This window comes from Triturus cristatus, chromosome 5_1 (assembly GCF_964204655.1).
Source record: "Triturus cristatus chromosome 5_1, aTriCri1.1, whole genome shotgun sequence".
Lineage (NCBI taxonomy): Eukaryota > Metazoa > Chordata > Amphibia > Caudata > Salamandridae > Triturus > Triturus cristatus.
The window spans coordinates 120,363,583-121,517,015 of NC_140587.1; the positions used below are offsets into that span (position 1 = coordinate 120,363,583).

Consider the following 1,153,433-nt stretch of genomic DNA (forward strand, 5'->3'; position numbering starts at 1 on the left):
TACACTCTTTGGGAGAGCTGGTTGCGGCACCTGACTCGGTTGAGTAACTACCTGCTGCTGTGGCGGCTGTTGGTAACTCACCTCATTCTGCACCTGTGGATTTAATGATTGATTCTCGGTATTAACTTTTGGAGGTAATTTACACTTGTTTTTCCAGTGCCCTATTTTTCCGCAATTATGACATGGCCATTTCTTTTTGGCTTTTTCTACACTTATCTGACCTTTTCCTTTACCAATGTTAGGTCAGTTGCTGACTCGGTCCCAATAGGAATTTTATATATTGGACTCTGATTTATTGTCAAATTCATAGGTGGAGTTGATCTAACCGAATCTTTTGCCTCCCTAACTTCCGGAATTATCTTTTCTCGTACTTTTTGCATGCTAGAATTCAAGGGAATGGTTAAGAAATATTCGCCTAGCTTTTGATTTTCAAACACTGGTATCTTTTCAGTCAATCTTTTGTTGTTCCTGCTAGTTCAGACGCATTATGATTATCAGGTTCCACAGTCCGTGGTATTTTCAGTCTATTAAATGGACTATCTATTCCAGAAAATTGTTCAGGGCTATGATTTATCACAGTTTCCATTGGCGGTGCATTTGGTGTCACCACCGCAGAAGCCTGCTCATATGGAGGGGGTCTTTTATTTAAAAATGTCCTCCAGCAACTCATCATCTGTGTCGCTAACTCCATACCCTCACCTTTCTGGTACTGCATGCTTCTTTTTTCTCAGTACACTTTTTCCCTGTTACTTCCTCAACTGTTCTAGTAGGAAACATGCCATCCGTCATATTAGCATACCGCCATCGTCTCATCCTGTCTTCATGACTCAAAGCCCATACTTTTCCATAAATAAAACCATAATCCTTTGTACCTCTGTGTCTCTCTCTTTCATACATCTCATCTTCCCATTCACCTAGGGCTTCAAACTGAGTCCGTCTAGGTCTTGGTTCAAGTCTCATCATTTTGCCTCTCAAATTTCGAAGTACAGCTGTGCTAAATGAACCAGTTTCTGGAAACGCCAATATTCCATCATTTTGAGTATATTTTGCCCAATTTTTCAACAAAATACAAGTATGATAGCCATATTTCATCATCATGTAAGATGCTGGTGTTTTTGGTGGAGGAAGCACTTCTCCTTCCCTCGTTACAACCTTTTCATCTTTCCTAAAATAATTCTTGAGCTTCGCAAACCATGACGGTTTCTCTTTATCTTGCTCATCGTAATAAGCCATATTCACTATTATTTGTCGAAGCGAATTCACACAATTCTCCCTCAATCTGCTCGACTATTATGTCCTATCCCAGGGCGACTCACACCAACACACCAATCAGAAAGCTCTACGTCACTCTCACACTGACCTATTCCAGCGCGTCTTTACGCTAACGCACCAATCAAAAAGCTCGTTGACCCCTCCTTTACAAAAATTATCGGCACTGTTTATTAACTCTTTGGTTTGACTAAATCGATTAGTTACAACATAAAACACATTACCATTGTCTGTTTCTCTAAACAAAAAGAGATAGTTTATTCAAACTTTCAAGAATACTGTTTAGTTCGATAAGTGTAGCACTTCCCTCTACCTTACCTTCTCTCAAGCAAGAGGTAGACCCATTTCTCTGGGGATAAAGCACATGTGGAGACTACACTGCTCCTGAGAATTAAGGCCAAAGTTTCACAAGAAAACCTGTTGCTATTTCACCCAACGAAATTCATTCGTGAATTTCCCTAACAAAACAGTCCTGTGTTATCATCAAATTGAAATCAGACAATGCACAATTTCATGTGATTTCTCTTGTCACACGTGTCCACTTCCTACTTCCCGGAAGCTTCAAATTTAGACTACATATAACGTAATACAAACTCAACATAGAGTGTTAGACATAGAAAAATCAATAGTCAATTATCCCCAAACTGACCTATAGAAACCGTAACTCTGCTACCAAGAAATCTGATGCAGCGCGGCTATTATAAAACTTTTCATTATGACACCAACCCAGAAAACTCCTACACCATTTATTCATATAAACCTGCATCAGTGGGGCCCATGACACCGAATACACACATTCACTCAGTTTTCTGGATTAATGATAAGTAGACGAGCTATAGGACAAACGGGGTACCTTATTAAAATGACCCAATGATATCTATACATATTATATACATTTAACTAAGAAACTGTCGGTTCTAAACATCAAGGTACTCCGCTATTCGGTCGATGGAACAACTAGTAGAATAAGTTGATGGCGAATAAGTCCAGCTCAATCACAATTTAAAACCTTTAGCATTTGTCGATCACAACTTTAATTCTAAGAACCGCAGACACAATTTTAGAGTTAGCATATGATTTTATCTGAATTCATTTAATGAATGTGAATAAGTAGAGTTTTATTAGACAAATACACTAGACATTATCAGTAAGCATTTAAGTAAAATTTTAAATAGAAATGGAAAGTACTCATTACCCTTGGCCATAGGGCAATGATGAGAATGGTTCACCAGAAAGAAAAATGAACCGCAGATCACAGGATAGGTCTCCCAAAACTGACTGACTGTCCCTCTAACCTCCTCGTATGCAATCTCCTCCCGGGGCAACTCCTGCGACGGTCTCGTTCCCCTTCAAAGTTTGAAGTCCAAAAATGACAGAGTCTCTCGCGGCATCAGGATAGAAAAATGAAGGAATGTCGACTTGACATAACGTAAGCACAGACTCATTTATACCCTATCCTCTAACTTGCTACACTCAAAATGTAAATCTTTAGGGGCTGAATTAATTCTAATCAGTCCATTGGAGGGGTGGTGATGGTCACCTCATCGCCCTCCTTGTTCGAACCGGTTGGCAGACAATAAATGCATACAGTAGTTCTCGTGATCCACAATGTCCAAAGGATATTTAACTTATTAATGTATTTGTAACAGACTCAGATGGTCACACATTAGTTCATCCTCTGTAGCTTGATTCTCCCATCCGTTCCCATGCATACATGCTGAACTCTTGACACGACTCTTGTTACAGGTCAGGCTGGCCTTGACATCTCTCAGTCCGGGCATAGGCCGCATACACGTGACTGGAGCATCCACTCTGCTCATGCACGGAGACCTTCTTATACGGCGCAAGCAATCTCGTCTCACTCCGGCGGCCATCTTCAGGCATGGCCTAGCAGGCCCGAAAGGAACTATTTATTTATTTATTTATTATTATTATTTTTGGGGGGGGGGGGGTTGTCCTCATTTGCCTTACCCTCCATATGGGAGATTCCGGCCACCATACATGACACAAAAGCGTAGATTTTTATAGTGGTGGCATACACGACCCATAACCGGAAGGACTTTCACCAACTCCAACTAGGTATATTGCAACCTGCAGGACCATTAATGAACCTAGACAGAACCTGGTCCAGGGAGTGTTCAAGGCATAATCATAGGAGCCGGGGGAAAAAAAAAAAAAAAACCCGGACACTATCGCCATTTAATCAGGAAGTTCCAAAGGGCTAATTTGTGTTTGCTGCATGATCTATTAAGATCAGCTTTAGATGTTTCATATAAAGACGAGAGCCACCCAGAGTGTAATGGGGCTGTTTTCTCTGTCCAATGTATACAAATTTGCCTTCTGGCCAATAATATTGCATAGAAGAGGAAGGACCTTGCTTTGCCAATGATGTTATCTTCCAAGCCAAAGATGACAAGTGGTAGGGTTATTGACAAAGATACATTTAAAATAGAGTTTAAAGTGTTCTTCACTTCCTCCCAAAATCCAGCAATAACCGGGCAGTCCAAGAACATGTGAACGTCGCAAGCTTCCACACAGTTACATTTATTACACTTTTTATCTGGGAGAAATTTGGAGAGTCTCAACGGTGTTATATATGCACGATGTGCTGAGAATAAATGATTTCGTTTTAGCCATGATGGTTTCACTATTCTATGGAGGAGGCCAAAAGAGTTTAGCCAGAAGAGATTCGGCATGACTTCGCAGTTTCTAAAACTAATCAGAACGAAATAAGAGCTACGTGTGAGGTATTAGACCAAAAGGTGGATGGCCTATGCGAAAGAACTGGAGTACTAGAAAGCTCAGTAGATCTCTTAACTACAAATTTAGAGGCTTTCAGGTCCAAAATACACACTCTTCAAAGAGATGGGGATAACATGAGAGAGAGGATTGAGGTCTTGGAAAATTATTCAAGGCGTAACAACATCCGACTTCTGAAAATTCCAGAAGGCAAAGAAGGTGCTGACCTTAAAGGCTTCATAATTCGGATCTTAAAGGAATCCCTTAACCTTGTCGAAACAGCTGATGAATTAGACAAGGATATTCAGCGTATACATAGGGACCCATTCCGCATGAACCCAGCAAGAGCTAAACCCAGGAAGGTGTTAATCAATTTCTTGACTTACACTCTTAAAGAAAAGATTTTAAATCTTGCTCTGAAAGCTAGATCATTGAAGTGCTCTGATTTTTCCTTCGAGATACGTTCAGATCTTTCCAAAACTACATTGGATAGACAATGGAAGCTGGGGCAACGCATGGATAAAGTCAGCATACCAAAAAAAACTCATTTGTCTACCTTTTCAGGTTATTTTTTTCATAATTAGATTTGTCAATACGCCAAAACTAAGATGTCATCAAACGGGGAGCGAAACAATGAAGGAGTTGGGACAGCATATATAGTATGACATCTATGCATTATATGTCCTGGAACGTCAATGGTCTGCGTGTGAGAGGCAGACGAGATTGTATTCTACAATATTTAAGAGACTCTCAGGCGCAGATCATTGTTCTCCAGGAGACACATCTTCTTAAAACAGAGGCCACTACCCTGCTTAAAAAACAAACGTGGATTGATAAATTCTGTTCAACAGACCATAATGCCAACATTAGGGGGGTCATATTCATCTTTAAAAAATCCGCAAAAGCCCAAATCCTGGATTGCAAAGAAGATCACTCAGGGAGATGGCTATTAGTGAGAGTCTTGTTGGATGCTCAAATCTATACTTTAGTTGGTTACTATGGCCCTAACTCCGATGACCCATCATATTTGGATGCCGTCAGGAACCAACTAGTATTAGTCCGGGATCCAGTGATTTGGATGGGGGACTTTAACATCGTTCTTAACCCCAGGCTGGATAAATCTGTCAAATCTAGATCTTGTAGCCCCGTCAAATCTAGGCACACTCTTACCACAATTATGACACAACTTGGCTTGGCCGATGTATAGAGAGAAAGAGCTGGCAACAAGTTAGGGGTGTCCCTTCGGAATAGTCGCTTCAAACATAATTCTAGAATTGACTATGCGCTTTTTAGCTACTGTTTAAAGGACACTCTGACCATGATAGACTATTTACCTTCGCACTTGTCAGACCACTCTGCACTAACATTTTCTTTGAGACTTGAAAATACCACTAAATATCCATCTTGGTCTTTTGATCGGACTCTCTTGCTTGAGGATGAAGAGGTCAAATTTCTGGTAGCTGAGTCCTTAATTTTTTTTGACATAAACAGGGACTCTGCTGGCTCGGCCGTTGTATGGGAAACATTTAAGGCCTTTTTAAGAGGTCAGATTACCAACAGAGCCTCTTTTAGCAGAAGATATATAGAGATAGGGTCGCTAGCCTTGAGCAAGATATGAAACTCTTAGAGTCAAGGATTGATTCATCCTAAGGAACATCAGAGGAACAGGAAAAATTGGCTGAACTGAAGTCACAACTGAATAATATCCTACAGGAGAGAGTAAACAAAAGATGGGAAGTGACCAAGTCTTCCCAATTTGAATTTGGTGAGGCCGCAGGGAAAGTGCTAGCATGGAAAATAAAATCTGACCAAGCCCTCAAATTTATTAAGGAAATTAGGATAGAGGGTGAGACAGTGACAAGATCTACTAACCTAGATATAGGTAGAGCCATCTTTGAATTTTTTGAGGCGATATACAGGGAGGATCTTACCAACGACCATCAGGCAAGAGATAGATGGCTAGATGCCATCACCCTCCCAACCCTCTCGACAACACAAAGTAAGGCCCTAGAGTCTGAGATTACAGAGGCTGAGGTGATTAAAGCTATTCGACAATCAAAAAAAGGCAAAGCTGCTGGTCCAGATGGATTGCCGGGGGAGATTTATAGATCTTTGGAAAATGTCATCGCCCCTGTGCTGATGACCCTATTTAACAGTATTCTAATAGAAGGAGAGTTGCCGCCTAAATCTTGGGGGGAGGCTTCAATCGTACTTATCCCGAAGCCAGGGAAATCTCCCCTTGAATGTGGGTCATATAGACCAATATCATTATTAAATAATGATTATAACATTTTCACACAATTCTTTCAGCTAGACTGGCTAGCGTCATCGGCACTATAGTCCATTCAGATCAAAAAGGCTTCATTAAAGGCCGACAATTATCAGATCTAACACACCAACTGATAGGGGCTATAGACATTGCTACAGCCTTCTCCCTACCTTTAGCTACTCTAACCCTAGACGTAGCTAAGGCTTTTGATAGAGTCAATTGGCTCTATCTGATTGATGTACTTAAAAAATTCAATTGTGGGGAAGGTTTTTGTAGAACTATAAAGCAGCTGTATGCTGCCCCTGCGGCCAGATTGCTGATCAACAGGGTTTTGACAGATGCCTTCAATATAACCAGAGGTACAAGGCAGGGCTGCCCGCTTTCCCCTCTCCTCTTCAACTTATATATTGAACCGTTTGCCCAGCTTTTGCGAGAGGAGGCTAATATTCCATCTTTTAGCTTTGGAGAATGGGAAAGGCGGGTAGCACTCTATGCGGACGATATTTTGATTTTTACATCCGAAACCATTAAAGGCATTTCCTGTTGTTATCAAACGGGCAGAAGAGTTTGGTCATATCTCGGGCTATGATATTAATTCGAGTAAGAGCGAGACAATGGTATGGAACCTTCCAGATATACATCTGGGGGTAAACATTTCAACATCCATGCGTTATCTTGGGATAAGAGTCACCCAGGAAGTGGGCAGCATCGGACAAACCAATTTGAACAGAATATATACCGAGAGTAAAAAACTTCTAAAATTTTGGACTCACCTGCCACTCTCCATAACGGGTAGGGTAAATCTGGTAAAAATGTCAATTCTCCCAAAGTTTACGTTCATTTTTAACGCAATCCCCTTGGCATTTGATCATAAAACAATTGAAAAATGTCAGCAAGAAATCAACTCCTTCATATGGAACTACAAACCCATTAGAATAGCTTGGAAAAAGTTGAGGAGAAGAAGAGAGAAGGGTGGGCTTGCTCTGCCAGACTTACTGTATTATGCATGGGCATTCCTGTTGTCACACTCTAGGATGCTTTTAAAAATGCCATCTAATCTTCCTTCTGGGTCAATATATAAAGCTATGCTAATGGGGGCGAACCTAGCAGCAGATGGTTTCATGTATAATTTTGGGAGTCAGAATTTTTTTTAAAAAATTCAACTTAAAATTTTACAGTCATGGACTAAAACCTGGCTTAGTATCAGGAAAAGATTGGGGCTGTCCTACTATTCCAATTTTTCCCCAATCTGGGACTCGCCTGGTCTTCCACCATGTCTGAGTGACAGTTTGTCTTCCATAATACAACAAGCTGATATTATAAGATGGGGTCAGCTATTTAAGGAAGGAGTACTAATAGCTTGGGATGGACTACACGATCATGTTGGGCTTGGGCTTTCTAGATTTAAATAAATTCAACTGGAAAGCTGGGCGAGAGCCCAAAGGCGTAAAGACCCCCACTTAGGGAAGGCTAGCATACTGGAGCAACGGTTAGTGGAACGACCACTGGGAGGGAAAGAAGTAGCCATATGGTATTGGCAGCTGTTGGAGGAAATTGATGGGGAATTTCTCCTTCCAGATCAGTTATGGGGGGTGGTGACTGGCCTCCATTGTTCCGAAAGGAACTATTATAAGAACAAACATAACAGAAATTAGACATAGAAAATATACCTTTCTGTTTACCACCCGCCTTTCTAATGACCCGTGTTAGATATTACCTAGCAAAAGCGACAGTTAAAGTCATTTTACTTACCACCTGCATTCTTTGCCACAGTGTAATTTTACTACAAAACAAAATCCATGCAGTTTACTTTATTTACTATGCAAATCACAAAACCTATGTTATTTTAATTCATACTTGTAAATAAATTAGATTTTGCAATGCCAGTTAGTTTTCCACGTGTAGTGTCTAATAAAGGTGCATTTGGTGATTAATACATGCATTCAAACAGTTAGTATCATTAAAGTTATGAGGTCATTAATTTCCAAGGGCTACAAAAAATATTTTGTTTCCCCTGCTCCATCACAGCCATCCACAGCCGGAAGTGTTACCTAAGAGTAAAAGACTTCAAAACGATAAGCCGCATCGGCTTCAACTCAAATATTAGGTCGGCACCATCATCTGGTACCCCATAAGGGGCCAAATGTGCTTTGAACGGAGCCCTGCTATGGGCAACAATATCAACCACTGCCATTATGTAGAAGAAAAAATAATAACTCAAGTTTAGGCAGTGCAATCACGGGTTAAATATATAAAGACCTTTTTTTTAAAAAAATTCAAGCTTGCAAAAACCTATAAAATATCAATATAGGAGGTATGCCGTCACAGCTGTTTCCGGAAACAGAAGTGAGGGTTTGTGGACAAGCACAAGCGCTACTCAAGCGTCTTGCAGATAAGAACCATACCAAAACGTTGGCGGCTCCATGTCGTAGGGATTCTGCACATACACAGAACTATGCACAGGAAAAACGGAACCTCAGTAATAGGGGTGTACCACCTACCACGTCAGTGCCCCAAAATCCCAACCGGCTAGCAATAGTGTCTCATTCTGTATCCTTCAAACATACAAGAAGATACGAGTGATTAGACAACCCAGAACACAAGCACTCCCGACTCACCTCAGGAAGACGCGGGAACAAGAACAACCTTTTCGCATACTCACACTTGTCCACAATAAGAATTGTCAGAGTCACTGAAACAGTTTAAAATGTTTTTTTTATCTACAGCGCTCTACAATAGATTATACGAGCCACGACCAGTAACATGATGCATAAGCTTAATATTGTAAGCATAGTCATGACACCATAAAATACAAAAGGAGAAGTCATTTTAAATAGTTTGGGGGAAACATTTAAGATATCCAGCCTAGCCCCCTCCCCTTGGTAAAAAGAAGTTTATTCTAAAAAGGAAGACCTCTGGGCTTTGACAGCAGAACCCCTACCTGAAAGCCAAAATTATTTAGTTTACATCATGGGAGCTGGATATCATGTCCGGGGAACGGCTTTCTTCGAGTGTGTTTGAAAACGTGTTACCGTGCATTAGTAAACCTGAAAGATCCAGCAGTGCAGCTGCAACACAATGTTATGTCTAAGTGCGAAGGACTGACCAGAATAGTTTAATGAGAACAGAACAACAAGCGGCTATGCTTATCGACAGTGTACCTTATGTGCAGACTTTATTCAAGGCAAAACGAAGAACAGTAAAACATTTTATAATGAGCCTGGGCTAAAGTGCACAGACAGAGAGTCACAGAAAAGAAAAGCATGTAGGTTTGTGTGCAAAACTGAAACGTGAGGCTGTTATAAAGCACAGCTTATGCTAAGTTAAGCAAAGTCGAGTACAAATCCCAGAACCACACCACATTCTGAAGGCTCACAATATGTTATTGTACAGTGGTATGTTACTCAGACTGCTAGCCAATATTCGTGCATTCTGATTTTGACATCTGCATGTCCCATACATGACGTACAAGTTGATGCATTTGAGTATGTGGGGAGGAGGGCACACTCGTCAATGTTGCAGCTCCATTGATGCCAAACATCACACATGTGAATCTCCGAATAGAAAATGTACATGTGTGAGACTCTGTCTAGCCAAACGATTTTAAGGGACATGGTGTAGAGCCTTATTCCCCCTGCTCCATGAGTGCATGCAATGATGAACTTGCCATTATGTGGATTATCAGTAGTACAGTTACACTGAAGACTTCATGTAATCTCGTTTTGTTAACACATTCCCTGTGCCATGTCCTCTAACAATTCATTTAATGTACATATGAACATTAGTGAGATGGTACCTATCAATTGGGCAAAGGGAACTGATTAAGTGGTGTACTGATTCAACAGGGATATTATGGAGATGAGCCCAGTATGCACAAGAGTACAAGTCCTGTAACTAAATCGGTGTGAAATTACCTCTCACATCTGATAAATGTACATTGGACATGTCATCCTTCTTTTGGTGTCATTATGTGTAGACTCGCTCATGTGTATGCACTGTGTACTGACACACAAAGCACCACAACAAAATGTTAAAAAGGTCTCCTCATGTTTCCCATGCCTACAGCTCAAAGTCCATCAGCAGAAGGCAATATGGAGGGCCATCGCCCGCAAGGTGCGGGCCCTAGGGGTCTCTAACCGGCGACATAACCACTGCCACAAGGGGTGGCATGAAAACTGCCAACTCAGTAAAAATGTTGCAGAAATGACACTGGGCCTGGTTCCTCGAAGTGGCCGTTTGACGCGCCGAAGCATGACCCCACTATTGGCCCGCATCCTGTCAGTGACACAGCCAGAGCTGGATGGATGCTTGAGGGCCCAACTGCAGCAAGTTTGGGTGAGTAGTGTACAAAGGGATATGTTCTCAAGAACGTGCGATAATCATCGCCAAAATAGGTTAACGCAATTTTGCATATCGCCGTCCATCGCGGGAAAATAACTCAGTGTTAACGTAGTATTCATAATACGGCGTTGACATGCGATAGTTACCCGATAACGCGCCAAATGTACGCGATAACATTACCGGGACGGCGATAAAAATACGGAGCTGAACATGAAAAAAGTTGCGATGGGCCCAACCCCGATAAAAAACATCAGCGACAAGCTGTGCCAGGCCTGCAATTCATACACGTCAGGCGGGAAAAATCACTATGGAAGCAGAGAAAAAAACACAAACAAAACCCAAATAACTGCAAAGCACAATGGACGTAGCCAGATCAAGTACAGAGGACAACCAGAAAGCCACGGAGGACCAGCCTGGGACCTCGGGGTCAGGGAAGTGCAAGGAGAAGAGGAAGAGAAAGACGCAATTCAGTTCGCAGGAAAACAGAACCCTGATAACGTAGGTGATAGCACACCATCAACAACTGTTCATCACCGCCACTGTGTAAATGGCAACAAAAAATGGAATATGGCAGTCCATCGTGGACAATGTTAATGCAGTCGGAGTGCTGAGGAGGACAATGGACCAGGTCAAGAGGCGCTGGAATGATGTGAGCGCAAAACCAAGGAGAAACTCGGCAACAACCAGAAGGCAGTAATGCAGACTGGAGGTGGGAGTCCAGTGCCAAAGGAGGAGCTGGATGAGATGGAGGAAATGGTGTCCACATTCATCAGTGTTGAGACGGTGGCAGGAGTTGGGGGACCGGACACTGCTCAACATGACCTGACACAACAGCAACAGGGAGAGTAACGACCAGGAATTGGGGAGATGGTGGGAGATGGGCACAATGGCACACATGCACAAATCAAGTATAGCACAGTGCACACCCACAATGACTCTGGATCATGTCCCTGATCCCCTTGGCACACTGAAGCATACCTAGAAACAGCAAGTAGGCCCCCGCCGACTATGTGCCCAGAGGGCGCCGATCCCACACATCACCAATCTAACAACCAACCCAAGCACATGTGCCAAACCCAGCAAAGCGGCGTGTCTGTGATCCACACTGACAATGCAAGTAACATAGCATGACGAACAGCATGACTACTGTCAATATATTATGACATGTTGCACGCCACGACACTGAGTGTGGACCACATCCGTAAAGGAGCAGGTCACACACTTACATATCCACGTGCACAAACAACCCCTGACGTAAAAAATACATCTGCGGACAAAACATGCCTCAGAGTCCCAACTCCCACCAAGAACCCAATTTACCCAAGTATGCAACAACTCAGCACTGTATAAGCACAGAAGTGAAAGGCACACCGCCTGAAAGGGATAAGGGCCATCAAAATCAGAGCTGCATGGGTGACTCTCCCAAAATGCAGCACACACAAAACATTCAGAGCACATCAACATTGACAACAATGTGGTACAAACTGCAACTGCTTCACAACAGAACAGAGGACAAAACTGCTGCCGCTTGTGTGTGAAATCTGGCCAATCACATTTGGCATAGCAGGGAAAAGTGAGATGTAAATGTACAAGTACAAACACACATCTGTGATGTTGTCGAAATGTCTACTGTCCTGCATCAAATAGGCAGCTCCTCCCAAACAGTCACAATGTACATGTTCATGCAGTCTGTATGTAAACTTGTACAATGCGTCAACATACATGTGAACACAATGTTGAACTGCATCTCCCCTTCACATTGCAGAAGGACAATTAATACCTCCTGCAGAGCAGACCAAACCTATCTTCACTGATGACAAACAGGACCAACACACCTTCAACAAAGACGCACTCCAAGAGTTCTTGGCCAGCTACGACCCCCCAGCTCCAGGAGCAGGGTAGCCCAGCTGCATCGAGGAGACTCCACCCCTGCACAGAATACATAGCATGAAGCACCCACCACCATGCCTGTCTCCCAGGTCTCCCACAAACAACCCACGGCATTCCAACGCAGTGTGTTAGATGTCCAGAAGGAGATGGCTGAACAGGTGCGGGAGGGGTTCGACCTCATGGCAGCCAAACTAGATGCCATACGTGGGTGTCTAAATACCATCAGGGACCACTTACAGTCCCTAACGGACACCCACAGTCTGCTCCATGCTCTCCAAAGGAGTCCTGACTCTGAGACAAGAACAACTGTCTAGTCAGAGTGGCTCCAGTGATGTAAGCCGGGAGTTGGGACACATGCGGAGGATCATGGAGAACAATGAGCGGATGAAGGTGGAAAGAATGGCTGCCACGGCTGCACATCAGCGACATGTAGCTGGGATCTTCAGTGCCCTGCAGACCCTCATCATGGCATTGCTGCCACAAGGTGTGGTGCAGATGAATGCTGCTGCCACTACTCCATCCACATCTCTGCCCCCTGATGTGCCAGTGCCTCACAGTGCTGCATACATTCCAGCTCTGGCCCCTGATGTGTCACTGACACACAGTGCTGCAGACATTTCACCTCCGGCCACTGATGTGTCACTGCCACACATTGATGCAGACCAATCAACAACACCCACATGTGAGGCACATCACACATCAGAGGACAAAGATGCGGAGGGTTCTGACTTAGTCTTAAAACGGAGGCGGTAGCATTCATCTCCACCATATGGCCTGTTTCTGCTTGGTTCTGCCCTCTGCATCATCACCTTCCACTGTCCCCCTATACACTCTGCGACACTCACCTTGGACCTCAACATGGACTGCCATATTCTGTTTGGTTACCAAGGACACAGCAATCAGACTGCGGACTGAACTCTTCCTCTTCCGAAGAACTTGTCAATGCCTAAAGGACTCTGGCTGGCCCTCCACGGGGCAACAATGTAAAGTGGGGTTTGTATTGTCCTGTACTGCTCCAGCTTCCATACCCCACCGAATGAGAATAAAACATTCTAATTCACACAGATGTGTCATGTTTATGATCAATCAAGTATGAAAGTATGGATGAATGTAGGGTCGATGATTCCCCCTTACGTCCATGTTGCTCTAATTGTTTGACTTGAGTTACAGGATGCAACATTGCCGATTGCGTTCTGGGTGGTGCTGACACTACAACAGAGACACAGGCATTAGTCACTTCCTTGTCCAGCCCGCAACTGAACCACGCCCAGTGCCCCGGGCTCATTGTTCACACCCCTACGCTCGACTGGCATACGCCAGCCCAGCCCACTCCGCTTATGCTTACAGGGGGGACGACAAAGCTACATGTCCCAGGTCTTCCCTGTAGTGATCTGCTAATCACTGATTTAGTTGTCAGCATGCCACAGCCACTCCCTTCGGGCTAGTTTACACCCACAACACACCCATCCAACACAGGCGTCACAGGACATGTGACCCTGCCAATAAAAGAGGCGTACCACATCACATTCCCCACTGCCGGAGATGACAAGATGGCGTCCGTACCACTAGACTCAATCATAAAGGGTCCATTACTTGCATTGCACAGAGTTGGTGGCAACCGATGCACTGCGGCCGGCATGGGCCTACCGACATGGGACGATGACTTGCGTTGCACAGAGGTAATGGCACCTGAGGCACTGTGTCTGGCCCGGATCTACCGCCATGTGGCGTTGACTTGCGTTGCACTGAGGTAGGCCCACATGAAGAGCTGAGCGGGTGTGCAGCCTGCGATGATGCGTACGCCTCGCTACAGGGGCATGCAAATCAAGATACAATTTGAATTGAGAGTCCTGCTGAACCACAGTGTATGCCGAAGGCAGCAGTCAGCACACACATGACTCCATAGTGCGGTGCCGCAGGGTGCGTTGGGAGCTTGTGGCGCAGAATCCATCAACCGGCTGAGAAGGTTGCACCGGCAAGTGGTGGGCCCCCTTGGAGACTCACCGGAGGCGACAGGTGAGCATTGAGGCCTGGGTGCGCACGAGCGGCCAGTCATCGATTGGCGGCGGATGGGTCTGGGGACCAGGGTTGGGGTGCTTGTTGAAGATGTAGGAATCATGCACACTGCCTGGAAATTTTGCAATGACATTGTTGAACTTGCCTCGGTGGTCCACTTTTGCCTGCACATTGATGGAATGCGTGTTGTGTCTGTTGCGGCGATTGTGAGCAGAGTCGGCAGGAGGCACAAGTAGTACATGTGTACTGTCAATTGCCCCCAACAAGTGCGGGTAGCCAGCTATGGCGTGGTTCCCTTGCTTAGTCTCCAGCTGTTCCTGCGCAGTGTGGGAGAAGTGTAGGTGCAGGGGTATCAAGCTGAGACAAACCTTGATGTTTACAGGTTTGATAATCCTGCATTATAAGACCTTAACAGAAGTTCGTGGGGTCGTAACCTTCCTTTTCTTTCCTACGAAGGCTATGATCACACAAACTTCTGTTACGGTCTTTTTATGCAAGATTCTTCATACCTGTATGCATTCCTGTTTGTCCAAGTGCAATACACTGTACCAGATAACGTTTGTGACTATACGGACGCTTGACCATTGTCACCATTTATCCAACAGGTTTCTGAACACTGTCTTTCGGATACTGGAATTGGATAGTGGAGTTCCCGAGGCATTTTCAGTTAATTGGATCCACATGTTGCCCTTAGGAAGATCCCAATTGGGAATGGAACGCATTGGCTCAGTTTTCCGTATTGTTGATGTTTGTTAAAGTGATAAAGAACAGTTTTTACACTACTGTTGACTACTGGACTTCATTACCTGGTGCAACCCCATTTCAGAATGTACAATCTTTGATCTGGAGCACAGAGGCGTCAAGCTACGGCTGTCGTTGGAGTTGGTTGCGCATGCACAGTACGAATTGGGACTAGCGTGTGGTGCAGATACAGGAGCCCCGTGTTGCTATTGTGGACATGCATCCAAGACGTGTGTGAGGAAGTTTGATAGGGCTGACTGTGAGACTCCTCCGACTCTGGCAGTTGTTGGTTGGAAGGTAACATAGGCCAACTGGTGCAGCACAGCCAGCAGCTTTGTCTGCTGAGGGATGTTGGTTGTCCGCTGTGTTCGTACTGTCAGCCTGTGAGCAATTTGGGTCAGGATTTGGAGGATGGTTGTCCTTTTGAGCCTGTAGTGGGCAATGGCATCCTCTGGCGTTGTGTCTCTGAGGCTGGTGCGTTTTAAGAGCGTCCGCTGTCTTGTTATGCGCTGCCTAGGTGTTAGTCTGGGTTGGGGGGGTCGGGGTGGGGGTCCTGGGGGGGTGGGGGTGGGTGTTGTGGCTCTCTTGTGTCTCCAAGCTGCATGATCATTAGCTCCATGACATGTGTTGGTCTTCACATATGGCTCTGGGCTGCATCACTTTCATACTGCAGGTTGTCGTTCTGCTTAACACCAGTAAAAGGCAGGTGTTATATAGCTGCTGCTAACGCGCCTTATCGCCGGTTTTTGTTTTGCATCGCCAATCTGGCTGAATGTTGAGAATATCACAAAGTGGTGTTTTTGTGTGTTTTTGCACAGGAGCACCTACTCTGCATATCATTAGCGTTAGTTGTCGCTTTCATCCGTGGCAATGTTTTTTGTGGCTGCTGTCACAGAATAACTGGCGATATCGGCAGTTTGCACCAGCATGAGTATAGGACGATAAATATATCGCCAATTTAGCGGTGCTAAAGTGCCTATAAATCGGCGATATGTCCATATGAATATGCCCCAAAGTGTGATGTTGCACATGAAAGACTGCACAAATCTCAGCCCGTAGCAAGGCAGGAACCTCTGAGTTGTCTCTAGTGTGGTGTAATAGCTTCTAAGTTGCCTCAGTGGTGAGTGCAGATATTCGGCGCCTGTAGAACATCTGCATTGTCATGTGGCCAGGTAACATCAGCATAAGTGTCAGTCATGAGGCATCAACTGTAAGTGAACGTCAGTGAGCATCATGTCAGAGTGCATTTCTAGATTGATGTTGTGCACTTCCATGGAATTGATACATCTATAGATTGCTTACCAATGTTAACAGTAGTTGTGTTGCAGTACCTACATTAGTGGATGTAAGGATGTCATGTCACTTAACAATTGTTTCCTTTAACTTTCTATCTGTGGAGTTCTGTGACCTTATAGTCCAAGTGTGACACACACACAGTACATTTTGATGTGTAGCTCTCTTAGCTGAAGGCATGTAGGTGTGCCTTCTGACAATAGGATATGATGTTGAGATGCCGACACATGCACAGGAATTTGACCGTGTGAACGCAACATGGAGCATGACTGTCCAATAAGCATGTTTCCATGCATCAGCTGATCATTGAGATTATTTGACTTATGTAGACAGTACATGGAGAGTCAAATGTGTGACTTCAGTTCAAGCATTTCTGTATGTATTGCCTATCATGTTTGGGATCAGGTCACTGTACTGAAACTTGTCTCTGTCTCTTACAGCATTTACCAAGGTCAGGGAAGCAGAGGGGCCTGAAACCGTTGCAGAAGCTACTGGCATCACAGCGACACTGAAGGGACCAGCGCATCGGAGGGGGACAGGAGTGCCCTGGAGGAGAGCGCTCCAGAAACACCTACCTTCACATCTTCACACTCCAGCAGTGACTTCTTGGTGTTGTCAGGCAAAAGAAGTTCTACCTCTGCTTCATCATCCGCCAAAGCCCGTCCTGTGTCCACCCTCCCTGATGTTCCCACAACTGGTATACAGGCCAGCAGCCCTAAGAAGGGTAGAGTCTCTTTCCCCTCAGGCACCGTTGCCCCAGCCCCTGTGTCCCCTGCTGCCCTCAGTGTGGAGGCCATAGACATCTTGCGGCAGTTGTCTGTGTGGCAGACTTTGCTCCTGAATGCCCTCCAGGATCATGGCAACAAGTTGTCATAGGTTGTTATGGTCATGGTGGGCATCCATTCGGACGTCGGTGGCCTGCACAGAACTGTCCAGTCTTTGGCCTTCACACTGAAGGCACTCATTCTGCAGTCACAAGCTCCCAACCCGGCTCCTATCCCTTCTGCAACCACCCTGCCAGTGACCCTACCTGACCAGAGCACACACACACTAAGGCACACAGACACCAAGTCATCCATACGCAGCACACAACAGCAGCAGTCCAAGCGAGACTGACATGAGACATCATCCCCAAAGCACTCAAGGAGTACACATGCCAGCCCAACTACAAGCACATCACAGGACACTGAGAAGCAGAAACACAAAAACATACATCTACATCCCCAAACCAGATCCCAAATCCGCACAGGAAGTTGCCCTGGCTGACGTGGACCTGGTACCTGGCTGCCTGCCACAACTGCACCCCCCACTTCAGAGGGCTGTTGTGCCCAAGATTTCCACTTCCACTCCACCCCCACCCCCTCTAGAAAGCATGGACAGAAAAGCAGTGAGGTAGTAGTGGCTCCAAAACAGGGGAGGCAGGGTGAAAGGCCACCCCCACCCCCCAAGCATACCACAAGATCAGACGTTTTTCCCGAAAGGATCCACGAGCACCTGCTCCACTTTCTGGGAAGAAGGAGGCTGTTGTGGCCACCTCACCTATCCGTTGGACCAAGACACTTGGTGAATATCATATCCCCAAGCAAGTGAGGCCCAGCCCTCCACATACAACATCAGCCACTGATGCTCCCCACTGCATTACACCATCTCCCCGCGTGACGACTCCACCAGGTCCAGCATGCCCTCAGGCTCACACATCCAGGGATCCCTCAACCTCAACAAGTTCTCCCCCTCCTAGGTCCAGTCCTCCAACTTGCCCAGACAGTCATCCCCCTCCGAGTTCCAGTTCTCCACTCAATTGAGGCCGAATCCCCTCTCACGCCCCATTCCTCCCTGAGCAGTGCCTGACCTGCCCATTTGCTGGCCCTCTCCTGGTGAGATTTCCATGGCAGTGGACTGTGGTGCAATTACCCATGCAAACTGTCAAAGCACACATGTGCGGACTTGAGTTTGGACTGGTCGTTGCCCTTAATGTTTTGCACTTTTAATGCTAATACAGAGTTTATGTAATACAAAATATATTTATGTTCTGAGCATTGTTGCTGACCTTGCTAATGATGCATTACATTGTATGTGTATATGTTCATCGATTCCATGCTCTGAATGTAACAGTTCCCATTGGCATGTACTTACATTTCTAATGCAGGTGTTCCAGGAGGTTCCAGCAACTAATGTTCTCTTTTGACTCTGAGGATTGATGTGGGCAAGCTGCTTCTCTGTGATGGTCTACTCTAGTCATGTTCATTATGTTGGCTGGCCTCTACTTTTTAACACTTGTCATACTTGTTTAACCCCTTCAGTGCCACGCCCTTTCCCCGCCCTGTGCCGGCCGTTGCATTAGCGGGCGGGGTTCATGACGAGATGGTCTTGTCATGGGCACAGCGCAACCGCGGCCCATGACGAGACCATCTCGTCATGGGCACTGAAGAGGTTAATCTACATCAAGAGCAACTATTCCAATTTACATGATGGCTTGAGGGGTGGACAGGGTACAACATATCTGTGGGATCTATCTTGATGTGTACACACCAGTGTAGGTGTGTTGTCATCTTGGATAGGTATGGCTTCATAGTCACATGGATGGATGTACATATGCGCACTGATATAATCAGACAGTGTGAGTGTCCTGTGTATGTGCCCTTGAGTATTCCCCTTTCACAAATGTATGATCAGGTTGATGGGTGCCTGTTTGTTTCCATGTTCAGACACCTTCTGGAGGGTTTGTGCACATGTTGGCGTTGTTGCCTGAGCAGTGTGCAGTGTGTCATTGTCACATCGCAATCCTAGGGTGCACATACACCTTATCCACATCATCTGTGAGTATGCAGAGTGTGTCACAGCAATGCCTGTGTTGTGAGTCTTGGGACCAGGCCTAGGTCTTGCTTATCTTTGTTCTCACCGTGCTGAATGACTCTAGAAACCAAACATGATATGTGATTTTTCTCATGCATAGCTGTCACTTTACACTTTATGTGCTCCACTATGTGTTAGTCTAATTCATTGCAGTCACAGTCATACCATTGAGGACTACACAATGTGAGATACTACCCTATGGCTTTTTGCTCTGCACACTCCTCACCTGTACAGTTCTCCTGTATACACCACTTCAGTCTGAACGTGTGTCACTACATGAGAATGATTTGTATCCAGAAGCATTGTGCAACTCAACACTGTTTCACTTTGTGATATGTGCAATTTGAGCAATACTTGATTGCAGTCATGGTTGCTGATGTACAGTACAGATGGGTTTCCAGCACAGTCCTCTTGTCTTGTTCCATCCATATATGTTTGCCTGAGTTGTGTAGCAGTGGTTGATAGCAAAAGTGTGTAGCTGTTGGCTGCGGCACTGCTACTCATCCTAAGTGTGAAGTGATGTGAGTGCTGTGACGATTTGTGATGTTCAAGTTCATGGTGTTGAATTCAGTTATGTCTGATACTGGTTTTCCTGGTGTTCACACACTGCAAATGTGCATGCACTGCTGTCAGTGGATGATGCTTGGGCCTTGCCAGGTGTTATTACCCCTGATGCACAGGTGATGCAGGTGATATTGCTATGGGATGTGTTTAAAGGCATTCAGATGTGTGTAGTATTTGAACTGGGCAAATCTTGTGTTTATGTCAGATACGGATATATTGATTCTTGGTAATGAGCTTGTTTTGTGTGCACAATTGTGCTATGGCATCCTATATTTGAACAGTCACTTGTCCTGATTGCGCATGTGAATACTTGTGTGGCACACTGCCACCATAGTCCCTTTGGCAACGGGTGAGTGTCTATGGCTATCGTGGGTGAATTGTATAGATGCATGAACTTTGGGGTATAAATGTGTCATTTTAGGATGTTTCCTTAGATTACTTTTGATTATGCAGTCTGTGCAGTTGGCCAGAGGAGAAATGATATCTGTTCCAGGGAGGAATGGGATCCCATTGGCTATCCACTGTTTTGCTGCACAGGGCCCTGCTTGTTGGACTTCTTTTGATGTGGTCTGTGATACATGTATTTGGCACTTGCCTTAATTTGAGCATTCCTCCAGACATCCTTGAGCTGAAGTCAGAGATGTGGAGATACACACCAGGGTGTTGCATTGGGCAGCAGGGAAGTATGAGTAGCTTTTTTTCACCTTCATAAGTCATGTTCCCAGGTGTTGAGCAGTGAAGGTGGAAGATGGTTAAGTGAGGGGTATGTGTGCAGGTCATTGTTAATGTTGTCAGTCGGGGAATGTCACCATGAGCCATGAGTGTTGTGCTGGTGGCATACACATGACATATTAGTAGAGACAGATGAGGGACTGGTCACTGTATGGCTTGTGCCAAGTCATCGTATTGTGGAGCAAGGCATTACTTGCATTGCTGGAAGTTACAGCAGTGATGATAACTTTCAGTCAAATGTAATCTCTGTAACACAAATGTGTTGTTGATAACCTAGGTGTAATGTCATTTTTGGTACTTCTTCAATACCATGGCCATATGGTACTAGTCATTTCTCCATTCTTTTCATGCACTGTGCCCTCAACGTTTTAATAGTTCACTTGTTATCACACAGTTTACTGCTATCAAGATGCACTGTTCCTAAACATTTGGCATTGCTTCATAACTTTTCGAGTTGGGTCTACCTCTGGAGAGGTGGAGTGATAGTGAGGAGATGGTCAGTGAAGAGGCAGCATAGTAGTGTTGTTAGTGTGGGACATACTGACATGGGGTCATTTAGTGCAGCAGTGCACAAGTGAGACTAACTTACTTTGAATTAGCAGTTTGAGGCCGAAAAAGACTACAGTGTTGCATGGTATGAGCTGTCATTATGTGGTATGGTCTGCCATTGTATGTGATGAGCCTACCAATGTCTGCTTAGGGTGTGTGCTGAACAGTGATTAAGTGGCAGTGGTGGGTATCTTCATATGTTATCTACCTTTGCTCTCTCTGACTCATCCAACACCTACTTGTACTACTGTGAACTCCACATGCACACACTCTTTGCTCTATGCTCCTCTGTTCCACCTTGGGTGTTGACTAACACAGATTTCACTGCAATGATGACTATTGCCCCTTTGAAGTGACTCTTGCCTCATCCGTTCCTCCTGTTGCTATACATTTGTTTCTGATCCTATTGACATGTCATTATGGACACGGTGCCTGCACTTGATTACTTGCTGCAGGTATGTTTTGATGACTAGAGGCTCTCTTAGATATGTTGTGGGGTGTGGCATGGTATGTGGATCCTGCTAGCCTGGGAGAATGTGATGTACTTGCACAACAATGTGGACAATATTGTTCCGCGGATTCAACGCTGCAGTGATGGGACCGCTACGGCCGGGCTAGTTGCCATCATTTACAATGGAGATGGGGACCAGTGATGCTGAGGTGACATTAACAGGGCAGGCAGTGGGATTTGTGTGGCCTTGGGCAGGAAGTGAATGTGTTAGGCCCCTCTGAAGTGCATATATGTAACACATTCAGGGCTGTTTGCATCTAAATAGATGTTCCTGCTCCTGTGGCTGCTGCCTCTCCCTCTGAGCCAACTACAAGCACCTCTTTACAGCTCATGAAGGGCAGAAGTTGTGAGGGTTGATTTTTTACTGAGAGGGTTGGTACTGTCAGGGAGCAACACAGCAGGACAATTGCCATCCTGCTGTGCCTCTGCATGGATGGGGGGCATATTTGCTGGACAGACCTGGGGAATGTGTGTTCTTGCATCTGGTAATGGGGGACCCCTCCCCTCGGGTTCCCCTTGCTACACCATGGCAGTGAGGTCAGGGGAGAGGGGCCTCATAAAGTGGCACCTTTCATGCCATGGTCTGACTCTTTCGCATTGTTGTGGGCCACAAGTTGGAGGGCTGACTATGGGGCCCTGGCAGCTGCCCACACTGCAATGCCTATCGCCGGCCCAGGGTGACCTCCTCCCTCGCTGCCCATTGAGAGCCACAGCAGGACACGCATTGTCATCACTTTGCTGTCAGCAGTGTATTGGCTCACAGCCCCCAAGCTATTCTGCCATCTTGAGCCTGATCAGAGCTGTGTGAGTGGTGCTTGTCAGTGAGAGAGTGGGAAGCTGCCACCCAGGAGAAGTCAGCAACAGGCATCCTCAGAAGCCCTGAGACCTCTACTCACATTTCCCCAGAGACGTCTGGAGTTGGAAGGGAACTATCCACCACAGCTGAGTAGGCAAAAATTCCTATTTATTGGCTGTAGGTTAATCAAGCTTGAAGGACAAACAGTTCCTATTGTGCATAAAGCCTTATCTCAATTTCCTTGAAACTTTTTCCCTTCTTCAATAATAATGACTGAAGAAGATGCCAATGAGCCAGCACATCGTGCAGCCGCAGTTAGGGAGGAAGAAGAAGAGGAAACAAACATTTGTGAAAATGTAAGACATGCCCTTACCTTAAGACGAAAAAAAACAAAAAAACTAGCAGAATATGATATCCCAGCTAGGGGTGGGACAGTACCTTTCGTGATCGAGGAACACGAATCATATAGAACAGAGTTATTTTTTTCATGGGTTATATTCCCATCAGCAGATGCACAATCACTTACATTTCATTCTTACACCGAAGAAGAACCACCACTTGAATACTGTCCGTATGAGGACATTGAAATACCGCTCACCGACCAGGAGCATATAAACTGGTTTAAAGGCGCCCTTCCCCATACAAAAGGAAGAGCAAGACTAGGTCCACTCTGAAGAGACAAAGCCACTTGGACAGTCCTAGCGACTTACACACCACATCCAGAAATTGACACAATGCCCGCAGCAGACTTACTTCCACTTCATAGAGAAGTCATAAACTTTACTGAAACTTGACACAATTCGTGATTAGCACACTCACACTTCAGCCTGCAAGAGCTACACCAGCAGGACCCATACTGTTGCGGGGAATCTGCTCATGCACAGAACTATGTACAGGAAACCAGGACCTCAGTGAATTGTGGTGTACCAAAAAACTCACCTCAGTACCCAGAACACCTATCCGACTAGCATCAGTGTCTCATTCGTTCTCCGCATCATCTCGAAGCTACCAATGATTAGACAACCCAGAACAAGCGACTTAGAGTACTCTCAGGAATGGTGGGAATCAGAAACACCTTTTTGTTATTATTCTCATATCCGTCCACAACAAGAGTAATCAGAGACACAGAAAAGTTTAAAATGTTTATTTTTAACTACAAACTCTAAGGTGCAGTACTTTGGCTAACATAAGCAGAAAAATGATTAAAAATAAAACCATCAGCATTGTTACAATTCCATAGATATGAAGGGAGAAATCATATTAAAAATGATAGTGGAAAACAAGTCTTATAATACTTTGTGAACCACACTCGCTTAGCTAGTAAACTAGTTTTATAAACTAATAGAAGGTCTCTAGGTTTGAATGGGTAGCCCCACACCTCAAAGATCAGCTTAGGTGAATCACATCAAAGGATCAGCTCTGCTCTCTGTGTTTGGAAAGGTTCTCTCCAAGTGTCTGAATCATGCATGCAAATGCAATATTAAAGGCACCCGAGTTTCAGATATTTGCAGCTGTGTGCTTGTTGTGTCTAGAGCATGGGCCGATCAACCTGAATTCAACAGCATACATTGTTATTTGACCTTGACGGCTTCTGCACACAGTGTTCAGACTAAGGTCGCGGGGCACGTGTAGTGATGTGAATAACAGACCGTTCTCATGTGAAGAAAAAGCAAGCAGTTTTACTTGTAATAACAGCTACCTTTAGTGTTGTGTGCAAAAGCAGCAAAGCGGCAAGATGGTGTTTAGCTTCTAAAACGCTTATGCCAACATAGCAATGTGTGCACATAAAACCCTGTCTCCACTACAATACAGGATAATGCAACTAAAATTACACCACAAATGCTAAATGCAGTTATGGGTAAAATGCCCACTAAATGTGAGCAAATGCCATTTTGGATAGCTCAGAAAATAACACAGCTAGAGGCACTATTTCCACACACAAGCCCTCAAGAAAAACACAGAATGCTTACACAAATCAGCTAGCCAATGGGGATAGCTCCCCAGATGGAGGATTGTACCACATGGGCTACAGTTTTACAGTTTTCGCTGCCTACATAACAGAACTCATAGTATCCCTTCACTAGCAGTAATACCAGACGTATTAAGACAAATATAGACTAAATATGGAGCAGAACCTGCTCTGAACTTAGGGATAAAATTGCTAGGCAATTTTGCCCAGGTATCAGCTATTATATTAGCAAATATCAAAGGGGAGGCAGCAGCAGTGGCAATACACCAACGCCTGTGGGATTTCACTCGTTTGCAACAGGAACGGGGCTTACCTAAAATTATTGCAGACACCTATGCTGAATTAGGCAGAGATCATTTGGGAGCTAGAGCAACAAAACTCAACTCATGGGTGGTCCTGAAAAGGATAACACCCAGCAAGCACCCAATTTTTCTAAGAAGAAATGGGATAATAACAATAAAAATAAAAAGAATAGACAGAATAGATCTCAGTCCAAGAGTGGATCTCTTCAACAGGAGCCCTCCGAATGGAGGTACAATCTTAGGAATAGAGATAACATTAGAAAATCTGACAGGTATCAGGATACTGATACATGGTCCTCTCGTTCCTTTCAGCGTTCATCAAGAAACTCTGGGAGAGAAGGACAGTCAGAACACAGACAAGAAGAGCATACAAAGTCCAGAGACATGCAATGCCCTTTAGACTACACTACTAAAAGAAAAGAGAAGCCGAAATCAAAACCTCAATTTAAAAAGAAGAAAGTAGCAGGTCTCAAAGTTAGACATGCCAAGAATTCTGAGGACTCAACTTCTGAACGGAGAATGGGCTCTGACGATGCTAGATAGCGCAACAGAAGTAACAATAGCTCACCAGAACCTGAAGGAATTTCTAGTGACCGTGGTGTTGAATGAGCATATCACGGTGGAGACACCTGATATCAGGGTAAGCGTCCTGCATAGGTTATACGAAATAACACTCCAAATGGAGGGGGACATACCTAGAAAAATAAAAGGTCTCTTTTGGGAGAACTTGACTAACGGCTATGACATCCTTCTAGCTGAAAAGTTTTGCCCGCCTGAAATTGTTATGGAGTGCCCAAAGGGAGAAACGGTAATTGTTCCGGCTTTTTCTCACCTGGTTCAAAAATACTTAAAACACACATACACACGGGAGTGGGCGGTAGCCCTCGCTCCAGCATTATATCGCAACCATGTTGGGTGGGATGCTGAGTCACTTAACCATTTAATCCCAGTAAAAACTACTCCAACTCCACAGAGACAGTACCCAATAAAACAAGAAGTGAAAAAACAGGTTAGGAAGATCTTAGATCAACTTGAATACCAGGGTGTTATAGAAACTTGCACCTCTTCAATGAATAATCCTTTGTTTCCCATAATGAAACCCGATAATTCATACCGTCTAGTTTTAGATTATAGACATCTGAATCCATGCACAAAAACATTTGCCTTACAGAATGCACATAGTTCCCCATTAATGAATAACATTGTGCCCAAAAAATACAAAACAACACTGGACATCTCAAATGCATTTTCTGCCAAAATATAGCGCCTGAAAGCAGATATTTGACAGCATTTTTAGCACTAGGTTCCCGGCAACAATTGTGTCATCTCCCAAAAGGGTATTAGAATAGCCCTGGGTTGTTCTCCGCAAGAGTAACACAGTTACTTCAAAATTTGGATGAAGAGGTATTGTCCTATGTGGATGATATTTATCTGACGGACAATGACTTAGAGGATCACTTGACCAGGGAGAGCACCATAATTTTGGGATTCGCCTCTGAGGGCTACAAATTCAACTTTAAAAAATCAAACATAGCCCACCTCAATGTCCTATTTTTGGGCTATGAGCTTTCAAGTGAAGGTAAAAGCCTGGCAGCTAACTTTTTAGAAAAGTGCACGTTGCTCCAAACTCCTAAATCTTTAAAAAATTTACAGTCAATCATGGTATTCCTAAACGTTGACAGAACATGCATTTTAGATTACTCAGAAAAAGTAAAACGTTTCTACAACCTAATAAGACCTGATTTTTCAGTTAGGCATTGGACACAGGAACACACAGATATCCTTTGTTCCCTACAAGCTGACATGATAGCGTCAAAGCACCTGCAGACACGTGGAAATGTCAGCAACTTGGTGATCCGTGTTATAGCGTGTCAATCTGGGTACACTTACCAAACCTTCAATGAAGGCGAAACAGTACCCATAGCATACAAATCACACCTGTACACAAACACCGAAAAGTGTTTTTCCTTCCACAGAAAAAATTCGGACAGCAGTACAGACCACTGTAGTGAGCGAAAGAGCACTGGCTCAGGGGAAACGCATAATTGTCATAACTCTGAGTACCTTAGAGGCTGTTACAAAGGCTGGTGTTCCTAATGCCAAAGCCTTACATCTAAGATGGATACAATGGGCTAATTCTCTCACTGCAACGGATGTACAATACAGATATGATCCTAATCTAAAAACACAAGCATTTCTGCAATATGAACAAGAATGTTCTCTCCCAAATAAAATAATGCCTCTAGATCAGCATAAATACATTATTTACACTGATGGATCTGCTCAGCCCGCCGTAGGAAGTAAACAGCAATACAGCGCAGCACGTGCAATTGTAAAGGGTCATATGCAGGAAGGCAAGTTCCATCCTAGCAGTGCGAAGACACAGTCTCTAGGAGACTGCACAGCATAGCTAGCAGAATTAAAATCCTTATTACTGGCACTAATTAATACGGATTGAGAATTCCCCACACGCATCGTGTCGCGATTCGTTTTACTGTGTCCAGTCATACAAAGAATATCTTTACTACTGGGGTCAGAATGGGTTTAAAGACTCAAAAGGTTGCGCAATAAAGCATAAAATGCTTTAGGAACAGGTAGCTGAGTTGAAAAACGAACTACCAAAAGCTCACGTAATACACATGCTGAGTCATCAACCTGATGGCATTCATGTTGAAGGGAGTTCATTGGCTGATGAAGCAGCCAAAGGGGCAATACAATCTGCTTCCGTAGCTGCAATCACTCGTTGAAAAACGAGAACAAACTGATACATTATGGTTGCTGTCATTGCTACACGCAATAACTTGGCTGTACCAAAGAAATTTCAACTCAAGTAATCCTACAAGTTAGATGCAAATAACATTCCATATGCTCAGATTCCAGGAGTGGGGGATAGAGTAATACCAAACATGGATCATAGGTTAGATTTAATTCGAGCAGCACACGAAGGTCTAGGCTCTGCGCACGCAAGGTTTACAGCGACAGTTTCTTTACTGAAACTACGCTATTGGTGGCCAGGTTTAACTAAAAAGACGAAAGCATTTGTACTCAACTGTGACATTTGTCAGCAGATAAAGGGTTCCCCCGTGGCACTTCCAGCACAGACACCATTGCTAATATCAGACAGACCACTCGCTTGTGTTTATTTGGACCACTGCGGCCCCTTTTAATCTGACGGGGCTTACAAGTATATCATGGTGGCAGTGAATTCCTGCTCTAGATTCCTCTGGATTTGGCGCTTACAAGGAAGTCATGGGAAGTTTGGGTGTAGCATTGCAGTACTCCTCTCCGTACCATCCTGAGGGTAATTGGGTTGTAGAGAGGAAAAACCGAGACTTAAAGCAATCTTTAACAGCTAGAGTATTAGGTTAGGGTGGTAGTTGGGTCAATCACTTATATGGAGTCCAACGAGCCCTTAACAACATGCCAAGAAGTCCCCTAAGAGGTGTCGCTCCTTACTAGGTCCTGTTTGGGACGACAATGTGTGTACCTGATCTTGATTATGAAAGCGCAGTGGCGGATGAGAAACCATTTGACATCAATAAACGTTTGGCTGTTTTACAGGATCACAATGAATCCTGAGCATTACTAAGCAAAGTGCAAGTAAAATGCACCGCCACTAGGGAAGAAAAATCAGTCACAGCAAGACCTGCCTGGATCTCAAAAGTCGGGGATCTGGTCAGAGAAAAGATTGTGGACAAGAAAGAATTTGGGCCATCATATATAAAACCCTTACCTGTCCTGGCTGTCGAAGGAACAAGAACAGTACTTTTTCCGCCTCTTGCCGGCAAAAAAGAAAAGAGATTTGTCTCCATTGATCTGATCAAACCACACTATGTGACCGATACTTGAATAGTAGGCCTTGTGGGCTCTTGGTTAGCCAATGCTCTCCTCTCGCTACCATTAAGGGAGTTGAGACAGAAAGACTCATAACATTTGAAGAGTCACCAATACAAAGTAATGAAATCTCCAACAATGATTTGGAACTTGTTCCTGTTCAAATTGAACATCAGAACTCAAGTGAAACACAAATATCAAATCAGCCGAATACTGATATCTACATAAATATGCCTCTAAAAGAGACGTCTGTCAGTTCAGCAACACCTGCTGAGCTACTTCATTGATTTTGATACCTTCTCTCTTGATCCCAGTAAACCTGAGTCAAGGTCAGCTCCAGTTTCCCGTAAGCAACAATTTTATGATTTCTACAAATTTATTTTAAAAAACTCTACTTGGTTTCACCATGGCTCCAGCTCTGGATAATAGCTGGAAAATAGTTTTTTTCTGGTCTAGATTGGCCTACTTATTTTCATTTGTAACATGCGAAAATACTTCGAGAGTTTCCCGCCGCAAACCGATCTATGAAAGACTTTCTATCATTCAGACTACAGCAGTTGATAATAAGACCGAACGTCTCACTGTGCCTGAAGCACACAGCCCTGTACAGAGAACAGTCTACGCCGTCTAGCATAGATCGATGACTGTGACTGTCATTTGCTAACTCATGAATTGTAACTATCTCCCAGAGCGCTCTGCAGTTTCAAATGGGAACTTGGTCCTGAAACCACATACATCATCACATTGTGAACAAAGCGACTTGCCTTCATGAACATTACAGCTGTTCCTATTCCTGATGGTACAGTTTGGGGCAAAGTTGATTATGATATATTTGGCCCGCAGAGCTTTTGAAAATACCACATTTGTTCGAAATTTCTTTAAACGATCTCATTACCTCCAGTACATTTTCTGATGATTGGGATTTTGAAACTGTAAATAACATGTTGTCTGATTTAGAACAATCTGCTGCATTTTCAAGCAATTAAATGTTAGAAGACACATCTAACTTTGAAAGCATGTACTGTTATCAACATTATGGTCATCACTTTCTACACAAATACAGTATCCCACGTACTGTTTCACATACCATCAATGGGATCATTGCCCTAAACCACCAAAAGGTAGTTCGAAAGCATTTGCACAGACGTTTGCCTATTTTTCAGGGTTTAACACTTCAGACCCGTCGTCATATTATTGTAAGATTGCACCTACATCTGCACAGAAAAATATGCTGACTAACACCAAACAGATTTACTCTGTATCCTTTATTGCCCAGCTGTCTGAACAGAGTAAGCTACAGACACAAAATCAGTCTGGGGTTCAAAGGACTGGCAAGTTCAGGGAACAGAGGCATTTTTTAGAGTGTGTTTCATTCCGCAGCAAATCATCTTTCTGAACGAAACTGTGCAACAGACATCTTGTCTTGGAATAGCCAAGAACAAAGACATGAACACACCTTGGATTCCCTCACCTACACACTTTGAGCGGGTGGCAAAATTTATGACATTATCTGCTCAGTTTCAAACACTTCATCAGACCCCGAATGGAAGGGGTATAAACGGACACAAACAGATGTCAATCAAGATTCAGGGGTACAACCAAAGGGTTTAGTATCTATAGGCCAGACCAACGCTATGTACAAAGAGAACATCCAGGTTAGTGACATGTGTTGAGAAGGTGTGCATCGATTGGCTAAAAACCTCAACACTGTCCCAGGTGAAACAGCACTTATCCTTACTCACAGATGAGGTGGATTTAAGGGGCTTCCTATTAGGTCCCAGAAAGCCACGTCAGAAACGCTTTTTATTTGCTTCCTATAATGAACTCTCGAAAATCTCTCAACAAGAAGCTGCAGAGAGACTCCGTGAAGTAGATAGACTTAACCTAGAAAAAGTGCGAGCTGTAGTTGACAATGGTCTGACTACATTAACATCCAGGATTTATTCACTGGGCAACATTGTATCTTCTGCTATTGATATACTAGAACAAGACTTGTCCATACCACAACACGGGCAATCTCAATTTCGTTCTATTATGTTATTAAGCTGGACGCTGCAATCTTGGGCACTGGTTATGTGCCTTGGCGATTTATAAACAGTATGTCACTATTCTCTGCGTACAATCTAACTAAAAAGCAGATGCCTCAGCCAATCGGCCTTCTAGGGGTGGAGACTGGAGGTGGGGCACTGGTTAAAAGCTCCCTCCCTGCAGCAAACTGGTAATTGTACGTTTTGTATGTGTTGTTAGAGCTGCTGTCGCCACCGCGCTGCTTTGATTAAGAAAGCGCGCGTATTTTAACAGATTGAGGAAATTGTTGTGTGCTTCCACATTGTGTTATATTTTAAAATACCTGAAAAACTACCTCCATACTCGGACCGCGATCCACGAGCAGATCCAGTTGTCCCCCTGCTCTCTCCCCTCAGGCCTCAGCCAATCGGCCTTCTAGGGGTGGAGACTGAAGGCGGGGCACCAGGGCCAAATGCAACATCTCCCACAGGAGCGCAGCGGACGGCGCAGCGGGCGCGCCAAAGGCAAGCACGTCTGTGCCCGTCCGCGCCAGGCCGGGACCAGGGGCCATGAGCGCTGCCCTGCCGCTTTTCTACTCAGGCAAAACCCTGAGACAGCTACAATTCCCGGTCATACCACCTTCCCCCGGCACGGTCAAACAAGCCCTAGGGGCAGGCATCTCTCACTGTCCCTCTGGCGGTAGGAAGCATGTAGTTCCCTCTTCCTCCCACGACCATCGGCCACTAGCCCCGAGGAACGACACCCCGCTCCGGGTGATATACCTTAACACTCGATCTATGGTGAAACATCCGTTAGACATTTTTATTCTACTGACTACTGAAAGGCCTGATGTGCTATTAGCCACAGAAACTTGGCTCACCGCTGACTCCCTCCCAGACATTCTTGCTGTTCTCCCCCCAGACTATTACATTCTTAACGCTAATCGCCCGTCTAGCCGCCCGGGGGTGTGGTAGCAGCCATCATACGGAAGCAATTTAAATGTATTGCCACTGCCTCATTAGTCTTGCCAGATGTAGACAACTTGGTCATTCATCTTGAAACTGAGACAGGTGCCCTCTCACTTATACTCATTTATCGTCCCCCTTATCCCATGCCCATGTTCCCTATCTCCTTAAGCGAACAAATGGCAAATTTGCTGATGCTCCATACCAGAGTTGCTCTATTTGGGGACTTCAACTATTGGTTCAATGATGTTCGAGCTGGACCACATGCCACAGAATTATTTGAAGCCCTTTCTAGTCTTAATCTGACTCAATATGTCACCGATTCCACTCACTCGAAAGGTCATACCCTTGACCATATCTGGACACACGATGTAGCCCTAACCAACCTAGTCATCTCCCCTTGTATCTGGTCAGACCACCACCTGATCGACATTACCATCATAGTTAAAGGTAGGGTCAAAGCCCCCACTCTGGCAGGTGGGATATCGCGTAAATGGAGCTCCTATGATCGCCAAGGTTTCATGGATTTTCTGACTAGCACCTCTCCTATTCTTTATTCTGACTCTAGTATTGACGTGATGGAGGGCGACATCACCAATTGGCTACAGATAGCCAGTGACCGGTTCGCCCCTCTCACCAAATTTGCACGCACCAGGCATGGCAACGCGCAAAGATGGTTCTCAAGTGACCTCAAGGTTCAGAAATTGAAGCTCCGCCAGTTAGAACGTAATTGGAGACATGATTATTGAACCCTGACAGACTGCTCTATATAGTGGCCCGTAAAGAGTATAAAGGTGCAATATCTAACGCCAAAGCCGCACATGTCTCTGACAGGATCCTTTTGGCCCATAATAAACCAAAAGAAATCTTCAAAATAATGAATGACTTCACCTCTGATGATAGAATTCTACCTACTCAGCTTCCCACCCAAGAGACCTGCAATGCTTTAAATACCTTTTTCATTGAGAAAATTGTGGACATCAAGAACACCATCCCACCCCCTATGCTTAGTGGGTTGCTGGATGTCCCCGTCTCTAACCCTTTGTCCCTCACCCATTTTTCGGTCCTTACCCTTAGTACCCTCTCCGAGCTCTCTACCCGCATTAAGTCGGGGTCCCCCAACGACTGCTGCCCTCCCTCTGTTTTTAGGGAAATCTGTCTTTCCCTACCAGATAGCATCCTCTCCTTTCTGAACGCCTGCCTTAATTCTGGCACGGTCCCCAATGCCTTCAAGGAGGCTATATTGGTCCCCCTCCTAAAAAAAACAGGAGCGGACCCTGCTACCCTTTCCAATTACCGTCCTATCTCCCTCTTGCCATATCTGTCTAAGATCCTTGAGGCCCATGTAACCACCTGTCTCTCGAAATTTGTTGAGAGCTCCAGCTATTTGGTACCTAACCAAGCTGGTTTTAGGCCGGCTCATTCCACCGAGTCCGTCATTCTGGCGGTGATGGACGTCGTGAGAGGGAATGCAGACAGAGGAATCGCGCAGGCACTCGTGCTCCTGGATTTGTCGGCAGCGTTTGACACGGTGGATCATAACATTCTTGTCCACCGTGTCGAGCAGGCCGGCATTCATAGCCTCGCCCTTGACTGGGTTAAATCCTTCCTCACGGGCAGAGGACAGGCGGTTAGCCTGGGCCCTTATACTGCACCCAGGGCACCCACAGTTTGTGGGGTCCCACAGGGCTCTTCCCTCTCCCCCTTACTGTTCAACCTATACCTCCGCCCTTTAATTCACTCGCTAAAGAGGTGGAAGATCACCGTCTTCAACTACGCGGATGACCAGCAGATCATTTTTCCCCTGGATTCCCCTGACTCCGCTGCTGTACTCCAAGCAGCAATGTTTCACATACAGCTGTGGATGAACCAGAACCAACTAAAACTCAACCCCGGGAAAACTGAGCTTATTCTGCCAGGAAAGAACTTAGCACACTGGGGCCCCCAGTTCTGGCCAAGTGAGCTGGGCTCTGCCCCTATGCCTGCTAGCTCGATTAAGAGCCTAGGAGTGCTTATTGACTCCGACCTCTCCCTTAAATCTCAGGTAGGTGCTGTGATCTCTTCCAGCATGTTCCAGCTACGAAAAATCCGCAAAATTTCCCATCTGTTGTCACATGCGGCGTTGGTACAAGTTGTGATTTTGCTGGTATTATCCCGCCTCGACTTTTCCAATTCCCGCTACCTCGGCTTACCTACAGTGCTGCTTCGCCGCCTCCAAATGGTGCAGAATCAGGCAGCGAGACTTATCTATAAAACCCCGAAGTGGCAATCCGCAAAGCCTCTGCTGCACAAACTGCATTGGCTACCTATCGCACAGAGGGCAGCCGTCAAGGTCGGCTGCCTGACTTTCAAAGCCCTCCATGGCAACAGCCCAGACTTCATTAAAGCTCTTATTACGAAGCACCTCCCGGCTCGCAACCTTCGGTCGGCCCATCTCCATCTGCTGGCCGCCCCAACCTTCAAACAAAAAAAACTGGGCGGACGCAGATTTGCCTACCTGGCCCCCAAGCTATGGAACCCCCTTCCACTGTCGATCAAGACCTGCGGCTCCCTACTCAACTTTAGAAAATCCCTAAAAACCCTGCTCTTCACCACCTCTGGTTAGCCTATCTCGCTAGAAACTCTGTACTTTGCTAGCGCCAGGAAACTTATGGTGTCAGTGCGCTTTATAAATGTTGCTTAAGATAAGATAAGATAAGCAAATGGAACAAAGGGGAGCAAAATATACAATGCAGCATATTGTAAAATTGGAACAATTACCTTTTACCGTGGCAGAGTCACCGTCCACAGAATGATTAATTCATGGCCATATAACACTACCGGTCACAACTTTCCGGTTTCAGTATTGCCTAGAACAACAACAGGCAGGTAGATATGAAGCGATGGGTAGGGAATTCATTAAGGAATCTTGGGATTTACCTTACATATTTCGGTGCAGGAGTCGGGACATGGAAGGGTTCCTAAGCAGTACCAAAAGCGAAAACTCTTTGAGTGGTTCTCTCATATGCCAGGATATAATGCTCCACGGAGCCTGTAACGGTTCAGTTGCAAACTTATACTGGCATTTGAAAGGTTCCCTAGCTGCCGTGATTAATCTGGTATTCAAGCTGCTCTCGAATGGGAGTTACTTGATGCTGAATGATCAAGGTTGCTTTGGCTTGCTTCCGGGCATCGCATATCTTGTCACTGAAAACTCAAGGGTTACTTGCTGTATGCAAGTATTATTTCCACCAACCAACACAGTCAGGGAGGCGCTGTTATGGCCTTCATTGAATTTTTTCCCTTATACGGTTTGATACTCTGAGCCGTATGAAAGCCATGCCTTTACAGAAATCTTTGCCCTTAACCTCCGATCGAGAGACTTTTGATCTTCGGGTCGCAAGAACCTCAGCTGAGATACAGGCACTTATTCAAACAAACTGCCCTTTCCATTTCACAAAAATGGTACAGCGTATCTTTAACATGTCTGATACAACGGGCATAGTCGACCTATTTATGACCATAGGTTCGGGTCTGTTAAGCACCTTTCAGACAATCCTCTGAGTTATTCCCAACTTTATACACTCCGTATTCTGAAGCATTTTTGGAGGTTTCTTCTGATCCTGTTCCTAATAGCAGGTATCCTGATTGTAATTTTTCTGCTACGCAATGGACATCCCATTCACCAAGGAGATGGAAAAAAGGCTCATGGAGCGCCAATACCGTGACTGCATGGTACTCCATCTGTGCACACCTCGCCTTAGGGAACTAAGTGAATCTTGGTTTCTATCATTTCGACCAGTCTGGATTGACTGTGTTCTGCCTGTTCTGCATTGCCTATTTTGTGGAAAACAATGCATGTTGGACCTCTGTCTAACACTTCCATTGGTTGCGCCACTGGACGTGGAAGCTTTACTGGACCCGTTAAAGGCCCATGTACTGCTGTGTCCTCAGCGTATTCTAATGTTGATGTCGGCATTCTTAGAGCCACCACGGGATGCTTCCGCTCCTGTTGGGATGGAGATCGGCTGTTCTACAGGCACTATAGTCACGGAGACAGTACAGGCTGCTCCAGTATCAGCTGCGGGCAGTGAGGAAGATCATCTGTGCTCAATTGATCTGTTCTGTGAGTTGTTGCAGGGATCGTCATCTGCATTGGCAAGCGACAGTGATGTTGCGTCTCCCAGCCAGGAAACATAAACATTTGGCTCATCGTGTGCTGGGAAAATTCGGCCTTTTTTCTAAAAACTTGGAATTTTAAAACAAAAAATGTTATCTTTGTGTGCTGAATAGCATGGCTTTCAGACACTCATTGTGCGGATCATATATACGGACATCTTTAATAGACTTCTAAGGCTTATGCTAGATTTTTAGTGTTTTTAAGTATTTTTCCTTTTTTAAGGACTTACTAGTTGTATGCGTATTTTTAGAATAAGTTTATAGACCTTTTTAGTATGCCGTCCAATCGGATGAGGAGTGGGTGTTTTGCTCCATATAGGAACCCCAATATAGGTTCAGGTACTGAATGCACCTTTCACCTACATTCCACTGATATTACACTGCATAGTGGTTCTTAGGACTGACCTTTTACTTAGTTACGGAAATGCCTTGAGGATATGGGGTTTTCTCTGAAAAGCTTAAGCCTCATTCATTATGCATGAGGGTTTTTGGAATCACAGCAGGGCAGCAGGCCTACCATCTACTGCATAATAACTATGTATATGGGTCATTCCTTCCATCATCCTAGTTCGACATGACACAGCACGGTATATCCCTTGAGGGTAACACTTTGGGTATATATACACCATCTCTTTACTGAGGTGGGAGGAGGAGAAAAGGACTTCCATGCTGACACACTGGCGCGAGATGCTGAGGTTCCTGCACGCAGATACTCCAGCACGCAGTGGTCTGACATCCCTTGCATGGTGTCCATCTCGAGACCAAGACGCGGTCCCACAGTCTCTCACTTCGGGTAATGAGGTTGACTTTATCCTAGAGAGATTCTTGGCTCCACACCTCCATACATGCTAGGTACACTTAGGTACATCTAGATAGGGTCACATTGTAGGAGTACACTTTTATTACTGTCATGTATCTTTATACTTGCCTGTATTTATTTATTTAGCACTATGGTAGGAATCTCCCATCCTTTTACTCTGTTGGTGCTTATAATCATTTATATCTGTGTTATTTCAGCACACTTATTTTACATCAGAATGACGCTGGTTCAATAAATGCTTATTGAAAAGCGCCCCTACCATTTATTCTGTGTATTTCTCTCTGAGACAAAGTAAGCATGAGTGACTGAGCGAAAAGTATCTCATTGTTTCTACGATCACTGAGGGGACAGAGTTGTAATGTTCGATAGTTGCCAAGAACTATTCTCTCCTTGGTAATAGGGGTTTCTAGTGGCACTGTGAGCTAGCTGGTATACAGGTTGACATACTCGGTGGGTGTGCCCGGAATCAGTTTGGACACCAAACCCACAGTGTATGTTGTCTAAATGCGCAGATCCTATATAGGGTTATAGGAACTGCACCACAATTGTTACTTTGATTTTGTTTTGATTGGTTTCCAAATCTGGATTAATAGGTTCCCGGAAAGCTCTTTTTTCCTTATAAGCTCCTCATCCTTTTATTTTTATGTTCATGAAAGACCCATGGCGAGGAGTTTCTAATTGTTGCTCTCTTTTGGAGCATGGAATCGGGGGAATGCGACTGTGAGCTAGCTGTCATGATTCTGCTTTCAATCTGTTCAGTTTCATTTTGATCTTGCTGCCGATGCCGCAGATGTTTTGCCTCCAAAGTGAAAGGGGCATTGTGTTGTTCCATTTGCTCTTCCTCTTTTGATGTTAATATGGCGGCAACTCTTTTTAGAGTTTTATTAAAGCTCTGTGTTGAGATTCCTGTAAAAACTGCATTTTGATTTGCTGGTGCAGCCATTTTTTCTTAAGTATCTTTTTATTTATTTATTTAAACAATTTGTTGAGCGCGCAAATACCCTGGGGTGTCTCGGCGCTTTAGGGCTGGTTTAGTCGACAGAAAGAGGAGAGGAGTTATTTACAGAAATAACCATGTTTTTATATTTTTTCGGAAAGATAACAACGTGGGAGAATTTTTGATGTGTAGAGGGAGTTTGTTCTAAAGTTTGGATGTAGCAACAATGAATCTTCTGTCTCCCCAGATGACTTTCTTGGTTCTAGGAACTATTAGCAGCTGATCAGAGCCAGACCGCAGGGTCCTATTTGGTCTGTAGAGGAATAGGTTATTTTTAAAAAATTCGGGACCTGAATTGTGAATCGCTTTGTAGGCTATACACAATGCTTTAAATTTTGTTCTGCTTTTAATGGGTAGCCAATGAAGTTGTCGAATGACTCCTGAGATGGACTTAAATTTAGGAGTGCCTGAGAGAATCCTCGCTGCGGCATTTTGTACCATCTGTAATTTTTGCAAAACTTTTTCCTGTGCATTGATGAGTAGACCGTTGCAATAGTCTATTTTTGTCAAGTTGAGAGTACTGATAAGTGTTTTACCTGAATTGGGAGGGAGGAAGGGTAGGAGTTTCTTTATCATTCTTATTATATAGAATGAAGAGGAGGTGACTGCGTTAGCATGAGGCATGAATGATAGTTTATCATCAAATAAGATACCAAGGTTTTTAATCTTGGTGACCGGGACCGGGGAAGCCCCAAGTTCTTCTGGCCACCAGGAGGTAGACCAGCTGGGAAGTAGCTTTCCAAAAATCATCACTTCCGTTTTGTCGGAATTTAATTTCAGACAGTTATTTGTCATCCACGTGCTGATGGTGGACATTCCTTTTTTAAAGTTATTCGCGACTGAGTTACCGTTCTCATGTATTTCTAGCACGATCTGGGTATCGTCCGCGTAGGATGTAAGCCGCAAGTCATATGCTTTAATGGTTTTGGCAAGGTCTGCGACATACAGATTGAATAACATGGGGCTTAATGAGGAGCCCTGAGGGACACCACATGGTTGGGAAAAAGCAGGGGAGAGAAAGCTGCCCAGCTTTACCTGTTGTTAGCGGTTGTTCAGAAAGGACGTTAATAGGGCCTTGGCTCTGTCCTTGATCCCTATGTCTGCGAGACGGTTGATTAAGATGGAATGGTCAACCGTGTCAAATGCTGCTGAAAGATCCAACATCACCAAGACTACGGTGCCTCCCTTGTCCATGGTGGTCCGTATTTCGTCAACTGTTTAATGAGAGCTGTCTCTGTCCCATGTCCTTATCTAAATCCAAATTGGGTGTCATCTAGGAAATTGTTGTTTTCGATGTAGTCGGCCAGCTGGGTGTTCATCACCTTTTCTATGATTTTTGCGGGGAGAGGAAGACCTGCTATGGGTCTGTAATTATTACAGTCTGTGGGATTAAGATTGTGTTTTTTGAGAAGAGGTCTGATTACTGTCTCTTTCCAGATGGAAGGATATATTCCTGTTGTGAACAAAGAGTTGCAAATTTTAGCTAATTCAGGACCTATAATTTCTGAAATGAGTTTTATTATGTAAGGTGGGCAAGGGTCATTGGGGGATCCGGATTTGGAAGTAGAGATAAGATCAATTATGTGTTCTGTTGTGATCTTTTTAAATTCTGGGAAGGAAGGGAGGCAGTCGTGGTTATTACTTTGTGATGATGCGAGATTGTGGGTGAAGGAGTCTGTGTTGGAAATAGTGGGTTGTGCTGAAAAATTAGAGTAGATATGCATGACCTTGTTTTGAAAAAAACTAGCAAGGTTATCACAGAGGGATTGAGAAGGTGTTATTGACGGGGGAATATCTGGTCCTGATAGTTTGGTAACAACTCTGTATAGATGTTTCATAGAGTTCTGAGAGGATTCAATTTGATTAATGTAAAATTTACTTTTTTCCGTTATTAAGAGGTTTTTGTATTTGGATAATGCTTCGTTATACCGTGTTTTAATTATGTTGTCGTAATTTCGGCGCCAGTGCCGTTCAAGATTTCTGCATTTCTGCCTTTCTAGTCTTAATTCCTCAGTAAACCAGGGAGCGGATGGTGTCTTTCTGTTTTTAGAGGTATTCTTTATTGGAACCAGAGTGTCAAATGCTGAGTGGAGCCACTGCGTGTAGCGCATGGCTGCTTGTACGGGCTCTTCTGGGAGGTTTTGATGAGTAGCTTTCAGGTATGATTTTAAATCTTCAGGAGAAGGACTGTTCCAAGCTTTGAAGTTGGCGGACGAGAGGGGAATAACATGGTTGTGTATATTGTGTTCAATATTGATGTTAAAAAGGATCGCAGAGAGATCGGTCCATGTTAAGGGAAGAATATTCCCTAGAGAAATGTGTCTATTGTTGGTAAATAATACATCTAGGGTATGTCCAGCTATATGCGTGGGCGTGTTTACGAGTTGAGAGAGTCCTATAGAGGCGAGTTCTGAGAGTAAAACAGATGTGTTTTCGTCGTTATTGGATTCAAGATGGAAATTGAAATCACCTAGAATGGTGAAATTGGCTTCTCCTGCAGAAGGCTCTGCTAGGAGAGATAGGGAAGAAAGAAAATCTGTCCGAGTTCCGGGGGGGGCGATATAGTAGGATACCTTTAAATGTGTGTGATTTGGTCAGTAATATAGAGAAGGAAAATGCTTCGCAGCCTTTGATGGGGATGGAATCTATTTTAACTGTGTAATAGTTGCGATGAATAAGAGCTAAACCACCGCCTCTTTTGTTGTTTCTGTCTAATCTTTTAACAGAGAAATCATCCGGGGTAGCAGTGGCAAAATCAGGCCCTGATGAAGGATCAGCTCATACTTTTGGCTTCTTTCTCTTTTTTCTTCTCCTACGTATTCTGCAATTTTAGACTCAGGAGTTGTAGGAAGCCAATCCTCAGAGCTTGACTTTTTTTGGAAGTCCCGCGCATGGTGCCTAAAATTTGGATATTTAGTCAGCCTAGTTGCTGGTCCAGTTTTTTATTTTTTTCTTTCCTCTTTTTACATCTGTTCATTTTTTCTCTGGGTCCCACTATGCATGATGCTCCTTCTGTGGTAGTATCCAATGGTGATTCCTTGACCACCCCACATGCTCAGTCTTTCAATTTTTTGTTTTCTCTGTATTGGATACGCACGAGCTTCCATTTCGATAGCCTCCCCGGTTTAATCTTATTTGTCATGTCTAGTTCAGCTGAATGTGGTTGTTCTTTGTACTCCCCTCGTGGTGTCATAAGACTTAGTCCACAGACTTTTTGGGCTCCAGATTGGATCGTTCTGTACCAGATTTGCTTTCAGCTTCCTCACGAGCTGAGGGGCATATTAGCAACAACTTGCGATAATCATCGCAAACCGCGCTTAGCACGATTTTTTTTATCGCCTCCTATCGCTGTATTCTATCGCGGAGATAACGCAGTATTACCAACGTTTATCTCCACGGCGATTAAAATCTAGCGAAGTGGCGAATCCCATCTTTAATGTGAGATTTCCAGCGATAAAAATCCTATCGCTAAGGAAAATCTGGCTAATAGGCAGGTGGGGACTTATCCGTAGAATCCACCTCCCATTGACTATTACGGCTAAGTCAGGGTTTTACCAGGTGTAAAATCCTGGTGCTAATTGCGGTTAGCGCGCGTTTTTTTATCACGCCACGGGTATTGCTAATAGGCGATAGCTGTGTTAGCGACTGCTTTCAGTCGCTACCAGTTTGGGTACGCCTACTTTGCATGTCATTAGCGAAAAATATCGCTGACATGCAAAGCGGGCCCCACACCGGTCGCTATCGCCTGGAAGCTGTCACTAACTGCTGTTAGCGACAGCTTGGTAATTGGGCGATAAAAAAATTGCTGCTTTATCGGCAAAAAGTTCCGATAAAGCGGCAATCTGGCCCTTGCTAATATGCCCCTGAGTCATTGTGTCCGGGTATTTAAATTGGCTATTTTCTCATTGATTCCGTCTGTGTATATAGCCAAGGTATTTAGCCGACTGATCTGAATGTCCATTTTGTTGGCCTGGTAGTTTTAAGCCTCCACTAAGCTTTTTAAAGTTTTAAGAAATAGTGCCAATGACCTCCAATTTCCGTCAGGCCATTGCTGGTGTGTGGTGGTGGCTTTTTTGCACGTGTTGAACAAGTTTTCCCATTTCTTAGTGTTCAAATAGGAGATGTCTTTGTCCAAATCGGGGGGTGCCAGTAGTTATGTCTGCTTTCATTCTATCTACATAGATCATTGATAGTGATTTCTCATTTAGTTCTTGAGTATTGTTTTTTCGCTCCTATTGATAGTAGCTCACTTGATGGTTTGAATGTCTTCTTGGGTTTGTTTTTTGTCCTGTGACAGCCCATTCATGCTTTCTTGAGTCTGTCACCTGGTCTCAATCTCATCTAGGCGATTTATTAAGTGGGATAAATCCTCCACTCCCAAGGATGAGCTCAGTTAATCCATGTAAGCGACCACATTGGTTTTTCCTTTTTTTTGACCTTCTCTGCTTTTGCTCCCTGCATTTCTATACTCCAATTGAGTGCCTTTGATCATTGAATTTTCACATTCATAGATGAGTTCCAAATTTCCTCTGATGGGAGTACTGGGGATTGTTGTATGTATTATTATTATGGACTCCTCGAAAGGGCTTTTATTCTCCTTCTGTACCTCCTTTTCTAACTCTTTCATTTGATAATGGTCCTAGTTCTGCTTTGCAACTCTGTCTGGGTTGTTTTGTGTCTCCTTCGATTTTTCTTGTTGCTTTATTATTACAATGGGGCTAAGGGGCTGGGGAGTCCAGTGATGCTCCCGTTACTGGAGTATATTACAGCCCCCACATCTTTCAAATATGGGGGGTTGACAAAATGGCAAAAATATGTGTGGTGGAGAGCCGAGAGCGTATGGATAAGGAAGGGGAGGGGGTGTTTCTTTCCGGCGGGGGTGACAAGTAATTTTCCGCACCGGATACCACCTGACCTTGCTACGCCACTGCAACCCAGTATCAGCTGCTCAAGCTCAAGCTCAAGCAACTGATGGTGCTGGCAGAGACCGGAAACCAAAGAGGTAGCTGGAGAGGAGAGGCCCCCCCTTGATCAGGAAATGGCCCTGGAAATGGTCCTGCCCTACTTGCTAGCTCTGGCTCCGGCTCTGGCCCCTCGTCTCCTTTGGTGAAGCTGCAAGCGCTGTAACAAACGCCTCAGCAGAGCTAGCTGTCAGGCATGGTCGGGCGCGGTCTGAATTCCAAACACAGTGCTACCGAGTGCCACAAGCGAATCTCATCATCTCCTGGGAGAAGGGGCAGCAGAGTCAATGATTATATTGGGCTGTACAATGTGATTCTGAGAGAGTACATGCTCAATACCTTTTTCATAGTTCTGCCCAAGCACCTGATGTACTGTAAAATCATTGACTCCAGGGATCTTGCAAATGTGTCTTAGAAGGTACCCGGGAGTGACCCCTCAAAGGGTGGTTCAGGTTCCCCCCAGTAGAGTGTGGAAGAGGTCAAGTGAGACACAGAATAGTCCCAGAGTAAGGTGTGGGGAAACGGTTCTCAAGCCCCTTCTACAAAAAAGAGGGGAGGTTCCATTTCCAACAGAGCTGCTTTGATTGTTCAGTTAGGACAGAAGCAGATGGACTCTGTCTGTCGTAAGAATCCACCCACTCGTGGGAACTCTACAGGGGTGGAAAATGCAAACTTTGGGGAAGTAGTCCCAAGGAGCAGGAGGTCAACCATTCCTTAGTCTCCCTTATTTGGAAGATTGATACAAAGGGTGAGCTTGTGATGCCTGAGGGTTTATGTCATCACTTTCACAGTGCCAAAATAAATGGGATCACTGTCACTGCTTTGAAGGACACCTGGGCCACCCAGATCATTGTTTTAGGAAGGCTGGTTTCCCCAGAATAACACACCACACTGGTGTGTAGAGTAACTCAGGTTCAAAACTGGCCTTTTACGAACCATGATCCTGGTATTCCTGGAGTGGGTTAGGGAGGTGACCCGGAGAAGGGTCATAGTTAGTCCCCAGATGCTCACTGACTGCATTTTGGGAAAAGATTTGCCACATGTGTTGAAAGACTTGGAAGGGACAGTCACCAAGAGTTTCCGGGGTACCACTCCCAACCAGAAGGTAGGGATGACAGATGGAGTGGGAGGAAGGGCTCATCCCCGACTCCTGTTCATCCTCAGGGGTCACATCCTGGGCTGGAGAACCAGCCTCAGGATACCACCGAACGACTATTGGGAAGGAGAGGGGAAGTAGGGTGCCTAACACCCAGGGCTGTTGCTCCCCACTCTGAGAAATCTTACCAGAGGTCGGAGAACGCTGGATGGCCTAGGACCTGGCACTTGCACTAACGGCTGTCTAGGCCTCTGCTGGTTGCTGTCCTTATGGGGAGAGTTCCCCTTGGCTGGGCGCAGATGTCTGTACCAAAGAGTGGAATGAGTCTCATCACTTTGCTGGCCATGGTTATACAGTCTGCTTACTGGGATGCATCTGTGAGCAAATTACAATTAGGTGTTTCACAGAGGTGCACATAAATGAATCAATGGGTTCCCCAAGAGTCAGTTCAGTGGCTTAGGAGAGTGTAGAAAGAGGGATGCAAGTGAGTTCAGAGGCACATAGAACTGGCAAGGGTCTATAAAGGAGAGGGCTATTGTCCATGTTCTTCCGCATAAGCAGAGAAACCCATTAAGGTATTGATTAGTCTCCCTTGGCTTTTGGCTGGAGGTGCATTGTGTTGAACTTGATCCTCTCTGCTTTGTCACCTACAAACTTTTTTTTCACTCACTCCTACTGTTTTCTGAATTTCCTTTTGTGGGTCTTAAGGCTCTGCACTTTACCAGTGATAACCAGTGTTAACGTGCTTGTGCTTTCTCCCTAATCCATGGTAAAATTGACTTATACCTGATTAGCTTATTCAATTTACCTATAAATCCCTTGTGAAGTGGCATACTGTAGGAAGTTGACTCTTTATATACGTGTACTAAAACAAAGAGCTCTGTGCACAGAGTTCAGTGAGTGCGTTATTGGTTTACAGAGGCAAAAGTAGATAATACCAACGCTCTATTTTTATGGAAGTGTGGGCAAACAGTTAGGCTTATCAGTGGGTAGTGCTAAGTATTTGTTGTACTCACAGAGGCAATACATGAGACTCACACTCAATAATAAATCATAGACCAATTTATGAAAATAATATTGATTTTTATGTAACATGTAAGACCAATAAATTTGATTCACAGTAAGTGCTTTCAAAGTTATGCTTTTTAAGAGTTGGCGAAATATACCACTATTGTGTGCAATTATGCATCACTGAAATCAATGGGGAAAAGCAGAAAAATGCATTTAAAATCAGGCAATGCTTTCGCGAAGTTCACCTTCTTATTTTAGGTTGATATCAGGACAGGCCCAAAGTTCCAACATCAGATGATTGTGAGTGTCCTGGATTCAGCTGGGAATAGGGTGCTGAGGATGATGGTAGCTGATGCACTATGACAAAGGGAGCCACTAGGAAAGACAGGAGGACTTAAAGGTAACTCCAGTGGTTCCCACTCAAGGGATGAGGTTGCAAGGGTCTCAGGACAAGATGAGCACAGATGGGTCATCATTGCCGGGGTTGGTCGGGCCAGGTGCAGACCAGTTAGGTCAGCCAGATGTCCTGGTGGTCAGCAGCAGGCAACTTGGAGAGGCTATTTCGGGACAGTTGGGCCACTCACAATGCAGGTTTCAGGGGTCTTGATGTCTTTCGATGGGTACTTGCTTCTGGAGTAGTTGGAGTCCGGTATGGACTCTTCGGATAGCTGCTTGCTGAAGTGGGTTGGGTACCCCAGGTATTGTTACTGGGTGGCTCCAGTAGGTCCTTGTTTCTCCAAAACCTGTTCAGAGACAGATCTGACCATCCAGAGCTGAGGTACCTCTTTTGGTTTGGGTGCTGCTTCGGAATTGCCAGGGAGCAGCAAGTTGACAAACTGGACTTAGAGGGTTCGGTGCCTGCGGTGTGCAGGAGACTGATACCTTCACTCCAAGGGAGGTTCTTGGTGACTTTGCAAAGGCTGGAGGAGCTCCGGGATTCTTTGAGTTTTCACAGGTTCAGGACAAGACTGCAGAACCATGATTGTTGAGTTCTCGAGGCAGCAGGCAGGTTTTGGCACTAATTTGCTCTACAGCAGGACTTCAGATCTCAAGCAGCAGCTCTTCTTTGTCCATATCTTCTTCTTGTCCATCGAATTTAAGGTTCAAGGTCCAGGGATGCCACCTTAATACTAAATGTAGGGGCATTAAAAGGGGTAGACAGGTAGTAGCCAATGGGCTACTTACTTTTAGGGTGTCTACACCCTCTAAGTGACCATTTCCTCTGAAAAAGGGCACTACCCTAGCCCTGATAGGTTGTTTTCTCACCATCCCAAGATGATGGATTTCCAGGAGAGGGGTTTACATCGCCTTTCAGACCTTAGGGGTGGTGTTGGATGAATGTGGACACTCCTCTTCATCGAAATAATTTTACAGCCTGTCCTTCCACCAAATGTGGAACAGGACAGGGATTTGGCATCCTCCACTATCTGGGGAAGCCTGGGCTGCACTTCAAAGGTGGCATCACCTTTGAAGCTTCCCTTCTGGAAGACCATTCGGGCCTGGAGGATGTGTGAAGCAGACCAGGCTTTTTTTCTGGCCTCTGAGAGCATGGGCTCTCACCCCGTGATGTCAGAAACTTGTCTGGTGATGGCAGGCTGGCTAAGACTAGTGAGAGACTATACGAGTGCTTGGTAGGTTTTCAGGGGACCCTCTAAAGGGTCTCCTGTGTGCATTTATTAATGAATCCACCACTGGCATCAGTGAGGATTTATTAAGATGAGATGTTTGATACCAAACATGTTAGGGTACAGTGAAGCTATTATGGAGCTTGGAAACTCATAGTGACAACGATCCAGCCCATGTACTCTGTACAGCTTCCTTGAGCACTTACAATATCTAAGAATGGCTCAGATATTACAGGGTCTTATCTACTCATGCAGATGTATCCACAAGTGGGATATAGTGCATCCCGCCTTAGGACTGTAAGGCCTGCAGTAGGGACGACTTACCCACATCTCATGCTGTGTATGAGTGCATGGCACACAGGGCTGTGTGACATGTCGACTCTTTGGTTTTCTCTGCACCAAGATACACAGTCTGCAATGGCACTTTGCATGATCTTGGTGAGGGGTCTTTAGGGTGGCACAATTCATGCTGCATCCACAGTGGACCCTTTTCAGTAACCATGCCCTATGTACCAGGGGTACCATCTGCTAGAGTCTTGCAGGGGTAGCTGAAGTGTTGCCAATTGTGGTACAGTTTTGGGAAAGAGATATGGCACTGGGAACCTGGGTAGCAGTTGTAGTTCAAAATCACATCAGGCATCAAGCACAAAGTGAGGGCTAACCATGTCTAAAGAGGCCCTTTCCTACATATACCATACACCCCGGGCTGGTGAATGAAATGCTTCTCATGGGCCTGCATCACTTATCATGCCACCACTTAAGTAGCCCTTTAAAACATGTCTCAGGCCTGCTACTGCAGCTTGCAAGCAGTTTTAAACTGCCAAATTGACTTGACAATATAAACCCTTTGCCAAGCCTAAAACTCCCTTTTTAATGTATATACGTCACCCCTAAGGTAGGCCCCAAGCAGTCCATAAGGCTGGATGCACTGTATTTAAAAGGTTAGACAGGTGTCTTTAAGTTTTAAATGTCCTGGTACTGAAAAACTCACAAATATGTTTCTCACTTCTGTGAGGCTTACCCCTCCCATAGGGAAATACTGGGATACCTTTTTACATCCAATAAGTGATAAAATCCTGTGTACATATTGTAGTCCAAACGCATTGCCTAATATTTCCTTGTGTATTTATTGTTGTTTGTACATGAGCCTAAGATTGTAACGCATCATTTACTAAGTGACTGGATTTTTGCCTGTCTCCTGATTCTGTAAAGCACTCTGATACCTACGGGTCTAGCTAGCGCTATGTAAAATTTGTAATTTACGATCCTCTTTAATGGTAAAGTCTGATTTTATGGCACAATTATAAAACTTTTAGAAAGTTGGCATTTTCTTGCCATTATCATTTGGTGCCTGCAGCTTGTTTCCTGTGCCACATGACAAGGTGTAATTGAAAGTTGGCCTTTGTATGTAGAAACCCACTTACACTTCAAACATCTGGCTCAGCACACACATAAATAACTCCATACTAGCCTTTTGTGCCACCAGACCCAGTGGAGCCTGGGCAGGGAGGCAAGCAATTCCAATACCATCTGTGGGGCCGGGGAGCTCCAGAAATTTCTTCCTTTGCAAACCTTTGCACTGGGTAAAAAAATAGGAACCTTAGACCCACTCTTCAGTACACTCATGGACCTTTAAATACTTGCCTGCCCTTGTGTCTGAGAAGAAAGACTTGACCTGCTCCTTTTATCCCAGTCTACCTGAAGTAACTCTGTGGGTCAGCTGACTGACTTCCTGTTTAGAGACACAGGGACATATCAAGCTCTAGAGGCCTCCCAGTTGACTTGGTTGGACCTGTCTGAGCCCTGCTGGACTCTGCTGGAGTGAGCTCCTGATCCCCAAGATGAGCCTCCCCAGGATCTGGGTCATTGGCTGGAATTAGTTGAGCTCCACCTTAATTTTTGGTCTCTTCGGGCCAAGACCTTGCCACCCACATCGACCACCAACACGAAGCTCCAGTGAACCTGATTCTTTGTGCTGTGGCAACTGCCAGCAACACACAGCAATGCAAGATTTGCACTTTGCGCAAAATCATTGATATCCCGCAGTGACCGCCAATGCAGAGCTCTAGCCTTGACCATCAGCAACACCCAACTGGACCTGCATGCTTCAGAGACTACCATCTGTGACTTCTGGCCTGCTTTTTGTGCTACAGACACAACCATCCATGATGGTCTCCTTGATCCTCACGGCCCCCTCCAGCACGTCATGGACTTTTTGTGCTGGAACTTGAGAAGGTAACTTTTTCAGCGGTACTCACCTAGTCCCTGTATCTGGCCCACATGTAACTGTTAAAAAGTGCATATGTTCAGTTATACTGATTGTACTTTTGGCATTTTGATGTCAAATAATGTATTAAAAATGTATTCTATTTTTCTAATTTGGTGTGGGGCTGTTCTTTAGTTGTGTTTTCACTTTATTACTGTTTGTGTATAAATGCTTTACACATAGCTTAGCCTCTAAGTTAAGGCTGAATGTGTTTGTGCCAAGCTACCAAAGGGGTAAGCACGGGTTAATTTAGTGGCTGTTACTTGAAAAGGTTCACACACATCCACAACCAACAACCCACACACTGGTTAATAAGCATTTCAAGGGAAAGAAGCGGATATTTTTGCGACATATGACCTAAGACAAGTAAGTTATATATTTTTGTTTCAGGTTGCACTTATGATAGACTCAAATTTAAATCAACTGTGAGATCTTGGTAATAGTGCATTTTGTTTTTTGAAGGGTTTTAATTTGGATTTACATATGTAGATTTTACATCATGTCATGTTTCTTTTATACATGTGAATATTTTATTTGTGTACAGGATGTGGATGCACATTAATGTGTAACTGTTCTGCTTTGTATATAGTAATACATAATATAGTGAAAAACAAATCCAATATCACTGAATTATACTCATGAATTAGCTATACTACCTATTTAAGGTATGTTTTAGAAGATGTAGCAGGGTGGAGCACTGACCTCCGTTCAGAGGTGAATACATCCAGGTTCATGCTACCAGCGCTAGTTCCTCCCACTGAAGAGTTTGCAGAGGGTGGTGAAGGCAGTCCTTTCACTATAAGCTGTTACTTTACTACTCACTTGTCAAATATTATAGCCTTATAGCCCGCCGTAGCGGGCTATACCGGCTATTAAGGGCACACCTGCAGCGATAAAGGCCTGAGCCGAAGGCGAGGGACTTTAACAAGGCAGCGGGACTTTAACAGCTGGTATAGCCCTGCTACGAAGGGCTATAAGGCTGTTAGAACATTCTGCCACTAGATGGAAGACTGTTCTAACAAATTAAACATAGGCTTTAGGGAGCGCGAGGGGATTGAAATCCCCTCATGCTCCGTGAAGCCTTTGTTCACAGCCACAAAGAAGCATTGGAATGTTGGAGCTCCAGGCTTATACCAGCCATTATAAGCCCAGAGCACTCCATTGTTTTCAATGGAGCTTCCAACATTCCAATGTTCTAATACTCATTTATGACTTTAGAGACAGGTTTCTGGTAACATTATTCATCTTGTAATAAGAAAAAATGACACCTATTATCAGCGACACAACCAATTATCACATGGGGAATTAGGAAGGTGCATACATTATTAGTCGAGCCTAGGCAGCACACACACTGTGCTCAAAAAGAACTTAGCTCCCCCTCCTGGCTTCCCATTGGCTCAGTGCAGTGTAGCTTTTTTTGCTGCATCATCTTAAATGGCTCATGCAGAGATATGTCACTTCTGTTTTCTCCTTCTTTTTTAAGGTCTCGCGTAGGTAGAGCGCATGCTCTGTGTCTTCGAGACATCTAGTAATCCGTATAGCGAGGGAAATCACGCCTGCTGCTTGCCTGCTGCTTGCAATTGGCTTATTTACGCGTCACTGTGATTTCCGGCCTCCCTATTGGTAGCTGATCCGATGCATCACTTCCATTTTTATCGGAAGCAGCAGTTTCATTGCGCTGCAGCTGTTGGTATGTCATGTTTGGGGACTTTTTTTCAGCGCTGTGCGCACTTTCAGTTTCATTTTAAAGTGTTTATAATGGCATCGGCCACCGCCGCACACACCACTCGCAGGACGCTGTCCTTGAGCAATGGTGGTGGCGTGTCATTTTCATTTTCTGAGCGCCATGCACACAGTACGAGGCTGCCTTTCCCCCCCATAATCCTCTCTGTACCTCTAATTGACGGGCCTATATCAGCCTGTGCAGTGCACTGATTAGTCGCCACATTATGTCGCATGAGAGGCTTCTGTCCAAGATTGCCAGTTTTTTAATTTCATTATGCCACTGTGCACCATGTCGTTTGTATCTGAATGTCATAAAGCAGCAGCGAAGTATCTCCTGAGGGCATGAGGATATTGCGCCTGCCACTATGTAATCCAAGGAGTGGTGAGGGGAGCAATTTGTCTTGTCTCGTTAACGCCTGAAGTCCAACAGCTGTGGGGATTTATGCTGGCAGTGGGGGAAGAGCTCTAACCACCCCAGAGACCAGATGAGAATAGTATGTATCTATTCGGCTATATGTACTACTCACAGTAGCATACGGTAAAACGTCAATTCGTGTGTGATCTGTTTTGTATTTATAGGTGAGCCGCCGGTTTCATTCCCATTTTTCAGAGTTGCAATTGCAGTGCTGTATGTCAGGACACTTCCACAGCTGCGCCTTTAGTGCACAGTTTGTGTGCGTGCGCGTTGTACTCGTTTTGCGGATGAGGAGCTCTGTCTTTTTGTTATCATAATTGTGTATGTTCTGTTTATATGAGGGATGGTTGTTCGGCGTGCCTAAGGGAAGCTTTTGTGTCTTATTTGGTTGTGAGAGTGTGTGGGGATGCCTAGGCTGCTGTACCTGTTCAGTGCTTAAGGAGCTCTTGCACGAATTGCTGCCTGTGCTGTAACCTTTCTCTAGGACGGAACACTTCAGCTTGCCTCCTCTGCTGTACCTATGAGGGCGCAAGGGGAGCTTGCATGGATGTTCTACGCTCCTCTCAACCTACTCCGAGAGCGCAGTGTAGTGTCTCCTGGCCGTATGAACGTGTTAAAAAAAAGAATAATCTGTAATCGTATTTTGCCTCGTTTTGGGGAAGGAAACTCGCACTGCTGCTGCCTGAGAGCACTATTTGTTCTAGATGCTCACAGTAAACCATTTAGTTAAAAAAAAAAAAACCTTCTCCATTTGACCATTACATCCCAAGTCTCACCTTAGGTTTCCGTAACTGGTACTATGTGATTTTATGGAAATTCTTCATGTTAGTTCAATTTTCAAAAGCAGGTCTGCATGGGTTTATACATTTTTCAGCCCTGTGGTATCATTTGAGAACCTGGTGCATTATGGGAGTTGAAATAAAAATTAAAAAAGAGAGAAAATGGTAAAGAGAATTGGGACCTGTGGAGGAAGGTACTGCAGTACAAATAATAAAGATGAAGAAAAACGGGCAGACTGCGACTTTATGGTGATTTCCAGAAGCCTTCATCTACCCTTTACTTGTTGAGGACTGTCCATGCTCAAGGATGGCTGCATTTCAAGAGTAATTGCTCAGATCTCTGATGTGCCTCCAGGAGCACTGAGCAACCTTTCATCTCTCTGAAGCAGTGTCCCCGCACCAGCCCCTCCCACCGCTCATCTTTTGGCAGTTTTTTATGTCTCGCCTACGCAGCGCACATGCACAGCTTAGGAGGGCCTTTAGCCGTCGCTCTTCTCATTTTCAAGCACACACTCGTGCTTGTGGCGGCATCCACCTTGCAGGAGCAGGCAGCGGCATGCCTCAAGCACGAGTGCAGTGCTTGAAAATGAGCAGACTGCAGGCGCGTGCATGCACGCACCACTCCCGGGCTTGTTTCTTTGGCAACTGTCACTTAAATGCAATGCCTCTCTTGCCCGATCATGGCTATTCTCTCACCATAGCTGTGCAGTTTGTTCACTTGGGTTCCCAAATACAGGAAAGGAGACACTGCCTCCTTTTCGTTGGCTTTAGTTCTTTGTTTTTTTATTTATTATAATTCTCTCACTTTAAATTGCCTCCCCTGCCATTAATGGCTTTGTCACTGGGAGAATAATTAATGACAATCCCTTCTTCCCTGCTTCTGGACATCTATATGCTCATTTGGTGCACTGTGAGGCCATGGTGTGGTTTACTTGATTTGCCAAATATCGCTCCTCTGTATTGTAAGGAGAGACACCCAACTTCAACATGGCTTCCTTTTTGTCACAAGATCCTGCATCCGAGATATCACGACTCCTGGTAGGCATCACTCTGCGGAGTTTGGCAGCCTTGGCCTTGTTGCTCGTGTCAGCTGAGTCTAGTGGGTGCTCGTTATATTTGGGGGTCTCTATTTGGCAGAGGTAGGTACCTTTGACCAAATAGGGACCCTTGCGTCTAGTCAGGGTAAGGGGGTACACTCCTAAAATAACCCCTGCTCACCCCCTTGGTAGCTTGGCACGAGCAGGCAGGCTAATCTCAGAGGCAGTGTGTAAAGCATTTGTAAACACATACAGTAATCAAGTGACAACACTACAGATGGACACCACACAGGATGATTATCAAAGCTAAGTATCTTTATATAGATTTACCACAAAACCATGAACGAAAAAAGATCCACAATACTGTTATCATAAACTAGAGTTCTTGTTAGAAATACTTGAATCAAAGTTCTTTACGAGTCGGTAGCCTCCTCCGGCTACGGCGATGTTAGAAACAACAGAGTCTAGCAAATCCATCTGACCGCGTCGATACCGGTCAGCACAAGCAGCAACAGACTTGCTCACAGTACCTTTTACTCATTGCGGCAGGCACAGGTGTGCAAGCCGGATGTGGCAACTGTCAAGATGGAAGCGGTGCAGGGCGCGGTGTCCTCTCGATGCGGTGCAGGCAGCGGCTCGTTGACGTCAAGACGGTGTTGATGAGACCAAGGCCGTGCATTGCAGGGCGAGACGAAGCTCAATGCGGTGCTAGTAGGTTGTGGTGCAGTGACGGAGCCGGTTGGTGGGAGCTGGCGTCGGTCGGTCCAGATGCGGTCTCAGGAATCGAAGTCAGCAGCAGTGACCATGTCGGGCAGACCAGTTCGATTCAGTGAAGCGAGGCGGTGCGAAGTGCGTTGCCCACAGGTCACGGTGCAAGCAGCGGCTCATTGGCGGAGGCGTTGAACGCCGCGGTCGGTAAGACCAGGGTTGCGCTGCAAGATGCAGACGGTGCTTTTGGGTGATGCCGTCGGGACACCGAGCCGGTCGTCGGAGTCGGTCAAAGCTCCCTTCCTCTGTAGCAACTGAAACAGCGTTTCCAGAAGCGGTGCACAGAGGTTGGTGAAGTCTACTGATCATGAGACTTCAGTCGGGAGGGCAAGCTCTCTCTCAAGCCCTTGGAGATCCATCATAAGTTGATGAAAGTACACATAAAGTTCCTCTCTCCTCTTTTTGGCAGTGATGGCAACTACTGCAGGCCAATCCCTCACGCTTAGGGATAGTCTCTCCTCAGTCTCTCTGATTCCTCTCCTCGGCAGAGGTTTCTTCTTGTTTCCCAATGGAATACGATCTGATCTCTTCTGATCAAAAAATTCTGGGGTGTGGGTCCCCCTTTTTATACACAGTTTCTCATGTGTTCTTTGAAGGCAAAGAGGCCTTTGCCTAGTCCAAACCAGTTCTGGAGCATTCTGTTGACAACTCTCCTGCTTTCCTTTCACAGTGTAGGCCAAGGACATCAGACGCACCACAGGAAGTGGAGCCAGCATTGTTGAGGGACAGCACAGCCCTATTCAGGTCTCAGGTGCGACTCCTCCCACCCATCTACATGGAGATCTCTCTATTCAGCCCTGTGCTGACTCACCCTGTCTCCTGGAATCCCCCAGCCCCTGTCACTCAAACTCCAGACAAGCAATGCACAACCTAGCAGAGGCAGGCTTGGATGGTTAGACAAGAAAATACCTACTTTCTAAAAGTGGTATTTTCAAACACAGAATGTTAAAATCAACTTCACTAAAAGATGCATCTTATCATTCTGAGTTCAGGCATACGAAACTCGACCTTCTACCTCGTTCCCTGAGTCAGATGGGATTATAAGATGTAATAATCAAACTGCCCATTCTGGCCTATGGGGAACAGGTAGCCTTGCAATAGTGAAAAACGAAAAGGGCTGTAATTTACTACTAGGACATGCTACACACATCAAGGCATGTCCTACCTTTTACATACAATGCACCCTGCCCGTGGGCCTACCATAGGGGGGACTAATATGCAGAAAAGGGAAGGTTCAGGGACGGGCAAGTTGGTGCACCTGCCACGTCGACATGGCAGTCACAGACCGCACACAGGCTCCGCGATGACAGACCTGAGACACATTTTAAGAGGCTGCTTCCGTGGGTGGCACAACCAGTGCTGCAAGCCCACCAGCAGCATTTGATTTACAAGCCCTGGGCACACTCAGTGCACTGTACTAGGGTCTGACAAGTAAACCAAATCAGCCAATCATGGAGTGACTAATCTATACATCAATTTACAATAGGGAGAGCATATGCACTTTAGCACTGATCAGCAGTGGTAAAGTGCCCAGAGTCATAAAACCATCAAAAACAGGTCAGACAAAATACAGGAGGAAGGCAAAAAGTTCAGGGATGACCCTGCAAAAAGGGCCAAGACCAACACAACCGCCTTCCAGCCATAACGCAGGGGAGACCAATCACTACCCTGATGAGCTTCCCTGCTTTGGGCAATAGAACATGGACCTGGCCTGCAACTACAGGGACATATTCCAGTTCTACGCCAATCTGAACCTATTTGGGTCCCTCTGTCCATACTCTCAGGGCCCACCATGCTAACCCATGGGGAACCCTTCTCCTCACCTGTGGACACCATCTGTGCAGCACCTAACCTTAGCTTGCTCACAGGTGGGTCCCAACAGACAGACAGCAAGTCACAGTGGCCTCTGACAGTAGTCAGTGATGAGACCCAGGCCTTATGCCTCTCAGTCCTCTCAAACCTCTGTGGCGTCAGAGAGCGGGGGCAGTAGCCCCAGGTGCTTGGTACCCTTTGTCCACTCTCCCTCCTGTCAGGTCAGGTATGAAATCCTGACACTGACCCACCAGCCCCAGGCCTGTTCCCGGCGGCTGGACAAGAGACTGGGGTGGGCTCTCCCACACACGGTCCTCCTCCTTGAGGCTCTGTACCTTCCCAGCTGGAGCAGTACCCCCTTCCAGAATTGTCAGGGTGCCTGTAGCAGGTGTCCTGCACAATTCGCCCACCCGTTCAGGGATTCTATCCTGCAACTGGTCTTCCAGGTTAAGGGGGACACCCTGAACCTGGCCCTCCAACCTAGAGTCTAAGCCCTTGGGCTGCACTGGGGTCAGAGGCGAGGACTCCCTCCCTCTGCATCCCCTTCTAGAGTACTGCACCCTCCCATCAGGAGCAGTACCCCCAGAAGACAAATCAGTCAGGACACTGTTTACAGTTGTCCCTCCCTCCAGGTCAGACAACATCTGAACCTGGCTCCCCAACCCAGGGACCAACCCCTGTGGTTGAACACTTGCCCGGCGCACAAGGACTTCCTTGGGAGCACGCATGCCCCCCATGGGTAACACATAACTCCTGTGTTGTGTGATAGTCTGCCTGGCGCAGATCTCCTGACCCCTGCTTATCTGACAGTGTGCGAAGATCCCCCAGGACAGAAGTGGTGTCACCAAGGACATTCACTGGTGACGCAGCCCTTCTGACTGGCCCCTGACTCACTGGTTCATCCACTGGGGACTCTTTCCCCCTCTAATCCCTCAGTCTGGACTGCTTCACCCTCTACTTAGGAGTGGCACTGCCAGACACCAGAACTGATGGAGGTCTGCTTACAGACACTCCCAGTTCACCAGATACTAGGGGATCCCCCTCCCATGGACTACTAGGACAACCTTGTGTTCCCTTAAATAACCACCCCGGCCCTGAGACTGGGTTTTGGGCACCTTGGGACACGCAGCCCCACACTCACTCCTTTTCCACTGAGATAGGACATGAGTCCATACACCCCTCCCACTACACTGTTACCTAGCTGGGCTACACTGAACCTCTTCCCCCACTCTGGGCTGGAAGATACCTGAGCCACTCCTCTGAGGGTCACTCCCCAATGCCTCTCCAGACCCTCTAGAATCCACCAAAAGTGCTGCCTCCAATGTGAGCTCCCTGGGGTCAGAGAACTCACTCTCCAAAAGGTGTTGGCATAGCTCTGGAAAGCAGGGACTTACAATATGCTCTCCCACAATTGGATCACACAGCCCCCTACAAGGGTTAACAAAACTATCCTTCACCTCACCATTCAGTGCCTCGCACACGTACTCCACACCACTCTCCTGATATTGGCAAGACAGCATCTGACTGTCTCTGTTACTCAACCCACACTCTTCACACTCACATACCAGGACTTCAACCATGGGGGAACCCCTCTCCCTGCACCTCTCATCTAGAGTCAGTAGAGTGTCCCGCCCTCCACTAGGGCCATGAACCCCTGCCTCAGTTTCCCCATTCTCCTCAGGGACACTGCGCACCACTGGAGCTACCTCATGTCCTTGAACCTCCTGGTGTATGTTAACCCCCTCATTCAAGTCAGGCGCCACATCTCTGGGTGTATGTACTGCTCCCTCAGCACTAGAAAATTCACTTTTGCTGCCCCCATCTGAGCTGGACTCCAACTCAGCAAAGCTCCCTTCCTGAGCTACACACATTTCTTTTTTCTGGGCTGAGACACTCTTGGTCTCAAGCACCCTCATTTTCACTACATGCTCAAACTGCATTCTCTTTTCCTCTAGGGCCAATCTCCTATTTTCTAACTCCGATTGCCCCCCCAACTTGAGCTTGGCAAGCTCCAATTCGTACATCCTGTTTTCTTTCCTGTCCGCCAACTCCTCTGGGGACAGGCCCTTGGCAGAAACACTGCTACCTGCTCGGGAGGTTACTCTCCTCCCCTCTGCACCCAATGGCCCCTCCAGCTGCTCATCTGCATTCTCCCCGTCCTCATTCTCAGGGATATTCCTTGCATCGACCCATGCCCTCAGCGTCTTTTGGAACTCATCCTTCTTGGAGAGACCGGTCATTGCAACTTTAAATTTCCTGCAGAAGTGCTTTAGCTGTTTAACATCATAGCATTCCAGTTTCTCCTCTTCCCAATTAAAATCAACAGATGCTATGGATGCTGCTTTACACATGGTGGTTAAACCTGGCAGTTCTTGAAAAAAATAGAAAATCCCAGGATAAAAATCTATCAAAACTATGTGGTCGCGTTTTGGTCTGCACTCACTAGTAGTGTTCACTGATCACTGCATATGAGTCACAAATGCAAGTCCAAAATCCTCACCGCTGACCACCAATGCTAGATTTGGGGGTCTCTATTTGGCATAGGTAGGTACCTTTGACAAATAGGGACCCTTGCGTCTAGTCAGGGTAAGGGGGTACACTCCTAATATAACCCCTGCTCACCCCCTCGGTAGCTTGGCACGAGCAGGCAGGCTTATCTCAGAGGCAGTGTGTAAAGCATTTGTGAACAAATACAGTAATCAAGTGACAACACTACAGATGGACACCACACAGGATGTATATCAAAACTAAGTATCTTTATATAGGTTTACCACAAGACCATAAACGAAAAAGGATACACAATACAGTTATCAAAAATAGAGTTCTTGTTAGAAATACTTGAATCAAAGTTCTTCTCGAGTCGGTAGCCTCCTCCGGCTACAGCGATGTTCGAAACAACAGACTAGCAAATCCAGCTGACTGCGTCGATACGGGTCAGCACAAGGGGGAACAGACTTGGTCACAGTACCTTTTACTCATTGCGTCAGTCACGGGTGTGTGAGCCGGATGTGGCAACCATCACGGTTGCGTTGCATCATGGAAGCAGTGCAGGGCGCAGTGTCCTCTCGATGCAATGCAGGCAGCGACTCAGTGATGTTGTCAAGACGGCTTCGTTGAGACCAAGGGCATTGTGTTGCAGGGCAAGACGGTGCTCGATGCAGTGCTGGCAGGTTGCGGTGCAGCGACGGAGCCGGTTGGCAGGAGCTGGCATCGATTGGCCCAGATGCGGTCTCGGGACTCGAAGTCAGCAGCAGTGACCGTGTAGGTCAGACCAGTTTGATTCAGTGAAGCGAGGCGGTGCGAAGTGCGGTGCCCGCAGGTCACAGTGCAAGCAGCGGCTCATTGTCAGCGGCGTAGAACGTTGCGGTCGGTAAGACCAGGCTTGTGTTGCAAGATGCAGACGGTGATTTTGGGCGATGCTGTCGGGACACCGAGCCGGTCACCGGAGTCGGTCACAGCTCCCTTCCTCTGTAGTGACTGAAACAGCATTTCCAGAAGCGGTGCAAAGAGGTTGTTGAAGTGTACTGGTCCTGAGACTTCGGTCAGGGTAAAGCTCTCTCTCAAGCCCTTGGAGATCTGTCACAAGTTGATGAAAGTACACACAAAGTTCCTCTCTTCGGCAGTAAGGCAACCACTGCAGGCCAATCCCTCACGCTTAGGGATAGTCTCTCCTCAGTCTCTCTGGTTCCTCTCCTCGGCAGAGGTTTCTTCTTGTTTCCCAATGGAATCCGATCTGATCTCTTCTGATGTCAGCGATTCTGATCTAAAATTCTGGGGTCTGGGTCCCCCTTTTTATACACAGTTTCTCTTTGTTCTCTAAAGGCAGAGAGGCCTTTGCCTAGTCCAAACCAGTTCTGGTTATTTCTGGAGCACCCTGTTGACAACACTCCTGCTTTCCTTTCACAGTGTAGGCCAAGGACATCAGATGCACCACAGGAGGTGGAGCCAGCATTGTGGAGGGACAGCACAGCCCTATTCAGGTCTCAGGTGCGACTCCTCCCACCCATCTACATGGAGATCTCTATATTCAACCCTGTGCTGACTCACTCTGTCTCCTGGAATCCCCTGGCCCTTGTCACTAAAACTCCAGACAAGGAATACACAACCTAGCAGAGGCAGGCTTGGATAGTTAGACAAGAAAATACCTACTTTCTAAAAGTGGTATTTTCAAAAACAGAATGTTAAAATCAACTTTACTAAAAGATGCATCTTATCATTCAGAGTTCAGGCATATGAAACTCGACCTTCTACCTAGTTCCCCGAGTTAGTTAGGATTATAAGATGTAATAATCAAACTGCCCATTCTGGCCTTTGGGGAACTGGTAGCCTTGTAATAGTGAAAATCGAAAAGGGCTGTAATTCACTACTAGGACAAACTACACACATCAAGGCATGACCTGCCTTTTTGATACAATGCGCCCTGCCCGTGGGCCTACCATAGCGGTGACTAATATGCAGAAAAAGGAAGGTTTGGGGACGGGCTAGTGGGTGCACCCGCCACGTCGACATGGCAGTCACAGACCGCACACAGGCTCTGCGATGGCAGACCTGAGACACATTTTAGGAGGCTGCTTCTGTGGGTGGCACAACCAGTGCTGCAAGCCCACCAGCAGCATTTGATTTACAAGCCCTGGGCACACTCAGTGCTCTGTACTAGGGTCTGACAAGTAAACCGAATCAGCCAATCATGGAGTCGCTAATCCATACCTCAATTTACAATAGGGAGAGCATATGCACTTTAGCACTGATCAGCAGTGGTAAAGTGCCCAGAGTCATAAAACCAACAAAAACATGTCAGACAAAATACAGGAGGAAGGCAAAATGTTCCGGGATGACCCTGCAAAAAGGGCCAAGTCCAACAGTACTCCTAGCGACACTTCAGACACTAGGCAGCGGAATATTGTAGTTGCCGCATCAGTGGGGGATCTAATCTTCCAGTCAGTGTGCTTGGCAGGCTTGGGACCGGGGGAATTTGCGTGGTCTCCCACACTGCTCCTTCAGCGTGTGCAGTGCTGGAGCTGCAAAGGATTTACCACTGGACCTGCACCCGGAACGGCTCAAGTTTTGAGACTGTCTCTTTGTGGGGGTTACAGTGAGCCATTACCTTCTTTGTCGCGCCAAACGTGACAGCATCCGATTACCATGCATGCTATACGACAGAGGGTGAGCAACAAGGCCAATATTTACCAGAGTTTCTTTGGCCATGCGGTTACCAGCCCTCTTCTGCAGAGAGCTCTTTAAGTCTTCAACCTCCTAAGAAATGCCTCAGGGCAGGCAATCTAGATGTGTTATCTGTGTGCTGCTGTCAAGGAGAAGAGCGCTGGCTTGGTCACACAGCCTGGTTGTGCATTCCAACCAGTAGATAAGAGCTGCAACAATGAGTCAAGGCAGTATTTTCCACTATTTAAGAAAATAGAATACTGAACATACGTTTGATGAACCAAACATCAATTATTTTTCGTTTCACCAGCATTTTTTCACAGGTTTACTAATCAGAGACAAATTGTCACTTTCTTCTTGTGAATAAGCGGTAGAAATTACTGGAAAATACGTTATAGAAGCAAGATGATGTCTACCAGAAAGACATACTTTATGGAATAGCAAAACTATCCCAAGAGACAAGTGTCGGCAAACAGCATTTGAAAATCCTGTGTTGTCATATTTCCAACATAATACATCATGGGCACCTAACAGAGAAACATTCATTAACAAATTAGAAAATAGAAAGCATACTTGGAGAACAAAAATACAAGTCACTCCTTTTAGATCAACATGTTCAGCTGAAATATGCAGATATATTTTTATATCTCAAAATGTACCGTTTTGAACTTTTTCTTTTTTCCCAGAACTTAAAGTCGATGCATCCCCTGTAATTTTATACCCACCGATAGGCCACACGTCACACATGACCGTTTCAACCAGTGCTGTCTTTGTAGCCAACAGCATGTGGCATTCTTGGACATTTAATTCCACAGGTATAATGGAAAATATAAAACTACAAGCCCCAGAAAGCAAGGGACCACTTGCTAAAAAGCTAGAACTGGCTGATGGTGCCGCACGTGACATGGGGCCACATTGCAGCTCCACAGCCATCATTCCGTGGTTTTCCAAAACAATTCACACCACGTGTGTGGAAAGAACAGGGGTGGCATTGGTGATTCATTGCTAAGACAGAACACCTCGCCACTCTGCTCTAAACCAAAGAGCCAACAGAAATAGCATTACAGCTTCTTCGTTGCTTGTACGATGTGACTTTACACAAGGGCCTCCGTTTACTCACCTCCCATAACTGTATGCGTGCCTCGAAGCACTTTGGTTTGCAATGCGAGAAATGTAGAAATCCATGAGAAATGAAACATTGTAAAGTTTACCCAGCTAGCTCATGTTTTCCCATCCATGTTGTAAGTAATTCATTCAGGCCTGCTTGTAGCATTGCATTCTGGTACTTGTAGTATTGTTTTGCTTCAATATAAATACAGGGCTACAGTTGACAGACTTACTTCAAAGTAATTGTGGTGGGTCACTTGCTAGCACATCTGTGAGCAAGGACTTACAAAGTGTGCAAAGGCAGGTATTTTCATTGAAATGGAATACACAATACAATACAATATGCTAGGGTGAAAGAATGGCGCAATCCATAGCTGTACATACCCGAAATCACATCTGGTGATCCCATCTTTTGACTAACCCCATAGCAGGGTAACACAAAATGAGAAATCCATCTTACAATATAAGTGGAGGGTGAACTGAGATTCACACTTGTTATGGCGCCCCTGCTTAACCAAAACCACTCCGACCAGAACCTCCACTGACCTCCAGAAAAACAAGCATTGGCCAATAGGTCTCGCCTTTGGGACCTTATAAGTGTTTAGTTATCCAGCACAATATACTTGGTGCAACAACATCAACTGTTGCATGGCTAAACACTTATAAGGTCCCAAAGGCAAGACCTATTGGCTATGCCAATGCTTGTTCTCTTTGTTTCCCCTCGTGGACTGTTGTCTCTTGCGGTCCTTGATTTTACAGCCTTTGGTCTTTGCTTAAGAATTGTGTCTGGTTTGTCACCTTCATTCGTCAAACTCCCATTTTTTGTAAAACCTTCTGCTTCCTTTACCTCCATCGGTCATAGACGCACAAGTCTCCTGGCCCAAGAGCCGAGTTCACCTCGTATGCTACTTGCCTATACGAGATTTCCCAATATATAGGTCTCACATTTGCCAAGGATTCAGCTATTGGCATTGTAAATTACAATGCCTTTTATTTATCTGTTTAACACCAACACATACATTGAGCTATTGGCATAGTAAATGACAATGCCTTTTATTTATGTGTTGACTTTAAAACAGATAAATAAAAGGCATAATTTACAATGCCAATAGTTCAAACTCTTGCAAATACGAGACCTATTGCATTGCAAATGCTTGTTTACATTTGTTGCGTCGCGGCATGCCTAGCTGTATTTTCAACTATGGTGGTCGCTACTTTCTTTTGTTTTGCATGATGCGCACAGCTCGATTTCTCCCCCCACTCCATTTGTTTCAACAAAGCTTGCTAGGAAAAGATCACATAGGGTTGTTTAAAAATCATGAAATTAAATGAAAATAGCGCCTTTTTTACTCCGCAAAATCTTTTACAATGCAGGGCTTTACAAGGCAAACCATTACAACACATTCCTCAAAGTAACACCCCAGCGGAGTTAGAATAGTAAATTGGTTTGTAATGGGGAATGCGTTGTAATGGATTGCGTTGTAAAGCCCAGCATTGTAAAAGATTTTGCAGAGTAAAAAATGCAGGGTAATGGCACGAGTTGCAAACGCGTGTGAGGTAAAGTGTCCTATTCCTACAGCAGTCTCCAGGCCTGTCACTGGACCGGACAGGCCTGGCCAAGAGGACTCACTCAGGAGGCGGGCAGCAAGCAGTTACTAGTGGGCTGAGCCTGACTGCCTACGAGCGTATGTGTCTTTATTATTTCTATGCTTTCCTTCAGGCAGTGTGCGATCCGCAGCTGGCTGCAGTCAGGGTTCCGCTGATTGTAGTAATGGCGGGTGGACTGACTAACAGCGATCCAACGTGTCCAACAACAAGCCTGTTCATTTCAGCCATTAAGAGAGTATCAAGGAAATGCCAAGGAAAATAATGTCACTGTTTTTAGGTCTCGGCTGGCCTTCGCTGCGCACATGCGCAGTCTCGCTGGCGAAATGTAATGAATTAGATGGAATTCTGTAAAGGGCTTCAAGCCCCGCCCCTCTTTCCCATTGGCCGGCATCACCGTTTATGCTAAACTGTGGCCAGCCATTGGGAAAGAGCACTTTGTGACGTAGACTTTTCCATTTTTCGGACGGCCCACTTGGACGGCCTCCTCTGCCTTCCTTCTGCCGTGAAAGTTTTCTTATCTTTATGGGGCCATGTGTTTCAAACACATGGCCCCATAAAGACAAGAAATCATCTGCATTGCGGTCCTCTTTCGCTTCCGGGACCGCGCTCTATGAGAGGTCGTTGCTGGGCAGTATATCACATTTGAATTGTTCTGTAATTTTTGTAGTGTGGGGGAGTGGTTGGCTGCGGTGCAGACGGTGGTGCTGAGAAGACCTAGGACGGGTGTGCTGCTCCACCCGCAGCTTGGCACGGATGCCACCTGGTGACCCTTTCCGGCGGCGCGCGCTGGGGCGGCACTGTCCCCGGCACGGGGTGCATCGGGGGGGAGCGCGGCCATGAGTGGTGGAGGGCGAGAGTTGTGGTGCTTGCAAAGGGCCTAGTGTTGGGTGGGCGGCAAGGGGATCGGAGTGTGCACAGTGGGGTGGATTAGGGAGGGCTGGCACTGTCAGGTTATTCTGCCGGGTAGCAGAGGTGGCGGTTTGGTGGTGCACACGGGTGCTGGCGGATGGCATGGCAAGGTTGTTGAGCGCCATCTGACCGCTGGCAGGGGTGGGGGATGGAGTGCGGCGGAGGGGACTTGGGCTCAGAGCTGCCGACTTTGGGGGGGTGGGTGAGAATGGATTTGGGTCTTGGCGTGGTTCGGAGTCCTGTGAGCATGGGCAGAGTGATTGGTCTCTTCAAAGTGCCTGGGGGGAAGGTAATGCCTGGCACTAGCGGCCGACTACCAACAGCAGAGTGGGTGTTTCGGAGGATTCGGGCATCCACTGGTGGCTTTGATAGCGGTTCGAGGTCTAGTCTTTATGCCCGCGGCCTTTCGTCCTTCTGAGGCCAGGGGGATCAGCGGCAGTTCATAGACAGCCGCGGTACCTGCAGGCGCTCGGAGTGGGCACAATCGGGTGGTATAACGCTCTGAGGTGTTGGTTCTGGACCTGGCGCAATGGTGTTAGAGATTTGGTGGGGGTGGAGGAGGGAGGGGAGGGAGGGAACACGGAGGGTCTGGTTGCGCTTAATAAGAAAAGGCTTGGGTGCATTACAGCGCTTTCTGCTCATCCCGCCTGACTCAGCTATGCTGTTCAGTGAGGACAGAGCAACTGCGGACACCGAGGGGCTCCAAATGGAGGGTCTCGTGGTTAATAAGACACCCTTGACCCAGCTGCACACGTCATCCTGCCGCGATTGTAAAACAAAAAAGCGACCGTGAAAGTACATTACAGCGCTTTCTGCTCATCCCGCCTGACTCAGAGCTATGCTGTTCAGTGAGGACAGAGCAACTGCGGGCGTTCGGGGTGGGCACAATCAGGTGGGATAATGCTCGGAGGTGTTGGTTCTGGGCCTGGCGCAATGGTTTTAGAGATTTGGGAGTTAATGACATGCTGGGCTCCCGGGGCGGATGTGGTGACAGGAGGTCTATGAGGTGAAGGGCGTTCTTTTCATTAGTAGCTAAGGTCCCACAGGGAGATGTGTGCCGGTTTATGGGTCACAAGAAAATGGGGTTAAGGAATGCTGGGGTTAAGGTCCTAAACAATAGTGGTGCCCAGTGGACGGTTAGAAGCGGCGCGAGTGACTGGTACCTTGTCTCTGGCCCTAACCTAGGCAACCAGGGAAGAGGCAGTGTTGGGTTTAGTCACAGGGTGAAAGTGGGACAGGGGCTGTCCGAGGCAAGGAATTTCTCAGATAAGGAGAGCAGGGAGGGCCAGCTATGGTCTATGGGGGCGGTCTGACGAATTGGGTCGGTACGGGGTGGGCGGGGGCTGCTCCACCCGGCACAGAGCGCCAAATACATGTATTGGTGGTATGGGATGGGGGGTGTAACGGGAGGAGTTGATACTGTGGGCGGGCGGGGCATGCAACTCCGTGTGGGGGTGCGGCTGTGACTGAGTGCCGCCTTTCGGACCTTGCACCGGAGAGCCTAGAGGATTGCGAGCAGTGAGGAATGGGCTCCCCCCGCCGTTTCATAATGTTTAATGTTGTGTTTGTTTTGTGCTTTAAAAACTCATTTACAACAGACATCATCATCTTTTAAATACTTGTGTCAAATTATTGCCTATGAATGGCGGGTGGCATTAATGCGAAGACTGTCACTGGCTGCATATGTGCACGTTATGCAGGGTTTATCTTTTATGCAGTTATACACCCGGGTGCTGTACCAAATCCGAAAGTGTGATGTTCTCACTGATGCAGAAAGTGGATGCTACACACCGGGATATGGCAGTTAGACTTTAACAGATAAAAATCATGAACCCGTTAAACTCCAGGTATGGGGAGGAAGGCTTATGCCACCCGGACGCTGGCTAAGTGGGCAGATGTGGCAGGAGGATGGCTGGGATGCGCGATTGTAGAGAGGACGCCTGTGATGGACCAGGGGCTGCCTGGCCACTTTCTGTGTCTCGTTGCCCGGCACATGTAACAGACTGCCAGTGGTGTCCCAATATGTCCACAACCTCCCCACCCCAAGTGGACACTCCGTGCACATACAGCCTGTTCCATGCGCTTTAGCAGCAGCAGAGCCGGAGGGAGGGAGCCGAGGCCAGGTGCAGCCTCTCGCGTCACAGCACAGGCGGCAGCTCTCGGCTCCGCGCTCACTCTGCTGTGCAGACTGACTCTGCGACGAGGAGCCAACGCCGCCCTGGGCACCGGCCTGGCCGCTCCTGGCGACACCTTGAAGGAAGTGTTGTGCGCCTTGTGCAGCGCGCCTTCAACACGCAATTTTGCGCAGCATTGATTCTCAGCTCACCCACAGACATCATATCGCTTATCGCCATGCTGGGCACCGCTAGCGCCCCAACATTTCTGTGAAATAAAATGTGTCTGAGATGTAAGCCCCTGTCCTCCACATGAGGGTTGCTACAGAACAGTAGCCAAGATTGGACATTGCAGATAAGGTGCACATTCTTACTTCGTTTGGTGTTAATTGAACACCGTGGTGGTTGTGGATTGACGGGTATAATACAAAAGGGTTCAATTTGTGGATCGGTGTATGGCCCGTTTCTTTGGTTGTTTGTGGCAAGGCTGGCGGGAGATGACCAATTGAGCGGTTGTCAAATCTGGGCTGTGTGGGGGCTGCGCTACCAGGCACTGCAGGGTGAGCCACCCGGAACGAAAGGTTTGGCACCATTCAGACAATATCCTGAGTCCGGGAATGTTAAACGATAGAATACAAAGGTAATAAGATTCTCCACTGCGCCATTAGAAATTGACAGGAGGGCCGAGCACCTCAGTTTTTAAAAAAAAAAAAATAAAAAAATTGGTGGAAAGACTGTTGTAATCTCCTGCGAAACGGGAAAAGGGGAGAAAGGGCTGGTTTGGTACGCATGTTTCGGCTGCGGTCTAATAAACCTACATTGAAGACAGTAGATCCTGCCTATTTGATGGGCGGGGCATGCAGCTCCGTGTGGGGTGGGGTATCTGATAACCTGCACCCGTTGAGCTTTCCCAGCACATGGACTGGATTCCTCTGTATGTCTCTGTCTCTGTCTCCCTCTGTCTGTCTCGGTCTCCCTCCCTCTGGGTCTCCCTCTGTCGGTCTCCCTCTGTTGGTCTCCCTCCGTTTCACTCTCTCTGGGTCTCCCTCCTAGTTTCTCTCCCTCTGTCTGTCACCCTCCCTCTGTCTCTCCCTCTCTCTGTCGCCCTCCCTCTCTCTCTCCCTCTGTCTGACTCGGTCTCCCTCCCTCTGTCCCTGTCTCCCTCCCTCTGTCACTCCCCTCCTCTTCCCCTGTGGCAGCCAGGGCTGAGAGCTTCCTGGGCACACACAGCCCCCAGTACTTTAAAAAGCCATTTACTGGTTAATGAGGCTTTGTTGCATTTCACCTTTTAGCTAAGCCTGGGCAAAGCACTACGCTACGCTTGCGTAGTTTGTGAAATTTGCGCTACTTCGCACTACGCGAATTGCACATAGCACAGTGTAAACATGCGTAGCGTAGCGGTCATTTTTTGCTTGCTCGCGGTCCTCAACGTCAAGTTGGGGACCGCGAGCAAGCAAAATGACACCCTGGCGAGACTTTCCTCGTTCGCGATCAGCAACATCAAGTTGCCGATCGCGAGCGTGGAAAATAAACCTCCCGGCGAGATTCTCAACGCGGGGAGGTCAGGTTTCTCATTGCGAGTGGTCGCGTATGCTTGCGACCGCTCACGATGAGAAACTACCAGTCCGCGTTGAGAAAGCTGCCGCTCGAGTAAAAATCTTCTCGAGGTGCAGAAAACTACAGCTCGCACTGTGCAAGATGCCGTTTTCAATGATTGCACAGTGCCGGATGCTTGTCCGCACTGTGCAATCATTGAAAACGTCATCTTGCACAGTGCGAACAGGGTACTACGCAGTTCGCGAAGTGCTACGCGGGCTCGCATAGTGCGAAGTGCAATTTGCGTAGCACTACTTCGCGAATTATGCCTAGGGTTACTCTTAGCGCCCCTGCATCTCCACTCTGACAATCACTGGAATTGCCGGTCCCCATAGAGCAGAGTCTCTCGGAGTCCCAGCTGCTGCGGCGGTGTTTGCTGACAGTCACTCTTCAAAAATAAAAAAAATAAAACACGGGTACAATGTCTGCAAGGTCTGCGGGCCGCCAAGAAAGGCTTGCGGGGCCGCTGGCGGCCCGCGGGCCGTACTAGGAGTACCCGTGACCTATATACATGCATGCATATATATATATATATATGAACGCTCCAAGTTTGCCCTCCAGCTTGAAAACGCACTCCAACGACCATTGTTTGCACGGGTAGAGGCAGGGTCAGCATGCAGCACGTAGCAGCGACATTGTGATCTTTTCTCTCCTTTAGTTCTTAACGCCTGACGCGTTTCAGTGCTTCCGCACTTCCTCAGAGGCGTGGCAATTATAGTTAACATGTCCATCCATTTAAATGTTCATCCACCAATGAGCGGCTCGAATCAGCCCAAATGGAATTATGGGGCATGTAGTTGCTGCTACGACATTTCAAGCCCTCCAATGGGCTTCGGCACACTTATCCTGCTCACTGATCCCTTTGGAAGTTCCCATATTGAAGCTCCATTGTATATGGAGCCCCGTGGCCCCCATAGATACGCGGGGTGGTGCATTTTCTGTGGCGGGGCTGCCGCAATGTATGAACGCTCCAAGTTTGCCCTCCAGCTTGAAAACGCACTCCAACGACCATTGTTTGCACGGGTAGAGGCAGGGTCAGCATGCAGCACGTAGCAGCGACATTGTGATCTTTTCTCTCCTTTAGTTCTTAACGCCTGACGCGTTTCAGTGCTTCCGCACTTCCTCAGAGGTGTGGCAATTATAGTTAACATGTCCATCCATTTAAATGTTCATCCACCAATGAGCGGCTCGAATGAGCCCAAATGGAATTATGGGGCATGTAGTTGCTGCTACGACATTTCAAGCCCTCCAATGGGCTTCGGCACACTTATCCTGCATATATATATATATTAGCATACATCAGGCTTTTTCTATCAAGAAAGCACTCTCGAGCCCAGCTCCATATGCGTGAGTTCTTTATTCACAAAATGACAAACAAACGCCCGACGCGTTTCGGTGCAGCCGCACCTTGGTCACGGGTAATCGATAGTTTGTGAACAGTGAAACATATAGTGAATAAACTAAACATAAAAGTAGGACTACCTGTCCCAACTCAGTTTCGAAAACGTTTTACTTTGGCATCCATCTTGGAATGGTCAAAATATATGAATACCGCTATTCAAAGTGTCATTATTCAAGACAAAATGTGTTGTGACATTAATAGCTAAGTGCATATCTATGATTTTACATGTTATTCAATTCTGCCCAAGTGGGCATACATCATTCATAACTATTATGAGCGAAAAAATAAAAATAGTGCACATTATTTAAATCAAGCCACTGTAAGTTGTTTTGGATAATTCTGCCCCAGTGGGCGTAAAGTTGTCGAATAGCAGTGTTTTTCAAATTATATAATTTCAATCCAACTAAGTCATCTGTAAATCCATCTTCTTAAAAAGTATGCTGACAGTCTGGTCTCCTACAAAAATACAAAATTGTGCAATCACTATGATATATGTGCAAAGATAAAAACAAACTCATGGCTTCTCATCAATATACTACACTGTGAGCTCTCAAAATTGCAGCACAAAAACATGATTAAATTACCCTAAATGAACCGACATTTCTTCATCTTTATTCAAACCCAGTGGTTGGACGGTGTCATACTTAATAATCAATCTCGACTCCAGTTGTCTCAATTCTCTCACTCTGTCTCCGCCCCTTTCTGATTTAAGAATTCTGTCTAGGGCACAAAATTGTAGGACATTGACATTTTTTCCATGTAATTCTTTAAAATGCCTGGCAATAGGGTATTGTTTGTCCTCATTAATGATTGCCCTTGTATGTTCAAGAACTCGTTTTTTTACCTGATGGATGGTACTTCCGATATAAACAAGTGAGCAGGGACAACTCAAAGCATATACGCAGTAATCAGATTTACATGATAGATGCTTCTGGATCACGTAAGGTTTATGGTTTTTGGATAGAGAAATTTCCTTTCGATTCACACTGTTCTTACAAGCTTTGCATGAATTGCAAGTGTAGAATCCTTTTATGTCTCTTTGGTTCTTGCTTTCCTCTTCCACAGTACTACTGCAAAGAAGATCTTTTAAAGCTGAACATTTCCTAAACGTGATTTTTGGTTGACTTCCCACTGCTTTTTTCAGAACTGGGTCAATGTTCAAAACGTGCCAATATTTTTTCAAACAATTTCTGACCTGCCATGATTGATTAGAGTATGTAGTGATAAACCTGATAGGCTCATCAATCTCTTCTCTGGAATTTTTTGGATCTAGGAGGTCTTCCCTTTGAACAGTATTGACTTTTGTACATGCTTGTTCTATTATTTTATTAGGGTACCCTCTTTCTAGAAATCTAGCTTTCATGTTTGCCTTCTCCAGTTCAAAATCCAATTGTGTACTGCAATTCCTCTTTGCCCTTAATAATTCTCCGTAAGGTATACTACGGATCAGATTTTTAGGGTGGCAACTTTCGGCATGTAAAATGCTGTTTCCTGCTGTTGGCTTCCGGAACAGCTTACTTTCTAACTTGCCATTATTTACATTTACCACCACATCTAGAAATTCAATTGCCTTTTTCTCTATTGTACATGTGAAGGTCAGATTGCAGTCATTGGTATTTAAAGTGGCCACAAATTTCAAAGCATCATCTTTATCACCTTTCCAGATGCAGAACACATCATCTATATACCTGGCCCAGAGACTGACATTGTGGGTAAAAGCCGAGATGTTGACCGCTACCTGCTCCTCCCACCAGCCCAGGTAGAGACCCGCGTAGCTGGGGGCGAAGCAGGTTCCCATTGCAGTACCCTGGGCCTGGCAATAGATGACGTGGTTGAACAGGAAGAAATTGTTCGAGAGACATCTTTGCATCATACATAATAGCATTTCAGTATGTGAAAGATATTTGATGTCACGCTGTTTCAGAAAATGATGATTAGCTTTAACTCCCAAGTGGTGGGGTATACATGTATACAGGCTGTTGACATCAAGTGTCATCAGCCACATGTCTTCTTCCCACTGTACTTTGTCAATCACTCTTAAAAAATCTCGAGTATCTTGTAAGTAAGATGGGAGTTTTTGGACATAAGGGCGTAAGAAATGATCAATATACTTGGAAGTATTCTCATAAGTGCTACCTATGGAGGACACGATAGGTCGTCCAGGAGGATTAACACTGTTTTTGTGCAGTTTAGGCAACAAATACAGGGCTGGCAGTTTGGGATGGTCGCACTTTAAAAATTTGTACTCATCATCTGAGATCAAATTTTCTCGTTTCCATCCGACTAGTTGTGACTGATACTCAGTATTGTTTTTCTCATAATAGATTCTATTGCTTATTGAGTAGCTTTGGGCATCTTCAAGTTGTCGTCTACCTTCATTTAAATACATCTTAATTGGCCAAACTACAACATTTCCGCCCTTGTCGGACTTTTTTATAACCACTTCTTTGTTGTTTTGTAGTTCTTCAACTGCCATTCTTTGGTTTTTAGTCAAATTCATATATTTTGGTTTACTAGATTTCTCTAATTTTTTGAATTCCTTAGTTACACCTTTTTCGAACACTTCAATGTTCTCATTGTGAATTTGAGGCAAAAATCTGGATTTAGATTTAAAGTTGCTACCACTACTACAATCAAACACAACATTCTCCTCTGTAAGACATGTTTCAACATCTGTAATGTTATCAGTATCTCTTTCCAACCCTTTCATCGTTTGTAATAGATCTACATCAGCAATGGTTAAATTAGTGGTTTTCTCCACATTCGTAGTAATGTTTGTTTTTCTATTCTGAAACCATTTTCGCAGTTTTAATTTTCTTGTGAAATGAAATAGATCTATTCTGCCCTCTGTGTAATTGAAATTACTAGTTGGACAAAACGTTAAACCTAATGATAAAACTTCAATCTGGTTAGATGTTAACTGAATGTTAGATAAATTTACCACAGTGTTGTTGTCCTTCATTTTTTGTCCATCTTGCCTCTTGTTGTCATTCCCACATAGGCATCCAGAATTCCTTGTTTCTTTGCGCCTCTTCTGTTTCCTCCTCTGGCGCTTATTCACTATATGTTTCACTGTTCACAAACTATCGATTACCCGTGACCAAGGTGCGGCTGCACCGAAACGCGTCGGGCGTTTGTTTGTCATTTTGTGAATAAAGAACTCACGCATATGGAGCTGGGCTCGAGAGTGCTTTCTTGATAGAAAAAGCCTGATGTATGCTAATTGAAGGAGGATCGCTACCTCGCTCGAGCCCGCCGCCAGGAAAGCGGCAGGAAAATCAGCGAACCCTGTTGTTGGAATATATATATATATATATAAGCCTATATATATATATATGCATGAATATTATGTACATTGAAAAAATGCTAACAATAATAAAAACACTTCTAAAAAGAAACACCATCTGCTAAAAAAAATGCTCAAACTTGAACAAAGACGAGACCTGTTGCATTTTTAATGCTTGTTTTTAATTTGATAACAACCGGAGAATTCGACATTCAATTTATGAATTTTACTTTGTTTTATTTTCGTTATTTTCTGCTTTGTTTATAGATTGAATTGGTTTTGTCCAGCGGCCTTTTCCCCCTGCTTGAAGGTTTAAACTGTGCAAGTTTTTGTCTTCTCACGTGTTTATATGGCCTTTAACATGTCCGTTATTTGGGCTTCAGTGGTACAGGCTTCTGGAAGTTACCCTGTCCTCCCCCGACCCCTCTTCCTTCCCGTATTTAAGTTTCTCCTTCGTCCACAGACTGACAGCAAGACATTCAGCCACCTAAACAGATTAAGAAACGATTCAAAAGCAGGGAATCTGCCTCTTCTTTGTTGTACTCTGTTCAGACAGACATCCAGCAGGTGCTTAGAAGCGCGCCCTTCAGCCATCTGCAAAGCGCTACAAAAACGTACTCAAACAAGGACATGTACGAGGAAGGTCTTTGCTGTGTAATGTGTCAGCCTGAAAGAGTTATGTAAACTAGAAGACAGTTCTGCTTTCAAATACCATTGTTGTAATCCCTCTACAACCTGCGGGGTAGCTTTGCCGTACTGGGGTGAGGGAGCGGATCTTTGCAATCGGTTGTCTCAGGCGCAAATCACGAAGGCTCTGTTGGTGTGAGCAGCACTTTAAATGGAAAAAAAGAAGTGCAGGAATTCACGAAAAAATAAGCAGTGGGCTGGGGTGACGTTTGGGGCGGGGCTATATCGTTTACCTCTCTAAGCTTGGTATGCAAAAAATATACACGCATTGTAAGAATGTATAACCATCTATATAGTACTTACCAATACGTCCTTAATATTAACCAAAGTAATCTTTGTTTAGCAACCTTATATTGAAAACAACCCACCAAGTTTTCTAACGTTTGCCTCGTGGTTTGATGCATATCCTTGCTGCAGGATCACGAATCACTAACCTATATGACAAAGATTTTAACGTGTGACCTGCCGGTAACACAATGATCTCTGCAGCTAAAACATTAACCAGCAGAGCTCTCTAAATAAAAAACAGCTCTGTGATCTGCATGTCTCATGCTGTGCGTTACAACAGGCACAGTGATCCTCTATGCAATTTTATGTTCAGTCAAACCTTTGATTAGAAGCATGCACACAGATATTTCCCGCAAGTGCATTAACCACCAGAGGTATTAAAGTGCTATAGTACCAAGGAATTTACTGGATACGCAAAGATCTCTGCACCAGGTAATATTTCGAAATGCAGCGTGTTGTGATGGGTTAGGCAAGGCAGAATAAAGTTATCACATTTGTCTTGTCAAACTCTTTGGTTCTTTGGGGCAGAGTTTTAAAAAAAATAATTAAGTTCAGACTTTGCTCTTTGCGACTGCACCCACTTTCTGCTGCCAAGGTGCTGCCAAGGATGAATGCACGGGAGCGCAGCACTAACCACATCAAAACCGGGCTGGTATTGAGTACCGGTACTCTCCTTGTCGGAGAAAAGGTCCCGGTACTCAAGGGGAGAAAATATAAAAGTGCCTGTACTCAGTGCCAGTGAGTACCGGCCCATTTAAAGCACTGGGTGTGAGTTATTAAGCGTAGTGAAACCTAGTGCACTGGCTTGTTGCAGTCCTGCCAAGTACCACGCATCAGGCAAATTTGTGTGGCAAACTCTAATGCTTGCGCTTGTACAAAGAAAATAAATACAAACAAAAAGTGTTAGACTAACCAATTCCTAGCACTTAGTAGGGCGGATATCCTGAAACTGTTAGACAAAGATAACAAATAAACTGGCATTTCAGAGGTCCTGGATACAACAACTTGTGTCAGTGAACCACATACAATGTATACTCAGGATGAAATGGAGGCTTCCCGATTGCATCTCATTCTGCTAAGAGTTGTCACACACAGGGGCAGAGCACAAGGCAGCTGAGAGCAGCTGGGCTGGACATCACACCTGGCAACAGGGGCAGTCTGAAAAAAAACTTGACAGCCTATGGTGAAGAAAATACCACCACTGCTGTTCAGTGCCACAGTGCAAGTGCTTCCTATAGTAAATTGATGTATGGATTAGTGACTCCATGATTGGCTTGATTGGTTTACTTGTCAGACCCTAGTACAGTGCACTGCGTGTGCCCAGGGCTTGTAACCAATGCTGCTGGTGGGCTTGCAGCACTGATTGTGCCACCCACCGGAGCAGCTTGTAAAGTGTGTCTCAGGTCTGCCATTGCAGAGCCTGTGTGCAGTCTGGTACTGCCATGCTGACTGGGCAAGTGCACCCACTTGCCAGTCCCTAAACCTTCCCTTTTATACATATTAGTCACCCCTATGGTAGGCCCAAGTGTAGGGTGCATTGTAGGTAAAATGTAGGACATGCCCTGGTGTGTGTGGCATGTCCTAATAGTGAGTTACAGCCATTTTCTTTTTTCACTATTGCAAGGCTACCTGTTCTCCATAGGCCAGAATGGGCAGTTTGATTATTACATTTTATAATCCTAATTGACTCCGTGAACATGGTAGAAATTCGAGTTTAGTATGCCTGAACTCCGAATGATAAGATGCATCTTTGATTTTAACATTCTGTTTTTGAAAATAGCACTTTTAGAAAGTAGGTATTTTCTTGTCTAACCATCCAAGCCTGCCTCTGCTAGGTTGTGTATTCCTTGTCTGGAGTTTGAGTGACAGGGGTTGGGGATTCCAGGAGACATGGTGGGTCAGCCCTGTGGTGAATAGAGAGGTCTGCATCTAGATGGGAGGGAGGAGTTGCACCTGGGACCTGAATACGGCTGTGCTGTCCCTCCACAATGCTGGCTCCACCTCCTGTGGTGCATCTGATGTCCTTGGCCTGCACTGTGAAAGGAAAGAAGGAGACATGTCAACAAAGTGCTCCAGGACTGACCAGAACTGGTTTGGACTAGGCAAAGGCCTCTCTGCCTTCGGAAAACAAAGGGAAAAGGAGTATAAATATTGGGACCCAGACCCAAGAACTTTAGATCACTTCTGGGAATCAAGACAAACCTTTGTGAGGAGAAGAACCAGGAAGCTGAAGGAGGAGACTACCCCTGTGCTGTGTGTTTGGGGGTTAGCCTGCAGTGGTTGCTTCATTGCCAAAGAGAGGAGAAAAGGACTGAGTGTGCTTTCTATCAACTTGAAGAAGAATCTCCAAGGGCTTGAACTAGAGCTTGCCTCCTACCTGAAGTGTCAGGGATACAAGACTTCACCAACCAGCTCCCCCCTGAAATCCCTTGCTGGGAATTCAAGTGCCTGCTGTTGTGCCGGGCCTTCTGAGAGACTGCGTGTCGCTGGGAGCTGGAAGCGCAACGCAACAACGAGAAGCGTGTCGCCGCCGCAGCCGCTGTCATCGCATCGCCGAGGAAGCGAGACGCCGCTGACATCATCGCATCGGAAGAGAAGCAGGACGCTGCCACAGAGGCCATCGTCGCATCACCGGAGAAGCACGTTGCAGGGCCTGGTGCGGCTCCAAAGATCATCGAGTCGTCGCACGGCCGACGGGCATGTCGCATCACACCAACGTTGTCGCATCGCAACCAAGACGCCCTTTTGTCGCATCGCACCGGAGAAGAGCATCGCATCAATTTGCCAGCATGTCGCATCGCACCGAAGAGCAGTAAGAAACCGACGCATCAACACCCCACACAGTAAGGAAGCGAGCATCAACTCCCCTGCGTGTAAGGAACCGACTCATCACCTTCCCTGCAACCCTTTTGTTTTCTTTGCGCTACGCATCTAAGGTACATTGAGAGCAAAGTGTCGCATTTACAACTTGAGAGAACTGAGGTATTTTATACCATTTAAGAGACAATTTTTGAGTACAGTATTGTGGATTTTTGTCGTCTGGTCTTGTGTTAAGTCTATATAAAGTACATATTTTTATAATATAACCTGTGTGGTGTCCATTTGTAGTGTTGTCACTGTATTACTGTATGTGTCCACAAATGCTTTACACACTGCCTCCGAGCTAAGCCTTCCTGTTCGTGCTAAGCTACCAAGGGGGTGAGCAGGGTTTATTTTTTAGGAGTGTAGCCCCTTACCCTGACTAGAAGCAAGGGTCCCCATTTGTCACAGGTTCGTACCTATGCCAACTAGAGATCCCCAAATCTAACAGGCGCCATCATGGTGGAAGTGTTGATATAAACAGTACTGAGAGTGTCTGAAGGACAGCCATTTTGGTTAATCATCACTTAGAGGTAGTGACTACACCTACAGTTGGGCGCATCTTCCCAGCCGCGCTTGTACGTAGCAGAAGGTTGCCCAAGAATGCCCGAGATTGTAGGACAGTAGGTGGTGGGTCACATTAACAAAAATTAGGACAGCAATGCCATTATAGCAGGTTGTTGATGCATGTGACATTTATAAAAGCAGAAGAACTCTGCACGGTGGTGCCTATAACATCTGACTGCAGTGCACTGGTTGTTCAAGTGACATATCAGAGTGCAGTGTGCAGTGGCACCTATAACACCTAACTGCAGTGCACCTGTGGTACATGTAAGATCTCACAGTGCAGTGCACAGGGGCTGAGTATAGCATTACGTTACAAATCATTGTTTTGTAAGTGCGGAGCTAATACGGTGAGCTTAATTTCCAGCAGTGCTACATGATTTGCTAAGTATTAAACATACTGTAAAAACTTCTACAAAAAAAAAAGGTACACAACACAGTCCTTTGTTTTATTAAGGCGGGGAAGGTATATCCCTACCAAGTGCATTAATGTTTAGCCGTTTATGTCATGTATTATGTAATTTTATAAATATTATTTATAGGCGTTTCTGTACTATGGAAGGCAGCACTCAGCTTGCCGCATCATTTTTTATTTTTAACTTTGTCATTTTAAAGCTTACCACATAAACTCCACTACATACCACTCCACAACACAAAATACCATTCCACTTGATTACGCTCCAAAACACAGAATCCTACCCCACATAAATACACTCAGTACAGCATAATTACTATCCACATAATTCCACAACACAGATATTGTCACATAATTCAAGCACACGCATCCACTCCACACCACACAATTATACAACTAACCCAACCCACATAATTCCACAACACACCACATACAAGCACCCCATAACATAAAAGTAACAAAATTGCCATTTACAATGCCAATAGCTCAAACTCAACTAATGCGAGACCTATTGCATTCCCAATGCTTGCTTTTAACTGTGAACACAAATTTGGGGGTGCAGCGTAGAAATCTACAACTTGAAATGCACTTGATCTGAAGACACAAGCAATTTATTCTGGTAGATGTTCTATTTGATAAATGCATTAGGATTCTTCTGTCCCTTACCAGGAACACACAGGCCAGAACCGTTCCATTTTATTTTACAGTTATTAATTGATGTCATTGCATTCCATGTTGAGCTTCTTCGTCTTATGCACTTATGTTACTGGCCGCACTGGAAACATTTGAATTTTTTTTTTGATTTTGATATTTTATATTATGTCATGTAGCTTCAAGGAGCATTCAAAAACGTCACTTCTATTGGAAATGTCAAATCTGGAGGATCAGGGTTCCAAGGTCAGTACTGGAGACCCTACAGTGGACCCCTTTCTATTGTGTGGAAGGATGACAAACTCACCCGAGGCATGTCATTAGTGTGTGCAGGTGCTGTCAGTGAGCAGGGCCAGCTGTGGTGTGAGCTGTTGGCAAAGAACAAGAATCAGGTCAAGGTGAGAACAAAGCATGTTTAATTGCACATTATTGGAGCACCAACGCTGTACTTCCAGGGTATTAATGCGCCCACGATTTTCCTGTACCCGTAGAAACCCATTCTACCTAGACATGCATATAGACACAAAAATGATAATATTTACTAAGAACTCTGCTTTGGTAGTAAAGAATACATGGCTGTGTCTTGCTAAGGTGCAGCTTACAAGATTAGCTCACATTTAAGCAGTGCACGTCTTTTATGTTTACTGTTGAGCCCTTGGTGATGTTCTTGAGAGACCTCAGATCGGGAGGTCACTCCTTCCTTTCAAATGTCTTCATTATGTTACCCGAAGAAAAGAAAGTAGGTGCTGAGTGTCGCAGTGAATAAGTGTGAGCTCAAGAGACATTAAATAAAAGCGCTTGAGCTGGGAGTCGGTGGCCAGAGAACTGCAGTTTTCTTTTCTATGTTCACTCAGTAAAATTGAATAGCGAACTCACTGAGACTGCAATGGCGCTCAGCGTTGCCAGCAGCTGTAGTGATGTCTTTAACACTTTCAGTACGCGTGCCATGACACTCTTCTTGGCCTCTTCGCGAGGAGTCGGGAGCTCTTTACTACTCTTCCCAGATCTCGCCCTTTCCTTCTTGATCTCTCTCTCCCGTCTCTGGATCTCTTCCTCCGCTTTCTGAAACATCTGTGTGGTGTAAAACGAGCCCTTGTTGTCGTCCACAATCCCGTCGACCATTGAGATTAGCGCCTGCACCTGCTGCTCCCTCGCGGCCCCTTGAGCCCGGTTGTTGAAGCCCAGGTACCGGTTCCCGCAGCACTCAACCACCCTTTTTAGCCTGTTATCTCCGCTTCTGATGTACTCTTCCAGGGTGACTCCATCAGCTTCCAGGTCATCTGTTCGTGTGAACAGGACCAGCATGTATCCAGCAGCCCCTTCTCCGAACAGAGTCTGGAGGTCCTGGATGGCGCGGGCCTCCTCCGGAGTGAAACGACAGGCCTGGAGCACAAGGATAATGGCGTGGGGGCCGGGGGCCGCCATTACTGCACATTCAGTGATCTCTTGAGCAATTAATGCATTTGAAATCTGGGGATCGAACAGTCCAGGAGTGTCGATGACCACGATCTTGTGCCTGTCCCTCACACAAAACAGTTCGTTGCATACACTGGTCACTGAATTGGAAGACACTTTAGATGTAAACCCTTTCCGCCCGAGGATGGTGTTTCCTGTTGCACTTTTCCCAGTTCCCGTCTTCCCAACAAGAACGATCCTCAACTCACGGATCCCTGTGAAGAGAAGAGAGCAAAGGTTACACATAGGTCCACACAGATCACACAGGTCCACACAGCTCACACAGGTCACACATAGGTCACAAAGGTCATGTACAGGTCACAACGTCTGCTAAGTGCTAAGAACAGCAGTCCGATGTCTCAGAAGCATACACATACGCTACCTTGAACGTAGACTCCTAAGAGGCTGTACACTTACCACTACCCCTCATAAATAGAACTGCCACTCGCCCAAATCCAGAATGCAAATTCCTTTCAAATACCCATCAAATCTCTAAATCCCCAAGTCAGATACTTAATAAAACACCTGAACCCCAGGAAACGAAACATATGTCCAAACGCAGATTCTTGGACCAGTCTTACATGTCAGCCATCACAGGTATGGTGGCCTGCTAAGGTCAGCAGACCCAAACTACAATCGGTTCGGTCGGTTAGAACATTTGCTTTAAATCTATGCAGTATTAATCATGCATAAATGAGGGGCAGTGACCAAGCCGCGGACCAAGATGGCAGCGTGGCATTGATGCGCCGCACTGTCGCCTTGCATAAATCCGAATATCTCTGCACAGACGGCCAACTTCGCCGCTAACCTGCCCAGAACCTGATCCCAGCCTGCCGGCACCCACACTGTGGCCGCTTTCGGTGCCAGATTCCACCTAGAACTGGAGAAGAACAGCCTAGATCTCGCAGGGGGCAGTGCTGACTGCGGCCTGGCTCAGCGGCCGGCCGGCACATTTGTACTGCTGCCCTCCGAACTGTGGCGCTACCTTCAGGGGCTGCCGGGTGCGACCCGCCTGGCCTTCGTCTGAACTGCGGTGAGTTCTTCCCGACCCTCCTCCCCTAGCCACAAATCTGTAGGAGCCGTTGTGAGACACCCCCCCAACCCCTTCCTACACCCACGGGGAAACCACACTTGAGTGACGCTCCAGTAGGCCATCTGATGAGCCAGGGTCTCCGGTGGCATCAGGGTGGCAGCCATCCGGCTGCGTGACACGACCGTGGGCTGGGATAATGAGCTACTCCAGACCGGCTCCGATCTGCATAGCGGGCTGCGGGGAGAGGGGCACAACAGCAGCAGCGAGACACTCCCAGCCCCGCGGACTAACAAAATGGCAGTCCCGTAACCTCAATGAAACTCCGCCAGGCCACCAAGCACGATCCTCCTGTCCCAGGCTACGGCGAAATTTCCATAATTTGACTACCTGCTGAGACTAGTTGGACACCCAGGACACGTTGGATGGGCACGGGCCCTGGACCAGGTCCTCAAAACTGGAGTATACCTCCCCTGCTTCCGCACTTGCCCACTGGGTGCCGATTGCAGCCCCTGCAGCCCCCCGCCCAGGTTCCCTCGCACTCAGCGATCCATGGGGTGCCAGCTGCTTTGCACAGTGATAGCTGCGGCGCTCCCACACTGCCTCTGAGATCAGTGGCTGCGGTCTGGGGGAGCAGTTGCATCGGGTGTGGGACGCATGGATATGGGAAAGAAAGACCCAAACCAACGCTTGCTCACATTCCCAACTACATCTGACGGAGTGCAGGACCGCAGCACTAACATGGCTGAGGGGGGGGGGGGGGGTCAGGCTTCTTCCGCCGTGCCGGAGATCGGTCCTTCAAATCCGGCTATGCTCGAGGAGCTTTGGGCAGGTTTCAAAGCACTTGATCACAGGTTTGACACTCTGGACTAACGCCTGGACGCCTTTGGGGTTAAACTGGAGCTGTATGAAAGACGCTTGGACACTGCAGAGGGAAGGATATCGGACCTCGAAGATGGAGCCGCAAAATCTACTAAAAAGCTTGAACAAAAGGATTTTTTTCTTTTTTTTTTTAAAGAGGTCGCAATTAAAAATGACAGGGCAAATTGGACACTTTTGTTGAGACCATGTATGATGGAATAGATGCCCCGATAAATAAATATTGAGACCATGCTAATAGACATTTTTGGCAAGGAGAAATTTACCCCCGAGTTTGTTGTCGAAAAGCGCATGATCTTTGGGCCCCTGTCCCAACCCTGGCTGCCCTCCCAGGCCTATTATAGCACACATTAAGAACTTTCGGGACAGGGACACTGCGCTAAGGCTGGCCAGAGAACGTGGCAAACTCCAGTGGCAGGGGTCAAATGTGTACCTATACCCAGACTTCACCTTAATGATCCAGGAGGCCCGACGTAAGTTTAACGGTGTAAAGGTCACGCTACGTAATCTGGGCCTCTGCTATGGGATGCTGTATCCAGCTCGCCTGAGGGTGGACGTCAACGGTCGGCCTTGCTTCTTTGACACTCCAAGCGAGGCGCAAGCCTTGTGCACCTCCTACAAGACCTCTAACACCCAGCGGGGCAATGACCGCGGTGGCACAGTTGCCAGTGTGGACCTTTTTTCAAATGGTTGACATTTTTGGCTGCTCTGATATGAATGCTGAATGCATTGCTTATTATATGGCAGTAGCTGGCTTTAAATATGTTGAAGCATTATTTGAGATAGTATGATATAACAGGTTGTTCACAGTTAATTTACTTCTGGACTGGAGTGTGGATGGTCCCTCCAAAGCAGCAGAATCTAAGCCCTGGTTCCGACGAGTGTTGCTGGACACATGTGAGACATTCCAGCTCTCTGACATCGAGACTTCCTGGGATACACACATTACTTAGCCCTCCACAACACTTGGCCCAGGCTGGACTTTTGGCTGCTTTCACCGTGCCCCATCACCTGTCACACCACTAGTGAGATTCTCCCTAGGTCCTATTCTGACCATGCCCCGGTAGTGCTTAAGCTTCGCCTTCACAGACCCGCGGGGCAGGAGCGCAGATGGAACTTCCCAAGCAGGGCACTAAATGACGAACTCTGACTCAGAAATCAGGGAGGCCATTGACGACTACTTTGAATTAAACACGAGATCAGTTGACACTTGGGCGATGTTATGGGAAGCCTTCAAGGTGTACATTAGAGGCATAGCCAAACACGCCGGAGTCCTGAAAGACTTGAGGAACACGCTCACTAACATTGAGCAGCAGCTGCTTGCATTAGATGCCTTGTTGCAGAGTACACCAGAAACCTTCGAGGTCGCACAGCGTCGGTTGACATTATTCATTGAATAATTGAATTTCAGGAGGCGGCTGATAGAGAAGCGCACTTCTTAAGTAAATACATAACAGCGCACAGGTATGGAGAGTGTGAGAGGCCAGGGCGCACGTTAGCCCAACTGCTCCGACCCAAATACTCCGCAGCACAAATCACTGAGCTCCAGTCCGCCACAGGTGACATGTTAACAGACACATCCGCTATCTGGGACGAATTCCTGGCTTATTATGAGCATCTTTATACTTCCAGGCAGCAGCGCACCCAGATGGAGCGCAAAGACTATTTTGACGAAATCGCGCTGGTATACTTAGATAAATATATGCAAGATTTCCTTGCGGAGCCCTTTTCGAAAGATGAAGTAATTGACCCGATAGACGCGCTGAATGGTTCTACTACACCTACCTAGATGGGTTCCTGGGTGACTTTTATAAGCGCTATAAAGATGTTCTGGCCCCAAAACTTATAGAAGTCTACCATGAATCTTTACAGCAGAACCAATTATCCCCTACGTTACGAGAAGCAGTGATCGTATTGTTACCAAAGCCTGGCAAAGACCCTCTGCACTGCTGATCTTATAGACCACATTCTCTATTAAATTTTGATTATAAAATATTAGCAAAAACGATCTCTGTACGCCGGCATTGCTGATGGACAAAATAATTTCCCCTGCCCAATCGGGATTTGTGCCCCATAGATCCACCTCTCTAAACCTCCACACTCTCTTTGCAGTCCTACACAGGATCAACCCTGCCACACCAGCCGCTGCCATCATGCTGGACGCGGAGAAAGCATTTGACTCTCTGGAGTGGCCATTCCTCTGGACTGTCATGCGCAGAATGTGTATGCCCTTCGGGTTCATCAGGCTCACGGCAAGGTTATATTCGGCTCCTACAGCCAGATGGTGACTTGAACTGCACACTCTCCCGCTCTTTTTCGCTGTCCCGGGGCACAAGGCAGGGCTGCCCCTTGTCCCCCCTGCTTTTTATCCTGGCCATGAATCCGCTTGTTCGTCACTTTAAAAAATGCCACCTACATAGAGGGATCCAATTCAACACAGGGCCATTACTGGGGTCATTATACGCAGACGACATTATTTTATATGTTCGGCACCCGCAAGACAATTTACATCCACTTATCCAGAAGATCAATAAATTTGGCGGCTTCTCAGGCCTTGGCATAAATCAGTTATATTCCCACTTACACAGGGCAGGCACAGATGGGAGGGAGAGTTCCCGTTGACCTGGCGCTCAGAGTCTGTCAAATATTTGGGAATCGACATACACTTCGACACCGCTGAAACCAGACGATCCATCTATGGAACCGTGATCCACTCGCTGGAGCAGAAGGTGCATAAATGGCTGAGACTTCCACTCTTGATGCTGGCCGGATAGCATTGATCAAAATGGTTGTGTTGCCCAAATTTCTCTACTTATTCCATATACCCATCCTGCTCCCAAATCGCTTCTTTCAATCCATAAAACACCTATCTTATACGACTAACTTGGGGGGTGCGGGGGGGGGGGGGGGGGGGGGCAGAGGCCCAAGGGCTCGCAGGGATATTATCACACTTCCTTATCACAGGGGAGGCTTTGGAGTCCCTAACTTACAGATATATTATCTGGTGGCTCAGTGCAGCTATGTGCACGCCTGGTTTCACCCGGATGCCAGGGACCCCTATTTACGACCTGAGGCTTAGTCTTGCCAGACACACTTAATACGGTGCTACACCTGGGATATCCCCGAGATCCCCTGGACATTCAGACGGTCTCAACTACAAGCTGGGCCTGCCTAAAAATTGGTCAGGATGATGGGATCGCCAATTCTATACTCCCAGAGTCTACCGCTACCAAATCAACAGTGGTTTTCCATCACTGGAGGGAGAATAGTCTAGCGCACCCTATCTCGGTTTAATATGGTTTATGAGGAAAAATTCCCTGAGGCATCCTCTATGGATAAATTTGTTCTTACCCGGCTTCGTTCTACCTTACGTGCCAAGATTCCCGGGTTCCCCCTTGAACCTAGTCCGTTCACTCCCTTGTCCACAGTATCAGACAGCGACGCAGGAACCCATTTGATTGCAAGAATGTACAGAGCATGCACAGAGTTAATCCCAGTCAATGGTGCAACCATTTGCACTGCCTGGAAGGCAGATCTAGGCCAGCAGATTACAGATGACCAATGGGAGGCGTGCTGCCAACAAACTATGTCGGTCTCCCTAAATAGTCGCCACAAACGTATCCACTTCAAGTTCCTTCTTAGGATTTACATTACGCCCGAGAAGGACTACAAACTAGACTCAGAAAGAATACATTGCTGCCTAAAATATAAATCCCCACACGCACACTTCGCCCACCTCGCTTGGACCTGCAGCAAAATAAGCAGTTATTGGAACAAAATACACCATACACTGGGTGAAATGATAGGACTGGACCTGATCCCCACCCCGGAGATGGCACTCGTGGGGTATGTGAACAACATCCCAAAGAAAGTCAGGAAATATACAGCACTAAGTCTACTACTAGCAAAACGGGAAATGGCGCTAAAATGGGGTAGTAGGGCTGTGCCACAGCGCAAGGACTGGCTTACGAGTCTAGCATATTGCAACCTCAACCATGACTTATATGCTTCTACATTGCCAAGCACTTTCTCGCCCACGTGATATCTGGGGCCCTCTTAAACATTATAATATGACCATGCACTCACAACCTGCTGCTCAACTGGAGGATGGACTGGTACCTGTGGGCATAGGATAAATGGTGGGTATATGTATGATACATTTGTGATAGGGATCCGTTAATAATAACTGGGAATGCTTCTAGTGTCACAAACGGTCAACTTGAAGATAAAAGAGTTGTACTCTAAAGTTCATGAGTATCTAGAATGTGAATGTTGTACTGAAAAAGTGGCTTACTCCAAAGCTGTTAAGATAAATTTCATGTATTGCTTACACAACGCAACGGATCTGCCAAATCTGGCACCGCACTGGAGCTAGTATATAATGCTGTATTGTATCATGAAAATGGTAAATAAAGTTTAACAAAAAAAAAAAATCATGCAAAATGAGTCTTATACATTTCTTTATAGACTTCAGGATGGAACACACATAGAAGAAGATTATTTTTGATATAAAGATAGTTTTTACTCTGAGTGATATAGGGCTTACAAATTCAATAATCATGAAATGACATTAGAGACATGTAGATAAAGTGAATTAAGGGTAACAAGGTAGCATATGTGACATACAGGTATGTACACAATATACAAAACAGCTGAAATGATGTCTGTCCTTTCAAATTTTTTAACACATGGTCTCTGATGAACCTTAAATAAGCTACTTAATTCTTGGGGCCGGGAGACCTGGTGGTCATAGACTGAAATGAACGTCAACATTTTGACCCTGGAGTGTATACAAATAAGTGGGCGTCACAGCGGGTCTTCCTCAGGACGAGCAGACAACAAAGAAGGACAGCCTAGGGGTAAGGTGAATCAGATATGAGTCACGTGTGTTCCATCACTAGGGTGTGTGATTTATTAAACGATCTAATCTTTTGACTGAACAGACTCACAAATTCCAATTATAGCAAACTCACCATACAACAATGTCCAACAAGTCTCCAGTGGTAGGAATGTACTGGGAGAACAAGAGAGAGAGTGCATGGATTTACCACACAATGTTTTATGAAGAGAAACTACCTTGAAGGTTGGAGCCTGGGGAATAAAGAGCAGGATTTTTATGAGTGGGTTGTGCAAAAACGAACAGTAAAAAAGGTATTAGAAATGCTATTTGTTAAGGCACACGACCTACCTCTTCAGAGTAAATCATAGGGGAGGAGTAACAAACCATCACTTCAGTTTGGATCTTAAAGGTATAAATCAAAAATGTGGGTAAACTGAATTGTTTAGTGGAAAAATAGACCCACACACCAATTCAGCGCGTGACAAACTTTTGTAGCTTGTGTTGAACTATACTCAACTTGTAACAAGTTGGGTTCTTCTTAGTCAGATTCTAATGAGAAGAAAGATTAAAGACTTGTTGGAGCGTTTAAATTCAGCAATTACAAAGTGAGGGAACTAGGTAGAAGTGCCAGAGTGTGCTGCATACCTTCAGAATGGACTTCACAGTGAATGTGGGTCCTGCAGGATGTGGAAAGATCGTGTCCACGCAGAGACTCTGGTATTTAATGGGGCAAGATGATCGGCATGTAGCCCATGTGCACGCATCGGAGCAGCAGCTAGATGTTAGTCAGTAAAGCTGTCATCAGTACAGCAGCGGCTTTGAAGCTTGTGTTCTTCCGCGAGGATGAGGACGCGTTGCCTTGGATAGATTGTAAAAACCCAAGTATTAGATACATGACCGGTGGCTTCGTAGGACAAGATTCCTGACACCGCATGTAATCGGAAACATTGTTTGAAAGCATGCGGCTCGATATTTAACAACTTATTTGTTAAACAGATACAAAATTAAATCTTTTATTTGTGCACAACATACCTAATTAAATATGATGCCTGCATTTCTGAGTGCCTGGCCATATGGTTTAGAACCGGTGCTTCCGATGAATAGACTTCCCGAAAACGTGTTCAACCAGAATCCATGTTTCCAGACATGCAGCTGATTTTTGAAGGTACCGGCTTGCATTTTAAAAGGAAACACATTGCTCTCAATGAAAGTTTCAGTGCGGATTAATCCACTGTATCTAAATGTAAATTCAAACTGTGTGAATACATCAAAAAACAACGTGGTACAAATAAATGAAATGTACATTATAAACAATTGGGAGATTGTTACTGAATGATAGTGTGCCATGCCACATAATTCCGGGAGATGATTTCACTACATGCCTGCAGGATTTCATAAACCAAAAGTAGCTTCATTTGAAAACATTTGTACATTTCTGAGTGCCTGGCCATATGTTTCATAACCGGAGGATCCATTTAGTAGACTTCCTGAAAACGTGTTCAATCGTAAACCATGTTCACTGACACACGGCCGTTTTTTTAAGGCATCTGCTTGCATTGTAAAAGAAACACATTACTCTCATAAAAAGCTTCAGTGCGGATGAATCCACTGTATCAAAATATAAATACAAACTGAATACATAAAAAAAACTACATGGTACAAATAAATGAAGTGTACTGTATAAACAATTGGGAATTATTACTGAATAATAGGGTGTCATGTCACATAATTCCAGGAGATTATTACACTACAGGTCTGCAGGACTTCATGAACCAAACGTCTCTTCATTTGAAAACATCTGTTTAAATGTGTCAATGTCTTTACAATGCGCTGACAAAGTCTGGCTGATAGAATTCTTCAAATGTATATTTAAGAATGTAATGGAATATTACACTGATTAAACATGATCCTAGGCAGTACATGGCTGCTCGATGACATTATCATATTTATATGGACCACAATCCAATGTATTTATCGGGGCATCTATTCCATCATACAGCGTACTCAGTACAAGGATTAATTCAGAATTATTTCAGAAGAAATTACATTTCTTGTGTTTTACTTATCTACCTTGAAAGTTAAAACCAGAATTTTCCCTCTGGAACTCCTTTTGCACACTTGGTGATTTACTCCTCACTCATGCAAACCACCATCTGATGCCTCAATGTTCCCCCAAGGTTAAGCTAAAAGACTCTAATAAGAATTTATAAGCACTATTGTGCGTATTTAATAGATTAGAAACTCAAATAGGTAAAAATGTATAATACAAATCATCACAAATAATTAAACATCATAAATAGACATTTTGAATATGAACAAAACCAATCATGTATACAGATACACACAAATTCTTAAACATTAAAAACCTAGATTCTCCTACACACATCAATTGCAAAATAAACCACCCCACTCGACAGGAAACTACCAGACAATATAATTTGTCTTGCAACTGTTGATTTGAAAACTAATGTAAACAGCACCCAGCAGGGGAAGAAATTCCCTGTCTTTTTCGTTCTTGCTGTCTCTTTTCAAATTTAACATAAATTTGCTGCGTCTACACGTTTCGGTGAAGTTGTCTGAATGTTACCACCTTTCTCAGGACTAACCGTTATCTTCCCTTATCCAAGTTATACATTGTTAAAGATAAAAACTCTGGTGCCGCAGCACTCGGGAAGGAAGAGCTTCTCTGTACAATTTCGAGATACACACTTCAGTAATGTGGATCCGGATTCTTTATTTTATCCTTAGTCTCCTATTTTCTTTATCCCTTCATGCCTGTTATTCTTTGTTTTTATTAGATATAGCGAATAGTGCGATTGTTGTGCACACAGCTTCGGTTAAAACACCCCCTTCTATGTAGGCGAGTGGGAAAAATCTTCCAACCTGACTCCTGGAGCGTCAATATGTAAGGCTTGATTAATCCTTTTCCTGCTTACTCCAGGGTCTCTCCTTGGTCACGTGTCAGGTTGGAAGATTTTTCTCACTCGCCTATATAGAAGGAGGTGTTTTAATCAAAGCTGTGTGCACAACAATCACACTATTTGCTATAGTGCGCTTCTGTGGGCTTTGCAGCGCTGGGCTGCAACCTGAATATTCTCCTACCCAGCGTGGGGAGTGGGAGCCTACCACGCATTTTTGGTGCTTACTTGAGCAGCGAGTGCCCACCCCGCGTTTGGCCGATCGAGTGGGTGCCCACCCCTCGTTAGTTGTTAGCTCGCAGGTGCCCACCCCGCTTCTGTGATGTGTTGGCAGGTGCCCACCCTGCTTATGGGATTATCGTAAGGCGGGTGCCCACCCCGCCTGGTAGCGCTGCAGAGGAATTTACTGCCGCGGCCTGATCCCACAAAGAGGAAGCCAGGCGCGTCTGCCGGACTGTGGGCTGGGCCGGCTGACAAGGAAAAGAGCCTTGCGGGCTCCGTTTCTTCCTTCTGCCCCCGGGGAGTAGAGGGCCAGAGGCGTGGTGCCGGAAAGAGGACAGGATCCCACCCAGCATCTGCGAGATGCCGCCAAGTTGCCCCCGCCTCTAGCCTAAGGCTGGAGAAGTCCCGGTCCCAGAGGGGGCCCGGGTGAAGAGAGGCAAGAAGTCCTGAGCCCTAGGAGAGAGCCCAGGTGAAGTGTGAGGAGTCCCCGGACGTCAGCGGAGTCCCAGGGTAACCCGGTGCGTGCAGGCAGGACCTGGGAAGTCACATTTCCTGTCACGGTGCACAGCAGAGAAGAGCCTGCAGAGCCTCGGTGAGTGGGGGCTCTATGTGGGGTGTTAAGGGCCCTCTCGACGCACGTTTCTGGTGCCTGATGTCTTCAGCAGATCCGCAGGAGAGCAGGCCGCTCCAACAGGAGGCACCTTGATCTTAGGCCCCCAGGGGGGGGTCCAGATGGCACAACGGTGCCCGTCCTTCGTCATTTCATATACAGCGGCGCTGCACCAGCGTGGGCTGCTGCAATGTTGCCCGCACTCCTGTTGAGTCCCAGAGGGGGATTCAGGCCATTGTCACAGTTGCGCCGCCGTAGCTGGCAACTGCAACGTGGGGGCACCTTTGTTTTAGTCAGTCAGAGTTGGACTCCATAAGGCACAGCAAGTGCCCATGCTAATTCGTTTTGGGGGCATTGTGGTGCGTCGGCAGTCCAAGGACTCAGTGGTGCCGATCAGGGCACATTGTTGGTGCTCATTTGGACCCATTTGTTTTGCAAAGTCCCAGTGGGGACTAGTGAGGGCCAGTGGCCACAGTATCTACACATCTGCACCGCAATTAGCGGCAGCTGCAACATTTAGGCCAGTCCAGTGCAAAGAGTCCCAGTGGGGACCCAGGAGACAGTGGTGCCAGCGCAATTGCGCACTTGTGATTCTGCGGCTTCGGGCAGCCAGCCCTGACATTTGGGACATAGGGCATTTGATCCCTTTGAGAAGGCCAGTTGACCAGGGGGGCAGTGTGAGGTTGGCAGGGCGCCAGGCCCTGCTGTGATATCTGTGTTTATGCATAATGTGATTTATGTGTTTCTGCATAATGTGATTTATGTGTTTCTGCATAATGTGATTTATTGTCTAATGCGTTTGGGCTTGTGAGGTTAGGGCATACTGTGTGTATGCTGATGAGGTTGGCGCATAATGTATTCCACGCCTAATGTGATGCTGATGGCAGAATTTGAATTATGTTGCAGGATGATGCTGAGTACAGTGTTTGGCCAGTAGTTACTGGTTGTGTTCTACATTTATTATTTGGGTTTATGATGGCTCGGACAGTGGCCCAATTGGCCCTGTCATGTGTATATAATCCCCTGTGAATATTCCATTGCCAGTTGGCACAGTGTAAATGTGTGATTACGTTTCTAATGTGTTTATGAGAGTACAAAGGCTATTTTTGATATAACCTTGTGTGGAGTTTTTTTGTGGTGTGCCTAGTCTGTTCCTGCTGTGTGTGTGTGTTGCGCTAACGCTTTACACATTGCCTCTGGGGTAAGCCTGACTGCTCGTGCCAAGCTACCAAGGGTGTGAGCAGGGGTTATCCTCAGTGTGTAACTACCTTGCCCTGACTAGAGTGGCGGTTTCTGCCTGGCTTTGGCGCAAGCGTTACAACCAGAAATCCCATTTCTAAAACTCCGGTTATAAAACATATGGCCAGGCACTCAGAAATGTAATAATAATAATAAAATCTTCTTTATTCGGCTTTACACATTGGAAAACCATAAAAGGAACATTTTTATCATACAAATTCATATAAAAACAAAAATCATCTTACAAAAATTAAATTCGTACAAACACAAAATCATATATATTAAAAACAAGGAATCATATAATTTAATTGCATCGTTTGAGGCTAGATCCAGCGTAAATTTTAGAGATTTTTCCTATGCTTCAGAATGCTTTTTAAAAAGTTAAGTACATGATAACAAACCAGTTCAGATTCTAAGAGTTGGAGACGTAGCAGGTTCATGAAGTCCTGCAGACCTGTAGTGTAATAATCTCCTGGAATTATGTGACATGACACCCTATCATTCAGTAATAATTTCCCAGTTGTTTATACAGTACACTTCATTTATTTGTACCATGTAGTTTTTTTATGTATTCACAGTTTGTATTTATATTTTGATACAGTGGATTAATCTGCACTGAAGCTTTTTATGAGAGTAATGTGTTTCTTTTACAATGCAAGCAGATGCCTTAAAAAAACGGCCGTGTGTCAGTGAACATGGTTTACGATTGAACACGTTTTCAGGAAGTCTACTAAATGGATCCTCCGGTTATGAAACATATGGCCAGGCACTCAGAAATGCACAAATGTTTTCAAATGAAGGAACTTTTAGATTATGAAATCCTGCAGACATGTAGTGAAATCATCTCCCGGAATTATATGGCATGGCACACTATCATTCAGTAACAATCTCCCAATTGTTTATAATGTACATTTCATTTATTTGTACCACGTCGTTTTTTGATGTATTCACACAGTTTGAATTTACATTTTTATACAATGGATTAATCTTCACTGAAGCTTTAATTGAGAGCAATGTGTTGCCTTTTAAAACGCAAGCCGATGCCTTAAAAAAATCAGCTGTGTGTCTGGAAACATTGTTTCCGGTTGAACACGTTTGCTGGAAGTCTATTCAACGGAAGCACCGGGGTTTAACAAACAATTTGTTAAATATCGAGCCGCATGCTCTGAAACAATGTTTGTGATTACACAAGGCGTTAGGAAACTTGTCCCACAAAGGCACTGGTCATTTAACTAATAGCTGGGTTTCTACAATGTATCAAAGGCAGTGCATCCTTATCCTCGCTGATGAGCACGAGCTTCCAAGCCGCAACTGTCACCGATGACAGCTTTACTGACTGACACCTAGCTGCTGCCCCGGTGCTGGCACGCGGGCGTCAGCTGACATCCCGGCTACGTGCTGAACGTCGTGCCCCAATAAATACCAGTGTCCGTTCTGAAGGTGTGCCGCACACTCTGGCTTTTGTACTTAGTTCCCTCACTTTGTAATTGTGGAATTTAAATGCTCCAACTACTCTTTAATCTTTCTTCTCCTTAGAATCGGACTAAGAACCCAAATTGCTACGAGTTGAGTATAATTCAACACATGCCACCAAGGTATGTTGCACGCTGAATAGCTGCATGGGAATATTTTTCCACTTTTTTGCACTAAACATTTGAGTTAACACCTACTTTTGATGCATACCTTGTAGATTCAAACTGAGGTGGTGGTTTGTTATTCCTCCCCTATGATTTATTCTGAAGAGGAAGGTTGTGTGCCTCAACAAATAGCATTTCTAATGCCATTTTTTACTGTCGGTTTTTGCACAACCCGCTCATAAAAATCCTGCTCTTTATTCCCCAGGCTCCAACCCTGATGGTGGTTTCTCTTCGTAAAATACTGTGTGGTAAGTCCATGCACTACCGCTCTTGGTCTCCCAGTAAACTTTTACCATTGGAGACTTCTTGGACATTGTTGTATGGTGAGTTTGCACCCCTAATAATGTATATCATTCATGATTGTCATAATCCACCTTTGACCCTCATTCTCTACCCCACAGCTTTGAATTTGTATCTACCCTCTAACACTCACCCCATCTTGGGGGTGGTTAGCTGTAATTGGAATTAGATACTTTAATAACTCACACACCCCAATGATGGAACACACGTGACTCGTATGATTCACCTTCCCCCTAGGCTGTCCTTTGTTGTTGCTCGTCCTGAGGAAGACCTGCTGTGACGCTCACCTATTTGTGCACAATCCGTCGACGTTCATTTCAGTCTATGTCCACCAGGTCTCCCGGCCCCAAGAATTAACAAGCATTTGCAATGCAATAGGTCTCGCATTTAGGCGAGTTTAAGCTATTGGCATTTTAAATGACAATGCGTTTAATTTGTTTCAAAAACTAAACCATAAATAAAAGGCATTATCATTTACAATGTCAATAGCTCAAACTCGCGTAAGTGCAAGACCTGTTGTATTGCAAATGCTTGTTTGCCTATGCTACACTGAACTGATGCGGACCGCGCTGCAAATGAATTAAATAAAGCAGCGCAGCCACTAAAGTGAAAGCGGACTGCACTGGAATAAGGAAAGACCATTAAAGAAAATAGTGCTCACCCACTAAATATCAGAGACCATGTAACGTGCCAAGTAAAAGGTCCGGCCGCTCCTTCCTTGCGGCCAGAGCCTGGAACACCCTCCCTCTCCACCTCAGACAGACAACATCTCTCCCCATCTTCACAAGAAACCTCAAAATTTGGCTCTTCAACAGACCCCCTCCTTGATGGACTGGATCCTGCGAAACCCCCCTCCCCCAGCGCCTTGAGACCCTCACGGGTGAGTAGTCCCACTTAACAAACACCTGATTGATTGAGTCGTTATGGGAGGTAACAAATGGAGACAAGGCGGTACCCAGGAGGGACTTACAAGCCTCGTAATTAATCAAAATTCAGCTTTTGCGAAGGACAATGACACCAGCCAATATAAAATATGGGTGGAAAGTGGGCGGGGCTTACTCTATTACAACATGGCTCGCAGAGCGAGCAGTGCATGCGAGCTGCCACTAGGCTTGACCTAAAAAGAAAAAAATAACAATATTACAGAATGCTAATTCATATTTGGCTACTTTTTAAGGGTATTAACATTTCCAAAATGCTGTGAAATGATACCCTCGCTGATGGACACCAATGTTAGCCAGTGCCTAAAGCCAGCTGAACCACAATAGCCAAAGTGTGAGAGGGATTGTCTAAAAGTCATTTTCTGTATCTCCATGTATGTGGTGTGTGATGACATGAGCTCTCGCCTATCTGTAGATGAGGCCTAAAAAGCAGGGCAGTTCAAACTTAATTGTAATGCACTGAAGTTTAGTGCATTGGAGGAAGTGCATCAAACCCAGTGTTCTTTAAAGTACACCCATTAACCCACCCCAATCATACACTCACAAAAAACACATCCATCAGTAAACATACATCCAATTTCACCGTAAATGAAAAGTCAGACCCACTGGCTTTGTCTGCAGATGTTATTACCTGCAAATAGGAATTGTGAGCACGTCTACGTGGCCAGTTCTAGAGCCCTTGGTTCATCCAGATGTTCCTGGGGTGCAATGTGTGCGTTGCTCTGACTCGTGGAAAGACTTCTGCTGGTGCTTCAAGCTGACGCATTTATCCCATTTCCGGGGACATTACACTCACTCTCTTTAACCCCTTCTGTGCCACGCCCTTTCCCCCTCCTGTGCCGGGCGTTACATTGGTGGGTGGGGTTCATGACGAGATAGTCTCGTCATGGGCACTGAAGAGGTTAATCTTCGTGGTGTTTTACGGTGGATTCTAAATCTAGTACATCTAGTCTGCCTTGGCTACAACGCGGTGCAGGGTCTGGGTCCTGCGCTACCAGTTAACACTCTTGTTACCAAGTGTATATGTTCCCTGGTATTTTCAGGTTTTACAGAACTGATGTGCTGGTGTTCCTCCAATCCCTTCGAGGGAGGCCCTGCCTCCGTATTTGAAACGCTCTTCCCTTTGCAGTCTGCTGGTTTGACGTTTCCACAGACAAGGAGAGCCGCAGTTTTCCTACTTGCCTTTCATTTATTTCGAGGCACCCTGACACCCCTTGGTGTGGCCAATTATTTTTGTACTTAAATGACTTGATGATGAACTGGCTGGCTCCATCTCTGTCTCCACTGCACAGCAATCATGTTCTTAGACCAATGGGCCAATTAGTGCAATTGGGTGGGAGGTTTTTTTGTAAAATGGATGTCTGCCCACCGTGAAGTAGACTGAGACCACCAACAGCATTCAATAATTTCACCAGATGGTAAAGAAGGCATATCATCTTCGAACCACTGTAGATTTTGATCCGCGACCTAAAAATATGGGATTCTCGGCTAAAATGCCCTCATTCTCCTTGGCTGCTCAGCTCCGAGTGTATCTGGGGAACAGCGAGCCTGTTCGTGCAGACTCTATGGACTTGATGCTGGATGGGCGACTCCATCAATAGAATCGTTTGAAAACCGTGGGGGGCTTAAAAGTATTCAGTCAAGTTCAAAGACAGTGTTTAGAGCCAGTGCAGTGTAGTTCTGGGTGGTCAGGACTGAGGTAAGTGCACTGGGCACGGCTAGTTGCCAGTCCTCGAGTGCTGAGAACAGATTCCTAGCAAGTGTCGACAGCACAGGCCAGCAAGTGCTTGCTGGTTCAGTGGGTTGTTGTAAAAGGAGCACAAAATGCCCTCGGTTAGTTATTGAGTTTAGTATTTATTGCAGAGGCGTCAGTTTTTTAGACTCACTCTTCTCCCCTTGGGATCTGTGCTCTGACAGAATGACTGTTGTATCTTGTAGGTGCGCTCACTCAGTTGTATTGGTGCAGTCTGGTGCCTTGGAGAGACCACGTCCCCTTTGGGGTTCTTGTCGGACAGCTCTTAAAGAGGCGTCTTCGCTGAAACGTCTCTCTTCGGCCGCCTCTAATATTTGTTAGCAGTTTCTTCAGCTTCTAGCTGACAGCCATCAAGCTTTTATAGAAGGGGCATTTTGTCTGTATGTTTTTTACGTCAGAGCTCGCGTGCCAGCTGCAGCACATGGGATTGGACGCGACCCCCTCAGGGTTGTCACATAAATCAAAACAATGATAGTGCTGCTAGGCAGGGCCGCCGTTTGGTGCCCCCAGTCTTAGAGCACAGTACATAGGCGCCGCGTGCAGGGCATTGACAGGTGGAGTAGTGAGACTGGGCTCTGTGTGTTCTCCTTGTTGCATGTTGAGAGTAGGCCCTGGTCAGCATCTAGGGTCTGCAGCAAGTACCCTCATAGCACAGCGTTAGTTAACCTTTTGCACACGCCGTGGCCCCAATACGGATTTCATTAGTATGCCGAACTGCACCAGGCACAGACCAACACACTAGTTGAGCATTTGAAATTTGCTGCAAATCATTTCAGTGCATCGTTGTTTATAATACTTTTCTATGCGCTGTGTAAAATATTATAGACGAAGATTCAGAATTTAACATATTTCAAACCAAATTTGAACGTTTTAAATTTTATTGGACGGCTAAAATATGTAGCAGGTTTATGTACTATACAATCATAGCTGCAGATGAGTGTTTTACTTGTGCTGCTAAGTGATTGGACCTGATATTTTATACCAATGTTTATAATAATATAGTTATGCTATGGATGATATCCATTTTCGCCAAAATGACATTGTGGGAGAATTGTTATAATACAAAATGTGTGTTCTTAGTGGGCGCAAGTGAGGTACGTAAAACGGTTCTTATTGTAATATTCTGAAATTGCCCCAAAAAGTAAAAGTAGTGAGTCATATACTTTTGCAATGTAAAACCAGGCAGCCGTGGCACCCGCGCTTTACTTTTAACATTGAAAGTAAAGCGCGGGTGCCGCGATTATACCAAAAGTAAAGAAATAGATGTTTTTTCTATTACTTTAGGTATAATCGCGGCACCCGCCCTTTACTTTTAATGTTAAAAGTAAAGCGCGGGTGCAGTGATTATAACGTCATCGCGATCAGGATCGCTGTGAAAGCGATGACGCTCTCCTGAGTGCTGCTGGCTGGCCTAGCGCATGGCGGCTGCGCGCGTGCACGCTCACATGCACGCAAGCGCTAGGCCAGCAAGCAGCACTTAAAAAAGCGCACATACAAAATGTCTCTCCGAGCCAGCGCTCCATTTCCGCTGTTTCGTATATTGTGTGCATACATGTATGTCTCTTACCACATGTGTGTAATTTCACTTAGTCACATATGCCACCTTGTTGCACTTTATTAACTTTATCTACATGTCTCCAATGTCATTTGATGATTATTGAATTTGAAAGCCCTATATGACTCAAAGAGTAAAAACTATCTTTATATCAAAAAGCATCCTCTATGTGTGTTACATCCTGAAGTCTATAAAGAAGTGTATAAGACTCATTTTTGCATGATTAATACTGCATAGATTTACAGCAAATGTTCTACCCGACAGAACAATTTGTAGTTTATTTCATGCATGCCCATGTTCTGAAGCACACAGGGTTACCCCATTGACTATTAGAGGTCAGCAGACCACCATATCTGTAATTGCTTTTTAATTAAAAAAAAATTTAAATGCTGTCCGTTTTCCTTAAAGAAAACTGGGATGCATTTGAAAAGAGAAAAAAATTTAACTTTGCAGTTTCATTTTTTAAGAGTAGGCCGCGGTCCATGGGACCACTGCCTGCTCTTAAAAAATATTTAACACTCTCAAAAGTGAAGCAGTCATGAAAGGATCATTTCCCATTTGCAAATGGTTACCACCAGTTTTAAATCTGTAGTACAGTATTACTATTTTGCTACTGGAATCTGGACTAAAAACCTTAATACATACCATTGTGATTGAGTGTTTGGAAGGGACGCACCTTCCACATACCAAATTAGTATTTGGTAGCAAACACGAATTGCGACTTACCAAATCACAATTTGCCTTTTATATATTTTAAAAAGCCTTTTTGTGGTTTCAAACAGCCCGATTCTGTGAATCGGACAGTTTGTGATGTCAAAAAACATTTGTACATCTCGCCCTACATTCAGGGGAGCAAATTGAATTTTAAAGCCAATTGGGCTGCAGCCACAACCTAGCCCACCAAGCAGTCTTGGACATGCAGTGAATTCTGGTTACTACAAATCCCATTAGATGAACTCAGGAATGACTAATTCAGTCTTTCATGTTTCCCCGGTGGGCTGCCAGGGTGGGGGCTGGTTTTGGACCCCTGGGGGAGCGTTTTTGTTACCGGCAGACAGAATATCAGCTCCTATCCCAAAAACACAGAAACAGGCCCTAGCAAACAGCTCGGCCGCCTGGGGGGAGGAATGGGGGGGGGGTCAAGCTGTTTGCCAGGGCTGGCTTCGGTTCCCAGTCCGGCTGTGCTTTCATATATGATTAGCACACTCAAATATAGTACTAGGAATAGGGGACATGACATTTTAAATACTCATAATAAAATCCTAGTCTATTGCATAAATAATGAATGTTTATACAGAATTAAAAAATAAATGCAGCAAAACATGTCATGGACAGGGAAAACACTAGAAAGATTTCTTGCAAGTCCTAACAACCTGAAGCTGTTTGAAAGTGCTATGGCAAATTTTAGTTAAAAGATTAAATAAGAAGCCATCCTCTTGAGTTTGTTAAGATACATTGTACAACATACCTTAGGATAGCGCGCTTTGCTATTCTGTCATCAGAACTCTGCCAAGGATGCAGAATATGCTCAAGGGGGAAGGACCCTTCTGAATAGCTCCTGAAATCAACCTTCCAACTGAGGGTGCTTTGCTCGGCAATACGGTGTGACCTCTGCTGATAATTCTACTGTGACAACCTCTCCCAATTAATGGTCAAATACCGGAGTTTATATAGGGTTCACCACTGATTTTCTCTCTTTTTTATAAAACAAACAAGCATTTGCAATGCAATAGGTCTCGCACTTATGTGAGTTTGAGGTATTGGCATTGTAAATGGCAATGCCTTTATTTTATGTTTTGGTTTTTAAAACTTAAAAAAAAAAAAAAAGGTATTTACAATGCCAATAGCTTATGCTGAGGTAAATGCGAGACATACTGTATTGCAAATGGGTTCATCTTATTATCTAAATACATACAAGGTCCCAAAGGCGAGACCGATTGCATTGCAAACCCATTGGGGTTTTTTTGGAGGGGGGTTTATATAGCACGAACTCGACCGGAAGGTATCTGAGCACTTTATGCACCAGTTGCATTTCAGACGGACATATTAATTTTGTTAGACATTAGGAGATTATATGATTTGCTCAGAATCACAGGATGTTGAGCGTCCCTGCCGACGCGCGAACCCTGTGACATAGCTTCGAGGTCGACCCCTCTAGCCGTTAGGCCACATCCTTGAAGTCGGCCTTCCTTATATTACACTAAAAAGTGGGAAATCTGTTGTGTGTTCGTAATTTAATGCCAATTAAAAGTTGAAAACCTGACAGTCGTTTTTCATGTTATCTCTCCCAAAAGGATGAAGCTGTGGTTTATTCTGGTGGTGAATAAAAGTGGGATTAGTTGATGTGCACATGTTAACGCCCTCCCACCCACCTTACTGCCAGACTCTAGCCAGGATAGTCCGTGGTCTGGAATTAGACATTCCTTTTAAATAGGTCTTAATTGTAACATTTATTGTCCGAATTAAAGATATTGTACTGCCATGTGACACCAATACAATTGCCCACGCAAATCATCGATTATTGGCAAGTAATTTGTGAGTCTTAAATGTGTCTGTCTTCATTTCACATTTTAGGGCGGAAGGGGCCCGCAGTTGGGTAAACAGTCGCAGATAAAACGTGACATTCACTGCGACACCACTGCTGTGGCTCGAAATACCAATGACCTGAAATTAGCTGTGGATGCGATCGATACATCAGTGCCGATCAGCAGACAGAGCCGGGCACCCATGACCTTGAAGTGCGCGAGCCAGGTCGTGGGTGCGGGATTAGTTATAGCAGACCCGCAAACTTATATACATGTATCAGTGGCGGGGCTTTCCTTGGTGCAGCGGGTGTAGTGGCACCGGGGCCCAGAAGCGAGGGGGAGCGTCGTTCCTTGCACTAGGACATAGGCCACATTGGCTACGCTACAGTCTTGTATTGGTAATGTCCTTTATCAGACTGGCAGTGGCATGATTTGGGGGGGGGGGGGGGAGGATGGATCAAGGATCAATACTGGAACTAAACCATATAATATCGACCACCCATCACCAAACTGTTAAACCATTCACTACAGCCAAGTCAACCCTGGGGGGGGGGGGGCAGATTTACAAACCCCTTGCGCCACCTTTGCGTCACTTTTGCCAAAAGTGGCGCAAGGGGCTTGTAAATCTGCCCCCTAGTGTCTTGAGCACACTCGCTTCGACCGCCCTTTTTCTTTAGGCGCCGTGCGTGATCTTGGACAGGTGTTGTTGCCAGCACTTCTCTGCTAAATGAAGTTCACTTGCTAGATGCACTCTCGCCCGTACATATTCGCACTTGCGGTGTCTTACTAAAACCCTGCAATAAATACTACTTGGACCTCCAACGCCCCCACCCACAAAAAAAGACACACACAAACATCTATGGCCAAGCACTAGAACGTTTGGGAACCCCCAGACGTTCCCTGAAGAGATCCCTCCCAGGAGCTCACGACACCCAGAGCTAGCACAATTGCTTTCAGGAAAGTCCAGATCCAAACCCCATTATCTCACCCCAAAAAGCACACCCAATCCAAAAATTTACGCCCGTGACCTCGCCAAGCCCAAGAGCTGCATGTGACTCGGCCAACATTTTCTGGCCTCCCCAACGGGTCATTTGAACTTCAAGGGGCAGATTTACAAGGCCCTTGCGCCACTTTTGCGTCACTTTTAACATGGGAAAAGTGGCGCAAGGGGCTTGTAAATATGCCCCCAAGAGTTTTCTGAACCCCCAAGGACCCGTACTCTACCGTAAGCGTAGACGCCGCGCAGCCGGTTCCGGCGCAGGCTCATGGTGTTGTCCGATGTAGGCGTCTCATCCACCTCCTCGCTGGCCTCAAACTCTACTTTGCTCATGTCGTTCAAAAGTGTCATCTGCGCCGAGCAGGCGGAGGTTAGGCCCGCGGGAGACGACATGTCTGCGGGATGGTGGCACCGGAGCAAGCGGAACGCCGGAGAGCCTAGAAGAAAAGCGCATGCGCGATGACCCTACGGCCTTACACGTGAAGCTGAGTCGGAAGCAGGGAGTCTGGGACTAAAGAATATACACTGATCATGTGTTTCCTTGCGCTTTCCTGCCCGGGTGGACCTTTCCTTGCTAGAGTGCTTTAAACACTAGTACTGACAATGATCATTCCACCACAGGTTACTCTCTCCCCTGCCCATTATGTTTTTAATAATTTGTCTATAAAGATTGTGCAGGGTCCTGCTGATGAGTGCCATCTCTGGCATTTTGTTTTATGTCATCTCAAAATGTAATTATCTAGATGTGTTTTAATACTGTTATCTTTTTTCGTTAAATAACTACTTGGAGGATTTGCTTTATGTTCTAATGCCATTTTAGGATTTATTTAATCTGTTTTCTAAGTTATAGGGTCGAAAAAGTAAATTGAACTTGAAGATAGAACGTGAAAGCATGTGCTGGCCATTCTTGTATCACTGGACACCACATGGCGGGAAACAGCATTTACAACAACAGCCGAACCTCGCGCTGCAGTTTCAACATGGCGGTTAAAACGAATGCATCTTTACCATGCATTCCTTTACCACGCATATTCTTACAACGACATCCCTTAGGGAAAGTGACGTCGGGCTTCAAAGGTTAAGCTTTCCCTTCTGTTGCACAGACTGGAGTTGGAATAGTAAATTCTATGTCAGGACCGGAGGCTCCGATTATGCTTCTCATTCTTTGCTTTTATTATACATAGCAGCCAATAAAAAACGTTCTTTTGTATTAAGCATACTGCAAAGAACTACAAGTCCCATGAACACCTTATAGTCCCTAACCATAGAGAATGAGTCCATATAACACGTAACCGAGGCACACACGTCCTCTTTCTTTGCTGCTCAGCAGCCAGTTAAGTGCCTTCTCCCTTACTACTGGTGTGTTGTGGCGTATGGGTGAAGGGCACCGCGATATGGTTGTTGAGTTATTTTGGGGGGAAATGCTGTGTGATTAAAGTTTGCTGTTCATTATCTCTGCGCTCTGGCGGACTCGCTGCTGGCGCTTACCTGACTGAACGGTACCGCAGCCTGAGCCTGCTCGCTCGCAGTCTCCCCCGCTGAACCGCCTTCGCTTGCGGCGCAAATCCGAGGGAGCGCGTCAGCCTCCCCTGACCGGGCGCGTGTCGCCCTCGTCTATTGTTAGTGGAGCGGGAGCAACGGGGCTCAGGCACGGCGCGCTAGTATCGCGCCAGTCCCCTTTTCATAGCTGGCGGGCGGCCGTCTCCGCGCAGGCGCGGCGGCCATTTTGGGAGACAGAAATTCCCCGCGATCGTTGTAGCAGCGATCGGAGCGGGAAAGGTGCTATTTGAATTGTGAAGCCCGTACAGTAGTGCCCCAGGGACGCCCTAGGTTACAGATCCTACGGGCTGTATAAAGATCTCGCATAGGCTTTGCCTAGAGAGGCTTCTGTGTTACAGGCAAGCCGTCCCTCCACTCCGGAATTGTTTTTGGCTGTTTTCGCCTGGCTTGCCTGGGGTTGTGCCTCTCCCCCCTTACCCCTCAGTGTTTTTTCAAGCAGTTTCGCCCCCTCTGTTGTCACATTTACTATGGCGGAATACTGCTTTGAGGAGGATGAGTTTTATGAAGAGCCCTCCGGCTCCTTTGAGCAAGACCTTGTAGAGGCCCTGGACGCTGGTGTACAGCAGTCACTGAATTCTGCCCTAGTGCGGGCTATTGCTCCCCTGAAGAGGCACCTCAATAAGTACGCTATTCAGCAGGGGTGGATACCGGCTACGTCCGGACGAAAGAAGGCTAGAGAGACCAAGATGGCCAATCCTCATGCAGAGGATTTTGCGAGGCTTTCTAAAGCTTTGGCCAATGATCACGCCTACGTTTCTACAGCGGACCAATCGGAGCCTATCATTGGCGAGCAAGGTGACACCTCACCCTCCTCCGACACCGACACAGACTCAGGTGAGGAGACTTGCCCTAAGCCCATGAAAAAGAAGCTTAGGAAAGAACACCATGTGGAGCCTTCACCTCCCAAGGTGTTGACCTTCGAACCGTCGGACATCGTCCACCCAAACTCCACGGCGTGGCTCCCGCCGCGGGAAGTGGCAGACTATGTCCAATCCCATCTCCGCCAGCCATTCGATAAGGAAGTCAGGCCCGGCTGCGTTCGGAGTGTCCCCGACCGGATCTGACAGCGCAGGTCGCGGATACTCCGGAAGTAGACCCGACGATGCTTACGTACCTTAAAAAGTACGCACGGGACCCTAAGAAAGGCATAGACCGTGCTTGGCGGTCCTGCCAAGATAAGCTACTGGATCTCTCAGGGCCCCTAACGAAAATCTTAGAGATGGGGTATCAGGCCAAGGAAACGGGGTCCCCAATAAGTCCGGATGCCCTCATTGGTTGGGCGCAAAGAGCGGTGTGTCTGTTAGGCAACGCTAATTGCGCTATGTCCAGCGAGAGGAGGCGCTCTATTCTCCTCAAGCTGGACCCGAAGTTGGCAGAGCTTTCCTCGTCAGAGGCAGGTCCGGTGGCTCAGGGTCTGCTTTTCGGCCAGCCGTTCTTAAAGGAGCTCACAAAGTTTGTAGCCACGTTTAGTGGTTTGGACAAGGCCCAAGAGTCGCTACGCAAAGCCTTTAAACCGGTTTTCACCAGGGCCGGACGAGGTCGAGGGCGCTCGTTCGGCCAGGGACACAACCAAGGCGCCCCCCGTGGCCAGCAACACCACAGAGGTGGATACAACGACAGTTCGAACAATCCAAACTTCTACCCGTCTCGGAGAGCCAGCAACCGGTTCCGCAGGGGACGTTTCGGAGGCAATCACGGCAACCACCAGGAGACCGGATCTACTGGTGAGAATCATTCCATGTTCGGAAGTGGTTTTAGGGGGTCGTGTCCAATTATTCCTACAAAAATGGCGCACTCTCTCACAAGATCCTTGGATCTTGGAGACGGTGCAGGGGTACAAACTAGAGATGTACGAGACACCGTCTCAAACCCTATGCCCCCCTCCTCTGTGTTTTTCCCAACTAGATCAGAATTTTATCTCAGAGGAGATAAGTACGCTTCTCAAAAAAGGAGCGATTGCAGTCACGCACTGTCAACCTCAGGGATTCCTCAGCAACGTTTTCCTGGTCGAAAAGAAAGGTGGCGGGTCCAGGTTAGTCCTCAATCTCAAAGAGTTCAACAGGTGGATCGTCTACCGCCATTTCAAAATGGAGGGCATCAATCTGTTGCGCGATCTCTTGCAGGAAGGAGACTGGATGGTCCGGTTGGATCTCAAGGACACCTATTTGTCCGTTCCCATCTACGCCCGCATCGTCGTTATCTCCAGTTTCTCTGGCAAGGCGTGTGTTACGAGTACACGGTCCTTCCCTTTGGGCTTTCGTCAGCACCTTGGTGCTTCACGAAACTCCTGCGACCTGTAGTAGAATCTCTGCGCGCATGAGGGGTGTGTCTGATTGTCTACCTCGACGACATATTTCTCATGGCGCAGTCCCCTCACCTGGCGGTCACGCATCTAGAATGGGCCGTTACCGTTCTCCAGAGCTTGGGATTTGTGGTGAATGTGCAGAAGTCGGTCTTGATCCCGGTGCAATCCATAGAGTTCCTGGGGTTCTAGGTGGACTCTCGCAGCTGCCAGCTTCTCTTACCATCATACAAGATCAGCGCGATCAAGAGGGAGTTGAAATCGATTATGAGCAAGCAGACTGTGTCCTTGAGGTCCATTGCCCGAGTTGTGGTTTTACTGGCCTCTTCGATCCAGACGATCTTTCCAGGCCCCCTTCACTACCGTGCGCTTCAACGCTTGAAGATTCAGCATCTCCGCAAAGGCCTTGGTTACCCCCAACAGATACCTCTTTCGTAGGACGCGAGGTGGGAGATGTTGTGGTGGTTAGATCACATGGAGTCGTGGAATGGGAGAGCCATCTTCGGCTCGAAACCCGAGGTAGTGATCGAGTCGGACGCCAGCCGGTGGGGCTGGGGAGCCCGCTGTGGTCCGATCTCGACGGGGGGGACATTGGTCCGCGGAGGAGCTCTCCCTCCATATCAATTGCCTAGTGCTTCTGGCAGGGTCCTTCGCCATCCGCAGTCTTTTCCCTCAGAAGACGGACTGTTGCATCCTCTTACGGATGGACAACGTATCCGCGGTTCGCTACGTGAACAAGCTGGGGGGTACACGGTCCCGCATTCTAGCGGAAATTGCCAAGGATTTTTGGCATTATTGCCTGCGCCACAGGTTGTCGGTGGTGGCAGAGTATCTCCCGGGTCGCAAAAACGAGGTGGCCGATTGGCACTCCCATTACCTACGGGACTACATCGACTGGAGGCTACATCCCCGAGTGTTCCGGATGTTGAACCTCCTATGGGGTCCGTGTCAGTTGGACCTGTTTGCATCGCGACTGAACACACAGCTACCGAGGTTTTACAGCTGGCGCCCGGATCTGGAGGCTCTTGCCTCGGACGCGTTTCTCCAGACTTGGCTCGAGCTACTGTGTTATGCGTTCCCACCCTTTGTCATGATTACCAGAGTCCTGGCGCAGGCCAGGCGACAATGGGCGGAACTTGTATTAGTAACACCCTTGAGGAGAGCACAAGCATGGTTCCCGATGGTCTTGGGAATGTCTTGTGCTGTGCCGGTACTCCTTCCTCACAGATGGAATCTATTGCTGGATCCTCACAAGATCCCTCATCCTTTAATGGACGAAGGCCAACTACCACTAATGGCGTGGTGAGTTTCCGGGAGAGATGGCACGTCCCTGGCCTTTCGGCAGACGCTGCAGACTTCGTCAACCAGGCTCGGTCGTCCAATACCCATAAGCGGTATTCATCTGCATGGGGCAGATGGTGTAGCTGGTGTGTTCGACGGGATATCAATCCCGCTTCAGCAGATGTCTCCGTAGTCATAAATTTCCTAGCTTCTTTGGCCGCCACGGGCTCTGCTTACAGGACTGTCAATTCGTTTCGATCAGCGATTTCAGCAGGACATGATCAGCTAGAAGGCAAGCCTTTGGGTGAGCACCCCCTAATCTGTAAGTTGCTTAGGGGTATTCGGATGGCTAAACCACCATGTTCTAAGTATTCAGTCCTGTGGGACGTCTCGGTCGTTCTTCGGTTCCTAGAAGCTTGGCCGGCGAACAGGTATCTGTTACGTAAGCAGCTTTCGGCCAAGTTGGCTATGCTTTTATGTCTCGTCTCTTGCAAGAGAGTTTCGGACATCAGAGCCCTGGATCTGGTGGGATGTCGTTTCTCCCCGGAAGGGGTCACTTTTACCATTACTAGACGTACCAAATGTAATTCCACCTTGGTATCCTACCCAGCGTTTCCGGAGAATCCCAAACTGTGTGTGGTACAATGCCTGAAGGCGTACGAGGTGAGTACTTCTGAGTTTCGTTCTGACATGCAAGGTCAATTGTTTATTGCACTGCAAATGCCTTTCAGGCCTGTGACTCCTGCTACCTTATCCAGATGGGTGCGTTGGCTCATGAATGAAGCGGGCATTGATATTTCTCGATTTGGTGCCCATTCTGTCAGGGGTGCAATGGCCTCCAAATCGTTTGCATTGGGTGTGAGCCTTTCTGATATCATGAATGCGGCCGATTGGTCAGCGGAATCTACCTTTAAGTCCTATTATTACAAGCCTATTGTGGATGTTGCATCTGTGGTGGTGGCACGGCTTTAAACAAGCATAATCGGAGCCACCGGTCCTGACATAGAATAAAAAATTTGCGAACAGTCGTGACAAGAATTTTCAATTCTTTCAAGGACAACGGAGGCGAGGATTATCCCACCCGGTAGTTATGTTTTGACTTATGTTCTTCATAGCAATAAAAGTATGAATAATGTATGTTTTTATACTTGGTGATAGTATGTGTTTTCTCTTTTTTTCCCCCCCTATTGCTCGAGGTTGACTTGGCACATAGTTCATGAACAACCGTTATTACGGGGTCTTTTTTCTCTTCTTTTGTTTCAGATTCCAATGGAAAATAATCCTCGCTCATCCGGGTTTCGATCTATCATGGAGAGGGATCCTGCTCTGCTGGAGTGGTGTTGTCTCACCGGTGTTGTCAGGCAGGAGTTGTTCTGTCGAACCCCAAGTTTGCCTGTTGGTCTTCGGACTCGTTCGTTAATTGAAAGGTTTCATCAAAGACTTTATACAAGAGAATGTTAATGATCAGTGTGGGACTTACCTGTTGCAGTTTCGCAAAGAAAGAGGAGGTGTGTGCCTCGGTTACGTGTTATATGGACTCAGTCTCTATGGTTAGGGACTATGAGGTGTTCATGGGACTTGTAGTTCTTTGCAGTATGCTTAATAAAAAAGAACGTTTTTTATTGGCTGCTATGTATATAAAGCAAAGAATGAGAAGCATAATCCTCGCCTCCGTTGTCCTTAATAGAATTGAAAATTCTTGTCACGACTGTTCGCAAATGTTTAATTATACGGCTCCAATGTCCATCGCTTTCCCTAAGGCAAGTCGTTGTAACCATGTGCGTAGTAAAGGAATGAGTGGTAAAGACGCATTTGTTGTAAAGACTGCAAAATAACACCATGCGTGGTAAAGGGATGCATTTTTCCGACATACAATCCTAGATGGAATATGCTGAGATGTGCAAGAAGATTATTAACTGTACAGACTTTTTTCCATTATGAACAATGTTCTATCATGAAATACCCTTGCTGCTGATATAAACATGCACCATGGATGGTGTTCTCCCAAAAGAATAATGTGTGAAAGTGGTTTAGTGTTTATGGTGAATTGGTTTCCAACATAAGTCATAAAGTTACTTTCCTGTTAGGTCCAGGCAAAGGTTTCAATAATTAAAACCCGGGATCAAATGCTGGTAGCTAGGACACAGAGCAGACCACCTTAACTAAGAAACATTGTTTAAAGCATTTACAAGTATTAATGAGGTTAAAACGTTTAAAACACTACTGTAAGAAATGCACATCCTCAGATTGCAGCACCATTTGTGCCTTCCACTACAGTGCAACTGCAACCATGGCATCAGATCTACCATTGCAGCCTGACTGCTGCCGTGCAATAACCCTATTTGACAGGTATAAACCACACTTTTAAATATGCGTATGTCACACCTATGTAAGGCCTGCAGACCCGAAGATAGAGTGAACAATATTTAAAAGGAAGACTTGTGTAAAAGTAATGTTAGCATGTCCCTACAGTGGCAGGGCCCACAAAGCAATTTTCACTGCAGCCATCCTACCTGTCCTATGTAGAAAACCAGAGTCCAGATTAAAATGCCAATACTGCTAATTTGGGAATGGAACCACCAAGAAAAATAACTAAACAATTTTAAATAGTTATTAAAAATGAAATTCAATTAATATCAAGGAAAATTTACTTTTAGAAATTCCCCTTTTCCCTGCCTGAAGTACCCGGAGGCTAATTTGCATCAGCTATCCAGTTTCTCCAAGCCTGTGCTCAGTCTAGAGCAGGTTATATTGAAAAGTATAATTATTCGCAGGAGCAAACAATAGGCTTACCTGAATGGACAGGGGTGACTCCTCTGAGTTCAACAGAATAAGCACATTGTCAAATCTTGATTGGCAGCTCTGTTGAGTCTCATGTAACACTTGGTTTGACAGTATTCCATGACAATTCTTTGCTGAATGACCCTGCTTTTATCCTATCAGTCACCTGCCTCATGGTTTGTCGTGGGTATTGTGACTGCTTCAAACCGTAATGTACTTTTAAATGTGAGAGAGCGCCAAAATTACCATAGCATAGTCCCTTCTCATACCACCAGCCTCGGAGCCCAAGCTCAATGTGTCCAAAGGCCTAGTCTATCCTGGATTTGCTCTACAACATTGTATATTCGGCCTGTTTGCAGAAAGGCAAACAGGATCTATTGCGAAAACAGGTAGGTCAGCGGCTGGAAATCTTTACTTCATTGGTCAGATAGGAATAAGGAGTGTTTTAAGTAGTTTCTCTATGAACCTGCTGATGAAACCTTTGATGATATTGATAAATACGATAGCAATGTGTTATGATCTTCCTGTCATTGAGGCCGCGCGCCTTGGTAGAATGTCTGCTGTTGCAACATTGTAATGGAGTTTACTGTGCACTCGCATCCTGTCAGTTTGGCGGTTGCTGGCTGAAGGACGATGGGCGCTGACGCTATGTGCTGAGAGAAATGAATCTGTCAACTCAACAGACTGTCTTTGTGTCATGTTGTGATTACAACATGTTTTTGGCGATGAGCTTCAGTTAGCGGAGCACATAGTGTACTGCGGTGAATCTACGCCTGCTGTGCGCTGTTCAGATGTTAATTGTGGAAAGGTGTGAGGCACTCTGTGTGGAACGACTACGCTGCATGGTGAGAAGATGTCTGAAGTGACCCCTCACGAGTCGCTCTCGGGTTTGCCTGCCTTGAGAGAACACCTTTTTTGAAGTAACGACATACTGGGACCGAGTAAACCGAAGCGCTGAGGAGTGTGAAAGAGTGTTAAGTGACCCCCAATGCATTGATCTATCTCAATTTGACAACCGCGCATTGAAGTGTGAAGGGCATCGCCCATTTTTCATGGATGTTATGAGGGGTACTTTATAAAGAATAGCGCTCCTCTTCACCCCAACGCGTCTATCTCTGTCATTTGACAGCAGGGCATTTAATGTGGAGGGTGTCGCCCATTTCGTAATGAGGGGTACTTTGTAAAGAATAGCGTTTCACCTCACGTTACATGACTGCCTGGTGTTCAGGACTGGTCTTCTACAGTTCATGCATGTACCTTGTGAGTCTTGAATTGAAGTCCTCTCAGCGCTGGACCGTCGGCTAATCTCGCTGACAGAGTTGTGAAGCAAAGACACTCGCATGAGGGAAATGCGTGTGTTCTTACGGTGAAGCTTGTTGAAACACGCCCACGGAGGGGGAGTTTTGATCTTAAAGAGATAGGCTTCCTTTGTTTGTCTGTTCTTATTGAACAGCTTTATTTTTAGCTTTGTCATCTCATTTTAAGCCGATCTTTTAGAGTCACTCATATTTAATTCAACTTCTGTTTTCATTCCTATTGAGTTCCTGCTCATTCAACATGGATGTCACAGCATTAGATATTACAGCAGTTTCTTCTCCTCCGCATTTTCTCACTCAGCCAGGTAGTCCTAGCATAGAATGGGATGAGTGGAATGACATGTTTGATAATTATTTGGAGGCATTGGATGCCCAAGATTTCAGCTCAAGTAGGAAAAAAGCGATTTTACTCACCAATTTGGATAAAGAATGTCAACATATTTTCAAGTACCTGCCTGTTGTCACTAATGAACTTGGTCAACCCATTGAAGATGTCTTTCAAGAAGCACATAAAAGGTTGGAGATTAGGTTTGCAAAGGAGACTAACATTGCCATGAGGAGATACACATTTTATACTCAACCACAGAGAGTTGGAGAATCCATTGATGACTTTGTTGCAAGACTTCATGAACTTTCCCTTAAATGTAGATTTGGTCCCATAGCTGAGGAAATGATACGGGATCAACTCATTGTGCAATGTAGAAGCAGAAACACACAAGAACGCTTATGGGCTGCTAAAGACCACTCTCTTAAAGATGCAATCGACACAGCAAAAATAGTTGAAGAATCAGAGTTCTGTATGAAGGAGATGGATCGCAGAGATTACAAATTGAACATTACTATTGAAAGTGAAACGTCCGTTGTGGAGGGTGGTGAAGGGGATGTGGCTGCCTCTACCAGATTTAAAGGTGGGAGGAGTATTTCTGGCAGCAGGTTGTATCCCAGTAAGTTTGGTAATAAGTCTTGTGGCAAGTGCGGCAGCACTCATCACATGGATTGTAAAAATTGCTGGGCTATTGGTGAAGAATGTAGAAAGTGTGGCCGCAAAGGCCATTTCGCCAGAATGTGTAGAGATGCCAACAAGGAAAAGGTAGAAATGTTGTCTGAGGAGACACATGTTAGTGAATGTTCGTTCAGACTAGACAGAATTCTTTGTGTTGAACCTTCCCTAGATGATGTAGTAGACAATGAAGATGTTCTCCTCACCAACTCTTCCTGCTTAGATGATAAGAGGAGACGTAGACCCAAAGCAGAGTTTGTCATTGCTGATAGAAAAATTGATCTAATGGTTGATTCGGGGTCGTTATATACCATCATACCTAAGAGAATATACCAACAAGAATGGCCTCACATGAACTTATTGCCCAAAGATATAAATCCCGGTGGGTATCAAGGTGAGCAGATAGACAAATTGGGCTATATTTTGACAGATATCTATTTCAAAAACAGGTCTGTCAAATGAAAAGTTTATGTGACTGAATCTGGGCCCCCCATATTGTGTTGGTATCACCAGTATGACTTCCATATTAGGATTGACCCTCACGGTGTTGAACAGGTAATGGTGGTGGAGGACCTCTCAGTTGAAGACATTTTGGAGGGAGGTAAAGGAGTGTTCAGACACCATCTTGGTAATTTAAAACTTAAACATGGAGCCATCCCTGTTCAACATAAGCTTAGGAAGGGTTCCATCATGGTGAGAGGGGAGGTCAAGAAGATGTTAGATGAAATGTTATCCAGTGGTGTCATTGAGCCCGTTGAGTGTTCTGCTTGGGTTTCCCCTGTCGTTATTACGGAGAAGGCAGATGGCAATTTGCGTTTCTGTGTTGATTTGAGGAGTTTAAATCAGAATACTACCCCTGACACCTTTCCCATACCCAATATCAACGAGTTAATGGTATTGTTACAAGGAGCAAAATTTTTCTCCAAAATAGACCTTCGTCACGCTTATCACCAAATATGCCTACATGACTCCTCTAAACATTTGACAGCCTTCATCACCACGGAAGGTATCTTTCAATTCACTGGGAAGCCTTTTGGTTTGTCCTCGGCTGCTAGTGTTTTTCAGAGGATGGTCTCAGAAGTGTTTAAAGGTCTAAAAAATATCATCTACTTCCAAGATGATATCCTTGTTTTTGGTGATAGCGTGAGCAGCCACAACTTAGCGTTAAAAGATGCCCTTGCCAGACTTTTGGAATCTGGTTTAACGCTACATAGAGACAAATTTTCTTTCCTTGCCATAGAGGTGGAGTACTTAGGTCACTCCATCTCTTCTGATGGTGTCAAACCCAAGAGAGATTTGCTTGCATCCATAAAATTGGATCCCATTCCCAGTAACAGAGATCAGCTAGATTCCTTCCTTGGATTAATTGAGTACTACTCCAAGTTTTTGAGGAACTTTGCGAGTAAAACTGATGTGTCAATTTTATTTGGGGAACAGATCAACAAAATTGTTTTGATAACATCAAGCTTGAAATCTGTAATGCAGGTATTCTGGTTCCTTTCGATGTTAGAGCAAAAACCATTGTCACTGTTGATGCCAGTGTCACTGGTATTGGTGCCGTCTTATCTTAGAATGATGGTACTTCAGAGAAAACTGTAGCGTTCACCTCTCGGACCTTGTCTACTACTGAACGTCATTACTGTGTAATAGAGAAAGAAACCCTAGCTGCCACATGGGGTGTCGAATATTTTAGAACGTATGTTTGGGGGCGCAGGTTTCTCCTTCGCACTGACCATAAACCATTACTTAAAATTCTGTCACCAGGTGGAACAGGGAAAGGGTCAGCCAGACTAGCTCGCCTAGCCTCCAGGTTGCAAGAATACAATTTAAATATTTAGTTTATTTCTGGTTGGTGCAACTTTCAAGCTGACTGTTTGTTGCGTCTGCCCTTAGCCAGGGAGGAAGTGGACAAAAGTGGCGTGTCAAAGAGTGAAAGGGAAGGAGCTATCTCCAGTGTGGATGATGTTGTCCAGTGGAGTTGTGGTGTAGTCAGTACAGAAGAATGGGCGGAGGCCATTGTGAGAAGTTGGCCTGATGTATGATGTCACTAGTTCTAGTGTACACCTTATATCAGTCCAAATACCCTTATGGTGATTGGTTGTAAAGTCAACCTTATAGACCAGCTATCCTAGTGGTAGCATGGACAAGAGCAGTCTTAGGCTAAACTCTGAATGGCATGTGAAGCCAGCTGTGATACCATATATAATCCCTTGAATACCAAATGAAAGGACACCACAACAGATATATATATATAAAATAAAGTGTATTTATTCTAGTCAAACCCTCAGCACTCTTTATGAGATTAGAGGTAAGTACAACACAGTCTTATTTAAGCATACATTAAGTCACACAGGTAAGTAATACAGTTAGGCCCTAGGGGCCACGGAAACCATATACTAAGTAAGTGGTATAAGGACCACTGTCACGGAAATAGAATAGGCCTAGGCCTAGGCAATCGCTGGGGCTACACTACACTAGCGTTAGTTAGGAAGTGGGAGGCCCACGGGATTCGTGTGCAGAGTGGAAACACTCACGCGTAATGCGTAAAAGTCACTAGCAATAGTACAGTTTAGAAAACGATAGATTTAGGACACTTCCGGAGTAGCTAGGAAGTCGAGACTGGAAAACTAGACACTAGGATAGTCACTATCCTGATGAGCACCGGAGTACCCAAGTTACCTAGCCCACAGGCTGCGGGTGCATAGGGGTGAAGATGCGTCGGTTTTCGTCGTCGACTCCTATGGATGCCTGAAGAAAGATGCTGACAGGCAGTCAGTGAAGAGTGTCCGGTGGATCCCAAGGCTGGGATCAAGAAGAGAGGAGACCTGCAAGCAGAAGGGACAGAGTCAAGGTCACTAGCCAGTGACCACGTGGAACCAGGAAGGAACCAGGCGATGTCGTGAAGATTGCAGGTGAAGGTGAAGCTTGTCGCTGCAGCCAGGAGGACCAGGAAGCGTCGAGGACGACCCGGACCAGGAGGCGAGCTGTCCCACAAAGGCTCTTGCTGTCGGCGGCGTCGAAGTTGGACTAGGACTCACCAAGCCTTGGCAAGCGGAACCCACGAAGAACGGAGGACTTGCTTCTGGTGCAGACCAGGAAGGTCTGGGGTGCTTCTTCTTTGCAGAGAAGCGGGAGCCAGTCTGGAGGAGCCAAACCAGCGCAGAAGATTTCAGGGTGCGTCGTCACAAAGGCCACTAGCCAGCGGGCAAGCAACCGGACAGACGTGGCAAGCAGGAAAATGCAGAAGGGCCCCACGCAGGACTCGTGGAGTGTGGGGGGCTGATCTTTGGTGCAGATGGTGCTTGGAGTTGGGGCTTCTCAATCCCCGGTGCACAACTTCGAGGGTGCCTCAGAAGCTGCGCTTGAAGTTACTAGCCACTTTTCCCAGGTAGCCGGTCCCACGTCGCTCGTCGCCTCCACGGATCTCAGCTCTGCTGTGGATGTGGATCAGGGTCGGAGAAGTCTGGAAGTCAAGGCTCTGGTCGGGCTCTGCAGTCGGTTCCTTGTAGAACGTGGGCAAAGCAAAGGGTAGTCTCTTGATGGTGCCTGTTTGCACAGGGTAGCCACTCCTTGGCCACAAGGGAGATTCTTCAGTCTTCTTCTTTCGTCGAATGTCGAAGGTCCAGAGTTTCTGTTCAAGTTGCAGGTTCAGGATAATCTAAAGTCTTGAGGCCCAACTCCCACTCTTATACTAATCTGGGGGGCTGGGATACCTGCTAGGTCACGCCTTATGGGTGGGACCTGGGAGGGGGTGGTTACACCCACTTCCCTTTGTCCAGTTTCGCGCCAGAGCTGGGGCTGGAGTGCCCCAGCGCCGGTTTGAACTGGACTATGCAAGGAACACCTTGTGTGCCCCAGGCATGTCTCATTCCTTTCAGCCCACCCTGCCCCAATACACTAAAGGCTGTCTGGGGAGGTGCTAGCACCTCCCCAAGCAGGAAACCTATTGTCCAGGCCTCCCTGGCTGGGATCACTCCCAGCTGCAGGAGGTCAGACTTGTGTCGTGGCAGCAGCATCCATTTTGTGATGCTGAGGCTTTGGTCAGAGGCTAACAGTGAAGTATGATTTTAACATGTCTCTCCCTCTAGAAGGGAGGAATAATATCCTCATCACCAGAAATGGTATGGGGGTATTATTCCAAAGTGTTAGACACCTTACACGACATGTTTTGATAAAGCCAAACCATAGTTACCATAACCGTTTAAGATTATAAGGCACTTTAAGAGTATATGGTAGGCTATATCATAGAACAGCTATAAGGACATGGTTCCGAAAGCTGCAGACAGGCTCAGCTCATGCTAGAGCACCATCTCACATGTTACCAAGCACTCTGCCTCCAGGATTGTTAAGGCCTGCCATAGGAGTGACTGATAGGTACTCATGTGTCTATATATAAGGGTAGATATAGGCATACTATATCTACCCAAGGGGTGATTACACGACCTTGCCCCAGCTGAGTGATCAGCCAGTTGTGTCTGATTGGGAGGCCAGACCAGGGGTGGCATAATACATGCTGCAGCCCCTGGGAGGCCTAGGGTACACCTATGCCCTGGGTACCTAGGGTACACTGTACAGGGTCCAATAAGGTGATCCTTACCAATTGGTTATGTACCTAGGGTACATGGAGTCCATTTTAAAGAGAGAGCAGACAGCCTGAGACCCTGAATGGCAGGATCTCAGGCCAACTAAGTCGAAAAACCAGCTAGACACTAGGCAAAAAGTTGGGGGTAACCATAGTCAGATATCCACCTTCCTACAGCCATGTTACAAGATGAGGTCCGAAAGGGAGTCCTCAACCTCATTCTCAAAGGTAGGCGTAGGGAGAGCACATTACCCAGTAGTGTTAGACCCTTTAATGCAGTCATTGACAAAAGCGTCACCATCGCTGATCAGATTATCATGCGTGGCGATAAGATAGTTCCCCCATTTGGCATTAACAAAAGACTATTTAACTTAGCCCATGAAGGACACTTATGGCAGACCATTACAAAAAAACATTTGCGGAGTGAATTCTGGTGGCCGGGTATGGATAGTGAGGTGGTTGATTGGGTTTAAAGATGCAGTGAATGCACAGAGTGTGAGAAGAGACATAAGGTCAGGCCACAGTCTGTCCCGAGTTCCATCCATGATCCTGGTGTAGTTTCGGATAGCATTTACCTTGACTTCATTGGACCAATGCCAGGAGTTCACCCCAGCAAGATATTTGGTATGGTTGTCACGGATGTACACTCTAGATGGATTATTGTGTATCTGTTCCCTGAGATTACCACCAGAGTCACCATTAAAGTGCTGCGCACTATCTTTAAAGAAGAAGGCTTTCCCACTGTCCTTATTACGGACAACAGCACACAGTTATCTTCCACTGATATGTGTGAGTTTCTACGTGAGTGTGGTATTAAACATTCTCTCACCACATTGTACAATCCTCAATCCAATGGTATTGTGGAGAGAGCCAACCGTATGATTAAAGGAAATATTGGTCTTGCTCTCACCAATAATCTTGACATTGATGAGACCTTGAATGAATTAGCGTGTGCTTACCGTACCACAGAAAATTCCACTACTGGTGTGTTCCCCTTCCGTTGTCATGTGAGGTAGAAAACCTTCTTCCAAACTAGTACCTTCGTGGGTGAGGGAGTTGTTGGAAGAGAGTAATGTGTGTGGCAGTGATAAGGTTACACCTATGTATGCACCCACTCTTGTACATTCTCAAAAAAAGCCTTCTTTGAACCTACTTGTAGGAGATTGGGTCAAAGTCAGATCTGGATGTTGGATCAAAGGCCTATGTAAGTTTTGTGGTCCTTTCAAAGTTCAGGAGGTGCATCATTTGTATGTTTTGTTGACCAATGGGGAGAAATGGAATTTACGCATAGTAGCCAAGTATCGCTCACGAGACAACTCTCCCAAAGCCATTGTCGACAGAAATTCCTGTTCGGGTTACATGTTAGCTCATGATCACCAATTGCTCAACAGTTCCTGTGCCTGTGCAGAGATAAGAGTGTCAGGCCCCAGTGGTGACAACTTGGGTAATAGTCAAGGTTTCAATGTTGAGAATCCAGATTCTCATTGTTCACAAGCTACACAACTGTGTCAGAGACCCTTACAGGTCAGGAGACTTTGTCAACACTTGCAGGATTTCATGGTGGGGTGATTTGCCCTCATTGTTATTTCATTCATGGTGGGGTGTTTTGATCTCATTATTATTTCATTGCCCTTTAATCTTTTCACTGCTCCATCTCCCTCATCATTCTATTCCTTTCCCTTTGCCCTTGTTCTCTTCCTGCTCTCCCACTCTTTTTCCTTTATTTATTTGCTCTACCAGCGTGTAGAGGAAATGGGAGTATGTTATGATCCTCCTGTCATTGAGGCCGCGCACCGCGCGCCTCTGTAGAATGTCCGCTGTTCCAACATTCTAATGGAGTTTACTGTGCGCTCTTGTCCTGTCAGTTTGGTGGCTGCTGGCTGAAGGACGAGGCATACAAATGCTATGTGCTGAGAGAAATAAACCTGTCAACTCAACAGACTGTCTTTGTGTCATGTTGTGATTACAACACAATGTATACCCTGATGTATGCATGCATAGCAGTGGCAGTACCAATAAATGTAATATTGATACGTGCTGTAATCTATGCATGCAAAATGCTGTCAATACCAGTAAATGCAATGCCAATGTACGCTGTAACCAATGCACGCATAGTGATGTCAATACTAGTAAATCCATGTTGATCTACACCATAACTTATGTCAGCAAAATGCAACAAAAACCAGGGTAATCTATGCCAAGGCTGCCGGTCTAACACGTTTCCCCTCCCAACAGAAAGTGTAGAGAGCTACCCTACCCTGTGGGAGTTCTTTTCACTAAGGCAGAATAGCTCAGACAGACCATCATCATTGGCATGGTCTGTTACAGGACAGTGTTCCACTGTAAAGTCTATTCCCTTTAGAGAGATGTACCCCCTCAACAGTTTAGGTTTCTCACCTCTCATTTACATTTACCATCTGAGGGACCTGTTGACTGTCTAAACATGGAAGTGAGTGTTAAACAGGTATGGCCTTAGCTTGTGCAGTGCCCAGACCGCAACAAAGGCTTCCCTTTCTGTAGCATGCCACCTCTGTGCCATGGGAAGTACCCTCCTACTGATAAAAGCTGCAGATTGATACAAGCCTTCTTCATGAAACTATCAACATTTCATGTCCTCCTGGCTAGCCTCCAGATTCTACCTAGGGTGGCTTCTTGGGAGCTTGCACCCAGCCTTCCATAACCAAACTGAGAGGTCACAAAATAACACAAAGTGGTTCAGCACTCAATAATGGTATACTTGAGTTTAGTCACTAAATCGATAAACATGATCTTTGTATGCACATTCAAGAACTTCCACTGCAGTATTTTCCTTTCTCCAGTTGTCCTTTATTAAGTAATTCTTCAGACAGAAACAAATCAGTCAGATAAAATCCAGTAGCCGACGTGTTTCGTCCACATAGGATTTCTTCAGGGCTCCACCATGTATATGGAAATCGCCAAATCCAACATATCTCTTGGCACAGTTTATATCCTGGGGTCAATCATTTTATGCGATATGTGCATCTGGTAGTGTGACTTTGTGACGAGGTGTCCATCAGGGCGTCTGCTTCAAAGTTCACAGGATGACCATACAGAAGTTCAAAGGGGCTGAAGGCAACCCCTTCTGTGGTACCTCCCTGTATGCGAAAAAAGACATGGCAGGAGGACATACCACTTATCTCTCGGTTTCGGACAGACCCATAATCATGCCTGTGAGGGTATGGTTAATGGTATGGTTGAATGTTTCAACCAACCCATTGGTTTGGGGGTAGTAAGAAGGGGAGAACTTGAAGGCTAACTCCTTTCACATGGCCTTCATATACCCAGAAATGAAGTTAGGACCCTGGTCAGATACCCCCATTTGAGGAAACCCACATGAATAAAGACCCCCATCAGTGCCCTGGCAGTAGTGGGTGTAGTTCTTCTGTAAAAACAGAGAGGGACCCCACTTTCCAAAGGGACAGGGTACCACAACTAGACCATCAAGTCATGTAAAATGAACTCGCTTTGGATTTATCCTATAGAATCTTACAGTCAACCTGCATTACACTCACAGTCATACCACATATTTCCCTGGGGAAGTGTGACTGTTCATTCAAAACATATTTTTATTGTTGATTTAATCACCTGACTATGTATTCAGAGAATTGATTGTCTTTTTAATTATATTCAATCTGGGCTCTTGGGAATCGGATAGATTGCTGTGCCTGTTTCACCAGCATGCACTGCCTCAAAATACCAGTTTTTTCCCAGCGTTTACAGTGCCCAGCATTACGTGATGTTCCAGCGCAGTTTTGGGGAGTTTCTGCAAGAGTCTTCAGATTTCGAGAGTAGAGTTATTTTCTGGTGTTTAGTATAAATATTGTATCCCTTAAAATCAAAGAAGTAGTGTATATTCACAGTGTCCCACATTGATGCCCCCAGGAAAATATGTGGTATGACTGTGAGTGAAATGCGAGTAGATTGTAAGACTCAATATGATATATCCAAAGGGAGTTCATTTTACATGACTTGATGGTCTAGTAGTGGGCCTAGTCACAATCCTCAGAGGGATTGTGTTATATCCTGGCTATTAACCTATGTGTATCCCAGTTTACCTATCTCCCTGCTGCTCAGCCAGTGTGAGTGTTGAGAGTGGAATGTTGGAGTGACAGAGATGCTTGGAATGTTTGGGTGCCTGTGTGGGTGAGGTGTGACAGTTGGAAGATGGGCTGAGCAGCAGGCAGGCTGTTCCTGGTGGGGATGTAGTATATGGATTATCAAACTGAAGGGTAGATGTACATGGAAACCTACTACTTGTTCTTGAATGCCATCCTGCAACATGATCTTTATAAAGGAACTTATCAAGTACAGCTTGGCTATGTCTGATAAGATACAACATATCTTTGGTGACAACCTTGACCAAGACCCAAGCGTACTACTGGATTTACATAAGCTGCCAATGGTATGGATATGGAGAAACTAAAGAAACGTACAGAAACCAAGAATAAAGCATCAACAATGAAGCACCATGCCTGCAAGCCATATCACTGTCCTTGTCAGCAGACAGCCCCAGCCTGGACATGCTTCATTGGTCTTCTTAATTTAAACCATATGCATGTGGATAACTGGTGTGAGGCTGAGCACGTCCACAACTTTCTAGGGCAATGGCTTCAAACTTGAGTACATAACTAGCCCTATCTTTCTGTCAGCTTTTGGTTTGTGTATCGCAGCCAGTGATGGTTTATTTCTGCCTGCGATGTGTCATGGGCATTTTTTGTTTGTTTGCCATCTGCATTGCTCGCTTTAAAACTAATTTGTCGTGCACGACAACGTTGTTCAAGTGGATCAAGATACCAGCGGAAGATGGGTGCCATCTGTGCTGTAGATGACGGATTCTGTGGTTTGCCTGTTGAAATGTTTTTGCACCTACAACAATGGCTTGCCTGCTGGGAGGCCGGTTAAACCGATATGCAGTGGTTTGAATCTCTCAAAGAGCTCATGCACTTTAACTTTCTTGGACGCTTGCTAGCAGCAACTCGCCTTAAGCTGCCCGACGCACGTCATCTCTACGTGCGGCCATCCTAGGTGATGTTCCAGCTTTCACACTGCTGCATTTCTGTTGGAGCTCCTCTGGGAATCAGATAGATTGCTGTGCCCGTTTCACCAGCATGCACTTCCTCAAAATACCAGTTTTTTGCCAGCGTTTACAGGGCCCAGCATTACATGATGTTCCGGCACAGCTTTGGGCAGTTTCTACAAGAATCTTCAGATTCAAGAGTAGAGTTTTTTCCTGGTATTTAGTATAAATATTGTGTCCCTTAAAATCAGTAAATCAAAGAAGTAGTGTATATTCACAGGGTCCCACCTTGATGCCCCCAGGGAAATATGTGGTATGACTGTGAGTGGAATGCAACTTGATTGTAAACTTCAATAAGATATATCCAAAAGGAGTTCATTTTCCATGACTTGATGGTCGAGTAGTCGGCGTAGTCACAACCCTCAGAGGGATAGCTTCCAGGTACTGGGTGGCATTGTCCACCAAGACCAGATAGAATCTGTTGTCTATGGCTGTCTTGGTGTCTAGAAGCCCCACAATGTCGATGCCAACCAGCTCAATAGGGGTTCTTATGACAAGGAAAGGTTCCAGGGTGGGTATGCCTCTACACCCTGACTTCACACTTGTATGGTAGGTAGGACGGGAACTACAGATCGCATCTGAGGCCTTCCTCATTTGCGGGCAATGAATGTGGGCTACAAGCCTGTCAAAGATCTTGTCCTGCCCCAAATGACCTGCCAATGGAACATCATGAGCCAAACCCAGTAGGAAGGCCCTGGAGCACTGGGGTGTCACAAATACATGTGTTGCACCAGGCTTAGGAGCCTTAGGCTCACTATACAGTAGACCATTCCCCCAGTAAATAAGCTGCTTATCAGAGGCATCCCCGGGTGAATGGGTCTCAGCCTGCTTTTAAAGACCCACAAGAGTAGGGGACTCCTTCAACTTGCAGAAACCCTGCGTGGAGAAACCGTCTGCCTGCTGCTAGTTGGCAGGTCAGTCAGGTTCCCCAGTTCAGCAACATCCTCCCCTGTAAAAGACACACAATAGATGGACGGAATGCAGAATAAATCAAAACATTCATACCCAGTCAAGAGATCTGGGTTAAATCCATCATTCTTTTGCTCACCATGCCACCCCAGTTTAAACCTGGCCATATGCAAATCAATCTTGACCCTGTGCCTCATGGGAACAGTCCAGCCCGAACTACCAAGCCAGGTCCTCCCTGGACCGGAAACAAGCATCCTAGGACCAGTTTCGGGTTTTCACCCCTCTTCAGCCAGGATAGCTTGATTCCAGTGGCACAGTGAGCCCAGGACCCACGTCTGGGCATACCTGGCGCACATAGGGCGAGAAAACAAAAGACACACTATTGATGGATGGAATGCAGAACAAATCAAAACATTCAACCCCAGTCAAGAGATCTGGGTTAAATCCATCAATCTTTTGCTCTCCATGCCACACCAGTTTAGACCTGGCCATATGCAAATCAGTCTTGACCCTGTGCCTCATGTGAACAGTCCAGCCCGAACTGCCAAGCCAGGTCCTCCATGGACCGGAAACAAGCATCCTAGGACCGGTTTCGGTGTTTCACCCCTCTTCAGCCAGGATACCTTGATTCCAGTGCCAAAGGTAGCCCAGGACACACGTTTGGGCATACCTGGCACACTTAGGGAGAGAAAGCAAAAGACACACAATTGATGGACGGAATGCAGAACAAATCAAAACATTCAACCCCAGTCAAGAAATCCGGGTTAAATTCATCATTCTTTTACTCACCATGCCACACCAGTTCATACCTGGCCATATGCAAATCAGTCTTGACCCTGTGCCTCATGGGAACAGTCCAGCCCAAACTGCCAAGCCAGGTCCTCCCTGGACCGGAAACAAGCTTCCTAGGACCGGTTTTGTTGTTTCACCCCTCTTCAGCCAGAATAGCTTGATTCCAGTGGCACAGTGAGCCCACGACCCACCTCTGTGTATACCTGGCGCACTTAGGGTGAGAAAACAAAAGACAAACAATTGATGGACAGAACGCAGAACAAATCAAAACATTCACCCCCTGTCAAGAGATCTGGGTTAAATCCATCATTCTTTTGCTCACCATGCCACCCCAGTTTAGACCTGGCCATATGCAAATCAGTCTTGACCCTCAGGGTCATGGGAACAGTCCAGCCCGAATTGCCAAGCCAGGTCCTCCCTGGACCGCAAACAAGCATCCTTGGACCGGTTTTGGGGTTTCACCCTTCTTAGCCCACGTCTGGGCATACCTGGCCACTTAGGGCGAGAAAGCAAAGGACCCCTTGATGGACGGAATGCAGAACAAATCAAAACATTCACCTCCAGTCAGGAGATCTGGGTTAAATCCATCATTCTTTTGCTCACCATGCCAGCCCAGTTTAGACCTGGCCATATGCAAATCAGTCTTGACGCTCGGCGTCATGGGAACAGTCCAGCCCGAACTGCCAAGCCAGGTCTTCCCTGGACTGGAAACAAGCATCCTAGCACCGGTTTCGGGGTTTCACCCCTCTTCAGCCAGGATAGCTTGATTCCAGTGGCACAGTGAGCCCAGGACCCACGTCTGTGCATACCTGGCGCACTAAGGGCAAGAAAACAAAAGACACACAATTGATGGACGGAATGCAGAACAAATCAAAACATTCAGCCTCAGTCAAGAGATCTGGGTTAAATCCATCATTCTTTTGCTCACCATGTCACCCCAGTTCAGACCTGGCCATATGCAAATCAGTCTTGACCCTGTGCCTCATGGGAACAGTCCCGCCCGAACTGCCAAGCCAGGTCCTCCCTAGACCGGAAACAAGCATCCTTGGACCAGTTTCGGGGTTTCACCCCTCTTCATCCAGGATAGCTTGATTCCAGTGGCACAGTGAGCCCAGGACCCACGTCTGTGCATACCTAGCGCACTAAGGGCAAGAAAACAAAAGACACACAATTGATGGACGGAATGCAGAAGAAACCAAAACATTCACCCTCAGTCAAGAGATCTGGGTTAAATCCATCATTCTTTTGCTCACAATGCCACCCCAGTTTAGACCTGGTCATATACAAATCAGTCTTGACCCTGTGCCTCATGGGAGCAGTCCAGCCCGTACTGCCAAGCCAGATCCTCCCTGGACCGGAAACAAGCATCTTAGGACCGTTTTCGGGGTTTCACCCTTCTTCAGCCAGGATAGCTTGATTCCAGTGGCACAGTGAGCCCAGGACCCACGTCTGGGCATACCTGGCGCACTTAGGGCGAGAAAGCAAAAGACACAAAATTGATGGACGGAATGCAGAACAAATCAAAACATTCACCCCCAGTCAGGAGATCTGGGTTAAATCCATCATTCTTTTGCTCACCATGCCACCCCAGTTTAGACCTGGCCATATGCAAATCAGAATTTACCCTGGGCCTCATGGGAACAGTCCAGCCCGAACTGCAAAGCCAGGTCCTCCTTGGACTGGAAACAAGCATCCTTGGACCGTTTCGGAGTTTCAAACCTCTTCAGCCAGGATAGCTTGATTCCAGTGGCACAGTGAGACCAGGACCCACGTCTGGGCATACTTGGCGCTCTTAGGGCGAGAAAACAAAAGACACACAGTTGATGGATGGATTGCAGAACAAATCAAAACATTCAACCCCAGTCAAGAGATCTGGGTTAAATCCATCATTCTTTACCTCACCATGCCACCCCAGTTCAGACCTGGCCATATGCAAAACAGTCTTGACACTGTGCCTCATGGGAATAGTTCAGCCCGAACTGCCAAGCCAGGTACTCCCTGGACCGGAAACAAGCATCTTAGGATCGGTTTCGGGGTTTGACCCTTCTTCAGCCAGGATAGCTTGATTCCACTGGCACAGTGAGCCCAGGACCCACGTCTGGGCATACCTGGTGCACTTAGGGCAAGAAAGCAAAAGACACACAATTGATGGATGTAATGCAGAACAAATCAAAACATTCACCCTCAGTCAAGAGATCTGGCTTAAATCCATCATTCTTTTACTCTCCATGCCACCCCAGTTCAGACCTGGCCATAAGAAACTCAGTCTTGACCCTGTGCCTCATGGGAACTGTTCAGACCGAACTGCCAAGCCAGGTACTCCCTGGACCGGAAACAAGTATCTTAGGACTGGTTTCAGGGTTTCACCCTTCTTCAGACAGGATAGCTTGATTCCACTGGCACAGTGAGCCCAGGACCCACATCTGGGCATACCTGGCGCACTTGGGGCGAGAAAGCAAAAGACACACAATTGATGGACGGAATGCAGAACAAATCAAAACATTCACCCCCAGTCAGGAGATCTGGGTTAAATCCATCATTCTTTTGCTCACCATGCCAGCCCAGTTTAGACCTGGCCATATGCAAATCAGTCTTGACGCTCGGCGTCATGGGAACAGTCCAGCCCGAACTGCCAAGCCAGGTCTTCCCTGGACTGGAAACAAGCATCCTAGCACCGGTTTCGGGGTTTCACCCCTCTTCAGCCAGGATAGCTTGATTCCAGTGGCACAGTGAGCCCAGGACCCACGTCTGTGCATACCTGGCGCACTAAGGGCAAGAAAACAAAAGACACACAATTGATGGACGGAATGCAGAACAAATCAAAACATTCAGCCTCAGTCAAGAGATCTGGGTTAAATCCATCATTCTTTTGCTCACCATGCCACCCCAGTTTAGACCTGGCCATATGCAAATCAGAATTTACCCTGTGCCTCATGGGAACAGTCCAGCCCGAACTGCAAAGCCAGGTCCTCCTTGGACTGGAAACAAGCATCCTTGGACCGTTTCGGAGTTTCAAACCTCTTCAGCCAGGATAGCTTGATTCCAGTGGCACAGTGAGCCCAGGACCCACGTCTGGGCATACTTGGCGCACTTAGGGCGAGAAAACAAAAGACACACAGTTGATGGATGGATTGCAGAACAAATCAAAACATTCAACCCCAGTCAAGAGATCTGGGTTAAATCCATCATTCTTTACCTCACCATGCCACCCCAGTTCAGACCTGGCCATATGCAAAACAGTCTTGACACTGTGCCTCATGGGAATAGTTCAGCCCGAACTGCCAAGCCAGGTACTCCCTGGACCAGAAACAAGCATCTTAGGATCGGTTTCGGGGTTTGACCCTTCTTCAGCCAGGATAGCTTGATTCCACTGGCACAGTGAGCTCAGGACCCAAGTCTGGGCATACCTGGTGCACTTAGGGCAAGAAAGCAAAAGACACACAATTGATGGATGTAATGCAGAACAAATCAAAACATTCACCCTCAGTCAAGAGATCTGGCTTAAATCCATCATTCTTTTATTCTCCATGCCACCCCAGTTCAGACCTGGCCATAAGAAACTCAGTCTTAACCCTGTGCCTCATGGGAACTGTTCAGACCGAACTGCCAAGCCAGGTACTCCCTGGACCGGAAACAAGTATCTTAGGACTGGTTTCAGGGTTTCACCCTTCTTCAGCCAGGATAGCTTGATTCCACTGGCACAGTGAGCCCAGGACCCACATCTGGGCATACCTGGCGCACTTGGGGCGAGAAAGCAAAAGACACACAATTGATGGACGGAATGCAGAACAAATCAAAACATTCACCCCCAGTCAGGAGATCTGGGTTAAATCCATCATTCTTTTGCTCACCATGCCAGCCCAGTTTAGACCTGGCCATATGCAAATCAGTCTTGACGCTCGGCGTCATGGGAACAGTCCAGCCCGAACTGCCAAGCCAGGTCTTCCCTGGACTGGAAACAAGCATCCTAGCACCGGTTTCGGGGTTTCACCCCTCTTCAGCCAGGATAGCTTGATTCCAGTGGCACAGTGAGCCCAGGACCCACGTCTGGGCATACCTGGTGCACTTAGGGCAAGAAAGCAAAAGACACACAATTGATGGATGTAATGCAGAACAAATCAAAACATTCACCCTCAGTCAAGAGATCTGGCTTAAATCCATCATTCTTTTACTCTCCATGCCACCCCAGTTCAGACCTGGCCATAAGAAACTCAGTCTTGACCCTGTGCCTCATGGGAACTGTTCAGACCGAACTGCCAAGCCAGGTACTCCCTGGACCGGAAACAAGTATCTTAGGACTGGTTTCAGGGTTTCACCCTTCTTCAGCCAGGATAGCTTGATTCCACTGGCACAGTGAGCCCAGGACCCACATCTGGGCATACCTGGCGCACTTGGGGCGAGAAAGCAAAAGACACACAATTGATGGACGGAATGCAGAACAAATCAAAACATTCACCCCCAGTCAGGAGATCTGGGTTAAATCCATCATTCTTTTGCTCACCATACCACCCCAGTTTAGACCTGGCCATATGCAAATCAGAATTGACCTTGTGCCTCATGGGAACAGTCCAGCCCAAACTGCCAAGCCAGGTCCTCCCTGGACTGGAAACAAGCATCCTTGGACCGGTTTCAGGGTTTCAAATCTCTTCAGCCAGGATAGCTTGATTCCAGTGGCACAGTGAGCCCAGGACCCACGTCTGGGCATACCTGGCCACCTAGGGCAAGAAAGCAAAGGACCCCTTGATGGACCGAATGCAGAACAAATCAAAACATTCACCCCCAGACAGGAGATCTGGGTTAAATCCATCATTATTTTGCTCACCATGCCAGTCCAGTTTAGACCTGTCCATATGAAAATCAGTCTTGACGCTCTGCGTCATGGGAACAGTCCAGCCCGAACTGCCAAGCCAGGTCCTCCCTGAACAGGAAACAAGCATCCTCGGACCGATTTCGGGGTTTCACCCCTTTTCAGGCAGGATAGCTTGATTCCAGTGTCGCAGTGAGCCCAGGACCCACGTCTGGGCATACCTGGTGTACTTAGGGCAAGAAAGTAAAAGACACACAATTGATGGACGGAATGCAGAAGAAATAAAAACATTCACTCCCAGTGAAGAGATCTGGGTTAAATCCATCATTCTTTTGCTCACCATGCTACCCCAGCTCAGACCTGGCCATATGTAAATCAGTCTTTACCCTGTGCCTCATGGGAACAGTCCAGCCCGAACTGCCTAGCCAGGTCTTCCCTGGACTGGAAACAAGCATCCTAGCACTGGTTTCGGGGTTTCACCCCTCTTCAGTCAGAATAGCTTGATTCCAGTGGCACAGTGAGCCCAGGACCCACATCTGGGCATACCTGGCGCACTTAGGGAGAGAAAGCAAAAGACACACAATTGATGGACGGAATGCAGAACAAATCAAAACATTCAGCCTCAGTCAAGAGATCTGGGTTAAATCCATCATTCTTTTGCTCACCATGCCACCCCAGTTCAGACCTGGCCATATGCAAATACGTCTTGACCCTGTGCCTCATGGGAACAGTCCAGCCCGAACTGCCAAGCCAGGTCCTCCCTGGCCCGGAAACAAGGATCCTTGGACCAGTTTCGGGGTTTCACCCCTCTTCAGCCAGGATAGCTTGATTCCAGTGGCACAGTGAGCCCAGGACCCACATCTGTGCATACCTGGCGCACTTAGGGCAAGAAAACAAAAGACACACAATTGATGGACGGAATGCAGAAGAAATCAAAACATTCACCCTCAGTCAAGAGATCTGGGTTAAATCCATCATTCTTTTGCTCACCATGCCACCCCAGTTTAGACCTGGTCATATGCAAATCAGTCGTGACCCTGTGCCTCATGGGAACAGTCCAACCCGAACTGCTAAGCCAGGTCCTCCCTAGACCGGAAACAAGCAACCTAGGACCAGTTTTGGGGTTTCACCCCTCTTCAGCCAGCATTGCTTGATTCCAGTGGCACAGTGAGCCCAGGACCCACATCTGGGCATACCTGGCGCACTTAGGGCGAGAAAGCAAAAGACACACAATTGATGGACGGAATGCAGAAGAAATTAAAACATTCAACCCCAGTCAAGAGATCTGGGTTAAATCCATCATTCTCTTGCTCACCATGCCACCCCAGTTTAGACCTGGCCATATGCAAATCAGTCTTGACCCTGTGCCTCATGGGAACAGTCCAACCTGAACTACCAAGCCAGGTACGTCCTAGAGTCTTTCGCTAAGATCACTAAACATGCCCTCTTTCTGAAGGAACAGAGATGGATACACCGTCTATCCTCACACACCCAAGGATTGAATGATGATATACCTTGGAGTGCGCTGAGGGTATGACTTACCACTGCAAATATCCATTCCTCTACTCATTTACGGGAATGTGTAAATACTCATTACTCACTGATTAAGACGAGGGCACATTATGATATTCGAACCAGGCTGCTATGTCTTGTCCTCCAGTATTACACCTCCCTTGACAGAGTATACCAAGCGGGCAGTATTTTGCAGGTACCACTTAGTGAATCCACTGTTGTCTTTTGATTATGAACGCTGAAATCACACGTAATCAGACTCCTTACATTGTGACCACCATTACTTCCTTATTGGCACCTTAAGCAGTGACATGCAACACTACTCCATCATGGCCGCCGAATCTTAGACGAGCCGAACGACCTCCTTCCAATATGGTCGGCAAACCTGAGACACATCGAATACCCTCCTTCCAACATGGCCGCCTTCTGGGTTAGCATCCCATGCATTAATCTTCCAAACACACACTCCCCGCCTCCTGGAAGCGCTCGGTGTGTCTAAATACGTTGCAGACTCTAACCACTCTACCACCCGGGCCCGGTAGGAGTGGGTAGGTCTACAGACGACGTGCTACTAACACTTAAGTGAGTACTCTGAGTTGAATGATTGCATATTGAGTGCACTCGACCTAGGATGCGAATCCCTCGACCCCTGTGGGCTAATGTTATTAAAATGCCAGATCCCATGGTGATACAGACAGACAAGAGAGAGGATGAGAAATAGAACATTCCCCAAAGAAGAGATTCCACTTCCTTAATGAGATGCTCAACGCTATGAAAGGCCTTGATAGCTACCCATTGAAGCTTAAGAAAAGCCAAAAATATGTCCTTCTCAAAACCTTTTAGAAGAACTTGAAAAATGTCTAAGAAAGCACATGAATAAGAGGACAGATTGTGCAAACAACACCAAGTATCAAATATGCTTCAATGTCTAGAGTATGATTTAAGAGTAAAAGACCTATTTGACCCTTTAACCACATCCACAATTTTTGGTTTGAAACCCTGCTATGCTAGACCTAACCGTTCAACCTGCAGGCCAGCAGGATGAGCTGTAGTGGACGTTGAGGATTGCATGACCTCTGAGGGAAGAGACCAATATAGAAAAACCTACGCAAGTTTAAGGACCAGTTTCCTGGGTAGAGGTAACCACATTCTCCTGTGCCACAACAGGAAGACTACCCCATTTTGAGCCTTGTACTGGTAAATTTTAAATAATAATTTGTGAATCAGCGCGAAGGAAGGAAAGGCAAACAGAAGTTTTTTCGGCCAAATTCGGGGAAAGTACATCGACTCCCAAAGCCACCATGTTCTGAAAATCTTCAGCAAAACCTTAAGACTAGAGAGTTCATTGTGGAAGCAAACAGATCCAGATACGGGGTTATGAATCTTCTGTAAATCCCTTGAAATGTTCACCTGTTTAATATCAAATTCTGTGAAGATGGAAACATCTACTCAAGCGGTCTGAATCTATATTGTCCAGAGCCTTTTTTTTTGTAAATCTTTTTATTTTAATAGTCAAACATAGCATTGTGATGACAGAAACTATCACAGTACAGTGTATTGAGATACAGTCAAACGGTAGGTGAAAATTACTGATTTTTGACATTCAATGTACCTCAATGTCCTGACATTCCAACAGTGTCCTGCTGCTTCAAGCAGATTTCCTTAAAACAGCTCGACAGGATCAACTCGATTGACACAGAACGCACACCCGGCGCCGATCTCGGAACTTAGCTTACTCGCTGCAGATCGTGCACTGAATACATTCTACATATCGCATGGACACACTACCGGCTCATAAAACAAAGGTTCCTTACACAACTGTTGGAGTTTTTAATTGACATAAAGGATTTTGACTTAACTGACCAGCTGGGTCAGAAGTACAACCGGCGGAGTGATTACTCTACATAAACTTCAAATACCTGAACAGCCCTGAAGAACTCGGGGTGTAATCCCCAAAGCGACGAAACACGGGTTGGCTGGATGCTTTTTGTTTGAATAAAAAGACAAAGAAAAGACTTTATGAGACTTTACTGACGTCTTTGCTCCAATTACATGATGAACTTTCATTGAACATTAACAGTGTGTGCATAGGATTTTTGGCACACACTACGTCGGCCTCCAATCTATACAAAAATAGGAAATTATAACTATCGGTCAATAATCACGCTGCATTCCACAAAATTAGCTTGAGGTTATTATTAGGAGAACTTTTATAGTTTAACCCAACAGATCAGTTGGAATTAAGCACACCCACCACCCAGCTTCATCTCCCAACTACCTCAACTCCAACCTGGTTCTGCTCCTCCTCTTTCTCAAAAAGCAATAGGACCCTCCTACCCCCTTTTCCCAACGGGACCTGCAAATTACTTTCTCTCTCAATTGGGAAGGTATCTGGGAGGGGAGAAGATAGGAGGTGGTTGCCCTCACCCAGGATGTTATGCAAGTAAGTTTTAGTAATTTTCTCCTCCTGCAGGGGAATATATCAAGGATGTATGACGTTACAACGCATACTATTACAACGCATGCCATGACAATGCATTTTTTACAACGCAAACACTATTACAATGCATTATTTTACAACGAATACTGTTACAACGCGAAAGTGAGTAAATTGCTTAAAAGTGCATTTACAACGAAAATAATTACAACACATACCTTTACAACGCCAAAATATATATATATATATTTTTTTTTAAGTAAAATAAAATCTGGCACGGGATGCAGGAAAATTTGGGGTTTTTGGGTGGGGAAGTGTATTAAAATGTGGAGAAAAACTGAACGTAAATTAACTGAAATGCATTACAAAATTAATACCCGAGTATTAAAATTAATAGGCGAGTATTAAAATTAATACTCTTATTTAAAAAAAAATCCGGAACACAAATAACCAATAATTAAAGATTAGATCATATACATTAAAATTTTTATTATATCACAAAATAAATAAACGGATTAAAAAACAAAACACATACACATAGTCGCCATTTTAACCATCCCACTTCTAAAACTTGTCCTACAACACTTTCTATGAAAAGAATACCAAAATACAAGTTCCAAAATGGATGCCAAAACGGAGCGAAAAAGTGAAAACAACACATCTTTAAATGCATTTTTAAATTATCATTTTCCACAGCAATTAAAAGTATAATAAAAAACACAACAAACGCTGTTTTTGTTAAAATTAATAATGACACTGACAAAAACTTATAAATTCGAGCTAGACAACATTTTAAAAGCAGTTGATTTTCAACTCCCGGAGACACCAGACGTTATAACCTAACCCTCTGACTCCTACACTGAGAGAACACTACAATCCATTGGAGAAGCATTCTTTCATTCCTACTAGAAGTAAGTTACTATTAAATTTAAACACCATTTTTTGTCTTAATTCACGTTTCATTTTCATCCAAACAGTGCAGCAAATATATTTTAAATTTTTTTTCAAATGTACCATAAACAATATTATTTAGTTAAGAAAAATTAATGCATACGAACTTATATTTACTGTTTTTTTTTCCTAAAACAGAAATTTGTTTTTCTGTCACAACCAACATATCGTTTTAATAATATTTCATCTACACAAGCTACACGACTCACCTTTATTAATGTGAAGGTAAATTACTTAAAACTTCTAATAATTTTATTTTTGAAAATAAAAACATTAACTTTACCAGTAGGGAAAGTGTTGGATGGTGTAGGGGTACCAATTACTATTCTAACTCCAGGAAGGTGCAGCAGTAGGGAAAGTGTGGGATGGTGTAGGGGTAACAATTACTATTCTAACTCCAAGTAGGTGCAGCAGTAGGGAAAGTGTGGGATGGTGTAGGGGTAACAATTACTATTCTAACTCCATGAAGGTGCAGCAGTAGGGAAAGTGAGGGATGGTGTAGGGGTAACAATTACTATTCTAACTCCAGGTAGGTGCAGCAGTAGGGAAAGTGTGGGATGGTGTAGGGGTAACAATTACTATTCTAACTCTAGGAAGGTGCAGCAGTAGGGAAAGTGTAGGATATGATGTAGTTAAACTAAAATAAAATGTCAAATACACAGATAAGTTTTCACATGTTCCAATTTTTGCAAACGTTGTCACAGTTTTTCCTATCTAATATTTTTTTTTTCAAATACTCACATAAATATTTGCAACTTTAATTTACATTTTTAAAAGCAGAAGACCAGACACCCAAAAACTCAAGCCAGCAGCCCAAAACAATACCAGAAGCAAAACCAAGAAAAAAAACCAAAAACCAAAGGTATTTTATTTTAACACTGTTTAGTATTCAACAATATAATAGTCAAACGTTTATTTAAATATTTCAAATAAGCGGCAACAAAACATAAACTGTGGGATGTAGTAGAAGAAAAAATCACTAATCTAACTCACGTTAGGGAAAGCAGTATGGAAAGTGTGTGATGGTGTAGGGGTAACAAATACTATTCTAACTCCAGGTAGGTGCAGCAGAAGGGAAAGTGTGGGATGGTGTAGGGGTAACAATTACTATTCTAACTCCAGTTAGATAAAGCAGCAGAGAAAGTGTGGGATGGTGTAAGGGTAACCATTAGTAATCTAACTCAAGATAGGTGCAGCAGCAAGGAATGTGTGATTTGTGATGTAGTTAGACTTAAATAAAATGTCAAATTTACTCAGAAGTTTTCACATTTAGCAATTTTCTCCAACGTTGTCAAAGTTTTTCATTTCTAAATAGTTTTTTGTTTCTGTTTCTCACATAAATCTTAGCTTCTTTATTTATAAAGTCGAAAAACAGAAGACCAAACACCCAAAAACTCCAGCCAGCAGGCAAAATCCATACCAGAAGCAAAACCAAGAAAAATACACAAAAAGCAAAAGGTATTTTATTTTAACACTCTTATAAATCCAAAAATATAATAGTCAAACCTTTTATTTTTGAATTAAAATAAGCTGCCACAATTAAGAAACTATAGGTTGTAGTAGGAATAACAATTACTATTCTAACTCCAGGTAGGTGCAGCAGTAGGGAAAGTGAAGGATGGTGTAGGGGTAAAAAAGACTATTCTAACTCCAGGTAGGTGCAGCAGTATGGAAAGTGTTGGATGGTGTAGTGGTAACAATTACTATTCGAACTCCAGGTAGGTGCAGCAGTAGGGAAAATGAGAGATGGTGTAGGTGTAAAAATTACTATTCTAAATCCTGGTAGGTGCAGCAGAAGGGAAAGTGTTGGATGGTGTAGGGGTAACAATTACTATTCTAACTCCAGGTAGGTGCAGCAGTAGGGAAAGTGTGGGATGGTGTAGGGGTAACAATTACTAATCTAACTCAAGATATGTGCAGCAGCAGGGAATGTGTGATATGTGATGTACTAAGACTTAAATGAAATGTCAAATATACACAGAAGTTTTAACATTTTGCAATTTTCGAAAACGTTGTCAAAATGTTTCATTTCTAAATTGTCTTTTCTTTCTGTTTCTCACATAAGTCTTTGCCACTTTATTTTACAACTTGAAAAAAAGAAGACCAGACACCCAAAAACTCCAGCCAGCAGGCAAAAACCATACTAGAAGCAAAACCAAGAAAAAAACACAAAAAGGAAAAGGTATTTTAAATAAACACTCTTATGTATCCAACAATATAAGAGTCAAACCTTTTATGTAATAATTAAAATAAGCTGGCACAATACAGAAACTATGGGTTGTAGTAGGAATAACAATTACTATTCTAACTCCAGGTAGGTGCAGCAGTAGGGAAAGTGTGGGATGGTGTAGGGGTAACAATTACTATTCTTACTCCAGGAAGGTGCAGCAGTAGGGAAAGTGTGGGATGGTGTAGGGGTAACAATTACTATTCTAACTCCATGAAGGTGCAGCAGTAGGGAAAGTGTGGGATGGTGTAGGGGTAACAATTACTATTCAAACTCCAGGAAGGTGCAGCAGTAGGGAAAGTGTGGGATGGTGTAGGGGTAACAATTACTATTCTAACTCCAGGAAGGTGCAACAGCTGAGAAAGTGGTGGATGGTGTAGGAGTAACAATTACTATTCTAACTCCAGGTAGGTGCAGCAGAAGTGAAATTGAGCGATGGTGTAGGGGTAACAATTACTATTCTAACTCCAGGTAGGTACAGCAGTAGGGAAAATGAGGGATGGTGTAGGGGTAAAAATGACTATTCTATCTAGAGAAAGGTGCAGCAGTAGGGAAAGTGTTGGATGGTGTAGGGGTAACAATTACTATTCTAACTCCAGGAAGGTGCAGCAGTAGGGAAAGTGTTGGATGGTGTAGGGGTAACAATTACTATTCTAACTCCAGGTAGGTGCAGCAGCAGAGAAAGTGTGGGATGGTGTAGGGGTAACAATTACTATTCTAACTCCAGGTAGGTGCAGCAGTAGGGAAAGTGAGGGATGGTGTAGGGGTAAAAGATTACTATTCTAACTCCAGGAAGGTGCAGCAATAGGGAAAGTGTTGGATGGTGTAGGGGTAACAATTACTATTCTTACTCCAGGAAGGTGCAGCAGTAGGGAAAGTGTGGGATGGTGTAGGGGTAACAATTACTATTCTAACTCCAGGTAGGTGCAGCAGTAGGGAAAGTGAGGGATGGTGTCGGGGTAACAATTACTATTCTAACTCCAGGAAGGTGCAGCAGTAGGGAAAGTGTTGGATGGTGTAGGGGTAACATTTACTATTCTAACTCCAGGAAGGTGCAACAGTAGGGAAAGTGTTGGATGGTGTAGGGGTAACAATTACTATTCTAACTCCAGGTTGGTGCAACAGTAGGGAAAGTGTGGTATGGTGTAGGGATAACAATTACTATTCTTACTCCAGTAAGATGCAGCATTAGGGATAGTGTATTTTTTTTTATAGACTAATTTATTTTACTTCTCTTCTCTTCACAGATAATGTCTACTCTAGAAGCTGCAAAATATATTAAATCAAGAAAAGGGAAAAATTTACTGAACCATAAAGGATACATATATAGTAAAGAAAGAATAAGTTTTCCGAGAAATCATTGGAGGTGTGTGCAATACTACTCTTCCCATTGCAGTGGCAGAGCAGTTACACTTGATAATTTAGTTGTAAAAACAACAGAACATAACCACTCTGCCTCTGCAATGGAGGTAGAAATAAGAGAAACATTAAATGAAATGAAAGCCATTGCAAGCACCTCCAATGATTCTACAGGATCCATTTTAAGAGAGGTTGCACAGCATGTCCCCAGTCATGTTGCTAGTAATATGCCTATAATTCCTAATTTGAGACGAATTATTCAAAGACAAAAGCAGGCAAGTAACATCCAATTAAGTACACCACATACATTTTCTGACATTAGAATTCCACATGATCTTTCTATTCCTTTTGCTGATGAACCTTTCCTTCTGCATGATAATGAAAACCCTCAAAAACATATTCTTATTCTTAGTACCCCACGTAACCTTGCTAAGTTAGTAAATAGTTAAATTTGGATGATGGATGGGACGTTTAAAAGTACACCCCATCCTTTCACTCAAATTTACACTATTCATGCAAAAATTAACACTAATGTAATACCCTTAGTATATAGTTTGCTACCTGATAAGACTTCTGCAACGTACTCTGAATTTTTATCAGTTATTAAAAATAAAACTTCCAAAAGTCCTAGGAAAATAATAGTAGATTTTGAATTGAGCATGATCAATGTGATCAGTAAAACGTACATGGATACCCAAATTCAGGGATGTTTTTTCTATTTTTCCCAGGCATTCTGGCGTAAGTTACAAAAAACATCCCTGGTTGCAGAATACTGTCGAGATAGCAAACTACAGTTTGAATTAAAAAAATTAACAGCACTTTGTTTTGTTCCTCCCGATAGTGTGGACGAGTACTACACTGCTATTACAGAATCTGATTATTTTACAAGTAATGAAGAAAAATTGGCATCCATTTTAAATTATTTTGAAGACACATGGATTGGGCACCTAAGCAGATCGGGTCGCAGGAGGAAGCCACGATTCCATGTGGAGTGGTGGAACTGTTACACGAGCTGTTTAGAGGGAGAATCAAAAACAAATAATGCCATTGAGGGATGGCATAACTCCTTCAACCATACAATTGGCAAACCACATCCTAATTTCTACTGTTTCTTGGAAACTTTGAAGAAGGAGCAAAGTTTTCAAGAAATGAGACTTTCCGAAACACTAGCAGGTAGTCTAAACCCACGAGTAACTCTAAAAACAAAGGAAATGTCTGAGAGACTATTGGGTATTTTACAACAGTTTACGTTGTGTGTGGCTCTAGACTACCTAGAAAATCTTGCTAACATTCTTTCTTTTTAAATATAGATATCTACATACTTTCCTGCTTTGCATAAAATTAAAAATCGCATTAATTACAATTGGCATACAAATTTTTCAGAAACATTTTTTCCAAATTAATAGTCGGGTCTACTTTTTTTTAACTTTTTCATTTTTCTACTCCTTTTTTTATCTTTTTTCTATTTTTTTCCAAACTACCAAAGTTTCAAAAACAAATTCCCTACAATATGTTTCCAATTATCCAATAATCAAATGCAAGATATTAATTACTACCACCAAAAAACTCACAATGTCTCTACCTCTTCAAATATCCCTATGTCAAACCAGGAAAACAAATGCTCAATGATGCTTTATCAATATTGAAAAAACAAACATTTTTTCACAGAAGCCGAAAAGGCAAAACGTTTTTTTTATCTAAACAAAGTTTTAAATCTTGTCCTTGTAATCCGAAATGATTTTTTTACAAACTTTAATTAATGCAACAAAAAAAACAGAGTTTTTTTTTTTTACAATTAACTTTCATCGACCCGACATAGGCATACACTAATAACATGAACGTGGACATGCTTTTTTACATTTAAAACATCAATTAGTTATACCGCAACCTCTCCTTATTATTTCTTTACTATATATGTATCCTTTATTATCTTTATATCAAACATTAAATGTTAAAAAGTTTCCTACCTGGACGCAGATCAGCTTCCTGCTGCTGCCTCCTCCGATGCTCTCCAAAATGGCGCCTTACGTTTACGTTCAAGTCATGACGACATGCGTGCTGCAATGAAAAAAAGGGACTATTTTATTTATTTTTACATTAAATATGTTTATTATTATAAATATATAATGTTTATTTTTTTAAAAATATGTACATTATGTTAAAAAATATATTTAATCCTTAATGTTATTTCAATGCTTTTTTCAATAAATACTTATTTTTTACACCTTCTTTGTTTATGTTTATTTACTATAAAATAGTTATTTTAACATGTTATAAATATATTATTTTTTCTAAATTTACTAAATTTCATCCTTACCTCGACACTACTGCCTTTTTTCTTCCAAACTTTCCTTTTCGTCTTTTTTCACTCCTTCCTTTCTTGTTCCGCGGGTTGTATCTGCTTCAGCTGCCAAAATAAATGAAGGACAAGTATTCCCATAGACTTCAATACAAAACCCTGGGAATTTTTTTAAGATATGTTCAAATTTCCTTATTTTTATTTTATATTAATTTTAATAAGTATTCTTTATTTTTTAATACTCAAGTAATAATGTTATATTTGTTTCTAATTAAAATTTATTAAACTTTTTTCACTCCTTCCTTTCTTGTTCCGCGGGTTGTATCTGCTTCAGCTGCCAAAATAAATGAAGGACAAGTATTCCCATAGACTTCAATACAAAACCCTGGGAATTTTTTTAAGATATGTTCAAATTTCCTTATTTTTATTTTATATTAATTTTAATAAGTTTTCTTTATTTTTTAATACTCAAGTAATAATGTTATATTTGTTTCTAATAAAAATTTATTAAACTTATAAAAAAATTTTTGGGAAATATTTATTTGTATTTAATTGTTTCTCATAATATTTATATTAATTATAGCTTGTATTAATACTACATTATTCTGAATTTTTATTTATTTATTTATTCGCCTTAAGATTGTTTACATTCTATATATTAATACTACAGTAAATTTATTTAATATTTGACACCTTTAAAAATACAAATATTATTTTTAATTTTTAATTAATCACTTTTTTAAAAAAAACACTCATGTATAATTACCTGATTACTATTACTTTACTTGTTCTTTTTAATTTTGTTTTTTTTATTCACCTTTTTTTTATTTTTTTTTAATAATAATACTACATTTAATCCACAATTTTATTGATTTTTATTTTACACCTAACATAATACATATAATAAATATATATTTCATAAATACTCTAGTATTAATAAATACTACAGTATTAATAGCTGTGTGCTCTTTTTTTTTATTTTTATTTTAATTACATCAAATTTAATTTTAAATAATTTTTTTATTAATAATACTCAAGAATTAACCATTTTTTAATTTTTTATTTTTTATTACTCAAATATTAGTCAATCTTATTTTTATTTAAATAAATAATATTTTTTAAAAATACTCATTTATTAATCATCATTCTTTTTTTTTTATTCTATTTTCTTTATTTACAATAAATACTCAAGTATTAATCATTATTTATTTTTTAAAAATCTTTACGTATTTTTTTTGTTTTCAATATTTAATATAAAAATTGCATGCGTTGTAAAGGTCTATGCGTTGTAAAAGTACTAACGATGTAAAAGCATGCGTTGTAAATGCATGCGTTGTAAAAGCATTTGCGTTGTAAAAAATGCGTTGTAATAGCATGGCGTTGTAAAAGTTGCGTTGTAAAGGTTGTTTACCATATATCAATACCATAACAGCGCAGCGTGTCATTTTTTAGTATTACTAGGTTAGATACCACTTTGGACTTAAACGTCTCTAATCCCCAAATTTACCAAGTAATTGGTGATTTGAACCAATGAGAGATCACTACTTTGAACCATATTTAAATACGGTATGTCTGCAAAGCACCATAATATAAATTACCTATTCAAATTAATTTCACGTTTAGAGATGCTAATAAATCCTACAGTCAAAGGCACAATCAGTGGATTACAAACTGTATTATCCCGAACAAGCTCTGTCCCATTAGAATTATAGACAACGTTATCTCCCACTTTAGAGGTAAACATCTTGGCAAAGGGGTTTAGTGAACAAGGAGGTGCCACCATTGGGAGGGACAAGACTGGTGCACAAGATGCATTTTCTCCTCTCGGATTTGGCAATAACTCATAGGATTTTCCTGGTGTCAGCTGAGAGGGATAATCCTACTCTTTCTTTGGTAGAAAAACCTTCCACCTTTTCCACTGTTAAAGTCGGGGCAAAGATTTGGTTGAAATGGATCTTCCTTGCTGCCTTTTACTGATTCTGAAAAGTATCCTCCTCCATCTGGTTTTTTGCTCGTTCTTTCCCTTATTCTTATTGCTTTCCTCCTCTAGGTGTAGTGGTATTGCTGCAGCCTCTTTACCTTAAAATATGAGGAAGAATCTTCTTTCTTTTCTCTCACTTACAGGGAAAGAGATCAGAGGAAATGTTACTCTTTCCTTTGGCTCAAAGAGATTCTGCAAGGAGTAGATCTTGTCATTCTCTGTGGAGCTCTGGCTCTCCTGTTTCTTGTTCCATATTGTGACAGACCATCCTATGTGCCTGAATCCTTCCAACAGTGTTTAGGTATGGTGTCCACCCTATGGGAACTGAGATGGACCACTTCAAACCTGAACTCACTCTTAGACTGACAAGATATGGCCAGAAGTTAAGTGGTCTTTTCCACAAGGTTTCTCTTAGCGAAAATCAAAAATTTAGTTAAGGACAAAGTGAGTCCAGAATACGATCAGGTTTCTTCACTGATATCTCCGTCAGAGCCAGAATAAAAGAGAAGATTCTTTCTAAGCTGAGTAAAAAAATCAGACAGCTGTAAATAGTTCCCTGGGAGGTTACAAGAGCAGTGTGGGCTCAAACACCATTCTGGAGAATCAGATACTTTTTGGTTGGTTAGCAAACTCTCGCTAGTTGTAGTACTGAAGATCTGCATCCTGGACGGAGAACCCAGGGCAGTGCCCACCATACTTTTCACTTGTCATTGGGATGAGGAAGGATCAGGAATTACTCTTTTTGATTGGTCTTCACTTTGAGCAATATCAATATCAGGGAGAGTAAAATCATAATTGAAAGATACCTTTTCCATAGTTAATGAAATTGTCTGGACCATATGTCGTTCTAAGTTATTGGACTGCTGAATATTTACAGAGGGTAGAGGAGGATTTAGCTTCTACCAATGTCTCTAGGTTTGTTTCAGGATTCGTCTCAGGCGAAGCCACCATAATTTTTCCAAAGCGGTACAAAAGGGGGTGGTGATGGATGGAGCATCGGAACCAATCAAACACTCACACCCAGTCAACAGATCTGGGTTTGATCCATCACCGTTCTTTAGCTCACTCTGCCACCCCAGTTCAGACATGGCCATATGCAAATCAGTCTGACCCTGTGCCTCATGGGAACAGTCCAGCCCGAACTGCCAAGCCATGCCTTCCCTGGACCTGAAACAAGCTTCCTAGGACCGGTTTTTGGCATTTCAGCCGTCTTCAGCCAGGCTTACTTGAATCCAGTGGCAAAGTGAGCAAGGGACTCACGTATGAGCATACCCTGCCAACTTATGGCGAACAAAGTGGTACAAAAGGGGGTGGTGATGGACAGAGCATCGGAACCAATCAAACACTCACACCCAGTCAACAGATCTGGGTTTGATCCATCACCGTTCTTTAGCCCACTCTGCCACCCCAGTTCAGACATGGCCATATGCAAATCAGTCTGACCCTGTGACTCATGGGAACAGTCCAGCCCGAACTGCCAAGCCATTCCTTCCCTGGACCGGAAACAAGCTTCCTAGGACCGGTTTCTGGCATTTCACCCGTCTTCAGACAGGTTTGCTTGAATCCAGTGGCAAAGTGAGCAAGGGACTCACGTCTGAGCATACCCTGCCAACTTATGGCGAACAAAGCGGTACAAAAGGGGGTGGTGATGATAATATTTCCAGCATCCCTTTTGGAAATAAAGGTAGAGATTGCATTAAAGCCTTTCAGGACATTCACTTAGAGAGACAACAAGGGTTGGCTTTAGTTTTTTTACAAGCTCTCAAAAAGACCAGTTTCCCGGAGTGAAGATTCTTGGATGTCGTGGGTTAGCCCTCTTCCAAGGAGGGCTTTCTGGCGAGAACATTCTGGGCAGAGGTTGTCAAATTCTGGGAATGCAGCAGTGAATAGCTATTTGCACACGAATAAGTAGTCCAAAAGCAGCACCCAGACCACCAGCCAGCCATCCCCAACACTGTACTACACTCTCTTCCCCACCCTCTACTCCCCTATGTGAACTGCCACCAGCCTAACTCCCTTTGCCTTTAACAGGGGACTTTAGAAGCCTCTACTTCTAGGATGCCAGCTATCCAAAGGATAGTGTGGGAAGCAATTCAAATTCTAGAGATGAAGAGCCTAACTGTACCTTCCAGGAGTTAGACACATATGCTGGGGCCGTGCGATACCTGCATCTGGGCCACTTACTTAGACGCAGTCAAAGCTGTTGCTCATGTGAGGCTTTCCTGCATGCTTGCCCTCAAAGGATGGCAGTATATGAGAAGAAGCGAGCTCTTGAATACTGCAGCACTCACAGCTTTCCTCGTTTGGTTGTGCAGCAATTGTCCAACTGGCTGCCCAGACAACCAAGGATCCTTTCATTTCAAAGGCCGCTCTCTCCACTTGCTCGTGGGGCGGCCAACCCTTGCTTCTGGTTGCCACTGCAAAGATTTCTGTGCCCACAGTGTGCACCATACAGTGAGCTGAAAGTACCTCCTTAGCTGCTCCTTAATTACTTCACCTGCTTCAGGGTCACAGGTTTAGTAGTTTCGCTGCTCCACCTGGTTTCCAACAGTAGGAGGAAATACCACCAGGAGCATGCCACTTTGCCTACTTCAGCCTGCTAGCAGCTACCGGCACATGACTACTGGCACACCGCTCCCCCAACCAGGTCCCCAAGCCACCGAGAAAAAAGGTGGGGTAAATGACAGGGCTAAGTCAGAAATGTCAGGAATAGAGCAAAATTGATCAGGTCGGATCAGAGAGCTCCTCCACCCGCCTGTCCGCTCATCATTCTTTGCGCAAATTCTGTCGACTGAAACTCTGCGATTTCCGCCCACTCCTAATTTTCATTACTATTCCAAAGACACCAAACATGAGATAGATACCTGCTCCCAATTGAACATTACGGCTTATTAAACATAATAAGGACTCTTCGTTGTTATCTTTGAAAGGGGTAGGCCTCACAGTAGTAGAACAATTAATTTAGGAGTTTCTTTACTACAAGCACACGTAAAGCTTAACAGTGCATGCCCGACCATTTAATTACAAGGCACCCTGCCTTATGGGCTACCTAGTGCCTAACTTTGGTGTGACTAATATGTAATTAAAGGGGAGTTTAGGGCTTGGCATAGATGTTTTATTGCCAAGTCGACATTGCAGTTTAAATATGCATTCAGGCTGCAGTGTCAGTTCTGTGACATGTTTTTGAGGTGGTACTTAAGTGGTTTAAACAATAAGTGCTGCAGGCCCACTGGCAGCGTTTAATTTACATGTCATGAGTATATGATATACCACTCTTCAGGGGACCTATAATTAAATGAAAAATGCCAATTGGATATACGCCAATATAACCATGTTTCAGGGGAGTTAGCAAAAGCACTTTAGAACTGTTTAGCAGTGGTAAAGTGCACAAAGTCCTTGTGTCAATAAAAATAAGTTCAGCAAAATGCAGGAGAAGAGGCAAAAAGATTGGAGGAAGCCCAACTTAAGGCTGACGGGTCTAACAAACATCTCTATCTATTCCTCACCTGTCCATCACTCTCTCCATGCCTCCTCTCGCTCAGTCTTTTCCCTATCCTACCAGTCCTTCACCTTTCTCTCATTTCTCACTCTATCTCATATATTTCTTACTATCTCACCTCTCTACAGCCCACTGCTCTCTTTGTCACTCTATAACCTCTCAATTTACTCCAGAATTACTTGAATAGCTCACCTTCTCCATTTTCTCTTCCTCTCATTCTATGTTTTATCCATTGGTGTCACCTCTCCAAATATTTTGCTTCTTTCTGACTTCTTCTATTTCTGGATCCCTGCTACTTTTTCACTATCACCAACTCCACTATCTCTCTCGCTATTTCATTCACAAACAAACACACTTTACTCTCTGGACCTCATTTTCCAATTCAACTCACCCTTTCACCTTAACTATCCTTTTCAACCTCTTTCTTTACAGCTCTCTCCACCACACCAACTTTTTCTCATTTTCTTTCTCACAACTCTCTACCTCATTTGCAAACATTACCTAATTTTTTCGATTTTCCTTATATCTCTCAATTTCTTCTTTTTGCTCTACATCACATCTCCCTGTCCTTCACACCTCTGTTTCCCACTATTCTCTTTCTCTGATCCACTTTTAAATACCTCTTCTCATTTTTCTCTCCCTTATTTGCATTTCTTTAAGTTTCTATCTATGTCTATGTCTACTCCTCCCTGCATTTACCTCTGTCTATTTAACTTTTTTCTAGATTACCTCTCTCTTTACTCCAACCCTTGATGTAATGTTTTTCTCTGCCTTTCTCTAAATGTCTTCTTCCTGTCTCGTTCTCTCTCTCCACAGAATTCTAAAATGTTGGTTATTTCTCTGACTTTCTTTCCCTACCAACATCTTTCCCTTTCTACCTCACTATGGGGCATATAATCAAGACAGGCGATAATATTATTGCCGCTTTAGCAGCAGAAAACTGCCTCTAAAACAGCGATAATGGGCTTGATAATATGCTCTATGGAATTCCAATTGAAGCCCATGTTAGATGTGAAGGACATCTAACCTGAGCTTCAATTGGAACTCCATAGAGCATATTATCAAGCCCATTATCGCCGTTTTAGCGGCAGTTTTCTGCTGCTAAAGCGGCGATAATTTTATCGCCTGTCTTGATAATATGCCCCTATATATTTCCATCAGTCTGTATCCTATTTCTCTAAATACTTCACTTTCTCTTGCTTCCTTACATCTCTTTCTATGGTATCTTTGTCTCTCAATCCTTCTACTTCACCCTATTTTATGTTCTCTTTTCATCTCGTGTTTCCGGCCCACCTATTTCTCTTTCAGAAAGAGTCATATTCTGTAGAATCAGAGGTAACTGTCTAGCCAGAGAAGTGCATTTGTAAAAAAGTGGGGTAGAGGGACAAGACAGGGGAAACAAAATTAGAAGAAAACGATTTCAGCAAAATGGTGAAAATTCTCAGGGCAGCACTTTGATTTTTACTGTTGCAACAAGAACACCAGCATCGAAGAGGGATATATTAGTGATTACACATACCCAACAACGAAAACTATATATTCAAGCTCTATGTGACTATGTCTTACTTTAATAATATGCACTAGTCCACCAAACATCTAACAAGTGACTCTTCCTTGTTTATCCTATAATGGGAGTAACAGGTTGGTTAGACCCGTGGTTCTTAACCTGTGGTCCATGGACCACTGAGGGTCCACAAGGTCTAACCAGGCCGTCATAGACTGTTTTGCAAAATTCAAAAATATTAAAATTTAAAAAAGGAAATTATTACATACAATATGCAAATAAGGAAGCAACATTGGGAAAAAGTAAAACCTTTTTTATGTTTGATTGCGAATTGCACAAATTATTTCAATATTTGCAAATTTGTTTGGTACATACTTGCTTTTGTATTTTTGTGTATTGTTTTGAGGTCCAATTATAGAAATTGCTTCAGCCGGGGGTCCCTGGCTTCCAATAACGACTGAGTGGGGGTTCACGGATTACAGTAATGATTAAGTAAGGGTCCACAGAAGTCAATGGATTAAGAACCGCTGGGTTAGACATTCAATTCTATGTAAAATATTGTTTAAGCAAGAAAAAAATGTATATCCCATGTGGAAAAAAAATTCTTCACTCGTGCTTGTTCAAGCTTTCTTTCTGTACTACTGAGCTAGAGGCTGGCCTGAATGAGCTAAAAAAAAGTAATACATTAATTTGAAGTTGCTCCAAACAAGAGTGCTCAAAATATATCTTTCATATTGACCCTCAGATGTTTAGACTGTCACTCGCCTGCCCTACCCTAACCCACACATGCTTAGGCAATCCAAATGAGAAACAGGCCAGGTGGTGGAAATGAATGCTAGTGCCTCCTGATCACAAACCCATCCACTTCCTCGTCCCTGGATATGTGCTCTGCCCCACCTGTGGGTGTTGCAGTAACGGCTGAGGCACTGTGTGCCACTGACACATCAGTTGCCGGAGTGGATACGTCTGCCGCACTGTGAGGCAATGGCACACCAGGGGGCGGAGATGTGGATGGTGTGGGGGCAGCAGCATTTATCTGCGCCACTCCTTGTGGCAGCAATGCCATGATGATGATCTGCAGGGCATGGTAGATCCCAGCTACATTTCGCTGATGTGCAGCGGTGGCTGCCATCCTTTCCGCCTCCATCCGCACCATGTCCTCCATGAGCCTCCGCATGTGTGCCAGCTCATGGCTGGTATCTCTGGTGCCCCTCTGAGCAGACAGGTGATGTTCTCTACACGTCAGGACTCCAGCGATGTCAGTCAGGGCTCGTTGGAGACCATGGAGTGGGCCTAGACACCCATGGATGGTGTCCATTTTAGTGGCCATGAGGTCAAAACCCACCCGCACCTGCTCAGCTGTCTCCCTCTAGGCCTCCAGCACATGGCCTTGGAAGGTAGTGTGTTCTTCCTGGGGGTCTTTGGAGACTGCTGGGGCCGTGGGTGCCTCCTGCTGGGTGGTTTGGGTGGTGGGTGGGGTCTCCTCAATACAGCTGGTCAGCCCTTATCCTGGAGGTGAGTCGCGGATGATGTCAATGATGTCTAGGATGACTTTTGCATCGATGCTGGGGTTGTTCTCCTCGTCATCAGTGAAAAGTAGCTGGGACTGCTCTGCAGGGGGTGTTGACGGAGGCCCTGCAATGTGAAGGGGAGATGGTGTATTGCAATGTGTCCACATTTATGTAGCCGCATGGTACATGTTGACATTCAGACAGAATGGCATTGTACATTGTGACAGCCTATAGATCTGGGCGATGACCCAGGGTCATTGAGGGTGTACACTGTGCTCTGCTTGATTGTGCATGTGTGCCATCGTGGCCATCTCCACCCATACCCCCAGTACCTGGTGGTAACTCACCCTGTGCCGGTTGTGTTGTGTCCTGTCGAGCAGTGTCCCGTTCCCCGACTCCGGCCACAGTATCCACACTGATGACTATCAACACCAGCTACTCAATGTTATCCAGCATGAGCTGTGGCGCTGGGCCCCCACCTCCAGTCTGTATTGCTGCCTACTGATCGGCTGCAAGTTTCTCCTTGGTCTTCCTCTTGATGTCAGTCCATCACCTCTTGACCTCATCCATTGTCCTCTTGTGCTCTCCGACGGCATTCACCTTGTCCACGATGTCCCGCCATATTCCAGTTTTGGTGCCCAATGACACGTTGGAGGTGACAAACAGTTGTTGATGGTGTTCCATCCCCTTAGTGACTATGATCCTGTTCGCCTGCGGACTGAACTTCGTCTTCCTCTTCTTCTTGTCCTTCCTCTTCCCTGTTACCGAGGTCCTGGGCTGGTCGTCCGGGGTGCTTGTGGGTTGTTTTTTCTACTTTTATGGTGATTTTTCCCACCTGCCAGGTGTGTGTTGCAGGCCTGGCGCTGCTTATCACTGATTCCCTTATCGCGCTTTGGCCCATCGCAGGTTTTTTTGTGTTGTGGTTTGTGTTTTCATCTCTACGAGGTGGTTGTATTGTGGACATTGTCCGCAGTTTATGCAGACTATAGCATTATACCGCCTTGTTGTGAATTCCACGTTGACACAGGGTTATTTTCCCGTGATGGGCTGTGATGTTGAAAGTTGTGTTAAGCTACTCTTGTGGTAGTTATCACGCGTTCTTGTGAATATACCCCATAGAGTTATAAGAATAGTGGTAATAATTGATCTGAGCATAAGTTAATAAGAATTCACAATGTTGTGCAAAGAAGAAATATTTATTGCAACCCAACACAGTTCTATTTTGTACAGGGATGATCATGCCCCATGAAGCACAAATCTCTGGCAAACATATTCACATTAAAGAACTTTCAAGGAGTAATCCAACTCTTTCTTCCTACAAGGACCTGATTTAGATCTCAGCGGACTGGTTACTCCGTAACAATGGTGGCAGATATCCCATCCGCCCAAATCTACATCCCATTATATCCTATTGGATTTAGATTTTGGTGGACGGGATATCCATCACCGTTGACAGATTAACTGGCCCACATAGATTTAAATCAGGCCATTAATAATTCAGAAGTAATCCACTGTCTTCCAAAACCATTCTTGGAATCATCCAGGAATAATGCACAGTTGTTGTGCAATCATCTAAGAATATTCCAAACTGATTCTAGAGCTGTAATGAAACCCTGGAGTAATCCAAACCCATTCTGAAGTTGTCATAAAATCAGCCAGTAGTAAGCCTTGGTCATTTTGAAGTTGTCATGATTCCCTGTTGGAGTAATACCCACTCTTCCTCAGGTTGTATTGGAATCATTCTGAAGTAATTCATGCTTATCATGAAGTTGTCAATTAGCATTACTTGAGTAGTAAAATACCATCACACACTTTCAATTGAAGTAATCAGGACACTATCCTAGAGTAGTTATTGTGATTACCCTAGAGTGATCTCGTTGAAATATTTCACTTTATATACATCCTTTAGGATGGTTGAATATGATTTACTTGTAGGAGTAGCCCTTCAATCTTTATTTTTGACTTACTGATTAATCTAAGATAAGTAAAAAAAAAGTGTGCCCTAAGATTCTGCATTCACCATCTCACAAATGTGCAATTTTTCTTTTCTTTTGGCCATGATGTGCATTGTTTCCCAAAAATGTTTTAGCTGCTGCATTACAGTATTGGCAAAACACAATAGGTCCCTAAAGATCTACTTGCTTTGTCAGTGCTTGTTTAAGCATACTGTCTACAGTGCACTTTCATTACGGTGTGCCTCTGAAAATTCATTCTGGGTTTTTTGGGGTTACTTTTGGGAGGTGTGAGTTGCAGGGAGGTGATGGCCCATATTGGAAAAATTTCAGCGGCATCTCCCCCACAATCCATCACTCAGAGTCAGCCCCTCCATTAGGGAGCAGGAGCGTTTCTCCACCCGGCAGTGCCACAAAGGTGAAAAATGAAAAAGGGAATACATTGAATTTATTCCCATTTTATTTTTCCCTTTTCCCCAGCCCGAATTATGTTTGGGGGTGGGGCCACTGCTGCTGACTCACAACAGGGGAGTAGTACTCACTCCAACAATTTAGACTGTGCATGACAGGATGACCAGCAGTCTTGCAACAGCCAGACTGTCATGCGCACTTTAAACCACTCCTCATGGCTATCTTAGACAGCTGTGTGGCGAGAACAACAGTCCTGGCACTGTTCTCATGCTGCTTAACATTATCAGCAGCATGGGAGCAGTCTGTATTGGACTGGAGACTTCAATTGCTGCAGAGGTCACCAGCGCAGAGGGACTGAAGAAGCAGAGAGGACCAGAGGAGATGAGCCAGCAGAGTGGATAAGTACATTTTTTGTTTTTAAAGCAAGGTAGAAGGGGTCGGGATCTCTGAGAGGGGTGTACATTTTGGATAAAAGTGGAATTTGGGGCCCGGATGTGTTAAGTGCATGGAAATTAAGTGATTTACCAAGAGCCACACAATTTTGACTCTCGTTCCAAGGCCAGAATTCAGACTTGTAAGTAATCTAGTCAATAATTAAGTAATTCATTTCAGTTAAATAAAAGGGTTTTGCATAATCTTGTAAAAGGCACAGTGGGTCAAAATCACTTGCCAAGCAGATTAAAGCAGGTTACTTGCACTAGTCATGTTTAGAAAGGAGGTGGCAGAATAGTGGGATGAAAAGCAGTTCTACTCTTTTTCCCTTGAGCAGAATAGTTTTTTATTTGTCCCAGCGTCATAACAAAAAGTCAGGGGGTATAGTGCATAAATATCCACACTAGCAGCCTGTCAGCATGATATATTTAACGAGTCTAGTGTTTTAAACTGATTGAAACCTCCGGATTCAGATTCTGAAGAAAAAAAATGCTGCAGGGGTTTAGTTTAAAAAGGGATCAAGAGCATGGCTTTTCCTCTGATGTTGAAAAGAATTAGGTGCCACCAGCTTTATTTAGAGGATTACACAGAGACAGGGTAGTTTATGAAGTGCTGTGTCTTAATTTGCAAAAACGTGATTGGGAGAAGAAGATTGCTCTCAAAACCCATCGCAGTGCATGCATGCATGTTGGTCAAACTATGAGTCTCACACCCAGGCACGGCTCCAGGATTTGAGATCTGGAAGGGCTATGAAAACGCATGGGTATGCCATAAAGATGACCAGGGTTTTCCAGAGTTTCCCAGGTGCCTAAAAGTTGGGTCCAGGCATGCTGGATGGTCTTGTGCAGATTTGGGCTGCATACAATGCCTACTGCTGGTTTCTGTCTACTGTCTACTAGTTTTAATTGTGTATTTCTGTACGTTTAACCTGTGGACTTGATCTCTTCTGCTCTCTTAACCTCATCCTCCTTTTTCTCTGTCTTCCCCTTCTCTTTCCTTACTTCATCCTACTTTCTCTCCACTTCACTGTGCTGTTCCACTCATCTAACCCTCTACTTATCACCATCTCAGGAACTTCATCTCCTCCTATTTTCTCTCCACCTTAGCCACCTGTTTCCCTGCTGTGTCCTTCTTTCTCCATGTCACCCTCATATGTATGTTACCTTAACCTCCTCTCTTTCCGCCTTATCCTACTTTCACTCTCTCTTTTCTGCACCATTCTCCCAGTGTGCCCTCTTACTCTCACTCCACTTCATCCTCCTTTTTCTATCTCATCATTCTCTCTTCGCCTGACCCTACGCCCTCTTTCTCACTATTCTCTCTATCCCTCACCCTTATCTTTGTACCTTGCCCCCACTCACTCTTGCTCATCATCTTGTGTTTCCGACTCACACTCCTGCTCTGCCTCCACCATCCTACTTTCGTCTTTCCTCCTACTGCCTCAGCCTCCTTCCTATTACCCTCCATCTTATTTGTTGTATTGTGGGCATTTGCTTGTTTGGGTGCATTGGTGTGCATAGTGATGCTTGGCACTTCTCTGTCTCTGTTCTTCCCTGGTAGCTCTACACATTCTAAATGTGGCACTGTTGTGTAGCTCCTATAGTAGTTATACAGAAACTGCGAGTTTGGACAGAATACACTGTAGGATTGGTGACAGACTTACTCTGAACATCCTCACCAGGTATGTTGGCCTTTTGTACCAACTAGCTCACAGTGCCACTAGAATCTCCTCTTACCAAGGAGAGAATAGTTCTTGGCAACCATCGAACATGACAACCCTGATCCCTCAGGACGGTGGAAACAATATACTACTTTTCGCTCAGTCACTCGTGCTTACTTAGTTTTTCTCAGAGAGATACACAGAATAAACAGGCTGGGCGTTTTGAATAAGTATTTATTGAACAGTTGTTATTCAGGTGTAGAATAGATGAGCTGCAACATCCGTTAGACAGTATAAGATATAAATGATTAGCAGTACTAAAAAGGTAAATGGATGGTATAGCTATACGGTCTTACAATAATTATGAATACAGGTGAGTATATAAAAGACATGATAAAAGGATGCATACTCCTACGATGCTTCCCTAACTAGATGTACCTACATGTACCTAGCATGTGTATAGGTGTTAAGCCAAGAATCCCTCTAGGATTTAGTCAACCCCATTACCTGAAGTGAGAGACTGTGGAACCTCGTCTTGGTCCTGAGTTGGACACCCCGCGAGGGATGTTAAATCATTGCGAGCTGGAGTGTCTGCATGTAGGAACCTCAGCGTCTCTGGTCAGTGTGTCGGCCGGGAAGTCTCAGTCTCCTCTCCCTATCTTAGCAAGATGTGATGTATATATACCCATAGGTCTCCCCAGGGGTCCTACCTTGCTTTATTACTGTGTCGGCCTAAGGATGACGTCGGGCATGAACTTTATACATAGATATTATACAGGAGATGGTAGTCCTGCTGTGCTTTCAAGAATCCTCATGCATAATGTATGAGATTTCGAACTAGGGAAAACCCACTTTCTGAATGCAGTGTCGTATCTAGGTAAAAGGTCAGTCGCTGTAAACTGTTATAAGTGTAATGTGGGAAAGAACATAGGTGAAGGCTAATGAAGTTACAGGGCCTATATTATGGTGCCTATCTAGAATATAACAGCACAACTAAGGACTGAATTATATAGCACATGCACATCAACACACATGGGATAAACAAAGACATTAGGATTTGCATATGTTTACTAAATAATTGAGGTGATAATTAGAGGAGCAATCAAAGATAGCACACTGAGCTACAAAACAAAACCAGACATCCAATGTAGGTCTGTTTCTACCCCAGTCTGTCCAATGTGCAATGATTACATCTTCTGAGGTTGATGACTGTGCTTGTAATAGCTTTTTTCTCAGCCTCTCTTTGTTAGCATTCTTTTGAGCACACTGAATCTTAACGAAAACATAGAGGAAACACCCAGCTAATGTGAGTGCCTAAAAATTGAACTACCTCTCCTAAGCGGTGACTAGCCTGCTTCCTCTTCCTTCACATGTTTCTGTCTCTCACTAGTCTCTCTCCTTCCTAGCCCCCTTTTTTACATATCACCCTTTCAGTCCATCAATCTCTCCTCTTTCTTGATCTACCACTAACCTCTAGTCTCTTCACACTCCTTTTCTGGTCCCTCCACCTATCATTTGCTCATGACCCTCCTATTTGACGACCTTCTTTTCTCATTATTCCCATCCATCACAAGTATAATACTCCACCTTGACCCTTCAGTATGCCTCTTCTCATGCTCACTTCTTAACACCTTCTACTCATTAAAGCTTACCCACTCCCCTACTTGCATCACTCATTTTACTCAGATATACCCTTCTCCATCCCTCCAACTTCCTCAGACTCTATTTTCATCCTACTTCATCCACCTGTGACACCATCTTTTTCACTTACTCTACTTTATGACAAAGATATGAGTTTTAGTTGAAAATAGCACCCCAGAAAATCAAGCACCAATAGTAGTTAATGGTTGTGTTGACTGAGATCTAGGTGCAATTTGAGGCCATCCTCTGTGGAGCTCATGTTGAATAAATCAAGTGGATTGGTCCTGGTGAAAGTCTGGAAGTCAAAAGGCTGCAAAAGTCCCACTTCAGAAAGAGACTTTATAATTTTTTTGAAAGGAAAAAAAATTCTCTAGGTGTGTGCATCGGTGAAACCATGGTCACTGACATCATGGAACCAAACCCCAGCTAGCTGAGCAGGTTGACCACGTTGATGGTTTAAAGGTTTTGAGATTGCTTGCTGAAAAGTTTGTAAGTCATAACTCAGAATGGGAGTTTGTTGTTTTAGTATAAAGTGCTGAGATCTCCGCAGAGGATGAAGTTGAAATTTAGTCCAACAATGTGGAAATTCTGGTTGGATATTTATCTTGGCGGGTTAAACTTTCCAAAAGTTTATAAATTCTTCTGGTGCACAAACAACCCCAGGAATACATTTCGAAGACCCCCAGGACCTCAGTGGAAGGCACTTAGAAACGTTCATGGTGTCAGACAGTGACCAACTGAAAAGTTAATTCCAAGTCCAGTTGCCGCAGGTCAGCCTGGCACTTTCGGAAAAGGCCTTTTCTAGCTTGTTGTACCCTGGTAGCCATACAGAAGGTCAGCCAACTGACCCTTGGGGTCCACATATTTATACTGCACACATGAAGGAGCAGCTGTACTCCTTCAGAGCTCCTCTACGGTCACAGACAACAGATCTGGTCCTCTTCTGATCTTCCACAGGCCAAGACAGTATTTTGAGGATGGTGACTTGGGGCTGCCACATTTATGGCCGACACAAGCTAGTCAATGGGGGTAACTCCTGGGTGGGGTAAAGGTTACTAGGTCCTGGCCTACCTTTCTTTCTCAGTATGTCCTGTTTGCCTTACTACAAACAGGCCCATATGGTGCCAGGGCAATTCCAAGATGGCCAAAGACTTCAGCCACATTAAATGTGACCACTCGTAGCTGAGGGTGAGTAGGGGAATGTGCTATGGAAATGAATATTGCCCTTCCACATATAATATCTAGTTTGAAGCATGTCCTGGAGCCACAACAAAGTGAGACAGAAGTGTAGTAAGAGAAAGCAAGTTCCTTTTGCAGCCTGATAGGTGATCAGGTCCTGTTTGATCAATTTCAATGGGGCATCAAGTTTACCTCAGGCAGGTCTTACAGGCAGGTTTTGACACAGATGTGTGAGAAGTTGGCCTAATATATGCTGTCCACTAGTTATAGTGGGCACCTTGTAACAGTCCAAACAACCCCTTATTGGTTATAGGTTAAAGACAACCTTTATTGAAAGCTATCCAAGTGGTAGCTATAGAGAGCAGCCTTTAGGCTAAGTCTTGGAGGAATGTAAAGCAGCTTGTTTTACCAGTCTATAATCTCTTGAGTCACTAAATGAAAGATATCCACACCAGGTATATATATAAAATATATGTATTTATTACTAAACACACCCTCCTAGTCTCTTTATGAGACTAGAGGTCAAAACACATAAGTTACACTTCAATAATCACAGTAGAATAGCACAAATACATGTCAGGCCCTAGGGGCGAGCCAAACCATTTACTAAAATAGTTGTATAAGAACCACGACTTAACTAGACACAAAGCCTAGAGCCTGTAGAATCGCTGGGATCTCAAGGAACCACCCAAGGTAGTGACAGAGGGGACCCACGGGGGCCGTGTGCAGTGTGTGAACACAGCCGCGAACTCCCGTTAGCTTCTATGAGAAAAGTTGTGGTTAGATTTTTAAAGATTAGGGACACTTAGAAATGAGTCAGGACCAAACCCCTTTGGACTTAGGAAGTTCTAGGGCTAGCACCCATGGGAGCACCGGAGTACTCATGTTACCTCACCCAGGGAAGCCGGGTGCAGAGGTGACTTTTGGTGTTGGGTCGCATAGTTTTTTTTTGGTTTTTTTTTCCTTTTATAAAACCTTTATTTAAAGAAAATCAACCATGTTGACACAGCTGTCCTCCGCCTACAACCCCGCCGGGGCCGGCAGCAATATACGGTAGTCAGAAAGCAGCACATTTTGTAATATTAACACAGCATGCCGCCTACAACCCACCAGGGCCGGCCGCGTGGAAAAAAATCAGAGAATCACAATAACGCCAGGCAATACAAAAGGCAATCCAAAAAACAATCAATGGCATCACAGTATAAAACCAAGAAGAATATCAGAAAATACAATAGGGAGGGGTTCGGCTAGTACATAGACACTGAGGCCTGACCCCCGCCGGCACGCCCGCACAAAGGACCCCGCTAGGTAGGCGAGGCGCAGCAGCCACACATCCCGCGCCTCCGTCGGGGCGCCAAACGATACCTCCGCACCTCCGCCAGTCACACACTGCAATATCAATAATAGTCCATAGGGGCCCAGATAGTCCACACAAGCAGAAGAGACTCAGCAGCAGGGACCGCCCATTCCCACATCGCGCCCCAGACGGCCCCGGCTCACGGCCAGATCAGGACGCAGAGGCTTCGGTATCTAATTGTGTCAGAGGGGACTGAAGCAGGTAACCCCTTAAAGGGTCCCAAATGTCCCGGGGCTTGGAGGCGGCCGGCAGAAGGTCCGCATACACTGTTAATTCTTCCTGCCAACGTATCAAATCCTCAAGCCAGCTCTTAAACTTAGGGGCCCGCCCTCTCCCCCACCTGCAGGCCACACTGCGCTTGGCGAGGAGAAAACAAAATGAGCTGAATTTTCTATGGGAAGCCGGAATGCTCTCCGTACATCCCAAGATACCCATTTGTGGGGTCGGCAGCAGAGGGGCAGCAATCATTTTCCCCACCGCATCAAACACCCAAGCCCAAAACGCATACACAGAGGGGCATGCCCACGCCAGATGCAGCATGTCCGCCCCCTCGACCCCGCACCTATCGCACCTAGTGTCCTCCCGCAGCCCAAACCGATGCAGTCTCACAGGGGTGTAGTAGTAACGCTGAATGAACTTAGTGTGTAACACAAAGCCTACTGTTAGCAGCTACTTGCTCCGTCTGTTTGCAGCTAAACATCCAATCGCGGTCAGTCAACGGCTGTCCCAATTCTTCCTCCCATTTGCCACGTGCAGTGCATTGCGCATACTCCGTCCCCGAGTATATTGACTGGTATAGGGCCGAAACCAGGTGAGAGGCGGTAGTAGCCCGCAGCACCGCATGCAACTGAGGCGACATCGCCGGTTCTAAGGGATAGTCTGGCGTGACAGCCTGAACTCCGGCTTGGAGCCTGACGTACAGGAAGGTCTCCATGGCACTAGGGGGAGGGTCGGAGCAAAGCTGCTGCAGCGTGATGAATTTGCCATCCCTGTATAAGTCACCCCACGTGTTTAGCCCTCTATGTTGCTTCAGTTTGTGGAAAACTCCCTCCTGCAACAGAGGCATGCGGGGGTGATACACGAGCGGGAGCAGCGGGGAGTAAATCAAAGCCATTCCCGTCCGCTTCATGATGCACTCCCAAGCACGGCCCGTGCACTCCACAGTATCAGGGTTGCGGTCCCGTTGGGAGGTGCGACGCCACAATGCCCCATCCAGTGGCACGGGCTCAGCAAGCCAATGCTCCGTGGCCACATGCGCCGTGTATCGTGGTCCACCCGTCCAATAGTGCGCATAATGGGCCTGGGCGCACTGATAATACAGCTCAAAATTTGGCAGGTCTAAGCCACCCGCCGCATATGGGCGAGCCAGGTCATCCCATCTGATGCGGGCCTGCTTCCCTCCCCACACCAGCCGCAAAAGTTCAGTGCGCAGGGTTGCAAAAAACACCCTTCCCGGGTGATGGGGGATGTTAGTGAAATAGTAAAGCATTTTCGGAAGGATCACCATTTTTATCAGGGATATCCTGTCCGCAAGGGACAGCGGCAGGGCAATCCAGCGTGTTATAGTGTCTTTCAGCGCCTCGATTGCCCGCCCATAGTTGTCTCTCACAAGTTCCTCCCGGTACGCAGAAACCTGCACCCCGAGGTACCGTACGGTGGAGTCGCACCATTCCAACGGAAAGTCAGCATGGAAGCGCGAGACGGCAGACGTAAGTGGGAAAATCTGGGATTTAGCCCAGTTAATATGAATACCCGAAAGCTCTCCGAATCGCACAAACTCCCGCAGCAGCGGATTTAAGTTAGTCTGTGGGTCCTTTACATATAGAGTCATATCATCCAATGAGGATGGGACGCAAAGGGCAGCTGAGCGCCTTGTCCCGGTGATACTGCCGCACCCGCGCCGCCAAAGGTTCTATCGCCAACGCGAACAACAGAGGCGACAGCGGGCACCCCTGCCTAGTACCCCGGAAGAGTGAGATGGCAGGAGAGGTGTGACCATTTACCATTACTTTAGCTACTGGTGCGGTATACAGCAGCCGTATCAAGGCAGTAAAACCCACCGGGAACCCCATGTTGCGCAGGACCGCATGAAGATAATCCCATTCAATGGAGTCAAACGCCTTGGTGGCGTCCAAAAGAACAGCGGCCAGAGGGAGGTGCGGAGCCACCTGATGCATAATAGAGAAAAGAGTGCGCAAATGATGTGACTTCGCTCTCCCGGGGATAAATCCTGCCTGGTCTGGCAGCACCAGCTTGTCCATGAGGAGATTCAATCGATTCGCTACCATTTTAGTTAAGATTTTGATATCCACGTTGATTAACGATAGGGGCCTGTAGGAATCACACTTGTCAGGGGGCTTCCCGGGTTTCAACAGAGATATAATTAGGGCCTCCCTCATGGTAGCGCGCAACACCTGCGCCTCCAGCGCCTCAGAATAGACCGCTAGCAGCACCGGTGCGAGATGGTCCATATATATCTTATAGAAGTCCGCCGGCAGGCCGTCGGGCCCGGGCGCCTTCCCCGCCGGCAACTGGGCAATTGCCTCCCGAATCTCCTCCAGCGTAAATGGGGTAGCTAAAAACTCCCTTTGCCTCCCACTAAGATACCCCAAAGTTATGTCCCCAAAGAACGCAGCTAAATCCTGTGTATTCACCCCTTTAGACGAGTACAGTGATTCGTAGAATGCCGTGAAGGTATTCAGAATCTCCAAGCCATCCCTGTGTCTATCCCCTTGCGCATCTTCTATCTCAAGCACATAATTGGTGTACCGTGGTCGCCTGATGTCCTGAGCCAGAGCACGCCCCGGCCTGCCACCCTCGCCATAGCGTCTGGCAGTAGCATATTTCCCCCTAAACCGTGCCTCCCGTTCAGCAGTGGAAGAGTAGTCGGTAATGGTGTCCCGCAATTTAGCCCTTCCCTCGCCCGATTCCTCGTGCCAGAGGTTCCGCTCCAGAACTTTTACCTGTCCCTCAAGCAAGTGAAGGCGCCGACGCATGTCCCTCAACACCCCAAAGCTTTTTGCCATACAGGTGCCCCGGATTGTGACCTTAAAGGCCTCCCAGAGTGTGCCCACCTGCGCCACCGACCCCTTGTTGCGGTCTAGGAAATCCACTATCTCCTCCTCCAGTTCAGTTTTAAAGACCTCGTCCAAAAGCGCCCCGGGGACCAGTCGCCAGCTTCTAGGAATGGCAACAAGGTTAGGTATCTCCAGTGTGAGGCACACAGGCGAATGAACGAAAAGGGGCGTGCAAGGTGGTCCACCGCACAAACCCAGTGACACAACCCCCTGGACCCCAGCCAGTAATCCAGCCTCGACCAGGCCGCATGCACCGACGAGTAGTACATACCCTCTCTCCCTTCCGGGTGAGCGTATCGCCAGAGGTTGGTAAGTCCCTCGTGTGTAAGAAGCCCGGCTAGCGCCGCCTGGCTATGGGTGTAATGGTGCGCCAGTGTGCCGGATCTTTCCTTCCGGGGATCACACACAGTATTAAAATCTCCAGCCCATAGTACATGTGTGACCCCCACACCCGTGATCTGTCCCCAGAGTGAGTGCAGAAAATCGGGATCATCCACGTTAGGACCATAGCAATTCACCAGCACAACAGACTGCGTGCCCAGCGTGCCCCACAGCATGCAACTCCTCCCATCTCTACTCCGCTTCCGTCCCGCACATACAAACGGAGTGCCACATTTTATGAGGATCACTGTGCCCCTGGCATACGTGGAATAGGACGAGAACACTCGCTCCGAAGCCCATTTGCTCCCAAACGTAGGGTCAGCCCTAGGGTCCATGTGGGTTTCCTGGAGGAACACTACACTGACATGGTGCCTGTCCAGGTATGAGAGTATCTGACGCCGCTTGCGGGGGTCCCCTAGCCCTCTAACATTCCAGGTCAATAATTTGAATTTGGTCAGAGCAGGGTGTGCGTGCATACTGTTTTAAAAATACCCAAGGGATTACTGTCTAGGGGCCAAACTCCCAGTGCCATCCCCCCTCCAAGTGAATGGGTACCATGAATTTCGTGATTGCCAACATCCTTAGTTGCCTGAACAATTGCCAAGTTCCTCCCAACGCTCCACCCTCCACCCAAAGAAACGAACATCCCAATTATGACGTCCCGTCCCACCCACAACAGCACCCCAACCGTGCCAGTATCAATACATCCCGCTCCAGCCCAACCCCCTGGTGACACCAACAGATGGGTCAAATGAAAAACAATAACATTGCCACCCTGTAGGGGACTGCCCATGATGGGGGCGCCTGTGGTCCCAGATAACCCTCCCTGCCCCCTCTCCCAGTATGGTGGCCAACTACCCCACAAGAAGGCAGGAGCTTGGAGAGGGAGTGTTGGGAGGGGACCTGGCTATACATCAAAGTTCACACATTTCCCTTATCTCATCCAGTGTGCAATAGGGGGAGTGCTTGGGGACAGTCCAAAGTGTGTAGGCAGAAGGAACATTCACTGATAACCTCCCCCGTAAGAGTGGAAGTCTGAGTCTATACATCTAGGAGTCCTCCATACCACCCCGAAACTTCCGCTCACCTCCAGCAACTATGCAACAGTCAATCCAGCAGCGGAGGCAGCGCCAAAGTATGGGCCAGTAGGTGCTCACTCCTCCCCCCGCGCCCCGAGGGCAAGCAAGGGGGGACGCACTCCCTCTTCATCCACGGCCCGGCCAGGCGAGCGACGCCGCGGAGTCTTTAGAAATTCCTCCGCCTGCTGGGGGGTCAAGCACAGAGTCGTGCGACCCTGGTGTCTAAGGCGCAGCTTCGCCGGATACAGCAGGGCATACTCGACTCCAGCTGTGCGCAGTTTTTGGTTTCACGGCCACAAACTTATGCCTCGCCTCCTGCACAGCCATGGTGAAGTCTGGGAAGATGGAGAACGCAGTACCCTCAAACTGCAAATTTTGCTGTTCCCTCGCCTTCCTCAAGGCCACGTCCCTGTCCCTGTAGTTAAGTATATGGGCCACAATAGGCCGAGGCTGCCCGCCCGGCGGTGGCCGAGGACCAAGCGATCTATGGGACCGCTCAACAATCAGATGGGACGAGAATGCCTCAGCTCCAAACGTCGTCAGGAGGAGCTTCTCCACATAATCCTCCATCCGACCAGTATTGGCACTCTCCGGAATCCCAGTGAGGCGTATGTTGTTCCGGCGACTGCGGGCCTCCAAATCCTCGTTCTTTGCCGCTATCACCCTCAGGAGACGGTCCATCTGCGTTAACTGCTTGTCCATGGTACCTGTGCGATCTTCGTTGTCCGAAATGCGCTGCTTCATTTCCTTCAATTGTTCGTCATGCTTTTCCACCTTTAACACGAGGAAGTCAAGCCTGTTGTTCATAGTATCCATCTTCCCCGACAGCCCATTCATACTCTGTTGCAGCAGTTTAAGCATCTCCTTGACCTCGTTTTCCGGGCTCTCCGACGGGCCGGGCGTCGGCTCACGCTCAAGCCCGGGGGGCTCCTCCGACACTGAACGAGTGCCCACCTTCTTAGCTTCGAAGTGAAGCCGCTGCTGCCGGCCATCCGTCTTCCCCATCGCGGCGGGCGAGCCCAGGCCAGTCAGGGCCCCCTTTATGGCGGGGTGTCAGCGCTTTATAAGCTGTCCGTCTCACTCCAATACTATGCCCTGCAGATGTGGACGCCGGACCCCGGGCGCCCCGGGGCCGAACAGCACAACAGAGGTCCCCCTCCACAAGCACCACAGGACCCACGATAGCGCACTGCGTCCAATCAGGGGGGGGACAGGGGCAGCCCTCCGCCACAGGCCAGCGACCCCGGGGGCGACCTCCGCAGCCAGCCCCACCTCGGCCCCGTGATCCGTCTCGGGTAAATTGTAGGGTCAATGTCAGCCTCTTCGTTTCTTCCCGCGTCTTACAAGCAACCCAGGTCTACCATACAGCGGAGGGGGAGACAACAGGAGAGCACACAGAGGCCGCAGGGGAAACTCACAGAGTGCGGCAGCGCTGCAAGTTATACTTCAAGGCTCCCAGTAAGGCGAGGCAGCAGATCATCCCTCGCACAAGTGAGCACACATACCCCGCTGCGGTGTCCCAGAGCGCGCCACAAGCAGCAGACGGCTCACCGGAGCGTAGGGGCGCCAACAGCCACCCAAAGGATGAGAAGGCTCCAAGGCCAAACGGTAGGCTTCGCAGCAAGGATGTCCAGCTAGCTCCAGCGCCACAGGAGACAGAGGGGGCACACACAGCGGCAGGCGAGAATCAGCCCCCGTAGCGAGCCTGTTCCCAGCGGTTCTCTGCCGTCGCGGGCAGCACGGAGCCCCTACAGCATCTCCCCCAGCGTCCACGGGAGTCCCCCTGACCGCCGAGGAAGAGCGGCCCACGGGAAGCGCTCCAGCTGCGCCTCAGTGCTCCAGACGCAGGAGGGCAGAGTCTTGAATCACGCCTCCGGGGCTGTACCACACAAATCAATGCCCTCAGGCTCCCAGGAGCAGCGCACAGCCAGCCGCCCGTCGGTCAATATCTGAGCGGCCCCGCGCTACAGGATACAAACGACCCTCCGGTATCCCGTGGCCTAGCCCCTCATGGCCGCACCGGACTGGCGCAGATGCAGCGCCCGCCTCACCGCTCCAGGGCAGATCGCAGTCCCACTCCGCACAGAGCGTCCGAGGTCACCGCGCCTCCGCCCTTCCTTCAATCGGGCCGAAACTTGGACCGAGGGTGGCGGCAATCACCCTCTACACAGGCTCATCTTCATGACGCACGGGAAACGTGCGAAAGGCAAATAAATGCAGGATATTCGGGCCAGGCTACCAGAGCCTCACAGCGGTGCGGCCATCTTGGTCTGGCGCCACCTAGCGCCCCCGGGTCGCGTACTTGATTTCAATGGGAGCTTGTGAAGAAGTGCTGCTGCCGTGAAGATGCGAAGTGTCCGAAAAGATCCAAGCCTGGATCGAAGATGAGAAGAACCTGAAAGCAGAGGGGACATAGTCTGGGTCACTTGCCAGTGACCAGGAAGGCAATAAGCAGATGCCCACCGATGTTGGGTGATTTCAGGTGAAGGAGGTGAAGCTTGACTCTTCAGCCACGAAGACCAGGAGGCTTCAAGGACAACCAGGAGCTGGATTTGAGCTGTCCCACAAAGGATGTCGAGTGCTGCAGTGTTTGTGCCCGGATTCAACAAAACAAACCTTTGCAACAGCAACCCACACAGAAACAAGAGAGATGCTTCGGTGCAGACCAGCAAGGTCTGTGGGACTCACCACTTGGAAGGGAGTCAGGCCACGTCTGGAGCAACCAGGAAAGCCCAAGGAAATGCAAAATGCAAAACCCTGTCTCCAGGCACTTAAAGTACTCCAAGGCACTGGTGTTACAAAATGAAAGTTGCACAATGTATCTATTGCTAACCTACATGCCCGTGTGATTTTCTTCATCAGAAAAAGAACAGACAATAGTTTACTGCTGGTGGATAGGCCTTGGCTGGGCCACAGGGCTATCTTGGGAGGGTGTGACTCACCCTTTAGAACCAGGCCTGCTCACACCGGGAAATTTTCTATCATGGTACAGTGACCTCCCCAGTTCTTTATGTTATTGGGTTGGTTTCTGTACCAAATAGTTGTGGTAGCAGCTGCCACTGCTATCACTTACAGTAAAGCTGCTAGTGTAGTACAGGGATTGTTGCAAATTACGGCCTCGGATTGGCTGAGCATTGAAAACACTAGTGACAGCTGCAATGACGACTGTGCGAGCAAACTTGGGTGTGCCCTTGCCCTTGTAATGCAACCCAACCCTGCAACAACAATCCTGCACCCCAGAGAGAGCTGTATGTATCGCACAGATAGAGGCCACCAGGAGAGCATGGTTAAGAAGCTGCACAATGCTTCCTAATCCCAAACAGGCTTCACCGAGTCAGATGTGCCCTCAGCAAATAGAAATCTGGCCCCCGGTCACCAGTGGGATCCATCAGTCGTACTCAAGCGCTGCATCAAGGGTACATGCATTTGAGGTTGTGCACGTCCACACACCACCTGTGGCATTCTCAGTAGTGTCCCTCTACCATTGTAGTGATATGGCCTGCTGGCAAACAAAACAGCTGCCACAGCCGCCATCTCCACATTTGTGGCCATGCTTGGCCATGCGTGCGTCAGGGGACCGTGTCTAGCAGCATGCATGCTCTCCACCTCAAGCACTGTTCCAAAACATCACACAACATGGCTGTTGTAGTTGATCTAGGGTCTGAGTCATGAAGTAATTATGCTGTTTAATGTGGAACCTCTGGATGGTTGCAACATGTTTTGGGGAATTTCAGGGAGTTCAGTTGCAGCTTGCTGCCAGATGTGGCTCCTCCATTGGAGCTGAGAATCGTTGCCCTACTTAAAATACCCCCAAAACCCCATGAAAAATAAAATGGTGATTTATTACCATTTATTTTTCATCCCGTTCCGAGCGAAGCATCAGGATGGGGGAGGGTCACTGCTGAGTGACAGACGCTGGGAGGAGGGTGGGCTATCTATGCACTTTTGTTTAAAGTGTGCATGTCTTTTTTTCCGGCTGTTTTGAGACAGCCAGCCACAAATGTGCACTTTAAACATCTCTAACTCAGCTGTCATAAGACAGCTGGGTTAAAATCAGTGCAGGCCTCCACGGCGCTGTGGGGCGCGGAGTGGGGTCGCTCCCCCAAATCAGGGTGCTGATTTCACAGCCTGAGAGCAGCACCCTGATTGGTCAATGGAGTTTCAGGCTCCAGCTTCCAGGTCCTGTGGAGGACCGGACCGTTGGATGTTGCGTTCACCTAATATGCTTTTTTTATTTCTTTAAGTTTTGCATGCATGTGCCCCCTACCACATAGATGCCAGCTGCTACTGCTGGCTGCCTTGCGGTGTGGTGGGTAGTTTCTGTACTATACAATTTGCCAAATGAAGGAGGGTATAGGACTTGCTTCAAGTCTAGAGTGTATTTAGCAGTCATCCTAATAGCGATTTGGGGTCCTCTCCTAAATCTTGATTATGTAACATGCATCAAATGTGCTGCAATGACTGTGCATTAACGTGAAAAACACAAGTAAGAGTGAAATAAACATTTTGTTAACATATTCCAAAGTTGTTCATTATCTATATGCATCTTTATTTATTGCATTTGGAAGTACACTCTTTTCTTGCAGGGTCTGTCAGGGTACACTTCAGACATCTGTTGTCATCAATTACGTGGTGCGGGTGAATCACTACTCTCAAGCTTTAACCTAAAGAGAAATGAGACAATTACATTTTAGTATAATTGAGATAATTACTATTTAATCTGTACAATTTCAAAGGAATATGCATTATTAAGATAGCCAGGCATACAGTATTAACACCTCAACTGTCTACTAATCCAATTCCAGAACAATTTTTTAAAATTACGCGTAAACACATCTGCAAAAGAATCTCAAAAGGCAGGCTCGAGGGTGCCCCAGGCCCAAACGGGATCCCGCCCATATTATACAAACAAGACCCAGAATATTGGGCATCCATAATAAAACCAACCTTTGAATCAATCTTGCGAACTTCTACGATACCATCTTCATGGAGGGGTTCGATCATTTCCCTCATCCATAAAAACGGCAACCGGGACAACCCAAAAAATTATAGGTTGGTAGCTCTGCTTGATAACAAAGCAAAATACTACGCAGGACTGCTCCTACAAGAACTAACAACTTGGGCGGCGGAAACATATGCAATCCCGTTAAATCAAACAGGCTTTTGCAAGAACATGGGCACTACCACGAACATCATGACCCTTTCATTAGTGATAGATGCTGCACTCGCCAAAAAACAGCCCCTATATCTATGTTTTATTGATTATAGCGCCGCATTTGATCACATAAATAGGAACATACAGTGGCAAAAATTGGAAAAAAAGAACATTCCATCACTACTCCTAAAACAGCTAGTCCTCCTGCATAGTAATACCTGGGTGCAAGTCAAACTGGGCAAAGGAGACCACTTATCAAAAAGGATCCCAACAACCATCGGATTAAAGCAAGGCTGCGTACTTGCCCCATTACTTTTTAATCTTTTTATGGCAGAGCTTTCAACTACCCTAAACGAAAATAACTCGCATGCACCAAAAATAGGTGGGCTCCAGCTATCTAATTTACTTTACGCAGACGACCTGGTACTAATAAGTCAGACACCGGTGGGTTTACAGCGCTTGCTCGACTCAACAACTCAGTACTCTGAGGGTAATAAACTGGCGCAAAAAAAAGAAACAACCGCAAGGGTATCTGGCGTCACGGAAACTGGAGGCAGTTCAAATCATGATTGACGATAAAGGGAAGTACACAGCGCAAACTGAGGCCATAAAAAAAAGGGGATTAATGATCGCTGTGGCGCTAAGGAACCTTAAGAATAACATCGCTGGTCCAAACCTCCTTCCCTTAATTAGAGAGATCCAGGCAAAACTTTTACCGTCGATAACTTACGGAAGCGAAGCCATGAGAGGGAGAGATGCTGATATACTGGACCACACAATAACAAAAGCAATTCGAATGATCTTTGGGCTACCAAGGTACACATCCCCCGCACAATTGAGGCTGGAGTTTGGGTTTCAAAGGCAAGAGCTTGCCTGTTGAGGGGCATTTATTAAAAGCTGGTTTAAAATCAAAAGGGGTCCGTCTGACTCACTAAACATGCACCTGTGGAAAGAACTGAAGAACAAGGGGAGATGCCCAGCCTGAAACTATCTGGACAAATCACTCAGCCAACTGGGACTGCAGGAACTCTGGGAGCTACCAACATCGACTGCTAGTTTAAAAAAAATTGTAAATAAAGTGATAAAAAAAGAGTCACTTATACTGGATAAAGCTGCCTTGTCAGAGCGCTCCCACGGCTGGTTCACCCTACAGACCTACAACATGGCCTCACCTCAAGCATACCTCCTCACTAGCTTTTCAAGATTTTGCAAACCTAATGTTACTTTTGGGCTTTCCTGTTACTGTGATTTTCTCATTTTATTGTGTTTTAACAACAATTAATTTTAAGTATAAGGGAAAAAAAAAATGTAATGTATGATTGTAAAGGTTTTAATTAATTGCACAATAAACTGAAACTGAAACATTGCCCAAACATTGCCCATAACCCTCCTGACGTATTCCGATGTATGTCACAAAATATTGACCATCTTTGACTACAACTCTGTCCTTTTGTAAACAGAGAACTATTCATTTGTAATTACTTACATTCCCTTACAAATGGCCTTTAGGAGCCATTTTGTTGCCTGATTTTAAATGCAAGGCTTCAAGGATGGGCAAAATGATTTACAAGATTTTCAACATTAAAGGGCCGATTCCGATCCGGGTCGGAAAGCACTCCGACCGAGTCGGATCCAGAGTATTCTCCGACCGAGCCGGACCCCTACAGTCCGACCGAGCGAGTACCATGCGCACGTTTGCTGTTGGACTCGGTTCGGTCAGACTCCCATAGAAGTCAATGGGAGCCAGTTGTACGACGCGTACATTGACTGAATGGGTACATCTCGAACAAGTGCACCCCCAACAGTGGGTACGCATCGGTGCCTTCCGCGCCGTACATGCCTGTGTGGGGGAGTCCCATGTGTCTCCCCCTGTGTGCGAGTCGTATGGCTGCAGGTGTCGGAGGGGGGGTTCTGACGCGGACCCCCAAAGTCCGACTCCGGGAGCTTTTGCGAGCCGGACACTGCGGCTCGCACAGGCTGTCCGACGCGTGCATCGTACTGGCTCGGTCGTGAATCACATCCATTGTACGCCACGGTTAGCTTACGACCGAGACATACGGAGCGGTTCGGACCCGAAAACGACTCGGTCGGTGAATTTCATGTAGCTCGCATCGTACTGGCTCGCTCGTACAGCTGTACGAGTCGGGCGGAAAACACGCGTATGCCTCGTAGTTTTTCCGGCCGGATCGCGTTCGGTGTCCTTCCGACCCGGATCGGAATCGACCCCGTAGTCTCAATTTACTAATGCTTTGCACTGAGTTTCTGTTACTTTTGTAACACAAATCCAGCCCAAAGTGCTTTTCTAGGATTTACTATCCAACACGAATCAGGATTTGTACTACATAGATTCCCAAAGTGATGCAATCTTGCACTATGTACTTCTTTGCATTTTTTTGGCAAAGGGCATTCTTTGGACAGTTTTTGGGTGTTTCAATCGAATGGAAGTTTCCAGTCAATGACCCAAGGGTTGTACTGCAAATCTCTTTCTGGAAACATTTATAGACAGAGATTTGCAACAAAATCCTACAACCCCTTAAGGCAGCCGTACAGATTTTACTAATTTGCATACATGCTGCATTATGCAACACACATACGAAGCAGGAGAAGTGTTAAAGTATAGTTTTTTTACTGGAAGGGCCCCCTTCCAGTATAAAAGCTATTTGTTACACAACACGCACAACCGTTGTGAGAAATTGGGTTGTTGGTTGACTGGGGTGTGAGCCCTGATCAAGCAGCAATCACAATCCTTGTAAGGGTAAGGTTCAAACAAGCGACAAATTAAACTGTGATCAACCTCCTGATAGCAGGGCAAGGAGCATTTAGGCTTAACTTAGGGGCAATGTGCAAAGTATTCGTTACCCACTAGCGCTGTGCGTACAGAGGGACACTACCCAGGATGGGATAGTGCAACAATTACTGTCATTTACCGACCTTGGTTTAGAGGTCGCTCCTCTCTCAGCACGCCATTACCTGTTCAAGAATCATCTACATTTGGATACAAAAACGGTGTGCGTGATATTCCAACTTCCAAAGTATTTGTGCAACACTTCAAACAGTAAAAACATCACACAAAAAGGAACCCACACTAAGTTAGAAAGTGAGAGTAAAAAATTAAAAAATGAAACAAGACCAACACAATCAGTAGGACCAGAGTCATGAATTAAAAAATAAGATTGCCTAAAAGCATAAAGTTCCAACCGCAGCTATCTAGTCAAACTAGATCAGGTCAAAGTCAAAGGTTCAGTGCAACCGTGATGAAGCGCAGGTTGGATACAGTCCCAGATTAGTACAGTTGAAGTTTTATTATCTCAAGTTGTATGCCAAATGTCCCATTCGTGTTGGAGAGTATAATTAGGAGCAAGGAGAGCATCGTGGGTGATCGTCAGCATGACGGGAAGTGCAGACCAGGCATTGCATACATGCTTGTGGGCGAGAGGTTCTCAGTGGTGATCTCATTCTTGCAGTCAATGCTGTGCTGCAAAGAGAATTACTGGCGGTAGCTTATGCTGATTTTAGGTGAAAGAGACACAGTCTCAGTGCATACTGACTCATCAATGGTGGCAAAGAACCCAAAGCTTTATTTAAGCTTGTTGAGCCACAACAAGGGTTCAGAATCTGAGGATCACAATTTGGGTGGTTATGAGCTGTTTAGAGAACCTTATGTGTCCCCGAGGCTTGGCTTAGGAGGCCCACAGTCTAGTCCTTGGAGTCACTCTGGGGTCCTTGGTCAACATAAAGTTGCAGGTTCAGTTCTCCTTCTCCACGCAAGAGGGCAGCAGGGCAGGACAGCAGTTCCCTTAGCCCAGCAGTCCAGTGGAGTGGCAGTCCTTGTAGAAGCACAGCAGTCCTTCTTCCTTGCAGAGTATCCACTGATCCAGAAGTGTACTGAAGAGTTGGTATCAGTGGTCCGAGTTTTATACCCTGGTACCCAGGCTCTGGAAGGAGATTCTAGACAGTGTCTTTGAAGTGCATGGATTTTCCTGCCTTCCCTGAGCTGACTCCAATCTGGCTGAAGTGACAATGGCGGGTCATTAGGCCATAAGTGTCAAGGCAGAGCACATTCTATTAAGTTTTAAGTTGGGCTGTGCTCAGCTCAGCCCCCGCCATCCAGCCAGCAGCTGGCCCTTCGAGGCACACCTAATCCTTCTATTGTTTGATTGTCTGGGAGAAATTCACAAAGTCTATCTGTCAGCTCCACTTAGACATATGACCCACAACAGGCCACAGGCACAAAAGGGTTAAGAGCAGGAACATGCCAATATTCTAAATGCAAAAGGAACAGATGATGGACAGAATGCTGAAAAAATCTGAAATGATCCCCCAGTTACAGATCTGGGTTAAATCCATCGCTTTTTTGCACACCATACCATTCCAGTATAGACCCAGCCATATGCAAATCAGTCTTGGCCTGCTTCCGATGGGAATTGTTAATCCTGTACTGCCAGGCCAGGCCCTTTCTGGACCAGAAACAAGCATCATGGGACCGGTTTCAGGGTATCAACCCTCATCAGTCAGGTAGCTTGAATTTGGTGGCGAAGTGAACACAGGACCCACTTCTGGGCATACACTTCCCACTTAGGGCAACAAATGCAAAAAAAACAGATGACAGACGGAATGCTAAAAAACTCAAATATTCACCCCCAGTCAGAGATCTGGGTTAAATCTATTTTTTTTTTTTGCATGCTACTCCATTCCAGTTTAGGCCCGGTAATATGCAAATCAGTCTTGACCAGCTCCCCATGGGAACCATCCAGCTTGAACTGCCAGGCCAGGTCCTCCTTCAGGCTGAACCAAACATCCTGGAAACTGTTTTGGGGTATCACCCCTCATCAGCCACACTAGCTGGAATCTGGTTGAGTAGCGAGCACGGACCCACATCTGGTCATACCCTACCCACTTAGGGCAGCACATGCAAAAAGAACAGATGAATGACGGAATTTTGAAAAAATGAAACATTCACCCCTAGTCACAGTTCTAGGCTTATTCCATCATCTTTTTTAGCATGCCATTCTATTTTAGGCCCAGCCATATTGAAATCCGTCTTGCCCCTGCTCCTCATGGGAACAGTTCAGCCTGAACTGCCAGGCTAGGTCCTGCCTGGACCAGAAACGAGCATCCTGAGACCAGGTTAGGTGTATCAACCCTCATCAGCCACGCTAGCTTGAATCTGATGGAACATAGAGAATGGAACCCAGGTTTTAGCATATGCTTCTCACTTAGGGCAACAACTGCAAAAAGAACTGATGACGGATCCATTCCAGTTTAGGCCCAGCCATATGCAAATCGGTCTTGGCCATGATCCCTATGGAAACAGTCCAGCCCGAACTGCTAGGCCAGGTCCTCCCTGGACCAGAAACAAGCATCCTGATATCAGTTTCGGGGTACCACCATTCATCTGCCAGGATAGCTTGAATCTGGCGGCGTAGGGAGTACGGTACCCACATCTGCACAAACCCTTCCCAGTTAGGGCAACACATGCAAAAAGAACAGATGATAAACATAATGCTGAAAAAATCAAGCATTCACTCCCAGTAACAGATCCGGGCGACATCCATCAGTTTGTTGCACGCCATGCCACTCCAGTTTAGGCCTAGCTATATGCAAATCAGTCTTGACCCTGCTCCAATGCGGACAGTCCAGCCTAAACAGATAAACCACGTCCTCCCTGGACGACCAGAAGTAAGCATCTTGAGACCAGTTTCGTCGTATCACCCCTAATCAGCCAAGCTAGCATTAATCTGGTGGCGTAGAAAGCATGGAACCCATGTTTGAGCATACCGTTCCCACTTAGGGCAACAAATGCAAAAAGAACAGATGATGGATAGGATGCTGAAAAAATAAAACATTCAACCCCAGTCACAGATCTGAGTTAAATCCATAGTATTTTTGCATGCCACACCATTCCAGTTAGTTTAAGCCCAGGCATATGCAAATCAGTCTTGATCCTGCTTGCGGTGGGAGCAGTCCAGCCTGAAGTGCCAGACTAGGTCCTCCCTGGAGCAGAAACAAGCATTTTGGGACTGGTTTTGGGGTATCACCACTCATCAGCCAGGCTAGCTTGAATCTGGTGGCGTAGGGAGCAAGAGACCCATGTCTGGGCATACCCTTTCCACTTGGGGCAACAAATGTAAAAAAAACAGATGCTGGATGAAATGCTGAAATAATCAAACATCCACCCCCAGTCACAGATCTGGCTTAAATCCATCTTTTTTTTCACACCATTCCAGTTAAAACCCAGCCATGTGCAAATCAGTCTTGACTCTGCTCCCTATTGGAACAGTCCAGTCCTAATTGCTTTACCGGGTCCTCCCTGGACCAGAAACAGGCTTCATCTGACCGATTTCTGGTATCACCTCTCATCAGCCAGGCTAGCTTGAATCTAGTGGCGTCGCAAGCATGGAACCCACGTCTGGGCATACCCTTTACACTTGGGGCAAAAAATGCAAAAAGAACAGATGATGGATGGAATGATGAAAAAATCAAACATTCACCCCCAGTCACAGATCTGGATTAAATCCATTGTTTTTTTGCACGCTACGCCATTCTTGTTTAGACCCAGCAATATGCAAATCAGTCTTGATTGTGTTCCCCGTGGGAACAGTCCAGCCCAAATTACCAGGCCAGGTCCTCCCTGGACCAGAAACAATCATCCTGGGATCATTACTGGGTATCACCTCTCATTAGCCAGGCTATCTTGACTCTAGTGGTGTAGCGAGCATGAGAGTCACATCTGGGCATACCCTTCCCACGTAGGGTAACATATGCAAAATGAACAGGTGATGGATGGAATTCTGAAAAAAACTAACATTCACCCCCAGTCACAGATCTGGGTGAAATCCATCATTTTTTTTACCTTCACACCATTCCAGTTTAGACTGGGATGGGTGGAATTTGCGTAGTCGCACTATGCAAAGCTCCGCAAAACGGTAAAAAATCTCCGCAAGCATGCAAAAATTCCACGAACACGTGGAATTGCTTGTTCGCGATGCTTTTTTCCTGTTCACGAACACTGTTTGCGTGCTCGGGAGGAAATATCTAGCAAACATGCATTTTGAAAGCACACACAAGCAAAAAATTCTGCGAAGCCGCGGATCGCGGAATTTTTGGCAATTTCGCGTTCTCTGCGGAACGCGAAATTACCCAAATTCCGTGAGTGGAATGGAATTTACCGCCCATCCCTAATTTTGACACAGCCATATGCCTATCAATCTTGACCGTCTCTCCATGGTAACAGTCTAGCCTGAACTGCCAAAATTGCAATGAAAGATTTAGCTTTACCGTTAAAAAGGGTTTGTCATTGCAGTTTCATAGACACGAAATTTGAAATTACAGCTTAATGGTATAACTAGGAATCCTCAATGCTATCCTGTGGCAAGGGTAGGCCTGACAATAGTGAAAAACAAATGTTGGGGTTTTTCACTACCAGGAACTTAAATGTACATGTGCATCCTTTTAGTTACACAGCACCCTGCACTATGGGTTATGGAGTTCCTAAGAAGTGTAGATTTTGCCACTTTTACCATGAATTGAGCCCTGTGTGTCCAGAGGAGACTCGCACGAAGGTGCAGGAATAGATTTACACATGATTTACCTTTGTGACTCGACCCCCAAAAGTACAGAGGAGAGAAGAGGCTGCAGCGCCATCCTTACCGCTTATGCTCAGTTTCGTGTGGGTACATAATGACAAGTCCTCCTTTTTTAGGCCATATTCTTCTTGTGCCCATTCATCCTTCCGGGTATCCTGTTGCATAACGGTTTTTCACAACACAAAGACACAACACCAGGGACAGTGGATCGTGCACAGGTAGACGAGCACTTCTTATTGACATCCATTAAACCTGTAAAATAAGCAAAAGGTTTTTGTGAGGAAACCCAGTAAAATAAAAAAAAGGTTTTTGTGATTAAAACCATTGTTCCACTGTCTCTGTTCCATAGCCTGATTTAGTAAGCGCTGCCACCTGTCTCTTAAATGTGCCTTCTCAAATGGTTTATTTCATTTTTTACTCACCGCTGTCACTTTTACTATTACTTTTACCACAATGCTGCTCATGTTTGTAACCTGTAGGGGGTAGATTTATTAAAAAATGAATCATCACAGAGTAGCAACCTAAGTTGCTATACTGAGTTGTGCTAGAGGAAAGGAGAAGTGTAGAGCGTTTTTGACTAAATATGGCCTTCTGCTGTTCTCTTACCGTGTGCAAAGGTGTGTGCATGGAATCTAGCATAGATCTAGTACAAGAAGTATACCCTTCCAGAACAGAATCCTTTGCCTAGACAAGAATAAATACACACATTTGATGTGTGTGGTACAGTGCAGCTCAAAAAGAATGACTGAAATATTACAAATTACCACCCCAAGAATGCCCCCCATGAGGCAAAGTACAGTGGAGCAGCACAAAGCTTTCACAGCGCTACTTTAACAGCAAACATACAGTGGAGACTTGTGCTGGTGATGTGACAGAATATTGAGTTTTAAATATCGATTGGCAGAAATACAGAGTCACAAATATCGTGAGTGAGTAATATCGACAGCAATAATATTGTGGTCAAGAATATTGATGTAAGGTAAGTAATATCGATTTTAAAAAGTGTTTAATAATTTAGGGGCCCATTAGGATGGCCAGCGGATCGCCCCCACCGGGCCGGTGGCAGTCACTGCTGGCCTGGCTGAGGTTAACCGCCCACCATCCACACTTCAAAGACCATCCGCCATATTAGAATGGCAGCAGGGTCCACGGCGGATGGAAAGACCGTCCGCTGCTTTTCCACTAGTCCACTCGTCGACCGGGTGGAAAACATGCATAATATGGTGGCGATGTCTGCAAGACACCACAATCCATATTATGATGCAGAAATTAGCCCTTCCATGGCAGTATTGCAGCCATGGAAAGGAATGCGGTCTTCGCTGTCGGGGACCTGTAGCGTGCCCCCAGGGTGTTGGTTGGTGCGGGGTGCACATGGGGGGTACCTATGGTACCCCCGTGCATTGACATGTACAAAGTGGCAGGCACAGCTCGGTGCCTGTCACCTTGTGTATGTCAATGCACAACGTGCATTACCAGCATTGTGGCGGGCGGTGCTGTGAGCTCTGCCCGCCACAATGATGGGAATGGGGGATGCCACCGCCACGGTGGTGGTGGCATCCAAAATGCAGTACCCCTGGCACTGCAGTACCCCTGGCGGACGGTCAAGCATTCTGTTACGGTGGCGGGCGGACTTTGTCTGCCCGCCATCGTTATAGACCCCATAGTTGTTGAAAATATCAATTTTTTAATTAATGGTATGTATTTTAGAATATATTTTAAATGTATGTGATGTATCTTTGTGTAGAAGAATTCTTTATATTTTTTAATATATGTGTTAAATGTTTAGTAGGTATAAATTTTTTTATTTGAATTTTGTGTTTTTTAGTTTGTTAGCGGTTTGTGGGTTTATACGAGAATAGGGTGAGAAGTAATTTAATTATATTACATTACCATACTTTTTTATTTATTGATTATTTATTTAATTGAGATGCTATAGAGTTAAATGTGTAAATAATTATATTATTAATTAATTATTAATTGGTTGTTAATTACTATTAATTCATTGGTAATTATTTATGGTAATTGTGTCATAAACTTTCGATATGTGTTGTGGTGTTTAAAGGGGTAAACAGTGAGAAGTAATTTGTATTTAATTAATTACTATATAGTTGTTAATCTTAATTATTGGATATGAATTTTGTGTAGTTGTTTCTTTTGTGTTTTTTTTTACTTTTAAAGGAGTGAAGGGTGGGTATTACATACATTTTACTTACTTTATGATTAGTTTATAAATAGCAATCGTTTGTAATTTTAAAATAAGTTTTAATTGTGTAATTTATTACTTTACAGTTTAATTTAGGTGTGTGTTGTGGGGATTATAGGGTTAAAGTGTGGGTAGTTAATACATTTTTATTAACTTTTTTATTAATAATATTTTTAATTGATAATTATGTTGATTAACAAAGCATATTTTTTAAAAAAATGTAGATGTGTGTTGTTGTTTGTGTGGTGTTATAGGGTAGGACATGAAATAAATACATTTATGTAATAATTCTTGTTTCTGTTTGTAAATATTTTCTAGTTGAAAATATCTATTCTATGGAAATGCATCTTATTTTATTTCATATATTATTTCTAGGTATTTATTAAATGTAATTAATATTATAATATGTTTTCTTTTTATACATTAAATATGTTGGTATTTTAATTTTTACCATATTTATAAATGTATTTGTTTATTCCTTTTTCTAATATTATTTTTTTTATTTGTAAATATTTATTTTGTTTTTATTTTTGAACTGACTGGAGGTGAATAGAAATTTTATCCCATCACTATCCAACATTTTCCTTACTGTTGCACTCACTGGAGTGGGAATAGCAATTTTTACCCCTCCGCTATCCAACACTTTCCCTACTGTTGCACTCACTGGAGTTGGGATAGTAAATGTGATCCCTCAGCTATCCAACACTTTCCCTACGGTTGCATTCACTTGAGTGGGAACAGTAATTTCTACCCCTCCGTTATCCAGCAATTTCCCTACTGTTGTAGTTATTGGAGTGGGAAGAATAATTTTTACCTCTCCCCTATCCAACACTTTCCCTAATTTTTACTGTATTGGGAAATTTATATACCTTTTAATAGTCTAATGTTTTAATTTATTATTAAAAAAAATGCTTATATTGTAAATTATTGATATATATTTTATTTTTATATAATTTTAGAGTTTTAAGATAAATTAAAACTGATAGTTTATTAATTGTTTCTAAGTAAATATACATATATTGATATAAATATATAAATGTATAAATTATTATGTTTGTGTGTTTATCTTTTTTTAATTATGTTTATTTGTTAAAATGTATATTAAATGTATTTTATTTTGGTTTGGTTGGAGTGCTTTCCATGCAGCCACTTATACACCAACAAACAGAAACATACAGACATTTACACAGTTTAGTCACTAGTCTGCAGTAAGATACATTTAATGACTCAATTATAGAGTCAGTTACGCACCACAGAAAAGCATCCATTTACACACTTGTACACCCACTCATTCTTCAACAGGCCTTTCCCTATATATATTAAACATATTAAAATTGTTCAGAAACACATACTCAATGGATGATGTCATCAGTGATGTCATGAGTGATGTCATTTGAGATGTCATCAGTGATGTCATGAGTGATGTCACTGACCATGTCATGAGTGATGTAATATGTGACGTCATCAGCAGTGGATTGCGGGCGCGCGAGTTATAGTTAGCTGAACTAACTATAACGGGGGAATTTCAATGGTTTTGTACGAGTGAAATTTCCAGCTAACTATAACGTGTGTGAAACCTATGGTTTTTTCAGTGAATTTACAAGGTTTTGTAAATGCTAATTCCTAACTATAACGTTTGTGAAACCTATGGCTTTTTCAGTGAATTTCAAAGGTTTTTTTTAATGCTAATTTATGTATTTTTTAATATATTTTTAATAAATTTCTTTTATAAAAAGTTACCTATGTCTATAGTTATAGATTACCTCTATCCTTTAATTTGGAATGGCTCTGCTTTTTAAAAAATTTTTTGATAAAGATTAACAGCATAGTTAATATCTTCTATTAACTTATAAACACTTTAAATCTTTCTTTAATGGGTTTTTACCGTGCGCGCTCGGTGCGTGCACGGTGATTGCTACGTCATCGTACGCGCTCGGTGCTGTGCGCGTACGTACATTCTCAACGTACGCATGCGTACGTCGTGCGTACTCCGCGCGGTACATTCGCGCATGCGCGCGTGCTTCGTATGCGCTCAGTGCGTGCACTACGTACGCATGCGTACGTTGTTCGTGTGCGCATGCGTACGTTGTTCGTGTGCGCATGCGTACGTTCTCCACGTACGCATACGTACGTCGTGTGTACTCAGCGTGCTACGGTTGCGCATGCGCACGTGTTTCGTACGTGCTCAGTGCGCGCACTATGTACGCATGCATACGTTGTTTGTGTGCGCATGCGTACGTCGTGCGTGCTCCGCGCATGCGCCGTGCGCGTAAGTCATGTGATTAAGAAAGAACACTTTTGATTGGTTCATAGTACTTTCACTTCCAGATTCTTCCAACACCACACCCAGGCAAGTCATGTGATTAGGAAACAACACTTTTCATTGGTTCCTATTAGTTTCAGTTCCAGATTCTTCCAATACCAAACCCACTCCCCTCATTATTACTTCTGATTCTCTGGAAGAAGGAGCTGATCTGTTTTTGAGATACAATGGCAGAGCAGCGGCCATCTTCTAGCAGTGATCAGGAGACTCTTGTTCCACAGAGACAGAGGAAGCAGAAAGACTCTTTCATATGGCAGTTTTTCACTTTTCCAGAGGGGCAGAAGAAGGTAAATGCTCCCAAAGTCACCTGCATTATTTGCAAGCGGACCTTATCACATGGAAATGCTAATAAGAAATACTCTTTTAGTATTCACACAATGTTAAGGCACGTTGAAGGACAACATCCTGTGTCTTTTGCTCGAGCTGCTAGTGAAAACTCACAAGCAGCTCAGCCGAGCACATCCGCAGCAGCTCAGCCGAGCACATCATTGGCAGCTCAGCCGAGTACTTCTTCTACGGTGGCGCCTTCACTTACTTATTTACTTCTGGATATACGCCCTGCTTTTCGGAGGCTGTATACATGGTGCGTTTACTGTCATGCTCTTATTTCTATTGGTTAAACCAGTATTGATCTCATTGAGAGAAAGTTAGAGCAGCCATAGTTTTTTTCATTTTTTCGTTTTTCTGGTCCTCTGTCTCTACATTAACACAAGTGCTCTTTTTAGAGCCACCTAAAATCTAAACACAAAAACTTGTTTTTAAAATCTATTTTTCGTTTTTTTTTTACCGCGCGCATGTTTTTTTAATTTTTTTTTAATGTTTTCGTTTTTTTCACTCCCTGACAAAGACTAGGCGGTCAGGAAGTCTCTACCATGCCCCCTTTCCATGTTCTCCACCTTTGTTTTAGATTGAAACACATTTTTAAATGTTATTTGTATGCCAATACGTACTTCGTTCCCTTGCCTGTCACCAGCCTCAGTCCTTTCCTTGTGTGTCTGTGTGTGAGTGTATGTGCGCACATGTGCATGACTCACACGCTGTCAAGTTATAGCCCTCGATGGACCACGATACACATATAAAATCCTCCTGATACCATCCCCGTGTGTTGGTCGGGTCAAACGACCAAATTGTTAAATCAAAAAAACCATCCAAATAGTTTTAAAGTCATATATTCAGATTCAGGCAGCACGTAGATTGAGATTGTGCTCATACCTCACCACCCCTCATAACAGCAGAGGTAGAACCCTATTTGCATTACTCAGGGCTGGAACGGCCATTACAAAATTGGTACCGTGCTGACCCTTGGCATGGAAAAAGTGTGAAAGTAAGACTCAAGCAGGTAAAGATGTCCAATTGCGGAATATGGATTGAAAATGGCACCACTATATGAGTAGCAACTATGATGATAGGAATGCTGTATAGAGGATGTCAGTGCAAATTAGTAACCAAGTGAGGGTAAGATACTCCAAAAAGAAAATCAAAATGAACAAATAAAGTGAAATCAGGAAGGTAGTCAAAACTAAAGGTGCAGCAGTCTTGTTAGACAATGGTCAGTGATGGAATGGGTGTAATATTGTTATCATGAAACCCATTGAACCCTCAGGCAAATCAAGGTTCGATCATGATGGAATGCCTGAAGTTGTAGACAGTACCAAAAGCGATGTGCACAGTGGAGTTGATGGTGTGACAATAAGTGCTAAAAGTTCCAAAAATGTTTTCTTGCCAAGTGAATGAACCAATGTCAATGTTATTGTATGTGCCAGAAGAAATACTGCTACTCCTATTCTATTTAATGACTGTGTACTGGAATGAGCCATTGATATGAGGAAGAAGATGTAATATGGTGAGTTGTTTGCATGTCAATTACTTGTTCTCTTGCCCTTCACAAGCCCCAGTCCATCCTTCCTTTTGTGTGTGTGTGTGTGCTCGATCAAATGATATAATGTTGAGGACTGTTAATGGGTGTTGGAGGATTAACGGTTTCACTCTGTGAATAACTGATTCTGAATGTTATGTTATGTTATGTTATGTTAGAGTCAATTTGTAGAGCGCCTATCACCATCGGTCTCTAAGCGCTTACACAGAAAGAACATAACCAACTGCGCCTAAATCACTCCGCCAGCCGTCCTACTTGGGATGAAGATATTATCTTTTTAAACAAATGAGTCTTCAAGTTCTTCCTGAAGGACAGTAGCTGCGGGTCTGCCTTCAGGCTGGCTAGTAACTCATTCCACAATTACGGGAGGAGTGCAGATAAAGCTCTGCCCCCTTTTGGTTTTAGCTTAAATCGAGGTTGACAGAGGTTGGAGGCCGTACCTGAGCGCAGGGTTCTGCCTGGAATGTACTTCCTCAGACGCTGCTTAATGTAGTCTGGAGCTTTGCCAAAAATTGCCTTATGAGCTATGCAAAGACATTTAAACTGCACTCTGGACTTGACAGGCAGCCAGTGTAACTTCCGAAGGAGAGGGGTGACGTGCGAGTTCCGAGGTAAGGAATAGATCAACCCAGCAGCGTCATTCTGCACTACCTGTAGTTTCCTCAACAACCTCTGTGGCAAGCCAAGATACAAGGCATTACCATAGTCTAGCCTTGAGATAACTGTGGCGGACACAATGGACTGCAGGGTGGGGGCAGAAAGAATAGGAACTAACTTGCGCAGTTGCCTCAGCACCCCCGTGCATGACCCCACCACTGCAGAGACTTGGGGGGCCATAGAGAGGTCTGCATCGATCTTTAGTCCTAAACTTTTCACCACCCTACCCGGAATGGGAGTTGTACCAAGTTCTGGAGGGCAGAACAGGTCACACCAGGGGTTAGCTTGATTTGTGATGACCAAAACCTCTGTCTTCTCGGCATTTACTTTCAGAAGGTTATTGGTCATCCAGTTTACAGTGAAACGAAGCAGGTTCCTTATCGATTCCTGTGCTTCCATTGAGTCTTCCAGCTGGAACAAAAGCTGGGTATCATCGGCATAGTTAAAGATTTGACAATTCCTATGCATTAGCTCCTCCACCAAAGGTTGTAGATAGATATTAAAAAGTAGAGGCGAAAGAGCGGACCCTTGAGGCACACCCCAGGTCACAGCACTTGCCTCGGATAACTGGTCCCCCAATTGCACTCTCTGGGTACGACCCGTCAAAAAGGACTCAAGCCACTTAAGCACTTGTCCTGTGATTCCCAGCCTTGCGATACGGTCCAGTAAGATGGTATGGCTGACCGTATCGAAGGCTGCTGACAAGTCTAAAAGAATCAGGGCACAAGGCTGTTTATTATCCGCCCTGATTCTCAGCTCATCAGTGACGGCGGCCATTACTAGCTCAGTGCTATGTTGGGGTCGAAAGCCCGCCTGCCTGGGGTGGAGTAAGCCATGATCCTCTAGGTGGCTAGCCAGAGTGTTAAAAACATGCTTTTCCAGGATTTTGCCCAGGAATGGCAGTTGTGAGATAGGCCGGTAGTTCTTTAAGGCCTTGGTGTCTGTACCTGCTTTCTTTAACAGTGGAGAGACCCAGGCTTCCTTCAACTGGACTGGGAGATAACCCACCTTTAGCGACTCATTAAAAAAACTCAGCAACTGAGTTTGAATAGCCGGCAGGGCCATTTGGAAAATCCTTGGGGGGCATGGGTCCGTGCTGGACCCTGACTTAACTTGACCAACAAGCACGGCCAGGCTCTCCAAGTTGATACAAGGGAAATCGCTCAATGTCCCTGACAACTCCTGACTAGCCGAGCAGGAAGACAACGAAGGATCAGCTGAGATCGCTGTGATTTCCCTGATGATGTCCTGTACTTTCTGAAGAAAGAACCTTTGGAAGGCGTCGCAGTCAGGCTGGTTGCTAGCAGGAATCCTCCCATCCAGCTGCGTTAGTTCCCTTAAGATAGCAAAGGTCTCTCTTTGTTTATTCGTAGCTACTCTGATCCTGTTTTCATAGAAGGCTGACTTCCTCACCAGAATCTCCGCCTTGTATTTTGAGAGAGACTTTTTATAATTTTCTGCCTCCGCAAGACTGTAGTTAAGTCTCCACCTTCTTTCCACCTTGCAAAGAGCTTGTTTTTGTTCTCTAAGTGAAGCATCAAATCACAGTGCTCCCTTTCCTTTAGCTCTGGTCTTTTCTAGCCGTTCGGGAGCCAATTTGTCCAGAGCGGCACGGATCCAGGCCATGAGGGCTGTGGTATCAGAATCCAGATTTGATTCCCTCACCATAGGAGGTGAGGTGGAAAGCAGCGTGGCAAGTAAGGAGTCTGCCTTTATCTTTTTCCACGATCGGACCTTCCACCACAGTTGACTCGACCCTGCGGGTGGGGGATCTCCTGGGACCCAGCACTTGATCAAAAAGTGGTCTGACCATATACAGGGACTGACTTCAAATATTTCTGTCTGGGGTATAGAGGACCAAACTAAATCAAGTGTATGGCCCTTCTCGTGTGTAGGTCCTACAACTAATTGCTGTAGGTTAAGTGAGGAAAGATTATTTCCAAACTCGCCCACTATGGGGTCTCTAGGTGTCTTATCCCAGTGGTAATTGAAGTCCCCTACCACCATAAGGAATTTGTATCTAGAGGACAAGTTAACCAAGAGCTCGAGAAAAGTATCATTAAAATCTGGCGAGCTCTGGGGTGGGCGATACACAGCCAACAGCAAGATGCAGGAGGTTTTGAGTGAAATTTTTATCCCGAGGAGCTCTGCACAGTCACAGTTTTCAGCCACCACTTGTGTTACCTTGAGACTTTTGTTAAACAAAAAGGCAACACCCCCCCCTCTACAATTATTAGGGTGATTATACCATAACGCATCATAGTCCGGAGGAAGTGCCGCCAGTATATCTGGCGTAGATGAAGAACCTAACCAGGTCTCTGTAAGGGCAAGGATATCAATCTTGCCAGCAGCGAGTGTGAAGACCTCTAAGTGGTGTTTTTGTAAAGAGCGCTTATTGAGCGTAGCAATTTTTAGCCCAGGAAGCTTCGGTGGGTGTGGCGGGCACAAGGATCGAGAAAGTTCACCTACTCCCTGCAGTAAAGATTCTTCCTGCAACTTAGCTAATGTAACAGTGTCTAGCCCCGTAATACCTGGCCGTAGAGCCCGGAGAGAATCCATAGTATATAGTAGAGGCGGACGAAGGGACCTGGCCCCTGGGCCCGTTCTGGCGCGGACGGGCGCAGACGGGCTTTCCTCTGGCGCTCCTCCGGCACGTGCGCTGCGTGCTCACATGCTATTCCCCTAAATAGTGTGTGGCAGAGGACCTGCGTCGAGACTAGAACGCTAACCCCAGAGGCGTCTTGGGAGCGTCACAAACACACATACAAGATGGCGGTCGGGAGCAAAGCGGCGCGAAAATCACCCAAATGGTGAGTCTTGTGAGTCTCAATTTAAAGTGCGAGCAATGCGGGCATGAGGGGGAGTGGGGAAGATAAAATTGGCAAAATCACAGTACAGTACAATCAGAATTGTTAAAGGAGCAAAGTGCTCTGACAATGTTAAAATGTTAAAAAGGAACGTGCAGCAGTTGAACTAGACCAGCACCGGTAGCGTGATAGTCCAATCTGTTATCCCTACGCAATCAACTGGTCCCCTAAATAGAGTTTACCAGAGGACCTGCGTCGAGACTAGAACGCAAACCGAGAGGCGTCTTGGGAGCGTCACAAACACACATACAAGATGGCAGTCGGGAGCAAAGCGGCGCGAAAATCACCCAGATGGTGAGTCTTGTGAGTCTCAATTTAAAGTGCGAGCAATGCGGGCATGAGGGGGAGTGGGGAAGATAAAATTGGCAAAATCACAGTACAGTACAATCAGAATTGTTAAAGGAGCAAAGTGCTCTGACAATGTTAAAATGTTAAAAAGGAACGTGCAGCAGTTGAACTAGACCAGCAGCGGTAGCGTGATAGTCCTATCCACCACACATTTGTCTCCTCAACATTGCAGTGGCTACCATTAAGACGTAAATAGGTAAGAAGCATTAGTTCTTAGTCCAGCCACTGGAAAATACGTTGCATGTCAGAAATGGCCATGTGTAGTGGTGTTCAATGTCAGTAGGATGTTAAACAAAGAGATGCAGTAACATATTCATGCTAGTTCAATATGTATGATTCCATTCATGCTTCCTAGAAAAATAAACAGTCTAATGGTGTTAACATCATACCAAGATCCTTTCGCAATTGTTTTGGTTAGTCACAATGTGATAAATGTTGTGTTAGAAGATGGTTATTCTAAGAATGATTGTTCTATCATCTGTCAAATCTGCATTTGTTGCCACTGAAACTTCAATGATGTAGATGTTATGAGCCATATTGAATACATGTATCAATCACAAGTTAATTTTTGGTACAGGATAAAAGTGTTGTAGTCATTGGGTTCATCCTGATTCGCTACGGATTGGGGTGTGCTGCGACCTATGGATTACGTAATAGGGGGAGAATTAGGAAAACAGCAAGTTATGATACTGATTTCCTAAAGGTCAACATGTTTCAAACCATACCCCTAATTGGCTTTTCATCAGGACCTAGGGAATCCAGTTCCCTGGTTCCACTCCTATTTCTTTTCAATTAAAGCACAACCATTGCTTGTATAAATAATGCCTTAGCGCTGTTTCATTGTTTCTCCGGCGAGAGAGTGTAACCTGTTGTCACCACTCAGGCCTATCCTAATTAGGTACAGACTAAAGAGGTGTTGTCTTGATGTGAGTGTGGCAACAGGCCACCCTCTCCACCCGGAGATCAATCTGTGGGCCTGTGTGTGAGCCTTTTTTGGGATGTTTGTGGACCTTTTGTATGGTCTGCTTGGCCAGTTTTTACTGTTGGTTTCCCTGATATGAAAACAAACATTTCCTGCAGCAAGCTCAAATGCATACATTCCTCCATACCTTGCATAACAATTACATAGTGTTTCTTTACAAGTTTAAAACTGCCCTAATTAACAAATTTGCCACTTTAGTAGCTTTCTTATTCACTAATGTGGGCCACTTTTATTTCGGTGCCCTGGGGTATATTATGTCCTAGTCCCCGTCTGTGATGCATTGGTTTAGCTGGGGTTTATTTGTTAATATGTATGGCTTCAAAAAATGTTTTTCCATTAATTGGGTTAATAGGATCTTTTGCCACTCACTGACTCCACCTCCAGGATATGCAAGGAGGTAGGTTTTAAATAGAAGGCACAGAACATTTAGTAACTGGGAGTGTACTGTCAAGAGATCAGTGTTTGCTCTGCAGAGATATTTACTTAAAGCAACTCAGAGTTCACAAAGCTACGAATGAGCAAAGGATTGCACTGCTACTTTCCATGATAGGTTGGCCTCTCCAATTTTGATCATATCATATGTGGTAGGGGAATGACTATAGAATCATCTGAACTCATATAACTTGAAGGGGCTTATTAACTTGTTGCACAGGCTCAGCATGAGAACGTTTGTTAGCTTGGCTTACAGCCTTTGTTGTACTGATTTTAAAAATTATATCAATCAATCAATCAATCAATCAATCAATCAGTCATTTGTAAAGCGCACTACATACCCGCGAGGGTGTCAAGGCGCTGGGGGGGGGGGGGGGGGGCGTGCGCTACTGATCGAACAGCCAGGTCTTGAACACCCTCCTGAAGGTCAGCAGGTCTTGGGTCTGTCGTAGGCTCAGTGGGAGGGTGTTCCATGTCTTGGCGGCGAGGTAGGAGAAGGATCTCCCGCCGGTGGTTGTTCTTCAGATGCGCGGGACGGTGGCGAGTGAGAGGTCGGCGGAGCATAGCTGGTGGTTGGGGATGTAGAAGGAGAGCCGTCTGTTGAGGTAGGCTGGGCCGGTCTTGTGGAGTGCCTTGTGTGCGTGGATGAGAAGCTTGAAGGATATCCTCTTGCTGACGTGGAGCCAGTGCAGGTCCCTCAGGTGGGGGGTGATGTGGCTGTGGCGTGGTACATCGAGGATCAGTCGTGCTGAGGTGTTTTGGATGCATTGTAGTGGTATGATGAGCTTGGTTGGGGCTCCCGCGTAGAGGGTGTTTCCGTAGTCGAGTCTGCTGCTGATGAGGGCCTGGGTGACTGTCTTTCTTGTATCTGTCGGGATCCATCTGTAGATCTTGCGGAGCGTGTTGAAGCAGGAGGAGGAGACGGCGTTGACCTGCTTGGTCATTGAGAGAGTTGAGTCGAGGATGATTCCCAGGTTGCGTGCGTGGTCCGTGGGTGTCGGGGCTGCTCCCAGTGCTGTCGGCCACCAGGAGTCGTCCCAGGTTGAAGGGTTGGAGCCGAGGATGAGGACCTCCATCTTGTCGAAGTTCAGCTGCAGACGGCTGGTCTTCATCCAGTCGGCGGGAGCCTTCTTTCCTTCGTGGAGGTTGGCTTTGGTGGTGATGGGGACCTTGGTGAGGGAGATGATCAGTTGAGTGTTGTCGGCATAGGAGATTATGTTGTGGTCGTGCTGTCGGGCGACGTGTGCGAGCGGGGCCATGTAAATGTTGAACAGTGTCGGGCTGAGGGAGGATCACTGGGGTACACCGCAGATGATCTCGGAGGCTTCGGACCGGAATGGGGGCAGGCGGACGCTCTGGGTTCTGCCGGAGAGGAAGGAGGTGGTCCATTCCAGCTCCTTGTCACGGATTCCTGTGGCGTGGAGACGTGCGCGTAGTATGCGGTGGCAGACGGTGTTGAAGGCGGCGGAGAGGTCTAGGAGGATTAGTGCTGCGGTCTCGCTGGTGTCCAGCAGAGTCCTGATGTCATCAGTGGCAGCGATGAGGGCGGTCTCGGTGCTGTGGTTGCTGCGGAACCCTGACTGAGAAGGGTCCAGGATTCTGTTTTCTTCGATATGTAATGTTAGTGAGAGTGAGAGTTTGACTCCCCCGCTGCTATCAACGAGGCTGTAGATAAGTAATTTTAACATTGAATCTCAGGGCCCATCTAACCCCTGTTCAAGTTTTATATGCATTATTGAGTAGGAGGTCCCATGAACAATATAAAAAATGTGCACTTTGTAAATGTGAACAGATTGTGATGTGTACTAAAACTCAACATTTTTTTGTATGCAGTGAGTGGGTGGTGGTGCCAACCTACCTGAGCCCTATCTCAGAATTCATTCACCCCAAATGTTTCTGCACCAGCCGAGCTATTTGGTTGTCTAGCGGCTTATTATGTTGTCCACATTTTTAGCACCACTCCTGTTTCAGTGGTGTCTTTCTATGGTGTATCTCCCCCTCTTCATCTTTTTGCTGTCATCTTTGTCCATTTGTTACTGTGCTTCTTCAAATCCTTATTATACCCTTACTGGGTCCCCATATCCGAACTTCTATTTCTTTGGGAGAACCACCTGCACCCTCTTGTTTATGGGCTGGTTGATACTTAAACTAAATCACTAAAATGTTTGAGAATTTCTGAAACCTGGAATCACCCTCAAATATGAGAAAATCACGAATAAAAACAACTAAAACCTAACAAACGACATTCTGAATGGGCCCTTCTTGGTTCTCCCAGGCCTAATCTCAAGAACTGCCTAAGCCATGCTAACAGACATACACTGCATGCCCATTGCTGCTTGAAGAAGCATCAGCCTTCTGAGCGCAAACACAACACATTTTGTTAGACTAGTTGAGCCAACATGCACTGTGTATTATTTGTGCTGGGTGAAAACTGTTGGTTTGGGCAGCAATAAAGACAACACCCACAGGGATTCTGACACAGAGATGATGCCAGCACATCACCTGCCCTACAATTATGGCCTCGGATTAGAGGTGAGAGAGAATACACAGGAATGTAAGGTCATGTTGAGAGTGACTCTTCTTTTCCTGCGCATTTAATTAATGGGACAAACATATGAGAGGATCAAACACAGATGTGTTTTCGCTGGAAAGGGTTGTCAATGGTGGCTATAACTCTATGTGTTCCTATATATAGTTTTGATTTGTTGTGTATTTCAGTGGAGTTTTTTCAGTGTTTTCATTTTTTTTGCAAACATGTGAATATCAGTGGTGATCAGTGTTTGCTCCTTTTTCACCTCAAAAAATAATGGGGAAGGTGTTTTTACTAGTGCTGTTAAATAAAGTATTTTGCTTTTATTTCATCCCCTCACTCTTTCAGTGCTATTGTCAATTCTTTTACTATGTTCCTGCTTCTCACTCCCTACCTTATAACCTTTTGTTGAATTGTTTCCTTCTAGTAACTTTTTATTAATTCTCTCTGCTCCATTCTTGTGTCATTTTCCAGCACTCAAACTCCTCTTACCTTGAGGACAGTTACTCTCCATGTCAAGGATTGGCATGGTTCGTGAATCATTTACACAAAATGTAGATTAATTTGCATGAGGTCTGTTAATGATGGGCATTTAGCACATTTGCCCGCTGCTCGATTCTTTAGACAAATGTGAAAAATAATCTGAATTAAGATTTTCAACTTTGGACAAGAGATGTACATGGAGGGGGTGCTTGGTTATTGCACACCACTGTCAAACCACCCTATTCTTTGTCTTTAAGACACAAAAAAACACTTTTCTGCTAAATGTAATAATGCCATTAGATCTGTACATAGCCCTGCTTGTGCCTAGTAACAAGGGGAGATGCTACAAAGGAATGCATGTGCATACTATCAGCTTTAGGGCCTTTGGAGTCTGTAAACACTGCTGCTTTATGAAAAAGCAGCTAAAGTGGTAGAGAAATATCATGATGAAGTTCAAGAGAGGTCCATGCACCTCTTTTGGCTTAAACCGCTCAGTCTGCAGTACATATTAAGAAGCACGTAGTGGTTACCTGTTCATTGTTATGAGCTGTACTGTTTGCAGCACCTAAACTAGTGCAGTGGTGGCAGAGTGCTGTAGTATGTTTTAATTGCTGTTTGTTTTAAAGCAGTCTCATGAGTTCTGGCTAACCTTTTATTTTTGAATATTAAATACCTTCTCCCTGGTCCACCAGAGTCCATTTGCAACCGATTGAGTGGAGGGTAAGTTAGATGCTGCCCTCTTCCTGGATGAGAGAGAGGACATTTTGGAATTTTGTGTCCTATTTGATTGAACTAGTGACAAGGGGCATGTGTGCGTGTACATGGGCCAAAGTCAACTCCATCTGCGCCCGTCCGCATCCGTACTGCAGCCGGATCCCTGGTCTTGCTAGCCTGGATATGCCCCACTCACTGTATATCCCGGAGAACACTACTAAAGCTAATTGGGAGGGTAAGTCTGCCTTTTAGCTTTGCTGACATGTATGATCTAAGACCATGCATGTGCAACACTTGTGATTTTAAGGCATCCTACTCGCCTATTTAGCACACCTCACAACCCTGATAATAGTATAAATACAGCTTGGTTACCTTAGGAAGCATGGAATTTAAAGGTTTCCTAATTAATGCAAAGTCAATAATAAAACAAAGTTGAATGCGCAGATTTTCTAGCTGCTCATGACCCAGACTGGGTCTTCATTACAGAATCACGGGCAACAATGCCTAAGGCCCTGATCTAGTGGATGCGATTCCTCCGACATTTTGATTCTTAGCGTAGATGGAGTAGGCAGGCCAGGAGGAGTACTAGCGGTTGTTTTAAAAGCTCAGTACCAATGTCTAGAGTCTAGCTTGGAGAGAAGCTTGTGTGAAGCTTTGTATTTCAAGCTTAAATATCCCCTATAAGGTCCATCTCCAGAATGCTAAACTATAGGCCCACTGGACCTAGGACCTCCTTCCTAATTGAATCTGAAGGCAATATTACCATTTAAATGTTCATCTCAAGGATTGAGCCAATAGAGATTTAGTAGCAGTGAATAAGACTTTGGCCTTCCTAGGGTTTCCACAGTTGGTCACAATCTCCACCCATGTTGCAGGATACATCCTAGATAACATTGTTTCTTATTTCTCACTTATGTTGCTTCCTGTCCATGGGAGGGACACACTTTCCAAAATTAAAATCTGCAGAAGGGATTTGAAGCGGATGTAAGCAGAATCTATGCCTTAGGCAGTAAGTCCATTGCCACTCAGGATGACAATGACAAAAGGGCGGATGACCTCTCAGTCTGGTTTTGTGTGGCTGCTGCTGTAGTGGTTCGGCCATTCTAAAAAATCTCCTCCAGTTGTTCAGCCATTCTAAAAAGACTCCTCTGAAAAATCACCCCTTGATTGACCCTATGCAACTCTGCATAAGATCCACAACAGAAATAACCGACTTTCCTGAGTTGCTGAAGTAGCGATTTAGAACTTATGGTCTACTACTGTACTATATATATAATGTACTATGTTTCCACTAGATCTGCTCCATCAGCACCCTTAAAGATGGCCTTAAGAGCCAAAACACATGGTTAAAAAGATCAGCACACCTGGGTAACCTGACACTCATAATATAACCTAGAGTCACAAGCTGCAAACAAAAGCATTGTGGCACAGCAAAGCCAGATACGGGGGCACAGTGGTAGCATAATGAAACGGATCACATCTATGTTCACAAATGCACAGAATACAATATGTGCTGGCAATGATGATCTACATTTCTTAAAACTCCCTGAACACTCACATAAGGTATAGCTTCCCTCATTTTTCAGGGCATCCTTGCTAAGCAATCATGAAGCAATGTTGCTGTAGCAAGGACCTTGCTACGCAGACTTAGTATTTCTTTTTTGAAAGACCAATTACTTCCTTTGGAATTTGTTGGATGACATTAGGGAAGACAGAGACCTGTTGTGAATGTCTAGTTTCAATTTTTTACATGTAGACATTGAAGCTGATCTATGTATAAGCCATAGTGGTTGAGTCCAGGGTGTCTGTTTTATCTCTTTTCTCTTATCCCATTCCATTTTCCTTATTTCTATTACAGTACATAGATCAGCTTCAATGTCTACATGTAAAAAATTGCCCACTGGACGAATACAAAGGGGCAGATTTACTAAAATCTGACTTAGCACAATGCAGCAAGAGAACTTTCTGTGCTGCGTCAAATGGAGAGAGCAGGAATGCACCCTATATACTAAGCAATGGTGTATTCCTACGTTCTCAATATGTTGGTGCACTAATGGCTGTCTAGCGTGATGCAGGCACCCTTCCTTTATCCTCTTTCTACATTTGATGTAGAGAGAGGAAAAAAGAGCCCTTTTAAGGAGTAACATTTTGACTCATTCCAAGGTTTACTATTGCTAGTAAATCTGTGACTGCACCAACAACCATGGGTGGATGCATGGGAACACCCATGCTTCACACATGGAACGTCTTCCCAGGGCAGAGTAGCACAAGGCAGCAACTTGCACTGCCTTGCATTACTCCAGATTTACTATGCCAAACAGCACCTTGTAAGGTGACTCTGTGTGGCATAGTAAATCTCAGTTAAGGACATGCGTTGCTTTTACGTCACCTTGCATGATGCAAAAGCAATGCAAGACCTTAGTAATCTTGGGTCCAACTGTTTAAAGTTGAACACTGACAGCTCCCAGTCAACATCAGATGCTCCCCCTTTCTGCACACCTTCAGGAAGAACCTCAAGACCTGGCTGATTCAGAGCTGTACCTCCTGCCCTCCCCAGAACTGTGAGACCCTCTTGGTGAGTAGCGCGCTCTATAAACCCCTGACTGATTGATTGGTTGATTGACAAGACTGAAATTATGATCTTTGGGAAGAGTGCATCACCATGAAACTCCACCTGGTAGCCAACGGAGCTAGGGCCAACACCCACCCCACCACTCACACCAAGAACCAAGGGATCATCATCAGTGAACCTAGGCTGTCACTGCCTCATGCTTCTATACTCTGAAGATGCTAAGGAAGATTTTCAAATGGCTCACAATCAGTACCCAGAAAACTGTCACACACACCCTGGTTACAAGCAAGCTGGACTACAAGAACACTCTATGCTGGTATCAACATAGAAACTCACCAGAAGGCTGCAGACCATTAAGAACTTGGTGGCTCGCCTCGTCACACTCATTTCACACAACACCTGAAGGAGCTCCACTGGCACAATAGTCACATATGAGCACAATTCAAAATCCTCACCCACACTTTCAAGGTACTACATAGCACTGGCCCAGCAGACTTCAACCATTGCATCTACTTTCGCAAACATTGCAAACAGATACGCTCGTCTGGACCCCTACTTGCACAAATACAATGCATATGGAAAACCATATCTGGCAGTCAAGCCTTCTCTGACATTGCTTTTAAAGTGAGGAATGACGTGCTGCTACACATGAGAGCATCCTCCTCACTTCTTGAATTCTGCAAGGTGCTGAAAACTTGGCTTTTCAAGTAATCCCCTAGGCCGTAGGTATGCCTAGAGTCACACCTACTTAGCACCAGGATACCCTTCCAGGTGATAAGGTGCTCTACAAATCTGCATAACATAACATTTAACTTTGGGAAAAAGATAATAAAAGCTCATAAAAAATGCAACAATACATTATAACTTTAAAAACATTTGTCATAAATAACAAACAATCCATCCAAATATACCCATGTTATGCACACATTAAAAATCATGAACAGTTGTTTAAAAATACATATACTTGTGCATTACGGGCTGTTATTAAAGTGCATTTACCAAGCAGACACAGCAGACCTTCCCACCTAACACCCCCAATTGACTTTCTGCACTGGATGTCCATTTTCAGAAAACAACAAACACTGTAGCAGATAACTGGACTATTTAGCATTTGAAGATAAATTAATGCCACTCTGCAATTAAGTAAGGCTTTCAAAGTGGGTGTGAGACAGTTGAAAGAAATTGTGATAAAAGCTGCAAAAGACGGTAAAATGCAAAAAAGATTGCTCTGCCGTTCCATTGCAGGGGCAAGGAGGTAATAAACTGCCCCACACCTTTGTCTTGTCAGAAAAGCACATTAAGCGCCTGACCGCTCTAGACCTAAATCTAAAAGAATGGACCTTTACCAATATGTGAGCTCCAAAGTAGGGTATAGTACTATATCTCCTGCCACAAGAGTATGGTTACAAACTGTATGTTTTCTAAGAGCTTCATGGGTTCTTTGTGTGGAAAAATATTCAGTACACCTGGACTTGACTACCCTTTTATCAGATTTAATAATAGAACCAAGGGCACTAAACAATCCAGGGAGACAATTGTCAGAAAAATATTTACTGACATATTTCAACCACAGGATTGACAGTCCCTTATCCTGGCCAAAACAATTCACTATCACTGATCATTTAAAACCTGTTTCATTATTACCCCATAAACACACCCAAAGCAGGAGAGGAGCCAGTTTGATGGTATCTGAAATACAATCTAAATTAAATTAGCATTATAGAGCAGGAGATTCAAGAACCGCCTGCAAGTTCTATTTTCTTCTATCTCGGTGGCAGAAATATTAAGATGTCCCCACACACCTGCCCCATATGTTGCATTTTATAGACTTTAAAATAGGGAGAGATGGTGGTCCTACCTTCTTTCTTGGATTGATTACAAAGAGAACCTGCCACTCTTCCAAGTCTCAGATGTGCTTCTTCACTTGTGGCTGCCTGTAATTTCCTTAAATGAACACCATACCCAAATAACAAACATTTGGAACTACTCTAAGGTGTTGTTCATTCAGGTTTAAGGATGTCAAGATGTTCCTACCAGCCCACAGGCCATTATATGGGATTTTCCAAAATTAGGTTTCTTATCAAGGTTACCCATGAATGACACAAAATATTTGACTAAAGTACGCAGAGCATGGGATGTCCTAGCCATCATAAACACATAGTTGGCATGTAATAATGCAGGGACAGCAGAGTTTACAATTTTAGACCCATCCCAAGTACAGGTAGTTAAGAGAGTGTTCAAAGCATTAATAAATGAGATAAAAAGCAGGGGTTCCCAAAGGCACCCCACTTGCTAGCGGGAAGCCATCCAAGAATTCCCTTAACTCTTCATACCATACCCTTGACCCTAGTTCCTCATGAAGGGTGTGTAAAAATATAAATAAAGGGACCACTACCCCTAATTTGATTAACTTTAGCCACAATTTACTCGTTTTTACACAATCAAAAGCAGATGACAGGTCCATAAAGGCAAGGTACAATGGGCAGTGCTTAGCAATTGTGTACTTACTCACCATCAAGTGTTAATTCAAGCATTGCTCCACTGTCCCTAGCACAGGATAAAAGCTATGGCAAGGGGGTAACATTTTGTTCATAATGGCCCATATCTGCAGTCAATTAAAAATAATCCTCCCAAGGATCTTCCCAGAACTATCAACAAAGGAGGTTGGTATATAACATTTCGGCGAACCTCTATCACCTTTCTTGAAAATCAACATGATTGTAGAGAGGGTCCAGGACTCAAGAATCCTGCTACACAAAGCGTTGGTAAATAAATTTGTGAGTAAAAGACCAATATGTCCTTATAGTATGTAAGTAGATCCATCGGGATCCCGTTGGGGCCCAGAACATTACCACATACACTGGATTGAATTGCATCCTCTACTTCCTGCAGAGTAACTTGGAGAAGAGTTGTGTGGGTAAAATACTGTTGTAGCATACCTTCACATTCCTTATATTTCTCTAATTGAGATATATAGGTGAAGTGGTTAACCTATTCCTGGCCTGAGGTATTACAAATTTGGGGTTGATTACGTGAAGCGTCTCGCTGCTGAAGACTGTTGATTTCCTCCCAGAATAACTTACTGCAATTCCAGGCAGCTGCAAATTCAAGAGTGTCCCAATCTTTTTGATGCAGAAAATGTTCCTCTCTTTAATGACCAGCTTATGGTCCTGTCTGGCCTCCCAAATCACCCTGGCATCCCTAGGAATCGCAGCCAGCACCTTTCTCAGGTGGCGATTGGCAGCTGAACATTTTGCATCAAACCAGCCCTGGTGTTCTGAGACAGGATCGAGGGGTTTCATCAAAGAATTCTTAATGGAAGCACACAAGTGCTGATAACAAGAAAATAAAACATCTCCTGAGCCTTCATCTAAGCACCCCAAGAAAGCCCATGAATTATTTTTGAGAAGACGGTCCAGCATTGCAATATGGTCTTTAAGATGCCACACTAACCTAAGGACATCTTTAGAATGATGATTAATACCATCACAAGTAATCGCTGTTTTATCCCTAACGGAAGAGCTACTTCAACTAATAGAGCATTGTGATCACTACATTAGTTCTCTATCATGGCGCTATTAAGACACGACTACAGGTAATATTTGGAGGCAGATATATAATCGATAGTTGACGTTCATCCCCCTCCTCTGTATGTTGGCTTATGTGGACTAGAACCCCAGAAATAATTAACTACATCCACAAGATCCAACCAGGCAACAGAGTCCCTCAACTTCAACCCCCTAGCATCCCATAATACAATATCAGGAGCTGAGTTCAAAGAATCAAGATCTCTTGGCTCATTAACAAACTTTGCATTAAAATCCCCACATATTAAAATTCATAATTGGGAGATGTTGCCCTTCAACAAAGATTTCAAACCCATAATAAATTGAAATAACTCATCAAACAAACGACAATGGGAGCTGCTGAAATCGTTACTATAGAAATTAACCAAATAAAAAACGAAATTAACTGATACAATCATCAATAGCAGAGCCTAGGATGCTGTACTAGCTGTATTGACAACAGAGACATTAATCCTGAGACCCCTCCCCCTTAGCTCTCCCATGGGGTGAGGTCATGGCAGGACATGAATAACATGAAAATCCTCTGCATGTAATAGGTGATACTGCCTAAACAGCAAAATCATATTTATCTATGACCCCCAATCGGGTTTAGAGATCTTGTTTTTGAGCACAGTCACATTCCAAACATAACATAACATATTCTTATGCATCGCTCCAGCTGAATTCATAACACAAGATTTGCACAATATGACCTACACTAACTCTACCATATCTCTTAAAATCTCTCTGAGCAGAAAAGTAAGTACTCTGACAAAGCGGAGTACACCACAGCACTGACCTCTGCAACCTCAGTTCCCACTGAAACATGGCTGGGTGATTGCATGGCACCAGTTCTCCATGAAGCTACTCCATCAAGATGACAAAGTCATACACAGATTCATCAAGATAAAACCAGAGGAGAATCTGTAAGCTCTCAGCATATTATGCTTCATATGACTGCCATACAGGCTCAGGGTGTTTGAATTTGTGAGCTATGGCTACTGTCAGACTTAGTAAGTAGTCTAACCCAACACTACTAGGGTCATCCATTATGCTTTAGAGGTGAAGAGATTTCAGCAATTAGTAAAGCTGGACAAGGGATCACTGGTAGCATTAGGAAAGGTTCTCTTAGGAAAACAAAAGGGTCAAAAATTAAGTTAAATGAATTAGTAAATTCTGGTGAGCGCCCTGTGATGGCCAGTTCAACAGCCAGTCCAGGAATAATAAACTAAACAGAACAAGTGTGAAGCCAGACTCCAGATTGTGAGGAGACTTCATTAAAAATGTAAAAAATCAAAGAATTAAAGTTGTCTGCCAAGTTGGTTTTAGTTCAAACAAAAAGGTTCCAAATAGGTTAATGGAGAAAATCACCATTAGACAACTAAAGAGTTTATCTTTTGAGAGCTTTGGCGAATAGGTTTACACAGATCCTAAAAGGTGTTCTGTGATAGCATCTCAAAAGAGAATGAAACTGTTGCAACTGTGGAAACTAAGTTTCAGTTTCAGGCAACTTTTAAGAGTTGAAGAGAAGTTCTAGAACAGAGGCATTGTAATCAATCTGGAAATTGTGCTTCCTCCATAAAGCCACTTTGCTCGTCCTTCCCAGGCGACCGTGAGTATAGTGCCACTTCCTCATGGGAGTGAAGGACGTGTAAAACAATGGTTCCTGCGCATATCTTAAATAGTCTGTAGTTGTTGCACTGGCTGCATGTTCTCATTGGGGGATGAAGGAGTAAAAGTCATTTCACTATCATCGAGTTAAAGGTTTGTGCCTTATATCTCTGGATTGATGTTTATTCATAACAAGATTAGCAACGATATTAAAAGAGTCAGTTACTGTCACGAGTAATTGTGCTATCTGGGGTCAGCAGTGAGCCAGCCCTATTAACATGTACACCTAGAACCTTTCTCAACCTCTCTAGTTCTCACAGAATGGTGGACTGAACACTGTTATTCAAGATATTTCCCATCTGCATGACAATGTTACTAATAGTGTGGAGTATTCTAGTAACTCAAATACCTGAAACTAGCATGACAGCACAATTTCGCTCTAATTAAATACTTAAAATTGGTTGTTTCAAAGTGTAAGTATCATGACTAACTAATGCTTTAACTCGTCTAACTACTGCCATTGGACTCTGTCATAGAGTAGTGTCCGCAAAGTGCTTCGGCACCTTGTCACATGTAATATACACTACAATTACACATACCAAATGCAAAACAGTTTTTATGCTGTTACAACGTACAAGTCTAGAAGAAAAGTTTTACTGCAGCTACAACAAAAGGACACAGTGCCTTTATGGAAAACACATTTTTTAAACATTATTAATTAAATAAAGACCATAATTTATTCTACACAGATTAGCATAGAAAAAAAATACATTTCAACTGAAAATAAACCTGAACCTAAAAAAAATTAAAAATAACTTTAAATTGTAATCTCAATATACACACAATTAACATAAACTCTGCAGTTCAAATGATTAAAACCAACACACAGCTATCAGGCTAGAATATTAGAATGTTGTGGTGGTGACACAGAGGAAGTATATTCCATGCCATGGGGTGGAACATGGGGCGGAGAGAGCAGAGAATTAACATGAAGCAGGCTGCAGTGGTTAGATGCTTTCTGGGTTTCCATAATAAATTCATTGCTTAACTTAGAAAATACATGTGTGGTATTCAATGCAACATTGTGGTGACCACTGGCCTTGCTTCTTGGGAGGTGTTCATGCATGCAGTAAGAAATCTATGGTGCTATTTTATATAGCCGGAGTGTGGTAATGGAAGAATTCTGGAACAGAAATCACCATTTGTAATTTCATGCTGTAACTGCTGACATGATACAGCAGATTTAACACGCTATAGGCTTTTGCTATACACATATCAAGGAAAACACAGTAGCAGTTTGTAAAAGAGCCAGTTGATGAATTGTGCAGCCTCAGAAACCACTGGAAAGCTGCCTTGAGCTTGTGTTTCAACAGTGTTGGCTTTTGAAACACCGACCTCTATAAGTGATACAATGTCAGAGGCCAGAAAGTCTTTGACTCACGTATGGTCACTCTGCATGACCTTACATGATGGCCAGTTTGAATTTTCATGTGGTGTGATGCATGTCAGGCAAGCCATAAACAATAGATTTATTCATGTTTTTTTGTATTCTACACCGTCCACAGTTAATACTTCTTCAATGAATTTCATGCAGTCTGCTATCCATAAGAGATAAGAGTTTCCTCTGCAAATCTTTGGTTGGGCAAAAGACTAGTCTGCATTCTTGTTAATTTAATTGGAAAAAAGGAAAAGATTAATTTTTCGCAGTACTTTTTAACGATTGACACATAAACAAGCTTACTGCAATTTCTAGAATATTGTGGGCAATATGCAATGCTGTGTAGCATTAATAGTGAATAGTGCATAGTGAAATAGCTCAATACACTAGTGAAGTGTGGAAACTGGACAATTCCATTGAGTGTACAAACATGAGCAACCACAATTTAACAATAAGTGTCCCTCAAGCCTTCTGGCTGGCTGGAGTGGAACCGTCCTAGCTGTGGGAGGAATGAAAAGAATATTTTTTTAATTATTTAAGTGTCATCGATTAACTAGGCAGTATGTCTCCCAAGCTAAAGAAGAGAATTTTATTACATTACCTGGGTCCACAGGGGCTGAAGATGTACAATCAAATGAATAAACTAGCTAATCTGGGTGGTGTTAATGTTTTCAATTCTGCAATATTACATCATTATCTTGCACTCAAAGTCTGCATTGGCATAATCAGATAAATTTGATTTTCCAAAAGAAACAGGATTACCACAAGTCCATTAATGTATAAATTACTGAGGTAAAAACTTTGGCATTTGAGTGTGAATTCAGCACCATGCACGACTACTTAATTAGGGACCAAGCGGTAATGCACACACATAATTCTGTCATGCAGGAACTCTTATGGGTAAATTGCAATTCGCCTAAGAGAATGTATTGGCCATCATCCATAAGGAGGAAATATCTGGAAGGTGTGCTTGTGCCTTAAAACTTGATGTCAAAGTTGGTGAGGTCATTAGTGAAATGAAATGCACAATAGAGAGTAGACCCAACACAAAGTATGTTAAAGAAACATGGAATACAAGGAGCAGTGCATGTGTTACTGTTGTGACATCAAGAAACAGTAGGTTTCTAGCAACAAATGTCCAGCAGAGCAGAGAAGCAAACATGCAGTGCAGTCATGTTGTGGGCCACTTTGTAATAGTGGGTGGAAAATATTGAGGGCCTCATTATGATGTCGGTCAGAAAGCATTCTGACCGACTCGGTCTCAGAATGTTTTCCGACTGAATCGGATTTGGGGAGTCCGACCGACAGATTACGATGTTTCTGATCACCGTTCGATCGTACTTCATTGACTTCAATGGGATCCTGTGTTCCAACCAACAACACAGGCTCCCATTGCAGAAAGGGGTGGCTGAGGAAAACCTTTAACCCTTTGGTGGGAACCCCATGGTGCCTGCCACACTGTGCAAAGTTTAAAAGGGGTTTCCTTTGGTGCCAACATGGGCCCCATTCGGAGGGCACTGGGTGAAGGGGGGGGCCTGCTATGGGCTCCCAAAGTCAGATTCTGACAGCCGATCTGTGTCAGAGAAACTGATTCAGATAGGCTGTCTGAATCCGGCTTCGTAATTGCTCTTTTGGAAATTCGGTCCGTGGAGCCGTACAAGTTGGCTGTGACCAGACTCAGTTTCTCCGAATGCCTTTCAGACGCGAGTCTGAACCGAGATGGAAAGTGCGAACGGTTTCCGACTATCGTAATAGGTCAGTAGGAAATGTTTCTGAGTCGGTCGGAAACAAGGCTTCGGACACGGATTTGGACGAACCAAATGCCTTTCGAAGCCTTTCCAACCAACATCGTTATGAAGCCCTAAGTGTGTGGGGGTTGAGAATGAAAGAAGGAGGATGATGAGGCTGATGTGAGTGAGAATGTTATGAGTTTCAGAGGCAATTTAGTCTTGAATGTGGAAGGCAGTGATGGATGCAGACACTATTCAGAGTTTTGGATGACATCCTAAACATTTTAGCTGATTCCGGGTCTCCCAACACAATTATTAAAGAGGAGGTTTGAAAGAATAAATGTGTTTGTGAGGCGAACAACACATTTGAAAATGGAAATTAATCCTAAAGGTAATATTGGTAAGCAGATTGCTATGCTTGGTTTTCGATGATTGAGGTTCAACATGAATTACAGGCAAATATATTGGAATTTGTATGTAGGCAGAAAGGCCCTTCAGTCTTTTGATGGTCTGATCACAAATATTTATACCTATAGGGCCTGTTTCACAAAGGTAAACCTTTGAGTAATTTACATTTTTGAGAATGTTTAATTTTTGGCTATTCACAAAATCAGAGTGTAAATTTACTCCAAAAGTCCAAATTAAAGGGCATTGGGGCTATACACATTTGAGTAATTTACACCTTTGAGTACGTTTGGCTATTTACAAAATCCAGGTATGTTACACTTTTGATGTAAATTTACACTCATATTTTGGAAATAACCAAAAAGCAGTCAACTTACTTAAAAATATGCCGTACTCTAAAGTGTAACTAGCATTTGCAAATTAGGTCCAAAGTTTGCTCCTAATAATAAGGATTACGTTTTGATGGTTGTCAATGTCGATACTGTAGGTAATGGAGTATTGCAATCATTTCTCAAACGTTTTAGCAAGACAATGGGGAAATTGTTTGGGTTTGTGCACAAAATTATTTTAAAGGTAGATATGTGTTGGAAAGTTCACAAAATCAGGAATATTCCAATAATGCTAAGAATGAAGTGTCAAAGGAATAGGAAGAAGTTTGTATTTTTGGATTTATTTGAGCCTATTGACGCATTTGAAGGATGTTCCCGTTTTTAGTGGCACAGCACCATCTTAGCAATAATATTGGCCTCCCTATCTAAAATTAATTAAATGAAGACCTTGGTCAGGGATGACAAGTGGTTTTCTATGATAGGTCTATTCTCTGCTTAAGACCAGATTTCAGTTTAAATGAATGGCTTGGTATCGACTTTTGCATTGTTTCAGCTGTTGAGGTTCAACCTCTTTCATGTAAAGGAAAGAGTCATTATGTTCATTCAGGACAACCTATTATTATTTGGCAAACGCAAACATAAGAATGATGTAAGATTGGAAAACGTGTTAATCAACCTGTAGCAGAAATGTTTATGTGAAGATGAAGTATGGAATGAATATCTGGGGACGTTTGTGCATGATGGTGGGTTACCAGCTATCAGTAGGGTGAAGTGGTGTAGCGAATACAGCAAGGATGATATTTTGCAATGGGTCATGGGTTTATGTGGGTAAGGGCTGACCATGTAAGGCGTTATTGGACAACCTGGTTAAACCTTATTGGGAGGTTAGGTCAGAATTAGCATTGAAAAATCACATGTTTGTGAGAGGTGATAGAGTTATTCCTCTAGGGACACAAAGGTTATTTTGGCATCATCAGATCAAAACGTGTTGAAAAAAAATCTGTTTTGGTGGCTGGTGTAGTCTTGCCAATTAAATGACTATTGAGAGAGTGTACTTGCTGCTTTATAGCTGGCAAGTCATTAGGCATGATGAGATCCCCCACAGTGAAAGAATGGCACCAATGTTCCCTTGGAAGTGTATGGCGGATGACAATATGGGTCCTGTAGGAGCACTATTCAAAAGGTCTAATTGCAAGAGTTAATTGATCTGCTTCAATTAGCCTTAGAAAACAACATTGATTGGAAAACACAGGTTGATAAAATGGTGTCTGCTTACAATTTTCAAGAATGAGGTCACTGATTTGACTCCTTTCATCATTATGATGGATGGAATTCAAGAACTAATTACAATCCAGTATAGATTTTCAAGGCAAATGTTAAACACTGGTCTCTGGAAACCATATGCAGCAAAATAAAGGAATCTCATAACAAATACCCAATTGCAAAATATTTAGAAAATAACTCCAAGGATGTTGAAATCCAGCTCAGGCAGAAGGATCATGTGAAAGAACATGGCCAATTTCCAGAGGTGAAAAGTAAAATGCTTTTATTCCATGGAAGTGGTGACCATTTTGTAGAATGCAGTGATGGTAAAATGTGACACCTTGATTACATTGTTAGACGATCTGATGGCAGTTGAAAATACATTTATTTTGAAGATAGAATTAGGGAATAGAATGGGACACCACCTATGCAATGAAGTATGTATTAGTGTTAGAAAGTAAAGTATTAGTAGTGATAAGTAGTGGCTTACCACTAGTAATAATGAAACAAGCCCAATGGAAGGGTATGTAAAGGTATCAATAAATTACTCACTTGCTCAACCCTTGGTAGTTGGTAATGAGCAGGCAGGAGTAACTTAGGAGCATTTAAGAAACACCAATATATTAAATTATTAAGACACAACACACAATAAAAATCCAACTTCCACTTATAAAAATAGCTTATGTTTTTATGAACAAATAGGCACCAAAACAACAAAACTCCAATTTAGGGAACCAGAGATATGAATTGCTAAAGAATAGACACTTTCTAGTGCTAAAGAATATGTATCACCACCTTGGGACATCTGGTCACCTTTGACTGGTACAAGGTCAAAGTTTGAGGATGAATGTGATGGTGCCTAGTCAAATACACTAAGCGGGAGGCCTTGGTCAAAATTTGATCAGCACACTTTTTCCCTGACGTCGAGCAAGCCACTTCATCAGGCCAGATTCGGTGTGGGTTTGCTGTTTCCATTTTTTGTGAGGCCCCAGTCAAATCCTAGAGCTCCTGAGTTTCACTGGGACGCACCTGAATTCCAGGCTGGGTCGCAGTTGAAGGTAGCCGGCTTGACTCTCAATGTTGGGTCGGTCACAGTATGGAGCTTTTTCCAAACATTGGTCTAAACTTCTCCAAACTTTTGGAATGACTTCATGAAGTTACCCTTCAGGGTTCAAAGTGTCCAAAACACAAATAGAAGGGTCTGGAATTTCCTAAATAGTAGTTGGAATTTCTGAACTACAATACCCACAATGCACATTGCCAAATCCTTAAAAGTCTGTTGGATGCACTCCAGGCTGGGTACTCCTGGTGGAGATGATGCAGGGGGGCTCTGTTGACCTGTATCTCCCAGGGAGTCAACTCCTTAGACTTTCAGAGTCAGGCAAAGTCCTTCTGGTGCTGAGTTCCGCAGTGGGCAGCAGGTGCAGTCTTGGTGAGTGCAGTCTTCTTGATGTAGGCCATGGAGTCTGCAGGGCAGTCATTCTTCTTCTTGTTAGATCGGAGGAGTTATGGAGCTCTCCCTTATTCATTCCCAGCTTTATGGGCATCAAGCAGCGGGCACCACTGACCAATGAGAATCAGGGTGCCACCCAGGTGTAGGACCAATTCCTCCAAAGTGTGGCACATTGTTGTTCCAGAAAGCACAATTTTCTCAAAATCCAACATGGAGAAAATCTCTCCAAGGGAGCTGGTTTAGGCTAACCCAACCTACTGGTGTGTCTACTTTTCCTAAACACTCCCTTTCCAACCCTCACCTTAATCTTATAACTGGGGCTCCTGTGTGACTGAGATAGCAGGATGTGGGGTGGGTCTGTCGTGTCCGAAAATGTCATTCTCCCATTGAAGATCAGTTAGGCTACCCCTCACCCCCTTCCTGTCATCTGTTCTGCAGCTTGTATTTTTCTTCCCAAAGGAAACCTATTGTGTCCTATGATAGGACACTTCTAACCTCACCAGGCAGCACTGCCAAAACTTGGGAGGCAGCTAGCCAATCAGAAGAAAGCAGCTGGAAAGCTGGGCTTTGGATCTCAGAGAAGAAAGTTCAATAATTTATTTTCTGTAATAGTTATTATAAATCTAACAGTGGCACAATACCTTCCCACATCCTGCTTAAGTATATTTTTCCATGGCTCCGACCAATATTTATAGTTAAATAAAATATTACAATGTTAGCCTATGGAGCCATTCACAACAATGGGGTAAGCGGAATTGGTAGTTTTTTCCTCACCGGGACCTAGAAAACATTGTTTATAATGTCTGTGCTTATTGTTATAAGGCACCCGACTCCTGGAGCATCTGGAGGAGACCTTAGGGTGACATATATGTAAAGATAAGGTAGATTGAGACTACCTTTAAATCCAAAGTGAATTTGCATATACATGTAATGTTAAGGCATCCTGAAAGGCTGTCCTGCCTTTAAAATGACAGCAGAGAACACAGTAGTGGACACTTTAGTGCACTAAGTCTGATGGGTCTCTAAACCTACATGGCCTATTATATACTAGGGACTTACAACTAGTCTGTCAGTACATAATATAATTAGATTTAATTTGCATAGCCTTCATATCAGTGCACTGGCCCTGGTTCTGGAAAGCATAGACGAGGGAGAATATTACCACCAGTAGCAAGCAAAAATGGGGGTGATCAGGACCAAAAGGATAACTTTATCACAGACTATAACAGGAGTAGGAATCCACATGAGTAGTTGAAGGACTAGGCCCGCAGAGACAAGGTGGACTTAACAGTTCCATGTGATGTAGCAACATTTGTACATATCTTGTATTTTCTTTTAATATTTGATTTCTATTGCAAGTGAGTTTTTTCAAATAAATTCCCTGGGGCATATTATGTTATGTTATGTTATTTAAATGTATATCTAGGCGCAACAGCTACCCGCAAGGGTTTCCCGGCGCCCGACGGAGGCAACAGCAGAATAGTAGAGAGGAGCTTACTTATTGAAAAGCCAGGTTTTTAAGGATTTGCGAAATAATGTGACATTCATCTGAGTACGAAGAAACAGCGGAAGAGCGTTCCATAGAACAGGGCCCAAATATGAAAAGGAACGGCCGCCCATGCGGGCAAGTCGAATCCTTGGCACCTGAAATGTAACCTGAGTAGTAGATCGGAGAGTGCAAGAAGGTAAGTAAAGATGGACCAGATTTTGCACAAAGATAGGAGCTGTGCCGTGTTTAATTCTGAACAGATAGTTCAGAGCTTTAAATTTGATCCGATTCTCAATTTTAGCCAATGAAGATCTCTCAAAGAAGCAGAAGTAGAAGCATTTCTCGGAGTGCGACAAAGCAATCTGGCCGCTGAGTTTTGTACTCTCTGAAGCTTTCGGATAACATCTTTATTGGCTCCCAGATAGAGGATGTTACTGTAGTCCAGTCTAGATGTAATAAGAGCCTGGACTATGGTTCTCTGAGTAGGGCTAAGGAGCATCCACACAATTTTTCTCAGCCACTTTAGAATTGTGAAACATGTTGCAGCAACCTTCGTGGATTGATGACGCATAGATAGTGAGTCATCAATAATAAAGCCAAGGTTGCGAGCATGATGAGAAGGCTGAGGTACTGCACCCATTTCTGTGGGCCAATGTTGAGGACCCCACAGCTCTTTATCTTTCCCCACTACCCAAACCTCCGTTTTTTCACCATTCAGCTTGAGAAAATTGGCATGCATCCAGGATGCCACTTTGCTCAACCCGGCCCGAAGAGCAGAGGGCTCTGATTTTTTTCCTGCAGAAAGTGAAAAAATAATCTGAGTGTCGTCAGTGTATGAAAATAACGACAACCCAGCTTCTTCAACAACCGTTGCCAGGGGTCTAACATATATGTTAAAGAACAAAGAATAGACCCTTGGGGGACTCCATATGGGGATGAATGAGTCTTGGAATTTGCTGCAGAAGAAAAAACCTGAAACGTACGGTCAGTAAGAAAAGATGTTAACCAGCTAAGTGCAGAACCAGTGACCCATATAGATTGTAGAGCCTTTATCAAGATGGCATGGGACATCGTATCAAAGGCCAAACTTAAATCCAGTAAGACAAGTGCGACCATATTGCCTGCATCCAGATTTCGGCGCAACATTTCGGTTACGCCAAGAAGAGCCGTCTCCGTAGAATAACCGGTTCGAAAACCAGAGGAATGTAAAATCTTGTTCTTTTCAATGAACTAAGATAGTTGACCATTAATATGCCTCTCCAAGATTTTAGAAAATACAGGAAGCAAGGAAATTGGCCGATAGTTAGACGACACAGTAGGGTCAGCGTTGGCCTTTTTCAATAATGGAATAACCATTGCGTGCTTCCATTCGAGACGAACCAGGGATTGCTTTAAAGTAGTATTTAGGAGTTCCATAATGATTGTAAGCATTGACAGGTCAAACTGCTGCAGCACAGAGATAGGAAGGAAATCACAGGGAGAGCCAGATTTAATGCAGCCCAAATGCAACTTTTTTGCAACTCTGATTGAAAGAAAAAAGACTTCTTTATTTCTCTTATCATTTTATTTCTCTTGCTTGGATTGTTTTGCAAAATGACTTGTTCTTTGTTCCCCGATCTCTACAATTTTTTCCCTTTTTCATCATTGATGGTATAAACTAGTATTTCTTAATTTTTCATGTTTAAGAAGTGGGATGCATTATGGGGCTGGAATGATGGAGTGCTGTAATGGTGAAGCGTGGTCATTCTAAGACATTCTATAGTGTAGAATATGGTGCAAAAAGAGCATATGGCTGTCATGACGCAGACTGTTGTGGAATGCACCTCTCTGGTTTCCAGGATAAATGTATTAATTGACTTGGAAATTATTGAACATTTTTATTTAGATAGCAATATAGTTGTTTCAACAGGCATAGAACCATAAATCAACATGCCTTATTGACCAGCAAATAAATACAACGGAGCATGTGAAGGTATGTTAATCAGTGCCTTCCGCAGAACACAGGACATGTAGCTTATGGGAACAGATCATTGTATGGGCAGTACCCCAAATTGTAAGTCAGTGTGGTTGATCCATATCAACAAAAAAAATCTAACAAATCTAAGGAAAGAAACAAGGACAATAAAATTTAACCAGGGAACAGTTCTCCACCTATCCATTAAGCTGAAATGAACCATTTGCAACACAAGATCAGTTAGAGGTAAACAAAAGAGCAAATGGTAAGTAGTCTTTATAGTATATTCTGCAATCAGTGTGCAGCTAGTGGGCCTATGTCTGCAGCAGTGCTTAATGATCGTCTAGGGGATGTAACTGAGTGTAGAATAGCAGCTTGGAAATGAGTCCTTATAGTATCATAGCAGGGTGCAAGGAGATACTTGCTCAATCTCAATGTATCTTCTTTTTGTAGTGCTTGAGCCCACATGGACATGGAGGAGGGCAGGTGATTTCCATTTGTGTGTAATTTGGTGCTTGGCTAGTTGGAAACCTAGGTCAAGGAATTGGGTGGTGGCCCTGAGAACATATGCATTATTCAACACAGCATGCACCTTATTTCATTTTTGAAACATTATACTAATCCTTATAGCTTTACAGCAATGGGAATGCACTGTCATTACCAATCTTCTATGGGATTTCTACATAACATAAAATATTATCTGGACAGCTGCCAACAAGGGGGAGATTTTTGGCATCAGGATTTCAAGTGACACGCAATGTGGCGTTAGCTTGATGATAGGGACTCACAAACTTAGCCAGTCAGTCCTGAAGCAGGCGTAAGGAAAGTAGCGATAACAGGGGTTATCGCTACTTGTCTTGCCGCTATGCTTCATAGCGTGGGGCTTGATGATAGGAGAAATGTCGCTTAGGGACATTTCTCCTGTCATGTCATGTCATGTCCTGTCATGTCAGGTCAGGAACGCCCACTTTGGATCTCATTAGAGATGCAAAGCTGGGCGTTAGGAATTCCTACTCTAACGCAAGTTTTCACGCGTTAGCGTGAGCTTGCTAATTAGGCGATAAAATTATCAACGCATTTCGGCCGAAATCAGCCGCAAAAGCGGCAATAATTCTATCGCCTAGCCTTGCTGATATGCCCCTTAAAGTCAATTGGCAGCCCTTTTAAAAAAGAAGTAGAATTGAGATGCGCTTGCTGCGGTTAACCAAGTGAGCTTCAGAGTACCTTAATATGTTCCAGAGCGTTGACTAAATATAATCGACCCAAGCCCAAATCAAAAGTGTCAGGGAACAAACTTAAAGTCAAAGGGAAACTGTTTTAAAAAAAATACCCTCACCCAATTGCGGCATCCAAATATACATTACTCTCTTGCCAATATTCCAACCCCTTAACCGATCTGCATTGACATGATCAGTTAGGAAAAAGCAATATTCTGAAAACATACTTACAAGTATTCCTATCGGGTTAGCCCCATGTCCCAAAAAAGTCATTCAACTCTTCCTGTCTACCCACCTAACTTAAAGTATTCCAGGCTACCGGAAGTCGCTACGTGCTTGTGTATGAGTTCCTTGCAACACTAGACCTCCAGGCATAACTACTATCGTGACGTACTAAGGGGCATATCAGAAAGGGTCGGCAATAATTATCGCTAAGCGCACTTAGCGCTAGGATAATTATCGCCGGCTAGCGTGGAATTTTATCGCTGAGATAGCGTGCTATCAGCAACACTTATCTCAAAAGCGATAAAATTCCTTGCGCTAACAGCCAAAAGTGAGAATATCGCTGGAAATCCAGCGATAATCTCACACATTTTGGCGTTAGCTTGCTGATAAGGCAGGGCATACTTAGCCATTATATCCACCTTAGATTCGATATAATGGCTAAGTCACGGTGAAAGAAGGCGTAAGGAAAGTAGCGTTACCTGTGGTTAGCGCTACTTTTCTTATCACTATGCCAATTAGTGATTCCCTTGATAATTGGAGAAATGTCGCTTAGCGACATTTCTCCAGTTATTTTGGGACGGAACGCTCACTTTGCATCTCATTAGAGATGCAAAGGTGGGCGTTATGGGAAAGGGAGCTAAAGCAAGGAATCACGCGTTAGCGTGACCTTGATGATTAAGCGATAAAATTATTGCCACTTTTCGTCCGAAAACGGACGCTAAAGCGGCGATAATTTTTCATCGCCAGCTTGGTGATATGCCCCTTAATCTTGGTTCAGTATTACGTCCTGACTCTTTATTGTTCACAGTCTGAACCTGACAGTCGAACAAAAACCTACCTTATCCTCATACTAGCCATGCCCGATACGTTCCAAGGCCAAAAGGAGGCTAAGTCCTAGTGCCTCATAAAATGACATACGTCGATGACTGTGTGGTATGTCAGAGAAGCAGAGTGCAAGGGATTGAAAAAGGAAACTCTATTCTCCAAAAAATTATTAGAGACTTCTGCGTATGATGTTATAGCGAAATTTAAACAAACATAGTCCATTTGCGGCAACATAATCATCGGGCTATTACATGTTAAGCCCCAAAAATTGCACATAATGATAGCTTCAAACAGAGAGATCAGTAGTATCCAAGCCGATCAGTTCTTATTCGCTGAGAAAAAATGAACAACTCAAAACACAACACCGTATTTTTTTTGAAATTTTAGCCCTATGGCGGGGGGACAAGATTCAAATGTCGTAACATTGTTGAAATATAGACAGTATATTACACAAAAGAGCATAAAGAATATTCACATATTATGTATAAAGGCTTTGAGTTATTACATATTCAGTCCTTAGTTTACATGATATGACACTTTTAAACAAAGAAATTTATAATATACAGGACTAATTAGTTCCTGTTTGGCGATTAAAAAAGTTCACAGCCTCTAGTACACGCATTTTTTCTTGTTTAAGCAAAGTGATTAAAATTCACTGCAGATTCAAAACAAAACTCAATTGTTATTGCAAGAGCTTAACTCTATAGCAATGGGACATGGCTCAAATTGTGTGGCATAGTTCAGTCCCAGACAGTATAATAAATGCAAAAAAACAACAATTGTAAATATAATAGCCACAAATATGTCTTATTATGTTGACACTGCTCAGTTATATACCTTGACTCATATGTTGTAGCACAAGGGAGTTAGGTATTACCACCACAAGCCAAGTCCTTGGACAGGATTCAGTAGGCGATGGTATCGTAACTCGGGCAAACACTTGCTTCCCCGTAGTGTATCAGATCCCACAGGTCTTAAAGAGTGAAATTAAGGTAGCTCCAACATGGGCATTCTAACAGGGGCTACTGCTATTGTGGTCTGTTGCACTATGTATCTACATCAGTAATACATATCCCGTACAGGAAGTAGTGCATTTCATTGTCCGTTTTCAACCCCTGTTTCGGGGAACTGTATACTGTATACTGTACGCTATGGCGGAGGAGAGTCACCCCACTGCTTTCAAGCAGTGCAAGAAGTTAATATCATTTTATGTTTTCTTTGCTTGGGGCTGCTCTGCTCTTGAAGCAGGGCAGGGTATTTGTGGTTTAACCACTCTTAAGTGCACAATGACTCTTTGGTCGGCCCTCCCGGGCCACCCAAACCAGTCATGCCCACTTTCTCCATTCTCCATGCACGCTGCATTGCAGCCTGCATAGAGAACATGCCCAGGCCCTCATTCCCTGGTTAAGCATCAAACCAGGATGCTAAAAACCAACCACAACGTTGCATTGCAGCGTTGTGCTTGGTCAGTGGGGCCTGGCTGTGCTTCCTGATTCTTGAGGAAAGCAGGAGCAGAGACGCAGAACCCGGTGGGAAGGTATGTTTATTCTCTTTTCCTTTTTTTTAGTTTTCCACATCCTCGCATGGGCCCCCTTGTACCAGCGACCATCCTCCCCGCATTTTCCCCCGCCCGGCCACCCACGAGTCATGCTGCTCGCCACTGTACAAGATAACACGAAAGGGTCAATCAAAACAATAAACTTTATCGCTCTCCTCAGATTCAGTCCTCTTGTACTGCAGATCTTTGTGGCAAGCATCCTTCTCAGTCTACTAATGGGCAGCTGTTAGCTTTGCACAAAGGTTGCGAAAAGTAGGAAAACATAAAAAAAGCAGAAATAAGTATCTGTTTCACCCAATTTCTTTAATTCTGTTGGTAGGATTAACCCACGTTCAAAATGCACTGGAACCTACTTCATGAGATAACAGGGTTATGGTTACAAGGATTCATAATTTGTTAAAACTGAGAGTGCTTTGCTCCGAGGTAGAGTGTTCATAAAGGCCAAGATGTGGTCATTGTTTGGGTGGGAGTCGGAGAAAGAACTACTCCCTTTCTTAACCAGGAGAATGGTAGAGCAAGTTGAAGATTCAGGATCTCAGTGTCAGACTTTCGGAGCATAAACACAGTCCAACTGTATTTTTTTAAACTTAAAAGGAAGGGCGTTATTTTTTTAGGTTTGGTTCATATGAGCAAGTGTCACTTCTTAGCTATGTGTATTTCTAGATTGCTTTGAGGCAGTTACTGAATGCTCTTGGCCCAACTGCATCTCCTCAACTCTATTCCTGCATGTGGCAGGGTTTTAGCAATAAAGAAAAATTCACTTAAACTTGATGGTAGCGTTACCCTTAGAACACCTTAGAAAAAATGGAGATAGAGCGTGAGAGAGAGGGTTGAGATCGAAGAGGTGAGGTGAAGTAAGGAGGGAGAAACGAGGCCGAAATATTGGGCCCGATTCACAGAACTAACTTAAGACAAAATCCTAAACTTACTACCATTTTGGTATTCACAGAAGGCACTTACTCATTTTGGCATTCACAAAAGGCACTTACTCATTTTGGTATTTGGTATTCCTTGCCTGCTGAATATAAACGAAAATTGACCTCCGCTGGATTGCCCTGATTCGACTACTTGGACACATAAACTAGGCAATATGTCAGGTTTCAGTTAGTGTCAGGGTGTTCAGGTTAGGTTTTGGTGCTTCTTTCTAGTTTGCCATAAGTCAAATGCTGGGAGTAAGCATCAGATATAGTCTTTTACCCATTGACAGCTGCTCCAGGACAGACCTCTGTCCCGCAAATTCAGCCGAACGTCCAATCAATTGCGTAGCCTGCTCACCGTTCTTGCTGCACAGATATAAATCAGTGTGTGTGGGGTCCTGTTTCTCTGGCTGCAGTCAGGCTCGATGAACCAATCTCCCCTATCAGGCTCAGCAAGATGTTGCTTGAATGTGAATATACCCTGAAAAAATAAAAGACAAGAGAAGTTTGGCAATATCTGGAAATGTGTTTACTTAAATGCAGCGGCTGGGAAAGCAGACAACAGAGTCAGGGTCTAAAGACTGTGTGTCATTTTATACATTACATGAAGTGTTATAAAGTAATTAGTACAATCCTACGGAGACAGAAATCTGGGCCTAGTCATGGGCAAATAATATCTGGTCATTTGATAAGAAGCGCAGACGGGTCTCAACTTTGCATGAACACAATGTGGGGCCAGTGGATACATTTCCAGATGTCCGGCATCGGGAGCATGTGATCACTGCAGGTAGTGTGCATGCTGTGTTCTGATTAGCTGAGTGTTCCTAACTTACTATGGCATCTGAATTTATGGTGTTTTGGGAACATGTGCCTCTCTGGCCAAACGTGTTTTAATGGGGCCGGTCTCCTAAGGCCTTTGTGGAGTGGTCCAGGACCGACGACACTGGAGAATGACATTGGATTTGCAGGATGCCTATTTTTACAGCACGGTCCTGCAATCCCACAAAAGCTACGTGCAGTTTCAGGTAGGCCAAGAGCACTTTCAGTTAACTGTGCCCTCTTTTTGGCCTTACCAGCAGACCTCCTGGGTTCACAAAAATGTTGGTTGCAGCTAGTCTGCGCAGGTTGGGAATACCTGCCTTCCCGTACATTGATGAATGGCTACTGAAGATTGACTCAACTTAAATGGTTGTAAATCAACTCCAGACAGCTGACCTGAGGATATCCTTGGACTGTTTCATCAACGTGTCAAAGTCACACCAAACTCATTCCCAATGGCCCCATTTATGGAGCAATCTGGGACACAGTGCTTTCCCGTGCATTCTCTTAACCACAACAAATCCAGGAGATTCAGGCTCTGATTCTGATGTTTCAGCCTTTGTCCTGGGTTGCAATGAGGGTGAGGGCTTCTTGACCTCTTGGCCTCTTGGCTTCCTACATGCTTCTGGTGGGTCATGTTATGTGATACTTGGTTTCGTGTCCTCTGGATGACAGCAGAATTCCTGCTTGAGGTAGTTGCAGCCTTCGATAATCCATTACTATGGCCCTCCTAATTTATCCTAGAAAGAAGAATGGCTTCCTCAGCTTTATCCAAAAAGGTCCCTCAGTTTTTACATTATGACCAGAGATCACTTTCTAAACAATGTTCTGCTTTTTGTTTTCTCTGGTGCTAAAATGGGGAAAGCAGCGCGAAAGATAATTATCTCTCCATGGATTGTCCTTTGCATTAAGCTCTGCTATGGGCTAGCTGGGAAACAGTCCACAGAAGGCTTGCACACTCACTCCACAGAAAAAAGGCTGCTACAAATGAAATGGAATGTGGTGTGCTAGTCTTGGACATTTTCCAGGCAGCTACGTGGATGTTCCTCCGCATATTTACAAAGCACTATTGGCAGCATAGCCAGGTTTGGTGGGAACCTCCCAGATTTGTCCTGCAGTACTTACAGGTATGTGCCATTCTACAGACACACCAATTTGAAAGGTACTGCCTTGGTATCTGTTCACAAGGTGGGGAATCTGTGGTTAGAAGTCTCTTTCAGAAGAACAAGTTACTTCCCTTCAGTAATGTCTTTTCTGGTACATATTCTAGTTTACCACAAAGCTAAGCTAGCAATCTGCACATTGCTAAATTTTGGTTTATAAGGGCTCCACAGCAGATTGCACAGACAGAGATTAGAAAGATGCTGAAGTCAACACATGAAGTTGAATTAGATATAGTGACCCGACTTTGCATTTTAGGCAGGAATGAATCTGGAATGGAGCCTTACGACACCATGTCATGATACACAAAGGAATTGCTATTGAAATCTACCCAACCGATATGCCACCTGGGAGACATTCACATGGTGCGGAATATGGGGTTAGATTGCGTCTCTACCTGAAAAGGAGTAAGTAACTTGCTCTTCTTTGCAAAGAAATCCTACATCCTCTTAGCAAAGTTCTGGCTGTAGTATCGCAATTGCCTTGCAAAGACACAATGGGTCACATGGAAAATATACCTAGATATCCAGGATGGTGACCATGTCTCCGGGGAAATGTAGATTGTTGTAGATGCACTGTTGCTGAGTGTATTCTCCAAATCAGCCATGTATCTCTAACATTAAGACAAGTCTCCTTCCAGACTGCCCCACACTCTGCAAGTACTTCCAGCCTTTCTTTCCCTAAAATGAACTCAGTGTGAGCAAGTCTAGAGTATTGCTTCCCTAAACTCACCATATCTTAAGTGATGAGACGTTCCTCCAGCCCTGCTTCTAGACACCAGATTGGCTGAATCCACTTGTGGTATACTTGAATTTGCACCAAATCTGTTTGAGCACACTGCAACAGACTGAATGAAGATACAGTTCAGGTTGACATTGGTTGCAGGAAGGCCATTTAGATGACAAGCGTTCACTTAAATTCAATCAGGGATTTATATAGCATGGCAAATCACCCTTGAGGGTCTTGAGGTGCTAGAGTTGCTAACTGCTTCGTGGTGATCTGTTCGTTCGAAAAGCCAGGTCTGGAGTCCTTTCTTGAACATCCTAGAGCGATGATTACATCACTTCTGAAGCATGGAATTGACTCCCACTTCACATCAGATCCTCTTCCTCTCCTGACCTGATTTTTCAAGTAACCGACCTACCATAGGCAGGGCAAGGCGCACACACCTGCTCAGCGCCAGGATACCCTCATAGGTGTTAGTGCGTGCTTTACAAATACACAAAAGATAACTTATGCAGTTGGCACTCAAACTGCGCCGGACCAGTGCTTTTTAATTCTGATTTGATGCGTGTCTGATTTGCTCATGCTGTAGGCTAGAATTCAATTTCCTATTTCAGGACCTGACATATTGGAGCTGGCTTTCTCCTCTCAGAGAGTCAAATACCATTGTGATATGATGTGGTCACACTTCAGATTTAGATTATTGCAATCCGTGATCAGAGTTGGACTAGCCTGTAGGGCAATCAGGCAGTGCCTGTAGGGCTCGTCTCCCAGATCAGTGTGTGGGCCATTTGTTTGGGCTGTTTGCGGGCCTGTTGTATGGTCTACTGGGCCAGTTTTTACTGTTGATTTCCCTGATATTAAAACAAACATTTCCTGCAGCAAGCTCAAACGCATACATTCTTCCACACCTTGCAAAACAATTACATGGTGTGTCTTTGCAAGTTCACAACTGCCCCAATTCATAAATTAGCCACTTTTGTAGCCATTAATTGGGTTAATAGGAACTTTTGCCACTCACTGACTTCACCTCCAGGATACACAAGTAGGTATGTTTTAAATAGAGGGCACAGAACATGTTGTAGCTGGAAGTGGACTGTCAAGCAATCACAGTTTGTTCTGCAGAGATATTTACTTAAAACAACTCAGAGTTCATAAAAGCCAAGAATGAGCAAAGGATTGCACTGTTACTTTCAATGATAGCCTGGGCTCTCACATTTTGATACTGTCATATGTGCTAGGGGAATGACTAGAGAATTATCCGAACCTTATATAACCTGAAGGGGCTTATTAACTTATAGCACAGGCTCAGCATGAGAACCTTTGTTAGCTCAGCATAAGGCCCTTTGTCATTCTGATTTTAAAAATATTATCCTCAAGGGTATGTAATGTTAGAGGGCGTTTGACTCCCCTGCTGCTATCAACGAGGCTGTAGATAAGTAATTTTAACATTGAATCTCAGGGCCCATCTAACTTCTGGTCAAAGTTTATATGCATTATTGAGTAAGAACAGATTGTGATGCGTACAAAAACTCAACATTTATTTTTATGCGGTGAGTGGGTGGTGGTGCCAACCTTCCTGAGCCCCATCTCAGAATTCATTCACCTCATATACTTCTGCACCTGCCACATTATACTGTGAGCTGTTGGTCTCACAGTCACTTCTGGACCAACCAAGTTATTTGGTTGGCTAGCTGCTCATTATGTTCCCCCCTTTTTCAGCACTGGTCCAGTTTTAGTGGTGTCTCTCTATGCTCTTTCTCTACCCCTCCGCCTTTTTGCTGTCATCCTTATCCCTTTGGTCCTTATCATTCTCTTACTGGGTCATCATAAATCACTAAGCAGTTTGAGAATTTCTGAAACCTGGAATCACCAGCAAATATAGGTGTATCAAGAAATTAAAAAATAACTAAGACCTAACTAAAGTAATTCAGAATGGACCCATCTAGATTTTTCCAGGCCTAATCTCAAGTACTGCCTAAGCCATGCTAACATGCATACACCGCATGCCCACTGCTGCTTGAAGAAGCATCAGCCTTCTGAGGGCAAACACAACACCTTTTGTTAGACTACTTGAGCCAACATGCACTGTGTATTATTTGTGCTGGGTGAACACTGTTGGGTTGGACAGCAATAAAGACAACACCCACAGGGATTCTGACACAGAGATGCTGCCAGCACATCACCTGCCCTAAGAGTGTGGCCTCTGAGTAGAGGTGAGAGAGATTACAGAGGAACTTCATGTTGTGCCTGACTCTTCTTTTCCTGCTCATTGGATCTATGGGACCAGCCTACGAGAGGATCAATAACAGATGTTTTTCTCTGAAAACGGTTGTCAATGGAGTCTGTATCTCTATATGTTCCTATTTGTCGTTATGATTTGTTGTGTATTTCAGCAGAGCTTTTTCAGTATTTTCCTTTTTTCGGAAAACTGCAATTATCAGTGGTGATGAGTGTTTGCTCTTTTTTCTCCTCCAAAAATGATTTTGCTTTTTTTTATCCCCTCACTATTTCATTCCTATTGTCAGTTATTTACTATATTCTCTACCTTATAGCATTTCTTTACATTTTTCCTTCTAGTAATGTTTTATTATTTCTCTCTCCTCCATTCCTGTATCATTTTCCAGCACTCAAACTCCTCTTACCTTGAGGACAGCCACACTCCATGCCAAGGCTAGGCATGGATGGCGAATCGTCGACACAAAATGTAGATTAATGGTAATGATGGGCATTTAGCACATTTGACTGCTGCTCAATTATTTGCACAAATAGCAAAAATTGTCTGAATTAAGACTTTTTACAGTGGACAAGAGATGTACATTGAGGGGTGCTTGGATATTTCACGCCACTGTCAAACCACCCTATTCTTTGTCTTTAAGGCACCCAAAACGCTTTCCTGCTAAATGTATTAAAGCCATTAGATCTGTACATTGTCCTGCTTCTGCCTAGTAACAAGGGGAGAAGCCTGCAAAGGAATTTATGTGCACACTATCAGCTGCAGGGCCTTTGGAGAGTGTAAACAGTACTGTTTTATGAAAAAGCAGCTGAAGTGGTAGAGTAATAGCATGATGTGTACAAGCTCAGGAGGGGTCCATGTACCTCTTTTGGCTTAAACCGCTCTGTCTGCAGTACATATTAAGCAGCACATAGCGGTTACCTGTTCATGCTTCTGAGCTGTACTGTTTGCAGCACCTAGACTAGCGCGGTGGTGGCAGAGCGCTGAAGTATTTTTTAATTGCTGTTTGTTTTAAAGCATTCTCCTGAGTTCCAGCCAAACTTTTATTTTTGAATATTAAATACCTTCTCCCTGGTCCACCAGAGTCCATATGCAACCAATTGAGCGGAGGAAAAGATAGATGCTGCCCTCTTCCTTGTTAGGAGAGGGGGACATTTTGGAATTTAGCGTTCTAGTCATTTGAACCAGTGTTTCTACTTAAGGGGCATGTGTGCGTGAACATGGGCCAAAGGCAAGTCTGTCTGCGCCTGTCTGCATCCGCACTGCGCCCAGCGCCCGGAGCCCTGGTCCTGCTGGCCTGGATATGCCCCACTCACTGGATATCCCAGAGAACAACTACTAAAGCTACAGTGGGAGGGTTAGCCTGCCTTTTGGCTTCGCTGACATGTATGATCTAAGACCATGCATGAGCAACAATTGTAGTTTTAAGGCATCCTACTCATCTGTTTAGCACACCTCACAACCCTGATAATAGTATAAAAACAGCTTGGATGCCTTAGGAAGCATGACATTTAAAGGGTCCTGAATTATTGCAAAGTCACAATGAAACATAAAGTTGGATGCACAGATTTTCTAGCCTGCTCATGACCCGGACTGGGTCTTCATTAAGGAATGACGTGCAATGGTGCCTCAGGCCATGAACTAATGGTTGCGATTCCTTCAGACTTTTTGATTCTCAGATTCGATAGAGTTGGCAGGCCAGGAGGAGGACTAGCGGTTGTTTTAGAGGCTCAGTACCAATGTCTAGAGTCTAGCTTGGGGAGTACCTTGTGTGAAGCTTTGTATTTCAAGCCTAATTATCCCCTATCAGCTCCATATTCAGAACACTAATCTATAGGCCCCCTGGACCTAGGACCTCCTTCCTAATTGAATCTCATAGAAGCCTTCATAGTAAATGGGAATATTACCATTTCGGGGGAGTTTAACTTTCATCTCAAGGATTGCGCCAATAGAGATCCAGTTGCTCTGAAAAAAGACTTTGGCCTTCCTGGGGTTGCCACAGCTGGTCACAATTCCACCCATGTTGCTGGACACACCCTAAACAGCATTTTTTCTAATTACTCCCAAGTGTCTTTTCAGACTCTACTTTCCCTCGCCTGTTCAGACTATAGGGCATTTTACTTTTCACTTATGTTGCCTCCTGTCCATGGGAGGGACACACTTTCCAAAAGTAAACTTTACAGAAGGGATTTGCAGCGGGTGTAATCAGTAATTCCATTGCTGCTCAGGATGACATGGACAAAGGGGCGGAGGACCTCTCAGGCTGGTTGTGTGTGGCCTTTGTAGTGGTTCGCCAATGGATCACCCCCCCGTCCTCCTAGAACAAAGGAAGGAGACAAAGGCAGAGCCTGAGTCCCAGCAGCCGCACATATGGTGGCTCCTATGATGGAAAGTCTAGATGGTGAGACATACTGAGGTTGCTTATGCAGGCTTGTCGCTGCCAGGAGTGTGCCTGGAGAAAGAAACTATGAAGTGCAAGAGAAAGCTGTTCACAAGTTATTGGAACCTACAAAATTGAAGCAACTAAATCCTCAAGAAAACTCTTTAAAGATTTTGCAGCAGTTATCCACTCCCCCGGCATCCACAAAATTTGAAAGCTCTCAATCGCCTTGCAACCAGTTACCCAACTTTTTTCAACTTAAAATTTCTAGAATTTATAAAGAGCTAGAAGAGTCAACATCAAAAGACAACACATGCTGGCAAGAACAGAGCTTCAGTCAGAATCTCCTAGATTCTTGGAATATAAGAAAAAAACTGCAACTTTGCTCACAGGCTTTTCTTTCCTTACCACAAAACTTGTGAGTGGCACTTTCTTAGCAACAAGGTGGAGTCTACCTTTGAACCAGTTGAACCTAATAATCTGCACGTGGTAGCCGGAGTTGTGGCACACCCACTTTCATCTCTTCTGGGTGGGAGGAGGCAGCAGTGAAGCCACTCTTCAAAAGCCCAACTTGGACACTAAAAAACTACCGTCCTGTCTCTCAATTCCAGTTCCAGCTAGGAAATTTTAGAAACATCTTAATAGCCACATGATGGCATTTGTGGAAGAACAAAATTGGCTGGACATGTCACAGTTCCAGAAAAATCACAGAACTGAAACAGCACTGGTGTCTGCCACAGACTGCATTAGGCGGCTTGTGGATGAAGGGCAGGGCATGGCTCTGAACTTGTTGAATCTGTTAGCGGCCTTTGATATCATTATTCCCATCCCTGCTGATTGAACGCCTACAGGAAATGAGTATTACAGACAGGGCTCTGAAACTACTGTCCTCCTTCCTCAGGGATAGTTCCTAAAGGGTAATGGTGAACCAATTCCAGTGGGACTCTTCTCCATGCCATCTGTGGTGCCGCAGGGTTCATCTTTGAGCCCTATGATTTTTACTTCTATGTCTCCCCACTTGCTCGTATGCTAACGACACTCAGATCCTCTCTAAGGACACGAAAGCGACCGCAGCCAAAGTTAACCATTGTAGGACAGCAGTAGCAGGGTGGATGAAAAGAAACTAACTGAAGATTAATGAGAGAAGACTGAGGCGATGTTCTTTGAGGCTCAGGCCTCCATTTGGAACGACACGTGGTGGCTGGATACACTCGGCATCTTGCCAGCTCTTACACTGAAGCCGAAGAATCTAGGGGTGATACTGGACAGTGAACTCTCACTGAACTTCCAGGCCAACTCCACAACCTCGACTTGTTTCTGGCTTATCAAATTCTGATGAAAATCTTTCCTTTTATCCCCCTCTCGTCATGGAAAAAAGTCACACTGGCATTGGTTAAGTCAAGAATTGACTGTTGTAATGTGCTTTATTTGGATACTAATAACTGCACCCAAGCCAAACTGCAATTAATGCAGAAATGTAGAACGCTGGCTCTGCATATAGTATACCAATGTAAGGTATGGTGTGCACAGTGTCCAGTGGAACCCCAAAGGTAGCCAGAGGTGAAAGTAGATAATACTTACTCCCTATTTGTGGTAGTGTGGGCGAGCAGTAAGGCTTTTTCCGAGGGTAGTGCTAAGCATTTGTTGTCCACACTCAGGCAGGAAATTATGCCATACACTCAAAGACTTATACTCACACCAATTTGGTTGTATAAAAATATTATTTTGTTGTATTTTTATTTTCGTGAACCAAGCCAAGCCTGGTGCAGGTAATATAAATATACTTTGCAAGAATAATGCAGTTAAATGCAGTTTAAATGCAGTTGAATGCAACTGGTTTGGTTGCAGGTACATCATTTGTTCATAAAACAGGTGGAATTACTTTTCAGTTACTACTGAGGTCACTTTGTACGTTACTTTTTCTTACACAGCAAGGTATCTCTAGATACCATGCTGGTACATTTCCTAGGAGGAAGGAAAAGAATATAATATGTTTTGCAATATGGTTATAGTTTTGCAGTATTACTCACGGTACACACTTAGTCCTGGGAGAACAGAATGTAAGTTATGAGTCCGTGAGTAGGATTCGGTCAGGTGGGCACTCGTGCCGCACCACCAGCGTCACAGAGACGGCCGGGTGCAGAGTGCCGGGACTACACGTTAGCCAACCGGCTAAGCACGGTCGTTGGTTTGGGGACTGCGGGGAGCAGGCCACCAAGTGGGGAAAAAAAAACCTCCTGGGGTTGAGGTCAGCACTCTGGGGCCCAGTGGCCAGCACAAGAACTACACCGCCAGCGGAAAAGAGGGGGCCAGGTGTAGGATGCGGTCGTTTGGGTCCCCAAGGTTTTCTCAGTGGAGCCCATCGATCTTGGTCTCTGCTGCAGATTTGGTCAGGATTCCTGGGAGGCAGACGACGACTGAAGGCAATTGGGGTCTTTGGGAGTTGTTTGTTTGTGACGCAGTATTCGTAGATGGAGTCAGTCGGGCGGTCGCAGTTGGTCTTCTTGGACCGATTCAGTTACGGAGTCGGTCGGGATGTCACCTGCGGTCGTAGGGTACCTCCCAGAGGAGGGCTTAAGACTTGGTTTAGGAATTTGTAGAGGTTCAGGGATCACGGCTAGGATCGCCGGGGGGACCTCTTTAAAGTATTGGGTTACTCGGGCTTGGGGTGCCGGGAGCAGAGTGGTGAAGACTCAAGGGAGTCAGCCGGACTCAGTGTAGGTGCTCACGGGAGACAAAGTCTTTTGGATTTGCGAAGGCAGTACAGGTCCTCTGGGTTTTTAAGGGCTGCTTGCTGCAGGACACACAGAGGTTCTGCTGGAGGAGTCAGAGGTCAGGACAGGCCGGTAGGGCTGGGGAAAAGTCAGTGGGTGTCCTCCTCTTCTTCTTTCAACATGGCTGCTCGGTCCTTCTTCTTCCGGCTTCTTCTTGTCTGGCTCTATTCTGAGGAGGCTAGGTTCAGGGTTGCCCCTAAATACTAAATTTAGGGGTTTTACAGGTAGGTACAGGTCGAGATCAGTGGGTCCCTTCCTTGGGGTGGGTGCAGTGGGAGGGAGGAATGAGCCTCACTCTGGTTGGCTGGGTCCCCCATCTGCAAGATGGCAGGGACTGAGAGTTGTGCTTCTCCTTGCCTCCCCCACCTGAAGGGTAGGGTTGGCAAAGGTGGGAACACCTCTCTTCCTATCTTGATTTTCCCGCTGATTCTCCCACCCAAAGTGGGGGTCAGAACTGGTAGAGGCCAGTTGCTAGGAACAGGAAATGGCTGGGGTAGCTCACAAAGGTGGCACACCTTGAAAGCTTCCCCTTCGTGGATCCTGCCTATCCTTGGGGAGGAGGCTTGGCACCTTTGTACCAGGATGTGCTTAGTTTCAGGACCCCGAGAGTGGTAGGCTGTTGACCCAGGGGTTCACAAACATGTCTGGTGGTGGCAGCTGGGAAGCAGCCACTCAGCCAGGACACCAGATTAAGGTAGTTTTTCAGGCAGCATCTCTAAGATGCCCTCTGACTGCTTTTAAATCTCAAACGGGCATCAGTGTTGGTTTAATGTGCTGAGAAGTTTGATACCAAACTTCCCAGTTTTCAGTAAAGCCATTATGGTGCTGTGGAGTTCGTAACGACAAACTCCCAGACCATATACCCTTTATGGCATTACTGCACTTACAATGGCTATGAATTGGCTTAGACACTTTAGGGGCACCGGGCTCATGCACCTATACCCTCACCACTAGTATAATGCACCCAGCTAGAGGAGTTGTTTACCTATGCCAGAGCAGTGGGTTGTAGGCATGGCTCACAGGGATGTGTGCAATGTCGACTCTTCACTTTGCTCTGTTCCAAATCACACAGCCTGCAATGGCAGTGTGTGTGTGTAAAGGTTTAGGACCTCTAAGGGAGGACCAATATGTGCTGCAGCCCTTAGAGGTCTTCCCAGGTCATAGTGCCCTTGGTACCTATGGTACCTTTTAAAAGGGGCTTACATGTGGCCAGAGAGTTGCCAATAGGGTATTGCAACAGTACAGTTTAGGGAAAGAACATAGGCCCTGGGTCCCTGTTTAGCAGGAGCCCAGGGCACACTCAATCAAAGTACATCGACATTTAGGCAAATCAATCAATCAATCATAGTATTTATAAAGCGCACTACATACCCGTGAGGGTCTCAAGGCACTGGTGGGGGGAGGGACGCTGCTACTGTTCGAAGAGCCAGGTCTTGAGAAGTCTCCTGAAGGTTAGAAGGTCTTCGGTCTGCCGCAGACGGATGAGGAGGGTTTTCCATGTCTTGGGGGCAAGGTGGGAGAATGATCTGCTGCCGGCGGTCACTCTTCAGATGCAGGGGACGGTGGCGAGGGCGTGGTCTGTGGGGCGGAGCTGGCGGGTGGGGGTGCAGAGGATGAGTCGGCTGTTGAGGTACGCTGGTCCGGTGTTGTGGTGTGCCTTGTGTGCGTGGGTGAGGAGCTTGAAGATTATCCTCTTGTTGATGGGGAGCCAGTGAAGGTCTCTCAGGTGGGGTGTGATGTGGCTGTGGCGAGGGATGTCGAGGATCAGGCGTGCGGAGGCGTTCTGGATGCGTTAGAGCCGTTTCAGGAGTTTGGCCGGGGCTCCTGCGTACAGTGCATTGCCGTAGTCCAGTCTACTGCTGACGAGGGCCTGGGTGACCGTCCTTCTGTTTCGTTGGGGATCCACTTGAAGATCCTGCGAAGCATGCAGAGGGTGTTGAAGCAGGAGAAGGAGATGGCGTTGACCTGCTTCGTCTGAGGAAATATGAATTTTGTGATCAGTTATGTCCCCTATCGTAGACCCCAACGGCTCCATGTGCATGCTATAAGTACATGTAGGTTCCCTCCAGTTCCAGTTTTGAAGACGCAAATATATGTGCGTCCACCGTCAACATGTCCTCTTTCAGATCCGCCATGAACGGGTCAGATATTCCATTCCTAAGTATGAAAGGCCACCGACTTTATGTGGTTCACTTTCCACATTTTACAGATTCAGGCGAGTAGGCCCTGAATTCTGTCATCAAGCCTTTTCCTGCCTTCTGCCTCTGAAAAGCTCCAGTCTGAGCCTGCATCTGTACCCATGAACTTTGCCCTACTCCCTGCGCGGCTAACGGTGCCTGATCCAGCCTGTTGCCTGCCAAAAACTGTATTTCACCTTCAAGATTATCTGCTCCGCTCCTCATCCGATGCATTCCTGTCTAGTAGTTTAGGTAAACATTCCTCCAGCTACCGTGCAAAGGGCCAGGCCTCGCTGTCCACATGCAAGTAATTCATAGCCCCCGTTACCATGGAATATTCCTACCCCCTCGCATCTCATGTAGACACTTAGACGCTTGTACACGCACTAACAGTCAGTATAGAATAGATTCTATCCTAGAGACCTTTCCTTTTGGATAACACAGTTCTTTAAACATAGGATATTAGATATGATTTGGGATTAGGTTGACATGACCCCCAGACTTCTGTCTCCACATGTAGAGCTAAATGTCAAGTCCCCTTCACCCTCTAGTTGCACGTCAATCACACGTCATGCGGCTGCGCGCGCATCTCTGCCAAATATTTCTGCTGACATTGCAGGATTCTTTTATGGATCCACCCACTTGTGACATCATGTATAATGACGTTTATTAAATTACGCCCATATGTCCGCCTCTATTAGTTACGTATGCACATTTTATCTGTATTATCAGCTGTTACGCCTCTTGCATCTGTTTCACTGTAATGCATTTCCTATAAAACTAATTATCTGTCAATAATGTATGCCCTTCCTTCCTGAACTTTCGTGGTGATGGAATAGAAGCCTGCAATTCGAATTGTATTCCTTTGTATAGGAATAAAGCCTTTTAGAACCTCTAATACCACGGATTCTGCCTCTTATATTTACTGAGTTATTCTTACTAGACTTTACCGCATAAAAAATAGTACCGGTAATGAAATATTTACCACATAAATTGGCGCCCGAACAGGGACACTTTCTCATCTCACGCGCCGGAGGTGCGTTGCAGGCCCGGTCTCCTGCCACAGCTGAACGGACAAAAACGCGTACCTGCAGGATTTCCTGTATCTCCCTCCGGCCAAGCGGGGGCGACTGAGGCTGCGACCAACACCCAGACGAGGCGGTGAGAAGTGCGAAGTATCCCGACCAGAGCCTAGCTGAGAGAGCAAGATCTGAGGTATACAGAGGCCCACCAGGTTCCGAAGTTCCGAGTCCAGTCGAGTCGAGTCCAGTCCGGTCCAGTTTCAGTTCCGTTCCGAGGCCTTCCGTTCCGAGCTACCCGGTGAGTACCATTACCGGGGAGGCATTTAACGTGCACATAGTCTGTGCCGGTCAAGACGGGTTTGGGTACACAAATCCGGTCTGCACTGTTTTAGCAGTGTATCTGTACTGTTTAGCAGTATATATAGTATGTCTAGCATATAAATAAGTATTATCTAGTGTCAGTATTATGTCAGTAACTAGTTTTCTATTAGTTATCATCGTTCGTAAAACTGTTAAGTGTTAAATGTTTTAATACGTTCTATATATTGTGGTGTGAATGACTGTTCATTATTGTGTTTATTGTATAAAGTGTGTTCTAGTAATAAGGTCTAAAAATGCCGCTCTTTTCGAAACTAAGACAGATCAAAACTAGAAAAGGGGTACTCGAAGAAGCTGTTCCCATTCCACCTAGGGACACTCCAGGGTACTTTATGTATCATAAACATGGCCTAGATGCCGTATTATTTCTTGATTTATGGGTGGACTACACCAAGGAGTTACCAGAGAGTCAGAGATGGCCCGCAGCGGGGACCTGGGATGCAGATTGCATCATGAGAGTAGAAGAAGAATTATGGAAAAAGAAAGCCAGACAATCACAGAAAGATGCCATTGAATTATGGCGTAAAGAATCATATAGACGTACAGAAAAAGCGCTCAGACAGGAAGAGAAAGGTAGAGAGAATTCAAATAAAACCCGAGAAAATCTATTAATTGAGGAAGGTACCCGAGTAAAATCAGAACAAGTAGATAGACAAAGAAACACTCTTATGAATGGTATGTATCCTCTTCTGGCCGAAGGGTTACCTAAGGCTATCCCGGAAATACCAAAAGACTTGACTCCTCCATTGCTCCTGATAAAAGCACATCCCAAAACACATCCCAAAACAGCAAAGGACGTTTTCCTTTCCTCCTATTTAGATGACGTAGCTCCCGAGTATGCTAATGCCATACCACACATACCGCTTGCCGATGGTGTTCAACACCAAGAGCATCCGTCTGTATCCCCGCAACTACAAACTCCTACGCAAGTTCCCACAGGTCCGTCCGTTTCTACAGTTTTTCCCGCATCTCCAATCTCTATCCTACGTCCAACGAATCCTTTCTTGCCCAGCACCTCAGATGGTGCTACAGGAGGTACGACAGATATGTTTGCCACCCCGCCGCGAAATAAACAGACCCTTAGAGATTTAGCACTCCAACGTACACCTCAATTAGCGACATCCGACATGTTTAAAGAACAGCTTGTGGATTGTAGATACGATCCAGTGCCAGGTAGACAGGACAAATTGCTCATATCATCACTACGTATACGACGAGCTACATTATATTTAATGACGATACCAGGAATGATTGAACACCTAGACAATATATATCGCTTTGTCCAAACAGGGCGAGGTCCAGAGAGTATTAACGAAGCTATGGAATACCAGAAAGTGGATGTACAAAGACAACTACTACGTTTTTTCATAAATTGTGTAATTAGGAATCAAGACAGGCCCGGGGCAGATCATGATACCATGCAAAGACTTGCCAAATGGGGTCAGAACATATCAGAAGAGAAACATGATAGACAGGCGTGTATAATCGCCATGTGTCGAAAGATCCGCAAGGAAGTAGAACGAATACATAAAGAAAGACGAGAAACAGACAGAGTAGAATCAGAAGAAGAGGAGGAGCAAGAATCAGAACAATTAGAAACGATAGCTTATGTAGGTAGAGGAAGACCCCATAATAATACCAGAGGTTTTAATGACCCGATACGTCCGACACGTCCAGAATGTAATAGACATTTTCAAACCCCTATGTTAAATACAAGATCCCCTGAACACCTATTCCAAGCCGTTGATAAATTACTCCGAGATCGAAGGGGGTACCACATGCTCGATTCCATGGACGAACAAGAATTAGCCAGGTCAGCAGTACAATGGGCTGACAGTCCCAGCGAATACAATGATGATGTACTTGCACACACGTTTCTGAATCTTGATCCATACGAACAGCGTTTAGCTAGTATATACATGATTCAACACCTCCTTATATTATATAAAAGCCAACACTCCGATCCAGGACCCTTGCCTGACATATTGACAGAACTACTCACGAATATATGGAGAGGGTCAGGTACTGATTTGATTAAAGAAATTCTAGAATTTCGAAACCAATATTTAACTTTCGTATGCCCAGAACACGTTCCAATTCCCATTATGGGAAGAAAAATGTATCACATAGATAGACAGAATCCGTTACGCGAAGTACACCCAATCAGAGGTGACGGTAATAACTTTACACGCGTGTTTGTGTACACGCCTATAACTAAACTGGAATTATTAGAAATGAAGAAAGTAGTACCCAGCCATGACAAGGACCCAGCAGGTTTCCACCGCGAGATAAAAGACATGTTACTCATGGGAGAGTATACCTACCCCGACATTATGAAAATATTAAAAGTCCTATTACCCGCCGGTGTTTATGAGAAACTCAAAGAAAAGGAATGGGAGGTGGGAGACCAAAAGATAGATTGGACAGCATTAGAAAACGAAGAAAGGGCCCGAGCTGCAGGAGCAGGGCTTGGGGAAAAGACTACAGCATTACCAGGATTACTAGTACAGGTACTGCCACGTTTATTAACTACGAAAAAGGAAGACTGGGGTGCAATATCAGCCTGTAAACAAAAGCCAGATGAAGACACTAGTGATTTCTATTCCCGATTTGAAAAATGTTTTGGTATAAATAGTGGCATAAAAGCAAGTAGCGAGTCATATCCACATCTGTTTGTGACAAAATTAGTTGAAAATTCTCTGCTGCAAGTCAAGAATAGAGTATTGAAATTCGAAAGTACCTGGCAAGGTAATACCCCATCACAGATGTTACAGATGTTACAATATCACCACAATAGAATTAGAGAATAACAAGAACATGAACAAAGACGTATGAAAGATACAAAAATGAAAATGCTTGTTGCACAATCAGTTCCAGCTGATGGTCATCAAAAGGGTGATTCCGCAGGTCCAACGAAAGGGACATGCAACTATTGTAAACAACAAGGTCATTATATACACGATTGTCCAGTCCTGAAACATAATATTGCCACAGGTAGAACCCAGGAAAGACCACGCCCACCTAGACAGGATCAGAATCAACAACAAATCCCTCAGCATGCACCACCTAGATTAGCTCCGCAACAACTAGCTCCACAACAGACCGTAGCACCACCACAAACGCAGCCTATTGCTGCAACACAAGCAACAACACAACAGATGTATCAGTATGCACAAGCAGATTATCCCGATTATCACAGATACACATGAAATAGCCTAAGAGAGGGAAGTTGGCTTACCCCTTATAGAGGTTCCTGTAGACCAAGAGGGACCTTATGTACATAGTGAACTATTAGGGGAAGACAGAAAGTTTTTACTTGATACAGGGGCAAGCAGAACAACTATAAGACGCAGTGAAGTTCCAGGGGCACCCCTCTCAGGCTCACAGAATATTTCCCTTGGATTCTCAGGAAAACCTATCATTAATGAAGTAACACAACCTCTTCCACTGACGGTTGGTCCATTGACACGTACTACAGATTTATTGCTTACTAAATCATGTCCAGAAAACTTGTTAGGTATAAAAACATTGAAAGCTCTAGGAGCTATAATATGTTGTTCTCCGGAAGGAGTACGATTATTTTTGCGTGACTTTAAAGGTCACTACGTGTCTAGAGACATGGATCACCGGTTACAGAATTTACCTACACATTTATGGGCACAAGGCCCCACTGATGTTGGTTGCATGAACATTACACCATATCGAGTCACACTGAAAACAGGAGTAGTACTACCACGAATGCGACAATACAAGTTACCACAAGATGCTGTTGTGGCTTTGCTGCAAATCATTGACGAGCTCATTGCACAAGGAGTGGTTGTCGAAACCGACTCCAATGTATGTAATTCCCCGATAATTCCGATTCTTAAAAGAACGGATCCAAAAGCACCACCAGTATATCGATTAGTTATTGATCTGCGCAAATTGAATAAATGTATTGTACCACAATACCCTGTGGTCCCAGATATCTCTTCATTACTAACAGCTATTGACTCAGAAGCAACGTTCTTCACTGTAATTGATCTCAAAAATGCTTTCTTTAGCGTCCCAATAGATCCGGAAAGTCAATATCTGTTCGGATTCAGTTTAAATGGACGAAGTTTTAAATTCACACGCGCACCTCAAGGATTTACAGAAAGCCCCAGCATCTATAGCCAAGCACTGAAACGAGAACTTGACAGTATCCACATGCCAGTTAACACTGCCTTGCTTCAATATGTCGATGATCTGCTGATCACCGCCCGAAGCGAACCTGAATGTGAAAAAGCGTCACTGACGGTTTTGAAATTTCTGGCCGACAAGGGGCACAAGATGTCCCCTTCTAAGCTGCAATTCTGTGTCCAGCGAGTTGTTTACCTTGGGCACTCGCTGTCCAAGGAGGGAAGGCAGCTTACATCCGACCGCATCCAGTTAATTGCTAACATGCCACCACCCAAGACACAAAAGGAGGTGCGGGCTTTTATAGGTCTCACTTCATACTGTAGGCAGTGGATCCCTCAATATGCATTTCTAGCAAAGCCACTCATCCAGTTGACAACACAGGAGGCAGCCACATCGACTGTCCTCCCCTGGACTCAAGAACATACACACGCCTTTGAAAGCTTAAAGAAAGCTTTATGCCAAGCACCTGTTTTAGCAACACCATGTTACAGTAAACAGTTTACACTCTTTGTTACAGAACGCGAAGGTACTGCCTTGTCAGTACTCACTCAGGAACAAACAGGATCACACAAACCATGTGCTTATTTCTCTAGTACATTAGATCCAGTAGCTCAGGCTCTTCCTGCGTGTCTGAAATCGGTGGCAGCAACAGCTTTAGCAATCAGACAAAGCGATGCCATAGTGTTAGGACACCAATTGACAGTACAAGTACCACACGCAGTAGAGGTTCTCTTGAACCGCACACAAACACAACACTTGACTATAGCGAGACTCACCGGTTACGAATTGACATTGTTTCAGCCACACATAGAAATCAGACGTTGTAATACGTTAAATCCTGCCACACTGTTACCAGTAGGCGGAACAGATCCATTGGCACATGATTGTGTCGAAGTCATTACTATCACGACGAAACCCAGACAAGACTTGACGGATATCCCTTTGTCAGATCCAGACTTGACATTATATGTAGATGGGTCATGTATGAGAACAAGTACAGGAGAGTTAGTGGCCGCTTACGCAGTCACAACAGACACTGAAGTCATTGAAACAAATTGTATTAACACTTTGTCAGCTCAAGCAGCAGAGCTCATCGCTCTGACACAAGCCTGTATTCAAGCCAAAAATAAGAAAGTCAACATATACACAGATTCACATTATGCATTCGGAGTCGTCCATGACTTCGGCGTACTGTGGCGAGAGAGAGGTTATTTAACTTCTCACGGTGCCCACATCCAACACGTACCCCTCATTCAAGCCCTATTAGACGCGATTCATCTACCTACTGCAATATCGATTATGAAATGCAAAGCCCATACAAAAGTTACCGATATCATTTCTCAGGGTAATGACCTAGCTGACAGAACAGCTAAACAGACTGCTCAGAATCAGACTCACACAACTGACACGACAAAGACAATAGTTCCGACACCAACACATTGCATGACAGTTAAGGATCCCACCCTTGATGTAATTGACATACAGACACATGCTACACCAGAAGAAATAAAGAAATGGACTGAATTAGGAGGGATCCAAACGGATCAAGGATGGATGACGAAGGAAAAATCTATATGGTTTCTTCCCGACTCCATGGTTCAAGTCATCATTAACACAATACATAGTCCAGCGCACCTAGGAGAAAAAGCTATGCTAGACAGCATTCACCACATTTGGTTCAACAAACACTTGCGAACAGCAGCTAAACAAAAAATTCGTACCTGTATGATATGTTGTCAGTTTAATCCAGGTAAAAGCATCCCTGTAGAGCAGGGTGGATTTCAACCTCCCGATCATGCTTTTGAAGTCCTCCAGATGGATTATATCCAGATGGAACGATGTCGAGGATTCAAATATGTTCTCGTAGTTGTCTGTGCTCTTTCCCGTTGGACAGAGGCCTACCCGGTTTCAGATTACACTGCCCCGACTACTGCCAAACAGTTAGTCCGAGAATTCTTCCCACGGTACGGTTTACCACGTGTTGTCTACTCAGATAACGGCCAGCCGTTCTCATCCGAACTAATGAAACACGTTTCCCTTTTGTTAGGCTACCAATGGAAATTCCACTGTGTCCGACATCCCGAGGCAGCAGGTCTCGTGGAACGCCATAATCAAACTCTGAAAATTAGATTGTCCAAAATATGTAGGGAAAAAGGTGTCGATTGGATAGTAGCCTTACCAGTTGCGCTCTTTTACATGAGAATGGTAGCACATTCTCGAACAGGGCTATCCCCGTACGAGGTGATCTTCGGTAGACCACCAAATATGTGGGGGACGCCTATACCTCGCAAAATCACTGATGTTGACTGTAATATGCTGACAGATTACCTGGCTTCCTTGATGTCTGCACTACAATCTTGTCGTTCACAGGTAGCTGCAGCTTTTCCCGATAATACTGAGGTGAAGCCCCATGACGTGGTTCCTGGTGACCTGGTTCTGGTCCGGAATTTCGACCGGAAGACCCAACTGGAGCCTAGGTGGAAGTCGCCGAAGCTAGTTCTACTAACTACAAGGACAGCCGTGAAGATCGAGGGACGTAAAGGGTGGTTGCACTCGAGTCATATCAAGAAATTTTATGGACTACCATCCAGTGTGAATACTCAACCCTGTATTCCCTCACAGACAGACTCAAAGCTCCCCTTGGTTGAGCAGTCAAAACCAGAACTTTACAAACTAAAATTAAGGTCTAGCAAGTCAGACAATTTGATTGTTTAAGTCCTCTCCAAGGTGAATCGGTTGAATTTGTCTCTGACATGTATCCTCTAGACCGGAATAGAGAAAGAAATCAACAGATGCAGCTTAAAAAGCATGCGTATTGTAAATCACTTCGTAGTCACTGCACAGTAACATTATTAATTTTGTTTTTTCTAAGTCTTCTGATCATTATTTCCAGTATACTATTGCACATGTATTACCCTATTTTTAAGCGTGTTTACAATGTAACTGCAGAACATTCTTTTAGCGAATTACCTCCGCATGAGTTGTCCTATAGATTTGCGCTGCGCAACAACACATTCATTAGTATGTTACATCATTCCCATCAGACCAGCAATGCCACAAATTGTTGGATATGTGGCCGACTCCCTCCCTATCAGAACTATAAGGGAGTTTTGCCCCTCTTTCCCTATCCGTTCACACACAATGGCTCCTGTGGAGCATGGTTTAGTTTGATTAATTCCCTAGATTCAAATTCCGCAGTTTATCAAGACAACTGGGTATGGGGAAACCTGAACCTAGTTTTGCTTAAAGTCTGCTACCCTAACAAGGAGGGACTTCCCAAAAGAACAGGAACTGATCTAGAAAATGAAGTATATGGATTAGGTAATTTTACACTTAACCTCATGATCCTGAACGTTGAATCTGAAGCTACACCAATCTTGCCCGCCATGTCAGTATTCCCAGTAAAAGGGGAATTATGTGTAAGAAAGAATGGTTCCATACACATGGGCCATAGTAAATGCACCACTGTAATAAAATTCAGTGATCAAGGCAAGTCTACATTTAGAGCTTCTCGTCATTCCTACTTCATATGTGGCCAGACCGCATATATACGTCTACCTCTAGACTGGGATGGTACCTGTTACATAGCATTCCTTCTACCACCTGTTTTCCTAGCTCCTCCTGATTATCATAGAAATACCCATTTAGTACACAATAGACAGCAGAGAGATCTCCCAATTGTCGATTACACTGAAACAGCATGGGAGCAATACACGGATTTCAATAAAGGTTTCTTTCCCTATATAGGTACAGTCACTAATAGTAAGCTGATACGTAGATTAACCAGAACCCTTGAAGCAGTAGTGAACGAGACTACTTCCGCCTTAGGCAATTTAACAGAAGAGCAGTCTGCTATGCGGATTGTTGTGCTTCAAAATCGTCTTGTCCTTGACGTCATCCTGGCCGATAGGGGCGGAGCTTGTAGGGTCGTCGGATCAAGTTGCTGCATTTTCATACCAGAAAATTCGCCGTCAGTATATAAAGCCATAACCCGCCTTCATAAGATTATGAGCCAGATACACCAGAATCCAGGCACCTGGACTTGGTCCGGTTGGTTTTGGAGCGTGTTGTCAGCCTGGGGATGGAGAATCCTATCCTTCCTAGGTATTGGCTTTCTCATAATATTCAGTTGCTGCTTATGTCTACAATGTGGGCCAGCGATTTGTGGTCTGTGTGCCACATCGTGTATCCCACATCCAAGTTCTCGTTCAAGATCCCGGAAGAAGAAAGAAGAACAAATGATGCTATATGAACAGATCGATGGATTGATGAAGATCGATATCTCCTGAGGGTCCGTAGGGGACAAGGAGGGAATGAGGAAATATGAATTTTGTGATCAGTTATGTCCCCTATCGTAGACCCCAACGGCTCCATGTGCATGCTATAAGTACATGTATGTTCCCTCCAGTTCCAGTTTTGAAGACGCAAATATATGTGCGTCCACCGTCAACATGTCCTCTTTCAGATCCGCCATGAACGGGTCAGATATTCCATTCCTAAGTATGAAAGGCCACCGACTTTATGTGGTTCACTTTCCACATTTTACAGATTCAGGCGAGTAGGCCCTGAATTCTGTCATCAAGCCTTTTCCTGCCTTCTGCCTCTGAAAAGCTCCAGTCTGAGCCTGCATCTGTACCCATGAACTTTGCCCTACTCCCTGCGCGGCTAACGGTGCCTGATCCAGCCTGTTGCCTGCCAAAAACTGTATTTCACCTTCAAGATTATCTGCTCCGCTCCTCATCCGATGCATTCCTGTCTAGTAGTTTAGGTAAACATTCCTCCAGCTACCGTGCAAAGGGCCAGGCCTCGCTGTCCACATGCAAGTAATTCATAGCCCCCGTTACCATGGAATATTCCTACCCCCTCGCATCTCATGTAGACACTTAGACGCTTGTACACGCACTAACAGTCAGTATAGAATAGATTCTATCCTAGAGACCTTTCCTTTTGGATAACACAGTTCTTTAAACATAGGATATTAGATATGATTTGGGATTAGGTTGACATGACCCCCAGACTTCTGTCTCCACATGTAGAGCTAAATGTCAAGTCCCCTTCACCCTCTAGTTGCACGTCAATCACACGTCATGCGGCTGCGCGCGCATCTCTGCCAAATATTTCTGCTGACATTGCAGGATTCTTTTATGGATCCACCCACTTGTGACATCATGTATAATGAGGTTTATTAAATTACGCCCATATGTCCGCCTCTATTAGTTACGTATGCACATTTTATCTGTATTATCAGCTGTTACGCCTCTTGCATCTGTTTCACTGTAATGCATTTCCTATAAAACTAATTATCTGTCAATAATGTATGCCCTTCCTTCCTGAACTTTCGTGGTGATGGAATAGAAGCCTGCAATTCGAATTGTATTCCTTTGTATAGGAATAAAGCCTTTTAGAACCTCTAATACCACGGATTCTGCCTCTTATATTTACTGAGTTATTCTTACTAGACGTTACCGCATAAAAAATAGTACCGGTAATGAAATATTTACCACACGTCATGGAGTGGGTGGAGTCAAGGATGACCCCTCGGTTGCATGCGTGGTCAGTGGGTGTAGGGGGTGCTCCTAGTGCAGTCAGCCACCAGGAGTCGTCCCAGGCCGAGGGGGTGGGTCCGAGGATGAGGACCTCTGTCTTGTTCGAGTTCAGCTTCAGTCGGCTGTTTCTTATCCAGTCGGCGATGGCCTGCATTCCTTCGTGGAGGTTGGTTTTGGCGGTGTGGGGGTCTTTGGTGAGGGAGAGGATCAGCTGGGTGTCGTCGGCGTAGGAGATGATGTTGAGGTTGTGTTGTCGTGCTACGTGGGTGAGCGGTGCTATGTAGACGTTGAACAATGTTGGGCTGAGGGATGAGCCTTGGGGGATGCCACAGATGATCTCGGTAGCTCTGGAGCGGAAGGGGGGAAGGCGGACGCTCTGAGTTCTGCCGGAGAGGAAGGAGGTGGTCCAGGCCAAGGCCTTCTATTAGATTCCGGTGTCGCCGGGGCGTGTTCTTAGTGTGCGGTGGCAGACCGTGTCGAAGGCGGCTGACAGGTCCAAGAGGATGAGGCCCGTGGTTTCTTCATTGTCAAGCAGGGTCCTGATGTCCTCGGTGGCGGCGATGAGGGCAGTTTCGGTGCTGTGCTTGCTGCGGAACCCGGACTGGGACGGGTCCAGGATGTTGTTTTCTTCAAGGAAGCTGGTCAGTTGTTTGTTGACGGCCTTTTCGATGACCTTCGTTGGGAAAGGTAGCAGGGAAATGGGTCGGAAGTTCTTGAGGTCCTTGGGGTCCGCCTTGGGTTTCTTGAGTAAGGCGTTGATCTCTGCGTGCTTCCAGCTCTCCGGGAAAGTCGCTGTCTCAAAGGAGATGTTGATGGTTTTCCGGAGGTGGGGTGCGATGGCGGGGGGCAACAATGCAAAAGGGGGCACTTTCCTACAAGAACGTGTTGGTAAGATTTACCTTGAACATTCATAAAAGGCAGTCGGTGTCCAAGGGATTATTTGATCTGCACTGGTGCACTATAAAAAATCGCAGTATGTATAAGGCCCTCTGTATAGCACACAAGGCCCTTTATAAGGCCAGTCTAGGCGGAATCAAGGTGCTGCTTCACTGGTACATCCCTGGAAGAAATTTTTACTCATCTCACCTCAATCTGTGTACAGTGCCCAGAGTCTGGCAGAAGAGATGTGGAGGCATTGTATACTGATCATTGTTGCCCCAGCTCATGGTATCTGAACCTCCAGAAAGTAAAGCTATTTCTCATTTTCAGTGAAGTATGGTGACATCATGATAGGGCCTCTTACCATGGTCTCAATCCCTGCTCAGGGTTCAGCAGTGAGCCTGCTGGGGAATACACACCAACATGCAGTGAACTGTGAGCCAAAACCATGTGAGGTCAGCCACTCTCCCAAAACAGGAGTGGAAGTAAGTCCCGGGGTCCAGGGACCTTAGGGGAATAGTACATAAGTTACCTTAATCTGAGTGGCCCTTACTGCGAGCACCCATTAGCAAAATAGTACATAGGAGAAGGGGCTAAACTTTGGCACCAAAGGAACCCACAGTTGGAACTGTGTAGTAGAAACTGGTGTTTTTCTGGTTACTTGGGTCCTGACTTGGCTGTTCTCACTGGACTGTTCCTGCTGGAGCATGACCCAGACTAATTTGCATATGGCTCAGTCTAATCTGAGGTGGCACGGTGAGCAAAAGAATAATGGGTTGAAACACTGCCCGAGCAATTGCCAGTGGTTAGGCCAATTGCAAGCATTCCTATCAACTCCTTTTTGTGTATGTAAAGTCCCCAAAAAAGGTATTTTTCACTGTCTGATCTCATAGCAAGGAGAAATGCAGCGTTGCCATCATAGTTATTACTATAAGCATGTGCTTTTATTTGTGTATTGAGAACAGCTATCCTCTAGCCTACCTGCTTCTATCTTCCATGCCACCCTTGAATGGCCACCAGTCTGCTTTGTTGCACCACTTCACTGTTCTCTTTCACAGTGCAGGTAGGGGGTGGGAGGTTTGGGTTTAGTCACATAACTGACATTGTCACTGAAGAGGCACCCAGAGCCACTTGATTTATTTCACAGTTCTTGCCGAGGTGTTTAACACAGGCATCCAGGTAATGGGTGTTAGGTTAAGGGAATTTCTCGTTTGGGCTTGCAAGGGTCTGCCTAGAACCTTCACACCTAAATCACCCGAATACCATACATCTTGTAGGACTCCTCTAAAAAATCACCCCTTTATTGACCCTATACAACTCTGCATAAGGTCCACTACAGACATACCCTATTTTCCTCAGTTGCTGAAGCAGCAATTTAGAACATAAGGTCCACTACTGTACAATATTTATAATGTACTATGTTCCTGCTGGAACTGCTCCATAAGCACCCTAAAAGATGACCTTAAGAGCCACAATACATGCTAAAACTGACACTCTTAATATAACCTAGAGTCACAAGTTGCAAACAAGAACATTGTGGCATACGAAAGCCAGATAGGTGGGGTACAGTGAAAGCAGAATGAAACGGTTCACATCTACGTTCATAAATGTACAGAAGTCAATACATGATGGCAATGATGAACTACATCGCTCAAAACTCCCTGAACACTCGCACAAGGTATAACTTCCTTCATATTGCAGGGCATCCTTGCTTGGCAATCATGATGCACTGTTGCTGTAGCCAGGACCTTGCTAAGCAGACCTATTATTTCTTTTTGCAAAGACCAATTGCTAACTTTGGAGTTTGTTGGATGACATTTGGGATGGCAGAGACCTATTTTGAATGTCTAGCTGTGTTGTAAAAATGAACTTGATCAATTTTGCCCATATATCTTTGAACATTTTTACGGCTGTATAGACTGTGGCATTACACCTGGGGTTGATGCTGTGACAGAATTGTGATAACTGTAAGAGCAAATCACTTACACATGATCTGTAAATATGATCTGCGTAAATAATTCTGAATTCTAAAAATTCTAAAAAATATAAGATTTGCTAAGGAAAGGGCCACAAAATATGAATGCCTCTTAGATAATTTTTGCAGAGGCACAAGCGTCAAGCAGGATGCAAACCCATCTTCCACAGAGAATCTACAATCATGAAGCTGAGATAGTGTGTTGAATGCATATCTAAGTTACTCATCTCTTGCAACATTTTTATTTCAGGAATAACAGGTTTTACATCCTAGAAAAGAAAGATGACTACAGACAGATGCAGCTAAGGCAAAGGTCTGTTTTCTCTCTTGTTGTCAGGTCCAATTCCTCAGGAGCAGAACCCTCAAGAGGCCCACCTTGACTCTTTGCACAAAAAACACCAGAGTATCAAGATGGCCAGATGGGGGGAAGGGAATTAGGGAGGGTACTGTGGGGAGGGAGATCTGGAATGGAAGTACGATGACAGTTGAGTTGGTAATCTTCAGCCCTTATTTCTAATGCATGCAACAATTATCATATTGAATATTAAATGCTCTACAAACAACTCATCATCATCATCATCATCAAAACCACTTTAATCGATTAATTAAAATCATAAAAGTACATCACAGTATTACACATTGTTAAAAACACAAGTACAATACAATAACAACATTATAAAAATCCATCCCGACAAATACAAATAACACTAAATTCATAAGGTAGGCTGTACATCAAATTTTTTTCCTTGCGCGAGCTGCAGCAACCAGGAAGTTAGCAATGTTAAAAATAATCCAGGGAGAATTTAATAATTGCAGATACATCAAAGCAGGTTTAACTTGATAAAAACCCCTCCCTCGCAACAATGGTATGATATACTTCCTTCTGCTTTCAACATAATATTTACAAAAAAAGGTGAAGTGCGCAGTATCTTGAAATGAATGGCCGTCGCAATTACAAAAAGCTGCATCTATAGGTTTGCTCCATCCCTCAACGCTCCCTAAAACAAAATGAATTTGGTTGAAACGGAATCTGGTCAGCAACCAGCGATGATGGTGATTCCTGACCAGATTAAGGTAGGGCTCAATCTGGGGAGAGGATATCAGTAAAAAATGAGCCCTTACTGATGTTTTTGTGAGCTCCTCATCTTCCCGCTCTTGAGTTCTTATATTTAAAAACTGGACTTTAACCCAGCAACTCTTAACTGTAAAGGAAAAGATCAAACGTATAGTTGCAGCGATTGATCTGATAAAGGTTGAGCTGTTGTGAGTTTCTTGCTTTCTTTCAAAGGATCAATTAAAAGATCCTTGAGACAAAATGACACTCTCTTAGTCTGTTCAAGATATAGAAGATTGAACTTGCCAATTCTCCATTGTCCGACTGCTCAATAAAGAAATACTTATGTTCCAATATTCGTCATTAGTCTCACAAAGAGGCCAAATTATGAAAAGGTAAAACAAACATACATGAAAGCGCAATAGTCTTGCTGAATATTGAATGTCTATTATTCTTAAAATGCTTAGACCAAAATTCTTGATACAATTGTTTCCACAGAAATGAACTTGCAAATGAGAATGGACTCTGTAATGTTTCTTTGAAGGGTTAATCAGATAAAAACACACGTATGAAAGAATGTGCTTTGTTATGTTCCTTTTGTTTAAGAATTTCCAAAGTCTGATGAGCCCTGAAACCTCTTAACCATTCGAGGTCAAGGTCACAGTAAAACTGCCAAGAAAGGCTGCCAATGTTGAAAGGAATTGAAGTTCCTTACCTGGGATCGATGGCAGCTGTACACAATAACAATCGGGAAGATCTTACCGGGAACCAAGTTCTTCAGAAAGACGCGAGCAGAGAACCGCTCCGGGAAGATGCCAGAATAATCTGCAGGGTGTGCTTTACATAGCGAAGAATGCAGGTACGGCGGCCGCTTAGGGAAATAACGGTCCTGAAGGCAAAGTCTTGCACAAGTGTGATGTTTCACCAAAAGTAAAATAAAGTTCAGCAGGGCGCTTTTTGCTTGAAAATAAAAAGGGAAATAATGCACACAAGTAATAAGTACATGGATTACCAAACAATAATATCATAGCCTAATCAACGAGTTGGCACCAAGCTGAGGCAGTTCAGTTGTGAGTACAATAATGATATCATTAAGTTGTAGGACATGATTTTAGTCTTCTGTGCAACACCATTGTGCAAGTAAAACCACAGTGCACCCATATCTTACCAGGAGTAGAGTGTGTAGGCTAGAGGATCATGACAGTCCTCCCCATCAAAAATAGACACACTCTCATGAGCGGGGCGCTTTTGGATTCCGTTGGTGGAAAAGACGGAGTAGCCGATGGGCATGAATTGCCTCTTTAGGTTCCCAGGAATCCTCCTCACGCCCATATCCTTTCCAGGAGATCAAATACCAAAGTTAGCCGTTTCTTCGTTTGCAGTCTTTTATCTGTCGTACTTCATAATCCGGTTGATTTCCAATAATCACAGGAGGGGGTTGGGCCGGACATTAGAGGTAGTTGGTTTTAATAATGATGTGTGGAACACTGGATAAATTCGCATTGAGTGTGGGAGTTGCAATTTAAAAGACACTGGGTTGATGCACTTAAGGATTTTGAACGGTCCTATGAATCGTGGATTGAAAGGATATTTGTACTTAAACTGTAAGTTTCGTGTAGAAAACCACACTTTGTCTCCTGGACGATAGTTGGGACCAGGTCATCTTTTTTTGTCAGCAAATGTTTTCTACGATGTTTTAGCCTTTTTAAAGTTCTGATGGAGAGTTAATTTGTTGTCATTTGGTGGTTACATGAGGAACTTGTATTGTACTTTGATTTAGTAAAGGTAAAGATCTGGGATTCCATCCATGTGTAGCGAATAATGGTGACATTTGGTTGAAGAATGCATTAAGTTGTTATACGCAAACTCAGCTTCCCATAACATTTCCACCCAAGAAGTTTGAGAGTGAGGTAAATAACTCCGAAGATTTTGTTTCAGTATTTGATTAACTCGTTTGGTTTGTCCGTCTGATTTAGGGTGGAAACTAGTGGATAAGTTCCGCTGAATTTGTAAGGCCTTACACCATTCTTTCCATAATTTAGAAGTGAATTGTGAATCACGAGTGGTTGTTATAGAGCGTGGTAATCCATGTAGACGTACTATGTGATATAGTAATAAATCCACAAGAGTTGCTGCTGTAGGTAATTTGTCACATGCTACAAAATTTGCCATTTTGGACAAACGATCTACAGTGACTAAGATAACTGGTTTTTCGTGGTCTTTTGGTAGATTCATAATGAAATCTAAGGAAATATCTTCCCATACGTGAGTTGGTGTTGGTAGGGGTAGTAAATATCCTTTTTTGGGTGAATGATCAGTTTTTGCTCTTTTGCAGCTTTCACAGTTTTTGACATACGTGATGACAGCCTTTTTCAAAGTGGGCCACCAAAAGTTTCGAATTACCAACTCCAGGGTTTTTGTACATCCAGGGTGACCGGCTAAAGGATGTGTGTGACACCATAGTAACACTTGTCTTTGTAGTATTTTCTTTGGTACGTAAAGCAAATTACCCTGAAAAGGAAGTCCATCAAGCATAGTTCTTTTTTTATCTAAGGCTTTCCAAGATGTGCGTTTATTGAGATGCATGGTATCTCGAATTTTGTTCAAGAATTGTCAAGACATAGTTACTCCAATGATATGATCGTTGGGTATCATGGATCTAGCTTCTTGTTGAGTACTGGGCTGAGTTACTTCATCGTAGTGAGATAGGAAGTCTGCTTTTTTTATTAGAACTACCAGGTCTAAAGGTAATAGTGAAGCCGAATTCGGCAAAAAAAAGAGTCCATCGTAATTGCCGAAGGGTTAGGGCTTTTGCACAACGTAAGAATTGCAAGTTACGATGATCAGTGTATACAGTAATAGGATGATGTGCTCCTAACAAATAGTGACGTCATTCTTTGAATGCCAATCGTATGGCCACCAATTCTTTTTCTGCTATGGTGTAATTTCTTTCTGCTGGCAAATACTTTTTTGATAGGAAGTCCACTGGATAATGATGATTGGTACCTTCTTCTCTTTGTGATAGTATGGCCCCTATAGCAGTGTTGGAAGCATCAGCTTCAACAATAAAGGGTTTTGACAAATCTGTGTGTTTCAGTACTGGGGCCATCATGAAGGCCTTTTTTTAATCCTGAAAGGCCATTTGTGCATGATGATTCCTTGAGGGGAGATAATAAAGCCTAGGAACTGTACTTTGTTAACATGGAATTCACAGTTGGACAATTTACAATAGAGATTATGTTTTCTTAGCATGGTTAAGATGGTCTTTACATGAAGTTCATGTTCAGCATGTGAATTGGAGTAAATCAGGATGTCGTCAACATAGACGATGACAAATTTGTCCAAATATTCTCTTAAGACGTCATTTAAAAAGAAATTGGAAAGCGCAGGGGCATTGATTAACCCAAATGACATTACGCAATATTCAAAGAGACCATACCGAGTACGGAAGGCCGTCTTCCATTCGTCACCAGGACGAACCCTAACTAGATGGTATTCCCCTTTTAAGTCCAGTTTAGTGTACACTTGGGCCGTTCGAACCTGATCAAGGAGCAGTCGGATAAGTGGCAATGGATACCTGTTTTTTACCGTGGTGTTGTTCAGTGCTCTATAATCAATTCAAGCGCGAAGTTCGCAATTAGCTTTTGGTGCGAAGAAAAGAGGAGAGGCGGCGGGCGATTTAGATGGTCTTATAAACTCATTTTTCAGGTTTTTATCCAAATAATCCCTCGGATGTTGATTTTCCATCTTGGTGAGAGCGGATATTCTACTGCATGTTATCTAGGCCCTAGGGATTAGTTCAATTTCTCAATCGTATTCACGATGTGGTGGCAAGGTTTCCACACTCTTCTCACAAAAAACATCTGTAAAAGAGGCATATTGAGTAGGCAACTCAATGTCTTGCTCTGCAGCAGTGGCTATAAAATGTGCTCCAGTTTGTTTTTCATTTGGGATTTGTTCTTCCTGTGTTTGATGTTGTTAGAATTGGGAATCTCTAGTTGGCACAGGTATGCACTTGCGACAAGCCTGGACTCTCAATTCTAAGTCAGAGTAAGGGGATCACCCTTTCAAATAACCCCTGCTCACCCTTTAGGTAGTGTGGCGCAAGCAGTCAAGACTATTCTCAGGGCGTCATAGGTTAAGCATTTGTGAACACATACAGTAATACAATGACACACCACAAATGGACACCTGTCAAGGTTGTATCAAAAATAGGTTTCTTTATATAAGGCTTAGCACAAGACCAGAATAACAAAATAAAATGACCACAGTATTATTTTAAAGTTCAATGTTCTTGTAAAAAGGCTTAAAATACAAAAATAGGCTTCTTTTAGTCAATTATGCTTCTTTTCAGGCTTTGTACGGTTCGTACCTGGATGTGTGACTCGTCCGCATTAAGAACAAGGAAAGTACGAGTCAAACAATTGGTGCGGACTCCGGGGTCCGTAACATGCACGCTGCGGTGCGAACAGAACAAAGTACCTTAAGTTCGTGGGGTCCGCGACGGACAGTGCGGGACAAGTTGATGGGTCCGGGTCGTAGTTCGGCAGCGTATTCAGATGTTGGTCGGTTCGCGGCATCGGTACGCGGCGTGGGTACGGGACCTTCAGGGATACGTGCGGATGGCCCGGATCAGCTTGCAGAGTCCGTGGCGTTCGGCGTTCGAGCCGTACCTTCGGTGCGGATAGGCGGCGACACTTCTCGCCGCCGTACAGCGTACGGGGAGGATCAGCGTGATGCGGCTTCTCGGCTCTGAGTACTGCACGGTGTAGTACGTTGGCAGCGTACGGACCGTACCTGCGGGACAGCGAAGCTTGGGTCCGGCGTACAGGATTAGGCAGCCAGTGTTGTACGTCTCGAATCGGCGGGGAAGGTTAGGAGCGATGCGGCCGGGAGGAATACGGTGCGTACTAGCGCTTTTGGATCAGCGTAGACACACGGTGCCGGGCGGCAAAGACACGGCTTCGCGGCGGATGGGGTACGAGGGGTACTGGGGCCAAATCCAGCGGGAAATAAGCAAGAATTGTCCAGGCAACTCAGTTTTAGAAGGCAGATGAGTCCAATGGTCCTGGGACTCAGTTCAGGGAGGCAAGCTCTTCTTCCAAGCCCTTGGAGATTGTTGAAAAACAAAGTGCAAAGTCTCTCTTAGTCTTTTCCTCTCCTTTCTCAGCAAGGCAACAACTGCAGGCCAATCCCCCAGGTCAGGGAAAGTTACTCCTCCTTCAGCTTCTTCCAGGTCCTTCTAGTCAGGCAGAGTTTCTTCGTGGTTCAAGCAGGATCTGATTTCTTAGGAGCAGGGCTCCTACATTTATACCAAGTTTCTTTTGTCTTTGCAGGCGAGGGGGGCCTTTGCATAATCCCAGTCCAGTTCTTTTCAGTGAGGAGCACTTTGTTGTTGGGACTCTGGCTTCTTCTTTCAGCAGGTAGGGCAGAGACATCAGACGCTCCCCAGGGGGTGGAGCCAGCATTGTGGTGGCAGAGCACTGCCCTATTCAGAGTCATGGTGCACTCCTCCCACCCATCCTGGTGTAATCTCTCTATTCACCACCTGATAGCAACAGCCTGTCTCCTGGAACTTCCCAGCCCTGTCACTCAAGCTACACACAAAGAAGATAGCCCTCCCCTCCTGAGGCGGACTGAGATGGTTAGGCACGCAAAGGCTAACTTTCTAAAAGTAGCATTTGTAAACCCAGGATATTAAAATATCTTTGCTAAAAGATGTATTTTATTATTCAGAGTTCAGGCATACTAAACATGAATTTCTACCATGCTTCCTGAGCTTGCTAGGATTATAGAGTGTTATAATCTAGCAGCCCATTCTGGCCTATGGAGAGCAGGTAGCCTTACAATAGTGAAAAACGAAAATGGCTGTAATTCACTATTAGGACATGCCACACACCTCAGGGCATGTCCTACCTTATCCTTACAATGCACCCTGCCCTAGGGCCTACCATAGGGGTGACTAATATGAAGGTAAGGGAAGGTTTAGGGACTGGCAAGTGGGGACACTTGCCCAGTCAGCATGACAGTACCAGACTGCATGCAGGTTCTGCAATGGCAGACCTTAGATACATTTTACCAGGCTGCTTCTGTGGGTGGCACAACCAGTGCTGCAAGCCCACTAGCAGCATTTGGATATACAAGCCCGTGGCACCCCTGGTGCACTCTACTAGGGACTGATAGTAAACCAAATAGCCAAACATGGAAGTCAATTCGCATAATACACTTTCCCATAGGGAGCACTTGCCCTGTGGCACTGGATGGCAGTGTCACAGGGCCCTGAGCAGCTAACACCAGCACAAAAATACATTGAGGCACAGACAAAAAATGGAAGGGTGACCCACGCCAATGGTGCCAGGTCTAACAGATGTGTTAATGATGAAAGACATTCTTGATGACACCACTCAGAATCAAATGTAATGTTTCTCTTATCCCAATCTATGCTGGGGTTATGTTGAATTAACCAGGGCATACCGAGGATTACCCCAAACTGTGGTGCATCAATTAGATCAAGACGAAGATGTTCTGTATGCTTATACTTTGCTGAGTGAATGATCATGGTTAAGGTAACGGTAGTATGCGTTATCAAACCTGAGGTAAGAACCGTACCATCAACTGCAAGTACTGCTTCGGGTTTACTCTTTTTGGTGGTAGGAATTTGTAGCTTAGAACAGAAGTTAACGTCAATGAAGTTTCCAGTGGCTCCTGAGTCCACCATAACTAGTACTTCTCGTTTTAAGACTGTAGTGAGGAAATGGGGTTAACTGCAGGCATTGCTAAGTGAGCATAAGCAGTATATGCTTGGCTGCCATTCTGCCGCTTTTGCACACAACACTACATGGCTCTGTTCTTGTGAAATACTTTGCTGGGGCTGCTTCACATGAGAACTGTCTACCTTTCACATATCGAGGGGGGCACTGCGCTCCCTGTCTGTACAGCCTGTTTAAGGTCGAATATCAATGTATGCTGTTGATTCACTTTTGTCAGTCCCACACACATAGATATAACATGAAGCCCAGCAGCCCAACTGAAACTCGGGTGCTTTTAATATGGCATTACATGCATGAGAAGGCACATGGAGAAAACTTTTCCAACATAGAAGAGCTGTGCTGATCCTAAGATGTAATTCACTACATCTGATCTCTAAGGTATGGGGTCTCGCTGCCAAAGCCCAGAGGTCTTCTATAATTATTCTAAACTAGCTCATGAGCACGGGTAGGGTGTTAAAAGGAGCTATAGTCCTGTTTCCACTATCATTATAATATTATTTCTTCTTTTGTGCTTTATGGAATTGTAACTATGCTAATTAGATTGTTTTTATGCATTATACTGCTCGTATTGGCTAGAGTACTGCACCTTAGAGCACGTTAGCTAAAAATAAACATTTTAAACTATACAGTGTCTCTGATTACTCACGTTGTGGACAAGCATGAGTATAAACGAAAAAGTGTTCTTGTTTCCCACTATTCCTGAGAGTTTAGTAAGTCGCATGTTCTAGGTTGTCTAATCAATGGTAGCTTCGTTGTAGTACGTAGAACGAATGAGACACTAATGCTAGTCGGATTGGGGTTCTGGGGACTGAGGTGGCTTTTTTGGTACACAACAATACACCGAGGTGCTGGTTTCCTGCGTATAGTTCTGTGCCTGAGCAGAATCCATGCAACATGGTGCCCTTAACGTTTGGTCTGGTACTTATTTACGAGACGCTTTAGTAGAGCTTCTACTTGTCCACAATACCCTCACTCCTGTTTTCCGATAAACAGTGGTGACAGCATAACCTACCTGTATTGATACTTTATAGGTCTTTCAAGCTTGATATAATAAAAAGGTTTTCTCATACATTGAATTACGAACCTATTGAGCAGACACGCTTTTAAGTTGTTTTCCTTTTCTTAGTCGTTATGGCTGATGTCGATATTGCGGCTCATAGCCGCACCCCAGTCTGTCAACATTTGGCTGCATATGGAGTGCCAGACGCTGGTATCGCCGGGTCTGGTGGCTCAGTGGACTAATGCGTCTGCTGCAGGGGCCTGTGTTCGACCTCATGGTCACAGGTTCAAATCCCGGCGGGTCCACTCAGCCTTTCATCCATCTGAGGTCGATAAAATGAGTACCATTGAGTTGGGTAACAATAAACATCTGTTATTCAGCGCCAAGATACCTGTAGTGGTGAACGTGCGCTTTCCAAATACATGTGTTATGTTATGTTATCGCACTAATCTTTGTGGTTGGAGCCGATCCAGGTTTCCACTTGAGGTATTTTACTCTTGAGTAACGTTTCCGGGAGTGAACGGTGATGATAATTTATTCCATACAAACACTCCCACTGCAGTACCTGTAGTGTATCGGCCATATACGACTCTCAAGGTTCCAATTTCAGCATGGCAACACCATATTTGGTTTAATGGTGCCCTCCCCTACACCGTAACTCTGGTCCGGTTAGGCTCTTTGTCAATTCCAAGGGCCACTTGGCCAGTTTTGGCTGGGTACACACCACATCCACGTTATCTAGCAGCTACTTTAGCCGAACTGCATGTCTTGTACAGCTGGAAGCGGTATTTCCTAATACCTCTCCTGTGGAGAAACACAGGATCTTGAGAATACGTTTTCAGAAAGACTTAATACCAGAGGTAACCGATTGTGAGACTTGGGGTACAGTGTTTGCAGTGGTGTATGCATAGTGTTTTGGCACACCTTCTATGACTGTTCTACACCCCATGATTAAGCGTGTTCAGGATGAGCACGGCCCGGAGGTGGCAGCTGAGTTGGGGATGACGCTTGTCAGAGTGTTTGACGTAGTTGCAGATCTCATACTTGCGAACGTCAAGGGGGATGCGGTTAACTTTCAAGTGTTTAATGCTTTGCGTCTTGTCCCGGAAGAAGAGAAACCCTGAGCGTTACCATAAATTATTGCCAAGGCCTATAAGACCATTGGATGCAATAGTTTGGGGACGCTCTCCTGTAGATTTCTATGCCTGCCCTGTTACCCCCTTGCTTACGGGGGTCTTCTCTGCCTGCTTTCGAGCCCTGGTAGGAACGGAGTCCCAGGGCACGACGGAAGCAGATTGCTCCTGCCCTTCACAGCACCAACCATCATCAGAGGGGACTCAAAGTCCCAGAGAGCAGTGCAATATCCCCAGCTACCGCTAGTGAGGGGGAGGCGCCTTCCATCACGCTTATAGTGCTGCCTCTCCCCCCGCGGCGCTGGACGCATGGGGGACGCGCTCGGACGAAGCCCATGCCATGGGCTGGCCTGCCCTTGCCCGTCATCACCAGGAAGAGGCAGGGCAGGGCCCCCCCCCTTTTGTTTGCCATCTGGAGTTGGAATGCTCTGAGAGTCTAACCCCGGACAGAGAAGTACTGTGCGTTCTCCCTCCTTACTTGTACTCATTCATAGCCTAAAGTTGGACATTGGCTGAATCTCAGTTGGGAAAGTTTGAAGAGTTAATTTACGAAATTGCAACTATTCTCCTTGATATGGGGAAGAGAAAGTTGATGGAAGGTGGAGGAGGGGTGGTTAGTGGCAATACGGGTAGAACCAATAAAGGTAAAAAGGCAATGAAGACAACCAAGCATTCTGATAACAATTGCATACTGGACAGAATAGATACATTAATTGTAGAATGTGAGGATATACTAGTATTGGAGCCAAATTTGAATATACATGGGAACAAGTCTCCCTCCTGCATAGCCCATCCTTTGTGTGAAGGCTTGACTAAGTGTCCCGCTATCCCTGCTTTGTTCACAACATGCAAAAAAGGTTCCAAAGCTACCAAGGGAGTGAGTCAAAAGAACTCAGCGAGGGTGGATGATTCCCCTCCTAGCACCTCCAGCCCCACAGAGTCAGACGGTATTCATTCCCAAATTCATGAGCCCATAGTAACATGCACTAACAGGTATGCTATACTGTCAACCATCCAGGGGGAGGGAAACATGCAGCAACCCGCACTATCCCCAGACAACATCATAGAGCCGGTTGTAAACCAATCATCGGAATTGCAGGATATACTCCATGTGGTGTATTCGCTGCATGACGAAATAGGGACTATGAGGACATTGATAGAGAATTTGACTGCGGTGGTTGGGCTCTTGACAGAAGGAAGGTCCTCAGGACCAAATTGTGTAATCCACGGAGTTACTAATTCCCCTCCACTTAGCCAACTAACTGCCCAGCCAAAATCAATCGCCCCCCAAAACACAGTTGGTCAGTATAAAGCTACCCTGAGGTAGCTAAACAGAAAAAGTCCTTACCACCGTTTCCAATCATAAATAATGCACCTCCCCTACCTGTAACATTCCCAGGTCGCGAAATATAGAAACATCTAAAGGGCATTCATTGCACGATGGGAGCATTAAAACTTTCATACCTACAAATACACAAGATAGTACCCAAGAAAGGAGACAGGACCAGAACACTGCCAAGGCATATAAAAGACATAGAAAATACATGGTGAACTTTCCAAAGTTGGATCCTAATAAAAGTATAGAAAGTGCGGACTCATTGACCAATAAGGCAATCCACTGGATACGTTATGGAAGGGGATGTCGTTCTGTGATTAGAGAAGACATCATTAAGGCGCGTAAACTTACCTCCCCCGCTATTTGCCTGGACTGTATAGAATTAACTTTCCAGAGGGAGGAGATGGCCAAAAACCTATTTGCCCTTGAATTTAGAACTTGTTCCCCTGATTTTTCATCCATCCAGTTAAGGAGGCTCCCGTCCGTAATCCAGACTACTCACCATCATGGGCAGCTCCAAATAGGTAGAATAGGTAGCTCCACACTAGAATGTAATGACTGACTGGTAGGAGAGCTCGGTCTACACCATAGTAGCGCAGGTAAACCAACAGTCTCCAAGGGTAGCCATACATTTGTGAATTGTAATTGCATTAATAGATCTGCTAAGTCCATTCAAACGGCACCCTCACTTACACCCCAGCTAGCGTGCCAGTATGAGGCTAGTCAAATTCCCCTAGTGGAGTCAAATGGCCTAACGACCACTTGCCACACTTCTGGAAGAGGTAGTGCTGGTAATTTAATAGCTCCCAAGGGAAGCCAAACAGTTATGATTTCCAACTGCGCCATTAGATCTGCTAAGTCCATCCAAATGGTATCCACACCTACACCATAGCTAGCGTGCCAGAGTGAGTCTAGTCAAATCCCCACAGCGGAACTAAATGGCCCATTGAGTACCTACCACACTTCTAGAAGAGGCACACTGATATCATGGAACATTGCAGGGATGAGTTCTAAAACTATGTCTCCGGAATGGCTTGCTTTTATCAATTGTTTCGATATTTGTCTCTTGCAGGAGACATGGCTCTTGGCACCACAGCACTGTGCAGGTTTTTTAAATTATCATATTCCAGCAACAAAAGGAGTAAAAGGTCAGCTCTCAGGAGGCTTGACCATATGGGTTCGCCAAGAAATAGATATTAGTATAAAGAAGCTGCCCTCCAAGAGTAATGACATCTAGGTATTAAGGCTAAAGCTAGACCCGCTTGAGAGCATTGGCATCTATAACATTTATGTGAGAGGAACCAGAGGAGGTAAATCCCAAGTTTTAGTGGCTTTGGATGAACTCCTCGATTTATACTCAATGGATACCAATGTTATTATTGCGCGTGATTTTAATTTAACTTTTGAGCCACTTGCTACTGCAGAATGGCAACTCACTAACGAAGAAGATGCCCAGTGGGAAATTCCGAAACTGGAACTGGATCCAGTAAAGAAGTGGACGGAGGTAGTTATTCAGATTAATTCCATCTGTTTAGAGAAGGGGCTAAGGGCATTAAATGGCAGAACACCTCAAGATAGACTGGGGGCAAATACATGCAACAGCGGATATTGCAAGAGCAGAATAGAATATATCCTTATGAGTTTGTAATTTTGGAACACAATCAACGACATGGTTGTTAGGGACCGCCCCGAAAGCGATCATAATTCCCTGTGTGCAACCTTTAGATGTTGGAAGCATGAGTCACTGTATGGTGGAGAGGCTGAACTGCATTCTCATGATGTAGTTCCCACCAATGACATGAGACGGCTTAAATGGGAAAGAATAGTTGAAAATCCCGAGTCCTTGGATAGTATCCCCAAAGACGTTGACAATGCCCTATCAGAGTTAGAAAATATCTTGTCCGTCAGTGTCCCATTGGAGCTCATCATCCAGTCTCATGAAAACTTTTTCAATTGTATGAGAACGTATTTTGTTAAGTATTGTAAGCCAAAGAAACCAATAAGACAGAAGTCATGCCACTGGTATCACAAGGAATGTAGGCAGGCAAGAGCTCTCCTTGGGAATGCAATCAAAGATGGAGAACCTGTCCTGGTACGTACAGCTAGGCAGGCCTACAAGAGTTCTATGCATAAAGCTAAATGCTCTTGGGATGAGAAACGATGGCAGGACCTCAAAGAGGCTAGCACCCAGAATAATAGTAAATTGTTCTGGAATATTATTAAATGGGATCGAGGGGGACAACCCGAACAACCGCAAACCACGCTATGAAGGAAGACTGGGACAAACATCTTAAACCACAATATGCACGTCCAATTGAGAAAAACATGGATGACCCCAGTTATGTATTCTATGTAGAAGAAGTTTTTAACATTAATGATGTTGTGTTAGCTCTTGAAGCAGTAGCAGGCGGAAGAGCACCTGGTCCTGATGGCGTTCCCGCCGAATTGTTTTTACATGACAAACCAAGATGGAGAAGATATATTGTGTCACTGGCCAACGCAGTTGCTAAAGGCGCCCCCATATCGGACTCCTGGAAAGGAGCCGAAATAATCCCTGTGTACAAAAAAGGAGATAAATCATTGCCGGGGAATTACTGATCATTCAGTTTGATAGACTCATTGCAAAAGATTGTGGGGAGAATGATCCTCAATAAGATTCACAAATGGATAGATGAACATAGTATACTGACCCCCCTGCAGGCTGGGTTTCGGGCATACACCAGCACCATTGATCAGGTGTTCCGGTTTATCTTATTATTATGGAAAACTGTGGTCCTGGGCAAAGGCAGTATATATGCTGCCTTTGTAGATTTAAAGTCCGCGTTCGATCTTGTACCCCGTTCCAGCTTGTGGGTGACGTTGCAGGAATTGGGGTTGCCCAAAGAACTCCTCACACTTATAATGAGACTGCACGAGGACAACTACGCTAAAATTCAACGGGGATCCCAGGGCATGGTCACCAGCCCATTCCCAGTAGAATGAGGGGTGCGCCAGGGCTGTGCCATGGCACCTACTTTATTTTTCCTTAATTAATGGAATAGTTGACTGTATGTCACCCGTGAATACTGATGCCCCTATTTTAGCAGGTGTTAAAATTCCTATTTTAATGTTCGCAGACAACACATTGATAATTTCAAAGACCATAAGTGGAATCCATCGAGCCCTGTTAATTTTTTAAAAGTTTTGTTCTGTTCGTGGTCTCGAAGTCAATGTGACGAAAATGAAATTTATGACTTTTAACCTGCATAGAACTTTTAAAGGTAGCATCTCAATGAACAATCAACCATTGGAACAAGTTAGAGCGTTCACATATCTGGGGGTAAACATACAGAGTAACTTAAAGTGGAACCAGCAAATCGACTTGGCAACACTCAAGCACCAGCAATTGTCTGGAGCAATATAACTGGAGCACCAAAAATCACTTACTAAACCTATCAGACCTGTGCTCCAACTTTATGACATGAAAGTGGTCAACTTAGCCCTTTGCAGGGCAGAATTATGGGGGTTTGAGAACATGTCCAAACTTAGTGTGTCAGAGAATAAGTTCCTACGTAGTATTACCAACCTCCCCCAAAGTATGCCATTGTGCCCCTTACACTATGATCTTGGAAGAAAGTTGTTATCTGATATTGTAAAATTACACCCAGTGTTATACTGGTGCAGGCTGTGGACAACACCAGAACTGATGCCATATGCCGCAGGTTTTATGGACGTAATCAAATCTGATGGCTTCCACAAAATTAGATGGGTGCAGGGCATCATGAAATGTGTATGCCTAACTGAAAATATTGATCTAGTGCTGCAAATATTTTTATCTACCTAAATGTATCCGGTCTCTTCCTCAGTGTAAATGTTTCCAAGAAGAAGCTACTCTTGTTCTGATCCTCCGATTGAGAATTGTGCATGAATTTTTTTATATAATAATATGTAGTTTTTTTTAAATTAATGTTTCGTTTCATCGAAAGTCGACATATGCATTTAATCACATCTTCCAAAATAGGTTTCAATTTAATTATGGAATACTTTTTTAACATGCTTTTATGATTATGTCGAATAAAGCTTAATAATGTTAATGGTAATAGTTTGGGTTTGAAGCCTTTTGCTAAAATACCGGCACAACAGCAAATTCCGACGGCACAGTCTAATAAAGACGACTGCCCAATTTTTCCTAAAAAGAATTGGAAAAATAAAAAACAGGGGAAGTAACAACAGAAACAAGGGTCATGTGCAGCGTCACCAGCACCCTAACCCTCTGAGCGCACTTATGATTTGCGTGACCGTGCGAGAATTAGGTCTCCTTACAGGTTTTCATGTCCCTGACCAGCATTCTCCTCATTCTTCACAGGAAACATCGGGCTCACAAGCCGGTGGAGGAGATCGCCAAGATCGCGGAAGAGGTCGAGGTGCCCCGCAAGGACGAGAGCAATCTCGTCATACTTACGGTAAAGGAAAGCAGGATGATTTTCCTCGTCAACACCCCCGATTTCAGAAAAAGAAAGTTGCTGCATTAACAGCAAGATATGCCACGGATGATGAGAACCCGCCTTCGGAATCTAATTCAGGCAGTAACGCTGCTAGAAAGCGCAGCGGAGGTTACCTTAGTGTGGCAAGCACTGCGTCCATTTCTGAAGGCGACAGCAACTGACACTTTTATCACAGTAGAAACTGCTGACACCCGAGTGGCTCCCCCTGATAGATTATATGAAATTGTGCTTTTAATTGAAGGTTATATACAACATGTTATTAAAGGGATTTTTTGGGAGAATCTGACATCTTCGTATTACATCTTGTTAGCTGAGGCAAACTGGCCGCCGCCTTTTGTTTTAGCCGCTCCGAGGGGGGAGGAGCTAATCCTCCCTAGGTTTTCACACAACGCAGCCAAGGAGCAAGCAATGGCTTTTGCAAAAGAGTGGGCTTTGGTGCTTTCACTGGCCCTGTACCGTACTCAGGTGGGCTGGGATAAAACCTCTCCGCCTCATGAGAGACCATTGCGGTCTATGCCAAGCCACAACCCCAATATCCCCTCAGGTGGGAAGCAAAAGCTCCCGTTTATGAAATTTTTGAACAATTAGCGTATCAAGGAGTGATTGAGACATGTGTGTCACCGATGAATAACGCTCTTTTTACAGTAACCAATCCAGATGGGTCGTACCGCTTAGTTTTGGATTACCGACATTTGAACTCTCATAGTCATAACTGTGCGGTTCAGAATACCCATAGCTCAGGACTTGTTGATAGTCTTGTGCGTAAGAAATATAAAACTACACTTGACATTTCCAATGGCTTTTTTAGCCACAATCTGTCCTCTATAAGTAGTCAAATGACAGCCTTCACCCTAGGTGGTAAACAAAAACAATTTACAAGATTGGCCATGGGCTACAAAAACAGCCCGGACATTTTTGCAGCACCTGTTGTCTCTCTGTTGGACGACATAGACCCTGATGCGTACTCGTATGTTGATGATATTTATCTCACGGATGACGAATTATGGCTGCATCTTTGTCGCGTGACCGTATCATAGTTTTGCTTGCGGACTAAGGTTACAAATTTATCTTTGCAAAATCACACATTGCAGAGTACACAGTGTTGTTTCTGGGCCATGAGCTCAATATTGAAGGTAGAGGACTGGCGCCTCACTTCTTGGAGAAATGTGCAAGTTTGCGCTTTCCTACAACCATGAAAAAATTGCAATCCTTGCTGGGGTTTTTAAACTTCGGATGAACTTACATTCCCGATTATGCCCAGCGTATCAAGCCGCTGTATGCCTTGATACAACCTACCTTTACAAAAGCCTGCTGGCTCCCGGAACATTCAGCTATTCTGCAATCTTTGCAGTCTGAGTTTATTGAATCTAAATACTTGTTAACACATGATAACCACACACCTGGTGATAGGAATTTTGCCAGGGGCAGTGGATTTCACCTACTTGACATTTAATGAAGGTGACACAGTGCATATTGCTTACAAGTCACATTTGTACACTTCGGCTGAACTGCGTTTTTCAGCAGTTGAAAAAGTATTGACCACAGTCCAGATGGCGATCCTGAAGGAACGTAAACTGGCGAAAGGAAAACGCATGATGGTTGTAACACCATATCCGGTTCTTGAGGCTGCGACAAAAGCCAGTGTTCCAAACTCAAAAGCTTTACATCCATGTTGGATACAATGGGCTACTTCGTTGACATCATCTGATGTCACCTATATCTTTGAATCCTCATTGCAAACTCAGGAGTTCTTACAGTATGAATTTGTTCATCCTGCTCCTCTGTCAATGTGCCCCCTCGAGGACTACCATTGTATCATTTATACTGACGGTTCTGCACAACCGGCGACCGGATCAAAACATTCTTACTCTGCAGCATGTGCTATAGTGACAGGTACCATAGTGAATGGTGAGTTCAAGTCCAGTATTGTGCACACGCAGGCACTAGGGGACTGTACTGCCCAGCTAGCAGAGCTGCATGCTCTGGTGCTAGCACTGGAGTTTGCTGATCCTAGTGTGACAGACTTGATTGTAAGTGACTCTTACTACTGTGTGCAATCTTTTAATGACAACTTATTCTTTTGGTCTCAGAATGACTATCGTGATTCCAAAGGCAGCGCAATGAAGCATAAAATGCTTTGGTTTCGAGTCGCAGAGCTTAAAGAACGTCTGCCTCTCACATAAGTCATTTATACTCCTGGCCACCAGCGCGTAGGAGTACAGGTGGTCGGTAACAGTTTGGCTGATGAAGAAGCTAAAACAGCAGTAGCCACATATTCAGTAGCAGCAGTTACAAGATCCATGACTAAGATTGATGAAGACATCTTGGCAGCTATAGCTGCTTCAGAGAAGGCAAGTAAGTACCCACAGGGTTTCCCTTCAAAATACTCTTATCATTTAAGTCCTGATAAAGTTCCCTATGTGAGAATTAATGACGTTGGTGACAGGTTGATTCCCAACCAGGACCGCAGACTAGCTTTGATAACAGCCGCGCACGAAGGCATGGCCTCATCTCATGCAGGCGTTTCGGCGACTGTCTCTATCTTGCAGCAACGTTACTGGTGGCGTGGGTTTTATAAACAAACCCGTAATTATGTGCTTTCTTGTGACATTTGTCAGCAGATTAAACCTTCAACGGCAGCACACCCACCACAAACACAGCTGTACCTTTTTTATAAATCATACAATTGGGTTTATTTAGATCACTGCGGTCCATTTCCTTCTGATACTGCGTAAAAGTTCATCTTGGTTGCAGTTGATTCGTGCTCACATTTTCTTTGGATTTGGCCACAACGCAGTGCTGACACACGAACTGTCATCAGGGATTTGCGTGTCTTTGTGGGAATTTTTGCATGTGGCACCTTTCATTCTGACCAGGGTCCCGCATTCGCCACTAAGGCGTACAGGGATGCCATGAGGTCTTTGGGGGTGCAAGTCAAATTTTCGTCTCCATACAGGCCTGAGGGCAACTCAGTTGTGGAGTGAATGAGCCGTGACTTAAAGCAGTCCTTGACAGCTAGAGTTATAGGTACTGGCAGGAACTGGTTCGCCCATTTGTATAACGTACAACGTGCACTAAATAATCTCCCTAGAATATCTCTGGGTGGGCGGACCCCATACAAAATGCTCTTTGGCATGAAGATGTTTGTTCCGGACCTTGATGGTCCAGACATGCTGGCGACAGCCACATCCTTTGACGTAGATAATCATTCTGATGTGTTACAGAAACTACAAGACACCCGAGACAGTCTTGCAAAGGTACATTTTCCCTCCGCCACTGAAGCGGCGCTGCAGATTCCAATAGTCGGGTGGCTACCCAAGATCGGGGACCTAGTCCATGAGAAGGTGGAAAATATGAAAGAGCTTGGCCCCTCTTATTATGCACCTGTCCCAGTGCTTGGCGTGAAGGGTACTCAAGTCAAGTCAAAGAATCTTTATTCGGTGATTAAAAAACACCATAAAAGCACACTCATATTTACATGTTAATAAGTCATTAAACATTTCAGGGTTCTTTGTACAGTGAATTAACAAGACATAAATACACAATATAGCCATATTTAACCCCTTCGGTGCTCATGACGGAATGGTTCCGTCATGACCCACGGTTGAGCTGTGCTCATGACGGAACCATTCCGTCATGACCACACCCGCGCAAGATTCCGTCAGCACAGCGGCGGAATCTGCGCAGCATCGAAGGGGTTAACACTCAAAAGTTAAAGTAAAAACATTTCAGTCTTCTCCTCTAGTAAGCCTTAAACGAAGTGCTACCTTGATAAAGTTCATAATACTACACAGTGTTTGGGGTTCCTCAGCTTTCTGTAAGAATACAAGTGCCTCCCTAGCGTGGACCAAATGAGCATTTTTCAAAATATTTACAAGGTATCTGCGTCTGGGCATTGAGTAAAAGGGGCAGTGTAGAACAAAATGAAGGGAGTCTTGCGGAGACCTATTGTCGCAGCCGCAGGGCCCCTTCTGTTCTATTGATGTAGCAAACCCCGCTGGTGATGCCAACATAAATGGGAGAAGGTTCAATCTGAAACGGCACATCAGGAACCTATCCTGTGCATTGTACATGAGGAACAAGTATGGCTCCATACCTTCCACGCTCTTCACTAGGTGATGGGCCCTCACTGTCTTTTTACACCCTTCAGCCTCATCTCTGCGTAGGTTTTTCCGCTCAAGAAAAATTCTCCCTACATGCAGTTTATTCTGGGCTACAATAGTTACAGGATGAGTAAAGAGGTTCCCAAAACATAGCTCCTCCAGGGTATTCTTCACATAAAGGAGCCAGGGGATGCGCATACACTTGTCCCTTTTTAGGCAGTCCAATAAGATTTCTCTACTAAGTGTCGCATCAGGATTGTACCAGATTTTTAACCAAGCGATAATAGGCCTCAATTTTATCAAATCTTCTATATATGGTCTCCCTAGCTCCCTATGGGCAATCAAACCAGCAGTACTTTGTGGTACCCTCAAGAGTGATTTCAGATATTTATTTTCTTCACGTTGGATACTAGTGGTATTGACAAAGCCCCATACTTCTGCCCCGTAAATTACCTTGGAGCATGATACTGAGCTGTACAGATTTATCACCTGTTCCGGGGACCATCTTCCTAGCCTCCTGCCATAGCTAGCAATTGCCCCGTTAGATGCAATCATTTTACCACAACGTTCCTCCACCAGGGTATCAAACCGCAGGGCACCATCGAATGTTACACCAAGGTATGGAAAAGTTTTGACCTCTTCCACAATGTGGCTCCCTATTTTGTATGTAAATTTAGAGGTGGTTTTTTTCCCCGCCAGGAGCACATAGGATTTACTCAGATTTACAGAAAGGTCCAAGGCACTCATGAACCTAACAAAACCATCAATCAGGATTTGTAGGCTCCTTGGTGTCCGTGCGATCAGTACCGCGTCATCTGCATAAAGCAGAACAGGAATATGACGCGACCCAACCCTTGGGCAATCTGCCTTCAGACCCAACAGAAACTGCTCCAAATTATTAATATAAAGGGAAAACAAAAAGGGAGCAAGAATGCAGCCTTGTCGGACTCCACTTTTACAGGGAAAAGAACTAGTCAGCCCCCCCTCCCTATTAAAGCGGACTTTGGCGGTGGTGTCACTGTGCAGTTCCCTCAATATATTAATTAGACCACTCTCTATCCCCATACTAAGCATCATGCCCCACAATTTTTCCCTATTGACGTGATCGAATGCTGCTGCCAGATCCATGAAACCCATGTAAATGGATTCATCACTAGCCATGGTATACTTGGCAGTCAGCAAATAAAGGTTCAGGCACTGGTCACTAGTGGACCTCCCTGCCCTAAATCCGTATTGAGTGTCCGAGAAGATGTTTTTTTCCTCGGTCCACTCGGACAGTCTATTAAGAATTGCCCTCCCCAAAAGTTTTGCTGACACATCAATCAGGGAGATCGGGCGGTAGCACTTTGGGTCATCCCTGTTGCCCTTTTTGAAAATCGGCACAATTACTGCCGTGGACCAAGACGGGGGCAGGCCACAGATGATAGCAGTATTAATAACCCTTGTCATTAGGGGAGCCCAGAGTTCGATGTTACTCAAAAACAGATCAGGGGGGATTCCATCAGGCCCCGGAGCTTTATTTTTGGTCAGGCCCTCAATCCCTGCAATGATCTCCTTAATGGAGAATTCTACCAGTGGAGCCTCAGTTGGAATGGCCGGTAGGTCAACAGTAGAACCAGGCTCATGATTGTACAGGCCCCTATAGTGGTTGACCCATTGCTCTGGGAGAATATTAGCCCCTATATCCGGGGTATCTTTTTCCTGGAAAGTTGGGTTATTAATTATTTTCCAAAAGCCTGCTAGGTCCTTTCTTTCCCCCGCTTCTCGTAAATCTGCCCATGCTTCCGCCTGCAAGGCAAGTTTCCTCCTCTTAATTTCCTTTTTATAAATTTCTCTGCACACCTTAACTTTGTGGGGGACCCTTGGTTTAGTTTTAAGGCAGCTTTTCAGCTCCCTCAAAGCTTTAGAGCAGTCTTTGTCGAACCATCGGGGATTCCCGTGGTTCTTAAATGGGACACCAGTCTTTAGCAAACCATCGACCAGATTAGCGATCTGGTCGAAAGCTTCCATTATCCTCGGTCCGCGGACTTCTGTGTCCAAACAATCATTAATAGCAAGTATGCCTGCGTCCACCAGGCCCTTGTAGAACTTTTCCCTGTCTATTTTAGCCCATTTTAGTCTCCTGCCTTGGTCTGTTGCTCTCTCAGTGAAGGTGCGTTGAACTCTAATACTTAGACCCACCATATACTGCAGCTCCAAAACAAGAGGGTTATGGTCACTAAAGCCACTCCATTCGATCCCTACACTAGTTGTCTTATTAATTAAGGACCTTGAAACCAGAATGTAATCTATGAAGGAAGAGCATCCTCTACCCTTAAATGTGGGGGGGAGTGTGCCATCCTCCTGCATCCCTGCCATATTAATGGTGTGTTCAAGGTCATATTTAAACCGTAACATCCTGAAAGCTGAGCCCAACGGCGTATGAGAGAAATGCGGTCCCTTCTCCATAGGGCATCGGGACCAATCTGTGCTTATTTGGACCAGTACCGGGCACAAGTGGCAATTATAATCACCCATAACCACCAACCCATGTGGCTGCCCATTTTTTTGGCCTGTTATGACCTGGCCCAACCTATTATCTAATTCAGTAACAAGAGAGATGTTAGATCCCGCTATCTCGTTGTTATAAAGGTTTACTGCAACAAATCTAAGACCTTTCCCAGTGAACCTGACTGCCTGAATCCTGTGGGAATTCCAATCAAGGCAAGTGTAACTTCCCGGAAGGCTCAGATCTATATAAATAGCTAAACCTCCCATGGCTCTCCCTGATCTTGATTTTTGAGCAGGAACAAAAAAACACTTATACCCTTGCAGATGGAAATTATTCTCCTGGGCCCAGGTCTCCTGCAGACAAATTACATGGAATTTTCTGATATAGTCAAGCCACTCTTTGTTATTAAATTTCCCAGCCAGGCCAGCTATATTCCATGAGATGATTTTTAGTGCCTCACCCCCCTGGACCCCTCCTCCCTGTGACCCACCAGGTGATTCTCGCACTTGTTTTTCCAATTCCGGTCCCTGTGCGTCACCTATACATGCAATATCTACAACCCTAGGTTCATCCAGCACATAACTCCGGGCGCAACTTGATGACTTTTGTTTTGCCTCGGGGCTGTGCTTCTCCCACTCAGCATTTGGAACCCCTCTACCCCCTATACCCCATATACCATTATCTCTTTGTCAATCTACCCCCTCAAGACCATCCAGGCAGTGGAACCGATTGAATGTATGGAAGGGTAGCTCTGGGCGGCTAAATAATGGCCTGGGATTGAACTCGTGATGAACACCCCTTCGACCCACCCTTTCCCAGTTGTCATATGAACGGGTCACGTGTACAGGGGCTGGGGTGGGGGGAAAGAAGAAAGACACATGAAGTGTTTGAATTGTTGTTACCTGTGATCTATTCTTTCCCTGGCATATGTGAGCAACTGTTCCAGCATCCCTGAAGCTCACCAATATGCAATCCCCTATGATGGATTTGCGTGTTCTCCCTATCCAAGGCACCCTTCTGACCATTATGATCTCATTGCTTAAGTGTACGGGTAAGGGTCTATTCAAATTTAGCCACTTAATCACCCTACTTTTCAGAGCACAGAAATCCTCGGCTTCACCTGCCTCTAGTGGTGGGACGCCCGCCATGACTACTGTAAAGTCATTCGCCTCTGGTGGTAAATTGGGTCTACGTGGCCTGGGGGGAAGCTTCATTAGTGGAGTCGGTGCAACACTATCTGGGGGCTGTACCGGGGGAACAGCATTTGCAGGGGGTATAGGTCCTATGGGGTTAGGTGGCTTATTTGGGGCAGGGTTATTCCTCTGGGTTTGTGGTGGGGCGGCCGCAGTTGCAACCTGTGAGGGAGCAAGATGCATAACACTTTTTGGAGCTGTTGGGGTGGCAATAGGTTTAGGAGCCCTCTCATGAGAATTGGCCGGATTTTTCATACTGCTTAGTGTAGCCTCAAGAATGGTTAGTCTGATTTCCACTTTTTTGATGCTTTCACTAATTGGTAACAAAAGTGACCTAAGCAGGAATTCCAAATTACCCAGCGGAGCAGCAGAGAGGGGGGCATTAACAATGTTGCTAGCCGTCTCTTTAGTCAGGACGGGAGCCACACCATCCTGTGCAGCGGGTTTAGAATGTAAGTCAGCCACCGTTGTCACAGTTGATATGGAGGGTTTGGATGACTTCCCAAAATCAGAATGAGGGATCTTTGGTTTGTTTTTAGCCTGGGCACCCCTCGACTTCCTCCTACGTTTGTTTGGTGGGGGCCCAAAAACCCCTTGTGCTACAACTATTTTAGGTTTGGCTTTCCTAGACTTTGATGCTGGGGGCGGTTGAGAAATTAAGTCAATCGTCCCCCTACTTGGGCTTGTGCTACTCACTGGGGTTGAGCTCATAAGTACCACTGGGGGCGTTTTTGTAACATCCCTAAACAGGATCGGAACATCTTCATTTAGTGTCAAGTCTTCGCTAGGTGTGGGAGGATAGTCTCCTAGAGGTCTACCTTTCAAATTATCTATAGAGCGTCTCCGCTCAGCTCTGAGCCGGCTTAAAGTGTTCTCCTTGTCCCCATCTCCCCCCGCCCGAGGAAAGTAATTCTCTAAGGTCATATTTTTTGTTCCTGCCTGCCTTATGGGGGTACTTTCCTTTACCGGGGACGGCATGGTATCTTAGAGTGTAATGATAGCTATGGGGCAATTTATCAGCTTGTTGTGCTAGGGACTTGATGGCAAACGGCAGAACCAAGAGGGTAGGCCCAGCCCGGCCTACTCCGGCCTATGACGGCCACAGACGGCCCCGCCCTTGTCCCGGGCTTCTCCCGGCGCCCTCCCGCGCACTCCCGCGCAGCGGGATCCCAGTGCAAAAATAAAAGAGAATGAGGTGGGGCGGGGGCGTGGCAGTCAGGGAGAGCGACCCAGGTGTTGTGGGTTGACCTCACGCAGGGGCTCCTGGGAGTTGGAGTCCCTGCGGGTCCGCTCGCAGCCCTGTACTTGCCTGCCAAAGCCCAGAGTCCGGTGTCCAAGATCAGAGCCCCTCTATGCTCAAGGCGCCTCTCTCCACACCGCGAAGCGGGACCCGCGGAGCGGGTCCGGCAAGGAGCTGCGGCAGAAGAAAAACACCACAGATGCAGGGAACAGCCCACGGCGAAGTCCAGGCAAACAAGGTATCCCACGTCGATCAGGAAGGGGGCTGCTTTCAAGTGCTAGGGCGGGGGCGTGGCAGTCAGGGAGAGCGACCCAGGTGTTGTGGGTTGACTTCACGCAGGGGCTCCTGGGAGTTGGAGTCCCTGCGGGTCCGCTCGCAGCCCTGTACTTGCCTGCCAAAGCCCAGAGTCCGGTGTCCAAGATCAGAGCCCCTCTATGCTCAAGGCGCCTCCCTCCACACCGCGAAGCGGGACCAGCGGAGCGGGTCCGGCATGGAGCTGCGGCAGAAGAAAAACACCACAGATGCAGGGAACAGCCCACGGCGAAGTCCAGGCAAACAAGGTATCCCACGTCGATCAGGAAGGGGGCTGCTTTCAAGTGCTAGGGCGGGGGCGTGGCAGTCAGGGAGAGCGACCCAGGTGTTGTGGGTTGACCTCACGCAGGGGCTCCTGGGAGTTGGAGTCCCTGCGGGTCCGCTCGCAGCCCTGTACTTGCCTGCCAAAGCCCAGAGTCCGGTGTCCAAGATCAGAGCCCCTCTATGCTCAAGGCGCCTCTCTCCACACCGCGAAGCGGGACCCGCGGAGCGGGTCCGGCAAGGAGCTGCGGCAGAAGAAAAACACCACAGATGCAGGGAACAGCCCACGGCGAAGTCCAGGCAAACAAGGTATCCCACGTCGATCAGGAAGGGGGCTGCTTTCAAGTGCTAGGGCGGGGGCGTGGCAGTCAGGGAGAGCGACCCAGGTGTTGTGGGTTGACCTCACGCAGGGGCTCCTGGGAGTTGGAGTCCCTGCGGGTCCGCTCGCAGCCCTGTACTTGCCTGCCAAAGCCCAGAGTCCGGTGTCCAAGATCAGAGCCCCTCTATGCTCAAGGCGCCTCTCTCCACACCGCGAAGCGGGACCCGCGGAGCGGGTCCGGCAAGGAGCTGCGGCAGAAGAAAAACACCACAGATGCAGGGAACAGCCCACGGCGAAGTCCAGGCAAACAAGGTATCCCACGTCGATCAGGAAGGGGGCTGCTTTCAAGTGCTAGGGCGGGGGCGTGGCAGTCAGGGAGAGCGACCCAGGTGTTGTGGGTTGACCTCACGCAGGGGCTCCTGGGAGTTGGAGTCCCTGCGGGTCCGCTCGCAGCCCTGTACTTGCCTGCCAAAGCCCAGAGTCCGGTGTCCAAGATCAGAGCCCCTCTATGCTCAAGGCGCCTCTCTCCACACCGCGAAGCGGGACCCACGGAGCGGGTCCGGCAAGGAGCTGCGGCAGAAGAAAAACACCACAGATGCAGGGAACAGCCCACGGCGAAGTCCAGGCAAACAAGGTATCCCACGTCGATCAGGAAGGGGGCTGCTTTCAAGTGCTAGGGCGGGGGCGTGGCAGTCAGGGAGAGCGACCCAGGTGTTGTGGGTTGACCTCACGCAGGGGCTCCTGGGAGTTGGAGTCCCTGCGGGTCCGCTCGCAGCCCTGTACTTGCCTGCCAAAGCCCAGAGTCCGGTGTCCAAGATCAGAGCCCCTTTATGCTCAAGGCGACTCTCTCCACACCGCGAAGCGGGACCCGCGGAGCGGGTCCGGCAAGGAGCTGCGGCAGAAGAAAAACACCACAGATGCAGGGAACAGCCCACGGCGAAGTCCAGGCAAACAAGGTATCCCACGTCGATCAGGAAGGGGGCTGCTTTCAAGTGCTAGGGCGGGGGCGTGGCAGTCAGGGAGAGCGACCCAGGTGTTGTGGGTTGACCTCACGCAGGGGCTCCTGGGAGTTGGAGTCCCTGCGGGTCCGCTCGCAGCCCTGTACTTGCCTGCCAAAGCCCAGAGTCCGGTGTCCAAGATCAGAGCCCCTCTATGCTCAAGGCGCCTCTCTCCACACCGCGAAGCGGGACCCGCGGAGCGGGTCCGGCAAGGAGCTGCGGCAGAAGAAAAACACCACAGATGCAGGGAACAGCCCACGGCGAAGTCCAGGCAAACAAGGACCCCATACAAAATGCTCTTTGGCATGAAGATGTTTGTTCCGGACCTTGATGGTCCAGACATGCTGGCGACAGCCACATCCTTTGACGTAGATAATCATTCTGATGTGTTACAGAAACTACAAGACACCCGAGACAGTCTTGCAAAGGTACATTTTCCCTCCGCCCCTGAAGCGGCGCTGCAGATTCCAATAGTCGGGTGGCTACCCAAGATCGGGGACCTAGTCCATGAGAAGGTGGAAAATATGAAAGAGCTTGGCCCCTCTTATTATGCACCTGTCCCAGTGCTTGGCTTGAAGGGTACTCATACAGTCTTTTACCACCACTTCCTGGTCACAAAGATAACAGATACATCTCAGTGGACAATGTCAAATTACAACGCCTAGCCGATTCTACATAGTATAACACCTGCTGCTTCCTGTCCAACAATATTCAGGAATCCAGTCTTGACTAATTCCAACAACATCAGGCCCGGCACTGCCATGGAGATGACCGCTGTTACTGATCCTTTGCTAAACCCTACGGCTTGCAGTCTTCATGAAGAAACTGAAGAAATGTATCCCGCTACAGAGTCATTGCCTGGTTTGCAAGACAACACACTAAGCCAGTCACATTTTTCCTTTGACTCTAACTCCATATCATCAAGTCCCTCGTCCAAATTCTCTATTTTTGTCACTTGGTTTAAACGCAATTATTTGATCTCTCCCTGGACAAACATTTCGCTGGTGCTCATCGCCATTTTTTTGTTCATGTCGATTGGATTTTGTGACATTTTTCTTCCAGTTTAATAAATGGTCACTACCTCACTGAACGCTCTGCAGTTAAAATAATTGATGGAACTTTGGCACCGCACTCCTCATCACACATCATGAAAAGGGACCAAACTTTTGTCAATATATCTGCCTTGCCAGTTGCGGATAGAATAGTGTGGGATGCAGTAAACTTCCAAATTCATGGCCCCGCAGAGGTGGTTAATGTTCCCAACGTACTTCGTGTTTCTATGGGGGATGTAGTGAAACATAATATACGCTCTGATGATTGGGACGTACAAGCCATTGAATCATTATTTTCTGATTTAAAGTATTATGCTGCATTTGATGCTGAGGATTTGTATTTAAATACTGCAAATTATGCTGATTTATTTTGTTACCAGCATTTTGGCCATCATTACCTGCATAAAGCTAATACATTTAGAAATGTTTTTAATTACACACAATGGGAACATTGCCCAGCTCCCATTGAAGGCCGTTCGAAAACCCTTTTGAAGAAATATGTATATTTCACAGATTTTAATAAATCCAATCCGGATTAATTTTATTTTAAATTGAATACTACGTCCAATTCTAAAGTCATGCTCACCCACACTAAATTAGTGTATTCTAAATTATTTATTAATCAACTAGCAGTGGGTAGCTATGAACTATGGCAGGATAAAGTAGACCTTAAGTCTGTTTGGGGTACTAAATTCTGGCAGGTGCAAGGCTCTGAAGCTTTGCATCGTGCGCGCCTTATCCCAATACAAATTATATTTTTGAACAGTTCAATTAATCAAACTACCTGTTTAGGTTTACCCACTGCAAAACAAATGAATGCACCTAAAATACCTACACTGGCTCCTTATGACACCTGGGATAATCATACAGACTTGGCCATTGAGGATTTGCAATTGTTGCTTACCAATAATACTTTAATATCTCTAGCCTGGACACCCAGGGTTGGTTAGTTTGGCAAACAAGTTCAAATTCTTACCAATGCTATTTTCTAGGCAAGGCCCCAGGATACATTCAGGATAGACCTGATCCACGTTTTTCTGACTCCCATTCGGTAACTACCTATTCAGTAGAAACATTATGTCAAAATTGATTACAACACTCGACGCCTACGTCACTTAAACACCATTTGTCGTTATTGTCAGGTGACGGTGACTTGACAGATTTTATAAAAGGACATGCTGGGCTTAGATCAAAAAGATTTATTTATGCTACTTATAGTGAAATCTGGAAGCTATCACAAATTGAAGCTGCTTCGCGTCTAAAGGCAATAGACCAAGCTAATTTAGAAAAAGTGCTTGCTGTTGCTGATAATAGTATTAACACTCTTTCTTCCCGTATTTACACATTAGACAATATTGTTTCATCTGTTGTGGATATTGTTCATGATGAAGTATCTGTTTTGTATCATGGTCAAAATCAATTGCGTTCAATTATGCAGTTTTTCTGAACTTTTCAAACTTTGAAGATGGGGAAAGTTCCATGGGATTACATGAACACTTCATCGTTATTTACGCCTTTTAACTTGACAAATAGACAACAGTTTATGTCCATGAAGAATTCCACATTCACTCTGTTACATATTGAAAAATTAGAACCTTTGCCTTTTTCAGTTGCTGAAACGAATTCTGCAGTGTGGCTCATCCATGGGGTAATAACTTTGCCATTTTCCTTGTTTAAATTTAGTTCATGTATGAAACATTATCCCTTGGGCCGCTATGAACCTTTAGGTAGTGCATTTCTTCATGAGGTGTGGTCTTTACCAATCACATACAGATGCTTATGGGATGACAAAGAGGTGTACCTCACTGGGGAGTTGTGTGATTCCTCACCTGAGCATTCTCTGGTGTATAAGAATATAAAATTGCACAGTGTGTGTAATTTAACAGCGCCGAATTTGGCGTGTATTTTGAAGGGTCATCCAGTACCAGCTATCACACCTAAGTTTACCCTGCTAGCAAACGTTAGCTATTTGCTTTTAAATAATGAAGATTGCTGCGGCATGCTAGCTGGCATCCCTTGCAGCGTGTGGTTTGCTGTAAAAATTAGCTTTTTCCACTCCCGTGTGGGAGGCTGGACATCTCGATTTGGCCTTCCATTCTGACTTTGAAGGCAGAGTTCAACAAATTGAGCAGAGTAAGAGCATTATTGTCCCAAAAAGAAGTTGCTCTCACATCTGCCTGTGAGACCTCCGTCCTTCACGTGGCTAACACCCGTACAGAGGTATATGCGCTTCTTAATACAGATCTCCCACTACAGCCAGGACCGGCTGCTGCTGCTTCGTAGTCGTATGCTTGAGTGCTATGATACTTTACCACGGGCCACTCTGAGCGTGGCTTATGTATTATCCTTTCGTTTTGGTTATTTCACTTGCGTGCAACCAGTCTTCCACTGCCTGAAAGGTTCATTTGAATGGGCATTGGATCTTTGCCTCTCCAATATGGTGTCTCCTGACCCGGATTATGACCTGCTAATGAGTCCTCTAGTGGCGCATGAGCTGGTATGTTCTGGTGTTGGGATTATGGCCTGCACTGCTGCGCTTGGAGTTTTAGCGGAATGGGATGTCTGTGCAGCTGCACATGATTTCCTACAACAAAGTTTTCTTGCGTTGTCCTCAGATGGTGCTAGAAGCTCCCATTGTTGATGAACATGTATGTTCACTCTCTTTGCTGGAATGGATGGCTACTCTCTTTTCTGACAATATCAATGACTTCCTCTTGGAGGCTGTTGCAACCTACTGCTCATACACCTTAATGGATTAATCTGGATGAATTCCATCATCTGCCGGATATTTTTTGTAATATGCTCTCTATCTTGTTTATGTTTGCTAAACACAGCGTCATTCGGCGGTTTTCTGCACTGTCTGGTATGAAGATGCACATATTTCTTTTGTTCACGTTTTTTTGATTTTGACATGTTGATCCATCATTGTATTCATGTTAATATTACTCAACATTCACAGGACTCATAGTTGAACTCCTTCCTGTTGTTTCTTTTTAACGTTGCAATGAAGGACCCCTGACGAAGGGTCGCTACCAGGCCCAAAATGCATTGGGTTGTGTTAAATAATTTATGGATTAAAACCAATATACGCACATGATCATTATTGTTTGCAATGGAAGAATTCGCACAATGTTGAATGCAATTCTATGAAGATTTCAGTATAAAATGAATGGTTATCACATATTTGAAGCGTATTAACTTTATTTCAAAATGTATGATTTGGAATCAGTGGATAGCATTTGTGTTACAGTAAATTGTGCTCACACCCGCATGAAGTCTTGTTCCCTTGCACTCTTGACTGAATTTGTCTTCAAGGCACCACGGACAGGCGTCAGGGTGTTCGAAGCACAGCATTGAAAATTGACTCACTGGAAATTTGAATTATCTAAACACAGGTGTGCACGATGGCAACAAATAGGTATTTCTACTCGAGGAAGTCCCCTGTTCCTTCCTCAAGCCTTCTAGTTTTCCTGTTTGCAGATCATTGCATTTGTTGACTTAAAACCTTTGGGATTTGATAGGACACTCTCTAACAAAGTGTCCCTTCTTTCAGCAATATAGGCACAAGCCTGATTTGCGTCGTGCATCTTTTTGTTTCCGGAGTAAGTGGTATTCTTAACCCACCAATTTTCATATGTTCACTATGATCTAGGGCAGGCGGAGTAACTCTTTCTCTGAGGCATATTGAATTTTGAAAATCTGTTTTTCTTTTTTCGCCTTTCCTTTCAGATAACCGATGGTCTAATCGTAACGTAAGAGACATTAGTTCCGTGCAATCTCGGCGTTGAGGATCTTTTAGGGCTATTAAGTCTTTAAGATCATCTTTTAACCCCTGATAAAAAAAGTGCTGCTCTCTTTTCCAATTACTTTAGGCGATTAGTCGGTTAAACTGTGTTAAGTAACTAATCAAATCTTTATTTCCTCGCCTTAGTTCGAGGAGTTCTTGATCTGCTGATCCATTGATTGTGCGTCTGTCAAACACCTTTTCTAACCAATTATAAAGTAAAGGATCGTCAGAGTTAACCAAGGGCATTGCCCACATGGCCACATATCCACTAAGATATGAGATCAGGAAAGCAATACGTGATTGTGCATCTCGGAAAGAGGTTGGTTTCACCATGAAATGTAATTGGATTTGGGTAAAAAAGGGCTGAACTTTACTTGGGTCGCCAGCGAATCTTTCGGGAGAAGCCAGAGGTATGGGTGAAGGAACAGACACTGTAGGAGTTGACCCTGTGGAAGTTCCTCCAGAAATGAGAGAAGTCGTAAGGCTTGTCGGGAGTTGACTTTGTATTTGTGATACTCGACTAGCCAAGGTGGTTGTTTCCAGCCTAGCTGCAGTTAACTCTTTCTGCATGTTGCTTAACATTTTATGCAAATCTTCTAATGTGGCCATCTTGGCGATACCGCTCAGGAGTAATGTATTTCGTGGGCAGATTATTCTGTCAGGTCCGATTCCTCAGGAGCAGTACCCTCAAGAAGCCCACCTTCAGGCAGCCATGACTCTGTGCGCAAAAAACACCAGAGTATCAAGACGGCCAGATGGGGGGAAGGGAATTAGGGAGGGTACTGCCGGAAGGGAGGTCTGGAATGGAAGTACGATGACAGTTGAGTTGGTAATCTTCAGCCCTTATTTCTAATGCATGCAACAATTATCATATTGAATATTAAATGCTTAAAGGTTGAGTTGTGAGTATCTTGCTTACTTTGAAAGGATCAACTAAAAGTTCCTTAAGACAAAATTACACTGTCTTAGTCTGTTCAAGATATAGAAGATTTAATTTGCCAATTCTCCATTGTCCGAGAATATTCGTCATTAGTCTCACAAAGAAGCCAAATTATGAAAAGGTAAAACAAACATACATGAAAGCGCAATAGTCTTGCTGAATATTGAATGTCTATTATTCTTAAAATGCTTAGACCAAAATTCTTGATACAATTGTTTCCACAGAAATGAACTTGCAAATGAGAATGGACTCTGTAATGTTTCTTTGAAGGGTTAATCAGATAAAAACACACGTATGAAAGAATGTGCTTTGTTATGTTCCTTTTGTTTAAGAATTTCCAAAGTCTGATGAGCCCTGAAACCTCTTAACCATTCGAGGTCAAGGTCACAGTAAAACTGCCAAGAAAGGCTGCCAATGTTGAAAGGAATTGAAGTTCCTTACCTGGGATCGATGGCAGCTGTACACAATAACAATCGGGAAGATCTTACCGGGAACCAAGTTCTTCAGAAAGACGCGAGCAGAGAACCGCTCCGGGAAGATGCCAGAATAATCTGCAGGGTGTGCTTTACATAGCGAAGAATGCAGGTACGGCGGCCGCTTAGGGAAATAACGGTCCTGAAGGCAAAGTCTTGCACAAGTGTGATGTTTCACCAAAAGTAAAATAACGTTCAGCAGGGCGCTTTTTGCTTGAAAATAAAAAGGGAAATAATGCACACAAGTAATAAGTACATGGATTACCAAACAATAATATCATAGCCTAATCAACGAGTTGGCACCAAGCTGAGGCAGTTCAGTTGTGAGTACAATAATGATATCATTAAGTTGTAGGACATGATTTTAGTCTTCTGTGCAGAACACTATTGTGCAAGCAAAACCACAGTGCACCCATATCTTACCAGGAGTAAAGTGTCATGACACTTATTCCATTCCTTTTCCCTCATTACTGGCCAAGACGCACAATACACGGATCAGGTTCAATGCCTGCATGTGTGAAATTGCCCACTTGATGAAGACTAAGGGGCAGATTTTACTAACATCTGACTCAGCACAAAGCAGCAAGAGAACTTACTGTGCTGCGTCAAATGGGGAGAGCAGGAATGTACCTTATCTAATAAGCTATGTCCTACATTCTCAATATGCTGCCGCGTTAATGGCTGCCTAGAGTGGTACAGGCACCAATGCACCATGGTGCAAGTGTGTCTGCGTTGTAAGCAGGATTGTTTTTACGGAGGAAAAACCTACACATAAACAATAATTTCTATGGTTGATGTAGAAGGACGTCTTTAGAATAATGATTAATACCATCACAAGTTATCGCTGTTTTGTCCCTACCTATCGGAAGAGCTACTTCAACTAACAGTGCATTGTGATCACCACATTGGGTCTCTGTCACAAAGCTATTAAGACTCCTTTTTAGGCAGGTCGCTCCCCACGCTGCACAGTGCCAACTGAGTGTCCGTGCCCTTAACCCAGCTGCCGCTGCTGCTGATGGAGTTCGAGGCCTTCCTCCACCCGCAGGATACCACCTGCGCCTCATCCCTGGTGGCCAGTGGTAGGCCAAAGGTTTGCTCTTGCATGTGTTCTCTGTAATTTGCTTTATTTGTTTACTGTTTTATTTTGTTATTCCTCCTTCCCTCTTGTGCCATTACTGTGCCCTTCTGCCCTTTTTGCCCTTTTTGCCTTCGTGCTCTCTGTAATTTGCTTTATTTGTTTTATTGTCTTATTTTGTTATTCCTCCTTCCCTTTTGTGCCCTTACTGTGCCCTTTTGCCTTTTTTGCCTTCTGTACCTTTTGCCGTTCCTCACTCCTGTTTTCCCGCTTTCCTGTTTTCCCGATGCTGCGTCCCCGCCCCCCCCATTCTCCCATTTGTCCGCTCCCACCTCCCAGCTGCTCCTCCCTCCCACCTCCCCTTCTTATGGCAGCCACTGCGCGGTGAGGAGAGCGACCCTTGACCCTTTTTAGGCAGGTCGCTCCCCATACCGCACAGCACCACCTGTGTGCCCGTGCCCTTAGCCTAGCTGCTGCTGACAGACTTCGAGGCCCTCCTCCACCCGCAGGCTACCACCTGCGCCTCATCCCTGGTGGCAGTGGTAGGCCAAAGGTTTGCTCTTGCTTGTGGTCTCTGTAATTTGCTTTATTTGTTTACTGTTTTATTTTGTCATTCCTCCTTCCCTCTTGTGCCATTACTGTGCCCTTTTGCCTTTTTTGCCCTTTTTGCTTTCGTGCTCTCTGTAATTTGCTTTATTTGTTTTATTGTCTTATTTTGTTAATCCTCCTTCCCTCTTGTGCCATTACTGTGCCCTTTTGCCTTTTTTGCCCTTTTTGCCTTCTGTACCGAGTCCAAGGCCTCCAAGATCATCTGCGGCGTACCCCAAGGATCATCCCTCAGCCCGACATTGTTCAACATCTACATGGCCCGCTCGCCCACGTCGCCAGACTGCATGACCTCAACATCGTCTCCTACGCGACGACACACAGCTGATTCTCTCCCTCACCAAGGACCCCCTCATCACCAAAAGCAACCTCCACGAAGGAATGAAAGCCGTCACCGAATGGATGAAGAACAGCCGTCTGAAGCTGAACTCGGACAAGACGGAGGTCCTCATCCAAGGCTCCACCCCCTCAGCTTGGAACGACTCCTGGTGGCCGACTGCCCTGGGAGCAGCACGAACGCCCACCAACCACGCACGCAACCTGGGGTTCATCCTCTACTCAACACTCTCCATGACCAAACAAGTCAATGCCGTCTCATCCTCCTGCTTCAACACCCTCTGCATGCTACAGAAGATCTACAGGTGGATCCCAACCGATACAAGGAGAACGGTCACCCAGGCCCTCGTCAGCAGCAAGCTGGAATACGGAAACGCCCTCTACACGGGAGCCCCGGCCAAACTGCTGAAACGACTGCAACGCCTACAGAACGCCTCTGCCCGCCTGATCCTCGACATCCCTCGAAATGGCCACATCACACCCCACCTGAGAGACCAGCACTGGCTGCCCGCCAACAAGAGGATCACCTTTAAACTCCTCACCCACGCACACAAGGCACTCAATGACACCAGACCAGCTTACCTCAACAGACGACTCACCTTCTACACCCCGAACCGCTAGCTCCGCTCTGACGGCCGCGCCCTCGCTACCGTCCCCCGCAACCGAAGAATGACCGCCACCGGCAGATCGTTCTCCTACCTCTCCACCAAGACCTGGAACACACTCCCCATCCTCCTACAGCAGACCCAAGACCTACTTACCTTCAGGAGACTACTCAAGACCTGGCTCTTCGAGCAGTAGTAGCACCACCCCCCAGCGCCTTGAGACCCTCACGGGTATCTAGTGCGCTTTACAAATTTCATGATTGATTGATTGACTCCACTACAAGAAATATTCGTAAGCAGATATATAATCGATAGTTGATGTTCGGCCCCCTCCTCTGTACATTGGGTTATTTGGACAAGAACCCTGGAAATAATTAGCTACATGCACAAGATCCAAAAATGCAACAGAGTCCCTCAGCTATAATCCCATGGCATCTCATAATACAATATCAGGAGCTAAGCTCAAAGAATCAATATCTGTTGGCTCATTAACAAACCTTGCATAAAAATCCCCACTTATTAAAACTCGTAATTGGGAGATGTTGCACTTCGACAAAGATTTCAAGCCCATAATTAATTGAAATGACTCATCAAACAAACAACAATGGGAGCTGCTGAAATCGTTACTGTAAAAATCAACCAAATAAAAAACTAAATGAGCTGATACAATCATTAATAGCAGAACCGGGTATGCTGTACTAGCTGTATTGACAACAGAGACATTAATCCTGAGATCAAATTTTGCCCAACTAGAGAGACCCCCCCCTTCGCTCTCCCATGGGGTGACGTCGTGGCAGGACATGAATAACATGAAAATCCTCTGCACGTCATAGGTGATACTGCCCATGTCTCCTGTAAAACAGAAAAATCATATTTATCTATGAAAGACAGCCAATCGTATCTTGTTTTTGATCACAGTCACTTTCCAAACATAACATGGCATATTCTTGTTGTATGTGACCATCGGTGTAAGCAATGAAAGACAGAACAGTGCATCGCTCCAGCTGGATTCAAAACACAAGATTTGAACAATAAGACCCACACTAACTCTACCAAATCTCCTAAAATCTCCTTGAGCAGAAAAGTAAGTACTCTGAGAATGCTGAGTACACCACAGCACTGACCTCTGCAACCTAAGTTCCTACTGAAACATGGCTGGGTGATTGTGTGACAACAGTTCTGCATGAAGCTACTCCACCAAGATAACCAAAGTCTCACACAGATTCATCAAGATTAAACCAGGGGAAAATCTGCAAGCTCTCAGCATATCATGCTTCATCTGAATGCCAGATGAGCCAGGATGGTTATATTTGTGTATTATGGCTACTGTCAGACTTAGTGAGTAAGTAGTCTGAACCAACACTACTAAGATTGTTCAGCATGCTCTAGAGGTGAAGAGATTTCAGCACTTAGTAAAGCTGGGCCAGGCATTCCTGGCAACATTACGAAAGTTTCTCCTAGGAAAACAAAAGGATCAAAAATTAAATGAAATTCATTAGCAAAGTACCCTGTGATGGCCAGTTCAACAGCCAGTCCAGGAATAATAAACTAAACAGGACAAGTGTGAAGCCAGACTCCAGATTGTGAGGAAACTTCCTTAAAAAGTATTAACAAATCAAAGAATTGAAGTTGTCTGCCAAGTTGTTTTTAGTTCAAACAAAAATGTCCTAAATAGGTTAATGGAAAAAATCAACATTAGACAACTAAAGAGTTCATCTTTTGAGAGTTTTGGCAAAAAGAGTTGTGTGAGGCAAGATGGCGTCCGTGCAGGACGTGTGAGTGAGGAGCTCCGGAGCTGTTCTCCCTTCCAACAGAAGCACGGCCGAGGGGGCATTGAGCTTAAGCAGAGGAGTAGCGGCGATAAAGGAAAATTTTAACTGCATATGCAGATTGAATCAAGAACTGGCATTGTGCAGATAAACCATAATATCACAAGGTTTTTACTCACGGCGTTCTGGTGGTTCGATGGATCAGCAGATCGGCTGCTGGCAGGTCAGCGGTAGTGCCGAGGTTGAGAAGCCCCGGCTGTGAGCGTTTCAGCGTTTCAGCGTTTCAGCATTCCAGTGTGTGAGCACTTCAGCTGTGGTCGTCGGCAGCAGCAGTATTGCTGAAGGGAGCACTACGGGAAAGGGAGACTGTAACGGCTCGAGAGGAGCAGTAAACTCCCAGTAAGAGCAGATAAAAGCGCATATTTGGACAAGGTGATTTTTACTCGACAAAGAACTGTAACTGTAACAACGAGCTGAAGGGAGCTAAAGGGAGTTGTGGACTGCTACATTGTGTCGCCCTAACCGCCTGTGACTTTCGGTTTGGTGGGATAGCCGAGGCAGAGGCTGCAAAACCATGGCGGTGAGCGTAGTTGGCGGCTGTATTGTGACTGGCCCGAGAGGAGTTGAGAAAACTCCCAGTGAGAATTGATATAAGTGGACAATTGGGTAAGGCGATTTATACCCGGTAAATTGTAGCAGTAATAACGCCTCAAAGGGAGTTCTAGATCGCTACATTGTGCCGTCTTATCCGCCAGAGACCCTAGAGACTTCAGACACTGTTATAACAAGCATTTGCAATGCAATAGGTCTCGCACTTACGCAAGTTTGAGCTCTTGGCATTGTATATGAAAATGCCTCTTATTTATTTTTTGGTATTTAAAACATAAATAAAAGCATTGCCATTTACAATGCTAAAAGCTTAAACTCTCGCAAATGCGATACATATTGCTTTGCAAATGCTTGTTTTAGAAAGCTGCGTTGTAATTGGCTAAAAACGTAATGCTGCCTTTAGGCTATTCTATCAGTTCAGTCTGTTTTAAATGTATTCACACCTTGTGCTTCAAGAAATAAACATGTGCCAAGCAGTGTGGCGTGGTGTGAAATGTTGCAATTGTTTCTTAAATGTACTTCTGTTAGAGACTGCGGCAGCACACTTAAAAGTTGGGATATAAGGATGTAGGGTATAACAAAGCTCCATGTTCCTTTGTCGTGACCCGTGGCTTAATGTGTGAGCAGTAACTGAGCCAGTGTACAACTGTTGACTGTTATCAGTTCCTCCCTGCCCCAAGAAGTCTGGCGTAGTGTCAAAAGTTCCAATTGTTTAGACTGTGGCAGCATAATAAAAGACATGTGGCCTGGCACTTAAGATTGCTATCTCCTTGAGAAGTTGCTGTTCTGTCCCATAGGAGCAGGGAAAAGACCATTCCATGTAGGCAGAAGGAAAACGGAAGGTTTATAAGGAGGTGCATTTTCGTATGGTACCGTATGAAAAAAATGTGTAGATTTCTGTTATCAGAATTAAGTGTTTATAATTTGGAATAAATGAAAGCATTTTTTGTAGATGTTTTCCTATATGTTAGACGAGGCAGGGTAGCCATGTGTTAGGTGTGGCCAGAGTCACACTGATTTATGGTGGGGCTCCCATTCACCAAACTTTAAAGTTTTTAATCCACTATAGAAATATTGTACAAAGAAAATTGTATATTTCTTAGTATATTTGTGTAACGTTTATGTTGTACAGTGGCATGCAGGTTTCTAACAACGCGCCTTTATTAAAACTCCTTTTTTTGTCATTTCAATTTTGACAGTTGTTCCCTCTTACTTCTATGTATCACACCATATCCGTTGCTTCTGGCCCCCTGCGTGTGGGAGCAGTGAAATATGAAGCGCTGTAAGCCAAAGCAGAATTTTAAATGTGACCTTATTAACCTCGCAGGCTCCTTAAGTATATGCAGCACGGACACCTCTGAGGGGAAACCGCAATCAAGGAGGATGGTTCTGTCTGGCTTCTGCCCTAGTGGCGCCTCTGGTCTGTTTCCTGCTGATACTTGTTAATTTAGCATTTCTAATGTAATTGCAAAGAAGCCCGCTGTCTTCATGCTTGAACCACAGTTACTATTTCCCATATCTCTAGTGTCAAGAAGGCAATATTTACTTCATTTTAATGTACTTGCTTTCGGCCTTGATTCCTTTATATGTGTAACTGTAGTATACTTCGATCACACTACAAAAGGATGCAACAAGGATACTGTAAAGAAAGTTTATATTTGCCTGTGGAACATTCCTGTGGTATGGTGAGCCAGTGAGAGTGAGTCAATGAGTGAGTGAGAGTGAGTCAGTGAGAGTGAGTCAATTAGTGAGTGAGTCAATCAGTGAGAGCGAGTCAATCAGTGAGAGCGAGTCAATCAGTGAGAGCGAGTCAATCAGTGAGAGTGAGTCAATCAGTGAGAGTGAGTCAATCAGTGAGAGTGAGTCAATTAGTGAGAGTGAGTCAGTGAGAGTGAGTCAATTAGTGAGAGTGACTCAGTGAGAGTGAGTTAATAAGTGAGCCAGTGAGAGTGAGTCAATTAGTGAGAGAGAGTGTGAGTCAATTAGTGAGTCATTGAGAGTGAGTCAATTAGTAATTGAGTCTGTGAGAGTGAGTCAATTAGTGAGAGTGAGCCAGTGAGAGTGAGTCAATTAGTGAGTCAGTGAGAGTAAGCCAGTGAGAGTGTGCCAGTGAGAGTGAGCCAATGAGTCAGGGAGTGAGAGTGAGTTTGTGAGAGTGAGTCTGTGAGTGTGGAAATTAGTGAGAGAGTGAGTCAATTAGTGAGAGAGTGACTCAGTGAGTGAGTCAATTAGTGAGTGCGTCAGTGAGAGTGAGTCAATTAGTGATAGTGAGTCAGTGAGTGAGTCATGAGAGAGAGAGTCAGTGTGAGTGAGTCAATTAGTGAGAGAATGACTCAGTGAGTGAGTCAATCAGCGAGTGAGTCAGTGAGAGTGAGTCAATTAGTGAGAGTGCGTCAGTTAGTGAGTTATGAGAGAGAGTGAGTCAGTGTGAGTGAGTCAATTAGTAAGAGAGTGACTCAGTGAGAGTGAGTAAATTAGTGAGCCAGTGAGAGTGAGTCAATTAGTGAGAGAGAGTGAGTCAGTGAGAGTGAGTCAATTAGTGAGTCATTGAGAGTGAGTCAATTAGTGTGAGTCAGTGAGACTGAGTCAATTAGTGAGAGTGAGTCATGAGAGAGTGAGTCATTGAGAGTGAGCCAATTAGTGAGTGAGTCAGTGAGAGCGAGTCAATTAGTGAGATTGAGAGAGAGAGTCAGCGAGTGAGTCAATTAGTGAGTCAGTGAGAGTGAGTCAATTAGTGAGAGTGAGTCAATTAGTGAGAGTGTGTCAGTGAGAGTGTGTCAGTGAGAGTGTGTCAGTGAGAGTGTGTCAGTGAGAGTGGCAATTAGGGAGAGAGTGAGTCAATTAGTGAGAGAGTGACTCAGTGAGTCAATTAGTGAGTGAGAGTGAGTCAATTAGTGATAGTGAGTCAGTGAAAGTGAGTCATGAGAGAGAGTGAGTCAGTGAGAGTGAGTCAATTAGTGAGTCATTGAGAGTGAGTCACTTAGTGAGTGTGTCAGTGAGAGTGAGTCAATTAGTGAGTGTGTCGGTGAGAGTGAGTCAATTAGTGAGTCCGTGAGAGTAAGTCAGTGAGCTAGTGAGTGAGTCAATTAGTGAGAGAGTGTGTCAGTGAGAGTGAGTCCATTTTTGAGTCATTGAGAGTGAGTCAATTAGTGAGTGAGTCAGTGAGAGCGAGTTAATTAGTGAGATTGAGTCAGTGAGAGTGAGTCATGAGAGAGAGAGAGTGTCAGTGAGAGTGAGTCAATTAGTGAGAGAGTGACTCAGTGAGAGTGAGTAAATTTGTGAGCAAGTGAGCCAGTGAGAGTGAGTCAATTAGTGAGAGGGAGAGAGTGAGTCAGTGAGAGTGAGTCAATTAGTGAGTGAGTCAGTGAGTGAGTCAATTAGTGAGAGTGAGTCAGAGTGAGTTAATTAGTGAGCAAGTGAGCCAGTGAGAGTGAGTCAATTAGTGAGAGAGAGTGTGAGTCAATTAGTGAGTCATTGAGAGTGAGTCAATTAGTAAGTGAGTCTGTGAGAGTGAGTCAATTAGTGAGAGTGAGTCAGTGAGAGAGTCATAAGAGAGAGAGTGACTCAGTGACAGTGAGTCAATTAGTGAGTCATTGAGTGAGTCAATTAGTGAGTGAGTCAGTGAGACTGAGTCAATTAGTGAGAGTGAGCCAGTGAGAGTGAGTCAATTAGTGAGTCAGTGAGAGTAAGCCAGTGAGAGTGTGCCAGTGAGAGTGAGCCAATGAGTCAGGGAGTGAGAGTGAGTTTGTGAGAGTGAGTCTGTGAGTGTGGAAATTAGTGAGAGAGTGAGTCAATTAGTGAGAGAGTGACTCAGTGAGTGAGTCAATTAGTGAGTGCGTCAGTGAGAGTGACTCAATTAGTGATAGTGAGTCAGTGAGTGAGTCATGAGAGAGAGAGTGAGTCAGTGTGAGTGAGTCAATTAGTGAGAGAATGACTCAGTGAGTGAGTCAATCAGCGAGTGAGTCAGTGAGAGTGAGTCAATTAGTGAGAGTGCGTCAGTTAGTGAGTTATGAGAGAGAGAGAGTGAGTCAGTGTGAGTGAGTCAATTAGTAAGAGAGTGACTCAGTGAGAGTGAGTAAATTAGTGAGCCAGTGAGAGTGAGTCAATTAGTGAGAGAGTGAGTCAGTGAGAGTGAGTCAATTAGTGAGTCATTGAGAGTGAGTCAATTAGTGTGAGTCAGTGAGACTGAGTCAATTAGTGAGAGTGAGTCATGAGAGAGTGAGTCAGAGAGTGAGTCAATTAGTGAGTGAGTCAGTGAGAGCGAGTCAATTAGTGAGATTGAGAGAGAGAGTCAGCGAGTGAGTCAATTAGTGAGTCAGTGAGAGTGAGTCAATTAGTGAGAGTGTGTCAGTGAGAGTGTGTCAGTGAGAGTGTGTCAGTGAGAGTGTCAGTGAGAGTGTCAGTGAGAGTGGCAATTAGGGAGAGAGTGAGTCAATTAGTGAGAGAGTGACTCAGTGAGTCAATTAGTGAGTGAGTCAGTGAGAGTGAGTCAATTAGTGATAGTGAGTCAGTGAAAGTGAGTCATGAGAGAGAGTGAGTCAGTGAGAGTGAGTCAATTAGTGAGTCATTGAGAGTGAGTCACTTAGTGAGTGTGTCAGTGAGAGTGAGTCAATTAGTGAGTGTGTCGGTGAGAGTAAGTCAATTAGTGAGTCCGTGAGAGTAAGTCAGTGAGCTAGTGAGTGAGTCAATTAGTGAGAGAGTGTGTGTCAGTGAGAGTGAGTCCATTTTTGAGTCATTGAGAGTGAGTCAATTAGTGAGTGAGTCAGTGAGAGCGAGTTAATTAGTGAGATTGAGTCAGTGAGAGTGAGTCATGAGAGAGAGAGTGTCAGTGAGAGTGAGTCAATTAGTGAGAGAGTGACTCAGTGAGAGTGAGTAAATTTGTGAGCAAGTGAGCCAGTGAGAGTGAGTCAATTAGTGAGAGGGAGAGAGTGAGTCAGTGAGAGTGAGTCAATTATTGAGTGAGTCAGTGAGTGAGTCAATTAGTGAGAGTGAGTCAGTGAGAGTGAGTTAATTAGTGAGCAAGTGAGCCAGTGAGAGTGAGTCAATTAGTGAGAGAGAGTGTGAGTCAATTAGTGAGTCATTGAGAGTGAGTCAATTAGTAAGTGAGTCTGTGAGAGTGAGTCAATTAGTGAGAGTGAGTCAGTGAGAGAGTCATAAGAGAGAGAGTGACTCAGTGACAGTGAGTCAATTAGTGAGTCATTGAGTGAGTCAATTAGTGAGTGAGTCAGTGCGACTGAGTCAATTAGTGAGAGTGAGCCAGTGAGAGTGAGTCAATTAGTGAGTCAGTGAGAGTAAGCCAGTGAGAGTGTGCCAGTGAGAGTGAGCCAATGAGTCAGGGAGTGAGAGTGAGTCTGTGAGAGTGAGTCTGTGAGAGTGTGGAAATTAGTGAGAGAGTGAGTCAATTAGTGAGAGAGTGACTCAGTGAGTGAGTCAATTAGTGAGTGCGTCAGTGACAGTGAGTCAATTAGTGATAGTGAGTCAGTGAGAGTGAGTCATGAGAGAGAGAGTGAGTCAGTGTGAGTGAGTCAATTAGTGAGAGAATGACTCAGTGAGTGAGTCAATCAGCGAGTGAGTCAGTGAGAGTGAGTCAATTAGTGAGAGAGTGACTCAGTGAGTGAATCAATCAGCGAGTGAGTCAGTGAGAGTGAGTCAATTAGTGAGAGTGAGTCAGTTAGTGAGTTATGAGAGAGAGAGAGTGAGTCAGTGAGAGTGAGTCAATTAGTGAGAGAGTGACTCAGTGAGAGTGAGTAAATTTGTGAGCAAGTGAGCCAGTGAGAGTGAGTCAATTAGTGAGAGGGAGAGAGGGAGTCAGTGAGAGTGAGTCAATTAGTGAGTCATTGAGAGTGAGTCAATTAGTAAGTGAGTCTGTGTGAGTGAGTCAATTAGTGAGAGAGTCAGTGAGAGTGAGTCATGAGAGAGAGTGAGTCAGAGTGAGTCAATTAGTGAGTCATTGAGAGTGAGTCAATTAGTGAGTGAGTCAGTGAGTCAATTAGTGAGAGTGAGTCAGTGAGAGTGAGTCAGTGAGAGTGAGCCAGTGAGAGTGAGCCTGTGAGAGTGAGCCTGTGAGAGTGAGCCTGTGAGAGTGAGCCTGTGAGAGTGAGCCTGTGAGAGTGAGTCTGTGAGAGTGAGTCTGTGAGAGTGAGTCAATTAGTGAGTGAGTCTGTGAGAGTGAGTCTGTGAGTGAGTCTGTGAGTGAGTCTGTGAGTGAGTCTGTGAGAGTGAGTCTGTGTGAGTGAGTCTGTGAGAGTGAGTCTGTGAGAGTGAGTCTGTGAGAGTGAGTCTGTGAGAGTGAGTCTGTGAGAGTGAGTCTGTGAGAGTGAGTCTGTGAGAGTGAGTCTGTGAGAGTGAGTCTGTGAGAGTGAGTCAATTAGTGAGTCTGAGAGTGAGTCTGTGAGAGTGAGTCAATTAGTGAGTCTGAGAGTGAGTCTGTGAGAGTGAGTCAATTAGTGAGTCTGTGAGAGTGAGTCAATTAGTGAGTCTGTGAGAGTGAGTCAATTAGTGAGTCTGTGAGAGTGAGTCAATTAGTGAGTCTGTGAGAGTGAGTCAATTAGTGAGTCTGTGAGAGTTAGTCAATTAGTGAGTCTGTGAGAGAGTCAGTGAGAGTGAGTCTGTGGGAGTGAGTCAATTAGTGAGTCTGTGAGAGTGAGTCAATTAGTGAGTCTGTGAGAGTGAGTCAGTGAGAGTGAGTCAATTAGTGAGTCAGTGAGAGTGAGTCAATTATTGAGTGAGTCAGTGAGTGAGTCAATTAGTGAGAGTGAGTCAGTGAGAGTGAGTTAATTAGTGAGCAAGTGAGCCAGTGAGAGTGAGTCAATTAGTGAGAGAGAGTGTGAGTCAATTAGTGAGTCATTGAGAGTGAGTCAATTAGTAAGTGAGTCTGTGAGAGTGAGTCAATTAGTGAGAGTGAGTCAGTGAGAGAGTCATAAGAGAGAGAGTGACTCAGTGACAGTGAGTCAATTAGTGAGTGAGTCAGTGCGACTGAGTCAATTAGTGAGAGTGAGCCAGTGAGAGTGAGTCAATTAGTGAGTCAGTGAGAGTAAGCCAGTGAGAGTGTGCCAGTGAGAGTGAGCCAATGAGTCAGGGAGTGAGAGTGAGTTTGTGAGAGTGAGTCTGTGAGTGTGGAAATTAGTGAGAGAGTGAGTCAATTAGTGAGAGAGTGACTCAGTGAGTGAGTCAATTAGTGAGTGCGTCAGTGAGAGTGACTCAATTAGTGATAGTGAGTCAGTGAGTGAGTCATGAGAGAGAGTGAGTCAGTGTGAGTGAGTCAATTAGTGAGAGAATGACTCAGTGAGTGAGTCAATCAGCGAGTGAGTCAGTGAGAGTGAGTCAATTAGTGAGAGTGCGTCAGTTAGTGAGTTATGAGAGAGAGAGAGTGAGTCAGTGTGAGTCAATTAGTAAGAGAGTGACTCAGTGAGAGTGAGTAAATTAGTGAGCCAGTGAGAGTGAGTCAATTAGTGAGAGAGAGTGAGTCAGTGAGAGTGAGTCAATTAGTGAGTCATTGAGAGTGAGCCAATTAGTGTGAGTCAGTGAGACTGAGTCAATTAGTGAGAGTGAGTCATGAGAGTGAGTCATTGAGAGTGAGTCAATTAGTGAGTGAGTCAGTGAGAGCGAGTCAATTAGTGAGATTGAGAGAGAGAGTCAGCGAGTGAGTCAATTAGTGAGTCAGTGAGAGTGAGTCAATTAGTGAGTGTGTCAGTGAGAGTGTGTCAGTGAGAGTGTGTCAGTGAGAGTGTCAGTGAGAGTGTCAGTGAGAGTGGCAATTAGGGAGAGAGTGAGTCAATTAGTGAGAGAGTGACTCAGTGAGTCAATTAGTGAGTGAGTCAGTGAGAGTGAGTCAATTAGTGATAGTGAGTCAGTGAAAGTGAGTCATGAGAGAGAGTGAGTCAGTGAGAGTGAGTCAATTAGTGAGTCATTGAGAGTGAGTCACTTAGTGAGTGTGTCAGTGAGAGTGAGTCAATTAGTGAGTGTGTCGGTGAGAGTAAGTCAATTAGTGAGTCCGTGAGAGTAAGTCAGTGAGCTAGTGAGTGAGTCAATTAGTGAGAGAGTGTGTGTCAGTGAGAGTGAGTCCATTTTTGAGTCATTGAGAGTGAGTCAATTAGTGAGTGAGTCAGTGAGAGCGAGTTAATTAGTGAGATTGAGTCAGTGAGAGTGAGTCATGAGAGAGAGAGTGTCAGTGAGAGTGAGTCAATTAGTGAGAGAGTGACTCAGTGAGAGTGAGTAAATTTGTGAGCAAGTGAGCCAGTGAGAGTGAGTCAATTAGTGAGAGGGAGAGAGTGAGTCAGTGAGAGTGAGTCAATTATTGAGTGAGTCAGTGAGTGAGTCAATTAGTGAGAGTGAGTCAGTGAGAGTGAGTTTATTAGTGAGCAAGTGAGCCAGTGAGAGTGAGTCAATTAGTGAGAGAGAGTGTGAGTCAATTAGTGAGTCATTGAGAGTGAGTCAATTAGTAAGTGAGTCTGTGAGAGTGAGTCAATTAGTGAGAGTGAGTCAGTGAGAGAGTCATAAGAGAGAGAGTGACTCAGTGACAGTGAGTCAATTAGTGAGTCATTGAGTGAGTCAATTAGTGAGTGAGTCAGTGCGACTGAGTCAATTAGTGAGAGTGAGCCAGTGAGAGTGAGTCAATTAGTGAGTCAGTGAGAGTAAGCCAGTGAGAGTGTGCCAGTGAGAGTGAGCCAATGAGTCAGGGAGTGAGAGTGAGTCTGTGAGAGTGAGTCTGTGAGAGTGTGGAAATTAGTGAGAGAGTGAGTCAATTAGTGAGAGAGTGACTCAGTGAGTGAGTCAATTAGTGAGTGCGTCAGTGACAGTGAGTCAATTAGTGATAGTGAGTCAGTGAGAGTGAGTCATGAGAGAGAGAGTGAGTCAGTGTGAGTGAGTCAATTAGTGAGAGAATGACTCAGTGAGTGAGTCAATCAGCGAGTGAGTCAGTGAGAGTGAGTCAATTAGTGAGAGAGTGACTCAGTGAGTGAATCAATCAGCGAGTGAGTCAGTGAGAGTGAGTCAATTAGTGAGAGTGAGTCAGTTAGTGAATTATGAGAGAGAGAGAGTGAGTCAGTGAGAGTGAGTCAATTAGTGAGAGAGTGACTCAGTGAGAGTGAGTAAATTTGTGAGCAAGTGAGCCAGTGAGAGTGAGTCAATTAGTGAGAGGGAGAGAGGGAGTCAGTGAGAGTGAGTCAATTAGTGAGTCATTGAGAGTGAGTCAATTAGTAAGTGAGTCTGTGTGAGTGAGTCAATTAGTGAGAGAGTCAGTGAGAGTGAGTCATGAGAGAGAGTGAGTCAGAGTGAGTCAATTAGTGAGTCATTGAGAGTGAGTCAATTAGTGAGTGAGTCAGTGAGTCAATTAGTGAGAGTGAGTCAGTGAGAGTGAGTCAGTGAGAGTGAGCCTGTGAGAGTGAGCCTGTGAGAGTGAGCCTGTGAGAGTGAGTCTGTGAGAGTGAGTCTGTGAGAGTGAGTCAATTAGTGAGTGAGTCTGTGAGAGTGAGTCTGTGAGAGTGAGTCTGTGAGAGTGAGTCTGTGAGAGTGAGTCTGTGAGAGTGAGTCTGTGAGAGTGAGTCTGTGAGAGTGAGTCAATTAGTGAGTCTGAGAGTGAGTCTGTGGGAGTGAGTCAATTAGTGAGTCAGTGAGAGTGAGTCAGTGAGAGTGAGTCAGTGAGAGTGAGTCAGTGAGAGTGAGTCTGTGAGAGTGAGTCTGTGAGAGTGAGTCAATTAGTGAGTCTGTGAGAGTGAGTCAATTAGTGAGTCTGTGAGAGTGAGTCAATTAGTGAGTCTGAGAGTGAGTCAATTAGTGAGTCAATTAGTGAGTGAGTCAGTGAGAGTGAGTCAATTAGTGAGTGAGTCAGTGAGTGAGTCAGTGAGAGTGAGTCAATTAGTGAGTCAATTAGTGAGTGAGTCAGTGAGAGTGAGTCAATTAGTGAGTGTCAGTGAGAGTGAGGCAATTAGTGAGTGAGTCAGTGAGTGAGTCAATTAGTGAGTCAATTAGTCAGTGAGTGAGTCAGTGAGTGAGTCAATTAGTGAGTCAATTAGTGAGTGAGTCAGTGAGAGTGAGTCAATTATTGAGTGTCAGTGAGAGTGAGGCAATTAGTGAGTGAGTCAGTGAGTGAGTCAATTAGTGAGTGAGTCAGTGAGAGTGAGTCAATTAGTGAGTGTCAGTGAGAGTGAGGCAATTAGTGAGTGAGTCAATTAGTGAGTGAGTCAATTAGTGAGTGAGTCAATTAGTGAGTCTGTGAGAGTGAGTCAGTGAGAGTGAGTCAATTAGTGAGTGAGTCAATTAGTGAGTGAGTCAATTAGTGAGTCTGTGAGAGTGAGTCAGTGAGAGTGAGTCAATTAGTGAGTGAGTCAGTGAGAGTCAATTAGTGAGTGAGTCAGTGAGAGTGAGTCAATTAGTGAGTGAGTCAGTGAGAGTCAATTAGTGAGTGAGTCAGTGAGAGTGAGTCAATTAGTGAGTCAGTGAGAGTGAGTCAGTGAGAGTGAGTCAGTGAGAGTGAGTCAGTGAGAGTGAGTCAGTGAGAGTGAGTCTGTGAGAGTGAGTCAATTAGTGAGTCTGTGAGAGTGAGTCAGTGAGTCTGTGAGAGTGAGTCTGTGAGAGTGAGTCTGTGAGAGTGAGTCTGTGAGAGTGAGTCTGTGAGAGTGAGTCTGTGAGAGTGAGTCTGTGAGAGTGAGTCTGTGAGAGTGAGTCTGTGAGAGTGAGTCAATTAGTGAGTCTGTGAGAGTGAGTCAGTGAGAGTGAGTCTGAGAGTGAGTCAATTAGTGAGTCAATTAGTGAGTGAGTCAGTGAGAGTGAGTCAATTAGTGAGTGTCAGTGAGAGTGAGGCAATTAGTGAGTGTCAGTGAGTGAGTCAATTAGTGAGTGAGTCAGTGAGTGAGCCAATTAGTGAGTCAATTAGTGAGTCAGTGAGAGTGAGTCAATTAGTGAGTGTCAGTGAGAGTGAGGCAATTAGTGAGTGAGTCAGTGAGTGAGTCAATTAGTGAGTGAGTCAGTGAGAGTGAGTCAATTAGTGAGTGTCAGTGAGAGTGAGGCAATTAGTGAGTGAGTCAATTAGTGAGTGAGTCAGTGAGTGAGTCAATTAGTGAGTCAATTAGTGAGTGAGTCAGTGAGAGTGAGTCAATTAGTGAGTGTCAGTGAGAGTGAGGCAATTAGTGAGTAAGTCAGTGAGTGAGTCAATTAGTGAGTCAATTAGTCAGTGAGTGAGTCAGTGAGTGAGTCAATTAGTGAGTCAATTAGTGAGTGAGTCAGTGAGAGTGAGTCAATTATTGAGTGTCAGTGAGAGTGAGGCAATTAGTGAGTGAGTCAGTGAGTGAGTCAATTAGTGAGTGAGTCAGTGAGAGTGAGTCAATTAGTGAGTGTCAGTGAGAGTGAGGCAATTAGTGAGTGAGTCAATTAGTGAGTGAGTCAATTAGTGAGTGAGTCAATTAGTGAGTCTGTGAGAGTGAGTCAGTGAGAGTGAGTCAATTAGTGAGTGAGTCAATTAGTGAGTGAGTCAATTAGTGAGTCTGTGAGAGTGAGTCAGTGAGAGTGAGTCAATTAGTGAGTGAGTCAGTGAGAGTCAATTAGTGAGTCAATTAGTGAGTGAGTCAGTGAGAGTGAGTCAATTAGTGAGTGAGTCAGTGAGAGTCAATTAGTGAGTGAGTCAGTGAGAGTGAGTCAATTAGTGAGTCAGTGAGAGTGAGTCAGTGAGAGTGAGTCAGTGAGAGTGAGTCAGTGAGAGTGAGTCAATTAGTGAGTCTGTGAGAGTGAGTCAGTGAGTCTGTGAGAGTGAGTCAGTGAGTCTGTGAGAGTGAGTCTGTGAGAGTGAGTCTGTGAGAGTGAGTCTGTGAGAGTGAGTCTGTGAGAGTGAGTCTGTGAGAGTGAGTCAATTAGTGAGTCTGTGAGAGTGAGTCAATTAGTGAGTCTGTGAGAGTGAGTCAATTAGTGAGTCTGTGAGAGTGAGTCAGTGAGAGTGAGTCTGAGAGTGAGTCAATTAGTGAGTCAATTAGTGAGTGAGTCAGTGAGAGTGAGTCAATTAGTGAGTGTCAGTGAGAGTGAGGCAATTAGTGAGTGAGTCAGTGAGTGAGTCAATTAGTGAGTGAGTCAGTGAGTGAGCCAATTAGTGAGTCAATTAGTGAGTGAGTCAGTGAGAGTGAGTCAATTAGTGAGTGTCAGTGAGAGTGAGGCAATTAGTGAGTGAGTCAGTGAGTGAGTCAATTAGTGAGTGAGTCAGTGAGAGTGAGTCAATTAGTGAGTGTCAGTGAGAGTGAGTCAATTAGTGAGTGAGTCAATTAGTGAGTGAGTCAATTAGTGAGTGAGTCAATTAGTGAGTGAGTCAATTAGTGAGTCTGTGAGAGTGAGTCAGTGAGAGTGAGTCAATTAGTGAGTCAATTAGTGAGTGAGTCAGTGAGAGTGAGTCAATTAGTGAGTGAGTCAGTGAGAGTCAATTAGTGAGTCAATTAGTGAGTGAGTCAGTGAGAGTGAGTCAATTAGTGAGTGAGTCAGTGAGAGTCAATTAGTGAGTCAATTAGTGAGTGAGTCAGTGAGAGTGAGTCAGTGAGAGTGAGTCAGTGAGAGTGAGTCTGTGAGAGTGAGTCAGTGAGAGTGAGTCTGTGAGAGTGAGTCAATTAGTGAGTCTGTGAGAGTGAGTCAGTGTGAGTGAGTCTGTGAGAGTGAGTCAATTAGTGAGTCTGTGAGAGTGAGTCAGTGAGATTGAGTCTGTGAGAGTGAGTCAATTAGTGAGTCAATTGGTGAGTGAGTCAGTGAGAGTGAGTCAATTAGTGAGTCAGTGAGTGAGTCAATTAGTGAGTCAATTAGTGAGTGAGTCAGTGAGAGTGAGTCAATTAGTGTCAGTGAGAGTGAGGCAATTAGTGAGTGAGTCAGTGAGTGAGTCAATTAGTGAGTGAGTCAGTGAGTGAGTCAATTAGTGAGTCAATTAGTGAGTGAGTCAGTGAGTGAGTCAATTAGTGAGTCAATTAGTGAGTGAGTCAGTGAGAGAGTCAATTAGTGAGTGTCAGTGAGAGTGAGGCAATTAGTGAGTGGGTCAGTGAGTGAGTCAGTGAGTGAGTCAATTAGTGAGTCAATTAGTGAGTGAGTCAGTGAGAGAGTCAATTAGTGAGTGTCAGTGAGAGTGAGTCAATTAGTGAGTGAGTCAATTAGTGAGTGAGTCAATTAGTGAGTGAGTCAATTAGTGAGTGAGTCAATTAGTGAGTGAGTCAATTAGTGAGTCTGTGAGAGTGAGTCAGTGAGAGTGAGTCAATTAGTGAGTGAGTCAATTAGTGAGTCAATTAGTGAGTGAGTCAGTGAGAGTGAGTCAATTAGTGAGTGAGTCAGTGAGAGTCAATTAGTGAGTCAATTAGTGAGTGAGTCAGTGAGAGTGAGTCAATTAGTGAGTCAGTGAGAGTGAGTCAGTGAGAGTGAGTCAATTAGTGAGTGAGTCAGTGAGAGTGAGTCAATTAGTGAGTGAGTCAGTGAGAGTCAATTAGTGAGTCAATTAGTGAGTCAGTGAGAGTGAGTCAATTAGTGAGTGTGTCAGTGAGAGTCAATTAGTGAGTCAATTAGTGAGAGAGTGACTGAGTGAGTCAATTAGTGAGTGAGTCAGTGAGTGAGTCAATTAGTGATAGTGAGTCAGTGATAGTGAGTCAGTGTGAGTGAGTCAACCTATGGCATAAGTGGGTTTTTTTTCAAGTCACTGCTTATGGCACGGAGCAAGGGAAAAGAGTAACTAAAGTAACCATTAATCTCCACTTAATGTGAGTAGATTATATAAATTAACCACAGTTACTATTTCCCACATCTCTAGTGTCAAGTAGGCAATATTTACTTCATTTTAATGTACTTGCTTTCGGCCTTGATTCCTTTATATGTGTAACTGTAGTATACTTCGATCACACTACAAAAGGATGCAACAAAAATATTGTAAAGAAAGTTTATATTTGCCTGTGGAACATTCCTGTGGTATGGTGAGCCAGTGAGAGTGAGTCAATGAGTGAGAGTGAGTCAGTGAGAGTGAGTCAATTAGTGAGTGAGTCAATCAGTAAGAGTGAGTCAATTAGTGAGAGAGTGACTCAGTGAGAGTGAGTCAATTAGTGATAGTGAGTCAGTGAGAGTGAGTCAATTAGTGAGAGAGTGACTCAGTGAGAGTGAGTCAATTAGTGAGAGTGAGTCAGTGAGAGTGAGTCAATTAGTGAGAGAGTGACTCAGTGAGAGTGAGTTAATTAGTGAGCAAGTGAGCCAGTGAGAGTGAGTCAATTAGTGAGAGAGAGTGACTCAGTGAGTGAGTCAATTAGTGAGTCATTGACAGTGAGTCAATTAGTGAGTGAGTCAGTGAGACTAAGTCAATTAGTGATAGTGAGTCAGTGAGAGTGAGTCATAAGAGAGAGAGAGTGACTCAGTGACAGTGAGTCAATTAGTGAGTCATTGAGAGTGAGTCAATTAGTGAGTGAGTCAGTGAGACTGAGTCAATTAGTGAGAGTGAGCCAGTGAGAGTGAGTCAATTAGTGAGCCAGTGAGAGTGAGCCAGTGAGAGTGAGCCAATGATTGAGTGAGAGTGAGTCTGTGAGAGTGAGTCTATGAGAGTGTGGAAATTAGTGAGAGAGTGAGTCAATTAGTGAGAGAGTGACTCAGTGAGTCAGTGAGAGTGAGTCAATTAGTGATAGTGAGTCAGTGAGTGAGTCATGAGAGAGAGAGTGAGTCAGTGTGAGTGAGTCAATTGGTGAGCCAGTGAGAGTGAGCCAGTGAGAGTGAGCCAATGAGTGAGAGTGAGTCTGTGAGAGTGAGTCTGTGAGAGTGTGGAAATTAGTGAGAGAGTGAGTCAATTAGTGAGAGAGTGACTCCGTGAGTGAGTCAATTAGTGAGTGAGTCAGTGAGAGTGAGTCATGAGAGAGAGAGTGAGTCAGTGTGAGTGAGTCAATTAGTGAGAGAGTGACTCAGTGAGTGAGTCAATCAGTGAGTCAGTGAGAGTGAGTCAATTAGTGAGAGTGAGTCAGTGAGAGTGAGTTATGAGAGAGAGAGTGAGTCAGTGAGAGTGAGTCAATTAGTGAGAGTGACTCAGTGAGAGTGAGTCCATTTTTGAGTCATTGAGAGTGAGTCAATTAGTGAGTGAGTCAGTGAGAGTGAGTCAATTAGTGAGATTGAGTCAGTGAGAGTGAGTCATGAGAGAGAGAGAGTGTCAGTGAGAGTGAGTCAATTAGTGAGAGAGTGACTCAGTGAGAGTGAGTAAATTTGTGAGCAAGTGAGCCAGTGAGAGTGAGTCAATTAGTGAGAGGGAGAGAGTGAGTCAGTGAGAGTGAGTCAATTAGTGAGTGAGTCAGTGAGTGAGTCAATTAGTGAGAGTGAGTCAGAGTGAGTTAATTAGTGAGCAAGTGAGCCAGTGAGAGTGAGTCAATTAGTGAGAGAGTGTGAGTCAATTAGTGAGTCATTGAGAGTGAGTCAATTAGTAAGTGAGTCTGTGAGAGTGAGTCAATTAGTGAGAGTGAGTCAGTGAGAGAGTCATAAGAGAGAGAGTGACTCAGTGACAGTGAGTCAATTAGTGAGTCATTGAGTGAGTCAATTAGTGAGTGAGTCAGTGAGACTGAGTCAATTAGTGAGAGTGAGCCAGTGAGAGTGAGTCAATTAGTGAGTCAGTGAGAGTAAGCCAGTGAGAGTGTGCCAGTGAGAGTGAGCCAATGAGTCAGGGAGTGAGAGTGAGTTTGTGAGAGTGAGTCTGTGAGTGTGGAAATTAGTGAGAGAGTGAGTCAATTAGTGAGAGAGTGACTCAGTGAGTGAGTCAATTAGTGAGTGCGTCAGTGAGAGTGACTCAATTAGTGATAGTGAGTCAGTGAGTGAGTCATGAGAGAGAGAGTGAGTCAGTGTGAGTGAGTCAATTAGTGAGAGAATGACTCAGTGAGTGAGTCAATCAGCGAGTGAGTCAGTGAGAGTGAGTCAATTAGTGAGAGTGCGTCAGTTAGTGAGTTATGAGAGAGAGAGAGTGAGTCAGTGTGAGTGAGTCAATTAGTAAGAGAGTGACTCAGTGAGAGTGAGTAAATTAGTGAGCCAGTGAGAGTGAGTCAATTAGTGAGAGAGAGTGAGTCAGTGAGAGTGAGTCAATTAGTGAGTCATTGAGAGTGAGTCAATTAGTGTGAGTCAGTGAGACTGAGTCAATTAGTGAGAGTGAGTCATGAGAGAGTGAGTCATTGAGAGTGAGTCAATTAGTGAGTGAGTCAGTGAGAGCGAGTCAATTAGTGAGATTGAGAGAGAGTCAGCGAGTGAGTCAATTAGTGAGTCAGTGAGAGTGAGTCAATTAGTGAGAGTGTGTCAGTGAGAGTGTGTCAGTGAGAGTGTGTCAGTGAGAGTGTCAGTGAGAGTGTCAGTGAGAGTGGCAATTAGGGAGAGAGTGAGTCAATTAGTGAGAGAGTGACTCAGTGAGTCAATTAGTGAGTGAGTCAGTGAGAGTGAGTCAATTAGTGATAGTGAGTCAGTGAAAGTGAGTCATGAGAGAGAGCGAGTCAGTGAGAGTGAGTCAATTAGTGAGTCATTGAGAGTGAGTCACTTAGTGAGTGTGTCAGTGAGAGTGAGTCAATTAGTGAGTGTGTCGGTGAGAGTAAGTCAATTAGTGAGTCCGTGAGAGTAAGTCAGTGAGCTAGTGAGTGAGTCAATTAGTGAGAGACTGTGTGTCAGTGAGAGTGAGTCCATTTTTGAGTCATTGAGTGAGTCAATTAGTGAGTGAGTCAGTGAGAGCGAGTTAATTAGTGAGATTGAGTCAGTGAGAGTGAGTCATGAGAGAGAGAGTGTCAGTGAGAGTGAGTCAATTAGTGAGAGAGTGACTCAGTGAGAGTGAGTAAATTTGTGAGCAAGTGAGCCAGTGAGAGTGAGTCAATTAGTGAGAGGGAGAGAGTGAGTCAGTGAGAGTGAGTCAATTATTGAGTGAGTCAGTGAGTGAGTCAATTAGTGAGAGTGAGTCAGTGAGAGTGAGTTAATTAGTGAGCAAGTGAGCCAGTGAGAGTGAGTCAATTAGTGAGAGAGAGTGTGAGTCAATTAGTGAGTCATTGAGAGTGAGTCAATTAGTAAGTGAGTCTGTGAGAGTGAGTCAATTAGTGAGAGTGAGTCAGTGAGAGAGTCATAAGAGAGAGAGTGACTCAGTGACAGTGAGTCAATTAGTGAGTCATTGAGTGAGTCAATTAGTGAGTGAGTCAGTGCGACTGAGTCAATTAGTGAGAGTGAGCCAGTGAGAGTGAGTCAATTAGTGAGTCAGTGAGAGTAAGCCAGTGAGAGTGTGCCAGTGAGAGTGAGCCAATGAGTCAGGGAGTGAGAGTGAGTCTGTGAGAGTGAGTCTGTGAGAGTGTGGAAATTAGTGAGAGAGTGAGTCAATTAGTGAGAGAGTGACTCAGTGAGTGAGTCAATTAGTGAGTGCGTCAGTGACAGTGAGTCAATTAGTGATAGTGAGTCAGTGAGAGTGAGTCATGAGAGAGAGAGAGTGAGTCAGTGTGAGTGAGTCAATTAGTGAGAGAATGACTCAGTGAGTGAGTCAATCAGCGAGTGAGTCAGTGAGAGTGAGTCAATTAGTGAGAGAGTGACTCAGTGAGTGAATCAATCAGCGAGTGAGTCAGTGAGAGTGAGTCAATTAGTGAGAGTGAGTCAGTTAGTGAGTTATGAGAGAGAGAGAGTGAGTCAGTGAGAGTGAGTCAATTAGTGAGAGAGTGACTCAGTGAGAGTGAGTAAATTTGTGAGCAAGTGAGCCAGTGAGAGTGAGTCAATTAGTGAGAGGGAGAGAGGGAGTCAGTGAGAGTGAGTCAATTAGTGAGTCATTGAGAGTGAGTCAATTAGTAAGTGAGTCTGTGTGAGTGAGTCAATTAGTGAGAGAGTCAGTGAGAGTGAGTCATGAGAGAGAGTGAGTCAGAGTGAGTCAATTAGTGAGTCATTGAGAGTGAGTCAATTAGTGAGTGAGTCAGTGAGTCAATTAGTGAGAGTGAGTCAGTGAGAGTGAGCCAGTGAGAGTGAGCCAGTGAGAGTGAGCCTGTGAGAGTGAGCCTGTGAGAGTGAGCCTGTGAGAGTGAGTCTGTGAGAGTGAGTCTGTGAGAGTGAGTCAATTAGTGAGTGAGTCTGTGAGAGTGAGTCTGTGAGTGAGTCTGTGAGTGAGTCTGTGAGTGAGTCTGTGAGTGAGTCTGTGAGTGAGTCTGTGAGTGAGTCTGTGAGTGAGTCTGTGTGAGTGAGTCTGTGAGAGTGAGTCTGTGAGAGTGAGTCTGTGAGAGTGAGTCTGTGAGAGTGAGTCTGTGAGAGTGAGTCAATTAGTGAGTCTGAGAGTGAGTCTGTGAGAGTGAGTCAATTAGTGAGTCTGAGAGTGAGTCTGTGAGAGTGAGTCAATTAGTGAGTCTGTGAGAGTGAGTCAATTAGTGAGTCAGTGAGAGTGAGTCTGAGAGTGAGTCAATTAGTGAGTCAATTAGTGAGTGAGTCAGTGAGAGTGAGTCAATTAGTGAGTGAGTCAGTGAGTGAGTCAGTGAGAGTGAGTCAATTAGTGAGTCAATTAGTGAGTGAGTCAGTGAGAGTGAGTCAATTAGTGAGTGTCAGTGAGAGTGAGGCAATTAGTGAGTGAGTCAGTGAGTGAGTCAATTAGTGAGTCAATTAGTCAGTGAGTGAGTCAGTGAGTGAGTCAATTAGTGAGTCAATTAGTGAGTGAGTCAGTGAGAGTGAGTCAATTATTGAGTGTCAGTGAGAGTGAGGCAATTAGTGAGTGAGTCAGTGAGTGAGTCAATTAGTGAGTGAGTCAGTGAGAGTGAGTCAATTAGTGAGTGTCAGTGAGAGTGAGGCAATTAGTGAGTGAGTCAATTAGTGAGTGAGTCAATTAGTGAGTGAGTCAATTAGTGAGTCTGTGAGAGTGAGTCTGTGAGAGTGAGTCAGTGAGAGTGAGTCAATTAGTGAGTGAGTCAATTAGTGAGTGAGTCAATTAGTGAGTCTGTGAGAGTGAGTCAGTGAGAGTGAGTCAATTAGTGAGTGAGTCAGTGAGAGTCAATTAGTGAGTGAGTCAGTGAGAGTGAGTCAATTAGTGAGTGAGTCAGTGAGAGTCAATTAGTGAGTGAGTCAGTGAGAGTGAGTCAATTAGTGAGTCAGTGAGAGTGAGTCAGTGAGAGTGAGTCAGTGAGAGTGAGTCAGTGAGAGTGAGTCAGTGAGAGTGAGTCTGTGAGAGTGAGTCAATTAGTGAGTCTGTGAGAGTGAGTCAGTGAGTCTGTGAGAGTGAGTCTGTGAGAGTGAGTCTGTGAGAGTGAGTCTGTGAGAGTGAGTCTGTGAGAGTGAGTCTGTGAGAGTGAGTCAATTAGTGAGTCTGTGAGAGTGAGTCTGAGAGTGAGTCTGAGAGTGAGTCAATTAGTGAGTCAATTAGTGAGTGAGTCAGTGAGAGTGAGTCAATTAGTGAGTGTCAGTGAGAGTGAGGCAATTAGTGAGTGTCAGTGAGTGAGTCAATTAGTGAGTGAGTCAGTGAGTGAGCCAATTAGTGAGTCAATTAGTGAGTGAGTCAGTGAGAGTGAGTCAATTAGTGAGTGTCAGTGAGAGTGAGGCAATTAGTGAGTGAGTCAGTGAGTGAGTCAATTAGTGAGTGAGTCAGTGAGAGTGAGTCAATTAGTGAGTGTCAGTGAGATTGAGGCAATTAGTGAGTGAGTCAATTAGTGAGTGAGTCAGTGAGTGAGTCAATTAGTGAGTCAATTAGTGAGTGAGTCAGTGAGAGTGAGTCAATTAGTGAGTGTCAGTGAGAGTGAGGCAATTAGTGAGTAAGTCAGTGAGTGAGTCAATTAGTGAGTCAATTAGTCAGTGAGTGAGTCAGTGAGTGAGTCAATTAGTGAGTCAATTAGTGAGTGAGTCAGTGAGAGTGAGTCAATTATTGAGTGTCAGTGAGAGTGAGGCAATTAGTGAGTGAGTCAGTGAGTGAGTCAATTAGTGAGTGAGTCAGTGAGAGTGAGTCAATTAGTGAGTGTCAGTGAGAGTGAGGCAATTAGTGAGTGAGTCAATTAGTGAGTGAGTCAATTAGTGAGTGAGTCAATTAGTGAGTCTGTGAGAGTGAGTCAGTGAGAGTGAGTCAATTAGTGAGTGAGTCAATTAGTGAGTGAGTCAATTAGTGAGTCTGTGAGAGTGAGTCAGTGAGAGTGAGTCAATTAGTGAGTGAGTCAGTGAGAGTCAATTAGTGAGTCAATTAGTGAGTGAGTCAGTGAGAGTGAGTCAATTAGTGAGTGAGTCAGTGAGAGTCAATTAGTGAGTGAGTCAGTGAGAGTGAGTCAATTAGTGAGTCAGTGAGAGTGAGTCAGTGAGAGTGAGTCAGTGAGAGTGAGTCAATTAGTGAGTCTGTGAGAGTGAGTCAGTGAGTCTGTGAGTGAGTCAGTGAGTCTGTGAGAGTGAGTCTGTGAGAGTGAGTCTGTGAGAGTGAGTCTGTGAGAGTGAGTCTGTGAGAGTGAGTCAATTAGTGAGTCTGTGAGAGTGAGTCAATTAGTGAGTCTGTGAGAGTGAGTCAATTAGTGAGTCTGTGAGAGTGAGTCAGTGAGAGTGAGTCTGAGAGTGAGTCAATTAGTGAGTCAATTAGTGAGTGAGTCAGTGAGAGTGAGTCAATTAGTGAGTGTCAGTGAGAGTGAGGCAATTAGTGAGTAAGTCAGTGAGTGAGTCAATTAGTGAGTGAGTCAGTGAGTGAGCCAATTAGTGAGTCAATTAGTGAGTGAGTCAGTGAGAGTGAGTCAATTAGTGAGTGTCAGTGAGAGTGAGGCAATTAGTGAGTGAGTCAGTGAGTGAGTCAATTAGTGAGTGAGTCAGTGAGAGTGAGTCAATTAGTGAGTGTCAGTGAGAGTGCGTCAATTAGTGAGTGAGTCAATTAGTGAGTGAGTCAATTAGTGAGTGAGTCAATTAGTGAGTGAGTCAATTAGTGAGTCTGTGAGAGTGAGTCAGTGAGAGTGAGTCAATTAGTGAGTCAATTAGTGAGTGAGTCAGTGAGAGTGAGTCAATTAGTGAGTGAGTCAGTGAGAGTCAATTAGTGAGTCAATTAGTGAGTGAGTCAGTGAGAGTGAGTCAATTAGTGAGTGAGTCAGTGAGAGTCAATTAGTGAGTCAATTAGTGAGTGAGTCAGTGAGAGTGAGTCAGTGAGAGTGAGTCAGTGAGAGTGAGTCTGTGAGAGTGAGTCAGTGAGAGTGAGTCTGTGAGAGTGAGTCAATTAGTGAGTCTGTGAGAGTGAGTCAGTGTGAGTGAGTCTGTGAGAGTGAGTCAATTAGTGAGTCTGTGAGAGTGAGTCAGTGAGATTGAGTCTGTGAGAGTGAGTCAATTAGTGAGTCTGTGAGAGTGAGTCAGTGAGATTGAGTCTGTGAGAGTGAGTCAATTAGTGAGTCAATTGGTGAGTGAGTCAGTGAGAGTGAGTCAATTAGTGAGTCAGTGAGTGAGTCAATTAGTGAGTCAATTAGTGAGTGAGTCAGTGAGAGTGAGTCAATTAGTGTCAGTGAGAGTGAGGCAATTAGTGAGTGAGTCAGTGAGTGAGTCAATTAGTGAGTGAGTCAGTGAGTGAGTCAATTAGTGAGTCAATTAGTGAGTGAGTCAGTGAGTGAGTCAATTAGTGAGTCAATTAGTGAGTGAGTCAGTGAGAGAGTCAATTAGTGAGTGTCAGTGAGAGTGAGGCAATTAGTGAGTGGGTCAGTGAGTGAGTCAGTGAGTGAGTCAATTAGTGAGTCAATTAGTGAGTGAGTCAGTGAGAGAGTCAATTAGTGAGTGTCAGTGAGAGTGAGTCAATTAGTGAGTGAGTCAATTAGTGAGTGAGTCAATTAGTGAGTGAGTCAATTAGTGAGTGAGTCAATTAGTGAGTGAGTCAATTAGTGAGTCTGTGAGAGTGAGTCAGTGAGAGTGAGTCAATTAGTGAGTGAGTCAATTAGTGAGTCAATTAGTGAGTGAGTCAGTGAGAGTGAGTCAATTAGTGAGTGAGTCAGTGAGAGTCAATTAGTGAGTCAATTAGTGAGTGAGTCAGTGAGAGTGAGTCAATTAGTGAGTCAGTGAGAGTGAGTCAGTGAGAGTGAGTCAATTAGTGAGTGAGTCAGTGAGAGTGAGTCAATTAGTGAGTGAGTCAGTGAGAGTCAATTAGTGAGTCAATTAGTGAGTCAGTGAGAGTGAGTCAATTAGTGAGTGTGTCAGTGAGAGTCAATTAGTGAGTCAATTAGTGAGAGAGTGACTGAGTCAATTAGTGAGTGAGTCAGTGAGTGAGTCAATTAGTGATAGTGAGTCAGTGATAGTGAGTCAGTGTGAGTGAGTCAACCTATGGCATAAGTGGGTTTTTTTTCAAGTCACTGCTTATGGCACGGAGCAAGGGAAAAGAGTAACTAAAGTAACCATTAATCTCCACTTAATGTGAGTAGATTATATAAATTAACCACAGTTACTGTTTCCCACATCTCTAGTGTCAAGTAGGCAATATTTACTTCATTTTAATGTACTTGCTTTCGGCCTTGATTCCTTTATATGTGTAACTGTAGTATACTTCGATCACACTACAAAAGGATGCAACTAAAATATTGTAAAGAAAGTTTATATTTGCCTGTGGAACATTCCTGTGGTATGGTGAGCCAGTGAGAGTGAGTCAATGAGTGAGAGTGAGTCAGTGAGAGTGAGTCAATTAGTGAGTGAGTCAATCAGTAAGAGTGAGTCAATCAGTGAGTGAGTCAATTAGTGAGAGAGTGACTCAGTGAGAGTGAGTCAATTAGTGATAGTGAGTCAGTGAGAGTGAGTCAATTAGTGAGAGAGTGACTCAGTGAGAGTGAGTCAATTAGTGAGAGTGAGTCAGTGAGAGTGAGTCAATTAGTGAGAGAGTGACTCAGTGAGAGTGAGTTAATTAGTGAGCAAGTGAGCCAGTGAGAGTGAGTCAATTAGTGAGAGAGAGTGACTCAGTGAGTGAGTCAATTAGTGAGTCATTGACAGTGAGTCAATTAGTGAGTGAGTCAGTGAGACTAAGTCAATTAGTGATAGTGAGTCAGTGAGAGTGAGTCATAAGAGAGAGAGAGTGACTCAGTGACAGTGAGTCAATTAGTGAGTCATTGAGAGTGAGTCAATTAGTGAGTGAGTCAGTGAGACTGAGTCAATTAGTGAGAGTGAGCCAGTGAGAGTGAGTCAATTAGTGAGCCAGTGAGAGTGAGCCAATGATTGAGTGAGAGTGAGTCTGTGAGAGTGAGTCTATGAGAGTGTGGAAATTAGTGAGAGAGTGAGTCAATTAGTGAGAGAGTGACTCAGTGAGTCAGTGAGAGTGAGTCAATTAGTGATAGTGAGTCAGTGAGTGAGTCATGAGAGAGAGAGTGAGTCAGTGTGAGTGAGTCAATTGGTGAGCCAGTGAGAGTGAGCCAGTGAGAGTGAGCCAATGAGTGAGAGTGAGTCTGTGAGAGTGAGTCTGTGAGAGTGTGGAAATTAGTGAGAGAGTGAGTCAATTAGTGAGAGAGTGACTCCGTGAGTGAGTCAATTAGTGAGTGAGTCAGTGAGAGTGAGTCATGAGAGAGAGAGTGAGTCAGTGTGAGTGAGTCAATTAGTGAGAGAGTGACTCAGTGAGTGAGTCAATCAGTGAGTCAGTGAGAGTGAGTCAATTAGTGAGAGTGAGTCAGTGAGAGTGAGTTATGAGAGAGAGAGTGAGTCAGTGAGAGTGAGTCAATTAGTGAGAGTGACTCAGTGAGAGTGAGTCCATTTTTGAGTCATTGAGAGTGAGTCAATTAGTGAGTGAGTCAGTGAGAGTGAGTCAATTAGTGAGATTGAGTCAGTGAGAGTGAGTCATGAGAGAGAGAGAGTGTCAGTGAGAGTGAGTCAATTAGTGAGAGAGTGACTCAGTGAGAGTGAGTAAATTTGTGAGCAAGTGAGCCAGTGAGAGTGAGTCAATTAGTGAGAGGGAGAGAGTGAGTCAGTGAGAGTGAGTCAATTAGTGAGTGAGTCAGTGAGTGAGTCAATTAGTGAGAGTGAGTCAGAGTGAGTTAATTAGTGAGCAAGTGAGCCAGTGAGAGTGAGTCAATTAGTGAGAGAGTGTGAGTCAATTAGTGAGTCATTGAGAGTGAGTCAATTAGTAAGTGAGTCTGTGAGAGTGAGTCAATTAGTGAGAGTGAGTCAGTGAGAGAGTCATAAGAGAGAGAGTGACTCAGTGACAGTGAGTCAATTAGTGAGTCATTGAGTGAGTCAATTAGTGAGTGAGTCAGTGAGACTGAGTCAATTAGTGAGAGTGAGCCAGTGAGAGTGAGTCAATTAGTGAGTCAGTGAGAGTAAGCCAGTGAGAGTGTGCCAGTGAGAGTGAGCCAATGAGTCAGGGAGTGAGAGTGAGTTTGTGAGAGTGAGTCTGTGAGTGTGGAAATTAGTGAGAGAGTGAGTCAATTAGTGAGAGAGTGACTCAGTGAGTGAGTCAATTAGTGAGTGCGTCAGTGAGAGTGACTCAATTAGTGATAGTGAGTCAGTGAGTGAGTCATGAGAGAGAGAGTGAGTCAGTGTGAGTGAGTCAATTAGTGAGAGAATGACTCAGTGAGTGAGTCAATCAGCGAGTGAGTCAGTGAGAGTGAGTCAATTAGTGAGAGTGCGTCAGTTAGTGAGTTATGAGAGAGAGAGAGTGAGTCAGTGTGAGTGAGTCAATTAGTAAGAGAGTGACTCAGTGAGAGTGAGTAAATTAGTGAGCCAGTGAGAGTGAGTCAATTAGTGAGAGAGAGTGAGTCAGTGAGAGTGAGTCAATTAGTGAGTCATTGAGAGTGAGTCAATTAGTGTGAGTCAGTGAGACTGAGTCAATTAGTGAGAGTGAGTCATGAGAGAGTGAGTCATTGAGAGTGAGTCAATTAGTGAGTGAGTCAGTGAGAGCGAGTCAATTAGTGAGATTGAGAGAGAGTCAGCGAGTGAGTCAATTAGTGAGTCAGTGAGAGTGAGTCAATTAGTGAGAGTGTGTCAGTGAGAGTGTGTCAGTGAGAGTGTGTCAGTGAGAGTGTCAGTGAGAGTGTCAGTGAGAGTGGCAATTAGGGAGAGAGTGAGTCAATTAGTGAGAGAGTGACTCAGTGAGTCAATTAGTGAGTGAGTCAGTGAGAGTGAGTCAATTAGTGATAGTGAGTCAGTGAAAGTGAGTCATGAGAGAGAGCGAGTCAGTGAGAGTGAGTCAATTAGTGAGTCATTGAGAGTGAGTCACTTAGTGAGTGTGTCAGTGAGAGTGAGTCAATTAGTGAGTGTGTCGGTGAGAGTAAGTCAATTAGTGAGTCCGTGAGAGTAAGTCAGTGAGCTAGTGAGTGAGTCAATTAGTGAGAGAGTGTGTGTCAGTGAGAGTGAGTCCATTTTTGAGTCATTGAGAGTGAGTCAATTAGTGAGTGAGTCAGTGAGAGCGAGTTAATTAGTGAGATTGAGTCAGTGAGAGTGAGTCATGAGAGAGAGAGTGTCAGTGAGAGTGAGTCAATTAGTGAGAGAGTGACTCAGTGAGAGTGAGTAAATTTGTGAGCAAGTGAGCCAGTGAGAGTGAGTCAATTAGTGAGAGGGAGAGAGTGAGTCAGTGAGAGTGAGTCAATTATTGAGTGAGTCAGTGAGTGAGTCAATTAGTGAGAGTGAGTCAGTGAGAGTGAGTTAATTAGTGAGCAAGTGAGCCAGTGAGAGTGAGTCAATTAGTGAGAGAGAGTGTGAGTCAATTAGTGAGTCATTGAGAGTGAGTCAATTAGTAAGTGAGTCTGTGAGAGTGAGTCAATTAGTGAGAGTGAGTCAGTGAGAGAGTCATAAGAGAGAGAGTGACTCAGTGACAGTGAGTCAATTAGTGAGTCATTGAGTGAGTCAATTAGTGAGTGAGTCAGTGCGACTGAGTCAATTAGTGAGAGTGAGCCAGTGAGAGTGAGTCAATTAGTGAGTCAGTGAGAGTAAGCCAGTGAGAGTGTGCCAGTGAGAGTGAGCCAATGAGTCAGGGAGTGAGAGTGAGTCTGTGAGAGTGAGTCTGTGAGAGTGTGGAAATTAGTGAGAGAGTGAGTCAATTAGTGAGAGAGTGACTCAGTGAGTGAGTCAATTAGTGAGTGCGTCAGTGACAGTGAGTCAATTAGTGATAGTGAGTCAGTGAGAGTGAGTCATGAGAGAGAGAGTGAGTCAGTGTGAGTGAGTCAATTAGTGAGAGAATGACTCAGTGAGTGAGTCAATCAGCGAGTGAGTCAGTGAGAGTGAGTCAATTAGTGAGAGAGTGACTCAGTGAGTGAATCAATCAGCGAGTGAGTCAGTGAGAGTGAGTCAATTAGTGAGAGTGAGTCAGTTAGTGAGTTATGAGAGAGAGAGAGTGAGTCAGTGAGAGTGAGTCAATTAGTGAGAGAGTGACTCAGTGAGAGTGAGTAAATTTGTGAGCAAGTGAGCCAGTGAGAGTGAGTCAATTAGTGAGAGGGAGAGAGGGAGTCAGTGAGAGTGAGTCAATTAGTGAGTCATTGAGAGTGAGTCAATTAGTAAGTGAGTCTGTGTGAGTGAGTCAATTAGTGAGAGAGTCAGTGAGAGTGAGTCATGAGAGAGAGTGAGTCAGAGTGAGTCAATTAGTGAGTCATTGAGAGTGAGTCAATTAGTGAGTGAGTCAGTGAGTCAATTAGTGAGAGTGAGTCAGTGAGAGTGAGCCAGTGAGAGTGAGCCAGTGAGAGTGAGCCTGTGAGAGTGAGCCTGTGAGAGTGAGCCTGTGAGAGTGAGTCTGTGAGAGTGAGTCTGTGAGAGTGAGTCAATTAGTGAGTGAGTCTGTGAGAGTGAGTCTGTGAGTGAGTCTGTGAGTGAGTCTGTGAGTGAGTCTGTGAGTGAGTCTGTGAGTGAGTCTGTGAGTGAGTCTGTGTGAGTGAGTCTGTGAGAGTGAGTCTGTGAGAGTGAGTCTGTGAGAGTGAGTCTGTGAGAGTGAGTCTGTGAGAGTGAGTCTGTGAGAGTGAGTCAATTAGTGAGTCTGAGAGTGAGTCTGTGAGAGTGAGTCAATTAGTGAGTCTGAGAGTGAGTCTGTGAGAGTGAGTCAATTAGTGAGTCTGTGAGAGTGAGTCAATTAGTGAGTCAGTGAGAGTGAGTCTGAGAGTGAGTCAATTAGTGAGTCAATTAGTGAGTGAGTCAGTGAGAGTGAGTCAATTAGTGAGTGAGTCAGTGAGTGAGTCAGTGAGAGTGAGTCAATTAGTGAGTCAATTAGTGAGTGAGTCAGTGAGAGTGAGTCAATTAGTGAGTGTCAGTGAGAGTGAGGCAATTAGTGAGTGAGTCAGTGAGTGAGTCAATTAGTGAGTCAATTAGTCAGTGAGTGAGTCAGTGAGTGAGTCAATTAGTGAGTCAATTAGTGAGTGAGTCAGTGAGAGTGAGTCAATTATTGAGTGTCAGTGAGAGTGAGGCAATTAGTGAGTGAGTCAGTGAGTGAGTCAATTAGTGAGTGAGTCAGTGAGAGTGAGTCAATTAGTGAGTGTCAGTGAGAGTGAGGCAATTAGTGAGTGAGTCAATTAGTGAGTGAGTCAATTAGTGAGTGAGTCAATTAGTGAGTCTGTGAGAGTGAGTCAGTGAGAGTTAGTCAATTAGTGAGTGAGTCAATTAGTGAGTGAGTCAATTAGTGAGTCTGTGAGAGTGAGTCAGTGAGAGTGAGTCAATTAGTGAGTGAGTCAGTGAGAGTCAATTAGTGAGTGAGTCAGTGAGAGTGAGTCAATTAGTGAGTGAGTCAGTGAGAGTCAATTAGTGAGTGAGTCAGTGAGAGTGAGTCAATTAGTGAGTCAGTGAGAGTGAGTCAGTGAGAGTGAGTCAGTGAGAGTGAGTCAGTGAGAGTGAGTCTGTGAGAGTGAGTCAATTAGTGAGTCTGTGAGAGTGAGTCAGTGAGTCTGTGAGAGTGAGTCTGTGAGAGTGAGTCTGTGAGAGTGAGTCTGTGAGAGTGAGTCTGTGAGAGTGAGTCTGTGAGAGTGAGTCTGTGAGAGTGAGTCTGTGAGAGTGAGTCTGTGAGAGTGAGTCAATTAGTGAGTCTGTGAGAGTGAGTCAGTGAGAGTGAGTCTGAGAGTGAGTCAATTAGTGAGTCAATTAGTGAGTGAGTCAGTGAGAGTGAGTCAATTAGTGAGTGTCAGTGAGAGTGAGGCAATTAGTGAGTGTCAGTGAGTGAGTCAATTAGTGAGTGAGTCAGTGAGTGAGCCAATTAGTGAGTCAATTAGTGAGTGAGTCAGTGAGAGTGAGTCAATTAGTGAGTGTCAGTGAGAGTGAGGCAATTAGTGAGTGAGTCAGTGAGTGAGTCAATTAGTGAGTGAGTCAGTGAGAGTGAGTCAATTAGTGAGTGTCAGTGAGAGTGAGGCAATTAGTGAGTGAGTCAATTAGTGAGTGAGTCAGTGAGTGAGTCAATTAGTGAGTCAATTAGTGAGTGAGTCAGTGAGAGTGAGTCAATTAGTGAGTGTCAGTGAGAGTGAGGCAATTAGTGAGTAAGTCAGTGAGTGAGTCAATTAGTGAGTCAATTAGTCAGTGAGTGAGTCAGTGAGTGAGTCAATTAGTGAGTCAATTAGTGAGTGAGTCAGTGAGAGTGAGTCAATTATTGAGTGTCAGTGAGAGTGAGGCAATTAGTGAGTGAGTCAGTGAGTGAGTCAATTAGTGAGTGAGTCAGTGAGAGTGAGTCAATTAGTGAGTGTCAGTGAGAGTGAGGCAATTAGTGAGTGAGTCAATTAGTGAGTGAGTCAATTAGTGAGTGAGTCAATTAGTGAGTCTGAGAGTGAGTCAGTGAGAGTGAGTCAATTAGTGAGTGAGTCAATTAGTGAGTGAGTCAATTAGTGAGTCTGTGAGAGTGAGTCAGTGAGAGTGAGTCAATTAGTGAGTGAGTCAGTGAGAGTCAATTAGTGAGTCAATTAGTGAGTGAGTCAGTGAGAGTGAGTCAATTAGTGAGTGAGTCAGTGAGAGTCAATTAGTGAGTGAGTCAGTGAGAGTGAGTCAATTAGTGAGTCAGTGAGAGTGAGTCAGTGAGAGTGAGTCAGTGAGAGTGAGTCAATTAGTGAGTCTGTGAGAGTGAGTCAGTGAGTCTGTGAGAGTGAGTCAGTGAGTCTGTGAGAGTGAGTCAGTGAGTCTGTGAGAGTGAGTCTGTGAGAGTGAGTCTGTGAGAGTGAGTCTGTGAGAGTGAGTCTGTGAGAGTGAGTCTGTGAGAGTGAGTCTGTGAGAGTGAGTCAATTAGTGAGTCTGTGAGAGTGAGTCAATTAGTGAGTCTGTGAGAGTGAGTCAATTAGTGAGTCTGTGAGAGAGTCAGTGAGAGTGAGTCTGAGAGTGAGTCAATTAGTGAGTCAATTAGTGAGTGAGTCAGTGAGAGTGAGTCAATTAGTGAGTGTCAGTGAGAGTGAGGCAATTAGTGAGTGAGTCAGTGAGTGAGTCAATTAGTGAGTGAGTCAGTGAGTGAGCCAATTAGTGAGTCAATTAGTGAGTGAGTCAGTGAGAGTGAGTCAATTAGTGAGTGTCAGTGAGAGTGAGGCAATTAGTGAGTGAGTCAGTGAGTGAGTCAATTAGTGAGTGAGTCAGTGAGAGTGAGTCAATTAGTGAGTGTCAGTGAGAGTGAGTCAATTAGTGAGTGAGTCAATTAGTGAGTGAGTCAATTAGTGAGTGAGTCAATTAGTGAGTGAGTCAATTAGTGAGTCTGTGAGAGTGAGTCAGTGAGAGTGAGTCAATTAGTGAGTCAATTAGTGAGTGAGTCAGTGAGAGTGAGTCAATTAGTGAGTGAGTCAGTGAGAGTCAATTAGTGAGTCAATTAGTGAGTGAGTCAGTGAGAGTGAGTCAATTAGTGAGTGAGTCAGTGAGAGTCAATTAGTGAGTCAATTAGTGAGTGAGTCAGTGAGAGTGAGTCAGTGAGAGTGAGTCAGTGAGAGTGAGTCTGTGAGAGTGAGTCTGTGAGAGTGAGTCAGTGAGAGTGAGTCTGTGAGAGTGAGTCAATTAGTGAGTCTGTGAGAGTGAGTCAGTGTGAGTGAGTCTGTGAGAGTGAGTCAATTAGTGAGTCTGTGAGAGTGAGTCAGTGAGATTGAGTCTGTGAGAGTGAGTCAATTAGTGAGTCAATTGGTGAGTGAGTCAGTGAGAGTGAGTCAATTAGTGAGTCAGTGAGTGAGTCAATTAGTGAGTCAATTAGTGAGTGAGTCAGTGAGAGTGAGTCAATTAGTGTCAGTGAGAGTGAGGCAATTAGTGAGTGAGTCAGTGAGTGAGTCAATTAGTGAGTGAGTCAGTGAGTGAGTCAATTAGTGAGTCAATTAGTGAGTGAGTCAGTGAGTGAGTCAATTAGTGAGTCAATTAGTGAGTGAGTCAGTGAGAGAGTCAATTAGTGAGTGTCAGTGAGAGTGAGGCAATTAGTGAGTGGGTCAGTGAGTGAGTCAGTGAGTGAGTCAATTAGTGAGTCAATTAGTGAGTGAGTCAGTGAGAGAGTCAATTAGTGAGTGTCAGTGAGAGTGAGTCAATTAGTGAGTGAGTCAATTAGTGAGTGAGTCAATTAGTGAGTGAGTCAATTAGTGAGTGAGTCAATTAGTGAGTCTGTGAGAGTGAGTCAGTGAGAGTGAGTCAATTAGTGAGTGAGTCAATTAGTGAGTCAATTAGTGAGTGAGTCAGTGAGAGTGAGTCAATTAGTGAGTGAGTCAGTGAGAGTCAATTAGTGAGTCAATTAGTGAGTGAGTCAGTGAGAGTGAGTCAATTAGTGAGTCAGTGAGAGTGAGTCAGTGAGAGTGAGTCAATTAGTGAGTGAGTCAGTGAGAGTGAGTCAATTAGTGAGTGAGTCAGTGAGAGTCAATTAGTGAGTCAATTAGTGAGTCAGTGAGAGTGAGTCAATTAGTGAGTGTGTCAGTGAGAGTCAATTAGTGAGTCAATTAGTGAGAGAGTGACTGAGTGAGTCAATTAGTGAGTGAGTCAGTGAGTGAGTCAATTAGTGATAGTGAGTCAGTGATAGTGAGTCAGTGTGAGTGAGTCAACCTATGGCATAAGTGGGTTTTTTTTCAAGTCACTGCTTATGGCACGGAGCAAGGGAAAAGAGTAACTAAAGTAACCATTAATCTCCACTTAATGTGAGTAGATTATATAAATTAACCACAGTTACTGTTTCCCACATCTCTAGTGTCAAGTAGGCAATATTTACTTCATTTTAATGTACTTGCTTTCGGCCTTGATTCCTTTATATGTGTAACTGTAGTATACTTCGATCACACTACAAAAGGATGCAACTAAAATATTGTAAAGAAAGTTTATATTTGCCTGTGGAACATTCCTGTGGTATGGTGAGCCAGTGAGAGTGAGTCAATGAGTGAGAGTGAGTCAGTGAGAGTGAGTCAATTAGTGAGTGAGTCAATCAGTAAGAGTGAGTCAATCAGTGAGTGAGTCAATTAGTGAGAGAGTGACTCAGTGAGAGTGAGTCAATTAGTGATAGTGAGTCAGTGAGAGTGAGTCAATTAGTGAGAGAGTGACTCAGTGAGAGTGAGTCAATTAGTGAGAGTGAGTCAGTGAGAGTGAGTCAATTAGTGAGAGAGTGACTCAGTGAGAGTGAGTTAATTAGTGAGCAAGTGAGCCAGTGAGAGTGAGTCAATTAGTGAGAGAGAGTGACTCAGTGAGTGAGTCAATTAGTGAGTCATTGACAGTGAGTCAATTAGTGAGTGAGTCAGTGAGACTAAGTCAATTAGTGATAGTGAGTCAGTGAGAGTGAGTCATAAGAGAGAGAGAGTGACTCAGTGACAGTGAGTCAATTAGTGAGTCATTGAGAGTGAGTCAATTAGTGAGTGAGTCAGTGAGACTGAGTCAATTAGTGAGAGTGAGCCAGTGAGAGTGAGTCAATTAGTGAGCCAGTGAGAGTGAGCCAGTGAGAGTGAGCCAATGATTGAGTGAGAGTGAGTCTGTGAGAGTGAGTCTATGAGAGTGTGGAAATTAGTGAGAGAGTGAGTCAATTAGTGAGAGAGTGACTCAGTGAGTCAGTGAGAGTGAGTCAATTAGTGATAGTGAGTCAGTGAGTGAGTCATGAGAGAGAGAGTGAGTCAGTGTGAGTGAGTCAATTGGTGAGCCAGTGAGAGTGAGCCAGTGAGAGTGAGCCAATGAGTGAGAGTGAGTCTGTGAGAGTGAGTCTGTGAGAGTGTGGAAATTAGTGAGAGAGTGAGTCAATTAGTGAGAGAGTGACTCCGTGAGTGAGTCAATTAGTGAGTGAGTCAGTGAGAGTGAGTCATGAGAGAGAGAGTGAGTCAGTGTGAGTGAGTCAATTAGTGAGAGAGTGACTCAGTGAGTGAGTCAATCAGTGAGTCAGTGAGAGTGAGTCAATTAGTGAGAGTGAGTCAGTGAGAGTGAGTTATGAGAGAGAGAGTGAGTCAGTGAGAGTGAGTCAATTAGTGAGAGTGACTCAGTGAGAGTGAGTCCATTTTTGAGTCATTGAGAGTGAGTCAATTAGTGAGTGAGTCAGTGAGAGTGAGTCAATTAGTGAGATTGAGTCAGTGAGAGTGAGTCATGAGAGAGAGAGAGTGTCAGTGAGAGTGAGTCAATTAGTGAGAGAGTGACTCAGTGAGAGTGAGTAAATTTGTGAGCAAGTGAGCCAGTGAGAGTGAGTCAATTAGTGAGAGGGAGAGAGTGAGTCAGTGAGAGTGAGTCAATTAGTGAGTGAGTCAGTGAGTGAGTCAATTAGTGAGAGTGAGTCAGAGTGAGTTAATTAGTGAGCAAGTGAGCCAGTGAGAGTGAGTCAATTAGTGAGAGAGTGTGAGTCAATTAGTGAGTCATTGAGAGTGAGTCAATTAGTAAGTGAGTCTGTGAGAGTGAGTCAATTAGTGAGAGTGAGTCAGTGAGAGAGTCATAAGAGAGAGAGTGACTCAGTGACAGTGAGTCAATTAGTGAGTCATTGAGTGAGTCAATTAGTGAGTGAGTCAGTGAGACTGAGTCAATTAGTGAGAGTGAGCCAGTGAGAGTGAGTCAATTAGTGAGTCAGTGAGAGTAAGCCAGTGAGAGTGTGCCAGTGAGAGTGAGCCAATGAGTCAGGGAGTGAGAGTGAGTTTGTGAGAGTGAGTCTGTGAGTGTGGAAATTAGTGAGAGAGTGAGTCAATTAGTGAGAGAGTGACTCAGTGAGTGAGTCAATTAGTGAGTGCGTCAGTGAGAGTGACTCAATTAGTGATAGTGAGTCAGTGAGTGAGTCATGAGAGAGAGAGTGAGTCAGTGTGAGTGAGTCAATTAGTGAGAGAATGACTCAGTGAGTGAGTCAATCAGCGAGTGAGTCAGTGAGAGTGAGTCAATTAGTGAGAGTGCGTCAGTTAGTGAGTTATGAGAGAGAGTGAATTAGTAAGAGAGTGACTCAGTGAGAGTGAGTAAATTAGTGAGCCAGTGAGAGTGAGTCAATTAGTGAGAGAGAGTGAGTCAGTGAGAGTGAGTCAATTAGTGAGTCATTGAGAGTGAGTCAATTAGTGTGAGTCAGTGAGACTGAGTCAATTAGTGAGAGTGAGTCATGAGAGAGTGAGTCATTGAGAGTGAGTCAATTAGTGAGTGAGTCAGTGAGAGCGAGTCAATTAGTGAGATTGAGAGAGAGTCAGCGAGTGAGTCAATTAGTGAGTCAGTGAGAGTGAGTCAATTAGTGAGAGTGTGTCAGTGAGAGTGTGTCAGTGAGAGTGTGTCAGTGAGAGTGTCAGTGAGAGTGTCAGTGAGAGTGGCAATTAGGGAGAGAGTGAGTCAATTAGTGAGAGAGTGACTCAGTGAGTCAATTAGTGAGTGAGTCAGTGAGAGTGAGTCAATTAGTGATAGTGAGTCAGTGAAAGTGAGTCATGAGAGAGAGCGAGTCAGTGAGAGTGAGTCAATTAGTGAGTCATTGAGAGTGAGTCACTTAGTGAGTGTGTCAGTGAGAGTGAGTCAATTAGTGAGTGTGTCGGTGAGAGTAAGTCAATTAGTGAGTCCGTGAGAGTAAGTCAGTGAGCTAGTGAGTGAGTCAATTAGTGAGAGAGTGTGTGTCAGTGAGAGTGAGTCCATTTTTGAGTCATTGAGAGTGAGTCAATTAGTGAGTGAGTCAGTGAGAGCGAGTTAATTAGTGAGATTGAGTCAGTGAGAGTGAGTCATGAGAGAGAGAGTGTCAGTGAGAGTGAGTCAATTAGTGAGAGAGTGACTCAGTGAGAGTGAGTAAATTTGTGAGCAAGTGAGCCAGTGAGAGTGAGTCAATTAGTGAGAGGGAGAGAGTGAGTCAGTGAGAGTGAGTCAATTATTGAGTGAGTCAGTGAGTGAGTCAATTAGTGAGAGTGAGTCAGTGAGAGTGAGTTAATTAGTGAGCAAGTGAGCCAGTGAGAGTGAGTCAATTAGTGAGAGAGAGTGTGAGTCAATTAGTGAGTCATTGAGAGTGAGTCAATTAGTAAGTGAGTCTGTGAGAGTGAGTCAATTAGTGAGAGTGAGTCAGTGAGAGAGTCATAAGAGAGAGAGTGACTCAGTGACAGTGAGTCAATTAGTGAGTCATTGAGTGAGTCAATTAGTGAGTGAGTCAGTGCGACTGAGTCAATTAGTGAGAGTGAGCCAGTGAGAGTGAGTCAATTAGTGAGTCAGTGAGAGTAAGCCAGTGAGAGTGTGCCAGTGAGAGTGAGCCAATGAGTCAGGGAGTGAGAGTGAGTCTGTGAGAGTGAGTCTGTGAGAGTGTGGAAATTAGTGAGAGAGTGAGTCAATTAGTGAGAGAGTGACTCAGTGAGTGAGTCAATTAGTGAGTGCGTCAGTGACAGTGAGTCAATTAGTGATAGTGAGTCAGTGAGAGTGAGTCATGAGAGAGAGAGTGAGTCAGTGTGAGTGAGTCAATTAGTGAGAGAATGACTCAGTGAGTGAGTCAATCAGCGAGTGAGTCAGTGAGAGTGAGTCAATTAGTGAGAGAGTGACTCAGTGAGTGAATCAATCAGCGAGTGAGTCAGTGAGAGTGAGTCAATTAGTGAGAGTGAGTCAGTTAGTGAGTTATGAGAGAGAGAGAGTGAGTCAGTGAGAGTGAGTCAATTAGTGAGAGAGTGACTCAGTGAGAGTGAGTAAATTTGTGAGCAAGTGAGCCAGTGAGAGTGAGTCAATTAGTGAGAGGGAGAGAGGGAGTCAGTGAGAGTGAGTCAATTAGTGAGTCATTGAGAGTGAGTCAATTAGTAAGTGAGTCTGTGTGAGTGAGTCAATTAGTGAGAGAGTCAGTGAGAGTGAGTCATGAGAGAGAGTGAGTCAGAGTGAGTCAATTAGTGAGTCATTGAGAGTGAGTCAATTAGTGAGTGAGTCAGTGAGTCAATTAGTGAGAGTGAGTCAGTGAGAGTGAGCCAGTGAGAGTGAGCCAGTGAGAGTGAGCCAGTGAGAGTGAGCCTGTGAGAGTGAGCCTGTGAGAGTGAGTCTGTGAGAGTGAGTCTGTGAGAGTGAGTCAATTAGTGAGTGAGTCTGTGAGAGTGAGTCTGTGAGTGAGTCTGTGAGTGAGTCTGTGAGTGAGTCTGTGAGTGAGTCTGTGAGTGAGTCTGTGAGTGAGTCTGTGAGAGTGAGTCTGTGAGAGTGAGTCTGTGAGAGTGAGTCTGTGAGAGTGAGTCTGTGAGAGTGAGTCTGTGAGAGTGAGTCAATTAGTGAGTCTGAGAGTGAGTCTGTGAGAGTGAGTCAATTAGTGAGTCTGAGAGTGAGTCTGTGAGAGTGAGTCAATTAGTGAGTCTGTGAGAGTGAGTCAATTAGTGAGTCTGTGAGAGTGAGTCAATTAGTGAGTCTGTGAGAGTGAGTCAATTAGTGAGTCTGTGAGAGTGAGTCAATTAGTGAGTCTGTGAGAGTTAGTCAATTAGTGAGTCTGTGAGAGAGTCAGTGAGAGTGAGTCTGTGGGAGTGAGTCAATTAGTGAGTCTGTGAGAGTGAGTCAGTGAGAGTGAGTCAATTAGTGAGTCAGTGAGAGTGAGTCATTTATTGAGTGAGTCAGTGAGTGAGTCAATTAGTGAGAGTGAGTCAGTGAGAGTGAGTTAATTAGTGAGCAAGTGAGCCAGTGAGAGTGAGTCAATTAGTGAGAGAGAGTGTGAGTCAATTAGTGAGTCATTGAGAGTGAGTCAATTAGTAAGTGAGTCTGTGAGAGTGAGTCAATTAGTGAGAGTGAGTCAGTGAGAGAGTCATAAGAGAGAGAGTGACTCAGTGACAGTGAGTCAATTAGTGAGTGAGTCAGTGCGACTGAGTCAATTAGTGAGAGTGAGCCAGTGAGAGTGAGTCAATTAGTGAGTCAGTGAGAGTAAGCCAGTGAGAGTGTGCCAGTGAGAGTGAGCCAATGAGTCAGGGAGTGAGAGTGAGTTTGTGAGAGTGAGTCTGTGAGTGTGGAAATTAGTGAGAGAGTGAGTCAATTAGTGAGAGAGTGACTCAGTGAGTGAGTCAATTAGTGAGTGCGTCAGTGAGAGTGACTCAATTAGTGATAGTGAGTCAGTGAGTGAGTCATGAGAGAGAGAGTGAGTCAGTGTGAGTGAGTCAATTAGTGAGAGAATGACTCAGTGAGTGAGTCAATCAGCGAGTGAGTCAGTGAGAGTGAGTCAATTAGTGAGAGTGCGTCAGTTAGTGAGTTATGAGAGAGAGAGAGTGAGTCAGTGTGAGTGAGTCAATTAGTAAGAGAGTGACTCAGTGAGAGTGAGTAAATTAGTGAGCCAGTGAGAGTGAGTCAATTAGTGAGAGAGAGTGAGTCAGTGAGAGTGAGTCAATTAGTGAGTCATTGAGAGTGAGCCAATTAGTGTGAGTCAGTGAGACTGAGTCAATTAGTGAGAGTGAGTCATGAGAGAGTGAGTCATTGAGAGTGAGTCAATTAGTGAGTGAGTCAGTGAGAGCGAGTCAATTAGTGAGATTGAGAGAGAGAGTCAGCGAGTGAGTCAATTAGTGAGTCAGTGAGAGTGTGTCAGTGAGAGTGTGTCAGTGAGAGTGTGTCAGTGAGAGTGTGTCAGTGAGAGTGTGTCAGTGAGAGTGGCAATTAGGGAGAGAGTGAGTCAATTAGTGAGAGAGTGACTCAGTGAGTCAATTAGTGAGTGAGTCAGTGAGAGTGAGTCAATTAGTGATAGTGAGTCAGTGAAAGTGAGTCATGAGAGAGAGTGAGTCAGTGAGAGTGAGTCAATTAGTGAGTCATTGAGAGTGAGTCACTTAGTGAGTGTGTCAGTGAGAGTGAGTCAATTAGTGAGTGTGTCGGTGAGAGTAAGTCAATTAGTGAGTCCGTGAGAGTAAGTCAGTGAGCTAGTGAGTGAGTCAATTAGTGAGAGAGTGTGTGTCAGTGAGAGTGAGTCCATTTTTGAGTCATTGAGAGTGAGTCAATTAGTGAGTGAGTCAGTGAGAGCGAGTTAATTAGTGAGATTGAGTCAGTGAGAGTGAGTCATGAGAGAGAGAGTGTCAGTGAGAGTGAGTCAATTAGTGAGAGAGTGACTCAGTGAGAGTGAGTAAATTTGTGAGCAAGTGAGCCAGTGAGAGTGAGTCAATTAGTGAGAGGGAGAGAGTGAGTCAGTGAGAGTGAGTCAATTATTGAGTGAGTCAGTGAGTGAGTCAATTAGTGAGAGTGAGTCAGTGAGAGTGAGTTAATTAGTGAGCAAGTGAGCCAGTGAGAGTGAGTCAATTAGTGAGAGAGAGTGTGAGTCAATTAGTGAGTCATTGAGAGTGAGTCAATTAGTAAGTGAGTCTGTGAGAGTGAGTCAATTAGTGAGAGTGAGTCAGTGAGAGAGTCATAAGAGAGAGAGTGACTCAGTGACAGTGAGTCAATTAGTGAGTCATTGAGTGAGTCAATTAGTGAGTGAGTCAGTGCGACTGAGTCAATTAGTGAGAGTGAGCCAGTGAGAGTGAGTCAATTAGTGAGTCAGTGAGAGTAAGCCAGTGAGAGTGTGCCAGTGAGAGTGAGCCAATGAGTCAGGGAGTGAGAGTGAGTCTGTGAGAGTGAGTCTGTGAGAGTGTGGAAATTAGTGAGAGAGTGAGTCAATTAGTGAGAGAGTGACTCAGTGAGTGAGTCAATTAGTGAGTGCGTCAGTGACAGTGAGTCAATTAGTGATAGTGAGTCAGTGAGAGTGAGTCATGAGAGAGAGAGTGAGTCAGTGTGAGTGAGTCAATTAGTGAGAGAATGACTCAGTGAGTGAGTCAATCAGCGAGTGAGTCAGTGAGAGTGAGTCAATTAGTGAGAGAGTGACTCAGTGAGTGAATCAATCAGCGAGTGAGTCAGTGAGAGTGAGTCAATTAGTGAGAGTGAGTCAGTTAGTGAATTATGAGAGAGAGAGAGTGAGTCAGTGAGAGTGAGTCAATTAGTGAGAGAGTGACTCAGTGAGAGTGAGTAAATTTGTGAGCAAGTGAGCCAGTGAGAGTGAGTCAATTAGTGAGAGGGAGAGAGGGAGTCAGTGAGAGTGAGTCAATTAGTGAGTCATTGAGAGTGAGTCAATTAGTAAGTGAGTCTGTGTGAGTGAGTCAATTAGTGAGAGAGTCAGTGAGAGTGAGTCATGAGAGAGAGTGAGTCAGAGTGAGTCAATTAGTGAGTCATTGAGAGTGAGTCAATTAGTGAGTGAGTCAGTGAGTCAATTAGTGAGAGTGAGTCAGTGAGAGTGAGTCAGTGAGAGTGAGCCTGTGAGAGTGAGCCTGTGAGAGTGAGCCTGTGAGAGTGAGCCTGTGAGAGTGAGTCTGTGAGAGTGAGTCAATTAGTGAGTGAGTCTGTGAGAGTGAGTCTGTGAGAGTGAGTCTGTGAGAGTGAGTCTGTGAGAGTGAGTCTGTGAGAGTGAGTCTGTGAGAGTGAGTCTGTGAGAGTGAGTCAATTAGTGAGTCTGAGAGTGAGTCTGTGGGAGTGAGTCAATTAGTGAGTCAGTGAGAGTGAGTCAGTGAGAGTGAGTCAGTGAGAGTGAGTCTGTGAGAGTGAGTCTGTGAGAGTGAGTCTGTGAGAGTGAGTCAATTAGTGAGTCTGTGAGAGTGAGTCAGTGAGAGTGAGTCTGAGAGTGAGTCAATTAGTGAGTCAATTAGTGATTGAGTCAGTGAGAGTGAGTCAATTAGTGAGTGAGTCAGTGAGTGAGTCAATTAGTGAGTCAATTAGTGAGTGAGTCAGTGAGAGTGAGTCAATTAGTGAGTGTCAGTGAGAGTGAGGCCATTAGTGAGTGAGTCAGTGAGTGAGTCAATTAGTGAGTCAATTAGTCAGTGAGTGAGTCAGTGAGTGAGTCAATTAGTGAGTCAATTAGTGAGTGAGTCAGTGAGAGTGAGTCAATTATTGAGTGTCAGTGAGAGTGAGGCAATTAGTGAGTGAGTCAGTGAGTGAGTCAATTAGTGAGTGAGTCAGTGAGAGTGAGTCAATTAGTGAGTGTCAGTGAGAGTGAGGCAATTAGTGAGTGAGTCAATTAGTGAGTGAGTCAATTAGTGAGTGAGTCAATTAGTGAGTCTGTGAGAGTGAGTCAGTGAGAGTGAGTCAATTAGTGAGTGAGTCAATTAGTGAGTGAGTCAATTAGTGAGTCTGTGAGAGTGAGTCAGTGAGAGTGAGTCAATTAGTGAGTGAGTCAGTGAGAGTCAATTAGTGAGTCAATTAGTGAGTGAGTCAGTGAGAGTGAGTCAATTAGTGAGTGAGTCAGTGAGACTCAATTAGTGAGTGAGTCAGTGAGAGTGAGTCAATTAGTGAGTCAGTGAGAGTGAGTCAGTGAGAGTGAGTCAGTGAGAGTGAGTCTGTGAGAGTGAGTCTGTGAGAGTGAGTCAATTAGTGAGTCTGTGAGAGTGAGTCAGTGAGTCTGTGAGAGTGAGTCTGTGAGAGTGAGTCTGTGAGAGTGAGTCTGTGAGAGTGAGTCTGTGAGAGTGAGTCAATTAGTGAGTCTGTGAGAGTGAGTCAGTGAGAGTGAGTCTGAGAGTGAGTCAATTAGTGAGTCAATTAGTGAGTGAGTCAGTGAGAGTGAGTCAATTAGTGAGTGTCAGTGAGAGTGAGGCAATTAGTGAGTGAGTCAGTGAGTGAGTCAATTAGTGAGTGAGTCAGTGAGTGAGCCAATTAGTGAGTCAATTAGTGAGTGAGTCAGTGAGAGTGAGTCAATTAGTGAGTGTCAGTGAGAGTGAGGCAATTAGTGAGTGAGTCAGTGAGTGAGTCAATTAGTGAGTGAGTCAGTGAGAGTGAGTCAATTAGTGAGTGTCAGTGAGAGTGAGGCAATTAGTGAGTGAGTCAATTAGTGAGTGAGTCAGTGAGTGAGTCAATTAGGGAGTCAATTAGTGAGTGAGTCAGTGAGTGAGTCAATTAGTGAGTCAATTAGTGAGTGAGTCAGTGAGAGTGAGTCAATTAGTGAGTGTCAGTGAGAGTGAGGCAATTAGTGAGTGAGTCAGTGAGTGAGTCAATTAGTGAGTCAATTAGTCAGTGAGTGAGTCAGTGAGTGAGTCAATTAGTGAGTCAATTAGTGAGTGAGTCAGTGAGAGTGAGTCAATTATTGAGTGTCAGTGAGAGTGAGGCAATTAGTGAGTGAGTCAGTGAGTGAGTCAATTAGTGAGTGAGTCAGTGAGAGTGAGTCAATTAGTGAGTGTCAGTGAGAGTGAGGCAATTAGTGAGTGAGTCAATTAGTGAGTGAGTCAATTAGTGAGTCTGTGAGAGTGAGTCAGTGAGAGTGAGTCAATTAGTGAGTGAGTCAATTAGTGAGTGAGTCAATTAGTGAGTCTGTGAGAGTGAGTCAGTGAGAGTGAGTCAATTAGTGAGTGAGTCAGTGAGAGTCAATTAGTGAGTCAATTAGTGAGTGAGTCAGTGAGAGTGAGTCAATTAGTGAGTGAGTCAGTGAGAGTCAATTAGTGAGTGAGTCAGTGAGAGTGAGTCAATTAGTGAGTCAGTGAGAGTGAGTCAGTGAGAGTGAGTCAGTGAGAGTGAGTCAGTGAGAGTGAGTCAATTAGTGAGTCTGTGAGAGTGAGTCAGTGAGTCTGTGAGAGTGAGTCTGTGAGAGTGAGTCTGTGAGAGTGAGTCTGTGAGAGTGAGTCTGTGAGAGTGAGTCTGTGAGAGTGAGTCTGTGAGAGTGAGTCTGTGAGAGTGAGTCAATTAGTGAGTCTGTGAGAGTGAGTCAATTAGTGAGTCTGTGAGAGTGAGTCAATTAGTGAGTCAGTGAGAGTGAGTCTGAGAGTGAGTCAATTAGTGAGTCAATTAGTGAGTGAGTCAGTGAGAGTGAGTCAATTAGTGAGTGTCAGTGAGAGTGAGGCAATTAGTGAGTGAGTCAGTGAGTGAGTCAATTAGTGAGTGAGTCAGTGAGTGAGCCAATTAGTGAGTCAATTAGTGAGTGAGTCAGTGAGAGTGAGTCAATTAGTGAGTGTCAGTGAGAGTGAGGCAATTAGTGAGTGAGTCAGTGAGTGAGTCAATTAGTGAGTGAGTCAGTGAGAGTGAGTCAATTAGTGAGTGTCAGTGAGAGTGAGGCAATTAGTGAGTGAGTCAATTAGTGAGTGAGTCAATTAGTGAGTGAGTCAATTAGTGAGTGAGTCAATTAGTGAGTCTGTGAGAGTGAGTCAGTGAGAGTGAGTCAATTAGTGAGTCAATTAGTGAGTGAGTCAGTGAGAGTGAGTCAATTAGTGAGTGAGTCAGTGAGAGTCAATTAGTGAGTCAATTAGTGAGTGAGTCAGTGAGAGTGAGTCAATTAGTGAGTGAGTCAGTGAGAGTCAATTAGTGAGTCAATTAGTGAGTGAGTCAGTGAGAGTGAGTCAATTAGTGAGTCTGTGAGAGTGAGTCTGTGAGAGTGAGTCAGTGAGAGTGAGTCTGTGAGAGTGAGTCAATTAGTGAGTCTGTGAGAGTGAGTCAGTGTGAGTGAGTCTGTGAGAGTGAGTCAATTAGTGAGTCTGTGAGAGTGAGTCAGTGAGATTGAGTCTGTGAGAGTGAGTCAATTAGTGAGTCAATTGGTGAGTGAGTCAGTGAGAGTGAGTCAATTAGTGAGTCAGTGAGTGAGTCAATTAGTGAGTCAATTAGTGAGTGAGTCAGTGAGAGTGAGTCAATTAGTGTCAGTGAGAGTGAGGCAATTAGTGAGTGAGTCAGTGAGTGAGTCAATTAGTGAGTGAGTCAGTGAGTGAGTCAATTAGTGAGTCAATTAGTGAGTGAGTCAGTGAGTGAGTCAATTAGTGAGTCAATTAGTGAGTGAGTCAGTGAGAGAGTCAATTAGTGAGTGTCAGTGAGAGTGAGGCAATTAGTGAGTGGGTCAGTGAGTGAGTCAGTGAGTGAGTCAATTAGTGAGTCAATTAGTGAGTGAGTCAGTGAGAGAGTCAATTAGTGAGTGTCAGTGAGAGTGAGTCAATTAGTGAGTGAGTCAATTAGTGAGTGAGTCAATTAGTGAGTGAGTCAATTAGTGAGTGAGTCAATTAGTGAGTGAGTCAATTAGTGAGTCTGTGAGAGTGAGTCAGTGAGAGTGAGTCAATTAGTGAGTGAGTCAATTAGTGAGTCAATTAGTGAGTGAGTCAGTGAGAGTGAGTCAATTAGTGAGTGAGTCAGTGAGAGTCAATTAGTGAGTGAGTCAGTGAGAGTGAGTCAATTAGTGAGTGAGTCAGTGAGAGTCAATTAGTGAGTCAATTAGTGAGTGAGTCAGTGAGAGTGAGTCAATTAGTGAGTCAGTGAGAGTGAGTCAGTGAGAGTGAGTCAATTAGTGAGTGAGTCAGTGAGAGTGAGTCAATTAGTGAGTGAGTCAGTGAGAGTCAATTAGTGAGTCAATTAGTGAGTCAGTGAGAGTGAGTCAATTAGTGAGTGTGTCAGTGAGAGTCAATTAGTGAGTCAATTAGTGAGAGAGTGACTGAGTGAGTCAATTAGTGAGTGAGTCAGTGATAGTGAGTCAGTGTGAGTGAGTCAACCTATGGCATAAGTGGGTTTTTTTTCAAGTCACTGCTTATGGCACGGAGCAAGGGAAAAGAGTAACTAAAGTAACCATTAATCTCCACTTAATGTGAGTAGATTATATAAATTAAGCACAGTTACTATTTCCCACATCTCTAGTGTCAAGTAGGCAATATTTACTTCATTTTAATGTACTTGCTTTCGGCCTTGATTCCTTTATATGTGTAACTGTAGTATACTTCGATCACACTACAAAAGGATGCAACAAAAATATTGTAAAGAAAGTTTATATTTGCCTGTGGAACATTCCTGTGGTATGGTGAGCCAGTGAGAGTGAGTCAATGAGTGAGAGTGAGTCAGTGAGAGTGAGTCAATTAGTGAGTGAGTCAATCAGTAAGAGTGAGTCAATCAGTGAGTGAGTCAATTAGTGAGAGAGTGACTCAGTGAGAGTGAGTCAATTAGTGATAGTGAGTCAGTGAGAGTGAGTCAATTAGTGAGAGTGAGTCAGTGAGAGTGAGTCAATTAGTGAGAGAGTGACTCAGTGAGAGTGAGTTAATTAGTGAGCAAGTGAGCCAGTGAGAGTGAGTCAATTAGTGAGAGAGAGTGACTCAGTGAGTGAGTCAATTAGTGAGTCATTGACAGTGAGTCAATTAGTGAGTGAGTCAGTGAGACTAAGTCAATTAGTGATAGTGAGTCAGTGAGAGTGAGTCATAAGAGAGAGAGTGACTCAGTGACAGTGAGTCAATTAGTGAGTCATTGAGAGTGAGTCAATTAGTGAGTGAGTCAGTGAGACTGAGTCAATTAGTGAGAGTGAGCCAGTGAGAGTGAGTCAATTAGTGAGCCAGTGAGAGTGAGCCAGTGAGAGTGAGCCAATGATTGAGTGAGAGTGAGTCTGTGAGAGTGAGTCTATGAGAGTGTGGAAATTAGTGAGAGAGTGAGTCAATTAGTGAGAGAGTGACTCAGTGAGTCAGTGAGAGTGAGTCAATTAGTGATAGTGAGTCAGTGAGTGAGTCATGAGAGAGAGAGTGAGTCAGTGTGAGTGAGTCAATTGGTGAGCCAGTGAGAGTGAGCCAGTGAGAGTGAGCCAATGAGTGAGAGTGAGTCTGTGAGAGTGAGTCTGTGAGAGTGTGGAAATTAGTGAGAGAGTGAGTCAATTAGTGAGAGAGTGACTCCGTGAGTGAGTCAATTAGTGAGTGAGTCAGTGAGAGTGAGTCATGAGAGAGAGAGTGAGTCAGTGTGAGTGAGTCAATTAGTGAGAGAGTGACTCAGTGAGTGAGTCAATCAGTGAGTCAATGAGAGTGAGTCAATTAGTGAGAGTGAGTCAGTGAGAGTGAGTTATGAGAGAGAGAGTGAGTCAGTGAGAGTGAGTCAATTAGTGAGAGTGACTCAGTGAGAGTGAGTCAATTAGTGAGAGTGAGTCAGTGAGAGAGTCAATTAGTGAGTCAATTAGTGAGTGAGTCAGTGAGAGTGAGTCAATTAGTGAGTCAGTGAGAGTGAGTCAGTGAGAGTGAGTCAGTGAGAGTGAGTCAGTGAGAGTGAGTCAGTGAGAGTGAGTCAGTGAGAGTGAGTCAGTGAGTGAGTCAGTGAGAGTGAGTCAGTGAGAGTGAGTCAATTAGTGAGTCAATTAGTGAGTGAGTCAGTGAGAGTGAGTCAGTCAGTGAGAGTGAGTCAATTAGTGAGTGAGTCAGTGAGAGTGAGTCAATTAGTGAGTCAATTAGTCAGTGAGTCAGTGAGAGTGAGTCAATTAGTGAGTTCAGTGAGAGTGAGGCAATTAGTGAGTTCAGTGAGAGTGAGGCAATTAGCGAGTCATTGAGAGTGAGTCAATTAGTGAGTGAGTCAATTAGTGAGTGAGTCAATTAGTGAGTGAGTCAATTAGTGAGTCTGTGAGTGAGTCAATTAGTGAGAGAGTCAATTAGTGATTGAGTCAATTAGTGAGAGAGTGAGTCAATTAGTGAGAGAGTGACTGAGTGAGTCAATTAGTGAGTGAGTCAGTGAGTGAGTCAATTAGTGATAGTGAGTCAGTGATAGTGAGTCAGTGTGAGTGAGTCAACCTATGGCATAAGTGATCTTTTTTCAAGTCACTGCTTATGGCACGGAGCAAGGGAAAAGAGTAACTAAAATAACCATTAATCGCCACTTAATGTGAATAGATTATATAAATTAACCACAGTTACTATTTCCCACATCTCTAGTGTCAAGTAGGCAATATTTACTTCATTTTAATGTACTTGCTTTCGGCCTTGATTCCTTTATATGTGTAACTGTAGTATACTTCGATCACACTACAAAAGGATGCAACAAGAATACTGTAAAGAAAGTTTATATTTGCCTGTGGAACATTCCTGTGGTATGGTGAGCCAGTGAGAGTGAGTCAATGAGTGAGTGAGAGTGAGTCACTGAGAGTGAGTCAATGAGTGAGAGAGTGAGTCCGTGAGAGTGAGTCAATTAGTGAGTGAGTCAGTGAGAGTGAGTCAATTAGTGAGAGTGAGTCAATTAGTGAGAGTGAGTCAGTGAGAGTGAGTCAATTAGTGAGAGAGTGACTCAGTGAGAGTGAGTTAATTAGTGAGAGTGAGTCAGTTAGTGAGTTATGAGAGACAGAGAGTGAGTCAGTGAGAGTGAGTCAATTAGTGAGAGAGTGACTCAGTGAGAGTGAGTCAATTAGTGAGAGTGAGTCAGTGAGAGTGAGTCAATTAGTGATAGAGTGACTCAGTGAGAGTGAGTTAATTAGTGAGCAAGTGAGCCAGTGAGAGTGAGTCAATTAGTGAGAGAGAGTGACTCAGTGAGTGAGTCAATTAGTGAGTCATTGGCAGTGAGTCAATTAGTGAGTGAGTCAGTGAGACTAAGTCAATTAGTGAGAGTGAGTCAGTGAGAGTGAGTCATAAGAGAGAGAGTGACTCAGTGACAGTGAGTCAATTAGTGAGTCATTGAGAGTGAGTCAATTAGTGAGTGAGTCAGTTAGACTGAGTCAATTAGTGAGAGTGAGCCAGTGAGAGTGAGTCAATTAGTGAGCCAGTGAGAGTGAGCCAGTGAGAGTGAGCCAATGAGTGAGTGAGAGTGAGTCTGTGAGAGTGAGTCTGTGAGAGTGTGGAAATTAGTGAGAGAGTGAGTCAATTAGTGAGAGAGTGACTCAGTGAGTGAGTCAATTAGTGAGTGAGTCAGTGAGAGTGAGTCAATTAGTGATAGTGAGTCAGTGAGAGTGAGTCATGAGAGAGAGAGTGAGTCAGTGTGAGTGAGTCAATTAGTGAGCCAGTGAGAGTGAGCCAATGAGTGAGTGAGAGTGAGTCTGTGAGAGTGTGGAAATTAGTGAGAGAGTGAGTCAATTAGTGAGAGAGTGACTCAGTGAGTGAGTCAATTAGTGAGTGAGTCAGTGAGAGTGAGTCATGAGAGAGAGAGAGTGAGTCAGTGTGAGTGAGTCAATCAGCGAGTGAGTCAGTGAGAGTGAGTCAATTAGTGAGAGTGAGTCAGTGAGAGTGAGTCAATTAGTGAGAGAGTGACTCAGTGAGAGTGAGTAAATTAGTGAGCCAGTGAGAGTGAGTTAATTAGTGAGAGAGAGTGAGTCAGTGAGAGTGAGTCAATTAGTGAGTGAGTCAGTGAGAGTGAGTGAGTCAATTAGTGAGTGTCAGTGAGAGTGAGTCAATTAGTGAGTCATTGAGAGTGAGTCAATTAGTGAGTGTGTCAGTGAGAGTGAGTCAATTAGTGAGTCCGTGAGAGTAAGTCAGTGAGAGTGAGTCAGTTAGTGAGAGAGTGAGTCAATTAGTGAGAGAGTGAGTCAATTAGTGAGAGAGTGACTCAGTGAGTCAATTAGTGAGTCCGTGAGAGTAAGTCAGTGAGAGTGAGCCAGTGAGTGAGTCAATTAGTGAGAGAGTGAGTGAGTCAGTGAGAGTGAGTCAATTAGTGAGTCATTGAGAGTGAGTCAATTAGTGAGTGAGTCAGTGAGAGCGAGTTAATTAGTGAGATTGAGTCAGTGAGAGTGAGTCATGAGAGAGAGAGTCAGTGAGAGTGAGTCATGAGAGAGAGAGAGAGTCAGTGAGAGTGAGTCAATTAGTGAGAGAGTGACTCAGTGAGAGTGAGTCAATTTGTGAGCAAGTGAGCCAGTGAGAGTGAGTCAATTAGTGAGAGAGAGAGAGTGAGAGTGAGTCAATTAGTGAGTCTGTGAGAGTGAGTCAATTAGTGAGAGTGAGTCAGTGAGAGTGAGTCATGAGAGAGAGAGTGAGTCAGTGAGAGTGAGTCATGAGAGAGAGAGTGAGTCAGTGAGAGTGAGTCAATTAGATAGTCATATGCCTTGAGATCAGCACTATCCTTTTTGGCTGCATATAAACTGTCTTTGATCTGCACGCAAGCCTTGTGGTTTTCTTTTGTGAAATTTGTGTGGAACTTTTTATCACATTTCAGCTGCATGTCCCTGTTTGATCATGCATGTGATTGAGAGCCCATGACTATGTGCTTTAAACAAGGAAGTCGCACAAAAACAACTCTTTGTTCCACAGGCCATACGATCTTCTGTGTTCTTAGATAATGTTGCTACCGAAATGCGGAAGTTTTTTTATCTGACTTGTATTTCATCATTATTAAGTACTCATTGAGGCAGACATTAATTTAAAGCTACATCATTACTGAACAGAGCCCCAGAGTGAGACGCTCTTAACGTATCAGCTGGCACATAGTCTTTTCACTGTATGCTCTTTCAGCAGCATAAACCGAAAGTCCGTGGGGCACTGACAGAGCTGAAGTGGGTGACTGGTGGCCTGCTGGTTCTGTTGAAGCAGTAAAATAAAAAAGCCATTAATCAAGCATGATGGCTCTGTCTCCCTTCACGCCCAGGGAGGAGGGAAGGGCTGGGTGAGAAGGGAGGGGGGAATGCAAGGGTCAAAGCAGGCGAAAGTGAAAGTAATCAAGCAGAGCATCAAAGGGCTTGGTGAGAAGGGAGGGGGGAATGCAATGAGCAGAGGAGCAGCTGTGCACGTGCATGTGATCTCGTGCACTCAAGGTTTAGGCCAGCCAAAAGACTGTGGGTAGCACTTTGAAAATCCCACATATAAAATGTCTCTTCGAGCCTTTGGCTCGCGAGACCTAAAAAGGATGCTCTTGCTTCAGTATATATAACGGCATCCGTAGGTGGTCACTTATTTTTGTACAAAGCTTGTCATGCCTCCAAAAAGTGTACGTGGAGGTAAAACTAAGACAATAGCGACGCAGTGAGAAGGGCTGCCCTCTCAGTTAGCAGCACAAAAGATGGGGTAGATGAAGTGTGTGCAGAGACTGTGATACAAGAGCTGAGTAGTAGGAAGATACCCCAGATAACCCCAATATTTTTGGCAAAAAAATACCAACATACAGTCGTGTCAACTCATAGTCTGCCAAAGGAAATAAATGACGATGAGGAAATATCAACGATTGAGTATTCTGAGGGAGCACAGCGGAAGGAGCATCATAGAGTCCATATAAGACAAAAAGGTCTAGCCCAGGAGGCTGTACCTGTAGATACAGGAGGGGCAGCGAATATGGTTGAATCCGCTGTGGTATTAACAGGGCAGCAAGAGGAGATGACTACTTTGGGTGCAGCAGCTGATTTGTGTATCAAAGGTGTTTACAGGGAGAGCGACTCGGGGGAAGGCAATTTTTTCTCTATGTCGGATCATTCATCAGATGATGACGAAGATGAAGAGATCTGTGATTAGGTCTGGCAGTGAGTTAAATACTTCAAACCCTGATGAAAATAATCTTGAAACTACCATGGTACATAAACAAAGGGCCCATAAGGAGACTGAAGTAGCAGTTCATATAGCCATGATGGGGACCTTCAGAGTTCTACTGCAACTGAATCAGCTTCTGAAATGGCAAAGGGAGGTGAAGGAGATGAACGATTACAAGCATCGCATCAGTCTAGGGCAGGGGTCTTCAAACTGTGGGGCGCGACCCCCAGGGGGGGCGTGGAGCGATGCAAAGGGGGTCGTGCATTCCCAAGCACGCTTCTGCCGAGGCCCAAGGGATTCAGCCCCCCTCTTCCCCCGTCCTGTGTCTCAGCCCGGGCTGCTGCAGTGCAACTCGAGCTGCTGGAGGCTCAGCTGGGCAGTGTCTGGAGTCTTATCTCCGGCACGCCCGTCCGAGTTTTTCACAGGTCTTTAAAGACAAATTGCATGCCTTTGTGAGCTGGTTACAAAGGCTTAGTGTCCCCCCCCCCCTTCCAGTACCCCCTGGGTCCTCACTCTGCCTATTCCTTACATTTCTATTTTAGATTTACTGCTGTAGTGTGAGAATGCATTTAATAAAAAGGAATATAAAGTAGGGTTGCCAAAAGAAAAATGCGAGCCATGTGTTATTTAAAGAGCCTACAAAGACCTCCTCTTGACACCAAATAGACTTATAAATAAAAAAGTATGTATTCATTCGTTATGGGACTTTTCTGTCTTTGTTCTCTTTAATTATCAGTCATGGATCATTGCGGCAGCCCTAGAACACAATTAAAAGTGCTTTCTATTTATATTTGCTGTTCAAAGTATGCACAGATACGTGCTTAAAATACTGTTTTAGGTGATTGCTTTTTTTTGTACCAACTGGGCCATCAAAATAATCTGCTGGCTACCCTAACCATAGGACTGGAAGTTTGTTGCAGGATCAGCACATTATTTATTTCCTCCACCCGCGAACCTCAGATTGATGCCATAATAGCAATAGTTTAACTTAGATCTTAAACCCTACGCTGCCTCCAATAACATGCTGAGTTACTTCAAGTACCTGGAAATAAACCCTGCATTCAGACAACTCGTTCATCATTCTCGCCCTTCTCTTTCACGCTCACCCTGCACTCACAGCAATCACAGTGTACTCACACTGATCACCATGCACTGCTCACCCTGCACACACAGTGATCACTCTGCACTCACAATGCACTTGCGCTGTTCACCCTATACCTCACCCTGCAGTCACACGAGCACACTACTCACCCTGCACTCTTGTAACACTTCACTCACCCGTCCCCCTCACTGCTCAATATGCAACTCACTCAAACAAGCCCATCAGTAATCATACATTCATTCGTCCCTTTCTGAACTTGCATCCGCACTCAAATTCGTACGGCCACCTCACTCACCCTGCAGTCACGCCTCTCACCCTACTCTCACACTGTTGCATCTCTCACCGTGCACTCACATGGGCACTCGTGTCACCCACACAGTGCAGAGGGTTAATGTGCCTGCTACAAAGAATATGTACCATGCTGATCACAGAAATGAGTGTGACTAAAGTATGAGTAGCGCTATAAAAAATGAAATGTTTGTCAGAAAGCTGATATAGAGAGATGAAGTGCATTGTTGGTGAGTGGTAGTGAGGGAATTCATGGCGAAGGAGGAAACGGGGGTGGGGCACCAAAGAAGGCTGTTGCACTGGGTGCGACCAGTGCTAGGACCAGCCCTGGCTAGGAGTGTTAGCCCCCCCCGAAGTTCTGGTCTAGTGGCTCCCCTGCTTCTCCCTATTATTATTATTTACATATGTAGTGCGCTACTGTTACCAAAAGATGTCCTGCGGCTAATAACCATCTGCTGCCGGAAGGATAATGAGAAACACACAGAAGGAGAAGGAGAACCAGCCAAATGGGGTGACCAACAGAGCATAGAGCCAGGTTTTTATATCTTCCTAAAGGATAATAGATGGTGGAGCGAAGCAAAGGAGGATGCAAGTTCCATAACTGCGCGGCCTGCACCAAAACGGCGCGACAGACAACTCATGCCTTCTTGAATTAGGGAACAAAAAGCAGATTGGCACAGGCCCAGAGGAGCATACGGGCCCGACCCGTATGCTTGGTGAGGAGAGATGAGAGGATGAGAGAAGACAGCAAGGGAGTGAGAGATTTAGATTGAAGAGGTCAGGGATGAGGAGAAATGTGAAGTGGCGAAGAGAAGTGTGGACACGCAAAAAGTGAGTGTGAGCCAAAGGTGAGGGCTTCTGTTAGAAAAAAGGGTAGATGTGAAAGATTAATGGGGGGACTGGAGAGGTGTAAGATACAAATGGACAAAAATTTGAATGGAGAGACGAGGTGAATGAGAAGTGCTGAGGGGCACGGGAAGTGACGGGCCAGAGAGGCCATGAGATAAATGCGAGAGACTGTTCGAGATGAGGGCAGTGAAAAGACAGAATGGCAAGAGGCGATTAAAGGTGAAGTGAGAGGTTGAATGGGGAGAGTTCAGAAGTTGTAAAAAGGGGTGAAAGAAAATGGCCTGCAAAGTGAGAGAGGGATCCGGGTTTGGGAGAGTAGAGAGGGATGGAAGGAAGGGAGTGAGTGAGTGAGTGAAAGGAAGGCTGCATGGGTAAACTGCTTAACTCTGCACAAAACCACCAGGATTTTAAGGGACCCCTGCTTCTCCCGGCCGGGCCAGGTGAGCTTCTAATGTGGCAGCACGTATTCCTGCGGAGTGGAAGGCCATTCACAAAGTTTGACTAGACATCTTTCTGATGTTAATTGCTGTATTTTGGTTATAAACTGGTACTGATGAGGTGGAATCTTTCCTCTGTGTTACTGTGTGCAAAAAATTAATATCATAATAACGAATCAATGCGATCCCAAAATATGCTGCATCACATAACATCATTTACATTTTCTTCCCACACAATTTGGTCAAGCCTGTCGCGTAATTTGGTCCTCACCTGCCTCATAATTCCAGTAGCCCTGTCTACAGGTTTAGACATTTTTGTCAGGATGGGGTCCTTACACCTCAAAATGTTGACAAGGGGGTCTCGGCATCCAAAAGTTTGAAGACCTCTGGTCTAGGGAGATTTCACTGGAGTCACTTTACCAATGTATTACTGAACATAGGGCCAAGACACGTACGGAAAGTGCGAAAACACATGCCGCTTGTCGAAAACTACAGAACGCCGTTAGGCGGATAGCGAAATCATGTGCTGAGTTTACAGAAAGGCTGAATGAGGCCGAAGCAAGAATCTACATATTAGAAGACGACATAGCAAGACAAAAGGCAGTGGTAGATGATTCACGGCAATACAAAGAAGATGTGCAAGCCAAACTTGTGGATTTGGAAAATCGTATTAGAAGGAACAATTTGCGGATTTTAGGAATTCCTGAGGGTATTAAGGGACAAGATTTTCGCTAATTTGTTGTGGAATTATTCACAGAAGCCTTCTCAGAATTAACAGACTGGAACTGGTCCAACGAAGTGCAGAGGGCCCATTTAAACAGAGACCTACGAAATTGGGTGATAAGGACGTTAGACCTAGAGCAATTTTGATTTGTCTGAGTAATTGTTTGGCACGCCAGGCGATACATGACCTGGCCAGGCCAGATAAAAAGAGGGCTGCGAAGGGAACTCAATTCTTTGTGTGACCTGACCATCAAATAGTGGAGAAAAAGTTGCAGCTACGTCTGCTGATAACTCCCTTTCAGGGGAAAGGAGCACAAGCATTTCTGTTGAATCCTGCCACCTTTAAAGTGATCTTTAAGGGTCAAACACGCTTTTTTACTTTAGAGTCGACAGCGAAAGAACATTTGGCCTCAATATAAATGTTTATTTTCGCACTTATGTTTATTAGTGTCCTCTTAGCCGTGTACAAGGGCGTAGAACCTGATAGCTGGTATAATCGGGCTGTGTCAGTATTATGTTAGGGTGTATGGTTTTTGGACTAAGTACATGTTAGTAAATTGTGTATCCATGTAGTGCATTTAATTTAGTTTTGTGCCAGCCAGATAGAGGTGGGTCAGATGGGGGAACACAGGGGGGAGAACTCACTCTGCATCAATCGAGCCATGGGCCCATTTGCCTGCAAACAGGGGAGAGGGAGTGGGGAGGGGGTTAGGCGGAGCGCAGGGGTTGGGGGCACTGGTGGGGTGTGGGTTTGGTGTGAGGGGATGGCGGGGGTGTAAAGATTAAGAATGCGTCAGTTATTATTGGATTACTATGTGGGATATGACGGTTAAGGGAATTCGTATATGTTCCTTCAATGTTTGTGGCCTAAACAATAGTAATAAAAGGCGTAGGATAGCTGCAGAATTGCGTATTATTAAACCAGATATCCTGTGTATCCAGGAAACACATATATCTTGGTCCAAACGCAAATTGATCGAAGAATTAGGGTATACACTTCTTGCTGCAACCAAGCAGACCACTACTAATAGGGGCGTAGGTATTTTGGTACATGATGATATCATGGGGACTGGGAGGGTAAAGGTGAATAATTATGGAAGATTGTAATATCCATTTAGAGGGGCAACTTTTAAGTCGAAAATACAAGTATGTGGGCCGCAAACCCAAAGTTTTTAAGGCTCTTGTTCAAGTACAGAGGGATCATGGTTTAGTGGACACATGGAGGACAATACACCAGTTGGATCCTGGATATACATTTTATTCACATTCGAAACAAAAATTGGTAAGATTAGATTACATATTTCTGTCTGAGGCCCTCTACTGCTGGATTTGTATATGATTAGGCAGAGGAAGGGTGTAAGGACATTTACCTTTAATAGGAAATTATTGAATGATAAGCAATTTAGAGATCATATGATTCAGTGGGCAAGGCATTAACTTGATATAAATTGGGGATCTGCCTCGGGTCCTATTGTATGGGACACTTTTAAAGCAGGATTACGAGGTGAGGTTCTTAGTTTTGGGCTAGCTAAATTAAAACAAGGGCAAACAGTAATGCACCAGTTGTTGGATGAGCTTCGGGAAGCGGAATTGGAATTGATACAGATCCTTAGACAGGGTTTAGATGGTAAACTATACATAGTAAGTTAGCATGTGTCAAAGCCAAAATTAATGCGATTTGGTGCAGGGAAATCGCCCTCCAATATAATCCCTATAAACAAAGTAGATATGAATCTGGAGAGTCGACTGGGCGGTGTCTTGCACCGAGACTTAGAGTTAGACAATCCTCTCGAAGAATTTCGGCTATGATTGATGCGGCGGGTAATACGGTTGAAACAGAAGAGGGTATTATGTTCTTTTTTTAATGAGTTTTATCAAGAGTTATATAAGCAACTTGATCTTGAGTATTAGATATTGAACACTTTTGACAAAAAATTTGTTCTGAACCGGGTAAGTGTTGAGGAGCAAGCATCACTGGACGAATCAATAACAATTGAGGAATTGGATGCAGCATTAGGGCAGTTAGCACATGGGAAAGCTGCTGGTCCAGATAAATTACCATTAGTAATTTATCAGTTGCTTTTTCCGGTGCTGAAAATCGATATGCTGGGTGTTTTTCAGGAAGCTCAGCTGGGGAATGCGCCTCCATCCTGGGATGAGGCGAACATTGTCGTGTTTAAAAAAAAAGGATAAGCCCCCTAATATACCAGGGTCTTATCGACCGATATCTTTGTTGAACGCCAATTGGAAAATCTACGCCAAGATTTTAGCTAATAGGTTAATGCGGGTTATTACGCCCTTGGTCTCAGTGCCCCAACATGGATTTATTCCAGGTAGAAGTACCATTACTCATATTCACAGAGTTATTATTCTTATAGACTTCACTGATGTGTATCATAAAAAGTTTAGTATAATATTTCTCGACGCCGAGAAGGCGTTTGATCGTGTACCTTGGGCTTTTATGTGGGGTATTATGCGGGGGATGGGGTTTGGGCCGGAATTTTTTACTTCGAAGTATGTACAAGTCACCGAGAGCTAGAATCTGCGTTATGGGCAGGGAATCTCTGCAAGTATGTATAAATAGGGGAACAAGACAGGGATGTCCCTGCTCCCCATTGCTATTTGCGTTATATATTGCCCCAAATCAGAATGTCCCTACAAGACTTAGTTGAGATTAATTGGGGTAGCAGTATTTTAGCGGTTAAGCAGCAGTTGGATCACTTTGAGTGTTTGCATTTGACTTTAGTAGGGAGACGAAATGTTTTAAAAATGATTGTCCTTCCCAAAGTACTTTACTATTTTATAGCAGTACCATTAGTGTTAACAAACAAACGGATACAAGGGACTCAATCTATATGTAACAGATTCATGTGGGGACAACGCAAAGCGAGGAGAGCTTTTAAATACATGATGTTACCGCTGTACAGAGGAGTCTGGTCTGTTCCGAACTTTTGTTTTTATTATTATGTTTGTCTATTGCAAAATATACATATCCTGTTGACAGGGGAAGATGTAATAGAGGCAGAAGCTCCATCAATATATTAACTGTTGCTAGGGGAAGAAGTTAGAAATGTGCTATTGAAATTCTCCGTGCCAAGCTATTACAAAAGAACAAGGTTCAAGGTTATGATTTCAGCCTATAAGGTTTGCAAAAGGGATGTAAATGGCTGACTATTCCACAACGGAATTAATATACTCCTCTCGATTCAGCTGTTAGGTTCCCGGAAATGTTCTGGGACTATAAGATGTTGTGTTGGAAGATGAAGGGGATTAGATATTAAGGTGACTTATTCAAGGGAGGGGTGTTATGCTCATTTATGGAATTAGCTGAGTATCTGCAATTGTGTGATTATCTTGTCAGACATCTATATGAGGGAATTACGGTACTACCAATGGTAGAGGCTATTAGGAGGAGGGCTAAGATAGGGGCACTATATTCTATGTTAATTGAGTCTCAAAAAGACGATCTGGCTGCTCATGATCGCGATGCAGAGTTCTATTGATATTGCAGGAAAAATATTGTTATCATCGAATTTGCAAACGCAACATTTTAAAACCATTTTTGATTTATATTACACGCCCGAACGTATGATGAAGTGGGGTGGAAATAAGGATGGTAAATGTTTTAGGTGCCGCATTGATAAAGCTGATAGTGTGCACGTTTTCTTTGATTGTATCGCACTGTAACAATTTAAGCAACAAATAAAGTTGTTTTTGCAAGAAGTTACAGGTACCTCTATAGCAATAACAAAGACAGGCAATGATGTTATTAGGGATATGGGCACATATTACAAGTGAGCAACCAGTGTATACATTTGGATACTTATCATTTATTACCGTAGCTGTGGCGCGTTTATGTATTGCCTCATGTTGGCTTCAAAGTGAGGCTCCCATATTTGAGATGTGGAGGGCAAAATGTTATCATGTTTTTAAAATGGAATATAGTTTATATGCCTTAAAATCAGCCAAACGGCAAAAACTTGAGATGCAGATATGGGAGTCTATGATACAATATATGAAATAATCAGTTGATATGGGTTGTGTAACGATATTATGATTGAAATCTGCTTTGCTGGTGTTGCTTTAGTCGATTTACTTCGTAATAGCCAACTGTATTGTATTACATTTGTTTTTGTTGCTAGTATTGGTTACAACTGTTACAACTGTTATAATTTGTATTTGTGACATGGATTGAGCTAATAAAACATTTTTTTTTAAAAAGACAACTAAAGAGTTAGGTGCAGATTTACAAGCCCCTTGCGCCACCAGTACGTCACTTTTTGTGACTTACTGGTGGCGAACTTCTCTGCCCCATATTTACAAGGACAGGAAAGGCCACCCTCCTTGTAAATATGGCCCCTTTACATGCAGCACTTTGTAGGAACGGGGCGTTCCATGGGTGTTGCTGTGGGTGTTTCCACGCAACACCCATGGAACAGGACACATTTCCAGATTTATGAGGAATCGTAAATCTGGAAATGTGTGTGGATGCTACACCTCCCCATGGGAGACGTAGGGATGCGCAACAAAGAGAAATTTTTTCATTTCTCCTCGTTTTTTCCTCTTTCAATGGGTGCTGCATTCTATAGCATGCATTGAAAGAGGAAAATGCCTGTAGTGATTGTTTTCGTGCAGGAAGGTGCCCCTTCCTGCACAAAAACAATCTCCCCATGACGCAGGCACCCTAGCACCATGGTGTAAGGGTGCCTGTGCCAGCGCATGGCAGCAGTTTGTGCGCCAGCGCAGGGAATGCGACATATTATTGTAAATATGTTGCATTTCTGTGCTTTGGAAGTGCCGCAGTGTAGCGCAGCCAAAGGGCTTGCGGTGCCGTGCTGCTGCACTTACTCGTAAATCTGCCCCTTTATCTTTAGAGAATTTTGGCAGATAGTTTCACACAGGTCCTGAAAGGTGTTCTATTACAGTATCTCAAAGGAGAATGAAACTGTTGCAACTATGGAAGCAAAGTTTCATTTTCAGGCAATTTTTTTAGAGTTGCAGAGAAGTGCTAGAGCAGAGGAATTGTAATCAATCTGGGAATTGTGCTTCCAGCCCTATTAACATGAACACCTACAACCTTTCTCAACCTCTCTAGTTCTCACAGAATAGTGGACTGAACACTGTTAAGGACAAGCTATTACCCATTTACATAGCAATGTTACTAATAGTGTGTATTGTTCTAGTAACTCAAGTACCTGACACTAGTATGACAACACAATTTCACTCTAATTAAATTCTTAAAATTTCATGTTTCGAAATGTAAGTATCATTACTAACTAATGCTTTAACTCGTCTAACTACTACCATTGGACTCTCATACAGTAACACCCTACCCGTCCGCAAAATGCTTCAGCGCCTTGTCACAGGTAATATACACTACAATTACACGTACCAATCGCAAAAAGGTTTTTTCTGCTTTGACAACATGCAAGTCCAGAAGAAAAGATTTACTGCAGCTATAACAAAAGGGCACAGTACCTTCATGAAAAATATTTTTTTTAAAACATTGTTCATGAACTAAAGACCAAAATTTATTCTACACAGATTAACATAGAAATATAAATACATTTCAACTGAAAATAAACCTAAACTTAAAAGAAATAACTGGAAAATGTAATCTCGACCGAATTATAACTTAATGAGAGGCAAGATGGCAGCCGGTGCATCGGCCGAGTGAGCTGGACCTATGCACTCCCCGCGGTGACTCCCTTCACTGATAGTGCCACGAAGATGATTTCGCTCAGAAGGTTTAATCTTTAACCTCTTCAGTGCCCATGACGAGCTGGACTCGTCATGGGCCGCGGTTGCGCTGTGCCCATGACGAGTCCAGCTCGTCATAAACCCCGCCCGCTAATGTAACGGCCGGCACAGGGCGGGGAAAGGGCGTGGCACTGAAGGGGTTAAGGCATGCCGCTGCAACCTTCGAGGGAAGAGAGAAGCGGTGCCCGTGTGTGCGGCTGAAAAAGCCTTCGGTGATGAGTATACTCACAGCGGCATCCGCTGTGATCTGGGCGCGTGGAGGTGTCTGGCGTCTTTGCCCTTCGCGTTGTGGCAACTGGTGTTCGCTTATTGCTCTGGCGGTTGGCGGGCCCTTTCAAGCCACTACAGGAATGCCGCCGAAAGCAGCTCCCAAGGTCCTGACATAGAATCCAAAGCCCCGTAGCGGCAAATCAGCAGTGAACGCGGACTTCGCAGTCGGGGGACAGGTGAAGGTAACGGCTGCTGATGCTGGGCTGGGTGATGGCTCTGATCCTAGTTTGCTGTCCCGCTCTAAGACCCCTTCGGGTAAGACCTTCTCCTCTGCTGTCATTTCGCCCGCTGCTAAACACACGGCTCCTCTGTTTGTTAAACGAGCAGTCAAAGCCTCGACACAGCTTTCAAACAAATCGGCTGATAGCGGGATACAGCAGATTTCAGACGCTGTCCTCGGCTCTACTCTGGAGGGATATAAATCAGCGGACACGACGGGTGAAATACCGGTGAGTCACGGTAATCATCAATCAGCGATAGTAAGCGCTTCAGATCCTTCTGCGAATTTGGACTTGGATGTCGAGACTTCAACTGCATTGGCTGGTCTATCAAGATGCATGCTGGGACCTGTAGTTCTCCCTCTTAAATCTACTGACTTTCCCAAAATGGCGGTAACACAAGATGGTTTAGGCAGTGACCAGGCCGGGTCTAATCTAGATAATGACCCATTAGATAACTTTTTTTCTCTATCAGATGGGTCTACCACATCTGATGATGATGTGACCAGCAGGGATTGGGCAGAGTATGAGCAGGGAGAAATTGATGATTGTATAACGGGTGGATATATGAATATGGCCCCTGGTGGTACAGTTCGGAAAAACAACAAGACCTTGAGTGGAGAGGTGAATGATCTAGGGGGCACTATACCTGATAACACCCTTAATGCCCTAGGGGAGAACTTGGCATGGGATTATTCATTCTCCACCGCAAAGCCACCCGCCTCAGGCCATGAAGTGAGCCCAGGGAATCCTGCCATGTTTAATTCATCTGACCCTCCCAAACCCATTACGCTGGAAATGATTTATGAGACGATGCTGTCACACAGAGCGGAGACTAGGCTTAAGAATGCCAGAACACAGGGGGCCTGTCGCAAACTACAAAATGCCATAAGACGCATAAATAAGTCAAGTGCTGAGATTGGCACTAGAGTTAATGAGACTGAAAACCGCATCTCAGTTCTGAAGGATGAACTATCAACTCAGAAAGGTTTGGTGACTGCACTAAAAAAGCAAAAAGATGATGCCACTTGGAAGTTATCTGATCTTGAAAATCAGATGCGACGGAATAATTTACGAGTGTTGGGTATTCCGGAGGGGGCAGAGGCTTTTCCGGAGCTTTCCCAGTGGGATCGGGGGATAGAGATTCAGAGAGCCCATCGATTCCCTCTCCATAGAAAACAACAAGCTACCCACTTAGGACTGGAACCTGTATATTCTCGTGCCATCTTGATTTCAATCAACAATTTTTTAGCACGAGAAGCTGTTTATGATCTGGCGCGGCCAAACCGTAAGAGATTGGCCAAAGGGATTCATTTTTTTGTTAGGCCGGATTTTTCTCATGAAACAGTGTCTCGCAGATGGCACCTTCGCCAATTAATACCTATGTTTCAAGCGAAGGGTGGGCAGGCGTTCTTAATGAACCCTGCAAAGCTAAAGGTTGTGGTTCAGGGCCAAAACTGGTTTTTTTCTCAGAAGTGTTGGCTAAGGAATATTTGCAACAGTTGGCACCTGTGAGTTGAGTTGAAGATAATAATGTGGCTTAAGGTGGCAAATTGTGCTATAGTTATAGCTATGTTTTTTGTGTAAGGGGTACCGCGGGTGAGTGTTTCCAGCTCCCCATCACCAGGACCGCGGTCCTATTGTCTCATTATTGGGAGGGTGTGGTGGGAGGGGAGAAGGTAGATGGTGGGGTGGGGGGGGTCTGGTTGGGTGGAGGGAAGGAATGGGTTGCTGGGGTGCGGGTATGGGCGGGAGGGGGAAAAAAAGAAAAAATATGTTCCACAACTGTTGATTTTTTTCTGTGATTTTTTGTTTGATGCATTTATGACTATGTTTACTAAAGGGCTCTTAAACTTTGAATTTAATGGCTAATTTGAATTTAAAAATCGTAACTTATAATGTTTGGGGCCTTAATAATTATGAGAAACGAAGAAATATGCAAATTGAATTGAAACTTATTAATCCCGATATTGTGTGTATTCAGGAAACACATATTTCGTGGTCTGTACGGCAGAAGCTAGACGATTTGGGGTATGTTACTTTGGTGGCCTCTAAACAATCAGATACAACGCGGGGGTAGCCATTCTGGCACGCCCCTCTTTAGTTAAAACTGAGCGTTTCTTGACAGATATACATGCCGATGGGCTATTCTCGATTGTTCAGTGGGAGATATACGGTTCACCCTCTGTACTATATACGGATCTAATCTTGATGAAGCAAATGTTTTTGATTTCTTAAATGGTGAGCTTGATTTATGGCCTTCACCAGTTGTGTGCTGTGGAGATCTCAATATTCATTTGGATAGTGATTGGGCATGCCTCTCTCCCTGGTGATATAGGGGTCGTAAACCTAAGGCTTTTCAGGCTTTAAAGAATTTGATGGCTGACCATGGCTTGGTTGATGGGTTGAACTTTTTCTACCCACAAACACCTGGCTATACTTTTTTTTCCTCACCTCACACTAAGGTATTTCGGCTGGATTATTTTATTATTCCTGCTGCCTGGGCCTCCTGTAGCCAAATTCAAGTCTATCCTAGACTTTTATCCGATCATGCTCCAGTGGCTATTTCCTTTTCTAATGTGGCTACTATAAGATACAGTAAGACTTTCACCTTTGATAGGAAACTGCTGCTTGATATTCCTTTCGTGAATCATATGAAAAAGTGGATCCCAGACTTTTTCCATCTTAACTGTGGCTCAGCGGAACCCGCGGTAGTCTGGGATTCCTTTAAGGCATGTTTTAGAGGTGAGGTCCTCAGTTTTGGCTTACATGCTCAAAGATTGCGCAAACAAAATTTGATACAACTATTTACTCAATTGCAGAATGCTGAATTAGATCTTATAGTTCAACTACAGGCAGCTGATGATCCTAAGGATAGCCTTGATAGACTAGCTCGTTGTAAGGCTAAGATTAATCTTGTATGGGCCCAAGAGATTTCGCTTAAATATCACCTTTACAGGAAACAGCTGTATGAGTTTGGGGAATCTCTAGGGAGATACTTAGCTCAAAGGATTCGGGCGAAAAATCAAATATCTAAAATTAACTCTATCTATAATGTTCATGAACCCCTGGCTATTATGAAAGATTTCCATCAATTTTACTCTGATTTGTATAGCCAACCGGATGTTGGTGATCTTCCATCTGACTTCGGGCTACCAGTGCTAGAATGGGATAGGCTTGATCCTGCTGAGGCAGAAAGATTGGATTTGCCATTTTCTGCCAAAGAAATCGAGCGTGCACTGTTTAAACTGCCCTCGGGTAAGGCGGCCGGACCGGACTCTCTTCCATCAGAGATTTATAAGACCTTTTTTCCAGAACTCCGTGATTATCTGCTGAATACTTTCCAGGCAGCTAGATTGGGATTTCCGCCCCAGTCATGAGATGCTGCCCATGTAGTTATATTTCCGAAGAAGGGGAAACCTCCTGATCAACCAGGATCATACCGCCCGATATCGTTGGTTAATTGCGATGGTAAACTATACGCTAAATTGCTAGCAAATCGTATGGCCCCGCTTGTTGCTGGCTTGGTATCACCGCAGCAGCATGGTTTTGTGCCAGGGCGGGGGACGGTTGATCACATTAATAGGGTCGTTGCACTTCTCGACGTCGCGCAGGTTGATTCCAGATTTCTGGGTCTTGTCCTGCTCGACGCCGAGAAGGCCTTTGACCGTGTGTCATGGAGTTTCTTATGGGAGGTCATGGTACGTTTAGGGTTTAACCCAGGTTTTCTTCGGGCCCTTCAGATATTTATCGGTCCCCTACTGCAAGGATATGTGCTATGGGCCTTAAATCGGAGGAGGTTCAGATTAGTAGAGGGACCCGGCAAGGCTGTCCTTGTTCCCCTATTCTTTTTGCTTTTTATATTAATCCCTTCATTAGAATGCTTGATCTTAACTCACAAATCCCCCCCTTTATAGCTCAAGGTACGAAGTACAGCGTTCTCGCTTACGCGGATGATATAGCTGTCATTACGTCTGATTTAAATACTGCTTTACCCACTATAGAACAACTAGAGGAATGTTTTGGCAGATACTCCGGGTATAAACTTAATAAAGCTAAGACACAATGTCTGTGTACGGACCAAACGCTAGTTTTTGACAGTAGGATTGTGGAAGAAGTGGTTTACTTGGGTATTAAGATCAGACCTAATTTGGAGGATTTGGTTAGTGTTAATTGGATGGATATCTTGGATAAAACCAAACATGCACTGGAGTCATGGCAGAGTCTTCACCTAACTCTGGTTGGTAGAGTTAATTTACTAAAAATGATTATACTACCTAGAGTACTTTACTTTTTTCGTGCTGTTCCCCTTTTGATTCCTAGATGCCAGATTCGCTAGTTACAATCGGTCTGTGAAAAATATCTTTGGGCTCCAGGAAAAATCCGTAGAGCTTCACGTTTTATGACGCTGCCACCTGCCCGCGGTGGATGGGGAGTTCCGGATTTTGCCCTTTATCAGATTTCATGTTTACTTTTAAGGATGCGTATTCTCTTGACTGGTGAAGAAATGTCTAATGCGGCAGAAACACCCTCGATCTATCAAATTACGCTTGGCTTGATTGCAAAAAAATGTCTGATTTCCAATATTGATGGTAGTTATTACAAGCGCACCCGGTTTAAAACTATCGTGTCTGCTTTCAATGTCTGGAAATCTGTTAGGAAAATGTGTAATATACCCAAACTTATGATATACACTCCGCTTAGGGCACCATTTCTTTTACCTTCTATTTTTGGGGACTCAGTTGTACGATGCTGGCACTCTAAAGGTATCAGATGTCTGGGTGATTTTGTTTCTGCTGAGGGTGTTTTTCTTTTTTTTGATGCACTTAGACAGCAATTTGATTTATCTAATAATCAATTTTTTAAATATTTACAGATCCGTGATTTTCTTTACAAACGTGCCACGTCGCTGTCTTCAATTCGCATTATTGATGCTATTAGATCTCAATCACGTATTGGAACTATTTACAAGGATCTTATAGCACATCGTATAGATGATATTGATAAAACTAATGAGAAATGGTCATGCCGGCTTCTATCTACATCTATTAGCATTCAAGAATCTATTAAAATGGCCCACATGGTTCTTTATTCTGCGTCACTAAAAGCCCAACTTTACAAAACTATTTTTTTTTTTTTTTTTTTTTTTTTTTTTTAAAAAACCTTTATTCGTGCATCTTGAAAGAACAAATACGGGCCTACAACCTTCAGGCCGGCCACGATACAATGAAGCACTGATACCCACATTAAATCCCCCGTGCGTCAACAATCAGGATTAACAACAAGTTATGGATCACATACTGGAGATATCTTTGACGCTCGGGGAAGGAGAAGTGAAGGTTAATTTTAAGTTTTTAGATAAGTTTATCAAGAAAAAAGTCAATGAAGGATAGGAACAAAGGAGATTCGAGTCCGCAAGATAGCCTCACCACACGGGAGAGCAGCAACAGCAGGAAGAACAACAATTGAAGCAAAAACTCAAACAGTGAGGCGGTGCAGAAATATAACAGGATAGTCACATGAGCAAGTACGCACCCCTCCGGAGCCGCCCCCACTCGATCCACCCCGCACCCGGACCCAGAATCGAGGAAAGTAGAACGCAGAGACATAAAGGAAAAAAGGCCCATAGAACTAATTAAGAACAGAGTATTACCCCCCCACCCTACACCAATGCGGAGGCTACGGCCTACCCCCCCCCCAGCATAGTGCCTGTCGCCCAATGAACCCGAAATATAGAGGAGAAAGAAAGTAGGAATAGAGGAAAGAAAATAAGAAAACAGAAAAGAAGGCGGGGAGGAGCCCACGGGACACCAGAGCGCCCCAAACCATCAGCCAGTCATGGCCCCCACACACTGAGAGCCCACTACGCCGAAAAACGGCATGCGAAGATACCATGGCACCACAGCGTAAGCGAAGGGATACAAGTCGCAACGAGTGCGCGCATAACATGCATACAGTTCCAGACCCAGGCCAGCCCGTCCATAAACCATAGCATTAGAAGTCAGTCTAGCCCTGGCCCGATCGCGGGCTTGGGATTAAACCAGCCCCTGCATGAAGGCCCCGTGTCCCGAACAAACAAAAACAAGATGGTCGCTTGTGAAAGGATGGTGAAGTAGGATCACGAAATGGCCGCCGCCCATCGATTAAGGTCCCTCTTTGCACCACATAAAATCCAAACCTGGCAAGTAAGGTACAGGAGTTCCACAAAAAGTCAGCAGTGGGCCACCGCGGACGGTTCCCCGAAGCTGTTAGGCATCTCTCAACAGGATAGTCCAGTGGACGCGGTGAGGCAGGCAACAATGAAGCAGGCAGCCATGACCAGGGGGACAGAGCATCCGCAGTTGAGGTGTAGAGCGGTGTACCCTGGGCGCCGGGAGCGCCAGGTGAAGGCACCAGAGTAACACAGTCACACACCGCCGTTGCGTCCCCACAAGCGGACAAAAGCACCGGGAGACCCACGCCCTGTAGATGGCACACAGTGCGCTCACGACCCGCGGCCGACAGTATGGGGTCAAACCGCTCACTCAGCGCCTGCAGGCCAGCGCACATCTGTAGTTGGAAGTCCCGCAGGGCAGCCAGAACGGAGCCGCATGTAAGCGGAGGCTGGGCCCCCACAGCGGCAGCAATCCGGGACGGCACAGTGGAGCTGGTGTCCGGAAGAGAGGGGGCGAAGTGGGCGGCGGGCGAGACCGGAGTATCGCCCCCCAACCGCAAGCAGGCACTAAACGCCATGTTTTGCCGCTATACGGTGCAATGGCCGGGGGGGGGGTCGTAGCAAGTAGTCAATTCCCCTCAGGTCTACGCCGCAACGGGAAAGGCCGACAATCGCTTCTCTTCTCGCAGGGTCCCTCCGCCGCTGGCTAGGCAATAGGTGAAGGGGGCAGCTGCCTCCCACAGCGCGATCCTCAGAGCGGGGCAGGGGACCCGCCGCACCGGGGCCCACCCCACAGCTCCAGCCCGTCCGGCACAGGGTGCAGAAGATGTCCGGCCGTCCCTCTCCGGGCTCGTCCGGCAACGATCCGTGGTGCGAGGTGAAATCGGGACCGCGGGGCTCAGATTAGCGCTAGCTGGTCCGGCAACTGCGGAGCTTCCAGGGGGCCAGCAAAGGCCGTAATGGCGCAGGGTTTCGGTGCAGAGGACAAAAGCACCCAGAACTCGGGCATCCGGGCGGGCTGAGACTCCAGGAAAGCGGCAGCGCGGTCAGCGCATCTTCGCACACGGTGCACCTCTAAAATCGGCGAGGATGGGCATCAGGATAGTAGTCCGAGGCCACGGACCGACGGAGCCGGGCGCTCAAGCGTCTGCTCCGGTCGCCATCTTGGCTCCTCCCCTACAAAACTATTTTTAATTTATACCGCACTCCGGCGGTGATGATGAAATGGGGTAGCTCTTCTCTATATTCTAATTCGGGTGAATGCTTTCGTTGCAAAGCTTGTAAAGCTGATATAGTACATGTGTTTTATGCTTGTCCTTCTTTAACACCTTTTTTTAATCAAATCTCAAACTTTCTGTGTCATGTGCTCGGTAAATCTGTCTTATTGTAATCGAAATTAATCTTATTGGGTATTGGGGAGGAAACTACCCAAGGGCATCCTCTTTTTGAGTTTCGTTTTTTTCTTTTTATTATAGCAGCTGTGATACGTTTGTCAATAGCAACAGCGTGGTTGCAGCCACAGGCACCGAGCTTTGATATATGGCGTTCTAAGCTATTTAATCTGTATAACCTTGAAACTAGTATGTATATGCTGAAAAAACCACGCAAGAGACGATTTGGCCTTACTATTTGGCGCCCGTTAAAAGATTATTTTGATGAGTAAATAATTATGTTCAGCTCTGTTATATATGACAAGTTATGTGTAACTATTTTGGTTTTATTTTCTTTTTTTTTCCTCTTGTTTTTTCTATTATATTTATTTTGTTGGTTAACTGTAATTGTATGGTTGTTGTGGAACATTAATAAAAAAAATAAAAAAAAGGAAAATGTAATCTCAATATATACACAATTAACATAAACTCTGCAGTTCAAATGATTAAAACCAACACACAGCTATCAGCTTAGAATATTGGAAAGTTGTGGTGGTGACACATGGGGAGTATATTCCATGGCCTGGGGTGGACATGGGGCAGAGAGAGCAGGAGATTAGCATGAAGCAGGATGCAGTGGTTTGAAGCTTTCTGTGTTTTCAGAATAAATTCATTGCTTAACTTGGAAATTACATGTGTGGTATTCAACGCACCAATGTGGTGACCACTGGTCTTTGGAGGTGTTCATGCAAGCAAAGAAATCTTTGGTGCTATTTAATATAGCCGAACTGTGGTAATCAAAGAATTTTGGAACGGGAAACTCAATTTTTAATTTCATGCTGTAACTGCTGACATGATAAAGCAGATTTACCACGCTATAGGCTTTTGCTATACACCTCTCAGGAACAAAAACGGTAGCAGTTTGTAGAAGAGACAGTTGATGAATTGTGCAACCTTAGAAACCATTGGAAAGAATATTGTGGGCAACATGCAATGCTGTGTAGCATTAATGGAGAACAGTGGAGTGTGATGTAGCTCAATACACTAGTGAAGTGTGGAAACTGGACAATTCCATTGGGTGTACAAACACGAGCAACCAACATTTTACAATCAGTGTACCTCAAGCCTTCTGGCTGGCTGTAGTGGAACTGTCCTTGCTGTTGGGGGAATGGAAAGAATATTTTTTAAGTGTCAACGATTAACTATTATGTCTCCCATGTTGAAGAAGAAGATGTTATTACATTATCTGGGTCCACAGGGATTGAAGATGTACAATCAAATGAATAAGGTAGCTAATGTGGGTGGTGTTAATGTTTTCAATCCTGCCATATTGGATCATTATCTTGCACTCCTCAAAGTCTGTATTGGCATTATCAGATACATTTGTATTTCCAAAGGAAACAGGATTACCACAAGTATATTGATGTATAGGTTACTGAGGTAAAAACTTTGGCAATTGAGTGTAAATTCAGCACCTTTGATGACTACTTAATTAGGACCAAGAAATCATGCACACACATAATTCTGTCATGCAGGAACTCTTATGGGTAAATGGCGTTTCTGCCTAAGAGATTGTATTGACCATCATCCATTATGAGGAAATATCTGGAAGGTGTGCTAGTGCCTTAAAACCTGATGTCAAAGTTGGTGAGGTCATCAGTGAAATTAAATGCACAATAGAGAGTAGACCAACACATAGTATGTTAACGAAAAATGAAATACAAGGAGAAGTCCAGGTGTTACTGTTGGGATATCAAGAAACATTTGGCTTATATCACAACATGTCCAGAAGAGAAGCAACCATGCAGTGCGGTGCAGTGGAAATCATGTTGTGGGCCAATTTGTAATAGTTTGGTGGAAAATATTTTGGGCCTCGTTACGATAGAGTACAGTTAGGAAGGAACATCAAAAAATAGAGTCCATGAAATCTTTCCTTCAGGTTTCAGTAACCTTTTATTTTTTTCTTATTTCAAATTTGCTGATTCTTCAGAAAGTTGCCTCAATCGACAATACAAAATCGATTAGTAGATCACAGTTGCATTTTCTATAGATCAACAGCCTTTCTGCCTATGCGTTTCGTCCTTCCCTTAGGACTTCATCAGGGCTGTAATAATAAACAAATAAACATACAATTTACACCCGATTTTCACAATATACCAAAACCATGTGATGCAACAAACATTTAGTTTAAATGACCTGATTCTAATACAGACTCTTCCTATAATAATGATATATAGCACCCCTCACCAAATTAAAAAGGCAATAGTGACTTCTATAAACTTAATAAATTAACAGTTTCCAATAAACTATAGTAATGATTGTTAAACTTCACACACCTTGTATTTTAGAGAGAAGAATTCTCTTCTTTTTCTAAACATCGAATACTTTGTGTCATAAATTTGCGGCGCGCAACCAGATATCTGTAGTCAATGGGAAATGAAACATGTATTGAAAATTCTCTTCTCCATTTAGTTTAAAAGAATTCATCCATCTCCCTTTCTTACATGTTAGAAAATCACATTCCCTAACGTTACTCATTGAACCAGTGTAACCTGATATATGAACTTGTGTCTACATAAATACATACATAATTATTATGTTCTTATAATAAAGATCCCTCTTCTTGTTCTGAAAATGAAATATTACTGGTCCCTAATTAACAGCGTGCCCCCAAATCTCTGTGATGGATGAGGAATAATACCTGTCTTAAACATTAATATCATTGATAGTTTCCAATTAAGGCTACTCAAGAACTCCTTACTTTTATATTAACAAAGGTCGCACTAACCTAAATTGATCTTTGATATAGAAATGTCTCACACCTAATTCCTTATTAAGTCTCTAAAAAATAATAGGAAAACAAAAGGTCCCCATTGAATTAGTACCTAGCAGTATTTACTAAAATCGGGAGGTGAACAATGGGAAAGCTCAAACCTACCTTGAATTCCATCAATTCTTATTTCTCATAATTTCTTCAATATTCCCCTTTTCACTATATTCAAAAGATAATCACTGTGTAAAAAATCAAAATCCAAGAACCAAGTAATGGAAACTATCAATGATATTAATGTTCAAGACCGGTATTATTCCTCATCCATCACAGAGATTTGGGGGCACGCTGTTAATTAGGGACCAGCAATATTTCATTTTCAGAACAAGAAGAGGAATCTTTATTATAAGAACATAATAATTATGTATGTATTTATGTAGACATAAGTTCATATATCGGGTTACACTGGTTCAATGAGTAACGTTAGGGAATGTGATTTTCTAACATGTAAGAAAGTGAAATGGATGAATTCTTTTAAACTAAATGGAGAAGAGAATTTTCAACACATGTTTCATTTCCCATTGACTACATACATATTCCCGCAAATTTATGACACAAAGTATTCGATGTTTAGAAAAAGAAGAGAATTCTTCTCTCTAAAATACAAGGTGTGTGAGGTTTAACAATCATTACTATAGTTTATTGAAAACTGTTAATGTATTAAGTTTATAGAAGTCACTGTTGCCTTTTTCATTTGGTGTGGGGTGCTATATATCATTAATATAGGAAGTGTCTGTATTAGAATCAGGTCATTTAAACTAAATGTTTGTTGCATCACATGGTTTTGGTATATTGTGAAAATCGGATGTAAATTGTATGTTCATTTCTTTATTATTACAGCCCTGATGAAGTCCTAAGGAAAGGACGAAACGCGTAGGCAGAAAGGCTGTTGATCTATAGAAAATGCAACTGTGATCTACAAATCAATTTTGTATTGTCGATTGAAGCAACTCGTTGAAGAATCAGCAAATTTGAAATAAGAAAAAAATAAAAGGTTACTGAAACCTGAAGGAAAGATTTCATGGACTCTATTTTTTGATGTTCCTTCCTAACTGTACTCTTTTATTGATTGTGGTTTTGATGACAGTGAACCACAGGAAATTGAGCATCTAACATTTTTCAATTGGGTGGTACTGTATGTGTTAGTTGCGCACATTGTGTTCCCTTACTGTCATTGTTCTCAGAGTCTTGGCCTCATTACGATGTCAGTCAGGAAGCATTTGACTGACTCGGTCTCCGAATGGTTTCCAACTGAATCGGATTTGGGGAGTCCAACTGATGGATTACGATGTTTCTGAACACCGTTCGGTTGGATTCCTATTGACTTCAACGGTAGCCTGTGTCCCAACTGACAACACAGGCTCCCATTGCAGAAAGGGGTGGCTGAGGAAAATCTTGCAACCTGTAGCAGGTACCCCATGGTGCTTGCCACACTGTGCATAGATATAGAGGGGGGTCCCTTGAGTGCCTCCACAGGCCCCATTCGGAGGGCTCTGAGTGAAGGTGGGTCTGCTAAGGGCCCTTAAAGCTGACTTCTGAATTCTGATCCATGTCAGAGAAACTGATTTGAAAAGGCTGTCCGTCATAATTTCTCGGTCGGAAACGCGGTCCTTAGAGCCATACAAGTAGGCTGCGACCAACTCAGTTTCTCTGAAAATGCCTTTCAGACGCGAGAAGAAACAGAGTTGGATAAGCCAAATGGTTTCCGACCATCGTAATCGGTCGGTCGGAAATGTTTCTGAGTCTGTCAGAAACAAGGCTTCCGACATGGATTCGGATGAGCCGAATGCCGTCTCAAGCCTGACGTCGCAATGAAGCCCTAAGTGTGTGAGGGTTGAGAATGAAAGAAAGAGGATGATGGGACTGATTTGAGTGTGAAAGTTATGAGTTTCAGAGGCAATTTAGTCTTGAATGTGGAAGGCAGTGAGGGATGCAGACACTATTCCGAGTTTAGGATGACATTGGTGGTATCATCCTAAACTTTTTTGCTGATTCTGGGTTTCACTACACAATTATTAAGGAGGAGGTTTGAAAGGATAAATGTGTTTGTGAGGCGAACAATAAAATTGAAAATGGAAATTCATCCTAAAGCTAATATTGGTAAGTGGATTGCTATGTTTGGCTTTAGATGATTGAGGTTCAAAATTAATTACAGGCAAATATATTGGAATTTGTATGTAGGCAGAAAGGCCCTTCGGTATTTTTATGGTCTGAGCACAAATATTTGCACCTGGAGGGTTTGATTCACAAAGGTAAACTTTTGAGTAATTTACATTTTTGATCAAGTTCAATTTTTGGCTAGTCACAAAATCAGAGTGTAAATTTACTCCAAAAGTTGATCTTAATGTCTCCACCAAATTAAAGGGCATTGGGGCTATACACATTTGAGTAAGTTTACTCCTTTTTGGCTAATTACAAAATCCAAGCAGCCTACTTACTTAAATGTATACAGTAGTCTAAAGTGTAAGTAGCATTTGCAAATGTTGTCCACAGATAGATACTAAGAATAAGGAATATGTTTTGATGATTAGCAATGGGGATACTGTAGGTAATGGAACGTTACAATAATTTCTCAAACTTTTTAGCAAGATGATAGGGAAATTGTTTGGGTTTGAGCACAGAATTGTTTTAAAGGAAGATATGCATCTGAGAGTTCACAAAATTAGGAATATTCCAATAATGCTAAGAATGAAGTGTCAAAGGAATTGGAAGAAGTTAGTATTTTTGGATGTATTTGAGCCTATTGACGCATTTGAAGGATTTCCCCCTATTTAGTGGCACAACACCATCTTAGCAATAATATTGGCTGCCCTGTCCAAAATTAATTAAATGATGACCTTGGTCAGGGATGACAAGTGGTTTCCTAAAATGGGTCTATCCTCTGCTTAAGACCATAATACAGTTTAAATAGATGGCTTGGCATCAACCTTTGCATTGTTTCAGCTGTTGAGGTTCAAGTTGTTTGTAAAGGAAAGAATCATTATGTTCATTCAGGACAAAATATTGGTAATTGGCAAAAGCAAACATAAGAATGATGTAAGATTGGAAAACGTGTTAAGTAACCTGTAGCAGAAATGTTTATGTGAATATGAAGTATGGAATGAATATCTGGGGGCGTTTGTTCATGATGGTGAGTAAGCAGCTATCAGTAGGGTGAAGTGGTGTAGCGAATATGGCAAGGATGATATTTTGCAATGGGTCATTGATTATGTGGATAAGGGCTGACCATGTAAGGCATTATTGGGCAAACTGGTTAAACCTTATTGTGAGGTTAGGTCAGAATTAACATTAAAAAATCACATGTTTGTGAGAGGAGATAAAGTTATTCCTCTAGGTACAAGAAGGTTATTTTGGCATCATCAGAACAAAACGTGCTGTAAAATAATCCTTTTTTGTGGCTGATGTAGACTTGCCAATTAAATGACTATTGGGAAAGTTTACTTGCTGCTTTATAGCTAGGAAGTCATTAGGCATGATGAGGTCACCCATCGATTAAAGAATGGATCCAGTGTACCTTTGGAAGTGTACGGCAGATGCCAATATGGGTCCTGTAGGAGCACCACAGATAATACATTATTGCACTTATTGAAACGGTCTAATTGAAAGAGTTATTTGATCTGCTTCAATTAGCCATAGAAAACAACATTGTTTGGAAAACACAGGTTGATAAAATGGTGTCTGCTTATAATTTCCAATAATGAGGTCACTGATTTGACTCCTTTCATCATTATAATGGACGGAACTCAAGAACTAATTACAATCCGGTATTGTTTTTCAAGCCAAATGTTAAACACTGGTCTCTGGAAACCGTATGCAACAAAATGTAGGAATCCCATAACAAAAAAACAATTGCAACAAGAATTGGAAAATAACACCACGGATGTTGAAATAGAGGTTGGGTAGAAGGCTCATGTGAAAGAACAAGGCAAATTTCCAGAGGTGAAAAGTAAAATGCTTTGATCTCATGGAAGTGGTGACCATTTTGTAGACTGCAGTGATGGTAAAATGTGGCTCCTTGATCACATTGTTAGACGACCTGATGACAGATGGAAAAGAAATTATTGTGTAGATAAAATTAGGGAACAGAACGGGACACCACCTATGCAATGAAGTATTGTAGTATCCTCAGGTCATGTTAATATGTTCCCTCTCATCCTGTACCTAGTTGCTCAGCCAGTATGAGTGTTCCGCGTTGAATGTTAGTGTGAGTGGAATGCTTGGGTGCCTGTATGTGTGTGAGACAGTTGGCAAGATGGGCTGAGCAGCTAGGAGGCTGCTCCCGGTGGGGTTTGTTCTCTATTGCTGTAACTTCTACTTATGGACTTAATAAACTACATAAAATCATCTCGGCTTCTTCTTCACATGAACAGGTGGAACCAGCCCGCTACAAGTATGTATCAGTGTTAGAAAGTAGAGCATTAGTAGTGATAAGTAGTGACTTACCACTAGTAATAATGCCACAAACCCAATAAAAGGGTCTGTAAGGGTATAAATAAATTATTCACTTGCTCGACTTTTGGTAGTAACAAGCAGGCAGGCGTAACTTAGGAGGCAGGTGTGTAAAGCATTTAAGAAACACCAATACATTAAATAAGTAAGACACAACACACAATAAAATCCCAACTTCCATTTATAAGAATAACTTATGTTTTATGAACAAATAGGCACCAAAAACAACAAAAATCCAATTTAGGGAACCAGAGATAAGAATTGTTAAAGAATAGACACTTTCTAGTGCTTAAAATATATATATCACCACCGTGGGACATCTGGTCACGCTTAACTGGTGCAAGGTCAAGGTTTGAGGCTGACTGCGATGTAGCCATGGTCAGATACACTAAGCGCAAGGCCTTGGTCAAAATGTTATCATCACACTTTTCCTACGACGTCAAGCAACCCACTTCATCCAGCCAGATTCTGTGTGGGTTTGCTGTTTTCAGTTTCTGTGAGAACCGGTCAAATCCTGGAAGTCTAGAGCTCTGGAGTTTCACTGAGACGCACCTGAGATTCAAGCTGGGTCGCAGTTGAAGGTAGCTGGCTTGACAGTCGATGTTGGGTCAGTCACCTTGTGGAGTCTTTTCCAAAAGTTGCTCTAAGCTTCTCCAAACTTCTGGAACTTCTTCGTGAAGTTCCCCTTGAGGGTTCAAAGTGTCCAAAACACAAATCCAAGGATCTGGAATCACCTAGACGGTATTTGGAATGTCTGGACCACAGCACATAGCCAAATCCTTAAAAGTCCAATTGATGTACTCCAGGCTGCTGACTCTTGGTGGAGATGATGCAGGTGGCATTGTTGACCTGTAGCTTCCAGGGAGTCAACTTCTTAGACTTTCAGAGTCAGGCAAAGTCCTTCTGGTGCTGAGTCCCATAGTGTGCAGCAGATGCAGTCTTGGTGAGTGCAGTCTTCTTGATGCAGGTCAGGGAGTCAGCAGGGCAGTCATTCTTCTTCTTGAAAGCAGATCTGAGGAGTTCCATATTTATTTCCAGCCTTCTGGGCATCAAGCAAGGTCGGAATCAGGGTGCCACCTACTTGTAGGGCCACTTCCTCCAAAGTGTGGCATATCATTGTCCCAGAAAGCACCATTTTCTAAAATCCAACATGGAGAAAATCTCCCCAGAGAAGTTGGTTAAGGCTAACCCAACCTACTAGTGTAGCTAATTTTCCTAAACACCCCCTTTCCAACCCTCTCCTTAATCTAATTACTGAGGCTCCTGTGTGGCTGAAATAGCAGGATGCGGGTGGGTATGTCCTATCCTAAAGTGAAATTCACCCATTGAAGACCAGTTTGGGTACACCTCACCCCCTTATTGTCATCTGCTTTGCAGCTTGTATTTCTTTTCCCACAATTAACCTATTGTTTTCTCTGACAGGACATTCTCACCTCATCAAGCAGCATTGGCACAACCTGGGAGCCAAATGGCCAATCAGGAGAGAGTAGCTGGAAAGCTGGTCTTTGGCTCACAGAAAAGAAAGTTTAATAACTTATTTTCTGTAATAGGTATGAATCTTACAGTGGCATGATACCTTCCCACATCATACTTAAGTATATTTTTACATGGCTCTGACCAATATTTATAGTTAAGTAAAATATTACAGTGTTAGCCTGTGGAGCCATTCACTACAACGGGGAAAGCAGAATTGGAGTTTTTCCCACACCAGGGCTTATAAAACATATTTCATAATGTCCTTGCTTATTGTTACAAGGTACGCTACCCCTGGAGCACCTAGGGAATACCTTAGGGTGACCTATATGTAAAGATAAGGTAGTTTGAGACTTTACAAGTACCTTTAAATCCAAAGTGTAATTTGCCTATAAATGTTTTGTAAAGGCATCCTGAAAGGGCTGCCTTTAAAATGACAGCAAACAACACAGTAGTGGACACTTAAGTGCACTATGTGTACTGGGCCTCTAAACCTACATGGTCTATTATATACTAGGGACTTACAGCTAGCTGTCAGTACCAATTATAATTACACCTAAGTTGCATAGCCGTATTATCAGAGCACTGGCCCTGGGTCTTGTAAACAGATCCCAGGAAGCAGTCAGATTCTAATACCACCAGTAGCAAGCAAAACATGGGGGGATCAGGGCCGAAAAGATGACTTTCACAGTCAATAAAAAGAGCAGGAATCCATCTAAGTAGTTGAAGGACTAGGTGTGCGGAGACAAGGTGGAGTTGTAAAAGTTCCATGTGATGTGGCGGACTTGTATATAGCTTATATATTCCTTTATTATTTTAAATCTACTGCCAGTGAGTTTTTTCAAATGTATTCCCTGGGGTATGTTGTAACTTTGCGCTAGTATTTTACACCTTGTTGTTAATTGAAAGAAAAAAGACTTCTTATTTTCCATTATCCTTTTATTTCTCTTGCTTGGATTGTTTTGCAAAATTACTTGTGCTTTTTTCCCCGATGTCTACTATTTTTCATTGATGATATAAACTTGTCTTCCTCAATTGTTTATGTTTAAGAAGTGGTATGCATTATGGGGCTGGAATGATGCAGTTCTGTAGGGGTGTAGCGTGGTGATTCTAATCCATGACATAATGTGGAATAAAGGGGAAAGAGAGCATAGGGCTGACAAGAAGTAGGCTGCTGTGGATTGAACCTCTCAGGTTTTTAGAATACATTTATTGCTTGCCTTGGAAAGCACATGTGAGTTATTGAACATTTTTATTTGGATAGCATACATAGTGTTTTCAACTTCCATAGAACACTAAAATCAACATGCATTATTGACCAGCAATACAATGGAGCATGTGATGGCATGTTAATCAGTGCCTTCCGCAGAACACAGGACATGTGTCTTATAGAAACAGATGATTTTGCGTGCATTAAACCCAATTGCGAATCAGTGTGGTCTAACCATATCAACAAAAAAAATCCACAAAATATGTAATCAAAGAAACAAGGATAATACAACTTAAACAGGGAACAGGTACATGCCCAACCATTAAGATAAATTGAACCGTATTGTAACACAAGACCAGTTAGAGGAAAACAAAAGAGGGAGTGGTGAGTGGCCATTATAGTATTGCTAAGGTCCAAGAAAACTGCATTCAAGGACCGGCTGGACAACAACGCACACAACTCCAAGGAACTCTTCAACATCGTGAAAGAGCTATCCAACCCCAGCGCAGGAAACAACGACATCACCCCATCGCAAGACCTCTGCAACTCCCTCGCTTCATACTTCCACAACAAGATCGCGGACATACACAACAGCTTCAACAACCAACCAACGCACACCAAGACCGAACAACCACCCCCCACCACCACCCTCCACGCCTGGACCCCGGTCAGCACCGAAGACACCATCCGCACGATGAACTCCATCCACTCCGGATCACCGATCGACCCCTGCCCTCACCACGTCTTCAACAAGGCCGACGCTGTCATCGCACCCCACCTGCGAGACATCATCAACACATCCTTCAACACCGCCACCTTCCCTGAGAGCTGGAAGCACGCCGAACTCAGCGCTCTACTCAAGAAACCCACTGCGGACCCTACCGAACTCAAGAATTACCGCCCCATCTCGCTCCTCCCATTTCCTGCCAAAGTCATCGAGAAGACCGTCAACAAGCAGATGGCCGCCTTCCTCGAGACGAATGGATCCCTCGACCCCCTCACAGTCCGGCTTCCGAGCCAATCACAGCACCGAGACCGCCCTCATCGCCGCCACCGATGACATCCGAGCCCTGATGGACAACGGAGAAACAGCGGCCCTCATCCTCCTAGACCTCTCCGCGGCATTCGACACTGTCTGCCACCGCACCCTAGTACAGCGCCTCAGCAACGTCGGAATCCTGGACAAGGCGCTGGAATGGATCATCTCCTTCCTCGACGGAAGAACACAGAGAGTCCGCCTACCACCGTACAAGTCAGAGGCCACCGAAGTCATCTGCGGCGTCCCTCAAGGATCCTCACTGAGCCCCACCCTCTTCAACGTCTACATGAGCCCCCTCGCGGCCATCGCACGCCAACACAACCTCAACATAATCTCCTACGCCGATGACACCCAGCTGATCCTCTCCCTGACCAACGACCCCGCCGCCGCCAGAGCTAACCTGCACGAAGGGATGAAAGAGGTAGCCGAGTGGATGACGACCAGCCGCCTGAAACTGAACTCGGACAAGACGGAGGTCCTCATCCTGGGCTCCTCACCCTCCGCCTGGGACGACTCCTGGTGGCCTCCCGCCCTGGGCATCGCACCCAAACCGACAGACCATGCACGCAACCTGGGCTTCATCTTGGACTCCTCCCTCTCCATGACCAGGCAAGTCAACAACGTCTCCTCGGCGTGCTTCAACATCCTACGCATGCTACGGAAGATCTTCTGGTGGATCCCCACCGAGACCAGGAAGACCGTCACCCAGGCCCTCGTCACTATCCGACTGGACTACGGCAACGCCCTCTATGCCGGTACCACCGCCAAGCTCCAGAAGAGACTCCAGCGGATCCAGAACGCCTCAGCCAGACTCATCCTCGACATCCCACAAACCAGCCACATCTCCGGACATCTGAGAGACCTTCACTGGCTCCCCGTCAACAAAAGAATCACCTTCCGCCTCCTCACCCACGCACACAAAGCCCTACACGACCAAGGCCCGAGCTACCTCAACAGCCGAATCAACTTCTACGCTCCCAAACGCCACCTCCGATCAGCCAACCACGCCCTCGCCGCCGTCCCCCGCATCCGAAGAGCGACTACAGGAGGAAGATCCTTCTCCTACCTGGCCGCCAAGACCTGGAACTCCCTCCCGACCGACCTGCGCCTGACCCAAGACCACCTCTCCTTCAGGAAGAAGCTGAAGACCTGGCTGTTCGAGCAGTAGCGGCACCCCCACCCCCAGCGCCTTGAGACCCTACGGGTATGTAGTGCGCTCTATAAATGTCATTGATTGATTGATTGATATCAACAAAAAAAATCAACAAAAAATGTAATCAAAGAAAGAAGGATAATACAACTTAAACAGGGAACAGGTACACGCCCAACCATTAGGATAAATTGAACCGTTTTGTAACACAAGACCAGTTAGAGGTAAACAAAAGAGGGAGTGGTAAGTGGCCATTATAGTATTGCTAGGGATCCTATGTCTGCAGCAGTTTCTAATGTTCAGCCAGGGGATACAACTGAGTGTAGAATAGCAGCTTTGAAATGGGTCCGGAAAGTGTCCCAGCTGGTTGCAGGGGGTTAGTTGCTCAATCTCAATGTATCTTCCTTGTGTAGTGCAAAACTTTCTGCTTGAGCCCACATGGACATGGGGGAGGGCAGGTGATTCCCATTTGGGTGTAATTAGGCACTTGGCTAGTAAGAAACCTAGGTGAAGGAATCAGGAAGTGGCCCTGAGTGCATGTGTGCTATTCAACACAACATGACCTTATTTCATTTTTGAAATATTGTACTAATCCTTATAGCTTTACAGCAATGAGAATTACCAACCTTTTATGGGATTACTACATAACATAAAAAATTATCTGGACAGCTGCCAACAAGGGGGATATTTTTTGCATCAGGATTTCAAATGACATCATCGACAACTCGAGCTTCGCTATTGTTGACTACTCCGTCATAAGATCGACTACAATTACTACTCATTGTTCACAAAATTTGTTTATTGAATGATGAATGTTGTTCTTTTATTTTTTGGAGTAAGGAAATATCTCCAATATCCCTCAAGTTTTAAATTCAACTTCACACATTCCCACTCTGGACCTGAATGATATCATTTTAGAACTCATTTTCTGAACTGTATCTAATTTTCAGTCAAATCACCTACAACATAATTGCCAGAATCTATGGAACATTTAAACCATGATATAGAAAATGAGTTTGAGATTTACTTTAGGGAAACTAATTGGCACTGTATTTCATTAATTGTAAAAAAAATCTCATATAACACTATTTATATTAAGAGGTGGACTCTGATCAAATTAACGACTATTCTTGCACTAAAAATACAGGCGCATACTTTTAAAACATCCAGAAAATTGCTGCGCAGCATTGCATGATAGGTAGAGAGGTGAACTGTGCCATATTTACAAAGATATGGAGCAGTTTAGCTCTCTCTATATGCTGGTGCACTTGGGTTGCCTAGCTCCAGTTCAGGCACCCTTATACCATGGCACAATGGTGCCTGTGTTGTGGTCATGAAGTTATTTTTTCCTGCATACAACAACTATTCTTTGAGGCTATGACCTCTTTGTTTGGGTGGTGAAGAATTCAGCAAACATGTAAAGAAGGAAAAAAAAAAAGAAAAATTCGAATATTTCTTACACCAGCGTCGGGTAAGTACACCTTTTTTGGGGATAACCATGTATACTGAATTTAGTAAATATGGGTTTCTGTCAAAATACATGGGTGGATGCATGGGAATGCCCGTGCTCTATTCATGTAACACATTCCTGACGCAATGTACTGCAATGCAACACTACGTGATGCATTGTGTTACTTGTTTTTTTTATTACAGAGTCACATAAAGCCAAGCAAATTGGTCTTTGTGTGGGTTAGTAAAAAACAAAATAGATTTTGCGCTGCACTGCATCAAAGAAATGATGCAACCACAATGCAAAATCTTCATAAATCTGGGCCCCAGCTTTAGTTTAGAAATCTGTACTCAAGGTATAACCTCCAGTATAAATTTAAAACCAAATCTAACCACACAAGGCCAAGACTTTTAAAATATGTAATTTTTCAATAATTACACATTTTCCTCTTGGCAATATCATGCTCTTTTCTGCTAGTGTTTTGTATGCTCTTAGTTTATTTGATGTGGTGATTGCACGTAAAGCCAGATGATGCTATTTTAATAGATATGGCTCTGTGTGAAAACATATGAGTTCTTGCATTGCCGCCACCCTGTTCTGCCCGCTTTGCTTACATACTGAGGGGTGCTTGCTTCCTCTGATTCAAAGCCATTTTGTTTTGCACCTGCATCACCTTTTCAGTGTAAAGCATTTTTTGAGGCAGAACGTGATCATCACTGCAGTTTATGATTCTTTGCATTCAAAATGCCATATCTTGCTGCACGCGCACTGATGCTGAATAGTACTAAATCCGGGCCTTAGTCTCTAAAATATGACATTTACTTTGCATGGCAAGGAAATCTTTTTTACCACAAAAAACACAAGAAAACTGTGGACTACAGAAAACCAGTAAAATAAATAAAATTGAGATCATAAAAGTGATAGGACTGCTAGAGGGCGTTACAGCCACTTAGATAGACCACCTCCCTTACCAAGGAACTGAGACATCTGTGTCCAGCAACAGTAGTTGGAAGAGCAGCGAAGGCATGCATGGAGTTACATATGTATTTATGCATAAAACAAATACCCACAGGTGGAGCTGCAGCGCTTTACATTTGAAAGATTATGCAAGTGGGTGGAGCAGATCATTTGAGCACAGCACATGGACACATGTCAAAAGACAAATAATTTCTAAGAGAGGCGATGAGGATATGCAATGATAAGGAAATGAATAAAGTAAGAAATAAAGAGGACTGAGTAGGTGAGAAGAATTTAAATTTATGACGTTGATCAAAGTCCTGGGGCAGAACTTTCAAGACTTGGCATTGCAGCAAAACCACTCAATGTGACATAAATTTGCATAAAGTCTAGATAAACGGTTTGCATTCCCACACAAGTCTCCACTGGATAGGTGCTGTTAAAGTAAAGCTGATAACTCTTTATGTCGCTCTACTGTGGTTTGCGTTATGGGGGCGTTCTTTGGGTGGTACTTTGTCATTCCAATGCTACCACCCAAGGATTTTGATGCAAAGCCAGATCTACAAAAATTGTGAGGCCTGGCTTTGCCGCAAAGAATAGCACCTCTGGGAGACTAGCGTTCAGTAGGAGTAATAAATATTTATCCTAATATTTCACTCATTCTGTTTCTGCTGCACTCTACAGCACACATCAAATGTGTGAAATGTATTCAAGTTTATCTAGGCATAGCATTGTGTTCTGAAAGGGTATAATCATGTAAATATTCTACGCCCTGGTGGGCAGAAATTCTGGATTTTATTAAAGACACGGAGGCTAATATTATGCAATATATCTTTATTGCTGCTACTCCACGGCAGCTGCTTTAAGGAATATAGAATTTAAAATTCACAACAAACAAAATTCTGGGACTCCTGAAACACAGCCTTCTTTTTGTGACTGCAACTACTTCTACAACCAAAACAGTCTTAACATTCCAAAAAATCCAACTTCTCCATCGTCATGGAAATCCACGCAATGCAATCAATGAAAACGATCCTTCGCGCTCTTGTGATACGACAGCCTTGGAACTTTCAAACTTGACTACGAATTTAAGAAAAAAATACCATTAACCAGGGATGGGTAAATGGGAGGGATAATATTAACCTCTGTGTCTTAAATAAAATGTTGATTTTCTGCTTACCGGGCTGTGGAAAATCTACATTTTATGGAAAGACCCGGAGGCTAACAGTATGCAAGTTTAAAGCATTTACAACAAACAACTTCCCACATTTTCTACTGGTTTTGAAATAAAACTTTTGAAAAGTTACATTATTAGACCAGTCCGCATAATGAAGAATATCCTGCAAAGATCCTCCCATCATGTATGCCTTAGAAGCAGCCACTCCAAACATACTCACATCCATTCCAGCCCTATTCATCACCTCTCGCACCCATCTAGCTAGCGTAGGAAAAATATACAGCTTTCTAAGGTTTCCTAAAGGAAATGAGCAACTGACTCACACCAGTAGGCCTTACCTCTGCCGATCTTCTCTCATACTCCTTCACACATCTCACCACGCACAAATGTTCTTTCTCTTTAAAATACGAATGACTTTTTTTTACTTTTGGATAAATAAAAACATGCACCTTCCGGCGAAAAAACTCTGCTGGTGATGTCCAGAGCTTTAACATCTGGCACCTTTATGAACAAAATTAAACATAATAAGATGGTCAGTTTAAAAGACAAATCCCTCATGTACAAGGATATATTGTCTCCTCACCTCACTTCAGGCACTGTCACTTGTTTATGTGTGAGCACTGTATTCTCTCTCTGCAAAAATGAAAGAACTGAACTGAATCCACCTTCGCTTCATCATATCAATGACTCCAATTGAATTAACTTCAAACTAAATATACTTGTAGCCTTGCTACCTGAGGATCTTACTGACCTCACCCAGACCACTGTTTTGTTAAACTACACTACTACCCCAGGTCACATACATGTGGGGTCCCCTTGTTTTTGAAACACAGATTCTGCAATAGTCACAGGATTCTTGGAATACTCCTGGAACACTTTGAATGTTTTTTGTAATTACCGAGGCATATGTTAGGCATGATGATTACCTTTGCGCAGTGGCACATGCTTCCATTTAAAAAAAAAAAAAAATCCTCCACCGGGATCATCCTTCTCTGACCAGTTTTGGGGGGTTTCCTTTCACTTCCCACCCAGAAAATATATTGGGCCTGATCAACAAACATAAACTTAGACTCTATTTTTAAAAATGTGTTTATTGAACAGCTTGTAACAAAAGCATACAAGCCCCTGGGTAGGGACCAAGAGAGCATCAGAGTACATGTAATAGTACAAGCAACTTTTCATATCATGAAACACCACCCCCATAAAACAACCCACCACCCCTCTGCCCCCCTTGTACTGCGCTGTAATTGTTTTTCTTGAACCCAAGACAACATATACATCCAGTGATAGCATTACACTACAATAGCCCCAGTCCTGCACCGATGATAGCAAGAAGATTATTGCATCATATCTATTGCAAATCAGGGTTACCTAAAAGATACACTGAAAGTGGCACCCAGAAATCTTTGGGGTGTGAGGCCTCGGGTAGTTCCTCAGCATATATTTCTAACTGTTCTTTGCAGTAAAGCAAGTCCCGGACCCACTTTTTCAACGTGGGGATAACTTTAGCTCTCTTGCATTGCGCCAACGCCCTCTTGGCAAGTAGAGTCGAGATGGCCGCCAGTCTCCGATTGCACGGTTTAAGATTCTTTACCCAGCCCAGGAGGCAAACCTCAGGAGCACACAACACAGGTTCTAGCACCACCTCCGTGAGCAATTTCGTGACCCGGTCCAGAATGTATGTACTCCAGCACAGCTCCATGCAAGATGCAGGAAGTCAGCATCATCCTGCCCACAATGCACACAGCAAGCACACTCCCGCAATCCAAAGTGCTTCAATTGAATCGGTGTGTAATATAACTAGTGCATGCATTTAAAATGGATAATACGGAGATTACAATTTGCCATCAAGCGGCCCTTTAGAGCACAGCAGAATTGTAACACATCCAGCGACAATGAGGCCCCTAGTATCGCATGCCATTTGGTATATGACGGAGAGTTAAGGGGTTCCCTTTCCCTAAGGGACGCATTCTACAATTTCATTATCAAACCCCTGCGTTCCTTCCCTGTGAGCACCGCCTGCAGTGCCAACAGCGTTTTAGGTTCTATCAGATAGTCGGGATAGAGAGCTCTAATTGCCTGTCACAAACACACGTAAGAGAACCCTAGCATCATGCCCAGGTTACGCCCTCCCTGAACGTCTTAAAGCGACCTGAATTTGCCCTGTTTGTATCGATCACCCAGCAGTGTGATACCCGCTGCCCCTAGTATTTTCAATCAAAATTACAATAGTTCTGTCGGGTAAAACCATATCCGACTGGATATGCAGCAGAATATCTGAATGAATCAACAGTGACACAAAAACAAACAGACCTTAATATCCTTATATGAATTCATTCATTTATGAAATTTGTCATCAGAAAATCATTCGCAAGAGCCATCATAATACAAAAACATAACAAATAATAACCAAGGTAGAACTTAGTGCTCAGTGAAATAAGTGCAAAACAACATACACACAGTGTAATAGTACAAAAATCAATATATTGATGTTATTGGCCAGCAAAACCAAAGTTCATAATAGTACGGCCCCCTGAGGCAATTCAATAGTTAGGGCAGACTCTAATGGCTGTTCCGGGTAAATTGTCGACGTTTCAACCCTATTGTCGCACTACTGATAAGTCGGTGCGGGTCTTCATCAGGACACAAGTAACAAAAAGATGGCCTAAAATCTGGGCGGGGTATTCAATCCTTTCCGCAGATAGTGATTGAATGTATCTCAACAATGAACGTCGTGATTGTAACTCTGTCACGAAGTTGATAAGGTATCTATTGCTTCTTGATAATGGTCCAAGACGATCCAATCTCATAAAGCTCTACTGAGGCGAGATAATCGTCACTCAAAAGCGCTGTTACACTCGATCTGAATCCAAGTGGTTTAACGGCTTGCAACACGTCTCAGCTCGTCCGTAGCCTCGGACGAGCTGAGACGTGTTGCAAGCCGTTAAACCACTTGGATTCAGATCGAGTGTAACAGCGCTTTTGAGTGACGATTATCTCGCCTCAGTAGAGCTTTATGAGATTGGATCGTCTTGGACCATTATCAAGAAGCAATAGATACCTTATCAACTTCGTGACAGAGTTACAATCACGACGTTCATTGTTGAGATACATTCAATCACTATCTGCGGAAAGGATTGAATACCCCGCCCAGATTTTAGGCCATCTTTTTGTTACTTGTGTCCTGATGAAGACCCGCACCGACTTATCAGTAGTGCGACAATAGGGTTGAAACGTCGACAATTTACCCGGACCAGCCATTAGAGTCTGCCCAAACTATTGAATTGCCTCAGGGGGCCGTACTATTATGAACTTTGGTTTTGCTGGCCAATAACATCAATATATTTATTTTTGTACTATTACACTGTGTGTATGTTGTTTTGCACTTATTTCACTGAGCACTAAGTTCTACCTTGGTTATTATTTGTTATGTTTTTGTATTATGATGGCTCTTGCGAATGATTTTCTGATGACAAATTTCATAAATGAATGAATTCATATAAGGATATTAAGGTCTGTTTGTTTTTGTGTCACTGTTGATTCATTCAGATATTCTGCTGCATATCCAGTCGGATATGGTTTTACCCGACAGAACTATTGTAATTTTGATATAAATCTGCCCAGGTTCTGAGGGATACTGGGTTACCCCATTGCTTTTTGAAAACCTAGTATTTTCAAAGCAGCCAGCTCCCGTGCTGCAGAGATATCTGGATGTGCCGCAAGCGGCAGCTCTGGGGCATAAAGATAATGCAACTGTGCCTGTGCTGCAAGCATCTTCCAAGCCCATGCCGTGCAGGGAGCAGGGTTAATTTCAGTCTTCGGCTCACCACCCCCGCTGGACAAGGCCGCCGCCTCAAGAGACATTGGAAGGACAGCATCCGCCTGGATTGCAGCATGTGGTTGAAATCGTTGAGGGAAGTTCCAATAATGCGCAAACTGAACTTGCGCGCACAGGTAGTAAAGCTGCATGTCAGCACTTCAAAGCCACCATGCGCAAATGGTAACACCAACACATCCCACCTACATCTAGGCTTCTTGCCCACCCCATACAAAGGTCAGTAGATCTGACTGTAGCGTGTTAAACAATGCAATATTAACTTGGATAGGAATATTGGCAAACAGATAGAGCAATTTGGGCAATATCGCCATCTTGATTACTGCAATTCGTTCAGCTAGGGAGAGCGGTAATTTGGCCCAACGAGCTGTCTGATCTGTAATCTTAGTGATGACTCAACCATAATTCATAGAGATTACCACTTCGGGGTCTCTATGCAACCAGATCCCTAAATACTTCTCAGGGTCAGTCGACCACTCTAGAGGGAACTCCAGGTCAACCTCACGTGTACCAGCAGTTAAAAGAAACACCGTTGATTTTGCCCAAGTTATACCAAGACCGGAGTATCTCTCGCAGCAGTTCTGAGAGATACGTTGAAGGCTCACAGACGTACAGCAGCATATCATCGGCATTCAACGAGACCACCGAAGGCCTCTGTCGAAAGCACAATGATGACAGTGCATGACACTGGCGGAGCTTACAAGCCAATGGCTCTAACGCAAGCGCAAAGAGCATCAGCGACAGGGGCCATCCCTTCTGCGTGCCACGTTTGATGGGAAAGGGAGCAGAGACCCAGCCGTTTACACGGACTCACGCTGCAGGCACATTATATAATAGTTGAATCCATTTAAGGAAAAAAGTAGGCAAGCCCATTCTAAGGAGAACAGTAAACATGTATTCCCATAGCACTGAATCGAATGCCTTTGCTGCGTCGAGAAGCACAGCAACGGCCCAAAAGTGTAATGTGGCAAAGACAGTGCACAGATTATGCGTTGTGGAATGGGCAGAAACAAAGCCCGACTGGTCCGAAAGAACCAAGTTAGGAATAAGGGGCTGAAGCCTGCTGGCTATCATTTTTGCCAATATTTTGGCGTTAATATTAACGATATAGAGAGGCCGGTAAGAATCGCACATATTGGCAGCCTTATCTGGTTTCAGGAGCATGACAATAAGTGCCTCTTTCAACGTAGGGGGGAGTGTACCCTTGTCATAGGCCTCTGCAAAGACTTCCAAGAGTCGGGGTGCAAGATCATTGGCATAAGCCTTGTAGAACTCACTGGGGAGTCCATCCAAGCCTGCTGCCTTACATGTGGGGAGGGACATTATAGCCCATTTGACATCTTCAACATCAAAGGGCTGTGTAATATATTCACGTTGGACCTCTGACAGCCACCCGAACGTGATATCATCTAGATAGGCATTTATGTACTCAGCAGGCACCTGCACTCGATCCCCTTACAATTAAGAAAAGAAGTCCAGCACCACCCTGCTAATTTCAGGTGTATGAATGTGTGCTACTCCATCCCCGTCCAGCATCTCAGTGATGTAGTCCTGGCTTCTGGGTGCAGCCAGCCTCTGAGCTAGTGACTGACTGGGCCTATCTCCCTCCCCATAGTAGCGAGCAGTACTACACCTAGACCTGTGCGCCATCTCCTGGTCAACCGTTGCATTGTGCTCTGAAACCAGATCCTGTATCGTGGTAAGTTTTTCTGGGACAGGGGTATGGGCATATTCGCATTCAACTGTAGTGATATCCCCATCCAGCTTGTTGATTCTGTGTTGCAGCTCCTTCACGACCCCAGCCTGCACTCCTATACAAACCCCCCAAATTGTGACCTTAAATGCTTCCCAAAAGACCCCAGCGTTATCCAAGGTTCCCTCATTTTCCTTAACAAAATTACAAAATGCTGCACCCACTGTACACAAAACACCTGGTCAGTAAGTGAGGACTGCTGTAAACGCCGCAGAAAAGGGGGGCGAGCACATTCCGGAACCTGCCTCTCCAGCACTACGGGGGAATGGTCAGATAGTGTTTTGGCCTAGTGGTGAATGTCGATGACCCACGTGCATGCTATGTCTGAGACGAGCCAGTATTTCAAGCAGGACCATGTGCCATGCACAGTGGAGATGGAGGTAATTTCTCGCGCCCCAGGGTGTCGCATGTGCCAAATATCATCAAGGGTCCCCGCCTCCAACAGTCCCAAAAAAGCATCAGTCGCCTGTCTGTGTCACGTAGCCCCGCTCCGCAGTCTGTCTGCGCACACATCCAGACATGTGTTAAAGTCACCTCCTCACAGTAGTTCAGCCTGGAGGAAACAAAGAGATACGGCCCCATACATCCGCAAAAAAGGAATGATCATCAATGTTTGGTCCATACACATTTACCAAAAGAACCCCAACACCACCCAGTTTGCCATGTACGATAGCCAACCTACCCTGGTCTGTCTCTGTGTTAAGCACAGTAAATGGGACCCCTCTTTTAACAAGGAGCATCACCCCCCTTGCGTAAGATGAATAAGAGGAAGCAATCCTCACCCCTGCCCAGCGTGTGCCAATATGTTACTCAGAGTGATGTGTAAGATGTGTTTCTTGCAAAAAAGCCACCTGATATCCAGCCGCGGACGTTCCAGGAAAGGAACCTTATGTTACCACTGATGCATATTTAACAGTAAGATAAAAGACAATGCAAGGTCCAATGCAAATGACATGCCATAGTGGTAGATTGAAAGTACAATTGAAAAGTGCCTCCCTACCCACCCACCCAACCCCCCACCCAGTTCAGCGTCCCCAACGTGCTAAAGCCATCCCTACCCTGTGTAAACATCCCCAAACATAAACAACATACAATTCGTAGCATGTGGGGAATTCCCATGTGGGGAGCGTCAGAGTGCTACTAGCCTCCTGCAGTACAGAAGGTGGCTGATCAGGTCTAATACTTATGCTAGAGTATTCCAAGCACAATAATAAGCACAATGCATCAATAAGACAAAGGTGCAAAACATAGCCCATCGCCACGGGTCAATTGCAGTAATAAAACAACATTCAACGAGTGCTGGTGAGAGTGTCCCAGTAACAGTAGCAGGCAATCAAAAATGTCATTTACCCCCAACCTGCCTACTGCTCCTCATCTCCAGACTCAGCCGGTGCTTCTCTTCGTCTCTTTTTCAGTTTCTTCGCTTGTTTCAATACTGCTTTAGGGGTAGTGAAAATCTTGCAGTCCCCATCCTGCCCAATTCGCAGGCGAGCAGGGTACAGCATGGTGTAGGGAAAACCCTCTGATTGGAGAAATTTCTTGACCGAGCCAAATTCCCGTCGCGCTGCCTGGACGGCAGCAGTAAAATCAGGGAAGAAGGACAACAAGTTCCCCTGGTGGTCAATGGTGCCCTTTTCACATTCCAAATGCAGGATAGTGTCACGGTCCCTATAGTTTAAGAGCCGAGCAATAATGGGGCGGGGTGGAGCACCTGGGGGTGGTCTAGCTGCAAGAGAACGATGGGCTTGCTCGACAACAAACATGTTTGAGAAATTCTCCGGGCCAAAAATGTCTCTAATAATCGTCTTGATGAAGGTCTCCATTCGTCTGGTATTGGTTGACTCCGGAAGGCTCGTAAGTCTAATGTTATTGCGGCGAGACCGGGCCTCTAAGTCTTCAGCCCTTGCCTGTATAAATGACAGGACATTTCCATATTGAGTGTTTTACTAGAGATCTCGCCGAGGCCATCTTCAGTGGCAGAAATCCGCTGCTCGACCTCCCCCATCCTCGTGTTCTGTTTCTCAAGCTGAGTGGACATGTGGTCTAGTCTATGATTAAGGGCAGCTATAGTCCCTTCTATTGATTGGAGACTCCGCTGCATGGCTTGAGTGTTTTCTCCAACGTGGATTTACCATCTCCAGGGGCATCTGCTTCAGCATCAGAGGCAGCTTGTTGCTGGGTTTTGCTGGATTTGCGAGTCTCAAACGTGAGGCGAGGCTGAGACTTGTCTGTCTACCCCATTATGAGAAGGGAGCAAGGTAATTGTCTGTTTAGGAGGCAGCAAGGACGATAAACACCACAATCCATGGCCTCCTGTGAATAGACCCCACTAATAGCAATACCTCAGACAAAGGGCCTGCAGGGACTGTGCCGACACCAATAGCCTAGGCAAGGGTCTTCACTGGAGTGCAATCCAAAGAGGCCCACAGCTTCACAGAAGGAATACAGTAGAGGCCTAACAAACCGGCAGGACCCGAGACATCAGGCACCTGGAAAGTCTTGCACCGCCACCCTTCACCCGTGCACACAGGGGGTAGAGGCTCTGTTCAGCAAAGGCCCTCTCCAACAATGTCAGCTCAGAAGGCCCAGGGAAGAGGAGAAGGTCGGGGCACCCACACCAAGCAAGGCCCAGTCCAAGCGTGCAGCAACCGCCCACAGGCCTCAGCAGGCACGCGCAGTTCCACCAGCCACAGGTTGCAGGCCGCAGTCCCGCACAAGGCCCGCACACGCCTCCGCAGCTGTAAGCCCCCACTCACTGCACCAGCAGGGCACCACAATCCTGCCTCGGTTGCCAGCGATGCACCAGGCCTGTTCCCCCAGCAGCGATGGATGACCTCTCCGCTCCAAGCTCCGTCAGAATCTCCACAGCTACCCAGGGATGCCAGCAACCAGCAGCGATATCTTCTCGGCAGCCCAGCATCCAGCACACCGGCGATGATCAGGCAGACGGCAGATCCTCACGTAGACACAGCCTCAAAGCAGCAATCAGCAGGCGTCTCAGGCTCGCGGCAAGGCAACAGCACAACACCACTCAGCACAGGAACACGAGAGCCGCCATCTTGAGCGATCGCCGGCCGAGCCCTCCAAATCGGTTTCAAATGGTCCCCGCAGCGCCAGCAGTCTATGAGGGCCCCGATCAGCTCAGGAGTGCCTCGCCATGCAGACCCGCAGTTTTAAATGTATTGATGCAGGGATTGGAAGCAGATATTAGGGGGATTAAAGATCAGCCGGACAGAGCTGCACTAACGTGCAGCCATCTTGTTGTGCCCCCTCTCATAAACTTAGGCTTAAGTGTCAGTTTATTACTTTTTAGTATTCACAAAGTTATTACTAGAGTAACATTACTGCTAGTAACATTACTACTGGTAAGTTCACTCTTAGTAAAGCTATTAGTAGTAATTTGCCTTTCTGAATATCAAAAAGTAGTAACATTAGACTTAAGTAATAAACTTAAAATTCTAAGTTTACTACTTTTTGGTATTCAAAAAGGCAAATTACTACTAGAAACTGTGCTTTATAAATCCCTGATTGCCTAGTAAACATATTAGTAGTAACTTTACTACTAGTAAATTGCTACTAGTAAATCAGGAAGGGACTCAAGACCTGGCTGTCCAATTTTGCAGTCACCAGCTCCAGTGCCTTGAGACCCTCACGGGTGAATTGTAGTGCTTTCTAGAAACCTGATTGACTAGTAAACATAGTGATAGTAACTTTACCACTTTACTACTAGCAATTTTACTGATAGTAAAGAAACAAGTTGTAACTTACCTTTGTGAATCGGCCCATTTTCTTCTGATTTCAGAGAGTAAAGGCAAACAAGTGATACAAGTACAGAAAAGACCGTGAACGGGTAGAAGGGGAGCTAGCAAAGGAAGAGAGAACCAAGTGTGTTTCACAGTAGGGTTCACTCCAGACAGCATGTAAATGGGTGGAGCAGATGGCTGACCAGGGGGACATATATTGAAAGGGAGCTAGTCAGCATGAGGTGGGTTTATATTGTACTTCTATACATAAGTCAAGCTCTGATCACATTAGCTGATGACTTAGAGTTTTCCTTAGCTCTTCCCTTACTATTTTATGAGGGATGTCAAACATAGCACTTTCAAAAGTTTAAAAACAACTTCAGAAGCGCTGCCCTACAGAGTAATACATGTACTTGTATTACAGATATATATTTTATTGCCAAACTCGGTCTTCCATTTCCTCCTGGTCTGTCGTTGGGGGCAAACCTTTGATGTATTTTATTCAGCAGAGTTAAGCAATGTGTTTCAGAACTAACAAAAAGCTTTGAGCTACTTCTATAGATGTCTCACATGTTTAGGTCTCTTGAGAGTAAAACACAGAGGAATTGGGAATGACACAAAAATGGAGCAGGATGGCCATACAAAAAAAGCTCCTAGCTGGAGAGGGGCGTTATTGGTGCACAATGGTGATTGGCGTAAATGGTTAGTGGGTGGGAAAAGCTGAAAGAGGTCAGGAGAAAATAAGAACAAATGTTAAGCAGGCATTATTTTGCACCTGGATAGTGGTGTTCCTCATACATGCTCCGGCTTGGATTTAAACAAAAAATTCCCTTTGCCTGCATTTCCAAGTAAGACACTTGTGCACAATCTGGATTTACTGGCATAGGTGAGTTGTGATGGCAAAGCTTAGAATAGAGTATGTCTATCATTAGTGCAGTAGGGGTGCACTGGCACTGGAACGCCGGGGTCTGAGAGGTACACTGAGCCCCAATTATAGCTGCTATTATTGCAAAGCCAGGGCGTAGAGAGGTATGGTTTCCTTCTTTAAATTAGATTTTCAAGTCTTGACTCCACCATTGTGTACCTTGATGATACATATATAGTTAGGGCATGTTAGGTATGGAGAATTCGATTATGCATCATAAAAGGTAACATGATAAAAACCACATAAAAACTTTAAAAAACATAAAAATATTAATATATACAGACCATCATATTGAGCCCAGACTGCACTATCTGTAAACATTAGATACAAATTAGAGGAAAACAAGCCCGCCTGTCTATCAAGTCATTCTGAATTAAGCGCACATGATTTTATTCCAGTAAAGAGCTCCTTTTAGGCAGGCAGTAACCGCTAGCATCACTGCATGATCAGGTAATAGCTGTAAATGTGAAAAGGCAGAGCCAAATTTGGTGAAACCCCTGGATTTAAAAAACGATTTAAAATACATTTTCCACAAAGAATCATACAGTTTACAGAATAAAACAAAATGTATTAAGGTTTGGACGGAGCGACAATCACACAGGCATACTAAAAGTGCATGGGGATCATACTGACCCGGGGAAAACAGATCATTGTGTGGATAGAACCCATACAAAATGTTGTAAGCAATGATCTGTTCCAGGGATGTCTAACAGCTGTAAGATACGGTTCGATACCTGTTATAGTTTTCTGGAGCAAGAAAGATCTATTGGTATCAACAAGGAAAATCTAAAAAGAGTGCTACAGACTTGACCAAATTTAGAGCATCAGTTGGATATACAGGTAAGCCAATTCTTCTGATGGTCAAATGAAACTCCCAAAAATGGAAAAGTAGAGACCCTAGTAATTGCTCACCCCTTTATGTCTATTTGTCTAGTCTTGTTGCAGGTATTCTGCACAAACACAGAACTATGCGCAGGATTATAGGACCTTTATGTATAGGGACTGAGACTTCCTACCACCTTAGTACCCGCGAGCCCTGGACTGACTAGATGTAGTGTCTCAATTGCTCTCCTACTCACTCACAGAGAAACAAGTGATTAGACACCCCAGAACACAACACTCCCAGATCTCTCAGGAATTGCAGTAACAAGACACACCCTTTCGCTTGCACTCTTGTACATGTACCAGATAAAACGTTGGTGGCGCCATGTTGCAGGAATTCTGCACAATCACAGAACAACGCGCACTATGAGAGGACCTTGGTGTATAGAGACTGAGTCTTCCTACCACCTTAGTACCCACTAGCCCAGGACCGACTAGCTATAGTGTCTCACTTGCTGTCCAAACCACTCACAGAGAAACAAATGATTAGACACCCCAGCACAAAACACTCCCAGATCTTTCAGGAATCGTGTTAACAAGACACATCCTTTCGCTCGCACTCTTGTCCTTGTCCACATTAGTATGCGTACAGAATTTAGTTCACGTATTAATTAGGCCATGCAGATGCAAATCCCACGTGTAATTCATATATTAGTAAGGTTGGTAAGTATTTTCCACATCACTCCAATCCATTAGTTCAATTATAATTAGTTAAAAATCTAATTAATAAAACAACATGCAAAATGGGGTGGGTATACAAAATTTTGCATAACCCGCTCCAGCACTCCTCATATCCAGAGGCTGTTAGGAGCATTCCAGGCAACCTGCATTAACTTTGATGAAACTGCGATCAATGAGGCACTGCGCACGTGCACAGGTACTCAAGTCTGCCATTAGTCCAAGTAGACGATTACACAACAGGTATCTACCCATGGAGTATTCCTGGTCATGGGCCTTTAACGAACTTAATAACAAATCATAATCCAGGGCAGCATGTGTGGTATTGAAGAGGCAGTTATCCAGGGCCCTGGAAAGGGCACTGGAGGCAGTGGAACACAGGCTGCATGCCGGTAAAATAGGCATAACGGAAGGTCAGCCAGTAGTCGATGGCAAAAGACTTTACTGGCATGGAAGCAAATAGCTGACGCATTTGATCACAGTACAGTTGCAACTGGACCGGGTTTGGCAGCCCCACAGATCGAGCATCTTTACGAAGCAATTAAAGAACAAGCATGCCGTACATCATCAGGAGCACCAGGGAAAACCCTCTGAAGGCGCTGGAAAAAATAAAATGGATAAAGGCTGGTGTTACTCCAAAAATAGTTTGAAAGGAAGAAACAAGTCTGCATTCCACGAGTTTAAAAAAGTGGGCTAGGCCTTCTCTATCAGAAGCATTCAATATTTGGTGTATTCATTCTCCAAAATGGAGTGGGAGATTTGTGTTTAGCAGCGAGTGAATCTTACTTGCGGTTCTCGCCACTGCAATTTGAAGGTCTCTTGAGCTGATGTGAGAGAGACTTCTTGTTGAAACAATAGCGCATTGAGTCTGCTTAGCTTGTTGAAATCTGTTTTCAAAGTTGGAATGGAAAGCTAAAGCAAACTATCTACAATCCCATGAGGGGGTGGAAACAAGACGTTGCTGCAAGATGTGACACATTGTGAAACAGTTACTATGTACGAGACGCCTGCCTGTAACCCAGAGCAGTCGTGGTTGTTTAGAATAAGATAACTGCCATTTGGAAGCAAAGTTAGTGCGGGAATAGTAGCTGGGACAGGGGTATCTTTTAAAAAACAAAACATTTTAGGGGCTGAAACATTAAAGGCTCCTTGAAGCTTAACTTGTTTACAAACCAGGGAATGTCCTACTGTGGAACCACACTCCTCCCCTGTGAGGAAAACCTCCTTATCTGCACACTGACATATGTAGGTGAAAGGTAATGACCATAATTCATGATTATAAGTACTACAGAGGGGCTCAAATCTGCCAACCGGATAGTGTTTCTGTTGGAAAGTGGGTAATTGGTAGGGGCAAATGTAAGTCTGCCACTGGCAATGAGGCCACTAACACATGGTAGGACTCAGCACAGGTCTTAGAAAATAATTCCTATGCTCAACCCTTGGTAGCTTGGCTGCGAGCAGGCAGGCGTAACTTCAAAGACAGGTATGTAAAGCATTTAAAAACACAATTTCAGTAAATAATTAGGACACAACACATAATAAAACTCCAACACCAATTTATAAAAATAGGAAATATTTTTATCTTTAAGATGACACCAAAACGACAAAAATCCAATGTGGGGAACTGGAGATATCAATTTTCAAAGATTTAGCAAAATATAGCACTTAGAAGATTATGGCACCATATTGGGATACCTGTTCCCGATAGACTGGGTCAAAATCAAAGTTTCAGGCTGACCGCGATGGAGCCCTGAGCAGCTACAGCTCACGGCAGGTCCCGGTCTCAGTTTCACCTTCACACTTAGAAACTTTTTGGGAGCTTTTCTCCCCGGGGTCCCTCGAAGCTCCCAGCCAGTCCGGATTCAGTGAGGGTTCGAAGGGATTGCCTTTCGATGAACTCCCGGTCAACTTACCTGGAGCGAACTTAGAAACTTTTTATTTTGCGCTTCAGCGGGGCAACCCAGAAATCCAGGCCGACACGCAATGGAAGGCAGGCAGGTTGGCATTCGCGGTTGCTCCCGGTCACCCTTTCTACGAGCGAACTTGGAAACATTTCTGGAGCTTTTCTCACGGGGTCTCTTAATGCTCCTCATATAGCCGGATCCGTTGAGGGTTTGCCGACGGGATCAATATTTGTAGAGTTAAGTGTGCCATTCGGAAATATGATAGCTAAGTGTTCAATTGTGTAGTTGCTGTGCGTTTGTCATGTATCATATGAAGCCAATGATCGAATATTTAGATTTTTGGCCGTGGCTAGACCGAAACAAGTAATCTGTTGTACCGTGTCATTTAAAAATACAATTTGAGACGGTATCAGACATGCATGATGCAAAGCTTCAGTGCCCTGCTCTTGCCAATCTCTAGTACCCCAAATGGATTTTAAATTAATTGTGTACTTCCAATGTTCATAATCCTTCATGGGCAAATCATTCCTGAAGGACATGAAGTAAACTAATTTACAGCGTGTCAACATAAATTTAGTCTGTAGCTGCATCTTCAATTTAAAAAAATAGGACTGTGGGTTTGAAAGATTGTAACCAGCAAACTACACAAATTAATTTCTTGGGGTCCTTGAACTTCCCTGTAAAGTTTCGGGCTATGCTCCCATTGGGTATAATTAAAAAATGGACTCTGGGTTTTGGTCTTGTGTGAAAAATGATGGCCATAATATTGATAACAGAATAAATCTGCATAATTCGCCAAATTCAAATACAAATCTTCAGCGTCAAAAGCAGCATATCATTTTAAATCAGAGAACAATGAATGAACGGCATGAAGATCCCAGTCATCAGAATGTATGTCAGGCAAAACCACATTTCCTAAGGAAACACAGAGAACGTATGGAATGATTAAAATTTCTGTTGGGTCATGGATATCATATTATACTTTATCGCAAACGATGCCATCAGCAACCGGGAAGGCTGATATATTGACAAGGGCTTTGTCTCTTTTCATTATATGGAACGACGTATGAGGTGCCAGAACTCCTTCCACAAAGTTCACAGCAGGTTTTCCTCTTCATCATCAATGATGGGAAGTGTGGTGTGCTCTGCAGGATGTGTTGCTTGTCCCTCTGCGCTGTAAAGGGGAGATGCAGGTTTACAGATTTACACATGTATGTTGTAGATTTGCAGATGTTTACATTCAAACTGCATGCCAATGTACATTGTGACTGTTTTGGTGGAGCTGGTTATTTGATGGCAGTCAGTGTGTTGTTCGACTACATGACGGATGTGTGGTAGTACCCGTACATTATCATCACACAGTTGTTGTAAATTGAAACGACGATGTGATTAAGCATTTACTAAAGACATTAATTCCCCTTTCCTAGATCGTGTTTTCTCTGTTATGATGACCGAAGTTCGGACTCCATTTTGTATTGTCATGCTTCCACGTGTTCCCCACGAGAAGAGTCCAACCTCTGTGTTAGTTGCTCTTGTAATCTGCCTAGTAACAGTCTATAAATAGCTCCTCTGTCCATTTGGCACATGCCCAGACTTGACCACATCTGTTATCAGTTAGCCTTGCTTGACCATGTTTTCGCGGGCTCAAGGAGTGTGTTAGCTCCGCCCACATATTGATTCAGTATCGAAAATGACCATAAATGGTAATGTTCTTCGGTCTCATGTTGTATCCACCCACTTATGAGCCCCTCTATTGTGTATAAAAGGGGACCATGTACGTAAGTTCTTTGTGCTACTCTATGCAATACTGAAGAGTGTTGTGTGGATTGTAGGACCACCCTTAAGGGTTAATAAATGCTGTCTTTGTACTTTGCAGTTTCCGTGCCAACTTCCTTATAGATTCCATTACAGGAGAGCGAACCCTTGTGTCCTGCGGGCCTAGCTGGGGCCTGTATTCATCAATTGGCGCCCGTCACGTGGGGCTCATCGGCGACTCGGATGCTCGAAGGACTGGTCGCGACGAAGGTGAGGAATTTGGCCGGGGACGTGATCACTGCCAGCGGCGTCTTAGCCCTGGCATCCCGAGGTTTTTCTTCCTTCCCTTCCGAGCTGACCGTCTGGGTGGCGCCGGTCCTCGACTGAGACCTTTTCTGTCGGTCTTGCCGTGAAAGCCGTTTGGGCGATTGTGGAGCTTGGCAGTTGGAATCTGGACTCTTGATTGGTAAGAACCGGTGTACGGTACTTGCTCCGAGTTTTTGAAGCCTGATCTGGCTATTTGAGTTTGATTTGTGATGACTAGTCATATTTTGTATTTGTCTTTGTGAATATATATGCGTTGCAACACATATAGGCAGGTAATGTGGAGAGCTTTCTCCGGAGCTGTGTAACTTTGAACGGCGCAACGATTAAGTGCCATTTTTCTATAATATTGCATATTTTGCATTATTTCTGAGCATGCCTGCTTTCAGCGCACTCCGTAAGTGGTGTTGCTGTTTTGGAAACCGGTTGAACCTCGAGGAATCTGCTCCAGCTCCCCCAGAGGGGACTCCTAATAGGGATATGTATGTGAAGCATGGTCTTTCTTCCATAATGTACAGCACAGTATGGAGGAAATATACTAAGAAGGATCCTGAGTTACGATGGCCTTTGTATGGATCGTTTGATATACGTAAGATTGAGTATGTGGAACAGTGTATGTGTAAGCGGCGTGCTCGTCAGGATATGTTTGAGTGTGTACGGTTGTGGGTGAAGGAGGTGCGTGAGCGAGAGAAGCGCGAGAAAGCGCTGTTTGATAAGGAACAACGGAAGAATGATCATGTGCGAGCCCAGGAAGCGAAGCGTCGGGAAGACAGAGAACAGACAGAGAGACAAGAGAAAGAGCGTAGGCTGCAAGTTTCGGGTCAATATGCTGTTCGGCAGCCACTTTATCCTGTCCTTAATAATCTTGATGATGATTTTTATTTACTAGATCGCTCTCCGCCCCCTTATGTCGGCGCATCTGCTCCGAGGCCGCAAGATTCTGTCCCGGGTCCGGGTAAGGTAGATACGCGGTCCATGTTATCGGCCGAGCATATGGCTGAGCTTCGGCAAATTTCCTTCCGCGCACTTAAGGGTAAGGTGTCCGTGGATGAATTGTTCCATACTTGGGGGTCGTGGCAGGATAGAGAGAGATTGTATTTTTTGAGTCATTTCGCTGAGGAAGTGATTGCTGCTTTTCGGAAATATTCTAGTGTCTTTGAGCCTGAAGAAGTGACATCGGATGCTAAAGCATTGCATGATGGTGTTTTTTCTCCCTCTAAGGCTCCTGATACGGCTCGGCGGCTATTCGCTTTGCGGGACGCGGTGCTGGCCCATAAAGGAAAAGCGCGCCCACGAGCAGGGGAGGAGACGCAGTCGGATTCGTGTACCGCAGAAGGCCACTCATCCACCTCTCAATCAGATAAGAGCGATCTAGTGCATGCTAAGCCAATGCGCGAGGCGGCGCCTTTGTATGTTCCTCCTAAAGGAGCGGGGACTAGCTCGGACATTACCTCCGCCGATGCTAAGGGATATTTTGTGTATCATTGGGTTTACACTCCATGGCATAGGGCTGATGTTATGGCATTGAAGAATGCGCTGCCCGACCCCCGCAAGAATCCAGCGGCCTTCTATGAAGAAGTTGAGGGGGCCTTGAATTCTTGCGTTATGACTTTAGCAGATATAGATTTGTTCTTTGGGCTTATTCTACCACCAGATATGTGGCGATCTGTGCGAAAGGTAGATGATGTTGCCACTTTTAAGGCTCGATGGTCTGAACTGGAGGATGAGGATAGGGAGAGGAAGCCTGCGCAGAAACCGCCCCAGAATATTTTAGATCTCCCTGCTGCTATTGTGGCTAAGCTGAAGACAATTATCCCCCCTAAAAAGATTGACTGGAATATGTTAGCTGCATGTAAACAGAAAGTTGACGAGTCAGTTGCGGACTTCTTTACGCGCTTTGAGGAGACGTTTCATGATTTTAGTGGACAGTCGCTTACTGACGATACGGGACGCCACCTTTTTGCGGATAAATATGTGGCTAATCTGCTACCGGCAGTTGCGGCCCGTCTAAAAGCGAGTGAAAGTTCTTGGTCCTCCGCTACACCGACGGCCCTCCTGACTATCGCCCAGTATTATGAGCGTCAGGAGCAAGAAGCAAAGGGCCAGGAGGAAAAGAAATCGAAAGATTTGAAAACAAAGGTGATGTTGGCACAAGTCTATGGCCCGCCTCGACGGGGTAGTAATAGAGGTAGGGGAGGATCGTATGGTCCTCCCTCGGGCCGATCTGATTTGAATAGGAACCAATGTGCGTATTGTAAGCAATCGGGTCATTGGGCTAGGGACTGCCCGGTGTTGCATGCATCGCGTCAGGGGCATACCCATGGTGGCCCGCGAGGTAGAGGGGGTTTCTCGAACTTTCGAGGGAACTCTAACGAACAGGCTTGTTTTGACTCTGCTGGGCAGCACCGAGATAGATCAAATGTTTTCGATCGCCAGCATCAGTATCAAGCGTCAGGGATTGACCGGTCGGGGTACCATGACTCTCAGCATGCATAGGAATGCGTTGGATGGGGGTTAGAATCAGTTGAGGTGCCGGTCGATCAGAAGGGCCCTTATGTATCGGCTGAAGTTTTGGGCTCTACTGATCAGTTCCTAGTGGATACAGGAGCGACACGTAGTGCGCTATCTAAGCAATTGGTTCCGGGGGCTCCCCCATCCGGCTTAATGGTCACATCGGTAGGGTTTGACGGTACACTCTCCCGAAGCCCTCTTTCACAGCCCCTCATGTTTAAGGTTGATTCTTTTTCTGCACCCTGTCCGTTTCTGCTTGCCCCGTACACACCGGACAACATTATGGGTCTTGATATGTTAAAACATTTTAGGGCTACGATCCGCTGCTCCCCTGCTGGTGTACGGGTAATATTGAATGACAATTACCCCCGATCAGAACGGATGTGTACGATGTCAGAGGATGCGCTGTTAGCTACCCTCCCTCGTGCTTTGTGGGCAACTTCGGATACTGATGTGGGACAAATGGTGATTCCACCGGTCCACATTAGCGTCCAGGAGGGGGCGGTGTTACCACGCCTCCCACAGTACCGTATTTCCCAGGAGGGGGAGGAGGCTCTTATACAGATAGTGCAGGATTTGATAGCGGTAGGGGTAGTGGAGGAAGTCCCCTACAACATTTGTAACAGTCCGATTCTTCCCATACTGAAAAAGGATACGGATGCCAGAGTTTATCGGTTTATAATTGATTTGAGAGAAGTGAACAAGATCGTGATACCTCAATACCCAGTGGTTTCCGATATCACGACGTTGCTTACCTTGGTCCCGCCTACGGCGACCATGTTCTCAGTGATTGATTTGAAGAATGCCTTCTTTTCCATTCCCATTCACCCTGATAGCCGATATCTTTTTGGGTTTACATTAAATAATAGATCTTATCGTTTTTGTAGGATTCCCCAGGGCTACACAGAAAGCCCTAGCATTTACAGTCAGGCTTTGAAACGACAATTGGATTACTTTGTTCTGCTCGAGGGGGTCGCCCTCATTCAATATGTTGATGACATCTTGCTGGCGGCTGACACCCTGGAGTTGTGTGAAAAAAGTACGTTATCCTTACTTTCTTTTTTAGCGTCCCACAATCATAAGGTATCTAGGAAGAAATTGCAATTCTGTAGACCAAAGGTGACTTATTTGGGTCACCTTTTGTCTAAGGAGGGACGTGCACTCACACCGGATCGTATCCAAGTAATTTTGGATACACCGAGACCATCCACACAGAAGGATGTGCGTGCATTTTTGGGCCTCGTTTCTTTTTGTAGACAGTGGATATTGGGGTTTTCGCACATAGCTAAGCCATTGTTAGCCCTCTTGACAAAGGACACGCCTATCCCAATCCCTTGGTCAGATGAGTGTGATACTGCTTTTCAGCAACTCCGGCAGGCCCTTTGTTCAGCACCAGTGTTAGGGACCCCTGATTATGCAAAACCCTTTTCGTTGTATGTGCATGAGAAAGATGGATGTGCATTGTCAGTTTTAGTGCAGATGCACGGCGATAAGCAGCGCCCTTGTGCATATTTTTCGGCTGTACTTGATCCTGTCGCCCGAGCATTACCAGGGTGTTTTCGCTCGGTTGCGGCGACAGCTGTGTCAATACGCCAAAGCGAGGGAATTGTATTATCTCATAAGCTGTTGGTATTAGTCCCCCATGCTGTCGATGCCCTGCTCAATCAAACGAAGACGCAGCATTTGACCAGCGCCCGTTTAACGGGATATGAGTTGACGCTTTTGGCTCCTCATATTACGTTGAAAAGGTGCGTAACGTTAAACCCGGCAACATTGTTGCCATACCCCGAAACCCAGCCCGAGGCGCGGAAAGCGCATGATTGTATTCTCGTGACTGAGGAACAAACAAAGGGTCGTATTGATCTCCAGGATACGCCCTTTCCAGATGTAGATGGAGAACTGTGGGTGGATGGATCCTGTCTGAAGCTACCAGATGGTACGACTTCAGCAGCATATGCAATTACCACATTACAAACGATAGTGGAGACAGCACGCATACCACAGAAATCAGCTCAAGCAGCGGAACTGATAGCATTAACACGAGCATGTGAGCTCAGTACAGGACTATGTGTGAATATTTATACAGATAGCCGCTATGCCTTCGGAGTAGCGTATGACTTCGGCCTACTCTGGAAGGAGAGAGGGTTTTTAACGTCACATGGAGTACAGATAATGCATGGAGAGTTAGTTCATAATCTTTTAACTGCACTGACATACCCAAAGAAAATTGCCATCGTTAAGTGTAGCGCCCATAGGAAAGTAGTTGATAAAGTTGGAGAAGGGAATGCGTTAGCAGACCGAGTAGCACGGGAGACTGCGATGCAGCCCGGTACTACTGCCATGTATGTAGTAAAGTCACAGGTGGAAAGATGGCATGATGCGAAGGAGGAAGTGCGAGAAATGCAAAGGACCGCTTCTGACAAAGAGCGGGAACAATGGGCTAGAGAGGGAGAATTGGACGATGAGGGTTGCTGGAGAAATAAGCAGATGGATAGATGGAAATTACCCACGGCTTTTGTACAACCTATGGTTCAGATGGCACATGGGCTAGCACATGTTGGAGCTTCCGCAATTGTGAAATTGCTTACCCAAGTCTGGGAGCATCCAGAGATTGCTAGCACAGCGAAGAGGGTGGTGCAGACTTGTATGATCTGCCTGAGGTATAACCCAGGAAAGGGTACTCGAACTCCAGCAGGAGGGTTTGTGACACCCACTGCACCCTTTGAGGTTCTGCAGATGGATTACATCCAGCTGGAGCGCTGTAATAATCTGAAGTATGTTCTAGTAGTGGTTTGCGCCTTCAGCAAATGGGTTGAAGCGTACCCTACGAAAGACAATACTGCAATGACTACTGCGAAGCTGCTGCTAAGGAGTTTTTCCCCCGATATGGCGTTTGTAGACTTCTGTGGAGTGATAACGGCCCTCACTTTGTAGCGGATGTTATAAAGTATGTCTTGAAGGGCCTAGGCATCACTCAGAAGTTCCACGCCGTGTTTCACCCTCAGTCTGCAGGCCTAGTTGAGAAGTATAATGGTACACTGAAGCTTAAGATCGCCAAAATTCAAGCTTCGACGTCTTTGACTTGGCCAGACGCTCTGCCACTGGCGTTATTGTCAATTAGATCGGTACCGCACTCTCGAACTGGCCTTACACCATATGAGATTGTTTTCGGACGCCCAATGAATATTTGGGGTCCACCAAGACCTAAGGCTGTGTATGATGTACCTTGTGTAATGATGAGCGATTATCTGGCACAGTTAACGGATAACTTGGTTTCTATCCATCAACAGGTCCGAGAGGCGCTCCCTGATCGGTCTACCGGTGAAGGACATGGTCTCCGGCCTGGGGACCACGTGATGGTGAAAATATTTGACAGAACAAACAGCTTGGAACCGAGATGGGTGGGCCCTGAGCAGGTCCTCCTCGCAACGAGGACGGCTGTGCGAGTCTCCAACAGAAAGAATTGGATCCACTCCCTGCACTGTAGGAAGGTGCCGCCCGGATTGGTGGAACCTGCCGTGCTGACCGATCAACGAGAAATCTTGGCTGCAGAGACAGGCCGTGCTGCGGAGCCAAACGCCACTGAGGAGCTCTTTCCGGACCACGCGACTCCTGGAGGAAGGCGATATCATCTTCGACCAAGGAAGTGAGTTTTCCAGTACCGGGACATACTGTTAGAACGGCCCTTGGGTTAGTGAAACGGAGAGCCGATGAGGCAAGGGGGGGGGGATCAGCCCTGCATTAGTGTAGCGACACCCGTCTTGGCCCGCTGGTGAAGAAATCAACCGCTGCCCAAGGGCAAGAGTTCTGACAGACTTTTAGTTTCAGGAAGATATTGGGTTTTATTTCCACTTTGATATGGAGAAAAAGAAAATCCTTTGTGCATTAGGGTTCATGTTGACAGTAGCCATTGTTGGGATAACCACATGGTTCGTGGAGGATGTAACTCCCGCTCGGAAGATTCTTGTGTTAACAACTCCGGTGCCTGAGGAGCACTACTTTTATACTTTACCATATCAAGAGTTGAAGCATCGACAGTCTTACTTGAATAACACTTTCATCCAGATGCTGCATCATAGCCACATTGCTACGAATGCTACGAACTGTTGGATATGTGGGATGATGCCAGCTCATCAGAAGAAAGGAGGAACGCCATTTATACCACTTCCTTTCTCTCATAATGGCTCTTGTAGAGCATGGTATACTTTGCTTTTTGCCACTCGGAAACCGACAGTGGGACGATTGCTTTTTAGACTTAATAAAGAATGCCATCAAGACAAAAATGGGTATCCACAAGCGAATGGGACAATTTGGGAGTGGGAAGAGTACCGACCAGACAATGAATCCATTCCCTACATCTTCACGAACACAAGAGACACTGTGGGAAAGGACAAATTTGTGATTCAAGTAGCACAAGCTCAAGCGGACCTGTGTGTCCAGAGTGTGGGTTTTATCCCTGATGGTGTTAGTGATTGTATTACTGTTCTGAATATTGATGGGTTGAACAATAGTACCTTCTTAGCCTCCCATAATACGTACTTTGTGTGTGGAAATAAAGGTTATTACCGTCTGCCGGCTGGGTGGTCTGGGGTATGCTATGTATCATTTATATTACCTCCTGTATTCCTAGCACCCGCATCTTATCATAAGGATCTGAAATTATTGAATAATGTGACTGTAAATAGGTATAAACGTACTTTATCAATTGATGATGTGGATCAGACTGATACCAGTCTGCAACAGTATATTGATTTTAACTTAGGACTGTTTTTCTTTGTTGGAGCTGCCCTGAACAGTAGGAAGATCCGAAGATTAACAAGAGTGGTAGAAGCTGTGACAAATCAGACTGCTGCTGCTCTTGGGAATCTTACGGAGGAATTGCAAATTACTAGAATTGTTGCATTGCAGAATCGTATGGTATTAGACGTTATGCTAGCTGACAGAGGAGGAGCATGTAAAATTATTGGAAGTAGCTGTTGTGTGTTTATCCCTGATCATACGCCATCAGTTTATAATGCCATCAATAAACTGCATAAAATTGCAGCTGAGATCCATACAGAAAACGGCACTTGGTCCTTTTCTGGATGGTTTTGGGCGTTAATTACTGCCTGGGGATGGAAGGTTCTAACTGGTCTCTGCATCATTGTAGCGGTTCTGTTTTCGTGCTGTATCTGCGTTCAATGTGGTCCCTTGCTCTGCTCATTATGTGTATCATTCTGTATCCCTGATAAGAAAACTATTGCCGATGTTGCTCACCAAAAACGTTTAGCTAAGGAAGTTGAAGAAATGATGACAATTGACATACATGATGATTATCCTAACAAACCGGATGTCTTCAGTAAATGCTGAAAGGGTCGTCTGTTGTAAATTGAAACGACGATGTGATTAAGCATTTACTAAAGACATTAATTCCCCTTTCCTAGATCGTGTTTTCTCTGTTATGATGACCGAAGTTCGGACTCCATTTTGTATTGTCATGCTTCCACGTGTTCCCCACGAGAAGAGTCAAACCTCTGTGTTAGTTGCTCTTGTAATCTGCCTAGTAACAGTCTATAAATAGCTCCTCTGTCCATTTGGCACATGCCCAGACTTGACCACATCTGTTATCAGTTAGCCTTGCTTGACCATGTTTTCGCGGGCTCAAGGAGTGTGTTAGCTCCGCCCACATATTGATTCAGTATCGAAAATGACCATAAATGGTAATGTTCTTCGGTCTCATGTTGTATCCACCCACTTATGAGCCCCTCTATTGTGTATAAAAGGGGACCATGTACGTAAGTTCTTTGTGCTACTCTATGCAATACTGAAGAGTGTTGTGTGGATTGTAGGACCACCCTTAAGGGTTAATAAATGCTGTCTTTGTACTTTGCAGTTTCCGTGCCAACTTCCTTATAGATTCCATTACAGGAGAGCGAACCCTTGTGTCCTGCGGGCCTAGCTGGGGCCTGTATTCATCACAGTGTCAGGCAATGTCAGATGTGAGTGGATAGTTACTACGCATGAGCGGAACCTGCTGTGAGCCCTGTCCTGTAGTGTTGGTGTTGCACTTTGTACCACATTGCCGTCATTGCTGATGTTCTGTGATTGTTATGTGTGTGTGCTGCATTGTGGGGGAGTTGCCCCTGCAGCTCTGATTTTTGGGCCATATGTGCTCTCAGACAGATTTTGTGGCCTGGTGCATTGTTCATCTGCTGCTTGTATTGTACGACATGGGTTGTGGGTGCACGTGGATATGTCAGAGTGTGACTTGCTCCTTTACGGAGGTGATCCGCACTGGACCACCTCCATGTCAATTCATGGGCCATGTCATGTTTTTGGGCTGCTGCCATGCTATCGGGCATGCAGTGTCACTTGCATGGTCAGTGTGGCTCACAGAGCCACTGCTTTGCTGGATTCAGCACATTTGCATGGGTCGATTGTGATATTGGAGATAGGGAGGGGGGGGGGCCTTTGTGCACATTGTGGACAGGGGCCTACTTGGTGTTTCTATGTGTGCTGCTGAGTGCCAAGGCTATCAGGCACATGTTCCACGAACAATGTGGGTGTGCAGTGTGCTACACATAATTGTGCATGTGTGCCATTGAGCCCATCTCCCTCAGTACCCCCATCCCTTATTGTTACTCACCCTGTTGTTGTTGGGTCAGGTCGTATCGAGCTGTATTCAGGACCCCATATTCTGCAACCGTCTCTACACTGCTGACTGTGGCCACCATTTCCTACAGCTCATCCAGATCCTCCTGTGTCGCATGACTCCCACCTCCAGTCGCCGCTGCTGCCTTCCTGTTGGCGACGAGTTTCTGTTTGTTCTGCCTTTTCACATCATGCCAGCACATCTTGACCTTCTCCATTGACCTCCTTGACACTCCAACGTTGACGTTGGTGACGATGGTTTGCCATATTTCCGTTTGGGTTGCCAGTGCCGAAAAGTTGTTGATGGTGTTCTATCACCTCCGTGACGATGATCTCGTCTTCCTGCGGACTGAACCCCGTCTTCCTCTTCCTCTTCTCCTTGCCCTTCCCTGAACACGGGGTTCCTGGCTAGTCCTCCGTGGGGCTTGTGGAGTTTGGCTTGGCCTCTGCACTCGATCAGGGTGCATCCATGGTGCTACGCAGTCTGAATCGGTTTTGTTTTATTTTTTTCTTTCTTTTATAGTGCATTTTCTGCCAGACACATGGGGTTTGCAGGCCTGTGGCTGGTTTTCGCTACTTTTTGTACTGCGATTGGCCTCATCGCATGATTTTTTGCATTCGCATTTCGCATTTTTGCGGCGTGGCATTGATTTTCACGCTGACATTTGACGCGTTATCTGGTGACTATCCCATGCGGGGAACAGCCATTACAACGCGGTTTTTACCATGCGCAGCCTTTACATCGCATGCGTTACAACGCATGCGATGTTACAACGCAATGCCATTACAACGCAAGTCTTTACATCAACTTGCGCTAGATGGCGTGCTAACATTACAAATAGTGTAGTTTACTATCCCAACACCTTCCCTACTGTTAAGTGGACTGGAGTTGGAATAGTAAATTACACTTTTCTAATGTTAGCACGCCATCTAGCGCAAGTCGATGTAAAGACTTGCGTTGTAATGGCATAGCGTTGTAACATCGCATGCGTTGTAACGCATGCGATGTTACTGCATGCGTTGTAATAACATGCGTTGTAATGTCATACATCCTCGCATGCTACCGTCGCGTTGTGAATACTTGGTTGGCACGGCGTAATTCTCCCGCGATAGGCTGCGATGTTGAGAGTTGCGTTAAGCTACTTGTGCAGTAGTTATCACACGTTCTTGTGAATATACCCCTAAGTTTGATATTCTTTAAAGGAGCTGCTGTGGAGTAGCAGCAACATAATTTTGGCCTCCGGGTCCTGCCATTAACTTCTTGCAGTAGACCTATGCTAGGTTCCATGCACACACCTTTGCACAGGGGAAGAGAGCAGCAGGAGACCAAATTTACTCAAAATTGCTCTGGGCTGCTCTTTTCCCCTAGTGCAACTCAGTGCACTAAGTTGGTTGCTGCCCTGTTTTTTAATGAATGTATCCCCTACAGGTTACAAACATGACCTGCCTTGCGCAAAAAGTAAAGAGAGACAGCGATGCATAAAACCTCAATAAACCAGTTGAGAAGGCACATTTAGCAGACAGATAGTGTCATTTGCTAACTGGCCATGGAACAGACACAGTTAAACAATGGTTATCTTCATAAAACCCTTTTGTTTATATTTTACAGGATTTTCAGTTGTCGTCTACCTGTTCATCAGCCAATGTCCCAGGTGTTTTGGTAATGTGTTGTAGCATTTCCTTGTGTAACTTTCTGCCCTTTAATGTACTTGGGCACAGGAGGATTATGGCCTAAACAAGGAGGACTTGAAGTTATGCACATACTAGAAACTGAACATAAGCAGTAAGGAGGGCGCTGCAGTCTCTTCTCTACTTTGTACTTATAGTGGCCTAGTCACAAAGGTAAATCACATGTAAATCTATTGCTGCACCTTGGTGCAAGTCTCATCTGGCCACACAGGACTCAATTCACGGTGAAGGTGGCAAACCCACACTTTGCAGTTTTATGAACTGCATGGGTACATATTTATGACAGTTTATTATTTATTACTTTGCAGAAGTATGCCCCGGATGCTGCAATAGTCATAGGATTCTGGGAATACTCCCGGAACACTTTGAATTGTCATTACCGAGGCATATGTGGCACATGCTTCCATTTTTTTAAAATGTTTTCCTTCTCTGACCAGTTTTGGGGGATCCCTTTTGCTTCCACACAGAAAAAATAATGGGCCTAATCAACAAATATAAACTTAGACTTAAGTGTCAGTTAACTCCTTTTTAGTATTCACAAAGTTATTCCTAGAGTAACATTACTGCTTGTAACATTACTACTGGTAAACTCACTCTTAGTAAAGCTATTAGTAGTAACTTGCCTTTCTGAATATCAAAAAGTAGTAACATTAGACTTAAGTAATAAACCTAAAATTCTAACTTTACTACTTGTTGGTATTCAAAAATGTAAATTACTACTAGCAACTGTGCTTTATAAATCCCTGATTGACTAGTAAACATATTAGTAGTAACTTTACTAATAGTAAATCGCTGCTAGTAAATCAGGAAGGGACTAAAGACCTGGCTGTTCAAATGAAGCAGTCACCAGCTCCAGTGATTTGGGACCCTCAAGGGTGAATTGTTGTGCTATATAAATCCCTGATTGACTAGTAAACATAGTAGTAGTAACTTTACTACTTTACTACTAGTAATTTTACTAATAGTAAAGATACTAGTAGTAACTTACCTTTGTGAATCAGGCCCATTTTCTTCTGATTTCAGAGAGTAAAGGCAAACAAGTGATACAAGTACAGATGAGACAGTGAACTGGTAGAAGGGGAGCTAGCAAAGGAAGAGAGAACCAAGTGTGTTTCACAGTAGGGTTCACTCCAGACAGCATGTAAGCGGGTGGAGTAGATAGCTGAGCAGCGACGATATATTGAAAGGGGGCTAGTCTGCAAGAGGTGGGTTTATATTGTACTTCTATACATAAGTCAAGCTCAGATCATGTTAACTGATTCCTTAGCTCTTCCCTTATTAGTTTATGAGGGATGTCCAACATAGCAGTTTCAAAAGTTCAAAAACAGCATCGGAAGGTCTGCCCTACAGAGTAATACATGTATTTGTATTTCACAAATATATTTTATTGCCAAACGTAGTCTTCCATTTCCTCCTGGACTATGGTTGGGGGCAAACCTTTCATGTATTCTATTCAGCAGAGTTAAGAAATATGTTTCAGAACTAACAAAAAGCTTTGAGCTACTTCTATAGAGGTCTCACATATTTAGATCTCTTGAGAGTAAAACACAGAGGAATCGGGAATGACACAAAAACGGAGCAGGGTGGCCAAACAAAAAGTGATGCTGTCTCTGGAGCTCCTAGCTGGAGAGGGCTGTTATTGGTGCACAATGGTGATTGGCTTAAACGGTTAGTGGGTGGGAAAAGCTGAAAGAGGTCAGGAGAAAATAAGAACAAATGTTAAGCAGGCATTATTTTGCAACTGGATAGTGGTGTTCCTCATACATGCTCCGCCTTGATTTTAAAAAAAGATGTTCTCTTTGCCTGCATTTCCAAGAATGACGGTGCTGCACAATCTGGATTTACTGGCATAGGTGAGTTGTGATGGCAAAGCTGAGAATAGAGTGAGGAGTATGTCTATCATTAGTGCAGTAGGTGCAGTGGCACTGGGACACCGGGGTCTGAGAGGTGCACTGAGCCCCAATTATAGCTGCTATTACCACAAAGCCCGGGCATAGAGGGGTATGGTTTCCTTCCTTAAATTAGATTTTCAAGACTCCGCCTCTGTGTACCTTGATGTTACATAAATAGTTAGGGTAAGTAGGTATGGAGTTAGCAAAGCTGTACTAACCTATATATGCTTATCTACATAATGTTGAGGAAGTCCCAATTCTAGATGAAATAATATAGTAGGACAGTATTTTATCACTAGATATTGTGACATCCATCTGGATGCAATATATCAGTGGCCCTAGACAACATGCTGCTAAAAACTGTACAGTAGATGCCTAAGTCAACACACTTATTAATAACTGTTTATGAAAATAAAGCTTATTCGTCTGCAATGTTGTCATGTCACAGTGGACAAATGGTCAATGTATATTATAACAAAACAAATTCCCACCATATCAGCGGGAGAACTTTTGGTCAAACGTAGAGGGCTACAATTGCTAGAAAACCCTTAAAGCATGCATCAGTAAAAATCTGTCTAACCTTTTTGTTGACTAACTCGCTAAGGGGTGCAGGAAGCTCGATGTCTACTCAACCCAACCCTAATGGCCTATGCAAATGTGTGTTTTGGGCCCAACCTTCTTCAACCTGTTCCACATTCCAATGGCAGATTTGCACTTTACAAATACCAATAAGATAGTATAACATAATAATAAAACAATTAAAGATAACATTCTAAGCACAGTGGTACCTGAGAGCTCAGTGTTCACTTAATGGTGCCATCTTGTCTGTATCTGGAGGTGCAGTCTCAGTCTCTCTCAGTCTCTGGAGGAGGGTTCCCTAGGAAGCTGCAGCCTCTCTGTGTTGTAAGAGATTAAGGGATCTATATTGATGTAGGACGGATCGCCACCGCTCGCATGGCAGTGGCAATCCGCCCTACATCATACCCCGCCCGCTACCCATTTCCCCCTGCCATATTAGTATGGGGGAACCCCGGTGGACGGAAAGACCGTCCGCCGGTTTTCGGGCAGAAAAGGGGCTGTATATGGTGGCGGTGTCTGCTAGACACCGCCATCCATATCAGCATGAGCAGCGGTGCAGGGCTTTCCATGGCGGAGACCCCGCCATTGAAAGCCATGCGGATTTTGCTTATGGGGGCCTGTTGTGGGCCCCTAGGTTATTGAGTGGGTGGAGGGTGCACATGGGGGGGTACCTATGCAACCCCCCTACATTGTCACGGACAAGGTGGCAGGCACCGCGCGGTGCCTGTCACCTTGTGCATAACAGTGCACAACGTGCATTCCCAGCATTGTGGCAGGCGGTGCTGTGAGCACGGCCCGCCACAATGCTGGGAATAGAGGATGCCACCGCGGCATCCTGATTGCCGGTATGGGACTGCTGCACCACTGGCGGCCGGTCCCTGCACCGCTAGGGTGGCGGGCGGACTACAGTCCGCCCGCCATCCTAATAGGCCCCTAAATGTCCTGCCACTGATCCTACACACTGTGTACACTGCCAAATCATTTGTCACCTGCACGTCAAGTGTTGGTTTCAGTCAGATACTGGAGCTTCAAATAGCATTTATCTGCTATAGCGCTTATAATGTGAATGCAAAGTGACATCATTGACAGTTCTACAAAAAACTTGGGGAGTGCATGGATCATGGAAAAGGATTTTTTGGGAAACTTATGTGAATTCATATTATTCATAAGAAATCGAGTGTTGCAACAATGCATGACTAAGCATTTCATAAGAATATGAGTTTCAATATACATTAAAAAACTGTCATTTTTATGACTACAAATGTATGTTTATGCTTTACTTACATATGCACCTCAAAGTATGTAGTTAATATATATGTACATGCGTTGCTCTATATGGAGGTTTATGACTCTTTGTATGATAATACATATTCAACAGATTATGTGAATATAATTATATGGTAGGCCCTGAATCAATGCATGTTAGTCTTCATGTTTTCTATAACGCATGATAATATATTTTTAGATAAATAAAAAATTAATTCTTACATGACAAATTATTTATGTCTGGTTATTTAGATGAGGTTGTCTATCCAACCCCTGTATATTCATGCACAAAATACACGCATATGCCTGACTATGTAAAATATTATGTATAAATAGTATTGTATTATCAGAATATCTATGTCTGTCCGTCCGTCCGTCCGTCCGTCCGTCCGTCCGTCCGTCTGTCTGTCTGTCTGTCTGTCTGTCTGTCTGTCTGTCTGTCTGTCTGTCTGTCTGTCTGTCTGTCTGTCTGTCTGTCTGTCTGTCTATCTATCTATCTATCTATCTATCTATTAATCTAACTTGCATAGAGATAAGTTACTATATTGTGTATATATGTCTGTACATATGTAATACAACTATACATTTATTTTATATGAGTGTGTGTGTGTGTTTGTGCAGAAAAAATAAACCTTCCACATCATCCTTTCCTTTCCCTCTTCTCTCTCTGGCCCATTCCAAACATTTCTGTCTCCTATGGACTCCCAGGGCCTGTGATGCTTTCATAGTGATGATGTAGCTGGTGCTGAGGTAAAGAAATGTGTGAGGCAGTAGAGGACTGTAGAGCGTAGAGATAGAAGTCAGGTGTTAACCAGAAAAGGTGTGGAGGAAAGGAGATGCAGGTTAATGCAAGTAACTCTGATGTGAGTTACCCCAGACATCTCTCAGGCCAATCCATGAGAGGTCTCAAGTTTCTGACAGCAATAGTGGGCTTCAATGAACATATCTGCCTCCAGCAGTAAAATAGCTGAGGATGATATTGGGGCTCTGTGGTAATCAGTACCACATGTAAGCTGACAGCACTCCACAGTTTAAGCAACATTCTGGTAACGTGTTGGTATCTTGGTGTTTGATGTAGTTCTGAATCTTTCTGGAATGTTGTTCTGGAATGTACTGCTAGAATAGTGTAACTGACCAGGTTTGTTTTAAAAACAAAAATGTAATTGTATTTATTGATCTCCAGAATCACAGCAAAAGTATGGCAACAGTTAAACATCACAGGAGCCATGACATTAATACTTGCACATTCCGTTCAAAAAGAACGTATTTTCATCCCTACCATATATGAAGAGTTACATTACTGGATCTGGACAAATCAACGATATCCCAGAAGAAAAGCAAACCATAGCATTTAAACTACCCCCCCAAACCTCCACCTCCCTGGTTGCTGAAAATATTCCCCACTATGTCAGATCCCCAGGTTGGACTACATCTCACAAATGGTATGTCTCTCCTACATTTCCAGACTCCGGGTGGCTCCCATGTATTGCTATTTCCCCAGAACCAGCGTGACCCACCAGTGTCCTCTCAGACCCCTGTGAGGAGGCCCCCCCCCACCCACTGGGATTTCTGTTATCATAACATTCCAAGCCATTGCATCGTCTTCCAATTTGTCGTCTCTTGTGAGTCTTCTCATCTGGATCAACCCTGCTACTGCCCACTCCCGTAAGTCTTTTGCTCAGCTCATCACTATGGGGGCTTTGGACTTATCCACCCAATTGCAACCCTTCGTTTGGCTAGCACTAACACCAGCTGCAAAGATTTTCTTGTGAGCTTTTTCCCTAGTGCTAAGGAGGAGTTCCAGTAGTATCTCCCGAACGGTGTGGGGGTATCTGCCACCCTGTCATCACTTGTAAGCTTCCACCACCGACCTCCAATAAGTTACCAGATCAGCACAATCCCAAAGTATGTGTAGGAAATGGGCATCCACATAACCACATCTAGGGCAATGGGCCGGGCGTTCCGGATATATTTTGTGCAAGACTCGTGGAGTCAGATAGGTTTGGTGCATGATATTGTACTGTGTAAGTTTAAACCTGGCGCTGGAACTAATTTGCTTGACCCCTTTGTGCAACTTACTCCACTCTGATACCATTAAGGGTATGTCCAGAATAACGTCCCAGAAAGGGGGTAGCTGGGATGTCATCCCTAAGTGCCCAGTACATATGAGAGATTAATCTACGCCCTCCCGTCAAGGTTACAATTGCTCATAGTGTAGTCGAGATAGGCTGTTCCTGTGGAAACATCGGCCACAGTTCGTGGGCTACCGCTGATATTTTCCCGTATTGGAGGTATTGACCCCTACCCAGCACAAATGCAGAATCCGCCTCCTCCCTGGTAAAGAACTGGTGGTTAGAGTATAGGTCTCCCATCACATGACATCCCCCCTCAGTCCATTTAATAATGGATATGTTACAACGTATCTGTTTAAATGATACCACCGCCCATAGCGGGCGTCCGGAGCATAAGGTGCCCTTTTCACCGCAGTTTTTATTGCTACTTCCCAAGTTGTGGCCACATGTCAGATAATGTATGGAAGGAGATCCGGATCCCTCGACCCCAGCATAAAAAGTTCAGGAAGGGGAATTCCCCAATGTTTACCTGCCAGCAACAACTTCTCCCAATTATCATGTTTGTCAAACTACTGCACCGCATTCTGGAGCTGCTCCGCCATATAATAAAGACCCAGTCGAGGCACCTCGAGTCTCCCCTGTTCCCATGTTCTCTGTAATGTGTCCAGTTTCACCCAATTCCTTTTAGCTCCCCACACCAGTTCCACCTAAAATCAGTCTAGACGTCGAAAGTACGCCTGTGGTATTTGATAAAGTGAGTTTGCATCACATAAAGACAGCGTGGAAGAATCAACATTTTGGTCAACGTGACCATACCCATCAAGGAAAGCGGCAAACCACGCCAAATTGATTTTTGGATACCCTTCACACACCTCTCCATATTGGGCTCCAGATAGTCGTCCTCTGTATCCACCACTCTTATCCCCAAATAGCGCACTTTATCTCTGACCCAGCTCATATTCATCGGGGGCAATTCACATTCCTCCCACTTAGCCAGACATCCCATAGGGAAGAGCTTAAACTTCCCTGGGTTAAGGTGCAGTCCCGAGATCCCCTCAAAGTCGGTCAGCACTTCTAGCAACACAGGGACTGATTCCCCAGGACGTCGAAGGTATACCAAAGTATCGTTGGCATGCATGGACACCACATGTGTATTATCTCCCAACTGAATTCCCCAGTTCTGCATCCCAGTTCAAAGGGCAATCACCAGAGGCTCCATTGCAAGGGCAAACAAAAGCGGTGAGAGGGGGCAGCCCTGTTGGGTACCCCTCCGGAGCTCAAACCTATCAGATACTTGATTTCTTAGGTGGACCCTAACCATTGGTCCAGTGTATAATAATTTTATCCATCCTATGTATGTTTTCCCTAGCCCCATCCAACTAAGGACTTCCCGCATATAGTTCTATTCGACAGAATCAAAAGCCTGCTGAATTTCTAGAAGATATAAGGCCCAATCCTCTTTCCGCAGAAGAGGTGCATGCCATACGTGTGCAAGTCTATGCAAATTGTATGTGGTGTTTTGCCCGGGAACAAAGCCAGCCTGATCCGGGTGGACCAATCGGGCCACATACGGCACAAGACATGCCACTAACACGCCACTCACTATCTTTTAGTCAGTGTTCAGGAAAAAGATGGGTCTGTAAGAGGCAGGAGAAAGGGGGGGCCTCTATCCGGCTTGGGGATCGTAGACACCAACGCCTCCATCATGATGTTAGGGAGTTCCCCGCGGGTCTGAGCTTCATTTAACACCTCTAAGAGGTGCTCCACCAGCTGCGGGACAAATGTTTTATAAGACTCCGCTGGGAGCCCATCGCTCCCAGGATTCCTCTCCGACTTCAGCTCTTTAATTATTATCTGTACATCCCCTTTGGTTATTGGTGCCCCTAGGGCCTCAGCTTCCTCTTCCCGCAGTGTCGGGAGCATTATCCTGTCTTAAAAATCCTGCAGTACGTGCGGCCCAGCCTGAGTAACAGTTGTACAGGTATGTCTCAGGTGAGCCGCAAATTTCTTGAGAATTGCATCCTCTGTGTATATCATATTCCCATCGTTATTTCTGAGTTCCATAATGGGTACATGTTCCGTCTCTGTCCTGAGCAGTCGTGCCAAGAGTGCTCACATCCTATCCCCTTCTGTGTGTAATCTTTGTCTATAGGTAGTATATTGATGTTTCTCTAACCTGGACCAGGCCTCAAGTAACTGTCCGTGAGCCCGCGTCCAGTCGTCCGAGTTCCAAGGCGCCTTATAAATAGCATCATCCAGGGTTTTTTAGTTGTGCTTCCAAGGTAGTGATATCTCTTCTAAGCTGATGTTAGACCTCATACGTGGTCCACATACATATCCCTCTGATGATCACCTTCATGGCCTCCCACTCTGTGGACCTGCTGGCCGTCGATCCCCAGCTCTCCCTAAAATAATGTTCCAGAGCCTCTGTAACCGTTTGTGCATATGGGAGATCCGTAAGAACCTCAGCCCTAATTCGCCATACCGGAATGGCCGGCTGTCCTGGCCCACTTCTCAAAGTTAACAAAAGTGAAGCATGGTCGGAGATAAACTTGGTTAAATAGGAGACATCCTCTGTAGTGGCAGACAGACCCGAGGAAAGGCAGCAGTGGTCAATCTGAGTAGACATGTTAGCAGCAGGTGTGTAACAGGAGAACTCTCGTTTAGTTGGGTGACCTGCCCGCCACTCGTCTCTTAACTGCAAACCTTGCATCATAGTTGCAAGTGACCTCGACATGCAGGGTTTGGTAGTCTCTCTCCGGGGTTCCCTATCCAATTCTGCATCAAAGATGCAGTTAAAATCACCAAGGAGAATGAGTTCCGTGCCCATGTATGGTGTCGCGGGTTTTAAGACTGGCGGAAAAAAATCTGGACAATCCGAGGTAGGGGCACGAACATTAACAATGCAAATTTCCTTACCTTCCCACATCCCAAACAAGATGACATAGCGTCCCTCAGGGTCCAAAACATGGTGAAGATGTTGGAATGGGACCCCAAGTGCCTCCCACACCAGTGCCCCTCGGGCAAAACCAGAGTATGATGTAGCATATAGCTGTCCCCGCCACCTTTTCTGTATGCTCCCTATTGTGTTCCCCCATATGTGTGTCTCCTGGAGTCCTGCAATAGCTATCCTATACCTTTATAAAAATGCGTGCACTCTGCGGCGCCTGTCGAGACCAGCCATACCTCTAACATTCCAGGTTATAATATTCAACCTTTGCACCGACATACTGGTTTGTTGGCGTTTACCCAATATATTTCACCCGGTGCGCTGTGTTTCCGACCCCCTACATATGACTGTATTTTAAGTTCAAGTCTCTTAATCTCCGCCTAATTGCAACAAAGGTCTTTCTTTGTTCTTGAACTCTTTGGGTGTAGTTATGGTACACTGATATTGAATGGCCCTAAAAAAAAAAACATTGCCCACAGCGTGAAAGCTGGATGAGGAGGTCCCTATCTCTGAAATTAAATAGCTTAGCAATTATAGCTCGCGGAGGCGCTCCGAGGCTTGGGGCGCCTGCCAGCGCTCTATGCACTCTTTCAATACTGAAGAATTTGGACAGCAGTTTGGGAGCCATTTTGCGCATGATCTACTCCTCAAGAAACAGTTCCACAGAGGGCCCCTCTGCCTTTTCAGAAAATCTAACAAATCCTAAATTTCCCCTCTGAGACCTTCCTTCTGAATCTTCTGCCCTGTCATCCGGCTTAATGACCTGACGTTTCAGTTCCGCCACCGTGGCACTAATTTTCTACACTTCCAGTTTTAAAATGCTTGTGTCTTTCTCTGTAATAGTCACTCTGTCCGTGACTTTCCGAAGGTCACACCTCAGCAAATTAACATCTATGGCATCGGCATCAATTTTCCCTAACCATATCGTCCCTGGTCGACTAGATAGCATGAATGATGTCGTTCACTGTAGGGGGGTTCTCTATATCCCCCTCTGACATTCCTTTCCCCTTCATGGGATGCCCTCCTCCAACATCAGGACTTTAATGTATAGGCTGGCATAGTTCGATATCTTATTAGTCTGTGCCTTTGGCGATGTCTTTCCGCATAGTGACCAGCGTGAGGTGCCAGCTATTATCCAAACAGAGTGCTCTTCCGATTTTACTATGCCTAGGTACTGTGATCCGTCTACTGTTCAGCACCAACAGTCTTAGACCTCCACTATTCTCCAGGGCGGGACACCCAACAAGGATCCCTCACAGTGTTGTGTTTCGATTTAGATACCCGTATGTAGGTTTCCCTGAATCATGTCCTTATATAGGCACAATTCGCATTGCCCTTATTTAGGGATAGAATCCCGGTCCTTATTTAGGCATTAGCCATGCAATCCAAATACAGGCATGGTTACCAACATCTGTCCATCCCACGTCACAACGAGTTCTTAGAAACTAGACCCTTAAGCCGAACAGGACTTTCCCTAGCTAGGATTATTGATTTCTCAAGGAACTCATCTATTATGCATGAACTACTATTCCTTAGGGGTTCATCCACAACGTCTTCCTCTGCCCGACTTTACGTCAATGCTAGCATTCCTAAGCAACCTTCCAGATATAAATATACCTTCCCTTACCATGGCAAACCACGGCATGGCACGACTTGACTGCACGGTTCGCCACTGCAAGTTCGGAACAGACCATATCCCGGCCTGGCGCACTGACCAGACGCGTTCATCCCTGCTCGCAGAGAATCTAGCTTCCAGTCTTCTGACTCCCTTCGCGGGGTGTTAGAGTTTGAGACTCGGAAAGAGATTCCCACCTTTCTCATTCTAAAGGTATGGAGCTGACTAGAACCTCGAGGGACTCTTGGCATACTAAACTTAGTATATACCATACTATAGAAAACATCACCTACTTCTTACCACGTACTACACTTAGGTTAGGTACACTGGGGTAGAACTATTTAGAAGCATCAGACGAGTATTCACTTTTTAGCCTGTGTTGTTTATGTATGTATTTATGAATATATGTCATAGCTAAAAGACAATGCTATTGCAGTATTATTTCTTCTTACTGCTTACGCTGTGCGTATTATATCTTGCTTACTGTCCAATGATTGTAACAGCTCATATCTTCTAAACGAGAAACAAGACTGTTCAATAAATCCTTTTATTGAAACTCCCGTCTATCTATTTCTGTGTAACTCTGGAGAAACTAAGCATGCACGATTGACTGAGTGAAACTGTTATCTATTGTTTTCACGATTCTGAGATGTGTTCCGATTCTAAGGGAAACAAAGTTGTCATGTTTATGCGGTTGTCAGAAACTAATCACTTTTTGTTCATTCAAGAAGTTTCTGTTGACCTCTGAGTTAGCTGGCACACACAAGTAGTTAAGTTTAATGTACTCGATAGGGGCATACTGACCTTAGTCCTATGCAAAAACTATAGTGTATATTATTCCAATGCGCAGAGCCTATAAGAGAAATAGGAACTACACTACAACAGGGGGTTGGGCTCCTCTGGGATGTGATCGGGTGCGGTGGTACTGCTGCGCCCAGCGCCGCGTTCCGCCTCTGTATTCGCACTGATGGACTCCTCACCAATCTGGGAGTGGTTTTCCAGCCACACACAGGGGTCTCCATGGCAACGCTAATCAGCCCAGTCCAGTCTTTGCAATCTGTAACCCCCCCAAGGGGAGCCCCCACTACCTCAGAAGTTTCCATTCGATCTGTTGCCTTTACCTGCTCTCGGGCCGTCCCCACTGGGGCCCATCCTACTCTCACCTCAATCACATCAGCGCTGGGCAGTGCCTCCGCAGTTCACCTCCTATCATAGGGTATCACCAATGTCCGCTGCCCACCAGGCTGAAAAACTTCGGACCACAGGAGGCAGCCTCCTCTATATAAATACCCGATCGCCGGCGGTCTCACTCTCAACTGCCTCCAGCTGCAGGCCTTGTATTGCCGGCCACACCACCTTCGTCGGGCTGCTCCCATGCCCGTTCGCATCTGCTTACCAGCCGGTCCCCAAGTGAAGACCATCCGCCCGTACCGTTGTTTCACCTCAATGAGACTGGAGGTCCCTCCGTATTGCAATCAGCATAGCCCAACCGCGCCCCGGCAGGTAAGATGGGGCCGATATCCCTCCGGTATCTGAGCTCTGCAGCCACTTCAAAGGAGGTCCCAGGCGTTCTTTGGCGCTCTTATGGCAGAGGGTCTCACGGATCCCTGGGGACCCTTTTTAGTTTAAATATGAGCCAGGATGATGAAGGATCTGGTTAAAGTTTGGGCCGTCTCCTCAAGCATGTCTACACGGCCTTGCTGCCAAGCCACGCATCCCAGACCAGGCTTGGTGTTAGGTGCTCCCGGTGCCTCACCCTGCCGGTTGTGTGTTCTAACCCAAGAAAAAGAGTTTAACTAGCACAAGTTTGAGCTTCTGAAAAGTGGTGATGAGTAGACCGGCAGGGTAAGCATGTTAGCATTTTCCACTTAAGGTTAGGGCAATTAATGTTGCTTTAGATCCTGATGCACATTGAACTCTTCAGACTCAGGGTAGATAGATAGATAGATAAAATCTTTATTCGGTTTTTCAAACAGAAAAAAACATAAAAGCACAATGACAGATAAAAAATAATACACAAAAGAAAAATTTGATATACAAAGATAAAGTACCCAAGTATTAAAATATGTATTAATAACAACAGACACAGTTAAGCATGTATCATAATAGCAGCAATGCTAGACAGTTAACTCGCCCTGCTGTTTCTGAGTTTTAAGGCAGATTTTAGAAAACCAGTCAAAAATAATGTACTTTCGGGGTTTAACATTTGTAAATAACAAAGGGCTGGTCAAACCTGGGTAAAGTTCTGTTTTTTTAAAAGGGGCTTTAGATAGATCCTCCGGGGTAAATCATAAAAGGGACAAATAAATAAAAATTGCACCAAATCCTGCGGAGACTCATTGTCGCAGCCGCAGTTTGGTGGCACTTGACCACGATGACAACCCCTTGGAACAGTTAAAAGAAGATGAAAATAGTCCAGCCGGAACCTGATTAACAAGTATCGCTCAAAGCCCGACAAGGGCCAAGATAAATAAGGCTCCATTAAAAGTGTAGTTTTCAACGAGGCATATTTTCGAACACTCAGTTTGTTTAATTCCACCTCTTCCCGATTCATTTGTCGTGATAAGGAAAAGGTTTTCCTCACAAACTCTACATCAGCAAGTGTAATCGACTCAGGGTTAAAAAAAAGTTCTGAGCGCCCCACAGCAGAAAAGCAGTCTTTCAGATATTTTAGCCAAGGGATTTTGAGCATATTATCCATAGATATTGCTTCCCTTAGGAGTAGATGATTTAAAATCAGATCTTTATTTAGCCAACATTTTAACCAAAAGGTTAGTGGCCGTAGTGCTAGAAGGTCACTAATAAAAGGTGTACCAGTTTCTTCATGCACTATTTGGTTGGGAGTCCCCTTTGGAACCCCCAACAATTGTTTCAGAAAGATGTTTTCTACCACCACAATATCATTAACTGCCGCATAACCCCAAAGTTCACTGCCGTAATTCCCTATTGCCACACTCTTTGCCTGGTAGAACTTTAATAGTGCAGCAAAAGGTCGGTTACCCATTTTCCTGGCAAAATTAAATATTGCAGCGTTAACCCGAGTTATCTCCCCCCTTTTCCTTTGGAGTAGTGGTCCCCATTTCAACTGATCATCAAACAACACTCCCAGATAAGAGAATGTTCTCGTTGTGGGGACCTTCTCCTCATTAACCCTAAATAAATATGGTTTCTTGGGGCGCTGCCCCACCTGCATTATGAAGGATTTGGTGTTGTTAATCAATATATCACGAGCTTCCATGAAACTATGAAAAGCATTTAATAGGGTTTGGAGACCTCTTGCGGTCCTAGCCAAGAGGACGGTGTCGTCCGCATATAATAATACAGGCAGACCCTTGCGGCCGACATAGGGGTAATCGGTACCAGTATTTAATAAAAACTCCTCCAAATGATTAATATATAAATTAAAAAGAAAAGGGGCCAAAATGCAGCCCTGCCTAACACCCCTATGAACACTAAAATCCCTTGACACCTTTAGATCCTGTGAATACCTCACGTTGGCCTTGGTATGCTGATGCAGGTCCCTCAGAAGGTTAACCAAGTTAGGCTCCAGGTATCTGATTCAGGTCTGTTCTAGATCTCCGTGGCCTTTCCTCTCTGGCTCTTGCACCGCAATGCCTCTCTTTTTTTACAAAAATTTTGAGGGAGGAGGTTCTCACAATAAACAATGGATGTGGAGCGCATCTGCGTTCCAACAATGGCATCAGAAGAAGAGCAGTGACACAAAATGGTATAATGATGTAACACAATATTGTGTGTTAGGATATGTTATGTTATGTTACTGTCCATTTATAAAGTGCACATCCACCAGATGGCCTCTTGGCGCTAGGTAGCCAGTCAACTGCAACCTCCCTTAGTTATAAGCCTGTCTAAAGAGCAGAGTGTTCAGGAGTTTCCTAAATGGAGCAAGATCCAAGGAGGACCTTAGGTCCAAAGGCAGGCTATTACATACACAAGGCGCAATAATTGCAAACCTATGCCCCCCGATCCTTTGTTTGTTCCTGGGCGGAGTTGTCAAGAGGTGCAAGCTGCTAGATCCTAAAGCTCTGGTCAGACAGTATTTAGTGATCCTAGACTTCACGAAAGCAGGGTAATTCAGGTGGTGGGACTTAAAACCATACAGCATGCTTTAAACATTGAACTCTGTACAACTGGAAGCCAATGAAGGTCCATCATTGCCTGGGAGATGTGGCAATGTTTGGGCAAGATGTATATCAGCTGCGCAGCCTGGTTTTGGAGAAGCTGCAGCCTGCGCTGGAGGATTTTAGGAAGGCCCAAGTAAATTGAATTAGCGTAATCTAATCTAGACATTACTAGAGCTATGATTACTTGGATCAAAGCCTACTTAGTAAGGAATTTTTCAAGCTTTTTTATGGGACATAGCTGGCAGAAGCAAGCAGAAGTCACGGCTCCTACCTGCTGATTAAAAGAGAGTTCCGCATCTATTATGACACCCAAGCTTTTTACAGCTTCTTGGGTGAGTGGGGAGAGCCCATCTCACTAGGCCAGAACAATGGGCACCAATAGTTCACCTTACTTTTAGTGAGAATGATCTCCGTTTTATCGGGGTTCAACTTCAGATGATTGCGGTTCATCCAATCTCAGACATACCACATAGTATCCTGAAACACGTGGCGAGATGAAGGGCTGTCATTGATCGTAAATAACAATTGCATGCAGTTTGCATAATTGAAGATGTTGATTTCTTTATTTTTGAGGGCATTAATCAGGGGGAAAATGTAGATGTTAAAAAGATGGGGAGACAGCGAAGAACCTTGAGGGCCCCACAATTCAGTTGCACCTCTGTAGAAGAGTAAGGAGGAAACCTGACTGATTGAGATATGTCCCTCAAAAAGGAGAGAAGTCAGTTCAATGCTGAGTCTCTGTAGCCTGCAGCCCTAATCTGGTCGGCTAGAATGATATAGTCGACCGTATCAAAGGCCGCAGACAGGTCCAATAACACCAATACTTGGGTGTTGCCATTATCCACCTCCTTATGCATGTTATCAACAACAGACCTGTTCACTGCTTCTGTAGAGTGTGCTACTCGAAATCCTGCTTGTGCAGTATCCAAGAAGCCTGGACCTTGGAATCGCCTCCAAATTAAGAGATTGGTTAAGATATGACAGTATACGGTCAGGCAGCCCAGTACATACTGCTTTCAAGACCTTCTGGGGGCAGATGTCAGTTGGTGAACCAGACTTTACCTTTGTCAATAGGAGTGCTAGGTCCTCTTGTGTTAAGTTGGGGAAGCAGGTAAGAGTTTGACTATTCACTTCGTCCATGGATAGATTATTAAGAGGTGGGCATGGAGGAATACTGTTCATAATGGAACCAATCTTGTTTACAAAAAAGGCATTCAAAGAATCGCACAAATCTTGAGTAGGTAAGATCGGCAGAGTGACTGGGTAAGAAAGATCAGAGGCAATCTTGAAAATCTCTTTAGATTTATTAGAGGCATTCATGATTCTGCCTGTAAAAAAGCTCACTTTAGTTTGCCGCAAAAGATTTTTATAATTTCTAAGTTTTTGAGTGTACTCTTTGTTCAGGCCTAGTGTGTATCTCCATCACCATTTTCTTTCTGCATGCCGGAGGTTCAGTTTGGCAAGTTTCAGGTCATCTGAGAACCATTTATTGGCTTCATGGCGCCTAGGTGCTCCAATTCTACGGAGGGGTGCATGATCATTACTGGCCACTGTCAGCCAGCTCGTAATCTCCTGTGCATAGCGTCTATATCTTCCTTCGAAACGGGGGGAGAGTTACTTAAGTCCTCGCAGAAGGCTGTGAGGTTAGCCCGAGCCCAATTCCTAGAACAGATAGTGGGGCCAATAGGGGACTCCATTTAGGCAGAGATACTACAAAGGACATCACATGGTGATCGGACCATCCACATGGGGCTATACTCAAATTCCACACAGGGAATTTTGTGGTCCATATCTGGTCCAAGGTGTGCCCTTTGATGTGAGTTGGACAAATCACTAATTGTTCCAGATTTAAGTCAGTCAGGACAGCTGTCAAGTCCATAGCTTGCTGCCCCACTTCTGCCTCATTTTCCCAATAGTTGAAATCTCCAACCATAAGAACATTAGCATGATCAACAATTAGAGGTGTCAAGGATTCGGCCAGGGCCTGAGAGAAGTCTGGCATGTATGTGGGGGTTGATATAACAACACACAAGTAAAAGACGAAGACGACGACTCCCAGTGGTTAACAAGATTCTCCACCGAGGGTAGCTCTAGAGAGGTCGCTTTTACAAAGCGGTGCTCTTTCTTGATCATAGCCACCACCCCTCCTCCCTTGTTCGCCATGTTCCTATTGATTCAAAGAATATAATAGTTGTTGGGGGAGCCGCAAGTATATCTGGAGAGGATTCCTCCGGGAGCAAGTCTCTGTTAATAACAAGATGCCTGGGGATTTGGACTCCAGGATATAGAAAACCACATCCTGATGCTTCACTAGGGAGTGGGTGTTGAATTACACTACCCGGAGGTCAATAAAGTTAGGCTGAGAGATTCTGGGGGTAGTGTTTGGTGCTGACAATATCTGTTGGGGGTTAAGATACCACCTAGCCTCCTAGGTCTCATGTTGTGGGGATACCAAGATCCCTAGTTTCCTTACTATCTTTGAAATTGAGGGGGAGATATCATGCCTCCCAAGAATGTAGCCCAGCATTTCGTTTGTGGAGTAAGTGATGACCGGGGCATAGTAAATGGCCTCTGGACCCGTCCGGATGCAGACTGGCTTGCCTTTGGCACGCCACTGGCGTGGACGCGCCATTCTATTCCTTAAGTAGACATGGTGAAAACCCCCTCCACTGCCTACGACCAACTGAGCACCTGATTAGTTCTCCCCCAGCCAATCAGCACTCAACTAGCCCCCCTGCAAGGGACACCATCCCGAGGTAAAAGCAGTCAGATTCAGATTCAACTCTACAATATACAACAGTTAAACACAACTGTATAAAACCTCAGTATTTCTAAGTTAGGTTAAAAGTAAACAGCGTTACCAGCGCGAAGGCGCCATACTGCTCCTTAAGTAAGCGTGGTGAAAATCCCCTCCACTGCCAACGACCAACCACGCACCTGATTGGTTCTCCTTCCCAGCCAATCAGCACTCGACTAGCCCCGCTGCAAGTGACACCGTCCCCGAGGTAAAAGCAGCCAGATTCAGATTCAATTCTTAGGGTGACCAACCGTCCGTAAATTTCACGGACAGTCCGTAATTTCCACCGTCTGTCCGTTGTCTGTGAAGGATTCTTTAATGGGCGCCATTTGTCCGTAATTTTAACCGGGCACCAGTCGCACCACCCTAAAGCCGGCACAGCTTCCACCCACCTCCCTTCTTGACTCCGATGCTGTTGAGGTCGGGTGTAACAGACTCCAATGCACTACCAAAGCTCAGATAACCAGCAGCATTGGAGAGGCACAGCGGGATGGCTACCCTCACACCTTCAGCCCTTGATGAGCTGTTAAGAGGTGCTTGAAGGTGACTGAGAAGGAGGGGCTGAAGCATCAGGAGGGGGGGGGGCATCTATTCAGATTCAAACAGCCCTGACTGCGTCATGTCTCTGCAATTTAGAGGGGCCTCACACATTCTTTTTCTGCCCAGGGCCCCAAACATCCTAGAACCAGCCCTGATTACCCCAAGGCAGCACCTGGTTCTCTTCACAGAGCTTAATTACTGTCACTAAATTTGTAAGCAAACCTTGGTTCTTCAAACACTCAGTCTATAATGTAATAAAATAAAGAAATGGCACAATTGCACCCACACTGATTAACAAAGTATGGAGGACAATCAGTTCTCTTGGAGTATCTCCTTTAAGTACTGTACATCACAGTGGGGGATGTCAAAACTAACATTTTGGAAAGAGAGCCTGTCTTCTCCTTGTCTGGTCCAGGAGGGGTTGAGGAGCCCTACCCCACCCTGGAAGAGACCAAGATGATACTAGAATACTGCATGCCCACCCCTATGCCCACCCTGGTGGATCCTGTTCCCCCTCCTGTGATGGCTCCTCCCCCCCCCAGTGATGGCTCCTGTCCCCCTTGTGGTGGATCCTGTCTCCGCCCTGGGTGGCTTCTGTCCCAGTCCTGGAATGGCTCCTGCAGCGAGGGTGGAGTTCTTGATGGGCCTCTTCTCAAAAAGGCTCAGCTCAAAATTAATATGAAAAGGTGGGCGAGTGAGTAAGTGAAGGGATGGGTGGATGGCTGGATGAATTAGTGAAAGGGTGAATGGATGAATGAAAGATTGAATAGATGGAACATGAGAGAGGATGGATGAATTGATGAGTGAGTGGAAGGATGGATGAGGGAAAAGGTAAATAGCTGGATGTATGGGTGGAAGGGTAGCTGGATGGGTAAAAGGGTGGATGTAAGGATGGATGAGTGAGTGAAAGGGAGGGTAGATGGACAAAAGGAAGAATAGATGAGTGAAGGAGTGAAAGGATAAATGGATGAGAGAAAGGATGGATGAGTGATAGGGTCAATGGATGGATTCATGAGTGGATGAGTAGATGGATGGGTGGGTCGATGGAAGGAAGGACGGCTAAGTGAAAGGGTCGATGGAGAGAGAAAGGGAGGATGGATGGATGACTGAAAGGGTGGATGGGTGGAAGGCTGAGTGACTGGGTGGATGGATGGATGAGTAAGTGAAAGGATGGCTGGATGGGTGAAAGGGTAAATGGCTGGATGGATGAGTGAATGGATGAGTGAATGGATGGATGGGTAGAAGAGTGGATGGATGAGTGTACAGATGGATAGGGTGAAAGGGTGGAAGGATGGATAATGGATAGATGAGTAAAAGGGTGGATGAAGGGATGGATGAGTGAAATGATAGATGGAAGGATACATGATGGATAGGGTGCAAATGGTTGAATATGTTTGGATATGGCTGGGCTTACTTATATACTATTGCGCGACCTCCTCTGATGTGTCTGTAAAACTTACCTATTGTCCTGAAGTTTTGTCCTGAATTTTGACCTCCTGTCCTGAATTTGTGTCCTGAATTTTGACCCTTTGTCCTGAATTTTTACACTCACCGTCCTGAATTTGCACCAATGCCAGTTGGTCACCCTATCAATTCTACAATATACAACAGTTAAACACAATTTTATAAAAGCCCAGTACTTTTAAGTGAGGTTAAAAGTAAACAACGTTACCAGGGCAGACACGTCATACTTCTCCTTAAGTAGGCGTGGTGAAAACCCCCTCCATACCATATGATGAAAAAACTATTGAGGTTTTGGGGAAATGTCATGCTTAATTAAATCTCAAAAGCTATACAGCAAAAGATCCGATCTGAGTAGCAAAGGATGGTTTCTGTTTGCGGAATGGCTCAATTCACGAAATGTGGGAATTGTATTAGACTGTAATAATTCTGATCAAGTACTCTTGAGAAAATAATGTATGGTTATATGTTTTGTGGAACCTCTTACACAAACTGAAAAGGTTTTCACAGGTATTCACAGACAAGTTATGGAACTTAAGGGTTTTATCCATTGAATTCAACTAAAGAGTGATGCATTGCCTGCTGTCCATTAAGAGGCATTAAGAGTCAAGCTGAAAGAGGAACTGCAGAGTTATGAATGGAAGGGATTGTTCTGAATAGCTTTCCACCAAAGTTTTAAATTATACAGCTAATCGATCACTGAGAATGTGCATTTATTTGAGAGATCTCAATGCAAGGCTCTTAGTAGAAATACACCCTCTTCTAAATATTGTGGAAATGTCAGCTACACTAAGTGCTGCCAAGGTTTTCACCACTTTAGACATGACTTACTGGCACATGCATCAAGCAAAAATCTCCTTGCAAAAATACCGAATCGCTAAAATCTCCCGTTAGCGAGTGGCAAACAACCAATTCCAATGCATCAACACCAATAGCAAAAAAATAAAGAATCGCTAAAATAATCCCCGTTAAAATAAAGAATCGCAAATTAAAGAATTGGCAATACCGAAAACACAAATAGCGCCTGGCATTAGCGATTAGCAAATAAAGAATCGCTAAAGAATGCATCAAAAATCGCAAATACCGAAAAGCTCCAAAATCGGTATTTAGCATGAGCAGAATAAGGGGAATCAGAACCAGGAGGTAAAGTTGCAGACACACCAAAAAAACAAAACAAAAAAAAAGTCCAAGTGTACCACAGATGTAATCAATCCAAAAGCCTTAAAAACTGGGCCTGGAGACCACGTTTCCTTTCACAAAATGGCAGCCCTCTACGTGCTTGCAAGGAGGATGAGAATAAATGCTGCAGCACAGCGCCGGAGGAGAATCCAGAAGAGGGTATTCAGAGTGCGCATTACATTGCTAGGCCAAAATGAGGATGAAGTATATGACAAGTACCGTCTCAATCGTACCATGATAATGCGCCTAATTGCTGACCTGGAACCACTACTGCAGCACCAGACACGTAGGACCAATGCCATTCCTGCGCACGTCCAGGTCCTATGCAGCCTGCACCTACTGGCGTCTGGAAGTTTCCAGGGGGTCATAGCGGTAGAGGGAGGCGTATCACGAAGTGCACTTTCACGCTTCTTCCGTAAATTCATTGATGCCATGCTGACAATGATACATACCCACATCAGCTTCCCCATAACCCCACAGCAGATGGACCACACCAAACAGGAATTCTACCAGGTGGCCAAATTCCCCCATGTCATAGGATGCATTGACTGCACGCATGTCCTCATCTGTCCCCTCCTCAGCCAATGAGAACTTCTTCCGTAACAGGAAGTCCTATCACTCCATCAACGTGCAGGTCGTGTGCGATGCCAAGCACATCATCACGGACATAGTGGCACAATTTCCAGGGAGCACACACGACTCCTATATATTCAGACACAGTGGCATCCACTGGCATCTGCTCAATGGAGAATTTGGAGAGGGACTCCTGCTTGGTACGTACTCATACCCATTCATAACATCAGTATCACACATGTATCATCATTACTGCTGCTAAACCTTTGCTTCCCCCCTGTAGGTGACAGTGCATACGCCCTGCGGGAATATATCCTCACCCCCTACATCAACCCAGCGACACCACAGGAGCAACGCTACAACGCGGCACATATTAGCACAAGAAATGTGATTGAGAGGACATTCAGGATCCTGAAGAATCGCTTCTGGATCTTACATAAGACTGGTGGTGCTTTGCAATATAAACCAGACACCTGCTGCAGGATTGTAGCAGTATGTGCCATGCTGCACAACATTGCAACCAGAAGGGGGATACCCATAGAGGTGGACAGAAATGACAACTATCGGGATGACCAACCACCCGCACAACACCGACAGTCACACGTTCCAAACACAGCTGAAGGTCAAAGGAGGTGGACAAACATCACACAACATCATTTCAGAGCCAGGTAAGAATGAGCCATGACTATATATTTTGGAGTGCTACTGTTTACTTCACATGAGCACTTGCGAAAGTGGTGTAACATTACTATGCAAAATTACAGTGCTTCCACACATTGTTGCAAAAAACATAACCGTTGGCATCACAGGAGTGCTAAGGCAAAATGAAAGTGGCCCATGGTTACACCACCATGGTCAGAGATGCAGGACTGAATGTGTAGTGGCACTTCCCACGAACCCCCAGCCTCCTGTCGCGTGTCTCCTCTACCTCACCACGCTGTGTCTCTGTGGCTGTGGAGCAGCGCGAACTGCGCCTCCTGGTGCAGGTCTCCATCACCGACACGCTGCTCACACTGGATGCGGCCTCACTGCCCTCCTCCCCTCCCAAGTTGCTGCCACTGAATGTCCCTGACTGCAAATGTTCCACTGCAGTGGTCACCTGGCCTAAGGCCTTCGCCACATCCCGACAGTAATAGCCGAGGTCCACCTGCAGTCACACGGAGCGGCGGAACAAAACTGCTGTGCTATTGCAGAGCTTTGTGATGGCCCTGGTCGATGCAGTGGTACGGAGCAAGTTCTGCCTATGACTCCTGTGCTCGCTGTGTTGTCCTGCTCGGATGGCACGGGTGATCTTCTGGAGGTTTTGACTTATGTCCCGATTGCCCTCTGCCACAACTGTGGTCATGTGCCGCACAGTGTCTGTCAGAGTGCACACATGTTTGGCGCGTTTTGAGATATTGAGGTTCATTGTCCCCATGTGTCTCCCCTGCAGGCGCTGAACATGCAGCATCTGGGCCTCTACACCACCATAGATGTTCCTTGGCTGGTCGCCTCCCTCAGCAGTACTGCGCATGGACCTGCGCCGCTGTTTGACTCAGCCACGTGCTGGTGGTGGGGCTGGCGGTGTGACATGTGTCTGAATGTGGGCACTTGTGGGTGCTGGACTCGGGTCTGCATCCATCACCTGCAGGGAGGGGACATGTGCCCTGCGTCTTGGTGGTATTGTCGCTGGTGCTGGTGGTGGTATTGTCGCTGGTGGTGGTGGTATTGTCGCTGGTGGTGGTGGGGATTGACCTTCCTGTGGAGTCTCGCCATCGGTATCTGCGGTGTATCGGAGATGATGAGGCGCTGACTATCATCAGATTCCCCAGGAGATGCATCTGTGTGTGAAACAGTGCATTGTTAGTTTATTTTGTGACTACATCTGTTTGTCATTCAGCATTTATTTCCTACAATAAATTACATAATTTGACACTCTGTTAGGCCTGTACTGCTGATCTAATTTATTGTGCATTGGTGATTATACATGCACACTTGGCTAACATGACTATGACTCCCATGATGCAATACTAATGTGAGGGCATATGTGTTATGCACTTCTCCCTGCACACTGTGATTGACCTGGGGGGATGGGGATGGGTATACAATACGCAGCGTATAGGCGCAGGCATGCATCTTACCTTGTTCTGCGGTTGCTGCGCCGGAGGTGTCCATCTGGGTTACTCCGACGACTGCCTCTGGCTCAATGGTCCCCTCAACGAGCTCCTCGAGGGCAGTGTTGGCAGGTACTGTGGATGGCCCCCCTCCTGTGCAAGCTGCCTCCTTGACCCTTTCGGCAAAGCGTTCCTTTGCCCTCTTCCTGAGGTCATACCACCTCTTCTTAAGGTCATCGATGCTGTGGTGCGTCACTCCTACAGCATTCACCCTCTCCCTGATGCGAAGCCAAATCTTTCGCTTCTCAGCTTCGGGCACCTTGAGTGACAGCTTCCCAAACAGCTTGTCATGCTTGCTGCTCACCCTCTCGATCAAATGCTAAAGTTCCCTGTCAGAGAACTTTCTCTTCCTCTTCCTGGGCGTGTCTGAAGTGACAGGTGCATCCTTGTCCATCCTGGATGAAGGTAGGGTGGATGGGTTCAGAGGGTGAAGTCTCTTGCCTCAGCCTGTATGCTCTGCCTCCTCCTGTGAGGTCCTCAGGGCAGTGAATGCGGGATGGGCTGGATGACTTCCTGGTTGTGATATCATCAGCCCGCTTCTTGTGCGACCCGTTTTTTGCGAATTCGCTATTTCCGAACTCGCTAATACCGAATTCGGTAATACCGATTTCGGTAATTGCTAATCTTTAGTTTAAGGAATCGCTATTGAGTTTTCGGTAATTATTAGCGATTTTTAGGGAAACGCTAAATTATACCGAATCTGTTCATGCATTCCGGAATGCGATTCCTTATTAGCGATTCTTTATTTCTCGCTATTAAGGAATCGCTTTTCATAATGTTGATGCATGTGCAACTATATCATCAGGTTGCTTTGCATAGGGGCTGGAGGCATTTGCCTTGTTTTATCATTCCAGAATATTCTTTTAGGCTCAAACACATACCCTTTGGATCTGTTTCAGCACATTGTGGAATCATTATTTGGAAGCTTGCCAGTAGTTATGTGTTTCCAAGATGATCTGTTGGTGTATGGTTCTGATGGAGAAGCAAATGAAAGGAGGGTATACCATGTTTTGAGCAATGTTAAGGAAAAAAGGTGTCTCCACAGGACACCAACTGGTGTCCAGACATATTCAGACCTAGATCCACACCCAGCACCATGGAATAATAATCAACAGCAAACTGGGCATGACTGCACAAGACAACGCCATCACTGCATCCTGCTTTCACTTCCTGAAGATGCTGACCACCTGCAAGTTGGACTGTGGGATGACCCTCTGCACCGGGATCACCAAGCAACTCTCTAGAAGGCAACAAGCCATCCAGTACTCAGCATCCAGACTCATTCTATACTTCCCACACAGAACTCACATCAAACCACACCTTAGGGAGCTCCTCTGTCTCCCCTTTGAAATCTTATGGTAGCCACAGAGGCATTTTTGGAGGTGGTGTGCCTCCTTGAACCTTCTCCTCTAAACTGTCCCATAAACTACATTCTTCAGTTTCTTTGGGTTGGATTTGAGAAGAAATTATCAATTTCTACTTTACAGACTCAATGGGCTGCCATTTATCTCTCTGAGCCCCTTGAGGTAATCTTGCTGATTCTGTCTATTTGGTGGCTCATCTGTTGAAGAGTATCTCCATCTCCAGGCCTTTTGTTTGTCCAACATATCCTTCTGATACACAAATGTACTCATTTCAAACTCCTCACATACACATTCAAAGCAATACACAACCTTGACTCCCCTCACCGCAACAGTCGCATCTCCCTACACCAACTACCCAGACACCTCCACTCTGCAGGGCTCCAATTCACATACTTCCCACGTATACACAGAATGAGATCAGGAGGACGGGCATGCTCTTAAGTTGCTCCTAAAGCATGGAGTGTCCTCCCACTCCACATCAGAGCCTCCTCCTCTCTTTTTGAATTCCTCAAAAAGCTGAAGACCTAACTTTTCAATTAACCAACCTACCATTGGCACGGCTGGGCACACACACCTACTCAGCACCAGGATACCCTTTTGGATGATAAGGCACACCACAAATACACATAACATATCATAACTTAATTTTAAAGGCCCACAAATGCAAATTCTGGGTTGACTGTGTGGAATATTATAGTTATCATTTGTCAGCTAATGGGATTGAGCATAAAGAATACTTAGTCAGAGCTATTGCTGAGTTTCCTGGACTAGCAAGCAAAGACTAAGATGCTTTCTGGAAATGCTATAATTGTATGTCAAATTTGTTCCAAAGTTTGCAGAACACACACTTAACATGTACAATTTGCTGAACAAAAATGATTTATTTGTATTGAAGAAGCAAATGGAAGAAGAATTCATAAAGGGCATACTGGAGATAGCTAATGTGATTCCTCTTGAAAACCATTTGATACATGTGACATCCGCCAGATACGAGTCAAAAACATTTGGGTGCTGTTTTTTTCGAGTCAAGAAGGTGGTGGCTGAAGTTTGATGGAACAGAATTCACATTTTCGGTGATTGAACAGGAGGTCCTTGCTGGTTGGTTTGGAGTTTATCATTTCAAAAGCTATTTGTGGGGACCCAATTTGGGATAAGGGTATATCACCACCCCCCACATGTTTTGTTCACTACTAAAAGACCTTAAAAGGTTATCCCTAGAATTGCAAAATGGCAATTCAGATTGGAAGAGTATTGTTATCAGATGGAGTATATCCCAATGACAGAGAATACCATTGCTAAAAGTTTGTCACATTTACCAGTTAATCAACCTTTTATTCTTGGCAAGGACACAGAGGAGGAGGAGCCAAGTGTAGTGGTTTCATTGGTATCTGTTGATAGTAGGAATTCCAATCCAGAGTGGGAGGGGCTAGCTTCATTGTTTGCAGTTGTGGGAAATATTATGGAGCATGTGAACAAAGGTTGACCAGGAAGTAGGAACTTAGATAGAGAAGTTAAAGTGTATCACAAAAATTCTGTGGCATTATCAGTGATTGGTGGTTTGCTAAGGTGCTCTGATCTCCTGGAAGGTGCTGTCTAAGATACGTGATAGGGATAGCAACAAGCCCATAGGCATGAGGACAATAAAGATGAGGATCAGAGCAGGTTCTGGTGGCCTGGGTTAGACAGGTGCATGGAACACTCTGTGAGGAACTGAATGACATGACCATTAGTGAGAAATCCTGTGTAATTGTACTGAGACCTCTGTATTTGGTTACGGACAAGCCTTGGGCTAAGTTGGGGAGGATATTATTGGTTCAGTCAATGTGTTAAAAGGTAGCAGTAAGTACAGTATTGCTGTTGTCGATTACTTTTCCAGGTGGCCTGTCTTCAGGTTTGTTGATTGTGCCATCAGATCAAAGGTAATAGATTTCCTCAATAGTTTGTTTGCCAGCAAGGGAGTTCCAAATAAAATGTAATGGACAATGGGGCACAGTTTACATCGTGACAATGTAAGGAATATCTAAATGGCCTTGTTTAGAGTGTTACAGGGTTATTAAGGCCAACTTTCAGTTGTTGTTTGCGAACAGGTTAGACTGTTGCTAGTGTGAAAGAGGCTACTGTGGGCTATTCATAGCAGACAGAATGCATAGACTCAGGTTTCCCCTTTTAATATGTTAAGAGGACGGATACTGTTCACTAAGTTGTCCTTGGATGGGTGAGCCAAAAATTCCTTTTGAGAAAGTCACGGAGGTAGCAAGAGAAGGAATGCCCAATTGAATTATTTTATGGGAAAGGGTCGCTATTTGTGTGTCAAGGTGGGGGATTGAGTAAAGCTTCCTGGTCTCATTCCAAAAGGACATTCAAGGTTTTACAAGCCAAGGAGTGTAAGGGAAATGACTTTATTTTTTTATCAAATTGGATGACAGTAAATGGTGGAGAAAGGAGAGAATAGTGGCAGTTCTAGAGAAGAGTGCTGGTGTTATGATTTCGTAAAGATTGATTGAAATATATGACACACATTGAGAAGATGAGAACACAACCAGACCTGAGCAGAGATTGGAGAGGTGTGGCATGATTGAGATATCTACCGGCATGAGGAAGTCCTAGAACAACAGAAGGTTTACAAGGAAGTTGATTAGGTATGTTTGGTAATGTGTTGTTTTATTTTCAGTTCTGATTCTATTATTTTTTGTGGTGTTTGCTTGTGGTTTGGGGTATTTTGTTTTCCATTAAGGGAAGGATGTTTCGATATCTTGATATTTAATAAAATTCTGTACCTTTATGGAATTTTTGTTCTAGAATGCATTAATTAGTTGAACTGAAGAAGCTTGGTGTCAGTACCTCCTGGTATCTCTTCATGCTGGTTGTGTTTGCTCACACACATGAAACTTGTGCAGGTGTGCGCTACCTCCAGGTACCTCCTGGAATAGACATATTTTGAGAGTTATCCCAGGTTTCTGCAACCACAAGTGAGCTTCAATGAACAAAGCTACCGCCCCAGTAAAAATGGTGCAGAATGATAGTGGGAACCTGGGGTAATTAGTGCCTCATGTGAACTGCCAGGATTCCACAGTTTAAACTACATTTGGGTAACATAGTATTTTCGTGGTATGCCCGAGAAGGTCAGAGGACTTCCGAATGTGAACAAAAAGTGGGTTTAGTTAGAGAGAGTGTCAATATCCTGTTTATAAACAAGAAGACAGTACAGTACAAAATAAAATCAGCTCTTAGTAAAGAATAGCTACCCATCCATGTAAAATTATTCATCCATATAAAATTGTAACAAAAGTTGTTGGCAGCATAGTTGTAAATGAGATGTGTGTTCTCACCATGAACTTTCAAGGTAAATATTAAGATTAGTTTTTTTAATGTATTTTACTGCAAACAATGTTACATACAGCATATATAAGTGGCGAGCATATATAGGGCTCAGGATAGAAATTTTCAGTTGGAGGCGCTAAAGCTAATATGTGCAAAACTTGGTTTTTGATCTGAGTATTAGCCAGTCCTAAACACTGTACTTGTTATGTTCAGCAATGCTGTCTTTGCCTGATTTGCGCATAACTTAAATTCATTTCAGTAGTTCGAAGGAATTGAAAGTGTATTGACATAGCTTGAAAGGCACAAATGAAACTTAGGTTAAAAGGGATCAGATCTAATTAATATCAGCCATATTTCCAAGAAAGTGAGATATTGCATCTCACTTTAGTTACCATTCTGCTTCAAAAAATATAAAATAGGAATTATACTTCAGCAACAGACACAGAACCCAATTCACAAACTTAGTGGAATATGTACAAGAATTACCGCTAAATACCGTTAGCATTAGTAAGCAGCAAATTTCCTACCGTCTTGTACCACTGAAAACTTTTACAATACATCGCTACAGGCCGATAGTTTCGCATCGTGGCTTGATTTGTCAACATTAACCGCTGCGTTACGGTGATAAAAATCTTCCCGCAAACATGAAAAAAGTGGCGGCCAGCTAGTCAGCGGCCAGAAACGACACGCCAATCAGCGTGATGCTACTTTTTTCATGTTTCGCGGAAAAATTTACTACAAAACGCCTGCAAAGTACCCAAAACACCACAAAAAAAAATAAAAAATAGGAGAAGAATCATGGAGGAATCTGGACCCAGTAATGCAGGAGAGAACAATGGGCCCGATTCACAGAACACACTTAAGACAAAATCCTAAACTTACTACCATTTTGGTATTCACAGAATGCACTTACTACTTCTGGCATTCACAGAATGAACTTACCACTTTTGCTATTCACAGAATGGATTTACGACTACTAACTTTACGTCCGCACTCGGACCGGAATTTCCGCATCCGAAGCGGAAGTTCCGCACCCGGAGCGGAAAGTCCGCTTGCGGGCCGGCAGTTCCGATGCCGGGCCGGAAGCTCCGCTTTCCGGCCGGAAAGTCCGGTCTCGGGTCGGAAGCTCAGATTTGGGGCCAGACTACATTAACTGTGGCCATTGATCATTTGAGCCAAGGGTAAACACCTGTCCAAGTCCCTACCATCCCCCACCATGCATCAGCTGACACACTCCAGCCAATCCCAGCCAACAGCTCTAGTTTGCCATGATATTGCAAGTGCCTACCATCCCCCACCATGCTCCAGCTGAAGCCAATTAACACTAATTGACCAGCAGCAAAAAACATTTAAAAGCAGCACACAGTGAAGGAACATGTTTGGCCACAGAGAGTTTGCGTTCACAACACTGACACTGGCTGAGAACAATGGAGCTATTGAGGAGGAAGAGGAATTTCACAGTAGAGGAGACCACCATGCTTGTGGAGTTTATAGTGAGGCACCACAAACGCCTCTATGGACTCCCACCCTACTGCACCAGTGGGACACAGAAGGCAGCCCTATGGCAGAAATTAGCCACTGCTGTCACAGCATTGGTGGAGGAGAGGCGCACAGTCCAGGACATCAAGAAAAAGTGGCAGGATGAGAGGCAGAGGGTGAAGGAGAAATACTCCTGAATTTAATTAAATCGGATCCTCCCTGCTGCATACTCTGGACCCCGCATCCGCCTCACCCCACTGGAGGAGGATATCCTGACCACAATACACCCCCACTTGGTCCATGGGCTGCCTGTTAGTGACATCCGCTACGTGGTACCAGGTAAGTGGGATGAAAAGAAAAAGTGCATGAAAAGATTGTCTGTGTTGCACTGTCATTGTGAATAAGGAAGTAGTCCAAAGTGTATATAAAAATTATAGTCAGTCAGAGACTCATGTGTCACCCTCTGTATGTAGCACCACAAGTCCCACAATCCTTAGCAATGGAAATGGCAAATTCCTCCCCCACTTTAGAAAACATGGGCACTGTACTGTTGCAGTAATACACAAGCCTGCTAAGTAGCAATTGACAAATATCAGCAGAGATGCGCCAGTAACAATGCGACACACAATCCAACTCTTGTGCAGCCGCGGATGCGTCACATTTACAATGCGGTGCACTGTGGCGCAGGGATAGACAGATGTATGTCGCATCTGATGGCATCAGGGGGGTGCTTTGCTGGAGTAGTGTCGCAAGTGTGACGCAACTCCAACAGTGTCCATGGACCGCCTACACCTAACGTTCTGGGCCACTAATTACATGTGCCTCAAGCAGGCGTAAGTATGCATAGCACCACCCTATGAAAAGTGACTCCGTGAAATCTCGTTGATTACACTGCATCACTTGTACGAGGCATAACCAAAGAAACGCACACCCTGACTACATCACAGCTGATGCATGTTTAATGTTGCGCGGGGCTGCACAAAGTGACGCATCCCCATAGATGCATTACGTTGTGAATAAGTCTAAATGTGTCACCTGTATTACCCCACCGCTGTGTCACAGAAGTGATGCAACAGCGGTGTAAATGTATTCCAAGGGGTGTGTAAACCTGCCACAAATTATCCAAGAAGTGAATCACCCTGTGCCAGCTTAAATCACAAATCAGAAGGTGAGAGAATCATCAGATCAAAATAGTCATACACCTATTCTGTTGTAGATTTCCCACACTGACACGCCATTACATCCCCAACGCACCACTGCTCCTACCTGCCCAGTCTGCGGCAGTACTGCACAACACTGTTAGCATGCAGAAGAAATGGGGAAATCACATAAAAGTTCCACAAGCACATTTCCCATTTGTTTACTTTTCTCTCTTCTCACCCATTGACACATTCACAAGCATAAATTGTCAGGAGTGACAGAGGGACATATAGTGCCCACATATGAAAGTCAACCAGAGATGAAAAAATAGCTGCATTGCTATTGGAGTTGTCAATGGACATCCACCTTTAGCAAATGATAATTGTGAACAGCGAAAGACAAAATATTAAATGTCTTGGCTCATCATACCTTTGTAATTGTGGAACATGAAATGTTTTTCAGCAACAGCCCCAGACCTGGGAATCCAATGCTGTAATCGAGTGCCACAACTAGTCAAAAGGATGTCCCCACTATGTTGTAATGGTGTCTGTAGACCTAATCAATAAATCTAATTTGCACAAATATGGAAATGATGAACAAGAAGTGAGATACCAGGGTCAGTAGTATTGACAATGCATACACTGTCCAACTTTGAATGTTTCCAATATAGATCAAATGCCCAGTCCACACAGCTGGTCATGTACAACTTACATTGGCTGGCTTTTGTGTTGTCCATCAACAAAACACGATAGTGGACCTCACATCATGATTCGTAGACATATCATTGTGATATAGGTTGCATCTAGGTAGTGGGCCCATTCGAAGTTATATGTGGGAGCAATCATGATATTAAGTATGACACACTTCAGCAACGCTGGTGCCCACAACTGCTTGTGCTCATCCTTCGTGCCAGAAATCTAGTGCATCCCATGTGGCTGCAGAAAGTTGAAAAACACACTTATAATTGTAGGAATAACGAGGTCCTCCCATAATCTAAGACACACACTGACTTCTGCTACAAGGTTGGCTGTGACATCTGTTCAGGGCCCACACACTGTTCCGGTGCTGGGCCAAGGTAAGTAAACCCAAGAATAAATCAGGCTGAATGCTCATTAAATGTGCCTTTCACCTCCACCGTATGTTGTATGTGTTATACAACACTGTTGTCCTGCATCACAATATGCTCACATATGGCATTTGAACACATGCAAGATCAGACCCTGGTGGTTAATGAAAGGATGACACAAAATGTATGCCACGTGAGTGCAGAATGGACATACAATAGTACAATGAGTCATATGAAGTGACCAGAACACAACCGGCTTGCAATTCAATGATCAGAAAAACCATGATGAAAATAGCATGGCTGAGGCGAACACTGATGCCAGTAGTGTACCTTTGAGATGGATCTAAGGACTGCTAAGGTGAATCTTCATGCAGTTACACCTGCAAAATGACTTGGCTGAAGAGCAACACTCTAATCCAGTGCAGGCGGAAGGCATCAAAGCTTCTCAGCCTATCCGCAATGTGTGAGCATAACCAAATGTTACATTCTGCTTGCCTCTTCTCCTACCGTATTCACATGTATATGTGAGTGTTTGACATATGAGGTTTGGATGTCTGCTGTACAAGACACCAATCGTCGTCAGCTAAGTAATACCATGATATTGGAAATAGAGTATGCAAAGAGAGGACACTCAAAGGATGGACATAAGAAATCTGTGTTCTCTCATTCAAAAATGAGCTGTGTGACTTCATGCGTAGGGAAGCACAAATGAGCAACATCATGTCCCTGACTATTGCACATGTCACACATGAACCCCTTTCTGACTTGTCAACAGACAACATTAGACTCTGGAAATATGTAAGTCTTAATGGCAAAGGTGAAAGCAATGTAATGCGGAGGATTCCGGGTCATTTACCCCTTCCTATCAGTAACCTTCTCATACAAGTGTGTCTTTTGAAATGTCATCTTATTGATGTCAGTGCTGTGTGGACGTAACGGCTGGAAACTGCTGCATGTGAGCAGGTGCCCACATGTAAAGTTCATGAGGTAAACATGCTGCACATTGTCCTGGATTACCCACAAATGGTCATTGAGAATGACAAGTTGGCTCAGAGCTACCATCTTTTGTTAAAAAATATAGACCTGTATGTCTCATCACAGCTGCTGACAGGATTGCACCACAGCAGAGGACACCATCCCGGGGACTGCATGACAGCCTGACTGCAGCAGTGAAACCATCGCGCACCTGTCTTCTGGCATGAGGAGTGTCACTAGCTTAGATTCCTAAGCCATGACAGAGATCCAGATTCCCCTCTGCATGTAATCAGCAGTTGTTGTTTACAAAGTGAAATACAAATCAGGAGTGTCATGTGCCTGTCTGTCAATTAGTGATGCAGATCATTGAGAATGTTGTCACTTCCCTCTTCAGCTGCTGGATCAGGGACAGCTATGTCTACAAAAGCTATGAGGAGACAGGTCCAGCAGGTGACACTAGGGGGGAACACCAAGGGACAGAACGTTGTGGCTGAAGCTGGTGTGTTTGCTTGTATCATGTACAGGCACTGCCACCACCTGCACAACCACCAACACCCCCTGTACAGACACTGCCACCACCTGCACAACCACCACCAACCCCTGTACATGTACTGCCACCACCTGCACAACCAACACAAACCCCTGTACAGGCACTCCCACCATGTGCACAACCAGTTTACGAGAGTTGGGTGAAAAAATAGCTTTTGGGGCGCTCATAAAAGATTACACAATATATATGGAATAACTAAGTCCTGCTGTGCATTCAAGAATGAGGGGCAATCACCCAGACCCTCCCAAGATTCCAAAACAGAGTTTGGTACAAATTTTAACAATTTCTGAAGCACACGCAAATAGAATATATGTAATAAAAGTAAACACAAATACATTTCTTTCTTGGACTTCTCCAATTCTTTAATCGTTCTGAGTCCTTCCACTCCCTTACACCAATGCGTTTCGTTGCATGTGGGTAGTACACCCTTCGACTTCCTCAGGGCTGGAAGTAATACAAAACATTGTTTTCAGAAAACGATATTACAATCCATCAGACAATACCACCAAAGTCTCCTCCGTGTCTCAAAGGACTAAACAGAAGAATCCAAGTATTGTGCTTGCTTGGCATGCGAAAATCAAATGTCTTCCAAGTATTATTGATGCCTCTAACAGAACAAAACTCAAATAAATAATTGTTATTAAATATGTGAAAGTAAAGTGAGAATAAATCTGTGAAATGTCCCCGTGTTGGTCAAGATGCAATTTAATAATTAAAGCACCCTCTGTGAGCATCCTGTGTGCGTTTAACATTTGAGAAGGTTTGAAAATCACAATACCTTTCAAAGTAGTATCCCACAATTCATCTATTGGAGATTAAAGAAAAAGAAGAAAAAGGGAAACGGATACCCTTAGAATTAAGATAACAGTGGCAGGAGGCAACAGCTTCTCAGCAAACTGCCATTGAGAACACCATATTCTATAAAGATTTATTGACACTTACCTCCTATTTTATCTTTAAATTCCGAGAAAGTATGCCTTTTAAAATATTTATCCACATTTAATATCCGCCAGTCTCATTAATATTTAGTATCGGAATTCATTCCAAACGATCACTCCAAATTATAGATATTTGGCAACCGACACATCAGCCTGTAACATAACGCAATATTAATTAAGTTGACAGTCAGGATTAATAACACTGATTAGTAATAACAGCTAAAAGTAAAAAAAGCCACGATTCCGCTCACCCAAATAGTCCACAAATGTAATCTTGTCTGATGTCATAATCAGTTTAAATCAATCGCCTAGTTTCAGCATAGATATATTGCTTCTAGTTCAACAGAATCCCTGGTAGTACGGGGTGTCTGTATACGGAAACAAGAAAAGTATAACATAACCGACCTCACCTAACGGCAATAAATCATTCGTTCTTATCGTAAATCACCCCCAACGCACGCTTACCTTAGTGAGTATATCTCCACACTCATCTCTACCGGATACGGTGAAACCCATTTCCGTGTTTGAGTGGGTTTAAATGAATAGCAGTAGAAAGCGCAAAGGTGACTAAGAGCACCTGGAAAACCATCCCGCCATTTTGGAACAGTATTTTCAGCGCAATACTATAGTGTGACGATCATATAAATCGACTAAACTCCAACTAGTAACACCTCATTTGATTATCAATCAGCGCAGAGTAAGAGAAAAAGAAACAGATCTAACAAAAAGTAACACAATTATGGTAAATCTATCACGCTATATTTGCATGATAGATTCTACACGGTTCCGTGACAATAGGCTGTGATAACAAGAACCAAACTTTAATATCTCAACGTATGCCACTGTAGATACTCAGTTGTAAATATCATCTAAACACCAATTAAAGTGAATATGCATATTAATAGATGCCCAAACTAATTATTTTTGTGTTATTAACATCTAATGTTGCAATATATTATGCTACAATCGCATATATATATATTTTAAATATATTAGGTGTGAGATAGGAGCAACAAGATACATATCATGAACAATACAGCCAAACATCATTAGAATCATCAGAAGAGTAGCGCTAAGGTAGGGGATATCAGTAGAAACAAGAGTAAAGGCAAAGGACTAGAAAACTTCAATCACCAAGGAAATATTGCAATTCCTGATCATAATTAAGTCCCTCCTCCACCGCACGTAAGCGCATAATCCACCGTGCCTCATGCCGCCGCAGTCTCAATACCCTATTCCCCCCACATGGGTCTAGCCTAATATGTTCTATACCAAAGAATCTGAAGGTTTTGACAGAGTTCTGTGCACTCATCTTTGGACATGCTCTGCAATGGGATATCTATGATCATTGTTTTCTATCGCTCGCATGTGTTCTGCTACTCGTTCCTTTAAAGCCCTAATAGTACTTCCCACATATATTTTTGCACATTTGCATTCAATAATGTATATAACATAATTTGTGCTACAATTGATATTTGACATAATGTTATACATCCTACCTGTACAGTTTTTAAATTGTTTGATCTTATGTTCAGCAAACCTACACATCCCACAATAACCACATTTAAAAAAACCTATAGATGCTTGTGTTAGCCATGTTTTTTGTTCTATTGCATTCGGATAACTAGGGCTTAGTACAGGCACTGCCACCACCTGCACAACCAACACCAACCCCTGTACAGGCACTCCCACCACATGCACAACCAGCCCTTGTCCAGGCAAAAACATCCAATGTGCATACACCATCTGCCCCAGCACATGTAGATGACCCTGGGCAGTCCCAAGGACAATACCCACCTCCACGTAGACGACGAGCCAGACCTGACCCCTCCGAGCGGTCATCACCCCCCAAATTGCGATGTCGCAAGCACGATCGCCAGTGACAGGAACCCCAAGACTATTTAACCATGTGCATGTGAATGTGTGTTGAACAAATAAAGACCTGCAAAAAAAAGATTCTGTTGTGTATCATGTCCTGTGTAATGATGTAGGTGGCCTAGAGATGTGAGAAGGTATGTGTGTGTGTGACACAGATACAAGTGTAACCCATCATTGCAACAAGCCATTAGGTGCATAGCAGATGACTCACCAAATATGTGTCCACATTCTGAACCAGACATTCAAAATGAAGTCAAACAAGTTGAAATAATTAGAATTCCTCATTGAAATTTATGAAGGTACAGAAGAACAACCGTACGTTTGGAAGGGAGAAAGGAAAACAAATGATGATCTTGATGCAGAGGTAGAAGGGAACCTGAATTGGGGTGGGGCAAAAAAAATATAACACGTCAGGGAGCGTCAGGGAAAACAGTCTATTTACAAGGGGAAATGGAACAATTAGTTCACGACAACGTCTCCGTCAAAAGTCAAGTGTCCTTCTGGTCATCCTCTAGGACCACAATGTCCAGATCCTCTGAGTCCGATGCAGGCACAGGGCTGGCGGGTGCAGGAACAGGCACCACTTGTGTTCGTGACACACGAGGAGTACGGGGGGAAACAGTGTGGGGCAACGGACAGGGGGAGACATTGACGGTGGTATGGGAAGGGATTTGGGAGACAAGAGACGACATGGCTGTGGCCATTGAATTGATGCTGGTGGTGAGGGCGGCCAGAGATCGGAGAATGTCCTCTCGCATCATGTGTACCTCCATACACACTTGTAGCATGATGCGAGCGGACATGTCTGGGTGACCCTCACACATCCACATCAAATCCACTGGCACAGCCACAGGAGGAACAACACCGGGAGGGGCCTGGGGGGGACAGGAGGGATTTGGTGCCTCAGGTCTGGAGCCAATGATGTCGTCGAGCTGGCAGCTATGATGAGGGGGACTGGTTGCAGGGGATGCAGCTGGAGCCCCCGATGGAATGAGGGTCTCTAGAGGTAGGGAGGGGCTGATGGCAGGCCCAGATTGTGTGTTGACCTGCCCCGAGGACACCTCTTCAGGGCCCACTGGTGAAGAGTCTTGGGGAGAGTAGCTCTCCACCACATCATGGGCCAAGGTGTCGTGTTCACCCCCCCCCCCCCTTCAATGTCCGCAACCTCCACCCGGGATGTAGCACCAGCATCAGGGTGTCCCTTGTCAGTCCGGGTGGGCGCAATCCCCTTGCCTCTTGATGCTGAGGGTCCCTCCTCATCCTCCTCTTCCTCGCTGGTGGAAAGAGGGTGTAGCCACCGCCGCACTGGTGATCTCGCGCTCCGGACCTGGTCCTGCTGCCCTTCCGTTTCGCCAGCTGTGCCTGCTGAAATGTAAGCAAAATCCTAATGTTATAGTTGTGTCATGCAGGACGAGACACATACATAGATGAGCCAAGGTCAGACATTATTTTCCTCTGATCACACTCTACAGTTATCAGTGTCTATGAGCTCACATTACGTGTATGTTCACTGTCGTTTACTGGATTGAGTCTGACATGGACATCTCACATGGATGTTTGTGGCTTACACAACTGTATTGGCCAACCCTCAACCTGACATTCTGGTGATCTGTGTGTCCTGCCACTGCTACATGTGCAGGTTCCAAAAGCAGTCCACCAATGGAGAACATGAAGAGTCCTGATTTCTCGGATTTTGGCCATTGATAGGGAGTCGCAGCTATTTAACGTCTGGACAAGTGTCATCTGCTTTGTAGCATTGTATGGGACCAGACAAGTGGCGAATGTGGGTCACACATCCACAGAGGGTCTAGGCTATTTCTTTAGGTACTTTGTGAATCTATTGTAACACTGGACAACCTGGGTCTGGTGCTGGGTCAACAAAGATAAACAAAAGGCATAACCACTCATTCTGACATCTCTAGTTAGAGAAGAACCCTTTAGGGAACAGAACCCATCAATCACCGAGGAATCAGTGTGTTGTCATCATCTGGGCCTGTCTCTCTTGACACACCACGCCAGATCTAGATAGAACGGCCTGGTCGTGGGTCAAGGGAGGTGGCATACAAGGGTTGTGATCAGATCTCCACCAGATATGACGAAAAAGTAAGTTCTCCTTCGCGTGAAAGGGGTTCTAAAAAGTGCAGCACTAAATCAAAAAAATGTGAATAAAAATGGCTAGAGAAACTCAAAAGTGCTTTAATCGGTAGAGTACCTCTGCCAAAATTAAAAAGCAAAATGGCAATTTAGCATAAATACATCGTCATTATGCTCATTGTCCATAGTATTTTGGTCGACATGTTTCTGCCCACTGGGATCTAAATAGTATCAAGGGCATTCATCAGGACCTCAATATTGCTGCTACTATGAATAAGTGAAAGTGTAAAAATATATTATATTACAGACATTCCTACCACCGGTTGAGCTCCATGGATGTCAAAACCGGATACCTAGGAAAGTGAAAGAACATAAATAAGGAAATGCGGAGAGCTATCCATGTTAACATGACCAGCAAACAACAGTATAAATATACCGCCATACAAAACACAAATTTGTGTTGGTTACATCTAAAAGTGTATTAGATTGCACTTACCCTACAATTATGGGTGATACCCTCACCTCAACCTGGTTCTACTCAGGGAAGGGGGCCCCGCTCTGATAAAGGGGAGAAGAAAAAGAAACAGGGCTGTTGTAAAACATGCCTAAATCTTTATGCTCCCCATCCCAAATGACTAAGAAGTATAAAGTTTATCCATGTCTCTAAAAATAGGTGGAGGCACAAAGTATGGCAATGATATCCTAGTAAGGGTAAATTACCCCTAATCAGAAAGAAGGAAAAAAGGAAAAAGCCCTTGAAAAGACCCAGAGGGCTCTCATAAAAAACGTTAGTGTTAAGGACTCTTATGTTGTCCTAGAAAGATTATAAGGCAATCCCAGAGTAAGAGCCAAGCTTACCTCTCCGTCGGTACCCCAGGGCGGTCTATGAGTAAAGACCGGAGGTACCGACGCGAGCAGAGAGGGAGTGTTTTATAGTGTACTGAATTGTAAACAGGTGAGTCTGTTACAGCGGGGTGGCTTTAGTGAAGCCTGTTATGTTTGCAAAAGCGTGAGGACCCCAAAGCCAATAATAGGTACAGCGCATGCGTTAAAAACGCGATGAAAATTGTAAACAGAAGGATCTGTTACAGCCAATCGGCCTCGGTAAAGCGCGATGACAATTGTAATTAGATTGATCAGTTACACCAGGGTGGCTTTAATAAAGCCTGTAATGTTTACACAGGCGTAAGGAAGGACCCAAATGGCAATGATGAGTACTACGCATGCGTTGTGATCGCAATGAAGTGCGTGTGTATTGTATTGGAGACACTGGTCTACTATACCTCTGATATCGAGTGCTGCGCATATATTAAAAGCGCGATCGAATGCGCATGTGTTATATTGGAGACGCTGTAGTGGTACATCTCCAATATAGTGGAGCGCCTGTACTGGATTCCCACATTAAGTGAATGTAAAGGAATTGCAGCAGGTTCTAGTACCTAAAGCGGCTAATGTATATGACCGCTATAGTCACTATATAAATTATATGCACGAAGGAAGTTTCTAAAACATAACGTGAAATCTTATAAGAGGACATCATCTCAATCAAACAACCTCTGTAAGCATGTGACCTAAATCTCTCATTTAAGCGTGTTTGAATCGATGGGCATGCGCTCATATCTATTTCGACAAGGAGAGAGGTGTGTGGGGCTTTGTCAGACCCGCGGAAACAGAAAAGGGGAAACTATTATGACTGAGTTTGGCGAGATAACCTTATGGTTGGTTCAGTATGTAAGTACAACAAGTTCAATAAGGAATTCATAGACATAGTGTATTGTACAAATGTTAAAGACCCTCCAGTTGAACGTATCACAAGCTATGTACACCATTTTCACAGATAAGGCAAATCAAAAAGGGGCAAGTCTGACTGAACAGATTAGAAGGTGTTTATCAAGGTGAACTAAGTGAGAGACGTACTCATTGATATCCACATAGCTTAAAGCAAAAGCCAGGGAATATCGTCGTTGAGTCCTGTGGTGTCTGAGTGTAGACGATAAACCCATCTCTGTTCTCTACAGAGGAGAAAACGTTGGATGTCCATTATATGTTGGGGAATATAGGGTTGCTCAAGTATTACCCAACGAAGATCTGTTTCTCTATGGCCTGCCGAGATGAAGTGATTAGTAAGTTTAGTGGCACTCTTTTTGCACCGAATGGTGCTCTTATGTTCTGCTATTCTGAGTTTAATTTTTCGAGATGTCATCCCCACATAGTTCATTTTGCAGGGACACTTGATAAGGTAAATGACCCTCTCGCTGTTGCAATTAGTATGTTTATCAAGCCGCCAGGGTCTACTTGTCCCAATGTCGACCTCAGTAGTATGTGATGTCTGGGGACACACCGAACAGTTCCCACATGGAAAGTGACCTTTGACTGGGGGTAGGCCCCACAGGGACACCTCCGCAGATCTCTGGGATGCTCGAGGGCGTGTATGTATCAACCGATCTTTAATATTCTGGCTCCTTTTGTAGGCAAATAAAGGAGGAGGTAAGATCTTTCCTTCAATTTTGACCACTCTCCAGTTCTTGAGAATACTCTTCTTAAGTGCGTTAGAATGGCTGGAGAAAGTGTTGACACATGTTATCCGGTTCTCCTCCGTGCTTGGATCGCGAATTCGTTTTTCCAGGAGAGCCTCCCTGTGATTGTTAAGAGCTCTCTTCATCGATGTCTTCACTGTTCTCTTTGGATATTGCCTATCCAGTAATTGAGCAGAAAGTTGATTGGCATGTTCGCAATATTTGGAAGTTGTTGAACAATTGCGTCGAATGCGGAGAAATTGCCCAAAGGGCAAATTTTCTCGCAGAGCTCGTGGATGGAAACTCTGGAAATGTAACAAAGAGTTCCGAGCCATCGGTTTCTTATATAGTTCAGTCGTGAGTATGCCATCCTGAGAGCTGATCATAAGATCCAGGAATGGTAGGTTCTTTTTTGAAGTCACGCAGGTAAACTTCAGAAAATCATTTTGAAGGTTTAGCCATGAGTGGAAATTCTCGATTGTGTCAATAGGGCCTCTCCAAATGACCAGGATGTCGTCTATGTACCGTTTCCAGGACAGAATGTGGCCTAGAAACGGATTGTTGATAGACAAGACCTCAGCCTGCTCAAAGTGGTGAACATAGAGGTTGGCCAAGGAAGGGGCAAAAATGCTCCCCATCGATGTTCCGGAGATCTGAAGGAACAGCTGGTCCTCAAATTGAAAGAAGTTTTCTTTCATAGCCAGAGTCGCGCAGAACATGATGAACTCAACTGGTGTTGTGCTCTGCAGATCTTGTGTTTCAAGGAGTGTTTTGATGACAGAAAGAGTCTCATCCTGTGGAATGCAGGTGTACAATGACTCCACATCGAAACTCACAAGAAAGTCTCGTGTGGAGTCGAAAGGCATTCCATCAAGGATGCGCAGAAGATCCTTGGTATCTTCCACATACGTCGGCATTGTTTTCACAAGGGGTTTCAGGAAGAAATCTACGAAGGTAGACAAGGGTTCGAGGAGTGACCCTATCCCCGAGATAATGGGTCTACCTGGGGGGGGTAGCACTCCTTTATGTATTTTTGGTAATACATAAAAATAAGGGACTACTGGAAAGTTGGTTATCAGAAACAATGCCTCATGGTTGGTGATCCAGCCTTGCTCCAGAGCGTCATCTACTTTCTCCTTGATGATAGCCAAAAGCCTCTTGGTGGGATCCAATTTGAGAGGCTTGTAAAAGGTGCCATTGGTAAGTTGTCTTTTGCACTCACTTCGGTATGCTGTTGTATCCATGATCACTGTGGCGCCCCCCTTATCTGCGGGTTTGATGGTAATAGACTTGTCAGATGACAAAGTCTGTAGGGCAAAATTTTCATTCTTAGACAGGTTCATGAATTGTTTTCTATCAAGTTGGAATAATGCTTCAGCATCCCTCAGGACAGCCCTCTCGAAGGTAAGTACTTCAGGAGGAGTTAGATGTATCGGTGGGTTGAAGGTGGACTTCGGACGTAAACCAGTATTGGTGGTGTTCTCTTCATCAACCTCTTGTGGTTTGTTGCCAAAGAAAGCACGAAGCCTCACTTTTCTGAAGAAGACAGCTAGTTCCTGCCGAGTTTGAAAAGAATCTCCTTTATATGTGGGAACGTAACCAAGACCTTTTTCTAGGACGGTAGTCTCATCCACAGTCAGCTGGCGGTCACTTAAATTAACAATCAGGCTGTCGTGTTGCTCGGGCCTGGTGCTGTTGGATCTCTCAGATTGCTCCGAGTCCGGGAGGATGGTGGGCTCCAATGGACAGTTGTTTGAGCGGGTCTTCTCTTGCCTCTGGAACGGCGTTGGCCTTGTCCTAAAAAAGGCTGTTGTTGGAAGTTTTCAGGATGTAATGGACCCGGGTACATTGGCTGTTGGAAATAAGGTTGTTGAAAATTGAACGGGCCCGGCGGCCACCATTGTGGTTGGGGGGGACCTCCAAAGAAATTGCCTCTCCTGGGTCCTCTTTTCCTCCAGTTTCGGCCTCTTGAAGATTGGTGCATGCCTGGATCTGAATCGGAGGAGTTTCCATCACTCCCAGAAGTAGAGTAATTCGAACCAGTCCTGCCACTCTGTTGGTTATAAGCGGGAGGAACATAGGAATCACTCGTGTAAGGGTACACTTTGGTCATAGAGAATTTGGCCAGATCCTTCTTGAATTTGATAATTTTATTGGCCAGAATATTGTCTCTAAACTCTTTACTGGTTTTATCAGTTTCTTTTGACTGTTTGTTATAAGTCGCCGTAACTAGTACTGATTTGATCTGAGACTCTAGGTGTTGTATCTCAACCAGGATGTTATCCGCAATCCTCTTGGCTGTTGTAATTATAAGGATTAGCCAATCCCGTGTGCACCTCCATGCCACCAAAGACCAATCCTTGAGGAATGTCTTGTCCTCCAGGAACAGTCTCGGTGCATTATTGACTATGAGGCCAGTGGGGGCACAATCAGCCCGTAAGTACTCAGTCATAATAGCCCAATGTACCTGTGTCCGGGCATGTGAGCGTTTGAGAAAGAGGACTTTGCTCCAGTCATCATTATTGATAATAGTGGTATTAGTAGGTAAATCAATAATAGATGGTGTTTGGAGGATATCTAATGCTACTGCATCATCGAATGCGAGACCCTGTCTCTCTGACATTGTTAGAAAAAATACGGAGTTTGCTAAGGGTAAAACTCTAATAGGAAAAGAAAAAGTTTTAGAGAGCCATCATTACCATCCACCTAGAGAAGACAGGACAAATATCATACATGGGAAGTCATGGAGCGTTTAGAATCCTCTCACAAGAGAATAGGTGGACTCTTTGGAAATCAGGACCTACGGCCAGAAAGCCGCTCAAATGCAGTAACAACAAGAAAACGTGGGAGAAGGTCCAAGGGAAAGATTTTAAAGACCAGCAGGTTGTAAATCCCCTTAACCGAATTACTGTAACACTGGACAACCTGGGTCTGGTGCTGGGTCAACAAAGATAAACAAAAGGCATAACCACTCATTCTGACATCTCTAGTTAGAGAAGAACCCTTTAGGGAACAGAACCCATCAATCACCGAGGAATCAGTGTGTTGTCATCATCTGGGTCTGTCTCTCTTGACACACCACGCCAGATCTAGATAGAACGGCCTGGTCGTGGGTCAAGGGAGGTGGCATACAAGGGTTGTGATCAGATCTCCACCAGATATGACGAAAAAGTAAGTTCTCCTTCGCGTGAAAGGGGTTCTAAAAAGTGCAGCACTAAATCAAAAAAATGTGAATAAAAATGGCTAGAGAAACTCAAAAGTGCTTTAATCGGTAGAGTACCTCTGCCAAAATTAAAAAGCAAAATGGCAATTTAGCATAAATACATCGTCATTATGCTCATTGTCCATAGTATTTTGGTCGACATGTTTCTGCCCACTGGGATCTAAATAGTATCAAGGGCATTCATCAGGACCTCAATATTGCTGCTACTATGAATAAGTGAAAGTGTAAAAATATATTATATTACAGACATTCCTACCACCGGTTGAGCTCCATGGATGTCAAAACCGGATACCTAGGAAAGTGAAAGAACATAAATAAGGAAATGCGGAGAGCTATCCATGTTAACATGACCAGCAAACAACAGTATAAATATACCGCCATACAAAACACAAATTTGTGTTGGTTACATCTAAAAGTGTATTAGATTGCACTTACCCTACAATTATGGGTGATACCCTCACCTCAACCTGGTTCTACTCAGGGAAGGGGGCCCCGCTCTGATAAAGGGGAGAAGAAAAAGAAACAGGGCTGTTGTAAAACATGCCTAAATCTTTATGCTCCCCATCCCAAATGACTAAGAAGTATAAAGTTTATCCATGTCTCTAAAAATAGGTGGAGGCACAAAGTATGGCAATGATATCCTAGTAAGGGTAAATTACCCCGAATCAGAAAGAAGGAAAAAAGGAAAAAGCCCTTGAAAAGACCCAGAGGGCTCTCATAAAAAACGTTAGTGTTAAGGACTCTTATGTTGTCCTAGAAAGATTATAAGGCAATCCCAGAGTAAGAGCCAAGCTTACCTCTCCGTCGGTACCCCAGGGCGGTCTATGAGTAAAGACCGGAGGTACCGACGCGAGCAGAGAGGGAGTGTTTTATAGTGTACTGAATTGTAAACAGGTGAGTCTGTTACAGCGGGGTGGCTTTAGTGAAGCCTGTTATGTTTGCAAAAGCGTGAGGACCCCAAAGCCAATAATAGGTACAGCGCATGCGTTAAAAACGCGATGAAAATTGTAAACAGAAGGATCTGTTACAGCCAATCGGCCTCGGTAAAGCGCGATGACAATTGTAATTAGATTGATCAGTTACACCAGGGTGGCTTTAATAAAGCCTGTAATGTTTACACCGGCGTAAGGACCCAAATGGCAATGATGAGTACTACGCATGCGTTGTGATCGCAATGAAGTGCGTGTGTATTGTATTGGAGACACTGGTCTACTATACCTCCGATATCGAGTGCTGCGCATATATTAAAAGCGCGATCGAATGCGCATGTGTTATATTGGAGACGCTGTAGTGGTACATCTCCAATATAGTGGAGCGCCTGTACTGGATTCCCACATTAAGTGAATGTAAAGGAATTGCAGCAGGTTCTAGTACCTAAAGCGGCTAATGTATATGACCGCTATAGTCACTATATAAATTATATGCACGAAGGAAGTTTCTAAAACATAACGTGAAATCTTATAAGAGGACATCATCTCAATCAAACAACCTCTGTAAGCATGTGACCTAAATCTCTCATTTAAGCGTGTTTGAATCGATGGGCATGCGCTCATATCTATTTCGACAAGGAGAGAGGTGTGTGGGGCTTTGTCAGACCCGCGGAAACAGAAAAGGGGAAACTATTATGACTGAGTTTGGCGAGATAACCTTATGGTTGGTTCAGTATGTAAGTACAACAAGTTCAATAAGGAATTCATAGACATAGTGTATTGTACAAATGTTAAAGACCCTCCAGTTGAACGTATCACAAGCTATGTACACCATTTTCACAGATAAGGCAAATCAAAAAGGGGCAAGTCTGACTGAACAGATTAGAAGGTGTTTATCAAGGTGAACTAAGTGAGAGACGTACTCATTGATATCCACATAGCTTAAAGCAAAAGCCAGGGAATATCGTCGTTGAGTCCTGTGGTGTCTGAGTGTAGACGATAAACCCATCTCTGTTCTCTACAGAGGAGAAAACGTTGGATGTCCATTATATGTTGGGGAATATAGGGTTGCTCAAGTATTACCCAACGAAGATCTGTTTCTCTATGGCCTGCCGAGATGAAGTGATTAGTAAGTTTAGTGGCACTCTTTTTGCACCGAATGGTGCTCTTATGTTCTGCTATTCTGAGTTTAATTTTTCGGAGAGTGGTCAAATTGAAGGAAAGATCTTACCTCCTCCTTTATTTGCCTACAAAAGGAGCCAGAATATTAAAGATCGGTTGATACATACACGCCCTCGAGCATCCCAGAGATCTGCGGAGGTGTCCCTGTGGGGCCTACCCCCAGTCAAAGGTCACTTTCCATGTGGGAACTGTTCGGTGTGTCCCCAGACATCACATACTACTGAGGTCGACATTGGGACAAGTAGACCCTGGCGGCTTGATAAACATACTAATTGCAACAGCGAGAGGGTCATTTACCTCATCAAGTGTCCCTGCGAAATGAACTATGTGGGGATGACATCTCGAAAAATTAAACTCAGAATAGCAGAACATAAGAGCACCATTCGGTGCAAAAAGAGTGCCACTAAACTTACTAATCACTTCATCTCGGCAGGCCATAGAGAAACAGATCTTCGTTGGGTAATACTTGAGCAACCCTATATTCCCCAACATATAATGGACATCCAACGTTTTCTCCTCTGTAGAGAACAGAGATGGGTTTATCGTCTACACTCAGACACCACAGGACTCAACGACGATATTCCCTGGCTTTTGCTTTAAGCTATGTGGATATCAATGAGTACGTCTCTCACTTAGTTCACCTTGATAAACACCTTCTAATCTGTTCAGTCAGACTTGCCCCTTTTTGATTTGCCTTATCTGTGAAAATGGTGTACATAGCTTGTGATACGTTCAACTGGAGGGTCTTTAACATTTGTACAATACACTATGTCTATGAATTCCTTATTGAACTTGTTGTACTTACATACTGAACCAACCATAAGGTTATCTCGCCAAACTCAGTCATAATAGTTTCCCCTTTTCTGTTTCCGTGGGTCTGACAAAGCCCCACACACCTCTCTCCTTGTCGAAATAGATATGAGCGCATGCCCATCGATTCAAACACGCTTAAATGAGAGATTTAGGTCACATGCTTACAGAGGTTGTTTGATTGAGATGATGTCCTCTTATAAGATTTCACGTTATGTTTTAGAAACTTCCTTCGTGCATATAATTTATATAGTGACTATAGCGGTCATATACATTAGCCGCTTTAGGTACTAGAACCTGCTGCAATTCCTTTACATTCACTTAATGTGGGAATCCAGTACAGGCGCTCCACTATATTGGAGATGTACCACTACAGCGTCTCCAATATAACACATGCGCATTCGATCGCGCTTTTAATATATGCGCAGCACTCGATATCGGAGGTATAGTAGACCAGTGTCTCCAATACAATACACACGCACTTCATTGCGATCACAACGCATGCGTAGTACTCATCATTGCCATTTGGGTCCTTACGCCGGTGTAAACATTACAGGCTTTATTAAAGCCACCCTGGTGTAACTGATCAATCTAATTACAATTGTCATCGCGCTTTACCGAGGCCGATTGGCTGTAACAGATCCTTCTGTTTACAATTTTCATCGCGTTTTTAACGCATGCGCTGTACCTATTATTGGCTTTGGGGTCCTCACGCTTTTGCAAACATAACAGGCTTCACTAAAGCCACCCCGCTGTAACAGACTCACCTGTTTACAATTCAGTACACTATAAAACACTCCCTCTCTGCTCGCGTCGGTACCTCCGGTCTTTACTCATAGACCGCCCTGGGGTACCGACGGAGAGGTAAGCTTGGCTCTTACTCTGGGATTGCCTTATAATCTTTCTAGGACAACATAAGAGTCCTTAACACTAACGTTTTTTATGAGAGCCCTCTGGGTCTTTTCAAGAGCTTTTTCCTTTTTTCCTTCTTTCTGATTAAGGGTAATTTACCCTTACTAGGATATCATTGCCATACTTTGTGCCTCCACCTATTTTTAGAGACATGGATAAACTTTATACTTCTTAGTCATTTGGGATGGGGAGCATAAAGATTTAGGCATGTTTTACAACAGCCCTGTTTCTTTTTCTTCTCCCCTTTATCAGAGCGGGGCCCCCTTCCCTGAGTAGAACCAGGTTGAGGTGAGGGTATCACCCATAATTGTAGGGTAAGTGCAATCTAATACACTTTTAGATGTAACCAACACAAATTTGTGTTTTGTATGGCGGTATATTTATACTGTTGTTTGCTGGTCATGTTAACATGGATAGCTCTCCGCATTTCCTTATTTATGTTCTTTCACTTTCCTAGGTATCCGGTTTTGACATCCATGGAGCTCAACCGGTGGTAGGAATGTCTGTAATATAATATATTTTTACACTTTCACTTATTCATAGTAGCAGCAATATTGAGGTCCTGATGAATGCCCTTGATACTATTTAGATCCCAGTGGGCAGAAACATGTCGACCAAAATACTATGGACAATGAGCATAATGACGATGTATTTATGCTAAATTGCCATTTTGCTTTTTAATTTTGGCAGAGGTACTCTACCGATTAAAGCACTTTTGAGTTTCTCTAGCCATTTTTATTCACATTTTTTTGATTTAGTGCTGCACTTTTTAGAACCCCTTTCACGCGAAGGAGAACTTACTTTTTCGTCATATCTGGTGGAGATCTGATCACAACCCTTGTATGCCACCTCCCTTGACCCACGACCAGGCCGTTCTATCTAGATCTGGCGTGGTGTGTCAAGAGAGACAGACCCAGATGATGACAACACACTGATTCCTCGGTGATTGATGGGTTCTGTTCCCTAAAGGGTTCTTCTCTAACTAGAGATGTCAGAATGAGTGGTTATGCCTTTTGTTTATCTTTGTTGACCCAGCACCAGACCCAGGTTGTCCAGTGTTACAGTAATTCGGTTAAGGGGATTTACAACCTGCTGGTCTTTAAAATCTTTCCCTTGGACCTTCTCCCACGTTTTCTTGTTGTTACTGCATTTGAGCGGCTTTCTGGCCGTAGGTCCTGATTTCCAAAGAGTCCACCTATTCTCTTGTGAGAGGATTCTAAACGCTCCATGACTTCCCATGTATGATATTTGTCCTGTCTTCTCTAGGTGGATGGTAATGATGGCTCTCTAAAACTTTTTCTTTTCCTATTAGAGTTTTACCCTTAGCAAACTCCGTATTTTTTCTAACAATGTCAGAGAGACAGGGTCTCGCATTCGATGATGCAGTAGCATTAGATATCCTCCAAACACCATCTATTATTGATTTACCTACTAATACCACTATTATCAATAATGATGACTGGAGCAAAGTCCTCTTTCTCAAACGCTCACATGCCCGGACACAGGTACATGGGGCTATTATGACTGAGTACTTACGGGCTGATTGTGCCCCCACTGGCCTCATAGTCAATAATGCACCGAGACTGTTCCTGGAGGACAAGACATTCCTCAAGGATTGGTCTTTGGTGGCATGGAGGTGCACACGGGATTGGCTAATCCTTATAATTACAACAGCCAAGAGGATTGCGGATAACATCCTGGTTGAGATACAACACCTAGAGTCTCAGATCAAATCAGTACTAGTTACGGCGACTTATAACAAACAGTCAAAAGAAACTGATAAAACCAGTAAAGAGTTTAGAGACAATATTCTGGCCAATAAAATTATCAAATTCAAGAAGGATCTGGCCAAATTCTCTATGACCAAAGTGTACCCTTACACGAGTGATTCCTATGTTCCTCCCGCTTATAACCAACAGAGTGGCAGGACTGGTTCGAATTACTCTACTTCTGGGAGTGATGGAAACTCCTCCGATTCAGATCCAGGCATGCACCAATCTTCAAGAGGCCGAAACTGGAGGAAAAGAGGACCCAGGAGAGGCAATTTCTTTGGAGGTCCCCCCCAACCACAATGGTGGCCGCCGGGCCCGTTCAATTTTCAACAACCTTATTTCCAACAGCCAATGTACCCGGGTCCATTACATCCTGAAAACTTCCAACAACAGCCTTTTTTAGGACAAGGCCAACGCCGTTCCAGAGGCAAGAGAAGACCCGCTCAAACAACTGTCCATTGGAGCCCACCATCCTCCCGGACTCGGAGCAATCTGAGAGATCCAACAGCACCAGGCCCGAGCAACACGACAGCCTGATTGTTAATTTAAGTGACCGCCAGCTGACTGTGGATGAGACTACCGTCCTAGAAAAAGGTCTTGGTTACGTTCCCACATATAAAGGAGATTCTTTTCAAACTCGGCAGGAACTAGCTGTCTTCTTCAGAAAAGTGAGGCTTCGTGCTTTCTTTGGCAACAAACCACAAGAGGTTGATGAAGAGAACACCACCAATACTGGTTTACGTCCGAAGTCCACCTTCAACCCACCGATACATCTAACTCCTCCTGAAGTACTTACCTTCGAGAGGGCTGTCCTGAGGGATGCTGAAGCATTATTCCAACTTGATAGAAAACAATTCATGAACCTGTCTAAGAATGAACATTTTGCCCTACAGACTTTGTCATCTGACAAGTCTATTACCATCAAACCCGCAGATAAGGGGGGCGCCACAGTGATCATGGATACAACAGCATACCGAAGTGAGTGCAAAAGACAACTTACCAATGGCACCTTTTACAAGCCTCTCAAATTGGATCCCACCAAGAGGCTTTTGGCTATCATCAAGGAGAAAGTAGATGACGCTCTGGAGCAAGGCTGGATCACCAACCATGAGGCATTGTTTCTGATAACCAACTTTCCAGTAGTCCCTTATTTTTATGTATTACCAAAAATACATAAAGGAGTGCTACCCCCCCCAGGTAGACCCATTATCTCGGGGATAGGGTCACTCCTCGAACCCTTGTCTACCTTCGTAGATTTCTTCCAGAAACCCCTTGTGAAAACAATGCCGACGTATGTGGAAGATACCAAGGATCTTCTGCGCATCCTTGATGGAATGCCTTTCGACTCCACACGAGACTTTCTTGTGAGTTTCGATGTGGAGTCATTGTACACCTGCATTCCACAGGATGAGACTCTTTCTGTCATCAAAACACTCCTTGAAACACAAGATCTGCAGAGCACAACACCAGTTGAGTTCATCATGTTCTGCGCGACTCTGGCTATGAAAGAAAACTTCTTTCAATTTGAGGACCAGCTGTTCCTTCAGATCTCCGGAACATCGATGGGGAGCATTTTTGCCCCTTCCTTGGCCAACCTCTATGTTCACCACTTTGAGCAGGCTGAGGTCTTGTCTATCAACAATCCGTTTCTAGGCCACATTCTGTCCTGGAAACGGTACATAGACGACATCCTGGTCATTTGGAGAGGCCCTATTGACACAATCGAGAATTTCCACTCATGGCTAAACCTTCAAAATGATTTTCTGAAGTTTACCTGCGTGACTTCAAAAAAGAACCTACCATTCCTGGATCTTATGATCAGCTCTCAGGATGGCATACTCACGACTGAACTATATAAGAAACCGATGGCTCGGAACTCTTTGTTACATTTCCAGAGTTTCCATCCACGAGCTCTGCGAGAAAATTTGCCCTTTGGGCAATTTCTCCGCATTCGACGCAATTGTTCAACAACTTCCAAATATTGCGAACATGCCAATCAACTTTCTGCTCAATTACTGGATAGGCAATATCCAAAGAGAACAGTGAAGACATCGATGAAGAGAGCTCTTAACAATCACAGGGAGGCTCTCCTGGAAAAACGAATTCGCGATCCAAGCACGGAGGAGAACCGGATAACATGTGTCAACACTTTCTCCAGCCATTCTAACGCACTTAAGAAGAGTATTCTCAAGAACTGGAGAGTGGTCAAAATTGAAGGAAAGATCTTACCTCCTCCTTTATTTGCCTACAAAAGGAGCCAGAATATTAAAGATCGGTTGATACATACACGCCCTCGAGCATCCCAGAGATCTGCGGAGGTGTCCCTGTGGGGCCTACCCCCAGTCAAAGGTCACTTTCCATGTGGGAACTGTTCGGTGTGTCCCCAGACATCACATACTACTGAGGTCGACATTGGGACAAGTAGACCCTGGCGGCTTGATAAACATACTAATTGCAACAGCGAGAGGGTCATTTACCTCATCAAGTGTCCCTGCGAAATGAACTATGTGGGGATGACATCTCGAAAAATTAAACTCAGAATAGCAGAACATAAGAGCACCATTCGGTGCAAAAAGAGTGCCACTAAACTTACTAATCACTTCATCTCGGCAGGCCATAGAGAAACAGATCTTCGTTGGGTAATACTTGAGCAACCCTATATTCCCCAACATATAATGGACATCCAACGTTTTCTCCTCTGTAGAGAACAGAGATGGGTTTATCGTCTACACTCAGACACCACAGGACTCAACGACGATATTCCCTGGCTTTTGCTTTAAGCTATGTGGATATCAATGAGTACGTCTCTCACTTAGTTCACCTTGATAAACACCTTCTAATCTGTTCAGTCAGACTTGCCCCTTTTTGATTTGCCTTATCTGTGAAAATGGTGTACATAGCTTGTGATACGTTCAACTGGAGGGTCTTTAACATTTGTACAATACACTATGTCTATGAATTCCTTATTGAACTTGTTGTACTTACATACTGAACCAACCATAAGGTTATCTCGCCAAACTCAGTCATAATAGTTTCCCCTTTTCTGTTTCCGCGGGTCTGACAAAGCCCCACACACCTCTCTCCTTGTCGAAATAGATATGAGCGCATGCCCATCGATTCAAACACGCTTAAATGAGAGATTTAGGTCACATGCTTACAGAGGTTGTTTGATTGAGATGATGTCCTCTTATAAGATTTCACGTTATGTTTTAGAAACTTCCTTCGTGCATATAATTTATATAGTGACTATAGCGGTCATATACATTAGCCGCTTTAGGTACTAGAACCTGCTGCAATTCCTTTACATTCACTTAATGTGGGAATCCAGTACAGGCGCTCCACTATATTGGAGATGTACCACTACAGCGTCTCCAATATAACACATGCGCATTCGATCGCGCTTTTAATATATGCGCAGCACTCGATATCGGAGGTATAGTAGACCAGTGTCTCCAATACAATACACACGCACTTCATTGCGATCACAACGCATGCGTAGTACTCATCATTGCCATTTGGGTCCTTACGCCGGTGTAAACATTACAGGCTTTATTAAAGCCACCCTGGTGTAACTGATCAATCTAATTACAATTGTCATCGCGCTTTACCGAGGCCGATTGGCTGTAACAGATCCTTCTGTTTACAATTTTCATCGCGTTTTTAACGCATGCGCTGTACCTATTATTGGCTTTGGGGTCCTCACGCTTTTGCAAACATAACAGGCTTCACTAAAGCCACCCCGCTGTAACAGACTCACCTGTTTACAATTCAGTACACTATAAAACACTCCCTCTCTGCTCGCGTCGGTACCTCCGGTCTTTACTCATAGACCGCCCTGGGGTACCGACGGAGAGGTAAGCTTGGCTCTTACTCTGGGATTGCCTTATAATCTTTCTAGGACAACATAAGAGTCCTTAACACTAACGTTTTTTATGAGAGCCCTCTGGGTCTTTTCAAGGGCTTTTTCCTTTTTTCCTTCTTTCTGATTCGGGGTAATTTACCCTTACTAGGATATCATTGCCATACTTTGTGCCTCCACCTATTTTTAGAGACATGGATAAACTTTATACTTCTTAGTCATTTGGGATGGGGAGCATAAAGATTTAGGCATGTTTTACAACAGCCCTGTTTCTTTTTCTTCTCCCCTTTATCAGAGCGGGGCCCCCTTCCCTGAGTAGAACCAGGTTGAGGTGAGGGTATCACCCATAATTGTAGGGTAAGTGCAATCTAATACACTTTTAGATGTAACCAACACAAATTTGTGTTTTGTATGGCGGTATATTTATACTGTTGTTTGCTGGTCATGTTAACATGGATAGCTCTCCGCATTTCCTTATTTATGTTCTTTCACTTTCCTAGGTATCCGGTTTTGACATCCATGGAGCTCAACCGGTGGTAGGAATGTCTGTAATATAATATATTTTTACACTTTCACTTATTCATAGTAGCAGCAATATTGAGGTCCTGATGAATGCCCTTGATACTATTTAGATCCCAGTGGGCAGAAACATGTCGACCAAAATACTATGGACAATGAGCATAATGACGATGTATTTATGCTAAATTGCCATTTTGCTTTTTAATTTTGGCAGAGGTACTCTACCGATTAAAGCACTTTTGAGTTTCTCTAGCCATTTTTATTCACATTTTTTTGATTTAGTGCTGCACTTTTTAGAACCCCTTTCACGCGAAGGAGAACTTACTTTTTCGTCATATCTGGTGGAGATCTGATCACAACCCTTGTATGCCACCTCCCTTGACCCACGACCAGGCCGTTCTATCTAGATCTGGCGTGGTGTGTCAAGAGAGACAGACCCAGATGATGACAACACACTGATTCCTCGGTGATTGATGGGTTCTGTTCCCTAAAGGGTTCTTCTCTAACTAGAGATGTCAGAATGAGTGGTTATGCCTTTTGTTTATCTTTGTTGACCCAGCACCAGACCCAGGTTGTCCAGTGTTACAGTAATTCGGTTAAGGGGATTTACAACCTGCTGGTCTTTAAAATCTTTCCCTTGGACCTTCTCCCACGTTTTCTTGTTGTTACTACTTTGTGAATCTAGCCTTTTGCTGTCCCCACACATGATCTGACAATCCAGTGGCACATATTGGGTTTGGTGACTGATAAGGTAGTGCAGTACACCGCTGAACAGTGGGGGATTGTTTTGACAGCTACCTGTACATGTGAAATGTCATGCAGGCCACTGAGGGTGAGACGTCTGTCAGTGGACACACCTTGCCAATTTAGAAGCGCTTAAGAGTGATGCAAGGATGTCAAAGTCTGTCTTGACTCCATGGCACATGATGATTTGTCTCAATTGGAACCCAAACTCTACAAATGCAATGCAATCACAGCATCCAATACCCTTTGGCCTGCCATGCGCACACTGGACAGTGTCTGTACCATTGCTCATCCAATGCACACATCAGTTATGATTTCCTAGTGCCAATTGTAGTGGTGCAGTAAGAGCAGATTTCAGTATGAATGCACAATTGTGGCTCATTTAGCCAGTTGTCATGACGAAACTATAATTCCCAAAATGCACTCTGCCCTGTACAGTTCATATGCCACAGTGTGCCTTTTTAAGCTTGGTGACTGCTGCATGGACACGGAATCTGTGAATGGAGGCATGGGACACAAAATGGTACAGCACTGTTTCACTCACATCATACTCCCAGACACATTTCGCATATGATGCACTTACCATTTCCCTGCTGCTCATGCTCCTCCAGCTGAGGCTGGAGGGTCGGCCAAGCTGCTCACAGGACCCTCCTGTACAGTGGCGAGAGGCGAGGACGATGCACATGGTGCTGGAAAGACTGGCCCACCAGCTCCTCAGCCTTGTGCCGAGACCACCGTTTTAGGTCCTCCCAGCGCTTGCGGCATGCCCTCGCACTCCTAGTGTGGACTCCCACTGCACTGCAGCGCTCACCGATGTTGGCCCACAGCCTGACCCGGGCTGCATTGCTCAGCTGGTGTTCAGGGTCCCCATATAGCTGAGGATATTTGGCCAGCACCCCCTCAGCCAAGATGTCTAACTCCCTTTCAGTGAAAGGGGGTGCCTTCTCTTCGTAACCCTCAGCCATTATGGGGAAAATAAGAATGATGAGAGCAGCAGGACGTCAGAGGATCTGATCTCTGATAGAGGATGACTCAGAATGAACACAAAATGGCTTCTAACTATTTTTTGTGTTGTATTTCCTGCCTCCCACTTCCTGTAAAACATTTCCTGTATGAAATAATGTGTTCCTGGTGATTTTTGGAGTTTACAGCTCGTAAGCGCAGTTTCCGGTTCCGGAGCGGAGGGTCCGCACAAGCGAATTACGCTCCGTGATCGGGACTTCCGCTTTTGGGCCGTAAACTCTGAAAATGACCCGGAAGACATTATTTCATACAGGATATGTTTTACAGGGAGTGGGAGGCAGGAAATACATCACAGGAAGTAGTTGGCAGCCATTTTGTATTCATCCTGATCCATCCACAATCAGGAATCAAATCCACTGCCATCCTGCTGTTCTGTTGTGGATAAAAATGAAATGACGGTGCATGTGAGAATTATAAATATGTAACAAAAGGGGGAAGAGACCATTTAATGACATTTCTGCACGGATGGGGTGGGTGGGGCTGACACAACATCAAACCCCTGTTTCAGTTTCTCCTACTTTGCATTATGGTACATGTAGTCCATATTGGGTGCTCATTACCAGAGTTGTGTGATGTGTTACATAACATTGGGGTGGAGCAGTGTGGATATATCACAGACACATGGTGTCTAATTCACCCATGACATCACTCACGTTGTGGGCGCATCATTTGTGGGGGAGTCACATCTGTTGAGGGCACAGTCCCGACAATGCTATGGTTATGGCCTTTTCTGATTAAGTGACCCATCCTCATGAGGTCCGGCTAGGTCTCTCAGAACATGTATCATTTTCCATCTGCATCAATAGATTCTTTAGGGATATCCACTACACTGATCGCTGACATGGGCACATGCGCTGAAGCACGCTCAACCTTTTGACTACTGTCAACAGCTGTGATTTACATGCAGTTAGTGTGGCTTGCAAAGTTGTCTCGGGAAGAAATTTATTGACACAGTCGTGTATTTCCAAGTTTCATCATTGACAACAGACAGCAAACCACATTTTGTCCATTCCACTACAGGTTGCTCATGTGAAAAACGTGGCAACGAGCTGCTCACGGACTTGCATGCCCTGACCTCGGTTATGTGTAATGGCCCGGTTTCCCAGATTCAGAGCTAGCCGAAGTTCCAGCGGTATGTGTAAGCCATGCGTTAAGGCAATGTTGTGAAAAACACAACAGGCTAATATGATCTTGCACACGACTTCTGGGGAGTACAGCAGCACACCCCCTGTACGGTCGAGACATCTGAATCGCGACTTCAACAGACCAAAAGTGCCCTCTATGATGGCTCGAGTCCGTATGTATGCCCTATTGTACCTACGCGGTGGTACAGTGTTTGCACGCCTGTAAGGGGTGAGGAGATGTGGGGTGAGTGCATACCCAGCATCACCTGAGGAGTGGAGAAAGGGCAGTTGGTTACATTTCCCTCTTTGAATTGCACAAGACATGATCTATACTGTATTACATGCAGTATCTGTTGGGCCATGTATGTAGCTTTATGATTCTTATTGTACAATGGTTAATGTTGGGGGGCATTCAGACATTTCAACAACACATTTACCTAATTTCTAATGCTTGGTACTTACCCAGTAGCCACATGTTGCCAAGTTCTCCAGCAGCCATCCGCCGGGCAAGAGGTGACATGCGGAATATGAAGCTGTCATGGGTACTGCCTGGGAACACCGCATGCACATTAATGAACCTCCCACTGGCATCACAGACAGCTTGCACGTTGATGGAATGCCATCGGTGTCTGTTGCAGAAGATGTGTGCAATGTGGCGGGGTGGCTGAAGGGCCACATGGGTACAATCAATTGCTCCCAGCACATGTGGGAATTGTGCAATGAGATAGAAATCTCGTGCCACCCTTTGTCTCAGGGCCAGTGTATGTGGCATTTGTATGTGGTTGTTGGATCTTGCAGTAATGCATCTCAGTACCTGATGCAGGCACCGCGACTGGGATATGCCCACATGGTCACTGGAGACCCTTTGGAAAGACCCGGTGGCAAAGAAATGGAGCGCAGAAAGGATCTTGAGATATGCTGGGATTGCATGTGAGCAGCAGGTCACAGAGTCAAGTTCCTGCTCCCACTCACATACCATATCCAAGATGACTTCTGGAGGGAAACGGTACCTGGCCCTTACATCTTGGCTGGAAATTCCAAATAGGTTGATCCTCTGTCTGAAGATCCTCTCTGCTCTCCTCCTCCTCCTCAAGTAGTTTTGCCGCATTGCAAGGACCAGTGCAACAAACACATTCAGTGACATGTTGAAAGGGTTTGTGTGTGTCTGCTCTGCAGTTATACATGCTGCAGAGCTAGGATTGGCTGGAGTGTGTCAGCTGATGCATGGTGGGGGATGGTAGGGACTTGGACAGGTGTTTACCCTTGGCTCAAATGATCAATGGCCACAGTTAATGTAGTCTGGCCCCAAATCTGAGCTTCCGGCCCGAGACCGGACTTTCCGGCCCGAAAGCGGAACTTCTGGCCCGGCATCAGAACTTCCGGCCCGCAAGCGGACTTTCCGCTCTGGGTGCGGACCTTCCGCTTCGGAGTAGGCCTGGGCTAAATTTCCGTTCCGCTCGCGGAAATTGCGATAATTTGACATTTTCGCGTTCCGCGGAGAGCTCGAAATTGTCAAAATTTCCGCATTCCGCAGCTTAGCGATAATTTGTTTCTTGCTCGCGCTGTAAAATAATACATTCTCGCACGCGCGATCGCCTTACCTGAATCCCCGCGTTCGCCGACAAGTTTTCCCGATCTGGTCGCGTTCTACACGAGATGTTGGATTGTTGGTAGCCATTTGCGCTGTCTCGCGACAGTTCGCGCCCGCAGTAATGTCATTGGTTGCGCGATCACGTCTTTCTTCTCGCGATCATGCACCGCGAAAAGAGTGAAAACAAGATGGCCGTGCCCGCGAGCAACTGCATGGGTAAGTTGGCGAGCCGCGACCAAGCAGAAAATACCCCGAACAGGCAGGAAAAAAAAATCCGCAACTTCGCGATATTTCCGCTTGTTTGCGGAGATTTTTAACATTTTCGCGATAATTTGCGAAAGTCACTTTCGCAAATTCCGCCCACTTCTACTTAGGAGGCGGAAATTCCAGCCCGAGTGCGGACGTAAAGTTGGTAGTCATAAATCCATTCTGTGAATAGCAAAAGTAGTAAGTCCATTCTGTTAATGCCAGAAGTAGTAAGTGCATTCTGTGAATACCAGAAGTAGTAAGTGCATTCTGTGAATACCAAAATGGTAGTAAGTTTAGGATTTTGTCTTAAGTTTGTTCTGTGAATCGGGCCCAACCTCCCTAACACCTCAAACAGCCAGGAGGACCAGCCAGAGACCCAGGGGAAGAGGAAAACCAGGTTCAGCCGGCAGGAAAATGAGATCCTGATTGCGTAGATGGCAGACAAACAACACCAGCTGTTTGTCAGCTTCACTGTGTCATTGGGGACCATAAATACAATATGGCAGTCCATCATAGCCAAGGTGAATGCTGTCGCTGAGATCAAGAGGACAGTGACCTACTGCAAGAAGCACTGGCATGATGCTTAGAGCAAGACCAAGCATAAACTGTCCAACAATCACCAGGCAGCACTGCAGCTTGGAGGTGGGAGTCCAGCGCCACAGGATGAGCTAGATGCCTTGGAGGAACAGGTGTCCATGGTCATCTGCAAGGAGTCGGTGGTTGGAGTCCAGGGACAAGATAGTGCTCAACATGACCAGCTACATTAGCAACAGGGTAAGTAATAACCAGGCACTGGGGGGACGGGGTGGATGTGGCCAATGTTAATCTTGCCCAAATAATTATCCCTCAGTGCACACCCACACTGACTGCAGATCTTGTCCCATATGCTATGGTCCCTGGGGGTATAGCCAGATATCACCGTAGTCGTTGAATATATTGAAGGGCACATATTTTTGGTGTCACAGATTTGGAAATCTGCTCAGAAAATGTATCCAAAATATAGCAAAAAACATACATCAGACTACAAAATAAAGGCAACATGAACACGCAAAGTGGCATATTGACTGGAGAGGCAGCAGAGTGTTACATTAGCCTCCTTGCCTCAACCCCAGGCACATACTAATTGGCTACACAGGGCTGCATCTCATTGACAAAAATATGATGATGCCCCGTGAATGAGACTGATCATGGGCAAAAGTGAGCAGGCCACCATCGATGGCAGCGCACATCCACCATTGTGCATGGGTGTCTGAGTTGTCTGCAAGAATGTGTATGCGCATGTACAATCTTCTACTCAACTCAGACACCCGTGTACAATGGTGCATGTGTGCTGCCATCCATAATCCACTAATTTTTCTAACTAATCCTACAATAACCTAACTTGTACTAACAGCATTAAACTAACTAGTTTACCTAAGACTATACACATAACAACATATCTTAAACATCAAGCCACCACCCCCACCCATATGGCACATCGTTGACTTCACAAAAACACCTTATCCTATACATCAACTAACTAAACATACATACTAAACAAATATATATTTTTTATATTTGTTATTTTATTTTGTATTAACAAGTCAGAAAACACATCAACACCCCACCCACTTAAACAGAAGCACTAAAAAGATAAAATCCTATAATTAATAAGCTACCTAACACTACATTATCCCTACACTAAATCTACACTTGACACTAAAAAACTACTAAATATGTTAACAAGATGTAAAATAGGAGAGGGTAAACGTGGGACTGGACAGGGTGGGAACAGAACAACCATTGTCCATCAATAAGGGAGCCCCAGGGCCCCCTTAATGTCCATGAGGTGGCTTGTAATGTCATCCTGGTCCCGTTCAAGTCGGGCATCTCTGACATTCAAACTGAACATTAACCTCCTGTCCCTCTTTGTGAGGACAGACCTTTCCCGGTGTGCTGGATCCCTGGAGGATGTCCCTGGTTGTGCACTCTATGAGTGGTGAAGACTCATATGAGAAGATGTGGCTGACGCACATGGAGCAGCTCCTGATGTACCTTGGACAGCTAACCTTCTCCTTTGGTTGGGCAATGACCATTGCCGACACTGAGTAGAAAAAAGTGACTTTGTGGTGGCCAAAGGGGCTTGTACATATGCCACACTGTCTTGTGGTGACACAGTTGATGCCATGGGGTCAAATGCCATATGGTGATGGCAGTACATTCTAGTTCTTGTTCAATAAGGTTGTATGTGGGCATCTGACAATAGTTCATGTCTGAATACCACATCACTTTGCATAGGAATGAACAACAGCAGATGTGACATGTTCAGTGCAACAAACGTATCATCATATATAACTGTCTCCAATTGAAATTTGCAGGATGCAGATCTGGAACCCTGGAATAATGTCAGGGCACATTGTTTGTGATGCTGTGTGATTGGATCTATGACGAGGCTATGACATCACCCATATCATGCATTTGGTGCTTGGACATATGGGGTTGTGAATTATATGACGCATCACAATCCCATGTTACAAATAGCAACTTTGCCCTCCAGCATCACATGATGCTGATGTGCAATACCCTTGACTTGATGCAGCATCATCACACCAGAGGTGATTGTCATGTGATGCACATCCACACCATGAACTACAACATACAAGGGCTGTGGCATTGCTTGCATATGTCAACACATTATCCAGAGCTAGGGACGACACACTCAAAGGTGGTGTGTGGGTCCATGAATGCATCTACATCTCCTTGTTTGATCAAGGGTCTTCCTGCTGTATGCAAAATGTATAAGGTACAATTAATGTCATTAACATCACATTTGACAAAATCACATACATAATTGGTAGTTAAATGCAACAAATTCAGTCATTTGAATAGTCAGGTGTGTTGCCATGTTACATACATGTTGCAATCTGCTGAGCTGGTCTTACACACAACACATGTCAAGGTCACACTGGTGCCCTAGTGGGCATCACTGCCATGATATGATTGACATAACATACTACGACCTGTCCTAATTCTACATGGATGTTAAATCTACTCTCACACATCAATAGGAGTGACGTTTGAGTGCCAAATCAGTTTTTAAAATACACACAGGTATGTCACTTACTCTGAACTTTTGGTGACCCACATTATGTATCCTGTAGAGATTGGCAGCCAGTTGATCATGTGAAGTGTACACAATTATTAATGATGTATGTGTAGCACAGTATGTCATGACAGGTAAGCTTTTATGCCAAATGGCAATTTAAATGATGTGTGTCTATCCTGTGCACAACAGAATTTGTGTCCTGTGCATTCATCCTCTGGTGTGATACGATATTGGTGATGTACTTACCACCTTGCATCCCAACGATTAGTACAAGGTGATCCATTAGTTCCCCCTCACGGCCAGCAAAGTCCCTCAGGCAACCCCTATTAAACTTAACTATACAAAGATATCCCAGAGACTTACACCCGACAAAACAATCAGACAGTTGCAATTAACACGTAGGGACAGAAACACAGGACTTAACTTCGACAGTACGGACAGTACACAACACACAGAACTCTCTCAAACATACCAAGAACAGCAGACACGATCCAAACCCTCCACAACTCTCAAAACACAGTAACAGTGTGGCTGAAAAAGAAAGAAAGTGAAAGTGTACTATACTCCTTCATGTGCAAGGATGCAGACTGACATCATTTCCTGTAAGTTTGCGGCCCGTTTATTCATTTTGCGACAAGATTTCACACGCCTAGGACTGAGCGTGAATATTTCATGTACATATGTGTATTTTGCGAGTATTTTTTGTCCCGGAAACGGAAAATATTCCAGCAAATGTTCCATTTTATGCATTTAGTCTGGAATAACAGTACAATATGTATTAGTGATGTGCTCTGTATGTTGTACTTTTGTGTGGTGTACATGTATTAGTGGTCCAGAGCCATTATGAGGCACTATTTTCTCACATTGTAGTATGTTCCTGACTCGACATGTGTGTACGTAGATCCCTTGACAGGGTGTCACACATTAGGGTTGTCATTGGTGGTATGTGTCACTACATGTGACACTCTAACTTCACACATGGCTGTGATGTTTGTGCAAGTCTGATGGTCTTGATACACATAAGTACTTGATCAACAGGCAGTCACTATTTGTCTATGATATTTGCCAATCCACATTCAATGCACAACTATGGCTTCACATTCACATTGGAGTGTATAAATATCTGTGGATACAGAGGGACACATTGATGACAACCTGTGGTACGGCAATCATGGCTTCTTTTTAACTAGATATGTCTATGCTTTTCCTGCATTGCTAGCCATTACATGTTCTCTGCTCGATGTGCAATGACCATCTACATTGACAACATTACCTAAAATGCTAGTCCAAATGTTACATGGTGTGGTTTTGTTCTTTTGCACACAACGTCACATGAAAAGACATGCATGTCTGCAATGAGCTAATGTTATCTTGACTGTTACAATGTTTGTTGGATGCACAATTAACATTGTAAGTTAGTTTTGGTGTTGTCTCTACACATATCATTAGTACCCAATGGACTACAATATCCCACAGACACAGATCAGATGATGCTTACTTAAATGTGTGTAACAGATAGCATGAGGGGGCTGCATCCTCAGATTCATGCATAGCTCTACATGACACACTGAGCCATGAGGAAGCATGTTGCAGACCCAGCTTCACATGTGAACATGTCATTGGTACTTTGTAATGTCAAGGCTGCACTTTGCATGTCACAGTCATTGCAAAAGGAAAATTGACAAAGCATGTTAGCACGAACAGTTCACATGTGTTGCGGATCATACTTTGCCTTTGTATGAGACCCTGGTGTCTGGACACAGATACTGCTGAGGTGCAGCAAAGCTACAGGGATGACATTTTCTGCATTGTATGTGATCTAGTGGTCTCATTTCCTATGACTTATTGCATGAACAATGAACATTACCTGATGTCAAGTCTTGTCATGTTCTCGTTTTAACATCACTCACATGTGTATGCATGTTTCAACTTGTTGTGATCATAATTGAAGGATGGTACTGGTTCTGTGCAAATGTCAGTGTGCATTGCAGGACACACACCATGAGTATACTGATGTTACGTGGTAGACATCCTATCTCTCTGAATGTGCTCTCAACGTATTTGAGCAAGCGTATGTTTCGGAGAACGTCACTGTTGAGTAGGAGGCCCATCTGATCTGCTGTACTTGAGATGCCGGGACATGTGATGAGTAAAATTGGGGTGTCCACTGCCATCCACGGTATCAGAATTTTGAATTGCATAGTTTGCATTCCATGCTGTACCCTGTATTTGATTATCTGTGCTCACAAAGGATTATGCTTTCTTAGTGAGTGAGTCTGAGAAAGTGCTGTATATTGACGCCTGCTCTAGTATTGAGTTGTTAGTAATGATTGTGAGTGAGGGAGAGGAGTACGAGGGGTTGTATCAGCAGCTTATACATGAAAAAGCCTGCTTGTGCCTAATTGTTTTAAATGGACAATGTGGTCCATGTGATCTGCTTGCAGATATTGTCATTCAGGAGGCAAACGTGTTGCATCCTATCATCAACACATGGCGGTGATCACATGGAAGATTGATGTTCGGTCCACTGCAATATGTGATAGGTGTGTTGCACAAATTATGATTTATCTTTGAGTTGACTGATATGTGTACTTGTGAAGTGATAAAACAAGCATTCAGGACTTTGGTGTGGTGATATTTTATTTTACAAAGTTCAAATGTTTAATATTTTTGGGAGGAATATTCATGTGATGTAATATTTGGTCCTGTGATTAGGTAAAACAATTAGAGATTATTTGTTCTCTTCTTGCTGTTCCTGCAGTAAAAGAAGCTCATGTGTGTCTGGCATCTGCGTCTTCATCCTCACCATCAGATGGGTTGTCATGCTCCTCCTGCTCTTCGTCCAATGGCGTGTTTGTGCGTCCACATATATTGTGCAGAATGCAACAGGCCATTATGATTTTGCACACAAGTTAAGGTCTATACAGGAGTCAGCCCCCCGATATGTCTAGGCACCAGAACCTTGATTTGAGGACTCCAAATGTCCGTTCCACTATGGCCCTTGTGCGTACCTGTGCAACTTTGTAGTCTCTCTGGGCCTGTTTGTGTGTCACTCTGAGGGGAGTCATCAGCCATGGCGTGAGTGCATATCCTTGATCACCTGAAACAGATTGAAGAGATATGTGGCCATTAGTACATGTGCCTGCTGTGTTTGCAGAGTGCCTTCTTAGGTGTGAGTGCATTGTGCAACTTTGTACCTTCTGGTTTGACATGTTGATTTCGCAACACTTTACCAGCATCTTTGAAATTGACTTGCCTATACTTGACAGACTACACATCACCATGTTGTCATTGTCCGTGTCCTGTGTATTGCCTCCATGTTGTGACAATCAGGATGTATGGGTCAATGAAAAAGAGCATATTAGTTTCTTTACAGGCACGTTGCACAAACCTGATGACTCCTGTGCACATATTGCTGAGGGTGCACCATTGGCACATGTGCCATGTTAGGTATCAACCTTGACTTTTTGATGACTACTATGTTGACACATCATCTGAGTACCTCATTGTTACTCACTGTGCTGAGGGTGACTGAGAGTATACATCTTATCTGCTAAATATTTGACTCATTGGGTGCACTTTACATCCACCTTGCCACAAATGTGGGACAGAATCTGGCACTGCTACCTAGTGCATTTGACTTACTGGGACAATTTGGAACACATGCCTATGCATTGGTGTACTTTTGCATGGTTTGACTTATACTCTGCATGTGTGCATGTTGTGGTACGACATGTCAATGTACCCATGCGTGTGTCTGTTCTCACACAACACATATTCTTATTTCAGATTGTGTGCCTCAGATTGCTACACCTCACCAGGGGAGACATTTGTATGTATGACATGTGCTGAGGATGTGATTTGGATAATTTGTATGCTCATCCTTCGCAGGCTCCATTCAACAACACAGAATGATGTTTGAAACAACTTTTGTTTTTATTTGTGGACTGTTGGTGCTCCCTTCATTCGGCACTACTTGTAGAGCCATGATGCAGGTACACTCACTACATGGTGCATGGCTGACAGGGATTTTGCATGTCAGCAAATTGTGTACTTTCACAAGTGAGAGCAGGGTGATCTGTCATCTATTTGTAGATAAGGTCCATGTGTTGTATTCAACATATCTGTAGTACAGCAGTATCATATGGTCAGTGTAATGTACCGCACTGATTATTTAAAATGTGTGTCTGATGAGTTCTGCTAAATCTATATTATAAGAATGCCATAGTGGTTGGTGTGAGATTTTCAGGGCTCTTCCCTTGTTGGGAAGCCTTCCACATGTCTTGATTGATTTGCATTGTGTGGGTGTGTGCATTATTTGAACCTGTTCCAAGGTATGCAGTGTTACATTTGCTACCTGTGCATTGTCTCATATTTGAGCTATGTGCTTGTGTACTTGAGGTGTGTGTTTTGTTCTGTTTGTACTTACCAACGAGCAGTCCATTTCCATAAGTGCCATTCTCAAGCCACTGGTTGATGACCGATTGGCAAAATATGAGTCATGCACCGTCCCAGGGAACTTAGCAACAACATTGATGAACAGGCCAAGGTTGTCCACAATTGCCTGAACGTTAAGTGTGCTTCCTGTTCCTGTATATGTGTGCAGTGTCTGCAGGAGGCACAAGTAGGACATGGTTGCAGTCAATTGCCCCCAACACATGAGGAAATCCAGAAATGTCATAGAAGCCTTCTTTGTTCTCAAGTTGTTCCTGTGCAGTGTTGGGGAAGAGTAAATACTGTGGCGTCAGGCTGATGATGGCATCCAAGACTTTGGGAAGGAACCTGGAGAAAGATGACTGTGGGACTCCACCCACTCTGGCAGTGGTTGGTTGGAAGGTACCAAGGGCCAACATGTGCAGCACTGCAAGTAGCTTTGTCTGCGGAGGGATGTTTGTGCAGCACTGGTATGGTGCCTGCAGCCTTGGTGCCATCTGTTTGAGTATGCGTATGATGGAGGTTCTCTTGAGCCTGTAGTGTGCTATCACTTCCTCTCGCCAAAGGTCTATCAGGGTAATACGTTGGCAGTACATGTACTCTCTTCTTTGGCGCTGCCTCTGTGGTGTCCTGGTGGCGCTGGCAGTGGTGGTGGTCTTCTTGGGGCTGCAAGCTACAGGAGTACCTCCATGGCATCATTTTGTGAGCAAATGACGCTCTGGATTTGTCCCCCTTATGTTCAATTTCTTTTAGTTCCATTTTTCAGACCAGCTTATTTCTGGTCTTGAAAAACAGTCGCTAACTGGCCCTAGCAGCATTTTTTGGGGACCGAGCCAAACACTCATTGTAAATATCGCGAATTGGGGTTTGCAGCAATATTTTTACGGGAACGCCCACCTTGCATATCATTTTCGTGGTCACGCTAACAGAAGTGGCGATCCGAAAATCGCACCTTGTAAATACGCCGATAAAAAAAAAACATCTGGTGTAGCATCAAAAAATTTACTCTATGGCGGCGTTAACTCCTTGTACATATGCCTCTTAATTTTTCAGTATGTAAAGTAGTACTACATTAGTAACACTGACTTACTTCGAAATTCAATTCACAAACCTATGAGTGTAAATCTGCACCTCCATCTCTCCTGTTTTTCTATGGGGAGATCCTAATTAGTAAATGCTGTGGTAACCAGGGGAGTGGCTGGTCAAAATATATCAAACTTTTTTTTTTTAGGAAAAATTGGAAAAAGTATCTGGTGTTTTCCCTGCAAAAGGTATCGACCAAGGGTTTGTGATACTTTCAGGAACAGGAAGACTTTGATCAGAAAACCAAAATGTTCTACATAGTTTTTGTATTTTACTAGGGCATAGTGGGAAACAACCATTACAACGCGGATGTTACAACGTGTTGCCATTACAATGTGGTTGTAACAACGCAGCTACCATTATATCGCAATGCCATTACAAAGCATGGCATTACAATGCACATGCTTTTGCCACGCATGCCTTTACAACGAATTTTGTTGTAAAGGCATGATTGGTAAAGGCATATATGTTTTACATGTAGGTATAAGGTAAGTATAGGGTTTGGGTTTTGGGGTATAAGGGTATAGGTTTTGGGGTGGCAAGGTTGATTTTATGGTCCAGGGTGGAATTTGGTTTTGGGGTGTCAAGGCTAATTTTAAGTTTTACGGTGGGTATGGGTTTTGGGGTAGCAAGAGTAATTTTAGGGTTTAGGGTGGGTTTGGGTTTTGGGGTGCTAAGAGCAATGTTCCCTCTAATTTTTTTCCTCTGTGTGCGGCAGTGGAGGGTCTCTGTGCGCTGCAATTATGGCTATGTGCGCCAGGAACGAGACCGTGCACGTGTACAGCGCCAAACCTACTATTCCAAAAACCCTTCTGGCATACTCTTTACAACATACAATGTGTTTCAGCTGGGAGCCAGGAAGATTACATAAAGCTACTTATTTTATTGATTCATCTTTCTATTCAAAAAACCTTTTTTAGTAAAACAGAAATAAAATATGATTCTCTTAAAGTACATTAATAAAATCCATGCTTGAATTTGACATATTTCACTACTTCTGCTCCACGCAGACTCCACGTAGACTGCTGTTAAGGGCATTCTACACACCACAGCCTGTCCCATCCAGTGCTTAAAGAAATATGATCTTTTTACCCCCATCCTTATGGAACTCCCTTGGCCCCCTTTGCCGGTCCACACCATTTTCAAAATCAGCTGCACCATTTACAACGGCATCATGACCGCTTATCTAGCAGAAAAACTCACCATGCCTGATCAATCTTGGCTTATCTAAAGCCAGAACAGTGGCGGTGCGTCCATTGGGGCGTTGGGGCGACGCCCCACTAGCCCAATCACACACAAGTCAAAGACTCGTGAGTCCGCGCGCAGCAGGCGCAGTCGGCATTGCACGCTCGCGGAATCGCGGCGCTGAAGTGGGTGGGTGGGGGCGGGGCTGACTGTTTGACACTGCAGTAGAGGTAGCTGCGCTTAAGCGCTGCTGCATTGTGCGGGTAAGTGCGCATGCTCGATTTTGGGATTTGACCATCCCGAACATGCGCACTGCCCACTTACCCATAGCATTGGCCAATAGGTAGTCACTCAAGCCAGGAAAGCAAGGGGGAGTCGGAGCCAAGGGTTGCTTCATGCAGCAGCCGCTGGTCTCCTAATGGGCGAGCCGTCACCTGTGCTCTAGCCAATCCTGGCACTGCTAATGCAGCGTCTGGATTGGCAGAGACACCGCGCAGCCTGAGGGCAGGCATTTGCTGCATTGGGTGCCGCTCGTGGGTGGGGTGGCCCTGCCGCTGTGCCGCACTGTGATTGGCCATAGATTTGTGACATGACCTCGCTTGCGCAGGCTCCGTCACGGTCACCGCGTCATCACTCAGTGCCACGAGGAGTCGGCACGACTGACTGAGACGAGACCTCGTGCGGTGACACGACTTGTACTGACTGAGACCACGTCGAGTCAAGACCTTGTGCGGTGCAGCCAGGTGCTACTACTCTCTCTGGCGATTTATTTGTGTGTAAAAACAAAGGGTTTTTACGGTAAGGCCTCTCTCTGGCGATTCATTCTGAAGTGTGAAGTCCGCAAAATTGTGTGTAAAAACGAAGGGTTTTTACGGTAAGGGCCTCCTAATGTACTTGGTCTGCCTCCTCTACTGGAACACAGAGAGGAGGACTCGAGAGATTTATGTACTTGTACTAAACAAAGAACTTTAAAGGAAAACTTTGTAAATGGAAGCCAGGGAAGTTGGGATAATTAAAATATTCTACTCAGGCACGAAGCTCAGAGCTAAAGTCCATAAACCCGTGTTCTCTCAGTGACATCACATCACACAGATCCGAGCATGCATCATTCTTGTTACTTCTGGGGTTCACTGAACCGCTCATCTGAAAACATTCCCATCGGTAACGGTAAGAACTACCAGAGACTGTATTTCGAGATTTAGCGCACGTCACAGTACTACAGAGTGTCTATTCAATAAGGGGATAATTTCCCAGTCCCATTCCTGGATAATTCTACATGTCGGTTGCCGTGCGTGCAGTGGGCCCCAAACCCGGTTGAACTTCCCCATTCTGCCCGTTAGATCTCTGTAGCGTGCACACTCGCAAGCCTGGACCGCCCTCCGCACGAAAAGGAATCCTGGTTTTATCGGACTCAAAAAACCAACAGAGATGTATGGCACCAGAATATCGAGGCCTAAGTATGTCTGAGAAAAGTATTGTGTCGCAAATCGCTCAATTGGAGGTAATAAAAGATAGGCTATAATCAGGGCTTTATGCCGGGTCCTGCTGGTGCTGCTGAGCACCGTCAGTTCTTAAATGCAGGTGCCGAGAGTCGAGACGGGTCCCTATCGGGCTCTCCATTTCTGCCCTCACCCTCAAGTTGGAAAAGAAAATCATAACTCTGCAGCAGCAGTGCCACTGCTCAAAGATTTCGATATAACTTCAATAGAGACTTGTTTTAATTCTTTCACAGTCTCATCATTTCAGAACTGAAGCAGTTTCAGTATTATGTACAACAAAGCCATAGTCGTTGCTTAATTATTAGGCAACTAACACCCATTGACAAAGCCAATAGCTCTGGCTTGTTGTAGGTGTCATGTTACTTGTTGTATTATCTGTCTGGATGCAATGACAGAAGCAGAAAAATACCAATGGGGAGGCACACTAGTTATGCTAAGCACAGGTTTTTACCAACCTTATGTGTTCTTAAGTCACGCCCTAAATTACATCGGCCAAACCCCTTTGAGAGACCCCAGCACTCCCCAGTTTTTTCATCCCACTTAAAGCCCCGGCTATATTATTTATATCAGTCAGTATTTTTTTCTTTGCCCTTCTGCCATACTGTACACCAAAGCGGAGTTAGTCTGTTCTTTATTTATGTTGAGAGAAAGAAGTTCGAGGGTCTCACTGCTCTGGCACAAATGTTAACCCACGACTCTTCAGGAATTTCTTAGGGTAATTTCGCCACCTGATTTGTTCTGTATCTATGTGCAACTGTAGGACACTTGCATTTACGGTGTTGAAGAAGGTGTATTGTCATTCATTGCCCTTCCTCGTTTTCAAGGCCGGTGTTATAGCTTATTACAAGGCCGGTGAATAGGGGCCTTCCGTTACTGCCACCCACCGCCCACCCCGCCTCATTGCACACTATTAATAATGTCGCCGTATGGCTCTCTGATGAATGTCCCACAGAACATGCGCGGCCATTTTAGTTCACCGCAGGTTTTTCAAATGGCCTCATCCTGTAATGGCTCAAATGGCACGTGGGCATTTCAGACATAATTCCGTCTGTGCGGGCCGATGGCCAAAGCAGAGAATTTATACTGGAAGAAACAGCTGCTAGAATTAGTGGCTGCCCGGGGTGCCAAGAGGAAAATAAATGCGAGTGTTAGACATGTTTTCGTATGAAGATAGATTTGTTGGCACAGATAAAAAAAAGTCTGTGAGGTTTAATTGAGGCCAATAAAGGTGAGTTCTTTTATCAGTCTGCGTTCCTGCAGAAAAGCATTTCAAAGACTGCTAGCAAATCTGCGCGATACAACTACGTGACCGCGACCCGCAGAAGGGAGTCAAGTCGCGCGGGTCCGGTGGGCAGTGAAATACGGAGATAGCCTGTTAATGTACTGCTTCGGTTTTCGATGTCAAAATAGGTCCACGATAAAAAGGGCCTAACTGTGCCTTAGAAGGCATATTGCATGATACTTACTACCAGTGCTTGATTTGATGATGAGTGCCCAAAGGTTTACTCAGAAGTAGGCCTGGGCGAAGCACTACGCTACGCTCGCGTAGTTTGCGAAGTTCGCGCTACTTCGCACTACGCGAACTGCACGTAGCACAGTGCGAACACGCGTAGCGTAGTGTTGCGTAGTGCTGCGGTCATTTTTTGCTTGCTCGCGGTCCTCAACGTCAAGTTGGCGACCGCGAGCAAGCAAAATGACATCCTGGCGAGACTTTTTCCTTGTTCGCGATCGCGAGCATGGAAAATAAACCTCCCGGCGAGATTCCCAACGCGAGAAGGTCAGGTTTCTCATTGCGAGGGGTCGCGTATGCTCACGACCGCTCGCGACGAGAAACTACCAGTTCGCGTTGAGAAAGCTGCAGCTCGAGGAAAAATCTACTTGAGCAGCAGAAAACTACAGCTCGCACTGTGCAAGATGCCATTTTCAATGATTGCACAGTGCCGGTTGCTTGTCCGCACTGTGCAATCATTGAAAACAACATCTTGCACAGTGCGAACATGTTACTTCGCAGTTCGCGAAGTGCTACGCGTAGCTCGCGTAGTGCGAACTTCACTTTGCGTAGCTTCGCGAAGTGCTACTTCGCGAACTACGCCCACCCTTACTCAGAAGCCGGGGTGCTATCGAACGTCAGGGGTGGCAAATACCGAGGCAGGGATTGTTAGTTTCCACTCTCTGCCTTTTTCATTCAACACCAGACATTTCTGGCCTCTTTATCTCACTCACTGTGTCAGGTTCTCTGTCATATCTGCTTTCTCCCTTTTCTTTGTTTTTGGTTAACTTGATTTTTATTCTGGCAAAAAGAAACAAGCAATACAGTTTGACTTTCCAGAACAGACGAATTGCATAACAACAGATACAGCTGCAACACAGGTATATTTGAGTACAGATAGGGCATATATGGAGTATGTAGGGTGGGGGACTGCATATGACAGCAAACATAGGTGTTATCACAAAGTTGCCGTCGCGGTGCCAGGCTTGGTGCCAGGCCTGACAGGTGTGTTTTCTTTTCTTGATGCAAGACCCGGCCGAAAATGCTACGCAATTAGTAATAGCATAGCATTTTCGGCCGGGTCTTGCATCAAGAAAAGAAAACACACCTGTCCGGTATTAGTTCCGCTAGTATGAAATTATGGCAGTTATTCAGGATAAATAGGTCATTAGGGGCTCCCACTTGCATCCTTAACTCCTGTGCTTCACAGCGCGTGTGCCTACTCTAGTCTCGGCGAAGGTAGCCAGCCACCACCCACCAGGAGAGGATCACATGTGCCTGAAATAAATACAATACAACTTGCACCACAGAGAGACAACTACTGGCCCGGCTCCAGAGGAGAAGACCCTACTCCACTCTGGACTTCATGGGCTGCAGGTGACAGGTACTACAGCCCCCGTCAGCCTGATACCACGTATTCGAGTGTTTTTGTGGTTCGTTGCAGTCATTTTGTTACATTGCAGTATGAATTGTGCTAATTTTTCCCGCATCGGGCTGACAGGCTCTCGAATAAAGACGTGCCTGGTGTAATTCTTTGGAAGGAAAGGGCCCAGTCTCATTAAGTGCCAATTAACATGCATTAACACTTTACTGCATGGTGTGTGTTGTGTACTGGGCCTAATTGGACCCTGACAATTGCAGTATTTTGCTACACCAACAGCAGTCAAGGGGACATTTTCATTGGCTGTGCCAGGGCCCATGTCATCCTTGCTGCTCTACTGTTGACAAGGAGTTGCCTGTGAGCCCTGAAAAGAAAAGATTACTGATTTTAGGCAGATGCACAAATGACTTCTACATGTCACAGGCAAAATGCCATCACTCCTAGAAAATGTAGCCGGTGGCTCAAGCGGCCAGACTCTGCCCAATGATGTATGTTGAAGTGGGCAGAAAAAAAGTGAATGACTCAATAGCAGACCAATGAATGAAGAGAGCTGGCTGAAACCACCTGTGCCTAAGTATATATTATCTTTATCATTTTGCTAACATCAGAAGAAAAAGGCTAACCTCATACCAATAAATACTGCAGGAATCCACAAATTCAGAAGGAAAAAGTTTAAGATAACTTAGGGTGTTATGGGGCCCGCCTGCTGCAGAGATAGACATATATATTAAGTCTTAGGGCCTAATTCACAAAGGTAAACTTACACTTTTGTGCAAGTTTACTATTTTTTTGTTGCTATTTTCAAAGTCAGATTTAATAATACGTTTATGACTGCGGAGACCCTTCAGTCGGGGCGGAGAACTCCACACATAAAACGATGACACAGGCCTAACTTTTTATGTGCGGATTGGGTTGAGTGGAACAGTCGTGGTCGGCATGACTCGGGGGTGGGGATGGAGTCACACGGGGAGGGAGTGGCACGGGGAGTGAGACATTTAGATGATAGTTCTTCAGCTTTTATAATTTGAAAATACACTCACTAAAATATGTGCAGACGTGGTTGGGAATAGATTGGAAGTGCTGCAGTACTTTGCAAATGGCAAAGTAATTGTTTTACACCTCTCTCCCTCACATGTGCTGCAAAGAATATGTACCAGATGCAGATCACAAAATGCACATGATGTAATAGGTCAGTTAGTCACTGCTTTTGTCAGAGAGATCCTTTTGTCACTTGCAGTTCTTTGTAAGTTAAAATCCTAACATAGAACAGTGAGCTATTAACTGTCATCTAAGAGCTGCATGCAAACTGCAAGGTAAAAATTGGAGTGTTGTGTTTTTTCTCCCAGTCTTTGTTTGATTTCCCTAATGTTTCAATAATAAATTGTTATATTTTTATTTTCAGCACCTCGTAAAGGCTGACAACAACCTGAACCATTACCAAATTTTTGGGCAATTTTTCTGCAAAGAACAAGAGGCCCCAGCCGCCCCAACCTCCTTTGCTGCAGAAAACACCAGTGTTAAAGGTAAGGAAACTGATGCTATATTTTATACATTGAAGTTAGGGATATGTATCCTGGTGGTCACTCTACATGGTGGTTAGGTGCACATTCTGAACATTGTACCCTCAGTGGATGGAATTTACTAATAGCCTTAGCCCTGTGCTTTGCGCAATAACGGTTGTTAAAGGCACTATCTATCCCTTGTCTTGAAAAAGACCCTCAAGCAGAGTCTGTTTTAGTGCCTTCAGCAACCTCTATGGCTCACAGAGGCAGCAGCCAGTAAGGATGTATTTATAGCAGTCACGTTGTGCAAAGGGGAGCTGTTGGAGATTTATTGCGGTACTGCACAAGATATATGTATTTATACTGAAATTTGATATTATTGCACCGCACCTTATACCTTGTACTTTGATTATTGACAGGTTTCTTTAATATATATTGGTAAGGCCAGCATCGGCATCATGAATACAGTACAAGAGCTGATTACAAGGTCATTCCAGGCACGGCCACTTGAACAGAAACTACATTTAAAGCAATTAGGACCTCATCAGCCTGAGATAAAGCTACAGCAAACTTCCCAGGACAGAGGAAAAATGTCCACACGTACATTCTCAAACGCCTGGTACACAAAAGCTGATTGGCTTACAGGGTGCCCTTTAAGAAATTCTCTGTTCTGCTTCCCCTGCTTGCTGTTTGGTGGTGAGTTTTCTTGGACAAATCAAGGAGTAACATTCTTGAAGCATTTGTCTGAAAAAAAAAAGAAGCATTCACGCACAAGAAAGCATATGGAAAACCTGACGAGACTGGGAATGTTGGGGGAAGATGCACCAATTGAGCAGCAGATAAGTGATGCATACCGCAAAGCAATACAGAAACACAATGAAGCAGTTGATAGGAACAGACAGATTCTATCCAAAATAATTGATTGCATTCGTTTCTGTGGTGCTTTTGAACTGGCATTGCGAGGCCATGATGAATCAGAAGGTTCCCCAAATCCTGGAATATTCAAAGGCCTTGTGGATTTAATAGCGAGCATAGACAAGGATATGGAAGCACATTTAGCAAGTGCTACAGTCTTTAAGGGCACCTCTAAAACAATACAAAATGAACTCCTTGAGTGTATGCTCGAAATTATGAGAAGCCATATTGTGCAAGAATTGCAAAACACAGACTTTGTGGCTATTCAGGCTGATGACACCACTGATGTGGCCACTAAAACACAGTCCGTATTAGTGTTTCGGTACATTGATAATGACAGAGAAGTTGTGAAGAGGTTCTATGGTTTCACACATTTAAGAGACTCTAGTGCAGAACCCATTACTGCAGCTATACTGCGTCAACTGAGCTTAATTTTTCCAGAGCTGCCTCCAAAAAAAAAAACTTATTGCGCAAAGCTATGATGGTGCGTCCGTAATGAGTGGAAGCCTTAGTGGAGATCAGAAGAGAATTCGAGATGTGTACCCTAATGCTCATTATGTGCACTGTTACGCTCACCAACTTAATCTTATTATGCAACAGGCAGTATCAAGGATCACCAAGACACGAATTTCCTTTCAGGATATAGGAGGCATGGCAGCATTCTTCTCACGTTCCCCCAAAAGAACAGAAGCACTTCATGAGATTGTGGACAAAAGCGGTCCAAGGGGATCTTCAACTCGTTGGAACTTTAACATCCGTACAGTCAACCTAATCTACGAACATAGAGAGGACCTTGAGAAATGGTTTGGCGCCATAGAAGACAATGATGAGTTTAATTACAAAAGTCAGACTGAAGCCCGTGGCTTTGCTAGAACACTACAAGACAGAGAGTTTCAGTTCTTACTGTTTTTATTTCATGATATAATGGTAGCTGTCGACTTGTTAAACAATCAGTTACAAGCACGAGAGATAGATACTGTCAATGTGCAAGTATATACTACTATGTTTGTACAAAGCATAAGCAAAGTGAGAGATGGGGTTGACAATTTAGACAGCAAACTGCCAGAGCAATCTACTTTCTCAAACCGCAGGAAAAACATCACCACTCTGGTCCGAATTGCAAAGGAGATATGTGACATTGTAATTGTGCAGGCAAAAGAACGTTTTTCTTTCACAAAACATTTGGTGAGTGCCACATTATTGCAAAGTCAACAGTTTGCCAAATATGATGAATCCTTCCCGGAGCGTGCTCTGAATGAGGCTGTGGAAGCTTATCCTATGCTCAAAAAAGAAGAGCTGAGAACTGAGTTGACTGTACTGTACGCAATGCCTGTGTACCAGAAGGCCACAAGTGCCTTGTCTTTGCTGGCTTTAATACATAAACTTAAAATGGAAAAGTCACTTACAGAGACAGTGGCTTTACTTAAAATTGTCATAACCACTCCTATGACAACAGTCGAGTCAGAACAATGTTTTTCAGCCTTAAAGAGGATTAAGACATTCCTGAGAAACACCATGCTTGAGGAAAAGACTCAATGCTTTGGCAATGCTCTCTGTAGAGAACAAGCTAGTTCAGAAAATCCCGGACTTTAACATTAAAGTTATAGAAAAGTTTGCTGCTCTTAAAGAGAGACGTGCTGATTTAATTTACAAAAAGTAAACAATGTTGAATGCTGCTACTTTGCAACCAGTTTAGTTGTTTGTTAAATAAAAAACATCTGTGAGTGAGGTACTCAGAAAATGCCTTGTATCTCGAAGTCTGTTATGAAGCTCTGTGGTTATACTGAATAAGCAGCTACCAATTGCTTTTTTAACCTTCCTGCTTTCTCAAATTTGCTTGAAAATGCACCATTTTTCTTCTCTTTTTTTAAAATTTTCTCGGGGGGAGAACCCCCCCAAACACCCCCTATGGTGGTTCGGGCTCGCTCGCTACGCTCGCTCGCAACGGTGCAGTATACCAATCATTTTACGCCTCACCACTTTCAAATGTCACCAGCCGCCACTGACCAGAACACCATCAGGCTGGATGCTAAGAAGAGTAAATCCATCAGGTCTTCCCCAACACTACTCAAATGTAAGAAATAGTTGAAGGCTTGCCTCTTTAAGAACACTACATCTCAATGAAGTAATAGTATACTTCTGCTCCTAGAACCCAGCTACCTCACCTATGGCTTCTTGACTGTGTACTTGTTTTTGCTGTAGTACAGTGCTCTGCTGCCTTTTTGTCTAGGCTTGTGCTATATAAATACCAATAGATTATTGGTGACCAGGCGTCCTGGATTTTTCACCAGCTGTCCCACCAAATTTTGAGAAATTTATCTCAAATCTGTTTTTTTGGGAGAAGATCGACTGAAGACATGGAGAAGCAGTTTTTTATGTGCTCTAAGGCAGGACAAGTTTGCAGCTCTTCTTAGAGCACGCTTTAAATAATACCCATGCGGCTTCGTTCAAAAGTTCCCTTTAATTTTGGTCTTTAGTGCCTCATTGTCTGTTTTGATGTGTGCTGTCATTTTGTGATCCCCAGATAATGTAAATGTGTAGTTCTTCTTCTATGTTTGCTAAATGTCCCAGTTTTTGTTTTTTAACATTTGGTCACCCTAACATGGATACGTCCAATTAAATGGCCTTCTGTTAAGTGCTGCTAACTAATCATGCACTGGAACTCAACATTGAAGCTTTTCTCCCCCTGTGTTGAGTGGACTTGCTCTGAAAGCTAGGACATGAGCTAAATGTACAGAAAAACAGGACTTCCCAGCAAATCTGGGACATCTGGTCTCCCTACAATCACACAAAAATGGGCAAACAACGGGATGTTCTTTTTGTTAAGCAAGATGAACATCACCAGGAACGTCATGATCCTAAGCCACATCATTTCATAGAGACCGCAATAAGGAGCATGTCTTAGGGTAGCGAGCCCCTGCCACCATGGGTCTACCTGTCACACTCCTCTGCTTCTACTTCATACTTCCCTAGATTTGCACATGGGAATGTGGCCACTTGTGCTACAAAGCATTCAGGTATTTCTGTAAGGATACTACATGAGCATTCAGTATAGATCACAGCTAACTTTAAAGTACTTTTTGAGGACATTCTCTTGTTTTGAATGTGCACTGATTATTTTCTCAGAGCTGTACATTACGGGCTTGATAACTTCGTATTAGTATTGAAAAGCCTTTCAATATCTTTCCCGTTTTGTGTGTCAGTCACACTGAATGGCCTTTTGTGACGCTCCTACCAATCTGAATTTGCAGCCCTATCTAAGCGTAGTGGTGTTTTACCAGTGCTAAATTCATCCAAATACATCATTTTGTAGAATTCACGCTCGGCAGCTATGATGTTTACTAACTAACTAAAGAGCACCATTTCAAAGAGCATCAATACAACCAGGAATGAATTTCAGATCACTGAGAGGCCGTAAAACCATCTTCAAAAACAAGCATCTGAAAATTCTGGGACAAATTCTAACCAATCTTTCAAGTCTACATTAAAAAGGGAACGGGGCATGTTGACCTACCCTACAATCTCTACGCATTTGCTCACGCTAGCTGGAGATGCCTTTACCCACTAGCAAGAAAACAGTATTCCGGTCACCTGAGATGGTTATTAGTTTCCCCCACAAAGGGGGAGGGAAGACAGGGTATATGGCAGACCTTTTCAGGTGAACAAAGAAAATGAAAGCTGAAATACTTTAGCACCTCACCTGCACACAAGATTGCACACGGGCTGGGCTGGGATTTTATATGGAAAAAAACCTGGAAGCTCCTCGCTGTAGGCAACCATCCCACCCAAGCACCAAAAAGGTTACCTCATCACTGACATCCCATTCAAAAATACCCCACACCCCTTTTCAAAAACAAAATGCTACACAAGTGATCATAGCAGCAATATAACGCAAAGTCCTCTGGTGACAAAGTTTCAAGGGGAGACATAGATAGGGAAGTGGAGGACAAATGGGCCCCCACCCAACATGAAGCAGTCCAAATAATTATTATGTGAAGTGTTGCTAAGAAATCAAATACACCATATTCTATTGCAACACCCTCTCTTGCCTCTCACTCACCTCTCCCCCAGTCGGTCCTTTTCTCTCTAAATAAAAAGAAAAAAACATGGCTCTCTGGTTCGCTGTCCTTACACCTTGTGCCAATTTGATTATGTCTCCTATGTGAACTGTGAAGTACTGCATACACCTCCTAACATCAAATTTAAAGGTCGACATTTGTTTGCAAAAGCAAAAAACATCTCCCCATGGCTTGATGTTGCAATACACCAGTGTTAAGAAAGATGGAGCTATATTACCCACTTTCCTATTTCGCAATGACAAGCTAACAAGTCAGTGGCCAAAGAAAAGAAGTTCCATAAAAAGGCTTTGATGCCTTGATGTCAGTGTTCTGCCTGCTCTGGGCTACAAAGTGCAAGCAAAGCTTGACGTTTGTAAAGCGCGGTGCGGGGTAGATTGTGGACTTTTGTTTAAGTAGTCATGTTAATCAAAGCCTCTTCACGAGCTGTGATTAACATGAATACTTAAACAAAAGCCCACAATCTCTCTCGCAACCGCGCTTTACAAACAAAAGAGTAGACCAAGTTTACAGACACTGCCGCTAGCACCCAAGCCCGCCTTACCTGCACTCCCGAGTTCCGACTCTCCTTCGGCACATCACCGCATCCAGGAAGTGACAAATTGCCCATCTTGCAGGATGTCCTGTGTGAGTGCATGCTGCACATACAGCAGTGCGCGCTCAAAGAGAGGTGTGCGCGCACCTTAATGGGAACAGTGACTAAGAGTAATTTCAGGATTCAGGGTAGGTATGGGTTTTGGGGAGCCAGGGGTAATTTTAGGGTTCAGGGTGGGTTTGGGTTTGGGGGTGCCAGGGTTAATTTTAGGGTTCAGGGTGGGTTTGGGGTGCCAGGGTTAATTTTGGGGTTCAGAGTGGGTTTGGGTTTTGGGGTGCAAGGGTTACTTTTGGGGTTCAAGGTGGGAATGGGTTTTGAGTTCAGGGTGGGTATGGCTTTTAGGGTGTTAGGAGTATTTTAGGGTTCAGGGTGTGTTTGGATTTTGGATTGCCAAGGGTAATTTTAGGGTTTAGGGTGGATATGGGGTGCCAGAGGTAATTTTGGTGTTCATGGTGGGTATGATTTTTGCGGAGCAAGGAGCAATTTTAGGGTTCAGTGTGTGTTTGGGTTTTGGGGTGAAAGGGTTAATTGGGGTGGGTATGGGATTTGGTGTGTTAAAGGGTAATTTTAGCGTTCAGGGTGGGTATGGGTTTTGGGTGTCAAGGGTAATTTTAGGGTTTAGGGTGTGTTTGGGGTGTGGGTAATTTTAGGGTTCAGGGTGAGTTTGGGTTTTGGGATGTCAAGGGTAATTTTAGGCTTTAGTGTGTGTTTGGGTTTTGGGGTGCCAGGGGTAATTTTAGGGTTCAGGGTGGGTATGAGTTTTGGGGTTCCAAGGGTAATTTTAGAGTTTAGGGGGTATGGTATCGGGGAAGTAAGGGTGATTTTAGAAATGTAGGGGGGTATGGCTATGGGGTAGTAAGGGTAATGTAAGTGTTTGGGGGTCAAGAATGTGCCTTTACCATGCATGCATTTGTGTTGTAATCGAATGGTAAAGGTATATGCATCGTAAATGTTTGAGTTCAACCTCTTTCCAGTTAGTGGTAGAAATGGGTGTGAAACCAATGATGGATCCCAGAGAACTATACATTTCTGAAACGTAGACAACATTCTGAATTCAGCAAGGGGTCATTTTGTAGATCCTTCATGTTTTGTCTATAGAAACTAACAATTGAAATAATAAAAAAATTGAAATTGAGTTGGAAAAAACAGCCATTTGTGCCAACATTTTGACCTGTAACTTCTGTTCAATGCAGAATCGCCTAAAAACGTATTGTTAAAAAATCACATTTCCCTCACATTTCTGTCAAGGATCACCGCACCAGCATAAATGCCCTCCACTCAGCGTTCCTCTCAGTCGCCCTAGTAAAATGATGCCTCACTTGTGTGGGTGGACTGAGGGCCTGTGACTGGGAAGGGCCAAAAACATAGGGATTGAGGGGATAGCACAGCGAGTATTAAGCGCTATATTTTTTTTACATGCTTTTTTAGGCTGACTCTGTATTAGACACCCATACAAGTGAGGTATAATTTTTATCGGGAGTCCAAGGGGAATGCTGGGTGGTAGGACATTTGTGCTGGTGTGGTAGTCCCAGGCAGAAATGTGAGGAAAATATGATGTTTTTAGCTAAATGTGAGGTTTGTGGGGATTCTGGTTAGGAAAACATTGGGGGATCCACACAATCTATGTAAGGTGGCACCTGCGTTTTAGGTACCGGTTCGGTGGCCATTTAGAGAAACTTACCAATCCCAGACATTTCTGAAAACTAGACACCCGGGGGTGTCTAGGGAGGTGTGGCTGTCATGAATCCCCCAACATTTTGTAGTCTCCACAGTACAGTACAGAATTTAAGTCTAATATAGTGCATATTCAAGCCCTAGGAGACTGTACCACTCAATTGGCCGAGCTGCATGCCCTGGTTCTTGCTCTCGAGTTTGCCGATCCAAAAGTGTCAACTCTTATTGTATGTGACTCTTATTACTGTGTTCAGTCTTTCAATGACAACTTTTTCCTTTGGTCTCAAAATGATTATCAATATTCTAAAGGCAGCACAATTAAGCATAAATTGGGTTCGAGTAGTGGATCTTAAATAACGTCTGCCACTCACACATGTTATACACACTCTTGGCCATCAGCGTGTGGGAGCACACGCTCTTGGGAAATGTTTGGCAGATGAAGCAGCCAAATCTGCAGTAGCCACTTGTTCCGTTGCAGCTGTTACAAGGTCCATGACTAAGATTGATAATTACATTCTGGCAGCTATTGCTGTTATTAAGGAAGGCCTCAATTACCCCCAGGCTTTCCCTTCAAAGTATTCTTATCAGTTAGCTTCCGAACAAGTTCCTTTGGCAAGAATACCTGATGTTGGAGATCGGCTGATTCCCAACGCGGACACACTTTAATCAAAACGGCACACAAAGGGATGGCTTCAGCCCATGCCGGAGTGTCTGTGACTGTTTTCTATCTTGCACCAACGTTATTGGTGGCGTGGTTTATATAAAGAAACCCGTAATTATGTACTTTCTTGTGACATCTGTCAACAAAACAAGCCGTCTATGGGAACACGCCCACCACAAACACCACTTTGCATTGCCAGTCGCCCTTTTGCTTGTGTATATCTTGATCACTGCGGTCCTTTTTCTTGTGATACTGCGTATAAATACATTTTAGTTGCAGTTGATTCTTGCACTAGATTCCTTAAGGTTTGGCCACAACACAGTGCTGACACTCGAAATGTAATCAGGTATTTGCTTTTCTTTGTAGGGATTGTTGCCTGTGGCACCTTTCATTCTGACCAAGGTCCAGTGTTTGCCTCTAAGGCGTACAAGGATGCGATGAAGTCTTTGTGGGGTGCTGGTGCAATTTTCATCTCCATATAGGTCTGAGGGCAATTGCATTGTGGAGCGAAGGAACTGTGATTTAAAGCAATCCTTGACAGTTTGAGTCTTAGGTACTGGCAGAAACTGGTTAGCCCATTTGTATGGCGTCCAATGTGCACTATATAATCTCCCTAGAAGATCTCTGGGTGGGCGGACCCCATACAAGATGCTCTTTGGCATCAAAATGTTTGTGCCAGACCTTGATGGTCTAGACGTTGTGGCGGCTGCCGCAACCTTTGTCGTAGACAATCATTCTACTATGTTACAGAACCTACAAGAGACCCATGCCAGTCTAGCTACTGAACATTTGTCTTCAGCAAGTGATGCAGCACTCCAGATTCCGGTGGTCGTCTGGCTTCCTAAAGTTGGTGACCCGGTCCGAGAACGGAGAACAAAAAAGAACTTGGTCCCTCTTATTGTGCACCGGTTCTAGTGCTTGGCCTGAAGGGTACTCTAACAGTGATTTTACATCCTCTTCCTGGTCGCAAAGACAACAGATACATTTTGGTGGACAATGTCAAGCTACAACATCTCGCCGATTCTGAATAGTGTGACTCCTGCTGTTTTGTGTCCCACAATTTCAAGGAATCATGAGATTGGAATGTCTTCCAGTTCACCACACGACACTGTCATCAAGATGGACCCTGTTGTTGACCTTTCTTCTATCCCCCAGCTGCCTCCTGCAACGCGGAGGCTGAATATACATAACCCACACATAACTCATTGCATGATTTGCCGGATAGTCTTTTGAACCATGGCAGTTTTTCCTATGACTCTTCCTCCACGTCCTCCTGGGGCCAATCGGAATTGGCTATTTTTTTTTCCTGGTTTAAACAGACTTATTTGGTTCCACCATGGACATACATCTGGTTGGTCCTTTCTCCTGATTTTTATTTTCATGTCAATTGGATTTATAACTGTTTTTTTCCTGCTCATCAATGGTCACTATTTACCTCTGCAGTGAACTTGATTGATGGTGTTTTAACCCCGCACTTATCATCCCACATCATGAAGCGAGACCAGACTCTTGTTAACATATCAGCATTGCCTCTATCTGATGATATCATCTGGGATAAGGTGGATTAACAAGTACATGGTCCGACTGAGGTCATCAATGTACCATACATATTTTGTGTTTCTATGGGTGATGTGGTGACGCAGGACATACGTTCTGATGATTGGGATGTGCATGTAATACAAGCCTGGTTTTCTGATTTGAAATATTATGCTGCTTTTGAAGCTGAAGATTTGTATAAGAATTCTGCAAATTATGCTGATCTATTCTGTTATCAACACTATGGGCATCATTTCTTTCACAAGACTAATACATTACGTCTTATACTCAGTGGTAACATTGCCCAACATCATTAAAAGGCAGCTCGAAAACACCTAGAAATAAGTTTACATACTTTATAGATTTTGATAGGTCCAAGCCAGAGTCGTATTATTTTAAACTGAGTGGAGGCATGTTGACCCATAGTAAATTAATTTACGACATGACCTGTCTCTAAAAGGTTATGCTCATTGGAGGGACACAGTTGATTTAAAATCCATCTGGGGTTCTAAGAGCTGGCAAGTGAGTGGCACTGAGGCATAACATCATGCCTGCCTCATCCCAACACAGATTTTATTTTTAAATAATACAGTGCACCAAACTACTTGTTTTGGTTTGGCTACTGCAAAGAAAATGAATGCCCCAGCTATTCCCACTTTGGCTGAATATCACAATTGGCGCTCATACACAAATTATACAATCGAGTCATTTCAGGCTTTATTTCAAAACAATTCATTTAATAGGTCTGATATGGATCTTCAAGGGTGGTTGGTTGGCAGTCAAATTCCACTGCCTGCCAGCTCCGTTTTCATAACAATGCCTTTGGCTATATGCAAGACAGACCCGACCCAAGATTTCCTGTACCCATTCAGTAACAACCTATTCAGTCGGTAAATGATGTCAACAGTGGTAGTAGCACTCTACACTTTCGTCTGTTAAACAACATTTATCGTTGTTATCCAACAATATTAATTTGGCCGATTTTGTCTTAGGACCCAGGACTCCTAGGACAACAAGATGGATGTATGCTGCTTACAATGAAATTTGGAAACTTTCCCAAATTGAGGCAACTTCTCGTTTGCAGGAAATTGACCGGGCTAACTTAGAAAAAGTTCTAGCTGTTGTTGATAACTGCATTAATACACTGTCTTCCCCCATTTATACATTAGACAATATTGTTTCATCTGTTATTGACATTGTACAAGAAGATGTGTCTCTGTTAAATCATGGTCAGAATCAATTGTGTTCTGTAATGCAATTCGCATGGACTTTGCAAACTCTGAAAATGGGAAAGGTACCGTGGGATTATATGAATGTAACTGCTTTAGTTTGTAGGGATTCTGCACATATACAGAACTATGCACAGGAAAACGGTACCTCAGTGAATAGGTGGAGTACCAACCTACCACATTAGTATCCAAAATCCCAAACAGACTAGCTATAGTGTCTCATTCGCTCTCCATCTACAGTGAAGCTACCAATGATTAGACAACCCAGAACACGCCACTCTCTCTTGTGAATCGCGGGAGCCAAACAACTCTTTCGCTCACTCACTCATGATTGTCCACAATGCGAATAATCAGAGATGCAGTATAGTTTAAAGTGTTTATTTTAACTAACGCGCTCTATGGAACAGTACACGTGCCGTTACTAGCAGCAAAATGCATAAACACAATATAGTCAGAATTGCCACAATTCCATAGAATACAAACGGGGATATCATTTTATAAAGACAGTGGAAAAATGACTAAAAGACCTAACCACCCTCCCCGTGCTAAGAAATAGTTTAATATAAAAAAGAAGACCTCTGGGCATTGTCAGCAGACCCCATACCTAGGCCTAGATGAAAGGTTCACATCACAGGACAAGCACAGCTCTTCTCTCTGGAAAGGTGTATCTCTAAGTGTGTCTAAACATGTTTAGCTTGCAATATTAAAGCGCACGATTTCCAGTAGTGCAGCTGTGGGTAGTGTGTTATGTCTAGGTGTGAGGGAATGACCAGAACAGAATAACAAGGGGCATTGTTGATCGACCTTGTACATCATGTGCTGACTAAACCTCAGAGGACAGCAGAGAATGCGAAAAGCAGACAGTTATCATGTGAATGGTGCACAAACAGAGCCTTGCGAAATATATGCTTGCAGTGTCGTGCGCAAAAGCAGCCTCAGGGCAGCGAAGCTCATGCTAACTTAACAAATGTCGACAATGGACCTATAAGCTGTACTGCACTGGGTTGTGGTTTGACTGTCTGGCTTTGGAGTGACAAGGGCTGGGGATGTGCATTCACTGTAGACAGCCACTGGGGGGGTGGTCAAGGTGTGTCCTGCCCTTCCTGGATGAGTCAGGGCTGGGCTGAATAGACCTGGACTGCATTCAGAGTAGTGGGAGGAGTTTCACTAGCACCTGAATAGGCCTGGTCTGCGTTTACAGTGGAGTGGTGGGAGGAGATTTTTCTTGCACATGAATAGGCCCTGTCTCCCTTGCACAATGCTGTTTCCATGTCCTGCCAGGAAGCTGGGCCTGAGAGAACAGAACTGGTTTGGACTGCGCTTATAGACTCTTGCCACAAGAAAACAAAGGAAAATGTGGTATAAATATTGGGGCCCAGACCCCAGAATGTTAGATTACTGCTGAACTAAGGGTGGAGGAGAGATGGGACTACGCTCGTCGGAGTAATGGCTTTCTAAAATAGAAAAACAAAGATTGTAGTGACAGTCATCATTTCAAATACGTGCACGCACATTGGAGACACCTCAAAACGTTTTGAAGAGTATGTTTCTGAAGGAGACCATGTGCTGACAATTTGGAACACAGCACAATTTGAAGAGTATTTACACAGCGCAACCCTCACCAAAAACAAATGTGATTCTGAAAGAGACCTCGTCCTGCCTATTTGGAACATAGCACAATCATCAGCCAAAGTAAAAAGTGGCACGGAGACTGTAGTGCAAGGTAGCGCACATAAGCTCACCTGGTTCCAGGTCCTGAGGAGAATCCCGTTCAAGGTTCATTAGGGGTTTGAAATGTGTTGATCTAGCAAAACTGTCCAAACTAGCCAATTAGTGAACAACAATATCAGGCTACCCCCTTCCTTGTTTCATTAGTGCAAAAGAGCTTGAATCTTGATGGATTTTAGCATCATGGGTGCCTGAATATAATTCAGTTTGGCCAGTGCCCTGTATGGGGTTTTCTGAAAGCTCAAAAAGTTGGCTTCTAAAAAGGTTCCTCCAACCCCCTCTTCTGGGTTTCTTTTCTTTTTCTGTTTTTTCTCCTGTTTTGTAAAACGCTTTTTTTTAATGCTATTCTTTGATGCCCTACTAAAACATAGGGAACCTGAACCTATAGATGCATTAATTCTTTTTTCCTTTGTGAAATGTGATGTTTACTGTTGCATTACACATGTGAGTCAAAAGTATTGTTATATATGTGTTGTTGTATGTGGTCTATGTGAAATTGTTCAATTGGTAATTGAATCACAAATTGAACTAATAAAGTTTTGATGAAATTGAATTTTTTACAGAACAAAAATAAAAACATTTGTTTTTCTTCAGTCACTATGAGTGTCACGTGTGATTGGTTAAAATATTTAATATAGTAGAAATCAGTACTGGCAATTGTGTTGTTATTATAGAACTAAGGAGGCTGGAAAAGCTGTCAGGAGGAACTGTCACTTAGCTGTGTGCTCTGCTGTGTTGGCCTGCTGCTTGCTGCTTCTGTCTTATGCAGGGAAAGGACTGGATTGTGCTTTCATCATCCTGCTGTTAGAGTTTTCTCCAAGGGCTTGAAGTAGATCTTGCCTCCTGTTGGAAGTCTCAGGGAGATAAAAGACTTCAGAGAACTCACTTGGATCAGGGAACCTGCCAAGAAGAAGAGCTGGTAGAACTGCCAGGAGGAGTACTGCCCCTTTGCGGTGTTGCTTTGCTGGGTTGGCCTGCAGTTAATGCGTCTGCCTTGGGCAGTGAAAAGACTGGACTGAACTTCCTTGACTTGTCGCTGAGTAGCTCCAAGGGCTTCAAATAGAGCTTGCCTCCTGTTCATGAAGTCTCAGGTACAACTATGACTTCACTTACCTCTGGGTACCACCTCTGGAACGGTAGGTTTCAGTTGCCACATATGGGGAAAGTAGCCAACATCATCACTGACACTGCTGCGGGCTACGTGTTCTGAAGGCACCGTAGAGGGCACGACTGCACTTCCCACTGCAACCCTGGTCTCACGATGACGACCACTGCCGCCACCGAACAGCTCCTTGCACCATGACTTGAGGGCATCGCACTCCGCAAATCCTCGATTCACTCCGCTGCCTTGGTCTCACCAAGACATAGCTGTATTCTGACCTCGAAGCCCATGACCGCAACATGGTTTGGGGGCACACACTGCTCGTCGTTAGTCACACAATGCACTGCCCTGTCCCACACTGCACTCTGGGCCGACTAATTCCAGCTCCCATCAACCGCCACTGTCATGTTCACAGTGACCAGTCAGCCATGCCACGAGCACCCCTTCACTCCGCACCACAGCCGTGGTCTCACCAACGCTGTTTGATTACCGTCACCAACCCGCTGCCTGCCCCGTGACTTGAGGGCACAGTACAACAAACTGCTACATTTCACATCGCAACCACAACAGTTGTCATGACTGGCCTGCACCAGCGCAGTCAACCACATCCAAAGGTACTGTTTACCTAACGTCGGTCCACTCCACCGCGGTCAGCCGGAACTATTTGATTCTGTTGTTTTCAGCACATTGGTAGCCCTGGACGGAGATACCAGCCTTTAAGGAACTACATTTTTAAGTCATATTTGCAAAGTGCCTATTGTTGATTACTGTATATTGGTCTTTTATCATTTTGATCTGGTTTGCACAGATAAATATTGGTTATTTTTCTAAAACTGCTGTGGTGTCCTTTTGTGGTGTTTTCACTGTATTAAGCAAATGCTTTACACAATGCCTCTGAGATAAGCTTGACTGTTCATGGCAAGCTACCAAGGGGGTGAGCATGGGTTATTTCAGTAGTGTATCCTCCCTTATCCTGACTAGAAAGAAGGGTCCCTATTTGGACAAAGGTGCATACCATTGCCAACTAGAGACCCCGATTTCTAACTAAATACTTTTCACTTCCAAAAATCAGCACTTAGAACAATTTCAGAGCAGTTCAATGTTATCCTATGGATGAAAACAATAATGCATTCATACGGGTGAATATCACACTTACAGTTCTAGTATTCAAGACCAAGTGTCAGCAAGGGACAAGGGTCAGGTAAGTAACAAAACTCTGTTACCAGAGACACAGGGGGCGGCTGGGTACAGAGATCACAATCGGATATCGGCCCAATGCGTTTCAACAGAGACTGGGGATGCTCGAAGCCACACTAAGGGCAGGTAAGTTAAAAACTCCTTGGTTTACGCCCCAATTGGCCCAAGCACGTTTGCATTGCAAACAACTCGAGCGACAGTGGAGAAAGGTATACAACGATGAACAAAAAGTAGTGTTCAAAAAGGGTAGGAAAGATTACTTTCATCAGATTAAATAGGCAAAAAAATAATTTTTCACTAATAAAATAAACACAGCTAAGGAAGATCAGAAAACGATCTTCTCAATTGTGAAGTCTTTTACAAAACCTAAAGTGGAACAAAGGGAACTTTCGCACTCACAGAAACTGTGTGATAGCATCTCTCTGTTTTTCGAGGAAAAAATCCCAAAAATTCGAAGAGATTTTCCAGTACATAATCTGGATTATGTCTCTGATTCTCCTCTGGTGGAAAACACTATCTCTATTTGCACATTTGAATCAGTCCCATTAGAAAGGACGCTTGTGGCAATTGAAAGGTGCAAATCAGGCTCACCGCTGGATGCCTGCCTCCCGTCGATTCTCCATAAAATGCTTGAGATAGTGAATCTCATCATTAATCATATAGTTAATTCCTTCCTTAGGACAGGTATTGTCCCAGACGAGTGGAAGCTTGCGTTGGTAAAACCATTAAAAAAGAAACAAAACATTAACTCGTCTGTTCTTTCAAACCTTCGTCCAATTTCTCTTCTTCCTCTGTTAGGTAAAATAACGGAGACATTTGTTCATAAAGAATTAACAAAATTCCTTGAAGAGCAACAAATCCTCCACCCGCTTCAATCTGGCTTCCGCCCTAAACATTCTACGGAATCGTCCCTTCTGGAAATATCTGACACCCTTAAAACGATTGCCGATAGAGGTAAGAAAACGGTCTTGATTCTTTTAGACTTGTCGGCTGCATTCGACACTATTTCTCACGACATCCTTTTGAAACATCTCGAATGCAATGGCATTTCTGGGATGGTGTTGAAATGGATCAAGTCATTCCTCGCTAACCGGAAACAGGCAGTCACCTTGGGTGCGTTCTTGTCCCCAGAACGTTACATTACAGCAGGAGTCCCACAAGGATCTTCTTTAAGTCTGTTGCATTTTAATGTGTATATGACCCCACTTATCGCTTTGATTAGGTCATTTGCGATAGAGGTTATGTCCTATGCAGATGATACTCAGATGATCCTCTCCATAGAGAATGGCTCCGTGGAGGCTGAAACGAACTTTAAATGCTGTTTGACCACGGTTCTTCAATGGATGAGGAATAATCAGTTAAAATGCAATACGGATAAAACGGAAATCCTCCCGATAAGGACTGACGTCCTCTTCCAGCCGTCCAAATGGTGGCCCGATGGAGCAACGCCCCCGCCGGATGTGGTGAATGTTGCTGGAAATTTGGGAGTACAATTTGATACCTCCCTCTCCTTCCTACCGCATATTAAAGCAGTGGCGGGAATTTGTTTTAGCCTGATAAAATCTTTTTTTTTTAAATTCAAGTTTCTCCCCCTGGCAGCAAGAAAATCTGTGGCTGTGGCCTTGATACTTTCACGCATTGATTATTGTAATGGTCTCCTGGCAGGAGTTAACAAAGCTATTCTAAAAAAGCTACAGGTGGTGCAACATGCAGCTGCACGTTTAGTGCTCAAACTCCCCAGAAGATCCTCAGCCTCTGCGGACTTGAACAGCCTTCATTGGCTCCCGGTGCATAAGAGAATTCTTTTTAAGATTCTCCTGATCACCTTTAGAGCTAAATTTAATATGGGGCCTAAATTCTTGACGGCACTTTTTGTCCCATATACAACTACAAGACTACTTAGGTCCTCTTCAGCAAATTTGCTTAAATTGCCCAATTTTAGATATAAATTGAAAGGTGCTAAGACAGTGGCCTATCTGGGTGCTAGATCCTGGAATATGCTTCCTGCTCATCTTAGATCATGCAACTTTTATTTAGGAAAGCTTTAAAAACATGGATTTTTGGTGACTCTGATGAATGTTGTTTTGCCTTGATCTGATTTTCTTTTTTGGGACTCTCCTCTTCACACGTACCCTAGCGCCAGGATACTCCTCACGGAGTGATAGTTGCGCTCTATAAATAAATAATCAAATCAAATCAGGTAAGTAAATTGGTGGCAGGGGCCAATCTTTTGGGGTTAGGTCAAGCACAGAGGGGGCCACAAAGCAGGATGGTCGGGTGCAAATTAGGTGGTGGACGCCCAATGCTTTTCAATGAGGATACGGCGTTGCACTGATGGTTGCAGGAGTGAGACTAACAACAACAGAGGTAAGCAGGGATGCAGGAGATCCTAGGGGCACCGTCAATTCAGCTCACCAAGGCACAGGGGTTTCGGGTGCCGGGTACCTTGAGATGTCGGAGTCTTCTTACTGGAGCAGGTCGGGGTCAGGGGGAGCCTCTGAATTCAGGCTGCAGGCGTCGGTGTGGGTCCAGGCGGAGTCAACCAATGCTTGACTAGAGGTCAGATTACGAAGGATACTTCACTGGACAGGTGAGCACTAAGAATCAGGCCATGGCATCGGGTTCAGAGTGGGCAGGAGTCACAGTTCCAGCTGAATCTGGAGTCCTTGTAGTTGGTTTCTTCTGCACATGGCTGCTGTCCTAAGGAGATGTGGTCTTTGTTGAAGAGCTGGTGGTCTTCCTTGGGATTCTGGAAGTCGCTGGCAACAGGACAGGTGTTGTCTTCTTTGCAGAGTATTTAAAACTGGAGACAGGCTGGTAGGGCTGGGGCCAAGTTAGTAGCCATTTTCAAGTTTTGCTGCATGACGTCTTCTTTGTCCTTCTTCTTCATAGGTTGACTGAATGTAGTTTCTACATCTAGGGAAGCCACCTACATACCAAATATATGGGGTGTAGTAGCTAGGGCTGATGGACACTATACCTGGGGTGATTATACCCACTATTATGCCACCCTCCTGTGGGAGGGGGCATAGTCCTAACTCTGATTAGAGTAGTCCCTTCTATTTCAAGATGGAGGGGTGAAACATGTGCTTAACTTCGCCTCCTCCACCTGAGGGGTGGAGTTGGCAAAGGTGGGCACATCTCCTGGTCTTTCTGAGCAATTAACATGCACCCAGACATGGGTTTCATAGTTTAGCTTTGGAACATGAATCAATGTGGTTTACTTAGGATACATGATTGTCCCTATGTAGGGCTTGGGTTGTCTTTTTTTTTTAAATACCCTACATTATTATTGCATGACCTTATGCCAGTTAATTTATCATTAAACTATAGAGGAATGGTCTATTAACTCTATAAATAAGTTTCTTGATGAATATTGTCTCCCACTTGGAGGTTAAGTAAGTTGTATTCTGACCCTGTTGGATTACAGAGGAATTTTCTTGATTTTTATTCCAAGTTTGATATTGTTGAATTTCGGTAAGTGCAAATTACTAGGTCTATTTATCCTTTTTCTTTTCTTTTTGGTTCACGGGTACCCTTTTCGCATTTATCACTACTGAATACATTTTATGTTGTTTCTGATTTTTCTTTTCTTTCTTCACTTGGGGCTCACAGTGTACCTCGTTGGTTGCTCCTTTTTCTGACCCTCTTGGTGTATGACAATATGTCAACTACTGTGTTTTAGTGATATATACTATCTAAGTGTGTTGCCTTATTTCCCTTTTTGTGTAGACAAATTGGCTCACTTCACATTGCACACCATCATGTTACTTTAGTGCACGGATGGGATTATGTTAGAGTAAAGTTCATCACACGAATCCCATGTGTGACATTAGAATTGTGTAATACAATTGAGTTATTTTTCTTGTCTTTAGCCCTGATGAAGTCCATGGCTAATAACCCTTTGGACGAAACACGTGTTGGCTTGGCTTGAAGGCATTTGTTTGAAGAAGCTGTACAAAAACTGAAAATATCTGGCAAGCTTGAAATAAAAGAAGAAGAATATACTCAGGACCGATATGTGGACTTTATTTGACGCTTTGACTTATAAGCTTTTGCTCGGTTTACCTACTATTCATATTGTAGTGGCATATCTACTCATGCAGATCGGTCCTCTCCTGTGGTATAGCGAACCCTGCCTTAGGGCTGTACGGCCTGCTAGAGGAGTGACTTGCCTATACCTACAGACAGTGCTGGCTGGAATGTCGCCCATGCAGGGTGCCATGTTGACTTTGTCATTTTTCACCTCACAAGGGCATATCAGCTGCAAGGGCAGTGGCATGGTCCTGGTGAGGGGGGTCCCAGGGTACCCTCTTCCGCTTCTAGGCCCTAGGTACCCAGAATTCCACTTACTAGGGACTTACAGGGGGCAGGAGTACCAATTTTGGATATGTTTTAAGGAAGAAGCCCTGACACACTACAATTGAAAGCACATCATAATCCAGGCAAAACTTGGGTGCTAATCATGTCAAAAGAGGCACTTTCTTGCATGACCCCCACCAAACAAAATGGCACGTGTTCAGTGCATGGCCCATTGTAGTTTTCTCTATATCAGCCTAATTGTGCACAAAATGTAGGCCAGGTTTGCTTTGCAGATGTTACTATATAAACACGCTTATTTTTGTGCCACATTGTACTTTCACACAGTACTTTCATTTGTTTTTGCTCTCTGTTCTTTCCTGAGATTTAGTGTGAACACAGCAGACAAGGTCAAACAACAATGTCCCTTGTTATTTTATTCAGGTCTGGCATAGCAACTAGACACAACACTTGAGTGCAGCTGTTGTTTGTGAGCATATGAGCCTCGTCATTAGGTATGCACAGTAATGTAATATTTGTTTTCTAATTATGGCACAAATACTGCATTCTAAAGCACAATAGTTTAAATAAATATTTCAGACTTCGTTCGTGTCTCTGGTATATCTTATTGAGATTGAGCACGAGTGTGAGAGCGAAAGGGGATGTCCTTTTGCCGTGATCCCTGAAAGGGTTGGGAGTGTTGTGTTCTGGGGTGTCAATTCACTTGTCTCTCTGGATATGGTTAAGAGGGCAAGTGAGACACTATTGCTCGTGGGACTTGGGCTCATGGTTACTGAGGGGATATGGTGACTAATTCCCTGTTAACTAATGTCCAATGGTCCTAAGCATAGTTATGTCCCTGAGCAGAATCCCTGCAACAGAAAGAGGATGAAACTAACTTTCCCTTGGAGAGTCTTCATCTTCTAAGTGGAAGAACCTGAGAGGGCCATCTGCATTGGCATGGGTAGTCCCAGGTCTGTATACCATTCCACTGCAAAGTTCATTCCCTGTAGGGATATGGACGACCTTAGTAGTTTGGGATTTTCACCCTTTAACTGTGTTAACAACCTGGGAAGCCTGTGGTCTGTCTGAACTAGGAAGTGGGTGCCAAACAGATATGGCCTTAACTTCTTCAGGGCCCAGACCACAGCAAAGGCTTCCCTCTCCATGGCACTCCAACGCGGCTTTCTGGAGAGTAGTCTCCAGCTTATGAAAGCAGCATGTTGGTCATATCCCTCATCATTTTTTCAGGCTAGGACTTCACCTATCCCATGCTCAGAGGCATCTATCTGTACAAGGAACTGCTTGGAGTAATCTGGAGCTTTTAGGACTGAGGCAGAGCATATTGCATCCTTCAGAGTATCAACAGTCTTTTGACAGCTCACTGTCCAGTTCACTTTTTTGGGCATCTTCTTGGAGGTAAGTTCTGTGAGGGGGGTCACTATGGGTCCATAATCCTTCACGAACCTCCTATAAAGCCCAGTCAAGCCAAGGAATGCCCTGACTTGAGTCTGGGTTTTTGGAGCTTCCCAGTTCAGAATTGTCTGAGTCTTGGGTTGGAGTGGCTGAACTTGGTTTCCACCTACCAAGTGGCCCAAGTATACAACCTTTCCCTGCCCTATCTGACCTTTGCATGCCTTGATAGTGAGGTCTGCACATTTCACAGCCTCAAGGACATTTCCAATGTAGATCAGGTGATCCTGCCTGGTGGAGCTATAGACAGCAATATCATCTAGATAAACTGCACTATAGGATCTCACTCTAGCAAGGACCTTGTTCACAAACCTTTGGAAGGTGGCAGGGGTATTCTTTAGGCCAAGGAACATCACAGTGGACTGAATGTGCCCATTTGGAGTAGATAATGCAGATTTTTCTTTTGCCCTAGGGGTCGGATATTTCTGCCAGTGCCCTGATGTGAAATCAAAGGTATTCAGATATTTGGCGCCCTTAACTTGTCAATTAACTCATCTGCCCCAGGAATTGGATGAGCATCAGTCTTTGCCACAACATTGAAGCTCCCATAATCCACACAAAACTGAGGGGAATATTAGCAAAAAAAGGAGATAATTATCGCTAACCGCAGTTAGCACGCCTTTTCTTATCGCTCTCTACCGCGGGAAACTATCCTGTGTTAGCGGCGTATTACCAACATGCTGCTAACAGCCAATAGCTCCCCTCACTGGCCCAAAAGTCCGGGAATAAAAATAGTGGGACAGCGATAAGAAAAGGCGTTCTAACTGCTGTTAGCGATAATTATCGCCTTTTCTTGATAATTTCCCCGACCGTCTTACTGATGTTAGGAAAAGGTTGCAAGACCAGTCCATCTTCCTTCAAACCGAATCCACATCCTGATGCAGCTGACAGTGGTGGGGGGAGGGAAGACTGAAATAAGACAGGCATATTGACAAAATATTAGTGCTGTAAGACACAATTGTATTTCAGTTCTCCCAGAAGATATATGAGACATGTATCAAAACAATGCAGTTTAACAGAGATGGGGAGCGTGCTGAGTGACAGGGGCAAGTTGCAGAACAAGTCTTTCCATTACTTGTGTGAGACTGGAACTGTATTTAATGTTGGAGACTGGGCTGTACGTTTGTACTGAGATGTTGCCTTGAACGAACACGTGTTCACTTGAGTGATTAAGGTGACAGCCGCAAGCAAGAGCTTCTTCGAGGAGTTTGTAAATTTGTGGACGGTATGGCGATGAGAGACAGTGCATCATTTGTCAAAGCATTCCCATAACAATGTCTGACATGAGTTGTAATACGTTGTAGAGCACCGGTACCTACTAAACCTCCCACACACACCCTCAATCTGATAGCTTCTGGTTCGAAGTGAGATCGAACATAGGCCCAGGCACTAAAATAAAAGTGGCCCATAAGGGTGAACTAAAAACATGACCCCTGTTTAACAACTAAAACAGATTTGAACTTGTAAAAAAACGCGGCATAATCGTTTTGCAAGGTATGGGTTTGTGCTTGCTGCAGGCAATGTTTGTTTTAACATCAGTAACTTCATCATAAAAAAACGGCCCAGCAGACCGCAAAACAGGCCCAAAACACCGGTCCACGCCTGTTAGACCAGTCCGTTGGGCACTGCCTAGTTGCCCTATAGACCAGACTTCCCCAGTACAACTTTGAAGTGATACCATTTCAATGACCTGGTAAATGCTGCTTGACACTGTTGTGGAGTTCAGACTCATATATGGACACAAAGTCGAGCACAGCCCCGCAGACATACAGTGATAAAGCTGCCTGTATGGTGCCCATGGCTTCTGGGATGCTGCTGCCAGATCCACCTGCTGTTTATAAAAAGTATTTCACAACAGAACTAAGAGGGTGGAGTAGACTAAGAGACCCGAATCTAGAGCTATCATAGAAGGCACGTGATTGGGTATGTGTACACATGTGAACGTAAGCATTCACCAGTGTATGCATGCATTCCTTATGTTCCTATGAGTGTCCCAGTGCAGCAGGGGACAGGGTCATAATATAGGCTCCTGCAGCACCTGTGTGGCACAGGGAGCCCCCAACCCTTCAGCAGCCCCACTCCGCCTAGAGGAACCCTTCGATCCCAAGACCAATGAATGTCTGTGTGATATGGGAGTTTCAGATGCCTCACATCAAACTCTTCAGGTGAGGGGGCATGAACTCGCCTTATACCACTGTCAGAGAGGGCATATCTTCAAATCAGCTTTTCTAAAGATGCTTCCCATATTACAATGATAGCTCGATGCTCAACAGATAAATAACAATCACACTTTTTACCCTTAGCTCCTCCATCTCAAGTATAGAAACATTTAGAACGTTTAGCTGGCTCATCTGGTTAATAATTTCCATTGCTGATAAAAAATTTGCTAAATCTAAGTCTTTGCATTATTCTTTTGCAATTAAGAAACGGAAATCATTGTGTCACGACTGCAAAAAGTCAGTATGTTCATTTAGGTAAACAACCTTATTTTATGTTTATACGTTTTATTTTATAGTACATTCATTTTGAATAGCAAGGCATTCATCCATTTGTCTATTTCTTGGCCTAGTGGCACTGTTGTGACATTGAGTGAAGGTGCCCTCAGTAGTCATAACCTATGGCATGGAGACAAGCTCACAGTGTATGTTTGTAAAGTACTCAGAAGGTTGGAAGCATAGTCTTGTCTTGATCCGAGAGAGTATAGTGTGTAAGGTCCCAGAGGTCGAGGGAATGATCCTAAACTGTTTTCCTAAACCCAGGCCATGCAAGGTTGTTTGTGGTTTTGGTGGTTGTCGGAAGACGGTAACGATTGAGTACTGCGATGTGACCAAAGTCTTTGGGGGATATTAGCAAGTAAAGGCAATAATTTTCCCTAAACGCAGTAGGCAAGCCTTTCCTTATCGCTGTCTACCATGGGAAACTATCACCGTCATAGCGGCGTATTACCAACAGGCCGCTAACAGACGTTAGCTTCCCTCACCGGCTCAAATATGCGGCACTAAAATTAGCTAGACGGCAAGAAAAATTCCTGCGTTAGTGGGCGAATCCTAGCGATAAGCCCATACGCGATAAAAAAACGCACGCTAGGAAGCAAGTGAGGTCTTAGAAAAAATAGCCTATCAGTCCACCTCTCATAGAAAAGATGCCCCAAAAAAGTTTAATGCAGATTGTAGCAGTCAGGGCCAAGTGCAGCACACATCAACAACCCCCTCAAGCCACCCAACATCCAGGTAGACCAGGATGAGAGCCTGGATGCCCCGCTGGACCTGCGGCTGGAGCCTGGATGCCTCGCTGGACCTGCTCCTGAACTCTGGATGCCTTGCTTGTCTTGTATCTGGAGCCTGGATGCCTCGCTGGTCGTGCGTCTGGAGCCTGGATGCTTCGCTGGACCTGTGTCTGGAACCTGGATGCCTCGCTGGACCTGTGTCTGGAGCCTGGAGTGGGATGTGGAGGAGCTGTGGAGTCGATGAGCCATGGCGGGAGAAATTGATGTGCGACGATAGCCCGTACCTGGTGGTAAATTCTGGCAGGTCACATGGAGACACGTTGCTATCCTGTGTGAGAAGACCGCCTTGCGACCCTTGGGGCTGTTAATGGTGGAGGCGCTCCTGCGCACCAACCTAGTGAGGTCTGAATCGCATACTATGATCCACCATTACACCGAGGTCCACGGGATGATGTTTGGCTGGCCGTGCGCTGTGGAGGCTGAGGCCCCTGTGCTACAGTGAACTTGTGTGATGTGAGTGCTGCACCTTCACAGCTAAGGGGGCCCTGCTGCATCAACTGCATCGGGAGGTCCACAGCGTACTAGGCGGCGACTACTGTACCCAGCCGAGTGAAATCACACCTGGCTGAGGCTCCTGCTGGCTGAGTCACAGATTTGAAGAGAATGCAGTGGATTGCACCAAGGTGTCAAAGTCCAGGTAAGGAGAAGGTGAGATGTGTAGTGCAGGAGAGCCGGGGGCTGAGTCGGTCAAGCCTAACACATTTAGATGACCGACCCCTAGTGGCGGCTCTTCCGCTATGGCGGAAGAGAGTTGCTACACCGCCTCAAGCAGTGCAGAAGAGGAACAATCATCACATGATGATAACTTAATCAATGAATCAATCAGGGGAATTGTCTGTGGGGATCCATTTGAAGGTCTTGCGTAGGATGCAGAGGGTGTTGAAGCAGCCGGAGGTGATGGCGTAGACCTGTTGGTTCATGGTGAGGGATGAGTTGAGTACGATGCTGAGGTTTTTGGCGTGGTACGAGGGGGGAGGTGGGCTTCCGAGGGCGGCGGCCACCATGTGTTGTCCCATGCTGAAGGGGTGGTTCGAAGGATAAGGACTTCTGTCTTCTCAGCGTCGAGCTTCAGGTAGCTGTTGGTCACCCAGACTGCTATGTCATGCATTCCTTTATGGAAGTTGAGTCTGGTGGTGGTGGGGTCTTTGGTGAGGAAGAGGGTGAGCTGGGTGTCATCAGTGTAGGATATGATGTTGAGGCCGTGTTGTCGGACAATGGCGGTGAGGGGGCCATGTAGATGTTGAAGAGGGTTGAGCTCAGAGATGACCCATGTGGGACTCCGCTGGTGATTTACTTGGGATCGGAGAGGAAGGGTGGCAGTCTGATCCTTTGGCTTCTTCTGGTGAGGAATGATCGGATACAGTCTAGGGCTGTTCCTTGTATGCTGGCGTTGTGTAGTCTGGCGACTAGTGTGCGTTGGGAGATGGTGTCGAAGGCCATTGAAAGGTCAAGTAGGATGAGGGCTGTCAAATGGCCTTGGTCCAGGAGGGTGCGGATGTCGTCTGTGGCGGCGAGTAGGGCTGCCTCGTTGCTGTGGTTGCTTCACAATCCAGATTGGGATGGGTCGAGGATGCCGTTGTCTTCAATGAATCATGTCAGTTCCCTGTTGACTGTTTCTTCTACAACTTTGGCTGCCAAGGGGAGGAGCGAGATGGGCCGGTAGTTCTTGAGGCCAGTGGGGTCAGCTGTGGGCTTTTTGAGCAGGGGCCAGACTTCTGCACGCTTCCAGTCATCTGGGTAGGTGCCTGTTTTGAAGGTGGTGTTGATGGTTGTTAGACCTGGTACCACTGGCGTGAGTCTCCTTTCCATTTTTTCTGATTGCCTCCTCTGTATTTGATATGTTTTGCTGGTTTAGATGGATTGGGCACTGTGCCACTGCCATTCAGTGCCCCAGTGCAAGTGCTCCTTATGTTAAATTGATGTTTTGATTAGTGACTCCATGATTGGGTTATTTGATTTACTTGTTAGACCCTAGTACAGTGCACCATGGGTGCCCAGGGCTTGTAAATCAAATGCTGCTGGTAGGCTTGCAGCCCTGGTTGGGCCTCCCAAAAAGAAGCAGCTTGTAAAGTGTGTCTCAGGTCTGCCATTGCACAGCCTATGTGCAGTCTGGTACTTCCATGCTGACTGACCAAGTGCACCCACTTGCCAGTCCCTAAACCTTCCCTTATCTTCATATCAGACACCCCTATGGTAGGCCCAAGGGCAGTGTGCATTGTAAGTATAAGGTAGGACATGCCCTGGTGTATGTGGCATGCCCTAATAGTGAATTACAGCCATTTTTGTTTTTCATTATTGCAAGGCTACCTGTTCTCCATAGGCCAGAATGGGCAGTTTGATGATTACATCTTATAATCCTAACTGAATCTGGGACCATGGTAGAAATTCAAATTTAGTATGCCTGAACTCAGAATGATAAAATACATATTTTAGTGAAGTTGGTTTTAATATTCTGGGTTTTGCTTATCTGTCCAAGCCTGCCTCTGCTAGGTTGTGTATTGTGTGTCTGGTTCTGTGAGTGACAGGGGCTGGGGATTCCAGGGGAGAGGGTGAGTCAGCATAGGGCTGAATAGGAAAATCTGCATGTAGGTGGGTGGGAGGAATTGCACCTGGGACCTGAATAGGGCTGTGCCTTCCCTCCACAATGCTTGCTCCATCTCCTGTGGTGTGTCTGATGTCTCTGCCCTGCACTCTGAAAGGAAAGAAGGAGTCAGGTAAATAAAGTGCTCCAGGACTGACCAGAACTGGTTTGGACTAGGCAAAGGCATCTCTGCCTTCAGAGAACAAAGAGAAAAGTAGTATAAATATGGGGACCAAAACCCCAAGACTTTAGATCACTTCTGGAACAACAAGAAGAAAACTCTGCCAAGGATAATAACCAAAGGAAGCTGTAGGAGTGGACTGCCTCCCTGCCAGTGTGCTGTGTTGGCCTACAGTGGTGTCTTCAGTGCCAAGGAGAGGAGAAGGAACTTTGTGTGTACTTCATCATCTTGCAGAATATTTCTCAAAGGGCTTGAACTTGTGCTTGCCTCCTGCTGAAGTCTCAGGGACAACAGACTTCACCACCAGCTCCCCTCTGAATTTCCTTGCTGGGAATTCTATCTGCCGAAGCCTGCGTGTCCCTGGGAGCTGGAAGCGTGACGCACCGAGAAGAAGCGTGTCACCACCGCAGCTGTAGTCATCGCATTGCCGGAGAAGCGTGCCGCATCTCCCAGAAGCGTGCCTTCATCGCAGCTGTCTGCTGTTGCATCACTAGAGAGGTGCGGCGCAACCGCAAGGGTCGCCGTCGCATCATTGGAGAAGCGTGTCACAGGGCCTGTCGTGGCTCCAAAGTATGAGAGTCGCTGCAAGGCTGCCAGGGCGTGTCGCATTGTCTTAACGCCGTCGCATCAAGGGCGCCATCTTATCGCATCGCACCGTAATTGTCGAATCGCATCGAGGCGCCATCTTGCCGCATCGTAACCCAAGATGATACCATCCTGGCATTTGAACTCCCAAAGACTCAGACACAGGTGAGGGCCTTTTTAGGACTCACGTGGTACTGCAGGAGGTTTGTCAAGGGGTATGGCAACATTGTTGCACCCTTGACTGAGCTGACTTCCAGGAGGCAGCCCAAGAAAGTGAACTGGACTGTCAGAAGGCTTTTGACGCCCGAAGACTGTCATGTGCACAGCACCCATGCTTAAGGCGCCCAACTTCTCAAAATAATTCACACTTCAGAGCATGGTGTGGGGGCTGTTCTATCACAGATTAATGAAGGGGGCCTAGACCAACCTGTAGCCTTCATCAGTAGGAGGTTACTTCCACGGGAACAGAGGTGGAGTGCAATTGAGCGTGAGGCATTTGCTGTGGTCTGGGCGCTGAAGAAGTTGAGACCATACCTGTTTGGGACTCCCTTCTGGGTTCAGACAGACCACAGGCCCCTCAGATGGTTGATGCAGATGAGGGGTGAGAAGCCAAAGTTGTTGAGGTGGTCCATTTCCCTACATGGGATGGGCTTTACGGTGGAACACCGCCCTGGTACAGAACACACCAATGCTGTTGGTGTGTCCAGATGTTTCCACCTTAGTGATGAGAACTCCCAAGGGGAAGGGTAGTTCTCCCCACATTTCAGCTGGAGGGGACACATGTTAGACCTGGTACCATTGGCGTGAGTCTCCCTTCCATTTTCTCTGATTGCTTCCTCTGTTTTTTAAATGTCTTGCTGGTTTAGATGCTTTGGGCACTGTGCCACTGCCATTCAGTGCCCCAGTGCAAGTGCTCTCTATGTTAAATTGATTTATTGGTTAGTGACTCCATGATTGGGTTATTTGATTTACTTGTCAGACCCTAGTACAGTGCACCATGGTTGCCCAGGGCTTGTGTAAATCAAATGCTGGTGGTGGGCTTGCAGCACTGGTTGTGCCACCCACAGAAGCAGCTTGTAAAGTGTTTCTCAGGTCTGCCATTACATAGCCTATGTGCAGTCTGGTACTTCTATGCTGACTGACCAAGTGCACCCACTTGCCAGTCCCTAAACCTTCGCTTATCTTCATATCAGACACCCCTATGGTAGGCCCAAGGGCATGGTGCATTGTAAGTTTAAGGTAGGACATGTCCTGGTGTGTGTGGCATGTCCTAATAGTGAATTACAGCCATTTTCGTGTTTCACTATTGCAAGGCTACCTGTTCTCCATAGGCCAGAATGGGCAGTTTGATTGTTACATCTTATAATCCTAACTGACTCAGGCAACATGGTAGACATTCTAATTTAGTATGCCTAAAGTCAGAATAATAACATACATCTTTTAGTAAAGTTGGTTTTAACATTCTGGGTTTGAAAATACCCCTTTTGGAAAGTAGGTATTATCTTGCTTAACTGTCCAAGCCTGCCTCTGCTAGCTTGTGTATTGTGTGTCTGGTTCTGTGAGTGACAGGGGGTGGGGATTCCGGGGGAGAGGGTGAGTCAGCACAGGGCTGAATAGGAAGATCTGCATGTATATGGGTGGGAGGAGTTGCACCTGGGACCTGAATAGGGCTGTGCCTTCCCTCCACAATGCTGGCTTCACCTCCTGTGGTGTGTCTGATGTCCCTGCCCTGCACTCTGAAAGGAGAGAAGGAGTCAGGCAAGCAAAGTGCTCCAGGGCTGACCAAAACTGGTTTGGACTAGGCAAAGGCCTCTCTGCCTTCAGAAAATAAAGAGAAACGTAGTATAAATATGGGGACCCAAACCCAAAGACTTTAGATCACTTCTGGAACAATAAGAAGAAACCTCTGCAAAAGAGAAGAACCAAAGGAAGCTTTAGGAGTGGACTGCCCCCCTGCCAGTGTGCTGTGTTGCTGGGTTGGCCTACAGTGGTGTCTTCAGTGCCAAGGAGAGGAGAAGCAACTTTGTGTACTTCATCATCTTGCAGAATATTTCTCCAAGGGCTTGAACTTTTGCTTGCCTCCTGCTGAAGTCTCAGGGAAAACAGACTTCACCACCAGCTCCCCTCTGAATTTCCTTGCTGGGAATTCTATCTGCAGAAGCCTGTGTGTCGCTGGGAGCTGGAAGCGTGACGCACCGAGAAGAAGCGTGACGCCGCCGCAGCTGTAGTCATCGCATCGCCGGAGAAGCGCGCTGCCACCGCATCTCCCAGAAGCGTGCCTTCGTCACAGCTGTCTGCTGTGGCATCACCGGAGAAGCGCGTCGCAACCTTGAGGGTCGCCGTCGCATCATTGGAGAAGCGTGTCGCAGAGCCTGTCGCGGCTCCATAGTACGAGAGTCACTGCAAGGCTGCCAGGGCGTGTCGCATCATCTCAACATCGTTGCATCAAGCTCGCCATCTTATCGCATCACAGCGGATTGTTGCATCGCATCGAGGCGCCATCTTGCCGCATTGCAACCAGGCTGCAGCACGAGAATCTACACATCACCTCCTCTCCGGTAAGGATAATGACGCATCCCCTACTCTGCGCAAGCATTGAGGCACGACGCATCGTCTCCCCCGAAGCATGGAACCTATGCATCTCCAACGCTGCAAGCCTTTTGTTTATTTTGCGTTACGCATCCAGGTACTTTTGTGAGAACGGTGTCGCATTTACCAACAACTTGAACTAAGCTAATTCTACCATCTTTTAGTCAATTTTGAGTACAGTATCATTGATTTTTATCGTTTGTGGTCATGTTAAGTCTGTATAAAGAATACTTATTTTTATAAAACCTGTGTGGTGTCCATCTGTAGTGTTTTCACTGTATTACTGTATGTGTTCACAAATGCTTAACACACTGCCTCTGAGATAAGTCTGTCTGCTCGTGCCAAGCTACCAAGGGGTCAGCAGGGGTTATCCAGTAGTGTAATCCCCTTTCACTGACTTAGAAGCAAGGGTCCCTCTTTGGTCAAAGGTACCTACCTCTGCCAACTAGAGACCCCCAGTTCTAACAATACTGCATTGTAGTTTGTGTGAGATGGCGGCCGCTGCTCTGTGGTGGATGTGAGGAGGGCAGGGGCCGGTGGGGGTCCCTGATTGGATGCCTTTCATGGTCAAGGCGGTGTCTTCTGCTGTGACCGGCATCCAGGTGGAGATGGTGGGCTGGCAGGTGTGTCTGGGGGGCGGGGGACTGGCTGTGGCATCTGCTGGATGTTCTGCGAAGTTGTCATAGAGTTTTGTTATATTGAGGAGGAAGTAGAATCCACGCTTATCGCAGAGGTCTTGGGACAGGGTGTTATGTCTGGCTTCGCTGCGTGGGTTGTTGAATTCATGAATGACACAGAAGAGTTGCTTGGAGTTGGTGGAGTTGTTGAGGATTTTGTTGTGGGTGAAGTCCCTCTCGGTCCTTCTGATTTGTTTGTTGTAGTCTGTCATGCCGTCATTTTAGGTGGTGCAGATATCGGTTGTCTTGGTGTTTCTCCAGCTCTTCTCCAGGCATCTACAGGTACGTCTTGCTTCTTGGAAATCGGTGGTGAACCAGGCAGCTTTCCTGGGGTGCTGTTTGTTGGGTTCTGTAGACGAGGGCTCCTCAGAGTGTGGAGTTGTGGCTTGTCTGGATCTGGAAGTACAGGTGTTCGGCAGAGGGGAAGGTTTAGCTGGAGGTGTTGAGGCAGAGGGTGCACTTGTGAGCGATGGCGAGGCCCCCTACCGGGTGTTTGGGACGGTCCTTCCTCTGGATATTGTATCCATCCGGGATGGCAGTGTTGATTTCGGGGTCAGAGGAGGCATTGGTCCAGGTCTCCGTGAAGAAGGTGTGTTGTAGGGTGAGAGAGTTGAGTAGGTTACAGATTTCCACAGCGTGTTTGTGCACGTTGAGGAGGATGCTTCTTAGGATGTTTTCCGGGCTGTGTTGGAGTCCGGGGTGGTGGTTAAGGTCTGGTGGCAGTGGAGTCAGGAGAACTGGCCGTGGGTCATGTTTGGCGAGGCCTGTTGGCAGTCTCTGACTTTTCTGGGGAGGGTGACTGTGCTGTAGTAGTGGGTGGCCTGAGATCCAGGGTTCCTGGTACTGGTCGCGGTCGGATCGTTGATGGGTGCAGACAGGCTTGGCTTAGGTGCACCTACTGCGCGCCAGCGGTGCATGTCCACTGCACCACCATGCAGCATCTGCCATTTAGTAGGGGAGGGGGGAGGAACGATCAGCTGGGAGGCGGCAATGGGCGAGGACAGGGGTGCAGGCCATAGGGCCAGCAGCAGCGGGAAGCAGGAAGTGCTGGCTCTGAGAAGCCAAAAAAACAGATCAAAAGTGATAAGTAACTGATGTAATCATGCTATGTCTCCTCAGGGGTTGGGAGGGTGGGTAGGACTGCTCCAAATATGTAGCAGGGCATGGGCGGACTATCATGCCCACTCAAGTGTGCAATGACTGTTTGGTCGGACCACTCAGGCTGCCCAAAGCAGTAATGCGCACTTCCCTGTTCGCAATGCAGGCTGCATTACAGCCTGCATGGAGAACATGACCACCCCTCCGGCCCCTGGCTGCATGACTTGTCCCGTTGCCGATTACCAATCCCACCGCTGCATCGCAGCATTGTGATTGACTCAGGGGAGGGAGCCTGGCTGCCTACTTCCTTTTCCTGGAAGCAGTCGCAGGAGAGCAGGAGCTGCAAAGGCACAGGACACGGCGTTGAGGTGAGACTTCCCTCAATACATTTTTAACAACACACGCTCACACACACATCCCCCCGTCCATACACAATCCAGTGTTATTTCCGGCATTTACCACCTCACAGCTGTCCAGTCGCCCCGCACTTCTCAATGGTGGCCACTGTGTGCCCATGCACAACAGGCGCACCACTTGTGTGCCAAAGTCACAGACGTAGTTGCGACGCATGCATTCACCTCGCATTCCATTCCAATGCATACTAATACTTGGCACATTGCAACAGTAGAGTGGGTATTGCATAGCAGAGATATAAAGATTACTGTTCCCACTTCAGTGAGTGAAACCCAAAACTAACCTTTGCACCACAAACCCAACCATGAACCCTGGAATTCCTTTTTTGAGCCTCCAAAACACACAAAGATCATATTTGAGACAAATGCACACCACAAATTGTATTTTTTACGACAATATTCGCTATTCTTAATATTTTACCCCACGAAACACCCCATTTTTCAAATTTTACCCCAAAATTCACCCCATTTTTCATATTTTACTGCAAAAAACACCCCATTTTTCATATTCTACCCCAAAATGTACCCAATGTTTTATATTTTACCACAAAAAAATGTACATTTTCAAATGTTACCCCAAAACCCAAACACACCTGAGAAACTTTCAATTATCCCATTACTGACCTCACAATGCAATGTGGTCAAATGCGATGTTAAGGCATCCGCGTTGTCGGAGTTATGTTGTTAACGATGTACTGCCTGCGTTGTAATGGTCATCTCCCATGCCAAAGGCAGCCTACAGGATATGCCGTTTGCATCCGTCTGCCCCTGGACCACGCTCAGCACCAAGGAGCATTCCTCTTGGACACTCCGCCGCTACAACGCCAGCACCCTCCTCGTTATCAACCCTGGACGCCGCCTCACCTGCCAGGACCAAGCTCTGCTCCGTGCCAGACATCGCCTTCACTATCACTGACAGCTGCAGTATCACCCGCAAGGAGTACTCCGACCGTCAAGGAGGAGGCTGGCCGTCACCTACAGAGGCACACTCCAACTGACAACGTACTCTAATGTGCCAAGGGTGACCATGGACCACTTCAACTCCCAGGTCTGGACCAAGCCCAGGACCATCCTCTGCGGCATCATCATGTGCAGGCCCCCCAGGCCATGGCCCCCATTCTCCAATACCATTGTAGACAGCATTGCACCCCAGGGTCTTCCATCCACCGACGACATCCTACTCGGTGAACTCAAGTTCCACCTGGACAACCCTAGTGACCAGAGCACCACCCCATCCTGAGGAGGGTCACCGACATCAGACGCAAGCAGCAAGTCACCTCAACAGGCCACATAGAAGGACACATGGTCGAACACGTCACCTCCGCCACTGGGTACTTCAACTACAGCCACAACACCGAACTCTCCTGGACCGACCATCATTGGTAACATCACGTCTTTACCTTGCCCACCGGATGCCACCTCCATCATCGCACCCCCTCGCAGCTGGGTCAAGGCCACCAAAGATAATCTTGTCAACTCCCTCCGCACCAACACTCCACTAATGGCTCCAAACGATGACACCTCAGCGCGCTACCACCACAGATGGATCTCCAACAGCACCGACATTTGGGCACCCCTCATGAACAGCACTGTGTCAGTAACTTCCGCCTGCTTGATGCATTGCCACAAGGATAGGCTGGCCCCATGCATTGCTGGAGTTACGTCATGGTTGTGACACGACTGCAGCAATGCATGGCTTTAGCGCAGGCAGATGCGTCAGGATTCCTGACGTATCTGTCATTACTTGCATCATGGAGCTCTGTCCTGTGATTACAGCGCATCCAGGCTGTCGCAATAAGGGCATAGTGAGCAGTGTTGCAACGCTGTCTTGTCGCAGCGCAGCAACACTTTTCATGACTGGGGCACAGGAATGCGCACTATCTTAGTGCTTGCAGTGCTGCCCAGCGCCAAAACCTGCAGAGATATGGGCCTAAGTTTTATCACCATTTTTAAGACCAGTTATTTTCTGGTCTTAAGTAATTGGCTCTAACTGCAGTTAGTGCCAGTTTTTTTGCTCTTCAGAATTTCAATGAGCCCCATGATAATATGGAGTAGGGGTGTTTGCGTACCTTTTTGCATGGGAGCGCCTACTTTGCATGTTATTAGCAATTAAATATAGCTAACATGCGTAGAGATAAAAAAACTTGTCGCTACTGCCAAAAAACTCACCCTAAGGCCCATTAGCCGAATCCTGCTAATAGGGCGATAAAATTATCGTTGCTTTACCGGCAAAAAAGTGCAACTAACGCTGCGATAATCCCTTGATAATATGCCCCGGAATTTTCTTCTTTTCACCCTCGGAGTGAGGTTTGGGGAACAAGACAACTGAGCTGGCCCAGGGCCTCTTCGAGGGTTCAATGACACCCAATTCCAGCATCTTGCTTACTTCAGCTTGGATGCTCTAACTGACATGATCAGATTTCCTGTACATTTTGTTTGTGACAAGTAGACTGTCACCAGTGTCCACATCATGGGTACACCAGCTAGCCTGTCCAGTGGTCAGAGAGAAGATCTCAGCATATAGACTTAGGACTTGCCTGCAGTCAGTTTGCTGTTGGTGAGTGAGGGTGTCTGATAGGAACACTCCATCAACAGACCCATCTTTGGGATTGCTGGTTAGGAGATCATGGAGAGGTACACTCTCAACTTCCTATCCCTCATATGCAACCATGTGCATGGTCACATCAGCTCTGTCATAAAAGGGCTTCAGGCGGTTGACATATATATCACCCTTTGGGGTGTTTACAACTACCAAGGTCCACCAGGTAGGTGATGTCCCCTTTTCTTTCAAGGACAGGGTTGGGCCCACTCCACTTACCTTGGAGGACCCAAAGGGTGACAGGCTCCAATACCCATACCTTCTGCCTAGTTTAAATTCAACCATGGCAGCCTTCAAGTCATACCACTTGTATTGAAGCACTTGGCTGGCCCGAAGGGTTTGGCTTGCTTTTTCCATGTACTCAGCCATCCTCGAACGAAGGCAAAGCACATAGTCCACTATGTCATGTTTTGGTTCTTTGAGAGGCTTCTCCCATCCTTCTTTGACAAGGCTCAGAGGACCTCTAACAGGGTGCCCAAACAGAAGTTCAAAGGGTGAGAATCCCACTCCCTTCTGTGGCAATTTCTTGCAGGCAAAAAGCAGGCATGGAAGTTGGACATCTCATCTCCTTTTGAGTTTTTCAGAGTCCACCAAGCATGTCTATCAATGTCTGGTTGAATCTCTCCACCAGGCCATTGGTTTGTGGGTGTTACAGTGTAGTGAACCTGTAATTCACTCCACACTCCTTCCACATGTGTTTTAAAATTACAGACATGACGTTTGTACCTCTGTCTTATACCACCTTGTAAGACCTGGCATATTTTGGTGTGTTTTCCCTGTCTTTTTGCTTTCTGACCTCCTGTTTTTGATGGTATGCTGGACCTAATTTTTCCTGGTTTAGTGTCTTTGCACACTTTTTCACTGGTATTCAGTGCTAAAGTGAGAGTGCTCCAACTGTAAATGGTGTTATAATTGGTTTTCCAAGATTGGCATATTTGATTTACTAGAATGATCCTAGTACAGTACATAGTGTGTTCCCAGGGCATGTAAATCAAATGCTGCTAGTGGGCTTGCAGCACTGTTTGTGCCACCCACACAAGTAGACTTTCAAGGGGGTCTCAGGCCTGCCACTGCAGTGCACCCACTTGGCAGGCCCTAACCTTCCCTTTTCTTACATGCAAGGCACCCCTCAGGTAGGCCCAAGGTACCCCCATAGGCAGGGCGCACTGAAGGTGTAAGGCAGAGCATGTACCGGTATGTTCCTGATAGTGAAATACTGTGTATTTTGTTTTTCACTGCTGAAAGACTGTCTGCCCTGTAGGCTATCATTGGAGCTGCACTGCAACATTTTAAATGTGTATCTTTCAATTCGTACAAATTAGAGAAATGAAGTTTCGGCTCTCTGAACTCAGAATTTAGTAAATATTGGTTTTTATATTGTGTGTTTTAAAAATGCCCTTTTAGAAATTGGCCATATTCTTACAGAACCATCATGTATGCCTCTGCTTGCTTCTGTATTCACAGTGACAGGAGATTGGGGTGTGCATTCACACTAGACAGTCACAAGGGGGTTGAGGTGTGTCCTGCCTCTCCTGGGTGACTCATAGCCAGGCTGAATAGACCTTTCTGTGTTTACAGTGGTGCAAGGAGTTTTCACTAGCATCTGGATAGGCTGTGTTTGCTCTGCACAATGCTGTTTCCACATCATGTAGTGAAGATGGACTAGAGAGGACAAAACTGGTTCCTACTGAACTCAGAGACTTTCTGCCTAAAGCTTTGTTGGAGGGAGGACCACCGGGGAGTCGGGGAGACTAGTCCGGCACCCTTCCTACTGCACAGTTATAGCTGAGCGCCGCTGAGAAGCCCCCTTCGGGGAGGACTTTCTCCTATAATCGTACTAGGCCCAGTAACACCACCACACAGGACTCAATATCAGTTGCTTGATTTCGTTCGTTATCAGAAGTAGCACGTTTCAATATTTACATTGGGATCGAGGGATCCAGTAAGAGTCTCAATGTCTGTTAGAGGGATAGGATAGCGGGACAGTCTTGGTACCAACCAGGTACGGGAGGCTCTGCGCCAGACCTTGGGTGCTGGCCGCGGGGTGGCTCGGACGTGGGGAGCCGCGACGGCGTCTGCAAGGCTCGGGTGGTAGTTCCGCTTGGGTCGAGCCACGACACAGTCAGCAGGGCTCCGGTGGTAGGTCCGCTTCAGTCGAGCCGCGACAAGGTCAGCTGGGCTCTGATAATGAGGTTCGACAAGGTCAGGCCGCGTCAGCGTCAGCAGGGCCCCAAAGGTTCGTGAAGGTCTTCAAGCACGGGGGAGCTGCGACGTCGTCAGCAGGGCTCAGAGTGTGGGTTCAGGATGAGTCTTCTTCCGTAGGGTCAGCCGCGATCCGATCAGCAGGGCTCTTGACTCCGGGATACAACTACTGTCCTGTTGTTGGGTTGCCCCAGATATAGGACTGGAGCCCTTTGATGTCCAGACCCTTGCGCCCGGAGGGGGCGGAGAGGCCGGTTGGGGAGCGGCCAGATGCCCAGCAGGAGAGGCGCCAGGCCCCAGAGAGCTGTGAGGTGATCGTACCTAGGTGTGGAAAGGCGGTTGGGGGTCCCATCGATACTGCCCTCCGCCGGGAGTGGGAAGGGATCACGTGGTATCCCCCGGGCCAGGGGTTGGCGCCTCGATGTCGGGCCTCGCTGGGACAGAGGCCGGTTGAAGCAGGGTCACGCAGGTGGTCACGTGGAGTGACGTATAATCCAAAATGGAGGAGCCCCGAGGTGCATGGGACCTCGTGCGGCTTAGCGAGGAGGAACTGGACCACGCCACGAGGCCGGCTCCCACATGCGTCCCCCCCAGCTGAAGGCAGGGAGAGTCACCCATCTCCTTGGGGGTTCTCCTCGCCGAGGCGAAAGAATCGGGACAGGCCGTCAGCATTGGCGTGGTCGTTGCCGGGCCGATGTTCCACAGTGAAGTCCATCCCTTGCAGCGAGATGGACCAACGCAACAGCTTGGGGTTCTCGCCCCGCATTTGCATGAGCCACCGCAAGGGCCGGTGGTCAGTTTGGACCCTGAAGTGGGTGCCGAAAAGGTAGGGCCGGAGCTTCTTGAGGGCCCATACCACGGCGAAGGCCTCCCGCTCGATGGTGCTCCACCTCTGTTCTCGCGGCAGCAGTCGGCGGCTGATGAAGGCCACAGGCCGGTCGAGGCCCTTGGCGTCCATCTTGGAGAGGACTGCCCCTACCCCGTACTCCGAGGCATCGGTCTGGACTACAAATTCCTTGCTGTAGTCAGGGGCCTGTAGCACAGGGGCAGCGCACATGGCCGCCTTGAGGGTCTCAAAAGCGGTCTGACAGCGGGGCGTCCAGTGCACCGCCTTGGGCTGTTTCTTGGAAGTGAGCTCCGTAAGGGGCCCTACAATGCTGCCATAATCCTTGATGAATCGTCGGTAGTAGCCTGTGAGGCCTAGGAAGGCCCGGACAGCGGTCTGGGTTGCGGGGGGCTCCCACGCCTGGATGGCGTCGACCTTTAACAGGAGGGGCACCACCTGGCCACTCCCCACCTGGTGGCCCAGATAGGTCACCGATCCTTGACCTATCTGGCATTTACTGGCCTTAATAGTGAGCCCGGCCCTTTGGAGAGCGGCCAGGACTTCTCTGAGGTGTCCTAGGTGCGCGGCCCAGTGATCGCTGAAGACCGCAATGTCATCGAGGTAGGCCGCGCTGAAGGCTTCTAGTCCGGCCAGGACCTTTTTCACTAGCCTCTGAAAGGTCGCTGGGGCGTTCTTCATCCCGAAGGGCATTACCCGAAAGTGGTAGTGCCCATCAGGGGTGGAAAAGGCGGATCGTTCCTGGGCGCCGGGAGTGAGCTTGATCTGCCAGTACCCTGCAGTGAGATCGAAGGTGCTCAGGTAGCGGGTGGCCCCCAAGCGATCGATCAGCTCATCGGCTCGTGGCAAGGGGTGGGCATCGGTCTTCGTGACTGCGTTCAGGCCCCGGTAGTCGACACAAAATCTGAGTTCTGGGGCAGTGCCGGGGGTGGCGGCCTTCGGCACCAAGACTACCGGGCTGGCCCACGGGCTTTCGGAAGGCTCGATGACTCCGAGAGCGAGCATCTTGGCGACCTCGGTCTGTATGCAGGCTCGGACTAGGTCAGGTACTCTGTAGGCGCGGTGTCGCACAGGGGGGCTATCCCCAGTGTCCACGTTGTGGACGCACCAGGGGGTCACCCCGGGCGTGAGGGAGAAGAGGGCAGCGAAGGGTTGCAGCAGCTTCCGGCAGTCATGGCGCTGTTCTGGTGTCAGGGTGGCGGAGAGGTGGACACCCTCCAAGGAGCCGTCTTGGCCTGAGGACCCCAGGAGGTCTGGTAGGGGCTCGGAGTCACTTTCGCCCCCCATCGTCGGTAGCCAGCAGCAGGCTCAGTTCAGTTCGGGCAAAGTGGGGCTTGAGCCGGTTGGCGTGCAGGACCCGGAGGGGGTTCCTCGGGGACTCCATGTCGACCAGGTACGTAACGGGGCTCTTCTTCTCAACTACCTTGAAGGGCCCGGTCCACTTGTCCTGCAGGCCGCAGGGGTCCACGGGTGACATGACCCAGACTTGCTGGCCCGGCTCGAACTCGATGGTTGAGGCATTTTCGTCATACCAGCGTTTCATGTCTTCTTGGCTGGCTTCGAGGTTGGCTTCTGCCAGGGCCCGGAACTTCCGAGTTTGGTTCCGCAGGGTCAGAAGGTACCGGTAGACGTCGGGAGGGGCACCTTGGACTTGCGCCTCCCAGCTCTCTTTGACCAGGCTGAGGGGCCCTCGGACGGGGTGCCCATACAATAGTTCGAAGGGGCTGAAGCCCAGGGATTTCTGTGGTACCTCCCGATAGGCGAACAGGAGGCAGGGCAGCAGGACATCCCATCTCCTCCTCAGGGGTTCTTCCAGGCCCTTGATCATCCCCTTCAGGGTCCTGTTGAACCGCTCGACCAGTCCGTTCCCCTGGGGGTGGTAAGGGGTGGTGAATTTATAGGTGACCCCACATTATTGCCAGAGGGATGTCATGTACTTTGAAATAAAGTTTGTACCCCTGTCGCTCACTACTTCTCGGGGGAACCCCACCCTGGAGAAGATGCCCATCAGGGACCGGCCCACTACTGGAGCTGTCACCGTGTGGAGTGGGATGGCCTCGGGGTATCGGGTGGCGTGGTCGACTAGTACCAGGATGAAGCGGTGTCCCAGGGCGGTTCGGGGGTCGAGGGGCCCCACGATGTCGATCCCCACTCGTTCGAACGGGGTGTTGACGGTTGGGAATGGTTGCAGGGGGGCTTTCACTCGACCCCCAGTCTTCCCGCTAGCTTGGCAGGTCGGGCAGGACCGGCAGTGATGGTCCACGTCTCTTCTCATTTGGGGCCAATAGAAATGGGTCACTAGGCGGCTGTAGGTCTTGTCCCGCCCGAGGTGTCCGGCGAGGGGCACGTCATGTGCCAGGTTCAGGAGGAACTCTCGAAATCGGAGGGGGACCACCAACACCCGGCCGGTCCCCAGTTCGTCGACTTTCTGCTCACTGTACAATAAGTCATTGTCCCAATAGACCCAGTGGGTTCCCGTGGGGTCCCCTCCAGCCTGGGCGGCCGCTTGCTGTCGGGCCCCCTTGAGGGACGGGCAGGCCTTCTGCTCTTGCTGGAATTGTTCGCGGGTGGGGCCCCCGTCGTGGCGCCACTGGGCCAGCTCGGGGATCTCGCTGAGGGAGGCGGCCTCGTCGGGAGAAGGTTCGGCTGGCCCGGCCTCCTCGGCAGGTTCCTCCGTGCCGGAGGAGGGTGATAGTTCGGGGCCCGCCAGCTTGTCGGGGGCCGTGGCAGCGGCTGGTTTGGCGGTCATGGACCGGGTGGTGGCGCAGGCCCACTCGGGCAGTCCTAGCATCCCCAGATGCTCTCGGCGTTCCACCTGGGCCCAGGGGGAGCTCTCCAGGTCATTCCCCAGGAGGCAGTCTACTGGGGCGTCGTCGCGGAGAGTTACTTTTAGGGTGCCGGACACTCCTCCCCACTCGAAGGGGATCCTGGCCATCCGGCACATGCTCTCGGTGTTGTCCGCGGTCCGGACAGGGCATAGGACATGCGGCAGGATTTGTTCGGAGGTCACTAGGTGGCAGCGGACGGCGGTCACACTGGCCCCAGTGTCCCGGAGGGCCTCGGCCCGTCGTCCGTTTATGGTGACCCATTGTTGGTACTTCTGGGTGTTGCTTGGGATGGCAGCTCGGGGCACCATTTCTCGGGAGCCCAGGCATACAAGAGACATGGCAGCTGGTTCCCACTCGGGGGACCCGTCGTCGTGGTTCTCCTCCTCGTCTTCTCCTTCCCCCAGGGCGGCGGCGGCTATCTGCCGGGGAGGGGGCCCAGCGTTCCCGTTCCGTCGGTTCGCGGGGCAGGCCGGGTCGCTCGCATAGTGGCCGGTCTGCTGGCAGCCGAAGTAGGTCACTGTTGGTCGTGGTCCAGGCCGTGCGATAGGGGCCCCCCTTCGGCCCAGGGTCGGGGACGTGTGGTTGGTGGCTTGGCCTCGTGGCGGGCTTCTGGGTGGCCCGGCCGGGAATTCTCGACTGCGGTGGGACCCCCCTCCTCCGCCTCGCTGGCGGGGGGGTCCCGTGGTACTCCGTTGGTAGTCCCCCACTGGGTTCCGGCCTCCGGGAGACCCGGGTGTTGACCCATCGGTCTGCTTCGGCGGCGAGCTTCCGGGGCTCGGTCAGTTTACTGTCCAGGAGGTGTTGTCTTAGTTCAACAAAGCAGTTGTTGGCAAGGTGCTCCCAGACAATGAGGTCGAACAGTTCATTGTATGAGGTGACCTTGCTTCCTTTTATCCATCCTTCTAGTGCTCGGCTGAAGAAGTCCACGTATTCGACCCACGTGGTACCGGGGAGCTTCTTGCAGTCCCGGAAGCGCTGCCGGTACATCTCGGCTGATAGCCCGTAGCGTGTGAGTAGGGCTTCTTTCATGTGGTCGTATGAAGTCATCACCGCATCGGGGAGTTGCAGCAGGGTATCCCGGCCCTCGCTGAGGAACCTTCCCCATAGGCCGGCACCCCAATCCTTCCGGGGTACCCGATGGGAGGTCATGGCTACTTCGTATGCTCGGAACGATTGCTGGATGTCGTCATTTTTATAGTACTCCTTGACGACATCCTTGGGGATGTGAACCTTTGGCTCGGTCAGTGGCAGAGCGTCCCGGGCTCCGGGGGTGCTGGTCTCCCCCGTTTTAGATTTTAGTTCAAGTTCCTTGAGGCTCCTCTCGTGCTCGAGGGTTAGCCGTCTCTCCTCTAGTTCCCAATGCCGCTTCTTTTCCTCGATTTCCTCTTGCAGCCGTAGTTGTTCCAAGGCTATTTTCTTCTCCGCCAGTAGGAGCTCACCGTCCAGCCGGAGTCGGGGCGAGGTCCATTTCGTGTGTCTGGACCCTCTCCTGTTCTCGCATTTCTTCGTGGGAAAGGCTGGTTTCTGGGACGGTTCGCCCCCCGTCTGTCGGGGTTGGGGTCGGCAGGTTTCCGTCCCGGGCCGAGGTCCCTTCGGCTTGGGGCGGAGTGGTCTCGGGTTCTGTCCAGGCTTTCAGGGCTTTCTGCATTTCTTCCTTGGTGCCCAACCCTGTGGTTGGGATCCCTTTGTCCTTGCAGAATTGTTTCAGTTCTTTATGGGTGTATTCTTCCAACCTTTCCGGCTGGAAGGTTGCGGCCACGGTTGCCTCTTGGCCTTCCATGGTTCCCTTTTCTTTTTCCATCTGGTTAGGTAGTGGGTGCGTTACTCGCCTGTACGATTGCGTCTGGCTCGGATCCTGTCGCTGGCCACCAAATGTTGGAGGGAGGACCACCGGGGAGTCAGGGAGACTAGTCCGGCACCCTTCCTACCGCACAGTTATAGCCGAGCGCCGCTGAGAAGCCCCCTTCGGGGAGGACTTTCTCCTATAATCGTACTAGGCCCAGTAACACCACCAAACAGGACTCAATATCAGTTGCTTGATTTCGTTCTTTATCAGAAGTAGCACGTTTCAATATTTACAGTGGGATCGAGGGATCCAGTAAGAGTATCAATGTCTGCTAGAGGGATAGGGTAGCGGGATAGTCTTGGTACCAACCAGGTACAGGAGGCTCTGCGCCAGACCTTGGGTGCTGGCCGCGGGGTGGCTCGGACGTGGGGAGCCGCGACGGCGTCTGCAAGGCTCGGGTGGTAGTTCCGCTTGGGTCGAGCCGCGACACAGTCAGCAGGGCTCCGGTGGTAGGTCCGCTTCGGTCGAGCCGCGACGAGGTCAGCTGGGCTCTGATAATGAGGTTCGACAAGGTCAGGCCGCGACAGCGTCAGCAGGGCCCCGAAGGTTCGTGAAGGTCTTCAAGCACGGGGGAGCCGCGATGTCGTCAGCAGGACTCAGAGTGTGGGTTCAGGATGAGTCTTCTTCCGTAGGGTCAGCCGCGATCCGATCAGCAGGGCTCTTGACTCCGGGATGCAACTACTGTCCTGTTGTTGGGTTGCCCCAGATATAGGACTGGAGCCCTTTGATGTCCGGACCCTTGCGCCCGGAGGGGGCGGAGAGGCCGGTTGCGGAGCGGCCAGACGCCCAGCAGGAGAGGCGCCAGGCCCCAGAGAGCTGTGAGGTGATCGCACCTAGGTGTGGAAAGACGGTTGGGGGTCCCATCGATACTGCCCTCCGCCGGGAGTGGGAAGGGTTCACGTGGTATCCCCCGGGCCAGGGGTTGGCGCCTCGATGTCGGTCCTCGCTGGGACAGAGGCCGGTTGAAGCAGGGTCACGCAGGTGGTCATGTGGAGTGACGTATAATCCAAAATGGAGGAGCCCCGAGCTGTAGACAACTCAGAGTAATGTAAGGTGGTACAGTTTCCCTTTGAGTGGGGGGTCTCAGGTCCTGGGAGGGGGGTTGTCAGCCCTACCATGCCTGTAGCTTGTCTGCTAGGTAACGACCTGGAGTAGTTCTTGTGGAAGGATGTGGAGCTCAGGTCTCACTTTGAGAAGCTTGTGTTGCCAGAGTGGGCATTCATGACCACTCAGTCCATGGCAGCCACCAACGTTGATCAGAAGGACCTGGAGCCTGAAACAGTGGCCCAGGTGCCTGCCAAGAGAAAGGGCAAGGGACACAGGAAACCTGTTCCTAAAGTTCCCACAGTCAAGGAGGAGTCTGACCTCGAGAGGGATGCCCCAGAACCTACAGGGGAACAAATGGCTGAACCGGGGGACTTATCTGAGCTGACCCATTGGCAGCACGAGGGTGTCCTACTAGGGAAGAGTTCTGCAGGGTACAGGGAGAATGCCTTTCCATGAAGAGATTGCGGCATCAGGCTGCAAACCATGCATCTGTTGATCAGTCTGCATCACACTGGATCTACTGGGAGAATGGTTTCCAAGACAGCGAGCCTAGGGTCATCAAGCCTGGGTCAGCCTGTGTGCTTGTGGTACCCTAGCGCTGCAGGACCTTCGTACTGGATCTGGCTCACGATGTACCATTGGCAGAACATCTGGGCAGGACAAAACCTTTGACAGGTTTTCACCCACTTCTTTTGACCTCAAATGCGAAGGCAGTCTGATGCATGTTGCAAACTTGCCAGGCAAGTGGCAAGAGTGGAAGGAAGTCTAAGGTAGTGGAAGTTAGTGAAAGGCTTCTCCAACCTTTTCCAGTTGTAGGCACCTCTTTTGAGAGTGTGGGTATGGACATTGTGGGGCCTCTGGACCTCAAGACAACCATGAGCAACAGGTACATCCTGGTCTTGGTTGACCATGTTATCTGGTAGTGGAGGCTATGGCACTCAGGACAACTTCACCCATGGTGTGCCAGGCGTTAATGAGGATCTTTTCCCGTAAGGGGTTCCCCAGAGAGGTGGTATCTGACTGGGGTACCAATTTCATATCCAAGTATATGACATCCCTTTTGGAGGCGTGTAATGTATTCTACAGGTTCACAACACCTTACAACCCCCAAGGTAATGGGTTAGTGGAGAGATCCAACCAAACCCCGAAGGGCATGATCAAAAACCTGACCAAACCCATGAGGCATAAGTAGGACATCCTCTTACCATGTCTTCTCTTTGCTTACATGGAGGTACCAAAGAAGTTATTTGGGTTCAGTCCATTTGAGTTACTGTATGGCCCCCTGTGAGAGGACCCCTCAGTCTGGTGTAAGATGGCTTGGAGACAGCTCCAAGGAAAACTCCCCAGCATGTATTTAGCTACATGCTGGCCTCTAGAAACCAGTCATCGTCCTTCATAAGACTCACTCAGGCGAACCTATAAGCCAGCCACCTACCAGGTGAACTTGCAGACTCCAAGGAACCCTTTGTGGGTCCTCCACCTGAACCTTCCCAAACCTCACTTTGAGCGGTCTGAATTAAGCATGCTCTTGGCAACAGATGATAGGGTGGAAGAGGAGAGTGAACTTCTCCCTGACCTCCTGTCTGTCAAGGACATGCAGGAGTGGGCTGTGTAGTGCATGAGGAACACCAGAGTTTCGTTCAGTGTAAATGTATTTGAGCTGTGAGAGGTCTCTGTGCTTGCGTTGCAAGAATGCAGAAGCAGAATTTAAGGGCCAGATATACAATCCACCAATTAGCGAGTCACAAATTGTGTTGCATTTGCGACTCGCAATTTGCGACTCGCTATTTGGAATGCACAACAGTGTCTCAGACACTGTTTGCGATGCCTAATGGGGTCGCAAATTGCATGACTCATTAATATTAATGAGCAGGCACGATTTGCGACCCCATTAGGATGGCTAGCAGTCACAGATATGCATGTCACCATCCCTGTGACTTTTAAAATAAAGCAGATTTCTTTTTTTAATGCATCGCGTTTTCCTTAAAGAAAAACGGGATGCATTTTAAAAAAGAAAAATTAAACTTTTCATTTTCATTTTTTTAATGGCAGGCATTGGTCTCTGGGACCACTGCCTGCTCTTTAAAAATATTTTCTAAATTGCTCACAAAGGGAAAGGGGTACCCTGGGGACCCCTTGCCACTTGCGAGTGGTTTACCACCTACTTAAAGTAGGTGGTAAACTGCGAGTGTTTTGTGGCCGCAAAAACATTAGTACATAGCATGGTGACTTGCTATTAGGAAGGGATGCCACTTCCTAATAGCGAGAGTCACAAACGCTATTTTGCGAGGCAGTGACTTCCAAAATAGCATTTGTACATGCTATTACCCTTTTTTTCATCCACAAACGGGAGGATCTCCCATTTGCAACCGCAAAACAGGGTTGTACATCAGGCCCTAAGAGATTAGACATGCGTCTAGTTCATGAGGGGCTGTAGAGCATACCAGCTAAGTAAGGTACGTACAAAAATACAAAAAGATATAAATTGGAAAGCATTTGTTGGCTGTAGAGTTGTCTTTGGGTGAGGAGTCTGTCTTCTGGGCGCCCAGAGGCTTCTTTGTTTTGCTGTAGTGTAAACAATGTCTTTTAGGGGGTTGTTGCAAAAAGTCAACGTATCCTTTATTGCTTGAGCGATTGTCCTTGCAAAAGAAAGTCTTTCAAAGCTTTGGTCGAAGGAAGTTCGGGCCGCAGCAGTATCAGTGCACTTTCAGCTAGATCACAGATCTGTATGTTAAGAGCTGTGCTTTTGTGGGTAAATTTGCAAACAACACATCGTTAGGCAGTTGCCTGGAAAATACATGTATACATTTTACTGGTGTTCTCAATTGTTTAGCCATGAGCAAAAGATTTCCTCAAGGGATGTTTTAACAGGTGATAGAATTTTTGGCAAGTAGTGGGTGTTAAACTGTTTAAATACTCTTGTATTTTGTTTTCCCCCCTCTCCTAACTATGGTCGGGCATGGTTGTCCTTTTGACCTGCATGTGCTGCGTGCATTTGTGAAGGAGAGTGGGTGTTCGGATTTTAGTTTAATTGTTCCGATGACAAATGCGTATCCTTTTGGCCTCGGCACATGGCTTGGAGTGAGGTTTGTCTCTAATTAAGCTGCTTTATTGGGTTATGCCATTTGTCTGGAAGGGTTGTCAATCTTTGGGCTGTTTTGTACTGCTCTGAATGGGTACCGGTAGGCGGTTATTTTAGGCATGAGTTAATTTTATGAGAAGGACACTTGAGGTGGCTGGAAGGTCACGTGTGGACCATCAGGGGAAAACGCATGGAAATGGCTGGGACTTTTTATGTTTTCTCAAAAAGATTTGGGTATATCGTTGGAACTCGGTATAATCGGCCTGATGGGGGTGGGGCTAATAAATTTGATGGATTTTCCTACGGACACGGGTCATGTGATTTGATTTTCCAGGATTTGTTGATGATTTTGCTACCATTGTGGCCATCGCTACTCTCTGTGTGTTAAGGGACCTGCCTCCGGATACTGATGCTGGAGCATTTGCCTTGTTTTGCAACTAAAGAGAGGCTTCTATTGGGCGGCAAACCATTAGGCTGTGGAGACTTACATAGTCCACCCAAAGCAGGACTTGGGTGAGTGGTCCTCGTGCCTGCTTTTATGCATAGGTTGTGGGGTCCGCCCTGCTCCAGCGTCAGACTGTCCTCTCCCCAGGGTGGGGCCAGCCTCGCCCTGGGGAATGAACAGCAGTGGGTGCCCTGGGCCTCCTGCAGGTACCAGGATGTTGAATTCTAGTGGGCGCTCCTGGCCGACATAGCATGGCCGTCCTGAAGGCTATTGGTGGTGGCAGGTAATGAAATGTGTCAGAGAGTGGTATGAAGAGTGTGATACACTGAGGACTTATGTTAACCACATACATGGCTGGTTCTAGGATTTGTTTAGTGGTAGGTAGTCTGTAGGAACTACCTTTGTACTATTCTATTCTGTTTGTGGTTCATTTTCCGAAGACAATACATGGCTATATGGTTCTTACGGTAACAGTACTGGCAGTCTTTAGAATTTGGAGGTTGCCAGTCTTTCTGCTTTTGGGTGCAGGTGCTCTGTTGGATCCCTCTGGGATGCTGCAGCTGAGTCTTTGTCCAGTCTGGCGCCCCTTGCCTGCCAGTGGTTGCTTCAGCACCTTTGAGGACACTCTCATCTGGCACCTGATAACACAAAGGGGCTCCTGCATCGGGGATGAGGCCTGTGGCATATCCATTGCAGGTTTGAGGACTCTATCCAGGTGGCAGCCAGAGACACCTCTATGGGGTACCACTACGCCCGTCTGGAACCCCTTTGCCTTTACCACTTTCTCCCTTGAGGAGGAACCAGGATGGTGACAAAGGCTGGATCTGGTACCCTGGGGTAGCGCATGGTCTAGTTACAATCAATGCAGTGGGTGGGTGGGTGCCGTGGTCTTAGGCTTCTCACTTCTCTCACACCCTACAGATTACCTTCTTAGTTGTTGTTAACAATAAATGGTGTGCAGAGCTGGTTCACTGCTTAGCTAGTTTACATAGCTCTAGGAGGCTCCCCATATGCTCCAAAACTAATCGTTTGGCATGGTCTTGAGGGTCTGGGATTGCCCTGGCTGGCCTTCCCAGAATGAGGGAGGAGGTTGCCTGTTTGTCTTTTAGAGGGGAGACTCCAGGGGAGGAACAGGAGATGGATCCATCCTCGGCGAACTGGATGGATATCCTAAGTTTGGAAAACAGGTCTCGCCCTAACATATTAGTTGGGGAGGACAGACAGAATATCAATTTTCCCCTGAGCTTGTTTCTCCCTATTTCTAGTTTGATAGGTTCCGTGAGGGGGACCTTGGCCATGGAACCAAGGACTATGGAAGTGGTCTTGGACACAGGTGCTGCTCCTTCTCGTAAGCAGGGCCTTGCCACTCTGGTATTTACTAGAAAGTGGTATTGTGTCTCATTAACTAACATCATGATCAAGGGGCCTTTTTCAGGGTGGTCCTGTACTGTCAGTGAGGTGAGCACGTTTTTAACTACCGGCAGGCTCCCTGGCGTGCCATCCCTACCTTCCTTCTGTGATTTTGTCCTCATTGACGGAGTCGGAGGAGCTGAAGCTCTATTCCTTGATATTGCTAGCCTTGGGTTTTTGTGCTTTGCATTTTGAGGCCACCCTGGGGTTGGCCCATTGTTTTAGCAGGGTCAATGTTATATCTCTCTCTTAGCCCCAATGTCTGCCCTAGATGTAAGCTTTAGTGTGTTCTATGATGTTGATATTGAATATTCTCCCCTCAGGCCAGGGGAAGACATGTGCTTTGGTGAGGTCATGCCACTCTCAGCAGTATCTCTCTACCCTCCAACCATGGGTAGGCAACCTTGCTTGAACTGGCTTAATATAGTCTCTATGATGAATTGGGGAACTTGTTTTAATGATTTTTCAAATTTGGATTGTCTCAAGATTCTTTAAATAATCATTAAACCTACTCTAATTTTGGGGAACAGTGTACACGGGGTGGTACCGAAAACAATCAACTGGCTATGAGCTCTATGAGCAAGCAATGCATTGAAAATGACATTTAACATTAGACAAATGCAAACAAAATGGCAACAACCTGCAACTGTATGCAATTGTTAGTTCAGAGCACTACGAGTTAATCTATCGCAGTAAACTAGCACCCAGTAAATTCTTGTCCAGAAAAATTGGTTACTATTTCCTAAAATAGAGAATTAACACAACATAACATTTAGACATTCTTCATTTTACATACCGCACTACAATATTGATAAATGCATACTCGAGGAGAGCTTGTGTGGGCCAGTGTGTATGTGTCTACAAACAATACACAGCTCTAGCACATGCAATCCTTGTATGAGTCTACATGTTACAGTAATCAGTACAGTTATAGACATTAGAACATCATAATTGAATATGTTTATTTTTATATTCACTCATTGGCCTCTTCATTTGGTTTTACAGCCAGCCAACATGTGTTTCATCATATGAGGGAGCTTCTTCAGGGCTAAAACACAATGAGAATGTTTCCAGATAAAAATGTACAACTACTTATCACATTAGTCTAGTGTCTTGTTATGTGAATTCTAAATATGTGACAACATAGTGGAAACCCATACAATTTACATGAATTCCAATGATGCTTTTGTTCTGTTGCCTAACCCATCTCCAAACTACCTGAAAACTTGACACCCTGTGCTCTTGAAGAAACCTGTTTATTGACCAACATAATCTTATTACCAACATGTTATGTATTCATCCACATCGGTTCCTCATTCTTTCGGTCAACAATGTTCATACCTGTAACCCGGTTATAATTGTGACCCAGAAGTCTTGTATTTGAATCATATGTAAATACAAAAGAAAGGGTTTTTATTACAACCCCCGTTACCATAAATCCCCTTTTGTTGTGTGCCAAAAAGCATAACATGTAGACTTGCTTCTGTAAAGATCTAAAAGCAGTGCAGGAACTTACCAAATCTAATGAGAATTCACTGTCACGTTTCTTCAAGAGCACAGAGTGTCAAGTTTTCAGGTGGAGAAGTTTACATGGTCACAGAAAATAGGTTTTGTGTAGCTGTTTAGATATTGGTGTACAGGGGATAACCTATTATATTTTGAGGTGAAGTACTAGAGATGGTGCCTCGCTCCTTATAGTTTCAACAAATAAGAACATCATTGTAAGTATGTGATGGGTTAGGCAACAGAACAAAAGCATAATTGCAATCAATATACATTGCTTGGGTTTCCACTATATTCTCACAAGTGTATTTCAGTATTTTGAATCCACATAACAAGTCACCTGACTAATGGAATATGTACTGGATCTATTTTATGGAATATATATTTACATAGTTTGTTTTCCCTGAAGAAGTAATAAGGCACTCCCTCTTACGACTAACCATGTGTTGGCTGGCTATAAAAACAAATAAAGAGGCCAATGGACCGAAAATAAAATGAAACATATTCAATTATGATTACATAATCTCTATACCTCTATACAAGTTGCAATGGTGATGTTTTGTTTTTTTGAATAACTTATGCATGTCTGGGTGGCTGGCGAGAGAGCATGCTTTCATCTCCTCAGACCAATGCATGGTCTGTCAGCTTCAAGGAGGTGGAGAGGTGGGAGCAAGAGGGGGTATCGGGGTTTACAAGTGGTTGGGGTGGAAGGGTTGAGGATGGGGACTAAATGAATAAATCACAAAGAGTGAGCAAAGGGAAAAAAGAGGGAAAGAAGGTAGCGTAATGGATATTAAGATATCAAAATTTCAAGGAGTAAGTTTAGGGACAAGGCTTTAGATTTCAAATGGGTAAACTATACATTCATACAGTTAATGTGGGTAGCCTAAATGATAATGATAAGCATCAGAGGGTCACAGAGCTATTGAGGTCCCCGAGATCAGAAGTCATATGTCAACAGGAAATGCATACTCCATGGGGCAAGAAGGAATTTTTGAGAATTATGTGGTATACCTTAGTAGCATATATAACCAAGAGCACAAGGAGTGTCACTGTGTTTGGTAAAAGCAACATGGGGTCTGTTAAGTGGAAATTGGTGGACAAGTAGGGTAGGTGGGCAGTTGTGGAGTTGCCAGTCGGGGGTGATTGTCTGTTCTATTTATGCTCTAACCAAGATGATGCTAAGTGTAATTGAAGACCTAGAGGTGGAGTTAGCATCCTGGCCAACCCCACTGATAATATGTGGAGATTTAAATATACATTATGATGTAGAAATGAAATCAAAGAACTAATTATCATGGGAGAAAACCTTGGTTTACCGTGCTTTGTTATCACATATGGACAATCACATGCTGGAGGATATATGGGATACTAAGAAAGCCCCTGACCTGGGATTAACAAATTTTTCTACCCCTCACAGGAAATATGTCAGAACAGAATATTTTTTGGACTCATCCAGACTGGTGGGCAAGGTTGTTGTTAAGAAACTACCACGGCTTTTATTTTTATCATAGTCCACGAGTACTGGAAATTTCAGGTCAGAGCAGCATTAAGCTCCAGTCTTAATGGACCTTCCACAGGGAACTGCTGTTAAACAATATATTTATCGAGCATATTAGTAAATGGGTTGCTCAGTTTTTTAACTGGATAGATATAGCACTTCAAGGGGGGTGGTCGTGAATTCTTTTAAAACAGGATTGAGAAGAGAGGTTATCAGCTTTGTTGCTTTCCATAGGAAGTAGAAAGATGGTGAGTTTTGAGGGTTGTATAAAATGTTAGCTATGCTGAAAAAAGGCCACATAGAGAGTAGTTTGTGTGGGTAGGAGTAAGGGCACATAAAACTTGAAATTATGACAGTAAACACCAAGATCATCAGCTATTATGTTAAGAGGGTGGGGTCAGGATTTCAGGTGCATAGAAATGAGAATTGTGAATACGGTGAGTAGGTAGGGAGAATTCTAGCACTATGTACTAGACAAAAGCTGGGAAAAGTATGGAGAAAGTCAAAATGAACGATGGGCTGTAAGGCACGAACCCCACGGATAGTATAACATTTTTCGAGGGTTTTTCCAGAACATTATATCATAAAAATGTCCCTCATTCTCTCCTCGGGGGAGAAGAAGAAGGTCTGGGATTGATCGATCCAGAGTTAAACAGCGGCTGGAGGCAGATATTACTTTGGATGACGTTATGAATGCACTGCATTCTCTGGCTGCAGGGAAGGCAGCCGAACAACAGAATCCCCCTCAAACTATCTTGGGCTTTGCAGGTAGAGCTAGCCGTTTTTTTGCTGAATCTGTTCATAGGAGTGCAGCAGAATCTGGTATCCTCCAGTCTTGTTAGGGTACGGATATTGTTATTTTCCCCCCAAAAAGCAAGCCCCTGGATAACCCAGCCTCATATCGGGCAATCTCTTTGACAATTTCACCCCTTGGCAACAGGGATTTATATCTGTAAGAGCAGCAGCGAACCATGTCAGGTGACCGAATGGCTATGTTAATCCTTGACGCGGTAAAAATGCTCAACAGAGTGTTGTGGTGCTATTTATGGCACATCATGGAACAAAAGATGCTTGGTACATGCAATATAAAGGCCATAGGGCAAGACTTCATATTATGGGTCAAGAATCAGGGAGAATTGACATAACCAGAGGGACAAGACAGGGATGTCCCTATTCTCCACCCTTATTCGCCTTATATATAGATCCTTTCATAATTCAAATCACTCAGCATCTGGTTATAAAACCTGTTTAAATGTATTGATATGACACAAAGGTACTTGCGTACGTGGATGACATGGCGGTTATAAATTACGACCCTGGTAATGCAATAGCTGAGGTTGAGCAATTTGCCACAGAATATGAGAGGAAATCTGGTTATTTACTGAATAGGGAAAACCCCAAACTATCTGAATATATAACTCTGCTTTCAGTATTCCTCACCAGACGGATACAGCCATATTCCTTCGAATTAAGATATACCCCAAGGTTTCCTGAAATTTATCAAATTAATCTTGATTCTTCAATTAGTAAGGTCAGTATACAGTCAAGACGTATCAATGAGTTACACCTATTAATCATGGGTATACATAACGCTCTTAAAATGTTAGTCTTATCTAAAGTACTCTATTTGTTTACCTCTATTTCCCTTGAGGTCGACGTGCCCTTACTTATGAAGTTGGATGCCATACGCACAAACTTCATATGGCAATAAAAGAAGATCAGGCCATCACTCACATTTGTTATCCTCCCACAAGTGATGGGAGGGTGGGCAGCTCCCATCTTTTTGTTTTATTATTGGACGTCCCTCCTACAACAGATGTGGGAATTGTTTTCTGTAGGAAGTGGAAACAGGGAGGACCAAGGACATGGTGCTGTTCTTCCTACCATAGATGAGCTTGAGCTTGGTAAGGCACCTTGGGGCTGCCTCCTTCAACAAGTAGAGCTGAGTTACTTTAAAAAAGTGCAGTTCAAGAGTGTAATCACTGCCTGCAGAATCTGGAGGAAGGGTCACAAATTGATGAAGATCAAACTATATAATAGATATCCCCACTATGGCAGTCCTTGCTTCTTCTGACAAATTTGTATGATGTAATGGGCAGACTATTGCAACAATCAGGGCTTATCAAGATAGGGGACCTATATGCTGGTGACCAGCTATGTTCATTTATGGAGTTACAATATCCTGGAATTGCAGCTGGATCCTTGTTTAAGAATGTGCAGGTAAGGGAAACTCTGATTCGAGTCATTGTTAGTAAGGCTTCCCTAGAAAGACTACCTTTTTTAGAGGCTATAAGTCAGTCAGACTGTAGGATAGGACAAATCTACAATTCTTTAAGGGATACAGTTCAATATGATCTGGAATAGACCGAACTCAACTCGGAAAGGAAATTAGAAGAGGGGGACGTGTATCTGTATGTTATGTTATGTTATGTTATGTTAGTGGAGATTTATAAAGCGCTCGGCTACTCAAAAAGAGTGTCCCGGCGCTAAGAGTAACCTGCCAAAAAACCAAGGAGCTCACATACGACTTCTTGAGACCTCACCAAGCAATGTAGTTACAGTCTGTAGGAGAAACAGCCAGGTCTTAAGGTGCTTTCTAAAGCTGAAAAGTTCAGAGGTGCTTCTGAGGGCCAGAGGAAGGGTGTTCCATAATTTGCTAACCATCACCTGGAAGGAGCAACCACCCTTTCTGGTTTGGAGGAACTGAGGCACCTGAAGTAAATAGAGAGCAGAAGATCTTAACGTCCTCACAGGACAGTAAGGGATAATTCTCTTTTTAAGATAAGCAGCTCCTATATTATGAAGTGTCTTAAAAGCAAGGACCAAAGCCTTGAAATCAATTCTATTTTTTATTTTGAGCCAGTGAAGTTCCTTCACCCCTCCCCTGCTCATGACGGAGCCATTCCGTCATGAGCCACGGTTTCCGTGTGCTCATGACGGAGTGGTTCCGTCATGCCGCGACCGTTGGCAGCCGCTCCGCCCACGCGGCGCTGTTTCCCCGCCTGTGCGGGGAGACAATGCAACTGGGCGGAGTCATGACGGAACCACTCCGTCATGAGCACAGCTCAACCGTGGCTCATGACGGAGTGACTCCGTCATGAGCACAGCGCCACCGCGCTGCCCCCCAACCCCCCCAGCGCTGCGGCGAAATTCCCGCCGCAGCGAAGGGGTTAAAGAGGCTAGCCAAATGGGTCCTAGGGCCGACCCTCAAAACAGCCCTGGCTGCAGCGTTCTGAACTAATTGCAAACGATTCAGAAGAAATTTCGGAATGCCCAGATAGAGGACATTAACATAGTCCAATCTGGAGATCATGAGAGCCTGCACTACAGTCTGTCTGTGAGACCTGGACAGGAGGGAAAGAAAGTTCCTCATCATTTTAATAAGCCTGAAACCAGTGCCCGTCACAGATTTCACTTGCGACTTCATAGAGAAGTCTGAGTCCAATAGGACTCCAAGATTTTTCACCGTGGACACAGGATTGGGTGGTGAAGGCTGGTCCTGAGGCCACCAGTTTTTCCTTTCGTCCCCAGGCAAGTGACCGAAAAAGATGATTTCCATCTTAGCCAAATTACAGGCTAGCTGATTCAGACGGAACCATCCAAAAATATTAGACAGACATTCCCTGATTAAAAATTTGTTAAACGGTTCCTCCTTCCCATAAGAAAACAGGATTTGAGAGTCGTCGGCGTAAGTTATGATCTTGGCTCCACATTTTTCAGCAAGAGAGGCTAAAGGGGCCATGTATATATTAAAAAGAGTCGGACTCAACACTGAGCCCTGAGGTACTCCCACTTTTAATTGGGGAATGGCAGCAGAGAAAGGAGGAGACCAAACAGACTGCTGACGCTCATTGAGGAAAGAGGAGAACCAATTAAGAACCGTGCCCCGTAGGCCGCACTCCCTCAATCTCTGAAGGAGGCGGTCATGGGGCACGGTGTCAAAAGCAGCTGAGAGATCAAGCAGTATGAGAACTGCTTTTCCACCCTTGTCGAGAGTATTATTGACGCTTTCAGAGATCTCTAACAAAGCTGTCTCTGTATTGTAATTTGCTCAAAAGCCAGATTGGCTTGCATGAAGAGCATTGGTGGTTTCTAGATGCTTAGAAATTACTGCATTCACATATTTTTCTAAGGTTTTGGCAAAGAAAGGAAGCAGCGTTATAGGCCTATAGTTGTTAGTGACTGCTGGGTCAGCCGTGGGTTTTTTCAAAAGAGGGAGTAACATGCCACGTTTCCAACTCATCGGGACAGTGCCCGTACTTAGTGCCAAATTAAGCACATAGTTGGCGGCCGGGTTCATAACTTCAGCAATTGATGCTAATATCTTAGCAGGGCACGGGTCAGAAGGCGCACCTGATTTTAATGATCTCATGATGGCTAGAGAAACATCCAGGGGTATTGGCGGGAATTCTTCCAAAATATCCGTCTGGGAGCCCTCATAGAAATCAAAGGCGCTCTCGGAAATTAACTGTGGGGATACAGCAAAAGAGTCCTGAATGGACTTAATCTTGTTGTAGAAGAATGTGGCAATATTAGCCGTCCATACGGCAGTAGGAGTGAATGGATTCTGGATAACAATAGGGTTAACGAAATCCTTCACTACTTTAAAAAGTGCCTTACTGCAATTATTTGCAGACTCAATTTTATTTCCTAAAAACGTTTTCTTCTCATTACGGACTTTCGCGAAGTGAACTTTCAGAGCCTGTTTATAGATGAGCTTGCTCTGGGGGAGATAATCTTTCCTCCAAGAGCGCTCGAGGCATTTACAGGCTTTTTTACTCTGCTTGAGTTCCTCGGAAAACCAGGGAGCAGAGGGACTATTGCGTGTATCCCTGTGTATTTTACGAGGTGCCAGGTGGAGTGTCCACGTGTGTAACCAATTATCGAGGGAAGATGCTGCATCCTCAAGAAAGCTATCCGCTGAAATAGGATGATCAATTAAAATATCTTTTAAGGCTTTGGGGGTAATATTTTTAAAAGATCTAGTTTCCTTAGAATGAGTGCAAGATGGTGTCCAAGACTTATGACATTCTACATGCACCTAGAAGGTAAGCAGGAAATGGTCTGACCAAGACAGAGCTAAGGGACTGTCTAGTTCAATATTCTGGGACGAGAAAATTTGATTTAGTGTATGGCCTCTATCATGCGTTGGGGAGGAAACAAAAGGAGGCATGTCGAAAATTATAAAGGATTCGCATAGTTTTTTGGCCGCCAAGTCCGTGTCTTGACCAAAGTGTAAATTAAAATCACCAAGGACCATACAGTGTTTATATCTGGCGGCAATGGGGGCCATAGCCATGGTGATAGAGTCTAGAAAAAGCCCCGCCGGTCCCGGTGGTCTGTAAATAAGTATACCTGCAACAGATTGCTGCGCTGAGATAGAGATAAAGAACCCTAGACCTTCAGCTCCATCTAGGTCGTTAACTGGTATCAGAGAGCACCAGAGTTTTTTTTTATAGATAATAGCTACCCCCCCACCGCGGCTCCCAGTTCGATCCTTCCTGATGATTTTATAGTTAGGGGGTATAGCGTTCGCAAGAGTGGGATTGGAGCCATCATGGAGTCAGGTTTCTGTAATAAAAACCAGATCAGGCTTGTCGTCCCTTAGAAGATCATGTAATATAAATTCATGCTTCTTCACTGAGCGTGCATTCATAAGAAAAGCCTTGAGCTTGCCCATCGCCCTGTTATTTAATTGAAGGAGGGTTTTAGAGGTGGAATCAATCGCATCAGAGGCGTATAAGAATACAGGTTCCCAGTTGCACACACTACAAGCCATAGAGTCCATATTCGTTGCTAAATTAAAGGGAGTGCAGGTACATGCAGGCATTCTAAGCTTAGTTAGTGCGGACCTAATGTATTTCCGCCTGGACATGTTCCCTTCATTGCTCTACGTAGGGACAGCTACAGCGGTCCGAGCTCCGAGCGCCGACGTTGCGCGGACGGGCGCAGACGGGCTTGCCTTGTGCGCGCCTGCTGCGCGCTAGCGCAGCGTCTTCTTTTAAAGTCTCCAGAGCGTCTAGAACGCTAACTGGAGTGAAGAAAATGGCGGCACTTCCTGTGAGGTCTAAAGATATCCCCGGTTCAGTTCCCCAGCTATTCTAAAGCACACAGAGCAACAAAGTAATACACACAATACATTTTGTTTTAAAAACAGAGCAATAAAATACAGGTCAATATTTTTAAAAGCGGGCTGAGCAAATAAGCAAATCTACAAAGATCGTAAGGAGAGAGAGATTCGCGGCAGTCTCTCGGCAGGAAACACGCGCGCTAGCACAGCGTCTTCTTTTAAAGTCTCCAGAGCATCTAGAACGCTAACTGGAGTGAAGAAAATGGCGGCACTTCCTGTGAGGTCTAAAGATATCCCCGGTTCAGTTCCCCAGCTAATCTAAAGCACACAGAGCAACAAAGCAATACACACAACAAATTTTGTTTTAAAAACAGAGCAATAAAATACAGGTCAATATTTTTAAAAGCGGGCTGTGCAAATTAGCAAATCTACAAAAATCGTAAGGAGAGAGAGATTCGCGGCAGTCTCTCGGCGGGAAATGTGCCCATTGGACTAGTAATGAAGGGCCTTCTCTCATCTAACTTATGAGCTTAGCACTATAAACCTATTTTTAACATATATTATACTCTGACAAAGTTGTTTGGATGGGGTAAAATAGAATATGAAAAGGGCTGTAGGTGTGGAGAGGGCCCGGTGGACACAATACATATGTTCTATGGTTGTGAGAAATAATTGCCTTTGAAACAGGGTAAAAGAAATATTGGATAAAAGTATTTTGGGAGGGATAAACATATCAGTCCACTTTTGATGCTCCTCAGTCATGATAATCATAGTGAAAGAGGTTTGACTCAGACCTACTTTATAATTATATCTACACCAGTAGCCTGGCTGCTAATTGCAACAGTGTGGAAACATGCAGAATCTATGTGTCTGGCATGGCTGGGGGGATTAATGGGTATCTATATTGTAGAAAGTTCCTTGTATAACTGTAAGAGCAGGGGAGCTAAAAAGCAGTATAAAAAGATGTGGTCCCCAATGATCAATTGGCTGACTGACACCCTTGGATGTGAGGAATGGTTAGCCCCAGGCTCTTAACTAGGGGAGGCAGTAACTGACTAATGTTAGATATTTGGGGAATCTGAATTAGAGGATGAGGGGCAATATTAGATTGACTGCATATAGTGATTGTCTGACCTGGCTGGGTCTCCGTTTTAGCACCACTCCGGGGGTAGGTCAGAGACTGCACTGATTATTTGAAACTGCGCGTGTTGATTATGTGTGTTATTTGCACTTTCCAGTTCTCTTTTTAATGCTATCTGTAAAACAATGAAATTAATTATTTGTATGTTCTTCGCTTTGGTAAATAAATACATTTTAGTTTTTATTCTTAATTAGAGATGGGGCATGGGCCTTCACAAACAAATTGGTATGAAGGACAAATCTGTTCTAGCTTACTTAATTGGTCAAATAAAGTTACATTTAAAATGTCTTAAACCTGCGGCACAGTGCTTCAAATAGAAATATAGGAGTGCAAATACTCTTTGTCACAGAGTATCTGTTTGCGGCTGAGAAGTGCTGGTACTCTCCCATTAAATGCATTGGAGCAGGGCTGAGAAGTGCTGGTACTGTCATTCCAAAGAAAAGCAGTGCAGGTAATGAGTACCTATCCATTTAAAGCACTGCTGCTGCAGTGATCTTTGTGTTCCCTGTAATTTTCAGGAAGATAACTCTGCTGGATAATGCAATTTCTGGAGAGTTCTGTGATTTTGTCCATTCACAGTTTTGACTCATAAAGTAGCATAAGGGGGTAACATGCATGCAGCAAAGCACATTGAGTAACATGCCGATCACAGACTTTAATATTATGTAGATTGGTAAGTGGGTTACTGCTTTTGACACAGATCATTTTGTTACTTCTGGTTCATAAAGTGCAGTCCTATTATACTAGACTTAGGGCCTCATTACAAGTGTGGTGGTGCGGGAGTGGGACCACCCCGCTCCCGTACCGCCAAACTCGTAGTTGAACCGTCCATCAGATTGGGAGTTTTCTCTTATCTGGCGGGTGGTTCCAAAGTATGCAGGTAGGAACAAGCATTTTTTTAAGTCTTTCTATCTTGCCTTACTTCACTTTTTATCAAACCGTGAACAATCTGGGGTCTGTTCCTTTTTGCCTAATTATGAAAATAATTAAATAAAAGATACACACATATGGCCCTGCGGTTAGAGTTTCTGAACCTTTTGTTTCAATTTAAAGTGTCATGTTCGGGGGTTGCTATCTCTATATGCCACCTTGAGGGACAAGATGCTCATTGGACCCACATGATAGGGTTTACAACTGGACTTGTTTTCAAATGAATCCCTAAAAGGGGGCCCATGTGGTTTGGTGGCTCATTGGAGTGGTCGAATCTTTGCAGGGATGTGCCATCGATCTCTTGTCCTGGTGGGCCCGCTCTGCTTCTCATCCTCCTAGGGTTGGTGGAGAGTGCGCAGTTGGATTGGGTCTCAGTGGGCATCTGTTGTTTGGTGTCAACATGCCCCAAAGGAGACACTAGAAGTGAGGGTATGGTTCTAGTACAATGGAGGCTAGCAGTGATCCTTGGGTTTTTGGGTTCAGAAAGCACTCTTTTTTTTAAAATGGTGTAAATCCGTTCACTAGTTCCTGAGAATTTCAAAATATAAAAATATCGATATCTGAGCACCGAGGAGGAGCCGTGCCTCCTCCCGAGCAAGAGCTTCATTCTGATTGGCTGCCAACACACCAAACCAGGAAGTGTTGGCAGCCATCCTATGACTCGGAAACAGAGTCACAAAATAAGGTGCAAAAAAGATGAAAAACTAGAAAAGGGGGCAGTGTAGAAAAACCCTGACCCTCTAGGCCTGCTTAGGGGGTCCCACAAGGACCCCAAGGGCCAAAAAAAGCATTTTTTTTCTTTAAAAATCATCCGGAGTCGCGCTGGGTGCGCAAATCCAGCCGTTTTCTATAAGCCTCCGGGTGGGCCAGGACCCGGGGGCAATATGCAATTATGTAGAGGGGGTCCGTGCAACAACAGGGACGGCTACCTCCCCTGGGCTTAGTTAATTATATGCGGGGGGCACATGGCCCCCCCGCAACCCTTTAGACCACCACTTTCCCGGGGCTTTAATATATATGAGGGTGGCTTGAATAAAAAATGCATGGGGGCTCCAAACCCCCCATGCTGCCCCAGGGACCGCCACCTCCCTGGGGCATTAATATATTTGAGGTGGGGGGCCTCACGGGCCCCCAAGCCCCAGAGACCACCACCTCCCCACAGCTTTTTAATTAATGGGGAGCCTCACGGGCCCCCCAAGCCCCAGGGACTACCACCTCCCTGGGACTTTTTAGTTAATGGGCGGGCCTAACAGGCCCCCCATGCCCCGGGGACCACCACCTCCCACGGGCTTTCTTCTTTCATGAGGGGGGACCTCATGGGCCCCCCAGCCCTGGGGACCACCCCTTCCCCGGTGCTTTGTACTGGAAGGGAGGGGAGCCACCTGCCCACCTCCTGGAGCCCTCGATGGCCCTGGGGACTGCCAACCCCCAGGGCAGGTTCCAGGAATGCCCTGTGGTGCCCACCCCCAGGACATTGTAAATTTTCAATGACAAGGCCGCAGGAGGGGTGCCACATGGTCCCCCTCCACCCCAAAAAAACAGGCTTGCCAGGCCCCAGGGGATGGGGTCCCTGGAGCCAGAAATGGCCTAGGGTTGGGGGGCCACGAGGCCCCCCTCTCGGAAAATTAAAAAAAATAAGGCCAGACCCCGAGGGATGGGGTCCCCGGGCCAGACGTGGCCCAGGGGAAGGGGCCACACGGCCCCTTCCTGCTTTTTTTTTCAATAATGAAAATCATAATGCTGAGGCCCTGGGGGATGGGGTCCCCAGGGCCCAAAAAAACAGACCTCCTTCTAAATATATTTTTATTTCCCTACACCACTAAGCAAACACACCTCCTGGCATGTTCTGAGTTGGAGGATTAGGTCCCCTTCAACCCTAAGGGTTCTTAGGGGCCAACTAGGCCACCAGGAACCTCCAGTAAGACCCACACAGTGGGATTGCTGAGAGGGGGTCTGAGGCCATTCCCCTTTTTACACCACTCTGCAAACGAACCTCTTGGCACGCTGGTGGTGGGGTGATGAGGTCCCCTTGTGTCCTGAGGACCTCGGGACTGAAGTGGACTTCATGCCCCAAGCAGCACTGTGCCAGGCAGTGCGTTTGCAGAGTGGTATAAAAAGGGGGCGTGGCCTCGGAACACTCTCAGCAATCCAGCTGTGTGGGGCTTACTGGAGGTAACAGGAGGGCTAGTTGGCCCCCAGGGACCCTCAGGAGGCAAGGGGACTGCACTCCCAACCAAGAGTGCACCAGGAGGTGTGTTTGCAGACGGGTGGATGAAGGGGGGCGTGGCCTGTGTCCACTTCTCAGCAATCCCACTGTGTGGGGCTTATTAGAGGTAACAGGTAGGCTAGTTGCCCCTAAGGATCCCCAGCAGCGACATGGACTTTAATCCCAATGCAAGAGCGCGCCAGGGAGCGTGTTTGCAGAGTGGAGGGGAAAGGGGGCGAGGCCTGCTATGAGAACTTAGCAATGCTGCTGTGTGGGACTTACTGGGGGTAATAGGGGTAGTTGGCCCCCAAGGTTGTCCTTGGGGGCCAACTACCTCTCCTGTTACCTCCACTAAGTCCCACACAGTGGGATTGCTAAGAGGTCTTCAGAGGTCATGTCCTCCCTTTCTCCACCACTCTGCAAATGCACCTCCTGGCACAGTACTGGTTGGGGGATGAAGTCTACTTTACTCCTGAGGGACTTTGGGGGACAAGAAGTCCTACGCAGCGGACTTCCTAAGTGCTAGTTGGAGGCCCAGCCCCCTTTCTCCACCACTCTGCAGTTAAAGAAGCGTAATAGTGTAATAGGTCTCGCATTTGCAAGAGTAAGAGCTATTGGATTTGTAAATTTAAAAGTTTTTTACTAATGTCTTTTGGAGTGGAGTGGATGTACTTTGTGTGTAGTGGAATTATGTGGTATGTTGTGCAGTCAAATGATGTGGATAGAAAGTATGTGGTATTCAGTGTATAGGAATTATGTAGAGTGTGATTATGTGTTATGGAGAGTAATTATGTGGTATAGTAGTCTGTGTTGTGGAGTGGTAACCTCAGGTTTAGTCTTCCTCATTTCCAAAGAAGCTAAATTATGAACTCTATGAGACAAAAAAAAGAAGAAGGAATCACTGAGGAGCACTTCTGGACCTAGTCAGAGATATGAGCAGGGCCACTGTAATTATGTGACTGTTTGGCTGCACTGACTTTTGCACATTATACATTTTCCGCATTAACCACATAATCCTTCATCTGCTGCCTAATCTGCAGATTTGAACAAAAAAAGTCTTCTTTCTAGCTCAAGCGGCTCAAACGTTACCAAAAAAGCAGCGACAAGTGTTACAGCGTGGTGGAAGGCCTTTTGCAAACCTGGTATGGTCACCTGTTACTTATTGTTAAATGTGGGTGTTAAATTGGTACTAATGGTGTGCAAACCACTCTTGCTTCTTTCTCCGCCTTTCTTGACACTTTTTGCATTTATGTTTCTCATATCTGCAACTTTCTTTTTTTTGCACTTCATTTGCCTCTTTCTGCTCATCTATTCCACTTTCTGTACCTCTATTGCCTCTTTCTGCAACTCTGTTGCCTCTTTCTCCAAATCACTTGCTTCTTCCTGTACCCCTCTTGCCTCTTTGTGCACCCCTGTTCCCTCATTCTGCCCCTATCCTGCCTGTTTCTGCACCTCTCTTGCCTCTTTCTACATTTCTCTTGCCTCTTTCTGCACCTCTGTTGCTTCCTTCTGCACATCTCTTGCTACTTTCGGCACCTCTGTTGCCTCTTTCTGTAGCCCTCTTGCCTCTTTGTGTACCTCTCCTAACCCTTTCTGCACCCCTCTTGCCTGTTTTTGCAACTCTGTTGGTTTTACCTGCACCTATTTTGCTTTGTTCTGCACTTCACTTGCCTCTTTCTGTACCACTCTTCCCTCTTTCTGCATCTCTGTTGGTTCTTTCTGCACTTCTCTTGCTTCTTTCTGCACCTCTGTTTCAAATTTCTGCATCCCTCTTGACTTTTCTTGCACCTCTCTTCCATTTTTCTGCAATCCTTCTCCCTCTTTCTGCACCCCTTTTGCTTCTTTCTGTACCTCTCCTAACCCTTTCTTCACCCCTTTTGCCGGTTTATGCACCTCTGTTGGTTCTACCTGCACCTATTTTGCTTCGTTCTGCACTTCTCATGCCTCCTTCTGCACCTCACTTGCCTCTTTTTGCACCTCTGTTGGTTCTTTTACATTGCTCTTGCTTCTTTCTAAACTCCTCTTGCAAATTTCTGCACCCCTCTTGCCTCTTTCTTTACCCTATTTACTTTTTTCTGCACTCTCTCACCTCTGTCTGCACCCCTGTTCCATCTTTCTGGACCTCTTTTGCCTGTTAGTGCAACCCTCCTGCATCTTTCTGCTGTTCTCTTGCCTCCTTCTGCACTTCTTTTACTCTGTCTGCACCCCTCTTGTCTCTTTCTGCACCTCTGTTGCTTCTCTCTGCACTTATCTTGCTTCTTTCTGCACTTCTGTTGCTTCTTTCTTCACCCCTCTTGCATCTTTCTGTACCCTTCATCCCTCTTTCTTCACCTCTCTTCCCTCTTTCTGCACCTCTCTTGCCTGTTTTTGAAACTCTCTTGCCTCTTTCTACAGAACTCTTGTCTTTTCCCGCACCTCTGTTGCTTTTTTCTGCACTTCTCTTGCCTCTTTCTTCACCCCTCTTGCCTCTTTCTGCAACTCTCTTGGTTGTTTCTGTACTGCTCTTGTTTCCTTCTACACCTGTCTTGCAAATGTATGCACCCCTCTTGCCTCTTTCTGCACCCCTTTTCCCTCTTTCTGCATCTAGCTTGCCTCTGTCTTTACCCTTCTTGCGTCTATCTGCACCTCTGTTCCTTCTTTCTGTACTTCTCTTGCTTCTTTCTGCACCCCTCTTGCCTCTTTCTGCACCCCTTGTGCCTCTGTGTGCACCTGTTCTGCTTTTTTCTGGACTTCTCTTGTCTCTTTCTGCACTCCTCCTCCTCTTTCGACCACCTCTGTTGGTTCTTTCTGCACTGCGCTTGATTCTATCTGCTAGTCTCTTGTTCATTTCTGCTTCCCTCCTGTCTCTTTCTGGACCTCTGTTGCTTCTTTCTGCACTTCTCTTGCTTCTTTCTGCACCCCTGTTGCCTCATTCTGCACCACTGTTTTTCTTTCTCTTCCTCTCTTGCCTCTGTGTGCACCCCTGTTCCATCTTTGTGCACCTCTTTTGCCTGTTTCTTCAACTCTCTTGCCTCTTTCTGTACTTTTCTTGGATCTTTCTGCACCTCTTTTTCTTCCTTCTGCAATTCTCTTACCTCTTTATAAACCCCTGTTGCCTCTTTCTGCACCACTGTTATTTTCTTTCTGTACCTCTCTTGTCTCTGTGTGCACCCCTGTTCCCTCTTTGTGCACCTCTTTTGCCTGTTTCTCCAACTCTCTTGCTCCTTTCTGTACTTTTAGTGCCTCTTTCTGCATCTCTGTTTCTTCATTCTGTACTTCTCTTGCCTCTTTCTGCAGCCCTCTTGCCTCTTTCTGTACCTGGTGCTTCATTCTGCACTTCTCTTAACTGTTTCTGCACGTCTCGTGCCTCTTTCTGAGCCCCTCTTGCCTCTTTCTACACCTCTTTTGCTTCTTTCTGTGCCCCTCTTGGCTCTTTCTGTACCTCTTTTTCTGCACTTCTCTTACCTCTTCCTGCACTCCTCTTCCTCTTTCTGCACCTCTGTTGGTTGTTTCTGCACCGTGCTTCCTTCTATCTGCTATGCTCTTGCTCATTTCTGCTTCCCTCTTGCCTCTTTCTGGACCTCTGTTGCTTCTTTCTGCACTTGTCTTGCCTCTTTCTGCACCCCTGTTGCTTCATTCTATACTTCCCATGCTTTGTTCTGCACCTGTCTTGCTTCTTTCTGTACCCCTGTTCTCTCTTTCTGCATTCGTCTTCCCTCTTTCTGCACCTCACTTGCCTTTTTATTCACTTCTCTTGCCTGCTGCACCTCTGTTGCTTCTTTTTTGCACTTCTCTTTCTGCACCCCTCTTTCTTCTTTCTGCACCTCTGTTGCTTCGTTTGCTTCTTTCTGCACTTCCCTTGCTTCTTTCTGCACTTTTGTTGCTTCTTTCTGCACCCCTCTTGCCTCTTTCTGTACCCTTCTTCCCTCTTTCCACACATCTCTTCCCTCTTTCTACACCTCTTTTGTCTGTTTCTACAACTCACGTGCCTCTTTCTACACTTCTCTTGTCGCTTTCAACACCTCTGTTGCTTCTTTCTGCACTTTTCTTGCCTCTTTCTTCACCCTTCTTACTGACCCTCTCTTGGTTGATTATGTACTGCTTTTTTTTCTTTCTGCAACTGTCTTGTAAATTTCTGCATCCCCCTTCCCTCTTTTGTACCTCTCTTGTCTCTTTCTGGACCCCTCTAGCCTCTTTCCGCATATCTTTTGCTTGTTTCCGCTCTTCTTTTGCCTCTTTATGTGACCATCTTGCCCCTTTTGGCACCCTTCTTCTCTCTTTCTGCACCTCTTCGCCCTCTTTCTGCACCTCTTATGCCTGTTTCTGCACCTCTACTGCCTCTTTCGGAACAACCCTTGCCTCTTTCAGAAACTCTGTTGCTTCTTTCTTCATTTCTCAAACTTCTTTCTGCACCTCTCTTGCAAATTCCTGCACCCCTCGTGCCTATGGGTGCACCTCTCTTGCCTCTTTCTGCTCCTCTGTTTAATCTTTCTGCACCTCTTTTGCTTTTTTCTGCACTTCTCGTGCCTCTTTCTGCGCCCCTCTTGCCTCTTTCGGTACCACTGTCGGTTCTTTCTGTACCTCTCTTGCCTCTTTCTGTAACTCTCTTGCCTCTTTCTGTACTTTTCTTGCCTCTTTCCGCACCTCTGTCGCTTCCTTCTGCACTTCTCTTGCCTCTTTCTGCACCCCTATTTTCCTCTTTCTGTACCTGGTGCTTCTTTCTGCACTTTTCTTAGTTCTTTCTGCACGTCTCTTGCTTCTATCTGCACAACCCATGCTTATTTCTGCACATTTCTTTCTTCTTTCTGCACCCCTGTTATCTCTTTCTGCACACGCCTTCCCTCATTCTGCACCTCTCTTGCCTCTTTCTGTATTTTACTTGCCTCTTTCTGCACTTCTCTTGCCTCCTGCACCTCTGTTGCTTCTTTTTGCACTTCTATTCCTCTTTCTGCGCCCCTTGCCTCTTTCTGCAACTCTATTGCTTCTTTCAGCCCTTCTCTTGCTTCCTTCTGCATCTCTCTTGCAAATTTCTTCACTGCGCTTGCAAATTTCTGCACCACTTTTCCAAATTTCTGCATCCCGTTTACCTTTTTCTGCGCCCTTCTTCCCTTTTTTCTGCAACCCTTTTCCCTCTTTCTGCACCCCTTTTGTCTGTTTCTGCAACTCTCTTGCCTCTTTCTGCAGTTCTCTTACCTCCGTCTGCACCTCACATGCCTCTTTTTGCACCTCTGTTGGTATTTTTTGCATTACTCTTGCTACTTTCTGCACCTCACTTGCAAATTTCTGCACCCCTCTTGTGAGAAGTTGGCCTGGTATATGCTGTCCACTAGTTATAGTGGGCACCTTGTACCAGCCCAAACAACCCCTTATTGGTTATAGGTTAAAGACAACCTTTATTGAAAGCTATCCTAGTGGTAGCTATGAGAGCAGCCTTCAGGCTGAGTCTTGAAAGAATGAGAAAGCAGCTTGTTTTACCAGTCCATAATCTCTTGAATGGCTAAATGAAAGACAATCACACCAGGTATATATATAAAATATATGTACTTATTTCTAAACACACCCTCCTAGTCTTTTTATGAGGCTAGAGGTCAAAACACATAAGTTATACTTCAAATATGACAGTAATAAGCACACATACACGTCAGGCCCTATGGGCGAGCCAAACCATATACTAAAATAGTGGTATAAGAACCATGACTTAACTAGACACAAGGCCTAGAGAATTTAGAAACGCTGGGACTCCAAGGAACCACCTAAGGTAGTGACACAGGGGACCCACAGGGGCCGTGTGCAGTGTGAGAACACAGCCGTTAGCTTCTATGGGGAAAGGTGAGGTTAGATTTTTAAAGATTAGGGACACTTAGAAAAGAACTAGGACCAAACCCTTTGGGACTTAGGAAGTTCTAGGGTCAACACCCACAGGAGCACTGGAGTACTCGTGTTGCCTCACCCAGGGACGCCGAGGGTATCGGTGTCCAATGGTGTTGGGTCGTGTCATCGATTTCAATGGGAGCTGGCAAAGAAGTGCTGCTGCCGGGAAGATGCGAAGTGTCCAAAGAGATCCAAGCCTGGATCAGAGATGAGAAGAACCTGAAAGCAGAGGGGACAGAGTCTGGGTCACTTGCCAGTGACCAGGAGGACGATAGGCGAATGCCCACTGAAGTCGGGTGAGTTCAGGTGAAGAAGGTGAAGCTTGACTCTTCAACCACGAGGACCAGGAGGCATCGAGGATGACCAGGAGCTGGATTTGAGCTGACCCACGGAGGATGTTGAGTGCTGCAGTGTCAGTACCCGGATTGGACACAACATGCCTTGGCAACAGCAACCCACGCAGAAAGGAGAAAGATGCTTTGGTGCAGACCAGCAAGGGCGCAGAGACTCACCATTTGGTTGGGAGTTAGGGAACATCTGGAGCAACCAGGGAAGCCCAAGGAAAATCAAAGTTAGCTTCTCAGGGACCCACCAGTCGACATGCCAGGGATCACGGAGGGACATTGAGAGGAAACACAAAATGGTGGCCCACGGGTCACTCGGGGTGACTAGACTGACAATCTTCAGCAGATTCTCTGCTCGAGGAGGGGGCTACAAGTAACCCCAAGAACGACTTCAAGAGACTTCGAGAAGTCAATATACTTGCAAACGTGCCCGGTGACCAGGAGCTCTGGTTCCACGCTACTCACGAGGGCTGTGGGTCTCAGCTTTGCTGGGGACTTGGGTCAGCCTCTATGATATCTGGAAATTCTCGTCCTGGGCTGCAATTACTTCAGAGTCCAGCAGGAGCTTCGTAGATGCAGACCGGCCAAATGCTTTGTTGGTGCCTGCCAAGCAGGGGAGTCACTCCTTGACCCCAAGGGAGATGTCTTCAGTCCTCTAGTCTTTAGTGGAGAGTCAAAGGTCCAGGATTCAGCTTCAGAGTTTCGTCCAGGGATATCTAAAGTTCTGGTTACAGAGGTTCCTTACTTATACCTAAGGAAGAGGTTGGACTAGCTCTGGGGACCCACCTATGGGAGGGTTTGGTAAGAGGGGTGGCTACATCCATTTCCTTTGTCCAGTTTCATGCCAGAGCAGGGGCTGGAAGCCACTGAACAGGTTTGAGCTGTACTATGCACAGGGACACCAAATGTGCCCCCAGTGCAGGACTTCAAAACACTCAGAGAGTGCGCCCACCCAGCCCCAATACACATAAGCCTGTCTGAGAGGTGGTTACACATCCCTCTGACAGGAAACCTATTGTCCAGGCCTCCCCTGCCGGAGTTTCGGTCAGCATCAGGGGGCCAGACTTGTGTCTGTGGCTGCAGCATCCATTTTGTGATGCCAGGGCTCTGTTAAGTTTCTACCGGGTATACCAGTACTGCCATGTCTCTCCCTCTAGAAGGGTGGGATCATTCTCTTACACCAGTTACTGGTGTGGGGGTATGATTCCTAGGTGTTTGACACCAAACACGACATGTTTCCGTGCAGCCAGTCCAAAGTTAGCATTTACCATGGTTATAATGCCCTTAAGAGTATATGGTCAGGCGGCACCACTGACAACCCTGGAGAAGAGATTCCGAAGGCTACAGAGGGGCTCAGCTCATGCCTGGGCACCCTCTCACACATAACCAAGCACTCGGCCTTCAGGATTGTTAAGGCCCACCATAGGAGTGACTGATAGGTTTGTATGTGCAGTAATAGGTGAGGTATAGTGAACCTATATGTAGGACAGTAGGATCTGCTTCACATGTTTACTCCCACTTTTTGCTGGTGTTTAATTGTTTTTTGACTTTAGTCTGGCTGGAACCCTGCTATTCAGGGCCCCAGTCTAGCTGCTTCCTCTCTAAAATGATGGCATATACTTAAGGTACATTTCAGATTGGATCTGGAGTGCCCTTAAAAGTCTCTAGTATATGGTATACTATGTACATAGTGCATAGGTACCCCAGAGGCCTATCAGGGGCTGAAGCATGTATTATGCCACCCCTGGAAAGCCACCCAAAATGACACCACAGGTCTGCTACTGCAGCCTGGGTAAGGTGGTGCATACACCCCTTACTGTGATATGGGTTACCTATATCACTATATATATATATATATATATATACACATATAAACCTATAAGTCACTCCTATGGCAGGCCTTATCAGTCCTGAAGGCAGAGTGCTTGGTTCATATGTGAGAGGATGCCCCTTCATGAGAAGAGCCCCACTGCAGCATTCGGAGACCCTTCTCTGATGCAGCCTGATCATATACTCTTAAGTGCATTATAACCAAACGGGAAATGCTAACTTTGGACTGGCTGCACGGAAAAATGTCGTGTTTGGTGTCAAACACGTTGGAATCATACCCCCACACCAGTAACTGGTGTGGGAGTATGATCCCACCCTTCTAGGGGGAGAGACATGACAGCACTGGTATACCCAGTAGAAACTTAATAGAGCCCTGGCATCACAAAATGGATGCTGCAGCCACAGACACAGGTCTGGCCTCCTGCTGCTGACCGAAACTCCGGCAGGGGAGGCCTGGACAATAGGTTTCCTGTCATAGGGAGGCTTATGTGTATTGGGGCTGGGTGGGAGCACTTTCTGAGTGCTTTGAAGTCCTGCACTGGGGGCACATTTGGTGTACCTGTGCATAGTCCAGCTCAAACCGGTTCAGGGGCTTCCAGCCCCTGCTCTGGTGCAAAACTAGACAAAGGAAATGGGTGTAGCCACCCCTCTTTCCAAACCCTCCCATAGGTGGGTCCCCATAGTAAGTCCAACCGCCTACCTTAGTATAAGTATGGGACCACAGTCTTTAGGACTTTAGATTGCCCTGGACGAAACTCTGAAGCTGAATCCTGGACCTTCGATGCTCTGCTCAAGATCAGAGGACTGAAGAAATCTCCCTTTGGGTCAAGGAGTGACTCCCCTGTTTGGCAGGCACCAACGAAGCAATTTGCCGGTCTGCATCATCGAAGCTCCCACTGGTCTCCGAAGTATTTGCAGCCCTGGAAGAGAATTTCCAGACATCTGAGAGGCCGACCCGAGTTCTCAGAAAAGCTGAGACCCGCAGCCCTCGTGAGTAGCGTGGAACCGGAACTCCTGGTCACTGTGCACTTTTGCAAGTGCATTGACTTCTCGACATCTCCTGAAGTCATGCTTGGGCTCACTTGTAGCCCCCACCTTGAACACTGAATCCACTGAAGATTATTGGCCTGGTCATTCCAAGTGACCCATGGGCCGCCATTTTGTGTTTCGTCTAGAGGTCCCTCCGCGATCCCTGGTCCGTTGACTGGTGAGTCCCTGAGGGGGTAACTTTGTATTTCCTTTGTATTTCCTTGGGCTTTCCTGGTTGATCCAGATGTGCCCCGACTCCCTACCAAGTGGTGAGTCCCACAGACCTTGATGGTGTGTACTGAAGCATCTTTCTCGTTTCTGCGTGGGTTGCTGTTGCCAACGGTTGTTGTGTCCAATCCGGGCACCGACACTGCAGCCCTCGGCATCTGTCGTGCGACAGCTTGAATCCAGATCCTGGTCATCCTCAACGCCTCCTGGTCCTCGTGGCTGAAGAGTCAAGCTTCACCTCTTTCACCCGAAATCACCCGACATCAGTGGGAATCTGCTCATTGCCATCCTGGTCACTGGCTAGTGACCCAGACTCTGTCCCCTCTGCTTTCAGGTTCTTCTCCTCTTCGATCCAGGCTTGGATCTATTCGGACACTACGCATCTTTACGGCAGCAGCACTTCTTCGCCAGCTCCCATTGAAATCAACGACGCGACCCAACACCAAAAGACACCTATGCACCCGGATTCCCTGGGTGAGGTAACACAAGTACTCAGGTGTTCCCATGGGTGCTATCCCTAAAATATCCTAAGTCCAAAAGGGTTTGGTCCTGACTCATTTCTAAGTGTCCCTAATCTTTAAAAAGCTAACCGCGACTTTCCCCATAGAAGCTGACGGGAGCTCGCTGCAGTGTTCACACACTGTACACAGCCCCTGTGTCACTACCTGGGGTGGTTCCTTGGGGTCCCAGTGATTCTACAGGCTCTAGGCCTTGTGTCTAGTTAAGTTGCGGTTCTAATACCACTTTTTTAGTATATGGTTTGGCTCGCCTCTAGGGCCTGACGTGTATTTGTGCTATTTTACTGTGATTATTGAAGTGTAACTTATGTGTTTTGACCTCTAGTCTCATAAAGAGATTAGGAGGGTGTGTGTAGTAATAAATACATATATTTCATATTTAGATAACTGGTGTGGATATCTTTCATTTAGTGACTCAAGAGATTATAGACTGGTAAAACAAGCTGCTTTACATTCCTTCAAGAACTAAGCCTGAAGGCTGCTCTCCATAGCTACCACTAGGATGCAGAATGGGAGAAGTCCACATGGCCTGCTTCAGGTCATCAAATGTCTTTTGACAGCTAGCTGTCCACTGAACCTTTTTGGGCTTTTTCTTAGAGGTTAAGTCATTCAGGGGTGTCACTATTGATCCATACCCCTTGACAAATCTTCTATATTACCCAGTCAGGCCTAAGAAGGCTCTCACCTGAGTCTGGGTAGTTGGAACAACCCAGTCCATTTTGGTCTGGCTTTTGCTCTGCAATGGTTGAACCTGGCCTCCACCTACAAGGTGGCCCAGGTACACAACCTGGCTCTGCCCTATCTGGCACTTAGTAGCCTTGATAGTTAGGCCTGCTTTTGCAGGGCCTCCAAAACATTCCTGAGGTGGACCAGGTGATCCTCCCAGGTGGAGCTAAAGACAGTAATATCATCTAGATATGCTGCACTATAGTCTTCCAGGCCTGTAAGGACTTGATTCACCAACCTTTGTAAAGGGGTGGGTGCATTCTTCAAACCAAAGGTCATTACCACAAATTGATAGTGCCCACTAGGGGTAGAAAATGCTGTTTTTGGCTTTGCATCATCAGCTAGTCTGATCTGCCAGTTGCCAGCTGTCAAGTCAAATGTGCTTAGAAACTTGACTGAGGCCAAAGTGTCTATTAGCTTATCTGCCCTTGGGATGGGATGGGCATCAGTCCTTGTGACTACATTGAGACCCCTGTAATCCACACAAAACCTCATCTCTCTCTTGCCATCTTTGGTGTGAAGTTTAAGTACCAGGACTACTGGACTAGCCCAATGGTTATCTGAGGGTTAAATGACACCCAAATCCAACATCTTTTTGACTTCTGTCCTTATACAGTCCCTGACATGATCAGGTTGCCTGTAGATCTTATTCTTCACAGGCAGACTGTCCCCAGTGTCCACTTCATGAGTGCACTAGGTGGTCTGACTTGGAGTCAGAGAAAACATATGTCTGTACTGGCTGAGAAGTTTTCTGCAGTCAGTTTGTTGCTGGACAGTGAGGCTGTCTGCCAAGGCTACACCATCTACTGATCCATCGTCAGGGGTCTGAGAAAGCAGGTCAGGGAATGGGTCACTCTCTTCCTCCTGTCCTTCATCAGCATCCATGAGCAAGCCCTGTCAACATATGGTTTTAGTCTGTAGACATAAAGTACCCTATGGGCGCTTTACAAATACCCAGTAACATTAACATTAACATTAACATATGGGGACTCCTAGGGGTTCCAAGGTCTACCAAGTAGGTGACCTCCCCTTTCTGTTCAACAATTGTCCTAGAGGGCTGCTGGGGCTACAGGCTCCAACACCCACACTTTTTGTCCTGTCTGATAAACAGTCACTACAGCCTTTTGGTCATGCCAGGCCTTTTGATATTCCTGGCTAGCCTCAAGGTTTTTAGTTGCCTTCTTTTTTAATATACTCGGCCATCCTGGAGCAGAGACCAAGTACATAGTCCACTATGTCCTGTTTAGGGGGTTTGCGAGGTAACTCCTATCCCTCCTTCACCCATCCCTCCTTCACCAGACACAAAGGACCCCTAACAGGATGGCCAAACAAAAGTTCAAAAGGGCTGTAACCAACCCCCTTTTGTGGCACCTCCCTGTAGGCAAACAAAAGGCAGGGCAAAAGGATGTCCCATCTCCGCCTAAGCTTCTCTGGGAGACCTTCAATCATGCCCTTTAAGGTTTTGTCGAATCTCTCAACTAAACCACTGCATTGTGGGTGATAGGGTGTGGTGAATTTGTAATTCACTCCACACTCCTTCCACATTGCAGTTAAGTAACTTGACATAAATGTTGCATCTCTGTCAGATACTTCCTCCTTAGGAAAGCCTACTATTGAGAAAACAGCCAAGAGAGCTCTTGCCACCACAGGTGCTGTAGTGGTCCTGAGGGGAATGGCTTCTTGGTACCTGGTGGCATGGTCCACCACCACCAGTATAAATCTTTGCCCAGGTGCTGTCTGAGGATCCATGGGACCAACAATGTCAATCCCTACACTCTCAAAAGGAAACCCCACCACAGGTAGTGGTATCAGGGGGGCCTTTGTCGTTCCACCTGCCTTGCCACTGGCTTGGCAGGTCACACGGAAGTGCCAAAACTCCCTAGTGTCTTCAGACATGTGGGGCCAATGAAAGTGAGGAACAATTCTGTCTGAAGTCTTGTTCCGGCCCAGGTGTCCTGCTAGGAGAATATCATGGGCTAGTGTCGATAGGAAGCCCCTAAACTTCAGAGGTATAACCAACCTCCTGGAAGCACCAGGCTTGGGGTCTGTACTCTCTGAGTAAAGGAGTCCATCATCCCAATAAACCTTATGGGTGCCACTACCATTCCCAGCAGCCTCATCAGCAGCTTGCTTTCTGAGGGGTTCAAGAGAGGGGCAGATTTTCTGCTCCTGGCTCATATCTTCACTGGAAGGGCCCCCTGCCCCCAAGAAATCAACCTGGTCAGGTTCAAGCTCCTCTGGGACGATTCCTTCTTCATGCTCAAGATCATCTCCCTGAGGAGACTGATCTGCATTCTGATTAGGGGGGAAGGCATTGCCTTAACGCTACTGCTCCTCCTCCTGGGAGGCATCTGGTCCATTCTTTCAGAATCCAGGGCCTGTCCAGTGTTTGACGTTTTGGCCTGTGACCTAGTCACAGCAAAGACATGAGCAGGGATACCTAACATTATTGCATGTTTCCTGAGCTCCACTTCATCCCAGGCTGAAGTTTCTAGACCATTGCCAAGCAAGCATTCAACTGGTAGGTCTCCACTTACCACAACCTTCTTAAGACCGGTTACCCCTCCCCAGGAGAAATTAACAACTGCCAGAGAATGGTCTGTTCTGACATTGCTAGCATTGGTCACTTGGTACATTTCACCAAGTATAATCTGCCCAGGATCCACAAGATCATTTGTCACCATTGTGACACTTGCTCCTGTGTCCCTGAATGTCCAAGCTTCTACTCCATTAATTAAAGGCTGCTGTCTGTATTTGCCCAAGTTACTGGGACTCACACAGGGAGACATAATCATGCCCCCATCACTGACAAGCACAGCCTGAGTTGGTACTCTGACTAGGCCAGAGTCCATCTCAGAACCCAGGGTCAACCCTACTGCACCCTTATTCTGTGTATTCCCACCACCAATGCCAAAGCCTCTTTTTCATTTATTAAAGGCTGCTGTCTGTATTTACCCAGATTACTGGGACCTACAAAGGGGGACATATCCATGCCCCCATCACAGATCAGGACAGCCTGAGTTGGAACTCTCACTAGGCCAGAGTCCATCTCAGACCCCAGGTTCAACCCTACTACACCCTTATTCTGAACATTGCCACCACCAATTGCAGCTGTACTAGGAGGAACAGTTGACTGAGGTGCAATGGTGGCTGGAGTTGAGTCTTTGGACTTGGTGCAATCACGTGTCCAGTGAGTCTTCTGCTTACAGATTTTGCACCATGGTTTCTTTTGTACTTTTCCCTTGTTAGACTGTGAATCCCCACCTGAAGTAGATTTTTGGGGACCATGTGAAGACTTCTGGTCTTTACCTTCCTCCCCACCCTTGTCAGAGTTTTTAGGATCTTGCTTCATTGGTTCACCACCTTGGTTGTGTACCTTCTGCCTCATCCTGGTTCTGACCCACTTGTCTGCCTTCTTTCCCAATTCTTGGGGAGAGGTCAGATCTGAGTCCACCAGGTACTGGTGCAACAGCTGATTTTGACAGTTATTAAGGATATGCTCCCTGAAAATCAAAGTGTACAATCTTTGGAAATCCTGCACTTTGCTGCCAAGTAACCAATCCTCCAGAGCGTTAGTAGCACAATCTACAAAGTCTGCCCAGTCTTGATTCTGTGCCTTTTGGGTATCCCTGAACTTTAACCTGTATTGTTCAGTGGTTAGGCCAAACCATTCAATTAATGCACTTTTCAGTCTGTTATAATCATCTGCCTCCTCCTCTCTAACAGTGAGGAGCTTATCTCTGCCTTTGTCTGCAAAGGAGAGGCATAGGATTGCTGCCCACTGCTCCTGGGGGACCCTTTGAACTTTACAGACCCTTTCCAGTGCAGTTATTCATTTGTGGATGTCATCCCCACTCTGGTTTGGAGAGACAATCTTATTCATGTTTCTACGGTCATGAGACCTCTCCCTATCTATAGGGATGTTGATGCCACCATGGGACTCTAGTCCCAACTTTTTTCTAGCTCTGTAGAGCTCTAGTGCCTCCTTATCTAGGGCTGCCTGCTTTCTTCTGATTTCAAGCTGAGTTTCCTCATACTTTAGCAGTCTCTTCCTCCTCTCCTGAGAGGTTTCCCTCCTACGAGATGAAACAGAGGTCCCTATAGATAAACCAGAATGGTTAGACTCCACTGAGGGAGATCTAGACCTTCTAGGCCCACCACCAACTCCTCCAGGAGGGACAAAGAGGGGGCCAGTGTGGCCCTCCCCCTCCTCTTCCAGGGGAGCTGGATTTTCCAGGTCAAGATCATTGCCATCTTCCTGGTAAGCATTAGAGGTCAGGTCATGGGGAATTTCACCCCTGGGCCCTTCCTCATGTGCTGTCCCACCCACTCTGCCTACCCCTTCAGACCCTATAGGTCTTCTGAGATCATCCAGCCTGAGTACCTCTATGAGATGCTGGGTGGTTGGACTTTTGCCTGTCCTCAGTTTCCTAGCTGTGCATAATGCTCTCAGTTCCATGAGTGGGAGCTTATCATACTTGGAAACTAGAAGCTCATTGGCTTCTTGCAGGGACCCACTGGTTCCTGGCCTTGAAGACATTACTAGTGAGGTGTGATGTATTGAACTACCTACTCTAGTGTGACCTACTAAACTCTCTTGAGTTGTAGAAAGGGTGTGCTAAGCCCTTAACACACAACTCTAAGCGCAGTAGAACTCACTGTAGTCTAAAGCTTGTATTATATGTACCTAGGGTACCTTCAGTGGTTTTCAGTTAGTCACTCAATTGAGATTATCTGGTAAAACAATAGCAAGCTGGAATCCCACACATCCATCCCAAAGTTAGCATTTACCATGAGGTTATAATGCACTTAAGAGTATATGGTATGGCTGTGTCACAGAACAGCCATAAGCAAGTATTTCAGAAAGCTGCAGAGGGGCTCAGCTCATGCTTGGGCACCCTCTCACATAAAACCAAGCACTCTGCCTTCAGGATTGTCAAGGCCTGCCATAGGAGTGGCTTATAGGTTTATATGTGTTTGCATATATGTGTGGATATAGGTAGCCTATACCACTGTAAGGGGTGCAAGCACACCCTTACCCAGGCTGTAGTAGCAGACCTGTGGTGCCATTTTGGAGTGCTACCCAGGGGTGGCATAATACATTCTGCAGCCCCTGGTAGGTCTCTGAGGTACCTATGCCCTAGGTACATAGTATACCATATACTAGGGGCTTAAAAGGCACTCCAGAATCCCATTAGATATGTACCTAATGTACATGAAATCCATTTTAGAGAGGAAGCAGCTTGGCTGTGGTCCTGATTAGCAGGGCCACAGCCAGACTTAGGTCGAAAAACAGTGAAACACCAGCAAAAAGTGGAGGTACCCATGTGAAGCAGATCCTACTCTCCTACAAACACTTGTTGTATGGAATCTGGGCACCGATGCTGCAGCCTTCGACATCCTTCGTGGGACAGCTCAAATCCAGCTCCTGGTTGTCCTCGACACCTCCTGGTCCTCATGGCTGAAGAGTCAAGCTTCACCTTCTTCACCTGAAACACCCGACATCGGAGGGCATCTGCCTTTCGTCCTCCTGGTCACTGGCAAGTTACCCAGACTCTGTCCCCTCTGCTTTCCGGTTCTTTTCATCTTTGATCCAGGATTGGATCTCTTCAGACACTTCGCATCTTCCCAGCAGCAGCACTTCTTTGCCAGCTCCCATTGAAATGGACAACGCGACCCGACACCATTTGACACCTATGCACCCGGCTTCCCTGGGTGAGGTAACACGAGTACTCCAGTACTCCCGTGGGTGTTAACCCTAGAACTTCTTAAGTCCCAAAGGGTTTGGTCCTGACTCATTTCTAAGTGTCCCTAATCTTAAAAAATCTAACCGCGACTTTCCCCATAGAAGCTAACGGGAGCTTGGGGTCCCAGCGATTCTATAGGCTCCACGCCTTGTGTCTTGTTAAGTCGTGGTTCTTATACCACTATTTTAGTATATGGTTTGGCTCGCCACTAGGGCCTGACGTGTATTTGTGCTTATTACTGTCATATTTGAAGTGTAACTTATGTGTTTTGACGTCTAGCCTCATAAAGAGACTAGGAGGATGTGTTTAGAAATAAATACATACTTTTATATATATACCTGGTGTGATTGTCTTTCATTTAGCCATTCAAGAGATTATAGACTGCAAGACTTCGCCTGAAGGCTGCTCTCCATAGCTACCACTAGGATAGCTTTCAATAAAGGTTATCTTTAACCTATGATCAATAAGGGGTTGTTTGGACTGATACAAGGTGCCCACTAGAACTAGTGGACAGCATATATCAGGCCACCTTCTCACATTGGTGTGCAGCGTGTGGGATTCAAGCTTGCTATTGTTTTACCAGATAATATCAATTGAATTGATCAACTGAAAACCACTAAAGGTACCTTAGGTACACATAATATCAAGTTTAGCTACAGTAAGTTCTACTGAACTTAGAGTTGTGTGTTAAGGGATAACACACCCTTTCTTCAACTCAAGAGAGTTTAGTAGGCCACACTAGTGTAGGTAGTGCAATACACCACACCACATTAGTAATGTCTAACCAGCTAGGAACCAGTGGGTCCCTACCAGGAACCAGTGAGCTCCTGCCCTATAAATATGAGGATCTCTCCTTTGCTCAGGTTAGGGCCTTATGTTCCATTAGGAAGCTGAAGACAGGCAAAAGTCCATCCACCCAGCATCTCATAAAGATATTTAAGCTGGATGATATCACAGTGCCTAGTGGGCCTGATGATGTAGATAGTGTGGGTGGGGCAGCAGGTAAGGGTGGGCCTAGGGGTAAAAATTCCCCTGACCCTACCTCGGATGCTGACCAGACTGGTGACAATGACCAGACTCTGGTGAACACAGATCTCCTGGATGAGGATGAGGAGGATGACTATAATGCCACTTCTTTTACTCCTCCAGGTAGGCCTGACAACAGGGCTAGAAGGGATAGATCTCTGTCAAGGGGATCTATCCAGTATAACTCCTCTATAGGAACCTCTGTTTCTTCTCACAGAGGGAGGGAAACCTCCCAGGAGAGGAGAGAGAGACTGATGAAGTATGAGCAAGACAAGTTCAACCTCAGAAAGCAGCAGATGGCCTTAGATAGGGAAGCCCTGGAGCTCTACAAAGCTAGTAAAAAGGAGGGACTAGAGTCCATTGGTGGCAGCAATTTCCCTAGAGATAGGGAGAGGTCTTATGACCATAGACACCTAAGTAAGATTGTCCCTCCCTACCAGAGTGGGGATGACATTCACATATGGATAACTGCCTTGGAGAGGGCCTGTAAAGTACAGAAGGTCCCTCAAGGTCAGTGGGCAGCAATGGTATGGCTCTCCTTTGCAGACAAAGGTAGAGACAAGCTCCTCACTGTAAGAGAAGAGGATGCTGATGATTACAAAGTCTTGAAAAGTGCACTGATAGATGGGTTTGGCCTAACCACTGAATAATACAGGTTAAAGTTCAGAAACACCCAAAAAGCACAAAATCAGGACTGGGTTGACTTTGTTGACTGTGCTGCTAAGGCTCTGGAAGGTTGGTTATTGGACCGTAAAGTGTGTGACTTCACTGGATTGTACAATCTGATAATGAGGGAGCAGATTCCTAATAACTTTCAGCTGTTGCACCAGTACCTGGTAGACTCTGATCTGACCTCTCCCCAAGAATTGGGAAAGACGGCAGACAAATGGGTCAGAACCAGGGTGAGGCAGAAGGTACAGAACCAAGGTGGTGACCCAAAGAAGTAAGATTCCAAAAACTCTGACAAGGGTGGGGACAAGGGTAAAGACCAGAAGTCTTCTCAAGGACCCCAAAAATCTTCTTCAGGTGGGGATTCACAATCAGGAAAGGGTAAAGGCCAACAAAATACTCCAGCCCCCACCAATGCCCCTAAGGCACCTGCTCCCACTAGTGCAGTTACAATTGGTGGTGGGAATACACAGAATAAGGGTGTAGTAGGGTTGACCCTGTGTTCTGAGATGCACTCTGGCCTAGTCAGAGTACCAACTCAGGCTGTGCTTGTCAGTGATGGGGACATGGATATGTCCCCCTTTGTGAGTCCCAATAATTTGGGCAAATACAGACAGCAGCCTTTAATTATTGGAGTAGAAGCTTGGGCATTCAGGGACACAGGAGCAAGTGTCACAATGGTGACAAAAGATCTTGTGGATCCTGGGCAGATTATACTTGGTGAAATGTACCAAGTGGCCAATGCTAGCAATGTCAGAACAGACCATTCTCTGGTAGTTGTTAACTTCTCCTGGGGAGGGGTAACTGGCCTTAAGAAGGTTGTGGTAAGTGCAGACCTACCAGTACAGTGCTTGCTTGGCAATGATCTAGAGACTTCATCTTGGGCTGAAGTGGAGCTCAGGACACATGCAGAAATGTTAGGGATCCCTGGTCAAAGGCTAAAATGTCTAAAACTGGACAGGCCCTGGATTCTGGAATAATGGACCAGGTGCCTCACAAGAGGAGGAGGAGTAGGGTTAAGGCAGATCCTTCCCACCTGACTCAGAATGCTGATCAGTCTCCTCAAGGAGATGATCTTGAGCCTGAAAAAGGAATCGTCCCAGAAGAGCTTGAACCTGACCAGGTTGAGTTCTTGGGGACAGGGGGCACTTTCAGGTCTGATCTGAGCCAGGAGCAGAAAACCTGCCCCTCTCTTGAAACCCTCAGACAGCAAGCTGCTGATGAGGCTGCTGGGAATGCTAGTGGCACCCATCATGTTTATTGGGATGATGGACTCCTATACTCAGAGAGTAGAGACCCTAAGCCTGGTGCATCCAGGAGGTTGGTTATACCTCTGAAGTTTAGGGTTTCCTATTGACAATAGCCCATGATATTCCCCTAGCTTGACACCTAGGCCAGAAAAAGACTTGGGATAGAATTGTTCCTCACTTTCACTGGCCCCACAAGTCTGAAGGCACAAAGGAGTTTTGTCGCTCCTGTGTAACCTGCCAAGCCAGTGGCAAAGCAGGTGTCACTACAAAGGCCCCCCTGATACCACTACCTGTGGTGGGGGTGCCCTTTGAAAGGGTAGAGATTGACATTGTTGGTCCCATGGATCCCCAAACAGCATCTGGGCACAGATATATACTGGTGGTGGTGAATCATGCCAGCAGGTACCCAGAGGCAATTCCCCTAAGGACCACTACAGCACCTGTAGTGGCAAGAGATTTCTTGAGTGTGTTCTCAATAGTAGGCTTTCCTAAGGAGGTAGTATCTGACAGGGGTGTAAACTTCATGTCCAGTTACTAGATTGCTATGTGGAAGGAGTTTGGAGTGAACTACAAGTTCGCCACGCCCTATCACCCACAATGCAATGATTCAGTTGAGAGATTCAACAAAACCTTAAAGGGCATGATCAAAGGACTCCCAGAGAAGCTTAGGCAAAAATGGGACCTGCTCTTGCATTGCCTTTTATTTGCATACAGGGAGGTGCCTCAAAAAGGGGTTGTCTACACCCCATTTGAACTTTTGTTTGGACACCCTGTCAGGGGTCCATTGTGTTTATTGAAGGAAGGATAGGAGTTACCTCTCAAGCCCCCAAAGCAAGACATAGTGGACTATGTACTTGGTCTCCGCTCCAGGATGGCTTAGTACATAAAAAAGGCAAACAAAAAGCTTGAGGCTAGCCAGGAACTGCAAAAAGCCTGGCATGACCAAAAGGCTGTACTGACTGTTTACCAGCCAGGACAGAACGTGTGGGTGTTGGAGCCTGTGGCCCCAGCAGCTCTCCAGGACAAGTGGAGTGGACCCAACACTGTTGTTGAACAGAAAGGGGAGGTTACCTATTTGGTAGACCTTGGAACCCCTAGGAGTCCCCATAGGGTACTTCATGTCAACAGACTAAATCCATATGTTGACAGGGCAGACATGGTCTTGCTCATGGCTACTGATGAAGGACAGGAGGAAGAGAGTGACCCACTCCCTGACCTGCTTAATCAGAACCCTGGTGATGGGTCAGTTGATGGTGTAGCCTTGGCAGGCAGTCTCACTGCCCAGCAGCAAACTGACTGCAGGAATCTCCTCAGCCAGCTTAGACATATGTTTTCTCTGACTCCAAGTCAGACCACCTGGTGCACTCATGAAGTGGACACTGGGGACAGTCTACCTGTGAAGAATAAGATCTGCAGGCAACCTGACCATGTCAGGGACTGTATAAGGACAGAAGACCAAAATATGTTGGATCTGGTTGTGATTGAACCCTCAGTTAGCCCTTGGACTAGCCCAGTAATCCTGGTACCTAAACCTCACACCAGTGGTGGAAAAAGAGAGATGAGTTATTGCGTAGACTACAGGGGTCTCAATGCAGTCACTAGGACTGATGCCCATCCCATCCCCAGGGCAGATGAGCTGATAGATACTTTGGCCTCAGCCAAGTTTCTAAGCACATTTGACCTAACAGCTGGCTACTGGCAGATCAGACTAGCTGATGATGCAAAGCCAAAGACAGCATTTTCTACCCCTGGTGGGCACTATCAATCTGTGGTAATGCCCTTTGGTTTGAAGAATGCACCTGCCACTTTCCAAAGGTTGGTGAATCAAGTCCTTACAGGCCTGGAAGACTTTAGTGCAGCATATCTAGATGATATTGGTGTCTTTAGCTTAACATGGGAGGATCACCTGGTCCACCTGAGGAATATTTTGGAGGCCCTGCAAAGGGCAAGCCTCACTATCAAGGCTACTAAGTGCCAGATAGGGCAGAGTCAGGCTGTGTACCTGGGCTACCTTGTAGGTGGAGGCCAGGTTCAACCAATGCAGAGCAAAATCCAGACCATAATGGACTGGTTTGAATCAACTACCCAGGCTCAGGTGAGAGCCTTCTTATGCCTGACTGGGTACTGTAGGAGATTTGTCAAAGGGTATGGATCAATAGTGACACCCTTGAATGACTTAACTTCTAAAAAGATCCCCAAAAAGGTTCAGTGGACAGCTAGCTGTCAAAAGGCATTTGATGACCTGAAGCAGGCCATGTGCACTGTTCCCATTCTGCAGAGTTCTGACTACTCCAAGAAGTTCAATAGTCAAACAGATGCATCTGAATTGGGGGTAGGGGCTGTACTGTCACAATTGAATGAAGAATGTCAGGATCAGCCAGTAGCTTTCATCAGAAGAAGGCTGACCCGTAGAGAGAAACGTTGGTCAGCCTTTGAGAGGGAGTCCTTTGCTGTGGTTTGGGCTCTGAAGAAGTTGAGGCCATACTTGTTTGGTACACACTTCCTTGTTCAAACAGACCATAAGCCCCTCTTATGGCTAAAACAAATGAAGGGTGAAAACCCCAAACTGCTTAGGTGGTCCCTTTCCCAACAGGGGATGGACTTTACAGTGTAACATAGACCTGGGAGTAACCATGCCAATGCAGATGGACTCTCTAGGTATTTCCACTTAGAACATGAAGACTCAACTGGTCAAGGTTAGTTTAATATCCCTGTGTTTGGGGGGGTTGTGTAGGAGAGTAGGATCTGCTTCACATGGGTACCCCCACTTTTTGCTGGTGTTTCACAGTTTTTCGACCTTAGTCTGGCTGTGGCCCTGCTAATCAGGACCACAGTGTAAGAAGGGTATCCAAATAAGAGTATGTAAATCAGGTTTGGTGTAAGAAGAGTTGAGTTTATTCCAGAGAAATGTGGTACTGTAAATTTCGGAACCATGTCGGAGGCATGGTCCTACCATGCCGATTTTGGTATCAGCGAACCGCAAATGACTAATGCGGTATGTATGAGTGTTTTCGTCATGTTTCACCGATGAAATCACCATGTACACGATACTACATACCATGGCCTCGGGTTCCATTTTTAGAGCGGTAGCCATTTTGTGGTTGCCCTCACATAGGCTGCACTAAGGCCATGCCTAGGCCTAAAGGACACGTACACATCCTGTGACTCCTTTGTGAACTGTGCAAACTGACTCCAATGCCCGAGGTCACTCATGTCAGGCCGGTTCCTTTTACAATGGCCAAATGGGATTAGCATCAGGGCGCGACACACCATAAAATCGTTCTTCCCACACGAACCCTGACTAATCTCTTTCACACCTGACTCTGTTTACTACTTTATGACTTGCTTTACGAGGAGGAGGTGCCAAATTTATTGGGGGCTGCTGATATCTGATGAGTGTTCTGAGCCTCGCTGGGTAAATAATTGTGGGCTTACTGAGCTGAAATGTGGGAACATCATCATGACTTTGCTGTTTCTTTGAAGCAAAAATATGTGAATGACCACTTGTAAAATAGGGGCGGTGTTGCCCAGAGCGTAATTTTGTGTATATAAGTCAAGACTGGTTTTTGGTTCGGGGGCAGTCTCCTGAGAACATACACCGTGTTGTACTTCTCGGATACCTGTGATTGGTCTGCAGCCAATAAATACGATCTTTGACTTCACCTAGAAGACTCTGTGTTTCTGTAGTCTGAAACAGGAAGAACTCGAAGTCTTCGGGTGTGTTCCCTGGCACCGCTGGGTTGGTTCTGAAAAACCCAGTACTTCAGTTGGCGCCCACGTTGGGCGATTTCAGCGGTACTGGTCCAAGCCAGAGGTTCGTGAGGAGCTTCATGTGAAAATTCTGGAGGAAGGCCGCCACTCCATCGACCCCTGCATGTCGACGTGGTCCGAAAGTCTTTACTGCGAGGTTCTCTGCGTCCCGATGGCTACAAAGGACTGCTGCCCTGACTATCACCCTGTTTTGGACCCTTGATGATTTGGTAGAGCGAAACAATAGACGAGTCTTCTGGTGACGTCATCGATACCTCAGTTAAATATAAGTGGAGCGTCTCCCAGTTCTTAGTTTGGTTCTTGGTTTGGTATCCCTTCGGGATCGCTTTGATTTGGAACTTGCAAGTGCCAAAGCGGAAGGACTCGTGTATTCACGAGACTATCGTATTCGATAATCCTTTGAAGTTTGAAACTAGACTAGTGAGCGACGATGCCCGGTTCTAGTATATTTGGAAATTTGTTTTGTTTGGGTTGTAATAGGGACTCCCGATTAGAGGATTCGTGTCCGGTTCCTCCAATTGGAACTCCAACTTATGAGCTTTATGTAAAACATGGTGTGGGCCCCATTACGTATAATGAAGCATGGATCCGATACACCAGGAAGGATGGTGTTTTAAAATGGCCCCAAAATGGTAGTTTCGACACAGAGATCCTAGATAACTTAGAAGTTAAATTGTTTAAAAAGAAAGCCCGGCTGGGGATGTTTGATTCTTTCCGCCTATGGCGAAAGGAAGCCAAACAGAAGGAAATTAAATTGGCAAAGAAAAATAAATGAGAGAAAGGTATGTCGACAGGCAAGCAGCCTTGCAGTTTAAAGATAATTAAGACGAACAAATGAATGAGCAGTTGCGCAGGCAACGTGAATTAGTGATTGATAAATGTTACCCAGTTTTGCCACCCCTTCAGCAGGATGCGTCAAAAGAAAAGGAGAAAGATCCCCTAATGTCACATTTGCTGAGTTCGCCACCCCGGTATGCGCAGAGTGTACAGCGCCTCCGCAACCTTTAAATGTACAGCCTCTAGTTAATTTGCCACAAGCTTTACTGCAGCCGCCAGCTCCTCCTCAGCCGGCTCCTGTGCCTACGGCGCAGCCCTCTCAAGGGCCGCCGATTTCGCTGCCTATCTCTTCTGCGCTTCCTGCAACTATACCTAGTACATCAGCTGCCTCCCTTGGCGCTCTTCCTGATACGACCCCTGTACCTGTACCTGCACCTGTTTTTCTTCCCTCTGTCTTTCCCCCTGTTCTTGCCTCACCTTCTCCTTCTACACGACAACGAATAGCTAGTGTGGTCACTAGTCTTATATCGCCTCTCTTTGGGTCATCTAGTACGACCCCTGGTTCACAACGTAAGCAGTTACGTAGTCAAATGCCTGGTCCGAGAGAGAAAGAAGAACTGGACCGCATGGCACATAGATGGATTGTTTATCCTTCTAGATATGATGTAGAGTCTGTTGTAAATGTTTTTCATCAATGGGAAGCACCACAACAGAGATACGTCTTTGAGAAAATGTGTGAATTCCTCTGTGAGGAATTGGAAGATAACGGTTTGGATTTAAGCCCGCAGGAGTTGTGTCAAGTAAGGTTTGAATTTGGAAAAGGCGCAATTGTGGGTTCTGATGTTGAGAAAGCGGTGGCGACATTGTTGTCCTTCAGGAATGGGGATTGTCAACAGTCGTTGTTTGAACAGGAGTTCCCTGTGGGGAAAAAGGTAAAAGCGTGCCAATACCCGATGCGTGAGGTTCCTCCAGTTTGGAGACCTGGTGATGCGAATGCCAATCCAGCTGTTCTGCCTCATTTTCAGCGCGTTTGGGTACATGTGCCATGGAAGCGATCAGAAGTTTTAGCCCTTAAGCAGACATTGCCTGACCCCCGTAAAAACCCTGCAGGATATTATAAGGAGTTATCACAGACTGCAGAATCGTACGTCATGAACCTAGCTGACATTGATATGTTATTCGGGAATGTTGTTCCGCAGCCTTTTTGGGGAGTAATTCGTAATGCAGACCATGTTGCAGAACTAGGTGGCACATGGGCTAATATCATTGCTATAGACACTAGACAAGTTGGTGGTGCGAAACCTGAGCCCTTAGTAGCAGAACCCCCTGGTAGAATTATTACCTATATGAAAACTTTAATGCCCGCGATGCGTGTGAATTGGGATAAATTATCCGCATGCAAACAAAAGAAAGATGAAACAGTGTCTGATTTCTTCACCAGATTTGAAGAGACATTTATCGACCACAGTGGTCAAGACATGAGTACGGAAGGTGGTCAACGATTATTTGTTGATAAATTTGTGCATAATTTGCTTCCCGAGTTGTGTAAGAAGTTAAAAGATTCAGAGAGTTCTTGGGCTGTTTCCTCATGAGCGCAAATACTGGCTACTGCACAGTATTATGAAAATAGGGATAAAGATGAGAAGGATAGAGCAGACAAGAAAACAAAAGAGTTAAAGACGAAGGTCCTTTTACAGCAGGCTTACCCGCCACGTGGAGATCAGAATAACTATAAGCAAGGCCAGAGTAACTATCAGCAACCTCAGCAGTTTCAGAGAAACATGCAAAGATTCGAGTATTCACAGCCGCGTGTTCCTGTAGGTCCCAATCAATGTTCATATTGTAAAGAAGAAGGTCATTTTAAGTATAGTTGCCCTATATTGTTGCAGCGCACAAATAATGCTTATGGCGCGAGAGGTAGAGGTGGTCAACAAGCTCCCAGAGGTAGAGGGCGTGGGAACGTTCCCCAGAACGCGCGTCCTCTTCCGCCTCAAAATACGATGAACAGTTTTGATCAGCAGGCCAATGTAACCGGTAGAACAGCTCAGTACTATAATAATGACTATTATACAGAAGATGGAAATGCAGAAGGTAATGATTACTAGGACAGCCGTAGACAAAGAGAAGGAGTTGTTTCAGTACCAGTGGATCAGAGTGGACCGTATGTTAAGGTGACTACAGCGGGTGTGACAGAGCCCTTTCTGTTGGATACTGGTGCTGCAAAGAGTTCAATTATGCACTCAAAACTCCCAGGCGCGCCTTTGTCTGGCGAAATGAATGTTTCAGTAGGTTTTTATGGCGCCCCGGTTAAGAACCCGATCTCTAGTCCTATGCCCCTTTCTGTTGGACCTTGTGAGCTGAAAGCACCCCTTATCCTAACGACGGGATGTGGTGAAAACCTGTTAGGATTGGATCTGTTAAAGAGATTACATGCGACATTATATTGTTCCCCCTCGGGAGTACAACTTACACTGGGTAGGGAAGTGATTTCTCCAATGAATTTGTCGAAGAATAAACTGCCAGCTGAATTGTCGTCTCTTCCGGATGTCCTTTGGGCTACTGGTCCTAATGATGTGAGTCTCTTGGAAATACCGCCATATGTGGTCACTTTGAAAGCCAATGTTAAATTGCCACGCATTCCCCAGTACAAGATCTCTAATGAAGGTGAGAAGGCATTGTTAGCAATCATCTATGACTTGATTGAAAAGGATGTAATTGAAGAGACAAGAGGCAACGTTTGCAATAGTCCGGTTTTGCCCTTCTCAGCCACCTGTTTACAGGTTTGTGATCGATCTTAGAGAGGTCAATAAGATAGTTGTGCCACAGTTTCTAGTTGTCCCTGATATAACTGCCTTGTTAACTATGATCCCAGCTTCCGCTGCTTGGTTCTCAGTGATCGATTTAAAGAATGCTTTCTTTAGCATCCCGATTGCAGAGGAGAGTAGGGATATTTTTGGTTTTAGTTTAGGAGGTCGCAGCTTCCGCTTTAAACGCGCTCCACAGGGCTACTGTGAAAGTCCCTCAATATACAGTCAGGCTTTAAAAGCGCAGCTTGATGCAATTGTTTTACCTAGTGGTGCTACCCTCATTCAGTATGTTGACGATTTACTAATCGCCGCAGATACTGAGGAGATTTGTAAAGAAGCTACATTGTCATTGTTGTGTCATTTGTCTGCCTTTCATCACAAAGTGTCTCTCTCAAAACTGCAATATTGTCGACAAGAAGTGACCTACTTAGGTCATCTCTTATCGAAGGAGGGAAGGAAACTGACCCCAGAAAGAATTCAGGCCATTGCACAATTGAGCATGCCAAGAACACAGAGAGAAGTGCGTGCTTTCTTGGGTATTACTTCATACTGTAGGCAGTGGATCCCGAGTTTTTCTTTACTGACAAAACCTTTGATAGCATTAACATGCAAAGATACACCGAATCCCGTCCCATTGTCTGAAGAGTGTCAGAAAAGTTTTTCGGAATTGCGTAAGGCATTATGTTCAGCCCCTGTGTTGGGTACCCCCGACTACAGTAAACCTTTTACATTGTATGTTCACGAGAAAGAAGGTTGTGCGTTGTCAGTGTTGACACAGTCTTTTGGAGACAGACGGCGTCCATGCGCATATTTTTTGTCAACTTTGGATCCGGTAGCTAAGGCATTGCCAAGTTGTTTGGGAGCCACAGCGGCAGCAGCTGTGTCTATTCGACAATCTGCTGGGTTAGTAATGAATAACACGTTGATTGTAATGGTTCCACATGCAGTGGACACATTGTTAAACAGGACCAAGACACAGCACTTAACTAGTGCTCGATTGTCAGGGTACGAGTTGACGCTGCTAGCGAGTCATGTGCACATAAAGAGATGCAACACGTTGAATCCAGCTACATTATTACCAATTTCAGCAGACACAGATGAGATTGAACAGCATGATTGTCTGTTCAGAACAGAAGAAGAAACAAAAGGGAGAGTGGATCTTAAAGATACTCCCCTGGTTGAGTGTGATGGTACCTTATGGGTGGATGGTTCGTGCTTCAAGCTTCCGAATGGTGATACGACTGCTGCATATGCTATCACGACTTTGCACACGATTGTTGAAACTGCACGTATACCACATAATTCATCCCAAGCAGCAGAATTAATTGCACTCACAAGAGCATGCGTGTTGTCGAAAGGAATGAAAGTGAACATATATACTGTCAGTCAGTACGCCTTTGGCATGGCCCATAGTTTTGGGCGCTTGTGGAAAGAACGTGGGTTCCTGACTTCGCATGGAACTAAGATTCAGAATGGTCAGTTGGTGAATGATCTCCTTGAGTCACTGACCTTACCGTTGCAAGTTGCGATTGTGAAATGCAGTGCACACAAGAAGGTTATTGATGATGTTGGTCGTGGTAATGCATTTGCTGACGAAATCGCGAAAGATGTGACGAATCGAATGTATGTTGCAGGCCCTGCAAGATGGGTTGGTGATGTTGGAATGTGTTAAGACACGATAGAGAATGTGAAGTCCCTTCAAGCTGAAGTCACAGAAAAAGAATTGAGAATGTGGAGAGAAAGTAAGGGTAGATTGGATGAAAACGGTTGTTGGGTTGATTTGTCAGAGCACCGACGATGGTTGTTACCTGATGCATATGTGCTTCCAGTGGTTACGATGGCGCATGGAATGGCGCATATCAGTGTGAAAGGGATTTGTAAGTTGTTAGCTCCAGTATGGCAGAATGCTGGAATTCCCAAGTGTGCGGAGAATGTGGTCAAAAATTGCATGGTATGTTTGAAATACAATCCTGGTAGGGGAACCCCAACTCCAGCTGGTCATTTTGCACCTCCAACGTATCCGTTCGAGGTTTTGCAGCTAGATTTCATCCACATGGAGAGGTGCAACAATTTGAAATATGTACTTGTTGTTGTTTGCGCTTTTTCAAGGTGGATAGAAGCATAACCCCTAAAAGACAATGCTGCGTTATCCACCGCTAAAGCCCTTGTCAAAGAATTCTTCCCTAGGTTTGGAATGCCGAGAATGGTCTGGAGTAATAATGGGAGTGAATTTGTGGGCCGAGTGATGAAGAATGTATGTGAGGGATTAGGCATTAAGCAGAAATTCCACCCTGCAAATCACCCCCAATCAGCTGGACTAGTAGAGTGCTATAATGGCACATTGAAGCTCAAATTGGCCAAGATTCAAGCGAGTTCTGGTCTCAAATGGCCTGACGCCCTGCCCTTAGCACTCCTATCAACAAGAATGATTGTGCATTCACGAGTGGGACTTAGTCCGTATGAAATCGTGTTTGGCCGTCCGGCCAATGTATGGGGAGTGCCAAGGCCGACAAAATTCAGTGAGATCGAACATCTAGTACTACTTGATTACCTGTATGAGTTGACGGCTAAATTGCGGGTCTTACACCAACAGGTCCACGATACTCTGCCTCAGGCCTCTGAAGCTCCAGGACATCCTATCAATCCTGGATCGTGGGTGCTGATCAGAAATTTCAGAAGAACGAAGAATGATGAGCCCCGCTGGACCGGCCCTCATCTCGTCCTTATCTCGACAAGAACAGCTGTTCGAGTGAAAGGGAAAAAGAACTGGATTCACGGCGTACATTGTAAGAGGGTCCCTTTGCCTCTGCCGTATGACCGGTGGGTCGAGGAGGGTATCGCTGATTCTGGGACTGACACTGTGCCTCGTTTCGTGCCATTTAGCGATGCACGGGTGAAAGGAGCAAACTCTGAGCAGGAAAGCGACGATATTCTGCAAGAAGCTGTGCCACCATCAAATAGATTGAACACCGCAGAGCCTGAACTCTTGTTTCAAGACCAGACAGTACCTACAAGAAATCGCTACAATTTGAGGTCGAGGCCTATGGACAAATAAAAATTATTTTCCTTTGATATTTTTTTTTTAGATAGTACAGCTCTCTCATCTAAGACACTTTTTATTTTTTGTTTTTCGAACCACCATCCGGGTTCAGCTGTAGGGTCGCGGTGCCAAGACTTTGGGGTACAAGCCGGAGACATTAGGTCAAAGGTTCTGGTTGGTCTAGGGCGTTCCCTGGACTGACAGGTGTACTCCTTAGCAGAAGACACTCATCCGCCGCGAACAGCACGATTAGAGGATGGAGTTTTTCGAGATGGAGAAACCTGATGAGGAAATGAATTTTAAGAGCAGAATATATAAAGTAATGAATAGCAAACGTTTTGTAATATTATGTCTGTTTGTACTATTTAGTATGGTGATGTTTTCTGTAGGTTATGTATTGTTGTCTTTTCAAGTATCATTTGCACCCACTGTACAGCCCATACCTCCTCCTACTGTTTCCTCACACTCTTTCCACCCTCTCCCTGAACATGAACAAGCTAGACGTTCTGAGTTCGTAAATAATTCGTTTATTCAACTTCTACACCAGCACCAACTAGTTATGAATGCGACAAATTGCTGGGTGTGTGGTTTGATGCCACATACCATTATTAAGGCCACATACCAAATTTATGGCTCTCTGTCTGACATTTAAGATCCTGAAGCTTTCCTCTCCCCCTGCTTTAGTGGGCCTTATCTCTCCATACGTCCCCACGCGGTCTCTCAGGTCTGAATCTTACCATCTGGCGACTAAGCCTAGGTTCAGGCTGAGTAGGATGGGAGGTCGCTCTTTTCGTGTTTTGGCGGCTGATTTATGGAATTAACTTCCTTTACACATTCGCGCCCTAAATAGCTTGACTCTTTTTAGACGCGCCATTAAAACACATCTGTTTGCCTCTGCTATTTGATCTTTCACTCTCTTGGCCTTGACCTGTTGTGTTGTGTACTTGATCAGGCGCCAGGACGCCCCTTTGCTGGGGCAGCTGTGCGCCTAATAAAAGTTATTAACATAACATAACATAACATTAATAAGGGTATCCCATATCTAGTGCTGCCGTTTAGCTATAATGGGTCATCATGGGCATTCCAGACTATGTTTCTTTTCGCACTTGAGACATATTCCCCGCGACCACCGCGTTCCACTAGACCAAGCACGAACAATAAAGCCTTGATGAAAGGAGTTGCTGACATGAGCAGAGACATCGATGCATATTCATCTATTCCCAAGGATGAGTTGCAAGCTTATGTAGGTTGGAACGCGACGGGGTATAGCATTAGTCTAGGCGAGAAACAGCGTAAGAGTTCATCCCCAATTTGGGTCGTACCCCACATAGGTCAGTTCTGTTTACAAGGCAATGGTCAGAATCCAAGAGCTCAACTAGGGAAATGTGACTGTACTGAAATGTACACCTTTCCATCACAGTTTTCCCCTGCGTTTTTGGCTGCCAAGGGTACATACTTTGTTTGCAATGATAGAGCATATACATGGTTGCCCCCTGATTTCTCGGGCACATGTTATGTTGCAAATTTGCTGCCGCCGACATTTACTGCTGCCTCTGATTATCACAAGACCAGAGTTGTGAGAGGCGTTGTCAGTACGGAGGATACCGCCGGTCAGGAAGCGGGAGACTTCTTCTTGGGGTTCCTGCCGTTTTGGGGACCAATGGTCAATAGTAGGAACCTGAGACAACTGACTCGTGTAGTTGAAACCACTGTTAATGTAACGGCTGGTGCCCTTGGTAACTTGACAGCTGAGCTCCAAGCGGATCGCCTTATGATGTTGCAGAACCGTATGGTTCTAGATGTAATACTTGCAGACCGTGGTGGGGTATGTAAGGTCATCCAATCAAGCTGTTGTATTTTCATACCAGATAACGCTCCGACAATCTATCAGGCCATCTCCAAACTGCATAAAATTTCCGAATCCATTCACGTGGATAAAGGAGATTGGTCGATGATGGGGTGGTTCTGGGGACTGATATCAGCATGGGGATGGAAGATTCTAATAGTCATTGGAACGATCTTAGCCATTCTTTTCCTGTTCTGTCTGTGTATACAGTGTGCTCCCGTAGTGTGTAGCCTCTGTGTTACATCATGTGTAAAGAGACCGGTATCAAGGGACGAGCTAAGCAATAGGATGATGCTACAGCAACATCTCCATGACTTTATGGATATAGATCTGGACTCAGATTAGTATAGTTATTGCCTATGTAAGGGCAAAAGGAGGGTCTGTGGTACTGTAAATTTTGGAACCATGTCGGAGGCATGGTCCTACCATGCCGATTTTGGTATCAGCGAACCGCAAATGACTAATGCGGTATGTATGAGTGTTTTCGTCATGTTTCACCGATGAAATCACCATGTACACGATACTACATACCATGGCCTCGGGTTCCATTTTTAGAGCGGTAGCCATTTTGTGGTTGCCCTCACATAGGCTGCACTAAGGCCATGCCTAGGCCTAAAGGACACGTACACCTCCTGTGACTCCTTTGTGACCTGTGCAAACTGACTCCAATGCCCGAGGTCACTCATGTCCGGCCGGTTCCTTTTACAATGGCCAAATGGGATTAGCATCAGGGCGCGACACACCATAAAATCGTTCTTCCCACACGAACCCTGACTAATCTCTTTCACACCTGACTCTGTTTCCTACTTTATTACTTGCTTTATGAGGAGGAGGTGCCGAATTTATTGGGGGCTGCTGATATCTGATGAGTGTTCTGAGCCTCGCTGGGTAAATAATTGTGGGCTTACTGAGCTGAAATGTGGGAACATCATCATCATGACTTTGCTGTTTCTTTGAAGCAAAAATATGTGAATGACCACTTGTAAAATAGGGGCGGTGTTGCCCAGAGCGTAATTTTGTGTATATAAGTAAAGACTGGTTTTTGGTTCGGGGGCAGTCTCCTGAGAACATACACCGTGTTGTACTTCTCGGATACCTGTGATTGGTCTGCAGCCAATAAATACGATCTTTGACTTCACCTAGAAGACTCTGTGTTTCTGTAGTCTGAAACAGGAAGAACTCGAAGTCTTCGGGTGTGTTCCCTGGCACCGCTGGGTTGGTTCTGAAAAACCCAGTACTTCAGAAAGTAAGATCCCATCCATCCAGTCCATTCAGTCAAGTGCAACTGACTTCTCCAAGCCCCAAAGTGTTCCATCTCCATTGCGCTATTCCAACCACAACAACTTCACAGTAACTGGTCTTAAAGGGGAACTAACAGTATGTACAAGAAAAGGATGGGCCCGATTCACAGAACTAACTTAAGACAAAATCCTTACTACCATTTTCGTATTCACAGAATGCACTTACTCATTTTGATATTCACAGAAGACACTTACTCACTTCGGTATTCACAGAAATTAGGAGTCCTAACTTTAGGACTCCTAAACGCCTTCTGTGAATACCAAAAATCTTAAAATTTTGATTTTTCTCAGTTTAGGAGTCCTAAAGTTAGGACTCCTAACTTTACTACTACTAAACTGAGAAAAATCCTAATTTTAACGCTTTCGGTATTCACAGAAGGCATTTAGGAGTCCTAAAGTTAGGAGTCCTAACTTTACTACTACGAAATTGAGAAAAATCTTAATTTTAAGACTTTCGGTATTCACAGAAGGCATTTCGGAGTCCTAAAGTAAGGAGCCCTAACTATACTACTGCTAAACTGAGAAAAATCCTAATTTTAAGACTTTCGGTATTCACAGAAGGCATTTAGGAGTCCTAAAGTTAGGACTCCTAACTTCTGAGAATACCGAAACGAGTAAGTGCCTTCTGTGAATACCAAAATGGTAGTAAGTTTAGGATTCTGTCTTAAGTTAGTTCTGTGAATCGGGCCCGATATGTTTAGCCTACATATTACTACACATCCTCCTCCTGCATAATGAAGAAACAATAAACTATACAAAACAAACGTGAAATAAATGGATCACCCTTTAACATAGTCTTTGAATTTTGATGGAAGTTTTACGATCATTTTATCTCTTCTTCTTACAGAACTAGGAACACACTTGCTATCTGAGATTAGAGCGGCTTCTTCCTTAAGTTTGTTTGCCCTTGTATCATTGATAACAACCACCCTATTAAGGTTCCAAATTCTGGAGTCTTCAGTCTTGATAGCGTTGGAAAAAAAAAACTTTATCACTTTGTGAACCTTTTTTAAGATCTCAGAAGCCTTCCGTCCTGGAGGCGCCCTTATCATTACTGAATCACCTACATTGACAGATGTTCTCTTTGCAGCTTTCTTTTCATCAAATCTCACCTTACGATCAATAATTTTGTCAAACTCACGTTTCCTTCAAGACTCAAAAGAGGTTTTAACTCCTTTCACCTTCTCCACCTTTTGATTAACCCAGAAAGGTGTGATGAAGGTATTAGGTTGTCTTTTTTTTTTTAAAACATATTTTTTTTATTAACATTGCTCAAGATCTTATACATGACATAGCAGTGATCAAAAGGCTCGTAAACCAACAGTATGACGTTACAGAGTTGAGGATCGGGAGAATTACCCAAGGGTCCCGCTACAGCTGGCCCCCCTCCCCGCCTCTCAAGGTTCGGTATTTGCACCATGGGCCCCACACCCTCCTCCATTTCTTCACGCAACCTCTGGACTTATAGACAGTTTCCTCCGCCCTCTGACACCAGTCCAGATCCCTGGGCCACTGGTCCCATTGCGGAGGCTTGGCCGCCCCCCAAGCGCTCGCAATATTCCATTTTGCCACCCCAGCCGCTGTAGCCAGCCAAATCTCATGATACCTGGACCAGTCCGTTTCTCCCTTGATCAGCAGAAGCAGCCACCAAGGCTCCAATGGGACCGGCGCACCCACCACCCCCGCCATTGTATTCGTCACCCTGGTCCAATATGGCACTATGTACGGGCATTCCCACAGGATGTGGAAGAACTTGCCTTCCTCCCGGAAACCCCTCACACACAGAGGGGACAGTGCCCTGCCCCATGAAAATAAGTGGGTATGCGGGTAGTAAACCCTATGCAGGATTTTAAATTGGATAAGGCGAAACCGCATCCGGATGGCAATTTCGCGGGGGCCCTGCAGGGCCTCCTGCCAGTCCTCGTCCTCCAGACCTCCAATATCTCCCTCCCATTTCGCTCGCAAGGATACCAGGGGGTCGGGCATGTTGTTAATGAGCTTACGGTAAATGGTGGCCGTTAGCTTCCCCCGAATAGGGTCAAGCAAGAGCCTATCCTCTAAGGGAGAATACTCAGGGAGCGAGGAACCCGGTCGCAGGTAGGAACGCAGGGCATGTGTGAGGCACAGGTATTGGAAGTGTTGGGTGCCGTGCATGTGGTACTCCCTCTGGAAATAGTCAAAGGATCTAGAGGCGCCCCCCTTCCATACATCTCCCAGGTAATCTATCCCAATCAAACGCCATCCCTTGAAACCGGATAGTTTCGCGACCTCAGGTAGTTGATCCCCAAACCAGAGCGGCGTCCGACCAGTAAGGGTGCCCGCCCACCCAAGAAACTGATTGGCCTCCCGCCAACACTGTATGACCACCCTGGTATGAGATGGGAGGTCCCTACCCCGCCTCCTCGAATCCAACAGCTGCTCACAGTTTCCCCCTGGCATAACATGTCTGTCAACCCTATACGCCGGCTCCGACCCCGTTGCGTACACCCACTCATTAACCACCTGCAATTGGGAGGCCCAAAAGTAGAGACGGACATCCGGGAGGGCCAGCCCCCTGTCATACACCCCTCTTGTGAGCTTACGCACTGCTATTCTCGGGTTTCCACCGTCCCAGAGCAAGGTCCGCACCATCTGCGAAATGCGCCGGAACACTCCCCCAGGGATCGGATACGGTGAGTTCTGTAGGATGTAAAGGAGGCGCGGTAAAGCCAGCATCTTGAAGAGCCCCACGCGCCCCATCAGAGACAGAGGCAAGGATCGCCAATGCGAAACATCCGCTGCTAAGCGCGCCAGAAGTGGTTCCACGTTTCTTTGAAAGAACACCCCTTTATCTCTGGTCACATACACCCCCAGGTACTTAAAACCCTCTGACACCACCTGAGCCGAGCACCCGGTTGGAATCCGCAGGGGGGGCCGGAGAGGGGGAAGATCACTGATTTGGACCAGTTGATCCTATAACCGGAATAGCTACCAAACAAATCAAAAAGATGGAGCGCCTGAGCCATTGAGTGGTACGGCCTAGCCATATACAGTACAATCTCATCAGCGTACAAGGAGATACGCTCTTCCCATCCCTCACAAAGTGCTAGACCCCAAACGCCTGGTCCCTACGTATCCAGTGGGCCAACGGCTCTAGTGCCAGGGCGAAGAGGAGGGGAGACAGCGGGCACCCCTGCCTGGTGCCTCGACACAGAGGAAACACACGGGATAGTGCTCCATTCACCCTTACCCTTGCGACCGGCTGTGCGTACAACAGGCGCACCCAGCTACAAAAGACCGGTCCAAAGCCCAGTCGCTGTAGGACCATGAATAAATATTGCCACTCAATGCTATCAAAGGCCATTGAGGCGTCCAGCGCCATCAACGCCGTCTGGGAGTCGCCCTCTCCCTCTGTCATGTACAGAACCCCGTACAACCGTCGAAGATTAAGTCGAGTGCTCCTGTGTGGCATAAAGCCGGATTGGTCAACATGCACTAGGTCAGGCAAGACCGCTAGCAAACGCGTCGCCAACGCCTTAGCCAGGACCTTGGCCTCTACATTGAGGAGCGAGATAGGTCGATAGGATGAGCACTGATCAGTCGGCTTACCAGGCTTGTGGATGACCACAATTGTGGCCTCCCGTTGATCCAGTGGCAGCACACCCCTAGCTCTTGCCTCGAGGAACATCTTCCTCGTTGGATCTATGACTATGCTCGCCTGCCGCTTGTAGATTTCCACAGGAAGCCCATTGGGCCCTGCGCCTTTCCCGCATGGAGGGAGGTAAGTGTCTCACCCAGTTCCACCCTGGACAGTTCCGTCTCGAGGCTGTCTGCTTGTTCCCTTGACAAAGCAGGCAAGGCAAAATCCCGCAGGAACTCCGGGCAGTCCGACTCCTTTCTAGTGCCCACGAAAGTATATACTTTTCCATAGTAAGACGCAAAGGCCTCGGCTATTTCCGTGCCGGACGTGACCAAGGCACCTGACTCATCCCTGACAGCCGCTACCCAGAATCACTCCCGGTCCCTGCGTTCGAGCCAGGCCAGCAATTTCATAGATTTGTCACCCGCGTCGTATATCCGATGCTGTGTGGCCAAGGAATACGCACGCGCCTCACCCTCCGCCAGGGACCGCAGCGCCTTCTGTTTAAGAGCAAGCTCATGACGCTGCTGCATGGAGGGAGCCCCCCCCGGCCTCCCTCTCTAGGGATGCAATTTTGCCCTCGAGCTGTCGGATCTGGAGCGTTTCCTCTTTTTTCTGCCCGCCAATCAGCGCCTGGGCCTGGCCCTGCAGCACCACTTTATATGCCTCCCATAGGACCAGAGACGTATCAACCGAGCCCTGGTATTCTGCGAAATAGAGTTTGGATCCTTCCCTCAACTTGTCTATTGTGGAATCGTCCCTGAGGCACCAAGGGTCAATCCTGGGAAAAGCCGACCGGTCAATTGTCGGCCCCTGGAGAGTGTTACCCCAACTGGCGAGTGATCCGAGATGCCCCTGGCCATGGTACAGGGATCCACGAAGTCCGCCAGCTGATCCCCCGGCACAAAGAGATGGTCTAGCCTGGAGAAAGACCCATGCCTGGCCGAGTAAAAGGTGTATTGCCTGAGGCAGGGGTTGTGGACGCGCCACACGTCCCGAAGCCCCAGCGATGTGATGAAGCCCCGCAAGCCCAGCTCCCCGCTATTGCCCTGCCTCTCCCCGGAGCGCTCCAGATCCGCATCCATGACTGCATTTGTGTCCCCCCCTAGAACCAGAGTACCCCGGGGAAGATCTGTGATGTGGGTCCCCAACTTGACAAATGTCTGAGTGTGCAACCCCGGCGGGATGTAACAGGAACTCAGCACTATTGTGCGCCCCTCCCATCTAAGCGCCACTGCTGCCAGACAGCCCGAGTCCTCCACCCAGGTGCCCATAATTACCATAGGAAGGGCCTTGCGTACGAGGATACCCACCCCTCTGGACCCGGACGTGAACCCCGAATGGGCCACCATCTGATACCCGAACCGGTTTCGCACCCTACATTTATTACCCCGCAGATGGGTCTCCTGGAGAAGCACCACATCCGGTGAGTGCCGTTTCAAGTGTTGTAGGACAAGCGTACCTTTTATCTTGTTGCCCAACCCATTGCCGTTCCACGTCCAGATCCGTATTCTAATTCTGTCACCCATTCCGAATCCGGGCCCGCCCCGTCCTCCCTCCGTCTAGCGCCCACCGCCTGCCGTTATCACATAACCTCTGCACTTGTGAATGAAAGAGATCCTGAGCTAAACTTAAACAACACCCCAACACCCCACCTCCCGCCCCGTGAGAGTGACCCACTCCCTGACCTGCTTTCTCAGAACCCTGATGATGGGTCAGTTGATGGTGTAGCCTTGGCAGGCAGCCTCACTGCTCAGCAGCAAACTGACTGCAGGAATCTCCTCAGCCAGTTTAGACATATGTTTTCTCTGACTCCTAGTCAGACCACCTGGTGCACTCATGAAGTGGACACTGGGGACAGTCTACCTGTGAAGAATAAGATCTGCAGGCAACCTGACCATGTCAGGGACTGTATAAGGACAGAAGTCCAAAAGATGTTGGATCTGGTTGTGATTGAACCCTCAGTTAGCCCTTGGACTAGCCCAGTAATCCTGGTGCCTAAACCTCACACCAGTGGTGGAAAAAGAGAGATGAGTTCTTGCGTAGACTACAGGGGTCTCAATGCAGTCAATAGGACTGATGCCCATCCCATCCCCAGGGCAGATGAGCTGATAGATACTTTGGCCTCAGCCAAGTTTCTAAGCACATTTGACCTAACAGCTGGCTACTGGCAGATCAGACTAGCTGATGATGCAAAGCCAAAGACAGCATTTTCTACCCCTGGTGGGCACTATCAATTTGTGGTAATGCCCTTTTGTTTGAAGAATGCACCTGCCACTTTCCAAAGGTTGGTGAATCAAGTCCTTACAGGCCTGGAAGACTTTAGTGCAGCATATATAGATGATATTGGTGTCTTTAGCTCCACATGGGAGGATCACCTGGTCCACCTGAGGAATATTTTGGAGGCCCTGCAAAGGGCAAGCCTCACTATCAAGGCTACTAAGTGCCAGATAGGGCAGAGTCAGGTTGTGTACCTGGACTACCTTGTAGGTGGAGGCCAGGTTCAACCAATGCAGAGCAAAATCCAGACCATAATGGACTGGTTTGATCCAACTACCCAGACTCAGGTGAGAGCCTTCTTAGGCCTGACTCGGTACTATAGGAGATTTGTCAAAGGGTATGGATCAATAATGACACCCTTGAATGACTTAACTTCTAAAAAGATCCCCAAAGAGGTTCAGTGGACAGCTAGCTGTCAAAAGGCATTTGATGACCTGAAGCAGGCCATGTGCACTGCTCCCATTCTGCAGAGTCCTGACTACTCCAAGAAGTTCATTATTCAAACAGATGCATCTGAATTGGGGGTAGGGGCTGTACTGTCACAAATGAATGAAGAATGTCAGGATCAGCCAGTAGCTTTCATAAGCAGCAGGCTGACCCGTAGAGAGAAACGTTGGTCAGCCATTGAGAGGGAGGCCTTTGCTGTGGTTTGGGCTCTGAAGAAGTTGAGGCCATACTTGTTTGATACACAGTTCCTTGTTCAAACAGACCATAAGCCCCTCTTATGGCTAAAACAAATGAAGGGTGAAAACCCCAAACTGCTTAGGTGGTCCCTTTCCCAACAGGGGATGGACTTTACAGTGTAACATAGACCTGGGAGTAACCATGCCAATGCAGATGAACTCTCTAGGTATTTCCACTTAGAACATGAAGAGTCAACTGGTCAAGGTTAGTTTAATGTCCCTGTGTTTGGGGGGGTTGTGTAGGAGAGTAGGATCTGCTTCACATGGGTACCCCCACTTTTTGCTGGTGTTTCGCTGTTTTTCGACCTTAGTCTGGCTGTGGCTCTGCTAATCAGGACCACAGTGTAAGAAGGGTATCCAAATAAGAGTATGTAAATCAAGTTTGGTGTAAGAAGAGTTGAGTTTATTCCAGAGAAAGTAAGATCCCATCCATCCAGTCCATTCAGTCAAGTGCAACTGACTTCTCCAAGCCCCAAAGTGTTCCATCTCCATTGCGCTATTCCAACCACAACCACTTCACAGTAACTGGTCTTAAAGGGGAACTAACAGTATGTACAAGAAAAGGATATGTTTAGCATACATATTACTACACATCCTCCTACTGCATAATGAAGAAACAATAAACTATACAAAACAAACATGAAATAAATGGATCACCCTTTAACATAGTCTTTGAATTTTGATGGAAGTTTTACGATCCTTTTATCTCTTCTTCTTACAGAACTAGGAACACACTTGCTATATGAGATTAGATCGGCTTCTTCCTTAAGTTTGTTTGCCCTTGTATCATTGATAACAACCACCCTATTAAGGTTCCAAATTCTGGTGTCTTCAGTCTTGATAGCGTTGGATATAAACCCCTTTATCACTTTGTGAATCTTTTTAAAGATCTCAGAAGCCTTCCGTCCTGGAGGCGCCCTTATCATTACTGAATCACCTACATTGACAGATGTTCTCTTTGTAGCTTTCTTTTCATCAAATCTCACCTTACGATCAATAATTTTGTCAAACTCACGTTTCCTTCAAGACTCAAAAGAGGTTTTAACTCCTTTCACCTCCTCCACCTTTTGATTAACCCAGAAAGGTGTGATGAAGGTATTAGGTTGTCTTTTTTTTTTGTAAACATCTTTTTTTTATTAACATTGCTCAAGATCTTATACATGACATGGCAGTGATCAAAAGGCTCGTAAACCAACAGTATGACGTTACAGAGTTGAGGATCGGGAGAGTTACCCAAGGGTCCCGCTACAGCTGGCCCCCCCGCCTCTCAAGGTTCGGTATTTGCACCATGGGCCCCACACCCTCCTCCATTTCTTCACACAACCTCTGGACTTATAGACAGTTTCCTCCGCCCTCTGACACCAGTCCAGATCCCTGAGCCACTGGTCCCATTGCGGAGGCTCGGCCGCCCCCAAGCGCTCGCAATATTCCGTTTTGCCACCCCAGCCGCTGTAGCCAGCCAAATCTCATGATACCTGGACCAGTCCCTTTCTCCCTTGATCAGCAGAAGCAGCCCTGAGGCTCCAATGGGACCGGCGCACCCACCACCCCCGCCATTGTATTCGTCACCCTGGTCCAATATGGCACTATGTACGGGCATTCCCACAGGATGTGGAAGAACTTGCCTTCCTCCCGGCAACCCCTCACACACAGAGGGGACAGTGCCCTGCCCCATGAAAATAAGTTGGTACGTGGGTAGTAAACCCTATGCAGGATTTTAAATTGGATAAGGCGAAACCGCATCCGGATGGCAATTTCGCGGGGGCCCTGCAGGGCCTCCTACCAGTCCTCGTCCTCCAGACCGCCAATATCTCCCTCCCATTTCGCTTGCAAGGATACCAGGGGGTCGGGCATGTTGTTAATGAGCTTACGGTAAATGGTGGCCGTTAGCTTCCCCGGAATAGGGTCAAGCAAGAGCCTATCCTCTAAGGGAGAATACTCAGGGAGCGAGGAACCCGGTCGCAGGTAGGAACGCAGGGCATGTGTGAGGCACAGGTATTGGAAGTGTTGGGTGCCGTGCATGTGGTACTCCCTCTGGAAATATTCAAAGGATCTAGAGGCGCCCCCCTTCCATACATCTCCCAGGTAATCTATCCCAATCAAACGCCATCCTTTGAAACCGGATAGTCTCGCGACCTCTGGTAGTTGATCCCCAAACCAGAGCGGCGTCCAACCAGTAAGGGTGCCCGCCCACCCAAGAAACTGATTGGCCTCCCGCCAACACTGTATGACCACCCTTGTATGAGATGGGAGGTCCCTACCCCGCCTCCTCGAATACAACAGCTGCTCACAGTTTCCCCCTGGCATAACATGTCTGTCAACCCTATACGCCGGCTCCGACCCCGTTGCGTACACCCACTCATTAACCACCTGCAATTGCGAGGCCCAATAGTAGAGACGGACATCCGGGAGGGCCATCACCCCGTCATACACCCCTCTTGTGAGCTTACGCACCGCTATTTTCGGGTTTCCACCGTCCCAGAGCAAGGTCCGCACATTCTGCGAAATGCGCCGGAACACTCCCCCAGGGATCGGATACAGTGAGTTCTGTAGGATGTAAAGGAGGCGCGGTAAAGCCAGCATCTTGAAGAGCCCCGCGTGCTCCATCAGAGACAGAGGCAAGGATCGCCAATGCGAAACATCCGCTGCTAAGCGCGCCAGAAGTGGTTCCAAATTTCTTTGAAAGAACACCCCTTTATCTCTGGTCACATACACCCCCAGGTACTTAAAACCCTCTGACACCACCTGAGTCCGAGCACCCGGTTGGAATCCGCGGGGGGGCCGGAGAGGGGGAAGATCACTGATTTGGACCAGTTGATCCTATAACCGGAATAGCTACCAAACAAGGCAAAAAGATGGAGCGCCTGCGCCATTGAGTGGTATGGCCTAGCCATATACAGTACAATCTCATCAGCGTACAAGGAGATACGCTCTTCCCATCCCTCACAAAGTGCTAGACCCCAAAACGCCTGGTCCCTACGTATCCAGTGGGCCAATGGCTCTAGTGCCAGGGCGAAGAGGAGGGGAGACAGCGGGCACCCCTGCCTGGTGCCTCGACGCAGAGGAAACGCACGAGATAGCGCTCCATTCACCCTTACCCTTGCGACAGGCTGTGCGTACAACAGGCGCACCCAGCTACAAAAGACCGGTCCAAAGCCCAGTCGCTGTAGGACCATGAATAAATATGGCCAGTCAATGCTATCAAAGGCCATTGAGGCGTCCAGCGCCATCAACGCCGTCTGGGAGTCGTCCTCTCCCTCTGTCATGTACAGAACCCCGTACAACCGTCGAAGATTAAGTTGAGTGCTCCTGTGTGGCATAAAGCCGGATTGGTCAACATGCACTAGGTCAGGCAAGACCGCTAGCAAACGCGTCGCCAACGCCTTAGCCAGGACCTTGGCCTCTACATTGAGGAGCGAGATAGGTCGATAGGATGAGCACTGATTAGTCGGCTTACCAGGCTTGTGGATGACCACAATTGTGGCCTCCCGTTGATCCGGTGGCAGCACACCCCTAGCTCTTGCCTCGAGGAACATCGCCTGCCGCTTGTAGATTTCCACAGGGAGCCCATTGGGCCCTGCGCCTTTCCCGCCTGGAGGGAGGTTAGTGTCTCACCCAGTTCCACCCTGAACAGTTCCGTCTCGAGGCTGTCTGCTTGTTCCCTTGACAAAGCAGGCAAGGCAAAATCCCACAGGAACTCCGGGCAGTCCGACTCCGTTCTAGTGCCCACCAAAGTATATACCTTTCCATAGTATGACGCAAAGGCCTCGGCTATTTCCGTGCCGGACGTGACCAAGGCGCCTGACCCATCCCTGACAGCCGCTACCCAGGATCACACCCGCGTCGTATATCCGATGCTGTGTGGCCAAGGAATATGCACGCGCCTCACCCTCCGCCAGGGACCGCAGCGCCTTCTGTTTAAGAGCAAGCTCATGACGCTGCTGCATGGAGGGAGCCCCGCCGGCCTCCCTCTCTAGGGATGCAATTTTGCCCTCGAGCTGTCGGATCCGCCAATCAGCGCCTGGGCCTGGCCCTGCAGCACCACTTTATATGCCTCCCATAGGACCAGAGACGTATCAACCGAGCCCTGGTTCTCTGCGAAATAGAGTTTGGATCCTTCCCTCAACTTGTCTATTGTGGAATCGTCCCTGAGGCGCCAAGGGTCAATCCTGGGAAAAGCCGACCGGTCAATTGTCGGCCCCTGGAGAGTGACCCCAACCGGCGAGTGGTCCGAGATGCCCCTGGCCATGGTACAGGGATCCACGAAGTCCGCCAGCTGATCCCCCGGCACAAAGAGATGGTCTAGCCTGGAGAAAGACCCATGCCTGGCTGAGTAAAAGGTGTATTGACTGAGGCAGGGGTTGTGGACGCGCCACACGTCCCGAAGCCCCAGCGATGTGATGAAGCCCCGCAACCCCAGCTCCCCGCTATTGCCCTGCCTCTCCCCGGAGCGATCCAGATCCGCATCCATGACTGCATTTGTGTCCCTCCCTAGAACCAGAGTACCCCGGGGAAGATCTGTGATGTGGGTCCCCAACTTGACATATGTCTGAGTGTGCAATCCCGGCGGGATGTAACAGGAACTCAGCACTATTGTGCGCCCCTCCCACCTAAGCGCCACTGCTGCCAGACAGCCCGAGTCCTCCACCCATGTGCCCGAAATTACCATAGGAAGGGCCTTGCGAACGAGGATACCCACCCCTCTGGACCCGGACGTGAACCCCGAATAGGCCACCATCTGATACCCGAACTGGTCTAGCGCCCTACATTTATTACCCCGCAGATGGGTCTCCTGGAGAAGCGCCACATCCAGTGAGTGCCGTTTCAACTGTTGTAGGACAAGCGTACATTTTATCCTGTTGCCCAACCCATTGACGTTCCACGTCCAGATCCGTATTCTAGTTCTGTCACCCATTCCGAATCCGGGCCCGCCCCGTCCTCCCTCCGTCTAGCGCCCACCGCCTGCCGTTATCACATAACCTTTGCACTTGTGAATGAGAGAGATCCTGCGCTAAACTTAAACAACACCCCAACACCCCACCTCCCGCCCCGTCCCCTACCCCCCTCCCTGCCTCCCTGCTACGTGGGCCCCCAACCACCCACCTGTGGAACATGCAGAGTGCCTGTCGCCCCATCTCCCCCGAATCAACACAACAAGGGGAACCTGAATCTGCAATCGCTGAAGAAGACATACCTATTGTTCGGATCACCCACCCCATGGACGGAGCATAAGCAACATACACCCCCGCCCTCCCAGTCGGCCCTCCCCCCCCGGAACAGCGCCGGAGTCATGAACAGTCCCTCCAAGGCCTAGCATCCACCCCCAACCCAATACCACAGCGGCAATCCAAGTCATGAACCACAGACCCCCTCCGTCTACTATCCTCTAGAGGCCTGGATCCCTGCGCCCAACGCTGCCCCCCTTACATAGCTCCCGGTAACCATATGCCAGCTCTCCATCTCCTTCACTCAGGGGCAGTCTGCTCAGGCGGCCGCGGCTCCCGCGTTGGGGAACCGCCGGTCCGAGTACCCAGGCTCGTGCTGTGATGTGCTGGTCTGCGCAGCCTGCCCGGACGGCCCACGGTGCGCCAACCCTCCATCCAGTCATTCGCTTCCATCGGTGAATCGAAAAAGTACGCTTTTTCTCTGTCTATAACCTTGAGACACGCTGGGCACAGCATCATGTATTTAAGGCCCTGGTCCCTCAGAGCCCTCTTGACTCCTTCAAACGACCTCCGCTGACGCTGCACATTCAATGTGAAATCCGGGAAAAAACAAATTGTGGCCCCTTCCAACCTCAGATCGCCAAACACCCGCGACCACTGCAGCACAGCGTCGCGGTCTCTGTAGTTCAGGAGGCGGGCGATAATGGTGCGTGGCGGAGCCCCCGGCTTGGGCCTCCCCCCCAGCGCCCGATTAGCCCTCTCCACCGAAAAGAAGTTTGACAGGCGTTTCGGCTTGAGATGTTTAAGTATAAGGTCCTCCACGAAGCAGTCGGTGGACTGCCCCTCCATGCCCTCCGGGACCCCCACGATGCGGAGATAGTTGCGCCGCGCCCTCCCTTCCTGATCATCCAGGCGGGCGGCAATGTCCGCTTGATTTTTCGTCAGCGTGGCCACCTGCTCCTCAATCCTCTTCGTCTTGGATTGAAGGCTGCCGATGCCACTCTCTGCTTCCGCCACCTTATCGGACATCTTGCGAAAGTCCGCGCGGAGCAGGTTGACCTCCTCCATCACTGACTCCAGTTTAGGCTACATGGTGCCGCGCATATCCTTAATGGCCTCTGCATGTCCTGTATGGCGAGCATAATGTCCCTTAGCGACGGTTCCGACCCATCGCCAGACGCCCCCCACCGCTGACTCCCACCTTCCTGGTCGTCTTCTCGGCCCATGCTGACCGTATATTTGTCTATGTGGTTCGTTTGGCTTGGGGTCGTCTGTTTGTTACGGCCCATGGTATCGAAGGGGCCCGCCCCGTGACCTCACGGCAGCCGCTCCCCTATCTGTTCCAGTCGAGGCAGCACCACCAGGGCCCACACCGCCACCTCAGTCCGCGCCGCCCACAGGGCCCCAGCCACAATCGACACCCGCAGGCTCCCACTGCGCTGCGCGGGGGTCTGCCCGTCGCTATCCCCGATGCTGGCCCTCGTGGTCCACCACTCACCGCTGCCTCAACTCCTCTGCGGACCCGCTCTAACGCACACAGGCGAGGTCGCTGCAGTGACTCCAGTGGTCCGGAATGCTATCACAATGTTCTGAGGCAGAACACGCCGTGGCTATTCAAATTTGGCTGGCCGTCCTCGGCAGCCAGCGTGTCCGCCCCCAGCGCTGTCGTGTACCCCCACCGGGGTCCTCGCCACACAGGAGGTCTCGCTCACCCCTCAATCAGTCGCTGCTCAGGCCCGCCGGGCCCCCGGCTCAGTCCAGCCGCCCAGGAATCCACAGATGTGGGCATCAGCTCACCTCCTCCTGCCCCCTGTAGCCTGCGCCCACTTGTCACTCGATATCCGCGGCAGCAGTCCCCCACACCCGGGGCCCGATGGTGCGCGATGCTTCCCAGCTCGGCCGGCCCAGCTCTGGCACTAGGACCCAGAGGGCACACCTCCGGAGGGCCACCGCACGTTATGCCGATCTGCTGTAACGGGCCTCGGGACTCCTCACTCGATCGGCCGCGGCCCCCACCGGCAGCAGAGGCAGCAGTTCCAATAGGCTCAGCACCAAGCCTGCAGCCTAGCGGGATCCCCTGCCCCGCTCGGCACCTCAGTCACAGAGCGCGTGGATGACGGGCGCCATTTTCTGGGCTGCAGGCGCGCATTCAGCTCACTCCCTCGGCTGCCCGGGAACGCAGCAAGCAGGTTACCTCGGGGGTGAGACGGCCGACGCCGTCTATGTCGCCACTTCACTGGGAGGTAAGTAACTGTGGCGGGAGCGGATAATGCCGGATTTCGGGTGATGTTTGCGGATCTGCTACCGCAGCTCTTCTAGTGTGCGGCCATCTTCGTTGGCTGCAGGCCACGCTCCAGGTTGTCTTTTTTTTAAGAGAACAGAAGGTGTGCAACCAGTGGTCGCATGAGGCGTTATTCTATACATCTCTACAATTTTATTGACTCCTTCCTTCCAATCTGTATTATTTTGTTTAGATAAAGAAATGGATTCTTTGAGGACACGGACAAACCTTTCCACCATTCCATTACTCTCTGGATGATATAAAGAGCAACGCTTATGTTTAATTGAGCACTTCGCTAAAAACTCCTCCATCTCCTTAGAAACAAATTGGACTCCATTATCTGTAAGGAGATGTCCAGGGAGACCTTCTCTAGAGAATACATCCATAAGAAAAGAGATAACATGTTTAGAGTCAATGTTTTTAGTGATACTAATTTCTGGCCACCTTGAGAATAACTCAATCAGAACGAACATATAAACTTCCCCTTCTTTACATTTGACAGGACCTAAAATATCTAGAGACAACTCCTCCCAAGGCGCATTTGGTCTATCCCTTATTACCATAGGCTGCACCCTAGGTTTTAAACATTTCTCACTTAAAGTGCAAGGAATACACTCACGTACCAACCTCTCAATATCAAGATCCATTCCAGCCCACCAATAGTTGAGTCTAACGCTCTCTTTGGTCTTAGAAATGCCTTGATGGCCTTGATGAGCTAAAGCAATTAACTCTTCCCGAAAACACTTAGGGGGAATCAATCTGGTGCCACGAAACATCAATCCGTCAGACGTGGATAATTCACCCCTCACATTCCAATACTTTTCTGACGCACCTTGACCCTTTTTAACCCATCCATTATTGATGAGCGAGGATAACTCTTGAATTTCCTTGTCAGTTTTAAACTCTTCTCTCCATTTATCTTCTTTGATGCCACCACCCTCTATGGCACACACCCATTCAAGCTCCTCCTCTTCTTCTTGATCTAGGTAAACATTATCTTGAGTGACCAACCTTGACAAAGCATCGGCAGTATAATTGCGTACCCCTGTTAATATTCCACCTTGTAATTATAGCCGTGCAAATCAACAACCCATCTCGAAATCCTGCTCGAAATGGCATCAGTTCCCTTCTTATTAAAGACTTCAACTAAGGGTTTGTGATCAGTGTGAACCACAAATTTAATACCCCACAACAGGTTCTTTACTTTCTTGTTCGCCCAATGAACAGCTAACGCCTCCTTTTCAATTACCGAGTATCGAGATTCAGCTCCCCTGAGACTTCTTGACAGAAAAAGAATGACTTCAGTCGTACCACCACTCTCCTGTTTTAAAACAGCACCTAAACCTTTTGCACTTGCATCTGTAACTAGAACAGTTTTGGCTGTAGGATCAAAACTCCCTAATCTAGGTGTTTCCTTCAAATACCCCTTAATCTTGATAAATTCCTCCTCACACTCCTTGGTCCATGCAAATTCAACACCTTTGCACAGAGGAGTACGCATGTGCACACATTTTTCAGCAAAACCTTTAACGAACTTGCTATAATATTCAGCCATCCCCAAAAATGTCATGAGTTCCTCTTTAGATGTGGGTGATGCTAAATTTTCTATAGATCTAATTGAGTCACTCTTAGGTTCTATACCCTTTTCAGATATCGTGTGTCCTAAATATTCGATAGATGGTTGCCTGAACTTGCATTTGTCAATCCTAACCGTGAGATTGTGTAAACTAAATTTCTCCAAAACTTCCTTAACTCTTAAATCATGCTCACTTTCATCTTTCCCATAAATCAAGACATCATCCTGGTAAATTTTCACACCTTTCTGACCCTTTAAGACTCGCTCCAATGCCCTCTGAAAAACCGAGGCCGCAGAAACAAGCCCAAATGGTAGACGCCTGAATCTAAACGTTCCAAAAGGAGATATGAACGAAGTGTCACCTTAAGAGGCCTCATCTAACTTAATCTGGTGGTAAGCCGATTTGAGGTCGACTGTGGAAAATACCTTAGCTCCTTTGAGAAGCATGAGCATGTCAGAAATTTTGGGAAGTGGATATTTATCTACAACTACTTGTTTATTAAGTTCTCTAAGGTCAATGCACAGACCGAGACTTCCGTCCGATTTTCGGGCAGCAACGACCGGGGCCAACCACCGCGTTCCTTCAACTTCTTCTATAACTCCTTCTAACTTTAATTTCTCTAGTTAATCTTTCATCTCCTCTCTAACTGACAAAGGGACCCCCGAACTTTGCTGGTAAATGGAACAGCTCCAGGTTTGAGTATGAACTTGTGACAGTAATCATTCAAACAGCCTAAATCATCTTTGAAAACTTTAGGAAAAGCACTTTTCAATTTCAACGTATACTCATCACTACCAGATTTGAAATCAACTTTGTTAATGTTGAAATTCTCCTTCAACAAAATAGGAGGGTCACTGTTTGGGTCTAACATGACCCCTAGATCTCTTTGATGTATCCAGCTTAATAAACTATCACCCTTATGTGATACATAAACCTTGCCAGATATGTATCTGCCTTTGTATTCAATTAAACCATTAAAGTAACCCATTAGTTTTATGGGCTCACCACCATAGGAAAATGGATTTATATCGACTTTCAATAAACTTATTTTATCCATCAAATGACGTTCATAAAACTTTTTGGAAACAATAGTAATTTTTGCGCCGGAATCGAAAAGAACACTTGCACCACAATTTTCTATCATGACTTCATCAATGGGACCTTTCTTTTTGTCATTAAAAACTTGAGAGACAATTTGTCCACAATCAGTGTCAGAATTAGAAGCACTATCATTCTCATCATACTTGCTTATCATATTAACCTATGAAGTACCCTTTTTGAATTTACAACAAGATGAATAATGTCCAATCTTGTTGCATGTGTTACATTTAGCTTTGAGTGCGGGACACCTCCTATCTTTGGCTAAATGATTAGGGTTCCCACACCTATAACATTTAAAATTGAACTCTTGATCTTTGGTCGCAAACAAAGATTTCCTATTGCAGCTGGAGCTTTTTGGTTTCTTATCGTTCTTATCTTTAATAGCTACACCTTCCTTTTCACATACCTTAACTACCTGAACATTTTCATTTTTATTTTCATTCTTGGTTATAACTTCAACACATTTAACAGATTGTTCAATTTGTTTTGCGATAATCAAAACTTCATCAAGTGTCGGGTCATCCTTCTGCCATATGTCATCTCTAACTTTTTGAACGTTGAACCCTAACATAAACTGATCTCTAATTCTTTCCTCTAATAGGCCTCCAAATTTGCAAGATGAACCTAACTTCCTGAGAGCAGTGAAGTAATTTTTTACTGATTCTCCCTCATTTTGAGTACGCCTACCAAAATGATAGCGCTATAAAATGGTGCTGACTTTAGGTAAATAATTACGTGGGCACGTCAGGAAGGACTACGGAGCCTGAAGTTGTCAAAACAATGGCAGGGAAAGCGAAGAAGAGTGAGGCTGATGAAAGTCCTTGCAGATGGAATGTTCTCCGCGTCACACACAGCTGAGGCGTCAGTGAAGACAACGCGAGGTAAGTTTCAAATGTACACAAATTTAAAACATGGCAAGTGATGAACTGAACCGCTTGTACATCGCGTGAGACGTTGATGGGTAAATTTGAAAGACTCGTTAAAAGGATGACAGCGAAGTTAACTGTATTTCCGCTTGCGTAGGATAATGATGGCCCACTTTGAAAAATTCATAAGAAGAGTATAACGAAGACAACAATATTTGAGGCCATCACTTATTAATCCACAAAAAAAAAACTTTGCGGCACCAAAACAAACTTGACTGAGAGACGTGCCATGGGCGTCAAAGTCTCAGGCATGCAAGAGCACCATAAAGTTGCAGGGAGTTTTACAAGGAGTAAGAGTAAAGAAAGAGCAGACAGGATTAATGAAGAGCTGCTCAACTTGTAAAAAAAATATTTACGTAATGTTCAATTCAGAAATGAATCCTTACTTTGTGAACAACATGTATTTCTCAGGTTAGGTATGAGAGAACACATGTGTTCCCAACAAAGTCTCCAGGATGTCGTCAAGCCCACATCGATATTCTCCCAGCCCTTAAATTAATACTTTGATATTACAGGGGCGAGATATGTGGCGAAACTTAAAGTTTGGAGTAAAATTATGAAGGCACTTACATGAGAGTCCAGTGCAAATTCAATGACAGATGTTGGGATCTTCTTCAAGTTCAAGGTTCCTCATAAAATTAGAAGCAATTACACCTCAGTGAAAAATAAATCCGATCCTCGTCGCCAGTGTAAGAAGGGTATCCAAATCAGAGTATGTAAATCAGGTTTGGGGTAAGAAGAGTTGAGTTTATTCCAGAGAAAGTAAGATCCCATCCATCCAGTCCATTCAGTCAGGTGCAACTGACTTTTCCAAGCCCCAAAGTGTTCCATCTCCATGGAGCTATTCCAACCACAACAACTTCACAGTACCTAGTCTTAAAGGGGAACTAACAGTATGTACAAGAAAAGGATATGTTTAGCATACACATTACTACACACAGCCTAGCTGCTTCCTCTCTAAAATGGTTTGCATGTACATTCGGTACATATCTAATTGGATTCTGGAGTGCCTTATAAGCCCCTAGTATATGGTATACTATGTACCTAGGGCATAGGTACCTCAGAGGCCTACCAGGGGCTGCAGCATGTATTATGCCACCCCTGGGAAGCACTCCAAAATGGCACCACAGGTCTACTACTGCAGCCTGGTTAAGGGTGTGCTTGCACCCCTTACAGTGGTAAAGGCTACCTATATCCACACATATATGCAGACGGTAAACTACCTTCACAACCAAACTTTCATTCCGCATACCTTCACTCCACATACCATTATCACGAAAGTACCATTACTCCGCAATACTATAATAACGCATGCCATTATATCTTATATGCTTCTACCACGCATGCTTTTACAACGAAATTCGATGTAAAAGCATGAATGGTAAAAGCATATGTTTTTAATATTTATGTTTAAGGTAAGTATATGGTTTTAATATGGGGGTGTAGGGGTATAGGATTTGGGGTTCAGGGGTATTTTAAGGGTTAGGGTGGGTTTGGGTTTAGGGGTACATGGGCATTTTTAGGTTTCATGGTATGTTTGGGATTAGGTGTACAGGTGTATTTTTAGGGGTAAGGGTGGGTTTAGGTTTTTGGGGTACACATGGCATTTTCAGGGGTAAGGGTGGGTTTAGGTTTTTGGGGTACAGGGGCATATTTAGGGTTTAGGGTGGGTTAGTGTTGTGGGGTACAGGTGCATTTTTAGGGGTAAGGTTGGGTTTAGGTTTTTGGGGTACAGGGGCATTTTTAGGTTTCAGGGTATGTTTGGGTTTTGGTGTACAGGTGTATTTTTAGGGGTAAGGGTGGGTTTAGGTTTGGGTTAGTGTTTTGGGGTACAGTTGTATTTTTAGGGTTTAGGGTGGGTTAGTGTTTTGGGGTGCTTGGGTATTTTTAGGGGTAAGGGTGGGTTTAGGTTTTTGGGGTACAGGGGCATTTTTAGGTTTCAGGGTATCTTTGGGTTTTGGGGTACAGGTGTATTTTTAGGGGTAAGGGTGGGTTTAGGTTTTTGGGGTACAGGGGCATTTTCAGGGGTAAGGGTGGGTTTAGGTTTTTGGGGTACAGGGGCATTTTTTAGGTTTAGGGTGGGTTAGTGTTTTGGGGTGCTGGGGTATTTTTTGGGGTAAGAGTGGGTTTCGGTTTTTGGGGTACAGGGGCATTTTTAGGGTTCAGGGTTTGTTTGGGTTTTGGGGGTGAGGTAAATTTTTAGGGGTAAGGATGGGTTTGGTTTTTAGGGTTCAAAGGGTAATATTTTTTTTAAAATAAATATATATGTATGTATATATATATATATATTCACAGAAAAAAACATAGGTTTCAGGCACGTTATAGTTAGGAATTAGCATTTAAAAAACCTCAGAAATTCACTGAAAAAAACATAGGTTTCAGGGGTGTTATAGTTAGCTGGACTTTTCACTTGTACAAAACCATTGAAATTCCCCCGTTATAGTTAGTTCAGCTAACTATAACTCGCGCGCCCGCAATGCACTGCTGATGACGTCACATATTACATCACTCATGACATGGTCAGTGACATCACTCATGACATCACTGATGACATCTCAAATGACATCACTGATGACATCATCCAGTGAATGTGTGTTTTTCTGAAAATTAAATATGTTTTATATATGTATGTCTCAAGGTCGATGGAAGAATAAATGGGTATATAAGTGTCTAAATGGATGATTTGTTTTTGAAAAATTGATTGTGTAACTGACTGATTAAGTGTATCATAGTGAATACATGGCTTAGTGAGTAATGTTTAAATATGTAAATATCTGTATCAGTCTCTCACTTTGTGTATACGTGGCTGCATGGGTTGGTGAGTAGCTACATAGGTGTCTATATAGGTTATTAGTTGGTTTTTTGAGTATCAGTCTGAGTGTCTGCATGGTTCGGTGGGGGGTATTACGTAGTGCATAGGTGCATGAATGAGTGACTCACTGTTTGTATGTGTTGAAGACAGCATGTGTGCAGGACTGTATGGGTGGATGAGTGTGTGTAAGGGTGTGTTTGTGAGTGAATGACTGTCTCAATAGTGTCTTTATGAGGAACTACATATGTTTTAAACTAGTATATGTGACTATTGGTGTATATAAGTGAGTATATGTGAGAGTGAGAGATTGAAAGAGTTCCTGTATGAATAAGTATGTGTTTCTATAAGTGATTGTTTAAAAGACTAAGGGCCATATGTAGGAAGCCCAATACCGGTTGGTAACGGCTGATTTTCGGTAAATATCCCGTTACCGACCGGTATTCAGGCTTTTGGTATGTAGGGGGCACATTTCAGGATTCGGTAAATACCGAATCCTGAAATGAGATGTAGGGGGAGTGTGTGGGTGTTGTGGGGATTCGTTATTTACCACCAACTAAAAGTTGGTGGTAAATGACGAATAGCAGGAAAAAAACATTTTAATGCACTTTGAAGTGTGCAATGTGGCAGACACACATGCCCTCAGGGCATGTATGTGTGCCACATGTGCACACATGCAGGAATCAGGGGTGCAACAGGTTGTCACTGTGACACCCTGCCACCCTTGATTGTGCTCCCCCCATTACCGAATCGGTATTTACCGATTCGGTAATGGTAACTGGCTTCCCATTGAATCCTATGGGCCTCCTGGCCCATAGGAATCAATGGGAAGCCAGTTACCATTACCGAATCGGTAAATACCGATTCTAAATTACCGACCCATTCCGAATCGGTAAATATTACCGATGGATTACCTACATATCATTTACCACTTCATAAATACCGAATCGGTAAAATTCGGTATTTATGAAGTGGTAAATGTTAGGCTACCTACATATGGCCCTAAGTATGTGTAAGTTTCCGTAGAAGTAAGTGTGGTGGTGTGTGTATAACTGTATATGCAAGTAAATGTATGTTTGATTCTTTATTAGCATGAGTGACTATGTGTGTGAGTAACTCTATGGATGAGTGGCATTGTGTAACAGGATGTATAGGTGTATGAGTACATATGATGAGTGAGTACATGTATGAGTGACTGTATAGGACTGTTGGTGAATGAGTGGATGTGTATGTGGATCTTAGAATTACTGAAGAGGTTGTTGTAACTGGTATTGGTATGTCCATTGTTTTGAAAATTTTAGTCTCTATTTTTGAATGTGTGTATCAAAGGTTATATTAGGGTGAGAGGAGGTCTGCCACTCTATCACAAGGATGATGTCATCAGTGATGTCATCAGTGATGTCATTTGAGATGTCATCAGTGATGTCATGAGTGATGTCACTGACCATGTCATGAGTGATGTAATATGTGACGTCATCAGCAGTGCATTGCGGGCGCGTGAGTTATAGTTAGCTGAACTAACTATAACGGGGGAATTTCAATGGTTTTCTACAAGTGAAAAGTCCAGCTAACTATAACACCCCTGAAACCTATGGTTTTTTCAGTGAATTTCTGAGGTTTTTTAAATGCTGATTCCTAACTATATGTGCCTGAAACCTATGGTCTTTTCTGTGAATTTCAAAGGTTTTTTAAATGCTAATTTCTAACTATGCCTACAGAGATAGGATAATGTGAAGAAAGAAGAAAAAATGCACAGAAAGAAAAAAACGAAGTGCAGAAAGAAGCAACAGAAGTCCTCAAAGACGAAGAAAAGTGCAGGAAGAAGGATAACATGCAGAAAGAACAAAATGAAGAGCAGAAAGAAGCCTTGTTGCAAAATCATCCTGTACCCTCAACTTTTTTCAGACGGATACTGGTGGTAACTGAGTCTGACTAACCAGTCCTAGAACCAGTGCTATGTTAAAAGACATTTAGAATACAGTGAAAACACCTACATACACTAGGGAACATTATGCGTTAGGGTCCCCCTGTGATTAGCATGACCTCCTCTGTAAGCCCCTAGTATATAATAGGGCAGGGGGATTAAAACTACATCTTAAAACAGGCCACAGGGCGTTTTTGCACACGTTAACTCAGGCCCCGTCCCCTCCCTTCACCACTGTGTAAACACGCCCTGTGTCCGTTTTTAGTTGGGAGATTAAGTTCATTTGAATCCTGAGGGTCCCTAGGGTCCAACTAGCCCACTAGGTACCTCCAGTAAGTGCCACAGAGCTGCGTTGCAGAGAGGTGTAAAAAGTGGCACGGCCTGGACCACCTCTCTGCAATGCAGCTCAGTGGCGCTTACTGGAAGCACTTGGTGGGCTAATTAGCCCCCAGGGGCCCTCAGTATTGAAGGGAAATTATATCCCCAATTTAAAACGTGCCATAGTGCGTGTTTGCACACGTCACCTCAGGCCCCGTCCCCTCCCTTCACCACTGTGTAAACGCGCCCTGTGGCTGTTCTAAGTTGAGAGATTAAGTCCCCTTGAATCCTAAGGGTCCCTAGGGTCAAACTAGACCACTAGGTACCTCCAGTAAGCGCCACAGAGCGGTGTAAAAAGGGGCTTGGCCTCAGAACACCTGTCTGCAGCGCAGCTCCCTGGCGCATACTGGAGATGCCTGTTGGGCTAGTTGGCCCTCAGGGACCCTCAGTATTGAAGAGGAATTAATTCCCCAACTTACAACTCGCCAGGGGGCGCGTTTGCAGAGTGCTGCAAGGAGGGGGCGTGGCCTCCGGCGCGATGCCAGTCTTTTAGTTATTTTAATTTTTTAAGAAGGGGGGGTGTGTGGTTCCCCTTCTTATTCTAATTTATTGGCCCTGATGACCCCATCCCCCAGGGCCTGTCTCCTAGTTATATTTTTTTGACCCCAATCCCCAGGGCCGGCCACTGTTTTTTATTATTTTTAAAAATATATATATTTATAGACACACATAGGACATGCTGGACAAACCGTACGTACCTATCACCATGACGATTTGCGTGATATTCATTAAAAGGCGACTATGCATACAATGAATCCACATGGAATGTATTTACACCACTAGTGAAGCTCTGACATGTCTGATGCCCTACCGTGCCTAATCCCGGTAGACACCCTTGTCGTTTATTTATACAAGCTATTGACGGGCACATTTAATACACATGCACACCAAGCCATTCAAAGGGGATTCGACAAAAATTCGACCAAAACTATGCAAGAAACCCCCCTCACGGTTAATAAAACACACATCCACTGCCGGATGTGTAATACTTTTTATTTTACTCTCTGGAAAGGGGACGAACATCACTTGAGAGTCACAGCGCGCTCCTGGCAGAGCCCAATGCTGTGTTACACCCACCATTGCCTGCTGAGTGCCACACACCTCTATGTTGTATTCCACTAGCTAGTGCATATGCTATGACTCTCTCTAGCCCATGTGCACTGTAACACCACCCCGTGAATATGTCATGCCACACTTGTCTTCGCATGGGTTATATTGCCCCATCTAACGTGCCTTCCTCGATGCCTATGTTATAACGCACAGTGCTATGCCATACATATTACAATCTGGGATCCATATCTTTGTCACAGTGCATATGCAACGTTACACTCCCCAGCACATATTTTATATTACAACTTTAGAGACTAGTTAGGTTACACAACACTGCCCTGTGCATATTACACTCCAAGGCGTATATCGCATAGCACGCGCTAGTGCCTGTGCTATCTCGCGCTCTCCAATGAATCTGTCATTGCGCAAAATGTATTGCATATTATATTTCACGCCCGGTTCATCTTATATCACACTTTTTGGTGCATAGTTTATACCATACACTATATCTAGTTTTCATTTTCAATCGTGCTCTCAGGACTATGTTCAATATAACACTGTGTTCACCTACCCTTTTCACGGGCATTACATTTTGCGATAGGGGGTGGAGGGTCAGGGAGTGTTTCTGCCAAGTGAGCCCCGAGTCACAGTCACAAACGTCCTCTTCTTCCTGAATAAAAGTGAGATTATGCTGCATACTTGTTCATATTTTAAGTAGTTCGCACAGACAAACGTTTTAAAAACAATAAAGTTCCTAATACCCGCCTTCTCTGAACAGTTAGCTTGCTGCCCCATCCCCCTCCTCCCTATCCTCTGTTGTGTGAATCCATGGAGTAGCCTCCTCCCTCCTGCCATGCATGGTCTGATGTGCTGCCACTGCCCTCAATTTAGTATGATGTACCAGTCCACTCCTCCTGCCCTCCATTGCCCAATTCTATGCCCCATCATTGACCTCCTGCTTAAACTCTGTGCTTAGCTTGCTGCCCCTATTCTCCTTCCCCCTGCCCTCCGATGTCTTTGTGCATGTCCCTGCTCCATCCTTTTTGCCCACCATGTTCCATGGACCTGCCACTCCTATCTACTCTGAGTGTTCTGTTAAGCTGCCACTCCCCTCCCACTTGCCTAGCATTGTCAGATGACTGTAACCTGTCCCTGCCACCTCCACCCTGCCTGTCCACATGCCATGCCCCTATCCTCTTCCTCCTGTCCTACATGGTCCATTGTACTGCCACACCATTCTGCCCTCCCTTGTCTGTTGTGCTGCAACTGCTCCTCCTGCCTGCCCCGTGCGGTCTGTTGTGAGGCCCCTTCCCCTGAACTTTCTTGTCTGTGCACAGGTCCTGACCCTCCCTTCTATCCTCCATCGTCCTTTGTGCATGCCCCTGCACCCTCCTTCTTGCCCATCATAGCCATTGTGCTGCCACTAACCCTCCCACTTGCCATGCATGGTCTTCTGTGCTGCCATGGCCCCTCCCATCTTCCCTGTGTGGTCAGTTAGCTGCCCCTCCCACCTTCCCTGCATGGTCTGTGTGTATCCCATCACAGTCTCACTGTTGCTCTTCATGGTGTGTCTTGCTTCTAGTGCCCATCCTGCCTGACCTCCATGGCTATCTTGCTGCTCCTGCCCTGCCCCTTTGCCCCCAGCCCTCTGTTTACATGTGCAGACCCCTACTCCCTCCCTCCTGGCTTGTCTGTTCCATTGTAATGCCCCTGATCCGTCCTTCCTGCCCTTTATGGTCTGTTATGCTGCAGCTTTCTCTCCTGTCTGTCCATTATGGTCAGCTAGCTACCATTGCCTCTTGCCCCTCTGTTCTCTGTTGTCCATGTGCATGGTCTTGTCCCCTCCCTCTTGCTTTCTATGGAGTGTTGTGCTGCACTCCCATCCCGCATGCCCTGTGTGGTGTATTGTGCTGCTGCAAACCCTGATGCCTGCCCTGCAGGGTCAGTTTGGTGCACCTCTCCATGTCCCTCCTGTCCTCTGTTATCCAAGTCCATGTCCCTACCCCATTTCCTTCCATGATCCAATGTACCATACTTGCGAACATTATGAACTTGGTAAGAGGGAGATTTTGAAAAAAAACTGGGGTTTTGATTTTCCCCTTTGAGTTACATTGAAAAAGAGGAGATTGTAGACAGGAGACAGATCAAATAAAGCCCATTTGAGCTTAAAAACATTGGATGTTTCCTGGCTGAATCGGGTCTGTTGGCATGTATGGTTGTACTACCATTGCCTCTTCCTTCTGCCCACAATGGTCTATTACATTGCCACAGCCTCTCTTGCAAGTCCTGTATTGTTGGTTTGTTGCCCCTGCCCCCCTTTCCACTGCCCTCCATAGTCTGTTGTGCTGCCACGGCCCTTCCTGCCTGCTCAGTGTGGTTAAATTGTTGCCTTTGCACCCTCCTACCTGCCTTCAATTTTCAGAGTCCGTGCCCCTGGCCTCTGCCTCTCAACAGTATCCTAATGAACAACTAGATTGCTAACATTCTATATTTATTACAAAAGTGTGGAACGCCTGACGTCATCTTGATGTAATCAAAACTGTAATACCTAGAGCATTTCCTTTAGAAATTACATATATGAGAGGGTCTTATTGGCATCAAAATTATGGTTAGTGCTCTAAAAGACTAAAATAAGGACATATTTTCTGAGTTTTCAAATAGCGACAAAGCACTTTTAAATTATTTGTTATCTTTATGTTTTTTTATCCAGTTGACCACTTGATTAAATGTTGCACTTAGGGGAGAGGATGTGGTGTTACTTCCAGAACTGCAGACTTTGCAACTGGGGAAACAGGTTGGAGTTTCTGCTTTAGCTCGACATTCTGTGATTCTGGTCAAATCACTTAGTCTCCCTATGTCTACAACCAAAATGAATTTGTTCTTGTGTGATGTAACCAATGCTCATATAAAGCACTCCAATACCTGACAAGTCTGCACTATATAACACTGCAAAAACACAAAATAATAAGTGTTTTGCACACTTCTGTCATTGGGCTATATTTGGGCTACATCTGGGTGATTTTGGGCTACATTTGGGCTCTTTTGTCTCCGGTGGCCATCTTGGGAGATTTATTTGTTATGAAGTTTCCTAATTTCCTCATGTACTGCAGTCTCCTCAGTAGGAAATGCTTTCAGTTTTTTACTTTGATTCCATCATGAAGGTTTTCAGATATGTCACACATTTGCCATAAATTCTGAATGTTAGCACTCTAGTTGCTCATTGGATCACTGTAGTAAAACTACTGTTCACCATGGAAGTCTGCTCCTGGTATTAAAAGTGCATGATTCAGTCTGCATGTCAGAATTTTTTTATGAAATAGAAGAGGATTTGAGGAGTCACTCAAAATGTGCCCTCATTTTCTTTCTTCAGCATTAATCATAATTTCTATGGCAAAATGAAACCCCTCATTGTGTTCCTTTTTAAATTAAATGTTTTAAGTGTTACCAGTTTATTCCAATCAAGATGGCTTCAGGTGTGCCATACTTTTGTCATAATGAAGACAGTAAGCGCTCAAGTTGTTTTTAAGAACACTCTGGGACATTCTGTCATTGGGCTATACTTGGGCTACATCTGGGTGATATTTGGGCTACATTTGGGCTCTTTTGTCTCTGGTGGCCATCTTGGGAGACTTATTTGTTATGAAGTTTCCTAATTTCCTCATTTACTGCAGTCTCCTCAGTAGGAAATACTTTCAGTTTTTTACTTTGATTCCATCAAGAAGGCATTCAGATGTGTCACACATCTGCCATAAATTCAGAATGTTAGCACTCTTTTTGCTCATTAGATCACTGTAGTAAAGCTACTGCTCACCAGGGAAAACTGCTGCTGGTATTGAAAGTGCATGTTTCAGTCTGCATGTCAGAATTTGTTAATGAAATAGAAGAGGATTTGAGAAGTCACTCAAAATGTGCCCTAATTTTTCTTTCTGCAGCACTAATCATACTTTTTATGGAAAAATGAACCCCCTCATTTTGTTCCTTTTTAAATTAAATGTTTTAAGAGTTACCACTTTAATCCAAGCAAGATGGCTTCAGGTGTGCCATACGTTTATCATAAGTAGGACTGTTAGCGCTCTAGTTGTTCTTTGGAACACTCTGGGAAGCTGCAGTAGAACACAAAGGAATCAACTGACAGTCTCTGCCCTTGTTGGATGTACATGTTTTACTGAGAATGTCAGACTTCATTCTCACATGACTGAGAAAGATAATGTGAATTTACAGAAAATAAGCTCTCAGTTTAGCTTATAGATCACCTTCCAAACCTCTGTGAGAAAAGCATGAGAAAATATTTTTCTCTCAATCATGATATCCCAGCAGAAGGCTTTTTCACATGGTGAAATCACCTTAGAACATACCACAATTCCTAAAATGAGTATGGTACCATCAACAAATGATTTATAATGTAACTAAAGTCTTAAAACCTTCTATTAACTGCAATGCTTTTAATGAGGTGCTATCATGTATATTGGTCCCAAGATGGCTGCCAACACTTCTTGGATGAAGTGCTGACAGCAAATCAGATCTCAGGATGAGATGTGTGGTTAGGCTCCGCCCACATATATATATGATTTTACTTTTGATTTTCTCAGGAACTACTGAACAGATTGACTCCATATATGCAAAAGGCACATCCCTGAGCTGAGGACTACCTCTCTGCCAAATTTCAAGTAATTCTGTTCAGCCGTTCGGGCTGTACCTTGGACTAAAGGTCCCTATGGAAAATTGCATGGGGAAAACGCGTTTTGGGACCCCCCTTTTTTCTCAGCCCCCGCTTGACGAATCCCCCCGAGACTTTCAGGGTAGGAGCGAAGCGGAGCGCCCCACCAATTTTGAAAATTGCGCGAGGATTCGTCAACCGGCGCCAAAGTTATTCCAAATAGAATGTTGCGGATTTCCTATGGAAACACGGTCCTAACTATAACTATCTACTGGCGACCGCCAGTAGATAATATATATATATATAAAATTGTAATGAATAATTATGCTATTTTCTTAATATATATATATAACTATAGAGATACAATATAAATATACTTATATATAAATAAATATAGATACATATATATGTATATATATATATATATTCACTGAAAAAACCATAGGTTTCACACACGTTATAGTTAGGAAATAGCATTTAAAAAACCTTGCTAATTCACTGAAAAAACCATAGGTTTCACACATGTTATAGTTAGCTGGACATTTTACTGATAAAAAACCAATGAAATTCCCCCGTTATAGTTACTGTAGGCAACTATAACTCACGCGACCGCAATCCTCTGCTGATGCTAATACTGTATTTAGACACTTATTTGCCCATATCTTCTTCCATTAAATTTTAGCTATACATATATTACAAATATTTTTTTTTCATAAAGACACATATGTCATCAGCAGAGGATTACGGTCGCGTGAGTTATAGTTGCCTACAGTAACTATAACGGGGGAATTTCATTGGTTTTTTATCAGTAAAATGTCCAGCTAACTATAACATGTGTGAAACCTATGGTTTTTTCAGTGAATTAGCAAGGTTTTTTAAATGCTATTTCCTAACTATAACGTGTGTGAAACCTATGGTTTTTTCAGTGAATTTGTACGGTTTTTTAAATGCTAAGTTACTTTACGCCATTTGTGGCGTGCGCGCCCACTTAACGCAGTTCGTTCCGTGCACGGTTTTTATCAACTTTAATAAGCCCTGTACATTTGGTGGCCTTCGGCCACCAAAAGCACAGGGGGTGAGGTCAATGTGGATAGTGTTTTTTTTATTTCGATTTTATAATTTCATGTTGCCAAAATTACGTTTTTTTTCTCTATTAATAAGCCCTGCACATTTGGTGGCCTGCGGCCACCAAAAGCACAGGGGGTGGGGTAAGTGTGGATAGTGTTTTTTTTATTTTTATTTTTTTACCGTAAGCGTACGATAAGCTTACGGTAAGCGTACCCCGCGAAATTGCCGAAAAAAAAATAAAACCGTTTTTGCTCTTGGGGGATGTTTGGGGACTCCCTCAACATGACTATGTGGGAGGGAGTTGTCAAAACAGCCCCGTAACATGTTTTTGGCCATCATGTTTGATAAACAACACTCAGTGCGAGAGACAAAATGGCGGACGCCGCTTCCTGGTTTCGGCCGATTCGAATGTTTACTAAGATCTAAGAGCCAATCAGAATCGCGCTCGCGCACGCCACCGTAAGCTTACGGTAAGCGTACGGTAAGCGTACCGTAAGCGGGCTCAGATATATATATTGATTTAAAGGCTATTTTCTCAGAATCTACTGAACAGATTTACACCAAACCTACAAAAGGCACTTCCTTGACCTAGGGACTACCTCTCTGCCAAATTTCTAGTAATTCTGTTCAGCCGTTCGGGCTGTAGCTCGTTCTAAAGGTCCTATGGAAAAATGCATGGGAAAAACGCGTTTTGGGACCCCCCTTTTATCTCAGCCCCCGCTTGACGAATCCCCCCGAGACTTTCAGGGTAGGAGCGGAGCGTAGCGCCCCACCTATTTTGAGAAATTCGCGAGGATTCGTCGACCGGCGCCAAAGTTATTCAAAATAGAATGTTGAGGTTTTCCTATGGAAACGTGGTCCTAACTATAACTACCTACTGGCGACCGCCAGTAGGTAATATTATCTACTGGCGGTCGCCAGTAGATAGTTATAGTTAGGACCGTGTTTCCATAGGAAATCCGCAACATTCTATTTTTAATAACTTTGGTGCCGGTTGACGAATCCTCGCGAAATTTTCAAAACTAATGGGGCGCTACGCTCCTCTCCTACCCTGAAAGTCTCGGGGGGATTCGTCAAGCGGGGGCTGAGAAAAAAGGGGGGTCCCAAAAAGCGTTTTCCCCATGCATTTTTCCATAGGACCTTTAGACACAGCTACAGCCCGAACGGCTGAACAGAATTACTTGAAATTTGGCAGAGAGGTAGTCCTCAGGTCAAGGATGTGCCTTTTGTAGGTCTGGTGTAAATCTGTTCAGTAGGTCCTGAGAAAATAGCATTTAAATCAATATATATATCTGTAAGCGCGCTCCGTGCGCTTACCGTAAGCTTACCGTACGCGTACGGTGCCGTGCGCGAGCTCAATTCTGATTGGTGGTTACATGACTGTAAACATTCGAATCGGTCGAAATCAGGAAGTGTCGGCCGCCATTTTCTGTCTCTCGCACTGAGAAACAAAGGTGGGGAACGTGAAAAGGGGGCAACGAAGAGAGTTGCAGACCCCCTAGTGTTTGTCAGGGGGTCCAAGAAGGACCCAAAAGTACGAAAAATACATTTAATAATTTTTTTAAAAAATCACGGGGTGCGCGTACGGTAAGCTTACCGTACGCGCACGGCAAAAAAAATAAAAAAAAAATAAAGAAGTAACAATCACATTTATTAAATAAATTAAAGGACCCACAAGGGAGAAAAAAACTAATGTTACTGTTTAAAAAAAGGCGATGCGCGCACGGCATGGACTGTGCAACGTGGGCGCTCGGTGCGCAAAGCGCACCGAGCGCCCACAGCGCGCGCACAGTGCGTGAAGCGCACCGTGCGCGCAGGGTTTGCGCATAGTGAAAAACCAGAAATAAATAAATAAATAAATAAATAACTTAGCATTTAAAAAACCGTACAAATTCACTGAAAAAACCATAGGTTTCACACACGTTATAGTTAGGAATTATCATTTACAAAACCTTGCAAATTCACTTAAAAAACCATAGGTTTCACACATGTTATAGTTAGCTGTACATTTCACTCGTAAAAAACCAATGAAATTCCACGTTATAGTTAGATCAGGTAACTATAACTTGCGCGACCGCAATCCACAATGTGTAATTTCAGATGTCATCATTGATGTCATGAGTGATGTCACTGACCATGTCATGAGTGATGTAATATGTGATGTCATCAGCAGTTTATTGTGGGCGCGCAAGTTATAGTTACCTGATCTAACTATAACGTGGAATTTCATTGTTTTTTTATGAGTGAAATGTACAGCTAGCTATAACATGTGTGAAACCTATGGTTTTTTAAGTGAATATATATATATATATATATATATGTATTTTTTTTTGTATCAATTTTCAAAGTAAAGCGCGCTCCCAGTTAGGGTAAATCAACAGCGATCTTTATTCCGAGTAAACTCTCTTGATCACGAGATCGCGTGTGATCAAGAGAGTTTACTCTCGAAACGCGAAAATTGAAAATTGGTACAACAATATACGCCGGCTGTGGCTCTACCAGCCCCGCGCGCCACCAGACAATGGGCGGATATCCCAGGAGGAGCTGAATCTGTTTGGGGATATAGATATATATATATAAAATCCACAAATATCGGTAAGAAGATCGGGCTGTCGTGGGCGGTCCGAGATAGGATACCGATACTCCTAGTAATATACTCCAAAACTCTTCTCCAATCTAGGAAGAAACTCGGACACTCGAAATGCTGCAAATAGTTTTAATGGCAGGGTAAAAAACGACTCGTTTCAGCTTTATGCCTTGTTCACGCTCGTATACATATACATTCTCCATGTTTAAATACATTTCTCGATGTGTTACAAAAATAGAAAATGGGCTCGACCAATCAATGCCCTCAACATCCGCGTAACTGTGGCGGCCATCTTGGAAAGATACCAGTGTCTACAATATTGATATGATGCATTCATAATGTGACACGAATATTCCAAAAAATCATATAATTCAAATCAAATTTTGAAGTTGACTAATTACAAGTCCACAGTACGCGCCGCCGAATAATGAGCTGCGGTTTGTATAAATCAGAAGTTCATTTGTTTACATGTATATTTTTCTTGTATATTTTTCTCATATGTGTAAATGCATTCCAAAACAATATCGTTTAGTGTATTAGCGTACTGGTTCAGTTTACCTCATACAATTGTATGATATTACGCTGATATTGCTGAAACGCGTTTTTTGTTGATTTATAATTCACAATAAATCCTAAAAAGGGATTGAACCTAACGAGATTGCTGGCCCTAATTTACGTTTGTGAAGAGCTGGATATATATATATATACACATATATATACATATATATATATATATATATTCACTGAAAAAACCAAAGGTTTCACACACGTTATAGTTAGGAATTATAATTTACAAAACCTTGCAAATTCACTTAAAAAACCATCGGTTTCACACATGTTATAGTTAGCTGTACATTTCACTCGTAAAAAACCAATGAAATTCCACGTTATAGTTAGATCAGGTAACTATAACTTGCGCACCCACAATAAACTGCTGATGACGTCACATAGTACATCACTCATGACATCAATGATGACATCTGAAATTACACATTGTGGATTGCGGTCGCGCAAGTTATAGTTACCTGATCTAACTATAACGTGGAATTTCATTGGTTTTTTACGAGTGAAATGTACAGCTAACTATAACATGTGTGAAACCTATGGTTTTTTAAGTGAATTTGCAAGGTTTTGTAAATGATAATTCCTAACTATAACGTGTGTGAAACCTATGGTTTTTTCAGTGAATTTGTACGGTTTTTTAAATGCTAAGTTATTTATTTATTTATTTATTTATTTCTGTTTTTTCACTATGCGCACACCCTGCGCGCACGGTGCGCTTCGTGCACCGTGCGCGCGCTGTGGGCGCTCGGTGCGCTTCGCGCACCGAGCGCCCACGTTGCGCAGTCCATGCCGTGCGCGCCTCGCCTTTTTTTACGCAGTAACATTTGTTTTTTTCTCCCTTGTGGGTCCTTTAATTTATTTAATAAATGTGATTGTTACTTTTTTATTTTATTTTTTTATTTTTTTTGCCGTGCGCGTACGGTAAGCTTACCGTACGCGTACCCCGCGATTTTTTTTTTTAATTATTAAATTTATTTTTGGTACTTTTGGGTCCTTCTTGGACCCCCTGACAAACACTAGGGGGTCTGCAACTCTCTTCGTTGCCCCCGTTTCACGTTCCCCACCTTTGTTTCTCAGTGCGAGAGACAGAAAATGGCGGCCGACACTTCCTGATTTCGACCGATTCGAATGTTTACAGTCATGTAACCACCAATCAGAATTGAGCTCGCGCACGGCACCGTACGCGTACGGTAAGCTTACGGTAAGCGCACGGAGCGCGCTTACAGATATATATATTGATTTAAATGCTATTTTCTCAGGACCTACTGAACAGATTTACACCAGACCTACAAAAGGCACATCCTTGACCTGAGGACTACCTCTCTGCCAAATTTCAAGTAATTCTGTTCAGCCGTTCGGGCTGTAGCTGTGTCTAAAGGTCCTATGGGATAATGCATGGGGAAAACGCGTTTTGGGACCCCCCTTTTTTCTCAGCCCCCGCTTGACGAATCCCCCCGAGACTTTCAGGGTAGGAGCGGAGCGTAGCGCCCCATTAGTTTTGAAAATTTCGCGAGGATTTGTCGACCGGCGCCAAATTTATTCCAAATAGAATGTTGCGGATTTCCTATGGAAACACGGTCCTAACTATAACTATCTACTGGCGACCGCCAGTAGATAATATATATATATATATATATATATATATATATATATATATATATATATATATATATATATTCACTGAAAAAACCATAGGTTTCACACACGGTATAGTTAGGAATTAGCAATTAAAAAACCTTGCAAATTCACTGAAAAAACCATAGGTTTCACACATGTTATAGTTAGCTGGACATTTCACTCGTACAAAACCAATGAAATTCCCCCATTATATTTAGTTCAGCTAACTATAACTCACGCTCCCGCAATGCACTGCTGATGACGTCACATATTACATCACTCATGACATGGTCAGTGACATCACTCATGACAAGGTTTTTTAAATGCAAAGTTATGTATTTTTTATTTATTTTTTTAAAATATTTTTTGTAAAAATGTTTTCCTATGTATTCATTTATATATTATCTTTATCCTTTAATTTTGTTTGGCTCATTTTTTTAAAAATTTGCAATTAGGATAAAGTTGAATAGCATAGTTAATATTTTCTATTAGATTATGTCATTTTTTTTTTATAATAATTCGTAGGGTGCGCGCTCAGAGCGCGCACCTAGTACGTTTGCGTAAGTTTATTAAGAATTCCGTTTTACGTCAGTTACGTACGCATACATACGTTTTCTTTCGCGCTCGGAGCGCGCACCTAGTACGCATGCGTACGTACGCGTACGTACGCATGCGTCCGTACGCATGCGTGCGTACGTACGCATGCGTGCGTGCGTCGTACGAGCTCCATGCGGTACACTTCCGTATACGCGTAGAGTACACGCGCTGTCGTTCGCGTATACGCGTGTGCTACGTATGCGCGTTACGTACGCACATACCACGTATGCGCATGCGCTCGTACGCGTTTGCGCATGCGTAATTGCCGGGTGCGCGCTACGAGCTTGCTCCGTGCGCGCACCTCGGGTTATGTTCATAATAACACAACACTTTTAATTGGTTTTCATTACTTTCAGTTTCTGTTTGTTTCTACACCACACCCAATCCCCTCATTGCAAGTCATTTGATCCACAATAATGACTTTTGATTGGTTTGAAGTACTTTCAGTTCCAGATTCTTCCAACACCACTCCCACTTTCTTCATTATTAGTTCTGATTCCCTTGGAAAAGGAGCTAATCTGTTGTTGAGAGACAATGGCTGAGCAGCAACCATCTTCAGAGAGTGAACAGGACACTCTTGAGAGACAGAGGAACAGGAAGCAGAAAGACAGCTTTATATGGCAGTTTTTTACTTTCCCTGAGGGACAAAAACAAGTGAATGCACCGAAAGTTACTTGTGTATTGTGTCAAAAAGTCTTATCACGTGGGAATGCTAACAAGAAGTATTCTTTTAGCATACACACAATGACGAGGCATGTTGAGGAAATGCATCCAGTATCTTTTCGTCGAGCTTCTGGAGCAAACCCTCCACCTGCTCAGCCGACGACATCTGCAGCAGCTCAGCCGAGCACATCTTCGGCAGCTCAGGCAAGCACTTCTACTGCAATGGTGCCTTCACCTTTTTCTACTCCTCTTGTTGGTCCACCTTGTTTGGCGAGGTTGTCTACACGGTGCACTGATTGCGGTAGTCTTATTTCTGTGGGGGAGACCAGTCTTGATCTCCTTCAATGAAAATTTGATGCGCATCAGTGCTCTAGGCCATAGATGTTTTTTCTTTTTTTTGTTTTTCTCTTCCTGTTTCCCTACATTAACTCAAGGGCTCTTTTCAGAGCCACCTAAAAACTAAGCCCAAAAATATTTTTGGGGGATTTTTAAAAAAAAATATTTTTTGGGGGTGCGCGCACGCTGCGTGCACCCAAGGAGGTTTTTAAAAAAAAAAATTTATTTTATTTATTTTAATGAACAAAGAGAGGTTAAGAAAAGGAATCATGAAAAGGAAGGATTAAGAAATACAAATATTTTTTACTTATCTTATTTTAAAAAAAACTTATTTTGATAAAAAACATTTTTAATAATTTGCAAGGAAACAGAATTTCATTTTTTAATTTTTCTTTCAAGTTCTGAAAAAAAAGAAAAAAAATATTAATATTCAATCATACATTTTATAAAGCAGTACATGTTTTTACATATTTTTCAAAGCAATTTTTTGCCCTTTTTTTGCTGTTTTCAGAATATTTAAATTTTCACTTAAAATAGTGAAAACAATTTTATTCATCATTTAACAGCGGGCAAAAAAAAAACAATCAGAAAGATTGTTAAAAAAGCCCCAAAACTATCCACACTAAAATATACCTTGTTACAAATATTACATATATATTACAAATACCTTTCTAGATGAATACATTTTTTTTAGATATTCCGTCTTTAAACCTTGTTGAAAAGCACATATGCCAAAATAATATCTATCAAAGAAGTCCACAATTGTTTTTATTACTTTTCCTTTAGGCCAAATAGTAATTTCAAAATCCTTTTATTACTTTTCCTTTAGTCCAAATAGTAATTTCAAAATCCTTTTTAAGTGATATCTTCAATTATAATCCCTTAAAATTACAAAAAATGCTTTCTTCAGATGCAGTTTTTATTTTTTTAAATTTAGGTTTCAGAAAAATTAAGTAAGAATTGGGTAAATCATAAGGCAAACGTTGCTTGAAAATCAATTGGGAATCATTACACAATGTCCAGCCTTTTTCACATTTAAGATAAACTGTGTAATGTCCCAAAGTTACAGTAGGTCCTTCATGAAAAATTATTGCAACTGTAACAAAAGTTTTTCCAGAAATTGATAATTGTTGTCCTATAAACTTCTTTATTAAAGTATCCAATTTAGAACCATCAGCTCTACAACGTTGCATCATTAAAATAACATACTGACCGTATTTCTGTAAACATAACGTGGAAAACATGTCAGATTTACATTCAGAACATTCCATGTTATGCTTGGCATCTTTAACTAATTTACTAAAAGTCACTGATTTACTTTGTGGTAATGGTAAATATATGAACCTTTCAGAATCAACATTACTACTGCATGTGTTCATACAGTTTTCACAGCAATGTTCCCATTTATAAGAGACACCAAATAAGTTTTCTACTTCTACTCCTTCATCTTCAAGTACCATCAGCATATATATTAAGAATTCCTGTGCATCTTGCTGGACATTTTGACTAAACTGTGTACTTCCTGAACATACATCTAAAATATTTCTAACATCAGAAGCACTTTCTATTTTAGTTTTATCATTACTCAGCTTCTCATAGAGGAGACTCAGCAAAGAACAGAATCTTTTTTCATGATTTAGTATTATCTGCTCTTGCAAAAAATCAAAATAAAATACAACATTCAGCACTACATTTGCGTAGCAGTTGACACCAGAGCTATTTTCAAAATGACAACCAACAACCTCTTCCACACTGTCCTTTTTCTTTTTGCTTGCAGTCTCATCACTCTCTTTTTGTTTTCTCTTCTGTACATCCTCATTACAGATATTCTCAAATCTCCTTTTCCGACAAACAACACGTTTTTCAAACACAGGATACTGACCTAAATGAGGAGCATAGCTCCTTCTTAATCTATGATACTCCTTTACACAGTTTGTATCAGATCAGCACTTACTTTTGAATCATCAAAGTCTATCATGAATAACCCAGATAATTTTTTCACGCGTGACAAAGCAACATATGCCATACCTTCTTTAAACACAGTAGATCCAATGTTTACAAAAGCACTGTCAACAGTTAATTCTTGAGATTTGTGAATAGTTACAGCATATGCTAGAGAAAACGGAAACTGCTTCCTAAGCACATATAAGTCTTTCACAAGCCAGAAACGAACTGAACAACGACAAATGTCTTTAACCTCTTGTATCTGATCAAATTTTATTTTTAAACATTCAATTCCAACTTTTTTCTGGTAATTAATAAAACCCACAACTCTTCCCATAGCTCCATTCACTAAACCTTTCTCTACATCCAAATTACGTCTTAAAATTACTCTACAGTTCATACACACATAAAGATTCTTTTCCAAACCAGCTGTTTTTGAAATGTTTTTCTCCAGAGAATCCAATTTAGTACCCAATTTGCCTGTCAATATAACAATTATTCGTTCATGTTCTATTTTATCCACAGCTTCCAGTTTTATGATCTCTTCATTTTCCAATTTCAAAAGTTCTTCATTGAATACAGAGCATTCATGTAGTGTTGGCATTAAGCAGATTACAGTATGTTTTTCCGCAATTTCCTTGTATATTTTCTCTGGAACTATTTGTTCTGTTTGAAACAAATTACTCAGCAATCGACTCTGTAATGCTTTTCTGCCATGTTCTGTGAGTAGTCCAATTCTTATATCTTTCAGAATACTTGCATAGTCCTCATCATTGGCTTGCCTCATATTGATAATGAGTTCCTTATACTCAAAATATGTCCAAATATTTACATTGCCTATACTTCCTAATGACTTTTTCGTGTCTTCATGTGTAAGAGTATGGAATACTGGATGTCCTTTAACTGGAGTAAGTTGCAAAAGATCTCCAAAAACTATGACGTGTTTTCCTCCAAATAGGACGTCAAAGTCTGTCTTCAGAATTTGCTGCATTCCTAAATGCACAAAGGCAAGCATTAAGTTTGATACCATGCTTACCTCATCAATAATGAGTACTTTCATTTTCTTCAATACTCTTGAAACTTGCAAGCATGCTTCTCCTGCTAGTTTGTGGTACTGTATTTTGTTCTCATGCTCTACTGGTAACATTAGCAAACGATGTAAGGTAACTCCTTTGATTTTATACGCTGCTAACCCAGTTTGAGCAGTAACAACACAAGACAAAATGGATTCCATTTTCTTCTGTAGGTAGCTTCTAATTACATTAATTAAGAAACTTTTTCCAGTTCCTGCTTGTCCACTTACATACATTCTCATTGGTTCAAAAGATGTACATGAGCACTCTTTATTTTCATGTAGTAATCCGTGATCAATTTTTTGTCTGACTTCTTCATAATTTTTTTTTTGTTCTTCATTCAGTTGCTCCTCCAAATATGTTAAGTCTACTAAATCTTCTTGACCTTGATTCATAGCTGTTTCCACTTCGTTCATAGCTATTGCTGCTTCATTTTCGATGATCGGTTGTCCTAGAGGAACTTGACTGAATGTCCCAGAACTTTGACTGTCTTGAGAACTGTCTCTAGCTACTTCAGCTGCAATTGTTGCTTCTTGTTCAATTTCTTCATTTAACATTTGAACATAAGTTGTGAAAGTACTACATTCGATGCTGTCTTTCCTAGCATTGAAGGAATCTTCATAGCTCTGAAATTCTCCAAGAAGTTCGTCCTCTGAACGCCATGGTTTAAACAGCTGCAAAAGTGCCAAGTAGTAAAATTCCTTTTTATCAGGAGTGTCGCAACTCAGCTTCCGGTGATTTATCAAACTTCCTTTTGTTTGCTTCACCAAACATCCTTCCTCACCAATGACTTTATATTTTCCATTGTTGATATCTTCTGTGACATTCCGTTTAAAAATAAAGTTCTGCAGCACTTCATAGAGACACATGTTCTCAAGGTGATGACTTCTTTGTGGGTAATATGTGTCCAACATGTTTGTTCTTAAAATGTCTGTACTTTCTGGTTCGAACTCTGCTAAATATTCAATTTCTAGAATAAATTTCAGTACCCGATTTCGCATTCCTGCAAGACCTAAACTTGCCCAAATTAATCTTCTGGATTTCGAGTAAAGACTTGCAGACGATAACCTATCTGAACATTCGTAGGATCCAATTTCTCGATGCAATAACATCTTTAAACTGAAACTGTATAGCTTCTTACTGACAGTCTTCTCATGAGAAATCTCTTCCCACATTTCCTTCAATTCTGTTTTCTCAGATTTAGTGATGTATGATATGACATACCGAGCAACAGCAATAGAATTGTCTGCCACATACTGAATATCCATGTTAGCATTCCACATGGATAAAATGACTGGGTTGTAGTTATTTATGTATTTCGACTCTTCTTTTCTTCTTAGGTTATAGGTATTTTTTGGCGATTTTCTTGTAATAGTATGTCGCACAGCTGACATAAAACTGTTTACCCTTCCTTTTGAAAGGACAGGTCTTGGAAATCCAAATCGACATTTTGGTGCCGATCACGATCCTGCAAAAACCGGGTACGAACCGTCGGACGGAGCACAATCTCCGCCCGACGCGTACCCGGTCGTCAATTTTCACAAACAAGGAATTACGATTCGCACGGGTACACCATTACCGTACGAATCGTAAAAAAGCCCGACCGAACAAAAAAACACCTACCAATGCGATCCGGGAAAGCGCCGACCTGACGTCGGGACGCTCGCAGCCAGCCATTCACGACCCAGGAATCACGATTCGCACCGACGTCACCCCGCACGGTGAATATTTTGCGGCAGCCAAAAACTGCCGGGAAATCAGGACGACGCGAACAAGGACCACCAGTACGCGATGGACAGACGACGACGCGAACAAGGAGGACCAGTACGTGACGGACACACAGGACGACGCCACCAAGGAGGACCCGTACGCGACAGGACGACGCGATCAAGGAGGACCCGTACGCGACAGGACGACGCGAGCAAGGAGTACCAGTACGCGACGGACAGACATGGACCCGAACCTACGAGTCATCCCTGCCCTCATAGCAGTACACCTCCTCTACAGGTTACGACGCAGACGCCGCAGAAGGTCAGAATAACTAAGGGAGGGGGGAAAGTGGGGTGGGGTGGGGGTGGCAGGACCAGGGCAGGCCACAAAACAACCACATAAGTCACACACCACACATGGCCTGGACATACCTGACTCCCATGCCCTGGTCAGCACGAGGGGGTGGGGGCGTGTCCTGATAAGCCAGCGACCGCCACAACGGAAGTCCGTCACCACGCGAACCGGCAACACAACCAGACAGGTACGTCCCGTACCCACGCCTGAAGAGCGTGGGTACGAGTCGGACCACGCCCACACACGTCACCCCAACAATGGCGGGACGGATCGCACCCACGTGGCAAAGGCCTGGGTACGGGCCGCACAAACATCACATAGCGTGGGGACGGATATGTACGGACCCTACCCCCACCCCGTATGCAAGGAGCGTACCCCCCAGCCCAACAGTGTAAGTACGACTCGAACCCTCACCCGCGTATGCAAGGAGCGTACCCCCCATGCCAACAGTGCAAGTACGACTCGAACCCTCACCCGCGTATGCAAGGAGCGTACCCCCCATGCCAACAGTGCAAGTATGACTCAAACCCTCACCCGCGCATGCAAGGAGCGTACCCCCCAGCCCAACAGTGTAAGTACGACCCGTACCCCCACCCGCGTATGCATGGAGCGTACCCCCATGCCAACAGTGCAAGTACGACGCAAACCCTCACCCGCGTATGCAAGGAGCGTACCCCCCAGCCCAACAGTGTAAGTACGACCCGTACCCCCACCCGCGGACTCACGGACCGTACCCCCACCCCAACAGTGTAAGTACGACTCGAACCCTCACCCGCGTATGCAAGGAGCGTACCCCCCAGCCCAACAGTGTAAGTACGACCCGTACCCCCACCCGCGTATGCATGGAGCGTACCCCCCATGCCAACAGTGCAAGTACGACCCGTACCCCCACCCGCGTATGCATGGAGCGTACCCCCCATGCCAACAGTGCAAGTACGACGCGAACCCTCACCCGCGTATGCAAGGAGCGTACCCCCCAGCCCAACAGTGTAAGTACGACCCGTACCCCCACCCGCGGACTCACGGACCATACCCCCACCCCAACAGTGTAAGTACGACCCGTACCCCCACCCGCGAATGCAAGGAGCGTACCCCCCAGCCCAACAGTGTAAGTACGACCCGTACCCCCACCCGCGAATGCAAGGAGCGTACCCCCCAGCCCAACAGTGTAAGTACGACCCGTACCCCCACCCGCGAATGCAAGGAGCGTACCCCCCATGCCAACAGTGTAAGTACGACCCGTACCCCCACCCGCGGACGTACGGAGCGTACCCCCACCCCAACAGTGTAAGTTCGACCCGTACCCTCACCCGCGTATGCATGGAGCGTACCCCCACCACACCAGTGTAAGTAGACTCGTACCCTCACCTCGAATGCATTGAGCGTACCCCCACCGTGTATGTGCCAAGCATACATATCCTGAAATCGGAGGTGTGTGTGCAGAGTCCACCCAGCAGTGCCCTGAGACAGGAGGGGTGGGTGTGGAGTCCTCACAGCTGTGCCCTGAGACAGGAGGGGTGGGTGTGGAGTCCTCCCAGCAGTGCCCTGAGACAGGAGGGGTGTGTGCAGAGTCCTCCCAGCAGTGCCCTGAGACAGGAGGGGTGTGTGCAGAGTCCTCCCAGCAGTGCCCTGAGACAGGAGGGGTGGGTGCCTATCACTCCCAGCAGTGCCCTGAGACAGGAGGGGTGGGTGTGGAGTCCTCCCACCAGTGCCCTGAGACAGGAGGGGTGGGTGTGGAGTCCTCCCAGCAGTGCCCTGAGACAGGAGGGGTGTGTGCAGAGTCCTCCCAGCAGTGCCCTGAGACAGGAGGGGTGGGTGCCTATCACTCCAAGCAGTGCCCTGAGACAGGAGGGGTGTGTGCAGAGTCCTCCCAGCAGTGCCCTGAGACAGGAGGGGTTGGTGCCTATCACTCCCAGCAGTGCCCTGAGACAGGAGGGGTGTGTGCAGAGTCCTCCCAGCAGTGCCCTGAGACAGGAGGGGTGTGTGCAGAGTCCTCCCAGCAGTGCCCTGAGACAGGAGGGGTGGGTGCCTATCACTCCCAGCAGTGCCCTGAGACAGGAGGGGTGGGTGTGGAGTCCTCCCACCAGTGCCCTGAGACAGGAGGGGTGGGTGTGGAGTCCTCCCAGCAGTGCCCTGAGACAGGAGGGGTGTGTGCAGAGTCCTCCCAGCAGTGCCCTGAGACAGGAGGGGTGTGTGCAGAGTCCTCCCAGCAGTGCCCTGAGACAGGAGGGGTGTGTGCAGAGTCCTCCCAGCAGTGCCCTGAGACAGGAGGGGTGGGTGCCTATCACTCCCAGCAGTGCCCTGAGACAGGAGGGGTGGGTGCAGAGTCCTCCCAGCAGTGCCCTGAGACAGGAGGGGTGTAACACATGTGTGTGAGGCCAGAATTATCCACATGCATACTGGCTACAAGGGAACATGTCCCCATGAACTCATGTCAACAGACTCCACACACAAGTACAGTGATCATCAAGGATGCCACGATTGTTGCAGGTGGAGACATGGCCCTGCATGCATGGCCAAAGTAGAAGGGCTCCGTCACACACACAGCTCATGTAGACACAGCTCTGCGCTAAACATTGGGAACACCCTGCAGGGAAGAAAGCTGGGTACACAGAGGAAGGAATACACCCTGGGACAAGTGCCCCATGCAGTAACTGCTTACATGAACAAAGAAAGTTAGCCAACACCTTGTGATGGCACACAGATCCCAGGGTCCCACCAATGAGCAGTACACTACTACATATCCCACACACCCAAACCCTTACACACCACCCAAAACCATGTAGCAGCCCCACCAACACCAATACCAGCATAGCAGTAGTGTGATAATGAAAACAAAATTAAGCTTTATTCAGCATGAGCACAATGTCCGTGGATCGCAGGCAGTTCAATCTTCACAAAGCCCATATGGCAGTCAATGATTCTCAGCTGGATGGGGGACACAGTGGGATGCGTGTCCCCTACCTTGCCTGCACAGTCAAATGGCATCGTCTTCCACACTGGTGAGGGCATCAGGGGGGGGGGAAGCAACAGGCACCGCAGGGACATCAGGGCAAAGGGGCGGCGTTGTGGGTGCAGGGATGGAGGACTCCACCACAGGGGGTGGGTCAGTGCCAAAGGCGGAGGCCAGGATGGCACTACACACCTTTGCAAGGTCCTCCAGGGAGTCCCCTGCACCCGAAGGGTCCTCAGGCCCCAAGGAGGGGGGGGGTCAGAGGGATGGGTCGCAGCGCCACCGGGGGAGGGTGGAGACAGGGGGGGAGACTCAACCACCCTGACCGTGGACCTCCTTGACCGCTTGCGTGGTGGTGTAACTGTGGGGCTCAGGGACAGAGCGGCCATGAAGGAGTCCTTGGGGGAGATGTGGCCAGGAGAGCTGAGGGGAGGGGATTTGGAGGGAGTGGACTGGGTGGAATGCGGACTCCCACTATTGCTGCGTGTCACACGTTTGCCCCCCGACCCAGTGGGTGTGCCTACCTCACCCTGTGTGTGCGTGTCAGGAGGAGTGCGGTGGACCTTCCCTGCTGGTGTGGTGCCCGTGTCCGTTGATGTGGGTGCATGCCGATGTCTGGGTGTACGTGGGACAGGCATGGGAGTGGGAAGTGTGGATGGGGCAGGGGTAGGTGGGGGGAGGTCGCGCTGCAGGAGACCCACTGCTGCAGTCAGTGTGGAGTCGATGGACCTCAGCAAGTTGCGTTGGTCAGCCTGCGATGAATGAATGCCCTCCAAGAAAGCCTCGATGTTGGTGAGGGTTTTGCCGTGGGCATGGAGGACATTAAGGATCGCAGCCTGACCAACCTGCAGTTGCCGCTGGATGTCCACAGACTCTGCATTGGCAGCAGCAGTGGAGACAGGGGCAGGGGGTGCGGTGCCTGGCAGGAAGGAGACATGCTGTGACCGGGCACGCTGGGAAGGGACACGAGCAAGTGGGAGGCGGCTGGTGGGAACTGAGGGGGCGGTGCAAGGTGTTGTTCCGCTGTCAGCTGCTGGTGCAGCCACTGCCCACTCGGAGACATCCTCCTCGGACCTGTCAGCTTCGTATTCTGACGTGCCAGTCGACAGGTCCTCGGCCGCACTATCCTCCACCTCTGTCCCACTCGATGTGCCAGCCCCGATGTCACGGCTGGCACTGGTGCTCGGTCCCTCCGCTTTGCCTGTGTCCATGTCTCCCTCTGTGTCCCCCGACGATGCTGTGGGCAGGGTGGAGAGACAGAAATTAATCAGACAGCTGTACACATCAGTCACATGAGTCCAATCGACATAGGTAACACTGCATAGCCTGAAAAGGAAGATCCCTAACATCTACTAAACAAGGTACCGATGTAGGGCATGAAACACACAGTTGGTTGAGCCACCATGCCACTGAAATACCATGGAGAGCATGAGACAATAGCTAAAGACAGGAAACGGAGTCTGACATAGCACCCAGGCCCTGGGGACAATCCAGCACTGCATCTGCACCACACAGCGTTGGCGAAAATACCGATGACCAGGGACCATATCCATGAACTTGAGACACATGCTGCATAGGTAATGCTGAAAACATGCCCAACATGACTCGGTCACTGCACATTGCGTGTGTGTCCAGACACATCACACACTGCCCAGACCCAGCAAGTAGAAATCAGGATTTTACACATAGGCATTGCCTGCACCAACAAGACCCTACACGAGGCAAATTGTTGAGACACAGGTGGCACCAACATCTCATAGTCTGGCTGATACACACAGGGGCAGGCAAAAAGCAAGAGTGTACGCCAAACAGCCAAGGTGCGCCTGTACAAATAATGAGGTACCAGTGCCCATCCTCAGATGAGTATAAGAAGACACACAGGCACTGGCAACTGTGAGTATGTAGAAGGACAATCAGGTCAGGCTGCACAGTGGACACCTGTACAAAATAGCACGTCTATATACATGGTGACAGGGGACAATGGCACAGAGCACAACCTACGCTGTAGACACTGAGATTGTCCACGTTAATGATGACACATACACCACTGAGGAAAAGGTGCCCCAGGGGACAGTAGTGGGCACGCAACTACATGCTACTGAATGGTAATGACTGCAACACACGTCACCATCCCTGCACTATGTGTATCGCACACTCATGCACATCATGTCACAGGCCACTACATAGGACATGCGCGCTGTAAGGCATGACACATGAGAGACCAACTCCCATGTCTGGAGTCAGCATCAGTGCCAACTGACATGGAACCCACATGCAGTGAACTTGACAGTGCACAGGCAAGGTCCCACAACCTGTTACACACCACCCCCACACATGATGCTACAGTCATTGTTCTCGTGGACAAAGCGCCAGCCTACATCACCTTGTGAAGGAGTGACTACATACAGACCAGGGAACACATTGCAAGGAGGGGAAGGGTGGCAGGGGCACAGCGCTATACTGGGGCAAACAGGATCTGCACAGCACCTTTAAACCCTGCCAGTTAATTCATGCTACTGTGCCCTTACAAATGCCGGTGACACACAACAAACACACATGTACCTACCCCCTTCCGGCTGCTGCATCGCCTGTAAGCGCCTCTCCAGGTCTGGAAAGACCACCGGCAGCACACGCCTGTGGAGGTGGCTCAGACGGCGGCGGGCGCGGTTCTTGTGGCTCTCAGGTGAGTCCCCCAGCAGGAGCCGTGCAATCCTCCGCGTCCAGCACCGGATATCCTGCCAGCGTTTTCTCACCTGGGGCAGGCTCCGCCTCCGACCATCCACACCCCTCACGGCACTGACGGCGGTCAGCCAGATCTGCTCCTTGGCAGTGGCGCCTACCTGTGAGGAGGAACAAGTGACACCACATCAATACACCAGCCACATGTCACAGAGAGACATATGGGTACAAATTAGCTGGTCACAACAAGGCATGTCATGCAGCCAACGCATTGCACCTTTGTCATAGGGACATCATCCCCTGGTGAGGGAAAAAGCAGTACGTGCCACAGTGGGTACACAGGTGGAATGATGGCAATGTCACAATCAATGATCAAGGCTCCCACTGTGCATCACACCCACCCCTCCTGTCTCAGGGCACTGCTGTGAGTGATAGGCCCCCACCCCTCCTGTCTCAGGGCACTGCTGGGAGTGATAGTCCCCCACCCCTCCTGTCTCAGGGCACTGCTGTGAGTGATAGGCCCCCACCCCTCCTGTCTCAGGGCACTGCTGTGAGTGATAGGCCCCCACCCCTCCTGTCTCAGGGCACTGCTGGGAGACATCTGGCACCCCCCCCTGGGACCCCCCCGACAGTACATGGCATGTGTGTCACACCTGGACGCAATGGCAGAAGTCACAGTCACAACATAGGGACAGTCTGTGGCAGTGGCCTATGCACTCACCTGATACCCTGGTCGCCCATACAGCATGGAGTACTGTGGGAGGATCACATCCAGCAGAGCCATGTTCTCCTCCAGGGTGAATGGCTGTGTCCTCTCCACAGCCCTTGACATGGTTCCAGGGAATCAGTAGCAGCAGCTGGGTCGACGAATGCAAAGATGTGCAGGCAAGTGCTCCCTCATGGGACCTGGCTGCCTTATATGTGCCCTTCTGCCCAGTCTCATGCACAGGAGTACAGAGTGATTGGTCACTCACATTTGCATCCTATGTTTCCACCAATCCCTTCAAACCTAGCAGTCTGTGGGTTCTCTATCGGTTTCATTCTCCTGCATGATGTCAGCCCCACAAACACATTGCAACAAAGTAGAAGAATTCCAACTGACTTCTGCTGTGCACCTTCCAGAACAATTTCGAAATTTGAACTTGGTCTCCATGACAACCAGCATGCATGTAGGCCTTAATACTTGTCCCCTAGGTAATTTGGAGCATCACACACAGGTACGGTGCGTTTCGGGGCCCTAGGGCACCCCAAATGCATGGCAACGGCCCGTACATGCATGCCTACGTTCACTATCACTATGGGTCTGCACGCGTATGCGTACCCGTAGTGTTACGGACCGTACACACGCATGTACGCTCTCTATCACTATGGGTCTGCACGCGTATGCGTACCCGTAGTGTTACGGACCGTACACACGCATGTACGCTCTCTATCACTATGGGTCTGCACGCGTATGCGTACCCGTAGTGGTACGGACCGTACACACGCATGTACGCTCTCTATCACTATGGGTCTGCACGCGTATGCGTACTCGTAGTGATAGTGAGCGTACATGCGAGTGTACGGTCCGTACCACTACGGGTACGCATACGCGTGCAGACCCATAGTGATAGTGAGCGTACATGCGAGTGTACGGTCCGTACCACTACGGGTACGCATACGCGTGCAGACCCATAGTGATAGTGAGCGTACATGCGAGTGTACGGTCCGTACCACTACGGGTACGCATACGCGTGCAGAGCCATAGTGATAGTGAGCGTACATGCGAGTGTACGGTCCGTACCACTACGGGTACGCATACGCGTGCAGACCCATAGTGATAGGGCCGTACACACTCATCTACGCTCACTATCACTATGGGTCTGCACGCGTATGCGTACCCGTAGTGGTACGGAACGTACACACGCATCTACGCTCACTATCACTATGGGTCTGCACGCGTATGCGTACCCGTAGTGCTACGGACCGTACAAATGCCTGTACGCTCGCCATCACGATGGGTACACATACGGCAGCACTCCCACAGTGATTTGGGAACATGCACAGGCCCTCTCAGCAGCAGTACGGCGGTTTTGACACATCACTGTGGTGATAGGCGACACACATGTAGGAATAGGGCGGACATACTTGTCCATGGATGGACATACTTGTCCAGGAATGGACATCAAGGCATCGTCTGTGCATTACTACATGTGTGGGGCACAGGTGTCACAGGCTGTGATGTGGAACATGCCTCCTGAGTGGAGAAGGCACCAGATGTATGATGAGATGTGTACATGTGTACTGTGTGAGGGTGCAATGTGTGCCAGGCATGCCCTTGACTCCTTTGACATGTGTGCATGTGGGACTGCGCACTTGGGGTGAGCGTCACTGGCATGGCACGGACACCAACACACGGAAGTGTCCAATGATGCCCGGTACAGGGGTCATGACACATGACTTGTCACTACCCACAGTGCACAATGTGACTATGTCATATATGTGTCCGGGATTTACATCAGGTTGATGTTGTAGCACCCTCAAAAGCTGCAGCCGTTGCAGCAACCAACATGTGGCTGTGTGTAGATTGTCATTGCACACTGTTCCGCACACCATGCCACATGTGTTATCGGATGTGAGGTGCACATGTATGCATGGGACACGGAGTAGCGTGACAAGGCCATGTCAGCAAACTCACAAGGAATGTGTGGTGAGTCATGACATGTGCACCTTCATGGCAAGGTGTGTGGGCTGGTCTAGTGTAATGTCATGTGACCTGTGGCTCCAGTGTTCCGCTACCAGTCTCTGCAATCGGCATCCCACTTCTGCTGATGTGTGGGTGTATGTCACTCCTGTCTTGCGTCGGGCAGTGCACTTGCACTGGGACACAGCTATTTCCATGGCGTGGCATGGGGAGGTTCTCAATCACCGTGTGTAGCTGGGTCTTGGAAGGAGTGTCACCTTGCATCCATACGTGTCCTGGGCATGTAGCACATGCCTGACTCACTATGTGGCATGTGTGTATTGCCAGATTTACATGTGCTCAGTAGACATGAGTTGTTCTCGTAGTGCACTCACTCTTCCTTGTCAATTCCAAATTACTGCAGAGCGCCTCCTGTTGCCCGAAGAATTCCAGACTTGGCTACCATGCAGGAGAATGACAGGATCCGGCTCTACCGCTTCACCCAACCGTTGATTCTGGAGCTGACGGCGAGACTGGCACCACACCTGCAACCGCAGCACAGGTATCCTACGACACTGACACCCCAGCTGAAGGTAATGGCTGCCCTACATTTTCTTGCCACGGGTACCTTCCAAAATACCATAGCTCATGTTGGTGGCATGTCCCAGAGCATGTTCAGCGGTGTGCTGCATGATTTCTTGGAGGCCATGTTGATTCACCTGGATGACTTCATCAAGTTCCCAACCCCTGAACAGATGACTGAGGTCAAGCGTGGATTCTATGCCCTGGGAGGGATGCCCCATGTCATTGGGTCCATAGATGGGACACATGTAGGTTTGGTACCACCACACGCACGGGAGGTGGCGTACCGCAATCGGAAGCACTACCACTCCATCAATGCCCTTGTGGTGTGTCTGTCCAATATGGTGATTTCACATGTCTGTGCTCGTTTCCCAGGATCAGCACACGATGCCTACATCATGAGGCGTAGCGGGATGCCTGATATGATGATGCAGCTGCGCAACGAACGGGCATGTGTTGTTGGTGGGTACAGTCTGTCTGTCCTGTATTCTGTATAGCCGACCAGCACGACCGCTACACCAGTTCTAACGATGTCCATGTGCTTCCCATGTAGGGGACGCTGGCTATCCCAACATGCCTTGGCTGCTGACACCTCTCCGCAACCCCATCACGCCGGCCCAGCTCCGCTATAACACCGCCCATGGCCGGACAAGGCGAGTGATAGAGAGGACGTTTGGCATGCTGAAGAGCCGATTCCGGTGCCTCCACAAGACCGGCGGTGCACTCCCTTATGCCCCGGCGAAGGTCTGCAAGATCTTCATGGTCTGCTGCATGCTGCACAACATGGCAGTTGAAAGAGCTGTGCCACTCATCCTGAATCAACATGACGAGGACCATCCACCCGTGGAGGACGAAGGGCTTGGCAATGGGGCTAGTGATGTGGAGGATGTGGAGCCGCAAGAGGACATCCGGACTCGGCTCATACGCGACTTCTTTGCTTAGTGGTGAGTACCAGGGTCTGAGTGTGCACGCATTGGTCCCCGTGTGGCATGCGTTGTGATGTGTGTCTCCACCTGCATGTATGGCACGTGGGTCAGAGGTGTGTGTGGGTGTGTCACTGGAGTGATGGTGGCAGTGATGGTAGTATTTCCCCAGTCATAATTGTGACCTAGCATGTTGTCATCCATACATGTGTCGAGTAAATGCACATGCAAGTGGCTGTGCTTTTTGTGGCTGACTTCTTGTGTGTCTCTCTTCCCCAGGTACCTGCGCATGCCGTTTGCTGGTTGCATTGTTGTGGCACTGCTATTCCTCATGGACATGACATCGTGGGCTGACTCAGCGTTACAGGCACGGACACGTTTGGAAGTCTCCATGGGGTAAGGGATGCATCTGGGGTGTATTGGGTGTGGCAGTTGTTCACGATGTGTGCACACTGCCCCGGTCGGGGTTTGGTTCCTCTGCAGACATGTGGCATCCCCATGGGACACGACATGCAGCTGGGTACACCTGAATAGATGGGCTGCCTGGTTGTCAGTCATCAGTGATGGGATAGTGGATTGTGATGATGGCATCAATGTGTGTGACACTGCCCTCGGACACATACGGTTAACATTGTCTTGACATGGCGTGGGACTTCCACATCAGCGGATCTATGGTGTATGGCAGGCTCTCCGTGAGCAGCTGTGGGTGTTTAGCTGTTAGCCGACGCTTGTGTGCCAGTTCCATGGCTATCACGCATTTGTGCTGCAGAAGGGGGGTGCCAGAGTTGGAGCCACATGTTACTCCACATGATGTGTTCATGTGTACTTCAAGTTGCCTCTGCAATCCCAAAAACATGACTAATAAAGGTGTCCCTATGCCTCCAAGGTGCCTCTTCTCAGTCAATGCTGGTGTGTTGGCACGGAGCATCCTGCATGCCTGGCATGGTATTCCCTGATTGTGGCTATGTGTCAATGTGTCGAGTGGCAAGATGCAAGCTGTGTGTGTGTGCTGAGACTGTGTATTGGGCATGATGTCCATGACTGTGTGGGTATTGTGACATGTGCCATCCCCATGCATCCAACGTTGTCCATGACCCCATTCTCTGCATCCACCGGACTCAAGCTTGCAGGACATGGTTCTGCCACCTGTCTACACATACCTGGGTGCCCCCCAGGACACGGGCCAGGATCCCTGACCTCTGCGCATGACTGTTGCTGTACTCAATGTGTCTGTCAGCACGGTTGTTCGGCCACCCCCTCAGCTGGTTCTGCCCATCACGGGTGTGTATGGTGCTCCATGTCTGTCTTGCCTAATAAACTGTGACCCATGTGTCCTGTGCCAGACTCAGGCCCCAGGGTGTGGATGGTTGAAGTGAACAGATGACTCAGGCATGTTTAGACTGTACAAGACACATGTTAGGTAATAATGCTACCAGCAGGCATCTACTCTTAATAGTGTGATTTATTATTGGGGGGGGGGACAAAGTGAGGGGCTTTCCGGGATTAGGGAATCCAAAGTTCAGTAGGGGAGTTGGTGTCCTTGCCATTGGAAATCCTCAGAGTCCATGCCACAGTCTTTGTCAACATTGGTCAGCCAGTGACCAGCAGGGCCATGTGGCAGAGAATGTCTCTTGATGCTGTGATGCTGTTGCTCCAGTGGGCCAGGTGCCAGGCCAGGTGTCCTGGGAGATGGTGATGTAGCAGCCACCCTCACGGTCCTTTCCGTGGACGACCCGGCTTCCTGCGGGGAACCTCAGCAGCAGGCCGTGACGACGTCTGGGATGCTCCGTCGGATGTTTCCTCCTCCTCCTCATGATCCCTCCCTGTGGGTGGTGATGTTCTCCGCCTTCTGGCACAGGGAGGGTCGGCCATGGTGTCGGCCATCCGACGGAGTGCAGCGTGAATCCCCTGGGACGCCGTCACTTGCTCAGCCTGTCTGTCCTCCATCCTCCGTTGGTGTACCTGTAGACAGGCTATTAGCTCCGCATGTTGCTGGGCCTGCTGGACCTTGATCCCCTCGAGGACGGACACAACCTGGGCCATGCCCGTGGTGTCCTGCCGGTATGAGTCCAGGATGTTACGGACATGGGAAAATACCGGATCCCCAGCCAACTGGTCAGGCTCGCGCCTCCGCCGTCCTCCACTCCCACCACCCCTGCCCACTTGCGTCTGGCCTGCACTTGTGGGAACATCGGGTCTCCGGGACCCCTGAGGGGTGGCATTGGCGTTGTCGCCTGCCTCCTCCTGGGTGCCCGGGACACCGTGTCCCTCCTGGCGAGCCTGGCTGCATTGTGGTGTTGGGGCAGGGATCCTGGGTGTCTCCTGGGATGTGGCAGGAGTGGGGGTGGTGGTTGGCACGGTTGTACCTGACGTAGGTGCTGCAGGTGGTTGGACACCAGAGGGGCCAGGTCGGTCGGGGTCGTCCGCAGAGTGGTGAGAGTGGTCGCTGCCGGTGGGATCGGTCTCCTGCAGATCCGGGTCCTGTGAGTGTTCCCCCCCAGTGTTGGGGGGTGCAGCACGACGTTGACCTGTGTGTGAGAGAGAAAATGTTAATTTTGGTCCATGCAACATCCATGTTTCATCCGTTTCAAAGTTGGCACATTTCCTCTTGGAATTAGGATCTGTCTTGCATTCCACTCACAGTGCACTTGTGCATGGGTGTGTCCCTTGGGCACCAATTTGGCCCCTTTAACTATGTGTGGCACAGTCTTACTTGCTGCGTCAAGTGTGACTGCAGTCAGCAGTGGAGTGTGCAGGTGTGGCGAGCCATGCATTTGCGCCTTCCTTGTAGCACTGTACATGTGCACATGGAGTGGATCCACACACTTATATGATGCAGGTGGCTGTCCTTGTGCTCGTGTACAGGTTGTGACATGGCCCTGCGTTTTGACATGATGAAGAGGGGGGGTTCTGGCACTGGCCACCCTTGTCTACATGCACGCAGTCCACCTGCTGACGAGCAGACATTCCCACACACCAAAGGACTGATTTGCTCTCCCTGTGTCTCCCTCCTTCTCTGTCCCCCTCTCCCTCCCTCTCTGTCCCCCTCTCCCTCCCTCTCTGTCCCCCTCTCCCTCCCTCTCTGTCCCCCTCTCCCTCCCTCTCTGTCCCCCTCTCCCTCCCTCTCTGTCCCCCTCCCCCTCTCCCTCCCTCTCTGTCCCCCTCTCCCTCCCTCTCTGTCCCCCTCTCCCTCCCTCTCTGTCCCCCTCTCCCTCCCTCCGTGTGTCACCCTCTGTCACCTTGGCCCAGCTTCCTGGGCACACACTGTTGGCAGATCTTTGAGTGGCCCTTGGCCTGTTGAGGTGAGTTTGTTTCTGATCTCCAGGCACCCATTTTGTCTGCTGTGTGTCTGTGCGCTGCTGCTGTGGTGGTGTGTGCTGCCACTCTTTCACAATGTTGGCTGTTCATTAGCTGCTGTCATGTGCAAAACAGTGCCTTCACCCCCATGTGTTGATGCAAGGCGTCCGCCATTTGCTGGCAAGTCATTCCTGTGTTGGGACACAGTGTTTGTCTGGCTGTGACCTAGGCCATATGGGCAGAGGGCATTGTTGTCTGCTTTGGAGTCGCACTATGTGATTTTTGGTGCCCAGCCTCCCGCCATCCGGGTTACTGTGTCATGTGTTGTTGTCTTCTGTGGCCTGTGACTTGACATTGTCCAGCTGGGTGCATGGGGCATGGTGGCAGCAGTGGCATGTGCCTGCTCATGGAGTGTGGTTGAGTCATGCGATGGCTTGTGGTGGTTGCGTGCCTGTTAGTAATTTTGGTTGTGGTTGCAGTTCCCCCCATGTGAGGTGCGTTGTTTGTGTACTCACCCGGGTCTTGGAGTCCTTCTACTCCTTCAACTGCCTCCACCGGCAGTATGGCCATCACCCTCTCCTCCCAGGGATGGTACTGTACGGCTCTGCGGGAGGGCCCTCCTCCGGTGGCGTTGGCCTGGTCGTGTTCCTCCTGCCTCTTGGCTCTGACCCTCCTCCGCAGATCGTACCACCTGTTCTGGCAATCCTGCTTGGTCCTCCTGGTGTCCGCAACGGCATTCACAGCATCGACGATGGTCTGCCACATGGCTGTTTTGGCTGCCTGGCTGGTGCTTCTGACCAATGTTCCAAAGATCTGTGGCTCGACTCTGAGGATTTGATCAACAAGGACCTCCAACTCTCGGTGACTGAACTTTGGATTCTTGGTAGTGGGCATGGTGAGGGGTGTGGGTGGGGATGGTGTGGGTGTGGGGGGTGTGTGGATGTTGGGGGGGGTGTGGATGGTTGTGTGTGTGTGTGAATGTGATGAGAGGGTGTTTGTGAGGGTGGTCGTGTGAAGGTGTGCAAGTGTAAGATGTGGTGTAGCTTGTAGTCTGGTTCTGTGGTGTCTGGCAGCAGTGAGTCTGTTGCAAAGGCTCATGGTTTGTGTGTGTGGGCCCTTTTCATTGGTCCATGGGTGGGTGTGGCAGTGTTTGAATTTTGGGTGGGTGTGTTATAAGGAGTGGTGGTGTATTGGGCCTCTGTTTGTTTTTGACAGTTGAAGGTCAGTGATTGTGTTATTTTAGTGGTTGTTGGCCATGTTTAGTGGCTGTGTGCCTTTCGAATGGTGTATTCTTGTGTTGTTTTGTTTTGTCCTTGTTGTGTACGTGCGTTTTGAGCGTGTGTACGGTGTGTACATGGGCCATTTGGTTGTACGATTATGTCCTTGTGTGTGGCTTTGTACGACTCGTACATGCGGTTGTGATGTTGGGGCATGGGGTGCGCTCCGTACTTAGGAGGTTGTGTTGGGGGTGCGCCAGGAACTACTGGGGTGTACATTGACGTTGGTGCGACACGTACAGGGGTGGGGGGGTGTACATTGACGGTGGTACGACACGTACTGGGGTGGTGGTACGACTGGAACGTACTGGGGTGGGGGTACGACTGGAACGTACTGGGGTGTGGGTAGACGGGGCTATGACACGTACTGGGGTGGGGGTGGGGCTCGAACGTACTGGGGTGTAGGTACACGGGGGGTACGACACGTACTGGGGTGGGGGTACGACTGGAACGTACTGGGGTGTGGGTAGACGGGGCTATGACACGTACTGGGGTGGGGGTGGGGCTCGAACGTACTGGGGTGTAGGTACACGGGGGGTACGACACGTACTGGGGTGGGGGTACGACTGGAACGTACTGGGGTGTGGGTAGACGGGGCTATGACACGTACTGGGGTGGGGGTGGGGCTCGAACGTACTGGGGTGTAGGTACACGGGGGGTACGACACGTACTGGGGTGGGGGTACGACTGGAACGTACTGGGGTGTGGGTAGACGGGGCTATGACACGTACTGGGGTGGGGGTGGGGCTCGAACGTACTGGGGTGTAGGTACACGGGGGGTACGACACGTACTGGGGTGGGGGTACGACTGGAACGTACTGGGGTGTGGGTAGACGGGGCTATGACACGTACTGGGGTGGGGGTGGGGCTCGAACGTACTGGGGTGTAGGTACACGGGGGTACGACACGTACTGGGGTGGGGGTACGACTGGAACGTACTGGGGTGTGGGTAGACGGGGCTATGACACGTACTGGGGTGGGGGTGGGGCTCGAACGTACTGGGGTGTAGGTACACGGGGGGTACGACACGTACTGGGGTGGGGGTACGACTGGAACGTACTGGGGTGTGGGTAGACGGGGCTATGACACGTACTGGGGTGGGGGTGGGGCTCGAACGTACTGGGGTGTAGGTACACGGGGGGTACGACACGTACTGGGGTGGGGGTACGACTGGAACGTACTGGGGTGTGGGTAGACGGGGCTATGACACGTACTGGGGTGGGGCTCGAACGTACTGGGGTGTAGGTACACGGGGGGTACGACACGTACTGGGGTGGGGGTACGACTGGAACGTACTGGGGTGTGGGTAGACGGGGCTATGACACGTACTGGGGTGGGGGTGGGGCTCGAACGTACTGGGGTGTAGGTACACGGGGGGTACGACACGTACTGGGGTGGGGGTACGACTGGAACGTACTGGGGTGTGGGTAGACGGGGCTATGACACGTACTGGGGTGGGGGTGGGGCTCGAACGTACTGGGGTGTAGGTACACGGGGGGTACGACACGTACTGGGGTGGGGGTACGACTGGAACGTACTGGGGTGTGGGTAGACGGGGCTATGACACGTACTGGGGTGGGGGTGGGGCTCGAACGTACTGGGGTGTAGGTACACGGGGGTACGACACGTACTGGGGTGGGGGTACGACTGGAACGTACTGGGGTGTGGGTAGACGGGGCTATGACACGTACTGGGGTGGGGGTGGGGCTCTAACGTACTGGGGTGTAGGTACACGGTGGTACAATCTCAAAAAAGAGAGTTTCCCAGGGACCAGAAAGGACTGGGTGTCAGATATTTATCAAAAAAGATTCCTTTCTGTGTATTACTCTTTTAGTTGGTGACCATGAGGCCTACACATTTAGATCAATAACCTTTGATTTTTGACTGTGACACTGGACAAATATTATTACTCCAGACTAGAATATACTTTTTGTTACTCTCAAAATTTATTTTTCATAGGAAAACACTTATATTCAATAAAATCATATTTTAAAATTGCATTCAATATATACTCTGATTGGGTGCTCTGGTACAATCTTATATATGCTATCTAACAATTCCGTATTACGGTATCTATCTCAGAGTCACACACAGTTCAAATCATGTACTTTCAAAATTGCAAATTAAATACTACACAAATACATTTCATATGCTTTAAAAAGTCCCACTGTCAACGCGTTTCGGTGCATAGGTTACAATAGTAGCACCTTCCTCAGGACGGACGAAAATTTAAAGCCAAAGTTTTGTTCTTCTTTCTAAAAAAGAGAATGCATATAATTAATACCATTTCCCTATGGAGAGTTGATTCTAGTTCTGGGCTATGCTGTTAGTGTCACTATTACATGTTGTCTGCCCTTACTTTAAGTGTAGGGGTTGAAGTCCTTCTGTGGGTGTTCAGGACAACTTTATCACCTCTCAACTTTTGTGATTTTAGACCACTTGCCTCATAGTCAGTGGAGTCATAGAATTCTACAAAAAGAGCATGGAGTTATTTCACCATACTTTTTGAGCCTATTAGCCTATTCTCATGCTGTTAAGCAAAACACTTACTTTTAAAAAGTCACGTTGACACATGTTCAATGGTGTCTTAAAGCAGGTACGTCTTTCGATATGCACCGCCTGTATTCAGTTGTTTAGCTGTGCCTGTAAGGTACATAGATAATGCTATATACTTCAAATGATGATGTCATGGCACTGGTGTTTATTCTCAACAAATACATCCATATACCTACCAATAGGTTTTTCGCCTAATGTTTAAGTTCAGGCTGTCCTTCCCTGCACCTTTTCAAGTGGTGTCCTGATACCTGTACCGGAATAACATGACGTTCAATTTAAGTGTACAGTTATCCATAGATCATGGCTTTAGACATCTACCTATCTCCTACTCCTTCTAAATTAGAAAGGGGTTCAGTACATACCAGTTAGAGCCTGCAATATCTTGTGGCAGCCTGAATCTTGACAACGCTGTCTTCTTTTCTTTAAGCGCTGTCAGCCACACTGTAGGTTTTCTTGGGGGTGTTTTTACTTTTACTCCCAACCTGTGTATTAAAAGTCATATTGGAGGAGGTTTTATTTAGATCCTCGCATAGAAGAATCTTCTTATCGCATTCCCCAGATTTTGCCAAATTTGCTAATTACAAATATGTCCTCTACTCTCATTGTCACTTATGCTGTTTTAAAGCAGTGCTGAGGTGTACTTTAATATTTCTTAATCAAAGGTAACTAACAGAAACCGTGCCCTGTTCACTTTGCAGTGCTACAGCGTTAAAAGCGATTGTCACAAGCAGCCCCTCCCTAGAGCACTTGCTTAATGACCTTCCCTAGAGCACTTGCTTAATGCAAGCTGATAGACTATGGTCTTCAGAAAAGGAGTACCACAACTTTCCCCCTTTCCTAGGATTTCATTCTTGGAATCCTGCATAGGAGAAAAGATTCTCTCCCTCACTTTACATACATTCGAGTGCCCAATGCTTACTCAAGTCTTCTATCCATCTAGTTTGCAACAAAGCGGTCCTTACCTTTAAAAATCGGCGAGCCTGCTTGTCACAACGTCCTGCTTCCACCGCAACTGGTGAATGCAGTCGTTTGTGCAGGCTTTAAATACCCCTAGGCATACTTAATTGGATGCCTATTACCTGCCAAATTGGTATTTAACATTCAATTAAGGTAGCCGTCTATCGGCGCCATTTTAGTAGTTTTTTGCATCAATCCTTTAAGGACTACAGGTCCATGGGTTCAATCCCGGGTCCTCCTGTTTGCCGAATTTTAAGCTGGTGACTATTATTATTTCTAATTTATTTATAACACTGTCCCCTTTTCTTTTAATATTGTAAACTTCCTCCTGGGCACACCGGTTTGTTCAGACCGAGTTTCGATCGTTTTCGGCCGCCATTTTCGTAGTTTTTAAGTCTTATTTGCGAACTACAGAACCACGGGTTCGATCCCCGGTCCCCCTGGTTACTGATTTTCGAATTTATCCATATTTGCCGAATTTTCAGCTGGTGACTTGTATTATTTCTAATTTATTTATAACAATATCCCATCTTATTTTGATATTGTAAACTTCCTCCTGGGCACACCAGTTTGTTCAGACCGAATTTCGATCATTTTCGGCCGCCATTTTTGTAGTTTTTTAGTCTAGTATGATTTTATTGAATATAAGTGTTTTCCTATGAAAAATAAATTTTGAGAGTAACAAAAAGTATATTCTAGTCTGGAGTAATAATATTTGTCCAGTGTCACAGTCAAAAATCAAAGGTTATTGATCTAAATGTGTAGGCCTCATGGTCACCAACTAAAAGAGTAATACACAGAATGGTACACGGTGGTACGACACGTACTTGGGTGGGGGTACGACTGGAACGTACTGGGGTGTACATGGACGGGTGGGGGTATACATATACGGGGGGTACGTGTCGGACGTACGGGGGCTGGGGGGAGTGTTGGGCGCGTATGCGGGCACATGTCTCCATGGTTGCTATAGGTGTTCGGTGCGGACGGTGTTTTTTCCATACGGTAGTACGCTCGGACGCACGGGATGGATCGTGATTCCTCGGTCGGACTTGGCTTTTCACGTTTGTAAGGTAAATCGTCCGAGGACGTGTCGGACACATTTTCCGACCCGAGGACGTGTGGGGAATGATTCCCAGTGCGGTTCGTATGGACTTTTTACCATGCGAATCGTGATTGCCAGTTCGTACGGCACTTGTATGATTCGTACGGTAAAAAGACCCGATACGAGTCGCACGGGGGAATTTTTTACCGGATCGTGATCGGCACCTTTGTGTAGAATTTTTCTTTGCTCAAGTACTTTCTTCGACAGTATTTTCCACACCGATGATTTTGAAAACGTAGAACTTGCTCTTTTAACTTTTTCTCTTGTGTGCTTTTAGGTATAGCACATGTTGCATATTCTTCAATAAAACTTAAAACTGCTTCATCTGCATCTGTTCCAAATTTTGGGGCATCCTTGATCCACAACAGCATATGAATGTGGGGAGCACCTCTTGCTTGGTACTCTTTTCTCCAAAAGAAATCCATAACTTCTCCAAGAGGTGGATTTTTTTTATTGCAGATGAAGGACATCATAGCCTCAAATCTGTGATTGAAATATCTGCAAACATTAACCGGATCCAATGAGCACAATTCTCCTGCTGTCTTGTATTGGATGTTTTTAATGTTAGAATTTGCCTCTTGAAGAAAATCCAGTAAATCATCTCAAGCATACTCGGCACAGCTTAGGGTAAGAAACCATGTTGGAGTTCCTAAATTCCGTAACAAGCATTTTAATTCTCCATGGCGTCGGTACCAATATTCATTCGTCCCACGCTGACAAGCCATCAGATTGATCAATTGTGTTTCCAAATGATCATCTCACTTTGTCCATAAAATCCATAAAATCCTTAGCAGACACATTATGTAGATGTACTCCACTTTTTAAAATGTGATTTACTGCATAAGATAGTGCAGACAAGTCGCTTTCAAATAAAAGATTAAACAAATAAGGAATACTTTGACGAAATCTTGAATCTTCTGCATATAATCTTGTAGTCCGATACTCAGAAGCTGGAATCTGTTCTGGGCGATCATCGTATCGTCCACCTTTTCCTGTAGGAAACAGCTGGGGAAAACATCGAGCTTCCAAGCTCTTCTCCCATACACTAACGGGAGTTCCTTTTGCTTTCTTCATCTGAAACTGATCAATAGTGTCTCCCATAACTTCTTTTGAATGAAGAGGATGTATGCTAAAATGTTCATACATTTCTTCTTCTTTTGACTTGTCCACTTTTTCAATTTGCCCAGTTGGTGTTTCTGTGTCTTCTTGTAAATCTTCTTCATCTTCATCTATATAAATTGATTCATACCATTTATTATTCCTTTTCAAATATAAATTTGCTCTTTGTACTTTCCCTACATCTACCAGCTCCTGCCAAATCTTTTTTTTTTTTTTTTGTATGTTTTTATTGAGCAGAATAGAGCAGGATAGAAGAAAAAAAAAGACAGTTTTTAAAGCAATTTTACAGTTTCTTTCTATTACATGTATACATCTGGAACAACACATCCTGACATACCAATCTACAATCAGGGATACGGAAAGTGTAGAACTACTAAAGTGCAATGTGCAGTGCAATTAGGCCCTCGACAGTTCAACAATGTATGTGCCAAAATACCTATAATGAATACCATATAAATAATCTAGAAAAAGTATAAAACTCCTAAGGTGCAATATACAGGACTGTGAGGCTTACTACCAAACTTCAATTTTATATTGATAACAGTTTATCTACTAGCCTGCAGTCTACTTTTCTACACCCCTCATTATCATCGTATTTAATCTTTTCATCAAATCAGAGATAAATTGTGCAAAGATACAAATTTTCTTAAAGTGCAATATGCGTAAGTGACATGTGCTAAAGTGCAATAATTTTTCTGATGACCCCTGCTCCACAGTAAGAGAAACATTTGCTTTATCCCCTTCATTTTTCCCGGCATGTTTTAATCTGTTTCATCAAATCTACAATAAATTGTGCAAAAATGCAAATTGTCCTAAAGTGCAACATGCTAGGGTATTTAGAGCTAAAGTGCTGTGCCACTACCATACTAAAAAAATTTATGTAGCTTGATACTTATCTAAAAATTTCCAAACCAAAATACATTTTTTTACTGCCCCAATCCGCTTGGCATATGCTTCTTCATATCTCCTGGTCCTCCACATTTTAATTAACCATTCCGAGTAAGTAGGAATCTGTTCTGTTCGCCACTTTTGCAAAATCAATGACCGTGCTATTGCAGTGCCAATAGCCACGAACGTTGCTTCTGCTTTATTTAGGTCTGCTCTTACTCTAGAGATCCCAAACAGTGCTAAAACTGTTTCAGGATTGATATTTTTACCCATTGCATTGCTTATAGCCGAAAAAACATTATTCCAAAAAATCTGAAGTTTTGGGCATGTAAAACAGATATGTAGCCAGTCTCCCTCTCCCAAGGCCTGGCACCGGAAGCAATTGTTAACAACCCCGGCATAGCGTTTATTTAATACTGCCGGAGTATAGTATGCCATCCACCTTGAAAGGAAGGCCATCCTTTTGAAATTGGCCGCTCTCAATGCCTTATTACCCATTAATGCAATCTGTTGCCACTCTTGCTGGGAAAATTTGCAGTTCGTTTCTTGAATGATTTTTTCCAAGAAAGTTTCAACTAGGGGAGCTGACCTCTGTTTTAAAAGTAGAGATTACCAATTACCTACGCCTTTCATTCTCATCTTATAGAGTGCGTTCACAAGTCCCCCTACTACCTGGTCTGGGCAGATATCATATTTTTTAATCAGATGCGAGATCTGTAAATATTCCATAAATCCAGGTTTCGCCATATTCCCACATCTGGCTACAACCTGTTCCCAGGACATAAAGGTTTGAACTATAAAAAAGCTACCTAGCTCAAAAAAACCATTGTCCTTCCATTTTGTTAACAGGCGAGAATGCATCTGCAGCCCCAGAAATCTAATTTCTTCGAGATTTAAGAAAATGTAGCCAGAAGAGTTAGTTTGTTTAAAAAAGCATAGAAGGCGCTTGGAAAAGTCTCGTATTGTGTTATAGCCGGATTTCTTAGGTAATTTGGTTGTTTTAAGAAAGGCTGATAATTGTGTTCCAGATTCACTAAGCATTTTTTCATAGTAAAAACTTTCTGTCAAATCTTTACAATCAAATAGACGGGCAGTTATGTCCAGAAGGGCAGCCTCATAATAGATTTGGATATTAGGTAGAGCCAATCCCCCCGGTCTATTTCTAATTGTAGTGTGGAAAGTTTAACTCTGGAGGTCTTGTTATTCCAAATAAATTCTCTAAACATTGAATAAATTTCTTTAAAAAATTTTACATTTATCTTAAGAGGAATATTGATAAATAAACACATTTAATAAGGGTAGAATAGACATCTTTAAAAGCCCGACCCGGCCTATCAAAGTCAATGGTAGTATAGACCACTTGTCCAATAAGCTTTTGATCTTACATTTCATTGTCAAGTAATTCAAGCTAAAAAGTAGATCCGCTTGGCTGGAGACATAAATACCCAGATACCTTATTGGGTCTGTTTTCATCGCCTGGGGTTTTAAATTCTGGGGTAAGAAATTATAGTCAATATTTAATATTAACATTTCTGTTTTATTTTCATTTATTTTATATCCCCCAATTTGTTCAAATCTTCTAAACTCCGTTAATACCTCGCTCCAGTTCATTTCATCCGGATATAGGCACAAGATTATATCGTCTGCAAATAATTTCATTTTTGGCATCCCATCTATGGGAGCTTTAATTAAGAGATTATCCCTTATTCTACAAGCCAATGGCTCTATAAAAAATGTAAACAAGATAGGTGAAAGGGGGCAGCCCTGCCTTGTCCCTCGTTTTATTTCTATTTCCCCAATTGATTCACCATTTATAATTAATTTGGCATGAGCTCCTTGATATATATTCTTTAACATTTTAATTGTTTGGCTAGGAAACCCAAACTTAGATAAACCGATAAAAAGAGCTTCCCAATTCACTAGATCGAACGCTTTTTCGGCATCGACCATTGTGATAAAAATGGGTAATTTATTTACAGAGGCAAAGTCTAAAGTCTGAATTAAAAATCGGGTATTTGTTGACATATATCTTCCTGAGATAAACCCAGTCTGGTCTGGATGAATTAAGACTTGGGCTATGGGTGTAAAGCGCTGGGCCCAGATTTTCATTAATATTTTAAAATCTGCGTTCAAAAGGCTGATTGGTCTATACTAATAGCTCCTGCCAAATCTTCTTATTCTTTGTAGGTACACCATTAACCAGAATAACTAATGGTTCAGTTTCCAAAGTATCTACATCAATAGTTTCCATATTTTTTTTCAAATCCAATGGCAAATACACCACTCTTCCTTTTAAACCTCTCAGTAAATCTGAAAGAGGTAATTTACCAGTTTTGGGCTCCATACGTACTATGGTCTGGAACAGATGAACACATTGAATGAGTATAGACTCATATGTATTTAAATCAGAAAGTTCGGTAGGAATAGCATCCAATTCTAAATTACTATGTACAGCTCTGGTCGCCATTCTGTTTTCTTCTAACTTATTATAACAGTATTTACAAATACGCTGATCTTCACCCAATTCAAAACAATTTTCCAGAAATATATATGTTGCAAAATCCTTCCACTTATAATTATCTTCAGTTTCACTTTTTTTATACAGATCAACATACCTTGTTTGAATTTTGTAATGGCTTCTCCGGCAAGAAATACAAGTAATATTTGGTCTTTCATTGGAGATGATAGTAAATGTTGTCATTTCATCTTCAAAATTTTTAGTAACAGTGAGTTCTACATTCTCTTCCACATTTTCCTCATTAACTGTGTCCTTTTCTGCACTTTCTTGTTCTGGACCGAAGTAACAAAACTGAATCTCATCAGTAACCTTCACTACATCTGATACAGATCCACGGAACAGAGCATTATTTAACTCATTTAACTTTACTGCTGGACTTTTAGCAAAATACAATGTTCTCACAAACTTTCTCATTTCAGTATGATGAACAGCCAGCATCCTAAAATGGTGAAAAACACTTTGACACACTTTCCTAGATAGACAAGCCAGAGAATGTCCTTGCAAACCAGTATTCTCTCTCACTCTGCATTGATCTAGTCTTTGAAGCACCTTAATCTTCTGTTTTACACTCTTTTTACTATATTCTCTTAGAAACTCACGTAATTTATCAATAGATTCCTGACGCACAGTACAAATACTACTACAATTCCAAGTGTACACTGGTGCTTTTGGACGTCTCCCCATAGCCTCAGCAGCCATCACTGCTTCCTCATTTCTTGGAACCATTTTCTCCTTTTCCATCACACAACCATCTCTAACTTCATATGCTCTACCATTGGTGTCAACTGCATGCTATTACTTTGAAGATAACTCTCTTCATTAAAAAATGGTTCAGTACTTGATCTGTGCTTCCAGTCTCCCAAGAACACTTTACAAAAGTTACTTTTTTTCACTTCTCTTTTCCTTTTGCTTTGTGACTTCATTGCATTGACTAATTTATCTAATCTACGCATCCTATTCAAAATTAAAATAAAAAGTTTTCTTTTTATTTCCAAAGCCTTACTTACAATATTTTCGATAAAAAAAAAATTCTTAATAAATTTTGTTTTTTTCTTATATTTTTTCACATCCTTTAGCAAATTTAACATCACTCTTCTCTGAAACATTTTTCGACGAATATTTTTAAAATCTAATTTTCGTGTTAAATCACTTTTACTTACTTCTGATTGTACATTAGCTTTTGTTTTTTGCTGTTGACTCTGTTGTTGCTTTGTACCTAAAACACTGTTTGTTTTACATTTATTTTTTCCATTTTTTTTTTGAAGATCTTTTTTAAGAAATCTCTACTCTGCTTACCAGTAGACTTTTTCTTTTTGCCATCACCAGCTTTTCCTCCTATTTTTTTTTCCAGTTTTGTCCAGATATAGTTGTTGTTGCTTTTCTTTCCTCTTTCTTGTCCTTAAAGGCATTTTTTTATTTTTTCACTGTTGCTCAGCAATACCTGCAAGAAACTGTAAAAAAAATACCTTTTTGTAATTATAATTCATTTAAATCTTTTTTTAGCTTTTCAATAATTTAAAATGTTTTAGCATTTGACTCTCATTTGTGATTTAGTGATTTCTTCTGAGTGCTAACCACCACATTTGAAGAAAACAAGCAGTCCCTTTCCTGCAAGTGCATGTTTTACAGAACAACTGCAACACAAATTACAACTCTGGCCACAATTCCTGTGCGCACACAGCCTCATGGAGTGATTCTAAGCAGAAAACAGAATTTGATTGGCAATTTCAAAGCACATTTACTACTGTGGTAGAGCAAGTGATAATTACTGTTACAGCCTGACACATTTTCCTAGTAGATTACAGAGGCAGAAAAGAGCACATGTCCTAACAGCTACTTCATACCATGAGCATGTGCAACCTGGGTGAGTGACTACACTAGAGCAAAGGAAATGAGCCTTGGTGACGTTGAATGTGTTTGCGTTACACAGTGCTATCTGAAACAGCACACAGAGCTGAGTACTACGCATGGGAGTGTTAGAGAAGCTGCTGCGTGTGTGCCAAGAGTGTTTTTCTGGAGACTGTGTATTGTCTGGTGCAAGAGAAATGAGCAAAGAGACTTCCAAAACTGCATGAAGACTGCTGGGATGTATGTAACAGTGCATGTGTGCTAAGGGGTATTTTCAGTTTTGAACATATTGCAACTACCTGTGCCTTTGCTATTTTGAAAGGAAAATCTACTCTGTTGGTTTCAAATGTTTTAGCTTTTGCCTCTCATTTGCGATTTAGTGATTTCTGCTGAGTGCTAACCACCACATTTGAAGAAAACAAGCTGTCCCTTTCCTGCAAGTGCATGTTTTACAGAACAACTGCAACACAAATTACATCTCTGGCCACAATTCCTGTGCGCACACAGCCTCATGGTGTGATTCTAAGCAGAAAACAGAATTTGATTGGCAATTTCAAAGCACATTTACTACTGTGGTAGAGCAAGTGATAATTACTGCTACAGCCTGACACATTTTCCTTGTAGATTACAGAGGCAGAAAAGAGAACATGTCCTAACAGCTACTTCATACCATGAGCATGTGCAACCTGGGTGAGTGACTACACTAGAGCAAAGGAAATGAGCCTTGGTGACATTGAATGTGTTTGCGTTACACAGTGCTATCTGAAACAGCACACAGAGCTGAGTACTACGCATGGGAGTGTTGGAGAAGCTGCTGCGTGTGTGCCAAGAGTGTGTTTCTGTAGACTGTGTATTGTCTGGTGCAAGAGAAATGAGCAAAGAGACTTCCAAAACTGCATGAAGACTGCTGGGATGTATGTAACAATGCATGTGTGCTAAGGGTTATTTTCAGTTTTGAACATATGGCAACTACCTGTGCCTTTGCTATTTTGAAAGGAAAATCTACCCTGTTGGTTTCAAATGTTTTTGCTTTTGCCTCTCATTTGCGATTTAGTGATTTCTGCTGAGTGCTAACCACCACATTTGTAGAAAACAAGCTGTCCCTTTCCTGCAAGTGCATGTTTTACAGAACAACTGCAACACAAATTACATCTCTGGCCACAATTCCTGTGCGCACACAGCCTCATGGTGTGATTCTAAGCAGAAAACAGAATTTGATTGGCAATTTCAAAGCACATTTACTACTGTGGTAGAGCAAGTGATAATTACTGCTACAGCCTGACACATTTTCCTTGTAGATTACAGAGGCAGAAAAGAGCACATGTCCTAACAGCTACTTCATACCATGAGCATGTGCAACCTGGGTGAGTGACTACACTAGAGCAAAGGAAATGAGCCTTGGTGACGTTGAATGTGTTTGCGTTACACAGTGCTATCTGAAACAGCACACAGAGCTGAGTACTACGCATGGGAGTGTTAGAGAAGCTGCTGCGTGTGTGCCAGGAGTGTTTTTCTGGAGACTGTGTATTGTCTGGTGCAAGAGAAATGAGCAAAGAGACTTCCAAAACTGCATGAAGACTGCTGGGATGTATGTAACAGTGCATGTGTGCTAAGGGGTATTTTCAGTTTTGAACATATTGCAACTACCTGTGCCTTTGCTATTTTGAAAGGAAAATCTACTCTGTTGGTTTCAAATGTTTTAGCTTTTGCCTCTCATTTGCGATTTAGTGATTTCTGCTGAGTGCTAACCACCACATTTGAAGAAAACAAGCTGTCCCTTTCCTGCAAGTGCATGTTTTACAGAACAACTGCAACACAAATTACATCTCTGGCCACAATTCCTGTGCGCACACAGACTCATGGTGTGATTCTAAGCAGAAAACAGAATTTGAATGGCAATTTCAAAGCACATTTACTACTGTGGTAGAGCAAGTGATAATTACTGCTACAGCCTGACACATTTTCCTTGTAGATTACAGAGGCAGAAAAGAGAACATGTCCTAACAGCTACTTCATACCATGAGCATGTGCAACCTGGGTGAGTGACTACACTAGAGCAAAGGAAATGAGCCTTGGTGACGTTGAATGTGTTTGCGTTACACAGTGCTATCTGAAACAGCACACAGAGCTGAGTACTACGCATGGGAGTGTTGGAGAAGCTGCTGCGTGTGTGCCAAGAGTGTGTTTCTGGAGACTGTTTATTGTCTGGTGCAAGAGAAATGAGCAAAGAGACTTCCAAAACTGCATGAAGACTGCTGGGATGTATGTAACAATGCATGTGTGCTAAGGGTTATTTTCAGTTTTGAACATATTGCAACTACCTGTGCCTTTGCTATTTTGAAAGGAAAATCTACCCTGTTGGTTTCAAATGTTTTAGCTTTTGCCTCTCATTTGCGATTTAGTGATTTCTGCTGAGTGCTAACCACCACATTTGAAGAAAACAAGCTGTCCCTTTCCTGCAAGTGCATGTTTTACAGAACAACTGCAACACAAATTACATCTCTGGCCACAATTCCTGTGCGCACACAGCCTCATGGTGTAATTCTAAGCAGAAAACAGAATTTGATTGGCAATTTCAAAGCACATTTACTACTGTGGTAGAGCAAGTGATAATTACTGTTACAGCCTGACACATTTTCCTTGTAGATTACAGAGGCAGAAAAGAGCACATGTCCAAACAGCTACTTCATACCATGAGCATGTGCAACCTGGGTGAGTGACTACACTAGAGCAAAGGAAATGAGCCTTGGTGACGTTGAATGTGTTTGCGTTACACAGTGCTATCTGAAACAGCACACAGAGCTGAGTACTACGCATGGGAGTGTTGGAGAAGCTGCTACGTGTGTGCCAAGAGTGTGTTTCTGGAGACTGTGTATTGTCTGGTGCAAGACAGATGAGCAAAGAGACTTCCAAAACTGCATGAAGACTGCTGGGATGTATGTAACAGTGCATGTGTGCTAAGGGTTAATTTCAGTTTTGAACATATGGCAACTACCTGTGCCTTTGCTATTTTGAAAGGAAAATCTACCCTGTTGGTTTCAAATTTTTAGCTTTTGCCTCTCATTTGCGATTTAGTGATTTCTGCTGAGTGCTAACCACCACATTTGAAGAAAACAAGCTGTCCCTTTCCTGCAAGTGCATGTTTTACAGAACAACTGCACCACAAATTACATCTCTGGCCACAATTCCTGGGCGCACACAGCCTCATGGTGTGATTCTAAGCAGAAAACAGAATTTGACTGGCAATTTCAAAGCACATTTACTACTGTGGTAGAGCAAGTGATAATTACTGTTACAGCCTAACACATTTTCCTTGTAGATTACAGAGGCAGAAAAGAGCACATGTCCTAACAGCTACTTCATACCATGAGCATGTGCAACCTGGGTGAGTGACTACACTAGAGCAAAGGAAATGAGCCTTGGTGACGTTGAATGTGTTTGCGTTACACAGTCCTATCTGAAACAGCACACAGAGCTGAGTACTACGCATGTGAGTGTTGGAGAAGCTGCTGCGTGGGTGCCAAGTGTGTGTTTCTGGAGACTGTGTATTGTCTGGTGCAAGAGAAATGAGCAAAGAGACTTCCAAATCTGCATGAAGACTGCTGGGATGTATGTAACAGTGCATGTGTGCTAAGGTTATTTTCAGTTTTGAACATATGGCAACTACCTGTGCCTTTGCTATTTTGAAAGGAAAATCTACCCTGTTGGTTTCAAATGTTTTAGCTTTTGCCTCCCATTTGCGATTTAGTGATATCTGCTGAGTGCTAACCACCACATTTGAAGAAAACAAGCTGTCCCTTTCCTGCAAGTGCATGTTTTACAGAACAACTGCACCACAAATTACATCTCTGGCCACAATTTCTGTGCGCACACAGCCTCATGGTGTGATTCTAAGCAGAAAACAGAATTTGATTGGCAATTTCAAAGCACATTTACTACTGTGGTAGAGCAAGTGATAATTACTGTTACAGCCTGACACATTTTCCTTGTAGATTACAGAGGCAGAAAAGAGCACATGTCCTAACAGCTACTTCATACCATGAGCATGTGCAACCTGGGTGAGTGACTACACTAGAGCAAAGGAAATGAGCCTTGGTGACGTTGAATGTGTTTGCGTTACACAGTGCTATCTGAAACAGCACACAGAGCTGAGTACTACACATGGGAGTGTTGGAGAAGCTGCTGCGTGTGTGCCAAGAGTGTGTTTCTGGAGACTGTGTATTGTCTGGTGCAAGACAGATGAGCAAAGAGACTTCCAAAACTGGATGAAGACTGCTGAGATGTATGTAACAGTGCATGTGTGCTAAGGGTTTTTTTCAGTTTTGAACATATGGCAACTACCTGTGCCTTTGCTATTTTGAAAGGAAAATCTACCCTGTTGGTTTCAAATGTTTTAGCTTTTGCCTCTCATTTGCGATTTAGTGATTTCTGCTGAGTGCTAACCACCACATTTGAAGAAAACAAGCTGTCCCTTTCCTGCAAGTGCATGTTTCACAGAACAACTGCAACACAAATTACATCTCTGGCCCCAATTCCTGTGCGCACACAGCCTCATGGTGTGATTCTAAGCAGAAAACAGAATTTGATTGGCAATTTCAAAGCACATTTACTACTGTGGTAGAGCAAGTGATAATTACTGTTACAGCCTGACACATTTTCCTTGTAGATTACAGAGGCAGAAAAGAGCACATGTCCTAACAGCTACTTCATACCATGAGCATGTGCAACCTGGGTGAGTGACTACACTAGAGCAAAGGAAATGAGCCTTGGTGACGTTGAATGTCTTTGCGTTACACAGTGCTATCTGAAACAGCACACAGAGCTGAGTACTACGCATGGGAGTGTTGGAGAAGCTTCTGCGTGTGTGCCAAGAGTGTGTTTCTGGAGACTGTGTATTGTCTGGTGCAAGACAGATGAGCAAAGAGACTTCCAAAACTGCATGAAGACTGCTGGGATGTATGTAACAGTGCATGTGTGTTAAGAGTTAATTTGTGTTTTGAAAACAGACTGCCCCTTTCCTGGGTCTGCAATTCTTACAGAACAACAACTTCACAAATTAAATCTCAGACAACAATTCCTATATGCACACAGACTCATGCTGTGTTTGTAGGCACAACACACAGGCTGCCCCTTTCCTGGGACTGCAATTCTTACAGAACTAATGCTAATTTCAAATGTGTTGCCATTTTCCTCTCTTTTCTTTCAAAGTGATTTCTGCTAAATCCTAACCATCAGAATTAAAAAGAAGCTGTCCTTTTCTTTCAACTGCAAGTCTTACTTTTTAACAGCAACACAAATTAAATCTCTGTCAACAATTCTTTTCTGCACACAGACTCATGGTTTGATGGTAGGCACAAAACAGTATTCCTCATTGTTACCAGTACACATTAACTTATGGTGAAAACATACTCCATAATATTTAACTAGTTAAAGACAGTTTAATATCTCCCAAACCTCAAAATGTAAAACATAACTTTTGAAGAAGATTCACAATTCTAATATTTATCTAAAAAATCACCACATACTTCCCCTCTCAAATTCATAACTCACCTTTAAAATTAGTTAGTTGTGAAAGAAATGTGCCACTCAAACAGCAGACTATCAGAGTCAGAATATCAGAGCTCTGCACCTCTCTCCTCTCTCCAGAACCAGTAAATGGCAATTTTTCCCTCTCTTTTTTCACACATATACATGTTAATTTCAAATCTCAGTGCTTCCCACTTTTTTTCAAATGAAATCACACATTTCTATTGGTTGAAAACGTCAACCCCTTTCCAAATGTACCCTTCCCCCAACTTGACTTCTGCCTGCTACCATAGCAACAGCTCATGGAACACTGCTGTGAGGAGAGAGGTCAGAAGTTCAGCACACAATGTTTCAAATCCAAAGAGCAAGAGTGGTTCACCTGTCCAACCTAACAGCACATCCAATCTAATCTTCTGTGGGAACACAATTTTCTTTACCAATATAAAACATGCTTCTAAAAATATACACATACAGCCTACTTTTTTCTGTTAACAGATTTGAATCAGCCAATGTGTTCTTTTTATGTTAAAAAAATATGTATGCCTCCATTTTACAACTGTCTTTCATTTCATATTGCCTTTCTACTGAAAGACACCTCCTGAGTGCATCCAGATCTCCTTGGAAGATGTTCACAGTGTGGATTGTAGGTCACAGCTATGTCTTCTGGAGTGAAAAGTTTGCAGAAAAAAGAGGTATGGTGAGAGACCTTGCTTTGCCAAATGTAGACATTAAATGGATTGGTCAGAGAGGGTTAAAGTGGCACCAATTAATGCCTTTGGTGAAAACCTTTCTACATCTCCCACAGCCTAACCTTATTATTGTGCACTGTGGTGGTAATGATGACCTAGGCACTCTAACTGGGGTAGGTCTGGAAATGCTTATTAAGGACACCTTTGTGCAATTGATGTCGCTTTTTCCACAAACTGCCTTTGTATATTCTAATATATGCCAAAGGCAAAAGTGGAACTGGTCCAACCAATTTTGTCCACAGATTGACAAAGCAAGGAAGCACGTCAACAAATCTATTTCTGCTTTCCTCAGAGACAATGGTATGGGTTCTATATACCACAACAACTTGCGTTACAACATGCAAGACATTTATAGATGGTGTACACTTCACTGATGAAGGCAACAGAGTCTTTCTCTTGAACTTAAGACTCTGCATCGGTACTTACTTGTAGGTACCAAAAAACACACAATGAACACAAGGGCTCTTTTTAGAGCCACCTTATATCTAAACACTTAAATGCGATTTTTTATTCTTTTTTTTAAAAAGTTTTTTTTCGGGTGCGCGCTGGGTGCGCGCACTCGGCGATATTTTAAAAAAAAATATAAATCTTTTTTTTTGCCCTACAAGGTCCTACTGTGACCCCCTTACAATGCCTAGTGGGTCAATATCTCCCCACTCTGCCCCCTTTACACGTTCTCCCCCTTTGTTTCTCACCCCCTCTTTATGCGAGAGACAAAATGGCGGCCACCACATCCTGATTTCCACTGATTCGATTGTTTACTTACTTCTTACAACCAATCAGAAGTGCGCTCGCGCACTGCTGAGTGCGCGCACCCAGCGCGTACGCTGCGCGCTTACAGATATATATATTGTTTTAAATCCTTTTTTCTCAGGAAATACTGAACAGATTTACACCAGACCTGCAAAAGGCACTTCATGGACCTTTTAGCTACCTCTCTGCCAAATTTCACATAATTATGTTAAGCCGTTCAGGCTGTAGCTGCGACTAAAGTCCCAATGGAAAAATCCATGGGGACCCCCCTTTTTCTCAGCCCCCGCTTTACGAATCACCCAGAGACTTCCAGGGTAGGAGCTGAGCGGAGCGCCCCATTAGTTTTGAAAATTTCACGAGGAATCGTCAACCAGCGCCAAAGTTATTCAAAATAGAATTTTGAGATTTCCTATGGAAACTCGGTCCTAACTATAACTATCAACTGGCGACCGCCAGTAGATAATATATATATATATATATTCACTGAAAAAACCATAGGTTTCACACATGTTATAGTTAGCTGGACATTTTACTGATAAAAAACCAATGAAATTCCCCCGTTATAGTTACTGTAGGCAACTATAACTCACTCGACCGTAATCCTCTGCTGATGACATATGTGTCTTTATGAAAAAAAAATATTTGTAATATATGTATAGCTAAAATTTAATGGAAGAAGACATGGGCAAATAAGTGTCTAAATACAGTATTAGCATCAGCAGAGGATTGGGGTCGCGTGAGTTATAGTTGCCTACAGTAACTATAACGGGGAATATATATATATATATATTCACTGAAAAAACCATAGGTTTCACACACGTTATAGTTAGGAATTAGCATTTAAAAAACCTTAGAAATTCAGTGAAAAAACCATAGGTTTCACACATGTTATAGTTAGCTGGACATTTTACTCGTAAAAAACCAATGAAATTGCCCCGTTATAGTTAGTTCAGCTAACTATAACTCGCGCGCCCGCAATGCACTGCTGATGACGTCACATATTACATCACTCATGACATGGTCAGTGACATCACTCATGACATCACTGATGACATCTCAAATGACATCACTGATGACATCACTGATGACATCATCCAGTGAATGTGTGTTTTTCTGAAAATTAAATATGTTTTATATATGTATATCTCAAGGTCGATGGAAGAATAAATGGGTATATAAGTGTCTAAATGGATGATTTGTTTTTGAAAAATTGATTGTGTAACTGACTGATTAAGTGTATCTCTCACTTTGTGTATAAGTGGCTGCATGGGTTGGTGAGTAGCTACATGGGTGTCTATATAGGTTATTAGTTGTTTTTTTGAGTATCAGTCTGAGTGTCTGTATGGTTCGGTGGGGGGTATTACGTAGTGCATAGGTGCATGAATGAGTGACTCACTGTTTGTATGTGTTGTAGACAGCATGTGTGCAGGACTGTATGGGTGGATGAGTGTGTGTATGGGTGTGTTAGTGAGTGAAAGACTGTCTCAATAGTGTCTTCAGGAGTAACTACATATGTTTTAAACTAGTATATGTGACTATTGGTGTATATATGTGAGTATATGTGAGAGGGAGAGATTGAAAGAGTTCCTGTATGAATAAGTATGTGTTTCTATAAGTGATTGTTTAAAAGACTAAGTATGTGTAAGTTTCCGTAGAAGTAAGTGTGGTGGTGTGTGTATAACTGTATATGCAGGTGAATGTATGTTTGATTCTTTATTAGCATGAGTGACTATGTGTGTGAGTAACTCTATGGATGAGTGGCATTATGTAACAGGATGTATAGGTGTATGAGTACATATGATGAGTGAGTACATGTATGAGTGACTGTATAGGACTGTTGGTGAATGAGTGGATGTGTATGTGGATCTTAGAATTACTGAAGAGGTTGTTGTAACTGGTATTGGTATGTCCATTGTTTTGAAATTTTTAGTCTCTATTTTTGATTGTGTGTATCAAAGCTTATATTAAGGTGAGAGGAGGTCTGCCACTCTATCACAAGGATGATGTCATCAGTGATGTCATCAGTGATGTCATTTGAGATGTCATCAGTGATGTCATGAGTGATGTCACTGACCATGTCATGAGTGATGTAATATGTGACGTCATCAGCAGTGCATTGCGGGCGCGCGAGTTATAGTTAGCTGAACTAACTATAACGGGGCAATTTCATTGGTTTTTTACGAGTAAAATGTCCAGCTAACTATAACATGTGTGAAACCTATGGTTTTTTCACTGAATTTCTAAGGTTTTTTAAATGCTAATTCCTAACTATAACGTGTGTGAAACCTATGGTTTTTTCAGTGAATTTCTAAGGTTTTTTAAATGCTAATTCCTAACTATAACGTGTGTGAAACCCATGGTTTTTTCAGTGAATTTGCAAGGTTTTTTAAATGCTAATTCCTAACTATAACGTGTGTGAAACCCATGGTTTTTTCAGTGAATTTGCAAGGTTTTTTAAATGCTATTTTTTTTTTTTATTCTTCATTTTTTTCAAACATATTTTTAATTTAATTTTCTTACCTTTTATAAAGACTATGCTTAAATTTTTAAAATCCTTAAATATTTTTTTTATATATATTTTTTAAAATAAACGTAAAATTTATTTCCAGATTATTTTTTTTTTTTTTTATAGTACGCGTACCGTAAGCTCACGGTAAGCGTACGGTTTACGCAACGTCCGTAATCTATCTACGCTGCTTGCGTATAGTTACGTACTTTGCGTAGCCGCGCGTACTGCGCGTGGGACGCGTGCGCGCTTACGCCACACGCGCACGTTACGCGGAAGTGCCGGGGAGTGACTGTTATGCGCATGCGCGGAAGCGCGTGTCTTTTTTACGCGCACGCGTACTTTTTGCCGTAAGCGTACCGTAAGCGTACCGTAAGCGTACGGTAGGTCATGTGATCTTGAAACACAACTTTTGATTGGTTGAAACTACTTTCAGTTCTAGAACTCTCCTACACCACACCCATTCCCCTCATTTCTGCTTGTGATCCCTTGGGAGAAGGAGCTGGTTTGTCTTTGGGATACGATGGCAGAACAGCAGAGCTCTTCTGAGAGTGAGGCTAGCACCAGCAGCACTGTCTTGAGGCAGAGATCGAGGAAACAAAAGCCTTCTTATGTTTGGGATTATTTTACTTTTCCAGAAGGCCAGCAAAAGGTGAATGCACCCTTAGTTACTTGCAAGCTGTGTAAGCGTGTACTTTCTAGAGGTAATCCTAACAGGAAGTATTCCTTTGGGAATCACACCATGAAGAGACACCTCCAGGATGTACACAGAAGGACACATGGTCATCTTTTTGGAGGTAACTCTTCAGAAAGACGAGCCAGTACATCCACAGCAGCTCAGCCTGGACCATCATCTGCAGGGCTGACTCCTTCTTCTGCAGGTCAGGTGAGCCCTTCATCTGTGGGGGGAGAATCTCCTTTTGCTGGCCCTCTGGAAATGAACCTTCGATTTCGGAAGGTTGATATTCATTGCACATTTTGTAAAGGTCTAATTTGTCATAGGGAGACCAGTGTTTCCCTAGTGAACAACAAAATAGATCAGCACATTTGTAGCTATGAATGATTTTCCCATGCTTCCTTTCCTCTGTCCCTGCATGAACACAACGGTTCTTTTAAGAGCCAACCTTATCTTTCATCTTTTTTTTACATGTTTTTAAAAACTTTTTTTTATTTTTTTTTTACCGTACGCGTAATTTATCACATTACAAGGTCCTTGAGAGACTACAATTATTATTATTGACTTACCATACTCACTCAAAAAAATATTTATTCATTTGTTTTTTTAAAAAATAGTTTTTAAAATGGTTGTAGTTTCCGAAAATTTTCTATATCGATCTGAAAATAAAGAAAAAAGTATTAATATTTTTAAACCATTTTATAATACAGTACACATATTTACATTTTTTACCAAAAAATATTTTTGCCTTATTTTTGCTGTTTTCAGAATATATTGCATTTCACTATAAATTGTGAAAGCAATTGCATTCATCATTTTACAGCGGGCAAAAAAAATTAACAATCTCAAAGATTGTATTAAAAAAGCCCAGAATCTCTTCTCACTTAAACTTATCATTACAGAAATGCATATTATTCTAAAAAAATATCATCTAAAAACAATACTTTTTTCTTTAAAATACCGTCTGATATGTTTGTTTGAGAAGTATAATCACAATATTATATCTCAAATAACTCCAAAATACATCTGATTTTATTTCCTTTAGGCCAAATAGTATTTTTTTTTTTTCCTGGAATAAATTTCCAAGGGAAATCCATTAAAATTCTAAAGTTTAATCTGTCCAGATCTCACCGATTCTCTGTAACATTTTGGTTCACGAAAAATTTTTGAATAATTTATTTAGTCCACAATAGAATTGCTTACTTTTCCACATGGCCAAATAGTAATTTTTTAAATCATTTTTGAAAAAATCTCCAATGGCAGTTCAATAGCATTCCAAAATTTAAAATGTGCAGAAGTTACCGATTATCTCTAAATTATTGGTTTTTCAAAATTGCATTAAAAATTAAAAAAGTCCACATTACAATTGGTTATCTTTCCTTTAGGCCAAATGATAATTTTAAAAATATTTTTTCTACAAAATTGCAATGGTAAGCCAGTAAAATGGTAAAATTATTTTGTCCAGATCTTGCCAAGTCTCTCTAAAATTTAGGTTTCAGGAAGATTAGATAGGAATTTGCTAAATCAAAAGGCAAACGTTGTTTGAAAATCAATTGGGAATCATTACACAGTGTCCAGCCTTTTTCACATTTTAGATAAACTGTGTAATGTCCAGAAGTAACAGTAGGTCCATCATGGAGAATTATTGCAACAGTTACAAAAGTTTTTCCTGAAATTGATAATTGCTGTCCTGTAAACTTCTTTATTAAAGTATCCAATTTTGATCCATCAGCTCTACATCGTTGCATCATTAAAATTACATACTGTCCGTATTCCCTTAAAATTAATGTTGATAACATGTCAGAATTACACTCACCACATTTCATGCTATGATTAGCATCTTTAACTAATTTTGCAAAAGTGACTGTTTTACTCTCTGGCAATGTCAAATAAATAAACCTTTCATTATCAACAATAGAGCCACATATATTATAACAATTATCACAACTATGTTCCCATTTATAAGAGAGACCAAAAAAAATGTCAATGGGAACTCCTTCTTCTTCCACTACCTGAAGAAAATACATCAAAAATTCGTGTGCATCTTGCTGTTCATTTTGAGAAAACTGTGTTCGTCCTGAACATACATCTAAAAGTTTTCTAATGTCAGTAGCACTTTCTATTTGAGTTTTATCTTTACTCAGCTTTTGAAAAAGGAGACTCAGCTCTGAACAGAATCTTTTTCCCTGATTTACTATTATCTGCTCTTGCAAACTTTCCAGATAAAATGCAACATTCAGCACTACATTTGCATAGCAGTTGACACCAGAGCTATTTTCAAAATGACATCCTACAACCTGTTCTTCATTTTCCTTTTTCTTTTTGCTTGCAATTACATCACTCCTCTTTTTTTTCCTCTTCTCTATATCTTCATTACAGATATTCTCATTTCTCCTTTTACGAGAAACTACACGTTTCTCCAACACAGGATACTGACCTAAATGAGGAGCATAGCTTCTTCTTAATCTATTATACTCCTTTACACAGTTTGTATCAGCACTAACTTTTGAGTCATCAAAGTCTATCATGAATAAACCTGATAATGTTTTGACTCGTGACAAAGCTACATATGCCATACCTTCTTTGAACACAGTTGAACCAATGTTCACAAATGCACAATCTACAGTCAATCCTTGAGACTTGTGGATAGTTACAGCATATGCTAGTGAAAACGGAAACTGCTTCCTACGTACATATAAGTCTTTCACAAGCATAAAACGAACTGTACAACGACAAATATCTTTAACTTCTTCTATCTGATCAAATTTTATTTTTAAACATTCAATTCCTTCTTTTTTCTGATAATTAATAAAACCCACAACTCTTCCCATTGCTCCATTCACTAAGCCTTTCTCAACATCCAAATTTCTCCTTAAAAACACTCTACAGTTCATGCAAACATATAGATTTTTTTCTAATCCTGCTGTTTTGGAGATGTTCTTCTCTAGTGAGTCCAATTTATTTTTCAGTTTGCCTGTTACTGTGACAGTAATTCTTCCATCCTCAATTTTGTCCACTGCTTCCAATTTCCTGATGTCTTCCTTTTCCAATTTCAAAAGCTCCTCATTAAATATTGAGCATTCACGTAGAGTTGGCATTAAGCAGATGACACTTTTGTTTTCTGCAATATTCTTGTATATTTTCTCTGCAACTATTTCTTCCTTTGGAAATAAATTATGTAGCAGCCGACTCTGTAATGCTTTTTTCCCAACTTCTGTGAGTATTCCAATCCTGATATCTTTCAGAATACTTCCATATTCTTCATCGTTTGCTTGCCTCATATTAGTTGTAAGTTCCTTGTACTCAAAGAAGGACCAAATATTTGTATTTCCAATGCTTCCCAATGACTTCTTTGTGTCTTCATGTGTCACAGTATTAAACACTGGTTGTCCTTTAACTGGAGTAAGTTGCAAAAGATCCCCAAAAACTATGACGTGTTTTCCACCAAATAACACGTCATAGTCTGTCTTCAAAATTTGCTGCATTCTTAAATGCACAAAGGCAAGCATTAAGTTTGATACCATGCTCACCTCATCAATAATGAGAACTTGCATCTTCTTCAATACTCTTGAAACTTCCAAGGATGCTTCTCCAGTTAGCTTGTTGAATTGTATTTTGTTCTCATGCTCCACTGGTAACATTAGCAAACGATGTAAGGTGATTCCTTTTATGTTATATGCTGCTAACCCAGTTGGAGCAGTAACCACACAAGACAAAGTAGAATCCGTTTTTTGCTTTAGGTAGCTTCTGATGACTTTAATTAGGAAACTTTTTCCAGTGCCAGCTTGTCCGCTTACATACATCCTGATTGGATGAAATGATGTGCATGAGCACTCTTTTTTGATATGTAGAAATCCGTGATCAATTTTGTTTTTGATCTCTTCATAAATTTGTTGCTGCTCTTGATTCAGTTGTCTTTCCAAATTTTCTAAGTCTATAAATTCTTCTTGACCTTGATTCATAGCCGTTTCCACTTCATTCATGGCTATTGATGCTTCATTTTCAACGATTGGTTGTCCTAGGGGATCTTGACTGTATGTTCCTGAACTTTGGCTGTCCTGAGAACTGTCTCTAGCTATTTCTGCTGCAATTGTAGTTTCCTGTTCAATTTCTTCATTTAACATTTGCAGATAAGTTGAGAATGTACTGCATTGTATGCTGTCTTTGCAAGCATTAAAAGAATCTTCATAGCTCTGGAATTCTCCCAGTAGTTCATCCTCTGTACGCCATGGTTTAAACAACTGTAAAAGAGCCAAGTAGTAAAATTCTTTCTTGTCGGTAGTGTCGCAACTCAGCTTCCGGTGATTTATCAAACTTCCTTTGGTTTGCTTCACCAAACATCCTTCTTCACCAACAACTTTATATTTTCCACTGTTGATGTCTTCTGCAGCTTTCCGTGAATAAATGTAGTTCTGTAACACTTCATAGAGACACATGTTCTCCAGATGATGACTTCTCTTGGGATAATATGTGTCCAACATGTTTGTTTTCAATATATCTGTACTTTCTGGGTCATTCTCAGCCAAATATTCAATTTCTCCAACAGATTTCAGTACCCGATTTCTCATTGCTGCAAGGCCTAAACTTGCCCAAATTATTCTTCTTGACTTCGAGTAGAGACTTGCAGAAGATAACCTATCTGAACATTCGTAGGATCCAATTTCTCGATGCGATAACATCTTCAAACTGAAACTGTACAGCTTCTTACTGACAGTCTTCTCGTGAGAAATCTCTTCCCACATTTCCTTCAATTCTGTTTTTTCTGATTTCGTAATGTAAGACGTTACATATCGAGCAACAGCAATGGAATTGTCAGCAACATACTGTATATCCATGTTAGCGTTCCACATGGATAAAATGACTGGGTTGTAGTCATTTATATTTTTAGATTCTTCTTTTCTTTTAAGGTTGTAGGTATTCTTAGGTGATTTTCTTGTGATAGTATGTCTCACAGCTGACATAAAACTGTTGACTCTTCCATTTGAAAGAACAGGTCTAGGAAATCCAAATCGACATTTAGTGTAGTATTTTTCTTTGCTCTTGTATTTCCGTCGACAGTATTTTCCACACCGATGACTTTGGAAACGTAGAACTTGCTCCTTTAACTTGTTCTCTTCTGTGCTTTTTGGTATAGCACATGTTGCATATTCTTCAATGTAAGATAACACTGCTTCATCAGTATCTGTTCCAAACTTTGGGGCATCCTTGATCCACAGCAGCATATGAATATGAGGAGCACCTCTTGCCTGGTACTCTTTTCTCCAAAAGAAATCCACTACTTCTCCAAGGGGTGGATTTTTTTTATTGCAGATGAAGGACATCATAGCCTCAAATCTATGATTGAAATATCTGCAAACATTAACCGGATCCAATGAGCACAGTTCTCCTGCTGTCTTGTATTCGATGTTTTTAATGTTTGAATTGGCCTCTCGTAGAAAATCCAGTAAATCATCCCAAGCGTACTCGGCACAGCTTAGGGTAAGGAACCATGTTGGTGTTCCTAAATTGCGTAACATGCATTTTTGTTTACCATGGCGTCGGTACCAATATTCATTTGTCCCACGCTGACAAGCCATCAGATTGATCAGTTGTGTTTCCAAATGATCATCTCGGTGCTGCACTTTCTCCATAAAATCCTTAGCAGACACATTTTGTAAATGTACTCCACTTTTTAAAATGTGATTTACTGCATAAGACAGTGCAGACAAGTCGCTTTCAAATAAAAGATGGAACAAATAAGGAATACTTTGTCGAAATCTGGGATCTTCAGCATATAGTCTTGTAGTTCGATACTCTGAAGCTGGAATCTGTTCTGGACGTTCATCGTATCGTCCTCCTTTTCCTTTAGGAAACAGCTGGGGAAAACATCGAGCTTCCAAGCTCTCCTCCCATACACTCACGGGATTTCCTTTTGCTTTCTTCATCTGAAAGAGATCAATATTGTCTCCCATAACTTCTTTCGAATGGAGAGGATGTATGCTAAAATGTTCATAAATTTCTTCTTCCTTTGACTTGTCCACTTTTTCAATTTGTCCAGTTGGTGTTTCTGTGTCTCCTTGTAAATCTTCTTCTTCTTCTTCTTCTTCTATATAAATTGATTCATACCATTTGTTATTTTTTTTCAAATACAAATTTGCTCTTTGTACTTTCCGCACATCTACCAGCTCCTGCCAAATCTTCTTATTCTTTGTAGGTACACCATTAACCAGAATAATTAATGGTTCAGTTTCCAAAGTATCCGCATCAATAGTTTCCATATTTTTTTTCAAATCCAAGGGCAAATACACCACTCTACCTTTTAAACCTCTCAGTAAATCTGAAGGAGGTAATTTACCAGTTTTGGGCTCCATACGTACTATGGTCTGGAACGGATGAACACATTGAATGAGTATAGACTCATATGTATTTAATTCAGAAAGTTCAGCAGGAATAGCATCCAATTCTAAATTATTATGTACAGCTCTGGTCGGCATTCTATTTTCCTCTAACTTGTTATAACAGTATTTACAAATACGCTGATCTTCACCCAATTCAAAACAATTTTCTAGAAATATATATGTGGCAAAATCCTTCCACTTATAATTATCTTCATTTTCACTCTTTCTGTAGAGATCAACATTCCTAGTTTGTTTTCTATAATGAGTTCTGCGGCAACAAATACAAGTAAAATTTGGTCTTTCATTAGAGACTATTGCAAATTTTGTTATATGATCATTAAATGTGTTACTTACAGAGGGTTCTACATTGTCTTCCACTTCTGCCTCATTTACTGTGTCCTTCTCTGCACTGTTTTGTTCAGGACCAAAGTAACAAAACTGAATTTCATCAACAACCTTCTCTACATCTGATACCGTTCCTCGGAACAGAGCCCTATTCAATTCATTTAACTTTATTGCTGGACTTTTGGCAAAATACAACCGTCTCACAAACTTTCTCATTTCAGTATGATGAACAGCCAGCATCCTAAAATGATGGAAAACACTATTGCACACTTTTCTAGATAGACAAGCAAGAGAATGACCCTGCAAACCAGTATTCTCTCTCACTCTGCATGGATCCAGACTTTGAAGCACCTTAATCTTTTGTTTTACACTTTTTTTACTATATTCTCTTAGAAACTCTCGAAATCTGTCAATAGATTCCTGACGCACAGTGCAAATACTACTACAATTCCAAGTGTACACTGGGGCTTTAGGACGTCTCCCCATTGCCTCATCTGCCATCACTTGTACCTCATCTCTTGGAACCATTATCTCCTTCTCCATTATGCAACCATTTTTTACTTCGTATGAACGACCTCTGGTGTCAACTGCATGCAGCAAACTATTACTTTGAAAATAGCTCTCTTCATTAAAAAAAGGTTCACTACTTGAACTATGCATCCACTTTCCTAAAAACACTTTACAAAAGTTTGTTCTGTTCACTACTCTTTTGCTTTTGCTTTGTGATTTCAGTACATTAACCATTTTATCTAATGTACGCATCCTATTCAAAATTAATATGAATAGTTTCCTTTTTAATTCTAATGCTTTTGCTGCAATGGCTTCAATTTCTTTTTTTCTCTTGTAATATTTAGCCTTTTGCTTATATTTCTTTATATCCTTTATCAAATTGGACATAACTCTTCTCTGAAACATTTTTCTACGTATCTCTTTAAATGCTGTTTTTCTGTTTATGTTAAACTTTTCAATTGCAGAAGGTATATTTGCATTAACTAAATTCTCAATTTTTTGCTGTTCTCTATGTTTTGTTACATTTTTCCGAGAACAGACATTTTGTACATTTTTCTTTGTTTTGAATATTTTGTTTAGAAATTGTTTTTTTTGCTTACCAGAAGATTTTTTCTTTTTCCCAACATCAGCATCTTCTACTAACTTTGGTCCTCCAGTTGTCTTCAAATATAGTTTTTTTTTTAGCGTTTTTTGAACTCGAGATTTTGTAGGCATCTTAAATTTTGTTCACTGTTCTTCAGCAATACCTGAAAAAAACTAAAAAAAAAATCTGTTATTGTATTTAAATATATTACTACATTTCTTTTCACAATAGTCACAAAACGAAATTTCTTTGCCAATTTGAATGCACACAAACTGCTCTTTTTTTTGGGCAAGTGAAAATCTCTTTTACAAACTGTCACATTATGAAACCACTTTTCAGATTTTTTAAAAAGCCCATGTCCACAGTGCTACACTCCACCAAGGGCAACCAGCCTTAGTGATGCTGAATGTATTTGCATTACAGACTTAAACCTGAAAACCCCACTGGCTTGTAAATACTGTGCATGACTATACACGGCAAGGACATGGGTGTGTGCTAAGCCTCTGCTTCTTCCCCCAAAAATTCGCTCCCCCTTTCCATCTAATGCAACTGTGAAATCACCAGAGCAAGACGCAATAAATCTCTGCCTATAATTCTTCTATGCACACAGAGTCATGTTTTCACATTAGTCCCAAAACGAAATTTCTTTGCCAATTTGAAAGCACACTTACTGCTCTTTTTTTTTCGGGCCAAGTGAAAATCTCTTTTTACAATTTGAAATCACTTTTACAGACTGAAACATTATGAAACCACTATTTTTGATTTATTTAATTGCACGTGTCCAAGCTGTTTTTTTTTCAGACCACCACCATGTGCATTCTCTGTGACTGCCTACACTCCAGCAAGGGCAACCAGCCTTAGTGATGCTGAATGTATTTGCATTACAGACTTAAACCTGAAAACCCCACTGGCTTGTAAATACTGTGCATGACTATACACGGCAAGGACATGGGTGTGTGCTAAGCCTCTGCTTCTTCCCCCAATAATTCGCTCCCCCTTTCCATCTAATGCAACTGTGAAATCACCAGAGCAAGACGCAATAAATCTCTGCCTATAATTCTTCTATGCACACAGAGTCATGTTTTCACATTAGTGCCAAAACGAAATTTCTTTGCCAATTTCAAAGCACACTTACTGCTCTTTTTTTTTCGGGCCAAGTGAAAATCTCTTTTTACAATTTGAAATCACTTTTGCAGACTGACACATTATGAAACCACTATTTTTGATTTATTTAATTGGACGTGTCCAAGCTGTTTTTTTTTCAGACCAACACCATGTGCATTCTCTGTGACTGCCTACACTCCACCAAGGGCAACCAGCCTTAGTGATGCTGAATGTATTTGCATTACAGACTTAAACCTGAAAACCCCACTGGCTTGTAAATACTGTGCATGACTATACACGGCAAGGACATGGGTGTGTGCTAAGCCTCTGCTTCTTCCCCCAATAATTCGCTCCCCCTTTCCATCTAATGCAACTGTGAAATCACCAGAGCAAGACGCAATAAATCTCTGCCTATAATTCTTCTATGCACACAGAGTCATGTTTTCACATTAGTGCCAAAACGAAATTTCTTTGCCAATTTGAAAGCACACTTACTGCTCTTTTTTTTTCGGGCCAAGTGAAAATCTCTTTTTACAATTTGAAATCACTTTTACAGACTGACACATTATGAAACCACTATTTTTGATTTATTTAATTGGACGTGTCCAAGCTGTTTTTTTTTCAGACCAACACCATGTGCATTCTCTGTGACTGCCTACACTCCACCAAGGGCAACCAGCCTTAGTGATGCTGAATGTATTTGCATTACAGACTTAAACCTGAAAACCCCACTGGCTTGTAAATACTGTGCATGACTATACACGGCAAGGACATGGGTGTGTGCTAAGCCTCTGCTTCTTCCCCCAATAATTCGCTCCCCCTTTCCATCTAATGCAACTGTGAAATCACCAGAGCAAGACGCAATAAATCTCTGCCTATAATTCTTCTATGCACACAGAGTCATGTTTTCACATTAGTCCCAAAACGAAATTTCTTTGCCAATTTGAAAGCACACTTACTGCTCTTTTTTTTTTCGGGCCAAGTGAAAATCTCTTTTTACAATTTGAAATCACTTTTACAGACTGACACATTATGAAACCACTATTTTTGATTTATTTAATTGCACGTGTCCAAGCTGTTTTTTTTTCAGACCACCACCATGTGCATTCTCTGTGACTGCCTACACTCCACCAAGGGCAACCAGCCTTAGTGATGCTCAATGTATTTGCATTACAGACTTAAACCTGAAAACCCCACTGGCTTGTAAATACTGTGCATGACTATACACGGCAAGGACATGGGTGTGTGCTAAGCCTCTGCTTCTTCCCCCAATAATTCGCTCCCCCTTTCCATCTAATGCAACTGTGAAATCACCAGAGCAAGACGCAATAAATCTCTGCCTATAATTCTTCTATGCACACAGAGTCATGTTTTCACATTAGTCCCAAAATGAAATTTCTTTGCCAATTTCAAAGCACACTTACTGCTCTTTTTTTTTCGGGCCAAGTGAAAATCTCTTTTTACAATTTGAAATCACTTTTACAGACTGACACATTATGAAACCACTATTTTTGATTTATTTAATTGCACGTGTCCAAGCTGTTTTTTTTTCAGACCACCACCATGTGCATTCTCTGTGACTGCCTACACTCCACCAAGGGCAACCAACCTTAGTGATGCTGAATGTATTTGCATTACAGACTTAAACCTGAAAACCCCACTGGCTTGTAAATACTGTGCATGACTATACACGGCAAGGACATGGGTGTGTGCTAAGCCTCTGCTTCTTCCCCCAATAATTCGCTCCCCCTTTCCATCTAATGCAACTGTGAAATCACCAGAGCAAGACGCAATAAATCTCTGCCTATAATTCTTCTATGCACACAGAGTCATGTTTTCACATTAGTGCCAAAACGAAATTTCTTTGCCAATTTGAAAGCACACTTACTGCTCTTTTTTTTTTGGGCCAAGTGAAAATCTCTTTTTACAATTTGAAATCACTTTTACAGACTGACACATTATGAAACCACTATTTTTGATTTATTTAATTGCACGTGTCCAAGCTGTTTTTTTTTCAGACCACCACCATGTGCATTCTCTGTGACTGCCTACACTCCACCAAGGGCAACCAGCCTTAGTGATGCTGAATGTATTTGCATTACAGACTTAAACCTGAAAACCCCACTGGCTTGTAAATACTGTGCATGACTATACACGGCAAGGACATGGGTGTGTGCTAAGCCTCTGCTTCTTCCCCCAATAATTCGCTCCCCCTTTCCATCTAATGCAACTGTGAAATCACCAGAGCAAGACGCAATAAATCTCTGCCTATAATTCTTCTATGCACACAGAGTCATGTTTTCACATTAGTGCCAAAACGAAATTTCTTTGCCAATTTGAAAGCACACTTACTGCTCTTTTTTTTTTGGGCCAAGTGAAAATCTCTTTTTACAATTTGAAATCACTTTTACAGACTGACACATTATGAAACCACTATTTTTGATTTATTTAATTGCACGTGTCCAAGCTGTTTTTTTTTCAGACCACCACCATGTGCATTCTCTGTGACTGCCTACACTCCACCAAGGGCAACCAGCCTTAGTGATGCTGAATGTATTTGCATTACAGACTTAAACCTGAAAACCCCACTGGCTTGTAAATACTGTGCATGACTATACACGGCAAGGACATGGGTGTGTGCTAAGCCTCTGCTTCTTCCCCCAATAATTCGCTCCCCCTTTCCATCTAATGCAACTGTGAAATCACCAGAGCAAGACGCAATAAATCTCTGCCTATAATTCTTCTATGCACACAGAGTCATGTTTTCACATTAGTGCCAAAACGAAATTTCTTTGCCAATTTCAAAGCACACTTACTGCTCTTTTTTTTTCGGGCCAAGTGAAAATCTCTTTTTACAATTTGAAATCACTTTTACAGACTGACACATTATGAAACCACTATTTTTGATTTATTTAATTGCACGTGTCCAAGCTGTTTTTTTTTCAGACCACCACCATGTGCATTCTCTGTGACTGCCTACACTCCAGCAAGGGCAACCAGCCTTAGTGATGCTGAATGTATTTGCATTACAGACTTAAACCTGAAAACCCCACTGGCTTGTAAATACTGTGCATGACTATACACGGCAAGGACATGGGTGTGTGCTAAGCCTCTGCTTCTTCCCCCAATAATTCGCTCCCCCTTTCCATCTAATGCAACTGTGAAATCACCAGAGCAAGACGCAATAAATCTCTGCCTATAATTCTTCTATGCACACAGAGTCATGTTTTCACATTAGTGCCAAAACGAAATTTCTTTGCCAATTTGAAAGCACACTTACTGCTCTTTTTTTTTTGGGCCAAGTGAAAATCTCTTTTTACAATTTGAAATCACTTTTACAGACTGAAACATTATGAAACCACTATTTTTGATTTATTTAATTGGACGTGTCCAAGCTGTTTTTTTTTCAGACCAACACCATGTGCATTCTCTGTGACTGCCTACACTCCACCAAGGGCAACCAGCCTTAGTGATGCTGAATGTATTTGCATTACAGACTTAAACCTGAAAACCCCACTGGCTTGTAAATACTGTGCATGACTATACACGGCAAGGACATGGGTGTGTGCTAAGCCTCTGCTTCTTCCCCCAATAATTCGCTCCCCCTTTCCATCTAATGCAACTGTGAAATCACCAAAGCAAGACGCAATAAATCTCTGCCTATAATTCTTCTATGCACACAGAGTCATGTTTTCACATTAGTGCCAAAACGAAATTTCTTTGCCAATTTGAAAGCACACTTACTGCTCTTTTTTTTTCGGGCCAAGTGAAAATCTCTTTTTACAATTTGAAATCACTTTTACAGACTGACACATTATGAAACCACTATTTTTGATTTATTTAATTGGACGTGTCCAAGCTGTTTTTTTTTCAGACCAACACCATGTGCATTCTCTGTGACTGCCTACACTCCAGCAAGGGCAACCAGCCTTAGTGATGCTGAATGTATTTGCATTACAGACTTAAACCTGAAAACCCCACTGGCTTGTAAATACTGTGCATGACTATACACGGCAAGGACATGGGTGTGTGCTAAGCCTCTGCTTCTTCCCCCAATAATTCGCTCCCCCTTTCCATCTAATGCAACTGTGAAATCACCAGAGCAAGACGCAATAAATCTCTGCCTATAATTCTTCTATGCACACAGAGTCATGTTTTCACATTAGTCCCAAAACGAAATTTCTTTGCCAATTTGAAAGCACACTTACTGCTCTTTTTTTTTCGGGCCAAGTGAAAATCTCTTTTTACAATTTGAAATCACTTTTACAGACTGACACATTATGAAACCACTATTTTTGATTTATTTAATTGCACGTGTCCAAGCTGTTTTTTTTTCAGACCACCACCATGTGCATTCTCTGTGACTGCCTACACTCCACCAAGGGCAACCAGCCTTAGTGATGCTCAATGTATTTGCATTACAGACTTAAACCTGAAAACCCCACTGGCTTGTAAATACTGTGCATGACTATACACGGCAAGGACATGGGTGTGTGCTAAGCCTCTGCTTCTTCCCCCAATAATTCGCTCCCCCTTTCCATCTAATGCAACTGTGAAATCACCAGAGCAAGACGCAATAAATCTCTGCCTATAATTCTTCTATGCACACAGAGTCATGTTTTCACATTAGTCCCAAAATGAAATTTCTTTGCCAATTTCAAAGCACACTTACTGCTCTTTTTTTTTCGGGCCAAGTGAAAATCTCTTTTTACAATTTGAAATCAATTTTACAGACTGACACATTATGAAACCACTATTTTTGATTTATTTAATTGCACGTGTCCAAGCTGTTTTTTTTTCAGACCACCACCATGTGCATTCTCTGTGACTGCCTACACTCCACCAAGGGCAACCAACCTTAGTGATGCTGAATGTATTTGCATTACAGACTTAAACCTGAAAACCCCACTGGCTTGTAAATACTGTGCATGACTATACACGGCAAGGACATGGGTGTGTGCTAAGCCTCTGCTTCTTCCCCCAATAATTCGCTCCCCCTTTCCATCTAATGCAACTGTGAAATCACCAGAGCAAGACGCAATAAATCTCTGCCTATAATTCTTCTATGCACACAGAGTCATGTTTTCACATTAGTGCCAAAACGAAATTTCTTTGCCAATTTGAAAGCACACTTACTGCTCTTTTTTTTTTGGGCCAAGTGAAAATCTCTTTTTACAATTTGAAATCACTTTTACAGACTGACACATTATGAAACCACTATTTTTGATTTATTTAATTGCACGTGTCCAAGCTGTTTTTTTTTCAGACCACCACCATGTGCATTCTCTGTGACTGCCTACACTCCACCAAGGGCAACCAGCCTTAGTGATGCTGAATGTATTTGCATTACAGACTTAAACCTGAAAACCCCACTGGCTTGTAAATACTGTGCATGACTATACACGGCAAGGACATGGGTGTGTGCTAAGCCTCTGCTTCTTCCCCCAATAATTCGCTCCCCCTTTCCATCTAATGCAACTGTGAAATCACCAGAGCAAGACGCAATAAATCTCTGCCTATAATTCTTCTATGCACACAGAGTCATGTTTTCACATTAGTGCCAAAACGAAATTTCTTTGCCAATTTCAAAGCACACTTACTGCTCTTTTTTTTTTGGGCCAAGTGAAAATCTCTTTTTACAATTTGAAATCACTTTTACAGACTGACACATTATGAAACCACTATTTTTGATTTATTTAATTGCACGTGTCCAAGCTGTTTTTTTTTCAGACCACCACCATGTGCATTCTCTGTGACTGCCTACACTCCAGCAAGGGCAACCAGCCTTAGTGATGCTGAATGTATTTGCATTACAGACTTAAACCTGAAAACCCCACTGGCTTGTAAATACTGTGCATGACTATACACGGCAAGGACATGGGTGTGTGCTAAGCCTCTGCTTCTTCCCCCAATAATTCGCTCCCCCTTTCCATCTAATGCAACTGTGAAATCACCAGAGCAAGACGCAATAAATCTCTGCCTATAATTCTTCTATGCACACAGAGTCATGTTTTCACATTAGTCCCAAAACGAAATTTCTTTGCCAATTTGAAAGCACACTTACTGCTCTTTTTTTTTTTCGGGGCAAGTGTATATCACTTTTACACACTGACACATTATGAAACCACCATGTGTAACTACAACAAAAACAATTCCCATTTCTATTATTCATTTCTTAAGTTACCACATACATCCCCTCTCAAACTGTAAACTCACCTTTAAAATTAGTTAGTTGTGAAAGAAATGTGACACTCAAACAGCAGATTATCAGAGCCAGGATCTCTGTTGTGTTCACCTCTCTCCTCTCAGCAGAACCAGATAATGGCAAACTTTCCCTCTATTTTTCCACACATATACATGTAAGTTTCAAATCTCAGTGCTTCCCCCTTTTTTTCACATGTATTCACACATTTCTATTGGTTGAAAACGAACCCTTTTCCAAAAGTACCCTTCCCCCAACTTGACTTCTGCCTAGTACCCTTCCCCCAACTTGACTTCTGCCTGCTACCATAGCAACAGCTCATGGAACACTGCTGTGTGCAGTTAGGTCAGAAGTTCGACACACAATGTTTCAATTCCACAGAGCAAGAGTGCTTGACTTTTCAAACCTAACAGCAAATCCATAGTACTGTTCTTTGGTTACACATTTTTTTGTACCAATACAAAACATGCTTCTATTAATTTTCACATACAGCCTAGTTTTTATTCTGGAATGGTATGAAACAGCCAATCAGTTCTTTTTGTTTTAAAAAAATATGTATGCCTCCATTTCCAAACTGTCTTTCTTTTCATATTGCCATTCTACTGAAATACACCTCCTGAGTGCATCCAGTTCTCCTTTGAAGATGTTCACAGTGTGGATTGTAGGGCACAGCTATGTCTTCTGGAGTGAAAAGTTTGCAGAGGAAACAGATATGGTGAGAGACCTTGCTTTGCCAAATGTAGACATTAAATGGATTGGTCAGAGAGGGTTAAAGTGGCACCAATTGATGCCATTGGTGAAATCCTTCATTCAAATCCAACACCCTGACCTCATAATAGTGCACTGTGGTGGCAATGACCTAGGCACTTTGACTGGGGTAGGTCTGGAAATGCTTATGAAGGACACCTTTGCACAACTGTTTACACTTTTCCCTAAAACTGCCTTTGTGTTTTCCAACATATGCCAAAGGCAAAAATGGAACTGGTCCAATCATTTCTGTCCACAGATTGACAAAGCAAGAAAGCACGTCAACAAATCTGTTTCTGCTTTCCTCCGTGACTATGGTATGGGTGCCATTTACCACAACAACTTGCGTTATGACATGCAAGACATTTATAGAGGAGATGGTGTGCACTTCAATGATGAAGGGAACAGAGTCTTCCTCTTGAACCTTAGACTCTGCATCGGTACTTACTTGTAGGTACCACTAAAAAAATGACTTCATAAACACAACAGCTCTTTTTAGAGCTCCCTAATTTCTAAACTCTTAAATCTGCTTTTCATTTATTTATTTTTATTTTTTTTACCGTACGCTTACCGTAAGCTTACCGTACGCGTACCCCGTGATTTTTTTTTAAATCAATAAATGTTTTTTTTGTACTTTTCTGTCCTTCTTTGACCCCCTTACAATTGTTAGGGGGTCTGTAACTCTCCTCATTGCCCCCTTTCCTTGTTTTCACTCTTTTTTTTCAAAGTGAAATACACAAAATGGCGGCCGCCGCTTCCTGGTTTCGGCCGATTCGAATGTTTACTAAGATCTAAGAGCCAATCAGAATCGCGCTCGCGCACGCCACCGTACGCTTACCGTAAGCGTACGGTAAGCGTACCGTAAGCGGGCTCAGATATATATATTGATTTAAAGGCTATTTTCTCAGAATCTACTGAACAGATTTACACCAAACCTACAAAAGGCACTTCCTTGACCTAGGGACTACCTCTCTGCCAAATTTTGAGTAATTCTGTTCAGCCGTTCGGGCTGTAGCTCGTTCTAAAGGTCCTATGGAAAAATGCATGGGAAAAACGCGTTTTGGGACCCCCCTTTTATCTCAGCCCCCGCTTGACGGATCCCCCCGAGACTTTCAGGGTAGGAGCGGAACCTATTTTGAGAAATTTGCGAGGATTCGTCGACCGGCGCCAAAGTTATTCAAAATAGAATGTTGAGGTTTTCCTATGGAAACGTGGTCCTAACTATAACTACCTACTGGCGACCGCCAGTAGGTAATATATATATATATATATATATATATATATATATATATATATATATTCACTGAAAAAACCATAGGTTTCACACATGTTATAGTTAGCTGGACATTTCACTCGTAAAAAACCAATGAAATTCCCCCGTTATAGTTAGTAAAGGGAACTATAACTCACGCGACCGCAATCCACTGCTGATGACGTCAGATATTACATCACTCTATTTATTCACTTATTTACCCATTTTTTTTTCCTTTAACCTTTAGCTATACATATTTAATAAATATTTAAATTACAGAAAGACACATATGTCATCAATGATGTAATATCTGACGTCATCAGCAGTGGATTGCGGTCGCGTGAGTTATAGTTCCCTTTACTAACTATAACGGGGGAATTTCATTGGTTTTTTACGAGTGAAATGTCCAGCTAACTATAACATGTGTGAAACCTATGGTTTTTTCAGTGAATATATATATATATATATATATATATATATTCCCCCGTTATAGTTACTGTAGGCAACTATAGCTCACGCGACCGCAATCCTCTGCTGATGCTAATACTGTATTTAGACACTTATTTGCCCATGTCTTCTTCCATTAAATTTTAGCTATACATATATTACAAATATTTTTTTTTCATAAAGACACATATGTCATCAGCAGAGGATTACGGTCGCGTGAGTTATAGTTGCCTACAGTAACTATAACGGGGGAATTTCATTGGTTTTTTATCAGTAAAATGTCCAGCTAACTATAACATGTGTGAAACCTATGGTTTTTTCAGTGAATTTGCAAGGTTTTTTAAATGCTAATTCCTAACTATAACGTGTGTGAAACCTATGGTTTTTTCAGTGAATTTGTACGGTTTTTTAAATGCTAAGTTACTTTACGCCATTTGTGGCGTGCGCGCCCACTTAACGCAGTTCGTTCCGTGCGCACACGGTGCGCTTCGCGCACCGTGCGCGCACAGTGAGCACGCGGTGCGCTTCGCGCACCGCGTGCCCACGTTACGCTAGATGGGCCATGAACGCACCGTGCGCACATGGAGGACATATGATGAGCATCGTTGTGACAGGTAAAATATATGTTTTGTTCAATACTAATAAGCCATGCGCAAATGGTGCACTTCGGGCACCATTTGCACACGGGGAGGTGAGAATGTGGATATTTTTTTTTTATTATTATTATTTATTACCGTACGCGTACGGTAAGCGTAATCGGCGAAATTATCGAAAAAATTAAAATTGTCTTTTTTCACTTGGGGGATCGTTGGGGACTCCCTCGACATGGCTAGGTGCTTGGGAGCTGTCTAAACAGCCCCTTTACATGTTTTGGCACTTTGTTTTTCAACCCCCTGTCAGAGTGCGAGAGAGAAAATGGCGGCCGCCACTTCCTGGTTTCGACCGATTCGAATGTTTACTAAGTTCTAACGGCCAATCAGAATCGCGCTCGCGCACGTCACCGTACGCGTACGGTAAGCGCACCGTAAGCGCACCGTAAGCTGGCTCAGATATATATATTGATTTAAAGGCTATTTTCTCAGAATCTACTGAACAGATTTACACCAAACCTACAAAAGGCACTTCCTTGACCTGAGGACTATCTCTCTGCCAAATTTCATTAAATTCTGTTCAGCCGTTCGGGCTGTAGCTCTGTCTAAAGGTCCTATGGAAAAATGCATGGGAAAAATGCGTTTTGGGACCCCCCTTTTATCTCAGCCCCCGCTTGACGAATCCCCCTGAGACTTTCAGGGTAGGAGCGGAGCGTAGCGCCCCACCTATTTTGAAAAATTCGCGAGGATTCGTCGACCGGCGCCAAAGTTATTCAAAATAGAATGTTGCGGATTTCCTATGGTAAGAGGGTCCTAACTATAACTACCTACTGGCGACCGCCAGTAGGTAATATATAAATATATATACATAAATATATATATATATATAATCTACTGGCGGTCGCCAGTAGATAGTTATGGTTAGGACCGAGCTCCCATAGGAAATCTGAAAATTCTATTTTGAATAACTTTGGCGCCGGTTGACTTATCTTTGTGAAATTTTCAAAACTATTGGGGCGCTCCACTCAGCTCCTACCCTGAAAGTCTCGGGGTGATTCGTCAAGCGGGGGCAGAGAAAAAAGGGATCCCAAAACACGTTTTCCCCATGCATTTTCCCATAGGGCCTTGAGTCGAAGGTACAGCCCGAACGGCTGAACAGAATGTCTTGAAATTTGGCAAAGAGGTAGTCCTCAGGTCAGGCATGTGCCTTTTGCATATATGGTGTAAATCCGTTCAGTAGTTCCTGAGAAAATCAAAAGTAAAATCACATATATATCTGGGCGGAGCCTAACCACACATCTCATCGTGAGATCTGATTGGCTGTCAGCACTTTATCCAAGAAGTATTGGCAGCCATCTTGGGACCAATATACATGATAGCACCTCATTAAAAAGCATTGCAGTTAATAGTTAATGACCACTATTTCATCCCGTTTCAGATTTCTTTAAATCCTAAACCTCTGGGCACTACCTTAAATAATACTACTACTTTAAATCCGATCCATAAACCTAATTGGAAACAATTATCCAGTAGCCCGGATGTGTTGGAAACTTTGGTAGCCTGTATTCCGGCGTCTACAGGAAATACGTTTGTTGACTATCAAAAGTTTGGTGATTGGATAACCATGATGGGCCATCAACTTGGTCCTATAAGTACTAAAAATCCTACTAAAACCAAGAGGAAGGCCCCTTGGTACACATCTGCCTTGAGAGTTGAAATGGGAAAATTACGAATGTTGGAACGCCGGTGGCGTAGGCAATATGAGATTACTGCCCGCGACATTTACAAGCAGGCCAGAAGAAAATATCATGCTGATTTAAAATCTGCCCAAAAAGTGTACTACCTCCAGGCCATAACTATGGCAGCTCAAAAGCAAAAGGAGATCTTCAAAATAGTCAATGACTTTATGAATCCTTCCGTCCTTGTGCAGGAGATTCCGCCATCTCAGAGCCTCTGCAATGAAATTTCAGACTATTTTGATAATAAAATTCTTGCTATTGTGAGAACTTTTCCCCCAGTAACTTCCTCTTCAGAAGATGATGAGAGAGTGAATAAGTTGAAACCTTCAATATGTCTGGATTCATTCGCCCCGGTCTCCCTTGAAGACTCCTTTAACGCTATTCCTGCCTGCAAATCTGGCTTCCCCTTTGATCCCTGTCCTCCTTGGGTCTTACAATCTTTAGCAGAAGTCATAAATCCCATTATAAATGGTATCATTAACTCTTCTTTAGCAATGGCAGATGTCCCTAATGATTGGAAACTTGCTGCTGTTAAACCACTCCAGAAAAAGACACTCGCCGATCCAACCACCCTCTCCAATCTACGACCGATTTCCCTGCTCCCGGTGATGTCTAAACTGACAGAAAAATTTGTGAATAAACAACTCACAGGTTTTCTGGAAGCTAATGACATCCTTCATCGGAATCAGTCAGGCTTCCGCTCAGGACATTCCACCGAATCTGCCTTACTATTTACAACTGAAACTCTTCGGTTGGCTATTGATCAGGGAAAGAAGGCTGTCCGTATTCTACTCGACCTGTCGGCAGCTTTTGATACGGTCTCACATAACATCTTAGTTGACCGCCTAGCTGCCGCAGGGGTGGATGGGATGGTCTTGGCCTGGCTGAGAAACTTTCTCAGGAACAGACGCCAAATCACAGTATTGGGCCAGTATCAATCTGAAGCAAAGAACCTTAGCTTTGGTGTCCCTCAGGGTTCGAGTTTGAGCCCTATTCTTTTTAATCTATATATGGTTCCCTTGATAAATTTGATTGCTTCTTTTGAGATTAGTATAATCTCGTATGCTGATGATACCCAGCTTATTTTAGTACTAGATAAGGATCGGGCTGGCGCCGAAGAAAAATTTAAAGAGTGTTTGACAGCAACATTCAAATGGATGACTGACAATCACCTTAGATGTAATGCTGGCAAAACGGAGACTCTGCCGTTTGGAAAGGAAAATGTGTTTTCCCCAATAAGTTGCTGGCCTGATGAAGAAGTAGCTCCCCCTAATACTATTACATCGGCCCGGAACTTAGGCATCAAGTTTGATGATCAGTTATCCTTTAAACAGCAAGCCGTGGCTGTTGCTGGAACATGTTTTCATACAATTAAAGCCTTGAGAAAGTTTTTTGATTTCCTGCCACTATCAGGTAGGAAAACTGTGGCAGTAGCTTTAATTACTTCGAGGTTGGACTATTGTAACAGCCTATATGCTGGAGCCAATAAATCGGTATCCCGTAAATTACAAATGGTCCAACATGCAGCAGCTCGTCTGGTACTTGGCTGGTCCCGTAGATCATCAGCCTCAGCAGCATTGAATATGCTCCACTGGCTCCCAGTAGTGAAGCGGATCCTTTTTAAAGTCCTTTTAATTACGTTCAGGGCTTTTCACCATCAAGGCCCCAAATATCTACAGAAGGGCTTCAGACGATACAATCCTGCACGCTGTCTAAGGTCTGTGGGTCAAAATCTTCTGGTCATCCCTAAATTCAAGTTAACAACCAAAGGTGGTAAATCCCTCTTTGTATTAGGTGCCAAAGCTTGGAATAAGCTACCTTCTTCTCTTCGCTCCCTGTCGGTTGAGACTCATTTTAGGAAAGCATTAAAAACTTGGGTTTTCACTATGACTGAGGCAGCATGCACAGCAATGGTCTAAATATGTAGTGTTAGCGTGAAGTTTATCTACTCCCCCCAACTCGTACATCTGAGTTGGGAGAGCGCCAAGATACTCCCTGGAGTGATAGTAGCGCTATAGAAATAGATTTTTACATTACATTTACATTACAGAAGGTTTTAAGACTTTAGTTACATTATAAATCATTTGTTGATGGTACCATACTCATTTTAGGAATCGTGGTGTGTTCTAAGGTGATTTTACCATGTGAAAAAGCCTTCTGCTGTGATATCATGAATCATGTTTGAGAGAAAACTATTTTCTCATGCTTTTCCCACAGAGGTTTGGAAGGTGATCTATAAGCTAAACTGAGAGCATATTTTCTGTAAATTCACATTATGTTTCTCAGTCATGTGAGAATGAAGTCTGACATTCTCAGTAAAACATGTACATCCAACAAGGGCAGAGACTGTCAGTTGATTCCTTTGTGTTCTACTGCAGCTTCCCAGAGTGTTCTAAAGAACAACTAGAGTGCTAACAGTCCTACTTATGACAAACGCATAGCACACCTGAAGCCATCTTGGTTGGTTAAAGTGGTAACTCTTAAAACATTTAATTTAAAAAGGAACAAAATGATGGGGTTCATTTTGCCATAGAAAGTATGATTAGTGCTGCAGAAAGAAAAATTAGGGCACATTTTGAGTGACTTCTCAAATCCTCTTCTATTTCATTAAAAAATTCTGACATGCAGACTGAAACATGGACTTTCAATACCAGCAGCAGACTTCCCTGGTGAGCAGTAGCTTTACTACAGTGATCTAATGAGCAACTAGGGTGCTAACATTCAGAATTTATAGCAAATGTGTGACACATCTGAATGCCTTCTTGATGGAACCAAAGTAAAAAACTGAAAGTATTTCCTACTGAGGAGACTGCAGGAAATTAGGAAACTTCATAACAAATAAATCTCCCAAGATGGCCATCAGAGACAAAAGAGCCCAAATGTAGCCCAAATATCACCCAAATGTAGCCCAAGTATAGCCCAATGACAGACTGTCTCAGAGTGTTCTAACGAACAACTAGAGCGCTAACAGTCTTACTTATGACAAAAGTATGACACACCTGAAGCCATCTTGATTGGAATAAAGTGGTAACACTTAAAACATTTAATTTACAAAGGAACAAAATTAGGGGCTTCATTTTGCCATATAAATTATGATTAGTTCTGCAGAAAGAAAAATTAGGGCACATTTTGACTTCTCAAATCCTCTTCTATTTCATTAAAAAATTCTGACATGCAGACTGAAACATGCACTTTCAATACCAGCAGCAGACTTCCCTGGTGAGCAGTAGCTTTACTACAGTTGTCTAATAAGCAACTAGAGTGCTAACATTCTGAATTTATGGCAAATGTGTGACACATCTGAATGCCTTCTTGATGGAATCAAAGTAAAAAACTGAAAGTATTTCCTACTGAGGAGACTGTAGTAAATGAGTTAATTAGGAAACATCATAACAAATAAGTCTCCCAAAATGGCCACCAGATACAAAAGAGCCCAAATGTAGCACAAATATCACCCAGATGTAGCCCAAGTATAGCCAAATGACAGAATGTCCCAGAGTGTTCTAACGAACAACTAGAGCGCTAACAGTCTTACTTATGACAAAAGTATGGCACACCTGAAGCCATCTTGATTGGAATAAAGTGGTAACACTTAAAACATTTAATCTACAAAGGAACAAAATGAGGGGGTTCATTTTGCCATAGAAATTATGATTAGTGCTGTAGAAAGAAAAATTAGGGCACATTTTGACTTCTCAAATCCTCTTCCATTTCATAAAAAAATTCTTACATGCAGACTGAAACATGCACTTTGAATACCAGCAGCAGACTTCCCTGGTGAGCAGTAGCTTTACTACAGTGATCTAATGAGCAACTAGAGTGCTAACATTCAGAATTTATAGCAAATGTGTGACACATCTGAATGCCTTCTTGATGGAACCAAAGTAAAAAACTGAAAGTATTTCCTACTGAGGAGACTGCAGGAAATTAGGAAACTTCATAACAAATAAATATCCCAAGATGGCCACCAGAGACAAAAGAGCCCAAATGTAGCCCAAATTCCACCCAGATGTAGCCCAAGTATAGCCCAATGACAGAATGTCCCAGAGTGTTCTAACGAACAACTAGAGCGCTAACAGTCTTACTTATGACAAAAGTATTGCACACCTGAAGCCATCTTGATTGGAATAAAGTGGTAACACTTAAAACATTTAATTTACAAAGGAACAAAATGAGGGGGTTCATTTTGCCATAGAAATTATGATTAGTTCTACAGAAAGAAAAATTAGGGCACATTTTGACTTCTCAAATCCTCTTCTATTTCATAAATAAATTCTGACATGCAGACTGAAACATGCACTTTGAATACCAGCAGCAGACTTCCCTGGTGAGCAGTAGCTTTACTACAGTGATCTAATGAGCAACTGGAGTGCTAACATTCAGAATTTATGGCAAATGTGTCACACATCTGAATGCCTTCTTGATTGAACCAAAATAAAAAAACTGAAAGTATTCCCACTGAGGAGACTGCAGTAAATGAGGAAATTAGGAAACTTCAGAACAAATAAATCTCCCAAGATGGCCACCAGAGACAAAAGAGCCCAAATGTAGCCCAAATATCACCCAGATGTAGCCCAAGTATAGCCCAATGACAGAATGTCCCAGAGTGTTCTTAAGAACAACTAGAGAGCTTACTGTCTTACTTATGACAAAAGTATGGCACACCTGAAGCCATCTTGATTGGAAAAAACTGGTAACACTTAAAACATTTAATTTAAAAAGGAACACAATGAGGGGGTTCAGTTTGCCATAGCAATTATGAATAGTGCTGAAGAAAGAACAATTAGGGCACATTTTGAGTGACTTCTCAAATCCTCTTCTATTTCATTAAAAACTTCTGATATGCAGACTGAAACATGCACTTTTAATACCAGCAGCAGACTTCCGTGGTGAGCAGTAGCTTTACTACAGTGATCTAATGAGCAACTGGAGTGCTAACATTCAGAATTTATGGCAAATGTGTGACATATCTGAATACCTTCTTGATGGAATCAAAGTAAAAAACTGAAAGCATTTCCTACGGAGGAGACTGCTCTAAATGAGGAAATTAGGAAACTTCATAACAAATAAATCTCCCAAGATGGCCACCAGAGACAAAAGAGCCCAAATGCAGCACAAATATCACCCAGATGTATCCCACATGTAGCCCAATGACAGAAGTGTGCAAAACACTTATTTTTTTAGTATTTGCAGTTTTATATAGTGCAGACTTGTCAGGTATTGGAGTGCTTTACATGAGCATTGGTTACATCAATCAATACCAAATATCATTTTGGTTGTAGACATGGGGAGATTAAGTGATTTGACCAGAATCACAGAATGTTGAGCTGAAGCAGAAACTCCAACCTGGTTCCCCAGTTGCAAAGTCTGCAGCTCTGGAAGTAACACCACATCCTCTGCCCTAGGTGCAACATTTAATCAAGTGGTCAACTGGATAAAAAAACATAAAGAATACAAATAATGTAAAAGTTCTTTGTCGCTATTTGAAAACTCAGAAAATATGCCCTCATTTTAGTTTTTTAGAGCACTAACCATAATTTTGATGCAAATAAGACCCTCTCATATATGTAATTTCTAAAGGAAATACTCTAGGTATTACAGTTTTGATTACATCAAGATAACGTCAGGCGTTCCACACTTTTGTAATAAATATAGAATGTTAGCAATCTAGTTGTTCATTGGGATACTGTTGAGAGGCAGAGGCCAGGGGCACGGACTCTGAAAATGGAAGGCAGGTAGGAGAGTGCAGATGCAACAATTTGACCACACTGGGCAGGCAGGAAGGGCAGTGGCAGCACAACAGACTATGGAGGGCAGTGGAAAGGGGGGCAGGGGCAATAAACTCTCCCTCTTACCAAGTTCAAAATGTTCGCAAGCATGGCACTTTGGATCATGGTAGGCAGGAGGAATTGGGGTAGGGACATGGACTCGGAAAACAGAGGACAGGAGGGACATGGAGAGGTGCACCAAACTGACCCTACAGGGCAGGCATCAGGGTTTGCAGCAGCACAATACACCACACAGCGCATGCGGGACAGGAGTGCAGCACAACAATCCATAGAAAGCAATAGGGAGGGGACAGGACCATGCACATGGACAACAGAGAACAGAGGGGAAAGAGGCAATGGTAGCTAGCTGACCATAATGGGCAGACAGGAGAGAAAGATGCAGCATAACAGACCATAAAGGGCAGGAGGGACGGATCAGGGGCATTACAATGGAACAGACAAGCCAGGAGGGAGGGAATAGGGGTCTGCACATGGAAACAGAGGGCTGGGGGCAAGGGGGCAGGGCAGGAGCAGCAAGATGACCATGGAGGTCAGGCAGGATGGGCACTAGAAACAAGACACACCATGGAGAGCAACTGTGAGACTATGATGGCATACACACAGACCATGGAGGGAAGGTGGGAGGGGGTCAGGAGCAGCTAGCTGACCACACAGGGAAGGTGGGAGGGGCCATGGCAGCACAGAAGACCATGCATGGCAAATGGGAGGGTTAGTGGCAGCACAATGGCTATGATGGGCAAGAAGGAGGGTGCAGGGGCATGCACAAATGACCATGGAGGATAGAAGGGAGGGTCAGGACCTGGGCACAGACAAGAAAGTTCAGGGGAAGGGCCTCACAACAGACCGCACGGGGCAGGCAGGAGGAGCAGTTGCAGCACAACAGACCAGGGAAGGCAGAAGGGTGTGGCAGTAAAATGGACCATGGAGGACAGGAGGAAGGGGATAGGGGCATGGCATGTGGACAGGCAGGGTGGAGGTGGCAGGGACAGGTTACAGTCATCTGACAATGCTAGGCAGGTGGGAGGGGAGTGGCAGCTCAACAGAACACTCAGAGTAGATAGGAGTGGCAGGTCCATGGAACATGGTGGGCAAAAAGGATGGAGCAGGGGCATGCACAAAGACATCGGAGGGCAGGGGGAAGGAGAATAGGGGCAGCAAGCTAAGCACAGAAGCTAATCAGGAGGTCAATGATGGGCCATAGAATTGGGCAATGGAGGGCAGGAGGAGTGGACTGGTACATCATGCTAAATGGAGGGCAGTGGCAGTGCTCCAGCGCGGAGTGCAAAATCCCTCCCTACCGTGGCGGACCAAAAGGTCCCACACACGCACACTATCCATACATTCGCTGGTGGGGCCCATAACACCAACACACACTCGCCATCAGTCCGTACGAGAGGCGATGATCCTTCCAAGTGCTGGATAATGAGGGAGGAAGATACCACTTTACCCTAATGAGCAACAAACCTACAAACTCTTCTTATACTCATTAGGCCCTAGATTCTACATTTGGTATTCCCCTCATGACCGGGATGGATCTGTTAGTTGTATATTTAAGTGAATTTCTAATACTCTAATTAACCTTTTCATTAACACATTTCAATGAATAAACAATCCAACTCATTTCTGTAGATGTTCAAATCCAAATTTATATTAATATTGCAGATTAAATCATTCATTTGATCAAGTTGCCATTCATATTTACCTATTCTGGCTAAAGTCGTCCTCTATGCCAAATCTGGCAATCTCGCAAATCTATGCCCATCAATTTAGCAGGTTAAGTTTATCAGGATTTTGGGCATTAATTCAGTCTGTCAAAGATTCAGGCTAACAGCTGTCCTGCAGTGTCACCGTCCTCTTCGTCAGCATATCATCAGGAAATCGAAGGAGCGACCCTCCAACCTCTCTATTCTATGGGTTTTATAATAATTTCAATAGCAAAATGTAACAATATTGTGTTTTAAACTGTTCTGAATGGCTGATCAGGGGTCAACCTCTCCGTTCCCATAAGGTTTAGTCCATGTTGTCAGCATACTTGCTGGTTCCGGTTCTTTAATAAAGCCTTTTGTCTGTAGCGCTGGCACCTTTCCCAGTGGCCTTGATAAGTACAGCTTTCCTGGGGTCAAGACAGGGCCATTGTTGCTCATCTTTTAGCGCAGGCGCACTTCACCCAAGCCTGGTTCAGCGTCGGCAGTTGGGTTAGGCACCAAAAGCAGCCATCATTTGATAGGCCAGAATAGTCAACTTAAGCAAAGGAACACAAAAATGTAATTAATACATAGAAATGACTAATTAAATGTTATTCCCTCGCTAATACCCATATGTGTGTGTATTTATCTAGCCAAAAGCAACACTCAATGCAGTTTATACTTACTAAATAAAGCACGAATCACAATTTCATCACCAAAGCGACATATATCATGCAATGTTCTAATTATATATCATTAATAGGCGTACAAAATTTAGCTCACGTCATTAATTAGGCCATGCAGATGCAAATCCCACGTGTATTTCGGTCATTAATAAGGTTGATTAGTTATTTCCACATCACTCCAAACCATTAGTACGATTATGATTAATTAATTAATCTAATTAATAAACGACATGCTAAATGGGATGGGTATACAAAAATTTTGCATAACCCGCTCCAGCAGCAGCACATCAGACCATGCATGGCAGGAGGGAGGAGGCTAGTCCATGGATTCAGACAACAGAGGATAGGGAGGAGGTGGATGGGGCAGCAAGCTAACTGTTCAGAGAAGGTGGGTATTAGGAACTTTATTGTTTTTAAAATGTGTGTCTGCAAACTACTTAAAATATGAACAAGTATGCAGTATAATCTCACTTTTATTCAGGAAGAAGAGGACGTTTGTGACTGTGACTCCGGGCTCAATTGGCAGAAAAAAACCCTGACCCGCCACCCCCCATCGCAAAATGTAATGCCCGTGAAAAGGGTAGGTGGATGCAGTGTTATAGAAAACATAGTCCTGAGAGCACGATTGAAAATGAAAACTAGATATAGTATAAACTATACACCAAAAAGTGTGATATAAGATGAACCGGGGCGTGAAATATAAGAAGCAATATATTGTGCGCAGTGACAGATTCATTGGAGAGCGCGAGATAGCACAGGCACTAGCCCTTGCTATGCGATATGCGCCTTGGAGTGTAATATGCACAGGGCAGTGTTGTGTAACCTAACTAGTCTCTAAAGTTGTAATATAAAATATGTGCTGCGGAGTGTAACGTTGCATATGCACTGTGACAAATATATGCATCCCAGATTGTAATATGTATGGCATAGCGCTGTGCGTTATAACATAGGCATCGAGGAAGGCACGTTAGATGGGGCAATATAACCCGTGCGAAGGCAAGTGTAGCATGACATATTCACAGGGTGGTGTTACACTGCACATGGGCTAGAGAGTGTCATAGTATACGGACTAGCTGGTGGAATACAACACAGAGGTGTGTGGCACTCGGCGGGCACTGGTGGGTGTAACACAGCATTGGGCTTAGCCAGGAGCATGCTGTGACTCTCAAGTGAGGTTTGTCTCCTTTCCGGAGAGTAAAATAAAAAGTATTACACATCCGGCGGTGGATGTGTCTTTTATTAACCGTGAGGGGGGTGTCTTGCATAGTTTGGTCGAATTTTTGTCGAATCCCCTTTGAATGGCTTGGTGTGCGTGTGTATTAAATGTGCCCATCAATAGCTACCCATGTTTGTATAAATTAACGACAAGGGTGTCTACTTGGAGAGTACCCACCGGCGGGGGTGCCGGGATTAGGCACGGTAGGACATCAGACACGTCAGAGCTTCGCTAGCGGTGTAAATACATTCAATGTGGATTCATTGTATGCATAGTACCCTTTTAATGAATATCACGCAAATCGTCATGGTGATAGGTACATACGGTTTGTCCAGCATGTCCTAGGTGTTTCTATAAATATATATATTTTTAAAAATAATACAAAACAAAGGCCGGCCCCGGGGGATAGGGTCCCTGGGGCCAAAAGTGGCCTGAGGAGGGGGGCAACGCAGCCCCCCTCCTAAAGAATTTTAAAAAAAAGGCCATGACCCGGGGTTTGGGGTCCCCGGGGCCGATTAAGGCCTTGGGAGGGGGGCCATGCGGCCCCCTTCCAAATTAATTTTTTTCAACAAAAAAGGCCAATAAATTAGAAAAAGAAGGGGGGCCACACAGCCCTCCTTCTTAAAAAAATAAAAAAAATAAAAGACCGGCATCGCGCCGGAGGCCACACCCCCTCCTTGCAACACTCGGCAAACGCGCCCCCTGGCCAGTTGTAAGTTGGGGAATTAATTCCCCTTCAATACTGAGGGTCCCTGAGGGCCAACTAGCCCAACATGTATCTCCAGTATGCGCCAGGGAGCTGCGTTGCAGACAGGTGTTCTGAGGCCATGCCCCTTTTTACACCTCTATGCAACGCAGCTCTGTGGCGCTTACTGGAGGTACCTAGTGGGCTAGTTTGACCTTAGGGACCCTTAGGATTGAAGAGGACTTAATCTCTCAACCTAGAACGGCCACAGGGTGCGTTTACACAGTGGTGAATGGAGGGGACGGGGCCTGAGGTGACATGTGCAAACACGCCCTGTGGCGCGTTTTAAGTTGGGGAAATAATTCCCTTACAATCCTGTGGGACCCTGGGGGCCAATTAGCCCACCAGGTGCTTCCAGTAAGTGCCACTGCTCTGCGTTGCAGAGAGGTGGTGCAGGCAGTGCCCCTTTTTACACCTCTCTGCAATGGCGCTTACTTGACGTACCTAGTGGGCTATTTTGCCCCTAGGGCCCCTCAGGATTCAAGGGGACTTAATCTCCCAACTTAAAACGGCGACAGGGCGTGTTTACACAGTGGGGAAGGGAAGGGACGGGCCTGAGGTGACATGTGCAAACACGCCCTATGGCACGTTTTAAGTTGGGGAAATAATTCCCCTTCAATCCTGAGTGCCCCTGGGGGCTAACTAGCCCACCAGGTGCTTCCAGTAAGCCCCACTGAGCTGCGTTGCAGAGAGGTGGTCCAGGCCGCATGTACGGTGCGTACCCCCACCCCGCATGTACGGTGCGTACCCCCACCCCCGCATGTACTGTGCGTACCCCCGCATGTACGGTGCGTACCCCCACCCCCGCATGTACGGTGCGTACCCCCGCATGTACGGTGCGTACCCCTGCATGTACGGTGTGTACCCCCACCCCCGCATGTACGTTGCGTACCCCCAGTGCTACGCGCTGGGGGTACGCACTGTACATCCGGGGGTGGGGGTACGCACCGTACATGCGGGGGTGGGGGTACGCACCGTACAGGTACGGGGCTGTGGTACAGAGGTGGGGTACGGCATGTACACGTATGGGTGCTGGGGTACGGTGCGTACATGGGGGGCTGGGGTACGGTGTGGATGTACGCAGGAGGGGTGGGGAGCTGCAGGGGGCCGTGAGACTTGTACCCCTCGCCCAGGTGTGCCCGGGGTAGGGGTGGTACACAGTTCGCTCCGTACGGGACGTTTTACATGTGTTTGTATAATCAGACGGACGGTACGGATCGTACTTGTGCGCTCGGACTTCAGTTTTACGAATCGTACGTAAAACTGTCTGGGGACGTGTCGTACACTTTTCCCGATGATATTCGGACGTAAACACTTTCCGACGCACTCTCGTAGACTTTTCCCGATGCTATTCGTAGATATTTTTCACGTACAAATCGTACTTGGCAGTTTGTACGGTACTTGTACGACTCGTACGTAAAAAAATACGGATACGAGTCGTACGGTTATTTTTTTTAACGGATCGGAATCGGCACCTAAACATTAACATCATTTATTACATAAATTAACTTTTTTTATTTCCTACCCTATAATACCAAACAATTTACAACCCATATCTAAATTTAAAATAAATGTACTTCCATAATTAACATAATTATTCACTATCAAAGAAATATTAATTAAAAAACAAATTAAATGTATAAAGATGTATTAACTTCCCACACTTTACCCGTATAATCCCCACAACCCATAGCTAAAAATAAACTGTAATTACACAATTAAAACTTATTTACAATTTAAAAACTAATTGTATTTAACAACTAATTATATAGTAATTAACATTAATTTACTCCCCCCCCTTAGCCCTATAAAAGGAAAAGCCACACACAATTTTTTTTAAACAATTACCCTAATTAAAAATCAATGAATGAATTAATATTAATGATCAACTAATTATTAATTAATTAAACATAAATTACTTCCCACCCTTTACCCCTATAAACCCCACATCCCACATCTAAATAAATTACTCAATTTCCATATTTAATTTTCAATAAATTAATCCATATTAGTTACCTACTAATTATAAATAAATAAACATAAATTACTTCTCACCCTTTACCCCTATAAACCCCACAACCCACAACTAAAATGAAATACAAAATTTTCATAATACATTTTCAATCAATTAATTATTATAAATTAACAATTAATAATGAATTAATCAAAAATAAATTACTTCCCACCCTCTACCCCTATAAATCACACAACCCACACCTAAAAGAATAACACAATTACCATAATGAATTACCAATTAATTAATTAATTAACAACTAATTAATAATTAAGTACAAATACATTACTTCCCACCCCTTACCCTTATAAAACCCACAACCCACACCTAAAAGAAATTACACAATTACCATAAATAATTACCAATTAGTTAATTAATTAATTAATATAAATTAACAACCAAATAATAATTAATTACAAATAAATTACTTCACATAATTAACACTATAACATTGCAATTAAATAAATATTAATACATAAAAAATAAACACCCCCGCGCCGCACGGCCACCAGCTGCTGCGTGTGCACCTTGCCTGCCCTCTGCCTCACTGCTGCCTCGTTCGCCGGTTGCCGGCTGCCGCCGCTGCGGTTGTTTTTGCCCTTGTCTTGTCGAGAATTTGTGCCTATTTTGTATAACTTTCTTTTTTTCCTTGCTTTGTCGAGAATTTGTGCCTGTTCTGTTTAATTTTTATTTTCCCCGTGTTGTGGTTTCCTTCCTTGCTGCCCGCCTACCCCTCCGCCCTCCCTTCCCGCCACCGCCGCTCTTCCCCGCCCCTTTTTCGATTCTGTACCCTCCCCGCTCCCGCCTCCCAGCTGCTCCGCCCACCCGCGCACTTGGCCTTAAATGGCGACCGTGCGACGCAGGTGAGTGTGACCCACTTGTGGGACACCCCCGCGCCGCACGGCCACCAGCTGCTGCGTGTGCCCCTTGCCTGCCCTCTGCCTCACTGCTGCCTCGTTCGCCGGTTGCCGGCTGCCGCCGCTGCGGTTGTTTTTGCCCTTGTCTTGTCGAGAATTTGTGCCTGTTTTGTATAACTTTCTTTTTTTTCCTTGCTTTGTCGAGAATTTGTGCCTGTTCTGTTTAATTTTTATTTTCCCCGTGTTGTGGGTTCCTTCCTTGCTGCCCGCCTACCCCTCCGCCCTCCCTTCCCGCCACCGCCGCTCTTCCCCGCCCCTTTTTCGATTCTGTACCCTCCCCGCTCCCGCCTCCCAGCTGCTCCGCCCACCCGCGCACTTGGCCTTAAATGGCGACCGTGCGACGCAGGTGAGTGTGACCCACTTGTGGGACACCCCTGCGCCGCACGGCCACCAGCTGCTGCGTGTGCCCCTTGCCTGCCCTCTGCCTCACTGCTGCCTCGTTCGCCGGTTGCCGGCTGCCGCCGCTGCGGTTGTTTTTGCCCTTGTCTTGTCGAGAATTTGTGCCTGTTTTGTATAACTTTCTTTTTTTCCTTGCTTTGTCGAGAATTTGTGCCTGTTCTGTTTAATTTTTATTTTCCCCGTGTTGTGGGTTCCTTCCTTGCTGCCCGCCTACCCCTCCGCCCTCCCTTCCCGCCACCGCCGCTCTTCCCCGCCCCTTTTTCGATTCTGTACCCTCCCCGCTCCCGCCTCCCAGCTGCTCCGCCCACCCGCGCACTTGGCCTTAAATGGCGACCGTGCGACGCAGGTGAGTGTGACCCACTTGTGGGACACCCCCGCGCCGCACGGCCACCAGCTGCTGCGTGTGCCCCTTGCCTGCCCTCTGCCTCACTGCTGCCTCGTTCGCCGGTTGCCGGCTGCCGCCGCTGCGGTTGTTTTTGCCCTTGTCTTGTCGAGAATTTGTGCCTGTTTTGTATAACTTTCTTTTTTTCCTTGCTTTGTCGAGAATTTGTGCCTGTTCTGTTTAATTTTTATTTTCCCCGTGTTGTGGGTTCCTTCCTTGCTGCCCGCCTACCCCTCCGCCCTCCCTTCCCGCCACCGCCGCTCTTCCCCGCCCCTTTTTCGATTCTGTACCCTCCCCGCTCCCGCCTCCCAGCTGCTCCGCCCACCCGCGCACTTGGCCTTAAATGGCGACCGTGCGACGCAGGTGAGTGTGACCCACTTGTGGGACACCCCCGCGCCGCACGGCCACCAGCTGCTGCGTGTGCCCCTTGCCTGCCCTCTGCCTCACTGCTGCCTCGTTCGCCGGTTGCCGGCTGCCGCCGCTGCGGTTGTTTTTGCCCTTGTCTTGTCGAGAATTTGTGCCTGTTTTGTATAACTTTCTTTTTTTCCTTGCTTTGTCGAGAATTTGTGCCTGTTCTGTTTAATTTTTATTTTCCCCGTGTTGTGGGTTCCTTCCTTGCTGCCCGCCTACCCCTCCGCCCTCCCTTCCCGCCACCGCCGCTCTTCCCCGCCCCTTTTTCGATTCTGTACCCTCCCCGCTCCCGCCTCCCAGCTGCTCCGCCCACCCGCGCACTTGGCCTTAAATGGCGACCGTGCGACGCAGGTGAGTGTGACCCACTTGTGGGACACCCCCGCGCCGCACGGCCACCAGCTGCTGCGTGTGCCCCTTGCCTGCCCTCTGCCTCACTGCTGCCTCGTTTGCCGGTTGCCGGCTGCCGCCGCTGCGGTTGTTTTTGCCCTTGTCTTGTCGAGAATTTGTGCCTGTTTTGTATAACTTTCTTTTTTTCCTTGCTTTGTCGAGTATTTGTGCCTGTTCTGTTTAATTTTTATTTTCCCCGTGTTGTGGGTTCCTTCCTTGCTGCCCGCCTACCCCTCCGCCCTCCCTTCCCGCCACCGCCGCTCTTCCCCGCCCCTTTTTCGATTCTGTACCCTCCCCGCTCCCGCCTCCCAGCTGCTCCGCCCACCCGCGCACTTCGCCTTAAATGGCGACCGTGCGAACGCGCAGCGGCCACGCGCAGCGGGCGCGCCGATTGCGCGCCGAAGGTGCACCAAAGGTAAGCCCGTCTGCGCCCGTCCACGCCTGGACCGCGCCCAGTGCCAGGACCCCTGGCCCACGAGGACCCCGACCGACCCGCCTGACGTACTCCGCCGCCACCCTCACCGCTCTCAACACCGGCCGACTCCCAGAATGCCATCAAGCCACTCCACGACGCACCCACGGACCCTTCAGCTGCCACGCCTGCAAGTTCACTTGCATCCGGACCTGCCTCGCACCAGCACCCACCAAGCCGAACACCAGCAGCACCCACCTCAAGTGCATCCTGCTCAACACCCGCTCCGTCCACAGACACGCCATCGAACTCTGGAACCTCCTCGACACCACAGCTCCAGACGTTGCCTTCCTCACGGAGACCTGGATGAACGCCTCTTCAGCTCCCGACATCGCCACCGCCATCCCAGAGGGCTACAAGATCGTCCGGAGGGACCGAAACGCCAACCAGATGGGAGGAGGCATCGCCATCATCCACAGGAGCACCATCCGTCTCACGACCAGCACCGACAACACCCTGACCAGCGCCGAACACCTGCATTTCCAGATCCACACCAACCCGAACACCACCCTCAGAGGCACCCTGATCTACCGACCCCCTGGACCACGCACACAATTCAGCGAGGACATCGCCGACTTCGTCAGCCCGCATGCCCTCCCCTCCGCTGACTACATCCTCCTGGGAGACCTCAACTTCCATCTGGAGAATAACAACGATCGCAACACCAGCACCCTGCTCGACAACCTCGCCAACCTTGGACTCAAGCAACTGGTGAGCACCCCCACCCACCTCGCCGGACACACACTCGACGCTGTCTTCTCATCCAGCAAGGACATCGACTTCAGCCACGCCACAGAGCTTCAATGGACGGACCACAGCTGCGTCCACTTCACCTTCAAGAAAACGACGACCCACCAACACCAGCAACAAGCCGCCCGCAGAAGCTGGAACAAGATCACAGCAGACCAGCTCGCCACCTCCCTGAGCCAGCACCCTCCTGCCAGCTCAGCGAACCCCAGCCAGGCCGCCGACAACCTCACGAAGTGGATCAGCAACTGCGCGGACGAACTCGCCCCACTGAGGACCCCGCCCAGCAGACCCGGCAGCAAGAAAGCCCCATGGTTCACCGACGAACTCAAGAGCTCCAAGAAGAACTGCCGAGCCCTCGAGAAAGTCTGGAGAAGGGAACCGACACCGGACAACAGGACCTCCTTCAAACTTGCCACCCGGAAACACCACCAGCTGATCCGCGCCGCCAAGAAAACAGCATTCAAGGACCGGTTGGACAACAACGCACACAACTGCAAGGAACTCTTCAACATCGTGAAAGAGCTCTCCAACCCCAGCGCAGGAAACAACGACATCACCCCATCGCAAGACCTCTGCAACTCCCTCGCTTCATACTTCCACAACAAGATCGCGGACATACACAACAGCTTCAACAACCAACCGACGCACACCATGACCGAGCAACCACCCCCCACCACCACCCTCCACGCCTGGACCCCGATTAGCACCAAAGACACCATCCGCACGATGAACTCCATCCACTCCGGATCACCGACCGACCCCTGCCCTCACCACGTCTTCAACAAGGCCGACGCTGTCATCGCACCCCACCTGCGAGACATCATCAACAAATCCTTCGACACCACCATCTTCCCTGAGAGCTGGAAACACGCCGAACTCAGCACTCTACTCAAGAAACCAACAGCGGACCCCACCGACCTCAAGAATTACCGCCCCATCTCGCTCCTCCCGTTTCCAGCCAAAGTCATCGAGAAGACCGTCAACAAGCAGATGGCCGCTTTCCTCGAGACGAACGGATCCCTCGACCCCTCACAGTCCGGCTTCCGAGCCAACCACAGCACCGAGACCGCCCTCATCGCCGCCACCGATGACATCCGAGCCCTGATGGACAATGGAGAAACAGCGGCCCTCATCCTCCTAGACCTCTCCGCGGCATTCGACACGGTCTGCCACCGCACCCTAGTACGGCGCCTCAGCAACATCGGAATCCAGGACAAGGCGCTGGAATGGATCATCTCCTTCCTCGACGGAAGAACACAGAGAGTCCGCCTACCACCGTACAAGTCAGAGGCCTCCGGAGTCATCTGCGGCGTCCCCCAAGGATCATCTCTGAGCCCCACCCTCTTCAACATCTACATGAGCCCCCTCGCGGCCATCGTACGCAAACACAACCTCAGCATTATCTCCTACGCCGACGACACCCAGCTGATCCTCTCCCTGACCAACGACCCCGCCGCCGCCAGAGCCAACCTGCACGAAGGGATGAAAGAGGTAGCCGAGTGGATGACGACCAGCCGCCTGAAACTGAACTCGGACAAGACGGAGGTCCTCATCCTGGGCTCCTCTCCCTCCGCCTGGGACGACTCCCAGGCCCTCATCAACAGCCGACTGGACTACGGCAACGCCCTCTATGCCGGTACCACCGCCAAGCTCCAGAAGAGACTCCAGCGGATCCAGAACGCCTCAGCCAGACTCATCCTCGACATCCCACGAACCAGCCACATCTCCGGACATCTGAGAGACCTTCACTGGCTCCCCGTCAACAAAAGAATCACCTTCCGCCTCCTCACCCACGCACACAAAGCCCTACACGACCAAGGCCCGAGCTACCTCAACAGCCGAGTCAACTTCTACGCTCCCAAACGCCACCTCCGATCAGCCAACCACGCCCTCGCCGCCGTCCCCCGCATCCGAAAAGCGACTACAGGAGGAAGGTCCTTCTCCTACCTGGCCGCCAAGACCTGGAACTCCCTCCCTCCCGACCTGCGCCTGACCCAAGACCACCTCTCCTTCAGGAAGAAGCTGAAGACCTGGCTGTTCGAGCAGTAGCGGCTCCCCCCCCCCCCCCAGCGCCTTGAGACCCTACGGGTATGTAGCGCGCTTTACAAGTGTCACTGATTGATTGATTGATTGATTGATTATAATTATTTTACTTCCCACCATATTCCCCTATAAACACACAACCCGCAACAGAACTAAAAAATGCTAATTGAAAGTAAAATAAAATTGAGAATTATTAAAAATGTAACACATATATTAAAAAACATAAACAATACTTATACAAAAAAACATACATCACGTACATTTAAAATATAAACTAAAATACATAAAACGAATTAAAGTTTAAAATTTTAAACAACTATATTTTTGCAAACGATATTAAAATCTTCTATATTTTTTTAAAACAATATTTCTAACCTTAATTCGATATTCTTGAAAACAATATTCTTGCTGTCGATATTTCTGGATCACGATATTTCCAACTCGATATTTGTGTACGTCGACATTTCCAAATCGATATTCTCTCTGCATACCCCTCTAGATATTGCGAGATCTCAGTCGCTGCAGCTCCCTCATGGGAAAAAATATGGCTAGGCATAGTACTTGGAGAATTTTGCCCCAATGAATGGGGTGTCATAGCAGGGCTCACTGCTGGGCCCCCCTACCATAAGTGATAAGGGACTGTGCCCTCATAGCTTTCAGCGACATAGCCAAGTGGCATCCTGGTCTGCCCACTTCCCTATATGCTCTTGATATGTGCCTGTGGGACATATGACGAGCTTCTTGCTCTGCCAACGTATTTGGAGATCTGTATTCATATATTTGCCAAGGTGTTGGTTTTTGGGTCACTCTCCTATTCTCGATCCAGCTTCAGGAAGCTGTCTTCCAGCTTCCGTAAGTGGGTCCAGATGTCTTTTAAAATCCCTGCTCTCATTCTCAGGCACACCCCCCGGATGTTGACTTTGAATGATTCCCAGATGGTCTCATTACTGTCCACCGAGTCTGTGTTTATAGCAAAATAGTACACTATAGCTCTTCTCACTGTGACTCAGAAGACTGGGTCTTGGAGCTTAGTGAAGTGTAGGTGTCATTGAAACTTTCTAAGTACTTGCGTTGGGATGATCAGTATCAATAGCATAGGTACATGATCTGAGAGTGTTTTGAGCAACTGGCATACATTCTGCACCCACGTGTTCACCTCTTTTATTCTGAGCCAATAGTCTAAACAAGACCAGGAACCATGAATCATCGAAGTGTAATATATCTATAAGCCCATAGCCATCCATTTCAGTGCACATCAGCTGTACTGCTTGCTTTCCTCTCAACTCCCCTTTTGCTGATCTGTCCATGTTTGGTTTGAAATGTAGTTTTAGGTCCCATCTCCATAGAGTTGCGAGGGCTGTAGCACCCTAAGTTGGCACCAACTATGCTCATAGAACTCCTGGTCGTCTTTCTTAGGGAAGTAGGTATGGATAATTGTCCGCTTTGTACCCCCTGCGCACCCTGCACTATCACGTAATGGCTGTGCCCATTGTGTTACCTCGAATGAGACGCACCAGCAGTGCACCGAGAGGTGTGTTTGCAGGGTGGTGGAGAAAGGGGCATGGCGACTGACAACCACTCAGCAATCCTGCTGTGTGAGGTTTACTGGTGGTAACAGGGGGTCTTCTTTGCCCCTAAGGACCCTCAGCAGTCAAGGGGACATTATCCCCCAACCAGGAGGTGCATTTGCAGAGCATTGTAGAAAGGGGGGGGGGGGCTCCCATGAGTTGCAGCATTTTTTTTTTTTTAGGAAGGGGGATGCATGGGCCCCCTTACCTGGACCATTGTGGGCCCCAGGGACCCCATCCCCTGAACTTTTTCAAAAATACAAATTAAAAGGGGAGGGGGCTGCGAGGCTACCCCGACTGATATTGCCCTGGGGACGCAATCTCCCAGGGCCCAGCCTTTAGTTTTATTGATTTTTTAAAATAAAACTCCTCCCCAGGCCTATTTCGTCCCCGGAGGCAGGCCTTCATCATTTTTCTTGTGATGGGGAGGGTTGGCCAGCACGACCTGCCTATCTGAGCTGATTTTACCTCTTGGACCCCATCCCCAAAGCATGGCCAGGTTGTTGGGGACCATGGGGGGAAAATCAAAACCCCCACAGTCCCTGCCAGCTACCCACCTACTGTGGGAGCCAGCATTGCTTTTGGACAGAGTGAGATGCTGACATGCAGCTCCCTCTCTCCAAAAGCAATTCCTCTCTGCTTCATGGAAGCAAGAGCATTTTTAATGCTCTTACTTCCATGAAGCGGACCAGCGGACCAGAGTTTGCAAACTGCAATGTTCTTGGGTTGGGCACCCAGGGACATTGCTGGATACGTCCCTGGGAGAGTGACAGTCCCCAGGGACATGCAAGGCTCCTGGAGGGGGGCTGCACATCCCCCTCCCATCTTGTAGATAGCCCTGGGGAGGTGGTGATCCCCCGGGCAGTGGGGGGGGGGGGCCAAGTGCAGCTCTTCAGCAACATTTGTTTTAAAAATGTTTAAAAACATTTGTGGGGTTTCTGTTGGACCTCCCCACCACATCTGGGGGGTCAGGGTATTCCTACTCTGCCCCCTTTTCTTTATTTTTAATTTTTTTCTGAGATTCAGCTTGAAGCAGAGTCCCAAGATGACTGCCAACACATCAATTCGCAAAAAGTTACCTTAAATAGAAGAGCCCACACAGGTAAGTATCTGCCAACGATTTAATGAAAGCTGCAGTGTACATAGGCAGAATGACACAAACAGTTTTTATACACCAAGCTGACGCGTTTCTGCCCCCCACCCTTTATCATAGGCTTCAAATTCTGCGGAAAGTCATTGCTGTTTCAAAGCACCTGATTTTGTACGATACCTGCTCTTATAGGTGTGGCCACCACACGGCCTCCTGGTATCGGTAGTGCCAGTGTTCCTCAAGTGCAGTATATATATATGCATAGATCGCTGTGAACAGCCGCTCACCCTCCTTGCGACGCCGGTGCCAGCAGCGGTTACAGCACCGCTAATTATATTTCCCACATGGAAGTCGTCTTTCAGGATTATGAAATAACCTCCAGCGGCACACCATAGGACAAGTCCAATAAAAAATGTATTGTCTCACAAACCAAACAGTACGACGCGTTTCGGCGAAGCCTTTGTCAAGTAGATGACCTGCGCCCAATTCCCCATAGAAATAGGAGTCATAGTTCATCGACAGTGAGAAAACACTTGCGTTATGCAAGCACTTCAAAGAAAATAATTGTAAATCACAAAATCAAATGTCTTAAATTCATTACTTTGTAGTATGAACAAACAATTATTCCAAATATAAACAATTATAAATGCTCCTACAATTAAAACCAATTAATTATTGATCTTCATCGGGTTTTGCATATTAGCTATAGTATGCCTAAAAACAAAACATAACGTTTTCTGGCTGGTGCGCGTAAATAATAACATAATTATAAAACATTATTTCCATGTATTAATTAAACATGCATTTGTAATTGTTTTATGAATTGTGGTTAGTGGAATATATGGAGAAGTGTATGGGTAGTGCATATGTGATTGCATGAGTGCATGGGTGGTGCATGGGTGATTGCATAAGTGCATGGGAAGTTCTTGGGTGATTGGAGAAGTGCATGGATACTGCCTTGGTGATTGAAAATGTGTATTGGTAGTGTCTGGGTGATTGCATAAGTGCAAGGGTAATGTCAGGGTGGCTGCATAAGTGCATGCGTTTTGTCTGGGTGATTGGAGTAGTGCATGGGTACTCCTGAATGATTGAAGGAGTGCATGGGTAATGCCTACAGGAGTTTGTAAGTGCATGGGTAATTCCTGGGTGATTACATGAGTGCAGTGGTAATGTCTGGGTGATTAGAGGAGTGCATGGGTACAGTCTGAGTGATTGTAGAAATGCATGGGTAATGTCTGGGTGATTTCATGAGTGCAGGAGTAATGCTGGGTGACTGCATAAGTGCATTGGAAGTGCCTGGGTGATTGGAAGAGTGCATGAACACTGCATGAGTGATTGAAGAAGTGCATGGATACTGCCTGAGTGATTGAAGGAGTGTATGCATAATTCCTGGGTGATTCCATGAGTGCAGGAGTAATGTCTGGGTGATTGGAGAAGTGCATGTGTAATGCCTAAGTGATCAAAAGAGTGTATAGGTAATGCCTGTGTGACTGCATGTGTGCATGGGTAGTGCCTGGGTGATTGAAGAAGTGCATGGGAACTGCCTGGATGATTGCATGAGTGCAGAGCAGTGCCTGGATGATTGGAAGACTGCATGGGTAGTGCTTGGGTTATTGCATGAGTGCTGCAGAAGTACCTGAGTGCATGTATGACCGCATGGGTATTGCCTGGGTGATTGCATGAGTGCAGGGGTAATATCTGGGTGATTCGAGTAGTTCATAGGTACTGCCTCAATGATTGAAGGAGTGCATGGGTAATGCCTGAGTGATTGAAGAAGTGCATGGGTAATGCTTGGGTGATTGCAACACTGCATGGGTACAGCCTGGATGATTGGAGAAGTGTATGGGTACTGCCTGGATGATTGCATGAGTGCAGAGCAGTGCCTGGATGATTGGAAGACTGCATGGGTAGTGCTTGGGTTATTGCATGAGTGCTGCAGAAGTACCTGAGTGCATATATGACGGCATGGGTATTGCCTGGGTGATTGCATGAATGCAGGGGTAATGTCTGGATAAATAGAGGAGTGCATAGGTAGTGCCTGAGTGATTAGACCAGTCCATAGGTAGTGTCTGGGTGATTTTATAAGTGTATGGGTAGCAGCTGGGGGATTGAGGAGGGCAAGGTTCGAGCCTGGATGTCTGAAAGAGTGAAACCGAAAGCAAAATTAGTTACCTCAAATACTTCGGTACTGGATTGGAATGCTGATTGATGAGTAGGGCAGTGTCGGACTGTAGGCGGGTTGATGACCCGATTTGTTGCAGGGATACTATTACAGAAGGTTACCCGGGTCAGCCTTCACTGTTTTCGGAGCTTTCAGAATCAGGCTTCGATCCCTGGTTGTGTGGGCGGAGCGCCATTGAGATCCGAAGTTACTGGGCACAGGCCGCAGGCTCGACTGTCCAGCGCACAAGCCTTGCTTCTCTGGCGTTCTCTGACGATTCCGGTGTCGGGCCTGATTCGAGGCACCCGAGGTCCCTGGCCCGTGGTGGGCTGTGAGACCGGGGACAACATCCTGTGAGGATCTGCAAGGATCTGCGGTGGTCTTCAGCAACCTGTTTGAACTTGTTTGAATTGGAGGTGCTATGGGACCGGACTGGAGAAAACCTGGCGGATTACTGAGGCCCCTCACTTGGACGTGGTGAGTGAATGCTTGAGCCCTCGGTCTTCCCTCAGATCTTGGAATGAATGGGCGCATATAGGAAGAATTAGAAAGTGTATTTCATGTAAACCGCCTTCTTTTGAAGCGCTACTTAATGAGTCCTGGAAGCGCATCCCGGAAAATTATTTATCTATTTTTTGACTCCTGAATTGTTGCCACCTGATTGTCCATACGCCAGTCTGTAATTGTGGGGAAAAGGGGGCGGAAGGAGTGGTGGAGAACTACGCTTCCCAAATCACCACGCGGCACGCTGCCATCTTCATCCTCATGCGCCAAGTAGTGGTCCATCAGCGACAGCGACAGGAGGAGGCAGGGGCCTCCCATGGAGAATGAGATATTTGGACCTGCCTTGGGATTTTCTTTACCAGGTATCGTAGTGTTGCCGTACCTTGGATTTAGCTTTGTTGACATTGTTTGACATTGTTTGTGACGAGCTGGTGTAGATCTTCCCTTTTATAATGAGCAAAAGCAAGGGGCTTACGGGGGTCACAGGAACTTTGGACGCTTTCATCATAAGGGCCGAATCTTTTCTCAGTCATGAGATCGAACTCACGGTGAGGAGGCTATCTTTGGATCCTTCCTCCTTGGAAAGGCTTTCTTCACTGGGCATTGCTGCTTTGACCACCCCTCGAACCCGCTTGTCCCCCTCTTTGCAGGGCACGTCGCAGGCCCCTCCCGACACTATCCGAAGGTCTCCACAAAGGATACTTCCAGCGAGCCCAGTATAGCCTTAAGGACTCGGACCTCCAAACTTCATAGTGAAGGTATGACAAGAGAGTCATCTGCGAAGCGTAAACGGGGTACAGTTATGGCCCTGGGCACACATAAACCAAAAGTACAAAAGGAGCTCCAACATATTTACTCTGCATCGATCCAAGCAAGTTCCACTGGTACACAGACTGATGATCTCTTGCTCCCTATATCAAGTATTTTCTCAGAGGTTGCGGTTACTGAGACTGGCAAGCCTCTTTCAGATAGCGTTTTAACCCAGTTTAAAGATCTGATTGACCCAAATTTTGCCCTATTGTATGGACATTTAGAACATATGGACATGGTCTTGAATAATTTGAATGATCAAAAGGTGCCTTCTCATACTGCTGCTGTCTCAGGGGAGGGTCTGTTCTTGGATAACTTTTATGTATCAGTTAAAGCTCCCTTAGAGAAACTGCTGGCTAGGGTATCTGCTATCAAGGATGCACTGAGTAAAGCTCAAAGTGTAGGTCCTGTTAATCATTTGCACATTCCCCCAATACCCACAATCAATCAATCGATCAATCAAGGAATTTGTAAAGCGCACTACTTACCCGTGAGGGTCTCAAGGCGCTGAAGGGAGGGGGGAACCGCTACTGCTCGAAGAGCCAGGTCTTGAGATGTCTTCTGAAGGTGAGCAGGTCCTGGGTCTGCCGTAGGTGGTTGGGGAGGGTGTTCCAGGTCCTGGCGGTGAGGTGGGAGAATGATCTGCCGCCGGTGGTCTTTCGTTGGATGCAGGGGACAGCAGCGAGGGCGAGGGTTGCTGAGCGGATGTAACGCCCTGAACGTCTCAGGATCGTTTAACAGACACGATAATGAGAACGCAACCACTTGTGAAGGTTTAGTTATTTTAATGAAGGCAAAAATAATACAAGGAATAAACAAAGGTTATAGTCACTGGAATCCTCCAGGCTAAGTACGTTACCAGCCCACAGCACGGATGGTCCTAACCGTCCTCTGCATATACGCCGATCCCGGCGTATGCCAACAGAGGGCAGAAATGAAATGGCCGAAAATGCCAATCGGTAGGCTGTGAGGGGCACGAAGAGTGTTGGGGAGAATCGAGGAGTCAGGGAAACACCCAGCCGGGGTCTCTACCTGGAGGGAGCAGCCGCTCAACCTCTTCCTCAGACTGCACCGGGACGCGGAGTCACCTCCTGGTGATGCGTCACCGATACCCCAATCACAAGCAAAGAAGACTGAACCGAGAGCAGCTGCTCGATCGATCCTGTGGACTTCCGAGTCTGTAACGCGGCAAACACCTCCTGGTGTGCGTTACAGCTGGCAGTCCCTGTATCTCTGGTCGGGCTGGGAGTTACGACTCCAACCAGCAAAAGCGCCACTGCGCTTTGACTCAGCCGAGTCAAAAAGCGAAGCTCAATGGGTATCCGGTAGAGCTTCCGGGTCCTTCACAGGTGACGATGGGGCAAGACACGGCCCAGGGAGTAACGACTCGACCTACCTCCGTTCCTGCCTTACTGGAGCACCACTCCGGAACACTGCTCTTCACTAAGCCGGTATGTCGGTGTAAACACAATATCCGACAGCGTTGTACCTCCCGGTTCCTCCCTTTATAGGGCGTGTTGTCCTTGAGTTATGTAACAGCTCTCCTGTTTACATAAGGGCGTGTTTCCTTGAGTTATGTAACAGCTCTCCTGTTTACATAAGGGCGTATTTTCCTTGAGTTATGTAACAGCTCTCCTGTTTACATAAGGGCGTGTTTTCCTTGAGTTATGTAACAGCTCTCCTGTTTACATAACCTCTCAACCGCTAAGCATCCTGGGAGATGTAGTCCGTTTTTGCTGGTTACCGTTTTCCTCCCCTCGCATGACAGGAATTCTTGACAGTACATCCTCCCTCTCAGCGGCTCCCCACGGGTCCAGCGCTGGAAGGAAAACGCCGATGGAACAAGGAGACCAAGCGCGGAGCATGAACCCCTTCAGCCGGTTCCCATGACTGCTCCTCTGGGCCATAGCCTTTCCACGCAACCAGGTACCACAGCTTCCCCCTGCGCCATTTGGACGCCCGTATGCCCGACACTTCATACTCCACCTCCGACTCCACGCATACCGGCCTAGGTGTCCCAGACGGCTTGGAGGGTGCTGGTTTGAGCAATGATACATGAAAGACAGGGTGTATCCGCAATGACTGGGGCAAGCACACCTTCACGTTCACGGGACCCATACACTTGGTAATTCGATAGGGGCCCATGTACTTGGGATGGAACACACTGTTCTTTCGAAACCTCATGCTTCTTGTGGATATCCAGACGTAGTCTCCAGTGCGGTACAGTGGCCCGGGCCTTCTCTTCCTGTCTGCCGCAGCCTTGTATCTTCTCTTGGCCTCTATTAGGACAGCCCTTGAGCGCATCAACGTGTCTTTTATGTGTGCCACCCTGTCCGCTGTGGCGGGAATCCTGTCCTCTCTGAACGGATGTAGAAATGGCAAGAACCTGGGATGTTGGCCATAGTTGCTATAGAACGGAGATGACTGTGTGGAGCTGTGAGTGGCGTTGTTATAGGCTATCTCTGCAACCCATTGCAAGTCGACCCATTCTTCCCTGCCCTGGTCCACAAAACATCGCAGATACTGTTTGAGCGTTTGGTTCAGGCGCTCGGTTTGGCCGTCCGTTTGAGGGTGGTAGCTGGTGGACAGGGCGGTCTTAACATGCAGCGCAGTGCACCAAGTCTTCCAGAATTGCGCAGTAAACTGTGACCCCCGGTCCGACACGATCACCCCAGGTAATCCATGCAGTCGTACCACATTCTTTAGGAGTAGTGACGCCAATTCCCCGGCCATAGGGACTCTCTTGCAGGGGATGAAGTGCCCCATTTTCGTCAAGTAATCCACCACCACCAGTATTGCCGTCATCCCCTGGTCTACCGGTAGGCCCACCACGAAGTCCAGTGATATGCTATCCCATGGTCTATCCGGGGTCGGAAGTGGATGTAAGAGCCCTTTGGGTTCGGCCATGGTCGGCCTTCATGGTAGCACACGTAGGACACTCCTGTCCCCACCTCCTGACATCCACTCTCATGGTTGGCCACCAGAAATGCCGTCCCATGCTAGCCACCGTTTTTTCAAAGCCCAAATGACCTGCGCATGGAGAGTCATGGCACCAGATGAATGCTTGTTTCCTTAGCCTAGGCGTGGGTATCAATAGGCACCTGCCCTTCAGGGGTATCCCGTCCTTCAGCTGCCATTCTCTGTGACTGAGGAGCCACCTCCGCCATGCGAATGACCTGATCCCTCTCTTTATTCCCCTCAGGAAAGTATCCGGTTGGATAACCCCCAATACCATCCTCGGGGAAATGATGGACTGCTCGGTCGCAGGCAATGGTTCCTTAACTGCAGATTGACGGGACAGGGCGTCCGCCTTCCGGTTTTCCGTCCCCGGCCGATATGTGATGCGGAAGTTGAACCCCGCAAAGAAGATCATCCACCGCAGCTGTCTGGGAGAAAGGTGTCTTGTGGCCGTCATGAACTGTAGGTTCCGATGGTCCGTGTACACCGATACCACATGTCTTGCCCCCATCAACCAATGCCTCCATTCGGTGAAGGCGTCCTTGATTGCGAGAAGCGCCTTCTCCGCAATATGGTAGTTGCGTTCGGCGTCGTTGAGTTTGCGGGACATGTACGCAACGGGATGAAGCACCCCTGTGTCGTGGTTGCGTTGGGACAAGATAGCCCCCAGCGCCACATCCGATGCGTCCGCTTCCACCACGTAGGGGAGATCCGGATCGGGGTGAGCCAACACCGGCGCCTTACCAAAGGCGCTTTTCAGGGCCTCAAAGGCTTTGTTCGCTTCAGGGGACCAGACAAACTCCTTGGACTTCCTCAGTAGCTGTGTGATTGGGGCCACCAATCCTGAAAATCCATCTATAAACCGCCTGTAAAAGTTGGCGAAGCCAATGAAACTTTGGACGTCCTTCACGCTTTGGGGCACCGGCCATTCTTTCACCGCCTTGATCTTTCGTTCTGCCATCTCCTGTCCCTCTGGACTCAGCATCACTCCGAGGAATTCCACGGATGTGACGTGGAAGTCACACTTGCTGAGTTTACAAAACAGCATGTTTTCCCTCAGCTTTTGGAGCACAGCTTTGACGTGGTGTACGTGCTCCTCCACACTGGACGAATAGATGAGGATGTCGTCGATATATACGACCACGTAGATATCCAACTCCTCTCTGAATACCTCATTCAAAAAGTACTGAAAGGCTGCCGGGGCGTTGCACAGACCGAACGGCATGACGAGGTACTCAAAAAGGCCGAACCTGGTCTTAAAGGCGGTCTTCCACTCGTCTCCGTCCCTCATGCGCACCAGATGGTATGCCCCTTTCAAATCCAACTTGGTGTAGATACGAGCTTTCTTGACCTGTTCCAGAAGTACACTGATGAGAGGCAAGGGGTACCGATTCTTTACGGTTATCGCATTCAATGCCCTAAAGTCCACACAGGCTCTCAGCTCCCCATTAGCCTTCGGGATGAAGAAGAGTGGCGAGGCGGCCGGAGACTTGGACGGGCGGATGAATCCTAGCTTGAGGAGTTTATCCAGGTACCCCCGGAGATGCACGTTTTCAGGCTCCGTCAGGGCATACAGCCTGCCGCTGGGAACGCTGGCCCCTGGCACCAGGTCGATCTGGCAGTCAAACTGTCTATGTGGTGGTAGCACTTCCGCCTTCACCTCATCAAATACATCCTCAAAACTGTGATAAGCCTGGGGGAGAGCCACATCTTTTTCTGCCGCTGTAGCCACCGTCTGACTCCCGCTCTCATTTGCGTCAAGGGATTCTGTTCTTATTCCACAATGCAGGATGCAATACGGTGACGTCAGTTCGATGCGATGTGTTGGCCAATCCACAGAGGGGTTGTGTTTCTGTAGCCACGGCAATCCCAATATGACGCCATATTGGGGCGCTCGGATGATGTTAAAATCGATTTGTTCCAAATGGTTCCTCCCACATCTCATCGGAAGGACCCCCGTGTGCTGCCCGATGGGCCCCGTCACCAATCGCCTTCCGTCTACAGCATAGACGTCTTCGGGTACAGCTTTGGGAAGAAGCACTAGCCCTAGCCTGCATGCCTCGTTGTGGTCCATAAACATGCCAGTGGCCCCTGAATCCACCATGGCCACAACGGGTATCCACTGGTCATGCACTGCCACGTGCACCGTTTGAAACAGGTGTCGTTGTCCCTTAGTGACCGAGTTGGAAAGTGAAGGGATGGATGAGTGACTCCGAGATGCCCCTTCTTTGGTCTGGGAGTCCTCTAGTTTTCCGCCGGTACGTCCACCACGGCTGTTACCGACCGGTTGGCCCGATAACGTGACGTCTTCGGTTTGGCAGGGCATTCACGTACGTAGTGGCCTTTTTTGCCACAATATAGGCACAATCCTTGTTTACGGCGTGACTCTTTCTCCGTGGCTGTGAGGCTCGCTCGTATTGCGCCGATGTCCATGGGTTCTCCCTTGGATGCGGTGGAAGTTTCAGGACTTCCCACTGTCACATAGGATGGAAGGGATTTTCCTTTTCTCCCATGATCCCCCTTTCTTTCACTTAGCCTATGTTCCAGCCGTAATACCAGGTTGATAAGGCCCTCACATGTCTTGGGTTGTGGGTCAATATGAGCCACGGCGTCCTTGAGCTCATCGCACAGCCCGTGATGGAAGAGCGCCGTCTGTTTAGCAACAGGCCACTTGGTTTCCGCAACCAGCCTTCGGAACGCGTTGAGATACTGCACCAGGTCGTTGGATCCCTGTCTCAACTCAAGCATTTCACGGTCCGCCGTGTACGAGTCAGCCCTTCTGTCGAAGACCTTCAGGAATTCCTCGCGAAAAGCACCCCAATCACATAAGATGGGGTCGTCCCTGCTCACCAGAGGTACGGCCCATTGTGCCGCGTATCCAGCCAAATAGGAGATAAGGAAAGCCACACGAGCCTGACTCGTGGGGAACGCCCTTGGTTTGCACGATAAATGTAGCGCCACTTGTGTGAGGAATACCTGCACTGTGTTAGGATCCCCACTGTACCTCTCTGGTGTTGCCAAGGGGACGGCTACCGGCATTTCCACTACTACCGCAGGGGTCTGGTTCGTGAGGGAGGTGCTGGGCGTGAGCGGGTCCAATTTGATAGCATCCAGTCTGGCTTTTACATCGGCTGTTTCTTGCCTGGAGGCAGCCAATTCAATTTGCACGGTCACTAAAGCAGCTAGCACATCATCAAGTGTTGCCATGTCTGTTATCGACCGGGAGACAGTTAGTGTTATTAAGGTCGGATATTTTGTAACGCCCTGAACGTCTCAGGATCGTTTAACAGACACGATAATGAGAACGCAACCACTTGTGAAGGTTTAGTTATTTTAATGAAGGCAAAAATAATACAAGGAATAAACAAAGGTTATAGTCACTGGAATCCTCCAGGCTAAGTACGTTACCAGCCCACAGCACGGATGGTCCTAACCGTCCTCTGCATATACGCCGATCCCGGCGTATGCCAACAGAGGGCAGAAATGAAATGGCCGACAATGCCAATCGGTAGGCTGTGAGGGGCACGAAGAGTGTTGGGGAGAATCGAGGAGTCAGGGAAACACCCAGCCGGGGTCTCTACCTGAAGGGAGCAGCCGCTCAACCTCTTCCTCAGACTGCACCGGGACGCGGAGTCACCTCCTGGTGATGCGTCACTGATACCCCAATCACAAGCAAAGAAGACTGAACCGAGAGCAGCTGCTCGATCGATCCTGTGGACTTCCGAGTCTGTAACGCGGCAAACACCTCCTGGTGTGCGTTACAGCTGGCAGTCCCTGTATCTCTGGTCGGGCTGGGAGTTACGACTCCAACCAGCAAAAGCGCCACTGCGCTTTGACTCAGCCGAGTCAAAAAGCGAAGCTCAATGGGTATCCGGTAGAGCTTCCGGGTCCTTCACAGGTGACGATGGGGCAAGACACGGCCCAGGGAGTAACGACTCGACCTACCTCCGTTCTTGCCTTACTGGAGCACCACTCCGGAACACTGCTCTTCACTAAGCCGGTATGTCGGTGTAAACACAATATCCGACAGCGTTGTACCTCCCGGTTCCTCCCTTTATAGGGCGTGTTGTCCTTGAGTTATGTAACAGCTCTCCTGTTTACATAAGGGCGTGTTTCCTTGAGTTATGTAACAGCTCTCCTGTTTACATAAGGGCGTATTTTCCTTGAGTTATGTAACAGCTCTCCTGTTTACATAAGGGCGTGTTTTCCTTGAGTTATGTAACAGCTCTCCTGTTTACATAACCTCTCAACCGCTAAGCATCCTGGGAGATGTAGTCCGTTTTCGCTGGTTACAGTTTTCCTCCCCTCGCATGACAGGAATTCTTGACAGCGGAGCTGGCGGGTGGGGGTGTAGAAGTTGAGTCGGTCGTTCAGGTAGGCTGGTCCGGAGTTGTGGAGTGCTTTGTGTGCGTGGGTGAGGTGTTTGAAGGTGATCCTCTTGTCGACGGGGAGCCAGTGCAGGTCTTTCAGGTGGGGGGTGATGTGGCCCACACCGGATAATGGCAGGTCATCTCACGCCCCTCAGGTAGACATTCCTTAAATCTCAGCTAGGGCACCCGAAGGTCAAGAGAGTACTACCAACATAAAACATACTGAAGCTGTAATACACAATAACTCCAGACATTCCCAACAGTTGCCTAGGCATTGTGTAGCCCCTATTAATAGAGAGAATATGGAAGAGGCGAGATTGAACCTGCCGCCAGAGGCCACGCTGTACATAATAATATTGGCAAATGTTCCATCTCTTACCCCCCAGGCTAATGAATCTTGGGAGACATTAAGGAACAGGGCACTCTACTGGCTCGGAACTCGGACTGGACTAACAGAAGCACTGTTTGATGAGGTTAAAATGGTAAGAAGAGTCGGATGGGTAGAGACAAGGGAAAAAACACTTCCTGGTGACTGTATTGTTCTTACACTCAGAACGCCTAGCTTGACACAGGAGATCTTACGCAGACTTGGTAGCGTTTATGTGACAACTGGAGGTATAAACGTACTTCCCTTGGGATACTTCTACCCTCCAACAAATTACATCCATCATCAGGCACAACAGCAGTGATTTACACATTCAACAAATCATCCACAATTTAGTGTACCACTATACAATAGATTTGATATACTTTCATCTTTGGAGAACAAAGATTGACTTAATTATGCACCTAGTCATGAAACGCAGAGCCAGTCTATTGTAAGACATCCACATGGATTAATTCCAACCACAACCCTAACACTTTTTTGATCTGAGGGATGACCAAATCCCTCTGGACATCACACTAGATGACCGTGGCCTCTGTAGAGTGGGGCCACTGGCTGATGTCCATTTAGATGCTGAGAGGGTAGGTGATAGCATTGCACCCTGCAATAATGAGCATAGCCCACATCAGTTAACCATAACGACCCCTCATGCACTTTTTTCAAACCACAGTAGTCTCCTTTCTAATGCTTTTAATGACTTTCCTCCTTCTAATAACTGTGATCCATCTTGCAGCAACTGTGGTAGTCAGGGTGCTCATGGGTCTAGCCTAGAGAATATTACCTACAGGAACGTGGCTCATAACCCTACTGGTTATTGTAATCTTTCTGGAAATGATATTGATGATATTGACAACAACAACAAGATCCCTATGATATCATCAGGGAATAATATTACAGTTTTAAGTCGGAACGTTGTGGGGCTTGGCAGTAAACATAGCATTCCAGAATGGCTTGAGTTCACAACAGACTTGGCGATTATGATGGTGCAAGAAACCTGGGCCAATGACCCTATACATCTGAATGGTTTCAAGACGTTCCACTCCCGAGCCATTCCATCCAGCCATAGTAGATCAAAGGGCCTCTGTGTTTATGCATCCAATAAATTTCCCTCCAATATGACAGTAAATCTATCTAACCCATTTTACCAAATCGTCCAGGTTGATTGCACAACCTCTATTTCGTTGATATTAGTTAATTTTTATTATAATGCTTGTAACCTGGACATAATGGACACACTGTGTCGACTTGATGAGGAATTGGGAAATATTGTGGATAAGGGTTTAAATGACAAAATCTTGGTTTCGGGGGCGACTTTAACATCCAACCTTGTCCATTGTTGGCTGATAAAGTCTGTGGCACGATCTCTCCATTGGGTGATGACGTCTCCCATTTTATTCATTTAGGGTACGGGTAGAATCTTAACGAGCTGCTCTTTAAATACAATCTAGGTTTTAGTAATGAACTCGGAGGCAGCCTGGTGGTAGTACCCTGTACATTTGATGGTAGCAGGGGTAGGAGTGTCATTGATCTCGTCTTATTTCCCAAAAGTTACTCGGAGGGGTGGGCGGAATTTGCGAAATTGACTTTCGCAAATTATCGCGAAATTGTTCAAAATCTCCGCGAGCACACAGAACTTTTGCGAAGATGCAGAGATTGCTTTTCCCGCCCGTTCACGATGTGTTTTCGCGGGGAAATATATCTCCAACTTGCCCAAGAGGTCGCTAATGGGCACAGCCATCTTGCTTGCGAAGCTTATTTCCTGTTCCGGGTCGAATGACGTATTCGCGATCGCAAACTCTTGCGGGATAGCGCGACCGGCTACCAACAATCCAACATCTCGTGAAGCATGCGAACGGATAGGAAAACTCGTCGGCAAACGCAGGGACCCGGTAAGTCGCGACCGCGCATGTGAGAACGCATTTTTAAAGTGCAAACAAGAAAAATACTTCAGTTTTGCGGCAGATTGTGAAAGTTTTGACATTTTCGCGCTCTCCGCGGAACGCGAAAATGTCAAAATATCACAAATTCTGCGAGCGGAACGAACTTTACGCCCAGGCCTACTCTGCACTAGTTCATAACTTTATACTAAATAACATCGTAATGAGTGATCATTTTCCACAGAGTATTGTATTGGATATTAGTGTTCAGAACAAGCCTGGCCAAGGGCAATCCACCCTTGCCGCGGAGAACATAATACTCTCCCGTTACTCTGCGCTGGTCCATGGTTGACCCATCCCGATTTTTACAGCAAATTCTTATAGGGCTTTTGAGGTCTTTTTGGATGAAATTGCCGACGCTAGTACGGTCGTGGAGGCTTTTGGACACATCAGCAAGGAGATTAGTGCTGAGTTGACTATTAACCAGACTATAAGGGTAATGAAAAAGCAAGGGTGGTTTGACCATACGTGCACTCTTGCACACAATAGATTAAAGATGTCCTTGAAGGAGTTACCTAGGAATAACATAGAAGTACAAAATTGTAGGCGGGCTTATAAGCTAGCACTAAACCATCGCAAAAAGGTTCTTAAAGAGGAGGCTTGGGGCCCTCTGCAGGAAGTGAGCCATTTTGGCGTGTTGTAAATTCTCCCTTTTCTTGTGACGATGATAAACCCAGAATAGAGGCAGTAAATACAGAACAAGAATGGGTGGCCCATTTTGCGAAATTATATATGGGCTCGGCTGAAAAAGATCAAGATAACTCTGTGGCTGGGATAAGAGATGTCTCCTCTGGGTCTACTCTTTTGTGTAAATATTTTGATTTTTACTTCACATTGGAGGAGGTGATTCGGGAACTTGGAGACAGCAAGGGAGGAAAGGCACCTGGCCACGATGGGATCTTCAACACCTTTTTGATAAATTTGTAAGTGTTATCGAGAATTTGGGTCTTTTAATTAACATAGGTAAAATGTACGTTATAAAAGCTGGTCAAAAGTAAGCCAAAGGGTGCAATATTTCCATAGGAAATGAGATTTTAACTCAAACATCAACTTTCTCGTATTTAGGAATTTTATTCAATAGCAATGGTAGCTGGAAAAGTGTAGTAACATCGAGAAGAATGCAGTTCCTTAGATCAATTCCCGGTCTGAGTAACTTTTCTAGGAAACTGGGATGTAAATTTCCCAGGGATATGTTGAGCATTTATAATGCCAAATGCCAGTCAATTGCGATGTATAGTTCTGAGTTGTGGGGACACGTAGATGTTGATTCCTTACAGCTGGTAGAAAACGGGTTTCTTAAAAACCTTCTAGGGCTTCCAACAAGCTGTTCTAATTTTGTGTGTCAAGCAGAACTGGGCGTAACCTATTTGGAAGTCTTGATAAGAGTGCAGCCAGTCCTCCTTTTGCACAAGCTATGGACATCAGATTATACGGGCTTGAACAGAGCCATTGTACAGGACTGCTGCGGTGCTTATCACACAGTGAAAATACCGTGGTTGAAGTACATAAAAATGTCATGCATGTTATTTGTCACTCTGAATATTACGAAAATCCTGAATCTTTGTTGCATATATCAAGAGTATCATTAAATAGAGTATGTTTGAACATCTTAGAGGAAAAGAGATTAACACGGGAACTTGTGAAGCCCACCGTACAACATAATCAAATGGTACTGACGTGTTACACGATGCAAGCGTATTTAATTGGTGTTTTAAATGCTCAACATAGATTTGTCTTGACCGTTTTAGATTAGACATTTTTCATCGTTTCACAAGTTTCCAAAATACCAATAACTGGTCTTGTCAATTACCATGCTGTATTTGCGACCAGATCTCTAAACAATCAACCATCCATGTACTGTTTTTCTGCACATTTTATACAGACTTAAGGAATATTTTTATTAGGACTTTAATGAAATCGTTAAATTTTAGACAATGCAGACCAGCCTACTTATTTTTACAATTGCTTCCGGACTTGTTAACATGTGAGGTAGTGGCAAGATTTTTTAGGTCTGTCATCACTAGAAAGAAGTTTATAACTGCTGCACCCTAACTTCCGTTTTGCGGCAGATTGTGAAAGTTTTGACATTTTCACACTCTCCGCGGAACGCGAAAATGTCAAAATATCACAAATTCTGCGAGCGGAAAGAAATTTACAGCCAGGCCTACTCTGCACTAGTTCATAACTTTATACTACATAACATCGTAATGAGTGATCATTTTCCACAGAGTACTGTATTGGATATTAGTGTTCAGAACAAGCCTGGCCAAGGGCAATCCACCCTTGCCACGGAGAACATAATACTCTCCCGTTACTCTGCGCTGGTCCATGGTTGACCCATCCCGATTTTTACAGCAAATTCTTATAGGGCTTTTGAGGTCTTTTTGGATGAAATTGCCGACGCTAGTACGGTCGTGGAGGCTTTTGGACACATCAGCGAGGAGATTAGTGCTGGGTTGACTATTAACCAGACTAGAGGGGTAATGAAAAAGCAAGGGTGGTTTGACCATACGTGCACTCTTGCACACAATATATTAAAGAGGGCCTTGAAGGAGTTACCTAGGAATAACATAGAAGTACAAAATTGTAGGCGGGCTTATATGCTAGCACTAAACCATCGCAAAAAGGTTCTTAAAGAGGAGGCTTGGGGCCATCTGCAGGAAGTGAGCCATTTTGGCGTGTTGTAAATTCTCCCTTTTCTTGTGACGATGATAAACCCAGAATAGAGGCAGTAAATACAGAACAAGAATGGGTTGCCCATTTTGCGAAATTATATATGGGCTCGGCTGAAAAAGATCAAGATAACTCTGTGGCTGGGATGAGAGATGTCTCCTCTGGGTCTACTCTTTTCTGTAAATATTTTGATTTTTACTTCACATTGGAGGAGGTGATTCGGGAACTTGGAGACAGCAAGGGAGGAAAGGCACCTGGCCACGATGGGATCTTCAACACCTTTTTGATAAATTTGTAAGTTTTATGGAGAATTTGGATCTTTTAATTAACATAGGTAAAACGTATGTTATGAAAGCTGGTCAAAAGTTAGCCAAAGGGTGCAATATTTCCATAGGAAATGAGATTTTAACTCAAACATCAACTTTCTCGTATTTAGGAATTTTATTCAATAGCAATGGTAACTGGAAAAGTGCAGTAACATCGAGAAGAATGCAGTTCCTTAGATCAATTCCCGGTCTGAGTAACTTTTCTAGGAAACTGGGACGTAAATTTCGCAGGGATATGTTGAGCATTTATAATGCCAAATGCCAGTCGATAGCGATGTATAGTTCTGAGTTGTGGGGACACGTAGATGTTGATTCCTTACAGCTGGTAGAAAATGGGTTTCTTAAAAACCTTCTAGGGCTTCCAACCAGCTGTTCTAATTTTGTGTGTCAAGCGGAACTGGGCGTAACCTATTTGGAAGACTTGATAAGAGTGCAGCCAGTCCTCCTTTGGCACAAGCTATGGACATCAGATTATACGGGCTTGAACAGAGCCATTGTACAGGACTGCTGCGGTGCTGATCACACAGTGAAAATACCGTGGTTGAAGTACATAAAAATGTCATGCATGTTATTTGTCACTCTGAATCTTTGTTGCATATATCAAGAGTATCATTAAAGAGAGTATGTTTGAACATCTTAGAGGAAAAGAGATTAACACGGGAACTTGTGAAGCCCACCGTACAACATAATCAAATGGTACTGACGTGTTACACGATGCAAGCGTATTTAATTGGTGTTTTGAATGCTCAACATAGATTTGTCTTGACCATTTTAGATTAGACATTTTTCATCGTTTGACAAGTTTCCAAAATACCAATAACTGGTCTTGTCAATTACCATGCTGTCCTTGCGACCAGATCTCTAAAAAATCAACCATCCATGTACTGTTTTTCTGCACATTTTATACAGACTTAAAGAATATTTTTATTAAGCCTTTAATGAAATCGTTAAATTTTAGACAATGCAGGCCAGCCTACTTATTTTTACAATTGCTTTCGGACTTGTTTACATGTGAGGTAGTGAGAAGATTTTTTAGGTCTGTCATCACTAGAAGGAAGTTTATAACTGCACACCCTAACATTGTAAATGTTTTTATTGCACCTGTTTTTAATGATTTGATTAACTCTTTTCTTTTTTAAATTTGTATTGAATTGTAAGATTTTATGATTCTCTGTCTGAATCAAATAAAGTTGAATTGAATTGACTGAAAGAGTGGAAAATTAGTGCTGGGTTATTCCATGAGTGCATAGGTATTGCCTGGGTGATTGCATGACTGCAGGGGTAGTCCCTGAGTTATTGAAGGAGTATACATGTGTAATGCCTGTGTGATTGCATGCGTGCAGGGGTGATGTCTGAGTGATTAAAGAAGTATATGGGTAATGCCTGTGTACATTTAGGTGTGCATGGATAGTGCATGGGTGAATGTAGGAGTACATGGGTATCTCTTGGGTGATTGGAAGCGTGCATGAGTTTTACCAGGTTGATTGCATGAGTGCAGGAGTACTGTCTGGATGATTGGAAAACCGCATGGGTAGTGCTTGGCTGATTGCATGAGTGCATAGGTAGTCCCTGGGTGATTGCATGACTGTAGGGGCACTGTCTGAGTGATTGAAGGAGCGCATGGGTAGGGCTTGGGTGATTTCATGAGTGCTTCAAAAGTGCCTGAGTGCATGTATGACTGCATGGGTAGTGCTTGGGTGATTGCATGAGTGCTGCAGAAGTGCATGAGTACATGTATGAATGCATGGGTAGTGCCTGGGTGATTGCATGAATGCAGTGGTAATATCTGGGTGAATAGAGGAGTGTATGGGTAGTGTCCGAGTGATTAGACAAGTGCATACATAGTGCCTGGGTGATTTTATAAGTGCATGGGTGGTGGCTGGGTGATTGAAGGAGGTCAAGGGTAGTGTCTGGATGAGTGAAAGAGTGGGAAGGTACTGCTGGGTTATTCCATGAGTGAATAGGTAGTGCCTCTGTGATTTCATGACTGCAGGGTAGTGTCTGAGTGAGTGAAGGAGTGCATGGGTGCATGTAGGACTCATAGGCAATTATTGGGTGATTGGAGGAGTGCATGAGTTTTACCTGGGTGATTGCATGAGTGCAAGAGTCCTGCCTGGATGATGGGAAGACTGCATGGGTAGTGCTTGGGTGATTGCATGAGTGCATAGGTAGTGCCTGAGTGATTGAAAGAGCACATGTGTAATACCTGGGTGATGCCATGAGTGCAGTGGTAATGTCTGGGTGATTGGAGGAGTGCAAGGGTACTGCCTGAGTGATTCAAGAAGTACATGGGTAGTGTCTGCGTGATTGCATGAGTGCAGGGGTAATGTCTGGGTGATTGGAAGACTGAATGGGTAATGCTTGGATGAGTGCATGAGTATAGCAGAAGTGCGTGAGCGCACATATGACTGCATGGCACTGCCTGAGTGATTGTAGGAGTGCATGGATAATGCCTGGTTACATGTAAGAGTGCATGGGTAGTGCCTGTGTGATTCAATGAGGGCATAGGTAGTGTCTAGATGATTTTATAAATGCACATGTACTGCCTGAGTGATTCAACGAGTGTATGGGAAATGCCTTGTTGATTGTTTGAGTGCAGGGATAATGTCAGGGTTATTGGAAGAGTGCATGTGTAATGCCTAAGTGATTGCATGAGTACAGGCATAATGTGTGGGGGATTATAAGAGTGCACAGTTAATACCTTGGTAATTGCATGAGTGTAGGGGTATAGTCTTCCTGATTGCAAGAATGTAGGGATAGGGCCTGGGTGATCGTTGGAGTGCATAGGTAGTGCCTGAGTGATTTTATGACTTGAAGGCTTCTGGCTGGGTGATTGGAGGAGCACAGGAGTAACAGCTGGGTGATTGGAGGACTGTATGAATAGAGTTTGGGTGATTCTATAAGTGTATGTGTACTGCCTGAATGAATGGAGCATTGTATAGATACTGCCTGGATGATTGAAAGAGTACAAGGGTAGTGTTTAGGTGATTGCATCATTGCATGTATTATGTGTAGGGTATTAGAGAAGTGTATAGGTACTACCTGGGTGATTTGGATAATGTGTAGCTGATTGCATGAGTGTACAGATAGTACCTGTGTGATTTAAAAAGTACATAGGTAGTGTCTGGGTGATCTTATAACTGTATGAATACAGGCTAGGTAATTGGAGAAATGCATGGATAGTGCATGGGTGATGGCAGGAGTGTGGGAATAGTGCCAAATGGTATAGATCAGTGCATGGGTAGAATTTGAAACAATGGATGAGTGCAGTAAAAGCGACTGTAAACCTTACTTCATATTATTATGCGTATTACATTATTTCATCTTACCTTCTTTATTAAAGTAGATACCAATCTCATTGAAGCTATTTTACAGTAGTTTTATTGTAAACTAAATTTAAAATATTTTCAAGCTTTAGTTTTACTTTCTGTAAAAAAGAAGAAGAAGAAGAAAACTGGTATTGCTTATAATATTATAGTTTTATGAACACACCATAATTTTAGAGTTACATAACATATTCAGTTTCCCTTTTTTGCTGTTCTCAGATTCTAATGAATTTCACCATAGATCATCATATAACAGCGGGGAAAAAATACAATCAATGAGATTGTAAAAAACAAACAAATCTGAGTTGAAAATATTTACAATTTCAACTATCTATTTACCTATCTACAGATTCTAAATTACATTCTTCAACTACAATAAAACAATTATTTCTCTGAAGTACATTTCTGAAATATACATTCTCATTTACATCGCGTTTAATATAAAGATCAAATATATAAACTATTTCTTTCAAACACAATTTAGCAATAACAATTAGCAAAAACAATAATCCAAACAGTAATGGTTCACATCTTCCCAATAGGCCGAAGAATGTTTCCAAATCCATTTGCATTGAAAATATCCAAAATAAACTTGTTAATTCGTGTTCACATCTTCCCAATAGGCTGAATGATGTTTTCAAAACATTGGCATCAAAAATATCAGATATGAATCTGGTAATTCGAAAGGCAACCTACATTTGAATTCTAAATGAGCATCATTGCAATGTGTCCATCCTTTATTGCACTTTAAATACACAGTGTAGTGTCCAGATGTTGTAGTAGGTCCATCATGGAAAATAATAGCCACAGCTTTAAAAATTCTTCCAGAAATTGATAGTTGACTTGGCACAAAAAGTTTTAATTTTGGTTTCCAATTTTCCTCCATTAAAATGACATATTTTCCAACTCTTTCTATATATAACATTGACAACATTTCTGATTTACACTGAGAGCATTTCATATCTTGACTAGCTGATTTTACTAATTTGTTAAAAGACACTGATTTGCAATCTGGTATTGTCAAATAAATGAATCGTTCAGTATCTATTTCAGTGGTAGAAGAAAATGAACACTCTTCACATTTATGATCCCATCGGTAACTTAGTCCAAACTAATTTTCAATTTCTATTTCTTCATCTTCCAATGCTGCAAGCATAAACATAAGAAATTATTGTGCATCTTGTTGCATATTGAGTGTATATTGCCAAGAACCAGTACATATATCCAAAAGATGTTGAATGCCAGAAGTAGTATGGGTTTTACTTCTATCAGTTACCAACTTTTGAAAAATATAATGTAGTAAAGAACAGAACCTTTTTTCTCGATTTTCCATAATTTCATGATGAAGATCTTCTCAATTACATTAACATAGCAGTTGATACCTGAACTATATTCTAACTGGTATCCTACAATATCATCAACAGTGTCCATTTTCATTTTCATTGCAGCTTCATTATTCTCTTGAATTGTTTTCTTTTTTTTAATCTCACTACAATGTTTGTCATATTTCCATTTTCGACATATTACACGTTTCTCCTATATGAGATATTCACCTGAGTTAGGAGCATAAAGTCTTCTTAACCGATTATACTCTCTTACACAATTTCCATCAGCACTAACCTTTTCTCTTCAAAATCAATCAAATACAAACCAGATAATGTTCTTACTCACGCCATACCCCCTTTAAACACTGCACTTTAAATATTTACCAAAGCATTGTCTACACTTAAACCTTGAGATTTATAAATGGTCAGTGCATATGCTAAAGAAAGAGGAAACTGTTTTCTACAAACATACAAGTCTTTTACAAGCAAAAAACAAACAGCACAACGTCCAATCTGTTTTACCTCTTCAATCTGATCAAATTTAGTCTTAAAAAATTCAATTCCACCTCTGCTCTGATAATTAACAAAATTAACAACTTTTCCCATTGTTCCATTTACTAAAGCTTTTTCTACATCCAAATTACGCCGTTAAATTACCCAACAGTTTTCACATACATATAAAATCTTTTCTAAACCTGCAGTCTTAGACACAGAGGGCCCGATTCACAGAACTAACTTAAGACAAAATCCTAAACTTACTACCATTTTGGTATTCACAGACTGCACTTACTGCTTTTGGTATTCACAGAATGCACTTACTACTTTTGGTATTCACAGAATGGATTTACGACTACTAACTTTACGTCCGCACTCGGGCCGGAAATTCCGGCCCGGAGGCGGAGTTTCCGGCCCGGAGGCAGAGTTTCCGGCCCGGAGGCGGGGCTTCCGGGCCGGAGGCAGAGCTTCCAGCCCAGAGGTGGAGATTTTGGCCATGGCTAAATCTCTGCCACTGGCCAGAATCCCCACCTCCGGACTGGAAGCTCCGCCTCCGGGCCGGAATTTCCAGCCCGAGTACGGACGTAAAGTTAGTAGTCGTAAATCCATTCTGTGAATACCAAAAGTAGTAAGTGCATTCTGTGAATACCAAAAGTAGTAAGTGCATTCTGTGAATACCAAAAGTAGTAAGTTTAGGATTTTGTCTTGAGTTAATTCTGTGAATCGGGCCCTGGGTTTTCCAAAGAATCTAATTTCGACTGTAATTTCTCTGAGAGAAGAATATTAACTCCTTTGTGTTCCATTTTATCAATGGCTTCCATTTTCATTGTTGGTTGTTTTTTCAGTTTCAAAAGTTCTTGATTGAATGTAGAACACTCTTGCAGTGTTGGCATTAGGCAAACTATAGAGTTCTTTTCTCCAATTGTTTTGCACATTTTTCAGGTGCAATGCTTTCATTTGGAACAAGTTCATTAGTAGTCGACTTTGTAAAGCTTCTTTACCATGTTTTGTCAAAACAACAATTCTTATATCTTGAAGAATGTTTTTATAATGTTTATCACCTGCTTGTCGCATATTCTTAATAAGTTCTTCATATTCAAAATGAGACCAAATGGTTACATTTCCAATACTTCCTAAAGATTTCCTACTGTCTTCATGGACAAGTGTTTTAAAAACTGGTTGTCCTTTCACAGGAGTAAGTTGTAGTAGATTGCCGAATACAATTACATGTTTTCCTCCAAATAAAACTTTATAATCTGTTTTTAAAATCAGTTGCATTCTTAAATGTACAAAGGCAAGCATTAAGTTTGAGACCATGCTCACCTCTTCAATGATCAGAAGTTTCATTTTCTTCAGTACTCTTGAGACTTCATAACAAGCTTCTCTAGATAGCTTGTGATGATCCAACATATTTTCATGTTTAACTGGTAGCTTGAGTAAATGTGGTAATCTAATCCCTTTAATGTTATGTGCTGCTAACCCATTTGGAGCAGTTAAGACACAAGATACATGTGATTCAGTGGTTTTCTGTAGATAACTGGTCCAAACTTTCATTAAGACACTTTTTCCTATTCCAGCTTGCCCAATGATATACATTTGAATAGGTTTAAATGATGTGCATTGCCATTCTTTTTTTTCATGAAGTAAACCATGCTGTATCTGTTCTGTCACATGCTGATATATTTCTTTTTGTTCAATATTTACTTCTTCCACGTTTCCCAAGTCAATAATATCCTGTTGTGCTTGTTGCATTGCCGGTTCTACTTCATTCATGGCTATTGCTGCTTCTTTTTCAATAATTGGTTGTCCTAGTGGATCTTGACTTAGTGGAGCAGAACTTTGACTATTTTGAGAACTGTCTCTAGATATTTCAGCTGCAATAGTAGTTTCTTGTTCAATCTCTTCATTTAACATTTGTAGTAAATTTGGAAAAATAGTTCATTGAATGCTATCTTTACATGCATCAAAAGAATTGTCATAGCAGTCAAAATCTCCAAGTTATTCCATTTCACTACGCCAAGGTTCAAAAGTTGCAGAAGTGCTAAATAGAAAAATTCCCTTTTATCTGGAGTATTGCAACTGAGTTTCCTGGTTAATAGGATTTCCTTTGGCATGTTTTACCAAACATCCTTACCATCCAAATACTGCATATTTTCATTTATATTTTTTATAACATTTCTGTTAAAGCTGTAATGTTGCAGTACTTCATAGAGACATATGTTTTCCAGATGTGGACTTCTTTTATGATAGTACGTATCCAACATATTTGTTTTAACAATATCTGTACATTCTGGTTCATTCAATGATAAGTATTCAATTTCTTGTAGAGATTTCAATACTCTTGTTTGTGTTGCTGCAAGACCTAGACTTACCCAAATGATTCTTCTTGACTTTGAATATAAACTGCAGAGATCAAATGATCCGAACATTCATAGGAAAACATCTTCAAACTAAAGCTGTACAATTTGTTACTAAGAGTCTTCTCTTGTGAAATTTCTTCCCACATGTCTTTCAACTCCGTCTTTTCAGATTTGGTTATATATGACATAACATAGCGAGCAACAGCAATTGAATTATCTGCAACATACTGGATATCCATATTTGCATTGCACATTTTCAAAATTCCTGGTTTGTAGTTATTAATATCCTTTGAATCTTCAGTTCTTTTTATGTTGTAATATTCTTCATAGATTTTTGAGTTATAGTATGCCTTACTGCTGAAATTAAACTGTTGACTCTTCCTTTTGAAATTACTGGACATGGGAATCCAAAACAGCATATTGAATAAAATCTTCCCTTTGACTTGTATTTCCATCTACAATATTTTCCACATCGATGACTTTGAAACCGTAAAACTTGCTGTCACAAGTTGTTCTCCTCCTTCCTTTGGAATGGCACAGGTAACATATTCTTCAATGAAAGATGAAACTCTTTCATCAGTATCAGTTCCAAATTTAGGTGCATCCTTGATCAATAATAACGTGTATATGAGGAGCACCTCTGGCTTGGTACTCCTTTCTCCAAAAGAAACCAATCACTTCTCCAAGGGGTGGATTATTTTTATTGCAGATAAAAGACATCATAGCTTGAAACCTATGATTAAAATACCTGCACACATATACAGGATCCAATAAACACAGTTCTCCAGCTATCTTCAATTCAATATTTTTTACATTTGAATTTGCTTGTTGTAGAAATTCAAGTGAATCGTCCCATGCGCATTCAGCATGGATAAGCGTAACAAACCATGGAGGGGTTCCTAAGTTCCTTAAATAAGTTCTCCATGACGACGATACCAATACTCATTAGTACCACGTTGACCCGCCATCAGATTAATTAACTGGGATTCTTAAAGATCGTCTCTCAGTTGAAATTATTTCAAAAATTCCTTTGCAGAAAGATGTGTAAGATGAACTCCTGTTTTCAATACATGGTTCACTGCATATGAAAGTCCAGACAAGTCACTTTCAAAGAGAAGATTAAATAAATATGGAATACACTGACAAAATCTTTGATCTTCTGATTATAATCTTGTTGTACGATATTCTGAAGCTGGAATCTGCACGGGACATCCATCATATCGTCCACCTTTTCCAGTGGGGAAGAGCTATGGAAAACATTGAGCTTTTCAACTTTTTTCCCATATACTCATGGGAGTTGTCTTCGCTTTCTTCATTTGGAACAATTCAATATTGTTTCCTATCACTTCTTTGAATGTAGAGGATGTATACTATAACGTTCATAAATATTTTCACTCCTCCAGATATCCACTTTTTCTATTTGGCCAGTTGAAATTTCTCTGTAATCTTCTAAAGATATTTTCTCTTCTTCCACATATTAATTTTTAGAATAAATATTGTTTTGTACAAGGTATAATGTTGCCTTTTGAAGGTTGGTGACATCTACTAACGCTCACCATATTTTCAGACTCTTTGTTGGTACACCATTAACTAGAATAACTACAGGTTCACTTTCTTCTCTCTCTACATCAACAGTTTCAATATGTTTCTTAAAATCTAAAGGTGAATACACAACTCTTCCTTTTAAACCTCTTTGTAAATCTGTTGGAGACAGCTTACCTGTTTTAAGCTCCATACGATCTATAGCCTGAAACGGGTAAACAGATTGAAAAAGAATGGACTCATATGTATTTAAATCTACCAGTTCCAGAGAAATAGCTACCGACTCTAGCTTGTTATATACAGCTCTAGCTGGCAGTATGTTCTCTTCTAATTTGTTATAACAATATTTACAAATACGTTGATAACTACCCAACTCACAATGACCTTCCACCAACAAATAAGCACCAAATTGCTCCCACTTATCATTGTTTTCCTTTTCACTTTTTAAATACACATCAACATTCCTAGTTTGACTTCTACAGTAAGTATGTCAACAACAAATACAAACATAGGGGCCTATTAGGATGCAAACTAGCGGTGCTGAGACCAGCCACCAGTGGTGCGGCGGTCCCGCACCAGCAATTAGAATGCCACTGTGGCGGTGGAAACCTCTTTGCCCAGCATTGTGGTGGGCAGTGCTCACAGCACCGCCCGCCACAATGCTGGGAATGCACGTCGTGCCTTGGCACGCACAAGGTGACAGGCACCGCGCGGTGTCTGCCACTTTGTCCATGCCAATGCAGGTGGGTACCATAGGTACCCCCATGTGCCCCCCCAACATCCTGGGGCCCGCAATGGGCCCCCAACTGAGGAAACCGCATGCCTTTCTGTGTAAAGGCTGCTTCCAGCTGCCATCATAATATGGATGGCAGTGCCTAGCATGACACCGCTACCATATCAGGACCCTTTTCTGCCCGGTCACCTGTGTGACCGGCGGAAAACCGGCAGACGGTCTTTCCGTCCGCCGGGGTCCCCCCACCATACTAATATGGTGGGGGGAAATGGCATGCGGGCAGAGGAGAATGTCGGGCGGATCGCCACCACCATGCCGGCGGTGACGATCCGCCCGACATTCTAATGGACCCCATAGTTTGGTTTTTCGCAAGAAACTACCTTAAACTTTGTAATTTCTTCTGCAAATTTCTCAGTTGTACTATCGTCCACTTCTTCTTCACCACCTACACTTATGAAACCCTCACTTTCTCTACACTCCTCTTGAGGACCAAAGAAGCGAAACTGTATATCATCAGAATTAGTTTTTTACATCCAATAGTGAACCATACAAAAGAGCTGTGTGTATTTCACTTAAAGATAATGCAGGACTTTCTACATAGTACAATCTTCTTACTAACTTCAGAATTTCTGAATGATGGACTGCTTACATTCTTAAATGATGAAAAGTACTTTGACACACTTTTCTAGAAAGACAAGCAAGAGAATGACCCTGCAAGTTACTATAATTTCTCACTTTACAATCATCTAGTCCTTACAATATCTTAATCTTCTGTTTAACACTTTTATTACCATAATCTTGAAGGAATTTTTGTAAAATATCAATAGATTCCTGCTGTATACTACAAATACTACTAAAATCCCACTTATACACTGGAGCATGTGTACGTCTCCCTTGAACTTCTTCAGCTAATAATTCTTCAGCATTTCTAGGAACCATCTTTTCTTTTTCAATTAGACAACTGTTTTTAACTTCATAACAACGACCACTGGTATCAACTGCATGAACTAATGTATTTTGTTGAAAATTGCTTTCTTCATTAAAAATGGTTCAATACTAGAAGTGTTCTTCCATTCACCCCAAAAAAGTTTGCAAAAGTTAGTTCTATTCACCAGTCTTTTTCTTTTCCTTTTCTCCTTCATAAAGTGCATTGTTTTATTCAATGTTTTCATTTCATTCAATGCTAATATAAACAATCTTCTTTTTAATTCAAAAGCCTTTTCGACTACACTTTTAATCTGTTGTTTTTTCTTCTTAAATGCAGATCTTCTTTTATATTTTTTGCAATCTTTCAATACAATTTGTACTACTCTACTTTTATAGATTCTCTTTCTAATGTCTTTATATTTTTTCATCCTTCTTTCAACATAGATTGTTTTTCCATAACCTGATTTTTCATTCATATGTCTTTTTTCGTTTTCTTCTGAATAGTTGTACTATTTTTCTTTTTCTTTTCTCCATTTTGAAAATTAATTACATTATTTATAAGTCTTTTAAAAAATGATTTAGTTCTCTTACCAGAAGTCATTTTCTTCAATGTCACATGTTGTACTTCATCTAATTTCTTCTTTTCTCTTTCCTTTAAATAGTACTTTTTTTGTATCTTTTCTTTTCTTTTCATCTTTTCTTGCCATACTCAATCCTTATTACTAATAGTGGGGAATATCTGAAAACAAAGAAAAGTTTAAAAACGTTTGTTAAATAATGTAATATTATTAAAATAATGATATACAAATATTCTCATGTATAAATAAACAAACATTTTTAATTGCATTGCAAAGCTATGTCAGACACTACACAATTCCTAAAATTTGGAGACATCACAACCTATACAACAGAATCACAGAGAACAACTAAAGGATTTCTCTTCTGCTACCCAAATCAAATCTAAAGTGGAGTCTGTAGTGCCTGGGTGATTGCATGAGACCAAAGGTACTGCCTGGGTGATTGGAGTAGTACCAGAGTAGTGCCTAAGTGATTGCATAAGTGCATAGGTAGTACCTGAGTGTTTTATAAGTGAATAGGTTCCTTCCTAACTGATTGTAAGAGTGCATAGAACCTGACATAGGGATTGGAGGAGTGCAAAGATAGTGCCTCAGTGATTGGATCTGTGTATAGCTAAAGCATTAGTGATTGCATGAGTACAGGGGTCATGTCTAGGGGATTAAAGAAGAACACAGGGAGTGCCTGGGTGATTGCAAGAGTTCAGGGATAATATCTGGGAGACTACAGGAGTAGATAGAAAGTGCCTTGGTGATTTTATAAGTGCATCACAACTGTCTAGATGATTAGAGTACTATTGTCGTAGAGCCTCAGTGATTAGAAGAGTGTAAAGGTAGTCCGGTGGGGAGGTCAAGGACAAGTGACGAACAGTTTCCCAGTAACACGTGGGGTTCGTCAGGGGTGTGTCCTGGCACCCACACTCTTCCTGTTATTTATTGACCAGGTAGTAAATTTTTTCAAGGCCTTCCCACTGATGCTCCCTCCCTGGCTGGGAAGAAGTTCCCCATGCTTATCTTCGCTGATGACACTCTGCTCCTCTCTAAGACTAAAAGCGGTTTACAGCGGGCTCTGAACCGATTTGAGGAGTTCTGTGTCATCAATGATTTGAAGGTAAACGTGGGCAAAACTAAGTTCATGGTTTTCACTAAGAACACTTCGGTTCGGAGCTCGGTAAGGATGGGTGGGGCTAACTTGGAACAAGTAGATCATATGACCTACCTAGGGGTTACCCTAGACTTTCGCCTGCGATGGAGGGAGCAGGTTGTCGAACAGCAGCTTAAACTGGCCCGCCTAACTGGCTGTCTCCTTAGGGAACAAAGGAGATCGATCACTAAACGTGTGCTCCCAGCGCTAAAAATTTATGACGCAAGGATTAACGCTGCTATTTTATATGGAGCAGATCTCTGGGCGTATATGGACCTTTCTAGTCTGTTCAAAGCACAGTGCAAGTTCTTGCGGAGTTTAGTGGGGCTACCGCAATCAACTCCATCTATACCCCTTTGTTTGGATTTAGGATGTAATCCAATAAATGAGATGGCGAGGTTTAGATTGGTAGCCCTTTGGAGACGGATTTGGTCTTCTCCCGACCTAGCCATATTTGCTAATGAACTTGTAGAAGTTAGGTCCATTGAGGGCTCTTGGAGAATTCCATGGCTACGCATGGTAAAAACCATTCTGGTGGAAATGGGATTGGAACAGCTGTGGGTGTCTCCAGGAACCAATGTGTTTCCCACCAAACAAGAATTTAAAGCATTGTACTGGGCCTCAGTTCGGCAAACCCTAGTGTTCGCTTCTAGTTCTACAAGTTTAACAGGAAGGTTCCTGGCTAATAAGTTGGATCCCTCCCGTGAGAACTACTGGGATATCATTACCAGACCCCTTGACAAGAAACTCTACCATCAGTTTCGGGTGGGATCTCTGCCCTTGAATTCATTTACTAAAAATTGGGGTACTGGAGCAACTGAATTTTGCAAATGGTGTCCTGGCCATAAGGAGACTGAGGGCCACCTTTTATTTGCCTGTCCCATGTATAAAGACCCACGTAGAAAATGGATAAAACCTCTGTTCCAACGCCTTACTTGCAGTAGTTCTGTGGAGGCCATTCGGGCATTGAAGACGAATACCTCAGAGTTGTTTGTGGTGAGCACAGCGAAATTCCTTGGCTGGGTTTGGATTATTAGAGCTAACAAACAGATAGAAATGATTGCTCATCCGAATTGTATTTAAAACTTTTCATTCCAAAGATGGACATTGTATAGTATTTTAAGATGGTTTTTATCGACTGATTTTATGCTTTTAAAAATTTATATAGATGGATTGTCTAAATACAAATGGGATGTTTAACAAGGGTTTTTTTAAATGTATAGCTTTTATTGTGTGCAAAAAATATTTGTAAACTGGACAGTATATGGTGATTGAAATGCATGGTTCAAACTGTATGCGTTAATTTTGCTGTCTTTTATGATTTTATTATCGAAATAAAGACATTAAACCTGGAACCTGGTGTAAAGGTAGTGCCTGGGTGATTTTATAACCGCAAGGGTACTGGCAAAGTGATTAGCGGAGTGCATAGATACTTATATAGTGATTGGAGGAGTGCAAGGGTAGTGTCTGGTTGATTGCACTAGTGTATAGCTAATGCATTGGTGATTGCATGAGAAGAGAGGTAATGTCTAGATAATTAGAGTACATAGAAACTGTCTGAGTGATTTTATAAGTGCATGGATACTGCCTAAGTGATTGGAGGAGTGCATACATCATGACATGGTGATTGAAGGGGTGTAAGGATAGTGCCTGAGTGATTGAATCAGTGTATAGCCAAAGCATTATTGATTGCATGAGTGCAGGGGTAATGTCTGGGGGGTTACAAAAGTACATGGGAAGTGACTGGATGATTGCATGAGTTTAAGGGGAATATCTGGGGAACTACAGAAGTACATAGAGTGTGCCTTGGTGATTTTATAAGTGCATCACTACTGCCTAGGTGATTACAGTAGTATTGTGGTAGTGCCTCAGCGATTGGAGGAGTGTAAAGGTAATATCTGGGTGATTTTCTAACTGCATGAGTACTGGCTAAGTGATTGGAGAAGTGCATAGATCCTGATACAGTGATTGGAGGAGTGCAAGGATAGTGCCTGGGTGATTGAAGTAGTGTATAGCTAATGCATTGGTGAATGCATGAGTTCAGAGGTAATGTCTGAGAGATTAGAGGACTACATAGGTTATGCCAGAGTCATTACATGAATTGAGGGGCAATATCTGGGAGAATACATGAGAACATAGGAACTGTCTGGGTGATTTTATAAGTGCATTTGTACTGCCTAAGTGATTGGAGAAGTGTATAGATCCTGATCGGAAGAGTGCAAGGATAGTCCCTGGGTGATTCAATCAGTGTACAGCTAAAGCATTAGTGATTACATGAATGCAGAGGTAATGTCTGGGAGATTACGGAAGTACATAGAAGTGCCTGGGTGATTTTATAACTGCATGGGTACTGCCTGGGTAATTGGAATAGTACTATCATAGTGTCTGAGTAATTTGACAATTGTAAAGGTAGTGTCTGGGTGACTTTAAACTGCGTGGGCACTGGCTGAGTGGTTATATAATTACAGAGGTAGTGCCAGTGTGATTGGAAGAGTGCAAAGGTACTGCCTATATGATTATATAGGTGTATAGGTAGTGGCTGGGTGATCAAAGGACTGCAGGGGTAGTGGCTCGTGATCGAAAGAGTGCAGGGGTAGTGCCTAGGTTATTGCATGAGAACAGACATATTGCCTGGGTGATTGGAGGAGTACTAGGGCAGTGCCTCGGTGATTGCATACGTGCAGAAGTAGTGCTTGAGTGATTCTATAAGTGCATGAGTACAGGGAAAGTGATTGAAGGAGTGCATAGATCCTGACATGGTTATTGGAGAACTGCAAGGATAGTGCCTGGGTGATTGAACCAGTGTATAGCTAATGCATTGGTGATTGCATGAATGCAAAAGTAATCTCTGGGGGATTAGAGGAGTACATAGGTAATTCCTGGGTGATTGCATGAGTTCAGGGGTAATATCTGGAGGACTGCAGGAGTACATAGAAAGTGCCTCAGTGATTTTATAAGTACATCGCTACTACCTAGGTGATAAGAGTAGTATTGTGGAAGTACCTCAGTGATTGAAGGAGTGTAAAGGAAGTGCCTGATCGATTTTATAACTGTATGGGTACTGGCAAAGTGATTGGAGGACTGCATAGATCCTAACACGATCATTGAAGGAGTACAAGGGTAGTCCTTGGATGATGGAACTAGTGTATAGCTAATGCATTGGAGATTGCATAAGTGCAGAGGTAATGTCTAGATGATTAGAAAAGTACATAAGTAATGTCTGGTTGATTGCATGAGTTGAGGGGTAATATCTGGGGGATTACATAGCAACTGTTTGAGTGATTTTATAAGTGCATGGCTACTGCCTAAGTGATTGGAGCAGTGTATAGATCCTGAAAGGGTTATTGAAAGAGTGCAAGGATAGTGCCTGAGTGATTGAATCAGTGTATAGCTAAAGCATTAGTGATTGCATGAGTGCAGGGGTAATGTCTGGGGCATTACAAAAGTACATAGGAAATGCCTGGATGATTGCATGCATTTAAGGGTAATATCTGGGGAACTACAGGAGTACGTGGAAAGTGCCTTGATGATTTTAAAATGCATCACTACTGCCTAGCTTTTTACAGTAGTAGTATGGTAGTGCCTCAGTGATTGGAGGAGTTTAAAGGTAATGCCTGAGTGATTTTATAAGTGCATGGGTAATGCCTACATTTTTGGAGAAGGGTATTCTGATGGGGTGATCGGAGGAGTGAAAGGATAGTCCCAGGGTCATTTAATCAGTGTATAGCTAAAGCATTAGTGATTGCATGAATGCAGGGGGAATGTCTTGGTGATTACAGAAGTACAAAGGAAATACCTGGGTGATTTTATAACTGCATGAGTACTGCCTGTGTGATAATGCCAGCATGATTGGAAGAGTGCAAAGGTACTGCTGAATGATATATAAGTGTATAGGGAGTGGCTGGGTGATCGAAGGGCTTCAGGGGTAGTGGCTGGGTGATTGAAAGAGTGCAGGGGCTGTGCCTAGGTGATTGCGTGAGAACAAAGATACTAGGTGATTGGAGGAGTACTAAGATAGTTCCTGGGTGATTACATAAGTGCATAAGTAGTGCTTGAGTGATTTTATAAGTGCATGGGTACCGGGTAAGTGATTGGAGGAGTTCATAGATCCTGGCACGGTTATTGGAGGACTACAAGGATGGAGCCTGGGTGATTGAACCAGTATATATCTAATGCATTGTTGAGTGCATGAGTGCAAAGGTTATCTCTGGGGGATCAGAGGAGTACATAGGTAATTCCTGGGTGATTGCATGAGTTGAGGGGTAATATCTGGAGGACTGTAGGAGTACATAGAAAGTACCTCAGTGATTTAATAAGTACATCGCTACTGCCCAGGTGATAAGAGTAGTACTGTGGTAGTGCCTCAGTGATTGGAGGAGTGTAAAGGAAGTGCCTGGGTGATTTTATACCTGTATTGGTACTGGCAAAGTGATTGGAGGAGTGCAAAGTTCCTACATGGTCATTGAAGGAGTACAAGGGTAGTCCTTGGATGATTTAACTAGTATATAGCTAATGCATTAGTGATTGCATGAGTTCAGAGGTAATGTCTAGATGATTAGAAAAGAGTGAATGGATGAGTTGAGGGGTAATATCTGGGGGATTACGGGAGAATATAGGAACTATCTGAGTGATTTATTAAGTGCATGGGTACTGGTTAAGTGATTGGAGGAGTGTATAGATCCTGACAGGGTGATTGGAGGAGTACAAGGATAGTGCCTGAGTGATTGAATCAGTGTATAGCTAAAGCATTAGTGACTGAATGAGTACAGGGGTAATGTCTGGGGCATTACAGAAGTACATAGGAAGTATCTGGGTGATTTCATGAGCTCAGGGGGATATCTGGGGGACTACAGAAGTATATAGAAAGTGTCTCTGTGATTTTATAAGTGAATCACTACCTCTTAGGTGATGACAGTACTATTATGGTAGTGCCTCAGTGATTGCAGCACTGTAAAGATAGTGCCTGAGTGATTGAAGTAGTACTGCGGTAGTGCCTGAGTGATTGAAGGAGTACAACATTCTGAGTAGTAGCAGAATACTGAAATTACAGTACAAAAGTGAAGTCTATGACATGGTATACACTTTTGTACTGCAGATTTACAATTCTGTAACTACTCCAGATGAAGAAGCAACAGATATGTGTAAAGAGGGGAAGGGGGTGGAGAAAGAGGCAAGAGGGAGGCAGAAAGAAGCAAGAGAGGTGCAGACAGAAGCAAGAGAGGCACAGAAACAAACAAAAGAAGTGCAGAAAGAAGCAACAGAGGTGCAGAAAGAAGCAAAAGGGGTGCAGAAAGAGGTAAGAGGGGTACAGAAAGAGGCAAGAGAGGTGCAGAAATAGGGAATAAGTATGCAGAAAGAGGCAAGAGGGATACAGAGAGAAGCAAGTGAGTTGCAGAAAGAGGCTACACAGGTGCAGAAAGAGGCAAGAGAGGTGCAGAAAGTAGAAGAGATGCTCAGAAAGAGGCAAGAGAAGTGCAGAAACAGAAAGAAATGTGCATAAAGAGGCAATAGAAATACAGAAAGAGGCAAGAGAGGCGCAGAAAGAAGCAAGAGTGGCTTGCACACCACTAGTGCCAATTTAACACCCACATTTAGCAATAAGTAACAGGTGACCATTCTAGGTATGCAAAGGGCCTTCCTCCATGCTGTAACACTTGTCGCTCCATTTTTGGTAACGTTTGAGCCGTTTGAGCTAGAAACAAGGCTTTTTTTGTTAAAATCTGCAGATTAGGGAGCAGGTGATGGATTATGTGGCTAATGCGGAAAATATGTATTATTGGGCGAAGGTCAGTGCAGCCAAACAGTCGCATAATTCCAGTGGCCCTGCTCATACCTCTGACTAGTTCTCCTCAGTGATTCCTTCTTTTTTTGTCTCACAGATTTCATAGTTGAGCTTCTATGGAAACAAGGAATACTAAACATGAGGTTACCACTCCACAACACAGACTACCATACCACATAACTCTCCATAACACATAATCACACTCCACATAATTCCTATACACTAAATACCACATACTTTCTATCCACGTAATTTCACTGCACAACATACCACATAATTCCACTACACACAATGTGCAACCACTCCACTCCACAAAACATTAATGAAAACCTTTCACATTTACATCGTTAATAGCTCTAACTCTCACAAATGTGAAACCTATTACAAAGCAAATGCTTTTTTAACTAGTAGTCGCGTTTGCAGAATGGTGGAGAAAGGGGGCTGGGCCTCCGACCAGTGCTCAGGAATTATGCTGCGTAGGACTTACAGGAGGAAACATGAGGGCTTCTTGGCCCCCAAAGTCCCTCAGAAGGAAAGTGGACTTCATCCCCCATCCCATAGTCTACCAGGAGGTGCATTTGCAGTGTGGTGGAGAAAGGGAACGTGGCCTCCAAAGACGTCTTAGCAATCCCACTGTGTGGGACTTACTGGAGGTAACAAGAGGGGTAGTTGGCCCGCAAAGACATTCTTGTGGGCCAACTACCCCTCCTATCATTTCCAATAAGTCCCACACAGCAGGATTGTTAAGTTCTCATAGTGGGCCATGCCCCTTTGCCCATCACTCAGCAAACGCGCTCCCTGGAGCATTCTTGGATGGGGATTGAAGTCCCCTTCGCTGCTGGAGGTCCTTAGGAGCCAACTAGCCTACCTCTTACCTCCAGTAAGCCCCACACACGCCCCTTTTCTCCCCTTTTCTCCTCCACTCTGCAAAAGCGCCTCCTGGCACATTCTGGGTTGGGGGATTAAGTCCAATTGCCTCCTGAGGTTCCCTGGGGCCAACAAGCCCACCAGGTACCTCCAGTAAGCCCCACACAGCTGGATTGCTGAGAGTGGTCAGAGGCCACACTCCTTTTTACACCACTCTGCAAACGTTCCTTCTGGCGCACTGCTACCCGGTGGATGAAGTCCACTTTAGTCCTGAGGTCCTCAGGACACAAGAGAACCTCTTCAACCTACCAGCAATGCACCAAGAGGCGCGTTTGCAGAGTGGTGAAAAAAGAGGCGTGTCCTTGGACCACCTCTCAGCAATCCCAATGTGTGGGGCTTACTGGAGGTACCTGGTGAGCTATTTGGCCCCCAGGGACCCTCAGGATTCAAGGGGACCTAATCCCCCAACTTGGAACACACCAGGAGGTGCATGTGGAAAGTGGTACGGGGAGGGGGGCCTCTGGGAGATGCCGCTTTTCTTTTTTTTGTTGGAAGGGGGCCTTGTGGCCCCCCTTCTCTTAATGTTTTGTGGGCCCTGGGGACCCCATCTAACAGGGCCTGACCCATTAAAAAGAAAACAGGAAGGGGGCCGCAAGACCCTCTACCGTGGCCGATTTCGGCCCTGGGAACCCCATCACCCGGGACATGGACTCGTTTTACATTTTTTTTAATTAATTATTGACAGGAAGAGGGGGCCCTTCCCTGAGCCACTATTGGCCCCGGGGACCCCATTCCCGGCACCTGGTCATCCTTTATTTTTTATTTTAGAGGGGGGCCACATGGCCCCCCTCTGCTCAGGGCGATTATGGCCCCTTGGACCCTACCCCCTGGGCCAGCCTGATTTATTTACTTTTTTTAAATGAAAAAGGGGAGGGGGCTGAGTGGCCCCTCTCAGGCCACTCCTGGCCCCGTGGACCCCATCCCCCAGGGCCTGGCCATATGTTGGGGATCATCGGGGGAGCCCCAAAGCCCCAACGCCCCTGCCAGCTCCCCTCCTCCTGCGGAAGCTGGCATTGCTTTTGGACAAGGGGAGCTGCTAATATGCAGCTCCCCTTCTCCAAAAGCAATACTGCTTTGCTTCTTGGAAGCAAGAGCAGTATTTGCGATGACCGGGTAGGAGCCGCACGGCTCCGGCCCTGTCATTTCAAACGGCAATGTGGGCACCCCAGGACATTGCAGGAGCCGGCCCTTGGGATGGTGGTCCCCAGTGCCATTGAGGGCTCCAGGAGGGGGCCACGTAGCCCCCTCTCTTCGAGTGCAAAGCCCTGTCCCTGTTTGGCTTGGGGGGCCCACGAGGCCCCACACCTCAATTATAATAATGCCCAAAGGAAGTGGCCCCCGCTAATTAATTAGGCATTGCACCCAGGACCTGGCCCACACGGGGGCTTATAGAAAAGGAAGAGCAGGAGCCCGTGTTTAATTTGTAAGCATTGCTTGGGCTCGATTTGTGCACCCAGCGTGAATTTGGCCATATTTTCTTTACAAAAATACTTTTTTGGGGCCTGGGGGTCCTTGTGGGACCCCTGTTCAGGCCTAGGGGGTCAGGATGTTCCTACCCTGCCCCCTTTTCTTGTCTTTACCTTTGTTTTACCTTTTTCTTATGACTCGGTTACTGAGTCACAAGATGACTGCCAACACATTCTGGTTTAGTGTCTTGGCAGCAAATCAGAGTTAAGCTCATGCTCGGGATGGTTCGCAAACCCTCCTTGGTGCTCAGATATATACATTTACATTTTTTTAATATCTCAGGAACTACTGAACGGATTTACATCATTTTAAAAAATCGCGCTTTCTGAACCAAGAGCTACCTGTTTGCCAAATTTGGTGTCATTCCATTCAGCAACTCAGGCTGTAGCCTGTTCCAAAATTTCCTATGGAAATTGACATCCGGAAAACACGTTTTGGGACCCCCTTTTTTCTCAGATCCCACTTGACGAATCACCCTTAAACTTTTAGGACAGGAGTTGACCTGAGTGGACTATTAGTCTTAAAAATTTCGCGAACATTCGTCAAACGGCGCCACAGATATTGGCAAAAGAAAAAACACTTTTTTAATAGAAACAAGGTCCTAAGTAGAACTACCTATAGGCTGAAATGTTTGTAGTCCAAAATATTGTCAAAGACTTGAATCTCCAATTCACAGTTACCATGAGTCAGTCTTCTATCACCTTCCTGGATACAGCGGTGTATATCAAGAACAACAATATTGAAACTAGACTGTTTTGAAAGAGCACCTCTGGTAACACGATCCTGCATGCGAGCAGTGCTCACCCGGCACATCTAATCGCACTTCTAATCGCAAGTATTCCTTACGAGGAGATGCTCCGCCTTAGGAGGGTGTGTAGCAATGAATATGACTTAAAGCAGGCACAGCAAGCTAGCAAACTCAGGTTCTGTGAGAGGGGATATACTGAACACACCATTGACAGTGCGATAGCCAAATCCATGAGACATAGCAGACAGATGCTCCTTGGCATACATGAGACATCGGAACAAACAGAAGCTCAAGCAATTGCAATTTGTAATGAACAAGGGGATAGAAAACCTAACCCGCTCAGAATCATCACGGGCTACAGCAGGCAGCATTCAGATCTTTACAAGATCATGAATAAAAACTGGCCAACTGTATTGAGTGACCCAGTCATAGGTCCAACCCTACCTCGCAAAGTTTCCATTACATTTAGCAAGGACCCCTCTATGAAGGACAGTCTAGTTAACACCAGTCCAGAGACAATAGAGAAAACGACGTGGCTCCAAAGCAACAGTGGTTTTTATAAATGTAAAACCTGCAAGTCTTGCACTCATGGAGTCAACATGAAAACCTATACAGATCTGTTCAGCAGCAGGGAACATAACATTAGTAAAGTTTTAAACTGCAAAACTGAATATGCGGTATACGTACTTATATGTCCTTGTGGACTTAAGTACGTAGGGAATACCAAGCATGCTGTGCATAAACGTATTTTGCAGCATCTTCGGGGCATAGCCAACCAGGATAATACCTACCCGGTGGCTAGGCATTTTAGGGAGGTACACCATAGTAACAACCAGGGTCTTAAATATTTTGTCATCGATGCAGTCACATCTAGCAGGAGGGGTGGTGACAGAGAATCTAAGCTTCGGAAGTTAGAGGCAAGATACATTCTCCAGCTAGATTCCAAGACCCCGGGTGGCCTCAATATCACTGAAGATTTGCACACATGTTTGGGATAAGTAACTGTTCCCTGATCACACAGTGACAATATCTGAGTCTCCATTGGAGCAGCAAATGTCCTATCATTAGAGGCAATACCTGCAAGTACATTCAGAAGTGTTCAGAAACAAGTTACCATTCGCCTCCGGCCGGTTCTGTTTTTTTAATTATTTATAGATGTAAGGACTTTTTATGATATTTATTGACCTAAAATATTGAAGGGTTCATGCACATGTTTATATTTATATTTATTCATATATACATATTATCTTACCAGTACCGTAACACTTAAACACTTGTCGGTGGAGATGACATTGCTATATCTAATGTACAATTAGGAATCCTAGTGGGGTACCCTATGGGCACTAACTTGCGGTTTTCACCAAACATAACGCAGCATAGGCCACTAACCCAAATCTCTGGGGCAGCTACTCAAGAAGGTGACATTATGTACAATAGAGATCGGGGAGTCACATCAGTCAATGCATGTGAGACCTCAAAGAGCTATAAATCAAGCGTCAGGAACTATTGTTGTAATAATTTTTAGTTTACCCACAGGCTTCTTATATACATATACCAAGAACAAGATATGAATATTCAGTGAGGAAAGTGTAATCTTGTAGTTTTTTAAAATACTGCCAATCAACGGATGTTTGATTTTTTAACAGACATCAGCACAAATATTTTTTTCATCCCACTATTTCCACTTAGATGGCAAGGACAAGTTCATGGATGGCAGGGACAGCAACGATTAAAAAAGCAAACTATGTATTTGGGGATTTATCCCATCATTAGTATGATCCATATGTATATGCACTGGGGGTATTGGTTTGCTCATTACTAATGTTGACTTTCAATCATGATCTGCATTTAGGCAGACCATACAGTTTACTACAGCGTATTGTGCACACTTGCGATTTGCACGATATGAGCATATTTGCACACTTAGGCTTACGGGTAGAAAGCAGGCAATGGGTATTGAACAGGAATGCTTTTAACCAAGGTTTTAAACTTCTGTGTTTTCCACAACATGATTTTAATTATTTAATTGACCAATTTCAATTATGTATTTCAAGAATGTATTTCGGGATTTATCCTAGTATTCAATAGGGGTGGGCGGAATTTGCGAAATCCACTTTTGCAAATTATCGCGAAAATGTTAAAAATTATCGCAAACACGCGGAAATATCGCGAAGATGCGGAAGTTTTTTTCCCACATGTTCGCGAGATTTTCTGCATGGTTGCGGCTCGCCAACTTACCCATGTGGTTGCTCGCGGGCGCGGCCATCTTGTTTTCAGTTGTCTCGCGGTGAATGATTGCGAGAAGAAAGACGTGATCGCGCGACGCATGACGTCACTGCGGGCACGAACTGTCGCGAGACAGCGCATATGGCTAAAACAATACAACATCTCATCGAGAACGCGACCGGATCAAGAAAACTTGTCGGCGAACGCAGGGATTCAGGTAAGGCGATCGCGCGCGCGCAAGAATGTATTATTTTACAGCGCGAGCAAGAACCAAATTATCGCTAAGTTGCGGAATGCGGAAATTTTGACATTTTCGCTCTTTCCGTGAAACGCAAAAATGTCAAATTATCGCAATTTCCGCGAACGGAAAGAAATTTTCGCCCAGGCCTAGTATTCAATAGATACATACGGATTTGTAATGTGGAAAACGGCCTGCTCATTACAAATGCCGACCTGTTATTAATTGTTTGCATACATTCAGACTAGTGAGTTGACAATAGCGTATTTTGCACAAATGCCATTTTGCACGACATGAGCAATTTTGCACCATTTACACAAAGGTACTAAGTGGATCATGAATATTAGTTATCAGTATTTTTAACCATGGTTAAAAATTGTTTTATTTTATGCAACAAGAATCAAAACATTTACATGAATATTTGTGATTATGCTTGGTCTGTTGTGAAATACCAGAAATGGCCGAAGTAACTTTTCCATGTCCATTGTCAGCACTATCACGTGGTTCGAATTGTAATAGGCACTGTCACTTTAAATTTGTAAGTTTCCTAATAACACATTGTGAACAAGGCTCGAACGAGCAGAAACATTATGGCGACATATTGCAAATAAAAATATCTGCACCTACCTGCTGGTCCGTGTCCATGTTGCTGTGTACAAGGCGAGGGAGAGTTAGCTGCTGCCCAGTTGCTGAACTTTGGATATATATATATCCGGTAATGGTGGCTCCTTCGTGGTTATAGTTAAGGCCAGGTTTCCAGCCTTTTCTCTCTTCCTAATAACGTTGGTGCTGTTAGAAATGGGGTCTCTAGTTGGCAGTGGTTTGCACCCTGTCTAAGTAGGGACCCTCACTCTAGTATGGGTAAGTGGATTACACAGCTAAGATAACCCCTGCTCACCCACTTGGTAGCTTGTCATGAGCAGTCAGGCTTCTCTCAGAGGCAATATGTAAGGCATTTGTACACACAAACACACACACAGTAACATGGTGAAACACTATAAAATGAGTCTACACGAGTTTCGAAAAATAGCCCATATATATCTGAATTAAACAAGACCAAAATGACAAAATGACAACCTACACATGTAAAGACATCACTTTTCAAAGGTTAAATCAGTTCAGTCCATAGAAATCTATGGATGCATCACTTTTAGCACAAGGTTCTTGGGATGAATAAAAAATCAGATATGAAAACGGGCACAGGAGAGGTGAGCGACGGAAAAGCAAAGCAGTGCATCTGTTTCTTTTGGGTCTTTACTGCATCACAGGAGAGGTGATGCATCAGTTCCTTACTGTCAGTGGAGGGGATGCGTCGGTTCCTCAGTTTGAGGGGAGGTGATGGATCGATATCAGGACATGGGGCTTCGGTTCCTTACTGCTGGGCAATGTCGATGAGGATGTTGCCCAGGGATGATGTGTAGAAAATCCAGAAGTACTGCGTCAAAGCGGCGGCGACAGAGAAGGCGCTGCATCGATATCACAGCTGCAAAGCTGATAATGTGTCGATTCTTGATCAGCAAAGCAAGGACTGCATCTGAATCAGAGCGGGTGGCATTACTTTTGTGACAAGGTGCTCGGGACTTGGGTTGCAGTGAATTTTCAGCCACAATGCATCACTTCATTGGCCGCACAGCGGCAAAGCATTAATTTTTCAGCATCATGGTGGTGCCACATCAGAAAAATGGGCGCTGATAGTCAATGCTTGGATTTTCTTCTTAAATTACCATATTCTGCTTCCAAGGACGCAGGAAATATATTTGGTGCCAGTTGGCAAGTCAGGCCTTTCAGCAGAAGAGCCCAGGCACTGGTAGGTAATGTCCTTGATGACCCTGAGACTTCTTAACAATAGGCAAGTATGCACAAGCCATTGGAGAACCTTGGAAGCAGGATGTAGAAAGAAAAATCCAGTTTTTCACTCCCAGGTCAGAAGCAGCAAGCAGCAGGCCAGCACAACGAAGTAGCAGGAAGAGTGTCAGTTCCTCCTACAGCATCCAGCTCTTCTTCCTGGCAGAATGTCCTTTAGTTCAGACATGTTCTGAATTTATGGTGTCACAGCTCCAGTACATATTCAAGTTTCTGCCTTTGAAGTAGGCAAATTACAAAGGCAGGTCTTTGGAGACAGCTTTGTTGAGGAGAGGCACAGCCCTATTCAGGTGTCAATGACAACTACTCTCACCACTCTAGCTCAGGAAGGCCAATCAGCCTGGCGATGGCCCATCAAGGCACACCCCAGCTCCCTTTGTGTGACTGTCTAGAGTGTATACACAAGAGTCCAACTGTTATCCTGACCCAGACATGGATTCTACAGACAGGCATATGCACAAAATGGTTAAGTAAAAAATGCCACCTTTCTAAAAGTGGCATTTTCAAATACGCAGTTTAAAAACAGAGATCAGAGATTCTAAACTTCAAATCTCTATCAGCTCCCCCCACTGCATCGGCAGACATAAGGGCTAAACTGACCAAATACCACACCGAATCCAAACGCAAAGTGGCATATCTTGGCCATGAGGCACAGGCCTGCCAGTATGGAGAGGGAGATCACCCTGGCAAAAGCCTGGCAAACTACTGAGGAGGCCTCATGCCTCCTCAAATATAACAGAATTAGTGGACAATACTGTGGGAAGAACCAGGTCCCCCAGTGAAATCATTACTAGACTTGCGTCATTGTACTCCCAACTGTTCACAGCCGGGGCTGAGACACCTCATGATATCATAGAACAATACTTTGACTCAATCGAGCTGCTATGGCTCAGCACTGGGCACCGAGACTACTTAGCTGTCCCATTCACTACAGAGGAGATCGCACAGGTCATAACTGGCCTTCCGGGTGATAAAGCACCAGGATTGGATGGGACAACGCCCGTGTTCTATAAAGGATATGCTTCCATCTCCATTCCCTACCTTGCCGACATGTACAGTGAAATACAAATTCCAAGCATTCCTCCCATTACCTTTTGCCTGTTTGATGCATGTGGCCAAGGTTATGCGCAGATGTGATTTCCTTGCTCACTGTGACACTGGAACTAAGCTGGACCTGACTGAAGAGCACTAATCAGTCTTTGGTTGCTTGTGTTTGGGTTGAGGGAAGACCTGGATTGGCAATTTGGGTGGTATTGTTCTATTGGAGCAGGATCAAGCTTGATTTGTATATGGCTGGGTCCAATTGGAGGCGGCATGGTGGGCAAAAGAAGGACGGTCTGGAATACTACCACAAGTGAATGCCAGTGGTTAGACAAATTGCAAGCCTTTCTCCCATCACCTTTTGTGTGTTTGGTATAAACCCTAAGTAGTGAAGGGTATGCCCCCATGTGGGACTTTTGAATACTGTGCTATGGGAACTAAGCTATACAAAACTGAAGAGCCCCAATCAGGTCGAAACTGGTCTCATGTTGCTTGTTTTCTGGTTCAGAGAGCACTTGGCTTGGTATTTCGAGCTGGACTGTTCCTATTTATTCTCATATGGCTGTGTCCAATCTGAGGTGGCATTGTGGGAAAAAGAACAATGGGTTAAAATTAGGCCTGGGCTAAAATTCCATTCCGCTCATGGAAATTGCGATAATTTGACATTTTCGCTTTCCGCGGAGAGCGCGAAAATGTCAAAATTTCCGCAATCCGCATTTTACCGGAAATTTTTTGCTCGCTCGCGCTGTAAAATAATACATTCTCGCGTGCGCGCGATCGCCTTACCTGAATCCCCGCGTTCGCCGACAAGTTTTCCCGATCGGTTGGCGTTCTCCACGAGATGTTGGATTGTTGGTAGCCATTTGCGCTGTCTCGCGACAGTTCGCGCCCGCCGTAACGTCATTCGTCGCGCGATCACATCTTTCTTCTCGCGATCATGCACCGCGAGACAAGCGAAAACAAGATGGCCGCATCCGTGAGCAACCGCATGGGTAAGTTGGTGAGCCGCGACCACGCAGAAAATACAGCGAACGGGCGGGAAAAAAACTTCCGCATCTTCACGATATTTCTGCGTGTTTGCGGAGATTTTTAACATTTTTGCGATAATTTGCAAAACTGAATTTCGCAAATTCCGCCCACCCCTACTTAAAATGCTACTTCAAGCAGCTGTCAGTGGTTAGACAAATTGCAAGCATTCCACCAATCACTTTATGTGTGTTTGATGTAAGTCCAGTACCACTCATGGTGACTGAGAGGAACTGCAACCTAAAACCCCATAGGAAATGCTGTTCAAACACATTAAAAGGATATATAACATTATTTAATGTTAAAAAATGTCAATACAAGCTATAAATAAACATTATAATAGTTTATTTACCTTTTTAACTACAAAATCTATGCAACTTTATTTTTGAGTACAGAGCAGCTCCCCTATATTTTATCAGTTTTCTAGTTTGGATTGGAAGGCACTCTCCTATGCTTAAAAACACTGCTAGAAAAGCACACATGTGAGGGGGGTAGTTTTAGAATGTTGCTGGTATTGTAGAGAGGAAGGCACTATTGTGATCCTAAAACTCTCCACCTAAAACTTGGAAACTACCCAGTGTTCTCAACTTCCTGTTTTTTGCATAATTGTTGCGGCACTCTAAGCCTGAATCAGTAGTGCTTTGATTTATACTGGGTGCTCTCTTGTTTCTGGTAAAAATTGTAGAGAGCTCCATATAAATGAGCTGCTCTCCACCTACATTTTATTTGTTCTTCAATTATGGCTAGTCAGCATAATTATTAACATAATTTAGAAACCATGTGACCCTAGTAATATTGTTCCAGAACCCCTGATAGATCCAAATATCGGCCAAGTCATATTATAAGGGGTTTTTAAGAAATGTATACAAATCTATGTATTCTAATCCTGCAAAGGAAATGAGATTAGGGAGTTTTGAGGTCCCAAATCCCCCAGTATTGAGATGCTAGTTTTGTGCCATTGAAGCCTGAAACAAGTGTTTGCCATAATGTATTGTTTTTGTTATCTTGGAAACAAGACATTTCAGCAGAAAGATTTGTATCCATTTTTAGTAATGCCTTGCAGTATCATGTAAAACACGTTTAGAATGGATGATTTCAATTTTTTTATTACTGCAGCCGAAGGGTGTTCACTATGACTTAAAATCTAGCCATTCATATACGGTGTTTGGTATGAGAAAATGTTCACCAGGTTTACACCTCCTGTCTCATGTTGCGTAGTGATGCACATAGTTTCATACTTTTCCAAAAGAACTTCAAAATGTATTTATCAATGTATCTAAAGATTGTATTCAGTAGTTGGATCTGTAACATACTGAGCAGGAACTTGACCATTGGAGTGACTATCATTTAATGGTTTCCATTCTAACCCAATATCATAAACACTTTAGTGACAGAAAAAACAATAAATATTGCTAAACATTACTTAATTATTAGTGACTAATTCCTATATGTCTTTTTGGAACCAAATTCCTAGGTATTTCGGATAGGAGTATTGGAAGAGAAGGGCAGTGTCCCCTGATATGCCTTCGTATATAAAGGTTTACAAAGTAAACATCTGAATTTTCTCTATTAAGGATGTATTTAGATCCTGAGCACAGTTTTTGATGATGGGATTGAAGCATCACCATCCGCTAAGAATAGCAGGATGTCATTGGAATAATCCTCTGAATTATAGACCGGATAACAACATTGGATAACAAGTAAGGAGCCATAACCACTAACCAAAGCCAATGGTGGTTCAGAGGATAGCAGCAGTGAGAGTGAGAGTCAGAGTTAGTATCCCTGTCTTCTACCCTGTTCTTGGCCAAATGCTACCATTAATCATTACACTGGCTTGTGATTGATCAAACATTGCCATAACCATCCTAGTAGAAAGTACCTTCTCTGCATCCATTCTGATAGCAACACAGTGTGTGCATTTGGCTTTTAAAATGATAGGGAAAAGCATCTTTGTGTTATTTGTAGAGCATCTCCCTAGCAGGAAACTTGTTTGACATGAAGGTTTAAGTTTATGTATACCATTTTCCAGTCTGCTAGCCAATGTTCCTGCTTAAATGTTGCAGTGTAGATTAAGATTCCATATCGACTTTCAGTTCTTTAGAATGGGTTATTTTTTTCCTATTTATTTTGGAACGATGGAGGTGTCTACTGCTGGTTCGGGGACTTTTCCTGATGCCAGGAAAAATTGTAATAAGTCTGCCAGGGCATTGGTTAGACTATTGAAGGAGGCTTATAAAAGAATGGGCAGGAAAGCAATCTGCGTAATGTGCTTATAGAATACATCTACAGGCTTATGCATTTGCTGCCTATCTTCTTCCTAAAGTGAAGAGGGTTCATGGTATATAGGTAAGAGATGAAAAATCTAGGTGGACAGTAGATTGCTGTGATAACAAAGATTCATAGCATGCTTGGAATACTGAAATTACATGATCTAATCTTTCGTGCTCATTTTGAGGACTTAATTTTTTCTTTAAGCACACAAAACTTCACGTAGCTGGAAAGAACTTTACCCATTTGTCTATTCACATAACATGTTTGATTGTTGAATGTTATTGCAAGTTCTAGAAGTGGCGACAGAACACTTTTCTGAGTGGGGGTGCTGGTCTTTGGCGACACCACGCAAATAAAATAGCTATTATTGCATTCAATACATCAATGTGTTAATTCTTAAAGAGAAGGTGTCCTAGTTCTTCAAATCTATGTGCATAATATTTAGACACATTTTGTGCCCTTTGGAACCCTGGATATACAAAATCATATATTTACCAGCAGAAAGCAGAAACTGTAGTGTAGTTCCTATTTCCCTTATAGGCTTTGCGCATTGGAAAAATATACACTAAAGTTGTGGCATAGGACTGAGGTCAGTATGCCTCTATCGAGTACATTAAACTTAATTACTTTGTGTGCCAGCAAACTCAGAGGCCACTAGAAACTCCTTGAATAAACAAGAAGCGAGTAGTTTCTGGCAACCGTATAAACATGACAACTTTGTTTCATGTTAGAATCGGAACATGTCTCAGAATCGTGGAATAAACAGATAACAGTTTCACTCAGTTAATCGTGCATGCTTAGTTTCTTTAGAGTTACACAGAAATAGATAGACAGGAGTTTCAATAAAAAGGATTTATTGAACAGTCTTGTTTCTCGTGTAAGAGATATGACCTGTTACAATCGCAAGACAGTATGTGAGATAATAATACATACAGCGTAAGCAGTAAGAAGAAATAATACTGCACTAGCATTGCCTTCTAGCTATGACATATATTCATATACACATACATAAATAACATAGGCTAAAAGTGGATACTCGTCTGATGCTTCTAAATAGTTCTATCCCAGTGTACCTAACCTAAGTATAGTGCACGGTAAGAAATAGGTGCTGTATTCTATAGTATGGTAGGCTATAATTTTGCATATGCCAAGCGTCCCTCTAGGTTCTACTCAGCTCCATACCTTAGAATGAGAGAGGTGGGAATCTCTTTCTGGGTCTTAAAATCTAACACCCCGTGAAGGGAGTCAGAACACTGGAAGCTGGATTCTCTGCGACCAGGGATGACAGCGTCTGGTCAGTGCGTCAGGGGGGGGACTCAAATTTCTTCCGAACTTGCCATGGCGAGCCGTATCGAGCTGTGCAGCCGAGCCGTGGTTTGCCATGATAAGTGAAGGTATATTTATACCTGGAAAGTGTGTAGAAATGTTAGCATTGACGTAAAGTCGGGGAGAGGAAGACGTCATGAATGAACCCCTAAGGAATAGTAGTTCATGCATAATAGATGAGTTCTTGGAGAAATCAATAATCCTAGCTAGGGAAATTCCCAAAGGCTTAAGGGTCTGGTTTCTAAGAACTCGTTGTGACGTTGGGATGGACGGATGTAGGTGACCATGCTTGTATTTGGATAGCATGGCTAATAAGGACTGGGATTCTATGCCTAAATAAGGGCAATGCGAATTGTTCCTATATTTATGACATGATTTAGGAAAACCTATATACGGACATCTAAATCGAAACACAATGAAACCTTGTGCAACAAAATAAATAGAAAATATCTAGGCAAATAAACACCATAAGGATTAATATGCCCAACTCTACATTGTTTTACCCATAATTATTTTAAGGATTTTAACAAGTGTTTTAGTCTGTTTTCTATTTCAGCCCTTATGCACTCTGTGGGTTTATCTCTGTCTGTTCACTATGCAATAATGAAGAAAGAAAGCAGATTGTTGTCAGAAAGCCCTCAGAGAGAGGAAGCTGGACAAGCTTGTGCATTGTTCAGACAGAGTTGTGCCCAGTCATTAGGGTTATAATTTGCCAATATTCTAGTGATATGGTCTGTACGTGTATGTAAAGGCGATTTTAAGTTTGGGAAAATCAGCAACACCTGGTATTATCATCTTTTTTAAATTAAAACTTAAAATATAAAAATCAAGAATAGTTTTTTAGCACTGTGTAAATTGTACAATGTGATCCTTAAATTTTAAATACTAAAGGAAAAAAAGGCACCGACGAATTTAATAAAAATATTATTCCAATGCCCGCTACAAGCAACAACAGAATTCTAAAACATGAGCAAATGCCCTGTATTTTTCTAAGAAGAATGTGCAAATAAAACCTGAAGTCTAAAACCTTTTAGCAGATTTATATTTATTCTTGCAATTGCTTGTTCTCCCTGTCTAATGCAAGCTTCTAACTTTCACCACGCCCATCCCTATAGAACAATTTATCAATTTCTGGCATACGTTAGAACCTCTACCTGCCTCCCGAAAGGCACACAGCATTGTTCAGTGAAAGGCAATCTGAGAGCCATAAAACATGCCTCTCCCAGATACCTTCACAAGTTGGTGCGTTAGCACACTGTGATACTATATAAAGGCATCCCTCAAAGACTGGCTTCAATCTTGGTAACCTCATCATATTGAAGAAATGAAGGCGCTCTGGGGTACTCTTCTGTCTGCAGCCATGCTTTTTGGAATAGGTAAATTCTCCAACAGGAATTACATTTTGGTCTAGTAACAATAGGACAGCTCAGTAGGCTAATATTGCTTCCACTGCCATGGTCTTGCATAAACCATTGGTTAAACAATCAAGCCCACTCAATCTTTCATCCTGCTGAGCTGGATAACAAATGTGGTATTGTGTTTTGTAGAATCTGGTATTATGGGTACATGTGATAGAGAACTATGTAAGAAGCTGTTTTTTTTACTATTACACCCTCTCAGGGCTGGATGACCTATTTTATTTCTTTGCCTTTTTTAGGGATTTTATATAGTATGTACTACATCGCCAGGATTTTAGAGGGCTTTAAAGAGTTAAATTAGCATCAGTTTCATACTAACAGGCATATAGCGGAAAGTAGAGTCAGTAGCCTAAAAGGATAGGTTTATTTTTTTTTAAAAAGGACAGCTATGCATTTTTACAGATTTCAGATTTTTAAATAGCATCTAAGAGTTCACTAGCCTAAGTAAAGAAGTTCTTTGTTTCACAGAGGGAAGTTGTGAAATGGGCTTATCCAGTGCTTAATTTGGACCGGTTGTTTTTTAGTTCATTCTACATTAAAATGACCAATGCCTGCTGCACAAGCCATTTTTATAACTTTGGGGTCCAGAATGGTCTGAATTGTCACACTTGTAGGAGTGTATTGGGTTGGTAGTTTGGTTAGTCCTGTCACTGGCAGCATTAGCAGGAGCAGTGGGTGGTACAAGCTGCAGAAGATTCCTGACAAAGGCCCTGACACCAATTATTTTCCTCAAATTAGGTGCTGGATTTAGCTGTATATCATTGTTCCAGGTCTTTTGAGCATTCCCTGTAAGGAATTGTGAGAGTGTTTGTTGTTTTCCTGAACAGGAGTATTGTTTCAAGTGTTTGATTATTGAGTCTAGCTAGGTTGAAGTGTGGAGGGCTGCTTTCAGTGAAGCACTATGGATCTGGAATATCAATTAAGGCAGAGCTCTCCTAGTTCAGAGAACTAATGATTTAACGTCCCCTTTAGGAATGAAGAGCATGAAGCTATTGAGAAGTCTGAGCTGATGCAGGGCATTTCTTGCTTGACAGAAAAGTGGGTTTGCATGTTGACTTTCTTATCCGGGCTAAAGCACTGAGATTTTGTGCAGTCAATGTGACGTGGAGCTCCATGTAGTCGCACTCCGCCAATTCCGCCCACTCTTATTTATGAGCCATCATCCATGATAGAATGTTTAGTAGATTTGTTTTGCAGCACACATAGAAAGAGAAACATGCCGCTAAGGATTGTTTTTGGGCAGGAAAGTGTGGCAGAAGCTACCGGCGCTAAAGCACAGCACGAGCAGCACAATGTCCTTATTTCCACTTTTTGGCAGAACTCTGCAGCATTTTGTAGAGTTTTTTTGTAACTCTGATGAATTGGCGGAGTCAAATTCTGCAGGATTCCTTCACCCCTCGAGGGTCAAGAATGCACGGAGTATTCTGTACGTGGGGTTAGGATATAAATCAGGAAGCATGGAGCTGTACAAAGTACATGAATGCTTCACTGACAAAACAGCGAAACCACAAATATCGTGGGACATAAATATCAAGTCAAAAATATCGATCTCAAAAATATAGGGCCCGATTCACAGAACTAACTTCCTAAACTTACTACCATTTTGGTATTCGCAGAAGGCACTTACTCATTTTGGTATTCACAGAAGGCACTTACTCATTTCGGTATTCACAGAAGTTAGGAGTCCTAACTTTAGGACTCCTAAATGCCTTCTGTGAATACCGAAAGTCTTAAAGTTAGGATTTTTCTCAGTTTAGGAGTAGTAAAGTTAGGACTCTAACTTTTTAGGACTTCTAAACTGAGAAAAATCCTAAATTTAAGACTTTCGGTATTCACAGAAGGCATTTAGGAGTCCTAAAGTTAGGAGTCGTAACTTTACTACTCCTAAACTGAGAAAAATCCTAACTTTAAGACTTTCAGTATTCTCAGAAGGAATTTAGGAGTCCTAAAGTTAGGAGTCCTAACTTTACTACTCCTAAACTGAGAAAAATCCTAGCTTTAAGACTTTCGGTATTCACAGAAGGCATTTAGGAGTCCTAAAGTTAGGAGTCCTAACTTCTGTGAATACCGAAATGAGTAAGTGCCTTCTGTGAATACCAAAATGAGTAAGCGCCTTCTGTGATACCAAAATGGTAGTAAGTTTAGGATTTTGTCGTACGTTCGTTCTGTGAATCGGGCCTATCATTTTCCTATTTATAATGTAAATAACAGAAATATTTTTACTAATATATTGTTATACACTAATATTGAAAACAAAAATATTGTTTGTTATTATAAATATAGTTAAACATACTAAACAATAAATATATAAGAATTGAATGGTAATAAAATGTTAATACATATATATTAATGTTCACTATTATATATATATTTTAAACTTATTTAAAAAACTCCCATATATTTTAGCTTTATTTAAAAATATATATTTTAAATCTATTAATAAAATAATAATTATAATTTGTTACAATTTACACATTTATTGTAAACCTTTCTGACATACCAAATACATATTTATGTATATGTGATAAGTAATATTATATTATAAGAAATATAATGTACCACGCACAAAAATCATAATATAAATGTAAACAATATAAGAAACTATACAATTGGATGAATGATACATATAATATTCCCACTCCAATTTCTGCAACAGTAGGGAAAGCGTTGGACTCAGGAGGGGTAAAATGTACAATTCCGGCTTCAGTCTGTGCAACAGAAGGTAAAGCTATAATTTAATTGAATATAATGTAATTATATATCAATAACTGCTCACCCTTTACCCCTACAAACACAACAACCCACACCTCATATATAATTTAAACACATTCTGAATTAGACAATTACATATTTATCAAATAAATAATAATTGATAATTAACATTAATGATTAATTATTATAATTAATTTCATTGACCCCTTTTACCTCTACAAAAACCACAGCCCAAATCAAAAGTATCAACAATAAATTAAGTTAATTATGCAATTTACTTAATTTATTATCAATTACATAATTAATAATTAAGACTTAATTATTAAAAAATATAATTAAATTACTTCCCACCCTATACCCCTACAAACCTAAAAACCCACTACTGCACTAAAACACAAATGAACTGATAAAATACATTTAAAAACAACTAAAAGGGCCTAATTTGGATGTTGATTGGAAAGCCTCTGACCTCAGGTCATATGCTTCCGTCCGACATTCAAGTTTCAAATCCGGCCGCTGTATTACAATGAGGGCGGTCGGATTTGAAACTGGCCGGTCAATCTTATTGGTTTGCGACGGGTTCAAGGAGCCCGTCGGCCAGTCAGAACAGCCGTCAGGATTATGATGTCGATTTCTGACAGGCTTTCCATGTTGGGATTTCCGACATGGAAAGCCTGTCATAAAGTAACTTTGGGGACTCCAAGCAGGGCCTCCCTTCTTCTTTAGCCTCCGGTTAGGAGCTGAGGGGTCACCTATGGTGCCCCATTGAAAACCCCAGCACTGTGTGGCAGGCACCTCAAAGTGATGTGCCTGCCACACAGTGCAGGGATTCACACAAACTCCCATTTCTTAATGGGCGCTTGTGCTGCGGGCGGTTTTCGCCCGCACCACAAGCACCCTTAGCGAAATGGGAGTTTTCGAGTGCTCCATGTGCGGTTGCATCATAATTGGGGTTTTGGACCACCGACCCGAGGTGATCGACATCATAATCTGGCCCCAAATTGTATAAACTATATTAATAAACATTAACATTATTTACACACACAATTTATAACATATACAATTAAAATATATACTAAAATACCTCAAAATAATAAAGAAATTTTTTTAACAATGATTTTTTTGCCAACAATATTAACAACATAGATATTTTTAACATTGATATTAACAAGATAGATGTGTTTAACATCGATATTCTAAATAAAGTAATTTTTGACATCAATATTCCTTTTATTAAAATTGATATTATTTTTAATGATATTTCTGCACATGTTGTTTCTGCATTAAAATATTTCAAACTCAATATTTCTGCTCCTCGATATTTAAAAAAAAGATTTTGTCTGAATACCAAAATAAATAAAAGTGGTCAGACACTCAGTTTTCATTCAGAAGTGCTGCCAATTCTGCTATAGTAGTAACATGAGAGGCACTACAAGAGTGTCTTCATTTGACCTCAGGGAGCCTGCCATATCACCAGTACAATCCTTAATATCATCATTGTAGCCTTTCTTACATGTAGGGACCTCCATTTTCCTTCAGATGTATAGGTTTTTACTTTATTCCCTACTATATCGTCCAGTCATGTAATAGCCGCAGCTCCATGCCAACAGAAGAAACCACTTTGCTTTCCAGTCTTCTGCCAGACTGTGCAGTCTCTAGTTTGGCATATACTTTACCAATGCCTCTACTGTCAGCATATCCTCTCTTATAGTAGCCGGCACTTTAGTAATCCAGGTCTTCTCCCAAACACTCTTACCTTTAGAGTGATTAGACACCATAACCTGTCTGATGTCTCTTTGTTGCAAAATCTGTGAGTCCCTTACCATTGTTCCTCTACTCTTCCATTCACTCACCAGGGGACTTACAATCAGGAGTTTCAAGACGCTGAAGCCCCAATCATGTCTGTGAACTAGGCCTCTGAATGGAAACATCCAGCTGCTGCACTATAGCTCTTCCCACCAAGCTCCACAAGAGCTGCCATTTCCTCTACCATGATTCCAGGAATCCAAACGTCACAGTATCAGCAACAGTCCATTCCTTAACAAAACAGGGGGAGTCACTTTGACATCTGGATGAGAGCTTCTGAACCTTGATGACTGCAAAATTCATGCCACACAGTGGACAGGCTTTAATATGCCTTTGTGTGACCTTTCTCTGTTTGCTGAGTACACTCTAACAGCACAGGAATGATCCGAAAGTAGGTAGAGTGCTTAAATTGTGTCAGTGATCTAGGCGGCGGGAATCATCAATCATTTTAGAGGCCATCATCAGACTTTGACCCAGTGGAAGAGAGAGAATAGCAGGAAAGAGAGAATAAATATGGAAGAGAGATATGAAACTAGAGGCAAAGCCAGAAAGAAGGGATAAAAAAGAACCTGCAAGAGTGAGATAAAGAGACAATACATGTAGACTGGTAGCAAAAGGAGTTATCAAATGGAACAAGACTATTGAAATGTGATATGCAGCAACACTGGTACTTGACAGCAATGGCGGCAGGGCAATATGAAAAGGGCTTCTAGCTCTTTTTAAAAAATTAAGCACTAATCCTATTCAATCATGTCATTCACAAGTTAAGCACATTAACCTCACACAAGTATATCAGAAAATACCATACACACTCAGGGCTTAATCACGATAGCGTTTGGACCACAACCGACAGCTCGTTGGATGCGGTTCGACCATTTGCTGCTGCAGTTCAAACAATGTATTACGATGCTTGCAGTCGGAGGCAGCAGTCGGAGAGACTGACCGATGTTTTCAGATGGGCTTAAGAAGCCTGTTGGTCAGTCGGGAACTCCTTATAATCCCTTAAGGACAGCATCATGATAATGGTGTCGCTTTCCGACAGCCAATTCATGTTGGCCTTTCCGACATGAATTGCCTTTCGGAAACTGACTTTTGGAGGCCCCTAGCAGGGCCCCCTTCCCCCCTAGCCCTCAATATTACTGCAAAGTGTGGCAAGCACTGGGATGTTTACAAAACTTCCATTTATCAATGGGTGTTTTCAGCCTACCTATTAGAAAATGTATGTTTCCGAATGCACTATCTGCGGTTGCATTCAAATTATGGTGTCGGAACTGGCGATCTATGTTCGGGCGGTTCCTTTCCCGCAACGGTGTTGAGCAGATGCAATCTTCACATTTTGGGTTTTTTACCAGTGTTGAAGGAGAAAAAGTCCTGGTGTCCTACACCCAGTGCAACATACCCAATAGGCTTGTTGACCATAACAACAGTCCAGAAAGGAAAAAGGGCCCACCTCCTTAACTATCTTCTAACTCAACTTGTTATCAAACAGAATTACTGAAAGCAAGAACTTTAAACAATTAGTTAATATCTGACCGATTTCATGTCAGTAAAGGAAACACTCGTACTCTGAGTCAAGTAAAAGTGATACACTCTCCCATCCCTCACCACCTCCACCAATGCCCACATACTTAAGGATATGAGGGCCAGTGGTAGGAACATGGTAATGGTAATAGGACAGAAAAGACACTTGAATTCCCCTCAACAGGAATGACTGCTTGGGTAGGGCAGCTTCAGAACTGCAATACCCGAATTCACTTTCTTCTAATGTCAATCAATCTCTAATGGAAATAATCTTTAATACCTTTCAGCTGTTTGTAGCAGAGTAGCAGAAGTGAATTAAGCCTTTGAATGATTTAAAGAGAGTAAAGTTACAGCTTGCTATCTAGGCCTAGCTCCTTCTGCTTGGCTGTTCGCCAAAGAAACTCTACCCTTTTGAGTGTTCGGCAGAGGCTACCAGGAGAGGCAACATCAGCACATATCTCAGCAGCAACAGGCCTCTCAATCCTTTTGAGGTAGAGGTTTGGGGACAAGCAAACGGCATCCAGGTCCCTAGGGGCAACACTCTACCCAAACCCTGCAACCCCTTCCATGGCTTCCGGAAAACCACTTTAACTTGCCCTCTGCAGCACACGATCTCCCAGTGGTAGACCACATCACATTCTACATCCCTAAGTGAAGAATTGCAAATATGGTCAACCCTCTACCTTTCCTGTCACATCCTCCAGATATATCACCTACATCACACCACCTCCAATAGGACCTCTTGTCTATACTCCTATACTCCGAGATGCAGTTTGAGCTCTCTGGGTCAAGTGGCAATATAATGGGTGCTGGAATCAGAGATCTGAACTGGCTGTTATTCCGGTTAGTTTCTGGTGCTGGAAATAATTATCTGCACAATCCCCAATCTCTGCCCTTTGAACTTCTTTCTCCAGAAGCACAAGTTGAAAACGCTCATATTGGCCCACGTTCTGTCTGTCAGGGACCCATGAGACAGGATAGTGGCATTGGATTTGCAGGATGCTTAGTTCCACAGACCTGCCCTGCACTCCCACAAAAGCTGCATGCGGTTTCAGGTAAGCCAAGAGAACTTTCAGTTCACTGTGGTTCTTTTTGGACTTGCCAGCAGACTTCAGGGGTTCACAAAGGTGTTGTTTGCAGCCATTCTGCTCAGGTTGGGAATACCAGTCTTCCCGTACCTTGATGACTGGCTACTGAAGATGGACTCACCTTAAATGGCTCCAGACAAAAGCTGACGCGTGGACAGCATTGGACCTTTCCACCAACGTGTCAAAGTCACACCTAACTCATTCCAATGGCTCCCCTTTATTGGAGCAATCTGGGAGCTTTCCCAAGCCTTCACTCCACACAATGAATTCAGGGCATTCGGGCTATAATCCAGATGTTTCAGCCTTTGACCTGGGTGGCAGTGAGAGTGACCCTGCTGGTGGACCATGACAGGTGGTACATGCAGGCTCAGGTCTTCTGGGCGACAGCGGCATTCCTGTTTAACGTAGTTGCACCCTTCAATAATGAGCAATCCATCACCTTGCTGGCTTGCTATTTCCCACCTAATTCATGGAAGGAAGAAGAATGGCTCTATCAGCTTGATCCAAAAAGGGCTATCAGTTTTTACAATTAGACTGGTGAACACCATCTGAACAGTGAAATGCTTCTAGCTCTGGTTTCTCTGTTGCTTAAATGAGGGAAGCAGTGCAAATGATAAATATCTCTCAATGGATTGTTCTATGCTTTGTAGGAGAGTAGGATCTGCTTCACATGTTTGCCCCCACTTTTTGCTGGTGATTCAGTGTTTTTCGGCTTTAGTCCGGCTGGGACCCTGCTATTCAGGGCCCTAGCCTAGCTGCTTCCTCTCTAAATTGATTGCATGTACTTTAGGTACACCACAGATTGGATCCTGAGGTACCCTTGTGAGTCTCTAGTATATGGTATACTATGTACCCAGGGCATAGGTACCCCAGAGGCCTACTAGGGGCTGAAGCATGTATTATGCCACCCCTGGACAGCCACCCAAAATGACACCACAGGTATGCTACTGCAGCAGGGGTAAGGTGGTGCATGCACCCCTTACTGAGGTTTAGGTTCACTATACCTCACCTATCACTGCACATACAAACCTATCAGTCACTGCTATGGCAGGCCTTAACATTCCTGAAGGCAGAGTGCTTGGTTATATGTGAGGGGGTGCCCAGGCATGAGCTGAGCCCCTCTGCAGCCTTCAGAATATCTTCTCTGGGGTTGTCAGTGGTGCAGCCTGACCATATACTCTTAAGTGCATTCAATCTAAAACGGTTAATGCTAACTTTGGAGTGGCTACATGGAAACATGTTAGGTTTGGTGTCAAACACCTTGGAATAATGCCACCACACCAGTAACTGGTGTGGGAGTATGATCCCACCCTTCTAGAGGGAGAGAGATGGCAGTACTGGTATACCCAGTAGAAACTTAACAGAGCCCTGGCATCACAAATGGATGCTGCAGCCACAGACACAAGTCTGGCCTCCTGCTGCTGACCGAAACTCCAGCAGGGGAGGCCTGAAAAATAGGTTTCCTGTCACAAGGAGGTGTAACCACCTCCCAGACATGATGATGTGTATTGGGGCTGGGTGGGAGCACTCTCAGAGTGCTTTGAAGTCCTGCACAGGGGGCAAATTTGGTGTCCCTGTGCATAGTCCAGCTCAAACTGTTTCAGGCCCTGCTCTGGCGTGAAACTGGACAAAGAAAATGGGTGTAGCTACCCCTCTTTCCAAACCGTCTGATAGGTGGGACCCCAGAGCTAGTCCAACCCCTTCCTTAGGAATAAGTAAGGGACCTCTGTAGCCAGAACATTAGATATCCCTGGACTTAACTCTGAAGCTGAATCCTGGAACTTAGATGCTCTACTAAAGACTAGAGCACTGAAGAAATCTCCCTTGGGGTCAAGGAGTGATTCCCCTGCTTGGCAGGCACCAATGAAGCATTTTGCCGGTCTGCATTTCCAATGCTCCTGCCGGACTCTGAAGTATTTGCAGCCCAGGAACAGGATTTCCAGACATCTCAGAGGCTGATCCGAGTCCCCAGCAAAGCTGAGACTTGCAGCCCTCGTGAGTAGAGTGGAACCGGAACTCCTGTTCACTGGGCACTTTTGCAAGTGCATTGACTTCTTGGCGTCTTTTGAAGTCGTGCTTGGGGTTGCTCATAGTAGAAGATCCACCGAAGACTGTCAGCCTAGTCACCCCGAGTGACCCGTGGGCCACCATTTTGTGTTTCCTCTTGAGGTCCCTTTGCGATCCCTGGTTCATCAATTGATGGGTGCCTGTGAAGGTAACTTTGATTTTCCTTGGGCTTCCCTGGTTGCTCCAGATGTGCCCTGACTCTCAACCAAGTGGTGAGTCCCTCATACCTTGCTGGTCTGCACCATAGCATCTTTCTCCTTTCTGCGTGGGTTGCTCTTGCCAAGTCTTGATGTGTCGAATGCGGGCACCGATGCTGCAGCACTTGATATCCTTTGTGGGACAGCTTGAATCCAGCTCCTGGTCATCTTCAACGCTTCCTGGTCCTCGTGGCTGAAGAGTCAAGCTTCACCTTCTTCTCCTGAAACACCTGACATCGGTGGGCATCCGCCTATCGTCCTCCTGGTCACTGGCAAGTGACCCAGACTCTGTCCCCTCTGCTTTCGGGTTCTTCTCATCTTCGATCCAGGCTTGGATCTCTTCGGACACTTCGCATCTTCCCAACAGCAGCACTTCTTTGCCAGCTCCCATTGAAATCCACGAAGCGACCCAACACCATTTGACACCTATGCACCTGGCTTACCTGGGTGAGGTAATACTAGTACTCCAGTGCTCCCCTGGGTGTTTACCCTAGAACTTCCTCAGTCCCAAAGGGTTTGGTCCTGACTCACTTCTAAGTGTCTCTAATCTTTAAAAATCTAACCGCTACTTTCCCCATAGAAGCTAACAGGAGCACGCGGCTGTGTTCTCACACTGCACACGGCCCCCGTGGGTCTCCTGTGTCACTACCTTGGGTGGTTCCTTAGAGTTCCAGTGATTATACAGGCTCTAGGCCTTGTGTCTAGTTAAGTTGTGGTTCTTATACCACTATCTTAGTATATGGTTTGGCTCGCCCCTAGGGCCTGACGTTTATTTGTGCTTATTACTGTCATATTTGAAATCTAACTTATGTGTTTTAACCTCTAGCCTCATAAAGAGACTAGGAGGGTGTGTTTAGAAATAAATACATATATTTGATATATATACCTGGTGTGATTGTCTTTCATTTAGCCATTCAAGAGATTATAGACTGGTAAAACAAGCTGCTTTACATGTCTTTAACCTATAACCAATAAGGGGTTGTTTGGACTGGTACAAGGTGCCCACTATAACTAGTGCATAGCATATACCAGGCCAACTTATCACATGCATTAAGCTCTGCTATGGGCTAGCTGAGAAACAGCTTCCAGAAGGCTTGCATACTCACTGAACCGGAGCAAAGGCTGCTATCACTGCATTGGCACTTGTTATGCCAGTATCAGACATCTGCCAGGTTGCTACGTGGATGCGCCTCCACACATTCACAAAGCATTATTGGCAGCATAGCCAGGTCCAGCAGGGCACCTCGTCTGATCTGTCCGGCAGGACTTACAGGTATGAGTCATTTCACAGACACACCACCTGGGACGGTACTGCCTTGTTATCTATTCACAAGGTGGGGAATCTGTGGTTAAAAGTTTCTATCAGAAGAACAAGTTAGTTGCCTTCAGTAATGCCTTTCCTGGTATCTATTTACTGCAAATTTCTAACTGACTTACCCTAGTCCCCATGTGGTGGAATGGGCTTATACAATCCATTTAGACAATTCTAAGCTAGTGATCTGCGCATTGCCATATTTTGGTTTTGATGGGCTCCATGGTAGACTGCACAGACAGGGATCAGAAAGAAACTGAAGTCAGCACATTAATATGTTGCAGAGGTAGTGGCCCCAAGTCACGTTCTACACAGAGATGAATCTTGCATGGAGCCTCATGACACCATGTAGTGATGCACGAAGGAATTGCTATCAAATATCTGCTCAACAAGTCTGGTGCCTGGGGGAAAATCACATGGTGAGCAACTTGGGGTTAGATAGAATTTCTATCAGAAAAGGAGTTACGTAAGTTAAGTAGCATTTTCTTTTTTGCAAAATAAATCCTACATCCACTTAGCAAAGTTCTGGCTGTAGTATCATAATTGCCTTGCAAAGACACCATGGGCCATGTGTTAAAAACACCTAGATATCCAGGATGGCCTCCATGTCTCCAAACTATATGAGAGTTCATTTCCTGCAGGGAAATGTAGTTTATAGTACAGGCACCATCACCTAGGGCATTCTCCAAGCAAGCCAGTCTCACTCCAGACCGTCTCAAACTCTGCAAGTACTTACACCCTTTCCTTCCCTGAGTGTGAGCAAGTCTAATGTATTGCTTCCCGAAACTCACCACATCTTAAATGATGAGACATTACTCGTATCCCGCTTCCAGAAACCAGATTGGCTGAATTCCCTAGTGCTTTACTTGAATTTGAAACAAATTTGATTGAGCACCCTGCAACAAACGTAATAAAGATACAGTTTAAGCTGCCAATGTTTACTGGGAGACTAATTAGATTGGTTGAAACCAACTGCTTTGGTGTTGAAAAAGGCTATGGGTAACCATGGACAGCATTTCCTGCAGTGCGAATTACTGGATTTTCCTTTGCTGCCTAATGGCTTAGAGGAATTGGCAGGTTCAACTCATTGCACATTTTCACTAATACAGTTTGGCCTCCACTTAACCCATCACCATAGGCCTATTTCTAACATATTTCCAGTCATGACATAGGAGCTAAACTGGCATACAGATGTCTCATACTGGTTCTGTCTCTTTTCATTTTCAGCATATTCTGCTTCGGAGTGCTTCACATGCAGTGACCCGAAGATCCCCTTTGGTTGTTCAAAAAGGACAAAGTGCAAAAATGATGAGACCTTCTGTAAAACAGAAATGACTTTTTCAAACGGTAAGGACAAATAGAAATGTATGTGCTTCTCATGATTGCAGACATTCATCAATAGTTGTGAATGTTTTGGGGTAGCAGAACAAGGGGTAGGTCGGCCGCTAGACGTGATCAGTGACTACTGACCTTCGGTACACTAGTTAGCGTCCGTTGTGGCCCACACAACATGGGTCACTAATACTTTGCGATTTGGTCTTTCCCAGAAGTTGTATTATACATTTGTGTGTGGATAAGGATTATTGGTCCTGCTGAAATGCCATGATCTTTTAAACAGTAACTGGCATGAACCATGTTGACCCTCAATTTCCTTACAAACACTATCATGTGAGAGTGGACCATTATATCCTTCTCTCACCTGAATCAACATTTTTAACCATAACAAAGGAGCCAAGCAATTAAAATATTGTTTTGGGCTCCTGTAGTTATTTTTATTGCACCTTCTTTGAAATCTATTCACTTCCATTCACATATCTCTCTACCACACCTCACTTTTGACATCGGCAAAAAGAAAAGTACTCCGGCGAAGAGCCCCTTCGCTGGGCCCGTTGAGCACTGCAATGCTGGTCCAACAAGGAGCTGCCCGATGATGAAGCATGACAGCCCTTGGGGTGTGTGAGGGCCCTTGTTCCTAAAGGCAGCATTTTCTCATCTTACCTCCTGGTAGACTTTCATCCCTCTATAGGAACTGCTCACCTTTCTTTGACAAATCAGTAGTATGGGGACTTATGCTGGACCACCTTAAGTCCCAGTCCCCCCCTTTTTAGGTTGAGCGTGAGCCAGCACGCAAGCGCTGCTCTGCAAAGAGCTGTGGTAGTTCAGTACAGAGAGAAGCTTTTCCCACTCCCCTGCCCTTACTTTTCATTGGCTTGTGTATTTGTCCTTTGTAAATGCTGTCTTCTCATTCATTATGAGGCTTGTTAATCTTTCCTTAGTACAGCCATGTTGTCATGTGTATCCTGCCATGGCTACTGGCCCCTTCACTTCATTGTTACACAGGGCTTGTACTATTTCCTCAGTAGAGTGCTGTATGTATCTCATCTCCAAAGCTCTTTGATGGGCGGGAGGGACGGGGTTCCGTGAGGCAGGAAAGAGATTACTGTAGGCTGTGTGTATTAACACACACCCACACTGTTTCTGCCAGGGCCAGAGCTAAGGAAGGAGGTAGGGAATCACTTCTGCTGCTACAGTGGGCTTTGTTATAATTTGGAAAACAGAGCTGCTGCATGCTTCCTGTTTCTTTCATCAAAGATGTGTGGATTTTAAGATAAAGCTTCACAGAGCTGATATTATTTCGGCGTAGTTGTAAATTTAGTTGCTACGGCAAGCAGGACAGGTTTTTGCTGCCCTCCAGTCTCTGCCATGCTGGCTTGGGAGAGGCAGGCTGCATGCTGGGAGTGCCTGCTGATGTGCCCGGGTGGAGAGAGGCTGTGCCGAAGGGATCAACGGCAGAGGCTCGGACCCATATGCCTGCGCCCAGGCATGGTGGCAGTCACCCGCGAGGGAGTCCCTGCCCCTTTCATGCACTGTGCAACTGCAGAGGTGTCACCGGGTACCATGTCAAGCTCCAGCTGCACAGCAATCTCAACCACACTTTGGAGCTGGTGGTCGTCAAGTAAGTACCCTACATGCAGCAACTGTCAAACCTGCAGAAAGCGGTGTGCAGAGGTGCAAACCGCCTTTTACAAAAACACCTGAAAGAGAACCGATGCGGCAAACAGTTAAAACAGTTTGAATATTTCTTCAGAAATGTCATGTTTCTTGCATCATGCTCTTCAGGTGGTATGCACAAAGCCCGTGTTCCTGGACAGCTGCACTCCAACTCAGAATTCGTTTAAATGGCGTCACCATACATCATAAATCCTTTCCATTCATAATACAAATATTTGTAATGTTTGTGAACAGGTTTTGCTGTACAGTGTACTTCCTGCAATTCTTTTTACCGTGCTGGACGGCCTGTGGACCCCCAGTCGTGGCCCAAATCGGAGGTGTTACAGAATACACAACTTAACTAGAAGCCATTTCTGTCACTGTCTGTGCTGGGAAGTATTAAACTAAAAGAGTTGTGCGGATTGTTGATTCTCATGAGCTGCACTCACTGCAGGTGATATGTTCACCTGCATGGAGTAGAACTGGCTGAAGGTCAATGGTTGTTGTTCGAGATCTCGATTTCCGTAAATCTGTCACTGTACCACAAACACCACCACCACCAATACCAGTACCACCACCAATACCAGTACCACCACCACCAATACCAGTACCACCACCACCACCAATACCACCATCAATAGCAATACCACCACCACCAATCCAATACCACCACCACCAATACCCCCACCACCAATACCACCACCTACACCAATACCACCACCACCAATACCACCAATGCCACCACCACCAATATCGCCACCACCAATACTACCATCACCAATACCACCACCCCCACCAATACCACCACTACCACTAATTCCACCAATAGCACCACCTACACCAATACCACCACCACCAATACCACTAATGCCACCACCACCAATATCACCACCACCAATACTACCACCACCAATACCACCACCCCCACCAATACCACCACCTACACCAATACCACCACCACCAATACCACCAATGCCACCATCACCAATATCACCACCACCAATACTACCACCACCAATACCACCACCCCCACCAATACCACCACTACCAGCGCCTCTCACTCACTTGTAATAGCAGGGGCACTGTATGAGGTCAGAGCTGCAGCCAAGACCATCCCCCCCTCCCTCCGGGCCCGATTCACAGAACTAACTTAAGACAAAATCCTAAACTTACTACCATTTTGGTATTCACAGAAGGCACTTACTCATTTTGGTATTCACAGAAGACAGTTACTCATTTCGGTATTCACAGAAGTTAGGAGTCCTAACTTTAGGACTCCTAAATGCCTTCTGTGAATACCGAAAGTCTTAAAGTTAGGATTTTTCTCAGTTTAGGAGTAGTAATGTTAGGACTCCTAACTTTAGGACTCCTAAATGCCTTCTGTGAATACCGAAAGTCTTAATGTTAGGATTTTTCTCAGTTTAGGAGTAGTAAAGTTAAGACTCCTAACTTTACTACTCCTAACTGAGAAAAATCCTAACTTTAAGACTTTCGGTATTCACAGAAGGCATTTAGGAGTCCTAAAGTTAGGAGTCCTAACTTTACTACACCTAAACTGACAAAAATCCTAACTTAAAGACTTTCGGTATTCACAGAAGGCATTTAGGAGTCCTAAAGTTAGGATCCTAACTTCTGTGAATACCAAACTGAGTAAGTGCCTTCTGTGAATACCAAAATGGTAGTAAGTTTAGGATTTTGTCTTAAGTTAGTTCTGGGAATCGGGCCCTCCATGCCTGCAATTAAGCACAGCCCGCCCTGCACCAGGAGGTGAAGCCAGGGTCCTACTACAGCTGGAGTGTTTTTTATTAGGCTAAAGATAGCAATGACATTACGCAATAACAAACTGCACACCCAAATCACTGAGGGCAGAAACTAGCCCCCCCCCCCCGCTCTTTCTCCTGAGCTGCGATAGTGTAATCACAGAGCAGAAGATGTTAGAGCGCTTTGTTAGTGATTAAAGCTCAGATCATATGTAACTCTCACTTCACACTTTGTGTCTGTGTAATTTACAACACTTACACATCTTCTTAACAGCATTATTTATCACTACCTTGAAGACGCCTTAGGCCGATCTCTTCCTCTGATATTTACAATCTAACAACCTGTCGAAAAGGCCCTTTATTGCCTTGCTATAAGTCTCGCATTTGAGAGAGTTTAAGCAATTACTATTGTAAATGACAATTTAAAACCCAAAACATAAATAAAAGGCATTGTAATTTACAATGCCAATAGCTCAAACCTGTGTGAATACGAGACCTTTTGCATTGCAAATGCTTGTTTGTTTTAGTAGCAGAAATGACATCACATATAGCTTGATCCCCACAATGAAATCAAAAGGTTGACTCTTCCTGCTACACATTGACCCTCATTAGCATCATGTGTGCTGCTGAGGTAAGGCAGAAGGATAAAGCAACAGAAAATAGACAGTCTTTTTAAATCCCTGTCCACTTCCTGTGTCTGCTGTCTTCACTTTTGTGGCCCCTGAGACAAAGCGTAGCAAAGGCAGTGCCAGGCCATAACATGGGTAACAAATGACAAGCCGATGTTTGCACATATTCCTTCTGGCTACCTCTAACCGACGTCCATGCATGTATCTTTTTCAGGATTGCAAAATGCTGCCTCCTGACCGCACTCCGAAAATGGTAAAAATTCTCCTAACCCTAGATCTTAAGTCTAAAACATATACTAGAACCAGGTGTGCTCTCAGTTGGTGGCTGCGATGCCTTTATCTCATCTCAAAAGTTCTTTGGATAACATAAATTGAACAAAGTGGATAGGTCAGAGATATGAATAAGAGTTACATTGGCCCTTATCTGAAATGGGAAATGTAAGAGATAGAAGTCGGATTTTACACCATGACACCCTCAAGTTTTTTAAAACTTTTGGACTTCTAGTTTTTAGATATCTGCTGTGTCCTGCAACCCCTGATGAATTATCAACTACTATAATGCTTTGTGGAAAACGGTTTCCACCTGTATCCTCCAGTGCTCACCTTTTACAATAAGGTCTTCTTCAGTGGAGCTGGGGCAAGGGGTTCTGATAGAGTTGTGCCTAAACACACATGATTAGATTACAAGTAGAATCTTTTGTCTGGCTCAATTATTTATTTGCATAGAGGAAGTACAGTGGCAGTTGAGCATCACATTAAATGACATTGATTTAATTGGAGAACAAGATTGACTGCACTGTTTCATTTGGGTGTATTGTAACTGCGCACAATATGTTTTAATTGTGTTTTTACTGTATCTTCAAAAGTCAGAGTCTGTACCTTTCATGTAAATTAGGGGTCTGGAATCCAAACATGAGGTCAGATTTGACATATTTAGATTCCTCAATATATTTTATAATTTGAGTCAGCATTCAATGTGATTGGTGCTTTGAGATATGTGTCTGGGAGGTAATTGCTGTGCTGCACCAGTGGGCAGAAGAAAAACCTTTGGCCATCCCAGAAGGTAGTCTATGGTGAGAAAGGGGGTGGTAGGTACCTGAGAATGATACTAAGTGGTAAAGGGATGACATGCCACATGTTTGGGTGGCTGCCCCACCACCCATAGGAAACTCCACCCCACTGTTTAAGTCCTGGTAGAGGGTCGGAAAGCTGAGAAGGTACCTGAACACCAGTCATTAGTCTGGAGACTCCTAGCTGTACTCTGGACATTGTGGATTTGCTCCAGGACTGGTCACACCAGCTCCATTATTCCCTATTACAACCAATTGAGGGTGGGCTTGGTAGAAGCTGTGGAAGAGGACAAGAATCCTTAAGCATATTCTTAGGGTGAAAAAGCCCATGGAGCATATTCCTGTTTGTCGAGCCCATCACCAGGGTGTTAACTCAACAAACTATATTAGAAATGGGCCAGTGGGGATCAGGTTATCCTCCTTAGAAAGGACAACTTATGCACAGTAGTTTGAGCCATGCCTCAGGTGCCTAAGAGCTGATCACACTAAATTCTCAGGGGAGACTGTTCGCGGCTCGATCCCCTTAGGGAATCTTGGTGCAAACACATGCATTATTAAGCATGACCCTTTCACTGGAGATGGGGGAACTGGAGAATGTTGTCATTTACTCCAGGGGAATACCTGGGCCTTCCCATTGTGGCATTATGAGAATGGGGCTCATTGGCTTTAGGAGCACCAACTGTGCTCCACTCTGGCTGTCTACACCTGAGAGGCAGAAAAGCAGCAGACAGAGGAGCAGCAGCATGCCACTATATACCCCATGTGCAACCAGAAATTTTAAGAATCCTAAGAACCACATTTACTAAACTTTGTGTATGCAATAACACAAAAAAAAGAAAAAAGGTAAAGTTGCGAGTTAGGAAAACTGTTAGGGGTAAGGTTGTGCATACATAACATGTTTATGACCTATTGGTTTCCCAGGCTCGATCAGGCTTACTCACTCCACTGAAATTAGGATCATTAATCCTTATTGACCTCTCCTACGTGGATGATATCAATTTACTGAGCCAAAAGACAATGGGCCTACAGAGATCACTTGCAGAATTAACATAATTTGCCATAGCTACCAAACTGGCTATGGAACTCAGTGTGCTGTTTGGGGAATAGTGATATGCATACGTAGAAACAAAAGGTTGCATATTGGAAAAAGGTAAGGGGGTTTGCCTCATTTAATAAAGTGTAAAATAAATCTGGAAAATACCATGAATTATCACAGACAATTGTCAGAGATTACTAAATTTGATTACTACTCCTAAAAAACATGGATACTAACATAGATGGGTTGTAAATGGTAGTGCTCTAAGGATAAGCAGTTAATGTTGTAACCATCAGGCCTATACATGAAATGGCATCTAAAGAGGTTTTGCAAAGTTCAATTACAAGGTAGCAAGAGTATACAAAGTGAGATAAAAAAGTTATATCACCTCTAAGTAAAATAGAGATTACAAATGTGTTGTAGAGTGCCTTTTGTATATTGCTTATGTTGTTTTACTGTCACTGCTGTGTCTTAAGCAAATGGGTAGCCAAATACTTATGATCATCCCTTGAGGAACAGGTTCTTTGGGTTTCATAATATCCATTGGATTTGTGGTAGAAATGGTTATGAGGAAACAAAATAATTATTTTTCTGGTCTGAGATGGAGGAGGAAGAAATTATAGAAGGTAGAGTCGTGTAGGGCAGAGGCTTTCTCCCTCGGAAAAACTGGCCCCCGTTGGAGAGAAAAAAGGTGAATTTGCATAGAAGGCTACATTATCCCGATGTAAAATTCTATGCTATGTAAAATTCAGTACAGGGAAAATGGGAGCTAAGGGGGATGTCATATGGCATTCTCAAAAAGATGCCTGGAAACCTGCACCTCATAAATTGACATTGAAATCACAAGTCAATCAAAGTTGAAGAAACCATCAAGTACAAATGGGTCTTCTCATGATCCTAGGATCTAGTCACCTTTTCAGGACATCAGATGCAGAGGGCACAATCATATCACATTTTAGCTGTGTAAAAGTATGGCATATGCAGCGAGTGCAATATTGATGCTTGAGATGCCTAGTTAGTATAATATGCTGGGTTATTTGTATGCCAATACATACTTTGTTCCCTTGCCTGTCACCAGCATCAGAACTTTCTTCGTGCTTTTTGTGTGTGTGCGTGTGTGGGGCTTGCATGCTGTGTAGTTATAGCCTTCGATGGACCGCGATGAGCATGTAAAGTCCTCCTTATTCCATGCCCAGAGTAATTATCGTACGGTTTATACCTTATCCAGTAAAACTGTGCGTTTGTTGGAGAACATAAATATCAGAATTGTGCCAGACTGATTCTTTGCACAACCTCAGGATAAATTCGCCTAAAGTGCTGCTAGCCCACAGTGCACCATATGCACAACTAACCTTACAGGGTGACAGATGTATGCATGACAACCCTGATTTACCCAAGAAAGTTGTGGTAACAGATCTAGAACCCTTTAATTTGGGCTCTCAGGCATATCGAAAGAAGTACTCAAGAAATACTCAGCTAGGCTTTTCAAAATGTATTGAAGCATTGTGGTTTTTGTATAAAATAAGTGTGCTATGATAATCAATAGAATGAAACAGATCAGTGTAATAAGCATCACTAGAATAGTGAAAAGATAGACATTTCCACCATGGTGCTCAGATCGTAAATACATGCGGGCAGATGAGTACTGTGCTATAGTGTACACCTACCTAGCGCTCCCTCACCTAGTTCTGCCTAAGGTAGGTGATCTGCCAAATCTTTGCCAGGGTGGACTAACTCCCCATTACCTGTGGGTAACTCACCGTCTTGCTGTAGTGGAGGACATCCCTCGTGTCTGTAAACAGGAATCATTCGAGCTGCCATTCTGGCATGCAGTGACCTTGCAGTGTCTGCTGAGTGTTCCTCTGCATAAACAAGGAAGTGGCTCTGCACATATAATAAACAACACTCATGTGGGCATGTCGCAACCCCTGTCAGTCTGCAATTGTTTATTCTAGTTGGATAGCGTTGTTGCCTTATGGACAACAACAATGATGACGTTTTGCACTTTGAACTTTATCCCTTGTACTGAATATTCAAGGTGTTGGGATAATATGCCCAAAAAGTAGAAATGTATGTAATGCTGATTCAGAGAATGTTATCTTGTATTGTCATGCACTCAAATGTATGTCAAAAGTCATTGTGTGTAAAAAAGCAGACAGTTTAAGTAACATGAGTTTGTTAAATGGAATTGTTCCTAACTTGGCCTATACCGACCATATGACATAATGGCCAGGTCAAACAAGCAAATCGTAAAATGAAAGAAACCACAAAAATGGTAAGGTCACGTATTCAAATTCAGTAGTGTGAGAAGTTGGTCAGGTATATGCTGTCCACTAATTAAAGTGGGCACCTTGCACCAGTCCAAATGACTCTTATGATGTATGAGGTCAAAGATAACCTTTAGAAAGCTATCCTAGTTGTAGCTGTGGAGAGCAGCCTTCAGGCTCAATTTTGAAGGAATGTAAAGCAGCTTGTTTTACCAGAATATCACCTCATGAATTTATTAAATGAAAGGAGGACCACCCAGTAGCTATATAAAAATATGTATTTTTTAATTTAACACTCTCTACTATCCTCTGAACGAGGATAGAACACAAAGCACACAATATAAGATCAATAGAACAATTGTAAGTAGCACAATACACAGCAGACTTCAGGTGGAGACCAAACCATATACTAAAATAGTGGTATAACAATCACGATTTGGGTCAAGACAAGGTCTAGAGCATGTAGATTCATTGGGACCCCAAGGAACCACACCAGGTGAGTAGATAGGGACCCCACGGAGGACAGGTGCAATGTGCTAACACGACCGCGGGCTCCTACAATTCTATGGGGAAGTCAAGCTTGCAATTTTAAAGTTTAAAAACCCTTTTAGGAGGACTTCTAGGAAAACCTTCAGAACATAAGAGGTTGGAGAGCCACCACACCCATGGATACTGAAGTACCAGAGTTACCTATTCCAGAGGAGCCGGGTGCATAGGGCTGAAGAGGCATCAGAAACCGCCATGGTTCTCTATGGAAGGCTTCAAAGAAGTGCTGCTGCCCGGAAGGTGAAAGGGGTCCAGTGGAATCCAAGCCTGGATTCTGAAAGGAAGGATACTGAAAGCAGAGTGGAAAGAGCCTGGGTCACTTCAGAGTGACCAGAGGCACAGGAGACGAATGTCCACTGATGTCAGGTGCTTCAGGTGCAAAGACAGGATGCTTGACTCTGCAGCTACGAGTACCAGGAGATGTTGATGATCACCAGGAGCCAGATGCAAGCTGCCCCACAAAGGATGTCAAGTGCTGAGGGGTCGGTGTCCGGCTGGAGCACCAACAAGCCTTGGAAAAAGCAACCCATGCAGGAAGGTCAAGCAGGTTGCGGTGTGGACCAGCAAGGTCCAGGGGACTCACCAAGCAAAGGAGTCAGGGCACATCTGGAGCCCTGACCAGGAAAGCCCAACAGAAATCAAGATGACCCTCAGGAGGTCCCACAGGATGAATGACCAGGAGTCGCAAGGGGACCTTGAGCAAGATTGCAAAGTAACAGCCCACGGAGCCCTCGGTTTGAGGAGGCTGGAGTTCTTTGGTGAAAATACTGCTCAGGGTCAGGACTACACGGAGTCCAAGGCACAAGCTCTGGAATTGCCAACAAGCCTATTCAACTCCAAATGGACACGGTGCACATGGGTTCAGGTTATGCAGTTTCCACAAGGGATACTGGCCTCAAACTTGCTCAGAGGGCAGATCAACCTCAGGGACCCTTGTAACCCAACTCCTGTGTTGCTGAGATCTTCAGAGTCCACAGGAGCTCAGGAGCAGCAGACTGGTCAGTTGCGTTGAGGTGCCTGTGAATGCAGGGGAGTGACTCCTTCACCTCAATGGAGATTCATTCAGTTGTCCTTAGTGTACCACAGGTCCTGCATGGAGCCTGTATGGAGCATCCCTCTCCTGCCGCTACGTCCCCTGTGGTCCCTCCCTGCTGTTTTCCCAGCTGATCATCCCTACCACCTCCCCTTCTTAATGGCAGCCGCTGCAGGGGAGCATGAGTAAAACAACTGACCTTCGATCCCTGGCCTGCTTTCTTCCCAGCAGCTCCATTCTACTTTCCCTGCCGGTGAGCCCTCAGGCCCCTCCTTCGAGGTGTTCTCGTCGCTATAGGCCCATGTGTCGTCCGTCGCTGCCTCCTGCCCTCTTCTTGTGCCTAATTGTTTGTCATTTGGTAACTGCAGTGTTTGTACTTTGGCATTTCCGGCATTGCTTTTGTAAATTGTATTGTATTGTATTTGTGCCATTTGTATTGGTATCTGCCTTTTCTGCGCCCGTTTGTTCTTTATCCAGCTCCCGCCACTGCTATACCTGCAGCCCCTCCCCCCTGTTCCCGCCCATTTCCCACTTCCCAGCTGATCATCCCTCCCATGTCCCCTTCCTAATGGTGGCCGCTGCACGGTCGCGAAGCTGGCACACCAAAGGCGCACCTCAGGCAAGCCAGTCTGCGCCCGTGTGCAACCCGACTGTGACTAGCTCCGGGAACCCTGGATCTCCGACCATCCATCTATACGATACCAACATCCTCCTCGCACTCAACACTGGAAGACTCAGAGACTGCCAACAGGCCTCGACTAACAAGACCCACGGGCAGTTCTCCTACCTCCACTGCCGCCAGACCTTCACCACAAACCCGGCTTCCAACACCGCCGACGCCAGCAACAGCGACACCCTAAGATGCATCCTCCTCAACTTACGCTCTGTACATAAGCACACCATGGACAATCAAGAATCTACTCTTCTCCCTGTCGCCCAACATCGCCTTCCTCATGGAGACATGGACCAACGACTCCTCCGCCCCTGACATCAACATCCCGATCCCAGACGGATACAAGATCCAGACAAAAGACTGCCCTAACCACCCGGGAAGGGGCCTCGCCATCGCCCAGAAAAGCACCCTCCACCTCACCACCACCAGCAAAACCATCCCCTCCGCCGAACACCTGCACTTCCAGATCCAGACCACATCCCAACCCCACACTCTGAGGATCCCTCATCTACAGACCTCTCTGCCCCTAGACACCCTTCGCCACCGCCATCACCGACTTCATCGCACCCCGTGCCATCGCATCAATAAACTACATACTCATTAGAGGAACTGAACTTCCATCTCGACAAACCCAGTGACCCCAACTCCTCCATCCTTCATGACAACCTCACCAACATTGGACTTAAACAACTCATCACCACACAGACCCATAGAGTAGGATACACTCTAGACCCCATCTTCGCTACAGGAAAAAACGTCCGCTTCAGCCACACAATGCAACCACCATGGACCAATCACCACTGGGTACACTTCACCGTCGATGAACCCAAGGTACCCAAACCAGCCCCACACCCTCCACGGAGGAACTGGAGCAAGGTCACCGACGAGCAACTTAACTCCACTCTCACACGAGACAACCACACCTGGACATCCAACGCAAACATTGCAGCTAAGATCTCCACACGTGGATCTTCAACTGCGCAGATGAGCTTTCCCCGCTGTGTAACCCCGACAAACAGCGCCCCAGGAAAGCTGCCTCGTACACCACCACTGCTCTCCAAGAAGCCAGGCGCACCTGCAGACATCTGGAGAAGAACTTGAGAAACACCAAAACAACCAAAAACTACTACACCATGATGGACTATCACAACCAAATCAGAATCACAAAGAGGAACTTCATCCACAACAAAATCCTCGCCAACTCCACCAACTCCAGGGAACTCTTCAGTGTCATTCAAGAATTCACCAACCCACACAGCGAAGCTGCAGACATCACCTCTTCCCAACAACTCCGTGACAAGCTTGGAATCTACTTCCACCTCAAGATCAAAACGCTCTACGTCAACTTTGTCGAACATCCTCCAGACGCCATAGCCAGCCACCCACCCCCCAAGGATACCAGCCAACCAACCATTTACACCTGGACACCGATAATGACCGAAGACAACACCTCAACCATGAAAGGCATCCACTCGGGGGCCCCCACTGACCCCTGCCCTCCTCACATCTACCACAGAGCCGCAGCAGCCATCTCACCCGAACTACAATACACCATAAACACCACCTTCAAAATAGGCACCTTCCCAGATGACTGGAAGCACGCAGAAGTCAGGCCCCTGCTCAAGAGAACCACTGCGGACCCCACTGACCTCAAGAACTACCAGCCCATCTCTCTCCTCCCCTTAGCAGCCAAAGTTGCAGAGAAAATGGTCAACAGGACCAAGACCACCCAACTCGTCGCCACAGACAACATCTGCACCCTCCTGGATCAAGGCCCTCATCCTACTTGACCTGTCAGCGGCCTTCAACACTGTCCCTCACCACACACCAGTCGCCAGACTGCATGACGCCAGCATACAGCCCTGGACTGGATCCGATCATTTCTCACAGGAAGAAGCCAGAGATTCAGTCTACCACCCTTCCTCTCCAATCCTATGGAAATCACCTGCAGATTCCCAAAGGGGTCATCACTGAGCCCGACCCTCTTCAACATCTAAATGGCCCCCCCTCGCAGCCATCATGGGACAACACAGCCTCAACATCGTATCCTTCGCTGCCGACACTCAGCTCATCCTCTCCCTCACCAGAGACTCCACGAATGCCAAACTCAATTTCCAGAAAGGAATGCAAGAAGTAGCAGTCTGGATGACCAACAGCTGCCTTAAACTCAACGCCGAGAAGACAGAAGTCCTCATCATTGGAACCACCCCATCAGCATGGGGCCACACATGGTGGCCGACTGCCCTCAGAAGCCCACCTACCCCCTCAGACCACGCCAAGGACCTCAACATCATACACGACTCATCACTCACCATGAACCGACAAGTCAATGCCGTCACATCCAGCTGCTTCAACAACCTCCGCATACTTCGCTAGACCTTCAAATGGATCCCCCCTGAGTCAAGGAAGACAGTCACCCATGCACTCATCACCAGTAGACTAGACTATGGAAATGCACTCCACACTGGCATCAACAAGTCCCTGCTCCGCAAACTCTAGACTATACAGAACACCACTGCCAGACTTGTCTTCGGCATCCCCTGGCATGAACACATCAGCTGAAAGCTCCACTGGCTCCCCGTGGAGAAAAGAGTCACCTTCAAAATCCTCTCTCACGCCTACAAATGCCTACACTACACAACGGACCCAAATACCTCAACGACAGAATCAACTTCCACGTATCCAAAAGAAACCTCCAATCTGTCAACCTCACACTGGCTTAAACCCATGTATCCACATTGCCGGAGCAGGCAGAAGATCCTTCTCTCACATTGCGGCCAAGACCTGAAACGAGTTACCGGTAGACACCAGACATGCCCCCTCCCTGAACACCTTCAAGAATACCCCAAAGACCTGGCTCTTCGGCTAACCGGACCTGCTGACCCCGCCCCCAGCCCCTTGAGACCCTCAAGGGTGAGTAGCGTGCTTACAATCCCCTGATTGATTGATTTATTGATTGATTGTATATGGTTTTAAAATGGCACCACTGTATGCATAGCAACTATGAAGCTAGAAATGCTGTATAAATGATGTCTTTGCAAATTACTGACCAAGTAATAGTAAGATATTGCAAAAAGAAAATTAATTTGAACAAATATAGTGAACCCAGGTAGGTAGTCAATACTAAAGGCACAGCAGTCTTGTTAGAGGATGGTCAGTGGTGGAATGGGTCAAATGCGCAGGTACATGCTCGTGTGTGGTGAAACACTCAAAGTTGTTGACAGTGCTACAAGTGATGTGCATAGCATGGTGAAGCTGATGGTGTGAGAACAAGTGACAAAAGTTCCATCAATGTTTTCTTGCCCAATGAACAAACCATTCTTACTGTTAGTGTTTGTGCAATAGGAATACCACTCCTGCAATTCGATTTAAAAACTATGTACTAGAATAAGAAATTGATAAGAGGTAGAAGATGCAATATGTTGAGTTATTTGTATGCCACTACATACCTTGTTGTTTTATTCCTTGTTCTCTAGCCTTTCACAAGCCCCAGTCATTCTTCCCTTTCGTGTATGTGTGTGAGGCCTGCAAACTGTCAAACTATAGAATGTTGAGAAGGGTTAATTGGTGTTGGGGGATTATCAATTTCAATCTGTGAAGAACTGATTCTGAATGAATACCTTCCACAATACCTTTGCCTCATCATCATTACAGTGGCAACCATAAGGACACCAAGAGGTAGGAAGCATTAGGTTTTAGTCCAGCCACCGGAAAATATTTTGCATGTCAGAAATGCCCATATGTAGTGGTGTACAATGTCAATAGGATGTCTAATAAAGAGATTCAGCAAGATGTGTATGCTATTTCAATATGAATAATTCCTTACATGATTCCTGGCAAAATAAAAGGCCAAATTGTATTAACATCATTTCATGATCATTTTTTATTTGCTTTGATTATCCTATGAATGATTGTTATGATATCTGTCAAATCTGCATCTGTTGTCATTGAAACTTCAATTATGTATATGGCTGTTATGTGCCATATTGAATACATGTGCATATCCTAAGTTAATTCTCAGTGCAACCTAAAAGTGTTACAATTTGAGTCTATGGGTGAACACAAGAATGAACAAGAGAAATACCTAACCTGCACAACTTCTAAAAGAACCGAGGCAAAAAGGCATGCATCACCTACTTTGCTGAAATGTTATGTCACAAGAGTGTTGGTGGTGGTAATGGCCTTCTCTCTCCTTCTCATTCTGTGTTTAAGAGATCCTTGTTGGCACATTCTGCTATTAGTAAAATGTGTGGGGCTGGAACTGCTCTAGCCATTATGTGCAGAAATGATATTTCCACATTAGCATTTCCACGTTACAGTTGAAGAATGATGCAAAAAAATGTTAATCCACTGCCAGACTGGTTCTTTAGACAGTGTGGCTAGTGAAAGTTATGTGAGCAGCTAAAAAAAGGCTGAACAACACCCTCTACCTTTCTAAATGGAAGAGATGCCTCTGAAGGCACTTTCTCTCAGTGCAACCAAAACTGCTTGATTTCTGATTCTGGAAAAAACTGAATTTCCATAAAAATGAACAAGGGCCAAAACCTAGGTAAGTATAACAAGACACATTTACATCACCCCTGCCGAAGCCCAAGAGAATATGCACAAAAATGATTTGGGGCAGATTTAAACTCACACTTTTGTGTACAATTATCATATTTTTGCTAGTCACAAACTACAAGTTAATAGTGCGTTTAAGACTACAGAGACTTTGCTGTCTGGGCAGGGGGAAAACTCTGCACATAAAAAGAAAGGACAGATCTAAAAGTAATAAATGCCAAAATGTAACAGCTCCCCACACAGGAGAGTCTCATCGACAACTTTAAAAGCTTGCATAGGAGAGTCACAGCCACCATTTTTCACACCTCTGCCAGAGTCCAAAATGTTTACCAGGCCATCCAAAGTGGAAATGGCGTCTACAATGGTTCATTGCAGTCCAACAGAGGGAAGTTCAATCTCTATTGTGAAAAATTCAGATCAGCTGTTGTAGCTTCCCCGTTCCAAACTGGTACTTTGATCCCATCTATCTGAACAGTTGCCTCTTCTTCCACCAAACACACCAGATACCTCCGCTGCATATGACTCTTACTCGCACACACATCTCACGCATTCACAGAGCCAGATCAGGATAAATGGCGTTAACTTTACATCACTCCAAAAGCGTGGAATGGCTTCCCACTTCATATCAGAGTCACCTCCTTTCTTCTTGCTTTAAACAAGAAGCTGAAGACCTGGCTTTTCAATCAATAAAACTACCATAGGCAGGGCTAGGCACACACACTTACGCAGTGTCCGGATAACCTCATTGATGATAGTGTGCATTTTACAAATACACATAAGATAACTTATCCATTAGGCACAATGTTTTTCAATTCTTGTTTGATGCATGTCTGATTTGTGATTGCTATAGGGTTGGATTCACTATTCTATTTCAGGACCCGGCATATTGGACTGGCTTTCTCCGCTCAGAGGGTCAAACAACACTGTGATAGGGTGTGGTCGCACTTTAGTTGTAGGTGATTGCTGTCCATGATCGGAGTTAGACTGGCCTATAGGGCAATCAGGCAGATAACGATGGGCTGGTCTCCCAGATCAGTGTGTGGGCTGTTTTATTGGGCTGTTTGTTGGCCTGTTTTTATAATCTGCTGGGCTGTTTGTGGGCCGTTTTCTTCTGTTGGTTTACCTGATATTAAAACACACATTACCTGCAGCAAGCTCAAATGCATGCATTCTTCCACACCTTTCAAAACAATTATAAAGTGTATCTTTACAATTTCAAAACTGCCCCAATTTACAAATTGGCCACATTTTCAGCTTTCTTATATACTAATGGGGGCCACTTTTATTTTTGTGCCTGGGGGTATATTCTGTCACAGTCCAACCCCATCTATGATGCATCTATTTTGCCTGGATTTTAATCGTTGAAATGTCTGGCTTCAAACTTTATTGCCATTAATTGGGTTAATGGGAACTTTTGCCACCCACTGACTCCACCTCCAGGATATAAAAGGGGGGTAGATTTTAAACGGAGGGCACAGTTGATGGGAATAGCTTTAGGAGCTGCCACGCAGAACATCCTATCCCACTGGGGTTCATCTAGGAGACCGACATGACTGGGGTGGCTACATAAACTATGGTATGTCCTAGGAATGGAATGTTTACAGGCCTCTATTTCTAACACTATGGCCAGCTTTACCGATGCCTGACAGCCACTGCTTGCTTTACTATTGATGGAAATGAATAATATTACATGCCCTAAATATTTTCGCCTCCTCCAGCTCACAAGCTTGGCCCCTGCACCATAACATGCGGAGATTCACACAGGGCTTTCCCTGTCACCATGCCACATCTTGGTACATTAGGAAGGCACACCAGTTTGGGGAGGGTGAGGGCTTTGGGGACGGGGGGATAAGAGGGGGTTTGTTTTACTCCTCTAAAAGGCAATATAGCAACATTCCTCACCGTTTGGCTGCTTGCACGACAGTTAGTGCGGCAACACAGGGGGGTGGTCTTTAAGGTGCTTATGTGGTTTATAGATTCTGACCCACAGGAGGGGGCTTATCTTCGATTTGATATGCACAAACAGTATGTATGTCCTCATTGGAAATGTTTGTACTCCTATTGAAGCAAATGCCAATGAAACAAAGTTAAACCGAAATGGAGGGCACAAAACATTTAGGGCCTGATTACAAGGACGGTAGGACCACCACCGTCAGGCCATTGGTGGCGGTCCTACCGCCATCTAGCCCTGCAGGTCCGCCTGCCGCATTACAATAGTGGGTGGATGGTGGGCTGTAGGAGAGACTGCCTGCCACGCATCCGATGGGCCCAAGGAGCCGTTGGTCCCTTTCTGCCTCCCCTTTCATGGCGTTTCACCGCAATGAAAAGGTAGGAGGAAAGTAACTTTGGGGACACCTAACAGGCCCCCTTTCCCCTTGGTCCACCACCATAGGTTCACTGCATGGTGCTTGCCACATTGTGCAGGGATGTTTCAAAAGTGTATTTTGTGGACTGCAGCCTGAGCTGAGCCTGTAGCACATGCTGCAATACAAAATATACAGATACGACCTCCTTGAATGTGGTCACATCCTAATATGGGTAGTGGGACCGCCAAAAGCTAGTCCCTTAGTACCTGAGTGTAGACTGTCAAGAGATCACAGTTTTCTCTGCAGAGTTAATTACTTAAAACAACTCAGAGTTCATTAAGCCAAGAATGAGCAAAGGATTGTACTGCTACTTCTCATGATAGGCTGGAAACTCTGATTTTGATATTGTCATATGTGCTAGGGGAATTACTTCAGAATGATTTGAACCTTATATAACCTGAAGGGGCTTATGAGCTTGTTGCACAGACTCAGTATGAGAAGCTTTGTTAGCTCAGCATAAGGCCCTTTTTAGCCCAGCATGTGGCCCTTTGTTATACTGATTAAAGAAAATAATTCCTCAAGGATATGTAATGTTAAGGAGGATTTGACTCCTCTGCTGCTATCAACTAGGCTGTAGATAAGTTATTTTTACATTGATTCACAGGGTCCACATAACCTTTCTACATGGCTCACATTGATTCACAGGGTCCACATAACCTTTCTACATGGCTCATTTGCATTGTGGTGTGGGTGGTAACATAAACAACATTAAAAATAAGCACTTTGTAAAAGTGAACAGATTGTGATACATACTAAAACATTTGTTTTTATGCGGTGATTGAATAGTGGTGCCAACCTACCTGAGCCCCATCTCAGAATTCATTCACCTCAAATGCTTCTGCACCTGCCACATAATACTTTGAGCTGTTGGTCTGACAGTCACTTATGCACCAACCAAGCTATTTGGTTCTCTAGCTGCTCATTATGTTCCCCCAATTTTCAGCACTGGCCCAGTTTCAGTGCAGTCTCTTTTTGGTCTTTCTCCATCCTGTCCACCTTTTTGCTGTCATCGTCCTCTTTTTTTAATATTATTTTTATTTGCAAAAACAAAAACAGCACAGTACAAGCAATTGTCAATTGACCAAAATCAAGCACAATATAATGATAGTAAGTCAACCACATAGTTATCCATGTGTGTACAATCTTTTTCCCAATTAAACTTCATTGTTTAGTAAATCTTGCAACACACCCACCACTGATTAAGCTCAGTTGTAGAGGATAGACACATCCCACCTCTGTGCACAATCCATTTAGACCACATTCAATCCAATTTTTTCGGGCATCCTCTATTTTTTAACACATCCCTGTCTGCGACCATTGCCCTATCCATGTCCCCCATCCATCCTGCTTATGATGGTGGGTCCCCCACTCCCCATTTTTGTGCAATGTTTCGTTTCGCCAAGGCCCACCCCAGTGATACCCATGATTGTTTAGTGTGAGTTAAGTTTGTCGCCTCCCAAATGTTCAATGGGCAGGGTTTCGGCGAGGGATGCAACTCCTTCTCAACGACATCTTCCATACATCTTGTGGCTGCTTTCCACATTGTGGGCATTCCCATAACGTGTGAAAAAAAGATCCCTCCATGTTGCCCCAACGAAGGCACAGGCCGTCAACTCTTCTTCCCATCTGCACCAGGACATTTGCTGTTAGATAAGTCCGATGCAGAATCTTGCGTTGGATCAGTCGCAGCCTCATAGGGATGGGGATGTCCCTAGAGGAGGCCAAGGCATCTCGCCAATCCTCATCATCTAATCCCCCACTTCTGTCCCCGATTTTTGTCTGAGTTTTATCAAGGGATCAGGTCAGTTTATTTATTAGTTTTTTGTATGTTAGAGAGGTGGCTTTTTTGGGTATTAGGTCTAGCAGTAATCTATCTTCAAGTGGAGAGGATTCAGGAATCTGACCGTCATCTTCCTCTTTTTGACCCTGTGCCTCTTTAATTCCTTTTTATACCATTACTGGATCCCCATCTCTGAATATCTATTTCCTTGTGAGACCACCTGTACCCTCTTCTTTATGGGCTCATCTATACTCAATCTAAATCACTAAAAAGTTTGAGAATTTCTGAAACCTAGAATCACCCAAAAATATGTCTAGATCAAGATAGAAAAAACATCTAAGTCGAGATATCAAAATATACCCATCTAGGCTTTTCCATGCCCAATCCCAAGTCTGTACTTTAAACTGCCCAAGCGATAGTAACAGGCATACAAAGCATGCCCACTGCTACCTGAGAAACCTCTGATATAGACCAACAATTGGTCCTTGGACTCCTTTCTTTTGCAATAAGTCAAACCACGTTTTATAGTTCAGTTTGTATGCAGAAACATATTCAGCATATAATAATCAATACATGAAGGACCTTGCGAAAAAAGAAATATAGATACCCACTGATTCAAACAAAACTGTCTATTTTATTCATAGTATCAAAAACACAAGTTAAGACATAGTTATACAAGTAGTTGTAGAGAGGTTGCTCCAGAGAAAAGGAGGGAAGTGAAAAAGTGTGCTCTTGTGCATGATAGAAATTGGAACGAACAAGGAATTAAGGTAATTCAAAAAGGGAGTTTTTTTCAAAGTTTTAACATATAGAACTGGTTATAACATTAGCACCAGTTGGTTGTAGCCTGTCCATGAAAACATAATTCTATTATTCAGAAGAAATTGTATGACGTTGCAGAGAAATGTATCATCTGTTAAAGGGACGGGGTGGTGGTATCATATGGTACAGGCCCTTATAGGGGATAAAAGTCAACGTTTCGATCCGACTAAGGCGTGAGGGTACTTTAGAACCTCCGCATGCTGATCTTCCTCTTTTTTGTCTTCTTCCAGGATGAATATTATCTCCAAACAAAAGGGGTGGCGATGGGAGCCAGTTTTGCCCCGGACCTGGTCATCATTTATATGGACAATTATGAACACACACATATCTTGAATGATCAGAACCCCTACAGGGAGTGTATAGAAATTCCAAAACGCTATATAGACAATGTCTTGATGATATGGCGGGCCAGTGAACAACAACTCAACAAATTCCATCTTTGGCTGAACGCCAGGTCAAGTGACATTCAATTCTCACTTGATTTCAGTATTAAGGTCATACACTTCCTGGATGCCTCCATCAAGGCAGAGGAGGGTACCCTACACACCACTCTATATAGAAAAATGAGGAGAAGTAAAAAGATATTTCTCCTTGTTACGCCTCACATGGGAAGGGATAGCAGTTTGACCTATTCCCAGGTCTACCACTGATGGTAAATCTGGGAATGCTCCAAAATCCATGGGTGGATGCGCGGGAACACCCATGTTTCACATATGGAATGCCTCCCTGGGGCAGAGTAAAGCAACGCATCAATTTGCACTGAATTGCATTACTGTAAATTTATCAAGCCATGCAGTGTCACACAGGGTGGACTTGCATGGCTTGAAAAATCAGGCTTAGAAGTTGTGTCATCCTTGCGCCTCATTTCTTCGCACAAGGGACACACAACTGAATGATAAATATGCCCCTGAGTGTCCATGGACCTTGCGTACATATTAAGTGAGTTTCCTAGACCTGAGTGGCCCATGCTACGAGCATCCATTAGCAAAATAGTGCATAGACAAAGGAGCTGCCCTTATACATACTGCTTTGATACCAGCGGACACCAAAGCCGTAAAAGTGCAGCAATATTTGGTGTTTTCATGGATACTTGGGTCTAGGGTTGCTTGTGATCAAGTTCAGAGAGGAGCTGGCTTGGTATTTTGGGCTGGGCTATTCATATTCGAGCAGGAGCAAAAGTGATTTTCATATGGCTTGGTATACTCAGAGGTGGCACGGTGGACAAAAGAACAATGGACTGGAATTTCAAGCATTCCACCAATCACCTTTTGTGTGTTTGATGTAACATCCTAAGTGGCCAATGATATGCCAGGACATGGGTCCCTGGCTCAATGTACCAGTGGAATCAAGGTACACTTGACTGAAGAAGCGCAATGAAGCCGAAAACAGTCTTGGGTTGCTTGTTCTCTGGTAAAGTGAGGACTTGGCTTTGCTGTTTGGACTAGACTGTTCCTGTTGGAGCATGACCAAGATGGATATGCATATGGCTGGGTTTGAATGCTATCCTAAAAGATTGCCAGTGGTTAGACCAATTGCAACCATTCCTGCCATCATCCTGAAGTACTCCAATTTTTGAGACCCCAGAGGTGCTAGGGGTAGCACCCTATGACTTCGAGTACTTCCTGATGTGGTATTATAGAATTCTGCATATCTTGATAATATAACAAAGAACTTGGCAACAGAAGCTGAAATATGAAAAGACATCTTTATTAAACTCAAATGAGTGAGACTACGTCGCACAGAAGCCTTAGCAACTGGATGAGGCAGTCTGCAGAACAGAAACCAGTCTCCTCTTTTATGGAGAATGTTACACTCTGGGCAACACCGCCCTTCTCTTGCAGTTGGTCATTCACATGTATACATTGCAAACGAAAAGGCAGAGTCATGATGACCATCCCACATTCCAGTTAAGCCAGCCCGTAATTATTTACCCAGCAAGGCTCAGATCCCACATCAGATATCGATAGGCCCCAATAAACATGAGCATCTCCTGTTTTGGGAAACAAGCCATAAAGCAGGAACAGTCAGTTGTGAAAGAGATTAGCCGGAGGCTTGTGTAGGATGAAAAGACTTTATGGTGTGTCAAGCCCTGATGCTTATCACAGGTGGCCAGAGGACGGGGAACTCGTGAGACCAGTTTGACCTGGGGTGGCGGAGCCAAGCTGCCCAGGTCACAGAAAAGTCAAAGAAAGGCACATGTGCTCTAAAAGGCCCGTTTTCGCTTCATGCTATATAGCCTATGTGAGGGCAACCATAAGATGGCCACCGCTACAAAATGGAACCCACGGAGTCAATGTATAATAACGTATACATAGTGCATTCATAGCTAAAACGATACACAAAGCACTTGTACATACCGCATTGACCATTCACGGTTCGCTAATACCGGGATAGACAGGGGTAGGGCCCTGCCTCCTACGCGGTCCCAAATTTTAAAGTACGACAATCCTTTGTGTGTTTAGGCCCAAATACTAGTAAAAACAAGATCAGCAAAAGTGAAGGAGGAATTCAAAAAGTCGGGGGAAGACCACCCTAAGGCTGACAAGTCTAACACCCCTTTTCACAGTCCTTATAGACGGTACGAGGTTTGGGTCTGGTCACATAGCTGACATTGTCAATGAACAGGCCCCCAAGCCACTTGATCCATTTCATGTTTCTTCCCAAGGTTTTTAAGCACAGGCATCCAGGTAATGGTTTTCAGGTTAAGGGAATCTCCTCTTCAGGCCTGTTAGGTTCTGCTTAGATCGTTTGCACCTAAATCAGACATCATACATCTGGTAGGTCTCCTCTAATTAACCACCCCCTTATCAACCCTATACACCTCTGCAAATGTTCCACTTCTGAGACACCCTACTTTCCTCAGTTGATCAGAGCGAATTAGAACTACGGTAGTATATTTGTAGTGCACTATGCCTCCCCTGAAACTGCTCTATCAGCAACTTAAATGTGGCCTTAAGAGCCACAATACATGCAAAAAAGATCAGTAACTTGCAAAATGACCAATTGCTAACTGATTGAATTTCCACACCTAGGTAACCTGACACACCTACTATATCCAAACACACTCAACACCCAAAAACCAAGAGCCATAAGCTGGAAACAAGAGCATTGTGGTACCAGAAATCCAGGTACGGGATACAGTGATATCATAATGGAACTGCTCACATCCATGTTCATGTATGTACAGAATACAAAACGTGACGACATTCCAACGATGAACTACATTTTCCAATACTCTCTAAACACTCACATACGGTACAACTTCTCTCTTGCATCAGTACATCCTTGCTAAGCAATCGTAATACAATGTTGCTAAAACCAGTACCTTGCTAATCAGACTTAGGGGGAGATTTACTAAGATTTTGGCCCTTGTTTGCATGACAAAAGTGACGCAAATTGTTTAGTGCTGCAAATAACGGAAAAGTAATTCAAAGCAGTGCATAGTCATGTGGGCATACCAAGGGTGGTGCATTGGCATTTCCATGGAACCACCCAAGGTTTCTCATGCTAAACCCTATTTACTAAATAAAGTAGATTGGGTTTAACGTGAGAAAACTGCGCCCTTTTCAAGTAGGCGCAAGGGAGGAGAAATGCTTTCTTTTCTACTTCCTTTCCTGACTATGCATGTGTGCTGCACTTTACAGCACACACACAAAGTGTGAAAATGGTTAAACTGAGTCTGTGCATAGTATTTTGTACCTTCCAGTGCAAAACCTATGCTAGGCTGACGGAGACACACTTGCACCATGGCGTAAAGGTGTCTCAGTGGCGCACAGCAGTTGATTTTTGCGCCGGCGCTAATGAGAGGGAAGGAGAGTGCCTCATTTTGTGGGTGCTCTCCTACTCTCCAACTCACTCCTTTTCATGTAGCGCAGCACAGCAACTGCGGCTACTGCAGTGCGCCACCTGAAAAAATAGTAAATATTTCCCTTATTATGTCTTTTTGCAAGGACCGATTGTTTTCTTTGGAATTTGTTGGAGGACATATGGGAAGACAGAGAACTATTCTGAATATCGAGTTGTGAGTGAAAATTGTTTTCATCTATTTTGAACATTTATCTTTAAAAATTTCTAAGATAGTAAAGACTGTTGCCTTAAAGAGGATGTGGCCTAACGGCTACAGCAGTTGACTTCGACGCTGGACTTCGAAGCTAGGGAACAAAGTTCGAGTCTCGGCAGGGACATTCAACATCCTGTGATTCTGGGTAAATCACTTGGTGCCAGATGTACGACGGATTCTTGCATACGCAAATGGGTTTTAGACCCGTATGCGCATGCAAAAAACCTATGGCCCATGTACTAACCCTCTTTTGTGAGTCGCTAATTGAATAGCGACTTACAAAATAGGGTTAGCGACTCACTATTAGGAAGGGGCGTTCCAAGGGGGTCCCTCCCTAATAGTGAGCCTGAACGCTAAGTAAGAATGTTTTGCGACCGCAATCGCAGTTTACCACCCTCTTCAAGAGGATGGTAAACCATTCGCAAACGGGAAGGGGCCCCCAGGGGACCCTTTCCCCTTTGTGAATGGGTGCGTTGCCACTACCTGCCCTTAAAAAATGTTTACATTTTATTATTTTAAATGCATATCTTCTTCCTTTAAGAAAAACGGACTGCATTTTTTTTTTAAACTGCTTTATTTAAAATCAGTCCCAGACATGGAGGTCTGCTGACCCCAGCAGGCCACCATACCTGGGAGTGCCAGCTATTCCTAATGGGGTCGCAAATTGCGACAGCCTCATTGATATGCATGAGGCATGCAATTTACAACCTCATTGGGAATCGCAAACAGTGTCTCCCTTTGCCTAACAAAATTAATATAGTTGTCCGTAACACAACTGGTGTTCTTGTTAAGCGCTCTGATACCTTGAGGGCTTGTACGCGCTATAAAAAACAAAACAAAAAACAACAAAAAACTGGGGCTGATACAGTGATGGAACCGCAAGGACTCTCAGAGCAAATAAATTGCACATGATATATATTGATGATCTGCATAAGCCATTCTGAGTTCCATTGAATAGTATAAGATTTACTAGGAAAGGGACCGCAGAATATTTATGCCTCTTAAGTACCTTTTGCATTGGCACAAGTATTGAGCAGGAAGCATACTCATCTTCCACAGAGAGTCTACAATCATGAAGCTTGAGATTGTTATCTTATTATTGGAGAAAAGCCTTAAATGTATATCTAAGGTATTCATCTCTTGTAACATCTTGATTTCGAGAATAACAGGTTTCATATCAGAGCAAAGAGAGCTGGTTACAGAGAGATGCAGCTAAAGCAAATCCATCCACTGCTTCCGTTAGATGCAGGATTTTGATGGCATCTCTTATGTCCTTTAGAAACTCATTTGATCTGCTGACATCAGCTATTATCAGGAGTAGCAAGCCATAGTGGTGGAGTCCTTAGTGTCTTTATCTCTCTTATCCCATTCCCTTGCCCTCATTTCTTTTACTGAACAAGAAGCCCTGTATCCGGATAAAGTTCGATACCTGCATGTCTGACATCGCCCACTGGAAGAAGACCAAGGGGCAGATTTACTAATATTTGCTGCAGCGCAATGCAGCAGCATGACTTGCTGTGCTGAGTCACACGGAGAGGGCAGGAATGCACCATATCTTCTATGATATGGCACATATCTGCTTCCTCTCTCTGTGCTGGTGCATGAGTGACTGACTAGCACTATACCATGCAGAACTTTTTTTGTGCAGGAAGTGTAATTCCTCCACAAAAACAATCCTTTAAGGCTTTTTTCTCTAGGTGTGCAGAATGCAGCACATGTAGAAGGTGGGAATAAATGGGGGGAAATAAAGATATTTTTCCTCATTTCACCTTCCCTGGAAATCAGCTGCCTAGCGCCAATACAGGCACCCTTGCAACATGGTGCAAGGGAGCCTGTGTTGCAGGCAGGGTTGCTTTTAAGCAGGAAGGGCCACCTTCCTACAAAAAACTAATCCTTAGAGGCGTTTTCCTATTTCTAAATGTGCTGCGTAATGCAGTACACTTAGATAGAGGAAAGAATGAGGAGGAATAAACATATTTTTCTTCTTACACCTCACCTGGGAAGGCATAGAGTTTTAACGCATTCCTAGGTGTGCCAGTCTTTGTAAATCTGGAATGGGCCAAAATTGATGGGTGAATGCTTGGAAATACCCACACTTCACCTATGGAATCCCTTCCCAATGCAGAGTAATGCAAGGCAGCAACTTGCTCTGCCTTGGTGTCTCCAGATTTTCCAAGCAACTCAGGGTCATACAATGTTTCTTATTGCTGCTTGATAAATCTCACCTAAGTATTGCTTTTTCCTTGCGACATCATGCGCAACACAATATAATGACAAATCTGGCTTTAACTCTACAAAGTCTTTTAAAATCTCCTTGAACAGGAAATCAACTACTCTGACAATGCCGAGAGCAGCACAGCACTGAGCTCCGCAACCTCAGACTGACTGGGCTATGGCGTGACACTAGCTCGACATGAAGCTACTCTACTAAGATATCAACGCCATAAACATAATCATGAAGACACAACCAGAGAAGAATCTGCAAGCTCTCAGCGTATCATGCTTCATGTGGATGCCAGGTGAATTCATAATAGTTGAATTTACACGCAATGGCTTCTTTCAGACTCAGTGGGTAATTAACCTGACCCAACAATACTGAGATCACCCAGCATGCAATAATGGTGGAGAGATATCATGATTAGTAAAAATGGACAAGGCATCCATGGCAGCATCAGGTTAGGTTCTCTTAGGAAACAAAAGGGACAAAAATGAAATGAAATTAATTAGTGTGAGATTTGGGCTCATTATATGATATGGTTGTGGGGCCTTACCATGCAATACACTCACAAAACCTGTCTTAGGTCCAGTTAGGCTTGTTTGAAAACCTTAAGCTCACCACTGGGTAGCTCTGGCTCTGAGCAGCAAGGATTAGCAAAAGAACAATGTGTAAAGCATTTAACAGCACCAAACAACTTTTTAAGAAAGTCACACAACAAGAGAGAGACGTAACAACAATTTATAAAACTAAAGAATATTTACATGAATTTTTAGAGACCTCGATGAGCAGAATCCACCAGAGGGCTTTGGAGATACAGGTTTTAGAATAGTTAAAGACTTTTAATTGTAAGCACAACAAACACTGTTACTCCGGCCCACGTTGAGCAACAAATACCAACAGGACAAAGAACTAGAGGACCAGAGAGGATAATTTGGACAGTCACCTGCCCACCATAGCTTTTCTAAGGAAAGTTGCAGATATCACAAGATGAACACAATTGACACCAAGGGAGTGGCCCAAGGGGTGCAGGCTTAAAGATTCTCAAGGATGCTCCTGATTCCTTGTGGTCCATGGAGGTGAAGTCCGGTCGAGTTCTCGTTCCACAGCTGAGTGGGGGAGAATCTGTCCACAGATCATTGGGTCCCACGAAGTTCTCTGTGCAGGGCCGCAAGGTGTCCACTTGGGGTGATGAATCCGGTACAACCAACACTTACGGGCCCAGCAGACATGGGTGCATCTTTTAGCTATTTCCCAATTGTCCTTTGGGGTGTCTGGCATCTGGAAGCAGCAAAACCTCTGCAGTGGCTACCAAGGATGCAACCTGGGCTCTTTTGTATCTTGTGTTCCTGGATCTGATTCCAGGGGGCCAACCGACTGATCCTCAGTCACAGCTGTTGCTGAAAGCAAGAAACTGACTTTTCCACAGGCCAGGAGCCGCAAAGTGCAGTACATTGAGTTCTCTTGATTGTGCAACCTTTCTTTGTGCGGGTTGAGGGCAGCGGGGTAGTCATTCTTAGGTTCTTTTTTCATTTCAGGTGTGTACTACCAAGCAGGGTGCAAGGATGCCTTAGTTATCTCAGGGAAGTGCCTTGAGGAAACCATGCAGTCATTAGCCAATGGGCTACTTGGTCTTCTCCCACCTAGTAACGAAGTTCTGGTGATGTGTGGAATCTAGCTATCCCAGAGTGCCACATTCTTGCCTCTTTGAAAATGGCATGACCAAGGAAGGGATACCAAGCCACACATCTTTCATAAAACCAGTTTGGGGGTGAGTCTTTCCTCCTCAACCATGCCTCTATTCTGCCTGCAAGAAACAAAAGGCACCCTGTTTGAGAGCCTTGAAACTCGTCTTTTGGGCTAACACCCTGGGCAGCCATCCTGTTGAAAGGGGTGTCACACGTTCCAGCACGACATCAGCATTTGTTCCTGGCATGAGAGTCGTTCACTCATGTCCCCAGGTGGGCAGATCTCTGTCTGTATGCTAAAACCTATGTGAAGTCACTGGATTATCTCAACACAGAAATGGCGACTGTCTAAAGTTGCCAGTCTTTAAAAGTGACATAAATGTTGACCATTAAGTCACATTTAATGGCACATTTAATTTCATACCTTACATGGCCCAGTTAGGTAGTCCCTGATGTACCCAAAAAATGACTAAGGACTATACTTACCAATAGCCCCAATACCATTACCAATAATCAGTCAGTTGGCAGTGAAGAAGGTTCAATCGTTTATTAAACAGAATAGTCTATAGAGGAGCCTCTCCGAACCTCACCCATCAGGTGCGTCGAGAAGACTGTTGGCTCGTATTCAAACATGAGGTTATATACTTTTCTGTTCAACACATACAATCACTGTAAAAGGAAAAGCTCCAGTTGACCATCGAGCTCCAGGAAAGGACCATATACGGCACACATCAGACCAGTACAAAGGCTTGACTATCTATTACTGATGTGGTCAGGAGGGATGACTCTCTTTCGTCTTGGTGCCTGGGAGTGTAGACATGGCGCCTCCAGGAATGCGCTTATCACCCCCAAACCCAGATGCGACCTTGAGTCTTAGAACAGAGGAGTGAACAGCCTACCTTCAGCTGCTACCAGTAACTCAGATGAACTGGGGCCTGACAACTGCGCGTGATCAACGTGTGATCACGGCATGTGCTCGAGCACAGGATCAGAAGATGGCGTCTGTATGGTTCTCGGCCTACTCTTTCAGCAATAGATATTTAGGGAGAAAATAAACAAGTTTCCTCCAAGCAAAAGTATATATATCAAACAGGGAGTATACGATTAGATGCATCATACTAACATAATATAGGTCCGATACTCTTTATATACGGGAAGGCTACTTTTTTATCCCTCAGAACAGCCCTTTTAGCATGATGTAGCTAACTAAAACAGTTCAATCCTCAAATATTCCCTCATCAATCTGCATTAGGTCCTTGAGCTCCTGCTGAACTAGTTGAGCTTTCACCACTGTTGGGGATGGACAGACACAGAGGAAGTGAGTTTTGTCACGCAATAAGAGCAACATGCAGGTCCACATTGTACACAAACACAACACTTGAATATGATACCGGCTATACATGCCAGCACCATCAAAATTTTCCATCCCCAAGTAGACAGCAAACCCCAGAACCAACCAGAGAGAGAGACCACGTACCAGTTTCTACATGTATCTCGGAAGCTAAACGATGCAACTTCTGTATAGCCAAATGAACAGAGGGGGCGGAGTCAGGAATATAAACACAGCAAGAGCTGCCGATCACACGGCATGCTCCTCCTCGATCTGCCAAGATAACGTCTAAAACCATACGGTTTTGAAGCGAAACAAGTCTGGTCACCTGTAGCTCTACTGTTATATTGGTCAGTATTCCTGCAGTAGTGTTAATTACCCCTTCAACTACTCTGGACAGACGTTGTGCTTCTTGACTAGTAATCATAGGCCCCCAAAAGGGTAATGCTCCCGTCATAATGTCGGTGAAATGCTGAAGTGGGGTATCAGTCTGATCTATATCGGTGGTGTCTATCACCCTTTTATTTCTCCTAATAAGCACGCTACGTTTATCTAGTCGGTGATCCTTGTGATAATTAGAAGGGACAATATAGACTGGAGTATACAGGAAGGACAGGTAGCACTTTCTCCACAGACAAAATATACATTAGGAGGGGTTAACAACGGAGGGCTGCTAAAGGTACGCAACTGGTAAGTGTAATTACAACGGCTTTCTCCTACTGATATGCACCCTACTCCTTGAACACAAAACGTAGAGGTACTGTTTAATACTGCCACTGGAATAGCCCTATCTTCAGTAACATTACAGTCCTGAAAGTGTCGATAATATTGAGTGAAATTGAATTCAACGAAGTCTGAAATTTCATTTTTCAACCAAGTGGTATTTTCATGCGTTATATACATATTCATGCAGGCATTCGGATCTAAGGTTCCCTCTCCATTATTCCCATCTGGGTTGAACCCTTGATAAACCTTAATATATGCTAAAATCATTTCATAATCTCTTTCTGAAAACCTTTGAGCGTCCACAGTGTAATGCATATACATCATAGAAAGCAATTTGAACCAAGCCTCACAACTTCCCAGATGAGACAAAGGTAGGGATATAAATAAGTCGTGCTTGTGCATAACAGATGGTAAAAGACCACAAACCCAACAATTTGTAGCATTGGTGTCACTGTGTGCTTGATGAAGCATTTCAATGAATGCGTTTTTCACATAGGTCTGACGATGCCTTTCCTTATGAGGGGCTAAAGTATGAAACACATGTTCTGGAGGTGGGGTAGTCATTCCTAAAACAGTATGCATAGGGTGGCGAAATTCTAAATATGTGAATACTCCCAGTAATATAATAGCAATATTGCTATAGTAGCTATAAATGCAATTTTAACATGATTGGCCCAACTAGAAAAAACAGGCATATATGTAGGAAAATAGCGTGGTACAAAAGGACGTTCCACTTCAGGAACAAAACGAGCAAAGGGATACATGCTAACTAAAAGTCCAAAAATAAACTAGGGCAATGCAGTCCAACCTGCCAGAGGGTACTTCTTCCCTGTGTCCGTTTAGAGCCTCACAGGCAGGCTCCTATCGTTCATCACAAACTTCTCACGCTGGAGTTATGTTCTCACACAACCCTTGAAGAAAACACAACCTGGGCACCTTTGAACATGAAATTCAGTCTTTCTTTCTGAACAGAGCGAACAAATGTTCAAGGCTCTCAGCGCGTTCAGTCCAGTGTCTCGCTCAGTACACCAGAAGCGTATCTAACAGGCATTCATAGCACAGGTCTGTACCCTGTCCCTCTAGTCTCTCCCTATCTCCTACTATGTTCACCTGGTGTACCGTGTTGTTTTCTGACCGCAGGTTGTATCGAGTATGGCCAGGCACTTCTTGATCAGAGTACAAAACAGAGGATGACGAATCCGGTGAAAAAGGGGTACTGCGAGCCTCTGGGTTAGCCATAGGAGCAACAGAATCTGGGGCGATCAATTGTGCTGATGACAGAACCCCTTCCGAGCCCGGTGCACCTTCTCCTTGCCCTTCTCCAATTACCTGGGCGTAAGAAAAAGGGATGAATTGAGGAACTCGCTCACTTTCCTGAGTCAGAACCCCGTCCTGGATTCGCTGATCATATGGAAGCGGGAGGGGTAGTTTTTTCAGATGTGACACATGAATCCAGTGTTGCTTGCCGTTCACTTTTACCGCCGTCCGCGTGGCCAACAAGACTTGAAACGGTTCAGACCAACGAGGATACAAGCTGAATTTTTGCTGATAGTTACGGACCAGAACCCACTGTCCTGGTTCCAGGCGATGTCCAGGACCCTCCGGCAGGGGCTGCAAAACTGCTGAAACCTGTTGATGAATGGAACGAAGATCTTTAGTCAAAGCATACAAATAGTCTTTCAGCATAGGATACTCTATATCACAAAACGTTCTGGGTCTCGGGACGCCCCAAACATTAGCAGGATGCCCAAAAATGTCCTCATACGGAGACAAACCAGAACAAGAATGTGGGGTAACTCGTATTGACATTAATGTCAGCGGCAGAGCATCTGGCCATCTTAATCCAGTACTTTCTTGAATTTTAGCTAATTTGAGCTTTAATATCCCATTATACTTCTCGACCAACCCAGCGGACTGGGGGTGTCGAGCCGCATGGAATTTCTGTTTAATCTGTAGTCCATTACACATATGTGTGACAAGTTCTGCATTAAAATGCCTTCCGTTGTCACTCCAAATCACACGAGGCCATCCATAGCGAGGGAAATACTCCTTTACCAACGCTTTTGCCGTTGCCAAAGCAGTGTTTCTTTTGTCGAGTAGGCTTCTACCCATTTACTGAAAGCGCATACCACGACCAGGACATACTTCAAATTGTTAACGCGCTCCAGCACCTCAAAAGGCAAAGATGGTGGTGCAAAGTTTCCACTCAGAACAGGCTCCATGCCCCCTGGATTATGTTGTAAGCAAACCATCCAATATTGTACCAAATGAGCAGCAGTCCTAGAAATATTGGGATTGTACCATACAGGATCTAATAATGCACAAATACCTTTCACCCCAATATGAGCTGAACCATGTGGCATTGTCACCACCGCATTCACTAATGCATTAGCCAACAGCCACCGCTGCTTTTCTGTCAAATCAATCCAACAACCATCTGCATCTAATCTCCCAAATTGCTCTTTCCAGTGAGCCAGTTCAATAGTGGTAGCTTCTTTCTGTATTTCTCAGACACTCTCCATGGTATTATCAAACATCTCTGTTTCAGCCACCCACCTAGCAGAGTTAGTCACAAACATTGAGGTCAATTTGGATTTTGCGGTTTCCTTAGCTACTTGATCGACAAAGGCATTACCCTCCCCCACTGCATCAACCACTGCCTTGTGTGCACTAAATTTGACTACAGCCACTTTTTCTGGTAACGTCAAAGCTGTCAGTAATCGCAAAATCAAGGGGCCATGCTGTATTCGCTGACCATGAGAAGTAAGAAAACCTCTTTCTGCCCAAAGTCGGTCGAAACTATGAGCCACGCCGAAGGCGTACTGGCTGTCGGTGTAAATATTTAATCTTAGTCCTTCACTTAACTCACAGGCCCGAAACAATGCCACTAATTCAGCCGCCTGTGCTGACTGATAGGGTACTCGAGAAGCCTCAACTATCGTGTAAAGAGTAGTTATCGCATATGCAGCAGTTGTCGTGCCATCTGGTAACCTGAAACAAGAGCCATCGACTTACAACTCCCATTGAGGGTCAGCTAGAGGAGTGTCAGTCAGATCTACCCGTCCCTTCGTTTCTTCCTCAGTCCGAAATATACAATCATGAACATCATTGTTCTTTTCATTCGAAGGGAGGGGTAGTAACGTGGCAGGGTTCAAAGTGGCACATCGTTTAATCGTAATGTGTGGAGCAAACAAAGTCAATTTGTATCCGGTAAGACGCGCACTCGTAAGTTGCTGGGTCTTTGTTTGGTTCAATAATGTATCCACAGCGTGCGGTACCATCACTGTGAGGTCAGTGTTCAGAACAAGCCCTTCCGACTGTCGAATAGCCACCGCAACCGCAGCAGTAGCTCTTAAACAGCTAGGGAGTGCTCTGGTGACGTTATCCAACACCGCTGAGAAATAGGCACAAGGTCTCTGCTTACCACCAAATCCTTGTGTTAACACAGAAAGTCAGCAACCGTCCACCTCGTGTACGTAAAGCACAAAAGGTTTTCGGTAGTCAGGAGTACCAAGAACAGGTGCAGAACAAAGCGCAGATTTCAAAGAGTCAAAAGCATCTTGACAAGCATCAGTCCAGGGTAAAGGTTCATGCACATCTTTAGTGGTTAAGTACAGGAGAGGTTTAGTAAGAAGGGAGAAATTAGGGATCCATTGATGACAGTAAGAAGTTATGCCGAGAAATGCACAAACATCACGCTGAGTACGAGGTACAGACATATTAAAAATGGTAGTCACATGCTCAGGGATTAGTCTCCTCCCCTCCTTCGACAGTAGATGACCGACATAGGTCACCTCCTGTCGACAATATTGAAATTTAGAAAGGGATACTTTATTGCCATTAGCAGCCAAATGAGACAATAATTGAACAGTGGCCTCCTTACAACCTTCCTCGGTATCAGAGGCCACTAACAAATCATCTACGTATTGCAAAAGCACATTACCAGGGGACAAGACCAAATCATCCAACAATGTTTTCAAAGCTTGACTATAAATACTAGGACTCTCTGTGTACCCCTGGGGAGCGTGACAGAACCGGAAGCTGCGACCAGATAATGAGAAGCCAAAAATATGGCTGAATCGGGATGCTAAAGAAAGCATTTTTTAAATCAATCACAGAGAAATATTTAGCAGTAGGAGGAATCATGGTGAGAATAGTAGTGATGTCTGAAACCACGGGGTATTGGGGCACCACTATCTTATTAATTTCACGCAAATCAATCACAAAACGATAGGTATCAGCATAGTCAGGATCGCCAACAGGGGCTTTCTTTAAGATATGCAAAATGGGGCTATTGCACACATTAGCAGCTGTCTCTTCCACCACACCCTTTTTACCAAATCTTGTATGATGGAGAGCAAAGCCTTCTCGCCAGCCGGAGAAATTTTGTACTGAGGTATACTAGGAAGTCGAGCATTTTTCTTCAAGGTAATAGAAACGGGCGGAATCTTTAATAATCCTACATCGGTGTCACCAGTGGCCCACAAGGTTGCTGGAATAGCAGCAAACTCAGGAGGGCGGGGTTCATTTTTAGTGAAACACTGTAAAGTATGCTTCCCAAGGGAATGAATAGTCAAGAAAACACCATCATGTGAACAATGAAGCTTAGCATGTAATTTCTTCAACAAATCCAAGCCCAACAAATTTTCGCCACAATGGGAAGTCAAAATAAACGGGGAATCTATCGTAAAAGGACCAATTGTAAAAGGAATAGGTTTGGAGATGGGGCTCACCACCGGAATTCCAGAGAATCCTACCGAAACATTATGGTGCCCGCCCCTGGTACCAGGGAACGAGAAATGAAACTATTCATTGCACCTGTATCAACTAAAAACTTTCCAGATGTTCCCATCAAATGCGCCGTTACATAAGGTCCTTGCTGATCAACGGGTACTGACACCTGGCTATCCTATGTATAAGCATACTCTTCGGTCGCGTCCATTGCACACTCTTCATTATAATACTGCTTACCTCTTGGATTATCCAAATAATTATTTTCTTGTCCAACTTGCGTCGCCTCTTCTCGCCGCATATCACTGCGAGCCACACTTCCCCGACCTTGTCCTCTACTTCTCATAGTCCCGTTCTGGGCAAGCAACAACGGACACTGAAATCGCCAATGCCCTTCTTCCTTACAATAATCACACTGATTTATTCCCAAAACGGCAGCCGGCCCTCTGCCTCGTCCAGTTCCCACCTCCCTCGGGACAATCCCTCTACCGCCACTCTCTCTGCCTCGTCCTTGAACAACTAGTTGCAACAACACCTGTGTTTTAAGATCCTTCGCTCTCTTTTCTCTATGTTCATAATATTGGGCCATGCTCAATATTACCGAGGGCGTGGAAGTGGTCCAGGTACAGCGGCTTGTAGCCGTGCATAGACTTCTGGTAACAAATTGGTCACAAAACGATTAACAAATAATTGTATACCGCCTTCCAACAATAAATCCTGTCCACTAAAATCAATTAATACGCCCTCAAATCTAGTGAAAGAATCTGAAACACTTTCATCTTTCTTTTGTTTACATGTGGTCAATTTGTCCCAATCCACCTTACGAGGCGGAATTAAGGAATGCATGTAAGTGATAATACGGCCAGGTAATGCCAATAATTCAGGTTTCGGGTTATTTCCATGCTTACAATCCTTGTCCCATTCTTTTATCTGCTCCCATGTTCCACCCAATTCTTGAGCATGGTCCTGATCATGCACCTGACGCTATACGTCAACGGGAACTAACAATGCAAAAAATAGCTCTATGTCGGCTAAGGTCATGACGGCCGAAGAGGCCGCTTCTGTGAGTTCTTTATAATAAGCCGTGGGATTCTTACGGGGGTCAGGTAATTGTGACTTCCGTGTGAAGAACCAGAACCTTTTGGACCTGGCGGCGCAGGGTACGCCTTAATCTCCTGGGTTCTCCTGGTTAGCTACACAGAGACACGGGGACACTCTGTCGGCGTAAAAGATCAGATTTATTAGCTGCAGCTAGTACAGTTGTCCTAGAAGTACACACGGTATGTTCTCAGGAGACTGCCACTTCACTCCGTGGCACACAATCTTATATAGTACATAGGTAACATATACATTAACTAAGAACACACCTAAAACATATAAAAGGAGCCAATAAGAAAAGTTGGAAAACAGATCAGAACCAATAGGAAAGGTTTGAAAATAAAGTATCGAGTAACTCAAAGAAGCCTCTCCTCTAACTGTGTTTGTCACCCCTCCCCACAAGCTAATTCATTAACTGACTTGTAGCTGTCTTGCAGGTGATGAGATACGTTTGTGTGTTTTGGAGGACAGTTGTGAAACAAGAGAATACGAGCAGAGGACAGCGAAGGCCAGACGATAAGATAAAATCAGAAGAGAATAGTGTGAACCAACAGATAGTTAAGACAGGGATTAGGAAAACCAGACAGGGATTAGTGTACTCGGCCAGTCTCTAACACCAGCTTTTGTAAACAGAGGCACAAGGTTATTTCGACACACTATTGCAGGAAAAGCAGAAAAAGACTCCGATCGTTGTGCTGCCTGAGTGAGGGCAACACAAAATGGCGGCGGAGCACAAAATGGCGGGTCGATACGATCATGATTGAAAATCGAAGTTCCTCAGACCCTCCTTTTGCCAGAACTCAGGCAAGATACACAGACTCACATTAATCTGAGTCAATGTCGATGGCCATGAGGTCATCGAGCTGTTGCTGTAGCATCATTCTGATATTCTCTGTTCTTTGTGACTTGGGTTTAGGGATGCACATAGTAGCACAAAGGTTGCAAATGGCGGGGCCACAGTGTATACAAAGGCAACAGGAGAATACGATGGCTAAAATTACTCCAAGGAATGTCAATACCTTCCAACCCCATTTGGACAGTAGTCCCCAAAACCACTCCAATAATGACCAATCTCCTTCGTCCTGATGAATCGACTCAGAGATTATATGTAACTTAGAAATAGCTTGGTATACTGTCGGAGCGTCATCAGGTATGAAAATACAGCAACTTGACCTGATCAATTTGCACACTCCACCACGGTCTGCAAGAACAAAGTCTAAGACAACTCGGTTTTGTAAAGTCATAAGACGATCTGCCTGTAGTTCTGCCGTGATATTACTTAAGGCTACTACAGTGATGTCTATGGTGGTTTCTACGACACAAACCAGTTGCCTTATATTTCTGCTGTTGGCCATTGGACCCCAAAAAGGAAGAAATCCTTTGAGGAAATCTCCTCCCTCTTGTCCTGCTGTGTCCTTGGAATTAATAATCCCTCTGCCATATATGTTTGGATGATGATTTGCAGAAGCGGTGTATGTAGGGGGAAGAAGGAAAGCTATATAACAGGTACCAGAAAAAACAGTTGGCAACCATGTATAAGCCCTATTATAACAGATGAAATATGTACCCTGAGATGGTACTAGAGGCGGCGAATTCTGAGAGGAGTAAACGTATGTGTGGGAACAGCTATTTCTTTGTACGGTGTCAGCAGACTGACCATTTATCTGTAGACAGAAAATGCCCTGATGTGGTATAGTCCAAATCGGTGGAGATTTTCCTTGTTTAACTTTATCACTAAGGCTAGTGACATAATGGGTGACGTTCCAGTTAGTGTACGCTTTTCTTTCGTCAACGGAGATCTTACTATTTTCCATGATTTTAGCCAGAGCTACCATTCCCTTTATCAATGAACTATGACTAAAATCCGGACCACCAATATATGAACTAACGGATCGTCTGAATTTGCTTTGATAGGCATTGGAGAAGATGACAAAATAAGCTCAAGCAGAACCTTCATAGGAGAACGGAAGAACTAAATACGGCATTCCTTTTTCTACGGTATGTGGCATAAGTCCACACACCCAACAGTCAGTTGTATTGATCACTAATTGGGGCTGATGTAACAACTGGAGAAATGAGTTATTGTAATATTCAGTTCTTCTTATGAGATCATGTTGAGGAAGTGTATATAATAGATGTGGAGAGACAGTAGAAGAAGACGAGGAGGTAGAAGGAGAGACAACTTTTCGCTGCAGAGCAATAACAATCCAATTTATACACGCCAAAAGAATACACTATAATATAATAATACATAAAGCTATACCACAACGACTATACATTGATTTGTGATGTTTATCCTTTCTCTCTTTTTCGCCTAATGTAGTCTCCATCTTTCTAAGTGGATGCTCACGGCAATCTTCCTCAATCACTTAATTATGATTATCTGCCGTCCTATGACACTGCAAGTCCTGCAGGCCTATTGCCACTACTCAGGTCACAATTAAGACTCCTACCGTGACCTTGCAACCGGGATAGAATACTACATAGGAGAGAGAAAATCTTAAGTGTTCTTTAGTCTAGGTCTTAGGTTATAGTGTTCTTTATCAGGTGTAGTTTGGTCTCGGAACAATGTTCGCGGATTTGTCGTATTCAAGCGACGATGTGGTGGTCCTGAAGAATGTCATCGTCCTCTTTCTCAGACAATGTTCCATTCAGGTGTGCATCACTAAAAGGTACAAATCGTGGAACCTTTTCGCTCTCAGAGACTCTAATGCCCTTACGTGCCCACTGATCAAACGGAAGAGGCAGAGGCACTTTCTTGCAATGCACACCGTGAATCCAATTTTTCTTTCCTTCGACTTTCACTGCTGTTCTCGTGGTGAGCAAAACCATTCGGGGCTCTCTCCACCTGGGTTCCAAATTTTTCGTCCTTTGGAAGTTCTTTATGCAGACCTAGTCACCTGGCCGGATGGAATGACCTGGGTCTGTGGAAACCTCCGGCAAAGCACTCTGAACCTGTTGATGGAGAACACGCAATTTGGTTGTAAGGTCATGCAAGTAATCAATTAACATTGGATATGGTAAGTCTGAGTATTTCTTAGGGCGAGGGACTTCCCATACATTAGCTGGGCGTCCAAAAACCACTTCGTAAGGGCTAAGTCCCAAACGAGAGTGTACTGCTGTTCTGGTGGACAGAAGAGCCAATGGTAAAGCATCGGGCCAACTAAGTCCTGTACTAGCCTGCACTTTCGCTAGTTTTAGTTTTAGTGTACCGTTGTAACATTCTACTAAACCCGCTGACTGTGGATGATTTGCCGCATGGACCTTTTGCTTGATACCAAGACCCGCACAAACTTTTTGCATGACTTGGCCCACAAATTCGCTCCCATTGTCACTCCAGACAATGCGCGGCAAACCAAACCTGGGGAAAAATTCTTTTAGTAGAGCTTTAGCTGTGGATAAGGCTGTATTGTCTTTTAGAGGGTACGCTTCTATCCATCTAGAAAAGGCGCATACTACCACCAGAACATATTTGAGGTTGTTGCATCATTCCATATGAATGTAATCGATCTGCAACATCTCAAAAGGATATGTCGGAGGAGCAAAGTGTCCTGCCGGAGTTGGGGTTCCCTTTCCCGGATTGTACATCAAACAAACAATACAATGTTTCACTACATTGTCTGCACACTTTGGGATTCCTTTATTCTGCCACACTGGAGCCAGAAGTTTGCATATTCCTTTCGCACTTAAGTGGGCTGGACCATGCGCCATAATGACTACTGTACATAGTACATAGGCATCTGGTAACAGCCAACGTTGGTGCTCAGACAATTCCCACCCAACATCCCATCTCATCCAACATTCCCGTACTTTCTTTCCACTTGCTCAATTCTTTCTCTGTAGCCTCTTTCTGAATCGACTTTACACTTTCTACTGTATCCTCATACATTCCTCTCTCTCTAACCCAATTCGCAGGACCCGCAACATACTTTCGACTTCATCTCTCGCTGTCTTTTTCGCTACTTCATCCGCAAATGCATTTCCTCGACCAACATCGTCAGTAATCTTTTTGTGCGCACTACACTTCACAATTGCTATTTGGGCAGGTAAAGAGAGTGACTCAAGAAGATCAGTCACCAATTGACCATGTTGTATCTTAGTGCCATGGGAAGTAAGGAATCCCCTCTCTTTCCAAAGACGCCCAAAATTGAACGCCACACCAAAAGCATATTGGCCATCGGTGTACATGTTCACCCTTTTTCCTTTGGACAACACACAGGCTCTCGTCAAAGCTATCAGTTCTGCTGCTTGAGCAGAATTATGTCTAATGCGTGCTGTTTCCACAACTGTATGTAAAGTAGTAACAGCATAGGCTGAAACTGTATCTCCATTAGGAAGCTTGAAACAAGAACCGTCCACCCATAGAATTCCATCCGGATTTTCTAGCGGTGTATCTTTTAAGTCAATTCTTCCTTTTGTCTCTTCCTCAGTATGGAGGAAACAATCATGTTGTTCTTGGTGATCTTTCTCTACTGGAAGAGGCAACAAAGTAGCTTGATTTAAAGTATTACATCGTTTGATGTGCACGTGACTAGCCAGAAGTGTCAACTCATATCCAGACAAATGAGCACTCGTAAGATGTTGTGTTTTTGTTGGGTTGAATAAGCTATCCACTGCATGCGGTACCATAACAATAAGTGTATTATCTAGCACTACTCCAGCAGACTGTCGAATAGAAATTGCTGCTGCTGCTGTTGCTTTAAGACAACTAGGCAATGCTTTAGCTACTGGATTTAACGCAGACGAAAAATATGCACATGGTCGCTGTTTATCTCCAAATCGCTGTGTTAAAACTGACAACGCACAACCTTCTCTTTCATGAACGTAGAGCGTGAACGGCTTACTGTAATCGGGAGTACCCAATACAGGAGCAGAACATAGCGCAGTACGCAAGTCAGTGAAACTCTTCTGACATTCGTCAGTCCATGGAAGGGGCTGAGGCGTATCTTTCAAAGTGAGTGCCAACAGATGTTTAGCCAACAGAGAAAAGCTCGGAATCCACTGCCTACAATAAGAAGTAATACCCAGAAAGGCACGTACCTCCCTTTGTGTGGATGGCACAGACATTTGCGCAATCGCCTGAATTCGTTCTGGGGTTAATCGTCGTCCCTCCGTTGATAGGAGATGACCCAAGTAGGTAATCTCTCGACGAACATATTGTAGTTTAGAAGGTGAAACCTTATGATTCAGATTAAACAGATGGCGTAACAATGCAACAGTCACATTTTTGCAAAAAGAATGCCGCACCCTCGAGAAGTCTTGGCGCCTCAACCAGACCGACGAGAACATGTCTGCTCTCAAGAACGCCGCCCGCAAACACCACCAACTCCTCCGAGCCGCACGAAAATCAGCCTTCCAGAACAGACTCAACGACAACACCCACAACAGCAAGGAACTATTGGGCATCGTCAAAGAACTCTCCAACCCCGATGCCGAAAACAACGCCATCCCCCCCTCACAGGATCTCTGCGACTCCCTCGCAGCTTTCTTCCACCACAAGATCACCGACATCTACAACAGCTTCGCCACAACCAACAAGAACCCACCACCGGAACTCGCCACCGACAACACCGCCATCCACACCTGGAACCCAACCACCACCGAGGAAACCACCCACATCATGAACTCCATTCACTCAGGATCACCATCCGACCCCTGCCCGCACCACATCTTCAACAAAGCCGACAACATCATTGCACCCCACCTCCGAGACGTCATCAACGCATCTTTCACCACCGCCACCTTCCCGGAGAACTGAAAACACGCCGAACTCAGTGCCCTCCTAAAGAAACCAACAGCAGACCCCACCATACTCAAAAACTTCCGGCCCATCTCGCTCCTCCCGTTCCCCGCCAAAGTGATTGAGAAAATCGTCAACACTCAACTCACCACCACCCTGGAAACCAATGACTCACTCGACCCCTCACAATTCGGCTTCAGAGTTAACCACAGCACCGAGACCGCCCTCATCGCAGCCACGGACGACATCAGATCTCTGACTGACAAAGGAGAGACCGTGGCCCTCATACTCCTGGACCTCTCTGCAGCCTTCGACACGGTTTGCCACCGTACCCTAATACGTCGCCTCAGCAACGCCGGCATCAGAGGCAAGGCCCTGGGATGGATCATCTCCTTCCTCTCCGGAAGAACCCAGAGAGTCCGCCTTTTCCCCTTCAGATCCACTACTACGGAGATCATCTGCGGTGTCCCCCAAGGATCCTCCCTCAGCCCAACCCTCTTCAACATCTACATGACCCCCCTGGCGAACATCGCACGAAAACACGGACTCAACCTCATATCCTACGCCGACGACACCCAGCTCATCCTCTCCCTCACCAACAACCCCACCTCAGCAAGAACCAGACTACACGAAGGCATGAAGGAAGTAGCGCACTGGATGACAGACAGCCGGCTCAAACTTAACACAGAGAAGACGGAGGTCCTCATCCTCGGCCCTACTCCCACCGCCTGGGACGACTCCTGGTGGCACCCCGCCCTAGGCAGCACTCCCCAACCCACCGACCACGCACGCAACCTCGGCTTCATCCTGGACTCATCCCTCTGCATGACCAGACAGGTCAACTCGGTGACCTCGGCATGCTTCAACACCCTCCGCATGCTCCGCAAGATCTTCCGCTGTATCCCCACCGACACCAGGAAGACCGTCACCCACGCCCTCGTCACCAGTCGCTTGGACTATGGAAACGCTCTGTACGCCGGCATCACTACCAAGCTACAGAAGAAACTACAACGAATCCAGAACGCGGCCGCACGACTCATCCTGAACATACCTCGCCACCACCACATCTCCGGACACCTGAAGAAACTTCACTGGCTTCCAGTCAGCAAGAGGATCACCTTCAGACTCCTCACCCACGCACACAAAGCCCTGCACAATATCGGACCAAAACTCATCAACCACCGCGTCTCCTTCTACACTGCTCCTCGCACCCTGCGCTCGACCGGACAAGCCCTGGCAGCCATGCCTCGCATCCGCACAGCCACCGCCGGAGGCAGGTCCTTCTCCTACCTGGCAGCAAAGACCTAGAACTCTCTTCCCAACCACCTGCGCACCACACAGGACCACCTCTCCTTCAGAAGGCAGCTCAAGACCTGGCTCTTCGAGCAATGACCCCCCCCCCAGCGCCTTGAGACGCCTACGGGTGAGTAGCGCGCTTTATAAATGCAAATGATGATTGATTGATTGAATCAGCAGCAATCAACAAGTCGTCCATGTATTGAATAAGAGCAGCACCAGACGGCAAATGAAAAGCATCAAGATGACATTTTAAAGCTTGACTGTAAATAGAGGGACTTTCACAATAGCCCTGAGGTGCGCGCTTAAAACGGAAACTTCGGCCTCCAAGAGAGAAGCCAAAAATATCCCTACTTTCTTCTGCAATGGGAATACTAAAGAAGGCATTCTTTAGATCGATAACAGAAAACCAAGTCGCTGTGGAAGGTATCATCGTCAACAGAGCAGTGATATCTGGGACTACAGGAAATTGTGGTACAACAATTTTGTTTACCTCCCGAAGATCAATTACGAAACTATATACAGGAGGCTGAGAAGGATCAGTGCGTTTAAGAACAGGAAGAATAGGACTATTGCATATGTTACCTCTCGTTTCCTCAACCACACCCTTCTGAATCAAATCATGAATGATTTCCAAAAGCGCTTTTTCACCTTCAGTGGAAATTCTATATTGCGGAATACGTGGCAATTCAACATTAGGCTTAAGAGTGACAACATAATGTGGAATCTCCAGACAGCCCACATCATTCTGACCCGTGGCCCAAAGCGTTGCCGGAAAAGAAAGCAATTCAGGTGGAAACTGATCTTTGGACAAATACATTGGAGAAGTCAGTTTCTGTCCTAAAGTAAGATGTACACCAGAAGGAGAACAATATATCGTAGCATGCATTCTTTTCAATAAGTCCAAACCCAACAGATTTTCACCGCAACCATTCGTCAAAAGAAGCGGAGCTTCCAAACCATAAGGGCCAACTGAAATAGGCAAAGGGCAAGAAACCGGATTACGAACAGGGGCGCCAGAAAATCCTACAGAAACATTCGTTAAGCCAGACAAAGGTGCCCCAGGGAGTTTGGAATGAATGATAGAACTTCTCATCGCACCAGTATCTAGGAGAAATGACTCTGAAACACCCACTGTAGTCACATTAACATAGGGTCCATTCTGATCTACTGGAATCGACACAACTCCCTTACTTTGTCCATGGCTGTCCTAATTTGTATGAAGACTTTCATTCTCGCCTTCAACATACCAATCCTCATTGTAATACTGTGTAGACCTAACATTTTGCTGATCAAAATAATTCACGGAATTAGGAAAAGGAAGGGAATGCTGTTCTTGAGTCGACATACCTCGACCTCTACCTCTGTTTGTTGACTGGAGGCCACCACGACCTCGTGGAGTAGATAATGCTCCATTGCGCTGCAATAAAATCGGACAACTATTCTTAAAATGACCTTCCTCTCTACAATAGGCACATTGATTAGGTCCTAATAAAGGTCGCGGAATATATGACTCAGGTTTTTGATACAACCTCTGAAACTGCGGAGGCTGTTGAAACTGAGGCTGAACATAACGAGGAGGATAAGCTTGTTGCAAGAGAACCTTCATTTTCAATTCTTTCGTCTTTTTCTCTTGCTTTTCTCTTTCTTCTTTATCTCTATTTTCATAATATTGTGCAGTAGCCAATATCTGGGCAGAAGAAGAAACAGCCCATGAACTTTCAGAATCTTTCAATTTGTGTGACAACTCGGGAAGCAAATTAAATACAAATTTGTCCACAAATAATCACTGACCACCCTCTGTAGCCATATCTTGACCACTGTGTCTCCTCGAAACAAGTAAAGAAATCAAAGACACTCTCATCTTTCTTCTGTTTGCATGCTGCTAATTTATCCCAGTTAACTCTCAGGGCAGGCATCCTCGTTTTCATTAATGTAATAATCCTACCAGGGAGTTCTGAAACCAAAACATCAGGCTTAGCACCATCCACTTGAGCTGCATCCGCAGTAATTATAGCAGCCCAATCACCACCTAATGCTTGAACATGATTCTCTCTACGAATCTTAGCCCATAATGCTTGTGGAACTACATTTCCCATCAACATATCGATATCAGCTAGATTCATGATGCAAACATCAACCGTCTGTGATAATTCTTTATAATAACCCGCAGTATTCTTACGAGGATCCGGTAGAGTCTGCTTAAGGGCTAAAACTTCAGATCGTTTCCAAGGGACATGTACCCATATACGTTGGAAATGAGCAGGAATAGCTGGATTATTACCTTGAGCCGCAACTTTTTCCTTCCAAACTGGAGGAACCTCTCTCATGGGATAATTTTTCAGTGTCAGTCTAACCGTCGGATCGGAATCAGAGAAAGTCTGAGAGGACAACAAGTATCTAAAGGAAATAAGTGTCCTTACAGCTTTCTCAACCTTAGAACCCACAACAAGTCCTTCATCGAAATCAGTCTGAACATCTAACAGACCCTGTGGAATCGAACTTGAATTCACATCCTCCCATTCTTTAATGAGAGTATCACACATTACATTAAAAACATATCTTTGCCTAGGCGCATTCCATTGTGAGAAGGTAGACATAATATCGGCAATCTCAATAAATGGGATATTAGGGGATCTTCCTCTACATCTTTCTTGTTATCGGAAGGGGATACAGGCAACACCGGATAGCATTTATCTATCGCCATACGATGCTGTCTTTCTGAAATTTCCATCGCATTATTAATTTCGTCATCTTTGAATTGTTGGGCAGCATGTATAATTGTCATACCCTGTGCTTTCCTATCTCGTTTTGCTTGTTTAATTTCTCTCTGTTTGGCTTCCTTACGCCAAAGGCGGAAAGAGTCAAACATTGCCGGCCGGGCTTTTCTTTTGAATAAAACTGCTTCCAAATTATCTAGCACATCAGAATCGAAACTACCATTTTCTGGCCATTTTAAAACACCATCTTTCTTCGTATATCGGGTCTATGTCTCGTTAAAGGCAATGGGGGCAACACCATGTTTAGAATAGAGCTCATATGTGGGAGTTCCAACCGAAGGAATCCTCAAGCCGGGAATCCCTATTACAACCAAAGCAACAAAGTTTTCCAAACTTAGTCAGACCAGGCATCTCGTGATTTCACTGGACTGTTCACAAACTTCAAGGGGGTAAAACTCAGTTTACGCAGCACAAATGCACTTACCCTCGGCTTCGGCTATTGCAATAGTCGAATCTAAGGACCAAAGAAACGAAGGAACAAAGAACCAAAAAGTGGGCGCGACCCACCAAATACTTAACTAAGGACGTCTTCTTACGCCAACAGAGGCCCGACTATCGTCTCGCCTTACCATACATCACCAAAGGAAGGGCCAAAGCAGGGCGGCAGTCAGGGCAGCAGTCGTTAGTAGCCGTCAGGAAGGAGTAACCACGCTGAAAAAGACCTTCGGACCACTTTCGACATACAGGGATCGCTTGACTTGGCTCGCGATTCCTCCAGAATTTTCTTGCGGGGTTCCTCACGACCTTCAGGCTGAACCGGTACCACTGAAGCCGCCCTACGTTGGGCGCCAGTTGAAGAACCAGAACCTTTTGGACCTGGCAGCGCAGAGTACACCTTAATCTCCTGGGTTCTCCTGCTTAGCTACACAGAGACACGGGGACCCTCTGTCAGCGTAAAAGATCAGATTTATTAGCTGCAGCTAGTACAGTTGTCCTAGAAGTACACACGGTATGTTCTCAGGAGACTGCCACTTCACTCCGTGGCACACAATCTTATATAGTACATAGGTGACATATACATTAACTAAGAACACACCTAAAACATATAAAAGGAGCCAATAAGAAAAGTTGGAAAACGGAACAGAACCAATAGGAAAGGTTTGAAAATAAAGTATCGAGTAACTCGAAGAAGCCTCTCCTCTAACTGTGTTTGTCACCCCTCCCCACGAGCTAATTCATTAACTGACTTGTAGCTGTCTTGCAGGTGATGAGATACATTTGTGTGTTTTGGAGGACAGTTGTGAAACAAGAGAATACGAGCAGAGGACAGCGAAGGCCAGACGATAAGATAAAATCAGAAGAGAATAGTGTGAACCAACAGATAGTTGAGACAGGGATTAGGAAAACCAGACAGGGATTAGTGTACTCGGCCAGTCTCTAACACCAGCTTCTGTAAACAGAGGCACAAGGTTATTTCGACACACTACTGCAGGAAAAGCAGAAACCACAAAATGGCGGCGGAGCACAAAATGGCGGGTCGATACGATCATGATCGAAAATCGAAGTTCCTCAAGTGAGAGGACTTCACTCCTCTTCCAGGGGGTGTAAACCCATTGCTCCTGCACTCGGGCCTCTACATGAGGTCTAGTCACCACGCCATGGTCATCCTTTAATTCTGGTATTTCAGGATGAAAGATAGGATGAACTTCTCGCATAGGATGCTGAGTATCCCACGAGGGACACTGTTGATGCATCCATTCTCGGTACTGTAATAAAACCTCCACATTTCTATACACGTCATCTGGGCTAAGTTCAGACTTAGGAGCCCTGTCCCGGATGTCATACATCACTTGGGGGGCCATCCCTCCTGGAAAACACTGTTCCCAGAGAGTAATGATACGTGCAGCCATGTGTTTCAAGGCATGTTGCTGTATAACAGACTCATAGTCTCTAAGCGTGCTCCATATATCGGTTATAGTGTAAATAGGCTGTCGCATCCACTGGGATGACTGATCTTCAATCATCTGCTTCTCATTCGGTCCTACAGCCGAACGGGTAAACAACTTCCATGCGTCGAAATCCCCCGGAGCACGAAATGGAGTCGAAACAGCTGGAGATGGGGTCGTGCTCGCAAAAAGGGAAGTCCTCACAGGGGTGGGGGGATACAAAACAGCTGTGGACATAAAGGAAGACAGCAGTGGAACAGACAATAAAGTAGCCATCTCAGACACTGAGAGTGACAAAACAGAGGACGTTCCCAAATACTTACAGAGTTAACTGCTTCAAAAGCACTGCTCAACAGTGCATGCCAAAAACATCAAAACAATTCCACTCACCTGGTGCACACAGGTACAATTGCGTGTTCTCCACTGCCAACTCCTGAAGACCAACAAGGTCAGCTCCTGGGTGAGCCCATAGGACTCTGGTGAAGGGTCACTAGCAGCTGGGTATACTCTGATCGTGAGAGCGGAGTAAGTTCATACCAAAGATGGCTAAATTTCAAAGGATCCTTTTTCCGTCCACCCGCTCGACCAGAATTACCCCTTACCACCCGTTTACGGGGAGGACGACCCAATCACGGAGTCCCGGCGGAGTCGCCATCTGATGTACCCAAAAAATGACCAAGGTCTATACTTACCAATAGTCCCAATACCATTACCAATAATCAGTCAGTTGGCAGTGAAGAAGGTTCAATTGTTTATTAAACAGAATACTCTGTAGAGGAGCCTCTCCGAACCTCACCCATCAGGTGCATCGAGAAGACTGTTGGATCGTATTCAAACATGAGGTTATATACTTTTCGGTTCAACACATACAATCACTGTAAAAGGAAAAACACCAGTTGACCCTCGAGCTTCAGGAAAGGACCATATACGGCACACATCAGACCAGTACAAAGGCTTGACTATCTATTACTGAGGAGGTCAGGAGGGGTGACTCCCTTTCTTCTTGGTGCCTGGGAGTGTAGACACTGCGCTTATCACCCCCAAAGACAGATGCGACCTTGAGTCTTAGAACAGAGGAGTGAACAGCCTACCTTCAGCTGCTACCAGTAACTCAGATGAACTGGGGCCTGACAACTGCGTGTGATCAACGCGTGATCACAGCATGTGCTCGAGCATAGGATCAGAAGATGGTGTCTGTATGGTTCTCGGCCTACTCTTTTAACAATAGATATACAGGGAGAATATAAACGAGTTTCCTCCAAGCAAAAGTATATATATCAAACAGGGAGTATACGATTAGATGCATCATGCTAACATAATATAGGTCCGATACACTTTATATACGGGAAGGCTACTTTTTTATCCCTCATCCCATTCAGAAGTTAACTGGGTTAGGAGGCCAACCAGAAAACCCTGTACTAACCAATGAGCCTACTAAATTTATCCACAGCAAAATTACAATTTAGAAGTCTTGCTGTTAAGGCATATGAAAAATATATGTTTAACATAACAAAATGCAGCTCCCTGCCATAGGACTCTATAGGACTTCCTTAGAGGAGACTTACATAGAGTGTTAACGGATATGGTGGCTTTGAAAATTGATGTTAATGGGAAGAGTTGAACTAGCAGTAAACAAACTGCCCTTCTAATCTGAAGTGGCAGGCTGTGAGCAAATTTGTGTGGAAAGAAAAACGAATACTTAGGGGTCTATTATGATGTAGGCCGGATAGCCACCGCCCGTATGGCGGTGGTGATCTGCCCTACATCATAACCCGCCCGCCTCCCATTTCCCCCGCCATATTATGAGGGTGGGGGGGACCGCGGCGGATGGTAAGACCGTGCGCTGCTTTTCCACCCGGTCGATGGGTCAACCGGGTGGAAAAGGGTTGCTTATGGTGGCAGTGTCTAGCCATATTAGGATGCCAGTGAGAAACAGCCTTTCCGTTGCGGCGTTACCGCCACGGAAAGGCATGCAGATTTCTAAGCTGGGGGCCCGTTGGGGATGTGGGGGGGCACATGGGGTGTATCTATGGTACCCCCCCTGCATTTGCATGGACGACTTGGCCGGCACCGCACGGTGCTTGCCATGTTGTGCATGCAAATGCACACAGTGCAGCCACAGCATTGTGGCGGGTGGTGCTGTGAGCACCACCAGCCACAATGCTGGGAGTAGTGGATGCCATCGCCACTGTGGCATCCTAATTGCCGATGAGGGACCGCCGCACCACTGGCAGCCGGTCCCAGCACCGATAGGGTGGGGGCGAACTAAAGTCCTAATAGACCACAAAGTCTTCACGGGGAGGGTGAACCATGTTCAAGTTCCATGGGAGGGATAATACTCACCTCCTAGTCCTTAATAGAATTGAAACTTTCCGTTACGATAGCTAGGACATTTTTCATTCTATGGCAGGACTGGAGGCGAGGATTATGGCAGTTTAAAGCTTGCTCATCACAAGCCGTACAATATCCACCACAGGTTTGAAGCGAGACCTTTTGAATGTGAAGTCAGACGACCAATCTGCCGTATTCATAATGTCCTCCAGATGGGCACCAAGTCTGAATGCATTTGTCGCAAAAAATGCGGAGGTCCACTCTTGCTTCCTGCATGACCCAGCAACCCAACTGACAATGGTTAAGAGCTGCCTCTCAACCCCAGGGCAGAATTCTTCCAACATTTCCTCATATGCCTTGAGGCACTGGATCATACACAACTTTGGCACCTAGGAGAAGGAAGGGTATTCAATGAATCTACCATTAGACTTAGTAAGTACGGCAATGGTGAACGATACCTCCGAAGGGGAAACTCGCGTCCCGAAATGTCCAGGGCCCTCACATCAGAGACCCAATGGCAAGAAACCAGTCACAGAAACATGGCCAGTTTCTCTGACTGTTCCTTCCTTGACAAGAACCTGTTCGGTTGCCATGACGGAAACAAATTAAGCACTAAATTCACATCCCAGAGCTGTGGGATCCAGCGGAAGAGACAAACTAATACCACGCAGCAGGCGGCATACAAAAGGGTGCTACCCATGGGGGATCTGCCAATCGGTACATTATCCACGGAAATAGCCGATCAAAATGTATTAATGAAGCAGTATGCCAAACCCTCCTGGGCTAAATGAGCCAGAAAATGAATAAATTCCACTACGTCGGCGACCATGGGATTGATACCCTGTCATATACACCAATGATGGCATCACAACGTGCTGATTGGTGCCTCTTGTTGGTACTGTTTGCCCAGGCCTTGGACATAAGCTCCTCAGCTTTGCTCAAAAGGCCTTGGACCAACCATCGACTCTGGAAATCCTCCACACCATGGGGCGCAAGGAACCCTTTAGGACCATATGATGAGGAAGGAGATCCGGGTTGAACAGAAGATCCGGACAGAGGGGGATTTGGATTGGAAAATCCCAGGAAAGTTTCACAAGCCTGAAATTTCTAAATTGGAGTTACCAGGATGACCTCTGCTTGTTGGCATCTGATCTGAGCTGACGCTCTCCTTATCATTGCAAACGGGGGAAATGCATAGCCCTTCCCCAGGTTCCAGTCCTGCAGTAAGGCATTCATGGCACACACTTGTGATTCAGGCCGCCAACTGAAGAACCAGGGCAACTGATGGTCCAGGGGGAGGCGAACAGGCCCACCATGCTTGGACCCCACCAAATCTGTAAGACGAGAAAAGCTCTGGGTTCAGTTCAGTTTCCAGAAGCTGGAGTCCCGAAAATGGTAAGACTGCCAGTCTGCAACACAATTCTCGTGGTCGGCAATATACTCCGCCATGATCGAGATCTGATTGTCTAACCAGAAGTTCCAAAAGCTGGACGCCAGATCTGGGAGGGCTTTGGACCGAGTACCGCCCAGGTGTTGTGATGTACCAAACTGCAGGTCTGTTGTCCATCTTCAGGAGAACGCAGGACCGAACTCTGTCCCACAAATGAGCTGACCAGGTGCTCTAGGCAAATTATATGCAAATTTCGCTCTTGCAGAGACCACATACCGCCCATGAAAAAATCTCCTGTCGAGCGCCCCAGCGTGACCTGCTGACATTGGACTCAATATCGAGATCCGGAGCTGAGTCAAAGATTGTTCTCTCACTCCAGGGTTCCATGTGGGACAGCCACCACTGAATCTTCTCTCGTGCCACTGCAGACAGGTTGACCAGGTGTGAGATGGGGATGCCCCTGAACAAATGAGATGCCTTGAGGCATTGCAGATCCCGATATTAAAGGGGGGCAGGGAAAATGCTTGAATAGAAGCTAAGAGCAGCCCCACCTGCCATGCAAGCGAATGCAGTTACACCTTCTGTCGGGCTAGGGCCCTCAAAGCACGTGGCGAATCTTCGTCACTTTGCGGGAAGGGAAACTCAATGTCTTCGCCATCTAATCATTCAGGAAACCCAGAAAGGTGGCCTTCTGAGAGGGAAACAGGAGGTATTTTGCTTAGTTGATAACAAAACCCAAGCACTCTAGCAGGTGTATAACGCTCTGCAGGTGCATTGATAATCTGTGTGAGTCCTGATCCAAGAAGAGTATGTCGCTCAAGTAGACAATCATACGTATGCATTGCTCCTGTAGGTGTTCCATGACAGGCTTGAGCACCTTTGTGAAGCACCTCAGGGCAAAGGACAGACCGAAGGACGGGTGGGTGAACTTGAATACCTCATGATGCCAGATGAACTGGAGAAAGCACCTTTGCGGGCCGAACTCCGGCACAGACAAATAAGCATCCTTAAGGTCCAGGCGGACCATCCAGTTGGCATGGCGCAGGATTTTCCACAGGAGCAAGATTCCCTTCATCTTGAAGTGGCGATACACGAACCACTCATTGAAATCCCTTAGGTTGATGAGCGGGCGCTGCACCCTTTGGATTTGCCAACCAAAAAGATGTTGCTGACAAAGCCATGAGGGTGCAGGTTGGTCCGGCAGATAGCTCCTTTGGCAAGAAGGGAGGAGACCATTGCGTTTATCAGCGCAGCTTCCTGAACTGAAAACATGATGGGTCGAGGGGGTACCACCTGAAACGGGGCTCCCAAGAATTGTATGTGAAACTCCTGAACAGTCTGCATTGTTCTGCATTGTTCATGATCTGTCTCCATACCAGGGAAATATTTGCCAGACGGCCCCCTACCTCATAAGAGGGAAGAAGGGTGAACACTCACCAGAATTGGTGGTTTGGCCACAGCCTCTGGATCCCCGGCCTCTGGAACGCCAACTCCTTGTCGGGTGGAAATTACCAAAGTGGGACTGGTCCTGGAATTGCCCTCTTTTGGAGCTTGCCCTCCAGGCTGGTACTGTGTGGAATACTGGCCCGACGAGCGGCCCCAGCCTCGACAGGCCCCTCGGAAAACCCAAGTGGGAAAAACCTTTTTGATAGAAGACTGGGCCTTGTCCAAAGACGTGACAGTATTTATGAACATGCCCAGCTTTTTGATAACGGGTTCCCCAAAGAGGCCTCCCGAGCCATAGCGTAAGCCTCTGAATCAGCAAGTTCACCCAATTTCTGGTCTTTTATGAACAGGGTGCACCGGCGCTCTCTGGACAGGGCACACTTTGCATTGCCCAAAAATATGATCGCCCGATGAGCCCAGCCGGACAAAACTTCTGGGGAGATCAAGGCCCGAGGTTTTGGCATCTTCCACCACATCAAAGTTCTTTGTGAGTGGGTGAGGGGGATCAAGAAACTTATTCTGGCATGCCCTCCAAGATCTATTGATACCCTTCTTAGGCTCCTTTGTAAATTTGGCTAAGAAGGTGGCCATCCTAGGGTCAAGTTCAGGGGTAAGAGCCACCATGCCCTCCAATGATGGCTGCGGGCACTCAGCCCACAAGTGATTGCGCACTTCATTTGCCATAGGGGCCCTGATGCGAGCCACCAATTACCTGGCCACCTTGTTGGAGAGAGCCCACTCGGATGAGCGAGGATGCAAGACTTCCTCAGGGTCAAATAAATCAGCAGAATCGATCTCAGTGGTTTTGGCTAGGGCCTGGGGGGAGGGGCGCCAAGGTCTGGAAGGTCCCACCTCCTTATTATCGCCCCCTGTATCCGGAGTGTTTAGGGGCTCGGGGGAAGTTCCCGTATCAATGGCATCACCAATGGGCATGGGCTGAGGGTGTTGCTCCAAGTAGACTTCACTGAGGTGTTCAAACGCATCGTAATCGATCCCAGCTTCGCAGGGCTGCTTCACCGAGACCAAGTCAAAATCTTGGTTTGAGAGGGTGGGAGGGGTTTGTCAGCGGAGTCTGAGCTGTGGCTATTTGAGCGCAGATATGAGCTATTTGTTGGGACAAGCGTTGCTCCACAGGCACTATGGCTTCCTCAACTGCCTGGTAAATGGAGGCATATACAGCCTGGTAAAATGCATTGTCCCAAGGAAGGGTGCTTAATCGGTCTCCCTCATCCAACATGTTGTTGGCCATCTCCATGGTAACCCAGCGGGAGAGCGTGCATCAGAAAACCAAAGGAAGAATAAAGTGGGGTTAAACATTCTGACCAGGCGCAATTGTAGCACTTAGATGCAAATAACGAAAGCTCAAAGGCACTTATTTTAAGGGCTGGGTATCAGTCACAGTTAGGGTTGGGCAAAGCCTCACAAATAGTTATGTCCCCCCCCCCGGGACATGGCCCCCTGGTGCCAAAATGTGAAAGGAGAATATCTGCCTAGGAGCGTGTCCCGCAAGAAGCAGGCTCTCATAGCCTAATTAACATATAGACCCCTTGGGGCGTTATGCAAGCCACAATTACCATGTGTCACCAGGCAATGGGGAATATGTAAAAAAAGAAACCAGCCGCAGCCATACAGACCCCAGAGTTTGTGGCATCTCTCTCCAGGTGCGCAAGGCATGAATCAGTATTGGATGCAGATGTGACACTGAATCACAAACCAAGCCATAGAGAAGCACTGCTGGCAGACCCCTCTAGCAAGTGGAAGACCACACCACAGAGAGCCGCACTGAAATAAACATCGCAGAGGAGTGCATAGCATTCCTGTGATGAAGCAGTCATGCAGACACAGGCGTACCGCTAACAACAACAGCAATAAGGTACTGTACACTATAATCTAACTCAGCACATTGAAAAAATAGGGTAACTTAGCTTGGTAGCTGCGAGCAGCGAAGAAAGAGGATGTGGGCTCACAGGAACATGGTCTTCTTGGGAGTGCCTCAACATGAATGGAGGATGATGGACTGTTAATACAAGTTGTTCGTTTTTGTTTTCTACTAACTCCCACAGTTTCATGGGAAGTGTAGTTTTGTATGTTTAAAGATAAAATGGCTGCTGTTAAAATAAAGAAGAAAGTGAAGGCATAATCATCTCCTCCAGTCCTGCCGTATAATTCAGTAATAAAATGTAACAAATCAAAGAAATAAAGTTGCTTGCCAAGTTGGGGGCACTAGAGGGGGCACTTCAAGATGACTGCTCTTTAGTGAAGCTCTGCCAGCCGGCCAGCTAATCCTGCATCTATGCCAGCAGTGCATCGCCTGAGTGGAACGAGAGGGCTGTCCGGTGGGTGTAGAGACGAGCTACGCCTGAGGATGTTTTGCACCTCAATCGAGGAAGCGACAGAGCCGAGCTGGAGGTGCGGGCAGTAGAAGAGCAGCAACCCAACATGGCGGCCGCGTAGGTGGGCCGGTGGGAGGCCAAGGAAGCGGTGCAATCCAAGAAGAATATTTCCACCATATGCCTAACTGTGGGGGCCCCTGCAAATCCATCCCTCCGGTGAGATCCAATTATTACAGGGGGCGCCTGGATCTGGGTGGTCGGCGGGGAGCCGTGGTGTGAGCCGTGCTTCCATCCGGAGCAGAGCCGAGCAGCTAGCGAGCAGTCCCCGCGATCCTGCTTTGGGGAATTTAATAAATGGCAACGTTTGTGGATCCTGATCCAGCGGCAACCCCCCGTTACGAGAGACTGTGGGCCCAGAGCAGGAGCGTGCAGTGAACTACCCCCAGGGGTGTCTAGACACAGTGCAAAGGCCCCTATTGTGAAGGACCGCCAACAGGCAGGAAGGAGATGTGAGGCACAAAACGCTTGAACTGTCCCAGCTGGCTGTGGTGCAATTGCTTGACAGTGTTGACGTCCTGGACCACAAGTTGGGCACTGTGGTCCCCCCCATGTGGCACGCAGCAGTGCTACCCTTGAACCACACAACAGCACTCTCGGCTTTCACACAGCAGCAGGTTTGGATGGCTATTGGTTGTGTTTGAGGCCATAACGTGAGGGGTGGAGGCGGGACGTGAAAAGCCTGTCCTCAAGTCTGGTGCAATGTGGTGGCTTGGCTGAACCAAACTCTAAAATCAGCTACCTACATAGACTGTCTTTGCCCAAAGCGACGGGTGACAGGGGTGCTGGTGAATGCGCAGAGTCCAGGACAGGAGAGCTGGACTCGGAACATACCCAGTACAGAAGAACTGTGAATATTCCATCTCTGACCTACCAATAAGAGTGAGTACTGTGAGACAGGTGCACAAAGAAGGCAGCAGGGACGGAGCCTACTGACACGTGGCTGGCCTGCTAGACGCTTGCTGCTCACGGAGTGTCTACTGTGTCTGCGCCGTGGAGAATCTTTCAAAATGGGAAAAACCAAAAAAAAACAGCTGCACCTAACTTTTGACCTGTGTAAACCTGGTAAACCTCAACAGAGAGCCACCTCTGATTCTGAGCTGGACAATCCCACTGAGGCTCCAACCTCCCTGGAAAAGACACAATCTGCCATACAAGCCAGTCTTCAGGACATAGATGGTAACATTGAGGCCCTCAGTGGCCGTATGGATCACATGTCAGCCAAGCTAGACAGACAAGCTACCAGACTAGGCAAAGCAGAACAAAGTATATCGGACGTGGAGGACGGACTGCAGCAAGTGACCTCCAAAGCACTGGATATGGAGAAGGTAATTGCAGTCATCCAGGCCAAAAATGAAGACCTGGAAGTCAGGTCCCGGCATAATAATCTGCGCATAATGGGATTGCCGGAATCAACAAATGTGGGCAGGCTGGCAACATACATGGAAAATATGCTCCATGAAGTTTGCGGAGCCGAAAATCTCTCTCAGTTGCTCATTGTGGAGAAAGCCCATCGCTCCCTGTCAGTTCGTCCACCTCCAGGTGCTCCACCCAGACCGATTATTGTGCATCTGCTGAATTTCAGGGACTGTGACTTGGTGCTGCGAATATCTTGTCAGAAAGGATCCATCACCTATCAAGGTAACACAGTGGCATTTTACCCTGATTTCACAGCTGCAGTTCAGGCGGTGAGAAAGGAGTACCAGCAAGTGAAGAAGGTCTTGATCACCGAAAATGTACAGTATGCCATGTTGTACCTGGCCCAGCTTTGAACTGGTTCAAACGACAAAGCTAGAATTTTTACCAGTGCTTAATTTGTGCCGGTGCTTTCTGGTGCTAAGCACCGGCACCTATTTCTCAGGGCCGGGTCTATAGAATTGATGAGCATAGGTATGCTCCAGGAGTGTTGCAGGTGCCGACATTTTCAGGGTGGAGTTTCTTTCATTGCTTTGAGGCTTGATAGGAGTCGGTCAGCTGCGGAGCAAGGAGTGAAGTGGTGAGCAGGGCTGTGGTCGGAGGCACCTTTAAGGCTCTGCAGCGACAGGCAGGCCTCAGCACAAATGGAACAGGCAGGCCCGGGCGAACGGAACAGGAAGATCTCAGCGCAAATCGACTTCCGGGGCACTCCAGGCAGCAGCGTGAGAGCTGGTTGGTTGTCCCCATCCAAGCTCCCGGCCGCAAAGTAATCTTCCTGAATAGAGAAGAAGCAGTTGAGTTGTACGAGAGGACGCAGAGCAAGTGGCAGAGGTAACCGTCGTGAATGTCCTAAACCTCCAATGAGCAAGAGCGCTGGGTAAAAGGTCAGTACAGTTGGAGGTGAGAAATTTAAGACAAGCAATGTTAGTACCAGAAAAGGATACACGCTTAGAACTAAAACACATCTGATAATCAGTCTTTGTAAAACAGGGTCCATCTTGATATTATATACATTTTCAGTTTTCCCCAAGGTGACACATTGAAACTTCTTTGCAAGCAAACGTGCAGATTGCTGCTGGGGTTTAATTATGGTAGTAATATAAACGACGGTGATTAGCAGAGTCAAATGCCGTATTTTGTGTACACATTAGGAAAAAATATTGCAAAGTAATTTGTGTACAGTTGCATACAAGTTAATACAATTAAAATGGCGCCATCTATGGATGCGAGGCAGATAGGAGTCAATCATTGGTATTAGTGTCTGATTCCACAGGTCCACAGGTCCACCATCGAGGTCACCACCCACACAGATGACACCCTCCAAACCGCCGAACACATGCACTTCCAGATCCACACCGACCCCAACACCACCTTCAGAGGAACGCTCGTATACAGACCCCCCCGGACCCCGGGCCCAGTTCAGCGACTCCATCGCCGACCTCGCCAGCACCCACGCCCTCGCCTCCATGGACTACATCCTCCTCGGGGATCTGAACTTCCACCTCGAGAACAACAACGACGTCAACTCCACCACGTTGATCGACAACCTCGCCAACCTCGGCCTCAGACAACTCGTCACCACACCCACCCACGCAGTCAGCCACACGCTGGATGCCATCTTCTCGACTAGCACCCACGTCGCCTTCAACCACATGACGGAACCCCACTGGACAGACCACCACTGCAGCCACTTCACCTTCAGAAAACCCACCACGCACCACCGCACCCAACAGCTACCTCCCCAATGCTGGAGCAAAATCACTGAAGACCAGCTGACCTCCACCCTCGCCATGAACCCTCCCACCGAGCTCAACAACCTTGACATCGCAGCCCACAACCTCAGACAGTGGATCGACGACTGTGCCAACACCCTCGCCCCTCTGAAGAAACCCCCCAACAACAACGCCAGCAAGAGAACCTCCTGGTTCACCGACGAGCTTCTGACCTCCAAGCGTGCATGCCGGAAACTGGAGAAGATCTGGCTCCACGCCCGCACACCGGACACCCATGCAGCCCACAAGGACGCCACCCGCAGACACCACCACCTCATCAGACAAGCCAAGAGATCCTCCTTCAAAAACCTCCTAGACAACAACGCACACGACAGCAAAGAGCTCTTCCGCATCGTGAAATAACTCTCCAACCCCAGCGCCAGTGCCAACGACATCCCTCCCTCACAGGAACTGTGCGACTCCCTGGCCAACTTCTTCCATCGCAAGATTGCTGACATCCATGACAGCTTCAACTCCGCGACCGACCCGACCACACCAGACCCCACCCCTCCCGCGCACACCATCAGTACCAACCATCTGACTTCCTGGTCCAACGTCTCCGACGACGAGACGCGCAAGGTCATGAACTCCATCCACTCAGGATCGCCGACAGACCCGTGCCTACACCACATATTCAACAAGGCAGGAGCAACCATCGCACCCCAACTACGGAGGGTCATCAACATCTCCTTCAAAACTGCGACATTCCCGGAAAGCTGGAAGCATGCCGAAATCAACGCCCTACTCAAGAAACCCAAGGCGGACCCCAAGGACCTCAAGAACTTCCAGCCCATCTCCCTGCTCCCGTTCCCGGCAAAGGTCATCGAGAAAATCGTCAACCTGCAACTGACCCGTCACCTGGAAGAAAACAACATCCTGGACCCGTCCCAATCCGAATTCAGACGAAACCACAGCACAGAGACAGCCCTCATCGCCGCCACAGACGACATCAGGCGCCAACTAGACAACGGGGAAACATCAGCCCTCATCCTCCTGGACCTTTCGGCCGCCTTCGACACGGTCTGCCATCGCACACTAAAGACTCGCCTCCAGGAAGCCCTCGACTGGACCACATCCTTCCTTTCCGGCAGATCCCAGAGCGTCCGCCTCCCGCCCTTCCGATCCGAAGCCACCGACATCATCTGTGGCGTCCCCCAGGGCTCCTCCCTCAGCCCGACGCTGTTCAACATCTACATGGCCCCCCTCGCACAAGTGGCCCGACACCACAACCTCGCCATCACCTCCTACGCCGACGACACTCAGCTCATCCTCTCCCTCACCAAGGACCCGCACTCCGCCAAATCCAACATCCACGACGGAATGAAGGCCATCGCCGACTGGATGAGGAGCAGCCGTCTGAAACTGAACTCGGTCAAGACGGAGATCCTCATCCTCGGACCCACCCCCTCAGCCTGGGATGCCTCCTGGTGGCCAACCACCCTGGGGACAGCACCTACGCCGACCGACCACGCATGCAACCTAGGATTCATCCTCGACTCTACCCTCTCCATGTCCAAACAGGTCAACGCCGTATCCTCCTCCTGCTACAACACCCTCCGCACACTTCGCAGAATCTACAAATGGATCCCGACCGAGACAAGAAGAACGGTAACACAGGCCCTCGTAATCAGCAGGCTGGACTACGGCAACGCACTCTACGCCGGAATCCCAGCCAAACACCTGCGTCGGCTCCAGCGCATCCAAAACGCCTCCGCCCGACTGATCGTCAACGCACCCCGCTGATGCCACAGCACCCCCCACCTGCGAGACCTCCACTGGCTCCCCGTCGAAAAGAGGATCACTTTCAAACTCCTCACCCACGCACACAAAGCACTTCACAATGCCGGACCAGCCTACCTGAACAGCAGACTCAACTTCCACACACCCTCCCGCCAGCTCCGCTCCGCTGCCTCGCCCTCGCAGATCCTTCTCCTTCCTCGCCGCCAAAACCTGGAGCACCCTACCTACCCCCCTATGTCAGACCGAAGACCTACTCACCTTCAGAAAATGCCTCAAGACCTGGCTTTTCGAGCAGCAACAGCGCCACCCTCCCCCCCCCCCCCCAGCGCCTTGAGACCCTCACGGGTAAGTAGCGCGCTTTACAAATTCTCTGATTGATTGATTGATTGATTCCTGAAGTCTGCATATTTTCCTTGTGGGTCTCCTTTCATAATCAGCCTCACGCATTAAACACCCATTAACAGTCCTGTGTCACAGCAGCAAGCCCAGACAGTACACAATGAAATGCATGATATGACACTGTAAATAAATGCTGCTCTAGGGAACAGATAAGCGGGGATCATGATTTCATGAAAAGCCAAATGTTCTCCGATGAACTCTTTTCCTTTGTAATGTGCATATTTTTTAAAGTCTACTTTTGAAATATATGTTCAGCCATAACGCACAAAGACAAAAAATGAGATCCTTTCTTTATACTTTTTTAGGGTGGCACACCAGAGAGAATACATTTTTCAGAGATTCAGCAAGCAACACTAAATTAACGCATTTCACTTAATTAAGGAGAGCAGAGGCTGCCAGAAAAAGGACCGTGGTTTATAACTTTGAACTTAAGACATCTGTAATTGAATTCCTCCACACTCTTCACTAAACTGGCTGGCCTGTCATTCTTTTAGTGTTTGGTTAATATAATAAATTCCAAAGTAATAAATCATTAAGGGCCCATATTGGCTCTCTGAACGTCCAGTGGTCTCTCTGTCTATGTGTTAGTCTGTCGTCTTATCTATCGGGCCTTGCGTCAGTTTCATTGAATGTTTCTAGGCCTCTAGGTCTGTGTCCGAGACCATTGTAGGTAGAGCCTCCAAGACAGTGTATGCACCATTAAGAGGCATATTGTGGGCTTACTAAGAACATACAGGAGCTTAGAGCCCTCCCATTGATTACCACTGATTGGCTTTCCTGTCATTGTCTTTTGCCTGCTTCTTATTCAATGGTTTTCCTTGTCCATCTTGTGTCTGTCCCTTCCAAGAGCACTGCCAATATACTTGCATCCTTCCCATTGCTTAATTTGTGCTGGTGGTGTCAGACAAGAAAGCCTAGGGTCTCCAACTGGGTAGACCCAACCCAGGTCCCCCCTTCTTTTCAAAACATTTGCGGAAGAGAGGAAGGCAAACTCAGAAAGGGAAAGCTTACAGGGATTCCATCTCTAACCCCGCAGGATTTGGTATCTGTCTCCCCCCCTCCCCCAATCGGTCTGGTGATAATTATAACTCTAGGGATATCTGGAGGAAAGGAAGTAAGTAAATCAACAGAACATATAAAGATCACTCCCTCTCTACGCTCCTTTGTTTAAGGTTCAGTCCGAAAAGGGAGAGACACATAACTCCATATCCCCTTAGTCCTCTTCTAGTGGTTGGAGCAGAGTCACAGGAAAGCTACACCAGAACTATGGAGGGGCAGGGGAAAAGGGGGATCTGTCTCAGTATCTGCTTTCTACCCCCATTCACAGCTCACTCCTTCGCTTCCCTCTATTCTTCTTTCACTTTCTGCCCTACATTCGCTTTTCCTCCTAATTGCTGCCAACCCCCATTAACTGCTTTTCATTTGACACCTTTCCATCTTTCATTTCCACTCTCCTTTCATGCACTCTCCGCTTCCTACTCTTCTTCCCTTGCCTTTCTCCTCTTTCCACTTTTCATTCTCATCATGTTTCACTCCAATCTTGCACTCCCAATCTCTGCTTTTCCTTTGTGAGGTCGATAAAATGAATTCCATTAAGCTGGTTAGCAACGTTTTTAATTCGGTGTCAAGGCCCCCTCTGGTGAATATGTGCTTTACAAACATACATGGTGTGTTAAGGACACAGAAATATATTTTAATCTTTTGTTTTTCAATTTCTTTGCAATATTACACTGTCATTATTCCCTGCTTTATCCACTACCTTTCATACTCGCATCCATTCCCTTGACCTCCTTTCTTTCCTTCGTCCCATCCCATCCCATCTTTTTCCTTTTTCTCTTTCTCCGCACCTCAAGCCATGCCTCCTTTCTTCTGTCCATTTTTGCTTCCATACATCCTCATTCATTCCCCATCCTTCTTCCCTTAGTGCATTTATTCCTTACTTTCTTTTTTCTTGCTCCTTCCTTCACCCCTTCTTTAATTTCTTCCTTTCCTATCCTCAACCCTTCCTTCTGCTGTTCTTCCTCCTTTCTTCTTTCTATTCATCCATTACACATCGTTCACTTCTTTTTTTGCACTATTCCTTAATTTCTTCCTTTCACTTTCTTTTTTTATTTTCTCCTTCTTTCATCCATTAATTGTTCCTCACTCCAGTACTCCCCTTCCCGTCTGCATTTGTTGCTGCCTTATTTAATGTAGTCCTTCCTTCGTCCCTTCCTTTCTTTTGAACAACGCAGTGCATGCACATTCTCTATAGTTTGCAAAACTGTTTCAAGTCCTCAAATGACCTTTCCTGAAAGCTGCATTTTGAGATTTACACACATTCTATAACTTGAGTTCATTTTTAAGTTGTTGTCATGGGCTTCCCATATGTAATATTCTGTTATGTTATATTGATTTGTATAATGCACTAATCACTCAAGTGGGTATCCAGGAGCTTGGACAGGTGCGAGGCCCCCGAGGGGCTTATGTGAAGAGCCAGGGTTTCAGCTTCTTGCGGAACTCAAGAAGTGAGGAGGTGGCTCTGATATGTTAAGGCTTATGGGTGTGGGTAGAGCCAATACATGAAGTGGGTGAAGCCACTGGAGGAAGTGGGTGGAGCCGGAGGAAGTGGGTGTGGCCTCCTAAAAAAATGTGAGCACCTGCACTTAAAATTTTACAAATTAAGCACTGATTTTTACCAACCCGAAACAAGCAATGGACTTTGCAAAATCCCTTTGAAGCATAACGCAGGCTGCCCCAACACCTCGGAGGATGTAGGCTAAGGGTCACAGAACAATGCTATGAGACTTTTTTAAATTAACTAATCCTTTAGCAGAGACTGCATCTCATAACATCAATGTCTGCGCTGATATCCTGGAAATCAATGCGCGGTGTTCCTGCTGAACTGTATAAATATACCTGTATCCTTTTGGAATATTGTGTTCCCTGAGGCTGAGCATGCAACATAATGTCAAATTTGCAAATCTGGGTTCTTATATGTAAAGGTTCTAAGAGATGGGTAGTCTAGGGAGAGCACTTCACACTGATCGGCCACCTCCCTTGTCATCTAGGGAGTAGGGTGTTCTCCAGCGCTCCCCAATGGGTGTTCCCCATATCAAACTAACAACATGTTTAACTCTTTAGGGGTTTGTTCTAGTTTGCGGGATGGCTTTGGCGAGTTGGGTCTGCTAAAGTGGGTCGGGGTGGGTGAAATGAAACATGGAAGTTGGGGTTTGTTAAATGTGATTGATCCGATACTCAGGCTATGGTATATATGTACATGCTTGGCTTTGCCTGGTTTGGAACTCAGTATACCATTGTTCATCACTCTAAATGTGTCAAAGGAAGATAGATTCACATGTTTAACGTGGAATGTCCGAGGGCTGAATTTCCCCAAGAAAATTAGACAGGTCTTCACTCATTTAGATAGGCATGGGATTCAGATTGCTCTTCTACAGGAGGCACACCTGACCAAACAGACTGAGGCCAAGGTTGTTCTCAAGTGGGTGGGGTATAAACTCGCCTCTACGCGAGAAGGGGTCCTCACCCTTATAAAGAGGGGTATTGCATTCACTCCGATAAAAATGTGCACAGATGAGGAGGGGCGCTACGCTATTGTGCATGGTAAGCTGGGGGTCTTGTTATTGACTATTGTTAATGTATATGGACAAAACACGGATGAACATGATATATTTGCAAAGATTCATAAGATGCTGCGTGAATGACCCACCGCTGAAATTCTGTGGGGGGGGATTTCAACACACACTTAGATCCTAGCAAGGATAAATGCAACAAACAAGGCGGGCGCACGCCTAGAACCACCCAAAGCGTCAGGGACAGCATGCTTGAACTTGGTATGATTGACGCTTGGTGGCTTCATAATTGTGATGCACTGGAGGGTACACACGCCTCTGCGGTGCTCGGCAGCTGGTCCCATCTGGACTATTGGCTATTGAGCGAAGGGGTGAATGTCTGGGTGACAACTATCGTCCCTCTCCCTCACACACTATCAGACCACAACCCAGTTAAGCTCACCCTCAATATTCCAACTAATACCCATCGCCTGTTCACATGGAAATTCCAATCAGAGGCTCTCTTTGATCCTATCTATGCTAACACCATTCGAGATGCAACAGGGCAGTACTTTGATTTAAATTTAGGAACTGTGGACACCACTACAACTCTCTGGGAGACCTTCAAGGTCACTATTAGGGGTGTGTGCAATAGCACAGCAGTGGGTATTTTAACCCCTTCGCTGCTAGGCCTTTCCCCCTCCTGTGCTAAGCCTTTTTTGGGCTATTTGGGGTAGTGCGTGCTTAGGCCCCTGTAACTTTTTGACCACATTAGGTATCCACGCCAAATTTGCGTCCTTTTCTTCCAACATCATGCGGATTCTAAAGGTACCTAGGGCTTGTGCATTCTCCCAGAGGCTTCCCTGAAATTAGTCAAATTACAGCAAAATGTTGTTTTTATTGTGAAAAATGGGGAAAAGTGGCTGCAAATGAAAGCGTCTGGGTTTTTCTCTGCAAATGATATCAAAAAAGGGTTTGTGGGGCTGAAATCACCATTTCTCCAGCTTTTAGGGAATGACAGATTTTTGTCAGAAATCCAACATTTTTTACACAGTTTTGACATTTTTCTGGGACATACCCTATTTTTGCAATTTTTTGTGCTTTCAACCTCCTTCCAGATAATGGTAGAAATGGGTAGAAAAGCAATAATGGATCCTGGAAAGCTATACATTCTTGAAAAGTAGACAACATTCAAAATTCACTAAGGGGTCATTTGTGTAGATCCATCAAGGTTTCTTTATAGAAACTAACAGTTAAATATAGGAAAAATTTAAAATTTGTTGAAAAAAGCAACCATTTGTGTCAACGTTTTCACCTGTAACTTCTTCTAATTATGACATCTCTTTGAAAGCAATGTAGCGTTACATCCGCTGGACCTTCCTGGTTGTGGGGATATATAGGACTTGTAGGTTCACCAAGAGCCCAACGAACCCAGAGTAAAAAACTGAGCAGCATTTTGTTATGGTTTTTTCTTTTGTTCCGGGTTTATAGCAATTATTGTGTGAAAATGTATACATGGAAAAATTGGTATGAAAGACACCTATGTATTTCTGAAATGGGAACAAATTACAGAGTTTAGAAACCGTGCATATTTGCACATTTTCGAAATTGGGAATACTCATGACAATTATTGGTCATTTTTCAAAATGACTTTTTTTTTTACACAATGTCTTTCATTTGGAAGGGAGAAATGCATCAAAAATCAATAGGTAATAACAGTTGCTTTACAAATCTGAACTACCCTAAGTCTCCCAATAAAAATGGTACCTCACTTGTGTGGGTAGGCATAGTGCCCACAACAGGAAGTGGCTCAAAACCTAAGGTGAACACATCACATTTTCACACTGAAAATTTACACATTTTTTGCGAAGAGTCTAGCTGTAGTTTTTGAACCCTAGCTCTGCCGGTACCTAGGGAAACCTAGCAAACCTATACATTTTTGAAAACTAGACACCCAGGGGAATCCAGGATGGGGTGACTTGACTGCCTCCCACCATGATCTGTTACCCAGAATCCCTTGCAAACCTAAAAATTGACAAAAAAAACACTTTTTCCCCACATTTCTGTGATGGAAAGTTCTGGAATCTGCGTGGATCCACAAATTTCCACCCACCCCGTGTTCCCCAAAGTCCTATGAGAAAAATGGTACCTCACTTGTGCGGGTCGGCCTAGTGCCCGTGACAGGAAACGGCGCAAAACGCAACGTGGTCACACCTCAATTTTGCAGTGAAAAATTACCCTTTTTTTGCAAAGTGCCTAGCTGTAGTTTTTGAACCCTAGCCCTGCCGGCACCTGGGGAAACCTAGCAAACCTATATATTTTTGAAAACTAGACACCCAGGGTAATCCAGGATGGGATGACTTGAGTGCCTCCCATCTGGGTCTGTTACCCAGAATCCCTTGCAAATGTAAAAAAATTGACAAAAAAAACACATTTCCCCCATATTTCTGTGATGGAAAGTTCTGGAATCTACGTGGATCCACAAATTTACACCCACCCCACGTTCCCCAAAGTCCTACAAGAAAAATGGTACCTCATTTGTGCGGGTTGGCCTAGTGCCCGCGACAGGAAACGGCGCAAAACGCAACATGGTCACACCTCAATTTTGCAGTGAAAAATGACCCTTTTTTTGCAAAGTGCCTAGCTGTAGTTTTTGAACCCTAGCCCTGCCGGCACCTAGGGAAACCTAGCAAACCTATATATTTTTTAAAGCTAGACACCCAGGGAAATCCAGGATGGGGTGACTTGAGTGCCTCCCACCGATGATCTGTTACCCAGAATCCCTTGCAAATGTAAAAAATTGACAAAAAAAACACATTTTCCCCACATTTCTGTGATGGAAAGTTCTGGAATCTGCGTGGATCCACAAATTTCCACCCACCCCGTGTTCCCCAAAGTCCTACGAGAAAAATGGTACCTCACTTGTGCGGGTCGGCCTAGTTCCCGCGACAGGAAACGGCGCAAAATGCAACGTGGTGACACCTCAATTTTGCAGTGAAAAATGACCCTTTTTTGGCAAAGTGCCTAGCTGCAGTTTTTTAACCCTAGCCCTGCCGGCACCTAGGGAAACCTAGCAAACCTATATATTTTTGAAAACTAAACACCCAGGGGAATCCAGTATGGGATGATTTGAGTGCCTCCCACCATGGTCTGTTACCCAGAATCCCTTGCAAACGTAACAAATTGACAAAAAAAACACATTTTCCCCACATTTCTGTGATGGAAAGTTCTGGAAACTGCGTGGATCCACAAATTTCCACCCACCCCGCGTTCCCCAAAGTCCTACGAGAAAAATGGTACCTCACTTGTGCGGGTCGGCCTAGTGCCCGCGACAGGAAACAGCGCAAAACGCAACGTGGTCCCACCTCAATTTTGCAGTGAAAAATGACCCTTTTTTGGCTAAGTGACTACCTGTAGTTTTTGAACCCTAGTTCTGCCGGCACATAGGGAAACCTACCAAACCCACACATTTCTGAAAACTAGACACCCGGCGGCTTCCAGGGAGGTATGGCTTGAGTGGATCCCCCAACGTTTCCTTACCCAGAATCCCCTGCAAACCTCAATTTTAGCTGAAAAAATCACTTTTTTCACACATTTTGGTGTGGGAAAGTTGTGGCATCACCGGGCTCACACAAATTTACCACCACCCAGCATTCCCCCAGGTCTCCCAGTAAAAATGGTGCCTCACTTGTGTGGGAGGCCCAAGTACCCGCGGCAGGCAAGGGCCCAAAACATAGTGAGGCGACTTCAAAATGGCCTATCGCAAAACCACCTGGTTTTGCAAGGGGGGTCACTTGGGTTTTTGGCCCGGTGCTCGGCGGCCATCTAGGGAAACCTACCAAACCCACGCATTTCTGAAAACTAGACACCCGGCGGCTTCCAGGGAGGTATGGCTTGCATGGATCCCCCAACGTTTCCTTACCCAGAATCCCCTGCAAACCTCAATTTTAGCTGAAATCACTTTTTTCACACATTTTGGTGCAATCAATGCAAATCAGTCTGACCCTGTGCCTCATGGGAACAGTCCAGCCCGAACTGCCAAGCCATGTCTTCCCTGGACCGGAAACAAGCTTCCTAGGACCGGTTTCTGGCATTTCAGCCGTCTTCAGCCAGGCTTGCTTGAATCCAGTGGCAAAGTGAGCAAGGGACTCACGTCTGAGCATACCCTGCCAACTTATGGCGAACAAAGCAAAATCAAAGGAAATGATGGACGGAGTGTTGAACATTGCAAGCACTCACCCCCAATCAACTGATCTGGGTTGAATCCATCACCGTTCTTTAGCCCACTCTGCCACCTCTGATATGGGGAGAATTATAAAAGAGTATTCCTTGAGTTTTTTAAGTTCTATTTACGTACGTATGTCTCCCGAGCAGAAGAAGAGGATGTTGTTACATTCTCCGGGTACACAGGGATTTAAGATGTACAATTAACTGGCTAAGGTAATTACTGTGGGTGGTGTTGATGTTTTAAATTCTGCCATATTAGATCATTATCTTGTACATTGGCTTTTCCAGATAAATTTTTTTCCAAAGGAACTTTGGTAACTGAGTGTAAATTCAACACTTTGCATGAACACTTAATTAGGGACCAAGCGTTCATGCACACACACAATCCTGCTTTGCACAAACTCTATAGGTAAATGGTCATTATGTCTTAGGAGATGCATTGACGCTCATACATAAGAAGTAAAGATCTGGAAGGTGTGCTAGTGTCTTAAAACATGATGTCAAAGTTGGTGATAATAGGGATTCCCTAATCGTGATTGCGACTCTGTAGGAATTGCTATTAGGGAATCACTATTTTTTTACATACCATTTTGGTGCCGATCCGTTAAAAAAATTTACCGTCCGACTCGTATCTGTATTTTTTTACATACGAATCGTACAAGTACCGTACAAACTGCGAATTACGATTTGTACGTGAAAAATACATACGAATTGCGTCTGGAAAATGGTCCGAGAGGGAGCCGTAAATTTTTACATCCAAATAGCGTCGGGAAAAGTGTCCAATAGGGAGCCGGACATTTTTACGTGCAAATCGTAAAACAGAAGTCCGAGCGCGCAAGTATGATCCGTACCACCCGTCCAAATACACAACCGCATGTAAAAGGCCCCGTACGGAGCAAACGCTGTAGCCTACATGCACACGGGTAAACTTGTGCCCGAATACGATTCGTACAGCCCCCCTCACCCTGCACATGTCAGCTCAGTACCCCCGTATGTCAGCACCGTACCCCCCCTCCACACCATACCCCAACACCGTAGCACAGCCCCGCACCTGTACGCACAGTACCCCAACACTGTAGCCCAGCCCCGTACCTGTACACAATGACCCCCAACACCGTAGCCCAGCCCATACCTGTACGCACCGTACCCCAAAACCGTAGCCCAGCCCCGGACCTGTACGCACCATACCCCAACACCGTAGCACAGCCCCGCACCTGTACGCACTGTACCCCAACACCTCAGCCCAGCCCCGTATCTGTACGCACAGTACCCCAACACCGTAGCACAGCTCGCACCTGTACGTGCCGCACCCCAACACCATAGCTCAGCCCGCACCTGTACACGCCACACCCCAACACCGTAGCACAGCCCAGCACCTGTGCGCACCGTACCCCAACACCATAGCACAGCCCGCACCTGTACGCGCCGCACCCCAACACCGTAGCACAGCCCGCACCTGTACGCGCCGCACCCCAACAGCGTACCCCAGCACCCTCACCCAGCATCGCGTATGTACGGACCGTACCTACACGAAAAAGACTCGTACAGAACCAGCACACTGTAAAACAGCACAAGGAGGGTCAATTCGACTCGCGCAACACCACAAAACATGACAAAATACATCTCTATGACTGACCTGCCACATCCAAACAGCCAAACAGAGGACCAAATCACAACCACCTCTTATAACACACCCACCACAAATTCAAACACAGCCACACCCACAAATTGACCAATAAAAAGGGCCCACACACACAACCCATGAGCCATTGCAACAGACCCACTGCTCACAGACACCACAGACAAACAACTGTACCTTACTCACACCTTAACTACACCTTCACTTACACACCTTCACACAACCTCCTTCACAAACACCCCCTCTTCACCTTCACACACACACCGTCATATTCACACCCACACACCCACAACCATAAACACCCACACCCCACACCATGCCCACTGACAAGAATCCAAAGTTCACTACGGCGGAGCTGGAGCTCCTTGTCAACGAAATCATCAGAGTCGAGCCACAGCTGTTTGGAACATTGGTCAGACAGACCAGCATAGCCCAAAAAACCAGCCTGTGGCAGAGGATCGTCGATAAGGTGAATGCTGTTGCGCCCATCCAAAGGACCAGGCATGAATGCCAAGCCAGGTGGTACGATCTGCGCAGGGCAGTCAAGAGGAAAATGAATGAGGAATACGCCCAGAGTAACATCACTGGAGGCGGGCTGCCCCGCAGACCCGTACATTACCATCCCTGGGAGGAGAAGGTGATGGCCACGCTTCCGCCGGTGGGAGTACACGGAGTCGAAGGAGTCGCAGAGCCTGGTGAGTACACAAACAACTCACGTAACATGGGGGAACGGCATCCACACCCCAACTACAACAAATGCACTCACCTACCCCCAAGCCCTCACCGCACACAACCACACTCTAAAAACCACGCTCATGCCACTAACGTCTCCATGCCCCATTCACAAATAAAGCCAATGCCATGTCCCAGGCCACACCAACCACAAACCCAAGACTGGATGTCCGGGATGCTGGGAGGGTGGGGCTCACACAACACATTGTGCAACTCAGAACCAGACACCAATGCCCACAGCCCATATGGCCTAGGTACATACCCATGCACCATGCCCAATGCACAGGGACTGGAAAAGTAATGACAAGGTAGCTGACACTTGGCCCTGCTGTAGGCAGCACAAGGCCCTCCTGTGACCACTGTACACTCAAACAACAACTCCACTAGCTCACATACCCAGCACAGGAACTCACACACACTGTCATTCCAGCATGCACCATGAGGGGACAGACACATCACCTGGGAGACCCAATGACAAATCACACTACACACAACACCAGGCCTGGTCACACACCCCTCCTCACACAAGCACGCACCCCCGGTGTCACGTTCTTCTCTTGTTCCGTTGAGTCGAGTGAAGCACAAGGGGTCCACCTCCCGACGTCCCCGGCTCTGAATAGGTAAACAGAGTGCCAGGGCAATCAGGCGAGGGAAAGGGATTTAGGATGGGAACAGCAGGGATAGGGATACCTGTAACATAACATAAATCATAACACACTTTACGGTACACATAAGGCAACCTACTCTCATTCGGTCTCACTAGGTATGCCTCAACAGTGTGTCTCTCCAAAACATACTCAGGCAACAATAACCATGCCTTAAAAACCAATGTGACATAACAGAGGATCACTCCACTTCCAGCAATTTACAACCGGTAGGACAGTGCTACTTGAAAGCCCACTATGTTCCCTGCAAAAAAAAGGTGAAGAGCCAGGGACCTCTCTCGCAAATTAAACCTGAACCTACTCAACTCTAAGGTCCTCGAGAGTAGGTCCTAACTGATAGCGTGAAGTGCGCGGGGAGTAAAGTTACAGTCACGCTCTCCCCTCGAACCCTACACTCGTGGTATCTTCCAACCACCGACTATTGTCCCGCACAGTGTAGCCCCTCCTTCCTGCTGAGCTACCTGAACGTTGCGGTGGCAGTGTCTCCGGTGGTCCCACCGCACAGATCCATATTCAGAGTAGGGAGCGTCCGCTCCTACTTCTTCTTTGGTCCAGGGTTTAGACAACGCGGCAACGCTCGTCCAGCGTTCCGCGAGTAGGGATATGTTCGCACCCAGAACCTTCAAACGCGGTGACGCTTACGTCAGCATCCCGCGAACCAAGTCGTGTGGAGACCGATACTCGGGCCTCTTGTACCCCCCGACGAATCCTCTGTCCAGCGGGGCACACTGCTATTTCCCTCGTGCTCGTGCGAGCTCCGGCGTTTCTTTCCTCGCCGCTTCCAGCCTCCACCAAAACAATTCCAACTAGGCAGTATTACGCGCACCGATTGGTCCTCGGTGCCCGTACTTAACAGTTGTGACCACACCTCCTTCCCGCCGAGATGTCTGGGAGTTGTGGTCCAACTGTAATTTCGGTAGGCGCCTTGCTCAGCGCCTGACAGTATGCCCCCCGCCCAAGCGCCTCCTAGGACCAGGCTTGTCCGGGAAACGGGCGTGAAATAAACTCACGGCAGTAGGTGCATGCACATCCGAGGATGGAACCCAAGAATCCTCCTCCGCCGAGTACCCCTTCCAAGCAACAAGATACCACAGACGACCCCTCCGAAACTGTGAATCCACCACCTTACGGACTTCGTATTCCTCCCGGCCCTCCCTGATTACCGGAGGAGTGGCCACCCTCCGAGCCCCCAGCGCAGGCTTCAGGAGGTTGCAGTGGAACACCGGATGAATCCGCAGCGAGGCCGGTAAGGCCAACCTGTATGCCACGGCTCCCACTCGTCTCACCACGGGATACGGACCAATGAAACGAGGATGGAAGATGCTGCGTAACTTAAGACGGAGATTCTTTGTGGACAACCACACTCGGTCGCCCGGTTGATACACGGGTCCGTCCTGATGATGGAGGTCCGCCCAGGTCTTGTACAAGCTCTTGGCCCTCTCCAGGTTTGTTTTCAGACGTTGGTGTATGTCCCCCAAGGCCTGCAACTGAGCCGCAAGAGCCGGCTGGTTGCGCGTCTCCGCTGGGAACGATAAAGGGAGCGTCTTGGCATGATAACCCTAGTTAGCCCGAAAAGGGGTTTCTTTGATGGAGCTGTGCCAAGCGTTGTTGTAGGAGAGTTCGGCCAACCACAGGAGGGACACCCACGACGTACCTGCCTCTCTTGGATAGCAACAGAGATACGTCTTGAGTGTTTGATTAAGACGTTCGGTCTGGCCATCCGTCTGGGGGTGGAAGCTGGTGGACGTGGCCACTTCTACTTGCAAGGCTTTACACCAAGTCCTCCAAAACCGGGCAACAAACTGCGGACCCCTGTCAGATACTATCACTCCTGGAAATCCATGCTGTCGCACCACGTGAGACAACAACTGGGCTGTTTGACTGGCTGAGGGTAAGTTCTTGCACGGGACGAAATGACTCATTTTGGTGAGACCGTCCACTATTACCATGATCGCATCATATCCTTGGTCCAGTGGTAGACCCACCACAAAGTCCATGCTTATGTTGTGCCAGGGTCCTGCGGGAGTCGGTAGCGGGACCAACTTGCCTTTAGCCTTGGAATGATCTCCTTTCGCCCTAGTGCAGACTTCGCACTGCTGGATCCATTGCCGGACGTCCTTGTCCATGGAGGCCCACCAAAAGTGTCGTCTCATAAGGTGCAGTGTTTTGGTACGTCCTGGGTGCCCTGCTACCAGCGATTCATGGCACCAAACGAAGACCTGGCGTTGCAGCTCCTCCAAAGGCACGAACAGACGATCTCGGTAAAAGGGCAACCCCTCTTTTAGGTGCCTGTCCGCCTCCTGCTCCTCCCATTGAAGCCATTGCACCAATGTGCGGTGCCCTCTTATGGAGTTCAGAAATGTGTCAGCCCGAACCACACATATCACCTTCTCCGGGGGAATGAGGGCCTTGATCACCTCCGACCGATGTTCCTGTCCCCCCTCTTGTCGCGATAGCGAATCCTCTTTCCGGTTCTCTGACCCAGGTCGATACGTAATGACAAAGTCAAAGCCTGCAAAAAACAGCATCCAACGCATTTGCCGTTGCGTGAGATGCCTAGCAGTTTTCAGGTACTGCAAATTTCTGTGATCGGTATAAACCGTTACGGTGTGTTTAGCCCCCCACAGGTAGTGCCTCCATTCCTGGAACGCCTTGTGAACAGCCAGTAGTTCCTTTTCGGCAATCGTGTAGTTTGCTTCGGCTGCTGTTAGCTTCCGGGACAGGAAGGCTACTGGATGTAATTGTCCGGTCAGAGCCTCTCTCTGCGATAGCACGGCTCCCACTGCTATGTCAGAAGCGTCCGCCTCTACAATGAAAGGTACTTCAGACTGTGGATGTTGCAGGATGGGTGCGGTGGTAAAGGCCTGTTGTAACTCGCGGAATGCCTGCATGGCCTCCGGAGTCCAGGAAAATGGATGACCCTTGCGTAGCAAACGATTGAGAGGCGAGACGAGCTGGGAAAAGTGAGAGATGAACCTTCTATAATAATTTGAAAAGCCCAGAAAACACTGCACATCTCTCACAGTTTTAGGTATGGGCCACTCCTGTACTGCTGCCACTTTTCGTTCAGCCATGCTCAACCCTGAAGGACTCAGGACCACCCCCAGGAATTCTACCCTTTCTACGTGGAATTCGCACTTGCTCAACTTGCAAAACAAATTGTTCGCTCCTAGCTTGTGTAACACTTGTGAGACGTGCGTGATGTGTTCCCTGGAATCTATGGAATATATCAGTATGTCATCGATATACACCACTACTGTTTTATCAATGAGCTCTTTGAGGACGTCATCGAGGAAATACTGGAATGCGGCCGGGGCGTTACACAGCCCAAAAGGCATTACCCTGTACTCAAACAGCCCGTACCGCATCTAAAAGGCCGTCTTCCACTCATCCCCCTCCCTTATCCGGACCAGGTGATATGCCCCTCTCAGATCCAATCGAGAGTATATGGTCGCCTCCTTCACCTTATCCAGTAAGACAGGGATGAGAGGAAGAGGGTAGCGGTTGCGGACGGTGTTTCTATTCAATGCCCTATAATCGATGCACGTTCTCAAGTCGCCATTGGCTTTCTTGATAAAGTAAAGGGGCGAAGCAGCCGGAGAACGGGAAGGCCTGATGAACCCTATCTCAACGTAGTGCTCTAAGTATTTCCGCAGATGTTCGGTTTCTGGCTCAGACAAGGCATAGACTCGACAAGACGGCAGGACTGCCCCTGGGATTAAGTCTATTTGGCAGTCGTAACTGCGATGCGGTGGCAGGAGTTCTGCTTTACTTTCGCTGAACACCTCTCGGTATGTGTCGTAGGCGGCTGGGAGGACCGTCTCTTTCTCTGCTGCGGTACTGAGGTGATACCCCTGAGTGAGGGCAAGAAGGTGAGTCCGATGCGCGTTGACACACGCCTCTTTACAGTACTCCGTGTCAAACTCCACCGTTTTCTGCTTCCAGTTAATGGAGGGGTTATGAGTCGTCAACCAAGGCATGCCGAGGATCACTTCATATTGTGGAGCCTCAATAATATTCAAAGCTACCTGTTCTACATGATCCCACAAGGGACCTGGTTTGGTCAGGGTTAGAGATTCCGTAACCTCGGTGATGGGCCCTGATATAAGAGGCTTTCCATCCACCGCCCAGACTACCTCGGGGTTTGTTCTCGGGATGCGCCTTAACCCAAGCCGCTGTACTAACCCACTATCGACAAAATTTCCGGTGGCACCGGAGTCAATCATCACTCCTATCTCGTGCTCTCTAGTTCCCACCGTTACTCGCATGTTTAATACAACGTGTGATTCAGAGGCAACCGACTCTACGACGGCTAAAGAAGGTAACTGCAAGACCCTAGAGGCGGGTGTTTTATCCGGTGTGACAGAGGCCCGTTCTTCAGAAGGTGATGCCTGTACTGTGGCTACTGCCACTTTCTTTGTACCTGTGTACCCCCGTCTTTTGGGTTTGACGGGACAGTCTCGAACATAATGGCCTTTCTTGCCACAATACATGCAGAGACCGGCTAGTCGGCAGATCTCTCTCTCGACCCGTGATAACGGGGCTCTGATTGCACCCACCTCCATAGGTTCTGCCTGAGAGTCCGGGGATGCCCCTGCGGGTCCGGGTCCTCTCTCGGCTTTCTCGACGTGAGCATAAACCCCCTCTCCCTTCCGCTCCGCCAGTCTATGGTCTAACCTAAGCATAAGGTTCATCAAGTTTGTGTACGTAGTGGGCTGCGGATCAATTTGCGCCAATACATCCTTCATGTCTTCCCTCAAGCCCTGGTAATAGAGGGACATACGCTTTTCCTCAGGCAACACCGTTTCCGCTACGAGACGATTGAACTGGGTCAAATACGTTACCAGATCTTGTTTGCCCTGTCGGAGTGCTAATAATTCTCTATCCGCTGATAAAGTGGTGGCCCTCCTGTCAAACACCCGCTCAAACTCGCTTCTAAAGGCGTTCCAATCTGACAGCAGAGGATCATTGTATTTGACCAAGGGGACTGCCCAATTGGCCGCGTCCCCCGTCATATACGATATAGCAAACGCCACTCGTGAATGGTTAGTCGGAAACGAAGCGGGTTTGCATGAAAAATAACGCTATTTGTGCGAGGAAGGTTTGGATTTTGAGGGGGTCACCCGAGAACCTCTCCGGGCTTGCCAGGGGTATGGGTGGTGAAACGTTTACTTGTATAGGAGTCGATGACTGCGTGGGGTCAAATGGGTTGCGCCCTTGCCTTTTTACCCTGTCTTTTAGGGCTGCGGTTTCTATCTTTGATGCGGCCAATTCCTGTTGTACCAACATGAGGGCTTGTAACACCTCATCTAGAGAGGCCATACTTGTGCTTGACTCGACCCCACACGGAACTATTTCTTGGGCGCGTAATTCTGTCACGTTCTTCTCTTGTTCCGTTGAGTCGAGTGAAGCACAAGGGGTCCACCTCCCGACGTCCCCGGCTCTGAATAGGTAAACAGAGTGCCAGGGCAATCAGGCGAGGGAAAGGGATTTAGGATGGGAACAGCAGGGATAGGTATACCTGTAACATAACATAAATCATAACACACTTTACGGTACACATAAGGCAACCTACTCTCATTCGGTCTCACTAGGTATGCCTCAACAGTGTGTCTCTCCAAAACATACTCAGGCAACAATAACCATGCCTTAAAAACCAATGTGACATAACAGAGGATCGCTCCCCTTCCAGCAATTTACAACCGGTAGGACAGTGCTACTTGAAAGCCCCCTATGTTCCCTGCAAAGAAAAGGTGAAGAGCCAGGGACCTCTCTCGCAAATTAAACCTGAACCTACTCAACTCTAAGGTCCTCGAGAGTAGGTCCTAACTGATAGCGTGAAGTGCGCGGGGAGTAAAGTTACAGTCACGCTCTCCCCTCGAACCCTACACTCGTGGTATCTTCCAACCACCGACTATTGTCCCGCACAGTGTAGCCCCTCCTTCCTGCTGAGCTACCTGAACGTTGCAGTGGCAGTGTCTCCGGTGGTCCCACCGCACAGATCCATATTCAGAGTAGGGAGCGTCCGCTCCTACTTCTTCTTTGGTCCAGGGTTTAGACAACGAGGCAACGCTCGTCCAGCGTTCCGCGAGTAGGGATATGTTCGCACCCAGAACCTTCAAACGTGGTGACGCTTACGTCAGCGTCCTGCGAACCAAGTCGTGTGGAGACCGATACTCGGGCCTCTTGTACCCCCCGACGAATCCTCTGTCCAGCAGGGCACACTGCTGTTTCCCTCGTGCTCGTGCGAGCTCCGGCGTTTCTTTCCTTGCCGCTTCCAGCCTCCACCAAAGCAAATCCAACCAGGCAGTATTACGCGTACCGATTGGTCCTCGGTGCCCGTACTTAACAGTTGTGACCACACCTCTTTCCCACCGAGATGTCTGGGAGTTGTGGTCCAACTGTAATTTCGGTAGGCGCCTTGCTCAGCGCCTGACACCCGGGGCAGGCAACGGATTTACCCACTCTCACACTGGACATGTGACACAACAAGTCCAATCCATAGCCAAATAAGCATCCCAGCAAAAAATCTACTGGCAAACACTCAGGAGCACATACCAATCTGCCCCCCGCAACATACCCATCCCCAAGTGAACATTGAGAGGAATGCTAGGCACATCCAACCACCTGGATGAACTGTGACTACTTGAATATGTATGAAACATGGATGTGGCATGAAACATCATTAACATTGTCTCCCTCTCACACACAGGGCAATGTCATCGACCTCCCCCCAACAATGGGGGGGGGACAATCACAGTCCCAGGCTCAGCATGAAGATGATCCCACCGGCAGCGACAACTCTCACCACTCCGTGGATGACCCCGACCAACCTGGCCCCTCTGGTGCCCAAGCCCCTACAGCACCTGCATCAGGTACACTTGTGCCAACCCCCACCCCCATTCCTGCCACATCCCAGGAGACACCCAGGAGCCCTGCTCGCACCGAACAACACAGCCAGTCTGACCAGGAGGGACAAGGTTCTCCGGGCACCCAGGAGGAGGCAGACGACCACGCTAATGCCATCCCTCAGGGGTTCCGTAGACCCGATGTGCCCACAACGGCAGGCCTGGCTCGTGTGGGCAGGGGTGGTGGGAGTGGAGGCAGGCGGAGGCAAGAACCTGACCAGCCAGCTGAGGGGACCGGTATGGCACACATGCGCAACATCCTGGACACATACCGGCGTGACACCAGGGGCATCAGCCGGGTTGTGTTGAGCCTCACAGACATCAAGGGGACCCTCGACGAGATGAAGAACCTGCAGGCCGAGCAACATGCCAGTCAACAACAACACCAAGGACGGATGGAGGCAAGACTGGCTGAGCTCCTGGCGGTGCAAACGGACATGAGCTGTTCACTCCGTCGGATTGCCGACAACATGGGCAACCCTCCCTGTGACACCACGCGAAGACCAGCACCAGCCACAGGGAGGGAGGAGGATTCCTCCGACGGAGCATCACAGACATTGTCAAGGCCTGCATCTGAGGGTCCCCGGAGGAAGGTGGGTCGTCCACGGAAAAGACCGTGAGAGTCAGCGGACCATCCACATTTCCCAGGTCACCTGGCCTGGCACCTGGCCCTCTGGCGCAACAGCTCCACCTCACCCAATGACATTCTCTGCCAAATGGACTTGCTGGTCACAGTCTGACCAATGATGACCAACACTGTGGTCTGGACTCTGATGACTCCAACTGACAAGGATGCCATCTCCCCCTGTGAACTTTGGATTCTATGCACCCGGTAGAGCACCTTACTTCATCCACCAAAAGACTTACCCCACCAAAAATAAATACTTAATTTTGTCATGAGATGTTGCTGTCATTTGGCATTATTCACCAAAATATGTGTGTGTAAATGTCAAACTATGCCTGAGTGTTGAACTAACTCCACACATCCATACCCTGGGATCTGAGTCTGGTACAGGACACACATGGGTCACAATGTATCATTCAATGCAGACATGGAGCACAATACTCACCTGTGATGGCCTCAAGCTGCTGAGGGGGTGCTAGGGAAACTGTGAGGACACACCTATTTGGAAGAGTAACATTAAGGCGTAGAGGTCATGCCTCATTTGGAGGTTCCCGGGGAGGGAGTCCCAGGTATGTGTTCCCAGGTGGGAGAACTATGTCCTGCATGCAGGAGTACGGTGGAGCAGAAGAATGGTGGCCAGGTCAAGGTTGGATTCACGGATATCGCACTACGGGGTCTCGGATGACAGTGGTACAAGGTTGGTTTTGGGTCAGGGTTGTGGCCTGCCTCCTGAGTGTGGGTGAGGAGTCTGAAGGTCATCCTGCAGCACACAGTGATCCATTGCAGCTATCTCTGCTGGACGGTGATGTGGCTGGGGTGCGGGATGTTGACGCTGAGGTGTGCCGATGCAGCCTGGATGTGGACAAGTGTCCCTGGATTTTGGATGTGGCTGCTCCGTAAAGGGCAGGGCAGTATTTGACACGGATGTTGACGTGGACCTGGGGGATGGTCCGTCTTACCTTGGAGTGGATCTATCTGGGGATCATGTGCATAATGCTGAGGGTGTTGCAGTGTGAGGTACAGATGCTGGTGATTACCATGGCAAATTAGAGCAAGCAATCCATGATGCACAACATCTTGTGTGCGTGGACACTGGGTGCCTGTGCGGGGCTTCTGTGGGTGGGACACAAGCAGTTGAGCCAGCTGTAAGGGGACAATCCTCAGATGTTGACCTCAGTCCTGTACAAGTCCAGCCTCAGGTGGCTGCTGTTCTGCCATTCATCTATGGATCCCATGCAATCTTGAATATTGGAACTGGAAATGTCTGCGTCCTTGGTGAGGGTGAGGAGCGCCTGGCTGTCAATGGCATACGAGTTGATGATGAGGGCGTGTGCGCATGTGATGGTGGATAGGGGGGTCCTGGACACATTGTAGATTGACACGCTGAAAGATGATACCTGTGCCATGTGCCTCACGACGAAAGCATACTACATGCAGAAGCCTTGAGTCCCACTCCCATGGCCTTGCAGGGGTACAGATCCGGTGGGGAGTAGGAGGGACATGACCTGGTGGGTGTGACAGGTCCTGGAAGGCGTGGCAGCGCTGTGTAGGCAGTCGGAGTTGCACACTCATCATGCAAAGGTGTTGTGTGTGAGCTCAGTGCATGCCTGAGAGCAGGCGGGAGATGTGTGGATGGACCTTGTTTGGAGGGTGACGGCAACATCACACTGTAGTGTGATGTGGGTCATGCAAGGACCTGAGGGTCGTGAAATGTGCACGTTGCATGTGCAGACGGTCCAGCCTTTGGTACCGCGTGGCCGCAACTGTGGCACAGACAAGCCGAAGACAGCCAAATGAATGTGTTGAGGGAGGAAGGGAGGAGCACCTTTGATGTGTGTGTGTTGCCAAATCTGGAAGCTACATGTGCCGTTGCTGCAGTGGCTGCAACAGCAGGCGGCATGTCCTGGGAATTATGCCACAATATCCACACAAAGACTCGGATGTCAGAAAGGACTACTGCAACAGGTGTATGTCAAGGAAGGAGTTACCGGTTTGCAATGGCACACACAGAGACAAAGGATGCACAGTCACCAAAGATGACTGACACCGGATCATGAAACTGAAGGCCGAGCTGCGCACAGGAAACACACCCCAGAAGGTGTTGACGGCACGTGGGGGGAACTAACATGCCAAAACACATACACAGGCCATGGACATCATGCACACTAGAGAATCAAATACATGAAGAACAGCATGCAGGTTTCTAATCTACACATAGACTCATATGCACAATCCTTGACAATCATGCCAGATTCCGCATGCACAGTGGCAAGAGACCTGCATTGACAGAGATGAGGCACCTTGGAGGCTGAGGAACACCTTTTTTACTCATGCTCACACCTATGCAAAAGCATCAACATTAACAGACTCACAGGTCTATTGGATTAACATGTGGGACCTACACCGGACACCCCCTTTGCACCACAGATGCTGTAAATCCATTGTACTGGCACACAAGTGAAGGGGTTGAGCCAAACATCCCCTGCTGCACACGGAGAGGCTGCAATTCCCCATTGAGCATCATATGGGGATGCCCCGCAATATGTCCACCCGTAGCCTCCCGTATGTTTCAGAGGGAAGTTTTACACACATTGATGCCTTCATCACAAACCACAATCCCATAACAGATGACTGTCACGAAGTGTGACTATCAATTCATGTGAGTCATGCCACATGTCATGTGCCCCATGGTGAGTCGACATGTATGCATAGTAACATAACCTGCACAGGAGCAGTGCCCACACATTACAAACAACTACCACACCCAAAAAGCCTTGCTGCAATCCTTACCCAAAGGAGTTTTCACCATGTCCGTGCATGTAACGCTGATTCAGCACACGTTGCATTACTCATGAGGAATAGCAGGAGCACAACGATGACAGCATGCACAACTACCTGGGGATGAGAGACACACAAGAAGTCAGGAAAAACATAGTCATCCGCATGCATAGTCATGTACTCTACATGAATAAGGTTGACACCATGCCAGTTGTCAATTGAGTGTGTCAGCTAAAATGTGTGGAATGACATCAGCACTCGAGTGACACATCAGCACACACCTCAAAGTCACTTAGCATACAGTCAGCTGGACACACACATTGCAACACATACCACACAAGGCTCAAAGCGTGCACACTCAGACCCAGGAACTCACCATTATGAGAAGAAGTTGCGTATGAGCTGACTCCGGATGTCCTCCTCCTCCTCCTCCTCACTTGCCTCGTGACCAAGGCTGTCATCCTCCATGGGTGGATGTTCCTGCTCATCGGGATCCAGGATGAGTGGCGCAGCTTTCTCCACTGCCATGTTGTGCAGCATGCAGCACACAAGGAAGATTTTGCAGACCTTCACCGGTGCATATGGGAGGGACCCGCCGGCCTTGTGGAGGCACCGGAATCGGCTTTTCAGGAGGCCAAACGTCCTCTCAATCAATCGCCTGGTCTGCCCATGGGAGTTGTTGTAACGGTGATCTGCAGCTGTTCTCGGGTTGCGGAGAGGCGTCACCAGCCATGGCATGTTGGGATAGCCAGAGTCCCCTACATGGAAACATCATGTAAAGAAGTGGGTCAGGAGATGCCATTACATACTAAGATAACGCTGAATACTGGACAAACAGAGTCCACTCACCACCAAGACATGCTCGTTCGTTGTGCAGCTGCGGCATCATTTCTGGCACCCTGCTACGCCTCATGATGTAGGCATCGTGTGCTGACCCTGGAAAACGTGCACAGACATGGGAAATCACCATGTTAGCAAGACACACCACAAGGGCATTAATGGAGTGGTAATGTTTACGGTTACGGAAGGCTACCTCCTGTGCCTGTGGTGGTACCAAAGCCACATGTGTCCCATCAATGGACCCAATTACATGGGGCATCCCTCCCAGGGCATAGAACTCACCCTTGATACCTGTCAACTGCTCACGAGTTGGAAAATGGATGAATTCATCCAGGTGCTCCAACATGGCTTCTAAAACATCAATTGAAACATACCGGTGGCAAAGAAATGTAGGGCTGACATCACCTTCATCTTGGGGGTCAGCGCAGTCGGATAACTGTGTCGCGGTTGGAGATGTGGTGCCAGCCTGTTTGTCAGGTCCACAATTAGCCGTTGGGGGAATCGGTAGCAGCGTATACAGTCACGTTCCCTCATGGCAGCCAAGTCTGGCATTGGTCGGGGGAGAGGCGGTGCCCTGCAGAAAATTCGAATTAATAACGAAGATTGAGTACATTACTACACCAATGTCAATGAACTGAGCACATGTTCAACAGCTAATACACATATGCCACATACAGAGTCTGGTCTGTGCAATACATCCTGCACACGTATGCCAGTCAGGTGATACTCCTACCAAGAGCCAGCTACAAACATGGATTGTCAAGGTCTACATGACATGCCGTGAAAGTAGCTGTGGGCCAGTGTGAGTGAACAGCCAGACACATTACAGGAGTGACATACATCCACATATGTGCATTTGAAGGATGTCATCTCATACAGACAGCTTCCGGCAAGCTAGACGCACAGGTCACATGTCATGGAAAAAGGACAGACCACACACCTTGCCATGAAGGGGTACATGTCAAACATGATCACACAGACATTGAGACTACGCAGATATGTCCTAAGCTCGCAAGTCCCTGTTAGATGCATACAGACACACGTCACGTGTTATTCCACATGTGTCCTGGAATGCGTAATAGTGTGACATGGGCATCTACACACAGACACATGTTGGATGCAGCTACAGCAGATGCCGTTGACGGAACACAAACAGCAAGATCATGGGAACACATGACACACACATGACATAGTCACATCGTGGCACGCTGGTAGTGAGATGTCAGGTGTCATCATCCGTGTACCTGGCATCAGGGGACATTTGCGGGTGTTGGGGACTGTGCCATGCCAGTGATGCAGTGCTTTACAAGTTTGAAATACATGCACACATGTAAAAGGTGTGAAGGGGAAGTGCGCCACATGGTGCCCCATCACACATGACATGTGTACACAGGTCATCACACAACTATTGGGTTAAAACATGATGAGACATGTGCCAGCTCACTGCCTGACACAGCTAGGCCCTACACATGATGCACTGCACTGACAATGACTTGATGTACATCCTTGTGCGAGTCATACACCTCCATTCCTTTCCTGTGCGCCACCTATCACCAGTGTAAGCTGTGAAACACACCGTACACATGCTCTGAGGGCATGTGTACGGTCGTATCACAATATGGGGTTTGGGTAAGGGGTACGCGTGTGTGCAAGGACCGTACACACGTACGTGTACACACTTGTCCTATCCCCATGGTAGTGTTGGCGTAGGCGTACGCCATAGAGATAGGGCTCGTACCTGCGTATGTACGGCCCGTATCTCTATGGCGTACGCCTACGCCAACACTACCCTAGTGCTACGGGCCGTACCCAGGAGTGTAGGGCCCGTAGCACTAGGGTAGTGTTGGCATAGGCGTACGCCATAGAGATACGGGCCGTACATATGCGGGCACGAGCCCTATCTCTATGGCGTACGCCTACGCAAAAACTACCATAGTGCTACGGGCACTACACACGCGGGTACGGCCCGTAGCACTAGGGTAGTGTTGCCGTAGGCATACGTCATAGAGATACAGGCCCTACACATGCGTGTATGGCCCATATCACAATGGCGTACGCCTACGGCAACACTACCAAGGTGATACGGGCCCTACACACGCGTGTACGGACCGTATCCCTATGGCGTACGCCTACGGCGACACAACCATAGTGGTACGGACCCTACAGACACCTGTACGGACCGTATCACTGGAGTAGTGGTGCCCTAGGGGCGTGGAACGCTCCGTACCTGTGTGTGGATAGTGAAATTACATAGGGGACATATGAGGGACAAGTATAAGGGCCTAAATGCATGCTGGTTGTCATGGAGACCGAGTTTCCAGTTCAAAATCTTGCATCAGGTGGCCAGCAAAAGTCGGTTGGAGACAATATACTATGTTGCAAAGTGGTTGTTGATTTGACATCATGCTCACTTTTTATAACATGCAAAGGCACCCACTGGGGTAGGTTTAAAGGGATTGGAGGAAACGTAGGATGCAAATGAGATTGACCAATCACTCTGTACTCCTGTAAATGAAACAGCCCAGCAAGGGAGATATAAGGCAGCGAGGACACATAAGAGAGCACTTGCCTGCACAACCTTTCATTCCACACCACTGCTGCTGCTCGTGATTCCTCTGGCACCATGTCCAGGTCTGTGGAGAGGGCCCAGCCATTCACCCAGGAGGAGAATGAGGCGTTGCTGGACGTCATCCTCCCACAGTACCCCAGCCTATATGGGAGACCACGGGAGCAGGTGAGTGCTGACTCCACTAGCTGTGACTGTGCCCCTTTTTTGTGTCTGTCACTTCTGGCATTGTGTCCAGGTGTGACAGACATGCAATGTTGTTCATGGCGGGTCCCAGGGGGGAATGCCTTATGTCTCCCATGCAGAGCCTGATGTGGTTCATATCTGCACTTCTCACTTGCATTGTGCTTACTGTGACAATCACTGCATGGTGCATACCACATTCAGCCTGGCTAATCCCCTTGGGAATGTTGTTTCCATAGTCCTGATGTGATTGTGTGGTCCCCCCAGTATGACAGGTGACTGTACCCACAGATGTGTGTGAGTTGAGTGTACCTGTGGTGATAGTGTCCAAATGATGTGTACGGCCCCTGGACATTGGTGTGTGTGTAAGTCCCCTGTCATGTGGGTGAGTGTCTATGTGGAGTGTTGCACCCCAGCTGCATGGAGGATGCATATGCCCTACCCATCTGATGTGAGCAGGGAGCGTGCTGTGTGTCTGACGTGCTGAGCTAGGCCCACACCTGTGACTCCGCCCAGTCAAGTGGCACATGTGGAGTGGTGTGGCTCACTGGTTAGAGGCGGCAGACCCGGAAGCAGAGGTCGGCCCGGGACCAGGGTTCGATTCCCGACGTGGCAGGGTCTTGGGCCAAGGTCAGCGGACTCGATAATTCTCGCCTCGGTGCCTACCATGGATCCCACTCAGCAACTCTGGGCAATAGCTTGCTTAATCTCCACTTACGGCCCCATCAGTGCCGGGGATGCTTGTCTTCACCTTGGAGATGCCCAGTAGGGACCATCTCACAGGGAAAGCCAGGATGGGTTCCCCAGCGGTATACAGCGCCGGGACGCCCCGTTGCTGGGGCAGCTGTGCGCTTTACAAGTATACAACATTTACATTTACATTTACATGTGCAGAGTGATGTTTGTACCCGCAGTTGCCAATGGCAGGTGATTGTCCTGTGCCTGTGTGTGTCTGTGTACTCCGCTGAGGTTGCGTCAGTGGCCTGGGGCATGTGACTGCTTTGAGGTGCTGTCCATTATCCTGGTGTTGCTTGTGATGCACAGTGTGAGCCATGATCATTGATTCTGTCGCACCCCTCCTGCCACCTGTGTACTTTAAATGCCACGTTATGCATTTGGCCTTCCCCAGAGGATAATGTCCCTATGACAAAGGTGCAATGAGTTTGCTGCATACTATGCCCTGTTCAAACAAGCCCAATTGTTCTAATGTGTGTCTCTGTGACATGGAGCAGGTGTATTGATGTTGTCTCACTTTGTCATCCTCACAGGTAGCCGCCTACGCCAAGGGGGAGTATTGGAAGTGGGCCATCAGGGCCGTGAGGTCGGTGGAGGGTCGCAGTCGGCGCCTGGCCCAGGTGAGGAAACGCTGGCAGGATATCCGGTGCTGGACCAGGAGGATCGCCCGGGTCCTGCTGGAGGACTCACCTCCACGCAAACACGGCGGGCGCCGGCGCCCGACCCACCAAATGAAGCGTGTCCCGGCGGTGGTCTTCCCTGACATGGATAGGCGGCTACAGGAGAAGCAGCAGCAGGAAGGGGGTTGGTACATGTGTGTTTGTTGTGTGTCACCAGCTTTTGGAAGTGCTCAGTCGCCTGGATACACTTATATGTGCAGTGCATATCCTGTTCCCCAAAGTCAACCGGTCCTGTTCTTCCTCCCTGCCCCTGCTTGACATGTGTTCCGTGGTCTCTGTGTAGTCACTCTTGCACAAGGTAATCTAGGCTGGCAGGTAATCCAAGTGCCCAATGCTTGCAGCATCATGTGTGGGGGTGGTCTGTGACATGTGTTGGGACCTTGCCTGTGCCCTGTCCAGTTCAGTCATTTGGGGGTCCATGATTGTTGGCACTGATGCAGAGTCTCAACATAGGAGTGTGAGGCTTAAAATGAACTGCCTTGCAGCATGCATGACCAATGTTGTGGCCTCAGACATGATGTGCATGAGGGGGAAATATGCATAGTGCGGGGACGGTTGCTCCTGTTGCAGTCAGATCTATTATGGACCATGGAGCAGTGTGGCCACAACAGTCCCCTGAGACACCTTTTCCTAGGAATCATGTGTATCATCCAACACTGTGGACATTCTCAGTGTCTTCAGCATAGGTTGGCCTCTGTGGCATTGTACCCTGGCCACATTTGTATTTACGTAAAGTGTGCTACATGTGTACACTGTACAGGGGGACCCAATGTGGCTTGTGCGTCCTCCCACTGGCCAGTGCCTGTGTGTCTGTGTACAACTATCTGATGATGGTTGTTTGTCAATATTATGTGTGGTCTGCCCCATGAGGGGTAGTTAGAGTGCAATTAGGATTTAATGGAGCCCATTTTTGTGATTCCTGATTATGCGGTGTAAGTCCTTCCTCTGTCTCAATCACATTGTCTCAGGTGGGGGGGGGGGGTATGTGCGGGCAAGGCCTACATGTCCAAAGCTTATGTCTCCTTGCCAGGTCTGGCCTGTGTGTGATGATAGTCGGAACAGACACTCAACAAGTATTGACCCAGTCATGTTGTGCAGGGTTTAATGTTTGTGCTTTGCAGCATGTGTCAAAAGTTAAAAGACATGGTTCCTGCTCATCCATTTTTGGCAACGGTGTGTGGTCCAGATGCTGTGCTCGACTGTCCACAGACACTAGCTTCTCTGTATAATTCGATATCAAGTTCTTTGCTGTTGTGTCATGCTCTCCATTGTATCAAAGTGGCATGGTGGGTCAACCAACTGTGTAGTGCAGGGCCTACATATGTGCGTGGTATTGTAGATGTTACTCATGATGCGTTTCATGCTATGCACTGACCTATATAGTTTGGACTCATGTGTCATATGTATACAGGTGTCTGATTATTTCCTGTCTCTTCACCTTGCCCACAGCATCGTCGGGGGACACCAAGGGAGACACCGGCACGGACGTGGAGGAGGGATCCAGCACCGGTGCCACCAGTGCTGGGGAGTCTGGCGCAGCAAGTGGCACGGAGGGCGAGGGGAGTCAGGCGGAGGATCTGTCCAGTCCCAACACCGACTATGACGCTGACGGGTCTGAGGCTGAGCTCCCAGAGGGGGCAGAGGCTGCTCCCACAGCTGAAAGCAGCAGTACATCTCTCGCCGCCCCCTCCATTCCCATCACCGCCCTCCCACTTGCTCTGGTCCCTTCTGTCCGTGCTAGGCGACCACATGTCTCCTTCGTGCCAGGCACCGCACCCCCTGCCCCTGTCAACCCTGCTGCCGTCAATGCCGAGTCTGTGGACATCCTACAGCAGTTGCAAGTTGGTCAGACATTGCTGCTTAATGTCCTCCATGGCCACACCAGACTGCTGACACAGATGGTGTCGTACATGGAAGGCATGTCATTAGCGATGTCTGACCAACGGATGTTGCTGAGGTCCATGGACTCGGCACTGATGGCAGCAGTGGGTCTCCTGCAGCACTACAACCCCCCTACTCCTGCCCCATCTACACTTCCCACTCCCATGCCTGTCCCAAGCACACCCAGACATCCCCATGCACGCACCCCACCAGACACAGGCAGAACACCAACAGGGAAGGCCAAGTGCACACCTCCAGTCACGCACACACAGGGGGAAGTAGGCACACCCACTGGGTTGGGGGGCAAATGGCAGCCACGCAGCCACAGTGGGAGTCCGCAGTCCTCACGACCCACTTCCTCCAAAACCACTCCCCTTAGCTCCCCTGCCCAACAGTCGGACAAAGAGTCCTTCATGGCCAGTCTGTCCCTCAGCCCCAGTGTGACACCACCCCGCAAGCGGTCGAGGAAGTCCCCAGGCAGGGGAGTTGAGTCCCCCCCCATCCACACCCTCCCCCAGTAGCGCTGCAACCCAGCCCTCCGACCCCCCCCTCCTTGGGGCCTGTGGTTCCTTCGGGTGCAGGGGAGACGCTGGCAGACCTTGCAACCGTGTGCAGCGCCATCCTAACCACCACATTTGGTGCTGCCCCACCCCCTGTGGTGGAGTCGTTTGTCCCTGCACCCCCAACATCTATCCTTGCCCCTCCTGTCCCTGCGGTGCCTGCTCCTCCCCCCCCCCCCCTGTGGATGGAAAGGAACTCTGAACTGTGCAGGCAAGGTAGGCGAGACACGTCCCAATGTGTGTCCTCCCCGGAATTCGCATATGAACTGGCCTATGGGCCTTGTATATAGTGTACATTTCAAATCAACTCTTTTTTTATGCTGAATAAAGCATTTTGTTTTTCATTTGCACACAAATGCTTTTCTCGTATTGCTGTTGGTGCTGCTGCTCCCTGAGTTGGGGTGGTGATAATGTGTTAGGTGTCTGGGAAATGTTGTAGTGTGCTGCTCATGGGGAGGACCCTGGTATCTGCGTGCCATCGCAAGGTCTCTGCAAATAATCTTTGGTCATGTAAGCTCTTACTGTATGGTGACATTGTCCCAAGGAGTGTTCCTTCCTCTGTGGCACCTGACTTCTTCCCTGCAGGGTGTTTCCCAGTTGTTGTGCTGACCTGTGTCTACATTTCCTTGCTGTGTGAGGGATTCCTTCAACTTTGCCCATGCCTGCTCAGCAATGTCTCCGCCTGCATCGTCTGTGCCATCCTTGGTAGTCACTGTACTTGTGTATGGAGTATGTTGCCATGGCTTAATGTGGACATGGTCCCTTTTCCGCACTATGCACGTGTGTACTCCCAGCCTAGCACACATGTGTTACTTGTTCTGCAGGGTATTTGGGCACCAGACTGACAATTGTGGGCATTGGATCTGTGGGTACTCCACCCTTTTCCTGCCATGGGAGGCAACAACTTGTTGGCTGCCCCAGCACCTGTACATTCCTATCAGTCCTGGAATGTGGGTGACAGTGTGTGTTCCCTTAGGCTCTCTTAGTTTAGTGGGGTTTCACATGAGGATACAGTCTTGTTGCATGATCTCACTGTGTGTATTGTGCTGCCACCGCCAGGGGTGGGTATGCATGTGTTATTTGTCATCACACCCACATGTGGTGTGTCATGCAGTGGGGGAAGAACATCCATCCTCATGGGAGTGGGACACTGCTGTCAGTGATGTGTTGTCATAGCACTATCAACATAGCCGCATATTGTGGATGCCTTCATGCACCCATGGTGTTTTGCTAATGGGAGGATGATGTACACACCCCCATGTCTCTGTCCACTGCTGGGAGGGCTCTGCACCCACCCCTCATTTGTCTGGGCACTGCTGGGAGTGATAGGCACCCACCCCTCATATGTCTGGGCACTGCTGGGAGTCCTCTGCACCCACCCCTCATTTGTCTGGGCACTGCTGGGAGTGATAGGCACACACCCCTCATATGTCTGGGCACTGCTGGGAGTGATAGGCACCCACCCCTCATATGTCTGGGCACTGCTGGGAGTGATAGGCACCCACCCCCCATATGTTTGGGCACTGCTGGGAGTCCTCTGCACCCACCCCTCATATGTCTGGGCACTGCTGGGAGTCCTCTGCACCCACCCCTCATATGTCTGGGCACTGCTGGGAGTGATAGGCACCAACCCCTCATATGTCTGGGCACTGCTGGGAGTCCTCTGCACCCACCCCTCATATGTCTGGGCACTGCTGGGAGTGATAGGCACCCACCCCTCATATGTCTGGGCACTGCTGGGAGTCCTCTGCACCCACCCCTCATAAGTCTGGGCACTGCTGGGAGTGATAGGCACCCACCCCTCATATGTCTGGGCACTGCTTGGAGCCCTCTGCACCCACCCCTCATATGTCTGGGCACTGCTGGGAGTGATAGGCACACACCCCTCATATGTCTGGGCACTGCTGGGAGTCCTCTGCACCCACCCCTCATATGTCTGGGCACTGCTGGGGGTCCTATGCACCCACCCCTCATATGTCTGGGCACTGCTGGGAGTGATAGGCACACACCGCTCATATGTCTGGGCACTGCTGGGAGTCCTCGTCACCCACCCTTCATATGTCTGGGCACTGCTGGGGGTCCTCTGCACCCACCCCTCATATGTCTGGGCGCTGCTGGAAGTGATCACCCCTCATATGTCCAGGCACTGCTGGAAATGATAGGCACCCACCCCTCATATGTCTGGGCACTGCTGGGAGTCCTCTGCACCCACCCCTCATATGTCTGGGCACTGCTGGGAGTGATAGGCACACACCCCTCATATGTCTGGGCACTGCTGGGAGTCCTCTGCACCCACCCCTCATATGTCTGCGCACTGCTGGGAGTGATAGGCACCCACCCCTCATATGTCTGGGCACTGCTGGGAGTGATAGGCACCCACCCCTATGTCTCTGTCCACTGATGTGGATCGTAGCACGACACCCACCCACCCGCCCACACGCTCTGAAGGCCTGGGTATGGGCCGTACCACCATTGTTGGGGTGCCGTAGGGGTACGGCCCGTACCCAGGCCTACAGAGCGTGGGTACGGGTCGTACCACGCCTACCCCTACATCACCCCAACAATGGTGGTACGGCCCGTACCCACGTTCTGTAGGCCTGGGTACGGGCCGTACCCCTACGGCACCCCAACAATGGTGGTACGGCCCGTACCCACGCTCCCCAGGCCTTGGTACGGGCCGTACCACCATTGTTGGTGTAACGTAGGGGTATGCGTGGTGCGACCCGTACCCATGCTCTTCAGGCCTGGGTACGGGCCGTACCACCATTGTTGGGGTGACGTAGGGGTACGCGTGGTGCGACCCATACCCACGCTCTTCAGGCCTGGGTACGGGCCGTACCACCATTGTTGGGGTGACGTAGGGGTACGCGTGGTGCGACCCGTACCCACGCTCTTCAGGCCTGGGTACGGGCCATACCACCATTGTTGGTGTGACGTAGGGGTACGTGTGGTGCGACCCGTACCCACGCTCTTTAGGCCTGGGTATGGCCCGTACCACCATTGTTGGGGTGACGTAGGGGTACGCGTGGTGCGACCTGTACCCACGCTCTTCAGGCCTGGGTATGGGCCGTACCACCATTGTTGGGGTGACGTAGGGGTACGCGTGGTGCGACCCGTACCCACGCTTTTCAGGCCTGGGTACGGGCCGTACCACCATTGTTGGGGTGACGTAGGGGTAGGCGTGGTACAACCCGTACCCATGCTGTTCAGGCCTGGGTCCGGGCCGTACCCCCAATGTTGGGGTGCCATAGGGGTAGGCATGATACGACCCATATCCACGCTCTTAAGGCGTGGGTACGGTGTGTACCACAATTGTTGTGGTGACGGGACGCGTCCATGTCCACTTCTGTTGTGGCGGGACGCAGGCCTTGGTGGACATGCCCCCCGAGTGACCAATCCCTGGAGGTACGGTATGTACAGGGCATGTGTACATTTTGCCTTGGGTGGGGGTTATGTTTCCTGCCCCTGCCCCCCACCTTTGCCCCTGGGTGTTGTTCTGACCTTCTGCGGTGTCTGCGTCTGTTCCTGTGCACCAGGTCGTAGGCTATGAGGGCTGGGATGACACGTAGGATGGGGTCCATGGCTGTCCGTCACGTACAGGTGCTCCTTCCTCGCGTCCTCCTCAATTTCCCGGCAGTTTTTGGCTCCCGTAAAAAATGCTACGTGCGGAGTGACGTAGGCACGAATCATACTTGCTGGTTCGTAAAACGCTGCCTGACTCCGTCCGGACGTCACGTACGCGGTGAGTGTTTGCATTGCAGTGACCCTGTTCCGCCCCCTTTGCATACATAATGAGGGGTGTTTGCATCTTCTGATGCAAAGCCATTTTGTTTTGCACCTGCATCAACTTTTCAGTACAAAGCATATTTTGAGGCAGTTTTTGAGGCATCGGAAAATGCCACATCTTGTTGCTTGTGCACCAATACTGAATAATAGTAAATCTAGGCCATAGTAGACTTTAAAATATGCCATTTACTATTCATGCCAAAGAAATGTGTGGACTAGGGAAAACTGGAATTATAAATAAAACTGAGATCATATTGCAGGACTGCTAGAGGGCATTGGAGCCAGTCCGGCAGATCACCTCCCTTACTGAGGAGTGACACCTTCCGTCCTTGTCAAGCAACAGGAGGTGGAAGAGCAGTTAAGGCATGGATGGGGTTACACATGTATTTATGTATATAACAAACCAAACTGGCAGAGCAACAGCGTGTTACTTTTAAATGTAAGTAAGTGGTTGGAACATACCTTTTGGACATAGCACGTGGGCAAAGGTCAAAAAGCTAATAATTACTAGGAGAGGCAATGAGGATATTGCATCACAATGATATGAATAATGTAAGAAATAAAGTAGGTAAGTAGTGTTTACATTTATGACATTGATAAGAGTCCTAGGGCAGAATTTTCAAGACTTTGCACTGCCGCAAAGTGAAGCAAAATGGCACAAAGACTTGTTAAACTACTTACTTTCCAGCACAAATCCTCACTGGATGGCTGCCCTTAAAGTAGCGCTGATACCGCTTTGTGTTGTTCTACTGCACTTTGATTATGGGGGGCATTGTTTGGATGGTACTTTGTCATTCCAAATTTGTCACCCATGGATTTTGATGCAAAGCCAGATCTACAAAGATTGTGAGTAAGTAGGAGAAATATATATTTTTCGTATTATTTCCACCATTCTGCTTGAGCTGCACTGTACAGCACACATCAAATGTATGAAATGTATTCAAGTTTGCCTAGGCTTAGGACTCTGTCCTGGAATGGTATCCTTCCTGTACTAAACCTATGCTAGATTCCATGCACACACATCTGCCCACAGGAAGAGAGCAGCAGGAGGCCATATTTAGTAAAAAAAACGCTCTGCACAGCTCTTTTCTACCAACACAACTCAATGTAGCAAGTTTGGTTGCTTCTCTGCATTGCTCCACTGTTAAATAGATCTACACCCTACAGGTCACAAACACGATCAGCATAGTGTGAAAAGTAATAGTAAACGTCACAACAATGAGTAAAAAATGCAATTAATCAGGTGAGAAGGCACATTTAACAACAGAGAACATCACTTACTGACTAACTCAGGCTATGGAACAGGGACAGTGAAACAATGGTTATCTTCATAAAAACCTTTTCTTTTATTTTACAGGAAATTTGGATGCTCGCAAGAGTTGCTCGTCTACCTGTTCAGAAACCAGTGTCGATGGTTTCGTGGTTATGTGTTGCAGTGACAACCTTTGTAACAGGTCGCCCGCAAGTGGGCACAAGAAGCTGTTTCGCTAAACAATGAGGACTTGTCGTCATGCACCCCTCCTAACAGAGCATAAGCGGTAAGGTGGGCACAGCAGCCTCTTCACTCCTCTGCTCCTTTAGGGGCCTTTTCACAAAGGTAAATCACCTGTAAATCTATTCCTGCACCATGTTGCAAGTCTCCTCTGGACACACAGGGCTAAAATCATGGTGAAAGTGGCAGATCTAGTTCCAGGAACTGCATGGTTACAGATTTATCACTAGCTATAATTCACAAAGCTTTCCAGACGTGTGCCCTCAATGCTGCAAGAGTCACATGATTTTAAAAATATTCCCAAAAACCTTTTGAAATATTTTTTGACAATACCAAGGATAATGTTAGATATGATGATTGCCTTTGTCCAGTGGCACATGCTTTGATTTTTTCAATTGTTTTTCTTCCAACCGGATCCTCTTTTCCCGAACAGATTTGGGAGGTTCCCTTTCGCTTCCCACCCAGGAAAGATAATGGGCCTGATTCACAATGGTAAACTTAAGTGTGAGTTTACTACTTTCTGGCATTCACAAAGGTATTTACTAGTAGTAGCTTTATTGCTAGTAACTTTACTACTAGTAAGTTTACTCTTAGTAACGCTGCTAGTACTAACTTAACTTTGTGAATACAAAAAAAGTGCAGCGGTGCATGCACTAAGCTACAGGAGTGTCACACTCACTCATGTCTTCGCAGCAAAGTGGAAAAAAACAGTGATGAAATCATTTTATTACTGTTTTATTTTTTAGTGCAGGCAGTCAGCCCGAGCCAATTGTGGGCGGGACCAGCACTGTTCACTGACTGGCAGCAGGAGAAGAGGAATGGTGCACACCTAAAGTGTAAAGTGCGCATCTCACTTTGGCTGGGTGTCTTGCGACAGCCAGCTTGACATGCACACTTTAAACCTCTCCACCCGAGCTGTCTTAGAGAGTTCAGGTGGAGCGCAGGCATAGGCCTCCAGGGCTGTGGGAGTGCTGAGCCAGCCTGCACCAACCAATCCTGACTCTGCGCTCATGCTAGTTAACAGCATAAGAGCAGCATCTGGATTGGTTAGGTAGTTTGGTTCAGAGTTCATTGACCCGATGAACCTGAGCTGGTCACTTGGCATCGCTCCTCGACTTGGCTCTGTCCGTCATTCCCAGGGATTGCACCCCTTCATCAGATTTTCTACCTCTGCAGCCTTCCAGTCCTGAATGCTACAGGATTTTGATATTCCCCTCTGTGCAGCCTTCTCTGTATCCGTGTAAAATGGCATCCACAGGTGTGACTGGGCAGACATTTGTAGGCTTCCTCATCTTCCTCTTGCTGTGTTGTTTACAAAAGCTTGGCTTGTGTACGTGCTTGAGAGAACCACACCAGTCCCTAAGGTAAGTTTCAAAGAGAGAGCCTGTGTGTATCTACTGTATGTAGCCTAAAACTATGCTGAAGGCTAACCCAAATGGCTTTTGAAAGCTGAAATTCCAAAGGTATGCATGCAAAATCGAATTGCATTCTTTTTCGGAAGATGTGTCTTTTGCTTACGCCCAATGCACAATGAGAAAATGAGTCGTCTCCATCACAATTACAAATGTAATTTATAGTCCAACTTCAAATATCTGTATTGAGTATGTTTTTTTATAACTACTCACCTTTAGTCTGTTTTTCAATAAAGATTTTAAAGACAGCAAATATTAGCTAAGCTCTTATTTTGCAAATGGGTATAAGCCCGGTAATGATGTGCCACTCATCCACTTCCAGTTCCAGCACCTTCATCAGGGCATTGGGTCTATTGCTTCCCTGATGTATGATTTCCCTATATAGTTGGTACCATAAGCATGATTGCATACTTGTATAAGATGTACACTCAGTAACATTTCTGTATGGGCATCACAATGTGGAGAGTGTAAAGTTTGTACAAAAAAGTGACAATTCTGAAAAGATGACTCTGGAGTGGAAGAGTTGCAATAGTAACAAACATGGATTGGCAAACCTGGCAGTGCATACACATTGATTCCAATCCAATCTTACCTTTATTTCGGTCCGTGGAACATAAAAGAAAATACACAAACATATACAATATGTAAAAAACAGATTAAAAAGGTAAAACCCAGATAAAACAGGATTTGATAACATATAATATTAGCTTTAAAAAATAGCTTAAAAAACAGGATACAGCATAAACAATTTAGGGCCATATTCACAAGGAGCTATCGCCTAATTAACGGCACTTTATCGCAGCCAAAGTTGTGATAAATGTACCTCCCCATTCACAAGCTGGTGCTAGCAGCCCACAGTACCAGTTTACCTGCGATAGCAGCCGCAAAAAACATCGCCACAGAGGATCCCCGTAACTTTCGCTAATGAGATGCAGAGTGGGCGTTCCCGTGCCAAAAGCTGTGACAAGACCACTCTGACCTGGTGTTAAGTCGGACGGCAGCCAGCACTACTAAAGGGAGACCAGCCCAGGGCCACATCGGAAGGGCAACAGATGCCATGGAGCCACTCATCATGCGGCCTGGACAATCCAAGAGGACCACAACACTCACCCACACCACATCCAGGCCCGCAACACCCCACCCCCCCGGGACCACACCCAACCCCGGACAAAGAAACTGCACACCAACACTAAGAATTTCAGTACAAACATTTTGCCTGATGTCGCACAAGCAGGAAATTCAACAGACATGCGTGGCCAGAAAATGGAGACTCAGTCAAACAGCAATGCAATCGCCAACACAAAACACCATACAGAAAAAATCCCAGACAACCCGTACGATGAGTCCTAGCGGCTCCTCACTGGACAATCCGTAGCACACAGCCTGGAAGACCAAATCCAAGAGAAGAAGGTGTGCTATGCGCCCACCAAATGAAAGAGAGGGAAAGACCGAGGGAGAGAGATGGAGTGAGATTGCACAAGCAGCGCAAGGCCTCTCGGCCACCTGGTTCCACATGCCAACATGTGTGTGTGTATCGCCATCTGTATACCATGAACCCAAGGCCAGGTCCCAATCTCAGCCCCAAAGCCACATCACATCGCTAAGACGCAAGTAGCAGTCAGACAAACATCAGGGATGAAAGCTCTATTGTTCCAATGCAGAAGGCGGGAGGACACCTGCACCTCTGACCTTGGTCCAGAACGCGCCTGGAACACCCTGAGAGAGATGCCATGGCAGGTAGGGACAACTCCCACACCACACATTCCGCAAATGAACTATCTGACTTATCCACACCCCACACACAGAAGCCCCTGCCTCTGGTACCCATGCATAGGATGGCCTTGACACACACGGAATCAGAATGCCAACATCCCCAACGTTGCACACACATTCGAATCATTGCTCAGAGCTGTGGCATATCCTCCTCACAACTGCCGCAGTTCAGAAGAGGGCTGGTTCCACGAGATGCACCAACGCAATGGCAGGCCACACCAGGCACATGCACAACCCCTGTCACATGGAACAGTACCGTGCACGAATGCTTCATTTACTGGCGCAGTGCCACTGGCAGTGCTGTGGATCAGTTAAAGGCTCAGCTTCCGCCTTGCCTATGTCACTTGCGTCCAGCCCTGGTTCCACTGCCAAACATGCACATTCGAGTGTCCCATGGATGTCTGCCTATCCAAAACAACAATTGATGAATTGGACTATGACCTGTGTCTGAGCCCCCTGTTGGATCATGAACAGGAGTGTAACCGAGACAGCCGTGCATGGGATGCCCTGACATACTGCGTATGTATTGGTTGTTATGTATGGGAGATTGCACAATTCTGTAAAGAACAATGGGAGAGCTAGGGAAAACTAGGGGGGTTGTGTCCGTATCCCCTGGATCTAGATAAGCTTTGTCAAAGGTGGACAAACCCAATGTAGTGTGGTACGGTCAAAATGAAGCAATGTTTGGGAACCCACCAAGTGGGTTAAAAGGCCCCTCACACACCAACCTGGTTGGTGTCATGCTTCATCATTGGGGCCCCAACCGGGTGGCCGAATGCCTCCCGGTTGTGCTGCGACGCCTGACTACAGCGGAGCTGGTGTAGTGCAAAAATGTGATGTGGTGATGATTAAAAAATACCGCTGAGAATCCTTGCCATTAGAAGATTTATTATTGGCGGCTCAGGGTATTGATTAAAAAGATATGTGATGCAACTAAATGGAGAAATAATTATCTGTTAGTTGGCTATGTGGTGGGTCTACATGTTTCAGCTCACGAATAAAAGTAGTAAGGAGCTTTCGTCAGGACCAGTGTGAAGTGAGTGGCAAAAGGTGATGTGCCACGTGGTGAAAAAAATTAAAAATATAAGTTACCTACACACTCGCTAAGGTGTGTGGAACGCGGTGTCAACACAATAGCGGACACTGCGGCGCAAACCTGTGGGAGAAAACAAGACAGCACACAAGACACATAAGAAATTAACATTGGTGCCCTGGATTGCAGGCAACATACAAATAGATTTTAGGTGCTGTGAATAATCAAACCTGTCTTCAATGAACGTACCGTAGGTGACACACATACATATGAGGTGTATCATGCTGCTATGCGAAAAGGCGGAGGCAAGACCATTAGGAATGCTAGGTGGGACGCAAAGCGCTATGTGAACTAAGGGTGCCAAGTGGTAGGTATTACGGCACTACAATGGACTACTGGTGAATTTCACACGAATAGCGCCAGGTGATTATACTGGCAATGGTCGTGAAACCTCTGCATGAGGTGTGTATATGGTGAGAGGCCCAATCTGCGCTAGTGGGAAGGGGCTGAATATAGCCTTCAAGCGCTAGAGGTAAGTGATGGGCACAGGCTCAATAAAAGAAACACAATGCGCGAAACAGCAGGGGGAGGGAAAAGGGAAAAGGATAATTACACTATGGCTGAGTGAAGGCGCTATGCAGGAAGCGGGAGGGGGGCGCCTCTTACAACAATTCTGTAGGCAAAAGAAATAACAAGATTAGAATACGAGGTAGGCAGGAAAGTGACGGTATCCAGCTAGAGCGAGTGGGAGACACCTTACTTGGTTGAGAAGCTACCATCGCCTTGCACCTACTGTGGCCTCCCGAAGTCCCGGATGCTGACGGACCCCGGGGAAGAGGAGAATAAATAGAAAGGAGCGCCATTGTGTACGTGCGTCAGTGCTGGCAAGCTAGGGCGTTGCCGAGTGGACCACGCATGCGTGTATGTGTAGCGCGAGGCTAGCGCACATGCGCGTAAAGTCACCAGCGGTTAGGGGCGCCTGCTCAGAGGAGCAGTAGGAGTCCCGCGAGCATGCGTGAAAGAAACAAGTCGCGAATGGTGTAAATAGAGCCCAGGAATGCGCTGAGGCTAAAAATACTGGAAACAGCAGATAGGGCGACGAAGTTACACAAAAACCATGTGCCCACACAGGAGTGAGAGCCTGGTTGAGATTGAGACAAGACAATTCTATAAAGTGCCCGGGAATGGTGTAGTGGGAGAGTCACGGGTGGGGACATGGGCATCTGCGGCCAGCTGTGTAGTAGGAGCCAGGGCCTATGCGAAAGTAGAAATGTCAGATGGCAGGATAAGCCGAAACGGGAACGAACGATGGGGGAGCCTATGATGTCAGTAAGAGCTACAGATTTAGGCGTAATCAAGTGGTATCAGGTTGTCAGGACTTTCTCAGGCAGTTCCAAGGGATATTATCGTTCAAACCAGTGATGTGGCTCGAAAGACGATATATCCATCTTTGTTCCTGTTCCAGGAGGCGAGTCTGGATGTTGGGAATGTTGTTGTCCAGGGCATCGAGTATGACCCATCTCATGTCGTTGGTCGTGTGGCCTTTTTCCAAGAAGTGATTTGTCATTTTTGTGGTGTTTTTCTTGCAGCGTATGGTGCTGCGATGCTCACAGATTCGGGTTTTGACTTTGCGGGTGGTCATACCAATGTAGGTCAGATTGCACGGACATATGATCCGGTATACAACATTCTCTGTGTTGCAGTTGGTGTGTTTTCGTAATTCCCATGTCTTCCCAGGTTCCAAATTCAGATATTTGGTTGTCTCTGTGATATGGCATACGCTGCAGTTACCGCAAGTTGCACAATTCCTCATGTGCAGTGACCACATCGAGGCGCTCCCCTATTGGGCTGTGTTGCAGATTGGGGAAACAGCATGGGCTGAGCACACCTGCCTGGACCACTTAATGGATTGGGTCACCCTGGGGTTCCTTGAACACAACAACGCCATACTATTGGAACACATTGCACATGAATCGGCATGGGCATTCATGGACGAGTAACTACGTTCCCGCAGCCACATCCGATTGTCACCCACAGCACAGGTCCCAACAACTTGTTGCATTGTGAGGATTGCTCACATATCACCACCACATTATGGAAAACGTCTGCCTTGGTCTGGGCTCTGGATGCATGTGTGTGGTACAACCCCTGTGTACACACACCTGTGCTAGTGATTCAGGTCCATGCTCAGTGCAACACAGCGTAATTTGGCAAAGTTGCCAATTCGGATGCACTGCTGGGGGAGAGCACACGCATGGCAATGTAGCACGACATGTGAACCTTTCAGACCCTCACACCTGATCACCGTCAGCAGAGCAGACAATCGGCACACTCCGGAGGCAGAGCACCATGCAGATCCCATCGGCAGTGAGTCGTGCCCCCTCACACGGGGCAATGGGCAGACGCCAAACAAAACATGACTCATCCAGCAAGGCAAGGTGGCCTGAGAGCATTGCCATCCATGATGAATGTTGCCCATTTTAGCCCCAACATTTCCTGAACCTGGACATGTACCCATGCTGCGTGTAAGTGTCTCAAGCATGTTGTGGCTGTTGCCTCATCCGTACTGACACGCTCATGCCAATAAAGTCAATGCAACTCCACTGGTGTCTAGCTGTGAGGTGTGTTGTTTGGATTGTCCACTCGTGTGCCACAAGGAGCATCGTCCCTACACAGGGAGGAACTGACTGACACTTGTGCAATGGGGGGGTGTCCCTTTGGCAAGCTCCACCTCTGTGAGCCAGACAGTGTTTTTGGATTGGTGCTGGACGTCATGTGCACTTACGTGACTACAGCAATGTGAGTATGGTGTCCAAACTCTAACCATGTGGAGCAATGTCATATATCACAACAGAATGTGTCAACACAGCTGTGTGAGAGTAGGTATGCGATGTGAACTTCTGGTGTCACATGTGGTGTAGGATACCACTCCTCACCTGCTTTTGCTTGGGTCAGTCCTACACACAGCCCTATTCAGTACATGGACGTGTGCCTAGGTTGGGGGTTGTGAGATTGTTGTCGATGTGCAATGGGGACACAGCTAGTACCCACCTTCACAGTCAGCCAATTGGCCATGTGTCTCAGGGATACACATGCGCATAGATGTTAGTTACCAGGGTGTACGTCCATGTGCAAACATTGTTCCTACATCCAGCCACAACTCCATATGTGAGTGAACATAGTGATGACACATCTGCGTGATTTAGAATGTTTTGTTCACATTCAGGTGATTGACGGAGCTGAGGCTGTACATGGCCATCCAAGCCCACATCACATGGAAGCCCAGTGGTGGGCCAACCAGAGTCCTTTGGAGATTGCACAGTGATTGGGAAGAGTGAGAGTGCACTCTGCAGCAGAATAGCTGTGTAATTGGCCTGTGGTGATGAAATGGCAGTCCGTTTGTGGGTCCAGGTGAAAGCCGCAGAGTGTTCCGAGGGTCACTAGGAGGGGATTCCCAGGCCATGATGCATAGGTCAGAACCAGGCAGGGACAGGCCATATGTCGGTGATGGCTGCTGCTGCCTCCTTCCTCACACAGTAGTTCACATCCCCTTCTTACTCCCCTGATATGGGTTCTCTGTCCGGTGTGTCCAGTGTGTGTGTGGCGGGGTGATGGCTGCATCACTGTGTGCCACTGACACATCAGACTGCGAAGGTAATGGGGCAGCATCACTGTGTGCCACGGACACATCAGGGGTCGGGGCTGTGTGTGTAGATGTTCCTGCTGCAGTCATCTGTGTCTGAGCCTGGTTCAGACATGGGGTGTCCGATAGGGACTGTACGTGGTCCCTGATAGGACTCAGACACTCACATATGGCATCGAGTTTGGCTGCCATGAGCTCGAAACCCACCCGCAGCTGTTCAGCCAACTCTACCTGGGAAGATCATACACGTTGTATGTACTCCATGTATTGGTCGGGGTGCTCCTGCTAGACAGCCGTGGGGGTGTGTGTTTCCTGCTGAGTGGTCTGTGTAGGTGGTGGGGTCACCTCGAGGCAGCTGGCCTACCCTGCTCCTGGGGGTGTTGGGTGCAGAGGCTGTCCAGCATCCGTTGGAGGGAATCTTGACACATGTGCAGGTTGCCGTCTACATCATCAATGATGGGGTTTGTGTTCTGCTCTGCCGTAGGTGGTAATTGTCCCTCTGAAATATTAAGGGGAGATGCAGGTTAACATAGTTTCACATGTATGTTGTTGATTTTCAGATGTTTACATTCAGACTGCATGCCAATGTACATTGTGACTGTTCAGGAGGAGCTGGCTACTTGATGGCATTCAGTGTGTTTTCCCAATACATTACGGATGTGTGATAGTACCCTTTCATTATCATCACACTGTGTCAGGCAATGCCAGATGTGAGTAGACAGTTACTACGCAGGAGTGGAACCTGTTGTAGGCTCTGTCCTGTGGTGCTGGTGTTGCACATTTTACCACATTGCCATCGTTGCTGATGTCCCGTGATTGCTATGTGTGTGTGCTGCATTGTGTGTGAGTTGCCCCTGCAGCTCTATTTTCGTGTGGCCTTCTCCCTTTGAGGCGGAGTGCCTTAGAATTGTGTGCTTATCGGGGCCTGATTTGCTTTTGACTTGGGTCATATGTACTCTCTGACAGATTTTGTGGCCTGGTGCATTGTTCATCTGCTGCGTGTTTCTAGGCCATGGGTTGTGGGTGCACATGGACATGTCAGAGTGTTTAACCCCTTCCATGCTGCGCAGATTCCGCCGCTGTGCTGACGGAATCTTGCGCGGGCGTGGTCATGACGGAACGGTTCCGTCATGAGCACAGCTCAACCGTGGCTCATGACGGAACCGTTCCGTCATGAGCACCGAAGGGGTTAAGGATGTGATCCGCACTAGGCTACCTCCATGTTGATTCATGGGCCATGTAATTTCTTTTGGCTGCTGCCATTCTATCAGACATGCAGTGTTACTTGCACAGTCAGTGTGGGTCACAGCTGCTGCTTTGCTGGATTTATCACATGTGCATGGGTTGGTTGTGATGTTGGTGATAGGGGGGCCCTCTGTGCACATTGTGGGTGGGGGCCTACTTGGAATTTCTATGTGTACTGCAGTGTGACAGGCCAATCAGGGACATGTTCCATGGTCATTGTGGGTGTACAATGTGCTAGACTTGATTGTGCATGTGTGCCATCTCCCCCGTCCCCCCCGTTGCTGGTCGTTACTCATCCTGTTGCTGTTGTGTCAGGTCATAACGTGCTGTATCCGGGCCCCCAATCCTGCCAGTCTACTCACTGCTGACTGTGGCCACCATTTGCTCAAGCTCATCCAGCACCTCCTGTGTCACAGGAGGCCCACCTCCAGTTGCCGTTGCTGCCTCCCTGTTGGCGACGAACTTATGTTTGGTCTGCCTTTTCAGATCAGGCCAGCACCTCTTGACGCCCTCCAGTGACCTCCTCGACACTCCGACTGCATTGACGTTGGTGACGATGGCCTGCCATATTTCTGTTTGGGTTGCCAGTGCCGCAATGGAGGTGCCAAACAGTTGTTGATGGTGTTGGCTCACCTCTGTGACGATGATCCGGTCTTCCTGTGGACTGAACCCCGTCTTCCTCTTCCTCTTGTCCTTGCCCTTCCCTGGACGTGTGGTTCCTGGCTGGTCTGCCGTGGGGCTTCTGGTGTTCGGCTTGTCCTCTGCACTCAGTACGGGTGCTTTCATGTTGCTACGCAGTTTGAATTGTTTTGTGGCTTTTTTTTCTTGCTTTTATAGTGCATTGTTCTGCCAGACGTATGGGATTTGCAGACCTGCGGCTGCTCTTCATTGATTTCTGTACCGCGATTGCCCTCATCGCATCTTTTTTCTAGGTTAGGGCTGGGCTGAATTTGCATAGCACCACTACGCAGAATTTTGGAAAAAATGTGTGGAAAACTACATCCTGAGGGTCTGTGTGCCAGGGACAGGGGTCCCTCGTGTCCAGGCAGGCTCCCCGATCTCCCCGGCCTGGCTGGGTTGAGAAGCAGGGACTGGCCCCGGGGCCTGGGTTTCGGACAGGGCCTTGGGTTTGGGAGCCCCCATCTTGCAGCCTGCCAAGTGTCTGTCTACCCGGGACAAGGGTCCCTGGTGCAGAGTCCTGGAGAACTGCAAGGGCAGGCGGGAGCCCTACCGCTATGGCTCGGTTCGGGGCAGGCAGGTGGGAGTCCTTTTGGTCCCAGCCATCTGGTTGCACCTTTCCCCTCGGCCATCTGGTCGCACGCAATGCTTTCCAATAGGGCGATCAGATGGCTGGGCCGGCCTGGAAGTCGCGATGAGGGCCCATTTGCCTCCCGGATCCCAGCCAGGGCTCCAGGAGGTCGGGCACGTTCGTGCCTAGGGTCCCCTCCGTGACTCAGAGCACACGGGTTACCATACAGGGGGGTAGCCTTCCTCCGGATTAGTAGGGGCAAGGTATGCCGGGAACACCCCTCCCGGACTGGTGGTTCTCTTCCGGGGACCAGATGGGCTGGGCCTGGACAACACCTCACAGGCGTCCGGGGCTCCCTGCCTCAGCCCGCGGTGTGGCAAATTGCCCGGGATGGGCTCCATGGGTCCCGGGCAGTCCTCCACTGGGCATCCGGGCCTGAGAACTCCGGTGGTCCTCCCCGTGCCTGAGGCCCAGCCGGGGTCCCCGAGCTCCCGGGAAGCAGAGCCACCCGAAGCCCTGCGTGGGCAGGCAGGAGCCCTACCGCGAAGGCTCATGCGAGCAGATGGGAGTCCTTGCAGTCCAGGCCATCTGGTCGCACTTTTCCCCTCGGCAATCTGGTCGCACGCAATGCTTTACAATGGGGCGACCAGATGGCCGGCCTAGAAGTCCCGATGAGGGCCATTTGCCTCCCAGATCCCAGGCAGGGCTCCAGGAGGTTGGGCACGTTCGTGCCTAGGGTCCGCTCCATCACTCAGGGCGTGCGGGTTACCAGAAAGGGGGGTAGCCTTCCTCCAGATTAGTAGGGGCAGGGTATGCCGGGAACACCTCTCCCGGACTGGTGGTTCTCATTCGGGGACCAGATGGGCTGGGCCTGAACAACACCTCCCAGGCGTTTGGGGGTCCCTGCCCCAGTCCACGGCATGGCAAACTGCCCAGGACAGGCTCCACTGGTCCCGGGCAGTCCTCCCCGGGCCTGAGAGCTCCGGAGGTCCTTCCCGTGCCTGAGGTCCAGCCAGGGTACCCGAGCCCCCGGGAAGCCCCCGGGAAGCGGAGCCCCTGAGCCCTGCGTGGGCAGACGGGAGCCCTACCATGAAGGCTCAGGGCGGGCAGATGGGAGTCTTTTTGGTCCCGGCCATTTTGTCGCACCTTTCCCCTCGGCCATCTGTTTGCATGCAATGCTTTCAAATGGAGCAACCAGATGGCCGGACCGGCCTGGAAGTCCTGATGAGGGCTCATTTGCCTCCCCGATCCAAGTCAGGGCTCCAGGAAGTTGGGCACATCTGTGCCTAGGGTCCCCTCAGTCTTGCGGTGCACACAGGTTACCAAAAAGGGGGGTAGCCTTCCTCCGGATTACTAGGGACAAAACTCTGGGACCCCCCTCAGCCTAATGGTCCTCAGCCGGCAACTGGACAGGCCAGGATGCCGCCCCAGCCCAGGGTCCGTCCCTGGGCCTGCCGCGTGGCAGGCTGCCCTGGATGGGGTCCAGCAGGCCACCCCCTACTGGGCTGGGTCCAGGGGCACCAGGGAGGGCGGCCTCCCCACCCCAGGCTCCATCCTAATTCCTGCTGTGTGGCAGGGTGCCCGAACGAGGTCATGCAGGCCCGATGAGGCTTCCCCTTCACCTCTGGTCCCAGGAGCCCCGGCTGGGACCAGGGTCCCGTCAGGCCCCGGGTTGGGTTCTCTGGCCCTGGACCCCATCCCCCAGCCTGCCAGCCCACCAAAGGCCTGGGACGGGGTTTTGTCGTGCTCGGGAAGCCTCACCATGCTCGGCTGGCTTCTGCGGCTCTCAAGGGCACCGGGGAGGGTGGCCTCCACACCCTGGGCTCCATCCTCGGTCCTGCCGCTTGGCAGGGTGCCCAGGATGGGGGACGGCAGACCCGGGGAGGCTTCCTGTGCGCCTCTGGGCTTGAGGGCCCCGGCTGGGTCCAGGAGCCAAGCCGGGCCCTGGGTCAGGTGCTCCGGCCCTGGGCCAAATCCCCTGGCCTGCTGCACTGCCAAAGGCCCGGAACGGGGTTCCTTTGTGCCCGGGGAGTCTCCCCTTGCTTGGCTGGGTTCAGGAGCTCTGGCCGGGGCCCCTGAGGGCCCCGGGAATGGGCTCCGTCCTCAGTCCTGCCATGTGGCAGGGTGCCCGGAACGGGGTCATGCGGGCCCAGGGAGGCTTCCCCTGCACCTCCAGGCCTGGGCCCCATCCCTGGGCCTGCCACACCTCCAAAGCCTCGGGACGGGGTTCTGTTGTGCCCAGGGAGCCCCCCCTTCCTTGGCTGGGTTCAGGAGCTCCAGCCAGGGCCCCTAGGAACCCTGGGGAGGGTGGCGTCCCCACCCCGGGCTCCGTCCTGCCACGTGGCAGGGTGCCCGGGACAGGGTCCAGCGGGCCCAGGATGTCTTCCCCTGCGCCTCCGGGCCTGAGAGCCCCGGCTGGGTCCAGGGGCCCAGCCAGGCCATGGGTCGGGTTGTTCGGCCCTGGGCCCCGTCCCCCAGCCTGCAGCACTGCCAAAGGCCCGCGACAGGGTTCCGTTGTGCCCGGGGAGCCTCCCCTTGCTTGGCTGGGTTCAGGAGCTCCAGCCGGGGCCCCTGAGGGCACTGGGGAGGGCGACCTTCACACCCCGGGCTCCATCCTCGGTCCTGCCATGTGGCAGGGTGCCCAGGACGGGGTCCGGCAGGCCCGGGGAGGCTTCCCTTGCACCCCCGGGCCTAGGAGCCCCCGCTGGGTCCATGGGCCCCGCCGGTCCCCGGGTCGGGGGCTCTGGTCCTGGGCCCCGTCCCCTGGCCTGCCGCTCTGCCAAAGGCCCGGGATCATTTTTTGGTGATGTTTAGCACACGTTCTTGTGAATATATCCCTAAAGTTCTTGCGTTCAGAACAGAAGCCAACAGCATTGGTGATGGCTTTGAAGATATTAGCGAAGAAGTAGAAGACAACCCCATGAAACGACAGGCTTACGCTGTACAAATGTTTCCAAATGTTTCCACATCTTATTTCATGAATTACATCATGGCAAAAATAAATCTTCTCAACACAGGATGACTGCCCACACAATCTATGACAAGTGCATAAATAGAGAGCTAATCACTTCAGCTAGTAAGTCTGGTGTATCAACAAGTTATAATGAAATAATATGGGGCAGGAATGTGTTAGCAACTTATGCTGTAAAATCTTGTGAATCTGACAACCCACCACTTCCTAGTCACTTTACCTGAAAAGGATTTGCAAATGCTGCTCTTGATAATTTTGATTTTTAAGAAAGCTCTTCTTTGTCTGGACCATCCAGCACACCTGATACTGCATGGTTCTTTGTCAAGATTGTACCAATGAAGTTGCTGATGGTAAACAAGCTATGTCAGCTGTAGGCCTAAACAAATTTATCTGAAAATTTATAACCCAACTGCCTTGCCAACGTGTGCAAGATCACTACAAGCCATCAACATATCTCCGTCTACCAGAAAGTTTCAAAGTGGCTGAGGACATGGATCTTCTTCTACCTGATGCTGTGGTCCGCAAAGCTAATTTAACTGAATTTATCATATTGCTTATTTGGTGCGGACTGAGGGATGAAGTACAGCCAGTTTCTCCGTTGTCTGGAATTCACACTCTGACCTCCCAGAATACCATCCCATTGAAGAAGGTTGGATATTTACCAGTAATGCGACCTCTAGTCACAAACTACGCAACAGTATACACAGCTCTAAATATTTTAAAAATGTGCGTGCTCAGCTTAAAGACCAGTCTACTGTGCCAAATGTCTGCGATGAAGGTGTTTTCCATATGCTTACATTTTTATGACCAATCCAGAGGAATTTGATGATCTTTATGTGAGGATGGGTGTTTTCCACATGACAAAGGTTGTTTTACTATGTGCATGAGGTTATCTCAGTAGATGTGGCGTAGATGTGGCATAGATGATGCACTTATTGAGGCAAAAAGGTTTGGAAGCAAAACTGTCCAGTCAGTTTTGAGCAGAGCTTATTATGTTAATTTGTTACAAGGTATGCTCATTATATCTGAGGTTATAGAAACATTGTGCTGGAATGCTTTCTGGAACAAGAATGACAAATTTGGTTTTGCATATCTTCTCTCTGAAGTGAACAAGGCACAGGGTGCATTTCATTCAAAAGACAAAATGCAAAGCCAGGCAATGTTCAATACACTCAACTCAGTTGGTCAAAGAATGGCATAAAAATTACAAATTTGCAAGTACTGGGGAAATGTTTTACATATGATAGCTCTAGTGAAAACCTTGGTACATGCTGATTGAGAAGGTGATTGGGAGCTGCATGTTAAGACTGTTGAGTCTCCGTCTAAATACAGTGTTTCACAAATTAGATTGCACTGAGATATGGGTCCTGGTATTTGGATAGAGTAAACAAGCTAGAGGTGGGAAAACCATACCTGTACAGAAAATTCATCCAATGACATTTTGTGGTGAAAGACAGAGAGGGAAGGTTCAATGCTGCGGCTCCACATATGAAACTGGAACAGACGATCCAGAGCTCACTGAAAAGGTTCAAGGGAATTGTACGTCAGGCACAAAATAGTGAATATGCTGCTCAATAGCAGATAGTTTATGATGAAGTCCTTTCTATTTGCAATGGTTTCAGAGAGATAAAAAATTCGAAATTATTAGACCATTGTGAAACTGTTCCTCACAACAAACTTGTGGGAAAGAGATGGGAATGTTTTAATACACTTGTTGACAGCCTTCTTCATTTCATGCAGCAGCTCGGAAACCCCTTAGAAATTACTGAACCTGTGCAAGTACACAACTTTGTGACCAAACAATATGTAGATAACAATATAAAGACACGTCCACTAGATGTCCTGGAACATGGATCGTAAAAAGCACAGAACTGAAGCAGGAGAGATTTGTATTGAAAGAGAAAAAGCTGTTTTAAATAATCACTAAAGCTAAACTTCCATGCTTTAATTGACATAGTTAGAGTTTCTTCCAACCAGCCACTACAAAACAGATTACAAAAAAACAACTTTTGCAAGCACATAGAGAGATAGATGTAGCAAAAAAAAGGGGTAAATTTATCAAGGACATTCTGATGCATAATCTTCTTCCAACAAACACATTATTTGATAAAGATGCTGCAACCAAACCAGTGAAGCACAAACTTGTACAAGAGCAAAAAATAAAAAATGTTCACCTGAAGAATTTTATTTCGAAAAGGTGTCCTCGTTGAAACCTGCTAATGTTGTGGACTATATGTCACAATTGCGAATGGTCAAGATTTAATCCATTCAAAACTTCCGAGAGGTCATTCAGACTGTTCTACAGATATCATAGTCAGTGTGCACCTTAAAAGAACTGAACATTGTCGTTCACAGTTATTTTGAACTATCTGTCAAGGAATGTGAAATAACTGGACAAATGTCCTCAAGTGGAACAATTGACTTTGCCTGCATCAAACATTCAACACCTATACCTGTGCATCTTGATAAATTCTGGTTAACAACATCATCCAAGATGAACTTGGAGATGTTAACTCACCAACATTGCTGATGCTTCAGTGTACACGGAATTTCCAATTGTTGCAAGTGGAATGATTTTCAATGAGGAGTTGGTGCCTGCAGAATTATATTCGAAATGTACGGGCCATATTGTTCAAGAAATTGACAACAAATTGGAGGAAGTTGGCTTTAGTGTTGTGCCACATGTTGAGTGGGCTGTTTGAAATGGTTCCAATTGTGTCATTGTAATCTCAAATGACAAAGATGCTATTATTGTGCTAGTTAGATTTGTAGTAATGTTCTTGATCAAAGATTGTCTGAGTTATGGATACATTAAGGAGCATGAAAAGACAATCGCTCTTCACATGCTGTACAAGAAACCTGACCCAGAGATGCCCAGTGCTTTTATAAAGGTAGATATTCATACTGGTGATGCCACAATGAGCAAAATTTGAGCACAGCTTTGAGATTTGACTACTGCACCTGTGAAGTTTCTAAAAGGATGTTCTGAGACAGAAGAAGAATGTGACTTTAAAGACGCAGAAAGATACCATGTGTGTGTGTGGAAAATGATTTGTGACTGTCATACATTTGATGATCTTTGGTACAGTGAGTTAAAGAGATCAGTTCTGCTAAGTGACCTTCCACTGGCATCATATTTGTGCGTGGGCACATTAACAGCGTGTTCTAATTGATCGGAAGATGAATAAATGTTTTCGATCTTGCATATGTAGAGAAAGATTTGTGTGAATTTGGTTGGGAAGATATTGAAAGGGTGCTAAAACCTACATAATTTCTAAAGCCTCTACCCACAGAACTTGCACGTACACATAATTGCAAAATCTGTGCTACAAAAAGATGTCACTGTCGATATGCTCTTCTCAAACGATCAACATTCTGCAATATACCACTATGAAAATGTGTCTATAACAGTAGTAGGTGAATTCATAAAAAAAATAAAAGCATAGAAACCACATTGGAGGAAACAGATCATGAAAAGCCAATTTAAAGGAAAGACAATTTTTAGGAAATACAAAAAAATTGAAAATTAAAGGAAACATTTTGCATTTTAAAAAAATATATTTTTAATGAAAATCCAAACTCACATTAAACTAATCTAGGACTACTCTGGGGCTTTGAGCTCAGGGATGGATCTTGTTTATGGTGATGAGGGGGTTCAAAAAGGTCAAGAATATTTGACGTTAGGGCATAGAATGAGTTCAGAGATGGAGGAGGGCAGGGGTGGTGAGGGCTTTTTAGGGTTCACAGGTGAGTGGTGTTAAGGTGTGTGAGGCATTTTTATGTTTCAGGAACAGTGGAGTGTATAGGCGTCAAGAGGTTTTAGTGTTCATGGATGGGAAGACTTTAAGGCTGGTGAGGGTTTCAAGGTTCAGCTATGGGTAACGGCTCTGGTGGTGAAGAGGTTTTAGGATTCAGATTGGGGTGGAAATTAGAGGAGTGAAGGGTTTTAAGGATACAGGGATGGGTGGACCCTAGATGTAGAGAGGGGTATTTAAGGTTCGGAGATGAGTATTCTTATGGGTCATGGATGGCTGGTGTTTGAGGGTTTTTTAGAGTTCAAGGAGGGGTGGTGTTTGGGTGTGCTGAGGTCTTCTAAGGGGTAGGGGAAGGGTGGGGTTTAGGCACAGAAAGGGGTTCTAGGGTGCAGGAATTGGTGGGGCTAGGGGTAGTGAGGAATTTTAGGGTTCAGGGATAGTGGATTTGTGGGATAGAAAGTGCTTTTAGGCTTCAGGGAGGAATGTTGTTTAGGTGTGGTGAGTGGTTTTAGGGGGCATGGATTGATTGTGTTTAGAGGTTCAGAGGAGTCAGCAATGGATGTTTTGTATGGTAGTCATGGCTCAGATATATATTTATTTTTTGAGAGTTTTATATAGCACAAACTCGATCTGAAGGTATCAGAGTGCTTTATAGATGGACACATTCATTTGGTTAGGCTCGGGCAGATTAAGTGATTTGCCCAGAATCAATCAATCAATCAATCAATCAATGACACTTGTAGAGCGCGCTACATACCCGTAGGGTCTCAAGGCGCTGGGGGGGGGGGGTGCCGCTACTGCTCGAACAGCCAGGTCTTCAGCTTCTTCCTGAAGGAGAGGTGGTCTTGGGTCAGGCGCAGGTCGGGAGGGAGGGAGTTCCAGGTCTTGGCGGCCAGGTAGGAGAAGGACCTTCCTCCTGTGGTCGCTCTTCGGATGCGGGGGACGGCGGCGAGGGCGTGGTTGGCTGATTGGAGGTGGCGTTTGGGAGCATAGAAGTTGATCCGGCTGTTGAGGTAGCTCGGGCCTTGGTCGTGTAGGGCTTTGTGTGCGTGGGTGAGGAGGCGGAAGGTGATTCTTTTGTTGACGGGGAGCCAGTGAAGGTCTCTCAGATGTCCGGAGATGTGGCTGGTTCATGGGATGTCGAGGATGAGTCTGGCTGAGGCGTTCTGGATCCGCTGGAGACTCTTCTGGAGCTTGGCGGTGGTACCGGCGTAGAGGGCGTTGCCGTAGTCCAGTCGGCTGGTGACGAGGGCCTGGGTGACGGTCTTCCTGGTCTCGGTGGGGATCCACCAGAAGATCTTCCGTAGCATGCGTAGGATGTTGAAGCACGCCGAGGAGACGTTGTTGACTTGCCTGGTCAGCGAGAGGGAGGAGTCCAGGATGAAGCCCAGGTTGCGTGCATGGTCTGTCGGTTTGGGTGCGGTGCCCAGGGCGGGAGGCCACCAGGAGTCGTCCCAGGCGGAGGGTGAAGAGCCGAGGATGAGGACCTCCGTCTTGTCAGAGTTCAGTTTCAGGCGGCTGGTCGTCATCCACTCGGCTACCTCTTTCATCCCTTCGTGCAGGTTGGCTCTGGCGGAGGCGGGGTCGTTGGTCAGGGAGAGGATCAGCTGGGTGTCGTCGGCGTAGGAGATTATGCTGAGGTTGTGTTTGCGTGCGATGGCCGCGAGGGGGCTCATGTAGACGTTGAAGAGGGTGGGGCTCAGAGATGATCCTTGAGGGACGCCGCAGATGACTTCGGAGGCCTCTGACTTGTACGGTGGTAGGCGGACTCTCTGTGTTCTTCCGTCGAGGAAGGAGATGATCCATTCCAGCGCCTTGTCCTGGATTCCGATGTTGCTGAGGCGCTGTACTAGGGTGCGGTGGCAGACAGTGTCGAATGCCGCGGAGAGGTCTAGGAGGATGAGGGCCGCTGTTTCTCCATTGTCCATCAGGGCTCGGATGTCATCGGTGGCGGCGATGAGGGCGGTCTCGGTGCTGTGATTGGCTCGGAAGCCGGACTGTGAGGGGTCGAGGGATCCATTCGTCTCGAGGAAGGCGGCCATCTGCTTGTTGGCGGTCTTCTCGATGACTTTGGCTGGAAACGGGACGAGCGAGATGGGGCGGTAGTTCTTGAGTTCAGTGGGGTCCGCTGTTGGTTTCTTGAGTAGAGCGCTGAGTTCGGCGTGCTTCCAACTCTCAGGGATGGTGGCGGTGTCGAAGGATGTGTTGATGATGTCTCGCAGGTGGGGTGCGATGACCGCGTCGGCCTTGTTGAAGACGTGGTGAGGGCAGGGGTCGGTCGGTGATCCGGAGTGGATGGAGTTCATCGTGCGGATGGTGTCTTCGGTGCTGATCGGGGTCCAGGCGTGGAGGGTGGTGGTGGGGGGTGGTTGTTCGGTCATGGTGTGCGTTGGTTGGTTGTTGAAGCTGTTGTGTATGTCCGCGATCTTGTTGTGGAAGTATGAAGCGAGGGAGTTGCAGAGGTCTTGCGATGGGGTGATGTCGTTGTTTCCTGCCCTGGGGTTGGAGAGCTCTTTCACGATGTTGAAGAGTTCCTTGCAGTTGTGTGCGTTGTTGTCCAACCTGTCCTTGAATGCTGTTTTCTTGGCGGCGCGGATCAGCTGGTGGTGCTTCCGGGTGGCAAGCTTGAGGGAGGTCCTGTTGTCCGGTGTAGGTTCCCTTCTCCAGACTTTCTCGAGGGCTCGGCAGTTCTTCTTGGAGCTCTTGAGTTCGTCGGTGAACCACGGGGCTTTCTTGCTGCCGGGTCTGCTGGGCGGGGTCCTCAGCGGGGCGAGCTCGTCCGCGCAGATGCTGATCCACTTCGTGAGGTTGTCGGCGGCCTGGCTGGGGTTCGCTGAGCTGGCAGGAGGGTGCTGGCTCAGGGAGGTGGCGAGCAGGTCTGCTGTGATCTTGTTCCAGCTTCTGCGGGCGGCTTGTTGCTGGTGGTGGTGGGTCGTCGTTCTCTTGAAGGTGAAGTGGACGCAGCTGTGGTCCGTCCATTGAAGCTCTGTGGCGTGGCTGAAGTCGATGTCTGTGCTGGAAGAGAAGACTGCGTCGAGTGTGTGTCCGGCGAGGTGGGTGGGGGTGGACACCAGAGTTCGATGGCGTGTCTGTGGACGGAGCGGGTGTTGAGCAGGATGCACTTGAGGTGGGTGCTGCTGGTGTTCGGCTTGGCGGGTGCTGGTGTGAGGCAGGTCCGGATGCAGGTGAATTTGCAGGCGTGGCAGCTGAAAGGTCCGTGGGTGCGTCGTGGAGTGGCTTGGTGGCATTCTGGGAGTCGGCCGGTGTTGAGTGCGATGAGGGTGGCGGAGGAGTACGACAGGCGGGTCGCTCGGGGTCTTCGTGGGCCAGGGGTCCTGGCGCTGGTCGCGATCCGGTCACGGACGGGCGCAGACGGGCTTACATTTGGCGCGCCTTCGGCGCACAATCGGCGCGCCCGCTGCGCGTGACCGCTGTGCGTTCGCACGGTCGCCATTTAAGGCGAAGTGCGCGGGTGGGCGGAGCAGCTGGGAGGCGGGAGCGGGGAGGGTACAGAAGAGAAAAAGGGGCAGGGAAAGCAGCGGTGGCGGGAAGGGAGAGCGGAGGGCGGCGAGGTAGGCGGACAAACAGGAAGGAAACGTAAACACTGGCACAACGGACTTAATAAAGGAAGCCGGCAGTCGATCACGGACCACGCCGGGGGGGCGTGGTCAGCGGCAGCGAGGAGAAGCGGCAGGGCAGAGGGGCACACGCAGCAGCTGGTGGCCGTGCGGCGCGGGGGTGTCCCACAAGTGGGTCACACTCACCTGCGTCGCACGGTCGCCATTTAAGGCCAAGTGCGTGGGTGGGCGGAGCAGCTGGGAGGCGGGAGCGGGGAGGGTACAGAAGAGAAAAAGGGGCGGGGAAAGCAGCGGTGGCGGGAAGGGAGAGCGGAGGGCAGCGAGGTAGGCGGACAAACAGGAAGGAAACGTAAACACTGGCACAACGGACTTAATAAAAATACAGGCACAAATGGGGGCAAAAACAGGGCAAAAACAACAGCTTAGCAGCAGAATCAGGAAGCCGGCAGTCGATCACGGACCACGCCGGGGGGGCGTGGTCAGCGGCAGCGAGGAGAAGCGGCAGGGCAGAGGGGCACACGCAGCAGCTGGTGGCCGTGCGGCGCGGGGGTGTCCCACAAGTGGGTCACACTCACCTGCGTCGCACGGTCGCCATTTAAGGCCAAGTGCGTGGGTGGGCGGAGCAGCTGGGAGGCGGGAGCGGGGAGGGTACAGAAGAGAAAAAGGGGCGGGGAAAGCGGCGGTGGCGGGAAGGGAGAGCGGAGGGTGGCGAGGTAGGCGGACAAACAGGAAGGAAACGTAAACACTGGCACAACGGACTTAATAAAAATACAGGCACAAATGGGGGCAGCAGAATCAGGAAGCCGGCAGTCGATCACGGACCACGCCGGGGGGCGTGGTCAGCGGCAGCGAGGAGAAGCAGCAGGGCAGAGGGGCACACGCAGCAGCTGGTGGCCGTGCGGCGCGGGGGTGTCCCACAAGAATCGCAGGATGTTGAGAGTCCCTGCCAAGACTCAAACGCAGTTCCCCAGCTTCAAAGTTGACTCCTCTAGCCGTTAGGCCACATCATCTTAAAAGCATCCATAGTCATTGTCTGACAATATAGACAATATAAATATGAACTAATATCCCCTGAAGTAAAGCACTGAAATAAATATCTCCGATAAAAATGTTTCTCGAATTAAGATGTTGCTTTTACACCTAATAAATAAGCATTTAAATCCAATTTCAACAAAAAAGACTTTCTATGAATGAGTTTCTACAAAAAGGTAAATGCAATTCATTCTAAAAAATGTCCATTAAACCGTTAAGATAAAATTGTTTCTCAGTAATGGTATTCCATTACATTTTTTTTCCATGAAATCACATACAAACTGTCTAAAACATGATTGATAAACATTATTTTTGCTTCATATTCAGACCATAAACATTTTTTGGTATGAAAAGTTGGCTTGGCATATGCTGTCAACCCTTTTGGTGATTTAAGAGGTCAAAGATAACCTTAGAAAGCTATCCAAGTGGTGGCTGTGGAAAGCAGCCTTCAGGCTTAGTCTTGAAGGAATGTTAAGCAGCTTTTTTTACCAGAATGCAACCGTATAGTATTGGTTAAATGAAAGGAGATCCACACAGTAGTTATAAAAATATGTATTTATTAATATAACACTATCTAGTACAACACAGTATCTCCTACAGGAAAGTACAACACAGTATCTCCTACAGGAAGATAATCACAAAGCACACAATACTTAAGCACAGAAATTATAGTATATAGCACTAATGCACAGTGGGCCTCTCAGGGGAACCAAACCATATATTAAAATAGTAGTTTAAGAACCACGCCTCGAGTCAAGACAGTGTCTAGAGGACATAGAATCGCTGGGACCCCAAGGAACCAGCCAAGGTGAGTAAATAGGAACCCCATGGAAGACAGGTGCAGTGTGGGAACACGACCGAGTGCTCCATACAATTCTAAGGGAAATTCAGGGTGGAAGATAAGAGGTTGGAGAGCCACCCCACCCGTGGATACCGAGGTACCCAAGTTATCTATCCGAGGAAAGCCAGGTGCATAGGTCTGAAGTGGCATAGGAAACCGCCGTTGAACCCAATGCAGGACTTCGAAGAAGAGTCACTGCTAGAATGAAGGGGACTAGAAGGCTGGTACTGGGAACACCAGGGACCCCACAAAGCTCGCTTCTTAGTGGTGGAATCATAACTCCCACACCAGTTACCGGTATGGGGGTATGATTCCAACACGTTTGACACAAAACACAATAGGGTTTGTTTCATCCGTTTTAAAGTTGGTCATCACACGGTCGCTTAATGCCACTCTATATGTCGTATATGGCTGTAGCATCTACAACCCGGGAGAATGGACTGCATAGGCTGCAGGGGTGTCCTGCTCATGCAGTGGCACCCTTTAACTTACAACCAAGCACCTTGCCTTCAGAATTGTTAAGGCTTGATATAGGGGTGACTTATAGATTTTAACTCCAGTGACCCTTAGATATAGTAAACATATATCCTAATTAAGTGGTGCATGCACCAACATACACAGGCTGCAATGGCATACTTGTAGTTCCATTTTTCATGGCCTCTCATGGGTGGCATAATACATGCTTCAGCCCATGGAAGGCCTCTGGGCAACCTATGCCCTGGGTACAGGTGAACCATATACTAGGGACTAACAAAGGTACCCCAGTATCCAATCTGGAGTGTACCTAAGTACATTATATAACAATTTAAGGAGAAAGCAGATAGACTGGGGTCCTAATTAGCAGCATCTCAGGCCAACTAGTCAACAACAGTGTCACATTAGCAAAAGGTGGAGGTAACCATAAGAAGCAGAAGGAGATAAGACTAACCTTGCCCAGTTGAGTATTCATTTTCTAAGTGGAAATATCAAGAGAGTCCATCTGCATTGCCATGGTTATTCCCAGGGCATGGTTATTCCCACTGTATAGTGCATCCCCTGTAGGGAAATAGACCACCTCAAAAGTTGGGGGTTTTCGCCCTTCATCTGTTTTAGCCATAGGAGGGGCTTATGGTCTGTCTGAACAATGAAGTGAGTGCCATCAGGTATGGCCTCAGCTTCATCAAGGCCTAGACCACATCAAGGGCTTCCCTCTCAGCTGACCAACGTTTCTCTCTGGGGGTAAACCTTCTGCTGATAAAAGCTACTGGTTGATCCAGACCCTCTGCATTAAGTTGTGGCAACACAGCCCCTACCCCCAACTCAGATGCATCTGTTTGGACAATAAATTGCTTGGAGAAGTCGGGACTCTGCAGAATGGGAGCAGTGTACATGGCCTGCTTAAGATCATCAAATGCCTTCAGACAGATAACTGTCCACTGAACCTTCTTGGGCATTCTCTTTGATGTAAGATCATTCAATGGAGTCACTATAGACCCATATCCTTTCACAAATCTTCTGTAGTACCCAGTCAGGCCCAAGAAAGCTCTGACCTGAGTCTGAGCAGTCGGAACAACCCAGTCCATGATGGTTTGGATGTTGCTCTTGTATGGTTGAACCTGGCCGCTTCCCACAAGATGGCCCAGGTACACAACCTTGCTCTGCCCTAACTGGCACTTAGTAGCCTTGATAGCGAGGACTTCCTTCTGCAGAGCTTCCAAAACATTCTTCAGGTGGACCAGGTGATCTTCCCAGGTGGAGCTAAAGACAGCTATATTATCAAGATATGCTACACTATAGGCTTCCAGGCCTGTAAGGACTTTGTTCACCAGCCTTTGGAATTTGGCAGGTGCATTCTTCAAACCAAAGAGCATCACAATAAATTCTTAATGCCCACTAGGGGTTGAAAATGCTGTGTTTGGTTTGATATCCTCAGCTAGTCCGATTTGCCAATAGCAAGCAGTACGGTCAAATGTACTCAAGAACTTGGCCAAAGTATCAATAAGCTCATCTGCCCTTGGAATTGGGTGAGCATCAGTCCTAGCGACTGCATTGAGCCCCATGTACTCCAAACACAACCTCATCTCTCTTTTACCACCATGGGTGTTAGGTTTGGGTACCAGGACTAAGGGCTAGCTGAGGGTTCAATTACTCCCAACCCCAGCATCTTTGGTCCTCTGTCCTGATGCAATATCTGACAAGGTCAGACTGCCTGTAAATCCTATTTTTTATAGGCAAAGTCTCACCTGTGTCCACTTCATGGTTATACCAGGTGGTCTGACTAGGAGTCAGAGAGAACATGTGCCTAAATTGGTTGAGGACCTTCCTGCAATCAATATGCTGTCGGTCAGTGAGGCTGCCTGCCAAAGCTTCACCATCAACTGACCCATCATCAGGGTTCTGAGAGAGGAGATAAGGGAGAGGGTCACTCTCTTCTACCTGTCCCTCATCAGTTGCCATGAGAAAGCCCATGTCAGCCCTGTCTATGAAAGGTTTGAGCCAGTTCACATGGAGCACCCTGTGGGGGCTCCTAGGTGTGCCAAGGTCCACCAAGTAGGTGACCACATATTTTGGTTCAAGTTTAGTATGGGGTCCACAGTTTTTGTCTTGGAGAGATGCTGGGTCCACAGACTTCAGCACTCACACCTTCCGCCCTGGCTGATAAACAGTCAGAACAGCCTTTCCGTCATGCCAAGCTTTCTGTAATTCTTGATTTGCCTCAAGGTTTCTGCTGGCCTTCTTCATGTACTCAGCCATCCTGGAGCAGAAACCAAGTACATAGTCCACTATGTCTTGTTTAGGTGGTTTCAGAGGTAACTCCCATCCCTCCTTCACTAAACACAGGGAACCCCTAACTGGATGTCCAAACAGAAGTTCAAAAGGGCTCTAGCCAACCCTCTTCTGTGGGATCTCTCTGTAGGCAAAGAGAAGGCAGGGCAACAGGACATCCCATTTTCACCTTAGCTTTTTCGGGAGGCCCATGATCATGCCCTTGAGGTTTTGTTGAAACTTTCAACTAACCCATTGCATCATGGGTGATAGGGTGTGGTGAACTTGTAGCTCACTCTACACCCCTTCCACATTGCAGTGATATAACTTGACATGAAGTATGTACCTCTGTCATTCAGGACCTCCTTAGAGAAACCCACCCTGGAAAATATTCCCAGGAGGGCCCTGGCCACCACAGGGGCTGTGGTGCTTCTAAGGGGTATTTCATCTGGATACCTAGTGGCATGGTCCACCACCACTAGAATGTAACTGTGTCCAGATGCTGTAGGAGGGTACATGGGGTCTATGATATCAATCCCAACCCTCTCAAAGGGAACCCTCACCACTGGTAGTGGTATGAGAGAGGCCTTTGTTGTACCACCTGACCTACCTCTGGCTTGACAGGTGGTCAGGAGTGACAAAACTCCTTGGTGTCCTCTGACATGTGAGGCCAGCGAAAGTGAGGGACAAGCATGTCCCAAGTCTTGCTTTGGCCTAGCTGTTCTGCTAAGGGAATATCATTTGCCAAGGTGAGTAGGAAAACCCTAAACATCAGAGGTATGACCAAACTCCTGGTGGTATCAGGCTTGGGGTTTCTACCCTCTGAGTAAAGGAGTTCATCATCCCAGTAGATTCCGTGGGATCCACTAACACTCCCAGCAGCCTAAGCAGCAGCTTGCTGACTGAGTGGTTCAAGAGAGGGGCAGGTTTGCTGTTCCAAGCTCAAGTCTGCCCTGGAAGGGCCCCCTGTCCCCAAGAACTCAACCTGATCATGTTCCAGTTCCTTCACAGGGACTGAGTTGATCTCCCTCAAGAGACTGATCCTCACACTGAGTATGTGGGGAAGACACAGCCTTACCCCTCCTGTTTCGTCTCTTGGAAGGCCCTTGGTCCATTGTTCCAGGATCCAGGGCCTGTTTGGTATTTGTCAGTTTGGCCTGTGACCTGGTCACAGGAAACAAATCTGCAGAGATGCCCAGCATTGCTGCATTAGTCTTAAGTTTCACTTCAACCCAGGCTGAAGTCTCCAAATCATTGCCCAACAAACATTCCACTGGTAGGTTTGAGCTAACCACAACTTCCATAGGGCCAGTTACCCCTCCCCAGCTGAAATGAAGAACTTCCAAGGAATGATCAGTCCTGATATTGTTACCATTGGTCACTTGGTACATATCCCCAACTATGATTTGGTAAGGGGCCACAAGATCCTGTGTGACCATAGTGACACTTGCTCCTGTTTCCCTGTAGGCCATGGCCTCCTTACCACTGATTAAAGGCTGCTGTCTGTATTTGCCCAGATTACTGGGACTGTCAAATAGGGTGGCAATATCCATGACACCATCACAGACAAGCACAGCCTGAGCTGGAGTTCTGACTAAGCCAGAACCCATCTCAGAGCCCGAGGTAAACCCTACTAATCCCGTGTTCCCTGTACCACCACCTGTACTTTTGCTAAGGGGCGCAGTTGCCTTAGGGGCAGTGGTGGTAGGAGGATTTTCCTTAGCTTTTGGACAATCAGCATCTCTTGTCCAATGGGTCTTTACCTTACACAAGTAACACCAAGGTTTCATTTTGCCTTTACCTTTATTAAGTCCAGGGTGACCAGATGGTCGAAGTTCAGTGGTTTCTTGTTCAGAATCTTGTCCACGTCAAATCTAGGGTCCTACAGCCAGGTAAGATTTTTGTACCCACAGGAGAGGGTTGGACAGGTTCAGGCGACCCTCCCTGTGGAGGGTCTGGACAGTGGTGAGGTTAATCCCATGTCCATTGTCCAGTTTTGTGCCACAGCAGGAGCGGACAGCTCCCAGCACTGGTTTGAACTGGGCTACGCACAGCGACACCAAATGTGCCCCCCCATGCAGACTTTCAGTTACAGGCCAGCGCACCCACCCAGCCCTAATACACTAAATCCTGCCTGGGAGGTGGTCACACCTCCCTGTGAAAGGATGCCTATTGTTCTGCCTTCCCCTGCTCGAGGTTGGCTCAGCAGCAGGAGGGCAGAAATGTGTCTCTGGACGGCAGCAACCATTTTCTGCTGTAAGGTACTAGAAGGCTGTTACCAGGAACACCTGAGACCCCACAAAGCTCGCTTCTGAGGGGTGGAATCATACCTCCCACACCGGTTACTGGTATGGGGGTATGATTCCAACATGTTTGACACCAAACTCGATAGGGTTTATTTCAGCCTTTTTAAAGTTGGTCATCACGCGGTTGCTTAATGTCACTCTATCTGTTGTATATGGCTGTAGCACTGACAACCCTGGAGAATGGACTACGTAGACTGCAGGGGTGTCTTGCTCATGCAGTGGCACCCTCTCACTTACAAACAAGCACCTTGCCTTCAGGATTGGTAAGGCCTGATAAAGGGGTGACTTATAGGTTTCAGCTCCAGTGACCCTTAGATATAGTAAACCTAGATCTTAATTAAGTGGTGCATGCACCAACTTACATATGTTGCAATGGCATACTTGTGGTTCCATTTTGCATGGCCTCTCATAGGTGGCAGAGTACATGCTTCTGCCCACAGGAGGCATCTGGGGTACCTACGCCCTGGGTACATATGTACCATATAATAGGGACTGACAAGGGTACGCCAGTATCCAAACTGGAGTGTACCTAAGTACATAACACAACAGCTTATGAAGAAAGAACACAGAATGGGGTCCTGATTAGCAGGACCCCAGTCAGACCAGTCAAAAACGGTATCACATTTAGCAAAAAGTGGGGGTAACCATAAGAAGCAGATCCTACTTTCCTACATTTGGTGTATATATAAAAGGATCAAGAACCATTATTATTATCATTTCTATATATGTCTCTTCTTCCTCTATTATAGACGCCATTTTAGAAATTGGAGGAAGGGTTGCTCTTAAGGAATGAATGATATAGCTATTTTTGTTCCTGAAATATTACATCATCACTGCAAAACATCGCCATTTTTAAAAATGCCTTCCAAAAAAATTTGGCATGGATCAGCAATGTCTACCCAAGCTAAATTACTGTTGTAGGAGCAGAGGGTATTTGGCCTGATATAGGGCAGACAGTTTGGCCGTAAGTAAATTACCCAGGTAGGTGATATGTTTTTTTCACCCATTGGAAGTGGGTAGAGGCCACTAATATCTATATGTCTGCGTCGGTCAATGTCAGGTAAAGTAGAAAGAACTTAGTTAAGTTGATACAGAAGCCCGCTACACTTTCAAAGAGACTTAGCTCCTCCAGCAAGGTCTGAGGGGCGAGCCGCGGGGATGTAAGCATTATTAGTACATTATCAGCAAAGAGGGAATTTTGTGTTTTATAGACGACCAGAACATAATGCCGCTTATGGAGGGGTGGATCATATTTTGGTAACTAGTGGTTCTATTCTTAGTGCAAAGAGGAGCGGAGATAGGGGGCACCCCTGCCTCTCCCCCTCCTCAGATAAAAAGTCTCTGAGCTCACCACATTCAGTAAGACTCTCGACCGCAGTGTTGCATAATTAGCTAGGATCGTTGAGATAAATGAGTTGCAGAAGCCAAAGTGATTCAGTGTGTGGAACAGAAAGGGGGAGTCCTCCTGACTGAACGCTAACTCTGTGTCCAGGCCTAGCAGCATGGCAGGTATCTGCTTTTTAGTACTTTCTTGAGCAGGTGGATCACCCTCCTCAAATTATCATTGGTCTGCCTGCCCTTGGTGAAGTCAGGCATAACATATTCTAACCTAGAGGCCAGTATTTTTTAATAGAGCTTGGCATCCAGATTGTGTAGTGCAACAGACCTGTATGAGCTGCATGAATGATGGGCCTTTCCCTGGTTTTGGGACAACCGTTACCAGTTCCTCACTCATGGACGGTGTGACTGCTCACATTGTAGTGGTGTAATTAACAAGCATTTTCAATGCAATAGGTCTCGCATTTGCACGAGTTTAAGCTATTAGCATTGTAAATGAAAATAACTTTTATTTATCTGTTTCGATAATTAACACATAAATAAAAGGCATTGTCATTTACAATGCTAATAGCTCAAACTCTTTGTAAATGCGAGATCTCGACCGCCACGGGCTGTTTGGAACGGGACGGGCTGCTTGGAAAATGAAAGCACTCAGGGTGTGCTGAAAGTTGCAGGAAAGTATGTCATGCCTGCAGTAGGAGAAATGCATTAAAACAATAGTGTACACAGAATAAATATGACATACTGTGTAACAACTGAAATAAAGAAATGTACAGTCCTCATGGGAGGTTACAAATTAAGACAAGGCGGTACTAAGAAGGGACTAACTATCCTAATAACAAATCAGAAGCCAGCATTTACAAGGGACAATGACACGAGGCAAAGAAAAATATGGGCAATGAGTGGGCACAGCTTCAAGTCAATACTTGAATACAGTATGCCTCGCAGAGCAACGCATGCACTGCCCAGGGTCGACCTAAAAAGGATCTATTCACTACTACTGATCACTATGTGATACGCTGCTATGGCCTTACTTCTGCTGCATAATTCCTGATGATGATGGTAGCCTTCCATTACTATGAGGGAGGCGCAGTACTTGCCCCTCCCAGTCCAACAAGACGGTAATCCATAAGACAGGCCTATTGCATGACACACACTTATGATATGTGTAAACCTATGACAACAAAAATATGAATTAAGGATCTAGACATCTGTACAGTAGGGCACTCAGGGTAGGGGTGCATGTACATTAACAGGCAGAGGACTTTTATGTCCCAACAAATATGTACTATTTTTGTATTTTTAACATTAAATTACATTTATTTATATTTTTTGCTACTCAAATTAATAGAATCTTATTTTACAGTATTTCCTATGTAGTTTTAGTCCCTGGCTCAATTCTTTTCTATAGGAGGGTGTTGTTATGCGAATGGTTGGCCATGTTTGATGCTGGGCTTACTCAAACTCTGACTTACCATTTGTGGTCCCATTATGGCTGCAGTAATTTTAGAAGTGCAGTTTGTGAATAGGAATGGGTTTGGTCTTTTGTCAGGAGGTAGACGTCTCTCCCTTAACCCCTACTTTCCCCGCCATATTCCCATCACCTTTAGTAGTAACTATTCCCCAGCCACTGCTCTCTGTTCCTCCCTCATTTACTACTAAAATGTATACTTATGTGGGCCGAAACTCCGTACTGGGGCAGAGATCTCTGCAAAGAATAAGATAGGAGAGGCGGAGGTCTAAACACCGCACATAGGTTTGTGAATAGCATTTTGTAGTATGTTTTGTAGTACTACAACATGTACTACAAAACAGGTAGTGAATACCCATGGTTTTGTTTAATTGGTTACAGATTTTTTATTATTAACTTCATTTGGGCAACACTTTTGAAAATAATATCTAGGACACAATATTTCGTTCAAACGAAATAAGGAACATAATATTCTGGTGGAGACCTTTTTGTTCAGATATAGATATGTACACATTGTTTACATTTACTTAAGTTCATTTCATCATGAATAGCAAACACTACAGTACCCCAGCTCTGTCTGTAAAATGGATCCATTCCAATTAATGTGAGCATAAGATAGGACTTTAACATCACTTCCTGCGATATCACTTCACATTACATAATTGCATATTGCCTATGTTAATAATTTAGAGGACCTGTGCCCTGCCAGAACTTGGTTTTCGACATTAAAACTTTGATACAGCAAAATTTAAGAGACAAAAGCATGGAACAGAGAAAAAGAAAGTAAAACCGAAAACATCAACCTCAAGGGTGAGATGCAGTGACAGGAAGTGTAGGAAAGAATTAAGAGTTGAAATCAAAGCTCGTCATTCTTGTTATTCAGAAACACGGCATCATCCACAACCTGCTGCCCCCTCCCTGCATTCTTCACTCCCGTATTCTGTTCAGTTCCCTCTGCCTCGCAGGAACGCCGGACCCGAGGTCTGCAACCTTGTTTCTTATGGGCCTGGCTCAGCCTCCATACCATATGTTCTGTATGTGTGTGTGGAGCCTGCAGCAGGTGTCACATGCAGTTACTGTGACACATGGTTTTTATAAAAGTGTGTGCAGGAAAGTGTTCCTGCTCGTTAGTGTGAACATTCTGCATGTGGGGGTTTACCAGGTCACGCGAGAAGGGTGACTAGCATCGGTGACAGCCTTCTACAGGATCTCCATGCTGTGCGCCCAGCTCCAAAAATAAGAAACATATGCAATGCAATAGGTCTCTAATTTACGCGAGACCTATTGCATTGCAAATGCTTGGCAACTTGGCATCAAGAACAACGGGAGGGAGGGCGAAGGCATAGACAATGGGAGGGTGGGTGGGCAAGGTGTAGGAGAGTAGAAGGCACAGAACAAAGCTGCTGAATGGAGAAACTTAAAAGAAATAGTTCCCGCCTGTGTAACAACCATGTAAAGGGGCCAGTAACCATGGGAGGATACATAGCTGTACTAAAGAGGGACTAACAAGCCTCATAAGGAATCAGAAGACCGCATTTACAAAGGACAAACAAAGGACAAACACACAGCCAATGAAAAATAAGGGTGGAGGGAGTGGACGAAATTTCTCTCCATACTTAACTACCACAGCTCTTCGCAGTGCAACGCTTGCGCGCTGGCTCACGCTCGACCTAAAAAGGGAGGTCAGGTGAGGTATTACGTTTGAGCTGAAGGTCTTATAGAATTGTACTGTTAGCCCATTCGGTTTCAGTGACTTATCTAATTTCAGGAATGTAATAGCTCTTCGAACGTCTTCATTACTGATTGGGTCTCCCAGTCCCTCATTTTGAGGAGGGGTTACCTGAGGGAGATCTACAGTGTTGACAACTGAACTCGGCGGGGTCAGCAGCGTATAGTTTCCCATAAAAGGTGCCAAAGATATGGACTTTCCCAACATTTGAAGACTCTAGTGTCCCTGTCTCGCTGATGATGTCCACACTATAGTCTTTTTGACCCTGAGTTGTCTTACCAATTGTGAACAAAACTTGATGCATTGATCATAGGATGTGCGCTTTAGGCACAGGAGCATGAGTTCTGCCTTATTAGTGTAGATGGCATTGAGTTTCCCAGGTAGTGCTGTAATTTTCCACTGAAGAGATGAGGTCAGAGTCGCCTTGTGTGACTGTTCCAGTGTGTGTAGTTCACCCTCAAGTGTCAATCAGTCTTTCATCCTAAGTGTGGTGACCTGTCCCATATATTTTCCCCGCAAAACTTCCTTGAATGTATCCCAATTATTGGAAGGGGTAGTGTTGAAAACTTATATTTCAAGGGGTAGGTCTTGTGTCTCAGTCTATGGTCCTCATTTAATTTCAGATGTGTCTCCTGCAAGGGCACCACATCATAATGTTGATCAAGCAGGTATTTCCACATTTTGTGGCTCTTAGTCAGGGAATTCTGGAAAGGATAGTGATCACAATGGAAGGCTGAAGCCTCGTGTTCATCTGCCCCAAACCTCTTTCCACTCAGTAGCCCCAGATCCCCCCTCTAGATTCTGCTCTCCATTCCTCCCTCCATTTTCGTCCCCAAGCCCCCTGCCCCCATCGCTGCATCTAATCCTCTCGTCTGTCCCCTAAAAAAGATGCTAACCATGTACCAATAAACATGAAAATTAAAACCCCGAGACTGACTGGAAAACTGTTCTGAAAACATGTATGTCAGGAAAAGCTAAATACAACTTGCTAGGCGTGTCGGTCAGAGACCGTTACCGAAACTTTAGAGTAGCTTCATTAGTTAGGTATTGTCAAAGCATGTAGAATATATCCAAATGGGATTAGATACATTTGGCTCATGCAGACCTTCCAATAACCCCCATCTTGCCTCCTGCAGCGGATCCACTCTAAATTAGTCTCTATACCACATTGTCTCTGTAAGAGCGGGTTGTCCTGGCTAAGGGGCCCTCAGTATCACCTCTAGACGAATAGGCCTGCTAAGGAGTCATTGTACTGGTCTCAGTCACTGCTTCCTCAGCTGCCATGGATGCCTCAGAGAGTGCCAGAGGCCCACTTTTTGGGATCCGTTGGTGCTGCCTCGTGAATTTCCCAGGCCATCCTCTGCCTGTTGTACTTGGAACTTGGAATCTCGAAAAGTGTCATAGCTACCTCCAGGTCTGTGACATGATGTGCTTTGTTGTGCAGTTCAAAGGCAAGCCCCAAGGGATGAGTCCAGGTCATGCTGTACCTTATCTCTCACTAGTCTAAATTGTTGACATCGGGTTAGGGCTGCCGGCACGACATCTTGATAGTGCAAGCATGTGGCTCTGTGAAATTCAATCTTGTTCTTTTTTTGGGCTGCCTGTAGCATAGCCTCCCTCACCTTAAAATAGTGGAGTTTTGCCAGAACATCTATTGTATGCCTCCTCCCTCCTGTTGTCAGTTTGCCCACTTGATGTACCCTCTCCAATTTCACGTTGCCCCTGAGTATCTCTGCGAATAGACCTGTGACAAAGTCTTCCAAATCGGGATCCTCTACCCCTTCCTTTAGATCACAAATCCATAAATGATCACAATGTAATCTGTTTTCAAGATCTTCATTCTTCAGCCTTCAGCTGTGCTTGGAGGAAGTATATGAAGTTATCTAAATAGTTGGTGCGTTGTTTTCATGTCAAGAGATTTGGATTTCAAGTCTAGCACCCGGGGCCACGTAGTGCTGGAGGAGAGTTTCTCGTTCATGTCAGCCCAGATATTTTCTAAAGAAGTGGCCCAGTCAGTTTTTAATTCCACCCAGAATTCCTTTTTAAACTCTCACAGGGAAGAGAGGCGATTTTCTTTTGTGAGGGACATGGCATTTCCCGCAGCTATTGTCGATAGGCTGTCTCACGATTCTACAGAGCTGAAATCGCTGGACACCCTGTTGATTAGTTGCCTTTTTGGAGGCATAAAGAGTGACGAGATTGTCAGTTACAAAGTCTGGTAAGGAGGGCTATTCTCAAGTGCAACCCCACTGAGTATAGCTTAGCTCTTTAAGAGCTAAGAATGACAGAGCTGCAGGAGGTTTCTGTACTCCTTTCTAGACCCCCTTACATGATGGGCAACAAGGCCCACATGAGGATCTAATGGTCATTCTAGGCCACCTATTTTCTTCGGCAACAAAAATCATCGCCCAGAGTCCTCTGAGTGTCGGTTCTGGTCATCCTTCTGAATAGAGTCTGTGTGCCTCCGCCATCCCTCCAAAGTCTTTGTGCAGCTCTGTTGTAGTTAATAGGTGTGTTGCTCAATTCAGCTGGAGGAATGCCCAGCACTTGCAATATGTGCTTGTTTCACCATAGAGAACATGACTATACAGTCAGGTGCTATATATTGGAGAAAAAAGAAGAATACAGAGTTCTGTCCCAGGATTGCCTCACCTGGTCTGCCATTTGGGGCCCAGACTAGTGGTTGTCATTGCCCTGATGTTGGAGGCCATGCTAGTCTGATCTCTGGTTCTGAGGTCTCCAGGAGTCTCCCAGGGTGACCAAAGGAGAGCGCATGTCACCTGGAAATCAGGGGCTTCTCGTTGGGCACTGTCGTTGCTGTGTGTCTCAAAAACTGCCATCTTAAGGACAGGCAAACTGCTCCTGTGTCTCCAGGAGCCCCAGCCATTCACCTTTGTCTGAAAGCATCTTTCAGCTAGCGGTGCCCCCCTCCCACCTTGAGGGCTGGGCTGCAGCAGGCCCAGGAGCGGGAACAGCACTTACCAGGCCCTGCCCCATTCAATTGATCATAGCCCTTCTGTGCCTAAGATATCGCACTCCACTTTATTTCCGCTTGGGACTGGGTGTGCTCAATGTGGTACTGATCCTTTCCACTTTTCAGTATCGGGTGCCACCGCCACATAAGGCCACTACAATCTTGCCATCAGACTCCATTTCCCCAAATCACACTCATCTGCTTCGCAGCAGGGATTTCCAGCACTCCATGGTGAGTCAGTGTCTCTGCATGGGTACATTGCCTCTACAGTGCAAAGCCATCCGATAGTAGGTGTATTACCTAAGCTTTTCCGTTAACGGTAGTGGAGTCTCTGTGGATTACTTCAACTCAACCATCTTGGCTGGCCACTCGCCACATTTTGTAACAATTAATTTCATATATATCTATATATTTAAAAAGTTGAACTAACTTAACTTATGCAAATTTTCACAGGTTTGTAGATGTGAAATTTCACACAGTTTTAGCCCACAGCCGATTGCTTTGTGCATGAAATGTCTTGTGGGATGTTTTTCTTCCTCGGACAAGTCTTGTGTTGTCCCACACATGACTTTTGAATGTGAGGTGTGCCATTGCTTACATTTTTGAGTAAAATGATGGCAAGTGAAGTTTGCAAAATGTCAGAAATTTTTCAAAAAGTTTACTGAAAAAATTTGATTTCATGCACCCCCCTAGTGAGTACTCTTCTAGGGACTGGCTAGTTCCATAATCTGTAGAGGCCCTGGTGAAATGATTCTCCTAGCAAGGAAAATATACCACATTGATTCTATGTAATAAAAAGAACAAGCAGCACAGGGTATAGAGCCCACAGGTTTTGACCTTATGGCTATGTGTTTGTGAAAAGGAAAAATACAGCGGTATAATAATGGTATAATGATGAAAGAGCAGTTGACTTTGTTTTGTTGTTGCCAGTCACAGTGTCTAGGAAAATAAAACCCCTAAAATAAAGAGGGCTACCAAACACCCGGTCATCTTAAAGTCAGTTATGGCTCAGATATAAAACAGGTGCTAATTTCCAGCTCAGGAAGTACACAGCTGTAGAAAGCATGAAGACTGCATTCTTGCAGTGTGCCACATGAGCAGCTGCATCTTTCCATGTCCACTCATTCTTGATCACTTTTAAGGCAGGTAACTTCTGTGTCCCTTGTCTACAGGAGAAAATGAATAGAAAATATTGATACATGTCGATTTTGGTGCTCAAGGCATCAAAATAAGCATGATATGCCTCGTTAAAATGGGCACAACTTACAATAGGCGATAATTATCCCACCTTTTAAATTCCGATCCCCGTGGTATCAGATTTTAAAAGTTGCAGTAATAAACATCTTTCTAGTCAGGCCACTCGTACTGAGGACTGTGGATTATTTTAAACCTAAATGTCTGGCTTGCATGTGCTGCTAATGGACCTAATTGGCTAAATATCGCTTTTAGAAAGTTAGCATTTTCCTGCTCTAAGCCTTTCTGTGCATGTAGCACGGTCACATGACTGGGTGTTGCTGACAGACTTGGTGAATTCCTCCCAGACAGTCACACAAAAGAGGGATTAGGTGTGCCTGGATGGGCCATCTGCTGACAGGATATGGAAGTGCAGCTGAGTACAGCCCCACTTAAAACTGAATAGGCTATGCTCTGCCTTCACACCAAGGGCCTAATAACTAGGTGTTGTCACTTCAGATATCTTGCAGTCAGGGCACGGGCGGATGGAAATTCCATGCACTTCAAAGCCACTGTCTAGACACTTCTTCCACCATCCATAGCAGGGCACCAGAGTATAAACCAGGGCCTCGGAAACCAACTCTTCAGTATGTGGTTACTCTGCCAGGAAGAAGGTCTGCAATGCTGCTACAAAGACTGTCACTCTGCTTGAATGCTGCTCTGAAGGTACTGCTGCCCTGCTACCTGTTGCCTCTTGCCTTGGGAAGGAGGACTGGACCTGCAGCTTCATATTGACCCCAAGGACCACAGAGTAACTCAAAGGGCTAGTATGCTGGCCTCCTGTTCTGAACCTCAGGGACATATAAGGCTCTTCAAACAGCTCCCTTACCCTGCTGCTGCAAGTTTCTGACCCCAAATGGTGTTCCTCAGGTCCTGAACCCTTGGTGTGGCTCGGCGAGCTTAAATCAAGCTTTTGGCCTCCTCATGACTGTAAATGGGCCTGTTAGCACAGAGACCATGCCACTCACACCGAAAATCAGCAAATGATGCCACCAGCCCGTCTCTTTGCACCGCAGCATCGACCGCAAGAGGGTGACACCAACACAAAGCTTCAGCCCACCCACCCTTCGAGATGCCCAGCCTGCTCGTCATCCCATCTCAACAATCACTCATGATGCCCTCATTGCTGCTCTTTATGGAACAAAACTTGAAAAGATAAAACTTCAGCACTCCATGCTGGTTGGCCTAAAACTTTGATTTCTACCCGGTCCAGATAGCTGTGGTTGGCACTTGATGCTTTTAGGCACTCTTTTAGTTTATTTCTATTCATAACTCCAGTTCTACTGACTGGATTGGACTTGTTTTATTTATTTAATTTTACTCTAATTTTTCAACTTGTTATGGGATCCTTTTTGTGTGGTATTTTCTCTGTTTTATTGTTTGAAGAGTTGCACAAATGCCTTACACATTGCCTCTAAGTTAAGCCTGACTGCTCTGTGCCAATCTACCAAGAGGTTTAACACAGGCTAATTTAGGGTTTGCTTGTTCTTTACCCTGACACAGATTTTGATAGCTGCTTGATCACGACACACGCCCCAATCAACTAATAACCCAATGTCTCACAATGGGTGTGTGCATGGTGTAAGGAATGGCTTTTGTGCTGGAAGGAGACACTTCCAGTACAAAAACTCTCCTTTAACACTTATCCTTCGCAGGTGTGTTGTACAATGCAGCATGCATGCAAAGTAGGATAACTAAAACAGTTCTCTCTGTGCGACTGCACATGGAGGTGTTGAATTTTGGTGCAAATCCCTGTTTATGAATGCTTGTATGAGGGATTTGCATCAAAACCCATGGATCGTTGACTGGAAACATACATTTACCACTCATAGAAGGCCCCTTTACTGCAAACAAAATACAAAGCAGTGCATAGTGCAAAATTACATTACTTGGGAAACTATGCAAAGTAAATCACAGAATAACACTTTGCATCAGGGTTTTTGTTTTTTTACGGAGTTTTATATGGGGCAAACTTGACCCGAAGGAATCAGAGCGCTTTACAGAAGCACCACTTGCGTTACATACGGACACATTCATTCTTGTTAGGCATGGAGAGATCAAATGATTTACCAAGAATGACAGGATGTTGCATGTCCTTGCCAAGACTCAATCCCAGTTCTCCAGATTTTAGGTCATCACCCTAGCCATTAGGCCACATCCACTTAGAAAAGTAACACAAACCCGGCACGAAGCATTAGTAGATTGGAACTACATGTTTATGATTTGTAAATCATGTTGCTCAAGTATTGCAGCCTTGCATTTAAAACCAGGAAACAGAATGGGTCTCGGAGGCTATTTTTAAGGGAATGTAAGCAAAGGCAAATGAATAGTTCTTCTCTGTTTAGGCAAGGATGGACTGGTAGTCAAAGACAATCAATATTTTGGGACATACACCAGAATGTGGCAGGCGGGTTATGATAATACAAACTATGCCTGGATGTCTCAAAATTGTATATTTCTTTGAAATCACATAGATTAAATTGTAATTGCCTCAATTATACTAAAATGTCCTTGTCTCATTTCTCTATAGGATAACGCTCCAGAACAGGGGTTTCCTCTCATTAGGCAATTGATGACTACAGACATCTGAAGTGTACCCTGACTGATCTTGAAAGAAAATGCAGTACTTCCAAATGCATTAAATAAAGATACATATAAATAACTAATGACTTTGGAATATTTTAATAAAATGTTTATTTCACTCATACTTGTTTTTTTCAGTTTAATGCACAAGCGTTTGCAGCACACTTGATGAATGTCACACTTGAACAATCGAGAGTTAGGACAGTACCCTAAGTCATTGTTAGGAGTATTGCCAGCTACACTCCAGACTTGTAGCAAATGCTATAACCTCCTTTATTTGGCAAATTGTAGAGTGTGGAAATGACCCACCACACTGCAGGGCAACCAGAAGAAGCTGAACTCCCTGAAATTCCCCAGAACATTATGCAAGGCGTCTGGCGGTTCCACATTGTGCAGCATGGTAACTGTGTTACCCAAACTCTAGGTTAACCACAACAGCCACATTGTGTGAAGGTTTGGTACTGTGCTTGATGTAGAGATCATGCATGCTGCTAGATGCGGTCCCCTGGTGTGCACATTGGAACAGGGCCAAACATGTGGAGATGGACTGTGGCAGCTGTGTGGTTTGTTGGCATGCCATATCACTACAATGGTATAGGGACAATATTGAGGATGCCACAAGTACTGTGTGGACACATAGGCAACCTCATATGCATGTTCCCTTGATGTAGCGCTTGAGTAAGACTGAGAGATCCCCCTGATGACTGGATGCCAGATTTCTATTTGCTGGGGTTCACATCAGACTAGGTGAAGCCTGTTTGGGCTTAGGAAGCATTGTTCAGCTTCTTAACCATGCTCTCCTGGTGGCCTATATCTGTGTGGTGCATACAACTGTCTCTGCGGTGCTGGACTGCAGTTGCAGGGTTGGTTTGCTCTGCTAGCGCTAGACCACACTCCAGTTTTGCTTAGAATATTCTTGAATGATTGCACAACATATGCACAATACTCCTGGATAAATCCAAGAGTGGTTTTGGAGACTGTAGTTTGTTCCTGAATTAATAAGTATTGAGTAAGGGTTGGATTACTCCTTGAAGGTTCTGAAATGTAAATATGTTCTCCAGTTACAACTTTTACCCTGCATGGACCTTCAAGCAGACTGGAGAAACTATAAGTTTTCTAAGTGCTTGGTGGTGCACCACAGCCCCTGTACAAGAAAAGAACTGTGCTGGGTTGTAATTAATATTCCTTCTTAACACGATATTATGAATTGTAATTAACCTAGGGTCATTTTAATTTATACTCATGTTCTGGCACATAATTCTATGTATCTTGACTGTAAAAGGAGGATCATGGTATAAAAGGAATCTGTGAGGAAAAGTAAGAATCTGCAAGAATGTGAAGAACCAGAACCTTTTGGGTCTGGCAGCGCAGGGTACGCCCTCTGTCCTCGGAGTTCACCTGCTTCGTTACACAGAGACACGGGACACTCTGTTGGCGTTAGAAGATTGGATTTATTTAGCTGCAGCTAGTACAGTTATCCTAGAAGTACACAAAGTAGGTTCTAAGGAGACTGCCACTTCACTCTGTGGCGCATCAGATTAAATACTATACAATACATAATTATTAACAAGACACACTCCCCAAGCATGGAAGGAAAGAGCCAATAGGGTAAGTGAAAAAACAAAGTGGAACCAATAAGAAAGGTTAGAAAACAGAAATATCAGATGACTCGAAGAGACCTCTCATCCAATGGTGTTCGTCACCCCACCCTCAAGCTGATAGATTAACAGAGTCATAACTAACTTGCAGGTGGAGAGATACGTTTGTGTGTATTGGAGGACAGTCGTGAAACAAGAGAATGCTAGCAGGAGACAGTGGAGGCCAGTCGATAAGATATGATCAAGAAAGAATAGTGTGAGCCTACAGATAGTTGAAACAGGGATTAGAAAAGCCAGACAAGGATTAGTGTACTCGGCTAGTCCAAACACCAGCTTCGCAAATAAGGCCGAGGACGTATTTCGACACCAAACTACGGGAAAAGCAGAAATAGACTTCGTTCGCCATGCTGCCTGAGTGATGGCAACACAAAATGGCGGCGGGTCACAAAATGGCGGGTCGATTCGATCGTGATCGAAAATCGAAGTTCCTCGGACCCTCCTTTTGCCAGAACTCAGGTAAGATAGACTAACGTTAATCTGAGTCCACATCAATAGCCATGAGATCATTGAGCTGTTGCTGTAACATCATTCTTATGTTTTCCGTTACTTGTGGCTGGGGTTTTGGGATGCACATAGTAGCACAAAGATCACAGATAGCGGGACCACAGTGCATACAAAGGCAGCAAGAAAATACAATGGTCAAGATTATTCCAAGGAATGTCAATGCTTTCCAACCCCATTTGGACAGTAGTCCCCAAAACCATTCCGTTAAAGACCCATCTCCCTTGTCCTGATGAATAGACTCGGAGATTACGTGCAACTTGGAGATAGCTTGGTATACTGTTGGAACGTCATTAGGAATGAAAATACAGCAGCTTGACCCGATCAATTTACACACTCCACTACGATCGGCAGGAATAAAGTCTAAGGCAACTCGGTTTTGTAAGGTCATAAGACGATCCGCCTGTAGTTCCGCCGTGATATTACTTAAGGCTCCTACAGTGATGTCTATTGTAGTCTCTACGACACAGACCAATTGCCTTATATTTCTGCTGTTGGCCATTGGACCCCAGAAGGGAAGAAAACCTTTAAGGAAATCTCCTCCCTCTTGTCCTGTTGTGTCGTTTGAATCAATAATTCCTCGGCTGAAACGGGCTCGGTGATAATTGGCAGAAGCAGTGTAAGTAGGAGGAAGAAGGAAGGCTATGTAGCAAGTACCAGAGAAACCCGTTGGTAACCAAGTATAAGCTCTATCATAGCAAATGAAATAGGTGCCTTGAGACGGTACTAGAGGAGGCGAGTTTTGAGAGGAATACATGTACGTGTAGGAGCAGTTACTTTTTGGTGCAGTGTCAGAAGAACGATCGTTTATTTTCAAACAGAAGTTGCCTTGATGCGGTATAGTCCAGATTGGCGAGGACTTTCCCTTTCCCACTTTACTATTAAGACTCGACATGTATTGGGTGACATTCCAATTGGTGTATGCTTTTCGTTCGTCGATGGAAATTTTGCTGTTCTCCATGATTTTAGCCATAACTACCATACCCTTAATCAAGGAACTATGACAAAAATCCGGATAATTAATTTGTGAAGTAATGGACCGTCTGAATTTGCTTTGATAAGCATTAGAGAAAATGACAAAGAATGCCCAAGCAGAACCCTCATAAGAAAAAGGGAGAACTAGATATGGTATTCCTTTCTCGGTGGTATGGGGCATAAGACCACATACCCAACAATCAGTTGTGTTAACCACTAATTGATGCTGGTGTAATAGTTGGACAAAGGAATTGTTGTAGTACTCGGTTCTTCTGACAAGTTCATGTGAAGGAAAAGTATGGAAGAGTTGTGGAGAGACAGTAGAAGAAGGCAAAGAGGAAGAAGGGGAGGTGTTTCTTGGCTGCAAAACAAAAACTATCCAACCAATAATCGCCAAAGCAATACATAATGATATTAAAACACATAAAGTTATACAAAAACGGCTGTACATTATTTTACAAGATGCTTTCTTCACTCCATCTCTTCTCTCTTTATTGTTTACTGTAGTTTCCATTTTCACTAGTGGATGCTCACGGCAATCTTCCTCAATCACTGAAGTCACGATGCTCTACCGTCCTATGACACTGAGGATCCTGCCACCTGGGCTGCAGATTGTTCGATTTTTGAAAATTCTTCACATAGACCCAGTCACCTGGTCGGATGGAATGACCTGGGTCTGCGGAGGCCTCCAGCAGAGCACTCTGAACCTGTTGATGAAGAACACGCAATTTAATTGTAAGGTCATGCAGATAGTCAATCAACATTGGATAGGGCAAGTCTGAGAACTTTTTAGGACGAGGTATTCCCCATACATTGGCCGGACGGCCAAACACCACTTCGTAAGGGCTAAGTCCCAAGCGAGAGTGTACTGCAGTTCTGGTGGATAGCAGAGCTAACGGCAAAACATCAGGCCAATTAAGTCCCGTACTCGCTTGGATCTTTGCTAATTTCAACTTCAAAGTTCCATTGTAACATTCTACTAAACCCGCTGATTGTGGATGATTTGCCGCGTGGACCTTTTGCTTGATTCCAAGACCTGCACAAACTTTCTGCATGACTTGGCCAACAAATTCACTCCCATTGTCACTCCAGACAATGCGCGGCAATCCAAACCTGGGAAAGAACTCTTTTAGAAGGATTTTAGCTGTGGATAAAGCTGTGTTATCTTTCAAAGGGTATGCTTCTATCCACCTCGAAAAGGCACATACTACCACCAGAACATATTTGAGGTTGTTGCATCGATCCATGTGAATGTAATCGATTTGCAACACTTCAAATGGGTATGTCGGAGGAGCAAAGTGACCTGCTGGAGTTGGGGTTCCCTTTCCTGGATTGTACATCAGACAAACAATACAATGCTTTACTACGTTGTTTTGGGATGTTCTCGTTTTGCCACACTGGGGCCAAAAGTTTACAAATGCCTTTTGCACTTAGGTGAGCTGGACCATGGGCCATAGTAACCACTGGGAGTACATAAGCATCCGGTAACAACCAACGTTGATGTTCGGATAATTCTATCCAACAACCCATCTCATCTAACATTCCCGTACTTTCTCTCCACTTGCTCAACTCTCTTTCTGAAGCCTCTTTCTGAATCGCTTTCACGCTTTCCACTGTATTCTCACACATTCCTCTCTCTCTGACCCAATTTGCAGGACCTGCCATATACATTCGACTCGTTGAATCTCTCGCTGTTTTCTTTGCTACTTCATCAGCAAATGCGTTTCCTCGTCCAACATCATTCGTAATCTTCTTGTGTGCACTACACTTCACTATCGCTATTTGGATGGGTAAAACAAGCGACTCAAGGAGATCAGTCACTAACTGACCATGCTGTATTTTGGTGCCATGTGAAGTTAGGAATCCCCTTTCCTTCCAGAGACGCCCAAAACTGAATGCTACACCAAAGGCATACTGACTGTCAGTGTACACATTCACTCTTTTCCCTTTCGATAATACACAAGCTCTCGTCAGTGCTATCAACTCTGCTGCTTGCGCTGAATTGTGTCTAATGCGTGCAGTTTCCACAATTGTATGTAAGGTAGTTACAGCATAGGCTGAAACCGTATCTCCATTAGGCATTTTGAAACAAGAACCATCTACCCATAGAGTTCCCTCCGGATTCTCTAATGGTGTGTCTCTCAGGTCAATTCTTCCTTTTGTCTCTTCCTCAGTACGGAAGAAACAATCATGCTGATCCTCAACACTCTCCTCATTTGGAAGGGGCAACAAAGTAGCTGGATTCAGGGTATTACATCGTTTGATGTGTACGTGACTAGCCAAAAGCGTCAGCTCGTAACCAGTTAAACGTGCACGCGGAAGATGCTGTGTTTTCGTTCTGTTTAGCAAAGTATCCACTGCATGTGGCACCATGACAATGAGAGTATTATCTAACACCATTCCAGCAGACTATCGGATAGAAATTGCTGCGGCTGCTGTGGCTTTGAGACAACTGGGCAATGCTTTAGCTACGGGATCTAATGTAGCCGAAAAATAAGCACATGGCCGCTGTCTGTCTCCAAATTGCTGTGTCAAGACTGACAACGCACAACCTTCTCTCTCGTGAACATACAGCGTAAAAGGCTTAGTGTAATCTGGGGTGCCTAGTACAGGAGCAGAACAGAGAGCAGTGCGTAAATCAGTGAAACTCTTTTGGCACTCATCAGTCCAAGGAAGGGGCTTAGGCGTATCTTTTAAAGTGAGTGCCAACATAGGTTTGGTGATCAAAGAGAAGTTAGGGATCCACTGTCTACAATAAGAAGTGATACCCAGAAAAGCACGTACTTCCCTTTGTGTGGATGGTACAGACATTCGTGCAATCGCTTGAATTCGTTCTGGTGTCAATTGTCGTCCCTCCTTTGATAGGAGATGACCCAAGTAGGTAACCTCTTGACAAACATATTGCAGTTTGGAAGGTGATACCTTGTGATTCAGCTTAAACAAGTGGCGTAACAGTGCAACAGTGACATCTTTACAAATCTCCTCTGAGTCAGTAGCTATTAACAAGTCATCCAGATACTGGATGAGAGCAGCACCAGACGGCAAATGAAAAGTATCAAGATGACATTTCAAAGCTTGGCTATAAATGGAGGGACTTTCACAATAACCTTGGGGTGCGCGCTTGAATCGGAAGCTTCGGCCTCCAAGAGAAAAACCAAAAATGTCCCTGCTCTCTTCTGCAATAGGAATACTAAAGAAGGCATTCTTTAGATCGATAACAGAGAACCAAGTCGCTGTGGAAGGTGTCATCGTCAACTAAGCAGTGATATCTGGAACAACAGGGAATTGTGGAATCACATTTTTGTTTACCTCTCGCAGATCAATCACAAACCGGTACATAGGAGGCTGAGAAGGATCAGTACGTTTAAGAACAGGAAGAATAGGACTATTGCATGTGTTACCTCTCGTTTCTTCAACCACATCTTTCCGAATTAGGTCATGAATGATTTCCAAAAGCGCTTTTTCACCTTCAGCAGAGATTCTATATTGTGGGATGCGTGGTAATTCAACATTGGGCTTGAGAGTGACAACATAAGGCAGTATCTCAAGACAACCCACATCGTTCGGACCCGTGGCCCATAGTGCTGTTGGAAGAGAACGCAACTCAGGAGGAAACTGATCTTTGGACAGATACATTGGGGAGATCAACTTCTGACCTAGAGTGAGATGTACGCCAGAAGGAGAACAATATATTGTAGCATGCATTCTTTTCAATAGGTCTAGACCCAACAGATTCTCACCGCAACCATTCGTCAACAGAAGTGGAGCTTCCAGATCATAAGGACCAACTGAAATAGGCAAAGGACAAGAAACCGGATTGCGAACAGGGGCGCCAGAGAATCCTACAGAAACATTTGTTCAGCCAGACAAAGGTGCCCTAGGGAGTTTTAAATGAATGATAGAACTTCTCATTGCTCCAGTATCTAGAAGAAATGGCTCTGATACACCCATTGTAGTGACGTTAACATAAGGACCATTTTGATCTACTTGGATTGGCACAACTCCTCTACTTTGTCCATGGCTGTCCTAGTTGGCATGAAGACTCTCATTCTCGCCTTCAACATAATGGTCTTCATTATAATACTGAGTAGATCTCACATTCTGCTGATCAAAGTAGTTCATGAAAATGGGAGAAGGAAGGGCACGCTGTTCTTGAGCTAACGCACCTCGACCTCTACCTCTGTTTGCTGACTGGAGGCCAGCACAACCTCGTGGAGCAGATAACGCTCCATTGCGCTGCAATAAAACCGGACAACTACTCTTAAAATGACCTTCCTCTCTACAATAGGCACATTGATTAGGACCTAACAAAGGTCGCAGAATGTATGGCTCAAGTTTCTGATACAACTTCTGAAACTGCGATGGCTGCTGAGTCTGAGGCTGAACATAACGTGGCGGATAAGCTTGCTGCAAGAGAACCTTCGTTTTTAAATCTTTCGTCTTTTTCTCTTGCTTTTCTTTTTCTTCTTAATCCCTATTCTCATAATATTGTGCAGTAGCCAATATCTGAGCAGAAGAAGAAACAGCCCAAGAACTCTCTGAATCTTTTAATTTGTGTGACAGCTCGGGAAGCAAATTGAATACATTTTGTCCACGAATAATCGCTGTCCACCCTCGGTAGCCATGTCCTGACCACTGTGATCGATAAATGTCTCCTCAAAACGAGTAAAGAAATCAGAGACACTTTCATCTTTCTTTTGTTTGCATGCTGCTAACTTATCCCAATTAACTCTCAGTGCAGGCATCATAGTTTTCATTAACGTAATGATTCTACCAGGAAGTTCCGAGATCAAAGCGTCAGGCTTTGCGCCACCCACTTGATCTCTATCTGTATCAGCTATAACATTCCAAGTAGCACCCAATTCCTGTGCGTGATCCTCTCTACGAATCTTAGCCCATATTGTCTGTGGGACTACATTACCCATCAACATATTGCAGTTGCAGTTGCAGGGTTGGTTTGCTCTGCTAGCGCTAGACCACACTCCAGTTTTGCTTAGAATATTCTTGAATGATTGCACAACATATGCACAATACTCCTGGATAAATCCAAGAGTGGTTTTGGAGACTGTAGTTTGTTCCTGAATTAATAAGTATTGAGTAAGGGTTGGATTACTCCTTGAAGGTTCTGAAATGTAAATATGTTCTCCAGTTACAACTTTTACCCTGCATGGACCTTCAAGCAGACTGGAGAAACTATAAGTTTTCTAAGTGCTTGGTGGTGCACCACAGCCCCTGTACAAGAAAAGAACTGTGCTGGGTTGTAATTAATATTCCTTCTTAACACGATATTATGAATTGTAATTAACCTAGGGTCATTTTAATTTATACTCATGTTCTGGCACATAATTCTATGTATCTTGACTGTAAAAGGAGGATCATGGTATAAAAGGAATCTGTGAGGAAAAGTAAGAATCTGCAAGAATGTGAAGAACCAGAACCTTTTGGGTCTGGCAGCGCAGGGTACGCCCTCTGTCCTCGGAGTTCACCTGCTTCGTTACACAGAGACACGGGACACTCTGTTGGCGTTAGAAGATTGGATTTATTTAGCTGCAGCTAGTACAGTTATCCTAGAAGTACACAAAGTAGGTTCTAAGGAGACTGCCACTTCACTCTGTGGCGCATCAGATTAAATACTATACAATACATAATTATTAACAAGACACACTCCCCAAGCATGGAAGGAAAGAGCCAATAGGGTAAGTGAAAAAACAAAGTGGAACCAATAAGAAAGGTTAGAAAACAGAAATATCAGATGACTCGAAGAGACCTCTCATCCAATGGTGTTCGTCACCCCACCCTCAAGCTGATAGATTAACAGAGTCATAACTAACTTGCAGGTGGAGAGATACGTTTGTGTGTATTGGAGGACAGTCGTGAAACAAGAGAATGCTAGCAGGAGACAGTGGAGGCCAGTCGATAAGATATGATCAAGAAAGAATAGTGTGAGCCTACAGATAGTTGAAACAGGGATTAGAAAAGCCAGACAAGGATTAGTGTACTCGGCTAGTCCAAACACCAGCTTCGCAAATAAGGCCGAGGACGTATTTCGACACCAAACTACGGGAAAAGCAGAAATAGACTTCGTTCGCCATGCTGCCTGAGTGATGGCAACACAAAATGGCGGCGGGTCACAAAATGGCGGGTCGATTCGATCGTGATCGAAAATCGAAGTTCCTCGGACCCTCCTTTTGCCAGAACTCAGGTAAGATAGACTAACGTTAATCTGAGTCCACATCAATAGCCATGAGATCATTGAGCTGTTGCTGTAACATCATTCTTATGTTTTCCGTTACTTGTGGCTGGGGTTTTGGGATGCACATAGTAGCACAAAGATCACAGATAGCGGGACCACAGTGCATACAAAGGCAGCAAGAAAATACAATGGTCAAGATTATTCCAAGGAATGTCAATGCTTTCCAACCCCATTTGGACAGTAGTCCCCAAAACCATTCCGTTAAAGACCCATCTCCCTTGTCCTGATGAATAGACTCGGAGATTACGTGCAACTTGGAGATAGCTTGGTATACTGTCGGAACGTCATTAGGAATGAAAATACAGCAGCTTGACCCGATCAATTTACACACTCCACCACGATCGGCAGGAATAAAGTCTAAGGCAACTCGGTTTTGTAAGGTCATAAGACGATCCGCCTGTAGTTCCGCCGTGATATTACTTAAGGCTCCTACAGTGATGTCTATTGTAGTCTCTACGACACAGACCAATTGCCTTATATTTCTGCTGTTGGCCATTGGACCCCAGAAGGGAAGAAAACCTTTAAGGAAATCTCCTCCCTCTTGTCCTGTTGTGTCGTTTGAATCAATAATTCCTCGGCTGAAACGGGCTCGGTGATAATTGGCAGAAGCAGTGTAAGTAGGAGGAAGAAGGAAGGCTATGTAGCAAGTACCAGAGAAACCCGTTGGTAACCAAGTATAAGCTCTATCATAGCAAATGAAATAGGTGCCTTGAGACGGTACTAGAGGAGGCGAGTTTTGAGAGGAATACATGTACGTGTAGGAGCAGTTACTTTTTGGTGCAGTGTCAGAAGAACGATCGTTTATTTTCAAACAGAAGTTGCCTTGATGCGGTATAGTCCAGATTGGCGAGGACTTTCCCTTTCCCACTTTACTATTAAGACTCGACATGTATTGGGTGACATTCCAATTGGTGTATGCTTTTCGTTCGTCGATGGAAATTTTGCTGTTCTCCATGATTTTAGCCATAACTACCATACCCTTAATCAAGGAACTATGACAAAAATCCGGATAATTAATTTGTGAAGTAATGGACCGTCTGAATTTGCTTTGATAAGCATTAGAGAAAATGACAAAGAATGCCCAAGCAGAACCCTCATAAGAAAAAGGGAGAACTAGATATGGTATTCCTTTCTCGGTGGTATGGGGCATAAGACCACATACCCAACAATCAGTTGTGTTAACCACTAATTGATGCTGGTGTAATAGTTGGACAAAGGAATTGTTGTAGTACTCGGTTCTTCTGACAAGTTCATGTGAAGGAAAAGTATGGAAGAGTTGTGGAGAGACAGTAGAAGAAGGCAAAGAGGAAGAAGGGGAGGTGTTTCTTGGCTGCAAAACAAAAACTATCCAACCAATAATCGCCAAAGCAATACATAATGATATTAAAACACATAAAGTTATACAAAAACGGCTGTACATTATTTTACAAGATGCTTTCTTCACTCCATCTCTTCTCTCTTTATTGTTTACTGTAGTTTCCATTTTCACTAGTGGATGCTCACGGCAATCTTCCTCAATCACTGAAGTCACGATGCTCTACCGTCCTATGACACTGAGGATCCTGCCACCTGGGCTGCAGATTGTTCGATTTTTGAAAATTCTTCACATAGACCCAGTCACCTGGTCGGATGGAATGACCTGGGTCTGCGGAGGCCTCCAGCAGAGCACTCTGAACCTGTTGATGAAGAACACGCAATTTAATTGTAAGGTCATGCAGATAGTCAATCAACATTGGATAGGGCAAGTCTGAGAACTTTTTAGGACAAGGTATTCCCCATACATTGGCCGGACGGCCAAACACCACTTCGTAAGGGCTAAGTCCCAAGCGAGAGTGTACTGCAGTTCTGGTGGATAGCAGAGCTAACGGCAAAACATCAGGCCAATTAAGTCCCGTACTCGCTTGGATCTTTGCTAATTTCAACTTCAAAGTTCCATTGTAACATTCTACTAAACCCGCTGATTGTGGATGATTTGCTGCGTGGACCTTTTGCTTGATTCCAAGACCTGCACAAACTTTCTGCATGACTTGGCCAACAAATTCACTCCCATTGTCACTCCAGACAATGCGCGGCAATCCAAACCTGGGAAAGAACTCTTTTAGAAGGATTTTAGCTGTGGATAAAGCTGTGTTATCTTTCAAAGGGTATGCTTCTATCCACCTCGAAAAGGCACATACTACCACCAGAACATATTTGAGGTTGTTGCATCGATCCATGTGAATGTAATCGATTTGCAACACTTCAAATGGGTATGTCGGAGGAGCAAAGTGACCTGCTGGAGTTGGGGTTCCCTTTCCTGGATTGTACATCAGACAAACAATACAATGCTTTACTACGTTGTTTTGGGATGTTCTCGTTTTGCCACACTGGGGCCAAAAGTTTACAAATGCCTTTTGCACTTAGGTGAGCTGGACCATGGGCCATAGTAACCACTGGGAGTACATAAGCATCCGGTAACAACCAACGTTGATGTTCGGATAATTCTATCCAACAACCCATCTCATCTAACATTCCCGTACTTTCTCTCCACTTGCTCAACTCTCTTTCTGAAGCCTCTTTCTGAATCGCTTTCACGCTTTCCACTGTATTCTCACACATTCCTCTCTCTCTGACCCAATTTGCAGGACCTGCCATATACATTCGACTCGTTGAATCTCTCGCTGTTTTCTTTGCTACTTCATCAGCAAATGCGTTTCCTCGTCCAACATCATTCGTAATCTTCTTGTGTGCACTACACTTCACTATCGCTATTTGGATGGGTAAAACAAGCGACTCAAGGAGATCAGTCACTAACTGACCATGCTGTATTTTGGTGCCATGTGAAGTTAGGAATCCCCTTTCCTTCCAGAGACGCCCAAAACTGAATGCTACACCAAAGGCATACTGACTGTCAGTGTACACATTCACTCTTTTCCCTTTCGATAATACACAAGCTCTCGTCAGTGCTATCAACTCTGCTGCTTGCGCTGAATTGTGTCTAATGCGTGCAGTTTCCACAATTGTATGTAAGGTAGTTACAGCATAGGCTGAAACCGTATCTCCATTAGGCATTTTGAAACAAGAACCATCTACCCATAGAGTTCCCTCCGGATTCTCTAATGGTGTGTCTCTCAGGTCAATTCTTCCTTTTGTCTCTTCCTCAGTACGGAAGAAACAATCATGCTGATCCTCAACACTCTCCTCATTTGGAAGGGGCAACAAAGTAGCTGGATTCAGGGTATTACATCGTTTGATGTGTACGTGACTAGCCAAAAGCGTCAGCTCGTAACCAGTTAAACGTGCACGCGGAAGATGCTGTGTTTTCGTTCTGTTTAGCAAAGTATCCACTGCATGCGGCACCATGACAATGAGAGTATTATCTAACACCATTCCAGCAGACTATCGGATAGAAATTGCTGCGGCTGCTGTGGCTTTGAGACAACTGGGCAATGCTTTAGCTACGGGATCTAATGTAGCCGAAAAATAAGCACATGGCCGCTGTCTGTCTCCAAATTGCTGTGTCAAGACTGACAACGCACAACCTTCTCTCTCGTGAACATACAGCGTAAAAGGCTTAGTGTAATCTGGGGTGCCTAGTACAGGAGCAGAACAGAGAGCAGTGCGTAAATCAGTGAAACTCTTTTGGCACTCATCAGTCCAAGGAAGGGGCTGAGGCGTATCTTTTAAAGTGAGTGCCAACATAGGTTTGGCGATCAAAGAGAAGTTAGGGATCCACTGTCTACAATAAGAAGTGATACCCAGAAAAGCACGTACTTCCCTTTGTGTGGATGGTACAGACATTCGTGCAATCGCTTGAATTCGTTCTGGTGTCAATTGTCGTCCCTCCTTTGATAGGAGATGACCCAAGTAGGTAACCTCTTGACAAACATATTGCAGTTTGGAAGGTGATACCTTGTGATTCAGCTTAAACAAGTGGCGTAACAGTGCAACAGTGACATCTTTACAAATCTCCTCTGAGTCAGTAGCTATTAACAAGTCATCCAGATACTGGATGAGAGCAGCACCAGACGGCAAATGAAAAGTATCAAGATGACATTTCAAAGCTTGGCTATAAATGGAGGGACTTTCACAATAACCTTGGGGTGCGCGCTTGAATCGGAAGCTTCGGCCTCCAAGAGAAAAACCAAAAATGTCCCTGCTCTCTTCTGCAATAGGAATACTAAAGAAGGCATTCTTTAGATCGATAACAGAGAACCAAGTCGCTGTGGAAGGTGTCATCGTCAACTAAGCAGTGATATCTGGAACAACAGGGAATTGTGGAATCACATTTTTGTTTACCTCTCGCAGATCAATCACAAACCGGTACATAGGAGGCTGAGAAGGATCAGTACGTTTAAGAACAGGAAGAATAGGACTATTGCATGTGTTACCTCTCGTTTCTTCAACCACATCTTTCCGAATTAGGTCATGAATGATTTCCAAAAGCGCTTTTTCACCTTCAGCAGAGATTCTATATTGTGGGATGCGTGGTAATTCAACATTGGGCTTGAGAGTGACAACATAAGGCAGTATCTCAAGACAACCCACATCGTTCGGACCCGTGGCCCATAGTGCTGTTGGAAGAGAACGCAACTCAGGAGGAAACTGATCTTTGGACAGATACATTGGGGAGATCAACTTCTGACCTAGAGTGAGATGTACGCCAGAAGGAGAACAATATATTGTAGCATGCATTCTTTTCAATAGGTCTAGACCCAACAGATTCTCACCGCAACCATTCGTCAACAGAAGTGGAGCTTCCAGATCATAAGGACCAACTGAAATAGGCAAAGGACAAGAAACCGGATTGCGAACAGGGGCGCCAGAGAATCCTACAGAAACATTTGTTCAGCCAGACAAAGGTGCCCTAGGGAGTTTTAAATGAATGATAGAACTTCTCATTGCTCCAGTATCTAGAAGAAATGGCTCTGATACACCCATTGTAGTGACGTTAACATAAGGACCATTTTGATCTACTTGGATTGGCACAACTCCTCTACTTTGTCCATGGCTGTCCTAGTTGGCATGAAGACTCTCATTCTCGCCTTCAACATAATGGTCTTCATTATAATACTGAGTAGATCTCACATTCTGCTGATCAAAGTAGTTCATGAAAATGGGAGAAGGAAGGGCACGCTGTTCTTGAGCTAACGCACCTCGACCTCTACCTCTGTTTGCTGACTGGAGGCCAGCACAACCTCGTGGAGCAGATAACGCTCCATTGCGCTGCAATAAAACCGGACAACTACTCTTAAAATGACCTTCCTCTCTACAATAGGCACATTGATTAGGACCTAACAAAGGTCGCAGAATGTATGGCTCAAGTTTCTGATACAACTTCTGAAACTGCGATGGCTGCTGAGTCTGAGGCTGAACATAACGTGGCGGATAAGCTTGCTGCAAGAGAACCTTCGTTTTTAAATCTTTCGTCTTTTTCTCTTGCTTTTCTTTTTCTTCTTAATCCCTATTCTCATAATATTGTGCAGTAGCCAATATCTGAGCAGAAGAAGAAACAGCCCAAGAACTCTCTGAATCTTTTAATTTGTGTGACAGCTCGGGAAGCAAATTGAATACATTTTGTCCACGAATAATCGCTGTCCACCCTCGGTAGCCATGTCCTGACCACTGTGATCGATAAATGTCTCCTCAAAACGAGTAAAGAAATCAGAGACACTTTCATCTTTCTTTCGTTTGCATGCTGCTAACTTATCCCAATTAACTCTCAGTGCAGGCATCATAGTTTTCATTAACGTAATGATTCTACCAGGAAGTTCCGAGATCAAAGCGTCAGGCTTTGCGCCACCCACTTGATCTCTATCTGTATCAGCTATAACATTCCAAGTAGCACCCAATTCCTGTGCGTGATCCTCTCTACGAATCTTAGCCCATATTGTCTGTGGGACTACATTACCCATCAACATATCGATGTCTGCTAAATTCATAATGCAAGCATCGATTGTCTGCGATAATTCTTTGTAATAAACTGCAGGATTCTTACGCGGATCTGGTAGAGTCTGTTTAAGAGCTAAAACTTCAGATCTCTTCCATGGCACATGTACCCATATACGCTGAAAGTGAGCAGGAATAGCTGGATTAGCACCTACTCCCGCAACCTCTTCCTTCCATACTGGAGGAACCTCTCTCATAGGATAATTTTTCGACGTCAGTTTAACCGACTGATCGGAATCAAGAAAAATCTGAGAAAACAATAAGGATCTATAAGAGATAAGTGTCCTTACAGCTTCCTCGACTTTGGAACCTACAATAAGTCCTTTTTCAAAATCAGCTTGAACATCTAACAGATCTTGTGAGATCGGACTCGAACTCACATCTTCCCATTCTTTAATGAGGATGTCGCACATTACATTAAATACATATCTTTGCGTAGGCGCATTACATTGCAAAAAGGTAGGCATAATATCAAGCACACTATATTGTGGACCCTTCTTGATCAATCTTCGTGCAAGAGAGTCTAGCTTCTCTCGTTCCTCAAAATCTGGAAACTGACTACGAGATTGTCTTCGAGCAAAAGCCGGAGACACATTAAAAGCTCCAAAGAAAGGAGATAGAATACTAGTAACAGAATCTGTGAGACGCTTACGCACAGATGGTGAATTAGACATTAGAACTGGAGACAGAGTATTAGGAGAACTAACAGGAGAAGGACTGGAGATTGCAGGAGGAGCAGAAGGCAAAGGAGAGCTAAGATCAGGAGATGAAGGCAAAGAAGTTGAAACTAATGGTAAAACCGGCAAGGGCGGTAATACTGGAGGAGGCAAATGCTGAAGAGCCGGAACCGGCAGAGGTACTACCAGCAGCTGAGCAGGCTGTAACGGCTGAGGTACATTGGCATTTTGCGCATAGGGTGGAGGCAACCTTAATGAATGAGACATTAGGGGATCCTCTTCTATATCTTTCTTATGATCAGAAGGAGAAACAGGCAACACCGGATAGCATTTATCTATCGCCATACGATGTTGTCTTTCTGAAATTTCAGTCGCATTATCAATTTCATCATTCTTGAACTGTTGGGCAGCTTGTATAATTGTCATACCCTGTGCCTTCCTATCTCGTTCTGCTTGTTTAATTTCCTTCTGTTTGGCTTCCTTACGCCAAAGGCGGAAAGAGTCAAACATTGCCGGCCGGGCTTTTCTTTTGAATAATACTGCTTCCAAATTGTCTAACACATCAGGGTCAAAACTACCATTTTCTGGCCATTTAAGAACACCATCTTTCTTCATGTATCGAGTCCATGTCTCGTTAAAGGCAATGGGGCCGATACCATGTTTCGAATAGAGCTCATATGTGGGAGTTCCAACTGAAGGAATCGGACAAGAGTCCTCAAGTCGGGAGTCCCTATTACAACCAAGACAACAAATTCTTCCAAACTTAGTCAGACCAGGCATCTCTCGATCTTTCCTGTCTGTTCACAAACTTCAAGGGAGTAAAACTCAGTTTACGCAGTACAAATGCACTTACCCTCGGCTTTAGTCTTTGCAAATACTAAATCTAAGAAACCTAAGAACATCAAACAAAGAACCAAATTGTGGGCGCAACCCACGAAAATACTTAACTAAGGACGTCTTCTTCCACCAACAGAGGCCCGTCTATCGTCTCGCCTTACCATACATCATCAAAGGAATGGGCCAAAGCAGGGCGGCAGTCAGGGCAGCGGTCGTCAGTAGCCGTCAGGAAGGAGTAACTGCGCTGCAAAATACCTTCGGACCACTTTCGACATACAGGGGTCGCTTAGTGTGGCTCGCGAACCCTCCGGAATTTTCTTGCGGGGTTCCTCACGACCTTCGAGCAGAACCGGTACCACTGAAGCCGCCCCACATTGGGCGCCAATTGAAGAACCAGAATCTTTTGGATCTGGCGGCGCAGGGTACGCCCTCTTTCCTCGGAGTTCACCTGCTTCGTTACACAGAGACACGGGACACTCTGTCGGCATTAGAAGATTGGATTTATTTAGCTGCAGCTAGTACAGTTATCCTAGAAGTACACAAAGTAGGTTCTCAGGAGACTGCCACTTCACTCTGTGGCGCATCAGATTAAATACTATACAATACATAATTATTAACAAGACACACTCCCCAAGCATGGAAGAAAAGAGCCAATAGGGTAAGTGAAAAAACAAAGTGGAACCAATAAGAAAGGTTCGAAAACAGAAATATCATATGACTCGAAGAGACCTCTCATCCAATGGTGTTCGTCACCCCACCCTCAAGCTGATAGATTAACAAAGTCATAACTAACGTGCAGGTGGAGAGATACGTTTGTGTGTATTGGAGGACAGTCGTGAAACAAGAGAATGCTAGCAGGAGACAGTGGAGGCCAGTCGATAAGATATGATCAAGAAAGAATAGTGTGAGCCTACAGATAGTTGAAACAGGGATTAGAAAAGCCAGACAAGGATTAGTATACTCGGCTAGTCCAAACACCAGCTTCGCAAATAAGGCCGAGGACGTATTTCGACACCAAACTACGGGAAAAGCAGAAATAGACTTCGTTCGCTGTGCTGCCTGAGTGATGGCAACACAAAATGGCGGCGGGTCACAAAATGGCGGGTCGATTCGATCGTGATCGAAAATCGAAGTTCCTCAAATGTCACATACGTGGTATCCGTAAACAGGCTAACTGCTTGTTATGGTGCCCCATGCCGAAAGTGGCCTGCCTTCATTTGAGGGACACTGTGATAACAATATTTATTTGAATAAGTTGACCCTTTGTGAAAAACCATTAACAGGAATGTCTGTTAAATGAAAGCCAATCCAAAATCAATGCACTTAATAACAAAGCGAGAACAAGTCTCCTACCTTTTTGGCTAATGTTCCTACAACCACTTTCTCATGGTTTCCCAGAGGTTGTTTTAAAAGAACTCTCACTCACCTGCATGGTAGGTGATATGCTTTATCACTGGGTTTTCACCCTGGTTGCCAAAGGCTTTCAGGGTGTACTGTGACGGCTGATTACAGCGGTTTGGGGGGGAATTCTGTGATTGTGACTGTGTTAGTGAAAAGGGCTGTTTTTTAAAAAATTGGTTTGAGATTTCCTGTCTCTAAACGTGAAGTTTTAATGGTGGAAGTCTCGGTCAATGTTAAAAGCAATGGTGGATAGATGTGGGATATTAAGCTGGTCCCACTTGTCCTCATTGTGGTATACATGTTTCAGCAATCTTCTTTGTATGCCTTGCAGGGTCAGTGTAGCATTTGTCAGGACTAAATTCTGAAAACGGCATGCACACTATAGCATGCAAGGATTTTGTGTGTGGTTTGTACTTAGAAACCCACATGCTTGTCAAGAAAATCACCTTTTGAGTTTCTTCCTGTAAGAAGTAGAAATATGAGAAAGTGGCATTAGTGACACATAGGTAGGATCTATTTGGGGTCAGATAGTTTTCTTCTACTCTGGTTCCTTGCTGTTACCATTTGTCTCATCTATGTCACATATATTTAATATCATTAACTTTGGTATAGTTTTGGAAAAAAATTGCACATATATAAGCACATCTATTGATTTTTATCAAACAAGACATACAACAAGACAATACACAATTTGAGGGTATTTTACTCTGAATCAGGGTTTTTTTGTTTTTATCTTCATATCTTTGCTGTTAGGTCATCTCTGTTTAGCACAGCCCTACATGCAATCACCTGCTCTCTTGCAGCACTCGCAGCTTACAGATTTGTTCATGCTGTGTTCTCAGTGAAGCCCGATGCACGCATTTAGACTATTCAGGCATTTTTTGCTGTCAACCAGCAGCACTATTCACTATTGCTTGCTTTATGCAGTGCACCCTTCTGTAAACATTTAATTTTATATAATTTAAGCATGCACTTAACCCTATAGGGAACTGTATACTGTAGAAGATAACATGAAAGGGTAAATAAAAATAATCAGCGTTCTCTTTGGATTCAGTCTTCTGGTATTGCAGATCTTTGTTCCAAGCATCCTTCTCAAGCTACTAATGATCAGCTGTTAGCTTTGCACAAAAGTTGCAAAAAGTAGAAAAATATAACAAAAGCATAGATAATTATTTGTTTCACCTAGTTTATATCATTGTTTTGGTAGATTTAACTCACCTTCATAATACACTGGAGCCCTCTCTATGAGATAACAGGGTATGTTACAAGAATTCATTATTTGTTAAACCTGAGAGTACTTTGCTTAGAGGTAGAGTGGTCATTGGAGCATGGGTGAGATTTTGTAATTGGTTGGGGGGAGTTGGAAAAATAACTAATTCCTTTCTTAGATATGAGAGTGGTAGAGTAAGTTGAAGATTCGGGCTATGTGGGTCTGAATTTTAGAGTATAAACACAGTTAAATTGTATTTTTAAACTAAAAAGGAAGGGCGTCATGTTTGGTTCGTATGAGCCATTGTCCCCATGACGCCCGGGCTGCTCTTCGTGCCATACCGACAACTGCCCCCGATTCATTCCTTTTTTCTCGTGACTCTCTCCATCCTGAATGGGACTCTTGGAACAAAACTTGAGAAGGTAAAACTTCAGCGGAACTAATCTAAATTGTATCTGACCTACAGTCCATTACGATCTGCCTGTACTTTTGACTTTAACCCAGTCCAGCGTGATCAGATTGCTGCAGTTGTCGTTTTGTGCTTTTAGGCGCTCTTTTTCATTTTATTCTTTAAAAATTCATAACTGTGGTTTACTGATTGGAATTTTGTCATATTTTCTCTAGTTTTATTTATTAAATTATACTTCTATTTTGGTGTAGGATCCTTGTTGTGTGGTGTTTTCACTGTTTTACTATTTGAAGTGTTGCACAAATACTTTACACATCCCCGCTAAGTTAAGCCTGACTGCTCTGTTCCAAGCTACCAGGAGGTCAATCACAGGTTAATTTGAGGTTTGCTTGTGCCTTACCCTGACAAGAATTGTAGTTGCTGCTTGAGCAGGGCTCAAACCCCAGTCAGCTAACATTCCAATTTCTCACAAAGGGTTTGTGTGTTGTGTAAGGAAAAGTGTTTGTACTGGAAGGTTCCTCTTCCAGTACAACAACTATCCTTTAACTGTTTCCCTGCTTTGTATGTGTGTTGTACAATGCAGAATGCATGCAAAGTAGGGAAAAACTAGTGAGAAATGAAAACATTTCTCTCTGTATGACTGCCTCGAGGAGGCGTGCAATTTTGGTACAAATCCATGTATATGAATGGTTGTACATAGGGATTTGTATCAAAACGCATGCGTTGTTGCCTGGAAACACCCATGTACCACCCATACAATGCCCCTTCAACGCAAAATAATGCAAAGCAGTGCATAGTGCAATGTTGCATCACTTTGGGAAACTATGTAATTCAAATCCTGATTTACGTCTGATAGTAAATCCCATTATAACACATTGTGTAAGGTTTGTGTTACAAAAGTAACCAAATCCAGTGCAAAGCATTAGTAAATTGGGACTATATCCATCCTTGAAGTCTTGCATTTAAAACAAATTGGTTCCCAAAGACCATTTTTAAGGGAATGTAAGCAATTAGAAATGAATAGTTATTCTCTGTTTACACAAGGACAGAGTGGCAGTCAATGTTTTTGGACATACTCTAGTATGAGGCAAGAGAGTAATGAAAAAACATTGTATGCCTGGTTGTCCTAAAAATGAACACTTCTTTGAAGTCATACAGGTTAAATGATAACTATCTTAGTATTAATATCTCTTTAGGATGAAGTCCGAGAGCAGGGTTTTGCAATGCCTTGTTTCCTCGCATGAGGCAATTGATAAGTAACAATGCGTGATGCGGTATGCGATGGCGCCTCCTAGTGTGTACGTGTGTGTGAAGTAATAGTAAATTAGAGACGTGCCACAGGTGGGGGAGAACCCTAAACCCCCAAAATAGACACAAGTCTGTGAATAACTAATGCAGGTGGCCTGTGCACATGTAATCTGTGTCATATAGCATAAATACAGCCAGTTTAGAGTACAGACTTTCAAATTCACAGCAACAATAGTCCAATATGGCGTTGTTTTCTTTGTTTAATGTAGATCAGATGCACAGCCAATGCGTGTTTCTTCAGGGTATAGACCCATGACTTCTTCAGGGCTACAAGGATGTATAATGGCATTGTATCAAACACTGTTACATACTGTCCAACAACACTATAAAGCCTTAGGCGAAGACTGTGACTCAAGTGCAACCTGCACCCATAAGTGACAGAGCCACCAACCAAAAGATTCTTATGAAACATAGGAACATTAAAAAATACAGATCATGGAGGGGCCCATGGGGTGTGGGTGTGTAAAATACAAACATTTCTCTCTACTGTTATGCTACTGTACAGAGCAAATATGTCAATGCAACTACATATGTGAAAAGAGAATATATACCTCCGTATGTAAATCAAAGGTTAATGAATAATCAGTACACGTTTAATTATTACGGTTGCGTACACGTTTGTCATATAAATCAAAATGAATAAGCTGAGTCAGTCAAGCATTCGGTTACATATGGTCAAATTTTAGTGGATAGTCTAAGAGCAAAGGGAAACAAAGTAATGAAAAATTGAGGGAAAAGAACAAGGGATAATTTAAATAGTATCTAAATGTTCCTGACGTGAAATATTCGCTAATAACTGGAAAAATGTCCTTACCTATTGGACTGATGGATTCAGAGAAGTCTGTAATTACTAAAAAGATTGATAGTCCAATAAATAATGGACCTAACTATAACATTGATGTTGTAAAAAGGATGAGTAAATAGGGATCTGGAGGCTCACGTCTCCTCCGGTTGTATTTCCGTCCCGGCTGCTTAGGGAGAGTATCTTTGAGGAATGGGTACCACACAGGAGTGCACTGAGAAAAAAAGGTGGGAACAGTACGTGTCAGAACACAAGGGGATGTTGGTGCCAGATTATGCACTCGACCATTGTAAAAGTAGCGCTCAGCATTAGTAGATCCCTGTTGGTGACATTAAACCAACGAGACTGGTGCCACTGCTGTCAGTTAAAAATAGTCACATGCTATGATAAATAGGTGTGAAAATAGCGCAACTGCTAGAAACGAAATACGGGCACCTAATGAAGGCAAAAGACCCACACCGTCACAAGTCATAAAAGACAAAGCGGCACGTAAAGCAAGTGATAGAATTAGGCTAAAAGTCCCAAGAATACGTTAAGCGTCTCAAGGCCAGTATAACTATTGCACGCACTCCAGTAACGTGTGGTGTGTGCAAAAGGTAAAGCGGAGGGAATTCTTACCTCTGGTAGGCATGTAATCATTGAGCAGCGAGTACGCTGTGCTGTCTCTAGACCTGCGATCTAAAAACCGGAAGCCGGGTTAATTCAATGAACCACCTATATGTAAAGGGAATTCCAAGAGCTGCACCGCCAACCCACTTTCCGAATGGTAACCAGTAAGTGAGTGCATGGAATGCACACACATGACGAGTAAAATTAGGAACACTTCGGAAGGAAAAGGAGGAGTCTGTAATGCAATGGCATCACACTGGTTGAGAGAGAGTATCTCTCATAGGTTGGATACTATACGGACATGTATGTTCACACCAACATTGGGTCAGAGAGTAAAAAACGCGTGTGGAAGGTAATAGTGGGACACGTACTACATCAAAGTGGACAGAGGTCTCTGTGGTGAAGTAACACCAGAATGGATGCAGCCCTGAGAATTCAGATGTTAGGAGGAAGTGTATGTTTAGAGATATAACAGCAAAGTTGAGAGAGAAAGAGTAACAGAGTACACATAATGATGATGTCATAGGGTTGTTATTATAGTGGTGTCATAATATATGGCTTATGCATTCCACTCACGATCAATATTGCATAATAGTGGAATAAGCAACAGATCTGAAAATAATATATATACAACATATACAAAATATATCAAAATTATATAAAGAGGGGAACATCAGAATGGATGGTAATGGTAAACACATGGGTGCAGTGGGTAAACACACACACTACCCCAAAAGGTAAACGCAGGAATCATATATACGTCAAGTACAAATTTATACAGCATGGCTATTTACAATGGCCAGACATGTAATCAGCACAGTTGTATATTCATACATGAACTGATTTGCACTAGGAACGATATCCATTGTATTAGTCGCCTAGAAAGAATTGTAGCTCATGGTCTGAGTTGAGTCCTAGCTCAACCGCTTAATACACATTATCCAGGTAGCTTCTGCACGGCGCAAAGTAAACTCCCTGTTCCCGCCCCTGTGGTGAGGTGGAATTTGTTCAGCTCCAAAGAATGTGAGTTGTTTATACGGTCCTTGTTCCTTACAGCTTATCGCATGAGTAGCCACGGGATATCTAATATCACCTTACTTGAGTGCATGTGCATGTTCACTGATGCGATCTTTAAGCATCCGAATGGTGCTACCTACGTACTGTTTTGGGCATTTGCGCACAATAATGTACACAACAAACCGTGTCATACAATTGATGTTTTGCTTGATCTGGTATTCCCTCCCATCAGGGCCGCGGAATCCTTTGGTGTCATGTAATGCCCATCTACACACACCACAACTCCTACATTTATGAAAGCCTAGTGTGCGTTTGGTGAGCCAGTCATTTTCCCTTATGACCTTGGTGACAGTAGGACTCAACATGGCTCTCAATGTGGTACCCCTCCTGTTGGTAACGAGTGGCCTACGAGACATGAATGTCTCTATGGATTTATCTGCTCTTAAGATGCTCCAATGTTTGTGTATACTTTTAGTTAGAACATCTGCTCTCTGATTGTGGTTGGTGATGAGTCTTACGGGTTGTATTGATGTGTTCCTGGATCCCTTCTCTTTCAATGTCTCTGTGCGTAGAAGACCCAATATGCGTCTTTCCGCCCTATCAAGTGTGGTTTGTTGATAGCCTCTAGCCTTGAACCTTCTTATCATGGCATGTAGGCAGGAGTGGAATTTTTTATCCTCACTAAAGTTTCTCCTCGCTCTTGTAAGCTCTCCAAAGGGGATGGCCTTAATTTGATGTGTGAGATGCGCACTGGTCGCATTCAGAACAGCATTGCATGCAGTGGGCTTGCGGTGTAGCTTACTATGTATCAAGCCCCCTTGGACATAAAGCTCCACGTCCAGGAAGACAAGGTGTGTCGTGCTATGTTGATGTGTGAATTGTACTCCTAATGTGTTGGTGTCTAAGTACCGATAAAACTCTTGTAGTTTTGACTCAGTTCCTGACCATAGTAGCAGACAGTCATCAATATAACGGCCCCAATAAACAATGTATTGGTTGAATGTGCTGCTGTTGTCACTCCATATCCATTTCGCCTCAAAGTACCCCATAAAGAGGTTAGCAAAAGAGGGCAAAAATTTGGAGCCCATAGCTACTCTCCGTGTTTGCCTGTACCACTGGCCCTCAAACATGAAGCAGTTGTTGCCTAGTATGAGTTCTGTCATGGACAGGAACATTCTTGTGTGCTGCCATTGTGTAGCTGGTTGTTTGATAAGATGCCATTCCATGGCCTGTAGGCCCATGCGTGGATCATTAGTGTATAGGGAAACTACGTCCAGTGAGGCTAGGAGGATGTCATCGCGCCAATTGAGATCTGTGAGTAAACTCAGGATATGCTTGGTGTCTCTAATGTAGGTAGGGGGATTTTGAACAATAGGTTGCTGGAACAGGTCTACATATTCTGCTATTCTTTCTGAGGGACCTCCTATGCTAGACACGATGGGACTACCCGGGGGGAAAGGAAGGTTTTTGTGAACCTTGTGAATAAAGCCGGGAATCTGGGTCCCACCACTTTCAGAAAAAGGTATTCCTCTTGACTGAGTATGCCCTCCCCAAGCTAGGTCCTGAGATGTTTGTTGATAAGGAGAGTGAGCATGCTGATGGGGTTAGTGGTAAGAACTTCATTGCATGTGTAATCATTGAGTTGACCCAGGACCTCCCCGTTGTAGTCCTGTTTGTGCATGAAAACGATGTTGCCCCCCCTTGTCAGCCTCCCCGCTGATGATGGATGTGTTCGTGGATAGTTCGTGTGAGTGCTTATCGTTCGCCTGTCGTGAGGTTGTCATGTTTGAACCTCCTGCCTGGTGTCCTCATGGCCTCATATTCATCTATGTCTTGTAGGACTAGTTTGTAGAAGGTGTCTATGGTGTGCTCCCAGGTAAGACGGGTGTCCATCTGGACTTGGATTTCAATCCACTGGCTGTAGTGCTATACCCTCTTTTATTTGACAAGTTGTAGAGAACAGAAACCACACAGCAGGGCAGCCAGAAGAAGCTGAACTCCCTGAAATTCCCAGGAACATTATGCAAGCCATCCGGAAATTCCACATTGCACAGCATAATGACTGCGAGGCCCAAACCCTAGGTTAACCACAACAGCCACGTTGTGTGGAGTTTTGGAACTGTGCTTGAGGTGGAGATCACACATGCTGCTAGATGCTGTACCCTTGCGCGCATTATGGTACAGGGCCACATGTGGAGGTGGTGGCTGTGGGCGCTATGTGGTTTGCTGGCTGGCAGTATCAATACGGTGGTAGAGCGACACTACTAAGGATGCCACAGGCCCAGTGTGGAGACATGGGCAACCTCATATGCATGTACCTCCGATAAAGCTTTTGGGTACAACTGACAGATCCCACAGATGACCAGGTGCCAGATTTCTGTTTGCTGGGGTCACATCAGACTAGGTGAAGCCTGTTTGGGCTTAAGAAGCATTGTGCAGCTTCTTAACCTTGCTCTCTTGGTAGCCTGTATCTGTGTGGCAGATACCGATGTCTCTGTGTTGCAGGATTTTTGTTGAAGGTTTGTTTGCCACTGCTAGAGCAAACCACACCCCAGTTTGGCTTAGAATATTCTTGAATGATAACAAATGCACAATAATCCTGATTGCATCCAAGAATACTTTTGGAGGCCAGTGGTTTACTCCTGAATTATTAAGTATGGAGTAAGGGTTGGATTACTCCTTGAAGGTTCTGTGAATATGCTCCCCAGCTGCCACTTTTACCCTGCATGGACTCCCAAACAGGCTGGAGGAACACGGATTTTCGTATAAGTTTTTGGAGGAACACCACCACCCCTGTACAAAAAATGAAATGTATTGGACTGTAATACATATTTCATCTTTACACAATATTATCAATTCTAATTACTTAGGATCAGATCAATTAGTACTTGTTCTGGCATACAACTCCATGTATCTTGATTGTAAAAAGAGGACCCACGCATAAAATGAATCTGTTAGGAAAAGTAAGAGTCTGAAAGACTACCACATACATGGTGTCCACAACAGGCTTACAGCTTGTAATGCTTCCCCATGCCCAATTTGAGTGACACAGGGTGAACTCAAGATGTTTTTAAATAAGGTTGCCCTCTTTGACAAACCATTGACAGAAACTTCTGTTTAATGAAAACTGATCCAGAATCAATGTAAATATTTAATTTTATTTAACTAAAGCATGCACTTGACCCTATAGCGAACTGGAAACTGTATACTGTATGCTATGGCGGAGGAGCGTCGCCCTACTGCTTTCAAGCAGTGCGAGAAGTGGTAACATAAAATGATAATAACTTTCAGTTATTATCATTTTATGTTTCCTTTGCTCGGGGCTGTTATGCACACTTTCCCTGTTCTCCGTGCAGGCTGCATTACAGCCTGCATAGAAAACATGCCCAGGCTCCAAATTCCCTGGTTGAGCTTCAAACCAGGACGCAAAAACCAATCCAGCGTTGTGATTGGTCAGTGGGGCCTGGCTGTGCTTCCTGATTCTTGAGGAAAGCAGGAGCAGAGACGCAGGACCCGGTGGGAAGGTAACATTATTTTCTTTTACTTTTTTTTTGGTTTTCAGCATCCTCACATGGGCCCCCTTGTACCAGCGACCCTCCTACCCACATTTGCTCCCGCCCGGCCACCTGCAAGCCATGCTGGTCGCCACTGTACAAGATAGCACGAAAGGGTCAATCAAAACAAACTTTATCGCTCTCCTCAGATTCAGTCCTCTTGTACTGCAGATCTTTGTGGCAAGCATCCTTCTCAGTCTACTAATGGGCAGCTGTTAGCTTTGCACAAAGGTTGCGAAAAGTAGGAAAACATAAGAAAAGCGTAAATAAGTATCTGTTTCACCCAGTTTATTTCATTCTTTTGGTAGGATTAACCCACCTTCGAAAAGCACTGGAGCCCGCTTCATGAGATAACAGGGTTATGGTTACAAGGATTCATAATTTGTTAAAAATGAGAGTGCTTTGCTCAGAGGTAGAGTGGTCATAAAGGCCAAGATGTTGTCATTGTTTGGGTGGGAGTCAGAGAAAGAACTACTCCCTTTCTTAACCATGAGAATGGTAGAGCAAGTTGAAGATTCAGGATCTCAGAGTCAGAATTTAGGAGTATAAACACAGTCCAACTGTATTTTTTTTAACTTAAAAGGAAGGGCGTTATTTTTTTAGGTTTGGTTCACATGAGCAAGTGTCACTTCTTAGCTATGTGTATTTCTAGATTGCTTCGAGGCAGTTTGTAGTTCCAGACAACGGCGGACACAGAGACCGCACTACCCTATTTAGTTCCCTTAGTGTGACCCAGTAAGTAGAGTGAGCGTGCACAAAACAAACTCCAGCACTCGCCGTTGAGGAGTGCCAACTGCTTAGCAGAAAACTGAAGGAAAAGGTTGGTGGAGTGGTGCACTGCTTATTGTTACGAAAATGATGGTCAATGAATCAATGAGTCTTGGTAAGTGATAAGTCTTGTTTATTTCCAAAGACCTAGATTGCCAGCCAACGCGTTTCGTTCATTGAATGAACTTCTTCAGGGAGGACACCTCAGCAAGTTCAGCTTCATCTCTGGCTTCGAGGCAGTTACTGAATGTTCTTGGTCCAACTGTATTTCCTCATCTCTATTCCTGCATGTGGCAGGGATTTAGCATTAAACAACAACTCACTTAAACTTGATGGCAGCGTTATCCTTAGTACACCTTAGAAAAAATGGAGATAGAGCGTGAGAGAGAGGGGTGAGATGTTGTAAGGAGGGAGAAATGACGCTGAAAAATTATATTTAATTTTTATTGACACAAACTGCCTGAGAGTCTGAGTGTTAAGGTAGGGGTGGCCACTGACAACTTAAGGTTGTGTGGGGCCATGGGAAAGGTATATATTGGGTGCCCACATTTGGAGAAACTTTGAATTCATTACGCTTTGTGGGTCATTCAAGCCAAATAAGATGAGGTATATTTTAAACATTCAGAAATGGGAGACTCTCCAAAACAGCTAACATCTCTAGGTGCCTTGTGTCTACTAGACCAGTAGTACATAAAGAAAGCTTGAACATGCACCAGAAAAGTTATTTCATTTTTGACTTTGTATACAGATGTATTTACTTAGCACAACAAATTTTCCATGGATTACAATGTCTAACTAACTTTTTACTTCCCTGTAGGAAAAACATGCTATGGGTAACATGTTGAATGTTTAGTGGACTAGGGCATGATCTTAAAGAAAGACATAGGAGCATATCAACAACAACCGGTGATAATTATCGCTCAGCGCTCTTAGCGTGAGGATAATTATCGCCGGCTAGCGTGAATTTTTATCGCTGAGATAGCGTGCTATTAGCAACGCTTATCTCAATAGCGATAAAAATCTACACGCTAACAGGCTAACGTGAGATTATCGCTGGAAACCCAGCGATAATCACACGTTACCTTGTTGATAGGGACAGGCAAACTTAGCCATGATATCCTCCTTCCATAGGATATCATGGCTAAGTCTGAAAATTAGCAGACGTAAAAAAGCAGCGTTAACCGCGGTTAGCGCTGCTTTTTTTGTCTCTAACAGGGTTAGCGACATTCTTGATAATAGGAGAAATGTCGCTTAGCGACATTTCTCCTATTATTTTACTCTGGAACGCCCCCTTTGCATCTCATTAGAGATGCAAGGGGAAGCGTAGAGTAAAAGGGTGCTAACATGCAAATTTGCATGTTAGCACCCTGTTGTTGATAGGGCGCTAGTTTTATCTCTGCTTTTTTGGCTTTTAAAGCCAAAAAAGCAGAGATAAAGCCCTTGTTGATATGCCCCTTGGTCACATAGCACTTGAAAATTTAGGGGCCGATTTGCAAAGGTAATCTGAGACAAAAGTCTAACTGAAATGCCAGAAACTGGTCCTAGGAAGCTTGTTTCCGGTCCAGGGAAGGCATGGCTTGGCAGTTCGGGCTGGACTGTTCCCATGAGGCACAGGGTCAGACTGATTTGCATATGGCCATGTCTGAACTGGGGTGGCAGAGTGGGCTAAAGAACGGTGATGGATCAAACCCAGATCTGTTGGCTGGGTGTGAGTGTTTCATTGGTTCTGATGCTCCGTCCATCACCACCCCCTTTTGTACCGCTTAGTATAGAGCTTCAGTCAGAATCTCCTAGATTCTTGGAATATAAGAAAAAAACTGCAACTTTGCTCTCAGGCATTTTTTTCCTTACCCCAAAACTTATGAGCCGCACCTTCTTAGTCCCAAGGTGGAGTCTACCTTTGAACCAATTGAACCTAATAATCTGCATGTGGTGGCCGGAGTTGTAGTGCATGATCATCTCTTCTGGGTGTTACCCACCGTTGTGGGAGTAGGCAGTAGTGAAGCCACTCTTCAAAAGCCCAACTTGGACCCTAAGGATCTCAAAAAACTACTGCCCTGTCTCTCTATTCCAGTAACAGCTAAGAAATTGAAGCAACATCTTAATAGCCCCATGATGCCATATGTGGAAGAACAGAATAGGCTGGTCATGTCATAGTTCCAGAAAAACCACAGAACTGAAACAGCACTGGAGTCTGCCACAGACTGCATTAGAGCTTGTGGCTGAAGGGCAGGGCATGGCTCTGATCCCGTTGAATCCGTCAGCGGCCTTTGATACCATTATTCCCATCCCTGCTGATTGAACGCCTACAGGAAATGAGTATTACAGACAGGGCTCTGAAACTACTGTCCTCCTTCCTCAGGGATAGTTCCTAAAGGGTAATGGTGAACCAATTCCAGTCGGACTCTTCTCCATGCCATGTGTGGTGCCGCAGGGTTCATCTTTGAGCCGTATGATTTTTACTTCTATGTCTCCCCACTTGCTCGTATGCTAACGAAACTCAGATCCTCTCTAAGGACACGGAAGCTACCGCAGCCAAAGTTAACCGTTGTATGACAGCAGTAGCAAGGTGGATGAAAAGAAACTAACTGAAGATTAATGAGAGTAGACTGAGGCAATGTTCTTTGAGGCTCAGGCCTCCATTTGGAACAACAACTGGTGGCTGGATACACTCGGCATCTTGCCAGCTCCTACAGAGAAGCCAAAGAATCTAGGGGTGATACTGGACAGTGAACTCTCACTGAGCTTCCAGGCCAACTCCACAAACTCGACTTGTTTCTGGCTTATCAAAATGTTGATGAAAATCTTTACTTTTATCCCCCTCTTGTCATGGAAAAAAGTCGCACTGGCATTGGTTAATTCAAGAATTGACTATTGTAATGTGAGACCTCTTTAAAGTATTGGGTTACTCGGGCTCAGGCCGCCGGAAGCAGAGTGGTGAAGACTCATGGAGTCGGCCGGACTTAGAGTAGATTGGCTTTGATCAAGTCCGGTGCTCGCGGGAGCCAAAGTCTTTTGGATTTGCGAAGGCAGTGCAGGTTCTCTGGGTGTTTAAGGGCTGCTTACTGCAGGACACACTAAGGTTCTGCTGGAGGAGTCTAAGGTCAGGACAGGCCGGTAGGGATGGGGAAAAGTCAGTGGGTGTCCTCCTCTTCTTTCAGCACGGCTGCTCTGTCCTTCTTCTTCCGGCTTCTTCTTGTCATCACTAGTCTGAGGAGGCTTGGTTCAGGGTTGCCCCTAAATACTAAATAAGTGGGGAGCAACAATGCAAAAAGGGGCACTTTCATACAAGAACATGTTGGTAAGATTCACCCTGAACATTCATAAAAGGCAGTCGGTGTCCAAGGGATTATTTTATCTGCACTGGTGCCCTATAAAAAAAATTGTATTATGTACAAGGACCTCTGCATAGTACACAAGGCCCTTTATCAGGTCAGTCTAGGCGGAATCAAGGCGCTGTTCACTGGTACATCCCTGAAAGATCTTTTTGCTCAGCTCACCTCAATCTGTGTACAGAGCCCAGAGTCTGGAAGAAGAGATTTGGAGGCATTGTATACTGATCTTTGTTGCCCCAGCTCATGATATCTGAACCTCCAGAAAGCAAAGCTATATCTCTTTCCCAGTGAAGTATGGTGACATCATGGTAGGGCCTCTTACCATGGTCTCAATCCCTGCTCAGAGTTCAGCAGTGAGCCTGCTGGGGAATACGCACCAATATGCAGTGAACTGTGAGCCAAAACCATGTGAGGTCAGCCACTCTCCCAAAACAGGATTGCAGATCTCCCGAGGCTTCGCCGGGAGCAACGGTGTTTCTTTTACCTCCCTGACGTCTTGTTTTAATTGACTTGTGCCTACCTGCGCATTTCGCTCAGCGCTCAGGAACCAGCGCCAGCAACTTCCTGGCTGCCCCTTCGCCTGCTTTCACGACCCAGACAGCCAGACCGCCTCCGCTGATCGCCCCCTCCTTGCCTCGCGTGGGGAGTGGGACGGGCGGCCAGTACACCTTGGGCGGGTCTGGGCTGGGCGTGCACTACTCTGGCTCCTCCACCCCTTGCCACGCCCCACTCAAAACTCCCCCCACATGTGTCCCTATATAATCACTTCCCCTCACCGACGGCGCAGCGGGCGGGCGCAGCGGGCGCGACGAAGGCGCGCCGAAGTTGCGCCTAAGTTAAGCCCGTCTGCGCCCGTCCGCGGCCGACCGGGGCCAGGGGCACAATACCCTGCCCAAATCATTTCTTACACTCCTTCCCAGCTTCACAGGCTACAGGGTCCGTGGGTTCTATCTGCCTCCACACACTCACGGATATCCCAGCTAGATTTATCCCCTCCTTCTCACTGTTCCTGTTCATTCACTTCTCCTATCCCGGTCCCCCCTTCCACAGAAGCCGTCAATACTGCCCCAGTTAAGACCCTTAAGGCGTATTATCTGAATACCAGATCGGCGGTGGCTCATTCACATGAACTATCAGTGTTGTTAGATCATCATGCACCAGATCTTCTCCTTTTAACCGAGACATGGTTCTGTGATGACTCCCTACCCACCTTGCTAGCTACATTGCCCGCCCCCTACTATGCACTTCAGGCCGATCGTTCATCCGGCAGAACGGGGGGTGGCGTCGCGGTCATTGCCCGTTCTGATCTTCCATTTCAACTGCTCTCTCTCCCCGATATTGCCACCACAGAGTATCTTGCTATTCGAACCACGTCCACATCCCCCCCTCTCACCTGTCTTCTCATTTATCGACCTCCCCAGTCGCCTCTACGATTTCTCCCTGATTTCCAGGAGGTGTTAGCCACCCTCTCTGTCAATAACTCTTCAGTGTTATTACTGGGTGATTTTATTTCTGGCCCTCCCACCCAGCAGAGTGTTCATCTTCTAGAGAGTTTTCAGACACACTTTTATCTCTTAATTTTGTTTCTCACGTATCTTCCCCAACTCACGTCAAGGGGCATATCTTGGACCAGATTTGGTCCTTGAACTGCCCTGTCGACTCCCTTCTTATCTCTCCTTGCACTTGGTCTGATCATCACTTGATTTCTTTTCTTCTTCCTATCAGTTCTCCAGTTAGGGCCCCCCTTCCTAATAATGTCTGGGTCCGCTCGTGGAGTAGAGTTGACCCGGCGAACTTATCAGCTCTTTTAAGTGCTTCCTATCCCGTCTTACACGGGCTTTCCACTTCGGCTCAGGTTAATAGCATTGAACAATGGCTCTCCTCAGCCAGTAAGTCCATTGCCCCCTTGAAACGTCTGACTTCCAAGCGAGAGAAAGATGCCAACCTGTGGTTTACCGATGACTTGAAAACCATCAAATTATCGGTACGCCGTGCTGAGAGGGCCTGGAGGAGAAACTATTGTCCCATCTTAAGAGCTGATTTTACCACCCTTTTAGCTCAATATAAGAATGCCATCTTGGCCGCTAAAACGGCCTATTTCTCCTCCAAGATCCTCACAGCCGAGAACCAATCTAGGGAAATTTTCTCGATTGTTCAGAACCTAGCCTTTTCAGATCGTACCTCTCTTAAGCCCTCTCCTTCCCTTGCCCTTTGTCACTCTCTGAACAGCTTTTTCATTGATAAAATTGCTGCCATTAAAGCTAATATCCCTGCACCTTCCCCGTCTTTTGTTGATCCTCAGTGCCCTCCTTCCCAAGGACAATTAAACTCTCTCCCTCTTCTGACCAAGGAATCCTTCACATCCTTAATCCCCCTTGTAAAATCTGGCTCTCCCCTTGACACCTGTCCCGCTCAAATACTTCGTCACATTTACATTTCTTGCCCTGATCCTCCCCTTCATTTACTAAACAGTTCACTCTCTCAGGGGGTTGTTCCCAACCCCTTGAAATCAGCTATCATTTTACCCATTTTAAAAAAACCTGGCGCAGACCCCTCGATCCCAGCCAACTTTCGCCCCATTTCTCTCCTACCATTTTTGGCTAAGGTGCTCGAGCGCCATGTCACCAGGTCTCTGAGCACCTTTGTGGAAGAAAATGGGGTATTGGCTGCCCGCAGGCTGGTTTTCGCCCCGCACACTCTACGGAGTCCGTAGTTCTTTCGGTCCTTGACAACCTCAGGGAGGGGAGGGACACCAATCAATTCCAGGCACTGGTCCTCCTCGATCTCTCTGCCGCCTTCGACACGGTGGATCATACCATCTTACTTTCCCGTGTCGCGGCGGCGGGGATCGGGGGTACGGCCCTGGTTTGGTTGTCCTCCTTCCTGAGGGACCGCACCCAGGCAGTTCGCCTGGGTGACTTCACTGCGGACTTTCGGAAAGTTCTGGGCGGGGTCCCCCAAGGCTCCTCCCTTTCACCTCTTCTGTTTAATCTTTACATTTCTCCCCTCATTTTTTCTTTACAACAAATGGAGGTCTCCGTATACAACTATGCGGATGACCTCCAACTTGTCTTTAATCTGTCCTCTTCTTCTGCCTCTATCTCTAATTTCCAGTCTACTATGATTTTCATCAGGGACTGGATGGATTTCAACCACCTGAAACTCAACCCTGATAAGACCGAGTTGGTGTTGACGGGTGGTTGTTCCAGTCCCTGGTCTTCACTCTTTTGGCCCCCTTCCCTTGGTCCCTCTCCGGTCCCCTCTACTTCGGTCAAAACCCTTGGTATTAAACTCAACTCTCACCTTACCCTTCACTCCCAGGTTAGTTTTGTGGTTTCTTCCTCTTTTCTGTCTCTTCGCACCATCCGCAGGGTCTCTCGATTTTTCACCTTTGAGGCCTTGAAGTTGATCGTCCTTGCGATGGTCATCTCCCGCCTGGATTATGGCAACGCCCTATATGCAGGTATACCTGCATATAGTCTCAGGCGGTTGCAGATGATCCAAAACCAGGCGGCTCGGCTGGTCTTTAACCTTCCTAAACCCTCACATGTCACCCCCCCTTCTGAAACTTTTACATTGGCTTCCGGTTCAGGAACGTATCCAATTCAAGCTTGCATCTATCACTTACCAGGCTCGATTGGGTACGGCCCCTGCATTCATTTCTTCGGAGATTATCCCCTACTTGCCAACTAGGGAGCTCCGATCTTCTTCCCAATCCCTCCTGATAGTTCCCCGGTTTCGCCGGAAAAAGTGGGGGGGCTCAAAATTTGCGACCCTTGCCCCAACCCTTTGGAACTCATTACCCCTTGATCTCAGATCCCTAACCCCATATTCCCAGTTTCGAAAGAAACTTAAAGCCTACTTCTTCAGCAAAATTTTCATCTAATCCTCTGTTACCCGACCTCCCTTCCTTGCCTATTGAGGAGATCTGCCAGTTACAGCGCCATGAAACCGCTGGTGTAAGAGCGCTATATAAGAATTTTTAAACTCAAACTCAAACTCAAGAAAGTCCCGGGGGTCCAGGGCCCTTACAGGAATATTACGTGAGTTACCTTAATCTGAGTGGCCGCTAAGGCGAGCACCCATTAGAAAAATAGTGCATAGGAGAAGGGGCTAAACTTTGGCACCAGAGGCGCCCAAAGTAGTAACTGTGCAGTAGAATTTGGTGTTTTTCTGGTTACTTGGGTCCTGACTTGGCTGTTCTCACTGGACTGTTCCTGCTGGAGCATGACCAAGACTAATTTGCATATGGCTCAGTGTAATCTGAGGTGGCACGGTGAGCAAAAGAATAATGGGTTGGAAAACTGCCCGAGCAATTGCCAGTGGTTAGGCCAATTGCAAGCATTCCTATAAACTACTTTTTGTGTATGTAAAGTCCCCAAAAAAGGTATTTTTCACTGTCTGATCTCATAGAAAGGAGAAATGCAGCGTTGCCATCATAGTTATTACTATAAGCATGTGCTTTTATTTGTGTATTGAGAACAGCTATCCTCTAGCCTACCTGCTTCTATCTTCCATGCCACCCTTGAATGGCCACCAGTCTGCTTTGTTGCACCACTTCACTGTTCTCTTTCACAGTGCAGGTAGGGGGTGGGAGGTTTGGGTTTAGTCACATAACTGACATTGTCACTGAAGAGGCACCTGAGCCACTTGATTTATTTCACAGTTCTTGCCGAGGTGTTTAACACAGGCATCCAGGTAATGGGTTTTAGGTTAAGGGAATTTCTTGTTTGGGATTGCTACGGTCTGCCTAGAACCTTCACACCTAAATCACCCAAATACCATACATCTGGTAGGATTCCTCTAAAAAAATCACCCCTTTATTGACCCTATACAACTCTGCATAAGGTCCACTACAGACATACCCTACTTTCCTCAGTTGCTGAAGCAGCAATTTAGAACATAAAGTCCACTACTGTACAATATTTATAATGTACTATGTTCCTGCTGGAACTGCTCCATAAGCACCCTAAAAGATGACCTTAAGAGCCACGATACATGCTAAAACTGACACTCTTAATATAACCTTGAGTCACAAGCTGCAAACAAGAACATTGTGGCATAGGAAAGCCAGGTAAGGGGGCGGGGGGGGTGCAGTGATAGCAGAATGAAACAGTTCACATCTACGTTCATAAATGTACAGAATTCAATACATGATGGCAATGATGAACTACATCGCTCAAAACTCCCTGAACACTCGCACAAGGTATAACTTCCCTCATATTTCAGGGCATCCTTGCTTGGCAATCATGATGCACTGTTGCTGTAGCCAGGACCTTGCTAAGCAGACCTATTATTTCTTTTTGCAAAGACCAATTGCTAACTTTGGAGTTTGTTGGATGACATTTGGGAAGACAGAGACCTATTGTGAATGTCTAGGTTTGTGGTAAAAAGGAATTTGATCAATTTTGACCATATATCTTTGGACATTTCTAAGGCTGTATAGACTGTGGCATTACACCTGGGGTTGATCCTATGACAGAATAGCGAGAAATGTAAGAGCAAATCACTTACACATGTCAAGTCAAGTCAAAAAGCTTTTATTCGGTTAGTATAAATACAACCATATAAGCTGAACACACATAATAATATACAATAAAAATTTATGACAAATATTTGACTTAATACAAACTAATGACAGATCACTGAACCGGGACCAGTATCTCGCATGGAGTGATAAAGTACCATACATAAATACACATCAGTAAAATAAAATAAAATCCGGCAGATGTCGCTAATAAGTAAATAGATGTTGCAAGGTAAACTTAGAATCAAACGGAATTATAAACTCCACTTGCTAATAAAGTGATATGTGTGTAGTACAAAATTTAGGCATACATATTTACATTAGTATATTGTTACTCAGGAACAAGAATTCCGTAATTTAGGAATCATTCCATGCCAAAAATAAAGTGGCGTGTGCCTAAGTATAAAATCCATGACATGATAGAAGACACCCCCATGCCGTAGTAAAACTAATGCACTAGTTCAAACGTAACAGGATAACCTTACACTAGTTATTACAACTATGTGTAAGATAGCATGTGAAAACATAAGGCTATCTAGAGCACCACCATATAATCATAGTAACTTATACACATCTACATGATAGCCATTATAGATCGCATTTCTCATAATCATAAAATTATGGATTTCCTGGCAGCTCTACACTTCAAAATAAAAGATGCAACATAGAAGCAGACGTCTGGGCTTTGAAGTGAACATAATAAGTTCATAGCGTCTGCTGTTAAACGGATATTATATTTTAAAAGGATAGGTTTCAAATAAAACTTCCTTAAGAAAACGTAAAACTTGCAGAATAGCAGGAAATGGCAACAGCTTTGTTTAGAGACGTTATCACATGGGCAGTTTGAATTGGAACCTGCCCCTATTACAGGGAAGGATACTAGATGATGTACAATGCCTAGTCTTAAACGTACTAAAACAAATCGGTGCGATTTATTAGTCACATCCACCAAGTACGACTGAAGCCCACTCTTAAGGCTAGAGTTATGTATCAATGGGGTAACCCGGTAGACCACTGGACTCGGGTATAAGTAGGTACACAAAAAGATCATCACAGTGGAAACATATTTAAAGGAATAAAAAAGCATACATTTGTTAGTGAATCGAACAGATTTAAAGACAACACCTATTTTATGCATGTATGACCATAATTTAATCGATTATCCAGAGATTCAGTCAAAAGGAAGATCAGCAATTTAAATCAGGGCCAGATACATCACAATGTCAACATATTTAGATACATATTGGTGTAAGATTCGTGATACGTGCAAGATATTTGGGGTAAGTGCAGGACGTTGTGAGGGAGGAAGGTTGCGTAAAATAGGAACATCCACAGTTTGTTGAAGAGCCTAACCTGCCACTTAAATGGCAACAAAACTTAAATCAGACAACACAAAATTAGAAAGCAGTTGTACAATCACTGACAATCTCCTGTGTTGATCGAAGACAGAAGTAAGTCGACGTTTCGACCCCTGTTAGAACCAGCAAATTGGTTTGCTTGGAGTCGGGGTCTTCATCAGGACCAAGGGAATGGGCTTACACCTAGGGGCAAGGATCAAAAAGTGTGATATAGTGAGGTGTGTCTATCATAAACCTTCTGATTAAGAAAGCGAAAATAATAAAAATTACCAGCATCAGCAGCATGAATCAAGCTGGAAAATTGGGGGAGGGCCAATTAGTGCTCCTGGGAAAAAGGAAAAAAGAGACAAGGAATACCACGGAGATAGCAATTTAAAATCACAGTGTGTGACCGTGAAACCAGAGTGACTAAAATACTCACCAGAAGGTGTAGTATTCCACCACTCGGTAAGTGAGTCAAGGGACGGCTGAATTAATCAGCATATACAAGGATCCATAAATGTCCCAAGCTGAAAAAAAGGGAGGGAGAAATAATCTCTATCGCTCGGATCGGTAATTTCTAAAAACATATCCGAGAGCGCAGCGCATATTTAACCTAATGGGATTAATTTAATCATTAATTGCAATATGCGGGAGAAAGGGAGAGGGAAACCTATCACTCGGATCGGAAAGTTTTTAAGAACATGTCCGAGATCGCGGCGCATATTTAACTCAACATTAATCATTAATTGCAATATGCGGGAGAACAGGCAAATCCAATTGAATGCAAACGAAACCTCGGAAGAAAGATCTCCACACAGGGGGTTTCAAACCGCAATAATGCGATAACGAGAGAGAGGGAAGCGAAAACACTAAGGCAGCAGGATGTGACATACCTCAAGGACCGCGTCGAGCAGTCTGACAGCTAACCCTGGGCTTGGTCACATGACCATTTAAATACCAAACAGACGCGCGCACAACCGGAAGGATTGCGCCCTGATTGGTGGAAACTCAGGGGTGTGTGTGGCTACGTGTTCGGATGTAAATACACACTCAAACAAAGCAGGGGGTTTCAAACCGCAATAATGCGATAACGAGAGAGAGGGAAGCGAAAACACTAAGGCAGCAGGATGTGACATACCTCAAGGGCCGCGTCGAGCAGTCTGACAGCTAACCCTGGGCTTGGTCACATGACCATTTAAATACCAAACAGACGCACGCACAACCGGAAGGATTGCGCCCTGATTGGTGGAAACTCAGGGGTGTGTGTGGCTACGTGTTCGGATGTAAATACACACTCAAACAAAGCAGGGACCTATTGCTGGTTCTAAGTACATAACCACAGTACAAATGATAGTATAATCGCTGCAGTAAATGATCCTTCAACAGAGACATATCATGTAGAAGAATAAAGGTGGAAAGACCCCGAAGTAATTTAGATGGTTACGGTCCGGCGACAACCTTACTAAGAAAACAGACATACAATCGAGCATAATTTAAACAGTCCTTGTGGGTGGTGGGAAAAATTACTGCTAATTAACCAACATACAGAGTATTGTACGACACGTAACATCACTTGAAGAATTAGCGATTGCAGTACTCATTATAGTAAGATTATGGCACGCAGTAGGGTTGTCTATGATGTAAAATGGACAGTGTGGGATGTACAACCCTCAGCATCATAATACTTAGGTATTATTTAATAAAGATAGTTGAGTGTAGGTTGCATCAAGTTCATTAAGGCCACTAAGGACGGAATCAAACTGGTCCATCCATTTACATTCCCTGATGTTAAGAATTGAGCCAAGGTCACCACCCCTAACGCCCAGTGTAATGGCCTCAATTACCAGCCATTTTATCGATTCAGGGGGATGGTTGCATGATTTAAAATGGTCGACCATGGGTGCTCCAGGGGTGGTACATCTTATTCTGCTGCAGTGTTGGAGTATCCGGCATTTCACTTTCTGAGTAGTCTGGCCTATGTAAATCTTATTGCAGGGGCAGACTATCGCGTAGATGACGTTCTTTGTATTGCAATTGGTGAGCGTCTTTAAATCCACCGTACAGTTGTTATGTTGGAACGTCTTTGTTTCAATGGTCAGATTGCAGGCTTTGCACTGTCCACATTTGACATGGCCCGTAGGAGCGGGAAGATGCCAGAGCGATTCAATGGTTGGTCTAGTCGGTGTTTCCAAGAGGGACTTGACCACATGGTCGCGTACATTTTTGCCTTTCTTGAAGGAATGCATTGGGGGTTCGGTAAGCTGTAGTTCTGCTGACACCAAATGCCAATGTTTATTAACAATCTGGCGGATATCGTTACTCCTGGTGTTAAATGTAGTAACACATATCAGTCTATTAGGGTCATCCGTCCGTACTTTAGGAGTAAGGAGAAGGTCTCTGTGGTTGTACCAGGCTCTTTTGCGAGCCCTCTTGACAAGCCTCCGAGGATAGCCGCGTTCGATCAATCTACAGATGAGGTCATCTGATTCCGTGAAGAAATCATCTTTTCTGGTGCAGTTCCTCCTGATCCTGAGGAACTGGCCGAAAGAGAGGTTATCGCGTAGTCCTCTAGGGTCGTGACTTCCATACCTCAATAAGGTGTTTCTTTCCGTAATTTTACGGAACAGGGTTGTGTAGAGACAATCATCCATAGCCTTGATGGTGATATCAAGGAAGTCAATACTAGACTTGTCCTTAGTCATAGTAAACTGAATATCCACCGATCTATCATTCAACCAACGGAAAAAGTCATCTAGTTCCTGGTCATTGCCTGTCCAAACCATCAGGACGTCATCAATATAACGTTTCCAATACGTGACCTGTTGGCTGAAAGGATTTGAGATGTTACTAACAAAGGTCTGCTCAAAGTTGTCCATATACAAAATGGCCAGGTCTGGGGCAAAGCTGGCACCCATCACGAGTGAGTAAAAGCGTCGATGAGACGTTGTAGTCCCAAGGGGGTGCGGGAAATTAGGACAGCGTCGTCCGCGTATAACAATACTGAAACGACCATATTGTCAATTTTGGGGGCATCGGCTGGGATGTTGTTTAAAATAGATGCAATTTGATTAATAAAAAGAGAGAATAAAAAGGGTGCCATAACACATCCTTGCCTTATGCCTCTACGCACAGTAAAGAAGGGAGTTCGCTCGCCAGTGGGCCCGTAGCGTACACTGCAAGAAAGTTTTTCGTATAACCTTGCAAGAAAAAATACAATCTCCTCCGGTGCTCCAAGGTCGAGCAGTACTGACCAAAGGAGCGAGTGGTCCACTAGATCAAATGCGCTGCTCAAGTCAGCGAAGCATAAAAAGAAATTACCTCCTTTCACTGTAGTATATTTATTGATAAGCAAATCCAAATTAAGGCATTGCTCGATAGTCCCAATGCCTTTCCTGAACCCGTATTGAACTGGGGTCAGTACATTTGAATCTGCAGCCCAATCTTCCAGTCTTTTTAAAAGTACCCTACTTATTACTTTAATTGAAGAATCTAACAATGAAATAGGATGGTAGTTACATGCTTCAGATCGTGATCCCTTCTTATGTAGAGGGACAATCAATGATTCAGCCCATGATTTTGGAAAATTCCCCTCAGATGCAGCATTAAAAATTCTTGTCAGGATTGGTGCCCAGAGATCTATTTCGTCTTTATATAAATCAATCGGGACACCATCCGGACCTGGTGCCTTGCCCCCTTTACTGTTTACCATCCCTTCTCGCACCTCATCGACGTCAATCATTAATGGCATAAGTGGCCAAATGGAATCATTTGATAAAAACTGATCTAAGAAAACCTTATCTGGGTTAAAAATATTAGAAAAATGTTCTATCCACTCCGTGCAATTAACATACGACGTCAGCTCAGGGATATGATCATCCTTTAAAAAGGGACTATTTATAATTGCCCAAAAAAGTTTTAAATTTTTAGTGTCACTTGCAAAGCCTAGCTTATCCCAGGCATCTATTCTCATCGCCTTTTTGTGGGCAAGGACAGCTTGTTTATAGGCATATCGCAATTTGCGGACTAAGATTTGGTCACGAGGCTTGGACCTTAGAACTGACTTTAGGTTAGTTAATATCTCCGTACATTCGGAGTTGAACCACTTCTTACCGATGTGTTTTGGACCTTTGGATTTCCGAGTTAATATATCACTTACCACCTTATTAATATTAGAGAATTCCATACATAATTTACCAGGGGTAACCTCATCCCTTAGACAGTAATTAATACTGTCTCTACAGCTACTAACCACAGCCGATTGGATCTTATATGGGTCTACACCATCCCATTTAATTCTCATACCATTCGGCCTGATAGGGAGGATATCTGTAATTGTATAATCATTATTAGTCAGTTTGTTACCCCATGCCAACAGGTCTATGGAAATACTGTTGTGGTCACTAACCATCTGTTCGGTTATCCAAAGGTCCACATATGGACTATTCCTAGTTAGTAAGATGTGATCAATATTACTATTTACTTCTCGACCAGTGAATGATGGACATTTGATATGGCCCTTTCTCTCGGTGCAATCCAATAGCTCAAGGTCGAGTTTGGCCATTAAAGCATTAAGGGTCATGCCGTAATCACAGTGTGGGAAATGTAACATATCATCCTTAGTCCCTGCGGTGGTTGAGTAAGACTTCATATAACCACAAGAGTTAATAAATGTGGTAGGACAAGCTTGGATATTAAAATCACCTACCCACACAACAACAGTCAGCTTAAGTGAAATATTTAGTACCTTGTCCAACTCTTTTTCCAGTGAAACTAAGCAAGCTCCCCTGTCCCTGCGAAAATTATTATTGTAAAAATTAATTAATACCAAATCCTTTCCAACAGGGAATGATAGGCGCAGAACTTGACTATGGGTGTCAATGGAAGAATAAGAAATAATTTTACATCCAATCAATTTAGTTGAGATGAGCAACAATAATCCACCATTGGCTCTACCCATTGAGGAGGGTATCGCATTAACACAATATGAGGTATAACCTTCCACAGCGACATAATCTGTGCTCCATGTTTCTTGGAAGCAAATTATGTCACTTCCGCGGTTAATGAAATCTAGCCAAAAGGGAGTACCTAATTTATTTCCAAGACCTGCGATGTTCCAGGTTGTTAATGAATACCCTTCTTGAATCTTGGCGATTTTGTCATAATGCCTATTTGTAGGTACTTCTCTATTCGTGATAGGCTCTCTGGGTATGCTAGCTGTTAAGATGTCAGGCACGCTAGAGTCATTTATAACCGGTAACCCGTTCATCATAGTAAGATCCTGACGGTTAATAATGACTTCACTTTGCCTTATGATTATGTTAGGGTTCACCGTAATCCCCTTATCAATATTTCCCGCTATATTACCTAATAAAGTTCCATGTCAATCATTATCCTTCCTTTGTGTCAGACATTGAAACCTGTTATAAAGTGGTAAGGGGGAAAACACAGAGCTAGCAGCTGGCTCCATAGGCAGCCACTTGTTCCTAGCGCGAGGAACCCTATGACCAGAAACTGAGTTATTAAACGCAGGGAATTTGTAGAAATAGGCAAGTGGCAAGAGGGTAGTATTGTATTCCCAACTGGAAGGCGGGGGGGCTCTAGATAAAACTTTATGAACCCAAAATGGTGATCCAAAATTAATTATAACGCAGTCCCCTTCAAAACCTTTAGATGTAGGACCTATCCAACCCACTCTTTGAGTAAGCAAGATCTTGTCTGCATCTAAGATGGAAAACCCACAATTTTTACTTAATCAATAAAGGGTTTTATTTTTAAGAGAGGCATTTGTTTCAAGTTGCCCTTTCCGTAATCTGGGGACATTACACAAAACTGTGACATATGCTCCACATTCAGGTGGCAAATTCATAACAGAAGGAACATTATTGCTTGTAAAATCTTCAGGTTGACGTGTGCCCCTTAAATGATCTGTCGTTGGGCCTCCTTGCTTCTCGGTGCCTTCCATAGGGATGGCAACTTTTTCCGATGAAGCTGTACCATTCCCTTCATGGCTTCCCCCAACAGTTAAATTACTACTGTTATTATTGGTGCTATGAGGTAAAGTACTTGGAGCTAAATGGTGTATAACTGGACCTCTTGATTTGTCCTTAACACCCACAGTCATATGTGAATCAGATCTAGATGCAGCTTTATTTAGAGTGGGTTCCGTTTGCGGGGCAACTAGTAAAGATTGGGTAGTCTTAATTAAGTGGGGAATCTGTGTTATATGTTGTTCAATAGAATCCATCCATACTTCTAAGTCACAAATTTTCTCCAAAATAGGCCCTATGTGCGTCGATAATAAAATTTCCATTTTCTCCCAAAAGCCATCCTTGCCAACCACATGTACAGTATCATCACACTGAGCATCAGGAACATTTGACTGAACTACAGGTAATTCCCCCTTACGACCAAAAAGGTTGCCTGCCTTTTCATAATAACTCCTACAGGTTTTACCCCTATGTTTATATACAGACTGATCTTTCTCGATATGCTTTAACTTGCTTTTGGCCTTTTGCCCTCTGGTTCTGACCGGTGAAATAACAACATGAGTCGTGGCCAACTGTGGAACATTAGGCGGCAGATTAGTAATATTACCATCTAAATCAATAATATCATTGGGTGGTTGAAATTCTGTGCTTGAGTCCTGTCCCAGAAGAACAGGTGTGGTCGAAAGTCTGCTTACCCTGGGCGACAGATCAGATTGTACAATATGAGTCACTGTTGAAGGCTCAGAGATTTTATGAGGGCCTGGTAATCCAATATAGGAGGTCAACAACATGGAATCGCAAGAATTAGCCATAGTAGTAGATGAATCAACGGCAATACAGGAGGGGCACAGCCAATAGGGAGTGAGAGGCGTCTTTCTGTGTTCTCTATTGCTGATGCAACAACCCCGATGGTTTTCTGAAGCATGCGGTCTATGGCTGTTAGACTTGGGAGTGGAGTATTAGTAGATGTATTCTGTCTAGTATTAGGCCGAGTGGGTCCACTAATAGGCACAGTTTTCCCCATCCTCCTAGTAAACTCGGAGGTCACGAACACAATCGCAATTAGTTAATTTTCCACACAGTCTTACCTATAATGCAAGTCCATATATTCGGAAGACCATAAGGGGTGGCCCAGCCCAGCCTCTCCCTGCCCCGGACGGCCACAGACGGTCCCGCCCTTGTCCCGGGCTTCTCCCGGCGCTACCCGCTCGCGGTCCCGCGTCGCGGGAGCGGCGGTGGTACTTTAAGCGCCTCCTGGCGCGCAGCTGTAGATCAGGTGGCGTGTGCCCGCTAGACCTCCTGGGACATGTAGTCCTGTCTCCCCACTGCGGCCGCGAAAGTTGGAAATGCGGCGGCGGGAGACCAGGACCACTTCAGGGCGCAGGGCAGCAGGGACAACCAGCAGGGTCCAAGGTCCAGGCAAGTAAAGACGAGTTGCCCAACAAGCAAATTGCAAAAAAGAAACCCGCTCTGCCGGAGCGGCGGCGGTACTTTAAGCGCCTCCTGGCGCGCAGCTGTAGATCAGGTGGTGTGTGCCCGCTAGACCTCCTGGGACATGTAGTCCTGTCTCCCCACTGCGGCCGCGAAAGTTGGAAATGCGGCGGCGGGAGACCAGGACCACTTCAGGGCGCAGGGCAGCAGGGACAACCAGCAGGGTCCAAGGTCCAGGCGAGTAAAGACGAGTTGCCCAACAAGCAAATTGCAAAAAAGAAACAGCATTCCCAGGACGGGCCTTAGTCACTATTTGTTATGTAGCGCTCACACTGCCCTGTGAACGTTTCAAGGCACTCGTGTTTCAAGAATTACACTAGGTCGGGAGGGAAGGTGTATTTTCAAAGGTCCCAAATTCTCAGACCGGCAGATAATTGAGATATTCTTAACTGTTTGTGATTCTAAGACCTTCTGGACCACATGAATGTTCAGAAGGGACAATCATAAGATGGTGGAGCCTTTACTGAGTAGCATCTGATGGGCTAGTAAACATATGAATCAGTAGTGACAATCATCAGATGGTGGAGCCTTTAACAATACATATAACATATAAATCAGTAGTGACAAGCATCAGATGGCAGAGCCTTTAATGAGTAGCATCTGATTGGGTAGTAAACACACAAATCAGTACTGACAAGCGTGACCCGGCCATCCGATGCTGCTGTGCAGTCAGTGAAGTGCCAATGATTCCGCCTGAGTCTGCCTGCTGCCACCCGCTACTCCCACCCTCCCGCCCCATCAGCCAATCCAACACACCGAATAGCGCTATTGGTGTGGCGGCTTTAATAGTTTAATTCCCAGCGTTATATTTTAAAAACCGCGCTTATAAATGAAGCGAGGCGCATTTAAAAAATAATAAAAAGGAAATGGCTGTGTTTAGTCAAGCGTCTTACAATTGCTCTATGAAAAGAAAAATATAGCAGTCTCCAAATACCGCCACCCTCCCCCCAAGACTGAGAGCGAGAAAGTTACCCACAGCGCGGCCCGGTCATCCGATGCCGATCCATGCCGCTGTGCAGCCGGTGGCGTGCCAATGATTCCACCCGAGACTGCTTGCTGCCACCCGCTACTCTCACCCCTCCCGCCCTATCAGCCAATCCAACACACGGAATAGCAGTATTGGTGTGGCGGCTTGAATTTTTCATTCCAGGCGTTACATTTTAAATATCGCGCACATAAATGAAGCGAGGCGCATTTAAAAAAAGAAAAAAAATGGAAATGGCTGTGTTTAGTCACGCGTCTTACAGTTGCTCTGTGAAAAGAAAAATATAGCAGTCTCCAAATAACGCCCCCCTCCCCCCAAGACTGAGAGCGAGAAAGTTACCCACAGCGCGGCCCGGCCATCCGATGCCGATCCGATGCCGCTGTGAAGCCGGTGGCGTTCCAATGATTCCACCCAAAACTGCTTGCTGCCACCCGCTACACTCACCCCTCCCGCCCCATCAGCCAATCCAATACACAGAATAGCTGTACCGGTGTGGCGGCTTGAATTATTCATTCCCGGCGTTACATTTTAAATATTGCGCACATAAATGAAGCAAGGCGCATTTAAAAAAAAAAAAAATGGAAATGGCTGCGTTAAGTCAAACGTCTGAAGGTGAAAAAAACATGGAAGCCTAGCTGCGGTGTTCAACGCCAGATACTGTTGAGTCAGGTCCTACAAGAAAGGACCAAGCAGTTCCGGCTTTGGAGACCTGTTCTGGTCTGAGGCGGAATCGGGTGGAGCACGGAGCAAAGTCTCCTGTTTAACAGAGCCCATGAACTGGGTCGTATGGCCATAGCCTAGGTAGACGGGGGACTGGCGGCACGTGTCCACTCACTGGCCCCGCCCACCAAAGAGGCACTCGCTCTTTTGCAGCTTCCTGGATCGTCAGGGCCTCAGGATGGATGCAAAGCAGAACAGGTGCTGTCTCTGCCAGGACAGAAGCGGTGACTTCCGGATCAGAGCCCTCGGCTCCAGGGGAGGGGTGGGCAAGAAGACACGGACTGCGGGAGGGAAGGGAAAAGAAAATAGTCTGTGCAGTAAAGGGGCTGATAGCCATGGAAGGACACAAATGACGACATGGCCAACATGGGGAGGAACTAACAAGCCGAAAACCAATCAGAATGCAGCATTTAGGATGTACGCCAATGCCAAAGCTGGGCGGAGAGTGGGACTTAAACAAAGCTTCCCCACTATAGTATATACTGCAATTCTCAACGAGACGGCGCAAGCGCTGCCTAGGCGAGACCTAAAAAGGAGCCCTGGGTAGGAGTACCATTTTGACTCATTCCCAGGTTTACTGCTGTTAGTAAATCTGTGACTGCACCAACAACCATGGGTGGATGCATGGGAACACCCATGCGTCACCCATGGAACGTCTTCCCAGGGCAGAGTAACGCAAGGCAGCAACATGCACTGCCTTGCATTACTCCAGATTTTCTATTCCAAAGAGCACCGTGCAAGGTGACTCTGCGTGGCATAGTAAATCTCAGTTAAGGACTTGCCTTGCCCTTACGTCACCTTGCTTGATGCAAAGACAATGCAAGCCCTAGGTAAATCTGGGCCCTACTGTTTAAAGTTGATCACTGACAAGGCCAAAATCATGATCTTTGGTAAAAGTACATCACTGTGGAAATCCACCTGGTGGCCACAGAGGTAGGGCTGACACCCACCCCACAACTAACACTAAGAACCAAGGGATTATCATCAACATGTCTAGGCTGTCACTTCCTCATGCTACTATATTCTGAAGATGCTAAGGACGATTTTTAAATGGCTCAGAATCAACACCCAGAAAACCATCACACACACCCCGGTTACAAGCAAGCTGGACTATGAGAACACTATCTCTGCTGGGATCAACATTGAAATCACCAGAAGGCTGCAGACCATTAGGATCTTTGTGGCTCGCCTCATCGCACTGATATCACACACCACCTGAAGGAGCTACACTGGCTCCCCATTCACAAATGAACACAATTCAAAATCCTCACCACCACTTTCAAGGTACTACAGGACACTGGCCCAGCAAACTTCAACGATCTCATCTACTTTCGCAAACATTGCAAACAGATTCGCTCGTCTAGACTCATACTTGCTCAAATCCTCCACATATGGAAAACATTATCTGGAAGTGAAGCCCTCTCTTACATTGCTTCTAAAGCGTGTAGTGACTTGCTGCTACACATAAGAGAATCCTCCTCACTTCTTGAATTTTGCAAAAGATAACAAAAGCACATAAAAAAGCAACAGTACATTATAACTTTAAAAACAATTGTCATAAATAACAAACAATCCATCAAAATATTCTCACATTACAAATGATAAAATGTTGTTGTTTGAAAATACATGTATTTGTGCATAATGTGCTGTTATTAAAGTGCATTTACCAAGCAAACACAGCAGCCCTTCCCACCTAACTCCCCTCCATGGACTCCATGGACTTTCTACAACGGATGTCCATTTTCAGAAAACAACAAACCATTTAGCAGATAACTGGGCTATTTAGCATTTAAAGATAAATTAAGGCATCTCTGCTATTAAGGAAGGCTAACATTTTCAAAGTGGATATGAGACAAAGTGTAAAAATGTTGCGATAAAAGCTGAGAAAGACATAAAATGCAACACAGGTTGCTCTGCGCTTCCATTGCAGGTGCAAGGAGGTAATGAACTGTCCCCCACCTTTGCCTCATCAGAAAAGCACATTAAGCACCGGACCGCTCTGGACCTTATTTTAAAAAGAAGGGACATCTACCATAATGTGAGCTCCAAAGTATGGGACAGTACTATGTCTCCTGCCACAAGAGTGTAGTTACACACTGGATGTTTTTTAAGAGCTTCCTGGGTTCCTTGTGTGGAAATAAATTCAGTGCACCTGGACTTGACTACCCTCTCATCAGATTTAATATTGGAACCAGGGAAAACAATGTCAGCAAAAGATTTACTGACATAATTCAACCACAGGATGGGAAGTCCCTTATCCTGGCTAAGACAATCCACCATCACTGCTTTATTAAAACTGTTTTCATTATTACTCCACACACACACCCAAAGCAGATGAGGAGACAGTTTGATGGTATCTGAATTACGATCTAAATTCAATTCAGTATGCAAAATAAAATTAGCATTGGAGAGCGGAAGATTCATCATCTCCCGCAGAAACATTATGGTGTCCCCACACCCCTGCTTCATATGTTGCTTTTTATAGACTTTAAAATAGGGAGTGATTACGGTTCTTCCATCTTTCTTGGATTGATTAAAAAGAGAACCTTAGACTCTTTGAATTCTCAGATGTGCTGTATTCATTTGTGGGTGCCTGTAATTGCCTTAATCAAACACCATACCCAAATAACCAAACTTCGGTACTGCACTAAGGTGTTGTTCATTCAGGTTTAAAGATGCCAAGATTTTCCTACCAGCCCACAGGCCATTATAAGGGATTTCCCAAAATTAGTTTTCATATCAAGGGTACCCATAAATGACAAAAAAGATTTGACTAAAATACGCAGAGCATGGGATGTCCTAGCTATCATAAACGCATAGTCTGCATGTAATAATGCAGGGACAGCAGATTTTACAATTTAAGCACATCCCCAGTAGAGCCAGTTAAGAGAGTGTTCAAGTCATTAATATATGAGATAAAAAGCAGGGGTGCGAAAACGCACCTTACTTGCTAGCGGAAAGTCATCTAAGAATTCCCCTGACTTGACCCTAGTTTCTCACGAGGAGTGTGTAAAAAATTAACTAAAGGGGCCCCTTAACCCTAATTTGATTAACATCAGCCACAATTTAGTCCTTGTTTACACATTCAAAAGCAAATCACAGGTCCATAAAGGCTAGGTACAATGGGTAGTTCTTAGCGATGGTGTACTTGCTCACCATCAAGAGTGAATTCAAGCACTGCTCCATTGTACCTAACCCAGGACGAAAACCATACTGGCATGGGGATAACAATGGCCCATATCTGCAGTCGATTAAAACTAATCCTCCCCAGGATCGTCACAGAACTATCAACAAGGGAGATCATTATGCAACATTTAGGCGGCCCTCTATCACCCTTCTTCAAAATCAGCACAATCGTAGAGAAGGACCAGGACTCTGGAATCCTGCTACACAAGGAGTTGTTGAATACATTTGTGAGTAAGGGACCTATATGTCCAGATTACATTTAAGTAGATCCAAATGGATCCCGTCGGAGCCCAGAACTTTACCACCTGCACTGGATCGAATTTCATCCTGTACTTTCTGCAGAGTAACTTGGAGAAGTGTTGGGTGGGTAAAATACTGTTGTAGTATACCTTCACATTCCTTATCTTTCTCTAATTGATATATATAGGTGAAGTGTTTAACCCATTCCTGGCCTGAGATATTACAAATTAGAGGTTTGATTAGGGGAAGAGTCTCACTGCTGAAGCCTGTTGACTGTCTCCCAGAATACCTTACTGCAATTCCGGGAAGCTGCAAATTCATGAGTGTCTCAATCTTTTTGATGAAAAAAAACCTTCTGCTCCTGAATAATCAGCTTATGGTCTTGTCTGGCCTCCCGAATTAACCTGGCAACTCTAGGAATCCCAGCCACGCCTTTCTCAGGTGGCGACTGGAAGCTGAACATTTCTCATGAAACCAGTGCTGGTGCTCTGAGACAGGATTGAGAGGTTTCATCACAGAATTCTTAATGGAAACACACAAGTGTTGATAACAAGAAAATAAAACTTCTCCTGAGCCTTCGCCTAGGTACCCCAAAAAACCCATGATTTCTGTTTGAGAAGACGGTCCAGCATTGCTATAGGATCTTTATGATGCCACGCTAAACTAATGAGGTCTTTAGAATGATGATTAATACCATCACAAGTTATTGCCATTTTGTCCCTACCTAAAAGAAAAGCTACTTCAACTAACAGAGCATGTGATCACCACATTGGGTGTCTATCACAATGCTATTAAGACACCACTGCAACAAATATTTAGAAGCAGATATATAATCGATAGTTGACGTTCGTCCCCCTCCTCTGTACGTTGGGGTATTTGGACAAGAGCCCTCAAAATAATTAGCTACATCCACAAGATCCAACCATGCAACAGAGTCCCTCAGCTTTAATCCCATGGCATCCCATAATACAATATCAGGAGCTGAGCTCAAAGAATCAATATCTGTAGGCTCATTACCAAACCTTGCATAAAAATCCCCACTTATTAAAACTCATAATTTGGAGATGTTGCCCTTCGACAAAGATTTCAAGCCCATAATAAATTGAAAGGACTCATCAAACACACGACAATGGGAGCTGCTGAAATCGTTACTGTAGAAATCAATCAAATAAAAAACTAAATGAGCTGATACAATCATTAATAGCCGAGTCTGGTATGCTGTCCTAGCTGTATTGACAACAGAGACATTAATCCTGATATTAAATTTAGTACAAATAGAGAGACCCCCCCTTAGCTCGCCCATCGGGTGAGGTCGTGGCAGGACATGAATAACATGAAAATCCTCTGCACATAATAGGTGATACTGCACAAGTCTCCTGCAAAACAGCAAAATCATATTCATCTATGAAAGACAGCCAATCGGGATAAGAGATCTTGTTTTTGAGCACTGCCACTTTCCAAACATAACATGACATATTCTTGTTGTATGTGACCATTGGTGTAAACAGAGAAAGGCAGAACAGTGCATCGCTCCAGCTGGATTCAAAACACAAGATTTGAACAATAAGACCCACACTAAAACTTCCAAATCACTTAAACTCTCCTTAAGCAGAACAGTAAGTACTCTGACAAAGCAGAGTACACCACAGCACTGACCTCTGCAATCTCAGTTCCTACTGAAATATGGCTGAGTGATTGCATGACACCAGTTCTACATGAAGCTACTCCCCCAAGATAACACAGATTACTCAAGAAAAAACCAGAGGAAAATCTGCAAGCTCTCAGCATATCATGCTTCATCTGAATGCCAGATGAGCCAGGATGGTTACATGTGTGTGTTATGGCTACTGTCAGACTTAGTGAGTAAGTAGTCTGACCCAACATTACTAAGATTGTTCAGCATGCTCTGGGGGTGAAGAGATTTCAGCAATTAGTAAAGCTAAACATGGCTTTCCTGGCAGCACTAGGAGCGTTTCTCTTAGGAAAAAAGGGTAAAAAATGTAATTAAATTAATTAGTAAATTCTGGTGAGTGCCCTATGATGGCCAGTTCAACAGACAGTCCAGGAATAATAAACTAAACAGGACAAGTGTGAAGCCAGACTCCAGATTGTGAGGAGACTTCCTTAAAATGTTTTAACAAATCAAAGAATTGAAGTTGTCTGCCAAGTTCTTTTTAGTTCAAACCTAAAGGTTCTAAATAGGTTAATGGACAAAATCAACATTAGACAACTAAATAGTTTGGGGCAGATTTACAAGCCAGCTGTGCCATTTTCTGTGACGTTGTGAGAAGTTGGCCTGATATATGCTGTCCACTAGTTATAGTGGGCACCTTGTATCAGTCCAAATAACCCCTTATGGTGATAGGTTAAAGACAACCTTTATTGAAAGCTATCCTAGTGGTAGCTATGGAGAGCAGCCTTCGGGCTAAGCCTTGAAGGAATGTAAAGCAGCTTGTTTTACCAGTCTACAGTCTCTGGAATAACCAAATGAAAGGACAACCACACCAGGTATATATTAAAAATATATGGGCCCGATTCACAGAACTAACTTAAGACAAAATCCTAAACTTACTACCATTTTGGTATTCACAGAAGGCACTTACTCATTTTGGTATTCACAGAAGGCACTTACTCATTTCGGTATTCACAGAAGTTAGGAGTCCTAACTTTAGGACTCCTAAATGCCTTCTGTGAATACCGAAAGTCTTAAAATTAGGATTTTTCTAAATTTAGTGGTAGTATAGTTAGGACTCCTAACTTTAAGACTCCTAAATGCCTTCTGTGAATACCGAAAGTCTTAAAATTAGGATTTTTCTCAATTTAGTAGTCCTAAATTTAGGACTCCTAAATGCCTTCTGTGAATACCGAAAGCCTTAAAATTAGGATTTTTCTAAGTTTAGTAGTTGTAAAGTTAGGAGTCCTAACCTTAGGACTCCTAAACTGAGAAAAATCCTAATTTTAAGGCTTTCGGTTTTCACAGAAGGCATTTAGGAGTCCTAAAGTTAGGAGTCCTAAATTTAGGACTACTAAATTGAGAAAAATCCTAATTTTAAGACTTTCGGTATTCACAGAAGGCATTTAGGAGTCCTAAAGTTAGGAGTCCTACTATACTACTACTAAACTGAGAAAAATCCTAATTTTAAGACTTTCGGTATTCACAGAAGGCATTTAGGAGTCCTAAAGTTAGGACTCCTAACTTCTGTGAATACCGAAATGAGTAAGTGCCTTCTGTGAATACCAAAATGAGTAAGTGCCTTCTGTGAATACCAAAATGGTAGTAAGTTTAGGATTTAGTCTTAAGTTAGTTCTGTGAATCGGGCCCTAAGTATTTAAGATAAAACACACCCCTCTAGTCTCTTTATGAGACTTGAGTTCGAATTACTTAAGTTTCAAGTCAGTATTCAACAGTAAAAGCACAAATACACGTTTGGGCCCTAGGGGCGTACCAAACCATATACCAATAAAGTGGTATAAGAACCATGACTGAGCTAGACACAAGGCCTTGGGCCTGTAAAAGAGCTTAGACCACAAGGAGCCACCCAAGGTAGTGACACAGGAGACCCACAGGGACGCATGCAGTGTGAGAACACAGCCGCGAATCGCCGTTAACTTCAATGGGGAAAGTTGCGGTTGGAAATTAAGAGTTTGAGGACACTTAGAGGATGACTACGAGCGAACCCTTTTGGACTTAGAGGTGTAAAGGGCCAACACCCACGAGAGCACTGGAGTACTCGAGTTACCTCACCCTGAGAAGCCAAGTGCATAGGTGTCAAATGGTGTCAGGTCGCGTCTCTGTTTTCAATGGAAGCTGCTCAGGAAGTGCTGATGCTGTGAAGAGGAAAAGTGTTCGGAGAGATCCAAGCCTGGATCTAGGATGGAAGGAGCCTGAAAGCAGAGGGGACAGAGTCTGGGTCACTTACCAGTGACCAAGGGCACAATAGTCCAATGCCCACAGATGTCGGGTGCTTCAGGTGAGTTGACGGGTGCCTTGATTCTTCATCCACGAGGACCAGGCGGTGTCGACAACAACCAGGAGCTGGATTCGAGCTGTCCCACAAAGTTTGTCGAGTGCTGCAGTGTCAGCGACCAGATTGGACCCAACAAGCCTTGGCAACGGCAAGCCACTTGGAAATAGAAAAAGGACGTCAGTGCAGACCAGCAAGGTCTGGGGGACTCATTCAGCAAGGGTAAGTCGGGGCATGTCTGGAGCAACCAGAAAAGCCCAATAAGAAGAGGAGTTGCCTTTGTGGTGACCTACTAGCCAACGGGCTAGCGATCACGAAGGAGCCTCGAGCAGTTACACTGGAAACTGGCCCATGAGTCACTTGTGGAGTGGAGGGCTGAAATCTTCAACGCAGGAGGTGCTCAAGGCTGGAGCTACTTGGAGCCCAAAGCACAACTTCAAGGAAGACCAGGAAGATGATGGATCAGCAAAAGTTTACAGTGTCCAGGGGTCACGGTTCCACATCACCCACGATGGCCACGGGCCTCAGCTTTGCTGTGGACTCATGGAAGTCTGAAAATCTACCTCTGGGGATGCAGAGACTTTGGCATCCGGCGGGAGCTTCAGAATTGCAGTCTGGACAGTTGCTTCTTTGGTGCCTGCCAAGCAGGGGAGTCACTCCTTGACCCCAAGGGAGATTTCTTCAGTCTTCTAGTTAATGTAGAACATCGAAGGTCCAGGATATATGTTACAGAGTTTCGTCCATGGTAATCTAAAGTCGCAAGGACTAGATTCCCATACTTATACAAAGTTTGGGGGTTGGACATACTCTAGGTACCCACCTATGGGAGGGTTTGGAAAGAGGGGTGGTTACACCCATTTCCTTTGCCTAGTTTCGCGCCAGAGCAGGGGCAGGTAGCCCCTGCAACCGGTTTGAACTGGACTTTGCACAGGGACACCAAGTGTGCCCCCAGTGCCGGACTTCAAAGCACCAGAGAATGCTCCCGCCCAGCCCCAATACACATCTGCTTGTCTAGGGAGGTGGTTACACCTCCCTGGGACAGGAAACCTATTGTCCAGGCCTCCCTTGCCAGAGTTTCGGTCAGCAGACTACCGTGTCTGTGGTAGTGGCATCCATGTTGTGATGCCAGGGCTGCAGAAAGGCTTGACCGGGTTAGATCAGTGTGAATATGTCGCTCCCTCTAGAAGGGTGGAATGCTACCCCCGCCACCAGAACTGGAGGGGGGTAGTATTACAAAGCGTTTGACACCAAACACAACATGTTTCCGTGCAGCCAGTCCAAAGTTAGCATTTACCGCAAGGTTATAATGCACTTAAGAGTATATGGTCAGGCTGTACCACAAACAGCATCAGAGGTGGTACTCTGAATGCTGCAGAGGGACTCTGCTCATGCAGGGGCACCCTCTCACATGAAAACCAAGCACTCTGCCTTCAGGATTGTTAAGGCCTGCCATAGGAGCGACTTATAGGTTGTATATGTGTGTGCAATGGTAGTGATGTAGGTAGCATATACAACAGTAAGGGGTGCAAGCACCACCTTACCCAGGCTGCAGTAGCAGACCTGTGGTGTCATTTTGAAGTGCTTCCCAGGGGTGGCATAATACATGCTTCAGCCCCTGGTAGGCCTCTAAGGTACCTATGCCCTAGGTACATAGTATACCATATACTAGGTGCTTATAAGGCACTCCAGAATCCAATTAGAAATGTACCTAATGTACAAGGATACCATTTTAGAGAGGAAGCAGCTAGGCTGGGGTCCTGATTAGCAGGGCCGCAGCCAGACTAAGGTCGAAAAACAGTGAAACACCAGCAAAAAGTGGGGTTTCCCATGTGAAGCAGATCCTACTCTCCTACAGATGTACTGGTGGCGTATTTCTCTATCCCATATTTACCAGGACAGAAAAAGCCACCCCGCGTGGCTTACCTGTCCTTATAAATATGGCCCCTTTAAAGGCAGCACTTTGTGTGAAAGGGGAGTTCCATGGGTGTTGCTGTGGGTGTTCCCACGCAACACCCATACAACAGGACACATTTCCTGATTTAAGAGGAATCGTAAATCTGGAAATGCGTGTGGATGCTACACCTCCCCAGGGGAGGCATAGGGAGGAGCAACGAGGAGAAATGTTTTCATTTCTCCTCGTTTTTTCCTCTTTCAATGCGTGCTGTAGAATGCAGCTCGCATTGAAAGAGGGAAATGCCTGTAGTGATTGTTTTTGTGCAGGAGGGTGCCCCTTCCTGCACTAAAATAATCTCGCCATGACACAGGCATCCTTGCACCATGGTGCAAGGGTGCCTGCGCCGGCTCATGGCAGCAGTTTGTGTGCCAGCGCAGGGGAGAGCACAGGAATGCAACACATTATTGTAAATATGTAGCATTCCTGTGCTTTGGATGTGCCGCAGAGTGGCACAGCCAAAGGGCTTGTGGTGCCACGCTGCGGCATTTCCTTGTGAATCTGCCCCTTATCTTTAGAGAGTTTTGGTGAATAGTTTCACACAGCGCCTGAAAGGTGTTCTGTGACAGTATCTCAAAAGAAAATGAAACTGTTGCAACTGTGGAAACAGAGTTTCAGTTTCAGGCAAATTTAAGAGTAGCAGATAAATCTGGAAATTGTGCTTTCTCCATAGAGCCACCTTGCTCGTCCCTGTCAGGCGACCGTGGGTATACTGCCACTTCCACATGGGAGTGAAGGACGTGGAAAATAAGGGTTCCTGTGCATATCTTAAATAGTCTGTAGTTGTTGCACTGGCTGCATGATTTCATTGGGGGAATAAGAAGTGAAAGTCATTCCACTATCATCAAGTTAAAGGTTGATGTTTATTTATAGCAAGATTAGCAATGATATTGAAATAATCAGTTACTGTCACCAGTAATTGGGCTAGCTGGGGTTAGCAGTGAGCCAGCAGTATTAACATGAACACCTACAACCTTTCTCAACCTCTCTAGTTCTCACAGAATAGTGGACTGAACACCGTTAACGACAAGCTATTACCCATTTGCTTGGCAATGTTACTAATAGTGTGGAGTATTCTAGTAACTCAAGTACCTGACACTAGCATGACAGCACAATTTCACTCTAATAAAATTCTTAAAATTTCATGTTTCAAAATGTAAGTATCATTACTAATTAATGATTTAACTTGTCTAACTACTGCCATTGGACTCTGATAGAGTAGCATCCTACACATCCACAAAGTGCTTCAGCTCCTTGTTACCGGTAATGTACACTACAATTACACATACCAAATGCAAAACAGTTTTTATACTGTAACAACATACAAGTCCAGAAGAAAAGGTTCACTGCAGCAACAACAAAAGGGCAAAGAAACTTGATGTCAAAGTTGGTGAGGTCATTGGTAAAATTAAATGCACAATAGAGAGTAGACCAACACAAAGTATGTTAACAAAAAATGGAATACAAGGAGCAGTCCAGGTGTTACTGTTGGGATATTAAGAAATATTTGGCTTATATCACAACATGTCCAGCAGAGAAGCAAACATGCAGTGCAGTGGATATCATGTTGTGGGCTACTTTGTAATCGTTTGGTGCAAAATATTTAGGACCTCAGTACGATGCTGGTCATTACGCATTCTGACTGACTCGGTCTCCTAATAGTTTCCAACAGAATCAGATTTGGGTAGCTTGTGTCCCAACTGACAACACAGCCTCCCATTGCAGAAAGGGGTTGAGGAAAACCTTGCACCCTGTGGCGGGCACCCCATGGTGCCTGTCACACTGCTCATAATTGGAAAGGGGGGTCCCTTGGGTGCCTCCACAGGCCCCATTCGGAGGGCTCCGGGTGAAGGGAGGCCTGCTAAGGGCCCCCAAAGTTGGATTCTGAATGCTGATCCATGTTGTAGAAACTGATTTGGAAAGGCTGTCCGTCATAATCGTTCAGTCGGAAACGCAGTCCGTAGAGCCGCACAAGTCAGCTGCGACCGACTCAGTTTCTCTGAATGCCTTTCAGATGCGAGAAGAAACCGAGTTGGATAGTCCAAATGGTTTCCGACCACCATAATCAGTCGGTCAGAAATGTTTCTGAGTCAGTCGGAAACAAGGCTTCCTACATGGATTCGGATGAACCGAATGCCATCTGGAGCCTTTCCGACCGACGTCGCAATGAAGCCCTAAGTGTGTGAGTGTTGAGAATGAAAGAAAGAGGATGATCAGACTGATGTGAGTGAGAAAGTTAGGAATTTCAGAGGAAATGTAACCTTGAATGTGGAAGGCAGTGGGGATGCGGACACTATTTAGAATTTAAGATGATGGTGGTATCATCCTAAACATTTTTGCTGATTCCGGGTCTCCCTACACAATTATCAGGGAGGAGGTTTAAAAGGATAAATGTGTTTGTGAGGCGAACAACAAATTTGAAAATGGAAATTCATCCTAAAGGTAAAAATGGTAAGCTTGGTTTTAGATGATTGAGGTTCAAAATGAATTACAGGCAGATATATTGGAATTTGTTTGTAGGCAGAAAGGCCCTTCAGTCATTTGATGGTCTGATCACAAATATTTGCATCTGGAGGGCCTGATTCACAAAGGTAAACATTTGAGTATTTTACATTTTTGAGCAATTTTTGGCTAGTCACAAAATGAGGGTGTACATTTACTCCAACAGTGTAACTTAATGTCTCCACCAAACGAAAGGGCATTGGGCTATACACTTTTGAGTAATTTACACCCTTGAGTAAGTTTACTACTTTTTGGCTGTTTACAAAATCCAGGTGTAGGTTATCTCAAGGTGTAAATTTACACTCATATTTTGTGAATAAAAAAAAAGCAGTCTACTTACTTAAATATATACAGTACTCTAAAGTGTAAGTAGCATTTGCAAGTTAGGTCCAAAGATAGATCCTAACAATAAGGAATATGTTTTGATGGTTAGCAATGGGGATACTGTAGGTAATGGAACGTTACAATAATTTCTCAACATTTTTAGCAAGATGATAGGGAAATTGTTTTGAAGGTAGATATGCATCGGAAAGTTCACAAAATCAGGAATAGTCCAATAATGCTAAGAATGAAGTGTCAAAGGAATTGGAAGAAGTTAGTATCGTTGGATGTTTTTGAGCTTATTGATGCATTTGAAGGATTTCCTTCTTTTTAGTGGCACAACACCATCTTAGCAATAATATTGGCTGCTCTGTCTAAAATTAATTAAATGATGACCTTAGTCAGGGATGACAAGTGGTTTCCTAAGATGGGTCTATCCTTTGCTTAAGACCATATTTCAGTTTAAATGCATGGCTTGGCATCGACTTTTGCATTGTTTCAGCTGTTGAGGTTCAAGTTGTTTGTAAAGATAAGAATCATTATGTTCATTCAGGACAACATATTGGTATTTGGCAAAAGTAAACATAAGAATGAAGTAAGATCGGAAAACGTGTTAAGCAACCTGTAGCAGAAATGTTTATGTGAAGATGAAGTATCTAATGAATATCTGGTGGTGTTTGTGCATGATGGTGGGTTACCAGCTATCAGTAGGGTGAAGTGGTGTAGTGAATACGGCAAGGATGATATTTTGCAATGGGTCATTGTTTATGTGGCTAAGGGCTGACCATTTAAGGCATTATTGGACAAACTGGTTAAAACTTATTGGGAGGTTAGGTCAGAATTTACATTGAAAAATCACATGTTTGTGAGAGGAGATAGAGTTATTCCTCTGGGGACACAAAGGTTATTTTGGCATCATCAGAACAAAACGTGTAGTAGCAAAAACTGTTTTTGTGGCTGGTGTAGTCTTGCCAATTAAATGACTATTGAGAGAGTCTACTTGCTGCTTTACAGCTGGCAAGTCATTAGGCATGATGAGATCCCCCATCCATGAAAGAATGGCACCAATGTACCCTTGGAAGTGTATGGCGCATGACAATATGGGTCCTGTAGGAGCACCACAGAAAATACATTATTGCACTCATTGAAACGGTCTAATTGAAAGAGTTATTTGATCTGCTTCAATTAGCCATAGAAAACAACATTGATTGGGAAACACAGGTTGATAAAATGGTGTCTGCTTATAATTGCCAATAAAGAGGTCACTGATTTGACTCCATTCATCATTAGGATGGATGAAACTCAAGCACTAATTACAATCTGGTATAGTATAAGGCAAATGTGAAACACTTGTCTCTGGAAACCATATGCTACAAAATAAAGGGAAAAACCCTATTGCAAAAAGATTTAGAAAATACCATCAAGAATGTTATAATCCAGGTTGTGCCGAAGGCTCATGTGAAAGAACAAAATATTTCCAGAGGTGAAAAGTAAAATGCTTTGATCCCTTGGAAGTGGTGACCATTTTGTAGACTGCAGTGATGGTAAAATTTGGCACCTTGATCACATTGTTAGACGATCTGATGACAGTTGGAAAATAATTTATTGTGAAGTTAAAATTTGGGAATAGAACGGGACACCACCTTTGCAACGAAGTATGTATCAGTGTTAGAAAGTGGAGTATTAGTAGTGATAAGTAGTGACTTACCACTAGTAATAATGCCACAAACCCAATAAAAGGGTCTGTAAAGGTATCAATAAATTATTCACTTGCTCAACCCTTGGTAGTAACGAGCAGGCAGGCAAAACGTAGGTGGCCGGTGTGTATAGCATTTAAGAAACACTAATACATTAAGTAAGTAAGACACAACACACAATAAAAATCCACATACCATTTATAACAATAGCTTATGTTTTTATGAATGAATAGGCACCAAAAACAACAAAAGTCCAATTTAGGGAACCAGAGATATGAACTGTTAATGAAAAGACACTTTCTAGTTCTTAAAAGTATATATCACCACCTTGGGACATCTGGTCACGCTTGACTGGTGCAAGGTCAAAGTTTGAGGCTGACATCGATGTAGCCGTGGTCAGATACACTAAGCGCAAGGCCTTGGTCAAAAATGTATCATCACACTTTTCCTACGATGTCAAGCAACCCACTTCATCAGTCCAGATTCGGTGTGGGTTTGCTGTTTTCAGTTTCTGTGAGGCCCCGGTCAAAACATGGAAGTCTGGAGCTCCGGAGTTTCACTGGGACGCACCTGAAATCCAGGCCGGGTTGCAGTTGAAGGTAGCTGGCTTGACTATCGATGTCAGGTCAGTCACCTTATGGAGCTTTTTCGAAAAGTTGCTCTAAACTTCTCCAAACTTCTGGAACTTCTTCATGAAGTTCCCCTTGAGGGTTCAAAGTGTCCAAAACACAAATCCAAGGATCTGGAATCTCCTAGATGGTATTTGGAATGTCTGGACCACAGCAGAAACCCAAATCCTTAAAAGTCCACTGGATGTACTTCAGGCTGCTGACTCTTGGTGGAGATGATGCACTTGGGCATTGTTGACCTGTAGCTTCCGGGAAGTCAACTCCTTAGACTTTCAGAGTTAGGCAAAGTCCTTCTGGTGCTGAGTCCCACAGTGTGCAGCAGGTGCAGTCTTGGTGAGTGCAGTCTTCTTGATGCAGGTCAGGTAGTCAGCAGGGCAGTCATTCTTCTTCTTGGAAGCAGATCTGAGGAGTTCCATTTTTATTCCCAGCTCTCAGGGCATCAAGCAAGGTGGGACCACTTCCTCCAAAGTGTGGCATATTAATGTCCCAGAAAGCACAATTTTCTCAAAAACCAACATGGAGAAAATCTCTGGAGAAAAGTTGGTTCATGCTAACCCAACCTACTAGTGTGGCTAATTTTCCTAAACACTCCCTTTCTAACCCTCTCCCTAATCTAATTACTGAGGCTCCTGTGTGGCTGAAATAGCAGGATGTGGGGTGGGTATGTGCCTTCCTAAAGGGAAATTCACCCATTGAAGACCAGTTTGGGTACACTTCTCCCCCTTCCAGGGGCGTAACACAGGCCCACGCATCCTCGCAGTGCGGGGGACCCCGAGATGCAGGGGGCCCTCTCAGCACTGTACTCACACCGGAGAGCTCCGGATTAAATCTGGAGTGGGCCCCTCTGTTTACCTTGCAGGGGGGCCCCTTTAACTTTCCTTACGCCACTGCCCCCTTCCTGTCATCTGCTTTGCAGCTGGTATTTCTCTTCCCACAGTTAACCTATTGTGTTCTCTGACAGGACATTCTCACCTCATCAGGCAGCACTGGCACAACCTGGGAGCCAGATGGCCAATCAGGAAAGTGCAGCTGAAAATCTGGACTTTGGCAAACAGAAAATAACGTTTAATAACTTATTTTCTGTAATAGTTATGAATCTTACAGTGGCAAGATACCTTCCCACATCCTACTGAAGTATATTTTTCCATGGCTCCGACCAATATTTATAGTTAAATAAAATATTACAGTGTTAGCCTATGGAGCCATTCACTACATTGGGGAAAGCAGAATTGGCTGTTTTTCCCTCACCAGGGCTTATAAAACATATTTTATAATGTTCTTGCTTATTTTTACAAGGCACCCTACCCCTGGAACACCTAGAGAAGACCTTAGGCTAAGATAGGATAGGATGTATGTTTATAGAGTGCTCAATTACCGTGGTGTCTTGGCGCTAGTGTATGTCAGAGGAAATGCCTATGCTACCAGAAGGACTAGGTGGAAGTAAACAGCCATGTTTTCAAATCCTTCCTAAAACGCTGCCGATTTGCTTGAAATCTCATGGCCATTGGCATTTTGTTCCATAGTTTTGCTGCGCCGTTCGATAATGTCCTTCCACCCCATCTTGCCCTCCTAATCTTAGCAGTCTGGACCAAGTAAGGTTGGCAGTTCTAAGAGCACGTAAAGAGGTGTAAGGTAGGAACACTTTTTAAATTTCCTCGGCACCGCCGCCGTAGAGTGCTTTATGCACCAGGCATAAGGCCTTGCATTCCACCCGCTGCTGGATGGGGAGCCAGTACAGTGATTTGATTCCTGCTGAAGTTGGGTGTCCTTTGGGGATATTTAAAAGTAGTCTTGCTGCCGCATTCTGTAAAGAGTGAAGTTTTCTCATCTGAGTCTTATCAATGCCCAAAAAGAGGGCATTGAAATAATCAAGTTTAGATAAAAAGAGACCCACCACCACCGTCTTTTGCAGTTCCTGTGAGATAAAAGGAAAACATTTTCTCAAAGCTTTTAGTAAAAAGAAGCAATAGAAAGTGAGACTGATCACTTGGTCAGAAAAATTCAGCTGGTCTTCGAAGATGACCCCGAGATTCCTGACCTTAGGGACAGGGCACGGGCAGTTCCCGGCCTCGATCTGCCACCAGGAGTCATTCCACAGGGACTGGCCATGGCCAAACTCTATCACCTCCATTTTGTCAGTGTTAATTTTCAGGAAGTTATGGTTCATCCAGATCATGATGTCAGTGAGACAAGCATGAAACCTGGCAGCTGTGACCTCCGGTTGCTTGAGAATAGAGATAACAAGCTGCGAATCATCAGCATATGAAACCAATGCAAAACCATTCCTCCTGATAAGTCTGGCTAACGGGGTGACGCAGATGTTAAACATTGTCGGGGATAGGGCCGATCCCTGTGGGACCCCACATGGAAGATGTAAACTATCTGATGTCAAGCCATCCCTGTACAAACTCTGCTCCCTTGCCTCCAGAAAGGAGGAGAGGAGGGTCAGGGCAGCATCCTCAACCCCACATTCTTCAGCCGCTGCACTAACACCGCGTGATTCACGGTGTCAAATGCTGCACAATGGTGCCTGTGTTGTGGTCATGAAGTTGTTTTTTCCTGCATGCAACAACTATTCTTTGAGGCTATGACCTCTTTGTTTGGGTAATGCAGAATTCAGCAAACATGTAAATGAGATAAAAAAAACAAGCGAGATAAGACCAGCCTCGAATCAGTGTACCTTTTTGGGGCATAACCATGTTTACTGACTTCAGTAAATATGGGTTTGTGTCAAAATACATGGGTGGATGCATGGGAATGCCCGTGCTCTATTCATGTAACACATTTCTGACGCAAGGTACTGCAATGCAACACTATGTGATGCATTGTGTTGCTTGTTTTTTTTTTTACAGTCACATAAAGCCAAGCAAATTGGTCTTTGTGTGGCTTAGTAAAAACCAAAATAGATTTTGCGCTGGACTGCATCAAAGAAATGATGCAACCACAAATCAAAATCTTCATAAGTCTGGGCCACAGCTATAGTTTAGAAATCTGTACTAAAGGTATACGCTCCAGTATAAATTAAAAGACAAGGCTAACCACACAAGGCTAAGTACTTTTAAAATATGTAACTTTTCAGTAAATACACCTTTTCCTCTTAGCAATAGCATTTTTTATTCTGCTAGTGTTTTGTATGCTCTTAGTTTATTTGATGTGGTGGTTGCACGTAAAGACAGATGAGGCTATATCAATAGATCTGGCTCTGTGTGAAAATGTATGCTTGCATTGCTGCCACCCTGTTCTGCCCGCTTTGCATACATAATGAGGGGTGCTTGCTTCCTCTGATTCAAAGCCATTTTGTTTTGCACCTGCATCACCTTTTCAGTGTAAAGCATATTTTGAGGCAGAACACTGATCATCACTGCATTTTATGATTCTTTGTGTTCAAAATGCCATATCTTGCTGCACGCGCACTGATGCTGAATAGTACTAAATCCGGGCCTTAGTCTCTAAAATATGACATTTACTTTGCATGGCAAGGAAATCTTATTTACCATAAAAAACACAAGAAAACTGTGGACTACAGAAAACCAGTAAAATAAATAAAATTGAGATCATAAAAGTGATAGGACTGCTAGAGGGCGTTACAGCCACTTAGATAGACCACCTCCCTTACCAAGGAACTGAGACATCTGTGTCCAGCAACAGTAGTTGGAAGAGCAGCGAAGGCATGCATGGAGTTACTTATGTATTTATGCATAAAACAAATACCCACAGGTGGAGCTACAGCGCTCTGCATTTAAAAGATTATGCAAGTGGGTGGAGCAGATCATTTGAGCACAGCACATGGACACATGTCAAAAGACAAATAATTTCTAAGAGATGCGATGAGGATATGCAATGTTAATGAAATGAATAAAGTAAGAAATAAAGAGGACTGAGTAGGTGAGAAGAATTAAAATTTATGACATTAATCGAAGTCCTAGGGCAGAACTTTCAAGACTTAGCATTGCAGCACAATCACTCAATGTGACATAAATTTGCATAAAGTCTAGATAAACTATTTACTTTCCTGCACAAATATCCACTGGATAGGTGGTGTTAAAGTAATGCTGATAACTCTTTATGTCGCTCTACTGTGGTTTGCGTTATGGGGGCATTATTTGGGTGGTACTTTGTCATTCCAATGCTACCACCCAAGGTTTTTGATGCAAAGCCACATCTACAAAAATTGTGAGGCCTGGCTTTGCCTCAAAGAATAACACCTCTGGGAGACTAGCGTTTAGTAGGGGTAATTAATATTTATCCTAATATTTCACTCATTCTGTTTCTGCTGCACTCTACAGAACACATCAAATGTGTGAAATGTATTCGAGTTTATCTAGGCATAGCATTATATCCTGGAAGGGGATAATGTAAACTTTCCACGCCCTGGTGGGCAGAAAATCTGGATTTTATTAAAGACAGGGAGGCTATTATTATGCAATATATCTTTATTGCTACTACTCCACGGCAGCTGCTTTAAGGAATATACAACTTAGAATTCACAACCAACAAAATCCCAGAACTCCTGAAACACAGCCTTCTTTTTGTGACTGCAACTACTTCTACAACCAAAACAGTCTTAACATTCCAAGAAACCAAACTTCTCCATCCTCATGGAAATTTGCGCAATGTAATCCTTGAAAACGATCCTTCATGCTCTTGTGATACGACGTCCTTGGAACTTTCAAACTTTACTATGCATTTAAGAAAAAAACACCAATAACCAAGAATGGGTAAATGGAAGGGATAATAGTAACCTCTGTGTCTTTAATAAAATCTAGATTTTCTGCCCACCAGGCTGTGTAAAATCTACATTTTATGGAAAGACCCGGAGGCTAACAGTATGCATGTTTAAAGCATTTACAACAAACAACTTCCCACATTTTCTAGTGGTTTGAAATAAAACTTTTAAAAAGTTACTCCTTCACACATCGCACCACACATTTTCTTTCTCTTCAAAATACGGATAAAATATCAAAAAAGAATGACTTTTTTGTTCTTTTGGATAAATAAAAGCATGCACCTTCCAGCAAAAAAACTCTGCTGGTGATGTCCAGAGCTTTAACATTTGACACATTTATGAACAAAATTTAAAAAACATAAGATGGTCAGTTTGAAAGACAAATCCCTCATAGACAAGGATATGTTGTCTCCCCACGACAACAAAAACAGCAATTCCTTAGAAACATCCCACACAGAGTTATACCTAGGTACTGGTGGTTTTGCAATTCCAATACTACGCATAAGCCTGCACACAAACATATCCTTCCCCACAGTTAATCCATTGACCAGCTCATGAACTGCAGCAATAGCAGATCTATGTATGTTAACTGTTCTGCATGCAAACCCTTCTGCAAATCTTTCTGACAGGTAGTTCACTACTTCCACTGTGGACACTAAAATGGTATCAAAGTCCTTCTCCACACACCAGCAAACCCATTTACGCCAAGGCAATCCATATATCTTCCTTGTTCCTGGAGTCAAGGATTCCTTATTAAGTTCTGAAGCTGCTGATGAAAGACCAGGCACCTCCCATATTCTCTTGAAATTCTCCAAGACACCAACCTCATCTGCTATATAATCCCTAAATTGTGCTCTTCTCCTGTAGGTCCTCTTTACAGTGTTGGAAACCATAGTAGCAGAATTGGAAAGTCCACTGACATCTCTAACAGAACTGGATACCACACTTGCACCCTCCAAAGTGGAGCTATCACAACAGTGGTCTCCTTCAACCTGCGTACAATCATGGTCACCCGGGCTATCATAGAAAACGAAGGGAAGGCATAAGGTCTGAGACCGGTCCAATTCTGCTGAAATGCATCTATTCCATCAGAATCCACATCTGGTTTCCAACTGAAAAAAACGTTTTTCTGATCATTCAGTCTGTTGACAAACAGATCTACAATAACCGCACCACACAGTGCACCCCAGCCATCTAAACTTGCATCCGATTCTATTACGAACACTGGGTTCTCTCCAAAAATCGCTTCCTCATTCCAAGCCTCCATGTTTATCATCCACCATTCCAACTCCTCCCCTACCTCTTCTGTGAGTATCAAATCCTGAGAATACCTCAAACCATTTCTTAGATGCATGGCCTTCAATCTCTGCAAAGCCCGATAATTCAAAGGACAAGGGAAAATAGCCTGTCTCGTGGATGATAGAAGACCAAGCACATGAGCAAGCATCCCCAAATAAATTTTCCCCAGAGATAGTACTCTTTTCAATTCCTTATCTTATTCAATTTCTCCTTTAGAAGTTTTAAAAAACCCTCTACTGTATTCACCAAAAAACCACAAAACTGAGTCTCCTGACTTGACACCATACAAGATTTTTCTCTGTTTACAACAAAACCCAAACTCTCTAGTAACCTGACTACTCCAACACATGCAACCTGCTTTGATCCATGATCAATATGTCGTCTAGGTAAATAATCAGTCTCACTCCCCTTTCTCTCAAGAAAAATGCCACTGTTCGTAAAGGTTTCATAAAACGCCACGGGGACGATGAAAGACCAAAGGGTAGACACGCAAATTTCCATAACTTTCTGCCCCATTTGAACATGAGATTCTTTTGCTGGTGTTTCCAAACAGGAATAGTTAGATATGCATCCTTCTCCTGTCTGTAAAATGCCCCTTAACATGTGAATTCCTTCCATCTTGAAATGATGGTACACTACCCAATCGTTGAGATTGCTCAAATGAATAACCGGTCTCATCCCTTTGTCATTTTCTCTACTAAGAAAATATTGCTTATAAATCCTCCTCTTTCCTGCTGGCATTCCACTAGTGCTCCCTTCTCTTTCAATTCTAGAACATCTTTGTCCACTAACTTTGCCTGATCCATACTGAACTGTACTCCCATTTGCACCAAATTTTGAATCAGATCTCCTATGAAATCGATGTGATAACCCTGTACCGATTGCAAAACCCAAGAGCCCCTTGTTACCTGAAACCATATGTGATAAAATTGGGCAAGTCTGCCGCCCAAATTTACTGGGCTAGAAATAATGCCAGACCTTACCTGCTCCTCTGAACCCTCGATCACTCTGACCTCCACATCCCCTAGAACGTTGTGTTTGAGGGTAGAAGCTTCCAGCGTTCCAGCCAGTTTGTCCTTGTAAGGGGCCATGTCATTCTTAACAATAATGTCTTTTTATTCAATTCACAATGGTATAGACAAAGAAAAGGAGTCGCCATGGGTTCTAAATTTTCCCCAAGCTTTGCTAATTTGTTCATGGGTAAACTAGAAGAAGACTGGATATGGGGACCTGGAGGTGGCAGGTTCCAAGATCACATACTCTATTGGGGACGCTACATCGATGATTGTCTGATGATTTGGACAGGCCCTCCAGAAGCTCTGGTAGAATTCCACACATATTTGAACTCGAACAACCTTCATATGCAGTTCACACAGGCCTCAAGTAAGACATGCATCAATTTTTTGGACATCGAGATTTTCATTAAAGACAACCACCTACATACTAGACTGTATAGGAAAGACACGGCGTGCAATGCTATTCTACACGCCAATAGTGCACATCCACCACATCAGATTAATGCTATTCCGTTTGGAGAATTCACCAGGGCCAGACGTAACTGTAGCATGGACACAGATTTCAGCTCCTGTCTACACGACATGAGTGCCAGATTCACACAAAGGGGATATCAGAAAACTACTATACAAAGAGCAGCAAGAAGAATTAGGCACACAGATCGGATCAATACTATCCTAGACAAGGGGGTGAAAAGCACAGACACGGTGGTCAGATTGATCACTAACTATGACACCTACAGTAGGGCTCTTCTAAAAAGCATGAAGAAACACTGGCATATCCTGACCAGTGATAGTTTTCTCACCAAATCTGTACGTAACAAACCACAGATTGCTTACCGCAGAGGTAAAACACTTAGAACTCGTCTCAGTCCCAGCTACACCTACAAGGCAACCCAAGATACTTGGTTGACTGCAAGATCGATAGTTTTTTTTAAATGCGGGTGTTGTGGTACATGTAGATGGGCAGATGACAAGAAGAGGGTTTTCGAAGGCCCCAACAAAACTTTCGACATAAGAGAGAACATAAACTGTAACAGTAAATATGTTGTCTATGTACTTGAATGCGCATGTGGGGGCAAATATGTGGGCAGCACCATTAGAAGTCTGAAAGAAAGAATTGGGGAACACATTAGGGCTCTGAAACATAAGGACACAAGATACCCGATGGCCCTGCATATTTGGGAATGTCCCACACAAGGTGTAAACAAAAAGTTTAAGTTCTACGGTATTGACATCTGCAAACAAAACCCCAGAGGGGGTAATAGGGAACTCAACTTGAGGAGACTAGAAGCATTCTGGATTATGCGTTTACGTACTCATGACCTAGGTTTCAACAGTGATAGCGAGATGCATTATTTCCTGGGTAACTGAATTTCTGAAGTACAATAAGTGAGAATCCAGTTTTGCCTGCATCTCATGGGCCTGGTATTGACTCACAAAGAGAGAATTAACTGTCGGAATTGAACTTTTAAATGTGATCGAACTAGCATATACCAGGATTGATTTCCCATGTCTCATATTATTCTCTAAGGAGAACTTGGAGATACCACCACATATATGGTGAATATGTGTCAATATGACTGTAAGTAATTTTGCATTGACAGGTATGTTCACCTCTTATGTTGAGCAGAATTCTGCTAATGACTTGACTTTTCCTATGGGTTTATCTCACACTGTGAAGGGACTGATCCCTAAAGTGAGATTGTTCCCATTAATAATCGGGTTAACTCCCGTGGTTAACATTGTACCTCTTATCACATGATCAACATCGAATGATAGTTACTTATGTTGCTTAATCTGTTCCGCCCTCAAGAGTCATGTATTCTGTTTTGAATTAAGGTCAATAGATGTCTTACTGAACATCTAGTTTGTAGATTCCTGTATGTGTTTACTAGCCTGATTAATGTATGTAAATTATGAATGTATAAGTATTATACTCTTCCTTTTCTTACCCTCTAATTAGGTTTTGGGCAACTTGACAAAAATTGGGATGCGTGGTATGAAAAGTTACGCATGCGCACTTGCACAAATCACGATCAATGTATGATCGATACTCACGTTCTTTTCGGACTGACGTACACGGTCCAGTCTTGTTTCGGCTCTATAACTTATTTTAATTATAAATTAATGTATATTGCACGTCTTTAAATCCCTATCCTTCAAGTTAAAAATTGCGGGCAACTTGTACAAAAATCGGGATGCGTAACATGGATGGTTACGCATGCGCACTTGCACTAATCACGATCGATGTACGATCGACACACACGTTACACTGACGCACACGTTCTAGTCTTTTTTCCGGATATAGCGTTATTAGGCACTTCCGGATATGCGCACTTCGACAACACGGCCGGTCACCCACACGACAGATGGAAGCTCCTTTTCTCGGTATGTACTCGTCCTAGGTAAGAAGCAGCTCGCTTGATCGTTTTAGAACCTCGTGTGACAGGCTTAATTTTGGTGGCTTAGTTCCCAACTGATAGAAGCACTTTTCTCCCCCTTTTTTAACCATCGGCACCATAGATAGAAGTGGCAATTACGGACTGTATTTGAAGAAGCCACATGTTTGAGTGGACACACACGACTTGTATTCCCTTCTAAGACCTACCGGGTCGGAATTATCACCGGTTTTAAGGTAAGCCTTAATTGGTTTACAGGCGCGTTGGGACACATTAGCCTTGTACTCGAGTGACTATTTTGTAATGATCACTAATCTTCTTTATGATGAATAGGTCTAACACACCTGCGACACGCATTGAAGGTAGGGGTTTTTCAATAAACCATCCGCATGCGTACATACGAATGGGTCATCACGATTACACCACCTTTACATGACGCGAATTGATTGTATCTTTCTTGTCGATATACTATGGAGTTTCAATTGTTCTCTTCACTTTTGGTGACTTGTAGTTACCTTGGATCGCACTGACGGCTCACTTTTGTCTCAGAATCTGCGACTTAATGCATGCAGACTCTCACATCACTGCCTGGTGTTTGTCAGGTTGGCATTTCAAATCCAAATTCGCGACTTTTTTACTTTCGATATTTTATCATAATTTTTCTCATAGAATCCTTTTCTCTAAACCTTTTTGGATGTCACTGTTTTTTATCACATTTAGTATAGTGTACTATCACCTTATAGGTATTGCTGGATCCAATATCAGGATGCAATTTCTGTTTTGCATGGGGTCTGTTCCCACCAAAACACCAAATGAGTCACTATAAATGACATGTCTGTAATATGGTTCTAGGAATATGTCAGTGATACGTACCTCATGTATGCTTTTTCTCCAGCCCTGAAGAAGTCTGGGGTTTATGCCCTTTGACGAAACACGTGTTGGCTGGTTGGATCTCCTAAACCTAACATAAACAGCGAAACCGAACACAACCCTGTTTCCTGTCGTCCATTGCCTTAACAATTGTTTTGTTCTATAAGTGTTGTTGACATTTCATGCTAATACGCATTTTTCACTCATAACGTGTGCACAATTGGTATTTTGTTTATATGAGTGGATCTTGGTCCACCATCTGAGGGTTTTAGGGGTATTTTTCCCTCTTCTGTGGCACCGTTACAGATTTTCTCAGGCCCATTTACTTACGTGATCCCCAGTGCGCCCATTAGAGACCTGACATAGTAATAACACTCCCTGTTTGTTTAACTTGTAAGGGGCCATATCCACAGGAAAAAGAGCATCTCGTAATTCCCTGGCCTCAGCTGGGAAACCGTCCCCTTGATCTCCTATCCTAACCAAAAACACGGTCACTGAAGACCCTCTTAATATCTCTTTGAGATTTTTGGATGGAAGAGTATGCACCAACAGACTTTAACAATGATTTAATAAAATCATCTCCAAAGAGAAGACCTTTAGCCGCAGGACCACCTTCATCATTTGCCAAATCAACCAACTGTTGCAGGGATTCTGCTTATGCACAGAACTATGCACAGGAAACCAGGACCTCAGTGAATTGTGGTGTACCAAAAACTCACCTCAGAACCCAGAACCCCTTATCCGACCAGCATCAGTGTCCCATTCGTTATCCGAGTTTTATCTCGGCGGTCCCAATGTATAGACAACCCAAAACAAGCGACTTAGGGCATTCTCAGAAATGGTGGGAATCAGAAATACCTGTTCGTAATTATTCTCATATCAGTCCACAACAGAATAAACAGAGACACGGTAAAAAGTTTAGAAAGTTTATTTTATAAACCTCATGTCCTAAGATGCAGTACTTTGGCTAACATAAGCAGACAAATGATTAAGATCAAAATCATCAGCATAGTTACAATACCATAGAAAATGAAAGGAGTAATCATGCTAAAATGACAGTGAATATCAGCCACCTTCCTTTCACTAACAAACTAATATTATTATTATTAGACTAATAGAAGGTCTCTAGGCTTGACTGGGGAACCCCATACCGTAAAGATCAGTTCAGTGAGATCACATCACAGGATCAGCAAGACTCTGCTCCTGGGAAAGCTCTTCTTCCGAATGTAATGAAAAAGAAAAACATGCAACACTGCAATATTAAAAGCAGCCGACTTTCAGGTATTTGCAGCTGCGTGTGTGTTATGGCTAAATAGTGGGCCGATCAACCTGAACCCAACAACATGCACCGTCTAGCGACCCAGACTGTTTCTTTACACAATGTACAGACCAAGGTCGCTGCTCACTGTTAGCGATGTGAACAACAGACAGTTCTCATGTGAAGCAGAGTCGAGTAAGCATTTCTCATTTAATAACATGTGACTACAGTGTCGTGTGCAAAAGCAGCAAAAGCGGCAAGATGGCTTTCTAACATCTAACGTGGTTGTGCTAACTTAGCATTGTACGTATATAGATAGCAATCTTCACTACACCCCCCCTTGATAGGACCACTAACCAGTAGGGGCACACTTGCAAGAACGCAGAGTTCAAGTTTGATAGAACTGAACCAAGGGCATGAACTGTAAGTCCATATAAGGTAAGTGAAATAGTTCGAAGAGAAAAAACACAAAAAGAAAAAAAAGGGATTGAAAAAAACCATTTAAAGGATAAAAAAACATCATTGAAGGAGGTATGACGAAAAGAAGGTGCAAAAACGTCAGTCCATCAATGTATAAGCACAATAAGTTGCAACAGCTTCCAAGAGGAAATCATTGGAACGTTCCGCAAAATTATCTGCCATCCAGTTCAGCAAGGGGAAGGAACACACATGTTCCTCGACAACCGGAGCCTCTAGCACCATTCAAAGACAACTGTTGTGTTCTTCAAGATATCTTCTCGCTAAGAAGTCAGCCGCAGCCGTTCCGATGTCCCAATTCCCAAGGACTACATGTGCTGCTCCACAGGCCATAATCCTGACGCCAGAACAGTCCAACTCATGAGCCACTAAGGGGCTCATTAGCCGATCATAATCCGGGGCAGGAGACACCGAGTTCGACAGGCACAAATCCAAAGCCCATTGGAATGGACAATCTAGGCAATGAAAGACAGGCTGCACACAAGTAAAGTAGGGAAACCAGAAGGACAATCCATAGGCTATGCTTAAGGTCGCCAGTGGTAAAGTGCCATAGTATTCAAGCATCCGGTTACGAAGATGGAGCAGCCGGGACATGCTGTTGTGTGACGCAACTTGTGCATCCATAGCGTAGTACGCAGATCAACAAAAGCACCCCAGCTATGAGGGCGAGAAGCAAAGGGAGACCTCCGAAGACGCTGGAAAAAATAGAATGAAAAAATGCCGGGATCACACCAAAAATAGTTTGAAAGGAGGTCACTAGGCCGGAGCCCACAATTTTAAAAAAATGAGCCAGGCCACTTATTGACGAGGCATTAAAGATAGTCTGAATCAGGGCCCCAAAATGAAGGGGGAAATCAGTATTCAAAAGCGCTTGCACCTCTGTGCGCGTGTTTGCTACTTGAAGGACAAATGTTTCCCTGGACGAAGTCAACGCGACTTCTTTTTGAGACAATAGAGCCCTTATTCTGCTCATCTTATTGAACTCTGCTTTCAAGGTTGGAATGGAAGGCCAGATGGATACATCGAACCTTCCATGCGGGGGTGGGAAAAGGACGTTATTACAGCAAACTAGCCTCTGTGATACAGTCACTATGTATGGAATTCCCACTAACATCCCACAGCAAGCTTCATTATTTAACAACAAATAACTACCGTTAGCAAGCAGCGTGAAAGACGGTGTTATAACTGGCACAGGGATCCCTTTCAGGACACAAGCTAAATTAGGAGCATGCACATTACATGCACCATGCAATTGAATGTGCCTACACACTACAGAGTGATCCGGAGTGGAAGTGCACTCTTCACCTTTTAAATAAACCTCTTTTCCATCCCGCACGCATCTATACGTGAAAGGGAGTGACCAAACTTCGTGCAGGAAGGCAGGACCAAGTTCTTCATATCTGCCTAGCGCATAATGTTTCATGCACAAACTGAACTTAAACAGGGGGAATCGTAACGTGATCAACCCGTGGATAAGCCACACAGCCGAGTTCAATTCGGCAACAGAGAAAGGTAAAGGTTCTAACTTTTCAATGTGCAGTAATGAATATGTCGCATCCTTCATGGACATGAACTGTTGTTTCGCAGTTAAATTAAAAGGGAGGAACAAAGATGAAGTATTCATGTAATCCCAAGGGACTTTCCCAGCCTTTAACGTTTGTAATGTCCATGCAAACTGCATATAGGAATGCAATTGATTCTGACCATGATACGATACAGACAAGTCATCCTGCACAAAGTCTACCACAGATGAAACAATATTATCTAAGCTATACATTCTGAAAGACAGGGTGTTAATGCTATTATCTATTACAGCCAATACCTTTTCCATATTGGATTGGTCAATAGCTCGTAATCTGGATGCAGCCTCAATCTGTGACAGCTTCCAAACTTTGTTGTAAATAGCATATACCCATATTTTGGACCTGCCAACCGCAGGACCCTTAACAAAATCATTCAAATCTATTTTGTCATTTAACCGTGATAAGTGAAGTTTAACAGACTCTAAGGTGGAATGTTACAGCCCAGATTGGCATAACTTCCCTACTGAGTAGGTAGTCACAGTGTGAGAAGTTTCAAAACGGGGGTCTACACGAACTTGTGTATACCCCGGTGCTAAATCCAGAAACCGATGTTGACAGGAATCTGAACTCGTTTGCCACACCAACCACCCTTCCGGATTCAATTCAGAAATATTAAAGGATGTGTTGGAAATGTATGACTGCAACGTAGCAAGGGACAGATCCGTATGATTACCCCAATTAGGATAAGCACCCAGACTCAGAATGGAGGGAGAATTACATTTTTTAGAAGTAGCCAATCCAAAACAGGTGGTCTGAAAAATTGACGAATTTAAAAATAACATGTGGTTCGGGATGAGGCAGGCACGATGCAAAGCTTCTGTTCCCTGTACCTGCCACGGTTTAGAACCCCAAACCAATTTAAGATCGATAGTAGCTTTCCACAGATCATATCCTCCAATTGCCAATTGGTCCATAAAGGACTTTGAATACAACAATTTGCTGTGTGTCAGTCTAACTTTAGAAGCAGACTCAGCCGCAACCTTAAAATAAAAGGATGCCGGATTCGACACACTAAAATCAGAAAAATATGTGAATGTGTCCACTAACGTGGTGGAGCTGCCCAGCCTAGGGGCGGGACAGTGTTTCCATTGTGTATAATTTACAAAATTTCTAAACGTATTTGCTCTGTGTAGGAAATGCATGCCATAATGTTGATAGCAGACTGCTGATCATAATTAGCAGTATCTAAATACAAATCTTCAGCATCAAATGCAGCATATTATTTCAAATCAGAAAACAGTGCTTCTATTGCTTGTACATCCCAATCATCTGAGTGTATGTTCTGTTTGACTACATCACCCATAGAAACACGAAATACATTTGGCACATTAATTACTTCAGTGGGGCCATGAATTTGAAATTTCACAGCATCCCAAGTGATCACATCATGTACAGGCCAGGCAGCAATGTTCACAAAAGTCTGGTCCCTTTTCATGATATGTGAAGAGGAGTGTGGGGCCAAAGTTCTATCAATTTGTCGAATTGTAGATCTTTCTCTCAGGTAGTGTCCATTGATAAGTTTAAAAAACACTACCACAAAGCCAACGGACATAAACAAAAAAATACATATGAGCACCAGCCAAATGTAAGTCCAGGGGGGAATTAAAAAATGTCTTTTGAACCAGGCCACAAAAATCGAAACTTTGGACGGGGCAATGGAAGTCATTGAGTTAGTGTCAAAGGAGTAACGTGACTGTGTAACTGTGGTGGATTGTAAAACAGGCAATGGAACATCCGCAGGATAAGCATACTCATTATCTTCAGGTGTCGGTGGCAACAAAGGACCAGTAACTGTATGCATCTCGACGGCAACATCAGGCAAGGTGTTAGAGTCTGGGGCCACAACAGAATTTCTCAGCATCGAAGGGCAAGAAACCGCTGGTGTCATACTAAGAAGAATCGGCCACTCGCTGTAGCTTGACATTGTCAATAGAGATGTACCTGTTATCCTTGCGACCAGGAAGTGGAGGTAAAATGACTGTATGTGTACCCTGTACTCCAAGCACCGGAACTGGTGCACGATAAGAGGGGCCGAACTCCTTCTTGTTCTCCACCTTCTCATGGACCAGATCACCAACTCGAGGTAGCCAGCCGACTACCGGAATCTGAAGCGCAGCATCAGATGTAGAGGGTACGTGTTCCTTCGCTAGACTGTCTCTGGCTTCTTGAAGATTCTGCAATACAGCACAGTGATCATCTACGTGAAAGGGTGCGGCTGACGCTGCCATGTCTGGACCATCAAGGTCCGGGACAAACATTCGTATGCCAAAGAGCATCATGTATGGGGTCCGCCCACCCAGAGACCTTCTAGGGAGATTATTAAGTGCACGTTGCACGTCATACAAGTGGGCTAGCCAGTTCCGGCCAGTACCTAAAATCCTGGCTGTCAAAGATTGCTTTAAGTCACAGTTCATCCGCTCCACTACACTATTACCCTCAGGTCGGTACGGAGTCGAAAATTTGACTTGGACCCCCAAATTTCTCATGGCTTCTTTGTACGCTTTAGAGGCGAACGCAGGGCCCTGATCAGAATGAAAGGTGCCACATGCAAAACTTCCAACAAAGACACGCAAATCCTTGATGACAGTACGGGCATCAGCACTCCTTTGTGGCCACACCCACAGAAAACGTGTGCACGAATCCACTGCAACCAAGATGTATTTGTACGCAGTATCAGAGGTAAATGGACCGCAATGATCTAAGTAAACACATCCCAGTGGTTTATTAGATATGTACAACTGAGTTTGTGGTGGGCGCGCCGCAGATGAAGGTTTTATCTTCTGGCAAATGTCACAATTAAGAACATAAGCACGGGCTTGTTTATATAAACCGCACCACCAGTAACGTTGTTGTAACAGAGATACAGTAGCTGCAACGCCAGCATGCGCGGACGCCATGCCCTCGTGAGCTGCTAATATCAAAGATGGTCTTCAGTACGCGTTGGGAATCAATCTGTCACCAACGTCGTTAATCCTCACTAATGGGACGTTATCAGGACTTAAGCGATAATGGTAACGAGAAGGGAAACCTCTTGGATATTTTGTTCCCTTCTCTGTAGCAGCAATAGCTGCCAAGATGTCATCATCGATCTTATTTTTGGATCTTGTAACTGCTGCTACTAAGTATGTCGCCGCTGCCTTTTTGCTTCCTCGTCAGCCAGGCTGCTGTCGACAGCATGGGCACCAACTCGTTGGTGACCAAGAGTGTGAATAACATTCACGAGAGGCAGATGTTCTTTAAGTTCTGCCACTCGAACTGAAAGCGTTTTATGCTTAATCGTGCTACCTTTGGAATCATGGTAGTCATTTTGAGACCAAAAATGTAGATTGTCGTTGTAAGATTGAACACAATAAAATGAGTCACTCACTATAAGAGTAGTGACCAGTGGATCAGCAAACTCCAGTGCAAGCACCAGAGCACGAATCTCTGCCAACTGAGCGGTACAGTCACCCAAGGACTGAGTATGCATGACATCGGACTGGAATTCACCATTTACGAAAGTACCGACCACAATTGCGCAGGCCGCTGAATCGGCATGCTTCGATCCAGTTGCCGGTTGCGCAGAACCGTCAGTGTAAATGACACAATGGTAATCCTCGAGCGGGCGCAAAGACAGAGGAGCTGGATGAACGAATTCATACTGCAAAAACTCCTGAGTCTGAAGTGCCGCGTCAAAGATATATGTGACGTCAGGCGATGTCAAGGAAGTGGCCCATTGTATCCACCTTGGATGGAAAGCTTTAGAATTTGGTACACTTGCTTTCGTCACCGCCTCAAGGGCAGGATATGGTGTTACCACCAACATGCGTTTACCTTGCGATAGCTCTCGCTCTTTCAGAAATGCCATCTGTACTGCCGTCAGAACTTTCTCGACAGCGGGAAATCGCAGTTCAGCCGAAGTGTACAAGTGTGATTTGTAGGCAATGGGGACGGTGTCGCCCCCATTGAACGTTAAGTATGTGAAACCCACTGCACCTGGCACAATTCTTATGACCAGGTTAGTGTGGTTATCACGCGTCAGTAAGTATTTTGAGGCAAGAAGATCAGCTTGCAATGATTGCAATATAGCTGAATGCTCTGGCAGCCAACATGATTTGGAAAAAGTAGGTTGTAGCAAGGCATAAAGCGGCTTGATATGCTGGGCATAATCAGGAATGTACGTTCGACCAAAATTCAGAAAACCCAGCAGAGATTGTAATTTCTTCAGCGTCGTGGAAGCACGTAGGCATGCGCATTCCTCTAGGAAGTGCGGAGCCAATCCTCGACCTTCATTGTTGAGTTCGTATCCCAAGAACAACACTGTATATTCCGCAATGTGAGACTTCGCAAAGTTGAATTTGTAACCGAAGTCTGCAAACAAAACAATAATGCGATCAACGCGACGGAGATGCGGTCCCAACTCGTCATCAGTTAGATAAATATCATCCACATACGAGTACGTATCAGGGTCTATGCTCTCTAACAGAGAGACAACGCGAGCAGCGAAGACTCCAGGGCTGTTTTTATAACCCATTGGTAATCTTTTGAAATGTTTTTGTTTGCCACCCGAGGTAAATGCCGTCCACTCACTACTAAGAGAGGACAGGTTATGGCTGTAAAAGCCATTGGAAATGTCAAGTGTGGTTTTAAACCGTTTTCTCATGAGACTATCGACGAGAGCCGAACTGTGGGTATTTTGTACTGCGCATGTCCGGCAATGAGAGTTTAAATGCCGGTAATCCAAAACCAGGCAGTACGACCCGTCAGGCTTCATCACAGTGAATAAAGGATTATTCATTGGTGACACACATGTTTCAATTACACCTTGATATTTCAATTGTTCAAGGATAGCCGCGACATGAGGTCGTGCTTCGTGACGCATGGGCTATTGGGGTTGTGGCTGGGGCGTGGACCGCAACGGAATTTCATGGCTGGGGGACAATTTATCCCAGCCTACCTGATTACGATACAGCGCAGGTGCAAGCACCAGAGCCCACTCCTCGGCGAACTTTTTAGCTTGGTCCTTCGGCACTGTGTGCGCAAAGGACGGGAGGATTACCTCCTCCCCTCTAGGAGCATCTAAAACGAAAGCCGGGGGCCAATCTGCCTCTGCCAATAGAATATCATATGAAGTGGTCAGATGATCCCAAAAAATCCCTTTAATCATACGTTGTATGTCACCCTCAATTAAAAGGACTATGTTATATTGTCTGTCAGGGGGAGCCACTCTAGTGTCAGCAGTTTCTACAGTTATGAACGTATCAGTTGCTGTCGCCACCAGATATGGACGCAGTGCTTGTCGCACTACTGCAACTTCCGCCGCGCTGTCGAGCAGCGTTAGTGCCCATGTCAGGTTCTGAAGCTGCGTCCGCACCATCTGTGGCATACCTCGCTGTTAGCGCAGCAACTTTCTTCTTCTGAAACGGGGGTCGTTGACATGCAGACTCGTCCTGCTTGCCTTTGCCGTCAGTCTGGCGGGGTTGCTCACGACTGTGGGCACCTGTTCCTTTCCCACGGTCTCCGCCACCGAATTGTGAAGCCAATGTTTCCTGTGAAGAACGAGGAGAGCATTGTTCAGAAACCTGAAATCTATCAGGTGACTTAATACGAGATCGATCGCGCAAATCATATGTGCGTTCGCTGGACGACTGCACGGGCGAGGCAGAACGAGACCCCTGTTTCTGTTGCTGCTTCCCCTGTTTCTTTGCTCGCCAACTTTATTTAGGAAAATTGGGGCGTTCATCTTTAGTCGACGAACTCACCTTAGTTTGCTGTACTATTTCAGGAACTATCACGGCGGGTTTGACACCCAAAGCACTGCGGCCCACAGTCCTGTAGGTTTTCGCAAATATTTTAGTGAACTCTTTGGGCTTGTCGAGTTTATCCACGAGGTCCAGCATATTAGCTACCTGGAACTGCATGGCATCGCCTTTGAGGTTGCCCATTACCATGGAAGCCACCACATCGAACGTACCGACAAGCCTCATTCCCAATTCAACAGCAGCCTCCGCACCGTGATTCTCTTGAACACGTTTAATCACGGAGGGTCGCACAGATATAGACGGAGTGCCGTAGCACTTCGAGTATGTCGGAGCAAAGAACTTGCCCCAGTTTGTGCAATCTGCCATATCTGGGACCAGATCTTTCGGCAAACTAATGGTGAGAATCCTGTGTTTCTCCACAGGAGTGGTATGCGGAAAAACCGCCTCCAGTTGGTCAAACTTCTCAGCAAGCCAAAAAGGAAATTCATCCTTACTTTGGGGGCGCTTGCCAACCACCGAATTAACCATAATAGGACTAATAACCACCGTGTGGTGGTCCGTTGTATGTCCCGCAACAGCAGGTGCCCCCACCTGTACATTGCGTGACACGTACTGCACTAAAGCCCTATGTACTGTAATAAGGGCAGTGTGGAGCACACGCAACTCAGCCACCGCCACCGTGAGATAGCGGGGATGAGGCGTAAATCCGGCTAGCACCGGCCATGTGGCCCCTGCAATGGACAACGGGCCCATTCTCGCCGGTGCAACCGCATGGGGAAGGGCACCATTAAACCAAATTGTATGTTGCTAGGCAGAGATTGGAATTTCTTGTGTCCTATACGGGGTATAGACCGCAGGTAGCTGTGCGGGAGTAAAGGTGTGAAACGTATCATCGTCTTCCACCGCCGGAAAAGTCACCCAAGAGTAAAACAACTCATACGGGTAAGACGCATCAGCGCTCACCACAAAAATAACAGCCATCCCATCATCCGGCACCCCATACTGCGTCAAATGACGGCGTAGAGGTGCACGGCTATGCGCGGCTATGTCAACCGCCATTAGGACACACTAAAGAGTATCAACGATATCAACAGTAGTACTGGGGTTCAGTAAAAATAACCTTTTTAATGATCAAGCTTGAATGAACCTATTAGTCGAAACACAGGTAGGTAAAACCGTCACTCCCGTCAACCGGAAACCAGAGTGAGGGTGTTGTGGACTGATATAAGCACTACTAAGGCGTTTCAAATCAATAGACCAAACGTTAGATGCGCCATGTTGCAGGGATTCTGCTTATGCACAGAACTATGCACAGGAAACCAGGACCTCAGTGAATTGTGGTGTACCAAAAACTCACCTCAGAACCCAGAACCCCCTTATCCGACCAGCATCAGTATCCCATTCGTTATCCGAGTTTTATCTCGACGGTCCCAATGTATAGACAACCCAGAACAAGCGACTTAGGGTATTCTCGGGAATGGTGGGAATTAGAAATACCTGTTCGTAATTATTCTTATATCAGTCCACAACAGAATAAACAGAGACACGGTAAAAAGTTTAGAAATTTGATTTTATAAACCTCGTGTCCTAAGATGCAGTACTTTGGCTAACATAAGCAGACAAATGATTAAGATCAAAACCATCAGCATAGTTACAATACCATAGAAAATGAAAGGAGTAATCATGCCAAAATGCTAAAAGCCACCTTCCTTTCACTAACAAACTAATATTATTATTATTAGACTAATAGAAGGTCTGTAGGCTTGACTGGTGAACCCCATACCGTAAAGATCAGCTCAGTGAGATCACATCACAGGATCAGCAAGACTCTGCTCCTGGGAAAGCTCTTCTTCCGAATGTAATGAAAAACATGCAACACTGCAATATTAAAAGCAGCCGACTTTCAGGTATTTGCAGCTGCGTGGGTGTTATGGCTAAATAGTGGGCCGATCAACCTGAACCCAACAACATTCACCATCTAGCGACCCAGACTGTTTCTTTACACAATGTACAGACCAAGGTCGTTAGCGATGTGAACAACAGACAATTCTCATGTGAAGCAAAGTCGAGTAAGCATTTCTCAATTAATCACATGTGACTACAGTGTCGTGTGCAAAAGCAGCAAAAGCGGCAAGATGGCTTTCTAACATCTAACGCGGTTGTGCTAACTTAGCATTGTACGTATATAGATAGCAATCTTCACTACACAACTTAGGGTCAAATTTTAATAAGATACTTTTCCTGAACTCTACTGACAAAGCAGAATTACCATTTCCTAATAAACATACTGCCCTTTGCACCCATTGACGTAGTTCCTCTGTATCCACATTCTCCTTATTCATCTGTGCCACTTCAATCAAATCAAAACTTTTCGCTAGAGGGCCAGAGACATCCAAAAGCAGATCTTGGCAAATACGAATTCGCTCATCTAATCCCTTTCTGGGATCACTACCGCCTTCCAGTCAACGCCAGGATCTTTGGGTCCAGCTCCGGAGTCACCATAACTTGAATGTATGACGTTACATCGCGGTACGTTTACAACGCAAGTTGTTACAATGACTTGCGTGGACTTAGGAATAGTATGATTTACTATTCCAACTCCAGCCTACGTAACAGTAGGGAAGGTGTTGGAATAGTAAAACATACTATTCCTTAGTGTATAGTGCTTTCCAACGCAAGTCGTTGTAACGACTTGCGATGTAATAGCCACATTGTAAACGTATTGCCGTGTAAAGACTGCGTTGTAATGGATGTCTCCCCATAACTTTGTCCACCAAAGTAGGACTTTGACATTCTGACCTTAATCTGACCCTAACCTATTTTGTTATCTGCTTTCGCATCCAGGAATGCATATATTCAGCAACATGATCAAGTGGTGTCCACTCCGGGGACAGTGGGTGTCTGACCAAGTATGGATTAAACATAGCCTCACCAGATGGATCCTTAATCATCTCCAGATCTGATTCCCTCATATTATATTTCTTATCCTTTACTTCAATACCTTCCTTGTCAGACTCATCCATATCACAGTCTGAAGAACAACTAATCTCCACTTCGGTACTACCCGAAGACTCATCACAGCAAACAACAGAATGTTTCCCATACTTCCCAGCATCTTTCAATCTACTGTCCTTCCTGGAACCTTTTGACTGTCCTCCATGTGTGTCCTCGACACCACCATGCCCCAAGCTCACACCGGCACCTTGGTCTGCCAATGCCGATTTTTGCCTCTTCGCATGATTAAATTCATCTAAAAAACGCTTTCTTTTTTACCAAAACCTCTCTTCCTCTGAAGCTGACTTTGCACTTGCTAATAAATACTCAAATTATTTCTCCATACGTGAGTTTAGATCTTCAGTCATTTTTTTCTAAATATCGAAAATGTCTTAGCTAAACTTAAATACAACCTTTTAAACACTTAAAAATGGATTAATTCCCTCTAAAACAAGACCAATATGTATTATTTTTGTAAACACACATCTCAAACAGTCTAAATTAGTCCATATTCCTCTTATCATTCACACAGTACTTATTTGTTGGCGCAGCAGCAAAAAAGAAGGCTGTGTTTCAGGAGTTCTGGGATTTTGTTTGTTGTGAATTCTGGGGGCCATATTCTCAAGGAGCTATCTCCGATTTAACAGCACGTTAGCGCAGCCAAAGTTGTGATAAATTTACCGCCCCATTCACAAGCAAGTGCAAACAGCCTACAGCACCACTTTTCCGGCATTAGCATCCACAACAAACATCGCCAAGGATGACCCCGGCAACTATCGCTAATGAGATGCAGAGTAGGCATTCCCTTGCAAAAAGCAGTGACAACATCACTCCCAAACATTCTCAACGACCAGCCAGATCTGCGATAAGAACACGAAACAGGCGATAAGGCGTGTTAGCACCAGGAAATTAACACCTGCTCAGACCTGGTGCAAAGTCGGACCACAACCTGCACAAGACAAGGGAGCACAGCCCAGAGCCACACATGAAGAACAACAGACGCCCCCGAGCAACTGAACATGCAGCACAGACACCCAAGAGGGTCACAACACCCACCGACACCACACCCAGGCCCGCAACCCCCCCCTGGGCCCACCCCCAACCCCGGACAAAGAAACTGCACACCAACACCACGAATCCCAAAACAAATATTTTGCCTGATGTCGCACAAGCAGGGAAATCAACATACATGCGTGGCCAGAAAATGGAGAATCAGTCATACAGCAGTGCAATCACCAACACAAAACACAATTCAAACAAAAGCCAAAACAACCATTCGGATGAGTCCTAGCAGGTCCTCACTGGACAATCGCTAGGACAAAGCCTGGAAGACAAAACGCAAGAGAAGAAGGTGTGCCATGCGCCCAACAGGGGAATGAGATGGAGAGCGAGGAGGAGAGGCGGAGTGAGATTGCACAAGCAGCGCAAGGCCTCTTGTGCACCTGGCTCCACATGCCAACATGTGTGTGTATCACCATCCATACACCATGAGCCCAAAGCCTTGTCCCAATCTCAGAACCAAAGCCACATCACATTCCGAAAACGCAAGTAGTAGTCAGACAAATATCAGGGATGAAAGCTCCTTTGTTCCAATGCAGATGGCGGGAGGACCCCTGCACCTCTGACCTTAGTCCAGAACATGGCTGGAACACCCTGAGAGAGATACCATGGCAGATGTGGTAACATCCACACCACACATTGAGCAAATGAACCATCTGACTTATCCACACCCCACACACAGAAGCCCCTGCCTGAGTTACCCCCACATGGGATGCCCTTGACACTCACGGAAACAGCAACCAATTCTCCCCAACTTTGCACACACATTCAAATCAATGCTCAGAGCTATTGCATATTCTCCACACAACTACCGCAGTTCAGAAGAGTGCCGGTTCCACTAGACGCACCAATGCAATGGCAGGCCATCCGGGGAACATGCACAACACCCGTCAAGTGGAACAGTACCGTGCACGTATGCTGCATTTACTGGGTGCACTGCCACTGAGCTTCCCCCTTGCCTATGTCACCTGAGTCCAGCCCTGGTTTCACTGCCGGACATGCAGATTTGAGTGTCCTATGGATGTCTGCTTATCCAACACAACCGTAGATTAATTGGACTATGACTTGTATCTGCGCCCCCTGTTGGATTACGAACAGGAGTGTAACCTAGACAGCCATGCCTGGGATGCCTTGACATACTGCGTATGTATTGGCAGTTGCTCATGGGAGTTTGCACAATTCCTCGTGTGCAGTGACCACATCGAGGCGCTCCCCTATTGGGCAGTGTTGCGGATTGGTGAAACGGTGTGTGCTAAGCACACCTGCCAGGACCAGTTAATGGATTGGCTCACCCTGGTGTTCCTTGAGCATGACAACGACGTTCTATTGGAACACATTGCACATGAAGCTGCACGGGCATTCATAGACGAGTAACTACATTCCTGCAGCCTAACTACGTTTCTGCAGCCACATCAGATTGTCACCCACAGCACATGTCCCATCAACTTGTTGCATTGTGGGGAATGCTCACATATCCCACCACAACAGAGGACATGTCTGCCTTCGCCGGACTCTGGATGCATGTGCGTGGAACTACGCATGTGTACACACACCTATGCAAGGTGATGCAGGCCCATGGCTGGAGCAAGACAGCATCGTTTGGTAACGTTACCAATTCGGACACACTTCTGGGGGGAGAGTACACACATGGCAATGTAGCATGACATGTGAACCTGTTGGACCCTTTCACCTGCTCACTGTCAGCAGAGCAGACAATTGGTGCACTCCGGTGGCAGAGCACTATGCAGATCCCATGGGCAGTGAGTCGTGCCCCCTCACACGGAGCAATGGGCAGACGCCAAACAACACATGACTTATCCAGCAAGGCAAGGTGGGCTGAGACCGTTGCCATCCGTGATGATGTCCATTTTTGCCTCACAATTTTCTGAACCTCGACATGTTCCCATGCTGCATGTAAGTGTCTTAAGCATGTCCCTACCTGTTGTGGTCGTTGCCTCATCCGTACTGACACACACATGCCAATAAAGTCTATGCCAATCCACTGGTGTCTAACTGTGATGTGTGTTGATTAGATTGTCCACTCTTGTGCCACAATGAGCATCGTCCCTACACAGAGAGGAACTGACTGATGCATGCACAATGGGGGTGGCTCCCTTTTGCAAGCTTTTGGGATAGTTGCTGGCCGACCTGTGCACTTACATGACTTCAGCAATATGAGTATGGTGTCCAAACTCTAGCCATGTGGAGCAATGTTATATATCATAACAGAATGTGTCCACACAGATGTGTGTGAGTAGGTATGCAACGTGAAGTTCTGTTGTCACATATGATGTAGGACACCACTCCTGGCCTGCTACCGATTTGATCATTCCTACACACAGCCCTATTCAATACATGGATGTGTGCCTACGTTGGGGGGTGAGATTGTTGTTGATGTGCAATGGGTACACAGCTAGTCCTTACAGTCATCCAATTGGCCATGTGTCTCAGGGATACACATGCGCATAGATGTCAGTTACCAGGGTGTACCTTCATGTGCAATCATTGTCCCTACATCCAGCCATACTTCCATACGTGAGTGAACATAGCCATGACACATCTATGTGATGTAGAATGTTTTATTCACATTCAGGTGATTGACGGAGCTGGAGCTGTACATGGCCACTCAAGCACACATTACATGGAAGCCCTGTGGTGTGCCAACCAGTGTCCTTTGGGGATTGAAAAGTGATTAGGAAGAGGGAGGAGTGCAGTCTGGAGCAGAATTGCTTTGCAATTGTCCAGCAGTGAAGATATGGCAGTCCGTGTCGGGGTCCGGGTGAATGTCGCAGAGTGTTCCGGGAGTCAGTGGGAGGTATTGTCCCAAGGCATGATGTATAGGGCAGAACCAGGCAGGGACAGGCCATATGGTGGTGATGAATGCTACTGCCTCCTTCCTCACACATTAATTACCATCCCCATCTTACTCCCCTGATACAGGTTCTGTGTCCGGTGTGTGTGGCGGGGTAATGGCTGCATCACTGTGTGCCACTGACACATCAGACTGCAAAGGTGATGGGGCTGCATCACTGTGTGCCACTGACACATCAGGGGTCGGAGCTGTGTGTGTTGATGTTCCTGCTCCTGTCATCTGTGACAGGTTCAGTGGCAGCAATGGCAAGATGATGAACTGCAGGGCATTGAAGTTCCCAGCTACTACTCGCTGGTGTCCAGTCGTGGCAGCCATACTTCCAGCCTGCATCTGCTCCATGGTCTCCATTGACCTCCGCATCTGTGCCAACTCTGTGCTGTCATCACTGGTGCCTGTCTGACCAGACAGTTCTTGTATCCGATTAATGGCCCCAGCGAGGTCAGCCAAGGTCTGTGGTGGAGCATGGTGCGTACAAGGGGTGACTAATAGGGACTGTACGTGGTCTCTATAGGGACTCAGACACCCACATATAGCATTGAGTTTGGCTGCAACGAGCTCAAAACCCATCCACAGCTATTCAGCCAACTCCACCTGGCAACCCCACACACGCTGTTGGAATTCCATATACTGGTCGGGGGTCCTGGGAGACAGCCGTGGTGGTGTGTGTTTCCTGCTGTGTGATCTGTAAAGGTGGTGGGGTCACCTCGAGGTAGCTGGCCTGCCCTGCTCCTGGGGATGGGGTGCGGAGGATGTCAATTATCCATTGGAGGGTGTCTTGACATGTGTGCAGGTTGTCCTCTTCATCATCAATGATGGGAAGTGTGGTGTGCTCTGCAGGATGTGTTGTTTGTCCCTCTGCGATGTAAAGGGGAGATGCAGGTTTACAGATTTACACATGTATGTTGTAGATTTGCAGATGTTTACATTCAAACTGCATGCCAATGTACATTGTGACTGTTTTGGTGGAGCTGGTTATTTGATGGCAGTCAGTGTGTTGTTCGACTACATGACGGATGTGTGGTAGTACCCGCACATTATCATAACACAGTGTCAGGCAATGTCAGATGTGAGTGGATAGTTACTACGCATGAGCGGAACCTGTTGTGAGCCCTGTCCTGTAGTGTTGGTGTTGCACTTTGTACCACATTGCCGTCATTGCTGATGTTCTGTGATTGTTATGTGTGTGTGCTGCATTGTGGGGGAGTTGCCCCTGCTGCTCTGATTTTTGGGTCATATGTGCTCTCAGACAGATTTTGTGGCCTGGTGCATTGTTCATCTGCTGCTTGTATTGTACGACATGGGTTGTGGGTGCACGTGGATATGTCAGAGTGTGACCTGCTCCTTTACGGAGGTGATCCGCACTGGACCACCTCCATGTCAATTCATGGGCCATGTCATGTTTTTGGGCTGCTGCAATGCTATCTGGCATGCAGTGTCACTTGCATGGTCAGTGTGGCTCACAGAGCCACTGCTTTGCTGGATTCAGCACATTTGCATGGGTCGATTGTGATATTGGAGATAGGGAGGGGGGGGTCTTTGTGCACATTGTGGACAGGGGCCTACTTGGTGTTTCTATGTGTGCTGCTGAGTGCCAAGGCTATCAGGCACATGTTCCACGATCATTGTGGGTGTGCAGTGTGCTACACATAATTGTGCATGTGTGCCATTGCGCCCATCTCCCTCAGTACCCCCATCCCTTATTGTTACTCACCCTGTTGTTGTTGGGTCAGGTCGTATCGAGCTGTATTCAGGACCCCAAATTCTGCAACTGTCTCCACACTGCTGACTGTGGCCACCATTTCCTACAGCTCATCCAGATCCTCCTGTGTCGCATGACTCCCACCTCCAGTCGCCGCTGCTGCCTTCCTGTTGGCGACGAGTTTATGTTTGTTCTGCCTTTTCACATCATGCCAGCACATCTTGACCTTCTCCATTGACCTCCTTGACACTCCAACGTTGACGTTGGTGACGATGGTTTGCCATATTTCCGTTTGGTTTGCCAGTGCCGAAAAGTTGTTGATGGTGTTCTATCACCTCCGTGACGATGATCTGGTCTTCCTGCGGACTGAACCCCGTCTTCCTCTTCCTCTTCTCCTTGCCCTTCCCTGAACACGGGGTTCCTGGCTAGTCCTCCGTGGGGCTTGTGGAGTTTGGCTTGGCCTCTGCACTCGATCAGGGTGCATCCATGGTGCTACGCAGTCTGAATCGGTTTTGTTTTATTTTTTTCTTTCTTTTATAGTGCATTTTCTGCCAGACACATGGGGTTTGCAGGCCTGTGGCTGGTTTTCACTACTTTTTGTACTGCGATTGGCCTCATCGCATGATTTTTTGCATTCGCATTTCGCATTTTTGCGGCGTGGCATTGATTTTCACGCTGACATTTGACGCGTTATCTGGTGACTATCCCATGCGGGGAACAGCCATTACAACGCGGTTTTTACCATGCGCAGCCTTTACATTGCATGTGTTACAACGCATGCGATGTTACAACGCAATGCCATTACAACGCAAGTCTTTACATCGACTTGCGCTAGATGGTGTGCTAACATTACAAATAGTGTAGTTTACTATCCCAACACCTTCCCTACTCTTAAGTGGACTGGAGTTGGAATAGTAAATTACACTTTTCTAATGTTAGCACGCCATCTAGCGCAAGTCGATGTAAAGACTTGCGTTGTAATGGCATAGCGTTGTAACATCGCATTCGTTGTAACACATGCGATGTTACTGCACGCGTTGTAATAACACGCGTTGTAATGTCATACATCCTCGCATGCTACCGTCGCGTTGTGAATACTTGGTTGGCACGGCGTAATTTTCCCGCGATAGGCTGCGATGTTGAGAGTTGCGTCAAGCTACTCATGCAGTAGTTATCACACGTTCTTGTGAATATACCCCATAGTTTGATATTCTTTAAAGGAGCTGCTGTGGAGTAGCAGCAATAAAGATATATTGCATAATTTTAGCCTCCGGGTCCTGCCATTAACTTCTTGCACTAGACCTATGCTAGGTTCCATGCACACACCTTTGCACAGGGGAAGAGAGCAGCAGCAGACCAAATTTACTCAAAATTGCTCTGGGCTGCTCTTTTCCCCTAGTGCAACTCAGTGCACTAAGGGGCACATGCATCAACAATGCCATTTGCGATTCCTTATTAGCGAAAAATAAGGAATCGCTAATAAGGAATAGCAAAAGGCTATGCATGTAGGAATCGCTATTCAAATAGCGATTCCTTAACTTTCCTTAATTGCTACTAGCAAATTGCGAGTAGCAATTAAGGAATGCCATCCCAATCATTCCTATGGGCCTCCAGGCCCATAGGAATGAATTGGAGATTGCATGAGCAAATAGCGAGTACCAGTAGGTTCTCGCAAATTGCTCATGCAATTTCAAGGGTGCAAGGGTGTCAAAATGACACCCTATTGCACCCCTGAAATTGATATGTGCACATATGTTGCACACACACATGCTCTAAGGGCATGTGTGTGCGCAACATGAAACTTTGAAAAATGCACAAAAGTGCATTTTTCAAACTTTTAGCAAATTACCATGCAGTTCATCTTCATGGTAATTTGCTCCCCCTATTAGCGAATTCGCTAATTTTTTAACTTTCATGCATTGCATTTAAGGAATCCCAAATTGAGATTCCTTAAATTAAGGAATCTCAATTTGGGATTCCTTAAATGCTATCGCTATTTAAGGAATCGCTATTTAAGGATTCCTTAAATAGCGATTTTTGCTTTTGGGTTGATGCATTGGGATTGGGTATTTTTAACTCAATACCGGGAGCTATTAGCGAATCGGTATTTTACCGACTGGATTTTGGCTTGATGCATGAGGCTGTAAGTTGGTTGCTGCCCTGTTTTTTAATGAATGTATCCCCTACAGGTTACAAACATGACCTGCCTTGCGCAAAAAGTAAAGAGAGACAGCGATGCATAAAACCTCAATAAACCAGTTGAGAAGGCACATTTAGCAGACAGATAATGTCATTTGCTAACTGGCCATGGAACAGACATAGTGAAACAATGGTTATCTTCATAAAACCCTTTTGTTTATATTTTACAGGATTTTCAGTTGTCGCCTACCTGTTCAACAGCCAATGTCCCAGGTGTTTTGGTAATGTGTTGTAGCATTTCCTTATGTAACTTTATGCCCTTTAATGCACTTGAGCACAGGAGGATTATGGCCTAAACAAGGAGGACTTGAAGTTATGCACATACTCGAAAGTGAACAAAAGCAGTAAGGAGGGCGCTGCAGTCTCTTCTCTACTTTGTACTTATAGTGGCCTATTCATAAAGGTAAATCACATGTAAATCTATTGCTGCACCTTGGTGCAAGTCTCCTCTGGCCACACAGGACTCAAATCACGGTGAAGGTGGCAAATCTACACTTTGCAGTTTTATGAACTGCATGGGTACATATTTATGACAGTTTATTATTTATTACTTTCCAGAAGTATGCCCCGGATGCTGCAACAGTCATAGGATTCTGGGAATACTCCCAGATCACTTTGAATGCTTTTTTGTCATTACCAAGGCATGTGTGGCACATGCTTCCATTTTTTAAAAATGTTTTCCTTCTCTGACCAGTTTTGGGGGATCCCTTTTGCTTCCACACAGAAAAAATAATGGGCCTAATCAACAAACATAAACTTAGACTTAAGTGTCAGTTAACTCCTTTTTAGTATTCACAAAGTTATTACTAGAGTAACATTACTGCTTGTAACATTACTACTGGTAAGTTCACTCTTAGTAAAGCTATTAGTAGTAACTTGCCTTTCTGAATATCAAAAAGTAGTAACATTAGACTTAAGTAATAAACTTAAAATTCTAACTTTACTACTTATTGGTATTCAAAAATGTAAATTACTACTAGCAACTGTGCTTTATAAATCCCTGATTGACTAGTAAACATATTAGTAGTAACTTTACTAATAGCAAATCGCTGCTAGTAAATCAGGAAGGGACTAAAGACCTGGCTGTTCAAATGAAGCAGCCACCAGCTCCAGGGATTTGAGACCCTGACGGGTGAATTGTTGTGCTATATAAATCCCTGATTGACTAGTAAACATAGTAGTAGTAACTTTACTACTTTACTACTAGTAATTTTACTAATAGTAAAGATACTAGTAGTAACTTACCTTTGTGAATCAGGCCCATTTTCTTCTGATTTCAGAGAGTAAAGGCAAACAAGTGATACAAGCACAGATGAGACAGTGAACTGGTAGAAGGGGAGCTAGCAAAGGAAGAGAGAACCAAGTGTGTTTCACAGTAGGGTTCACTCCAGACAGCATGTAAGTGGGTGGAGTAGATAGCTGAGCAGCGACGATATATTGAAAGGGGGCTAGTCTGCAAGAGGTGGGTTTATATTGTACTTCTATACATAAGTCAAGCTCAGATCATATTAGCTGATTCCTTAGCTCTTCCCTTATTATTTTATGAGGGATGTCCAACATAGCAGTTTCAAAAGTTCAAAAACAGCATCGGAAGGTCTGCCCCACAGAGTAATACATGTATTTGTATTTCACAAATATATTTTATTGCCAAACGTAGTCTTCCATTTCCTCCTGGTCTGTCGTTGGGGGCAAACCTTTCATGTATTCTATTCAGCAGAGTTAAGAAATGTGTTTCGGAACTAACAAAAAGCTTTGAGCTACTTCTATAGAGGTCTCACATATTTAGATCTCTTGAGAGTAAAACACAGAGGAATCGGGAATGACACAAAAACGGAGCAGGGTGGCCAAACAAAAAGTGATGCTGTCTCTGGAGCTCCTAGCTGGAGAGGGCTGTTATTGGTGCACTGTGGTGATTGGCTTAAACGGTTAGTGGGTGGGAAAAGCTGAAAGATGTCAGGAGAAAATAAGAACAAATGTTAAGCAGGCATTATTTTGCACCTGGATAGTGGTGTTCCTCATACATGCTCCGGCTTGGATTTAAAAAAAAGATTTTCCCTTTGCCTGCATTTCCAAGAATGACGGTGCTGCACAATCTGGATTTACTGGCATAGGTGAGTTGTGATGGCAAAGCTGAGAATAGAGTGAGGAGTATGTCTATCATTAGTGCAGTAGGTGCAGTGGCACTGGGACACTGGGGTCTGAGAGGTGCACTGAGCCCCAATTATAGCTGCTATTACCACAAAGCCCGGGCATAGAGGGGTATGGTTTCCTTCCTTAAATTAGATTTTCAAGACTCCGCCTCTGTGTACCTTGATGTTACATAAATAGTTAGGGTAAGTAGGCATGGAGTTAGCAAAGCTGTACTAACCTATATATGCTTATCTACATAATGTTGAGGAAGTCCAAATTCTAGCTGAAATAATATAGTAGGACAGTATTTTATCACTAGATATTGTGACATCCATCTGGATGCAATATATCAGTGGCCCTAGACAACATGCTGCTAAAAACTGTACAGTAGATGCCTAAGTCAACACACTTATTAATAACTGTTTATGAAAATAAAGCTTATTCGTCTGCAATGTTGTCATGTCACAGTGGACAAATGGTCAATGTATATTATAACAAAACAAATTCCCACCATATCAGTGGGAGAACTTTTGGTCAAACATAGAGGGCTACAATTGCTAGAAAACCCTTAAAGCATGCATCAGTAAAAGTCGAGGGAATGTCCAAATCTGTCTAACCTTTTTGTTGACTAACTCACTAAGGGGTGCAGGAAGCTCGATGTCTACTCAACCCAACCCTAATGGCCTATGCAAATGTGTGTTTTGGGCCCAACCTTCTTCAACCTGTTCCACATTCCAATGGCAGATTTGCACTTTACAAATACCAATAAGATAGTATAACATAATAATAAACCAATTAAAGATAACATTCTAAGCACAGTGGTACCTGATGGAGAGCTCAGTGTTCTCTTAATGGTGCCACCTTGTCTGTATCTGGAGGCGCAGTCTCCAAACTCTCTCAGTCTCTGAAGGAGGGTTCCCTAGCGAGCTGCAGTCTCTCTGTGATGTAAGAGATGAAATGTCCTGCCACTGATCATAAACACTGTGTACACTGTCAAATAATTTGTCACCTGCACGTGAAATGTTGGTTTCAATCAGACATTGGAGCTTCAAATAGCTTTTATCTGACACAGTGCTTATAATGAAAATGCAAAGTGACATCATTGACAGTTCTACTAAAAACTTGGGGAGTGCATGGATCATTGAAAAGGATTTTTTTGGCAACTTATGTGAATTCATATTAAATCGAGTGTTGCAACAATGCATGACTAAGCGTTGCATGAGAATATAAGTTTGAATACAAATAAAAAATAAAAAAATGAAAATCCTGTCATTATATGACTAGAAATGTATGTTTATGCTTTGCTTTCATATGCACGTCAAAGTATGTAGATAATATAAATGTACATGCGTTGATCTATATTGAGATTTATGACTCTTTGCATGATAATACCTATACAACAGATTATGTGAATATAATTATATGGTAGGTCCTGAATCAATCCATGTTAGTCTTCATGTATTCTATAAGGCATGATAACATATTTTTTAGATAAATAAAAAATTAATTCTAACATGACAAATTATTTATGTCTGGTTATTTAGATGAGGTTGTCTATACAACCCCTGGATATTCATACTCAAAATACATGCAGATGCCTGACCATGTAAAATAATATGTATAAATAGTATTGTATTATCAGAATATCTATCTATCTATCTATCTATCTATCTATCTATCTATCTATCTATCTATCTATCTATCTATCTATCTATCTATATATCTATCTATCTATCTATCTATCTATCTATCTATCTATCTATCTATCTATCTGTCTGTCTGTCTGTCTGTCTGTCTGTCTGTCTGTCTGTCTGTCTGTCTGTCTGTCTGTCTATCTATCTATCTATCTATCTATCTATCTATCTATCTAATTATCTACCTTGCATAGAGATAAAATGCTATATTGTGTATATATGTCTGTATATATGTAATACAACTATATATTTATTATATATTTTATATGCGTGTGTGTGTGTGCATAAAAAGAAAACTTCCACATCATCCCTTCCTTTCCCTCCTCTCTCTGACCCATTCCAAACATTTCTGTCTCCTATGGACTCCTGGGGCCTGTGATGCTTTCATAGTGATGATGTACCTGGTACTGAGGTAAAGAAATGTGTGAGGCAGTAGAGGACTGTAGAGCGTAGAGATAGAAGTCAGGTGTTAACCAGAAAAGGTGTGGAGGAAAGAAGATGCAGGTTAATGCAAGTAACTCTGATGTGAGTTACCCCAGACATCTCTCAGGCCAATCCATGAGAGGTCTCAAGTTTCTGACAGCAATAGTGGGCTTCAATGAACATATCTGCCTCCAGCAGTAAAATAGCTGAGGATGATATTGGGGCTCTGTGGTAATCAGTACCACATGTAAGCTGACAGCACTCCACAGTTTAAACAACATTCTGGTAACAAAGTGTTGGTACTTGAAATATGACTGATGATATTATGCAATCATTGTAATATATATATTCTTGTAGAGAGAAAAACGAGGTAGAAACCACCGAAATAAGAATCAATCAAATACCTATATGAAAATCATCGGTTGAGGTATTGATAAAACTAACTGTTATAATAAATCTGAGAATGTATCCTATAATTAATGTTATTTGTGTTGTATAGAAATGTCGAACAAAAAAATATATAATCATGTATGGGTCTGTTTTTTGATCAGAGATAAAGGAAATGAAACATAGGACTTCCCTTCTTTTCTAAAAGAAAGATGCACGAGCATATGGTTTTAATGTGAAAAAAAGGAAATCTGCTTTGTTCCAGTACGGTTTTTATTAATCGCCTGACAGTACTCTATGAGTTTCCCATACTGTCTTATTTCCATACTGATACACATGGTACTTCTGTTATTATTGGTGTGAAGGATTATGTGCCTGGTGGATTAGATTTATGAACCTTTTGGAATATAAAATTGTATTGAATTATTACAATTATAATTATAAACTTGATTGTATATAAAAAAAGAAAAAAAGAAAAAAAAGTTTTTATAGAAAAAGTTTTTAATATCAGTTATTGTTTATATTGTAGCCCTGAAGAAGTCCTCTAAAAGGACGAAATGCGTTGGCTACTAGAAGAAAGAATATGAAAATAAAGAGCAACTTAAGAATATACAAATTGGATGGACTTGTGTCTTGCATTTGAGTGCGGATCAAAATTTCTTAAGTAAAGTGTTGGTATCTTGGTGTTAGATGTAGTTCTGAAACTTTATGGAATGTTGTTCTGGAATGTACTGCTAGAATAGTGTAACTGACCAGGCTTTTTTTCCAATTTTTTTAATTGTATTTATTGATCTCCAGAATCACAGCAAAAGTATGGCAACAGTTAAACATACTTGCACATTCCGTTCAAAAAGAACGTACTTTCATCTGTACCATATATGAAGAGTTACATTACTGGATCCGGACAAATCAACGATATCCCGGAAGAAAAGCAAACCATAACATTTAAACTACCCCCCCAAACCCGTCCCTTCAATGGTCGCTGAAAATATTCCCCACTATGTCAGATCTCCCAGGCCGGACTGCGCCTCACAAATGTTATGTCTCTCCTACATTTCCGGACTCCGAGTGGCTCCCATGTACTGTTATTTCCCCTGAACCCTGCGAGGAGGCCCCCCACCCATGGAGATGTCTGTTATCATAACATTCCAAGCCGTCGCTTCGTCTTCCAATTTGTTGTCTCTCCTGACTCTTGTCATCCGGATCAACTCTGCTACTGCCCACTCCCGTAGGTCTTTGGCTCAGCTCGCCACCGTGGGGTGCTTCGGACAGGGCAAACTGATAATTCCGGCCACCCGCAGTTGCCCGTTAGGCTGGATGGGGAGGGGGCCGGTTTTCTGACAAGGGGCCGGTTTTGTGGCTGGGGCCGATTTTTGGTCCGTGACCTCAAGTGAGTCACTTCATCGGCGGCTGCATTCACTTGAAAGGGTGTCATGTGACTGCAACAATAAACATTGTTCCGTTCTCCGATAGTGGAGACAGGAAGTAGTCACTCGTGAGGCGGGCCACGGCGCAAAAGAGCGGCAGTTGTGCTTCTTCAGTTTGCGTGCGTGGCAGCGTGCACTGCTCACATTGCTGCCTGTGCCGCCCGTTAATTGGTGACTCATAATGCTGCAGCGACTGGACCGAACTCGGAGCGGTCGCACAGTCTCCATCTCAGAGAGACTGCACACACTCAATTTTCATTTCAAAGAGACTGCCGGAGACTCGTCATGGCCGTGACGCACTCAGGTCTGTATTACTAATAAATATCATTTAAATGTACAGCCTGACCGAGCCTGTAGAAGCTCTGCTACTGGCTGGTGCCGCGGCGGGCCGAACTCTGCCATTTACATAGCACTGGACTTGAAAATATCATTTATTTTACAGCCCTGACTGAGTCCGCTGTTCTCGGTGGTGTCCTAAGGCTCGTAAGGAAATCTAAAATGTGGTGTTTTCAAGCTGAAAACCCAAATGTGAATTATATTGATAATGGTTTTGCATCAGAGGGGGGCATAGCGGAAAGAGTCACACTGGAGCTGGTATGATCATGTGAGGTGTAGCCCTGTGGATTTTTATGTTGTTTTGATTTCTAAGGCAGGAACCATTTTTTTTTATTTAAATAATAGAGTACTGTTTGTTACAGCTGCTGTGATACAGGGGCCCGTGAGGTGCATTGTAGGCCAGGTTTCCCTCTACTGAAGGTGTTTTCAGTTGGCTTTTACTTTACACCATGCAGTGCAGAGGCCCGTGTGTCGTGCAATAGCCACTCCACGCCAGTTATTAGCATAAAAAGGCCATTTATTAGGACAGGGTTGAACAACCGTCACCAAACATCAACAAACCCCCCAACAATCCCCAACGACATCACTCTCATCTTTCCATTCTCTTCTATACTCCAAATACTCCATCACACCTCACCCAGCAACCTCCTCACTTATCCCATTCGCCTCCTCACTTCTCTTCCAACCTCCTCCCTCATCTCCATCCATCGTAATTTGGTATGACGCACCCCCACCTTTCACCAGTATCCCCCTCCCCGGAAGGGTGAGTATGCCCGCCATGGACTCCCCCCCCTCCCAAATCCGCCAACCAGGGAACCCCCGGAGGGCGGTTACCTGCCCCCCCACTCCAGTGCACCTTTCGCCCTCACTCTCTCCGACACCAAATAGACTCGTTCCATAAACCGCTGATGACATCCCTCAATTCCATCATGTAGTAAGCATTGCCCATGTGCGAAAGGTGCACTCCGTCGTCCCTAAAAAGCAGGGGCTCCTCGAGCCGCAGTCCAGTGTGCGCAATTACTTTGATCCCCGTGCTCTCACAAAAGACCCGCATAGCCCTATTCAACTTCCTCCTCGCTCTTTCCACTGCTGCGGGCTTCAATGCCCCCCTCCAGACCCGACGGGGAATGAACTCAGTGCATACAATGCAGGCGCCAGCCAGATTGCGTTTCATAGCCTCCAAGTCCCTCTGCATCAAGTGAAGCAACGACACCCCTGATTGTTTCACCATATAATTCTCCCCCAGATGGAGGACGAGCAAGTCCAGACAGCCCCTCTGTGCAACTTTCTTCGTCAGCCAGGGCAGGAGCTCCCCCCCAGCGCATTCCACTTTTGCCCCACCAAAGTACCTCATGATGACTGCTTCGCAGGCCCAGGCTACGACCGTACACCTGCCTGTCGGAATACTTGGAGGCCCAATGCACAAATGAGTGTCCAACGATCCAGGTAACCGTCTTGGCTCCCGGACACCCCACGCAACCTACAGAGAGAAAAGAAATTAGAACACGAAAACAGACAGAACCGCTCCAGCAACCTTCGCGCCCCTACGCGCTTTGCCGCTCTACTTCCTCACGTACCGCTCGCAACAGCGCGACCTCCACCTACCAATCCGTCTGATCTTGTCCCAGGACCACCCCAGCCGAGCTGCCGCCGTCGCCGCGCCAATCCTGAAAGAGTGCGTGCCATACCCCGCCGGGTCCCTACCTAGGCGCCCCACTGCCATTCACAACACTGCCAGCAGCTGAAACGCCATGACCCTCTTCCCTGAAGCATGAAAAAAGATCTCCCCAACGCTCCTGTCCACCTGCCCGCAAAAATTCCTCCATTCTTGCACCGGACAAGCCCCGCCCCCCCCCCCCCCCGACTCGCACAACCACACCCATTTCCCTCTTCCAGCCTGGTCTGTTTTGGACCGCCACAGCCAGATACCCAGGCGCGCCCCATCCATTCGAACATCCTCAAACCCCCTACCCGGAGCACCTCTAGCCCCCAACAACTCTGACACCCGCAATGCCCCAAAGAACATCCACATCATGCACAACCGAAACAAGGCCAACTCAACCACATCATAACATTAGAAACTCAATTCCGCCAATATATCCAACAGCAATTCAAACGTAATAGCTTCACGCAACGCCGCCCCCACCCCCCCCCCCGCACCCTACCCCAACCCTTCAACATCTTACTCAGCAACTCACTCCGTGCTGGATCAAACCCCAAATAAACCATACCATAGAAGCAAATACCCGTTAATTTCCCTGCAATCGTAACTTGGGACAAACCCCTGTCCATACAGTGCAACACATACCTCATCACACCCTCCTCACAATCCTCCTGCGACATACGCAAGCACCCTTTGACCATCCCAAAAAGGAACCCAACTCAGCCCAAGCCAAGCGATACGCATGCCTCGTGGAATCCGCAACAGACTTCTCAACCAGCTTCACCACTCTCACTCCCCCAGCTCCAGATACCCTCCGGCACCTTGGTCTTGAAAACCTCTGCTCCTGGCGCCAACCTTCTGAAACGCTGCCACTGCGAACGAGACAATGCATCTGCAATGTCATTGCTAGCCCCAGGCACATGCTTTGCGCAAAAAAGCACATTGAAACGCAGAAACAGCAGCATAAAGCTTCGCAGCAAGCGCAGCACACACAGATCCCTTGCCCTCTGATGATCCACCAGGTCAACCACCGTCCGGTTGTCCACGTGGAACAACACCGATCTGTTCTGAAATTCCGGTCCCCACACCTGCAGCGCAACCACGAGTGGAAAGAACACCAAAAACGCAATACTCCTGCCCTGCATCAACAAGTGCGCCGGCCACTGCTCCGCACACCACCTCCCGTCCCAGAAAATGCCAAAGCCTTGTGCCCCAGCCTCATCCGAAAAGATTTGCACCTGCCACACCATGTTGTCATCCGCAAAATCCAATGATACCCCGTTGAAGTCGCTCAGGAACACGTTCCAGACCCGCAGATCCGCCCACACGCCCATGGAAATCCGCACTCTGTGATGGGGAAGCACTGTCTCCGACATGGCCAGTCCCAACCGTCTGCAAAACGTCCTGCCAGCCCGCACCACGCGACACGCGAAATTCAGCAAACCCAACAACCGTTGCACGGATCTCAAGTCAATCTTCCGCTGCGCCACCACCTGCAGCAAGAATTCTTGCATTTCCTCCGCCTTCTGCTGGGGCAAGCGCGCCACCCACGCGACAGAGTCCAATTCGATCCCCAAAAACGACAGACAACAGCTAGGCCCAGCTGTCTTTTCCGGCGCCAAGGGAACCCCAAAATCACCAGCCAGTCGCTGAAATTGCCTCAAAGCTTCCCCGCACTCGCCCGACTGCCCGCGCCCAACAAACAAGAAGTCATCCAAGTAGTGGGATACCAGCCGGCACCCCGATCTGTCCGTGAAGGCCCACTGCAGGAATGAACTGAAAGTCTCGAACAAAGCACATGATACCGCACAACCCATGGGCAAAACCTTGTCCACAAAAATCGCCCCCCCCAAACTGCATCCCCAGCAAGGGAAAGTCCGCAGTATGAATGGGCAGGAGGCGAAACGCAGACTTGATGTCACATTTAGCTAACTCCGCCCCCTTGCCACAAACCCTCACCAGCTCAATCGCATCATCCACCGACGCATACAGGACCCTGGAATCCTCCTCCGCGATGAAATCATTCACCGACGACCCTTCCGGCCACGACAAGTGGTGACTCAGGCGAAACTCCCCTTGCTCCTTTTTGGGTACCACCCCCAAAGGGGATATGATGAGCTCAGGCATTGGCCACGTGTCAAACGGGCCAGCAATCCTCCCCTCCAGAACTTCCTTCCGCAATTTGCCCTCCACCACCCCCGGCAAATCCTTCGCTGACCTCAAATTCTCTGCCCATCTGCGCTCCCGCGGTCCCTGATACCCCACCCGAAACCCTTCTGTGAACCCCCAGTAAAGCTTCAGTGCCGCTTCCCTATCAGGATACCGGGAGAGCCATGGACCCATGGTCTCCACCTTAACCGGCGTAGGAGCCCTTTGGCCCAGCCTGACCCCTACCTTTGGTAATCCGCCACTGTTCGGAGGGAGTGGCCAGTGTAAAACATTGTGTGACCGGGTGCCGCCCTCCACACTTAGAACACTCGTGCTTGAACTTACATGGGTGGCGGGTGCAGAAACCCTTGTTAAAGTTCCAACAGGCCCCTGTGGAGGCTCCCCCGCTCTTGGGCGACTGTCCAGTTGTGCCTGCAGTGGAAGCCTGTCCACCCGCACCCCCGACGCCACTTTGTCCTCCCCCCGCCCCAGTGTGGGCGGGACGTGACTGAAAAGGCCGATACGTCACCGGAAGCCCACTGGCAGTATGCGTGGACGCGGACGATTGCGTTGAGGACATCCACTGCACCCACAACTCTTGGTCCACCTCACCCCAGGGCTTATCAGGATTAACACTGATCCGGGCCCTAAACTCCACGTCGTAACTAAGCCAAGCGAAACCACCATCCATGTACTTAAACAACGCGATAGCCCTGTCCAGGTGCTTTTCGCAATATATGCTCGCATAAATCAAAAAGGCCGATGTCCAATTTTCCATATTCACTGGCACCCACGGCCGCCTCGTCAACTCCCACTCCTCCTCCTTAGAACCCTCCTTAGCCTGTATTTCCCTGTGCAACAGCTTGAACACATCGACATATTCATGCTTCCAAATCCTCGACCTTGTTTTTTCCGATAAATGCGAACCCAAAGGCATCGCCAGGCCCATGTAAGGCAGCTTCTTTTTATGATTCTCACCCCCGTCATCCTTCCCGTAAGTCTCCCCCACCTTGTCCGTCTGTACTCCGGCCCCCACAAGCCTCTTCCCTGCCCCCCCAGGTCCGCCTTCTTTGCTGGCGCTCCCGCCTCCCGCAACGATCCATCACCTACCCCCACTGACCTACACGTCTTCTTCCGCCCCACCTTGTCCCCCCCCTCCCACACCCCCACCAAGCGCCCTCACCAGCAATGTGGACTGGCGCCTCCTGCACCCGACCTCCGGACACGGGGGCCTTCTTCCTTTCCACGTGTTTCCCGCTACCGCCGACCTGTGGTGCCTGTAAGACACCAAACTTTTGGGTTGCCGCCTTCCCCTTCACCTCATGCACTTCACGCAGTTCACCTTCCTCCAACTCCTCACTATCTGACTCATAATCCAGCTCCTCCTCAGACTCACCCTCACACCGCACCGTCTGCACCTCACGCACCACTCGTTTCACACCTTTGCCTTCCGCACCCTGCACAAACTCATACTCCGGCGCCAACGATGCCCGCTCCCGCGATGGAGGGCAGGCCGCCGCGGACCCCCCTGCCGCTTCGCCCCATCGTCTGGAGGCCGTCTTGTGCCCCGCCGGCCCACCCTGGCCTCTACCAGCAATTGCTGCTGGCTTGGATCCCCCCCCCCCCCGGACCGGAATAGTCCGAGGGGGCCCCAGTGCCACCAGGTCTCTGAGACGTCAAGTCAGTCCCTGACTCATCCACCCACACCCACCGTCCACGCCCCTCCACCCGTCCTCCGCTCCGCCCGCGCTCTGCCGCCCCGGCCCCCGGCCGTGATTCCGCAGGTGCCACCCCTCCCGACGGTCTGTCCCGAGCCGCACACATCTCCCGCCACCTCCGTTCTGTCTCCTCAATCAACCTCCGCTGCTCCCGAATGCGCTCCTCCAGGGACATCCCCTCCCACCTGTCCTCCCACTTGCCTACCCCCTTGCCTTCCTCATTGTTCCTGCTGCTGTGCCCCACACCCCTGAAGGGGCCCAGGGCCTCCCCTCCTCCCCCCGACGCCCCCGACGCCTTCGCCGGACCTTTGCCCTTGCCCCCCGCCCCCCACCCTTCCCCTGGCCCCCCGCCCGGAGATCCGTGGGCTGATCCCCCCACCTTCCCCCTCCACCGAATCACTACCCAAAAGGTAAAGGGTAAAATACTCCCCCACCTGCCCTTCACTCTCCCCCCCTGATCACTATCCTCACTGCATTCCCCCAGGCCTGGCGCCCCATCCCCCACCTTGACCGGCCGTGAATCCCCTCCGCTCGGCCCCCGGGTGCCCCCCACAGCCATATCTCCCGTCGAGACACCCCCCCGCCCCCTCCCCCGCACTACCTCGCTGCCGCCCTCATCCCCCAGCGCTGGGAGGCTCAGACGCCTTCCCCTGCTCTTCCCTGGCACGCCTACACTCTTAGCCCACCCCCGCGATTGCACTGCGTGTCGTTTCGGTGGCGGCTCCTCAATGCAAGCCGCCACCGCCGCTGCCACCCCCGCAGAAGCTGAGCGAGGCGTCCGGGTCATTCCGACCCACGCCTGCTCCAAAACCCCCAGCCGCAGGAGATCCGATCTCCCCGCGCGGCCGAGGAACTGCAGCGCTGCACGCACCGCAGCGTCATCTGGTCGTGCCCCTGACCCTACCTCCATTGAATCACTCGACCGCCTCCGCGCCCGCAAAATATACAGCCTGGGCCGCTCCATCGACGCCTCCTCCGTCGACCGCCTCCGCGTCACTAGGCCGCCCCAGCCGACAGACTGGACCGCCCTTCTCCCGTTGCCAACGCCTCAAAGCTCCAAAAACAACACTAACTTTTCCCCTGGGGCGCTGGAGAAGGAAGAGGAAGGACTTCCTCCCCCAGCCCCCTTTATCCCTTCCTAAAAACCCCACCCCTTATCCCACCCCTCACTGTCCTGTCCCTCCCTTGCGCAAACACCCCGGGGGAAGGCTAGTCTGCTGACCTTCCTTCCCCTGGGGGCCACATTCTGTATATTTATTTATAAGCAGCCAGTGCTGGGACAGCTTACTTTTGATTTGCTGGTTCCGCCTGACATGGGAGTCTGCCCTTTTAACTACGATGTCAACGTGGGGCCCTCTCTCTCTGGTGATGTGTTTTCACAAATAAAAAACAACTTCCGGCCAATTCTTGTGTGTCCAGGAGTTTTCTGGCAACAATTAAAATAATGCCAACATAACTCTGTGAATAATGTTCCTGCTGGAACAAGATCGGCGTTTTGTATAGTAGCAGTTTTCACCGATCCTGAAGCAGCACGGAGGGTTAATGTGCCTGCTGCACAGAACGTGAACATGTAGATCACTAAAGTGCATTTTAAGTGAGTAGCTCAGTGGGTTACTGATGTTGTCACAGAGATCCTTTTCTTAATCACACTTCATAAATTACAATCCTCAATTACAATCCTAATATATCACAATTACTATACCAAAGGGTCTGTATTCAAAGTGCGTGTTATAGGTTTGAGCCGAGCGCTATGTTTTCCCTCAGATTCTCATTATCCTAATGTTGCTAAAAGGTTTAGTTTGGGTAGAAATATATTCTTTTAAGTAAAACCAACCACGGTGGTACCTTTTAAATCATGAGTTTATGCTTCTCCATAACAAACACTCTTAAAATATATTGCATACCAGTATGGATGAAATGTGATTCTACAACTTGTAATCCTCACTGTTTTATGTAACATATCTTTTAGACTGATTTACACACGTACGATTGTCTCTCTATAATGTGTGCATGATGTAAAGTGCTCTGACACCCTACACTAGTACGAGGAGCGCTATAAAATAAATGAAAAACATGAAAGAGTGATTTGTGCCCTTCCATTTCAGGTGCCATGTAGCAGTTTCAAGATCCTCTTAAAGTTTCTCGCTGCTCATATGGGTATAACTTCTGATATTTATCTGTCTCCATGGACTTCATTGCTTGATTTTACTTGCGAGAAAGTGTCATATTTAAGTGTCACACACTGGTCTTTCAATGTCACTCATAACTACACTGAAACTATGAAAATGTCACACATAAGCAATCTCAAACCTTGGCAGCTATGCTTCAGAGAGAGTCACAGTAGTCTGACTGTCTGTCTGAGTCTGACAGACTGAGACTACTACTCCTCTACGTCCGTGTCTCCGCTCCGCGGTGCGCCTGCAGGGAAAAAAGCACAACTGCATTGACCCAGTGTAGACCGTGCAGGCAGCCTGCTGCTAGGTGGATATAATTATCATGAGGAGGAGGAGGTGCCTGTGCGCAGCGCGCAGATGCACTGTCTCCTCCTCCGCCGCGTCTGCACGCCCCTGTTCAGTTCACACTTAGGGTGGGGCTGATGGGTGACCAATTGTCATGCCGCATGCGGCCTCGCGCAGTTAAAAGTGCGCGTGACTGCCTGCATCCCAGTCGATTGAGACAGAGAGGCAGAGGCACCATGCTCAGGCCTGACCGTGCAGCCATGATTTAATTATTTCTAGCCCCCACTGTCTTCCGCCAGCAGCAGGTGAGTTTTTCCATCCACTCCAGTCGTCGGCAATGAATGATCATTCATGGTGGGCAGTGGTGGCGCTGGGCGGGCGTCGCGCGCAGTGGTGGACTTGATTGTTCTTGTGAGCAGGGCGGTGGCAGTGCGGAGCGAGGTGGCCTGAGTTGCACGCTCACAGGACTGTCGCGGGCTGTGGCTGCAGGCAATAAATCTAAATTTGTAATCATGATGAATCCATGATGATTGTCACCGTCAGGGACCAAGACAAACAATCATCAACTTGATTAAAATTTTGGATTTGGTGCGCATGGTGCGGGCGGCTGGGCCACGATTAAAGTAGGAGAACCGAGCTAAAGCAGGCTGGCTGCTTCGTTCGTTCTGCTACTTTAACCGCGGCCAACTGTGATTGCTAGGCCTCTCGGGGCTGCATTGGGCGGCCAACAGAAGTAATACAGGCTCAATGAATTTTTTTGCACATACCATCAGATTGGGGCCTAATTTGATGGTATGTGCAAAAAAAAATAACGGAGCAAACATTATTTGGGGCATGGGCGGCCCCCCAGCCTCTCACTTACAAACTGGTGGCTCTGGTGCAGTCGGTCACGTCTCAAGAGACTAACTCTGACTCCACTGCGCAGTGCAGAACCGGGATAAATCATTTCCACAGACAGGACCAGGGCTGTGGAGAGATTTTCCCAGAACAGGAATCATTTTCACAGGCAGGAACAGACCGGGGCTGTGGATAAATGTTCTCAGAGCATGAATCATTTCTACTGGCAGGACCAGGCCAGGGCTGAGGACATGTGTTCTTGTGACGTGGATAACTCCCATGGTGAGTAGCAAACTAGGTCGGTGGAGAGATGTTCTTCTCTGGGACCAGTTCTACAGTTTTGAGGTAACTCTGGGGACATTCCTTACCTCCACCTCCACAGTCTCTTCTGAGTTTGGCTCATGGTCCTTTCTTGGCTTGGCTGTGGTGGTAAAGTTGTGGCTGTGGTACAGGTGTGACTTGATATAGCAAATGCAGATGTGTTAGTCGTCGTTGTTACTGTGCCTTGTGTCTGATGTATGAGTCTGTGTGTGTGTCTGGCTATGTTAAGTCTGGGTGTGTTAGATGTTGTGACAGTGGTGTCTTTGACAGTAACAAGTGTGTGCATGCCACAGATGTGGGTTTTGCTGTGATGTGGTCTCTGCTGCATCCCTGTGCTGTGTGGTGTCCATCACCGTCCATGCTGCGCATCATGACTTATGTGCTTTGTATGACTATGAGCCTGTACTGTGTGTTATGTGACTGTTTTCTGTGCTATGTGTCATTGTGCTTTTGATCTGTGTTTCACTGTATCTGTGCTGTATGCTGCAGTGTCACCGTGTGCGTGTTGTATGTCATTGTGTATGTATTGTGTGACACTGTGTCTTTGCTGTGTGTCACTTTGTTTCCGTGCTGTATGTACACCTGATTGACAGCATGTGTTTGACTTGTATACCACTGTGCCATTGTGTGTGTTGATTATATATATTAATAGTAATTTATTCAATCAATTTATGATCATTTACATCACCAAGAAAAAACATACTCGTAAAAATACAAATCTAAAAGAAACATTTTACAGGATCATTAATTTCAAAATTACTATACAAAAATAAAAATACATTTTATACCACGTCATTAATATAAAAACAGCTTTAAAAAAAAGACAATTCCAGTAGTTTCCAAACTACTTAATAGCCATGAGGAGAGTAGTTCTCTTGGGTAGCTAATATTTTACTTACTTACATATTAATAATTATTTCTTGTGATGTAACCGTATCACTGTTTTCTGTGTACACTGCCTGTCTCTGTGTGATTGCATCCATCTGGATCTTTGTGTCTAGCTTCATTGTGTGCTAAAGTGGCACCATGACTGTGCCTGCCTCTGTGTCAGTGTCTAAATGCTTGTCTGAAAGAGTTTCCTTGTGTAATTAAATGTCTGATTGCCTCTTGTTTGCCTTTCTACGCGTGTGGTTATTTTTGTGTATCTGTCTGGTGATGCCATCTCTGATTGTTTAAGGACATTTGAGTGGGATGATAGTATAGATAAAGAATATTTGATTGATAGTATTAGCCGATACTCATGTTCTATACAGCTATGGCCACATTCTTCAGCACAGCCAAGGGAACATTCTGTGGTACAATAATGCACATTTACTACAGTAGGATAACAGCATGTTTTGCGGTGCATTAATGCCTATTCTGTAGGGCAATAATAGCCATTCTCTGTAGTGCAATGATGACATAGTCTCTAGTATGGGTGTGGCCTCATTCCTGTAGGAGAGTGATTGCATTAGTAATACAATTATAGCATATTCTGTAGTACAGTCATGGGACCATTCTGTAGTACAATAGTGAACATATACCACAGTACGAAACATCATTACATTAAAGCCATTCTACAGTGCTATAAAAGCCTTATTCTTTAGTCAAATTATGACATATTCTCTAGTACAATAGCATCATTCGGTAGGGTAGCAATACCATTCTATAATACACTTATTGCATATCCTGTACTACAATCATTGCTTATTTTGTAGTACAGAAGCACAGAGAGGGTCATAGTCGGTACAAAGATGGCTACATTCGGAAGTACAGTCAAGGGTACATTCTATACTACATTAATGGGCATATTCTGCCGTACCGTAATGACATGTTATTCAGTACGTTGATACCCGTTTTGTTATACAATAAGATCTATATTATCTAGTTCAACTATTCCCTTATTCTGTAGTGAAACAATATTGCATTATGTGGAACAACGATGGCGCTTTGATGTAGTGAGGGTAAAATTATAAGTACATTAGTGGTATGTTCTGTAGTGAAATGATGGAAATCTCTCTCTCTCTCTCCCCCTTCTTTCTCTCTTTATACCTCTCTACCCTCCTCTCTCTCTCCCTGTCTCTCTCTCCTTCTATCTCTCCCCTTTATCTCTCTCTCTATATACCCCCCTCTCTCTCTCTCTCTCTCCTTCTCTCTCTCAATACCTCTCTCTCCTTCTCTCTCTCCCCTCTATCTCCTTCCATCTCTCCCCTTTCTCTCTCCCGCTATATATATATATATATATATATATATATATATACCTCTCTCTCCCCCTCCCTCTCTCTCCTTCCATCTCTCCCCTTTCTCTCTCTCTATCTCTTCTTCTCTCTCTCTCTCTCTCTCTCCTTCCATCTCTTCCCCCTCTCTCTCTGTATCCCTCTCTCTATCACTCTCTTGCTCTCCCACTCTCTGTCTCTTTCTCTTGTGCCCTCTCTCTCTCCCCCTCCTTCTCTCTCTCCCCCTCTCTCTCCCTCCCTCTCTTTCTTTCTATCGCCCCTCTCTTTCCCTCTCCCTTTCTCTCTCTCTCTCCCTCTCTTGCTCCCTCCCTCCCTCTCTCTATACTCTATCAATGTCTTCTCTCTATTTCTCTATCCATCTCTTTCTCGCTCCCTCCCTCTCACTCGCTCTCTATTTATCCCTCTTACCCTCTCAATCTCTCTCTCTATATCTATCTCTCTTGCTCTTTCTCTCCCTCCCTCTCTATATCCCCATATCTCTCTCGCTTCCTCTTTCACTCTCTATCCCTTTCTCCCTCTATTATTTTCTCTCTCTCTCCCTCTCTCTTTCTCTATCCCTCCTTCTCTCTCTTTTCTATCCCTGTATGTCTCCCTCTCCCTCTCTCTTTGTCTCTCTCACTCCCTTCTCTCTCTCCTTCCCTCTCTCCCTCTCTCTCTTTCTCCCTCTCTCTCCCTCCCTCTCTCTCCCCCCCTCTCTCTCTCTCTCTCTCTCCCCTATCCCTCTCTGGCTCTCTCACTCTCTCCCCCTCTCTCTCCTTCTGCTCTCTCTCTATCCTTCTCTCTCCCTCTCTCTCTCTCTCTCTCTCTCGCTCCCTCTCCCTCTTTCCATCCCTCTCCCCGTCCTTTTCTCATTCCTCTATTTCTTATTCTCTTCTCTTTTTCTCTCTTTTCTTTTCCCTTTCTCTTCTTCTGTCTCCCTCTTCCTTCCCTCTCTCTCTCGCTCCACCTCTCTCTCCTTCCAACGTAAAAACATAGCCAGACCTATTGCCGCGGTCAGTGCTTGTTCATGCTCCCAGCGTTTCTATATAATATTTATTGTCAATGAATGTATTATGCAGAATTCTTCATTTATTTTTCATGAGTGTTCAGACCTCTCAGCGGATCTGCCTGAGGGTTGGGGGAGAGGGGGCAGGGAGCCTCATCACTATTCAGACCTTAAGGTCATCATCTACTATTTACTGTGCTTTGAAAGTTGATTTAATTGAATATGTAATGAAAAATGTGCTGTAAAATTCACCATTTTGGTCTGTCTTTTTCCACAATTTTCTTGGGGGGAGGACCCGCACAAACCCTCCTAGTAGTGGTCAGGCTCGCTCGCTGCGCTCGCTCGCTACGCGCCGGACGGGGGCTGGTCTGGCAAAAGTTGCCAGGGCTGCTTTCAATTCCCAGTACGGCCCTGCATACATATCCCTCTAATGACCACCTTCATGGCATCCCACTCTGTGGACCTGCTGGCCGTCGATCCCCAGTTCTCCCTAAAGTAATGTTCCATTACCTTTGTAACCGTCTGTGCATATGGGGGGGTCTGTAAGCACCTCAGCCCTAAGTCGCCATGATGGAATGGCTGGCCGTCCTGGCCCACTTCCCAAAGTTAACAAAAGTGGAGCATGGTCGGAGATATACTTAGTTAAATAGGAGACATCCTCCGTAATGGCAGCGACCCGAGGAAAGGCAGCAGTGGTCAATCCGGGTAAACATGTTAGCAGAAGACGTGTAACAGGAGAACTCTCGTTTAGTTGGGTGACGTACCTGCCACTCATCTCTTCACTGCAAACCTGGCATTATTGTTGCAAGTGACCTCGACATGCAGGGTTTGGTATTCTCTCTCAGGGGTTCTCATCCAATTCTGCATCGAAGATGCAGTTAAAATCACAGAGAAGAATAAGTTTCACGCCCGCGTATGGTGTCGCCGCTTTTAGGACTGACGGAAAAAAATCTGGACAATCCAAATTAGGGGCATGAACATTAACAATGCAAATTTCCTCACCTCCCCACCTCCCAAACAAGATGACATAGCTTCCCTCAGGGTCCAAAACATGGTGAAGATGTTGGAATGGGACCCCAGGTGCCACCCACATCAGTGCCCCTCGGGCAAAGCCAGAGTACGAGGTAGCATATAGCTGTCCCCGCCACCTTTTACGTATGCTCGCTATTGTGTTCCCCCATATGTGTTGCTCCTGGAGTCCTGCAATAGCTATTCCATACCTTTTTAAAAATGCGTGTACTCTGCGGCGCCTGTTGAGACCAGCCATACCCTTAACATTCCAGGTTATAATCTTCAACCTTTGCACTGACATACTGGTTTGTTGGCGTGTACCCAATATAAACCACCTTGTCTGCTGTGTTTCTGACCCAGTAGACATTTTAGTGTAGTGTAATCTAATGTGACCCATCAAAACCCCCATCAGATACCCAGAAAAAACAGTGAAAAATAAACAACTATGACTCCTTCCCCACCCCAAGGGCAGTTGTGTATACTCCAATCTATACCTTGTGATCCACAATAGAATTAACACATACCGCCCCACACCACCGCCCCTCCCTTCCAAGAAACCACTCATCATTGGTTTATTTGACCGAAGGTCGAAACCCATTCTCACCAGAACTGGCAAACACAAAGTAATATCCTTTAATTGCTGTACAAGAGACCGGCTACCCTGGGGTGCAAGATTGCTCTCAGGCTTCCCAGGTGGGCTCAGACTCTAATAGGGGTGTCGCTACTCTGGCTACAGCCCATGCTCATAATATAGGTGATGATTAACATGGTGTCCGTCCATGCATCTAGAAGTCAACCCATGTGATCCTCAATTACAGGACTCCCAAGGATCCCTTCAAGTTATCGGAATAGCAGTCTCTCAGTAATCCCATCATATGCAGACACTTATATGTGCTGTTACGCTCTCCATTGCCAAAACGTAATGTTCATTCTTAGTCGCTGTCTTGGTCCCCGGTTCCAATCACGATGTCCGGCGTCTTCTCTATCGAGTCCAGTACTGTTTCCGAATCCAAAGCATGCAGCATGCCATCCTGGAGGACCGCGACACTGCCCATGCTCATCGGCCATTTGTGTTGCGCCTCCCTTGCAGAGGAACTGCGGTCCCTCAGGGATGTATGAGCCAAGGCCGCCATAGTGGTGGCAGTGGTGGGTACCTGGCATTGCCCCCTGGAGCCCTAGCATCAAGCCAGTCTCTTGCCTCCTCATCCGAGAAGAAAAGCAGCACACAACCTTCATTCTCCACTGGTAGCTTAGCCGGGAAGATAAGACTGTATTTAAATCCAAGTCTCTTAATCTCTGCTTAATTGAAACATAGGTCTTTCTTTGTTCTTGAACTCTTGGGTGTAGTCAGGGTACACTGATATTGAATGGCCCTCAAAGAAAAAATGTTGCCCGCTGCTTGAAAGCTGGAGGAGGAGGTCCCTATCTCTGAAATTAAATAGCTTAGCAAATATAGCTCGCGGAGGCGCTCTGGGTCTGGGGGTCCGTCAGGGCTCTATGCGCTCTTTCAATACTGAAGAATTTGGACAGCTGTTTGTGAGCCATTTCACGCATGATTCACTCCTCAAGAAACAGTTCCACAGAGGCCCCTCTGCCTTTCCAGGAAATCCAACAAATCTTAAATTTACCCTCCAAGACCTTCCTTTTGAATCTTCTGCCCTGTCATCCAGTTTAATGACCTGACGTTTCAGTTCCGCCACCATGGCACTAAGATTCTTCACTTCCAGTTTTAAAATGCTTGTGTCTTTCTCTGTAATAGTCACTCTGTCCGTGACTTTCCGAAGGTCACACCTCAGCAAATTAAAATCTATGGCAACGGGATTGATTTTCCTAACCATATCGTCCCTGGTTGACTGGATAGCATGCATTACATCATTCTGTGTAAGGGGGGTCCTCTATTGCCCCCTCTGCAGTTCCTGTCCTCATCATAGGATCCCCTCCTCCAACATCAGGACCTTGAAGTATAGGCTGGCTGTAGTTCGATATCTTATTAGTATGCGCCCTTGGTCCTCTGTCTTTCCCCATAGTGATCCGCGTGAGGTGCCAGCTATTATCCAAACCGAGTGGTCTCCTGATTTTACTATTCCCAGGTACTGTAATCCATCTTCTGTTCAGCACCGACAGTCTTACATCTCCACTATTCTCCAGGGGGGCACCCAACAAGGATTCCTCACCAGGGGTCTGGCTCCTCTAGGACGTCATCTGGCATGGAGCCACTGTTGCGCCCAGTGCCGCATTCCGCCTCTGTATTCACACTGATGGACTCCTCACCAATCTGTACGTGGTTTTCCAGCCCCACCGGGGGGTCTCCATGGCAGCGCTAATCAGCCCATCTTTGCAATCTGTAATCACCCCAATGGGAGCCCCCAGTACCTCCGAAGTTTCCGTTCGATCTATTGCCTTTGCACCTCCGGAGCCATCCCGACTGGGACCCGTGCTACTCTAACCTCAATCACATTGGCGCCAGGCAGTGCCTTCGCAGTTCACCCCCCCTCATACGGTATCACCAATGTCCACAGCCTGCCAGGCAGAAGATAGTCGGATCACAAGAGGCAGCCTCCTCTATATATATACCCGCTCACCGGCAATCTCACTCTCAACTGCCTCCAACTGCAGGCCTTGAATTGCCCACCACACCACCTCCATCAGGCTGCTCACTCGTCCGTTCCCATCTGCTTATCAGCCGGTTCTAAAGTGAAGACCATCTGCCCCCGGGGACCTCCTTACCATTGTTTCACCTCAATGAGACCGGAGGTCCCTCCGTATTGCAATCAGCACAGCCCAGCCACGCCCGTCAGGCAAGATGATGCCGATACCCCTCCGGTATCTGAGCTCCGCAGCCACTTCAAAGGAGGTCCCAGGCAATCGTTAACGCTCCTATGTTGGCACAGAGTCTCACGGATCCCTAGGGACACTTTTTCGGTTAAATATGAGCCAGGATGATGAAGAATCTGGTTAAAGTTCGGGCCGTCTCCTCAAGCACGTCTACACGCCCATGCTGCCAAGCCACGCCTCACAAACCAGGCTTGGTGTTAGTTGCTCCTGGTGCCTCACCCTGCCGGTTGTGTGTTCTAACCCAAGAAAAAGAGTTAAACCAGCACAAGTTTGAGCTTCTGAAAAGTGGTGATGAGTAGACCGGCAGGGTAAGCATGCTAGCATCGGCTACTTAAGATGAGGGCAAAAAATGTTGCTTTAGCTCCTGATGCACACTGAACTCTTCAGACTCAAGGTATCTCATTCATGTCTGTTCTAGATCTGCGTGGTCTATGTTCTCTGGCTCTTGCACCGCAATGCCTCTAAGTTTCAGTATTTTGAGGTAGGAGGTTCTCACAATAAACTATGGATGTGGAGGGGGTGTAACTAGCGGCTGAAGAGAATGGCGGTGCCCTAGTGAGGCTCCTCCGCCCTCGCCGCAAAAATCCAATCATAATCCTGGTAACTGTGAGTGCTTAGCCTGCAAGTTAGGGTGGAAAGGTGCCTGCTTCCCCTCGGCTCTATTTGTGAGTCTCCACTGCCCGGAGGGGCCCTGTACGAACTTCAGTCCCGGAGGAGCAGCGGTTGAGGAGCGCGAAATGGCGGCTACACGGAGCTTCGCCGAGTGATCCCCGGAGCCCAGGTGCGGACTGCGGGGCTCGGGAACACCACAACGCAGAGGGAGTTTGGCGGTATACTGCGAGGGGAGTGCGGACCGGATCCAGCGGAGCACAGAATCGGCTGCGGTGGAGGCGGTGAGTGCGGGCGGGAGTAAGGCGCTGGAAGTCCCGGCGTGACGTAAATTGAGGTCCCGGATGCGGCCTGTGGTCGGGCCTCGCCGGACGGTTGGCGCCCTCCCCCGCTCTCCCGCTATTGGCATCAGGGCTGGAGAAGATCGGCACAATTGAAGGCCAAAACGGAGGGGGCAGGCTTGGGGGATGCAGCCCTGCCCCCCATAGACGTACTCCTGCCTTAGGGGAACCTTCGGGACTTGGCAGTGATCAGAACAGCGGGGAGACATGGCGGAAAGCACCGGCCAGATAAAGGGGCACTCGGATATATACCCACAGGGAAGGAAACATTGGGTGCAGTCAAGGCCTGGGCATTAACTGTCGTCGCTCGTGGTCCCGACAGTCTGCCGGGGATCAGCCTCCACCGGGCAGGCGGCGGTGAGTACCGGGACAGGCCACAAGAGCAGTATCAGCCCACTAGCGAGTGGCGAGTGGTAAAGGTACCAAGGCCTCGGCCCAGGACACATTAGCCAAATATGCCTGGAACAAGGCAGTGGGGGAGAGGGACTCAGAACAAGTGGTATCATCAGGCGAGCCCAGTGTCCCCTCCCCAAAGGCGGACCCTTCACTCCACGACATCCTGGAGGCCATTGCTGGGGTCCGCGCGTCCATGGACTTAGTGACAGTGGAGGTGTCCCTCCTCCGCACGGTCTTCCGTAAAATGGATGACAAAGTCAAACAGTTGGGGGATACGACAGCTGCGTTGCAGGCAGACACATCTCAGCTTCAACGCCAAGTCAATGTACTGCAAATACAGCAAGCCTCGATGGCTAAACAGCTGGATGACTATGAAGGGAGGGCACGGAGAAATAACATTCGTATTTTGGGGGTTCCGGAACGGTCCAAAGGGCCCGCGACCGACCTGTATGTGGAAGAGTTGATCACCAAAAATCTTCAACCCAAGAGACTGTCTGACTACTTCTCCATTGAAAGAGCGCATAGGGTGCCGGGGGGTCGTCCTAAGCCGGGGGCTCCTCCGCGCCTCATTATTGCGCTGGTCTTCAACTTTAGGGACAGAGATACAATCCTGCAAACAACCAGGACAACTCCTCCACTGAAGATAGACAACAGCGTGGTCACCTTCTTCCCCGACTACACCGCAAAGGTCCAGGCACAAAGGCGTAGTTTTCTGGAAGTAAAACGAGAACTGCGGAAACGTGAGGTGAAATATGCTATGTTGTTCCCTGTGAAACTGCGAGTGGAAGCGGATGGGAAGATTAACTTCTTCTCCTCACCAGAAGATGCTTGGGACTGGTTGGAAGGGTGGAGGAAAGTCGGGAGCCCGCTACGGGGTCGTGGGGCAGGCGCCTGGACGCCCAACGGCACCGAACGGCAAGACAGGGAGGACGTCAACTCCCTGGCTGAGAAGAAGGAGAGGAGGCGCGGTGGCGAAGACTGAACCTAGGTGCAGGGTAGACTGGGTCCAGGTGCGAACTACTGGTGAACTGAAACGCTGACACCGAGGGTCCTGTGGGAGGGTCTAGCATACGGGGGGAAGTGCGTATAAGGTATCCTATAAGACAGGACAATCACTATGGCAAGGCGAGGGGAATAAGGCGGTTAGCCAACACCCTAGAACTCAATGGGAGGGTCACAAGGCACTCTGCCTAGTTTGGGGGTGGGTAGTTTTAAATCCACGGGCAAGGGAGCAGGTAGGGGGGAGGCATGGCAGTTCAGGGGAGGGAAACAGGGTTATTTGGATTGTTTGAGTTCACGTGACAAAGGTAAAATGGGAGCATATTTCGGGATGAACCAAGCCGAACGTATTACAGAGTGAGTAGGGGACATTGCAACAGTATTTCACGTATGCATTGGGGTCGACACAGGGAGACGCTGGGGGAATTCCCCCCCTGATTGCTTGCAGCTCTAGTATGGGAGACAGCTGGGTGAGTGGATTTGCACCTAAGACATGGCAGCAGTTAAGAGGGATATATCACTAGCAGTGATGACGTGGAATGTCCATGGCATGGGGGATAAAATTAAGAGGGGAATAGTGCAGCACTACATTAGAAGACATTAGAAGACTGCACCCAATGTTTCCTTCCCTGCGGGTATATATCCGAGTGCCCCTTTATCTGGCCGGTGCTTTCCGCCCTGTCTCCCCGCTGTTGCAGGGATTCTGCTTATGCACAGAACTATGCACAGGAAACCAGGACCTCAGTGAATTGTGGTGTACCAAAAACTCACCTCAGAACCCAGAACCCCTTATCCGACCAGCATCAGTGTCCCATTCGTTATCCAAGTTTTATCTCGGCGGTCCCAATGTATAGACAACCCAGAACAAGCGACTTAGGGTATTCTCACGAATGGTGGGAATCAGAAATACCTGTTCGTAATTATTCTCATATCAGTCCACAACAGAATAAACAGAGACACGGTAAAGTTTAAAGAGTTTATTTTATAAACCTCGTGTCCTAAGATGCAGTACTTTGGCTAACATAAGCAGACACATGATTAAGATCAAAATCATCAGCATAGTTACAATACCATAGAAAATGAAAGGAGTAATCATAATAAAATGACAGTGGATGACAGCCACCTTCTTTTCGCTAGTAAACTAATATTATTATTATTAGACTAATAAAAGGTCTCTAGGTGCGAATGGGGAACCCCATACCGTAAAGATCAGCTTAGTGGAATCACATCACAGGATCAGCTAGACTCTGCTCCTGGGAAAGCTCTTCTTCCGATTGTATGTGAAACATGCAGCACTGCAATATTAAAAGCACTCGACTTTCAGGTATTTGCAGCTGCGTGCGTGTTATGGCTAAATAGTGGGCCGATCAACCTGAACCCAACAACATGCACCATCTAGTGATCCAGACTGTTTCCTTACACAATGTTCAGACCAAGGTCACTGCTCACTGTTAGGGATGTGAACAACAGACAGTTCTCATGTGAAGCAAAGTCGAGCAAGCATTTCTCAATTAATAACATGTAACTACAGTGTCGTGTGCAAAAGCAGCAAAAGTGGCAAGATGGCTTTCTAACATCTAACACGGTTGTGCTAACTTAGCATTGTACGTATATAAATAGCAGTCTTCACTACAACGTGGTGCTCCTCCAGGAGACGCACTTGGTGGGCAACAAATGCAAAGCCCTTACAAGATGGGGTTACAAACTGTTAGTGCACTCCGAATTCAGTACACGTTCCCGGGGAACGGGTATCCTAGTTAGAAAGAATGTAGCACTCACGGTAAGGCAGACTTGGGCTGACCAGAGGGGCAGGTTTGCAGTGGCAGAGGTGCAGTGGGAGGGCAGGCCTTTAAATGTGGTCTCGGTGTACCTCCCTCCAGCGATGGGCAGAGAAGCGCTGGCAGATCTGGGGAGGGTGGTGGCGGATCTTCCTTTGGGTACGATACTAATGGGAGGAGACTTCAACATGACAATGAATGACAGCTGGGAGAGACATCCACCCAGACACTCGCCGCACACACAGATGAAAGAGTTTACAGGGGCCTTAGGCCTCGTTGATATTTGGCGTGCACTCCAGCCTGATGGGGTTCAATTTACATACTACTCGAACGCACACAGAAGTTCCTCACGGATAGACTACTTCCTAACACAGTCTGGAGCTCTTGGTCAGTTTTGGAACCCCAGGGCCCTCCCACGAGGCATCTCAGATCATTCCCCAGTGACAGTAGAGTTAACAACTTTTGAGTGCAAACCACGCACCACCCTGTCCATAAGCCCCGGGTTGTTGAAGATCCCAGATATTAAGGTGGATCTAATTAAATGCACTCAGAATTCCTTTAAGGAAAACGTAGGCTCAGTGGCATCGGCACAAACGGTCTGGGAGGCGTTTAAGATGGTGATCAAAGGACAGGCCCTGGCTCTCCAAGTAGGGAACACTACAAAACGGCAACAACATATAGTCCAGATAGAAGGCGATCTCCAGATACTGGAAGAAGACTACAATAGGGCTCCTTTGGATGACACTAGACACCGACTGCAGCTTAAACAGGAGGAGTATCGGTCCCTGACCAGAGAAAAGCTAGAAGCCAAACTCCTTCACACCACACACACACTGTATGAAATAGGGGACAGAGCCGGGAAATTATTGGTGTGGCTGGAGAGGAGGGAACAGGGGGAGAGATGGGTCCCTCTGCTAACTTTGGGAGACGGGTCACAAGTTACACACCCGCTGGATAACACCTTTGCCACTCACTTGGCACAAATGTATACCCCTTCCACTTCATACACCTCACAAGACTCCCACCAATTGTTGGCAGACAGTGACGTGCCGGTTTTGTCGGACGAAGACAGGGAAGCACTGGAGGGGGATTTGACTGATGTGGAGATTCAACAGGCTATGAGCAAGATCCAGTCAGGCAAAGCGATGGGCCCCAATGGTATCCCTATAGAATTCCTGAAAGTGGCGGCCACGCAGGTGACACCGCAGCTGCGAGAAATGTTTGAAGAAAGCTATGAGAGGGGTCTCCTACCGGTGGACCTACAGCTAGCATCCATTGTAGTAATCAGGAAACCCGGGAAGCCAGCGACAGAGTGTGGCTCATACCGCCCGATTTCCCAGATCAATGCGGAGGCCAAAATCTTAGCTAAAGTCCTCGCCCAACGCCTAATAGCGGTCCTTCCATCACTGCTCCACCTGGATCAGTCGGGATTCATGCCTGGAAGGAACACTGCGTTGAACATCAGACGTCTACATAATGTCATTGCCCGTCGGGAGTTTATCGAGGAAGATGCTGTGATCCTCTCTCTGGATGCCTCGATGGCATTTGATTCCATTGAATGGCCCTACTTATTCAAGGTCTTGAGGCGTATGGGATTCGGTCCTAAATTTATGGGATGGGTGCGACTCTTATATACAGAAATACGGGGACAAGTACGGGTGAACAACCGTACATCCAGGTCCTTTCCCCTTGGGAGGGGTACAAGACAGGGTTGCCCTCTCTCCCCCCTGTTGTTTGCTTTGATGCTGGTGCCGCTTTCGGCCTGGGTTAGGCGGGATGCTATGGTGAGAGGTCTGCGATGGGCGGAGGGTCACGACGACAGGATATCACTCTTTGCAGATGATATCTTGCTTTACCTGGCGTCCCCTTATAGGTCCTTGTGTGGGGTCTTGGACATATTCACGAATTTTGGGAAGTACTCGGGGTATGCCATCAACTGGAGCAAATCAGTGCTTTTTATCTTGAAGGGGGAGGCCCCCAGACTGCCGTCGGGATGTAATATGGAAATCACATCGTTAGGCTTCAGATACCTTGGGATCTTTGTGACCCCGGACCCTCAACTTTTTTACGAGCACAATCTGGCGGCCCCCCTGGCCCGGCTTCGAGAGGATGTCAAGCACTGGCGCTCTCTGCCTCTGGTGGGGCGGGCAGCCCTCTTTAAAATGTTGGCCCTTCCTCGGTTCTTGTACATCATTCAGAACTGCCCCCACAAGATCCCAGACGGTTACTTCACCGGAGTAGAGACCGAGATTTTCACACTGCTGTGGGATGGAGGATCCCCCCAAATAGCCCTGCACAAGCTGACTAAAGAGTGGTACGATGGGGGAATTGCCCTCCCTGACCTCCACCTTTACTATTGGGCGATGCAGCTAGTGGTGATCAGCCACTGGATTTATGGATCCCCGGTGGATCCAGCTTACATGCTAGATGGGTATCAGATGGGCAGATTGGGCTATTTGGAGGCGTTATACTCCAAGGGCAGGAAAGGACGATATATTTACCCACGGCACACACGGTAGAGATATGGCACTTGGCGAATTCTCACCCGGGTTGGACCACGATCCTCACCAAGGCTACACCCCTGTGGTGCACACGGACACTGGGACTCCTAGGCAGCCAACCAGGGTTCGATAAGTGGGACACCATCGGAATATCCACGATAGGAGACTTGGTAAAACGGGGGGCGCTACTCAAGTTTGATGACCTACAGAGAACGTATGCTATGGCTGATGGGGAGGTATTTCGTTACCTACAGGTGAGACACGCCCTCACGACAGCGATCTTGGACATGGCAGATATCCCTGACACGTCCCCCCTGGAAGAGAGGCTACTGGACGGTCCTCTGCTGAAAAAGGCCATATCACTCACATATAAAAAACTGTGTAATAATCTGCCAGACACTTTTAATAAACTTCAAGAGAAATGGCGAGGGGACTTGGGGGCAATAGACGACGAGGACTGGCAGGCGGCCTTGATGTCACCTCGGGAGACGGCCATAACGCAGTGGTATAGACTTATCCAGCTAAAAAGTTTACATAGGTCCTACCTCACGGGAGTGACCCTAGCGAAAATAGGCTCTAGGCCTAATGCATTATGCCTTAGAGGGTGTCAGCAAGATGCACCCTTTTTTCACATGATATGGGAATGCCCAGAGGTGAGACCCCTGTGGGAGGGGGCCACAAAAAGTATCCTTGACGCCCTGGGAAAAGATCACGCCCTCACGCCTAGGCTGGGTCTCCTAAACATCTGGGAGCAGACTGACCTTACAGAGGCTGAACAAAAATTCATGACATTGGGTTACACACTGGTCAAGAGAGAGATAGCAAGGAACTGGGGGTGGCAGACAGACCCTCTCTTCGGATGTGGTCCAGGGAATATGACAAATGCATGATTGCAGAGAAGGAGGTGTTCAAGGTGAGAGGGTGCCCTAAAAATGGGACAGAAAGTGTGGCAAATGGAATACACATCAAGGTGAACTATGTGTGTCCCCTACAGTGGAACTAGAACTACAACGATCAAAACGAAAATCACGAGACATCCCCTGAATATGCCTCAGGTTCTATATAGTACACGGTTCTGCATGCTGAAATATGCCAATAGCTTCTTGATTACACAAGTGATTGGTATTTGTTTAAATTCAATAAAAAGATTTCCCCCCAAAAAAAAACTATGGATGTGGAGCGCATCTGCGTTCCACCAATGGCATCAGAAGACCAGCAGTGACACATAATGGTGTAAAATAATGATGTAACACAATAGTGTGTTTTATGGTATGTTATGTTACTGTCCATTTATAAAGTGCACATCCACTAGATGGTCTCTTGGTGCTAGGTAGCCAGTCAACTTCAACCTCCTTTAATAAGCCTGTCTAAAGAGCAGAGTGTTCAGGAGTTTCATAAATGTAGCAAGATTCAAGGAGGACCTTAAGTCCAAAGGCAGGCTATTCCATACACGAGGGACAATAACCGCAAACCTACGCCCTCCGATCCTTTGTTTTTCCAGGGCGGAGTTGTTAGATTCTAAAGCTAAGGTTGGACAGTATTAAGTCATCCTAGACTTCATGAAAGCAGGGTAATTCAGGTTGAGGGACTTAAAAACCATGCAGCATGCTTTATACATTGATCTCTGTACAACTGGCAGCCAATGAAGGTCCATCATTGCCTGGGAGATGTGGCAACATTTGGGCAAGGTGTATATCAGATGCGCAGACTGGTTTTGAATTAGCTAGAGCCTGCGCTGGAGGATTTTAGGAAGACCCAAGTAAATTGAGTTAGCGTAATCTAATCTAAACATGACTAGAGCTATGATTACTTGGATCAAAGCCTCCTTAGTAAGAATTTTTTAATCTTTTTTTTGCGACATAGCTGGCAGAAGCAAGCAGAAGTCACGGCTCCTACCTGCTGCTTAAAAGAGAGTTCTGCATATATTATGACACCCACATTTTTTACAGCTTTTTTTGGGTGAGGGGGGAGAGCCCATCTCGCTAGACCAGAACAATGGGCACCAATAGTTCACCTTACTTTTTGTGAGAATGATCTCCGTTTTATCAGGTTTCAAAGTCAGATGATTACCGTTCATCCAATCTCAGATGAACCCCATAGTATCCTGAAACACGTGGCGAGATGAAGGGCTGTCATTGATCGTAAATAACAATTACATGTAGCCTGCATAATTGAAGATGTTGATTTTTTTTATTTTTGAGGGCATTAATCAGGAGGCAAATGTAGAAGAGCCTTGAGGGACCCCACATTTCAGTTGCACCTCTGTAGATGAGTAAGGAGGAAACCTGACTGATTGAGATCTGTCCCTCAAAAAGGAGAGAAACCAGTTCAATGCTGAGTCTCGGAAGCCTGCAGCCCAGGCCTATCGGCCAGCCTATCGGCAAGAACGATATAATCGACCGTATCAAAGGCCGCAGACAGGTCCAATAACACCAATACTTGGATGTTGCCATTATCCACCTCTTTACGCATGTTATCAACAACAGACATGATCGCTGCTTCTGTAGAGTGTGCTGGTCAAAATCCTGCTTGTGCAGGATCCAAGAAGCCTGGACCTTGGAACCGCCCCTAAATTAAGAGATTGGTTAAGATATGACAGTATATGGTCAAGCAGCCCCGTACATACTGCTTTCAAGACCTTCAGGGGACAGATGTCAGTTGGTGAACCATACTTTACCTTTGTCAATAGGAGTACTAGGTCCTCTTGTGTTAAGTTGGGGAAGCAGGTAATAGTTTGACTATTCACTACGTCCATGGATAGCTTGTTAAGAGGTGGCCATGGAGGAATACTGTTCATAATGGCCTCAGTCCTGTTTACAAAAATGGCATTCAAAGAATCGCACAAATCTTCAGTTTTTAAGATCGACAAAGTGACTTGGTCTGGGTTAGAAAGATCAGAGACAATCTTGAAAATCTCTTTAGATTTATTAGAGGCATTCATGATTCTGCCTGTATGAAAGCTTACTTTAGTTTGCTTCAAAAGATTTTTATAATTTCTAAGTTGTTGCGTGTACTCTTTTTTCAGGCCTGGCGTTTATCTCCACCACCATTTTCTTTCTGCTTTCTGGAGGTTCAGTTTGACAAGTTTCAGGTCATCTGAGAACCATTTATTTGCCTCATGGAGCCTAGGTGTTCCAATTCTATTGAGGGTTGCATGATCATTACTGGCCACTGTGAGCCAGCTCGTAATTTCCTGTGCATAGGCGTCAAGATCTTCCTTCGGAACGGGAGGAGAGTCACTTAAATCTTTACAGAAGGCTGTGAGGTTTTCCCGAGCCTAATTCCTAGAACAGATAGTGGGGTCAATAGGGGACTTATTCCATTTAGGCAGAGATACTACAAAGGACATCACTTGATGATCGGACCATCCACATGGGGCTATACTCAAAATCCACACAGGGAATTTTGTGGTCCATATCTGGTCCAAGGTGTGCCCTTTGATGTGAGTTGGACAATTCACTAATTGTTCCAGATGTAAGTCAGTCAGGACAGCCGTACATTCCATGGCTTGCTGCCCCACTTCTGCCACATTTGCCCAATAGTTGAAATCTCCAACATAAGAACATTAGCATGATCAACAATTGGAGGTGCCAAGGAGTCGGCCAGGGCCTGAGAGAAGTCTGGCATGTATGTGGGGGTTGATATAACAGCACACAAGTAAAAGACGAGGACGACGACTCCCAGTGGTTAACAAGATTCTCCACCGAAGGTAGCTCTAGAGAGGTCGCTTTTACAAAGCGGTGCTCTTTCTTGATCATAGCCACCACCCCTCCTCCCTTCTTCCCCATGTTCCTATGATTTGAAGGATATAATAGTTGTTGGGGAGAGCCGCAAGTATTTCTGGAGAGGACTCCTCCGGGAGGAAGCCTCTGTTCACAACAAGATGTCTGGGGATTCGGACTCCAAGAGATAGAAAACCTCATCCTGGTGCTTCACTAGGGAGTGGGAGCTCAAATACACTACACTGAGGTCAATAAGGTTGGGCTGAGAGATTCTGGGGGTAGTGTTTGGTGCTGACAATATCTGTTGGGGTTAAGATACCACCATGCCTCCTGGGCCTCATGTTGTGGGGATACAAAGATCCCTTGTTCCTTTACTAACGTTGTAATTGAGGGGGAGATATCATGCCTCCCAAGAATGTTGCCCAGCATTTTATTCATGGAGTAAGTGATGACCTGGGCATAGAAACTGGCCCCTGGACCCGTCCAGATGCAGACGGGCGCGGACGGCCTTGCCTTTGGCTCGCCACAGGCGTGGAGGCGCCATACTATTCCTTAAGTAGGCGTGGTTAAAACCCCTTCCACCACCTATGACCAACCGAGCACCTGATTGGTTCTCCCCCAGCCAATCAGCACTCGACTAGCCCCACTGCAAGTGACACCATCCCCAAGGTAAAAGCAGTCAGATTCAGATTCAGTTCTACAATATACAACAGTTAACCCGTTAAGTGCGCCCGTCGGCTAACGGCTGTCGCGAGCACTACCTCGCTAGTGCTGTGCATGTCTGTTGGCCGACGCGGCCCCGCCCACTCAATAGAACTCCCGCATCATGGCAGAATTTGCACCGCGGTTAAGGAATTAAACACAATTTTATAAAAGCTCAGAATTTCTAAGTTAGGTTAAAAGTAAACAGCGTTACCGGCGCGAAAGCGCCATACTGCTCCTTAAATAAGCGTGGTGAAAACCCCCTCTACTGCCAACGACCAACCAAGTACCTGATTGGTTCTCCCCCAGCCAATCAGCACTCGACTAGCCCCCGAGGTAAAAGCAGTCAGATTCAGATTCAATTCTATAGTATACAACAGTTAAACACAGTTTTATAAAAGCTCATTACTTCTAAGTGAGGTTAAAAGTAAACAGCATTACCAGGGTGGGCACACCATACTTCTTCTTAAGTAGGCGTGGTGAAAACCCCCTCCACTCCATATGATGAAAAAACTATTGAGGTTTTGGGGAAATGTAATGCTTAATTAAATCTCAAAAGTTATACTACAAAAGATATGATCTGAGTGGCAAAGGATGGTTTCTGTTTGTTGGAATGGCTCAATCTAAGAAATGTGGGAATTGTATTATTCTGTAATAATTCTGAGCAGGTACTCTTGAGAAATTAACGTATGGCTGTATGTTTTGTGGAACCTCCTACACAAACTGAAAATGTTTTCACAGGTATTTACGGACAAGTTATGGATCTTAAGGATTTTACCCATTGAATTCAACTAAAAAGTATTGCATTGCCTGCAGCCCATTAAGAGGCATTAAGAGTCGAGCTCAAAGAGGAACTGCAGAGTTATGAATGGAAGGGATTGTTCTGAATAGCTTTCCACTACAGTTTTAAATTATAAAGCTAATCGATCACTGAGAATGTGCATTTCTTTGAGAGATCTCAATGCAAGGCTCTTAGTAGAAATACACCCACTTCTAAATATTGTGGAAATGTCAGCTACACTAAGTGCTACCAAGGTTTTCACCACTTTAGACATGACTATATCATCAGGTTGCTTGGCATAGGGGCTGGAGGCATTTGCCCTGTTTTATCATTCCAGAGTATTCTTTAAGGCTCAAACACATACGCTTTGGATTTGTTTCAGCACATTATGGAATCGCTATTTGGACGCTTGCCAGTAGTTATGTGATTCCAAGATGATCTGTTGGTGTATGGCTGTGGTGGAGAAGCACATGAAAGGAGGGTATAATGTGTTTTGAGCAATGTTAAGGAACAAGGTGTCCCCATAGCACACCAAGTGGTGGCCAGACAAATTCAGACCTAGATCCACACCCAGCACCATGGAATAATCATCAACAGCAAACTGGGCATGACTGCACAAGACAATACCATCACTGCATCCTGCTATCACATCCTGAAGATGCTGACCACCTGCAAGTTGGACTATGGGAACACCCTCTGCACCGGGATCAAAAAGCAACTCTCTAGAAGGCTACAAACCATCCAGTACACAGCAGCCAGACTCATTCTATACTTCCCACACAGAACTCACATCACACCACACCTTAGAGAGCTCCATGTCTTCCAATTGAAATCTTATGGTCATCAATGAGGCATTTGGGGGTGGCATGACACCTTGAACCTTCTCCTCTAAACTGTCCCATAAACTACATTCTTCAGTTTCTTTGGGTTGGATTTGAGAAGAAATTATCAATTTCTACTTTACGGACTCAACGGGCTGCCATTTGGCTCTCTGAGCCCCTTGAGGTAATCTTGCTGATTCTGACTATTTGGTGACTCATCTGTTGAAGAGTATCTCCATCTTCAGTGTTGTTCGTCCAACGTATCCTCCTGATACAGAAATGCACTCATGTCAAACTCCTCACACACACATTCAAATCAATACACAACCTAGACTCCACTCATCACAACAGTCGCATCTGCCTACACCAACCACCCAGACACCTCCACTCTGCAGGGCTCCAATTCACATATTTCCCACGCATACACAGAATGAGATCTGGAGGACGGGCGTGCTCTTAAGTTGCTCCTAAAGCATGGAGTGGCCTCCCACTCCACATCAGAGCCTCCTCTTCTCTTTTTGATTTCCTCAAAAAGCTGAAGACCTAACTTTTCAATTAAACAACCTACCATTGGCATGGCTGGGCACAAACACCTACTCAGCACCAGGATACCCTTGAGGATGATAAAGCAAACCACAAATACACATAACATATTATAACTTAATTTAAAAGGCCCAAAAATACAAATTCTGGGTTGATTGTGTTGATTATTATAGTTATCATTTGTCAGCTAATGGGATTGAGCCTAAAGCATACTTAGTTAGAGCTATTGCTGAGTTCCCTGGACTAGCAAGCAAAGGCTAATTAAGATGCTTTCTGGAAATGCTAGAATTGTATGTCAAATTTGTTCCAAAGTGTGCAGAACACATTTAACATGCACAATTTGCTGAACAAAAATTATATATTTGTAATGAAGAAGAAGATGGAAGAAGAATTCATAAAGGTCAGACTGGAGATAGCTAATGTGATTCCTCTTGAAAACCATTTGATACATGTGACATATGCCAGATATAAGTCAAAAAGGTTTGGGTGCTGTTTTATTCGAGTCAAGAAGGTGGTGGTTGAAGTTTGATGGAACAGATGAAAAAAAATGAACCAGTGACTCGCAGCTCGTGAGCTGTAAAGCCACGTCAAGGCACCAACCGCTTTACAGGCCATTCACACACCTTCCATACGTGATACACACAAGACCATTCACACCACCAGGCATGAAACCAGCACATTACAACAATTCACAAAAAGGGACAAGGTACACCCTGCTTCAGAAAGAAAAAAATATATATATTACTGTGCAGCCATATAATCCTCAATCATACACACATACTGGTTGGATTTGGCACGAGGGTGAGTGATGGTTCAGTATGTACAATTGTATTAGCAAGTGATTTCACAAAAATGAAATGCACCCTTAATCATTAAAAGGACGAGAAACTGAACCATTGACTCACAGCTCGTGAGCTGTAAAGCCATGACAAGGCACCAACCTCTTTACAGCACGCACACCACCAGCGAAGCGCCAATCCACGCACACCACCAGCCAAGCGCCAGTCCATGCACACCGCCAGCCAAGCTCCAATCCACACACGATGCCAGCCAAGCTCCAATCCACACAAACTGCCAGCCAAGCACCAGTCCACGCTCACCGCCAGCCAAGCGCCAGTCCCCGCACACCGCCAGCCAAGCGCCAGTCCACGCACATCGCCAGCCAAGCGCTAGTCCACGCACACCGCCAGCCAAGTCCCAGCCTACACACACCACCATCACATTTAGGATTTTTTTATACAAAAAAAACACAAACAAATTGGAAATAGATACAAATCTACTAACACAACAACTGAAACTAAATACATTGCACTAATGCCAACCTTGAAACAGAATAAAAAATGTTAAACAATACAGGCCAGGCATTTCACTTTACCACTCATGGATGCTCCCAAAAAGTCTTATGCGTTTGGTACGATTTAAAACAAGCAGACATACACAGTCCAGGGTTAGAAGGACAGTCGGGGCAGTACATACGAGTCTCCTTGCGCACACCTCTTCGCCAACAGACTCTGCATCTCCTAGAAGGAAAGTCTTTTGAGGTTGTGGGAGGAAAGTATTCAGGAAAGTGTTGATCTTTCAATCTAGCCACATCGTCCACCACTCCAACTCTAGGAACACTTGCCTGTTCCACTAGAACAAGGCTGCCTATTACAGACTCCTGAAACTTAGCAAAAGTCATCTTAGACTCAGAACAAGAATCCTTGAACATAACAAAAGCATTAAAGGTTGCCAAGTGGAAAAGATGGATAGCCAACTTCTTATACCAAAAGTAAGCCTTACGAAGAGCAGCGTAAGGTTCCAACCTCTGATCTACTCTGTCAACACCACTCATGTGCCTATTATAGTCTAAAATGCACACAGTTTTGCGCACTTCAGTAACCTGACCCCAAACAGTCACAGGTGCAGTGCTTTCATCATGGATGGTAGTCAGCATGTAGACATCTCTCCTGTCTGAAAACTTCACAGCTAGAAGCTCCTCGCAACGCAACGCACTGCACTGTCCCCGCACACGCTTTTGACAAACAAGTTCTTTTGGGAAACCTTTACGGTTAGAGCGGATTGTGCCACAAGCAACAGTGTCCACTTTGGCCAATTCCCTGAACAACCGTACACCAGTGTAGAAGTTATCTACATGTAAATGGTGGCCTTTGTTAAATAATCCTCTACCAAGTTCCCACACAATTTTCTCAGTTACTCCAAAAGTGGACGGACAACCAGGGCGGTTAATGGGGGATTCCTTACCGGTGTACACCCTGAAATTAGAGACATATCCAGTCCCACTGTCACACAGCGTATACAGCTTAATTCCATAGCGTGCCCTCTTACTAGGAATGTATTGCCTAAAAACCAAGCTGCCCTTTAACAACACCAAAGACTCATCTACTGCTATTTCTTTTCCTGGAGCATAGATCTCAGAAAATCGATCAACAAAGTGATCAAGGACAGGCCGAATCTTAAAAAGACGGTCACAATCAGGGTGATCTCGTGGCAACGCTAAACCATTATTGACAAAATGCAGCATCCATAGCAGAAGTAAATACCTATCAAGACTCATGACTGCTGGAAATATAGCCGTTGCCATCAAGGGACTAGTAGACCAATATGAAGACATTGATGGCTTCCTTAGCAAGAAGCCAATCAACAAAGTTAATCCCAAGAATTTCTTCATCTCTTCAAGCTTTGTGGGAGTCCACCGGGTAGCTCTAGAATGGGGCTTAAGGCTGGCACTGTTGTCCCTCAAAAACTGTTCTGCATACAAATTAGTCTGCTCAACAATCTCTGCCAAAAACACATCATCCATAAACAACTGAAAAAAAATGATCGGCAAAAAGTTCTCAGTATTCACTTTACACCCTGGAACACCAGTAAAGTCTGGCAATGCCAGCTGCACCATGCCAGGGGCAACCCAGAGGTCATCACATTCAACGGGAAGCCTTGCAGCCCCGGCCTGCAGCCCAGATGCCTCTTGCTGCACTACACCAACGGGAAGCCTAGCAGCCCCAGATGCCTCTTGCCGCACTACATGAACGTGAAGCCTTGCAGCCGCAGGCTGCAGCCCAGATGCCTCTTTCCGCACTATCGGCACATCACTGTCCTCCTCTAACACAAGCACTTCATCCGCACTGAGAGAAGCTTCATCATCCGATGATTCCATGTGGAGAGAAAACTCACTGCCTGAATCATCCCCTCCCACCTCTGCCTCAGAATCAGAGTCAGTCTCTGAACCAAGGTCAGAGGAAGACTCAAAAAGCATACCAACAACCTGCTGAGCAGTAATCCTGCGGCTAGCCATTATCCTTACTAAGAAAGGAGACTGCACAAACAAGTCAACAACAACCAACACTGTGCAAAGTAAGTAGTAAACAAAGTGTGACTTTAGCACAAAGATCTATATACTCAAAAAAAATATAACTCTTACCAAAGATAGCTACACTCACCAGCACCTTCTCTGCAGAGACACAGCAAAAAGCAACGATATCCCACTAGAAAGAAAAAACAAAACCACTTACTCATAAGACAACAAAGTACACATCAAGCACTAATGCAAAAAAGATTTTGACACTCAAAACACAGAATCCAAACATACTGTTTTTACTACACCATTTGCAAAAAACACATTAATGTAGGGAAATTAAACTAATTTAGAGTAAATAGTACAAAATAAATGCGCTTACTAAGCACATGCAGCTACACAAGCTGCAAAACCAGCAGTAACAAAACCGCAACCTGGAACAGTCTAAACTGCAAAAGCCTTGAACTAGAATAAAATAGAGAAATAAAAAAATTACTATTACATTTCGCAAACAATATGACAATTAAAATTATAACACACAATGTCGCTACCCAAATGGTCATTCGGCCACATGGGCCTTCAAATAGGGCTTAGAAAAATGGGGATTAGGTGAGGTTTTCCACCAATCCACTCTATCTCCCAGGTGGGGCAGAAAACAGACAGATATTTGTCGCCCCCTGGAAAAATAGATCCCTGGTGCCTAGGAGGATTTTCTGCCTTACCCTCCCACCTAGGGCAGAAAAACCTAAACAATGGGGCAGATCTGTCGGGGGCAGAAAATACTCAAACATATTTTATTCCCCTTGGAAGCGACCCTTGGCCAAGGGGTCGCTTCCACACACTACAACACACAATCCCTGGGGCCTAGTGGGCCAGAAAGGCCAAAACAATTGGCAGATCTGCCCCCAGGGGGGCAGACAAACATCAACAAAAAATGCTCCCCTTTGGAAGCGACCCTTGCCTAAGGGGTCACTTCCATCCAAATTTATATACCCCAAAATGGAAACCCTGGTGGCTAGTGGTGTTTTCTGACAACCCCGGGGGCAAAACAGCCCAAAAAATGGGCCGATTTGCCACTGGGGGGGCAGGAAAACATTACAAAACACATGCCCCCTTTAGGAAGCGACCTTTGCCCAAGGGGTCGCTTCCATCAAAAATAATGGCCCCCAAATTAATCCCTGGTGCCTAGTGGTGTTTTCTGCCACCCCTGGGGGCAAAACGGCTGAAAAAATGGCCCAATATGCCCCCAGGGGGGACAGAAAAACATTCCTAATAAAATGCCCCCTCTAGGAAGCGACCCTTGCCCAAGGGGTCGCTTCCATAAAAAATAATTGCCCCCAAAGTTGTCCCTGGTGCCCCAGGTGGCAGAAAAACATTTCAAATATATGACCCCACTAGGAAGCGACCCTAGCCCAAGGGGTCGCTACCAATACACAAAATAAAAATCCCTCGTGCTAGTGGGGGCATTTCCGCTGCACGATCAGGGGAGAGGAAAATCTCTTTCCTCTCCCCTGATGCCTCGATGCATTACCTAAACCCCCCCAGGAATGAGGAATCCTACCTCCTTCCTCAACGCTCAGGAAGCAAATGGCTTCCCGAGCGTTTGGGACTTCCTGATGACGTCAGCGATACGCTGTGAGCGCTGACGTCATGGTATTCCCATGGAGAGGTTGGGGGTGGCAGCGGAAGCTCTTCCGCTGCCATCCCCCTTTGTGGGGGTGAAATTGGACACCCATGGGGGGGAGCGCCAGCGCTTCCCCGTGGGTGGGTCAAATGACAAGCTGGACTCGTCATGAGCACACGTCCACTGTGTGCCATGACGAGTCCAGCTCGTCATCAGCAGGGGAAGGGTTAAAGAGGGAATGGTATATGTTGCATTATCTCGAGTTAGAACGTTGTCTGGTTTGTATTTAATTGATTTTTATGAGAACAAGGTTAATGCTGATGTTAATTGTGTAAGAGAATATAATCGTTTGAGAAAGCTTTATGCTCCAAGTTTAGGTGAATATCCTATTTATGAGAAACGTGTTGTGTGTTCAAAACGCAAACATGGTGAAGAATCAACTATGGATGGAAAGCAGAAACAAAATCAAGAGAAAAGAAAAGATGTAAAGAAGCAGAAAATACAAACAAGTGATGATGTTGTCGGATTCCAATTAGAAAATGCTTCTGGTGTCAACTGCTATGGTAATGTTATTCTAAATGTTATATTTTATCTTGAAGATGTTTATGGTGAAATTATGGAAAGTCAGGAAAAAAAGATTATGTTCAGTGCTTTATACTTTATTTCAGGAAGTGAGAACTGATAGAAGTAAGATCCATTCTGCTTCTGGTATTCGCCAACTGTTGGATACATGTACTGGATCTTTAACGTTCAGTGATAATATACAAGATGCACAAGAAGTTCTGATGGTTATGCTTGGAGTACTAGAAGATTAAGGAATTCAGATTGAGAGTTTATTTGGACTCAGTTACAAATGGGAACATAAATGTGAACAGTGTTCGTTAACTTCAAGCACCATAGTTGACAGAGAACGATTTCTATATTTGACAATACCTGACTGCAAATCTGTACCATTTTCCAAATTACTAAAAGAAGCAGCTCGCAAGATGATCTGTTCTTCTTGTAAATCAACAATGCTATCTACATTATGCCTACAAAGATATGGAAAATATTTGATTATAATGCCACCACACTGTAGACCAAATGGAAGAAAAGTGGAAACCAAAATTAAAAGTTTTGTTGCTTGTCAAGTATCTATTTCTGGAAGAACTTTTGCAACAGTTGCTATTGTTTTCCATGCTGGAAGTACTACCACAATTGGAAATTATACAGTTTATTTAAAGTGTAATAATGGTTGGAGTCACTGCAACGATACGCACTTGGAAATAAAACCGAGATTGCCTTATGAATTACTCAACTCACACCTGATATTTCTGAAACAAAGATTTTAGATACTTTGTGGGAAGGTGTAAAGATACTTTAAGGAATTCATACTGGACGCTTTCAAAGCGAAGTGTTTGATACATTATTTGGCGTATTGGAAAATGTTCACAGAAACTACAAAGTAAAGGTAAGATTTGAAGATTGGAAATAGTATTGGATGTGTTATTTGTGTTGATTTTGTATTTTATTTGTGAAAATTAGGGATTTGTTTTTCTTAACAATCTAGTTGATTGTTTTTTTCCCCTGCTATTTATGATGAAACTACTCTGACATCACTGTGAATAGTAAAGTTAAGTAGTAGATGATGACCGCAAAAAAAGGGAAAACAATTGTTTTCTGAATGTTAAATTATTTTGTATTATTTAAAAACTCACTGTAATTTGTGGAATATAATAATTTGCATAGTAGTTTAGCAGTTTATTTTATGTAGTTGAAAAGTTAGAAAAAACAGTAGTAATGACAAATAGCACAATAGTAGTTCGGTATTTAAAAAAACCTTTGAAATTCACTGAAAAAACCATAGGTTTCAGGGACGCTAATAATTAGAAATAAGCATTTAAAAAGCCTTAGAAATTCACTGAAGAAACCATAGGCTTCAGAGACATTATAGTTAGTTGTACATTTGACTCATATAAAACCAGAGAAATTCGCCTGTTGTAGTTATTTGAGCTAACTATAACTCGCGCGCTCGGAATGCACTGCTGATGACGTCACATATTACATCACTCATGACATGGTCAGTGACATCACTCATGACATCACTGATGACATCTCATATGACATCACTGATGACGTCACTGATGACATCATCCACGTGATAGTCTGACACACCTCTTCACACTCTAATATAACCTTTAATACACCCACTCTAAAATACAGACTACCATTTTCAAAACCATAGACACACCAATACCAGATACTAGATACCCATCTACTGATTGCTATCTATATATCGTGAGCCGGACATACACTGATACAGTCACTCATACATGCTGTCTCTCATCATTACATCAGTATAATATCCACTCATACACCTATACATATATTCACACAGTGCTACTGATCCGTAGAGTTACTCACACATCTACTCAGTCATGCCAAAATCAATCACACACCCATGTACTCACCTATGCAGATATATACACACCACATGACTTATTTATACACACACCACTTCCCTTATTGACATAGATACAATCACATACTTACTCTTTTATACAATCACTAATACAAGTACACATTTGTGTATGTAGACACTCTTGCAATCACTTTCTCTCACGCATAGTCAATTATACACCCCAACAGTCACATATACTGTCTAAAAACATATATAGTTACTCGCATATATACAACTGAGACATCAATTCATTAATCAACATACCTGTACACACAGTTAGCTACCCATACAGCCCTTCCGAGATGCAGTTTTGAATGTATAGAACCAGTGAAGCAGCTATTCAGACATGTATGCACAGAGTCAGACACCCCCACCTATCCAGATAGACACTCAGACACCCATACAGATACTTATACAAACAATAAATAACCCATATAGACACTGATGTAGCTACTCACCAACCCATGCACCTGCTTACACACCAACTGAGAGACTAATAGAGACATTCACACAGTTTAGTCACTAATGCATGCATTCAGTAACATACATTCAATCAGTGACTTATAGAGTCAGTCATGCATCTACTAAATAATCTATTCGGGCACTTACACATTGACTCATTCTTCAATAGACCTTGGCATAGATATATAAGAAAAATATTTACAGTTTATAGAAAAACACATTCATCAGTGATGTCATCAGTGATGTCATTTGAGATGTCATCAGTGATGTCATCAGTGATGTCCCTGACCATGTCATGAGTGATGTATTATGTAACGTCATCAGCAGTGCATTGCGAGCGCGCGAGTTATAGTTAGCTCAACTAATTATAACAGGCACATTTATCTGGTTTTATATGAGTTACATGTCCAACTAACTATAACGTCTCTGAAACCTATGGTTTTTTCAGTAAATTTCTAAGGTTTCTTAAATGCTAATTTCTAACTATAACGTCCCTGAAACCTATGGTTTTTTCAGTGAATATGAAAAAGCTCTTTGTTTCAGGGGCATAATAGTAAGTTGTACAATTCACCATCCAAAACCAGAGAAATTCGGTCGTTATAGTTAGTTGAGCTAAGTATAACTCACACCCCCTCAATGCACTGCTGATGATGTCACATATTACATCATTCATGAAATGGTCAGTGACATCACTGATGACATCACTGATGACATCTCCAATGACATCACTGATGACATCATCCAGTGATTGTATTTCTGTAAAGTTTAAATATGTTTTATATATATATACAATGTCAAGGTGTATTGAAGAATGAGTGGGTGTAAAAATGTCTGAATGGATGATTTAGTGGGTGCGTGACTGACTGTACAAGTGAGTGATTAATCGTGTCTTACTGAATGCATGGGTTAGTGACTAAACTGTGAATGTCTGTATCAGTCTGTTATTTGGTGTGTAAGTGGCTGCATGGGTTGGTGAGCAGCTACATGAGTAACTATATGGGTTATTGATTGGTTGTCCAAATATCTGCATGGGTGCCTGAGTGTCTGTGTGGGTGGGTGGGGGTTTGTGACTGTGCATAGATGTGTGAGTGGGTGATTCACTGGGTGTATGGGTTCAAGAGTACATCTGTGAAGGGCTGTATGGTGGGTGAATGTGTGTATGGGTGTGTTGGTGAGTGAATGGATGTCTCAGTGGTACATGTGTGAGTAACTAAATATGTGAAAGGCAGTATATGTGAGTGTTGGAGTATATAAATGACTATATGTGAGAGAGTGATTGTGAGAGTGGCTGTATGGATGAGTGTGTGCTTGTATCAGTGATTGTATAAGAGACTGAGCATGTGTTAGTATGTGAATGAATAAGGGAGATGGTGTGTGTATAACTGTATATGTGAGTAAATGGGAGTGTGATTGATTCTTTGCATGACTGACTAGGTGTGTGAGAAACTCCATGGAAGAGTGGCAGTGTGTGAGTGTCTGTATTGCCTTATGGGTGCATATGATAGTGCTGTAATAATGATTGACTGCATGTATGAGTGACTATATAGGTGAGTGAGTGGATGTGTGTGCAGACCTTGGAATCTGTGAGTGGGTATGTAGTAACTGGTATTGGTGTGTCTATGGTTTCGAAAATGATAGTATTTATTTTAGAGTGGGCGTATCAAAGGTTATATTAGGGTGTGAGGAGGTGCATCAGATTATCACATGGATGATTTCATCAGTGATGTTCTCAGTGAAGTCATTAGTGATGTCACTGACCATGGTATGAAGGATGTAATATGTGACATCATCAGCAGTGCATTGTGGGGGCGCGAGTTATAGTTAGCTCAACTAATTATAACAATAGAATTTCTCTGGTTTTATATGAGTGAAATGTCTAACTACAATGTACCTGAAACCTGTGTTTTTTTCAGTGAATTTCTAAATTTTTTAAATGCTAATTTCTAACTCTAACGTCCCTGAAACCTATGTTTTTTTCAGTGAATTTCAAAGGTTTTTTAAATGCTACTTTCCAACAATAATGTCCCTGACACCTATGTTTTTTTCAGTGAATTTTAAATGTTTTTTAAATGCTGATTCCTAACTATAACATCCTTTAAATCTATTTTTTCAATGAATTTCAAAGGTTTTTAAAATACTAATTACTAACTATAACGTCCCTGAAACCTATGTTTTTTTTCCAATGCATTTCAAAGATTTTTAAAATGCTAAATTCTAACTATATCGACAGATGTAGGACATGTGCAGAAAGAGGAAGAAAGGCCTAGAAAGAAGCAAGAGATATGCAGAAAGAACCAAAAGAGGTGCAGAAAGAGGCCTTGTTGCAAAGTCATCCTGCGCACCCAACTTTTTGCTGACTGGTACTGGTGGTAACTGACTCTGACTAACCAGGCCCGGAGCCAGTGCTATGCTGAAAGACACTTAGAATGCAGTGAAAATACGTACGTACACTAGGGTACACTATGGGTTTGGGGTTCCCGTGCGATAGGCATGACCTCCCCCGTAAGCCCCTAGTACATAATAGGGAAGGGGATTAAAACTACCTCTAACTCATTGGTGCAGAAAGAGGCAAGAGAGGTGCAGAAAGAAACAAGTGGAGTGCAAAAGTGGCAGGAGGGGTGCAGAAAGAAGGAAGATAACTGCAGAAAGAGGCAAGATAATTGCCCAAAGAGGCAACAGAGCTATAGGAAATGTAGAAGGAGGCAAGTGGGGTGCAGAAAGATGCTAAAGCAGCACAAAAAGAACCAAAAGAGGAGCAAAAAGCGGCATGAGGGGTACAGAAAAAGGTAGGAGAGGTGCATAAAGAGGCAAGAGAGGTACAGAAAGAGGCAGGAGGGTTGCAGACAAAAGGAAGAGAACTGCAGAAAGAAGCAACAGCGGTGCTAAAAGAGGTGCAAGGGTGCAGAAAGAACAAGAGGAGTGCAGAAAGAACCAACAGAGTTACAGAAAGAGGCAAGAGAGGTGCAGAAACAGGCAGGAAAGGAGCGAAAAGAGGAAATAGGTGTGCAGAAAGAGGCAAGAGGGGTGCAGAAAGAGGCAAGAGGTGTGCAGAAAGAAGCAAGAGCAGTGCAGAAAGAAGCAACAGAGATGCAAATAGAGGCAAAGGAACTGCAGAATCAACTATCAGAGGTACAAAAAGAGGCATGAGGTGTACAGAAAGAGGTGGGAGAGGTGCACAAAGATGCAAGAGAGGTACAGAAGGAGGCAGGAGGGGTGCGGAAAGAAGGAAGAGAAGTGCAGAAAGAGGCAAAAGAATTGCTGAAAGAAGCAACAGAGATGTAGAAAGAAGCAAGAGAAGTGCAGAAAGAGGCAAGTAAGGTGCAGAAAGAAGCAAGAGCAGTGTAGAAAGAAACACTGAGGTGCTGAAAGAGTCACAAAGGGTGCAGAAAGAGCAAAAGAAGTGCTGAAAAAGGCAAGAGAAGTACAGAAAGAAGCAAGAAGGTACAGAAACAGGCAGAAAACGTGCAGAAACAGGGAACAGGGGTGCTGAAAGAGGCAAGAGGGGTACAGAAAGAGAAAAAAGGGTGCAGAAAGAGGCAAGAGATATGCAGAAAAAAGCAACAGAGGTACTTAAAGAGGCAAGTGAGTGTAGGAGAGTAGGATCTGCTTCACATGTTTATCCCCACTTTTTGCTGGTGTTTCACTGTTTTTCGAATTTAGTCTGGCTGGGACCCTGTTAATCAGGGCCCCAGCCTAGCTGCTTTCTCTCTAAAATGATTGCATGTACTTTAGGTACAGTTCAGATTGGATCTGAGGTGCCCTTATAAGTCCCTAGTATATGGTATACTATGTACCCAGGGCATAGGTACTCCAGAGGCCTACCAGGGGCTGAAGCATGTATTATGCCACCCCTGGACAGCTACCCAAAATGACACCACAGGTCTGCTACTGCAGCCTGTGTAAGGTGGTGCATGCACCCCTTACTGAGATATAGGTTACCTATATCACTATATATATACACACATATAAACCTATAAGTCACTCCTATGGCAGGCCTTATCAATCATGAAGGCAGAGTGCTTGGTTCTTATGTGAGAGGGTGCCTCTGCATGAGCAGAGCCCCTCTGCAGCACTCGGAGACCCTTCTCTGATGCTGTTTGCAGTGCAGCCTGACCATATACTCTTGTAGCAAAACGGTAAATGCTAACTTTGGACTGGCTGCACGGAAACATGTGTTCGATGTCAAACACCTTGGAATCATGGTGTGGGAGTATGATCCCACCCTTCTAGAGGGAGAGACATGACAGCACTGGTATACCCGATAGAAACTTAAGAGAGCCCTGGCATCACAAAATGAATGCTGCAGCCACAGACATGTGTCTGACCTCCTGCTGCTGACCGAAACTCTGGCAGGGGAGGCCTGGACAATAGGTTTCCTGTCACAGGGAGGTGTACCCACCTCCCAGACAGGCTTATGTGTATTGGGGCTGGGTGGGAGCACTCTCTGAGTGCTTTGAATTCCAGCACTGGGGGCACATTTGGTGTCCCTGTGCATAGTCCAGCTCAAACCGGTTCAGGGGCTTCCAGCCCCTGCTCTGGCATGAAACTGGACAAAGGAAATGGGTGTAGCCACCCCTCTTTCCAAACCCTCCCATAGGTGGGTCCCCAGATCATATCCAACCCACGACCTTAGTATAAGTATCGGACCTCTGTCCTTAGGACTTTAGATTACCCTGGACGAAAGTCTGAAGCTGAATCCTGGACCTTCGACGCTCTGCTCAAAACCAGAGGACTGAAGTAATCTCCCTTGGGGTCAAGGAGTGACTCCCCTGCTTGGCAGGCACCAATGAAGCAATTTGCCAGTCTGCATCATCGAAGCTCCTGCCGGACTCCAAAGTATTTTCATCCCAGGAAGAGGATTTCCAGACATCTCAGAGGCAGACCCGAGTCCCCAGCAAAGCTAAGACCCTCGTGAATAACGTGGAACCAGATCTCCTGGTCACCGTAAATTGCTGCAAGTGCATTGACTTCTCAACGTCTCTTGAAGTCGTGCTTGTGCTAACTTGTAGCCCCCATCTGGAGCACTGAATCCACCAAGGATTGTCAGCCTGGTCATTCCTAGTGACCCGTGGGCTGCCATTTTGTGTTTCATTTTGAGGTCCATTCGCGATCCCTGGTCCGTTGACTGGTGGGTCCCTGAAGGGGTATCTTTGCATTTCCTTGGGCTTTCTTGGTTGCTCCTGATGTGCCCTGACTGCCAACCAAGTGGTGAGTCCCCCAGACATTGCTGGTCTGCACCGAAACATCTTTCTTGTTTCTGCGTGGGTTGCTGTTGCCAAGGCTTGTTATGTTCAATTAGGGCACCGACACTGCAGCACTCGACATCCTTTGTGGGACAGCTCGATTCCAGCTCCTGGTCCTCCTCGACACCTCCTAGTCCTCGTGGCTGAAGAGTCAAGCTTCACCTCCTTCACCTGAAACCACCCGACATCGGTGGGCATCTGCTCATTGCCTTCCTGGTCACTGGCAAGTGACCCAGACTCTGTCCCCTCTGCTTTCAGGTTCTTCTGATCTTCGATCCAGGCTTGGATCTCTTCGGACACTTCGCATCTTCACGGCAGCAGCACTTCTTCGCCAGCTCCCATTGAAATTGACGACACGCCCCGACACCAAAAGACACCTATGCACCCGGCTTCCCTGGGTGAGGTAACACGAGTACTCCGGTGCTACCATGGGTGCTAGCCCTAGAACTTCCTAAGTCCAAAAGAGTTTGGTCCTGACTCATTTCTAAGTGTCCCTAATCTTTAAAAATCTAACCGAGACCTTCCCCATAGAAGTAACGGGAGCTCACGCCTGTGTTCACACACTGCACATGGCCCCGTGGTCCCCTGTGTCACTACCTTGGGTGGTTCCTTGGGGACCCACCAATTCTAAAGGCTCTAGGCCTTGTGTCTAGTTAAGTCGTGGTTCTTATACCACTATTTTAGTATATGGTTTGGCTCGCCCCTAGGGCCTGATTAGAAGCCAGACTAAGGTCGAAAAACAGTGAAACACCAGCAAAAAGTGGGGGTACCCATGTGAAGCAGATCCTACTCTCCTACACAACCCCCCCCAAACGCAGGGACATTAAACTAACCTTGACCAGTTGAGTCTTCATGTTCTAAGTGGAAATACCTAGAGAGTCCATCTGCATTGGCATGGTTACTCCCAGGTCTATATTCCACTGTAAAGTCCATCCCTTATAGGGAAATGGACCACCTAAGCAGTTTGGGGTTTTCACCCTTCATTTGTTTTAGCCATAAGAGGGGCTTATGGCCTGTCTGAACAAGGAAGTGAGTACCAAACAAGTATGGCCTCAACTTCTTCAGAGCCCAAACCACAGCAAAGGCCTCCCTCCCAATGGCTGACCAACGTTTCTCTCTAGGGGTCAGCCTTCTGCTTATGAAAGCTACTGGCTGATCCTGACCTTCATCATTCAATTGTGACAGTACAGCCCCTACCCCCAATTCAGATGCATCTGTTTGGACAATTAACTTCTTGGAGTAGTCAGGACTCTGCAGAATGGGAGCAGTGCACATGGCCTGCTTCAGGTCATCAAATGCCTATGGACAACTAGCTGTCCACTGAACCTTTTTGGGCATCTTTTTAGAAGTTAAGTCATTCGCGGGTGTCACTATTGATCCATACCTGTTGACAAATCTCCTATAGTACCCAGTCAGACCTAAGAAGGCTCTCACCTGAGTCTGGGTAGTTGGAGCAATCCATTCCATTATGATCTGGATTTTGTTCTGCAATGGTTGAACCTGGCCTCTACCTTCAAGGTGGCCCAGGTACACAACCTGACTCTGCCCTATCTGGCACTTAGTAGCCTTGATATTGAGGCCTGCCCTTTGCAGGGCCTCCAAAACATTCCTCAAGTGGACCAGGTGATCCTCCCAGGTGGAGCTAAAGACAGCAATATCATCTAGATATTCTGCACTATAGTCTTCCAGGCCTGTAAGGACTTGATTCACCAGCCTTTGGAAAGTGGCAGGTGCATTCTTCAAACCAAAGGGCATTAGCACAAATTGATAGTGCCCACTAGGGGTAGAAAATGCTGGCTTTGCATCAACAGCTAGTCTGATATGCCAGTCACCAGCTGCCAGGTCAAATGTGCTTAGAAACTTGGCTGAGGCCAAAGTATCTATTAGCTCATCTGTCCTGGGGTTGGGATGGGCATCAGTCCTAGTGACTGCATTGAGACCTCTGTAGTCTGCACAAAACCTCATTTCCATCTTGCCATCTGTGCTTTGAGGTTTAGGTACCAGGACTACTGGACTAGCCCAAGGGCTAACTGAGCGTTCAATCACACCCAAATCCAACATCCTTTGGACTTCTGACCTTATACAGTCCCTGCCATGGTCAGGTTGCCTGTAGATCTTATTCTTCACAGGTAGACTGTCTCCAAGTGCACCATATGGTCTGACTTGGAGTCAGAGAAAACATATGTCTGAACTGACTGAGAAGTCTTCTGCAGTCAGTTTGTTGCTGGGCAGTAAGGCTGCCTGCCAAGGCTACACCATCAACTGACCCATCATCAGGGTTCTCAGAAAGCAGGTCAGGGAGTGGGTCACTCTCTTCCTCCTGTCCTTCATCAGTAGCCATGACCAAGTCCATGTCTGCCCTGTCAAAATATGGTTTAAGTCTGTTGACATGAAGTACCCTGTGGGGACTCCTAGTGGTTCCAAGGTCTACCAAGTAGGTATCCTCCCCTTTCTGTTCAACAATTGTATGGGGGCCACTCCATTTGTCCTGGAGGGCTGCTGGGGCCACAGGCTCCAACACCCACACCTTCTGTCCTGGCTGGTAAATAGCCCATACAGCCTTTTGGTCATGCCAGGCTTTTTGCAGTTCCTGGCTAGCCTCAAGGTTTTTGGTTGCCTTTTCCATGTACTCAGCCATCCTGGAGCGGAGACCAAGTCCATAATCCACTATGTCTTGCTTTGGGGGCTTGAGAGGTAACTCCCATCCTTCCTTCACCAAACACAATGGACCCCTGACAGGGTGGCCAAACAAAAGTTCAAAAGGTCTGTAGCCAACCCCCTTTTGAGGCACCTCCTTGTATGCAAATAAAAGGCAGGGCAAGAGTATGTCCCATCTCCGCCTAAGCTTCTCTGGGAGTCTTTTAATCATGCCCTTTAAGGTTTTGTTGAACCTTTCAACTAAACCATTGCATTGTGGGTGATAGGGTGTGGTGAACTTGTAGTTCACTCCACACTCCTTCCACATAGTAGTCAAGTAACTAGACATGAAGTTTGCTCCCTGTCAGATACTACCTCCTTAGGAACGCCTACTCTTGAGAACACACTCAAGAGAGCTCTTACCACCACAGGTGCTGCAGTGGTCCTTAGGGGAATAGCCTCTGGGTACCTGGTGGCATGATCCACCACCACCAGTATAAATCTGTGCCCAGATGCTGTTTGAGGATCCATGGGACCAACAATGTCAATCCCAACCCTCTCAAAGAGAACCTCCACCTCCGGTAGTGGTATCAGGGGGGCCTTTGTAGTGCCACCTGCTTTGCCACTGGCTTGGCAGGTTACACAGGAGCGACAAAACTACTCCTTAGTGTCTTCAGACATGTGGGGCCAGTGAAAGTGAGGTACAATTCTGTCCCAAGTCTGTTTATGGCCCAGGTGTCCTGCTAGGGGAATATCATGGGCTAGTGTCAATAGGAAGTCCCTATATAACCCACCTCCTGGATACACCAGGCTTGGGGTCTCTACTCTCTGAGTAAAGGAGTCCATCATCCCAATAAACTTTATGGGTGCCACTAGCATTCCCAGCAGCCTCATGCGCAGCTTGCTTTCTGAGGTGTTCAAGAGAGGGGCAGCTTTTCTGCTCCTGGCTCAGATCAGACCTGAAAGGGCCCCCTGTCCCCAAGAACTCAAGCTGGTCAGGTTCAAGCTCCTCTGGGACAGTTCCTTCTTTAGGATCAAGATCATCCCCCTGAGGAGAATGATCAGCATTCTGATTCAAGGGGGAAGGCTCTGCCTTAACCCTACTACTCCTCCTCTTGGTAGGCCCCTGGTCCATTTTTCCAGAATCCAGGGCCTGTCCAGCTTTAGTCATTTTGGCCTGTGACCTAGTCACACCAAAGACATGAGTAGGGATCCCTAACATTTCTGCATGTGTCCTGAGCTCCACTTCAGCCCAACCTGAAGTCTCTAGATCATTGCCAAGCAAGCACTGTACTGGTAGGTCTGCACTTACCACAACCTTCATAAGGCCAGCTACCCCTCCCCAGGAGAAGTTAACAACTGCCAAAGAATGGTCTGTTCTGATATTGCTAGCATTAGTCACTTGGTACATTTCACCAAATATAATCTGCCCAGGATCCACAAGATCTTTTGTCACCATTGTGACACTTGCTCCTGTGTCCCTGAATGCCCAAGCTTCTACTCCATTTATCAAAGGCTGTTGTCTGTATTTGCCCAGGTTACTGGGACTCACAAAGGGGGACAGATCCATGCTCCCATTACAGACAAGCACAACCTGAGTTGTAACTCTGACAAGGCCAGAGTCCATCTAAGAACCCAGGGTCAACCCTACTACACCCTTATTCTGAACATTTCCACCACCTATTGTAGCTGTACTAGGGGGAACAGTTGCCTTAGGGGCAATGGTGGCTGGAGTAGATCCTTTGGACTATGTGCAGTCACTGGTCCAGTGAGTTTTCTGTTTACAAATTTTGCACCAAGGTTTCTTTTTTTCTTTACCCTTACTTGACTGTGACTCCCCATCAGAAGAAGATTTTTGGGGCTCTTGAGAAGACATCTGGTTTTTACCCTTGTCCCCACCTTTGTCAGAGTTCTTGGAATCCTGCTTCTTTAGGGCACCACCTTGGTTCTATGCCTTTTGCCTCACCCTGGTTATGACCCATTTGTCTGCCTTCTTTCCCAATTCTTGGGGAGAGGTCAGATCAGAGTCTACCAGGTACTGGTGCAACAGCTGATTTTGACAGTTATTAAGAATCTGCTCCCTCATTATCAGATTGTACAATCCTATTAAGTCACACACTTTACTGGCCAATAACCAACCTTCCAGAGCCTTAGCAGCACAGTCAACAAAGTCAACCCAGTCTGGATGTTGTGCATTTTGGGTATCTCTGAACTGTAACCTGTATTGTTCAGTGGTTAGGCCAAACCCATCTATTAGTGCACTCAAGAGTTTTTAATCATCAAGTATCCTCTTCTCTTACAGTGAGGAGCTTATCTCTAACTTTGTCTGCAAAAGAGAGCCATAAGATTGCTGCCCACTGACCTTGAGGGACCTTCTGTACTTTACAGGCCCTCTCCAAGGCAGTTATCCATTTGTGGATGTCATCCCCACTCTGGTAGGGAGGGACAATCTTACTTAGGTTCCTATGGTCATAAGACCTCTCTCTATCTCTAGAGAAATTGCTGCCACCAAGGGACTCTAGTCCCTCCTTTTTACTAGCTCTGTAGAGCTCTAGGGCTTCCCTATCTAAGGCCATCTGCTGCTTTCTGAGGTTGAATTTATCTTGCTCATACTTCAGCAGTCTCTCTCTCCTCTCCTGGGAGGTTTCCCTCCCTCTGTGAGAAGAGGCAGAGGTCCCTATAGAGGAGTTAGACTGGACAGATCCCCTTGAGAGAGATCTAGCCCTTCTAGCCCTACTTTCAACTCTTCCTGGAGGAATAAAGGAGGGAGCATTGTTGTCATCCTCCTCATCCTCATCCAGGAGAGCTGGGTTCACCAGATTCTGATCATTTTCACCAGTCTGGTCAGCATTAGAGGTAGGGTCAGGGGAATTTCTACCCCTAGGCCCACCTTCACCTGCTGCCCCACCCGCACTGCCTACCCCATCAGGCCCACTAGGCCCTGAGATATCATCCAGCTTAAGTATCTTTATGAGATGCTGGGTGGTTTGGCTTTTGCCTGTCTTCAGCTTCCTAATGGAACATAAGGCCCTCAGTTGTGCAAAGGAGAGATCCTCATATTTATAAGGGAGAAGCCCACTGGCTTCTGGCAGGGACCCACTGGTTTCTGGCTGATTAGACATTACTAATGTGGTGTGGTGTATTGCACTACCTACACTAGTGTGGCCTACTAAACGCTCTTGAGTTGTAGAAATGGTGTGCTATCCCTTAACACACAACTATAAGTTCAGTAGAACTTACTGTATACTAAACTTGTTATTATATGTACCTAAGCTACTTTTAGTGGTTTTCTAGGGGCGTAACAAACCCTATACCAATAAAGTGGTATAAGAACCACGACTGAACTAGACACAAGGCCTAGAGCCTGTAGAATCGCTGGGGCCCCAAGGAACCACCCAAGGTAGTGACGCAGGGGACCCACTGGGGCCATGTGCAGTGTGTAAACACAACCACGAGTTCCCGTTAGCTTCTATGGGCAATGTCGCAGTTGGAAATACAAAGATTAGGGACACTTAGAATCGAGTCAGGACCAAACCCTTTTGGACTTAGGAAGTTCTAGGGCTAGCACCCAAGGGAGCACCGGAGTACTCGTGTTACCTCACCCAGGGAATCCGGGTGCATGGGTGTCTTTGGTGTTGGGTCGTGTCGTTGATTTCAATGGTAGCTGTCGAAGAAGTGCTGCTGCTGTGAAGAGGAGAAGTGTCCGAAGCGATCCAAGCCTGGATCTAGGATGGAAGGAACCTGAAAGCAGAGGGGACAGAGTCTGGGTCACTTACCAGTGACCAAGGGCAGGATGGACCAATGCCCACAGATGTCGGGTGCTTCAGGTGAGATGACGGGTGTCTTGACTCTTGAGCCACGAGATCCAGGAGGTGCCGATGATGACCAGGAGCTGGATTCGAGCTGTCCCACGAAGTTTGTCGAGTGCTGCGGTGTCGGTGACCAGATTGGACCCAACAAGCCTTGGCAACAGCAAGTCACTGGAAATCAGAGAAAGGACTGCGGTGTAGACCAGCAAGGTCTTTGGGACTCACTCAGCAAGGGTTAGTTGGGGCACTTCTGGAGCAACCAGGAAAGCCCAATCAGAAGAGAGTTGACATCATTGGGACCTACTAGCCAACAGGCTAGCGATCGCGAAGGAGCCTCAAGCGGTCACACTGGAAACTGGTCCACGGGTCACTCGTGGAGTAGAGGCCAGCAATCTCCAGTTCAGGAGGTGCTCAAGGCTGGGGCTACTCGGAGTTCAAAGCACAACTTCAAGGAAGACCAGGAAGATAGTGTTGCTGCAAAAGTTTACGATGTGCAGGGGTCACGGTTCCACCACACCCACAATATCCACGAGCCTCAGCTTTGCTGTGGGCTCAGGGTAGCCTCGGGGAAGTCTGGAAATCTACCTCTGGTGATGCAAAGACTTCGGCGTCCGGCGGGAACTCCCGGTCAGTTGCTTCATTGGTGCCTGCCAAGCAGGGGAGTCCCTCCTTGACCCCAAGGGAGATTTCTTCAGTCTTGTAAGCACAGTAGAACATTGAAGGTCCAGGATATATGTTGCAGAGTTTCGTCCAGGGTAATCTAAAGTCGCAAGGACTGGGTTCCCATACTTATACTAAGTTTGGGGGTTGGACATACTCTAGGGACCCACCTATGGGAGGGTTTGGATAGAGGGGTGGTTACACCCATTTCCTTTGTCCAGTTTCATGCCAGAGCAGGGGCAGGTAGCTCCTGCAACCGGTTTGAACTGGACTATGCACTGGGACACCAAGTGTGCCCCCAGTGCAGGACTTCAAAGCACCAGAGAGTGCTTCCGCCCAGCTCCAAAACACATCTGCCTGTCTGGGGAGGTGGTTACACCTCCCTGCAACAGGAAACCTATTGTTCAGGCCTCCCTTGCTGGAGTTTCGGTCAGCAGCAGGAGGCCAGACCCGTGTCTGTGGCAGAGGTATCCATATTGTGATGCCAGGGCAGTAGAAAGTCCTACGAGTTTAGACCAGTGTGAACATGTCTCACCCTCTAGAAGGGTGAAATGCTACCTCCACCACCAGAACTGGTGGGGGGGTAGTATTCCAAAGCATTTGACACCAAAGACGACATGTTTCCGTGCAGCTATCCCAAAGTTAGCATTTACCGCAAGGTTATAATGCACTTAAGAGTATATGGTCAGGCTGCACCACAAACAGCATCAGAGGAGGTGCTCCGAATGCTGCAGTGGTGCTCTGCTCATGCAGGGGCACCCTCTCACATAAAAACCAAGCACGCTGCCTTCAGGATTGTTAAGGCCTGCCATAGGAGTGAATTATAGGTTTTATGTGTGTGCAATGGTAGTGATATAGGTAGCCTATACCACTGTAAGAGGTGCAAGCACCACCTTACCCAGGCTGCAGTAGCAGACATTTGGTGTCATTTTGGAGTGCTTTCCAAGGGGTGCCATAATACATGCTTCAGCCCCTGGGAGGCCTCTGAAGTACCTATGCCCTAGGTACATAGTATATCATATACTAGGAGCTTATAAGGCACTCAGAATCCAATTAGATATGTACCTAATATACATGGGAACCATTCTAGAGAAGAAGCAGCTAGGCTGGGGTCCTGATTAGCAGGGCCACAGCGAGACTAAGGTTGAAAAACAGTGAAACACCAGCAAAAAGTGGGGGTACCCATGTGAAGGAGATCCTACTCTCCTACAGTGAGATAAAGAAAGAAGCAAGAGAGGTGCAGAAAGAGGCAATAGAAGTGCACAAAGAAGCAACAAAGGTGCAGGAAGAGGCAAACGGGGCACAGAAAGAGGCAAGAAAAGTCCAGATAGAGGCAACAGATGTACAGAAAGAGGCAGGAGAGGTGTGAAAACAGACAGGAAAGGTACAAAAAGAGGAAACAGGGATGCAGAAGGAGGCACAAGAGGTGCAGAAGGAGAAACAAGGGGTGCAGAAAGGGGCAAGAGATCTGCAGAAAAAAAGCAACAGAGGTGCTGAAAGATGAAAGTGAGGTGCCGAAAGAGGCAAGAGATCTGCAGAAAAAAGCAGCAGAGGTGCTGGAACAGGCAAGTCAGCTGCAGAAAGAAGGAAGAGAGGTGCAGAAAGAGGCAATAGAAATGCAGAAAGAATCATCAGAGGTTCAGGAAAAGGCAAGAGGGGTGCAGAAAGAAGAGCAAGACGTGCAGAAAGAAGCAAAAGAGGTTCACAAAGAGGCAAGAGGGATACAGAAAGAGGCAAAAGCAGTGCAGAAAGAACCAAGAGAAGTACAGAACAAAAGCAACAGAGGTGCAGAAGGAGGCATGAGAGGTGCGGAAAGAAGGAAAAGAAGTGCAGAAAGAAGCAACATAGGTGCTGACAGGCATGAAGGGTGCAGAAAGAGGCAAGAGAAGTGCAGAACGAAGCAACAGGGGCACAGAAAGAGGCAAGAGTGGTGCAGACAGAGGGAAGAGAGGTGTAGAAAGACGCAGAAGGGGTTTAGAAAGAAGCAACAGGGGTGCTGAAAGAGGCAAGAGACTTGCTGAAAGAAGCAGGAGAGGTTTAGAAAGAACAAAGAGAAGTGCAAAAAGGCAAGTGAGGTGCAGAAAGAAGGAAAAGCAGTGCAGAAAGAACCAATAGAAATGCAGAAAGAAGCAACAGAGGTGCTGAAAGAGGTTCAAGGGTGCAGAAAGAACAAGAGGAGTGTGGAAAGAACCAACAGAGGTACATAAAGAAACAAGAGAGGTGCAGAAACAGGCAGGAAAGGAGCAAAAAGAGGGAATAGGGTTGCAGAAAGAGGCAAGAGGGGTTCAGAAAGAAGCAAGAGCAGTGCAGAAAGAAGCAACGGAGATGCAAAATAAGGCAAGAGAACTGCAGAATTAACCAACAGAGGTGCAAAAAGTAGCAAGAGGTGTGCAGAAAGAGGTAGGAGAGGTGAACATAGATGCAAGAGAGGTACAGAAGGAGGCAGGAGGGGTGCAGAAAGAAGAAGGAGAAGTGCAGAAAGACCCATGAGAATTGCTGAATGAAGCAACAGAGATGTAGAAAGAAGCAAGAGAAGGGCAGAAAGAGGCAAGTAAGGTGCAGAAAGAAGCAAGAGCAGTGTAGAAAGAAACACATAGGCGCTGAAAGAGGCGAAAAGGGTGCAGAAAGAGCAAACGAAGTGCTGAAAAAGGCAAGAGATGTACAGAAAGAAGCAAGAGAGGTACAGAAACAGGCAGAAAAGGTGCAGGAACAGGGGTGCTGAAAGAGGCAAGAGAGGTGCAGAAAGAGAAAAAAAGGGTGCAGAAAGAGGCAAGAGATCTGCAGAAAAAAGCAACAGAGTACAAGTGCTGAAAGAGGCAAGCAAGGTGCAGAAAGAAGCAAGAGAGGTGCAGAAAGAGGCAAGAAGGGTGCAGAAAGAGGAGAGAGAAGTGCAGAAAGAAGCAAAAGAGGTGCTCAAAGAGTCAAGAGGGATGCAGAAAGAGGCAAGAGCAGTGCAGAAAGAACAAAGAGAAATGCAGAAAGAAGCAACAGGGGGTGCAGAATGAGGCATGAGGGGTGCAGAAAGAAGGAAGACAAGGGCAGAAAGAAGCAACATAGGTGCTGACAGAAGCACACATGTACAGCATGAGGCAAGAGAAGTGAAGAAAGAAGAAACAGGTACAGAAAGAGGCAAGAGTGGTGCAGAAAGAGGAGAGAGAGGTGTATAAAGAGGCAAGAGAGTTGAACAAAGAGGAAAGAGGGGTGTATAAAGAGCAAGGAAAGGTGCAAAAAGAGGGAACAGGGGTGCAGAAAGAGGCAAGAGGGGTGCAGAAAGAGGCAAGAGGGGTGCAGAAAGAAGAAACAGCAATGCAGAAAGAAGCAACAGAGGTGCAAAAAAAGGCAAGTGAACTTCAGAATGAGCCAACAGAGGTGCAAAAAGGTAAGAGGGGTACAGAAAGAGGTAGAAGTGCACAGAGAAGCAAGAGAGGTACTGAAAGAAGCAAAAAAGGTGTAGAAAGAAGCAAAAGAAGTGCAGAAAGAGGCAGGTGACTGTAGGAGAGTAGGATCTGCTTCAAATATTTACCCCCACTTTTTGCTGGTGTTTCACTGTTTTTCGACTTTAGTCTGGCTGGGACCCTGCTATTCAGGGCCCCAGCCTAGCTGCTTCTTCTCTAAATTGATTGCATGTACTTTAAGTACACTCCAGGTGGAAAAACAGGCAAGAGGGTGCAGAAATGGGTAGGAGAGGTGCACAAAGAGGCAAGGGGGATAGATAAAGAAGCAGAAGGGACCCAGGTAGAGGTGGAGAACTGCAGAAAGAAGCAACAGGTGCTGAAAGAGGCACAACGGGTGCAAAAAGAGACAAGACAGGTGAAGAAAGAAGGAACAGAGGTACAGAAAGAGGCAAGAGTAGTGCAGAAAGAGGGAAGAGATGTGTTGAAAGAGGCAAGATAATTGCACAAAGAGGAAAGACAGGTGCAGAAACAGGCAAGAGGGGTACAGAAACAGGCAAGAGAAGTGCAGAAAGAGGCAAGAGAGGTGCAGAAAGAGGCAAGAGGATTACAAGAAGAGGCAAGTGAAGTGCAGAAGGAAGCACGAGAAATGCAGAACGAGGTACTAGAGGTGCAGAAAGAGGCAAGTAAGGTACAGGAAAAAGCAAGACAATTGCAGAAAGAAGCAACAGAAGTACAGAAAGAGGGAAGAGGGGTAGAGAGAGAGGCAAGAGGGGTGCAGAAAGAAGCAAGACAGGTGTAGAAAGAAACAAAAGAAGTGCAGAAAGAAGTAACAGGTGCAGATAGAGGCAAAAAGAATGCAGAAAGACATGAGAGGGGTACAGAAAAATGCAAGAGATGTGCAGAAAGAGAGAATAAGGGTGCAGAAAGAGGCAAGAGGGGTACAGAAAGAAGCAAATGAGGTGCAGAAAGAGGCAACAGACGTGCAGAAAGAGGGAAGAGAGGTACAGAAAGTAGAAGAGATTTGCAGAAAGAGGCAAGAGAAGTACAGAAAAAGAAAGAAATGTGCAGCAAGAAGCAACAGAAATGCAGAAAAAGGCAAGAGAGGTGCAGAAGGAAGCAAGAGTGGCTTGCACACCATTAGTAACAATTTAACACACACATTTAGCAATAAGTAACAGGTGACCATTCTAGGTTTGCAAAGGGCCTTCCACCATGCTGTAACATTTTTTGCTGCATTTTTGGTAACGTTTGAGCCGCTAGAAACAAGGCTTTTTTGGTTCAAATTTACAGATTAGGGAGCAGTTGATGAATTATGTGGCTAATGCAGAAAATGTATAATTGTGCGAAAGTCGGTGCAACCCAACAGTCGCATAATTCCAGTGGCCCTGCTCATACCTCTGACCAGGTCCACAAGTGCTCCTCAGTGATTCTTCCCTTTTTTGTCTCACTGAGTTCATAGTTGAGCTTCTATGGAAATGAGGAAGACTAAACCTAAGGTTACCACTCCACAACACAGACTACCATACCACATAATTACTCTTCATCACACATAATCCCACTCTACATATTTCCTATACTCTAAATACCACATAATTTCTATCCACATAGTTTCACTGCACAACATACCACATAATTCCACTACACGCAACGTACATCCACTCCAAACCCAAAAACATTAGTAAAAAACATTTACAGCGCCAATAGCTCTAATTCTTGCATATTTAAACAGTGCCCCGGGGAGGCGGCTGTCCCTGTGGCAGCATGGGGGGAGGAGTCTCCCCAAAGCATTTACAAATAAAGCCCCAGGGAGGGGGCAGTCTCCGGGGCTGCGGGGGGCCATATGACCCTGCATACAATTAAAGAAAACCCCGGGGAGGTGGCGGTTCCCGGGGCTGCGGGGTCCCCCGTGGGCCCCTGCAAATTAATTTGCCATTGCCCCCGGGACCATCCCACCTGGGAGCTTTAAGAAACTAAGCGCGGGAGCCCAAGTGGATTTCTTTTTCTTTTGTTTCTACCCTGTCCCTTTTTCTCCATTTTTTACTGTCCCCCTCCTTTTTCTTGTGACTCGGTTACCGAGTTACAAGATGGCTGCCAACAATTCCTGGTTAGGATTGTTGGCAGCCAATCAGAGTGGACCTCGTGCCCGGGAGGATTCGCAACTCCTTCTCGGTGCTCAGATATCGATATTTCTATTCTTTGAATTTTTCAGGAATTACTAAACGGATTTAAACTATTAAAAAAAAGCTCTCTTTTTGAACCAAGGGCTACCTTTATGCCAAATTGGGTGTAATTCCGTTCAGCAGTTCGGGCTGAAACCTGTTTTAAAATTCCTACAGAAATTGTCATGGGGAAAGCGCGTTTTGGGACCCCCCCTTTTTTCTCGGCCCCCGCTTGACGAATCAAGCCAAAACTTTCATGACAGGAGCTGACCGGGCCATTAGTTTCAAAAATTTCACGAAGATTCATCAATCGGCGCTAAAGATATTGGCAAAAAAAAAAAACGCTTTTTGAATAGAACCAAGGTCCTAACTTTAACTACCTATTGGGGACTGACAGTAGGTGATATATATATATATATATATATTCACCCAAAAATGCCCCTGCATGTGGACACGCACTCCTCCAGCTGGTGATTCACAGAATCCTTTAATTCAAAAGAACAGGCATTGCTTCTCTGATTTCTCCTGTCCTGCTGCCTGACGCGTTTCAGAGCTTACAAGCTCTTTCTTCAGAGGCAAGTTGGCTGCACCACCATTACTTTACAACCACAGTTCCTTGTGTTTTTTTAAAGCCTTTATTGACCAGCCTCAGGTGTGCCTTTCCGTTATTACAATTGCGCAGTGCACACTGGAACATGTAGTTTGATTCAATTAGTCATTCAGCCTCCGGTGGCTTTGTGTGCATTCCAAATTGTTTTCAGGACTAATTTTCGCCCTCCAGTGGGCCTCGGAGTAGAATCCTGTTCCCATTAATTAGGAACCAGCTGCGCCGTCAGTTTCACCCGCAAATTTCAGGCAAGACGATCCCCTCTGATATTCCTGAAGGGCGGTGCGACCTTCCCACGGCTGGACTCACCGTGCATTAATCTTCACCCAAAAATGCCCCTGCATGTGGACACGCACTCCTCCAGCTGGTGATTCACAGAATCCTTTAATTCAAAAGAACAGGCATTGCTTCTCTGATTTCTCCTGTCCTGCTGCCTGACGCGTTTCAGAGCTTACAAGCTCTTTCTTCAGAGGCAAGTTGGCTGCACCACCATTACTTTACAACCACAGTTCCTTGTGTTTTTTTAAAGCCTTTATTGACCAGCCTCAGGTGTGCCTTTCCGTTATTACAATTGCGCAGTGCACACTGGAACATGTAGTTTGATTCAATTAGTCATTCAGCCTCCGGTGGCTTTGTGTGCATTCTAAATTGTTTTCAGGACTAATTTTCGCCCTCCAGTGGGCCTCGGAGTAGAATCCTGTTCCCATTAATTAGGAACCAGCTGCACCATCAGTTTCACCCGCAAATTTCAGGCAAGACGATCCCCTCTGATATTCCTGAAGGGCGGTGCGACCTTCCCACGGCTGGACTCACCGTGCATTAATCTTCACCCAAAAATGCCCCTGCATGTGGACACGCACTCCTCCAGCTGGTGATTCACAGAATCCTTTAATTCAAAAGAACAGGCATTGCTTCTCTGATTTCTCCTGTCCTGCTGCCTGACGCGTTTCAGAGCTTACAAGCTCTTTCTTCAGAGGCAAGTTGGCTGCACCACCATTACTTTACAACCACAGTTCCTTGTGTTTTTTTAAAGCCTTTATTGACCAGCCTCAGGTGTGCCTTTCCGTTATTACAATTGCGCAGTGCACACTGGAACATGTAGTTTGATTCAATTAGTCATTCAGCCTCCGGTGGCTTTGTGTGCATTCCAAATTGTTTTCAGGACTAATTTTCGCCCTCCAGTGGGCCTCGTAGTAGAATCCTGTTCCCATTAATTAGGAACCAGCTGCGCCGTCAGTTTCACCCGCAAATTTCAGGCAAGACGATCCCCTCTGATATTCCTGAAGGGCGGTGCGACCTTCCCACGGCTGGACTCACCGTGCATTAATCTTCACCCAAAAATGCCCCTGCATGTGGACACGCACTCCTCCAGCTGGTGATTCACAGAATCCTTTAATTCAAAAGAACAGGCATTGCTTCTCTGATTTCTCCTGTCCTGCTGCCTGACGCGTTTCAGAGCTTACAAGCTCTTTCTTCAGAGGCAAGTTGGCTGCACCACCATTACTTTACAACCACAGTTCCTTGTGTTTTTTTAAAGCCTTTATTGACCAGCCTCAGGTGTGCCTTTCCGTTATTACAATTGCGCAGTGCACACTGGAACATGTAGTTTGATTCAATTAGTCATTCAGCCTCCGGTGGCTTTGTGTGCATTCCAAATTGTTTTCAGGACTAATTTTCGCCCTCCAGTGGGCCTCGGAGTAGAATCCTGTTCCCATTAATTAGGAACCAGCTGCGCCGTCAGTTTCACCCGCAAATTTCAGGCAAGACGACCCCCTCTGATATTCCTGAAGGGCGGTGCGACCTTCCCACGGCTGGACTCACCGTGCATTAATCTTCACCCAAAAATGCCCCTGCATGTGGACACGCACTCCTCCAGCTGGTGATTCACAGAATCCTTTAATTCAAAAGAACAGGCATTGCTTCTCTGATTTCTCCTGTCCTGCTGCCTGACGCGTTTCAGAGCTTACAAGCTCTTTCTTCAGAGGCAAGTTGGCTGCACCACCATTACTTTACAACCACAGTTCCTTGTGTTTTTTTAAAGCCTTTATTGACCAGCCTCAGGTGTGCCTTTCCGTTATTACAATTGCGCAGTGCACACTGGAACATGTAGTTTGATTCAATTAGTCATTCAGCCTCCGGTGGCTTTGTGTGCATTCCAAATTGTTTTCAGGACTAATTTTCGCCCTCCAGTGGGCCTCGTAGTAGAATCCTGTTCCCATTAATTAGGAACCAGCTGCGCCGTCAGTTTCACCCGCAAATTTCAGGCAAGACGATCCCCTCTGATATTCCTGAAGGGCGGTGCGACCTTCCCACGGCTGGACTCACCGTGCATTAATCTTCACCCAAAAATGCCCCTGCATGTGGACACGCACTCCTCCAGCTGGTGATTCACAGAATCCTTTAATTCAAAAGAACAGGCATTGCTTCTCTGATTTCTCCTGTCCTGCTGCCTGACGCGTTTCAGAGCTTACAAGCTCTTTCTTCAGAGGCAAGTTGGCTGCACCACCATTACTTTACAACCACAGTTCCTTGTGTTTTTTTAAAGCCTTTATTGACCAGCCTCAGGTGTGCCTTTCCGTTATTACAATTGCGCAGTGCACACTGGAACATGTAGTTTGATTCAATTAGTCATTCAGCCTCCGGTGGCTTTGTGTGCATTCCAAATTGTTTTCAGGACTAATTTTCGCCCTCCAGTGGGCCTCGGAGTAGAATCCTGTTCCCATTAATTAGGAACCAGCTGCGCCGTCAGTTTCACCCGCAAATTTCAGGCAAGACGATCCCCTCTGATATTCCTGAAGGGCGGTGCGACCTTCCCACGGCTGGACTCACCGTGCATTAATCTTCACCCAAAAATGCCCCTGCATGTGGACACGCACTCCTCCAGCTGGTGATTCACAGAATCCTTTGATTCAAAAGAACAGGCATTGCTTCTCTGATTTCTCCTGTCCTGCTGCCTGACGCGTTTCAGAGCTTACAAGCTCTTTCTTCAGAGGCAAGTTGGCTGCACCACCATTACTTTACAACCACAGTTCCTTGTGTTTTTTTAAAGCCTTTATTGACCAGCCTCAGGTGTGCCTTTCCGTTATTACAATTGCGCAGTGCACACTGGAACATGTAGTTTGATTCAATTAGTCATTCAGCCTCCGGTGGCTTTGTGTGCATTCCAAATTGTTTTCAGGACTAATTTTCGCCCTCCAGTGGGCCTCGGAGTAGAATCCTGTTCCCATTAATTAGGAACCAGCTGCGCCGTCAGTTTCACCCGCAAATTTCAGGCAAGACGATCCCCTCTGATATTCCTGAAGGGCGGTGCGACCTTCCCACGGCTGGACTCACCGTGCATTAATCTTCACCCAAAAATGCCCCTGCATGTGGACACGCACTCCTCCAGCTGGTGATTCACAGAATCCTTTAATTCAAAAGAACAGGCATTGCTTCTCTGATTTCTCCTGTCCTGCTGCCTGACGCGTTTCAGAGCTTACAAGCTCTTTCTTCAGAGGCAAGTTGGCTGCACCACCATTACTTTACAACCACAGTTCCTTGTGTTTTTTTAAAGCCTTTATTGACCAGCCTCAGGTGTGCCTTTCCGTTATTACAATTGCGCAGTGCACACTGGAACATGTAGTTTGATTCAATTAGTCATTCAGCCTCCGGTGGCTTTGTGTGCATTCCAAATTGTTTTCAGGACTAATTTTCGCCCTCCAGTGGGCCTCGTAGTAGAATCCTGTTCCCATTAATTAGGAACCAGCTGCGCCGTCAGTTTCACCCGCAAATTTCAGGCAAGACGATCCCCTCTGATATTCCTGAAGGGCGGTGCGACCTTCCCACGGCTGGACTCACCGTGCATTAATCTTCACCCAAAAATGCCCCTGCATGTGGACACGCACTCCTCCAGCTGGTGATTCACAGAATCCTTTAATTCAAAAGAACAGGCATTGCTTCTCTGATTTCTCCTGTCCTGCTGCCTGACGCGTTTCAGAGCTTACAAGCTCTTTCTTCAGAGGCAAGTTGGCTGCACCACCATTACTTTACAACCACAGTTCCTTGTGTTTTTTTAAAGCCTTTATTGACCAGCCTCAGGTGTGCCTTTCCGTTATTACAATTGCGCAGTGCACACTGGAACATGTAGTTTGATTCAATTAGTCATTCAGCCTCCGGTGGCTTTGTGTGCATTCCAAATTGTTTTCAGGACTAATTTTCGCCCTCCAGTGGGCCTCGGAGTAGAATCCTGTTCCCATTAATTAGGAACCAGCTGCGCCGTCAGTTTCACCCGCAAATTTCAGGCAAGACGACCCCCTCTGATATTCCTGAAGGGCGGTGCGACCTTCCCACGGCTGGACTCACCGTGCATTAATCTTCACCCAAAAATGCCCCTGCATGTGGACACGCACTCCTCCAGCTGGTGATTCACAGAATCCTTTAATTCAAAAGAACAGGCATTGCTTCTCTGATTTCTCCTGTCCTGCTGCCTGACGCGTTTCAGAGCTTACAAGCTCTTTCTTCAGAGGCAAGTTGGCTGCACCACCATTACTTTACAACCACAGTTCCTTGTGTTTTTTTAAAGCCTTTATTGACCAGCCTCAGGTGTGCCTTTCCGTTATTACAATTGCGCAGTGCACACTGGAACATGTAGTTTGATTCAATTAGTCATTCAGCCTCCGGTGGCTTTGTGTGCATTCCAAATTGTTTTCAGGACTAATTTTCGCCCTCCAGTGGGCCTCGTAGTAGAATCCTGTTCCCATTAATTAGGAACCAGCTGCGCCGTCAGTTTCACCCGCAAATTTCAGGCAAGACGATCCCCTCTGATATTCCTGAAGGGCGGTGCGACCTTCCCACGGCTGGACTCACCGTGCATTAATCTTCACCCAAAAATGCCCCTGCATGTGGACACGCACTCCTCCAGCTGGTGATTCACAGAATCCTTTAATTCAAAAGAACAGGCATTGCTTCTCTGATTTCTCCTGTCATGCTGCCTGACGCGTTTCAGAGCTTACAAGCTCTTTCTTCAGAGGCAAGTTGGCTGCACCACCATTACTTTACAACCACAGTTCCTTGTGTTTTTTTAAAGCCTTTATTGACCAGCCTCAGGTGTGCCTTTCCGTTATTACAATTGCGCAGTGCACACTGGAACATGTAGTTTGATTCAATTAGTCATTCAGCCTCCGGTGGCTTTGTGTGCATTCCAAATTGTTTTCAGGACTAATTTTCGCCCTCCAGTGGGCCTCGGAGTAGAATCCTGTTCCCATTAATTAGGAACCAGCTGCGCCGTCAGTTTCACCCGCAAATTTCAGGCAAGACGATCCCCTCTGATATTCCTGAAGGGCGGTGCGACCTTCCCACGGCTGGACTCACCGTGCATTAATCTTCACCCATATATATATACATATTCTCTGAATAAGCCATAGGTTTCAGGGGTGTTATAGTTAGCTGGACATTTCACTCATACAAAACCATTGAAATTCCCCCGTTATAGTTATAGTTATAGTTAGTTCAGCTAACTATAACTTGCGCGCCTGCAATGTACTTGTGATGATGTCACATATTACATCACTCATGACATGGTCAGTGACATCATTCATGACATCACTGATGACATCTTAAATGACATCACTGATGACAACATCCAGTGAATGTGTGTTTTACTGAATTTTAAATATGTTTTTTATATGTATATCTCAAGGTTGATGGAAGAATAAATGGGGATATATGTGTTTTTAAAGTTTTTGGGGTAAAATTGTTTGTATAAAGGACTGATTAAGTGTATCTTAGTGAATACATGGGTTAATGAGTAATGTTTAAATTTGTAAATATGTTTATCAATCTCTCACTTTTTGTATAAGTGACTGCATGGGTTGGTAAGTAGCTACATGATTGTCTATATGGGTTATTAGTTGGTTTTTGAGTATCAGTATGAGTGTGTGAGTGTCTGTATGGTTCAGTGGGGGTATTACTTAGTGCATAGATGGATGAATGAGTGACACAGTGTTTGTATGTGTTGAACATAGCATGTGTGCAGGACTGTATAGGTGAATGAGTGTGTGTATGGGTGTGTTAGTGAGTGAATGAGTGTCTCTAATGTGTCTTTTAAGTAACTACATTTATTTAAATTAGTATATGTGAGTATTGGTGTATATAAGTGAGTATATGTGAGAGTGAGAGATTGGAAGAGTTCCTGTATAAATAAGTATGTGTTTCTATAAGTGAATGTTTAAGAGAGTAAGTATGTGTACGTCTCTGTAGAAGTAAGTGTAGTGGTGTGTGTATAACGTTATATGCAATTAAATGGATGTTTGATTCTTTATTAGCATGAGTGACTATGTGTGTGAGTAACTCTATGAATCAGTGGTGGTGTGTAACAGGATGTATAGGTGTATGAGTACATATGATGAGTGAGTATACATGTATGATTGACTTTATATGACTGGTGGTGAAGCAGTGGATGTGTATGTAGATCTTGAATTTACTGAATAGCTTGTTGTAACTGGTATTGGTATCTCCTTTTTTGTGTGTAGATTTTAGTCTCTATTTAAGAATGTGTGTATCGGGGGCGTGGTCTGGAATGTGAGGCTCCACTGCGAGATGGACCCTTGACGGTGGCGGCACACTTTACACCTCATCTAGGATCACCCCTGTGACAGCTATGCCTTCCTACAGCAGTGCTTTTACTTGTGGCTGAATTGAGTCGAACAACCCTTTTTAGGGTTAATTCTGACTGAAATACTTTCTGCTCCGGCAAGCACGTCCTAGGTCTCAGAAGCCTCGGCTCTTGCGTAACCGGAGAGCCTCTCTGGCTGCATTCCTGAGAGGGTGTTATTACCGGGCATAGTGGAAAAAGGCTCTCTTCGTTCAGTGCTTCAGTATTTCTCAGCCGGTAAGAAGTATCTTTGCCTTCTGCTTCTGTGATTAATTCCTGCAATGACATGACCCTTTTGAAGGTTATCTCTGACTGGAACAATTATTCTTTCACCAAATACTTCTGAAGTATCGGAACTCAGCTGTTCTATTGAAACTTCACACACAACCTTTTGCGCTTCAATTAATGTGTGAAATGTTAAAGTTCTTCACTGTTTTTTCTTTTTTTTATATTCACCAACCTTCGTCTGCCAACACCTGCAGAGAGTAAAATTCAAGAATGGAGTGCACAGGTCAACTAATAGTTTTTTCTCTCCTGTGACATATTCTTTCCAACATGCTTTCAGATAGACTGTTACTCTTCATTTCAAAGCGCCCTTTCATGTTGGTAATGCGCAATATCTTCACTTAATACCACTTCACTGTCCAGTGGAAATATCTTTCCGCCTATGAAGTATTATTTATGAGGAATTTCTATGGCATATTATGCGTTTTTTCGCTCAATGATCTGAACACACTGTCAGCTTTATTTTGAATGTAATGAAGGTCTAATGATTTTATACACAATGCAGTAAAAGATTGAGCTGTTTTTTCTTATAATTTGTATCTTACTAGTTTCTTATGCTGATGTTGTTAGTCAGTGACAAACGCTAAATATTTTGTCTAAGGATGCCATACATTGTCATTTGTGACTGATTATTTTTGTCATTATTATCGGTAGGAGACTAAAATATTTATTTACCTGAGCCTACAGGATTAAGTGTGATAAGTTTACTCTTTCACCCTCATATTAACCCCTACGTGCTCTAATTGTTTGCATCTGATTGTTAATCGCTTCATTTGTGTCTGTTTTTTTCAACACTCTGCGGACACATTTTACAGATGTCTAATCGCAAAAATTACAACAAAAATTCTAAATTGTCTCCTCCTGTAGACACACATAAGCAACTGCGCACTATGCCTACTAAAGGTTCACCCCATCACCACCTACTTCATCTTTGGTCAACTCTACCGCTGAGTCGGCAGCAACTATTAATCGTATTTTGCAGGAAATTTTAACTATTAGTTGCCGTCTGACAGAAATGGATAATAACATTTCCTCCTTCACGACAGAAACCAAATCCATTAGAGTGAATATTGCGCAATTTCATCAAAAAACTGATGGGCTGGATCGGCGATTAACTGCAGTGGAAAACAGGCTTGACTCAGTACAAAACAGGGACCAGGATCTTCTACTTCTTCGCAGTAAGCTTGTTGACTTGGAAGATCGTAATAGAAGAGACAATGTTCGCTTCTTTGGATTTCCGGAGAAAATTGAAGGCCAAAATGCTCAGTTATTTCTATGTAAAATTCTTCCCAAATTACTTGGCACTACTTTTGACCCACCATTGGAAATCCAACGTGCTCATCGTATTGGTCCTCCACGACCAAACCTGGATTCTCGACCACAGCCTCTAATTGCTTGTTTTCTGAGACACGAGCAAGTCAGACAGATACTAATATCAGCTCGCACGCAAAGATCTTACATCTATGATGGTCATCAAATACATATGGCAGCTGACTTCTCAAGAGAAACCAACGAAAGAAGGAAACTATTCTTAGCTATGATACCACAATTACGGAAGTTGGATATCAAGTATGGCCTGTTGACCCAGCTCGCTTCCACCTTACTAAAAATTGTGAATCACAAGACTTTTACAACCCTGAAGACTTACAGCATTTTCTAGACAGTTTAACAGTTCAGGATATGGATGTACAACATATTTCTCATGGGAAGTCTGGTCAAAGTTCTACACAACCTCAACAGTCGACAGATAAAAGGCGTTGCAACCTTGGGGATGTGCATCCTCGAGATAGAGAAACAGAGCGACCTTTTAGTACACAGGAGGATCAAGCGTCTGCCTTGCAGTCTGTAATTACTACCACACAAGATCTCCCTTAAAATCTGCTCCAGATGGAGAATGAGTTGAGTCCCTATTTATTATCCTCATAGTTACGGTCTTAGTTAATATCGTTTTATCAACTTACCTGACTCTTTAAGTTCAATTAATGCTTATTCATTGTGTTTACTTACATCTTACTCTTCAGCCAGAAAGATGAATAAGTTCTACTTATATTTATTATAGATGATTATAATATATTACTGAGTGCTTTTCCTTATGGATATACTTACTATGTATTTTAATATGTATCTTATTTCAGTCCCTTTATCAAAAGACTTGTATTCTAAACATTATTTATAATTTTATTTCACATTGATCATATGTTATATGCTATGATATGTGCTTTTAATGTATTACTATCTCACTTTTTAAGAAGAGGCTCTTTATCCATCTTTACAATGACATTCTTTCTTAAATAATACCAACGTTTTTTCTTATAGTTATTTATTAATTTAAGTTATCAAATGTTGTTTATTATGTAAATATTATGAGAATTGTATTTATGAATGATAATTTTAATAGTTAACTTTAACTTCTGGTATTCATTCTCATTCATGTATTGCTTTTAGACCCGTTTAATGCTTATCTATGTTTCTTAATGAAATGTGCTTATCCTCCTAACGCATACTATTATTTGTATTCGGGTCACAAGAGTTTTCACTCTCTTTACAGCTTTTCTAATTTATTGTCCTGGCTGATATTCATTTTAATTGTGCACCCTCCTTAAGGTGTCTGTACTCGTAGTGGTGCTCCAGTGAGCCCAGACCCCGGTTAAAAGTTAAAAGTTGTAGGTAACGAATCTGTATCAATTTTTTGTATTCTCTTTTATATTTTAACAGCCAGAAATATACTGATTACATAGAACATTTTGATCCCTCTAATATATATCAATAAGAACCTTCTTTTACATTTTCTTATATCTTTCTCTATTGTTCTATACAATACTTTATTATATTCTTTATTTGCTTCTTTATCATGTTTGTCCTCCATAAGTCTTTTTCTTTTCTTTTCTTCTCTTTTTCTTTTTCTTTTCATAAACTAAACTTTCTTAACCTGTAAAACTCTTATTTTCTTACACCTTTCTATTTCTTATCAACCAGAGTACTCTCCCTTCCCATACAGCCCTATTCCCTCCCATTGTATTCCTACCTCTTATTTTTCCCATTTTTGACTAATACATTGATTCCCAATCCCTTTTGATTGTATCCCATCATGGCTAATATTCATCATTTATCTACCATTACTTGGAATGTCCATGGCCTCACTCATTACATTAAACGGCAGAAGGTACTTTCTTATTTACAGTCCAAACATATAGCCATTGCTTTATTACAAGAATCGCACCTCAATGAGATTGAATCTGACAAACTTTGCAGAGATTGGGTGGGGAAGGTCATTCACAGCAGCATTCACAAAAATGACCCCACAGACACTAATCCTGTCCGCAAATGTGGAGTTGCAATTCTTATCCGCAGATCACTTCCAGTCACGATCTCCAAGACTTGGTCAGATCCTGATGGTCGATATGTATTTGCCAAATTACGTATCGGGAATTCTTACATCTGTCTTGGGTCTATTTATACTCCGATTGGCACTAAAAAGTCTTTTTTCCTTCAATTGAATCGCCTCCTCACAGAGATTGATGCCTCGCAATACCTTATTGGTGGGGATTGGAATTTGGAACAAGATCCTATTTTAGATAAAACTGGTTCGTTTGATAAGGCCAATGCAGCGGATAGAGCGGTATTTAATTACATATTTTCGGATAACGGTTTGGTGGATCATTGGCGTCTTAGTCATCCACAAGACAAAGAATATACATTCTTCTCATCCTCACATGGTACATTTTCCCGCTTAGACTATTTTATGATATCGCACAAAGCGGTTCAATTAGTCACGGAATCACATATCCTAGAAGCAGCCTTGTCTGATTATTCTCCTGTCCTTTTATCTTTAGATTTAGGTCTATCCCGGCCAGGGCGTAAACCATGGCGTATGAGCATTCAAAGACACAGGACGCCCAAGGGTAAACTTCAGTTACAATTCCATCTACAGGACGATCTCTCTATTAACCAGGTTTCTGTCACCTCCAGCAGAACTGTTTGGGCGGCGGCTAAAGCCACTATTAGAGGGCAACTAATGCGCGATGCAGCACTTGCCAATAAGAATAATTTTGCAAAGCAGACAGAATTAGAACGAGATATTCAACTCTATTCCCGTTTATATACGTCGGATCCTACCTTACATAATCGCAAGTTATTGGAGCAAGCACGTATGTCTCTTAGTAGTCTCTTTTCATCCAAAGCTGAATTTGCTTTACAAAGGATGAAAGGAAGACATTACGAGCAAGGGGAGAAGGCCGGGAAGTTGTTAGCTGCACAATTACATCAAAGGGAAGCAGCAATGGCTATTCCAGCTATTCAATCGACTCAAGCTGACATACTTACAAGGCCCCAAGAGATAGTTAATGAATTTGCCTCCTTTTATCAATCCTTATATACTCCAGGTAGTCAAATAGACCTAGGTAAGATGTCCTCTTTTTTAGAGAAGGTGAGTCTTCCGCGTCTTTCTGATGATGGTAGAGCTCTGCTTGATGGTGAAATCACAAGAGATGAGATATCTAAAGCTATTACTGCTCTGCCTTATCATAAAGCTCCTGGGGAAAATGGCTTCCCTGCTGAATTTTATAGATGGGCAGGTCATAGTATGATTGATACGTTACATGCTGCATTTCTTGAGGCTGATAAAGAATCATCATTGGGCCCTCTCTCTAATAAAGCAGTTATAGCTGTACTACCTAAACCTGGCAAAGACCCTCTTTTGTGCGGTAGCTATAGTCTCATTTCTTTATTAAATTGTGATATTAAAATCTTGGCTAGCATCTTGGCGTCTCGACTCCGCAAAGTACTGCCTTCTTCAATACATTTCACTCTAGTAGGTTTTGTACCAGGGCGTTCTTCTCGGAACCATCTCCGCAAGCCGGCCCACACCTTGTGGTCTGCTAAACATCTTTCAGAAGATACCTTGGCCCTTTCGCTTGATGCAGAAAAAGCGTTTGACCACATTGAGGGGGAATACCTTTTTACTTTTATGCATAGATTTGGTTTGGGTGATCAATTCACCAATAAAGTGCGTTTATTATATGACAACCCCTCAGCTCAGGTTAATTGCAGTGGTTTTTTGTCCAATGCATTTCCAATATGGAGGGGAACACGTCAGGGCTGCCCGTTGTCCCCCCTTCTTTTTCTTTTAGCTATGGAACCACTTGCTGCTGCTATCCGTCAATCTGCTGATATTATAGGTGTGCCTCTCCCAAATGGACATTCTGAAATCTATTTATATGCAGATGATATTTTTCTTACTCTTACTAATCTTCCTCGATCTCTTCCATCCCTTCTTTTTCGGGTTATAAAATAAATTCGGACAAAAGTGAAGCCTTACCCATTTCTAATGGCACGACAAGGGCAATGATTCATGGATTCCCTTTTCATTGGCAGTCCTCACATCTTAAATAGCTAGGAATTTTGGCCAACAAAAATTTGGAAGGTATGGTTGTAACTTAGCTCCTTTACTTACACAAATGCAAAGGGATTTTGATAAGTGGAAAGCTCTGTGAGAGTAGAGAGAGAGGTAGAGAGAGGTAGAGAGGTAGAGAGTAGATGATGAGTAATAGAGGGTAGAGAGTAGAGAGTGAGTAGTAGAGACTAGTAGAGAATAGTAGAGAGAGTAGCAGAGAGTGAGTAGTAGAGAGTAGTAGATTGATTAGTAGAGAGTGAGTAGTAGAGAGTGAGGAGTAGAGAGTGAGTAGTAGAGAGTAGTAAAGAGTGGGTAGTAGAGAGTGAGAAGTAGAGAGTAGTAGAGAGAAGTAGAGAGTGAGTAGTAGAGTGAGTAATAGAGAGTAGTAGAGAGTGAGTAGTAGAGAGTAGTAGAGAGTGAGTAGCAGAGAGAGAGAGTAGCAGAGAGAGAGAGTAGTAGAGAGTGAGTAGTAGAGAGTAGTAGAGAGTGAGTAGTAGAGAGTGAGTAGCAGAGTGAGTAGTATAGAGTGAGTAGTAGAGAGTAGTAGAGAGTGAGTAGTAGAGAGTGAGTAGTAGAGAGTGAGTATTAGAGAGTGAGTAGTAGAGAGCAGTAGAGAGTGAGTAGTAGAGAGTAGTAGAGAGTGAGTAGTAGAGAGTGGGTAGTAGATAGAGAGTAGTAGGGAGTAGTAGAGAAGTGGAGAGTGAGTAGTAGAGAGTAGTGGAGTAGTAGAGAGTGAGTAGTAGAGAGTGAGTAGTAGAGTGAGTAGTAGGGAGTAGTAAAGAGTGAGTAGTAGATTGAGTAGTAGAGAGTAGTAGAGAGCAAGTAGTAGATAGCAAGTAGTAGAGAGTGAGTAGTAGAGAGTAGTAGAGAGTGAGTAGTAGAGAGAGTAGTTGAGAGTAAGTAGTAGAGAGTGTAGTAGAGAGTAGTAAAGTAGTAGAGAGTGAGTAGTAGAAAGTAGTAGAGAGTGAATAGTAGAGAGTAGTAGAGAGCAAGTAGTAGAGAGTGAGTAGAAGAGAGTGAGTAGTAGAGAGTGAGTAGTAGAGAGTAGCAGAGAGTGGGTAGTAGAGAGTGAGTAGTAGAGAGTAGTAGAGAGTGAGTAGTAGAGTGAGTAGTAGAGAGTGAGTAGTAAAGAGTGAGTAGTAGAGAGTAGTAGAGAGTGAGCAGTAGAGAGTGAGTAGCAGAGAGAGAGTAGTAGAGAGTAGTAGAGAGTGAGTAGTAGAATGAGTAGTAGAAAGTAGAAGAGAGCGAGTAGTAGAGAGTGAGTAGTAGAGAGTAGTAGAGAGTGAGTAGTAGAGAATGAGTAGCAGAGAGAGAGTAGTAGAGAGTAGTAGAGAGAGAGTAGTAGAGTGAGTAGTAGAGAGTTGAAGAGAGAGAGTAGTAGAGCGTGAGTAGTAGAGAGTAGTACAGAGTGAGTAGTAGAGTGAGTAGTAGAGTGAGTAGTAGAGAGTAGTTGAGAGAGAGTAGTAGAGAGTGAGTAGTAGAGAGTAGTAGAGAGTGAGTAGTAGAGAAAAGTAGAGAGTGAGTAGTAGAGAGTATTAGCGAGTGAGTAGTAGAGAGAAAGTAGCAGGGAGTAGTAGAGTAGTAGAGAGTGAGTAGTAAAGAGTGAGTAGTAGAGAGTAGTGGAGAAGTAGAGAGTAGTAGAGAGTAGTAGAGAGTGAGTAGTAGAGTGAGTAGTAGGGAGTAGTAGAGAGTGAGTAGTAGAGTGAGTAGTAGAGAGTAGTAGAGAGCGAGTAGTAGAGAGCAAGTAGTAGAGAGTGTGTAGTAGAGAGTGAGTAGCAGAGAGTAGTTGAGAGTAAGTAGAGAGAGTAGTAGAGAGTAGTAGAGTAGTAGATAGTGAGTAGTAGAGTGAGTAGTAGAGAGTGAGTAGTAGAGTGAGTAGTAGGGAGTAGTAGAGAGTGAGTAGTAGATTGAGTAATAGAGAGTAGTAGAGAGTGAGTAGTGGAGAGTGAGTAGTAGAGAGTAGCAGAGGACGAGTAATAGAGAGTGAGTAGTAGAGAGCGAGTAGTAGAGAGAGAGTAGTAGAGAGTTAGTAGTAGAGTGAGTAGTAGAGTGTGAGTAGTAGAGCGACAGTAGTAGAGAGTGAGTAGTAGAGTAGTAGAAAATGAGTGGTAGAGAGTAGTAGAGAGTAGTTGTGTGAGTAGTAGAGAGTAGTAGATAGTGAGTAGTAGAGAGAGTAGTAGAGAGTGAGTAGTAGAGAGTGAGTAGTAGAGAGAGCAGTAGAGTAGTAGAGAGTGAGTAGTAGAGAGTGAGTAGTAGAGAGTAGTAGAGAACAAGTAGTAGAGAGTGAGTAGTGGAGAGTGAGTAGTAGAGAGCAGTAGAGCGCGAGTAGTAGAGAGAGAGTAGTAGAGAGTGAGTAGTAGAGAGTAGTGGAGCGAGTAGTAGAGAGTGAGTAGTAGAGAGAGAGTAGTAGAGAGTGAGTAGTAGAGAGTAGTACAGAGTGAGTAGTAGAGAGTGAGTAGTAGAGAGTAGTAGAGAGAGTAGTATAGAGTGAGTAATAGAGAGTAGTAGAGAGTGAGTAGTAGAGAGTTGTAGAGAGTGAGTAGTAGAGAGTGAGTAGTAGAGAGCAGTAGAGAGTGAGTAGTAGAGAGTAGTAGAGAGTGGGTAGTAGAGAGTGACTAGTAGAGAGTAGTAGAGAGTGAGTAGTAGAGTGAGTAGTAGAGAGTAGTAGAGTGAGTAGTAGAGAGTTAGTAGTAGAGAGTAGTAGAGAGTGAGTAGTAGAGAGTAGTAGAGAGTAGAGTGAGTAGTAGAGAGTAGTAGAGAGTAGTAGAGTGACTAGTAGAGAGTGAGTAGTAGAGAATGAGTAGCAGAGAGAGTAGTAGAGAGAGATTAGTAGAGAGTTAGTAGTAGAGAGTAGTGCAGCATGAGTAGTAGAGAGTGAGTAGTAGCATGAGTATTAGAGAGTAGTAGAGAGAGAGTAGTATAGAGTGAGTAATAGAGAGTAGTAGAGAGTGGGTAGTAGAGAGAGCAGTAGAGTAGTAGAGAGTGAGTAGTGGAGAGTGAGTAGTAGAGAGCAGTAGAGCGCGAGTAGTAGAGAGAGAGTAGTAGAGAGTGAGTAGTAGAGAGTAGTAGAGCGAGTAGTAGAGAGTGAGTAGTAGAGAGAGAGTAGTAGAGAGTGAGTAGTAGAGAGTAGTACAGAGTGAGTAGTAGAGAGTGAGTAGTAGAGAGTAGTAGAGAGAGTAGTATAGAGTGAGTAATAGAGAGTAGTAGAGAGTGAGTAGTAGAGAGTTGTAGAGAGTGAGTAGTAGAGAGTGAGTAGTAGAGAGCAGTAGAGAGTGAGTAGTAGAGAGTAGTAGAGAGTGGGTAGTAGAGAGTGAGTAGTAGAGAGTAGTAGAGAGTGAGTAGTAGAGTGAGTAGTAGAGAGTAGTAGAGTGAGTAGTAGAGAGTTAGTAGTAGAGAGTAGTAGAGAGTGAGTAGTAGAGAGTAGTAGAGAGTAGAGTGAGTAGTAGAGAGTAGTAGAGAGTAGTAGAGTGACTAGTAGAGATGGGAGAATGGCCCTTTTTGAAGAATCTCCCGGCATGGCGCCGGTCGGGCTGTAGAATTGCATGCAGGTTGAGCGGTTATCATACTGAATCAATGGAACATATTGTTTGTGCATGCTCAGTACTACTTCAAGCCAGACGGCAGTTATTGGGAGGCCAATGTATTAAATTGGGTGTACGTTCCTGCCGTCAAGCAATGATGGCTGCCCTTAACCCTGTTAACACCAAGCTAAATATTGCGCTTGCGAAATTTGCTCATAAAGTGTCAAGACTTCTTGAAGCCAAAACTTCCATTTCAGTTAGAGTTGAGAATCTGAACTAAAAGATGTTTTATCTAAAACTACATGAAATCTATGGTGACGTATTGCATTAGAATATTACCAGATATTCACGATCACTGAACTTTATTTTATTGATTAATTATTTTTAAAGTTTTATTATAGTTAAACCAGATTATTCAATTAGCATGTTCAGTTGTAAATGGTTTTTAAAATCAAACAATAAAGAGCTATTATTATATAGACTAGTAGAGAGTGAGTAGTAGAGAATGAGTAGCAGAGAGAGAGTAGTAGAGAGAGAGTAGTAGAGAGTTAGTAGTAGAGAGTAGTACAGCGTGAGTAGTAGAGAGTGAGTAGTAGCATGAGTATTAGAGAGTAGTAGAGAGAGAGTAGTATAGAGTGAGTAATAGAGAGTAGTAGAGAGTGAGTAGTAGAGAGTTGTAGAGAGTGAGTAGTAGAGAGTGAGTAGTAGAGAGCAGTAGAGAGTGAGTAGAAGAGAGTAGTAGAGAGTGGGTAGTAGAGAGAGCAGTAGAGTAGTAGAGAGTGAGTAGTGGAGAGTGAGTAGTAGAGAGCAGTAGAGCGCGAGTAGTAGAGAGAGAGTAGTAGAGAGTGAGTAGTAGAGAGTAGTAGAGAGTAGTAGAGTGACTAGTAGAGAGTGAGTAGTAGAGCATGAGTAGCGGAGAGAGAGTAGTAGAGAGAGAATAGTAGAGAGTGAGTAGTAGAGAGTAGTAGAGAGTGAGTAGTAGAGAGTGAGTAGTAGCGTGAGTATTAGAGAGTAGTAGAGAGAGAGTAGTATAGAGTGAGTAATAGGGAGTAGTAGAGAGTGAGTAGTAGAGAGTTGTAGAGAGTGAGTAGTAGAGAGTGAGTAGTAGAGAGCAGTAGAGAGTGAGTAGAAGAGAGTAGTAGAGAGTGGGTAGTAGAGAGAGCAGTAGAGTAGTAGAGAGTGAGTAGTAGAGAGTAGTAGAGAGCAAATAGTAGAGAGTGAGTAGTAGAGAGTGAGTAGAAGAGAGCAGTAGAGCGCGTGTAGTAGAGAGTGAGTAGTAGAGTGTGAGTAGTCACATGAGTAGTAGAGAGTAGTAGAGAGTAGTAGAGAGAGTAGTATAGAGTGAGTAATAGAGAGTAGTAGAGAGTGAGTAGTAGAGAGTTGTGGAGAGTGAGTAGTAGAGAGTGAGTAGTAGAGAGCAGTAGAGAGTGAGTAGTAGAGAGTAGTAGAGAGTGGGTAGTAAAGAGTGAGTAGTAGAGAGTGAGTAGTAGAATGAGTAGTAGAGAGTAGTAGAGTGAGTAGTAGAGAGTAGTAGAGAGTGAGTAGTAGAGAGTAGTAGAGAGTAGAGTGAGTAGTAGAGAGTAGTAGAGTGACCAGTAGAGAGTGAGTAGCAGAGAGTAGTAGAGCGAGTAGTAGAGAGTGAGTAGTAGAGAGAGAGTAGTAGAGAGTGAGTAGTAGAGAGTAGTACAGAGTGAGTAGTAGAGAGTAGTAGAGGACGAGTAATAGAGAGTGAGTACTAGAGAGCGAGTAGTAGAGAGAGAGTAGTAGAGAGTTAGTAGTAGAGTGAGTAGTAGAGTGTGAGTAGTAGAGCGACAGTAGTAGAGAGTGAGTAGTAGAGTAGTAGAAAATGAGTGGTAGAGAGTAGTAGAGAGTAGTTGTGTGAGTAGTAGAGAGTAGTAGAGAGTGAGTAGTAGAGAGAGTAGTAGAGAGTGAGTAGTAGAGAGTGAGTAGTAGAGAGAGCAGTAGAGTAGTAGAGAGTGAGTAGTAGAGAGTGATTAGTAGAGAGTAGTAGAGAGCAAGTAGTAGAGAGTGAGTAGTGGAGAGTGAGTAGTAGAGAGCAGTAGAGCGCGAGTAGTAGAGAGAGAGTAGTAGAGAGTGAGTAGTAGAGAGTAGTAGAGCGAGTAGTAGAGAGTGAGTAGTAGAGAGAAAGTAGTAGAGAGTGAGTAGTAGAGAGTAGTACAGAGTGAGTAGTAGAGAGTGAGTAGTAGAGAGTAGTAGAGAGAGTAGTATAGAGTGAGTAATAGAGAGTAGTAGAGAGTGAGTAGTAGAGAGTTGTAGAGAGTGAGTAGTAGAGAGTGAGTAGTAGAGAGCAGTAGAGAGTGAGTAGTAGAGAGTAGTAGAGAGTAGTAGAGAGTGAGTAGTAGAGTGAGTAGTAGAGAGTAGTAGAGTGAGTAGTAGAGAGTTAGTAGTAGAGAGTAGTAAAGAGTGAGTAGTAGAGAGTAGTAGAGAGTAGAGTGAGTAGTAGAGAGTAGTAGAGTGACTAGTAGAGAGTGAGTAGTAGAGAATGAGTAGCAGAGAGAGAGTAGTAGAGAGAGATTAGTAGAGAGTTAGTAGTAGAGAGTAGTACAGCATAAGTAGTAGAGAGTGAGTAGTAGCGTGAGTATTAGAGAGTAGTAGAGAGAGAGTAGTATAGAGTGAGTAATAGAGAGTAGTAGAGAGTGAGTAGTAGAGAGTTGTAGAGAGTTAGTAGTAGAGAGTGAGTAATAGAGAGCAGTAGAGAGTGAGTAGAAGAGAGTAGTAGAGAGTGGGTAGTAGAGAGAGCAGTAGAGTAGTAGAGAGTGAGTAGTGGAGAGTGAGTAGTAGAGAGCAGTAGAGCGCGAGTAGTAGAGAGAGAGTAGTAGAGAGTGAGTAGTAGAGAGTAGTACAGAGTGAGTAGTAGAGAGTGAGTAGTAGAGAGTAGTAGAGAGAGTAGTATAGAGTGAGTAATAGAGAGTAGTAGAGAGTGAGTAGTAGAGAGTTGTAGAGAGTGAGTAGTTGAGAGTGAGTAGTAGAGAGCAGTAGACAGTGAGTAGTAGAGAGTAGTAGAGAGTGGGTAGTAGAGAGTGAGTAGTAGAGAGTAGTAGAGAGTGAGTAGTAGAGTGAGTAGTAGAGAGTAGTAGAGTGAGTAGTAGAGAGTTAGTAGTAGAGAGTAGTAGAGAGTGAGTAGTAGAGAGTAGTAGAGAGTAGAGTGAGTAGTAGAGAGTAGTAGAGAGTAGTAGAGTGACTAGTAGAGATGGGAGAATGGCCCTTTTTGAAGAATCTCCCGGCATGGCGCCGGTCGGGCTGTAGCATTGCATGCAGGTTGTGCGGTTATCATACTGAATCAATGGAACATATTGTTTGTGCATGCCCAGTACTACTTCAAGCCAGACGGCAGTTATTGGGAGGCCAATGTATTAAATTGGGTGTACGTTCCTGCCGTCAAGCAATATTGGCTGCCCTTAACCCTGTTAACACCAAGCTGTGGGAGCCGGCCTCGTGGCGTGGTCCTGTTTCCCCACGCTAAGCCGCACGAGGTCCCATGCACATCAGGACTCCTCCATTTTGGGTTGCACGTCACTCCACGTGACCACCTGTATGACCCTGCTCTACCCGGCCTCGGTCCCAGCGAGGCCCGACATCGAGACGCCAACCCCTGGCCCAGGGGATACCACGTGAGCCCTTCCCACTCCCGGCGGAGGGCAGTATCGATGGGACCCCCAACCGTCTCCCCACACCTAGGTGTGATCGCCCCCCAGCTCTCTGGGGCCTGGCGCCTCTCCTGCTGGGCGTCTGGCCGCTCCCTACCCGGCCTCTCCGCCCCCTCCGGGCGCAAGGGTCCGGACATCAAAGGGCTCCCGTCCTATATCTGGGGCGACCCGACAACAGGGCAGTAGTTGTATCCTGGAGTCAAGAGCCCTGCTGATCGGATCGCGGCTGACCCTACGGAAGAAGACTCACCCTGAACCACCACTTGAGCCCTGCTGACGGCGTCGCGGCTCCACCGTGCTTAAAGACCTTCACGAACCTTGGGGCCCTGCTGACGTTGTCGTGGCCCGACCTTGTTGAACCTTACCACCAGAGCCCAGCTGACCTCGTCGCGGCTCGACCGAAGCGGAACTACCATCCGAGCCCTGCAGATGACGTCGCGGCTCTCCACATCCGAGCCGCTCTGAGACCAGCATCCAAGGTCTGGCGCAGAGCCTCCCGTGCCTGGCTGGCACTAAGAGTGTCCCGCTACCCTTCCCTCTTGAACGAACATTGAGACTCTGATAGGATCCCTCTGTAAATATTGCACGCATTGCTCCCGATAAAGAATCTAATCTTGCAACTACTACTGAGTCCTGTGTGGTGGTGTTACTGGGCCTAGTACGAACATAGGAGAAAGACCTCCCCGAGGGGGCTTCTCAGCGGCGCTCGGCTATAACCTTTTCGGTAGGAGGGTGTCCGGAATAGTCTCCCCGACTACCCGGTGGGCCTCCCTCCAACATTTGGTGGCCAGCGACGGGATCCGAGCAAACGCAATCGTACAAGCAAGTAACGCAACCACTGCCTGACCAGACGAAGAGAGAAAAAGGGAACCATGGATGGCCAAGAAGCAACCATGGCCGCAACCTTCCAGTTGGAGAAACTGGAGGAATACACCCACAAGGAACTCAAACAATTCTGCAAAGGGATCCCAACCACAGGATTGGGCACCAAGGAGGAAATGCAGAAAGCCCTGAAAGCCTGGGCAGAACCCGAAACCCCTCCACCCAGAGCCGAAGGGACCGCGGCCCGGGACGGAAACCTGCCAACCACGACCCCGACAAACGGGGAGCAAACCACCCCAGACACCAGCCTTTCCCCCGAAGAGATCCGAGAACGGGAAAGGGCCCGGACCCACGAAATGGACCTTGCCCGACTCCGGCTGGACGGGGAGCTCCTACTGGCGGAGAAAAAGATAGCCCTGGAGCAACTACGACTACAGGAAGAAATCGAGGAGAAGAAAAGGCATCGGGAGCTAGAGGAGAGACGGCTAACCCTCGAGCACGAGAGGAGCCTTAAAGAACTTGAACTAAAAGCTAAAACTGGGGAGACCAACAACCCCGGAGGCCGGGACGCCCTGCCCCCGACCGAGCCAAAAGTTCACATCCCTAAGGATGTCGTCAAGGAATACTATAAAAATGACGACATCCAGCAATGGTTCCGAGCGTACGAAGTCGCCATGACCTCCCATCGGGTACCCCGGAAGGATTGGGGCGCTGGCCTATGGGGGAGGTTCCTCAGCGAGGGGCGAGATACCCTGCTGCAACTCCCCGACGCAGTGATGACCTTGTACGATCACATGAAGGAAGCCCTACTCACACGCTACGGACTGTCGGCCGAGATGTACCGGCAACGCTTCCGGGACTGCAAGAAGATCCCCGGCACCACATGGGTCGAATACGTGGACTTCTTCAGCCGAGCGTTGGAAGGATGGATCAAAGGGAGCAAGGTCACCTCATATAACGAACTGTTCGACCTCATTGTCTGGGAGCACCTCGCCAACAACTGCTTTGTGGAACTAAGGCAGCACCTCCTGGACAGTAAACTGACCGAGCCTCGGAAGCTCGCCGCCGAAGCAGACCGATGGGTCAACACCCGGGTCCCCCGGAACCCCGTGGGGGACTACCAACGGAGCACCACGGGCCCTCCCCGCCAGCACGGCGGAGGAGGGGGGTCCCACCGCAGTCGAGAATTCCCAGCCGGGCCGCCCAGAATCCCGCCACGAGGTCAAGCAACCAACCACCCTTCCCCGACCCAGGGCCGAAGAGGGACCCCTATCGCCCGGTCTGGACCGCGACCGACGGTAACCTGCTTCGGATGTCAGCAGGCCGGCCATTATGCAAGTGACCCGGCTTGCCCCGTGAACCGGCGGAATGGGACCACGGGGCCACCTCCCCGACAAATTGCCGCCGCAGCCCTGGGGGAGGGAGAGGACGAGGAGGAGAACCACGACGACGGATCCCCCGAGTGGGAACCAGCTGCCATGTCGCTTGTGTGCCTAGGCTCCCGAGAGATGGTGCCCCGCGCCACCATCCCCAGCAACACCCAGAAGTACCAACAGTGGGTCACCATCAATGGGCGAAGGGCCGAGGCCCTCCGGGACACTGGGGCCAGTGTGACCGCTGTCCGCTGCCATCTGGTGACCCCCGAACAGATCCTACCACATGTCCTCTGCCCTGTCCGGACCGCAGACAACACCGAGAGCATGTGCCGGATGGCCCAAATCCCCTTCGAGTGGGGAGGAGTGTCCGGCACCCTGAAAGTGACTGTCCGCGACGACGCCCCGGTGGACTGCCTCCTGGGGAACGACCTAGAGAGCTCCCCCTGGGCCCAGGTGGAGCGCCGAGAGCATCTGGGGATGCTAGGACTACCCGAGTGGGCCTGCGCCACCACTCGGTCCATGACCGTCCAGCCAGCTGCGGCCCCGGCCCCCGACCAACCGGTGGGCCCCGAACCATCCACCTCCGCCGGCCCTGAGGAACCTAACGAGGAGGCCGGGCCACCCGAACTTTCTTCCAACGAGGCCGCTCTCCTCAGCGAGATCCCCGAGCTGGCCCAGTGGCGCCACGACGGGGGCCCCACCCGTGAACAATTCCAGCAAGGACAGAATGGCTGCCCGTCCCTCGAGGGGGCCCGACAGCAGGCGGCCGCCCAGGCTGCGGGGGACCCCTCGGGAACCCACTGGGTCTATTGGGACAATGACTTATTGTATAGCGAGCAGAAAGTCGCCGAACTAGGGGCCAGCCGGGTGCTGGTGGTCCCCCTCCAATTTCGAGAATTCCTCTTGAACCTGGCACATGATGTGCCCCTCGCCGGACATCTCGGGCGAGACAAGACTTACAGCCGCCTCGTGACCCATTTCTATTGGCCCCGAATGAGACGAGATGTGGACCAGCACTGCCGGTCCTGCCCGACCTGCCAAGCTAGCGGGAAGACGGGGGGACGAGTGAAAGCCCCCCTGCAGCCATTCCCAGCCGTCCACACCCCGTTCGAGCGAGTGGGGATAGACATCGTGGGGCCCCTCGACCCCCGAACCGCCCTGGGCCACCGCTTCATCCTGGTACTGGTCGACCACGCCACCCGGTACCCAGAAGCTGCCCCCCTCCGAACTGTGACCGCTCCAGTGGTGGGCCGGGCCCTAATGGGCATCTTCTCCAGGGTGGGGTTCCCCCGAGAGGTGGTGAGCGACAGGGGGACGAACTTTATCTCGAAGTACATGAGATCCCTCTGGCAACAATGTGGGGTCACCTATAAGTTCACCACCCCTTACCACCCCCAGGGGAACGGACTGGTCGAGCGGTTCAACCGAACCCTGAAGGGGATGATCAAGGGCCTGGAAGAGCCCCTCAGGAGGAGATAGGATGTCCTGTTGCCCTGCCTCCTGTTCGCCTACCGGGAGGTACCACAGAAATCCCTGGGCTTCAGCCCCTTCGAACTGTTGTATGGGCACCCCGTCTGAGGGCCCCTCAGCCTGGTCAAGGAAGGTTGGGAGGCGAACGTCCAAAGTGCCCCGCCCGACGTCTACCGGTACCTCCTGACCCTGCGGAACCAGACTCGAAAGTTCCGTGCCCTGGCAGAAGCCAACCTTGAAGCCAGCCAAGAAGATATGAAACGCTGGTATGACGAGAATGCCTCAGCTGTCGAGTTTGAGCCGGGCCAGCAAGTCTGGGTCATGTCCCCCGTGGACCCCTGCGCACTGCAGGACAAGTGGACCGTGCCCTTCAAGATAGTTGAAAGGAAGAGCCCCGTCACGTACCTGGTCGACATGGAGTCCCCGAGGAACCCCCTCAGGGTCCTGCACCCCAACCGGCTCAAGCCCCATTTTGCCCGAACTGAACTAAGCTTACTACTGGCTACCGACGATTGGGGTGAAAGTGACTCCGAGCCCCTACCAGACCTCCTGGGGACCTCGAGCCAAGACGGCTCCTTGGAGGGCGTCCACCTCTCCGCCACCCTAACACCGGAACAGCGCCATGATTGCCAGAAGCTACTGCAGCCCTTCGCTGCCCTCTTCTCCCTCACGCCTGGGGGAACCCCCTGGTGCGTCCACGACGTGGACACGGGGGATAGCCCCCCTGTACGACACCGCGCTTATAGAGTGCCTGACCGAGTCCGAGCCTGCATAAAGACCGAGGTCTCCAAGATGCTCGCCCTCGGAGTCATCGAGCCTTCCGACAGCCCGTGGGCCAGCCCGGTAGTCTTGGTGCCGAAGGCCGCCGCCCCCGGCACGGCCCCCGAACTCAGATTCTGTGTCGACTACCGGGGCCTGAACGCAGTTACCAAGACCGACGCCCACCCCTTGCCACGAGCCGATGAGCTGATTGATCGCTTAGGGGCCGCCCGCTACCTAAGCGCCTTTGATCTCACCGCTGGGTACTGGCAGATCAAGCTCACTCCCGGCGCACAAGAACGATCAGCTTTCTCTACCCCCGACGGCCACTACCACTTCCGGGTGATACCCTTCGGCATGAAGAACGCCCCGGCGACCTTTCAGAGACTAGTAAATAAGGTCCTGGCCGGTCTCGAAGCCTTCAGCGCGGCCTACCTCGATGACATTGCTGTCTTCAGCGACCACTGGGCCGCGCACCTAGGACACCTGGGGGAAGTCCTGGCCGCTCTCCAAAGAGCCGGGCTCACAATTAAGGCCAGCAAGTGCCAGATCGGTCAAGGATCTGTGACCTATTTGGGCCACCAGGTGGGGAGTGGCCAGGTGGCCCCCCTCCGGCTAAAAGTGGACGCCATCCAGGCGTGGGAGCCCCCCGCCACCCAAACCGCTGTCCGGGCATTCCTAGGCCTCACAGGCTACTACCGGCGCTTCATAAAGGATTACGGCAGCATTGTGGGCCCCCTTACGGAACTCACCTCGAAAAAACAACCCAAGGTGGTGCACTGGACGCCCCGCTGCCAGACCGCGTTTGATGCTCTCAAAGCGGCCATGTGCGCTGCCCCGGTGCTACAGGCCCCCGACTACAGCAAGGAATTTGTGGTCCAGACCGATGCCTCGGAGTACAGGGTCGGGGCAGTCCTCTCCCAGCTGGACGCCAAGGGCCTCGACCGACCGGTGGCCTTTATCAGCCGCCGACTGCTGCCGCGAGAACAGAGGTGGAGCACCATCGAGAGGGAGGCCTTCGCTGTGGTATGGGCTCTCAAGAATCTCCGGCCCTACCTTTTCGGTACCCACTTCAGGGTCCAGACTGACCACCGGCCCTTGCGGTGGCTCATGCAAATGCGGGGCGAGAACCCCAAGCTGTTACGCTGGTCCATCTCGCTGCAAGGGATGGACTTCACTGTAGAACACCGGCCCGGCAACGACCACGCCAATGCTGACGGCCTGTCCCGGTTCTTCCACCTCAGCGAGGAGAACCCCCAAGAAGATGGGTGACTCTCCCTGCCTTCAGCTGGGGGGGACGCGTATGGGAGCCGGCCTCGTGGCGTGGTCCTGTTTCCCCGCGCTAAGCCGCACGAGGTCCCATGCACATCGGGACTCCTCCATTTTGGGTTGCACGTCACTCCACGTGACCACCTGTATGACCCTGCTCTACCCGGCCTCGGTCCCAGCGAGGCCCGACATCGAGACGCCAACCCCTGGCCCGGGGGATACCACGTGAGCCCTTCCCACTCCCGGCGGAGGGCAGTATCGATGGGACCCCCAACCGTCTCCCCACACCTAGGTGTGATCGCCCCCCAGCTCTCTGGGGCCTGGCGCCTCTCCTGCTGGGCGTCTGGCCGCTCCCTACCCGGCCTCTCCGCCCCCTCCGGGCGCAAGGGTCCGGACATCAAAGGGCTCCCGTCCTATATCTGGGGCGACCCGACAACAGGGCAGTAGTTGTATCCTGGAGTCAAGAGCCCTGCTGATCGGATCGCGGCTGACCCTACGGAAGAAGACTCACCCTGAACCACCACTTGAGCCCTGCTGACGGCGTCGCGGCTCCACCGTGCTTAAAGACCTTCACGAACCTTGGGGCCCTGCTGACGTTGTCGCGGCCCGACCTTGTTGAACCTTACCACCAGAGCCCAGCTGACCTCGTCGCGGCTCGCCCGAAGCGGAACTACCATCCGAGCCCTGCAGACGACGTCGCGGCTCTCCACATCCGAGCCGCTCTGAGACCAGCATCCAAGGTCTGGCACAGAGCCTCCCGTGCCTGGCTGGCACTAAGACTGTCCCGCTACCCTTCCCTCTTGAACGAACATTGAGACTCTGATAGGATCCCTCGATCCCTCTGTAAATATTGCACGCATTGCTCCCGATAAAGAATCTAATCTTGCAACTACTACTGAGTCCTGTGTGGTGGTGTTACTGGGCCTAGTACGAACATAGGAGAAAGACCTCCCCGAGGGGGCTTCTCAGCGGCGCTCGGCTATAACCTTTTCGGTAGGAGGGTGTCCGGAATAGTCTCCCCGACTACCCGGTGGGCCTCCCTCCAACACAAGCTAAATATTGGGCTTGCGAAATTTGCTCATAAAGCGTCAAGACTTCTTGATGCCAAAACTTCCATTTCAGTTAGAGTTGAGAATCTGAACTAAAAGATGTTTTATCTAAAACTACATTAAATCTATGGTGACGTATTGCATTAGAATATTACCAGATATTCACGATCACTGAACTTTATTTTATTGATTAATTGTTTTTACATTTTTATTATAGTTAAACCAGATTATTCAATTAGCATGTTCAGTTGTAAATGGTTTTTAAAATCAAACAATAAAGAGCTATTATTATATAGACTAGTAGAGAGTGAGTAGTAGAGAATGAGTAGCAGAGAGAGAGTAGTAGAGAGAGAGTAGTAGAGAGTTAGTAGTATAGAGAATAGTACAGCGTGAGTAGTAGAGAGTGAGTAGTAGCGTGAGTATTAGAGAGTAGTAGAGAGAGAGTAGTATAGAGTGAGTAATAGAGAGTAGTAGAGAGTGAGTAGTAGAGAGTTGTAGAGAGTGAGTAGTAGAGAGTGAGTAGTAGAGAGCAGTAGAGAGTGAGTAGAAGAGAGTAGTAGAGAGTGGGTAGTAGAGAGAGCAGTAGAGTAGTAGAGAGTGAGTAGTGGAGAGTGAGTAGTAGAGAGCAGTAGAGCGCGAGTAGTAGAGAGAGAGTAGTAGAGAGTGAGTAGTAGAGAGTAGTAGAGAGTAGTAGAGTGACTAGTAGAGAGTGAGTAGTAGAGTATGAGTAGCAGAGAGAGAGTAGTAGAGAGAGAATAGTAGAGAGTGAGTAGTAGAGAGTAGTAGAGAGTGAGTAGTAGAGAGTGAGTAGTAGCGTGAGTATTAGAGAGTAGTAGAGAGAGAGTAGTATAGAGTGAGTAATAGGGAGTAGTAGAGAGTGAGTAGTAGAGAGTTGTAGAGAGTGAGTAGTAGAGAGTGAGTAGTAGAGAGCAGTAGAGAGTGAGTAGAAGAGAGTAGTAGAGAGTGGGTAGTAGAGAGAGCAGTAGAGTAGTAGAGAGTGAGTAGTAGAGAGTAGTAGAGGGCAAGTAGTAGAGAGTGAGTAGTGGAGAGTGAGTAGAAGAGAGCAGTAGAGCGTGTGTAGTAGAGAGAGAGTAGTAGAGAGGGAGTAGTAGAGAGTAGTAGAGTGAGTAGTAGAGAGGGAGTAGTAGAGAGAGTAGTAGAGAGTGAGTAGTAGAGAGTGAGTAGTAGAGAGTAGTACAGAGTGAGTAGTAGAGTGTGAGTAGTCACATGAGAAGTAGAGAGTAGTAGAGAGTAGTAGAGAGAGTAGTATAGAGTGAGTAATAGAGAGTAGTAGAGAGTGAGTAGTAGAGAGTTGTGGAGAGTGAGTAGTAGAGAGTGAGTAGTAGAGAGCAGTAGAGAGTGAGTAGTAGAGAGTAGTAGAGAGTGGGTAGTAGAGAGTGAGTAGTAGAGAGTGAGTAGTAGAATGAGTAGTAGAGAGTAGTAGAGTGAGTAGTAGAGAGTAGTAGAGAGTGAGTAGTAGAGAGTAGTAGAGAGTAGAGTGAGTAGTAGAGAGTAGTAGAGTGACCAGTAGAGAGTGAGTAGCAGAGAGTAGTAGAGCGAGTAGTAGAGAGTGAGTAGTAGAGAGAGAGTAGTAGAGAGTGAGTAGTAGAGAGTAGTACAGAGTGAGTAGTAGAGAGTAGTAGAGGACGAGTAATAGAGAGTGAGTAGTAGAGAGTGAGTAGTAGAGAGAGAGTAGTAGAGAGTTAGTAGTAGAGTGAGTAGTAGAGTGTGAGTAGTAGAGCGACAGTAGTAGAGAGTGAGTAGTAGAGTAGTAGAAAATGAGTGGTAGAGAGTAGTAGAGAGTAGTTGTGTGAGTAGTAGAGAGTAGTAGAGAGTGAATAGTAGAGAGAGTAGTAGAGAGTGAGTAGTAGAGAGTGAGTAGTAGAGAGAGCAATAGAGTAGTGGAGAGTGAGTAGTAGAGAGTGAGTAGTAGAGAGTGAGTAGTAGAGAGAGCAATAGAGTAGTAGAGAGCAAGTAGTAGAGAGTGAGTGCTGGAGAGTGAGTAGTAGAGAGCAGTAGAGCACGAGTAGTAGAGAGAGAGTAGTAGAGAGTGAGTAGTAGAGAGTAGTACAGCGAGTAGTAGAGAGTGAGTAGTAGAGAGTGAGTAGTAGAGAGTGAGTAGTAGAGAGTAGTACAGAGTGAGTAGTAGAGAGTGTGTAGTAGAGAGTAGTAGAGAGAGTAGTATAGAGTGAGTAATAGAGAGCAGTAGAGAGTGAGTAGTAGAGAGTTGTAGAGAGTGAGTAGTAGAGAGTGAGTAGTAGAGAGCAGTAGAGAGTGAGTAGTAGAGAGTAGTAGAGAGTGGGTAGTAGAGAGTGAGTAGTAGAGAGTAGTAGAGAGTGAGTAGTAGAGTGAGTAGTAGAGAGTAGTAGAGTGAGTAGTAGAGAGTTAGTAGTAGAGAGTAGTAGAGAGTGAGTAGTAGAGAGTAGTAGAGAGGAGAGTGAGTAGTAGAGAGTAGTAGAGAGTAGTAGAGTGACTAGTAGAGAGTGAGTAGTAGAGAATGAGTAGCAGAGAGAGAGTAGTAGAGAGAGATTAGTAGAGAGTTAGTAGTAGAGAGTAGTACAGCATGAGTAGTAGAGAGTGAGTAGTAGCGTGAGTATTAGAGAGTAGTAGAGAGAGAGTAGTATAGAGTGAGTAATAGAGAGTAGTAGAGAGTGAGTAGTAGAGAGTTGTAGAGAGTGAGTAGTAGAGAGTGAGTAGTAGAGAGCAGTAGAGAGTGAGTAGAAGAGAGTAGTAGAGAGTGGGTAGTAGAGAGAGCAGTAGAGTAGTAGAGAGTGAGTAGTGGAGAGTGAGTAGTAGAGAGCAGTAGAGCGCGAGTAGTAGAGAGAGAGTAGTAGAGAGTGAGTAGTAGAGAGTAGTAGAGCGAGTAGTAGAGAGTGAGTAGTAGAGAGAGAGTAGTAGAGAGTGAGTAGTAGAGAGTAGTACAGAGTGAGTAGTAGAGAGTGAGTAGTAGAGAGTAGTAGAGAGAGTAGTATAGAGTGAGTAATAGAGAGTAGTAGAGAGTGAGTAGTAGAGAGTTGTAGAGAGTGAGTAGTAGAGAGTGAATAGTAGAGAGCAGTAGACAGTGAGTAGTAGAGAGTAGTAGAGAGTGGGTAGTAGAGAGTGAGTAGTAGAGAGTAGTAGAGAGTGAGTAGTAGAGTGAGTAGTAGAGAGTAGTAGAGTGAGTAGTAGAGAGTTAGTAGTAGAGAGTAGTAGAGAGTGAGTAGTAGAGAGTAGTAGAGAGTAGAGTGAGTAGTAGAGAGTAGTAGAGAGTAGTAGAGTGACTAGTAGGGATGGGAGAATGGCCCATTTTGAAGAATCTCCCGGCATGGCGCCGGTCGGGCTGTAGCATTGCATGCAGGTTGTGCGGTTATCATACTGAATCAATGGAACATATTGTTTGTGCATGCCCAGTACTACTTCAAGCCAGACGGCAGTTATTGGGAGGCCAATGTATTAAATTGGGTGTACGTTTCTGCCGTCAAGCAATATTGGCTGCCCTTAACCCTGTTAACACCAAGCTAAATATTGGGCTTGCGAAATTTGCTCATAAAGCGTCAAGACTTCTTGAAGCCAAAACTTCCATTTCAGTTACAGTTGAGAATCTGAACTAAAAGATGTTTTATCTAAAACTACATGAAATCTATGGTGACGTATTGCATTAGAATATTACCAGATATTCACGATCACTGAACTTTATTTTATTGATTAATTTTTTTAAATTTTTATTATAGTTAAACCAGAATATTCAATTAGCATGTTCAGTTGTAAATGGTTTTTAAAATCAAACAATAAAGAGCTATTATTATATAGACTAGTAGAGAGTGAGTAGTAGAGAATGAGTAGCAGAGAGAGAGTAGTAGAGAGAGAGTAGTAGAGAGTTAGTAGTAGAGAGTAGTACAGCGTGAGTAGTAGAGAGTGAGTAGTAGCGTGAGTATTAGAGAGTAGTAGAGAGAGAGTAGTATAGAGTGAGTAATAGAGAGTAGTAGAGAGTGAGTAGTAGAGAGTTGTAGAGAGTGAGTAGTAGAGAGTGAGTAGTAGAGAGCAGTAGAGAGTGAGTAGAAGAGAGTAGTAGAGAGTGGGTAGTAGAGAGAGCAGTAGAGTAGTAGAGAGTTGTTGGAAGCCGGACCTCGGGGAGTCGGAGAGACCACCCAGAGGGGCCCCCACACTGTACGAAGTAGCCGAGCGCCGCTGAGAAGCCTCCGAGGGAGGTCCTTCTCCTATCATGTACTAGCACAGTAACACCACCACACCGGACTCAAGGAGGTTGTCTCAAGACGAGTAAATCTTTATCAGCACTTAAAGGTTACGAGATCAATATTTACACTGAAAGGATCGAGGGATCCACAAAAGTCTCAGTGTCTCTTTAGAAGGGAAGGGGTAGCGGGACAGTCTTTGGCAGGAGCTCGGTACGAGGGTACCTGGGGCCCAGTTCTTATCCTCAAGCTGGAGGACCTCCGGATCTCGGAGGGGACAAGCCGCGACGGCGTCAGCAGGGCTCTGGCGTTCAGTTCATGGAGAGCCGCGACCAGGTCAGCGGGGCTCTCAAGATGGTTTCTGCCCAGCTCGAGCCGCGACGTCGTCAGCAGGGCTCCGAGGGAGGATTCAGCGAGGTTGGGCCGCGACAGCGTCAGCAGGACCCGATGTTCCGGGGGGCTTCAAAGTTCAGCAAGGAGGAGCCGCGACGCAGTCTGCAGGGCTCGTGGTGGATTCAAGCAAGAGTTCTTCTCCGTAGGGTCGGCCGCGATTCGATCAGCAGGGCTCTCGACTCCGGGATACAACTGCCAGTCTGTTGCGGGGTCGCCCCAGATATAGGCCTGGAGCCCTTTGAAGTCCGGACCCTTGCGCCCGGAGGGGCGGAGAGGCCGGGTTTGGAGCGGCCAGACACCCAGCAGGAGAGGCGCCGGGCCCAGGAGCGATGGAGGCCGATCGCACCTCGGTGTGTGGGGACGGTTGGGGGTCCCATCGATACGGCCCTCTGCCAGGGCGATGAGGTGTTCACGTGATACCCCCTGGCCAGTTCTTGGTGCCTCAATGTCTGGGCCTCGCTGGGGCCGAGGCCGGGTTGAGCGAAGTCAGGTGGACTGGTGTGCAGAGTCACGTGGTAGGCAACAAAATGGTGGAGCCCCGAGGTGTATGCGACCTCGTGCGGCTCGAACGGGTGGCCCGTGGAGGCCAGGGCGGGGGACGGGCCCAACCCCAGGGAAGTCAGGACCACGCCACGAGGCCGGGTCCAACAAGAGTGAGTAGTGGAGAGTGAGTAGTAGAGAGCAGTAGAGCGTGAGTAGTAGAGAGAGAGTAGTAGAGAGTGAGTAGTAGAGAGTAGTAGAGAGTAGTAGAGTGACTAGTAGAGAGTGAGTAGTAGAGCATGAGTAGCGGAGAGAGAGTAGTAGAGAGAGAATAGTAGAGAGTGAGTAGTAGAGAGTAGTAGAGAGTGAGTAGTAGAGAGTGAGTAGTAGTGTGAGTATTAGAGAGTAGTAGAGAGAGAGTAGTATACAGTGAGTAATAGGGAGTAGTAGAGAGTGAGTAGTAGAGAGTTGTAGAGAGTGAGTAGTAGAGAGCAGTAGAGAGTGAGTAGAAGAGAGTAGTAGAGAGTGGGTAGTAGAGAGAGCAGTAGAGTAGTAGAGAGTGAGTAGTAGAGAGTAGTAGAGAGGAAGTAGTAGAGAGTGAGTAGTGGAGAGTGAGTAGAAGAGAGCAGTAGAGCGTGTGTAGTAGAGAGAGAGTAGTAGAGAGTGAGTAGTAGAGAGTAGTAGAGTGAGTAGTAGAGAGGGAGTAGTAGAGAGAGAGTAGTAGAGAGTGAGTAGTAGAGAGTGAGTAGTAGAGAGTAGTAGAGTGTGAGTAGTCACATGAGTAGTAGAGAGTAGTAGAGAGTAGTAGAGAGAGTAGTATAGAGTGAGTAATAGAGAGTAGTAGAGAGTGAGTAGTAGAAAGTTGTGGAGAGTGAGTAGTAGAGAGCAGTAGAGAGTGAGTAGTAGAGAGTAGTAGAGAGTGGGTAGTAGAGAGTGAGTAGTAGAGAGTGAGTAGTAGAGTGAGTAGTAGAGAGTAGTAGAGTGAGTAGTAGAGAGTAGTAGATAGTGAGTAGTAGAGAGTAGTAGAGAGTAGAGTGAGTAGTAGAGAGTAGTAAAGTGACCAGTAGAGAGTGAGTAGCAGAGAGTAGTAGAGCGAGTAGTAGAGAGTGAGTAGTAGAGAGAGAGTAGTAGAGAGTGAGTAGTAGAGAGTAGTACAGAGTGAGTAGTAGAGAGTGAGTAGTAGAGAGTAGTGGAGAGTGTAGCATAGAGTGAGTAATAGAGAGTAGTAGAGAGTGAGTAGTAGAGAGTTGTAGAGAGTGAGTAGTAGAGAATGAGTAGCAGAGAGAGAGTAGTAGAGAGAGAGAGTAGTAGAGAGTGAGTAGTAGAGAGTAGTACAGAGTGAGTAGTAGAGAGTGAGTAGTAGCGTGTGTAGTAGAGAGTAGTAGAGAGAGTAGTATAGAGTGAGTAATAGTGAGTAGTAGAGAGTGAGTAGTAGAGAGTGAGTAGTAGAGAGTGAGTAGTAGAGAGTGAGTAGTAGAGAGTTGTAGAGAGTGAGTAGTAGAGAGTGAGTAGTAGAGAGCAGTAGAGAGTGAGTAGTAGAGAGTAGTAGAGAGTGGGTAGTAGAGAAAGAGTAGTAGAGAGTAGTATAGAGTGAGTAGTAGAGAGAGTAGTAGAGATTAGTAGAATGAGTAGTAGAGAGTGAGTAGCAGAGAGAGTAGTAGAGAGTAGTACAGAGTGAGTAGTAGAGAGTGAGTAGTAGCGTGAGTAGTAGAGAGTAGAGTGACTAGTAGAGAGTAGTAGAGAGTAGTAGAGTGACTAGTAGAGAGTGAGTAGTAGAGAATGAGTAGCAGAGAGAGAGTAGTAGAGAGAGAGTAGTAGAGAGTGAGTAGTAGGGAGGAGTACAGAGTGAGTAGTAGAGAGTGAGTAGTAGCGTGAGTATTAGAGAGTAGTAGAGAGAGAAGTATAGAGTGAGTAATAGAGAGTAGTAGAGAGTGAGTAGTAGAGAGTTGTAGAGAGTGAGTAGTAGAGAGTGAGTAGTAGAGAGCAGTAGAGAGTGAGTAGTAGAGAGTAGTAGAGAGTGGGTAGTAGAGAGAGCAGTAGAGTAGTAGAGTAGTAGAGAGTGAGTAGTAGAGAGTAGTAGCGAGCAAGTAGTAGAGAGAAAGTAGTAGAGAGTGAGTAGTAGAGAGTAGTCGAGAGTGAGTAGTAGAGAGAGTAGTTGGGAGTAAGTAGTAGAGAGAGTAGTAGAGAGTAGTAAAGTAGTAGAGAGTGAGTAGTAGAGAGTAGTAGAGAGTGAGTAGTAGAGAGTAGTAGAGAGCGAGTAGTAGAGAGTGAGAAGTAGAGAGTGAGTAGTAGGGACTGAGTAGTAGAGAGTGAGTAGTAGAGAGTAGCAGATAGTGGGTAGTAGAGAATGAGTAGTAGAGAGTAGTAGAGAGTGAGTAGTAGAGTGAGTAGTAGAGAGTGAGTAGTAGAGAGTGAGTAGTAGAGAGTAGTAGAGAGTGAGTAGTAGAGAGTGAGTAGTAGAGAGTGAGTAGTAGAGAGTGAGTAGCAGAGAGAGAGTAGTAGAGAGTAGTAGAGAGTGAGTAGTAGAGTGAGTAGTAGAGAGTTGAACAGAGAGAGTAGTAGAGCGTGAGTAGTAGAGAGTAATACAGAGTGAGTAGTAGAGTGAGTAGAAGAGTGAGTAGTAGAGAGTAGTAGAGAGTGAGTAGTAGAGAGTAGTAGAGCGTGATTAGTAGAGAGAGAGTCGATAAAGTTAACAAGGGGGACCCGATTGAGGTAGCTTAGGACCACGGGTATATCATTTAATTTAGAGAACAATGGTCCTTAGCCTAAATTGAATTGGAAAAGAACTGTTGCAGCATAGACTACAATGAGACCTATGTGTATTTTTCCTAAGTCCAGCCGGACAAAGGAACATTTATTCTAAGGTATTCATAGAGATAAGGAAATAAAGGGTAATTAAACAAGGGCACAATCCTGTACCAAGTTTTCAAAGGGGGAGACAAGGAAGTCAGATTTAAATGGAAGAAAATAAAAGAAAATAACAGGCAAAAGGTTTTTCGGAGCAAACAGAGGGCTTACAAACCAATAAACAATTCAAGTAAGCACAACCAAGCAGAAACCACAAAACATTTTCACAGTGGATAAAAAATTGTGGTACTGTAATAAAAAGTCGACGACGTTTCGATCCCAAGCTCCTAATACTGTGGGATCATCATCAGGACTAGAATTTGAAAAGAAGTTGCCTGGTATATATTGGCAATGCCTGTTAATATGAATTTTAGGAAAAGAAGGGGGAGAAAAAATAGACAAAACAATTTTGTTCAGCAATTCTGTTTGACGTACATTAAAACAACAATTGTTAGGTCCAAGGACGTGCCTCATGCTTATGGTGAGTGTTGACGCTTGTTAAAAAGGTTCGTGGGCGGGAGTGCGGAGGAAAAATTCCATTTGAGTGGTGCTCGGCGTCGCCACTGAGGAAGCTGAAGGTAGTGGCTCGTGTGCGTGGCCATGTTGCGTACATGTGACTAGATGCTGTTCATGCGCTGAGCATCGTTGGTGAATTCATGCCTTTATTTTGAGGAGTTGATTAAGGCTAGGTCGAAGAAGTTGTGAGGTGGAAAACAACTTGCAATTAAATTAAACAATTTTACCTAAAAGTATCGACGAGAGAAATGACCTCGCAGCAGGGCTCGAATGAGCAAGGCGATCAATAGAAGTAGGCGGACGCTGTGATTTGGGAGGGAGAGGGAAGTTAGAATAATGCAAGAACCGGGGAATTGCAAGGGTCGTGATGAAGAGGTCTGACGGCTTACCGTTTGAAGGGTAGATAAAGTGCCAATGGAACAGTAGAGAGGACGCGGTCATCAACGTGTGTAATAACTACAATGGCTGCGTCTTATTTTAAGGTTTGCAGAGCTAAGGGGAAAAAGGGAGGATTGATGAGGAACGGGAGATGGGGACGAGGTGTCCTAGCCAGGGGATAAAAGGTTCAGGCTTACCTGCTAGGGTTGGCTCTGCGGGGGATAGTGCAAAAACGTCCAAATGGAACAGCGAACGGCAGCTACAATGGCTGTCCGTTAGTGGATACGAGCTGGGTGGGAAAGGAGGAGCTCATTAGTGGACGTTATTGGTGCTGTGATAATAACGGGTGTAGTAGGCCAGTTGACGCTTACCTCAACAGAGTCTCAAAGGGACGTGTAATGACATCCGATGTGGTCTTCAATGTGGACTGGGCTCTAAGGTCTTGGTGCGTTTAAAAACCGCGCGAGAGCGAAAATGGAGGTAGGACTACGTGAAGACCCGTGCAAGGGAGTGAAAATAGTGGTAGGACTGTGCCGGGAAGTGAAATGATAGCAGGGGACATCTTGGAGTGGAGAAAAAGTAAAAGTGACTGTTTAAAATGCGGTTATACTAGTTACGATCAACATTGGTAAATTACAAAAACAGGTTATTATCAAAACCAAAGTAGGATTTAAAAAAAGATAATTCAGTTGGGCTACCTTAGTAGCTGGAATCATGATCAACCATGAAAAACATTGGATAAACAAGTACAACCCGACTTTTGAGCAATATTAGAAAGTATAGAACGTATGATTTCTGGGAGGAATAGTTCATTGTTACATGAATGGTTCTTAAAGCAGTGTTGTCCAATCTTCTGTCCTGTTCAGGCCATTACGAATAGAGTCATAGGTGATGATAGATTTAAGTTCTTCTCGGTTCAGTAGTTGCGCAATGTCGCCTCCACGCTGTGGTAGTTTCAGAACTTTCAAATCTGTCCAGCGAATTTCATCCTCATTGTGATTAGCCTCTGTGAAGTGCTCGACCAACGGCGCATATGGAGTCCTGCATCGTATTCTGCTTCTGTGTTGGCAGATTCTTGTCTTTACTTTCTGTGTGGTTTGCCCAATGTAGATTTTATGACATGGGCAATAGATGAGATAGATTACATTTGATGTATTGCAGTTAGAAAAAGAGTGGCAAAGTGAAGTAATGTTATTGAAAGTAAAACTTTTTCCCTCAATGGTAAATGCACAAACATTACAACAACCACATTTAAAATGACCAATGATGGGGGAAAGGCCCCAAGCAACATCAAGAGTAGAGGCAGTGACAGGACAGGGCAAGGAGGCTCGGATAAGATGATCTTTCAAATTTTTGTTCTTTTTAAATGCGAACAAAGGTTTCTCTAGTGCTAGATTGCCTACATTCAAGATCGGCCAATGATGGAGTATCATCTTCCTCAATTTGTTTGAGACTGGAGAGAATGTTGTCACACATGCTAATCTTTGTGTTTCTTTTTTCGGTTTGGGGGTCAACAGGACTTCCCTTGGGCAATACCATGCGCGTTTTGATGCATTTTTCACTATTTTTCTAGGGTAACCTCTAGCTTTCAATTTCTCCGAAAGATAGTTTGCCTCTCTGAAATAATCAGTTTTGCAAGAGCAATTTCTCCTAATTCGTAAGAATTGGGAGTAAGGCAATAAGTCCCTAAGGGCCCTAGGGTGATTACTAGTTTAGTTCAACAATGTGTTGCGCTCTGTAGGTTTGCGGTATAGGCGTGTGAGAAGTTCACCTTCATGGTGGAAAATAGTGAGATCTAAGAAGGCAATTGAATTTTTTTCAGTCGTGATGGTAAAGGAGAGACCTGAACAATTGTTATTCATCCAATGTACAAATAAGAGCAGGGTTTCTGTGTTCTGTTTCCAAATGATAAAAATATCATCTATGTATCTGCGCCAAAGGCCGATACAAGGAAAAAAAGGGTTTGAATCAGTGAGAATCACATTTATTTCTAGTTGGTCCATAAATAACACTGCCAGATTTGGGGCAAAAATTGCACCCATGGAAGTGCCTTTGATTTGCTGGTAAAATTTGTTTTCGAACCAGAAGAAATTGCGTGTAAGACAAAGTTCAAGGAGTTGTAAGATGAAGTGACTGGGGACAGCATGCGGACGGGGACGTGAGTCGAGGGTCTTTTGTATTGCCAAAAGGGCAGCTGTCTGTGGTATGTTGGTGTACAAGGACTCAACGTCCATGGTGCAGAGGGTTTCAGATGTCGGATTGTATGGGTGATGTTCAATTAAATTAATCATAGCCATGGAATCTCTAACGTAGCATTGTGTATTGGGGACAAAACCTTTGATGAAAAAATCTACGTATGCCCCTAGTGGTTCCAAAATTGAGCCACACGCCGAAACAATTGGTCGGCCTGGGGGGTTGGATGTGTTTTTGTGGATTTTGGGAAGTGTATAGATGACAGGAATGCGTGGAGTTTTGACATTTAGGAAATTGAACTCTTTTTTAGAGAGAAAACCGGCTTGAAGTCCATCAGTGGTTGTTTTTAGGATCAATTCTTGGATCTCTTTAGTTGGATTTTTAGCCAGAAGCATATAGTGATCTTTGTTGTCTAGTTGACGTTGTATTTCAGCTATATAAGCTGTTAAGTAGAGAGTGAGTAGTAGAGAGTAGTAGAGAGTGGGTAGTAGAGAGAGCAGTAGAGTAGTAGAGAGTGAGTAGCAGATAGTAGTAGAGAGCAAGTAGTAGAGAGCAAGTAGTAGAGAGTGAGTAGTAGAGAGTAGTCGAGAGTGAGTAGTAGAGAGAGTAGTAGAGAGTAGTAAAGTAGTAGAGAGTGAGTAGTAGAGAGTAGTAAGTGAGTAGTAGAGAGTAGTAGAGAGTGAGTAGTAGCATGAGTATTAGAGAGTAGTAGAGAGAGAGTAGTATAGAGTGAGTAATAGAGAGTAGTAGAGAGTGAGTAGTAGAGAGTTGTAAAGAGTGATTAGTAGAGAGTGAGTAGTAGAGAGCAGTAGAGAGTGAGTAGTAGAGAGTAGTAGAGAGTGGGTAGTAGAGAGAGCAGTAGAGTAGTAGAGAGTGAGTAGCAGAGAGTAGTAGAGAGCAAGTAGTAGAGAGCAAGTAGTAGAGAGTGAGTAGTAGAGAGTAGTCGAGAGTGAGTAGAGAGAGAGTAGCATGGAGTAGTAGAGTAGTAGAGAGTGAGTAGTAAAGAGTGAGTAGTAGAGAGTAGTGGCGAAGTAGAGAGTGAGTAGTAGAGAGTAGTAGAGAGTGAGTAGTAGAGTGAGTAGTAGGGAGAGTAGTAGAGAAAGTAGTAGAGAGTGAGTAGTAGAGAGTAGTAGAGAGTGAGTAGTAGAGAGTGAGTAGTAGCATGAGTAGTAGAGAGTAGAGTGAGTAGTAGAGAGTAGTAGAGAGTAGTAGAGTGACTAGTAGAGAGTGAGTAGTAGAGAATGAGTAGCAGAGAGAGAGTAGTAGAGAGAGAGTAGTAGAGAGTGAGTAGTAGAGAGTAGTACAGAGTGAGTAGTAGAGAGTGAGTAGTAGCATGAGTATTAGAGAGTAGTAGAGAGAGAGTAGTATAGAGTGAGTAATAGAGAGTAGTAGAGAGTGAGCAGTAGAGAGTTGTAGAGAGTGATTAGTAGAGAGTGAGTAGTAGAGAGCAGTAGAGAGTGAGTAGTAGAGAGTAGTAGAGAGTGGGTAGTAGAGAGAGCAGTAGAGTAGTAGAGAGTGAGTAGCAGAGAGTAGTAGAGAGCAAGTAGTAGAGAGCAAGTAGTAGAGAGTGAGTAGTAGAGAGTAGTCGAGAGTGAGTAGTAGAGAGAGTAGTAGAGAGTAGTAAAGTAGTAGAGAGTGAGTAGTAGAGAGTAGTAAGTGAGTAGTAGAGAGTAGTAGAGAGTGAGTAGTAGAGAGTAGTAGAGAGTGAGTAGTAGAGTGAATAGTAGGGAGAGTAGTAGAGAGAGTAGTTGAGAGTGAGTAGTAGAGGGTAGTAGAGAGTGAGTAGTATAGAGTGAGTAGTAGCATGAGTAGTAGAGAGTAGAGTGAGTAGTAGAGAGTAGTAGAGAGTAGTAGAGTGACTAGTAGACAGTGAATAGTAGAGAATGAGCAGCAGAGAGAGAGTAGAAGAGAGAGAGTAGTAGAGAGTGAGTAGTAGAGAGTAGTACAGAGTGAGTAGTAGAGTGTGAGTAGTAGCGTGAGTATTAGAGAGTAGTAGAGAGAGAGTAGTAGAGAGTTGTAGAGAGTGAGTAGTAGAGAGCAGTAGAGAGTGAGTAGTAGAGAGTAGTAGAGAGTGGGAAGTAGAGAGAGCAGTAGAGTAGTAGAGAGTGAGTAGTAGAGAGTAGTAGAGAGCAAGTAGTAGAGAGCAAGTAGTAGAGAGTGAGTAGTAGAGAGTAGTCGAGAGTGAGTAGTAGAGAGAGTAGTTGAGAGTAAGTAGCAGAGAGAGTAGTAAAGTAGTAGAGAGTGAGTCGTAGAGAGTAGTAGAGAGTGAGTAGTAGAGAGTAGTAGAGAGCGAGTAGTAGAGAGTGAGTAGTAGAGAGTGAGTAGTAGAGACTGAGTAGTAGAGAGTGAGTAGTAGAGAGTAGCAGAGAGTGGGTAGTAGAGAGTGAGTAGTAGAGAGTAGTAGAGAGTGAGTAGTAGAGTGAGTAGTAGAGAGTGAGTAGTAGAGAGTGAGTAGTAGAGAGTAGTAGAGAGTGAGTAGTAGAGAGTGAGTAGCAGAGAGAGAGAGTAGTAGAGAATAGTAGAGAGTGAGTAGTAGAGAGTAGAAGAGAGAGAGTAGTAGAGCGTGAGTAGTAGAGAGTGGTAGAGAGTGAGTAGTAGAGAGTGAGTAGCAAAGAGAGAGTAGTAGAGAGTAGTAAAGAGTGAGTAGTAGAGTGAGTAGTAGAGAGTTGAAGAGAGAGAGTAGTAGAGCGTGAGTAGTAGAGAGTAGTACAGAGTGAGTAGTAGAGTGAGTAGTAGAGTGAGTAGTAGAGAGTAGTAGAGAGAGAGTAGTAGAGAGTGAGTAATAAAGAGCAGTAGAGAGTGAGTAGTAGAGAGTTGTAGAGAGTGAGTAGTAGAGAGTGAGTAGTAGAGAGCAGTAGAGAGTGAGTAGTAGAGAGTAGTAGAGAGTGGGTAGTAGAGAGTGAGTAGTAGAGAGTAGTAGAGAGTGAGTAGTAGAGTGAGTAGTAGAGAGTAGTAGAGTGAGTAGTAGAGAGTGAGTAGAAGAGAGTAGTAGAGAGTGAGTAGTAGAGAGTGAGTAGCAGAGAGAGAGTAGTAGAGAGTGAGTAGTAGAGTGAGTAGTAGAGAATAGAAGAGAGAGAGTAGTAGAGCATGAGTAGTAGAGAGTAGTAGAGAGTAGTAGAGTGACTAGTAGAGAGTGAGTAGTAGAGAATGAGTAGTAGCGTGAGTATTAGAGAGTAGTAGAGAGAGAGTAGTATAGAGTGAGTAATAGGGAGTAGTAGAGAGTGAGTAGTAGAGAGTTGTAGAGAGTGAGTAGTAGAGAGTGAGTAGTAGAGAGCAGTAGAGAGTGAGTAGAAGAGAGTAGTAGAGAGTGGGTAGTAGAGAGAGTAGTAGAGTAGTAGAGAGTGAGTAGTAGAGAGTAGTAGAGAGCAAGTAGTAGAGAGTGAGTAGTGGAGAGTGAGTAGAAGAGAGCCGTAGAGCGTGTGTAGTAGAGAGAGAGTAGTAGAGAGTGAGTAGTAGAGAGTAGTAGAGTGAGTAGTAGAGAGGGAGTAGTAGAGAGAGAGTAGTAGAGAGTGAGTAGTAGAGAGTGAGTAGTAGAGAGTAGTACAGAGTGAGTAGCAGAGTGTGAGTAGTCACATGAGTAGTAGAGAGTAGTAGAGAGTAGTAGAAAGAGTAGTATAGAGTGCGTAATAGAGAGTAGTAGAGAGTGAGTAGTAGAGAGCAGTAGAGAGTGAGTAGTAGAGAGTAGTAGAGAGTGGGTAGTAGAGAGTGAGTAGTAGAGAGTGAGTAGTAGAGTGAGTAGTAGAGAGTAGTAGAGTGAGTAGTAGAGAGTAGTAGAGAGTGAGTAGTAGAGATTAGTAGAGAGTAGAGTGAGTAGTAGAGAGTAGTAGAGTGACCAGTAGAGAGTGAGTAGCAGAGAGTAGTAGAGTGAGTAGTAGAGAGTGAGTAGTAGAGAGTAGTACAGAGTGAGGAGTAGAGAGTGAGTAGTAGAGAGTAGTAGAGAGAGTAGCATAGAGTGAGTAATAGAGAGTAGTAGAGAGTGAGTAGTAGAGAGTAGTAGAGAGTGAGTAGTAGAGAATGAGTAGAAGAGAGAGAGTAGTAGAAAGAGAGAGTAGTAGAGAGTGAGTAGTACAGAGTAGTACAGAGTGAGTACTAGAGAGTGAGTAGTAGTGTGTGTAGTAGAGAGTAGTAGAGAGAGTAGTATAGAGTGAGTAATAGTGAGTAGTAGAGAGTGAGTAGTAGAGAGTGAGTAGTAAAGAGTTGTAGAGAGTGAGTAGTAGAGAGTGAGAAGTAGAGAGCAGTAGAGAGTGAGTAGTAGAGAGTAGTAGAGAGTGGGTAGTAGAGAAAGAGTAGTAGAGGGTAGTAGAGAGTGAGTAGTAGAGAGAGTAGTAGATATTAGTAGAATGAGTAGTAGAGAGTGAGTAGCAGAGAGAGTAGTAGAGAGTGAGTAGTAGAGAGTAGTACAGAGTGAGTATTAGAGAGTGAGTAGTAGCGTGAGCAGTAGAGAGTAGAGTGACTAGTAGAGAGTAGTAGAGAGTAGTAGAGTGACTAGTAGAGAGTGAGAAGTAGAGAATGAGTAGCAGAGAGAGAGTAGTAGAGAGAGAGTAGTAGAGAGTGAGTAGTAGAGAGTAGTACAGAGTGAGTAGTAGAGAGTGAGTAGTAGCGTGAGTATTAGAGAGTAGTAGAGAGAGAGTAGTATAGAGTGAGTAATAGAGAGTAGTAGAGAGTGAGTAGTAGAGAGTTGTAGAGAGTGAGTAGTAGAGAGTGAGTAGTAGAGAGCAGTAGAGAGTGAGTAGTAGAGAGTAGTAGAGAGTGGGTAGTAGAGAGAGCAGTAGAGTAGTAGAGAGTGAGTAGTAGAGAGTAGTAGCGAGCAAGTAGTAGAGAGAAAGTAGTAGAGAGTGAGTAGTAGAGAGTAGTCGAGAGTGAGTAGTAGAGAGAGTAGTTGGGAGTAAGTAGTAGAGAGAGTAGTAGAGAGTAGTAAAGTAGTAGAGAGTGAGTAGTAGAGTGTAGTAGAGAGTGAGTAGTAGAGAGTAGTAGAGAGCGAGTAGTAGAGAGTGAGTAGTAGAGAGTGAGTAGTAGAGAGCAGTAGAGAGTGAGTAGTAGAGAGTAGTAGAGAGTGAGTAGTAGAGAGTGGGTAGTAGAGAGTAGTAGAGAGTGAGTAGTAGAGAGTTGTAGAGACTAAGTAGTAGAGAGTGAGTAGTAGCATGAGTAGTAGAGAGTAGAGTGAGTAGTAGAGAGTAGTAGAGAGTAGTTGAGAGACTAGTAGAGAGTGAATAGTAGAGAATGAGTAGCAGAGAGAGAGTAGAAGAGAGAGAGAGTAGTAGAGAGTGAGTAGTAGAGAGTAGTACAGAGTGAGTAGTAGAGTGTGAGTAGTAGCGTGAGTATTAGAGAGTAGTAGAGAGAGAGTAGTAGAGAGTTGTAGAGAGGGAGTAGTAGAGAGCAGTAGAGAGTGAGTAGTAGAGAGTAGTAGAGAGTGGGTAGTAGAGAGTTAGTAGTAGCGTGTGTAGTAGAGAGTAGTAGAGAGAGTAGTATAGAGTGAGTAATAGTGAGTAGTAGAGAGTGAGTAGTAGAGAGTGAGTAGTAGAGAGTTGTAGAGAGTGAGTAGTAGAGAGTGAGAAGTAGAGAGCAGTAGAGAGTGAGTAGTAGAGAGTAGTAGAGAGTGGGTAGTAGAGAGAGCAGTAGAGTAGAAGAGAGTGAGTAGTAGAGAGTAGTAGAGAGAAAGTAGTAGATAGCAAGTAGTAGAGAGTGAGTAGTAGAGAGTAGTCGAGAGTGAGTAGTAGAGAGAGTAGTTGAGAGTAAGTAGTAGAGAGAGTAGTAGAGAGTAGTAAAGTAGTAGAGAGTGAGTAGTAGAGAGTAGTAGAGAGTGAGTAGTAGAGAGTAGTAGAGAGTGAGTAGTAGAGAGTGAGTAGTAGAGAGTGAGTAGTAGAGAGTAGCAGAGAGTGGGTAGTAGAGAGCGAGTAGTAGAGAGTAGTAGAGAGTGAGTAGTAGAGTGAGTAGTAGAGAGTGAGTAGTAGAGAGTGAGTAGCAGAGAGAGAGTAGTAGAGAGTGAGTAGTAGAGAGTAGAAGAGAGAGAGTAGTAGATCGTGAGTAGTAGAGAGTAGTAAAGAGTGAGTAGTAGAGAGTGAGTAGCAGAGAGAGAGTAGTAGAGAGTGAGTAGTAGAGTGAGTAGTAGAGAGGTGAAGAGAGAGAGAAGTAGAGCGTGAGTAGTAGAGAGTAGTACAGAGTGAGTAGTAGAGTGAGTAGTAGAGTGAGTAGTAGAGAGTAGTAGAGAGAGAGTAGTAGAGAGTGAGTAATAAAGAGCAGTAGAGAGTGAGTAGTAGAGAGTTGTAGAGAGTGAGTAGTAGAGAGCAGTAGAGAGTGAGTAGTAGAGAGTAGTAGAGAGTAGGTAGTAGAGAGTGAGTAGTAGAGAGTAGTAGAGAGTGAGTAGTAGGGAGAGTAGTAGAGAGAGTAGTAGAGAGTGAGTAGTAGAGAGTAGTAGAGAGTGAGTAGTAGAGAGTGAGTAGTAGCATGAGTAGTAGAGAGTAGAGTGAGTAGTAGAGAGTAGTAGAGAGTAGTAGAGTGACTTGTAGAGAGTGAGTAGTAGAGAATGAGTAGCAGAGAGAGAGTAGTAGAGAGAGAGTAGTAGAGAGTGAGTAGTAGAGAGTAGTACAGAGTGAGTAGTAGAGAGTGAGTAGTAGCATGAGTATTAGAGAGTAGTAGAGAGAGAGTAGTATAGAGTGAGTAATAGAGAGTAGTAGAGAGTGAGTAGTAGAGAGTTGTAGAGAGTGATTAGTAGAGAGTGAGTAGTAGAGAGCAGTAGAGAGTGAGTAGTAGAGAGTGGGTAGTAGAGAGAGCAGTAGAGTAGTAGAGAGTGAGTAGCAGAGAGTAGTAGAGAGCAAGTAGTAAAGAGCAAGTACTAGAGAGTGAGTAGTAGATAGTAGTCAAGAGTGAGTAGTAGAGAGAGTAGTTGAGAGTAAGTAGTAGAGTGAGTAGTAGAGAGTAGTAAAGTAGTAGAGAGTGAGTAGTATAGAGTAGTAAGTGAGTAGTAGAGAGTAGTAGAGAGTGAGTAGTAGAGAGTAGTAGAGAGTGAGTAGTAGAGTGAATAGTAGGGAGAGTAGTAGAGAGAGTAGTAGAGAGTGAGTAGTAGAGAGTAGTAGAGAGTGAGTAGTAGAGAGTGAGTAGTAGCATGAGTGGTAGAGAGTAGAGTGAGTAGTAGAGAGTAGTAGAGAGTAGTTGAGAGACTAGTAGAGAGTGAATAGTAGAGAATGAGTAGCAGAGTGTAGTAGAGAGTGAGTAGTAGAGAGTAGTAGAGAGCGAGTAGTAGAGAGTGAGTAGTAGAGAGTGAGTATTAGAGAGTGAGTAGTAGAGAGCAGTAGAGAGTGAGTAGTAGAGAGTAGTAGAGAGTGAGTAGTAGAGAGTGGGTAGTAGAGAGTAGTAGAGAGTGAGTAGTAGAGAGTTGTAGAGAGTAAGTAGTAGAGAGTGAGTGGTAGCATGAGTAGTAGAGAGTAGAGTGAGTAGTAGAGAGTAGTAGAGAGTAGTTGAGAGACTAGTAGAGAGTGAATAGTAGAGAATGAGTAGCAGAGAGAGAGTAGAAGAGAGAGAGTAGTAGAGAGTGAGTAGTAGAGAGTAGTACAGAGTGAGTAGTAGAGTGTGAGTAGTAGCGTGAGTATTATAGAGTAGTAGAGAGAGAGTAGTAGAGAGTTGTAGAGAGGGAGTAGTAGAGAGCAGTAGAGAGTGAGTAGTAGAGAGTAGTAGAGAGTGGGTAGTAGAGAGTTAGTAGTAGCGTGTGTAGTAGAGAGTAGTAGAGAGAGTAGTATAGAGTGAGTAATAGTGAGTAGTAGAGAGTGAGTAGTAGAGAGTGAGTAGTAGAGAGTTGTAGAGAGTGAGTAGTAGAGAGTGAGAAGTAGAGAGCAGTAGAGAGTGAGTAGTAGAGAGTAGTAGAGAGTGGGTAGTAGAGAGAGCAGTAGAGTAGAAGAGAGTGAGTAGTAGAGAGTAGTAGAGAGAAAGTAGTAGATAGCAAGTAGTAGAGAGTGAGTAGTAGAGAGTAGTCGAGAGTGAGTAGTAGAGAGAGTAGTTGAGAGTAAGTAGTAGAGAGAGTAGTAGAGAGTAGTAAAGTAGTAGAGAGTGAGTAGTAGAGAGTAGTAGAGAGTGAGTAGTAGAGAGTAGTAGAGAGTGAGTAGTAGAGAGTGAGTAGTAGAGAGTGAGTAGTAGAGAGTAGCAGAGAGTGGGTAGTAGAGAGCGAGTAGTAGAGAGTAGTAGAGAGTGAGTAGTAGAGTGAGTAGTAGAGAGTGAGTAGTAGAGAGTGAGTAGCAGAGAGAGAGTAGTAGAGAGTGAGTAGTAGAGAGTAGAAGAGAGAGAGTAGTAGATCGTGAGTAGTAGAGAGTAGTAAAGAGTGAGTAGTAGAGAGTGAGTAGTAGAGAGCAGTAGAGAGTGAGTAGTAGAGAGTGGGTAGTAGAGAGAGCAGTAGAGTAGTAGAGAGTGAGTAGCAGAGAGTAGTAGAGAGCAAGTAGTAAAGAGCAAGTACTAGAGAGTGAGTAGTAGAGAGTAGTCGAGAGTGAGTAGTAGAGAGAGTAGTTGAGAGTAAGTAGTAGAGTGAGTAGTAGAGAGTAGTAAAGTAGTAGAGAGTGAGTAGTAGAGAGTAGTAAGTGAGTAGTAGAGAGTAGTAGAGAGTGAGTAGTAGAGAGTAGTAGAGAGTGAGTAGTAGAGTGAATAGTAGGGAGAGTAGTAGAGAGAGTAGTAGAGAGTGAGTAGTAGAGAGTAGTAGAGAGTGAGTAGTAGAGAGTGAGTAGTAGCATGAGTGGTAGAGAGTAGAGTGAGTAGTAGAGAGTAGTAGAGAGTAGTTGAGAGACTAGTAGAGAGTGAATAGTAGAGAATGAGTAGCAGAGAGAGAGTAGAAGAGAGAGAGTAGTAGAGAGTGAGTAGTAGAGAGTAGTACAGAGTGAGTAGTAGAGTGTGAATAGTAGCGTGAGTATTAGAGAGTAGTGGAGAGAGAGTCATAGAGAGTAGTAGAGAGTGGGTAGTAGAGAGAGCAGTAGAGTAGTAGAGAGTGAGTAGTAGAGAGTAGTAGAGAGCAAGTAGTAGAGAGCAAGTAGTAGAGAGTGAGTAGTAGAGAGTAGTCGAGAGTGAGTAGTAGAGAGAGTAGTTGAGAGTAAGTAGTAGAGAGAGTAGTAGAGAGTAGTAAAGTAGTAGAGAGTGAGTCGTAGAGAGTAGTAGAGAGTGAGTAGTAGAGAGTAGTAGAGAGCGAGTAGTAGAGAGTGAGTAGTAGAGAGTGAGTAGTAGAGAGTGAGTAGTAGAGACTGAGTAGTAGAGAGTGAGTAGTAGAGAGTAGCAGAGAGTGGGTGTTGCAGCCGGCCTCGTGGCGAGGTCCTGTTCCCCCTCGCTAAGCCGCACGAGGTCCCATGCACCTCGGGGCTCCTCTACTTTGGATTATACGTCCCTCCACGTGACCACCTACGTGACCCTGCTCTACCCGGCCTCGGTCCCAGCAAGGCCCGACATCGAGGCGCCAACCCCTGGCACGGGGGATACCACGTGAGCCCTTCCCACTCCCGGCGGAGGGCAGTATCGATGGGACCCCCAACCGTCCTTCCACACCTAGGTGCGATCGCCCACCAGCTCTCTGGGGCCTTGCACCTCTCCTGCTGGGCGTCTGGCCGCGCCCTACCCGGCCTCTCCACCCTCCTGGGCGCAAGGGTCCGGACATCAAAGGGCTCCAGACCTATATCTGGGGTGACCCGGCAACAAGACGACAGTTGTATCCCGGAGTCAAGAGCCCTTCTGATCGGATCGCGGCTGACCCTACGGAGAAAGACTCTTCCTGAAACCAGACTCTGAGCCCTGCCGACGACGTCGCGGCTCCATCGTGCTTACAAGACCTCCACGAACCTTTGGGGCCCTGCTGACGCTGTCGCGGCCCGACCTTGTTGAAACGTACCATCAGAGCCCAGCTGACCTCGTCGCGGCTCTACCGAAGCGGACCTACCACCGGAGCCCTGCTGACTGTGTCGTGGCTCGACCCAAGCGGAACTACCACCCGAGCCCTGCTGACGCCGTCGCGGCTCTCCACGTCCGAGCCGCTCTGAGACCAGCACCCAAGGTCTGGCGCAGAGCCCTCCCGTACCTGGTTGGTACTAAGACTGTCCCGCTACCCTATTCCCTCAAAGACATTGAGACTCTTACTGGATCCCTCGATCCCTCTGTACATATTGAACGTGCTCCTTTTTTTATATAAAGAACCAAGATAAGCCACTGATACGGAGTCCTGTGTGGTGGTGTTACTGGGCCTAGTACGATTATAGGAGAAGGACCTCTCCTAGGAGGCTTCTCACCGGCGCTCGGCTATAACTTGGTGGCAGGAAGGTGCCCGGAGTAGTCCCTCCGACTCCCCGGTGGTCCTCCCTCCAACACCAGCCTATGGGGGAGGTTCCTCAGCGAGGGCCGGGATACCCTGCTGCAACTCCCCGACGTGGTAATGACATCATACGACCACATGAAAGAAGCTCTACTCACCCGCTACGGACTATCAGCCGAGATGTACCGGCAGCGCTTCCGGGACTGCAAGAAGCTCCCCGGTACCACATGGGTCGAATGCGTGGACTTCTTCAGCCGGGCCTTTGAAGGGTGGATAAAGGGGAGCAAGGTCACCTCGTACAATGACCTGTTCGACCTCATTGTCTGGGAGCACCTCGCCAACAACTGCTTTGTTGAACTAAGGCAACACCTCCTGGACAGTAAGCTGACCGAGCCCCGGAAGCTCGCCGCCGAAGCCGACCGATGGGTCAACACCCGGGTCCCCCGGAACCCCGTGGGGGACTACCAACAGAGTACCACGGGACCCCCTCGCCAGCGTGACGGAGGAGAGGGGTCCCACCACAGTCGAGAATTCCCGGCCGGGCCGCCCAGAAGCCCGCCACGAGGCCAAGCCGCCAACCACACGTCCCCGACACTGGGCCGAAGGGGGACCCCCATCGCCAGGCCTGGACCCCGACCAACAGTGACCTGCTTCGGCTGCCAACAGACAGGCCACTATGCGAGCGACCCGGCCTGCCCCGTGAACCGACGGAACGGGACCGCTGGGCCCCCTCCCCGACAAATAGCCGCCGCAGCCCTGGGGGAAGGAGAGGACGAGGAGGAAAACCGCGACGACGGGTCCCCCGAGTGGGAACCAGCTGCCATGTCCCTCGTATGCCTGGGCTCCCGAGAAATGGTGCCCCGAGCTGCCATCCCAAGCAACACCCAGAAGTACCAGCAGTGGGTCACCATCAATGGACGACGGGCCGAAGCCCTCCGGGACACTGGGGCCAGTGTGACCGCTGTCCGCTGCCACCTGGTGACCCCCGAACAAATCCTGCCGCATGTCCTATGCCCTGTCCGGACCGCGGACAACACCGAGAGCATGTGCCGGATGGCCAGGATCCCCTTCGAGTGGGGAGGAGTGTCAGGCACCCTAAAAGTAACTGTCCGCGACGACGTCCCAGTGGACTGCCTCCTGGGGAATGACCTAGAGAAGTCCCCCTGGGCCCAGGTGGAGCGCCGAGAGCATCTAGGGATGCTAGGGCTGCCCGAGTGGGCCTGCGCCACCACCCGGTCCATGGCCGCCCAACCAGCCGCTGCCGCGGCCCCCGACAAGCCTACGGGCCCAGAACTACCACCCTCCACCGGCACGGAGGAACCTGACGATGAGGCCGGGCCATCCGAAATTTCTCCCGACGAGGCCGCCTCCCTCAGCGAGATCCCCGAGCTGGCCCAGTGGCGCCACGACGGGGGCCCCACCCACGAACAATTCCAGCAAGAGCAGAAGGCCTGCCCGTCCCTCGAGGGGGCCCGACAGCAAGCGGCCGCCCAGGCCTCGGGGGACCCTACGGGAACCCACTGGATCTATTGGGACAATGACTTAATGTATAGCGAGCAGAAAGTCGCCGAACTGGGAGCCGGCCGGGTGTTGGTGGTTCCCCTCCGATTCCGAGAGTTCCTCCTGAACCTGGCGCATGACGTGCCCCTCGCCGGACACCTCGGGCGAGACAAAACTTACAGCCGCCTAGTGACCCATTTCTATTGGCCCCGAATGCGGAGAGACGTGGACCATCACTGCCGGTCCTGCCAGACCTGCCAGGCTAGCGGAAAGACTGGGGGTCGAGTGAAGGCCACCCTCCAACCATTTCCAGCCGTCCACACCCCGTTCGAACGAGTAGGGATCGACATTGTGGAGCCCCTCGACCCCCGAACCGCCCTGGGACACCGCTTCATCCTGGTACTGGTCGACCACGCCACCCGATACCCCGAGGCCATCCCACTCCGCACTGTGACAGCTCCAGTGGTGGGCCGGGCCCTGATGGGCATCTTCTCCAGGGTGGGGTTCCCCCGAGAAGTGGTGAGCGACAGGGGTACGAACTTTATTTCGAAGTACATGAGATCCCTCTGGCAACAATGTGGGGTCACCTACAAATTCGCCACCCCTTACCACCCCCAGGGGAACGGACTGGTCGAGCGGTTCAACAGAACCCTGAAGGGAATGATCAAGGGCCTGGAAGAGCCCCTGAGGAGGAGATGGGACGTCCTGCTGCCCTGCCTCCTGTTCGCCTATCGAGAGGTACCACAGAAATCCCTGGGCTTCAGCCCCTTTGAACTGTTGTATGGGCACCCCGTCCGAGGGCCCCTCAGCCTGGTCAAGGAGGGCTGGGAGGCGAACGCCCCGACGTCTACCGGTACCTCCTGACCCTGTGGAACCAGACTCGGAAGTTCCGGGCCCTGGCAGAAGCCAACCTCGAAGCCAGCCAAGAAGACATGAAACGCTGGTATGACGAAAATGCCTCGACCATCGAGTTCGAGCCGGGCCAGCAAGTCTGGGTCATGTCACCAGTGGACCCCTGCGCCCTGCAGGACAAGTGGACCGGGCCCTTCAAGGTGGTTGAGAGGAAGAGCCCCGTCACCTACCTAGTCAACATGGAGTCCCCGAGGAACCCCCTCCGGGTCCTGCACGCCAACCGGCTCAAGCCCCACTTTGCCCGAACTGAACTAAGCCTGCTGCTGGCTACTGATGATGGGGGCGAAAGCGACTCCGAGCCCCTGCCAGACCTCCTGGGGTCCTCGGGCCAAGACGGCTCCTTGGAGGGCGTCCACCTCTCCGCCACCCTGACCCCAAAACAGCGCCATGACTGCCGGAAGCTGCTGCAACCCTTCGCTGCCCTCTTCTCTCTCACGCCCGGGGTGACCCCCTGGTGCGTCCACGACGTGGATACCAGGGACAGCCCCCCTGTGCGGCACCGCGCCTACAGAGTACCCGACCGAGTCCGAGCCTGCATACAGACCGGGGTCTCCAAGATGCTCGCCCTCGGAGTCATCGAGCCATCAGACAGCCCGTGGGCCAGCCCGGTGGTCTTGGTGCCGAAGGTTGCCGCCCCTGGCACCCCCCCGGAACTCAGATTTTGTGTAGACTACCGGGGCCTGAACGCAGTCACCAAGACCGATGCCCACCCCCTGCCACGGGCAGACGAACTGATCGATCGCTTAGGGGCCGCCCGCTACCTAAGCACCTTTGATCTCACCGCTGGGTACCGGCAGATCAAGCTCACTCCCGGCGCCCAGGAACGATCCGCCTTTTCCACCCCCGATGGGCACTACCACTTTCGGGTGATGCCCTTCGGTATGAAGAACGCCCCAGCGACCTTCCAGAGGCTGGTGAACAAGGTCCTGGCCGGGCTAGAAGCTTTCAGCGCGGCCTACCTCGACGACATTGCCGTCTTCAGCAACCACTGGGCCGCGCACCTAGGACACCTCGGAGAAGTCCTGGCCGCTCTCCAAAGGGCCGGGCTCACAATTAAGGCCAGCAAATGCCAGATCGGTCAAGGATCTGTGACCTATCTGGGCCACCAGGTGGGGAGTGGCCAGGTGGTGCCCCTCCAGTTAAAGGTCGATGCCATCCAGGCGTGGGAGCCCCCCGCAACCCAAACCGCTGTCCGGGCCTTCTTAGGCCTCACAGGCTACTACCGGCGATTTATTAAGGATTATGGCAGCATTGTGGGGCCCCTCACGGAGCTCACTTCCAAGAAACAGCCCAAGGCGGTGCACTGGACGCCCCGCTGTCAGACCGCTTTTGAAGCCCTCAAGGCGGCCATGTGTGCTGCCCCTGTGCTACAGGTCCCTGACTACAGCAAGGAATTTGTGGTTCAGACCGATGCCTCGGAGTACGGGGTCGGGGCGGTCCTCTCCCAGATGGACGCCGAGGGCCTCGACCAACCTGTGGCCTTTATCAGCCACCGACTGCTGCGACGAGAACAGAGGTGGAGCACCATCGAGCGGGAAGCCTTCGCTGTGGTATGGGCTCTCAAAAAGCTCCGGCCCTACCTTTACGGCACCCACTTCAGAGTCCAAACTGACCACCGGCCCTTGCGGTGGCTAATGCAAATGCAGGGCGAGAACCCCAAGTTGTTGCAATGGTCCATCTCGCTGCAAGGGATGGACTTCACCGTGGAGCACCGGCCCGGCAACGACCACGCCAATGCTGACGGCCTGTCCAGATTCTTCCGCCTCGGCGAGGAGAACCCCCAAGGAGATGGGTGACTCTCCCTGCCTTCAGCTGGGGGGGACGCGTGTTGGAGCTGGCCTCGTGGCGTGGTCCTGTTCCCCCTCGCTAAGCCGCACGAGGTCCCATGCACCTCGGGGCTCCTCCATCTTGGATTGTACGTGACTCTACGTAACCACCTATGTGACCCCGCTCCACCCGGCCTCGGTCCCAGCGAGGCCCGACATCGAGGCGCCGACCCCTGGCCTGGGGGATACCACGTGAACCCTTCCCACTCCCGGCGGAGGGCAGTATCGATGGGACCCCCAACTGTCCTTCCCCACCTAGGTGCAATCGCCCAACAGCTCTCTGGGGCCTGGCGCCTCTCCTGCTGGGCGTCTGGCCGCTCCCTACCCGGCCTCTCCCGGACCCGGCACTCCGCGCAAGGGTCCAGACATTAAAGGGTTCCAGACCTATATCTGGGGCGACCCGGCAACAAGACGACAGTTGTATCCCGGAGTCAAGAGCCCTGCTGATCGGATCGCGGCTGACCCTCTGGAGAAAGACTCATCCTGAAACCACACTCTGAGCCCTGCTGACGACGTCGCGGCTCCATCGTGCTTAAAAGACCTTCACGAACCTTTGGGGCCCTGCTGACGCTGTCGCGGCCCGACCTTGTTGAACTTACTATCAGAGCCCAGCTGACCTCGTCGCGGCTCGACCGAAGCGGACCTACCACCGGAGCCCTGCTGACTGTGTCGCGGCTCGACCCAAGCGGAACTACCACCCGAGCCCTGCAGACACCGTCGCAGCTCCCCACGTCCGAGCTGCTTTGAGACCAGCCCGCAAGGTCTGGCGCAGACCCTCCCCGTACCAGGCTGGTACTAAGACTGTCCCGCTACCCTACCCCCACAAAGACATTGAGACTCTTCTGGATCACTCGATCCCCCTGTAAATATATTGAATGTGCTACCCTTGATAAAGTACCAAGATAAGCAACTGATACGGAGTCCTGTGTAGTGGTGTTACTGGGCCTAGTCCGATCACAGGAGAAGGACCTCTCCCAGGAGGCTTCTCGGCGGCGCTCGGCTGTAACTTTGCGGTAGGAAGGTTCCCCGGAGTAGTCTCCTCGACTCCCCGGTGGTCCTCTCTCCAACAAGTGAGTAGTAGAGAGTTGAAGAGAGAGAGTAGTAGAGTGTGAGTAGTAGAGAGTAGTACAGAGTGAGTAGTAGAGTGAGTAGTAGAGAGTAGTAGAGAGAGAGTAGTAGAGAGTGAGTAGTAGAGAGTAGTAGAGAGTGAGTAGTAGAGAACAGCAGAGAGTGAGTAGTAGAGAGTATTAGAGAGTGAGTAGTAGAGAGAGAGTAGCAGGGAGTAGTAGAGTAGTAGAGAGTGAGTAGTAAAGAGTGAGTAGTAGAGAGTAGTGGAGAAGTAGAGAGTGAGTAGTAGAGAGTAGTAGAGAGTGAGTAGTAGAGTGAGTAGAAGGGAGTATTAGAGAGTGAGTAGTAGAGTGAGTAGTAGAGAGTAGTAGAGAGTGAGTAGTAGAGAGTAGTAGAGAGTGAGTAGTAGAGAGTGAGTAGTAGCGTGAGTATTAGAGAGTAGTAGAGAGAGAGTAGCATAGAGTGAGTAATAGAGAGTAGTAGAGAGTGAGTAGTAGAGAGTTGTAGAGAGTGAGTAGTAGAGAGTGAGTAGTAGAGAGCAGTAGAGAGTGAGTAGTAGAGCGTAGTAGAGAGTGGGCAGTAGAGAGATCAGTAGAGTAGTAGAGAGTGAGTAGTAGAGAGTAGTGGAGAAGTAGAGAGTGAGTAGTAGAGAGTAGTAGAGAGTGAGTAGTAGAGTGAGTAGAAGGGAGTAGTAGAGAGTGAGTAGTAGAGTGAGTAGTAGAGAGTAGTAGAGGACAAGTAGTAGAGAGCAAGTAGTAGAGAACGTGTAGTAGAGAGTGAGTAGCAGAGAGTAGTTGAGAGTAAGTAGAGAGAGTAGTAGAGAGTAGTAGAGTAGTAGATAGTGAGTAGTAGAGTGAGTAGTAGAGAGTAGTAGAGAGAGTAGTAGAGAGTGAGTAGTGGAGAGTGAGTAGTAGAGAGTAGTAGAGAGCGAGTAATAGAGAGCGAGTAGTAGAGAGAGAGTATTAGAGAGTTAGTAGTAGAGAGCAGTAGAGTGAGTAGTAGAGAGTGAGTAGTAGAGTGGCAGTAGTAGAGAGTGAGTAGTAGAGAGAGTAGTAGAGAGTGAGTAGTAGAGTGAGTAGTAGAGAGAGCAGTAGAGTAGTAGAGAGGGAGTAGTAGAGAGTGAGTAGTAGAGAGCAGTAGAGAGCAAGTAGTAGAGAGTGAGTAGTGGAGAGTGAGTAGTAGAGAGCAGTAGAGCCCGAGTAGTAGAGAGAGAGTAGTAGAGAGTGAGTAGTAGAGAGTAGTTGAGTGAGTAGTAGAGAGGGAGTAGTAGAGAGTGAGTAGCAGAGAGTGAGTAGTAGAGAGTAGTACAGAGTGAGTAGTAGAGAGTGAGTAGTAGCGTGAGTAGTAGAGAGTAGTAGAGAGTAGTAGAGAGAGTAGTATAGAGTGAGTAATAGAGAGTAGTAGAGAGTGAGTAGTAGAGAGTTGTAGAGAGTGAGTAGTAGAGAGTGAGTGGTAGAGAACAGTAGAGAGTGAGTAGTAGAGAGTAGTAGAGAGTGGGTAGTAAAGAGTGAGTAGTAGAGAGTAGTGAAGAGTGAGTAGTAGAGTGAGTAGTAGAGAGTAGTAGAGTGAGTAGTAGAGAATTAGTAGTAGAGAGTAGTAGAGAGTGAGTGGTAGAGAGTAGTATAGAGTCGTAGAGTGACTAGTAGAGAGTGAGTAGTAGAGAATGAGTAGCAGAGAGAGAGAGTAGTAGAGAGAGAGAGTAGTAGAGAATGAGTAGTAGAGAGTAGTACAGAGTGAGTAGTAGAGAGTGAGTAGTAGCGTGAGTAGTAGAGAGTAGTAGAGAGAGAGTAGTATAGAGTGAGAAATAGGGAGTAGTAGAGTGAGTAGTAGAGAGTTGTAGAGAGTGATTAGTAGAGAGCAGTAGAGAGTGAGTAGTAGAGAGTAGTAGAGAGTGGGTAGTAGAGTGTGAGTAGTAGGGAGTAGTAGAGAGTGAGTTGTAGAGTGAGTAGTAGAGAGCAGTAGAGTGAGTAGTAGAGAGTGAGTAGTAGAGAGTAGTAGAGAGTGAGTAGTAGAGAGTGAGTAGCATAGAGAGTAGTAGAGAGAGTAGAAGAGAGTGAGTAGTAGAGAGTAGTACAGAGTGAGTAGTAGAGAGTGAGTAGTAGCATGAGTTGTAGAGAGTAGAGTGAGTAGTAGAGAGTAGTAGAGTGACTAGTAGAGAGTGAGTAGTAGAGAATGAGTAGCGGAGAGAGAGTAGTAGAGAGAGAGTAGTAGAGAGTGAGTAGTAGAGAGTAGTAGAGAGTGAGTAGTAGAGAGTGAGTAGTAGCGTGAGTATTAGAGAGTAGTAGAGAGAGAGTAGTAGAGAGTTGTAGAGAGTGAGTAGTAGAGAGCAGTAGAGAGTGAGTAGTAGAGAGTAGTAGAGAGTGGGCAGTAGAGATAGTAGTAGAGAGTGAGTAGTAGAGAGTAGTACAGAGCAAGTAGTAGAGAGTGAGTAGTGGAGAGTGAGTAGTAGGGAGCAGTAAAGCGTGTGTAGTAGAGAGAGAGTAGTAGAGAGTGAGTAGTAGAGAGTAGTGGAGTGAGTAGTAGAGAGGGAGTAGTAGAGAGAGTGTAGTAGAGAGTGAGTAGTAGACAGTGAGTAGTAGAGAGTAGCACAGAGTGAGTAGTAGAGAGTGAGTAGTAGTGTGAGTAGTAGAGAGTAGTAGAGAGTAGTACAGAGAGTAATAGAGAGTGAGTAGTAGAGAGCAGTAGAGAGTGGGTAGTAGAGAGTGAGTAGTAGAGAGTGAGTAGTAGAGAGTAGTAGAGAGTGAGTAGTATAGTGAGTAGTAGAGAGTAGTAGAGTGACTAGTAGAGAGTGAGTAGTAGAGAATGAGTAGCAGAGAGAGAGTAGTAGAGAGAAAGAGTAGTAGAGAGTGAGTAGTGGAGAGTTGTACAGGGTGAGTAGTAGAGAGTGAGTAGTAGCATGAGTAGTAGAGAGTAGTAGAGAGTAGTAGAGAGAGAGTAGTATAGAGTGAGTAATAGAGAGTAGTAGAGAGTGAGTAGTAGAGAGTTATAGAGAGTGAGTAGTAGAGAGTGAGTAGTAGAGAGCAGTAGAGAGTGAGTACTAGAGAGTAGTAGCGAGTGGGTAGTAGAGAGTGAGTAGTAGAGAGTAGTAGAGAGTGAGTAGTAGAGTGGGTAGTAGAGAGTAGTAGAGAGTGAGTAGTAGAGAGTGAGTAGCAGAGAGAGTAGTAGATAGAGTAGTAGAGAGTGAGTAGTAGAGAGTAGTAAAGAGTGAGTAGTAGAGAGTGAGTAGTAGCGTGAGTAGTAGTGAGTAGTAGAGAGTAATAGAGAGAGTAGTATAGAGTGAGTAATAGAGAGTAGTAGAGAGTGAGTTGTAGAGAGTTGTAGAGAGTGAGTAGTAGAGAGTGAGTAGTAGAGAGCAGTAGAGAGGGCGTAGTAGAGAGTAGTAAAGAGTGAGTAGTAGAGAGTGAGTAGTAGAGAGAGAGTAGTAGGGAGTAATAGAGAAGTAGAGAGTGAGTAGTAGAGAGTAGTGGAGTAGTAGAGAGTGAGTAGTAGAGTGAGTAGTAGGGAGTAGTAGAGTGAGTAGTAGAGAGTAGTAAAGAGCAAGTAGTAGAGAGTGTGTAGTAGAGAGTGAGTAGTAGAGAGTAGTAGAAAGTGAGTAGTAAAGAGAGTAGTTGAGAGTAAGTAGTAGAGAGAGTAGCAGAGAGTAGTAGAGAGTGAGTAGAAGAGACTGAGTAGTAGAGAGTAGTAGAGAGTGAGTAGTAGTGAGTGAGTAGCAGAGAGAGAGTAGTAGAAAGTGAGTAGTAGAGTGAGTAGTAGAGAGTAGAAGAGAGAGAGTAGTAGAGAGTGTGTAGTAGAGTAGTACAGAGTGAGTAGTAGAGAGTGTGTAGTAGAGTGAGTAGTAGAGAGTAGTAGAGAGTAGTAGAGAGAGAGTAGTAGAGAGTGAATAGTAGAGAGAGAGTAGTAGAGAGTAGTAGAGAGTGAGTAGTAGAGTGAGTAGTAGAGAGTTGAAGAGAGAGAGTAGTAGAGCGTGAGTAGTAGAGAGTATTACATAGTGAGTAGTAGAGAGTTGAAGAGAGAGAGTAGTAGAGAGTAGTAGAGAGAGAGTAGTAAAGAGTGAGTAATAGAGAGGAGTAGAGAGTGAGTAGTAGAGAGTTGTAGAGAGTGAGTAGTAGAGAGTGAGTTGTAGAGAGCAGTAGAGAGTGAGTAGTAGAGAGTAGTAGAAAGTTGGTAGTAGAGAGTGAGTAGTAGTGAGTAGTAGAGAGTGAGTAGTAGAGTGAGCAGTAGAGAGTAGTAGAGAGTGAGTAGTAGAGAGTAGTAGAGAGTGAGTAGTAGAGTGAGTAGTAGAGAGTAGAATAGAGAGAGTAGTAGAGCGTGAGTAGTAGAGAGTAGTAGAGAGTGAGTAGTAGAGAGTGAGTAGCAGAGAGAGAGTAGTAGAGAGTAGTAGAGAGTGAGTAGTAGAGTGAGTAGTAGAGAGTTGAAGAGAGAGAGTAGTAGAGCGTGAGTAGTAGAGAGTAGTACAGAGTGAGTAGTAGAGTGAGTAGTAGAGTGAGTAGTAGAGAGTAGTAGAGAGAGAGTAGTAGAGAGTGAGTAATAGAGAGTAGTAGAGAGTGAGTAGTAGAGAGTTGTAGAGAGTGAGTAGTAGAGAGCAGTAGAGAGTGAGTAGTAGAGAGTAGTAGAGTGGGTAGTAGAGAGTGAGTAGTAGAGAGTAGTAAAGAGTGAGTAGTAGAGTGAGTAGTAGAGAGTAGTAGAGTGAGTAGTAGAGAGTGAGTAGTAGAGAGTAGTAGAGAGTGAGTAGTAGAGAGTGAGTAGCAGAGAGAGTGAGTAGAGAGAGTAGTAGAGAGTGAGTATTAGAGAGTAGTACAGAGTGAGTAGTAGAGAGTGAGTAGTAGCGTGAGTAGTAGAGAGTAGAGCGAGTAGTAGAGAGTAGTAGAGAGTAGTAGAGTGACTAGTAGAGAGTGAGTAGTAGAGAATGAGGAGCAGAGAGAGAGTAGTAGAGAGTGAGTAGTAGAGAGTAGTCGAGAGTGAGTAGTAGAGAGAGTAGTTGAGAGTAAGTAGTAGAGAGAGTAGTAGCGAGTAGTAAAGTAGTAGAGAGTGAGTAGTAGATAGTAGTAGAGAGTGAGTAGTAGAGAGTAGTAGAGAGCGAGTAGTAGAGAGTGAGCAGTAGAGAGTGAGTAGTAGAGAGTGAGTATGTTGGAGCCGGCCTCATGGCGTGGTCCTGATCCCCCTCGCTCAGCCGCACGAGGTCCCATGCACCTCGGGGCTCCTCCATCTTGAATTACACGTCACTCCACGGGACCACCTCCGTGACCCTGCTCTACCCGGCCTCGGTCCCAGCGAGGCCCGACATTGAGGCGCCAACCCCTGGCCCGGGGGATACCACGTGAGCCCTTCCCACCCCCGGCGGAGAGCAGTATCGATGGGACCCCCAACCATCCTTCCACACCTAGGTGCGATCGCCCCACAGCTCTCTGGGGCCTGGCGCCTCTCCTGCTGGGCGTCTGGCCGCGCCCTACCCGGCCTCTCCGCCCTCCTGGGCGCAAGGGTCCGGACATCAAAGGGCTCAAGACCTATATCTGGGGCGACCCGACAACAAGATGACAGTTGTATCCCGGAGTCGAGAGCCCTGCTGATCGGATCGCGGCTGACCCTACGGAGAAAGGCTCTTCCTGAACCTACCTACTGAGCCCTGCTGACGACGGCGCGGCTCCATCGTGCTTACAAGACCTTCACGAACCTTTGGGGCCCTGCTGATGCCGTTGCGGCCCGACCTTGTGGCCACAGACCATCAGAGCCCAGCTGACCTCGTCGCGGCTCGACCGAAGCGGACCTACCACCGGGCCCTGCTGACTGTGTCGCGGCTCGACCCAAGCGGAACTACCACCCGAGCCCTGCTGACGCCGTCGCGGCTCTCCACGTCCGAACCGCTCCGAGACCAGCATCCAAGGTCTGGCGCAGAGCCCTTCCGTACCTGGTTGGTACTAAGACTGTCCCGCTACCCTATTCCCTCAAAGACATTGAGACTCTTACTGGATCCCTCGATCCCTCTGTACATATTGAACGTGCTCCTTTTTTTATATAAAGAACCAAGATAAGCAACTGATACGGAGTCCTGTGTGGTGGTGTTACTGGGCCTAGTACGATTATAGGAGAAGGACCTCTCCTAGGAGGCTTCTCAGCGGTGCTCGGCTATAACTTGGCGGCAGGAAGGTGCCCGGAGTAGTCCCTCCGACTCCCCGGTGGTCCTCCCTCCAACAGATTAGTAGAGAGTAGCAGAGAGTGGGTAGTAGAGAGTGAGTAGTAGAGAGTAGTAGAGAGTGAGTAGTAGAGTGAGTAGTAGTTAGTGAGTAGTAGAGAGTGAGTAGTAGAGAGTGAGTAGCAGAGAGAGAGAGTAGTAGAGAGTAGTAGAGAGTGAGTAGTAGAGTGAGTAGTAGAGAGAAGAAGAGAGAGAGTAGTAGAGAGTGAGTAGTAGAGAGAGAGTAGTAGAGAGTAGTAGAGAGTGAGTAGTAGAGTGAGTAGAAGAGAGAAGAAGAGAGAGAGTAGTAGAGAGTGAGTAGTAGAGAGTAGTAGAGAGTGAGTAGTAGAGAGTGAGTAGCATAGAGAGAGTAGTAGAGAGTAGTATAGAGTGAGTAGTAGAGTGAGTAGTAGAGAGATGAAGAGAGAGAGTAGAATAGTGTGAGTAGTAGAGAGTAGTACAGAGTGAGTAGTAGAGTGAGTAGTAGAGTGAGTAGTAGAGAGTAGTAGAGAGAGAGTAGTAGAGAGTGAGTAGTAGAGAGTAGTAGAGAGTAGTAGAATGACTAGTAGAGCGTGAGTAGTAGAGCATGAGTAGCGGAGAGAGAGTAGTAGAGAGAGAATAGTAGAGAGTGAGTAGTAGAGAGTAGTAGAGAGTGAGTAGTAGAGAGAGAGTAGTATAGAGTGAGTAATAGAGAGTAGTAGAGAGTGAGGTAGTAGAGAGTAGTAGAGAGTAGTAGAATGACTAGTAGAGCGTGAGTAGTAGAGCATGAGTAGCGGAGAGAGAGTAGTAGAGAGAGAATAGTAGAGAGTGAGTAGTAGAGAGTAGTAGAGAGTGAGTAGTAGAGAGAGAGTAGTATAGAGTGAGTAATAGAGAGTAGTAGAGAGTGAGTAGTAGAGAGTTGTAGAGAGTGAGTAGTAGAGAGTGAGTAGTAGAGAGCAGTAGAGAGTGAGTAGTAGAGAGTAGTAGAGAGTGGGCAGTAGAGAGATCAGTAGAGGAGTAGAGGGTGAGTAGTAGAGAGTAGTAGAGAGCAAGTAGTAGAGAGTGAGTAGTGGAGAGTGAGTAGTAGGGAGCAGTAGAGTGTGAGTAGTAGAGTGAGTAGTAGAGAGAAGAAGAGAGAGAGTAGTAGAGAGTGAGTAGTAGCGAGTAGTAGAGAGTGAGTAGTAGAGTGAGTAGTAGTTAGTGAGTAGTAGAGAGTGAGTAGTAGAGAGTAGTAGAGAGTGAGTAGTAGAGGGTGAGTAGCAGAGAGAGAGTAGTAGAGAGTAGTAGAGAGTGAGTAGTAGAGTGAGTAGTAGAGAGAAGAAGAGAGAGAGTAGTAGAGAGTGAGTAGTAGAGAGTAGTAGAGAGTGAGTAGTAGAGAGTGAGTAGCAAAGAGAGAGTAGTAGAGAGTAGTATAGAGTGAGTAGTAGAGTGAGTAGTAGAGAGATGAAGAGAGAGAGTAGAATAGTGTGAGTAGTAGAGAGTAGTACAGAGTGAGTAGTAGAGTGAGTAGTAGAGTGAGTAGTAGAGAGTAGTAGAGAGAGAGTAGTAGAGAGTGAGTAGTAGAGAGTAGTAGAGAGTAGTAGAATGACTAGTAGAGCGTGAGTAGTAGAGCATGAGTAGCGGAGAGAGAGTAGTAGAGAGAGAATAGTAGAGAGTGAGTAGTAGAGAGTAGTAGAGAGTGAGTAGTAGAGAGTGAGTAGTAGCGTGAGTATTAGAGAGTAGTAGAGAGAGAGTAGTATAGAGTGAGTAATAGAGAGTAGTAGAGAGTGAGTAGTAGAGAGTTGTAGAGAGTGAGTACTAGAGAGTGAGTTGTAGAGAGCAGTAGAGAGTGAGTAGTAGAGAGTAGTAGAGAGTGGGCAGTAGAGAGATCAGTAGAGGAGTAGAGGGTGAGTAGTAGAGAGTAGTAGAGAGCAAGTAGTAGAGAGTGAGAAGTGGAGAGTGAGTAGTAGGGAGCAGTAGAGTGTGAGTAGTAGAGAGAGAGTAGTAGAGCATGAGTAGTAGAGAGTAGTGGAGTGAGTAGTAGAGAGGGAGTAGTAGAGAGAGAGTAGTAGAGAGTGAGTAGTAGAGAGTGAGTAGTAGAGAGTAGTACAGAGTGAGTAGTAGAGAGTGAGTAGTAGCGTGAGTAGTAGAGAGTAGTGGAGAGTAGTAGAGAGAGTAGTATAGAGTGAGTAATAGAGAGTAGTAGAGAGTGAGTAGTAGAGAGTTGTAGAGAGTGAGTAGTAGAGAGTGAGTAGTAGAGAGCAGTAGAGAGTGAGTAGTAGAGAGTAGTAGAGAGTGGGTAGTAGAGAGTGAGTAGTAGAGAGTGAGTAGTAGTGAGTAGTAGAGAGTGAGTAGTATAGTGCGTAGTAGAGAGTAGTAGAGAGTAGTAGAGTGACTGGTAGAGAGTGAGCAGTAGAGAATGAGTAGCAGAGAGAGAGTAGTAGAGAGAGAGTAGTAGAGAGTGAGTAGTAGAGAGTAGTACAGAGTGAGTAGTAGAGAGTGAGTAGTAGAGAGTAGTAGAGAGAGAGTAGTAGAGAGTTGTAGAGAGTGAGTAGTAGAGAGTGAGTAGTAGAGAGCAGTAGAGAGTGAGTAGTAGAGAGTAGTAGAGAGTGGGTAGTAGAGAGTGAGTAGTAGAGAGTAGTAGAGAGTGAGTAGTAGAGTGGGTAGTAGAGAGTAGTAGTGAGTGAGTAGTAGAGAGTGAGTAGCATAGAGAGTAGTAGATAAAGTAGTAGAGAGTGAGTAGTAGAGAGTAGTAAAGAGTGAGTAGTAGAGAGTGAGTAGTAGCGTGAGTAGTAGAGAGTAGTAGAGAGTAGTAGAGAGAGTAGTATAGAGTGAGTAATAGAGAGTAGTAGAGAGTGAGTAGTAGAGAGTTGTAGAGAGTGAGTAGTAGAGAGTAAGTAGTAGAGAGCAGTAGAGAGTGAGTAGTAGAGAGTAGTAGAGAGTGAGTAGTAGAGAGTGAGTAGTAGAGAGTGAGTAGTAGGGAGTAATAGAGAAGTAGAGAGTGAGTAGTAGAGAGTAGTGGAGTAGTAGAGAGTGATTAGTAGAGTGAGTAGTAGGGAGTAGTAGTGTGAGTAGTAGAGAGTAGTAAAGAGCAAGTAGTAGAGAGTGTGTAGTAGAGAGTGAGTACTAGAGAATAGTAGAAAGTGAGTAGTAAAGAGAGTAGTTGAGAGTAAGTAGTAGAGAGAGTAGTAGAGAGTAGTAGAGAGTGAGTAGAAGAGACTGAGTAATAGAGAGTAGTAGAGAGTGAGTAGTTATGGGTGAGTAGAAGAGAGAGAGTAGTAGAGAGTGAGTAGTAGAGTGAGTAGTAGAGAGTAGAAGAGAGAGAGTAGTAGAGAGTGAGTAGTAGAGTAGTTCAGAGTGAGTAGTAGAGAGTGTGTAGTAGAGTGAGTAGTAGAGAGTAGTAGAGAGTAGTAGCGAGAGAGTAGTAGAGAGTGAATAGTAGAGAGAGAATAGTAGAGAGTAGTAGAGAGTGAGTAGTAGAGTGAGTAGTAGAGAGTCGAAGAGAGAGAGTAGTAGAATGTTGGACCCGGCCTTGTGGCGTGGTCCCTAACCCTATGGATTGTGGCCGTTTCCCGCCCCGGCCTTCACGGGCCACCCGTCTGAACTGCACCAAGGCCCTTCACCCGGAGCTGCACGCGGTCGCATACTCCTCGTGGCTCCGCCATCTTGTTGGCATCCACGTCACACTATGCACCAGCCAGAGCATCCCCGCTCAACCCGGCCTCGACCCCAGCGAAGCCCCGACATCAAGGCACCACGAACTGGCCAGGGGGTGCTGCAGGGACCATTCATCGCCCCCGGCGGAGGACAGCATCGATGGGACCCCCAACTGTCCTCCCATCCCTAGGTGTGATCGGCCTGCAAATCTCTTGGGCCTGGCGCCTCTCCTGCTGGGCGTCTGGCCACCTCCACCCGGCCTCTCCGCCCCCCTCGGGCGCCTGGGTCCGGACATCAAAGGGCTCCAGTCCTATATCTGGGGTGACCCCGCCACAGATCGGCAGTTGTATCCCGGAGTCGAGAGCCCTGCTGATTGAATCGCGGCTGACCCTACGGAGAAGAACTTTTGTCGGAACCATCACGAGCCCTGCGGACTGCGTCGCGGCTCCTTCTTGTGAACGCTTTGAAGCCACCCGGAACATCGGAGCCCTGCTGACGCTGTCGCGGCCCACTCTCGCTGAAACCTTCCTCGGAGCCCTGCTGACAACGTCGCGGCTCGAGCTGAGCAGAAACCACCTTGAGAGCCCTGCTGATTGAATCGCGGCTCTCCCTGAACTGTACGCCGGAGCCCTGCTGACGCCGTCGTGGCTCGACCCCTGCGAGATCCGGAGGTCCTCCAGCTTGAGGAGAAGAACTGGGCCTCAGGTACCCTCGTACCGCATTCCTGCCAAAGACTGTCCCGCTACCCCTACCCTTCCAAAGAGACATTGAGACTTTTGGCGGATCCCTCGATCCCTTCGTGTAAATATTGACCTCGTAACCTTCTTATTGATGATAAAGCATTTCTTGTCTTGAGACAACCTCCTTGAGTCCTGTGTGGTGGTGTTACTGTGCTAGTACGTGATAGGAGAAGGATCTCCCAGGAGACTTCTCGGCAGCGCTCGGCTACTTCATACAGTGGGAGGGCCCCCCCTTGGTGGTCTCGCCGACTCCTTGGGGTCCGCCTTCCAACATTTGGTGGCCAGCGACGGGATCCGAGCCGAACGCAATACGTACCAGCCAGTACCCACTAGCTACCCATCCAAACGAACAGCATCATGAGCAGCCAGGGAAACAACGCGAAAATGGAGTTCCAGCCCGAACGGCTGGAGGAATATACGCACAAAGAGTTAAAGCAGTTCTGCAAGGACAAAGGCATTGCAACCACCGGCCTAGGTACCAAAGAGGAGATGCAGAAGGCTCTAAGGGCATGGTGGGAGGCCGGGGCAGGCCCCTCCCAGGAAGAAGGTCCCCTGCCCCTGACTGAGACCACAGCAACCGCACTGACTCCTGCAACCGGAGGAAGAAAGAGCCTAGAAACCGGCCTCTCCGAAGACGAAATACGAGAGCGGGAGAAGGTCCGGAGCCACGAGCTAGAGCTCGCACGACTGCGGCTGGACGGCGAACTCCAGCTGGCAGAAAAGAAACTGGCCCTAGAACAGCTTCGGCTTCAAGAGGAGATCGAGGAGAAGAGACGACACCGGGAGTTGGAGGAGAAGAAACTGACTCTTGAGCATGAGCGCAGTCTCAAGGAGCTCGAGATCAAGGCCAAGAACGGAGGGACCAACACCCCCAGTACTAGAGACACTCTACCGCCTTCCGAGACCAAGGTACATATCCCGAAAGAGGTCGTCAAGGAGTATTACAAGAATGACGACATCCAGCAATGGTTCAAGGCCCACGAGGTGGCCATGACCTCTCATCGGGTGCCCCGAAAAGACTGGGGCGCGGGCCTGTGGGGGCGGTTCCTGAGTGAGGGTCGAGACACGCTGCTCCAGCTGCCGGAGGAGGTGATGACCTCCTACGATCACATGAAGGAGGCCCTGCTCACCCGCTACGGGCTCACCGCGGAAATGTACCGCCAGCGGTTCAGAGACTGCAAGAAAATCCCGGGCACCACCTGGGTGGAATATGTGGACTTTTTCAGTCGGGCCCTAGAAGGGTGGATCAAAGGGAGCAAAGTCACTACCTACGGGCAGTTGGTCGACCTCATCGTGTGGAAGCACCTCTCCAACAATTGCTTTGTGGAACTGAGACAGCACCTCCTCGACAGCAAAATGACCGACCCACGAAAACTCGCCGTCGAGGCCGATCGTTGGGTCAATTCCCGGGTCCCCCGGAACTCAATGGGGGAGTACCAGAGGAACCCCACCGGACCCCCCCGCCAGCGCGGTGGAGGGGGAGGGCCGAACAGGAACCGAGACCCTCCCGCCGGGGCCCCCAGGAGCCCCCCTCGAGGGCCACCGCAGCAACAACTCTCCCCGAGCCTAGCCCGAAGGGGGCGCCCCCGGCCAGACCCGGACCACGGCCACCAGTGACCTGCTACGGCTGCCAACAGACCGGACACTATGCCAGCGATCCGGTCTGCCCCCTGAACCGAAGAAACGGGGCCGGCGGGCCCCTGCCCCGACAGCTGGCGGCCGCCGCCCTGGGAGAAGGAGAAGAGGAAGAGGAGGCCCTCGACCGAGGAAACACTGAGTGGGAGCCTGCAGCCATGTCCCTGGTCTGCCTGGGTAGCCGAGAAATGGTACCCTGCACCCCCATCCCAAGCAACACCCAGAAGTACCGGCAGCAGGTCACGGTCAATGGACAACGGGCCGAAGCCCTTCGTGACACAGGCGCCAGTATCAGCGCTGTCCGCTGCCACCTGGTGACCCCTGAACAGATTCTACCGAATGTCCTGTGCCCCGTACGGACGGCCGACAACAGTGGAAGCCTGTGCCAGATGGCCCTGGTCCCCTTCGAGTGGGGAGGGGTGACGGGCCTGCTGAAAGTGACGGTGCACGACGACGCCCCTGTCGACTGTCTCCTGGGGAACGACTTGGAGAGTTCCCCCTGGGCTCAAGTGGAGCGACGGGAGCACCTCCAGATGTTGGGACTGGCTGACTGGGCCTGCGCCATCACCCGGTCCATGACCGCCCGGGCCTCCAGCTCATCCCCGACCTCCGGGGCCGCCCCCGCCGAGGGGCTCACACCCCCTACCACCAGCAGCGAAGAGGAGGCGGACACCGACCCTGGACCCAGCGAATCCTCCCCCGAAGAGATGGCGTCCCCGAGCGCCCTACCAGAACTGACACAATGGCGACATGAAGGGGGCCCCACCCGAGAGCAGTTCCAGCAGGAACAGCAGTCCTGTCCCTCTCTCGAAGGGGTCCGACAACAGGCGACCGCGCAAGCCAACGGTGACCAGACCGGCACCCACTGGGTCTACTGGGCCGAGGGCCTGTTGTACAGCGAACAGAAAGTGGCGGAACTCGGGGCCAGCCGCGTGTTGGTGGTCCCCCTCCGCTTCCGGGAGTTCCTTCTCAACCTGGCACATGATGTGCCCCTCGCCGGACACTTGGGGCAAGACAAAACGTACAGTCGTCTGGTGACCCACTTCTACTGGCCCCGGATGCGGAAAGACGTGGACAACCACTGCCGGTCCTGCCAGACCTGCCAAGCCAGTGGGAAGACGGGGGGTCGGGTCAAGGCCCCCCTCCAGCCCTTTCCAGCCGTCAGCACCCCGTTCGAACGGGTCGGAATCGATATTGTGGGGCCTCTGGACCCCCAAACCGCCCTGGGCCACCGCTTCATCCTGGTCCTCGTGGACCACGCCACCCGGTACCCGGAGGCGGTCCCGCTAAGAACTATAACGGCCCCTGTGGTAGGCCGGGCCTTGATGGGGATCTTCTCCCGAGTGGGATTTCCCCGCGAAGTGGTGAGCGACCGCGGCACGAACTTCATCTCCAGGTACATGCGGTCCCTGTGGCAGCAGTGCGGGGTCACATACAAGTTCACGACCCCCTATCACCCTCAGGGGAACGGACTGGTTGAGCGGTTCAACCGAACATTAAAAGGGATGATCCAGGGCCTGGAAGAGCCCCTCAGGCGGAGATGGGATGTTCTGCTGCCGTGCCTCCTGTTTGCCTATCGGGAGGTCCCGCAGAAGTCCCTGGGGTTCAGCCCGTTCGAGCTATTGTATGGACACCCGGTCCGCGGACCGCTCAGCCTGGTCAAGGAGGGTTGGGAGATGAGGCCCCAAGGCGCCCCTCCTGACGTCTACCGCTACCTCCTGACTCTCCGGAACCAGACCCGCAAGTTCCGAGCCGTGGCCGAAGCCAACCTCGAGGCCAGCCAGGAGGACATGAAGCGGTGGTACGATCGGAACTCCTCTACCGTAGAATTCGAGCCCGGACAGAAGGTATGGGTCATGGCCCCGGTCGAACCCGGCGCCCTCCAGGACAAGTGGACCGGGCCCTTCAAGGTAGTGGAGAAGAAAAGTCCCGTCACCTACCTGGTCGACCTAGAGTCCCCCCGAAACCCCCTCCGGGTCTTACATGCGAACAGGCTAAAACCCCACTTTGCCCGGACCGAACTGAGCCTGCTGCTGGCGACCGACGAGGGGGGCGAGGACGACTCCGAACCCCTGCCCGACCTCTTGCAGTCCAGCATTCAGGATGGATCGATCGAAGGGGTCCAACTCGCCTCTTCCCTAACCCCAGAACAGCGCAATGACTGCCAGCGACTGCTGCGGGACTACGCAGCCCTCTTCTCCCTCACCCCGGGGGTGACCCACTGGTGCGTCCACGACGACAACACCGGGGAGAGCCCCCCCGTGCGACACAGAGCCTACCGGGTGCCTGACCGAGTGCGGGCCTGCATCCAGGCCGAAGTAACGAAGATGCTGACCCTGGGGGTCATCGAACCCTCCGACAGCCCGTGGGCCAGCCCTGTCGTCCTGGTGCCCAAGGCCGCAGCTCCCGGCCACCCCCCAGAGTTGCGATTCTGCGTGGACTACCGAGCCCTGAATGCTGTAACCAAGACCGACGCCTACCCGATACCCCGGGCCGACGAACTCATCGACCGCCTGGGGGCCGCTCGCTACTTGAGCACGCTGGACCTCACCGCCGGGTACTGGCAAATCCAGCTCACCCCCGGCGCCCAAGAAAGATCCGCCTTTTCGACCCCGGATGGCCATTACCACTTTCGGGTGATGCCCTTTGGAATGAAGAACGCCCCGGCCACCTTCCAGAGACTGGTGAACAAGGTTTTGGCCGGGCTTGAGGCCTTCAGCGCGGCCTACCTAGATGACATTGCCGTGTACAGCAACCACTGGGCAGAGCACCTCCTTCACCTGAAAGCCGTCCTGGCCGCCCTCCAGCGGGCCGGGCTCACATTCAAGGCCAGCAAATGCCAAGTCGGCCACGGGTCCGTGACCTACCTGGGCCATCAAGTGGGGAGCGGGCAGGTGGCCCCCCTCCAAGCAAAGATAGATGCCATCCAGTCCTGGGAACCCCCCACTACCCAGACCGCTGTCCGGGCATTCCTGGGCCTCACCGGATACTACCGACGGTTTATCCGGGACTATGGGAGCATTGTTGGCCCCCTCACAGAGTTAACGTCCAAAAAGCAGCCCAAGAAGGTGCACTGGACACCCCGCTGCCAACCAGCCTTTGACACCTTAAAGTCAGCCATGTGCACTGCTCCGGTGCTGCAAGCCCCGGACTACCAGAGAGAGTTCGTGGTACAGACAGACGCCTCCGAGTATGGGATCGGGGCTGTCCTGTCCCAAGCCGATGAAAAGGGGCTCGACCGACCAGTGGCCTTCATCAGCCGACGACTACTGCCCCGAGAGCAACGCTGGAGCACTATTGAGCGTGAGGCCTTCGCTGTGGTGTGGGCCCTCAAGAAGCTCCGGCCCTACCTCTTTGGCACCCACTTCCGGGTCCAGACCGACCACCGGCCCTTGCGGTGGTTAATGCAAATGCGGGGCGAGAACCCCAAGCTGCTGCGGTGGTCCATCTCGCTACAAGGGATGGACTTTGACGTCGAACACCGGCCCGGCAATGACCACGCCAACGCCGACGGCCTGTCCCGCTTCTTCCGCCTTGACGAGGAGAATCCCCAAGGAGATGGGTGACTCTCCATGCCTTCGGCTGGGGGGGACGCCTGTTGGACCCGGCCTCGTGGCTTGGTCCCTAACCCTATGGATTGTGGCCGTTCCCCGCCCCGGCCTTCACGGGCCACCCATCTGAACTGCACCAAGGCCCTTCACCCGGAGCTGCACGCGGTCGCATACTCCTCGTGGCTCCGCCATCTTGTTGGCATCCACGTCACACTATGCACCAGCCAGAGCGTCCCCACTCAACCCGGCCTCGACCCCAGCGAAGCCCCGACATCAAGGCACCACGAACTGGCCAGGGGGTGCCGCAGGGACCATTCATCGCCCCCGGCGGAGGACAGCATCGATGGGACCTCCAACTGTCCTCCCATCCCTAGGTGTGATCGGCCTGCAAATCTCTTGGGCCTGGCGCCTCTCCTGCTGGGCGTCTGGCCACCTCCACCCGGCCTCTCCGCCCCCCTCGGGCGCCTGGGTCCGGACATCAAAGGGCTCCAGTCCTATATCTGGGGTGACCCCGCCACAGATCGGCAGTTGTATCCCGGAGTCGAGAGCCCTGCTGATTGAATCGCGGCTGACCCTACGGAGAAGAACTTTTGTCGGAACCATCACGAGCCCTGCGGACTGCGTCGCGGCTCCTTCTTGTGAACGCTTTGAAGCCACCCGGAACATCGGAGCCCTGCTGACGCTGTCGCGGCCCACTCTCGCTGAAACCTTCCTCGGAGCCCTGCTGACGACGTCGCGGCTCGAGCTGAGCAGAAACCACCTTGAGAGCCCTGCTGATTGAATCGCGGTTCTCCCTGAACTGTACGCCGGAGCCCTGCTGACGCCGTCGCGGCTCGACCCCTCCGAGATCCGGAGGTCCTCCAGCTTGAGGAGAAGAACTGGGCCCCAGGTACCCTCGTACCGCATTCCTGCCAAAGACTGTCCCGCTACCCCTACCCTTCCAAAGAGACATTGAGACTTTTGGCGGATCCCTCGATCCCTTCGTGTAAATATTGACCTCGTAAACTTCTTATTGATGATAAAGCATTTCTTGTCTTGAGACAACCTCCTTGAGTCCTGTGTGGTGGTGTTACTGTGCTAGTACGTGATAGGAGAAGGATCTCCCAGGAGACTTCTCGGCAGCGCTCGGCTACTTCATACAGTGGGAGGGCCCCCCCTTGGTGGTCTCGCCGACTCCTCGGGGTCCGCCTTCCAACATAGAGCGTGAGTAGTAGAGAGTATTACAGAGTGAGTAGTAGAGTGAGTAGTAGAGTGAGTAGTAGAGAGTAGTAGAGAGAGAGTAGTAGAGAGTGAGTAATAGAGACCAGTAGAGAGTGAGTAGTAGAGAGTTGTAGAGAGTGAGTAGTAGAGAGTGAGTAGTAGAGAGCAGTAGAGAGTGAGTAGTAGAGAGTAGTAGAGAGTGGGTAGTAGAGAGTGAGTAGTAGTGAGTAGTAGAGAGTGAGTAGTAGAGTGAGCAGTAGAGAGTAGTAGAGAGTGAGTAGTAGAGAGTAGTAGAGAGTGAGTAGTAGAGAGTGAGTAGCAGAGAGAGAGTAGTAGAGAGTGAGTAGTAGAGTGAGTAGTAGAGAGTAGAAGAGAGAGAGTAGTAGAGCGTGAGTAGTAGAGAGTAGTAGAGAGTGAGTAGTAGAGTGAGTAGTAGAGAGTTGAAGAGAGAGAGTAGTAGAGCGTGTGTAGTAGAGAGTAGTACAGAGTGAGTAGTAGAGTGAGTAGTAGAGTGAGTAGTAGAGAGTAGTAGAGAGAGAGTAGTAGAGAGTGAGTAATAGAGAGTAGTAGAGAGTGAGTAGTAGAGAGTTGTAGAGAGTGAGTAATAGAGAGCAGTAGAGAGTGAGTAGTAGAGAGTAGTAGAGAGTGGGTAGTAGAGAGTGAGTAGTAGAAAGTAGTAGAGAGTGAGTAGTAGAGTGAGTAGTAGAGAGTAGTAGAGTGAGTAGTAGAGAGTGAGTAGTAGAGAGTAGTAGAGAGTGAGCAGTAGAGAGTGAGTAGCAGAGAGAGTGAGTAGAGAGAGTAGTAGAGAGTGAGTAGTAGAGAGTAGTACAGAGTGAGTAGTAGAGAGTGAGTAGTAGCGTGAGTAGTAGAGTGAGTAGTAGAGAGTAGTAGAGAGTAGTAGAGTGACTAGTAGAGAGTGAGTAGTAGAGAATGAGTAGCAGAGAGAAAGTAGTAGAGAGAGTAGTAGAGAGTGAGTAGTACAGAGTAGTAGAGAGTGAGTAGTAGAGTGGGTAGTAGAGAGTAGTAGTGAGTGAGTAGTAGAGAGTGAGTAGCAGAGAGAGTAGTAGATAGAGTAGTAGAGAGTGAGTAGTAGAGAGTAGTAAAGAGTGAGTAGTAGAGAGTGAGTAGTAGCGTGAATAGTAGAGAGTAGTAGAGAGTAGTAGAGAGAGTAGTATAGAGTGAGTAATAGAGAGTAGTAGAGAGTGAGTAGTAGAGAGTTGTAGAGAGTGAGTAGTAGAGAGTAAGTAGTAGAGAGCAGTAGAGAGTGAGTAGTAGAGAGTAGTAGAGAGTGAGTAGTAGAGAGTGAGTAGTAGAGAGTGAGTAGTAGGGAGTAATAGAGAAGTAGAGAGTGAGTAGTAGAGAGTAGTGGAGTAGTAGAGAGTGAGTAGTAGAGTGAGTAGTAGGGAGTAGTAGAGTGAGTAGTAGAGAGTAGTAAAGAGCAAGTAGTAGAGAGTGTGTAGTAGAGAGTGAGTAGTAGAGAGTAGTAGAAAGTGAGTAGTAAAGAGAGTAGTTGAGAGTAAGTAGTAGAGAGAGTAGTAGAGAGTAGTAGAGAGTGAGTAGAAGAGACTGAGTAGTAGAGAATAGTAGAGAGTGAGTAGTTATGAGTGAGTAGCAGAGAGAGAGTAGTAGAGAGTGAGTAGTAGAGTAGTTCAGAGTGAGTAGTAGAGAGTGTGTAGTAGAGTGAGTAGTAGAGAGTAGTAGCGAGAGAGTAGTAGAGAGTGAATAGTAGAGAGAGAATAGTAGAGAGTAGTAGAGAGTGAGTAGTAGAGTGAGTAGTAGAGAGTCGAAGAGAGAGAGTAGTAGAGCGTGAGTAGTAGAGAGTATTACAGAGTGAGTAGTAGAGTGAGTAGTAGAGTGAGTAGTAGAGAGTAGTAGAGAGAGAGTAGTAGAGAGTGAGTAATAGAGAGCAGTAGAGAGTGAGTAGTAGAGAGTTGTAGAGAGTGAGTAGTGGAGAGTGAGTAGTAGAGAGCAGTAGAGAGTGAGTAGTAGAGAGTAGTAGAGAGTGGGTAGTAGAGAGTGAGTAGTAGTGAGTAGTAGAGAGTGAGTAGTAGAGTGAGCAGTAGAGAGTAGTAGAGAGTGAGTAGTAGAGAGTAGTAGAGAGTGAGTAGTAGAGAGTGAGTAGCAGAGAGAGAGTAGTAGAGAGTGAGTAGTAGAGTGAGTAGTAGAGAGTAGAAGAGAGAGAGTAGTAGAGCGTGAGTTGTAGAGAGTAGTAGAGAGTGAGTAGTAGAGAGTGAGTAGCAGAGAGAGAGTAGTAGAGAGTAGTAGAGAGTGAGTAGTAGAGTGAGTAGTAGAGAGTTGAAGAGAGAGAGTAGTAGAGCGTGTGTAGTAGAGAGTAGTACAGAGTGAGTAGTAGAGTGAGTAGTAGAGTGAGTATTAGAGAGTAGTAGAGAGAGAGTAGTAGAGAGTGAGTAATAGAGAGTAGTAGAGAGTGAGTAGTAGAGAGTTGTAGAGAGTGAGTAATAGAGAGCAGTAGAGAGTGAGTAGTAGAGAGTAGTAGAGAGTGGGTAGTAGAGAGTGAGTAGTAGAGAGTAGTAGAGAGTGAGTAGTAGAGTGAGTAGTAGAGAGTAGTAGAGTGAGTAGTAGAGAGTGAGTAGTAGAGAGTAGTAGAGAGTGAGTAGTAGAGAGTGAGTAGCAGAGAGAGTGAGTAGAGAGAGTAGTAGAGAGTGAGTAGTAGAGAGTAGTACAGAGTGAGTAGTAGAGAGTGAGTAGTAGCGTGAGTAGTAGAGAGTAGAGTGAGTAGTATAGAGTAGTAGAGAGTAGTAGAGTGACTAGTAGAGAGTGAGTAGTAGAGAATGAGTAGCAGAGAGAGAGAGTAGTAGAGAGAGAGTAGTAGAGAGTGAGTAGTAGAGAGTAGTTGAGAGTAAGTAGTAGAGAGAGTAGTAGAGAGTAGTAAAGTAGTAGAGAGTGAGTAGTAGAGAGTAGTAGAGAGTGAGTAGTAGAGAGTAGTAGAGAGCGAGTAGTAGAGAGTGAGTAGTAGAGAGTGAGTAGCAGAGAGTGAATAGTAGAGAGTAGCAGAGAGTGGGTAGTAGAGAGTGAGTAGTAGAGAGTAGTAGAGAGTGAGTAGTAGAGTGAGTAGTAGTTAGTGAGTAGTAGAGAGTGAGTAGTAGAGAGTAGTAGAGAGTGAGTAGTAGAGAGTGAGTAGCAGAGAGAGAGTAGTAGAGAGTAGTAGAGAGTGAGTAGTAGAGTGAGTAGTAGAGAGTAGAAGAGAGAGAGTAGTAGAGAGTGAGTAGTAGAAAGTAGTAGAGAGTGAGTAGTAGAGAGTGAGTAGCAGAGAGGGAGTAGTAGAAGATAGTATAGAGTGAGTAGTAGAGTGAGTAGTAGAGCAGTGTTTTTCAACCACTGTTCCGCGGCACACTAGTGAGCCGCGAGATGTTGCCTGGTGTGCCGTGGGAAAACGTGGGGAAAATGGAAACATTCTAAAGATTTTTTTTTAAAATGTCAAATTTTCCCCCACTAGACCGGGCGGCGGGCACCGGACTGTATCCTGGGTATGGGAGGGGTGGGGTTTTTGATTGGCGCTCCTCAGGGGGACACCCTCCACTTTTCTGATGTCCGGGCTGTGATTGGTCCAGACTCCAGCCTGGACCTATCACAGAGCAGTATCTTCCGACTTCCTTCCCGCCCGTTCGCAGTGTGCGCAGCAGCGGAGAGAAGAAGACGTCGCAACTCGAGTCACCAGGACTCCCAGGAGGATTGGAGCAGGAGGAGACGGACGGAGACCAGGACTCGGCGGGAGTCGGCACTTCAGAGAGACCGCATCCGGATCCAGACCAGGCCGCAGGTGCAGCATGAGGTGAGTCTCACTCATTTGCACTCTCATTGTATTTGGGTTTCATGCCTTTCACCCTGACTCAGTCCTCGGATAGGACAAGGCAGTAAATAAAAAACTTAAATCAATAATTAAATAAATAGATACATACATGGTGCTTATATTTTTTACCAATCTCTTGTTAGAATTTCAAGTTCTGGAAGTTTCTCGGCCTGCTCCCCCTCAGGAGTTGAGTAAAAGCTCATCACGGAGTGGACCTCTGCTGGTATGTGTCACTGCTCTGGGAGGTGCACTGAATGGCAGCGGGTTTGATTTAGTGCAGGCAACATTCCAAAGCCGTTGTGCTTTGAAGGGTCGTTTTCAGGTGCAGTTGCTACGTCGAGCCGAGGCAGTACCTGGAGGGTTCGTATATGTGTCCTTGATGTCACAGAACTGGCACTTTCGAGTGCTGTGAACTCTGCTGAACGTGAGACCTCTTACTCTTTGGTGGGAGTCCCATACCTTGGTGCAGAGCCTCATTTATTTGGTACATGGTTGGACCCATGCAAAGGTTTCCATTGCACACGCTTCTTGGAGAGCAGTTTTGGTGTGGCCATGCTCATGGGTCCATGATTAACGGTCGTTTTTTAACGTTAGTTTATTTATGTTATTTGAAAGGTTTTTTATAGAGCTGGCTAGACCCGTGGGCATCAGAGCGCTTTACAGGAGCAGACACGGAACAAGAGATAACACATTTGCTCTGGGCAAAGCACAGACAGTCAATAACACAATTGAATTAGAAATAAAAAGGGCCATTGGAAAGAAAATGTACATGCGAGGAGGGAATAAGGGTAGGACAAGAGGAGGGAATAAGGCAAAGCAATTTTACAAATGTAATACAATTTTTTATTTTTTTTAAACACCCAGGTTGCGCTCAACCAGTTCAGTAATGTGGGGGGGCCAAAAAAAAAATCTTGTGCAGAGTAACGTGAAATGCAACGCTTAGGAATATAAGAGGAGGGGTGCAATGTTAAGGAGTAGAAGAGAGAAACGTAGGAGAAGAGGTCGAAGAAAGATGAGGGGGAAATGGAAAGAGGACATGGGGAGAGGGTAGAAAGGGGGGCAGGTCGCAGGTAAGAGGGTGGATGTGTAATGTGGGGAGAGGAGAGAGCTAGGGGGGACACAAACGATCATCAGTAAAGGGGAAGAAGAGAGTAGATTCAGAGGAGGTAATTATGGACCAAAGTATTTGTTGAGAAGGTGAGATTTAAGGTCTTTTTTTAAAGCTGAAGTATGAGGGGTTCAGCGCATGTCCTTGAGTGAGTTCCAGATGTGCTTCTGTGATGTGGTCCATGGTTTTCACTCCTGTGGAATAGATTTATGGTGTGATCATAAGCTTGCATGTATCAAGGAAAGCTATTGCGCACCTAGTCTGTGGGTAGAGAGCAGTTTTGAGTGATGTAGCCAGGCTTCCATCAATTTAATACACATGTGACAATACCACGCTGCTTGAGGCAAGATGTATTTACAAAAGTGTCTGTTTAATTTACATGGTCACCCAATATCTGTTGCAGAAATTAACTATCTTTGGAGAATTCCGCATGGGCTGTAGCAGCACTAACCTTTGTCTCCAGACTAGACTAGCAAGCGTTATACTAGTACTGTGGTTCATTATCAGTCTTTAATACACAATGAGTACTAATGAATTGGGCAGACGTAACGTTTGTAGTTAAAGCACTTGCTAACCTCAAAATTGGCATCAAGGGCTCTATGAGAAACCATCCAGTCACAATTTGCTCCTTATAGATACAAATCTTAAATTTCTTTTATAGGTAACTTGCAGGTGCACCGTCCTTGTGTATGCCTAGTACTGAGTGACAGTGAGATACTGCAGTGATGGACACGTTTTTGAAAAGGAAAGAACTGGACTCTGAACAAAATTTGGAGCCAGATGAGAGCCCAAGTATGAGTGGGGATCAAAAGAAAGCAAAGATGGTTAGCTCAAGCAAATTCTCTGGCACAAGGCAATATAGCGAAAGCTATATTTCATTTGGATTTACTGTCACCGGAGATGCAAACAAACCAACTCCACTGTGCGTGGTGTGTGGTGAAAAGCTAGCTAACAGTCCTATGGTCCCAAGCAAACTTAAACGCCATCTCCAAACGAAACACCCTTCGCTTCAAAACAAGAATGCGGACTATTTTGTTCGCCTGCGTGAAAACACGGAGAAACAGGCAACTTTCATGAGAAAAACCACAAAGGTAAATGAAAGAGCTCTTAAAGCTAGCTATCAAGTTGCTGAACTTAGAGCCAAGTCAAAAAAGTCGCACACTGTGGCAGAGACATTAATACTTCCCGCCTGCAAAGCTATTGTAGAGGAGATGCTCGGACCTGAAGCAGCTAAGGAAATAGCCAAAGTCCCTCTCTCAGACAACACAATTTCCAGACGTATTAATGACAGGTCTGCAGACATCGAAAGTGTGGTTTTGGAAAAGATCCGTATCAGTGAGAAATTTGAATTGCAACTTGACGAGTCTACTGATATCAGTGGACATGCTCAACTCTTGGCCAATGTGCGTTTTGTTGATGGTGATGCAATTATAGAAAACTTCTTTTTTTGCAAGGCATTGCCAGAAAAAACAACAGGAGAAGAAATTTTTCGGGTCACATCAGAATACCTTGAACAAGGAGGACTTAAGTGGGAAAACTGCACAAGTGTCTGCACCGATGGAGCTGCAGCCATGGTCGGGCGCACCAAAGGCTTTGTAAGCAGAGTGAAGGAAAAAAAATCCAGATGTGATTGTTACGCATTGTTTTTTACACCGTGAGGCCCTCGTAGCCAAGACTTTACCAGCAGACCTAGTTCATGTGTTGGATGATGTTGTGCGCATGGTAAACTTTGTAAAGTCCCGACTCCTGAAAAGTCGCATATTTGCAGCTTTGTGTGAGGAGATGAGAGCGAAGCATAAAACCTTGCTGTTTCATACGGAGGTCCGGTGGTTGTCGCGTGGCAAGGTCTTGGTTCGTGTGAATGAGCTGCGGGAGGAACTTAGGGGGCCCGATTCACAGAACAAACTTAAGACTAAATCCTAAACTTAGTACCATTCTGGTATTCACAGAATGCACTTAGTACTTCTGGTATTCACAGAATGAACTTACTACTTTTGCTATTCACAGAATGAACTTAGTACTTTTGCTATTCACAGAATGGATTTACGACTCCTAAACTTACGTCCGCACTCGGGCCGGAAATTCCGGCCCGGAGGCGGAGCTTCCGGGCCGGAGGCGGGGCTTCCGGGCCGGAGGCGGGGCTTCCGGCCCGGAGGTGGGGATTCCGGCCGATTTAGCTATGGCTGAAATCTCCACCTCCGGGCCGGAAGCTCCGCCTCTGGCCCGGAAGCTCCGCCTCTGGCCCGGAAGCTCCGCCTCCGGCCCGGAAGCTCCGCCTCCGGGCCGGAAGCTCCGCCTCCGGGCCGGAATTTCCGGCCCGAGTGCGGACGTAAGTTTAGGAGTCGTAAATCCATTCTGTGAATAGCAAAAGTACTAAGTTCATTCTGTGAATAGCAAAAGTAGTAAGTTCATTCTGTGAATACCAGAAGTACTAGGTGCATTCTGTGAATACCAGAATGGTACTAAGTTTAGGATTTAGTCTTAAGTTTGTTCTGTGAATCGGGCCCAGGGTGTTTCTGACAAATGAGAGGTCAGATTACGCAAAGCTGCTTGCAAGTGATGAGTGGTGTGCAAGGCTGGCATACCTGGCAGATATATTTCATCATCTGAATGAACTGAACACACGAATGCAAGGCCGAAATGAAAACCGGCTTACAAGTACAGATAAAATAAATGGATTCCGTTCAAAGGTGCAACTCTGGCATCAACACGTGGAAAGTGGCAATCTTGAAATGTTCACACTTACCAAGCAATGGCAAGGTGTTCACACTGCTGCACTGTGTAAGATAATAGTTAAACATTTAAAAACTCTCGAGGAGAAGTTGTCATTTTATTTCTCTTCAGTCTCCACTGAATGCCTTGACTGGGTTAGGGACCCTTATAGCTCAGCATCAGTTGGTGGAAAGGACATGACTTTACAGGAGCAGGAGGAACTAACTGAACTGAGACAAAATCGTGGTTTCAAGCTAAGATTTGCTGATCTACCTTTGGACAGTTTTTGGTTGGATACTGCCAAGGAGTTCCAAATTCTGGCAAACAAAGCTATTTTGACATTGCTCCCATTTTCCACTACATATCTGTGTGAGATGAGCTTTTCAAGCATGATTGCTATAAAAACTAAATACAGAGAGAGACTGAGAGCTGTTGACGAAGAGCTATGTGTGTGTCTTTCTTCGATTCCAGCCAGAATATCAGCTTTGTGTTCAGCCAAACAGGCCCAGGTTGCGCACTGATCAATAAGTATTTTATAATTTTTCATATTTCTGTTTACTTACTATTTCATAATAAAGTAATTATAAAATACTTTCTTTGTGTTTATTTGATTCCTATTCAAGATAATTACTTTATATATAGTCAATATAGGCACAGAGTTAAATTTTTTAACATTTTCTAATGGTGGTGTGCCTCGTGATTTTTTTCATGAAACAAGTGTGCCTTTGCCCAAAAAAGGTTGAAAAACACTGTAGTAGAGAGATGAAGAGAGAGAGTAGTAGAGTGTGAGTAGTAGAGAGTAGTACAGAGTGAGTAGTAGAGTGAGTAGTAGAGTGAGTAGTAGAGAGTAGTAGAGAGAGAGTAGTAGAGAGTGAGAAGTAGAGAGTAGTAGAGAGTAGTAGAGTGACTAGTAGAGAGTGAGTAGTAGAGAATGAGTAGCGGAGAGAGAGTAGTAGAGAGAGAGTAGTAGAGAGTGAGTAGTAGAGAGTAGTAGAGAGTGAGTAGTAGAGAGTGAGTAGTAGCGTGAGTATTAGAGAGTAGTAGAGAGAGAGTAGCATAGAGTGAGTAATAGAGAGTAGTAGAGAGTGAGTAGTAGAGAGTTGTAGAGAGTGAGTAGTAGAGAGTGAGTAGTAGAGAGCAGTAGAGAGTGAGTAGTAGAGAGTAGTAGAGAGTGGGCAGTAGAGAGATCAGTAGAGTAGTAGATAGTGAGTAGTAGAGAGTAGTACAGAGCAAGTAGTAGAGAGTGAGTAGTGGAGAGTGAGTAGTAGGGAGCAGTAGAGCGTGAGTAGTAGAGAGAGAGTAGTAGAGAGTGAGTAGTATAGAGTAGTGGAGTGAGTAGTAGAGAGGGAGTAGTAGATAGAGAGTAGTAGAGAGTGAGTAGTAGAGAGTGAGTAGTAGAGAGTAGTACAGAGTGAGTAGTAGAGAGTGAGTAGTAGCGTGAGTAGTAGAGAGTAGTACAGAGAGTAGTATAGAGTGAGTAATAGAGAGTAGTAGAGAGTGAGTAGTAGAGAGTTGTAGAGAGTGAGTAGTAGAGAGTGAGTAGTAGAGAGCAGTAGAGAGTGAGTAGTAGAGAGTAGTAGAGAGTGGGTAGTAGAGAGTGAGTAGTAGAGAGTGTGTAGTAGAGAGTGAGTAGTATAGTGAGTAGTAGAGAGTAGTAGAGAGTAGTAGAGTGACTAGTAGAGAGTGAGTAGTAGAGAATGAGTAGCAGAGAGAGAGTAGTAGAGAGAGAGAGTAGTAGAGAGTGAGTAGCAGAGAGAGAGTAGTAGAGAGTAGTAGAGAGTGAGTAGTAGAGTGAGTAGTAGAGAGTTGAAGAGAGAGAGTAGTAGAGCGTGTGTAGTAGAGAGTAGTACAGAGTGAGTAGTAGAGTGAGTAGTAGAGTGAGTATTAGAGAGTAGTAGAGAGAGAGTAGTAGAGAGTGAGTAATAGAGAGTAGTAGAGAGTGAGTAGTAGAGAGTTGTAGAGAGTGAGTAATAGAGAGCAGTAGAGAGTGAGTAGTAGAGAGTAGTAGAGAGTGGGTAGTAGAGAGTGAGTAGTAGAGAGTAGTAGAGAGTGAGTAGTAGAGTGAGTAGTAGAGAGTAGTAGAGTGAGTAGTAGAGAGTGAGTAGTAGAGAGTAGTAGAGAGTGAGTAGTAGAGAGTGAGTAGCAGAGAGAGTGAGTAGAGAGAGTAGTAGAGAGTGAGTAGTAGAGAGTAGTACAGAGTGAGTAGTAGAGAGTGAGTAGTAGCGTGAGTAGTAGAGAGTAGAGTGAGTAGTATAGAGTAGTAGAGAGTAGTAGAGTGACTAGTAGAGAGTGAGTAGTAGAGAATGAGTAGCAGAGAGAGAGAGTAGTAGAGAGAGAGTAGTAGAGAGTGAGTAGTAGAGAGTAGTTGAGAGTAAGTAGTAGATAGAGTAGTAGAGAGTAGTAAAGTAGTAGAGAGTGAGTAGTAGAGAGTAGTAGAGAGTGAGTAGTAGAGAGTAGTAGAGAGCGAGTAGTAGAGAGTGAGTAGTAGAGAGTGAGTAGCAGAGAGTGAATAGTAGAGAGTAGCAGAGAGTGGGTAGTAGAGAGTGAGTAGTAGAGAGTAGTAGAGAGTGAGTAGTAGAGTGAGTAGTAGTTAGTGAGTAGTAGAGAGTGAGTAGTAGAGAGTAGTAGAGAGTGAGTAGTAGAGAGTGAGTAGCAGAGAGAGAGTAGTAGAGAGTAGTAGAGAGTGAGTAGTAGAGTGAGTAGTAGAGAGTAGAAGAGAGAGAGTAGTAGAGAGTGAGTAGTAGAAAGTAGTAGAGAGTGAGTAGTAGAGAGTGAGTAGCAGAGAGGGAGTAGTAGAGAATAGTATAGAGTGAGTAGTAGAGTGAGTAGTAGAGCAGTGTTTTTCAACCACTGTTCCGCGGCACACTAGTGAGCCGCGAGATGTTGCCTGGTGTGCCGTGGGAAAACGTGGGGAAAATGGAAACATTCTAAAGATTTTTTTTTAAAATGTCAAATTTTCCCCCACTAGACCGGGCGGCGGGCACCGGACTGTATCCTGGGTATGGGAGGGGTGGGGTTTTTGATTGGCGCTCCTCAGGGGGACACCCTCCACTTTTCTGATGTCCGGGCTGTGATTGGTCCAGACTCCAGCCTGGACCTATCACAGAGCAGTATCTTCCGACTTCCTTCCCGCCCGTTCGCAGTGTGCGCAGCAGCGGAGAGAAGAAGACGTCGCAACTCGAGTCACCAGGACTCCCAGGAGGATTGGAGCAGGAGGAGACGGACGGAGACCAGGACTCGGCGGGAGTCGGCACTTCAGAGAGACCGCATCCGGATCCAGACCAGGCCGCAGGTGCAGCATGAGGTGAGTCTCACTCATTTGCACTCTCATTGTATTTGGGTTTCATGCCTTTCACCCTGACTCAGTCCTCGGATAGGACAAGGCAGTAAATAAAAAACTTAAATCAATAATTAAATAAATAGATACATACATGGTGCTTATATTTTTTACCAATCTCTTGTTAGAATTTCAAGTTCTGGAAGTTTCTCGGCCTGCTCCCCCTCAGGAGTTGAGTAAAAGCTCATCACGGAGTGGACCTCTGCTGGTATGTGTCACTGCTCTGGGAGGTGCACTGAATGGCAGCGGGTTTGATTTAGTGCAGGCAACATTCCAAAGCCGTTGTGCTTTGAAGGGTCGTTTTCAGGTGCAGTTGCTACGTCGAGCCGAGGCAGTACCTGGAGGGTTCGTATATGTGTCCTTGATGTCACAGAACTGGCACTTTCGAGTGCTGTGAACTCTGCTGAACGTGAGACCTCTTACTCTTTGGTGGGAGTCCCATACCTTGGTGCAGAGCCTCATTTATTTGGTACATGGTTGGACCCATGCAAAGGTTTCCATTGCACACGCTTCTTGGAGAGCAGTTTTGGTGTGGCCATGCTCATGGGTCCATGATTAACGGTCGTTTTTTAACGTTAGTTTATTTATGTTATTTGAAAGGTTTTTTATAGAGCTGGCTAGACCCGTGGGCATCAGAGCGCTTTACAGGAGCAGACACGGAACAAGAGATAACACATTTGCTCTGGGCAAAGCACAGACAGTCAATAACACAATTGAATTAGAAATAAAAAGGGCCATTGGAAAGAAAATGTACATGCGAGGAGGGAATAAGGGTAGGACAAGAGGAGGGAATAAGGCAAAGCAATTTTACAAATGTAATACAATTTTTTATTTTTTTTAAACACCCAGGTTGCGCTCAACCAGTTCAGTAATGTGGGGGGGCCAAAAAAAAAATCTTGTGCAGAGTAACGTGAAATGCAACGCTTAGGAATATAAGAGGAGGGGTGCAATGTTAAGGAGTAGAAGAGAGAAACGTAGGAGAAGAGGTCGAAGAAAGATGAGGGGGACATGGAAAGAGGACATGGGGAGAGGGTGAGTAGTAGAGAGTAGTACAGAGTGAGTAGTAGAGAGTGAGTAGTAGCGTGAGTAGTAGAGAGTAGTAGAGAGTAGTAGAGAGAGAGTAGTATAGAGTGAATAATAGAGAGTAGTAGATAGTGAGTAGTAGAGAGTTGTAGAGAGTGAGTAGTAGAGAGTGAGTAGTAAAGAGCACTAGAGAGTGAGTAGTAGAGAGTTGTAGAGAGTGAGTAGTAGAGAGTGAGTAGTAAAGAGCACTAGAGAGTGAGAAGTAGAGAGTTGTAGAGAGTGAGTAGTAGAGAGTGAGTAGTGGAGAGCATTAGAGAGTGAGTAGTAGAGAGTGGGTAGTAGAGAGTGAGTAGTAGAGAGTAGTAGAGAGTGAGTAGTAGAGTGAGTAGTAGAGAGTAGTACAGTGAGTAGTAGAGAGTGAGTAGTAGAGAGTAGTAGAGAGTGAGTAGTAGAGAGTGAGTAGCAGAGAGAGTAGTAGAGAGTGAGTAGTAGAGAGTAGTACAGAGTGAGTAGTAGAGAGTGAGTAGTAGCGTGAGTAGTAAAGAGTAGTAGAGAGTAGTACAGAGAAAGTAGTATAGAGTGCGTAATAGAGAGTAGTAGAGAGTGAGTAGTAGAGAGTTGTAGAGAGTGAGTAGTAGAGAGTGAGTAGTAGAGAGCAGTAGAGAGTGAGTAGTAGAGAGTAGTAGAGAGTGAGTAGTAGAGAGAGAGTAGTAGGGAGTAACAGAGAAGTAGAGAGTGAGTAGTAGAGAGTAGTGGAGTAGTAGAGAGTGAGTAGTAGAGTGAGTAGTAGGGAGTAGTAGATTGAGTAGTAGAGAGTAGTAAAGAGCAAGTAGTAGAGAGTGTGTAGTAGAGAGTGAGTAGTAGAGAGTAGTAGAAAGTGAGTAGTAAAGAGAGTAGGTGAGAGTAAGTAGTAGAGAGAGTAGTAGAGAGTAGTAAAGTAGTAGAGAGTGAGTAGTAGAGAGTCGTAGAGAGTGAGTAGTAGAGAGTAGTAGAGAGCGAGTAGTAGAGAGTGAGTAGTAGAGAGTAGTAGAAAGTGAGTAGTAAAGAGAGTAGGTGAGAGTAAGTAGTAGAGAGAGTAGTAGAGAGTAGTAAAGTAGTAGAGAGTGAGTAGTAGAGAGTCGTAGAGAGTGAGTAGTAGAGAGTAGTAGAGAGCGAGTAGCAGCGAGTGGGTAGTAGAGAGTGAGTAGTAGAGAGTAGTAGAGAGTGAGTAGAAGAGTGAGTAGTAGAGAGTAGTAGAGAGTGAGTAGAAGAGACTGAGTAGTAGAAAGTAGTAGAGAGTGAGTAGTAGTGAGTGAGTAGCAGAGAGAGAGTTGTAGAGAGTAAGTAGTAGAGTGAGTAGTAGATAGTAGAAGAGAGAGAGTAGTAGAGAGTGAGTAGTAGAGTAGTACCAAGTGAGTAGTAGAGAGTGCGTAGTAGAGTGAGTAGTATAGAGTAGTAGAAAGAGAGTAGTAGAGAGTGAGTAGTAGAGTGTAGTAGAGAGTGATTAGTAGAGAGAGAGTAGTAGAGAGTGAGTAGTAGAGAGCAGTAGAGAGCGAGCAGTAGAGAGTGAGTAGTGGAGAGTGAGCTGTAGAGAGTAGTAGAGAGCGAGTAGTAGAGAGTGAGTAGTAGAGAGAGAGTAGTAGAGAGTGAGGAGTAGTAGAGAGTGAGTAGTAGAGTAGTAGAAAATGAGTGGCAGAGAGTCGTAGAGAGTAGTAGAGTGAGTAGTACATAGTAGTAGAGAGTGAGTAGTAGAGAGTAGTAGAGAGTGAGTAGTAGAGAGAGTAGCAGAGAGTTGTAGAGTAGTAGAAAGTGAGTAGCAGAGAGTAGTAGAGAGCAAGTAGTAGAGAGTGAGTAGTGGAGAGTGAGTAGTAGAGAGCAGTAGAGAGCGAGTAGTAGAGAGAGAGTAGTAGAGAGTGAGTAGTAGAGAGTAGTAGAGTGAGTAGTTTAGAGGGAGTAGTAGAGAGAGAGAGTAGTAGAGAGAGAGTAGTAGAGAGTGAGTAGTAGAGTAGTAGAGAGTGAGTGGTAGAGAGTAGTAGCGAGTAGAGTGAGTAGTAGAGAGTAGTAGAGAATAGTAGAGTGACTAGTAGAGAGTAGTAGAGAGTGAGTAGTTCAATTTAAAAGTAACACAATGAGGGGGTTCATTTTGCCATAGAAATTATGATTAGTGCTGAAAAAAGAAACATTAGGGCACATTTTGAGTGACTGCTCAAATCCTCTTCTATTTCAATAAAACATTCTGACATGCAGACTGAAACATGCACTTTCAATTCCAGCAGCAGACTTCCCTGGTGAGCAGTAGCTTTACTACAGTGATCTAATAAGCAACTAGAGTGCTAACATTCCGAATTTATTGCAAATGTGTGACATATCTGAATGCCTTCTTGATGGAATCAAAGTAAAAAACAGAGTATTTCCTAATGACAAGACTGTAGTAAATGAGGAAATTAGGAAACTTCATAACAAATAAGTTTCCCAAGTTGGCCACCAGAGACAAAACAGCCCAAATGTAGCACAAATATCACCCGGATGTAGCCCAAGTATAGCCCAATGACAGAATGTCCCAGAGTCTAATTACCGAACAGTCATTAATCTTTATCATAAGCAAATTCGGAAAGCCAGGGCTGAGTATGTAGGAAATACTATCCTAACAAGCTCGAATCCATCTAAAACAATTTTTTCCTTGCTTAAGACTATGAAGACCGGTGACATGGCTAAAAATTCTCCAATTTCTTCCAATAACCAATGCGATGAGCTGGCCAACTACTTTATTAACAAAGTGGATAAAATATATCAAAATCTACCGGTAGCCGCTGATCCTGTTACGAAGATTGGGCCCACTGTCCCGGCCTCCCAAGGCCTAATTAGCTTGCTATCGTTTCCAGCGCTATCTCTAACAAGTCTGGAGATCCTGTTAAAAAAAATTAAATCTGGTTCACCTATTGATCCTTTGGCCCCAAAAAATCTTTTTCAAGTCATGCCTTCCATTCTACCAGTGTATCTTGAATTGATGAATCTCTCTTTAGAGTCAGATATAGTTATAGTTATCCCTCTGCTGAAAAAAACGTTGTTGGACCCAGCCGAGCCGGGTACCTATCGTCCCATTTCGCAACTTCCTTTTTTAGCGAAAATGTTAGAACTTCATGTTCAGACTATTCTGACGGAGTTCAAAACAGAACACTATCCTTGACCCGTCGCAGAACGGTTTTAGAGCCCGGCATGGCACTGAGTCTGCCTTGTTGACAGTGACGGAGGAAATCCGAGGGATACTGGATGTAGGGGACTCAGCGGCCTTAGTTCTTCTCGATCTAAATGCCGCCTTTGACACGGTCTCCCATGAAATCCTACTGAAGCGGCTATCTGATATTGGAGTGAGGGATCTGGCCCTCGACTGGTGCCGAGCCTTTCTAACGGGAAGATCTTTTCAGATTTGGATGCCACCATTTCAATCCCGGAGGTATGCCTTACAACGAGGAGTACCTCAGGGGTCAATCCTGAGCCCCCTCTTGTTTAATATCTACATGCAACCTCTGGCCCAGGTGGCACAGAAGAGGGGTCTGTCAATGGTGTCATACGCTGATGACACCCAATTAGTGACTGCCTACTCTAAAAAGAACACCGCCAATCTAAGTAGATTCAGGGAAGATCTGGTTGAGGTGGCAGACTGGATGGCCAGCAATTACCTTCAACTTAACGCCAGTAAATCCGAGGTGTTAGTATTTGGAAAAGATCGGGACCTTTGGTCTGATCATTGCTGGCCTGACAACCTTAAGCCAGCCCCTGTGCCCAAAGAAGCGGTCAAAAACTTGGGTTTCTGGATTGATAGCGGACTGACTTTTGACCTGCAAGCCAAGGCTGTGGCTGGGTCGTGTTTTGGCATACTGCGTGGTTTGAAGCCAGTACTGGGCTTTTTTCCCCTAGAGATCGTCAGACCATCATCCAGGCGACTATACTATCGAGACTGGATTATGGGAATGGATTATATCTTGGGGCAAACAAATCCTGTATCATGCGTTTACAGAGAGCTCAGAATGCTGCAGCACGTATGCTAGTGGCACTCCCGAGATCTGCATCAGTTGCCCACATTCTCCCCAAGCTGCATTGGTTGCCTGTTGAGAAAATAATTCAATTTAAAACCTTATGTGTTGCTCATAAAATTCTCTCTCAACAGGCTCCATTGGGTCTATGTAAGCTACTTCAACCATATACACCTCAGCGATCTCTTAGATCATCCAACCAGCTGCTGGCTAATGTACCCCGGACGGTGAGAGCAAAAGCCGGGGGGCGGTCTTTCCGCTGTCTTGCAGCGTTACTGTGGAACCGACTCCCTCTCTCCATCAGACAGATACAGACTCATTTCGCCTTCCGCAAGGCGATCAAGACCCGGCTCTTCCCTGCCGTTGTATAATCGCCTCCTGTCCCTCCACTCTCTCGTGTCTCTGATCGCGCTGGGACGCTCCATTGCTGGGGCAGCTATGCGCGCTATAAATCTGAAAAATAAATAAATAAATAAATAAGTGTTCTAAAGAACAACTAGAGCGCTAACTGTCTTACTTCTGACGAAAGTATGGCACACCTGAAGCCATCTTGATTGGAATAAAGTGGTAACACTTAAAACATGTAATTTACAAAGGAACAAAATGAGGGGGTTCATTTTGCCATAGAAATTATGATTAGTGCTGCAGAAAGAAAAGTTAGGGCACGTTTTGACTTCTCAAATCCTCTTCTATTTCATTAAAAAATTCTGACATGCAGACTGAAACATGCACTTTGAATACCAGCAGCAGATTTCCCTGGTGAGCAGTAGCTTTACTAAAGTGATCTAATGAGCAAACAGTGCTAACATTCAGAATTTATGGTAAATGTGTGACACATCAGAATGCCTTCTTGATGGAACCAAAGTAAACAAGCATTGAAAATGCAATAGGTCTCGCACTCGTTTAAGTTAAAGCAATTCTGTTTGTAATTAGGTGGCTTTTTTGCTTTGCTTGTGTTGGACCCGGCCTCGTGGCGTGGTCCTTAACCCCCTGGATTGTGCCCGTTCCCCGCCCCGGCCTTCACGGGCCACCCGTCTGAACTGCACCAAGGCCCTTCACCCGGAGCTGCACGTGGTCGCATACTCCTCGTGGCTCCGCCATCTTGTTGGCATCCACGTCACACCGTGCACCAGCCAGCGCGACCCCGCTCAACCCGGCCTCGACCCCAGCGAAGCCCCGACATCGAGGCACCACGCACTGGCCAGGGGGTGCCGCAGGAACCATTCATCGCCCCCGGCGGAGGACAGTATCGATGGGACCCCCAACTGTCCTCCCCTCTCGAGGTGTGATCGCCCTGCAACTCCCTTGGGCCCGGCGCCTCTCCTGCTGGGCGTCTGGCCACCTCCACCCGGCCACTCCGCCCCCTCGGGCGCATAGGTCCGGACATCAAAGGGCTCCAGACCTATATCTGGGGCGACCCCACCACAGATCGGCAGTTGTATCCCGGAGTCGAGAGCCCTGCTGATTGAATCGCGGCTGACACTACGGAGAAGAACTCTTGTCGGAACCATCACGAGCCCTGCTGACTGCGTCGCGGCTCCCTCTTGTGAACAATCTGAACCACCTGGAACATCGGAGCCCTGCTGACGCTGTCGCGGCCCAACCTCGCTGAAACCTTCCTCGGAGTCCTGCTTACGACGTCGCGGCTCGAGCTGAGCAGAAACCATCTTGAGAGCCCTGCTGATTGGATCACGGCTCTCCACGAACTATACGCCAGAGCCCTGCTGACGCCGTCGCGGCTCGACCCCTCCGAGATCGGAGGTCCTCCAGCTTGAGGATAAGAACTGGGCCCCAGGTACCCTCGTACCGCATTCCTGCCAAAGACTGTCCCGCTACCCCTACCCTTCCAAAGAGACATTGAGACTGTGGGTGGGTCCCTCGATCCCTTCATGTAAATATTGAACTCGTAACCTTTTATTGCTGATAAAGAATTGCTTGTCGTAAAGACAACCTCCTTGAGTCCTGTGTAGTGGTGTTACTGTGCTAGTACGTGATAGGGGAAGGATCTCTCAGGAGACTTCTCGGCAGCGCTCGGCTACTTCGTGCAGAGTGAGGGCTCCCCTTGGTGGTCTCGCCGACTCCTCGGGGTCCGCCTTCCAACATTTGGTGGCCAGCGACGGGATCCGAGCCGAACGCAATACGTACCAGCCAGTACCCACTAGCTACCCATCCAAACGAACAGCATCATGAGCAGCCAGGAAAACAACGCGACAATGGAGTTCCAGCCCGAACGGCTGGAGGAGTATACGCACAAAGAGTTAAAACAGTTCTGCAAGGACAAAGGCATTGCAACCACCGGCCTGGGTACCAAAGAGGAGATGCAGAAGGCTCTAAGGGCATGGTCGGAGGCCGGGGCAGGCCCCTCCCAGGAAGAAGGTCCCCTGCCCCTGACGGAGACCACATCAACCGCACTGACTCCGGCAACCGGAGGAAGAAAGAGCCTAGAAACCGGCCTCTCCGAAGACGAAATACGAGAGCGGGAGAAGGTCCGGAGCCACGAGCTAGAGCTCGCACGACTGCGGCTGGACGGTGAACTCCAGCTGGCAGAAAAGAAACCTAGAGCAGCTACGGCTTCAAGAGGAGATCGAGGAGAAGAGACGACACCGGGAGTTGGAGGAGAAGAAACTGACTCTTGAGCACGAGCGCAGTCTCAAGGAGCTCGAGATCAAGGCCAAAAACGGAGGGACCAACACCCCCAGTACCAGAGACACTCTACCGCCTTCCGAGACCAAGGTACATATCCCGAAAGAGGTCGTCAAGGAGTATTACAAGAATGACGACTTCCAACAATGGTTCAAGGCCTACGAGGTGGCCATGACCTCTCATCGGGTGCCGCGAAAAGACTGGGGCGCGGGCCTGTGGGGGCGGTTCCTGAGTGAGGGTCGAGACACGCTGCTCCAGCTGCCGGAGGAGGTGATGACCTCCTATGATCACATGAAGGATGCCTTGCTCACCCGCTACGGGCTAACCGCGGAAATGTACCGCCAGCGGTTCAGAGACTGCAAGAAAATCCCAGGTACCACATGGGTGGAATATGTGGACTTTTTTAGCCGGGCCCTAGAAGGGTGGATCAAAGGGAGCAAAGTAATCACCTACGGGCAGTTGGTCGACCTCATCGTGTGGGAGCTCCTCTCCAACAATTGCTTTGTGGAACTAAGACAGCACCTCCTCGACAGCAAAATGACTGACCCACGAAAACTCGCCGTCGAGGCCGATCGATGGGTCAACTCCCGGGTCCCCCGGAACTCAATGGGGGAGTACCAGAGGAACCCCCCCCGCCAGCGCGGTGGAGGGGGAGGGCCGAACAGGAACCGAGACCCTCCCGCCGGGGCACCCAGGAGCCCCCCTCGAGGGCCACTGCAGCAACAACTCTCCCCGAGCCTAGCCCGAAGGGGGGCGCCCCCAGCCAGACCCGGACCACGGCCACCAGTGATCTGCTACGGCTGCCAACAAACCGGACACTATGCCAGCGATCCGGTCTGCCCCCTGAACCGAAGAAATGGGGCCGGCGGGTCCCCGCCCCGACAGCTGGCAGCCGCCGCCCTGGGAGAAGGGGAAGAGGAAGAGGAGACCCTCGACCGAGGAAACACTGAGTTGGAGCCGGCAGCCATGTCTCTGGTCTGCCTGGGTAGCCGAGAAATGGTACCCTGCACCCCCATCCCAAGCAACACCCAGAAGTACCGGCAGCAGGTCACGGTCAATGGACAACGGGCCGAAGCCCTTCGTGACACAGGCGCCAGTATCACCGCTGTCCGCTGCCACCTGGTGACCCCTGAACAGATTCTACCGAATGTCCTGTGCCCCGTACGGACGGCCGACAACAGTGAAAGCCTGTGCCAGATGGCCCTGGTCCCCTTCGAGTGGGGAGGGGTGACGGGCCTGCTGAAGGTGACGGTGTGCGACGACGCCCCTGTCGACTGTCTCCTGGGGAACGATTTGGAGAGTTCCCCCTGGGCTCAAGTGGAGCGACGAGAGCACCTCCGCATGTTGGGACTGGCTGACTGGGCCTGCGCCATCACCCGGTCCATGACCGCCCGGGCCCCCCGCTCATCGTCGACCTCCGGGGCCGCCCAAGCCGAGGGGCTCGCACCCTCTCCCACCAGCAGCGAGGAGGAGGCAGACACCAACCCTGGACCCAGCGAATCCTCCCCCGAAGAGATGGCGTGCCCGAGCGCCCTACCAGAACTGACACAATGGCGAGATGAAGGGGGCCCCAACCGAGAGCAGTTCCAGCAAGAACAGCAGTCCTGTCCCTCTCTCGAGGGGGTCCGACAACAGGCGACCGCGCAAGCCAACGGTGACCAGACCGGCACCCACTGGGTCTACTGGGCCGAGGGCCTATTGTACAGTGAACAGAAGGTGGCAGAACTCGGGGCCAGCCGCGTGTTGGTGGTCCCCCTCCGCTTCCGGGAGTTCCTTCTCAACCTGGCACATGATGTGCCCCTCGCCGGACACTTGGGGCAAGACAAAACGTACAGTCGTCTGGTGACCCACTTCTACTGGGCCCGGATGCGGAGAGATGTGGACAACCACTGCCGGTCCTGCCAGACCTGCCAGGCCAGCGGGAAGACGGGGGGTCGGGTCAAGGCCCCCCTCCAGCCCTTTCCAGCTGTCAGCACCCCGTTCGAACGGGTCGGAATCGACATTGTGGGGCCCCTGGACCCCCAAACCGCCCTGGGCCACCGCTTCATCCTGGTCCTCGTGGACCACGCCACCAGGTACCCGGAGGCGGTCCCGCTAAGAACTATAACGGCCCCTGTGGTAGGCCTGGCCTTGATGGGGATCTTCTCCCGAGTGGGATTCCCCCGCGAAGTGGTGAGCGACCGCGGCACAAACTTTATCTCCAGGTACATGCGGTCCCTGTGGCAGCAGTGCGGGGTCACATACAAGTTCACGACCCCCTATCACCCTCAGGGGAACGGACTGGTTGAGCGGTTCAACCGAACATTAAAAGGGATGATCCAGGGCCTGGAAGAGCCCCTCTGGCGGAGATGGGATGTTCTGCTGCCGTGCCTCCTGTTTGCCTATCGGGAGGTCCCGCAGAAATCCCTGGGGTTCAGCCCGTTCGAGTTATTGTATGGACACCCGGTCCGCGGACCGCTCAGCCTGGTCAAGGAGGGTTGGGAGATGAAGCCCCAAGGCGCCCCTCCTGACGTCTACCGATACCTCCTGACTCTCCGGAATCAGACCCGCAAGTTCCGTGCCATGGCCGAAGCCAACCTCGAGGCCAGCCAGGAGGACATGAAGCCGTGGTACGATCGAAACTCCTCGACCATAGAATTCGAGCCCGGACAGAAAGTATGGGTCATGGCCCCGGTCGAACCCGGCGCCCTCCAGGACAAATGGACCGGGCCCTTCAAGGTAGTGGAGAAGAAAAGTCCCGTCACTTACCTGGTTGACCTGGAGTCCCCCCGGAACCCCCTCCGGGTCTTACATGCGAACAGGCTAAAACCCCACTTTGCCTGGACCGAACTGAGCCTGCTGCTGGCGACCGACGAGGGGGGCGAGGACGACTCCGAACCCCTGCCCGACCTCTTGCAGTCCAACATTCATGACGGATCGATCGAAGGGGTCCAACTCGCCTCTTCCCTGACTCCGGAACAGCGCAACGACTGCCAGCGACTGCTGCGGGACTACGCAGCCCTCTTCTCGCTCACCCCGGGGGTGACCCACTGGTGCGTCCACGACGTCGACACCGGGGAGAGCCCCCCCGTGCGACACAGAGCCTACCGGGTGCCTGACCAAGTGCGGGCCTGCATCCAGGCCGAAGTAGCGAAGATGCTGGCCCTGGGGGTCATCGAACCTTCCGACAGCCCGTGGGCCAGCCCTGTCGTCCTGGTGCCCAAGGCCGCAGCTCCCGGCCACCCCCCAGAGTTGCGATTCTGTGTGGACTACCGAGTCCTGAATGCAGTAACCAAGACAGACGCACACCCAATACCCCGGGCCGACGAACTCATCGACCGCCTAGGGGCCGCTCGCTACTTGAGCACGCTGGACCTCACCGCCGGGTACTGGAAAATCCAGCTCACCTCCGGCGCCCAAGAAAGATCCGCCTTTTCGACCCCGAATGGGCATTACCACTTTCGGGTGATGCCCTTCGGAATGAAGAACGCCCCGGCCACCTTCCAAAGAGTGGTGAACAAGGTTTTGGCCGGGCTTGAGGCCTTCAGCGCGGCCTACCTAGATGACATTGCCGTGTACAGCAACCACTGGGCCGAGCACCTCCTCCACCTGAAAGCCGTCCTGGCCGCCCTCCAGCGGGCCGGGCTCACAATCAAGGCCAGCAAATGTCAAGTCGGCCACGGATCCGTGACCTACCTGGGCCATCAAGTGGGGAGCGGGCAGGTGGCCCCCCTCCAAGCGAAGATAGAGGCCATCCAGACCTGGGAACCCCCCACTACCCAGACCGCTGTCCGGGCCTTCCTGGGCCTCACCGGATACTACCGGCGGTTTATCCGGGACTATGGGAGCATTGTTGGCCCCCTCACAGAGTTAACGTCCAAAAAGCAGCCCAAGAAGGTACACTGGACACCCCGCTGCCAAACAGCCTTCGACACCCTAAAGACAGCCATGTGTACTGCTCCGGTGCTGCAAGCCCCGGACTACCAGAAGGAGTTCGTGGTACAGACGGACGCCTCCGAGTATGGGATCGGGGCCGTCCTATCCCAAGCCGACGAAAAGGGGCTCGACCGACCAGTGGCCTTCATCAGCCGACGACTACTGCCCCGAGAGCAACTCTGGAGTACTATTGAGCGTGAGGCCTTCGCTGTGGTGTGGGCCCTCAAGAAGCTCCGGCCCTACCTCTTTGGCACCCACTTCCGGGTCCGTCCGACCACCGGCCCTTGCACTGGTTAATGCAAATGCGGGGCGAGAACCCCAAGCTGCTGCGGTGGTCCATCTCGCTACAAGGGATGGACTTTGACGTCGAACACCGGCCCGGCAATGACCACGCCAACGCCGACGGCCTGTCCCGCTTCTCCCGCCTTGACGAGGAGAATCCCCAAGGAGATGGGTGACTCTCCATGCCTTCGGCTGGGGGGGACGCCTGTTGGACCCGGCCTCGTGGCGTGGTCCTTAACCCCCTGGATTGTGCCCGTTCCCCGCCCCGGCCTTCACGGGCCACCCGTCTGAACTGCACCAAGGCCCTTCACCCGGAGCTGCACGTGGTCGCATACTCCTCGTGGCTCCGCCATCTTGTTGGCATCCACGTCACACCGTGCACCAGCCAGCGCGACCCCGCTCAACCCGGCCTCGACCCCAGCGAAGCCCCGACATCGAGGCACCACGAACTGGCCAGGGGGTGCCGCAGGAACCATTCATCGCCCCCGGCGGAGGACAGTATCGATGGGACCCCCAACTGTCCTCCCCTCTCGAGGTGTGATCGCCCTGCAACTCCCTTGGGCCTGGCGCCTCTCCTGCTGGGCGTCTGGCCACCTCCACCCGGCCACTCCGCCCCCTCGGGCGCATAGGTCCGGACATCAAAGGGCTCCAGACCTATATCTGGGGCGACCCCACCACAGATCGGCAGTTGTATCCCGGAGTCGAGAGCCCTGCTGATTGAATCGCGGCTGACCCTACGGAGAAGAACTCTTGTCGGAACCATCACGAGCCCTGCTGACTGCGTCGCGGCTCCCTCTTGTGAACAATCTGAACCACCTGGAACATCGGAGCCCTGCTGACGCTGTCGCGGCCCAACCTCGCTGAAACCTTCCTCGGAGTCCGCCTGACGACGTCGTGGCTCGAGCTGAGCAGAAACCATCTTGAGAGCCCTGCTGATTGGATCGCGGCTCTCCACGAACTATACGCCAGAGCCCTGCTGACGCCGTCGCGGCTCGACCCCTCCGAGATCGGAGGTCCTCCAGCTTGAGGATAAGAACTGGGCCCCAGGTACCCTCGTACCGCATTCCTGCCAAAGACTGTCCCGCTACCCCTACCCTTCCAAAGAGACATTGAGACTGTGGGTGGATCCCTCGATCCCTTCGTGTAAATATTGAACTCGTAACCTTTTATTGCTGATAAAGAATTGCTTGTCGTAAAGACAACCTCCTTGAGTCCTGTGTAGTGGTGTTACTGTGCTAGTACGTGATAGGGGAAGGATCTCTCAGGAGACTTCTCGGCAGCGCTCGGCTACTTCGTGCAGAGTGAGGGCTCCCCTTGGTGGTCTCGCCGACTCCTCGGGGTCCGCCTTCCAACAGCTTGTATTAGTGTTTTTCAAACTTTCATGTACAGAACATGCATATGTATGCATATATGTATGTATGCATGCATTTATATTTGTATTTATATAGATATGCAGATTATATTTCTGTTTATATATGTATGTATATATTATTGCTCCCAAGGTGCCCACGTGGCAGGAAAGCACTCCAGAACCAGCGATGCCTCTCGATGCCCCAGCAGAGGAAAAATGCGGCCAGACGCGTTTCGAGTTCCTATCTCTTTTTCAATGGCCGTTCACCTGTGTCCTGTGGCCATGCCCCGCCTACATACTCTACTACTGCCTCCTGATAGGCGAGTGTGTAACTGGCAGTTCCCACAGAATTGTGGTTAATGTAGTGCGGCACAAAAATAAAACCCTGAATGGGTGCCAATTGATAAGGATCACTAATGCACGCCCTGGATGGGCTGACCCCTCTGTAAACTTCATCTTGGCTTAGGTTCCCTCGAGGAACTGGGGAGATCCCCAGCTGACGACCCGCTTATGTTTGTGCGGTGGTGCTCTCCTCGCGGCTGGACAAGCCGCGTGTCAATTATTGCTCCCAAGGTGCCCACGTGGCAGGAAAGCACTCCAGAACCAGCGATGCCTCTCGATGCCCCAGCAGAGGAAAAATGCGGCTAGACGCGTTTCGAGTTCCTATCTCTTTTTCAATGGCCGTTCACCTGTGTCCTGTGGCCATGCCCCGCCTACATACTCCGCTACTGCCTCCTGATAGGCGAGTGTGTAACTGGCAGTTCCCACAGAATTGTGGTTAATGTAGTGCGGCACAAAAATAAAACCCTGAATGGGTGCCAAAGGATAAGGATCACTAATGCACGCCCTGGATGGGCTGACCCCTCTGCAAACTTCATCTTGGCTTAGGTTCCCTCGAGGAACTGGGGAGATCCCCAGCTGACGACCCGCTTATGTTTGTGCGGTGGTGCTCTCCTCGCGGCTGGACGAGCCGCGTGTCAATTATTGCTCCCAAGGTGCCCACGTGGCAGGAAAGCACTCCAGAACCAGCGATGCCTCTCGATGCCCCAGCAGAGGAAAAATGCGGCCAGACGCGTTTCGAGTTCCTATCTCTTTTTCAATGGCCGTTCACCTGTGTCCTGTGGCCATGCCCCGCCTACATACTCTGCTACTGCCTCCTGATAGGCGAGTGTGTAACTGGCAGTTCCCACAGAATTGTGGTTAATGTAGTGTGGCACAAAAATAAAACTTTGAAAAAAGAGTGGAAAAATGGTGCATTTGCAAGCAAATTTGAGAAAGCAGAAAGGTTAATAAAGCAATGAAGAAAGTGCAGTTATTACAGTAATAAAGAGATCATGTCATATAACATAGGTAGCTGATTATTCAGTATAACCACAGAGCTTCATAACAGACTTTGAGATATAATGCATTTCTGAGTACCTCACAGGTGTTTTTTATTTAACAAACAACTAAACAGGTGGTCGGAAACTAGCAGCATTGAACATACATATTTTGTATCTAAACTCAGCACGTCTGTCTTTAAGAGCAGCAAACTTTTCAATTACTTGAACGTTAAAATCAGAGATATTTTGAACTAACTTGCTCTCTATAGAAAGCATTGCCAAAGCATTCAGTCTTTCCTGAAGCATGGTGTTTCTTAGGAATGTCTTAATCCTCTTTAAGGCGGAAAAAGATCGTTCTGCCTCTGCTGTTGTCATAGGAGTGGTTATGACAATTTTAAGTAAAGTCACTGTCTCTGTAAATGTCTTTTCCATATTAAGTTTATAAATTAAAGTCAGCAAAGCCCTGGCATCTCTGGCATTTCGGTACACAGGCATTGAGTACAGTACAGTCAGCTCACTTTTGAGGTCCTCTTGGTTGAGCACGGGATAAGCTTCCACAGCCTCATGCAGAGCATGCTGAGGGAAGGATTCACCATATTTTGCAAAGGTTTGACTTTCCAATAATGCGGCACTCACCAAATGTTTTGTGAAAGCAAACCGTTCTTGTGCATGCACAATTACAATGTCACATATCTCCTTTGCATTTCGGACCAGAGTGGTGATGTTTTTCCTGTGGTTTCCATAAGTTGAAGCCTCTGGCAGTTTGCTGTCTAAATTGTCAACCTCATTTCTCACTATGCTTATGCGCTCGACAAACATAGCGGTATTTCTTTTCACAGAGACAGTATCGATCTCTCGTGCTTGTAACTGGATGTATACATTTTCGACAGCTGACATTATGTCTTGAAATAAAAACAGAAAGAACTGAAACTCTCTATCTTCTAGTGTTCTAGCAAAGCCACGGGCTTCACTTTGAGTTTTGAAATCAAAGGTGTCATTGACTTCTATATTATGAAAACATTTCACAAGGTCCTCCCTATATTGATATATTAGTTGGACTGTACGTATGTTAAAGTTCCAACGAGTTGAGGATCCCCTTGGAACCCTTTTGTCCACAATCTCCTGAAGTGCTTCCGTTCTTTTTGAGGAACGTGAGAAGAATGCTGCCATGCCTCCTACATCCAGAAAGAAAATTCGTGTCTGGGAGATCTTTGATACTGCCTGCTGCATAATAAGATTAAGTTGGTGGGCGTAACAGTGCACGTAATGAGCATAAGGGTACACATCTCTAATTCTTTTCTGTACTCCACCAAGGCTTCCACTCATTACGGACGCACCATCATAGCTTTGTGCAATAAGATTTTTTTTTTTGGTGCACCTCTGGAAAAATGAAGTTGAGTTGACGCAGTATAGCTGCAGTAATGGTTTCTGCAGTTGAGTCTCTTAAATGAGTGAAACCATAGAACCTCTCCACAACATTATTGTCTTTGTCCAGGTACCGAAAGACTAATACGGACTGTGTTTGTGTGGCCACATCAGTGGTGTCATCAGCCTGAATAGCCACAAAGTCTGTGTTTTGCAACTCTTGGACAATATGGCTTCTCAGAATTTCGAGCATACACTCAAGGAGTTCATTTTGGATAGTTTTAGAGGTGCCCTTAAAGACTGTAGCAGTTGCTAAATGTACTTCCATTTCTTTGTCTATGCTTGCTATTAAATCCACAAGGCCTTTGAATATTCCTGGATTTGTGGAATCTTCTGATTCATCATGGCCTCGCAATGCCAGTTCGAAAGCACCACAGAAACGAATGCAATCAATTAATTTTGATAGTATGTGCCTATTCCTATCAACTGTTTCATTGTGTTTCTGTATTGTTTGGCGGTATGCACTGCTTATGTGCTGCTCAATCGGTGTGTCTCCCAACATTCCCAGTCTTGTTACGTTTTCCATATGCTTTTTTGTGTGTGCATGCTTCTTGATTTTTTCAGACAGATGCTTCAAGTCTATCACTCCTTCTCTTGTCCAAGCAAAATCACCAGTAAACAACAAGCAGGGGAAGCAGAACAGTTTGTTTCTTGTCGGACACCCTGTAAGCCATTCAGCTTTTGTGTACCAGGTGTTTGAGAATGTACGTGTGTAAGATTTTCCTCTGTCCTGGGTAACTTGTTGTAGTTGTAGGTCTGGCCGATCAGGTCCTAATCTCTTTATCTGTAGTTTCTCTTCTAGTTGCCGTGCATGGAATGACCGTGTAATTAATTGTTCTACCGTATTCATCATGTCGATGTTGTCCTTACCAATATGAAAGAAGCCTGTCAATAGTCAAAGTCAAACGTATAAGATTTGGTGCAATAATAGCAAATTTCAGTATAAATACATCTATCTTGTGCATTTCGCAATATATCTCCAATCCAACAGCTCCCCTTTGCGCAACAGGACTGCTAAAAATACAGCCTTACCGCTGCTCGCTGCCTCTGTGTGCCATAGTGGTTGCTGAAGGCACTGAAACAGACACTGTTTGAGGGCCTTCAAGAAGGCAAGGAATAGATAGTGCCTTTCACAACCGTTATTGCCCAAACCACAGGGCTAAGGCTCAGTATTAGTAAATTCCATCCACTGAGGGAGGGTACAATGTACAGAATGTGCACCCACCCCAACCACCATGTAGAGTGACCAGAAACATAGCCCTAACTCCAATCTGGATAAAAATATCATCAGTTTCCTTACCTTTAACACTGGTGTTTGCTGGGTCGTAGCTGGGATGAAAGAGCAGCAAAGGAGGTTGGGGCCTCTTGTTCTTTGTCCAAAAATTGGCCATAAATTAGGTAAAGGTTCCAGTTGCAACTTGTCAGGCTTTACCAGGTGCTGAAAATAAAAATATAACAATTTATTTTTGAAAGATTAGGGTAATCAAACAAAGACTGGGGGAAAAAAACATAACGCTACAATTTTTACCTTGCAGTTTGCATGCAGCTTAGATGACAGTTCATAGCTCACTGTTGTATGTTAGGATTTTTACTTACAAACTTCAATTAACAAAATGATCTCTCTGACAAATGCAGTGACTCACTGACCTCATGTGCATTTTGTGACCTGCATCAGGTACATGAACTCTCCTGAAGCCTAATGCTAACACTGGGGGTTTCCAGCTCAGAGGGGAATAAACAGACTGAAAAGGTCAGTGATGATGGGCCAGTGCAGCAGTGGGAAAGTGTCTGCTGTGCGGGAAGAATTAGAAACAATTGGGGCTAATACCCCAATAGTAGGCCCATTTTTAAATATTCCGTCTTCCTTGCAAAGGTGGTCGAGCATTTAAAAAACATGATGTTGGTGGGGCAGCTGTCTTTAAAAATCCGCCCACCTCTATGTGTACAGCACAGCACTTACTATCAAAAGAGTGGCTGGTGGTTCTTGAGCATCGGCATGATGTTAGGCATGTTTTCAGGTTTTAAGGAATGTGGCTGAGTCAATGGAGGCACTGAGGATTTGCGTTAGTGCTTCGTTTATTGGTAGGAGTCCATTGCTGAAAGCGTGGTGGGAGGTAGCATACTACCTATTCAGCTCTAAGATTTCATATACCAATCATTCTAAAATCACGACACAGACTATGCCTTAAAAAATCTACCCACATTTATTTTCTGTTTCTCTGGCTAATACATTATAATTTAGTTATACCCTTCATATATAGGTGAAACCGATAGAAAAGAGTTTTAAATACCTGCATGGTTTATAGCTTTATATATTTTCTAATGCACTTTACATTTCTGTGTTTCATAACCAAGGCATCAAAACAGCTTTGTATAATAAAGTGTAAGTTAAATGAAATGCAGGTAATCCACATCCTCTCCCAACTCTCGGGCTGTGGAGTAGGAAAAGGATCACAATCCCCTAAACAGGATTTACATATATCACTTATTTCAGCCTTGTAAACAACGAATTTGAACTTGCTTTTTTGATATATGTCAGTATAGAAAAATGTTGATACTTTCAGATATTTCAAATATTTAGAACCTACGTTTGAGAATAAATTATTGCAGTTTAGACAAGCAGGGGATTTGCATGGCTCAGTTCAATATACTTCAGACCCGTGAGATCAATTCCAGTGTATACAGGTGCATGAATCCAAAATCCAAAATCAATATGTTGGATGCGTTTTAGCAAAGCCAAATCACTTTGGCGGCTACTTATCCCGAACGGAGAAGCCAGCTGTAGTCAAAAAATAAATTTACATTGGAGTACGCCCCCCAAAAAATATCATTCGAATTTTTCAGAAAAGGCTTGATATAATCTCGATATGAAACATTTCTATCTATCCTTTGCTTTACATACACATCTTAAATAAAAAAACAGTATCTCTCATTCCCCCATGAACAATTATTACAAACAAAAGAGTAGGAATCATGATCAAGTGACACATCAAGCCCTTATTGAATTATATACTTGTTAGTGGCCACTTTGCAACTGGGGTGTAGAACTGAGCGCGTCATCAGCACTGCAGTAAACATTATTGCAGTAGAGTATGCGTTATAATTCTTTATGGAAGGCAGGGCAGCCTGTGCTTATGACTCTCAAAATTTAAATAGGCACGCATGGTCACCGATCAACAAATTGTTGCTTGCCTGGCATAGTAGGAGATCATTTGGGGAAATGTAATTTCACGTAGGGTTGTTTGCAGTGCTTATTTTGTAAAAGAATAGGTGCTCTCAAAGCTCTGCTCAGAAGACTGCGACCAGCGCTGTGCAATGTCGGCAAACGTCAGGCACACTAGAGTTATCTCACCATAAATAACAGTAACAGGCGGATTTACAATTACCTATCTCAGAACTTTTTTCACATGTTAGGAGTTTTTGGTGCATCTTTGTATGCTGTGTGACGTATATCTGGGATTTGAACCCTGAACTTTTTAATATCGGGCAGATTTATTTCCACCAATAAATATATATATCTGCTCAGCTGTGATCATAGTAGTTGTTATCTGGCCCTATGTCTGGTGTGGGGAGCGTCGAGAAAGGTAAAAGGGGAAGAAATGACCGGTTGTGAGAGATGAAAAAAAACGTGGGAGTGAGGGAGAGATTAACTAGGCCACGGCCGCGTACTACGTAGGTTCGTTTGGGCCGTTTGGCAGAGACACACTAACTAACGTAACACTCAGACTCAGGTAGCTGAAATTCGTCTTGCAGTCGCAGAAAATATTCCGACCTCGTCTAGAGCCTTACTCGTCCTGTAGTTCCTCTTGGCAAAGTTTGTAAAAGGGCAACATACATTTCATTAAAAGTCAACTTTTAGGTTGGAAAGATATCTGTGCAAAGATACTCGCTCGCTAAACGTTACGACACATGAGGCAATGGAGGCAATTGTGCATGTTTCAAAAGCAAACAAAATACCTTTCTGCCAGGCCAGGTGAATAACGTAACGTCGACGACTGCGACAGTGTGACTCGTGACTGACTCCGTGTTCGTGAGTGACTCCAGTCATGTGGCAGCACTGGCGCGGGGACGAGCGACACGTGCCAACTGCCGAGTCAGCGAGCGTATCAGCGTACGCCTCGGGAAATCAGGCCAATCACTACTGCATGGCTTGGCTTCACATAAGCCAGCCACACTGTGATTGGCCATACAAGTGCGGCCACCACCCACGCGCGGCACCATGCTGGCTGCGCGGTGTCTTAGCCAATCATGGCGCTGCATCAGCAGCGCACTGCAACAGAATTGGGCCAAGAGCAGGGTTACTCCCTGCCCATAATGAGACCCGGGGGCTGCGGTCCCTCGCCTCGCCACACCCACACACTGCCTGAGAATGAGTCGCTAGGGGAGGAGGGGGGAGGAGGGAAGGTCAAGGTATTGTGTGCGTGTGCGCATGCTCGGGCCAGTCATGACTAGCCCAAAAAATGACATGCGCACACTGCTGCTGCTGCCTGCTGCACTATTCGCGCTGACAGCCCCGCCCCCAGTGCCGTCCACATTGAGTCGGGCATATCCCGATTCCAGGAGTGCGTGCGGCGCCGTGCGCGAGTCAGTGGCAGCACAGTGCGTGCGATCGATTTCCAAATATTTATTTATGCATGATGATGACTGTGAGTGACTGTGCTTAGTGGGGCAACGCCCCCAATGGACGGACCGCCACTGAGTAGTAGAGAGTAGTAGAGAGCGAATAGTAGAGAATGAGTAGTGGAGAGTGAGTAGTAGAGAGCAGTAGAGAGCGAGTAGTAGAGAGTGAGTAGTAGAGAGTGAATAGTAGAGAGTGAATAGTAGAGAGTGAGTAGTAGAGAGTGAGCAGTAGAGTGAGTAGTAGCGAGTGAGCAGTAGAGAGTAGAAGAGAGCCAGTAGAAGAGAGTTGTAGAGAGTGAGTTGTAGAGAGTGAGTAGTAGAGAGAGACTAGTAGAGAGTGAGTAGTAGAGAGTAGTAGAGAGTGAGTAGTAGAGAGTGAGTAGTAGAGATAGAGTAGTAGAGAGTAGTAGAGTAGTAGAGAGTGAGTAGTGGAGTAATAGAGAGTGAGTAGTAGAGAATAGTAGAGTGAGTAGTAGAGTGAGTAGTAGCAGAGTGAGTAGAAGAGTGTAGTAGAGAGCGAGTAGTAGAGAGCAAGTACTAGAGAGTGTGTTGTAGAGAGTGAGTAGTAGAGAGTGAGTAGTAGAGAGTGAGTAGTAGAGAGTAGTAGAGAGAGACTAGTAGAGAGTGAGTAGTAGAGAGTAGTAGAGTGAGTAGTAGAGAGTGAGTAGTAGAGAGAGAGTAGTAGAGAGTAGTAGAGAGTGAGTAGTAGAGAGAGTAGTAGAGAGTGAGTAGCAGAGAGTGAGTAGTAGAGAGAGTAGTAGAGAGTGAGTAGTAGAGAATGAGTAGTAGAGAGTAGTAGAGAGAGAATAGCAGAGAATGAGTAGTGGAGAGTGAGTAGTAGAGAGTAGTAGAGAGCGAATAGTAAAGAGTGAGTAGTAGAGAGTGAATAGTAGAGAGTGAATAGTAGAGAGTGAGTAGTAGAGACTGAGTAGTAGAGTGAGTAGTAGAGAGTGAGTAGTAGAGAGTAGTAGAGAGTAGTAGAGAGAGAGAAGTAGAGAGTGAGTAGTAGAGAGTAGAAGAGAGCGAGTACTAGAGAAATGTAGAGAGTGAGTTGTAGAGAGTGAGAAGTAGAGAGAGACTAGTAAAGAGTGAGTAGTAGAGAGTGAGTAGTAGAGAGAGAGTAGTAGAGAGTAGTAGAGTAGTAGAGAGTGAGTAGTAGAGAGAGACTAGTAGAGAGTGAGTAGTAGAGAGTAGTAGAGAGTGAGTAGTAGAGAGTGAGTAGTAGAGAGAGAGTAGTAGAGAGTAGTAGAGTAGTAGAGAGTGAGTAGTGGAGTAATAGAGAGTGAGTAGTAGAGAATAGTAGAGTGAGTAGCAGAGTGAGTAGAAGAGAGTAGTAGAGAGCGAGTAGTAGAGAGCAAGTACTAGAGAGTGTGTTGTAGAGAGTGAGTAGTAGAGAGTGAGTAGTAGAGAGTGAGTAGTAGAGAGTTGTAGAGAGAGACTAGAAGAGAGTGAGTAGTAGAGTGTAGTAGAGTGAGTAGTAGAGAGTGAGTAGTAGAGAGAGAGTAGTAGAGAGTGAGTAGTAGAGTAGTAGAGAGTGAGTAGTAGAGAGAAGTAGAGAGTAGTAGAGAGTGAGTAGTAGAGAGAGTAGTAGAGAGTGAGTAGCAGAGAGTGAGTAGTAGAGAGAGTAGTAGAGAGTGAGTAGTAGAGAATGAGTAGTAGAGAGTAGTAGAGAGAGAATAGCAGAGAATGAGTAGTGGAGAGTGAGTAGTAGAGAGTACTAGAGAGCGAGTAGTAAAGAGTGAGTAGTAGAGAGTGAATAGTAGAGAGTGAATAGTAGAGAGTGAGTAGTAGAGACTGAGTAGTAGAGTGAGTAGTAGAGAGTGAGTAGTAGAGAGTAGTAGAGAGTAGTAGAGAGAGAGAAGTAGAGAGTGAGTAGTAGAGAGTAGAAGAGAGCGAGTACTAGAGAAATGTAGAGAGTGAGTTGTAGAGAGTGAGAAGTAGAGAGAGACTAGTAAAGAGTGAGTAGTAGAGAGTGAGTAGTAGAGAGAGAGTAGTAGAGAGTAGTAGAGTAGTAGAGAGTGAGTAGTAGAGAGTAGTGGAGTAGTAGAGAGTGAGTAGTAGAGAATAGTAGAGTGAGTAGTAGAGTGAGTAGTAGAGAGTAGTAGAGAGTGAGTAGTAGAGAGTGAGTAGCAGAGAGAGAGTAGTAGAGAGTGAGTAGTTGAGTGATTAGTAGAGAGTAGAAGAGAGAGAGTAGTATAGAGTGAGTAGTAGAGAGTAGTACAGAGTGAGTAGTAGAGTGTGAGTAGTAGAGTGAGTAGTAGAGAGTAGTAGAGAGAGAGTAGTAGAGAGTGGGTTGTAGAGAGTAGTAGAGAGTGAGTAGTTGAGAGCGAGTAGTAGAGAGTGAGCAGTAGAGAGTGAGTAGTAGAGAGAGAGTAGTAGGGAGTAGTAGAGAGCGAGTAGTAGAGAGCAAGAAGTAGAGAGTGTGTAGTAGAGAGTGAGTAGTAGAGAGTAATTGAGAGTAAGTAGTAGAGTAGTAGAGAGTAGTAGAGTAGTAGATAATGAGTAGTAGAGTGAGTAGTAGAGAGTAGTAGAGAGCGAGTAGTAGAGAGTGAGTAGTGGAGAGTGAGTTGTAGAGAGTAGTAGAGAGCGAGTAGTAGAGAGTGAGTAGTAAAGAGTGAGTAGTAGAGAGAGAGTAGTAGAGAGTGAGTAGTAGAGCGAGAGTAGTAGAGAGTGAGTAGTAGAGTAGTAGAAAATGAGTGGCAGAGAGTAGTAGAGAGTAGTAGAGTGAGTAGTACATAGTAGTAGAGAGTGAGTCGTAGAGAGTAGTATAGAGTGAGTAGTATAGAGAGTAGCAGAGAGTAGTAGAGTAGTAGAGAGTGAGTAGTAGAGAGTAGTAGAGAGCAAGTAGTAGAGAGTGATTAGTGGAGAGTGAGTAGTAGAGAGCAGTAGAGAGTGAGTAGTAGAGAGTGATAGAGAATGAGTAGTAGAGAGTAGTAGAGTGAGTAGTAGAGAGGGAGTAGTAGAGAGAGAGAGTAGTAGAGTAGTAGAGAGTGAGTGGTAGAGAGTAGTAGCGAGTAGAGTGAGTAGTAGAGAGTAGTAGAGAGTAGTAGAGTGACTAGTAGAGAGTGGTAGTAGAGAGTAGTAGAGAGTGAGTAGTTCAATTTAAAAGGAACACAACGAGGGGGTTCATTTTGCCATAGAAATTATGATTAGTGCTGAAAAAAGAAAAATTAGGGCACATTTTGAGTGACTTCTCAAATCATCTTCTATTTCAATAAAACATTCTGACATACAGACTGAAACATCCACTTTCAATACCAGCAGCAGACTTCGCTGGTGAGCAGTAGCTTTACTACAGTGATCTAATAAGCAACTAGAGTGCTAACATTCCGAATTTATGGCAAATGTGTGACATATCTGAATGCCTTCTTGATGGAATCAAAGTAAAAAACTGAGTATTTCCTACTGAGGAGACTGTAGTAAATGTGGAAATTAGGAAACTTCATAACAAATAAGACTCCCAAGATGGCCACCAGAGACAAAACAGCCCAGATGTAGCCCAAGTATAGCCCAATGACAGAATGTCCCAGAGTGTTCTAAAGAACAACTAGAGGGCTAACTGTCTTACTTATGACAAAAGTATGGCACACCTGAAGCCATCTTGATAGGAATAAAGTGGTAACACGTAAAACATTTAATTTGCAAAGGAACAAAATGAGGGGGTTCATTTTGCCATAGAAATTATGATTAGTGCTGCAGAAAGAAAAGTTAGGGCACGTTTTGACTTCTCAAATCCTCTTCTATTTCCTTAAAAAATTCTGACATGCAGACTGAAACATGCACTTTGAATACCAGCAGCAGACTTCCCTGGTGAGCAGTAGCTTTACTAAAGTGATCTAGTGAGCAAAAAGTGCTAACATGCCGAATTTATGGTAAATGTGTGACACATCTGAATGTCTTCTTGACGGAACCAAAGTAAACAAGCATTGAAAATGCAATAGGTCTCGCCCTCGTTTAAGTTAAAGCAATTCTGTTTGTAATTAGGTTGCTTTTTAGCTTTGCTTGTATTAGTGTTTTTCAAACTTTCATGTACAGAACATGCATATGTATGCATATATGTATTCAGTGAAAAAACCATAGGTTTCACACACGTTATAGTTAGCTGGACATTTCACTCGTAAAAAACCAATGAAATTCCCCCGTTATAGTTAGTTAAGCTAACTATAACTGGCGCACCCGCAATCCACTGCTGATGACGTCACATATTACATCACTCATGACATGGTCAGTGACATCACTCATGACATCACTGATGACATCTCAAATGACATCACTGATGACATCATCCAGTGAATGTGTATTTTTCTGAAAATTAAATATGTTTTATATATGTATATCTGATGGACGATGGAAGAATAAATGGGTATATAAGTGTCTAAATGGATGATTTGTTTTTGAAAAATTGATTGTTTAACTGAGTGATTAAGTGTATCTTAGTGAATACATGGCTTACTGAGTAATGTTTAAATATGTAATTATCTGTATCAGTCTCTCACTTTGTGTATAAGTGGCTGCATGGGTTGGTGAGTAGCTACATGGGTGTTTATATAGGATATTAGGTGGTTTTTTGAGTATCAGTCTGAGTGTCTGCATGGTTCGGTGGGGGGTATTACGTAGTGCATAGGTGCATGAATGAGTGACTCACTGGTTGTATGTGTTGAAGACAGCATGTGTGCAGGACTGTATGGGTGGATGAGTGTGTGTATGGGTGTGTTAGTGAGTGAATGACTGTCTCAATAGTGTCTTTATGAGTAACTACATATGTTTTAAACTAGTATATGTGACTATTGGTGTATATAAGTGAGTATATGTGAGAGAGAGAGATTGAAAGAGTACCTGTATGAATAAGTATGTGTTTCTATAAGTGATTGTTTAAAAGACTAAGTATGTGTAAGTTTCCGTAGAAGTAAGTGTGGTGGTGTGTGTATAACTGTATATGCAAATAAATCTATGTTTGATTCTTTTTTTTCATGAGTGAGTATGTGTGTCAGTAACTCTGTGGATGAGTGGCATTGTGTAGCAGGATGTATAGGTGTATGAGTACATATGATGAGTGAGTACTTGTATGAGTGACTGTACAGGACTGTTGGTGAATGAGTGGATGTGTATGTTGATCTTAGAATTACTCAAGAGGTTGTTGTAACTGGTATTGGTATGTCCATTTTTTTGAATATTTTAGTCTCTATTTTTGAATGTGTGTTTCAAAGGTTATATTAGGGTGAGAGGAGATCTGCCACTCTTTCACAAGAATGATGTCATCAGTGATGTCATTTGAGATGTCATCAGTGATGTCATGAGTGATGTCACTGACCATGTCATGAGTGATGTAATATGTGACGTCATCAGCAGTGGATTGCGAGTGCGCGAGTTATAGTTAGCTTAACTAACTATAACGGGGGAATTTCATTGGTTTTTTACGAGTGAAATGTCCAGCTAAATATAACGTGTGTGAAACCTATGGTTTTTTCACTGAATTTGCAAGGTTTTTTAAATGCTAATTCCTAACTATAACGTGTGTGAAACCCATGGTTTTTTCACTGAATTTGCAAGGTTTTTTAAATGCTAATTCCTAACTATAACGTGTGTGAAACCCATGGTTTTTTCACTGAATTTGCAAGGTTTTTTAAATGCTAATTCCTAACTATAACGTGTGTGAAACCCATGGTTTTTTCAGTGAATTTGCAAGGTTTTTTAAATGCTAATTCTTACCTATAACGTGTGTGAAACCCATGGTTTTTTCAGTGATTTTGTATGGTTTTTTAAATACAAATTCTTATATTAAACGTGTGATTTTTTTTTTTTTGCAAGGTTTTTTACATCTTTTTATTTTTACTTTATATTCTCTTTAAACACTATGCTTAAATTGTAAAAATTTTGCAATATATTATTTTTTCACATTTTTTTTTTTACCAAACAGGTAAGATATATTAGTAGAACATAGTGATTCTTTTTTTCCAATTTTTTTTTTTTTTTTTTTTTTTTACGTGCGCGTACAGTAAGCTTACGGTAAGCGTACGGTTTGCGTAATGTACGTAATATTTCTACTCTTTTTGCGTATGGTTACGCAATTTTCGTAGACGTGCGTACTGCGTACGCGGCGCGTAACCGCATACGTTACACGCGCACATTACGCGGAAGTGTTGGGGCGTGCCTGTTATGCGCATTCGCGCGTGCGTGTGTCTTTTATACGCGCATGTGTACTTTTACCGTAAGCGCTCTGTAAGCGCTCCGTAAGCGTAACGTACGCGCACGGTGGGTCATGTGATCAAGAAACATCACTTTTGATTGGTTTAAAGTACTTTCAGTTCTAGAACTCTCCTACACCACACCCATTCCCCTCATTTCTGCTTGTGATCCCTTAGGAGAAGGAGCTGAGTTGTCTTTGGGATACGATGGCAGACCAGCACTCCTCTTCTGAGAGTGAGGCTAGCAGCACCACCATCAGGCAGAGAAGGAGGAAACAGAAGAGCTCTTTTATATGGGAGTATTTTACGTTTCCTGAGGGCCAGAAAAAAGTAAATGCTGCTTTAGTGACTTGCAAGCTTTGCCAGCGTGTACTTTCTAGAGGTAATCCTAACAAGAAGTATTCCTTCGGGAATCACACTATGTTAAGACACCTTGAGGATGTACACCCTAGGACAAATGCTCGACATACTAGAGGAAACCCTTCAGTAAGTCGACCGAGCACATCCACAGCAGCTCAGCCGAGTCCATCTTCGGCAGCTCAGCTGAGCCCTTCATCTGTGGGGGGAGATTCACCTTTTTCTGGTCCTCTGGAAACTAACCATCGATTTGCGAGGGTTACAATGCGGTGCTCAAATTGCCATGGTCTAATTGTTCGTGGGGAGACCAGTGTACCCCTAATTAACAACAGAATAGACCAGCACATTTGTCCTACCAGCTAATATTCCCATTCTTCCTTTCCTCTGTCCCTGCATGAACACAACGGCTCTTTTAAGAGCCAACCTTACCTCTCAACTTTTTTTAATTTTTTCTTTAAAACTTTTTTTTTTTTTTACCGTACGCGTACGGTAAGCGTATTTTTTTTTTTTTTTTTTAAAACACTAAAAAACAATTACCACATTACAAGGTCCTTGAGGGATTAATAACGAAGTACTGAAAATCTGTTTGAGGAGAAGTGGAAAAAAGGGACCATCAAATTTCTGACTTACCTGACCCACCCAAAAATTTAATTATCAATTTAAATTTTATTGAAATTGCTTGAAAAAATGGTTTTATTTTTCGAAAATTTTCTTTCTCAATCTGAAAATAAAAGAAAAAAGTATTAATATTTCATAAAACATTTTATAATACAGTACACGTATTTACATATTTTCCAAAAACAATTTTTTGCCATTTTTTTGCTGTTTTCAGAATATATTGCATTTCACTATAAATCGTGAAAGCAATTGCATTCATCACTTAACAGCGGGCAAAAAAAAAATAACAATCTCAAAGATTGTTTTAAAAAAGCCCAGAATCTCTTCTCACTTAAACATAACATTATAGAAATGCAAAATATTCAATAAAAATATCATCTAATAACAATAACTATTTCTAAAAAATACCGTCTGACAATTTTGTTACAGAAGCATAATCACAAAAATAATATATCTCAAATAACTCCACAATACATCTGGTTACCTTTCCTTTAGGCCAAATGGTAATTTTAAAATTCTTTTTTGATTAAATTTCCAATGGTAATCCAATAAAATTCCAAAATTTAAATTGTACAGATGTTACCGATTCTCTCTAAAATTTTGGTTTCCGAAAGATTAATTAGGAATTAAATAAGTCCACAATACAATTGGTTACCTTTCCTTTAGGCCAAATGGTAATTTTAAAATTCTTTTTTGATTACATTTCCAATGGTAATCCAATAAAATTCCAAAATTTAAATTGTACAGATGTTACCGATTCTCTCTAAAATTTTGGTTTCTGAAAGATTAATTAGGAATTAAATAAGTCCACAATACAATTGGTTACCTTTCCTTTAGGCCAAATGGTAATTTGAAAAATCTTTTTATTTGAAAATTCCAATGGTAATCCAATAAAATGGTAAAATTGTTTTGTACAGATGTTGCCAATTCTCTCTAAAATTTAGGTTTCAGGAAGATTAGATAGGAATTTGCTAAATCAAAAGGCAAACGTTGCTTAAAAACCAATTGATAATCATTACACATTGTCCAGCCTTTTTTACATTTTAGATAAACTGTGTAATGACCAGAAGTTACAGTAGGTCCATCATGGAAAATTATTGCAACTGTTACAAAAGTTTTTCCTGAAATTGATAATTGCTGTCCTGTAAACTTCTTTATTAAAATTTCCAATTTTGAACCATCAGCTCTACATCGTTGCATCATTAAAATTACAAACTGTCCGTATTCCTTTAAAATTAACGTTGAAAACATGTCAGATTTACACTCACCGCATTCCATGCTATGATTAGCATCTTTAACTAATTTAGCAAAAGTGACTGTTTTACTCTCTGGCAATGTTAAATAAATAAACCTTTCAGAATCAACATTAGAGCCACATGTTTTGAAACAGTTTTCACAACTATGTTCCCATTTATAAGAGAGACCAAACATATTTTCAATTTGTACCCCTTCTTCTTCCAGTACCTGAAGAAAATACATCAAGAATTCATGTGCATCTTGCTGTACATTTTGAGAAAACAGTGTACATCCTGAACATACATCTAAAAGTTTTGTAATTTCAGTAGCACTTTCTATTTTAGTTTTATCATTACTCAGCTTTTCAAAAAGGAGACTCAACTCAGAACAGAATCTTTTTCTCTGATTTACTATTATCTGCTCTTGCAAACTTTCAAGATAAAATACAACATTCAGCACTACATTAGCGTAGCAGTTGACACCAGAGCTATTTTCAAAATGACAACCAACAACCTCTTCAACATTTTCCTTTTTCTTTTTGCTTGCAATTACATCACTCTTCTTTTTTTTTCTCCTCTCTACATCCTCATTACAGATATTCTCAATTCTCCTTTTTCGACAAACAACACGTTTTTCCAACACAGGATACTGACCTAAATGAGGAGCATAGGTTCTTCTTAATCTATTATACTCCTTTACACAATTTGCATCAGCACTAACTTTTGAGTCATCAAAGTCTATCATAAATAAACCAGATAATGTTTTTACTCGTGACAAAGCAACATAAGCCATACCTTCTTTGAACACAGTTGAACCAATGTTCACAAAAGCACAATCTACAGTCAATCCTTGAGACTTGTGAATAGTTACAGCATATGCTAGAGAAAATGGAAACTGCTTTCTACGCACATATAAGTCTTTCACAAGCATTAAACGAACTGTACAACGACAAATATCTATAACTTCTTCTATCTGATCAAATTTTATTTTTAAACATTCAATTCCATCTTTTTTCTGGTAATTAATAAAACCCACAACTCTTCCCATAGCTCCATTCACTAAACATTTTTCAACATCCAAATTTCTCCTTAAAAATACTCTACAGTTCATGCAAACATATAGATTTTTTTCTAATTAAGCAGTTTTGGAAATGTTCTTCTCTAGTGAATCCAATTTATTTTTCAGTTTGCCTGTTAATGTAATAGTAATTCTTTCATGCTGAATTTTGTCCACTGCTTCCAATTTCCTAATCTCTTCCTTTTCCAATTTCAAAAGTTCCTCATTGAATATTGAGCATTCACGTAGAGTTGGCATTAAGCAGATTACACTTTTCGTTTCTGCAATGTTCTTGTATATTTTCTCTGGAACTATTTCTTCCTTTGGGAATAAATTATGTAGCAACCGACTCTGTAATGCTTTCGTGCCAGCTTCAGTGAGTAGTCCAATTCTGATATCTTTCAGAATACTTCCATATTTTTCATCATTTGCTTGCCTCATATTAGTAGTAAGTTCCTTGTACTCAAAGAAGGACCAAATATTTGCATTACCAATGCTTCCCAATGACTTCTTTGTGTCTTCATGTGTCACAGTATTAAACACTGGTTGTCCTTTAACTGGAGTAAGCTGTAGAAGATCCCCAAAAACTATGACATGTTTTCCTCCAAATGACACGTCATAGTCTCTCTTTAGAATTTGCTGCATTCTTAAATGCACAAAGGTAAGCATTAAGTTTGATACCATGCTCACCTCATCAATAATGAGAACTTGCATCTTCTTCAATACTCTTGAAACTTCCAAGCATGCTTCTCCAGTTAGCTTGTGGTATTCTATTTTGTTCTCATGCTCCACTGGTAACATTAGCAAATGATGTAAGGTGATTCCTTTTATGTTATATGCTGCTAACCCAGTTGGAGCAGTAACAACACAAGACAAAGTTGAATCCGTTTTTTGCTGTAGGTAGCTTCTGATGACTTTTATTAAGAAACTTTTTCCAGTTCCAGCTTGTCCGCTTACATACATCCTGATTGGTTGAAATGATGTGCATGAGCACTCTTTTTTTTCATGTAGTAATCCGTGATCAATTTTGTTTCTGATCTCTTCATAAATTTGTTGCTGCTCTTCATTCAGTTGTTCTTCCATATTTGGTAAGTCTATTAATTCTTCTTGAGCTTGATTCATAGCCGTTTCCACTTCAGTCATAGCTATTGCAGCTTCTTTTTCTACGATTGGTTGTCCGAGGGGATCTTGACTGAGCGTTCCAGAACTTTGGCTGTCTTGAGAACTGTCTCTAGCTACTTCAGCTGCAATTGTAGTTTCCTGTTCAATTTCTTCATTTAACATTTGGACATAATTTGTGAAAGTACTGCATTCAATCGTATCTTTACATGCATTAAATGAGTCCTCATAGCTCTGGAATTCTCCAAGTAGTTCATCCTCTGAACGCCATGGTTTGAACAGCTGTAAAAGTGCCAAGTAGTAAAATTCCTTTTTGTCAGTAGTGTCGCAAGTCAGCTTCCGATGATTTATCAAACTTCCTTTTGTTTGCTTCACCAAACATCCTTCCTCACCACTGACTTTATATTTTCCATTGTTGATGTCTTCTGCGGCATTCCGTTTAAAAATGAAGTTCTGCAGCACTTCATAGAGATACATGTTTTCAAGGTGATGACTTCTTTTTGGGTAATATGTGTCCAACATGTTTGTTTTTAAAATATCTGTACTTTCTGGGTCATTCTCGGCCAAATATTCAATTTCTCCTACAGATTTCAGTACCCGATTTCTCATTGCTGCAAGGCCTAAACTTGCCCAAATTATTCTTCTTGATTTCGAGTAGAGACTTGCAGAAGATAACCTATCTGAACATTCGTAGGATCCAATTTCTCGATGCGATAACATCTTTAAACTGAAACTGTATAGCTTCTTACGGACAGTCTTCTCGTGAGAAATCTCTTCCCACATTTCTTTCAATTCAGTTTTTTCTGATTTAGTAATGTAAGACGTTACATATCGAGCAACAGCAATGGAATTGTCAGCTACATACTGTATATCCATGTTAGCATTCCACATGGATAAAATGACTGGGTTGTAGTCATTTATATTTTTTGATTCTTCTTTTCTTTTTAGGTTGTAGGTATTCTTAGGTGATTTTCTTGTAATAGTATGTCTCACAGCTGACATAAAACTGTTTACTCTTCCTTTTGAAAGAACAGGTCTAGGAAATCCAAATCGACATTTAGACTCTGATCACGATCCTGTAAAAACCGGGTACGAACCGTCGGACGGAGCATATTCTCCGTCCGACGCGTACCCGGTCGTCAAAATATACAAACATGGAATTACGATTCGCACGGGAACACCATTTCCGTGCGAATCGTAAAAAACCCCGACCGAACAAAATAAACCTACAAATGCGATCCGTGAAAGCGCCGACCTGACGTCGGGACGCTCGCAGCCTGCCATTCACGAACCAGGAATCACGATTCGCACCGATGTCATCCCGCACGGTGAATATTTTCCGGCTGCCAAAAACTGCCGGGAAATCAGGACGACGCGAACAAGGAGTACCAGTACGCGACGGACAGACAGGACGACGCGAACAAGGAGGACCAGTACGCGACGGACAGACAGGACAACGCGAACAAGGAGTACCAGTACGCGACGGACAGACAGGACGATGCGACCAAGGAGGACCAGTACGCGACGGACAGACAGGACGACGCGAACAAGGAGGACCCGTACGCGACGGACAGACATGGACCCGAACCTACGTGTCATCCCGGCCCTCATAGCAGTCGACCTCCTCTACAGGTTCGGACGCAGACACCGCAGAAGGTCAGAACAACTAAGGGAGGGGGGAAAGTGGGGTGGGGTGGGGGTGGCAGGACCAGGGCAGGCCACAAACCCCCCCACCAAAGTCACACAGCACACATGCCCTGGACATACCTGACTCCCATGCCCTGGTCACTACGAGGGGGTGGGGGCGTGTCCAGCTAAGCCAGCGACCGCCACAACGGAAGTCCGTCACGACGCGAACCGGCAACACAACCAGACAGGTACGTCCCGTACCCACGCCTGAAGAGCGTGGGTACGAGTCGTACCACGCCCACACCCACGTCACCCCAACAATTGCGGGACGGCTCGTACCCATGTGGCAAAGGCCTGGGTACGGGCCGCAAAAGCATCACATAGCGTGGGGACGGATATGTACGGACCCAACCCCACCCCGTATGCATGGAGCGTACCCCCACCCCAACAGTGTAAGTATGACACGTACCCCCACCCGCGTACGTATGGAGCGTACCCCCACCCCAACAGTGTAAGTACGACACGTACCCCCACCCGCGTACGTATGGAGCGTACCCCCACCCCAACAGTGTAAGTACGACACGTACCCCCACCCGCGTACATATGGAGCGTACCCCCACCCCAACAGTGTAAGTACGACCCGTACCCCCACCCGCGTACGCATGGAGCGTACCCCCACCCCAACAGTGTAAGTATGACCCGTACCCCCACCCGCGTACGTATGGAGCGTACCCCCACCCCAACAGTGTAAGTACGACACGTACCCCTACCCGCGTACGTATGGAGCATACCCCCACCCCAACAGTGTAAGTACGACCCGTACCCCCACCCGCGTACGTATGGAGCGTACCCCCACCCCAACAGTGTAAGTACGACCCGTACCTCCACCCGCGTACGTATGGAGCGTACCCCCACCCCAACAGTGTAAGTACGACACGTACCCCCACCCGCGTACGTATGGAGCGTACCCCCACCCCAACAGTGTAAGTACGACCCGTACCCCCACCCGCGTACGTATGGAGCGTACCCCCACCCCAACAGTGTAAGTATCACCCGTACCCCCACCCGCGTACGTATGGAGCGTACCCCCACCCCAACAGTGTAAGTACGACCCGTACCCCCACCCACGTACGTATGGAGCGTACCCCCACCCCAACAGTGTAAGTACGACCCGTACCCCCACCCGCGTACGTATGGAGCGTACCCCCACCCGAACAGTGTAAGTACGACACGTACCCCCACCCGCATACGTATGGAGCGTACCCCCACCCCAACAGTGTAAGTACGACCCGTACCCCTACCCGCGTACGTATGGAGCGTACCCCCACCCCAACAGTGTAAGTACGACACGTACCCCCACCCGCGTACGTATGGAGCGTACCCCCACCCCAACAGTGTAAGTATGACACGTACCCCCACCCGCGTACGGATGGAGCGTACCCCCACCCCAACAGTGTAAGTACGACCCGTACCCTCACCTCTAATGCATGGAGCGTACCCCCACCCCAACAGTGTAAGTACGACACGTACCTCCACCTCGAATGCATGGAGCGTACCCACATCCGTGTATGCCATGAGCGTACATATTGTGAAATAGGAGGGGTGTGTGCAGAGTCCTCCCAGCAGTGCCCAGACACAGGAGGGGTGGGTGCCTATCACTCCCAGCAGTGCCCAGAGACAGGAGGGGTATGTGCAGAGTCCTCCCAGCAGTGCCCTGAGACAGGAGGGGTGGGGGCCTATCACTCCCAGCAGTGCCCTGAGACAGGAGGGGTGTGTGCAGAGTCCTCCCAGCAGTGCCCTGAGACAGGAGGGGTGGGGGCCCATCACTCCCAGCAGTGCCCTGAGACAGGAGGGGTGTGTGCAGAGCCCTCCCAGCAGTGCCCTGAGACAGGAGGGGTGGGTGCAGAGTCCTCCCAGCAGTGCCCATGGAACGCAAAGGGTGGAGTAGCCACAGGTACCATGCACACAAAAGTCAGTCAGGTGCACAAAGACCCTGCAGTACATGTACCACATGTGTGCGAGGCTGGGAGTATACGCATGCATAGCGCAGAAAAGAAAACATGTACACATGAAGTCATGTCAATAGGCCACATACACAAGTACAATGACTACCAAGGATGCCACGAATGATGCAGGTGGAGACATCGCTCAGCATGCATGTGCAAAGGTGAAGGACTACGTCACACACCCAGCTAATGGACACACAGCTCTGTGCTAAAGTCAGGGGACACCCTGCAGGGAAGAAGTCAGGGTACACAGAGGAAGGAATACACCTTTGGACAATTGCAACATGCAGCAACTGCTTACATGAATGGAGAAAGGTAGCGAACACCGTGTGATGGCACACAGATCCCAGGGTCCCCCCTATGAGCAGCACACTACTACATTTCCCACACACCCAACACATGACCAACACCCACAACCATGTAGCAGCCCCACCAACAGCAATGCCAGCAATGCAGGAGTGTTCCAAGGGCAAAAAATAAATAGCTTTATTCAGCATGAGCAAAAAACTAGTATGACGTAAGTCCAATATTAACAAAGGCCATAGGGCAGTCCAGGAGTCCCAGCTGGATGGGGGACACAGTGGGATGTGTGTCCCCTAGCTTGCCTGCACAGTTACAATCCGTTGTCTTCCACAGGGGTGAGGGCATCATGTGGGGGGGAAGAAACAGGCACCGCAGGGACAGGAGGGTGAAGGGTAGGCGTTGTGGGTGCAGGGATGGAGGACTCCACCACAGGGGGTGGGGCAGGGCCAAAGGCGGAGGCCAGGATCTCGCTGCACACCTTAGCAAGGTCCTCCAGGGACTCCCCTGCACCCGAAGGAACCACAGGCCCCAAGGAGGGGGGGGTCAGAGGGATGGGTCGCAGCGCCACTGGGGGAGGGTGTGGACAGGGGGGGGACTCAAGCACCCTGACCGGGGACCTCCTTGACCGCTTGCGGGGTGGTGTCACTGTGGGGCTCAGGGACAGAGCGGCCATGAAGGAGTCTTTGGGGGAGATGTGGCCAGGAGATCTGAGGGGAGGGGATTTGGAGGGAGTGGATTGGGTGGAATGCGGACTCCCACTCTGGCTGCGTGTCACACGTTTGCCCCCCGACCCAGTGGGTGTGCCTACTGCACCCTGTGTGTGCGTGTCAGGAGGTGTGCGGCGGACCTTCCCTGCTGGTGTGGTGCCTGTGTCTGTTGTGGTGGGTGCATGCTTACGTCTGGGTGTATGTGGGACAGGCATGGGAGTGGGAATTGTGGAAGGAGCAGGGGTAGGGGGTGGGACGTAGCGCTGCAGGAGACCCACTGCTGCAGTCAGTGTGGAGTCTATGGACCTCAGCAAGTTGCGTTGGTCAGCCTGCGATGAATGAATGCCCTCCAAGTATGCCTCCATGTTGTTGAGGTCCTGGCTGTGGCCATGGAGGACATTAAGGATCGCAGTCTGACCAATCTGCAACTGCCGCTGGATGTCCACAGACTCAGCATTGGCGGCAGCAGTGGAGACAGGGGCAGGGGGTGCGGTGCCTGGCAGGAAGGAGACATGTGGTGACCGGGCACGTTGGGAAGGGACACGAGCACGTAGGAGTCAGCTGATGCCAATGGAGGGGGCGGTGCCAGATGTAGGGCTGCTGTCAGATGGTGGTGCAGCCACCGCCCACTCGGAGAGATCATCCTCGGACCCGTCAGCTTCATACTCTGTTGTGCCAGTCGACAGGTCCACGGGTTCACTCTCCTCCGCCTCAGTCCCACTCAAAGTGCCAGCCCCGATGTCACTGCTGGCACTGGTGCTCGGTCCCTCCGCGCCGTCTGTGTCCATGTCTCCCTCCGTGTCCCCCGACGATGCTGTGGGCAGGGTGAAGAGACAGAAAGTAATCATACACCTGTATACATATGTCACATGAGTCAAATCTACGTAGGTTACAGTGCATAGCCTGAAACAAAGGATGAGTTACAACTACAAAACAAGGTACATACGTAGGCCCTGCAAGACACAGTTGTGTGACCCACCATGCCATGGAAAAACTATGGAGAGCATGACACAATAGCAAATGAGATGACATGGTATTCTGACTGAGGAGCAAGGCCCTGGGGACAATCCAGCACTGCATCTGCACCACACAGCGTGGCAGGAAATTGGGATGAGCAGGGACCAAATCCAGGAACTAGAGGCACATGCAGCATAGGTAATACTGAGAACATGCCCACCCTGACTGGCACGCTGCACCTTGAGTGTATGTCCAGACAAACATCACACACTGTCCAGTCCGAGCAAGGAGATGACAGGTCTTGACATGTAGGCCATGGCCGCCCCACCCACCCCCTACATGAGACAAATCTGTGGAGACACAGGAAGCACTTACATCTCTTAGTCTGGGTGAAATACACATGGGATGCAATAATTCAAGATCGCACACCAAATACCCAAGGTGCGCCTGTCCAAAGAATCATGTACAAATGGGCATCATCAGATGATTGCTACAAGACACACAGGCAATGGCCACCGTGAGTATGTACTTGGAAAATCAGGTCAGGCTGGACAGTGGACACTTGTAATACATCTCACGTCAATAAACATGGTGCCAGGGGACAATGGCACAGAGCACAACCTATGCTGTAGACACAGAGATTGTCGACATTCTCGGATTACACACATGATACCTAGGAAAAGATGCCCCTGGGGACAGTAGTGGTCACACAACTCCATGCTCCTGAATGGAAATGACTGCAACACACGCTAACATCCCTGCACTATGCGTAACGCACACTCATGCACATCATGTCACAGGCCACCACATGGGACATGCCTGCTGGAAGGCCTCGCACTCAAGAGATTAACTCCCATGTCTGAAATCAGCATTAGTGCCAACTGACATGGAACGCACAAGTCCAGAACTGGACAGGGCACAGGCAAGGTCACTAAACCTGTTACACACCACCCCCACACATGATGCTGCAGGCATCGTACACTTGGAGAAGGTGTCAGGCTACATAACTTTGTGATGGAGTGACTACACAGAGACCAGGGAACACATTGCAAGGTGGGGAAGGGAGGCAGGAGAGCCCTGCAACACTGTGGGTAACAGGATCTGCACAGCACCATAAACCCTGGAAGTGTATCCATGGAACAGTGCACTTACAAATGCTGGTGAAACACAACAAACACACACATGTACCTACCCCCTTCCGGCTGCTGCATCTCCTGTAGGCACCTGTCCAAGTCAGGAAAGACCACCGCCAGCACACGTTTCTGGATGTGGGAGAGACGGCGGCGCCCGCGGTTCTTATGGCTCTCAGGTGAGTCCCCCAGCAGGACCCGTGCGATCCTCCGCGTCCAGCACCGGATATCCTGCCAGCGTTTCCTCACCTGGGACAGGCGCCGCTTCCGACCATCCGCACTCCTCAAGGCGCTGACGGCGTCCAGCCATATCTTCTCCTTGGCAGAGGCGTCTACCTGTGAGGATGGACAAGTGACACTACATCAATACACCTGGCACATGTCACAGGGACACAGATTAGAACACATTTGCTGTTTACAACAAGGCATAGTATGCATCCAACGCATTGCACCTTTGTCATAGGGACATGATCCTCTGGGGGAAGGCCAAAAGCAGTACGTGCCATTGAAAGGACACAGGTGGAATGAGGGCAACTACACAATCAATAATCCAGGCTCACACTGTGCATCACACCCACCCCTCCTGTCTCAGGGCACTGCTGGGAGTGAGAGGCCCCCACCCCTCCTGTCTCAGGGCACTGCTGGGAGGACTCTGCACACACCCCTCCTGTCTCAGGGCACTGCTGGGAGGACTCTGCACCCACCCCTCCTGTCTCAGGGCACTGCTGGGAGTGATAGGCACACACCCCTCCTGTCTCAGGGCACTGCTGGGAGTGATAGGCCCCCACCCCTCCTGTCTCAGGGCACTGCTGGGTGGACTCTGCACCCACCCCTCCTGTCTCAGGGCACTGCTGGGAGGACTCTGCACAACCCCCTCCTGTCTCAGGGCACTGCTGGGAGTGATAGGCCCCCACCCCTCCTGTCTCAGGGCACTGCTGGGAGGACTCTGCACACACCCCTCCTGTCTCAGGGCACTGCTGGGAGGACTCTGCACCCACCCCTCCTGTCTCAGGGCACTGCTGGGAGTGATAGGCACGCACCCCTCCTATCTCAGGGCACTGCTCGGAGTGATAGGCCCCCACCCCTCCTGTCTCAGGGCACTGCTGGGAGGACTCTGCACCCACCCCTCCTGTCTCAGGGCACTGCTGGGAGTGATAGGCCCCCACCCCTCCTGTCTCAGGGCACTGCTGGGAGGACTCTGCACACACCCCTCCTGTCTCAGGGCACTGCTGGGAGGACTCTGCACCCACCCCTCCTGTCTCAGGGCACTGCTGGGAGTGATAGGTACACACCCCTCCTGTCTCAGGGCACTGCTGGGAGTGATAGGCCCCCACCCCTCCTGTCTCAGGGCACTGCTGGGAGGACTCTGCACCCACCCCTCCTGTCTCAGGGCACTGCTGGGAGTGATAGGCCCCCACCCCTCCTGTCTCAGGGCACTGCTGGGAGTGATAGGCACACACCCCTCCTGTCTCAGGGCACTTCTGGGAGTGATAGGCCCCCACCCCTCCTGTCTCAGGGCACTGCTGGGAGGACTCTGCACACACCCCTCCTGTCTCAGGGCACTGCTGGGAGGACTCTGCACCCACCCCTCCTGTCTCAGGGCACTGCTGGGAGTGATAGGCCCCCACCCCTCCTGTCTCAGGGCACTGCTGGGAGGACTCTGCACACACCCCTCCTGTCTCAGGGCACTGCTGGGAGGACTCTGCACCCACCCCTCCTGTCTCAGGGCACTGCTGGGAGTGATAGGCACACACCCCTCCTGTCTCAGGGCACTGCTGGGAGTGATAGGCCCCCACCCCTCCTGTCTCAGGGCACTGCTGGGAGGACTCTGCACCCACCCCTCCTGTCTCAGGGCACTGCTGGGAGTGATAGGCCCCCACCCCTCCTGTCTCAGGGCACTGCTGGGAGTGAGAGGCACACACCCCTCCTGTCTCAGGGCACTGCTGGGAGTGATAGGCCCCCACCCCTCCTGTCTCAGGGCACTGCTGTGCGGACTCTGCACACACCCCTCCTGTCTCAGGGCACTGCTGGGAGGACTCTGCACCCACCGCTCCTGTCTCAGGGCACTGCTGGGAGTGATAGGCCCCCACCCCTCTTGTCTCAGGGCACTGCTGGGAGGACTCTGCCCACACCCCTCCTGTCTCAGGGCACTGCTGGGAGGACTCTGCACCCACCCCTCCTGTCCCAGGGCACTGCTGGGAGTGATAGGCACACACCCCTCCTGTCTCAGGGCACTGCCTTGAGTGATAGGCACACACCCCTCCTGTCTCAGGGCACTGCTGGGAGTGAGAGGCCCCCACCCCTCCTGTCTCAGGGCACTGCTGGGAGTGAGGGGCCCTCACCCCTCCTGTCTCAGGGCACTGCTGGGAGACATCAGGCATTCACCCCCCTGGGACCCCCCCTACAGTACATAGCATGTGTGTCACACCTGGACACAATGGCAGAAGTCACAGTCACTAAAAAGGGACACAGTCTGTGCCAGTGGACACTGCACTCACCTGATAACCTGGTCGCCCATACAGCATGGGGTACCGTGGGAGGATCACATCCACCAAAGCCATGTTCTCCTCCAGGGTGAATGGCTGTGACCTCTCCACAGCCCTTGACATGGTTCCAGGGAATCAGTAGCAGCAGCTGGGTCGTGGAATACAGAGATGTGCAGGCAAGTGCTCCCTCATGGGACCTGGCTGCCTTATATCTGCCTTGCTGGCCCATCTCATGCACAGAGGACAGAGTGATTGGTCACTCACATTTGCATCCTATGTTTCCTCCAATCCCTTCAAACCTAGCAGGCTGTGGGTTCTCAATCAGTTTTTTTCTCCTACATGATGTCAGCCCCACAAACACATTGCAACAAAGTAGATTCATTCCAACTGACTTCTGCCGTGCAGCTTCCTGAACAAATTCAAAATTTGAACTTGGTCTCCATGACAACCAGCATGCATGTAGGCCTTAATACTTGTCCCTCATGTGTCCCCTATGTAATTTGGAGCTTCACACACAGGTACGGTGCGTTCCGGGGCCCTAGGGCACCCCAAATGCATAGCAACGACCCGTACACGCGTACCTACGTTCACTATCACTCTGGGTGTCCTCGCGTATGCGTACTCGTAGTGGTACGGGCCGTACACGCGCCTGTACGCTCCCTATCACTACGTGTACGCATACGCGAGAACACCCATAGTGATATGGAGCGTACAGGCGTGTGTACGGTCCGTACCACTACGAGTACGCATACGCGAGGACACCCAGAGTGAGATGGAGCGTACAGGCGTGTGAACGGTCCGTACCACTACGAGTACGCATACGCAAGAACACCCATAGTGGTAGGGCCGTACACGCGCCTGTACGCTCCATATCACTATGGGTGTCCTCGCGTATGCGTACACGTAGTGATAGGGAGCGTACAGGCGTGTGTACGGTCCGTACCACTACGAGTACGCATACGCGAGGACACCCAGAGTGAGATGGAGCGTACAGGCGTGTGAACGGTCCGTACCACTACGAGTACGCATACGCAAGAACACCCATAGTGGTAGGGCCGTACACGCGCCTGTACGCTCCATATCACTATGGGTGTTCTTGCGTATGCGTACTCGTAGTGGTACGGACCGTTCACACGCCTGTACGCTCCATATCACTATGGGTGTTCTTGCGTATGCGTACTCGTAGTGGTACAGACCGTAAACATGCCTGTACGCTCACCATCACGATGGGTACACATACGGCAGCACTCCCATAGTGATATTGGAACGTACACAGGCCCTCTTAGCAGCAGTACGGCGGTTTTCACACATCACAGTGGTGACAGGCAGCACACAGGAAGGAATAGGGCAGACATACTTGTCCATGGATCGACATCAAGGCATTGTCTGTGCATTACTACATGTGTGGGGCACAGGTGTGACAGGCTGTGATGTGGAACATTACTCCTGAGTCGAGAAGGCACCAGATGTATGATGAGATGTGTACATATGTAATGTGTGACGGTGCAATGTGTGCCAGGCATGCCCTTGACTCCTTTGACATGTGTGCATGTCGTACTGAACACTTGGGATGAGCGTCACAGGCATGGCACGGACACCAACACACGGAAGTGTCCCCTGATGCCCGGTACAGGGCTTGCCACACCTGACTTGTCACTACCCACGGTGCACGATGTGACTATGTCATGTATGTGTGGGGGCTTCCCATTAGGTTGATGTTGGAGCACCCTCAAAAGCTGCAGCTGTTGCAGCAGCCAACATGTGTATGTGTGTAGATTGACATTGGACACTGTTCCGCACACCATGCCACATGTGGTATCGGATGTGAGGTGCGTATGTATGCATGGGACACAGAGTAGCGTGACAAGGACATGTCTGCATCCTCTCAATGAATGTGTGGTGAGTCATGACATGTGCACCTTCATGGCAAGGTGTGTGGGCTGTCCTAGTGTAATGTCATGTGACCTGTGGCTCTAGTGTTCCGCTACCAGTCTCTGCAATCGGCATCTTACTTCTGCTGATGTGTGGGTGTATGTCACTCCTGTGTTGCGTCTGGCTGTTCACTTGCACTGGGACACAGCTAATCCCATGGCATGTGGAGGTTCTCAATCTCCGTGTGTAGCTGGGTCTTGGTAGGAGTGTCAGCTGCCGGCCATACGTGTCCAGGGCATGTGGCACATACCTGACTCCGTATGTAGCATATGTGTATAGACAGAATAACATGTGCTCAGTACAAATGATTTGTTGTTGTGGTGCACTCACTCTTCCTTGTCACTTCCAAATTACTGCAGAGCGCCGCCTCTTCCCCGAGCAATGCCGGACTTGGCTGCCATGCGGGAGAATGATCGGATCCGGTGCTACCGCTTCCCACGACGGTTGATTCTGGAGTTGACGGCGAGACTGGCACCACACCTGCAACCGCTGCACAGGTATCCTACGGCACTGACACCCAAGTTGAAGGTAATGGCAGCCCTACATTTTCTAGCCACGGGTACCTTTCAAAATACCATAGCTCATGTTGGTGGCATGTCCCAGAGCATGTTCTGCCGTGTGCTGCATGATTTCTTAGAGGCCATGTTGATTCACCTGGATAACTTCATCAAGTTCCCAACCCCTGAACAGATGACTGGGGTCAAGCGTGGATTCTATGCCCTGGGAGGGATGCCCCATGTCATTGGATCCATAGATGGGACACATGTAGCTTTGGTACCACCACACGCACGGGAGGTAGCATACCGCAATCGGAAGCACTACCACTCCATCAATGCCCTTGTGGTGTGTCTGTCCAACATGGTGATTTCACATGTCTGTGCTCGTTTTCCAGGATCAGCACACGATGCCTACATCATGAGGCGTAGCAGGATGCCTGAAATGATGATGCAGCTGCGCAACGAACGAGCATGTGTTGTTGGTGGGTACAGTCTGTCTGTCCTGTATTTTGCATTGCCTACCAGCACGACCGCTTCACCACTTCTAACGATGTCCATGTGCTTCCCATGTAGGGGACGCTGGCTATCCCAACATGCCATGGCTGCTCACACCTCTCCGCAACCCCATCACGCCGGCCCAGCTCCGCTACAACACCGCCCATGGCCGGACAAGGCGAGTGATAGAGAGGACGATTGGCCTGCTGAAGAGCCGCTTTCGGTGCCTCCACAAGACCGGCGGCGCCCTCCCATATGCCCCTGCGAAGGTCTGCAAAATCTTCATGGTCTGCTGTATGCTGCACAACATGGCAGTTGAGAAAGCTGTGCCACTCATCCTGGATCAACATGACGAGGACCATCCACCCGTGGAGGACGAAGGGCTTGGCAATAGGGCTAGTGATGTGGAGGATGTGGAGCCGCAAGAGGACATCCGGACTCGGCTCATACGCGACTTCTTTGCTTAGTGGTGAGTACCAGTGTCTGAGTGTGCACGCATTGGTCCCCGTGTGGCATGTGTTGTGATGTGTGTCTCCACCTGCATGAATGGCACGTGAGTCAGAGGTGTGTGTGGGTGTGTCACTGGAGTGATGGTGCCAGTGATGGTTGTATTTCCCCAGTCATAATTGTGACCTAGCATGTTGTCATCCATACATGTGTCGAGTACATGCACATGCAAGTGGCTGTGCTTTTTGTGGCTGACTTCTTGTGTGTCTCTCTTCCCCAGGTACTTGCGCATGCCGTCTGCTGCTTGCATTGTTGTGGCACTGCTATTCCTCATGGACACGTCATCGTGGGCTGACTCAGCGTTACAGGCACGGACACGTTTGGAAGTCTCCTTAGGGTAAGGGATGCATCAGGGGTGTATTGGGTGTGGCAGTTGTTCACGATGTATGCACACTGCCCCTGTTGATGTTTGGTTCCTCTGCAGCCATGTAGCATCACCATGGGACACGACATGCAGCTGTGTACACCTGAATAGATGGTCTGACTGGTTGACAGTCATCAGTGATGGGATAGTGGATTGTGATGATGGCATCAATGTGTGTGACACTGCCCTCAGACACATACGGTTAGCATTGGCTTGACATGGTGTGTGACTTCCACATCAGCGGATCAATGGTGTATGGCAGTCTCTCCATGAGCATCTGTGGGTGTTTAGCTGTTAGCCGACAATTGTGTGCCAGTTCCATGGCTATCACGCATTTGTGCTGCAGAAGGGGGGTGCCAGTGTTGGACCCACATGTTACTCCACATGAAGTGTTCATGTGTACTTAAAGTTGCCTCTGCAATCCCGAAAACATGACTAATAAAGGTGTCCCTAGGCCTCCAAGGTGCCTCTTCTCAGTCAATGCTGGTGTGTTGCCACGGTGCATCCAGCATGTCTGGCATGGTTTTCCCGGATAGTGGCTATGTGTCGAGTAGCAAGATGCAAGCTGTGTGTGTGGGCTGAGACTGTGTATTGGGCATGATGTCCATGACTGTGTGGGTATTGTGACATGTGCCGTCCCCATGCATCCAACGTTGGCCAGGCCCCCATTCTCTGCATCCACCGGACTCAAGCTTGCAGGACATGGTTCTGCCACCTGTCTACACATACCTGGGTGCCCCCCAGGACACTCCACATGATCCCTGACCTCTGCACATGACTGTTTCTGTACTCAATGTGTCTGTCAGCACGGTTGTGCGGCCACCCCCCTCAGCTGGTTGGGCCCATCACGGGTGTGTATGGTGCTCCATGTCTGTCTTGCCTAATACACTGTGACCCGTGTGTCCTGTGCCAGACTCAGGCCCCAGGGTGTGGATGGTTGAAGTCAATAGAGAACTCAGGCATGTTTAGACTTTACAACACACATGTAAGGTAATAATGCAACCAGCAGGCATCTTCTCTTCATGGTGTGATATTTTATTTTGGGGGGGGGGGGATAAAGTGAGGGGCTTTCCGGGAGTTTGGAATCCAAAGTTCAGTGGGGGAGTTGGTGTCCTTGCCATTTGAAATCCTCAGAGTCCATGCCACAGTCTTTGTCAACATTGGTCAGACAGTGACCAGCAGGGCCATGTGGCAGAGAATGTCTCTTGATGCTGTGATGCTGTTGCTCCAGTGGGCCAGGTGCCAGGCCAGGTGTCCTGGGAGATGGTGATGTTGCTCCGACCCTCACGGTCTTTTCCGTGGACGACCCGCCCTCCTGCGGGGACCCTCAGAAGCAGGCCGTGACGACGTCTGGGATGCTCCATCGGATGTTTCCTCCTCCTCCTCCTGCTCCCTCCCTGTGGGTGGTGATGTTCTCCGCCTTCTGGCACAGGGAGGGTCGGCCATGTTGTCGGCCATCCGACGGAGTGTATCGTGAATTCCCGTGTACGCCGTCACGAGCTCAGCCTGTCCGTCCTCCATCCTCCGTTGGTGTTGCAGTAGACAGGCATGTTGCTGGGCCTGCTGGGTCTTGATCCCCTCGAGGACGGACACAACCTGGGCCAGGCCCGTGGTGTCCTGCCGGTATGTGTCCAGGATGTTACGGACATGGGAAAATACCGGTTCCCCAGCCAACTGGTCAGGCTCGCGCCTCCGCCGTCCTCCACTCCCACCACCCCTGCCCACTTGCACCTGGCCTGCCCTTGTGGGTACATTGGGTCTCCGGGACCCCTGAGGGGTGGCATTGGCGTTGTCGCCTGCCTCCTCCTGGGTGCCTGGGACACCGTGTCCCTCCTGGCCAGCCTGGCTGCATTGTGGTGGTGGGGCAGGGATCCTGGGTGTCTCCTGGGATGTGGCAGGAGTGGGGGTGGTGGTTGGCACAGTTGTACCTGACGCAGGTGCTGCAGGTGGTTGGACACCAGAGGGGCCAGGTCGGTCGGGCTCGACCACAGAGTGGTGAGAGTGGTCGCTGCCGTTGGGATCGGGCTCCTGCAGATCCGGGTCCTGTGAGTCTTCCCCCCCAGTGTTGGGGGGTGAACCACGACGTTGACCTGTGTGTGAGAGAGACAATGTTAATTTTGGTCCATGCAACATCCATGTTTCATCAGTTTCAAAGTTGGCACATTTCCTCTTGGAATTAGGATCTGTCTTGCATTCCACTCACAGTGCACTTGTGCATGGGTGTGTCCCTTGGGCACCACTTTGGCCCCTTTAACTATGTGTGGCACAGTCTTACTTGCTGCGTCAAGTGTGACTGCAGTCAGCAATGGAGTGGGCAGGTGTGGCGAGCCATGCATTGGCGCCTTCCGTGTAGCGCTGTACATGTGCACATGGAGTGGATCCACACACTTATATAATGCAGGTAGCTGTCGTTGTGCTCGTGAACAGGTTGTGACATGGACCTGTGTTTTGCCATGGGGAAGAGGGGGGGTTCTGGCACTGGCCACCCTTGGCTACATGCACGCGGTCTACCTGCTGACGAGCAGACATTCCCACACACCACACGGCTGATTTGCTCTCCCTGTGTCTCCCTCCCTCCCTGTCCCCCTCTCCCTCCCTCTCTGTCCCCCTCTCCCTCTCTCCGTGTGTCAGCCTCCTCCCTCTGTCCGTGTCCCTGTGTCTCCCTCCCTCTCTGTCCCCCTCTCCCTCCCTCTCTGTCCCCCTTTCCCTCCCTCTGTGTGTCAGCCTCTGTCACCTCAGCCCAGCTTCCTGGCCACACACTGTTAGCAGATCTTTGAATGGCCCTTGGCTTGTTGATGTGCGTTTGTTTCGGATCTCCAGGCACCCATTGGGTGTAGTGTGTGTCTGTGCGCTGCTGCTGTGGTGGTGTGTGCTGCCACTCTTTCACACTGTTGGCTGTTCATTAGCTGCTGTCATGTGCAAAACAGTGCCTTCACCCCCATGTGTTGATGCAAGGCGTCCGCCATTTGCTGGAATGTCTTTCCTGTGTGGGTACACACTGTTTGTCTGGCTGTGACCTAGGCCATATGGGCAGAGGGCATTGTTGTCTGCTTCTGAGTTGCACTATGTGATTTTTGGGGCCCACCCTCCCGCCATCCGGGTTACCGTGTCATGTGTTGGTGTCTTCTGTGGCCTGTGACTTGACATTGTCCAGCTGGGTGCATGGGGCATGGTGGCGGCAGTGGCATGTGCGTGTTCATGGAGTGTGGTTGAGTCATGCGATAGGTTGGGGTGGTTGCGTGCCTGTTAGTGATTTTGGTTGTGGATGACGTTCCCCCCATGTGAGGTGCGTTGTTTGTGTACTCACCCAGGTCTCGGAGTCCTCCTAATCCTTCGACTGCCTCCACCGGCTGTATGGCCATCACCCTCTCCTCCCAGGGCTGGTAGTGTACGGGTCTGCGGGAGGGCCCTCCTCCAGTGGCGTTGGCCTGGTTGTGTTCCTCCAGCATCTTGGCTCGGACCCTCCTCCGCAGATCGTACCACCTGGATTGGCATTCCTGCCTGGTCCTTCTGTTGTCCGCAACAACATTCACAGCATCGATGATGGTCTGCCACATGGCTGTTTTTGCTGCCATGCTGGTGTTTCTGACCAATGTTCCAAAGAGCTGTGGCTCGACTCTGAGGATTTCATCGACAAGAACCTCCAACTCTCGGTTACTGAACTTTGGATTCTTGGTAGTGGGCATGGTGAGGGGTGTGGATGGTGGGGGGGATGTGGATGGTTGTGGGTGTGTGGGTGTGGTTGTGCAGGTGTGTGTGTGTGTGAATGTGATGCGGGGGTGTTTGTGAAGGTGGTTGTGTGAAGGTGTGCAAGTGTAAGGTGTGGTGTAGCTTGTAGTATGGTGCTGTAGGTCTGTGGTGTCTGACAGCAGTGAGTCTGTTGCAAAGGCTCATGGTTTGTGTGTGTGGGCCCTTTTTATTGGTCCATTGGTGGGTGTGGCTGTGTTTGAAGTTTGGGTGGGTGTGTTATAAGGAGTGGTGGTGTATTGGGCCTCTGTTTGTTTTTGGCAGTTGCAGGTCAGTGAACGTGTTATTTTAGTGGTTGTTGGACATGTTTAGTGGCTTTGTGCCATTCGAATGGTGTATTATTGTGTTGTTTTGTCTTGTCCTGGTTGTGTACGTGCGTTTTTAGCGTGTGTACGGTGTGTACATGGGCCATTTGGTTGTACGGTGCTGTCCTTGTGTGTGGCTTGGTACGACTCGTACATGCGGTCGTGATGTTGGGGCATGGGTTGCGCTCCGTACTTAGGAGGTTTTGGTGGGGGTGCGACTCTGACGTACAGGGGTGTACATACAGGGGGGTACGACACGTACAGGGGTGGGGGTAGGACTCAAACGTACTGGGGTGTCCATACAGGGGGGTAGGACACGTACAGGGGTGGGGGTTCGACTCGAACGTACTGGGGTGTCCTTACATGGTGGTACGACTCGTACAGGGGTGGGGGTTCGACTCTGACGTACAGGGGTGTATATACAGGGGGGTACGACATGTACAGGGGTGGGGGTTCGACTCGAACGTACTGGGGTGTCCATACACGGTGGTACGACTCGTACAGGGTGGGGGTTCAACTTGAACGTACTGGGGTGTCCATACACGGTGGTACGACTCGTACAGGGGTGGGGGTTCGACTCGAACGTACTGGGGTGTCCATTCAGGGGGGTACGACACGTACAGGGGGGGGATTCGACTCGAACGTACTGGGGTGTCCATTCAGGGGGGTACGACACGTACAGGGGGGGTTCGACTCGAACGTACTGGGGTGTCCATACACGGTGGTACGACACGTACACGGGGGGGTTCGACTCTGACATACTGGGGTGTCCAGTCAGGGGGGTATGACACGTACAGGGGTGGGGGTGGGACTCGAACGTCCAGGGGTGTGGGTACACAGGGGTAGAACACGTACAGGGGTGGGGGTTCGACTCGAACGTACTGGGGTGTCCATTCAGGGGGGTACGACACGTACACGGGGTGGGGGTTCGACTCGAACGTACTGGGGTGTCCATACACGGTGGTACGACTCGTACAGGGGGGGGTTCGACTCGAACGTACTGGGGTGTCCATACACGGTGGTACGACTCGTACAGGGGTGGGGGTTCAACTCGAACGTACTGGGGTGTCCATTCAGGGGGGTACAACACGTACAGGGGGGGGTTCGACTCGAACGTACTGGGGTGTCCATACACGGTGGTACGACACGTACACGGGGGGGTTCGACTCTGATGTACTGGGGTGTCCATTCAGGGGGGTACGACACATACAGGGGTGGGGGTGGGACTCGAACGTACAGGGGTGTGGGTACACAGGTGGGGGTTCAACACGTACACGGGTGTACATTCAGGGGGGGTGTACATTTACGGGGAGTACGACTCGAACGTATGGGTGCTGGGGGGAGTGTTGGGCGCGTATGCGGGCACATGTCTCCATGGTTGCAATGGGAGTTCGGTGCGGACGGTGTTTTTACCATACGGTTGTGTGATCGGACGCACGGGTGGGATCGTGATTCCTCGGTCGGACTTCACTTTTCACATTTGTACGGTGATTCGTCCGAGGACGTGTCGGACACATTTTCCGACCCGAGGACGTGTGGGGAATTATTCCCAATGCGGTTCGTATGGACTTTTTCCCATGCGAATCGTAATTGGCAGTTTGTACGGCACTTGTACGATTCGTACGGGAAAAAGACCGGATACGAGTCGTACGGGCTTTTTTTTTACCGGATCGTAATTGGCACCTTAGTGTAGAATTTATCTTTGCTCTTGTATTTCCGTCGACAGTGATTTCCACACCGATGACTTTGGAAACGTAAAACTTGCTCCTTTAACTTTTTCTCTTCTGTGCTTTTTGGTATAGCACATGTTTCATATTCTTCAATGAAAGATAAAACTGCATCATCAGCATCTGTTCCAAACTTTGGGGCATCCTTGATCCACAACAGCATATGAATATGAGGAGCACCTCTTGCTTGGTACTCTTTTCTCCAAAAGAAATCCACTACTTCTCCAAGAGGTGGATTTTTTTTATTGCAGATGAAGCACATCATGGCCTCAAATCTATGATTGAAATATCTGCAAACATTAACCGGATCCAATGAGCACAGTTCTCCTGCTGTCTTGTATTCGATGTTTTTAATGTTTGAATTTGCCTCTCGTAGAAAATCCAGTAAATCATCCCAAGCGTACTCGGCACAGCTTAGGGTAAGGAACCATGTTGAAGTTCCTAAATTCCGTAACATGCATTTTAATTCACCATGGCGTCGGTACCAATATTCATTTGTCCCACGCTGACAAGCCATCAGATTGATCAGTTGTGTTTCCAAATGATCATCTCGGTGCTGCACTTTCTCCATAAAATCCTTAGCAGACACATTTTGAAAATGTACTCCACTTTTTGAAATGTGATCTACTGCATAAGATAATGCAGACAAGTCACTTTCAAATAAAAGATGGAACAAATAAGGAATACTTTGACGAAATCTTGGATCTTCTGCATATAGTCTTGTAGTCCGATACTCAGAAGCTGGAATCTGTTCTGGACGTTCATCGTATCGTCCTCCTTTTCCTGTAGGAAACAGCTGGGGAAAACATCGAGCTTCCAAGCTCTCCTCCCATACACTCACGGGAGTTCCTTTTGCTTTCTTCATTTGAAACAGATCAATAGTGGCTCCCATAACTTCTTTTGAATGAAGAGGATGTATGCTAAAATGTTCATAAATTTCTTCTTCCTTTGACTTGTCCACTTTTTCAATTTGTCCAGTTGGTGTTTCTGTGTCTTCTTGTAAATCTTCTTCTTCTTCTTCTATATAAATTGATTCATACCATTTGTTATTCCTTTTCAAATACAAATTTGCTCTTTGTACTTTTCGTACATCTACCAGCTCCTGCCAAATCTTCTTATTCTTTGTAGGTACACCATTAACCAGAATAACTAATGGTTCAGTTTCCAAAGTATCTGCATCAATAGTTTCCATATTTTTTTTCAAATCCAAGGGCAAATACACCACTCTACCTTTTAAACCTCTCAGTATATCTGAAGGAGGTAATTTACCAGTTTTGGGCTCCATACGTACTATGGTCTGGAACGGATGAACACATTGAATGAGTATAGACTCATATGTATTTAATTCAGAAAGTTCGGCAGGAATAGCATCCAATTCTAAATTATTATGTACAGCTCTGGTCGGCATTCTATTTTCTTCTAACTTATTATAACAGTATTTACAAATACGCTGATCTTCACCCAATTCAAAACAATTTTCAAGAAATATATATGTTGCAAAATCCTTCCACTTATAATTATCTTCATTTTCACTTTTTTTGTAGAGATCAACATTCCTGGTTTGATTTCTATAATGAGTTCTGCGGCAACAAATACAAGTAATATTTGGTCTTTTGTTGGACCCGGCCTCGTGGCGTGGTCCTTAACCCCCCTGGACTGTGGCCGTTCCCCGCCCCGGCCTTCACGGACCACCCGTCTGAACTGCCCCAAGGCCCTTCACCTGGAACTGCACGTGGTCGCATGCTCCTCATGGCTCCGCCATCTTGTTGGCATCTACGTCACCCCGTACACCAGCCGGCGCGACCCCGCTCAACCCGGCCTCGACCCCAGCGAAGCCCCGACATCGAGGCACCACGAACTGGCCAGGGGGTGCCGCAGGAACCATTCATCGCCCCCGGCGGAGGACAGTATCGATGGGACCCCCAACTGTCCTCCCCTCTCGAGGTGTGATCGCCCTGCAACTCCCTTGGGCCTGGCGCCTCTCCTGCTGGGCGTCTGGCCACCTCCACCCGGCCACTCCGCCCCCTCGGGCGCAAGGGTCCGGACATCAAAGGGCTCCAGACCTATATCTGGGGCGACCCCACCACAGCTCGGCAGTTGTATCCCGGAGTCGAGAGCCCTGCTGATCGAATCGCGGCTGACCCTACGGAGAAGAACTCTTGTCGGAACCATCACGAGCCCTGCTGACTGCGTCGCGGCTCCCTCTTGTGAACCTTTCCTGAACCACCTGGAACATCGGAGCCCTGCAGACGCCGTCGCGGCCCCACCTCGCTGAGACCTTCCTCGGAGCCCTGCTGACGACGTCGCGGCTCGAGCTGAGCAGAAACCATCTTGAGAGCCCTGCTGATTGAATCGCGGCTCTCCACGAACTGTACGCCAGAGCCCTGCTGACGCCGTCGCGGCTCGACCCCTCCGAGATCGGAGGTCCTCCAGCTTGAGGATAAGAACTGGGCCCCAGGTACCCTCGTACCACATTCCTGCCAAAGACTGTCCCGCTACCCCTACCCTTCCAAAGAGACATTGAGACTTTTGGTGGATCCCTCGATCCCTTCGTGTAAATATTGAACTCGTAACCTTTTATTGATGATAAAGAATTGCTTGTCTTGAGACAGCCTCCTTGAGTCCGGTGTGGTGGTGTTACTGTGCTAGTACGTGATAGGAGAAGGATCTCTCAGGAGACTTCTCGGCAGCGCTCGGCTACTTCGTGCAGTGCGAGGGCCCCCCCTTGGTGGTCTCACCGACTCCTCGGGGTCCGCCTTCCAACATTTGGTGGCCAGCGACGGGATCCGAGCCGAACGCAGTACGTACCAGCCAGTACCCACTAGCTACCCATCCAAACGAATAGCATCATGAGCAGCCAGGAAAACAACGCGACAATGGAGTTCCAGCCCGAACGGCTGGAAGAATATACGCACAAAGAATTAAAACAGTTCTGCAGAGACAAAGGCATTGCAACCACCAGCCTCGGTACCAAGGAAGAGATGCAGAAAGCTCTGAGGACATGGCTGGAGGCCAGGGCAGGCCCCTCCCAGGAAGAAGGGCCCTTGCCCCTGACGGAGACCACAGCAACCGCACTGACCCCGGCAACCGGAGGACGAAAGAGCCTAGAAACCGGCCTCTCCGAAGAAGAAATACGAGAGCGGGAAAAGGTCCGGAGCCATGAGCTAGAGCTCGCCCGACTGCGACTGGACGGCGAACTCCAGCTGGCAGAAAAGAAACTGGCCCTCGAGCAGCTACGCCTTCAAGAAGAGATAGAAGAGAAGAGACGACACCGGGAGTTGGAGGAAAAGAAGCTCACCCTTGAGCACGAGCGCAGCCTCAAGGAGCTCGAGATCAAGGCCAAGAACGGAGGGACCAACACCCCCAGTACGAGAGACACTCTACCGCCTGCCGAGGCCAAAGTACATATCCTGAAGGAGGTCGTCAAGGAGTATTACAAAAATGACGATATCCAACAATGGTTCAAGGCCTATGAGGTGGCCATGACCTCCCATCGAGTGCCCCGAAAAGACTGGGGCGCAGGCCTGTGGGGGCGATTCCTGAGTGAAGGGCGGGACACGCTGCTCCAGCTACCGGAGGAAGTGATGACCTCCTACGATCACATGAAGGAGGCCCTGCTCACCCGCTACGGGCTAACAGCGGAGATGTACCGCCAGCGGTTCCGAGACTGCAAGAAAATCCCGGGTACCACATGGGTGGAATATGTGGACTTTTTTAGTCGGGCCCTAGAAGGGTGGATCAAAGGCAGCAAAGTAACCACCTACGGGCAGCTGGTCGACCTCATCGTGTGGGAACATCTTTCCAACAATTGCTTCGTGGAGCTGAGACAGCACCTCCTCGACAGCAAAATGACCGACCCGCGGAAACTGGCCGTCGAGGCCGATCGATGGGTCAACTCCCGGGTCCCCCGGAGCTCAATGGGGGAGTACCAGAGGAACCCCAACGGACCCCCACGCCAGCGCGGTGGGGGGGGAGGGCCGAACAGGAACCGAGACCCTCCCGCTGGGGCCCCCAGGAGCCCCCCTCGAGGGCCACCGCAGCCACATCTCTCCCCGAGCCTAGCACGAAGGGTGGGCCCGGCCCGACCCGGACCACGGCCACCAGTGACCTGCTATGGCTGCCAACAAACCGGACACTTTGCCAGCGACCCGGCCTGCCCTCTGAACCGAAGAAACGGGGCCGGCGGGCCCCCGCCCCGGCAGCTGACAGCCGCCGCCTTGGGGGGAGGAGAAGAGGAAGAAGAGGCCCTCGACCGAGAAAACACTGAGTGGGAGCCGGCAGCCATGTCCCTGGTCTGCCTGGGTAGCCGGGAGATGGTACCCTGCACCCCCATCCCAACCAACACCCAGAAGTACCGGCAGCAGGTCACGGTCAACGGACAACGGGCCGAAGCCCTTCGCGACACCGGCGCCAGTATCACCGCTGTCCGCTGCCACCTGGTGACCCCTGAACAGATTCTACCGAATGTGCTGTGCCCTGTCCGGACGGCCGACAACAGTGAAAGCCTATGCCAGATGGCCCTGGTCCCCTTCGAGTGGGGAGGGGTGACGGGCCTGCTGAAGGTGACAGTGCGCGACGACGCCCCGGTCGACTGCCTCCTGGGGAACGACTTGGAGAGTTCCCCCTGGGCTCAAGTAGAACGACGAGAGCACCTCCGAATGTTGGGACTGGCTGATTGGGCCTGCGCCATCACCCGGTCCATGACCGCCCAGGCCCCCCGCTCATCCTCGACCTCCGGGACCGCCCGACCCGAGGGGCTCACACCCCCTCCCGCCAGCAGTGAGGAGGAGGCGGACACCGACCCTGGGTCCAGCGAATCCTCCCCCGAAGAGATGACTTCTCCGAGCGCCCTACCAGAGCTGACGCAATGGCAACACGAAGGGGGCCCCACCCGAGAGCAGTTCCAGCAAGAGCAACAGTCCTGTCCCTCTCTCAAAGGGGTCCGGCAGCAGGCGACCGCGCAAGCCAACGGTGACCAGACCGGCACCCACTGGATCTACTGGGCCGAGGGCCTGTTGTACAGTGAACAGAAAGTAGCAGAACTCGGGGCCAGCCGCGTGTTGGTGGTCCCCCTCCGCTTCCGGGAGTTTCTTCTCAACCTGGCCCATGATGTGCCCCTCGCCGGACACTTGGGGCAAGACAAAACGTACAGTCGTCTGGTGACCCACTTCTACTGGCCCCGGATGCGGAGAGATGTGGACAACCACTGCCGGTCCTGCCAGACCTGCCAAGCCAGCGGGAAGACGGGGGGTCGGGTCAAGGCCCCCCTCCAGCCCTTTCCCGCCGTCAGCACCCCGTTTGAACGGGTCGGAATCGACATTGTGGGACCCCTGGACCCCCAAACCGCCCTGGGCCACCGCTTCATCCTGGTCCTCGTGGACCACGCCACCAGGTACCCGGAGGCGGTCCCGCTCAGAACCATAACGGCCCCTGTGGTAGGCCGGGCCTTGATGGGGATCTTCTCCCGAGTGGGATTCCCCAGCGAAGTGGTGAGCGACCGCGGCACGAACTTTATCTCCAGGTACATGCGGTCCCTGTGGCAACAGTGCGGGGTCACATACAAGTTCACGACCCCATATCACCCTCAGGGGAACGGACTGGTTGAGCGATTCAACCGAACATTGAAAGGGATGATCCAGGGCCTGGAAGAACCACTCAGGCGGAAATGGGATGTCCTGCTGCCCTGCCTCCTGTTCGCCTATCGGGAGGTCCCGCAGAAGTCCCTGGGGTTCAGCCCGTTTGAACTATTGTATGGACACCCGGTCCGCGGACCGCTCAGTCTGGTCAAGGAGGGCTGGGAGATGAAGCCCCGAGGCGCCCCTCCTGACGTCTACCGATACCTCCTGACCCTCCGAAACCAGACCCGCAAGTTCCGAGCCCTCGCCGAAGCCAACCTCGAGGCCAGCCAGGAGGACATGAAGCGGTGGTACGATCGCAACACTTCGACTGTAGAATTCGAGCCAGGTCAGAAAGTATGGGTCATGGCCCCGGTCGAACCCGGCGCCCTCCAGGACAAGTGGACCGGGCCCTTCAAGGTGGTGGAGAAGAAAAGTCCCGTCACCTACTTGGTCGATCTGGAGTCTCCCCGGAACCCCCTCCGGGTCCTACATGCTAACAGGCTAAAACCCCACTTCGCCCGGACCGAACTGAGCCTGCTGCTGGCGACCGACGAGGGGGGCGAGGACGACTCCGAGCCCCTGCCCGACCTCTTGCAAGCCGACATTCACGATGGATCGATCGAAGGGGTCCAACTCGCCTCGTCCCTGACCCCGGAACAGCGCAACGACTGCCAGCGATTACTGCGGGACTACGCAGCCCTCTTCTCTCTCACCCCGGGGGTGACCCACTGGTGCGTCCACGACGTCGACACCGGGGAGAACCCCCCGATACGACACAGAGCCTACCGGGTGCCTGACCGAGTGCGGGCCTGCATCCAGGCCGAAGTAGCGAAGATGCTGGCCCTGGGGGTCATCGAGCCTTCCGACAGCCCGTGGGCCAGCCCTGTCGTCCTGGTGCCCAAGGCCGCAGCTCCCGGCCACCCCCCGGAGTTGCGATTCTGCGTGGACTACCGAGCCCTAAATGTAGTAACCAAGACGGATGCACACCCGATACCCCGGGCCGACGAACTCATCGACCGCCTAGGGGCCGCTCGCTACCTGAGCACGCTGGACCTCACCGCCGGGTACTGGCAAATCCAGCTCACCCCCGGCGCCCAAGAAAGATCCGCCTTTTCGACTCCGGATGGGCATTACCTCTTTCGGGTGATGCCCTTCGGAATGAAGAACGCCCCGGCCACCTTC

At 45.8% G+C, this 1,153,433-nt stretch overlaps 2 protein-coding genes and 2 long non-coding RNA genes across 4 annotated transcripts; 2 read left to right on the plus strand and 2 right to left on the minus strand.

The window, feature by feature from the left end:
- Nucleotides 1-78,149: 78,149 nt before the first annotated feature.
- Nucleotides 78,150-101,211, minus strand: LOC146830350 (GTPase IMAP family member 9-like). The gene is made up of 2 exons (XM_085604542.1): nt 100,885-101,211; nt 78,150-79,426 (listed from the first exon to the last, which is right to left on the minus strand). The coding sequence occupies exons 1-2, from the start codon at nt 101,048-101,050 to the stop codon at nt 78,603-78,605; spliced, it is 990 nt and encodes a 329-aa protein (XP_085460668.1). The 5' UTR covers nt 101,051-101,211; the 3' UTR covers nt 78,150-78,602.
- Nucleotides 101,212-164,069: 62,858 nt separating this feature from the next.
- On the minus strand, nt 164,070-274,124 carry LOC146830351 (uncharacterized). Its single transcript, XR_014961150.1, has 4 exons — nt 273,990-274,124; nt 210,601-210,723; nt 172,340-172,527; nt 164,070-164,198 (listed from the first exon to the last, which is right to left on the minus strand). It is a non-coding gene; the product is annotated as an uncharacterized LOC146830351 (long non-coding RNA).
- Nucleotides 274,125-274,353: 229 nt separating this feature from the next.
- Nucleotides 274,354-861,995, plus strand: LOC146830352 (uncharacterized). The gene is made up of 5 exons (XR_014961149.1): nt 274,354-274,476; nt 456,211-456,331; nt 728,417-728,536; nt 822,870-823,050; nt 861,863-861,995. It is a non-coding gene; the product is annotated as an uncharacterized LOC146830352 (long non-coding RNA).
- A 229,357-nt stretch (nt 861,996-1,091,352) lies between these two features.
- Nucleotides 1,091,353-1,102,083, plus strand: LOC146830353 (zinc finger BED domain-containing protein 5-like). The gene is made up of 2 exons (XM_085603719.1): nt 1,091,353-1,092,222; nt 1,101,847-1,102,083. Exons 1-2 carry the CDS (start codon nt 1,091,353-1,091,355, stop codon nt 1,102,081-1,102,083), a joined length of 1,107 nt encoding a protein of 368 aa, XP_085459845.1.
- Nucleotides 1,102,084-1,153,433: the final 51,350 nt, after the last annotated feature.

Bases quoted from the DNA above. Each gene is read 5' to 3' on its own strand.
- LOC146830350 (XM_085604542.1), bottom strand. From the start codon at position 101,050: ATGTCGTCTCCCGCGGGCCTAACCTCCGCCTGCTCGGCGCAGATGACA. The intron at 79,427-100,884 runs GTAGAGTACGGG...TTCTCTTCACAG, and splicing joins GCGCGGCGTCTACGCTTACG to GGATCCGTGAGTTGAGGATC.
- LOC146830353 (XM_085603719.1), top strand. From the start codon at position 1,091,353: ATGGACACGTTTTTGAAAAGGAAAGAACTGGACTCTGAACAAAATTTG. The intron at 1,092,223-1,101,846 runs GTAAGCAGAGTG...CTCTCTCAACAG, and splicing joins TCGGGCGCACCAAAGGCTTT to GCTCCATTGGGTCTATGTAA.